Source organism: Schistocerca americana, chromosome 2 (assembly GCF_021461395.2).
Source record: "Schistocerca americana isolate TAMUIC-IGC-003095 chromosome 2, iqSchAmer2.1, whole genome shotgun sequence".
NCBI lineage: Eukaryota > Metazoa > Arthropoda > Insecta > Orthoptera > Acrididae > Schistocerca > Schistocerca americana.
In genome coordinates this window covers 22,796,900-23,865,744 of record NC_060120.1, presented here as the reverse complement: position 1 = coordinate 23,865,744, position 1,068,845 = coordinate 22,796,900, and the positions used below count along the sequence as shown (strand labels likewise).

The 1,068,845-nt window shown below is 43.4% G+C and overlaps 1 protein-coding gene and 3 non-coding genes across 4 annotated transcripts; 2 read left to right on the top strand and 2 right to left on the bottom strand.

Moving 5' to 3' along the window:
- Positions 1-261,750: 261,750 nt before the first annotated feature.
- On the bottom strand, positions 261,751-808,330 carry LOC124589421 (brain-specific angiogenesis inhibitor 1-associated protein 2-like). Its single transcript, XM_047131552.1, has 14 exons — positions 808,187-808,330; positions 471,157-471,232; positions 347,550-347,642; positions 336,512-336,573; positions 336,328-336,399; positions 333,647-333,847; positions 328,088-328,282; positions 323,751-323,976; positions 318,342-318,524; positions 314,165-314,267; positions 309,825-309,924; positions 297,754-297,867; positions 297,584-297,717; positions 261,751-263,991 (listed from the first exon to the last, which is right to left on the bottom strand). The coding sequence occupies exons 1-14, from the start codon at positions 808,241-808,243 to the stop codon at positions 263,127-263,129; spliced, it is 2,481 nt and encodes an 826-aa protein (XP_046987508.1). The 5' UTR covers positions 808,244-808,330; the 3' UTR covers positions 261,751-263,126.
- Trnas-cga lies at positions 359,892-359,966 on the top strand. The gene has a single exon. It is a non-coding gene; the product is annotated as a tRNA-Ser (tRNA).
- On the bottom strand, positions 465,268-465,342 carry Trnat-ugu. The gene has a single exon. It is a non-coding gene; the product is annotated as a tRNA-Thr (tRNA).
- Positions 514,057-514,131, top strand: Trnas-cga. Its single transcript has one exon. It is a non-coding gene; the product is annotated as a tRNA-Ser (tRNA).
- Positions 808,331-1,068,845: the final 260,515 nt, after the last annotated feature.

Below are 1,068,845 nucleotides of genomic sequence, written 5' to 3'. Positions count from 1 at the left end.
ATGCACAAAATCCTGCACCGGCAACACTTTTGCAATGATGGACGCCTATAGAAGCATCGTGATTCAGTATTTCTGCAGGAAGCCTCCAACTATTTGTTGAGCCCATGCCACTGCACGACGCCGGGGAAAAGAAGGTCCGACATGTTATTAGCAGTTATCCTATGACTTTTGTGCCCTGAGTGTATGGCAGATTTTTTCGCAGGGCATCGATTGCTGGAGCTGGTACCTTGCTAGCGTCGTTTCTCCTTAAAATCTGAGCTGACTTGGTTCTTTCATCCACGCTACGTTACACCATTCACTCTACACTGATCACCTAGAACTTTATGATTACCGACAGACTATCGATGTAAACCTGTCCAGGCGATACCAGCGTCATCTGGCGAGGAATGGTTGCTGGTCAGACACAAGCACGGTACATGTAGTATCAGTGAGCATGCTGTCCGTGTGTAGAATGGTGAAGGCGCGCGAGCTTTCTTAGGTTGACCAAGGGCAGATTGTGATGGGCCAGAGGCTCGGCACCAGTATTTCGGAAACTGCAAGATCCTATGGTGAGTGTCTTCAGCACGTGGCGAAACCAAGATGAAACCAAGCCCAGACGTCGTGGGGTTGGGCGGCCGTCCCTCATTACAGATGTCGTACGTCGTAGGACGGGCAGACTGGTACAACAGAACAGGCGGCGAACTAACATTCGACGTTAATGCTGGGCGCAGTACGAGGTTGTCTGAACACAAAGGGCACTGGACACTACAGGCGACGACTCACGCATGTGCCAATGTTAACACCACGACATCGGCAACTATGGCTGAATTGGGTGCGTGACTATCGCCACTGAACGTTGGCGCAGTGGCTGAGCGTAGCATGATCTGATGAATCCCGATACCTCCTTCATAATGCCGATGTCAGAGCGCGATTCGGTCGTCTTCAAGGGGACAGCTCCTCGATGCTTGTACTGCAAGTCGGAGACAGTCTGGCGGGGGCTCCATTATGCTATGTGGAACAGTCACACGGACATCCCATGGGTCCAGTGGAGCTCATGTCGGGCACCATGATGGCCAAGGAATATCGTACACTGGTTGCAGACTACGTACACCCCTTCATGACGACCATGTTTTCCGCGAAGATAATGTGCCATGACGCAACGCCAGGAGTGTGATGGTGTGGTTCGAGGAACGCACTGGCGAGTTTCAGTTGATGTACTGGTCCCGCAACTCGCCACATTCAAACCCTATCGCACACATTTGGGATGAGATTAAATGGAGTCAGAGATCATCGTCCCCTCCCAGGAATTTACGGGAATTAGGTGACTCGTGTGTACAGATGTCAACTGTGGCCCCAACCCCTTTCAACGACCTACCAAAGCCTCCAAAGCCTCATTTCTTCCCTTCCTAAACGCATCGCCGTTGTATCCCGTGCCAAAGGTGGACATACCGGCTATTATGTAGTGTAATATTCCTCCGTTTGACTTGTGTGTGTTATTTACTGTCCTGATATGCAGAAACAGATGTAATACCTGTGTGTATTTTCTATTCTCTGAATTGGTTTACAAAACATACTGTCCTGCAAAGCCAACTGTAATATTCTTATACTATACTGTTAATAATAAGCAATGTAACAAACAGAAATACAGTTACCTATCCAGTTAGCAAAACCACACAAACAAGTGTAATAACCGTGTGTATTAACCCAAGGACTAAGCATCAGACATTAACTCGTTTCTTCAAATAAGTCATTAGTTCTGACGTATAGCAAATAACAGTAGTTAGACTACCATTCTGCATCGATAACAATATATGTGGTTGGTGGTACACTATTATTCGCCAGTCTAACTAGGCACACGTCATGAAGCTGAGTAGGACAGCAGAAAAGATTGCAACTCCCTACTTACCTAACAGACTTAACTTTAGATTTAGATACAAGATGGTTCAGCAATACAAGTTTAGCCGCTCGAAACAAAACTACAGCACCCAATTGCTTAAGCAAACAGACTGATTTCATGAAAGCATAAGTAAATTTGGACAGGGGGGGGCGGGGGGGGGGGGGGTTCTACATAAACATATTAGGTACTCAACATTTCATTGATTCACCATATTCACCATAAACTGTTTTAAGTTACTACTTGTCACCATTAATCATCAACTTAGTGTTTCCTTTCATTAATACGTAATGTGAAAGCAGCAAAACATTTATCTAATGTGGTCTTTGAATCTGGTATAACCTTACGTAATCATTTTAACACAGAAAATAATAACAATGTTGATTATGAAACTCTCAGTTATTCTTTCCATCAATTATTTCACTGGTTAATCACTGATTTGCCAACAATATATTAAAGATTTCACAGTCTTGGCTGAATACAGGTCACTCGGAATTTTCATTTACCAAGTTAGGATCCTGCTTGGTTTATGAGTGGGATAAATTACGAGGTGGACACAACTGTTAATTTGGATGATGGTTATTATTCTTAAAGCACATTTCAACTTCCTGGCGCACACTATAATACATAGCTAAAAATGTCGTACCCTGTAAGCTGTGATCAGCGACGGTGGCGTTGGTGGCAACAATTGCATTAATATCAGAACAGCCAAGAGCAGTTGTCCCTGTCGGACTTATTTCCTCTTCATAGCGATGATCAATCTTATAACCAACAGCCCGTTTTTCTTCCATACCAGGCCGCGATAAACTGCAGTTTCTAACCGAGGCAAGATGCAACAATACGGCGCACTCCACATTATGCTGGCGCTGTACGTGCTGCCTCTAAGATCGCTGGCCACCGACTGACTTTGTTCGCGCCCGCCAAAGCGCGCCAGACGTTTCCGCTCCCACCTTTTCCTACGCTTACACAGCTTTCCGTTCCTGACGGAACTACTCCATCTTTTATACTACACATATCTCATACAGCCATAAGTGAGTGCCAGTAACTATTACATACGTAATTACATTATAGCACCTTTTTACATTTAACAATTGTAACAAATAGATATCTTTATAATATTTAAAAGTAAATATTACACCTTTTTTCTTAATATGTACATTCACTTTAATCTTATCAAAGAGTTTCAGTATCGATTTCGCTTCAAACAAGATGTCTCTACTTCTGCTTTAACAATTTCAATAAAATATTTACAAATTTAAAAAAAAAAATATGATGTACAATGGGATAGGAATGATGATGGAAATAGGATCACATTTGAGGAAGTGGAGAAAATGGTCAATATACTGCAGTGCAATAAAGCGGCTGGGGTGGATGAAATTAAGTCGGAACTCATCAAATACAGTGGAATGTCAGGTCTTAAATGGCTACACAGGATAATTGAAATGGGAGTTGGGACAGGTTCCATCAGACTGGACGAAAGCAGTAATCACACCAATCTTTAAACATGAAAACAGAAAAGATTGTAACAACTACAGAGGTATCTCTTTAATCATCGTTGTGGGTAAAATCTTCTCAGGTATTGTTGAAAGCAAAGTGCGAGTATTCGTTGAGGACAAATTGGATGAAAATTAGTGTGAGTTTAGGCCTCTTAGAGGTTGTCAGGACCAGATCTTTAGCTTACGGCAAATAATGGAGAAGTGTTATGAGTGGAACAGGGAATTGTATCTATGTTTTATAGATCTAGAAAAGGCATATGACCGGGTTCCTAGGAGGAAGTTATTGCCTGTTCTACGAGATTATGGAATAGGAGGCAAACTCTTGCAAGCAATTAAAGGTCTTTACATAGATAGTCAAGCAACAGTTAGAGTTGACGGTAAATGGAGTTCATGGTTCAGAGTAGTTTCAGGCGTAAGACAAGGTTGCAACCTGTCTCCACTGTTGTTCATATTATTTATGGATCATATGTTGAAAACAATAAACTGGCTGGGTGGGATTAAGATATGTGAACACAAAATAAGCAGTCTTGCAAATGCGGATGACTTAGTTGTGATGGCAGATTCGATTGAAAGTTTGCAAAGTAATATTTCAGAGCTAGATCAGAAATGTAAGGACTATGGTATGAAGATTAGCATCTCCAAAACGAAAGTAATGGCAGTGGGAAAGAGATATAAACGGAATGAGTGCCAAATAGGAGGAACAAAGTTAGAACAGGTGGACGGTTTCAAGTACTTAGGATGCATACTCTCACAGGATGGCAACATAGTCAAAGAACTGGAAGCGAGGTGTAGCAAAGCTAATGCAGTGAGCGCTCAGCTACGATCTACTCTCTTCTGCGAGAAGGAAGTCAGAACCAAGACTAAGTTATCTGTGCACCGTTCAATCTTTCGACCAACTTTGTTGTATGGGAGCGAAAGCTGGGTGGATTCAGGTTAGCTTATCAATAAGGTTGAGGTTACGGATATGAAAGTAGCTAGGATGATTGCAGGTGCAAGTAGATGGGAACAATGGCAGGAGGGTGTCCACAATGAGGAAATCAAAGAAAAACTGGGAATGAACTCTATAGATGTAGCAGTCAGGGCGAAAAGGCTTAGATGGTGGGGTCATGTTACACGCATGGGAGAAGCAAGGTTACCCAAGAGACTCATGGACTCAGCAGTAGAGGGTAGGAGGAGTCGGGGCAGACCAAGGAGAAGATACCTGGATTCGGTTATGGATGATTCTGAAGTAATAGGCGTAACATCAGAAGAGGCACCAATGTTAGCACTGAATAGGGAATCATGGAGGAATTTTATAAGGGGGACTTTGCTCCAGACTGAACGCTGAAAGGCATAATCAGTCTTAAATGATGATGATGATGATAATGATGATGAACAATAGCGTCGCAGTAGGTGGTCATAATGTTCTTGTTGATGAGTTTATTTACCGTTTTGTGATGATTTCAAACAACTAACATCGCTCTGAATCGTCTGTAGGTTGATAAACGCTAAGACAGTGTCTTGATAATAATAGGGAATTTTGTGTTTCAGTAGCATCACTATTCCTGCAAGGAGAGCAGACTGGAAAAGGGGGAGGGGGGGGGGTTGGGAATCGAGAGAGGTAAAGACACAGTACGAGGGAAAGAATGTGTGTGTGTGTGTACGTGTGAGTGCGTGTGCGTGAGAGAGAGTTTGAGAGAGAGAGAGAAAGTGAGGCAGGGAATGAGAAAAGGGATGGATGGCAGCCAGCAGCCGTTCGGAGCCATCAGTTAGGGGTGCGGGTGTCGGCGCTGAGGCACAGTGATTCGGGCAGCGGGATCGCGACCCCGCCGTTCCTCTGCCGCTAACTGCTCCGGCTGGCAGCGCCGGATTAAACCCCCCCCCCCCCCCCCGCTCTGCACAAGGTGGCGGCCTCGCGGCGGCGCCGGCCTAGGTGCCGGCGAGTAATTAAAAAGGCGGCCGCGTGTCTGTCTGTGCCCGGGAATTCGGCGCGCTGCATCTGGGCCTCAAAGCGCCGCTGTGATTAAAGACGCCACACGGCGCGGCCCGGCGCCGGGTTTTTGTGACGTCGCGTGCCGTGCGGCTGCTGGGCGTCGTGTCAAGCGCCCAAACTGAAGGCGGCTTCCTCGCTGCGAGTCTTTCACAACTACGTGTCCGTCGCCACGTTTGACCTCGGCAACGGGTAATGAATTAATTTACGTCCCGGAAGGCGACCAACTTTTGAAGCGACAACATCGTGGGGTGTTATACAACATCTAGTGTTCTTTTAGCGATACTATATCTCATATAAAAGGCTCGAAATATTGCAGCGAGGTGTTTGGCTCGTGTCAATAGATAAAACTGCATGTACCAGAGTCGTTCACCAGGTTTTAATTAGCATCCCAGCCCTACCTCATATAGCGTCCCCAGCGAAATAATAAGAAAAGACTTAAAAGACACTATTTATAAAGAGTGGACATTCAAAACTGAATAATATACATTTTTCTCATGTATCCGTGTTATAATAATTTCACTCTGTAAGTTTCGATGGCAAAGAAATGTCACAAAATGATCTAAAGAGACGACAAGATACGCTCTTTTGTTAATTTTTTAGTCGTTTTCACTTCTTCTCTTGTCGTGGTTGCGTGTAGACGGACATCTTGCGAGTGCTGGCAAATGTAATCATATTTGTACTAATTAAGCTGATAATATATTCATTTAATATCATTGTTGACTTTTCATGTCCGCCTTCCTTTGAATTAACCTGCATTCGAATAATTTACAGTTCAACAGTCGCAGCGGCCGATGCAGCCGACGACACCATTACGTTGCGATAGTAACTTATAAAAAATTAGCGGAAGCGAAAAACTCGCCCGCAATTATCATAATATACATTTTTCTCCACAGCCGCCAGACGCTGCAGAAAATAAGTAGCTTTAAGATCCTTATTTTCAGTACCACAGCCGAGACCCAGGACTCCGACTACAATGCAATGGTTAACGGAGATAAGAAGAAATACTCTCGCGCGTGTGTGGGCCGCAATTGTAATTAATAACTAAAGATTTTTTGCTTTAAAGTGAACTGACTAGCAGAGGAAATTAGTATGAAAAGTTTATACCATTGTTCAACTTATATACTAATGTTTTAAGATTCACCGAGTCTAATTCCACTGAAGATCAATATTGTTAAAAAAAAGAGAACTTCACAAAAGCATTTAATTGTAAATCAAAATAAAATGAAATATCATTTTCATGAAGGCCCACCACGTAAGTCGGCAACAATCACCATCACCAATAAATTTTTGTGGTAAATAATATATTATACGACGGCCGACGGACGCGAGAGTCACAATACAGCAGTATAACGTTAGAGAATCGAAAATAAAACGCCGCAGCCCGTTCATAACATTGAATATTGGGCGGCAATTTGTCTTTCTTAAAAATCGTCCTTCAGTTCAATTAAACGTTATTCAACATCGAGTGTGAAATCATAATAAACACGTAAGTTATTATAGTCTGTCTCTGATTAACCACCGCAATGACGGGCTTTAAAAAAAAAACTAGATGACTTACGTTACCAGTACGAAAACCGTAACTGGGCGAACTGTATTTCGCATCTTGCTCCACTAAAAAAAATTCCACAGTTACAGTTCCTCTCATACAAACAATTGAACACAAAATGATAACTCAAGGGGAAATAATGTCTCCGCTTCGCGGAGCAATCTAAGTTTGCACTACGCAAAGCTACTAAAATAATTAACCAGCCTCTCATATGAGTTGACTTTTTAAATTAACATCACAAGCTCACAAGCATCTAAGCTGCTGACAAGAATAATACACACAATAATGGAAAAGACATTAGATGATCTGTCAGATGACGATCATATTTGCTTTAGAAAAGCTAAAGGCACCAGAGAAGCAGCCCTGACTTGACGGTTGTTAGTGGAAGCAAGACCAAAGCAAAAAAGCCTCATAGTATTTGTCGACCTCGAAAAAGCGTTCGGCAATGTAAAATGCTCAAAATTCTGAGAATAAAAGGATTAAGCTACAGGGAAAGAGGGTTGATATAATATGTACAAGAATCAAGAGGGAACAACAAGACTGAAAGATAAACAGCGATGTATTCTGATCAAAAATGGTGTAAGACAGGGTTGCAGCCTTCTGCCCCTACTGCTCAATCTAAATATCGAAGAAGCTATTACAGAAATAAAGGGAAGTTCAAGAGTAAGGTTAAAATTAAGACTGAAAGACTGTCTATGACAGGATTCGCTGATGATGTTGTTATTGTCAGTGAAAGTGAAGAAGAATTACAGGATCTGTTGACTCGAATGAACACTCTTGTGAGTACAGAATATCCATTGAGAGTAAACTGAAAAAGGACTAAAGCACTGAGAAGCAGCAGAAATGAGAATACGAGAAACTTAACATCAAAAATGGCAGTCATGAAGTAGACGATGTTACGGAATTGTGATATCTTGGAAGCAAACTGGCCCATGATGGACAAAGCATGAAGGACATAAAAGGCATACTGGTACAGGCAATGAGGGCATTTCTGAACAAGAGAAATTTGCTGATGTCGGTCATATGGCTCGATTTGAGGAAGAAACTTCTCAGAATGTACGTTTCCAGCACAGCACTGTAGCGTAGTGAATCATGCACAGTGAGAAAACTGGAAGTGTAGAGGATCGAAGCATTTCAGATGTGGTGCTACAGAAGAATGTTGAAAGTCCGGTGTAGTTATATGGAATGAGAAGGTTTTCTGAGTAATCGGAGAAGATAGCAACGAATTCAAAAAACTGGAAAGAAGGAGGGACAGGAGAGAGGCCATTGCTATGGCATCAGCAAATACCTTCATAGCACCATAGTACTTGAGGGAACCGTGGAGCGTAAAATGTGTAGAAGAAGACAGACTGGAACACATCCAGCAAAATAACTGATGATAACTCTGATATCAAAAGCTTAGCAAAAGAGGGAAATTCGTGGCTGGCCACATCAACCCGTCATAAGAGTGATGACTGTGGAAAAAATTAAAAAATTGAAAAAAATAAAAATCGTTGATCTCTAACCTAAAATCACACTATATTATCCAACTAATATTACAGGCACTGCGCCTTGTATGAATAACCTCCTACAACTATTTGAAAAGTGTCACTGATATCTGTAGTGTCCCTGGCACAATTAGAAAACCTCCAGTCCACAACGGATACAGTGAAAGACTACTTAAGTTCCGTAATTTCTTGCTTGTTTTCTGCAGACACGGTAGTCATGGGTACCGTGACTCTTAAGAACCATTGCTCCACTCCTCCGCCGCACACCGTTGTCAGGAAGGTGCTGTGTAATTTTCAGAGCCCGTCCCTAATAAAACATGACTGCCAAGTTGATATTTATTCATTCAGATTTACAGCCTCCGACTTCGAAAGCCCATGTCGACAATGTTTCGTTGAATGGTTCGCACGCTGTCACCTGTCGATGGACCAGCGTTGAAATCTGCATGAATTTTGCAGAAGGGTTGCACTTCTGTCATGTTGAAGGATTTTCAGTCGTCGTTGGTCTCGTTTTTGCAGGATCTTTTTCCGGCCGCAGCGATGTCGGACATTTGATGTTTTACCGGATTCCTGACTACCACGGTACACTCGTGAAATGGTCGTACAGGAAAATCCCCACTTCATCGCTACATCGGAGATGCTAAGTCCCATCGCTCGTGCACCGACTATAACAGCACGTTCAGATTCCCTTAATTCATGATAACCTACCATTTAACAACAGTAACCGATCTAACAACTGCGTCAGAAACTTACTGTCTTATATCGACGTTTCTGACAGCAGCACCGTATTCTGCCTGTTTACATACCCCTACATTTGGATATGCGTGTCAATAGCAGTTTCTTTGGTGCTTTAGTGTGTATGTTATCCTAGTTTTACGTTTGAAATTATTATTACGCAATGGAAAAAGACCTGTCAGACCTGTTCCCTGTGCGAATACGTACCATCGATTGACTGTGTCAGTGTGTATATACTCAACTGGCGAGAACGTGCTATTTACTTTCCGCACCCACTAGAGGCAGCTGGCGCTACGCCAACTGAAGCAGATCCCTTGAGCTCGCCGAGCACGGTTTGCGTAGGATTGAGTTGTGACAATATTCGTGATATGGTGCCACATTAAACTGTGTTGTAGCCGAGCGAGAAAGTTCTTCTTGGCACCTTTCTATTTCAGTTGCGTTCCCTACAGTCCTCGCCTGGCCGTGAACTACGTGAAGCGCCTGAGAAGGAAGTTAGAACAATTGGATTGCTTGGCACACTACATCTTGAACGTTACGAATGCCTTGCTGCAGGACAATTACAGAGGAAAATTATTCGGTAAGAACTTTGTGTTAAATTTGTTGCTGTCACCGCTTTCGCTCTCAGCTAAAAAGTGGCAATCAACTTTTGTCTTCTCTGCTTGCCACGGTTAGTATTTTACTGCTGTGTTTATCAATACTATTTGAACGTCAGTGTGAGTGATGGCAGTTATATATATTTTCAGCCTATGCCTAATCTCCCTCTGGGTCGATTGCTAATTGTTAAGCTCCGTGTTTTAGCAGCACTTATCCACTTAATTGGCACCTGTCGTATATTCTTACAGTCAAATAGCACTAAATGTCGACGTCTATGCTTATACAATGTAAATGTTACTTTTAATTGTATTTCTGTCTCTGTCTGTCCTTCTCTCTCTCTCTCTCTCTCTCTCTCTCTCTCTCTCTCTCTCTCTCTCTCTCTCTTTTTCTCCCCCTCTCTCTCTCTTTCTCTCCCATTCCTTGTCTCTCTCTCTCTAATAGTTCTACAGCAATTGTTATCATGAGTAACTGTTATTACTATTTAGCACCTGTAAACCTAATTATTTCAGAAGTATATTTCTGTAACTCTGCTCAAGTGAAATTTACTTAATCAATGCAGTTATTCATTCGAAGGCCTTTATCGCTTTTACTTTCGCAAATATTTCATAACTAATGAACTGAGGTTTATTTTTCAAGAAATTCTCTGTTGAGAAATTATGTCAAGCTACTGCAGTTGAACCATGGACCTTGCCGTTGGTGGGGAGGCTTGGCGGCCTCAACGATACAGATAGCCGTACCGTAGGTGCAACCACAACGGAGGGGTATCTGTTGAGAGGCCAGACAAACGTATGGTTCCTGAAGAGGGGCAGCAGCCTTTTCAGTAGTTGCAGAGGCAACAGTCTGGATGATTGACTGATCCGGCCTTGTAACACTAACCAAAATGACCTTGCTGTTCTGCTACTGCTAACGACTGAAAACATGGGGAAACTACAGCCGTAATTTTTTCCGAGGGCATGCAGCTTTACTGTATGATTAAATGATGATGGCGTCCTCTTGGGTAAAATATTCCGGAGGTAAAATAATCCCCCATTTGGATCTCCTGGCGGGGACTCCTCAAGAGGACGTCGTTATCAGGAGAAAGAAAACTGGCATTCGACGGATCGGAGCGTGGAATGGAAGATCCCGTAAACAGGCAGGTAGGTTAGAAAATTTAAAAAGGGAAGTGGATAGGTTAAAGTTAGATATAGTGGGAATTAGTGAAGTTCGGTGGCAGGGGGAACAAGACTTTTGGTCAGGTGAATACAGGGTTATAAATACAAAATCAAATAGGGGTATCGCAGGAGTAAATTTAATAATGAATAAAAAAATAGGCGTGCAGGTAAGCTACTACAAACAGCATAGTGAACGCATTATTGTGGCCAAGATAGACACGAAGCCCACGCCTACTACAGTAGTACAAGTTTATATGCCAACTAGCTCTGCAGATGACGAAGAAATTGATCAAATGTATGATGAGATAAAAGAAATTATTCAGGTAGTAAAGGTAGACGAAAATTTAATAGTCATGGGTGACTGGAATTCGAGAGTAGGATAAGGGAGAGAAGGAAACATAGTAGGTGAATATAAGAGGAAGCCGCCTGGTAGAATTCTCACAGAGCATAACTTCATCATAGCTAACACTTGGTTCATGAATCATGAAAGAAGGTTGTATACATGGAAGAACCCTGGAAATACTAAAAGGTACCAGATAGATTATGTAATAGTAAGACAGAGATTTAGGAACCAGGTTTTAAATTGTAAGACATTTCCAGGGGCAGATGTGGGCTCTGACCACAATCTATTGGTCGTGAACTGTAGATAGAAACTGCAAAAAGGTGGAAATTTAAGGAGATGGGACCTGGATAAACTGAACCAGAGGTTGCACAGAGTTTCAGGGAGAGCATAAGGGAACAACTGAGAGGAATGGGGGAAAAAATACAGTAGAAGAAGAATGGGTAGCTTTGAGGGATGAAATAGTGAAGGCAGCAGAGGATCAGACAGGTAAAAAGAGGAGGGCTAGTAGAAACCCTTGGGTAACAGAAGAAATATTGAATTTAACTGATGAAAGCAGAAAACATAAAATGCAGTAAGAGAAGCAGGCAAAAAGGAATACAAACGTCCCAAAGATGACATCGACAGGAAGTGCAAAATGGCTAAGCAGGGATAGCTAGAGGACAAATGTAAGGATGTAGAGGCTTATCTCACTAGGCGTAAGATAAATACTGCCTACAGGAAAATTAAAGAGATCTTTGGAGAAAGGAGAACCACTTACATGAATATCAAGATCTTTGATGGAAACCCAGTTCTAAGCAAAGAAGGGAAAGCAGAAAGGTGGAAGGAGTATATAGAGGGTCTATACTAGGGCGATGTACTTGAGGACAATATTATGGAAATGGAAGAGGATGTAGATGAAGATGAAATGGGAGACATGATACTGCGTGAAGAGTTTGACAGAGCACTGAAAGACCTGAGTCGAAACAAGGACCCGGGAGTAGATAACATTCCATTAGAACTACTGACAGCCTTGGGAGAGCCAGTCCTGACAAATCTCTACCATCTGGTGAGCAAGATGTATGAGACAGGCGAAATACCCTCAGACTTCAAGAAGAATATAATAATTCCAATCCCAAAGAGCACGTGTTGACAGATGTGAAAATTACCGAACTATCAGCTTAATAAGTCACAGCTGCAAAATACTAACGTGAATTCTTTAAAGACGAATGGAAAAACTGATAGAAGCCAACCTCGGGGAAGATCAGTTTGGATTCCGTAGAAATGTTGGAACACATGAGGCAATACTGACCCTACGACTTACCTTAGAAGAAAGATTAAGGAAAGGCAAACCAACGTTTCTAGCATTTGTAGACTTAGAGAAAGCTTTTGGCAATGTTGACTCGAATACTCTCTTTCAAAATCTGAAGGCGGCAGGTGTAAAATACAGGGAGCTAAAGGCTATTTACAATTTGTACAGAAAGCAGATGGCAGTTATACGAGTCGAGGGGTATGACAGGGAAGCAGCGGTTGGGAAGGGAGTGAGACAGGGTTGTAGCCTATCCCCGATGTTATTCAATCTGTATATTAAGCATGCAACAAAGGAAACAAAAAAAAAAGTTCGGAGTAGGTATTAAAATCCATGGAGAAGAAATAAAAACTTTGAGGTTCGGCGATGACATTGTAATTCTGTCAGAGACAGCAAAGGACTTGGAAGGGCAGTTGAACGGAATGGTCAGTGTCTTGAAAGGAGGGTATAAGATGAACATCAACAAAAGCAAAACGAGGATAATGGAATGTAGTCGAATTAATTTGGGTGATGCTGAGGGAATTAGATTAGGAAATGAGACACTTAAAGTAGTAAACGAGTTTTGCTGTTTAGGGAGCCAAATAACTGGTAATGGTTGAAGCAGAGAGGATATAAAATGTAGACAGGGAGTGGCAAGGAAAGCGTTTCTGAAGAAGAAAAATTTGTTAACAACGAGTATAGATTTAAGTGGCTGGGAGTCGTTTCTGAAAGTATTTGTATGGAGTGTAACCAAGCATTGAAGTGAAACGTGGACGATAAGGAGTTTAGACAAGAAGAGAATAGAATCTTTCAGTATGTTGTGCTACAGAAGAATGCTGAAGATTAGATGGGTAGATCACGTAACTAATGAGGAGGTATTGAATAGAAGTTGGGAGAAGAGGAGCTTGTGGCATAACTTGACTAGAAGAAGGGATCGGTTGGTAGGACATGTTCTGAGACATCGAGGGATCACCAACTTAGTATTGGAGGGCAGCGTGGAGGGTAAAAATCGCAGAGGGAGACCAAGAGACGAATACACTAAGCAGATTCAGTAGGATGTAGGCGGTAGTAGGTACTGGGAGATGAAGAAGTTTGCACAGGATAGAGTAGCATGGAGAGCTCCATCAAACCAGTCTCTGGACTGAGGGTCACAACAACAACAAACTGCAGTTGTGTGTATAAATATGCTGGCTAAGAATTGTCCTTATCCATATTGTGGCACCTTACCTACCTACCTGCCTGTTCCATATAAAATGTAACGGTATCTTCGCAATATGAAAGAGAACAAAACTGAAACAAAGCGTCCCAAGATTTGTGGAGATGTATGGCAACAGTACATCAAAATAGGAGACAGCGGTGGCGCACACGCTGGAAGTGTGATCAGACAAGTCAGAAAGATGAGGAACCGAGTGATATACCCTATGTCCGAAAACAAACAACAGAGTTGGACACGCTGGTGTTCGAAGACAGGTATATCATGCTTGAAGCAATAATGGAAAAACTGGAAACTAGCCAAGGATCAGTTTTTAACATCGTGCACTAAATCTTAAACCTGAGAAATTTCAGGAACCTAACCGAATCGAGACAAGAGCGGAAATATTGCAGGTCATGTCAATACAGTCGACTTCTAATCACTATGGATGAATGCAGAGATGGATGAGATCGAGACAAAAAAGCTAAGCAAGCAAAGACAGCAAGTAGATCTACCAACTTGGAAAAGGCGAAGACGCCACCTTCATCGTGCAAGACAAGACTCGAATTTTTTTTTATATTTTTTTTCGACCTTGTTGGTTTTCTGCAGACTCCTGATGTTCGTAGCGTTTAGAGGCCCACAGCAGCGTCCTATCGATGTCTCCAGACGGGAGGGAAGAGGGGGGATGCTGTCCAAGGACCTGTTTTCGTCGCACGACAATGCTCGAGGTCATTCTGCACTAAGAACATACTGCTTCTTTGGGCTATAAAACTTGTCTTAGCCTCCCCGCCCCCTCCCACCTGCTCCCTATGGAGCCCCAGAGGAAATCAGCATTTGCTCCCTCGAGCATGGGTGTGTGTGTGTGTGTGTGTGTGTGTGTGTGAGTGTGTGTGTTTGTCCTTAGGATAATTTAGGTTAAGTAGTGTGTAAGCTTAGGGACTGATGGCCTTAGCAGTTAAGTCCCATAAGATGTCACAGACATTTGAACATTTTTACCGTAGCCAAAGCCGCCGATGCACGTATTACTCGATAAAGCGAACTGTAGGTTCCACTTCATTTATCGCAAATTTAATGGTTGAAATGGCTCTGAGCACTATGGGACTTAACTTCTGAGGTCATCAGACCCCTAGAACTTAGAACTACTTAAACCTAACTAACCTAAGGACATCACACACATCCATGCCCGAGGCAGGATTCGAACCTGCGACCGTAGCGGTCGCTCGGTTCCATACTGCAGCGCCTAGAACCGCACGGCCACTGCGCCCGGAGCATATTTAATGACCTGCTGCCTAATACTGTAAAAGCAGGTCGTACATTTTATAATTTTACATGTAGTAACATACATTGTTCCACATAACTATAAAATTTTGTTTCGAGCGATAACAAAGTAACATAAAAATGAAGAAAATAAAATTCCCTAAAATTGGAAAGCAATGCGGGCTGAGTCGGCTAATGCGCTAAGCACAGCTCTCTCATACCAAGCTCCGATACACATGAGTGCTAAATGGAATGCGCTAAACTTCGGTTACACCATAAATCAGCCAAATCTAAAGTACATAAATTCAACTAAATACCTAGGAATTACAATTACGAACAACTTAAACTGGTAGGAACACGCAGAGAATGTTGTGGGGAAGGCTAACCAAAGACTTTGTTTTATTGGCAGGATACTTAGAAAATGTAACAGATCTACTAAGGCGACTGCCTACATTACGCTTGTCCGCACTCTTTTAGAATACTGTTGCGCGGTGTGGGATCCTTACCAGATAGAATTGAAGGAGAACATCGAAAATGTTCAAAGAAGGGCAGCACGTTTTGTGTTATCGCGAAATAGGGGAGAGAGTCACAGGAATGATACAGGATTTCGGACGGACATCATTAAAGCAAAGGTGTTTCTCGTTGCGGAGGAATCTTCTCACGAAATTCCAATCACCAACTTTCTCCTCCGAATGCGAAAATATTTTGTTGACGCCCAACTACATCAGGAGAAACGATCGCCATAATAAAATAAGAGCTATCGGAGCTCGTACGGAAAAACACAGGTTTCCGTTCTTTCCGCGTGCTGTTTGAGATTTGTGAAGGTGGTTCGAAAACCCTCTGCCAGCACTTAAATGTGATTTCCAGAGTATCCATGTAGATGCAGATGTAGATACAGCAAGACGGCTCTACACTACTAAGATAAAACTCATTTCGTATAAGACAAAGATAATTAGATATGATAGGTTTTGCCGCATCAGATGGAGCTTAGGGAAAACTGTTTCAAATGTATGATCATTTCCAGGTTTTTTTGGCAACAACTACAGTTTGTATTACCGTTTCTACAGCATTTGTCCGACATTCGCCATATAAAAGTAGCATGCCTAAGCTCTCCTCATTGTTGTACATGTGTGCATGCAAGTAATGTTGAATCAGAAACGTCCTGTCGATAATCATAGTTGCGGCTAGTTCTACAATGAAGAGAAGTTAACGAAGCTTCATACAATGGCGTAGGCTGGCATTAATGTGTTTACGACGCAATTGTTGCTTTGGGCTGACTTTTTTCAATCTCAGAATATTTCTTAGATTCTCTTGCTAAGAGTTTCAGTCTAGAAAGTAACATGCATTGCATCAGCATACTCGCCTTTCTAAATGCTGTTGGATGCCATAAGGAAGTTAGGAAGAATATCCTATTTTGAAAAATCATAGCTGCTTCAATATCTCTATCGATACAAAAGAATGGCTCTGAGCACTATGGGATTTAACTTCTGAGACCATCAGTCCCCTAGAACTTAGAACTACTTAAACCTAACTAACCTAAGGCCATCACACACATCCTTGCCCGAGGCAGGATTCGAACCTGCGACCGTAGCGTTCGTGTGGTTCCAGACTGTAGCGCCTAGAACCGCTCGGCTACTTCAGCCGGCTCGATACAAGAGTTAAGATGCTTTATTACATATGCAAATAACTACTCTTTAGCGTACTATCACGTGCGAAATCCCGTTTAGATGTATGGAACTGTTCACAAGATAAAATTCATCCTTTAGGCACTTCGTCCATACCTAGAATCGAGTATCTCAACGACATTTGTCTGTCATTGACATTGATACTGGCAGGATGTCATTCTCAGGAATTCCAAGGCCTCCGAGAATGTTTTTATTCCAAGTTTGAAATTGCATAACACATATCTAAAGGAATTTTTTTTTGGTGTGATATAATTACAAATTAACAATTTTCGGTTTTTCTCCTTTACTTGAACTGTGAAACCACGTTTCTTCAGAAATTCCGTGATTGTAGATCAGCGTCAAGTACTCTGTAGGTTTTAATAAGTAAGATCACGAGTGTCAAAATATGTGACATGAATGTCCATATCTTTTGATTGCATTGACTTAGATGCTTACATTTATTACACCGTCAGATGACTATAGACTTCACTGTGCGACAAAAACACTAATTTGATATGTGTACCCGTTCCTGAGGAAAGGGGACTTAATAGACGAACGGCCAGACAGACAATCGGATAACAAAAGACAATTTTTTTTCGTGTGATATAACTACAAATTAAAAACTCTCGAATTTTTTTCCTTCAGTTGTAATGTGACACCTTGCTTCTTCCCAAATTTCATGATTCTAGGTCAACGGGAAGTACGTTTTAGGTTCTGATGATTGAGTTTATTAGTAATAAATTATGTGGCATAAATGGCAGTATCTTTTGACTTCACTGATTTAAAAGCTTACAGTTATTACACCACCACGTGACGGTCACCTAACAGGTGATATAAATTTCAACTTGACATGTCTACCCCTCTACATGTTATATGTGTGCTTTTATGTGGTATTTTGGTATGCGATACGGTCGCAGGTTCGAATCCTGCCTCGGGCAAGGATGTGTGTGATGGCCTTAGGTTAGTTAGGTTTAAGTAGTTCTAAGTTCTAGGGGACTGATGGTCTCAGAAGTTAAATCCCATAGTGCTCAGAGCCATTCTTTTGTATCGATAGAGATATTGAAGCAGCTATGATTTTTCAAAATAGGATATTCTTCCTAACTTCCTTATGGCATCCAACAGCATTTAGAAAGGCGAGTATGCTGATGCAATGCATGTTACTTTCTAGACTGAAACTCTTAGCAAGAGAATCTAAGAAATATTCTGAGATTGAAAAAAGTCAGCCCAAAGCGACAATTGCGTCGTAAACACATTAATGCCAGCCTACGCCATTGTATGAAGCTTCGTTAACTTCTCTTCATTGTAGAACTAGCCGCAACTATGATTATCGACAGGACGTTTCTGATTCAACATTACTTGCATGCACACATGTACAACAATGAGGAGAGCTTAGGCATGCTACTTTTATATGGCGAATGTCGGACAAATGCTGTAGAAACGGTAATACAAACTGTAGTTGTTGCCAAAAAAACCTGGAAATGATCATACATTTGAAACAGTTTTCCCTAAGCTCCATCTGATGCGGCAAAACCTATCATATCCAATTATCTATGTCTTATACGAAATGAGTTTTATCTTAGTAGTGTAGAGCCGTCTTGCTGTATCTACATCTGCATCTACATGGATACTCTGGAAATCACATTTAAGTGCCTGGCAGAGGGTTTTCGAACCACCTTCACAATTCTCTATTATTCCAATCTCAAACAGCACGCGGAAAGAACGGACACCTGTGTTTTTCCGTACGAGCTCCGATAGCTCTTATTTTATTATGGCGATCGTTTCTCCTGATGTAGTTCGGCGTCAACAAAATATTATCGCATTCGGAGGAGAAAGTTGGTGATTGGAATTTCGTGAGAAGATTCCTCCGCAACGAGAAACACCTTTGCTTTAATGATGTCCGTCCGAAATCCTGTATCATTCCTGTGACTCTCTCCCCTATTTCACGATAACACAAAACGTGCTGCCCTTCTTTGAACATTTTCGATGTTCTCCTTCAATTCTATCTGGTAAGGATCCCACACCGCGCAACAGTATTCTAAAAGAGTGCGGACAAGCGTAATGTAGGCAGTCGCCTTAGTAGATCTGTTACATTTTCTAAGTATCCTGCCAATAAAACAAAGTCTTTGGTTAGCCTTCCCCACGACATTCTCTGCGTGTTCCTACCAGTTTAAGTTGTTCGTAATTGTAATTCCTAGGTATTTAGTTGAATTTATGTACTTTAGATTTGGCTGATTTATGGTGTAACCGAAGTTTAGCGCATTCCATTTAGCACTCATGTGTATCGGAGCTTGGTATGAGAGAGCTGTGCTTAGCGCATTAGCCGACTCAGCCCGCATTGCTTTCCAATTTTAGGGAATTTTATTTTCTTCATTTTTATGTTACTTTGTTATCGCTCGAAACAAAATTTTATAGTTATGTGGAACAATGTATGTTATTACATGTAAAATTATAAAATGTACGACCTGCTTTTACAGCATTAGGCAGCAGGTCATTAAATATGCGCCGGGCGCAGTGGCCGTGCGGTTCTAGGCGCTGCAGTATGGAACCGAGCGACCGCTACGGTCGCAGGTTCGAATCCTGCCTCGGGCATGGATGTGTGTGATGTCCTTAGGTTAGTTAGGTTTAAGTAGTTCTAAGTTCTAGGGGTCTGATGACCTCAGAAGTTAAGTCCTATAGTGCTCAGAGCCATTTCAACCATTAAATTTGCGATAAATGAAGTGGAACCTACAGTTCGCTTTATCGAGTAATACGTGCATCGGTGGCTTTGGCTACGGTAAAAATGTTCAAATGTCTGTGAAATCTTATGGGACTTAACTGCTAAGGCCATCAGTCCCTAAGCTTACACACTACTTAACCTAAATTATCCTAAGTACAAACACACACACTCACACACACACACACACACCCATGCTCGAGGGAGGACTCGAACCTCCGCTGGGACCAGCCGCACAGTCCATGACTGCGGCGCCCAAGACCGCTCGGCTAATCCCGCGCGGCTTTGGTTACGGTAATAAATAGCTGTGGCAGAAGTTAACCTCACTTACGACCTCGCCGTTCAGCACTCATAAGATCCGTCCGATCCTGAGATCAAGCATTTCAGCGCAATAGCAACCGCTATTTGGTTTCTTAGAGCAAGAACAACACACGAACGCGCGAGGAACGAGAATTTTTAAATAACCGGAGAGGGTTATGAAGCGGGAGATGGCGCCGCCGCAGCGGCAGTGTAAATATGTCAGGCGGCTGTAAATACCTCCGTCCGTGCAAACTAGCCGCGAGCTAAAAGGCGCGGCAGCCGGCCCGTGCTGTGTCCTGTCCGGCCCGCGGGCGACAACAAACTTTGGGAACAACGTAGCGTAACGAAGCGCTTTGATGCGGCCGCCGGTCCACTCGGCTCGGCTCGGCTCGGGCCCGCGCGCCTGGCCAAAGAATATCGAGTGTTCCGGGATGAAAGAGCGGCCGCGGGCTGCGGGCGCACGGCAAACACGTGGGCCGCACGTGCCGCGGGGTACGGGTCGCGCCCGGGCGTTCGGCACAGCGCCGGCCGAGCATACGGACAAGTGTTTCAGCCGGCGTCTCCTCTCTCCGCATCAGAGATCATTGGAACAGCGGAAAGTTCCACGAGACTGGAAGAAGACGCAGGTCATAGCAATCTATAAAAAGGGTAGAAAATCGGATGCACATAATTACCGGCCAATCTCACTGACATCGATTTGTTGTAGAATCGTGGAACATATTTTTGTGCAGACATAATGACCTTTCTAGTCTCTGAGAAGCTCATCTGCAGAAACCAGCACGGTTTTACGAAACAGCGGTCATGCGAGACACAGCTGGTCCTCTTTGTGCATGATACACAAAAGGCTCTAGATACCGGCTCCCAGGTTGATGCCATATTTCTCGACTTTCGAAAGGCGTTCGACTCAGTTCCGCACTGTCACCTGCAGCCAAGCGACTAGCGCGAGGTTTGGTGTTCTCGTAAAGATAAGTTATTTTAGATTATAAAACACATAGATTAGTACTGATTACGTGGTAAATAAGTGTATTAGTGTGCCGTTTAAGTGTACCATTAAAGGTTTCATTTCTCATTACGTAATATAGCAGAAAACGCGAAAAGACCGTACAGTCGTATTTTCTGTTTACGTTCTGCTGCAGCAAATCTATAGAATTTCGTTTAGTTGTTCCTTGCTCTCTCCAGCAATTTAACTTAGCGTACCTCTTCATTATTTAACTAGCATTTCCGGAAAGTAGCGTAAAGTTTAACTTGTTGTTTCAGAAACTTTGCACTTTTGTTTTTGTTTACACACAGTTGCGTATAGGCCAAATTTGTGTAACCATATTTTCGTGTTTATCTGTAATTTAACTGACTTATTCTTAATAAATTATTACGTTTATCATGAGTGAAAAGTGCTTGACTTGCCGTAGAATTGTTAGGTCGGGGCTTTGGTGTGATGGGTGCTGTAGTTTTTTCCATGTGGGTGACTGTAGTGGCGTGGGAATAGGGGAAGTAAATGAGACTCATCAGTGGTTTTGTAGGATTTGTAGTAGAGATAGGAAGATACTGGAACAGGAGGGGAAAATTGCTGCCCTTCAGGCTGAGTTAGACAAGGCCAGGGGAGATCTTGACAGGTTAAGGAGGGAGAAGGGTAAAGAGAGGTGGGAAGTGGCAACAGGCAACAGGAGGAACAGGCCTAGAACTTTGTCTGACAGTTTTATGGTGAATGTGGAAAATAGATTTGACCTGTTGCTTCAGTTAGAAGCTGGTGAGCCTCAAGCAGTTACAGGTGTAGACAGGGCACAACAAACTTTCAGCAGCAAATTGAAAAGTAAGAATGTAGGGAAATCAGTAAAGAGAAAGAAAGTGTTGTTGTTAGGTAGTTCCCATGGAAGAGGTGTTGGCCAACTCTTGCAGGATGAACTAGGATCAGAATACCAGGTCACCAATTTTTTTAAACCTAGTGCTGGTCTGGAGCAGGTGACAGAGGATTTAGGATCACTTTGCAAAGATTTCACTAAGGAAGACACCGTGGTTATAGTGGGTGGGGCAGGTAACAGTATTGACAGAGATCCTGGGTACAGCATAGAGTGTGACCTGGCGAAGATTGCATCAGCATCGAGGCATACCAGTGTTGAGTTTGTATCTGTTCTTGGGCGCCATGACCGACCTCATTTGAACTCTTCTGTCAAGAGAGTTAATTTGGAGCTGGAACGGCTGCTCATGTCGGGTGCGGGGTCACACATTGGTGTGGTTCATGTTGATTCTGTCAGTAGGTGGGATTATACTAGGCATGGCCTTCACCTCAACAGCAAGGGGAAGGGTAAATTGGCTGGGGAAATAGCAGGAAAGTTAAAGGGGGGAGGCACTGTCATGAGTGGTAAAATACCAGTGGTTATAGGATTCAGAAAAGACCCTTTTTTAGGGTAGGGAGGACAGAAAGAAAACAAATTTTAAGAGAGGTTAGAACTGAGACAAACCTTCAGTTTGAGAAAGAAATCAAAAAACATAATTCCAGCTTATTACATCAACATAAACAGCCATTGGTTAAGAATTTTCAACTGTCAGCAGATATTTTAACTCCATCCAATTTTAAGTCAGTCAATGTGAAATGTCAGCTATCTTTATTGCATCAAAATATTCGAGGACTGAGAAATAAAATTAATGAATTAACCATCTGCATAGATGAATTAGAGTCTTCAAACCCAGCTGACATAATCTGCCTCTCTGAACATCATGTGACCACTGGTATAGAACTTTTAAGTGTTACAGGGTTTAGGTTAGCATCTCACTATTGTAGATCAGAAATGGAGAAAGGAGGAGTTGCCACATTCATCAGGAACTGTCATAAATTTAAGAACATAGACATTCATAAATTTTGCCTAGAACAGCATATGGAAGCATGTGCAACAGAATTAGATTTTCACAAAAAATCTTTCATAATATTAAGTGTATATCGAGCACCTGCAGGTAACTTTAATCTGTTTGTAAACCACCTTGAAGCTGTACTGGCCCATTTAACAACCAAAAACAAAGAAATAGTGGTTGCTGGTGATTTCAATGTAGATTTCCTTAAAGACTCTCCCAATAAGAACCTATTTGAGTTAGTAACACTATCATTCAACTTAATTCCCACAGTAAAGTTCCCCACTAGGATAACCACTTGCTCACAAACAGCCATTGATAATATCTTTATAGAAAAGTCAAATGAACAAAATTATATTACAAAACCAATAGTCAATGGCCTCTCAGACCATGACATGCAGTTCCTTCTGTTAAATGTTAATACTGAACAGGATATAAAATCTGTTAAATCTGAGCTCAAGAGGGTAATCAGTAAGCCAAAAATTGATTATTTTAGGACACTCCTCAGAGACATTCACTGGACTGATGTTTACAGTGCTCATGGCATGAATGAAAAATATAACATTTTTGCTAATAAAGTGCTTACCTTATTTGAACACTGCTTTCCCCCAAAACTTACCAAGGTTAGAGCAAAGTCTACAAAGAAGCCATGGATTACTCGAGGAATAGGGGTATCTTGTAAAACAAAAAGAAAACTGTATCTGTCAATCCGAAACATTTCCAATGTTGATGCTATAGCACATTATAAGAAATACTGCAAAATATTAAAGACTGTAATACGGATGTCAAAGCAAATATATTACAAGGAAAAGATAGTCATATCAGATAACAAAATAAAGACAATATGGGATATAGTGAAGGAGGAGACCGGTAGAACCAGACATGAAGAGGAACAAATAGCATTAAGAGTAAATGATGCATTGGTGACAGATGTGTATAGTGTTGCAGAACTTTTTAACAAACATTTTATAACTGTTACTGAAAAGATGGGGTTGTCAGGTTCGGTAGATGCTGCTATGGATTACCTTAGACCAGACATTTCAAGTAACTTCCATAATATGAATTTGACCCTCACTACCCCAACAGAAATAATGTCCATCATAAAATCTTTAAAATCAAAAACATCTAGTGGGTATGATGAAATATCAACAAAGTTAATTAAAGAATGTGATTCTGAGCTAAGTAACATATTAAGCTATCTGTGTAACCAGTCGTTTATCAGTGGAATATTTCCCGAATGGCTGAAATATGCTGAAGTTAAGCCACTGTTTAAGAAGGGAGATAAAGAAATAGCATCAAATTTCCGTCCAATTTCATTGTTGCCAGCATTCTCAAAAATTTTCGAAAAAGTAATGTACAGTCGTCTTTATAACCATCTTATCTCAAATAACATACTGTCAAAGTCACAGTTTGGATTTCTAAAAGGTTCTGATATTGAGAAGGCTATCTACACTTACAGTGAAAATGTACTTAATTCATTAGACAAAAAATTGCAGGCAACTGGTATATTTTGTGATCTGTCAAAGGCATTTGACTGTGTAAATCACAATATCCTTTTAAGTAAACTAGAATATTATAGTGTAACAGGAAATGCTGCAAAATGGTTCAAATCTTATATCTCTGGCAGGAAACAAAGGGTGTTATTAGGAAAGAGACATGTATCAAGCTATCAGGCATCATCCAACTGGGAACTAATTACATGTGGGGTCCCACAAGGTTCCATTTTGGGGCCCTTACTTTTTCTTGTGTATATCAATGACCTTTCATCAGTAACATTACCAGATGCCAAGTTTGTTTTGTTTGCTGATGATACAAACATTGCAATAAATAGCAAATCAAGTGTAGTCTTAGAAAGATCAGCCAATAAAATATTTGTAGACATTAATCACTGGTTCCTAGCCAATTCTTTGTCACTAAACTTTGAAAAAACACACTACATGCAGTTCAGAACTTGTAAGGGGTGTCCCAAGAGTATATGTCTAACATATGATGACAAGAAGATAGAAGAAGTGGACGGTGTTAAATTCTTGGGATTACAGCTTGATAATAAATTCAACTGGGAGGAGCACACCACAGAACTGCTGAAGCGTCTTAACAAATCTCTGTTTGCAATGCGAATTTTGTCAGACATAGGGGATATAAAAATGAAAAAGCTGGCATACTATGCTTACTTTCATTCCATAATGTCATATGGGATTATTTTCTGGGGTAATTCATCAAGCCAAGCTAAAGTTTTCCGGGCACAAAAACGTGCAGTAAGAATTATATGTGGTGTGAACTCAAGAACATCCTGCAGAAGCCTGTTTAGGGAACTAGGGATACTAACTACAGCTTCCCAATATATTTATTCCTTAATGAAATTTGTCATTAAAAATATATCACTTTTTCAAACCAACAGCTCAATTCATGGAATCAATACTAGAAATAAGAATAATCTTCACAAGGATTTAAAGTCACTTAGGCTTGTACAAAAAGGTGTGCATTATTCAGGAACACACATTTTCAATAACTTGCCAGCAGCCATAAAAAGCTTAACAACCAATGAAATTCAGTTTAAGAGAAGCCTAAAGGATTTACTGGTGGCCAACTCCTTCTACTCCATTGATGAATTTCTGAGGAAAACCAACTGATTTGTATATAAGTACAACATAACTTCTGCACAATTTCAGTGCAGTAATGTGTTCACTGAAAATTTGTGTGTGTGTGTGTGTGTGTGTGTGTGTAAGTATAATCTAACTTCTGCACCATTTCAGTGCAGTAATGTGTTCATTGTAAATAAGTATTACAGTAGTTGTATTACATGTTTCTTACCTTATAAATAAATATAAAACTTTTTTATTTTAAATTCAGTGCAATAGTATTTGTAAAATGACTCTTAGTGTTCATTAAAAAATGACGATCATTCCACTTGGGACCTGTGGAATGGTACATTAGCTTATTTGTTTTAGTTTAAATATTTGTCATGTATTGTTGTTTTTCTGACATGTTCCACATCCTGGAGGACCTCCTCACTACGGATCAATTGGAATGAAAGTAAATCTAATCTAATCTAATCTAATCTAGTCACTAGCCATAAAAATTGCCCGCTTACGGTCTATCCGATGACATATGCGGCTGGATAGAAAGTTTTCTAACAGGCAGAGAGCAGTATGTCGTACTGAGTGGGGTAACTTAAACAGAAACAGGTGTGCCCCAGGGCAGCGTAATAGGTCCTCTACTTTGTACGATTTACATAAACCATCTGGTTGATGGTATTGACACCGGCCTTAGACTGTTTGCCGATGAAGTTGTATCACACGAAAGTTGTGAAGAAATCAGTGAGAATTTGCAGAAAATAAATGAGTGGTGTAATGACTGGCAGTTATCTCTCAATATTAGTAAGTGCAACTCACTGCGTATAACAAGGCGAAAATCCCCATTACTGTATGAGTACAAAATAATCAGTCTTTGGAAGCGGCAACATCAGTCAAGTATCTGGTTGTGACTATTCGAAATGATCTCAAATGGAATGATCAGATTACACGAGCAACGGGTAAGGCGAACTCTAGATTGCGGTTTATTGGTAGAATCCTGAAGCGATGCAGTCCTTCAACAAAGGAAATTGCTTACAATACGTTAATTCGTCCAGTCTTATTGTTCGGGGCCCTTACCAGTTGGGACCCTTACCAGTTGGGTCTGATTCAAGAGATTGAGAAGGTCCAAAGAAGAGCGGCACGATTGGTGACTGGTACATTAGCCATCGCGAGAGCGTTACAAATCTCACAGAATGTTTGAAGTGGGACACACTTGCAGATAGACGACACGCTAAACGGAAGGGGCTGCTCACTGAATTCCGAAATCCAATCTTCACCGAAGATATAGATCATATATTATTACCACCAACTTTCAAATCGCGTAATGATCAGCATTCAAAGATAAGGGAAATAAGAGCTCGTACTGAGGCGTTCAGACAGTCAGTTTTCCCTCGCGCGATCCGCGGGTGGAACAGAGGGGGGAAAATATGACTTTGGCGCATATTGTGCCCTCCGCCACAAACCGCTTGGTGGCTAGCGGAGTATATATGTAGATATATATGTAGATGTAGATTAGATCTCTGACTCGTACGGCTCGGGTAGAGCTTTATTGTTTTTCTGTCTGTGGTTACGAACCGGATGATAATAATTCAGGTGCAGCTAATCACAGAGGTCCAATGTGAGCTGTAATTGTCCTATCGTAGCGAAACTTGGTATGTACGATAATGTGTTAATGCGGAATCAGTTTACGACGAAAAAAAAAAGTTCCGATTTTGGCCACCAGGTGCAAATCTGGCGCTGTATAGCATCTCGTTGACGTCTCCGGAGGAGGAGATTAGTGTTGTGACTTGGCAAGACAGCCAAGACACTGTGAGGTAGCCGAAAGGGCACGCTTTTAAACTCACGCAGGCTGGCGTGAGGTCTGGAACAGTTAAAGGAAAAATGGTTCAAATGGCTCTGAGCACTATGGGACTCAACATCTTAGGTCATAAGTCCCCTAGAACTTAGAACTACTTAAACCTAACTAACCTAAGGACATCACACACACCCATGCCCGAGGCAGGATTCGAACCTGCGACCGTAGCAGTCTCGCGGTTCCGGACTGCAGCGACAGAACCGCTAGACCACCGCGGCCGGCCAGTTAAAGGATATGAGTCTAGCAAATAAAGTACGTAGCTGTTGGAATACTTAACTTTAATCCATAATTGGTGAACATCGGTCTGACGGTCCATGAATCACAAGATAAATAGCAATTGATAATGGCGCCTTGCTAGGTCGTAGCAAATGACGTAGCTGAAGGCTATGCTAACTATCGTCTCGGCAAATGAGAGCGTAATTTGTCAGTGAACCATTGCTAACAAAGTCGGCTGTACAACTGTGGCGAGTGCTAGGAAGTCTCTCTAGACCTGCCGTGTGGCGGCGCTCGGTCTGCAATCACTGATAGTGGCGACACGCGGGTCCGACGTATACTAGCGGACCGCGGCCGATTTAAAGGCTACCACCTAGCAAGTGTGGTGTCTGGCGGTGACACCACATTCCTCCCCCGCAAATCGGCGAACGGTTGTGTTATAAGGCTTCTGCCCGCCGTGCGGAGGACCCCATGTTGACGTATGCGACGAGGTGGGGAGCCTAACAACAGGCGAGGCTGTGCCACCTGCACCCTGCCATTCGGTCCGAGGGGAGCTAGGAAACGCCTGGAAACCTAGTCCAGGGTGCACGCCAACATGCGGTGTATGCGCCCGCAGAGAGACAGGAGGGGCCGAAGGGTAGACCTCCATCGGGTCGGGGCACCCGACGGGCGAAGACGACATATGGTCCGGAGCGGGCAAGAGTTCCATGGCGGAGGACAACTGGTCACGGGAAGCGATCGGCGGCGCGTGACCCAGGGAGGCGCCCGGCGGCTGCAGCGACGCGTCCACTGCGGGCGTCGCCGGCGGGAGAACTGGCGGCGGCGCGTCGCCGTGGGGCAAAATGGAAGTCAGCGTCGGTAACACCTGGGGATGAGGCGAGCCAGTAGATGGGTCCCCAGGGCGCTGACCGGACGGCACCGTCGCAGAAAGCAGACGGGGAGCGGCAGATCCCGTGCGACGACAGAGGCGCAGCTGATTGAGATGCCGACGCACCTCACCAGAGGCCCCCAAAACCAGAAACATAGCGCGGCCGAGGCAGCGAAGAATGCGCCCTTCGAGCCAACGCCGTGAACCTCGATAGTTGCGATAGTATACAACGTCGCCTGGGGCAAAAGCAGGTGTCTGCCGCTGCACAGGAATCTGATGCGGCGGATGTAGCAAAGACATCAAGGTGCGATGAGGGCGACCGTGGAGCAACTCAGCCGGCGAGCGACCATCACGGGGCTGAGAGCGATACGAGGACAAAATGAGCAATAACGCGTCCTCCCGAGAATACGACTCTTTTAACGTCAACATCTGTGACTTGAAAGTCCGGACCAATCGTTCAGCGGCACCGTTTGACTGAGGCGAAAACGGCGCGGATGTCAGATGTTGAATACCATTGGCCTTGCAGAATGACTGAAATTCTGCGGACACGAATTGTGGGCCATTGCCGGAAACAATAGCTTGGGGAAGACCTTCAATGCAAAAGATAGCGGATAACGCTTGGATGGTGGCAGATGACGTCGTGGAAGACATCCGGACAACAAAAGGAAAATTACTGAATGAATCTACCACAACCAACCATCGAGCATTCCAAAATGGACCAGCAAAATCAATGTGCTAGCGTTGCCAATGGGAAGTGGCTTTCGGAAATGCAAAGAATTTCCGCGGTGGTGCGGATTGTTGTTCGGCACACGCCATGCAAGAAGAGCACATATTCGTAATCGCAGCATCGATTCCGAACCAAGAACAGTGCTGACGATCAAGTTGTTTCGTGCGCACTAGACCCCTATGTCCTTGGTGGAGAAGCCGTAAGGCAGAGGACTGTAACGAACGAGAGACCACGACCCTGGACTGATCATTATCAGAACGCAACAGCAAAACACCCCGTCGAACAAAAAGTCTCTCCTTGTGAGCAAAAAATCGTCGAACCAACGGATCCTCGATCCGTGACTCTGACAAGGGCCATTGCGGAGCAACGAAACGCAGAACGGTAGCAAGGACAGAGTCGGCAGCTGTGGCTGTAGCTACACGACGAAAATCAATCGGAAATGATTCGATCACTTAATCGGTTTCGGAATCAATGAACATGGAAGCAAGTTCGGAAGAATCGAATGCTCTGTCCTCAGCAACAGGCAAACGGGACAACGCATCGGCGTTTCCGTGCTTATCAGTGGACCGATACAAGATATCGTAGCGGTACTGCGAGAGGAAAATTGACCAGCGAATGAACTTCTGCGCTGTGCGTGGAGGTACAGGCTCGTTCGGATGAAAAAGCGATGTCAAAGGTTTGTGGTCTGTGATGATGGTAAAGTGACGACCATAGAAGAAATCATGAAACTTTGTAACACCAAATACGAGAGCCAAAGCTTCTTTCTCGATCTGTGAATAATTTCGATGTGCAGACGAGAGCAATTTGGACGCAAAGGCAATAGGGCGATCGTGCGAACCATCTTTGTGCGCAAGCACAGCACCGATCCCGAAATCCGATGCATCCACCATCAACAAAAGGGGCTTCCAGGGATCGAATGGCGTAAGGCAAGTATAGGAAAGCAACGCCGATTTCAACTGGCGAAAGGCGCGTTCGCATTCCGTCGTCCAGACGAACGGAACCCCTGTACGGCGTAAGCGATGAAGCGGAGCTGAAATGGAAGAGGCGTGGCGCACATAGCGATGATAGTAATTGATTTTTCCCAGCACACTCTGTAGCTGCTTCAAATTCTGTGGCGAAGGCAAGTCTTGTATGGCACGGAGGTGCTCTGGACTCGGATGTATGTCTTGGGCATTGAGTACATGGCCCAGATAGGGTAAGTCACTAGTTGTGGATTCACTGGTGCCTTGAAGTCCACGCAAAGTCTCAATTTTCCGGAAGGGTGATGCCCAGAGAGAAGCCTGCACACGTTCAATTACACCTTGTGATTCCAAATCGTGTAATGTTCTTGCGACCTCATCACGCAATGCGTGGGGAACATCGCGCGGTCTGAAAAATTTCGGTTGCGCGTTTACTTTCAGTTCCAAATGTGCTTTATAGTTCTTAGCGCAACCAGGCCCTGTGCAAAAATGTCTGCAAACTCTTCACATAGACGAGAAACACTGTCTGAAGGCACAGTCTGGTTCACTGATAGGACCTAATTGACTATAGACAAGTTAAACAACTGAAACAAATCGAAACCAAACAAGTTCACTGCAGAGGAAGAAAGAAGGACGTAAAATGACACAAGTTTTGTTTGTCCCTTGTATGTTGCAAGAAGGCTGCACTGTCTGTGATGTCACCTCCAGACACCACACTTCCTAGGTGGTAGCCTTTAAATCGGCCGCGGTCCATTAGTATACGTCGGCCAGTTGTACAGCAGACTTTGCTAGCGAAGCCACACTGACAAATACGCTCTCATTTGCCGAGACGATAGTTAGCATAGCCTTCAGCTAAGTCACTGGCTACGACCTAGCAAGGCGCCATAGCTTTGATAATTAATAGTGTGAAGCATGTATCATCAAGAACGATGTTCTACAAATGTGGATTAAAGTTAAGTATTACAGCAACTGCGTCCATTTTCTAAGTTCTCATTTCCTTTTAACTGTTCCAGACCTCACGCCAATCTGCGTGAGCTTAAGGCGTGCCTTTCGGCTTCCTCTCGTTGTGACTTGGCTGTCGTGCTAAGTCACAACATATTTGGCGACGAAGATTTAACGGTCGTATTGCTCTAATTTACTTGTGTCATGGCTTCGCCACAATCTCCAGATGTACTGTCCGAATTTTATCGCTTGCAGAATCAGCAGACGCAGGCGTTATTGGATGCCCTTGGAGAGCTCGTCCAGGGTCAACGTGCAATGCAAAACGATGCGGCAGCCGCCGCTCCACCGCTACCGCAGCCACAACACGCAGTTGCACCGCCTTTTCGTCATTTCGATGCGGCACTGGAAAGCTGGACGATGTGGTCACGCCAATTTGGATTCCATCTCGCCGCCTACAGAATTCAAGGTAACGAGCGGCAGCCTCACTTATTGGCGTGTGTAGGGGTCCAGACGTACGGTGTGATAGTGAAATTGTTTCCCCGACGCGACGTAGCAACTCTGTCCTAGGAAGAAATTTTGTCTACATTAGATGCTTATTTCAAGGAATCAGTCAATGTAGTTGCAAAACGGTATACGTTCTTTCGTACAAAACGTACGTTCGGTCAAATTAATCGGGAGTGGGTTGCAACTTTGCAAGGCCTTACTAGGGATTGTGCTTTCGAGTGTGAATGTGGACTCCCTTATTCAGATACTATGGTGCGTGATGCAATCGCACAGAACGTTTCTGATGTTCGTATACGGGAGCAAATTTTGAAACTAGTCAATCCCTCCCTTCAACAAGTGATGGACATATTGGATAGGCAAGACACACTTGACTTTGCTCAGGAATCATTTGAAACTTCGCCAGCCGTGTGTCACATTAACCGGCCCGCCGGGCTAGCTGCACAGATCTGCAAACAGCCCTCGCGCACGTCCGCGCAGCCACGTGTCCTGCGGCAGCAAGCAAATGCAGTGAAATCATGCCCGCGGGGTGCTAATAGACATTCGCGTGAGAATTGCCCGTCACGCCAAGCTATTTGCTTTTTCTGTCATAAAGAAGGACATGTTCAGAGTGTTTGCCAGAAAAAGCTCAGATCGGACATTCACAACCATTCCAGGCCCTTTGCTTCGCGCCGGAATCGAACCAAGAATGCTCAGGCTCGTGAACCTTCGCCCATGGACATTCATGTAGTTAATTCCACTCCGCCCAGTGCCACTCTCTCTAAAAGTGACTGTGTGCGTCCCACAAAAAGTATGCGTCGACGTCGACGGATATCACGTCAAGTCGCGAGTGATTCTGTACCAGTGTCTGTTCGAATTGCACGAGACAGTCGCTCTTGTCGTCAGCAGGACAGTAAACTTTTTGTAGATTTGGACATTAATGGCAAGGTCATACCATTCCAGCTCGATACCGGAGCTGCAGTTTCATTGATCAATAAAGACACGTACAAACAACTTGGCACACCTCCGTTGCGTGCCGCAAATGTTAAGTTAAATAGTTATTCCGGTCAGAATATCATTGTGTTAGGACAGTGCAGCCTTCTTGCAACATACAAAGGACAAACAAAACTTGTGTCATTGTACGTCCTTCGTTCTTCTTCTGCAGTGAACTTGTTTGGTTTAGATTTAATTCAGTTGTTTAACTTATAGTCAATCAGGTCCTATCAGTGAACCAGACTGTGCCTTCAGCCAGTGTTTCTAGTCTATGTGACTAGAAAACCTTACACGATTTGGAATCACAAGGTGTGATTGAACGTGTGCAGGCTTCCCTCTGGGCATCACCCTTAGTAAATTTGCCAAAACCTTCCGGAAACTTGAGACTTTGTGTGCACTTCAAGGCAACAGTGAATCCACAATTAGTGATTGCAACTTATCCTTTACCCCGCCCGGAAGATCTTTTTGACAAACTGTGCCCGGGTAAATATTTTTCGAAGTTGGACCTAGAAGATGCGTACTTGCAAATACCGGCGGACGAAGAATCCCAGCGCGTTTTGGTGGTTAACACGCATCTTGGGTTGTATCGATTCAAAAGACTGCCATTCGGGTGTGCATCCGCCCCTGCATTGATTCAGCAATATCTGCAAACCGTTTGTGCCTCGGTCCCTACTGCAGCAAACTATCTGGACGATATTGTGATCTCCGGCAAGACGGAAGAAGAACATTTAGCCAATCTCAGAACATTATTTCAGGTCTTGCGAAAAAATGGTCTTCGCTTGCGGAAGGACAAATGTGTGTTTTTTGCTCGTGACTTACCCTATCTGGGACATGTAATCAATGCCCAAGGCATACGTCCCAGTCCCGAGCACATTCGTGCCATACAAGACTTGCCTTCGCCGCAGAATTTGAAGCAGCTACAGAGTGTGCTGGGAAAAATAAATTACTATAACAAATATGTGCGCCACGCATCTTCCATTTCAGCTCCGCTTCATCGCTTACGCCGTAAAGGTGTTCCGTTCGTCTGGACGACGGAATGCGAACGCGCCTTTCGCCAGTTGAAATCGGCGTTGTTTTCAAATACTTGCCTTACGCCATTCGATCCCCAGAAACACCTTTTGTTGATGGTAGATGCATCGGATTTCGGGATCGGTCCTGTGCTTGCGCACGAAGATGGCTCGCATGATCGCCCTATTGCCTTTGCGTCCAAATTGCTCTCGTCTGCGCAAAGAAATTATTCACAGATAGAGAAAGAAGCCTTGGCTCTCGTATTTGGTGTTAATAACTTTCACGATTTCTTGTATGGTCGTCACTTTACCATCATCACAGACCACAAACCTTTGACATCGCTTTTTCATCCGAACGAGCCTGTACCTCCACGCACAGCGCAGACGTTCATTCGCTGGTCAATTTTCCTCTCGCAGTACCGCTACGATATCTTGTATCGGTCCACTGATAAGCACGGAAACGCTGATGCGTTGTCCCGTTTGCCTGTTGCTGAGGGCAGAGCATTCGATTCTTCCGAACTTGCTTGCATGTTCCTTGATGCGGAAACCGATCACGTGGTCGAATCGTTTCCGATTGATTTTCGTCGTGTAGCTACAGCCACAGCTGCTGACCGTTTTGCGTTTTGTTGCTACGCAATGGCCCTTGTCGAAATCACGGATCGAGGATCCGTTGGTTCGCCGATTTTTTGCTCACAAGGAGAGACTTTTTGTTCGACGGGGTGTTTTGCTGTTGCGTTCTGATAATGATCAGTCCAGGGTCGTGGTCTCTCGTTCGTTACAGTCCTCTGCCTTACGGCTTCTCCACCAAGGACATAGGGGTCTAGTGCGCACGAAACAACTTGATCGTCAGCACTGTTCTTGGTTCGGAATCGATGCTGCGATTACGAATATGTGCTCTTCTTGCATGGCGTGTGCCGAACAACAATCCGCACCACCGCGGAAATTCTTTGCATGGCCGAAAGCCACTTCCCATTGGCAACGCTAGCACATTGATTTTGCTGGTCCATTTTGGAATGCTCGATGGTTGGTTGTGGTAGATTCATTCAGTAATTTTCCTTTTGTTGTCCGGATGTCTTCCACGACGTCATCTGCCACCATCCAAGCGTTATTCGCTATCTTTTGCGTTGTAGGTCTTCCCCAGACTGTTGTTTCCGGCAATGGCTCACAATTCGTGTCCGCAGAATTTCAGTCATTCTGCAAGGCCAATGGTATTCAACATCTGACATTCGCGCCGTTTTCGCCTCAGTCAAACGGTGCCGCTGAACGATTGGTCCGGACTTTCAAATCGCAGATGTTGAAGTTGAAAGAGTCGCATTCTCGGGAGGACGCGTTATTGCTCATTTTGTCCTCGTATCGCTCTCAGCCCCGTGATGGTCGCTCGCCGGCTGAGTTGCTCCACGGTCGCCCTCATCGCACCTTGATGTCTTTGCTACATCCGCCGCATCAGATTCCTGTGCAGCGGCAGACACCTGCTTTTGCCCCAGGCGACGTTGTATACTATCGCAACTATCGAGGTTCACGGCGTTGGCTCGCAGGGCGCATTCTTCGCTGCCTCGGCCGCGCTATGTTTCTGGTTTTGGGGGCCTCTGGTGAGGTGCGTCGGCATTTCAATCAGCTGCGCCTATGTCGTCGGACGGGTTCTGCCGCTCCCCGTCTGCTTTCAGCGACGGTGCCGTCCGGTCAGCGCCCTGGGGACCCATCTACTGGCTCGCCTCATCCCCAGGTGTTACCGACGCTGCCTTCCATTTTGCCCCATGGCGACGCGCCGCCGCCGCCGCCGCCGCCGCCGCCGCCGCCTGTTCTCCCGCCGGCGACGCCCGCAGTGGACGCTTCGCTGCAGCCGCCAAGCGCCTCCCTGGGTCACGCGCCGCCTATCGCTTCCCGTCACCAGCTGTCCTCCGACATGGAACTTTTGCCCGCTCCGGACCAGATGTCGTCTTCCACCGTCGGCTGCCCCGCCCCGATGGAGGTCGACCCTTCGGCCCCTCCTGTCTCTTTACGGCGCATACAGTGCATGTTGGCGTGCTCCCTGGACTAGGTTTTCAGGCGTTTTCTAGCTCCCCTGGGACCGAATAGCCGGGTGCGGGTGGCACAGCCTCGCCTGTTGTTCGGCTCCCCACCTCGTCGCATACGTCAACATGGGGTCCTCCCCACGGCGGACGGAAGCCTTATAACACGACCGTTCGCCGATTTGCGGGGGAGGAATGTGGTGTCACCGCCAGACACCACACTTGCTAGGTGGTAGCCTTTAAATCGGCTGCGGTCCATTAGTATACGTCGGACCCGCGTGTCGCCACTGTCAGTGATCGCAGACCGAGCGCCACCACACGGCAGATCCAGAGAGACGTACTAGCACTCGCCCCCATTGTACAGCAGACTTTGCTAGCAAAGCCACACTGACAAATACGCTCTCATTTGCCGAGACGATAGTTAGCATAGCCTTCAGCTAAGTCATTGGCTACGACCTCGCAAGGTGCTATAGCTTTGATAATTAATATTGTGAAACATGTATCATCAAGAGCGATGTTCTACAAATGTGGATTAAAGTTAAGTATTACAGCAACTGCGTCCATTTTCTAAGTTCTCATTTCCTTTTAACTGTTCCAGACCTCACGCCAATCTGCGTGAGCTTAAGGCGTGCCATTCGGCTTCCTCTCGTTGTGACTTGGCTGTCGTGCTAAGTCACAACACTGTCCAAACACAGGGATCTTTTGACCTGAATATCTAGTTAGCTTAACATTTGCGGCACGCAGCAGAGGTGTGCCCAGCTGTTTGTACGTGTCTTGATTGATCAAGGAAACTGCAGCTCCGGTATCGAGCTGGAATGGTATCATGTTGCCGTGAATGTCCAAGTCTACAAAAAGTTTATTGTCCTGCTAACGACAAGAGCGACTGTCTCGTGCAACGTGAACTGACACTGGCACTGAATCACTTGCGACTTGACGGGATTTCCGGCGATGTCGACGCACACTATTTGTGGGACGAACACAGTCACTGTTAGAGAGAGTGGCACTGGGCGGAGTGGAATGAACTATATGAATTTCCATGGGCGAAGTTTCACGAGCCTGAGCATCCTTGGTTCGATTTCGATTCCAGCGCGAAGCAAAGGGCCTGAAATGGTTGTGAGTGTCCGATCTGAGCTTTTTCTGGCAAACACTTTGAACATGTCCCTTTTTATTACAGAGAAAGCAAATAGCTTGGCGTGACGGGCAATTCTCACGCGAATGTCTAGTAGCACACCGCGGGCATGATTTTAGCACTGCATTTGCTTGCTGGCGCGGCACACATGGTGGAAAGCTTGGCTGCAGCTGCGCGGACGAGCGCGAGGGCTGTTTACTGTTCCCTGCAGCGCACCCGGCGGGCCGGTTAACGTGACACACGGCTGGCGAAGTTTCAAATGTTTCCTGAGCAAAGTCAAGTGTGTCCTGCCGATCCAATATATCCATTACTTGTTGAAGGGAGGGATTGACCAGTTTCAAAATCTGTTCCCATATACGAACATCAGAAACGTTCTGTGCAATTGCATCACGTACCATAGTATCTGAAGAAGGGAGTCCACATTGACACTCAAAAGCACAATCCCTAGTAAGGCCTTGCAAAGTTGCAACCCACTCCCAATTAGTCTGACCGGCCGTACGTTTTGTACAAAAGAAGGTATACCTTTTTGCAACTACATTGACTGATTCTTTGAAATATGCATCTAATGCAGACAAAATTTCTTCGTAGGACAGAGTTGCTACATCGCGTCGGGGAAATAACTTCACTATCACACGGTGCCGACACAAGAAAGGGGAAAAGGCTGTCGCTCATTACCTTGAATTCTGTAGGTGGCGAGATGGAATCCAAATTGGCGTGACCACTCCGTCCAGCTTTCCAGTGCAGCATCAAAAGGACGAAAAGGTTGTGGCTGTGGTAGCGGTGGAGCGGCGGCTGCCGCATCGTTTTGCATTACACGTTGACCCTGGACGAGCTGTCCAAGGGCATCCAGTAAGGCCTGCGTCTGCTGATTCTGTAAGCGATAAAATTCGGACAGTACATCTGGAGATTGTGGCGAAGCCATGACACAAGTAATTTGGGCAAGATCAAAACGAACGCAAAATCCTCGTCGTCGTTTGTTGTGACTTGGCAATACAGCCAAGCCACTGTGAGGTAGCCGAAAGGGCACGCTTTCAAGCTCACGCAGGCTGGCGTGAGGTCTGGAACAGTTAAAGGATTTGAGTCTAGCAAATAAAGTACGTAGCTGTTGGAATACTTAACTTTAATCCATAATTGGTGAACATCGGTCTGACGGTACATGCATCACAAGATAAATAGCAATTGATAATGGCGCCTTGCTAGGTCGTAGCAAATGACGTAGCTGAAGGCTATGCTAACTATCGTCTCGGCAAATGAGAGCGTAATTTGTCAGTGAACCATTGCTAACAAAGTCGGCTGTACAACTGTGGCGAGTGCTAGGAAGTCTCTCTAGACCTGCCGTGTGGCGGCGCTCGGTCTGCAATCACTGATAGTGGCGACACGCGGGTCCGACGTATACTAGCGGACCGCGGCCGATTTAAAGGCTACCAGCTAGCAAGTGTGGTGTCTGGCGGTGACACCACAATTAGTGTTTAACGTCCCGTCGACAACGAGATCATTAGAGACGGAGCACAAGCTCGGATTAGGGAAGGATGGGGAAGGAAATCGGCCGTGCCCTTTCGAAGGAACCATCCCGGCATTTGCCTGAAGTGATCTAGGGAAATCACGGAAAACCTAGATCAGGATGGCCGGACGCGGGATTGTACCGCCGTCCTCCCGAATGCAAGTCCTGTGTGCTAACCACTGCGCCACCTCGCTCGTTGACGTCTCAGGTTCTCAAACTGTGTAAGTGGAGCTTAATAATAAAATCAACAAACTCCTACGTCCTGTTCCTAATCCATCACATATGAAAACGTATCTGTACGTTTTTCTCGCACTCACAGCTCCAGGATTGCACCTGGTGGCCAAAATGAAACTGACTTTTTCCAGCGTAAGTCGGTTTCGTATTGACGCATTAGAATATCTACCGAGTTCGCGCTTGGCTACCACACGTCAATAACAGTCCACACTGCAACCTCTGTGAGAAGCTGCACTTTAATTGTAACCACCCATACACGGAGTATTTGTGTACAGAGCGCACCTCACAGTGCATATCAAAATGTTATTAGCTAACTACAGCAAAGCTCTGTCGATTCCCGTTTTAGGCACAGTGCACCCATAAACGTCGTGGCGCGGCGGTCGGGTGATATAATTGTGAAAAAATTTGGAAATTTGTGGTAAGTTCATATGGGACCGAACTGCTGAGGTCATAGGTCCCTAGGCTTAAACAGTACATACTGTAAGTTAAACTAACTTACGGTAAGGACAATACACACATCCGTGGTCGAGGGAGGACTCGAACCACCGACGGGGAGAGCTGCGCCAACCGTGCCAAGGCGCCCCTGGCCGCGCGGCTACCCTGCAAGGCAGTCCAAAGTGTGAGAACGTGGAGCAGACAGGACGTGGTCAAACGACACTGATATTGGAAACGGGCGTTTCCACAGAATCACTGTTTTCATTTTATTTAATTATTTTCTTTTTTGCTACTACTTTCGGGAGCGTAGATCCATTTCCACGTAATGACTCCTGCCGTCACCCAAGCCGTCAGCCTAGATGGTGGCGTTGTAAACAATGATGGTGTCCACAGCACTGGAGATAATTTGTGGGCAGCGACGAGTGCGGATCTCCTCCTGAATGTTTGAAAGACAATGCCAGATCACTGGTGAAAATATCACCAGTGATGCAGGGATGATTTCGAATCTTCACCTCACAGCTTTCTCGACCAAACCAGATCACTGGTGACGATTTGATTAGTAATTATAATCTATGCCCACCTGATGGCTTGACTGATGATGCCAGATCACTGGTGAAGAGATGACCAGTGATGATGCTGTATCCCAGACTTGTGGTTTGGCTGCTAATGGTGGATCTCTGGTGGTATGACATGCGATGATTACGGATCTCCACGTGAGGGCTTGCCTGATGGTGCCAGATCGATGATGACGACAAGTAATTATGCTGGATTCCAATCAGGCGCTATGACTGACGACCGAGGGAGGTGGTACAGCGGTTACCACACTGGACTCGCATTCGGAAGGACGACCGTTCAAACCCGCGTCCAGCCATTCTCATTTAGGTTTTCCGTGATTTCCATAAATTAGTTTAGGCAAATGCCGGGATGGTTCCTTCGAAAGGACACGACCGACTTCATTCCCCATCCATCCCCTATCCGATGGGATGACCTCGCTGTGTGGTCCTCTTCCCCGTTCCAGCCAACCAACCATGACTGATGAAGGGAATGATTGCTTGAGGTTGGGGCTACATACCCGAAACTGATAACAAGAACGAAAGAGAAATAAATTAAACAAAAACAGTGTAATTGTGGAATTACTATTTCCAGAAAAAAGGTACGGACTCGACAGCAAAATTCTCCTTGAAAATTGATGCACAAGAACACTGGATACAGAGTGTGGAGGAGCTAGAAGGAGACAAGACCCGCTTGGTCCTACAAATAGTGTCACACACGTTGCCTTTATCAGATCGAATAGTGCGCTAGATATTTTGAAATGAATCTTTCGCGGCGAAGAATATATTGAGAGCATCCATTATAGCTCAAAAAATATGATATATTCGACATAGAGAAATAGCGGTACTTGTATTCCTGTCACAGCAATTCTAGGCGTGTGGGGTGTCGCATTGTCCTGCTGGAATTATGTCAGTCGGAACGCACAATGGTCATGAATGCATGCAGGTGATCAGACAGGATGCTTACGTATTGTCACCTGTCACAGTCGTATCTAGACGTAGCAGGGGTCCCATATCATTGCGACTGCACAAGCTGTAAGTAGGCTGTTTAGGTTTTCTAAATTGGTAACGCCACGTAGCGCTCTGTATGAAAATCACTGTCTGTACTGTGTGCAGTCTGTGGCTGGTTTGCATTGTTGCTGGCCATTGTAGTGTTGGGCAGCTGGACGTTAACAGCGCGTAGCGTTGCGCAGTTGGAGGTGGATGTGGGGAAGTGAGGTGGCGGATTTTTGAGAATGGATAATCTGGAGGTGTGTCCATCAGAAACAGTACATTTGTAAGAATGGATGTGATGAACTGCTATATATATTATGACTATTAAGGTAAATACATTGTTTGTTCTCTATTAAAATCTTTAATTTGCTAACTATGCCTATCAGTAGTTAGTGACTGCCGTAGTTTCAATCTTTTATTTAGCTGGCAGTAGTGGCGCTCGCTGTATTGCAGTAGTTCGAGTAACGAAGATTTTTGTGAGGTAAGTGATTTGTGAAAGGTATAGGTCAATGTTAGTCAGGGCCATTCTTTTGTAGGAATTATTGAAAGTCAGATTGCGTTGTGCTAAAAAATATTGTGTGTCAGTTTAAGCACAGTCATGTATAATTTTTCTATGGGGACGTTACATATGTCGACCCTTACCCGAGGATACCTCACTGAAATCTTCTGATTTTTTTTCTTGTAGTTTGTGTAATTAGTATTGTTTTTCTTTATTGCTAGCGCGTAATTGTAGAGAGAATCTCCTTTGTAGTTGCAGTCTTTCATTGTTGTACAGTAAAGCAGTTGTGGCATGCATGTAGATTTGCACCAAGTATTTCGCAGCTGCGCTTGCAATTAACTAGATATTATTTTGAGTGCTATGTTAATGTGTTCTCTTATTTTTGCTCTTCAAATTGCGCTTTTCTGTGTTATCGTGTGAAATATTGTGACAATAACGGCGTGTGAAAAACGTAACACTAGGCTCCAAAGTAAACTGAGAAATAATAGCGACGCCGAGCGTAGCTTATCAGCACCACTGTGTAGCGAATTAACAGACTTTCGAAGTAGTAATTTGGTAATTGTGCATAGGGAAATGGAGCGGGCGGCAAATAATGGTGTAGACAATGAAACAAGTAGTGAACAAGGAAGCATTATCGATCGATCGGTCGGCAACAGCTCGCCTCAGGAATCCAAAATGACAGAACACAATATTGCAAATACTGTAGACTTAGGTTTTGGGTCCTTACCGTTTTCTCAAATGAGTCAAGACACATTTTCGCTTATCAAAATGTGAATGTTTCCGGTGCTAATGCACTGCCAAAAAGCATAGAGAAACAGATTCCAGACACTAATACATTATTATTGCAATTAATGCAACAAATGGTACAAAATCAGAGACAAACACAGCAAAAGCTTCAAAAGTTAGACACCATGCTTGAACAAACACGTGAAGATTTAACTACTCAGTTACATAACATTGAATCGAAATGTCAAAAAGTCTGTAATGACGTAAAAACACAAATTTGTGAGCATTTTTAATCTATTTTTTCGTGGCATGAAAATGCATTACAGAATCGCGAAGCAGCCATAAAAGAATTGCAAACAATTGTTCATGAAAATCATGAGACCTTTCAAGCTAAAATTGACTCAGTTGCATCTACCGATTCGGTTATGCAACTTGCAAAAACTCAGGAAAACTTAAAGGACACAGTGGATACTCTGAAAATTGGTTCAGAAAGACACATGGAGGAAATTAGTTCATTATCAGAGAAAGTAGTTGAACTTTCGGATCAGCTAAATAATTTATCTACAAAGGTAGATGATAATCTGAATGACACAAAACCGGTAGTCTTTAATGACACAGAAGAGTGCGAACAAATTAGGAAATTAAAAAAAAATCAGAATCAAATTAATACGCAACACCAAAGAGAAATCCGGGAAGTACAAGATCAGCTGACACAGGTAATACAAGAATAATGTATTTCAGAGGACACTCGCATTCCAATACGGGATGACGGACATAGAAATACGGAACAGCCACAAAATAATAACATGGGGCACTTCGGAAATTATGCAAGAAATTGGCAAGGTACACCGAATTTTGAGATGGAACCGCCGAAACAAAGTAACAACCGATATGCGACTCGCCGACATCATAATTTTGACTATAAGCTGTTTATTATTACACGTAAATACAAAACATTTAAGAATTCCGGCAACGACATTCATCCACAAGCGTGACTTCATCAATTCTCTCATTGTTTTCCTCCCAACTGGTCATTAGAACGCAGATTAGAATTTATGTGTGGCTACTTAGAGAATGAACCAGCTGTAAGAATGCGATCGGTCATTCACGATTGCCACAGTGAAGGAGAATTTTATCATGCCTTCCTCTCAGCATATTGGTCTCAAGCTACACAAGACCGAGTAAAACATAGCATCATGATGATGAAACACTTCGAACAATCTGAATTTTCCAGTCTTGTTAAATATTCTGAAGACATGTTGCACAAGAATCAGTACCTGTCAAACCCTTACAGCCCCTCAGAACTCATCCACATTTACTTAATCAAATTGTCTGAACATTTACGACATATTATTTTGGCAGGACGTTGCAAAGACGACATTGAAGCTTTTCAGGGACTCTTCCAAGAATTAGAAATTGACACTGACAATCGCGGAATGCGAAAACAGGAACACAACAATTACAGGTCACATCCGTCACAATTCCGCAATGAAAGAAATAATAACTGGACACGACAAGGCTATTCTTACAATGTAAATCGTGACCAAAACCGACACTGCCCATATGACAACCGTTGGCAGAGTAAAATTAATTACAGAGAAAGATCGCATTTCCATAGCAATGAATGTGACAGATGCAGCCATAGAAACAGACAATATGGGAACCAAAATAATTATTATCAAGGGAGACAGAATAACTTTAGACGCAACGGTCCAGTGCGCAGTTACGATTCGGGGAGAAATTCTCCAGCACGTGACCGACAAGAAAGGAACTATGGAATCTACCGACATGACGACAGACGATATGATAGTAACGACAGACCTGAATTGCATAAGAACTGGCGGGATTCAAACAGGGAAGGGCCCTCTCGACAAGGTGAATTTGTAGAAGTTAGACCTCCAACAAAGAGATAGCAGACAATGACTCGCACCGCAGGCAGCCACGTGCGCCGGCTGGCTCAGAGAAAAATAACATAGACGCTTACCTTGAGAAAAATTCCAGTATTCTTTACCGACGTATATCGCATGATAATTGTCTTTAAGTTGAAACTCTGTGTACTATGAAGAGTAGATTGCACCACATTTCACATGTAAAACTGTTTATTGAAAGATCATCCCCACTGCATTGTTCTAGTGAACAGACGTCACAGAGTTATTGTGTGTGTACATTCATGCTTGCTAGTTGCATGATTACGTAACGACTATAAGGCTTACACACTTAGAACATATACTGGTACTGGTAATGAGACTTTAATGCAACATTTTGGTTTACTTGAAAATACATTCTGGATTTAAAGTACTTTCTGTGAGATACCAGATGACACAGTGATTAGTTTATGTGACAGCTACACAATTTTATAATGACGCTACTAATGAGTGACAATTTACAATATTGCTTTTCTGGTGTTTCTGTTATATATCTGCACAGTTTTTCTGAATTATTCTGGAAAGTAAAACATGTTTTAGTAGTAGCTTTTGTGGTATAGCTACAATGAGACAGCCTTTTCCATAGCACAACAATACGTTACATTATAGTACTTTCTTGATCACGGTAAGGTACGTAATAACTGCGATATCTATACGCAAAGAATTTCACTTTCGTTTATGATGAGGTAAGTACATGGACTTCAGCAAAACTTTGCTTACAGAGGACGATAACTACGACACTCCCACAGAATTATCTTACAGCAAGACGCACATTTAGCGCTATAGGACACGCATTTGGGTGATTAATTTTGTACTTGAACCATTTATTTTTCAAGATTTTTGAATTACAAAGGAAGTTTTCCGTGATACATTTCATTCCATTGCTGTAATCTGTAACACCTGAGGGTATAATTACATTAATCCTCAGGGGGGTACACGCTTACTTTCTGTACCATGTGTGTGACAAGCACAAGGAGCCTTAGCTAATATGGTATTTGCTTATACAACTTTACACATCGGTACCATATTTCTCTAACACATAAATTACACAGCTATCTGATCATTTAACTGAGAGAGACAAACTTTTTTTTTCTACATCAGTGACAGATGTTTACGCAATTACACAGTTGGATAACTTCACACTTATGAAACTGTATTTTGTATGGACTTTGTGATCTGTTCATATTTTTTCAGAACCATTGTGATAATATGAGAGCTTTTAATCATGTATTTGGCATGGAATCATGATTTTTAAAGTACGTTTGAGGTAGATGACACTATTGAAATGAGCAGAGAATTCTTTTTAGGTTTTGAAATTATTGCAGAAAGCTACGACGTTTTTGAGATTTTACTGAGGTGTTATGATGTTATTATTACAACAACGATGTGTATTATGCTGTTGAGGTATGTTTATGATCAATAAGCTGATGCTATATGAGGAATCTGATTATGCTACATATTTATTATGATGAAATATTGAAGTGTCGACGGAAGCTTGATGTGTCGACGAATATGTATATGTGTAATAAAGCAAGGAATAATGAGTAGTGGTTAGGGCCTCTGGTTTGTGAAAAAGGACGTTGGAAACTGAGAATCGTACTTGAAGAGTAATGAAATGTGTGTATATGCGTTAATGTATCATTATGCTGGCGAAAATTTTTTGGACACTATTATATTTGTAGGATTTTGTATCTACAGATTTGCAACGCAAATTCTCGACATGTGAAATTTTTATATGAGACTGTCACTGTAGTGCGGACCGGTGTCATAAATATTTCGGTATGAAAGTTAAGTGACCACCTTCACGTAATGCGTCGTGGGCACCCAGCTGCACGACAGTCACCTGGAAAAAAAGCATTAGTGTCTGCCTTTCAGATGCACGGGCGGAAAAAAAAGAGAGGCCATTATCCTTGCTATTGACATTCCTTTATAGAAAGCATTGCAAAAATACGACACGCTCAAACCTGAAACATATGATTACACTGTGGAGCTCTTAATTTATGATATTTACTAAAATGCCTAATGAAATGATGAGAAACATTTCTACATCTATTGTCTTTCTAGTTGAGAGATTGCTCAATTTCTTTAATATCTAGTTTCTAGCTGCACTGCAGCATTGGTTAAAATAAAGTTTAATAGATGTACTAATATCACTATTTTCTGTCTACAGACCCAGTAAGAAATAATTTTATGATCTACTTCCAAAAAAAACGAGGGAGCGCAAAAAGACATTTCCACTTCACAGGCATTGCATACATAATTTTTGTCAGTGACTTGGTAACTTGTCTGCTAGAGTAAGTTACAGTGATGCATCACTCTAGTGTTAAGATGTGACATAGGTATTAAACATTGCCATTTTTACTGTAATATTTTTTCTGCTTGAGCTTTGTCATGTTTAGATATAAGTTATTGCATTTGCTTCTGCTGTTTGCCAGGCATAATGTTACTGAATTTGACTTTGTATTACTCTGTTAAGCCAGTTTTACTATGGATTTATTTTTCTTGTTTGCTGCGAATTGCTTTATATTAGTTGTAATATTGAATTTGCTTTGCTAATTTATGCTGCTAGATTTGTCAATTTGCATTTTTTCATTGCTGTTTCTGTTAATTGTTTTGTGTTGCTGCATTGCCTTGTCCCTTAATTTATGCATCTGAGCTCAGTAGATTTAAGTTAGCTTAAGAGGGGGTAGATTATATAAGAGAATGAGATGCGATGAATTGGAAGAAATGCATTGAGAAGTTATACGAAAATAGTACAGAAAGCAGGTATAGATGGGACTTTTTGGAAATAATGAAGAACGAAGGGAGATCTCTGAGAAGTAAAGAAAGTTTTGTTTGCAAAGTACTGCAGTAAAACAAACCCTGTCCTTTCCTTGTGTTATCCCACTATGTGTTTGTGTACCCTTGGGTATTTGTGTTCTTCCTGTCTTTATGTGTTTTCTGATGAGAGTTACGTTGTAGAATTTTTCTGATAATATGTTATTCACTTTGTAAAGATGTTTAGACATTATTTATTCTGTTTTGTTTTAATGCTCACGTGTGAAGTTGATGTTTTTAAAGTTATTCTGATCTTTTATGTATATACTTATGTCATAATTCCTGTAACACTTATGTATATGTTATTTCGGTTCTTTTGTAAAGCCCGTATTACTACAAATGTCATCTGTATTATTATGTTTTTTAATGATGTTTTCTGTACCTTTCTTATTGTATTCTCATGCTATAAAATTGTAATTGACACCAGTTCATCAAATTAAGTAACTTGTAAGACTTCATTTCACTGCACATATTTGTGTTGGTCATAGTATATGCACAATATGTGAAAAAAAGAGGACTGTTAGTGTTTGGACGTGTGTTAATAATTCAGCAACGGACTGGTTAACAGCATTGCTGGTTCTAAGGACAATTCCAAAAACTTTGTGAGTGCACAAGTGGTGGTTTATGGACTTGCTATATTCTCTGCAAGACTCTTCGATGGTGATTGTACACCTGCACAGTCGCAACAGATGACTGCTGCAAGGACTACAGTGGGTCTGCGTCTTTGATGGCCCACCAATACCATTATTTCTACAAGGACTGCACTGGGTCTGCACCTCTGGTGGCCGACCAATACCGTAATCTCTACCAGGACTACAGTGGGACTGCTCTGTGATGACCTACCTACCAATATTCTTAAAAACTTCGGCTGACTCTGCGGTGGGTTTGCTCTGTTGTGGCCCATTACCTGTCTGCATGTCGAGAGTCAGCACTGTCTTTCCGTTGGAAGGACAACACTACTTCTTCAAGACTGCATGGAAATCCACTACTTCCATGTGCATTTTCTTTTACTGCTCAGACTTTGAGAAAAAACACTGCTATTTTACTGTGAAAAACGATCAGGACTGTCTTTATGGACTGTGAGAAAATTTTAGCTTTTGACCAACATTGTATCAATAATTGTGTGCATTTGATTTCTTTGTTATTGTAATTGTGAAAAAATTTTAACAAATATATATTGGCCAGTGCCCAAACCAATCTGTAAAATTTTTTTCTGGGGAGCATGGGGGCTATGTAAGTAGGCTGTTTAGGTTTCCTTATTGGTAACGCCACGTAGCGCTCTGTATGAAAATCACTGGCTGTGCTGTGTGCAGTCTGTGGCTGGTTTGCATTGTTGTTGGCCATTGTAGTGTTGGGCAGCTGGATGTTAACAGCGGGTAGCGTTGCGCAGTTGGAGGTGAGCCGCCAGCGGTGGTGGATGTGGGGAAGTGAGATGGCGGATTTTTGAGAATGGATAATCTGGAGGTGTGTCCATCAGAAAAAAGTACATCTGTAAGAATGGATGTCATAAACTGCTGTATATATTATGACTATTAAGGTAAATACATTGTTTGTTCTCTATTAAAGTCTTTCATTTGCTAACTATACCTATCAGTAGTTAGTGCCTTCCATAGTTTGAATCTTTTATTTAGCTGGCAGTAGTGGCGCTCGCTGTATTGCAGTAATTCGAGTAACGAAGATTTTTGTGAGGTAAGTGATTTGTGAAAGGTATAGGTTAATGTCAGTCAGGGCCATTCTTTTGTAGGAATTATTGAAAGCGTTGTGCTAAAAAATATTGTGTGTCAGTTTAAGCACAGTCATGTATAATTTTACTAAGGGGACGTTTCAACGCCCCACACCATTACAGAGCGTCCACCATCTTGAACAGTCCCTGCTGACATGCAGGGTCAGTGGATTCATGAGGCTGTCTCCATACCAGTAGATGTCTACTCGCTCGATACAATTTGGGACGAGACTCGTCCGACCAGTCAACATGTTTCCAGCCATCAACAGTCCAATGTCAATGTTAACGGGCCCAGGCGAGGCGTAAATCTTTGTGTCGTCCAGTCATAAAGAGTACACGAGTGGGCCTTCGGCTCCGAAAGCCCATATCGATGACATTCTGTTGAATGGTTTGCACACTGACACTTGTTGATGGACCAGCATTGAAAACTGCAGCAATTTGCAGTATGGTTGCACTTGTGTCACGTTGAACAATTCTCTTCAGTCGTCGTTGGTACCGTTCTTGCAGTATTTTATTCCGGCCGCAGCAATATCGGAGATTTGATGTCTTACCGGATTCCTGATATTCACGGCACACTCGTGAAATGGTCGTACCGGAAAATGTCCAAATCATCGCTACCTTTGAGGTGCTGAGTCCCATCGCCCGTGCGCCGACCATAAAACTACGTTCATATTCACGTAAATCATGATAACTTGCCATTGTAGCAGCAGTAACCGATGTAACAATGTGTCACACACCTGTTGCCTTATATAGGCGTTGTCGACCGTAGCACCGTATTCTGCCTGTTTACATATCTCTGTATTTGAATAAGCATGCCTATACCTGTTTCTTTGGAGCTTCAGTGAAAAATGCAATCACTGTGGTTCCTTAGAAGCAAACTGTATTAAAGTAACGACCATAATCATTCAACAAGGACTGGACTGGTAAAGAAACCCAACACTGACACACAATTGACACACACAAAGATTAAAATTCATAGATATGTCTAAAGTGAAGTCTAATATTTTCCAGTAATGACTGAGTCATAGAAGCCGACTTGTGACTCTCAGCGAAAACACAATAAATATCAACTTGGCGCACGATGCATGAAGTGGATGTGGCTGATTAAAGAATAAGTTCGCTTGCGTGTGAATGTAAGTAAAATCTCAATTAAGATTACTCACCACAAAGAATCATAACTGAAAATTGAACTATCTTCCATACAAGATAACTGGACAAGTGTTAAAAGATACGTCACTTCATACTTACGTATCAGCGACACTCTGCCACCACTCGTCTCGTGCGCGTGCCCGTAAGTTCTGTCTAAAATTAGAAATCTCGCCTCCTCTGCGTACTGTGAGCGAACAAACTTGATGGGTGCTCACTGACCAACCATCAAGACCAGTTGGCCAGTAATAGCAGGCGTCTCCGATCAGAAGAGAGGAGAGACAATGCTTGGTTCCATCACCTCAAAATTTTCCACTGCGTGATGCAGCATGTGAAGTTTACTGTGTTTGGACGGGTACTCCTGTAACCGAAATTGCAGATCTGAAGATGGTTCTAGAGGTACCTAAAAACTGAGGAGGACAGTTGACAAAGCAAGAAAGATTGGAGGAAAAACCAATGAACATTTAGAAAGGCAAGGGAAAGTAGAAGAAATGTACCGAGGAGCAAGAGAGGAGTACTAAGAAAGCATGGAAAGTTGACCAATAATACTGCAGAAAACAAAGATGTACTTAGAGCACACAGAACATCTACATCATTCTATGGCTGATCGTGAAGGATTAGAGTAAGAACAAAAATGTGATGAAAATCACTCGGGACCATTAATAGGAAAATAGGAGGTGGAGGGCGCGATCTAGGGTCTTACGGAAGGAAAAGTGACAGGCTATAATCAAATACAGCCCGAGGAATGATGCTGTAAGAAGATCTGAAGACCATAATGGTTCCCCTGCGAAAGAAAGGCAATGCCAATCAATGTAAAGATCATAGGACTGCTAGTTGTATGTGCTGTTACCAAGGTTGTGAGCATAGCAGTGCTGCAAAGAATAGAAAGGAAAACAGAGAGTACAATAGGATAACATCATTTGGGATTTGGGAAAGGAAGTCAGTCACCATGTTGTTGTATGAGGTGCATTCAAGTTCTAAGGCTTCCGATTTTTTTTCTCCGGACTGGAAAGAGATAGAAACATGCGCATTGTTTTAAAATGAGGCCGCGTTCATTGTCAATACGTCCCAGAGATGGCAGCACCGTACGGCAGATGAAATTTTACCGCCAGCGGCGAGAATGAGAACTGTTTTAAATACTTAAAATGGCGACGTTTTCCTTACTTGAACAGCGTGCAATCATTCGTCTTCTGAACTTGCGTGGTTTGAAACCAATTGAAATTCATCGACAGTTGAAGGAGACATGTGGTGATGGAGTTATGGATGTGTCGAAAGTGCGTTCGTGGGTGTGACAGTTTAATGAAGGCAGAACATCGTGTGACAACAAACCGAAACAACCTCGGGCTCGCACAAGCCAGTCTGACGACATGATCGAGAAAGTGGAGAGAATTGTTTTGGGGATCGCCGAATGACTGTTGAACAGATCGCCTCCAGAGTTGGCATTTCTGTGGGTTCTGTGCACACAATCCTGCATGACGACCTCAAAATGCGAAAAGTGTCATCCAGGTGGGTGCCACGAATGCTGGGGGATGACCACACGGCTGCCAGTGTGGCATGTTGCCAAGCAATGTTGCGCGCAACGACAGCACGAATGGGACTTTCTATTCGTCGGTTGTGACAATGGATGAGACGTGGATGCCATTTTTCAATCCAGAAACAAAGCGCCAGTCAGCTCAATGGAAGCACACAGATTCACCGCCACCAAAAAAATTTCGGGTAACCGCCAGTGCTGAAAAAATGATGGTGTCCATGTTCTGGGACAGCGAGGGCGTAATCCTTACCCATTGCGTTCCAAAGGGCACTACGGTAAGAGGTGCATCCTAAGAAAATGTTTTGAAGAACAAATTCCTTCCTGCACTGCAACAAAAACGTCCGGGAAGGGCTGCGCGTGTGCTGTTTCACCAAGACAACGCACCCGCACATCGAGCTAACGTTACACAACAGTTTCTTCGTGATAACAACTTTGAAGTGATTCCTCATGCTCCCTACTCACTTGACCTGCCTCCTAGTGACTTTTGGCTTTTTCCAACAATGAAAGACACTCTCTGTGGCCGCACATTCACCAGCCGTGCTGCGTGCTGCTATTGCCTCAGCGATTTTCCAGCGGTCAAAACAGACTCCTAAAGAAGCCTTCGCCGCTGCCATGGAATCATGGCGTCAGCGTTGTGAAAAATGTGTACGTCCGCAGGGCGATTACGTCGAGAAGTAACGCCAGTTTCATCGATTTCGGGTGAGTAGTTAATTAGGAAAAAAATCGGAGGCCTTAGAACTTGAATGCACCTCGTATATAGAGCAAAGTTCAGAATCCGACCTTAAAATGTGTCACTTTAGTGTGGATCCTTTCGTAAAATGACGGAATATGGCAACATTTTGATTGTAATTAAGAGTGATCTGAATATTACATCACTCACTCACTCACTGGTCATACCGGACTCGAGAGTCCTGTCTCTGTATTGGTCTATTTCCTTCCATTCACCTTCAATACCTAGGCTCCTCAAATCAGCCTTCACATTGTCCTCCCATCTACGCCTCGGTCTCTTCACAGGACGTTTGCCCTCTAAGCGCCCTACCAGTACTCTGCGTGCTGCCCTGCCCTCATCCACTCGAGCTACGTGACCCGCCCATCACAGCCTACGTGATTTAATAATACTGATTATGTCAGGGCTTGAATAGAGTTCGTGAACCTCTTCGTTATGCAGTTTTCGCGACTCTCCGCTAATGTCATCCTTTTTTGCTCCGAAAATTTTTCTCAAAATTTTGTTTTCAAATACTCGAAACGGCTTTTCATTTTGCGCAGTGAGAGACCAAGTCTCACATCCATACAGCATAACTGGTAGAATAATAGTTTTGTATATTCTCATCTTTAAATTCCTAGATAATATCCGTGATGAAAGTAATCTATTCAGTGAGAAGTAGCACGAATATCCCGCCCGTAATCTCTTCTGCAGTTTGGATTCAATCTCATTTCTCGAAGTGATGTCCACGCCTAGATACTTAAATGTGTTCACTTTTTCAAACTGGATGTCTCCAACTCTTAACATTTCCTGATCTACTGCTGTTGGCATTCTAGTAGTAACCAGGTATTTAGTTTTGTCTTCACTTATCCTTAGACCTACATCTTCACTAACCTTTATTAACGCTTTCGCATTACCTGTTACAGTTTCTTTCCTATCGCTAATGATGTTTAGATCATCTGCATACCCTAATATCTTAATATTTCCATTTAACTCCACACCCTCTGAATTATCTGCTGCCATTCGTACAATATATTACACGAAATAAAGATTTTACAAATGTGATAAACACTGAAACTTAGTTGAAATTAGCTAATCGCACAGTGAAGTAAACAATGTGGTTCCCAACAAACACAACATTTTAAGCAAAGGAAGAAGTACCGGGGATGTAGTTGGGTGTCTAGGGGAGATGGTAGCAAGATTTTTGTAGGTGAATAGAGGAAAGTATGTCTGCTGCGTGGGTGGGTGAAAGCATTTGAAAAAACTGACACGTGTATGCAGTTGAAGGTTCTGAAAGATACTGGTACGGAATGCTGACAATGCAACTCTGTATGGGACAGTAAGTTCGAATAGAAAAAGGTAAAACTGAAGAGGTGGATAGTGGAAGAAGGGTTTCTGTATGTCACCAGCACTTTTAAATAAACAGTGCTGATAAGCTAATCAATAAGGCCTTGGAAAAAACAAAAGGTTGTGAGAGGAGAAAGAATAAAAAGCATGAAGTGCACTGATGATATGACTATGCCAGCAGAAATGGATGATGAGCTCTAGATAATGAGGGACAATACAGTAAGTGTGGATAAAGAGTTTGGAATGAAACTGAGAAGACGTCACGATTAACATATATCTAGGTGGAATGATATCTGAACAGGTTTAGTCATTCCAGTACTTTGTAAGCTAGATAACTTGCAATGGAAGTTGTACAGAGGAAGTGAGACGCAGAATCTGCGTAGGAGAGAGTGCTTTTTGGCGAGTGAAAGGTTGCTGCTGGCCCATTACACTTAGGAAGAGGTTCGCCAAATGTTTTGTGTGTCTTATTGTTCTGAAACGCGAGCAATATGAGAAAAAAAAATTAAAGTTTTGAAATGTGGTTATGGAGGAGAACGGAGAAAGCGAAATGGATGGACAGAATGAGAAATGAGGAGATACTGATTAGGGCAGGAGAAGCGAGGGACTTCATGAGGACGATGCAGAACAGGAAAACATCTTGGATGGACACATGTTACGCAGGGATTGTCTACAAACATAAGAGAGGAAGGAGTTACAAGATAATAAAGAATTCTCAGGATAGAGAGATATGGAGGACGTCAAGTTCATATGTTTGAGGACAGATCTTCTGAAAGAAAGAAGATATAACAAACTACACAGTAAAAATTGTACACTCAGACGCAGCATAAATAAACATTTTGACAGAAATTACAGTAAAGACAAAATGGTTCAAATTGTTCAAATGGCTCTAAGCACTATGGGACTTACCACCTGAGGTCATCAATCTCCAAGACTTAGAACTACTTAAACCTAACTAACCTAAGGACATCACACACATCCATACCCAAGGCAAGATTCGAATCTGCGACCGTAGCAGCCGCGTGGTTTCGGACTGAAGCGCCTGGAACCGCTCCGCCACAGCGGCCGGCGTAAAGACAAAACTTTCAATTGAAAATGACTAACAATCGCTTTAATTCACATCCAATACGGAAGTCATAACTTTTCCCATTTCGTATACGGAAACTTCGTGATTATGCTTTTCGATAAAATCCGTACGGAACAGCTTCATCAGAACGACAGGTATTCTCCTATTTTAAATTACTGCATACATAAGCAAAAATACAGAGGAATGAAAATCAAGGGGGAACATCGGGAAGAGACAAATTACTTCCTTCGTGTCACAGAGCGCAGTATTCGCTTCGTTAGACTTCATGATGAACTGACATAAGGTTTCCTACGCTGTCGCAATCTGCGTGCTAATTCTGCAAAGAGTTGTTGTCTGCCGAAGTTTGGTCCTCTTTTGGCTGGGTGCCCGGAAGTGCGGGGCAGGAGATGTCCTCCCTCTGCGCCCTCCCCCCCCCCCCCCCCCCGCCTCTCCGCAGCCAGCCCAGACATTGGTGGGACACTGGTCCCTGTACTGCTGCACCTTCTTCTAAACAGTCGCCGAACTGCTACTGAGGGCTCGTCAGCAGTAGCAGCTTCAGGCATTTCAATCACGTCGTGGTTAACGCGACTTTGAGTAAAAATGGTGGTGGACACTATTTGACCTCTTCTACGTGCCAACACAAATGTTTCCGAAAGCATTATGCGTTTTGCAGTTTCCTGAGAATTAATTTCTGTGGCAGTAGATTGCATTGCTTAGCCAAAACCTTGTGAAGTTTATAACAACAATGTACTTATGACAAAATGTACAAATTTTATTTAAATCGGTAAGCTGGATTTTTGTTTTTTTTTCAAACTATGTTTACAGGAGATACCTGGTCATCATACAGGGTGAGTCAACAGCCCCTACCCATGTCGTTTCATGAAACCAGCCATGTTATTTTTGGCGTTCGAAAACCACGCGCGGAATTTCCATATTCTCTCGCACGCTATGCACAAACCATTAGTCGTACAGAGAAAATGAATTTGATCTATTTGAAGCAAATTTAATGTAGTTAAATTGTTTAGTGGGATATGATATCGCTAGAGGCCGTACTTTTGGAGTTATTAAAGAGGTACAAAAGTGACCTTCAAAAGCACCCCCAACTCCCACGCTTAGCCACCACAGGTCAGGATTTCCACCACTGTATAAAAATTTGCGACTGCGCGAATTACTTCAAATTTTTGACGTTTTTTCGTATCAATTGACTGGCTTAGTAGAATACTTGCAAATTTTAAAATTGGCGTTTATGGAAATTTTATCTAATAGTTTCATGAATTTCAGCTGCATCAAATAAACAAATTACATAATACGTTAGGCCTTCTGACTACAAAACTACTGCGCTTGTAATGGTTAAGTCTGGATCGAACTTCCAACGTAATCAGTTTTATCGTAACGTTTACAAAAATCAATTTTCCTTCATATCTCTCACGGCCACCTTTGAATAAATGATGTCAAAGAAACAGTCGACCATTCTCGCGAGGTAACAGCCCAATCAATAGAGACCGAAAAAAGTCGAATACCGGGAATAGTTCGTGTAGCTGCAAAGTTTTGTACAGTGGTAGGAGAGAGTGGAAATCATGATTTGCGACGGATGAGTGTGGGGGTGGACGCGTGTTAGAAGGGGACTTCTGTACGTTTTTCTTTAATAACTTGAAAACCGTGGCCTTCAGTGAAAACGGATCCCTGTACAATATTTAACTACATGTAATTTCCTACAAAAAGGTCATGTTCATTTTTTAAGTAGCACTAATAGTTTCTCCCTAGATAGTGAGAGAATAAGAAAATCTCGTGCGCGGTTTCCTAAGGCCAGAAATAACATTGAGGGTTGCATAAAACGACATTGTGAGGAGCAGCTGAATCATCCTACACACATCAAATAAACGTTTTACATCACCCCGGTTCCCAGAACTCCTGAAGGTAGACGTTGACTGTTTGTATTGTATGACAGACACAGCGCCTCTGGTTGTTCAGAGATGTCATTAAACTCGCCCAAAGATGTAAACAACCATGCATAAGCAGCGCCTATTAGACGGAGGGGGTCCGACACCTGATAAGTTCCAGTCATTCCAACAGGAAGGAGGTACACCGCTTGTGTTGTCTGTAGTTCAACCATGCCTAGACGGTCAATACCACTGTTCGATCGCAGCCGCATTGTTACTTTGTGCCAGGAAAGGCTCTCAAAGAGGAAAGTGTCCAGGAGTATCGTAGTGAACCAAACCGATGTTGTTCGGATATGGAGGAGATAAAGAGAGACAAGAACTGTCGATGACATGCCTCGCTCATGCCGCCCAAGGGCTACTACTGCGGATCATGGCTCGGAAGAATCCTGGCAGTAACGCCGCGAGGTTGAATAATGCTTTTCGTGCAGCCAGCGGACGTCGTGTAACGACTCAAACTTGGCGTAACAGGCTGCATGATGCACAACTTCACTCCCGATGTCCATGGTGAGGTCCATCTTTGCAACCACGACACCAAGCCTCGCGGTACAGATGGACCCAACAACATGCCGAATGGACCGCTCGGGATTAGCATCACGTTCTCTTCACCGATACGTGTCAGGCTGAACACCTTAGACACACCGTCCAGCGAGTGCAGCAAGGTGGAGGTTCACTGTTGTTTTGGGGTGGCATTACGTGGTGTCGACGTATGCCGCTGGTGGTCATGAAAGGCGACGTAACGGTTGTACGATACGTGAATGCCATCCTCCGACCGATAGTGCAACCATATCGGCAGCATATTGGCGAGGCATTCGTCTTCGTGGACGACAATTCGCGCCCCAATTGTGCACAGATTCTGAAGACTTTCTTCAGGATAAGGACGTCGCTCGACTAGAGTGGCCAGCATGTTGTCCAGACAAGAACCCTATCTACATGCCTGGAATAGATTGAAGAGGGCTGTTTATGGACGACGTGATCCACCAACCACTCTGAGGGATCTGCTCCGAATCGCCGTTGAGGGGTGGGACAATCTGGACCAACAGTGCCTTGATGAACTTGTGGATAGTATGCCACAACGAATACAGGCATGCATCAGTGTAAGAGGACGTGCTACTGAGGATTAGAGGTACCTGTGTGTACAGCAATCTGGACCACCACCTCTGAAGGTCTCTCTGTATGGTGGTACAACACGCGATGTGTGGTTTTCATGAGCAATAAAAAGTGCGGACATGATGTTTATGTTGATATCTTTTCAGATTTTTTGTACAGGTTCCGGAACTCTCGGAACCGCGGTGATGCAAAACTCTTTTTGATGTGTGTTTATCTGTACGCCTGATTTGGAATCTACGTCTGCAAAGAATAATGTGGCAATCGCAGCCTTGTATAACGGCATAAGACCAGCGTTTGTAAAAAAATATGAATCGACAGGGACCGAAGACTAGGGTCAGACGTCGTCGAGTACAAACGTTTGCTGCTGTACGCGAACACGAGCGAACATTGCGAACCGGATGGCACTACACTGCGTACAGAAGAGGAACAGTTCGAGGACGATGACTTTTTTTTATCTGCATAACAGTGCACCTTTCGTGATATGCTGTTTCAGCGGTGTCTGGTGGCGGCCATGATGGGTGAATGCATTTCATCCCTTGTGAGGAAGTGTATCAAGTGTCTATGACTGCGCCTGAGTGGGTGGATTCTCACCCTCTGGATAATGCAAGCTGCCGAGAATGCGGCAGCTTGTAACCACCAACGTGATGCACGTTGAGGGCTGTTCGCTTCTCGTATCTTTCTGTATAAGGTAAAGGTCTGCCTAGGTATAAGTGATCTTTTCGAAATATACTACATTTGATCGCAAATATTCGGACATCTTTTAGTAGAGATTAATAAGGGGTGTGTCCATCGCTTTTAGGACAGCTCTGGTGGGAACGTTTTCAACGAGGTCTGAATGCCTATGGTCGGACGGGAGTCCATTCTTCCCCAGAGGCTGAAAGCAGAGGAAGTAGTGATGTTGGACGCTTCATACCAGGGTACATTGTCATGCTGATGCAATCACGATCACGGAACAGTCCCTCCACTGAATGCAGGAAGCAGTTCTGTAATATGAATTCATATCCTTCAGTATGTAGCGGTTTTTTTAAGGCACAGTAAGGAGACCGTAGCGAAAATCATTCCCACCACGTGTTCATATGGACACTTTGCAAAACTGAAGCACGCCATCAAGTGCAAACGTCGAGAACTGTTGATGGACGGTATTACCCTGTTGCAGGATAACGCCTGCCCACATGTTGCCAAGACTTTTCTCATTAGACTGCGAAAGTTTCACTGGGAAGATTTTACACATCTACCTCATAGTCATGATATCACCCCATGAGATTTGCATATTTCTGGAGCTCCCATGAAAGACATTCGTGGCCTTCGATTTGTTTCGAACTAGGAGGTGCACCCCTGGGTACAATCATGGTTCTGTAGGCAACCGCAAACATTTTTCCATGAAATCACTGACCTTTTTGTCTCACAGTGGGATAAATGATAAATGTGTTAGTAGTCGTGGCGATTACTTTCGAATAATAAACAATTTACTTACTTTTATTGCATCTGTCTCCTTTTAATTTGCACTATATAAGTGTCGCAAGTAATGCAGAATGAATCTATATCTCTGAAGCCAGGTATAAGCTATGTTTAAACTTTCTGGAGGATTAAAACAACGTGTCGGACTGGGACTCGAACCCGGAGCAGTGAGTTTCACGGGAAATGCTTCTACCTATTACACACACACATGGACCATTCACGACTTCTCTCTGGCAGTATCTATTTTCTACATTCCTTCCTTCACTGAAGCTTTCCTGCATACATTGCTGTACTGTACTAGCAATCCAGGAACAAGTAACATTAACAATACTCAATGAGTGATTTCCCACTGTTAAAAATTTTTATGTTGTCGTCGCGTCGTGGCTGCTGCATCAGTATGCTCTTCAAAGGAAACACGACACTGATTTTCGTTTATTGTAATTTTTTCTGTACTTACTTCTGCCAGGAGAGAACTGGAATTTTAAAACTGGAAGAAAGAGGAACAGTGTTAGAGTCACTCGTTCAGTAACACTACGGCAGAAACAACAGAGCACTAATTGAAATTTCGAAAGATATTATGAGAGGAAAGAGATAAAGGAGTCGTTGACGTTATAGTTTAGACTTTATACCATCTTCCGGTTCTTAATTACCCTCTACGACATTTTCTTCTCGTATTAGTTAATTTATTTATGCTTTGTTAGGTGCCCCAGATTTAGTTACTGAAAAAGTTTCCTGTAATCCGTCAGTAATCAAGAAATTACACTTCAATACGTTATCTGTTTATGATTTCATTGCTTTTTTGATCAACCAAGATACTACAAGTACATAATTTCAACGAAATCAATTTCTTGTAGAATTCGGTTTAAATACATAACTTACTTTCATATAGCATTTTCTAGTATTCTTTGCTACCCATTCAAATCGTGAAATTAGTAAGAATAGGACTACCGTAATTTCTATAATTCAACTACCCAGTGTAGTAGGAAGAAAGAATGTTTATATTTGTTAGTGATCTGGGTTATGCACAATACGGAGGGCAGCCACCCGAGGCAGCAGAATTCACTGTAACATGGTTAACTACTGAGTGGAGCTGAGAATGGTTGACAATGGATGACAGATTTAAAACTGATGGACGCTGAAAAGCTTGTAGGTCAGCGCCCTTTCTGCGGATCGTAGTACTAGCGTCTGAGTAGTCAGTATCGTCAAAACGAAAAGGAAAGGCTATATAACTAAAGCCATTGTCATAAAAAAAATTCTTAAAATAAAGAAAAACCGCCACAGTCGTGATTTTTTTAATGCACAATACAATTCGAGCCCTGGGGACTCATCTTCAGCTTCTTTAAAAGTCCACATAATTGTTTTTCCTTTCTGAGGTTTAGGTTAATTCTGGTACTGGTAACATTGCATCGGCATGTTACAAAGTGGTGCATTGTAAAGTTTAAAATGGAGACAAATCTAAAAATAACTTAGAGTTCCCAGTAGTGGATATATAGGTTTGAACCGCAGTGTGAATAAACATGTTTATGTACATATATGCACTTTTCACATTGTAACACATTTGTCGACACAGATAAAAGGAAGTCAAAGAATTTCAAAAGCAAAAATACTGCATTTTTACAAATAAACAGATGTTATTATTTCATAGAAGATAGAAATAATTATGCAGAGGTATAATTTGTAAAATAAATATTTGTGAATACATAAGATGTGGCTGCATGCTATCAAATGGTTGCACTATTAATACTTGTTTCTTGAGGAAAAATAAATTTTTATAATTACTGAAAAATACGGCTGATAAACTTTGTTTGTGTGTTATTCTTAACGTGTATGGATAGTTATTACTGTTTTGCCTGTGTAAACTGCACGGCAACCTTTACTTTGTAGTTTATATATACAACTGTGTTCTAGTATTGAGGTGTTGTGTCTGCTGTGCGAGGCAAGTGGTGTCCAGTTTGTTGTTTGTGAGGAAGGACATTTTAATATTGGTGTTTCTAAATAAGCTAGCAATTATTTGTGATGCTCTGCCTAAATAGGGAATTTTTGTGAAAAATCTGTGTTACCTGAGTTGATATTCTTGTAGTGCTTCTGTTACATTTGCCTGCATTTTGTTGGATAGTTTGTCAACTGATTTTTCTGAATACTCATTATTTACTGCAATTATTTTGATCATATCAATAGCTTGTTTAATGCTTTCGATTTCAAAAATGATCTATGTACCCTGTTCAACATGGATCTAAATGCAACATAAATGTGTGGTTTTGGATGATGTGTTGCTTTATGTATTATGACATCAGTGTAGGTTTGTTTCCTGTAAATGTAAAAATTGGGATTTTGGTGTTCGTTAGCAGTTGTGACATCTAAGAAATTTATAGATTGATTTGTATCATTTTAAGTTTTGAACTTCATTTTATTATAGAGTGAACTGAATAATCTAAGAAATCAATTAAGATCATCTTTCTTGCAATCAAAGAGGAATAAAAAAATTTCAACAATTTCATTATATTTGCAGCTTTTTATCTTCTTCTAAATAATAATACGCGTGTTTTTGTAGAAATCCTGTATCTTTACATTTGAAATTTTTTTGGCTTGTTGTAACCTGTGTTTACAAATGAGTTCTAGAGTGGAAAACATATTTTTCCATTTGTTATATTTTTGTAAACTTATATTTCCAATGTGCCACTTTGTAATAAACCATTCTAATCATACCAGAATTAACCTAAATTTGAGGCTGTTAAGGCAGCTGAAGATGAGTCCCCAGAGCTCGAAATGCATCGTGCATTGAAATAAAATCACGATTACAACTGAAGGTGGCTATTCTTTATTTTGCGAAAGTAATACGTTCACGGAAGAAGCATTGACAATCACTGATAAAATTAAAATAGAAAGAACGCTAGTAGAGTGTTTCTGCTATATAGAGCAGATAAGCAGTTATTAGTATGTCACTTACACAGTGAATTGACATCACTATTTCCAGTTAGATGGATATAGAGGAATTACGGGCAAATTTTAAGCAGATTGTAAATCATGGTCTGGCACAACGTCGTTTCCGGCGCGAGTATGGACCCACTTACGTGACAATCAACAAATGGGACAAGAAGAATCAGGAAACTGGGTGTCTGCTTTCCAATTTCAGGCCACCACACGAAGCACGCAGTTACAGAGGATGCTGTTGAATTAATCCGTACGTCTTTGCAGCGGAGCCCCCGTAAGTCAATCCGACAAGCAAGCAGCGAGTAACGGTTACCTCGTTCGACAGTACATGATGTCGTCCGTATATGGTTGCGCCTACGGGCATACAAACTGCAGCTTTGGTCACAAACTCAAGCCTGAGGACAGGCTGCGACGGAAGGCATTCACAGAGACACAGTGCGTCAAAAATGGATGGAAAGGAGGCGTCCCTCGATTTCGTGTCTCTTGGACTTCATACTTCCGGCACTGTAAATACAATCAGTTCCTGCGCGCGGAGAACTGAAGCCTCCCATTAATGATTGAGCGCTAACGTAAATCTTGCCGCACGTTGTGGCCATGCGGTTTGAGGCACCTTGCCGCGGTTCGCGCGGCTCCCCTCGTCGGAGGTTCGAGTCCTCCCTCGAGCAATGGTGTGTGTGTTGTTCTTAGCGTAAGTTAAAGTTAGATTAAGTAGCGTGTAAGCTTAGGGACCGATGACGTCAGCACTTTGGCCCCATAGGAACTTACTACGAGTTTCCAAATTTCCTAACGTAACTCTCCCAAATTGAATGTGTAGAGTGGATTATTGAAAGCCAGATTTCTAGGCCCATTCTTCTTCGAGCAGCCTACCGTTAAAGCAGCAACTTAGGTACACCTGCCGGCCGGGGTGGCCGAGCGGTTCTAGGCGCTTTAGTCTGGAACCACTGGACCGTTACGGTCGCAGGTTCGAATCCTGCCTTGGGCATGGATGTGTGTGATGTCCTTAGGTCAGTTAGGTTTAAGTAGTTCTAAGTTCTTGGGGACTGATGACCTCAGATGTTGAGTCCCATAGTGCTCAGAGCCATTTGAACCATTTGAACCAAGGTAGACATTATGCCACAACTGTGACGTGATCTTTCATAAACAGGCGCAACATACCATTTTGCGAACATTGTGAGGGATTTCCTTGATCATTAGTTCTGAAACGTCCCCTTTGAACAATTATACACGACTGTCCTTAAACTGACACACAATATTTTGTTAGCGCAACGCAATCTGACTTTCAAAATTCCCTACAAAAGAATGGCCCTGACTAACATTAAACTATACCTTTCACAAATCACTTACCTCACAAAAATCTTCGCTGCTCAAGCTACTGCAATACAGCGAGTGCCACTACTGCCAGCTAAATGAAAGATTCAAACTATGGAAGGCACTAACTACTGATAGGGATAGTTAGCAAATGAAAGATATTAATAGAGAACAAGCAATGTATTTACCTTGATATCATCATATATAAATATAGCAGTTCATGACAAATTTCAAAACTCCGCCATCTCTCTCCCCACATCCACCACTGCTGGCGGCTCACCTCCAACTGCGCAACGCTACGCGCTGTTCACATCCAGCTGCCGCTGCCCAACACTACAATGGCAGACAACAATGCAAAGCAGCCACAGACTGCACACAGCACAGCTTACCTTGATATCATCATATATAAATATAGCAGTTCATGACAAATTTCAAAACTCCGCCGTCTCTCTCCCCACATCCACCACTGCTGGCGACTCACCTCCAACTGCGCAACGCTACGCGCTGTTCACATCCAGCTGCCGCTGCCCAACACTACAATGGCAGACAACAATGCAAAGCAGCCACAGACTGCACACAGCACAGCCAGTGATTTTCATACAGAGGTGGCGTTACCAATAAAAAAACCTAAACAGCCTACTTACAGTTCCCATATATCTGGATTGGGAGAGGTAGTCCATTGATTGCCTCGTCACCTAGGGCCCCAGACACTAAACGACTTTATTTTTTTCTGTGGAGGTTTATCAAGTGTAACAGACGCCAGTACGTGATCTACCAGATCTGTCATTGCATTCCTACATCTATCGCAAATGTTACGCCTACAGTGCTACAAAACACTTGCAGAGAAGTGGAATACAGATCATATGTCTGTCGTTGTAATAGTAGTGAGAATATTCAGGTGTAATAAGTGTATAAAAGTATTTAGATTTACCCTTCTTGTAGAAAATACCGCCAGTTAATACCTGAGGATGAAACTCAGAAGGAGGCGGCCTTGGCTGTTATTCCCTTTTGTGGGCCTTATCCGGAAAAATTGGACTAATTTTACGTAAACACCTAGTGAAAACCATCTTCCGTCCTCCAAGCAAAACCAAGAGCCTTCTTGGTAGTGTCAGGGACAACCTCGGTCTACCTAAATCAGGGGTTTATCAGATACCTTGGCAATGCGGTAGTGTATACATAGGGCAGACCATTCGTACCACTGGGGACCGATGCCGAGAACATCAGCGGCACACTAGGCTGCAACAGCCCAGTAAGTCGGCAATCGCTGAGCATTGCCTGTCGGAACTCCACAGCACGGATTATCACCAAACCAAAGTCCTGCAACAGCCCAGTAAGTCGGCAATCGCTGAGCATTGCCTTTCGGAACTGCAAATGGTTCAAATGGCTCTGAGCACTATGGGACTTAACATCTGTGGTCATCAGTCCCCTAGAACTTAGAACTACTTAAACCTAACTAACCTAAGGACATCACACACATCCATGCCCGAGGCAGGATTCGAACCTGCGACCGCAGCAGTCGCGCGGTTCCGGACTGAGCGCCTAAAACTGCTAGACCACCGCGGCCGGCGCTTTCGGAACTGCACAGCATGGATTATGACTACACCAAAGTCCTGACACAGACTTCCAAATACTGGGACTGCGTCATCAAAGAAGCCATAGAGATCAGAATAAGGGAGCCACAACCAAATCGTGACAGCGGTTACATCCGTAGCAAGGCGTGGGAACCCGCGATCACCCGGATTAAGAAGGCAAATGGTTCAAATGGCTCTGAGCACTATGGGACTCAACTGCTGAGGTCATTAGTCCCCTAGAACCTAACTAACCTAAGGACATCACAAACATCCATGCCCGAGGCAGGATTCGAACCTGCGACCGTAGCGGTCTTGCGGTTCCAGACTGCAGCGCCTTTAACCGCACGGCCACTTCGGCCGGCGATTAAGAAGGAAAAAGGATATTTCACAGAGTGCACCGACTTCGGGGGAGGAGGGAAGAATAACGAGAGCGGTGCCGGCAGACCCTCCTGAACGAGAAGACCTAGGACGCAGCGCCCAGCCGGCGGGAGAACGGACGCAGTACCTGGACCGCTCGCTGGGCGCGCACCGCACCGATTCATAGGAAGCGCCTGTGGGAGGAGCGGGAGGGGGATTGTCCTGTATATACCTCGCGCCGGCCCACCGCGGGTCAGTACATCAGCGCACCTGACGATGGCAACGTGGTCGATTGCCGAAATATTGTGTCCTATGCACACTCATACCAGGCTGTTCACCAGAGATTTATTTCGTCATAAAATACGTCTGGAGAAATTGAAGAATCACACCTATATTACTTCTTAAGTTATTACGTTTAATATTATTATATGTTTAAATCGGACATCCTGTTAATTACAAGTAGTTATTACTAGCAATAACGCCACTATCAGATTTCCACTCTGCAGGGGAGTGTGCGCTGGTATGAAACTTCCTGGTAGATTAAAACCGTGTGCCGGACCGAGACTCGAACTCGGGACCTTCGCCTTTCGCGGGCAAGTGTTCTACCATCAGAGCTACCCAAGCACGACTCACGCCCCCTCCTCACGGCTTTACTTTCGACGGTACCTCGTCTCCTACCTTCCAAACTTCATAGCAGCTCTCCTGCGAACGTTGCAGAGCTAGTACTCTTGGAAGAAGTGGCTTAGCCACTGCGTGGGGTATGTTTTCAGAATGAGATTTCCTTTCTTCCATGAGTGCATGTTCTGCGAGGCTCGCAGGAGAGTTTCAGTGAAGTTTGGAAAGTAGGAGACGACGTAATGGCGGAAGTAAAGCTGTGAGGACGTGCCGTGAGTCGTGCTTGGTTAGCTCAGTTGGTAGAGCACTTGCCCGCGAAAGGCAGAGGTCCCGAGTTCGAGTCTCGGTCCGGCACACAGTTTTAATCTGCCAGGAAGTTTCATATCAGCGCACACTCCTCTGCGGAGTGAAATCTCATTCTGGAAACATCCCCCAGGCTGTGGCTAAGCCATGTCTCCGCAATATCCTTTCTTCCAGGAGTGCTAGTTCTGCAAGGCTCACAGGAGAGCTTCTGTGAAATTTGGAAAGTAGGAGACGAGGTACTGGCGGAAGTGAAGCTGTGAGGACTGGGCGTGAGTCGTGCTTGGGTAGCTCAGATAGCAGAGCACTTGACGGCGAGAGGCAAAGGTACCGAGTTCGAGTCTTGGTCCAGCATACAGTTTTAATCTGCCAGCAAGTTTTAATAACGCCACTGTTTGACCATTCAGGAAGACTAGACTTGTTGTTGTTGTTGTGGTCTTCAGTCCTCAGACTGGTTTGATGCAGCTCTCGATGCTACTCTATCCTGCGCAAGCCTCTTCATCTCCCAGTACCTACTGCAGCCTACGTCCTTCTGAATCTGCTTAGTGTATTCATCTCTTGGTCTCCCTCTACGATTTTTACCCTCCACGTTGCCCTCCAGTACTAAATTGGTGATCCCTTGATGCCTCAGAACATGTCGTACCAACCGATCCCTTCTTCTAGTCAAGTTATGCCACAATCTCCTCTTCTCCCCATTTCTATTCAATACCTCCTCATTAGTTATGTGATCTACCCATCTAATCTTCAGCATTCTTCTGTAGCACCACATTTCGAAAGCTTCTATTCTCTTCTTGTCCAAACTAGTTATCGTCCATGTTTTACTTCCATACATGGCTACACTCCATTCAAATACTTTCAGAAACGACTTCCTGGCGCTTAAATCAATACTCGATGTTAACAAATTTCTCTTCTTCAGAAACGCTTTCCCTGCCATTGCTAGTTTACATTTTATATCTACTCTACTTCGACCATCATCAGTTATTTTGCTCCCCAAATAGCAAAACTCCTTTACTACTTTAAGTGTCTCATTTCCTAATCTAATTGCAGCAACATCGGCCGAATAAATTTGACTAGATTCCATTATCCTCGTTTTGCTTTTGTTGACGTTCATCTTATACCCTCCTTTCAACACATTGTCCATTCCGCCGTTCAACTGCTCTTCCAAGTCCTTTGCTGTCTGTGACAGAATTACAATGTAATCGGCAAACCTCAAACTTTTTATTTCTTCTCCATGCGTTTTAATTCCTATTCCGAATTTTTCTTTTGTTTCCTTTACTGCTTGCTCCACATACAGATTGAATAACATCGGGGATAGGCTACAACCCTGTCTCAATCCCTTCCCAACCACTGCTTCCCTTTCATCCCCTCGACTCTTGTAACTGCCATCTGGTTTCCGTACAAATTGTAAATAGCCTTTCGCTCCCTGTATTTTACCCCTGCCACCTTCAGAATTTGAAAGAGAGTATTCCGTTCAACATTGTCAAAAGTTTTCTCCAAGTCTACAAATGCTAGAAGCGTAGGTTTGTCTTTCCTTAATCTATTATCTAAGATATGTAATAGGGTCAGTATTGCCTCACGTGTTCCAACATTTCTTCGGAATCCAAACTGATCTTCCCCGAGGTCGGCTTCTACCAGCTATTCCATTCGTCTGTAAAGAATTCGCGTTAGTATTTTGCAGCTGTGACTTATTAAACTAATAGTTCTGTAATTTTCACATCTGTAAACACCTGCTTTCTTTGGGATTGGAATTATTATATTTTTCTTGAAGTCTGAGGGTATTTCACCTGTCTCATACATCTTGCTCACCAGATGGTAGAGTTTTGTCAGAACTGGCTCTCCCAAGGCCGTCAGTAGTTCTAATGGAATGTTGTCTACTCCCGGGGCCTTGTTTCGACTTAAGTCTTTCAGTGCTCTGTCAAACTCTTAACGCAGTATCATATCTCCCATTTCATCTTTATCTATCTCCTCTTCCATTTCCATAGTATTGTCCTCAAGAACATCGCCCCTGTATAGACCCTCTATATACTCCTTCCACCTTTCTGCTTTCCCTTCTTTGCTTAGAACTGGGTTTCCATCTGAGCTCTTGATATTCATGCGAGTGGTTCTCCTTTCTCCAAAGGTCTCTTTCATTTTCCTGTAGGCAGTATCTATCTTACCCCTCATGAGATAAGCCTCTACATCCTTACATTTGTCCTCTAGCCATCCCTGCTTAGCCATTTTGCACTAAGGCCAATCGAAATGTAGCGTACAGTAGCTTGTGGGACGTTTACAAGATCCGCAGGCTGCTATATCGACATTATCTTCCACAGTGGGAAGTCGTTGGGTGAGCGAGGCGGCCCGTCAGCGCGGCTCGCAGAGCTCTGAGGTTGGTGGTAGTTGGGAGGGCGGGCGGCGGCAGACGACAAGGTTCGCCCGCCTGCCGCCGCTACTCATTCCACTGTGCGTTGTTTACCTGCGCGCCGAGCTCAAACAAGGCGCGCCCCCGGCGGCAGGCGGCCTCATCTCGCTCAGACAACACGGCCACACCTTGCGGACGCCCCGCCCCCAGAGCTGCATTATCCATCACGTCTCCTCGGCGACGCGGTTCCGGCGTAGCGCCTCGGGGACACAGATCTCCTTAGTGGCAGCCCGGGCGATGTATCTAGAAAACTGGCAGGCGACCCCGCGGCCCGCAATTAACAATATTTTCGTTCGCGGTTCTGGAATCCATTCGCTCTATTCTGAAGCGAATTTACGGAATGTTGAATCGAACCAGTACTAATAGCAACTGTGAAGAATTTCCGTACGCGTAATCCATTGTTCGATCCATAAGAATAGTGACCGTTGAAACGTCTTTATCAGTAGCTACGGTTTCCATGCTGTTATGTATAGTTATCTGCCGTAGGTCCTATTTCGACATACAGACTTATATTTATGGTGTGAAAATGAACAGTAGTTATAAACTCTGACGAAATTTTGGCGTAAACGATGTTTATTTAATTATAATAGATCGCAAAATAATTATAATGCCTAAGACAGCTGGGGTGCAACTTAATAACATCGAGAAACGTGTTCACAACTACTAATATGAACGGTCATAGGCTGTATATTGGAATAACAACAGCGAAAAATTTCGCCGGACCCGGGTTTCCTACATTACGCGAGTGGTCGCCTAAACTCTTTCGGCTATCCGCGTACGAATCACGGCCAGTCACAAACTTACATATTATGTCGTCGACCATGTGTCATAAGCCCGCCTGGCTAGCCGTGCGGTATACAGCACTACCGGCCGGAGTGGCCGAGCGGTTCTAGGCGCTACAGTCTGGAACCGCGCGACCGCTACGGTCGCAGGTTCGAATCCTGCCTCGGGCATGGATGTGTGTGATGTCCATAGGTTAGTTAGGTTTAAGTAGTTCTAAGTTCTAGGGGACTGATGAGCTCAGAAGTTAAGTCCCATAGTGCTCAGAGCCATTTGAACCATTTGAATCTACCGCACTGCTTAACGAGCGGGAATCCGCCCGGCGGATTAGTGTCGACGTCCGGTGTGCCGGACAGCCTGTGGGTGGTTTTAAGGCGGTTTCCCATCTGCCTCGGCGAATGCGGACTGCTTCCCCTTATTCCGCCTCAGTTACACTATGTCGGCGATTGATGCGCAAACACTGTCTCCACGTACGCTTACACCATAATTACTCTGCCACGCAAACATTTGGGGTTACACTCGTCTGGTGTGAGACGTTCCCTCGTGGTGGGGGCACTGGGGGCAGAACCGCACAATAACCCTGGGGTCGGTGTGGGGTGGCGGTGGGGTGAGTGGACTGCTGTAGCCTGTTGTGGGGTTGTGAACCACTGAGGGCTACGGCGGGGACGAAGCCTCTCCGTCGTTTCTAGCTCCCCAGTTCAATACAATACAACACAATGTGTCTTAACCTGCACTCGTACATCCATCTACATCTTCATCTACACCATACTCCACTAGCCACCTAATTGTGTGTGGTGGAGGATGCTTTTGTACTAGTAACTCAGCCTCCGACGCTGGTCCACACACGAGTAGTGCGTGGGAAGAATGATTGCTGGTAAGCCTCTGTATTGGCTCTAATTTCTCTAATTTTCTCCTCGTGGTCATTACGTGAGACATATGTGCTGGGGAGTAATATGTTGTTTGACTCTTCCCGGGAAGCGCTCTCTCGAAATCTGAATAGTGAATCTCTCCATGATGCACAACGTCTCTCTTGTAACGCCTGCCAATGGAGTTTGTTGGGCATCTCCGTAATGCTCTCGCATCGCCTAATGATCAAGTTGTAAGTAGGCTGTTTAGGTTTTTTTATTGGTAACGCCACCTCTGTATAAAAATCACTGGCTGTGCTGTGTGCAGTCTTTGCATTGTTGTTGCCATTGTAGTGTTGGGCAGCGGCAGCTGGATGTGAACAGCGCGTAGCGTTGCGCAGTTGGAGGTGAGCCGCCAGCAGTGGTGGATGGGGGGAGAGAGATGGCGGAGTTTTGAAATTTGTCATGAACTGCTATATATATTATGACTATTATGGTAAATACATTATTTGTTCTCTATCAAAATCTTTCATTTTCTAACTATGCCTATCAGTAGTTAGTGCCTTCCGTAGTTTGAATCTTTTATTTAGCTGGCAGTAGTGGCGCTTGCTGTATGGCAGTAGTTCGAGTGACGAAGATTTTTGGTGAGGTAAGTGATTTGTGAAACGTATAGGTTAATGTTAGTCAGGGCCATTCTTTTGTAGGGATTTTTGAAAGTCAGATTGCGTTGCGCTAACAAAATTTTGTGTGTCAGTTTAAGCCCAGTCACGTGTATAAATTGTTCAAAGGGGACGTTCCAAAGTGACAAAACGAGCTGCTCTTCTTCCATCAGTCCTACCTATTAGTGATCCCACATAGATGAATGATACTCAAGAATCGATAGAACGAGCGCCTTATAAGCCACTGCCCTCGTGGATGAGCTACATTTCCTTAAGATTCTTGCTATGAATCCGAGTCTATCATCCGCTTTTCCCATTATTTGTTTTATGTGGTCATTCCACTTAAGGTAACTCTGAATAGTTACTACTAAATATTTTACGGGAGATACTGTTTCCAGTGGTTTCTCGTGAGTAGTGTAGCTGTATAATAATGGATTTCTTTTCATATGTAAGCGCAATATGTTACAATTATTTACATTCAGGTTCATCTCCAAGGTATGTAACTGGAAGGGGTATCACTGCTGTCAGCTGCAGCGGGATATTAAGGGGAATCAGCGGCGTCCAGCGAAAAAGTGTACCGGACCCGGATTCGGATTCCCGGCATCTGCTGCTTACTTGGTTGGTGCAGTGACCTCTGCGGGATACAGTGTTATCGAAACTAGGGCTATCTCGATGCTCCTCACGGCCGATCCACGATCCAACCGAGCGCCAACTATACGCAGGCCCGTCCATTATAGTTGTTACTCACAAGGGGAGGCCGCCAATTGTGAAATTCAGATTCGATTCATACCGCGCATAATAAAAGCTCATGGCCAGAGGTGTAATGTGGCAAAGCACCAAGATCCACTTCTCAGCCGTTGTCGAGAAAATCGACAGTTAAAGAAACCGTTGTGGTGAAATACTCTTTACGATTAATAATTTTCTAGAGCGTCGTGGCGCAGCGGTAAGCGCTCGGGTTCGTGATCCGAAGATTGCCGGATCGAATCTCGCGTCGTGCAAATTTTTTTTATTATTAGTTTTTCGTAATATATATATATATATATATATATATATATATATATATATAGTATTAATGAATTGCTTATGCATGTTGGTGAAGGCGGATCGCTCTCCAATTGCACCGCCTCCATTTTTCCGTTTGTTTAACAGGGTGTACCAAAGCTCTCCCGTCCTCACTGGTTTTCGACGATGTTATAGGTTGCGCTAGGGACCGCATCTACCTTCTTTCGAAGTTTGCAGGCAACTACGCTGTTATGCGGCGGCTCATTTCGGCCCATTCAACATCTGTCCTTCAAGTGTAACGAGCGAGTAACGGAGTTTATATTTCATACCTGCCACAGCAAATTTGTGTTCGTGGGGTCTCTATTCTAATTCGAACGTTTGACTTACGCTATACGTATTCGTTTCGGAATATCGTTTCTACGTCTTCCGTTAACTATACGTGGTTAACATTATGAAGACAATTAATAACATTTGTGAAATACAACTTTGTTTGCGGAAAACATAATGATGTTCGAAGTCGCCAGTTTTTCCACGAAAAACGACTTTCAACAACTTATTATATGCACAATTGTTGCAACTGATTGCCGGGAATTATATATATATATATATATATATATATATATATATATATATATATATATGTGTGTGTGTGTGTGTGTGTGTGTGTGTGTGTGTGTGTGTGTGTGTGTATACACACACATTTGAATTACAAAAAACAAATACTAAAAAAAAAAAGGTTGCATGGCGCGAGATTCGATCCGGCGACCTTCGGATTACGAACCCGAGAGCTTACCGCTGCACCACGACGCTGTAAAAAATTATTAATCGTAGAGAATATTTCACCGCAACGGTTTCTTTTAACTGGAGATTTTCTCGACAACGGCTGAGAAGTGCATCTTGGTGCTTTGTCACATTACACCTCTGGCCAAGAGCTTTTATTATGCGCAGTATGAATCGAATCTGAATTTCACAATTGGCGGCCTCCCCTTGTCAGAGATTGTTACAGGAAGACGGGCATCTTTCGTGCTCTCGCACAGAAGAATGTGTATCCATTGCCCAGCGGGGCTTATGAATTGTATGAGTGCGTGTTGTCTGTTAATTTGAAAGAACGGACACCCCGCAGATCCCGCAGCTGTGAAGCTCTATATGTAACTGGAAGGGGGATCTCTGCTGTCAGCCGCAGTGGCGCTCGGCGGCAGTGTGGATCGGCCCTCAGGCGCACCCAGATGGTCCGTGCAGTTGCTATAACGGTGGGTCCCGGATGGCGCAGTGCTTGCCGCACCTAACTAGTGCCAGCCGTTGTGGCCGAGCGGTTCTAGGCGCTTCAGTCTGGAACCGCGTGACCGCTACGGTCGCAGGTTCGAATCCTGCCTCTGGCATGGATGTGTGTGATGTCCTTAGGTTAGTTAGGTTTAAGTACACTGCTGGCCACCGTAAATGCAGCGCCCTGAAGAAAGCATCCGAATCAAGTGAAATTTACACCATGGGTTTGCAGCGATGAGATATGCAACTGATTAGAATTTCAGCGCAGACGCACATCACGCGCGCCTGTGGCGCCACCTCATATCGCCATTTAAGGCTAGGCGATTTCGACGAGTGTACGTTCGGCACGTGTGTTTACCTTGTGGTTGTTTCACAAGACGATCAGTTATGCCCCGTAGACAACAGCGAACATCGTTTGATCAAGTATCCGAGTTCGACAGAGGAAGGATAGTGGCTTACCGAGATTGTGGATTATCATACAGAGAAATCGCTAGTCGTGTTGGACGAAACCAAACAACTGTAATGCGGATATGTGACCGTTGGATGCAGGAGGGTACGACGGACCGACGTGGTCGATCGCATTCACATCGGTGCACCACTGCACGTGCTGATAGGCAAATTGTGCGCATGGCCGTGACGGATCGCTCAGTGACATCCCGAACCATAGCACAGCACATTGCGTCTGTAACACATCATCCAGTGTCTGCGCGTACCATTCGACGCCGTTTACAGCAGAGTGGTCTGTCCGCAAGACGTCCATTGCTTCGTCTACCACTGACGCAGAACCACAGACGTCTCCGTCGCCAATGGTGTGATGACAGACGGATGTGGACGGCAGAAAGGAATGACGTTGTCTTTACTGACGAGGCATGCTTCTGTCTGCAGCACCACGATGGTCGGATTCGAGTGTGGAGACACCGTGGAGAGAGGATGCTGGACAGCTGCATTATGCACCGCCACACTGGTCTTGCACCGGGTATTATGGTATGGGGCGGTATTGGATATTACTTTCGCACGCCTCTAGTACGCATTGCTGGCACTTTAAATAGCCGACGCTACACATCCGAGGTGCTGGAGCCAGTTGTCCTTCCTTACCTTCAGGGCTCGGCCACAGCCATATTTCAACAGGATAATACGTGACCACACGTGGCACGCATTGTCAAAGGTTCTTCGTCAATAACCAGATTGAATTGCTTCCCTGCCCGGCTCGCTCACCGGATCTTTCGCCGATAGAAAACATGTGGTCAATGGTTGCTCAACGAGTGACCCAGATTACATCCCCAGCTGCCACACCAGATGATCTTTGGCAACGTGTGGAAGCTGCTTGGGCTGCTGTACCCCAGGAACACATCCAACGTCTCTTTAACTCAATGCCGAGACGTGTGGCAGCGGTGATCTCCAACAATGGCGGCTACTCTGACTACTGATTCTGGCAGGAACCACATGTCACAGACGTCTGTAAACGTAATCATTTGATACTTGGTCAACATGTTATCTACAAAATAAATTTTTTTGTGCTACCTCTTGTCTTTCTTGGTGTTGCATTTACGGTAGTGTAGTTCTAAGTTCTAGGGGACTGATGACCTCAGAAGTTAAGTCCCATAGTGCTCAGAGCCATTTGAACCAACCTACCTAGTAAGCAGGAGATCCTGAGTTCCAATCCCAGCCCGGTACACTTCCTGGCTGGACGCCGATGATTCCGCTTAATATCCCGGTGCTTCTGATAACAGTAATCCCTCCTGAAGTTACATATAGTGTTTCACAGCTGCGGGATCTGCGTGGTGTCTGTTCTTTCGAAAGCCTGCACCAGTCGTTAATTCTCTGGACGTCATTCTGCATATCGTTACTATCTTCTGGCTTCATAACATTCTTTGTAGACAACTGCATAATCTACGAACAGCCTTAAAGAACATCGGACGCTTTCAACTAGATCATTCATATATGTTGTAAACAATAACGGTCCTACCACACTTCCTTGGGGTACATTTGTCTATTACGTTCCGTTAACAGAAAGTAAAGGCAAACCTACTGCATTTGTAGGCTTAGGGAAGACTTTTAACAATGTTGACTGGAATACTCTCTTTCAAATTCCGATGGTTTCAGCGGTCAAACACAGGCAAGGGAAAGCTATTTACAATTTGTACAGAAACTAAATTGCAGTTATAAGAGTCGAGGGGCATGAAAGGGAAGCAGTGGTTGGAAAGGGAGTGAGACAGGGCTATAGCCTATCCCCGATGTTATTCAATCTGTATATTGAGCAAGCAGTAATGGAAACAAAAGAAAAGTTCGAAGTAGGTATCAAAAACCATGGAGAAGAAATAAAACCTTTGAGGTTTTCCGATAACATTGTAATTCTGTCAGAGACAGCAAAGAACCTGGAAGAGCAGTTGAGTGAAGTGGACAGTGTCTTGAAAGGAAGATATAAGATGAACATCAACAAAAGCGGAACAAGGATATTGGAATGTAGTCGAATAAAATCAGGTGATGCTGAGGGAATTAGATTAGGAAATGAGACACTTAAAGTAGTAGATGAGTTTTGCTATTTGGGGAGCAAAATAACTGATGATGGTCAAAGTAGAGAGGATATAAAATGTAGACTGGAAATGGCAAGAAAAGCGTTTCTGAAGAAGAGAAATTTGTTAACATTGAGAATAGATTTAAGTGTCACGAAGTCTTTTCTGAAAGTATTTGTATGGAGTGTAGCCATGTATGGAAGTGAAGCTTGGACGATAACTAGTTTAGACAAGAGAGAATATAAGCTTTCGAAATGTGGTGCTACAGATGAATGCTTAAGATTAGATCGGTAGATACGTAACTAAAGAGGAGGTACTGAACAGAATTTGGGAGAAGAGGAATTTGTAGCACAACTTGACTAGAAGAAGGGATCGGTTGGTAGGACTTGTTCTGAGGCATCAACGGATCACCAATTTAGTATTGGAGGGCAGCGTGGGGGGTAAAAATAGAAGTGGGTTACCAAGAGATATATACACTAAACAGATTCAGAAGAATGTAGGTTGCAGTAGGTACTTGGAGATGAAGAAGCTTGCGCACCATAGAGTAGAAGGGAAGGCTGCAACAAACCAGTGTCCAGACTGAAGACCACACTAACAACAAAGAGCGACGTTGATTTCTGTCTATAAGGAAGACTTGAAAGCAGTAGAAATCTGTTGTGATACTTGATAAGCTCGTGAATTTTTCACTAAACAGCAGTGTGGAGCGGTGTCGAAGGCCTTCCTGAAGTCAATGAACATGGAAACAACCTGAGTGTCGTTGTCCATGGCGATCTGGATCTCATGGAGGAACAGAGCGACCTAAGTTTCGCAGGATCTCTGTTCACCGAATCCCCCAAAACTTTACAAATCTGGAGCATAAAATATGTTTCATAAGACTGCAACAGACTGACGCCAACGATATAGGTCTACAATTGTATGCATCTGTCCTACGACTCTTCTTAGAAACGGGAATCACCTGCATTTTCTTCCAGTCGCTAGCTTTTCTTCGTTGCTCAAGCGATCTACGATAAATTATCTTGGTGTCATCCTGGACCGTCCACTATGCTTCGAACAACACCTTCTTAACTTAGCTCAAAAGTTGGTGACTCGAAACAACATCCTCCATAAGCTATGCGGAACTACGTGGGAATCTTCAGCAACCACCCTGCGATGTTCAGCTCTGGGCTTGGTGTACTCACGTGCTGGTTGTTGTGCACCTCTTTGGATGCACAGTCATCATACAAGACTTGCTGACACCCAGCTGAATACGACAATGCGCATAATATCTGGCGCAAACAGATCTACTCCTGTTTATTGGCTTTCACTGTTAACCGGTACAATGCCTCCCGATCTTCGCAGATGCACTGCCCTTACGAGAGAATTCCACAAGATCTCCAGGAATTCTAGCCTACCTGTGCATAGCGACCTACCACTTTTACATCGTAAGAGACTGAACTCACGCCATCCAAGTGTGTGCGATGTTGCTGACATGATTGCTAAGGATTTCAAACCTCTTGAAGAATGGAAAGGTCGGTGGGAAGTAGTGACAGATGTGCTCCTGAAATAAGATCTTCTCAGGTGCTAAACTTCCTGCTAGCAACTCCAGATGCAGTGCGCTGGATTGAAGAACTAGATACTCAGTTGTAAAGACGAACTTAAGTTTCTTGTGTGTCAACATGTAGAAATGTATATGTAATTTAATTTTATGATATGTCTTTATTAGCCATACGCTAAATAACAAAAAAAACTGCTATAACGGTAGAAAGTTCTTTCGCATAGTCTGTGCAGAATCTTATAGGTATCCCAGCTGGTCTTGACGCCTTTCCACTACTAACCAACTGCAGTTGCTTCCAGTTTCGGAAGACAGAACTCAGTATTCGACCTTCTCTCTGTTATGTTCCGTTCCATTACGTATATTCCCGTCCAAGGAGGACATATTTATTGAGAGTCAAGGGCCTGATACTGGTGAATAAATACGAAATATCAATGTCTGTGGTATTCAGAATGTAATGTTAATTCGATTATGCATGCATGTTCCATTGAAAACTGTATCGTATTTCTTAATACCACAGGCATTCCTGTTTGGTATAAATGGATCAATTTGTTAAGTGGCCAGCCTCCTCTGAAGCTGTCCCACAACAAGTTTTAGAATATTTGATGCTCATTCTCTTCATCAAATAGTTGATTGCTGTCGCTGTATGTAATAATTGGTGTAAAGATGCGATGCCTTCAGTGACCTATTGCTTTACACTGACTTCTGTTTCATAGTACGGAGGAGTGAATGCTCGTTTGGGAACCTAAGGGCTGGCTAGTGATATATAAGAAAACTTTTAGGAGGAGATGGCCACCACACAATGTTCCAAAGCTGAGGCGAAGTGGCAGCCGCAGGTAGACGAACAATCATTCCGTTCCCTCACTTCAAGCTCTCGAGACAGTATTTGGTGCAGTCGCCTTCTATCGGAAAGACATAGAACTCTTCGCAGAAATCTTTTAACAATATAAGGTTTCTCTAGCCAGGTGTCGCTTCCCAGAGGACCGTGTGATTTTTCCTTACGACGCCTCGAAATAATCCTTGCTTTAAACTTTCTGAATCCAACGTTCCGGATAGATCTTACTATATTTTTTCGTAGAGTACGCAGTTTCTCGACCATGCCTACGTTTCAGGCTTTTAACAGGTCCTTCTGAAGATTGTACCTTATTGTTGTGAGAGATTTTCTGCCTTACTCCTCCACCTCAGATCCTATTAGTTGGAAACAGCAAAAACCCGCAAGAGTGGGAGATTGTTCGAAATATCCTTACTTGAGTTTGAACGGGAACTTGCAATGTTTGCTGTTGCTGGGCGGTGAGCTCCTGCTATGCCAAAAAGGCAGCCAAGTTACAGAGTGCTCACACAGAAAAACACGTGACGATACGTGACGAGAAAGCACACTACACTTGTGGCTCTGGAGGACTACACTTCACGCTCGACGCTGGAAGAGTACACTTCATGTTAGGAAATGTTGGATTGAAGACATTTTGCTGGACTACTGATGAGGTGAGCCTTACGCTCCCACCAGAATGTGTTTCCACTTGAGTGCTGTGGAGAAAGAGATATCTGAACTCAGGGCCTCCATCCGTTGCTACCGCTGCCTTCCGTAGTTCGTTGCGATGATGGTAAGATGCGCCATCGTTGCAGTCAGCAATTCCGTAGGGACGCAATATTGGCTCACTCCCTGCAGTAGTCAGCTATCCTGTTTTAATAATTTACTGACAGCCTGATTATATCACTGCAGTTCGATCATATTTTTCTTTGTTCTGCCTGTAATTTACCAATCATTCTTATAGTCACTGCTCGTATTCGTGTGATCTCTGCATAACTTTGGATTAGTCTTGCCCACATACCTGTGAAAAGGTTACAATTCACCATTAGAGACCCTTGTCCAAGTATTTCATGTTCGTTTGGTTGTATCAGCGGGTAACTCAAGTGATTTGTTTTATGATACTAAATCTGGCTGTTATAGTGATCACTTATTTCTGTTATAAATTAGATGATACCTCCTACAACTAATTCAGGGTTATTACAAATGATTGAAGCGATTTCACAGCTCTACAATAACTTTACTATTTGAGATATTTTCACAATGCTTTGCACACACATACAAAAACTCAAAAAGTTTTTTTAGGCATTCACAAATGTTCAATATGTGCCCCTTTAGTGATTCGGCAGACATCAAGCCGATAATCAAGTTCCTCCCACACTCGGCGCAGCATGTCCCCATCAATGAGTTCGAAAGCATCGTTGATGCGAGCTCGCAGTTCTGGCACGTTTCTTGGTAGAGGAGGTTTAAACACTGAATCTTTCACATAACCCCACAAAAAGAAAGCGCATGGGGTTAAGTCGGGAGAGCGTGGAGGCCATGACATGAATTGCTGATCATGACCTCCACCACGACCGATCCATCGATTTTCCAATCTCCTGTTTAAGAAATGCCGAACATCATGATGGAACTGCGGTGGAGCACCATCCTGTTGAAAGATGAAGTCCAGTTGTGGCATGAGCCAATTTTCCAGCATGTCCAGATACACGTGTCCTGTAACGTTTTTTTCGCAGAAGAAAAAGGGGCCGTAAACTTTAAACCGTGAGATTGCACAACACACGTTAACTTTTGGTGAATTGCGAATGTGCTGCACGAATGCGTGAGGATCCTCTACCGCCCAGATTCGCACATTGTGTCTGTTCACTTGACCATTAAGAAAAAATGTTGCTTCATCACTGAAAACAAGTTTCGCACTGAACGCATCCTCTTCCATGAGCTGTTGCAACCGCGCCGAAAATTCAAAGCGTTTGACTTTGTCATCGGGTGTTAGGGCTTGTAGCAATTGTAAACAGTAAGGCTTCTGCTTTAGCCGTTTCCGTAAGATTTTCCAAACCGTCGGCTGTGGTACGTTTAGCTCCCTGCTTGCTTTATTCGTCGACTTCCGCGGACTACGCGTGAAACTTGCCCGCACGCGTTCAACCGTTTCTTCGCTCACTGCAGGTCGACCCGTTGATTTCCCCTTACAGAGGCATCCAAAAGCTTTAAACTGCGCATACCATCGTCGAATGGAGTTAGCAGTTGGTGGATCTTTGTTGAACTTCGTCCTGAAGTGTCGTTGCACTGTTATGACTGACTGATGTGAGTGCATTTCAAGCACGACATACGCTTTCTCGGCTCCTGTCGCCATTTTGTCTCACTGCGCTCTCGAGCGCTCTGGCGGCAGAAACCTGAAGTGCGGCTGCAGCCGAACAAAACTTTACGAGTTTTTCTACGTATCTGTAGTGTGTCGTGACCATATTTCAATGAATGGAGCTACAGTGAATTTATGAAATCGCTTCAATCATTTGTAATAGCCCTGTATGTCTGAGTGCATAGCGTGCTGCGTATATTGTTATGTCTGATTGGGGCACGTCTATCAACTTCCATTCAATAAGAAGTTTCCACTGTGTGACATCATTATTCCCTTTAATTAACTTCTATGGTCGTATGGAGCGCTTCTCATCTCTGCAGATCACCAGAGATTTGAGTTTATCATCACAGGAGTGTGCAAACAGCACAAACGACACTCAACGAATTGGACAACAATATTCTTCAATTTTCACGTATACAGAATGTTTTCTCCACCGTGTATAAGCTCTAGGGATTGATCGATGAGAGGATACGGAATAAAAAAGGTCTAATTAACTTATGTCCAGAAATGCATGGTTTCCATGCTATAGCCCATTTATTCAATCATACATTGCTACAGAGATCGCGGTCTAATACGTTCTGTACTGGGCAGCCACAATTGCAGTACGTGTTGAAAATGGTTTCCATGTGCCTCAACGCATGCATATACACGCCTTAACTTGTTCTGTCTCACACGTTTACATCTCCCCGGCTGCATCCGGATAGTGTCAAAGGCAGCATGAATATGCTGCTCCAGTGTCTCAACATCTGGAGTGGGCTCCGCATACACGATACTTTTGGGATGACCCCATATCCAGAAATCGCACAGGTTGACATCCACTGAAGGAATAGGCTATGCAAATGGCCCCTTCGTCCGATCCATCGACCAGGGAAGACACGATTGAGATGCGTCTGGACGTTAACGGTGATGAGACACTTAAAGAAGCAGATGAATTTTGCTGTTTGGGGAGCAAAATAAGTGATGATGGTCGAAGTGGAGAGCGTATAAAATATAGACTGACAATGGCAAGGAAAACGTTTCTGAAGAAGAGAAATTTGTTAACATCGAGTATAGATTTAAGTATCACGAAGTCTTTTCTGAAAGTATTTTTATGGAGTGTAGCCATGTATGGAAGTGAAACACGGACGATAACTAGTTTAGGCAAGAGAGAGTAGAACCTTTCGAAATGTGGTGCTACAGAACAATGCTGAAGATTAGATGGGTAGTTCACATAACTAATGAGGAGGTACTGAATAGAATTTGGAAGAAGAGGAATTTGTAGCACAACTTGACTAGAAGATGGGATCGGTTGGTAGGACATGTTCTGAGGAATCAAGGGAGCACCAATTTAGTATTGGAGGGCAGCGTGGAGGGTAAAAATCGTAGAAGGAGACCAAGAGATGAATACACTAAATAGATTCAGAAGGATGTAGGTTGCAGTAAGTACTGGGAGATGAAGAAGCTTGCACAGGATAGAGTAGCATGGAGAGCTGCATCAAACCAGTCTCTGGACTGAAGACCACCACAACAACAATACATTATTGATGGGAAGTTGCTGTGAACTTACGCAACAACCTAATATACCAAGAGAAATAACGCCTGATAGAAACTGCCTTCAGTTGATTCATTTCGCTCTGATAAATGTTATATTTAAAAAATACAATAATTGGTACTGACTGCCATTCCTTCTCTCTCTCTCTCTCTCTCTCTCTCTCTCTCTCTCTCTCTCTCTCTCTCTCTCCCCCCTATCTCACTTGTTCCAAAGTGACGCTTCAGTCTGCTTTGGTAGTGTAACACATCGACTGCAAAAGAATGAATGGATTATAAACAGTGTTTCGTCTGTTCTACTCTTTAGAGTTTGCTCTTTATTGCGAGCGCTCTGTATTACAGGCTCTGAAACTAAACATTTCACAGTGCCTTTACATCTGGCTGCAGCACATCGTATACCTCCGGGAGGACTCATCTGGGAGATTATATGTAGCGCAGCGACATGGCAATTGATATTTATTTGCAGCGATGACAGTGCCGAAAATGGCTGGCACCTCCCCTCATCCGTGAATTACGACGCGGAAGTACCGCGTGACCCATATCTGGCCGGCCAATAAATTACGGCCGAACGTGAAATACTGCTGGGTTACAAGTGTCGCCGGATGGCTGCTCCCGACTACCGCGAACCTCTGACAAATGTACGTCGGCGCTTAACCGCGGCAAGGACTGCAGGCCATGCATTTTAGATGATAACGGCAGCACCCTCATTTCTCTAGGAGGGTCATCCCTTATATTCCTTCCGGAGTGAGACCGTGGGGAGGCGACGGATATTCCGCCAAATAGGCTGGAGGGGCTGCGTAGTTATTGCCGCCAGCCGGCGTCAGCTACGTGAGTCACAGGCGCCATGGCGTCGCCCCTGACACACGGGATACTGCATCGGGCGACGTCTGAGCGGATAAGAAAAATGCTGTCTGTATTACAGTTTCAAGACTGCCGTCAGCTACAATTTCACTATCAGTTTCTCAGCAGCCGGTTTAGACGGTACACTTCGTTATCATCAGCCGGCCGAAGTGGCCGTGCGGTTCTAGGCGCTACAGTCTGGAACCGCAAGACCGCTACGGTCGCAGGTTCGACTCCTGCCTCGGGCATGGATGTTTGTGATGTCCTTAGGTTAGTTAGGTTTAACTAGTTCTAAGTTCTAGGGGGCTTATGACCTCAGCAGTTGAGTCCCATAGTGCTCAGAGCCATTCGTTATCATCAGGCCTTCTAGATATACAGGGTGGTCCATTGATCGTGACCAGGCCAAATATCTCACGAAATAAGAGTCAAACGAAAAAACTACAAACAACGAAACTTGTCTATCTTGAAGGAGGAAACCAGATGGCGCTATGGTTGGCCAGCTAGATGGCGCTGCCATGGGCCAAACGGATATCAACTGCGTTTTTTTAAATAGGAATCCCCATTTTTATTACATATTCGTGTAGTACGTAAATAAATACGAATGTTTTAGTTGGACCACTTTTTTCGCTTTGTGATAGATGGCGCTGTAATAGTCACAAACATATGGTTCACAATTTTAGACGAACAGTTGGTAACAGGTAGGTTTTTTAAATTAAAATACGGAACGTAGGAACGTGTGAACATTTTATTTAGGTTGTTTAAATGTCATACATGATCCTTTGTGAACTTATCATCTATGAGAACGCATTCTATTACAGCGTGATTACCTGTAAATACCACATAAATGCAACAAATGCTTCGTCACTAAATAGAACGCGTGCATAAAATCTGTCATCGTCCCGTAATATCTCTTGTGCCCAGTGGCAGAACTGTACATGACGTTCAAAGTTGTCGCCATACAATTCCTGGTGCATAGAAATTTGGTACGGGTGCAATCTATGTTGATGTAACAGCCTCAACACCGACGTTTTTGACATTCCCGATTCTCGGGCATTTTGTCTACTACTGATGTGCGGATTAGCCGCGACAGCAGCTAAAACACCTACTTGGGCATGATCATTTGTTGCAGGTCGTCGTTGACGTTTCACATGTAGCTGAACACTTCCTGTTTCCTTAAATAACGTAAGTATCCGGCGAACGGTCCGGACACTTGGATGATGTCGTCCAGGATACCGAGGCGCATACATCGCACACGCCCGTTGGGCATTTTGATCACAACAGCCACACATCAAAACGATATCGACCTTTTCCGCAATTGGTAAACAGTCCATTTTAACGAGGGTAATGTATCACGAAGCAAATACCGTCCGCGGTGGTGGAATTTTATGTGATACCACGTACTTATACGTTTGTGACTATTAACGCGCCACCTATCACAAGGCGAAGAAAGTGGTCCAACTAAAACATTCATATTTCTTTACGTACTACACGAATGTGTAATGAAAAATGGGGGTTCCTATTTTTAAAAACGCAGTTGATATCCGTTTCACCTATGGCAGCGCCATCTAGCAGGCCAACCATAGCGCCATCTGGTTTCCCCCTTCAAGCTACACAAGCTTCGTTCTTTGTAGTTTTTTTCGTTTGACGCTTATTTCGTGAGATATTTGGCCCGATCACGATCAGTGGATTACCCTGTATAATGACTAAATTTTCCCGAAAGACGTTAATCAGTCAGTTCATCCACTATATATTTAGAGGACCTGACGATGAAATGTATTGTCGAAACCGGTTGCAAATAAATTGATAGTCAAACTACAGCCGACGGTTGTGTTGAAAATTTTGGTATTTCTATTGGCTGTGCTCCCCCCTATTTAACAAGGATGTACATGCCGAAATTAAATGCTGTCTGCTCCTGCACTGCACGTCTACAATTCTTTTACCAGTATCTACATCTCATTTATCGTCATCGACATCGGCAAATATTAAATTATCGAAAACAATTTTAAGCCCTTCGCTACGTTGGATTTCGGTCGGCAGGCTTGCGTCGGGTCTGCTGAAATAGGACTCTGTAATTCGTATTGTACGGACTAAAAACATCGAGGCCTATCATAGCCACATTCCCATAAAGTATAGTCATACTTTTGGTACGTCACTTAAGACAAAAGTTTCTGTCGTAATTATTGGATACAGATTTTTGGAGCTTTCAGCAGATTATTTTCTCAACATTAAATGTTACACTATGAGATCAAAAGTATTGGGACACTCCCCAAAAAACACACGTTTCTCGTATTACGTGTGTTGTGCTGCTACCTACTGCTAGGTACTTCACATCAGCAACCTCAGTTGTCATTAGATATCGTAAGAGAGCAGAATGGGGCTCTCCGCGGAACTCATGCACTTCGAACGTGGTCAGGTGATTGGGTGTCACTTGTGTCATACGTGTGTACACGAGATTTCCACACTCCTAAACATCCCTAGGTCCACTCTTCCCGATGTGACAGTGAAGTGGAAACGTGATGGGACACGTACAGCACAAAGACGTACACGCCGACCTCATCTGTTGACTGGCAGAAACCAGTCAAGACCATCACACAGAAATTCCAAACTGCATCAGGATCCACTGCAAGTACTATGACAGTTAGGCGGGAGGTGAGAAAAGTTGAATTTCATGGTCTAGCGACTCCTCATAAGCCAAACATCAATCCAGTAAATGCCAAACGACACCTCGCGTGGTGTAAGGAGAGTAAACATTGGGCGATTAAACAGAGGAAAAACGTTGTGTCGAGTGACGAATCACGGTTCACAATGTGGTGATCCGTTGGCGGGGTATGCGTATGGCGAATGCCCGGTGAACGTCATCTGCCAGCGTGTGTAGTGCCAACAGTAAAATTCGGAGGCGGTGTTGTAATGGTGTGGTCCTGTTTTTCTCGGAGGGGACTTGCACCCCTTGTTATTTTGCGTGGCACTATCGCCGCATAGGCCTACAATGATGTTATAAGAACCTTCGTGCTTCCCATTGTTCGGGGATGGTGACTGCATCTTTCAACACGATCGAGCACCTGTTCATAGTGCACGGCCTTTGGCGGAGTGGTTACGCGACAGTAACATCCCTGTTATGCACTGGCCTGCTCTCAGTTCTGACCTGAATCCTATAGAACACCTTTGGGATGTTTTGGAACGCCTACTTCGTTCCAGGTCTCACCGATCGACATTGATACCTCTCCTCAGTGCAGCACTCTGTGAAGAATGGGCTGCCATTCCCCAAGAAACATTCCAGCACCTGATTCAACGTATGCCTGAGAGAGTGGAAGCTGTCATCTAGGCTCAGAGTGGGTCAACACAATACTGAATTCCAGCATTACCCATAGAGGGCGCCACGAACTTGTAAGTCACTTCCAGCGAGGTGTCCGGATACTTTTGATCACATAGTGTAAATGGACTCGTATAACGAGTTGTCATCACATGCTACATGCTGTTAATTGCTAGACATATACAGGGCGCTTGTTTTATCTCGAAACAACTAAATACTTCGAAAACTACGCATTGCACGAAACAAAATTCTTCCACATGAAAAGTTAATACTTTCAAAAGGGACATCTGTCTCTGCTAAAATTGGCCACACACTAACTTCGCTTCTCCCCAATGCCCCCATTGGGAGCCCACCATTTTTAATGCAGATTCATGTTCTATGCCACAGAATACTGAGAGTTTACTACAAACAATTTTTTCCATCGGTTGAGTGTAACATAAAAAATTCAATTTTCCGAGTTTCTCAGCTAAGAACATATTCATTTCAGTCTGCATTAGATTTAGCTATAAAAATGTACGATTTGTTGCTGTAAACGTTTGGTGTTTTTGTTAAAAATTTAATTTCGATTGTAAAACTTTGATTGTACACAGAAACTTTTACGGCTTGTACACAAAAACTTTCACAGCTAGACATTTAAATGGTTAACCGTAAGCGCCTTACAGTAAAATGTGTGTGTGTGTGTGTGTGTGTATGTGTGTGTGTGTGTGTGTGTGTGTGTTTTAAAAGTAACAAATGTGGACAAATTTAGTAAAATGGAAGCATACAGTCAAAGAAAACGGGAAAAGATGCAAAATGCTGTATCAGAAAATAAAACGTAAGGAAAACGAGAAAGGAGCGTCAAGGATGCCACAGGAAATTATCACTGGCTGGCCATTTACGTAAAATATGGGTGAGCCAGTCATCCTGTGAACAAATTAAGACATTCTCCCTAAAATCTTGGTAAAAACATTGGACAAGTCACAGAACTTTAAGACTTAAACGACATTCTTTTGAGTATTTCCTAAAAGAGGTGGCAGACCGGCCGGCAAGTGAGCCGCGGCCCGCTGGTCAGAAAATGAAACGCAATCCAATAAAACGTGGCGCACATTGACCTGGACGCCACATGTACCACACATTGGAGGGTCCTCTCGTCGGAGCAGGAAGCCATGCGTCATACGACTGACCTGTCCGAAGCCGAGTGAGGAGCACCTCGTCTCGTCGACTGGGCTGGAACGAAGTACACCACACACGCGTTGTGGGCTTGACTCAACGGAGCTTATTGTCAGTCATTTCCAGCCACCCATCCTCCCACCGACGCACGAGTCGTGAGCTCAGCAGCGAGGTGAGTGCGTGCAGGGAGATGGCTCACTGAAATACTTGCGGATCGAGACACACCACCTTGGCCTCGAGATCTGCCCTTTCATTCCCAGCAATGCCGACATGCTCCGGAACCCAGCAAAAAGCCATCACCTTACCCAGTCGCTGTAGTTGGAGGAGGGCATCCTGGGTATTCTGGATTATTTATCTGCTGGACACAAATGTTGCAATGAGTGAAGGGCACTTAATGAATGGGAACGGACAAGAAATTTAGGACGGGAAGAGCATCTCATGTGCTCAAGTGCTCGCAGTATCTCAGCAATTCTGCATCAAAGATAGTAAATGCTTGTGGCAGTGGGACCTTGAGGACACGATCTGGAAAAACAACAGAGCAACCAACAGAATCCTCCTGTTTCGACCCATCCGTGAAAACAGCTACATAGTCGTGGTGCTCAGGTAAAAATGGCATAAAATGTTGTATTAAAAACAGAAGCAAGAGTGCAATCTCTCTTGCACCGCACCAAGTCTAAAATCACTCTGGGTCTCTCCAGTAACCAGGGTGGCAGGCGGTTAAAACCCTGGATTTGGGGTTGTACAGACTCCACACCAAGGGACTCCAGCACACGTTGCACACGGATCCCTGACGGCATCGTGGCTTGTGGACTGTTGGAAAAAAAAGACACTTCAGAGGCGACAAGCAATCAAAATTTCAGAAAGGAAATAAAATTTTTAAGAAAACTTTCAACCATTTGTAACAAGGAAGTATACATCTTTATTGCTAAAAATGATGCAGTATGGAATGAGTAGGATCTTAACTGCAAAAACTGTAGAAATGGAATTTGTCCATTACAGCACCACGAATGGAAGAAAATGTTGTAATGAACTCCAGGCATTTTTTGGCGAAGAATCCAAATCCCTCTTTGGGGAGGGGGGGGGGAAGGGGTGGGAGTTTGGGGGTGACATGTCTGCGTCAGCAGCAGCAGGAGAAACAAATGATCAAAGTCCGAAAACAATTTTTTGGACTGTTCAATTAACCAAAACAAATTCTTCAAGTATAACACCAACACAAAAGAGTGATCCGTCTTCGAATCACAACTACATACAAGAATAATATAGAAAACAACTGAAATAATTTCCTACTAGTCTCCGCCAGAGACTTCTCCGATATACCAAGCCTAATCCACAGATCAGGGAGAAGATCCAAGCCGGGCTGCCAGGACGGCAGCTATCCACGTCTGCTGGCGGTCGATGAACTGCCGATGTGCGGCCGAGAGCCGGCCTTTATAGCGCTTCGGCGGATGAGTAACTTGGATCTATTTTCCATCACGTGGTTTGACGTGTGAAAATAGTCCAGGATCTGCAGCGACCTCTTCCTTATGCTAATGTGGGCCGGTAGTGGCCCCTGGTGGCCGCTGGTGTCTTTGCTGTGGTGTTGCTGTTGTGGCCGTTCATCAATATTGCCTGTCTGTTGTGTAGTGCTTCGGTGTTCCTGCGATGTGGGCAATCCGCGGCTGCAAGCTGTCAGATAGGTTGCTGATACTCTAGGCGCCGTGATGTCTGGTGGAGAAGGCCACAGCAACCAGTTTTGGCATATTTTTCGTGATACTTAGTAGTTCTAAGCTAAAACAAACACCTTGGAGTTCAGTTCTTTTTTTTTCATCTTCCGCCAATGTAGCTGAATGGTCGGGTAAGATGGCTGCCATGTGGAGGCTCCAGATTCGATTCCTGATAAGATATTTCCTTAGTGGTAGGAGGGTTAAGCGTTGCACTCTGCATCGTGATGCCGCTCATGGAGGCACTTGACCGAACAGTAGCGGCTCGACGGTCTGTTAAGTCTGCCTGAACGGCCGGGAGGGCGGTGTGCTCAGCACGCGCCCCTCCATAACGCATGCGCACTTTACCACAAGGCAGACGATGGCACGGCGACCGGTAGACACTCCTTAGGCGTTCAAACCCTGGATGAGGAGCTCGTTTTATAATGTTAAATCACATTAATGTGCTTCAATCGTACATGTAACAAGTGTTACATTTTTCACTTGTAAATATTATTAAGAAGCATGTTGATAGCATATACTGATTTCATACCAAATAATATTCATGTTGTATCTTATACAGAAAAAGGAGCCACATCACCTAGCGAAAATCCCGAAGAAGGGGGTGTCCTAGAACATTGTTCATATCACTTGTTGTCATCTTTAGGTATCTACCTAAGTGGCCATGGTTAACGTAAGCGATACTGGAATATCATAGACGTGAGGCAGTTGCTGGAATAACATGTGATTGTGCGGAATATCAGGAATACGCCATGTCTTCACCTATACACCTTTCAGGTCTGGGGGGAGGGGGGTGTTTGGGGGAAGAGACCGGAAGGATGGGGAAGGAAGTCGGCCGTGCCCTTTCAAAAGAACCACCCCAGCATTTGCCTGGAGCGATTTAGGGAAATCACGGGAAACCTAAATCAGGATGGCCGGACGCGGGATTGAACCGTCGTCCTCCCGAATGCGAGTCCAGTGTGCTAACCAATGAACCACATCGCTCGGTTTTCAGGTCTCAACGGTTTATATGCTATCTCCAGTATACCGCCATAGACGCCAAAGCTGCGGCAGTCCGTCCCGAACAGGTAAATAATAACAACCCGGGTTAACTCCATTATCTATCGTTATTAATGCAAATATAATGTAATACTGATACTCTGTTAAGTTTTAACCACACATGATTATTATTTTGAATATCCGAAGATAGACTAGGGGATTACCGCAACCGCAAAAGTTTTATTCCGCAAAGCCAACATTACTGTGGGTGTGTGCGGACAGCCACATACGCGCAAACCTCTGTGGGACTGGTGCAAAAATTGACCAATGACAATTGTCCTCGTTAGGTCATCTCATCAGAATTTTGACCTCTCATCGAAAGAGAGAGCGTGTATATGTCTCCCACGTACGCAGAAGCGAAGTGCCACCTAGTAGACAAACCAGTTGCTTAAAAAGGGCTAGCCAGGTCTGAAAATGAACTGATTTCGCAGTAGCTACCCCTTAAGATGCGATTTTCAGTGACATGACATCGTCTAAGGTGAAACTATGCTTTTCCTGAGGCCGGATAGGTCCGTTTATATTTATTCCCTAACATTCTTTAGGCAGCTGACTTGTTCATCAGAGGAGCTGCGAAATTGCAAACCAGGCAAAACGTATGACTGACACTGCTTTTCAGGCCTACATGTAATGTAGCTATATAAGATGTTCCCATTTGTTGTTAATTGTTGGCACTGTAGTCAAAAAATACAACGTTGTCAGGAAAAATAGAAAGTCTCACATTAACAAAAACTTCTTATTGTTGTCCCCAGTAAGTGGCCAGGAAACAGGGCTGATGCACAACGCAGAGGTTGAACGAGAAATACACTGCCAAAATTTCAAAGGCTGTTCTGCGATATTTTCTTAGCATTTTGGAATACTCCGATGGCTCCATACAGACTGGAAATGTAATTATAATGTATCCGTTCAGGTACCCTGTAAAATCTGTACCTGAGAAAAAGAACTTCCCAACAGTCAAAAAGCTGTAGTATTCGATTAGTAAAACGCGCAGCACAAAACACGGGGTCAGGTGCAGATGCGAATGTATTGTGATGTGGTTGCGTCACTGCGTCAACAGCCCTGCATATCGATGTAGTGTCGCTCTTCCGTTGCATTCACTGTGAACCCGTACACGAGGTGCACTTCCGACGGCTCTCCATCAGTAAACCAATACTCTCTGTTGTGTATCACTGATCACTGTTAACGTGCAGTTAACACTACAGAGAAAAACAAAACCGTGGGAGACTCGAGCAATCCTGAATACAGGCTTGCGGGCGAATGAAGTGGGATTGCTGTTCCCAACGGCAAGTGCCGTCAGTGAATGGAACAAGCCTGTAGGTTCTCTTCAAACAAGAAACACAGCGCATACGTTCGTTATTTGTAGTTTTGCGAAGTCTTCTTGATTTACTTTTTTTCACTTTCAGTACGAGTACAAAGATAAATGTTGGTAAGAATGCAAACTAAATGCAAAGACTGTTCAACGAGCCACTGGATACCAGTCGGCCTCTTATACACAGAAAATATTCGTGAAGAATGTCTGAAGCCGTTTCGGTGAAGTTCTGATTCGCTTAAATGAAGTTGCCATATCGGTAAACTGAGATAAAGAGTAAGTAATAGGATGCACACTAATCTAACGTCTCTTAAAATGGCATTCATTCTTTACTGATGAATTTCTATTGTTGATCAATGGTGCAATTAAATTTCTTCGAATGGAATAAATTAACAGAGCAAGACTGAAAGTATGCCTGAATCCTGAATATCTATTTCAGTGAAAGAAACCACGTCTCATCAGCAGAAGAACACGGAAAAAAATGGCAATGATGTCATAGCACCAGCTGATGAGTGTTATATTTAGAACGGTTTAACACGATGCCTTGATAAGCAGAAACATAAATAAACAGAAGAGTGGTAAAGGACTGAAATATTTTTGAAAAAGTAAGTAAGGTTTCCAAAACTAAATATATAGTGGGTAAAAAACAGGCTTTGCTTTCATGGTGTGTAAACAGTTTTGGCTAACATCATAGCGTAAATCATTCAAAACAAAGAAAAAAAAACAGTTTGCCAGTGAGAAATGGAGGGATGGCACGTAATGAAATGCTTAAACGGGCAGGAAACCAAACAAATGGATCGGAGTAGGGGCTGGGTCAAAAGACTAAATTTATGACTACGGGACGTGTAGATAGGCGATCGATGGGTGGACGCATCAGCGATGGGATAGGTGCTAGGTACAGTTTACATGAGGCACGGGTGCACATGGCTCGAAACGTTAATGTACGGAGAAGTTTGAGTTTGTGCGAAGCCTTGTTATTCAGCAGTGGCTGTTAAATGCTTGCATATATGTTGTTGAATAAAAGACACCCTCAGCTAGATTTAGCTTTCCCAGATATTATCAAGGGAGTGTGTAGATCTGAAACTTACTTAAGAGAACTCTCGTGGAATGTGATGATTGTACTTAATATACATCGGGCTGCTATAAATGGGCTGCTTCTGTGTTGGCAGCGCTGTGTAGCGCTTTGGATCTGTGACTGCGCTTTCTTTGTAAGAGACTCTGTGGCTGGTCAGACTCGTTAATCGCCAGTACTGTTGGGCAGTTGGAAATTATTCTCCAGCAGTGATGGAAGTATTGTTGGACAGTTGGAGGTGAACAGCCAGCAGTGATGGATGTTAGATGTGAGAAGTTAGCATTGATGGAGGGTAGAGGTCTGAAGTGTTAGCGTAGTTTAACGATCTTCACATGTTCGACTTGGAGACTGAATATTATTCCTGATTATATACCTTTGTACTAGATGTTAATGACGATTTATACTCGTGTCTGAACTGGATGTCACACTATTAAGGTAAAAAATACATTCTACATCTACATCTACATCCATACTCCGCAAGCCACCTGACGGTCTGTGGCGGAGGGTACCCTGAGTACCTCTATCGGTTCTCTCTTCTATTCCAGTCTCGTATTGTTCGTGGAAAGGATTGCCGGAATGCTTCTGTGTGGGCTCTAATCCCTCTGATTTTATCCTCATGGTCTCTTCGCGAGATATACGTAGGAGGGAGCAATGTACTGCTTGACTCTTCGGTGAAGGTATGTTCTCGAAACTTTAACAAAAGCCCGTACCGAGCTACTGAGCGTCTCTCCTGCAGAGTCTTCCACTGGAGTATATCTATCATCTCCGTAACGCTTTCGCGATTACTAAATGATCCTGTAACGAAGCGCGCTGCTCTCCGTTGGATATTCTCTATCTCTTCTATCAACCCTATATGATACGGATCCCACACTGCTGAGCAGTGTTCAAGCAGTGGGCGAACAAGCGTACTGAACCTACTTCCTTTGTTTTCGGATTGTATTTCCTTAGAATCTCAGTCTGGCATCTGCTTTACCGACGATCTACTTTATATGATCATTCCATTTTAAATCACTCCTAATGCCTACTCCCAGATAATTTATGGAATTAACTGCTTCCATTTTCTGACCTGCTATTTTGTAGCTAAATGATAAGGGAACTATCTTTCTATGTATTCGCAGCACATTACACTTGTCTACATTGAGATTCAATTGCCATTCCCTGCACTATGCGTCAATTCGTTGCAGATCCTCCTGCATTTCAGTACATTATTTGGTTTACAACAAGATCTTTACTTTGCTAACGACGTGCCTACTAGTAGTTAGAGGCTTTAGGTAGTTAGAATATTTTATTTAGCTGGCAGTATTGACGCTCACTGTATTGTAGTAGTTCGGGTAATGAAGATTTTTGTGAGGTAAGTACTTAATGAAATGTATAGGTTATTGTTAGGATTTCCTTCTGGTTAGGGCCATTCTTTTGAATTATTCATTTGAAGTCTGGTTGTAATTTTTTTGGGCAGTAGACTGCGTTGCGCTGGAATATTGTGGGTCAGTGTTGACTTGATAAGAAAAAGTAAATACAGGGCTATTACAAGTGATTGAAGCGATTTCATAAATTCACTGTAGCTCCATTCATTGACATATGGTCACGACACACTACAGATACGTAGAAAAACTCATAAAGTTTTGTTCGGCTGAAGCCGCACTTCAGGTTTCTGCCGCCAGAGCGCTCGAGAGCGCAGTGAGACAAAATGGCGACAGGAGCCGAGAAAGCGTATGTTGTGCTTGAAATGCACTCACATCAATCAGTCATAACAGTGCAACGACACTTCAGGACAAAGTTCAACAAAGATCCACCAACTGCTAACTCAATTCGGCGATGGTATGCGCAGCTTAAGGCTCCTGGATGCCTCTGCAAGGGGAAATCAACGGGTCGGCCTGCAGTGAGCGAAGAAACAGTTGAACGCGTGCGGGCAAGTTTCAAGCGTAGCCCGCGGAAGTCGACGAATAAAGCAAGCAGGCAGCTAAACGTACCATAGGATGGTGCTCCACCGCACTTCCATCATGATGTTCGGCATTTCTTAAACAGGAGATTGGAAAACCGATGGATCGGTCGTGGTGGAGATCATGATCAGCAATTCATGTCATGGCCTCCACGCTCTCCCGACTTAACCCCATGCAATTTCTTTCTGTGGGGTTATGTTAAAGATTCAGTGTTTAAACCTCCTCTACCAAGAAACGTGCCAGAACTGCGAGCTCGCATCAACGATGCTTTCGAACTCATTGATGTGGACATGCTGCGCCGAGTGTGGGAGGAACTTGATTATCGGCTTGATGTCTGCCGAATCACTAAAGGGGCACATATCGAACATTTGTGAATGCCTAAAAAAACTTTTTGAGTTTTTGTATGTGTGTGCAAAGCATTGTGAAAATATCTCAAATAATAAAGTTATTGTAGAGCTGTGAAATCGCTTCAATCATTTATAATAACCCTGTATAAAGTAGGCTCAGTACGTTCAGATTTACTCAGCTGTTTCAGAATCAAATAACGTAGAAGTTTCATCTTCTCAGTCATTCTGCAGTTTAAGTACAGACACACTCATTTGAATAAAGAAATTTCATCTGTCGACCCTTAGCCGACGATACCTCAGTGGAATCTTCTAATACTGCAATGAGCTATTTAATCTACTTAAACCATCTATAAATATTTGAGTGTTTCCAGCGAATCACCGGCTTTGCAGGATAAAGTGGAAATGTCGCTGAGTAACGCGCGGGAACATGCCATCTGCAGACTTGAAGAAGGTAAACTTCTTGACGTTACGAATCCTATTATTGATATTCTACCCGCAGCCGCAACAGTAGACAATCGCGTCAGGTTCTAATTTTCACTTGACTGTTTGCTTCGTAAAAACGAACTCTGTGCGCCTCTGTACTTTCCGTTAGTTGCAAAAATCGTGTATCAGTTTCGTGAAGCTTAGCACTTCACCTGGAGATCCTTCGGTTCTGTTAAATGCTTTAAGGAGATTCTCCTTAGCTGTCTCTTAATTTCTACATCAAGTACGGGCTGAATGGAAAAAGAACCAGAAAAATATGGTTCAGATGGCTCTGAGCGCTATGGGACTTAACATCTGAGGTCATCAGTCCCCTAGGCTTAGAACTACTTAAACCTAACTAACCTAAAGACACAATACATATCCATGCCCAAGGCAGGATTCGAACCTGCGACCGTAGCAGCTGCGCGGTTCTAGACTGAAGCACCTAGAACCGCTCGGCCACAGCGGCCGGCAAAAGAACCAGAAGAGAAAGAGTAAGCTCAATGAGAAGACGAAGACTGCCCAATCATCAACGTGAAATTATTTCAAGGGAGTGAGAAGGGCGCGCTGCAAATACATTAGGTTTCAGGAGATCTCATTTCATCTTATCTAAGTACCCCTAGAAATCTTTTCATTCGTTCAGAATGTTTTTTTCTTCTAGGCTGTGGCATACAACGATGAGGTGAAACATTATGACCACCTGCATGACAGAGTGTTTGGACCATCTCTAGGAGTGTGTGAAATCTTGTGGGACTTAACTGCTAAGGTCATCAGTCCCTTGGCTTACACACTACTTAACCTAAATTATCCTAAGGACAAACACACACACACCCATGCCCGAGGCAGGACTCGAACCTCCCCGGGACCAGCCGCACAGTCCATGACTGCAGCGCCCTAGACCGCTCGACTAATCCCGCGCGGCGGACCATCTCTGGAACCCAATACAACAACGATCCTGAGTGGCGTGAATTCGTAGAGTCCTTGTAAGGTGTCCGGCGGTATGTTGCAGCGGCTGTCAATGAGAGTGTCATGCGATTCCTGTAAATTACGTTCATGTGTTTGTGGACGTGGAGCTGTCGCTTGATAAAGCCCCATACGTGTTCCATCGGAATTATATCAGGCGAATTTTGTGCCCATTAACCTGAGTTTACTATCGTGCTTCTGATATTCTGAAACCTCTGTATTCCGGCCTTGTGACATGGAGATTTATCCTAATGCAAGAAGCTGTAGTCGTCGGGAAATACATCAGATATGAAGCTGTTGGGATGATCTCCAGTCATGATGCCTTTAATTACTATCACAGATCTCACAGAAGCCCAGTACTCCCACAGAATAATACTGCCCCACTGGCTTGGGTCCTTGACACGGTTCTTGATCCGGGAAGCCGTTCGGCTGGATGACGACTGTCGATCTGATGTACCAAGAAACGTGATTCACTCGACCAGTCCACACGTTTCCATCGATCAGTGTGTAACGCCGGAAATTCATATCCTCCTATTTCCATCTATTGCACTGCAAATTTTTTTCCTTATTTTGTTACCTGAAGATATAACATTTCTGTGTTTTTGTATATTGTAATTGTTTTACTATTTGTATATATATGCATTTATGTCGATGTGTAATTGGTTTGTTTTGTAAATACTGGCTGGCTGTGAGCACTATGGGGCTTAACATCTGAGGTCATCAGTCCCCTAGACTTAGAACTACTTAAACCTAACAAACCTAAGGACATCACTCACATCCATGCCCGAGGCAGGATTCGAAACTGCGACCGTAGCAGTCCCACGGTTCCGGACTGCATCACCTACAGCCGCACGGCGATCACGGCCGGCATTTGTAAATACTATTTGTACTTTTACGCTGGGTCTTGCCTAGGGAAAACTATGCTATCGAACGAATACATCGATAGGTCGTGTGGAGAACCAAAGTGTTTACGATCTTTGGTAGTGTTAACTCTGTCGCGTGGAGCGCGGGCAGAGGGGAGTCTGGCTGGAGGAGGGCAGTGGAGCAGGTGTGTTGTGTGACGCTCCCGCGAGTTGCCGCGCTTTCGGGGTTTGGCAGCAAGTAATTGCGCTCGACTTGCTATGATAGTTTCTGACACGGTGTCGCGGACGGGATGCATTAGCTGCCGCTCATCAAGAGCCCGTTTCGTCTGGTGACAGTGTTGAGAAGAAGGCGCGCCAACATCCAGCTTCTGCAACAGCGACGGCCGACAATAAGTGACTGTCGCCACCTCCCCGATCGACGACTTCAAACCTTCAATCAGCCAACAAGGAAGACTGGAAGCACGTAAAGTTGTAGAACTGTATGGCAGACCTCAGCTTTTCAAACTGTTAAATTTTTCTCACTAAATTACAGCAACGTAGCATGAACCTTTGTTGCTCATTGTCCCAATTGCATTACCAAGCAGGGTCCCTTCCTTTTCCGGAATGAACCCGAGTGTCGTTGAAATTCAAACGCCAGCATTAAAGTAATATCATTCGATTTCACTGCCTTAATTTCAAAGTTCAGTTAAGGTATTCATAGCTAGCTACAATATTTAGATTACACAAGCACAAATTAAGAGTGCGTGTTTTGTTACCGTATTTTAGCTTACCTGTGACTGCAGCTCAGCTTGGTACGTACTAGATTTTACTATTGTTAATTGTTCAGAATCATTTAATTCAAGTTCAAAGTTAAATCTCTTATTTCTAAATTGCGTAGATTCAAGTAGCTTTTGAATTGATTGTTGAGGTAGCCCAAGACTAACCGTATTTTACTGAATTTCGATGTACTTCAGAAACAAAGCTCACTATTAATTTCAGTCACTAAATTAACTTTCAATTTTCCGGTTTTATTAATTCTTTTGCTAAATTTAGTCAGAGTGTAGCGAAATTTATTACTTCTGACAAAATTTCAGTTTTCACACTACACGTGTCAACCTTCAGTTGCCACGCTTCTAGTGCTAATTATATGTGCAATAACCTTTCTTTTTCGGTTACTATAGTAATTGTCCATAGGACTGGCGACCGTAATTTTCCCGAAATCTCAAATATCTAATTACCGCTAGTTAATTGTTAACGTAACGGCCGCACATTTACTTTCTCTATTAACTTTACCCCTTTTCAAAATAAATTTGTACCAGTTTCATTTGCATTTTTCCTTTCATTTAGATGCAACCCTTTCCTCCCTCTTTACCGACAGATTAATTTCGGTGACGATTGCTTTTCCCAAATTTCCATTAGGTACACGCGGTTTAGTTTTTCACTGTCATTGATGTCGATAAGTGAGGAGGAGGTTACAAGTGGTCCAGTCACTATGATCCTGTGCTCACTGCAATCGTAACTGACGATGGTGGCTTAACCTACCGACACCAGCTTCATATTTTGTCTTCTTATCTGCCACGGATCGCTGGCTACTCCCCTGTGGACGTAGAAACAGCTTGTAGCTTTCTCCTGCTAATCCTGCTTTACACAACGGATAACCGCCCGATCTCAGTATTCTGTGAGGAGACGTGGACATCCAATACCATACCATGTACCCTTCATTTCATCGTCCTTCAACCACTTTGCATGGATGCTCACAAAAACAGCGCGTGGAACAGCCGACTAACGTCATTGTTTCCGAGGTGATAGTTTCTCGGTACCGGATCATGACATTCACCCCTCCATGAAATTATTTTATATCAGTGGATTTTTTCCCGTTTCCTGCCCGGTTCGTCGTCCCTCCACTTAGATTCAAAGGGCGTTCAAAAATTTTTGCACAGTCATCTCTTATCTTTTATTTTTTGCAGGAGGAGAATAAAATTTTTTGTGAACATGCTTAGAACATTTGGTTTGTAAAAGTATTTTCTTTTGTTTACAGGTGAGCCATAATGGACCGTGAAGTACATATCACGTTGCGTAAACGGTCGGTGATGAACTACCTCTTCAGGACTGGCGGTGACTCTGTTACATAAATTCACACTTCGTTGCTCCATGTTTATTCATAGTGGATGGCAGCAGTATCCAGCAGTGGTTGCAGAGGTTTAAATAACGTGATTTCTCTCTCTACTGGAAAATCCACGATGCGGTAGACCATCGACGGCGTTGAGTGATGTGAATAAGGTTGATCAAATCATCCAAAACGACAGATATGTGATGACACGACAGCTTACTGAAATGACTCGTTTGTCATTGGGTAGTGTGGTACCACTGGTACAGTCACTAGAGAACAGAAAAATCTGTGCAAGTTGGGTGCCTGGATTACTGACAAGAGAAATGAAAACGATGATGAAGAATGTGTGCGAGGGTCTCATGAAAACCTTTACTGAAGAGTGGAAACAGTGTTTTGACGGCGTCATTACCCAGGATGAAACACGGTTGTTTTTGTCCCAACTGAGAGCAGAACCCAATCCATGGAGTGGCGTAATCCGGGTTCCCCTCGAAAGAAGAAACCAAGACTTTCACGAATTTCACGAACACCAGGCCGAGAGGTGATGGCCTCCTCCTTCTGGGATCAGTGTGGCGTCATTTTCATTGACTTTCTGGAACCTGGCTCCACAGTTAACCAGGACCGTTACTGTTTGTCAGTGGACAAACTGCGACGTGCCATTAAGACCCGCAGACCACAGCTTCAGGTTCAGCTCATCAGACTACACCATGACAATGCGAAACACCATACAGCCCTTACGACGCAGGAGAAAATCAGAAAAATGGTTGGAAAGTTTTTCCTCATCCTCCCTACAATCTGGACTTGGCACCATCTGATTTTTTCCTCTTTGGTCGTCTGAAGACGAACCTGCGCAGTAAAAAATTTGATAGTGAGGAAGACCTTATGTCCTGTGTCGAGCGTTGGTGTAAAACTCAATCCGCAGAATTTTACCAAAGTGCATTTACATTATGTAAATAACGTTGGGCTAGATGCGTCATAGCTGATGGAAGCTACACTGAGCAGACTCAATGCATAGCTAAATATCACAAGTATGTTCACAAAAAATTTCATTCTCCTCCAGCAAAAAATAATAAATTAGTGACAACTGTGTGAAACCCTTAGAACGCCGTTTGAACACTGCGTGATAAAAATGCGAAGCAACCAGAAAGAAAATTGGAAGCTAAATGAAACACCATAGGGTTGTGGGTAAATATTGTTGTTACAGTTATTACAATCGCCGATCGTGAACAACTGTGACAGTGAGAATCCACGATTCAGCGCACAACACAATGGGACGCTTTGGGGCGGCGGGTAAAATTATAAAGTTGTTAATTGTACAGTTCGCCGTCTTTCTCACGCGAACCTGGCAACTAGTTTTGTGGTCAGCTAGAAAGCGAAGGGAAACATACTGACCTCAGTTTCCAGTCTGCACGACCACATACTGGGCCAGCCCACTGAAAGAGTAGTTTCTATTCTCCTTCTTCTTAGCGGAATCAGGACTATGATTTTGAATGAAAGTATCAAGTTCTATTTAATACTTATTTTGAGTAAGGTTTCTAACCTACAACACTTGGAAATTCATAACCTTAAATTGAAAGTAAGTCTTTCTATTCTAACAGCACAACTAACAGTTCATAGGTGACCCCTACGGTACGTTCCTACAGGATTGTCTTCTGCACTGGTTAATAAAACTCAATTCGATGTTAAAAAAAATTTCAAAATTAATGCTCGCCACAAAAGTGGGAATAATAATCGCCACTTGCCACGTGGATTTGTAATACTCACTGACGGAGCACTAACAGTTACGTTAGCGTAATCTAAGCGATCCAGAACGGTGTATAGTCCTCGCGAGTTCACTATTAGTTTTTACCGCAAATACGCGCTTTGTCACACTCCGTCTCTGACGTCACCCGAGGCAGAGTGCTATCCGACGTTTAACAGACGTCGGTCTTACAGTGGCTGAGTACGACGTGAACCTTACTACTGCCTTTCGGGCTGTATTTATATAGGTGCCGGAGCGGACGGCCAAGGGAACATCTGTTGTCTACTGCTTTCTGCATACTGCAGCAGCCGCAAAAAACGACCGCTTTCGCGTAAACATAATCTTTAATAACGTAGTTATAAATTAATTTAGAATCTTCTTTGATATGTATTGAGAATGGTTGTTTGAAAGCACAGAGAAAGTTTCAGCTCGCTTAAGGGGACATTGTATGTCCAATACCACCTATGTTAAATTATCGAATTTTGTAATCCTTTGTCTCGGAAACTTTTTAAGGCACCAACTTAAAATTTTTCATAATTATTGAATGCACCTTTCTAGATACACTGAACTAGAATTATTACTGAAATTGTGTTGTGGGGCATGTTATCTTTTTTTTTTTTTCAAACCCTCAATTTTTTGACAGATTTTTAAAAAATAAATGAACATAAAAACAAAACAACTCAGGATATTTTAATTATTCGAGTTCAATACGTGTTGAATCTCACACTTAGCATGCTGTGAAAATTTCATGTCTCTACCGTCACTACTTTTTTAAAAAAATAGGTCATTTATTGCAAAAAAATTAGTTCAGAGGTATTGCGTTTTGAAACTTTTTATTAAAAATTCTTATAGAGACTTACATTTCTGCGTCTTTTATGCACTAGAACTGCTCTGGCCAATAGTCTGTGTCTTCTTCAGTGTCACAACAGCTCAGTGCTTGCCTCCTCCTTTTCTTTCTTGCTTCTTTTGTCATTTGCTGAACAGCTAACTCTGCTTCACGTACTCGAAACTCATCCAGTTCCCGCAGTCCTTTAGCTGTGTTCTGTCCAAATATTACCCCTAACTTCTCCAGAACATTTAGTCTTTCAGAGTTCCCACCACTAAAGGTTACTACAGCATCAGACACTGCTGACTTTAGAGTCAAAAGGCCAACAAATACATTTTTAGGCACCCGGCACCACACAACATTATTGAAGAACTCATTTACATTCCGGGACTTCTCATGTAAACACTTCCTTCGTAGCTCAGGACTTGCCAATTAGGTTTGATTCCCTCCATTACTGTCAATAATACCATTACCTTTACCACTGTCATCCGTTTCTAATGTTACTTTCCTTTTCGATGCACTAGGGGGTTTGGTCACTTCAGAAACATTATCGCGGTTTCCTTCACTGCTGGTATATGTGTTTTCAAGTACTTCAGAAGAGAATGCATGTCTCCATATCTGTTACCCACAAATTTGCGTTTATTGAAGTTACTTTCACGCTTAACCATTTTATTTACGTATAAGAAGCAACGGAAATTAGCTTACTACAAAAAAAGCCGATAATCACACTACTTTCCATGAAAACTAGTATATGGAACAAAGGACTGATCTGTTTATTCGTGATGACAACTTCTGAGACGTAGCAGTAGGCAACTCACAGCATTGTAGACTGCGTAGTTCCCAAGATTTGACTGCTCAACTGTGGCAGAATATGCGTAGCCACGAAATTTGAGTCAGACGTAAACATTCAAAACATTATTTGAAGGTCTCACAACTCTGATTTTAATGCATTATACACTAAAATTTTCAGGGAAGTCCAAAGCACATTATGCAGTAGAAAACATAAAATGTCAAATTTCCGTAAAAACTTTGCCTTCTAGAATTTTCATACTGCAACTAATGGTAGATCGTTACTACTGAAGTACTTTACTAGAACTTATATCGGCTGTTATTAATAAATGGTTCAAATAGCTCTGAGCACTATGCGACTCAACTTCTGAGGTCATCAGTCGCCTAGAACTTAGAACTAATTAATCCTAACTAACCTAAGGACATCACACACATCCATGCCCGAAGGAGGATTCGAACCTGCGACCGTATCGGGCGCTCGGTTCCAGACTGTAGCGCCCAGAACCGCGCGGCCACTCCAGCCGCCTGTTATTAATACTAAAACTCTACAACTTAGTATAGCTCTATTAATTGGCAGGTTTTATCATCTACCTTATCCAAAATGGAGACTCTTAAAATTACAGATACTTGATCTACTACAAATGGGTATAATTTAGATACAAAATTGGTTTTTACTGAATTACTCAAAAACTATAATAGATAGCTTAACGTGGTCTCTCAGTTATGATATTTATTGTGAACTGAAGCATAAACCAAATTTTTACGTTTCTAAGTTCAATATTTGGCGCCTTTGATTATTCCTAAGAATGTGGATTCCGGTGTTAAATTTTCGTTCTATGGTTTTAAAACTTGCACCACTTATTTGTGAGTTATAAAGGCATATATTGATCAAATTCCGGCTTTCTAGATTTATTATTTAGCGCCACTGTTAAGTGTAGCTACATAAAACTTGATATCCGAAACATTATAACACTAACATATATGATAACAAAGTTTTAATAATAAATTCTGATTTTTAATTTAATATTTAATTGTGGTGCAATACTTGCGCAGACACGTTAAGGTGACGTGGCGCTACTAGCAGTGAACTGGGGTAAGTCCCTGCACACTCGCTCGCCTCTGTATCTCACACACGACACAGCGTTTGCTTTGCTTTAACGCCATTCATCAACATTCCATGCTTGCCGAACACGGCACCACTCCAAACGCAGCCATTTGTGTTGTGTTAACGGCAGTCTACGCATGTGCCGGTAATTCCCCAGCCCATCTGCCGCCAGTCGCAGACTAATGCTAAGGGGCGACCAGATTGTTGTAGGGAGTCCATTATTTGTTTTCAGACGGCAGGCATAGATACGAAGACGTTATGATATGCTTCATGCACAATACGCCGACCCTCCTTTGCGGTGGTCAGACGTTGTTGAGCAGTAGCTTGATGAAGAGTATGCCTACCATTACGTTCCCATGGAGTCTAGCATTGAGCCACTGTCATATGAGAATCCCGCACAAATCTGTATATTGCACAATTATAACAGAAGTCCAAATGGAGATCCATAACAAGGCTTGATAACGCTACCTCAAACGAGTATACAGCGTCTCCGTATCCTTCAGAACGATCACTTAACATCTGACGCCTTTCACAGGCCTTATACACTCTACCAGGTCTTGTAACAACATTAAACACAAACAACAGTAATACATTCCGGTGGTTGTTTCACCCGTCACAGAGAATTACAACTCTACTAAATTACATACACTCCAGTGGCGTGCATATGAACGAAGTTACATTGTAATGCGACCATGTCTTCTGGCTGCTTCACTTTTTTGTCTTGTCTGGCTCTTTTACCACGTCACGTGCTGCAGCACCACCACAGTTTATTTAATGTCACGTGGTCAGTGGCCATTATCGCTTTGGCTCATCTGCATGGTCTTCAATATTTCATGATTATGCCTAAGAGAGTCTTCAATAACTAATTTCTTCGTATCAATCCTATAAATAAAAACAAAATCAAAATACAAAGTTTGGTTGCTGCTGTTTCATCTTGGTCAGATTGTGAGACTCTCCGATGCAATACACTACAACAGTTAGGTGTTGATTAATGACCATACACTCTTCGGTGTCACAAAGATGACGGCATTGGTCCCTTAATTAGCTTGAATTATCACGCGTAGGTGTCTCCTGTATGTAAGAAGTGTACAAGAAGTTACTCGAAAAATTACAGATGGATATCCCTAACATCGGTTTATTCCAAAATTCTTGAAGATATTCTTAGTTCGAATATATTTAGGTTCCCTGAGACGGAAAACGTTCTGTCTACAACTCAGCATGGTTTTAGAAAGCAACGTTCGTGCCCTCTTGTCGCATGATATCCATGAAAGGAAACAGGTAGATTCCATATTCCTACATTTTCGAAAATCGTTTGACACGGTGTCCCACTGCAGACTGTTAACGAAGGTACGGGCAAACGGACTAGGATACAAAAGACGTGAGTGGATCGAATTCATCTGAAGTAACAGGACACTGTTCGTTGTCCTCGACAGCGAGTATTCATCAGAAACAAGGATATCGCCAGGCGTCCCCCACAGAAGAATGACAGAACCGCTTTTACTCTCTGACGGAGAGAATTTGCGTTTGTTTTATGCTGGTTCTCTGGTGCACGGGAAGGTGTCTCGTTGAGTGACTGTAAGAGGATACAAGATGACAGACAAAATTTATAGTTGGTGTGATCGAATTGGCAGCGAGGTCTAATTGTAGAAAGATGTAAGTCAGAGCGGATGGGTAGGAAAAACAAACCTGTAATGTTCGGATGCACCATTAGTATTGTGCTACTTGACACAGGTCGATTAAATATCTGAGCATAACGTCGCAAAGCGATATGAAGTGCAACGAGCAAGTAAGGATTGTAGTGGGGAAAACGAATTGTCGACTTCAGTTTTTAGGAAGACTTTTAGGAAAGTGTGATTCATGTGTGAAGGAGACCGTATATACACTACTTGCCATTAAAATTGCTGCACCAAAAAGAAATGCAGATGATAAACGGGTATTCATTGGACAAATATATTATACTAGATCTGACATGTGACTACATTTTCACGCCATTTGGGTGCATAGATCCTGAGAAATCAGTACCCAGAACAACCACCTCTGACCGTAAAAAAGGCCTTGATACGCCTGGGCATTCAGTCAAACAGAGCTTCGATGGCGTGTACAGGTACAGCTGCCCATGCAGCTTCAACACGATACCACAGTTCATCAAGAGTAGTGACTGGCGTATTGTGACGAGCCAGTTGCTCGGCCACCATTGACCAGACGTTTTCAATTGCTGAGAGATCTGTAGAATGTGCTGGCCAGGGTAGCAGTCGAACATTTTCTGTATCCAGAAAGGCCCGTACAGGACCTGGAACATGCGGTCGTGCATTATCCTGCTGAAATGTAGGGTTTCGCAGGGATCGAATGAAGGGTAGAGCCACGGGTCGTAACACATCAGAAATGTAACGTCCACTGTTCAAAGTGCCGTCAATGCGAACAAGAGGTGACCGAGACGTGTAACCAGTGGCAGCCGATACCATCACGCCGGGTGATACGCCAGTATGGCGATGACGAATACACGCTTCCAATGTGCGTTCACTGCTATGTCGCCAAACACGGATGCGACGATCATGATGCTGTAAACAGAACCTGGATTCATTCGAAAAAATGACGTTTTGCCATTGGTGCACCCAGGTTCGTCGTTGAGTACACCATCGCAGGCGCTCCTGTCTGTGATGCAGCGGCAAGGGTAACCGCAGCCGTGGTCTCCGAGCTGATAGTCCATGCTGCTGCAAACGTCGTCGAATTGTTCGTGCACATGGTTGTTGTCTTGCAAACGTCCCCATCTGCTGACTCAAGGATGGAGACGTGGCTGCACGATCCGTTACAACAATGCGGATAAGATGCCCGTCATCTCGACTGCTAGTGGTACGTGGCCGTTGGGATCCAGCACGGCGTTCCGTATTACCCTTCTGAACCCACCGATTCCATATTCTGCTAACAGTCGTTGAATCTCGACCAACGCGAGTAGCAATGTCGTGATACGATTAACCGCAATCGCGATAGTCTACAATACGACCTTTATCAAAGTCGGAAACGTGATGGTACGCATTTCTGCTCCTTACACGAGGCATCACAAGAACGTTTCACCAGGCAACGCCGGTAAACTGCTGTTTGTGTATGAGAAATCGGTTGGAAACTTTCCTCATGTCAGCACGTTGTAGGTGTCGCCACCGGCGCCAACCATGTGTGAATCCTCTGAAAAGCTAATCATTTGCACATCACAGCATCGTCTTCCTGTCGGTTAAATTTCGCGTCTGTAGCACGTCATCTTCGGGGTGTAGCAATTTTAATGGCCAGTAGTGTAGAACACTAGTACCACTCATCCTTGAGTACTGTCAGTGTGTCTGGGTTCCCAAGAGATAGAATTAAAGGAAGATTTCGCAGAAATCGAGAGGAGGGCTGCTAGATTTGTTAATGGTGATTTAGATCAGACGCACGTATTACTGAGATGTTCGCGAATCTAAATGGCGATCCCTGGAGCGAAGGCGAAGTTCTTTCCGTGGATCCCTATAGAGAAAATGTAGAGAACTGGTAATTGAAACTGACTACTTCACCGAACTACATTTCACGTAAGGACCACGAACATAATATAAAAGAAATTACGCTCTTGTGGAGGTATATAGACTGTCGCTTTTCTCTGTCTCTGTTTCCGAGTGGAACAGGATAGGGAATGATTACTAGTGGTACAGGGACCCTCCGCCACGCACCGAACAGTCGCTTGCGGCGACTGTATGTAGCCGTAGATGCAGATAAAGATGTAGATTAATTTGGTAGGCCTCTTGTATCAGAATGGTAGACATTATGGCGCACTATGAAAAAAATATTATAGAGTGTGACAACAGAACATGGCAATTAAATTCAAAATCATTACATTAAATAACTTCCATTGCCTTAACATGTAATTGAGGAGGGGAAAACATGTTTATAACTCGCACTATTCTCTGCTATTTTCCATAGAGATTTGCAATTCATGTAAGGTATACCAGTAATTTTCATTTGCAGGTCACGTCTATTTAACAAACAAAAATGCGGCAAAGAGAAGGAGTACAATTAACCAAACGTAACAGATCACCTACGTTTCAGCAATACAATCAAGTTTTGTATGCTTCGCCAACGAAAAATAAAGGGAGAGTTTCGTATTCGAGTAGAAAATTTGCAAAATCCCCACGCACTTTGGTTTTGTGTTCGCACCTTGTCCAGGCACTTAACAGTGATGTCCGGCTATTGCTGCAGTGCTTCGAGCTAGCAGAAACGGTCGTGGTAGAGATTCGCGCTGTGCGCGCTAAATGTTGGGTGATATCTGCGTGAACGGCAGTTAGATTTTGAATGCAGGATGAGTGAGGTAACTTGTCTCGGCCACGTGGAAGTTAAGTCGTTTTAACACATTTATTCATGAGACACTGGGCAGTTAAGTTAGTTGAACTAAATGCAGATCCAGCGCTGATTTGGTGAGGTCACGCCAATGAAGATTATCTTGCGCCTAGTTTTTTCTTACATTTTCTTTCTCATGCATTCGCAGGGTCGGCATGTTCATCTGGATTTAGCCAGGTTAGTGGTAGATAGTGGGCGGATAGGTTTCCTGTCGCCACCCCTTTCCGTAATGCGCTATGTTTAGGAAAAGATGGGTATGTTTTTTGATGGGACAGTTTTTTGTTCATAACTGTAAGCGTGTGGATTCTTTGATCTTTACAAGTGTAAAATTATAACATGTGTTCTTCTTCATTCCTTTGGACTGGTTAGATAGCAGTAAAATTGATGTCTATTTGTTTGAACAGTTTTATATACGTTAGTCTTGATGTTCAATGGGCTTAATGAGAAAGCACACCTTAATAGCCAGATCATCAGTATTTCGTTGTGTAACTTCCTTGGCACGAAAAGAGTAAAAATCTTTTTGTTCCACTACGATCCATAGCACGATAGTTAGAAAAGTTAAGACTGTGCTGACAATGAAAGGCTGAGGCAACCACTTTTCAGATCTTTTCCAAGTAACTGAACAAATATTTTTATTACGTTACTTCTTCAGCTGGAAAGTAACCAGTGAAGGCGAGTTCAAGTAGACGATTAGAATGATAAAAGAGGAGAAAAGCTTTTCTGCACATCATCTATAAATTAAATTAAGGAAAGCTAGAATAGGTGGTATTTTGTACATGGACAATCAGCAGATGGCAGTTTTGAGCTCGAAATATTCATCTGCGTTCAGTTACTGGTCGTATTAAGAGTAGTGACATGTATTTTAAAGGGTAAACCAAATTTAAAGCGGCTCCGCCTGGTACGCAAACAGCGATCTGCTCCAGTAAGTGCAAAGGAATGCAAAGTTAAATGAATGATACTGATGGACAGCAAGAAACTGAATGATTTAGTGGTAGATGGGTATAAATGTTGAGAAAGAGAGAACGTTCAGGGTAAAAGATAAATGCGCGAGTATCAATAGATACTTTCGAATTGGAGGAAAGGTGTCAGAAACTGCAAACGAAAAGAGACTTTCCCTAATTTCGACGGTGACGATGAAGTTGAACCGTCAGCTGACTATTTTCACAAGAACAAAAATACATATCAGTGGTATACAGGTGTCGATGTTTTCTTGTGTTGCTGTGTTTTAATATTAGACACTGATTCGAATCTCAAGTTTTGGATGACTCTGATAAACTAAATGAGAAGAATACAGTTTTAATTAGGTAAGATATCTTAAAATTATTTTGCATTTAAATCTTAAGTGCTAGCTAGAGAAAGGCACTAGATCTTTCAAAGAGCGAAAAGAATTTGCAGAGTTTGACAAGCAATTGATTTCCCTTATCTCGCAGCGTGTGCTGAGACGTCTCTGCTGGAATGGGTCGTCAGAGGAAAAATTGGTAGCGGAATGGGCGCATATATTGAATTCTCCTTCTGTGTCCAGAAAATCGCTTCTTCTGCGGCGGACAGATACATTTTACGTGAAAAAATAAAAGCCGGCTAGTAATTACACTTGCCATTACTCTGTTTGTCGAAACGTATGCTCTTAAGCTTTTCGTTTCTGTGACGAGCACTTCGTAAAATGAGAAACAGCCTGAGGCGAGTGTTTATTTTTGTGTTCACCGTATCTCATCAACCATGGGCGAAAAAAGTCTATATAGCATACAGCTACACGCGAAAGCAAATAACTTCGGCGATTCTTTTTCAATTTCTCGAACAAAGATGCCTTTTCCAACGTGAAACTGTTCATGTGACCTCATCAAGGCAGAAACCTTTGAGTTTCACCAAGCTGTTAGGTGTCACGTAGAGGTCCAAGTGTATTGCATTTGTTCACATATTTGTACGGTTCACATAAACATATAAAATTGGTGCTCGCAACTGTAAGCGTGCCACGACTCAGCTGCGACCGAGAACCAACGACAGAGAACGAAAATATTCTCATGTTTGCGCGGGATATAAAATTAGATTTTTGAAGAGATTACGGGCATATTAACAACAAACTCTGTACTGAAAATCATTCAGAGACGTGCAGGTAGCCTCAGGGATTTCGCTTAGGAGCGATACTATTCCTATTATACATAAATATGTTAGTTATATAAAATGTTGCACTATTGGAGGTAATTACTTCTTCCAGAATGGGCATCACGAGGACTGCGACTGATAATTAAAACAAGTTAGTATTTTCTATCAGTCACTTGTTATGCTACTACACGTTTCGATCATCAGAATTCTCCACCTGAAGATGACAGTGTGAACTATAGAAACGCGTAGTGACTGATGCAGAGAGCTTAATTGTGGGAAAAGTTGATTGTAAACATTACATTAACTGAAAATTAAGTTGACCGATAAGAAAATATACTATCCTCCACAGAATAAACAAGGAAAGGAATATGCGGAAATTTTTTTTTGACACATTTTATCTTTTTTGTATTGGAAAGTTAGTGGTTATTACAAAAGTTAAGATTTTTATAATAAAAAGTCCAAACCGCATATGTAGAAAACATTGAATAGAAGATGGGACAGATTTTTTTATAGTAAAACAGTCCCAACCGCGTAATTAATATGTGGAAAACATTGGGTGGAAAATGGGACAGGGCGATAGGACTTTGTTAAGACCTCAGGAACGAACTTCCATAGTACTAAAGACAGCAGTAGAAGAAACAAACCATAGGGAAGATCGGGGTTAGAATATATTCAACAGATAATTGAGAAATTTGGGTGCAAGTGCTACACTGATGATCTGATACGAAAATGTAGGCACGAGAAATGACGACATGGTGAATCGCATCAGACCAGACGGAAAACAAGTAAAAAGCGTTGACATTTCACATACAAAACGGCTGTTCATGAGGAATTACTATGGCGAAAATTCAGCCTGCAAAAAGGTGTAAATAATGATAAGTGGTGTGCAGTATCCAGCAGCACAGATAATTTCTCATCTCCAGAGACATTTTGAGTTGTGCGTAATGCAGCAGCCAAGAGAGGGCACACGACGCAGACAAATTGCCCTTAGCTGCGCCGTGGCCGAGATGGTGACAAGGATGATTGGCGGAGTTGTCAATCAGCTGGAGCAAGTGGAGTTAGCAACGTCTTCAGGAGAACAGTGCCGTCGATGCTATGGTAGCAATGGGCAACTCTGCGACGCATCCCCAGCGGCCAGATCTGTGTGGTATCCGTAATGGCAGGCTGGGCTTGAAGGTGTGGGGGTAGTCATTGGTTTCACAGAGACGAACGAGCGTGTTCTGAGGAGAGCCATGCATGAGGGACTCAAAAATCTGGTGCGTTGCGCTCTGTCGGCATTACACCACAGCCTGTGTGAGGTGCGGCCGCTATGTGGACACAAGAGGATGGTGGATGTTCCATGCCAGATAAACAGTGATCCCCATCTACACAGAGAAAGGGGCTTCTGCATAGCAGGAAGAACATTACCAGAGTGCTTTTGGAACTGACTGTTGCAAGATGGTGGTTTTACGGTTGATGCATTGTCTCTCACATGAACAGGATTTCGTTTATTTTCTAGCAACAACATTCTGCACAGAAGTCTGTGGTGTCGAGTGAAAGAAAATTTGTGGTTGTTTGTTGATGCACAGAGGAGTGTGGGTGTGTGAGGACTGGGCGAGAGTAATTCAGCTAGTTAACTACACACTTTGGATGTGATTAATTACATTAATCCTAAAGTACTTGTTTAAACAACCTTTCGAATGTGACCCACTTGTTGGGACAATTCTGCAGAGATTCATCTTGTTATTTGGTCTACATAAACAATCCATTGTTTGTATTGTTGTTCAAAATGGTTCAAATGGCTCTGAGCACTATGGGACTTAACATCTGTGGTCATCAGTCCCCTAGAACTTAGAACTACTTAAACCTAACTAACCTAAGGACATCACACACATCGAGCGAGGTGGCGCAGTGGTTAGCACACTGGACTCGCATTCGGGAGGACGACGGTTCAATCCCGTCTCCAGCCATCCTGATTTAGGTTTTCCGTGATTTCCCTAAATCGTCTCAGGCAAATGCCGGGATGGTTCCTTTGAAAGGGCACGGCCGATTTCCTTCCCAATCCTTCCCTAACCCGAGCTTGCGCTCCGTCTCTAATGACCTCGTTGTCGACGGGACGTTAAACACTAACCACCACCACCACCACATCACACACATCCAAGCCCGAGGCAGGATTCGAACCTGCGACCGTAGCAGTCGCGCGGTTCCGGACTGAGCGCCTTAACCGCGAGACCACCGCGGGCGGCTATTGTTGTTCAAAAATGGCTCTGAGCACTATGAGACTTAACTGCCAAGGTCATCAGTCCCCTAGAACTTAGAACTACTTAAACCTAAATAACCTAAGGACATCACACACATCCATGCCCGAGGCAGGATTCGAACCTGCGACCGTAGCAGACGCGCGGTTCCAGACTGAAGCGCCTAGAACTTCTCGTCCACTCCGGCCGGCTGTATTGTTGTTATCAATATATAGGGCACTGATAGTTGGTAGAGAGCTGAGTATAGCTTGTAATTGTAGCTATCTAGATATCTGTTGACGGTAGCAGTATACCTACTCAAAATTATGAGTTATGATCCTGGTTAAGAATGAAAGTTGTTTTGCCGTCGTATGTTTTACTGCTGGAGTTCTCTCAGGTATGTTGAATGGTTATGGCTATTATGTTGTTGGCCAGATATGTATATTAGGACAAAGGTTGAATTTTATTTTTTTTATTTTATTTAAGGCGTTTTTGTATCGATTATGTGGATCCCTGATTAAGACCTCTACAAACTACAGAAATATTTTACATAAGTGAAACTGTATTTCTATTCAGCTGGTGTTAAATAAAATAAATGTTAAATTACCTCTGTACAAACCCTAGTCCAGACCCAACTCCACCTAAATCCTCTGCAACAGTTGATAGCAGAGTGTGTTTACGTGATGTGCTAGCGTGGATGTTTCCTGATAGTATTAGAAAATAAATATCAAATGGTTCAAATGGCTCTGAGCACAATGGGACTCAACTGCTGAGGTCATTAGTCCCCTAGAACTTAGAACTAGTTAAACCTAACTAACCTAAGGACATCACAAACATCCATGCCCGAGGCAGGATTCGAACCTGCGACCGTAGCGGTCTTGCGGTTCCAGACTGCAGCGCCTTTAACCGCACGGCCACTTCGGCCGGCAAATAAATATCAGGCCATGTCTTGTTTTCCTGTGTGTTGTTTCAGTCATGGCTGTGAGAGATGTGCCTGGCGCAGTGCGGTTTACAATGGAGGAGCTCGCTGGTGAAGTGATGGTGCATGGGCAGGTTCCATCTAGTACGGAGGTTGCAATTCCCAGTAGCTTCGCTGGGTCATGGGAGAGCAGTGCAGTTGACAGAGGTACAGTGTGCAGCTGTACGAAAATTTAAAAAAATAGATGCAACACAAAAAAATATTTTTAATGCTGACATTGTCAGAAGGAAAGTGTTCTTTACATTAATATAAAAAAGCATCCAATTTTATTTATTTCTTTTTCTTTTCGTCCAGATGGTAGATGATACATATCCTGATTAGTAGTTTCTGCAAAGTTATATTTTAATCTTCAGATCACCATATATGTGAACTGCAAAGCCGCTATATGTGGGACATTGCCATCTCGCCATTGCATATATGGAGGTAAAATCACAGAAAAGACACTCCCATGTATTACTAAGTGCACTGAAATAATTGCCATAACAGTACCAGCAAGGCACAGAGGAGTCAAATACATCAGAAAGAGCACATACACTGCTGTCTACGTTTACATCTACATCGATACTCCGCAAGCCACTGTACGGTGCGTGGCGGAGGGTACGCTCTACCACTACTGGGCATTTCCTTTCCTGTTCCACTCGCAAATAGAGCGAGGGAAAAACGAATGTCTATACGCCTCTGTATGAGAGCTAATTTCTCGCATCTTATCTTCGTGGTCCAGTAGAGCCGTTCGGCAGTCTGATTCAAACGCCGATTCTCTAAATTTTCTCAATAGTGTTCCTAGAAAAGAAACTCAGCTTCCCTCCAGAGAGCCGGCCGTAGTGGCCGTGCGGTTCTACGCGCTGCAGTCTGTGCAGTCTGGAGCCGTGTGACCGCTACGGTCGCAGGTTCGAATCCTGCCTTGGGCATGGATGTGTTTGATGTCCTTAAGTTAGTTAGGTTTAATTAGTTCTAAGTTCTAGGCGACTGATGACCTCAGAAGTTAAGTCGCATAGTGCTCAGAGCCATTTGAACCATTTGAACCAATCGCTCCAGAGATCCCCAATTGAGTTCCCGAAGCATCTCCGTAGCATGTTTTGTTCCAACCTACCGGCAACAAACCTAGCAGCCCGCCTCTGAATTGCTTCGATGTCTTCCTTCAATCTGACATGGTAAGGATCCCAAACACGCGAGCAGTATTCAAGAATAGGTCGCATCAGCGTCCTATATGCGGTCTCCTTTACAGGTGAACTACTCTTTCGTAAAATTCCCCCGATAAACGGAAGTAGACCGTTCGACGTCCCTACCACAGTTCTCACATACTCTTTCCACCCTACATCGCTTTGAAACGTTACACCCATATGTTTAAACGACTTGACTGTCTCAAGCAGGACATCCGCATTAACTTACATTTTTCCACAAATAGGGCTAGCTGCCATTGATCACAATTATAAGTTTGGTCTAAGTCCTCTTGTATCTACTTACAGTCGGTCAACTTTCACACACCGTATACCCACGTCACCATCAGCAAACAACCGCAGACTGCTGCCCAAACTGTCCCCCAAATCATTTATGTATGTAGAGAACAACAACGGTCCTATCACACTTCTTTGGCGCACTGCTGACGATACCCTCGAGGACAACATACTGGATTCTGTTGTTTAAGAAGACTTCGAGCCACTCACATATCTGTGAACTTATTCCATATGCTCGTACCTTCATTACCAGCCTACAATGAGGCCCCGTGTCAAATGCTTTCCGGAAATCTAGAGATATAGAAAAGGGCAAGCTCAGTTTGGCACTATTGATGCTTTCTAAAACCGTGCTGATTCATGGACATGAGCCTCTCAGTCTCAAGAAAGTTTATTGTATTCGAACTGAGAATATGTTCAAGGATCCTGCAGCGAACAGGGTTAAGGGTATTAGTCTGTAATTTTATGAGTTTGTTCTTTTACTCTTCTTATGTACTAGAGTCACCTGCACTTTTTTTCCGGTCGCTTGGGACTTTGTGCTGGGCGAGAGATTCACGATAAATGCAAGCTAGGTAAGGGGCCAATGCCGTAGAATACTCTTAATAAAATCGAAGATGTTTCCATTAAGACCTGGTGATTTATTTGCTTCCAAATCTTTCAGTTGTTTCTCTATGCCAGGTATGCTTATTGCTATGTCGCCAATACGGGAGTCTCTCCGATGGTCAAATGACGATATGCTTGTAGGATTCTCCTGTGTGAACGATGTATTGGACGTGAAATTTCAAAGTTCAGGTCTCGTTTTGCTATCTTCAACTGCCACACTGAATTGAAACCGTAGACCTGCGTAGCGATTTTACCTAAGACCAATTTTTTTCTGAGGTTCTGTGCCAGATCTTTTGCTAATGTGTGACGGTAGTAGCTGTATGCTTCGCTCATAGGTATTTTTACAGAGACATGACTCTCTGCTAACCTTTGCTTGTCGTCATTTTGCGTTTCCTTCCTCTTGTCGAATGTGCGTATGTTCATAACCGGCTCTGTACTGTCGGAAAATTGTCGAACTGCGTGCGTAGTATTTACTAAAATCAATGGGGCAAATGGCAAAGAAACCACTGTTCAAGTTAGCAAATCGAATGTATATGAAAGGGGACATACTTTCAGACTTGAGGAGAGTTATGAAATATTCGCTGACGAGACTGCAATCGCTAATGGTAGCAAAGAAGAACTTTAGGACATATTAAATGGAATGAACAGCCTGTTGAACACAGAATATGGAGAGATAGTAAACCACGGAAAGATGAAACAATCAGGAGTAGCAAAAATGAAATTATTGAGGAATTTTCCAATCAAAATTTGTGACCAAATAGTACAAGAAGTACAGCAGTCTTGAAGCAGTTCTGCTACCTTCGAAGTAAAAAACAGATGACTTAAAAAGCAGACTAGTACAGGCGAAGAGGGCATTCCTGGCCGAAAGGAATCGGCTGCTGTCACACTTCAGACATAATTTGGGGAAGACGTGTATGCCAATGCACGTTTAGATTACAGTATTCTATGGAAGTGAATCGGGACGGAAGAGGATCGAAGTGTATGTAATGTTTCACAAGTTGCGACATGGTTGTGGATTAAAATAGTGATCCAGAAAGTGTGGAACGAATGTCTTTTGTTTCTGCCTGTGATCACAAAACTTTTGGTCTTTAGACTACCGGTTTCATTCGGCAATGACCGTTTTCAGATCTGTTTTATAACTTGTCCTAAAACAATGAAGCCGTATACAGTTTCATTGTCTGAGATTTCGTGGTATAGAAGAATGATGAAAATGAAATGGGTAAATAAGATATGAAATGAGGCGCTTCTGCGCACAATCGATGGAAAATGTAGTAAACACTGACAGCGAGAAAGGGCAGGATGATAGGATGTGTGTTAAGCCACCAGGAAGTAACTGACGTGGTACTGAAGAGGTTGAAACTGCGGGAGAAGACAGAGATTGGAACATATACAAGGAATAATTGAGGGCGTCCTACTCTGACAGGAAAGATTGGTAGAGGAAAGGATGTCATCATGCCAGTCACAGAACAAACGAACGAAAAAAAAAAAAGGGAAAATGCATTACTTCGTCATTCTCGTGGAATTGTTTCCCATTCGGACCACGGACTTTTCAATCTGCGTTTTAACGTAGCATTCACCTCTCAACGATACGAAGAGCCACCAGAAACGACGTGCTCCGGATTTCACATTAAAATGTAGGTCTCCTGTATCCAGTTGGACAACTGTGGAGGTTAGGGAGACGCAAGTGGCCGAAGTGGCGTCCAATTGAAAGATTTGCACCACGCCAGTGAGCCACGTGAAATTATTACCATTATTATATGAAAATACTAAGATAGTTTCTTAAAAAGCTGTCTGAGAATTACTAGAGCATTCCTACCGAAAGACATTGTAACTAAACCTGTAATAACCTCTACAACGAAAACACAAAGGACGTTCTTCTTTGTCCTTGGTTTTTTCTACTTTGTGTTCGTCAGTTCTTACGTTAATCGCGTAAACCCTTTCTGGCTTTAGATAACTACATCGTCAAGTGATATAAAACCTATGGCATCATTCAAACAAGTTTCGAGACTGAAGTAATGAAAAACGGAGAAAGGTTAAGATGGTAATTTTAAGGGGCTCCGGAACGCCCTATACTTGCAATGTTAAAATAACGCTTATAAATTACATCTTTCCTCACAAAGTATTTGAGGTAGGAAGTTGAACTTTTTACAGATTATTTATTGGAATATGGGCTACAACTTAACACAGGGATTTTACGAAATTTTAGTTCAGTTATTAAAGATGATTTTTTTTTCAATTGTAATGAAAATTCACAACATTTTTTCCAATTTTTTATTTATATATTCAAAAATATACAGTTTTTTTTGGAAAAAGGCTGTGTTAAATTATACAGAAGGTACTGTGTAACATTTACTGAAAGTTTGAAACAAATATGTTTGGAAGATCCTTAGAAAACATGTAATTAGTATGAGAAAATAAAAGTTTTGGGAATCGAGCGACAAAGATTGGATTAACTTTTTAGTGCATTCCAGGTCCATAGGATGGATTATCTTCATCCTCTGCAATCTCCTCCTCCAGCTTCCTCTTGTTCCTCCTCCTGTTTACTCTTGCTTGTATTTCTAGACTCTTTACAGCCCTGTCTGCAGCCCGAAGGCGTTCCTTGTCTAAAGCAAGCATCGCTCATTGTTGTGTTCGTAGATTTTGCTACCATTTTCTTCAGTTGCAGTTACTGCAACACTGTTCCAAAAGGTGGTCATGTATGAACACTTATCACATTTCAGTTGTATTTCACTAGCAAGTCCTACGTGCTTTATTATGGAGAGTTCCAGACCAACTTCACTACAATGAATACATCTTACACAGTTTGAAAAAATTCCTTTAAGAACTGACATATCAAATATTTCGTTCACATCCGATTCGCCCATAAAACATTCATAGTTTTCACTCATTGAACCAAGCTTCTTCTGTGAAGTATTTTCTTTCCCACTTTGACTGCTATGGGCAGGTGTACTTGAGAGGTTAGGTTCACTCACTTGGTTATCGTCTTTATTGTTTACAGTAATAACACATACCTTTGGATTTCCAACATTTCTCCTTTTCTTAAAAGCCTTCAGAGGATTTCTAATAACTTTACTTTTACTCATTATTATACTTCAACAAAACAGAGACTCAAGAAACAGAATTAATTACGAATATTTTCGAGTTAACGACAGAGTAAATACACATGAAACAATCAACAATCACACCAGCGATATATATTGAACCATCACAGGTTGGCCACAACACATACTTTATCTCACATCACTAAAATGTACCTGATGAACACGGACGTTAATAATAACACCATTTGACAGAAGTTTAACAGCGCCACAGTGGGTCACGCCCATGTAGAACACATTTCAAAAAAAATTTGAAAATAGTTGTAGTCTTCGGAATTGAATAAATTATATATCTGTTAAAAGGTAATAGTCTGCAGATTCAGAAAACGCAAAAAAGTAAAAATTGAACTTTTCATGCTTTTGAGCCTTTCCGGAGCCCCTTAATGCTTCAGATGTTCTAATAGTCTCTCAACACTTGAAAAGAACATTGGTACAACCACGTAGAATCTTAGAAAAGCACTTCTTAGGAATTTTGTTCAGCTTGCACGCTACATTTGCACCTTCTTCTGTGTTTGTGCGATGTTCTTATCGGAAACACAAAGTCTCGTCACCCGTAATGATTTTTTCCAGAAAACAATTAAGCATGGCTCTCATCCACGCACCGGTTTCCTGTATATGTGTGTGTGTGTGTGTGTGTGTGTGTGTGTGTGTGTGTGTTTGGCAGTCAAGATCCGTGGGACAAACTTTGCATACACTTTCCTCTTCTTCAAAACATCCTGAAAAATGGCTTGCACACTTGTTTTAGAGATGTTCAGTTCGTTGCTTCACTGTGATTTGTGACACAATGTCGTTAACACACCATGGCTGCACTTAACTGCTGAACACTGCTTGCTCATAACTGACTGGTCGAATGCAAACCTGTTGCTGACAGCTGTTAGGTCAAGCTGCCGCGGTAGTTTCTACGCTGACGTCGCACGTCGCTTATACTATACTATTAAAGTCAGACACATTTGTCTATCACAAGTGTTGTGTCTAGACAAGACAGCCTAGACACAATGAGAGGAAGCCGAAAGGCACGCGCTTAAACTCACGCAGGTTGGCGTGAGGTCTGAAACAGGATACGTAATGAATGCTATAAAGAAAAGTACGTAGCTTCTGGAATACTTAACTTTAATCCACATTTGTAGAACATCGCTCTTGATGATACATTAATAGAATTTCAATATCAATTGAATACGGCGCCTTGCTAGGTCGTAGCAAATGTAGCTGAAGGCTATGCTAACTATCGTCTCGGCAAACGAGAGCGTAGTTGTCAGTGAACCATTGCTATGAACGTCGGCTGTACAACTGGGGCGAGTGCCAGGACGTCTCTCTAGACCTGCCGTGTGGTGGCGCTCGGTCTGCAATTACTGACAGTGGCGACACGCGGGTCCGAAGTATACTAATGGACCGCGGCCGATTTAAGGCTACCACCTAGCAAGTGTGGTGTCTGGCGGTGACACCACAACAAGTGTGCGTTGAGAAGTAATACCACCGAATTTTTTATTCTGTTCTCAATACCGGTTGAGCTATTCACGTCTTGTGCATTACTCGGTGGACTTCCCGCCTCGCTGTGACGAGTTGCAAACCTCTGCCGCTAGAGTGCTCCCAACTGTGCCACGTAACATAGCGGTGTGTAACGTAATTGCGTCGGTGAGTGAGAAACAGTGTGCTGTAATCGAGTCTCTAACCGCAGGAGACGTGCCTCCAATTGAAATTCTTTCAACAATGTAAGCTGTGTATGGTGATAATTGTATCGATGTCAGTAATGTGCGACGTTGGGTTGTTTGTGCTCGTAATGAAGAAAACCGTGGTGCTAACCTGAACGTGTGTGACAGAGCTCGGAATGTACAGACGGGTACCACAACCGACGACACTCTTTGGAATCGGGGTGATGAACGCATCAGAGAAAACCGTCGGATAACGCAGACACAGCTTTTATGTAAGAGTGACATATTACCGGAGCCTGTACAGGTCATTATTGCAGAACTACGCTACAGAAACCTGCGTGCACGGTGAATGCGTCGAACACTCGCTCCTGGCGTGGACATGTGTCAACAATTCCTTTTTAGTTTTGAGCGTAAGAGTTATGAGTTGCTTGACAACACTGTCACAGGCCATGAAAGTTGGATTCACCATCTTCATCCCTAAAACAAGAGTGCACCTTCTTTTTCGTTCGATTGGGCCCGCAGTATACTACACCTTATAATGAAATTTTGGAAAGGAAAAGTCTACATGTATGGTTGTTATACATGTGGATAATTATACAATGGAATTGTATATTAGTACTTACGTGTAGTTCGATATGACGTCCATATTGCATCTATAGTAAACTGACATTGTTTAATCCGTAGTGATTAAATGCTACGTAATAATTATATACGTCTGGAATAGGTTTTCACAGATATTTGATAATTCGTTTACTTTAAATTATGATACGACATTTATTTCGCAGTTCGTTCACTGTGATGCTGTATGTTTGCAAAATATAATTAGCTAAGCAACGATAATGTTATATTTCATTGACTGGATTTTGATTTGAATATGTTTTGTTGTCCACATATACTATCTCTTTTCGTTACAAATAATTGCAAATAATATTGACGAAGCTAAGGTTCAAATGCCCAGCCTACAATCAATCGCTGCTAAAACTGGCCTAAAAATAGAATTTAACAAAACTGAATTCATCACTAACATCAAATATGCTCCTCCTGACATTGAAATACGACAAGAGAAAATCAAGTAGTCGAAGAAATTTAAATATCTTGGAGAAATAATTACACCCGACGGTTCAGAAAAAGCAGTGTTGAAAGTGGGTGTTCGAAACTAGAAGGTGCTTTTCACCTGCGCAAAGACTTATACAAAAGCAAAAGCCTGTCCTTAAACGTAAAACTTTGTCATTATAACACCGTAATTAGACCGTCAGCTATGTATACATCAGATTGTTTAAACATGACGAAGAAAGGACCACTACGAAAACTTGAAATAAAAGACCGGAAAATTTTGAAGAAAATCCTTGGCCCTATCAAAGAAAACGGAGAGTTCCGCCGAAGACACAACTGTGAATTATACGAACATACAGATGACATTGTTACCAGCATGAGGAAGCGTAGAACGATGTTTTTTGGTCATCTGGAAAGAATGAACCCGCAAAGGCTTACTCATCGCATACATTCATCAATTTCAGAAACAAAATCTTATTCAAAATGGGCAAGCCAAATTAAAAAGGATTTACAAGAAGCTGAAATTTCATTTGATGACATTCAGGATCGAGAAGTTTTCAGAGAAAAAGTCAAAATTACTAAAAACCTTACGTCGCTTACTGCGCCAGTTCCACGTCCTGCCTGCAAATGGCTCTGAGCACTATGGGACTTAACTTCTGAGGTGATCAGTCCCCTAGAACTTGGAACTACGTAAACCTAACTAACCTACGGACATCAGACACATCCATGCCCGAGGCAGGGTTCGAACCTGCGACCGTAGCAGTCACGCGGCTCCAGACTGTAGCGCCTAGAACCGCTCGGCCACTCCGGCCGGCTAAAGGAGCACAATCAACCAAAATGAAAAATGTACTGGCAAAAGAAGAAAACACAATCAGAGAAGAGATAAAATCTTCGTGGTCCATAGCAGGCCGAAACGATAGCTTGCTTGCTATCTCTTTTCGTTTTCTAGTATGTCAATGAAGTTTTCAGGTAATACATATGTTCATAGTTTTGTGTGTTCACTTATTACTTCGTGTGGATAGTCTCTCCTAGGTATATGGCTACATATCTCCAGTTCTTCAAATATGTTCATAACGAGTTCCTTCTATATTCTATGTACTATTTATAACAGATTTTCAGCCTATTGTTGGTTTTTTAAACCTAAAAAAGCTAAACCAATTACTGTCGCTCTTTCTGGGGTTCTTTGAATCTGATGTTAAAATGTCGTCCTATTTGGCCGATATAGATATTATTGCAGTTATCGGAAGAGATTTTGTATGTCCCCAATTCGTGTATTTTGAGATTACATTGAAGAAATATCTAAATCTCAGGATGCACCAAATCCACGAATATAGAAAATCACGTGTGATGACTGTAATATTTTCTATGTTTCCCAAACAGGTCATTTTAAGATCAGATTCAAAGAACGCACCGGAAACTGCGACAGTAGTCAGTCTAGCTTCTTTTTACATCTAAAAAGCCAACACCACACAGCCGAGAAAATTGAGAGTGCATTACAAACACTATACAGAAAATCCAAAGAGCACTCTGTCAACATATTGGAAGACTAAGAGGTACATATATGTACGAGAGACAATCCACACAATACACTAAACGAACACACAGATCATAAAAAAAACACTGAGGTGACGGAAGTCACTGCGTGCCTCATGTGTCGGAACTCCTTTTACCTGGCGTAGTGCAGCAAACTCGTGTGGCATGGACTCAACAAGTTGGTGGAACTCCCCTCCAGAAATACTGAGCCGTGCTGCCTCTACAGCCGTCCATAATTGCGAAAGTGTGGCCGGTGCATCATTTTGTACGCATACTGACCCCCTCTATTACGTCCCATAAATTTCCCTGTGGTTCATCTCTGGCGATCTGGGAGGCAAAATCTTTCGCTACAGTTGTCTAGAACGTTCTTCAACAATAGTGGCCCTGTGACACGGCGAACCGTCATGCATAAAAATTCCATCGGTATTTGGGAACATGAAATCCATGAATGGGACCAGATGGTCTTCAAGTAGCCGAACATAACCATTTCGTCTATAATACGAGGGCAGTTCAATAAGTAATGCAACACATTTTTTTTCTGAAACAGGGGTTGTTTTATTCAACATTGAAATACACCAGGTTATTCCCCAATCTTTTAGCTACACAACACTATTTTTCAACGTAATCTCCATTCAATGCTACGGCCTTACGCCACCTTGAAATGAGGGCCTGTATGCCTGCACAGTACCATTCCACTGGTCAATGTCGGAGCCAACGTCGTACTGCATCAATAACTTCTTCATCATCCGCGTAGTGCCTCCCACGGATTGCGTCCTTCATTGGGCCAAACATATGGAAATCCGACGGTGCGAGATCGGGGCTGTAGGGTGCATGAGGAAGAACAGTCCACTGAAGTTTTGTGAGCTCCTCTCGGGTGCGAAGACTTGTGTGAGGTCTTGCGTTGTCATGAAGAAGGAGAAGTTCGTTCAGATTTTTGTGCCTACGAACACGCTGAAGTCGTTTCTTCAATTTCTGAAGAGTAGCACAATACACTTCAGAGTTGATCGTTTGACCATGGGGAAGGACATCGAACAGAATAACCCCTTCAGCGTCCCAGAAGACTGTAACCATGACTTTACCGGCTGAGGGTATGGCTTTAAACTTTTTCTTGGTAGGGGAGTGGGTGTGGCGCCACTCCATTGATTGCCGTTTTGTTTCAGGTTCGAAGTGATGAACCCATGTTTCATCGCCTGTAACAATCTTTGACAAGAAATTGTCACCCTCAGCCACATGACGAGCAAGCAATTCCGCACAGATGGTTCTCCTTTGCTCTTTATGGTGTTCGGTTAGACAACGAGGGACCCAGCGGGAACAAACCTTTGAATATCCCAACTGGTGAACAATTGTGACAGCACTACCAACAGAGATGTCAAGTTGAGCACTGAGTTGTTTGATGGTGATCCGTCGATCATCTCGAACGAGTGTGTTCGCACGCTCCGCCATTGCAGGAGTCACAGCTGTGCACGGCCGGCCCGCACGCGGGAGATCAGACAGTCTTGCTTGACCTTGCGGCGATGATGACACACGCTTTGCCCAACGACTCACCGTGCTTTTGACCACTGCCCGATCACCTTAGACATCCTGCAAGCGCCTATGAATATCTGAGATGCCCTGGTTTTCCGCCAAAAGAAACTCGATCACTGCCCGTTGTTTGCAACGCACATCCGTTACAGACGCCATTTTAACAGCTCCGTACAGCGCTGCCACCTGTCGGAAGTCAATGAAACTATACGAGACGAAGCGGGAATGTTTGAAAATATTCCACAAGAAATTTCCGGTTTTTTCAACCAAAATTGGCCGAGAAAAAAATGTGTTGCATTACTTATTGAACTGCCCTCGTACGTTCAGCTGTCCAGGGGACCCAGTCCACTCCATGTAAACACAGCCACAACAGTATGGAGCTACTACCATCTTAGCAGAGTGCCTTGTTGACAACTTCGGTCCATTGCTTTTTAAGGCCTACGCGAAACTCGAACCCTGCCATCAGCTCTTACCAACTGAAATCAAGCCACGGTTTTCCAGGCGTCTGGGGTCCAAACGATATGGTCGAACGATATGATCACAAGCCAAGCAGAGGCGCTGCACGCGATGTGGTGTACTCAGAAAATACACTTGCTTCCGTCGTCTGCTACCATAGCCCATTAATGCCACGTTTCGCCGCACTTTCCTAACAGATCCGCATTGATTTCTGTGGTTATTCGATGTGGTGTTGTTTGTCTGTTAGTGCTGCCATCGGTCGTTAAATGAAGGCCCTTAGCCACGGCCTTCTCAATGGTGTGAGGTAATGCCTGAAATTTGACATTACCGGCACACCATTGTCATTGTAAATCTCGGAATGTTGAACCCTAACGATTTCCAAAATGGAATGTGCCATACGTCTAGTTCCAACTAACATTTCACGTTCAAAGTATAATTCCCGTCGTGCAACCATAATCAAGTCGGAAACAATTTGAGATTAAGGACAGCTGCGTCAAGCACTGTCCTTTTTTGCCTTGTGTTCGCAGTATTACCGCCATCTGTATATGTGCATATAGCTGTCCTATTACTTTTGTCACTTCAGTGTATAGATTATCTGTAATATTTATTGACATACTACAAAACGAAAAGGGGTAGTAGTTGTTTGTGACAGAAAATATTTTGTTGTGGCCTTCAGTCCAGAGACTCGTTTGATGCAGATCTTTATGCTGCTCTATCCCGTGCAACCTTCTTAATCTGCCAGTACCTACTGCAACCTACGTCAATCTGAATCTGTTTAATGCATTCATCTCTTGGTCTCCCTCTACGACTTTTACCTTCCACGCTGCCTTACAATACTAAATTGGTGATCCCTTCATGCCTCAGAATATGCCCTACCAACCGATCCATTCTTCTAGTCATGTTGTGCCACAAATTTCTCTTCTCTCCAATTCTCCTCATTAGTTATGTAATCTACCCATCTAATCTTCAGCATTCTTCTGTAGCACCACATTTCGAAAGCTTCTATTCTCTTTTGTCTAAACTATTTATCGTCCACGTTTCACTTCAATACATGGCTACACTCCATACAAATACTTTCAGAAACGACTTCCTGACACTTAAATCTATGCTCGATGTTAACAAATTTCTCTTCTTCAGAAACGCTTTCCTTGCCATTGCCAGTCTACATTTTATATCCTCTCTACTTCGACCATCATCAGTTATTTTCCTCCCCAAATAGCAAAACTCCTTCACTAGTGCAAGCGTCTCATCTCCTAATCTAATTGCCAGAACATCACCCGATTTAATTCGATTACATTCCATTATCCTCGTTTTACTTTTTTTTATATTCATCTTATGTATTCCTTTCAAGACACTGTCCATTCCGTTCTACTGATCTTCCAAGTCGTTTGCTGTCTCTGACAGACTTACAATGTCATCGGCGAACTTAAAGTTTTTATTTCTTCTCCATGGATATTAATACCTACTTCAAATTTTTCTTTTGTTTGCTTTACTGCTTTCTCAATATACAGATGGAATAACATCGGGGAGAGGCTACAACCCTGTCTCACTCCTTTCCCAACCGCTGCTTCCCTTTCATGCCCCTCCACTCTTATCACTGCCATCTGGTTTCTGTATAAATTGTAAATAGCCTTTCGCTCCCTGTATTTTACCCCTGCCACCTTCAGAATTTGAAAGAGAGTATTTCAGTCAACATTGTCAAAAGCTTTCTTTAAGTCTACAAATGTTAGAAACGTAGGTTTACTCTATTTTCTAAGATAAGTCGTAGGGTCAGTATTGCCTCACGTGTTCCACGTGTTCCACGTGTATACAATTCGTGTTATTATTTTGCAGCCGTGGCTTATTAAACTGATAGTTTGGTAGTTTTTGCATCTGTCAACACCTGCTTTCTTTGGGATTGGAATTATTATATTCTTCTTGAAGTCTGAGGGTATTTCGTCTGTCTCATACATCTTGCTCACCAGATGGTAGTGTTTTGTTAGGCCTGGTCTGTCAAGGCTGTCAGTAATTCTAATGGAATGTTGTCTACTCCCGGGGCCTTGTTTCGAATTAGGTCTTTTAGTGCTCTGTCAAACTCTTCATGCAGTGTCGTATCTCCTATTTCATCTTCATCTACATCCTCTTCCATTTCCATAATATTGTTCTCAAGTACATCGCCCTTATATAGACCCTCTATATACTCCTTCCACCTTTCTGATTTCGCTTCTTTTCTTAGAACTGAGTTTCCATGTGAGCTCTTGATATTCATGCAAATGGTTCTCTTTTCTCCAAAGGTCTCTTTGATTTTCCTGTAGGCAGTATCTATCTTACCCCTAGTGACATGCGCCTCTACATGCTTACATTTGTCTTTTAGCCATCCCTGCTTAGCCATTTTGCACTTCCTGTCGATCACATTTTTGATACGTTTGTATTCCTTTTTGGCTGCTTCATTTACTGCATTTCTATATTTTCTCCTTTCATCAATTAAATTCAATATCTCTTCTGTTACCCAAGTATTTCTACTATCCCCCGTCTTTTAACCTATTTGATCGTCTGCTACGTTCACTATTTCGTCTCTCAAACCAGTCAATGAAATATAACCTGCATGGGGGCTTAATTAAATAAAATTGGAAATATTTTTAGTAGCTGTTAGTCCGATTACGCAAGTCTCGTAATCGGTTGGCCCTGACTAGTATTATTACGCTATCTGACTGCAACAAACAATGTAAGAAAATTTTCGTAAACACAGTTAATTAATTAAGTCCCCAGCAACTATAAAACCTACAAAACCAATAAGCACAAGAGTAACTGTTCTGTATGTGGGAGTGTGACTCAACGTACGCATCTGGCATGGTTCTTCTTCAATAACACAAGAATTTTTAATTAACATTTATACTGAATTAATTAAAGAAAGTAAAAATACCATAATTACTCAAGAGAATCACAATTACACTCTAATCCAAGAACACAAGCCAGATGCTTTGTTGACTGAACCTGTAGTGACGCATTATTTCAGACACACAATTAATAAAAGAACATTGTAGTTTTTACCTTCATATATATTGACGAAATGCACTCATTACAATAACATTTGCTATCTCTCCCATCAAATAACTGCATAAAACATGGAACAACACTCTTTACTACCACATCTCGCTCCAACTTCACGACAACCACGAGCTCTGCCCACGCACACACTGCTACGAGCTCTCGACAAACACTCTCTATGAGTTCTCAACACACACTGTCCTCTACGATCTCTCGACAAGCACTGTGGAGGCGGCTTAATAGTACTCTTTGGCGCAATCTCTGGCGCAGTGGCACAGTGTAGCCACCTTTCATATGCCCCTCCTCCACAGGCCAGAATTTGATGGTATTTTTGCCAGCATTGGTGGTGAAAATACCACCAAATTCGTCCAGAAAAATACAGACAAAAATAAAAGATAATATTAATACCTAAATATCACATAATTAGTTAAAAATTTTGGCTTTGCACTGACCTTTCACTAACCTAATATATGAAATACAGTAAGCAATACAACTTCTTTTCATACATGTGACTTTACATAAGAGTTCGCACAATACACAAAAAATCAGTTTATACAAATGTTCACATAAAATGCTTTCAATGAGTAGTTTATACAAAAAAAAGATACTAACAGGTGACATCTTTTCAATAGAAGCAGTCCATCAGTTGCACCCAGTAAAGTTTAGCAGGTACACCCAGCAACAAGTGACATTATTTCAGTAGAAGCAATCCATCAGAGGTACCCAGCAATGTTAAGCAGGTGCAGACACCAACAAGTGACATCATTTCAGTAGAAGTAGTCCATCAGTTGCACCCAGTAATGTTGAGAGCAGGTGCAGACAGCAACAAGTCACATTAGTTCAGTAGAAGCAATCCATCAGATGCACCCAGCAATGTTAAGCAGGTGCAGACGCCAACAAGTGACTTCATTTCAGTAGAAGTAGTACATCAGTTGCACCCAGTAATGTTGAGAGCAGGTGCAGACACCAACAAATGATATCATTTCAGTAGAAGCAGTCCATTAGTGGCATCAGCAATATTGAGAGCAGGTGCACACAGCAACAAGTGACATTATTTCAGTAGAAACAGTTCATCAGTTGCACCCAGCAATGTTGAGTGCAGGTGCAGACACCAAAAAGTCACATTTCACAGCAGAAGCAGTTCCACAAAATTCACTAACACTGATCACACTGTTCATCAGAGTTTATGAGCAGAAATTAAACATGTCCTAGTGGCACCAATCATGTAGAAAAGGTACAGGCAACAGTCCATAATTTTTTTGCGATCACTGATCACACAGTTCATCAGCAGAAATTAAACATGACTAAATGTCACACATCATGTTGAAAAGTGCAGGTAACAGTTCAGAATATTTATCTTCACTAATCAGACAGTTCAGGCATGAACAATAGTTTGAATGCACATACAAATGCTTTTACAGTAACATATAAATCATAACAAACACACAAATAATATCAGATAATTGTCCTATTAACTATTACAATACACAAATACCAGTAAACCTATAATATTTATGGGTGTCAGTGCAAGCCACTACCAACAAATAAAATAATATTTAGGAGATAGGTGGGTAGGATTAGTAAAGGAAAACACACAAAACACACTCACTCATCTTTCATCCACATTAAGTACTACTGTGTAACTGAATAGTGTTAATTGTGTAAATGAAATTCTGTCTAAATCTGATGTTCATCATGTGTATCAAGTAGTACTGGCAGCAATGTATAATAGTCAATAATAGTTAGGTCATCGTCATAGTCATCATGTCAAGACCAATGTTTGCCAAGCCAGATCAAATGTACTGTTGTTGAACAACTGTCAGTGAGCCACGATATGCAATTACTTCCTCTCTCCAAAAAAAAAGTATATACTGCTTAGTGATTTAACAAAGTGTGTGTATAGACTATCTTCCTTCTATTTTAGTGTTCTAGTCTGCTATCTTCATCCTCCTTGTTCCATAAGACCAACAAAAAAAAATATGCTCCTCACTTACTTTACCTCTTATACACCAAAACTCCAATAATCATCAGCTTCACATAATCTCAATACGTCACTAATACTTCTTCAATACGTCGATACATATAACTCTTATCATCAACGTCATTTACCTTACCTCTCGTCCACAAAACTCCAATAATCATCAACTTCATATACTCTCAATACCTCAATAATACGTCGCTACATATAAACCTCAGCACCAATATCATTTCACTTCCATAACAACTCTTTTCTCTAGTCAGTCTCCTCGAACAAGTACAGATAAAATCCTAATGCAACTTCAATTCAGCATCCCATACAATCCGAAGACACAGTGTCCACACACAACCTCTGTGTAATCCATCTGACCCAAATTTTCTACTCATTATAAATTATAAGATACATTTTGGTTCCTTGTCCATCATTAAATAAAAGAAATGCATACCTGACCTCTAACAGACTTAGTTCGAATAACTCTCAGTAATTAAGTACGATTACGGAGTGTGAATGATCATAATATTTCACAGTGTGTACACCACTTCAAGAATCATAGCAGAAGCAAACATGTGGAGTATTTTTTGTGTCAAGTGTCACTTCCTATTTCAATTGCTCACGAAAAATGCAGTGTAATAATTGTTAATGGTCTAAACCTAGTATTGGTATGTCATGTCGTTAGCCTCCTTCCTATTAGCATAAATTTATACAGCTTCCATAAAACCTCAGCTCATGTGACTTCAATGACTTTCTTGTACTAATGTCGTTCGTCGAATTATAGCAGTTAATTTTCTTATCTTAAAAATATAAGGCACTGAGCGTAAGCAAAACATGCAATAGCGAGTAAATATACCAGTAGAGAACAGAATGTCAACAAGTGGATGCAGCACAATTCCTACAACGAGGCTCTGCCAAGCGAACAATCTATAATTAATCCAATAGTGTGACCTAAACTCTATGTTTATACACAGTATATCAGCATTTCTATATTCTAAATTGAAGAGTAGTTATGACAACAAAACAGAAATGTGTAAATATGCAATCCATACAAAAAGCAGCAAACATATATCTTACGTAATAAACAAGTCATTAGCATCATATCAGCCTAAGCAAATAAATGTTCATATGTCATCTTAGCAAGTAAACATGGAGGCGCAAGCAGATAAATCACAAGGTATAACTTACATACCTAAACACATCAGCACAATAAATCAGATGACAATTATAATTTAAATAAATAAGCACAGCAGGCACATAATAGAAAAATATGACATCAGTGAAAAAGCAGTGCAGCCAAGCGATGCATAATATACACAAGTTACAACCCAGTTCATTAATAATCATTGTCAAATTCAGTTAACGTACGCAAACGCGTCGCTTCACACGTAAATTCATAGAACATGAAATTAGCACAAAGTATGAATCACGTAATCGTGAGCAGCAAATTACGTCTAAGTACGTACCTAAGTGGAAATATGTTACCTGAAAATGAACTCAATTAATAGTTACCTTTTTTAGTTAATTACTTTCTTCTTCGAAATTACATTCTTCCTGAAATTTTCTCGATAGCAGGTCGTCTTAACGTCGGACACGCACAGAATTTACCTGAAGGTCTTAAATACTTTATACAACCGTATCCTGCAAAATACTGAATGTTAATATCACAATTCAACAAGTCCTTATAGCTTTATACAGAATTTAGTCGGAGAAATTAGACTGTGTATTTGTTTACGTCTGTCAGTGCATTCGCACTGAGCGCTCGATCAGCTGTGGGCGCGTGACGTAGGAAGCTATTGTTCGCGGTCAACGACTGCCTTGTGCGGCGCGCAGACTTGACTGTTGCTTTGAGTATGTGCCGCCGCCAAAACACAGCGCGGTACCCTTGTACTCTCCGCATGTTTACATGTAGCTGTTAGTTTCTCACAAGTATGTCATTCTACAAAAAATTTTTTTAAAAGCATATCATTCCACAAAAATTTTTACGTTAGATATATGATGTATTCCTTTAGAGCGTCGTGATTTAAGAGTTTCTACTTCGACAGTGTTATCATGTATAATTTTGCGAATTCTATATGGACCGTTATAAAGCAGAAAAAATTTGCGACACAAGCCTTTTCCTTTGTGAGACAAACGGTGGGACTTAATTAATACCTTCTGACCAACTGACAAGATTTTTAAACGACCAGGACGTTTAGCTGATTTCTCTCTTCTAGCAGCCGCAGATGCAATATTTTGCAGAGCCAGGTTGACAACTTCAGAATGCCGCAGTTTCCGTGAAGGCGGAAAAGGAACGATTTCAGAAATGCGATTTGTCGGTGCTTTGTTTTTTAATGTCAGTATAGGCGGTAAAGAAGTTGAATCATTAGGGAGTTCATTCAGAATGTTTTGAAAAATATGAAGATACTGATCCCAAGTTCTGTGATTCTGATAACAATAAAGACGACACAATTTATTGATTTCCTTCATCCATCTCTCTGAAGCGTTTGATTGAGGGTGAAAAAGTGAAATGAAAATTGGTTTAATTTTACGACGCTGTAGAGTACGAAGCCAAATTTTAGAACGAAACTGTGATCCATTATCTGATATAACCTTATCAACGTGACCGACTTCTTTAAGAAAATGTTTGATGAAAGCGTTAGATACTGAACGAGCTGTTGCTTTGCGTAAAGGTGTAAAACATACATATTTTGACGTCAACTCCACTGCTACGAAAATGTACGCAAAACCATTAGTAGATCGAACCACTGGACCAAACAAATCGACTGCAGCCATCTCCTTTAATTTCGCTGGAATGATGGGAAACAACGGTGCTCTGTGAGAAATCGTTGGAGGCTTAGCCATTTGACATAATTTACATTTGGCAAGAACAGATCGAATACGTTTTTCCATATTACTGAAATAGCAATTTTCTCGTAATTTATGAAAGCATTTTCGGGGACCAAAGTGTGCATAACTGAAATGCGTATACCAAATCAATTTATTGACCCACTCATCAGGAATACAAACTAACCAAACGGAGTTGTCGACCGATTTTCGTTTAAAAAGAATGTCATTGCGGACTAGATAATGCTGTCTAATCGCTACGCTTTCCTTTCTCCTCCACTTCTCCTTAATGTCCTTCCAGATTGGATCCTTATTTTGCTCCTTAGCGATGTCCTGGAGCGAAGACGAAATAAAGTTCTCAAACGCAACACCTTGAATATACATCAAACAAAAATTGTTTTCCTTGCAGTCCTCTTCAGCACTTTGTTTCAAACCCATAGGTGCACGTGATAAAGCATCGGTAACAATATTTGAAGAACCCTGTATGTAAACAATACTAAAGTCAAATTCCTGTAGGTACAACGCCCATCGTGACAATCTGCCGTGAGTTAATTTTGTTGACATAAGAAATTCCAGAGCTCGATGATCGGTGTAAACCTTAGTATGTCTGCCAAACAAAAATGTGCGAAATTTTGTGAAAGCCCACACAACAGCCAAAGCTTCAAGTTCCGTAATCGAATAATTCTTTTCTGATTTAGAGAGAACACGACTTCCAAATGCAATAGTCTTCTGTACTACAACGCCGTTTTCTTCTATCTCTTGAAATAAATGTGCACCTAGGCCCTTGTATGATGAGTCCGTCGCCAAACAAAATTCTTTCGATAAATCCGGATGTGAAAGAAGTGGAGCAGCAACTAAAGCATCACGAAGCTGTTCAAATTCTGACTGAGCTTCCTCATCCCAACACCAATTAGATTTCTTTCCGGATAGTTCACATAAACGCGGTGTGGCCAAATCGTCCAATTTAACAAAGCGTCGAAGAAAATTACAGACACCAAGGAAACTACGAACATCACGTTTTGTAGTAGGAACAGCATAATTACGAATAGCATCTAATTTCTCTGGATCAGGAAGAATACCTTCTGTAGAAATAATGTGACCGAGAAATTTCACCTGAGAACGACCAAATTCAGATTTTTCTAAGTTCACTGTCATGCCAACTCGTGCAAAAATACGTAACAATGAATCCAAAATTTTGTTGTGCTCACTCCAAGAATGTTTAGCAATAAGAATGTCGTCAACATAAGAAGTAATGTTGTCACGAAGATAAACAGGTAAAATTTCATTTAAACTACGAATGAATGCTGCTGAAGATACAGTAAGTCCAAACGGTAATTTCCGAAATTGGTAACAGTTACCAAAGGCTAAAAAGGCGGTGTATTTTCTACAGTCAGGGTGGAGTTCTATTTGCCAAAAACTTGCGCGCATATCAATCGTGGATAAAACTTTAATTCCATGGAAATGTTGAAGAAGTTCATCTAAATTTTGTGGGCGGTCAGTTTCAGGAATGATGATGTTATTTATCTGTCTGGAATCCAGAACCAGACGAATTGATCCATCCTTTTTAAGAACAACGTGTAATGGGCTAGTATAAGGACTGACTGCAGGCTCAATAATGCCCTGATCTAACATGTACTGAAGTTCATTCTTAACCTTGTCTCTGTAAGCCAAAGGAATAGCGTACGTTTTCCCGCGAAATGGTGTGTGTTCTTTCACTTTAAATAAATATTGTAAGCCTTGTATAGTTCCTGTGTGATGACTAAACACTGTAGCATGTGAAGTCAAAATGTGGTGCAGCTCTTCTCTTGCAACGTCATCTGGCACTTCAGCTTTCTTAACCTTTTCATTAATTAATTCTTCGCTATTAATTATATCATCCATCGCGTCCCTGTATCTATTGTCATTGTCATGAATAAACACATTGTCGTCATAATGCTCAACGAAAACATCACAAGTAAGAAACCTTAAACATTTTGTATCTGACTCAGATCTTGTTAAACACTCGAAAAATTTTAAACATTTCGGCATTCCAGCAACAGTCAAATTTACACTTCCTTCTTTAAAGTTCAAAATTGCCTTATGTGCGTTAAGAAACTCCATACCTAATATAATTTGTGTACTGAGTAATGGAACAATAATAAAATTAGCAGAAAATTCGTATCCTTGACAAATGAAATTTAAATTGGTCTGTTGTTTGACCTCCACACTTTTTCCAGAAATCGCACCTCGAATTGTAGTTTTAGAAATAGGTAACACAGGACAAGCAATAGTTCTTTCACATATACGAAAAACTGATTCACTAATGACATTCAATGGGCTCCCAGAATCTAAAACTGCAGTGAACTTATTCTTACCCACACATACTTCAATAACAGGATGTAAAAATGCGTCTACATTATTTTCCTTTTCATCTAACAAAATGTCTCTCATGTCTTCCAGGCGTACGTAGTGTAAAGTCGTAGTGTCATTACTTTCTGAACCGTCTATATTGCTGCCAGAAGCCGAAGCTGCAAGTCATTGTCGATTGTTTGCGTCACGTCTTTGAGTATTCGTGTCATTTCGCGGATCAATTTCTACGATTTGCACTTGTCTCTCTGAAGTTCTGTCACGTGGAGGATGCCAATTAGGTCCCTCCTGTCTGTTGGATGCAAATTCTTGGCTGTGTCTGTTATTAAAATTTCTGTTTTCCTGTCTGTCTGCATAACTACTCCTTGTGTAATTTCGACTGTCACTTCTGAAATTATTGTTGTCTACTACCCTGATTGTTTCTGTAGTAAGAATTTCTATTACTGTTTGAATAATTTCTGTCTCGATAATACCGATTACTGTTTCCGTATGATTGATCATTCCGATACGAATTACCGTTGTTATAGTTGTCTGTGTAATTTCTGTTAGAACGTCTGTTATTGTCATAGGGCTGGTATCTATTGTCGTGTCTGTTACGTCTGTCATTCTCAAAATTACCCATATAACGCCCGTTCCGATCACTATTACTTCTCTCTGAAAATCTATTGTAATTACTGTTACTGAAAAAGTTACAAGAGGTCCCGTCATCGTTGTCATACTCAAGTTCTTGCAACAAAGTCTTAAAAGTCTCAATGTCGTCTTTACATCTTCCGGCCAAAGCAATTTGTCTTATGGATTGTGGCAGCTTAGTTAAACAAATGCGAATTAATTCAGTCGGGCTATAAGGGTTGGACAAGAACTGATTCTTTCGAATCATGTCTTCAAAGTACTCTGCCGGCGTGCGGAACTCAGACTGTTTAAAATTACGCTGCATAATAAGACTGTGTTTGACTCTGTCTTGCGTGTTTTCGGACCAATATGCCGATAGAAATGCATGATAAAAATCATTTAGATTATTACAATCTCTAATGAGTGCGCGCATCCGCGTCGCCGGTTCGTTTTCTAAATATCCACACATAAATTCCAGTTTGTGACTTAGTGGCCAATTTGGTGGAAGTGCGTACATAAATTGATCTAACCATGCACATGGATGTATGTCATTCTTAGAGTTGCGGAAAATCTTAAATTTCCGAACAGTCAAAAAGTGTTTATAGTCAAAGTTTTCGCCTCGTGGCGACAAAGACCTACCGCGTCTGCCCCAGTCCGAATGTCGATTATTGTAAAGTTCGCGCGCCTGGCGCTCTCTTGTTGCTTCTCGTAAATGAAATAAATTACTTTCTTCATACCCCTCTGCTATCTGTGATTCTAAGTTCCTTCTACTGTCCTTTCCTACTATTTCGCCTTCAATTTGTTTGACTTGCTTCCGTAATGCCTCAAATTCCCTTTTCACACGTTCATTAAATTTTCCCTGATTTTCAACATGCTTATTTATGTTCTGATACTCTTCGGTTTCTGCAAATGGTAATGGAGCTGTATCATCCGAATCTCTGTCCCCATGTAAACTAAGATTTGTCAGTTTATCTGAAATTTCCTCTACTCTTTCCGATAAGTCACCTAATTGTTCTTTCTGTTTATTTACGTCTTCCGTAAGTGTCGCGACTCGGGTTTCAGTATTGTCACATTTGGTAGCTAACTGTTCATACTGTTGTGTTAGGTTATTTAATCTGTCATTTGATACGGATCCTTCGATTCTCTCAAATATTTCTTCCTTATCCTTCGCACGTTGTAAATTTAACTCTGAAAAATTCTGTACTATCACGCGATCTCTTTCTTCCTGTTCTCTATCCTGTTCCCTTTGTCTGATTTCTACTGCAATTAATCTATTATTGTGAGAATTCAGAATCGGTTGTACTTCTTCCCTGATTTCTTTCTTTAATTCATCTTTCATATTTTTGAAACATGTCCCTATTCGTGAATCTAACCGTGTTTCCAAAGTTCCTATCTCTGTTTTAAATTCAGATCGAAACTGCTCCACTATTCCCCTATCTGTTTTTATTTCAGATCCCAACCGTGTTCCCATTGTTCCCATATCAGTTTTAATTGTTCCCATCTCTGTTTCTAAACGTGTTGCCACTGTTTTTAATTCAGATCCCAAATTTAATATTGCACCCATCAACTGCTCCATAGTAGCCGGTTCGCAATTCTTTTCGCGCCTAACATTTCCCGCAAAACCAGTTTCCTTCGTAATAGCTGTAAAGCTATCTGTGTTCGATACTATTCCAGAATCTTCTATCGTTAATCTCGTATTCTGTGAATTTTCTGATTGAGAAAAATTTTGAAATGGTTCCGGACTATTTTCCCGACTTATTACATTGTTTTCCACTTCATTATTCATCACACTGTTTTCCTCTGTTGGCGAGTTCGCCATGTTAACAATTTCGTCATTCTCACTATTCATCATTTTTGCCTTTTTCATTGATCGCGTAATCATTTACAAAATATACGAAAGATTCGTCACTGTACGAAAATCACACACAATGACTCCTTATCTCCAACAATACTATTCACACTAGATGTTTCCCTCAAACACGATCAATCGAACAATTGAAATAATTGCACTAAATTGTCAAACCCGTTGACAAGACAACAAATTTAATTCTGAAAAAAAATACCATTAGAAGAATGACAATTACCAAATCTACACATGCAAAATAGACTACAATTACTAACTATAAATTACTACAACAGTACTACCATCTACTATTTTTACAATCAGAAGAATCCAAGGGACGATCCGAAGCAGCGGTCGCCACGTGCATGGGGGCTTAATTAAATAAAATTGGAAATATTTTTAGTAGCTGTTAGTCCGATTACGCAAGTCTCGTAATCGGTTGGCCCTGACTAGTATTATTACGCTATCTGACTGCAACAAACAATGTAAGAAAATTTTCGTAAACACAGTTAATTAATTAAGTCCCCAGCAACTATAAAACCTACAAAACCAATAAGCACAAGAGTAACTGTTCTGTATGTGGGAGTGTGACTCAACGTACGCATCTGGCATGGTTCTTCTTCAATAACACAAGAATTTTTAATTAACATTTATACTGAATTAATTAAAGAAAGTAAAAATACCATAATTACTCAAGAGAATCACAATTACACTCTAATCCAAGAACACAAGCCAGATGCTTTGTTGACTGAACCTGTAGTGACGCATTATTTCAGACACACAATTAATAAAAGAACATTGTAGTTTTTACCTTCATATATATTGACGAAATGCACTCATTACAATAACATTTGCTATCTCTCCCATCAAATAACTGCATAAAACATGGAACAACACTCTTTACTACCACATCTCGCTCCAACTTCACGACAACCACGAGCTCTGCCCACGCACACACTGCTACGAGCTCTCGACAAACACTCTCTATGAGTTCTCAACACACACTGTCCTCTACGATCTCTCGACAAGCACTGTGGAGGCGGCTTAATAGTACTCTTTGGCGCAATCTCTGGCGCAGTGGCACAGTGTAGCCACCTTTCAAACCTTTTCGTTATTTACTTAATTATACTTACAAGCTTATAGCATCATAATAAACGAACTGTCAAATAACTGTCAGATCGTATTTTAACTATCAAATAGCTGTCTAAACCTACTTCATACGTTTATGATTACTGCATGTCAAGTAACTGCCACGAATTAGAGTCTAAATGTCTAAAGGACCAAAATGCTGAGATTGTAATTCCGTAGACTTACATAATACTTAAACTAACTCATGCTAAGAACAACACACACACCTAAGCCCGCGGCAGGACTCTACCCTCCGGCGGAAGGGCCGCGCGATCCGTAATTGTGCTTCAAACCACGTGGCTACTCGGCGCGTCTCATGAATTAGACAATGATAGTTTTGTATAGATGGAATACGGACGTCTAATGAAACTAGACATAAGTAGTAACGTATGGTTCCAATATATAATTGTCCACATGGACAACCTAAATATCTAGACAGTGTCATCAATGTTACATTCGCAGGTTACATCACAAGGAAACCTCCCCATCGCACCCCCCCTTAGATTTAGTTATAAGTTCGCACAGTGGATAGGCCTTGAAAAACTGAACACAGATCAATCGAGGAAACAGGAAGAAGTTGTGTGGAACTATGAAAAAAATAAGCAAAATATATCAACTGAGTAGGCCATGTGCAAGACAGGCAGCATCAAGGAGAGTGTGAGCTCAGGAGCGCCGTGGTTCAAAATGGCTCTAAGCACTATGGGACGTAACTTCTGAGGTCATCAGTTCCCTAGAACGTAGAACTACTTAAACCTAACTAACCTAAGGACATCACAAACATCCATGCCCGAGGCAGGATTCGAACCTGCCACCGAAGCGGTCGCGCGGTTCCAGACTGTAGCGCCCAGAACCGCTCGGCCTCTCCGGCCGGCAGCGCCGTGGTCCCGTGGTTGGCGTGAGCAGCTGCAGAACGAGAGATCCTTGGTTCAAGTCTTCCCTTGACTGAAAAGGTTTCTTTCTTTATTTTCGCAAAGTTATGATCTGTCAGTTCGTTCATTGACGTCTCTGTTCACTGTAATAAGTTTACTGTCTGTGTTTTGCGACCGCACCGCAAAACCGTGCGATTAGTAGACGAAAGGACGTGCCTCTCCAATGGGAACCGAAAACATTTGATCGCAAGGTCATAGGTCTACCGACTCCTCCACAGGAAAACACGTCTGATATATACTATACGGCATGTGCGTCACATGACAGGAATATGTTGTCGACCCACCTAACTTGTACACTTGTCGAATGGGTAAAAAGATTCTTCTACCTTGCCCGATTTAGGTTTTCTTGTGGATGTGATAATCACTCCCAAAAAAGTGATGAAAACATAAGAGTTTGTCACATAAACTGCAACAAATGAATTGTCTGAAAATGAAAAAATTAAACGTTTCACTCGAAGGAAGGCTTGAACCAAGGACCTTTCGTGCCGGAACTGCTTACGCTAACCACGGGACCACGGCGCTGCTGAGCCAACACCACGCTTGATGCTGCCTATCTTGTAGATGGACTAATCAGTTTATATATTTCGCTTATTTTTTCAGAGTTCCACACAACTTCTTCCTGTTTTCTCGATTATTCTGTGTTGAGTTTTTCAAGGCCTGTCCACTGTGCCAGCTCATAACTAAATCTGAGGGGGGTTCGATGGGGAGGTTCCCTTGCCAGAATGGCGTCCGCGGCTCGTGGTCTTGCGGTAGCGTTCTCGCATCCCGCGCACGGGGTCCCGGGTTCGATTCCCGGCGGGGTCAGGGATTTTCTCTGCCTCTAGATGACTGGGTGTTCTGTGTCTTTCATCATCATTTCATTCACTCGCAAGTCGCCGTAGTGGCATTAAAGAACTTGTGGAGCGGCGGCCGAACCGCCCCATGAGGGGTCTCCCGGCCACCAATGCCATACGCTTATCACCTCAGAATGGCAACAAAGCCGAAGTGGCTGTCGTGAAAAATATTAAACTTATTGGAGCTAATCTTGAGGTTTCCTTTTCAAGAGAGAGCATCTGTTTCCGGCACTTGGAGAGCACATTCGAGTACTTCACTTTAATGTTAATGAAGCGGTGCAAGCAGAGGTGAGCTTGTGGCTCTGTCAGCAAAGTGAAACATTCTACAGTGACGGAATCAACAAACTGGTCTCTCGTTGGGAGAAGTGTGTTGATCGCCAGGGTGACTATGTTGAGAAATATATACGTGTATATGAATAAACATGCAGAATGTTAATGAACCTTGTTTAATTAAAATGCTTCACTTTCAAGCACGCCATGGTGCAACTTTCCTATTATTTGCTGCTACCTATGGCGGAGTCCCCTTCTCAAGGAGAAACTAACCATAGATACAGTTGTTATTGCCATTTCCTATTCAAATGGTTCATATGGCTCTGAGCACTATGGGACTTAACATCTATGGTCATCAGTCCTCTAGAACTTAGAACTACTTAAACCTAACTAACCTAAGGACATCACACAACACCCAGTCATCACGAGGCAGAGAAAATCCCTGACCCCGCCGGGAATCGAACCCGGGAACCCGGGCGTGGGAAGCGCCATTTCCTATACTTTTCAATTACTATACAACTGAAGTGCGATGTGAAATATGTCGTTCTTCCTGAAAATACGAATCTGACATTGAAATGTGCATTGAACGAAAACTGAAAAACACTCGCTTATTTATCAACTGGACTTCGTTGTGAGGCAGGGAAAGAGTGCTTGCTCGCTTGGAGCAACCACCGTAGCTGAGGAGAAGGCGGCAGCCACGGCTGTCGAAGTATCGGAGAGCCATCCGGCGCGATGCTTCGGCACCTCTCGGCGGATGCTGTTGGGCGAAACTTGGAAGCCCAGCCTCTGGGGGCGGACGGGGGAGCACTTCGGCAAGTTAGCGGCCCGCGCTCTGCCGCTCCCGGGGCACAGATGCGCCCCATCCAATAGCTGCGCTGCTCGTTGCGCGGTAGGCGATAGCTCTACCTTCTGTTAGGGGGTATCTTTGGATCTACTCTGAGATTATCAGTCGTTCTCTGGACGTTCAACTAGTTATGAAACTAACGAAAAATAGTAACGCCGCAACCGAGATCCTTAACTAGAAACAGTGTGGGGATGATACACTACGGGGGAAGGTGATTTGAACACTGGCAGTGGATGATAAGCCCATTGGACAAGATGATACCCGCAGCAGACGTCATGACATTTTGACCACTTTCTCGGACTGCAGGTGTACTCAGTTTTTGTCGAGACTTCAGAGTAAACACACCAAAAACGAATTCGCGGAATCGAGATACTGATGGCTCTAGTTACGCATGGCTCGATATATCTGACCGTCCATACGTGGAGTGGACAGGCAGGGTACTAAAGATGGACTTAATGAGATGCCGAAACTTGTTCTCTAAATAAAATAACTTCTCACAACATTCAACTGTTTGGCGATTTTCCTTGGTAAATATCACTATAAAACTGTGGAACGGTGTTTCTAAGCCTGACAAAGAACGTTGGCAACTTTAACAAAAATCCAAAATTATTAAAACACGAAGTATAAGATAAATAGAACAAAAACAAACCAACAGAGGAAAATAAAGAGATCCACACTTTCATTACATAGAGCAATGCTTGCAATTATAGGAGGTGTTATTTAATGATTCAGTTCGGCGAGAATCCACCTGACACCACTGATTGATGGTTAGGTCCCGTAGAGCTCCCAGATTACTGGGATGTTGATTCAGCCGTTTCATCTGCTGTACCAAACAGTTCCAGAAGATTTAAGATCACATGATTAAGCCGGCCAGTCGAGCTGCGGTAGAATGCGTGTGTGCTCGTAAGACCAGAAACAGTCACATACAGCATTTTGAACATGGCTCTCGTACCTTCGAGGACGGGAGTGGCGCGTTACGAAGGAATTCACTGAGGTGAAAGAAGTCACGTAGTACCTCTTACTATCGTGTCGGACCACCTTTTTCGCGGCGTAGTGCAGCAGCTCGACGAGGCATGGAGTCAACAAGACGTGGGAAGTCACCTGCAGAAATATTGAGCCTGGTGTCTCCAGAGCCGACCATAAGTGCGGAAGTGTTGCGGATGCAGCATTTTGTGCACGAAATTACCTCTCGATTACGTCCGATAAATGTTCGATAGAAATTCTTCCAATCCATATGTGGCATACAGCAAACCAATGCTTAACGGTATTGATTAAAAACAGTTTTTGTTGCAATTTTAGTTTTTTATTTTTCGACGACGCGTTTCGCCTTATTTAGGCGTCTTCAGGATATCTACATAGAAAAACAGAGAACAAATGCATCTATTTAAGAATCGAGATCGCGTTGTGCAGACTTGGATAAAGTAAAGCATGTATAAACAGATCAAGTATTGACTTGGATAACCTATAAGCGTTGTGACTTGTCAAGACAGCCAAGCCACTACGAGGCGAAGCCGAAAGGCACGCGTTTAAGCTCACGCAGGCTGGCGTGAGGTCTGGAACAGTTAAAGGAGTTATACTAGCAAGAAAAGTACGTAGCGGCTGGAATACTTAACTTTAATCCATTATTGGTGAACATCGGTCTGACGGTACATGCATCACAAGATAAACAGCAGATGATAATGGCGCCTTGCTAGGTCGTAGCAAATGACGTAGCTGAAGGCTATGCTAACTATCGTCTCGGCAAATGAGAGCGTAATTTGTCAGTGAACCATCGCTAGCAAAGTCGGCTGTACAACTGGGACGAGTGCTAGGAAGTCTCTCTAGACCTGCCGTGTGGTGGCGCTCGGTCTGCGATCACTGACAGTGGCGACACGCGGGTCCGACGTATACTAGCGGACCACGGCCGATTTGAAGGCTACCACCTAGCAAGTGTGGTGTCTGGCGGTGACACCACAATAAGCATGTATAAAGCATGATTCTTAGAAGAATAGTCAGTGTAGCCAAAGGTCATCGTCGAATATATCAGGCCAACATCGTCTTCGTCAAACTCAATAAAAACTTAAAATATAAAACAGTAAAATCAGAGTTTGTACTTGCGGAGGACTATGGCCACTGGCTTTAAGGTGCCCAAATCGGACGTTCTTGATGACCAAATCATTCTCTCAAATTGTTCAGAATGATGTTCTTCAAACCAGTTGCGAACAATTATGGCCCGGTGACAGGGCGTACTGTCATCCATAAAAATTCCTTGCTTACTGGAGGCTTGCTTCCACGGGATATTGGGTCCTCAGCTGTTCGGTACAGAGAAAAATTGGATTTTTTCAGAATGAGATTTTCACTCTGCAGCGGAGTGTGCGCTGATATGAAACTTCCTGGCAGATTAAAACTGTGTGCCCGACCGAGACTCGAACTCGGGACCTTCGCCTTTCGCGGGCAAGTGCTCTGCTATCTGAGCTACCGAAGCACGACTCACACCCGGTACTCACAGCTTTACTTCTGCCAGAGCACTTGCCGCGAAAGGCAACGGTCCCGAGTTCGAGTCTCGGTCGGGCACACAGTTTTAATCTGCCAGGAAGTTTCAAAATTGGATTTTTTATTTCGTCCGTCTCAGTTACACTGATATAAAATTCAGCTGTAGTGGTTACCGCTTTGGGGCTGACACGCCTATTTTAAAGCCACACACCTGGATGTTGAATGTAATTATTCACACAATAGTATGCAAAAATGCTCAGCAAAGTGTACAGTGCTGTGGCAGGCATCCTCACCGATCTTAGATCATCCGCCCGTTGCTACAGACTGACATAGTAGCAGCGGACAAATAGTCTAAGATCAAAGAGGATACTGTACTTGTTCTCCACTGTACACTTTTCTGGGTCTTTTGGCGCCATATTCTGCGAATAATTACGGTTAACAGCAAGGTGTGTGGTATGAAAATCGGCATGTCAGCCTGAGACCGGTATCCATTACAGCTGAATTTTATATCAGCCCATGAATAGCAGCAAATGGTCTCCAGGTAGCCGAACATGAACATTTCCAGCCAATGATCAGTTCAGTCGGACCAGAGGACGCAGTCCATTCCATGTAAACACAGCCCACACCATTACGGAGCCAGCACCAGCTTGCACAGTGCCTTGTTGACAACTTGGGACCGTAACTTCGAGGGGTCTGTTCCGCACTCGGACGCTGCCATCAGTTCTCACCAACTGAAATCGGGACTCATCACACAGGTCACGGTTTTTAGTCCCCTGGGGTCCAACCGATACGGTCACGGGCCCATCAGATGATCTGCGGGCGACGTCCTGCTGTTAGCAAAGGCAATCGCGTCGGCCATCTGCTGCCAGGGCACATTAACGCCTAATTTCGCCTTACTGGCCTAAAGGATCCCTTTGTAGCACGTGTCACATTGATTTCTGCGGTTATTTCAGGCAGTGTTGCTTGTCTGTGACCACTGAGATGGTTCAAATGGCTCTGAGCGCTATGGGACTTAACATCTGAGGTCATCAGTCCCCTAGAACTTAGAACTACTTAAGCCTATCTAACCTAAGGACATCACACACATCCATGCCCGAGGCAGGATTCGGGGCTGCGACCGTAGCGGTCGCACGGTTCCGGATGGAAGCGCCTAGAACCGCTCGGCCACACCGGCCGGCGGTGACCACTGACAACTCTACACAAATGCCGCTGTTCTTCGTTGTGCAGTGAAAGCCCTCGGCCACTGCGTTGTCCGCAGTGAGAGGTAATGGCGGAAATGTGGTATTCTTCGCTCACTCTTGACACTGTAGATTAAGGAATATTGAATTACGTAACGATTTCAGAAATGGAACTACCATTTCGCTTTCAAAGTCTTAGTTCCCGCCGTGCAGTCATAATCACTTCGGACGCCTTTTCACGAAAATCAGCTGCCTAGAAACGGCAGCTCCGCCAATGCATTGCCTTTTCCATACCTCGTGTGTGCGATACCACCGCCATCTGTATATGTGCATATCCCTATCCGAGGTTTTTTTCGCCTCAGTATAGCATGAAATAAACATTCTGTTTCAAGTGCATCGTGACCTGAATGGTGTGGATTCAAGTGAAGCATGAAAAGCACATGAAAAAAATAACAGAAAAACCTCCGGTTCCAACTGACCACACAAACACTGCAGGTTAAACGCCTCACTGTGCTGCTGGTACACTAGACTCATTGCATCATTGACAAATAGACTCAAATGGTTCAAATGGCTCTGAGCACTATGGGACTTAACTTCTATGGTCATCAGTCCCCTATAACTTAGAACTCATCATCATCATCAGTTATCTGCTATATTAGCAGGTCCTTTGCCTCTCCATTTTCTGCGATCCATTGCTTCCTTCTTAAGGCTGCTGTATGTTGTACCGTCCATCATGTCATCCAGTATCTGGAATCTCTTCCTTCCTCGCTTAATTTCCCCTTCTACATAACCTTCTAAAACTGTTTTTATCAGTCCGTCATTCTTTCTTAATATATGCCCAATCCAATTTCTTTTTCTTCTCTTTATTATATCTAGTAACTGCCTTTTCTCTCTCACTCTTCTCAGTACTTCTTCATTTTTTACTCTGTCCATCCAACTTATTCTTTCCATCTTCCGCCATGTCCAGATCTCAAAAGCCTCCAGCCTTTCTCTGTCTTTTTTCCTCATAGTCCATGTTTCAGCATAGAAGAACACTCCATACAAGACATTTTATGAGTCTCTTTCTGAGTTCTCTGTCCAGACCGCTGCAGAAGATTCTCCTTTTCTTATAAAACGCCTCTTTTGCCATTGCTATCCTTGTTTTAATTTCTGTGGTGCACTTCCAGTCGGTGTCTATACTGCTTCCAAGATACTTAAAATTTTGCACCTGTTCTAGTGTTTCTCCATTCAGCACAATTTTTATTTCCTTATTTCCTCCTATTGCCAATACTTTTGTTTTATTTGTGTTAATTTTCATTCCATATTTTTTTCCGTTAGTTGCAATGGTGTCCACCAAATCCTGTAATTCTTTTTCCCCTGTGGCTAGAAGGACCATGTCATCAGCAAATCTCAAGCACCCTACTCTTCTTCCTCCAATTTCTACTCCTTTGTCATCTAATGAGCATTGGTCAATCATATTTTCCAAGTACAGGTTGAAAAGAGTAGGTGATAAACAGCATCCTTCTCTTACTCCTTTCCCTAGTCTGATCCAGTTTGTACTTTCTCCTCTCACTTTAACTGAAACTTTTTGATTAAGGTACAAGGAGTTTATAAGTCTTCTGGTTTTCCAGTCCACTCTCTTTTCCCTCATAATAGTCGCCAGCTTGTCCCAAACCACTTAGAACTACTTAAACCTAACTAACCTAAGGACATCACACACATCCATGCCCGAGGCACGATTCGAACCTGCGACCGTAGCGATCGCGCGGTGCCAGACTGTAGCGCCTAGAACCGCTCGGCCACCACGGCCGGCCTAAAAATAGGTAAAACAGCGAATCGTCGAACCACACCACACGCCACCAGTTATCTGCTCCAGGTTTTGCGCCATTTGGCCCATTTAACTTTCTTCTGCATTTCATGGTTTAGGCAGTTCTGCCTGTCCTGTCTTCACGTTTCACTGCCACCTCATCCTGGGTCTTCCCAGGTCCGTCCTTACTGGTTGCTGGTGAAGGGTGGCCTGACGTGGGTTTCTCTCTACACTAACTCTTGGTATGTATCTATGAATATTATTGAGCCGTGTGTGGCTCGCGTTGGTGCCGTTGGTAGGTTGGCATCGTGTAACAGAGATAGTGGCATCTCGTTACCTTCTTCTGTTTAGTGGCGCCACTACAGTTGCTAGTATTGTCTGTCCACAAGTAGCAGCAGCAGCGTTTATCGATATCTAGTACCCTTACTATCTTTGAAAGGACGTAAAGTGTTTTCCGGGTCGGAGTGTGTCGGGCAGTTCGGTTGGGACAGAGCAGGTGTGAGGTCCGGCAGCGCCAGCACGTGCCGGGGCCGCTGGTGGCACGCAGGCATTGCCGGATTGAGGGGCTGTTTTTGTGAGGGCCACAACCTCGTTGTTCACCGGACCCAGGGCATTGAGGTGAGTGAACATTCATCCAGTAGTGGAACCTCCACTGTTTGGTGATCACGTCGTTTGTTCATGCATTGCTGCTTGCAGGGTCGCCATGCGACAAACAGCAATAAGTGGAACATGTCGAGTTGGCGGAATCTATTAGCCATCTTCTACAGCCTGTTATTAGTTTTTTTTAATTTTGTGTTATTATTGATGAAGTGCAACCAGTGGCATTTTGCTGCCTAGTGGACGCCAACACCCCAGGTACCTGCCCTGGAGGCTAGCCTATTTTTGCGGCAGTGTACTTTTCCTCGCCCTGCTGATGCTGTCTGGTATGATGTGTAGTTCGACAGCTTCCTTGATTGCGGTGTGGATTGTGGTTTATTTGGTCTACCTTGGTTGTAGTGGTCCCTCCTGCCTTTTGATGTTTTAAAAAACAGATTCTGAAGACGCAGTGCTGTCTGTCACCTCGTCCACGCTTGAATTATTCCGTTGTTGTACTGGTTATCACACTTTAGGTGGATTTGGGAAGAGCATTGATCGGCGTTTAAAGTCTTCCTAGTTTGAGTTACCATCCTGTTAGGTAAATATAACTCTTGGCTGTCTGTCTCACTGCTTACACATCTGCAGGGGCTTTTCTCGGGTCGATTCTGGGAGCATTGTCTGTGGATCATTCCCTTCTTTATCCGTGTCAATTGTTTAAAAATAATATTTTGTTTATATTATTCCTATTGCTTGTGGCCTTCATCTGACAAATAATTGGAATTCTTCTTAATAAGGCCTTCAGCCCTCAGTGTAGCTTGTGTTACAGTCAATTCTTTTAATGATTGTTTAAAAAATTACTTTGGTATATTTTAACGTGTAATTGTCTTCCTCATTCGTAATTCTGGTCTTCAGCCGCTAATTGTCCTGAAGTATTGCTTGTGGCCTTCAGCGGACAAATAATTTTGAATTTTTTCTTAATAAGGTCTTCAGCCGTCAGTGTAGCTAGTGTTAGTCAATTTTTTTTAAAAAAGACTATTTTTAAGAAGTTATTTTTTTATATAAAGTGTATGTGTTTACTATGCAACCAACGGTAACTGATTAGGCCCCGTTCAAACCTTTCCCTGCTTTCCGTCAGTCTCACGTTTCAATTATAAGTATCTATTAGATTTGTAATATACCCTTCTCTTATACCACTTTCCCCGGTAACACCTTTCACTCTCCTGAAAAAATCTCATTTCTGGTGTCTGTTGTTTACTTTTATCACGATTTTTAGGAATGTATCACCCACTTCCATAACCTAGTACAGGTGTAACGATGATTTGGTAATGGTATTCGCACGTATTACTCAGAAGTTTTGATAGGGGTGGAATAACAACCGCATCAACGAACTTAACGCGCGCAGCACTCGTGATGCGACAATGGTATTTCATATACACTGGTTCTCTGTCCAGTACACAGACCCGGTTGGAGAACGTCTATTCAGCATGATCAGCATTATGCTCCACTGTTCGCAGTGACCTGTTTTGGCTTACTCGACATCGAATACCCATTGCAAGCAGTTCTCTTTAATGTTCACACATCAACCTAGTTAACGCGGACTTGCGTCTACTGACAGCAGTAAGTCCTGATAACATCTACATCTACGTGATTACTCTGCTGTTCACAATAAAGTGCCTGGCAGACGGTTCAATGAACCACTCTAGAACGGCACGCGGGAAAAACGAGCACTTAAATTTTGCTGTGCCAGCCCTGATTTCTCTTATTTTATCGTGATGATCATTTCTCACTATGTAGGTGGGTGCCAACAGAATGTTTTCGCAATCGGAGGAGAAAACGGGTGATTGAAATTTCATGAGAAGATCCCGTCGCAGCGGAAAACGCCTTTGTTTTAATTATTGCCATTCCAATTCACGTATCATGTCTGTGACACTATCTCCCCTATTTCGCGATAATACGAAACGAGCTGCCCTTCTTTGTACTTTTTTGATGTCATCCGTCAGTCCCGCCTGATGCGCATCCCACACCGCAAAGCAATACGCCAGAATAGAGCGGACAAGTGAGGTGTAAGCAGTCTCTTTAGTAGACCTGTTGCACCTTCTAAAGTGTTCAGCCAATTAATTGCAGTCTTTGGTTTGCTCTACTTATAATATTATCTATGTGATCTTTCCAATTTACGTTATTTGTAATTGTAATCCCTAAGTATTTAGTTGAATTTACAGCCTTCAGATTTGTGTGACTTATCGCGCAATCGAAATTTAGCTGATTTCTTTTAGTATTCATGTGAATAATTTCACACTTTTCCTTATTCAGGGTCAATTGCCACTTTTCGCACCATACAGATATCTTATCTAAATTATTTTGCAATTCGTTTTGGTCATCTGATGACTTTACGAGACGGTAAATGACAGCATCATCTGCAAACAATCTAAGACGGCTACTCAAATTGTCTCCTATGTCGTTGATATAGATCAGGCCTATAACACTTCCTTTGAGAACGACGGATATTACTTCTGTTTTACTCGATGACTTTCCGTCTATTGCTATGAACTGTTACCTTTTTGACAGGAAATCACGAATCGAGTCGCACAACTGAGGCGATACTCACAAGGGAACCTCCCCATCGCACCCCCCTCAGATTTCATTATAAGTTGGCACAGTGGATGGGTCTTGAAAACCTGAACACAGATCAATCGAGAAAACAGGAAGAAGTTGTGTGAAACTATGAAAAAATAAGCAAAATATACAAACTGAGTAGTCCATGCGCAAGATAGGCAACATCAAGGATAGTGTGAGGTCAGGAGCGCCGTGGTCCCGTGGGTAGTGTGAGCAACTGCGGAGCGTGAGGTCCTCCGTTCAAATCTTCCCTAGAGTGAAGACTTTAATTTTTTATTTTCAGACAACTATCAAAGTTCAGGCACTCACACATAATCAACTTCACTCTCCAAAATTCCAGGACATGTTCAGATTTGCTTGGACATATGCAGGATTTGAAGGTCTACACACGGAAAAATTTGAAAACATTAAAAACATGTTTTGACAGAGCACAGGAAAAACTATGCGACTGTGAAACTGTTGCATTCATTTGTTGCAGTTTATGTGACAAAATCTTATGTTTTCATCACTTTTTTGGGGCTGATTATCACATCCACAAGAAAACCTAAATCGGGCAAGGTAGGAGAATCTTTTTACCCATTCGCCAAGTGTACAAGTTACGTGGGTCGACAACATATTCCTGTCATGTGACGCACATGCCGTCACCAGTGTCGTATAGAATATATCAGACGTGTTTTCCTGTGGAGGAATCGGTTGACCTATGGCCTTGCGATGAAATGTTTTCGGTTCCCATTGGAGACTTACGTCCTTTCGTCTACTAATCGCACGGTTTTGCGGTGCGGTCGCAAAACACAGACACTAAACTTATTACAGTGAACAGAGACGTCAGTGAACGAACGGACAGATCATAACTTTGCAATAATAAAGAAAAACTTTTCACTCGAGGGAAGTCTCGAACTAAGGACCTCTCGTTCAGCAACTGCTGAGGCTAACCACGGGACCACGGCGCTCCGGAGCTCAGATTATCCTTGATGTTACTTATCTTCTCATGGACTACTCAGTTTGTATATTTTGCTTATTTTTTCATAGTTCCTCACAACTTCTTCCTGTTTTCTCGATCGATCTGTGTTCGGTTTTTCAAGGCCTATGCACTGTGCCAACGTATAACGAAATCTGAGGGGGTGTGATGGGGAGGTACCCTTGTCAGTAGGCACGCAGTGCAGTGCAGAGAAACGGACGCAAAGCAATTCGTATTCCAACGGGACTAGCTTTCACCATCCAGCTCAAAAGAGAGCTATTCTGAACACCTTAGTACGCATAGCCAGAACTATTTCGGACAAGGATCATCTCGGTCTCAAGATTAATCATCTGAATGTGCTATTCAGAAGGAACGGGTGTTCTCTATGTGTTGTTGTAACAACCCTATCGAGGAACCCAAGACGCGGCGCCATACAAATATGCCAAGAGCGCGACTTCCATTCTGCCCTGCAACAACTAGCAAGATAACTAGAGACCTGAACAGGCAAGGAATCAGACCTGTCTTCCGCCGCCAAGTAACATCAAAGAAATGTTGCGACCAGTCAGAGATGATCACAGTCTGAGAGAGCCCCAGATTTATAACATTCCTTATGATAATGGCAAAACTCATGTAAGCTGATTGATGCCTCGAGCATCAGCGTCACCTTACGGTGAAGGGGACGGTCACCGAAAACTTCGAAATTGATACGAATTTCATGCGGCTGGTAAACCAAGAACTTTTCATGCTGTGACTCCGTCGTGAAAAACTTAGTAGCCATTCCAGATAAGATAACTAGATATCTTAACTCATGATATCATGGTACTGGCATAACTCTGTAACGATTTCTTATGACGACTGTAAGCAGCATAATCTGATGATGATCGGTGTTGACATAAATGTGTATCGATGCAGCAATACAAAGCATGAGTGTTCGTAAAACCAGGAACACTTACGTTGTTCTCAGGTCACCAGCCGAAGTGGCCGAGCGGTTCTAGGCGCTACAGTCTGAAACCGCGCGACCGCTACGGTCACAGGTTCGGATCCTGCCTCGGGCATGGATGTGTGTGATGTCCTTAGGTTCGTTAGGTTTAAGTAGTTCTAAGTTCTAGGGGACCGTTGATCTCAGAAGTTGAGTCCCATAGTGCTCAGTGCCATTTGAACCATTTTTCTCAGGGCACGTTCACCTGTCAGACTACAGACGTTCCTTCGTATCCAGTCGTTCTGGCGGTTTTGTTCTCGAATGCAAGCCAAACAATGGCCGGAATAGGCAACGCCACTTATTGACATTAATTCCAAGCGGGTTTCAAATCGATTGTCATTGACAATGTGAGACACTTGCGTCCAATTGGTTGTTTTTATGCTGTGTGACATATTTAAGAGAGGTGGAACATTTCTTGTAAACAACTTTCGGTAATCGACAAATGTATGTGAAAGACTGAGATGTAATACTTATATGGAGGTATATCGCTTCCACCTGTTATTAATATTAAGCTTGTGGTGCAAGAATAAAGTGCTTCCAGTAATACTGCAACGTTTGTACGTGACATTACTGCCTGCATCGTGATGTGCACTGGCTGTAACAACCAGACATTTCACACATGCGTTGCGCTTGGACACGTACACTTTAAGCACGTGTCACGAATATTTAATCACGAGACCCTTGTGGAATGTATAACAGTCACAATTACAGGCACTTTGCATGATAATCACATACACTTTAAGTAAAATTATATCCATGTGCTATTTACAACACGCCCTGGGTACGAGTTTCTCTAGGCACTTTCACCCTCCGGCTGTAGCCACTATTTGTGTAAGACCATTATAGAGTTTTCGTTCTGGAATGCTAGTCTGTTAGAGGCCGGAAAAGGCAACGCCAACTCTTCATTATAATTGCGTTTTCTGAAAACCTAATGGGAGACGAGAAATGTATTGTTCAGGCCCATCATGTGTTCGATCGCGCACCCAGTGCCTGATCACAACATAATACATATCGCCCTACTTGAGTTTATCTCATGCTTCACAACATTACTGTTTCCATATAAAATATTATTTGACTCAAATTACTGTGTCCCAATCAGACAACATCATGAGATTTAGCAGGCTTTAGCATAGTGGCAATCAACCAAAAATGCTACACATTTCCACTTAGAGCTTTTTCAAAATTATTAATTGTTGTAGACAAATGAACAATTTTTAAAAACGAAAGAAAGAAGAAAAGAAGAGTAACTTTGCAGTTTGCATACACTACTGGCCATTAAAATTGCTACACCACGAATATGACGTGCTACAGACGCGAAATTTAACCGACAGGAAGAAGATGCTGTGATATACAAATGATTAGCTTTTCTGAGCATTCACACATGATTGGCGCCGGTGGCGACACCTACAACGTGTTGACATGAGGAAAGTTTCCAAACGATTTCTCATACACAAACAGCAGTTTACCGGCGTTGCCCGGTGAGACGTTGTTGTGATGCCTCGTGTAAGGAGGAGAAGGCGTGCCATCACGATTCCGACTTTGATAAAGGTCGGAATGTAGCCTATCGCGATTGCGGTTTATCGTATCGCGACATTCTTGCTCGCGTTGGTCGATATCCAATGACTGTTAGCAAAATATGGTAACGGTGATTTCAGGGGGGTAATATGGAACGCCGTGCTGGATCCGAACGGCCTCGTATTACTAGCAGTCGAGATGACAGGCATCTTATCTGCATGGCTGTAACGGATCGTTCAGCCACGTCTCGATCCCTGAGTCAACAGATGGGGACGTTTGCAAGACTACAACCATCTGCACCAACAGTTCGACGATGTTTGCAGCAGCATGGACTATCAGCTCGGAGACCATGGCTGCGTTTACCCCTGACGCTGCATCACAGACAGGAGCGCCTGCGATGGTGTACTCAACGACGAACCTGGGTGCAAAACGTCATTTTTTCGGATGAATCCAGGTTCTGTTTACAGCATCATGATGGTCGCATCCGTGTTTGGCGACATCGCGGTGAACGCACATTGGAAGCGTGTATTCGTCATCGCCATACTGGCCTATCACTCAGCGTGATGCTATTGGGTGCCATTGGCTACACGTCTCGGTCAACTCTTGTTCGCATTAACGGCACTTTGGACAGTGGACGTTACATTTCAGATGCATTACGACTCGTGGCTCTACCCTTCATTCGATCCCTGCGAAACCCTACATTTCAGCAGGATAATGCACGACCGCATGTTGCACGTCGTGTATGGGCCTTTCTGGGTACAGAAAATGTTCGACTGTTGTCCTGGGCAGCACATTCTCCAGATCTCTCACCAATTGGTCAATGGTGGCTTAGCAACTGCCTCGTCACAATACGGCAGTCATTACTCTTGATGAACTGTGGTATCGTGTTGAAGCTCCATGGCTAGCTGTACCTGTACAAGCCATCCAAGCTCTGTTTGACTCAATGCCCAGGCATATGAAGGCCGTTATTACGGCCAGAGGCGGTTTTTCTAGGTACTGATTTCTCAGGATCTATGCACCCAAATTGCGTGAAAATGTAATCACATGTCAGTTCTAGTGTAATATATTTGTCCAATGGATACCCTTTTATCATCTGCATTTCTTCTTGGTGTAGCAATTTTAATGTCCAGTAGTGTACAATAACACCCCATTCGCTCCGCAAATGATTATTCGATAGAGTGACTCACAATTTAGAATGGCATTTAACGACGTTCTTCAATACGTCTTAAATGATAACATGATACAGTTCTGTCAAGATAACCTGTTTCGATTTGTTACAGAACTTAAGCTAATTTTCTTTGAGAATTGTTCTTGCCTTAGAAACATGTTTCTCTGATCTCTGTAACACAAATTACTAATTTACAGCTTTGTTGTTGAATCACTGTTGGTGGCAAAATACCAAATCGAACAAATAGAAAATAATTACTCGGTTCTATCAAAAAACTCGTTGTAATGTGATAGCTTCGCCAGCTCTTTTCGCTTCATTTTACTATCAAATTAATCGCAGTCGTTTCGCTTTCTCGGTACTCAATCAGGATAGAGGCATTCACACTCGAGCTAAAGACCAATATCTTAGCAATGTTTTGATGAGAGCAGGTTGACTGGTGTGGATAGCTGGTCCCATACAGGGGCGACTTTGGAAGCGGCATGCTCTATGTAGGCTCTTCCATAAAGATTATATGCGTATTCCAGTTGCTCCTTGTCTTCATATCTCAATCATTGTCTGGTTTAATTTGTATATTTACATCTAACAGTCATGATAAGACGGTCACATATTACAGATGATACCAGCGAGAAGAATCAAATCAATGGTCCCTGGGCATTGACAATTTTCGAAGCAAACTGATCCTGAAAAGAAGATATCTTACTTCATAATTTAATTTCTTGCACACCCGGTGCTTGCTGCTCACTGTGCGCCATCTGCAAATTTCTAACTATAATAACTGAGAGCTTAGTGCAGTGCTCCAGACGGTAAGTAGACTATTTTACTTATCACTGAGTGAGACTGTCCTTTAAATAAAAATGATTTGGATCGAGGATGTGGATAATGCTCTTAGGTGAAATATTTCTTTAAAAAACTGTTTTTAAGTTACGTGATATATTATTACATGTATGAAATTCATGTTACAACACTCGTTAAAACTGACAATTTCTTGGTCTCACAAATGTTAGACAAATCATTAATAAACGTGACAAACACCTTACATTGAAAATTACTCAGTCTTTAGTGAAAATATAAACTTCCCTAATTAGATGTCTCATTGAGCAATGAATGCCAAATATGCGCTACTACAGTGTCAATAAATAGAAAATATTACCCTAATTCCTCTTTATAGTCTTTTCATTCTAAATCATTCACCAAATCCTTCTGCTCTGTTTCACAATATTCAAACACAAATCATTTTACTTAAACACATATGTTCTTAACTTTATGCCTACATTACCACGAATCGTGTGCTCGGTGTCTGTCCTACTACTCCTCCCATGAGAAGACTCCCGCGCTCCGCACTGCCCAGCAGCGATGACAAAAACATCTTCCAACGACACAGATACTCTGACAAAAGATTGTACGCGGATAGTAAGCGATTCAACGTTTTCTCTTAGCGTCTGCGAATCCATAGTACTTAACCCTATTTGTTTTTCTTGTAATGATACTTGTAATTTGATCATGATGACTGAAATCAAGTCAGGTACTATCGATATTCTAAGTGCAATTTCTTTTCGAGATATGTTTTGAAGAATTCTTAACGGCTTTGGCATCCGCTGCTTGCAAAACTTCTATCTTCAAGCAAGTCATCCAAATCGTAATTTTTGCGCGTTACTCGATCAGTTTAGGCTTTGAAAGACCCTATAAATTGGTCATAGGTACTATACAGTGATCCTGTTCCCGTTCCTCCGGAAGCCATTTCCCGTTCTAGTCTGCTAATCACACACCCAACTCGCTTCTAATTTGTTGATCAGGAAATATTCCCACAAATTCTTTTATAAACGCAAAATGCTGTGAGTTAGCTATGGTTGAAAAATAACGAAATTTGCATACCTATAATATCGATAATTAGAAATCTTATATTTCTTATAGCAGTTTTTCTGTGTTTCTTGTTTGAACTACACCAAAAGCCGCTGCTTAAACTTTGTCTCACTCAGAGGAATTTCGACTTATTTTTCATTGCATGAATTTTCTCCACGTTCTACGTTACTTCTTAAATCTATTTCCTTTCTGGAATCCTTAACTAATTATGAATCCATCTGCTCATTTCCTAAATAACAATGTTCACTGACCTGTTATTGATCCTTAACTAACTCAAAAACATCAACAATATGTTAATGTCATGTAACCACTCCACCACAGGTCGTGCATTATGAACAGGTTCTTGATCGTTTAAAAGATGCAGTCACCATCCCCGCATTGCTCTTAGACAGTGGAAAGCAAGAAGGTGCTTAAAATATCTATCTAGGCTATGCTTTGGTAATGCCACGCAAAACAACAAGGGGTGCAACTCCCCTCCATGAAAAACACGACCACACCATAATGCCATGGCCTCCGTATTTTACTGTTGGCACTACACAAACTGACACATGACGTTCACCGGACATTCGCCATTCCCCACACTCTACCATCGGATCGCCACATTGTTTACCGTGATTCATCACTCCACACAACGTTTTTCTACTGTTCAGTTGTCCAATGTTTATGCTCCTCACACCAAGCGAGGCGTCGTTTGGCATTTACCGGCGTGATGTGTTACTTATGAGTAGCCATCCGACCATGAAATCAAAGTTTTCTCACCTCTGGGCTTACTGTCATAGAACTTGCAGTGGATCCTAATGCAGTTTGGAATTCCTGTGTAATTATCTGGATAGATATCTGCTATCTCGCATGACGACCCTCTTCAACTGTCGGCGTTCTCTATCAGTCAACAGACGAGGTATGCACGTTAGCGTTTGTGCTGTACGTGCCCCTGCACGTTTCTACTTCACTATAGCATCGGAAACAGTGTGCCTAGGGATGTTTAAGAGTCTGGAACTCTCGCGTACAGACGTATGACACAAGTGACACCCAATCACCTGACGGCGTTCGAAGTCCGTGAGTTCCGCGGAGCGTCGCTGATATGGAGTACGTAGCAGTAGGTGGCAGCGTAATGCACCTAATATGAAAAACGTATGTCTTGTGGGGGTGTCCGGATACCTTTGATCTCATAGTGTATGTTCGTCTTGCCATAGTGGAGAGACAAGACCATATTTCGTGGAGGCCGCAACAACAATTTAGGATAATGAGTGGATGGAAAAATATTGTCTTCGTAGCTTAATCTAGACTCGTCTGGTGTGAATATGGTACACAATATAATGGCAAGACCATCACGGTAAAGGGAGGCATGCGTAAGGGTACTCGACTGTCGGAACTAAATACACTCCTGGAAATGGAAAAAAGAACACATTGACACCGGTGTGTCAGACCCACCATACTTGCTCCGGACACTGCGAGAGGGCTGTACAAGCAATGATCACACGCACGGCACAGCGGACACACCAGGAACCGCGGTGTTGGCCGTCGAATGGCGCTAGCTGCGCAGCATTTGTGCACCGCCGCCGTCAGTGTCAGCCAGTTTACCGTGGCATACGGAGCTCCATCGCAGTCTTTAACACTGGTAGCATGCCGCGACAGCGTGGACGTGAACCGTATGTGCAGTTGACGGACTTTGAGCGAGGGCGTATAGTGGGCATGCGGGAGGCCGGGTGGACGTACCGCCGAATTGCTCAACACGTGGGGCGTGAGGTCTCCACCGTACATCGATGTTGTCGCCAGTGGTTGGCGGAAGGTGCACGTGCCCGTCGACCTGGGACCGGACCGCAGCGACGCACGGATGCACGCCAAGACCGTAGAATCCTACGCAGTGCCGTAGGGGACCGCACCGCCACTTCCCAGCAAATTAGGGATACTGTTGCTCCTGGGGTATCGGCGAGGACCATTCGCAACCGTCTCCATGAAGCTGGGCTACGGTCCCGCACACCGTTAGGCCGTCTTCCGCTCACGCCCCAACATCGTGCAGCCCGCCTCCAGTGGTGTCGCGACAGGCGTGAATGGAGGGACGAATGGAGACGTGTCGTCTTCAGCGATGAGAGTCGCTTCTGCCTTGGTGCCAATGATGGTCGTATGCGTGTTTGGCGCCGTGCAGGTGAGCGCCACAATCAGGACTGCATACGACCGAGGCACACAGGGCCAACACCCGGCATCATGGTGTGGGGAGCGATCTCCTACACTGGCCGTACACCACTGGTGATCGTCGAGGGGACACTGAATAGTGCACGGTACATCCAAACCGTCATCGAACCCATCGTTCTACCATTCCTAGACCGGCAAGGGAACTTGCTGTTCCAACAGGAGAATGCACGTCCGCATGTATCCCGTGCCACCCAACGTCCTCTAGAAGGTGTAAGTCAACTACCCTGGCCAGCAAGATCTCCGGATCTGTCCCCCATTGAGCATGTTTGGGACTAGATGAAGCATCGTCTCACGCGGTCTGCACGTCCAGCACGAACGCTGGTCCAACTGAGGCGCCAGGTGGAAATGGCATGGCAAGCCGTTCCACAGGACTACATCCAGCATCTCTACGATCGTCTCCATGGGATTGCTGCGAAAGGTGGATATACACTGTACTAGTGCCGACATTGTGCATGCTCTGTTGCCTGTGTCTATGTGCCTGTGGTTCTGTCAGTGTGATCATGTGATGTATCTGACCCCAGGAATGTGTTAATAAAGTTTCCCCTTCCTGGGACAATGAATTCACGGTGTTCTTATTTCAATCAATTTCCAGGAGTGTACAAGGCGTCAGGCGGTTCAGCACATGCTTTGAGGGGTATTAGTGATTCCGAAGAGGAGATATTAGTGATTCTAAAGAAAAAATGTCTTATGAACATACGAGTATGTCTTGTTCTTTCCGAGGAATCTATTGTAAACATTGGGAAGAGGAAGAATGCAGTGATAGTAAATGAAATATTGTGATCTAATGTCTTTTACAATTATGTTCCTTTCCTCAAAATTATGTTCAAAAGGATCATCGTCAATGTATTTTGTAGCTGTTGTAGCCAGTTTCTGTGTTGCTGATGTGAGCTAATTCTGGTGGTCCCTTATTAGAGCAAACCAATATGAAATACGTGAAAGAAGTTCTTCCTTCGTGTCCACTCTGCACTTGTAGACTTCGCTCTTAAGCCAACTCCACAAGCAGTAATATAATGGAGGAGGAGCGGGTGACAAAAAAAAATGGTTCAAATGGGTCTGAGCACTATGCGACTTAACTTCTAAGGTCATCAGTCGCCTAGAACTTAGAGCTACTTAAACCTAACTAACCTAAGGACAGCACGCATCCATGCCCGAGGCAGGATTCGAACCTGCGACCGTAGCGGTCACTCGGCTCCAGACTGTAGCGCCTAGAACCGCACGGCCACTCCGGCCGGCGAGCGGGTGACAGCGGTGGCCGACAAATGACCCTACAGCCCCCGATGCAAAGCCCAGGGTACTTTACGGGTAGGTACTGCGTCACTAGCAGTACTGAACGTGCTGGAGCTCGGTCGTGCTAAAAGCAGATTCGTCGTCCTGTTACCAAAGGAATAGCCTCCAAGTGTTCTGGTAACACGGTCTGATGGAAATCAGAATACCGTAATCCATTAAGGCAATTATCTAAAACAACTGGACCGAAGAGCTGATCATCAACAATACCGCACCAGACGTTCACTGGAAAAGGTAGACGAAAATTTGTTTCCTCAGTAGAGCGCAGATTTTCACGTGCCCATACGGCAGGGTTACGACTGACGTCCGTGATTTTCAAGCAATTGTACGTTGGATACGATTAAGAAAAGGGCATGTGTTCATTTGATGTTTTTAGTTCACCAATTGTATCACCAGCATGTACGTTTTATCCTGACTCATCCTTTACTTTCGACATTCGCCACATCTCAAATGTCTTATGAAAAACGTTTACCTAGTACTGTAGTCCTCTCATTGTAATGTAGACGAAATATGACACATTTTCTTCTATACGACTGTAATTGGAAACTTATGTAGCAATACCGTACACTACGTTGCAAGGATTGTAAGACGCCGCAATAGAAATTTAAGAAAAGAAACTTTTCAGTCTGTAACGCTGCGCTAGTGCACAGGATACTCCTTAAAGCCTGTACTATGGTAAGTTGACGGGCTTCACCTTAAGAGAAAGGATTTTTGTATAGACATTGACCGCGTGTACCTGAATAGAGGCAAATCAGACTTACACCCACTCAGTAATAACAATGATACGTCAAGCAAGTCCGAAATGCAACTACACGTCAGGACGGACAAGAAACAACACAGAAGATGTTATCAATTTATTAATAATACGGTCGCCAGCCTAATTAGGCATTAACTGAGTTTCTTCCCTGTACAAGTTGATGTACAACAACACGTAGTAACACTGCATAATATTGTAAATTTTAGAACCAGAAAATCTACTGAACTGATAATTTCACTTTCTGTACCAATATGGATAAACCATAAATACACAACATTACACTATAATGTTTACTACGAAACTTCGTACTGTCTATTGATCTGATAAAATCGGGCATAGGTTACCCTAGAAATAGCACTTTCGAAACACACACACAATGTCAATTTTGATAAACGTAAAACACTGATAAAGTTTGGTTTTTGTAGTGGCTTTAACTTTGCTGGTCTAATCAGTTTAGAACACTTCAGAATTCAAATGAATAAGAAAGAGGGGTGGGGACCCTGAAACTGTTACGATCACTGTATTAAAACAATTAATTTATTGAAATCATTAGGCACTCAAAATTTCCACTATATGAGTTACTACTCTTTTTAGCTTATTTCTTGCTCATTTAATTACCATTATATCTGCCTCAAAATAATTAAACTTCATTACTAAACCAATTTCAAAATTATCTTCCCATTTTGTCGGACCTTTGTTATTTACCTATAGATTCATTAACAAAACAGTTCTTATACATCATTCTCATAGCTAGGTCTGCAAGTAATTATTATTAACATAAACTTTAAATCTTCATCTCGGGACACTCGGATTGCACAACATGTGGAAAGGACCCTGTCTAGGTTAGTTGTGAGGGTAATTACCTGATAGGACAGTTCTGGTAAAATTTAAGTTGTTATTGAACAGTATGGAACAAAAGTAACACTGGTCCACACGAATACAGTACTAAAAGATTCAACCTGTTCGTATCGATGCGGCGGTTGGCGGGCGGCGAGATGGCGAGGCACAGAGCACACATACAATCACAGCTATGGCTTTTGATGTATCGGCACTTTACTTCTTCATAGCGTCGCAATAATTTTCCATTTAGTGCCTATGGAATTTTGCCATGCTGTATAGGCACATCCGAGGCTCAATGAAACTACGTCTTCCAGGAGAGCCTCCTCGATCCAGTACGTGTTTCTCAGACCGACGCCCAACTCCGACTACTACTGCTGAGCCCGTTATGCCGTGCAGCGCCCGTGTGCATTTTCCCGCGCTCGCCTGCCATCCACCTTTTACCGCTCCCTTACAGACAGGGTATTCACCAGAGGTTTTGCATTCTACATATCCTAATACATTGCCTACGTATGGACCAGACGCACAATTACAACTTTAACATCTTACAACAGATTCAATGTTTCTTACATTTCAATTCTGTTACAATATTGTTTGACATAAACATTAATATTCACATGGAAATTTGTTTACAGTTTTCTTAACACAATGACATGAAAAGAAAAAGAAATGAAATCAGAACATCGATTACACTAATTTATCGAAAATCAGAAGAAAAAAATTATTATATGTACAATAGTACAGCGTTGTTGTTGTTACAAGTGTACTACAGATTGGATCAGTTGTGTGGGATGTCGCATGGTGTCTAATCATTCTTCTATACGTCTGTAATTGGAAACCTGCATAGTAATATCGTCGCGTGGTGTCGAATTGTTAGCTGACCCTGAACCGTATACGTCTCAGAACGATTCTTGGTATTGTAGTTTCAGTTTGTCAGGGAGACGTCTAAGAGTGATAGCTTTTTGATGTGCTCTGAGGTGCTTTTGTACTCTAGTGGTCTTTGCTGCTCCCAGTGGCAAAACGTTTTCGAACTTGTTACGGCTTACCCTCAAGTAAGCGCCGAATAATTGAAATTTCGCTGCACGACTCCGTTACCCAGCGCCATGCTGGTCGCTCTACCGCTGGACTGGCGCTCAGTCTTCGCCAGATGGCAATGTGGCAGGGAGTCCCCGGATGCAGGGCACGGCGGGGCTTCTTCTGACAGCGCGACACTTAAGTGCGTGAGAGAAAGAAGCACCGGAGCTCGCTGTGATCGGCGGTTGCCAAGTAGCAATCGAATCCAATCAGTCGCACGTAGAAAGATCTGTACCTACATACTAAACAATTTTACAAGCATACGGATACCCGAGATAGGAAGTAGGAGTAATCCGCTGAATTACAGACCCAGATCACTAACGACGATATGCAGTAGGATCGTGGAACATATACTGTGTTCCAGCGCCGGCCGCTGTGGCTGAGCGGTTCTAGGCGCTTCAGTCCGGAACCGCGCTGCTGCTACGGTCGCAGGTTCGAGTCCTGCCTCGGGCTTGGATGTGTGTAATGTCCTTAGGTTAGTTAGGTTTAAGTAGTTCTGTTCTAGGGGACTGATGACCTCAGATGTTAAAGGCCCTAGTGCATAGAGCCATATGAACCATTAGCATAATCAATTACCTCCATTAAAATGATTTTCAGAAAGGCCGTAAGACAGATCCACACCCTTATAGACCTATATCGTTGACGTCAATCTGTTGTAGAATTATGCAACATGTTTTACGCTCAAGAGTCATGACGTTGTTCGAAAATGAACAGCTCCTCTATAAAAATCAGCATGGATTCCGCGAACAGAGATCCTGTGACACTCAGCTCTCTCTGTTCCTCCATGAGATCCACAGTGCAGTGGACAACGGCGCTCAGTCGATGCCGTGTTCCTTGATTTCAGAAAGGCATTTGACAACATGCCGCATTTCCATTTAATGAAAAAAAAAATACGAGCTTACGGAGTATCGGAGCAGACCTGCGATTGTATTCAAGACTTTCTTGCACATAGAACTCAACAAGTCGCTCTTAACAGAACAAAATGAACATACGTTAAGGTAATATCCCCAGTACCACAGGGAAGTGTCATAGGACCGTTGCTGTTCACAATATATACAAAAGATCTAGTAGAAAGCGTCGGATGCTCTTTAAGGCTATTTGCGGATGATGCAGTTGTTTATACCAAAGCAGCAAACGCCAGAAGATAGTAAGAATTTGCAGAACGACCTGCAGAGAATTGATGAATGGTGCAGACTCTGGCAGTTGACCCTCATCGTAAATAAATGTAACATATTGCCCATACATAGGAAAAAATATCCACTACTTTACAGCTACACTATTGATGACAAACAGCTGCCGTAAAATATCTAGGCGTAACTATCAAGAGCGAATTTAAGTGGAATGACCATATAAAACCGATAGTGGGAAAAGCGGACACCACACTCGGATTCATCGGAAGAATCTTAACGAAATGTAACTCATCCACGAAAGAAGTGGCGAATAAGGCGCTTGTTCGCCAGATTCTTGAGTACTGTTAATCTATCTGAGATCTCTATTACGTAGGGCTGATAGAGAAGATAGAAAAGATCCAACGAAGAGCGAAGAGTTTCGTCACGGGATCGCTTAGCAGGCGAGAGAGCGTTACAAGGATACTACACAAACTCCACTGGCAGACGTTACAAGAGAGGCGTTGTGGATCACGAAGAGATTTACTATTCAAATATCGGGACAGCACTTTTCAGGAGGAGTCAAACAACATATTACTTCTCCCCACATACATTTCGCGTATTGACCACCTGGGCAAAATTCGAGACATTAGAGCCAATACAGAGGCTCATCGACAATCATTCTTCCCACGCACTATTCGCGAGTGGAACAGGGCTGAAAGGACCAGATAGTGGTACCGTAAGTACCCTCCGCCACACACCATTAGGTGGCTTGCGGAGTATGATGTAGATGTAGATGATTTATTGACAAATAGCCAACAAAGGCTCAGAAAAAATCGTTCTTGAGAAAAACATTTCACGATGTAACGACTGCTGTCGACAGGCGATGTCGAATTGATTCCATATTTTTAGATTTCCAGAAAGCTTTTGACACCATACCTCACAAGCGACTTCTAATCAAATTACGTGTCTATGGAGTGCCGTCTCACCTGTGGACTGGATTCCTGATTTCCTGTCAGAAAGGTCATGGTTCGTAGAACCTGATGAAAAATGATCGAATAAAAGCAGAAGTAATATCTGGTGTTAGTTAAGTAAGTGTTATAGTCTCTCTTCTGTTAGTAATCCATGTAAACGATTTAGGAGGCAATCTAAGCAGCCCTCTTAGACAGTTTGTAGATGATGCTTTCATTTATCATCTTGTAAAGTCATCAGATAATCAAAACCTATTGCTAAATGATTTACACACGATAACTGCATGTTGAGAAAAGTGGAAATTGATTCTAAATAATGAAAAGCCTGAAGTCATCAACATGAGTACTAAATTTCGGTTACACGATAAATCACACAAATCTAAAAGCTCTCAGTTCATCTGAATACTCGGGGATTACAATTATCAATAACTTAGAGGATTTCTTGTGACTGATCTTTCTAATGCAAAAACCAAGCGCACAAGGATTACATAGGGAAGTTACAAAACTGGCGGCACTCTCAAAGGATCACTGGAAATTATGTTAAGGAGACTATTTCTGATCAATATAAATTTAGGAATGTGTAGTACAAGAACGAGAATGCAACGGCCATATATATTATGTTGTACGGAAAGCGTACCAGAGACTGTAATTTACTGGCAGCACACTTGCAAAATACGAGGGATGTTCCATAAGGAATGTAACACTTTTTTCTGAAATCAGGTTGGTTTTTAATTCAGGATTCGAATACACCACATTATTCTCCAATCTTTTGGCTACTAAACCTTATTTTCCAACATAATCTTCGTTCAATGCAGCGCCATTACGCCATCTTAATAGGAGGCTCCATATGCCTTCGTGGTACCATTCCCCAGGCAACGTCTTGCTGCGTCAATAACCTCCACGTCGTCCATGTATTGCTCCCCGTGGGCCAAACTGATGGCAGGCGGAAGATGCAAGATTCAGGCTGTAAGGTGCATGAGGAAGAACAACGCAACGAAGCCTTGTGAGCTCTTCTCTGGTGTGCCGGCTTGTGTAAAGCTTTCCGTTGTCATGGGGAAGAGATTCATTTGCATATTTGTGGTAGCGAACACGCTGAACTCATTTCCTCAATTTCCTGAGGTTAGCACAATATACTTCTGAGCTGATCGGCGCGCCGTGAGGGAGGCCATCAAACAGAATAACCCATTCAGAGTGCCAGAAGACCGTCGCCATGAGTTTACCGGCTGAGGTTGTGGCTTTGAACTTCCTCTTCATAGGACAGGTGGTATGGCACCTCTCCACGGACTGTCATTTTGTTTCCGCTTCGAGGTGATGAACCCATGTTTCATCGTCTGTGATGATGTTTGAAAAATAGTTATCACGATCAGCCTCGTAACGCGCAAGCAATTCCGCACAGATGGTCCTTCCTTGCTCTTTACGGTGTTCTGTCAGGATGTGAGGAATCCAGAGGGCACACGCCATTGATTGCCCTAATTGGTGGAAGGGTTCGTCAGTTCTAGTAACAGAGACGTCCAGTCTAGCAGCAGAGCGTTTGATTGTGATCCATCGACAACCTCGAATGAGAGTGTCCGCACGTTTCAACATTGCAGGAGTCACAGCTGTGTGGTACTGGGAGATCGGACAGGTTTGTATTACCTTGTTACGACGATGACAGGCGTCTCGCCCAACAACTCACGGTGATTTTATTACTTTTCAGCTCTCAGTAGACATTCTGCAAGCATCTCTGAATATCTACGATGCTCAGGCTCTCCACCAAAAGAAAATGGCAGCTCTCCGCTTGGAAAACACCTGCGTTATATACATCATTTTGGAGGCTACTTGCCGGCCGTTGTGGCAGATGGGTTCTAGGCGCTTCAGTCCGGAACCGCGTTGCTGCTACGGTCGCAGGTTCGAATCCTGCCTCGGGCATGGATGTGTGTGATGTCCTTAGGTTATTTAGGTTTAAGTAGTTCTACGTTTTAGGGGACTGATGACTTCAGATGTTAAGTCCCATAGTGCTCAGAGCCATTTCAACCATTTTTGAAGGCTACTTATAGAGCCGACGCCCATCGAATCTTCATAAAGATGTAGAAACTGTAGCGAGAATATTCCACAATCTCGCGTAATAAGTTCAGCTTTTTCTTTTCAACCGAAATTGTCAGAAAAAACACGTGTTGCAGTGCTTATTGAATGCCGCTCCTGCAACAGATGTGCCTACTCTACACGTGTCCGCCCCCTTCTGAATTAGTGTCACGCGATGTGGGATCCACATCAGACAGGACCGACGGAGAACATGGAGAAAGTTGAAAGGAGGATAGCTCGCTTTGTATTATCGCAAAATAAGGGTGAGAATTTTCCGGATGTCATACGTAAATTAAGATGGCAATCATTAGAACAAAGGCGTCTGTCGTTGTAACAGGTTCTTCTCATAAAATCGATCAGCAACTTTCTTCTACGAATGCGAAAATATTTCGTTGGCGCCCAGAGAAAATGATCATCCTAATAGAATAAGAGAAATCAGAGCTCGCATGAAAGATTTGGGTGGTCGTTTCTTCACGCGATGTTCGAGAGTGAAAAGTGGAGAAATGGTTTGAAGATGGTTAGATGATCCCGTTCCAGGTACTTAATTGTCAACTGCAGAGTAATCATGTATATGTAGATGAAGGTGTAGAGACCAGGTAAGGAGTTCGTTGATGGCCACCAAGAAAAAAAGACCGTCGAGGAGGGACCACTGTGGAGCCACGAGTATCGAGGAAGCAGCAGCAGTTGATTTCAGTGGTGAGCGCAGCGCGTGGACAGTTGTGGCGTGAACTTTTGTACACTGCGTCTTGCTAGGAAACGTCGATTTCTCTAGCTCGGAGGAAAAAAATTGTTCCTGACGCCAGTTAAGGACGTTACGTGCGTCGCTGCACTTCTGCGTACGAGCGTATCTTTGTGGCATTTCATTTCTGAACCTAGTGATACTAACAATTTGTATCAACTTCATCAAACACACAATGATAAATTTCAGTGAGACGACACGGGGTAAGAACATGAACTCATAATGTTCTTCTCGGGTATGCAGGCTTTTCTGCCTTTTGCTGGGAGCATTTCCTCGAAGATAGGAAGAATTCTAAAAAGATATCATATCAAAAGTATTTTTCGTCCGCCAGCCAAGATTAGAGCGCTTCTTGGCTCTGTTAAGGAAGACTTGGGTTTGAGGAAGCCCGGTGTGTACAAGATCCCTTGCCACTGTGGGAAGGCTTATATTGGTCAGACAATCCGGACCATTCAGGACCGATGTGTTGAGCATCAGCGGCACACACGGCTGCTTCAACCTGAGAAATCCGCAGTGGTGGAGCACTGTCTCACCGAGGGACACAGAATGCTATATGATGCGACACAAATGGTTGCCCCTGCATCTCGCTATTGGGACTGTGTCTTAAAAGAATCCATAGAGATTCGTTTATCTTATTAATAGAGACAAGGGTTATCTTTTAAGTAAGACTTGGGACCCGGTGTTATCTGACATTAAAAAAACAACGGTCTGTGTTTCAATCGTCGGAATAAAAATTTTTAAAATTTCTTTTACTTTTGACAGCGATATCTCGGTTTCGCCTCTTTCCACCACTGGCGGCGCGGCATGTTTACTGCGCTAGACGGCAGCTACGGCACCTTCTCGCGCACGCGTTGTGGGTCTTCTGCGGCCTATATAGGGGCTGCCGCTTGCGCTGGGAAGTCAGTTCCGGCGAGATTGTGCACCAGCGCTCTCACCTGAAGATGGCGGCCAGTTGGACCGCGGAAATATTGTGTCATGAAGACGTTATGATCCGGCTGCATACCCGAGAAGAATATTATCAATTATTACGCCGGGAAAGCCTTCGTAGTCACATGTGAACTCATATTCGGGATCATGGCGGTTCGTATCACCTATTTTCCATAGAGCAAGCGTATCATCTCTATTGACATCGTTGTCGACAGCACGTTAAAAGCAAATTTTATTTCTTCCTTGTGATACCGACGTAGTGACTGCCTCACAGCTTGGTTGAGACGTTGTAAGGGGTCACCTCATGAGACGACGGTGTGAGAGGTCACAGACTTTCTAGAGAAAAGCGGCAGTGCTGCTGTGTTGAGCGCTTTTGTACTGTTCGGCAATGCGTGCTGTCTCTTCTTACTGTTAGTCCAACGAGAAGTACGCTAGTCATCAAAACACTTCCTTGTTATTAATGTCACTTGAGGACAAGTTTCGAATCGTCAGGCCTACGCGAACGATCTTCTTCTAGTACGGTACTGGCAAATGTTACTCAAAAATGGAGAGAATTGTAATCCTTAAATGTGGGCCATATATTTTTGGTCCCTTGCGGCGTCTCTTGAGTAGAAGAAGCTACCAGGTACGCCGCAACTAACTTGAATTTGAACTCTTGGCACCGTACATTGCCTGCATTTAAACACCTTAACATGCACAGGGTCAAGGTGAAACATAGTGAGCTGCATACTTGCACTTCCAATACTTTGTAGTCTCGCTCATCCACTGAAGAAATGCTGTTGTGGGCCGGCGGATAGAATTAATGTTGTTAAATGTTCCTATTATTTAGAATGTTATTTATGCTGTCTTTCGCCGTTCTCAACACTGGCTCTCTAACTACAATATTGGCAACCAGAAAGTGATTAGTAAAACGTGAAGCCTGTAATTAGAATTCCTAGTGACCACTTCATCTGAGAATACACTTATAGTTACAGCTTATAGCTCTGAGGAATTAGGAGATTGTCCGGGATTTATAATCAAAAACGATTTTCTAAAATAGTTGAGTATATTCTGAAAGTCACAGATGAAAAACAAAAGAATCCACACAACCTAAATAACAGAGCAGTTCAGAGTCTAATGCGCTGTTGCAACTATAATTGTCCAAATTGAATATTTAAATGAATGCTCGCCATCATTCGATGATTAGTTTCATCAAATGCCACGCTAAGTAATGGTAGAATGTTTGTCCCGTGGCGGCACATGAAAATACGACAATACGCAAACTGAAGATCGATAATTATAGTCATCCCAGAATTAACACTTCACTCGACAATGATTTCATGGTTACGCGTATCTCGAGTAACTTAATACGGCATCCGAAGCTGTCTGTAGCAATGATACCGACGTGACGCGACTCCCGACCAAGATGGCGTGCTATTCAGCGTCTGGAGAGAACTGGGGCCTTGCTTCCTCGCGCAGCGTTCCTATATATAAAGCCGCGGTGCGGACGGCTAAGGGAACGCCTGATCAAATCGGCTCTCCCGACTAGCCGCTGGGCTAGTAATGCACCACTTTAGGTTACCGAATAAATCATAGCTTCTTTTGCTGATGGCCGATGATGCTCTTAGTTTAAATGTGCATTCAGGACACAGGTAAGTAATCATGATAAAAGTTTGACGTGGCTAAGTTAAATATTTTGGGCGAGAGAATTAATTTAATTACACTGCACGCAGTAGACGAGCTCTGAACTGGCCCTTTGGAGATACGCTATCGCTATAGTTTTATAGGTATTCAAATGAAACTTTTCACATCTTCATAGTTATAGCGGATCTCCAACCTACTTAAATATAAACATCCTAGCCTTATTTATTAGCCTACTTAATCTATCTTGCTTCCTTAAGTTTTAAGACAAAAACCAGAAAATCATGAATTTCCACTAAAATTTTAGTTTATAAAACCCAAAGTACTGTTTTTATTAAACTATTATGAAAGATGAATCTAATTATAAATTTTTAATTTTCTAGCTCTTTTCTGTTGCGCCAATGATTTTTACAGAAAAACGTCCAAATTTCGAAAATGGGTAAAGTTATCGAACTGATATACAACACATGTTGTTTTAGTATTACTCCTGACATGCTAGAAATGTTTTAGGTTATTTGCTTGATTTTTAAAGTATTGCGCAACATTCATGACGTCAGAGCTAGTTACAGCGGACTGGCTGGCACACAATGGAAAGACTGATGTGAATTTACTACAGCGTGAGTAGCCTGCTTCCCTACACTGTGAGACGAGCATACTGAACTCCAGAACGAGCGAGGTTCCACTGATTCTCCAGTATTTTTCATAGAATTGTTTTATATAAGAGATTTTCCAATAGTGAACTAGCCAGTCAAGAGTGCTGATATCTATGATATGGTGTAATACGTATTTTTCGACGCATAATGCCTCTTCTCTAGCCAGGCAGTTGTTTGTCATATGGAATTTTAAAGCAGATACGAACACATCGAAAATGAAACACCATGGAAGACTTCAGAACTTGACCAATCACCATAAGACGACTACACTTCAAAATAACCTCCGAATACACTTAATCATACACTGTTAGTGAATGGGATAAGGAAACCGTATATTTATTTCTTCATACATATTTGACTCATTTTTAGTATGGCCGAAATAATAACACACTTTACAATCCTTTTGCAGATTTAACGTTAGAGTGAATAAGAAATATGAATAGTTTCTTGATCGAGAAAAGAAGAAAATACTATCACTACATATCCTGACCAGAAGTAGAGTTGTGAGGGAAGAATTATTACTGACAGGGGTTCAGGCTGCAGCCAATGGCGCGTGATAGTATCGATCCCTCTTGAGGGAAGCGAACAAAAGAGCGGCACGAGAAGTGGGAGTAATATACGTTACGAGCCATATTTCATCATATCTCTGGAAGTCATTCCGACAGCCAAGCGACTGTCGCCGCAGAAACAGCCAGCAATTTCGTCTGTTTTCGTGGTGATGCACACAACGAAAGGCTGCACTTGATGTCCTCAATTCCTGTCAGCATAGTTTCTGCGCGCAAAGGAGTATAATGTTACGCATGATCTTACTACAATAAGCTAATGACCAAGGTAACTTCTTAGTTTGGACTGAAAACGTGAATTATAAAATTGTTAAAGTCTTAGCTTTGTCTGAGACACACAAGGTCTATTTATAATACTAACTATTCCGAGAGAATTATTAACGACATTGGATTATTCGTACGTTGTTCATTAAGTTGCAGCATTAATGGAGTACAATCACATCAATTTTGGGTTTAATGAAAAGTTTTAACTTCAGAAAAAACCCGAAATGAGATTATGCTTGAACCTTCCTGCTTGAAATTATCGGTATCATTGGCCACACCCTTCTTATGTTTGATTGCAAACAATGATTAAGACATTCACAATACCTCAGAGTGTACATTCTTGTTTCTATTTTCTATTATATCTTTCCTTCTGCTCACGTCTCACCTCTCTTATTCTTCCGGTTTGGACTGAAATTTTGTTGCTCGTAAAGCTTCTTGTACATGACGTTATCATGTGAACCTCCTATCTGTTGAGAGTGTCTGAACGGGATCCTTTGGTTTCTACTCAAAAAGTCGCTTTCTAATCTCTTTCATGTACGGTAAATACACAAAGAAATCCTCCTACTCCGATTACTGTTCTTTTGTCTGTGTGTCTGTGTAGCTCAAGGTTGCCTTCGTGTTTACCACCATCCTCTTTGACAATGCCACAGATCATTCTCAGGCGATGAGTCCTCTACGGCTAGTAGTAGTTGTGAAGAAGTTTCTCACTGTGTATTAGGTATTATGCCGATCAGTGTTTACAATCGCAGCTTGAATTTGACATTCAGATTTACTGAGCATTTCTTATAAATATCTTTGGCAACTTGGAATGCTATGTTCATCTCACTGTCAGAGAAAATGTTTTCTTTTAGCGGACTGGTTCAAAAATGGTTCAAATGGCTCTGAGCACTATGGGACATAACTTCTGTGGTCGTCAGTCCCCTAGAACTTAGAACTACTGAAACCTAACTAACTTAAGGACATCACACACATCCATGCCCGAGGCAGAATTCGAACCTGCGACGTAGCAGACGCGCGGTTCCGGACTGAGCGCCTTAACCGCGAGACCACCGCAGTCGGCATTAGCTGACTGGTTTCTACCTAATTCCTTACATATTTAAAATTGTTTACGGATTCGCTTCGCTCTGATTCACCTATATATCTCCGAGCGATGACTTCATGCTAATTATAAACAGTGTTTATTCAAACGATAACTGATGACCCGTCTGTTCTGATGATACAATATTCGTTTCGTAGTTGTATCGGATAAATCTGAAAACGAAAGAGTTCATTGTCGTGCTCCGGCCATATTCTAAACCCGTTCGTGATGAGGTTCCAATTATAGATGGTCAGGACGGAAGCCATATTGTTGTTGTTATTGTGGTCTTCAGACCTGAGACTGGTTTGATGCAGCTCTCCATGCTACTCTATCCTGTGCAAGTTTCTTCATCTCGCAGTACCTACTGCAGCCTATATCCTTATGAATCTGCTTAGTGTATTCATCTCTTGGTCTCCCTCTACGATTTTTACCCTCCACGCTGCACTCCAGTACCAAATTGGTGATCCCTTGATGCCTCAGAACATGTCCTACCAACCGATCCCTTCTTCTAGTCAAGTTGTGCCACAGACACCTCTTCTCCCCAATTCTATTCAATACCTCCTCGTTAGTTATGTGATCTAACCATCTAATCTTAAGCATTCTTCTGTAGCACCACATTTCGAAAGCTTCTATTCTCTTCTTGTCTAAATCATTTATCGTCCATGTTTCACTTCCATACATGGCTACACTCCATACAAATACTTTCAGAAACGACTTCCTGACACTTAAATCAATACTCGATGTTAACAAATTTCTCTTCTTCAGAAACGCTTTCCTTGCCATTGCCAGTCTACATTTTATATCGTCTCTACTTCGACTATCATCAGTTATTTTGCTCCCCAAATAGCAAAACTCCTTTACTACTTTAAGTGTCTCATTTCCTAATCTAATTCCCACGGCATCACCCGACTTAATTCGACTACATTCCATTATCCTCGTTTTCCTTTTGTTGATGTTCATCTTATACCCTCCTTTCAAGATACACTCCATTCCGTTCAACTGTTCTTCCATATCCTTTGCTGTCTCTGACAGAATTACAATGTCATCGGCAAACCTCAAAGTTTTTATTTCTTCTCCATGGATTTTAATACCTACTCTGAACTTTTCTTTTGTTTCCTTTACTGCTTGCTCAATATACAGATTGAATAGCATCGGGGAGACGCTACAACCCTGTCTCACTCCCTTCCCAACCACTGCTTCCCTTTCATGTCCCTCGACTCTTATAATTGCCATCTGGTTTTTGTACAAATTGTAAATAGCCTTTCGCTCCCTGTATTTTACCCCTGTCACCTTCAGAATTTGGAAGAGAGTATTCCAGTCAACATTGTCAAAAGCTTTCTCTAAGTCTACAAATGCTAGAAACGTAGGTTTGCCTTTCCTTAATCTAGCTTCTAAGATAAGTCGTAGGGTCTGTATTGCCTCACGTGTTCCAACATTTCTACAGAATCCAAACTGATCTTCCCAGAGGCCAGCTTCTACCAGTTTTTCCATTCGTCTGTAAAGAATTCGCGATAGTATTTTGCAGCTGTGACTTAATAAACTGATAGTTCGGTAATTTTCACATCTGTCAACACCTGCTTTCTTTGGGATTGGAATTACTACATTCTTCTTGAAGTCTGAGGGAATTACGCCTGTCTCATACATCTTGTTCACCAGATGGTAGAGTTTTGTTGGGCCTCGCTCTCCTATGGCTGTCAGTAGTTCTAATGGAATGAAGTCTACTCCCGGGGCCTTGTTTCGACTTAGGTCTTTCAGTGCTCTGTCAAACTCTTCACGCAGTATCATATCTCCCATTTCATCTTCATCTACCTCCTCTTCCATAATATTGTCCTCAAGTACATCGCCCTTGTATAGACCCTCTATATACTCCTTCCACCTTTCTGCTTTCCCTTCTTTGCTTAGAACTGGGATTCCATCTGAGCTCTTGATATTCATGCAAGTCGTTCTCTTTTCTCCAAAGGTCTCTTTATTTATCCTGTAGGCAGTATCTGTCTTACCCCTCTTACGATAAGCCTCTACATACTTACATTTGTCCTCTAGCCATCCCTGCTTAGCCATTTTGCACTTCCTGTCGATCTCATTTTTGAGACGTTTTTATTCCTTTTTGCCTGCTTCACTTACTGCAATTTTGTATTTTCTCCTTTCATCAAGTAAATTCACTATCTCTTCTGTTACCCAAGGATTTCTACTAGCCCTCGTCTTTTTACCTACTTGACCCTCTGCTGCCTTCACTATTTCATTCCTCAAAGCTACCTATTCTTCTTCTACTGTATTTCTTTCCCCCATTCCTGTCAATTGTTCCCTTATGCTCTCCCTGAAACTCTGTACAACCTGTGGTTCTTTCAGTTTATCCAGGTCCCATCTCCTTAAATTCCCACCTTTTTGCAGTTTCTTCAGTATTAATCTACAGTTCATAACCAATAGATTGTGGTCAGAGTCCACATCTGCCCCTGGAAATGTCTTACAGTTTAAAATCTGGTTCCTAAATCTCTGTCTTACCATTATATAATCTGTCTGAAACCTTTTAGAATCTCCAGGGTTCTTCTATGTATACAACTTTCTTACATGATTCTTGAACCAAGTGTTAGATATGATTAAGTTATGCTCTGTGCAACATTGTACCAGGCGGCATCCTCTTTCATTTCTTAGCCCCAATCCATATTCACCTACTACGTTTCCTTCTCTTCCTTTTCCTACTGTCGAATTCCAGTCACCCATTACTATTAAATTATCGTCTCCCTTCACTACCTGAATAATTTCTTTTATCTCATTATACATTTCCTCAATTTCTTCATCATCTGCAGAGCTAGTTGGCATATAAACTTGTACTACTGTAGTAGGCGTGGGCTTCGTGTCTATCTTGGCCACAACAAAGCGTAAACTATGCTGTTTGTAGTAGCTTACCCGCACTCCTATTTTCCTATTCATTATTAAAGCTACTCCTGCATTACCCCTATTTCATTTTGTATTTATGATCCCGTATTCGCCTGACCAAAAGTCTTGTTCCTCCTGCCACCGAACTTCACTAATTCCCACTATATCTAACTTTCACCTATCCATTTCCCTGTTTATATCTTCTAACCTACCTGCCCGATTAAGGGATCTGACATTCCACGCTCCGGTCCGTAGAACGCCAGTTTTCTTTCTCTTGATGACGACGTCCTCTCGAGTAGTCCCCGCCCGGAAATCAGAATGGGGGACTATTTTACCTCCGGAATATTTTACCCAAGAGGAAGCCATCATGATTTAACCATACAGTAAAGCTGCATGCCCTCGGGAAAAATTACGGCTGTAGTTTCCCCTTGCTTTCAGCCGTTCGCAGTACCAAAACAGCAAGGCCGTTTTGGTTAGTGTTACAGGGCCAGATCAGTCAATCATCCAGACTGTTGCCCCTGCAACTACTGAAAAGGCTGCTGCCCCTCTTCAGGAACCACACGTTTGTCTGGCCTCTCAACAGATACCCCTCCGTTGTGGTTGCACCTACGGTACTGCTATCTGCATCGTTGAGGCACGCAAGCCTCCCCACCAACGGCAAGGTCCATGGTTCATGGGGGGGAGGATGCCATATTAAAGAGAAAAATTTACTATTAGATTATCGTTGTATGGATTAACTTTAATCTTCTACGTAACTGTACTACCATGCAGTTGTCACTCTCTAGGTTTATATGCTGAAACTAGGGCACGATAGAAACTCAGCCGAATCATACCACCCTGCTTCCATAGTCATCATCATCATCATCATCTATGCTCATTGCTGAGCGTCGTGACCCCATGAACCAAGCGTCTCCATCCCGGACAATTGCCAGCTTCTCTTAGTGCCTGCTGAAGAGGCAGACGGGAGATCTTCTTGACTTGATCTGTCCATCTGCTAGCTGGTCTTCCTCTTGGTCTCCTGCCCTCGATCTTTCCTTGCTAGATTATTTTCTCTAGATTTTCTCCATCTCTTCTCATAATATGGCCAAAGAACTGGAGAATTTTTACGCTGTCTCGCAAAGAAAGGCGTCTGGAGACATCGAGTTGTTCAATAATGGACACACTTGTTCTTCTTTCGGTCCATTTTATGCGTAGCATCTTACGCCAGCACCAAAGCTTAAACCATCAGAGCGTGTTTGTATCTGGCCTTGAGTGTCCATGTTTCGCAACAATAAAAGAAGACAGAAAACAGGAGTGTTTCAACTAGCCGGATCTTTGTGCTATTTGTTATTACACTGCTCTGCCAGATCTTGGTCAGCTTCTTCATAGCCACTCGCCCTATCGTGACACGTCTTCTTATTTTCACCACTTCCCGTGCTGCAGATGTTTGACCCAAGGTAGATGAAGGAATCCACGACTTCCAGTTCCTTTAATCGACCTGTGAGCTGGAACTGTTCTTCTCGATCAATTATCATGAGTTTAGACTTGCTGAGGTTAATGTCTAATCCATATGGTAGACTAATGTCCTTTATTCTTGTTAGTAGCTCAGCAAGCTCATCTTCACTGTTGGCTAAAAGCACAGTGCCTCATACTACACACATCAGAAAAAGCTTTGCATCACCCCGGTTCCGAGAACTTCTGAAGATAGACGTTGACTGTGGATATTGTATCACAGACACAGGCCCTTTGACTGTTCAGAGATGTCACTAAACCCGCCCAAAGATGTAAACAACCATGCTTGAGCAGCGCCTAATAGACGGAGGGGGTCAGACAGTCCCAGTCATTCCACCAGGAAGGAGGTACAAGGCTCGTGTTGTCTGTACTTCAACCATGCCTAGACGGTCAATAGCGCAGTTCGATCGCGTCCGCATTGTTACTTTGTTGCCAGAGAGAGCTCTCAACAAGTGAAGTGTCCGGGTGTCTTGGAGTGAACCAAAGCGATGTTGTTCGGACATGGAGGAGATGCAGAGAGACAGGAACTGTCGATGACATGCTTCGCTCAGGCCGCCTAAGGGCTACTACTGCAGTGGATGACCGCTACCTACGGATTATGGGTCGGAGGAACCCTGACAGCAACGCCACCATGTTGAATAATGCTTTTCGTGCAGCCACAGGATGTCGTGTTAGAACTCAAACTGTGCGCAATACGCTGCATGTTGCGCAACTTCACTCCCGACGTCCATGGCGAGGTCCATCTTTGTAACCACGACACCATGCACCGTGGTACAGATGGGCCCAACAACATGCCCAATGGATCGCTCAGGATTGGCATCAGTTTCTCTTCACCGAAGTGTGTCACATATACTTTCAACCACACAACCGTCGGAGATGTGTTTGGATGCAACTCGGTCAGGCTGAACGCCTTAGACACAGTGTCCAGAGAGTGCAGCAGGGTGGAGGTTCCCTGCTGTGGCATTATGTGGGGCCGACGAGAGCCGCTGGTCGTCATGGAAGGCGCCGTAACGGCTGTACTATACTTGAATGCCATCCTCCGACCGATAGTGCAACCATATCGGCAGCATATTCGTAAGGCATTCGTCTGGACGACAATTCGCCCCCCCCCCCCCCCCCAATCGTGCACACTTGTGAATGACTTCCTTTAGGATAACGACATCGCTTGACTAGAGGGGCCAGCAAGTTCTCCAGACATGAATCCTATCGAAACATGCCTGGGATAGCCCACCAACCATTCTGAGGGATCTACGACGAATCGCTGTTGAGTGGGGCAATCTGGACCAACACTGCCTTGATGAACCTGTGTATAGTATGCCAATACGAATACAGGCATGGATCAATGTAAGAGAACGTGCTACTGGGTATTAGAGGTACCGGCGAGTATAGCAGTCTCGACCAGCACCTCTGAAGGTCTCACTGTATCGAAGTACAACATGCAATGAGTGGTTTTCATGAGCAATAAAAAGGGCGTAAATGATATTTATGTTGATCTCTATTCCAATTTTCTGTACAGGTTCTGGAACTCTCGGAATGGAGGTCATGCAAAACTTTACTTGATATATGTAAAAACATAAACCAGAAGCCGTTTTAGTAGTATCAACAGTAGTAACAGAAAACAAGGAATAAGCAATAACCAAATAATTAAAGTGACTGTATGAAAACGACCCCAAAGATAATGGCGTTATGAACAACACGCCGTTTACAATTTTAAGCAGGACTTTACTGACGGAGTCACATACACGAATGTAACTGGTAACCACACGTCAAATTAATAAACTAACTGCACAATACTCAAAGTAACAAAGTGAAGTACAGTTACTTGGCGAAACCAGACCATTTACGGATAGTACCAAGTGCGGAATAAATTCGAAAGCCTGCCCCCTAACTCACGAAGAACTAGTAGCAGAATCTTAAAAGTTTAACAGCGCGAAGTTTTATTAGAATTCACAGCGAAATCTAAAGTTACTTATCGTCAAGATCACCACGGCTAACGTAGAATCAGTTCGTCACATAATTAAATCAAAATTGTTATGCAACACAAACACAAGATTTACAGCTCCTTACAAACAGTGATCACAAGGAAACAAGCTCTGAAGGGATTGGAAATTATTAACAGCCAACCGAAGTAAAAGTCGCGAAATATTTCTAACTGCACACTTTGCGATCATAAAGATATTCTGAGTCCCACTAACACAATCTGAAGCCCTGCAGAGCTCTGGATATTCAAATCTGACAAAAGACCTTATCAACTGAAGACAACTCAACAAAATACTTTTAGTTGTGCCTGCATACTTACTTGAGGACTCCGTAACATAACCACTATGCTTCTCAATGTAAGTATTTACAAAACCATGACCATTTTACACATAAAATACTGACTAAATGTTCATGGTCAGTTTGCGACTCTTTATGAAATACTTAAATCCAAGTAGTACAATAATGAATAACTTCTTGTTACATCTGGTGCTGCAGCCTAACGCCAGACAAAACAACAGCCTTTCATACATCGGTGCTGCAGCCTGACTTTGTTCAAAACATGTGCTTTACATACATTATAATATCGAATCTAGTTAACTAAACATAGCAGTAGGTTGGAACATAGACTGGTATTTTCATGCTGGCTTTATGAAGTGTGCTCACATAGCGAAACCATAGTTTAAGCATATTTTCTCATATTGCTGATCAGTTGTTGATAATTATTAATATCTTTGTTTAATAATAAAGGTGACTGGTTGTCTTGATTGCTGCTATCGAGAGCTATTAAATTATGTGCCATGTGTATATTTTGTGTGTTTGCTTCATTTATCATGAATTTTATAAATGATAATAACCATGATCTTAGTTCAGGGGACATGACGTCATAAATAACGTGATCCGTGAGAAAACTGTCGCATCATTCATGACATTTATATGCATTCGCAGTAAATTTCGCAGGCAGTATTCACGTATGTCGCTAAATTCACCTACAAAGAGTATACCAGACAGAGTTCAGGAGATATGATGTCATAAATACTGATATGAGGGAAAGATGTCGCATTGTGAATGGTGTTTAAATTTATTACTTCTTTTCTGCTATATTCGGAACACTTTTTCAGACATTATCCATATATATCGCTGAATGTACCTGTAAAATTACAGCATTGTATGATATATATATATATCAGGAGATATAACGTCATTATAACGCAGGCTGGCAATGGCAAGGAAAGCGTTTCTGACGAAGAGAAATTTGTTAACATCGAGTATAGATTTAAGTGTCAGGAAGTCATTTCTGAAAGTATTCGTATGGAGTGTGCTCACATAGCGAAACCATAGTTTAAGCATATTTTCTCATATTGCTGATCAGTTGTTGATAATTATTAATATTTTTGTTTAATAATAAAGGTGTATGGAAGTGAAACACGGACGATAAATAGTTTGGACAAGAAGAGAATAGAAGCTTTCGAAATGTGGTGCTACAGAAGAATGCTGAAGATTAGATGGGTAGATCACATAACTAATGAGGAAGTATTGAATAGGATTGGGGAGAAGAGAAGTTTGTGGCACAACTTGACCAGAAGAAGGGATCGGTTGGTAGGACATGTTCTGAGGCATCAAGGGATCACCAATTTAGTATTGGAGGGCAGCGTGGAGGGTAAAAATCGTAGAGGGAGACCAAGAGATGAATACACTAAGCAGATTCAGAAGGATGTAGGTTGCAGTAGGTACTGGGAGATGAAGAAGCCTCCACAGGATAGAGTAGCATGGAGAGCTGCATCAAACCAGTCTCAGGACTGAAGACCACAACAACAACAACAACGCATGCGTTGTCACCCCATGCACGGATAGCCAAAGCGCTTAAGGCGACTGCTTGCTTGAAGCAGGAAATCTGGTTTCGAGACCAGGTCGGGCAGAAACTTGCATTGACATCATTCCCTTATGCAGTTGATGGTTGTTCGTTTTCGCAACTGCAAATACTCTTCACATACGTGAAATTATCATAGCTCGAACATCTTGGGGCGATACAAAGCTCGAACGTAAAAACAAAATCACAGGAGAACGATATAGTACCCTGCTGCTCGTCGGTAGATTGCAAAAACAGTGTATCGCGTGTAAAAGACAGCGCTTACGATATCACTTAGTATGAATACCGATAATTTGCTTAGGACTCTGATTTTCTGTAAGCTTTAAGGAGTACTGAGATAGACAAAGGACGTGCAATTCGAAACTGCATCCTTGATGATTTTATCACAAAGCTTCAGTTTCTATTGCCTAACACAAACCGCTCTTGCTTAACTGGGGAGGTTATGCACACACGAATTGAAATCACGAGCGCTAAAGAAAGGTTAATTCCACTTCGGCGGCCTGGGTCTCGATTTTAGAACGTTGTTCCAGTTCGCCAAGATGAATGGTATGCTGATTTACTACACACTTTTACGACAGGCCCCATAGTTTACAAGGTTTCGACATTTAGAGTAACTGTGGTGACATGGGAGACATGTGATCTTAAATGTAAAACTACCTTCTCTGTAATGGTGGATGAGCATTTGTCCTTGATTATTACACCCTGCCGCTTAACCAGGTGTTGAAGGGGAAAAAATGAAAATAACTTTAAAAAACATTCATTTGCATTTCATCGCCCCATTTCATATTTCATACTTAGAAATGAACTTGTGAAGATAGTTAGTGGAAGTATTAAAGTCATCTCAAACATTCAGTGGCTAAAGCAAGGTGCATTATGATAAAATTGTGTTAGTGTTTCATTGCCACGATTCATGAATACAGATGCAAATGTTGCAAAGCGATGTGAAATGGAACAATCATGTAGTCATTGTAATGTGGATGAAAATGGTTGCGATCGGTTTATTGGGAGAATTTTAGGAAATTGTGGTTCTTCTGTAAAGGAAACGACATACGGGACTCTATAACGCCCTGTACTTGAATACTGCTCAATTATTTAGGATCCGCCCAAGTCAGAGGACACTGAACCAATTCAGGCGATGTCTGCTGGATTTGTTACCGGTAGGTTAGAACAATATCACAGAGTCTATTAGGAACTTAAATGGGAATTCATGAAGGAGTGGCGATGTTCTTTTCGAGGAATATTATTAAGAAAATGTAGAAGACAGGCATTTGAAGTCGACAGCAGGACGATTCTGCCGCGACCAATGTACATTTTGGGTGGATATACATGTAAAGGGGGCGATTAGAACAGTATTAGTTGTAATAGTTTGCAAATTAAAAACAATAATATAATGCATTATTCATAATTACAATGCCTGTGCGGAATCACGAATTGTTCAGGTATAAGGGATGTGACTACATGACGTACGGAAATCTCGATCGGTCGTGGAGGCGTGCTCGATAGGAGACCTGGTTCAGCCTGCCTTAGGCTGTGAAGCAGCATGGATGTATTGCTTAGATCCCTGTCACGGTAGCACATGCATGATCTTGTTTTGCTCCTCAGCCATTTTTATGCACTAAACTTGCATTGAATAGAATTAATAATATGTACAAAACATTGACTCTAACGTTAAAGTTCTCGAAAGAGTATGCAAGACTGAAGGCAATGGAAATCGAGCAGTTCACATTAGATACGTCTAGATTGATTGCAACGATATTTTCAGCATTCATATTTCCATTGTGAGCAGTGCAGTAAACATGAATTTGACCAAAGACTTGGCCTATGGCAGGATTCTCAATGCGACGTGAGATGGCCTTAAATTTCGATATTCAGATGGACATATAGCTGATTTGCACATGGACCATGGGGGCTCAGACAGAGGACGATCCAGTTATACAAACTACCATTTGATGTTCTCGTTGAGATGATAGTTACTGCACTGAGTACCTATGGAAAACTGATTAGCCATATCGCTTAAAACTGAGTGCACTTCACCACATTCCTGGACGTCAGTGAAGTGTAACAGGTCCATGTTGATCGTTCCAAACATTGTCTTATCTGGTCTGTACATCAGTGGCTGTCATGCCATCGTCATGTGTGACAGTCGACAATAATGTGTTCGGGACATACTCAAGACTGTCATGTTCATTCAAGCTGTCTCTAACTTCAAATTACTCAATTTCCAGCGGTGGTGGAGGAGGTGGAGACCATACTGAGGGTACACATACTGAAATATGTCGAGGCTCTCCAGCTACCGATCGATCGGTCTAATTTCTCAGGACCATTGTTGCCTTCAGAGTAGCATCAGAACGGCAAGGAGGGATGAAGACGTGACTGTTCCGTCTTTAGCTACACCTTCATCGTCTGTCGATGGGGTGATGGAGATGTCAGAGACGTGAGGCCTCCATGGTTGTGCCAGTCAACAGTCAAGACCATCAGGCATCTTCAGACACTAATGCCCATTTGCACAAAAAAACGTGTCCGAACTGGTAAACGAAACCATGGGTGGCTCTGTCAGACACCTGCCAGACGCTGTTTCAGGAAGATGATGATCCTACCAGCAGTGATCATTTCCCACAGGACGAACCAGTCTTGGAGTCACTAGTCTGGCCTCAATAAGTGCCGGCATCGACGACAAACATGCAAAGTGATAGGCCTATGAGAGTTAGTCAGCAGCCGGAACCAAACCATGACTCCATGGAGATGCAGCACTGACCACTTTACTACAGACATAGTGCCGCAACAGCATGACCACCGAGCCAACATGCCATTGTAGACCAGTGATGTCAATGAATGGAAGCACGAAGTGGCCGCTGCAGCCGCCCCATTCTGTGAATCCTAATGAACGATGGATTTTTTTGTTGGGGGGGGGGGGGCGGGGGGGGGGGGGGGGGGGGAATGGGTGCTGTCGACAGCAAAGCCGTTCTAGGTCCTGCTGCCCTTCCTAATCTCACGAACGCCCCTCATACCTTCTTCCATTGGCAAGCTTACGGGATGACACTGTTAGTCTCAACACCATTTGTACATGGGTCAAAGTCCAGATATTCCATGGTATGTTCAGGACAGTGGGCCTCAATGTTGCCCTCCTGCAGGAAAATCGCTTCAATTTGCTTCAGCCTATTTACGGTTATGACATCTGCCTATGTTGTATGTGGATGACGGCTGTGGATTGGCCATACTCCTGAAAAAAGTTGTTGTGGTAGATGATATTTTTTACTTTCTGTCAGCTTGGGGTCCTGCCATCACTTGTCTGTGGATCACGATCATCAACGTTTACACTCTCTCTAGTAATGTAAAGAAAGAGCGTGGGCTTGATTTTATATACAAGAGGTAGCGTCACTAGTTGGGGATCGCTGCAACCACATTGTCTTCCGATGTAAATTAACTGAGAATTAGTCCCAAAGGACCAAATTCCACGCTTGACCATAAGCCCAGGCTTGAATCAGCTGGTAAATGAACTGGCGCCATGTGTACGGGCACTAGCAAGGATTCACCTACATCACCAGCCCCTCAGTGAGCTGCCTCGATTGTGTCTATGACTCCTCAGGAGTTACAGTTGTGACGCTCAGTTCAGGTCTACGGGCAACAGTATTCTCTGACTACGTTGCTTATGTCTGCACGTTATCCTCACCACAACAAAAGTGTGACCTGGACAGGGCTAATGTATTCCACAACGAACCGAAGTGCCGGCACCCGATAATGCAGAAATGGAGTGAATGTGAAAGGTGCCTTCCGTCAAACAATGCGTTGGGTTCGAAATGCAGTGGAATATTATATCATGCTGCTACCGGGGTCCTCCATCCAAGCATCATCTGCTGCACATCTGGTGAAATTAGAACAGGTAAAGGCTAAGACTAAAAGGCTAATCTGTCGTCATCAGCAGAACGCACATATAGGGGGGGGGGGGGGGGGGGGGGGGGGGTGTTTGAAAAGTCCGTGCAAAGTCCAAGAGATGGCACCACCGCCGCGTATCGACGTCATGTTTAGTTAGTAGAATATTTGGAAAGAAGGCACACCAAGTTTCAGCCATATTGGTCAATTTATATGTGTTTGGCATTCGTATGAATCAGAGAATTCGATTGATTGTCAAAAAGTGGACGACAAAGAATTTCGTGTGGTGATTAAACATTACTTGATGAAAGGCAAAACACCTCAGGGGACTACAGAGAAGCTTCATAAAATTACGGTGACACTGCACCTTCGATTAGTGCAGTTTATAAGTGGTTTCAAATGTTTCGGAGTGGCCATATGGGCACTAGTGATGCTTAACTTTCTGGACGCCCTGTGGCGGTTACGACTCCAGAAATCGTTCATAAAATCCATGATATTGTCATGGATGATAGAAAAGTTAAGGTGCGTGAGATTGCTAGAACTGTGGGCATCTCAAATGAACGGATACATAATATTGTGCATAAACATTTGGACATGAGAAAGCTATCCGCAAGATGAGTTCCGTGATTGCTCACGCTTGACCAAAAACGGAATCGTGTGAAGTGTTGCAAGGATTGTTTGCAGCTGTTCAGGAAGAATCCGCAGGACTTTAAGTGTCGTTTCGTAACTTTGGATGAAACATGGATACATTACTGTACTCCTGAGATCAAACAACAATCTAAACAATGGCTTACCAAGGGAGAATCTGCACGAAAAAAGGCTAACACCATTCCTTCGGCTGGAAAGGTTATGACGACTGTCTTTTGGGATTCACAAGGGATAATCCTCATAGACTACATGTAAAAAGGTAAAATTATTACTGGTGAATATTATTCATCGTTATTGGAACCTTTGAAAACCGAGCTACAAGGAAAACGCCGGCGATTGGACCGCAAAAAAGTCCTTTTCCATCACGACAATGCACCAGTCTTCACCTCAGCAGTTGTGGTCCCAAAATTAATGGAAATAGGATTCCAACTCGTTTCACATTCCCCCCCCCCCCCCCCCCCCCACCCTGTTCTCCAGACTTGGCTCCTTCGGACTACTAGTAGTTCCCCAATTTGAAGAAATGGCTGGTGGGACAAAGATTTTTTCAAACGAGGAGGTGATTGCACCAACTAATAGCTATTTTGCAGACTTGGACAATTCCTATTATTCGGAAGGGATCAACAAATTAGGACAGCGTTGGACGAAGTGAATAAGTCTAAAAGGAGACTATGTCGAAAAATAAAAAAGGTTTACCCCAAACACGTAAGTAGTTTTTATTTTTGCACGGGCTTTTCAAACGCCCCGTGTACGTGTGAGTTGTTAGGAATGGATGACAGGTGAACCACCTTCTACGCACACATAATCTGCATAAAACAGAGATGCGCAGAACGATGGTACATGACATCGATGAGCTAGACAGTTGACGCCTGACAGCCCAGAGTAATTCTTCAGATACCTTTTCGGAACACTACCGTCAGTTCTATGAAGATTGTGGTGTCTCTGCGACAGACGACGTTGGATGTTCCCCATTTTCTGACTGAGATTCTCGATGGAGAGGCTGCAGTGAATCTAACAGGCACGATCACAACGGCTTGACATAGTTAAGCTCTTTTTCAGAGGGGCTGTCAACAAATTACCAGAACCAGATGGGTTCACGCTAGAGTTCAAGCACACATTCATGGTCCCTTGCTATGCAATGCTATATCAGGAATAGATGACCCGCCGTTCTTCTACCATCTGAACTTATCGAAGGCCTTCTCTTGGTCCCCAAGCCGTCAGGTAGTAGGGATGTTGAACACTATTGGCCTCTCAAGATGCTTAACAGCCACTCAAATTCAGTATGTACTGTCCCAGATTTTCTGCTTGGATCAACTACGCCTAGGTAGTAGCGGTAATATGCAGAGAGCGCTTGAAGATTACAGGGTAGTTGTCGCCCTGGCAGAGGCTCGTTGCTTGAACAGAGCCTTGGTGTCAGACTTCGATAATGCCTTCGATAGGATGAATCAATGCTACCTGGAGCAGTGATGGTGTGAATGACCTTCCCCTATCTCCAACCTTTATTTACAGTGCCATGCGCCTACTGTGCGGTGCTACGTGGCAAATGGTCGTCAGTGGACGTGTCGCCGGCCCGATTACCATCTTCTTCTCGGTATGACAGGAATGCCCGTGTAAGGTGGCTATAATTTCGCACCTTACAAATACTCATCCACATATTTTGCCGTGATCTACAAACACAATCAGGTATCATGTGATAGGTTGTACATCGTATATATGAATATATAAAGGAGACTGACATTGTCACATATGTCTTTTAAATAATTGTTAACGCTTATTGTATGAAATGTGACGGAGTGTATTTGTATGAGACCAGTGATGTCTCTGAAACTATACAATTTCAACTGATTAATCAAATACACTCCTGGAAATTGAAATAAGAACACCATGAATTCATTGTCCCAGGAAGGGGAAACTTTATTGACACATTCCTGGGGTCAGATACATCACATGATCACACTGACAGAACCACAGGCACATAGACACAGGCAACAGAGCATGCACAATGTCGGCACTAGTACAGTGTATATCCACCTTTCGCAGCAATGCAGGCTGCTATTCTCCCATGGAGACGATCGTAGAGATGCTGGATGTAGTCCTGTGGAACGGCTTGCCATGCCATTTCCACCTGGCGCCTCAGTTGGACCAGCGTTCGTGCTGGACGTGCAGACCGCGTAAGACGACGCTTCATCCAGTCCCAAACATGCTCAATGGGGGACAGACCCGGAGATCTTGCTGGCCAGGGTAGTTGACTTACACCTTCTAGAGCACGTTGGGTGGCACGGGATACATGCGGACGTGCATTGTCCTGTTGGCACAGCAAGAGGCCTTGCCGGTCTAGGAATGGTAGAACGATGGGTTCAATGACGGTTTGGATGTACCGTGCACTATTCAGTGTCCCCTCGACGATCACCAGTGGTGTATGGCCAGTGTAGGAGATCGCTCCCCACACCATGATGCCGGGTGTTGGCCCTGTGTGCCTCGGTCGTATGCAGTCCTGATTGTGGCGCTCACCTGCACGGCGCCAAACACGCATACGACCATCATTGCACCAAGGCAGAAGCGACTCTCATCGCTGAAGACGACATGTCTCCATTCGTCCCTCCATTCACGCCTGTCGAGACACCACTGGAGGCGGGATGCACGATGTTGGGGCGTGAGCGGAAGACGGCCTAACGGTGTGCGGGACCGTAGCCCAGCTTCATGGAGACGGTTGCGAATGGTCCTCGCCGATACCCCAGGAGCAACAGTGTCCCTAATTTGCTGGGAAGTGGCGGTGCGGTCCCCTACGGCACTGCGTAGGATCCTACGGTCTTGGCGTGCAGGTCGACGGGCACGTGCACCTTCCGCCGACCACTGGCGACAACATCGATGTACTGTGGAGACCTCACGCCCCACGTGTTGAGCAATTCGGCGGTACGTCCACCCGGCCTCCCGCATGCTCACTATACGCCCTCGCTCAAAGTCCGTCAACTGCACATACGGTTCACGTCCACGCTGTCGCGGCATGCTACCAGTGTTAAAGACTGCGATGGAGCTCCGTATGCCACGGCAAACTGGGTGACACTGACGGCGGCGGTGCACAAATGCTGCGCAGCTAGCGCCATTCGACGGCCAACACCGCGGTTCCTGGTGTGTCCGCTGTGCCGTGCGTGTGATCATTGCTTGTACAGCCCTCTCGCAGTGTCCGGAGCAAGTATGGTGGGTCTGACACACCGGTGTCAATGTGTTCTTTTTTCCATTTCCAGGAGTGTATTATCACGGGGATGTAGGTGAACAGGAAGTATCGTACTACATAACAATGGGAGGGAACCAAATTTTATTTATTAACGGTGTGGTATTCTGAATTTAAAATTTGCATAAAAACAGGGGGAACGAATTTTAAGCACTGGAATAGGTAGGAAAGGGTACACTGGCGACTGGCGTTGTATATCAGGTTTCACATGCGATCTGGTATAAATTCGAAATCAATGTTACAAAATAATGTCAAGGAAGCCACAAAAGGGTGAGACAAGCGAGAGAGAGAACGAAATACTAAGAATGAGAAGCAGCATTGGAGCATTATGGCGTCATATGTAGCCTGCGGGCCGCTAAATCTCGCCATGGTTGCACGATGGCTAGAATTTCACACCTTACAAGAAGTCATCCACATACTCTGATGTAATCTACAAACACAATAAGGTATCATGTGATAGGTTGTACATCGTATGTATGTATATATAAAGGAGACTGACATTGTCAAGTACGTCTTGTAAATAATTGCTAACGCTTATTGCGTGAATGGTGACGGAGTGTCTTTATTATAAAAACAGCGTAATGAATGATTTCTTATACCAGTAGAGGTTGGAACGCCAGTCGAGATGAAACGGCAGGCAGACCTCAAGCTCTGGGTGGAAGGCCCGCACAGGTGTTGGTCCTGCTTAAACACAGGAAGTAGCTAGACAGACGTCGTGCCACCTGACGTCTTGAGCACAGTAAGGTGACGGCCGGCCGCTTTTGTAGTAGGGGCCAGAAGAATAACCGGATAATACTTCCGAACGCTGAAAATCTTGCACGCAGGTGAGAGGAACGAAGAAGCGGCACCTCGGAAACCACGCAGGCTGGGTTATTTCCAAGGATTTTTACTCAGAACCGTAACATTGTACTTGTACGGGTTTTCCCTCGCATACCTTCCGCGCTGGATGACAAAACACTAAAATATGGTTGGTCGGCGTTCGTAAGAAGCTGTAGAGAGGAAGAATATTCCGTGGTTTCGGGAGTATGATTCGTTTTCGGAATTACGATGGTGGGTGCACAAGCCTTGCTGGAGAGCCAGCGGTGGAGAGACGTCTTCCGTTGTGGGCGCCCGTGTGTGACGGTCGCTCGATATCAGCTTTGTTGGTACAAAAGGACTTGCTGTCTTTGCTCTCAGGACAGTTTATAGTTAGAACAGTTAGGCACTGTACTGTTGCGAACCTATACGATTCTGTACTTCACCTCCGGGTTGGAAGTCGTCATTGAGTACGCAGCTTTCAGTAATTGAGAGCACTTCTTCTGCCTATACTTACGTTGAGACGTTATCTGAACTCCGTCCTTGTGGCTGGGAGTTCGCGTTTCTCGTCTGTAGAACACAGAGAGGAGAAGACAGTATTAGAGAATATTAGTCAAAGGACCGCATTTTGCTGTCCTAGTGTTTGAAAGAGTTTATTTTGTGGCTGGAGTTCTTCCATCGATGCAGACGTGTGAGAGAATCAGCACGCCTACGCACCAGGGGCAGTACATACAGTGATATCGCAAATTTCTCCGGCTTATTAGGGCTATAAAAGCTAAACAGCTGTGATCGCGTTAGTTTATTTCCACTGAGGTTCCACACCACCGTAGATCATCTTTGAAAGAAGTGTCTCCTAGTGTTTGGTACGTAGATGATGTCAGTCATTTCGCGTTGTTGATATTAGCCTGCACAGTCATAATAAGGGGCAGAATTGGGAAATTGATTAGTAATTTTACTTAGGAAATGTAAACTTTGTGATATAAAGGTTAAGCAAGAACAACGTTTTCAAATAACTTCCGGGAATTCAGCCAGGTAACACTTTCAGCGACCGCCGATATTTCGGCGGGAGAACACCCCGCCATTTTGAAGGCAGTTTGCGGGGTGTTCTCCCGCCGAAATATCGGCGGTCGCTGAAAGTGTTACCTGGCTCAATTCCCGGAAGTTATTTGAAAGTTGTATACGCCAGGAGAAACTCAAGAATAACGTTTATCATTTAGTAGGATTAGTTGCCTTAATCATTCATTTATGTTTAGATTGTAATTTATAGAATTAAGAGATCCTAAGATCTGCTGCAGGGGGTAGTCAGACAGGGCCAAATCATCATTTTAGCGTTTATTATTTTCCTTTGTGCACATTCATTTTACACCCGCCTGGAGTAGCATCTTGGACTCAACGTCAGTGATTCTGTATACCAACATCCTCAAGGTACTATCACATGGACTACGGTGTTGGCTGACGGGAATTACATTGGGAGGCCACAACTTCATCTGCCGCACGTCCGTGAACTATCTGGTGGTTTTGCCATATACAGTGCTGCTGCGGATAGCCGAATGAATTCAATGAAGTCTGGAGCAATGGTTAGATTAGAAGATATGTTTAATCGTTTCAGGATTGTCTTCACGCGTGACGTCAGGTGAACGGCAGTGATTAATTATGCTCGCCTTCTTCGAGGGATACACACTAGCGTCTGAGGCAACCTACTCAGGACATTAAACGTGATTCCAAGGGTTGCTTGTGTCAACGTTCATCTGGCTTTCAGAATACCCTATTTTGCCTCATGTTTACCGATCCTCAAGACGATGGCCACTTTGTTATCGCGCGTATCATCCTAAAAATACGATACCAAACCCTCACCCTAGTCACTAGCGACGGTGATCTAGGCCTTGTCAACCTCAAAGTCAGAGCGGTGGCCCTGTATGTCAACACTATAATTAAGTCGTGAACCCGATGTCGGCACGTGTTAATGAGCACTCTGATCGAAGACCTGGTGGCTTCCCTCGCCCATTGCAGTGCCACGTAACACGTTTTTCGTTGACAACAGATATGTCCACGCCGATCGCCCGCACGCTATGGCGCATGATGTTTATTGCCTGACGATGACAAGACATAACTGAAATATGATAGAACACCGTCAACCCACGACAGCTTAGCCCACCATCGCTATCGACAATAATATGCCAAGTTTTGGGAAGCGTTTTCTTGGATTCCCCCCCCCCCCCTCCCCTCCGCGGGATCGCTATCGACAATAATATGCCAAGTTTTGGGAAGTGTTTTCTTGGGTTCCCTCCCCCCCCCCCCCGGCGGGATCGCTATCGACAATAATATGCCAAGTTTTGGGAAGTGTTTTCTTGGATTCCCCCCCACCCTGCGCGGGATCGCTATCGACAATAATATGCCAAGTTTTGGGAAGTGTTTTCTTGGATTCCCCCCTCCCCCCTCCGCGGGATCGCTATCGACAATAATATGCCAAGTTTTGGGAAGTGTTTTCTTGGATTCCCCCCCCCCCCCCGGCGGGATCGCTATCGACAATAATATGCCAAGTTTTGGGAAGTGTTTTCTTGGATTCCCCCCCCCCCCCCCCCCGGCGGGATCGCTATCGACAATAATATGCCAAGTTTTGGGAAGTGTTTTCTTGGATTCCCCCCCCCCCCCCTTCAGCGGGAGCTGTGACGTGGCGGATATTGTGGGTGTCAGCACAAGCTATAGGACAGGAACACATGGCATTTTACTTAGATATAACATGTCCTGAACTAACATCGAGATCAAAGAGATCAGCTCGTAGCTTGTCGCATACAGCCACAGGTATACTGCCTTCGTGACTGTATCGTCGGGAGAATGGTCTCTATTTATTTATCATTATTGTACGTTTTTTGCTGTTTTCTTGCCACAAGGAACCAACTGTGTAGGATAAACAGGATTTTTTTTTTTTTTTTTTTTTTTAATAGACTTGTAGTCCAGGGTGATATGTTACAATACAGCATCACCGGTCTATTGCGGTCTAACTGTGTTGGTGAGGCAGTAATTTTCCACAGGGCAGTGACTGCGTCACTGCAATTCACTTTGGAGGTGTGGCGGTGGGACTTGTAGTCCCGTACCACCCTCTGACGGTGATAGTACTACATGAGTCAGCCTTAATTCCTGGTGATATGCCTGGTTTGCGCTGGTTTACCTGCGAGTGTGCAGAGGTTTGCTGACATCCGCTGTGGTTGGTTAGCAGCGCTTTGCAGAAAGGGCGCGGGGCTCGCGATTAAGTCGATGCCGAGCATTGGGCAGTGAATGCCACGGAGGTTAGTTTGGCTGCACGACAACCTGGCGTGGCGTCTTCCTGACAGCGGAACTGTTGTTTGGCTGAGCGCGTGAAACAGACGTGGTTGCTACCGAGAGCTGTCGGTGTTTGTCTGCACCAGCGGTATCCGGTCTAGGAAGAGGTGACGCTGCTGCCTTGATGTGCTGCTTGAATCGATTTTAAACTGTGAGCCACCGTCACTATTCCTCATCTGACACTACCTAATGGGCCCGTGCTCTGCGCTGTCAGGGTGTTAACGCCGTTGCGTCCATCATTAATAGCTGTATCGATTTGTTGCCTTGTCTGAACTCGCTGTTTAGTTCCGAATGTCCCCTGACTTTCTGAACTGTTACGAGCACTGAAATAAAACTGAGTGTGGTTTTCGTTGCGCTAAAGACACGTACTTCTTTCTGTGAGATCTCTTTGAGGGTGGTAATTTTTATTTTTGCTAGTTGTTTCTGTGAGACTGTGCCATTTCACATGTTAAACAAACGCTGTTGAAGTAGAGTTCAAACATGTTTCATGAGCTCATATTTCTAGTAGTCCTTTAAGTCATGTATAAACGACGCTGTTACGAGATTACCATACTTGAAAGTTACGGGCGCAAAATTTGTATTCTGTCTGATGTTTAAGGTTCGTACTTCCCTGTTCCTTTTGAAGAACAATTAGAAAAAGGAGCACTAGTCATAATTGAACAAACGGTTCAAATGGCTCTGAGCACTATGCGACTTAACTTCTGTGGTCATCAGTCGCCTAGAACTTAGAACTAATTAAACCTAACTAACCTAAGGACATCACACACATCCATGCCCGAGGCAGGATTCGAACCTGCGACCGGAGCGGCCGCTCGGCTCCAGACTGTAGCGCCTATAACCGCACGGCCACTCTGGCCGGCCCATAATTGAACAGATAATTTAACCACTAGTGCCTTGTTCACAACAGTGCCCAAGCTTGTAAATTGCCTAGTGGCTGATGTAGCAAGGTTTAGCTGCTGAAGCAACTTCCGTGTGTTAATAGCGTATTCTTATGTTTTAGATCTAGCTGTCCGTAGTCTAAGTGACCCCTGACTAGGACGCAGTATCCGCTTGTGTGATCAGGTAGGCTGAGCGGCTTGTTCTGTCGTAACCGGTCACGCACAGTGAACCTGTGAACTGATAATTTTCTCTTAAGGAAGCTTTTTTAGTGACTATAGTTTGCCCATAAGACGAAAAGATGTAAAAGCGGGAAGGGGTTTATCGGTTTTAATTAACAACAAGTGGTGGGAAGGGGGTTCGCTATCAGGTGTAACATTTTTTATGCCCATTTGTTTAATGTATGGTAACCAGAAAGGTGTTTATTTTAAATGGTTCAAATGGCTCTAAGCACTATGCGACTTAACATCTGAGGTCATCAGTCCCCTAGACTTAGAACTACGTAAACCTAACTAACCTAAGGACATCACACACATCCATACCCGAGGCAGGATTCGAACCTGCGACCGTAGCAGCAGCGCGGTTCTGGACTGAAGCACCCAGAACCGCTCGGCCACATTGGCCATGGTGTTTAGAAGTAAGTTTGTGCCTAGCTGCAAAATAATTGCTTATCCTCTTCTTAACGTGACCTTACTGAGCTTGAGATCAGAGCAAGGCCGTGTTTGTGTGAGAATTTTCCTTTATTAGTTGCCACGTACAAATCTTTCAGAACGAATGTCTTCTTGAATTGTCTGATCAGCAGTCTTTGTTGCTGTTACCAGATAATTTGGTGCTAACGGTTTTCTGAAATTATTTTTGCAAAACTGAATAACAACTGTATCTATCTGAAGACTAGAATAGCAAAGAAAAGGGAGAAACAATAATATTATTGTTTAACTACTGCTTTTTTTTAAGAAAAGGAAGGAAAGCATTTTTTGAGATTGCGGCTTCCAGTAAGGTTGTTGCCTTCCCGCTCCCGCTTTATTTCTTGCTGATTTAAATGTAATAAGGTCATCACGCTGGTCGTTTGTCTGTGTTTATGCTCATAACAGTGAAGCTTGTTTTAGGCTGTTTGGAACAAATTAAAACTTAAAATGTATATCCTCTATCGAACTCAGTGTTTCTTCTCCTGCAGCCCTCATTTCGTGCCTACCAAACAATGAGTGTTACCATCTTTACCTGTGAAACAATAAAAGATTTAAAAGAACAATGAAAAGTTGTCAGTGTATGGAATGAACTGTAACATACTGTAAAGAGTTATTTAAAAATGGTTAAGACACCCGCTAGTTATACACGGAAAGTCTTCGTCCCATTCCTGGCCCGGCACAATTTTTTCTATGTCGTAAACAGCTGACGTCAATGCATAGTCGCAGAATTTGAAAATATTTTAGTAATATTATATCTTTCTTCTAAAAGGTATCTTGTCTACGAACAACCTAGCTAAATGTTCTTCGTACATCCATATTTAAACTGGATGAAGGTGGAACACAGCTGGTGCAATTTTTATTAAAATGAAATTCTTCCAGCTATACTTATGACTTTTTTTTTTTTTTTACTTCGCTACTAGTTTCGGCGTTGCGTCAATGCCATCTTCAGGCCCGTACACTTTGTGTGGCTCAGTCTAGAAGTCCGTGGTAACATCAACACGTGCTCCACATGGACGGCGGACAGTGACTAGTTACTGCCCGCTGCCTGAAGATGGCATTGACGCAACGCGGAAAACAGTAGCGATGTAAATAAAAAATCTTAAGTACAGCTGGAGGAATTTCATTTTAACAAAAAATAGCTAAATGTGGTTCGGATTTCCCAGAGAACTCTCGGTGTAACAATATGCTTACAATATTTGAAATAGGGAAAGCCCCTGTCAGTCAGTACTGCGTTCTTCCCAATTCCTACGTATTCTTAATGCGGGAAGCAATTTTTGTAGCGGAGCTTTTTCATGCAAAACACTATTCGACACAATCATCTATCGAAAAAACTTCTCTTGCATAGCACATAACGTTGGCCAAATGCTCGTTTCTGTATCAGCTCGTTTCCGAGGAAAACGCTACATTGCGATATCCTAAAGCCGATGCATCGTTAGAAGTTCAGTTAAAGAAACTTCAGATTCGGAGCTGTGTGCCGCTACCTGAACTTTCACATGGAGCCAGTTTTTTCCTCCCCTCTTTTACGATCCAAGTCATGGAATTCCGAGCAAGCACGTCTCGTAGTTTGTGGAATTGCTTCATCTCGTCTTCTAATCCCGCGGCAGTTTCCGCGTGTCGCTTCCTATTTTTTGTTTCCAGGGACACGGCGAACGACGTCATAAACTGGGAGCGCTTCGATAACTTGACGACTGCGAACGGCGGAAGGGCCGCCTTTCCGGGTCATAAACTCGTTACTCGGCGGCGGACTACGCGACGGATGGACGGAGGCGGCAGGAGTACAGGGTACACGCGCGCTCTAGCGGAGGAACTTTTATCACTTTGTAAGCACCAACGTCGATCTTAGATGTCCTTAATGAAGAACGAAGGGTATCTTCGTGACGGTAGGGAGTTAGGTTTGGAACGGTGAGGTCCTAGCACAACAATAAACACAGTCTAGGGCTAGCAACAAATTTACTAACAATTTCAGAAAAAAAAGAAATTCACAAATTTTTATCCAATAAAAATAACGCACCCAAAATAAATCTCAGTATAACTTTTCCATGTGTCCCCAATTCACCAAACTTTTCAGTAAGTTCAGTAAGTTAATTGGCTGTACAGTAGTCGAATAACACAACCATAACTACAGTAATAACTACAGGAAATAGAATTAAAGAACACGCCCCTTTGCCGGCTTCAAGGGCGGCTAGCACAAGTCCGAGATGTTTTATAGTGTGTAGATACATTCTTCCCGCTTGTTTTCAAACTTAGTTCAACCTGTTCCTGTGAGTGGCGCTGTCACAGTATGTCTTCAAGATGGCTGCTACACTTGACGTTCTTCAGAAGGAACGTGCTGTCATAGAATTCCTGTGCTGCGAAAACTAGACAGTCGGAAACATCCACAAGAGGTTGAAAAAAGTGTATGGAGATGCTGCTGTTGATCGCAGTACAGTTAGTCGGTGGGAAAGCACGTTACCCGATGAAAGCGGGCACGGCAATATTGAGGATTGTCCTCGCAGTGGCAGGCCTCGTACTGCACACACTCCAGACAATGTGCAGAGAGTTAACGAATTGGTGACTGCTGACAGACGCATCACTGTGAACGAATTGACACGCAACGTTGGGATAGGGGAAGGAAGTGTTTGCAGAATACTGAAAGTGTTGGCGTTAAAAAAGGTTTGTGCCAGGTCAGTTTCCAGGATTCTGACAGTCACAAAACTCGGTTGGACAATACTAAAACACCCGCCTTACAGTCCTGACCTGGCTCCATGTGACTATCATCTCTTTGGGAAACTGAAAGACTCTCTTCGTGGAACAAGGTGTGAAGATGATGACTCTCTTGTGCACACTGCCAAACAGTGGCTGCAACAGATTGGTCCAGAATTTTACCGTGTGAGTACACAGGAGCTGGCTCCAAGGTGACGTAATGCAGTTGAGGGGGATGGAAATTACGTGGAGAAATGAAAATATTGTTCCTAAAGGATGTATCTACACACTGTAGCACTTTCAAAAATGTAGAATAAAAGATGGATTTAAAAAAAAAAATTGTGCATTTTTTTAAAGTGACCCTCGTATATTTGTAACTCATGTAATGAAATAAGTGAAATGTATACTTTACAAGATAATACACTCCTGGAAATTGAAATAGGAACACCGTGAATTCATTGTCCCAGGAAGGGGAAACTTTATTGACACATTCCTGGGGTCCGATACATCACATGATCACACTGACAGAACCACAGGCACATAGACACAGGCAACAGAGCATGCACAATGTCGGCACTAGTACAGTGTATATCCACCTTTCGCAGCAGTGCAGGCTGCTATTCTCCCATGGAGACGATCGTAGAGATGCTGGATGTAGTCCTGTGGAACGGCTTGCCATGCCATTTCCACCTGGCGCCTCAGTTGGACCAGCGTTCGTGCTGGACGTGCAGACCGCGTGAGACGACGCTTCATCCAGTCCCAAACATGCTCAATGGGGGACAGATTCGGAGATCTTGCTGGCCAGGGTAGTTGACTTACACCTTCTAGAGCACGTTGGTTGGCACGGGATACATGCGGACGTGCATTGTCCTGTTGGAACAGCAAGTTCCCTTGCCGGTCTAGGAATGGTAGAACGATGGGTTCGATGACGGTTTGGATGTACCGTGCACTATTCAGCGTCCCCTCGACGATCACCAGTGGTGTACGGCCAGTGTAGGAGATCGCTCCCCACACCATGATGCCGGGTGTTGGCCCTGTGTGCCTCGGTCGTATGCAGTCCTGATTGTGGCGCTCACCTGCACGGCGCCAAACACGCATACGACCATCATTGGCACCAAGACAGAAGCGACTCTCGTCGCTGAAGACGACACGTCTCCATTCGTCCCTCCATTCACGCCTGTCGCGACACCACTGGAGGCGGGCTGCACGATGTTGGGGCGTGAGCGGAAGACGGCCTAACGGTGTGCGGGACCGTAGCCGAGCTTCATGGAGACGGTTGCGAATGGTCCTCGCCGATACCCCAGGAGCAACAGTGTCCCTAATTTGCTGGGAAGTGGCGGTGCGGTCCCCTACGGCACTGCGTAGGATCCTACGGTCTTGGCGTGCATCCGTGCGTCGCTGCGGTCCGGTCCCAGGTCGACGGGCACGTGCACCTTCCGCCGACCACTGGCGACAACATCGATGTACTGTGGAGACCTCACGCCCCACGTGTTGAGCAATTCGGCGGTACGTCCACCCGGCCTCCCGCATGCCCACTATACGCCCTCGCTCAAAGTCTGTCAACTGCACATACGGTTCACGTCCACGCTGTCGCGGCATGCTACCAGTGTTAAAGACTGCGATGGAGCTCCGTATGCCACGGCAAACTGGCTGACACTGACGGCGGCGGTGCACAAATGCTGCGCAGCTAGCGCCATTCGACGGCCAACACCGCGGTTCCTGGTGTGTCCGCTGTGCCGTGCGTGTGATCATTGCTTGTACAGCCCTCTCGCAGTGTCCGGAGCAAGTATGGTGGGTCTGACACACCGGTGTCAATGTGTTCCTTTTTCCATTTCCAGGAGTGTATTTTGTCATGGATTAATGAGATGAAAACGTTTGTGTGCGTAATTTTATATATTTGTGAAAGTTGTCATTTGTATAAAATGGTACACGCTTAGGCAAAATGTGTAAGTTGTGTGTTATGTAAAAGATGGAGTGCTTTTGAACTGTGGGAATCGTTACAGGTGGCTTGGGATTTTGACGCGCTACCTGTAGAGCAAACGAGAATGAGAAGGCAAAGTCGGTAGGCAACAGTGAAACAGGCAACACTCGGATGGAGCAGGAGAAGCCTGGCTGCTGAACTGTCACGTCTTTGGTACAAGTTGCTGGGCTATGTAATGGACGTTAAAACGACGCCAAGAGGAATTAATTAGCCCATACTTCAAGAAGCTTGTACGCCGTACCATGGACAGTGTAGCCGCCATTAATATCGGCGACACCCAACCCCTACAGCCAACAGATTATGAAGAGTATAATTAGAAATGAAAAAGCGTGAACGATTAATAATTTTGAATAATTTTTGTGTTAAAACATAAAATTTGGTTTACTCTGTTTATTCCTAATCTTTCACCTATATAACGTCCTTTCGTGCTGATTAATTATTCCGAGTAAACCTGTTATAGAAACATTTTCAGTGCTTTATTCAGTATCTACAACCACTAATTTTTATCTTTGAATAAATGTCTGAAAATAATTGTTGTGAACTAATTCTTAAATTGAAAGTGAGTAAATAAGTTTTGAGTAAAGTACGGATTAAATTTTTTCAGTTATAAACGAAATTCGGAAAAGTACGAAGGCTTATGAAAAGAAAATTGCTTATGTGGCTCAGTAACACTTAAGTGGGGTTGCATAAAAATACTGAATGACAATCTAGAGTGACCACACCCTCCCTACCTTTGGCTTTTGACAGATCATTTGGTAAGAGAAGCATATAAACAAAGTGTCTTAACAAATTTAAATGTGTGTATTGTGCTATTAGCACATTTTTGTGTTTAATTTGTTGACTGTACAAAATGCAAACATAGAAGCCCCCCTGGAAAAATTCTTTTAAGCACATAGCAACATTAAAAGTTCGTGGTCATCTAGATCAAAACTATATACGTATAAGGGATTCTTGTGTCTTTCTCAGGACTATATCCTGAAAGTTATGTTTATTTATGAAGTTATATTAGTGAACAGCAGGGAAGTAGGCTAAATTTACTTCTTTTTTTTCTGAAACTTAACAATTTCTTTGCCTGGTTAGGCTGGCGAGCGTAAATCCATGAGAAAAACCACTTAATGAACAGAAAGGTCCTAGATGCAGTACCATTCCATTTTTGCTGCGTTTCATTCTAACAGCCAGAAAATTCTTAGGAAAAGGAACTAATAGTCTGATTTTCATGTCCGTTAACTATACACCACGGTCAACTCCTGTAAAAGAAGTAACATTACACTATACATAAAACTGGCCGTATAATAGCATTATACGTGGCTTTTCCATTAGCGGGAGTATTTGTTCTTTTGAAATATAGTGTTATAAGGGACCCTGTCATCTTGGAACAAACATTGTACCACGGGATGGACATGAATAGCTGTAATGGTCTCACAATCCCTTGCGGAGTAACCATGGGGCCCATAGAACACCACTGTATGGTGTCTGAGATAATTGCCGAACTCACGCCATGTTTCACTCTGGGACTTTGACTCGGCCAATTAAGTTGGCCAAATAATTTTCTCCTATTGCTCCATGATCGAGGTTTTATCTCTTCGTCACCATGTTTTCATTTTACGGGCATGTCCATCACTGATGAGTAGTTCTGGAATTACGTCTCGCCTTGCAATGCCTTATTTATGGAGCTCCCTTCTTTTTTTTGTGCTGACAGTGTTCGAAAGTCCAGTATTCAGATCTGCAGTGACTCTGTTGTATTAGCACGTGGCACTAGTATGGACAAAGTTTAAATGAGCACATGTAACTTCACAGAACTGGAATATGACTTCAGGAAGTAAATAATTAGTGAGATATGTTAGATTACCGTAGATTATTATGTAGAAAGCATACACGAGAATTCATAAATATGTACAAATGTCCCGAACGGACCACATGGATGTGCAGTGTGACATAATCAATTAAGAAAAAAAATAAACCTATAAACTTTGCAGTCTCGTAATACTACTTACCTGTATAGTGTGGGAAAAGAGCGTCAGAGACGATCTACATCACCGGATGACACAATGAAAAATAGATTTTGGTCCCTGCATACGTAAACAAAGACTTGCTCACATAGATACTTAGCTACAATAGCACCTCCGCAAATGTAGCTGAGAAAACGTGTAATAGTCTATGACGCCAATGCAACACAGGCAGCCAACGATCTCACAAATAATCCTGGACGCTGAACTCTAAAACGTCATCTCAGTTATACACGAAACATATGTTTCAACTTTACAAATCGTCAGCAGAGAGTGTGTCTCATGGCGCTATCGAACTTCAAACTCTGCGCCAAACAACGTGATTGTCTGACAAAGATCCACTCTCCAGGTATAGCTTCGAGACATATTTCACACAGAATCATTGACTACTGAGTCTCTGAGTCATGTGGGTGATTAGCACTTGCGCTCTGATACACAACGTGGAAGACGTTTGTTACAGACTTTCTGGCTTAGTATTTTAATGCAACATTGTGCTTGGTATAACGCTTAGAACAGAATGACTAAGAAGGAAGATAAATTAACGTACCATCGATATCAAGGTAACCGAGTTAAGATCGGTAAGGACAATAACTAAAAACAAACGGATGGTATCCATTTCAAAGTTAACCATTCGGTCTTTCGTTTCAAGCTATGCAGGAAAACCACGGAAAAGTACTCTTAATAATCGGGCAGTGATTTGAACACCTCTCCCCTTTTTGTAAGAGTCCCGATTTTTTACTTTGCTCACAACAACCCTTTTCCTTGGGACGTATGGCGCTTGCGTCTTCCTTAGGCCCCTCACAATGCTCCACGGGGCCACCGAGCTTAAAGTGATCATGTGGTAGACTAACATCATCAGTAATATCACATGCCCTCAACTTATGGAACAGTGTAAAGACAATCAGAATTTGTCAGGACACTGGTATAAAGTCTAGTGATCAGTGCGCCACTTCCTCTCCTCTAAAAGCGACCAAGTAAGAAAGGTTAAAATTTCTTCCATCGACAGGATTCGAATCGGATATCTTCAGAGTCGTGTACCACCTCATAGGCTTCCATGAGTGGCCACGACTACGAAGGTGGTGAAGCTACAAAATTATTACTCTGAACATTTTACCTTAATCTACATTTATTAAACCCTTCCCCATTAGCTGTCATATTATTCCCACCTATGCAGTGAGTAATTCTAATTTACTGAATGCTGACAATCAGCAGTTAGATGCGTTGCGGTATGAACTTCAGGTCCAGCCAAGAGACGTGCAGGCCAGAGACTGATGTACAAGGGTTGGGCGAAATATGGAAGCAACGCAAAATGCGCATGCTTCAACATAAATGCGGATGCTAGCCAAGCCTACAGGTTAAGTTGTTGTATTAAACTACGAACAGCACCTGTGTAACGTCCTCAATACCTTGCAAGTGTCAGTCGTGATCAGATCAGAGTTCTGTGTAGTTGTGAGTGCATTATGTAGGATGTAAGTGAATCCGAATGTTGGAAATTTGTTGGTGCTTCTGTAGTTGGTGTTTCCACAACCATGGCAACCGAAAGGATTTCTCTTCCAAGAGGCACCGTATCGAACATTTAGACCACATAGAGGGAAATGGGGAAACTATCATCGCTAAGTCCCAACGCAAACGAAAGTGTGCGCTGAGTGACGGTTACAGACGATCATTGATGAGGATTGTGACAAGAGGACGTTAGCTGCGAAAGTCCATCCCATGGTTGACAAGAGGACGTTAGCTGCGAAAGTCCATCCCTTGGTACGATGTTTGTTCGCCAATGGTGATGCTGTATTCCAAGCCGAAAGGGCCATTGTTCACAAAGCTTGCATCGTCCAGGACCAGTTTTCTGAATACGAGGATGAAGTGTACAACGCAGCGCTCGACCGTCAGTTGTTGGAGAGCAAAACTTGTTAGGAGGGTTGTCCAGAAAATAAGTTCCGATCGGTCGCGAAATGGAAACCATAGTGAAAACCAGAAACATTTTATTTGCAAAAGTTAGGTACACCTTCCACCTACTTCTCGATATAGTCGCTGCTCCAACTTCGAGTTTTGTTGTACTGTTGATTCAACTTTCCAATATCCTCGTCACAGAAAGCAGCCGCCTGTGATTTTGTCCAGTTATCAGCACTGGTCTGCAGCTCGTTGTCTGTGGAACAATTTTGCCTTCATAATCAGCTGTTCTTGTGAGCAGAGGTGTGACTCATGGGGAGCCAATTACGGACTGTGTTGTGGGTGATCAAACACTTCTCGTCGGAAACGCTTCAGGAGCGTCTTTATTGCCCCTGCAGTGTGCGGCCGAGAATTGGCATGAAGAAGGAATGGCTCGACAGTTGTGTTATGTGGGCTGTATGAAACAGGCGAAATCTCTAACCAGGCCCTCTTACTTGGCGGGAGACGCTATTCCCTACGCATCTTTACGTGCTCACTGTTCACTCAAAACTGAAAAGAGCGACGCGACACCACCGACGGGCTTACTAGAGACACTGCCCAACACATATGTGCAAAGCTTTACCTGATTTTCCCAGTGATTTCCATTTCGCGACCGATGGGAACTTATTTTATGGACAACCCTCGTGGTAGGTTGCAACGTCGCTGTCGTCGTGTGCGCGACTTCTTCTTTTTTTTTTTTTTAATGACACTATTAGCGCTTCCACCCTACGCCCTCCATTATTTGTTGGATGTACTACCTCTGTCTTCCCCTATAGTTTTTGCTCTCTGCAGCTCCCTCCAGTACCGTGGAAGTTATTCCCTGATGTCTTACACATGTCCTGCCATCTTGTCGCTTCTTCTTGTCGGTGTTTTCCATATATCCCTTTCCTCGCCAATTCTATGGATAACATCCTCATTTTCTACCACATGAGTCCACTTAATTTTCAACATTCTTCTGTAGCACCACATCTCAAATTCTTCTATTTGCTTCTTTTCCTGTTTTCCCCACCGTATATGCTTCACTACTGTTCAATGCTGTGCTCCAAATGTTTATTATCAGAGGCTTCTTCTTCAAATTAAGGCCTATGTTCCATAATAGTAGACTTATTTTCTCAAGGAAATCCGTGTTTTGCCCTGCTGGTCTGCTTTCTAGGTTTCCCTCGCTTCGTCGATTACGTGTTATTTTCCTTCCAAGGTAGCATAATTCCCTAACTTCCTCCACTTCGTGATAATTAATTTTGACGCTAATTTTTCACTATTCTCATTTTTGCTACACTCACTGCTTTTCTCTCTCACCGGTTTAGTCTGGGTCCCAATTTTGCAGTCATTAGACTATTCATTCCATTCAACCGATCCTGTAATTCTTCTTCGTCTTCACTGAGGATCTCGACATCCTATCACCGTGAATTTTAATTCCACTCCTGAACTTTTATTTTTATTTTCATCATTGCGTCCTCGATGTATAGATCAACACTAGAGCCAAAGCCATAACCTCGGTGTTATACATTATTCAATTCAAGAACACTGTTTCAGCTTGGTTCCTGTACAAATTGCGTATTACCTGTCTCTCCCTATAGCTTAGTTCTTTTTTTCTCAGAATTTCAAACATCTTGGCTCATTTTATATTGCCGAACGCGTTTGTAGGTAGACAAATCCTATCAGCATATCTTGGTTTGCCTTCAGTCAAAACGTGAGAATTACTTCCTTGGAGCCTTTACCTGTCCTAAAGCCAAAGTGATCTTCAGCTAAAAGATCCTCAGTTTTCTTTTTCATTTTTCTGTGTGTCATTGTTGACGGGTGATTAGATGCACAAGGTGTTGGTTATGGAATAGTTTTCGCACTTATCTGTCCTCGCTTCCTTCGGAATAGTTTGCATGATACTCTCTCGATACTCTGATACGTCACCAGTCTGACACGTTCCATGCACCGACATGATTAATTGTTTGGTTGCCACTATCCCCAATTTCTGACAGAGTGTTGTCCATCTCTTCTTCCTTAATTGATTTCAAGTCTTCCAGAGCCGTTTCAAATTTTAACTCTGAGAGTGTATTCCCTAAGTTTTCCATGTCGACTCCACTTTCTCTTCGATAACGTCGCGATACAGTTCTTCCCCCACATAGAGGCCTGCAGTGTACACTTTCTATTCACCGTTAAAACGCGCGAGCAAATGACGCTGAGACCTCGGTACAACCAATCGCTCGTGTGCATCGAGTTTAACTTTGCTGATCTGCAGAGCTGACAGAAGACTTGTGACACCATGGTCGCTGCCCGCCCCCTGTTACCGCTGTCGTAGCTGACGTCATGCGCTGCCTACTATCCACGACCGGCTCCTCAGATGCTCTGCTTGAAGTATTGTGTGTTAGGCAACACACAATAGAAATGTTCCCGTTGACTAATCCTTCTCGACTGCGCTCTTGCCGTGGTACTTGAAAATACATACCACAGTTCCCCGCACACACATGTCTACAACCAGAAATAGCAAGCACGTAACATGGTAGTCATAAAATGAGCTACAACGAATGTTTCAGATTTATAAAACAGAAAAGCAGGAATGCAATAAATATTCTTTGCCCATTCTTGCACTTTTGAGCGTGTAACAAGAAAAAGACCCAGTTACATGTTGCTCATGTACTACTGACAGAGTAGTATGAGTAGTATATGGATGAAACTCAACTATCAGGCTCATTTCAAGTCGATGAACGTAGTGTTGAAGACGCCCTGTTAAGGAAATGCTTATTTCGAGCAATAAGGCCATGCATTCATGAGCCATCCGTCCGTTTTGCAGGCGAACGGCAATGTTCGTACTGACTAAAGTAAACTCCGTACTATACTGCACAGTACGTAAGGGAAAACACTTTTTAAACAGTTACAGACACAGAACGAAATTTGCATCTGTAGTCGCTTGTGCTGCTCCGTTTTGCAGGCGAACGGCAATGTTCGTACTGACTAAAGTAAACTCTGTACTATACTCCACAGTACGTAAGGGAAAACACTTTTTAAACAGTTACAGGCAGAGAACGAAATTTGCATCTGTAGTCGCTTGTGCTGCGATATGAAACTTTCTGCCAGATTAAAACTCTGTGCCGGATCGAGACTCCAACTCAGGACCTTTGTCTTTCGTGGCTGCTCTACCGATTGTGCTACGCAAGCACGACTCACGACTCCTCCTTACACCTTTGCCTCCGCAGTAACTCATCTTGTATCTTCCAAATTTTAGAGAAGATGTCTTGTAAAAGCACTTGCCTGCGAAAGGCTAAGATTCCGAATTCGAGCTTCGGTGTGGCATATAGTTTTAATCCGCCAGGAAGTTCCGTATCAGTATACGCTGCGCTCAAGAGTGAAAATCTCATTCTGTTAACATTCCCCAGGCTGTGGTTAAGCCATGCCTTTGTAATATCCTTTCTTCCAGAATTGCTGCTCCTGCAAGTTTCGCAAGAGATTTCTGTGAAGTTTGCAAGATAGAAAATGAGTTACTGGTGGACGTAAAGCTGTGAGGACATTTGTGAGTCGTACCTGGGTATTCAGTCACCTCCTCACGAAAGCCAAAGATCCCGAGTTCGAGGCTTGGTCCGGCACACTGCTATAATCTGTCAGGAAATTTCAGTAACAGGACGACATTCTTGACAATTTTAGACGCTGCTGTCGCCCCATGGGTATTTCAACTACCCTCTAACATCGTGGGGCTGCAACCCCATTGAGCGTTATCTGACCCTTTTGGATTTCAGTGCGATGGCATTTTTTGCTCTGGTATATAGGGTGGAACTTCTAGGGACCATTCAGAACCATTCGACGACATTTGAAAGTGATACGAAGCAACAAAGGCGTTTTAGGCTTCTTTCAGTGATTCTGTTTCGCGCTCTTATGTGACTTGATACGGTAGACAGGGGAAGGGGGGGGGGGCTGGTACATTATCTTGTTTCCAACCGCATACCTTTGTTAGGCTGTTTAAAAATGCATCTAATGGAATCTTTGACATCAATTTAGACTCGCGGCTGCTCTAACGCCTAAGAATTAGGCAATCCCTTCGAAACACGTTATGTGGGTTTGCCTACCTTCAGGCCCTAGAGCAGCCACCGTACTAAATTGGTGTCAATGTTTCCTGCACCTTCATTTCTAAAGTGTATGGAGAATTGCGTTGAAATTTTGTGTCAAGGTGATGTCGTTAGCCCACCTTAAAGCTCATATGAACCTCTGAACTGTCGCCTTTTTTTCTCTTGTCTCGACACCTTGCTGTTTGAACCGCGCTGAGCCCGAGGGTGACGTCGCAGGGCGCCATGCTTATGCCTCGGAATGGGAGACAGTTACGGAGTTTCGAAAAAGAGATCCTTTAATTTCGTTGCGCAGTGTACTTGATTCTGCTACGCCATTCGTCCTCACGAAGGCCGTACTACATCCATTCACCCGCTGCACAGCCTCTCTCCCACCGCCTCAATCACGACTTCACCATGATAACCAGCAGTCAGCGGCGACCTTCTGTCTCTGTGCTGTCTGTGGACTCTGGAGCAAGGCCTTGGTATCCGCTGGCTTGTTGAACTTGGCGTTTGTGATTAATAGACAGCCGTTCCCTTGTGGTCCGTCTGTACTGTGACTTTGTTCTACTTTCACTCATCAGAGAGAGAGATCTGCACTGGACATGCAACCTCTAGATTTGTTAGTTATCTGTAACGTCAAAAGACCATTCATGCAGTTTTAGAATTTAAAAGTCATTCAGTAAGTAACATCACTGGATTTTATGTAAAGTAAGACTATTATATGTTTCAAGATAAAATTGATATGGTTTTATATATAGCTGGAAACTTTCTTTTACCTGTGGAGCCCGCGTAACGTCACTACAAGCTTTTATAATGAGTTTTGGCAAGCTGTCATTAGAGAAAACTGATTTCATGCATTTCTCCATGCTAGTCTATCCTGTGCGTGCTTCTTCACCTTCACATAACTGTCGCAACGTAGATTGATTTCAACCGGCTTACTATATTCAAGTGTTCGTCTCATGCAGCAATTTTTTTGCCAGACATTTCCTTCCCTTATCAAAATGACAATTCGTTGATCCTCAGGATGTGTTCTGACATCCGATGCCTTCTTTTACTCAAGTTGTGGCACAAGTTTCTTTTTTTCTCCAATTCGTTACAATAGCTCCTCATTTGTTATTCGAGGTAACCATCGAATTTTCAAAATTATTCTGCAGGATCACACTGAAAAAGCTTCTGTTCTCTTCTTTTCTGAATTGCTTGTAGTACACGTATCACCTCTGTACCTCTAGATAAATACTTTCAGAAACGATTTATAACATTATTTTATTTTAATTTATTGTAGAAGTTAATGAATTCCTCTTTTTCAGAATTTTTATTCTCTCTACTTCGGCCTTCATCGCCCAAATATCAAAACTCATCGATTACGTTTAGTTTCTTATTTCCTAATCTAATTCCTTCAGCTTTCCCCATTATTATTTGATTACACTCCATAAGCCTTCATGAACTTTTGATGATTTTCATCTTATAATCTCTTTCCAAGTACTATCCATTCTGTTCAGCTGATGTTCCAAAGTCTATGGCTTCTCTAACATAAAACTTCGATGTTTTCGTTTCTTCCCCCTGAACTTTCATTCATTTTGCCAATTTCTCCTTTGTATTCTTTACTGCTTGCTCATGGCCTGAATAACATCAGAGGTAACCTACAATCCTGTCTCACTCCCTTCTCAACTGTTGCTTTCCTTTCATGCTCCTCAAGTCTTATAACTGCTGTCTAGTTTCAGTACAAGTTATCAAAAACATTTCGATCTGATATCTTATTGCTGCTACTTTCAGAATTTGGAAGAGTGTGGACCAGTCAACATTTTGAAAAGCTTTCTCGAAATATACATATGCAGTAAACGTAATTATGCTTTCCTTCAACCTGTCTTTTGGGATAAGTCGTAGGGCCAGTATTGCTTGCTTTACCTTATTTTGTACTGCGTAGTACAAGTTACCAATTATGCGTGCCACATAATAATAAAATCTACGAGATTTGTAGATTATTTTTCTGTACTAGAAGCTGAGGACCGCTGTGTGCCATAAGCATATTTGACGAATGATGGAAAAATAACTGTGTTTCAAACGTTTTATTTGTTATATACTTTAGCGCTTCTTATTTGCACGAGAAAGCAGATTTTTGTGATATTAGCACACATCAACTTGTAAATTACATGGTGGAGGACAGATAACAATGATCTTCGTTTGCAGAGAAAAAAATTAAACACATTCAACTTCAACCTTACGTGTTTTTTGACAACTTAAGTAGTTCGCGTCCACACAAAATTTTACCCGTACGAAGGATTTGTATATTGACACACGTCAAAATTTTACAGTTATTCTAAGTAATATAACCGTGTATATAGTTTTCAAGATGTTTAGGAAATTTTAGAAAATACGCTCACCTCTCTTGCCCATTTTACGTACGTATGCATCACGGGCAGAACCATCATTTTCGTATGACAATTAAGGACCATCGTATTTCTCGATAAGATACAGTTATTTGTTTTCACTAACACAAAAATATGTTTGTGGCGGTGTGCTGCTGCCTCAGCCAGCGGGGGAGGTCAAGTTCCGCGGACCGCAGCAGGCAGAACGAGCGCACTCGCGCCACAGTCGGGTTTTCTGTAAACAACGAACAGCCCGGTTTATGGCACTCACTGGAACTTTCCGGCGAGCAAGTAATATTTGCATCGTGCAATTCCAGAAACACGGGACGCTGCTTGCGTACTGGAGCAGTGGTACTGGTAAGTATCATTGCAGATCAGCTCTACTGTAGAACTAGGGCTACTGTACTGCACTTTCCAAGGAGAATGATTAGACCGCTCGTTTTTGAAATAGTCTGAGGGATGCAGTTTGTCTGTAGAGCACTACTTACAAACAGGTATTGCTACACATCATGGGGTGTATCTCGAGCTTGTGTTGTTTTTACAGCGTGCAAATGTTGGAAATGCAAGGTATGTTCTTTGATATTTCACCGTCACAGTTGACAGCAGTACTACCTTTACATAACTCGAGGGTTTTGCGACAAATACAACTTACAGTAATTGGGGCTATGCAAACCGCTACATCAAAAAGTAACGAATCTTTATCTTTTCCTTCGTTGATGTGATTTTTGTTGGCTGCATTATTTAGCGTGCAATCCATTCATAAAATGTAAGATTTTTGTCTCTGTTGCTTAGGGATGAACACTTTCTGAAATAAAACTTTTACTTTGTTAGCTATTTCACTGTAAACCTTAGAAACACTGACCTTCACCTGCGAACGACACCAAATCACAGTCCCACCGGAGAAGCTTGTTTGCTTGAAAGTCTCTGGGTGGACGAAATGTAGGCAAATTAGGGTCTAGTGATGATTTTATTCAAAAAAAGCCATAGTTATCGCCACAACGTTACAAAATAAGACGAGAATTGTAACAAACTGACATTAAATGATAACTGGAGTAGAGTTTAAAACAAATATCAAATGCGAAGACTAAATGGCAATTTGCCAGAGCAGTGGCGCAAGACGATGTGAAGCGTGAAACGGTAGGTTGCGGTGTCATACTCGACGTAAGCAGTGAGGACATATGCGACGTTCGGGCTATTCCCGCTAAACTGTTAAACTTCACAGCTGTCCTCGAACGAAGGACCTCGACAGATTTACACCAGCATTCTGTCTAATTTTTCACCAGTTCGAATAACAATCGACTACAGTAATATAATCACATTGTGGCAGGTCAAATATTATAGACAGTTATCTCATACCTGGATCAAAGTATCAACCTGATTGACGTCTAACTGTTCCGTTACCAATCAAAATTTGTCATTGAATCAGAACAATAAATTAACCTAAAAAAATTTCAGTGTCCACATATACAAAAAATTAACAAAACTACTTTACCAAAATCATAATCTCACTTTCCCAGTACCATAAACTGACGACATAGTTCATAACAAATTCCCCGGTACGAATGACTAACACACGTGGCAGTCTCGAACATTCCTCACGAGACAAGTTACTTCAATGTATAGTATAATAGCTTTACATAAAACATTATTTCACATTCACATCTTCATTCACACTTATAACTAAGCACAATTATAACAATAACTAATAAATTAGAAAATTAAACAAACAGAACTGAAAATAAAAGTAATAGTATTTTACCTGCCGCTCAGTGTCCGTCAACTAATGATCTATACCAGATCGCACAGGAAGTACATTCATTCTACATCTACATCTACATCCATTTTCCGCAAGCCACCTGACGGTGTGTGGCGGAGGGTACCTTCAGTACCTCTATCGGTTCTCCCTTCTATTCCAGTCTCGTATTGTTCGTGGAAAGAAGGATTGTCGGTAAGCTTCTGTGTGGGCTCTAATCTCTCTGATTTTATCCTCATGGTCTCTTCGCGAGATATAAGTAGGAGGGAGCAATATACTGCTTGACTCTTCGGTGAAGGTATGTTCTCGAAACTTCGACAAAAGCCCGTACCGAGCTACTGAGCGTCTCTCCTGCAGAGTCTTCCACTGGAGTTTATCTATCATCTCCGTAACGCTTTCACGATTACTAAATGATCCTGTAACGAAGCGCGCTGCTCTCCGTTGGATCTTCTCTATCTCTTCTGTCAACCCTATCTGGTACGGATCCCACACTGCTGAGCAGTATTCAAGCAGTGGGCGAACAAGCGTACTGTAACCTACTTCCTTTGTTTTCGGATTGCATTTCCTTAGGATTCTTCCAATGAATCTCAGTCTGGCATCTGCTTTACCGACGAGCAACATTATATGATCATTTCATTTTAAATCACTCCTAATGCGTACTCCCAGATAATTTATGGTATTAACTGCTTCCAGTTGCTGACCTGCTATTTTGTAGCTAAGTGATAAAGGATCTATCTTTCTGTGTATTCGCAGCACATTACACTTGTCTACATTGAGATTCAATTGTCATTCCCTGCACCATGCGTCAATTCGCTGCAGATCCTCCTGCATTTCAGTACAATTTTCCATTGTTACAACCTCTCGATACACCACAGCATCATCTGCAAAAAGCCTCAGTGAACTTCCGATGTCATCCACCAGGTCATTTATGTATATCGTGAATAGCAACGGTCCTATGACACTCCCCTGCGGCACACCTGAAATCACTCTTACTTCGGAAGACTTCTCTCCATTGAGAATAACATGCTGCGTCCTGTTATCTAGGAACTCCTCAATCCAATCACCCAATTGGTCTGATAGTCCATATGCTATTACTTTGACCATTAAACGACTGTGGCGAACTGTATCGAACGCCTTGCGGAAGTCAAGAAACACGGCATCTACCTGTGAACCCGTGTCTATGGCCCTCTGAGTCTCGTGGACGAATAGCGCGAGCTGGGTTTCACATGACCGTCTTTTTCGAAACCCATGCTGATTCCTACAGAGTAGATTTATAGTCTCCAGAAAAGTCATTATACTCGAACACAATACGTGTTCCAAAATTCTAACCCTGATCGACGTTAGAGATATAGGTCTATAGTTCTGCACATCTGTTCGACGTCCCTTCTTGAAAACGGGGATGACCTGTGCCCTTTTCCAATCCTTTGGAACGCTACGCTCTTCTAGAGACCTACGGTACACCGCTGCAAGAAGGGGGGCAAGTTCCTTCGCGTACTCTGTGTAAAATTGAACTGGTATCCCATCGGGTCCAGCGGCCTTTCCTCTTTTGAGCGATTTTAATTGTTTCTCTATCCCTCTGTCGTCTATTTCGATATCTACCATTTTGTCATCTGTGCGACAATCTAGAGAAGGAACTAGAGTGCAATCTTCCTCTGTGAAACAACTTTGGAAAAAGACATTTAGTATTTCGGCCTTTAGTCTGTCATCCTCTGTTTCAGTACCATTTTGGTCACAGAGTGTCTGGACATTTTGTTTTGATCCACCTACCGCTTTGACATAAAACCAAAATTTCTTAGGATTTTCTGCCAAGTCAGTACATAGAACTTTACTTTCGAATTCATTGAACGCCTCTCGCATAGCCCTCCTCACACCACATTTCGCTTCCCGTAATTTTTGTTTGTCTGCAAGGCTTTGGCTATGTTTATGTTTGCTGTGAAGTTCCCTTTGCTTCCGCAGCAGTTTTCTAACTCGGTTGTTGTACCACGATGCCTCTTTTCCATCTCTTACGATCTTGCTTGGCACATACTCATCTAACGCATAATGTACAACGGTTTTGAGCTTTGTCCACTGATCCTCAACACTATCTGTACTTGAGACAAAACTTTTGTGTTGAGCCAACAGGTACTCTGAAATCTGCTTTTTGTCACTTTTTCTAAACAGAAAAATCTTCCTACCCTTTTTAATACTCCTATTTACGGCTGAAATCATCGATGCCGTAACCGCTTTATGATCGCTGATTCCCTGTTCTGCGTTAACTTTTTCAAATAGTTCGGGTCTGTTTGTCACCAGAAGGTCTAATATGTTATCGCCACGACTCGGTTCTCTGTTTAACTGCTCAAGGTAGTTTTCAGATAAAGCACTTAAAAAAATTTCACTGGATTCTTTGTCCCTGCCACCCGTTATAAACGTTTGAGTCTCCCAGTCTATATCCGGCAAATTAAAATCTCCACCGAGAACTATAACTTGGTGGGGAAATCTACTCGAAATATTTTCCAAATTATCCTTCAGGTGCTCAGCCACAACAGCTGCTGAGCCAGGGGGCCTATAGAGATATCCAATTACCATGTCTGAGCCTGCTTTAACCGTGACCTTCACCCAAATCATTTCACATTTCGGATCTCCGTCAATTTCCATCGATACTATTGCACTTCTTATCGCTATAAACACGCCTCGCCCTTCACTGTTCAGCCTGTCTCTGCCGTATACATTCCAATCTGAGTTTAGGATTTCATTACTGTTTACGTCTGGTTTCAGCCAACTTTCTGTCCCTAGTACTATATGGGCGTTGTGACCGTTTATTAATGAGAGCAGTTCTGGGACCTTTCTATAGACGCTCCTGCAGTTTACTATTAGCACATTAATATTGTTATTCCCTGTTGCATTTTGCCTACTCCTACCTTGCCGCGTCTCAGGAGGCGTCTTGTCGGGCCTAGGGAGGGGATTCTCTAACCTAAAAAACCCCCATGTGCACTCCACACGTACTCCGCTACCCTTGTAGCCGCTTCCGGCGTGTAGTGCACGCCTGACCTATTCAGGGGGACCCTACATTTCTCCACCCGATAGCGGAGGTCGAGAAATTTGCACCCCAGATCTCCGCAGAATCGTCTGAGCCTCTGGTTTAAGCCTTCCACTCGGCTCCAAACCAGAGGACCGCGATCGGTTCTGGGAACGATACTACAAATAGTTAGCTCTGATTTCACCCCGCGAGCGAGGCTTTCCGCCTTCACCAATTCCGCCAACCGCCTGTACGAACTGAGGATGACCTCTGAACCCAGACGGCAGGAGTCATTGGTGCCGACATGAGCAACAATTTGCAGTCGGGTGCACCCAGTGCTCTCTATCGCCGCCGGTAGGGCCTCCTCCACATCTCGGATGAGACCCCCCGGCAAGCAGACAGAGTGAACACTGACCTTCTTCCCCGACCTTCCCGCAATTTCCCTGAGGGGCTCCATCACCCGCCTAACGTTGGAGCTCCCAATAACTAATAAACCCCTCCCCCCGTGTGCCTGCTCGGACCTTGCTGAAGGAGCAGCCACATGTCCACTCACAGGCAGAGCGGGCGATGCCACACGGCCAGCCTCTACATTGACCCTCCGCCTCGTGCACCGCGAACGCCGCTGAACCCGCCACTCCCCTTGGGGAGAGGGTGGCCCAACCGCGCCCGGTACCCGTGAAGATGTCTCGACAGCAGGGACAAAAAAATGGTTCAAATGGCTCTGAGCACTATGGGACTCAACTGCTGAGGGCATTAGTCCCCTAGAACTTAGAACTAGTTAAACCTAACTAACCTAAGGACATCACAAACATCCATGCCCGAGGCAGGATTCGAACCTGCGACCGTAGCGGTCTTGCGGTTCCAGACTGCAGCGCCTTTAACCGCACGGCCACTTCGGCCGGCCAGCAGGGACAGTGGGTGAAGCATGTAACACCTGGGGTGTACCTTGCGACGCACCAGACTCCCCACTGCCGCTACACTCCGAGGCAGCAGCCTGAAGACGGCTGACCGCGGCCATCAACACGCTCAGCTGTTCGCGAACAGTGGCCAGCTCCTCCTGCGTCCGTACACAGCAGTCACACATCCTATCCATCCTAAGGAATCAATTTACTGAAGAGAGTTAATCAACCTTTTACTAGACTGCTAATTCACTAAAGGCGGCTGTTTATTCACTAAACTGTGGTTGCTAGCCACTTCTTGTAGAAAACAAAGAAAATAGCACTACCTGTCTCTGGACTGTATAGAAAACAAACACTAGCACTACTGGCACTATGGCTGACTAAAGGGACTCTCTCTGGCTGTATTCAAAACAAACACGAAATCTATGGAACACTATTAATAGCACCCGACAATTAAAGCTTCCTAAAAGCAAATACACCCGGAAGAAGAAGTGGCAAGTAAGAAAAATACATTCGGGCACCTGGTGCCACCTGCCCTGCGCGTGACTCTCTCTGTACGCCTGTTCACCGCTGTTATGTCCGATCTCATTAGGCACGATATAAGGCACTACACCTCATGTGTTGCAGTTAAAAAGCACACAAAGTCAAAGAATATAAACAAACGACGTTATCTGCACATAAAGACCTCGTCTTACTTTAAAAAAAAAAACGGCAATAGCAGACTCTCTGCTCCACTTATTTTACCGCCCATCCTCCAAGCGTTTCTTCCGTGTAGTGGTGAACACCTGTCACATCAGTTTCAGGTCCCATCGGCTGCCTTCCCGTGCACGAGCTGGTTCAGTAAATGTGGTGTCACCGCCAGACACCACACTTGCTAGGTGGTACCCTTTAAATCGGCCGCGGTCCGGTAGTATACGTCGGACCCGCGTGTCGCCACTATCAGTGATTGCAGACCGAGCGCCGCCACACGGCAGGTCTAGAGCAGGGCTTCACAACATACGTGCTCGCGGAGCAAGCTGTGAGCAGCAAGGTGCGAGCACGGAGCAGCGCGAGCACGCTACCCCCACTACCGGACCAGAGCGGAGAGTGGGGAGAGTCACGTGGGGCACACAACAGCTGCCGCCAGTCAATGTAAATCCGCGGCCACCTGCAGGGACATCACTCACGAATTATTACTGCGACAAATGAAACAAATAAAGGGGAATGTACACGTGCCACATAATTTTATTAGCTTAGTGTATGCCTCTACATTCGCATTAATTTGTGAACTGTTACACAATAAAAGGTGTCACTGAAGTGTGGGATTCTCGGTTATCTTGTACTTTTGTGCCCTTTACAATTGCGTCTATGTTAGGAGTAATTGTTCTTGTACATTGTAGGCGCAGCGTGCAGTTTAAATTTCGATCAGACAATGCGTTTCTCAGGCGCGTCTTGTTACATTTCATTGCAGAGAACAGTTGTTCACAAACATACGTGGAACCGAACATTGATATTATTGTAGCCGCCAGTTTGTGCAAACGAGGAAATCTATCCTGAGGGAAGTGTCTGTAGAATTCCAAAATGTTTTTCTTGTTCTGAAATTTGTCTCTGTATTCTCTGTCACACAGCAGGTAAATAATTTCTTGCTGCAGCTCACGACGAATCTCTTAAATATTCGCTGAATATGGAGAGGAGAACAGATCAAAATCACTGTCTAGTGCTGTCAGATCTTGAAAGCGTTGATCAAATTCTTCCTTAAGGGCAATTAAACTATGTGAATAACGTTCACAGTCTTTGTGAACATCATGATAATTTAGGAAAATGAGCTAGATTTCCTGTTTCCAGCTGACTCACATGCTTCCTTATATAATTGGTTGTACGAACCACACTCATCTCATTTTTTAGAGTGATACTCTATGCACATAAGTTTTCCTGGTGGATCACACAGTGAACGCCCCTTATTTCATTCGGCACGGTCAGTTTTTGCATTTTCTCCTTCAACAGCGCAACTAAACCCGATTTTTTCCCTGTCATCGCTGGTGCTCCGTCTGTAGACACTGAAACTCAAGAATTCCACGACAATCCTATATTTTCAACACTACCTAAAAATCACCTCCCGTTGTAGTCTTCTTCATGGCTACTACATCGAGGAGCTCCCCCCTCACCTGAAGATCTCTATTAACACCTCTAATAAATATGGCAAGCTGCGCTGTTCCAGTGATATCAACACTTTCGTCCAGAGCTAGAGAATACGCCATAAAATCTTTACAGATATTTGCAAGCTGGCACTGGACGCCGTCTGCCATGTCCTGTATGCGACACATAATGGTCATGTTAGATAATGGCACAATCCGAAACTGTTCAACTTGAGATGCACACAAATGTTCCGCTGCAACTACCAAACATTCTTTTATTTCATCGCCATCAGTGAAGGGGCGCAGGGATTTCGCTAAAAGCAAAGCAATTTTGTAACTCACTCTGAGAGCTGGCTCAGTTGATTTTTCTTCGTCGTCCAGATCTTCTTCGGATAGCTTCCTTTTAAGTTTAATAACTACCTGTGCACGATGTGGTCCATCACATTTTCCACTTCCGTAGTCTTTCGCGTGGTTCGACATACAATGTCGTTGCAAAATTAAATTTCCTAAAAGAATTAAGCGTTTTGTGACATACTAAACATTTTGCAACACCATCTTTTTCTGTAAACAGATACAATTCCTCCCAATTGGGGTTGAACTGCGAAAGCACGGTTGCGGTTACACAACGGCGACTTGACATGATTCTTAACCAGCGAAGTGACTGTTAAGAGCTGATCGTAGTATTTTAAACGTCACACAGTCGGCGCGAATTCAATAGGCACGCTGCGGCCCTATTCAAACGTGTGCGCGCATTTCCCCTCCCTCCCCTCCGTCCCTACTCAGCGACCTTGCACCTGCTCGCGAGCACGTGCCTGAGCAGACGCGAGTACTCGCACTCAAAACCGGCCAGTTGTTAAGCCCTGGTCTAGAGAGAAGTCCTAGCACTCGCCCCAGTTGTACGGCCGACTTTGCTAGCGATGGTTCACTGACAAATTACGCTCTCATTTGCCGAGACGATAGTTAGCATAGCCTTCAGCTACGTAATTTGCTACGACCTAGCAAGGCGCCATTATCATTTGCTATTTATCTTGTGATGCATGTACCGTCAGACCGATGTTCACCAATCATGGATTAAAGTTAAGTATTCCAGAAGCCACGTACCCTTTTTACTAGTCTCACCTCCTTTAACTGTTCAGACCTCACTCCAGCCTACGTGAGCCTGCGTGAGCCTTTCGGCTACCCGTCACAGTGGATTGGCTATCTTGCCAGTCCACAAAAGTAAACAAGTGTACGGCTCCAACAGACTGCACCGAGTCATCAGGCGTTCCATAGCAATCCACAGATGTTACACAGGGTATAAACTGACGACATACCAATAATTATCAATCCCAATTCGTTCATATTCACCGTGCTAACGCTAACCTTAAAAAAAGAACCTAAAAACGATTGAAGAATTCATTAAAATTATCGACCGTTTATACATTAGGTATATTATCAAACGCGCCTATGTGATTTGCTATATCAAGTTCTTCTAGTAGGCCAAGTTTCCTATCTTTTTTATCGACATGGAGTATAAACAGTGTAATGGGAGTATAAACAGTGTAATTGTGATATTATTTGGTTTTTTTTTTTATTACCGGTTGTTACATGTCAGTTAAGTCAGAAGCCTCTCCATGTCCAACTTTAGTTCGGTGCTTCCTGCAGTAACATCTCAGTACTGACTCACGTAAGGATCGTGATTGTAGCTGTTATTGTATGAGTTGGGTACAATTTTGCCTTCTTTGATTCCTGGTTTGTGTATTATGGGTAACTACTGCTACCCACAGCTTAGATTGCCCTGTTTCCGTTTGTATCCTGTGCGCTGTTCAAAGGGAATCGTAATGAAAGTCGCCTCAACAACTAATATTCAATTTTCTTAAACTTATATTTTCAAATTAATGTGCCTAATTGGGCTGGCGACCGTACAATTTTTCATTCGTATATGAATTTTACTACTTTCATTAACCCCAAAGTTAATGTTAGTTTTTCTATTAATTGCACTATATTCAAAATTACAGTCAGATACCTGCATTAATTAGGCAAACACGCGGTCTAAATTTCCCAAATCCTCTCTGAGAGTAACATTAGCTTGTGACGCGGCAGGTTAGTGTTATACGCGGCTTTTCCCGTGACAGGACGTAAGGTTCGGTAGTTAGGCAATAGTGACGTATAAAGAAGCCAGTGTTATAAGCTAATGTAACAGATTCATATTTAAAAGACTGGAAACTTTCCAGATTTGAGATAAACAATGAAGATATGTTGTTAATATTTACGGTATTCACTATTGTGACTCTTTATAACAGGGAAAGATTGTAGGGAAGACAAGGGATAAGACTGGTGCACGTCGTAAACCCATAAATATGAAAAAAATGCGTACCTGTTACATAAAAAAGCCTTCCACGGCAAGAAAGCTGTAACATTACTGCTCATTGCCATTTAACTCAAGCACTAGAGTGCTGTTTAATGTGTTTTTTCATTGTAAAGAGCTGTTACTGAACATTTAGTTGCTTCTTTGCTATTCAGACCAGTCAACAGTGTAATGCTCAAAGCAGAGACGCAGTTCATAAAATGTGCAGGTATGCAAGCAATTAAACCTACCATTTGTCATCTATGCCGAAATCGAATGCTTGCTACAGCCGGTTGTTAGTGTCGAAAGTCATTTTCATAAACCTTACAGTATTGTTTCCTACGTTTGCTGTAGTTTCGATGAAGGTTTTACGAGTTTGCGCTGTACCCGGGGGCTAAATGCATGGAATGGTTTACTCAACAACTGTATCTGAATGCCGAGAAAATAAAAAATTGCTTCTTGAAGCAATCTGATTAATGTTAGCCTCAGTTAAGAAGAACCGTTTTCAACACCACAACATTTTCCACCTCTGCAATTAACACATCAAGCTAACTGATCTGGAAGACAAGCACCATCGTCATTTGAAAGGAAAATTTCGAGGAGTTGCAAAAGCTAGCTGTAGACTTAATTTTAGAGTGCCAACAGAGTTTCAAAATTTGACGGACTACGATGTTAGTTTCGTAATTATGAACCTGTGCAAACAAATGGAAAAAACTGAATATAAAACGGTAAAAATACATCCATGTGATTGAAACAAACATGGAATTCTACAATGATTTACTAACATCACTGCGACATAAATTTTCAGTTTATAGGTGCTTCAGTACTCAAGTATTCTTCTGAAATTGTGCCAGAGAACATTTCCTTTGTCTCAAATTATTAATTAGAACCTAGGAAAATTATTAATTACAACCTAGGAAAGATGCCTTGTAACCATCAATGCACTGGGCATATTGTTGTATCTTCTTATTATCAGTACATTTAAGGTAAACTATTATCTAAAAGTTGATGGCATATCATTTAGCTATTGTCCAAAATAGCTCAGATTTGTGCAAATAGAAACAGGTAAAATGTTATTTAATTATATTCCTGAAGCAGCCACATCTAACCTGTTTATCTGTTAATGACTGCGAATGGTGCACTTAAGCGCTATATTTAATATGAATTTTAATTAATGCTGATTAACTTCGGGATGAGAGAAAACTATCAAAACGTAATCATCTTCTCTGTCTAGAAATGGCAAAAACTGCAGATTGCATACAATGGCACCAAAAATATGGCTCAGTGCCTTATTAAGTGTCCACATTTTTTCCTGTCAGATATTTTCGAAATTCATTTCTTTAAAATTTTATTTGTTCCCTTGAAGAAGTAACGTAAGATACCGTACCAACAAATCAGCGTGGCAAACAGCTGCTAGTAAACGTACTGGCGGGATGCAGCTGCATGCGTTTTGTTTGATTATGCATGTGATTTCAAATGTTGCTGCAATGCGATTCTATTTCAGGCAAACCTGTGGCATTTGTTTCGCCTCAGCGCTGAATACCACTGTTATCAAGTTGTTCTATTTAGGGGGAAAGAAGGTACGGTGAATTATTTTTATTTTAATTGCAAAGGAATTTTTAGGCCAGGGACATAAATCATCAAATCTGCACATGAGAAAACGGTCGAAATAATTTTGAAACTGGGTAGTTAGCCAAAATGAATCCCTAGAGCCAATTTGACAGAAGACAGAGAGAACAAAGTTTCGAATCACGTACGTGTAGATCAAGCGACTGAAAGTAGACAGTGTCTCCGAGTGACGCAACACAGTACTCATTCGACTTGTTAAAGATGAGAGACAAGGATTTAACGACACAAGTAAAAATTATTTTTGCATAATAATACGAAATGTTGTTCCATTTCCAAATTTCATTATTACCTACATGGCATTACGTAGATATAATGTTTGAATGAAATGTTAAGGGGCTGACTTGGGAGTTCTTTCCTGGCACACATAGTGGTTTTGTAGAGACTGGTTACTAGATATGAATAACATGGATAAACCTGAAGAAATCACTGCCTATCGACGTTTCCCTATTGGACAGGCAGTAGCAATCACTCAACTTTCTGTCGCTAGATAGTGGAGACTTCTTCACTTGCCAGGTGTTTCACCTCCTAACTCATTTATTCAAAGAAAAAGGAACAGAGGTGGGGGAGGGAAGATACACAGCGATGATAGCTAGTAAAAATAATTAACTTCGAATATAGATTTTGCAGGAAATGCAAGTACCTGCCCAGATAGTTGTGCGTATTAAAGCGCCACAGCTGGGGCGGGGAGTTGCGTCGATCCCAGATAGAATCCGTTTGGTGAATTAACGACGAGGATCGGTGTGTCGGGCAGCCTTGATATTGTCTTTAGGCGGTTTTCCCACATGTCGCTGTGTCATTACAGGGCTGGTATCAAGTTACACGGTCCGCGAATATGTACAAAATTTTCGGTCTATTTCACATTAACAACATTACTACACGACCACGATATTATTCTACTTAGCCTCCCGTGCCCCCCCCCCCCCCCCCCCCCCCATGAACCATGGACCTTGCCGTTGATGGGGAGGCTTGCGTGCCTCGGCGATACAGATGGCCGTACCGTAGGTGCAACCACTATGGAGGGGTATCTGTTGAGAGGCCAGACAAACATGTGGTTCCTGAAGAGGGGCAGCAGCCTTTTCAGTAGTTGCAGGGGCAACAGTCTGGATGATTGACTGATCTGGCCTTGTAACATTAACCAAAACGGCCTTGCTGTGCTGGTACTGCGAACGGCTGAAAGCAAGGGGAAACTACAGCCGTAATTTTTCCCGAGGACATGCAGCTTTCTATATGATTAAATGATGATGGCGTCCTCTTGGGTAAAATATTCCGGAGGTAAAATAGTCCCCCATTCGGATCTCCGGGAGGGGACTATTCAAGAGGACGTTGTTATCAGGAGAAAGAAAACTGGCTTTCTACGGATCGGAGCGTGGAATGTCAGATCCCTTAATCGGGCAGATAGGTTAGAAAATTTAAAAAGGGAAATAGATAGGTTAAAGTTAGATATAGTGGGAATTAGTGAAGTTCGGTGGCAGGAGGAACAAGACTTTTGGTCAGGTGATTACAGGGTTATAAATACAAAATCAAATAGGGGTAATGCAGGAGTAGGTTTAATAATGAATAAAAAAATAGGAGTGCGGGTTAGCTACTACAAACAGCATAGTGAACGCATTATTGTGGCCAAGATAGACACAAAGCCCATGCCTACTACAGTAGTACAAGTTTATATGCCAACTAGCTCTGCAGATGATGAAGAAATTGATGAAATGTATGACGAGATAAAAGAAATTATTCAGGTAGTGAAGGGAGACGAAAATTTAATAGTCATGGGTGACTGGAATTCGTCAGTAGGAAAAGGGAGAGAAGGAAACATAGTAGGTGAATATGGATTGGGGGGAAGAAATGAAAGAGGAAGCCGCCTTGTAGAATTTTGCACAGAGCGTAACTTAATCATAGCTAACACTTGGTTCAAGAATCATAAAAGAAGGTTGTATACCTGGAAGAATCCTGGAGATACTAAAAGGTATCAGATAGATTATATAATGGTAAGACAGAGATTTAGGAACCAGGTTTTAAATTGTAAGACATTTCCAGGGGCAGAAATGGATTCTGACCACAATATATTGGTTATGAACTGCAGATTGAAACTGAACAAACTGCAAAAAGGTGAGAATTTAAGGAGATGGGACCTGGATAAACTGAAAGAGCCAGAGGTTGTAGAGAGTTTCAGGGAGAGCATAAGGGAACAATTGACAGGAATGGGGGAAAGAAATACAGTAGAAGAAGAATGGGTAGCTTTGAGGAATGAAGTAGTGAAGCCAGCAGACGATCAAGTAGGTACAAAGACGAGGGCTAATAGAAATCCTTGGGTAACAGAAGAAATATTGAATTTAATTGATGAAAGGAGAAAATATAAAAATGCAGTAAATGAAGGAGGCAAAAAGGAATATAAACGTCTCAAAAATGAGATCGACAGGAAGTGCAAAATGGCTAAGCAGGGATGGCTAGAGGACAAATGTAAGGATGTAGAGGCTTGTCTCACTAGGGGTAAGATAGATACTGCCTACAGGAAAATTAAAGAGACCTTTGGAGAGAAGAGAACCACTTGTATGAATATCAAGAGCTCAGATAGAAACCCAGTTCTAAGCAAAGAAGGGAAAGCAGAAAGGTGGAAGGAGTATATAGAGGGTCTATACAAGGGCGATGTACTTGAGGACAATATTGTGGAAATGGAAGAGGATGTAGATGAAGATGAAATGGGAGATAAGATACTGCGTGAAGAGTTTGATAGAGCACTGAAAGACCTGAGTCGAAACAAGGCCCCGGGAGTAGACAACATTCCATTAGAACTACTGATGGCCTTGGGAGAGCCAGTCATGACAAAACTCTACCATCTGGTGAGCAAGATGTATGAGACAGGCGAAATACCCACAGCCTTCAAGAAGAATATAATAATTCCAATCCCAAAGAAAGCAGGTGTTGACAGATGTGAAAATTACCGAACTATCAGTATAATAAGTCACAGCTGCAAAATACTAACGCGAATTCTTTACAGACGAATGGAAAAACTGGTAGAAGCGGACCTCGGGGTGGATCAGTTTGGATTCCGTAGAAATGTTGGAACACGTGAGGCAGTACTAACCTTACGACTTATCTTAGAAGAAAGATTAAGAAAAGACAAACCTACGTTTCTAGCATTTGTAGACTTAGAGAAAGCTTTTGACAACGTTAACTGGAATACTCTCTTTCAAGTTCTGAAGGTGGCAGGGGTAAAATACAGGGAGCGAAAGGCTATTTACAATTTGTACAGAAACCAGATGGCAGTTATAAGAGTCGAGGGGCATGAAAGGGAAGCAGTGGTTGGGAAAGGAGTGAGATAGTGTTGTAGCCTCTCCCAGATGTTATGCCATCTGTATATTGAGTAAGCAGTAAAGGAAACAAAAGAAAAATTCGGAGTAGGTATTAAAATTCATGGAGAAGAAGTAAAAACTTTGAGGTTCGCTGATGACATTGTAATTCTGTCAGAGACAGCAAAGGACTTGGAAGAGCAGTTGAACGGAATGGACAGTGTCTTGAGGATATAAGATGAACATCAACAAAAGCAAAACGAGGATAATGGAATGTAGTCAAATTAAATCGGGTGATGCTGAGGGGATTAGATTGGGAAATGAGACACTTAAAGTAGTAAAGGTGTTTTGCTATTTAGGGAGTAAAATAACTGATGATGGTCGAAGTAGAGAGGATATAAAATGTAGACCGGCAATGGCAAGGAAGTCGTTTCTGAAAGTATTTGTATGGAGTGTAGCCATGTATGGAAGTGAAACATGGACAATAACCAGTCTGGACAAGAAGAGAATAGAAGCTTTTGAAATGTGGTGCTACAGAAGAATGCAGAAGATAAGGTGGGTAGATCACGTAACTAATGGGGAGGTATTGAATAGAATTGGGGAGAAGAGAAGTTTGTGGCACAACTTGACTAGAAGAAGGGATTGGATGGTAGGACATGTTTTGAGGCATCAAGGGATCACAAATTTAGCATTGGAGGGCAGCGTGGAGGGTAAAAATCGTAGAGGGAGACCAAGAGATCAATACACTAAGCAGATTCAGAAGGATGTAGGTTGCAGTAGGTACTGGGAGATGAAGAAGCTTGCACAGGATAGAGTAGCATGGAGAGCTGCATCAAACCAGTCTCAGGACTGAAGACCACAACAACAACAGCCTCCCGTGGCCGTCATCGAAAACGCTTGGTGACTTTACAGTAAACAACTGCAGTGGAGGTTAAGGAAAACGCATTGCTCTGTGAATATCATGATGAAAACTAATGATAAGCCAACTAGAGCTCCCTCACTTCCAGTTACAATAATGCTCTGGTCGACCAATACACCCAGACAGTTTTGGTGCACGTATTCCGTCCAGGGGGATAATTCAGTGGCAGCAGGGAGGGGACCCGGCCATCCCTTAAGTTAACCATGTCAAGTCCTTTAATAACCATACCGAACCTTTGCTGGTGCGGGACAAAACCACAGGGAAGAAAAACGAAGACAGATACACGAATACGAGGTATCCTGTCACAGTGTTTTATGAAAAGCATCCTCAATTTTGGATGACTTCGCGAAATGTCGTTTCCTAACGACAGTCATGCTGCCCAAACTGGGTAGTCGTAATACTGCCCCCAGGTCGATGGAAGACCTGTGTTCCAAAATAGCGGTAACTTATAACACTTCCATCTGCTACTGCTATACCATAACCTTTAAAGTTGGAAGCAGGTCGTGAATTAAAACTATCTTGTTCAAGCAATTATGGTATATAGCAACAGAGCAGTGTTACCCTCTGAGAGGAATTTTGTTACGTTGACCGTGTTGTACCTAACGGAGGTGGCTTATCGGAAATAAAAGTCAGAATTACGTAAATATTTGAACAGTAACAAACAAAATTTTGCCTATCTGCACTGTTTAACGGATAAATAAAACGGTCGCCAGCCTAACTAGGCAAGAGAATGATTAACATTCTCGTTCAAGAAATTAGTTATTAGTAACTTTAATGGATAAACACAACCTATACTTTGTCACACGCGAGTGCAGTGAACTCTGACACATACATATGTTTACGGTAAGATTGAAACTAACAGAGCAGTACAAACTATTTGCAATATTATAACAGATACCGCAACACACTATTACTTTCAGGGCTTACACAAACTGAATGGTCTTTACAACGTTACTATTTATATTCACTACTGAATCATTAATTGGATAGAGGTTAAGTCTCTCTCAGTTAATACTTTACTATTTAAAATGAAAGTTAATTGGAATCTACTAACAGGTTGATTCTCACTATCATTTGAATAAAGAAATTATGGTTTTCCTGCCGGCCGCGGTGGTCTAGCGGTTCAGGCGCTCAGTCCGGAACCGTGGGACTGCTACGGTCGCAGGTTCGAATCCTGACTTGGGCATGGATGTGTGTGATGTCCTTAGGTTAGTTAGGTTTAAGTAGTTCTAAGTTCTAGGGGACTGATGACCACAGATGTTAAGTCCCATAGTGCTCAGAGCCATATGGTTTTCCTAATTAGTGGTCTTTCCGTTACTTGTTACCGAGCATTAACTCAATAGACAAACTGTGGATTCTATTATACTATTATTATGCACTCCTAATACACAAGAGAGACAAACGCTTAGCAAACATGAGTATAACTTTTCACAACTGCAGTTTTCCACTTTTACTACCGTGAGACACAAAATTAACATATATGTAAGATACTGACTCACCTTCTGCGATTTACAACAGGCAGTAATGTGATCATTTACTAAGCAAAACTTTATAAACCTCAGTCAAGAACTTTTAATTTGAAGTTGGCAACAACACATTAATAAGCAGTTTTACTAGGAAAATTATTTTCAGCAAGCATCATTAACTTTAACCCACTCTCTTGCCACATTAACTTTAACTTCCTTTTTACTATGTTCAAGAGGCATCAATTAGCAAAACTCTAGGCTTGAATGTTCTTTCAGTAAGGACACTCGGAAATCACTTTAGTTCAAACGGAGAGGAACCTGAGAGGTGTTATGACGAGGAGAAAAATCAAGGTTGGTATATAAATTCAGATATAAATTACCTTATATTTGAACACACTAACACATCCATTAAGCTGATCCTTCACTGTACATCATTGTAGCATTCCGATGCAATGATTGTGCAATGTGGTGGCAACTGCATGTTGGTAGGTGGAATTGCAGGTAGAATTGCTGGACTCTGTCAGTTCTTGGTGGCGACGACAGATACAAATTCCAGAATAGTTCCAGCTACTTATCCATCCATCCGAGGCATTGGAAAGTAGCAGAAAAAGCCTCTCTCGGAACCAGCACAATATGCATCTTTTACATGGCAGTGCACAGTTTGGTAGCTCGTCCCCGACTGATAGCTCGTCCCCGACTCGTAGCTCGTCCCCGACTGACTATCAGTTCCACCTTTTCTACCTAGGCCAACCACAATTTGCGCGCGCTACACAGTTCCGTTCCCGAGGGGAACCACTACACCTTTTACATACAAACTAACTAAGAACCCTAAGTGAGGATCAGCAGTTTACATAACAGCAACCAAATATAATAAATAAAACAGAACATTTGCACACATTGACATTTCTACCAAAAATTATTCGCACAAAATTAGAATTATACACAATAAGTTTTGTTCCCTCCAAATGGGACAAAGAATTTAAATGACAGATATACTACACTGCATAGGATCAAATCATGACATCAAAGTTTTAACAAAGAAAGGAGTATACAGTTTTGTGTTATCGTTCAATCAAACAATATTTACAGAAGCTTAACGATGTAATATTAAATAAAACATAAGCAAAATAAATCAGTAGAGCACTAGAGTTATGGTGTTACAAACTGCCGCCCATCTACTGATATACAAGGGTCGTCCACAAAGTAAGTTCTAGTCCTATATCCATCCGCAGCAGCGCTACGATCGCAGTTCTGAGCATGCGCGGCAGTTACTCTGACTCAAGGAGAAGACATGTACGCCATCTTCAGATCGCTGCTCCCAACGTGTGCCTTGTAGTGCTGCTTTATAATGTCAGCAGTAATTAAAAATGCCGTCGCGTGTGAAATCTGATCTATGATTCGTTATCTAAATGCAAAGAAAGTTAAACCAAAGGAAATTCATCGGCAAATCTGCGAGGTTTACGGACAAAATGGTACGAGTGGTTCAATGGTTAGAAGATGGGTCAGACTGTTCAATGAAGGACGTGATCAAGTGCACGATGAAGAACGTAGTGGACGCCCGTCTGTGGTTACTGATGAAATGGTTAAGACAACTGAAGAGAAGATTAAGCACAACCGTAATTTTACACTTACTGCCGTTGCTATGGAAGTTTCGCAAATCTCACGATCACAAATTCATGAAATTGTTACTGAAAAACTGAAATTTCGAAAACTTCTCTCACGTTGGATACCCAAAATTCTTACTGAACAACACAAAAAACAACCGACGGGAAGAGCGCTTCAGTTCTTGACACGCTACAATGAAGAAGGCGATGGTTTTCTTTCTCGGATAGTCACGGGGGATGAAACCTGGGCATTGTACGACACTCGTGAAACAAAACTGCAATCAATGGAATGGAGGCACACTTCATCCCCAACGAAGGTTGCGCCTAAGCAAATCTTGACACCTCGAAAAGACATGTGCACAGTTTTTTGGGACAGGAAAGGCATTGCTGATTGATTTCTCACCACGAGGACAAACAATAAATGCACATGGTTACTGCGAGACCATTAAGAAATTGCGCCGCGCAATACAGAACAAGCGCCGAGGATTACTGTCAAAAGGTGTTTTTTTTTTCCACGATAATGCCCGACATCGCCGGCCGCGGTGGTCTCGCGGTTCTAGGCGCGCAGTCCGGAACTGTGCGACTGCTACGGTCGCAGGTTCGAATCCTGCCTCGGGCATGGATGTGTGTGATGTCCTTAGGTCAGTTAGGTTTAAGTAGTTCTAAGTTCTAGGGGACTGATGACCACAGCAGTTGAGTCCCATAGTGCTCAGAGCCATTTGAACCATGCCCGACATCACACCGCGAATGTCACCAAACCACTCTTCCGGGGCCGCGAGGGATTAGCCGAGCGGTTCCAGGCGCTGCAGTCAGACTGTGTGGCTGGTCCCGGCGGATGTTCGAGTCCTCCCTCGGGCATGGGTGTGTGTGTTTGTCCTTAGAATAATTTAGGTTAAGTTGTGTGTAAGCTTAGGGACTGATGACCGTGAAACGTCCCCTTTGAACAATTATACAAGACTGACCTTAACCTGACACGCAATATTTTGTTAGCGCAACGCAATCTGACTTTCAAAATTCCCTACAAAAGAATGGCCCTGACTAACATTAAACTATACCTTTCACAAATCACTTACCTCACAAAAATCTTCGCTGCTCAAGCTACTGCAATACAGCGAGCGCCACTACTGCCAGCTAAATAAAAGATTCAAACTACTGAAGGCACTAACTACTGATAGGGGTAGTTAGCAAATGAAAGATATTAATAGAGAACAAATAATGTATTTACCTTGATATCATCATATATAAATATAGCAGTTCATGACAAATTTCAAATCTCCGCCATCTCTCTCCCCACATCCACCACTGCTGGCGGCTCACCTCCAACTGCGCAACGCTACGCGCTGTTCACGTCCAGCTGCCGCTGCCCAACACTACAATGGCAGACAACAATGCAAACTAGCCACAGACTGCACACAGCACAGCCAGTGATTCTCACACAGAGCGCTACGTAACGTTGCCAATAAGAAAACATAAACAGCCTACTTACATAGAGAAAACATAAACAGCCTACTTACATAGCCCCCATGCTCCCCACAAAAAATTTTACAAAATATTTTTTGGGCAGTGGCCAATAATGATTTGATAAAATTTTTCATAATTACAGTAACAAACATGTCAAATGCACACACTTATTGATACAATGTTGGTCAAAAGCTAAAATTTTCTCACAGTCCATAAAGACAGTCCTAATCGTACATAATAGTAGAATAGCAGTGTTTTTTCTCAAAGTCTGAGCAGTAAAAGAAAATGCACACGGAAGTAGTGGATTTCCATGCAGTCTTGAAGAAGTAGTTTTGTCCTTCCAATGGAAAGACAGTGCTGACTCTTGATATGCATACAGGTAATGGGCCACAACAGAGCAAACCCACAGCAGAGTCAGTCGAAATTTTGAAGAGTATTGGTAGGTAGGTCATCACAGAGCAGACCCACTGTAGTCCTGGTAGAGATTACGGTATTGGTGGGCCACCAGAGGTGCAGACCCACTGCAGTCCTTGTAGAAATAATGGTATTGGTGGGTCATCAAAGATGCAGACCCACTGTAGTCCTTGTAGAAATAATGGCGTTGGTGGGTCATCATAGATGCAGACCCACTGTAGTCCTTGTAGAGATAGCCAGCAGCCATCTGTTGTGACTGTGCAGGTGCACAATCACCATTGAAGAGTCTTGCGGATGATGTAGCAAGTCCATAAACCGCCACTTGTGCACTCACAAAGTTTTTGAAATTGTCCTTAGAACAAGCAATGCTGTTATCCAGTCCCTTGCTGAATTATCAACACACGTGCAAACACTAACAGTCCCAACTTCTCACATATTGTCCATATACTATGACCAACAGAAACGTGTGCAGTGAAATGTAACTAACAAGTTAATAATATCATGAACTGGTGACAATTACAATTTTATAACATAAGAATACAATTACAAAGGTACAAAATACATCATTAAAAACATAGCAATATAGATAACAATTGCAGTAACACAGGCTTTACAAAAGAATAGAAATAGACATATACGTCAGTGTTACAGGAATTATGACATAAGTACATACATAAAAGATCAGAATAACTTTCGAAACATCAACTTCACACATGAGCATTTAAACAGAATGAATAATGTCTAACATCTTTACAAAGTAAATAACATATTATTAATGCCAATTATATTCGAGGATAACAGTATTCCTCATCATAGTGAATGTAGCTTAATATTAAAAGAAGAAAAAATTCTATGAAACTACACAGAGACAGGAAGAAAACAAATACACAAGGGTACACAAACACATAGTGGGATAACACCAATAGGAAAGGACAGGGTTCGTTTTCAGTGTAACATTTGGTGCTGCAGTCCAACCCAAAACTTCATATATCTTTCCTCTTATTTCATCCTTTGTTTCCACCAAAAAAATTCTATCTAAGCATGCTTTCTGTATTTATATGTTCACACATTTCTTACCTCAACATTTATTTCCAAGAAAATCCTACCTAAACCTGTTTTCTCAATGCATTTCTTCCAATTCATCGCAACTCATTCTCTTCTATAGTCTACCCCCTCTTAAGCTAACTTAAATCTACTGAGCTCAGATGCTAAACTAAGGGACGAGGCAATGCAGCAGCACAAAACAATTAACACAAGCAGCAATGACAAAAAATACAGATTGGCAAAGCTAGCAGCAGCAAATGTAATAACTTATATCAAAACATGACATAGCTCAAGCAGAAAAAATATTACAGTAAAAACAACAATGCAGATAAAGGAAATGTATATTCACATCTTAATGTCTATGTAATTAAAGTGGTGCACCACAAATTATTCTACAAAAGAAATAACCAAGTACTTGAAAAGAAAATTATAAATGCAGTTACTGGTATTAGTCCCTTCTTATTGTTCTCTCGATTCCAAGAGCTCCTTTTTCGAAGAATGTGGATCAGAAAATAATTATTTAATAAATCTGTTGACAGAAAGTGTTCACATTAACAAATGCATTTAATTTTATTTTATGAAACCAATGCTGCAACACAGCTGGAAAACAGATGTCAAATGAAATAAGCAATTACGCAAACCAAAGCATAAAAATATCATTCAATAGTCATGTGGCATTCCGTAAGTCAGTAGCACTCAACTCTCGGAGAAAGACACTTTTCATAATCAGGTGTGCAGATGTACGAATATTTCCCATCAATTCATAAGCATTTCAGTAATTATCAGAAAGTACGATATGTTTCCAAGTAATCAGCGTGTCGGATTTGCGATGCTTTCTCTAAAGGAATGACAATGGCCAGGATAATGGCCTTCCCTTCCTTTTTTTTTCTACCTGTGCTTCTGATGAGGCACTCACTAATGACTTGTTCTTTTTTTTTGTTTTTTTTTTTTTTTTTTCGGGCGGCTGTCGCCCAGGTGGGTGCCCGCGACGCATTACGTGCAGGGGGTCACTTAACTTTCTTACGGAAATATTTACGACAGCAGTTTCCGCTACAGTGACAGTCTCACATAAAAATATTTCACAGGTCAAGAATTTGCGTTACAAACCTGTAGAAACAAAATGCTATTGATATAATAGTGTCCAAAAAAATTTTCGTCTGCATTGTAATACATTCACACATTTACACACACATTTCATAACTCTTAAAGTACGTTTCTTGGTTTCCAACATCCTTTTCATAAATCAGAGTCCCTAAACACTACTCATTATTCCTTGCCTCATTATACATATACATATTCGTCGACACTTCTTCAATATTTCATCATGAGAAATACGTAGCATAATAAACATTCCTCAACAACATAATACACATCGTCGTCGTAATAATAACATCATAACACCTCAGTCAAATCTCAAAATCGTCGTAACTTCCTCCAATAATTTCTAAGCCTAAAAAAATTCTCTGCTCATGTCAAAAGTGTCAGCTGCCTCAAACGTACTTTAAAAATCATGATCTCATACCAAATACATCATTCAAAGCTCTCATTGTATCACAACGATTCCGAAAAAATACGAACAGTTTACAAAGTACAGACAAAATACAGTTTCATAAGTGTGAAGTCATCCAACTGTATAATTGCGTAAACATGTGTCACTGATGTAGTAAAATAAATGTTTGTCTCTCTCAGTTAAATAATCAGATAGCTGTGTAATTCTGTGTTTTAGAGAAATATGGTACCGATGTGTAAAGTTGTATAAGCAAATACCATATTAGCTAGGGTTCCTTGTGGTTGCCACACACATGGTACACAGAGTAAGCGTGTACCCCCCTGAGGATTAATGTAATTATACCCTCAGGTGTTACAGATTACAGCAATGGAATGAAATGTATCACGGAAAACTTTCTTTGTAATTCAAAAATCTTTAAAAATAAATGTTTTAAGTATAAAATTGATCACTCAAATACGTGTACTGTAGCGCTAAACTGTGCGTCTTGTAACATAATCTCTGTGGAAGTGTCGTAGTTATCGTCCTCCGAAACCTAAGTTCTGCAGAAGTCAATGTACTTACCTCATGATAAACAAAAGTGAAATGCTTTGCGTGTAGATATCATAGTTATTATGCTTATTGGCGTGATGAAGAAAGTACTGTACAGTAACGTATTGTTGTGCCACCAAAAAGGCTGTCTCATTGTTGCTATACCACAAAAGTTACTACTAAAACCTGTTTTACTTTCCAGAAGAATTCAGAAAAACTGTGCAGATATAAAACAGATACACCGCAAAAGCAACATTGTAAATTGTCACTCATTAGTAGCGTCGTGATAAAATCGTGTAGCTGTCACATAAACTAACCACTGTGCCATCTGGTATCTCACTGAAAGTACTTTAAATCCAGAATATATTTTCAAGTAAACCAAAATGTTGCATTAAAATCTCATTAGCAGTACTGGTAAATGTTCTAAGTATGTAAGCCTTATAGTCGTTCCATAATCGTGCAACAAACAAGCAAGAATGTACACACACAATAACACTGTGACGTCTGTTCACTATAACAATGCATTCGTCATTTCTGTTTAAATAAGTTCTCTTGGTTCTTGATTGGATATTTAACTTCAAACATTGTTGTATGTTAACAGATTCTAAGTCTGACAAACATATTAGTAATGTGAAGTGAAAAGTTTTATGGCAAAGACAAAGTTAAAAAGCAGATTATCTTTCAATAAATGGTTTTACATGTGAAATGTGGTGTAATCCTTTACTCTTCATAGTACTCACAGTTTGGCTGGAATACAATTATCATGCAGTATACGTCGGTAAAGAATACTGGAATTTCTCTCAAGGTTAGCGTCTATGTTATTTTTCCCTGAGCCAGCGGCCGCACGCGGCTGCCTGCGGTGCGAGTCATTGTCTGTCCCTTTGTTGGCGCGCGTCGTTATTGGGATTTGGAGACCTAACTCCTACAAATTCACCTCCTCGAGAGGGCCCTGCTCTGTTTGAATCCCGCCAGTTCTGATGCAATTCAGGTCTGTCGTTACGATCATATCGTCTGTCGTCATGTCGGTAGATTCCATAGTTTCTTTCTTGTCGGTCACATGGTGGAGAATTTCTCCTTGAATCGTAACTGCGCGCTGATCCGTTGCGTCTAAAGTTATTCTGTCTCCCTTGATAGTATTTATTTTGGTTCCCATATTGTCTGTTTCTCTTATTGTCTCTGTGATAGTCATTACCACGGAGAGGTGATCTTTCCCTGTAGTTATTACTACTCTGCCAACGGTTGTCATACGGGTGGTGTCTGTTTTGGTCACGATTTGTGTTGTGAGAATAGCCTTGTCGTGTCAAGTTATTACTTCTTTCATCGCGGAATTGCGACGGATGTGACCTGTAATTGTTGTGTTCCTGCTTTCGCGTTCCGTGATTGTCAGTGTCAATTTCTAATTCTTGTAAAAGTCCCTGAAATGCTTCAATGTCGTCTTTGCAACGTCCTGCCAAAATAATATGTCGTAAATGTTCAGGCAGTTTGATTAAGCAAATGCGGATGAGTTCTGAGGGGCTGTATGGGTTTGTCAGGTACTGATTCTTGTGCAACATGTCTTCAAAATATTTCACAAGACTGGAAAATTCAGACTGTTCAAAGTGTTTCATCATCATGATGCTATGTTTTACACGGTCTTGTGTGGCTTGAGACCAATATGCTGAGAGGAAGGCATGGTAAAATTCTCCCTCACTGTGGCAATCGTGAATGACCGATCGCATTCTTACAGCTGGTTCATTCTCTAAGTAGCCACACATAAATTCTAATCTGTGTTCTAACGACCAGTTGGGAGGGAAACAATGAGAGAATTGATGGAGCCATGCTTGTGGATGAATGTCGTTGCCAGAATTCTTAAATGTTTTGAATTTACGTGTAGTAATGAACAGCTTATAGTCAAAATCATCATGTCGGCGAGTCGCATGTCGGTCATTGTTACGTCGCTTCGGCGGTTCCAACTCAAAATTCGGTGCACATTGCCGATTTCTTTCATAACTTCCGAAATGCCCTATGTTATTATTTTGTGGCTGTTCCGTATTTCTATGTCCCTCTTCCCTTATTGGGGCGCGAGTGTCCTCTGAAATACGTAATTCTTGTATTACCTGTGTTAGCTGATCTTGTACTTCCCGGATTTCTCTTTGGTGTTGCGTATCAATTTGATTCAGATTTTGTTTGAGTTTCCAAATTTGTTCGCTCTCTTCTGTGTTATTAAAGACTACCGGTTTTGTGTCATTCAGATTATCATCTACCTTCGTAGATAAATTATTTAGCTGATCCGAAAGTTCAACTACTTTCTCTGATAATGAACTAATTTCCTCCATGTGTCTTTCTACTGTGTCCTTTAAGTTTTCCTGAGTTTTTGCAAGTTGCGTAACCGAATCGGTAGATGCAGCTGAGTCAATTTTAGCTTGCAAGGTCTCATGATTTTCATGAACAATAATTTGCAGTTCTTTTATGGCTGCTTCGTGATTCTGTAATGCATTTTCATGCCGCGAAAAAATAGGTTGAAAATGCTCACAAATTTGTGTTTTTACGTCGTTACAGACTTTTTGACATTTCGATTCGATTTTATGTAACTCAGTAGTTAAATCTTCACGTGTTTGTTCAAGTGTGGTGTCTAACTTTTGAAGATTTTGTTCCATTGTGTCTAACTTTTTAAGATTTTGTTCCACTGTGTCTAACTTTTTAAGATTTTGTCCCATTTGTTTCTGATTTTGTTCAAGTGTTGTGTCTAACTTTTGTAGCTTTTGTCCCATTTGTTGCATTAACTGTAATAACAATGCACTGGTGTCTGAAACATGTTCCTCAGTGCTTTTCGGCAGTGAATTTGCACCGGCAACATTGACATTTTGACATGCAGAAAATGTGTCTTGACTTATTTGAGAAAACGGCGAGAACCCAAAACCTGAGCCTACAGTATTCGCAAAATTGTGTCCTGTCATTCCCGATTCCTGAGGCAAGCTGTTGCCGACCGATCGATCGATAATGCGTCCGTCTTCACTAATTGTTTCACTGTCCACGCCATTGTTTGCCGCCCGCTCCATTTCCCTATGCACGATTACCAAATTACTACTTTGAACATCAGTTAATTCATTACTCGGTGGCGCTAACACACTGCTTTCATTTTCACTGTCATTTCTCAGTTTACTTTGGAGCCTAGTATTACGTTTTTCACACGCCATTATTGTCACAATATTTCACACGACAACGCAGAAAAGCACAATTTGAAGAGCAAAAATAAGAGAACACATTAACATAGCACTGAAAATAATATTTAGTTAATTGCAAGCGCAGCTGCGAAAAACTTGCTGCAAATCTACATGCATGCCACAACTGTTTTACTGTACAACAATGAAAGACTGCAACTACAAAGGAAATTCTCTCTATAATTACGCGCTACCAATAAACAATAGCTACACCAATTACACAAACTACAAGAAAAATCAGAAGATTCCAGTGAGGTATCCTAGGCTAAGGGTCGACATATGAAACGTCCCCTTTGAAAAATTTATACAAGACTGACCTTAACCTGACACACAATATTTTGTTAGCGCAACGCAATCTGACTTTCAAAATTCCCTACAAAAGAATGGCCCTGACTAACATTAAACTATACCTTTCACAAATCACTTACCTCACAAAAATCTTCGCTGCTCAAGCTACTGCAATACAGCGAGCGCCACTACTGCCAGCTAAATAAAAGATTCAAACTACTGAAGGCACTAACTACTGATAGGGGTAGTTAGCAAATGAAAGATATTAATAGAGAACAAATAATGTATTTACCTTGATATCATCATATATAAATATAGCAGTTCATGACAAATTTCAAATCTCCGCCATCTCTCTCCCCACATCCACCACTGCTGGCGGCTCACCTCCAACTGCGCAACGCTACGCGCTGTTCACATCCAGCTGCCGCTGCCCAACACTACAATGGCAGACAACAATGCAAACTAGCCACAGACTGCACACAGCACAGCCAGTGATTTTCATATTGAGCGCTACGTAACGTTGCCAATAAGAAAACATAAACAGCCTACTTACATAGAGAAAACATAAACAGCCTACTTACAACCGTAGCAGTTAAGTCCCATAAGATTTCACACACATTTCAACATTTTTTGAACTCTTCCGGGAATTTCACTGTTACGCCTTTGATCATTCTCCGTACAGCTCGGACCTCGCTCCTAGCGACTTTCATATCTTCTTACACCTACAATCTGTCCTCGGTGGTCAATACTTCAGCGATGATGACGAGATGAAACAACACGTTGCCACATGGTTGAATACACAGGCGGCAATCTTCTATGAAGAAGGCATACAAAAACTTGTGCCACGCTATGACAAGTGCCTACAAAATTTGGGAAGCTATGTAGAAAAGTAGTTTAACAGTTGTAGATTTTGGTACAATAAATATTTTTCTTTATCTATACACGTTTTTTTATATAACCAAACGGAACTTACTTTGTGGACATGCCTCGTATACTCGTCCAAGAACGCAGCCGAATGGGTTGGGAGTGGCTCTTGGAATTTGCCCTGTAGTATGCGTCCCCAGTTAACAAGTAGGTGTAACAAGTAGGTCCGCAGCCAACGGGCGAGAAAGGGGGGGAAGGGAAACGAACCGTCATTGCAGCCTCGATCTGGCGGGCTGCTCAGTCTCTCTAACTCACGGGTTGGAACACCACTTTGGCCGCGGATTCCACGAACTAGGGTTAAACTAATAAATCTGCGTACCAATTTTAAGAAAATTTGCCACCTCGACTATTTTCTACATTTAACAAATGGAGAATGTGGAAATTACTTCGCCCACTCCATTCGATGCTCCTTCGTATAGACAAACCAGCGGTGGTAATCGTTGGCCTCAGAAAACTATTCTAATCGCTTAAACACATACAATAAATTTTATGGTTTTATAACTAATGTTCGCCTCTGCAGCTGAGTTGTCAACATGGTGGTATGCAATGCCAGGGAACCGGATTCGATTCTCGGCCGGGCAGAAGATTTTCTCTACACGGGGATTGGGTGTTATGTTGTGATTATCTCATCATCATCAGCTCGCAAGTCGACGGAGTGGCGTTAACTAAAAAGACTTGCCGATCTCCCCGAAAGGGAGCTAATGGTCAAAATATGCCAACCATGCCACACACATTTCGTTTTTAATTAATGATAGGTCAGATCTGAAGAAGACAATATGAAAGAAATGGTGTTTGCGGATGAGATGATGATGTGGGGAAACAGAGAGGAGGAGATTCAGGAACAGCTGAATACTTGTGACGAAACTGTCTGGAATGTGTGGAATGAAATTTAATGCAAGATATCCGGTTGCCACTACAAATAAAGATAGACAAACTAGCGGAATAAGGACTGGAAGTCAACAACTGAAGAAGGTTGAAAGTGCCAGGTGCTTTCGATGTGTGACAGAGAACAATCGAAGAAATGAGAAAGAGATCAGTGAACGTGGCTGACAGGCAGAGGCATTCCTGTAAAATGTTGGTAGCCTGGTTTGGAACAACGACATTCCAAAAAAAGGAGAGAAGTAATATACAGAAGTTACTGCATCCCAATACAGATTTATGCACCTGAACCACGGGTGAAGTAGAATAGAGATGTAAACAGATCAGGCAAGTGAAATTAAGTTCCTCAGAAGCAGGTTAGGAATAAGCAGGAGTTTTTTTTTTTTTTTTTTTTTTTTTTTTTTTTTAAAGTCTTATGACCGGTTTGAAGCGGCCCGCCACGAATTTCTCTCCTGTGACAACCCCTTAGTTTCAGAGTAGCACTTGCAACCTACGTTCTCAATTATTTTCTGGACGTACTCCAATCTCTGTGTCTTCTACAGTTTTTGCCCTCTACAGCTCCCTCTAGTACCTTGTAAGTAATTCCCTGATGTCTTAACAGATGTCCTATCATCCTCTAACTTCCCCTCGTCAGTATTTACCATATATCTCTTCGATTCTGCGCATAAACTCCTCATTCCAGACCTCAGGAATGCCCTTTTTTGTCAGTGCTAGTCTGCCTTTGATATCCTCCTTGCTCCGAACGACATTATTTTGCTGCCTAGGAAGCAGGATTCCTTTACTTCATCTAATTCCTGACTATGAATCCTGATGTTAAGTTTCTCGCTTTTCTCATTTCTGCTTCTCGTTACTTTCGTCTTTTTTCAATTTATTCTCGTTCCATATTCTGTAATCATTAGACTGTTCATTCGATTAAGCAGATCATGTAATTCTTCTTCACCTACACTCAGAATAGCAATGTCATCACAAAATCGTATCATTGATATCGGTTCACCTTGAGTTTTAATTCCATAATTCCACCCCTGAACCTTACTTTTATTTCCATCTTTGCTTCTTCGATATATAGATTGATCAGCAGATGCGAACAACAACATCTCTGCCTTATATCCTTTTCAATTCGAGCACTTCGTTCTCGGTCGTCCACTCTAATTATTTCCTCTAGGCTCTTGCGCATATTGTATACTACACATCTCTCCCTATAACTTACTCCTACTTTTCTCAGAATTTCAAACATCTTCAACCATTTTACATTGTCCAATTCTTTTTCCAGGTGAACAAATCCTATGAACATATCTTGATTTATCTTTAGTATTGCTCCCATTGCCGCAACATCAGAATTGCCTCTCTGTTGACTTCACCTCTCCTAAAGCCAAACTCATCCTCATCTAACACTTCCTCAAGTTTCTTTTCCTTTCTTCTGTATATTATTCTTGTCAGCAAATTGGATGCACGTGGGTTAAGCTGATTGCACGAATTCTTGCAATTGTCAGGTGTTATAGACTTCAGAATTGTATGGATGGTATGTCGCCAGACTCACACATTGTGAATAGCCTTTTTGTTGCCACTTCCCTCAATGATTTTAGAAATTATGAAAGAATTTTATCTAACCCTTCTTCCTTACTTAATCTACTGTAAGTCCTCCAAAGTTCTCTTCAATTCTAACACTGAATCCCACTATATCCTCTAAATCGACTCCTGTTTCTTCTTCTGTCACATCAGACAAATCTTCCCCCTCACAGAGGCCGTCAATGCAGTCTTTCCACTTAACCGCCCTCTCCTCTGCATTTAACAGTGGAATTCTCATTGCACTCTTAATGTCACCACCCTTGCTTTTAATTTTACCGAAGGTTGTTTTGATTTGCTAAATGGTGAGTCCCTCCTTCCGACAATCATTTCTTTTTCGATTTCTTCACATTTTTCACGATACTGTTTCGACTTAGCTTCCTATTTATTTTATTCCTCAGGGACCATATTTCTGTGTTTCTGAAGTCCCTGAACATTTTTGTACTTCCTCCTTTCATCGATCAGCCGAGGTATTTTTTTCTCTTACCCATGGTTTCAAAGCAGTTACCTTCTTTGGACCTATGCCTTTCTTTCCAACTTCTGTGATGGCCCTTTATAGAGACCTACAATCCTTTTCGACTGTACTTCCTACTGAGCTACTCTTTATTGCTGTATCTGCAGCCTTAGAGAATTTCATAGGTATCTCGTCATTCCTTAGTACTTCCGAATCCCGCTTTTTTGCGTATTGATTCTTCCTGGCTAATGTCTTAAACTTCAGCCTACTCTTCATCACTACTACATTGTGATGTTAGTCTATATCTGCTCCTGGGTATGTCTTACAATCCAGTTCTGATTTCGGAATCTCTGCCTAACCGTGATGTAATCTAATTGAAATTTTCCCGTATCATACGGCCTTTTCCACGTATATCTCCACCTCTTGTGATTCCTGAACAGAATATTCGCTGTTACTAGCTAAAATTTATTACAGAACTCAGTCTTTCTCCTCTCTCATTCCTTGTCCAAGCCCTTATTCTTCTGTAACCTTTTCTTCTACTCCTTCCCTCCAACTGCATTCGAGTCCCCGATGACTATTAGGTTTTCATCCCCCTTTACATGCTGTACTACCATTTCAATATCCTGAAACACTTTCTCTAAATCTTGATCTTGAGCTTGCAACGTTGTTATGTATATCTGAACTATCGTTGCCAGTGTTGGTTTGCTGCCAATTCAGATAAGAACAATCCTATCATTGAACTACTCACAATAACGCATTCTCTGCCCTGCCTTCCTATTCATAACGAATCCTACTCGCGTTATACCATTTTCTGCTGCTGTTGATATTACCCTATACTCATCTGACTAGAAACCCTTCTCTTCTTTCCATCACTTCATTGACCTCTATCTAGAGTGAGCCTCTGCATTTCCCTTTTCCGACTTTCTAGCTTCCAGCCCATGTTCAAGCTGCTGACATTCCACGCCCCGCCTCGTAGAATGTTATCCTTCTGTTGGTTATTCATTCTTTCACTCATGGTCGCTCCCCCCTTTGGCAGTCCCGTCTCGGTGATCCTAAGAGGGGCTATTTCGGAATCCCTTGCCAGTGGAGAGACCATCAGGACACTTTTTCAGTTACCGGCCACATGTCTTGTGGATACACGTTGTGTGTCTTCAAACCAATGGTTTCCACTGGCTTCTGCGTCTTCATCCCGTTGATCATTGCTGATTGTTCCGCCTTTAAGGGCAATTTCAAACCCCAAGGACAAGAGAGTGCCCTGAACCTCTATTAGCCCCACTACCCTCTTTGACATGGCCGTTTACAGAATGAGGGTGACTTTGTATGAAGTCTTCTTCCGCCAATACTGATTATTAATCGAAATTTCAGCAGTGATGGGTTTCGAAACTGTAACCGAGGTCTCTACCACATCTCTTTTCAAATGGCTCTGAGGAATATGGGACTTAAAAGCTGAGGTCATCAGTCCCCTAGAACTTAGAACTACTTAAACTAAAAAATGGCTCTGAGCACTATGGGACTCAACTGCTGAGGTCATTAGTCCCCTAGAACTTAGAACTAGGCAAACCTAACTAACCTAAGGACATCACAAACATCCATGCCCGAGGCAGGATTCGAACCTGCGACCGTAGCGGTCTTGCGGTTCCAGACTGCAACGCCTTTAACCGCACGGCCACTTCGGCCGGCTAACCTAACTAACCTAAGGACATCACACACATCCATGCCCGAGGCAGGATTCGAACCTGCGACCTTAGCGGTCGCGCAGTTCCAGACTGAAGCGCCTAGAACCGCTCGGCCACACCGGCCGGTACTTCTTTTTCCTTTTTTAATTTTTATTTATTTATTTATTTATTTTTACACCTAGACCACGGACACATGCCTAAGAAGAGATAGGATAAGGAATGAAAGAGTAAGGGAAATAGTGAAAGAGGGGCACATGAAGAGTGATATAGAAATATGGAGGCTAAGATGATATGAGCACCTAAGGAGAATGGAAAACGGGAGGATTCCCAAGAAGGTATTTGAAATGGAGATGCGAATGAAACGACCAAGAGTTAGAGCAAGGGCTAGATGGCTGTAAGGCGTGGAGGAGTGTGTTGGGAAAGGAGGCGGCGACTGGACCAGAGTGAACATAGAAAGATGATGGAAAACATGACTAGATGGCGAGGCTTATGTTCCACGCAAAACAGACTAGGGGCTCTAAACTCTCGATGATAATGATGAGATCTTTATCAATAAGCTCAAAATTTTGAGGACATCCCGAACCTGGTGAATTATCAAATTTTATTTGGCTCTTTACCTGTGTGATAGGGGCTAGCATGGACAATCATTGTGGCAGTGCCATGCTCGCTGGATATCTTCAAAAAGTCTCCAAACTATTGTCTCTATACAAGAAAACAATGAGGCGGGCACGGTACCCACCTTCGCCATCTCTCAAGCTGGTGGAGGGGATTGTTAATTTTGAGTTACATAGGCCCACCATTGAATTTATCGACTTTTATGGCATTATCGATCCGTAGTAGAGCGCACACTATTTTGTGAGGCTACTCATTAGGAGCACGTCGATGTCATTTGCTCTAACAAGTATTCGAATGTGTAAAGTGACGACGAGTAAGTCACTGCCTTGTCCCCACGGTGCTGCTGAAGCGGTGTCGCGAAGTCCCTTCCTTGCCACGTCTTAGGCTGCGCTAATCCGCCGCGAGTGTTTAGCTGAGCGGTCCGGAGGCATCCACTAATGGAAGGCACGCCTCGCTGACCCCAGATGCCGGCAAAGTGGCCTCCAGGAGCCGGAGCCGGGGAATTTTAACACTGCCCGAAGGCAGCAGCGCCTCTAAGTGCGCTTCCGGCCATCAACTGGAATCAGCTTATTACATTTCTGCTCATATTTTTCTACAGCTTTAGACTGAGAACTTAGCATGCCACGGTTCTTAAAACTGGACGGATTTCCAAGACACTTCCTCGGCGCGTCTGGCAAATTTAGCTTTTGTTGAAAGAGCCGTTATCAGACGTACGTAGTTTCGTCTTTCAGACGCAGTCATTAAATACACAGTGTTTCTTGTATAAAAAAGTCTCTATGTGTGAAGTAAAACGCATAGCGTTGCATTGGTGGATATGCATCCATATAGCTGTAATATTGTGCACGCAACAGTAGTTCTGTGCCATTCCGAAAAACTTGTGACATAATCTGAGGCAATCATTGTTCTGGTAGCATTATATGGTCACCACAGAACACTCAGTGGCTCAGAAATAATATCATTTACAGCAAAAATAATATGGAAACCATTTCTCTATGCAATTGGAAATTTGGGACCAAACTGCTGAGGTCATCGGTCCCTAAGCTTACACACTACTTAAATCTAACTTAAACTAACTTACTATAAGGACAACACACAAACCCATAAACCCAATGCCTGAGGGAGGACTCGAACCTCTGACGGGGGGAGCCGCGCGAACCGTGAAGGACGCTCAAGACCGCGCGGCTTCTCTATGCAAGTAGTAATATTTCTTCCTTTTGAAACCACACTGCGTAAGTGCACAGTAGTACTGTTTGTTCGCACTGAGGTGACGAAAGTCATGAGACAGCTATATGCACATATACGGATGGTGCTGGTACCGCGTACACAAGTCATAAAAGGACAGTGCATTGGCGGAGCTGTCCTTTGTGCTCTGGCGATTCATTGGAAAACGTGTCCGACGTCGTTATTGTTGCACGACGGGAATTAACAGGTTTTCAACACGAAATGGTAGTTGGAGAGAGACGCATGGTGCATTCTGTTTCGGAAATCGTTAGGGAATTCAGTATTCCGAGATCCACAATGTCAAGAGTGTGCCGAGAACACCAAATTTCAGGCATTTCCTTTCATCAGAGACAACGCAGTGGCCGACAGCCTTCACTTAATGCCTGAGAGCAGCGGCGTTTGCGTAGAGTTGTCAGTGCTAACAGACAAGCAACACTGCCTGAAATAACGGCAGAAATCAATGTGTGACATACGACGAATATATTCGTTAGGAGAATGCGGCGAAACCCAGTGACAATATTTCATCCTAACGATACTCCAGTTCGTACAGCAGTACTTGTCTTCTCTACAAGCAAGTCAGTTGTTACTCTCTACAATAACCATGTCATTTACACAGTGAAGGTTTTTAAGCAAAACCATTTGTTGAATGAAATCTGCAGGTATAATAGTTTCCACTTGTGCCAAGTAGGCCAGATACTACGTAAGGCATTCATGTAGTCGATTTCGTCTTCAGCATATGACCAGTGGGATTCCTGCTATCCTCGAAGGACGTTGAAGCAAGTGTTCTGTGTTACACTGCCTCGTGTGATGGTTCAACTACCTAAAACTAACCAATCTCCTTTAATATTCTCTGACACAGTATAACGAACAACGTGTAGACTAAGACATACTGCTTATTCTCTATTGCGTGAAAGACACAGTGTCTGAGACACCAAGATAAGATTAGTAGGCTCTGGAGCCTGCTCGCCGCTCAGCTTCAGGCAGTAGCCGTAAAACATTGAAGGTGATAAATCCTTGTTAGGAGCGAGGCCACTACAGAAGGGAGGGCTGAAGATATATTTCCACTAGAGCACAGCTAGGCCAGAGGGCAGCGACCTCCTATCAACGGTGCCTTCATGTTGAAATAGCGACAGTCCTAACATCTCAAAGTTCCCTTTAATTTACATGAAGAAAATCTTGGAAATTCCTATACGAGAGGTACTCAAAATGTTTTAATTATCATCTCGAAATAGTGACATTTTTTAATTTTTTTTTCGTTTGTAGGTTGGTGTTAATAGTCCTGGTAAAAACGAATTCACGGAATCTGTAGGTAGAGGCGTGCAACTTGGCACACATGCCTGAAATGACATGGCGCTTTACAGAAACCAAACAAAGGTTCTAAGACCAGCCAATACATGACGATGAACAAAAACACGTCAGTAACACCACTTTAAAGTCGCGTGTAAAACTGGAGAATCTGGGCTAACGAAACCCCATTGCATAACGAGAAACTCACGGTGTGAGGCGGATTTACATCAGTCTTGATCGGACCATTTCTCTTCTAAGAAATGGGAGCAGCTGTTTTTTTTACCTGTTAGAATGACTGGTGCGAGATACGTCGATATGTTACAGAATCACATAAACGCCACCTGGAAGGTAAGACTTTTTCACTACGGCGTTCCACCTCTTGTTGCTACAAGTGTGAAATCTCGGCTAGAATCGCGTGCTGAGCCACGACACTCGTCATGCTTGGCCTCCCAGATTCCAAGACTTCAATCCGTGTGGTTATTGTCTGTGGGGTTACCTGAGGTCACAAGTCTATCGCGTTCGTCCGACCTCATTAGGGTTGCTGAAAGACGACATCTGACGGCAAATTGTGATTGTTATCACTGTGCTGTTCACGACATTGTCCTTCGACTATAGGTACTGTTGACGAATGATGGTCGACATGTTGAGCATTTGTTATAATGAACATAGTCTTTATCAAAAACCAAACGTTATTATAATTATTGCTTTTGTATCATATCAAGCGCCATCTGTTGGTTATTTTGTGCACTTTCTTGTTTCAATAAGACCCACGCCATTTCAAGCATGTTTGTTAATTTTTACCTGTCAACCTACGATATTCCGTAAATTATTAAATTTTCAAACTTTAACGGACTTTAGGGTCATGCTGTACACTGAAGTTTTAGCGACACAGTGCCTCAGCACAACGCCAGACGAGCCAAGACAAAATGACACAGTCCGCTGACAAAGGGGAACACTGTGCGATAGTTCGTTTTCAGAATTTGAAGAGGAACACCGCTGCAACAATCCGTACAGAGCTAGTAGAATTAAACGGCAGGAATGCACGATCATATGACGCAGTGCATAGGTAACGCAGACTCTGAATTAAGAAGAACAAGGTGGCAGACCATCTCTCTGTGAAGAAGCGGGGATCGCAAGAGAAAGTAAGGTGCCATAGCGGGAAAGATGAAAAAAATCAGTCATGGATCAGTCTCCAGCACCTCGCACGTCATTTAAATATGATTAATGTCGACGACTCATTGGTTCCGAACAGAAGCAGACGCGAAGATATGACTTCAGGCCAATCTAGACAAATTCCATAGCCGCCTAAATATCATGGGCGTCTGTTGGGTGTAGCAATAGAAACATGTGGATTCACCACCGCCGAAAAAGGCGAAGACACACCCAGTATATCATAGTACCTCCTGTACGACTTCTACATCGATGCAAATGAAACCTCTCCTGATTGTATTCCTCTGAAGGAACAAAGATTAGAATTTAATAACCAGTCGACGTTGATAACACTACAGACTGAATAGCAGCTTCGCTAGAACGTAACGAGGGAAAGACGCTTCTATGGCTGACATCGTTTCCTCATGACATGCTTATGTCAGGTTTGCCAACGGATCCCATAATTAAGTTGAAATATCCTTTTGTATCCTCTGCAATTTGAACTGATATGAATCTATCCCTCTACGTAACTACACTGTTGTGGAAAATATAAGGACAAAAGAAACTTTCGCAGGATGCGCCTCTTCCAAGTAACTTACGCCTATGATGCAATATACAAAGAAGTAACTGCTACAGTATAGTTTAGGTAACTGAAAGGAAAACGCACTGGGACGAACACAAATGACACTTATATTCTAAGATAATAATTACACAAGACCCCACGTTGAAGATGGACCCTGGACAAGGTACTTAGTAGGCTGTGTGATCATCAGGGGCGGCAGTTCATGCTCTTCAGCGTGCTCCTACGCTGGTCAAAATGTGGGGGATGGAGTTCTTGTGGATGGACACTCCATTCCTACTACAGTGGGGCTGAGAACTATCGGACAGTCGTTGGTGCCTGTGGACGCGCTGCAGGCTGCAATACGTCACAACAACGCACCCCACTCTTACTGGATGGTATTCAAGCCGGGGGTGGGGGGGGTGGGGTGGGGGGGGGCAGCCAAGCCCGTTCGCCGAATATCCTCTAGTTCGAAGAGCTCTTAAATTTGTGCAGTTCGATAGGGTTGCAAGTTGTCATTTATAAAAATGAAGTCAGGGCCGAATGCACCCCGGAAGAAGCACGCATGCGGAGGGACAACTGTGTCACAATAATGATGGGGCGTGAGTGTACTGTGTTCGAAGATTTGGAGGTCAGTACAGCCACGTAAAGTTACGCCTCCTCTCACTACAACCATCTACCCCCAAAAGAATCATGTTTGACAACGTTCCTGGGTTCACTACATAACCTCATTGAGCCGTGGCCGGCTCGTGTTGATGCCGTTTGTTCTTCGGCAGTTTGTCACAATCGAGTGACGTCTTATTTCTCCCTGAGCTACTACCACAACGAGTTGCTGACTTGCCTCTGTCAGTGGCAGCAGCAGTACGCATCGATACTAATGTTTCTGTGCCATATTTGGTGTGACCGCTATATTTCCGTGTCGTGATGTGTGTGTGGCAGTCGGTCGGTTGGGACAGAGCAGGGAGGAAGTCTCCATGGCGCGTGGTCAGGCTGGGACAAATGGCAGCGTGCACGCGCAGTCGGATTGCGAGGCCCTAGCTGCGAGAGCTACAAAGTTCGTTGCTCACCGAACCCGGTCACTGAAATTGAGTGATCAGTTAACCTCTTATGAAACCTCAACGGCTGTGACATCTCTTTGTTCATTGCCGGTTGTTGCCTCCTGGGCCGCTCCGGCTAGCGGCAACGAATGGTATGCTGGAGTCGGCGAAATTTTGCAGCTGTCTTCCTGTGTGGTCTTTAACTATTAAATTGGTTGTTACCTATCAGTGAAGTGCACCAGCGGTATTTTCTGCCTTGTGACCCTTAACGCCCAAGTTACCTGCCCTGGTCGTTAGCGTAGTTTTTCCGGCAGTGTGCTTTTCCTCACCATGTTGATGCTGTCCGGCACAGCGTGTAGTTCGACAGCCTTTTTTTATAAGAGTGGTAATTCCGCCTTGGCTGTTCTTAGACGCCAATTCTGAAGACGTAGTGCTGTTGGTATCTTCGTCCTTGGCTGATATTTTCCGCTGTCGTATCATTGCTCGGGCAGAAGGGAATTGATTAGGTTGTGGGTCGGTCCTTCAGCCGTCTATGGATCGGGTTGCCATCCGATTATTTAACCTTACTCGTGGCTACCTGTCTCACCTCACCTTACGCTAGAGCTGCCTCCTCAGTCCGATCCTTGGAACACTTCTGAGCATCACTGTTCTGTTGGTTTTAGATTGTGATATACTGGTGTACTGTGCGAGGCCTTCAGCCATCTGTTAATTTAGTTTCTTTCAATTTTAATATAAGGCCTTCGCCAACTTAAATTAAATTTGAAGATTGATTTGTTTAATATTAAAATTTTGAATGTTTGTTGTATCTGACAATCTTGTTATCCAGGCCCTAAGTCCTGAGTTGTTCAATGTCCAGTGTGTGAGCTTCAGCCAAGCTTTTACGTGAAATATTTTAAAGATAAGGCCTTCAGCTGTCTTAAATTAAAATTTTGAAAATTTATTTGTTTAAAGCATTTTATTTTTAAATTACTCTATCTGAAATTCTTGTTATCCAAGAGTTATTCCATGTCTAGTGTGCGGCCTTCAGCCGAGTACTTACGTGAGATATTTTTTTTTTTAAGTAAGGCCTTCTTTAAAGCAATTTTTATAAGTTGTGTTCAGGCCTTCAGCCGTTCTTGTTTTTGGTGTGATTTTGGGCCTCCAGCCCAGGAGGTATCGCAAGTTTTCTTAAACAGGCCTTCAGCCGTATTGTTTTAATTTGATCCTTTTAAGGCAATGTGTAATTAAGTAGTTCTTAGGAAAATAATAGTTTGTGTGTTTGGTGCAACCAACAGTAACGGATTACGGCCCCTTCCACAACCATAATCTGCTCCGCTCTGTCCTGCGAAACCAGGTTTCACTCCTATGGCGAGATGTGGGAACACGTAATGTATCGAGGAACATTACTGAACATGATCGTTTTTATGGTCCAAGTGTTATGGTGTGGCGACTCATCAGGTTGCATGGACTTACTGACCTCCAAATCTTTGAACATGTAGCGCCCATAAGGTCAATGCTATGGTGACACTGTATTCCTGTCGCACGTGCGTTATTTCGGGGCGCATTCGGACCTGACTTCCGTTTTATGGACGGAAATGAGTGACCGCACTGAACAGCGCAGGTGGAGGAGTTTTTGGAACAAGAGCATATTCGGTGAATAGATTGGTTGGCGATACTTACCACAGCACGTCTACGTGCACCAGTCACTTGCCAGCCGCGCTTGTGGAGGAACGGAGCCCCTGTAACAATAAGTCCACACCAGCCTTGTGGACAGCTTGGGTGCAAGTTGCAGGTCGTGCTGTGGTGTCCGTGATGACCACTCGTCCTGTTAAGAACAGTGACCGACATTTTGTGATGTACAGCTGACCATCATAAATCGCGGTGAAATCACTTTAATTATTGTCTTTGAACAAAAGTATCATTCCTGTTCTTCTCATTACGTATTTCTTTCAGTTACCTTCTATTCTATGCTGTAACAGATCTTTAGATGTAAGGTCCAAGTTTCATCAAACCATCATGCTACGTGGCAATGACACATCATGCGAAAATTACTTTCGTCCTTAAGTTTTGGATATCACTGTATTACAACCAGTATCTTTTATAAACTGCTTTGCTTATTCCAGTCCTCGTCTGCCTTCCGTGAATGATTCTAGTCAGTAATTTAAAAGTGCTACTCGTCATACTAATCGACCGACAGTTCTCACTTTTATTTACAGGTGATTTCCAGAGTGAAATTTTCACTCGGTAGCGGAGTGTGCGCTGATTTGGAACTTCCTGGCACATTAAAACTGTGTGGCGGACCGAGACTCGAACTCGGGACCTTTGCCTTTCGCGGGTAGAGCACTTGCCCGTGAAAGGCAAAGGTCCCGAGTTCAAGTCTCGGTCCGGCACACAGTTTTGATCTACAGGTGATTTAGTTCGCGACGAACGAAGGAAGGGTGATGGAAATTATAACGTTTCTAGAAAGACCAAGTTAGTACAGAGGCTGCAAATCCTTGGACAGGATAACACTGAGACAAGAATTCAACGAAGTCCTTTTTAAAGAAGCTATCACGTAATCCGAAACACGCCAAGGAGGGAAAATCGCAGAAAGCCTGTGTGTTGACGGCTGGAGGGGGTTTGCAACACATTCCTCTGAGCGATAGTCCAGTGACTCAACGACTGCTGTACGTCGCTCAGGCAGATAGGGTAAACGTGTGAAACAAATGGTAGTTTCAATATATTAAAATAACACATTTCGAACTGGGTTGCGAGTCTGCTACGCGGATCTTGTGTTTGAAGCACGTCTTATGAGGGCTTCCTATATCAAGCAGTTGTCATTTGTGACACCGTGCCGGAAGCAACAATCATTTCCGTATGTAATTCTTCAGGCTTTCCAGGCGAGAATTTGACATGTGGAATAATCGGGTCTACTGCTGGATGTTTGTGTCGCTCTGGCACAATATTTCGGCCATGTAACTCGTTCCCTTCTTCAGGTGCTACCTGACACTGTCAGTCTCGGGTGGCACCTGAAGAAGGCAACTAGTTACGTGGACGAAATATTGTGCCAGAGCGACACAAACATCCGGCAGTAAACCCGATTATTCCACATGTCAATCATTTTCGTACTTTTTTTTTAGGGTTGCATAGCTCAGTGTTAATTAATGAACCCTTATAGAATCACTTTGTTGTCTTTTTGTCTCGCTGTCTGTGTCTGACTGTCTCTGAAATATATTTTTTCTCAAGGACGGGTAGACGTAACAAGTTCAAATATACGTCACATACTAAGATCTGTGGTCCGTTTGTGGTGTACAAATCTTAAGATTCTAAGTCAGTACAATCAAAAGACACGCTCGTTTATACCACATAATTTGATACTCGAAAACTCACTCATTAAATCCTTTAGAGTACTTCCCTTTGAGGCAGAGTCTTGAAATTTGGCTAGAAATAAGATTTCACAATAAATGTTTGTTAGCTTGTAATAATATTACGTGGAAAATATATTTTTGTCGCATATTCACCGACCTAAAATTTAAAATTAAAACATTCTCAAAAGCCTAGGAATTACCGGGACTTATATCGGTGTCGATAACGCAAAAATATCCAAGATTTTCTTTCTCGGGATGGATGACTGTCTACATACATAATGAAGTTTGTATGGAATCATACAAACGAGAGTGATCCTCGCAACTGGCCACTTTTTTTACTTGTAACTTCGCTTCAGATAATCATTTCACGATCTGCACTGAATTTATTAGTAATAATAGGAGTTACGAGATCAGTGTCATATTTCTCTTTGGATAAAATTCAACCTAAGTCCTGTTACTGTTTCGTTTAGTCTTGCGGCAATCTGTTCAGTTATATGGGATGAATAGCCCCTCAAAAATACTATGTAATTTACTTTTTCCAGATGTTCACTATTAGACAATGGTTTAACTTACAGGGCATTGCGTCGTGGCCTTTTCCTTGTTTATTACGTGATATGCAAGAGCACGTATACAAAAACAGCGCGTATATCAGGACTGCCAGCGAAGTAACTTTCTGCTATTAAAAATACAAAGATCTCTCTTAATCAGTCCACCTGCTCGTTCTCTCCAAACTACGTGGGTTGGAACTTAAATAGTGGCAACACTGATGTGGAGACACTATGCAATAGAATATACTATTGTAGCTGACAGCACACGTTGTTGACATACCTACCTTACCTCCGAGCAAATGGAATCGCCCGACCCACGTCATCGGCGTGCGCACAATCGGGGAAACACAGTCACTTGTGAGCAAGCGGTCTAACGTAACGGTGCCACTATGTTTTCGAAACAGAAATAACGGAGTTGGATCAAGATTGAATGTGACAGAGGTTGTACAGCACGACAGTGTCATCAAAGTCTTCAAGAGGCGTGCGGGGAATCGGCATTACCGTACAGAACAGTGGCACGTTGAGTAAAACCCTTCAGCGAAGGTCGGCCAACTGTGGCAGACATGCATCGGGCAGGTCGTCCTAGCGTCTCTGAAGAAGTGCATGCTGTTGCCGCGTTAGTGGATAGTGATCGACGCCATACGATTGGTAAGCTCGCCCACGAAACAGGATTAGCGCATACGACTATGCTTCGTATCCTGAAGGGACGCCTGGGCATGTGAAAAATTGCATCACAATGGGTTCCGCATGACTTGACGGAAATGCAAAAATAAATGCGTTATGACGCTGCTCAGACGCACTTGGATCACTATGAGCGCGAAGCAGAGGCCCACGAGCCAAAACCGAAAAGCCAATCCAACTAATGACGTAATTAGAGGTCGCCGCGAAAGTCGAAAGTGCGTCAGAGCCCCAGTATGGTGAAAGTTATGGTGATTCTCGTGTACGACTGTTATGGTGTTATCCTAACGCAGACCGTCAATGTACAGTATTACTGTTCGTTTTTTCAGCGTCACCTACTACCAGCTTTGCGAAAGACGCGGCGACACTTTCTGCACAACCCACCTATCATTTTCCGCGACAATGCGCGGCCGCATACAGCGCAGCCTGTGGCTGCTCTGTTCGTTCTATGGGACTGGGAAGTACTGTACCATCCACCATACTGCCTGGACTTAAGTCCTTGTGACTTTGATTTGATTCCGAAGTTGAAGGAACGACTTCGTGACATTCGCTTCAGAATTCCAGGGATTCGACAGGCAGCAGACCGCTCCATTCGCACCATCAACAGAACAAGCTCTGCTAACGGTATACTACGCCTTCCACATCGCTGGCAACGGGCTCTACACAACTCTGGTGACTACTCTGAAGGACAGTAACAGGTGAAAACATGCAATTCTCTTGTATCGGTTGTGAATAAGTATTACCAGTATTTAAGTTCCAACCCTCGCAATTGCACTCTAGACAGCATATCTTTTCCCTTAAGTGTACCGTTGCCAGTTTTCTGTATACCTAATGAAGACAGCAAGCAGGTCTCATAACATGTTACCAAACCACTCTTCATATGCATTATAACTATAGGCAATAATACATAAAGTATAATTCTCACAAGTATAGCAGGCACAGACTGAATGAATAAACAGATTTATTCCGGAGTAGACGTTCACCAGTGTTTGCGTGTAGCATGTCGGAAAAACAATGAGATGAAAGAAAATGCGACGCTTTGCACCAGAAACGCACATTGGCCAAACTTCTCTAAAATGTATGTAAAGCTTTATTGGACTAGTTACAAATTACTGTGGGAGAAATAACGGTTCCGGACTGACGTGCATAGCACAGATGAAACCACCTCTCCTCTCTCCTTCAGAAATATAATTTTTGCGCTTGGTTGGCATAATGGTAACGCAATCTGCTTTAGATTTTGACGAAATCATGATAATTTTAAGCCTGAGATTTAAGGGCATGACAGATCAGACAGCTACATAGCTGCAGGTAAGATGCTCCTTCAGGCACGGCTAATACAACAGCCCCGTGTCGCTAGTTCACGGGAAAAAATATTAGTCACCACAATTAGGAGCACATTGGTCATTTAGGGGAACTGTAGGGGGTTTAGAATTGGTACCTGGAAGTCGAGAGAGCCTCCGCCTGATATAGTTCGTGGCAGTAATCTGGATCGATGTGAAGTCGTGACAAAACGGTGGAAATGAGCTGTTGGACGTATCTATGACCATACCGTCAATGAAACTGTTTGATTTGTTTGTGTTAACGAGGACGGTGCAGTGTATGCCACTTGCAAGCACGTAACCCGGAGTAAGAACAGCGATCATAAAATGATCCCAACTGACAGAGATCAGAGAGAAATGTCACTCCTTGTCAATGACCACTGATTTCAGACCCGACAGGAATTGTTGCTGTCAGTACATGCAGATATACACTCCTGGAAATTGAAATAAGAACACTGTGCATTCATTGTCCCAGGAAGGGGAAACTTTATTGACACATTCCTGGAGTCAGATACATCACATGATCACACTGACAGAACCACAGGCACATAGACACAGGAAACAGAGCATGCACAATGTCGGCACTAGTACGGTGTATATCCACCTTTCGCAGCAATTCAGGCTGCTATTCTCCCATGGAGACGATCGTAGAGATGCTGGATGTAGTCCTGTGGAACGGCTTGCCATGCCATTTCCACCTGGCGCCTCAGTTGGACCAGCGTTCGTGCTGGACGTGCAGACCGCGTGAGACGACGCTTCATCCAGTCCCAAACATGCTCAATGGGGGACAGATCCGGAGATCTTGCTGGCCAGGGTAGTTGACTTACACCTTCTAGAGCACGTTGGGTGGCACGGGATACATGCGGACGTGCATTGTCCTGTTGGAACAGCAAGTTCCCTTGCCGGTCTAGGAATGGTAGAACGATGGGGTCGATGACGGTTTGGATGTACCGTGCACTATTCAGTGTCCCCTCGACGATCACCAGTGGTGTACGGCCAGTGTAGGAGATCGCTCCCCACACCATGATGCCGGGTGTTGGCCCTGTGTGCCTCGGTCGTATGCAGTCCTGATTGTGGCGCTCACCTGCACGGCGCCAAACACGCATACGACCATCATTGGCACCAAGGCAGAAGCGACTCTCATCGCTGAAGACGACACGTCTCCATTCGTCCCACCATTCACGCCTGTCGCGACACCACTGGAGGCGGGCTGCACGATGTTGGGGCGTGAGCGGTAGACGGCCTAACGGTGTGCGGGACCGTAGCCCAGCTTCATGGAGACGGTTGCGAATGGTCCTCGCCGATACCCCAGGAGCAACAGTGTCCCTAATTTGCTGGGAAGTGGCGGTGCGGTCCCCTACGGCACTGCGTAGGATCCTACGGTCTTGGCGTGCATCCGTGCGTCGCTGCGGTCCGGTCCCAGGTCGACAGGCACGTGCACCTTCCGCCGACCACTGGCGACAACATCGATGTACTGTGGAGACCTCACGCCCCACGTGTTGAGCAATTCGGCGGTACGTCCACCCGGCCTCCCGCATGCCCACTATACGCCCTCGCTCAAAGTCCGTCAACTGCACATATGGTTCACGTCCACGCTGTCGCGGCATGCTACCAGTGTTAAAGACTGCGATGGAGCTCCGTATGCCACGGCAAACTGGTTGACACTGACGGCGGCGGTGCACAAATGCTGCGCAGCTAGCGCCATTCGACGGCCAACACCAAGGTTCCTGGTGTGTCCGCTGTGCCGTGCGTGTGATCATTGCTTGTACAGCCCTCTCGCAGTGTCCGGAGCAAGTATGGTGGGTCTGACACACCGGTGTCAATGTGTTCTTTTTTCCATTTCCAGGAGTGTATTTTAGTCAGATCGCGGATAAATTTTCAAGAAGGGAACTGTGTGCAATGGGAATTAGGAATCGGATACGTCACAAAAGCCCATTTCCCATTGCTTGAAATAAAGTTGCACGTTATCAGTGGATGAGGAAACAGAAGAATCGGACAGTAATTGACTAGAGACGTGCAGTGTGGTCCAACGAGTCACGAATTTATCTCTTTCCAAATTACGCTAAGCGTCCAATGAAGCGTTTAGTCGACAGCGTGAGGAGGATGCCTGTGATTCTGTGACTTTTTCGGGTGTTTTCCGCATCATAATCTGTACCCAGCCATTCAAAATACCACGAAGATGAGCCAGGATGTTTATTTCAGAATTGTCGGCGACCACGCATTCGCCTTCCGTCTGCTACTCTGTGGAAAGTATACTACCTTCCGAGGTGGCAGCCACTGTGTTCAGAGATCTCGACGATTCATTCCTGTTCGTCAAACATCCAGGTAAACTGTCGCTAAAATACCCCAACTTAATCCCAAAGAAGATCTTCGGGACTAATAAGCACAGCGAGTGAAACGTAATCAACATTCCCAACAAACTGGTAACTCTGCTGGATCTGCTTATCAATGAGGGGCGATTCACATTTGGGAGGACGACAGTTCAAATTCCCATCCGGCTATCCAATTTTAGTAACGACGTGCGTTCACTGCATAGCCCCAGGCAAATGCCATGCTGGTTCCTTTGAAAATGACACTGGCGATTTCCTTGGCCATGCTTTCGTAACCGGAGCTAGTGCTCCGTACCTTGCGGTAACGCTGTCGACTGGGCTATTAAGTGGGTGACACTCGCGGGCATTGAACTCAGCTTAAGAACAGCAGTCATAAAAAAGATCCAAACTGACAGAGGCCAGAGGCGAGTGTCCCTGCTTGTCAACGACAAATGACGTTCCTTGAATTAGTAGCTTAACTGAACATAGCATACCAGGAAAAACCTGTGAACTTCCTTTTTCCATTAGCTGAGGTCATTCTCAAAGCTAGAGGTTAGACGTTACTTAGATGTCCTGAGACACTGAAATCTCCACCCACACGACAGTCTAATACAGAATAAACAAAACGTGCAACATCAGCACATTTGATGGTGACCATATTGTAGCATGAGAATTTTCGAATGCTCCCAAGGTACGTTGAGTACCACCTATGCCACAATTCGGGAAACCATAGGTGCAAATCAACTTCTATTCGCAACAATGTGCAGATGGCCACACGTTTGGGGGAAATGTGGAATAACTTATTGCGAAATTTAAAATGGAGGATTTCCTTTTCCCCGTTGTGAGTTACTTATCGGAAAGCAACTCCTGGTGGTAATACTCAGCGCAGGCCCGTATTCCTGTGCTAAGCATAGTTCGCTCGGTTGGATGCTCCTGTCGAGGCACACCAGCATGCATCGCCCACAGTAAACCACCAGTAGGAAATGTGGAGGAAGGCACCAGATGTTGTAAGCAGAGTGCAGATTTCAGAACTGGCTCTGTCTGCTGCCTCCGACTCAATAACATGTATCTTTTTCTGGCTTCTCCATAACTTCGTTGTGTACGCTTATGCTGCATCCTCGCTGCTGGCTCCTTGTTGCTCACTGTTGGCATACTGCACTTAGCTGCTCGCAGGCAGCTTTGTTACATTTACGCAACAGCCTCGCTGATCGCTGTTGACATAGATAACAGAGTGGCAGCAGAGTCAAAAACGACATTGCTGGAGTCATTTCGAAGCAGGCAAGTTTCAGGACATGCGGTGGTGGTTGCAGCCCCAAACAGAAACCAGCTTGATATTGCAAACCAGCTTGATATCGCTTGACGAGTATGGTAGTCAGCAGGAGGCGAGCACTGATGGTGGAGGTTAGGTGGTCCAGTAATACTCTGCGGGCTTTCCAACTATTGAGGTTCTTATGCACATACTACAGAGGCCTGTACCTAGCTTGTCTATGGGAGCACTGGATACCATTTTACATAAATATCTTACTGAAATTCTATTATTAAATCGTCGCAATTAGGCTCATAGTACAACAGTTCTTCAAGTACCAGTACAGCGGCCGATGCATTTATTTTATTGGAATAAAATGTTAGATTCAGTTCACCAATTCCAGTGTCAATAGGCACCAGCAAGGCCAGCAATACGTCGTCAGCGCAGTACCGGAGGTGATTCCAGTTTGCTTGAAAGAAAGACAACGACAACATAAACTGTATGCCAAGTACCTTTATTTATAATGTTATTCTAACTTAATGTTTACAAAATGTCATACAAGCAACCTGTTTATCGATAAAGAAAAGATATTTCATTTCACTCTGATCTCTAGAGTCCATTTTCCGTTCCAAACAGGAGATCAATACACCAGTGTAAAACGGGTTCCCACCTTGAAATATATTATCTTTTGCTTTCAAATGGCTCTGAGCACTATGGGACTTAACATCTGTGGTCATCAGTCACCTAGAACTTAGAACTACTTAAACCTAACTAACCTAAGGACATCACACATATCCATGCCCGAGGCAGGATTCGAACCTGCGACGTAGCGGTTCCGGACTGAGCTTCTAGAACCGCAAGACCACCGCGGCCGGCTCTTTTGCTTTACATGGTCTTTCGAGTACTGACCAGTCTTTAACCTTTTCGACATTTGCCGACTGTATTGGTTTGAGATAGATATTGCTCGCCAATCCGTGCTAGCGAGCAGTGAACAGCGAAGAGGTGGCGCAAACACATTCTTTTATAACGGCTACTCCAAGCTACTAGCAGCCTGACCGCCTACCCTAAGCGCGCCCTATGTGTTCCGTACCATGAATTTCACGTTGTCTCTTTTCCAACTCTTCCTGTTATTAGCTACAAATACCCCACTGCATGCCCACTCCTAAGTCCTGACGCTTCCCATCCTGAACAGTAGTGTATTACTGACAACTGTCGCCGTCGACTATCGCGGATTTTAACTCGATAAACCGGCCCTGCTTGACAAAATCAACCAAAGAAAAGCCATATCGGGCTGAAACTGTGGTATCCTATCACGGCGCGTTCGAAAGCCCGCCGGATAACATGGATACCGATGACGGCTGCTAGGCGCCACTACTGCAATTGCCGGCGCTGTATTCGCCGATATTTTCAACGTAAGTCACACCTGTCCGACCAGCCTATCGGGGCTGGCGACGGCTCGTTAAAGCCAGCAGTACGGGCGCTCCATCCTTTTCGGTCAGGTTGGAGCCCTGACAGCGTTTACTTGCGTTTATGTGCGCGTCTCTAGTTACTGTCACGAGTTCTGCTCAGCGTTGCTGACTCGAATTCGATTTGTCGTTTGCCTTCTACGGCACTGTTGTTATTCGTATGTGTCCTGGTCTCCATGAGATTTATAGGTGACAGGAGTTATGGCTTGCGTCGGTCGGGGCCCTGACTGTCAGTCAGCCAGAGGCAAAGCATGAATAGGACGTACGACAGGAATCCATGGCTAAATCTTCGACCGCCCGTGACATCTGCCGATCGACTTTCATCCCAGGATGCTGCGGGAGACGCAATACTGACACCACCCAACGGGATAAGGACGGAACGAACCCTACCTCCCGTCAAAACTCACCGTGATGCCGATTCACGAGACCTAGTACACGGCTCTGCGTGAGAGACTGCTTTTCCGCCTCGTCATACGACGATTCTGGTGGCTACCTGGTGAAACACCTCTCACCCACAGATGGTCATGCTATGTCACTTTTATAAAGATAATTCACGGTACTCGTGGTAAAACACAAGGTGAGCCAGTTTTTAATATTAAAGAAGAAGAGGCTGCACCGATGAAACCCCTCAGTTGCGCAGACTAGGAATTCCCGCTTCCTGCGACGGATCTTCGGGAGATTGAAAACGTATTTCTATGTGTTGCTGCTTCAATAAAACAGTGAAACACTAGGAGGAAGAAGTTCTTACGAAATGAGAAGAGCAGGCAGAGCTTACACAACTTCGTAGAAAAGAAACTCATTGTCTATGGCCTGTAATTAGTAAGGACACAGTTGAAGTTTCAAATGTTGTGAAATAATTGTCAAGCGCAGAATATGTAAAAAGGAGGAACTTTCTTTTTAACTTGATATGTCAGCGTTCAATGTACGCCTTTTGGGCCTGTTTCTTCTGAATTTCATAAAGCAAATTTGTGATCACATTCTTTTTTGTACTTTTAAAATGGATTAAATGGCTCTGAGCACTATGCGACTCAACTGCTGAGGTCATCAGTCGCCTAGAACTTAGAACTAATTAAACCTAACTAACCTAAGGACAGCACACAACACCCAGCCATCACGAGGCAGAGAAAATCCCTGACCCCGCCGGGAATCGAACCCGGGAACCCGGGCGTGGGAAGCGAGAACGCTACCGCACGACCACGAGATGCGGGCTTTTGTACTTTAATGTTCTTTGTATGTTGCTGTGAAATTAGTATTAAAATTTAATTATTATTCAAGGTTTACTCTCTAGTTATTGTAATGTTTCATAGTCACTCAAGACATAGTGCGTGAGTCAGAAGGAGAGGTATATACTTTGAGGGGTAACAGCCGGCCGGGGTGACCGATCGGTTCTAGGCGTTACAGTCTGGAACCGCGCGACCGCTACGGTCGCAGGTTCGAATCCTGCCTTGGGCATGGATGTGTGTGATGTCCTTAGGTTAGTTAGGTTTTAGTAGTTCTAAGTTCTAGGGGACTGATGACCTCAGAAGTTAAGTCCCATGGTGCTCAGAGCCATTTGAACCATTTGAGGGGTGACAGCATTAGTGATTCTGAACGAAAAGATTCCTTTCGATGTATATCTTATTCGGAATGATTTCCGAACACATTCAATATCACTTTTGTACGTTTTCCTCGAATGACTCGCAAACTGCACCCTCCTGCCAGAAGGTGTCATGGTACTAAATAACACTACACTAGATTTGCTACAAAAACATGTTCCATTCGTTTTTTCACTAGGACCAATAGTTTGTGCATACAGAAAAATCTCGCCCGATATGTGTGCGCTGTAGCTTAGATAGATTTGCAGGCCAGTATGAGGTGGTTTCCCAACTTGACAGACCGTCAATGTCCTGCATCAAACTTTTCATCTCAAGTTGCTCTACATTCCTGTGGAATGCTGTAAAGAATGACAATGTTTGAATTATACAAAAAAAAAGTACATTAATTGTGTCCTATCTCGGAAAGTATCTGGAATAGAGAATGTGTCCATATGAAGATTTTTTTGTTAAGATCACTAATATTATCACCCCTCAAAGCATGTACCTTTCCTCCTGACTCACCCTCTATATTATACAAAAAATCTAATCGGTAGAGCTCTCCATCACCCCACACCCCTTGCCCTCCAGATGGGATAACGTTGACCTATGCACTTTATTTTTTTTAAATTTTCCGATCTCTGAGAGCAAAGGTAATAAACATCAAACATATTATTACTCAAACTCAGTACAGATGCTCTGTATGAAAGCCAAAAATTAATTTATGTTTGGAAACATCAAAATCTGTCAACATTTAATGGCACATCGCACCTCCTTTTATAAGTATTCGATGGTCAAATGCAAAAAAAAAAGTATGCGGGTGAAAAGTGTCTGTTTACCATTGACATAGACTCTGTTAAGGGAGAATGTATTCGAAAATGTAAACATTTATTTAAAATATAATTACAGCTATAGTTATTAATGTACAAATCTAAAATTCTCCATGTGTAAAGAAAAAGAGCTGTATTTTAAGGGAAAAAATAATAAAAAGAGCAGGATTAATATTTTGCCAGAAATCAGAATTTTTTATTTTTGTTGTCTTTTTTAAAACAGTAATAACTCGAATTCTAATCATGCAATCAACTTGAAGATGTTATTGTAGTGTCTTAAGTAGGTTATAAGGAGACTGCACTACAGTTATTAGTTGGTACAAATTGTATTATTAAGAGAGTTATGAATTTTTCACATAAAAAATTAAGGTTTTTTTCTACATACAATACTATAAAAATCAGAACGTAATCGCAGGATGTCGTATTTTCCTTAGTGCTAATGTGATAGCAACATGTTTCGAACAGCTCTTGAAAATGTGATAACATTTGCCCATATACTTCTTGAGAAAAGGCTCTTAAAAACGCAAAAAGATGTAAAACCGAAAAATGGGATTCAAAGATTTTCTTCGCATACTTCCACATGTAATAAGATTGGTTTTGAAATGCTCAATACTGATAGTCCTCATCCCCCAGGTTTCTCTTCTTTCCCCTTCGAATCTTCCTATCCTGTGTTTGTAGGTTAGACAGTTATCTGTCAGCTTTCTTGACCCTGCCCTCATCGATGGTGTTAATTGCTTGTAAACACACGTGGATCTATACCACCTCTCCTCAGCACTTCAGTTCCCTATTCCCGTCATTAAAATATAAAACTGCATCATAGATGCCTATTTTGAGAACTTCACGTCCATACAATGTCCTTTCGGAACATATAATTGAAATTAAATTATTGAGACTTCCATTTTCATTCTCTGCGTTCCGATTAAGATACTTCCTCACTGAATCAGAGTTTGCAATAAACCTGAATGTGGGCTTACTTCCAATCGTAACAATTACGGTAATGAGTGTTTATGTGAATACGTCTCATTTCTCCTTTTATACCACTCGCCTTTTGGACACATTTTATGCATAGGTGTTTCGTTAGTGGGTGGTCTGAGGAGAAAAACTGCCCAGCAGCACGCCTCATTGCCTCTAAATTGCTTGTGTTCTTCCTGGTAGCTCTCCCGTAAAATAGCTGAAGAGAATCAATTTCTTTCAGAGTAGGCCTGCCTTTTCCTCCTAGTGACTTTCCATCTTCAGACACCTCAAATCGTAAATAAACCACTTGCATGAAACTCGTCAGCCAAAGATAGAGATCTGAGCAGAAGATATCTATAGAAAGTAGTCTTTACACTCAGAAAAATTCCGCTGAAGCAAGCAGTTTTTCAAATGTCGGAAAACGTAGGAGTGGTTACCAGTGCCGATTTAAATGGTTTAATATTGTAAAGGCATTTCTAATACTGCTGTCACGATAAAACTCACACAAAGCGTCGATGAAAATCTGTAGATTAAGAAAATAATGTTTTTGAAAAATCGATTTTTTGGACTCAGATACATTACATCCCCCCTTAATGAAATATAGATGCATTGGATAGTTTTGAATTATTGTGTTAAGAGACAAACTCACCAATAGTGACGAAGATGTAGAACTCAAATGAGATGAACGCAGAATATAAAAGAAGTCTGGATAGTGATATTGTTTAATATAGACCCTGAACGATCAAAACATTGGAATTATTATTCTTTTCTTTCCTTTTATTCACTTACCTCTTAGTACGACGGTATTTATTATTCTTTTGTTTCCTTTTATTCACTTACCTCTTAGTACGACGGTATTTATGTCTGTTGCGTTGTCTTGAAGTTGTGATCGAAGCATTACGCAGTCAACAACATGCAAACGAGTTAAAATAGTTTAAGCAAAATAAACACCGCCTGGACAGCAAATTCTGGAAATGAGGGACTAATTTTGTTTATTTTCAATCTTGAAACGTTGCTGACGAGGCAATAACTTTTTGAGTTTTGTTATCTTTATTGCAGAATTAAAATACAAGCTAATTACATATTTTATCTCATTAAGTATTAAGTAATGAATAGGAAATACACAAAATATATGTTTTAGAATACAGATGATTACATTCTTGATACATAACGTACAATTTATGTTTGAAACCTCTGCAGAGGAAGGAATTTACAGCTATGAACTGGCTGTGACGACGGTTTAAGTAATTATACGTTGCAATGTTAAGCACCTATTGATTCAGTGAGAAAACCAAGCGAACCTCGTTGCGTCTTCTGTGTATACGTGCACGTCGTCACGAACTTGCAATCATCGTCTCCAGAAGTATTCATGGTCGCTCGAATCCGGTCTTTGCATCAGAGCGAAGACCATACGAGCGTCGAAGTTGCGTATCGTTTCACCGCCAAGGTGCGGCGGAGTAACTGACACAGGCCACGTGGCAGTATTCCAACCTAGGAATCTCTCCGTGGCCCGTCAAACCATCGAAGTTCTTCTAGCGACCTATTACCTGTGAAAGGAGTCCATCAATAGATGTCGCATCACACTTTACTCTCTGAATCAAGTCACTTACGTGCCCTTAAAAAAAGTGATTGCTACAACACACTACTAACAAAGATTTGAGTAACGTCATATAACTTGGTTTCCCTTTCACATCTCAAAGCCTATGAGAAATGATACTTGTATCATTAGGCAGATTCAAACGGCTACGATTATGAACAATACATTTTAGCATCATAAGACGATCTTGAAAAGAAGGATGTTAAAGACCCTATCAACAAAATAGATATGACCGATAAGTAAAACATTTATATCCTCAACAACAATAAGGGTTCAAATATAGCACCATATAAAGATGTAACACAATCTTAAAAATTTCTCTTGATACATTCTATGATTATCTGTAAGTAATTATGGGTTATACTTGTTAACGAACATACATTTCGTTCTACATATGTGCTTTATCACTTTTCTACTTGGTTACTCCTTGAACGGAAGTAGAGATTACAATCAGAAATCGACTAATCCAATAACTAGTAAACACGCTTCTTCTCTGTACACATGGCGAAAAAAATATCTCAATAATTCATATCTCAAGCAGAAGCTCATTACAGGCAGCGCCGGACACCTGAATTATATGAAAGGTATGGATCTGATGTTGGCAAAGTGTTCTCGAGACAAAGTCATTCACTCAAAAGAACTCAGATGTAAAAGTATCCACCTTCACATCTGAGAGCAGTCTGAGAGCAGTGATACTTCACCAGCAGGTATGCAGTGACAGCTGGGAAGCGTAATCTGGAGTGCATGGGAAAGACGATGTCACCAGTAGCAGGACTTTCTACTTGTGAAACAAGGCCGTGCGAACCGCTCTCTGGCCTATTTGACGGCTGCGACGTCCATGCCCCAGAGCTTGTACCAGGGCAGCGTCATGCCGGCGCTGCCCTGTGACGCACCGCTCATCCTCTTGTGCGGCTGCTGGCTGTGCAGCTGCTGCTGTTGTTGTTGCTGTTGCTGTTGCTGCAGCTGCTGCTGCTGCAGCTGCTGTTGCTGCGGGCCCCTCAGCTGGCGGGGCACCGGCGCCGGCTGCTGTGGCGGGGGCCGGCGGTGGTCCTCGACCACGATGCACGACTCGCTGTCCTCCTCCTCGTCCACCTCGGAGGGCGCCATCGAGTCCAGGTCCTCGTCCTCGGTCTGCACGGCCACCGCGGGCCGCTCCTCCGCCTCCGCCTTCTGCTGCCGGCCGGCGGGCTTCTTGTGCTGCTGCTGCTCCTGGTGGCCGTTCTCCCTCTTGGCCTCGGCGTCCAGCGCGGCCGGCACGTCGACCAGAGAGCGGTGCCTCCAGAGCGACATGCCTTCCAGGATGTCGCCCGGCTGTTCGGAGCGGCGGAACTTCCAGAGCGACTTGGTGCGCTTCACCGGGTAGCTCGGCTTGCGCGGCGGGGAGTCCCTGCCCAGCGTGGTCGACAGGTGGGGCAGGCGGGGCGTGGTGGCCGACGCCCCGGGGGATCCCCCCCCGGAGGTGCCGTTGACCAGGCCGTTGGTGTACTCGCGACGACGCGGCTCCGTGGTCGGCTTCCTGCCGCCGTTGCCGCCACCGCCACCGCTAGTGTGGCCGTTGGTGGCCGCTTGCTGGGCGTGGGTTCCGTTGGTAGTGGTAGACCAGCCGCGTCCTCCACTACCGCGCTGCTTGGTGGGCAGGGTGGAAGACACCGGGGCGTTCACTGCAGTCACCGTCTTTTCGCTGCAAACAGTACACTTCTCGTTAAAAATATGGCTTTCGTGAATTACATGTAAAACACATCTGCAGATGATCATACAGCAGCGGACGTGGGTTCGACAAGAGGAGGGGGAAGAGGGGTTAGTCACTACCACTATCCAGGAATCTATAAATATAATAAAAGTGCGTTTGTGTGTGCACGTTTCAACTGGCCTGCTAAACTGCTGGCTCGTTTTCAACCAATCTTGGTACACACAACTGTTACTGGAATGAAATTTCCACTCTACAGCGGAGTCTGCGCTGATCCAAGGCTGTGGCTAAGCACTGTCTCCGCAATATCCTTTCTTCCAGGAGTGCTCGTTCTGCTAGGTTCGCAGGAGAGCTTCTGTGAAGTTTGGAAGGTAGGAGTCGAGATACTGGCGGAATTAAGGCTGTGAGGACGGGGTGTGAGTCGTGCTTGGGTAGCCCAGTTGGTAGAGCACTTGCCGGCGAAAGACAAAGGTCCCGAGTTGAAGTCTCGCTCCGGCACACAGTTTTAATCTGACAGGAAGTTTCACACCTGTTTTTCTCTGGAATAACCCTTCCAACTGGGACGCGAGAGTGGGTGAAATACATAACGCAGGAGAGAAAAACATGGACTGTGGGAAAATCGGAACAGAAGAGAATCGAAGCATTTGAGATGATGTGGTACAAATGAGTGTTGAAAATTAGGTGAACTGATGCGATAAAGAATGAAGAGGTTCTGCGCAACATCGGAGAGTGATGAAGTATGTGGAAAACACTGACAAGGAGAAGGAGCAGGATGATACGACATCTGTTAAGACATAAGGAAATGACTTCCACGGTACTATAGGGAGCTGTATAGGGCAAAAACTGTGGGTGAAGACAGAGACTGGAATACATCTAGAAAATAATTGAGGTCGTAGGTTGCAAATGCTACTCTGGGATGGAGAGGTTAGCACAGGAGAGGAATTCGTGGCGGGCCGCATCAAACCAGTCAGAAGACTGATGACCCAAAATAAAAGGAGATAGAAGAAGGAGATGGACAGAGGAAGGATGAGGAGGAGGAGGAGGAGGAGGAGGAGGAGATGACGAAAGATAGAGAGTGGCAGTCGGCCAAATAGTGTGGAAGGAGGATATGGGTGAGAGAGAGGGGAGGAGAAGATTGACAGAAAGAGGTGTCCCATCATACAGCATGAAAAAAAAATTGAACTAGTTTGTGTCGTAACAGGACAGGCGGTGCCTACCGTCGATATTTCACTGTTGTGTAGATATTTTCAGTCCAGCACTGACACAAAAAATAAATGTGTATAAGAAATGAATCACGTGTGCCTTATACCAAAATACTTGGAATATATACCTGATCACTTCGCGAAATTTTGCTAGTGAGATTCGGGTTCACCCTGTATATCAATTTTCAAACTTCACGACTGACTGTGCGATAATACAGTGGCATGGAAACTAAAGAGTTCGCATCTGCAGCTGAGTGATCAGAGACGTTGAGCGTCATATGGAGGAAGCGAGAGTAGCTACAGTATTTATGTTATGGCTCACTAGCTAACTCATCAGTTCGTTTCCTAGTGTACCAAAAGCTAGCCACCATAATATACATTTTTCAGTTGAAATTCACTATATTTCTTAAAAGATGAACGTAAGAAAATAAATTTAATACATTTTTTAAAAAATCTGAGGGTTTAACATAATTTTTTATGAAAGGTAAACGTAAGAAAATAAATAAAATGAATTATGGCAGTTTATTCCTTACCTATAATTTTCCATTTACAGACTGCTCTTCATAAAGGTCTCATAATTGCTAGTGAATAATTTGCTTTAACCAATTCATTTTATTTATTTTCTTACGGTCGCCTTTTATAAAAATTACATTAAATTTATTTTCTTACTTTCACATTTTACAAAAAATATATTAAATTGACTTTCTTACATTTAACTTTTAAAAAATATGGTGAATTTGAGCTGAAAAATATATATTATAGTAGCTACAATCTGTATGTTCTGGCTAACTTTTAAAGAACTAGCGAACGAACTCGTGAGTGAGCTAGTGAGCCAAAGTGATCCAGCACATACAGAATGTAGGCACTCCCGAGCTCGATTCTCAGTATTGATAGGGATTTTTCCAAGGTTGGAGGATTGGTAAGAGATGCACTCAGCGTCATAATGCCAGCTGAGGAGCTACTTGCTCGAATAGTAGCAGCTCCGGTTCCTGAAAATCGACAACGTCCGGGAAAGTGGTGTGTTGACTCGACAGTTCTCCATTTTGCATTCAATGGTGCCGTCGGCATAAAATGATATGTCGGTCGGTCGATACCGATGGGCCGCCAAGGCCTGTAGACGAAGCTTACGTATGGAGCTAAAAGTTTCGGAAATGGCAAGGAACTGTAGAACATGACAAGCTGTGTTCAACACAGGGTACTGTTCTGGTGCCTGCCTGAGGCTCTGTTCAGGTGGCTGGGCTCACAGCATGACTGTCTGCAGAAACCATTCCAGCCATCCACAGGATGACCGTATCTCCTGCCAACGACGAATCCGACACGGTTCTCGACTCCATGAGAAAAAAAAAAAAAACCCGCAAACCAAAAGAAATTGAGTAAAGCGAGACAGATAGGGAGAGACCCAAAAAAGGAAACAACTGAAAAACTGACTCCCCGAACGTTTGTTGAAACGACGGAAAGAAGCAGCATTCACCAAATGTACGCGTGCGGACAGCCATAGTTCGCAACGCTGTTTCAAAAATCGTAGTGGTGAGTGAAATACTTACTTTGGTGCGTTCTCATTTCGATTTTATGCAGTGTAAATTACTGTGTACTCAACGTTGGGGTAGTTTCTTGCTATTACAGTTCTTAAATCAACTACATGATACAATACTTCTATAATTTTCCGTTAAATAATTTTCAAATAACGAATTTTTTTGAACTGGAAGTTATGTTGAAGCAGTGGTAGTCAGTCTGGTCCCTCCGTTCACCACAGAACGTTGCAACTTTCATGGTGTCCGGTAGGGATTTTAAAAATATTTTCATTAAGTTTTCATAAAATTTTGACGTGAAGTGTATAAAAACTAGATATCATTATATTGTTGTAACTGTAATTTATAAATTTTATGAAGTAAAATTACTGTTCTTCGTTGAAAATCACCACTGCTGTGAAACCGGTGGGCGTTTAGGAAATGTTATTACTAACTGAGATACAGGAGTGGGCGGTAGGAATGTATGGTTGACTACCGCTGTGCTAAAGCAATGTATTAGACAGTAGGTTATATTTTGGTAGTGCGGTGGGAGAGACGGTGTTAAAAAAGTATTGGATCCACTCCTGTACGTACGTTTACATAACCACACTTCAAATATGACGCTGGGCAAAGGAAGTCGCTTCCCTGTGACAACTTAAAAGCGAACCGTACAATCAATACAGAACGATGTTATTTGCTGGAGAGATAATAAAGTACTTAAAAAATAACATCGGTTTCAGTGATTTTTACGACTCATGCAATGGTTGCAGTTGAGATACGAAAGAATGTACTCTGAAGCCTGTTATAGCTTGTAGTGTTTATGTGCACTCTTCATCAAGTTATTGTGTAAAATGTTTTAAAACAGCATTGCTTCCACTTCTTTTAAAAGGAAAAAAACGCCTCACAAGCTAACTGCGTGTGAAGAGGTCATGAAGGCCCAACGGTACCGACCGTCCGCCGTGTCATCCTCAGCCCACATGCGTCACTGGACGCGGACATGGAGGGGCATGTGGTCAGCACACCGCTCTCCCGGCCGTACGTCAGTTTTCGTGACCGGAGCCGCTATTTCTCAGTCAAGTAGCTCCTCAGTTTTGCTTCACAATGGCTGAGTGCACCCCACTTGCCAACACCGATCGGCAGACAGGATGGTCACCCATCCAAGTGCTAGCCCAGCCAGACAGCGAGTAACTTCGGTGATCTGACGGGAACCGGTGTTACCACTGCGGTAAGGCCGATGGCACCTCACAAGGTAAAGCAGAGGTATTAGTTAGAATAAATTTCTTTCATTTCCATCTAAGATCATAAAATTGTTAGGACCTTAGACTACCGGTTTCGGTTAGCTACGACTATTTTCAAATCCTGTGCTAATATTATGATGCGACTATTCTAAGCTGATACGAAACCACTATTACTCCAGAATATTAGGAGAAATCTTAAAACAGATCTGAAGATGGTCACAGCTGAGGACAAAAGATAGTCTAAGGATCTAACAATTTTTGAGCATATACGGAAATAAAAGAAATTTATTCTACGTTTTATGGATAACTCTGCCATTCGCGGCTATGTCGCAGCCTGTGGGAATATCAGTTAATAGGGCCTTGGATGGACAGTCGGCAGACGTCGGCAGTCGACCTGTTAATGTGTGGAATCCATTAGTAAAGTTCTGTCCGAAGTTGAGAATATTTACTTAATGTTGCAGTTATTTAATATGAAGAATAAATAAATAAATACTCCTGCAGTGTGGCAGAATTGTAGATACCACTGAAAAAAGTCTATTGCCTCAGAATTTTTGTCACAAAGTTAGCCCTCTCCATTATCAGATAATATTTAGTTCTATTATTTTGTAAAAGAAGACTGAATGTGAGAGATGTAATTCATTACCTCAGTAAAGGCAGCAAGCCGCAACATGACATCTGCAACGCGTGCTTCCTGTATCAACCCATGCAGTTAGTAAAAGCATCAGCACAAATTAGCTGTCCTCATGCTACAACGTATAAGAGCATATCTCAAGTATGCCCCTAGCCTGCGTTTAGCACACGATTGCAAAATAAATATGAACAAATAATCGAGTATTTAACGTCTTCACGTCAATCACTCATCGATGACAAGACACACACACCCTGGGTTATTATTTGTTAAGAAAGGAGTCCTCCTTAATCCAACGTTCTGAGAAAGAATAAAAGCAATTATGCCCATATTTCAGTTTCATTAAAGTCATTTTCTAGTAAGTTAACAAGATGAGGTATTGAATCTGCTTCCCGCATCGGTCCAAGCTTTAGCCCGTAGCAGCAATGACTGCCAAATTCTGTCGGGCATGATGATTTGAGAGGACAGCGCCCTTAACATTTTCTTCTATGAATGTACGTGTAGTTCGTCGTGTAAATTACTCTAGTTGCTACCAGCGCTGAGATGTTTGCTCATATTAATAATCCATTAATGAACTAAAAATATTAATAATTAAAAAAAGGGAAACCGAATTGAACGGTAGTCGTTGCGAAGACAGCAAGCATGAAATGAGGCCCAATATATACGTATGATTCATTACATATTTATTCTAACACTTCTGTAGCGAAGTTTAATTTGTGTACAACAGTTTTTATACATTCTCAGATTCCTATAGCAGTCTCTAGCACTTAACATTCAAGAAATTGGTAAAATGAAAGTGCTTTCTTACCAAGAAAAAATCATTTGTTTCTGATCTGCCGTCCCTCAAAGAGTGTTATTGTGTTTCTGAAATATAGTGAGGTAATCAACGCTCACTGTCCTCTTTTGTAAGTAAACGTGTGAGACTGTAGTAGTTACAAACAAGGGCCCAAAGTAATCGGCACTTGATTACTTCTTCTTTTCGAGAAACATTGTTTACAAAAACCAACCTCTTGTTCATTTCCATTTTACTTTTACACATTTATGCATCAGGTAAGTTTTGATACCCTTTCCACATTTTTATGTTCACAGCATCAGTTTAATAAGTCACTGGCTGAACCACTAACACTTACCATTCATACCACAATCAAACGATTGGAGAAATTCCACTTTGGGTTCACAAGAAATGTAGGCATACTTGAGACGAGACTTATCAGCACAATGTCCTTTAGCAGATAGCTTGAAGGAAGACAAACACACATTTATATCCCTTGTCGATATTTTTAAAAATGCTTTTCACAATGTTGAATGGAATACACTAAACGGACGTAGCACCGCACACCTACGCACATGGGATGCAATTCGCAGTAGTTTATGGAAGTAAAGCCGGCGTCCCGTAGCGCCCTAAATGTGTTCCATAAGGCTCAGATGAGGCGAAATTTGTGGCCAAGACATGAACGTGAGTTCGATATAACGCTCTCCAAACCACCATACAAGTATTTTGGCCTTGTGACAATGCCATTTATCTTACTGGAAGTTGTCATCACCGTCTGAGAGGAATGCATGTGGCCTGCAATGGTTGAGGTAGACCATTGCTGTCATGGTGTCTTCGGTTATTACCATAGGTCTTATGGAAGCCCAGATGAATGTCCTGCATAGCGCAATACTACCCACACCACACTCCATCCATTGTGTGGTGGGTATTTAGAGCAGCCTTTCCTCTGGAGAACGATGGACCCGAACACAACCATCGACCTTGCGTAACAAGAAATGTGGTTTCTTGTGGCACGTTTCCATTTATCCACGGTCCAATCTCAATAATTCCCTACCATCTGTAATTGACGATGTCGTTGAGTCAACACGCGAACTTCTAAATGTTGTTTGCTGTGGAGAACCGTGTTTTACAACGTGCGCTAATCGGTGTGCTGCGTAACACCTGGGCGTGCACGCCCGTGGTACTCCGTCGTCAGATCTATCACATATTGCCAGCTATCCGTTTTTTTTTACAGAGCAGGCAAGCCTCTGAATTACATATTCTCTGACGAAGCATTGACATCCAACGACTTGTCACCCACTCATGGTTTCACGGTCATCTAACCACTTTGCTGCTCATTAGCAGCACGCAAACAACCTTTCGCAGATGCTCATTCCAAGATGCTGGCCGTAACAATCTGCCCTTAGACAAAATCTGTGGAGTTCCCGATTTGTAGACCATATTGTCGCTAGAATGATTTCCCATTCATCTGTGCTCCAGCGACAGAGTCACGGATTAAAACATTTCTTAGACTACCGGTTTCGGTCAGCAATTGGCCATCTTCAAATCTGAAGCAAAACATGAGAAACAAATACAACTAGTAAACAGATTATACCTTAAAACAATAAAATATGCCATAACGAAAAATTGTGCAAACATGCACTTAAAACATGAAAAGGCGTGCCTGTTTGATAACATGTACGACTATAATAAAACAATTGTCACAAAAATATACACAAAATAATCGTCGCCCATATTTCAAATATGGTGTGCATTAGGCCTCAGTGGTGGCGGAGTCAAGTTTTCTATAGCGCAACTGCTCATAACAAACTGCAGTAGAGTAGCCGAGTGCCGTAAGCTCGTCAGATGTCGCCATTGCAAATATGCATATTGTCATTAGTTAAGAAACTGACTTTGACTGTGGGTGTGGGTTAGTTCACACCATATTTTAAATATGTGTGACGGTAAAAGTTGATTTTGTGCATACTTTTTGACGATGCCACTATGCTTTATTACCTCAGGACTTGTTATCAAACAGGAATCCGTCGTCAAGTTATAAGAGCACATTTCCACATTGATGAAAGTAATCAATTTTCGTTATGGCTCACCGAAATCGGTAGTCTAAGGAACAAACGTTTTGTTATCATTGACGAAAATAACACAAATTATTACACTGAGGCGACAAAAGTCATGCGATACCTCCAAATATTGCGTCGGAGCTACTTTTGCCTGGGGTAGTGCATCAATTCGACTGACGTTTAGCTGGAAGTCCACCGGAGAAATGTTAAACCATGTCGTGTCGCCTCTATAGCCGTCCATAATTGCGAAAGTGTTGCGGTTGCAGAATTTTTTGCACGAACTAACACCTCGATTATGTCCCATAAATGGTCGATTGGACTACTCGTGTCGGGCGATCTGGTTGGCCAAATCATTGCTCGAATTGCCCAGAAAGTTCTTCAAACCAATCGCCCACAATTGTGGCCCGTGGAGATTGTGCATTGCTAGCCATAAAAATTTCTTCGTTATTTGGGAACAGGAAGTTCATCAGTGGCTGCAAACGGGTCTCCAAGTAGCCGAACATAACCATTTCGAGACAATGATCGGTTCAGTTGGACGAGAGGACCCAGTCCATTCCACGTATGCACAACCCACCCCACTATGGACCACCACGAACTTGCACATTGCCATGTTGACAACTTGGGTCCATGGTTTCATGGGGTCTGCACCACACTTGAACCATACCGTTAGCTCTTACCAACTGAAATTCTGACTCATCTGACCAGGCCACGGTTTTACAGTAGTCTATAGAGTCCAACCGACATGGCCACGACCCCAGGAAAGGCACTGCAGGCGATGTCGTGCTGTTACCAAAGGCACTCGCGTCGGTCCTTTGCTTATGTAGCCCATTAACCCCAAATATCGCCGCACTCTACTAACAGATACATTCATCGTACGTCCAACATTGATTTCTGTGGTTATTTCACGCAGTGTTGCTTGTCTTTTAGCACTGACAACTCTATACATACTCAAACTGTTCGTGGTTGCAAGCGAAGGCCGTCGGCCACTGCGTTATCTGTTATGAGAGGTAACGCCCGAAATTTGGCATTCTCGGCACACTATTGGCAATGTGGACCTCGAAATATTGAATTCCCTAACGATTTCCGAAATGGAACGTCCCATGCGTGTAGCTCCGAATACCATTACTCGTTCAGTCTTTTAAGTCCCTTCGTGCGGCCGTAATCACGTCGGAAACCTTTTCATGTGAATCACCTGTGTGCAAATGACGCTTCCGCACAGGCACTGAACTTTTATACCTCGTGTACGCGAGACTACCGCCATCTGTATATGTACCTATCGATGCCCCATGAGTTTCGTCACCTCGGTGTGTACATATATAATTTCCTTAAGCCCATCTCTCAAGGAGTAAGGTTCACGTAAGGCTGTGAAGTGCCCGCTCGGTTAGCCGTGCGGTCTGACGCACGCTTTCCGGGCGGGAAGGCATGCTGGTCCCCGGCACGAATCCGCCCGGTGGATTAGTGTCGAGGTCCGGTGTGCTGGTCAGTCGGTGGATGGTGTTCAAGGTGGTTTTCCATCTGCTTCTGCGAATGCGGGCTGGTTCCACTTATTCCGCCTCTGTTACACTATGTCAGCGATTGCTGCTCAAACAGTTTCTCCACGTACGCGTACACCATAATTACTCTACCATGCAAACATTGGGGCTACACTCGTCTGGTGTGAGACGTTCCCGGGGAGTCCACTGTGGGCCGAGCCGCACAATAACCCTGGTTTCAGTGTGGGGCGGCGGTGGGGTGAGTGGACTGCTGTAGCCTGTTGTGGGGTTGTGAACCACTGAGTGCTACGGCGGGGACGAAGTCTCTCCGTCCTTTCTAGGTCCCCAGTACAATACAATACAAGGCTGTGAATTGGTGCTATTCACTGTTTGCTGACTGTGCCTAGATCGCTGGCTTGCATGCAAAAGCTCTCACATGAATAATACACAGTGCGACAGATAATGGGTAGGCTGGACTGCGTCAACTACAGCGCAGGCAAACTGGATGCTCTGCAGTCTTTCTGAAACGATTTTGAAGCAACTCTTCTCTATTATCTCGCATCTCGTAGCCCTTTTCGTCATCTTCAGGCCTATCATTTTGTTGATAGTCAAAGTTAGTCTGATATTTCGAAATTAATAACCCTCGTCACTACAAATACAGAAATAAAGTCCCTTGGTAAATTTCGGTCCTGGTCATTCGTTATTGGAAATACACTGTGATATAACATTCTGAAGAAATGTCGAGAAAAGAGGCAATTTACTTTCCCTAAACGTCTTAACATTTTTTTTTTCCTTCGAGAAAGGTCGACATAGGTCTGAGTAGCACCTACACTTACCTCGTTGCCATGTTAAAATCTACTTCTTTTGCCAGACGCAGCAGAGCCTTGAAAGATTCATCTCACTAACATTCTAATGCAGTTGGAATTGAGACTGAATTCTGAAACAGCAACTCGGAAGAAGAAAGGTAGATAGTTTATAAAAAGACCATTCTTGGTATAAAATTAACCAAGCGATTTCTTCACCTACATTGATGCAACACTCGCTAGAATTCTCGTCCCACCAGCTATCAATGTCTGACAAAAAAACTACGTTACTCTATTGAAAAAATCTTTAGTTACTTGTATGTCACAGCAGATAAGACATTTTCTTATACTGCCCGTATGTCAAAACATTTTCCTTTCCTTCGTTTACCAAAATCTCGTTTCAGTATTTAAAAACGGTTATGAGATACAAGGGATGTTATGTTTTATTCTGACTTTATCGCTTTCGCGTGGGAGAGGAACTGAGTGCGGTATGTTCAATACTTTTCTCGATTATGGAGAAAGATGTAGATCCTGTCCAATGATTAAGGAATAATTCGATATGGTAGCTACCTTTGGTACTCAGGAATATATGACCTAACATGCACCAAATATAAACTCCTAGCAACCTTTCTTTTTTCATTGCAAGCTACTCGAATTTCGTGCAGTGGATTACTTAATTCTGAAATGTCACAATCGCTTCGACTGTTAATGAAACAATATGCAGCTCATCATAAAGCTGACGAATTCGGCTAGGAGATACGATAGAACTGCTTTTTAACAAATGGTTTATTTAAAATAGTTTGAAGAAGATTGCAGAGCAGCTGGCAGGTGCGTGACACTGTTTCCTCTAGCCGGTTAATCATCTCACCTTCCATTATGTGACGTCAGACAAGAACAGGACTTCTGACTAGTCAGCGCAGATAGCATTCACAGAACCGTACAACGAAAACAGCAACAGCAGTATCGCCGAATATATACTGAGTTGCTGGCCGGAGTGGCCGAGCGTTTCTAGGCGCTTCAGTGATCTCCTTAGGTTAGTTAGGTTTAAGTAGTTCTAAGATCTAGGGGACTGATGACCTCAGAAGTTAAGCCCCATAGTGCTCAGAGCCATTTGAACCATATACAGAGTTCGCTGCAGGGGAGCAACCTAACATACAGCGGATCTCTTGCTGCGGAACCGCCCGCGGGTACAAGTAAACCCATTTAAGGTATCGACTTGCTCTTCTCAGTCGACTGCTCCAGAGAAGTGAGTTTACCGCAGTGCCCCTGGCGTTTTATTCCAGTACTGAGTCTCATCTCTTTGGAGTGGTCATTTTCGTTTACTCCTAAGCGTAAAATTGTCGGTTTTGTGAGAGATGTCCGCTTGCAGTTGGCATCCAAACGGTTAAAGTGAGGTCAAATCAATCTAAATGTAGTAATAAAAGTAGGAACGAGCAATGATAACAGAGTTTGTTGATGACTTAAGCATAGTTCGTGGTGGAAGTTCTTGTCAAAGGTCATCTGATAAATTCTTTACATTGCTGGTAATTGACGGAACAGGAAAAGTGTCATCCACAAATTTCGTAAAATAAACATTTATTCTTTGGAGAAAATATATATTTGCAAACACGTCAAACGAGATCGAGAACGCAATAATAGCACCCTTTTTGGTTTATCGTTTGTACCTTATTTTCTTGCTAAATGCCAAGTAACAGCGAAAATCATTTTTCTCGTCAAATAATTCAGACTTTTCCGGTGTTAAAACAGTTGAGACTTTTTCTCTGTAAACGCAAATGCCCTTATGCTTTCAGATATTTCGTCTCTCTTGTAGGAGAACACTAACAGTACAGAATACCAGGACTTTGTCTAACTTTTCAGTGTGTCACCGAAACAAAGCAGACAACACAATGAAGATTAAGAAGACATGGAAACACAAAAGCTACTTCTGTGATAGGAGTGAGCTCGGCGTGCATAGGTTTTCAGCAGATTCATCCACAGTACCCCGCTTTTGCGCATGGGCCAGTGTGAAGCATACTCGGAAATTTAGAACTCCACACTTGGCACAGTCTACTGATCATTGACGTCATAGACACACTCGCTAATTTACAAGCAGGCACGAAAGATGCACAAACTTCGAGTAGTCAATTTTGACTAAAACGTCGCACGTGTAAAACCCGATTAAGCCAGCAGCGAATCTTACTTCATGTGGGATGGGCTTTACAGAGTCACATGCCTGCAACGCCACCAGGAGGAATTCAGTGTCGTGGCGGGTAGGAGTCAGAATGTTTTGGCTGATGAATGTGGTGTAGGTGAAGTTGCTGTGATCACTACCATGAACTACGACTGTCATACAGAAAGCGTAGAAAGTCTATACCTACACCCTGTGCGTCGGTTTTGTGGCAGCTGGGATACGTCTGTGTTCAAGAACATCACGACATTTTACTAGTACCGTTAGTACGACATAAATTTTTGTCACTTTCGGAAATTAGTAAGGAAAATGGCATGAGTAATGGATTTGTCATTCTCAGAAGTTACAGGGGAGAAGTGGCTTTGCAAATAATCGGTGTCCAGTTACCAAAGTCTCCAGATGTGGCCACCAGTATCAATGTCGAAATCAAAGCGAGGTGGTAGTAGGCTCTAGATACTCACCCACTGTCCGAATGCAAGCATTTATATTGTTTTAATAGTTATAGGTGTTCAATCAAAACTGAAATGATCTTCAAGCTAACAGGAGAACAAGTCCCTCCTTTTAGAATTAGCGATTCATATTTAAATTGTATTTCCTAGCAGAGTATGGTTGCCATATTAATATGCTTACATGAATCCGTTTTTGTGGGCTGCAATATGAGTTTATTTACGTTCAATTCGTGTTTATTATCGTTGGAAGCTGTGTTGAGAACAGGTTTCCTACTGTCTGATTTTGAAGTTACAATTAGGATGAAAATATGAAGAAATCTTTCCTTCACAGTCAGAAGTTTAAAGTGAGGTGTATCTAGCTTTAACGAGATTTGTTTTAGTTGTTACTCAGACGTGGTAATCTTCCTAATATCATTCCTTCTGTTAAAAGCGGAATTACTTCCTCCTAGTTTCCCCATATACATCTAATTAATATATTGCTATCACATTAAAACTATCTTTCTCTGTATACATTTTCTGTCATTTCCATTCGCTAGTTCCAAGAGCCCTTATTAAATTTCTCGCATAGTTGGAAAAAAAAGAAAAAACATGCGGCGGCTTATATATTTGTATTTCGAGTTTTTAACTTAAACAACAAAGTTCTACAAGAACTTTGCTCTAGTGTGTGAAATAACACTGCACGTATCTTTCTAGCCATCGAAATTAATCTCTTTTATGTACACACCTATTGTATGTTTTTCGGGAGGTTTTTCTTGGTTGTAAGGCAAATGCTGGAACTGCAATTATTCCAACTTGGGAAACCCTCTGCTCACACCCACCTCCCTGTGTTTTGGTTGACGAGAAACGAATTCACAGTGGGCCAGTTCTCAAATAGTCTATCCTTCTGCCACAGTAATAAAATAAAAACAAAGTAAACGAACGAATACATAATATGTAAGATATAAAATGTTCACTGTTGACGCAAAACGTGGCTGACGTACATTCTCTACGCTTCAATCTATGACAGTCCTCAGTTGTCACGCTTGCCTGTACTCCGTTATTAGACTACTCTCGCAGCTCACGATACGTCGTTCACAAATCCGCGCCATCCATAACACAATAAGACAAGCGGAATAAGTTGGCTGATCCTAACGCCCGTTACTGATGGCTGGAGGTAAAATGTACATTAAATTACTCTGTTCGCGGCTTATTGTCTGGCGAAAACTAACACACCGTTCGTTAGTGCCCGTGACTAGACAGTTTCACTCGCTAACAGGCGACGAGAGCAGTAACGGATGTTTCTTATCGCGTCACGTGAAAGCGTGATGTCTATATTTTTACTTCCTGTGATCGCCTGTAACGCTAATAACATGAATTTAACGAAGAGAAGTCCAGAAAGTAGATGAAGACTGTAGAAAGTTCTGACGTGCAGCACGTTTTAGGTTCCTGACAGTGTCATAGGAAAACTCTCTCTCCGTTGACTCATGCTAAACGCAACCTTCCACATGCATACAGACTGGCTTGCAAGGCATAATTTACTTAGTTTGGTACCTTCCAAAACTACTCTTCCAGAAATGTTCTCTGAGAATTAGAAAGCAAAGGAGGTGCGGCGGATTGTGAGCCATTCGAGGTTAACATACCCATTCATGAGTCGCAACACCAGTTGAAAATTATCACCTTATTAGTTCCACTGAAAAGAACCGCAAAGCTGTTAGAACAGTATAATGTCAGAGTGTATTTTTACTTAATGGTTATACGAAGCGTCGTGTAATCCATAACTGTACCGACTTGAATGAGACCACATTCATGTCAGAGAACACACCTGCTAAACAACCAGCAGTATCATATGGTCCAGACTGATTTGTCGTACTCCCAATAACCATTAAACTACTGGAGTTCAGAGTATTTCTGTTACCACCAAAATGATGGTGTTTCACACACAGACACGATGGTTTCCATTACTTTTCTATACATCACAATGATTTGTTATACAGGATGTTAGGGGTTTGAGTGGAGATATTATGACCATTGGTACCGTAATATGTACCCGCGTCACACAATTTACTCCCTGATGTTCTCTACACTGCACCACTAAGAAGCCTACGTCTGTCGTAATAGACAAGCTTCCACACTTCAACAGCTGACTCCCCACTCGGGAGACACAATCTTGGTTGTGTTCGGCCGCCAGATGCAAGCCTTTTTATTTGACGCCGATTCGCCGAGTTGACCGTCTAATGAAGATGAGAGGAATGATGAGGCGACGCACAAACACGTACACACACACACACACACACACACACACACACACACACAGTTCCCTTCGCAGAACGACCAACTGGGAATCAAAACGAGGAACCTGTGGTGTAGATGAAACAACGCTACCATTTTTTCTTGTCCTTCCTTGCTACTTCTTTCTTCGTCGTTTTCTTTCTTATGTGGACGTCGCACGATATCTCTCGTGTTCCATCGATGACAACTTCGCTCAAAAAAATGGTTCAAATGGCTCGAAGAGAATCAGAGACTAAGAGTTCATCGGTCACATCTTACAGAAATTACTTTTATAATTATTATCGAACACAGTTATTAATTCAAAGGTAGTGTGGTGGCTGATAATCTGACAGACAAACCTTGGTACACTTAACCAGATACATACACAAGCGTTATTTAAATGACCCTATAACACCTGCAACTTTTTTGCTTTTTTTTTCGTAATATCGTTGTACGGAGATACAGTTATTGACTGAAGGATCGTCAAAAACCAACGATGGCCATGATTGGCATATTTACTGTGTGAACCTGACCTCCACCGACACAATTTCTCAGATTGTTCTTGGAAATTTTATATTTTGATGTAACAGACTCGCAATTATTACAGAGTAATAGGAGGGGCAGTCAAATGCAAATCTAACATCCGCCACAACGGGACCATGGACTAGGTCCATTCAAAAGTAATCACCACGCGCAGTAATACATGTATCCCATTGGGGATGAGACGATCAATTCCTGCTTAGTGGAACGCGGTCGGCCGCTAACGGATGCACAACCGCAGGCACTCCTGCACTTCCTCATCCGGCTGAAACCAACGTCCACGTACAGGGTGACAATTATGGAATTATACGAAATAAAATCGTCATAACTTCTCAGCGGTTTGCGTTAGGTCGTCCAAACTGCACGGTTGGCCGCGGGGCATCATGGGAATTAGTGTGTGCATGTATGGTTTGGTTTAGCGACGATGCCCAGTTTCATTTGGATGCGTTCGTCAATAAGCAAAATTGGCGCATTTGGGGGACTGAGAATCCGCATTTCGCGATCGGGAGGTCTCTTTACCTCCAACAGGTGACTGTGTGGTGTGCAAGTCCAGTCACGGAATAATCGGTGCGATATTCCTTGATGCCACGGTGACTGCAAAGCAATAACTGAAGGTCTTCATCCCCTTTATACAAAGAGACCCTGATTTCGACAAGACGCGGTTCATGCAAGACGGAGCTCGACGCCATCAAAGCCGAAGAGTGTTTGATGTCATAGAGGAGCACTTGGGGACCGCATTCTGGCTCTGAGGCATCCAGAGGCCAATGGCATGGGCCTCGATTGGCCGTCATTTGAAGACATGCGACTCCTTTTTTTGGGACTATATTAAAGACAAGGTGTACAACAACAACCCAAAAACCATTGCTGAGTTGAAATCAGGCACTCAGTAGGTCATAGACAGCATCGATGTTCCGTCATTTCAGCGGATCATACAGAATTTCGCTATTCGTCTGCGCCACATAATCGCCAATGATGGCAGACATATCGGACATGCCATAAGCTAAACCCGAATATCTGTAGTGGCGTTTACATGTTGACCAAAATATGTCCACGCAGTAGTTTGTAACCAATTTACGTTGTTTTTTTTTCATATATGAGGTATGTCCACAAAGTAAGTTCCGTTTGGTTATATAAAACAAACGTGTACAGATACAGAAAAAATAGTTATTGTAGAAAAATCTACAACTGTTAAACTACTTTTCTACAAAGCTTCCGAAATTTTGTATTCACTTGTCATAGCGTGGCACAAGTTTTTCTACGCCTTCTTCACAGATGTTTGCCGCCTGTGTATTCAACCATTTGGTAACGTGTTCTTTCAGCTCGTCATCATCGTTGAAGTGTTGACCACCAAGGACAGATTTTAGGTGTAAGAAAAGATCAAAGTCGCTTGGAGCGAAGTCCGGGCTGTACGGAGGATGATCCCGTAAGAGTTATTTGGTCACAATCGTCGTGTGAGGTCGGGCATTATAGTGGAAGAAAACACCTTTTTACAGTAATCCTTGGTGCTTGTTCTGTATTGCGTGTCGCAGTTTCTTAATGGTCTCACAGTAACCATATGCATTGATTGTTTAGCCTCGTGTTAAGCAATCAATCATCAAAATGCCTTTTGAATCCCAAAAAACGGTGCACATTACTTTTCGAGGTTTCAAGATTTACTTAGGCTTAACAGTCGTTGGGCATGAAGTGAGCCTCCACTCCACTGATTGCCGTTTTGTTTCAGGGGTGTCGTACGATACCCAAGTTTCATCTCCCGTGACTATCCGAGAAAGAAAACCGTCGCCTTCTTCATAGAAGCGTGTCAGAAACCGTAGTGCAGTGCCCATCCGTTGTTTTTTGTGTTGTTCAGTAAGAATGTTGGGTACCCAACGTGAGCAAAGTTTTCTAAATTTCAGTTTTTCAGTAACAATTTCGTGAGTTAGTGAACGTGAGATCTGCGGAACTTCCATAGCAAGGGCAGAAAGCGTAAAATTATGATTGTGGTTAATCTTCTCTTCAATTGTGTGAACCAGTTCATCAGTAACTACAGACGAGCGTCCACTTCGTTCTGGTCGGCCGGAGTGGCCGAGTGGTTCTAGACGCTACACTGTGGAACCGCGCGACCGCTACGGTCGCATGTTCGAATCCTGCCTCGGGCATGGACGTGTGTGATGTCGTTAGGTTAGTTAGGTTTAATTAGTTCTAAGTTCTAGGCGACTGATGACCTCAGAAGTTAAGTCGCATAGTGCTCAGAGCCATTTGAACCATTTTGAACCACTTCGTTCTTCATCGGGCACTTGATCACGTCCTTCATTGAACAGTCTTCTACCCATTGAATCACTCATATCATTTTGTCTGTAAACCTCCTGTGAATTTCCTTTAGTTTAACTTTCTTTGCACTTAGAAAATGAATCACAGATCTGATTTCACACGCGGTGGCATTTTCGATTACGGCTGACGTTATAAAGAAGCACTACAAAGCACACGTCGGCAGCAGCGATCTGAAAATGCCGTACATGTCTTCTCCTTGAGTCAGAGTACCTGCCGCGCATGCTCAGAACTGCGATCGTAGCGCTGCCGCGGATAGAAATAGAAACGGAACTTACTGTGTGGACGACCGTCGTATTTCAATAACCGTCACCGTCTACGTCTTTCTTCAGGTAGCGAGAGGTGTGATAATCGCAAGTTGAAATATACGGACTGTACGGAGGACGTTGAAGTGTTTGCCAACGAAATCGTTGAAGTGTAGCCTTTGTCCAACTGGGAGTGTGGGGGCAGGCGTTATCATGCAACAGAACTCTTCCAATCGACACCATTCCTGGCCGTTCTGAATTTATGGCGCGTCGCAGTTTGTGTCTACAAAGTGCCTTCATAGCGCTGCACATTGATTGTAGTTCCACGCTCGAGGAACTGGACAAGCAGGGGGCACCTGCCACCGGAAGTTTAGTGAACCACTTTGGATATCTTTGGTGGGGGAGGTTTAGGTTGTTTCCACTGTTCGCTTTTTCGTCTTCCCTCTGGTTGTCGGAATGCTGCCGGGTGGAATCATCCTGTATCGAAATGGTACAGAGCAGCAATCTGTCGTCTTTTTCATTCTGGCTTTACAAGAGTAGTTTGGTATTTCGGCAAGTAACTAGTCCTTATCAATTCAGTGCAGTATTTCCGAGTTGTTATACAAGGCCTAGTACGTCTACACATTTTTGTTCTGGTTTTTGTCAAAGCTCTTTAATTAACTGTGACAAGAGAAATAACAACAGGTGCAGACGTACTAGGGCATAAATAACTCCGAAATACTGCACTGATAATGACTAGTTACTGGCCCAAATCTAGATCTGCTGTAATACAGCCAGCACGGTGACCAGGATGGATTGAAGTTCTTCAATATGTTGAAAGTTATATCACACTCGTGGAACATGTAACGCCGGAAATGCATATCCCCCTATTTCCATCTATTGCACTGCAAATTTTTTTCCTTATTTTGTTACCTGAATATATGACGTTTCTGTGTCTTTGTATATTGTAATTGCTTTACTATTTGTATATATATGCATTTATGTCGATGTATAATTGGTTTGTTGTGTAAAGATTATTTGTATTTTTACGCTGGGTCTTCCATAGGGAAACTATGCTATCGAACCATTACATCGATAGGTCGTGTGGAGAGCCAAACTGTTTAGGATCTTTGGTAGTGTTAACTCTGCCGCGTGGAGCGCGGGCAGAGCGGAGGGAGTCTGGCTGGGGTGGTGCAGTGGAGCAGGTGTGTTGTGTGACGCTCCCGCGAGTTGCCGCGCTTTCGGGGTTTGGCAGCATGTAATTGCGCTCGACTTGCGATGATAGTTTCTGACATGGTGTCGCGGACGGGAAGCAGTAGCTGGCGCACATCAAGAGCCCGTTTCGTCTGGTGACCGTGTCGAGAGGAAGGCGCGCCGACATCCAACTTCTGCAACAGCGACGGCCGACAATGAGTGACTGTCGCCACCTCCTCGATCGACGGCTTCAAACCTTCAATCAACCAACGAGGAAGACTGGAAGCACGTAAAGTTTTAGAACTGTATGGCAGACCTCGGCTTTTCAAACTTTTAAAATTGTTGCATCACAAAATTACAGCAACTTAGCATGAACGTTTGTTGCTCATTGTCCCAATTGCATTACCAAGCAGGGTCCCTTCCTTTTCCGGAATGAACCCGAGTGTCGTTGAAATTCAAATGCCAGCATCATTCGATTTCACTGCTTTAATTTCAAAGTTCAGTTAAGATATTCATAGCTGGCTACAATATTTAGATTACACGAGCACAAATTAAGAGTGCGAGTTTTGTTACCGTATTTTAGCTTACCTGTGACTGCAGCTCAGCTTGGTACGTACTAAATTTTACTATTGTTAATTGTTCAGAATCATTTAATTCAAGTTCAATGTTAAATCTCTTATTTCTAAATTGCGTAGATTCAAGTAGCTTTTGAAATGATTGTTGAGGTAGTCCAGGACTAACCGTATTTTACTGAATTTCGATATGCTTCAGAAAGAAAGCTCACTATTAACTTCAATCACTAAATTAGCTTTCGATTTTCCGGTTTTATTAATTATTTTGCTAAATTAAGTCAGAGTGTAGCGAAATTTATTACTTCTGACAAACATTCAGCTTTCACACTACACGTGTCAACCTTCAGTTACCACGCTTCTAGTGCTAATTATATGTGTAATAACGTTTCTTTTTCAGTTACTATATTAATTGTCCTTAGGACTGGCGACCGTAATTTCCCCCAAATCTCAAATATCTAATTACCGCTAGTTAATTGTTAACGTAACGGCCGCACATTTACTTTCTTTATTAACTTTACCCGTTTTCAAAATTAATTTCCACCAGTTTCATTTGCATTTTTCCTTTCATTTAGATGTAACCCTTTCCTCCCTCTAGACCGACATATTGACTTCGGTGACGATTGCTTTTCCCGAATTTCCATTAGGTACACGCGGTTTAATTTTTCACTGTCATTAAGGTCGATAAGTGAGGGGGAGGTTACAAACACATTCCACTTTGGATCGGCAGCGGCCGATCGCATTCTACGAAAAGCAACTGATCGTCTCACCTCCCAGTGGGATACATCTCTTAACGTGTTCGTGATTACTTTTGAATGGAACCAATTCATGGCCCCGTTTTGGCGGCTGTTCCCTAATTTTTATTCGTTTTTTTAATCCCAGTTTCATGTGTTTCTGTGAAAGCAGCGTCATAAAAGTGACGAAGCCGATAATACACAATCAGTAAAATGTACAGTGCATCTATTGAATGCAGTGGAAACATGCACAAGATGCATATCGGCCAACTTTTTATCAGCAAGTCTATCTATAATCCTGTGTAGCACTACTAAGTTATACCTAACACTGTCGGAACAACAAACGCGAGACGCAATCGAGATGTACTGAATGTAGGCTTGAGAGCGTAGAGTGAAGTGGGAATTACTTTTGTTCACAGCAAGTAGCGTGAGAGAACAGAACAGCACGGGCATAATAATCTAACGAAACGCTGTTACGCTGTAATACCTCGGTTACCTTGTCCCAAGATATTCAGGTAAATCCCTGAACATCTGTACCTTAGTGGATTGACTTTGGCCTCACCCTGTACAGTGCATGCTCTTACCGTTGTACATCCGAGAGCAAACATATTATTGTATGGGTGAGGCTTTCAACAAAAGGACGTCGCAGAAGGAAGAACGACAGGAATTGTCTCTTTTTTCCATAAACATCGCAATACATCATCTGCCTTATTTAAGGTAACAGATGACCTGGAGCTTGCCATGTACGCACAAGAGGCGAATGTCATGTGTCTCTTACACACTCAACAAAGCCTTTGACACTGCTGACTTCGATATTTTGCTTCCCAACTTAGCAGCCTAAATTTCTTACCAAGTACAGGACAGTGGTTTCGTTCATACCTTACATATCGCCAGCAATCCGTCATGCCGCGCAAGTCCCAATGCTGGTAGTATCAGGCGACCCCTAGGATACTGTATAAGGTCCTGTACTCTTTTCATTGTACACTGATGCGCCAAAGAAATTAGTATATGTACGTGTATTCGAATACAGAGTTACGTAAACAGGCAGAATACGGCGCTGCGGTCGGCAACGCCTATATAAGACAACAAGTGTCTGGCGCAGTTGTTAGATCGGTTACTGTTGCTACAGCGGCAGGTTATCAAAATTTAAGTGAGTTTGAACGGGGTGCTATACAGGTAGTTGGCACACGAGCGATGGGACACAGCATCTCCGAGGTAGCGATGAAGTGGGGACTTTCCCGTACGACCGTTTAACGAGTGTACCGCGAATATAAGGAATGCGATAAAACATCGTCTCCGACATCGCTGCGGCCGGAAAAAGATTCTGCAAAAACAGGACCACCAACTACTGAACAGAATCTTTCAAACTGACAGAAGTGCACTCTTCCGCAAATTGCTGCAGATTTCAGTGCTGGGAAATCTACAAGTGTCAGCGTGCGAACCGTTCAACGAATCATCATCGATATGGCCTTTCGGAGCTTTACGCCACGCCTGGGCTCGTCAACAACGACAATGGACTGTTGATGACTGGAAACCTGTTGCCTAGTCGGAGGAGCCTCGTTTCAATTTGTATCGAGCGGATGGACGTGTACCTCATGAATCCATGGACTCTGCCTGCCAGCAGGGTACTGTTCAAGCTAGTGGAGGCTTCGTAATGTGTGGGGCGTTTGTATTAGGAGTGATATGGGTCACCTGACACGTCTAGAGACGACTCAGAGAGGTGACACGTTCGTAAGCATCCTGTCTGATCACCTGCATCCATTCATGTCCATTGTGCATTCCTACGGAATTGGGCAACTCCAACAGGACAATGCGACACACAACATGTCCAGAATTACTATAGAGTGGCTCCAGGATCACTTTTCTGGGTTTAAACCCTTCCACTGGTCACCAAACTCCCCAGACATGAACATTATTGAGCATATCTGGGATGCCTTGCAATGTGCTGTTCAGAAGATATCTCCACCTCCTCGTACTCTTACGGATTTATGAACAGCCCTGCAAGATTAATGGTGTTAATTCCCTGCAGTACTACTTTAGACATTGTATTGTATTGTATTGTATTGTAACCGGGGACCTAGACACGACGGAGAGGCTCCGTCCCCGCCGCAGCCGCAGTGGTCCACAACCCCACGACGACTACCGCAGTCCACCCCTCCGCCGCCCCACACCGAATCCAAGGTTATTGTGCGGTTCGGCCCCCGGTGGAGCCCCCAGGAAACGTCTCACACCAGACGAGTGTAACCCCTATGTTTGCGTGGTAGGGTAATGGTGGTGTACGTGTACGTGGACAACTTGTTTGCGCAGCAATCGCCGACATAGTGTAAGTGAGGCGGAATAAGGAGAACCAGCCCGCATTCTCCGAGGCACATGGAAAACCGCCTAAAAACCATCCACAGACTGGCCGGTTTTTTTTTTTTTATATATTATTTACCATATCTGTAAGCGGAAATTTGGAGGCAGACCTGACTGACAAATCTGGTACCAGAGCGGTTGAGATTTAAATCAGCATGCCAACGTGGTGTTTTCACGGCTGTTTTCATTGCTTCGTTGTTCAAAGTCGATAATTGTGTTATTCTGATTACGATGTAAAGTGCAGCGACTACAGCCGTTATGAAAGACATTAAATGAATTCGCAATTGCGAATAAGGACAACCATGAGCTGTAGAATGGAATGACAACAATAAAAATTTGTGCAGAACCGGGAATCGAAAGTGGTTTTCCCGCTTATCGTGAGCGGCCGCCTTACCATTTTTTTTTTTTTTATATAAGAAAACAAATAAAAACCTCTTGGGTATGAAAATAAAAGACGACGTTCTTCATAAATAACACAATGTCCTTTGAAAACGTAAAACATAAAAGGTAGCTATATTTCCGCAACGGCCTTCTTTTGTATTTTTATGTTTTTTTGGTAACATAAATGAGTGTACAGTCTCACCATCAGCAGCATTTCTTTTTTTATTTATTTATTTATTTATTTTTTTTTTTTTTTGGAGCACAAGAGAAAGAAAACAAATAGGCTGCAGATAGAGAGCTATGTGTGAAAGGGATAAACAAGTGTAAGGAGAAAAAAAAAACTTAGAAGAGGAGGAGGAAAGAGAACTGAAATAAAATAGGAATACTTTCCGCGCCATGCCCCACTTTGGCGCGCCAGCAGAACAAAATGCATTCTATCATTGACCATTGAAGGGGAACGTGGGATCGTCCAGCCTTGGCTGGCACAGTTCGTTGAGATTCCAGCTTTGAGGCGGGTTGGTGAAAATGCTCTGTAAATAGTTCGCGAAAGTGACCCGATAGTGTCGATGCCGGCGAAGGGTGTGGTGATACACTTGGAGGCGTGTCCAAAAGTCCGCCGGATCGACGATGTCGCCTCGGAAGAGGTAGTCGACAGCCATGCCACTGATCCATGTGATGGCGTGCCACTTAGCCGATGGAAAGTAGGTCGTGTCGGGATATATCATCATAGTGGGAGAAACGTGATGTGGTGGTACTCGGAGGTAGAAAGCCACAATCTTCTGTACGAGGGTCCAGACAGCTGCTGCTGGCCCACACTCAAAACGATGTAAATCTGTATCTTCGACATTGCACTTGAGGCACAGGGGTGAGTCCACCAGTGCGATGCGATGCAGTTTCTGTCTTGTAGTATACTTGCCGTTGACGAGAAGGTACCACATAGAGGTGGTGTCAGTGGTGTGATATGGTTGGTGGATCGTTTTCCAAACTGTAGGCCATGAAACCTGGGGGTGACGTGTTTCGACGGGGTTGCGGGGTGGAGACTTTCGGAGAAGGCGGTAGATGTCGCGGGTGGTCGTCTTCCTGGTCCTGGGGAGCTCGGTGCATATGTAGCTGTACTCCAAAAAGAAACGGCCGATATGTGACATCGGAGGTGGGATGTGTGCCAAAGACGTCGGTGGGCGTCTTGAAACAGGCGTGAGCTCGGTGGTCAACATTCCAGTGAAACTAGCAATTTGGCTTTTTCATAACCGGAGCACAGTATTGGTGTAAAGTGCCGTTGTCCTGGCTCTCACATTAACCAGATCGAGGCCACCGTCCCGCTTCGGTAAGGTGAGAGCTTCATACTGGACTTCGAAGATGTGTCCAGAACAAATGAAATAGCCGAATGCCGCCTGTAACCTGGCCGCCATTGTCGCAGTGATGGGCAGAATCTGCGCTACATGGGGTATCCGAGCTGCCAGATGGGTATTGACGAACGTGACTCTCTGGCACATATTCAGTGGGCGCAGTATGTGATTTTGTATGTTGGCCCGGATGCGTTGCAGCAGCGCACGAAAATTGATCGCCGAGGTGCGGCGAATGTCTCGCGTGTACACCAATCCGAGACAACGAATGGTGTCTACCAGTTGTAATGGAGCTACGCTGTCTGCGGGAAGGCCGCGGCCGATCTTCATGGCGCATGATTTTGCCACGTTCATAGCGCTCCCTGCCCCTGCACTGTAACGGGTAATCCACTGCATCGCAGCTTGTACTTCAGCCGCTGAACGTACGACGAGGGCCAAGTCGTCCGCGTAAGCTCGGCAGCGGAACATATGATCCCGGAGTGGAATACCTGTCAAACGTCGCCGTAATCCGCAAATGAGTGGTTCCATCGCAATGGCATAAAGTACCGTCGACAAAGGGCAACCCTGCCGTACTGAGCGTTCAATCCGTATAGGTTCTGTAAGTCTGCCGTTGACGAGAAGTCTGGACGTTGCTCCACGAAGGAGCCGCATAATCACTTGCGTGAACGTCGGGGGTATTGCCATTTGGTCCATCACTGCGTTGAGGAATGCATGATTGACGCGGTCAAACGCTTGTTTGAAGTCAATGGAGATTAAAGCGCCTGGCAGTCGCGAGTGTGTTGCCACAGCGATCACATCTCGATATTCACTGAGGGCCGTCTGTATATTACGATCGCCGCCTAAGGATGTTTGTTCGTGGGGGACAATGTCCCGTAATACACGTTTGAGTCGCACTGCCAGAAGGCGTGTGAAAATCTTGAAGTCCGAATTGAGTAACGTGATCGGCCGATAACTGTCGAGTCGTGTTCCTCCTGCGGGTTTCGGGACTGGTACAAGTAAGCCTTCCATGAACATTGGTGGCGGGTTCGCCGCGCCGGACAAAAGTTCCCAGTACATGTCCCTCCATCGTGGCATCATCAAATCTTGGAAGGTTCTGTAAAATTCGAGAGGTAAACCGTCCGGGCCGGGAGATCGATTCAGAGACCCCTTGGCCACAGCGCCCTGGACGTCGTCGGTGGTCACTTCAGCAGTCAGGAGGGTTGCAGCTGCTGCGTTTAGAGAACCAAGTGTCTCATGGGCAACCTCAGCAATGGCCTCTGCACCGGCAGGTACTTCTTGATAGAAAAGTCTATAGTGCGTTGTGAATGCATCCGCAATGGTAGCTTGCGAAGTCAGCCTTCGTCCATCAGGTAAGTCTATAGTTGTCATTAAAGCCTGTCGGCGTCGACGAACATTTTGAACAATATGATGCATAGAAGGTTCTTCACCATTAATCCTGTCTTGGCTGCGGGCTCGTACAATGGCTCCCTCTAGACGGCATCTGGTCAAGGATAGAATCTTTGCCTTGATGCGTTGAGCTTCTTTGAGGCGATCCGGGGATGGAGGATGATCCATGAGTTCACGTAGAGCGCTATAGTAGAAATCAGTTGTATGGTGATTCCACCTGGCTTTGGCTCTGCCATAGTGTGTCAATGTGCGTCGGATGGCCGGTTTGGCGCACAGCAACCACCACTGCAGTGTGGTCTCGTAACGCATAATGCGTTGAACACAGGTGTGCCACGTGTCGGTGACCTGTTGTCGACATTCAGGGTCCCGCAGGAGCGCGACATTGAGTTTCCAGGGTCCTGCACTGCGCCATATAGATTGTCGACGTAGGTTCATGGTACAGATATAGATGTCATGATCCGAAAAGGCAGACGGCCAACGTTCCGCGTCGAGGAGTACTGATTTTAGAGCGTTAGAGATGTATATTCTATCAAGTCGGCTGGCGGAGTGGCTCGTGATGTGTGTATACCCCGGGCGGTCGCCGTGTATCACTCGCCAAGTGTCGAGGAGACGAAGGCGGCGGACGAGGAAGCGAAGTTCGGGACATGTGGTGAAATGGGGGTATTGGTCTGTGCGCTCGAGAACACAGTTGAAATCTCCACCTACGATGAGATGATCGTATCGACCGAGGAATAAAGGCGTGATATCTTCTGCGTAGAACTGGGAGCGATCCCTCCGTTTATCAGTGCCCGATGGGGCGTAGAGATTTATGATTTTGAGTCCTTCAACTGTTATGGCCACCCCTCGCGCTGTTGGGAGGTATGCGACATCGGAAACTGCAATTCCTTCTCGGAGGAGGATGGCTGCGCCTGTGTGTTCCATAGCTGCAGGGGCGGCGTACGTCTCATATCCATAACACCCAGTCCAAGTCGCTGTCCTCAGCTCTTGTAACAGGGCGATGTCGATGTCCGCTGCTCTTAGCGTGTCACGGAGCAGTTGAAGTTTAGCATGGGAGCCGATATTATTAGTATTGATAGTAGCTATTCGGTACGCCTGATGGGAGATCCGTGCTGTTGATAGGGTCGTAGCTGGTGAAGATTGTTGTTGTGGATGCTGGAAGTCCATAGAAGTCGCAGGATTCGCCGTAGAAACTTCCCCCATTTTAGTTTTGGTCGAACGGAGAAACAGATCTCATTTCCGCATCAGATGGAGGTGGGAAATCCGTGTCATCCGCCCATGAAAGGTGTCCGACAGGTTTGACATCGGCGAGAGGTGGCAGCGCTGGCCGAGTCGGCTCAATGGCGTCGGTGACAACAGGCGTGCTATGTTCCATGGCTTCTGGGCGCGGGGCTTGCGCACGATCTCTGTCGGACGGTTCACCGTCTTGTGGATGACGCGTCTCCGTGGCAGAGGAGAAAGTGTTATCGTGTTCTCCGTCGGAGTGATGTGGCATTTCTTCGTCCTGCAGAGGGGGCTCAATGGTCGATTCTGATGTCTTGCGGCGTTTTTTTCGTCGTTTCGGCGACTTCTGCTTTCGGCAATGAGTTTCGGTGTCTGAGGAAGGAAGAGATTCACGTCGTTCCGGTACAAAAGCCGCGGGTGCTATGATGCGGTCTTCATTCTCCAGAACACTCTCATTGGTATCCTTGTGATCTTCTAGCGTGGGTGTGCCCGGCTGTTGGACATGTTCACGGGCGGCATCGCCGGTGTCAAGGTGCTCGGACGCCTCCGGGTGTATCGGACCAGAGAGACGCTCGTGAACGGCGCCTTGTGAGGGCTGGACGTGCAGTGTCGCCGCATAGGTGACTGGAAGGGTGGTCACGGTTCTGTCGGTGTTCGTATCGTCGGGCCTTAGTTGTGTGATTCGGCGTTGCAGGCATTCATTACGGACGTGGCCTTCTTGGCCACAACCGGAACACGTTCGAGGTTGTCCGTCGTAAATGACTACCGCACGGCAGCCGCCGATAGAAATGTATGATGGAACGTGCCGTTTGAGATCGATTCGGACTTGTCTCACACCATTAAGCACCGGATACGTCGTAAACTGTGCCCATGTCTCGGCTACGTGGCTCTGGACTTTTCCGAACGGACTTAGCGCCGCGATGACTTCATCTTCAGCCACCTCGAAAGGCAGTTCGAATACACGGATCGTCCGAAGGCCAAGTCCTGCATGGTCGACATCCACAGGCCCGACGTTTCCGTCGGAATGCCGAAATTTTAGTCCATGTCGCGTCCTTTGAATGATCTCGTTGCAGGCAGCGTCGGAAGTCATCTTAACATAAACGACGCTGCTAATGATCGATAGGTGTATGCCGATGAGTTCGTCACGCGGGATCTTCACGTCTTCGCGTAGGAAGCGTTCGACGGCCAGTGCTTTGGGTCGTGCGTATTCGTTTGAGAAGGTGAACTTAAGAGTGTTCTTCCTGTAAGAGTTGGCCATTACAGCTTGTTCGACTGAGAAGCGCTGTGACGAGGAAGTAAACAAAACACTCCGCGCGCGCAGCGGCGTGGACGGCCGAGCGCGGTGCGCACTGCTGCCCTGCCGAACGCAGACTGCCGGTTCAACGGACCTCGACACAAATCCGCCGGGCGGATTCGTGCCGGGGACCAGGCGCTCCTTCCCGCCCGGAAACCGTGCGTTAGACCGCACGGCCAACCGGGCGGGCATACTTCAGACATTAGTTGAGTCCATGCCAAGTCGTGTTGCCGCACTTCTGAGTGCTCGTGGGAGCCCAACACAACGTTAGAGAGGTTTAGCAGTTTCTTTGGCTCTTCAGTGTACGTCAATGATATGTCATCAATTTTGCCCTACTGTAAAAATCACGTGTACGCTAAAATAACAGTAATTGTACCTAAGCGCGAAACGAATAAACCAGAAGCTACCGATCTGTGTGCACTACCAACATGGGAGCAGTCTACAGAGTTAAACCACAACTCACCAAAACACTAGGTTCATTAGCCTGAAATATCGGGAATCCCTATCATCTTTAACTCCAAATGGGACAAACAACAACTTCTATCACTCAGCAAAGGGTCTAAAAGTAATAACACATGAAAATTTAGGTTGGACTGAGCACTTAGTAGCAATGTCTAAGAAGGCATCAGCATCTTTCCATATCCGGCCCCGATAGCTGAGTGGTCAGCGTGACGGAATGTGAATCCTAAGGTCCCGGATTCGATTCCCGGCTGGGTCGGAGATTTTCTCCGCTCAGGGACTGGGTGTTGTGTTGTCCTAATCATCATCATTTCATCCCCCATTGACGCGCAGGTCGCCGAAGTGGCGTCAGCTCGAAAGACCTGAACCAGGCGAACGATCTAACCGACGGGAGGCCCTAGCCACGCGACATTTCATTTCATTTCAGCATCTTTCCACGCCCTACAAAAATGTGAAAAGCTCTATCCTCTTGACCTGGAAACGAAACATGTACAGACACTTATACCTCCAATTATTGATTACAGAGATGTTATCCTGCAAGGTCTTCCTTAGGAAAGCTCATGGCGCCTGGAAGTGTTTATGAATGACTGTGTTCGTTGCATCTGTGACGTTTGGCTCTTTGATTGTATTTCACTATCAAATGCACAGCTATTATGGATACACGCAGACAAGTTCAGGATCTTCTCTGCTGTCTTATAAATGTACGCTGTCCTTCGTATCTCTCCTCGACCATAACGCTTTTGTCTACAGAAGCAGACAGAAACACCTGTTCCCATGAGAGCAAAATCCTTTCAGTCTTCCTCCATCGCTCAGCCACTTTTTAAAAGTCCTTCTCAGTAGTAGGAATCCGTCTCTGGGATAACTTCCTTCATTATATTAGAGAGCTGAATAATACCTCCAGCTTCAGAAGACAGTTAACGACAAATCTATTAAAGCAACGATAATGATTACTACTGTCCCTGCACGCACCCGTTATCCTTGTACCTCCTTTCTTAGTTTTCTTTGCCGGTGAAATTTCCTTAAATCTACTTTCCCCAGAACTCGCTATAACAGATATTTGTTATATCTGCCACTATCATTATTTTTATTATTGTAAATTTTATTGTTATTATTATTATTGTCGAATCATCCTGAGATAGCGGTGCCACACCAAAGTCGAATGAATACCATCGAATGAATACCACAGACATTAGCGAAGCCCATCGGCAATCTGCAACAACCAATGGGAGGCACTCCAGAAGACCACTTGTCCCCCTCAGTATAGCAGCGCCCTGACGCTGAGGTCGATATGGTGGCGAGCAGGGAAGAGCTCAGCCGAGCTAGTACCTCAGCTGAAGCAGTCAACGTCACCATGTAGGACTAAGAGTCACTCAAAGTTTCTGACGAAACATACATTCGTTTTGTACTGCAAGAGAAGAGTTTGTTATCCTGTGCATCAGATGATGCTTTCATAGTCAGTGACAGTTGCATTACCAAGCAATGTTGAAGCAAAGAACTGTGTCCAATGTAAGTAAATCTTTTATTCATTTGTGTAATAAAGTGAACTATTATTTCATGTGTTCTAGTCTGATGCGCATTCTCCCCAAGCAATCAAAGAACCCACAGTTATGTCTGGACGAAAGTACTTTCATCTGGTCACACAAATTATTACTACTATTACCATTATTAGTGGCAGCAGCAGCAGCATTATTAGAAGTACAGCCAGTATTTACATTATTAGTTCACAGTCAGTAATATTTACTCACATTGTCACTGCAGCCACTCAAATCATTTTAATACTATTAAAATGTTTACTTCTTTGGTAACTGCGATGTAATGTGTAAAATCCTGGTCTGATGTAAGGGAGGGCCTGATGGCCCCAATGAGACTGGGTTACATAAATAAACAAACAAAAATAACAAATACCTGAGGAGAGGGTAACAGAAGACACCTGGGTATGATGGTCATAACGGCATAGGGGGTAATGATGTGGAAGAATACAGTGTTAGTAAATTTGTGTTAACATTTATTTACAGATAGTTTCTGCTATGTTACAGTTATACAGTGTTATGTACAAACAAGCACGTCTTAGGAGAGGAAGCGAGCTGGCACCCGCCACCAGAGTAGCACCTTCACCAGCGGCTGGACTGCCGCCCTGCCGAGTTAGTTACCAACACCAGGAACCCACACCACAACACGGCCGCAGCCACGGCCACGACCACGGCTCCAGCAACGCGCGCCCGCCGCCTACGTGATGAGCGGCGCCGACCGGTCGTTGGTCACCGTCTTGCGCAGCTTCACGCCCGCGAACACGTTGCCCGCCGGCCTGCGCACAGTCCAGCAGGTTGGCGCCTTGCTGCTCGCAACATTCCTTCTACTGCAGGTAGCGCTACCGAGATGCGCTGGGAAGCAACAGGTGAATAATGAGCTACTGTGGAGGTCACACTACTCATTTTGTATCCGTCTGGAAGGGGAAATTTGAGAGCGGGCACGGCAGTGGAGTCTTTAGACATATGGAATTCCCGTTCAATTGAACCCTCGCAGCAAATTAAAAATCTCTACGGTGTCTTGCTTGTTACCTAAATCATACTGGCGTTTCAATTCATCTAGTTGACGATGTCACAACACGAAGCGTGAGCTACAAGAAGTGGAAATAAGAGGTGCTCTCAGGAAGACGTACAGAGGTTGAACAGAAACATGGAAACACGCCAAGAATTGCCTGTCTGAACACAAGGTGCTGATTCCACCAACGCCTACAGGCTGCGGTGTTGTAATTGAGGGCAAACGGCACCTGTAAAAAGTTCTCAATACGTTGCAAGAGTCAGTCGTGGTCAAAACACTGATCTGTTTAGTTATGGGTGGGCTATGTCAGAGATAAATGAGTTCGAATGTAGACTAATTGTTGCTCATATGATGGGTATTTCCCAGGCGGAGTGTTTTGTTGTTACTGGAGGCACCGTAACCAAGGTTTGTATCATCTCCACGGAAAGCGGAAAAACATAATCTGTTAATCCACAACGACGACGAGGGTGTGTGTTGAGTGACTGTGGCAGCCGATCACTGAAAAGGATTATGGAGAAAAATGAATCTCAACACCAAAGCAACACGAAGAGGGCTCCATAAAGAGATTTATAGGACTAGCTCGATTTCGAAAAGTAATCATCACTCAAGGAAATGTGCTTAACAGGAAAATGTGACACTGAAGCTCAAATCCTTGGCTATGGAGCAATGTAAGAAAGTCACTTGTTCTAATGAACGTTGCACACACTGCTTCCAATTATTTCTCATCGCGTTTATGTCCCGAGTAAAACTTATCGTTGCTTCGCTCCTGGTAGTGGCAACCATATCGTCGTATTCCATACGCTACACTGTTACTCTGCAATGACGCATTACTTCCAAAGATTATGTGACCATTTTGTTTGATCAAGTCCATCACAAGATACAATGTTCGTTCCACACAGATGATGCTGTGGTCTGACACGACGGGTTTTTTGTATCTCCACTGGCAGCCGCAATCACCAGATCTCTGTATTACTGATCTTTTGTGGTCCACTTTGAAGAGAAGACTGTGCGATCGCCATCCACTTCTATCATTGTTGTTTAGCCTAACACTATCGGAAGAAAGGTATAACATTCCCTTGACAGCCACAAACGAAGTTATTCCGGGCTATGTTGACAGCTATGTCGATAGGTGCTCATTATCAACAAAGTGCAGCAAAATACTTGAGTTATTGTGTCAAGTCGGTGGATATCCTTCATGTACGAAAGGGATCACTCTGTTTTCCCATTCCTTACGATGGTACATTACCCAAACTAAGGTACTGGTCGATTATCAGTAGTATTGCCGTCCAGTTCACCTGACCATAATCCGTTACATTTCGAGTAATGTGGACATTTAAAAATGTAGGAATATTCCGCACATACCGTCAACTTCCGAATGTTACAGGAGCGTATGTCCCGTGCATGTAATCAACTGCAGTGCAAACAGGTGTGTGATTTTAGAGGACGAGAATTAAAGAATGTGTAAGATTGAGTGGTAGTTTCAACAGACAGATGATTATCGTAGGACAAATTCATCTGTAATTCAACGATTTTGATGTTTCCGTGCATGTGATTATAAGACATTTTTCTAATTTTTACAAATGAAAGGGGAGCAAAAACAAAATGGTACGAAAATTTCGCATCCAATCCCAATCTTAATATTGTGCAACGGGTGGCCAACGAGCCGACTGGGGTTTGCACATTGGCTTCTTTTCTGGGACTTCTCACGTCCAGACAGTCTGTACAAAACCGGCTGAAGAAACGCGAAACGGAGGTTCCAGATGGTTCATATAAGCACCGACAGAAGTGATCATGTGCAGGTTGCTCTGGAAGTTATACCAAATGTTCAAAAGGAAATCTATAAGCACTAAATTTCGGCGTGGATATCTTAATTCTTCCTTGGACGTCTAAACGGCAATGCGGATTTTCTGGGCCTGTCTTTCACTTGAGCAATGCTTGCACCGGTTTCTGATTGTTTTTATACTTCTGAAGTTTAGATTATGTTATCGCGAGTGTATCGTTATTTCTTTCCACGCAGTAGCATTTTTATTTAAATAGACTCCAGCCACGAAACTTGCGGGAAATTCTTTGGCCTCCCCGAATAAGAATATGGGGCACTTTCATAACACCCAGTACGCACCATTACGGAGGAAATGGGAGAAAACTGGCTTCGCAGGAATAGTAACGAGTTCAGAGAAGTACCTTCGAATGTGATCACCAGCTGAACAATAGCGATAAGCGACTTCTGTAAGTACTTAACAAAGACTACAGGACGTTGTTGACAAGGATATAATGGTAGATAGTGTACGACCAGAAGATGCAACACGTAGAGTAAATGATATGAATGGATCCGAAAAGAAACACACCAGAGGAAGCTTGAAAAGGTATAAGCGGAAACAGCATTCGAAGCCTTTTGCATTTGCTCTACCGTACACGACAGAGAAGCAGAAATAAGCTGCACAAAGTGTTAGGGCGCGAGGCAGTGTGGCTTTGGAGGCGGCGGCGGGGCGGCGGCGCACCTGGAGCTGTCGTCGTCCGAGTAGTCGGCCTCCGGCAGCGGGGGCGGCTCGTTGCTGAAGCCGCTGTCGTTGCTGCTGTGCAGGCTGGCGCCGGCGGCCTTGAGGGCGGCGGCGGCGGCGGCCGTGGAGGCGGCGGCCGGGGGCAGGCGGCGCGGCACGGGGGCGGGCACCAGCGGCGGCGGCGGGCCCACCACGGGCCTGCCCCCGGGCACGGGGGCGGCGCCGCCCGCCGCCTGCTGCTGCAGCGCGCGCGAGATGGCCGTCGCCACGGCGCCGCGGGTACCCTGCGGGCGAGAAGAATTAAAACTCGCCTTGCTCCTCTCTGGTGCCCTTGCAAAGGGTCGTTAAGTTTTGTTTCTCTGGAATTTCTAACGGTACAAGGTGTTTCACGTATGAGCCATGCGTTACCTCCAGAGTAAGGGGGATCTTACAGTCTGAGGCTCTGAACACCGCTTTACGTTCCGGCCCGCTATTCGGACTTGGTGGCAGGAAGAGTATCTTGCTAAGAGCAAAACGAGTCCTACCGACAATATTGGGGATTGTATTACACACTCCAATACAAAATTTTCTTTAAATTAACAACACAAAAACAAAGCTCAAAATATCTTCAGAGCTTCTATTCTTACAGTAGCCTGTGCATCTCCTACAAATGTGATTAGTAAATAACATTATTCGTATTGTGGTATGAGTAGCTCTTTGGTTAGTGTTTGGTCTAGTGGATGTCGGGTTAGCTCAACTATTTACGAATTTCATACACAATCTATTTGTTCCTTTCAGTCTGACAAGTAAACCTGCCCAAGGGATGCAATTCGATTTTGACCAGCTTTGAATATGTCGTAGTGCCGAGCAAAGAAAGAGAGAAATACTTTCTTAGCAGTGCCCATACGGGTGAGAACGGGGTGAAACATCACCTTGAGAACAAAACAGATTTTAATTTATCTCAATGAAAGTCGTTGAAAAGGTAACAGATATAAAAAATTCGAACAAAAATTACATATGAAACTTCCTGGCAGTTTAAAACTGTGTGCCCGACCGAGACTCGAACTCGGGACCCGAGGTCCCGAGTTCGAGTCTCGGTCGGGCACACAGTTTTAAACTGCCAGGAAGTTTCATATCAGCGCACACTCCGCTGCAGAGTGAAAATCTCATTCTGGAAACATCCCCCAGGCTGTGGCTAAGCCATGTCTCCGCAATATCCTTTCTTTCAGGAGTGCCAGTTCTGCAAGGCTCGCAGGAGAGCTTCTGTAAAGTTTGGAAGGTAGGAGACGAGGTACTGGCAGAAGTAAAGCTGTGGGTACCGGGCGTGAGTCGTGCTTCGGTAGCTCAGTTGGTAGAGCACTTGCCCGCGAAAGGCAAAGGTCCCGAGTTCGAGTCTCGGTCGGGCACACAGTTTTAAACTGCCAGGAAGTTTCATATCAGCGCACACTCCGCTGCAGAGTGAAAATCTCATTCTAAAAATTACATAGTCTTTAATTTACATCGCAAAGGTGCACGCAGATTTGTCGAAGAAGTCATAGTTTTCGAAATCTCATCCCCCTAATATTTTGTTTTTCATTTCGACATTTGACTAGTACCAAAATGTATAGCATCGTTAATACTAAATTCAGTCATATCCATTAAAATGGTATTCCAAAGACGCATTTGTCAGAAATAAGATAGAAATATCTTTACATCGTTGTATACAGGCGCGATTTGTGACCGCTTTAGTGCCAATTCTCATGTTTCACCCCCTTAATGGCCGTATAGACACATACAAAAAATAAGTGTGGCATTTTATGCTCTACACATTAAATTTAAATACAACATTGATTATCCGTTTTGTAGCAGTGCTCACGTAGGATAGAAGAGTGAAAAACTCCGAAGAGAAAAATTACTGGTAGTACGCTTTGTAAACCAAATAGAGTTTTCAGAACTGCATGAATTTTATCCGTAGCTACAACTACATTTACCTTACCCAGCAGTTGCGTGCGCCGTCATATATCTTCCTTTGTTGGCGATCTCCTCTGAATGGCTACCTAAGATGACAGTGTCGTAACTAGTAATACGAGGGTTAAGTTAAAACAAATTTGATCTACGAAGTGTACAACTTTGCTTCCGCCGTTTTTTTCCCAAACATTTGACGCTTTAATGAAACAAATTGGTTACACATGTATCATTCAAAGATTTTACATCGCTGGCCACTACTTTGTCCCATCTTTCGGGCAGTGTACGAATTCCGCGTCGAGAAAATTGTTCATCTTTCGAAGCGATCCACGAATCGATCCAATTTGCGACTTCTTCATGAGATCGGAAGTGTTGATCTAAACAGGTGATAGTCAGAGGGAGCAATGTCTGCAGAATACGGCGGGTGGGCAGGACTTCCCATTTTAACGTTTCCAAGTACATTTTGACCTCTTTTGCATCGTGGGGTCGAGCGTTGTCGTGCTGCAAAATCACTTTATCGTGCCTCTCGAGATATTGCGGCCGTTTGTCCTTTAATGCTCTGCTCAGACGCATTAGTTGTGTTCGATAACGAGCACCTGTGATTGTTTCACTTGGTTTTACCACCTCGTAGTACACGACGCCGAGCCGGTCCCACCAAATGGAGAGCATGATCTTGGAGCCGTGAATATTCGGTTTGGCCGTCGACGTGGAAGCATGGCTGGGATATCCCCATGATTATTTGCGTTTAGGGTTATCGTAATGAATTCATTTTTCGTCCTCTTTCACAATGTGGTGCTAAAATCCCTTCCGTTTTTGTCTCTGAAGCAACTGTTCATAAACACAACAACGCCGTTCAACGTCTCTTGGTTTCAGCTCAAACGGGACCCAAGTTCCTTCTTTCTGAATCATGCCCATAGCCTTGAGACGTTGTGAAATGGCTTTCTGTGTCACTCCCACTAATCGTGTCATTTCTTCTTGAGTTTACGCGAGTCTTCACTCAGCAATGTCTCCAATTGTGCATCTTCGAAAACATTCTCTCTTCCACCACTATGCTGGTGTACGACGTCGCACACCGTTCCTGCACCAGGTAACGTAGGCAAATTGTCCGTGTAGGGGCTGTTATGCAATGCAACCCGCTAAGCACAGCCATCGTGCAGGAACTCTAATTGGACAGGCGGTGCTCTGCATTATGCTTGTCACCCCGTTCTCATCCCCCACCCCCTATTTCCCTATTGCAGGTGGGGGGTTACCACGACACTATTCCACTGTCATCCAGTTCTGAGCTATGTTTAACTTTTCAAGTCTATAGCTCACCGAGAAATTAGTTTAAAATCAATTACAAAATCTGTACCGAACGGACAGCACAACTGGAGTGCGATGTAATGATAAACTTGTTACAGGTGACCGAGACGACGTAATTCTGATTAGATGGCATTAGGAAATATGTACGGGGTACATGCCATGCACATCGCTGAATGAATTCTTTTGTTCCGCAGCGACTGTGAAATGGCTGGTGCCGGTGATAATAACAGCATACGAAAGGAACAACTAAGCTATCTTCTAAAGTTGCAATTGTGGCATGAAGTGGAATTTAAACGTACAACCTCACGATAAAAATTTAAGAATTGGTTTTAATTATTTAGAAGGTAGGTTCTAGAGAATGTGTGTTCCTGTGTGCTGCAAGCAATTCTTCCTTTCCCAGTGTTTTCCGAACACCATAAATTAATCGACATCGTTTTGTGATCGTTTCAAAACTGTGTGATGGGCCGCTGAAGATGTTCATCACTCGGGCGGTGAAATGAGCCAATCAGCTGGAGAAGAGCGCAGCGCACGGCGGCGGTCTGGTTTTGCGGCCCTAATGAGAGCTACGCGGCTGAACCGATAACGGGCGGGCGTTAATTACGCGAAGACAGCCAGAGCCGTGTTCAGCCGCGCTAAACGAGGGTATTTATCAGAACGCCGCCCAAATAACGGCACATTTACGCGAGAAACAGCGGCGGGAGCCAGCGCTGGTCTGATAACGACGCCTGGTTCACACACCTGCATCCTGACTGCTTTAGGGGCGAAACAGGTCTGTGTCTCACGTATTAACGGATACGTATTCCAGTATAAAGTGCCATATTTATGTATTAGCGTTTGACACTCGGATAAAATGTAGCAGCACAGGAATCATTTCACGAAGGATGCATCCAGGGAACCGACGTATTAAACTAACTATACATATATTTTCATATACTACTTGAATCAAAAGAAAAACTGACCTATATTCAGTAATATGTGGATCCGAGAATGGATTTTTTTCTCTAAATATAAAGATATTTTGTTGCAGTTTATATCGTAATATCACAGTTTTGCTCCCTCCCTCTCTTTCTCTCTCTCTCTCTCTCTCTCTATCTATCTATCTGTTTGTCTCTATCTCTCTGTCTGTCTCTCTCTCTCTCTCTCTCTCTCTCTCTATCTATCTCTCCCCCCTCCCTCTCTCTCTCTATCTCTCTCTCTCTCCCTCTCTCTCTATCTCTATCTCTCCCCCCTTCCTCCCTCTCCCTCTCTCTCTCTCTCTCTCTCTCTCTCTCTCTCTCTCTCTATCTCTCTATCTCTCCCCTCTCCCTCTCTCTCTCTCTCTCTCTCTCTCTCTCTCTCTCTCTCTCTCTCTCTCTGTGTGTGTGTGTGTGTGTGTGTGTGTGTGTGTGTGTGTTCCTTCCAGTCTGAGTCGTCCTGAGAAGACCTCGTGGACTCTCAGCATGACTGCATCATTTAATGAAAATTTTCAGCTCCACGTTCATATCATTTTACAGGAATCACGCAGTCTTCTTGTCCAACTAAGTGAGCAGCATTATGTCTGTAAAATACTAAATATATAGTGACTAATTGGTGTGGATCAAAATTCTTGTGAGACACGGATATGAGTCGTGGTTTCGTGATTTTATCACGAGCACTCTCCTTGACACGTGTACGCCTCCAGGCCTGACTCAAATTTTCATTGCCGCTGATGTTTGAAATTATCATTTCCATATACCTCATAATTAAATTTTCCTCGAGACGTTTGTGTCTTATCTGTACGTACGATAATGATGGAAGCTGAAGAAATGAATCAATTTTTAATTCATTTCTTCAGTTTCCAACGTTATCGTAGATCAAGATGAGTCCCAGATGTCTCGAAGAAAATTTAACTATAAGATCTACAGATCATCTACACTTGAGGTACAGGATGTCCCCATTACTTCCATCGCAGGGGTGCTATTCCAGTGCCGGAGAACCTCGGCAATAGTGACGAACTAAGAAGGGGAAAGTAAGCCGAAAATATGAAGTTTGTGTTGTAGAGGGCATTGGACTTCGGCAGTCCGAACAGCACTGGTAGCCATAGTTCTACGGTTGTGTAATAGCTAGCATTCCTGTCTAATAAGCAAGGAGACCCCATTCAATTTCCGGCTAGGGAAAAAATTTTAATTCATTTCTTCAGCTTCCATCATTATTTGCGTACAATACTATCCAAAACGTATGTCCGATCTTTCATTTCATTTCAGTGTATTTAATTCATTTGAAGGTTCGCCTCCGGTAGCTGGGTGGTCAGCGCGACAGAATGTCAATCCTAAGGGTCCGGGTTCGATTCCCGACTGGGTTGGAGATTTTCTTCGCTGAGCGACTGGATGTTGTGTTGTTCTAATCATCATCATTTCATCACCATCTACGCTCAAGTCGCCGAAGTGGCGTCAAATCGGAAGACTTGCGCCTGGCGAACGGTCTACCGCCGGCCGCGGTGGTCTCGCGATTAAGGCGCTCAGTCCGGAACCGCGCGACTGCTACGGTCGCAGGTTCGAATCCTGCCTCGGGCATGGATGTGTGTGATGTCCTTAGGTTAGTTAGGTTTAAGTAGTTCTAAGTTCTAGGGGACTGATGACCACAGATGTTAAGTCCCATAGCGCTCAGAGCCTTTTTTGAACGGTCTACCCGACGGGAGGCCCTAGTCACACGACATTCACTAACACATTTCAATCAATTTGTGCCACATTTTATTTAGGATTATCTCTTCTCTTCATGAGAATCGTCTAAAACGTTCATAAAATTACATGTAGCCTTCGTAAAATTAGACTGGGACCGAAATACTTACATGAATCATTAATTCAAATACACCGTGGCTGGTAGAGTAATTGTTTCTGTACTTGTTACTTTTCTCAACCAGATCGTTTACGGCCCGTAGACTATATTAGCACTGATTACATACTTAATTTGAAAAGATTATCGGAGTACGTGGCTACATATCGTACATTTTTATTCGCAATACGTTAATTGATCAAAAGTACTCGGAAACCTTATAAAGTCTTTCCTTGTGGTGAGCCGAGAATCATCATTGTAATTCGCCGAGAAAACCTGCAATTACACAAATCCGATGCCTTTTACTGGACATTAATATGGGTTATCTGCCCCCTTCGGCCTTATGACGCTTTGCTCTCTGCAGGGGACACTTTCAGTGAGATGGCTGAGTGTCTGCGAGGCTGTGTCAGCCAATTCATCCTCGAGAGCCGAAAGCAGAGAAGATGGTGACGTTGACCGCTGGAGTCCTGAATCAAGTCGACGTATGAACGTGTTTCATTCGGTCCAGGTTGGGGAATCTGAACAATTGTCCGTATGTTAACCCTATCATCTTCGAACTGTTGCTCTACTGTACGCAGTACATAATGCTGTAAAATATGTTCACATGTATCAACATTCAGCATCATCTCAAGGATGAGTGGATCGCATCCTAGACACGAAAAATTTCTCGATATCGTTCGCACTATAAGTGACAGCAGGTAACATTCACCAGGTATCCTCCAAACCGAAACCCTCCAATCTAACTCCCACATGGTATAGCGTGAATCAGCATTCCAAATCACTCGATTCCGGTCTTTCTTCTTCATCACACCTGTTCAAGCGTTCAAGCGTCGCTTAGCACTGTGGCCTATGACGGGCTGCTCGACCATTCTACCACATTCTTCTTAACTCCGTACGCACAGTTCTATTTTAGCTGGTCTGCTGATAACACTTTAGAAGCCACGAGAGATTCGTTCCGCTGACATTTTTTTATTTTTTACAACCACCCTCCACAATGCTCGACCCCACAGCCTATGTCGTTAAGCTATAATTGTAGCAGATGCCAATCCTGCTGATGAGGAAATTTTGATTATCTAATACCGCGTTTCTCAATCTTTTTTTTTCCTTTGGTACACACCAAAATAATTTTCAGGCGTTCGAAACATCCCTGCAAGTGATGTTTTCATTTTTCTTATGTGCATAAAAATGAAACATATAAATTACATACGAAACATTTTAAAAAAATGAAACAACTATGAGATTCAAACTTTAGAAATTTATTACTTTTTTCTTTATGTTCCAGATACTTTATCTTCTGAAGATCAGGTGACATTACAAATCTCGCGACACACATGACATATATTTGCGACACACAAATGTGTCGCGACACACCAGTTGAGAAACGATGTTCTAGCATATGGCTCGTAATGGAAGCGCAGCTGATAGCGTTCAGTTCCTTACAGCTAGGACTGGTTCTCATTTCAAATTCCAGGTATCTCTGTAGTGCCCCGTGGAGTGGGAGCATGTGAATATATTGATGATGACTGGTCCACCAGTTGTGTGAGTTATGCTCTGCGGCCCCCATGGTACAATTAGAAAGGAGTAGATGTGTGTCAACACTGGATTACACTCCCTCTTTCATTCTGTTCGTCATACACAACACTCACGCATCACAGTCAATGAATTATAGCAATTTTTACATTGCAGCACGCGATTTGTTAGAAATGTGTTCTCTCATTCACAAATGCCTTTATCGCGTTGGGCATTTGGTTAGTGTCATTTTAAGTGACCACACCCAGTACTTTATTACGACTTTATGTGTTACCGGACTTTTAGTTTGGATGATGGTTCAATAAAGATGTACTCCGTTAACGCTAATTAGGGGTTGTCAAATAAAACGAGACAGACGGAAAGAAACAATCGACATAACTACGAGGGTCACTCCAAAAGAAATGCACACTATTTTTTTTTTTAATTCATCTTTTGTTCTACATGTTTGAAAGTTTTACAGCGTGTAGGTTAATCCTTTAGGACCAATATTTTTATTTCTCCACAAAACTTCCATCCCTCTCAACTGCCTTACGCCATCTCGGAACCAGCGCCTCTATACCCGCACGGTAAAATTCTGGACCAACCTCTTGGAGCCACTGTTTGGCAGCGTGCACAAGGGAGTCATCATCTTCAAACCTTGTTCCACGAAGAGAGTCTTTCAGTTTCTCGAAGAGATGATAGTCACATGGAGCCAGGTGAGGATTGTAAGGCGGGTGTTTCAGTGTTGTCCGTCCGAGTTTTGTGATCGATTCCCTGTTTTTTGACTGACACGTGGCCGTGCATTGTCGTGTAACAGCAAAACATCCTGCTTTTGCCGATGTGGTTGAACACGACTCAGTCGAGCTTGAAGTTTCTTCAGTGTCGCCACATATGCATCAGTATTTATGCTGGTTCCACTTGGCATTATGTCCACAAGCAAGAGTCCTTCGCAATCCAAAAACACCGTAGCCATAGCTTTTCCACCAGAAGGTGTGGTTTTGAATTTTTTTTTCTTAGGCGAATTTGCATGATGCCACTTCATTGACTGCCTCTTCGTCTCTGGTGAAAAATGATGGAGCCATGTTTCATCACCTGCCACAATTCTTCCAAGAAATTCATCTCCACCATTCTCGTACTGTTCCAAAACTTCGCTGCATACGGTTTTTCTTGTTTATTTGTGAGCCACTGTCAACATCAAATGGCTCTGAGTACTATGGGACTCAACTGCTGAGGTCATTAGTCCCCTAGAACTTAGAACTAGTTAAACCTAACTAACCTAAGGACATTACAAACATCCATGCCCGAGGCAGGATTCGAACCTGCGACCGCAGCGGTCTTGCGGTTCCAGACTGCAGCGCCTTTAACCGCACGGCCACTTCGGCCGGCCTCTGTCAACATCCTGGGAACCCATCTGGCACAAACCTTTTTTAACGCCAACACTTTCAGTATTCTGCAAACACTTCCTTCCCCTATCCCAACGCTACGTGACAATCCGTTCACAGTGATGCGTCTGTCAGCAGTCACCAATTCGTTAGCTCTCTGCACATTGTCTGGAGTGTGTGCAGTACGAGGCCTGTCTCTGCGAGGACAATCCTCAATATTGCCGTGCCCGCTTTCATCTCGTAACCTGCTTGCCCACCGACGAACTGTACTGCGATCTACAGCAGCATCTCCATACACCTTTTTCAACCTCTTGTGGATGTTTCCGACTGTCTCGTTTTCACAGCACAGGAAGTATATGACAACACGTTGCTTCTGACGAACGTCAAGTGTAGCAGCTATCTTGAAGACATGGTGTGACGGCGCCACTCACGGGAACAGGTTCAACCAAGTTTGAAAACAAGCGGGAAGGATGTATCTACACACTGTAAAACTTTCACACATGCAGAATGAAAACTGTATTTTTACAAAAATAGTGTGCATTCCTTTGGAGTGCCCCTCGCATTAATACATTTATCCCGCTGTGTGCCTTTATGGAAAAATGTTTGCGGTTGTCTGCGAAATCATGATTGCATCCAGTCATGCACCTCTTTGTCCGAACCAAACCCACGGCCACGAACGTCTTTCTTCATTGCTCTAAAAAAATTGGAAACAGCATGGGGAGAGATCGGGACAGCGACTACGTTTGAAATAATACACAGTTTACTTACTTTTTTCCACCTGTCTCATTTTTATTTGTCTGTCCCTTATACCACATGCGATCAAGGGATTTGAGACTAAATAACGTCGTCACAGTTAATCTACATTCAACAAATATACTGCAGTAACAGCAATGAGCGTAAGATGACTGCTGTTACGCAGAAAGGTAGCATACAGATTTTGTCAACTGCGTAAAGATTCATAAAGAAAGCTGTACTGGTTGGTTCTAATTAAAGTGCAGCTACTCATAAGGTTCCAATGTGGGCGAAACGCGATAGATATGCTAATGCTTTAATGCGGAACCGATTTGAGCTGGAAAAAAGTTACACTTTTGGCGATCAGGTGCAGAACTGGTGCTGTCATTTGATAAACCATTACGTGGGTGTACGACTTGGCTATTGAGAAGAGAAACGGTGCGCTGTTAGTGAAATCGTGTTGCGCTACATTCTAAGAGTATCCATAAGTGAAACGTCTGAGGAGAAACCCCAAGTCATCAAATAGTTTAAATAAGATGATAATGAAATTCGAAAACACGGGTAGCTTGGTGTGGCACCTGGAAGAGAAAGGCTTCTTACCCGGGTGAAAGTAACTGACGAGATTGATGTTACTGCAATGGACAGGGCAGAACATCGGAAGAGAAAGTTGGTGACTGAAATTTCGCAAATAGATCTTGCCGCAAAGAAAACCGCCTTTGTTTCTGTGTCTGCCAGCCCAACTCGCGTATCATATCAGCGACACTCTCACCCCTATTGGGCGATAATAAGAAACGAGCTGCCCTTCTTTGGACTTTTTCGGTGTCCTCAGTCAGTCCTACCTAGTAAGGACCCACACCGCGGAGCAATATTCCAGCAGAGGACGCATAAGTGTAATACAGTCTGCCTCTTTAGTAGGTTTGTCGCATCTTCTAAGTGTTCTGCCAACAAAGCGCAGTCTTTGTTTCGCCTTACCCACAATATCATCTATATGGTCTTCCCAATTTAAGTTGCTAGTAGTTATAATTCCTAAGAATTTAGTCGAATTGATAGCCCTTACATTTATGCGATTTATCGTATACCCAAAATTTATCGGTTTTCTTTTAGTACCCATGTGGATGACCTCGCATTTTTCTTTTTTTAGTGCCAATTGCCACTTTTTGCACCGTACAGAAATTCTCTCTAGATAATTTTATAAATGGAATTGATCGTCTGATGATTTTACTAGACGGTAAATTACAGCGTCATCTGCAAACAATCTAAGGGGGTTGCTCAGATTATAACCTAGATCATTCATGTAAATCAGGAACACAGAGGGTCTGTGACATGACCTTGCGGAACGCCAGATTTCACTTCTGTTCTACTCGATGATTTACCGTCTATCACCACGAACTGTGACCTCTCTGAGAGGAAACCACGACTTCAGTCACACAACTGAGACGATACTCCATATGCACGCAATTTGTAGTGTCGCGAGAGTTATCCATCCCATGGTCAACAGTAGGGAAACTTTTGCCATCTATACTACAATGGCATCTGAAAAAATCCAGACGGTTGATGACACATGACCAGGCTCTATAGAGTGACGAGGCACATTTTACACTACTGGGTTCAGTGAATACACTGAAATGCCGCTTTGGGATGTTGTTAAACGGCATATTGTGCACGGGGAGGCATTGCACTCGCAGTATGTAGCTGCATAGTGTGGATACACAAGCAACTTTATTCTCAGTCCGTTCTTCTCTGAAGAGAACACACCTAGAGGGCCTGTCAGCTGTACCGTGACGTCATCGACACCTGCATGTGCAGCAAGCGATTCCTGCTTTGGTAAACCACTGTCTTCAAACGAGATGAGGTCGCATTCCCAGTGGAAGAAAGGCTTAATGCAACCTTCTACAAACGTATTACCACCTGAGGTTTCATTGATTTATGGGCTGCGAGATAAGCTGATCTGAAACTATGTGACTTTTGGCTCTGGGGATGTCTAAAATAACGCGTTTACGAGTGTCGCCTTCGGTCTCCAACTGATCTGTGAGCCAGTGTGAAGGAACACGTTGCTGCGATTCCACCGGAACTACTGCGATTAACAGTTGATCTCGTCGTTTTACGGATTCAGCATCTTGTCAACGTCTCCGGCTCTTATAGTGAAGAAACTGCGTAAGCAGCGGCTAAAAATAAAATCAACATTAAGCCATTCTCACTTGTTTCGCCTTTTCTGCCCACGCCCCTTTTCTGATCCATTGTAAGTGAAAACATTTGTGAACGCCTCTCTTGCATCACAGCGCCATATTAATTTTTTCCAGCGTAAATCGGTTCCGCATTAATGAATTAATGTACCGGGTTTTGCAGCCATACAATAATTACAGTCCACACTTCGCTATAGCCGTGCGGTACTAAGACACGGAACTCACACATCTGATAACTGAGAGGTTTCCAGCAATGAAGTACTCCGTGTGTAGTGTGGCACAGTGACTGTCGACCGAGCGATAAGTACAGAGGACTCCGTGTACCAGCACGTGAGCCCCCAGCTGCCTAGCCACACGCCGCCCACTTACCTGTCGAGTAGCGGGGCGGTGTGAGGGCGCTGCCGGGGCGGCGTGCTGCGGCTGCGGCTGGTGGTGGGCGGCGCCGGGTCTCCTGCCGCCCTGCAGGCCGCGCGTGGGCGACGCCGGCGTCGCGGGCGCCGTGCTGTGCGTCGGCGAGCTGCTGCAAAGTAACAGGTCAACACTGTGTGTCATCCAGCACGACTCGACAGCCTACAGAAAAAGCATACAACTGGTGTTGAACCTAGAGAATAACGGCGCGATCCCTTAAGTGGATGTGGAAGTACGAGGGTGAGTCAAATGAAAACCTTAAATATATTTTTTAAATATTATTTATTGAGCGGAAGTGGTACAAAGCTTTATCAGTTTTCAACATAATCTGCCCCACGCTCAATGCAAGTCCTCCAGCGGTTACAAAGTGCATAAATACACTTAGAAAAAAAATTCTTTTGGTAGTCCGCGCAACCACTCATGCACCGCGTGGCGTACCTCTTTATCAGAACGGAACTTGTTTCCTCCCATTGTGGTCCAAACATACGGAAATCACTTGGGGCAAGGTCTGGTGAGTATGGTGGATGAGGAAGACATCAAAGTGCAGGTCTGTGATTTTTGCAACTATTGTACGGGCAGTGTGAGGCCTTGCATTGTCATGTTGCTAAAGGACACCTGCTGACAGCAATCAACGTCGCTTTGATTTGATTGCAGGCCACGGATGAGTTTTTTAGGAGATCTGTGTATGATGCACTGGTGACAGCGGTCCCTCTAGGCAAGTAACGCTCCAAACTGACGCCTTTTTCGTCCCAAAAAGTGAGTCAGCATAACCTTTCCCTGCTGATGGTTCTGTTCGAAAATTCTTTGGTTTTGGTGATGAGAAATGGCGCCATCCCTTGCTCGTTCTCTTCGTTTCCGGTTGGTGGAAGTAAATCCAGGTTTCGTCCCCTTCTCGTTCAAAGCGCCGAAGAAGTTCTTAACAAGCATCAACACGTCGTTCTCTCATTTCAGGAGTCAGCTGCCGTGGCACCCATCTTGCAGACACTTTGTGAAACTGGAGCACATCGTGCAAAATGTGGTGTGCTGAGCCATGACTAATCTGTAAACATGCTGCAATGTCATCCAGTGTCACTCGGCGGTTTTCCTTCACTATGGCTTCAACTGCTGCAATGTTCTGTGGAGTCACAACTCATTGTGCCTGACCTGGACGAGGGGTATCTTCCACTGAAGCCACACCATTTGCGAACTTCCTACTCCATTCGTAGACTTGCTGCTGTGACAAACATGCATCACCGACTGAACCTTCATTTGTCGATGAATTTAAATAGGTTTCGCAACTTCACTACGCACAAAAACCGTTTAACAGAACGCTGTTCTTCCCTGGTACAAGTCACAAGTGCGGCGACCATCTTTACACTGATACTGCGACGGTACGCTGCCACCTACAGGCCATTCTGCACGCTATTTGTAGCACGCTTACCAACTTACAGGATAACGGCGTGAAATTTCGATTTGTTATTACAAATTTGAGATTTTCATTTGACTCACCCTCGTACTTAGGACACCTAGCGGCAAACACATAAGGTGTGTAGAAAACATAAGCATCCAGAGTCGCATCGTCATCTAACGCAAAAGAACACTGTATTACGTACTGTGACAGCACGAGCTCACGATGTAAGGAATACCGATGACCATCACTCATTAAAAGATCTCCGGAGCACATTGTGTGCGGATGGTGCTCTTGTTGCACGATTCTCGGAAACGACTGGTGGTTTTGCTATCGATTAGAGTTTAGAGCCTTTTTTCCTCAGGAACTGAGCCACCAGGCACAGAGGCACTTGGCATAGGAGCCACCGAATGACAAAAGCAGAAAGCGTGTTTGCCTTGCTGTGACGAGGACTAGAGGAATGTGTTGAAACTCGCTGAGTGAAATCGTGATGTTGTGCTGCTCTAAGCCATTCAGCGTCACTGTATGTTCTGATTTTACAGAACCGAAATTATATGAAATCGTATGATAAGTGGATTTCAGAAAAGTAATACGAAGGTGAATTGGCACTAGCGTGGCTACTTTTGCTCGTGGCCAGCGGTTGGTACGAGTTGCGTTGATATACTTGCTATTGACACTTGGTTTTCAGAACACTGTCTGGTGTGGTAACGCCGAGCAGAGACACGGTTTCTGAAGCTCTGCTAACTACAGAGCAAGTGAGGTGCTATGGTTGGATGGTGTACTGAGCTGGTACTAAGTTCTTGCATACGAATCTTCAATTGATCTGCTGGAAGAGGGTGGTGGGCGGACGAAGGTCCCAGTATTTGGAGTGAAGAACTACTGGTGCTTGATCAATTGGATGCATCGCATATCACTCAGAGACACTAATGTGGACTTCTACCGGAGATGTTCTCAGAGCTTTAAAAAGCAACAGCTCCCATAGAACACATGCTGACCAACTTGTAGCCCACAATCACCACCCAACCACAATAGAAACAGACTTAAGAATAATAAAACCCAGCCGTAGCCTATACAGGAACTGACCATTGAGGAAAACTTCCATATACAGAAGGCAACAGCAGAAGAAAAACTGGTCTTAAACGAATACACTACACTCTGCAAGGGCACACTATTTAACACATTAAAGGAACTGGTGAACAAATGAACACTGACTGGGCTGGGACACACAAAAAACTACAATCACACTGTGTCTTGGTGAAGTGAAAAGTGTTTTACTACGTTGTATGTGGAAAATACTTGTTATAGTTACGTGTGCATCACAGCACCTCACCACGATGCGGAGAAGGAAAGTGCTTGCCGCACGAAAACGTAAGTAAAAACGAATATAGGCGCCAAAACATCGCAACAAACTAAATTACTTTCTAGAAGATAAGTTAACTCCCATCAAAAAACTTTCTCATCAACATTGTTTGGTTGCAGATGACAAGCTACCTGTAATAAATAACACACAAGTGATCCAGAAGATTCATGCACACCAAACGTAAAGGTATTTGTAAAACGAAACGATCTATTGTTTGAACTGAACATTCACATAATTTTATAATAATTTAAGAAAAATGTTCACGTTACAGAATAAATAAAAACGAAAACCCATTGATGATGGCACAGTGGTGCCGAAACATGTTTGTGCACTGAGAAAAAACGGGGTTTTGCGTAACTGGCGGACCTTACATTCAACAGTATGTACTCACTTGTTGTTCAACGTATTTCATTGTCCACTCTATTGCATTCATTTTTAATATTGTGGCCAGTTTTGATTCAACAGGAACCAGATGACCTGCATGTGTTACTCTCGTAACTGATATAATGATATGTTTGGTCTGTAACCAAAACCGGTCGCTGTTTCACAAATGACTACGTTCAAGACGAACAATGAAATCTGTTAAAGATGAAATCCCTGTGCCGATAGGAACTCGAAACTTAACGATTGCCCTTCCTGATGGACACGCTTTAAAATGCCTCGTCAACTGTCTCAAGTATCCTGTCTATATGGTGCACATGACAAAAGTATGAGTCTTTCAGGTGTTGACTGTTGAATGTGCTAAACAACAGCTATAGCGATAAGTCGCAGCGACTAGTTAATACTATGAATTGGGGTCCACTCTCCCACCCCCCAACTCTACTAGAGTGTTCGGGGGCTGAGTGTGAAGATATTAATTAAGTAAATAATTTATCTAAATGCGTTTGCGATCATTGTGGATTTTTTAGAAGAAATCCGTCGAGATAGCTTCATACATTTTAATTTATTACGACGTTTCGGCTGGCGCCATCATCAGATCAAAACTCTGAAGTCATTAAACAAGGTTCATTGTCTGTAACAGTATAACCTGTACCCAAGAGGGTGTCAACTGTCAGCTTAGGTACAAGTTCTATCGAAACTGACAAGGAACTTGTTTTGTGAGTTCAGAGTTTTGATCACCGGCCGCTGTGACCGAGCGGTTCTAGGCGCTACAATTTGGAACCGCACGACCGCTACGGTCGCAGGTTCGACTCCTGCCTCGGGCATGGATGTGTGTGATGTCCTTAGGTTAGTTACGTTTAAGTAACTCTAAGTTCTAGGGGACTGATGGTCTCAGAAGTTAAGTCCCATAGTTCTCAGAGCCATTTGAACCACTTTCAAAGTTTTGATCTGATGGTGGCAGTAGCCGAAATGGCTGTAGCCGAAACGTATTAACATATGAAAAGCTATCTCGACGGACTTCTTCCAAAAAGCAGTGTTGCCGAAATGGACGCGTCCGGTTTCGAGTAACAATTCAGCACAAGTTTTAAATCATCACAAAATACATACCACACCCAGTAAGACGATGAGTCTTAAACATTCGGTTAACTTTAGTATTGTGTCCCGAAACGGATTGAGCAAGAATGCTTTAAGATGGTTTCTGTCGTCATATGCGACGATACTTACCTGTCCGCTGCGTCGAGTAGCATCTCTGTGTAAGCTAAGGGGAACCATCCATTGGTCTGGGTACGCAGGTTCTCGCCAAACTGCCAACCCTTAATGCGTTCACCTGTAAAAATTTGAAAAGAAAAATTAGTTCTGATTGGGAAAAGAGAGCGAGAGGAAGATTGGAGGAATTATCCTGGCATTTGTCTTCAATGATGGAATTACGGAAACCTACTTTAGGATGGCCAGACGGGGATCTGAAACCCGGTAATTCTGAATGCGAGTCGAGGACACAATGAACAACAACAACTGGCTCAGTCTCAATGAAACAGCTACGCTTTTATGCACTACTGGAGTGGCAAACACAATGAAGGCTCTGGAAACGTATGATTGCAGCATAACTTTATATGGAAGTGAAATATAAAATGTGGGAAACCAAGAGCTGATGAAACTCGAGGCAACGTTGTGGGAGGTACAGGTCATTCACGATGATGGTCTACGTATTATGTCGCAGTCATAGAACTAGATTCGATATGTGAAAACACCCAGATATTCAGTTGATTCTGTAGTAGCTACCCAGTTATTACAAAAGTACTGACTACCATTAATTTTATTGTTCATATTGTGCTCGGTGTTGCTCTCACCTAAAACTGTAACAGAAGAAGAGTAAAAATAAAGTGGCCATGAGAAGTACAAAATGAAATGGCACTAAATAAACAGGTTCCTGAAGAACTGTATAGGAAACCTTTATCAGAATGAAGGTAGGTGACTGAAAAATGCACATAGATTAGTTAAATTGGCACTGGGAGGAGCATTGGCGGAACATACAGAAGCAAATAGAGAATAAAATCGATTGTGGGAAACTATCGGTGCAAACGTTACACACACTCGAGAAGATAAAAATGTAGCCTCAGATAGTCGTTTGCTCCGATAGTACAGATGTGGAACTTGTAAACAGTGCTCTACGGCAAATGTTAATTGTAAGAAGAACCATGTGCGAACGCTGTAAACGCTGAGGCTGGCAACACACAGTATTCGACGACGCCGACATAATGAGATCCATCGTTGCCTTCAGGCAATGTATTCTTTTCTTCATATTGCAAATTACATGGGCCACTGTCTATTATTGGTCTTTTACCAATAATGTTTAATTTACGTACCCGTGCAGACAGTTATTGAATCACACTATAATGCCTGTTTGTATTTTCTTGGCACAAATACTAAAATTTACTTAGCATTGTAATTTTAAAGAGAGAATAGTGTTATTTTCTTAACAAATACCATCCGAAATTTATACTCTTTAAGGAAAGTCATTCAGTTCAGTTAAAACATCTCACAAATATGCCTGCTGTGTAATGTTGTAACGTACTCACATTTTCATGAGGATCAACCAGTGATCTAAAATTAAATTAATTCTGATAGCATTGTTCGATAAACATTGAAGAGAAAAGATTTGCATAATTATGTTCGAAAAATGTATCAGCTGTGTATTCATCAGTTATGTATTCGTTTATGTATACATGTGTGTAAGGGGCATGCGTATGAAGACAGTAAGGCTGAAGAGTCATTTCCTTGGTTATTTTAGATATTTCATAGTCTAGAAACATACCGGGTATTTTCGTAAATGTGAGTGACCTGGCGATTAACTAGTGTCACAGTAAAGTACAGAATAAATATCACACGAACAAAATACACTACTGGCCATTAAAATTGCTACACCACAAAGATGACGTGCTACAGACGCGAAATTTGTCCGACAGGAAGAAGATGCTGTGATATGCAAATGATTAGCTTTTCAGAGCATTCACACAAGGTTGGCGCCGGTGGCGACACCTAAAACGTGCAGACATGAAGAAAGTTTCCAACAGATTTCTTATACACAAACAGCAGTTGACCGGCGTTCCCAGGTGAAACGTTGTTGTGATTCCTCGTTTAAGGAGGAGAAATGCGTACCATCACGTTTCCGACTTTGATGAAGCCTATCGCGATTGCGGTTTATCGTATCGCGACATTGCTGCTCGCGTTGGTCAAGATCCAATGACTGTTAGCAGAATATGGAATCGGTGGGTTCACGAGGGTTATACGGAACGCCGTGCTGGATTCTAACGGCCTCGTATCACTAGCAGTCGAGATGACAGGCATCTTATCCGCATGGCTGTAACGGATGGTGCAGCCACGTTTCGATCCCTGAGTCAACAGATGGGGACGTTTGCAAGACAACAACCATCTGCACGAACAGTTCGACGACGTTTGCAGCAGCATGGACTATCAGCTCGGAGACAATGGCTGCGGTTACCCTTGACGCTGCATCTCAGACAGGACGCCTGGGATGGTGTATTCAACGACGAACCCGGGTGCACGAATGGCAAAACATCATTTTTTCGGATGAATCCAGGTTCTGTTAACAGGATCATGATGGTCGCATCCGTGTTTGGTGACATCGCGGTGAACGCACATTGTAAGCGTGTATTCGTCATCGTCATACTGGCGTATCACCGGGCGTGATGGTGAGGGGTGCAATTGGTTACACGTCTCGGTTACCTCTTGTTTGCATTGACGGCACTTTGAACAGTGGACGTTACATTTCAGATGTGTTACGACCCGTGGCTCTACCCTTCTTCGATCCCTGTGAAATCTTACATTTCAGCAGGATAATGCACGACCGCATGTTGCAGCTCCTGTACGGGCCTTTCTGGATACAGAAAATGTTCGACTGCTGCCCTGGCCAGCACATTCTCCAGATCTCTCACCAATTGAAAACGTCTGGTCAATGGTGGCCGAGCAACTGGCTCGTCACAATACGCCAGTCACTACTCTTGATGAACTGTGGTATCGTGTTGAAGCTGCATGGGCAGCTGTTCCTGTACACGCCAACCAAGCTCTGTTTGACTCAACGCCCAGGCGTATCAAGGCCGTTATTACGGCCAGAGGTGGTTGTTCTGGGTACTCATTTCTCAGGATCTGTGCACCCAAATTGCGTGAAAATGTAATCACATGTCAGTTCTAATATAATATATTTGTCCAACGTATACCCGTTTATCATCTGCATTTCTTCTTGGTGTAGCAATTTTAATGGCCAGTAGTGTGTAGGTTCGAATCCTGCCTCGGGCATGGATGTGTGTGATGTCCTTAGGTTAGTTAGGTTTAAGTAGTTCTATGTTCTAGAGGACTGATGACCACAGATGTTAAGTCCCATAGTGTTCAGAGCCATTTGAACCAAGTAGTGTGTACAAGAGTGTGTGGCGCATGCATGTGAAGACAGGAGGGCTGTAGACTAATTTCCTTGGTTATTTTAGATTTTACACAGCCCAGAAGCATACAGAGCATTTTTGTAAATGTGAGTGATCTGTTGATTAATTAGTTTCACAGTAAAGTACGTAATAAATACTGCACGAAAAAAATGGTTCAACGCCTTTCTCATGAAGTAGTTAATGCAGACAGTCAATCAGTAATTGAAATTTTGGATCAATTATAGTGATTTCTTTATTCATGCATGTGATGATCGGTTCCCGCGCCCGGGTTCCCGGGTTCGATTCCTGGCGGGGTCAGGGATTTTCTCTGCCTCGTGATGACTGGGTGCTGTGTGACGTCCTTAGGTTACTTAGGTTTAAGTAGTTCTAAGTTCTAGGGGACTGATGACCATGGATGTTAAATCCCATAGTGCTCACGGCCAATGTGATGATCACAATTTTACCTTCGCACCGCAAATGATTAAATCTAAAAGAATTTATGTAACACAAGAGAAATGATTTATAAGCTGCATTGTCTTCTTCAGTAACTATGGTGTGTTTTGAAGAAAAATAATTAACTTTCAGTCGGATTGCGAAAATAACCATGACTACACGATAACTATCACTGTTTTTTTTTTTTTTTTCTTTTTTTTTTTTTTCTTTTTTCTTTTTTTTTTTTTTTTTTTTGGAAAATAACAGCTTGCACGACATTATATAGAGTTGCGTGCGGATGTTACAAACTAGAAATAGGGGTAGGAGGAAGGGGAGATGAAAGGAACATCGAATTTTTCAGGGCTGATGAGTAACCTTCGATTACGTCAATCACTATATATCAGTCGGATGGTGCTGTGTAGTTCCATAGGTACTGTCCTGGCCGTCACGCTTTCTATATTGTGTTTCAGTAACTGGGAAGTCAGCAAACTCGCGATCTGACTGTCGAAGGCCACTGCAGTGACTGTCGGACTCACCCATGAGCGCGATGACGTCGCCTTCGAGGAAGCTGAGCTGGTTGTCTCCGCTGGACAGGTAGGCGTACATGGCGCGCGCCAGCGGCGCGTCCCCGTTCTCCGAGGCGACGGCCAGCGACTTGGGCCGCGGCTCGGGCTCCGGCGAGGACGCAGTCACGTCGCGGCGGTCGTAGCGGGCGGACACTGTGCAAGCACAACAGCAAGTACCTCAGTACATGCGGCCAGTAGCCTCGCCCCGAAGAAAGCGGTACAGGCAATGCAACGTACAGGACGAGTCGTGTAAAACGATACGTGCCTTACGTTGCATAAACGATTCAAGATATCGAAACAAGTTTTTCCGAAAGCGGTAGTGCGCATAGGAGCACTTCATTTTATTTTATCACTCGTAGTCTTCACTCTGTTATCAACCGAAATGTTAAACCTGTATGTCTCTTTAATGGGGCGATTTACTTTCTTGTAACGCCACTACAAAGCTTTGGAAAGACGAGCACGATTGCATAACATCTGTTCACACTTGCGTTGAAACTAAAGCAAAAGTATCTGGGAAACATGCTAAAATTGATAGACAAGGTGGACGGAATCGGTTATTGTGATATAAACGCGGGCAAATGCCACGTTCCACTGTATCAAACATTCGACAGTTTACTGTTTCTCACAAAAGCTGTCCGCTTAAAAACGAACACACGTTTTAATGTACAGGGTGTTTCAAAAATGTCCGGTATATTTGAAACGGTAATAAAAACTAAACGAGCAGCGATAGAAATACACCGTTTGTTGCAATATGCTTGGGACAACAGTACATTTTCAGGCAGACAAACTTTCGAAATTACAGTAGTTACAATTTTCAACAACAGATGGCGCTGCGGTCTGGGAAACTCTATAGTACGATATTTTCCACATATCCACCACGCGTAGCAATAATATGGCGTAGTCTCTGAATGAAATTACCCGAAACCTTTGACAACGTGTCTGGCGGAATGGCTTCACATGCAGATGAGATGTACTGCTTCAGCCGTTCAATTGTTTCTGGGTTCTGGCGGTACACCTGGTCTTTCAAGTGTCCCCACAGAAAGAAGTCACAGGGGTTCATATCTGGCGAATAGGGAGGCCAATCCACGCCGCCTCCTGTATGTTTCGGATAGCCCAAAGCAATCACGCGATCATCGAAATATTCATTCAGGAAATTAAACACGTCGGCCGTGCGATGTGGCCGGGCACCATCTTGCATAAACCACGAGGTGTTCGCAGTGTCGTCTAAGGCAGTTTGTACCGCCACAAATTCATGAAGAATGTCCAGATAGCGTGATGCAGTAATCGTTTCGGATCTTAAAAACGGGCCAATGATTCCTTTGGAAGAAATGGCGGCCCAGACCAGTACTTTTTGAGGATGCAGGGACGATGGGACTGCAACATGGGGCTTTTCGGTTCCCCATATGCGCCAGTTCTGTTTATTGACGAAGCCGTCCAGGTAAAAATAAGCTTCGTCAGTAAACCAAATGCTGCCCACATGCATATCGCCGTCATCAATGCTGTGCACTATATCGTTAGCGAATGTCTCTCGTGCAGCAATGGTAGCGGCGCTGAGGGGTTGCCGCGTTTGAATTTTGTATGGATAGAGGTGTAAACTCTGGCGCATGAGACGATACGTGGACGTTGGCGTCATTTGGACCGCAGCTGCAACACGGCGAACGGAAACCCGAGGCCGCTGTTGGATCACCTGCTGCACTAGCTGCGCGTTGCCCTCTGTGGTTGCCGTACGCGGTCGCCCTACCTTTCCAGCACGTTCATCCGTCACGTTCCCAGTCCGTTGAAATTTTTCAAACAGATCCTTTATTGTATCGCTTTTCGGTCCTTTGGTTACATTAAACCTCCGTTGAAAACTTCGTCTTCACATCACTTGCAGCGCCATCTGTTGTTGAAAATTGTAACTACTGTAATTTCGAAAGTTTGTCTGCCTGAAAATGTACTGTTGTCCCAAGCATATTGCAACAAACGGTGTATTTCTATCGCTGCTTGTTTAGTTTTTATTGCCGTTTCAAATATACCGGTCATTTTTGAAACACCCTGTAGTTTTCCTAAGACCTATATGATAGGGTATTGAGATTGTGCCTGTGCGAAGAGGACTTTTCATTCAGTTTCTCTTCAACCTAGAGGGAACGGAGTGCACGCTGCAAAATGACTGCCACGGGTTGAGAAACTATGCGGAGAAACGTTGCATAGACTCCCGACAGCAGTTACCGAAAGTTGTATTGCACTCATAAAACTGACAGTACTTCAAAGGTGGCTGCCTGCGTATCTACGAATGATAGTCTCATTGAAGCCAATACATTTGTTAAATCGCAATGCAAGAGTCTGAATTTGAAATACACTAGGCTATTGATTATCACACAGACCCACAGCCAAAAAAATTGAGTCAAATGATCACTTTTGACGTAAAATACAAACTATGAGAGTGAAGTGGTCACGTAGACGCAAAGTTGCAACACTTGTTCACGGTGAGAGCTGGATGTTCGATCGATGGCTTCCCGATGATTACGGTTCGGCTGTTACCTGGACTTAGAGGCAACTGCTGAAGTCGGGATGTTACTTGAACTGGCTTCGAAATCGGAACTGTTGGCTTCGAGTCACACAGCTTTTTAAATACTGGCTGAGCGGAAGTATATACGTCCCACTCTGTTTTCGGACATTTGATTCGCATAGAGAAATAGTGAGGCAACTCTGGCGCCGCCTGTGTCGCCGTCGGCGTCATCGGTCAGAGTGCAGTCTTTCGCAAGCCACACTATAAACCTGTTGTTACTCTCACGTTGACGTTTGCCGAGTAAGAAAGCCAGATGACCTACCTGTATTGCCCGGGGGGGGGGGGGGGGGGGGGGTACGCCACAGGATGCACCAGTCGCCGCAGTGGTATCATCATTACTTACGTCTTTTGCAAAACACTCGTCTGCTGTTTGATAGACACTTAGGATGTGAGGTACAAAATAAATATGCCTGAAGAATGGAGCACAGAGATTGTATGATCTGTTCAGCTTGTGGAGAAAATATACAGAAACAAGAAACAAATTTGAATTAAATCAGCATACGAGAAACATGTGAGAAGCTAACTGTTCAGATTCCCGATCACGGTACCACGTCATGTGAAAACTTACATCTCTCAAGATCATCAACCTGCGCCTAACTGCATGGCGGACAGCTCCCGTTTCGTCCGATATTCCGTCCAAAAAACTGATTCCCCTTGCCCAACTTCCAACCAGCGACTGCCAATGTGACAGATGAGAAGAATAACAAAGTTTAAGGAACCTCGGGGAAAAGAGAAGAATCTTCCCACTTCTGTCATACAAGACCCACATTTTATTGTCCCAAGGTTGGCCCTGGGATAATTCCGAGTTATCGTTACTGGTCAACCTGTGTGTACCATGTACCATGTGGAATAATGCAATATCATTGGTTAAATTAAATTTTTGGAGTGAAAGGGAACTGATGCTGCTACACTAGTCAGCTGGCACTGTTTATCTGGGACTTTGAGGTAAGCAATGAAAGTAAAAATGTTGTGCACAGATTATACCAAGGAAATGGCAAGGCAGCACGTAGGCAGACACCTGCTCCGTTCACACAAAGCCAGTGGAGTGGAAAACAGGCTGGCTTCCGTGAAGGTTGATCAATGCCCAGGGAGATGTTCTCGAACTAACTGGATTGACAGGCTGCCCTCTGTCGACGAAGGATACCCATAACTATACCTGAACTGCAAAACTGCGAGGAGGGGCTAACCCACCTCTCTAAGTACAAATTTCCATTGTCCACAAATATAACCGCAAAATAGTGTCCGAAAAAGAATTGATAGAGCACAGTGATATGTGACAGTAGCGTCACAGAATACCAGCGGTTCCCACATTTTTCCTCTGAAGGTGCGCTTTGAAAATCCTGGTGCTTATATGGAACACTTTGTTTATGCTGAAGGTTGACCTTTCTATTTGTCATATGCACACTCTTGCAATCCAGATGCCATAATTCAACTTTTACGTCGACAAAAGCCCTACGTTATTGAGCCAGTACACTAAGCGTTTAATATTCACGCCTGAAGTACCATGGTGCTGTAGTCCTAAGTCATGGCTTGTGATTATTTGTCTTCGTAAAATGAATGTCTCTCAAGACAAGAGCCGTTTGGCTTTATTCACTGTACTTTATTAGCATGTGATATACCAAGGCCCATTACGCGTTCCGAAAAAGACAGTTTTAAAACTATCGAAATCTAAGTGAAAGTTCCAATAAACCTTCATTTGCAAGTCAGTGACTGATTTTTTCAAACTCTCCAAGTTAACAGAATTAATAAAATTTTAAAAACCGAGGAACATTTTTATTCGCTGGTTACTTAAATTTTAAATCATAACTGATAACACAAAAATCTTGATAAATTTTTTAAAAAGTAGGAAAAAATATTGAAAGAATACGATGTTTTTGATAGTTCTTTGGGGATCACTTATTCACTTCCATATACAGTTTGCGAAACCCTGCAGTAGACAGTGCTCACGAAGGTTTTATAAAATCCTCTTTTCTCATTTTAAAAATGTGGCAGTTGACAACAAACACACGAAAATTACGGAAGTTCTGCTGCAGACACTGTATTTGCTACATACGTTTAAAAGCAACCGGAAACAAGTGAATGCTGCTCAATGTCATCAGATTCGTGTCGAGTTTCTTCTCTACTTGGAGCATCACCACAAACATTCTTATTATTGTTGACAAAATGCCGTTCCTCTTACAGAAACAGTAGCTTACCCCGCATCTATGTCGTGTGGTACCTACGTTGTACTTTAGTAGCTTTGGCTTATCCTCTCGCTGCATATAACGAGAGAGTCCGGTGCTTTTACAGCAACGGATTCGGCCCGCTTTGATTTTCCGTTTCACCAAATTTCTAGAGCACTTTTGCGAAACGTTTCGACGTCGACATTAACAAGCGTTATATCACTGCACTCGCTATTTCATCTTTCGACTGCTATTAAAAACTACATCATGCTATTAAAAATATGTTTTCTTCAATATCTCTGTTGATATAAGAGTGAATAGTATTAACCGTACAACAAAATTAGTGTCCCTATGCCTCCTATAATTTGCCATAAGTCTCCTATCAACATCTAGAACCGTTCAGTTTGACCACGTACCTCGGATACCCTTGCGAAAAGTTTCAATGAGAACACTAAGAAGCGTTAAATCACTGTACTTGGCTTTTCAAGATTTTTCAATGCGTTGTAGCAAATCTCGTTTGATGAAAGGGTAAAGAATATTAACCAAGCAACAAATTACGACAAGCGTCTAAGCATACCAACAACTGTCGTAAGATTCGTTTCTGTATCTTTTACACTTCACCAAATAGAAGGTGCGCACGGTTGAGGTGATCCGCCGCCGCCAACTTGCCTTGGTCCAGGGACTGTGTGGAGGCGCTGAGGTCGAACTCCGACTTGGCCCTGGAGAGCGGCTTGAGCGGGCTGTGCTGGCTGGCGGCGTCGCCGATGGAGCGCATGTCCAGGCACGACGCGTCCATCGACTTGGTCTTGCGCAGCTGCGACGACATGGACACACGGTCGTCCTCGGTCCGGTCGCGTTCCGCCTCTGAGGGCGCGTCCTCCGAGTAGAAATTCACCTGCGGACATCCCGAGGCTCAGCTAACAACGGCTGACTTGGTAAAACAAAGACAGAACATCCAGGAACATTTAATGTCTGAAAAATCTGGCACACATTATTCCACGTATGCCTTCCCATACCCACTGTTCAAGAGTCGGGCACCATGCATTCGTTCGGTTAGTTAATGATCAAAAATAATACCACAATTTGCATGTTTTTTTTTAAAAAAAATGTTTTTCAAATGGAGGAAGGCGTCTTTTATCAATTGGTGCAGGTAGTATTGTCATTACTGCCATAATAAGATTTTATAAACATTGCACATCTACCTCCACATCCACACTGAAGAGCCAAAGAAACTGGTACAACTGCCAAATATCGTGTAGGGCCCCCGTGTGCACGCAGAAGTGCCGCAACACGACGTGACATGGACTCGACTAATGTCTGAAGTATTGCTGGGGGTGGGGAATTGACACCATGAATCCCGCAGAGCTGTCCATAAATCCGTAAGAATACGAGGTAGTGAAGGACTCTTCTGAATAGCACGTCGCAAGGCATCCGATATATGTTTAATAATGTTCACGTCTGGGGAGCTTTGTGGTCAGCGGAAGTGTTTAAACTCAGAAGAGAGTTCCTGAAGCCACTCTATAGTGATTTTGGACCTGTGGGGTATCGCATTGTCCTACTGGAATTTACCAACTTCGTCGGAATGCACAATGGACATTAAAGGATGCAGGTGATCAGACAGAATGCTTAAGTATGTGCCACCTGTCAGAGTCGTATCTCGACGTATCCCATATCACTTCCAATTGCACACACCCCACACCATTACAGAACCTCTACCAGCTTGAACAGTCCCCTGCTGACATGCAGGGTCCACGGGTTCATGAGATTATATCCATACTCGTACTTGTCCATCCGCTCGATACAATTTGAAATGAAACTTGTCCCACGACGCAGCATGGTTTCCGGTCATCAACAGTCCGATGTCGATGTTGAGGGGTCCAGGGGAGGCGTGAAGCTTTGTGTCGTGCAGTCATTAAGGGTGCACGAGTGGGCCTCCGGTTCCGAAAGTCCATATCGATGATGTTTCGTTGAATGGTTAGCACGCTGACACTTGCTGAAGGCCCAGCATTGAAATCTGCAGCAATTTTCGGAAGGGTTGCACTACTGTCACGTTGAACGATTCTCTTTCAGTCGCCGTTGGCCCCGTTCTTACAGGATGTTTTCCGGGCGCAGCGATGTCGGAGATTTGATGCTTTACCGGATTCCTGATGTTGACGGTACACTCGTGAAATGGTCGTACGGGAAAATCCCTACTTCATCGCTACCTCGGAGACGCTGTGTCGCATCGGCTCGTAGGCCGCCTATAACACCGCTTTCAAACTCACTTAAATCTTGATATCCTGCCATTGTAGTAGCACAAACCGATCTAACAACTGCCCCAAACACTTGTTTTCTTATATAGGCGTTGCCGACCGCAGCGCCGTATTCTGCCTGTTTAGGAATCGCTGTATTTGAATACGCAAGGCTATACCTGTTTTTTTGGCGCTTCAGTGTAACTCTACAACGTTTCGTACACACATATATTTTAATTTTAACCCCTCGTTAACTGCTCTTTCTTTCCGTTAGAACACTGTTCTTAATGTATTGAAATATTTTGTTAAACTTTTATTGAAACTTCTAATTTACGGAATGAGAGTTTTCACTCTGCAGCGGAGTGTGCGCTGATATGAAACTTCCTGGCAGATTAAAACTGTGTGCCCGACCGAGACTCGAACTCGGGACCTTTGCCTTTCGCGGGCAAGTGCTCTACCAACTGAGCTACCGAAGCACGACTCACGCCCGGTACTCACAGCTTTACTTCTGCCAGTACCTCGTCTCCTACCTTCCAAACTTTACAGAAGCTCTCCTGCGAACCTTGCAGAACTAGCACTCCTGAAAGAAAGGATATTGCGGAGACATGGCTTAGCCACAGCCTGGGGGATGTTTCCAGCATGAGAGTTTTCACTCTGCAGCGGAGTGTGCGCTGATATGAAACTTCCTGGCAGATTAAAACTGTGTGCCCGACCGAGACTCGAACTCGGGCCCTTTGCCTTTCGCGGGCAAGTGCTCTACCAACTGAGCTACCGAAGCACGACTCACGCCCGGTACTCACAGCTTTACTTCTGCCAGTACCTCGTCTCCTACCTTCCAAACTTTACAGAAGCTCTCCTGCGAACCTTGCAGAACTAGCACTCCTGAAAGAAAGGATATTGCGGAGACATGGCTTAGCCACAGCCTGGGAGATGTTTCCAGAATGAGATTTTCACTCTGCAGCGGAGTGTGCGCGAGTTAGAGTCTCGGTCGGGCACACAGTTTTAATCTACCAGGAAGTGTACACTCCGCTGCAAAGTGAAAATCTCATTCTGGAAACATCCCCCAGGCTGTCGCTAAGCCATGTCTCCGCTATATCCTTTCTTTCAGGAGTGCTAGTTCTGCAAGGTTCGCAGGAGAGCTTCTGTAAAGTTTGGAAGGTAGGAGACGAGGTACTGGCAGAAGTAAAGCTGTGAGTACCGGGCGTGAGTCGTGCTTCGGTAGCTCAGTTGGTAGAGCACTTGCCCGCGAAAGGCAAAGGTCCCGAGTTCGAGTCTCGGTCGGGCACACAGTTTTAATCTGCCAGAAAGTTTCATATCAGCGCACACTCCGCTGCAGAGTGAAAACTCTTATTCTGGAAACATCCCCCAGGCTGTGGCTAAGCCATGTCTCCGCAATATCCTTTCTTTCAGGAGTGCTAGTTCTGCAAGGTTCGCAGGAGAGCTTCTGTAAAGTTTGGAAGGTAGGAGACGAGGTACTGGCAGAAGTAAAGCTGTGAGTACCGGGCGTGAGTCGTGCTTCGGTAGCTCAGTTGGTAGAGCACTTGCCCGCGAAAGGCAAAGGTCCCGAGTTCGAGTCTCGGTCGGGCACACAGTTTTAATCTGCCAGGAAGTTTCATATCAGCGCACACTCCGCTGCAGAGTGAAAACTCTCATTCTGGAAACATCCCCCAGGCTGTGGCTAAGCCATGTCTCCGCAATATCCTTTCTTTCAGGAGTGCTAGTTCTGCAAGGTTCGCAGGAGAGCTTCTGTAAAGTTTGGAAGGTAGGAGACGAGGTACTGGCAGAAGTAAAGCTGTGAGTACCGGGCGTGAGTCGTGCTTCGGTAGCTCAGTTGGTAGAGCACTTGCCCGCGAAAGGCAAAGGTCCCGAGTTCGAGTCTCGGTCGGGCACACAGTTCTTATTTACGGTTTCTACATATACATACAACGTAAGGATACAGTACACCATGTTTTAGAGTTGTTATCGTGTATTCTTTCCACTACGCATTAAGAAGTTTTATTGTCATTTTACATAAAATTTACTATACAGCCATTAATTTGAAAACTATAACACATCACTTACGTATAACTAAAATTTGTATGGTAGAAAGTAGTATACAAATCAAAGAACAAGAGTGTAGAAGAATACCAAAAAAAAATCAAGAGACCATCTAACTACAACATATGTAATTGTCAGTATCAATTCATAGCATTCAACCATTGATTTTGTTCCTAAAAACCGCAATTTTAACAAATCATACAAACCTCGCGTTCGATGGTCAAAGCCAGCTACAAAAATTACGTTGTGTACGAACTGTATTTCAGATGGATATTACTTATAACTGTTACCCGGCAGTTCGTGCTTGCTTTGCAGAACATTGAAATCCGATATGACTATATAACTGGGCAGTTTTTTCCAGACAGCTCTTCACTATAGATAACAGTATGATACGTGGAAGGTCTGGAAAGTCTTTAGGATACAGCATAAACAGCAAGGATCCCAACATTCTTCCCTGCAGTACGCCTGCAGTTACTTCTACGTCTGTCGATAAGACCCCATCGAGATAGAATGTTGCATAATCTCTTCCAAGAAATGTCCAATCCAGTCGCGTATTCCGCTTGGCACGACTATCGGTCTTCTACGGTCACACCACTGCTTTCTTACCTTCTTTCACTCGTCTTGTTGTCTGATGCTATGTGGTCAGTAGGTGATGGGAGACCTTGTTACAGTGTATGTGTGGTCTGCAAGTGGCTACGAGCTGCAGTACTAGGGTGTACCTGGACGTGGGGAGCTCACCTGCCGCAGCCTGGCGGCCATGACTGCCTCGACGCCGTCGGGCAGCGCCTCCCTGGACTGCGCCACCTCCTGCCAGGCGTCCAGCCGGCCCTCCAGCGCCTGCCGGCACTGGCTGTGGTGCAGCAGGTAGTGCTTCGCCAGCGAGCACTGGCGCTCCAGCACGAACCCGTAGCGACGGCGCTCCTGCGTCATCGCCTGCAACAGACACATTACACGTGGTAGCATTCGAATCGTACGAGAATGACGAACCTTCACAACATACGAAGCACTCTCGCGAAATTATTCCTGAAAGCTGGACGAATTAAGAGGTTAATAGTATGATGAAAAATTTTCGTCTGTACCATTAAAGTGACCCTCAATGGAATTTTCAAACCCTATTCTACAAATACCGTAAAGCTGCCTGAGAACATTCGGTGTTTAGCAAAATTGTAACGTTTCATTCCCTGGGAAAATCATGTCTGTTTGACCAGTAGTTACGGTGTACGCTAGAATCAGTTTCCGATATCTGGAGTAAGGTGCCTCTTGCAAATCAGGAGATGAAGAGTTGGTCTTTCCTTAATACTAATCGTTTGTAGAGGAGGCCTATGGGGCTCAATCAAGGGCGAATGATTTTTCCAACATGGCGGATGTTTCCAAGCTACAGCTATAAAACTACCATGTTGTTGTTGTTGTGGTCTTCAGTGCAGTGAATGGTTTGATGCAGCTCTCCATGCTACTCTATCCTGTGCAAGCTTCTTCATCTCCCAGTACCTACTGCAACCTACATCCTTCTGAACCCGTTTAGTGTATTCATCTCTTGGTCCCCCTCTACGAATTGTACCCTCCACGCTTATCTCCAGTACTAAATTGGTGATCCCTTTGTAGGGAAGCAGCCTACTCACGCCGTAGTAAATTCACATCAGTCTTTCCATTGTGTGCCAGCCAGTCCGCTGCAACTAGCTCTGACGTCATAAATGTTGCGCAATACTTTAAAAATCAAGCAAATAACCTAAAACATTTCTAGCATGTCAGGAGTAATACTAAATTAATATGTCTTGAATATCAGTTCGATAACTTTAACCATTTTCGAAATTTGGACGTTTTTCTGTAAAAATCATTGGCGCAACAGAAAAGAGCTAGAGACCTCAAAATTTATAATTAGATACCTTTTTCATAAATACTTAATAGAAACAGTCTTCTGGATCTCAAAATTTAATATTTTAGTTGAAATTCAATATTTTCTGGTTTTTGTCTTAAAACTTATGGAAGCCAGATAGATTAAGTAGGCTAATAAATAAGGCTAGGATGTTTATATTTAAGTAGGTTGGAGATCCGCTATAACTATGAAGATGTGAGAAGTTTCATTTGAATACCTATAAAACTATAGCGATAGCGTATCTCCAAAGGGCCAGTTCAGAGCTCGTCTACTACGTGCAGTGTAATTAAATTAATTCTCTCGCCCAAAATATTCAACTTAGCCACGTCAAAATTTTATTATCAATACTTACCTGCGTGCTGAATGCACATTTAAAATAAGAGCTTCATCGGCCATAAGCAAAAGAAGCTATGATTTATTTAATAACTTAAAGTGGTGCGTTACTAGTCCAGCGGCTAGTCGGGAGAGCCGATTTGATCAGGCGTTCCCTTAGCCGTCTGCACCGCGGCTTTATATATAAGAACGCTGCGCGAGGAAGGAAGGCCCCAGTTCTCTCCAGACGCTGAATAGCACGCAATCTGCGTCGGGAGTCGCGTCGCGTCGGTATCATTGCTACAAACAGCCTCGGATGCCGTATTAAGTTACTTGAGATACGCGTAACCATGAAATAATTTTCGAGTGAAGTGCTAATTCTGAGTTGACTTTAATTATCGATCTTCAGTTTGCGTATTGTCGTATTTTCACGTGCCGCCGCGGGACAGACATTCTACCAATTATTTAGCGTGGCGTTTGATGACCTTATCATCAAATTATGGCGAGCATTCATTTAAATATTTAATTTGGACAGTTATAGTTGCATCAGCGCATTAGTCTCTGAACTGCTCTGTTAGTCAGATTGTGTGGATTCTTTGTTTTATCTGTGTTTTTCAGAATATAGAGAAAGTTGTTTTTCAAGATAGTTTTTGATTATAAATCCCTGACAATCTCCTAATTCCTCAGAGCTATAAGCTGTAACTATAAGTGTATTCTCAGATGAAGTGGGCACTAGGAATTCTAATTACAGGCTTCAAGTTTTGCTAATCACTTTCTGGTTGCCAATATTGTAGTTAGACAGCCAGTGTTGAGATCGGCGAAAGACAGCATAAATAACATTCTAAATAATAGGAAATGCAGTGTTTCTACATTCAAACAAATTTTATATAACAGCAACACACAAAATTCCACCCGCCGCACCACATCTTGATGCCTCAGAATGTGTCCTATCAACCGATCCCTTCTTCTAGTGAAGCTGTGCAACAAATTGATCTTCTCCCCAATTCTGTTCAAAAATGGTTCAAATGGCTCTGAGCACTATGGGACATAACATCTGAGTCCATCAGTCCCCTAGAACTTAGAACTACTTAAACCTAACCAACCTAAGGACATCACACACATCCATTCCCGAGGCAGGATTCGATCCTGCGACCGTAGCGGTAGCGCGGTTCCAGACTGAAGCCCCTAGAACCGCTCGGCCACTGCGGCCGGCCCCAATTATGTTATCTGTCTCCTCATTAGTTACGTGATCTACCCTTCTAATTTTCAGCACTATTTTGTAGCACCACATTTCGAAAGCTTCTATTCTCTTCCTGTCCAAACTATTTATCGTCCATGTTCCACTGCCGTGTATGGCCACACGCCATACAAATACTTTTAGAAACGACTTCCTGACACTTAAATCTATACTCGATGTTAACAAATTTCTCTTCTTCAGAAACGCCGTCCTTGCCATAGCCAGTCTACATTTTATATCCTCTCCACTTCGACGATCATCGGTTAGTTTGCTTGCCTAATAGCAAAACTCATCTACTACTAAGTGTCTCATTTCCTAATTCAATTCCCTCAGCATCACCTGATTTTATTCGACTACATTCCATTATACTCCTTGATATTGATGTTCATCTTATATCCTCCTTTTAAGACACTGTCGATTGCGTTCAACTGCTCTTCCAAGTCGTTTGCTGTCTCTGACAGAATTACAATGTCAGCGTCAAACCTCAAAGTTCTTATTTCTTCTCCATGGATTTTAATTCCTAATCCAATTTTTTCTCTCGCTACTGTAAATTAAAACACGTAAGTGTAGACTACGGCAGCTTCCCTAGTAGCCTGCATCAGTTAAGGTCGTACGCACAGTACCTGTTAATCAAGTGAGTTGCATAGCTGTGTGGCGTTTTCTCATAACGATCTATTTCTTCACGTATGTGATCAACAACTTACTAGATTCCCCTTCAAAACGGAAGCGGTGAATTGTCTTGATGAGTGAGGATACGTAAAAGGCTGGGTAACCTACAGAAAAGTTTTGTTCTCCATAGTTATCCTTCTGTCTCTAAAACAGTATTTACAGAAAAACTGAAATTGTCAATGTTTATTCGAAAATTGTTAAACAGAGGAATGTAGTTGCAAAAATAGAGAAAACAATACAGATTTATCACACAGCCCTAGAAAACGCAGGCGAAAAAAAAAATGACAAGACAAAAATATATCAAACATCACCTCACTACTTCGTCGAACTTATATAAAACATTTTTCTGCTATGCATAAATTATATATCTGTAAGTAACAATACTACCAATAATCTTGATAAAGCCGCAATTTGCTACAACATTACGTAGTGTACCAAAACTACCGAACAATCCTTTTGGTATAGTACAACTCAAAAAGACGCTTTTGAAAGCTCCTCGTTGGAAGAAGCATTTTGCACCAGAGTACTATTCGCACGGGCACCAGGCAGGTTTCTTGAGTCCGATATTCTGAAAGTTGTGAGTATCAAAACAGTTTTTGCAGAGCGACTTGGAGCAAGCAAAAAGGGACTCCCGGAATCTGAGATACTGTTTAGAAAGTGTTATTAATTCCTAGTTTAGAAATTTGTTGACCCCTTAATGAGACATGAGGCATTTCTTCTATCATGGAAAACTGGCAGAATTGGCAAGTTTGTTTCCCTTGAGCAGATGTGTGGTGCTCTGTGGGTTTCAGGGTTTTGCTTGCTGCGTGAGCTGTTGACGAAACAAAACTTGAGAAGTAGCGGCGGCAGATCGTTCACTTCTGCGCGCTCATCGCGCTCCTGGTTACTGAGTTAGTGAATTAAAATACAAATGAGAAATACCCACGATCAGTCATAGGTAGATGTATGTAGAGTTTTATTAGATACGTTTCGTGAAAACAGTCTCGTTCCGAGTTGTTGATCACGAGATATCTAAATTTCAATTAAGTACTGAAATTAAAATTCATGGGACTGCGTGATGGCAGTAAAGTACCATTGCCGTATCGGAGGGGCGACAGCACACGCAAACCGCCTCTGCTTCCAAGTGTAGAAACCTCTTGTCAACCAGTGGATGGACGAATCCAAGGAATGAACGCCTGACGAATAATAGTGTTCTAAAAACAGTATTTTGTAACAGTAAGAATGAAACAAGATTTATTTCAGAAAGTGTTCCTGAAGTCATTCCATTGGAGAAACCAATATATTGCACTAAAATTTTGAGAGAAAAATAATTCATGACGTGTCTTCTCTGACGTAAAAACAAATTCGAAAGTTATAAACAGGACTGACAGACAACTGTGTATACAGAATAGGTTAGATCTTCACTGAGGTCGGAATTATGCCAGATGGCAGTTCATCTGAGCTATACCATAGCCTATGTAATAGTTCATTTCCGGTCGTTTTGTTTTCCCTACTCATCTACATCTACATCATACTCCGCAAGCCAACTAAATGATATGACTCAGGGTACTTCTGGTATCACTAACTTACCTCCCTTTCCAGTTCCAAGCTCGAATGGCGTGTACGAAAAATGATTGTCGCTAAGCCTCTACATTAGCTCTAGTTTCTCGAATTTTCTTGTCATGAAATTTGTCACGGAATCTGTGACGGAATTTTTCAAGAAATTTTCTTATCGTGGTCTGCCTCCAAACTTAGTGTATAGAATTAATAGATACAAAAAGAAAGAAGAAAAGAGAGGGAGAGAGATACAAAGAACAGCAGCGCGTCATTGGTTCGTCACGTATATTTTCATCTACCTGCAAGGACAGATGCTGCAAAGACGTTGCAAGGAAAGCGTTGTGGTATTACTATGAAGATTCTCCTGAAATGACGTGAAAATCAGAGATGTTAGAGGCCACATAGTGACTTGCCGATACTTGTCATGTGGAACAGAAAAGACGCAAATGATACTGGTAACTAAAGTATGTCATACACTCTATGGCGAAAATGCAGACTATTTCGCGGGGCATTATCAAATATCCTATTATATCTTCCTCCCTTTTGGGGTTTTATTTCTTTGTCTTTCCCTGTCTGTTGCTGCTTCGCTATGTGTTCCTCTTAAAAGTGATACACGAAAAGTGCACAGATGGTGTAAAAGCTGGGTCGGAGAACGTTTCGCGGTACTCACGGTCTTGAGACTGGCCTCGCAGAAGGCGTCCAGCTTGGCGCGCTCTTCCTCCAGCGCCTGGAGGCTCTTCACCTCGCGGTCCAGGGCCACAGCCGGGGGTTTGGCGCGGGTCTTCTTCCTCTGCTTCTTGATGGCCGCGGCCGCCTTGCTGTACGTCTCAGAGCGTTGTTTGTGTTGCTGCAGGAAGCGCTTCTGCTCACTCTGTAATGAAAAAAGGGTGCATGCTAAGTGAAAACTCGTCTAAATTTGCGGCTTGTAGTGATAAAATTACCGAACAAATCACATCAACAATTTTTACTGAAGAAACGCACGTCTCCTGGAGTTGTTTTTTCAGTCCGCTGTGAAAGACATTCGTCCTAAAACGAGGCATACGCGTGCCGGGTGAATCGAAGACAGTAACAAGCGCGCAAGTTTAGCAGTAATTCTTAAGAAAATGTTATTAAGTTAGCCCTTGTTCGAATGGTTCAGGTTCGAATATCTAGACTGATGGCACAAAAATTTACAAGGAACGGTTTGAAAAATCAAGCAAAATTCTGAGAAAAGTAATATGAAAGATAAAACTTTCTGGAAAGGTGTCGATAGTTAGGCGTCCAGTAGATTACCTATACTGGAACTTAGCTCATCGCCTACTCTCTTGAAGAGAAAATGGCACAAATGGCTCTGAGTACCATGGGACTTATCATCTGAGGTCATCAGTCCCCTAGACTTAGAACTAGTTAAACCTAACTAGCCTAAGGACATCACACACATCCATGCCCGAGGCAGGAATCGAACCTGCGACCGTAGCAGCAGCGCGGTTCCGGACTGAAGCGCCTAGAACCGCTCGGCCACACCGACAGACTCTTGAAGAGAGCTCAACGAAGAAATTCGTGTGCATCTTTCGTACATGCAGAGATTTTAGTATTCTCTTGGATAAGAATGTTAGCTTGAAATAATAAGCCAAAGACCTGTTCCAAGAAATTGATCCACAAGTCTCCGATGAGATATCATTCGAGAGCTCTATCAAAAGCTGTGAGGCACAGTTAAAGAAACCTTAAAACGCCTAGTGTATTTCACTTCAGAGTTGAATGGCTATTGAGAGTGATACTTGAGTACTATAAGGATTGTCGAAGTAGCCTGACAAAGTTGTAAGGGTATTTCAGCGCAGGTTGTACTGGGAAATAATTGCCATTTCCAATGTAACCAACCCTGAAGTAGCCACTCTGTCCGTTCCACTTTCAAATGCAAGCACTTGACACCCTAAAATGCGGCAACGCTTAGACATCTGTGAGTCCGTGAATTGCCACTTGTTCAGATGTGATAAATTTTAGCTAAGTGAGCAAAAGCTATGATAGTTCGTTTCGGGGAAAAATAAACGCAAAACAAGACGGGTGGCTGCTTGCATCTGCGCGCGCAATGACCTGAGTGGCTAACTTCAATGCTAATTCAATCGGAAACGGCGCAACGTATCCAAGTATCTTCTTATCAGGTATTTCTCAGCAAAACGTATCCTTCAACATAATTTACAGACTGTTTTGACCACCCTGTAAAAATGGTGCACAGTCGACATTTAAATCTCCAGTACGAACTATTTCACTCACTTGAACTATATTTTTCCCATTACCTTCGTACCAACACTTTGACCACAAGGAAAGATCGCGTCCTCTACACTCCCTAGGAGCCTTTCGTCTAGGGACTACTGTTGCAACTATCGCTTAGCTTAAGTTACCTAATCTGGCATTGTTAAGTAGAAAGGCTCACATTTAGCTTTACGTACTCAAAACGGAAACAAAGATTTCATTCGTTTGCATAAGCGTCTACTGACGGAAAAGTATGAGTTTGTGAGTGCATCTTTTCAGTTTCCACGACTATGAATAGATTTTTGAGACCACAGGTTTTGTATTATTCTACTTAATGTCGAAGAGTGTTCGAAAACCAATAGTTGTAACGGTTAACAATGTTCCACAAACAAGTCTAAATTGACGAAAATTTATATATTTCACCTTCAGAAAGCAACATTCATTCACGATCGGCCGTAACTCCTTACTGAGTACGCTGAGAGAGGTGACAGGAGGAATGCCTTTGTCACGACTTGATTTACATTTGGCAAAGTTTATCAAGATGCCGCAACAGCCCTTGCTATATATTAGCATCAATAAGACACTGTGAAGATGCTTGGCTTTTGACAGAAAACATAAGAGCAGTAGATACTGATGGTAAAAATATCTCCTACTGACTCTTAACCAGATGTCGCTCGTTGTTTATCTCAACCCAGGAAGCAGATAATAGGGGCGAATCGCCTTCTAGAGACGTGTTAAGTGTTAGAGTTCTCAGCAATGCTACTTAATTGAAAATTTGAGGCGCGCGGAGTGGCCGCTTGGTCTGAGGCGCCATGTTACGGATTGCGCGGACCCTCCCGCTGGAGGTTCGGGTCCCCCCTCGCGCATGGGTATATGTGTGTTGTTCTTAGCATAACTTAGTATAAGTAGTGTAAGTCTAGGGACCGATGACGTGTGTTGTTCTTAGTATAACTTAGTTTAAGTAGTGTAAGTCTAGGGACCGTTGACCTTAGCAGTTTGGTCCGTAGGAATTCACACACATTTGAACATTTCTTTTGAGAAGATAGTACCTTGCTCCATTAGCAACATCGCCCAGGAATCAAACAATGTTAACTTTTAGTTACAAATTTTCCGTTTCCTCACCTGTACGACTTTTGTATCTTTCTCCAGGTTCGTCTCCAGAGGCACCAGCATGTCCACGTAGAACGCTTTCAGCTGCAGGAAAACAAAAATTAGTTATAATACAGACTGCTGAGAAAGTTGGTTCGGCACAATGTCTTAATGTTATGGAACTGACAGAGACAGATTTATCCAGTTGTATACTCACTATATTCATCTGCTGCTCGTGTATCTCCTTGTAGACGTCAACTATCTGAATAAGAGCCGAACCTGAAACATGAAGAAAAAAGACGTCAGTGCAGCCCGAGCCGGGAATCTGCACAGTAATATTTGACTTAAAAGCAGGGCAACAGCAAAGAGCGAATGATTTTCATTCCCTATTTCACTGCAAGACCCCGACTGGATTTGTTCACCGTTAATGGTGTTTGCACGGGCAAACGAGCGGTTACGGCAAAAGCAAACTAAAAGCGGAAATCTTGATTGACTACCCGCTTCGTATGTTTTTTCTAGAGCATCGATCAAACAGAAACATGCCAGTTAATGTCGACCGCTTGTATTTCAATAATTACTGTCGTAATTGAAACACGTAGGCGAAGAGGTATAAATGTTAACGAGACGATGCTATAGCTGGCACAGTTTAAAAATTGCAAAAAAATTGTAATTTCCTTGGCCCTCTGCTTTTCCTAACAGGTGTAAATGGTCCCTCATTAAATATAACGAATTAGTCAAAACTTATAAGACACACTTAAAGCGCGAAAATTTAGGAAGTAATTAGCACTGTTACCCTTTGAAAATTGAGAATATTATGATAAGGATATAAATGAAAGGGAAGAACTTTCTCAAAAGATAGCTTCAAAATATAATTAGACTCTGTGGACGTTGGCGAGTACCAACAAAGTCACGCTTATTACGGTTTTTGTTACTAAGATCAAGAAGTTTGCACGACAACCAAAAAATTTGCTCGAGACTTTATTAGCATTTGTAGTGTAGTAAACCGAGTTTTAAAAAAGGGCTGAAAGATAGAAATGAATGAGACATTGATCCGTGCTTGATTTCAGACACTTCCTTTTCGCTGGGCGGAATATCCCCCTGTTGTGAAGCTTTTTCCTTTTTCGGTCCCACAAATAGGCTTGTTTGCAATAACTCTGGTTCGGAGGCCTACAAGACGTAAAGAAAAGAGAAACAGTACACCTGGAAGGACGATGTCGATTTTGAACAAACGATGGTATGTGCCACTTGTGAAGATAGTAGACGTAGTGATAAAGGTTTCAACGTCTTCCGCCAACAGATTGCGTAGTGACATAGCTAATACATCGTCATCTGCATCTACCCTTTAACAGGGCACGCTCGCAGCTAGACGGCTCACTGTGGAGCAGACTTGTGAAAAGAAAACAGGCAACCTTGCGTCGGAGAGGCAATCGTACGTGATGCAGTCATACGAGCGAGTTTGAAAGGGGACAAAGAGTGTCCTTCCGAGAGGCGAGATGGTCCTTTCGGAGAACTGCCACGAAAGTTGGACGTGCTGCGTCGGTTGTGCAACGATGCTGGTACCTCTGGTCGTGTGAACATTCTCTCACCCGTAAACGAAGTTCTGTACGTCTACGCTGCATAGTCACTCGCCAGGATCGTCGCATTGTAAGGGCAGCAGCGGCAGGTGACAGGTCGTACAGCTGCCACAACACAGATAAAAAGTCCTGTGTGCCCAGACGTGTCAACACGAACTGTTGCGAATAGGTTATTAACCGTGCTGGGACACACACCTCTGCCCACCTTCCACTCACGTCATTAGAGAGAGAGAGAGAGAGAGAGAGAGAGAGAGAGAGAGAGAGAGAGAGCAAAAGCTCGAACTGGGGAACGACAGGGAAGAAAATCGGTGAAATCGGTTATGCCGTTCCAAAGGAATGACGCCGGTATTCGCTTCAGGCGTGTAGGAAAATCACGAAAATTCAAGTGTCGGTGGTCAGACGGAAATGCGAACCGCCCTCATCCATAAAATGAGATCAGTGCCTTATCAGTGGACCACCACCCCTCGGTCTCTTCTTCTAGATCTCCATCTACATACATACTCCGCAAGGCAGCGTACGATGCATGGCGGAGGTACCCCGTAACACTATTAGTAATTTCTTTCCTGTTCCACTCGCAAATAGAGCGATTGCCTCCATTTGAGCACGAACTTATCCTATCTTCGCGGCCCTTACCACGAATGTATGTTGGCTGCTGTAGAATCGTTCTGCAATCAGCTTCAAATGCCAGTTCTCTAATTTTTTCAATAGTGTTTCTCCAAGAATCTAGCAGTCAACCCCTGCATTTCCTCGACTTCTTGCTTTAATCCGACCTGGTACAGACCCCGAACACTGGAGCAGCACTCAAGAATAGATCGCACGAGCATCCTGTAAGCAGGCTACTTTACAGATGAAACAAAATTTCCTCAGTTATCAGAAGTTGACCATTCGCCTTCCCTACCAGAATCCTCACATGCTGGTTCCATTTCATCTCTTTGCAACGTTTCTTCTTTTAGTGTTCAACCCTGAGGTTGGTTTGCAGTGGAGCACCATTCCTCTCTTCTGTCTGCCTTCCTCTTCATTTCCACGTATCTGTTACATCCAACGTCATTCATGAGCTGTTGCAGGTATGATATCCTTGGTCGCCCCCACCGATTCCTTCCCTCAATAGTTCCTTCTGCTATTGTTACAATGATGTTGTTGTGATGTAGGATGTGCCCTACAAGTTTGTCTCTTCTTGTTCGGATGTTCTCCACAGAACTGGTTTCCTGTACTCTTCTAAGCACCTCTTCATTTGTTACTTTGTCTCTCCAGCTGATCTTCATCATCCTTCTATAGCACCACATCCCCCTGGCCTTTAGCCGTGTTCTCGCTTCTCTTCCAATTGTCCAAGTTTCACATCCGTATAGGGCCGCACTCCAGACGAAAACTTTCATGATAAGTTTCCTTATTTTTAGACTGATATTGTTGCTGGTGAGTAAGTTACTTCTCCGATTAAATGCAATTTTGGCCTTTTGTATTCTGCTCGCAATTTCTTTCTGGCTTCTACCATCCCTTGTGATTTTGCTTCCCAGGTAAGTAAATTGCTCTATCACTTCCAGCTCCTCTCTTCCAATTCTCATTCTCAGAGGTTCATATTCTGCTCCTGTACTGCATACTTTCACTTTAGTCTTTTTCTTGTTTATTCTCATTCCATACTGACTGCATAGAATTTTTTACATTGTTTTGAGGACTGCCTCTAGATCTTCTTTTGTCTCCGTGACTATAGTAATATCATCTGCATAACTTAGCATGTCTATCTTTTTCCCATTAATTTTGATCCCCACCACAGTAGTTTCTAGAACTTGGTCTATAGCTTCCTGGATGTAAGGATTGAATATTAGAGGAGAGAGAGAGCACATCCTTGTCCTAATCCTTTTCTAATATTTGCTTCTTGTTCCTGCTGACAGTTCTTAATCACTGCCACCTCATTCTTCTTGAAACTGAGTATCACACGCATGCCTTTGTACTTTATTCCATTTTTCCTCAGCACTCTGAACTTCTCTTGCCAGATAATGTCATCAAATGACTTTTCCATATCTACAACGGCAATAAAAGTTGGTTTATTTTTCTGTAATTACTTTTCGATAACGAGTCTTAGTGCCAGAATCGCCTCTCTTGTTCCGAGTCCCCTTTTGAAATCAAACTGATCTTCACTCAGCATATCCTCCACCTTCTCTTCAATTGCCTTCAGAACTATTTTTATGAGAATCTTTGATGCAAGTGATATTAGGCTTCGAGTTCGGTACTTTTCACATTTTGTAGCTGCTGCCTTCTTTGGTATAGGAACGATGATACATTTCTGGAAGTCTGTCGTTATCTCTTGTGTGTTATAGACAGACCTAATAAGTTTAAGCAGTATCATTTTCATGCTGTCACCAGCATTCTTTATTAGTTCTGCAGGGATGTCATCAATATCCGTTGCTTTGTTGTCCCGTAGTTCTTTTAGAGCTCTGTCAAATTCTTCTTGCAGAATGTGATCTCCCTTGACATCTTCGTCTACTTGCTCTTCTCTTCCTATTACTTGATCCGAAAGAGGTATTCCGGCATACAACTCTCTATGCAACGTTACGTCCCCAGATATTTAAAAGACGTGACGATGTCAAGAAGGAGGCTACTAAGGTTGTATCCGAACATTAAGGGTTTGTTTTTCCTACTCATCTGCGTAAACTTACATTTTTCTACATTTAGAGCGAGTTGCCATTCGTCAGATCAACCAAAAATTTTGTGCAAGTCCTCTTGTATCCTACTCAATTTCGACTACTTCCCGTACACTACACAATCATCAGGAAACAATCTCAGATTGCTCCCCACCCTGTCCGCCAAATATGGTATATCAGGTGCAATGACTATCCCTTATACCTGATATACGATATGCATTTCTTGATGTACGGCACATACAACTGCTTCTTGAACATACATAAATGTATTTGGTCACCAGACGATGGGCTGGTCCCGAAACATGCTGTGAATGTGGAAATAAAAATATCTCCAAAAACAGCTACGATATTTTTTCAGCAACCAACAAGCATTTCAGAGTCATTTTTATTACAAGTGATGTGCCAGTGCCTTGTGCTCGCTGCCCTGTAATTAAGTTACCCAAGTGGAACGGTCCTATACAGATGACAGTCCTCTGCTCTTTCAAAGTTTAGTTGAACTGGTTCTAAGGCTTCATGTGGAATGTTTATATATGCTACTGTGCAAAAATTAAGGAGGGAGACGAAGTTTAATTTATTTACTCAAGCGAAATTAATCAAAATGCGGGAACATGTTGCAAGAACCCTCTCCAGTCGTGCACAGAACGTGGGACGTCACATGGCGTGAGGTCAGTAGGTCTACAGCGCCAAATGGGGCTGGACCCGCAACTGGAAGTTGTTGAAGGATGGGAGAAAGACAGTGCATGGTAATTTGCTGGCAGTTGCGGAGTCCACGCTGGTATTCTTGATTACAATGTGGCCCGGAGACATCACACGGGGAAAACTCATCGGGAGACTGAGAGAAGGATGAAATGTAGGGAGTCTAGCAGTTCTTTGTTGTTCATAGCATTGTTTCAAGTGCAGGGGCAGCGTTCTGAACGCTGGTGCCCGAAGGAGAGGATGTGGTTGCCCATGGTCAACTACAGCAGCAGAAGATCAGTACATTGTGCAATACGCAAAACGGAACGAAGGTCAATCAGTGAGGACAACTGGCATCACATTTCACAGGACTGGAAAGCACGCAGTCTCCACAATGGCACGGTGATTGCATGAAGGTGGCCGGCCGCTGTGGCCGAAAGGTTTTAGGCCCTCCAGTCTGGAACCGCAGGTTCGAATCCTGCGTCGGGCATGGTTGTGTGTGTCGTCCTAAGGTTAGTTAGGTTTAAGTAGTTCTAAGTTCTAGGGGACTGATGACCTCATATGTTAAGTCCCATAGTGCTATGAGCGATTTGAGCATGAAAGTGGTCTCTTTGACGGATGACCAGCACGTTGTCTCCTGTTGACTACCGCACATCGGCGGAACCGTTTGTGATAGTGCCAAGAGCACAGGGGCTGGAGCAATGAGGACTGGGTTCGCGTGTTGTTCTTGGATGAGAGCAGATACCGTCTGAGTAGTGATTCTAGGCGTACCATCATGTGACGACAGATGGGAATACATAATGCCCCTGGAGCACTGTCGAACATGGTCGTTTTGCTGGTTCAGGTGTTACGTTTTTGGGAAGCGCAATGTTACACAGGGGTAAAAAAAAGTAAAGCAGTCGTCAATCGAAGACCCCAGTGCTTTTCTAGGCATTGTCCTGTGCCATCCTCCGACCTTTCAACTGAGTTACCCACCGAGCTACAGAGGGACGTACAATTCGACGTGGACTCCGAACTTCAGTGCAACACGGTATTTTTCATATCAACAAACTCTTCCAAAGATGAGAGAAGTAATAGGCGACACTCAATAATGCTAAGATTGATCGAGATTCGAATACGGTCTACCGGTCTACGGGTACTCACCGGTAGCCGTTCTTATGACACTGTACTCCTTCCCCAGCATCGTCTTTTCAGGGGTGCATTTGCCTCTGACTTTATTTCTATGGCTGACAATGCTTAGGTAGGAACCTTGGAACGAGGTGTCATTCGGCAAATGGACTGGCCAGCCCGCTCTCCTTACTTAAATCCCATCGAGCAGGTGTGGGATGTGGTGCAGGGACCATCGGGCAGTTGATAACAGCGCTGGCGGGGGGAATGGAACACCCTGTCACAAGAACTCCTTGCCAGTTTTGTGGTCATCACGGAAGCACTTTGTAGAGAATGCTATGCTACACTGTCTCCCCGTTTGTAATGTCTATGGAACCATTATGAATCGCGATGACTTCAGCGTAAGTATTTCCTTTGAAGAGACGTGTCATTTGTTTTCCTCTCAGTGCTTACTTCTTTCATTTACGTTCTGTAGTGTAGTGTAGCAGTTATTTCTATGTATGGTCCAAATTTAATTGAAGTATGTTACTTGACAGAAGCACATAGTGCGAAAATTCCTTTTGTCCTTATGCCTTGCAGACCACTGTACGAGTAATTTTATCCACTGGCGTTTCCTATTGAAGGTAATTGCAGATCCCATTTATTTTAATTGTTTTTTCTGTTAACGTTATTTCGTTACCTGAGTTATACCCACTGAGTATATTTTATTCTTATTTTATATCGTACCAAGCACATTTGTCGTGTATATCGTATTCTGGACATAGTTCAGTTTTGTTTTGTAATGAAGTTCGTTGTGTTAACTAGGAAAATGTATTTAAAAATTCGTAATTCCCATCCATTTCCACTCAACAGATTTTTCTTTATTGGTAGCAGCACTTTACTCGTGGCAGACTGAAACGGTACGATGGATCGCTACCTGAACAGAGATTTCGGTTTCTCCCAAACCGGGATAACAGAAGGCAAAACGCTGAAAATACACGACTATCGGATAGCTGATGGAATGGTAATCCAGCTTCTGTGAAGTAATGACAAATGCTAGCTTGTTCTTAGTATGTACTTCAATTTTCAAAGTGTTGGAAAGAACACTTGTTGCGGATATTGAATTCGCATTATCTGTTGCGTAACAGCGTCGTCTTGAAGCAACGCCCCAACAATTTTCGTACTCGACATGTGACGGTCAAGAGCGAAAACCTTGTCAAAACAGTGCTTCAGGCCGACGCTATCACTCTGCTTGTAATCCAAGTTTTCGATGACAACTTGCATTCCTGATCGCGAAGTCTGGTAACTGATTATTTTGAAATGTTTAATTTATTCCTGATGCTAGCTACATGTTTCCATGATTCCTTTTGAATGAATTTCCTTTCAGGGACGTGAGTCAGTTTACGATTCCAATTTATTGAAGTAACCACTCAGCATGTTATAAATGAGTAAAGATGTACCAATTTATTCTACAGACCAGTTCATGATCGATATTTGGAAACCAAACCGCAAACTCTACAATATTGGTTGTCTATGCTAATCACTAGACCTTCTAGCGCCTCCGTCCACCCTTGAAACCCCCTCTGTACGCTTGGCAAGGAAACGTCTTCATCAGCGCAAACTTGCAGCGTTTTGTGTAATTTTTCCTCACAAAATTTTTAAAAAAAGTCTTGTGTTGTGCAACAGCTAAATATTTTCAACATAGCTTTTCTGAAAAGACAAATGGCAAGCTCTTGTAAAAATAAGACAAACAATATGGCATAATTTTACCCTCTCAGAGACGTAGACAAAAATATCATAGAAAAACAATAAATTGTTCCTGAAAATTGTCCTTGAAAGCCGAAAATTTGTAAGGTAGGATCAATAGTGGGTAGGTACTTCAATAGGTTAGTTACATGTCTCACGGTAACACCAGGCACACTTCTGTTGCGGTACGGAGAGCAGGTGCATCATAGCGTGCGATTGAAATGGTGCGGCAACTTGAAACACATTTGTCCTCTGCCCATTCCTGCTTAGCCGTTTTTAACTTCCTGTCGATCTCGTTTTTTAGACTTTTGTATCGCCTTCCACCTTCTCAACTTATTGCATTTTTATATTTTCTCCTTTCATCGATTAAATTCAATCCATCTTGTGTTACTCAAGGATTTCTACTAGCTCTCATCTTTTTACCTTTTTGAACCTCTGCTGCCTTCACATTTCATCTCTCACAGCTTCACATTCTTCTTCTATTGAACTCCATTCCCCTGTTCTTGTCAATCGTTCCCTAATGCTCCCTGTGAAACCCTCTACAACCTCTTGTTTCAGTTTATCCAGGTCCTGTCTCCTTAAATTCCTGCCTTTTTGCCGTTTCTTCAGTTTTGATCGAAAGTTCGCAACCCATAAATTGTGGTCAGAGTCCACATCTGCCCCTGGAAAAGTCTTACACTTTAAAACTTCGTTCCGAAATCTCTGTCTTACCATTATGTAATCAATATGTTACCTTCCAGTGCCTCCAGTTCTCTTTCACGTATACAATCTACTTTCATGATAATATCCTAGCCCGTATCGTCCGCTGGTCACCTTTAAAAGGATATCAAACAGTTTGATCTAAAGTATGTCAGCACCTCGTTGTCGTGCGGTAGCGTTCTCGCTTCCCGCGCCCGGGTTCCCGGGTTCGATTCCCGGCGGTGTTAGGGATTTTCTCTGCCTCGTGATGACTGGGTGTTGTGTGATGTTCTTAGGTTAGTGAGGTTTAAGTAGTTCTAAGTTCTAGGGGACTGATGACCATAGCTGTTAAGTCCCATAGTGCTCAGAGCCATTTGAACCATTTTTTGATCTAAAGTATCCTGTCAACGCCGTCGGTACCGATAACATTCATGAGATACTTTGTATTAGTATACGAGGGGTTTTCAGTAAGTGATGCAGCACACTTTTTTCTGAAAGCAGTTTCGTTTTGTTATGGATTCCAATACACCATATTATTCTCCACCCCTTTGGCTGCAAAAAAACTATTTTTCAACTTTATCTCCGTTCAACAATGCATCATATTATTCTCCACTGCTGTGACTGCAAAACGCTATTCTACAACATAATCTCCGTTTTATTTCCGGTTCGAAATGATGAATCCATGTTTCACCGCGTAAGCAATTCTACACAGATGTTTCTTATGGTCCTCTGTTAAGCGGTGAGGAACCCAGCGGACACATACCTTTAAATTCAACTGGTGGATGAGCATGTCAGCACTTCCAGCAGAGACGTCCAGCTGAGAACGAGGTGTTTCATTGTACTCAGTCGACCAACTCGAATGACACTGTCCGCACTTGCCAGCATTTCGTGAGTCATTCCCTTGTGGAGTCGGCCGGCACGTAGGAGATCAGACAGGGTTGCGATGACGACAGACTCCTCGCACAACGACTTACCGTGCTTTTGTTCACTGCCAGATCTCCGTAGGCATTCTGCAAGAGCCTACGAATATCTGCGGTGCTCTGATTATCCACCAAAAGAAACGCAATGGTTGGAACTCATCTTCGTTGCAGACGCCATTTTGAAGGCCACGTATAGCACCGCCGTCTATCGGAGCTTCCATGAAACCGTAGGAGCTGAAGCGGTAACGTTCTACGATATCCCACAATCAATTCCGCACTTTTTCAATCGTAATTGTTTACTTATTGAAAGGCCTACATATTTGATGTCCTTTTTCAAGACGTCCAGTGCCAAGTTGTGATAGGAAATTAATAAAACGTAAGTACAGGGTTATTACAAATGATTGAAGCGATTTCACAGCTCTACAATAACTTTATTATTTGAGATATTTTCACAATGCTTTGCACACACATACAAAAACTCAAAAAGTTTTTTTAAGCATTCACAAATGTTCGATATGTGCCCCTTTAGTGATTCGGCAGACATCAAGCCGATAATCAAGTTTCTCCCACACTCGGCGCAGCATGTCCCCATCAATGAGTTCGAAAGCATCGTTGATGCGAGCTCGCAGTTCTGGCACGTTTCTTGGTAGAGGAGGTTTAAACACTGAATCTTTCACATAACCCCACAAAAAGAAATCGCATGGGGTTAAGTCGGGAGAGCGTGGAGGCCATGACATGAATTGGTGATCATGATCTCCACCACGACCGATCCATCAGTTTTCCAATCTCCTGTTTAAGAAACGCCGAACATCATGATGGAAGTGCGGTGGAGCACCATCCTGTTGAAAGATGAAGTCGGCGCTGTCGGTCTCCAGTTGTGGCATGAGCCAATTTTCCAGCATGTTCAGATACACGTGTCCTGTAACGTTTTTCTCGCAGAAGAAAAAGGGGCCGTAAACTTTAAACCGTGAGATTGCAAAAAACACGTTAACTTTTGGTGAGTTGCGAATTTGCTGCACGAATGCGTGAGGATTCTCTACCGCCCAGATTCGCACATTGTGTCTGTTCACTTCACCATTAAGAAAAAATTTTGCTCCATCACTGAAAACAGGTTTTGCACTGAACGCATCCTCTTCCATGAGCTGTTGAAAACGCGCCGAAAATTCAAAGCGTTTGACTTTGTCATCGGGTGTCAGGGCTTGTAGCAATTGTAAACGGTAAGGCTTCTGCTTTAGCCTTTTCCGTAAGATTTTCCAAACCGTCGCCTGTGGTACGTTTAGCTCCCTGCTTGCTTTATTCGTCGACTTCCGCGGGCTACGTGTCAAACTTGCACGCACGCGTTCAACCGTTTCTTCGCTCACTGCAGGCCGACCCGTTGATTTCCCCTTACAGAGGCATCCAGAAGCTTTAAACTGCGCATACCATTGCCGAATGGAGTTAGTAGTTGGTGGATCTTTGTTGAACTTCGTCCTGAAGTGTCGCTGCACTGTTATGACTGACTGATGTGAGTGCATTTCAAGCACGACATACGCTTTCTCGGCTCCTGTCGCCATTTTGCCTCACTGCGCTCTCGAGCGCTCTGGCGGCAGAAACCTGAAGTGCGGTTTCAGCCGAACAAAACTTTATGAGTTTTTCTACGTATCTGTAGCGTGTCGTGACCATATGTCAATGAATGGAGCTACAGTGAATTTATGAAATCGCTTCAATCATTTGTAATAGCCCTGTATATTAATAAGGTTTTAGCTACGTTAACTCCTCATTGAAACCCATCGGATGAACTAGACCAGATGACCTCCACAGCTTAAGCATGAGGAAAGAGAGGGCTTCGTCAAAGGCCAGAATGTTTCGCTTCTAGGAATTACAGTCCACCTTTCGCATTGCGTCAGCATTCAAAGCACCAAAGCGATGACTGTAATAGGATGCCTCACTCGATGACTCACCGATGTCAGCGGAGGCTCCCCAGGTGCCCTGCTGTGCCTGCTTGGCCAGCTTGCTGATGGCGTCCACGTACAGCCGGGACGCCGCCGCAGCTCCTGAAACATAAAGACATTCGGTCAAAATTCTCTTGGTAAGTACAGACGGAACGGAACATAAAGGCCCGCAATTCCACTCACACGCTAAAACTTACACATATTACAGCATGCACCTACATGGTAACACTGTTCGGGGAATAAGGAGGGGGAGGGGGGACGGGGGAGGGGAGGAGGTTGAAGGGGGTACAACAAGAATCATACCATTCGGGGCTGTGACGTATGAAACGTTTAACTTAGAAATCGGATGCCTAGTAATAAGTAAATAAGTAAGTAGTTCCAAGTTTTACAAAGTGCAAGTTTCACCAGCAGTTCAAATTTTTATTACATTCGAGATGTCTGTCCAGATCAAATAAGATGAAGAACAAATTATGTAGCTGAGAACAAAAGTAGATTTGAAATGTAATATTAAATGTTAGATGGCACATAAAAGCTACACATGAATGCTTTTCGCGTGTACAGAAGCTTTAACGTAACTATAAAACTGTTACGGACAATTCTGACATGGAAAACAACATTTACACTATTTCAAAAGATTTCCGTAGAAGACTGAGCATTTCGTTTGGTGTTAAGGAAAATCTATGGCCATTTCCTTCTTGAAACATCTTTTTATTTATCTCTCTGTGAGAACGTAATAAATCTTGAAAGAATGTCTTCATAAATTAGGCGAGACGTAGTTGCATTATGTTGAAGTCACAGATTTTGCACCTTTTTGACCACTGTAGACAGACGATTATTCATATGGACGACAACAGTATTTATATCTTCACATATGGTACTTAGGTAAACCTGGAGGCCATTATCGCACAAACGATATTTAGAGACGGCCAGAACAGACGATATGTGTCTGACATGCAAGGAGAACAATAGCGCGCACAGAACCGAGCCTATGACACTACTGAGAGGACATTATATTTCTACACTGCCGTTTCTCGGCCAGCTGTCAAATCACTACAGCGTACTACCTGAAAAATCTAGGTGTCGTGAATTTATGAGCAGTATGTCAAAAGTCGAAGACCAAAGGAAAGCAGTAGTTGACAATGGAGTGATACAGGGTTGTAATCTGCGTCCCTCCCTCCCGCCATTCACCATTTTATTTGACCAGTATAGTGAGCAAAACATGAGCGTATGACATATTGTGCCGGTCGGGAATCGAATCTGGGGACCCTCTCCACAAGCACCACGAGCTGCTGACACAGTGAGGACCCACTAAGGGAGACCAAGAGCAAACTGGAATTAAAGTCGAGGGAAAAGAATTAAAGCACACATCAAAGGGCAGATGGACGAAATTCATTTATTTATTTCAAATTTAAAGACCTTTCACCTGATAAATTAAAACGGGCCATACATATTACAGTTTTCGTTTGTCATCTTTTTTTGTTGTGTCCTTCTGCGCTATTCGACACGGAATAAATACTTTTTTAAACAACAAATAATTTAAGGCTGAAATACATACATATAAATTTCGTTGTTTTAAGAAAAAGGCAAGAAGACTGTAGAGGAAATATTTAGATGTGCCATCACCGATTGTGACTGGCCGTGAAAATCTCAGTATGGTTTCTTCTAGCTGTTGACTGCCAGTCACAACAATGTAATACATAGGTAGTACTCGTACTAGAGAACCTGTATTGCTAATCCTATGCATTAACGTTACGCGTTCGTCAATGTACTGCACTGCACCGGGTGCTTTCTTCTCGAGGCTGGCAATGCCCTATACTACATATACTCTAGTATTCGTATCCTAGACTATTATCTGACTTCTATGTAGAACTTGTCTGTGTATTTTGGCACGTTGTGTCCGACTCATAATTATAGGTGTCTTATTTACTATTACGTACCATCTGCCTGCTCCTCCTCATCCTCTTCAGTGACATTGTTGTCTCTGTCCACTCTCTGGAAACTGTTGTTACGTTGCATGTAAGAAAGTCTGTTAGGTCGTTTCCGAGGGTATTCTCCAAGTGCTGTTTTTGTAATACTGTCAGTTAATGTATTTAATTGTGCTCATGTTCGCGTGTTGCCCGCTGAAGAAGGCAGAGTGTTATGGGGAACCTTCTTCCCCGCATGGGCTTTTAGGTGTCGGTCTCAGACTCACGCCGTTTACGGTTGTGGGATAAGGTCCGTGTCCAGTTAAGAAAAGTACCGTAACCCGGCTGGAATCGGTATGTTCCATTCTGAACCGCTCCCTTTCGTCAGAGAGGAAGTAGTTCTGCCTACGTCTCTTCGTCACTTACATCCCACTCACCTTGCCATGCATCCAAATCCCAACTTTTAAGGTGGCGTGTCGTCTGTATACAGGGTGTTACAGAAAGGTACGGCCAAACTTTCAGGAAACATTACACACAAAGAAAGAAAATATGTTACGTGGACATGTGTCCGGAAATGCTTACTTTCCATGTTAGAGCTCATTTTATTACTTCTCTTCAAATCACATTAATCATGGAATGGAAACACACAGCAACAGAACGTACCAGCGTGACTTCAAACACTTTGTTACAGGAAATGTTCAAAATGTCCTCCGTTAGCGAGGATACGTGCATCCACCCTCCGTCGCACGGAATTCCTGATTCGCTGATGCAGCCGTGGAGAACGGCGTATTGTATCACAGCCGTCCACAATACGAGCTCGAAGAGTCTCTACATTTGGTACCGGGGTTGCGTAGACAAGAGCTTTCAAAAGCCCCCATAAATGAAAGTCGAGAGGGTTGAGGTCAGGAGAGCGTGGAGGCCATGGAATTGGTCCGCCTCTACCAATCCATCGGTCACCGAATCTGTTGTTGAGAAGCGTACGAACACTTCGACTGAATGTGCAGGAGCTCCATCGTGCATGAACCACATGTTGTGTCGTACTTGTAAAGGCACATGTTCTAGCAGCACAGGTAGAGTATCCCGTATGAAATCATGATAACATGCTCCATTGAGCGTAGGTGGAAGAACACGGGGCCCAATCAAGACATCACCAACAATGCCTGCCCAAACAGAAACAGAAAATCTGTGTTGATGACGTGATTGCACAATTGCGTGCGGATTCTCGTCAGCCCACACATGAATCGAGGAAGTACAGTACATACTGACGAAACTAAAATTAGCTCTGACATGGAAACTAACCGTTTCCGGACACATGCCCGTATAACAGCTTCTCTTTATTTGTGTGTGAGGAATGTTTCCTGAAAGTTTGGCCGTACCTTTTTGTAACACCCTGTAGATACACCAGTTATTGTATGTACTTTATGTAGCCTCTCCATATTTGACCAGTACTTTGAAGCTCCACATTCGATCGTCATATCTATCGGACATAATCCGAGCAACACACACACACACACACACACACACACACACACACACACACATACACACAGTGCATCCACTGAGGTGGTGTCGAAGGCTGCTGGTAGCCTAAGCAGGACACTTTTCAAAATGGTTCAAATGGCTCTGAGCACTATGGGACTTAACTTCTGAGGTCATCAGTCCCCTAGAACTTAGAGCTACTTAAACCTAACTAACCTACGGACATCACACACATCCATGCCCGAGGCAGGATTACAACCTGCGACCGTAGCGATCGCGCTGTTCCAGACTGTAGCGCCTAGAACCGATCGACCACCCAGGCCAGCCAGAGAGTATGTGTTCCGAGTCTTACGGAGACACTTGTCTGCCCTCATATGACTGATGCTTTGTTAGTAACCTGGTTCAGTCTTTGTGCCCATGTGCTAACTGCGAAGCTGAGTGCTGACTCGAAAAGCGCACAGTGGTGCGTCCGTATGATTGGTACAGGGTGTTTCAAAAATGACCGGTATATTTGAAACGGCAATAAAAACTAAACGATCAGCGATAGAAATACACCGTTTGTTGCAATATGCTTGGGACAACAGTACATTTTCAGGCAGACAAACTTTCGAAATTACAGTAGTTACATTTTTCAACAACAGATGGCGCTGCGGTCTGGGAAACTCTATAGTACGATATTTTCCACATATCCACCATGCGTAGCAATAATATGGCGTAGTCTCTGAATGAAATTACCCGAAACCTTTGACAACGTGTCTGGCGGAATGGCTTCACATGCAGATGAGATGTACTGCTTCAGCTGTTCAATTGTTTCTGGATTCTGGCGGTACACGTGGTCTTTCAAGTGTCCCCGCAGAAAGAAGTCACAGGGGTTCATGTCTGGCGAATAGGGAGGCCAATCCACGCCGCCTCCTGTATGTTTCGGATAGCCCAAAGTAATCACACGATCATCGAAATATTCATTCAGGAAATTAAAGACGTCGGCCGTGCGATGTGGCCGGGCACAATCTTGCATAAACCACGAGGTTTTCGCAGTGTCGTCTAAGGCAACTGAAGACGACAACATGTTGAAGAAGGATCTTTTATTGTATGATTATATGATAGCAGAACAAACACTGGTAGCAGTTACTTCTGTAAAATATCTAGGAGTATGCGTACGGAACGATTTGGAGTGGAATGATCATATAAAATTAATTGTTGGTAAGGCGGGTGCCAGGCTGAGATTCATTGGGAGAGTCCATAGAAAATGTAGTCCATCAACAAAGAAGGTGGCTTAGAAAACACTCGTTCGACTTATACTTGAGTATTGCTCATCAGTGTGGGATCCGTACCAGGTCGGATTGACAGAGGAGATAGTGATGATCCAAAGAAGAGCGGCGCGTTTCGTCACAGGTCTGTTTGGTAAGCGTGATAGCGTTACGGAGATGCTTAGCAAACTCAAGTGGCAGACTCTGCATCGCGGTGTAGCTTGCTGTCCAGGTTCCGAGAGGGTGCGTTTCTAGATGAGGTATCGAATATATTGCTTCCCCCTACTTATACCTCCCGAGGAGATCACGAATGTAAAATAAGAGAAATTAGACCGCGCACGGATGCTTTCCGGCATTCGTTCTTCCCGCGAACCGTACGCGGCTGGAACAGGAAAGGGAGGTAATGACAGTGGCACGTAAAGTGCCCTCCGCCACACACCGTTGGGTGGCTTGCGGAGTATAAATGTAGATGTAGATCACTACACTGTACTGCAGAATGATGAGGATCACAGAGAAAGGGTGGCGACCCAAGGCCAGCCGTGTGTGTGTAAGCGCGTGCGTGCGGACGGCAGAGCCGTGGGAACAGGTGGCACGCGTTGCCACGCAATTAACTGCGGCCAGCCCCGGCCGGCGCGGTGTCAGCCGCAGAGCCTGCAGCTCGCTGGGAACGCTGCACGGGCCGCGCTGCGGTCTGTGCCACCGGCCAGTCCCAGGGCCGAGCTCGGGATATTGCTGTCCTCACAGTCAGACGGTAATTACTAGGGGGCTCAAGCACACAGGACTAAAAACTAGCAAGTCCCGGAGGTACGGCTCTAATACCGTGTGGCACAGAATCCAGCCTTCATAGTGCACTCAAATCGGAGTGGAAGGGATTGCGCAATATTTTCCACTTGTATCACACCAATTTCAAGGAAATCAGGCGCTGACTGACGTGAATACTAAAACCTGGTAGTCAAGGGAACGCTGGATTCGGTTACGATTGTGGACGAGGCCGTAATCAGTTACTATTGGTTGCGTTTTACAGTTGCACACAATTTATTTTAAACCAGTATTTCCAGACTCAACAATAAAGTACCAAAACTAGACATGATTGTCTTAATGGGAATTACGCGATCGTTCATTACATAAAATATGGCGTTTCAGTCTTCCATCACTGCTCTTTATTTTCAATTACCGGTTTCGGCCTAGCTGCCCATCTTCAGATCAGTTAGACAAAGTTAAAAATATAATTAATAAGAGAGACACAGTTAGTGATAGAAATATCATAGTTTACAAAAAGAAATTTTGGAACGTATTAAATGCCAACATACCACATATTGCAGTTACAGAGTAACTTGTGCGTAATATGGTATGTTGGCATTTAATACGTTCCAAAATTTCTTTTTGTAAACTAAGATATTTCTATCACTAACTGTATTTTTCTTATTAATTATATTTTTAACTATGTCTAACAGATCTGAAGATGGGCAGCTAGCCCGAAACAGGTAATTGAAAATAAAGAATAGCGATCGAAGATTGAAACGCCATATGTTATTAAATAGAAATACCACACGTTATCAAAAAAAGTGGTTCCAATGACTCTGAGCACCATGAGACTTAACTTCTGAGGTCATCAGTCGCCTAGAACTTAGAACTACTGAAACCTAACTAACCTAAGGACATCACACACACCCATGGCCGAGGCAGGATTCGAACCTGCGACCGTAGCGGTCAAGCGGTTCCAGACTGTAGCGCCTAGAACCGCTCGGCCACTCCGGCCGGCGCCCCACATTGAAAGAATTAACAACTGTGTAAATAATAGCTAGTGTTTTCAGTGAGTTACAATTTAGCAAATCACCATTAAATACAAATACAGCCGATAATTTTTTCAAAGCAAGCCACTGTGATCTGGGCAGAAGGCCGTACACGCGAGGAATGTCAATAAATTAGGAACTGTTTAAAACTCGCTGCAATTTACAAATTACAGGTATTGAAAAATTAAAGGCAAGTAGCCACAAACACAGTAGAAGGCATCAGACGCCAGGACTGGCAGTAAATACGGTTTTAAAAGCTTTCTGCTAAAATACAAATAACAAATTAGAATTTTAAGGCAAATGACCACAATCACGCATGAAGGCCTTACACGCCAGGAACGGCAATAATATAAAAAATAGCAAAGGTTAATTAAAAAACATGCAACTAATCACCAAACATGTGAAATAAGATGACGGTGAACTTTGTAACACAACGCTTAACATCCACTGAATACTACACCGCTATATTTACTCCAGAAGGCGACGAGAACTACTGAGTAGACATGGGCAGTGAAATAAATGATTATGGACCTAAGCAGAGAGGAAGAAGGGATATAATATGTAGACTGGCAACGGCAGAAAACATAGAGGACAGAGTATTGTGGAGAGTTGTATGAAATCAGTCTTCGGAAAGGATCAGAACAACAACTGTATCCAGCAGGAACAACCATCTCATGACTGAATCCCACAGAGCCAGCACACTTCGATGACGTAGACTGCAATGTTTTAAATAGCACCACACATTTTCTGTGGAATGAAGATCCGATTACTTAGCGGGCTAGTCAAGTTACGACATGGTGTTTGGGTGCTTGCCGAACAATGATCGTATTCGTGCAGCCCTGTTTGGACACGGCTATTGACCTCTTTAACGGATTGCCCTGAAGATTTACAAAAAAGAGTAACGCTTAGTCAACAAGAAAGCTGATCCTGGTTCATGTTCTCAGTAACTTGAATGAGCGTCTCCAAATCACAGGACGAAATATACCCCCAAAATGCTCCTGAATCACCTCAGAATTGAAGTACGCCCCACACGAAGGCCTCATTGGGTTGCCGGCGCACATGACGTCGAGTATCGCTTGAAAAGATACTAAACAGTGACGTCTCTCTGGTCGCCTGCAACCAGATAGTTATTTTTGTGTCGTTCAACCAATTGATGACGCGCAGCATGATGCACACCTGCAACAAATGGCTTTCGCGAGGCACCCGACATCAGATGTCCACTGTTCGTTATCTGCTGTGAAACCACAGTACCACTTTTGGCAGCGTGAACCGCTGCGAGATTTGCAGGAAAAGAATCAATGTGGTTCTGGAAGGAACCTGCGGAAATGCGGAGCCATGACGACTTGACTGCGACGGCCAGCTGCGATTTGTTTCTCGGTTCAACATCCATGGCGTGAACAGCTCGATCGATGTGGTCCCACAAATTCTCCATTGGGTTTAAATATGGGGAGTTTGGTAGCGAGGGGAGTATAGTAAACTCATCCTGGTGCTGTACGAATCACGCAGGTACACTGCGAGCTGTGTGACACGTGGTGTGTTGTCCTGCTGGTAAATAGCATCGCGCCGCCGAAAAACAAACTGCATGTAGGGGTGGGCGGGGATCCCCAGGATAGCCGCATACTTGTGTTGATCCACTGTGCCTTCCGAAATGACGTGATCGCCCGGACCATGTCCCGAAAACATTCCTTAGGCTATAACGCTACCTCTTCTGGTCCAGACTCTTCCGACTGTTGTTGCAGGATGTTTGCTCTCAGTATAATGTGAAAGAAAACATGATAAATCCAAAAAAGGCCACCTATCGTCAGTCAACGGACGATCCTTTGTAGAATTGGCGTGGAGATTGCAGCCTTCGTCGCCGATAAACAACAGTCTGAAAAATGCGCCTGCTGCGGAATCCCATATACTGGAGACACTGTTGATAGCCTCTTGGTTCATCTGAGCGTTCAATTGTTCAACTGTTAACAGTTGAACGTCTATCCTCACGTATACATTTCTGTAGCCACCATTCACCCCTGTCGTATATGTCCAGCTGTACATTTGCTTCGGCGCTAGTTTTGTGTAGCGCTATTTTGCCATGCGCGGTAAACTTCAACCACAGCAGCATTTGAACAGTTTACACAGTGAGCCATTTCTGAAATACTTCCATCTTGGCCCTAGAGTCAGAGACCACACCTTTTTGGACATCAGGAAAAATCAATCCATTTCCGCATTACGACAACTACTGCACTGTTTTCAGCGTCCCCCCCCCCCCCCCCAACCCATCCACAGGTTTTATCTACATTCCACTTCTAGTGCTGCCACCTGCCGTTTGTAAGTAGCTATTCTACACTGACGCTGAACATAGGCGGTGATCTCATCAATGTGAAAGGAGCGCGTACACACAACAACACGATTCGGAAGTATGTTAGCCATTATCAAGACTTAAACCAAATGTGTGTGTGTGTGTATGTATGAAGTCCTAAGGACCAAACCGCAGAGGTCGTGGTCCCTAGACTTACACACTACTTAAACTAACTTATGCTAAGAAGAACAACACACACACCCATGCCCAAGGGACGACTCGAACCTACGGCGAGAGTGACCGCAAGACTTAAAGCTTCAGTACTGATGTACGCTGTTGGCTTCCCAGTCTTCAGTCGAAATTTGGTTGAAATGGGCTTGTATTCAATGTCAGCAGCAATTTCTGTCGGGTTTGAAACCGATTGGTGAGACGGGAAACTCGTCTCCAGTAGTACGCTTAGCCGCGCGAGATTAGCCGAGCGGTCTGGGCGTTGCAGACTGCGTGGCTGGTCCCGGCGGAGGTTCGAGTCCTCCCTCGGGCATGGGTGTGTGTGTTTGTACTTGGATAATTGAGATTAAGTAGTATGTAAGCTTAGGGACTGACGACCTTAGCAGTTATGTCCCATAAGATTTCACACACACAGTAGTACGCTTAGATCTGTTTACAGCAACTGATCTCACGCCATGTTAAATGGCTGCAGGTTATATAGCATTAAATGTAGACACTTTGGGTGGTGTGCATTCAAGGTGTGGTCATGAGGAGGTCCAACCACACCATTTCTTCTAGTCTGTTAACATCCGAACGCCGATCCATCTTGACTGCATACAACCGACTGGCACTTAGATTCTAGTTCACTGTCATGATTTACGTCAATGGTGGTAGAACACATGAGCACCTCGTGGCAACACTGCAATGCGACGAGTGTGCACTTTGGCGGCGGTGACTTACACTTCACTTCGTCAATGTGCTTATGCAGGCTCACTGGAGTGCAAAGGACACACACATGCGCCCGCCTTAGTGTACCGAGACGGAACTGCACAGCAAGTGAAAGTCTGACGGGGCGCAGAGAAGCCATTACAATGAGCCGTGACGCACCGACCCGGGGCACACACACCAGAGGCGGCGTCAGCAGCCATCAGCCCGCGTCAGCCGGCGTGAAATATCGCGCAGCTTAGAAACGCGGACCGCCACAGCGCCGGAGCCGCCTCATGAATATATATTAGTAGGCGCGGAGGCGGCCGCGGCGGCGGCGAGGCGAGAAGAAGGAAGAGAAGCAGAAGAAGGCGGCACTGGCTGAAGAAGACGGCAGCGCCGGAAGGAGCGCGCCGGATGGAGATGTCAATCTGGCCGCCGCGGGGCCCGGCCCGCTCATTACGTGGCCGGCGGCCGCTCATTCGCCGGCGCGTGTCTCGGGATTAAGCCTCCGAGGGCGCTAACAGGCGCCGAGCCGTAAAACCCGCGCGCTGCCGAGAACGCGCTGCACTGCGGGCCGCGCGAAAGTTACTTAGTAGGCTCCGTGAGTTCCAGTTCTACAGAAGGGGACACAAACATCAAATGAGCACACATTACGCGCTATCTTGGGGTACACATAGATGAAGTATTGAATTCTCACGAACACATAAGGCTAACAACAGACAAAGCAGAAAAAATACTACAAAAACTAGTGAGGCTAAATTCAAAACAGTACAGACTACCTCTACCAGTCATACCTACACACCACTGTGCGCTCTTCGAATCGCAGCTAGCACGTGGGCACATAGACTGAACGTGGTCACCAACAAAGCATCCGTCGGACGAGGGCAGAGGAGCGTCCCACTTACGCTATCTGGAGCCTTCGGTACCACCTCAGCGGATGCACTGTGTGTGGTGCTCGGAATATGCCCCATAGATATCACGATCAAATACAGAGCTGCAAGGTACTGGTTAAATGTGGGGAGACTAGATAAGGTACACACAATAACCTGTGTGCCGATAGAGACGATACGTCACCTTAAAAGTTGGCGTTTGGATACATGGCAAGGGAGTGGTTGAGAATGAGACATATTGATCCCAGCCGCTGTGTGGTACATTTCTTAACCGGACACGGACCTTATCCCACGCACTTAAACCGCGTCGGTCTGAGGCAGACCCTCCACCTACATGCACATGCGGGAAAGAAGGTTCCCCCAGAACACACTGTCTTTTACTGCGGGAAATACGCGAACAATAGACAAGCACTACACTTAGACTACACATATACAGACATAAGATATATACACAGCAATAAGAGATGAAGAACAAAGGGCACAATTAAACGCACTGACAAACAGTGTTTCAAAAACAACACATGAAGAGTACATGCAGACACGACATTACAAACATGCCTAAGTGCAGCGTAACAACAATCTCCAGAGGATGGACAGCGATACCCACAGTGACAGCGGAAACACTGACAATGAGGAGAAACAGGAGGGGGAAGCTGAAATGTGACAGTAAATAAGCAAAAGTGCTGGCGATCTAGCCAAGAAAACACCAAATACTGTACATGTATGGGCACCTACAGTAGTTAATACATAGGATTAGTAATAAATAGGATAAGCAACATTATTTCTCTACCAATAATCATTTGTGTGTGTGTGTGTGTGTGTGTGTGTGTGTGTGTGTGTGTGTATGTGTGTGTGTGTGTGTGAGTGTGTGTGTGTGTGACTGGCGGTTAACGGCTCGAAGAAACCATTCCGAAGTATTCACCATCAATCACATTCGGTCATGGTACTAACAAATCTCTATCCTATCTTCTTTTCATATTCTTCTTAAAAAACAACAAAATTTTATTTATGTTTCAACCTTAAATGATTGTTATTTTGAAAAGTATCATTCTTTGTAAGCGTTGTAGATAAAACAAAAGAAAAGAAAACTGTAAAAAGATGAAAAACGAAAATTGTAAGATGTACGATCTGTTTTAAACATCAGGTAACAGGCCTATAATTTGGCAATAAATAAATAATAAATAAATACAATCTACAGATGAGAGAGCACAGCCCTGATGGACCGTGTCTATCATCCAAGAGCAGCTTTCACATCTGTAAAAGTTTTCCTCAACAGGAAATGGTTCAAATGGTTCTGAGCACTATAGGACTTAACATCTAAGGTCATCAGTACCCTAGAACTTAGAACTACTTAAACCTAACTAACCTAACGACATCACACAACACTCAGTGATCACGAGGCAGAGAAAATCCCTGACCCAGCCGGGAAACGAACCCGGGAACCCGGGCGCGGGAACCGAGAACGCAACGCTACCGCACGACCACGAGCTGCGGACAACAGGAAATGATCCCGTACAGGTGTCAACATATGTTATTGCCATCTGTGTACAAATCCTCCTTCCTACTTGCCTCTCTCTACCTATTATAACAGCCCATTATTCTGCAATGGAGAGATAAGTGTCCATGTGTACTGAAGCGCAGTGTTCAAAGCAGGCCAACTTGGGTGTCCGCAAGCCTGGCAGACTTCCTGGGACTCGTTACGCCTGCTGCGTCTGACAACCGGTTGAGCTCTCAAATCATACTAGCCAGATATATAGAATGAAATTTTCACTCTACAGCGGAGTGTGCGTTGATACGAAACTTCCTGGCAGAAGTATAGCAGTGAGGAGGGGGCGCGAGTCGTGCTCGGGTAGCTCAGTTGGTAGAGCACTTGCCCACGAAAGGCAAAGGTCCCGAGTTCGAGTCTCGGTCCGGCATACACTTTTAATCTGCCAGGAAGTTTCATATCCAGATATATGTTTGCTTAGGTAGTTTCACTGCAGCTCAATCATGATAATGGTGGGAGCAACGAAATGAACAAACCAGTGTTCAAGGAAATTGAACAAAAATCATTAATTGAGGAACATACACTCCTGGAAATGGAAAAAAGAACACATTGACACCGATGTGTCAGACCCACCATACTTGCTCCGGACACTGCGAGAGGGCTGTACAAGCAATGATCACACGCACGGCACAGCGGACACACCAGGAACCGCGGTGTTGGCCGTCGAATGGCGCTAGCTGCGCAGCATTTGTGCACCACCGCCGTCAGTGTCAGCCAGTTTGCCGTGGCATACGGAGCTCCATCGCAGTCTTTAACACTGGTAGCATGCCGCGACAGCGTGGACGTGAACCGTATGTGCAGTTGACGGACTTTGAGCGAGGGCGTATAGTGGGCATGCGGGAGGCCGGGTGGACGTACCGCCGAATTGCTCAACACGTGGGGCGTGAGGTCTCCACAGTACATCGATGTTGTCGCCAGTGGTCGGCGGAAGGTGCACGTGCCCGTCGACCTGGGACCGAACCGCAGCGACGCACGGATGCACGCCAAGACCGTAGGATCCTACGCAGTGCCGTAGGGGACCGCACCGCCACTTCCCAGCAAATTAGGGACACTGTTGCTCCTGGGGTATCGGCGAGGACCATTCGCAACCGTCTCCATGAAGCTGGGCTACGGTCCCGCACACCGTTAGGCCGTCTTCCGCTCACGCCCCAACATCGTGCAGCCCGCCTCCAGTGGTGTCGCGACAGGCGTGAATGGAGGGACGAATGGAGACGTGTCGTCTTCAGCGATGAGAGTCGCTTCTGCCTTGGTGCCAATGATGGTCGTATGCGTGTTTGGCGCCGTGCAGGTGAGCGCCACAATCGGGACTGCATGCGACCGAGGCACACAGGGCCAACACCCGGCATCATGATGTCGGGAGCGATCTCCTACACTGGCCGTACACCACTGGTGATCGTCGAGGGGACACTGAATAGTGCACGGTACATCCAAACCGTCATCGAACCCATCGTTCTACCATTCCTAGACCGGCAAGGGAACTTGCTGTTCCAACAGGACAATGCACGTCCGCATGTATCCCGTGCCACCCAACGTGCTCTAGAAGGTGTAAGTCAACTACCCTGGCCAGCAAGATCTCCGGATCTGTCCCCCATTGAGCATGTTTGGGACTGGATGAAGCGTCGTCTCACGCGGTCTGCACGTCCAGCACGAACGCTGGTCCAACTGAGGCGCCAGGTGGAAATGGCATGGCAAGCCGTTCCACAGGACTAAATCCAGCATCTCTACGATCGTCTCCATGGGAGAATAGCAGCTTGCATTGCTGCGAAAGGTGGATATACACTGTACTAGTGCCGACATTGTGCATGCTCTGTTGCCTGTGGTTCTGTCAGTGTGATCATGTAATGTATCCGACCCCAGGAATGTGTCAATAAAGTTTCCCCTTCCTGGGACAATGAATTCACGGTGTTCTTATTTCAATTTCCAGGAGTGTATTCCAGTTAGGAAACAGAGTCCACGTCCACGAGGTAAAAGTTGTCGTTCGTTTATGAGGCAGTTTCAGACACATAAGTAGGTGACTCACACTGCAAACTGTATAAAAAGTTACTACACATTCATCCGTGAACCGAAGTATGTTACTGCATGTTCGTAACTTCGATCAGCAGTTTCTTCACTCCATAAAGTTTTGAAAGAGGACAATGGCTTAGTGGCTGATAGGTGTGTGCTAAGGGCTTGAGACCATATAGCAGTATACAGGCTTTCTAAATTAAGACCAAATGTTGGCTGAAATACGAAAAAACGTGGCTCAGTGGATACTGACAACCAGATTCTATTGGTATGCAACGTAATGCAACGAAAGCTTAGCATGCAAGAATAGCTTCTTCTTCCAGACATGTTGATTTTAAATTAACATGTTATGAAAAATTGGCCTCGTGTTTGCTAAAACGCATTTGGAGAATTTAAAATGAACTAATCTGGCCACTTAGGATGAATTCAGTGAACCTCCAATAAACATAGTGGAAAAACAGTTTTTGATGTTGCTGAACAACAGTCATACAATAATTTTTAAATGAACAGACCCCCATTTGACGGTTTTGTTGTTTATTTAATTACGATCCAGGTTTTGCCCTTCTATACCATTTTCAAGTGACTGAGTTAATATCATTAACATATATTGCTGGACTTCAAGCTCAAAATTGGCGATAAATTAAGAAAAATATTGGGTCCCCAAGAAATGCCAGATCTAAAATAACCAACTTTCAAAAACATCAGTAAATAATAGTGGGAGCACGGTCTTACGTGTATTGGATTTCGACTTTCCGAGATAGTTCTGCGTACAACAAAAAAGTGTATTAGAGGGGGCTTGATGATGTTTCAGATTCAGCATAGCCATTACTAATCGAAAGAGGGCGAAGTTGCAGAGAAAATCGTTCACATCAAAATAAAGAAATAGGCCCGAAATACACCGATAAGGAAAGAAAGAACGTAAAAATCCATCACGGCCTACAGGGGGTCCCGGGCTCGATTCCCCGGTGGTGTCAGGGATTTTTCCTGTCTCGAGATGATTGGGTGTTGTTGTGTCGTCTGCATCATCATCATTCATCCCCATTACGGTTAGAGGAAGGCAATGGCAAACCACCTCCACTAGGGCCTTGCCTAATACAGCGGTGAGGGTCTCCCGCATCATTCCCTCGCTGTATGGGATATCATCATCATCTGATGGCTGTCTTAACTATCTGAGACTCGGTTTTGATGAAAGAAAGACTATACAGTGCCCAAAGCTATACTCAAGTGACCTGTGAAAACTTTTTTTTTTTTTTTTTTTTACTGGTTGATAATTAGTATCGATCGGAAAACTGATTAAAATTATTTGTTGCCTGAGATTTCAAGCATGGGATTTTGTTCCCTTCAATCACAGCACTCAACGTAGCTACTGAACTGTTTGCCGTTGCCAAATTGCTACTACAACAATTTATTCACTTCAGATTTCTTGTCCAACTTTCTTTCTTGGTGTGTCTGTAACTTCCAGCAGGTGATATAGGAACTAAGATGCCCTCTCAGACACTGAGACTGACTTTGCAAGATAGGTAACATTTATCTGCAAATATACACTATGTGATCAAAAGTATCCAGACACCTCGACAGCAACAAATACTTACGTTTTTCATATTAGGTGCATTGTGCTGCCGCCTACTGTCAGGTACTCAATATCAGCTACCTCAGTAGACATCGTGAGAGAGCAGAATGGGGCGCTCCGCGGATCTCACGGACATTGAACGTGGCCAGGTGTTTGGGTGTGACTTGCGTCATACGTATGTATGGAAGATTTCCACACTCCTAAACATCTCTAGGTCCACTGTTTCCGATGTGATAGTGAAGTAGAAACGTGAAGGGACACGTACGATACAACAGCGTTAAGGCCGACCTCGTCTGTTCATTGACAGAGACCGCTGACAGTTGAAGAGGATCGTAATGTGTAATAGGCAGACATCTCTTCAGACCAACACACAGGAATTCCACTGCAAGTACCATGAAAGTCAGGCGGTAGATGAGAAAACTTGGATTTCATAGTCGAGCGGCTGCTCATATGTCACACATCACGCCTCGATTGGAGTAAGGAGCGCAAACATCGGACGATTGAACAGTGGGTGAACGTTATGTGGAGTGACGAATCACGGTACACAATTTGATGATCCGATGGCAGGGTGTGGGTATGGCGAATTCCCTGTGAATGCCATCTTCCAGGTTGTGTAGTGACAACAGTAAAATTCGGAGGCGGTGGTGTTATGGTGTGGTCGTGTTTTTCATGGAGGGGGCTTGCAGCCCTTGTTGTTTTGCATAGCACTATCACAGCACAGGCCTATTTGATGTTTTAAGCGCCTTCTTACTTCCAGCTGTTGAGGAGCATTTCGGGGATGGCGACTGCATCTTTCAACACGATCGAGCACCTGTTCGTGTGTGTGTGTGTGTGTGTGTGTGTGTGTGTGTGTTGTGTGTGTATGTGTGTGTTTTGAGGTTTTCGGGCGCTAAACAGCGTGGTCATCAGCGCCCAAACGCATAGAAACAGGAACACATGCGGCGAAGGGACGAAGACCGACAGCGAACAAGGAGAATGGCTAAAAGAGACAGACCTGACGCAGTTCCAAATCCTCACATACAGAGGCAAAACAAGATGAGAAGAAACGCACTAAAAAAGGAAAGGAAGCACAAGGAAAAGAAAACAGAAATCGAAGTGAAACAAGTAGGTAATCGTGACTGGCGGACCTCTTACCTAAAACTTGGGTTAACCAGTCACCCAGAAGCACATTAAAATCCTCTCCCTAAAATCCGAGGCAACAAATTGGACAGGATACAAAACCGTAACACCTTAACCACAGTCGTTGCGTCGTCTTGTAAAATAGAGGGCAAATCCGGTGGAAAGGAAACCACCGCCCTCTGGTCAGAGAATAAAAGACAGTCAAGTAAAATGTGGCGGACAGTAATCTGGACGCCACAAGCACTGCAGATTGGGGGGTCCTCCCGCCGGAGTAAAAAACCGTGCGTTAAGGGACTGTGCCCGATGCGGAGGCGAGTGAGGAGAACTTCATCCCGCCTGCATGACTGGTAGGACGTACGCCACGGCCGCGTGGTGGCCTTGACCAGACTCAGTTTATTTTCATCGACTGCCAGCCACTCCTCTTCCCATTGACGCATAACCTGTTCGTAATGCACGGCCTGTGGCTGAGTTGTTACACGACGATAACATCCCTGTAATGGACTGGTCTGCACAGAGTCCTGACCTGAATCTTATAGAACGGCTTAGGGATGTTTTGGAACGCCGACTTCGTGCCAGGCCTCACCGACCAACATCGATACCTCTCCTCAGCGCAGCAGTCCGTGAAGAATGGGCTGCCATTCCCCAAGAAACCTTCCAGCACCTGATTGAACGTATGCCTGCGAGAGTGGAAGCTGTCATCAAGGCTAAGGGTGGGCCATCACCATACTGAACTCAGCATTACCGATGGCAGGCGCCACGATCTTCTAAGTCATTTTAAGGCAGGTGTCCGGATACTTTTGACCACATAGTGTAAGTTTCTGACGTCACTAAATTATTTATACGTCGCAAACTACCACCCGATAAGAATTTTTAACATGTAATAGCACTGTGAGCAACTTTGATAAATTAATGCGTCAAAGATCCGCCTCAGTTGCGAAAAGTTACTGGTCTTTACCCAGGTTTCGGCTAGAGTAATCTAGCCTTCTTCAGAAGCATAAAATAAACTAACACATGCCAGAATAAGGCACGGTCAAACATAAAAAGCTAAAGTACCGTGGTACCATGTCAAGCTACGTTACTTTGCTGAGTAATAGCTCCTTCCCCACTTCATGGAAAGCGGTTGGTTAGCCGCGGACCCTGCGTTGGGACTAACCTTTTAGTTACTTATGTGAGGAACAGCCCCTTCCCCACTTCATGGAAAGCGGTTGGTTAGCCGCGGACGCTGCGTTGGAACTAACCTGCTTTCTATGAAGTGGGGCCGGAGCTGTTACTCAGCTAAGTAACGTAGCTTGGCATGATACCACGGTACTTTAGCTTTTTATGTTTGATCGTGCCTTATTCTGGCATGTATTAGTTTATTTTATGCTTCTGAAGAGGGCTAAATTACTCTAGCTGAAACCTGGGTAAAGACCAGTAACTTTTCGCAACTGAGGCGGATCTTTGATATACACTCCTGGAAATGGAAAAAAGAACACATTGACACCGGTGTGTCAGACCCACCATACTTGCTCCGGACACTGCGAGAGGGCTGTACAAGTAATGATCACACGCACGGCACAGCGGACACAACAGGAACCGCGGTGTTGGCCGTCGAATGGCGCTAGCTGCGCAGCATTTGTGCACCGCCGCCGTCAGTGTCAGCCAGTTTGCCGTGGCATACGGAGCTCCATCGCAGTCTTTAACACTGGTAGCATGCCGCGACAGCGTGGACGTGAACCGTATGTGCAGTTGACGGACTTTGAGCGAGGGCGTATAGTGGGCATGCGGGAGGCCGAGTGGACGTACCGCCGAATTGCTCAACACGTGGGGCGTGAGGTCTCCACAGTACATCGATGTTGTCGCCAGTGGTCGGCGGAAGGTGCACGTGCCCGTCGACCTGGGACCGGACCGCAGCGACGCACCGATGCACGCCAAGACCGTAGGATCCTACGCAGTGCCGTAGGGGACCGCACCGCCACTTCCCAGCAAATTAGGGAAACTGTTGCTCCTGGGGTATCGGCGAGGACCATTCGCAACCGTCTCCATGAAGCTGGGCTACGGTCCCGCACACCGTTAGGCCGTCTTCCGCTCACGCCGCAACATCGTGCAGCCGGCCTCTAGTGGTGTCGCGACAGGCGTGAATGGAGCGACGAATGGAGACGTGTCGTCTTCAGCGATGAGAGTCGCTTCTGCCTTGGTGCCAATGATGGTCGTATGCGTGTTTGGCGCCGTGCAGGTGAGCGCCACAATCAGGACTGCATACGACCGAGGCACACAGGGCCAACACCCGGCATCATGGTGTGGGGAGCGATCTCCTACACTGGCCGTACACCACTGGTGATCGTCGAGGGGACACTGAATAGTGCACGGTATATCCAAACCGTCATCGAACCCATCGTTCTACCATTCCTAGACCGGCAGGGCAACTTGCTGTTCCAACAGGACAATGCCCATCCGCATGTATCCCGTGCCACCCAACGTGCTCTAGAAGGTGTAAGTCAACTACCCTGGCCAGCAATATCTCCGGATCTGTCCCCCATTGAGCATGTTTGGGACTGGATGAAGCGTCGTCTCACGCGGTCTGCACGTCCAGCACGAACGCTGGTCCAACTGAGGCGCCAGGTGGAAATGGCATGGCAAGCCGTTCCACAGGACTACATCCAGCATCTCTACGATCGTCTCCATGGGAGAATAGCAGCCTGCATTGCTACGAAAGGTGGATATACACTGTACTAGTGCCGACATTGTGCATGCTCTGTTGCCTGTGTCTATGTGCCTGTGGTTCTGTCAGTGTGATCATGTGATGTATCTGACCCCAGGAATGTGTCAATAAAGTTTCCCCTTCCTGGGACAATGAATTCACGGTGTTCTTATTTCAATTTCCAGGAGTGTATTTACAAGCCAATTATTTTTGTTTCGTTGTATGTGGACAATACATATGGTATTTGCATTACAATTTCTACCAATTTTCACTACCATACGATAAATATTGTACATACCGCAATTATGAGTAGTAGCTGCACTTCAATTCTAACCACCTATTACATTTGTTTAAAGGTTTTTATGCTAATCTTTGTCTTAACAATAGTCTTGTTGAACAGCAGGTGAGATAGAGCAGAACGAAACCTGTCGTGGAGCTATAAATGTATCGTACATACAGCTGTGGTGGTTTTCATTTAACATTTAACGAAAGTGACTCGTCCGGTGTGGAAAACAAACCGCTCCGCAGTGGGACGAGTGTTGCAGGGGAGAGGGCAGGAGGGCCAGCTAATTAGAAAGTCGCGCCACTCGCGCGGCTGAGCCGCGGAGCCGCCCTTAAGCCGGCGCTCGGCTTCTTTGTGGAGGGGACTTACACTGCATTCAGCCGGAAAGCAGCCGCGCGCCGCGCCGCCCGGGCGCACTTTAATTGCGCCCCCTGCCGCCAGAGGCGCTGAAAGAGCGCCTGAAATCAAGCCGCCCAATCAGCGCTCACCTCGCTACTGCCCCTCCAGCGAAAGCCCTTATTTCGCTTAAGGTACAGGCCTTTGAGTCGCGCACGGTGAAAGCCAACTTCTTGGCTTCTTCTGCAACAGTTCAACCTCTTGTGCAGAGCACTCTGAAAAGAAATGCTGCCGCGGTCCTTCTCCAGGTAGCCCTCCCTATTCAATATTCAATGGAATTCTTCTCTGTTATACGAAGAGACTGAAAAGGTATTACTGATACTGGGCTGGAAAGACAAGTCTAAGCGAGCTACTAAACTCCAGTTGCTTTTAGTAATACGCGCTGTTACATAAATTAAAACTTTACTGCCATTCCAACGCAGCAAAGAGCTCTGCCAGTAAAAATCTCTGTGCTTTTACGAAAGGTGGCTGGACTAGCCAAATTTTGTTTTTGATCGGTTGTTGAAAGATGGCTACACTGAGTCACAGCGCCAGACATTGCGCCAAAGATTATTATTCCGTCGCCTCCACTGGTGCAGTAGTAGTTCAGAGGTTGCTGTGGGCAGTGCTTGTTGAGAGGATGTCGAAAGCAGTACTAGTTCAGAGGAAGTCGAGTGCAGTTGTTGTTCTGTTGGGCGAGAGAGTAGATGCTGTTCGGTTGGTGTAATGTATCGATGGAAGATGTTTGCAATGATCACAGTGTATTTTTCGTCACTATATACTGAGGTAAAAAAAAAATTATTTCACATTTCTTTAATGACAAAGCCTCTTGGACACAGGTTCAGTCAACAAAGCATCTGGCTCGTGTTCATGTATTAGACTTGTAATTCTGGCTTCTACGTGCAATTATAGTATTTCTGGTTTTTCAATTAGTTCATTGTAAATGGTGTTTGAAATATCTTCTCGTATTGAGGAGGAACCGTGCCAGATACATCTACTTTGAGTCACACTACCACACACAGAAAAGTTACACTTGTGCTTTGTTGTTTCGTAGCTTTTATAGTGGCAGGGGACTTAATTAATTAATTGTGTTAATGGAAATTTCTTGTCATTCTTTATTTTTATTTTATGCAGTCAGATTGCGTCCTAATACTATTCAGTGCCGAACGGTTACGAGATTTCGTAACCGGACACACAACTACTAAAGTTATTGCATTTATTTCTTTTTAATTCAGCCCCCATGCATTGTTCATTGACATTTTAAATACTTATTTCGTATAAATGTCTCAGATAGTTTTTCTGGGTCCTTTCTGCCTTTTTGAGGAGGATATGCAGGGTCCGCATGTATGTTTATTTCATGTGGCGACCTGATTCCTTCCATGTCCTCTCCGTTCCGACAGACACTCACTGTTTGCAATGTTTCTTATAATCCGTCTTGATTGCAACACAGCATGTGAAAGTTGCTATATTTGGACGGGTTACTCCTGTAACCGAAATAGCAGATCTGACGATGGTCCTAGAGGAACCGAAACCGGTCATATGAATAAACATTTTGCAATCAAGACGGATTATAAGTAACATTGCAAAATAAGTGATTGCGGCTATCCCATCAGACATTATGTCTGTTTTTGCAAAATCACTGTTTAGTTTGAATCTGTGAGCCAGTGTGTTTGAATCTGTGAGAGAAGTTTTCTTGTATGTCCTTTGCCGGAGAGTATCAACACCGATAGCTTCCCCTATATTTGGGCGGGTTACTCCTGTAACCGAAATAGCAGATCTGACGATGGTCCTAGAGGAACCGAAACCGGTCATATGAATAAACATTTTGCAATCAAGACGGATTATAAGTAACATTGCAAAATAAGTGATTGCGGCTATCCCATCAGAGACTATGTCTGTTTTTGCAAAATCACTGTTTAGTTTGAATCTGTGAGCCAGTGTGTTTGAATCTGTGAGAGAAGTAGAAGTTTTCTTGTATGTCCTTTGCCGGAGATTATCAACACCGATAGCTTCCCCTGAAAGAAGTCTTGTTTCCTCCAAGAATCACAGGCTCTCCCGATTTTAGCAATGTGTCGTTTTGACCCACGCTCCCGAACCTCTGCTTGCCATTTTAGAACGGCTTTCTAGCTCCAGATGTTGCATTTGAATGAAGTAATTTTCCACAGAACTTAGCTTGATATTATTTTATTCTGGTTAGCGCCGTTAGGTGTTGATTAGGTATGGATAAATTATCTCATTCGATCCGTACTACATTCAAGACTGTTTTTATTTCGATTTATTGACTTTCTGGAGTTAATGTTCGTAAGGAATGCTTTGTTCATACCACAAGCGACTGTGTACCCTTATCAATGGTCGCTCTTTCTACACTCCTGGAAATTGAAATAAGAACACCGCGAATTCATTGTCCCAGGAAGGGGAAACTTTATTGACACATTCCTGGGGTCAGATACATCACATGATCACACTGACAGAACCACAGGCACATAGACACAGGCAACAGAGCATGCACAATGTCGGCACTAGTACAGTGTATATCCACCTTTCGCAGCAATGCAGGCTGCTATTGTCCCATGGAGACGATCGTAGAGATGCTGGATGTAGTCCTGTGGAACGGCTTGCCATGCCATTTCCACCTGGCGCCTCAGTTGGACCAGCGTTCGTGCTGGACATGCAGACCGCGTGAGACGACGCTTCATCCAGTCCCAAACATGCTCAATGGGGGACAGATCCGGAGATATTGCTGGCCAGGGTAGTTGACTTACACCTTCTAGAGCACGTTGGGTGGCACGGGATACATGCGGACGTGCATTGTCCTGTTGGAACAGCAAGTTTCCTTGCCGGTCTAGGAATGGTAGAACGATGGGTTCGATGACGGTTTGGATGTACCGTGCACTATTCAGTGTCCCCTCGACGATCACCAGTGGTGTACGGCCAGTGTAGGAGATCGCTCCCCACACCATGATGCCGGGTGTTGGCCCTGTGTGCCTCGGTCGTATACAGTCCTGATTGTGGCGCTCACCTGCACGGCGCCAAACACGCATACGACCATCACTGGCACCAAGGCAGAAGCGACTCTCATCGCTGAAGACGACACGTCTCCATTCGTCCCTCCATTCACGCCTGTCGCGACACCACTGGAGGCGGGCTGCACGATGTTGGGGCGTGAGCGGAAGACGGCCTAACGGTGTGCGGGACCGTAGCCCAGCTTCATGGAGACGGTTGCGAATGGTCCTCGCCGATACCCCCGGAGCAACAGTGTCCCTAATTTGCTGGGAAGTGGCGGTGCGGTCCCCTACGGCACTGCGTAGGATCCTACGGTCTTGGCGTGCATCCGTGCGTCGCTGCGGTACGGTCCCAGGTCGACGGGCACGTGCACCTTCCGCCGACCACTGGCGACAACATCGATGTACTGTGGAGACCTCACGCCCCACGTGTTGAGCAATTCGGCGGTACGTCCACCCGGCCTCCCGCATGCCCACTATACGCCCTCGCTCAAAGTCCGTCAACTGCACACACGGTTCACGTCCACGCTGTCGCGGCATGCTACCAGTGTTAAAGACTGCGATGGAGCTCCGTATGCCACGGAAAACTGGCTGACACTGACGGCGGCGGTGCACAAATGCTGCGCAGCTAGCGCCATTCGACGGCCAACACCGTGGTTCCTGTTGTGTCCGCTGTGCCGTGCGTGTGATCATTGCTTGTACAGCCCTCTCGCAGTGTCCGGAGCAAGTATGGTGGGTCTGACACACCGGTGTCAATGTGTTCTTTTTTCCATTTCCAGGAGTGTATTAGTTTCACTCAGTGTTTTATTTGAGTGGGAAGTAGTTCGTTAAATTTACTGAAGTAACGCTTCGCTCTGAATAATTTTCCGTATTTGACCCTATTGTAAGTTTAATCTTGTGAGCAAACCCAAATCAATAGTGTCAGTCAGTGCGCAACCGTTTCTACAAGTTCATTGCCTTGAGTAAATATCCGTATTCAAGTAACAAAATATGGCAAATCAGCTCGCGCATTTCGGGAGTTTTGAGTTCATACTTCGGGGTACGACTTTTTACACTGCTTCTCGGCTATATATGAGTGAGGTCACAAGATTACAAGTCCAAGCATTTTTATTCGTAGAATGTACAGTTTTGTACATATATTCTATGTGGGATTAGTAAGTAATCTGATGCACAAATATCTTCCTTTCAAGTAACTTCCCGTTTTCCTACTGCCCACACGTTCTGACTATTCCTTTTAAATTCATACTCCAACATAAAGCCATTGTACGAAAAGGATTACAATTATCATTCATCTTCTAAATTGTTTCATGTACCAAATATGAATTTTTTTCCACCTGCAATAAATGATCAGTATCACAAGAATCTGTCTCGATCGATGTCATTTTATGTTTCCCCACCTCCAGAAATCATCCCATCCAAAACATTAACCAGACTTTTTATCAGGAGCAACGTGTTAGAGAATAACGTACACTAAACGCCTTGTCCATGTACAGTCGAAGTAAATCATAGGCAGTGTTTCCGTTGCAATATTTCTGTAACAGTCTATGTGATTACTCTGCTATTCACAATAAAGTGCCTGGCAGAGGGTTCAATGAACCACCTTCAAGCTGTCTCTCTACCATTCCCCTCTGAAATAGCATGCGGGAAAACGAGCACTTAAATTTTTCTGTGCTAGCCCTGATTTCTCTTATATTATCGTGATTATTTCTCCCTATGTAGGTGGGTGCCAACAGAATGTTTTGGCAATCGGAGGAGATAACTGGTGATTGAAATTTCATGAGAAGATCCCGTTGCAACGAAAAACGCCTTTGTTTTAATGACTGCTACTCCAATTCACGTATCATGTCTGTGGCACTATCTCCCCTATTTCTCGATAATACAAAACTAGCTGTCCTTTGTACTTTTTCGATGTCCTGCGGATCCCACACCGCACAGCAATATTCCAGAATAGGGCGGACAAGCGTGGTGTAAGCAGTCTCGTTAGTAGACCTGTTGCACCTCCTTACAGTTCAGTCTCAATCGGATTACCGTGCACATGCGTGAGGCATGAGCGTTACGAATGTTCTGTAGTCCGCTACTGCAAACAATCGACAACAAAGCAAATTCAGGAAGTAGTCACGTTGTACTGAGCTTGGCCTAGCCAGATATCGACATTAGAGAAGCAACAGGCATGTTGCAATTAAAAATATATCATTGCCCCATGCAGATGTGGAAATCTCACGTTCCACTCAGAACAAGATGAAGACTCATAAATCTAGATAGTTTGGAGTTGTTTAGACTGTCCAGATATACATCGTAAGTAACCAGTAACCTTTTATACGAGAGAACAGGTGACAGTACCCGAGAACACTAATAATATCAATTTATTTTTAAGTGAAGATTATTTCAAAGAGATTCGCCCAGTTTCACAACTCTATATCTTCAACCTGAAAAGACAGAGAATGTTTTGGTGAACTTACGCTTCCAAGCTAAAAGCTTATTTTGGCTTCAGCTGTAAGTTGCCCGTTCATGTGGTTGCCCAGTCCAGGAAGCTCGTTTGCTTGTTCTGTCCTTAGTTCGATATCCACTGTGAGGCGAGTGGAGATGGCGACAACACGACATGAATAGACTTTTTGCGTTCTACGTTTCAACGCGTGTACTTCGTTTACCAATGTAAAGTGTGATTTTCGCAAAGAGAACAGCGGTACATCTCCTACAGCATAAGAAGTTTACGGGCCTCAAGATCCCCTGATCTCAAGGTCTCTGATTTTTCTGGTCGGCACTGGTGAAATACTGCTTCTACGTGTGTTCGCTTTAACCAGCTTTCGGTGAACTTCGACGCCACATTACAACAGCATTGAAAGCAGTAACTCCAGATATGCTTCAAATATCGGAAGGTAATTTTGAAAATAAAAATTTTGCAGTCCTACATATAAGGTACCCAAGCATTTAGATTCGTTCCACAGGAGACACTGTTGCATCCGCCTGTAATCAGTTCCTCTGCACACCAGACAGGCCGTGCGGGCAGCCATCCTTCCAGGCTCTCGTGAACACCGAGATATTTTCTTCGTATGAGCTGAGCTGTTTACCATGCAGTAATACGTCGCCTCCACATCGCCTGGGGCGGAGCATATTCTGAAACGTCAAGGGAGCACCAATTTAGTGCTGGAAGGCAACTTGAGGGATTAAAATTGTACAGGAAGACCAAGCCATGAACACAGTAAACAGGTTCAAAAGGATGTAGGTGGCAGCAGTCACTCGAAGATGAAGAGGTTTTCACAGGGTACAGGAGCGTGGAGAGCTGCATCAAACCAGTCGTCAGACTGAAGACAACAGCAAAAACGCCTACGTTATCTAAAATTGTACTGTACATGACCGCTTCAAATAAGAGAAGTTATTTAAATTATAACATAACACGTTTTGATATTTCCTATTATTTTACTGTGGCACATGTGACACTGTATGTGACAGTACGCAACAAAACAATTGCTTTCAAGAAGATATGTTGTCTTTAGTATCTCAGCGTTGGCCTGAATATACAGTTACACAGTTTGAAGTGGAGTGTAAAACTGACACAAACCAGGATAAAAATTAAAATAATAAATAAATAAATAAAACTTGGCCTCTCTCGTGAGCACAACTTTCGCAATCTTGGAATTCAACTTTTCGTTTTAGAGAAATTTCCACTTCGCTAAAATGTGACTCAGAATATTTTACTCGAATAATCAGATGATATGACGACTGATCCAAGCCATAAATCGATAAAAATTAAAGCCCAATGTGTATCATGGTACGCGTTGTATAATGAAATCTTTTTTTGAAGCTGAAGGGTTTTCCTGGTGTATTTTTGAGGGTTGATTTCAGGTAAAGCACATGTTCAGTCACATGTAGTTCTGACACAATTTAAAATTTCTCTGAATATTCAAATCATAACTATATAATCGTTATAATAACTCCAGTATTGTTTTGTGAAGGTTTGTCATGTTAAATTCTATAGTCTATAATATAACTACCTATATATTTCGGTGATATTGTAATTTTGAGGCCTATACGTTTGTTTTACACATCGTTTTTCAAGTAAACGTCAGCGACTAGTGACAAATCGACTGGTGCGTGCTTTTGCGAATTTTATTATTTCAAGAGGTCATATTAATTTTCCTGACACCTATTCATACATATGTGGCACATTTATGGTTGAAAATCAGCAGCGGACCAACTCGTACTTTGTCAAAAAAGCGTATTTTGCGTACTTTTACGTAAAGGTTAAGGACCAGGACAATCATGAGTCCCACTTCGAGTGTCTTAGTCTTGCGAGTTAGTACCCTTGGTTCCAATGTAAATGGGAATCTGGCCAAATACAGCGCCAAACGCTGGAGGGAAAAAAGTACTATTTGATTCAAAGACGGGCCTAAAAAAAGCTTCTGACTTTATACTGCATGAAACTTGGCATTATGAAACAGTTTATTGAAACCCTACCAAAATTTGGTGAGTCTTTCAAGTATATGGCAACTAAGTTGCCGTGGCTGTCAGAAATTATGGCGGAATAAGATCGTCTTGGATATCCTTCGAAGAAGTTTCTTAGCGATTGCCAAGGCCTCGTTACAAAAATTATTAACAAAGTGTATAACTTTAAAGTATTTGATGCAACGGACCTTGAAACTGTATTTTCTGGGACTGCCGCGTCAGATATTGTCTAGAAAATGTAAGTGCTGTGAATGAGGAAGAGGAAGAAAGATATCATCAAAACGTTGAACAAGTGAGACAGCAGTACCAGGGCCGATGGGATGTCAGCATGACAGCTCACTAACTCTGGATGCTGCACAGGGGACGCAAAGGAGATCAGAGTGGGAGGAAGGTCTGAAGAATATAAGACTTCATTATAATTATAGGAGTGCCTAATTTTATCATGTTTATGTTTTGTATAAATTTTTCGATATTCATCACCAGTCTACTTTGTGGAAAAACATGGTCTGATACAGGGACACCCTTAGTATATCTAAATTTAGCACCTGAAAAAACTTTTAGAATCACCTAAAATCACTAAGAAAATGAATGTGATGCATAAATTTGTTACCATCTTCCAAAGAAGAATGAAATCAATGCCTGCCGTTAGGTAGCATGCCGAAAAGGCTCTACGGACCACAGTTCGTTTGCTTACAGGCCTTCTTTACTGTTGAAGTTTTTTTCCCCAACTATTCAAGGCCGTACTGTGCATCTTAACATAGCAATGACTCCAGAATGAGATTTTCACTCTGCAGCGGAGTGTGCGCTGATATGAAACTTCCTGGCAGATTAAAACTGTGTGCCGGACCGAGACTCGAACTCGGGACCTTTGCCTTTCGCGGGCAAGTGCTCTACCAACTGAGCTACCCAAGGTAGAAGGCGAGGTACTGGCAGAAGTAAAGCTGTGAGGACGGGGCGTGAGTCGTACTTGGGTAGAGCACTTGCCCGCGAAACGCAAAGGTCCCGAGTTCGAGTCTCGGTCCGGCACACAGTTTTAATCTGCCAGGAAGTTTCATAGTAATGACTGATCCTTGCTAAAACTACAACCGGAGAATCTGAAAAGTAATTTTTGAAAGAATAGGAGCCGGCCGGTGTGACCGAGAGGTTCTCGGCGCTTCAGTCTGAAACCGTGCGACCGCTACGTACGCAGGTTCGAATCCTGAATCGGGCATGGATGCGTGTGAGGTCTTTAGGTGAGTTAGGTTTAAGTAGTTCTAAGTTCTAGAGGACTGATGACCTCAGATGTTATGTCCCATTGTGCTCAGAGCCATTTGAACCATTTGAAAGAATAGGAGGAAGACTGAAAGTAAATAAGTTGCTGGATAAATAATGCGAACAGCACCAATTCGTCAGCAGTAGAAGCTCTGTAACGCTTTGCGTCCGGTGACGTCACAACCTGGCCGTTGCGCGGTTACGTGTAAATAGTTCGTATTGCGAAGCTCATTTGAAAATGTCGCCTACGTCATTATAGCCTGTGTTGACGATCACAGCATTAGAAGGCGAAACGTTAATCATAGAAATATGCTGCAGACCACGGACTAGTACCCACATACCAGGACTACGAATATTAATACCGGCATACACTGCACTCCCGGCCGTGTTGCCGAATGACCAGAAGTCGTAGCCGTTACGTCTTTTAAGTAGGTCCCAAATTTACATCATGAAGTTTAGTGCACCCCGTACCAGTCTTCCCACAAAGTAAAAATCCTTGGCTGTGTGAGGAGTCAAACCCGGGTCCTCCGCATGGTAACCATATACGCTGACCACTGAGCCACGAAAGCGGACGATGTCATCTATTAATCGTAATTAATACTGCTTTCTAACACTCTGCGTGGTGCCTGTTTGTTCTAAGTCGTGACTCCCTACCACTTTCGCGCAACGACGCTCTGAGTTTGTTTTTTAGGGAGTTGACTAGTTTGAACCTGGGACCTGTTGCTGGTAAGGGACACCACACCACACATGACATGTAGAGTTCAGAAGAGTTCAGTGAGACTAGCGATGATATAACCAGATACTTAATGATTTCAGCGTCAGCTCCACTGCACTCCCTGTAAAAGAATCTTAATACTAACTAAATTTAGTGGAAGGGGTTCAAGGATTTCCTATTTTTAGTTAGCTGGTATAATAACGTCGAAAAAGCGGTCAAGTTTACCACTGGAAATTTTATTCTACTCACAAAACAATGTTTATAAGTTGCACTATTGATAAAAGGAAATATTTTAATACAGGATGATAAAAACCAACTGCGTTCAACAAAAATGTGAACGAATATTCCCTGAATGGATTTCCAAGTTCTATAATGGATCGAAGGATGACCTATGCCATATCACATCTATAATCTAGGTTTAGTTTCATAAAAGAGAAAACTATCAAAATGGTCTACAGTGACCCTCAATTATCTTTAATTACTTATTTAACTTGTCGTAAATTACAGTGGCTGATGTGGCTTCTCAATAATTGTCTAACAGAAAAATCATCGCTTTTCAGATTTTAACTTCTAGTAGCAAATGTGAATACCACGAAGTTTAATTGACGATCGACACTAGTATTACGTAAAAAGGGGATGAAACAGATGAGATTTCTGCAGTTCTGATCGAAGCCTTATGTCTCTTACGCGGCATCGCGTGCGTTCATTACCTTGTCGGTGGTTAGTCAGCGTCAGGGGGCGGTGGGCGGCGCAGCTCCACACACCTCGCTGTCTCGGATGCAACTCTTTATAACTTCTCTTTACTACAGTTTACCGAAGCTGGTTTAAGAAAAGCTATCTGGCCGTTTTCAACTGACCAGTCAGGGTCTCAATGTTAACCTTAAGCTCTGCCTACAAAAATTCTGTCTATCCAATGAGAAACGTTATACTTTTCGTGGTGGGGCAATGTTTTTAACGTTTCCAACGTAACAGAGACGCGTATAGTATCACGCTAAACCTTGCAGCTGGTGTGGCCCTTTTAGTGTTATCCTAAGATCTATACTGTTCTTCTGGAGGGCTCTATCTTTTAACATGGGCTGCGGGGTGGTCTTGGCGGTCGGCTGGCGGCGTGGGTGTCCATCCCTTATCGTAGGGCCTCCTAGCCTACATGACTCTGCCCTCAGCTTCTGTTATTGTTTCTCCCCTCGGAACTGCGTCTGTTTCACAGTGGGAAGGTATGACATGCATTTAGGCGTTCTTGTGTTAGTCTGTGGTATTCCATTTGCTCACTCGTTGATCGTATTAGTTTGGTTAATTTAACGTCAGGATTTATTCGCAGCAATGAGACATACTGCCGGATTTGCTATCATGTCAGGTTTTTCATGGAAGGTGTTGGATTTGCCTGGCATCTTACAGCTTAATAATAAAAACTTTCCCTAAGCCAGTGTGGAGCAACTTCATTAGTAACAGCGGCCACGTACGTGAACAGGTGTGGGAAGGAAGAACCTGATGACAATTTCCTCAGCTAGAGGTGGCGTCTCAGAGCACGCCCAGATGAATAGCTGTCCCCCTCGCGAATGGACCCTAAACGTGACGACTAGTCGCCCGGCACCGTCGGAATGCGTCAGACGCTCGCATGAGGCACCGGCGGTGCGCGCCGTAATGGTTTTACGGGAGTGACGAGTGGGAGGAGATGAGCGTAGCCGGTCTCCCCCGGGAACACGTGCACCGGCACCGCATTAGTAGGGGCTGCGGGCCGGGGCTGTCCCCGTAATGAACGCCGGCCTGCCAGGGCAGGGCTGCGGCTGTCGCGCGCACGGCCGCCCCGCGTGCCTAAATAATGACAGCAATTCCGTCTTGAGCGGTCCGTTGCCCCGCGTTAATTGCCGGCCGCGGGCAGACAATGGTACGGGCGCCGCCACGGTAGCTGGCTGCGCCGGCAAGGTGCAGCGTGCGAGCCGCGAAGCGCGCAGTCAGTCAGTGATCGCCCTTTGTTTCTAGCTGCTTCACCGCCTCCGTCGCACAGTGCTCAGTGGAGCCGGTTTCTGACCCTAAGCTTCCAGCTCCACTACCGGTTGGGATCAAACATCATTTTCTTTTGACTGGAGATATAATAAGAACAATAATATTATCTTGGAACTCTTCCATTTGGTCCGTGTTTGCATAAAAAAAACAGTAATATCAGAAATTGAGTCCGCCTTGATGCAAGACACCTCGTTATTCGTTTATTTCTTTATTATCCCCAAACTAGTTTCGGCGACAGACAAATTCAGAAACGCTGGAATATATCAACTCACTTGCAATTTTTGTCAGGCCCACTACATAGGACAAACAAGCAGAAATTTCCGAACGAGGTACACAGAGCACACGAGAGCTCTAAGTAGTGGCAGCACACATTCAAATTTTGCAGAACATCTAATGAATAAAAACCATAACCCCACTAATATCGAAAACGATCTACGCGCTCTGAGAAACAGCAAAAGTCTATACCGACAACTAACAATACAAGAAACTTACTACATACAAAAGGTCATAGTCAAAGGGAAAAATGTAATAAACGAAAACACAACACTTTGCAAAAACACACTCTTTACCACTCTGAGAGAACTGACCAAGGACACAGAACAGAAAGCACACACACGCAAAAGAACCACTTGCCCATCACACACAAAGACATAAATAATGAACACAAGTCGTCGTAATTCGCGCTCCAGTTTTTCATAGCCTTTCTGGCCACTTGCGATACGCCTCTCGCGACACACGCGAACAGCAAGATAGCCTAATATTCTGGATCAGAAACAAAGTGCAAAAGTTTTGTTTTTCTGTGTAAAAAGCAGCCACATAACATCCAATGAACGTGAGTACACGTATAGCTAAGCAACAGCTCAATACACACCAAAATAACTGGTTTCCACAACACTACCACAACCCCAAGTATATACTGCTGACATACGAAGTTCACATTTTAGTATTTGTTTATTTCTTTATTATCCCCAAACTAGTTTCGGCGACAGACAAATTCAGAAACGCTGGAATATATCAACTCACTTGCAATTTTTGTCAGGCCCACTACATAGGACAAACAAGCAGAAATTTCCGAACGAGGTACACAGAGCACACGAGAGCTCTAAGTAGTGGCAGCACACATTCAAATTTTGCAGAACATCTAATGAATAAAAACCATAACCCCACTAATATCGAAAACGATCTACGCGCTCTGAGAAACAGCAAAAGTCTATACCGACAACTAACAATACAAGAAACTTACTACATACAAAAGGTCATAGTCAAAGGGAAAAATGTAATAAACGAAAACACAACACTTTGCAAAAACACACTCTTTACCACTCTGAGAGAACTGACCAAGGACACAGAACAGAAAGCACACACACGCAAAAGAACCACTTGCCCATCACACACAAAGACATAAATAATGAACACAAGTCGTCGTAATTCGCGCTCCAGTTTTTCATAGCCTTTCTGGCCACTTGCGATACGCCTCTCGCGACACACGCGAACAGCAAGATAGCCTAATATTCTGGATCAGAAACAAAGTGCAAAAGTTTTGTTTTTCTGTGTAAAAAGCAGCCACATAACATCCAATGAACGTGAGTACACGTATAGCTAAGCAACAGCTCAATACACACCAAAATAACTGGTTTCCACAACACTACCACAACCCCAAGTATATACTGCTGACATACGAAGTTCACATTTTAGTATTTGTTTACTAACAGCCGCTCACGTGGTTGCAGATGATATGATGTTCGCTATGTAAAATGACGGCAACAGAAAAAAAGAGCACAGAAAATATGTCACAAACAGCGCCAATAATTGCTTAAAACATGGTGTAACATACAATAAATAAGGTAGTATGAAAGTATCAAAATAAAACTATATTTCAAAAGACGACTTGTAAAAATGTAATAATGTTTTACTGTGTTTGTACAACCATACCATTTTGTGCATGTTTACCTTAAAAAAACCGCTGATGAAGGTGATATTTGTCGCCGAAACTAGTTTCGGATAGTAAAGAAATAAACGAATAACAAGGTGTTTTGCATCATGGCGGACTCAATTTCTGATATTACTGTTTTTCTAATAAGACCATTTCCAAAGGGCCCGGCAGGAAAAACGAAACGAAAGGCCTCTGCTGCTGCTATTATTTTAGAGTCCCTTCCTGCCTCCCTGCTCAGACAGGTGGTATAATGAAGAAATTGCGATATCAGTCGTCGGCTTCGACCAGTGACCTTGTGAACCAGTGGCGAATATAACTTCAGATCGATGACAATACTTAAACGAGAGCAATACTTTTACTACATGCAATGTATTCGCAGTAGCGAATACGGACAACCATTACTTGTATAAAGAAATGACGAGAGTGAAAATTTGTGCTCGACATGACCTCCAACCCGGATTTCCCACTTATCACGAGGCGTCGCCCTGACATTAGGCTATCACTGCGCGCTTCACAGTCAGATCTGAACCTCTATGTGACGTCAACCACATTTCTACACCCTGCACTCGTACATCTACTGGCCATTAAAACTGCTACACCAAGAAGAAATGCAGATCATAAACGGGTATTCATTGGACAAATATATTATACTAGAACTGACATGTGATTACATTTTCACGCAATTTGGGTTCATAGATCCTGAGAAATCAGTACCCAGAACAACCACCTCTGGACGTAATAACGGCCTTGATACGCCTGGGCATTGAGTCAAACAGAGCTTGGATGGCGTGTACAGGTACAGTTGCCCATGCAGCCTCAGCACGATGCCACAGTTCATCAAGAGTAGTGACTGGCGTATCGTGACGAGCCAGTTGCTCGGCCACCATTGACCAGATGTTTTCAATTGGTAAGAGATCTGGAGAATGTGCTGGCCAGGGCAGCAGACGAACATTTTCTGTATCCAGAAAGGCCCGTACAGGACCTGCAACATGCGGTCGTGCATTAGCCTGCTGAAATGTAGGGTTTCGTAGGGATCGAATGATAGGTAGAGCCACGGGTCTAGCACATCTGAAATGGAACGTCCACTGTTCAAAGTGCCGTCAATGCAAAATAGAGGGTACCGAGACGTGTAACCAATCGCACCCCATACCATCACGCCGAGTGATACGCCATTATGGCGATGACGGATACACGATTCTAATGTGCGTTCACCGCGATGTCGCCAAACACGGATGCGACCATCATGATGCTGTAAACAGAACCTGGATTCTTCCGAAAAAATGATGTTTTGCCATTCGTGCACCCAGCTTCGTCGTTGAGCACACCACTGCAGGTGCTCCTGTCTGTGATGCAGCGTCAAGGGTAACCGCAGCCATGGTCTCCGAGCTGATAGTCCATGCTGCTGCAAACGTCGTCGAACTGATCGTGCAGATGGTTGTTGTCTTGCAAACGTCCCCATCTGTTGACTAACGGATCGAGACGTGGCTGCACGATCCGTTACAGCCTTGCAGATAAGATGACTGTCATCTCGACTGCTAGTGACATTAGGCCGTTGGGATCCAGAACGGCGTGCCGTATTACCCTCCTGAACCCACCGATTCCATATTCTGCAAACAGTCATTGGATCTCGACCAACGAGAGCAGCAATGTCGCGATACGATAAACCGCAATCGCGATAGGCTACAATCCGACCTTTATCAAAGTCGGAAACGTGATGGTACGTATTTCTCCTCCTTACACGAAACATCAGAAAAACGTTTCACCAGGCAACGCCGGTCAACTCCTGTTTGTGTATGAGAAATCTGTTGGAAACTTTCCTCATGTCAGCACGTTGTAGGTGTCGCCAATGGCGCCAACCTTGTATGAATGCTCTGCAAAGCTAATCATTTGCATATCACAGCATCTTCTTCCTGTTGGTTAAATTTCGCGTCTTTAGCACGTCATCTTCGTGGTGCAGCAATTTTAATGGCCAGTAGTGTAATTTCAGATCGGTGACCATGTTTTCAAACTTAAATGAGAGCAACACTTTTATTACACGCAATGTATTTGCAGTAGCGAATACGGACAACCATTACTTGTATAAAGAAATGTCGAGAGTGCTAATTAGTGCCGGACATGAACTCGAACCGGGATTTCCCACTTATCACGAGGCGTCGCCCTTCCATTAGGCTATCACTGCACGCTTCAAAGTGAGATCCAAACCTCCATGTGTCGTCAACCATTTTCCTACAACCTGCACTCGTACATCCATTATGTATATTACCGTACAGGAGTGAAGATTAATATTTTGAACACGGCTGTGCATACAATTGCATTGCTGATGCGCAGCCATCTTCAAAATCTAGAAATTTGTACCAATCTATGCGTCGAAAGCTGCATGTAAACATATAGACGCTGAGACGAAGAGCCACGGAGCCACGCGGGGCTGCCGCGCGGTCTCGGGCGCCTTGTTGCGGTCTGCGTGGCTCCTCCCTCACGCATGGGTGTGTGTATCGTCCTTAGTGTCTGTCCGTTTAAGTTAGATTAAGTACTCCGTAAGCTTAGGGACCGATGACCTCAGCAGTTTGGTCCCATAAGACCTTACCACAAATTTCCAACTTTCCTACTAAGATGAAAATCATGAAAGACAGGTCTACATCTTCTAAACAACCATAGAAACCTTAGTCAAGGTTTAATGAATCTATATTTTGCTATTGGTTAGTTGCTATTTCTAATGCATTGGGGACATGTTAATTGAAAATCGTTTGCCCGGTGTCGGCGGAAAAATAGAGATTGCGTTGTCTGTGTTGTTCAGAAGTACGATGCAAGTTCGAAGGAACATTCCATCATATTTCTCAACAACACGGGCACTGCAGTACCGTACTTTTCGTCACGACTACTTTACAAAGAATTTTTACGGCTGACAGTGCGCTACCGCATCGAAGTGTGTAGCTGAAGGACCTCTTGGTACGAGAGGATATTCGGCGTATGGGCTGGCCCTCCAGTTCTCCCTACTTAAATCCTATCTAACACGCTAGGGTTGCGTTCGGAAAACGTATCGCAGCAAGTACACCTGCACCAACGACTAACCAGAAAGTGTCAACCTCTTCTGTGGACAAACGGAATTCGCTACCGCACGAACTCTTTACGAATCTCGTCGCTAACATGGGAGCTGTCTGCACAGCATGTGTTGCTGTCTGTGCCAATCACACACCCTTTTAAGGGCTATGTTCTGTGTTTTGTAATGTCCAGGCGACCTTCATCAATAGCGGAAGCTTCAAGGTAATTACTATTTTTGAGTAACAGTGTCATTTCTGTTCGTCTCATTGCGTATTGTGACCACTGGTATAGGAACTAGGCCTAAGCACAATGAGAAAGACAGGAGAGTACTGCAAATGTTAGAATAAGGAAAGGTTCTCATAAAAGTATAATTAAAAATAATGTAAGTATATTTCATCAAAATATTGGGAGTTTAAAGAATAAAGTAGATGAGCTTCTGGTTTGTTTAGAAGATTTGGAAGCTGAGAATGAAATAGATATACTATGCCTGTCTGAGCATCACATTGTTACTGATATGGATAAGGTAAATGTAAGTGGTTATAAGCTCTCTGCACATGTAATGAGAGAAAATATGGAGAAAGGAGGAGTTGCCATATATGTCAAAAGTTATCATTGTGCAAAAAGTATAGAAACAAAAAAGTTTTGTGTAGAGAAACATATAGAAGCATGTGCCTGTGAGCTTAAATTAAATAAAGGCACATTTATAATTGTAACTGTATATAGGTCCCCATCAGGAAATTTTCATATATTTCTGAAAAATTTGGACTCCTTGTTGTGCTATCTGTCAGACAGGGGGAAGCAAATTATTATTTGTGGGGACTTCAATGTAGATTCTCTGAAAGAGGGTAATAGGAAAAATGACCTTGAAGTATTACTCGGTTCTTTCAATTTGACACCCGTTATTGATTTTCCTACTCGGGTGGTAAAGGATAGCAGCTCACTGATAGATAACTTCTTTATAGACCAAGATAAGTTTAACCAGATAAATGCTCAGCCTGTTGAGAATGATCTTTCTGATCATGGTGCACAGCTAGTTACAATATATGACATAGCTCCATTCAGCAATACTAAACAGTCCTCCAAAGTAGTACGTTCAGTCAACGATTTAACAATTGTAAATTTCAGGGAAAGCCTACAGCAGTTAGACTGGCATGAGGTGTACCGTGAACCTGATGCCAATTTGAAATATAATTTACTTCATGACATTTTTGTAAATGCATTTGAAAACTGCTTCCCCAAGAAAATAGTTAAATATACTCGTAAGAAACCTTGTAACAAACCATGGTTTACTAAGGGTATAAAAATATCTTGTAACCGGAAAAGGGAAATGTATCTGACAGCAAGAAACAGTAGTGACCCAGAAACTATCAAAAATTATAAAAACTACTGTGTTATATTAAGAAAAGTTATTAAAAAATCCAGGAGTATGTGTATCATGTCTGAAATCAGCAACTCTGATAATAAAATTAAAACAATTTGGAATATTATTAAAAGAGAAACAGGTCAACCAAGAGCAGAGGAAGACAGTATTACCATCAAATTGAATGTAAGCTTTACGAACAAAAAGTCAGAAGTTGAAAATATTTTTAATAATCATTTTCTAAATGTTGTGGATATAGTAGGATCCAGGTGTTCATTTGAAGATGCTAGGCTGTTAATGGAAGAGGCCATACCTATGCAATTTGATACAATTGAAATCTCACCCACTTCTCCCTCTGAAATTAGGAAAATAGTAAACTTGCTTAAAAGCAAAAACTCACATGGAATTGATGGCATTTCCAGCAAAATACTAAAAGCTTGTTCTCAACAGATAAGTAAGATTCTCAGCCACCTGTGTAATAGCACTCTGGACCAGGGCATTTTCCCTGATAGACTGAAATATGCTATTGTTATACCTTTGCATAAAAAGGGGGATAGATCTGATGTCAACAATTACCGTCCAATCTCCCTTCTAACAGCTTTATCCAAAATTTTTGAGAAAGTAATGTATTCAAGAGTAGCTTCACATATCTGTAAAAATGAAGTACTAACAAAGTGTCAGTTTGGTTTCCAGAAAGGTTTTTCAACAGAAAATGCTATATATGCTTTCACCAGTCAAATTTTGAATGATCTGAATAACCGAACACCACCCATTGGGATTTTTTGTGATCTCTCAAAGGCTTTTGATTGTGTAAATCATGAAATTCTGCTAGACAAGCTCAAGTATTGTGGCATGAGTGGGACAGTGCACAAATGGTTTAATTCGTACCTAACTGGAAGAGTGCAGAAAGTTGAAATAAGTAGTTCTCGTAACATGCAAAAATCAGCACATTCCTCAAACTGGGGAACTATCAAGAATGGGGTGCCACAAGGGTCAGTCTTGGGTCCTTTGTTGTTCTTATTATATATTAATGACTTGCCATTCTATATTCATGAAGAGGCAAAGTTAGTTCTCTTTGCTGATGATACAAGTATAGTAATCACACCTGAGAAACAAGAATTAACTGATGAAATTGTCAATACTGTCTTTCAGAAAATTACTAAGTGGTTCCTTGTAAATGGACTCTCACTGAATTTTGATAAGACACAGTACATACAGTTCCGTACAGTGAATGGTATGACGCCATTAATAAATACAGACCTTAATCAGAAGCATATAGCTAAGGTAGAATATTCCAAATTTTTAGGTATGTCCATTGATGAGAGATTAAATTGGAAGAAACACATTGATGATCTGCTGAAACGTTTGAGTTCAGCTACTTATGCAATAAGGGTCATTGCAAATTTTGGTGATAAACATCTTAGTAAATTAGCTTACTACGCCTATTTTCACTCATTGCTTTCATATGGCATCATATTTTGGGGTAATTCATCACTGAGGAATAGAGTATTTATTGCACAAAAGCGTGTAATCAGAATGATAGCTGGAGTCCACCCAAGATCATCCTGCAGACATTTATTTAAGGATCTAGGGATATTCACAGTAGCTTCTCAGTATATATACTCTCTTATGAAATTTGTTATTAACAACCAAACCCAATTCAAAAGTAATAGCAGTGTGCATAACTACAATACTAGGAGAAAGGACGATCTTCACTATTCAAGATTAAATCTAACTTTGGCACAGAAAGGGGTGAATTATACTGGCACTAAAGTCTTTGGTCACTTACCAAATAGTATCAAAAGTCTGATAGATAACCAACAAGTATTTAAGAAGAAATTTAAAGAATTTCTGAATGACAACTCCTTCTACTCCATAGAGGAATTTTTAGATATAAATTAAGAAAAAAAAGAAAAAAAATATAAAAAAAATAAAAAGAAAAAATAAAGAAAAACAAAAAACACAAAAAATAAAGTTGTTATATTAACTTAAGTATGTTGTTAAATTAACCTAACTATGTCATGTATTGGAAAATTCGACTCGTTCCACATCATTACGAAATATCGTATTCATGATCCATGGAACTAGTATTAATCTAATCTAATCCAATCTAATCTATTTCTCTCAGTTACCTTCTGTACTACACTGCAGCAGTTCTTTACATGTTTGGTCCATGTCTCATCGAACTATGTTACTTGGTAATGACACACGACACAGATGTAACTTTCGTCCTCAAATTTTGCGAGTTACTGTATTATCACGCCATAGCAATGAGTGATTCCGTTGACCGCCATTTTCATGTCATGTTTATTTCGTGTTTCTTGGCTTGTTACTACGTCACTGGTCAAAGTCGACGGGTGGTACCGAAGACTCTTGTTTATCCGCACACTTCAGACCCTATGCTCGCACATAAACTGGAATCACTTTCGAAGCCAGCCCACACATGGATCACGGCCAGTGTATGGATCATAGCGCATAATACGCAGCATTTTCATAATTTTCTGTGTTAAAATCATTTTTAAGCACTTGATTGAGTCAGAGCGTCAACGCTTTTTTATACGAATGTCAGTTACAACAAAAGCGAATTGTCTTGAACCTGTGTATCGAATTATATCGTTTGCACTACTCCACATGCAACACCACGTAATTGCCATTTATTGGCTTTGACGTCATATTTCGCCCAGTGCCCCGGTGAGCGATCTAAGCTCCTCCATTTTTCTGTATTTTTTAAATAGATTTTATTGATGTATCTCGCGAGATGCTAACACTCTCTGGGTTTATGCGGAAAGTGCCACCGATCGTGCGCCGGAGAGACAAATGCACCATTAACGACAGACTGTCGATAACTACATGCAACTATGTGCAACTTAAACACTCAGCTCCGTGAGACTCGTTGAGAACCTGCAAGCAACATCGAAGTTGACAACATACTAACAGTAAAAAGATTCGAAGTAAGCATTTAGCCGCACGTTATCACGGAGAGCTCAGTACATTTTTATTCGCAAGTCTTGATCGCATTTGGTTGACTTTTAAATGATTACGATGGGCACAAGATGACCGTTTGTCGTGTTAATTTCGTTACAGAAAACTGATTCCGATGATGGTTTATTAGAGTCGATACGGGCTAAACGTCATATGGGATGAAGAAATTACGTAGTGCTTTGTAACATGTTTAATAATTTTCTTACTGGATCACAGCTGCATTTCTCACCCAACAAACTTGATGGGAAATGACAAAACACGCCTGTGAATTGCATGTAATGCGGTAAAAATATGATTTAGCATGCCTATGAAGATCGAGGGAATGTCTGACACTTTGTCGGCAACTTTCAGTCGGCATTATTTTGTCAAAAATGATATAGCCTTCAAAATTATTTACAAACCAATCTATTCAGGCCGTGATATCAAAAACTGGAGTAGTTTTTCTTCAACAATCAAATCTTAGGAAGTCCAGGTTATTCACAGAAGCGGTTATGTGTTACGGCTGTGTTACGGGGAGGTCAGTGACAGACGTATCAGCCGAGAGACTGTTGAATTCTGTTTCAACCATCACGCTGATATCCAAAAACTACCTGTCATGAGAATCGATATGTAGCATTGATAAGATTGGCTGGAACTGTACTGTTATTGATATGTCGACTCGTTAGTGCTTGTGGGGGTGTGGTGAATGGTTGGCAGTGTGTAGTGATGACGTTTATCTTGTTTAAAAGAATGAATAATATTTTTTACAAGATGAAACATTTTTTGTGTGTGTTGTCTCATTTGTTGATGCTCGTCACGGCTTCTTCATCTGTGCCAACAGTTTTATCTCAAAACGGCAGTTACACACAATGTCCACAATTGTAGCGGAAGACTGATATAAAATTATATACAATAAGTAATGGTCCTCTACATTTCACTCCATTTCATGATGTCTTTACAGCGTCCTACTATCTGTCCCTTCCTCTTTTCATGTCCTCCCTGTATTCTTTTCCCTGCCTATTCTGCGGGGAACCTCCTAACTTGTTACTTTATCAGTCCACATAACTTTCAACGTTCTTCTGCCGCACCAAATCTCAAACACTTTGATCTCTTCTTTGTTTTTTATTTACCTATAGTCCATCATTTACTACAAGACAATGTCAAAGCCCTAGCGTATACTCTGAAATTTTTTTCTTCTTTTAAGTCACTTAGCTGATACTAGTAGATTTATATTAATCTCTTTGCTATGCTTTCTGCTTCTTGTTTTCGCTTTTTTCCCGTAGGTGTTAAAATAAACATTTATGGAAACATCATGCTTTCGAACCGGCGGCAACAATTAAGTTTCGTGTTTTATCTAAATTCGGTTGAAATTGCTCCTCTTTGTATAAAATAAAAAGTACACTTTCACTAATTTTGGAAGAATATGAGGACCATTTATAGATTGGACTGATAGTCGCAGTGATTACAACCCTCAAAAACAAACGAAGACGGTCTATAGTCTCAGTTACGTGCCAGAATTGTTGGGCAATAATATCTATTCACAGCCTTTCACCAAGAGCGGAGGCAAATTTAAGTTTCAGTATGTCTACTGTGCGAAGAAAAAATATTCGTGAAAAAACTATAATACCACAATATGAGTCACTTAGGAATGATATACGAGAAAATGGAATGGCATGAAGGCGAAATGTCCACGGAGAACATACGAAGAAATCGAAAAATGAATGCTTGTCAGAATGACTATTTCAACATAAAAAATGTCGAAACAACCATTTGTAAACTTAAAGTAAAGACATCAACAGCAATGACATTGTTAAACGCAGAGGGAAGGAACTGTCTGATTACGCGGTAGAAGAAGGGGCCTACGTGGAATGCGTAGGGGGTCTAGCAATAGATTTCGGTAGTGCTTTCGAAGACTTGGGGATCAGATAAGGAGGAATATACAACTAGCACTGCTTCGCAATTCACAACACTATTTACGGATTCGGCCACCAAATGAGTATACGAGTTGACCTGCATAATGTATGTCTCGAGATATGCTATCAGCCTTTCGTAAATATATCATCCACACAATCCTAAAGATAGAAAATGCAGATAACTGTGACAACTATCGCACAGTCTGATTAACACGTCATGTATCCCATGTTGCTGACAACAATAACATAGAGAAGAACGGAAAAAAAAAAAAAAAAAAAAAAAAAAAAAAAAAAAAAAAAAAAAAAAACCTGAGTATCTGTTTCTGTTACATGGCGGTGACATTGCCTTTAGCAGTTTTGACGTTGTGCTCCTGATAATGGAAGCAAGGCTTAATCATAGGTTCTGCCAACATATGGTGAGAGTTTGACAATGTAAAATAGTGCAATATCTTACAAATTTCAAGAGAATAGGTGCACGCTTCAGGGGAAGATAGGTAGGCCTAAAAAATTAGAACTGAGAGCAAGAACGAAGTACTGGGATTAGAAAGTGTATAAAACAGGGATGTAGTCTTTCTTCTTGTCATTCAGCTTCTACTTCGAAGAAACAGTGATGGAAATAAAAGAAAACTTTTTACAGTAGGTTCAAAACGATAATTTTTAATAATGACTTTGCTATCCCCAGTAATACGTGAGGAAGATTTGCAGGGCGTGTTAAATGAAATTATTAGTGTAATCGGCACACATTATGGGCTGAGAGTAAACTGAAAAAGACGAAAGTGATGGGGAGCAGCTAAATAACAGTAGAGGGAATAGTACCATCAAAAATGCTGATCACGAAGTATGTGAAGTGAAGGAATTCTGCTACCTTCAAAGCAAAATAACATAGGACAGACGAAGCCATGAGAGTGTAAAAAGCCGACCGGCACAGGTAAAGAGGTAATTCCTGTCGAAGAAGTGTCTGCTACTATCAAAAACAGGCCTAAAATTGAAGAAGAAAGAGCACGATTGGAACACAGCATTGTGCGACAGTGAATCGTGGATGGTAGGAGAACTGAAACAAAAGAGAATCGAAGCAATTGAGATGTAGTGCTACAGACTGGACTGATAAGGTACTGACTGAATAAATTCTCCGCAGAATAGGTGAAGAAACGAAAGTGTGGAAAACACTGACAAGAAGATGACATAGGATGATAGGACGTACGTTAAGCCAGTAACAAACAACCTTGAGGGCGATGTAGAGGGTAAGAACCTTAGGGGAGGACAGAAACTGAATATATCGAACAGACAACTGAGGGCTGGTATGAGGAGGGTTACACAGGTGAGGAATTTGTGGTGAGCCATATCATACGAGGCGTAAGAGTGATGACAAAGAACAGTAACAATAATAAAAACATCAACACTTAGTGTACTGACTTCCCCGAAGATTAACCACGCACCAGTAGCATATGGAGGTTCTTACCTGCTGTGGCGTGTTAAGAACTAGCTGTTAAGAACTAGCAGCAGCATGTGCTAACATTGCGTCAGCGGCGCAACTATTTTTATGCAAATAGCTTTGGAGCAGACAAGCAGAGCCGTCACCTAATGTGAGCTGGGCATTCGCGGACGTGCCCGCGTCTACAGCGACTTCCTTATTAGCAAGGCATAACTTTCACCCATACTTTACGAGACGTTCACGCGTTTTCCCCGACAGCATGAAAGGTCGCGAAGACAATGGCGGCGCAGCTGACGAAAGCACAAAGCACGTGCTGTTTTGCACTGTATATCGACTGGCGCAAGTACCCACTAAGCGCAGACCAAATACACGCCTTCGCTTAAAGCTAAAACGTCTTGAGCAACTCTGTCAGTTTTATGAAATGTTCTATTTATAGCCCTTACATTCAGTGAGCTCTTAACGAACTCTTCTGACACCCAGATGGAAAAAGACCTCTGAATCCTCAACAACGTCCGACAAATATTCCTCTTCTGCATCTTCACAGAAGACTCACTAACTATTCGCCACCTTACTACCGGTGGTGCCTTCATACATCACTTTCGACGCCTTGTTGAGCCCACCCGTCCCAAGCCCCAAGCATATCGGTGTCAACACTGCATCACCTGCGACGACTGTACTACATGACCCATCACCTATGAAAATAGTACCCTAACCTGCAATCCACTCATGTTTGTAATATGTGTAAGCAGTTACTTGTCACATATTTCCATAAATGTAAGGTGAAACCTCCGACTAAACCGGAATACACTGTCCACTTTCATCCTCACAGCTATATATGTCCAACAGCTACCACAGCAGTTATCTACATCTACATCCATACTCCGCTAGCCACCTGACGGTGTGTGCCGGAGGGTACGTTGAGTACCTCTATCGGTTCTCCCTTCTATTCCAGTCTCGTATTGTTCGTGGGAAGAAAGCTTGTTGGTATGCCTGTGTGTGGGCTCTAATCTCTCTCATTTTATCCTCATGGTCTCTTCGCGAGACACACGTAGGAAGGAGCAATATATTGCTTGACTCCTCGGTTAAGGTATGTTCTCGAAACTCCAACAAAAGCCCGTACCGAGCTACTAAGCATCTCTCTTGCAGAGTCATCCACTGGAGTTTATCTGTCCGTAACGCTTTCGCGATTACTAAATGATCCTTTAAGGAAGCGCGCTGCTCTCCGTTGGATCTTCTCTACCTCTTCTATCAACCCTATCTGGTAAGGATCCCACACCGGTGAGCAGTATTCAAGCAATGGGCGAACAAGTGTACTGTAACCTACTTCCTTTGTTTTCGGACTGTATTTCTTTAGAATTCTTCCAATGAATCTCAATCTGGCATCTGCTTTACCGACAATTAATTTTGTATGGTCATTCCATTTTAAATGACTCTTAATGCCTAGTCCCAGATAATTTATGGAATTAACTGCTTCCAGTTGCTGACTTGCTATATTGTAGCTAAATGATAAAGAATGTTTCTTTCTAAGTATTCGCAGCACATTACACTTGTCTACATTGAGATTCAATTGCCATTCCCTGCACCATGCGTCAATTCGTTGCAGATCCTCCTGCATTTCAGTACAATTTTCCATTGTTACAACCTCTCGATATACTACAGCATCATCCGCAAATAGCCTCAGTGAACTTCCGTTGTTATCCACAAGGTCATTTATGTATATTGTGAATAGCAACGGTCCTACACGGTCCTACGACACTCCCCTGCGGCATACTTGGAATCACTCTTACTTCGCAAGACTTCTCTCCATTGAGAATGACATGCTGTGTTGTGTTATCTAGGAACTCTTCAATCCAATCACACAATTGTTCTGATGGTCCACATGCTCTTACTTTGTTCACTAAACGACTGTTGGGAACTGTATCTAACGCCTTGCGGAAGTCAAGAAACACGGCATGTGGTGTCACCGGCAGACACCACACTTGCTAGGTGGTAGCCTTTAAATCGGCCGCGGTCCGTTAGTATACGTCGGACCCGCGTGTCGCTACTGTCAGTGATTGCAGACCGAGCGCCGCCACACGGCAGGTCTAGAGAGACTTCCAAGCACTCGCCCCAGTTGTACGGTCGACTTTGCTGTTTCAGTCATCTATACCAAACGACTTATTTACTTTATCACATAACGATCTCCAGTCTTTAATGTAACATTCTACCTTCTTTCTAATGTTTTAACCATATATCTATGTTCACCACATTCCTCCCCATGCCCGAGGCAGGATTCGAACCTGCGACCGTAGCAGTCGCGCGGTTCCGGACTGAGCGCCTAGAACCGCGAGATCACCGCGGCCGGCGGACTCGAAAAGGGGGAAGTTTAGTACTTCACTGTTTATATGACAGAAATTCCTTGTTATTTATCAGTACACACTTAGTGGGAAAAAGTAACTGACTGATTTGTAAGAAATCTGTGTAGCCGCAAATAAACAGGTGCTAGTGATTTTTTGGTACATTTGTTCGAAATGACATGTTTGGGTTCTGCCCACCGTCAGATGTCCACTTCATAGCAAAAATAACTTTGACAGTTCGTTCCTTACTCGTACACCCACGAGCCAAACTGTGTGACATATAATTTTACCTTGGAAAATGGGAATGTTGGTCGAGATAAGAAGTCGTCCTCCTTTTCGTAGTCCTTCTCAAACCCAACATTCCAGTTTTCCAAATTTAAATTATACGTCACACCTTTTGGTTCGTGATTTTATAAGGAACGAGCTGTCAACGTTATTTTGCAATGAAATGGAGATCCGATGACGGGCAGAGCTAGAATAATATCATTTGGAATAAGTGCACTAAAAAACAACTAATTCCTGTTTGTTTGTGACTACTCGGCTTTTCTAAAATCCAATTACAGTAATAATAATGGTCGCGAAACTCTACCGGTAGGGTCAGGCCTACATGTGGAAAAAAGTCATGGGAAGGTATCGGATGTGTTGGTTGACAACCATTAAAACCTATCCAATGCATTTGTTTCCTTATAGTCCTAGCAGAAATGCATCCCTTAAACCCCACATTCCAGTCTGTGGTAAGCTGACTCACACTAGACCGTCCATCGCACTGTATGGCTCTGGCGGCGTGGCTGCTGTCAAAGACTTTTGGTCGTCTAGAACGACACTTCACACATATATGTACTGACATCGCAATATTAAATATCTTCCCTAAGTATTCTGACCTCAGACACCTAAATTCGCATGTAATTTCCCACGTTTCTAGCTCCGATTACTATACCACATGTACAGGTGGTTATCTAGCGACGTGCTGCCTTGTTCAGGACAAACGGAACAGATTGTGCAGAAGTTGTGTCAAGACTCTCGCCATTCGTATGTTTAGCCGGACACATGCATGCGTCGTACGCGACACATCTTCAAATGGGAGAAGCCGTCACTTCAAATGGAAGAAGCCTTCCCGTGACTTTTGATCACTCAGTTAAATAGCAATGGCTGTAAGCAACGTTCACAAACACAACTCACTCCGTCTGCAGGCCACGAATGGCCTACCGGGACCATCCGACCGCAGCGTCATCCTCAGAGGAGGATGCAGATAGGAGGGGCGTGGGGTCAGCACACCGCTCTCCCGGTCGTTATGATGGTATTCTTGACCGAAGCCGCTATTATTCGGTCGAGTAGCTCCTCAATTGGCATCACAAGGCTGAGTGCACCCCGAAAAATGGCATCAGCGCTTGGTGGCCTGGATGGTCACCCGTCCAAGTGCGGACCACGCCCGACAGCGCTTAACTTCGGTGATCTCACGGGAACCGGGGTATCCACTGCGGCAATGCCGTTGCCCACAACCACAACTAGAAAAGAGTAAATGTGCGAGCAGGACCCGTGCTCTGAGGTTTCAGTACAAACTTAATTGTGTATATACTTAGTTCACCTTTTGGCTCCACTGACTTAGGACCTTGAGTTCTTTGCACCTCCACGAGGTCGCGGATATTAGTATTTGACATAAATTTCAACACGATATCTCCATCCGTAGTTAGAAGGACAGATGAACAGCGAAGTGATCCTATAAGGGTTCCGTTTTCATCGACTGAGGTACAGAACCGTAAAGATTACAAAACCTGGACCGGACAGTGGTTGATTACCTAGAATGGCTTGCATAGCTTCCTTTACTCAATGCACAATGATGTAGTAAGCGTATTTATAGATACAATAATGAAAAAGTGCATACAACATCTATAAACTTAGAAAACGGTCTACACCGAAAAAGATTTCAAGGTAATTACTGGTTTAAGGGTTTGCGAAAGCACCTTGGCGCCGTTCACTGAGGTACTGGTCACTGAGGTAGAGCAACTGAATTGGTTAATGTCGGCAGAAGTATGTAGTGTTGAAAGTTTTCCTTCACTTGAAGGAACAATAATTCACCGACTGTGTCACTAATGGATGGACATTTTGAATGGATCGGACAAGTCCTCAGACTACAATAACACCACTGTGTACATCACAGACTGGTGAAAGGCAGACGTAACATAGGTTTCCTTGTTTGTTTGTTGAATATTGGAGTGTAGTTATTGACTGTGTTCAGAGCGTGAAACGTGTAACGTGTTATTTGCTGTTCTGTTTGATGATGAACGAAAAGAGAGAGGATACCGGCTATTGGCCTGATGCTCTGGGATAACGCCGAATTTTCACTCGTTTGGATGGACGGGTCACCATATACGCTCCAATTATTCTCTTGAAGTTCGCCACCAAAAATATCTTCACTGTTAGTTGCCACCTGTACTCTTCTTTCCAGGCTAAATCTTTGCACACTGTGTCCTTCGATGTCACTGATATTTACGATGTTATCCAACTCTTCACATCTTGCATCCCTATCAAGGTTATCGATACTAATTCTAAACTTGTTTAGTTATTGTCTAGTTACGTCATTGTTCGCCTTTAGGAATGGGGAAAGGACAGAGGAGGGGGGAGAGGGGAGGGGAATTATGAAAGGTATTGACCACACAGGGGAAGAGACCAAACAGCGAGGTCATCGGTCTCATCGGATGAGGGAAGGACGGGGAAGGAAGTCGGCCGTGCCCTTTCACAGGAACCATCCCGGCATTTGCCGGCCGAAGTGGCCGTGCGGTTTAAGGCGCTGCAGTCTGGAACCGCAAGACCGCTACGGTCGCAGGTTCGAATCCTGCCTCGGGCATGGATGTTTGTGATGTCCTTAGGTTAGTTAGGTTTAACTAGTTCTAAGTTCTAGGGGACTAATGACTTCAGCAGTTGAGTCCCATAGTGCTCAGAGCCATTTGAACCATTTTTGAACCATCCCGGCAATTGCCTCGAGCGATTTAGGGAAATCACGGAAAACCTAAATCCGGATGGCCGGACGCGAGATTGAACCGTCGTCCTCCCGAATGCGAGTCCAGTGTGCTAACCACTGCGCCACTTCGCTCGGTCCACACAGTGATAAAAGAATGTTCACGTAATGTACTAACTGGAATTCTTATTTCCTGACGAATGCAAGCGTACTACAACTTAATTACTTCTACTGAACTCCATCTGATGTCGTTCTCTTCCTAATTATTTCGCATGACAGTGCTTCACGAACAAATTTACTGTATATGCTATAAGGAACATCCATAAAAGGTAAGAATTTAACTGTCCTTTTCGTAGGCTGTAAATGTAGACGTAATTACCTCCGACTAAATTTTAGAGGACCGTAACACATTGTTTCATGTTTGCTGGAAATGAAGGGAAGCTTGATGGGGGTTTTTGTAGGTAAAAGTCATTTTTCCATGTTTGACTGTTAAAATTTTTACATTAATGTAGCTGTATTTCGTCATTCACTTAGGTGTTATCAAGTAGTTCAAAAACAAAGTAATGATTAATGGTTTCAAGTTACATTTTATACGGACTTGTAGAAAACGGCAATTTTTATTATGTTAGAAACTGTTTACAAATAACTTCCATCTCTTTGATTTGATTCCGTAATGGGGAACAGTATAAAGTAATCGCGGTAGAAATCGTATTTTAAAACATAGCGAGGGATTAGTTGTGAAAAAGAAATATTTGTTATGTGTCTCATTTTAACGGACCTAACGGAGCGCTTGTTCCTTTTAACATAACATGGATATTCTTTTAAGATATATTTTCAACGATTTTATGGCAATAGTACATCTTCTTTCACTGTCATATACGGGGAAAGAATATTAATCGCTACTTCGAAAGTTGTTCAGAAAAAGAGGATTCACAGCACGAAGATCGGATTTCTATTACTGTTTGAATTTAAAGTCCTGCGTGAACTTAACTCTTTAGCAAAACGATTTTATTAGCGGAGCGTACGTATCCCAATCTTCTTGGAAATTAACCAAGATCCAGAGGGCTTTAGGGAGTAAATGACGTCTACTTGCGGAGGGAGCGCCACCGCATAGCTCCTAATCCCTTTTGTCAGAACTACGAGCTTCGCTAATAAGTCCTTACGGTGTTTCCGCGGTAGTGCGGAGCTTTAAAGTCATTGTGACTTAATTAAGTATTATATTACAGGGGCGGGTCCTAACAAGGTAATTAGGATGGCAGGAGGCGCAATCAGGCGAGAGAATCGATACCCGCGGCCGGCCGAACACAATAGCCGTGCTTGTTCCCGCGGCGATATTGCACGAGGCGGCTGCTGGCCGCCTCATTACGCCGTCCTAGCCACCCACCGCTGGCTGCGCCTGCCTCGGTTTGTACCCGCGCCTGCTCAAAGGGGAGCCGCAACCCGCGCGACACACGCATACTGGCCGCACAGCACGGACACTTGGCTGCGGCGTCTCCCAAATGGATCCTGTTATCCGTTTAACTGGGCCCAGTGGTTTACGTTACAGCGAACAGCATTAGTATTTCCATCGACACACGTCTATTAACCCCCTACAGTAGGTGTGAACCACACAAATCGATATATTAAAAACATTCGATGAACAGTATCGATGCACCAAGCTAAACCAATGTATTGTTTACGCTTCCTGCATCGACATGGCTTTTATTCGATGCGTCGACTATATGCTCCTCCGTCCTTATTTGTTATGTTATTTTAAACCGTTTTCATCAAATGAGAGTACGCGACTGGCGGACACAGGCTTTCGTTCATTACGTGAATCGGGACGTAGTCATCACCTTAACTGAATAAGGTACGGTTAAAGAAAATGTGATGGCTGTTGTCGTCTATAATACAATCAACACGTCTGAAGTAGTAGAAATAGCGTTCGTTCCATAGAAACACATCCGTATTTCGCGCATACTTTGAATTTAATTTTGTGGATGTCGATGTCCTGGTATGAGCAGAGAGCCAAAACAAAAAAAATGGTTCAAATGGCTCTGAGCGCTATGGGACTTAACATCTATGGTCATCACTCCCCTAGAACTTAGAACTACTTAAACCTAACTAACCTAAGGACATCACACAACACCCAGCCATCACGAGGCAGAGAAAATCCCTGACCCCGCCGGGAATCGAACCCGGGAATCCGGGCTTGGGAAGCGAGAACGCTACCGCACGACCACGAGATGCGGGCAGAGCCAAAACATTATTTCTGAAGAAAACAAAACAGCAATAGCCAGTTGCTTAAAGCAATGAATTGATTTAAAAAATGACGAAATGCATAAAAATTTGAAGAAAATAAATACCCACTACTGTAATTTTATTAATTATTTTCTTGGACTACCAGTTTCGGTAGTTTCATTGGCACCATCTTATTCATGTAACTAGATAAGCCATTTAAACCTCAACACTATTATAGCGTAAACATTTACATGAGTTATGCAGCTACTTGTTTAGGGGCCTGAAGATGGCGTCAATTAGGCACCGAAACTGGCAGTCCAATAAAATAAGTAATAAAATTATAGGTGCCGGTATTTATTTTCTTCAAGACGTTGGCCAGCTGCTGCCCTATTCCAGCTATACAAAATGGAACTACAGAAAATATACAGTTTCCACAGCCGAGGTAAAATTAGTATGAATTGTTAAAAGGTGCCCACTGTTTCCTAACGATTGAAAACGTCTACGTATTAGTAAACTGTTCTTCGGTGGGACGTTCTTTTTGCCGTGCACCATAGACTTCCTCGTAGTGCGAGCTTCCTACGTGAACAAAACATTGCTTATCATTGTCTAATTTCCCCTGAATGCCAAGTTGCCTTAAATTCCAGAAACTTCCGATCAACCGATCAGGGATTGAGCTTTACTAAATGCTTCCTAGAATCCTTCTCTTACAGATGCTTGAGGTTAATGCGCACAGAAGATGGGACGTGAACTAATTCGATTTTGATTCAATATTTATTCACAAAACAGCCAGGCCTTAAAGTAACTAAGCCAAATCCCAATGTAACCATGCCACCCCTCGTAGTTGAGAGATAAAGGCACAAGAAGAAGAAGAAGAAGAAGAAGAAGAACTGAAATTTCTTTTGTAACTACATCCAAACGCCGCAATACTTGCACGGCTGATGATGCAATTTCTGATATACTTACATTTGGACGTGCGTTAGTATGACGAAAACGAATATAATTTACTATGCTCCACATGAATAAAAAACAATTCTCCCAGTGGACACACTGAAGGGCGGCAATCAATCCACCTTTCATATAATTTTATTTTATAAAGTTCTGAAGTATCTTTCTTTACCCGCGTTTTCTAAAAATTTACCGCGCCAGGGAGTAATATCATGCTGTGAATTGAATTGAGTGTGTTTTATTTTCATGTTAATTTCATGTGATATTCAGCCCACCATTTACCTTTCACAGTCTTCCTAAACGTGGGTGATTGCTAGGCAGTATTAATATGGGTGCAGTTGCCAATGCTTGCCGCTTTGGTTAATTCAGGAGCACTTTCTTGGTTTAGTTCTGTAGCACAGACCTGGGGACGGACGTCGAGTCTAATTTTCTAAGCTGGCTTGAGGACCCTGCTTTGCGGCATCTTATAGGAGGGCGTGCTCAAAAGCTGTGCCTCCGAATTTTTGATGTGAAAACCTTTAAAGCTTATTAAATACAACAACCGTTACTAACAGCTCTTATTTTTCGTGTCTACATATTTGCAGCCCTGTGCCACTACAGCGTTTCAAATTGTAGTGTGTATCATGGTGGTATGTAACATAACTAAGTCGGTGCGTGAGAAACAGTTTGCTGTGAGTTTCGAATTCTAAAACTTCGTTCACACATGGTGCCCTCTATCCTTCAGTATGACAATTCCATACGCCTCACGAGACTTCTGACATCTGCAACAACTGACGCCTTGGATTCACTGCCATCCTTCATCCTCCATACAGTCCCCCTTCATCCTCCATACAGTCCCGAATGACCCCATCCAATTTTCATCTCCATCCTAAAAGAACACCTTCGAGGACTTCACACTAATAGTGATGAAGTACTTCAGGCAGAGGTAAGTCTGTGGCTCCGTCAACGAAGTCAAACACTCTACAGAGACGGTGTCAACAAAGTGGTCTCTCGTTGGGAGAAATGTGTTTGTCAGGAGGGTAATTATGTTGAGAAGTAAATATGCAGACGTGAAGAATAAAGATGTAGAACGTTGATAACGTTCGTTTTTTTTTAAAAAAAAAAAAGAAAAACTTTGTGAGTTTTCACGTACGAAATTCGGAGATATCACTTTCCAGCATGCCCGCGTAAATCTATGGGATTTCTTAGCTTGCTGCTTTACGATAGGTTCTTTGAGGGACACTTTCTTTCAAATTTTAGACGTTGAACCGGGAGAAAATTCCGAGCGAGGGAGACAATTGTTTCTCCTCTCTTCCGACTGGAGTAGACGCCACTTACCACTGAAAAATCTGTCTTGTCGATTCGGTCAGTTCGCCATCTCCAATTTTTTTCGGCGTCCGTGCTCGGAGGAAAAGCAGATTGGATTTTGTATAGGGTTAGTCAGTCGCTGTTCTGAAGTCGGTTGAATATGCCCTTTCTGTCACAATACCTTCATCCCAGGATGAAAAATGTGTCCCTCAACTTTGTCCGTATAGTGATTTTCAACTGAAAGCGTGCGGACTTTTTCTAAATATTTGCAAGTCGTGTAACTGAGGCGGGACTTCGGTATCAGACCGGTGTTCACCTAGTAGGATGTCGGAAACCTTAGAAAAGAGTCGGTTTAAGGACTTCGTGTATCGTGTTTTTTGTGTGTTTGTGTACGCAGTGTGTGCTTTTCGTATATATTAAAGTGTAATGGGAATCTGCTGATATGTGAACGTTCTGTAAGCGTCTGAGGTGCCAGCGCATGATTTTGGAAAGGCCTTCTTATCAATTTAAAGATTTTGCAAGGAAAACAACATAGTTATAAGCTTGGAATCTCAGCCAATTTTAATAACATAGTAAAATCTTAAAGTAATATAAATGTAAATATTAATTCATTTATTGATGGGGATTGTTTAACACATGTGCAAAATGCAAGCTTGCTAAAGACGTCCCACTCCTTAAAAAGTGTTTCTACAAATTCATTTATCGAATGGCTTTTTGCATCAACATTTTCGTTCGTTTAGAACAGTACCAGAAATTTTAAATTTTCTAAAGATTTGAACTCAACGTGTTTTCATGCGTCGCAAATGAAAAACATCTTGTTTTTCGTTGTAACTTGGAATTATTTGGCGAGAAACGAATTATATGTCATTGTTACCTGGGAGACTGCCAACAGCTCAATTTGAAAGAATTTCTGTCGCGCCCAGACACTATCAGTTTTCTCCATGAAGTGTTAGAACTGTATCTTAAAGTGTATCTGCAGAATGTCGGTGAGTGTAATCTGTAATCAGCAGTGCGGTATTCGTTGCATCGTGTGTGATGGGGAAAGAAAGGTGAAGATCGAACCAAAAACATGCACACAGCCTACTCCTCTCGAATAGTACCAAAATTTTACGTCCCCTTCCAGCGGGATAATCATCGAGGAAAGTCACACGCCCTCACTCCATGAGACACCTCACTGGAGTTTGAATTCACGATTAGTGCAACGTCTGGTGATCGGGGACATTAACCTGCCGATTTCACTCCCGTTGCCGCCCAAGTACAGACGGAATAACTGCTGCTCACCATTAGTACTCGAAATTGTCGAATATCTTCAGGTGGCCGAATTATGCTAAAGTCATGACACGAATGGTCTCCTTGTCTTATGCAATGTTTATGGATTGGTCTTTACCATTACTTACGACAACCAGGTCAATCGTGTCATGAATTTGGCACAGCTCGGCAACGTGAAGGTGTTCAACGAACGAAACTGGTCGCAGCTCAATAAATCGGTAATAATGCAGCTTAGTTGATTTTTTAAATCATTAACATTAGTTTATGAAATTCATTCGCGACTGCTGAATCTTTCTCACGTTTGCTGTATTAGGTATGAAGATACTATCTATTGGTAACACATGAAAATTTTAATATGTTTGTCTTCTTGAAACCCTGTGGCGGGAATCCAAGTAAAGTTGCGAGCGATGGAGTCGTAGGCAGTATCACTTGCGGAAGTTTCTATCGGTCCCGGAAGTGTGCTCTCATAGTCTAACTGATTACGTCATCAGCTCCTGAAAAGTATGAAATCCGGGTACCAGTTCCTGTCTGTCACGAATTTTTATGTGACATCTATATATCTTCATACATAATGCAATGGCGAGTAAAATTCGTAAATTTGCTACAGCTGCAAGTTTGTCACCAGTGTCTGTTTCTTCATCTGTGCTGTTGAACATGGTCAAGATTATTGAGCCATTAACTTGTCGCAGCTTTTTTTGTAATGGCAAGAGCTCAGGAACGAACTAGAAAATAAAAGGATCTGGAAGGCACAACATTTGTAGAACAACGTCTTGCCGACACCGTCTCAACGACAGAGGACATGGAAGGCTGCCATAATCGGCGTGTACTTTTAGTAGAATTTTCAGTAAATCACGAGGACAACGGACATAGAAAATCAATACAACTCGACGAGAATGAACGATTCACATCATCCCTCTCATATCACAAACACTACATCAACAACTGCTCAACGTCGGCTGAAAGTTGGTCATGATCAACATATGGATGACATGTCGGTTTATCCAAATTTGCATCTACACTCCGTAAGCGGAGGGTACATCTGGTACTAATATTTTTTTTCCTGTCCCTGTTCCATTAGCGAATGGAGCATCGGAAAAGTGATTGCTTGTAAACCTTTGTATTAGCTATAATTTTCCCCATTTCCTCATTATGGTCATTTAGTGAAATGTTTGTGGAAGGGAATAACACACCGCCGACTCTTTCTGGAATGTACTCTCTCGGAATTTCAGTCTAAAACCTCTCCATAGTGCACAATGCCTTTTCTGTAGCGTTAACTTGTTAAAGATTTCCGTAACGCTCTTGAGCTGACTACACGTTCCTGTGACGAAAGTAAAACACTACGGAGGAATACTAAGTAAGCGATTCCACCCTAAAATACTACCCCTTCACCAGGATTTTAAATGATCGTAATCTTATACTAATGGTAAGGATTAATTGGACTTTATTTCGTTTCCTACGTGAGCTCAGTACAGGAAGGAAGAAAAGTTATTCTGGTGGAAATCGAACCAAGATCTGTTATAAAAGAGTAAAGGAGCATGATAATGAAAAATACAGACAGTCGCGACTGTAAAATACGAAAAGTTATTGCAAGCAATTTAAACCAACAGCTTAATTGAGCTTCACTTCAACAAGAAATCTGTTTAGCAATCCGGCAAGAAAATCATTCACTAGCCAAGAAACCAGTCATGTACTAACCAGCTTTCCGTTGAATTACAATGTCAACAAACTGCTCGACACTAACGAATAGTAATTGTTTTAATGTGTAATAATAGGCTGATCCATGCACTACGCCACCGAACAGGGGAACATTACCAGTCAGTTTGACACGGGTAGTCCCTGAAACTTTGCTATAACCAAACTGTTATTTAAACTAAAGGGAAAACTAGTTATTTTCATTGACTGAGACTCTTTGAATTGCACAGATCATGGGTTATATATGGGAATATCCGTTATTCCTTAGTTTAGTTACTGCATATTTTCAGTGCAAAAATCATTCAGGATTGATTAACTAAGCTTCGTATAAACTATCACTAGCATTTTACTGACACGCTGACCAAAGCATAGGGGTACCCCATAATATTCAGGTTTCTAATTTGCCTTTTGACCAAAAGTTTCAACATTAAAGAATGGCAACTATCAGACATAAATATGGAAACACGAAAGTACTATTACAATCCTGTTACACAGACAGAAATTTTATAGAACTTTAAACTGTTATAGCCTAGGCTTTATTACTGTAGTCAACGTTTTTTAAGAAATTTTATGTACTGTTAAATGATTTCAGCAATTCTTAAAAGCTATCACTTTATACAGAAATTTCAACTAAATAATCTCCAACTACGCTTTCAACTAACGAAAAAGTATCACGTGGAGCACTTCACACAGTAGACTACTCGCAAAATCGAAAACTACTGCTTCATGAAACTTAACACTTTTTTACAGTTATTGCAGTTATCCAGTTCGATGCTTTGTTTTAAATCTCAGAATATTCTTGGAACTGGGATAGTAGCCCGACCAGATTAGTAACTCAGGATAAGTGAAGATCGTGACACACCGTTGGGGACTAAACACTTATAATGTGAAAGATTTAGCGAAAACTAGTCCATGCGGGTATATAAAGAAAACTCAACTGTACTCTACCTTAAGGTGGATGCGGAGGTGATCTTCTATGGCGATTGAAGAATGTCGCATGATGAAGTCATGTCGCTTGAAATGATACGAGCCGGCAGAGCGGTTCTAAGCGCTTCAGTCTGGAGCCGCGCGACCGCTACGGTCGCAGTTTCGAATCCTGCCTCGGGCTTGGATGTGTGTGATGTCCTTAGGATAGCTAGGTTTAAGTAGTTCTGAGTTCTAGGGGACTGATGACCTCAGATGTTAAGTCCCATAGTGCTCAGAGCCATTTGAATATTTTGAAGTGATACGCTCTGAATATTTCTTTTTGGCGTGGGAAGTGTAAATCTCACAACAGTCCAATAAATGTCCTGACAGAACGGCCAATTATTCCACCGTTCCAGAATTTCTTGCGCCACTATGCACTCGGGAATTTTACTCTTCGAAGGTAGCCACAGACTTGTTGCCTCACAAATACTTTGCGCGCTAACCCACTCGTATACACCTGCTACATTAACGCCTAAAGCTTTTCGTCACAGAGCAACTCCCGTGTACCATTCCTATTCCATATAATAATACTATGGTCACTAAACCTGGACCAGTTATAATCTTTACAATTTACGACATACGGAACACAAAATGACATAAATCTGAAAAATATATTTAGCGAATATTTCCAGATAACATAAAGTTACAGAATAAGAAACAAGTATGTACATCACCTCAAATAAAAAGCGTTAATGACAACAGATGTTATAGATGCGGTAGTGAACGTAAGTGCTACATAAAATGTTCAAATGTGTGGGAAATCTTATGGGATTTAACTGCTAAGGTCATCGGTCCCTAAGCTTACACACTACTTAACCTAAATTATCCTAAGGACAAACACACTCACCCATGCCCGAAGGAGGACTCGAACCTCCGCCGGGACCAGCCGCACAGTCCATGACTGCAGCGCCTCAGACCGCTCGGCTAATGCCGCGCGGCGTAAGTGCTACAAAACGTACCGATCTTCGTTAGATCTTGTCTATCTCTTTAAGTAATCCAACCTGGTAAGGGTACAACACTGATGTGCAACATTAAGAATCGGTCGAACAATAATTTTGAAGGCCACTACTTTCGTGGATAAATCACATAAATTTCGGCCTCTATCTGTTTCTCTTACAGTTTCATTTTATGTGCTGTTTCCACTTTCGGTCACTCTGGGTTGTCGGTCGTATGCGGTTCCGACAGTTCGTGTTTCCAATTGTTACCAATGGTGTAATAGTGTTCTGAAGGTCGTACGCTACATTGTATGCTCCTTTAAATATAGCCTTTGTTTATAAAAGTGTAAGTAATTCGTTTGAACTCAGGAAAATCTTGAGTGTTAAGGCAACGGCAGCTCTGTGGACTCCCGAAAGATGGCTCTGTCATCCGCGGCAGGTGTGTCTGTCTCCCAGAACTTTCTCTTCTCTCTCTCTCTCTCTCTCTCTCTCTCTCTGCACTTTTCCTCCTCCCTCCACCTTCCTCCCGCAACACGCCTACGCCTTCCTCGGAGGATCCCGCGCAGAAAAGCCGGCGTTAATGTTTTATTTCCCGCAAGACGGGCGCCGCCGTTGTAACGTCACGTCGGTTTCGGCAACTCCGAGGAGGGTGGCTGGTGTAGACAGAGGGAGGAGAGCGGGCCGAGCCGCCAGGTGGAAGGGGATTAAAGCGAAAATTGCTTTGTGAGCAGGCGCCGAAGCCTCCTGCGGTAACGGCGGCATTAATTTCATTCAGGGTAGGCGACGAGGCACGACACAGCAGAGCGGGGCGTGCGACGGCTGCGGTGGACTTCGCCTGCCAGCCGTTCATCTGTCGCAGCAGCGGGCCGCCATACGACCAGACAAGACAAGACAAGACAAGACACCGTGAATTAATAAATATCGCCTGCGGGGCGCATCATCTTCCCATTTCGTAGACACAGCCGTTCGCTACCCAGGACTAGGCACCCGGACTGATTTAAGGAGCGACCAAACAGTCAACTGTAGGAAAAGATATTCATCAGAAGAATTCTAACGAAAACCTCACTCTGTCAGTTCTTGAATATTGCTTGTCAGTCAAGGACTCTAAATCACAGAAAATATCAATAGAACAGCAGCATGTTCCGTCACAGATTCATTTAGCAAGAACGAGAGATTATGCTCTAAAAATGGTTCAAATGCGTGTAAGCAGTATGGGACAACATCTGAGGTCATCAGTCCTCTAGACGTAGAACTATTTAAACCTAACGAACATAAGAACATCACACACATCCATGCCCGAGGCGGCCGCAGCTGTTGCGCGGTTCCGGACTGCAGCGCCTAGAACCGCTCGGTCACAATCGCCGGCTAGAGATTATGCAAGAATATATGTACAACAATATCAACATACATAGTTTGTTAGGGCATCGTCAGAAACTAAGGCGAAAAGCATGTGGAAAAACGAGTATTGCTTTTATTCACTGGTATAAAGGCGGTGGCAATCTAAAAATCATTAATACGCAGTGCGCATCAACCAGGAATAGAAAACAGCCCAGCAGCTTACGATGGAAATATCTTGTGGAAATTGGATGGCCCGTCAGTTGTACTTGGCTATGTAGTCATAGTGTCCTTCAGCCTTAAGCTGATAAATAGCATACTTCTACACTACTGGCCATTAAAATTGCTACACCAAGAAGAAATGCAGATGATAAACGAGTATATATTGGACAAATATATTTTACTAGAAGTGACATGTCATTACATTTTCACGCAATTTTGGTGCATAGATCCTAAGCAATCAGTACCCAGAACAACCACCTCTGGCAGTAATAACGGCATTGATACATCTGGGCATTGAGTCAAACAGAGCTTGGATGGCGTGTACATGTACAGCTGCCCATGCACCTTCAACACGATACCACAGTTCATCAAGAGTAGTGACTGGCGTATTGTGACGACCCAGTTGCTCGGCCACCATTGACCAGATGTTTTCAGTTGGTAAGAGATCTGGAGAATGTGCTGGACAGGGCAGCAGTCGAAGATTTTCTGTATCCAGAAAGGCCCGTACAGGACCTGCAACATGCGTTCGTACATTATCCTGCTGAAATGTAGGGTTTCGCAGGGATCGAATGAAGGGTAGATCCACGGGTAGTAACACATCTGAAATGTAACGTCCACTTTTCAAAGTGCCGTCAATGCGAACAAGAGGTGACCGAGACGTGTAACCAATGGCACCCCGTACCATCACGCCGGGTGATACGCCAGTATGGCGAAGACGAATACACGCGTCCAATGTGCGTTCACCGCGATGTCGCCAAACACGGATGCGACCATCATGATGCTGTAAACAGAACCTGGATTCATCCGAACAAAATGACGTTTTGCCATTCGTACACCCAGGTTTGTCGATGAGCACACCATCGCAGGCGCTTTTGTCTGTGATGCTGCGTCAAGGGTAAATGCAGCCATGGTCTCCGAGCTGATAGTCCATGCTGCTGCAAACGTCGTCGAACTGTTCGTGCTGATGGTTGTTGTCTTGAAAACGTCCCCATCTGTTGACTCAGGGGTCGAGACGTGGCTGCACGATCCGTTACAGCCATGCGGATAAGATGCCTGCCATCTCGACTGCTAGTGATACGAGGCCGTTGGGATCCAGGACGGCGTTCCGTATTACCCTCCTCAACCAACCAATTCCATATTCTGCTGGCAGTTATTGGATCTCCACCAACGCGTGCAGCTATGTCGCGATACGATAAACCGCAACCGCGATAGGCTACAATCCTACCTTTATCAAAGTCGTGATGGTAAGCATTTCTCCTCCTCACACGAGGCATCACAACAACGCTTCACCTGGCAACGCCGGTCAACTGCTGTTTGTGTATGAGAAATCGGTTGGAAACTTTCCTCATGTCAGCATGTTGCAGGTGTCGCCACTGGTGCGAACCTTGCGTGAATGCTCTGAAAAGCTAATCATTTGCACATCACAGCATCTTCTTCCTGTCGGTTAAATTTCACGTCTGCAGCACGTCATCATCGATGTGTAGCAATTTTAATGGCCAGTTGTGTGCATAGCTCCTGACGATGCCCTAAAAAACTAAGGCGAAAAGCGTGTGGAAAAACGAATGTTGCTTTTATTCACCGGTATACAGACGGTGGCGATCTGAAAATCATTAATGCGCAGTGCGCATTAACTAGGAATAGAAAAGGAATGATAGCCCTGCAGCTTACTATGGAAAGCTCCTGTGAAAGTTGGTTGGACCGTAAATTCTACTTGGTTATGTACTCACAGTGTCCTGCAGCTTTAAGCTGACAAATGGCATTTTTGTATATGCGAGGGTTGTCCATAAACTATACACTGCATTTTTTTCTTCGACAGTTCTTTGCTGAAAACACACGAAAGAATCGTGTTTTATCTACACACCCTATTTTTCCACGTAATGTCCACCCCGTTCTATGGTCTTCCTCCAGCTCGAAACGAGTACTTGCATGCGCTGTCGGTACCAATCCTTGCCCTGGTGGCGGAGCCAATGCTTCACTGTGTGAACTTCCTTTGCTGACTGACAGATACAGCACCAACTGCCGAGTGGTAATGCGTCCGTCCTCGCGAATGACATCAGCTCGCGGCAACGTGTCACGTGTCACAACCGTGGAAGGTCTCCCCGACCACTGCAAATCGTGGAGCTCCACCGAACCGCCTCCTGATGACCTCACCCTCCTAGCCCAGTGACTAACTGTACTTCTGTCGGCAGCAGATGTTCCATAGACTTTGCACAAGCGTTTGTGAATATTCCCTACAGTTTCTTTCTCTGCAGTGAGAAATTCAATGAGGGCACGTTGCTTGTAACGTACATCACCCTACTGACGCCATTTTGAAAATGACCTGCAGCTACGCTATCTGTCGGATGTGACAGAAACTTGGCACGCTCACTCAGGAGCTTCGAATAATACATACGTAACGTTTCGCATTTGTAGCATTGTTTTCGGCTCAGAAAAAAAAAATGCTGTGCATTACTTTCTGGGCAACCCTCGTACATAGACCAGGCTGACTTTTTTATATTTTACTGACCGGACCAGTATCGGGCTACATAAAAGCCTTCAGCGGTTGTACTGTTTATGATTGTGCCGTCAGAGACTCTTTGCAGAGTTTTGGAAATTCTATTTCAGTTTCTAACGAGTTTTCAGTACGTTATGCTTGTGTTATAGATGAGGCAGCGCGTTTCATACTATGTAACAAAACGAGAACGTGCTGGGATACAACTAAAAGTAAAAAGTCCAAAAAACTCCACAAAAGCTTATATCAGGGTACAATAAAAAATTATATGAACGTTGAAGGTGACTTTTTACCGTGATACCTGGGTAGTGAACGATAAAAGAACAATAAAATAAGCAGTGCATATACTTCACAAATATGTCATTCATGTATTTGATTAGCTTGAGTGAAAGCAAAGCTCCAGTCTCGAGACACTTTTCGGCCAAAATTTTAATTTGTCATGGGGTTTCAGGATGTTTAGTTTACAGCAAAAACGACTACTTAATCATGACGACAACAACAAAATATTCCATACATATGTGCCTCAGTTTTGGCTGTTAATTCCGTAGCGAGACTACACCTGTGTGGTTCTGGAGTATAGTAGATGGCGATAGATCAGCAACCTATTGTACACCACAACACATGTTTTGTCCTAATAATATTTTGTAACAGTGGTAACGCATTTTTCTCAGTGTGAGTTTATTGGCTTATTTCGATGTTTGGTGATCCATGTTTTTATGTCATAGTTATTTATCTTCATTTATTATACAAAAAGAAAGGTGACTATCGTTTTCAATCAATGACTTTTCGCAAAGTTCAGTGTTAAGGAAAATAGTGTTAAGACCCATGCCCTGCAATCAGTCTTAATCAATTAATAACCACAGACCAAATTGCGAATTGTGGCTGTTCTTTTATTATGTCAGAAAATTAATAATATTTCAGTGATAGGTAGGACAGAGTTTCATTAAACGCCACGGACTACCACGTATGTGCACCACCACGGAAACCGGGCTCCCTGTCCTCACCAGAACCATGCAAGGAACTCTTGCCTACTCCGCTAGCTACTGATGTCGCTATATCGACCACCAGACAACATTCTACAGTATGGTCAAAATAAAAATGGCCTGGAAATATTTGTAAGACAGGCGCGGAATTAACCCTTGATAATGGTGGTGGTAAGTTACTATGGGACCAGACTGCTGAGGTCATCGGTCCCCAGCCTTACACACTACTGAATCTAACTTAAACTGACTTATGCTAAGGACAGCACATACAACCATGCCCGCGGGAGGACTCGAACCTCCGACGAGGGGGGGAGTAGGGCGAACCGTGGCTGTTGGTGTAATCCTTTATAGCGTTCAGGACATGCTCCCGAGTCATCACTCGTTTAGTCTCCTTTACTGCTTGTCAGCATTTGGCTACCCCTACTTCAAAGTTGGTCGGTATTTGAACCCGGTCTTACTGTTCCTGATAGCAGAGCAGCACTCGTCAGTCTAGCAGCGAACAGGCTTTCTTCCAAGTGAAGAATGAGGAATGGATGTTTTAGTCCTCATTGTGATTCTACTTGTATAAAGAATGAAGGAAGATAAGCATTTAACCTTTCAGTTGATGACGTCGTAGTTACAGCTGGTATGCACAATCAATGCGTAGAAAATCTGTCGTAAGATTAAAAGAATGATCATCCCAGTGATTTACGTAAATCTTGGAAAGCCTTAATACCCCCTCACCCTCAGAGAGGGATGTTAGTAATATGACCAGTCCTTCACATCCATTGCCCCAAAAGATACATGATCTGTCGTTCTCAGTTATGAAACTTGTATGGGTTTGTAAGTCTGTCTGAGGTATCCTCCGAAACAAAATTTGACACAGCAATCTCCCCAAGTATCATCACTAAGGGGTTTGTTATCTTCTAGCTCCAATAGGGCGGAGGTATGATGGGAAAAGTGTGGTTTGTTGTGTTTGTTGTGTGGGAACTGCATCGGCCTGTCAAATCAACCTGTTTTGCAGGGCAGCCTACATAACAGAGGAAGAAACTGTTTTCCAGATCGTAATATATAGGATGCCATGCAAGATAGGTGTGTTGCGATGGAGTAGTACCGACTTGCTTTATTGAACCGTATTACATGCGACAGAAGAATGCTGAAGATTAGATGGGGTGATCACAACACTAATGAAGAGGTGCTGAATAGAATTGGGAAGACAAGGAATTTGTGGCACAAGTTGAACAGAAAGAAGGGATTAGTTGATATGACACATTCTGAGATGTCAAGGAATAACCAATTCAGTACTGGAGGAAAGTGGGGTGGTAAAAATCGTAGAGGGAGCCCAAGAGATGAATACAGTAATCAGCTTCAGAAAGATGTAGGTTGAACTAGTTACTTAGAGATGAAGAGGCTTGCACAAGATAGAGTAATATGGAAAACTGCATCAGAACTGTCTCCGGACTGAAGACCACAGCAACAATATTGTAGGCTGATTGAGATTTTCACTCTGCAGCGGAGTGTGCGCTGATATGAAACTTCTTGGCAGATTAAAACTGTGTGCCAGACCGAGACTAGAACTCAGGACCTTTGCCTTTCGCGGGCAAGTGTTCTACCATCTGAGCTACCCAACCACGACTCACGCCCCGTCTTCACAGCTTTACTTACTCTAATAAGTTATGCAATGTTTCGTAGGAGAGCTCTTGTGAAGTTTGGAAAGTAGGAGACGAGGTACTGGCGGAAGTGAAGCTGTGAGGACGGGGCGTGAGTCGTGCTTGGGTAGCTCAGATGGTAGAGTACTTGCCCGCGAAAGGCAAAGGTCCCGAGTTCGAGTCTCGGTCCGGCACACAGTTTTAATCTGCCAGGAAGTTTAACATTGTGTGCTATTCATGCCGATAAGTAGGTTGAGATGGATAGAGGAGTGGATGGCCAGTGGCCAGAGAGAGAGGAAAGAGATAATGACAGCTCGGAAGGAATGGGAGATGCAAGAGGCAGGTGAAAGGTGTAAAGGTAAAAAAGAAGGAAGGGGAGCTGGAAAGAGAGATTGGGAGGAGGACATGGTCAGAGGGGGGGGGGGGGGGGGGAGAGGAGGAAGATATGGTCAGAGAGAGAGAGGGTGCAGGAAATAGAGGGGCAGGAGGAGATGAAGAGACAGAGAGAGTGCGGAAGAGGAGGCAGACGTGGGAGGATGAGGTGGAAAGACAGGGGGAGGAAGAGGCAGACATAGAGAGGAGGAGCATTATATATATATGTCGAACGGATTCGGTGGCGAATCTTGGGATAAGTATGGTTTTTATCTATTGGGTTGCAAAGACTAGACTATAGATACGTCGTGTAATTTCACTGCCGTTTTCCGCTACTGTGTAATTTCTTCGTTGAACTCCGTCGCCACTAAGAGTTGGAAGCGCGATGCAGACTGTGCGTTCGCCAGCCGTCCCCCAGATAAGGGGAAACTGTGGCGGCGGCCGTTCAAAGTTGCCTTAAAGTAATCCCGGCGCGAGGCAGAACTTTGAATGCGGCGTAATTCGCCTGTCTGTATCATGGCCACTTCTTCTCGTATTTCGCCCGCGGGCCGCCGTAATTCCGCTAATAGCTCCGCCCGGCGCAGCAAGGCGCACGGTGCTTCCTCCGCACGGTGCTTCGCGCTGCGGCTGCCAGGGGAGATCGCATCGCTCACTTGCTTCTAAGAAGTACTGGCAATACCTGTCTTCCTGCTCTTCTGTACAACTTCTGTGTGTGTGTGTGTAAAAAAGGGACGTAATAATCACTAGTCATACAGTGGTGTACAAAAGTTAAGGACAAAAGTAACTTTCAAGTAATGTGTTACTATCTAGTAACGTAAGTCGATGAAACTTGGGCCATCCATAAGAAGAACTGCTACAGCATATACTTGACGATGTATTGTAGGATCTTAGAATATATTTTGCCATGAAACGTAATGAGGTATCTTGAACAGAATGACCTCCTCCATGCCAACCAGTACGAATTCCGAAAACATCGATCACGTGAAACCCAACTAGCATTTTTCCCACATGACATACCGAAAGCTTCGGGTCAGGGCAGTCAGGTAGATGTTTCTTCATTTTCGAAAAAATTTGACTCAGTACAACACCTACGCTTACTGTCAAAATCAATACCATATGGGGGTTATTAAGTGAAATTTTCGACTGGATTAAGTTTACCGTTTATTAATGGCGACAGTCGTATCACAAGCCACACTTAATGGAGCTAACTTAGTAAATTTTTGTTAAATAAATGATGAGGGCAGAATTACGCTAGAGAATACGTAGAAGTACTAGACAGTACGATGTTGGATAGCAAATTTTGAAGGGTGCCAAAGTCAGGCAGTCGGTACTTACGCAAGATTCAGCCGAGATATCTTGTAAGCGTATTGTCATATCGCTGGCTTAGTTGTGGAGTATCTTTGCGGGCAGCCGTGTCTGAGAGTCGAACGCGGGACACGGAACTGTTATGTTGTGTAGTGTGTAGCTCTGCATGTGAGAGGCTTTTTTAGTATTCAGGTTGAAGTGTTGCTACAAGTGCTGTTACAGTAAAGTGATGAAATATGGAAGTGATTGAGAGGAAAGTGCGTCAAGAAGTGATGAAAAAATGAGCAGTGCCGCTGATAACGTATTTGTGTATCCTCTCGTTGCGTGTCGCACAGCATCAATCATCCGCGCCGTGTTCGGTCTCCCAGAATGAACTGATGTGAATCAGTAGAAATTAGTTACCATAAAAGAGTGCAGTCAAGTGCCAGTGTTTTGTAGCGAGCGTGAGGGCGTGCATTCGATCATCGCGTTCCGCATTTATCAACAATCAGCCGCGCCGCGACGGCTACGCACACGCTCGTACAAGTGAGAAGTGAGAACTGAAAAAATAACTCTACGAACAGTTTTACATCATTACTAGTGTCAAGGTGGACTATTACCAGACATCTGTATGTTTGATGAGCGTAAGAACTCACTTGCGATCATTCGGCTTCCGCATCATCAACAATCACCCGCGTCGTGTCGGTTACGCGTACGCTCGTCTGAATGATATTGTGAACAGACAAACATCAAGACTGTTAATTGGGATAGCCGGCCGAAGTGGCCGTGCGGTTAAAGGCGCTGCAGTCTGGAACCGCAAGACCGCTACGGTCGCAGGTTCGAATCCTGCCTCGGGCATGGATGTTTGTGATGTCCTTAGGTTAGTTAGGTTTAACTAGTTCTAAGTTCTAGGGGACTAATGACTTCAGCAGTTGAGTCCCATAGTGCTCAGAGCCATTTGAACCATTTTTTGTTAATTGGGATAAACATTTACGATTTAGAGTGAAAACAGCGTCGGGCATGGGTGTGTGTGATGTCCTTAGGTTAGTTAGGTTTAAGTGGTTCTAAGTTCTAGGGGACTGATGACCACCGATGTTAAGTCCCATAGTGCTCAGAGCCAATCGAACCATTTTTTTTTTTTTTTTTTTTTTTGTAAACAGCGCAACTTGTGGTTTCCATATCGTCTCAGAATATAGATGTTCATACCAGACATAGAACAGTGTTGTGTTTTAACGTTGAGTAGCTCCCCTAATACCGCTTGCATATTTCGACAGATAATTTCAGGCAAGCCAGCAGCAGTGTGGAGCAGGACAGTACGACCGCCGCGGAATTACCAGGTACGTGGTGTGGACAGGGCGCACGGTCAAGCAAAGGTCCGAAACGAAGTCAGTTTAAGGTACTCCCCCACTCATTCGTACTCCCGGGCGTGTTACAATCTATGTAGGCTATACTCTTAATGCTTTCCATTTCCGAGTTGATTTGATATAGAAAGTGTCTTACCGAGTAGCTAGCGATGTTCATTTACATTGACATCGCCGTGATAGCATCTAAATTTTCCGTTTATTAATTGCAACAAGCCTATCACAAGCCATAATTAACTTAGTTTACAGAGGAAGACCGCACTGCAGTTCCTTCTCTAAATCCTCGCACAAACGAAAAAAATGGCTGACATCGAAATAAGTGTCCAAGGAATAGAAAAGCAACTGGAATCGCTCAACAGAGGAAAGTCCACTGGACCTGACGGGATACCAATTCGATTATGCACAGAGTACGCGAAAGAACTTGCCGCCCTTCTAACAGCCGTGTACCGCAAGTCTCTAGAGGAACGGAAGGTTCCAAATGATTGGAAAAGAGCACAGGTAGTCCCAGTCTTCAAGAAGGGTCGTCGAGTAGATGCGCAAACTATAGACCTATATCTCTGACGTCGATCTGTTGTAGAATTTTAGAACATGTTTTTTGCTCGAGTATAATGTCGTTTTTGGAAACCCAGAATCTACTCTGTAGGAATCAACATGGATTCCGCAAACAGCGATCGTGTGAGACCCAACTCGCTTTATTTGTTCAAGAGACCCAGAAAATATTAGATACAGTCTCCCAGGTAGCTGCTATTTTCCTTGACTTCCGGAAGGCGTTCGATACAGTTCCGCACTGTCGTCTGATAAACAAAGTAAGAGCCTACGGAATATCAGACCAGCAGTGTGGCTGAATTGAAGAGTTTTTGGCAAACAGAACACAGCATGTTGTTATCAATGGAGAGACGTCTACAGACGTTAAAGTAACCTCTGGTGTGCCACAGGGGAGTGTTATGGCACCATTGCTTTTCACAATATATATAAATGACCTAGTAGATAGTGTTGGAAGTTCCATGCGGCTTTTCGCGGATGATGCTGTAGTATACGGAGAAGTTTCAGCATTGGAAAATTGTAGCGAAATGCAGAAAGATCTGCAGCGGATAGGCACTTGGTGCAGGGAGTGGCAACTGACCCTTAACATAGACAAATGCAATGTATTGTGAATACATAGAAAGAAGGATCCTTTATTGTATGATTATATGATAGCGGAACAAACACTGGTAGCAGTTACTTCTGTAAAATATCTGGGAGTATGTGTGCGGAACGATTTGAAGTGGAATGATCATATAAAATTAATTGTTGGTAAGGCGGGTACCAGGTTGAGATTCATTGGGAGAGTGCTTAGAAAATGCAGTCCATCAACAAAGGAGGTGGCTTACAAAACACTCGTTCGACCTATACTTGAGTATTGCTCATCAGTGTGGGATCCGTAACAGATCGGGTTGACGGAGGAGATAGAGAAGATCCAAAGAAGAGCGGGGCGTTTCGTCACAGGTTTATTAGGTAAGCGTGATAGCGTTACGGAGATGTTTAGCAAACTCAAGTAGCAGACTCCGCAAGAGAGGCGCTCTGCATCGCGGTGTAGCTTGCTGTCCAGGTTTCGAGAGGGTGCGTTTCTGGATGAGGTATGGAATATATTGCTTCCCCCTACTTATACCTCCCGAGGAGATCACGAATGTAAAATTAGAGAGATTAGAGCGCGTACGTGGGCTTTCAGACAGTCGTTCTTCCCGCGAACCATACGCGACTGGAACAGAAAAAGGAGGTAATGACAGTGGCACGTAAAGTGCCCTCTGCCACACACCGTTGGGTGGCTTGCGGAGTATAGATGTAGATGTAGATGTAGATGACAGCGCTGTAGACTCCGAGGAACGTCATAAGAGCCGTAAGAGGAACAGGTAGGAGAAAGTCTAAATGTCAACTGAAGAGGTTAATTCAGGGACAAACTAACCTCGATTTGCCCCCTTCTGTGAAATTGTTTTTCCCAGTGTGTACGTAAGGTATTGAGGTATCAGTTCACGAGTCAAAGCGTGGGAGGGGCGTCTTGAACAGGTATCTAGAATCGCAAGAGATGAGGAAGTAGGTCAGTTAAATTACACCGTCTAGTTACATTAAGGTGAGCACTTGTCAAAAGCCGGAATAACCACATTTAGCAGGACGGATCCTTGCGAGACGTGCAGGAAGAGAGCCAGTGAGGTTCTGAAAGGTATCGACGTGCATGGCCGAGGTCAGCTGCGCTGTGTTTCTCGATTGAGGATCCATGGCACGAACAGCTCGCTCGAGCTTGTCCCACAGATTCTCGTTTAGGCTTAAACTCAGGGAGTTTGGTACGACAAACTCATCCTGGTAACCACGCACGGATACTGTTAGCTTCGTGACACTTTGCGCTGTCGCACTGGCAGACGCCACTGCGCTGAAGAAAACGCAAACTGCTTGTACGGGTGGCCATGGTCCCCAAGGTCAGCTGCATAGTTGTGTTGATCCACTGTGTCTTCCATAATACGCCACCAAAACATTCCACCGATCGTTAACGCTACCTGCAGGCTTGCTTTCATGTTTCACGCCGTACACGCCAAGGATCATCTGTCCAATGGAGCATGAGACGTGAATCATATGAGAAGACCACCTGTCGCTTCTCCGTGGACGTCGAGCTGCGGCACTTCGTCACCTATGAACAGCAGTCACCATGTGTGCGTGAACCGAATGCCTGCTACAGAGGCCCATAAGCAGAAGCGTCCACTGAACAGTCGTTCAACAGACACTGTTGGTATCCACTTGTTTAATCTGGACGGTCAACTGCTCAACAGTCGCACTTCTACAAGCCCGTATACGTCTCAGCAGTCGTTGTTCACTCCTGTCATTTATGACCCGTGGTGCACAACGGTTGCCTCGGCACTGCTTCTGGTTTGCGCCGTTTTGACACCCACGGTATACATTAACCAAAACAGTTTACAGAGTTCGCCGTTTCGAAAATGCTTCCGCACCTGGCTAAAAGCGAATGATCACACCTTTTGGGCGTGAGAAAGTCGCTTCGTTTCCGCATTACGACAACGACTGCAGTGTAACTTCCTGGCAGATTAAAACTGTGTGCCGGACCGAGACTCGAACTCGGGACCTTTGCCTTTCGCGGGCAAGTGCTCTACCGACTGAACTACCCAAGCACGACTCACGCCCCGTCCCCACAGCTTTAATTCTGCCAGTACCTCGTCTCCTACCTTCCAAACTTCGCAGAAGCTTGGGTAGCTCAGTCGGCAGAACACTTGCCCGCGAAAGGCAAAGGTCCCGAGTTCGAGTCTCGGTCCGGCACACAGTTTTAATCTGCCAGGAAGTTTCATACCAGTGCACGCTCCGCTGTAGAGTGAAAATTTCATTCTAGAACGACTGCAGTCTTTGACGCGTCTCTCCGTGACGCTTTAGATACCGCCCCCCCCCTCTCCCCCCCCCCCCCACCCCAACTCCACTGCAAGTGCTGCTACTTACAGTCTGAGTGGTTATTGCACGTAGACTTTTTTATTTTTTATTTGTTATTTTTTTTAAGTATGTTGTGGATGCATAGTTCAAAAGTGGCTCAAATGTCTCTGAACACTATGCGACTTCAGGATGCATGGTGTAACCTTCCATTAAGGCTGTATGAGAAAGTGTTTGTGCTCGTGCTTCGTAAGCCCTACTGCAGCCGTGGTTTCTGTTATTAGTTTGTAATTCTATTGAGATGTCTCCGCAATTGCGTGAGGCAGTTTTAACCGGTGCAACTGTTCTGAGGCGATTGAGCCTATGCGTTGCAGGTGTCTGGCAGCTGGACGCAGCGCATCGATTTTGTCCAGTCGAGTTACGGTTTTAATCCTGATTTGTTCGCAGATCGGTAGGAAGTGGAGGGCTTGGGACAAGTCGTTGATTTGGGCCGATCTCGGGCACCAAGTACGATTAAAAAAAAAAATCTTCATTCAAATTATTATAATTATACATCTCAAACCACTAACTAAGTACATTAGTGGGTCCTAATTTCATCTTATTTTACATTTCTGCAGCTTAATTTCTAACACTACAGGTAAAATACTATTATTACTTCACCAGTACAGGGATCTCTGCTCTACTGTTTTTAATTTATGCGGAGTGTCGTCTGGGAAGAGAAGCAACAATGGTTGCAAGTGTACAGAGAGACCAAAATACAACTCCAACAAGAGCTCAGGGCAGTCAGACTGAAGAGCTGGGACCATTACGTACAAAGCCAGTTCGCTACTGACGCCGGGGGGTGTCCCGTACAAGCTAGTACGGGAAAAAATAAGATCACTTATGGTGTTATCTACCGTCAGGGATGCGGACCGGATGACGGAGACCTGGCGGGAAACCGCCGAGGTTCTCCTCCGGGTCCTGTTGCCTGACGGTAGAGAGGATGGCAATTCGGAGGAGCAACAAAGAATCAGAAGAGAAGATAAACGGGTCTACGAAAATAACAACATGGCTATCCCTTCTCCGAAGAGGAAGTACCTGTACAAATCAAGGCCCTTATGAAGGGAAAGGCTAATGGCCCAGAGTGCATTACTGCGGAGGTGGTGCAGTTCCTCGCCCCCCAGCTGGTGGCACCCCTCACTAAGTTATAAAATGAGTGTCTACGGCTCAGAAAATTTCCTTCCATCTGGAGAAAGGCAAATGTGGTTATAATCAAAAAATGTCCGGAAAAAGACCCCCAAAGAAGTTAAATCATACAGACCCATCTGCTTACTGGACCTGCTGGGCAAACTTTTTGAGAGGTTGCTTGCAGACAGACTGGCAGCACACCGCACGCTGTGTGGGATGAGTGGCAGACAATTCGGCTTCTGGTCGGGGCGATCAGCGTCTGACGCAATCGTCCTGGCTGCGGACGTCTGTGACTCTGCCCCACACAAGTATACTGTCGGCATCATGGGGGACATCAGTGGCGCCTTTGACAGCCTGTGTAGGCCTTCGCTCTTCTCCTGATTTCCCGAGAAGGATTGTCCAGGGCCGCTATACGGCTGTCTTAGGAGCTATTGTGATGACCGGGGGGTCTGGCTATCGGCCCCTAGCGGCAAAGTCAGCAAAAAGATAACCAAAGGGTGTCCTCAGGGCTCTGTCCTGGGGCCTTTCTCTTGGGACATTGAAAGGTCTGTTGGATTGCTTTCATGTTAATTTCTTAAATATGTTGCAATTTACGACATAAATTCCTCTTCTAAATTTACTGTGGTGTTTCTATCTGGGAGGAGACTGAGTAGTGGAACGTGTTACTTTTACACATAAACAAGAACGATCTGTCACACTACTACACTTTAAAACAAAGTTTATATGTAATTCATGTCACACTGTCTCATACGGAACCTACATCCGCTTTCTCTTATATACTGTATATGATAAGATACTGTCATCCCCCTTCCCTTCTGTGTGAGACGATGAATGAGCAAATGTATTTCTAGTTGCATGCTTGATGGTAGCAGACAAGCCTGTCTGCTAGAGAACAGTAGGACCAACGTCGGAACAGGTAGCTACGCTTTCTAAGAGCAGAGAGGTTTCTATTCTTAGTATGGACCTGTCCGTCCCTTGTTATGTTGGTATAGGAAGCTGCCTCTCTGGTCACTTCCGTTTGTATCTGTTAAGCACCCTCCGTAGGGGCCCACGGCAGTCTGTCCGTGGCGAGCGTCTGAAGTGGTAAGATCTCCAGCTAAGCGCGTGTCTGCTAAGTCCGTAGGACAATGGATTTCTTAAGTTCAGCCTAACTGAAAATTTAATCACCTTTATTTCAGGTTTAGCTCTAAAATATTTAATGTTATCTTAAATTGCAACGCAGTGTAATTCGAGTGTGAAGTTGAGAATGTCTTCTGGTAGTTGCTTTGTCACTACTTTGTGAGTAATGTGGAACCATGTGTTGATCAGTAACTCTAACTAAGATCATCAATCTTAAATGCGAATGTGCATGAGATTATAACGTCTCGTCTTGACAATATGTATCAATATAGCAACTTTTCTTTGTGGTCAACCCACTTGGGGTGTACTTTGTGAGACCAGTACCACGTGCTTCTGCAGTTGTTTGACCCATCAGGTTAGTAATAAGACGATAGTAACCAGTTCGAGGTTTTTCTTTTGTAAATTGCGTTTCGATGTAATTTATATTAATTATCAAAATTATTGTGGAGTTACACTCTTTGTTTAAACCAAGTTGCCCACGTGAAGCATGTGGTGGAAGCATCAAAGTAGCCCTCAGCTATTCTTTTCGGGAAGATTTCACAGAGAGTTGGTATGAATTTAGTATACCAGTGTGCGGTAATTTCATGACGGACAGGATTGCGCTACGAACGTAACTTCTTTGGGTGGAAATTGAATCGGTTGGTTGTGGTTAATTTCCTCTTGGATATATTTCAATGTTCTTCGCGTGTTATTTTATGAATGCAGTGTTGTATGCAGTCTTCCAATCTTGGCTCTATATTTGATATGTTCCATAAGTTTACCAACTCACATTTTCATAATCCTAAACAAGGCACCAGTTTAGTTATGAATCAAGTTTAATATGCTGAAATTTTAACGGAACAATGATCAAAGTTAAAATAAATGTCCAAATATAAACTGATTTATTTCTTTTTATTTAAATTCTCTTTTTATGTATATATATCACCGGTTGTCTTAAGATGACTATTAAAAGTTTATAATAAATGTTAGTCTGGTTGGCAGTTTGGTAAGCTAGACTGGACACCTGGTGAAACAGTTGCTCAGTAATGCAAGGATAACTTCCCCCACTTTTATGGTCTTGAACATCAGCACCGCTTTCCCAACAAATTAATGCAGCAACATTACAACATTTATGTGGAACCCATTCAAGACGAGTGTGATGATGTGCTAGAGGTCATAGCCTCCGCAGACGACCTCCTCCTGCTGGTCGGCGGTAGTAACCGCGAGGATTTAGAACCAAAAGTAGAAAGAGCGATAACTATCCAGACTACATGGTGCCACAAGGCCAAAATGACTATCGCGCGTAGTAAGTCGACATATACACTCCTGGAAATTGAAATAAGAACACCGTGAATTCATTGTCCCAGGAAGGGGAAACTTTATTGACACATTCCTGGGGTCAGATACATCACATGATCACACTGACAGAACCACAGGCACATAGACACAGGCAACAGAGCATGCACAATGTCGGCACTAGTACAGTGTATATCCACCTTTCGCAGCAATGCAGGCTGCTATTCTCCCATGGAGACGATCGTAGAGATGCTGGATGTAGTCCTGTGGAACGGCTTGCCATGCCATTTCCACCTGGCGCCTCAGTTGGACCAGCGTTCGTGCTGGACGTGCAGACCGCGTGAGACGACGCTTCCTCCAGTCCCAAACATGCTCAATGGGGGACAGATCCGGAGATCTTGCTGGCCAGGGTAGTTGACTTACACCTTCTAGAGCACGTTGGGTGGCACGGGATACATGCGGACGTGCATTGTCCTGTTGGAACAGCAAGTTCCCTTGCCAGTCTAGGAATGGTAGAACGATGGATTCGATGACGGTTTGGATGTACCGTGCACTATTCAGTGTCCCCTCGACGATCACGTGGTGTACGGCCAGTGTAGGAGATCGCTCCCCACACCATGATGCCGGGTGTTGGCCCTGTGTGCCTCGGTCGTATGCAGTCCTGATTGTGGCGCTCACCTGCACGGCGCCAAACACGCATACGACCATCATTGGCACCAAGGCAGAAGCGACTCTCATCGCTGAAGACGACACGTCTCCATTCGTCCCTCCATTCACGCCTGTCGCGACACCACTGGAGGCGGGCTGCACGATGTTGGGGCGTGAGCGGAAGACGGCCTAACGGTGTGCGGGACCGTAGCCCAGCTTCATGGAGACGGTTGCGAATGGTCCTCGCCGATACCCCAGGAGCAACAGTGTCCCTAATTTGCTGGGAAGTGGCGGTGCGGTCCCCTACGGCACTGCGTAGGATCCTACGGTCTTGGCGTGCATCCGTGCGTCGCTGCGGTCCGGTCCCAGGTCGATGGGCACGTGCACCTTCCGCCGACCACTGGCGACAACATCGATGTACTGTGGAGACCTCACGCCCCACGTGTTGAGCAATTTGGCGGTACGTCCACCCGGCCTCCCGCATGCCCACTATACGCCCTCGCTCAAAATCCGTCAACTGCGCATACGGTTCACGTCCACGCTGTCGCGGCATGCTACCAGTGTTAAAGACTGCGATGGAGCTCCGTATGCCACGGCAAAGTGGCTGACACTGACGGCGGCGGTGCACAAATGCTGCGCAGCTAGCACCATTCGACGGCCAACACCGCGGTTCCTGGTGTGTCCGCTGTGCCGTGCGTGTGATCATTGCTTGTACAGCCCTCTCGCAGTGTCCGGAGCAAGTATGGTGGGTCTGACACACCGGTGTCAATGTGCTCTTTTTTCCATTTCCAGGAGTGTATGTTACTCAAAGGCCAACTTGTTGGAACCCAACTATAAGAATAAACGTCTCACCAGTTGTTGCGCACCGTGAGGCACGTTATCTGGGTGTAAACAAGTAAGATTCTTAAACACCTCTTCTGGATCGTCTGTAGAGGCTTGAGATTCTTCGTGCTGGTGATGCACCACGTTGAGCAGGCATAGAGTAAAGCGGACAGGACTGTTGACTTATGTAGTCTAAGCTTTGTATTTATGTTCATTTGCACCCTGACAATAAGGGGGTACAGCCGACGCAACAGATGTAGCAACTCCACCCTCTTAAATGGGATGTGTGAAGTCCGAAAAGTAATTTGCCGTTCACAGCTACCCCCAGATATTGACTTCATTGGTGCAGGCGAATTCTTGCTTTTTTGTCTCGCAACTCGGGACGTCGGCGAATGAACATGATCGCTACAGCTCATTTGAATTATTGCTGTCCATTATTTCGATACAGTAAGTTAATTTGTAATCGCCCTATGGCACCAGTGGTTTCGTCTGCACAAGTTCACGTCGAGTACAGGCTGTGGTCACTTTAACGTGACTGGGCCGTGTTATAGCCATGCACGTGATCCCAGCAACCTTATGTGTCTTATCATAAACGCCAGTTCCCCTGAAAAGTAACAATATAGCGTCAGAATATAGCTTAAGCGAATTGTCGCAAGTTCTGCTTGTCTAGATGTCCTCCCCCACGATGCCTGAACTAGTAAGCGGAGTTGAGGCGGCGAAATGGGCGAGCTGCAGAAACAAAGGAATAAAAGAGCCACCCTGAGTGGCCTTCTTGGAAAACAAAAATTACTCTTCTCCAGTAATTAGTTGCGCGCCTGGTGGTGCGAGGAGTGACAGCAAGCGCTTAATAAGAGCGGCAGCGCGTGTAGCGTAATGCAGTAGCAGCAGCAGCAGCAGCAGCAGCAGCCCAGCAGGGCAGGGGTGGTGTAGGTGGTGGGGGTGGAGGGTGGGGGTGCTGAGCGTGTGCTGTGGTCTCTCTGCCAGGCCGCGCCACCCCACGCGTTGTAATTAAGACGGCGCGGCGGGATGTGCTGGAGGCAGAGGCAGAGGCGACGCGGCTCGCGTGGGCCTTTATGAAGAAGCCGTTCCTCCCAAGTGCTACACACGTACAGCGCGTGACCTTTGGCGCGAGTTCCTTGTGAAAGGGGTGCGAAATGTGTGCGCAGCTGGCGCTGTCCCAGTTCCCGTGTATAAAGAAACGAAAGCGCGTCAGCCGAGATGTCTCCCCCAGGCGGCAGTTACGCGGAGCTCTTACCCGACATTCTATTTTTACGTAAACGTCCATGTTGCCGTTGTAGTCTTCAGTCCGAAAACGGGTTTGTTGCATCTCTGAACGCCAGTCTATTCTGAGCTAGTCTATTCTGTGCTCTTCATTATTGTATAGCATCTGAAACCTACATCCATTTTAAACTACTTCCTGTGCTGAAGCCTTTGGCTCCCCTCTCTAGAAGTTCCCTCCCCCCTTCCCCCCCTCCCCACCCCCCTATCCGCACAAACTTCCTTCCGCTGCCAAACAACAATTTAAAAAAAAAAAAAGTTCAAATGTGTGTGAAATCTTATGAGACTTAACTGCTAAGGTCATCAGTCCCTAAGCTTACACACTACTTAACCTAAATTATCCTAAGGACAAACACACACACACACACACACGTGCCCGAGGGAGGACTCGAACCTCCGCCGGGACCAGCCGCACAGTCTACATCTACATACATACTCCGCAATCCACCGTACAGTGCGTGGCGGAGGGTAACTCGTACCACAACTAGCATCTTCTCTCCCTGTTCCACTCCCAAACAGAACGAGGGAAAAATGACTGCCTATGTACGAGCCCTAATCTCTCTTATCTTATCTTTGTGGTCTTTCCGTGAAATATAAGTTGGCGGCACTAAAATTGTACTGCAGTCAACCTCAAACGCTGGTTCTCTAAATTTCGTCAGTAGCTACTCACTCCTTTCCACTAGAGACTCAAACCCGAGTTCCTGAAGCATTTCCGTAACACTCGCGTGATGATCAAACCTACCAGTAACAGATCTAGCAGCCCGCCTCTGAATTGCTTCTATGTCCTCCCACAATCCGACCTGATAGGGATCCCAAACGCTCGAGCAGTACTCAAGAATAGGTCGTATTAGTGTTTCATAAGCGGTCTCCTTTACAGATCAACCACATCCTCCCAAAATTCTACCAACGAACCCAAGACGACTATCCGCCTTCCCCACAACTGCCGTTACATGCTTGTCCCACTTCATATCGCTCTGCAGTGTTAAGCCCAAATATTTAATCGACGTGACTGTGTCAAGCGCTACACTACTAATGTAGTATTCGAACATTACGGGATTCTTTTTCGTATTCATCTGCATTAATTTACATTTACCTGTATTTAGAGTTAGCTGCCATTCTTTGCACCAATCACAAATCCTGTCCAAGTCATCTTGTATCCTCCTACAGTTACTCAACGACGACACCTTCCCGTAAACCACAGCATCATCAGCAAACAGCTGCGCACTGCTATCCACCCTATCCAAAAGGTCATTTATGTAGATAGAAAACAACAGCGGACCTACCACACTTCCCTGGGGCACTCCAGATGATACCCTCACGTCCGATGAACACTCACCATCGAGGACAACGTACTGGGATCTATTACTTAAGAAGCCTTCGAGCCACTCACATGTTTGGGAACCAATTCCATAAGCTCGTGCCTTAGTTAGGAGTCTGCAGTGGGGCACCGAGTCAAACGCTTTCCAGAAGTTAAGGAATCCGTCTGATACCCTTCATCCATGGTTCGCAAGATATCGTGTGAAAAAAGGGCGAGTTGCGTTTCGCAGGAGCGATGCTTCCTAAAGCCGTGCTGATGCATGGACAGCAACTTCTCTGTCTCAAGGAAATTCATTATATTCGAACTGTGTCGTTCAGCATTATATAGCATCTGAAACCTATATCCATTTTGAACTGCTTCCTGTACTGAAGCCTTTGGCTCCCCTCTAAAAGTGTCGCCCCTCCCCCCGGTCTCCCTTCCGCACAAACTTCCTTCCGCTGCCAAACAACAATTCATTCGTGTCCCACAATGTGTCCTATCAACCGATACCTTCTTTTAGTCAACCTCTGCCACAAATTTCTTTTCGTGGGTTCGATTCTGTCTCCTTATTAATTATTGTACCTATTCACCTAGTTTTCAACATACTTCTGTTACACCAGATTTCAAAAGCTTCTGTTCACTTCTTATCTGAAATGCTTATCCTCCACGTTTCACTTTCACTTTAAAGTTACACTCCATACTTCAGAAAATACTTACTTAAATCTATATTCGTCCACCCGGTTAGCCGTGCGGTCTAACGCACGGCTTTTCGGATTGGGAAGGAGCGCACGAGCCCGCCCAGCGGACTTGTGTCAAGGTCCGGTGAGCAGTAGCAGAACTACCGTCACCCCTTGTTGTTTTCCCTCCTTATACAGGGTGCGTCATGAAAAAGTCACATGCTTGGGGAGATGATATTATTAATTATTCTGAGCAAAAACTTCGTGAGGATATATGCATTATTCCGGATGTTTCCGAAACAAAAATCATTTAATGTACACTATTATTTATTATCTGTATCATTCAAACACTGTCATTGTTTACAGCGAACCATAGTAGTGAGGAGGAAGTTGAGAGGAACAATTTGACGCGAAACACTTGTGATCTATCAAGTAGGAAAACTATCTCCGATTGGCCTACAAAAACTACCTAAGCTGCAACGCATGCGGGCGCGCTAGATTTTCAGTATTATAGCGGTCTCTTCGCGCAAACTATTAGTCCTAGAGCAAAAAATGAATATGACTGTACTTGTGGGAAGTTTAATGTAATCTAATTTTTTACTGTCACTTTTTTCCCCTGGAGGGTCAGGTTTTTGAGTTATTCAAGAAAGATGTAAAAAAGTTACATTAAATGTGTTCTATCCCGGAAACATTTGGTAAAGGGCTTATATCCGTATGAAGTTTTTTATCCACAGTCACTAATACTATGACATATCATAGGATGTCTTCCCTCTAAGAGAGAGAGAGAGAGAGAGAGAGAGAGAGAGAGAGAGAGAGAAGCAGCAAATGGAGAAATAAAGAAGTGGATAAAAGATTGGGTCTGGAGCGGAGTGTTCAGTAGTTTAATAAGCGATAGTAAGTGAAGGTAATCCGTGGACACCCTCTTTAACAGGATGATACAGCTATGTGAGACAGGAGTTTTGTGTATGCTCCTCTACAAAAACGAAAGGCACATCACTCCATCGTAAAATTAGAAGCTAGCAGGCAATGTCCACCAGCATCCGGGATTGTAATTATAGTTTTTCAACATTCGGTGCTTCAGTCACCTTTCACACATGCTACTATGTAAGTTATGTACAGAACCTCTGCTTCAGGCATGTTAAATAAGTTATTCGGTTAGTAGATCAGTGAAGATACAGCCATATTTACAACAATAGAAGTAGAAATTATCTGCATTAATCTCATTAACATTAGTTAGAAATTCTTTACTTTTTTGATTTTATGAAATGCGTCATAAACTGAAAAACCAAAATTTGAAACACGCTGAAAAAAGTTGCTTGGGGAAAATTAGTTATATTCCATACAAGAATTTTTGTTTATGTATTCGACTCTTACGTAGCACGGAAACAAAAACAGAGTGCAGCAATCAGTCGTCCTTTTTTTAGATTTCATTACGCAAATCCAGATTTCGGCTAGTAGCCAGCCGTTCTTAGTGCACTATCTTCTGTTCTCAGTGCATGTTAGTACGTGTTGTTCGGGCGTCAGTCACAGTTCTCTGAATACAGTATTCAAAGAACTGTGACCGTGGCTGGTTCCACGGCATCAATCTCCATCCTTACACATTCATTCTTCAGGTGTTCCAAGCGGACCGTTCTCATGCAGCGCCGTAACCAATCCATTTCGACAGTCTCAGTTTTCCACTTCCCTACTCGTTCAGTGTCCAACAGTTGAATCCCTGTGTGAGAATATCTTCAACCTCAGCACGTAGCACTACTTTTTTTGTTGGTCTGGATATGTGACGACTGGAAAAGATATCATTTATTGATCTAACACCCACCCTCGGTCGACTTTATCTGAGCGATATGCCCACTTCACACTGTCCAGTCTTGTCGATTAGTGAACCCAGATACTTGAACAATTCCACATGTCGTACCTAGTTAAACTCAAAATCCAAATTCTCATCTTTCCCACTTCCTGCAACAAGATATTCTACACTCCTGGAAATGGAAAAAAGAACACATTGACACCGGTGTGTCAGACCCACCATACTTGCTCCGGACACTGCGAGAGGGCTGTACAAGCAATGATCACACGCACGGCACAGCGGACACACCAGGAACCGCGGTGTTGGTCGTCGAATGGCGCTAGCTGCGCAGCATTTGTGCACCGCCGCCGTCAGTGTCAGCCAGTTTGCCGTGGCATACGGAGCTCCATCGCAGTCTTGAACACTGGTAGCATGCCGCGACAGCGTGGACGTGAACCGTATGTGCAGTTGACGGACTTTGAGCGAGGGCGTATAGTGGGCATGCGGGAGGCCGGGTGGACGTACCGCCGAATTGCTCAACACGTGGGGCGTGAGGTCTCCACAGTACATCGATGTTGTCGCCAGTGGTCGGCGGAAGGTGCACGTGCCCGTCGACCTGGGACCGGACCGCAGCGATGCACGGATGCACGCCAAGACCGTAGGATCCTACGCAGTGCCGTAGGGGACCGCACCGCCACTTCCCAGCAAATTAGGGACACTGTTGCTCCTGGGGTATCGGCGAGGACCATTCGCAACCGTCTCCATGAAGCTGGGCTACGGTCCCGCACACCGTTAGGTCGTCTTCCGCTCACGCCCCAACATCGTGCAGCCCGCCTCCAGTGGTGTCGCGACAGGCGTGAATGGAGGGACGAATGGAGACGTGTCGTCTTCAGCGATGAGAGTCGCTTCTGCCTTGGTGCCAATGATGGTCGTATGCGTGTTTGGCGCCGTGCAGGTGAGCGCCACAATCAGGACTGCATACGACCGAGGCACACAGGGCCAACACCCGGCATCATGGTGTGGGGAGCGATCTCCTACACTGGCCGTACACCACTGGTGATCGTCGAGGGGACACTGAATAGTGCACGGTACATCCAAACCGTCATCGAACCCATCGTTCTACCATTCCTAGACCGGCAAGGGAACTTGCTGTTCCAACAGGACAATGCACGTCCGCATGTATCCCGTGCCACCCAACGTGCCCTAGAAGGTGTAAGTCAACTACCCTGGCCAGCAAGATCTCCGGATCTGTCCCCCATTGAGCATGTTTGGGACTGCATGAAGCGTCGTCTCACGCGGTCTGCACGTACAGCACGAACGCTGGTCCAACTGAGGCGCCAGGTGGAAATGGCATGGCAAGCCGTTCCACAGGACTACATCCAGCATCTCTACGATCGTCTCCATGGGAGAATAGCAGCCTGCATTGCTGCGAAAGGTGGATATACACTGTACTAGTGCCGACATTGTGCATGCTCTGTTGCCTGTGTCTATGTGGCTGTGGTTCTGTCAGTGTGATCATGTGATGTATCTGACCCCAGGAATGTGTCAATAAAGTTTCCCCTTCCTGGGACAATGAATTCACGGTGTTCTTATTTCAATTTCCAGGAGTGTATTAATTAACTTTCTCATTTGATACATGGCATCATTCTTACCCAGAACCATCAGAGCTTGAACGCTGGCGAAGTATAATGGATGTGATTTTTCATGCAATACTGCCACACCCAAACTTTTTCCCTGTCTATTCCAGTAATCAAGAACAGCTTCTAAATATAACTTAAATATATTTGGTGACATAGAACATACTTATCTTAAACCTTTGCTTGCATTAAAATTTTCTGATATCTTACAACCAACCTTCACAACCGCCTCGCAGTGGTGGTGCATCCGTTTCACCAACTCTGTTAATGTCCCATCCACTCCAACCTTTTCGATGGTGTCCAGTAACCTCCTTGGCACAGAATCATATGCCTTTTCTAAATCTACAAGCGCCGAACGGAGATTTTGGTTTTTGCGATCATTTTCTGACACATCTGGCTGACACAAAAGATCCTACCAATACTACTTTGCTCAGCAGTAAAATCCAACTGTTGCTGCGATACAAGAAACTGTGCTACCTTTCCCAGCCTGTTCTTTACTATACTACGGAACAACCTACTCACTACGCCATTATACTTGTTCCCCTATAATTAGTCGGATCTCTCCTGCACCGTTTCTTATATATGGCGGCAAACTGTATAGTTTCCATTCTTGGAGTGATTCATCACCATGAACCACTTTATGATAGCTTCTACTGCTGCTACTACTTTAGTTACTCCATACTTCAATAATACTACACCTCCAATACTAATACTATACCTCCAGGAAAAGTTGCCTTTCCATTTTTGATCTCTGGACGGTGTACATTGTCAGCCACTGCTTACACAAGATAAATCTCTACTTCATTCTGTTCTTCTCGACACTCTTCCTTATCCTCTGTAGGAAAATCTTTAAAATGTGTCTTGTACTCAAAAATGGCAGTCATTCAGCCCCTCTTCTAATTTTAGCAGGAGCTATCACTTGATGTCCTGTTGTGTCGAACAGAAAGTTCTACGTCGGCGCGTTTCTTCTCCTACTTGAGTTCGTATAACAGTTTTTTTTTTACTATTCGCCCAATTGTGTACTAGTGATCCCTGCCTTCCAGCCTCTTAGAGCTTAAACGTTTCTCGTAAGCAGTCTTCTTTTCTTCAGTCCTTTCTCTTATGACATAATCATCCACTCAGGTACACGCTCCCCCCCCCCCCCCCCCCCACTTCCTCCTCCTCTTCCAAGAGTCTCCTCAGTAACTCCCAGTATACATGACTTTAAATCCTCATGTAGCGATGTTACACTTGCGCTCTTATCCATTCTAAGTTTCTGCTCAGTTCGTCTCTGGCCAGTTAACACCTACGACGTATGATGTTAGAGTTTAAGCACATCCGATGAACTGCAGCACCTTCAACAAGCACCGTATTTTTCCATATTGGTGAGGTTTTTTTGCCCAGAACAACGCGTCCCCAGAGGGCCACCCCTCTGTTCCCCCGACTCTTTTTGATCCCGAACGCCCGCGGCCTGTACTACGATCCCCAAAAGGCGCCCAGTCATCTTGTTCGACGGAGGGATAAAAGAGTTCCCCCGTTCCCGGGAGACTGCACACACCTCCTCGGCTGCCGCTGCATAATTCTGACGCCCGTTTACAGGCGTTCGGGATATTGCGAGGGTGCGGCCCGGCGCGCCGTTCAACATTTGATCTCTGCCGTGCGGTGCCGCACCCCTCACTCTCTATTCGGTCTCCCTGCGGGACTGCGTGTTCCCTGGCAGATTTGCATTTCATTTATGTCTGTCAGGCCGGTGCAGGGGCACCGAGTAGAGCGTGCTATTGAAAGGTATTAACTCGGCTTTTTTTCCCGGAAAATGGGAGATTAGATTACGCCAGCCTCTTAAATTAATTACACTCCACACCCTTTCTTTTACAGGTCAGAGGTGAAATTTTGCTTCAGTTGGCGCTTTTATGGTGACAAACAGCAAGGCGTTAGTAGAAGAGATGATTTAAAGTTTCCATCCTTTTACACTCGAAGAAATGAAAAACGACACACCACGAAGGAACTATCCGATTGGGAGGGAAATCAGTAAATGTGCGGGAAAGCAAATGCTCACAATTTCAGAAAAATTGGATGATTTGTTCAAGAGAGAGAGCTTCACAAACTGAGCAAGTCAGTAACGTATTGGTGTACCTCTGTCCCTTAGGCAAGCATTGGCATTGGTGTACCACTGCTATCTTCCCTGGTCACTTACAAGTTCGTGGCGCCCTTCATCGGTAATGCTGGAAATCAATACGGTGTTGGCCCACCCTTAGCCTTGATGACAGCTTCCAGTCTCGCAGGCATACGTTCAGTCAGGTGCTGGAAGGTTTGTTGCGGAATGGCAGCCCATTCTTCACGGAGGGCTGCACTGAGGGGAGGTATCGATGTCGGTCGGTGAGGCCTGGCGTGAAGTCTTCGTTCCAAAACATTCCAAAGGTGTTCTATAGGATTCAGGTCAGGATTCTGTGCAGGCTAGTCCATAACAGGGATGATATTGTCATATAACCATTCCGTCACAGGCCGTGCATTATGAACAGGTGCTCGATCGTGTTGAAAGATGTAATCACCATCCCCGAATTGCTCTTCTACAGTGGGAGGCAAGAAGGTGCTTAAAACATCAATGTAGGCCTGTGCTGTGATAGTGCCACACGAATCACGACCACACCATAACACCACTGCCTACACACGCTGGCTGATGACGTTCACCGGGCATTCGCCAGACCCACACCCTGCCATCGGATCACCACATTGTGTAACGTGATTCATCACTCTACGCAACATTTTTCCACTGTTCAGTCGTCCAATGTTTACTCTCCTTACACCAAACGAGGCGTCGTTTAGCATTTACCGGCGTGAATTTTGGCTTATGAACAGCCGCTTGACCATGAAATCCAAGTTTTCTTACCTCCCGCGTAACTCTCATATTACTTGCTGTGAATCCTGATGCAGTTTGGAATTTTTGTGTGATGGTCTGGATCGATGTCTGCCTATTACACATTACGACCTTCTTCAGCTGTCGGCGGTCTCTGTCAGTCAAGAGACGAGGTCGGCCTGTATGCTTTTGTGCTGTACGTCTCCCTTCACGTTTTCACTTCATTATCACATCGGAGACAGTGGACCTAGGGATGTTAAGGAGTGTGGACATCTCGCGTACAGACGTATGACACAAGTGGCACCCAATCACCTGATCACGTTCGAAGCCCGTCGGTTCCACATAGCGCCCCATTCTGCTCTCTCAAGATGTCTAGACCACTGAGGTCGCTGATACGGAGTACCTGGCAGAAGGTGGCAGCACAATGCACCTAACATGAAAAACGTATGTTTTTGGGGGTGTCCGGATACTTTTGATCACTTAGTGTATCATAATTCCCTTCTGAATTTGATGGCGCACCCAGTTACGATCCACAGGATCCATGTCCTATTTGAATGTGCCCTTCTTGATAGAACACAGAAGTGATACTTAAATTTACATCTTCTCTAACACTGACCGTGTAGTGAATTTCCTGTGTTGTTAGATGAGCTGAGTTTTATCATTTAATGTTCACTATCCAGAAGATGTAGCTGTAAGACTTTTATATCCCTACGTAAAGGTAAAGACCGTTCACTCATTTCTCGAGCATTTGTAACCCTGACTCAAGATTAGAAAGGAAACGTGTCTTACATAAAGTGACACAACCGTAGAGAAAACTTCTCGTGTCTTTCCCAGTGTCTCTCTGTTGGCAAAGCTCTCAGTGGCTTTGCACGGACTCGGTTTACGTTACAATGTTTTGGCACGTAGTTACTGCATCATTAGAAGCACTTTCTGTGAGTCTCACTGGGAACCGTCTCTATCAGTGGGACATCTTCCAACGCTGTATGCGGCACAGGAAACCCCGAGATAGCAAGGACATCTCCAGAACTCATCACTGTATACACCCAAGCACCGCACAGTTACATGTTGCCTCTTGAAAGTAGAGATGCACAGCTTAGAATCGTCTTATGACACTTGGGGAAATTTACAGTGTCTCCTTCGTTTGACATTTCTCACTGTTTTCCCAAGACTTCATTATTTTTACTAAATCTGAATGCTGGGCGATAATGCATTTATCAAAGGAAAGCATGTAGCGTTTTTTTAATCACATACAAGGGGAAATAACCGTGATACAAAATGCTTAAAAATGTTTTACCAATGAATCGTACTCAAATGCCATTACACTTAGTTATCCATATTACTTACCTTTATCTCCATTTCCCAAAAGACGATGATACTTTCGAAATTAGCCGGGTATAGATACTACAAAACAATCTGAACGCACAAGAATCAACCTGATGTAAGTTTTTAGTGTTATTTATCAAAATTGTCACATTCATGGCAATTTGAATTGCCATTCCTGTCTAAAACTGAATAATTGCTCTCACATAGACTTTTAATGAAGACAGAATTAAAAATGATTCCTGCGGTATAGAATTAAAATTTGAACTACATAAAATTAGTGATAGGATCACAAGTAACATGACCCGTTTGGAGAGCAGGTTCTCATCTTCACGCAAAATGTACAAGAATCACAAATAATGCCAGTACTTGATGAATGTAAAAAACAGTAGAGCTGTCAGACTTAAGAATCTGCATATTCCTTAACACTCGCTTCATATTCTACTGGGACCGTTGAACCCACATACTTGTTTCATTCTGCACGTTGAATATTGGAGTAATATAGGAGATATTAATGTCCCTTAAATGTGGAGTGGTACTGAGTAGCCAAAGTTATTCAAAACTACTTTAGTACTTACAGAACTCAATAAGCTTCACCATAGTCTCCAATTCGGCTCGGGAACACACAAAATACAATTAGCGAACCTTAAAGGTTCATAATTAATAAATTACTAATTAAATTAAGTGCTTCACGTAACTGTATTTTACAAACTTTGTATAATAAAGTTATCGTTTCTTGAGTGGGTCTCTTTGGAGGTATTACTGCAAGGCGTGGAAACGCGCTTCTGGTTACGGAGAAAATCGTAGGCTGTAGAGAACAGAACCCGATATATTCTACTGGTGTTTACAAAAAGCCTTCATAGAGCTGTTAGGGCACCCATCACATTCATTTCTACTGAATTGTGGTCGCCAGACCTTACTGTGGAGAGGAAGAATCAAAGTAATGTCTACTGATAACTTAAGGCACAAGAATGGATTGGTGGTTCGTCTTAGGAACAGTGGTTACTCTCGTAGAACGTACACCAACATATTTGCAGAAGAGTTAAGGGTCGATACAATGCCGGTTCTCAAGGGCGATATTTACACTGTCGCTGGTTTCTGTTTTATGGGAGTCACAAAATGGTCTGATGCATGTTTCAGTGAATAGTGTTTCATCTCCTGATATTCATGCTGTAAAGATGTGGTTTTAAAACCTACTTCGGTAGAGCCTCTGAGGACGTTTCCAGTATTAGGAAATGAAACGTTAGACACTGAAATATGCCTAGTCCACGAATTAAGACTCATAAAATAGATTATCACCATAGCTGCACCTATTTTTGCATTTTCATTTGAGTAGTGAACTAATGACCTCGCTATAAAGTACTTAATAATGCTGTCAAATAAATCATTCATGTAATTACTTGAATGAGTTATGTGAGATTACTTAATTCTGTGTGATTCCCTTCGTTCGTACTCTAACTGTTGGGCAACTGAAAACTGGACTTTACATGAAGTTTTAAACGGGAAATACCCTGTCAGCAGCGCTTGAAATATTTAGGGGCTTGCTGATACAATGCCATGTACTGAATAAAAGAGTGAGGGACAAACACTGTGGAAGAGCTAGGGTTGAATATAGCATTCAGGTCCAGATGGATGTAGGTTGCAGCGTTTATGTAGAGATAAAGATACTTGTGTAAGTGTGTGGATCGGGATGTTGATTAGAGGTAGGTTAAGTGGTCCTGTTGATCTTATATAAGTAATTGTTGCCCATCAGAAGAAATAACAAACAATTCGTTATCTACGAAATTAAATAAGAATCGCAATTCATTCAGTTTATTACTCTAAAAATGCATGATAAATAATCTGACATAAATTGACAAAGCTAGGCTAATACCTTGGCTAATCTGGTTAAAGGATCTGGAATCTGACTCTAAAAAACATATATCAGAATGAAACAATTATATTTGCAAACTTCTACCGTGACTGCCAAAACGTTAGTATTAAAAGGCAGACAAAGCTTTAGAAGGGTCTGTGGCCAGAGCTGAAAGCACATTGATCATAAAATCAGCAAGCAAGTCTTCAGAGTTAAGTTTGAATTTATTGAAACACAATAAAAATGATTTGACTATCTCAATGGTTCGCCTCACTTTCACGGCTAGATCTCAGTATGTTAATGTGCAGGTGGTTGCTCAAGTGGCTGAAAAATCAGTCATTGGCTTTTGTACCAACAACTTTCGCCTGCAGTTAAGTTCCAAAAAAATGGTTCAAATGGCTCTAAGCACTATGGGACTTAACTGCTGAGGTCATCAGTCCCCTAGAACTTGGAACTACTTAAACCTAATACCCTAAGAACATCACACACATCCATGCCCGAGGCAGGATTCGAACCTGCGACCGTAGCGGTCACACGGTTCCATACTGAAGCGCCTAGAACCACTCGGCCACACCGGCCGGCGTGGACATGGCCCCCAAGGATAGATGCATACCTGTGTTGATCCATCGTGCCTTCCTGAATGACGAGATCATCCAGGAAATGCCATGAAAACATTCCCTATATCATAAATCTCCCTCCTCCGGCCTGGATCCTGTACATGGTGTTTGCTTTCTGGCGGTTCACGCAATCGATCTCAACGGCCAGCTGTCCGATGGAGCGTACAAAGTGAGTCAACTGAAAAGGCCACCTGTCGTCACTCAGTGAACGTCCCGTTCCAGTACTGGTGTGCTAATTCCAGCCGTCCTCACCGATGAACAGCAGTTGGCACGGGTGCCTGCTTTGGAGGCTCACAAGGAACACCGTCCGCTGAACGGGCGTTGAGGAGACACTGTTGATAGCCCCCGGTTCATCTGGGCGGTCAATTGCTCGACAGTTGCACGTCTATTCTCCTGTACTTGTCTCCGCAGTATTTGTTCACATTTTTCATCTGTGACCTGTAGTGGATCACAGCTGCCTCGGTGCTGGTTTTGGATAGGGCCATTTTGCCATGCACGCTAACAGTTTACAAGCTTCGTCAGTTTGGAAAAATCGAGCTGTTTCCGCTTTACGACACTGATTGCACTGTGCTCCGTATCCCACCCCCTCTCTCACTGCAAGCGCTTCCACCTGCCAACTGTGAGTGGTGATTCCACGTTGACACCACCGAACTTGGGCGATAGCTACACGATAGTGACAACCACGAATATTGCTCTATTCACTTTTAATGACCTATTGATGCGGGCGGTGAGAATCTGTTGCACCTTTCTTCTACATCTACATCTGCATTTATACTCCGCAAGACACCCAACGGTGTTTGGCGGAGGGCACTTCACGTGCCACTGTCATTACCTCCCTTTCCTGTTGTAGTCACGTATGGTTCGCGGGAAGAACGACTGCCGGAAAGCCTCCGTGCGCGCTCGAACCTCTCTAATTTTACATTCGTTATCTCCTCGGGAGGTATAAGTAGGGGGAAGCAATATATTCGATACCTCATCCAGAAACGCACCCTCTAGAAACCTGGACAGCTAGCTACACCGCGATGCAGAGCGCCTCTCTTGCAGAGTCTGCCACTTGAGTTTGCTAAACATCTCCGCTATCACGCTTACGAAATGACCCTGTGACGATACGCCGCTCTTCCTTGGATCTTCTCTATCTTCTCCGTCACCCCGACCTGGTACGGACCCCACACTGATGAGCTATACTCAAGTATAGGTCGAACAAGTGCTTTGTAAGCCACCGCCTTTTTTGAAGGACTACATTTTCTGAGGACTCTCCCAATGAATCTCAACCTGGCACCCGACTAACCAACAATTAATTTTATGTGATCATTCCACTTCAAATCGTTACGCACGCATACTCCCAGATATTTTACAGAAGTAACTGCTACCAGTGTTTGTTCCGCTATCATATAATCATGCAATAAAGGATCCTTCCTTCTATGTATTCGCAATACTTTACATTTGTCTATGTTGAGGGTCAGTTGCCACTCCCTGCACCAAGTGCCTATCCGCTGCAGACCTTCCTGCATTTCGCTGCAATTTTCTAATGCTGCAACTTCTCTGTATACTACAGCATCATCCGCGAAAAGCCGAATGGAACTTCCGACACTATCTACTAGATCATTTATATATATTGTGAAAAGCAATGGTCCCATAACACTCCCCTGCGGCACGCCAGAGGTTACTTTAACGTCTGTGGACGTCTCTCCATTGATAACAACATGCTGTGCTCTGTTTGCTAAAAACTCTTCAATCCAGCCACACAGCTGGTCTGATATTCCGTAGGCTCTTACTTTGTTTATCAGGTGACAGTGCGGAACTGTATCGAAGCCATCCGGAAGTCTAGGAAAATGGCATCTTCCTGGGAGCCTGTATCTACTATTTTCTGGATCTCATGAACAAATAAATCGTGTTGGGTCTCACACGATCGCTCTTTCCGGACTCCATGTTGATTCCTACAGAGTAGATTCTGGGTTTCCAGAAATGACATGATACGCGAGCAAGAAACATGTTCTAAAATTCTACAACAGATCCATGTTAGAGATATAGGTCTATAGTTTTGCGCATCTGCTCGACGACCCTTCTTGACGACTGGGACTACCTGTGCTCTTTTCCAATCATTTGGAACCTTTCGTTTCTCTAGAGACTTGCGGTACACGGCTGTTAGAAGAGGGGCGGGCGAAAAGTTCTTTTGCGTACTCTGTGTCGAATCGAACTGGTACCCCGTCAGGTCCAGTGGACTCTCCTCTGTTGAGTGATTTCAGTTGCTTTTCTATTTCTTGGACTCTTATTTCGATGCCAGCCATTTTTTTTTTATTTTTATTTTTTATTATTATTATTTTTTTTTTTTTTGATCGTGCGAGGATTTAGGGAAGGACCTGCAGTGCGGTCTTCCTCTGTGAAACAGCTTTGGAAAAAGGTGTTTAGTAGTTCAGCTTCACGCGTGTCATCCTCTGTTTCAATGCCATTATCATCCCAAAGTGTCTGGATATGCTGTTTCCATGCACTTACTGATTTAACGTAAGACTAAGGCCAGAGTTGCGCACGCTCAAGGTTCGCGGCGGTCAGCGACCGTGTGAACATCTTTTTGCAGTGTTGGGAACGCAGCGCCAGAAAATGTTCTCGGAACTTGACGGCGAGGCGGAGATTACTATCGACGGGAAAAAGAGGAAGGAAAGCAATCCTCCTGTGGCCGGCGGCAAACAGAGAGGCAGCGGAAGACCCCCTGGGGAATGGGAAGTGGATGGAGGGGGATGAGGGGGGGAGTTGCCCCCAGTTGGGCAGCGCAGCAGGCAGGCGCCGGATGAGGCGGGGGCTGCGATATTGGCAGGCGGTGGTGATTGTTGGCGCGGCGGCGGTCAATGCGCCGCTGATTGCGCCCTGGGCGGCCTCTGCGGCCCCAATCACTTGCAGCTACTGTACTCAGCGTGGGCGCAGCCGCAAACCGCCGGACACGACGCATAACGGAGGGGTCGCTGCTGCCGCTGATTACCGGTGGCGAAGGGTCGCTGCCTGCCCGCGTCACGGAGCTCAATATGAGCAGAGTGGAGCGCGAACGAGGCCGGTTAGGGCCGCTCGCCGTCGCCATTCGGCCTAATCGCTCAGGTGTCCTCTTGCGCAACATTAATAATGCGAGTTTCAGCAGACGAGAACAGTGCTTAACTCCTTGCGCGAAATTGCCTCCCCCTGTAATATTTAAGCCTCGCTATCTTAGAAGATAGATTAAAGAAAGGCAAACCTTGGTGTAGAATTAGAGAAAGCTTTTGGCAATGTTGCTTCGTATACTAAAGGTTCAAATGTGTGTGAAATCTTATGGGACTGAACTGCTAAGTTCATCAGTCCCTAAGCTTACACACTACTTAACCTAAATTATCCTAAGGACAAACACACACACCCATGCCCGAGGGAGACCTCGAACCTTCGCCGGGAGCAGCGGAACAGTCCATGACTGCAGCGCCTTAGACCGCTCGGCTAATCCCACGCGGATGACTCGAATACTCTCTTTCAAATTCTGAAGGTGGCAGAGGTAAAATACAGGGAGCGAAAGGCTGTTTACAATTTGTACAGAAACCAGATGGCAGTTATAAGAGTCGAGGGGCATGAAAGGGAAGCATTGGTTGGGAAGGGATTGAGACAGGGTTGTTGCCTATCACCAATGTTATTCAATCTGTACATTGAACAGGCAGTAAAAGAAACAAAAGAAAAATTCGGAGTAGGAATTAAAATCCATGGAGAAGAAATAAAAACTTCGAGGTTCGCCGATAGCATTTTAATTCTGTCAGAGACAGCAAATGATTTGGAAGAGCAGTTGAACGGAATGGACAGTGTCTTGAAAGGAGGTTATAAGATGAACATCAAGAAAAGCTAAACGAGGATAATGGAATGTAGTCGAATTAAATCGGGTGATGCTTAGGGAATTAGATTAGGAAATGAGAAACTTAAAGTAGTAAAGGAGTTTTGCTATTTGGGGAGCAAAATAACTGGTGTTGGTCGAAGTAGAGGGGATATAAAATGTAGACTGGCAATGGCAAGGAAAGCGTTTCTGAAGAAGAGAAATTTTTGATATCGAGTATAGATTTAAGTGTCAGGAAGTCGTTTCAGAAAGTATTTGTATGGAGTGTAGCCATGCATGGAAGTGAAACGTGGACGATAAATAGTTTGGACAAGAAGAGAATAGAAGCTTTCGAAATGTGATGCTACAGAAGAATGCTGAAGATAAGATGGGTAGACAACATAGCTAATGAGGACGTATTGAACAGAAATGGGGAGAAGAGAAATTCGTGGCACAAGTTGACTAAAAGTATGGGTTGGTAGGAGATGTTCTGAGGCATCAAGGGATCACAAATGTAGTATTGTAGGGCAGCGTGGAGGGTAAAAATCGTAGATTGAGACCAAGAGATAAATACACTAAGCAGATTCAGAAGAACGTGGGTTGCAGTAGGTACTGGGATATGAAGAAACTTGCACAGAATAGACTAGTATGCAGAGCTGCATCAAACCAGTCTCTGGACTGAAGACTACAACAACAACAACTAGCCTGTTTCGTCGCATTACTACATAATCTTACATTTCTGGATATGCAACAAATCAGTTGTTGGTCTCGCCCGTCGGCTGATGGTCATAACACTTGGGAACACCAGCGGCAGATTTCTAATTTCCAGGGGATGAATAATATTCTTCAGGAGATAATGAGATGGCCTACCCTTAACCCAGACAAATGGTAGTGATCTGGACATACTCCGCTCTTTTCAGAGGTGAGTGATTTTCACAGGATGGCCGTTTCCTAGCAGTGCTTCGAAAAGGAACTTACTGGGTAGTTGGTAGGAAAGAGCACTTTGTGGCAAATGCAAAGGGTAATAAAAAAATGTCCTTTCGAGCCCACATTGACCCCTTGTCTACACGTCGGTTCTTATGTACCCGAATAAGAAAAGAAATGGTTCAAATGGCTCTGAGCACTAATGGGACTTAACTTGTAAGGTCATCAGTTCCCTACAACTTAGAACTACTGAAACCTAACTAACCTAAGGACATCACACACATCCATGCCCGAGAGAGGATTCGAACCTGCGACCGTAGCGGTCGCACGGTTCCAAACTGTAGCACCTAGAACCGCTCGGCCACCCCGGCCGGCCACGAATAAGAGTCGTGCTGGGTTGGATACACTGAAGTGACGAATGTGGTGGGATATCGACAAACCCACATACAGATGCAGGTAGTCTTGCGTACAAAACGTATAAAAGGGCAGTGCGTTGGAAGAGCTGTTATGGATCCTCAACCGAGAACCCTGGCGCAGCTGGCCACAGCACTGGAGCCCATGGCTCCAGATCCCTCACGGTACCTTCCAGAACCTCGCTGGTTCTCTTCCTGCAATTCTCGCAGCGATCCACACTGAGAAATGTTGTTATTGAGTATTTTGATAGGCAGTCACATTAATGTAACTGGACTGTGTACGCCATAACAAATACGCATGAGGTCACTATCACAGTGAACTTGAAATACAGCAACAATACTGAACATTAGACGAGCTGACGATGTCCACGTGTCTACCTTCACAGTTATGTCTCGTATTGTGGGTCGTTCTCGGCTCCTATAAAGAGAGGTGGCGCAGTGGTCTTTACACTGGACCCTAATTCGGGTGGAAGGCGATTCAAATCAACACCCGGCCATCCAGGTTTAGGTTTTCCGTGATTTCCGTAAATCACTTCAGGATAGTTCCTCTGAAACAGCACAGCAGATTTTCATCCCCATCTTTGACACTTTCCGGACGTGCCCTGTCTGTAATGACCTCGATATCGACGAGACGTTAAACGCTTATCTTGCTTTCTTCCTATTCGGCTCCGATCCACCGGAACACAAGGGATTGTTGCGCATAAGCAAACACCCAGCCTTGTTGGGCAGCGTATTAAATCGTCTCGAGCAATTAAACTGTACGCTAAGGAGCTACATTGTTTCACAGTGAATGACGTATTATTTTGAGTCTTCAAGATTAATGACTGAGTACATTTACTTCGAGTCAACATCCAAGACATGTTTTGACTTTTCAATTACTAATACTGGATTGTACAAAACATCTTATTATGGTAACTTCCTGGCAGATTAAAACTGTGTGCCGGACCGAGACTCCAACTCGGGACCTTTGCCTTTCGCGGGCAAGTGCTCAGATGGTAGAGCACTTCCCCGGGAAAGGCTGAGGTCCCGAGTTCAAGTCTCAGTCCGGCACGCAGTTTTAATCTGCCAGGAAGTTTCATATCAGCGCACACTCTGATGCAGAGTGAAAATCTCGTTCTCTTATTATAGTGTATAGATAGCTCCACTTTCAGTCGTTCTTCGCAGTCATCTTAAAGGCATATAATCAGATATCAATCGTAATTCGCCGTCAATCTTAAGCCATTAGTCGTCATCACAGCCAGTCGTGAATACCCTAAATCGTCACTTGCCACAAAAGTGAGTCGAGTTATGTTTTAATGAATCGACGAGCTACAGCGGTAACGACTGTGTCCCCTGAAACTAAGTAGGAAGCGCGGTTGAACTGGTTGCCTATGCGAAGAAACTGTAGAGATCTTGACATTTTCATGGAAAGCTTTACATCTTAATGAGATCGACAGTGAGGCACGAGTATTTCTGGGCAATGTTAATTTTAATGTAACACCTTTCAAACTGTGATCACCGAGACATCGGTGACCGTTAGGTGCTCCTTGTTTTGAAGTAGGTTACTAACAGGCACGCCAGGAAACTCACAAATTTGGAGAGTTTTCTCACAACTGGCTTATAGGATCGCTGTTTACGATGGCAAAAGAAAATATGGCCTATCCTAAAAGTCTGCTGTTACCTTGCCGGGACCTAATTCTCAAATGGGAGCCATCTGCGTCACTCAGCCTCACTTTTGCCGCTGTCCGCTGCAGTCAACACGTAGTCTCTGTGTTGTGAGTATCCTTCACACATGAAGTGGTGGGCGCCATATCGGTGAATTTCTGTTTCTAAGGCTTCACGTGCTTAAAAGAGTAATGAGAACTTTTTCAAAAAATGGTTCAAACGGCTCTGAGCACTATGGGACTTAACATCTGAGGTCATCAGTCCCCTAGAACTTAGAACTACTTAAAACTATCTAACCTAAGGACATAAGAAACATCTATGCCCGAGGCAGGATTCGAACCTGCGACCATAGCGGTCGACCGATTCAAGACTGAAGCGTCTAGAACTGCTCGGCCACACCAACCTGCTCTGAGAGTCTTTTAAATTGATGTATATCATTTACTATTCGCGAGAAGTAAATGATCCGTCTGCATACCATGGCGAGATTTAGCGGCCTGCAGGCTACATCAGCCGCCATAATGCTCCAATGTTGCTTCTCACTGCCTGTATTTTTCTCTCTCGCTTGTCTCACCCTGTGGTGGCTTCCTTGCCATTATTCTGTAAAGCTTATTTCTAACTGATACCTGATGACATGTGAGACCTGATATTCAACGCCAGTCGCCAGTGTACACTTTCCTACCTATTCCAGTGCTTAAAATTCGTTTCCCTTGTTTTTATGTGAATTTTAAATTCAGAATACGATACCGTTAATAAATAAAATTTCGTACCCTCCCTTTTCTCCTGTGCACCTACATCCCCGTGATAAGATTTGATTAATCGGTTGAAATTATACAATGTCAGAGACTTTTCTGGTCTCATACAAATATGATTTTACGCATACAGACTGAAGCGGCGAGCGAAATTTTGTGCCAAGGCCGAGTATCGAAAGCGGGTGTAAGGAGGAATTTAAAGTAGACTATGGTGGCAGTGAGAAATTGGATTGATGAGGGAGTCGAGCCAGGGTAATATGTGTAGTTGTCTGAAAAACTGTGCCAAGGTGGCTTAGTGGCTAACGCACCTGCCTAGCCAACAGGCGTCCTGGGTTCGATTCCCGGCCTTTGCACAGATTTTCACTCGCCGCTTCAGTCTGTACACAGAAAATACTGTGGCATCTCCTTCTTTGTGTTCCACATATTAGAGGGAATGATAGCCAGTGACGTGTTCCGCGACAAATTGATACCACTATTTGGCAGAACAGAATACGAGTTCGGTTAGTGTGTATATATATATATATATATATATATATATATATATATATATATATATATATATATTACTGTTTAGTGAGTTCAGATGGGCGTTGATTGTAGTAGTTATGAAGAGACGACATTGCACAACATAGACTATAGTGGACAGCTGCGTCAAACCATCCCTCAGACTGAAGTCAACAACAACAGCGTGTGAGGTTTGGCAGGTGCTGCGAGTTTTTATGCCCCTCTTTCCTCTCTTACTTTGACTACTAATGTTCCGCGCTTGTCACTGGTAGTGCATGTACAAAATGGCTTTCGAAATGGCAAATGGACGGCGCCTCGTAATTTACAAAATTGTTATAAGGTGCCATGGACAGACAACTGCTTAATAACTCAAGCCGCATTCAGATGGTCAGCAAACAAATCTGTGACAAATAAATAATGCTTTATTGCACTTTACACATTTAAATTGCTACACAAAGAAGAAATTGAGGTGATAAACGGGTATTCATTGGACAAATATAATATACTAGAACTTACATGTGACTACATTTTCACGCAATTTCGGTGCATAGATCCTGAGAAATCACTACCCAGAACAACCATCTCTGGCCGTAATAACGGCCTTGATGGGCTTGAACAATGAGTCAAACAGACCTTGGATGGCGTGTACAGGTACAGCTGCCCATGCAGCATCAACACGATACCACAGTTCATCAAGAGTAGTGACTTGCGTATTGTGACGAACCAGTTGCTCGGCCACCATTGACCAGACGTTTTCAATTGGTGAGAGATCTGGGGAATGTGCTGGCCAGGACAGCAGTCGAAGATTTTCTGTATCCAGAAAGGCCCGTACAGGACTTGCAATATGCGGTCGTGCATTATCCTGCTGAAATGTAGGGTTTCGCAGGGATCGAATGAAGGGTAGAGCGACGGGTCGTAACACATCTGAAATTTAACGTCCAATGTTCAAAGTGCCGTCAATACGAACAAGAGGTGACTGAGGCGTGTAACCAATGGCACCCCATACCATCACGCTGTGATACAGCGTCAAGGGTAACCGCAGCCATGGTCTCCGAGCTGATAGTCCATGCTGCTGCAAACGTCGTCGAATTGTCCGTGCAGATGTTTGCTGTCTTGCAAACGTCCCCATCTGTTGACTCAGGGATCGAGACGTGGCTGCACGATCCGTTACAGCCATGCGGAGAAGATGCCTGTCATCTCGACTGCTAGTGATACGAGGCCGTTGGGATCCAGCACGGCGTTCCGTATGACCCTCCTGAACCCACCGATTCTATATTCGATCTCGACCAAAGCGAGCAGCAATGTCGCGATACGATACCATAAACCGCAATCGCGATAGGCTACAATCCGACCTTTATCAAAGTCAAAAACGTGATGGTACGCATTTCTCCTCCTTACACGAGGCACCACAACAATGTTTCACCAGGCAACGCCGGTCAACTGCTGTTTGTGTATGAGAAATCGGTTGGAAACTCTCCTCATGTCAGCACGTTGTAGGTGTCGCCACCGGCGCCAGCCTCGTGTGAATGCTCCGAAAAGCTAATCATGTACCTATCAGAGCATCTTCTTCCTGTCGGTTAAATTTCGCGTCTGTAGCACATCATCTTCGCGGTGTAGCAGTTTTAATGGCCAGTAGTGTAGCTTTGTGTTGAACGACCTCATGTGCCACCTTGTGGTGATGAGGTCATGGATCATGGTGCCCAGTTTTCCGACGGCCTGGTTGTGTGACTTATTTTATTTATCCGATCCAATGAAACTATATGGTTCGAGAGACCTTTTTAAGTCTCAAACATCTGTATATCGGCAGACTGAGGCGACGAACTAAAATTTGCACCAAGCCCGGGATTCGAACACAGGTCTTTTGTTCACTAGGCAGCTGCACTAACCACAACGTCACGAAGGCGCAGTGGCTTTGCGAAACCGCAGGGACTACTCTAGCACGTCTTCCTCCCCCACCTAAATTCCCATTCACGCCTCGGCCCCCTCGCCTGCATCCCCCGTTTCGCTCCATGCTGAGGTGCTGCTTCAGGACAGTAGGAGCGCCATTGCACTATTTTTGAGCATAGGGCAATACAGAATGGGCTGAAGTGTGAATGGGAATTCGGACTGAGGAGGGAGGCGTCGTAAGGTAGTCCGCGCAGTTATGTAAAACCACTGTGCCAGGGTGGTGTAGTTGTGAACGGGTCTACCCGCTAATCAGGAGATCTGTATCCGAATCGAAGCCTTAGTACAAATTCTCACTTGTCGCTTATTTCTCTAAGAAGCTCCAGTTTTCGCGGGGGTAGGGTGAAATGAAATGTCGTGTGACGAGGGCCTCCCGTCGGGTAGACCGTTCGCCTGGCGCAAGTCTTTCGATTTGACGCCACTTCGGCGACTTGCGCGTCGATGGGGATGATGATTGGGACAACACAACACCCAGTCCCTGAGCGGAGAAAATCTCCGACCCAGCCGGGAATCGAACCCGGGCCCTTTGGATTGACATTGACCACTCAGCTACCGGGGGCGGTCGGAGGTAGGGTATTCAGGCCACTTGACCGGAGTGGTGGTGGTGGTTAGTGTTTAACGTCCCGTCGACAACGAGGTCATTAGAGACGGAGCTCATGCTCGGGTTAGGGAAGGATTGGGAAGGAAATCGGCCGTGCCCTTTCAAAGGAACCATCTCGGCATTCGCCTGAAGCGATTTAGGGAAATCACGGAAAACCTAAATCAGGATGGCTGGAGACGGGATTGAACCGTCGTCCTCCCGAATGCGAGTCCAGTGTGCTAACCACTGTGCCACCTCGCTCGGTGCCACTTGACCGGAGTTTCACCCCAAGGGGCAATGAGAGTTTGAGTACATGGGGTGGATATGTGTATAGGTTGTCTTAGTCAAGGCTCCTGCTCCTAATCTCTAAATAGTATCGGAGAGACATGAACGGGACAGTTTGATGACCTTGTGCGAGCGTCAACGTTGTGTTCATGAGTAGTATACCAAGTCCTTTTGTCGTCAAATTTTAGCACTGTGCTACTGAGTTAGCCATCCGATGGTACTGACGCCTTTTGATCTTACCAATCCATACCATTTTTGCTCTTTTCTCCTGACCCTTCTCTTCCTGTTTGATAGAAGTCTTGAGACTTCAAGGGCATAAATGCAATGAAATATCTGTGACCAGTGCACACAAGCAATCGCAGTAAAATGAAATTGACACTTACTTCACCCAAAGAGATAGAATCCATCACAAAGTCCTTGAAATCAAAGCATTCTAGCGCTTATAATAACATATCAACGAAGTTAATAAAAGACTATTCATGTGAACTTAGTCATATCTTAAGTTATTTGTGTAATCAATCACCTGTCACAAGAACATTTCCGGACTGGCTTAAATATGCTGAAGTTATACTTCTCCACAAGAAACGGGACAAAGAAATGCCGTCAAATTACCGACAGATATCACTTTTGCAGCTTTTTCAAAAATCTTTGAAAAGGTTCAAATGGTTCAAATGGCTGTGAGCACTATGGGACTTAACATCTGTGGTCATCAGTCCCCTAGAACTTAGAACTACTTAAACCTAACTAACCTAAGGACATCACACACATCCATGCCCGAGGCAGGATTCGAACCTGCGACCGTAGCGGCCACGCGGTTCCAGACTGAATCGCCTAGAGCCGCACGGCCACACCGGCCGGCTTTGAAAGGTTATGTTCAAGCGTCTACTTAAGCACCTTAGTGAAAATAACATACTTTCAAAGTCACAGTTTGCGTTTCTTAAGGGTTCTGATATTGAGAAAGCTATTTACACTTACAGCGAAAATGTCCTTTATTCATTGGACAACAAATAAGAGGCAACTAGCATATTCTGTGACCTGTCAAAGGCGTTTGGCTGTGTGAATAACAGCATTGTTTTAAGTAAATTAAAATAGTATGGCGTCACTGGTAGTGCTGCAAAGTGGTTTCAGCCATATCTTACTAATAGAAAACAAAGTGTGTCATTACGTAACACTTCAGCAGCAAGCAATCAGGCATGATCTGACTGGGAAGAAATTACATGTGGTGTTCCCCAAGGTTCCATACTAGGTCCACTACTGTTTCTTGTGTATATTAACGACCTGTCATCTGTCCGTGGCTCGTGGTCTTGCGGTAGCGTTCTCGCTTCCCACGCACGGGGTTCCGCGTTCGATTCCCTGCGGGGTCAGGGATATTCTCTGCCTCGAGATGACTGGGTGTTGTGTGTCTTTCACCTCATTTCATCCTCATTCACTCGAAAGTCGTCGTAGTGGCGTTAAAGAACTAGTGGAGCGGCGGCGACCGCAAGACACAACGGCAAACTTCACAGCAAATTTAATTATATCTCTACTGAAAATGGGTGAAGATTAATGTCGCATTTAAACGGCAGCAATACCGTTTATGCATGAAAGTTTGCAAAACGAGTTGTAAACCTTTAAAATGTCTCTCAAAACTATAAAACTGTGGTACCCCACATGACGACAATGATAGACATATTGACTGAAATCTGTGATGGGAACAGCGCTCGAAAGCGAACAGGTATTTTGTTTCAAATGATGACTAGTTTAAAATTTATAAACCATTTGTAAAAATAAGTGAGCAATATATGACAGCGAAATAAATAATGCTTTGATTTACGCATTAGTGATGTCTAGGGCGCTTCTTAATCACGCTGTTTCGTTAATAATTTGTTAAGTCAGACTACTGTTTTATTTCTTCTCATTAAATCACGCATTCAGCTCATCACATTGAGGTAGAACTCCCAATACATCTTACAGTAATGTTGACGTAAATTTAATATTATCCATTGTTCATATGTAGGGCAGAGATCATAATACTTTATCAGTAATAAATGGTAACGTTCAAGACACTTCAACACTACTTCCCACAATACATCAGCACGTTTCTAGAGATAATGCTCCCACCATTAAGCTGCCGATACTCAGTGGGAGTTTTTAGAACGATTATGAGAAAGCATACAGGAACAGTCATGCCATATAGCGTATCGTTTACAGACGGCGCTCGCTGTTACAAAATCCAACTCTAGTTTTACTGCCGAATGGTAAAACGTTAGTTTTATCGGTGCTCAATAATTAGTATCAGAAATTTAAATTAGAAAAGCGCACGCGTTATTCTTAAAAGCAAAGATGGCTTCCCACAATCGGCAGTATTTCCAGGGCACAGCTGCGTCCAGGAGTATCGTCACTGTAGTTTCGCGAGCGTAGATTTGCAGTTTAACAGGAAACATACTTCATCTACGCATGCTGCATTTACGAGATGTATAATGTAACAGTTTAATACGATGTTCAGCTTGGCTGGAGAATTAATATGCTCTATCTCTGTCCAGTGAGAGTTAACTGGGTAAAATAACACCTGAGCGGCTCCACAGGAAGCCTACTGCACAGTGTTCAGCCAGTCGCGAACAGCCCCGTATTTCCAAGGCGCACTTTGGCCACTTTGGCGGTGGCCTCTCTCGTACCTCGGAGCTGACCCCTCCACAGCTGCGCCGCGGGGTGAAGGACGGGTGCGCAGTGAGAGTTGAACGTCGGCTGCAAGGAGGAGAAAGTGCTCCCACTGTGCTCTCCATACCTGGTGTCGTTCTTATTCGCTGCATCACAAGAAGCACCAGGAAGCTTTCCATATCCATGTTTTCTCTTGTTTGCTTTATCACCTTTAGAGGTTGGTTTCTCTTTCAGAGATCATTGGTAGTCAGAAATGTTACTCGTAGTAATATAATAAGTTTTTTTCAGGGTTATCTTCAATAAACTAACCCTGCGAAGCTCAATGTCACATCACTGCCCTTCTTAATTTTGGAACTTCTTTATGACCGATTGTTAAAGCAATTGATGTATTGCTTATAGAGAGTGTGGGACTCTTCAGTATATCTCAGTCGAAGCACGAGGTAACATTACCTTCATTCTGATAACTATTTTCTGCTAAAAGCCGATATTTTAGTTACTATTAATTAATTAATACTTCGATAAAGATACACTCCTGGAAATTGAAATAAGAACACCGTGAATTCATTGTCCCAGGAAGGGGAAACTTTATTGACACATTTCTGGGGTCAGATACATCACATGATCACACTGACAGAACCACAGGCACATAGACACAGGCAACAGAGCATGCACAATGACGGCACTAGTACAGTGTATATCCACCTTTCGCAGCAATGCAGGCTGCTATTCTCCCATGGAGACGATCGTAGAGATGCTGGATGTAGTCCTGTGGAACGGCTTGCCATGCCATTTCCACCTGGCGCCTCAGTTGGACCAGCGTTCGTGCTGGACGTGCAGACCGCGTGAGACGACGCTTCATCCAGTCCCAAACATGCTCAATGGGGGACAGATCCGGAGATCTTGCTGGCCAGGGTAGTTGACTTACACCTTCTAGAGCACGTTGGGTGGCACGGGATACATGCGGACGTGCATTGTCCTGTTGGAACAGCAAGTTCCCTTGCCGGTCTAGGAATGGTAGAACGATGGGTTCGATGACGGTTTGGATGTACCGTGCACTATTCAGTGTCCCCTCGACGATCACAAGTGGTGTACGGCCAGTGAAGGAGATCGCTCCCCACACCATGATGCCGGGTGTTGGCCCTGTGTGCCTCGGTCGTATGCAGTCCTGATTGTGGCGCTCACCTGCACGGCGCCACACACGCATACGACCATCATTGGCACCAAGGCAGAAGCGACTCTCATCGCTGAAGACGACACGTCTCCATTCGTCCCTCCATTCACGCCTGTCGCGACACCACTGGAGGCGGGCTGCACGATGTTGGGGCGTGAGCGGAAGACGGCCTAACGGTGTGCGGGACCGTAGCCCAGCTTCATGGAGACGGTTGCGAATGGTCCTCGCCGATACCCCAGGAGCAACAGTGTCCCTAATTTGCTGGGAAGTGGCGGTGCGGTCCCCTAAGGCACTGCGTAGGATCCTACGGTCTTGGCGTGCATCCGTGGGTCGCTGCGGTCCGGTCCCAGGTCGACGGGCACGTGCACCTTCCGCCGACCACTGGCGACAACATCGATGTACTGTGGAGACCTCACGCCCCACGTGTTGAGCAATTCGGCGGTACGTCCACCCGGCCTCCCGCATGCCCACTATACGCCCTCGCTCAAAGTCCGTCAACTGCACATACGGTTCACGTCCACGCTGTCGCGGCATGCTACCAGTGTTAAAGACTGCGATGGAGCTCCGTATGCCACGGCAAACTGGCTGACACTGACGGCGGCGGTGCACAAATGCTGCGCAGCTAGCGCCATTCGACGGCCAACACCGCGGTTCCTGGTGTGTCCGCTGTGCCGTGCGTGTGATCATTGCTTGTACAGCCCTCTCGCAGTGTCCGGAGCAAGTATGGTGGGTCTGACACACCGGTGTCAATGTGTTCTTTTTTCCATTTCCAGGAGTGTATATCGGTAGCTCTTGTTATACTTTGCCTACACAAACTCCATTTTCAGTTTCCTAATCCTCTGCTCGGAAGGAATCGTTTGTTACACGTCATCTTATGTTTCAGTAAGTTTATGTTTCAGTAAGTTTTCAACCGTAACACTCCTCTTTCTCCTCGCTTGAATGAACATATTATAAACACGATTTTCATGCGAACAGAACGAGAAATTTTTGAAGGGTTCCCAGTATCATATGGATGGACTGAATTAGCTATAAGTGGTCGTTAGCACAGCTTAAAATTACATGACCCTTAACTTTATTCATAACACATAACGGCGATGTTGTTAGGCTCCAGGAGATTTATGTTAGAAGCGACTAGAACAAGAACTGCAGACTCGGGCAGGAGTAGTAAATGTGGTTATAATCCCGGCACGCCGGCCGATGTGGCCGTGCGGTTCTAGGCGCTTCAGTCTGGAACCGCGTGACCACTACGGTCACAGGTTCGAATCCTGCCTCGGGCATGGATGTGTGTGATGTCCCTAGGTTAGTTAGGTTTAAGTAGTTCTAAGTTCTAGGGGACTGATGACCACAGATGTTAAGTCCCATAGTGCTCAGAGCCATTTGAACCAATCCCGGCACGCTTTCGACTTGTGTGGCAAGAGGACGCTTTGATAGCGACAGATGTGTATATTTTGAAGATGACGCTGTACTGTTATTACCTAGCGTGAGGCTGCCAAGCGTACGTTTACGTTCAAGGTAGAAAAAGAGTTGCGGAACAATATGTCGTGAAAATAGTTTCTTTGAAACGTGAGCAGTCTCTTTCTTTTGTGCTGACAGATTTACCTTTCACCTGCACTGGGACCTTGCTTACGGGATACACCTTCGTACAGACTTCCAAGTCTCAGAAAGAAATCGTTCCTTGGGATGACTAGATATTGCTTAAATGTTAGTAAAAGTTCAGTGATACTCAACATTAGGAGCTCTTCAACAGCTATCGTGAATTTAACTACACTACAATGCCGTTACGGTAATATATTTCAAATACAACTGTCACACTACCTCTTAACGGAGTCTTTTATTGGGTTTGTGAGGTATGACGTAGAAACAACTAACCTTGCACGAGTCGCAAATTCGTACGTCAGTGTGCTATGTGACGTATTTATGTGGAGTTTTTCAGAACTTCCGGAGCAATATCAAGCACGTTAGGTATTCTAAATGCGTATCAACCAAATAGAAGAGTGCCAGTTACATCTCATGCAGATCATATCTTGTGTCAGTGGGGAGAGAGCGTTATGACTGCTTGAACACGGGATGATTACGTGTATTACAGAAGAACGGTCCCTGCAGAACTCAAAAGTAAAACATATCACAGTAAACATTGTGGCACGAAGGCCTTACCTCGTGTGTTTGACACGAAAACCTAGTTTACACTTGTCCTTCGTATGTGTTGCGCTGGTGCATACTTTCGTAGCGTTTTTGTTTCGGATGTTGGTATTCCGATTACTATGGGTTTGTTTGTCGAGTGTCTCTCTTTTATTTGTGTTCACTGTTGCTATTTGCCGGCCGCGGTGGCCGTGCGGTTCTAGGCGCTCCAGTCCGGAGCCGCGCTGTTGCTACGATCGCAGGTTCGAATCCTGCCTCGGGCATGGGTGTGTGTGATGTCCTTAGGTTAGTTAGCTTTAAGTAGTTCTAAGTTCTAGGGGACTGATGACCACGGCAGTTGAGTCCCATAGTGCTCAGAGCCATTTTTTGTGTTGCTATTTGAGTTTACGCATCATCATTTTGTCATATGGAAGTACTGAGTGGGGCTGCAGACGATAGAACATGGAGTGCCAAGTGGAGAAATAGTAACACTTCCGACACGTTCTCTGTTTGTGTTCAGTAGAGGGTTGGCAGCAGCGGAGGCAGCTACATTCATTTCCGTCGTGTATGGGGATAGTGCCAATGGACATAGCACAGCAAGAAGATGGTTTCTCATTTTAAGGCGGATCGCTTCGACATTGGTGACTCTCTACTCTCAGGAAGACTTTCGGGCTTGAACCTTTTAACGCGTTAATGAGCAATGTTCAATATCAGTGTACTTGAGAACTATCAAATGTGATGAACTGTGATCATTCCACCATCATGCAATGAGGAAGGCTGAAAAATCGGGCGTATGGGTACCACATGCTCTAAGTCAAAATCACAAAAATCAGTAGGTGCCCATATGTCCATCCCTGCTTGCTCGTCATCAAATGGATAGTTGTAAGCTTATCTGTCCGTCGCTGACATAGAAGACTGCAAACCTTCTTTCCTTCGCGTCTGGACAAGCTGTGCAGTGACTAGAATACATGTAAAGCTTACTGGGAAAGGGTAAATGCTAGCTACAATGAAGTCGATAATTCGATCGTAATATTCGCATTTTAATTTGATACTCCCCACAACTGACAAAATTTACAAAAAAATGTGAATCTCTTTGTCCACCCACACACTCCTGAGAATGGCACATTAACAATTTGCAATTACGCGCCCCTATTACCGGCAGCTGCGTTGATAAATACTTGGCACCTCGCGGGGGTAACTTCTAGATCGAGAATATTAAGTAAGTTGTTGGAAGTGGTTAGGCGTTGGTGAAAATCTCGCTTCTGAGCACACAAAGAGCTCTAACCGCAGAACTCAGCACGGAACACGCGTTGGTGCAATGCTGCGGTACAGACCGTATATCTCCCTTCGAAGACGATGGCCAAGACGCCGTCTGCAAGTCCGTACCGCTCGATGGCTGAAGGCGAAGTCCCTCCACAGTTCTCTCGTCTCCCACGCGTACGAAAACGCGGAGGAAGAATACTCAGTTTCGGCCAAAGTCGAACGCTCTATCATCGCCGAAATCCCTCCACTGAGATCTACCCAATGATCGAGTAGGTCATAACGCCCCTAGGCAAACGAAATTCCCGTCTTCGCCACGTGTTGCCCAGCACATGTGGCTCCGGATGCTGGGCTACCCCCAAAAGCTCCGTATTGTCCCACGTTTCCGGTGACCGCTACCTGCCGCCCACGGCGGCACGGAGAGCTACGGCCATGTGCAGACTGTACATTCCACAATTCTCAACTTCCGACGTTTTTCACCAACGCTTTAAGTTAGTAGCTCAATCTTGCAGACATGCAGGGAGTACTGCTCGGCCGGCGCGGTGGCCGAGCGGTTCTAGGCGCTCAGTCCGGAACCGCGCGACTGCTACGGTCGCAGGTTCGAATTCTGCTTCGGGCATGGATGTGTGTGATGTCCTTAGGTTAGTTAGGTTTAAGTAGTTCTACGTTCTAGGGGACTGATGACCCCAGATGTTAAGTCCCATAGTGCTCAGAGCCATTTCAACGAGTACTGCTAGAGAGTGCCTCATATTTATCATAATTCAATAGAGTCATGATGTGATGCCCTTGCCAGTCCCTTCTATTATTAATACTAATGTTGGTAAGCTAACGTGTAAGTGCCCATGTCCTGGCACCTTACATAGTGAGCAGCGCCGACCATTCCTCGTCTGTATAGGTACCGGTGAAGAGTAATACTGTTTTCATGCTAACATAAGGAAAAGAAAGGAATGGTTGAGCCCAAACAAAGCAGCAACTCCCCGTACAACGAACTGAGCACATGCATCTGGTGGGACAACGACGGTGTGGTGTGCTTCTAACTGTTTCGCCGAGGTTTAACCGTCGCCGCTGGCATTTATTCTCATCAACTGAGACACCTTGCAGACGCAGTCCAAGAACACGAACCAAGAAGATTGCGTGAAGTGTTGCAACTCCACGATAACAACATGTATCGTTTTGCTAGACTGGGTTGAGAAGTCATTCCGCACCCACCTTATTCAAATGGTCTAGCGCCCGCAGGTTTTCACCTTTGCGCTGTCTATCTAACAACCTTCAAGGAACTTCCTTCCTGGATGAAAGTACCCTCCAAACGTGGCTCGCCTCAAGATCATGTGATTTCTGCAGTCGCGGATTCGAAAAGTTACCGCAGCATTGGCGGACTGTTGTAAACAGTGAAGGAGATTATGTTATTGACGACTAAAGTCTCTATTATTAGTATCTGTTGTGTTTATTGAACTTATCGGAAAATTCCATGAACTTATGCACCAGCATATCTCGTGAGAATCACCTATAGCTGCCAACTGCCGCTGGAGAGCGCTGCCGATGCATATACTCAAGTCGCGGTACACACAACGTGTTTACAAACTGGACCGTTCCCGAGCGCCCAGTATCATGCTGGAGAGAGTTTCTGTACCTTGCACGCTCAGTGGCGTGTCCCGTTCGCTGGTAGCTTACGGGTAAATGTAAATATAATCGCAGAGGCACAATCATAAAAAGAAAGTTGATGTAGGCCGTGAAAGAGAAAATGAGGAAAGGTAAGTCCTCACCATATATCCCAGTAAGGTTTGGGATGATAAACAAGAGAAGAAACGGAAAGCCAGAGAGAAAGGAAATAATTTTCACAGTTGTCTGGTTTATACTGCTGGTAATGGCTGTGTAACCACAAAAAATATAAAGTAGACGTGGCAAGATAATGGGGAAAGAAGGCAGTAAAGTGGCGGCGGGGTGTTATTTGGGGTGCGTTGACTGTCTGTGTTTACCCCGGATGATGGATCGGGGCGGCTGGCCGCGATAAGGTTCGGCGCGTGGGCGACGTGTGGGCGGCGGTGCCTGCGGCTGCCGGTGCTGGGGTCGTAATTGGGCGGCGAAGCGTGGCCGGCGGCTGAAATATAGACGGGCACACCCCTATTGGCTGCCGGCGAACCCGACCCCGAAAAAACCTGATAAGGGAATTAGCGGATAATACGTGACTGATAGCTTTCCGCGCCGCCAGCGGCAGGTAGCGTGGCCAGAGACGCTTTCTCCACGCCGGCGCGGCACGCACGAGGAAACGCCATCAAGCACGTTGCTCATACGCCTTTTTAATGTGCTTACACACGTACGTAAATAACGACAGAGTTAATTTTATTCTGTCATTACAATGAAGACGTTTACGGCAGGTGTTTACTCTTATTCTCCTGTCCCCTGCTTGAGATATTTTCGTAGACGAAACGAGGTAACTGCGTAAACATTTCAAGGCGCTCTGGTTATAATGACCTTTTTAATCCATATTTTGCAGCTTCAAACGTGACTATTCAATACACTGGAGGTATGAATTAAAAAACACCTTCAGTCACAACTTTTCTTGTTTTATTAAATACACGATGCATTTCGGACCCTGTGGGTCCATCATCAGGTGTAATCTGTCTTAGGGGAGGGAGGGGGGGGGGGGGTAGGACATCAAACGGGACGACTTGGAGCAGAAGAGACACCACAGGAATTTTTAATCTCAACTGTCTATACTTTTAAAAATAAATTCATAAACCTTTGACAGGATGACCAGAAGGGATTCAGGAGTTTACACTTATAATGGTGAAAGTTCAAAAATATAAGAAAATAATTTACTTTTTTACATTTGTATTTCACCTTTTTTTCACTTACCATTGGCTGCATTTGTTGCTATAGGTACACTTTTCTCCATACGTAAGGGAGATTCTTCGATGAATTTTGCGCAGCATACAAACCATACTTACAGGTGTATGAAACTCTATAACTTTCCGAATCTATTAAAAACTGTGGTAAAAATTGCGATTATTAACTACAAAATATGACTTTTGTTTCTAAACATGAAGTTTAAAACGTAACAGCACATTCATTTTTTCATAAATTACATAATTTCTAGAGTTTCATACACCTGTAAGTATGTTTTGTATTCTGTGCAAAATTCATCGAAGAATCTCTCTTAAATTATGAAGAAACGTGTACCTATAGCAACAAACGCAAACAACAGAAGTGAAAAAATGATGAACTTTCACATGTAAAAAAAATTATTTTCTTATTTTTTTGAACTTCCACTGCTATGGTTGTGAATCCTGAATCCTTCCTGGTCATGCTGACAAAGTTTTATGAATTTATTCCTAAAAGTATGTTGTTGTTGTTGTGGTCTTCAGTCCTGAGACTGGTTTGATGTAGCTCTCCATGCTACTCTATCCTGCGCAAGCTTCTTCATCTCCCAATACCTACTGCAACCTACATCCTTCTGAATCTGCTTGGTGTATTCATCTCTTGGTCTCCCTCTACGATTTTTACCCTCCACGCTGCCCTCCAATACTAAATTGGTGATCCCTTGATGCCTCAGAATATGTCCTACCAACCGATCCCTTCTTCTAGTCAAGTTGTGCCACAAACTTCTCTTCTCGCCAATCCTATTCAACAGTTCCTCATTAGTTATGTGATCTACCCATCTAATCTTCAGCATTCTTCTGTAGCACCACATTTCGAAAGATTCTATTCTCTTCTTGTCCGTAAAACTATACACAGTCGAAATTAAAATGTCCTGTGGTGTCTCTTCTGCTCCAAGACTGCCCGTTTGACGTCCTACCCCCCTTAATACACGTTTTATTTCCTCTCTTGAATGAGGTGAAATGGATATTCCTGTCACGAAAAGGTTTAATGTTAGGTTATGAATTTCGTAAGTCGAACACGAAAAATATGTGCGAAACTGTGGAAAAGATAAACAGTGTACACTTACCACATAATCCAAGAAAATCTTTTTTAACGTTTTAGCGCGAGCAAACATTCTTCTCTCCGTTGTTTTCGTACACGTCACTTCATTCAAGAGCCACATTTGCTCACTTCACAGATGCTTCTGTACATGGTGTTGTCAAAGATGAATTTATTCGTAGTGCTAAAGATATAACTATGGAACAATTGACTTTAAAATAGGTCTTTAAAACTGCTGAAATAACTAAGGCCAGCGAAATCTATTTGTTCATTTAACATAGATTCTGGTTTTTAATAAAACACGGAAAGTTGTGACTGAAGGCGTTTTTTAATTCATACCTCCAGTATTATAACATGTTTTTACAGGGTATCATCATTTGCCACGTGAAACGAGAATGCCTATGGTTGTCCCTGACAAAATCATTATCACAGATAGCATAGTGTAACGCATTTTGTAAAATTCTGAGGGATAATATCATTATTGATTACCAGTACTCGCTCCTTTCGTTCCTGATTTGTGGGCATAGTCGGACTCTGTGTTTCATTTAATCTAACTTGGTCTTTCTTACTATCAAAATTACGATGGTGTTAAAAACTTAAACACATCGGTTCGATGGTCCACGACAATCCTAAAGCGTTCAATGTCACCAGTACGGTTTCCGCATGGAATCTAGCCTGATTCGACAGTAGCACTTATTTAATAGCTCGTTATGGGCTGCTTTCGGCTTTCCAGGCCGTCTTCAGATACCTTAATACTAAACTGACAGTTAACACAACACCAGCGAGAGTTCACACCTGAACAAAGATTCATACATATTTGAGCGGTGACCCCTTTCTTTCCCCATTCTCTGTTTCGTGTAAGGGTATGCACCAGCAGCGTCATGACGAGTCTGTCTGACATGTCCGACATAACACCACCACTCAAATATAAGCATTTTTATAACGTGCGCGACGACTCCTTGACGGTTGTTCCAGTGCGGATGCACTGATATTGTCCAAAGTCTTACGGGAATTAATAATTAGTGAGTAGGGGATTAATGAACGAAGGATGCTGCGTTCCAGCGTGCGATAAGTCGGACATTTGAGTCAGTTAGGGACCGTGTCCTGATGGCCGAAGCGGCTGAGGCAACCGCTCATGAGAAGCGGTAAATCTACATCTACATCTACATTTATACTCCGCAAGCCACCCAACTGCGTGTGGCGGAGGGCACTTTACGTGCCACTGCCATTACCTCCCTTTCCCGTTCCAGTTGCGTATGGTTCGCGGGAAGAACGACTGTCTGAAAGCCTCCGTGCGCGCTCTAATCTCTTTAATTTTACATTCGTGGTCTCCTCGGGAGGTATAAGTAGGGGGAAGCAATATATTCGATACCTCATCCAGAAACGCACCCTCTCGAAACCTGGCGAGCAAGCTACACCGCGATGCAGAGCGCCTCTCTTGCAGAGTCTGCCACTTGAGTTTGTTAAACATCTCCGTAACGCTATCACGGTTACCAAACAACCCTGTGACGAAACGCGCCGCTCTTCTTTGGATCTTCTCTATCTCCTCCGTCAACCCGATCTGGTACGGATCCCACGCTGATGAGCAATACTCAAGTATAGGTCGAACGAGTGTTTTGTAAGCCACCTCCTTTGTTGATGGACTACATTTTCTAAGCACTCTCCCAATGAATCTCAACCTGGTACCCGCCTTACCAACAATTAATTTTATATGATCATTCCACTTAAATCGTTCCGCACGCATACTCCCAGATATTTTACAGAAGTAACTGCTACCAGTGTTTGTTCCGCTATCATATAATCATACAATAAAGGATCCTTCTTTCTATGTATTCGCAATACATTACATTTGTCTATGTTAAGGGTCAGTTGCCACTCGCTGCACCAAGTGCCTATCCGCTGCAGATCTTCCTGCATTTCGCTACAATTTTCTAATGCTGCAACTTCTCTGTATACTACAGTATCATCCGCGAAAAGCTAAATGGGACTTCCGACACTATCTACTAGGTCATTTATATATATTGTGAAAAGCAATGGTCCCATAACACTCCCCTGTGGCACGCCAGAGGTTACTTTAACGTCTGTTCTCTTTGCTAAAAACTCTTCATTCCAGCCACACAGCTGGTCCGATATTCCGTAGGCTCTTACTTTGTTTATCGGGCGACAGTGCGAAACTGTATCGAACGCCTTCCGGAAGTCAAGGAAAGTGGCATTTACCTAGGAGCCTGTATCTAATATTTTCTGGGTCTCATGAACAAATAAAGCGAGTTGGGTCTCACACGAACGCTGTTTCCGGAATCCATGTTGATTCCTACATAGTAGATTCTGGGTTTCCAAAAACGACATGATACTCGAGCAAAAAACTTGTTCTAAAATTCTACAACAGATCGACGTCAGAGATATAGGTCTATAGTTTTGCGCATCTGCTCGACGACCCTTCTTGAAGACTGGGACTACCTGTGCTCTTTTCCAATCATTTGGAACCTTCCGTTCCTCTAGAGACTTGCGGTACACGGCTGTTAGAAGGGGGGCAAGTTCTTTCGCGTACTCTGTGTAGAATCCGGGTTGACGTCCCAGTCCAGCACAGATTTTCAACTTTCGCCCGTGCGTCTGTACGTCACGAATTCCCAATAATCCCTTTTCCTTTCCTTCGCCATTCTCCACTTTGTATAAATGTACGACGATTCTTTTTTCCAAGACATGCGACGTTTTATAACTACGCATCGATACAAAAACACAAGCATAATGAAATCCACAAGAAACGTTCTGAACAAATAAATCTTATATTACTCTATATTAAAAGATAAAAATTATAGGAATGTATAGGTTGGAAACGTTCTACAAGTGAGTTGTGGCGCAGACTGCTACGTTATTAGAAAAAAACGGTAAATGTGATGAACAGACCGGAAAAAAGAGGGGGAGGGGGCAGCAGGGGGGGGGGGAAGGGGGAGGAAGAGCGTACGGAATGTGGTGTGGAACAGTTATAAAAAGCATGTCACCTAACCGTGAGAAAAAAATCAACTCACTGTGCTTCTTTAGTGTCGGTTCCTCTATGGAAAATATCACACTTAGTATCATAATAATAATATTCATTGACAGTATGTTCAGCGCGTGGAATCTTTCTTTTTCAGTCTTAAAATTCTTTCATGTTCAGTTTAGTAGTTATAGCCCTACCTGACCTACATATAATTTGCCACATAGATTGCAGAAAGTCCTGTATATTCCACTCTCTTATGAAAGTTGAATGTCGTCTTTATTACTGAACAGAATAAAAAATTAACGCTAATCAAAGAACCCCGACCTTGGCTTTAATGAGAAGGTTGTTACTGCTCACTATTGTTTGAAACACAATGCTAATGACACCTACTTATCTTGCTTACCATAAAGATAGATCTATATACTCATGAGCAAATGAACTGTTGCACTGTCCACGTCGTATAATGAACAGAAACGGATGAGGTAACTGTACAGACGCACGTCTAAATTAAGCTGACAGTGCATATCAAAATATTCTTTAGAGTAATGAAGGCAAGTGTATCCAATCTAACTAATTTTGCCAATGTATATGAGATAATGAATTTTTTCAGGCATTTTGTGATAAGTCTCACTACAGAAGCTGAAATCTTATCAAACAAGACATACGTGATTTTTTTTTCGTTGTACACTTGTCAATAGCAGTTTATACCTCCTTCGAATTTAACGAATTTTCTGTTCTTAACTAATTGTACTCGCATTTTTGTTTGCGTTACAGATCTCAAACTGACGTCATTAATTTATTTCTTTTGATGTAATAATACTACCGACAATATACTGTTTGAGTACTGCATGCAGAACATGCAAAGCCCACACCACATAAATTTTGTGTGATAGTATCCAAATCATTATACAAAGTACTAACGAAAACGTTTTAAATACAATTTCTACACATTACGCTATATGTTGTAACGGCTGTTTGATGGAAAATGATGATGAAAGCCACAATTAAATCGAGTCTGACAGAATGTTGTTGTAACGTACTGCAGTTTAACTCTGTTTTAGCGCACAAATAATGAGAAATATAGATTATGATCACTTTTTCACGTCACATCACTACTCATTTCTCGGCGCACCATTTAACTCTGAAGGGAAATACACATAGAAAGAGAGAAGTAATCTTCTGGATAGACACAGACATTGATGTTTTTTTTTTCGTTTTTATTTTTTAAAAAAGAAGGAAGGTCCTTCACTAGTGACATGATTTATGCTGCAACTCAACCGGAATTTCAACGCATTCAGTTTCTGCAGAAAGGTGAAGGCTGAAGCCAGATGTTTACGTAGAGGAACAGTGAAAGGCCAATATCGTAATTATGTTTTCCAAAGTCGATACTGAAACCGACATTTGTCCACAGCCATTAAAATCTTGCAGAAAGTTAGTAGAATGAAATCTTGCAGAATATTTGCAGCTCGGAATTAAAACGACTTCTCAGCCACTGTGTGAATCTGAATGACTGTGGAGTGACGTGCAACTAATGTGAAAAAGTAGAAAAGAAGGTGGAACGTCGCACTTGTAAAGTTTCGTGTGAACGATCCCAGATATATCTCTTCGTTACTAGCAAATTGCATGACTACGTTATGTGAGGAGTCGAACCCAAATGTCAATAAGATATTTTACTTAAAAATAATATTCTTTACACCAGAATAAATTGAATTTTCTCATTTTGAGAGTACTGAAGGAACAATCTGTTTTACTTGCTGAAAAACATTCAACACCCTAGATCGCGTAACATATTTCTTTAAATAAGACAACCAGTTACGACAGACTATGCTGTCACCTTGAGGTCTTAAAAATCTTTTTGTTACGAAACATCTTCATTTTACGTTGAACAACACGCCGAACTGTCAAGTGGATAAACACCTTGGCGTAAGGATCAACGTAAAATAAAAACGTTCCACAATAAAAAAAGTTTTTAAGACCTGAAGATGGCAGCAAAGTCTGTCGGAACCGGTCGTCTTAAATAAAGAAATATTTTATGCAATCTAGGTTGTTGAATGTTTTCAAGAACCAGCATAATACTTAAATATTTAACTATGCTACATTAAATAACAATATTTTCTATTTCTGTCGTCTCTGCCAGAAAATATGTCTTTCTGAATCTTCATTCCGTGAAGCAACTTGAAGCCCTTCCACCTTAAAGAACAATATCCCACTACAATCTCATTGCTCTTTCCTCTACTCACACCTCGATCGTTCCTCTTCAAAGAGGTTGTATCAACATACAAGGTTTCCAAAAAAAGACACTACAAGTTTCAAAGAACAAAACATGCTACTGGACTCGCCTTCACAACAGGTATTACTAAGTATCCACGGCTGTACGACTTGTTTGTAAAAAATAGTGAACTACATTAACCTTGAAACTTCCTGGCAAATTAAAACTGTGTGCCGGACCGAGACTCGAACTCGGGACCTTTGCCTTTCGCGGGCAAGTACTCTAGGAAGTATATATGACGGTAGTATCTGTTCCCGAAAGAACAGTTACCGTGGATGACCATGCAGCTTTGCTAGAAATGAAATGATAATTAAATGGACACCCTAGCTGCAAACAGGCGTTGATGTACTTCATTGGGGACATGTTGAAAGTGTGTGCCCAGACCGGGACTCGAACCCGGGATCTCCTGCTTACATGGCAGACGCTCTATCCATCTGAGCCACCGTGGGCACAGAGGATAGTGCGTCTGCAGGGACTTATCCCTTTCACGCTCCCCGTGAGATCCACATTCCCAACATGTCCACACCACTACATTCGTAGTGCGCCTAATAGATGTTTGCCCATCATACTCATTACTCGTGGCAGATTAATCTACCAAGCCCCGTACGAGTTCGGGCATAGCGTGTGCGTTCGCACAAGAAGGCCAATGGTCGGGAAGCCATATTTTAACTATATATGACGATAGTATCTGTTCCCGAAAAAACAGTTACCGTGGATGACCATGCAGCTTTGCTAGAAATGAAATGATAATTAAATGGACACCCTAGCTGCAAACAGGAGATCCCGGGTTCGAGTCCCGGTCTGGGCACACATTTTCAACATGTCCCCAATGAAGTACATCAACGCCTGTTTGCAGCTAGGGTGTCCATTCAATTATCATTACTCTAGCAAGGTAGGAGACGAGGTACTGCGGAATTAAAGCTGTGAGGAAGGGGTGTGAGTCGTGCTCGGGTAGCTCAGTCGGTAGAGCACTTGCCCGCGAAAGGCAAAGGTCCGGAGTTCGAGTCTCGGTCCGGCACACAGTTTTAATTTGCCAGGAAGTTTCATATCAGCGCACACTCCGCTGTAGAGTGAAAATTTCATTCTATATACATTATCCTTCATTGTAAATCAGTCTACCTATTAGTGAAAGCCGTTTCAAAATACCTTTCCTAACACCATACTTACTGTCACATAAAAGATCTGAGATTTTATTTTCTACTCTGTGTGTTATTCTGTTCAGCAGCTTGCATGTCTGAAATGTAAAGCTGATTCTGCTATAGCTGTCACAGTTCTGTGCTCCTTCAGCTTTCAGAATCGTTAGAAAGCAGCCCTGAGGTTTACATCAGATAACCGGTGCACGGTTCACGCCGCTTGGTTCCTGCCACTGCTCCTGCCCCTCCATCAGACTAGGCATCCACGTGGGACGTTGTTTTCCGGTAGCACTGGGATCTGCCTCTGAGTCTTGCCACCTGCTGCGAAAGTCCGGCGGCGCTCGTTTTTTGGGGCCATTTCCGCTGACCTGGCGCTGACTCAGTCGGACTCGTTTCTGCAGCCGGGCCTCTTCCCTCCTCTCTTCCAGTCAGCATCGCCGGGTAGTTTATCACGAATGCCGACGTCGTTTGTTACTGCGGAAGGGTTCAGAATGTTTGCTGCTAGCCGACAAGTCGTAGGCAGCATCATTCCAAAAAGACTGAATTATTTGAAATGAGAATTCAAAGGTGACGTATATAATTACTGGATATTATTTTTATTAGTGGCTGTCTTCTTCCTCTTCTACCTCTAATTCTACTTCTTTTGGATAGCTAACCGTACAGTGAGTGAGGATGACCTACTCTTCCTACCGTTCTCCTTCAGTCTTATCGTATGTGCTTCCTGAATGTTTGCAGCGAAAAATTCTCTTTTTTCGATGTGTATCTCCTACACTCATAGAATTAGTGTTTTCCTACCGTTCAGTTTCTTCCCCTTAAGTGCACCGAGCATGAATTTACAGGGTGTTTCAAAAATGACCGGTATATTTGAAACGGCAATAAAAACTAAACGAGCAGCGATAGAAATACACCGTTTGTTGCAATATGCTTGGGACAACAATACATTTTCGGGCAGACAAACTTTCGAAATTACAGTAGTTACAATTTTCAACAACAGATGGCGCTGCGGTCTGGGAAACACTATAGAACGATATTTTCCACATATCCACCATGCGTAGCAATAATATGGCGTAGTCTCTGAATGAAATTACCCGAAACCTTTGACAACGTGTCTGGCGGAATGGCTTCACATGCAGATGAGGTGTACTGCTTCAGCTGTTCAATTGTTTCTGGATTCTGGCGGTACACCTGGTCTTTCAAGTGTCCCCACAGAAAGAAGTCACAGGGGTTCATGTCTGGCAAATAGCGAGGCCAATCCACGCCGCCTCCTGTATGTTTCGGATAGCCCAAAGCAATCACACGATCATCGATATATTCATTCAGGAAATTAAAGACGTCGGCCGTACGATGTGGCTGGGCACCATCTTGCATAAACCACGAGGTGTTCGCAGTGTCGTCTAAGGCAGTTTGTACCGCCACAAATTCACGAAGAATGTCCAGATAGCGTGATGCAGTAATCGTTTCGGATCTGAAAAATGGGCCAATGATTCCTTTGGAAGAAATGGCGGCCCAGACTAGTACTTTTTGAGGATGCTGGGACGATGGGACTGCAACATGGGGCTTTTCGGTTCACCATATGCGCCAGTTCTGTTTGTTGACGAAGCCGTCCAGGTAAAAATAAGCTTCATCAGTAAACCAAATGCTGCCCACATGCATATCGCCGTCATCAATCCTATGCACCATATCGTTAGCGAATGTCTCTCGTGCAGCAATGGTAGCAGCGCTGAGGGGTTGCCGCGTTTGAATTTTGTATGGATAGAGGTGTAAACTCTGGCGCATGAGACGATACGTGGACGTTGGCGTCATTTGGACCGCAGCTGCAACACGGCGAACGGAAACCCGAGGCCGCTGTTGGATCACCTGCTGCACTAGCTGCGCGTTGCCTTCTGTGGTTGCCGTACGCGGTCGCCCTACCTTTCCAGCACGTTCATCCGTCACGTTCCCAGTCCGTTGAAATTTTTCAAACAGATCCTTTATTGTATCGCTTTTCGGTCCTTTGGTTACATTAAACCTCCGTTGAAAACTTCGTCTTGTTGCAACAACACTGTGTTCTAGGCGGTGGAATTCCAACACCAGAAAAATCCTCTGTTCTAAGGAATAAACCATGTTGTCCACAGCACACTTGCACGTTGTGAACAGCACACGCTTACAGCAGAAAGACGACGTACAGAATAGCGCACCCACAGACTGCGTTGTCTTCTATATCTTTCACATCACTTGCAGCGCCATCTGTTGTTGAAAATTGTAACTACTATAATTTCGAAAGTTTGTCTGCCTGAGAATGTACTGTTGTCCCAAGCATATTGCAACAAACGGTGTATTTCTATCGCTGCTCGTTTAGTTTTTATTGCTGTTTCAAATATACCGGTCATTTTTGAAACACCCTGTAAAAACTTCGATCTTGCAACACCTAGAGCACACTTTCCTTACACGGCATCCTCCAGGCCACGGAATAAGACCCTAGTATGGATACAGCATCACTTTTTCGCATCAGAAAAGTACATGGACCAACACCTATTAACGAAAGTACGATAATAAGGAGTATCAAACGAAACTTGTCACTGTATTTAGCATTTCTTGGTACGGAGTAGGCACCATGACGATACCTTGGATGGGTAGTCATGGAAATATGTAATATTAATTTGAAGGGTGAAACTTCCTGGCAGATTAAAACTGTGTACCGGACCGTCCTTCACAATGATCACTTTACATGCGACACAGTTCACGCCCTATACATGCCCTGCCAGGTCTGGTAACAACATTAAAATGATCAACACCGATGCACTACGATAGCCGTTCTACCTGTCACAGAGAATTGCAACTCCAATCGTTTACATTACCGCCGATGTACAAAGTAAGACTGTCAACCCGCCAGGTCTTCTGGGTGCTCCACTCTTCTTTATCAAGAAGTGTATTTGCATATAATGTTTTGTGTAACTGAAATAGAATGATCACGTAGGCTCGATCGTAGGTAAAGCAGGGAGCAGGTTCATTTTTGGGATGCTGGTTGCATTACAGTCTACAAAGTCGATTGCTTGCTCGTGCTAGTCATCGTATAATATTGGCCGAATGTGTGACACAGTGACAGAGTAAGAGGCGATACTGAATGCATACAAAAGTGACAGCACGAATGATCACAGGTTAGCATTTTTTTTTTCACTGAAGAGCATCAAGGAAATGCTGACGTACTACAATGGCAGATGCCTGAAGCTAAGCGACAATTATTCTACAAGAATGAACTTAAAGATTTTAAGAACCATTGTTGTGTAGGTCCATACGGGACCGCAAAGACGAGATTAGACTGGTTATAGTCTCTGCACAGCTGTATTTCAAGTGGCATTCTTCCAGTGTACCTAACCTAGGTGGGGGGAGAAGAAACCATAATTTCTTTCACAATAGGAAGTACCCTCTGTCATGCATTTCAGATTGGTTTTGTGGGATATGGAGGAAGATGTAGCCTAGATCTGCATCTATCCTTATTATACCTGCTCTTTTTCAAGTTTTAGGGAGCTGAGGCCCATAACTTCAGACGTTTATATTTAATTGAAATATTTGTTCTCTGGAAATCAGACTATATAACAACGTAGGGAAGGCAAGGAATGAATGTGGTTTTTTTTATATTTTTTTTAATTTCCCTATATGATTTCTGCCAGGCACTTAAACGTGATTTGCAGAGTATCCATGTAGATGTAGATGATTTCTTGCTAGTTTACAACTTTTACATGGATGAAGATTCATCTTACATAAGTGCTAAGCTGCATCGTTCTCATGACGCTGGAAATGACACATTTCATCCATAGTTATCTCATGGACAATAATTTTTTTTTCGATCTAGATCGTGACTCAAGAGGGAAATTTTGAAACTTGTAAGGCATAAAATTTGATAGGAAGGGCATCCATAACTGAGTTTCGTAGTAAAATCAGATAATTATCCACTTGAGCTGTAAATAGTTGATGGTCTATGGTAAAGCATATTCAGTGTAGACTGCATGTGTTTCTCATCGGCATTGACGAAAGCTTGGTTATCAGCGGAGCTTAGAGTCCCTGGACCGTGTAATGAGACAACATCCTTGTGCATCGAATTTCTGTTATTCAAAATAAATCTACACTCTTTGTAAATGTATATGTTATTCCTTTATTTGGCATGGGTTTAAAGTTTTAAATAAAAATTATTTTAGTGTTTTTTTTTTTATTGTCTAGAATACATCAGAATTTATAGTGTTATTAAAATAGCGATTGGAAATCACCATTGTCAACTGAAGAGACACCAACCTATTACTGAATACCTAGTATACTGTCTACCAACAAAGCTGTATGCAACTGCACGAGTACAGAGGTATAGCTAGGAAGCATGTCAATGCTTCTTGTACGCATTGGAGTTCGTCAGAAACGCAGAAGGACTATAGAATCCACTCAGCTCTGAAGGGCGCTTCTGCAACTTAATATGCACGAGACTTGTCATATGTGCCACACCCTTCGCAGCAGACTTCCTATAAACCATACGCCACAGATTGGCAACAGCTATATTCGCTTCTCACTCGGTTGGAACTCAGTATATCATTCTGTGCTTTTCACTGACTTTACTCGTAAACATTTCGAAACAGTAAACCTACTAGTCTCACTGTACATGGAATACTACTGAATTGTCGATCACGGGTCCAATCAGTGACTGTATACCTGTGCTACCGTTGTACCGCACCGATTCTATTGCTGAGCTGTTATTATTTTTGTGTGTCGAAGATACATCTGCAGTCACAAATATAAAAGTACTTAATGTCTGCTATGCGCAAAATTTAAATTCTATAGCAAATTCATTTCAATACTAGAAGTTTTTTACTTGCCTTTGGCACTCTTATTACTTTAATCCTTTTTAATTTATAATCTTATCCCGCAGTATCTCGAGGATGAACTGCTTTAATGGTCGCATATCTCGGAAAACGGCGTGCTGCATGTCAGATGAACTCTTGTCAGAAACTTTTGGTTATCTCCTTAAATCTTGCGATTTCTTTACTTCTCCGTAAATTATTAATAGCGGCGGTAATGAAATACTGCCTGCTTCCCAAGTTTTCGGACACTCAGCTCAAAATATTGCTGCGCAGTTGCCTCGTCTTGCATAAAATATGCAGCTACTCACCATGGAGAGCTTTTAGATAAGCCTTCCCCGCCGTTATCAGTTGCCGAGCACCAGGATTGAATTTGTCCAGAATATTCTGAAACAGAAAGGAAGAGGTTAGTATCAAACGCTACACATAAATTAGTGAGGCAGATGCTTTATTTTATTAGTCAATGAGCGCTACATAATAACTGAACACATTAAGAAATAATTACTTTAAGAATCTTTGACTGAAAGACATGCCCGTACCTACAACATAAGAGATTATCTTTCATTTCTTTTCTTTGAACGAGAAATGAAAGTGATACGCAGTCAGAACAGAATAGATCCCGACATAGAGGATCACAACTTTAACTTATACAGTTATTCTAGCAAATATGGGAGGGATACTTCCAAAAACTACGTGAAAATTCTGTATGCAGAATAAATCATCATTGTAGTACTAAAGGCAAACGTATGATTGTCAGTGCGACTTTTGTAAGGTCCCGCTACAATCAGTTCGCAATGTATGGTCATATACTCTACGAGAACGTTGTTCGTGCAGTTGGAGCAGGCTCTACCGTACTATCTAAGCGTACCTCAACACCCGGGCTGTTCGGTATTACGGTCATTAACACATTTCCAGAAATCACTTAAAGTTAAGTGTCGCATTTATATGCGAGCTATTTACAGCCAATGCTGTTTCGCATCTTAGCCTGCATAGTTTCCCAATACCTCTGTTGCAGATTCCTGGAGTCCATAGCTTCCTTCACGTCTGTCATTCATTCGCTAAGTGGTCGACCTCGTTTTCTTTTTCCCTCTGGATTTCACTTCGATACATTCTTCGGACACCTGCTATAATCATTTTTTTCGAAAAGGCCATACCACAGTAACATCTACATTTATATGACTGCACTGCAGTTCATACTTAAGTGCCTGGCACATTTTTCTTCGAATCTCCTTCAGAATATTTCTCTACCTTTCCACTCTCTAGAACCGGATGGAAAAAATGGACGCTTAAATTCTTCTGTACGGTCTCCGATTTCTCTAATTTCATTATCATGATCATTTCTCCCTATGTAGGTGGGCGACATTAAAAATGTTTTCGCATTCGGGGGAGAAAGTTGGTGATTGAAATTTCATGAAAATATCTCGTCGCAAATGAAAATGCCTTTGTTTTAATGATTCCCATCCCAACTCGCATTTAATTTCGTGACACTCTCTCACCCACTCAGCAAAAACAGGAAACAGGCTGCCCTTCTTTCAACTTTTTTCGATGTCCTCCATCAATCCCATCTAGTATACTCCAGCAGCAGCGCGGGATTAGCCAAGCGGTCTAGGGCACTGCAGTCATGGACTGTGCGGCTGGTCCCGTCGGAGGTTCGAGTCCTCCCTTGGACATGGGTGTGTGTGTTTGTCCTTAGGATAATTTAGGTTAAGTAATGTATAAGCTTAGGGACTGATGACCTTAGCAGTTAAGTCCCATAAGATTTCACACATTTGAACATACTCCAGCGGAGGACGACAAATCCTGGTGTAAGCAGTCTCTTAGATGACCTGTTGCATTTTCTACAGACTGCAGGGCCTCTAATTGTTCTTGCCAAAAGATACATTTCCCTTCTCCTTTCACAAGATACTTTAATCCCCTTAGTGATCCACAGTTATTTACATGGCTGTTTAATGTCTCTTCTGGTTACCTTATGCGGAAAGCTTATTTTCAAATACTGATATGAATTTATCATGGAATAGATTAAATTTTATATTGGCATTTGGTTCTTTGTAAGTTTCATCCCAGGCTTCATATAAACTACTTTTAAAAACGTTTGCTCTTTTGTCATTAAGCCGGCCGCTGTGGCCGAGCGGCTCAAGGCGCTACAGTGTGGAACCGCGTGACCGCTACGGTCGCAGGTTCGAATCCTGCCTCGGGCATGGATGTGTGTGATGTCCTTAGGTAAGTTAGGTTTAAGTAGTTCTAAGTTCTAGGGGACTGATAACCTCAGCACTTAAGTCCCATAGTGCACAGTGCCATTTTTGTTGTCATTTATGATTCTGACTTCCACTGAAATGTCTCCACACTATGAGGCACTATGCCATTTATCGTGAGTAACTGTGCATCATGATCAGAGAGAGCATTTGTTACTGTGTAAACAGTTGTTTTCTCGTTTAGTGCCTCATCAAAGAAAACATTATCAATTGTGGACCTACTGTCTTTATCCACCCGTGTTGGAAAGTTAACTACTGAGAGCATATTGCAGGATCCAAATAAGGTTTCCAGATCATTTTTCTTTTCAGAATCCTTTAGAAAATCTACGCTGAAGTCACCACAGACTCTTAACTGCTTGCTGATGTCTGACAGGCAGCACAGTAAGGAATCCAGTTTCGTCATAAATAATCCAAAATTTCCTAGTGGGGATCTATATACTGTTACAATTAAAAGTGAACTGTTTTCCAGCAGTAAATTACAAACATACTCTTCTTTGTGCTTATCACTACAAAATAATTTTTTGTTTTCATTTTTTATTGGAAACTGAAAAAATTAACACCCAGTACCAAAGACACTGAAATAGAGGGAGAAGTAGTATTATGTGCATCACCTCAACGGTTCTATGGGTATTCTGGAGCTCTACCACAAAACTAAGAAGTTGCGAGGCGTATATTGTGGGTTACAAATAATAAACGTGGTCACCTGTTGCGAAAGAAAAGAAGAAACAGGAATAACAATAACAGTGCACAAACCGCTATTTTCATATGGTGTGGAAATCCCTGTGCGTGCACCGAGCGTACACAAACAAGCACACAGAGCGTTCTAGACGGTAAACACAACGCAACAGATTTTTAAACGTTTATTTTGCCATACCTCTCCAGGGGAAACATGTTTGGAGAGCAAACGCGGCAGCGCGCCGCCGGAAGCAGATTTTGGCAAAACACCTGCGCGTCTGAGCAGGTGCCGGCCCGCCGTCTTTGTCAGATCTGGTTGCCGGGCAGAGTAAACAAGACGCTGGCGGCGCGCTAAGACTTCTTTTGACGGCCGCCCTGCTCCCGCGGGACTCTGCTTCTAAATTGCGCCGCCAGGGCAGACTCGCCGCCTTGTGAGCAACGCGAGAGGTTGACACGCGCGCGCGCCAAAGGGAAGGGACGAGCGCGCTCTTCGCAGCCGGCGTCTCCGTCGCACTTCCAGAGGCCCGTTCGCAGAAGCGCTTTATGTTCCGAGAGCAAGAGGTGGGTGCTCACGGTCCGTGTCTAGGATGTTATAACATGGTAGCCGCGAAACATGCGTCAACCGTCCGTAATCAACAGGGTGGTCCATTGACCAGTAATCCGAGATCCACAGCGTCAATTGTATGCCAAGAATACCAAATCTCAGGCATAACATCTCACCAAGGACAACGCAGTGACCGATCAAGAGCAGCGGCGTTTGCATAGAGCTGTCGTTACTAACAGACAAGCAACAGATTAGATTAGATTAGATTAATACTAGTTCCATGGATCATGAATTCGATATTTCGTAATGATGTGGAACGAGTCAAATTTTCCAATACATGACATAATTAAGTTAATTTAACAACATACTTAAGTTAATATAACAACTTTTTTATTTTTTGTGTCTTTTATTTTTTATTTTTTTATAATTTTTTTGTTTGTCTTTTTTTCTTTTTTTTCTTAATTTATATCTCAAAATTCCTCTATGGAGTAGAAGGAGTTGTCATTCAGAAATTCTTTTAATTTCTTCTTCAATGCATGTTGGTTAGTTGTCAGACTTTTGATACTATTTGGTAAGTGACCAAAGACTTTAGTGGCAGTATAATTCACCCCTTTCTGTGCCAAAGTTAGACTTAAACGTGAATAGTGAAGATCATCCTTTCTCTTAGTATTGTAGTAATGCACACTGCTATTACTTTTGAATTGGGTTTGGTTGTTAATAACAAATTTCATAAGAGAGTATATATGCTGAGAAGCTACTGAGAATATCCCTAGATCCTTAAATAAATGTCTGCAGGATGATCTTGGGTGGACTCCAGCTATTATTCTGATTACACGCTTTTGTGCAATAAATACTTTATCCCTCAGTGATGAATTACACCAAAATATGATGCCATATGAAAGCAATGAGTGAAAATAGGCGTAGTAAGCTAATTTACTAAGATGTTTATCACCAAAATTTGCAATGACCCTTATTGCATAAGTAGCTGAACTCAAACGTTTCAGCCGATCATCAATGTGTTTCTTCCAATTTAATCTCTCATCAATGGACACACCTAAAAATTTGGAATATTCTACCTTAGCTATATGCTTCTGATTAAGGTCTATATTTATTAATGGCGTCATACCATTCACTGTACGGAACTGTATGTACTGTGTCTTATAAAAATTCAGTGAGAGTCCGTTTACCAGGAACCTCTTAGTAATTTTCTGAAATTTTCTGAATTGACAATTTCATCAGTTAATTCTTGTTTGTCGGGTGTGATTACTATACTTGTATGATCAGCAAAGAGAACTAACTTTGCCTCTTCATGAATACAGAATGGTAAGTCACTAATATACATTAAGAACAACAAATGACCCAAGACTGACCCTTGTGGAACCCCATTCTTGATAGTTCCCCAGTTTGAGGAATGTGCTGATCTTTGCATATTATGAGAACTGCTTATTTCAATTTTCTGCACTCTTCCAGTTAGCTATGAATTAAACCATTTGTGCACTGTCCCACTCATGTCACAATACTTGAGCTAGTCTAGCAGAATTTCATGATTTACACAATCAAAAGCCTTTGAGAGATCACAAAAAATCCCAAGGGGTGGTGTTTGGTTATTCAGATCATTCAAAATTTGATTGGTGAAAGCATATATGGCATTTTCTGTTGAAAAACCTTTCTGGAAACCAAACTGGCATTTTGTTAGTACTTCATTTTTACAGATACGTGAAACTACTCTTGAATACATTACTTTCTCAAAGATTTTTGATAAAGCTGTTAGAAGGGAGATTGGACGGTAATTGTTGACATCTGATCTATCCCCCTTTTTATGCAAAGGTATAACAATAGCATATTTCAGTCTATCAGGGAAAATGCCCTGTTCCAGAGAGCTATTACACAAGTGGCTGAGAATCTTACTTATCTGTTGAGAACAAGCTTTAAGTATTTTGCTGGAAATGCCATCAATTCCATGTGAGTTTTTTGCTTTTAAGCAAGTTTATTATTTCCCTAATTTCAGAGGGAGAAGTGGGTGAGATTTCAATTGTATCAAATTGCATAGGTATGGCCTCTTCCATTAACAGCCTAGCATCTTCTAATGAACACCTGGATCCTATTATATCCACAACATTTAGAAAATGATTATTAAAAATATTTTCAACTTCTGACTTTTTGTTCGTAAAGTTTTCATTCAATTTGATGGTAATACTGTCTTCCTGTGCTCTTGGTTGACCTGTTTCTCTTTTAATAATATTCCAAATTGTTTTAATTTCATTATCAGAGTTGCTGATTTCAGACATGATACACATACTCCTGGATTTTTTAATAACTTTTCTTAATATAACACAGTAGTTTTTATAATTTTTGATAGTTTCTGGGTCACTACTCTTTCTTGCTGTCAGATACATTTCCCTTTTCCGGTTACAAGATATTTTTATACCCTTAGTAAGCCATGGTTTGTTACAAGGTTTCTTACGAGTATATTTAACTATTTTCTTGGGGAAGCAATTTTCAAATGCCTTTACAAAAATGTTATGAAATAAATTATATTTTAAATTGGCATCCGGTTCACGGTACACCTCATCCCAGTCTAACTGCTGTAGGCTTTCCCTGAAATTTGCAATTGTTACATCATTGACTGAACGTACTGCTTTGGAGGAATGTTTAGTATTGCTGAATGGAGCTATGTCATATATTGTAACTAGCTGTTCACCATGATCAGAAAGACCATTCTCAACAGGCTGAGAATTTATCTGGTTAAACTTATCTTGGTCTATAAAGAAGTTATCTATCAGTGAGCTGCTATCTTTGACCACCCGAGTAGGAAAATCAATAACGGATGTCAAATTGAAAGAACTGAGTAATACTTCAAGGTCATTTTTCCTATTACCCTCCTTCAGAGAATCTGCATTGAAGTCCCCACAGATAATAATTTGCTTCCCCTGTCTGACAGATAGCACAACAAGGAGTCCAAATTTTTCAGAAATAGATGAAAACTTCCTGATGGGGACCTATATACAGTTACAATTATAAATGTGCCTTTATTTAATTTAAGCTCACAGGCACATGCTTCTATTTGTTTCTCTACACAAAACTTTGTTTCTATACTTTTTGCAGAATGATAACTTTTGACATATATGGCAACTCCTCCTTTCTCCATATTTTCTCTCATTAAATGTGCAGAGAGCTTATATCCACTTACATTTACCTTATCCATATCAGTAACAATGTAATGCTCAGATAGGCATAGTATATCAATTTCATCCTCAGCTTCTAAATCTTCTAAACAAACCAGAAGCTCATCTATTTTATTCTTTAAACTCCCAATATTTTGATGAAATATACTTACATTATTTTTAATTATACTTTTATGAGAACCTTTCCTTATTCTAACATTTGCAGTACTCTCCGGTCTGAGTTTCTCATTGTGCTTAGACCTAGTTCCTATACCAGTGGTCAGGTGTTCAGAGAGGCAGATTATGTCAACTGGGTTGGGTGACTTTAATTCATCAATGCAATTACCTAGGACTGAGATACAAATTGGTGGAGATAAAATTTCTGGTGATTGGTGAAAATTTATAATTGACAGCTGTGATTGGTGATCCAATGTGCTAGAATTGTGCTGTTTAATTTCTTTCCTAAACTGAAGATTTGATTCAATCCTGACCTCTCGTAGAACTTGACATCTTTCTGTCTTACCTATCCTAAAAAAGGTGCTGCTCCAACACCCGTAACCACTGGTATTTTACCATTCATGGCAGTGCCTCCCCCCCCCCCCCCCCTTAAATTTCCTGCTATTACCCCAGCCAGTTTCCCCTTCCCTTTCCTGTTGAGATGTATGCTGTGCCTGGTATAGTCCCACCTACTGAGATAATCAACAGGAACCACACCAATATGAGCCCCCGCACCTGACACAAGCAGCCGTTCCAACTCCAAATTAACTCTCCCAACAGAAGAGTTCAAATGAGGCCGGTCATGGCGTCTCAGGACAGATACAAATTCAACATTGGTGTGTCTCGAAGCTGACGCAATCTTTACCAGGTCACACTATATACTGTACCCAGGATTTCTATCGATGCTGTTCCCTGGCCCTCCCACAATAACCACGGTGTCTTCCCTGGTAAATCCTTTACAGAGTGAACCTAAATCCTCTGTCACCTGATCCAGACTAGCACTTGGTTTGAAAAAAATTTTTCACCTGGTATTCTGGTCCTAATTCCTCCTGCAGAAGTTGGCCTACAGCTCTGGCATGAGAACTGCCTAACAACAAAACTTTCTTCCTTTTCGATGACTTTCCTACATTCTTTTTCAATTTCCTGTTAAAAGTTTGTTGTGTCCTGTCTACACCTACCTCTGCTTGAGGCTCATCAATTTCTAACTGAAGCAACAGGTCAAACTTATTTTTGACATTCACCACAAAACTATCAGACTTAGTTCTAGGCCTGTTCCTTCTGTTACCTGTTGCCACTTCCCACCTCTCTTTGCCCTTCTCCCTCCTAAACCTGTCCAGATCTTCCCTAGCCTGATCTAGCTCAGCCTGAAGGGCAGCAATTTTCCCCTCCTGTTCCACTATCTTCCTATCTCTGCTGCAAATCCTACATAACCACTGATGAGCATGATCCACTTTCCAACACCCACGCCACTGCAGTCCCCCCAGTGAAAAAATCTACTGCATCCATCACACCAAACCCCGGAACTAACAACTCTACGGCAAGTCAGGCACTTCTCACTCATGGCAAAAATTATACTTTAGCTAGAATAAATCAATTAAATTACCGAAAATCAAAAAAGATGTTACAAGAATTAAGCCTATTCACAAATGTATATAAGCAAGTTTCTGATATAAAGTTACGCGGTTTTTCTGAAATCTGTATTAAAACAATGAAGTTATACGCTATTTACGGTAGTTTGCTTATTTGTTACCGAGAAACTAGTTAAATTACCGTGAAATAAGAAACAAACACGTTTACAAAATTTAAGCCTAAGCGCGACTACGCGAAGTTACGATCTTTTCGTGTTTTCTGAAAAAATACGCAAAGAAAAGTCAAACCTTTAACGGCAAGACTAAACGATACACTAATGCACATATTTAATTTGTTGTCGGCGTTAAACTAAATTATATTCCTGTCTAAATCACTTAACTTTCTGGAAATAGTTTCTGGCGTCACTTACTCGGCGGCCATCTTGGAACATAACCGCAGAAATGAATGTAGGACGTAAGACGAGCATATTACTTAGGACAGTGCAGTGAAATTTGGCGTTAATGGGCTACGACAGCTGACGACCGATGCGAGTGTCTTCGCTAACAGACCGTCACCTACAGCGCCTCTCCTGGAGTCGTGACCATGTCGAATGGATCCTAGACGACTGGAAAACCGTGGCCTGGTCACGTGAATGCCGATTTCTTTTGGTAAGAGCTGACGACAGGGCTCAAGTGCGGCGCAGACCCCAAGAAGCCATGCACTCGGGTTGTCAGGAAGTCACTGTGCAAACTGGTGATGGCTACATAATTGTGTGGGCTGTGTATACGTGGAAAGGACTGGGTCCTCTGGGCGAATTGAACCAACTAGTGACTGGAAATGGTTATGTTCGTCCACTTGGAGACCATTTGCAGCCATTCGTAAACAACAATGAAATTTTTATGCATTACAATGCGCCACGTCACCGGGTCACAATTGTTGGAGATTGGTTTGAAGAACATAATGGACGACAATTCGAGAGAATGATCTGGCCACCCGTTGAACATTTATGGGTGATAATCGAGAGATCAGTTCGTGCAGAAAATCCTGCACCCGTAACACTTCCGCAATTGACTATAGAGGCAGTATGGCTCAGTACTTCAGTAGGGGCTTCCAACGTGTTATTGAGTCCATACCAAGTCGAGCTGCAGCGTTACGCCGGGTAAAAGGAGGTCCTACACGATATTTGTCGCCGTAGTGTGTAGGAGACGGTAGTATGGGATGTGTCAGAGGACAGAGTGCAGAAACATACACGACCAGTAAGAAGTGAACAATGAACACCAGCAAAAAAGCAGCTACACCAAAGAGTAATGGCCATTCTTAACACAAACAATTTCATACACCGTAAGAGACGTTTGTGCAAAATCTGCAGCTGTGTCATTCTTTTTTTATACAGGGTGATCCACTGATAGTGACCAGGCCAAATATCTCACGAAATAAGCGTCTAACTAAAAAACTACAAAGAACGAAACTTGTCCAGCTTGAAGGGGGAAACCAGATGGCGCTACGGTTGGCCCGCTAGTTGGCGCTGCCATAGGTCAAACGAATATCAACTGCCTTTTTTTAAATAGGAACCCACATTTTTAATACATATTCGTGTAGTACGCAAAGAAATATGAATGTTTTAGTTGGGCCACTTTTTTCGCTCTGTGAGCAAACGGATTTATTTAGTAGCTGATAGAGTGTCACGGTGATGCTCAAATTGCATCACGAAGAAGGTTACTGTTGAGGCTACAAGGCATACGTTACGAGAAGATCAAACAACACTTTGCTTCCTTCCACAAACATCTTGTGAAATGATCACGATGGAAAGTTAGAGAACTTGGAAATCATTCTCTGTTGCCATGCGCCAATCCTGATCTGAACGGAAAATGAGATAAATCACAGTCGTTCCAACGTAAGCACCATATAACATCAGAATCTGGCTTGTCGACCACAGATATAGAAGTTTTCTCACGAAACGAATAATCTGACATTATTACAGAGAACACTTATCAGGTTCTCTACGTCCCATAAGTTTCAAGAACCGAACTAGGTCGCATGTACCCTACTGGAGAACTTCTGCGCGGATATTATTATCAATGGCAAGTAAATTGCAAAAATAAATGAACACAATCGGCTAGTTCTCTTGTTTTATTCTTGTCCGCGTCTATATAAAGAACAAAGATAATCAAATAACTTGCTGAACATCGTATCTGGCCTGTTGTACATGGATCTACTACATATTAACCAGCCTGCAGTGGAATAAAGGTACACACATTTGACATAATGACTCTTGACTTTCGTCTCCAGTTCTCGGTCGACATTTTTTTAAAGACGTTCGTAAAGTGGCATCAGAAAAATCACTAAACAAACGTTTGCCTTAGATCCCAAGAGGAAAGCTAAGAGGCAATAAGCCAACAAGTGGCCACGAAAGCCTCAACAATTTTGTAGATACACATTTATATGCAACCCGAGAAATTTCTCGCCGTATACATTAAATAACGATTAATCAAAGAGGAATAATTCCTATGCTAGCGAACATTTACACTGAAAAAGAAGCTGTACTTGCGACATAATTTTCATCCATTTCTGCAGCGACGACGCGAAGAATTACGCACAGATCTAATTTACTGTTAGAAAGTTTAAATTAAAGAAAATTATTCGCTAAATTGCTCTGTGCTTCGCTGAACGACCTCGTTAAGTGATGAGATCCGTTACACAAAATAGGCTAGCATGTAGGACAAGGTTGTTTGCGTTCAGAAAGGGCGCACCATTTCACTGATATGTCCGTTACAGAATATTGCAGTGGCTGGTATTTGCATAGTTATGAGAAAAATATGTAAAAGAAGGATTTCTCTATGCTGCTAAACAACTTTTAACTGTGACAATTATCGAAACATCTGACTGGAGCTACGGACTAGAGATAAACGCAGATTTCCGGATTCACTAAATGGAGAAAGTTATTCGTACAAGTCTACAGACGCTAAGCGAATTAAAGAACATTTCCACGTCTGTTTTCATTTACTTTCAGGAGGACTATGGCAAAATACGTCCCTATAAAGATGTGTCTGGTATACATAAGCCAACTAAAAACACTCATAAAATTAGATTATTTCGATTATCTGAATATGTCAATGCTCTTCTTTTCTTTATAGAGATCTAACTAAACATATTCTCGTAAGGTGAGAGTACTACATCCAATTTGTATTTCAGGACCACTATTACTAATTCTATGTCTGCGGTCTAGTGATTATGAGAAATAAAGGATATTGCACCTCAGAAACAAAACAGTCGCTACAACCATAGTGAATGTATGCGTCGTGGATTGGTGGTGTCTCGGTACGTGCGCGCGATCATGTGTGTGTATTTGTCCGTCATTTTCCTTTACGCCTGGAGAAAAATCAGCTACTCTTGGGAAACATATGGCTTACCATCTGGAAAAGCTCGTCTCGGTAATGGCACTTATTAAGACTGTTTTATAAGAATGACAATCTCTATAACCGATCCGATTTCGCCAGTGAACGTTTGTATAATACGACGCATTATTTGGCTTGTGCACCGCACACCGCTAGGACCGGGGAAGAGAGGACAGTGTTGAACGTCCGTTGACACTAGACATCGCAGGAATGTGTTGACATGCAGCATTTGATAGGGCAGACTCCAGCTACACGTTGCAAAAACGAAATTTCAAATATCTGCCAAAACACCAGAGTAAATGTCACTGACAACTCTCAGGACATATATCTTGTATACTCTTCATACAGCTAATGTCATCACCCATTCACCATATGTTTCCAACTTCACCCTATAATTTTTAGGGTGCATGCGGATTAAGATAGTCATCATCATGCCTCTCAATAATTGTAAAGACAATGATTTCCTTATGGAAAATTTCGTATATTAAAAGAAGAAATACCTCGTGCCTTGTTAATTGTGTTTCAGCAATTGCAGTTGAAGAGCTAGAACAAACTGGTTCATGTAGAAACGGATTCATTGTTATTTACCAACCACGCTGATGGTTTCGCGAAAGCCTTCTCGATTCATTCCTGTTGATTGGTCATGATCCCTCTGCCAGGCACTTAAGAGTAATTTTCGGAGTATCCATGTAGATGTAGACCGTCGGCGGCTCTGTTCACTGTCAATTTTTATTCTCTTTTAGATAATTAAACACTTAAGCTACGTGCTGTTATTATCATCATTCATATTCGACATAAAATACTTCAATATATTAATAGGTTTTCACATGTTTGAAGAAAAGTTTGATGTGTTAATTTGTCGACGATAAATCACAAGTATTCTACAGAATGCATCGCTCAATAGAACCGTTTTCTATGGAATGATTATTTGTTATTTGCAAATTCATCAAGTGATTATTATATATTTATATACGTTCATCGATAATCCTTGAAAGATTTTTAATCTGAATTATAAATTCTAAGATAATCTGCCTGCATCTAGGTGGGCAACTCAGGTAATAATAAAACACAACCGTTTTAACAATTCATTTCTATTTTGTGGTAGATGGAGGAGAAAATTCACGAAACATAAAGGACAGTTAAACTAACGACTTCAGTCACAAATTTTACTGCTAAGCATACTGTAAAGCCATAAATATGTTGTATTATTTGAAGGGTGACTCCGAAGGTGTAAGTCCTTCAAAAATTCAGGGGGTGAACGTTTCAAGCGAAACTGAAGATGACAAATTGAAAACTCGAATGTAGTCCTTGACAGAAGAGTAGTACATAAAAACACGCTTTGTACTACAACAAAAAATAAAGTACTATTGCTGATGATGACGTATTACTAAAAATTCCGAACTTGTACTCTCCAGCCACGATAAGTTGTAAATACGAGTGGCACATGCGAATGTTCTTTTAACTAATGACTGTAGCGCGTTGTTCCACATTGCCACTTATACATCCCCACTAAATTAAAAACTTGTTTGTCACCCATGTAGAAGGAAAGTTTCATTGCGCTTTACGGTTTATATATAAATTTTGTATCGCAGCTTCCACTCAGTTTTACCACAGTTTTGAACTGACCTGTTCAATACACTCCTTTACTACACATAATGCACTTTTAACATATTTCGTGTATTTTTTATGTATTTTTTCATTTTAAATGTAAACCACTAATTCAAATTGTGAACGGCCGGGATAGTGGCCCCTCATTCTTATTCTAGTCAATAGATGGCAGCACTTTCGCCACTCAGGTTTACCAGTTTGCTTCCTCGTTCGCATCCGCTACTCCCTGTTGTAAGCTCATAGGTAGCACACCGCTCCTACGAGGGGCGTTTGAAAAGTATCGAAGTCATGTTTAGTTAGTAGCATCTTTGGAAAGAACACACACCAAGTTTCAGCCATATTGTTTTATTTCTTTGTGTTTGGCATTCGTGTGAATCAACGATGTCGAGTGATTGTCAAGAACTGGACGAAAAAGAATTTCGTGTGGTGATTAAGCATTACTTTATGAAAGGCTAAACGCCTCAGGAGACTAAAGAGAAGCTTGATAAACATTACGGTGACTTTCCACATTCGATTAGTACAGTTTATAAGAGGTTTCAAAATTTTCGGAGTGGCTATATGGGCACAAGTGAAGCTGAACGTTCTGGACGCCCTGTGGAGGTTACGACGCCAGAATCATTGATAAAATCCATGATATGGTGATGGATGACAGAAGAGTTAAGGTGCGTGATGTTGCTAGTGCTGTGGGCTTCTCGAACGAGGCAAGATGGGTTCCGTGATTGCTCACGCTTGACCAGAATCGGAATCGTGTGAAGTGTTGTAGTATGGTTTGCAGCTGTTCAGGAAGAATCCGCAGGACTTTAAGCGTCGTTTCGTCACTGTGGATGAAACATAGACACATTACTATACTCCCGAGACCAAACAACAATGTAAACAATGGGTTTCCAAGGGAGAATCTGCACCAAAAAAGGCGAAGACCATTCCTTCGACCGGAAAGGTTATGGCGACTGTCTTTTGGGATTCTCAAGGGATAATCATCATATACTACCTGGAAAAGGGTAACACTATTACAAGTGCATATTATTCATTGTTACTGGACCGTTTGAAAACCGAGCTGAAAGAAAAACGCCGGCGATTGGACTGCAAAGAAGGTCTTTTCAATCACGACACTACACCAGCACACACCGCAGCAGTTGTGGTCGCAAAATTATTGGAAATGGGATCCCAACTCGTTTCACATCCCTCCTGTTCTCCAGACTTGGCTCCCTCGGACTACTATTTGTTCCCCAATTTTAAGAAATAGCTGGCGGGACAAAGACTTTATTCAAAGAGGAGGTGATTGCAACAAATAATAGCTATTTTTGCAGGCTTGGACAATTCCTGTTATTCGGAAGGGATCAACAAATTAGAACAGCGTTGGACGAAGTGTATAAGTCTAAAAGGAGACTATGTCGAAAAATAGAAAAGGTTTACCCCAAACACGTAACTAGTTTTTATTTTTGCACGGACTCTTCAAACGCCCTTAGTTAGTAGTACACGTGCACCACGGCGCCCGGGGGCCACAGCACCAAATGTAAGTGTCCTGGTATTATCTGTATATTTCCCTAGCCATGCACTTGTCCGCAGTACTATCGGGTGCCACTTTCGCAATGACATAGGTTTCACAGTACCTAGCCCGACCGGCGGTTTTGAAACGTTTTTAAAATCTTTTATGAAATTTTTTTTATGTGTACTGCAGCGTGTGAAAATTGTCCCCCGTCTCTTGCTGTTTCCAGTACGACACCTGAAGATGGGCTTATAAGAGCCCGAACCCGGTCGTGTGATAGTAAAATAACTTTACCGGTGAAACGGTATTTTCAACCTCTGGCATTCTGAGACAACTGGAACCGCCAATAACGGCCTCAAAGAGATACAGTATATCTGAAGAAACACTCTTACTCGCCCAATTAAGGCTGTTTATACGGTGCAGAGAGTGGCAACTGACCCTTAACATAGGCAAATGTAATGTATTGCGAATACACAGAAAGAAGGATCCTTTATTGTATGATTATATGACAGCAGAACAAACACTGGAGCAGTTACTTCTGTAAAATATCTGGGAGTATGCGTACGGAACGATTGAAGTGGAATGATCATATAAAATTAATTGTTGGTAAGGTGGGTGCCAGGCTGAGATTCATTGGGAGAGTCATTAGAAAATGTAGTCCATCAACAAAGGAGGTGGCTTACAAAACACTCGTTCGACCTATACTTGAGTATTGCTCATCAGTGTGGGATCCGTACCAGGTCGGGTTGACAGAGGATATAGAGAAGATCCAAAGAAGAGCGGTGCGTTTCGTCATTGGGTTATTTGGTAAGCGTGATAGCGTTACGGAGATGTTTAGCAAACTCCAGTGGCAGACTCTGAAAGAGAGGCGCTGTGCTTCGCGGTGTAGCTTCCTGTTCAGGTTTCGAGAGGGTGCATTTCTCGATGAGGTATCGAATATATTGCTTCCCCCTACTTATACCTCCCGAAGAAATCACGAATGTAATATCAGAGAGATTCGAGCGCGCATGGAGGCTTTCCGGCAGTCGTTCTTCCCGCGAACCATTCGCGACTGGAACAGGAAAGGGAGGTAATGACAGTGGCACGTAAAGTGCCTTCCGCCACACACCGTTGGGTAGCTTGCGGACTGTATATGCATATGTAGATGAATTAACGATTCGTGAAGTGACTAACTCCTCGTTCGGTATGCTCATGTCGTAGGCGATGTGTTCAGAAGGAACTGTGGCACATCTGAGACGAGTATTGTTGTTGTTGTTGTGGTCTTCAGTCCTGAGACTGGTTTGATGCAGCTCTCCATGCTACTCTATCCTGTGCAAGCTCCTTCATCTCCCAGTACCTACTGCAACCTACATCCCTCTGAATCTGCTTAGTGTATTCATCTCTTGGTCTCCCTCTACGATTTTTACCCTCCACGCTGCCCTCCAATGCTAAATTTGTGATCCCTTGATGCCTCAGGACATGTCCTACCAACCGATCCCTTCTTCTAGTCAAGTTGTGCCACAAACTTCTCTTCTCCCCAATCCTATTCAATACCTCCTCATTAGTTACGTGATCTACCCACCTAATCTTCAACATTCTTCTGTAGCACCACATTTCGAAAGCTTCTATTCTCTTCTTGTCTAAACTATTTATCGTCCATGTTTCACTTCCATACATGGCTCCAGACAATACAAATACTTTCAGAAACGACTTCCTGACAAATTTATACTACATGTCAATAAATTTCTCTTCTTCAGAAACGCTTTCCTTGCCATTGCCGGTCTACATTTTATATCCCCTCTACTTCGACCATCATCAGTTATTTTGCTCCCCAAATAGCAAAACACCTTTACTACTTCAAGCGTCTGATTTCCTAATCTAATTCCGTCAGCATCACCCGACTTAATTCGATTACATTCCATTAGCCTTGTTTTGCTTTTGTTGATGTTCATCTTATATTCTCCTTTCAAACACTGTCCATTCCGTTCAACTACTCTTCCAAGTCCTTCGCTGTCTCTGACAGAATTACAATGTCATCGGCGAACCTCAAAGTTTTTATTTGTTCTGCCTGGATTTTAATACCTACTCCAAATTTTTCTTTTGTTTCCTTTACTGCTTGCTCAATATACAGATTTAATAACATCGGGGAGAGGCTACAACCCTGTCTCACTCCTTTCCCAACCACTGCTTCCCTTTCATGTCCCTCGACTCTTATAACTGCCATCTGGTTTCTGTACAAATTGTAAATAGCCTTTCGCTCCCTGTATTTTATCCCTGCCACCTTCAGAATTTGAAAGAGTATTCCAGTCAACATTGTCAAAAGCTTTCTCTAAGTCAATAAATGCTAAAAACGTAGGTTTGCCTTTCCTTAATCTTTCTTCTAAGATAAGTCGTAAGGTCAGTATTGCCTCACGTGTTCCAACATTTCTACGGAATCCAAACTGATCTTCCCCGAGGTCGGCTTCTACCAGTTTTTCCATTCGTCTGTAAATAATTCGCGTTAGTATTTTGCAGCTGTGACTTATTAAACTGATAGTTCGGTAATTTTCACATCTGTCAACACCTGCTTTCTTTGGGATTGGAATTATTATATTCTTCTTGAAGTCTGATGGTATTTCGCCTGTCTCGTACATCTTGCTCACCAGATGGTAGAGTTTTGTCAGGACTGGCTCTCCCAAGGCCGTCAGTAGTTCTAATGGAATGTTGTCTACTCCCGGGGTCTTGTTTCGACTCAGGTCTTTCAGTGCTCTGTCAAAACTCTTCACGCAGTATCGTATCTCCCTTTTCATTTTCATCTACATCCTCTTCCATTTCCATAATATTGTCCTCATGTACATCGCCCTTGTATAGACCCTCCATATGCTCCTTCCACCTTTCTGCTTTCCCCACTTTGCTTAGAACTGGGTTTCCATCTGAGCTCTTGATATTCAAACAAGTGGCTCTCTTTCCTCCAAAGGTTTCTCTTATTTTCCTGTAGGCTGTATCTATCTTACCCCTAGTGAGATAAGCCTCCACATCCTTACATTTGTCCTCTAGCCATGCCTGCTTAGCCATGTTGCACTTCCTGTCAATCTCATTTTTGAGACGTTTGTATTACTTTTTGCCTGCTTCATTTACTGCATTTTTATATTTTCTCCTTTCATCAATTAAATTCAATATTTCTTCTGTTACCCAAGGATTTCTACTAGCCCTCGTCTTTTTACCTACTTGATCCTCTGCTGCCTTCACTACTTCATCCCTCACAGCTACCCATTCGTCTTTTACTGTATTTCCTTCCCCCATTCCTGTCAATTGCTCCCTTATGCTCTCCCTGAAACTCTGTACAACCTCTGGTTTAGTCAGTTTTTCCAGGTCCCATCTCCTTAAATTCCCACCTTTTTGCAGTTTCTTCATTTTTAATCTACAGTTCATAACCAATAGATTGTGGTCAGAGTCCACATCTGCCCCTGGAAATATCCCCGGGAAAACATTTACAGCAGAATGAAGACTACGGGGACACGCAGCACAGTGGGATGCTGTCGCACTCTATCGAATGGGGCCGGCGGCAGTCGTCCGCCGTGACGTAGTTGTGCTGGCAGAGTATCCCCAGCAGCAGTAGTGGCGGTCAGCGCCGTGTTTCTCTGCAGCAAGTGGAAGAGAAGTGGGTGCGCGCCGCCGGGTCGGCAGCACGCGGCGCCCGCTGCTCGGGGCTGAGACGGGCGCGGAATGCCGAGCCGTCTGCAGGCCGTATTCCGGGCACGCGCGCGCCCGCCGCCGTGGAGGCGGAGGGGCCGGAGCCGCGGGGGTGTGAAACGAGCCGGCCGCTGCCGCGCTTCATTAGCAGTTCGCCGCGTGAGCCGGCCCCGGGCTCCGTACGGCGTGTCTTTCCGTTATCGCTTAACGTCCCGTAAACAATGAAATCGCCCCGAGCGCAACACGTCCGCTCGGTTTTCACGAAATCTGCCGCAGAAGCTGTTGTAGACATCACACTCCACTACTTACAACACAAGAGTTCAATTCAACCATGGGCGGTATATGTACGGGTCCAGTCATTTGCCAAGCTGCTTTATGTTTTTAAATACTTTAGTTAAGGCAAACCTTTTCCAATTAGCTGTTTTTTTGCCCACATGACGACTTGGCATGAGGTCCGACTTGAAAATGAACATGTTTCATAAGAAGAAGATTTTTAAGACCAAAAGAGAGCCGGCCGGTGTGGCCGAGCGATTCTAGACGCTTGAGTCTGGAACCGCGCAACCGCTACGGTCGCAAGTTCGAATCCTGCCTCGGGCATGGATGTGTGTGAAGTTCTGAGGTTAGTTAGGTTTAAGTAGTTCTAAGTTCTAGGGGACTGATGACCTCAGATGTTAAGTCCCATAGTGCTCAAAGCCATTTGAACCAGAAGAGACAGAAAATTCTGTCTAAACGGGTACTTTTAAAGAAAGAAATATTTACGTGGCCTTGGCTTTAGAATACTTTTAGTATTTAGGAGGTGGAGTATCTTAAAACAATAAAAAGTCGGCTGCAGTACAAGAGGGGCAGTACAACACTCACACGAATGTCGTATAAAAGACATTCGTAAGAATTTGCACTTGACAATGAGTTTATATTGCCGAAACGCTTCGTGATAGGCATGAAAAAATATGTGACTGGTGCAGCGTTTCGTTATACGGGGTGGTCCATTGATCGTGACTGGGTCAAATATCTCACGAAATAAGCATCAAACGAAAAAACTACAAAGAACGAAACTCGTCTAGGCTGAAGAGGGAAACCAGATGGCCCTATGGTTGGCCCGCTAGATGACGCTGCCATAGGTCAAACGTATATCACCTGCGTTTTTTTTAAATAGGAACCCCTGTATCAGCTGCGTTTTTTTTTTAATAGGAACCCTCATATTTTATTGCATATTCGTGTAGTACGTAAAGAAATATGAATGTTTTAGTTGGACCACTTTTTTCGCTTTGTGATAGATGCCGCTGTAATAGTCACAAACGTATAAGTACGTGGTACGAAGTAACATTCCGCCAGTGCGGACGGAATTTGCTTCGTGACTCATTACCCGTGTTAAAATGGACTGTTTACCAATTGCGGAAAAGGTCGATATCGTGTTGATGTATGGCTATTGTGATCTAAATGCCCAACGGCCGTGTGCTATGTATGCTGCTCGGTATCCTGGACGACATCATCCGAGTGTCCGGACTGTTCGCCGGATGGTTACGTTATTTAAGGAAACAGGAAGTGTTCAGCCATATGTGAAACGTCAACCACGACCTGCAACAAATAATTATGCCCAAGCTAATCCGCACATCAGAAGCAGACAAACTGCGCGAGAATCGGGAACCTCAAAAACGTCGGTGCTGATAATGCTACATCAACATCGATTGCACCCTACCATACTTCTATGCGCGACGACTTTGAATGTCGTGTACAGTTCTGCCACTGGGCCCAAGAGAAATTACGGGACAGTGACAGATTTTTTTTAACGCGTTCTATTTATCTACGAAGCGTCATTCACCAACAGCGGTAACGTAAACCGGCATAATATGCACTATTGGACAACGGAAAGCTGCGATAGGTGGAACAGCAGCGACATTGGAGACTTAATGTATGGTGCGGCACCACGGGAGGAAGCATAATTGGCCCCCATTTTATCGATGGCAATCTAAATGGTGCAATGTGTGATGATTTCCTACGTAATGCTCTACCGATGTTACTACAAGATGTTTCACTGCATGACAGAATGGCGATGTACTTCCAACATGATGGATGTCCGGCACATAGCTCGCGTGCGGTTGAAGCGGTATTGAATAGCATATTTCATGATAAGGGGATTGGTCGTCGAAGCACCATACCATGGCACGTTCACCGGATCATTTGCCCCTGTATTTCTTTTTGTGGGGAAATTTGAAGGATATTTTCTATAGTGATCCACCGACAACGCCTGACAACATGCGTCAGAGCAATGTCAGTGCATGTGCGAACATTGCCGAAGGCGAACTACTTGCTGTTGAGAGGAATGTCGTTACACTTATTGGCAAATACATTGAGGTTGACGGACATCATTTTGAGCATTTATTGCATTAATGTGATATTTACAGGTAATCACGCTGTAACAGCATGCGTTCTCAAAAATGAAAAGTTCACATAGGTACATTTATCACATTGGGACAACCGAAATAAAATGTTCAAACGTACCCACCTTCTGTATTTTAATTTCAAAAACCTACCTGGTACCAACTGTTCGGCCGGCCGGAGTGGCCGAGCGGTTCTGGGCGCTACAGTCTGGAACCGCTCGACCGCTACGTTCGCAGGTTCGAATCCCGTCTCGGGCATGGATACGTGTGATGTCCTTAGGTTAACTAGGTTTAAATAGTTCTGAGTTCTAGGGGACTGATGACCTCAGAAGTTAAGTCCCACAGTGCTCAGAGCCATTTGAACCGTTTTTGAACCAACTGTTCGTTTAAAATTGTGAGCGATATGTTTGTGACTATTACGGCGGCATCTATCACAAAACGAAAAATGTGGTCCAACTAAAACATTCATATTTCTTTACGTACTACACCAATATGTAATATAAAATGGGTGTTGCTATTTAAAAGAAACACAGTTGATTTCCGTTTGACCTATGGCAGCGCCATCTAGCGAGCCAACCATAGCGCCGTCTGGTTTCCCCCTTCAAGCTGGACAAGTTTCGTTCTTTGTAGTTTTTTCGTTCGATGTTTATTTCGTGAGATATTTGGGCCGGTCACTATGAATGGACCACCCTGTATAAACAATGAATGACAGCTGCAGATTTTGCACAAACATCTCTTACGATGAATGAAATTCTTTATGTTAAGAATGGCCATTACTCTTCGGTGTAGCTGCTTTTTTGCTAGTGTTCATTGTTCACTTCTTACTGGTCGTGTATGTTTCTGCACTTTGTCCTCTGACACATCCCATACTACTGTCTCCTATACACTACGGTGAGAAATATCGTGTAGGACCTCCTTTTACCCGGCGTAATTCTGCAGCTCGAAAAAATGTTCAAATGTGTGTGAAATCTTATGGGACTTAACTCCTAAGGTCATCAGTCCCTAAGCTTACACACTACTTAACCTGAATCATCCTAAGGACAAACACACACACCCATGCCCGAGGAAGGACTCGAACCTCCGCCGGGATCAGCCGCACAGTCCATGACTGCAGCGCCCTAGACAGCTCGGCTAATCCCGCGAGGCTTGCAGCTCGACATGGTATGGACTCAACAAGTTGTTGGAAGCCCCTGTAGAAATACTGAGCCGTGCTGCATCTATAGCCGTACCTAATTGCGAAAGTGTTACTGGTGCATGATTTTGTGCACGAAGTGATCTCTCGATTATGACCCATAAATGTTCAACGGGTGGCCAGGTCATTCTCTCGAATTGTCGTCCATTATGTTCTTCAAACCAATCGCGAACAATTGTAACCCGGTGGCGTGGTGCATTGTAATGATAAAAATTCCATTGGTGGCTATGAGTGACTGCAAATGGTTTCGAAATAGCCGAACATAACCATTTCCAGGCACCAATCGGTTCAATTTGACCAGAGGACCAAGTCCTTTCCATATAAACACAGCCCACGTCATTATGAAGCCACTACTAGCTTGCACAGTGACTTATTGACAACTCGAGTCCATGGCTTCTTGGGGTCTGCGCCGCACTTGAACCCTGCCATCAGCTCTTATCAAATTAAATAGGCATTCACGTGACCAGGCCACGGTTTTACAGTCGTCTAGGATCCAATCGACATGGTCACGAGTCCAGGAGAGGAGCTGTAGGTGACGGTCTACTAGCAAAGACACTAGCATCAGTCGTCAGCTGTCATAGCCCATTAACGCCAAATTTCGCTGCCCTGTCCTACATTCATTTCTGCGGTTATTTCACGCACTCTTGTTGCTTGTCTGTGAGTACCGACAACTCTACGCAAACGCCGCTGGTCCTGGTCACTGCGTTGTCCTTGGTGAGATGTATTGCCTGAAATCTGATATTCTTGGCACACTCTTGACACTGTGGATCTCGGATTACTGAATTCCCTAACGATTTCCAAAGGGAATATCCCACTCTTCTAGCTTCGACTACCATTCCGCGTTCAAAGTTGTTAATTCACGCCGTGCAGCTATGATCACTTTGGAAACGTTTTCACATGAATCACCTGAATACATATCGCAGCTCCGTCAATGTACTGCCCTCTTACAACTTGTGTATCGATACTACCGCCAAGTGTGTGTGTATACACATCGCTATCCCGTGACTTCTGCCATCTCGGTGTATCTACCATTCAGTATGTGTCGTTTTGAGGTTGTGCTGTCACAGGACGAGGTTAGTGTTTCGATGCAGTGTGAACAACGATGCAATGGAGTCATAATGCTACACAGGAAAAATGTAACAACTCGAATTCTGCTCTAGTATGGCTCAGCATTCGTCAACCTACGGCCCGCGGCTGCATTTCCCCAAATCAAGTCTTCGTGTATTCCGCGATTCTCAACTGTACTTGTAACGTTGTTGGTTTATTTTGTTCTGAAAGCGGTACTGATAGACATTAAAAGCGGGTTAAAAGCTGTGAGCTGTCTGGGGAAGTTAACCTTGCATTACTGCGAAACTATTTCACCAGGTATCCAGTCTAGCTTACCAAATTCCGAACCAGACTAACATTAATTATAATCTTTTAATAGTCATACGGCAACCGGTGATATATATATAAAAAAAGAGAATTTAAATAAAAAGAAATAAATCAATTTATATTTGGAAATTTATTTTAACATTGATCATTGAAATTTCAGCATATTAAACTAAACTGGTGCCTTATTTAGGATTGTGAAAATGTGAGTTTGTAATCTTACGGAACACATCTAATATGGAGCCAAGATTGGGAGACTGCATACAACACTGCATCCATAAAATAACACACGAAGAACGTTGAAACACATGCAAGAGGAAATTAACCACAACCAACCGATTTCATTTTTTACCCAAAGAAGTTACGTTCGTAGCACAATCCTGTGCGTCATGTGATTACCACACACCGGTATACTAAATTCATACTAACTCTCTGTGAAATCTTTCCAAAAAGAATAGCTGAGGGCTACTTTGATGATTACACCACATGCTTCACGTGGTCAACTTGGTTTACACAAAGCGTGTAACTCCACAATAATTTTGATAATTAAAATAAATTAGATCGAAAAGCAATTTACAAAAGAAAAACCTCGAACTGGTTACTATCGTCTTACTATTAACCTGATCGGTCAAACAATTGTATAAGCACGTGGTACTGGTCTCACAAAGTACACCCTACGTGGGTTGAACATAAAGAAAAGTTGCTATATTGAAAAATATTGTCAATACGAGATGTTATAATCTCACGCACACTCGCATTTAAGATTGATGATCTTAGTTAGATTTACTGATCAACACGTGGTTCCACTTTACTCACAAAGTAGTGACAAAGCAACTACTGGAAAATATTCTGAACTTCACACTCGAAATACACTGCGTTGCAATTTAAGATAACATTAGATATTTTAGAGCTAAACCTGAAATAAAGGTGATTAAATTTTCAGTTAGGCTGAACTTAAGAAATCCATTGTCCTACGGACTTAGCAGACACGCGCTTAGCCGGAGATCTTACCACTTCAGACGCTCGCCACGGACAGACTGCCGTGGTCCCTTCCTGAGGGGTGGCTCACAAATACAAACGGAAGTGACCAGAGAGGCAGCTTCCCATACCAACATGACAAGGGACGGGCAGGACCATACTTAGGATAGAAACCTCTTTGCTTTTAGAAAGCGCAGCTACCTGTTCCAACGTTGGTCCTACTGTTCTCTAGCAGACAGGCTTGTCTGCTACCCTCAAGCATGCAACTAGAAATACATTTGCTCATTCATTCTGTCACACAGAAGGGAAGGGGGATGACAGTATCTTATCATATACAGTATACAAAAGAAAGCGGATGTAGGTTCCGTATGAGACTGTGTGACATGAATTACTTATAAACTGTGTTTTAAAGTGTAGTAGTGTGACAGATCGTTCTTGTTTATGTGTAAAAGTAACACATTCCACTACTCAGTCTCCTCCCAGATAGTCAGAAACGCCACAGTAAATTTAGAATAGGAATTTATTCCATAAATGATAACAGATTTAAGAAATCAAACATGAAAGGAATCCAACAGAGACCTTTCATACTTTTTGCCAGTATGCATCTAGCAATTAACAGTAGAGTCCAAATATATCAGCTGACGTTAACGCCTTTTTGAGGGTGTTATTTTCGTGCACGTAACAAAACAAAAATTCTTACCAAGATTAAGCTTATCATTTACAGATGCCTTAGAACCCGTAACTGTTCATTGAATGCAAACACATAAAACTGCAACCACATATCTGGCGAACTTACAACACAAACATCTTGTGGCTACTGTACGGCAGCTTGTTTTAAACAGTAGTGCTACTGACAACATGACTCGTGCATGTGATGTTATTTATATGTATTTGACGATGCTGGTGCTGATTCCGCATTTAACATTTGACGATGCCACTATGGCTCCAGTACATTAGGACTTTGTTTTTATGAAACAGGTATGCCTCTTCATATTTAAAGAGCACAAATTTAAATTTTGTCAGTATCACCTTTCATTATGGTCTGTGTATTGTTCTTAAGCTGTATACAGTTTGCGAGTGTATTCATGTTTTTCCCATTTTTGCTACAGGTCTGATGATGGTCATTAAACACCGACACCGGTAATCTGTTAACAAAACGTTTGTGACCATAGACGTAAATTAAAGGAAACTTAGAAATTGGCATATTCACACGTACTTTGGAAACTAGAAGCTTTTTTGTGTAGAGAGATGAGTAGATGCGAGGCTTGAATCTGATAGTCATAAGACCTACTGATTTGTGCTCCAATGAAAATTATTAATATCGTGATATTTCAGCACTGATATGTTTGATAAGTGCCGTAAAGTGTGGAAGAGGGTTCGATTTAATGTACGGTGTGAAATTCAGAACTTTTGGTGACATTTTAAGTAACTGAATTCCACGTAGCATGTTTCTTACTCGCGAACGTGACCATTTTGTTATGTGAGAATGATTGACGAGTTTTTCTGAAAGAAACCATCCGTTAGTAAACTTTCACCGAAGGGTAATTAATAACCATCATAAACGGGTCACGGTTATGAACGATGTGTGCGTGTGAACTTTTCAGACATGGTATGGCTTTTTGTACAGCCTGGTAGTAGCTGTTGTACGCAAGCTTACCATAATAGAATGAAATTTTACGTACTTAAATACTTCCATTTAGTGATTATTAAACTTCCATCGACAAAACAAATTTTACTGCGACTTGTGGTTACGAGGTGCACAGCAGGTTTTTGGACAGTTTCTTCCCGGCTGAGAACTGCATTTCATAACTTTAAGCACGCGTGTGTGAGAGAAGCGATTCACCACAAGGTGAGTGGAACTTTACACGCAGCAGCGAGAAATCGTGCCGACGCAAAAATGAGAGTGCACAGAGGGGCACGCAGTTTTTTCATATGTTTAATATTCTTTGTATGAACGGAAATGTTGAAACCAGTATGGTGTTTATAAATGGAACGATCAGCTTTCTTATCGACATTCGAATGCTCTTCTTCAAAAGATGAGCATGTCGTGTATAGCTAGTTAACATCACTGTTCCTTGTTTCCACAGAAACTGTCAACTTAATCATGAGTTCGTATACATATTTGAAATTTGTTTCCATGAGTACCTTCTTATACTTTACAAGTTATCATATAGTTTAGTTACAATAATCGTGGCTGACCTTGCATTCATTTCATATCAAACAAGGCGAAGAATAAATACGTTTTATATTTTTTGCGTACACCTGTCTCTTGTCACATATAATGAGGGATCCTGGTTTTAGAGGCCTGCTTGGCAGGGGTTTACTCACTAACAACAGAGTTGCATTCGAATTGTGGGATATTTCTTGATAGATTTTGCGAAACGTTAAAAGCGGTCAATTAGTTTCGAATTATGTTAATCCGGATAGGCATCGGAGTGTAAAATCCTCTCCCATTCTCAAATGACAGGTATCTTCTAACACTTTCTAGTGTCTAATTTGCTTTTACATTACTAGGTGTACTTTCTGCCATATAACGATCGACTTCCTATTCACGTTCGACTCGAAAAGGCTAAAATGGCTCTGAGCACTATGGGACTTAACATCTGTGGTCATCAGTCCCCTAGAACTTAGAACTACTTAAACCTAACTAAGCTAAGGACATCACACCCATCCATGCCCGAGGCAGGATTCGAACCTGCGACCGTAGCAGTCGCGCGGTTCCGGACTGAAGCGCCTAGAACCGCGAGACCACCGCGACCGGCGGACTCGAAAAGGGGGAAGTTAGTACTTCACTGATTTCTTGAATACCTTACTCGTCTGGCGTGCGTACAACGCCTTTCTGTTTCAAGACTGCGCAAACGGGGGATGCTGCAAGTATAGTTTGGGCACAAGAAGATGGAAAACGCTCTAAACAATCTGCTTTATTCAAGGTGGGAAATATTCGATAACCCATCACGTTATATCTTGAAAAGCATTAATTCTTGATTACTCATGGAGAATTCCTAGGACATAGAAACGTGTGTGAGGGTCTGAACACTTGTAAGTCAATTTACATCAAAACGGGAATTTATTACGATAATCCAAATACCCAAAATAAGCACATCAAGCATTAAGGAATCTATATTACAAGAAACGTGGGCGCTTAATACTTGTAATGATGGGGCTCTACTGAGACCCAGCAGGACTCTGTGAGCCTTGCGCGGTGGTAACACCGGTTCCCGTGACATCACCGCCGTTACGCGCTGTCTGAGTGGACTAGCACGTGGATGGGTGACCCCCCGTCTGTCATAAGGGAACAATAGTTTGGGTTTTTATACACGTAATCAGAAGCCCGTAGAGGTTCTAAGAACGTTAGGACTTTATCCCAAAACAATGAATCCACAGAGACCAAAAACAAGTTGGATGAACAACGAGGGGTGCTGAATACATAATACACTCCTGGAAATGGAAAAAAGAACACATTGACACCGGTGTGTCAGACCCACCATACTTGCTCCGGACACTGCGAGAGGGCTGTACAAGCAATGATCACACACACGGCACAGCGGACACACCAGGAACCGCGGTGTTGGCCGTCGAATGGCGCTAGCTGCGCAGCATTTGTGCACCGCCGCCGTCAGTGTCAGCCAGTTTGCCGTGGCATACGGAGCTCCATCGCAGTCTTTAACACTGGTAGCATGCCGCGACAGCGTGGACGTGAACCGTATGTGCAGTTGACGGACTTTGAGCGAGGGCGTATAGTGGGCATGCGGGAGGCCGGGTGGACGTACCGCCGAATTGCTCAACACGTGGGGCGTGAGGTCTCCACAGTACATCGATGTTGTCGCCAGTGGTCGGCGGAAGGTGCACGTGCCCGTCGACCTGGGACCGGACCGCAGCGACGCACGGATGCACGCCAAGACCGTAGGATCCTACGCAGTGCCGTAGGGGACCGCACCGCCACTTCCCAGCAAATTAGGGACACTGTTGCTCCTGGGGTATCGGCGAGGACCATTCGCAACCGTCTCCATGAAGCTGGGCTACGGTCCCGCATACCGTTAGGCCGTCTTCCGCTCACGCCCCAAAATCGTGCAGCCCGCCTCCAGTGGTGTCGCGACAGGCGTGAATGGAGGGACGAATGGAGACGTGTCGTCTTCAGCGATGAGAGTCGCTTCTGCCTTGGTGCCAATGATGGTCGTATGCGTGTTTGGCGCCGTGCAGGTGAGCGCCACAATCAGGACTGCATACGACCGAGGCACACAGGGCCAACACCCGGCATCATGGTGTGGGGAGCGATCTCCTACACTGGCCGTACACCACTGGTGATCGTCGAGGGGACACTGAATAGTGCACGGTACATCCAAACCGTCATCGAACCCATCGTTCTACCATTCCTAGACCGGCAAGGGAACTTGCTGTTCCAACAGGACAATGCACGTCCGCATGTATCCCGTGCCACCCAACGTGCTCTAGAAGGTGTAAGTCAACTACCCTGGCCAGCAAGATCTCCGGATCTGTTCCCCACTGAGCACGTTTGGGACTGGATGAAGCGTCGTCTCACGCGGTCTGCACGTCCAGCACGAACGCTGGTCCAACTGAGGTGCCAGGTGGAAATGGCATGGCAAGCCGTTCCACAGGACTACATCCAGCATCTCTACGATCGTCTCCATGGGAGAATAGCAGCCTGCATTGCTGCGAAAGGTGGATATACACTGTACTAGTGCCGACATTGTGCATGCTCTGTTGCCTGTGTCTATGTGCCTGTGGTTCTGTCAGTGTGATCATGTGATGTATCTGACCCCAGGAATGTGTCAATAAAGTTTCCCCTTCCTGGGACAATGAATTCACGGTGTTCGTATTTCAATTTCCAGGAGTGTACAACACATTTTTTCTGAAGGCAGTTTGATTTTGTTCGGGATTCCAAAACACCATATTATTCCCCATTCTCACCTCTGTTGAGAGAGTCGGCTCGTTCCAACACTGCAGGAGCCACAGCTGTGTGCGACCGGCCGGCACGCGGGAGATCTGCCAGGTTTGTGCTGCCTTGTTGCGATGGTGACAGGCGCCTCGCCCAACGACTCACCGTGCTTTTGTTCACTGCGATGTCTCCGTAGACCTCCTGCAGGCGCCTATGAATAACTGCGACGCTCTGGCTTTCCGTCAAAAGAAACTGAATGACAGCGCTCTGCTTGGAACGTGCATCCGTTATGAGGCCATATCGGAGGATACATATGGAGCCGCCATCTGTCGGAACTTCGTGGAACTATAGGCGCTGAAGCGGGAATATTCCACTATGTTCCACAACGAATTCTGCACATTTTATACTGGAACAGACCGAAATAAAAAATGTGCTGCATTACTTATTGAACGCCTTTAGTTCACTGGATTGGAATTCTCCATCAGACCTTTCATTTTTAATTGGGTTTCCGCCACACAAACAAGAGACTCACTCTACATAAAATACTTTTGTTCACTGATACTGCCTGTGACCACGACATGCACTTCTGGCCATTAAAATTACTACACCAAGAAAAAATTCAGGTGATAAACGGGTATTCATTGGACAAATATATTATATTAGAACTGACATCTGATTACATTTTCACGCAATTTGGGTGCATAGATCCTGAGAAATCAGTACCCAGAACAGCCACATCTGGCCGTAATAACGGCCTTGATACACCTCGGTATTGGGTCAAACAGAGCTTTGATGGCGTGTACAGGTATAGCTGCCCCTGCAGGTTCAACACGATACCGCAGTTCATCAAGAGTAGTGACTGGCGTATTGTGACGAGCCAGTTGCTCGGCCACCATTGACCAGACGTTTTCAAGTGGTGAGAGATCTGGAGAATGTGCTGGCCAGGGCAGTAGTCGAACATTTTCTGTATCCAGAAAGGCCCGTACAGGACCTGCAACATGCGGTCGTGCATTATCCTGCTGAAATGTAGGGTTTCGCATGGACCGAATGACGGAGAGAGCCACGGGTCGTAAAAGATCTGAAATGTAACGTCCACTGTTCAAAGTGACGTCAATGCGAACGAGAGGTGACCGAGACGTGTAACCAATGGCACCTCATACCATCACGCCGGGTGATAGGCCAGTATGGCGATAACGAATACATGCTTCCAATGTGCGTTCACCGCGATGTCGCAAACACGAATGCGATCATGATGATGTTGTAAACAGAACCTGGATTCATCCCAAAAAATGAGTTTTCCCATTCGTGCACCCAGGTTTGTCGTTGAGTACACGATCGAAGGCGCTCCTGTCTGTGATACAGCGTCAAGGGTAACCGCAGCCATGGTCTCCGAGCTGATAGTCCATGCTGCTGCAAACGTCGTCGAACTGTCCGTGCAGATAGTTGCTGCCTTGCAAACGTCCCCATGTGTTGACTGAGGGATCGAGACGTGGCTGAACGATCCGTTACAGCCATGCGGATAAGATGCCTGTCATCTCGACTGCTAGTGATACGAGGCCGTTGCGATCCAGCACGGCGTTCCGTATGACCCTCCTGAACCCACCGATTCTATATTCGACCTCGACCAACGCGAGCAGCAATGTCGCGATACGATACGATAAACCGCAATCGCGATAGGCTACAATCCGACCTTTATCAAAGTCGTGATGGTTCGCATTTTTCCTCCTTACACGAGGTATCACAACAACGCTTCACCAGGCAATGCCGGTCAACTGCTGTTTGTGTATGAGAAATCGGTTGGAAACTTGCCTCATGTCAGCACGTTGTAGTTGTCGCCACCGGCGCCAATCTTGTGTGCAGTCTCTGAAAAGCTAATCATTTGCGTATCACAGCATCTTCTTCCTGTCGGTTAAATTTCGCGTCTGTAGCACGACATATTTGTGGTGTAGCAATTTTAATGGCGAGTAGTGTAATTACTTTTATCACTCGTGGTCGTGCGGTAGCGTTCTCGCTTCCCGCGCCCGGGTTCCCGGGTTCGATTCCCGGCGGGGTCAGGGATTTTCTCTGCCTCGTGATGACTGGGTGTTGTGTGATGTCTTTAGGTTAGTTAGGTTTAAGTAGTTCTAAGGGGCCGATGACCATAGATGTTAAGTCCCATAGTGCTCAGAGCCATTTGAACCATTTTTTGCGATCGTCTGACGCGGAGATTGAAGCACAAAGCGTGGGAAACGATTACAAAATCAGCAATAAAATTACTAATGGAAAGAAATACGAAAACTATGGGCAGATCGATGAAGGCGATTATCCATATAAACATTTACGAACTTTACCCAACATGGCTATGACACTGAACTTCATCATTCAAGATTACCAACTCGGTTTAAAATACTTCATCTAACGAAATATGATGTTCGCATATTGAAAGACACTAATTCTTAGAGGCACACGAATAGGTTCAAGTTACGAGGCACAAATGCTGAAGTCACGTGGCTCTGTTCGGACACGGAAAATTTATCGTTAAGTTCGTTCATTTCGCAGTAAATGCGTCGGAATTAAATCGCGAATAAAATCACGGGTATAGCCGACCGCGTAATTTAATTAACTGTATGATCCCCAAACAAAAATAGCCGTTAAGTCCGACCAACACAACTGAAGTCACACCAGTCCATGTTCCGGAGAACGAAAGCGTATTCGCAGGTCATCGGCGAACCATCGAGTAACTTAAAAAAGCGATATGTAACGGCCATTGTCGTGAAGACGCGTTCTTTTTCTTTCGACGGCGTGGGGTAGGACTGCCAACCAATTGTACGGACGGAAAGCAAAGAATCTAAAAATAACTACTTTGCCAGACATCTTTGGCGAAACTCTAAAATGTTTGGAGTTCTATACGATAGAAAAGAAACGCTCTGCGCTACCACCGACATATTTAAAAACTCAGTCAGTCGTAAATTCACACTTACTGATACCATTTAGACGAGGGTGGAAACAGGTTACTCGTTATCAAAATCAATAAAACCCTTTTCAAAGAAATATCATGCAACACAGAAGACGTCTGTGCAAACAGTAATCGTAACAACAAGGGAAAATGGGTTGCGAATGAAGAAAGAGGGCTAACGTAGAAGCCTTTCAACGTTTCGTTAACAACGTTAAAAGTTTTATATCAATGTACCAGAACGCCTTTAAAAATTATATTAAAATAATACTTAGTTCAATATTTCGGTCGATACAAGGGTTAAAAGTATTAACCATGCAACACAATTACATTGCCGCTCATCATTTGCCAAAAATCTCGATTCGAATCTTAAACCTCTTACGCAATTCATTCTCGATATTCGTATTCTTTACCGACACTATACATTCTCAAGAGGGTGTCGACCATTCCCAGTCTACAACTTCGTAACTGCATAATATAGCACACTTTAGCATCAATAAACTATTATTATGATGGCTCATTCATTGTTTATTGCTGCTGTCATAAAACGATAGCGGAGTTTAATTGTCCTGCAGTTGCTACATACAGGATATGTAAGACACTGGCTTTCAGAGAACGTTGTTCAGTTTAAGAGTTATTACTTTGTGGTAAGAGCACCTCATCGTTTGTTTATTTATTTACTACATACATTACACACGTTTACACTGGCTGTTCAGTTTATTTAAGCGATATTACTTTGTAGCTCTAACGCCTCATATGTGTTGATTTATTTAGACACATTGGTAGGGGTAGGTTTCTAGTATGTTATATGAACGAGCTGTCCTTTTGAGGTACCCAGAGGAAAGGGAGCGAATCAGATGAAGGGCAGAGGCACAGAAGAAGAAGAAGAAGAAGAAGAAGAAGAAGACAATACGAGAAGACAGCGGAGGGGTTAGGGAGGTGGGGATAGAGTAATCACAAACTTCAGTTCTTCAACGGCAAAATTGTAGCCTAGTTTGCTTCCTCCCGTATCCATAAGACCGATATCGTAAGCGTTCGCAACTCTCTCTTTGCTCTGTCAATTTGCAGCCTTTCTCTCATTCAGCGAGCGAGGCAGTTAGAATACTAATTTATGGGTGGGCCAAAACGGTGAAGTAAGGCAGAGTACTCGCCACGAGAGGGAGTGCTGCAGTAGCAGTTTCGTTTCTTCTGCCCCGGCGGTGTGCAATCGCGAGAATCCATGCGTGATCGGAGCTTCCCTCGGTAATAAAAGCAAGCGAGCGGCCTTCTGCATCGCTAAACGTCAGACGGGCTCATTAATATTTCATAAACCCAGTCGCTAGAGCAGGCAAACAAGGAGGAAGATCCTGGCCGCGTACCAACGCTTTGCGAGGTGCGGCTAACATCCTTCGGCGTAGGAAGACAATAGGAGTCCACTGCTGTGCGTTCGGGACAGTTAGCTAATGCGAGGGCAATCGGCGGGATGCCTATATGCCAGGCATCCTCTTGCAGTTGTTGCACATTTTTCATCATATAGTACTAGGGTCTGAATGATTCCTAAATGGTGTTTCAGATCGCTATTTGGAAATGTTTCTCTACGTAAAATGATATATTTTCTTCTCGAAGTGTGACAGTTGGGTCTAAGTACCATATTGGCCCGAATATAAGCCGCGCTAGAATATAATGGATAAAATGGCTCTGAGCACTATGGAACTTAACTTCTGAGGTCATCAGTCCCCTAGAACTCTGAACTACTTAAACCAAACTAATCTAAGGACACCACACATATCCATGCCCGAGGCAGGATTCGAACCTGCGACCGTAGTGATCGCGCGGTTGCAGACTGTAGCGCCTAGAACCGATCGGCCACCCATGCCGGCTAGAATATAATCTGCACCCGTAATTACAGTATACATTGAGACCAACGAGGGAAAGGCAATGGAGAAAAATTTACCTCACATTAGGTCACGGTTAATCACACTCTTTATGTAATTACGTAGGCAAATCACACATAGATGCCACCATTCTACTCATTGTCTTCTACGATCTCACTGTTAGTGTTTTCGTCACTTTCCTCCGAAAGTCCGCAGTTCTCGCCAACATGCAATACACTGGAGATGCCTCGCTCCTTATTTTGAAAGACGAACACTTCACATAAGAGATAAATGCGATAAAAAAAAAGACATCAATTAGCCCGAATTCCGAAATTCGTTGGTGATACTCTTTCGGCGTTTTGGTTCGTTGGTATAGTTTATGTTTTACCTTTTAGTCAGAGGATAGCTGTACCTTTCCTGTCGTGAAAAGAAACTGTACAGTACCCACAACAATAGTCATTACCCAAATGAAAATTCGAACATCGGTGAGGCTTACTGCCTCCCTCTCTCTCTCTCTCTCTCTCTCTCTCTCTCTCTCTCTCTCTCTCACACACTCACACACACACACACACACACACACACACACACAGTTTGATTCCCAAACACTAGCAACATTGCTACTCCATATCGAAATGGTGAACGAGTTCTATAGTTGAGGGCATCTATGACGCGCAAATATACCGACAGTTGTAAAGTCGCGCAGATTAACTCACACCCTAATTTTTCGTGGTCGAATTTTTGGGAAAAAGTGCGTCCTATATTCAGCCCAATATAGGAAATCTGTTGAACGTAGCTAATTGTGATGTGTACATGTACAGTTTTAATGTTGTGTTCCTACGTACTGGTATATACTCCGCAAGTAATTATATACTGTAATGCGTAGAACACATTGTAGCACTTTTGTTGTCGTTGTAAATACTTGAGCGTGTTCAGCCCTCTGAAGCCTTGGAGGAAACTGTCGCTCTTCGTGACGAGATTAATAAAGGGAAAAGCTGGAGAACGACTACATCTACATCTATACTCCGCGAGCCACCTTACGGTGTGTGGCGGAGGGTACTTATTGTACCACTATCTGATCCCCCCTTCCCTGTTCCATTCACGAATTGTGCGTGGGAAGAACGACTGCTTGTAAGTCTCCGTATTTGCTCTAATTTCTCGGATCTTTTCGTTGTGATCATTACGCGAGATATATGTGGGCGGTAGTAATATGTTGCCCATCTCTTCCCGGAATGTGCTCTCTCGTAATTTCGATAATAAACCTCTCCGTATTGCGTAACGCCTTTCTTGAAGTGTCCGCCACTGGAGCTTGTTCAGCATCTCCGTAACGCTCTCGCGCTGACTAAATGTCCCCATGACGAATCGCGCTGCTTTTCACTGGATCATGTCTATCTCTTCTATTAATCCAACCTGGTAAGGGTCCCATACTGATGAGCAATACTCAAGAATCGGACGAACAAGCGTTTTGTAAGACTGGTGAAAATGTACTTCCAGCTCGGCAACTCCTTCCTGTAATTTCACAAAGTATTCACAGATATCCTGTAAAGCTGCCTGTCACATTCATCTTAGCATCGGACCTCGTTAACGCAAAACTGATGGATCAGTTGCCGTATGCATAAAATTACTGACGGAGGAGCTACAGACGTAACTGAGACATTGCAAACTGAATTAAGATTTGTATATTGTTACCATTAAAATGTTAAAAATGAGGCATCTTTCACAATGTACGTATGGAGAACGATCCACTCTTCCGGACTACAAGTGGCTCCAACAACCTATCCACCAAAAATTGATACGTGAATTACAGAAGTAAATAACTGTGAGAGAGCGACTAGCCTTTAGAGAAGAATACACGTAATAGTTAGAGGGAACCAATTAAGAAAAGATACACACATAACCAAGGAGTCATGAGATTTAGACAAGAAACGAGACGTCGAGCGCGTAGGTCCGGAACGAGGACGTGTTCCATCCTCGTCATATCGCGCTTATTGGAAAACTAGCTGACAAACACGGCACAGCCCGGATATTAATTTTGCCAATTTTCTATTAAAAACAAAAACAAAAAATGAACTGTGTTTGTTGTGTAATACTGAAAAAAAATTCATTTCCATGTATTCGTGAAACTGTCTTTGAAATTATGAAACAGTTTCTGTGATCTGATTGCACCTGCTTCGCGTCTGTACAACGAGGTTTTGTACACGTCTCTATGGCAACCCCTCTCCATAGCTCTGAAGAGGGCTATCGTTTACGCCCACAGCCTTTTACATTCGCAGTTGAAAGCTGTCAAAAGCTCTGCTAGGTGTCAAGGATTTCCTTGACTCAATTGTATGAGCGTCTCAGCAGTAAAGAATAAATGTATTAAAACTTTATGCAGGCTGTAGCATTTTTTCACGTATCTCAGTGTTTATGATTTGATATCGCTTAAACCATGTCTCGTACAATGATATATATCCGTAGGTACAATCAGCGGCATATGTGGATACTGCTGCAAAATTTATTGCAAATAGTCTTAATAGGAAATAGGTAACAAATTAAACGTCATGCACAATGCGGCACTTTCCACGAAAGTGTTTATGACGTCATATCTCATGGTACGATGTTACACTTTCGTTGGTGCAGCAGGTTCGAATCCTGACTCGGGCATGGTATGTGGTTTCCTTAGGTTGGTTAGGTTTCAGTAGTCCTAAGTTCTAGGGGACTGATGACCTCAGAAGTTAAGTCCTATAGTGCTCAGAGCCATTTTTCTGTTGGTGCATTTAGCGGCATAAGTGGATACTGCCTCCGAAATGTATTGTGAGTACAGGAAGTAGCACAGAACTAGTACATTTAAACATCATGCATGATGCAGCTGTTTTTCATACTTCTCCTTGTTCATGGCGTCATGTGTGCCGAACCACTATAGATAGGTGTTCCTTACCTCCACAGCGATTGTTGCCTGACAGTAAAGGATTTGTACAACAGTCTGGTTGAAATCGGTCCAGTGGTTTAAGAGAAGAACTGGAAGAAACACAAACACACACACACACACACAAAGAAACTTGTATAGGCATATGTATAGGCATGTGTATTCGATTATAGAGATATGTAAACAGGCACAATACGGCGCTGCGGCCGGCAACGCATATATAAGACAACATGTGTCTGGCGTAGTCGTTCAATCGGTTACTGCTGCTACAGTGGCAGGTTATCAAGGTTTAAGTGAGTTTGAACGTGGTGTTATAGTCGGCGCACGAGCGATGGGACACAGCATTCCCGAGCTAGTGATGAGGTGGAAATTTTCCCATACGACCATTTAGCGGGTGTACCGTGAATATCAAGAATCCGGTAAAACATCAAACCCCCGGCATCGCTGAGGCCGGAAAGATATGCTGCAAGAAAGGGATCAACGACGACAGAAGGGAATCGTTCAAATTGACAGAAATGCAACCCTTTCGCAAATTGCTGCAAATTTCAATGCTGGGCCGGCGGCCGTGGTGGCCGAGCAGTTCCAGGCGCTACAGTCTGGAGCAACCCTTTCGCAAATTGCTGCAAATTTCAATGCTGGGCCGCCGGCCGTGGTGGCCGAGCAGTTCCAGGCGCTACAGTCTGGAAGCGCGTGACCGCTACGGTCGCAGGTTCGAATCCTGCCTCGGGCATGGATGTGTGTGATGTCCTTAGGTTAGTTAGGTTTGAGTAGTTCTAAGTTCTAGGGGACTGATGACCTCAGAAGTTAAGTCCCATAGTGCTCAGAGCCAATGCTGGGCCATCAACAAGTGTCAGCGTGGGAACCATTCAGCGAAACGTCATAGATATGGGCTTTCGTAGCCGGAGGTCTACACGTGTATCCTTGATGACTGCACGACAGAAAGCTTTACGCCACAGCCAACAAAGCTGTAAGTAAATCGTGTTTGAGTATCTACAGGGAAGCCCAAAATGTAAATAAATTTCATTTCATACCACTGACGATGTTTTAAATGACTGAAACGCTACACCTATCGTCAAGTAAATACCCATTTTTAGTAGTTGCAAAGACGGATTTCAACGAAGTTTAATAGCCTGTTTTATCTGTGTAACAGGGTAAAGAGGGAGATGTACGCGGTGATGCCTCTGTGCATCTCGGGACGAGCATGATACCATGTGTCACATTTTTGTGTGAGCGCCAATGGGTGTTTGGACCCGCCAAGTGGCACCTGCGAGAGACGGGGCGGGCATTCCTGCACACAATGGCGAACGGCGCGTAGAGCGAGGTCGGCACCGCCCACGGAGCGAAAGGTCACAACCAGCCGAGGGCCGCGCGCCGTCGGTACGGAACACTCAGCGTAGCACCGCGACCACCTGTGCATGGCAGTGCACGGTCTGCTGGCCAATACACCTCGGCAGAATCGGGAGAATCAGGCGAGACACATCGTCCAACCAGTAAATTCCGAAGAAGATCCGAATATCCCTCTACGCTCCTACCCCACGAATTCATCATAGATTGTAAAATGTTCCTGCATCCCAAAAGCTCAGATAAACCGCCGCTGTCTTCGTCAGATGTTCATTGGAGTGGTGGCAACAAGTTAGACGCTTTAAGGTACAGCTCGGTACCATTGTCTCTTCATCGGAGTGTTAGTGGCTACGCGCGATGTCTCCGTGCGCCGGAATCCATGCGCTCTTGGAGCCCGAGACTAATAATGCCAAGTATTGTTCCAAGGCTTTCCGCAGTTTAGAACTGTGTGCTGCACCGAGACTCGAACCTGGGACCTTTGCCTTTCGGGAGCTATCCAAGTACGTAATTCTTTCACGAAAGAAGATGAAGTAAGTATTCCAGAATTCTAAACCAGAACAGCTGTTAGCATGAGTCACATAAAAGTAGATATCTCAGGTGTTGCGAAACAACTCAAATCACTTAAGAAGAGCAAGTCTTCCGGTCCAGATAGTATACCTGTCGGGTTCCTTTCAGAGTATGCAGACACAATAGCGCCTTTCTTAGCAATCATATAGAACCGCTCACTTGACGAAAGGTCTGTTCCTAAAGACTCTAAAGTAGCACCGGTCACACCAATATTCTAGAAAGGAAATAGGAGGAACCCATTGAATTACAGACCCATATCACTGACCTCAATTTGCAGTAGGATTTTGGAGCATGTACTGTACTCGAAAATTATGAGTCACCTCGAAGAAAATGGCTTATTGATACATAAGCAACACGGATTCAGAAAATATCGTTCTTGGGCAACACAACTAGCTCTTTATTCCCATGAAGTAATGAGCGCTGTCGACAAGGGATCTAAGATCGATTCCATATTCCGAGATTTCCAGTAGGCTTTTGATACCGTTCCTCACAAGCGACTATTAATCAAATTGCGTGCATATGGAGTATCGTCTCAGTTGTGTGACTGGATTCGTGATTTCCTCTCAGAGAGGTCACAGTTCGTAGTGATAGACGGTAAATAATCGAGCACAACAGAAATGATATCTGGCGTTCCGCAAGGTAGTGTCATAGGTCCTCCGCTGTTCCTGATTTACATAAATGATCCAGGTGATAATCTGAGCAACCCCCTAGATTGTTTGCAGATGGCACTGTAATTTACCGTTTAGTAAAATCATCAGACGATTAATTCCAATTACAAAATGATCTAGAGAGAATTTCTGTGTGGTGCGAAAAGTGGCAACTGGCACTAAACAAAGAAAAGTGCGAGGTCATCCACATGGGTACTAAAAGAAATCCGATAAATTTTGGGTATACGATAAATCTGTCAATTCGACTAAATACCTAGGAATTACAATTACGAGAAACTTAAATTGAAAAGACCACATAGATAATATTGTGGGGAAGGCGAAACAAAAACTGTGCTTTGTTGGCAGAACACTTAGAAGATGCGACAAACCCACTAAAGAAAGAGCCTACATTACACTTGTCCGTCCTCTGCTGGAATATTGCTGCGCGGTGTGGGATCCTTACCAGGTAGGATTGATAGAGGACATCGAAAAAGTGCAAAGAAGGGCAGCTCGTTTCGTGTTATCGCGCAATAGGGGTGACAGTGTCACTGATATGATACGCGAGTTGGGGTGGCAGTCACTGAAACAAAGGCGGTTTTCTTTGCTGCGAGATCTATTTACGAAATTTCAATCACCAACTTTCTCTTCCGAATGCGAAAATACTTTGTTGACACCCACCTACGTAGGTAGAAATGATCATCATAATAAAATAAGAGAAATCAGAGCTGGAACGGAAAGATTTGTGTGTTCCTTTTTCCCACGCGCCATTCGAGAGTGGCATGGTAGAGAAGTAGTACGAAAATGGTTCGATGAACCCTGTGCCAGGCACTTAAGTGTGAAGTGCAGAGTAACCACGCAGATGTAGATGTAGAATTTCCACCAGTACCTCACCTCCTACCTTCTTATTTATAAATGTTGTTCAGCAGTCAAAGATGAATTTACATGATTGCCTTACTAAGAGTCATCAGCTTTGTTTTATCCTCCGATACAAGAGTAAATTGGTCAGCGAACCAAAATGATTAATGCAGACCAGGCACACTGCTCAAGAGGATCACGCTGATCGTCGTAGAAGGAAAATATTTTATTTTACTGCTGAGGCTTGGCTCACATTAATGGTGCCATGCCTGCTTTAGACTTGTTGTCGGATGTTCTGATTGCGTTACCATGTAATTCTTTAACTCTGGTCTCTCTTGGTCTGCAGAACTGTCTAGTTACTAAGTAAAAAATTCAAAAGCTCTAATGATTAGGAGCTACCCGCCAGGGTAGCCGAGCGCGCTAACACGCTGCTTCCTGGACTCGGGTAGGCACACCGGCGCCGGATCGAATCCGCCCGGCGAATTAACGACGATGGCCGGTGTGCCGGCCAGCCTGGATGTCGTTTTTAGGCTGTTTTCCACATCCCTCTAGGTGAATACCGGGCTGGTCCCCACGTTCCGCCTCAGTTACACGCGTCGCAAACAGCACGTCCTCACTATTTCACGATTTACATTAGATGCAGACAGTTGGCGTACTGATTTCGTTCGGGGGGGGGGGGGGGGGGGGGTGTACGGGATGGCGGCAGGAAGGACATCCAGCCATCCATAACACTAACATTGCCAAATCCGTTGTAACCACGCCGACCCTGCTATCGCTTTAGGACTACGGCGTAAGCGAAAGAAGGAAATAAATTGTTAGAAGCTGATATCAGTCTTGACACTATTTATGTGACTTGAAATTGAGTAACTGAATAAACGATTTTTCGGTTATTACTATCCTGTAGGCAACTATTCAGAAAGATTTCTAGATCCGACCACAGGAATGGGAAACCTACACCGGTAGGTCAATAAATTGCCCCAAGCAGGTTCCTGGAAACTTTCTACTGGGTTCTCCACAACGACTAAAGGAGGTAATAGTTCAAAGTCAATAGGTCAAACGTAATACCAAAATATACCTAACTTCAATTGTTCACGGAATCAAATGTAATTTACAGGCTGTAATAAAACCTCGCCAAGTCTGGCCCGTTTATCAAACGCCGCTTAACTACTTGATAGCGACAACTCTGTCTGCCGAGCTCGCGCAAGCTTGCTACAAACATTCTACGTCTACACACTGGTATTTATGAGTTTTTGCTTTTTCATAGGTTTTCTCCTCAGCTTTTTTCTTTTCCACTCAAGTTCATAAACTAACTACAGATAAATTTAAAAGACTATTGTACATCACCTTTGCCACAGGGACACAGAGCACCCCTCCTACCGCTGTTGTGAAACAAATCAGTTTGAAGATTAAAACACGGAGACATTTACATTTATTGTGATATCATTAATACAAATATAAATCTCAGGGCTGATTTGACTGAAAATAGACACGAATGAGTTGCTAGGCAATAAGGTTACCCAGCCTTTGTGGCCGAGCGGTTCTAGGCGCTTCAGTCCGGAACCGTGCTGCTGCTACGGTCTCAGGTTAGAATCCTGCCTCGGGCACGGATGTGTGTGATGTCCTTAGGTTAGTTAGGTTTAAGTAGTTCTAAATCTAGGGGACTGATGACCTCAGATGTTAAGTCCCATAGTGCTTAGAGCCATTTGAACCAAGAAGGTTGGGTGGAATGGGGAGAGCAATTAGTAGTTTCATCTCACCACCTCAGAGTCAGTTTTGCATGAAGGTACGTGCAGCAGATGCAAAGTCGGCACAATGTGTTTATCTTCCCTCATTCTTTGTGTGCCGACTCACTGACAGCCGGCAGCCTCCATCGTCCATTTTCCATGACTTTGTACCGACGACCTGGAAGTCTTAACCCATTCCTTCTTTCTTGACTGTCGACGTAATCCCCTCCGGCATAGCACGCTCGGCGCCCAATGCAGTGCTCAAGTGCTTGTGCCCCTGACGACTGGCTTTTCCGAAAAGTATTTGACATGGTACGGCACTGCAGGATGTTAACGGCAATACAAACATACGGAGTAGGTTTCCAGATACGGTAGTCGCTCGAAGATTTAACTAATAGAACCCAATACGGTGTCTTCAACGAGTGTTCATCAGAGATAAGGGTATCGTCAGGAGTCCCCCAGAGAAGTGTGATAGGACAGCTACTATTCTTTGTATACATAAATGGTCTGATGCACAGGATGAGCAGCTGTTTACGGAAGATGCGTTGGTGTACGGGAAGGTGCCCTCGTTGACTCACTGTAGGAGGATACAGGATGACGTAGACATAATTTCTAGTTGGTCTAAAGTGTGACAACGTGCTCTAAATACAGGAAAAACGTAAGTGAACGCAGGTAAGTAGGGAAAACAGTCCAGTAATGTTCGAATACAATATTAGTAATGAGTTCAGAATGAGATTTTCACTCTGCAGCGGAGTGTGCTTGGGTAGCTCAGTTGGGCCGGCACGGTAGCTCAGCGTGTTCGGTCAGAGGGTTGGCTGCCCTCTGTAATAAAAAAACTGAGTGAATGGATCAATAACGAACTTCAACGGGCGTCAGGTGACGTCCGCTACGAACAACTGAAACGAACCATAACGAACAAAATGAGATTTAAAAAAAAAAAAAAAAAAATTGGTGGAGCACTTGCCCGCGAAAGGCAAACGCCCCGAGTTCGAGTCTCGGTCCGGCTCACAGTTTTAATCTGCCAGGAAGTTTCATATCAGCGCACACTCCGCTGCAGAGTGAAAATCTCATTCTGGAAACATCCCCTAGGCTGTGGCTAAGCCATGTCTCCGCAATATCCTTTCTTTCAGGAGTGCTAGTTCTGCAAGGTTCGCAGGAGAGCTTCTGTAAAGTTTGGAAGGTAGGAGACGAGGTATTGGAAGATGTGAAGCTGTGAGGACGGGGCGTGAGACGTGCTTGGGTAGCTCAGTTGGTAGAGCACTTGCCCGCGAAAGGCAAAGGTCCCGAGTTCGAGTCTCGGTCCGGCATACAGTTTTAATCTGCCAGGAAGTTTTAGTAATGAGCTGTTTTACACAGCCACGTCAATTAAAAACCTAGGCGTAACGTTACAATGCGATATGACATGGAACGAGCACGTAAGGAAGGTAGTAGTAAAAGTCGAATGGGCAGTTTTGGTTTATTGGGAGGATTTTAGGAAAGTTCTCTGTAAAGAAAGCCGCGTGTAGAACATTAGTGGGAGCCATTGTCGAATACTTCTCAAGTGTCTGGGATCCCTACCAGGCTGGATTAAAGGGACTGTGACACTGTCCAGAAGCAGGCTGCCAGATTTGTTACCGGTAACTTCGATCAAGTGCAAGTCTTACTCAGGATTTCACAGGAGACTCCCTGGAAGGAAGGCGACGTTCTTTTCGCGAACTGGCATTCGAAGCTGACTGCAACACGATTCTACTCCCGCCAAAGTACATTTCGCCTAATAACCGCAAAGATTCGATAACAGTAATTAGGGCTCGTATAGGGACATACAGGGTGTCATTTTCCAGCACTTTATTTATGAATGGGACAGAGAGGGAAATATTTAGCAGCGGTACAACATACCATCCGTTATGCACTATACGGTAGCTTATGGAGAATGTATGTAGATTTAGATATTGTCTGGAATAATTATCATGCAGTAGCGGAATTAGTGTGGTGGAGGTTGACATCAGACAAGGATGTGCAATCAGACAGGATCCAAGTACAGTACTGCAAGGGAGCCCATTCAAAACAAAATGAAAACGAATATGTCATGCAGTGATGATAACCATCAGAATGGAAGTAGGATTCAAAGACAAAGTCAACAGTTGGTTTGTGTTCTTCCCGAATTCACTGTCTTCTTTTTATTCTAATATTCTCTATGCTGTTCATTTTTGGAACACAACGTACGACTAGCTTAGAGACAGAACTGATGACACTTTCTGGAGGACCTGACCACATTTTGCAGGACAATGCTCAAGCACGTACAGTACAAGCTATTATTGATATGTTTGAATGTTGGGGCTGCTAAGTGCTATACCACCAACTTCACTCCCCAGACGTAAGCCCTCGTCACTTCAGCTCGATTTCTAAACTGAAGGAAACACTTCACGCCTTTCGCTTCAGAACTGCTACAAATCCGTCGGGCAATAGAACGCGCTGCTCGAACTGTCAAAACAACTGGCACTGCTAAGAGCATCCTACAACATCCACATCGCTGCAACGGGTTATACACAATGCTGGTGACTACTTTGAGGGTCAGTAAAACTTTGAAACACGTATCTATTCACTATGGTCCCAGGTTAGAATCCGGCCTCGATCATGGATGTGTGTGATGTTCTTAGGTTAGTTAGGTTTAAGTAGTTCTAAGTTCTAGGGGACTGATGACCACAGATGTTAAGTCCCACAGTGCTCACAGCCATTTGAACCATTTTGAACGTATCTATTTTTTATAAATATTTGCCAGTATTAAAGTTCTAACCCTCGTAGTTTAGTTGCCTGAATTATTTTATCAATGCGCTGTTAGAGACAAGAATATCTAACAGGAAATATTACGCTGCGGTAATTGCGATCTTCTTCCACAAATTACATGAAGATCTTCGCGATCAGCAGTAGTTTATCTGCGTTCGAAGCAGTCACAGTTCCTTGGGGCGTTACTGCGTTCTTAGTTAGAAACGGAATGTTTCACAGGACAGAGACTATGGACTGCTTCTTGTGAGGATCTCGTGAGCTTTCACGGCGCAGCATTAAATTACTACGGCTCTGCCGCGAACCTAGAGTCCTCCGCTGCTTTGAGGGTACTCGGTAGAGCCATAATGTCCGGGAATAATCTCTCCGATATCGGAAAAGTATAACTCAGAAGCTAAGCGCCTTCTGGATTAACGTCCGTCGTAATTCCAGTCCAAGATTCACCGGCGTGCCCGCGGAAGTACCGCTGAAGTGATGTGTAATTACAGAAATGACGAACAGAGTTCTCGGATCTGAGGAAAATTTTCTGGAGATCTTCCCTTTCAAATCCAGGAGAAGAAGCAATAAATGTTAATAAGTTGAGTTTAAATCTCTCCTCGCACTCTGTCTATTACAAGCGCCTTCTGTGGTATTGAGCGAGCTCTTCCGTGAACATTCTTGTTCAATAAAGAATTCGGAGAATGCTCAAGATGGCCAACGTCTCATTTTGCGAGGTGCTTCAGAGTGGCGCAGTCTACCTACAAATATTTGACTTCACCTTCAGAATAAATTCTTAGTGTCGTTGGCTCTGAGGATGGAAAATAAAAGTAAAAAAGAGTCGACGACGAAGTCCATAAACCGGCACAGTCGTAGTTACATCTGGTATAAAATAATGAGCGATTTTCTGAAGAACAACACTAGAGTAAGTAAAAAGAATTCACTTTTATACCAATCATTGACACTTTTGCTTATAGAACTGATCTCATGAGACAAAATTTTATGCGGAGGCTATAAAAACAACGCTGACAACGTTTAATGTGTTGGGAGGATAGTAATCGTATCATTCTGAAAGAGGGAAACTATAACCGGAAAAGCGATACCTATTTTCGCAACACTGCTTAGCCCTCATGAACGCGATGTAGTGGATGTGTTGGACATGAAAGATAAATTCCACGAGTTTCGAGAACGACCTTTCATGTTGATGCATTTCACGATGTCGTTATATGTCTTCCAGTACTCTTTTACTGTCTTGTTATTTTTGCTATGGCAAGGTATGACGTACGCTAGAAATTCCATTTGTAGTGAACTTACGTTAGTAAATAATAATCTGCCAGGAAAAATTTGTGAAAAGATACATGCGGAAACCAACTGTGTGGAATCTCAAAAGAAAATTATTGTCCATAAGGGTTTGATCGCGTTTATATTGTGTAGGTGAAATGTTTGCTATGCGCGAATACGCCGTTTGTGCTGTACTTTGCTTGAGTTGTAGTATTAGTATTCTAGCTTTGCCGAAGTGCTTTCTAAAATTTGCCTTTCCAAATCAACAGTCGGTGCATTAATTTTTCTACGAAAATGGACTCTGCTTTGTAATCGATTTTGTTTTTCGAAATCGTTTGTAGGATATCTGGAATATTTTATCTCCTCAAAATATCGCGTTGGAAAATCGATCCGTGTACATTCAGCGAGACGATTGCTATAGTCCATATGATGTCTACAAATCAGCGGTTGCGTGGACTGAATAATTCATCTGACTGCCGCACTACAGCCCACAACGTTCCAGTATGTGTGACAGAACTTAATAATTCATTCGGTGACCTACTTTAGTATGCCACATAGCTACGTGCTTGACAAGAGTATACGAAAAGCAACGAGAAGCATATCAGGCCCTGAATTGAATCTGTAGAAACTGTATCAAGTATTCTGAGTTAATATTTTGAACATTTTTGGGTATTATACCGTATCCTTATGAGCATACCCATACAACCATAAATTCAACGTCAGCAACGATATTTTTACCGTCTTTGCAGACATCCGTAGCCACCCTGACGCGATCTAACAGCAAAAAGAATTTCATTTAAACCAAATATATCTACATCTATATACATACTTCACAAGCCACCATATGGTCCGTGATAGAGGATAAAATAAACAATTGCACCACAACTATTCATTCCATCTCGTGTCTCTCTCGCAAATGAAGTGAGGAAAAAAACGACTCTCTAGAATCCTTCATACAAAGCGTGCGGTAGCGTTCTCGCTTCCCACGCCCGGGTTCCCGGGTTCGATTCCCGGCGGGGTCAGGGATTTTCTCTGCCTCGTGATGGCTGGGTGTTGTGTGATGTCCTTAGGTTAGTTAGGTTTAAGTAGTTCTAAGTTCTAGGGGACTGATGACCATAGATGTTAAGTCCCATAGTGCTCAGAGCCATTTTAGCCAAAGCGTAATTTCTCTTGTCGTCGTGGTCCTTAAGCGAAATGTACCTTGTCGGCAATAGAATCGTTATGCAGTCAGTCGTAAATGCCAGTACTCTAAATTCTCTCACTAGCATTTCTTTCTGAGTTTACGCATTATTTCCATAAAACTCGCGAGATGATCTAACCTGCCGCTAACAAACGCAACAGCATCCGTCTGAATTTCTTCGGTGTTTTCCTTCACTCTGAGCTGCTGGGAATCCCAAACACTACAGCAGTACTCAAGAATGGGTCACACAAGTGTTCTGTAAACGGTCTTCTTTACAGGTCAGCTACACTCCCGGAGGATTCTCCCAGTTAACCAAGGAGCATTCGACTTCCCTATTACTGTCCTTACATGCTCCTACGACTCCGTATCACTTTGCAGCGTTACACTTACATATTTTATCGACGCGGCTGTGTCAAGCAGAACATTACTGGTACTGTATTCGAACATTAGGGGATTGGTTTTCCTACTCATCTGCATTACCTTACATTTTTCCACATTTATGGCAACTTGCTACCCAAGTCCATGACATAGTGTATCATCGTGCGGTCTCTCAACCACGATACTTCCCCGTGCACCTGATCTAACAAAAAGTTTTTGTATATAGGGAACAAGAGGGGTGCTATCACACTTAACTGACGATACCCTTGTCTCTCAAGAGCACTCGCCGTCGAGGACTTACTGATCTCCATCACTTGATGTCTTCGACCGACTGATATATCGGAGAACATACTCCTTTCCGAAAATTTAAGACTACAAAATCTGCCTACTGCCCTTCATCCATTGTTCGCAGGATATCATGTGAGAAAATGGGAAGCTGAGTACCGCACAAGCTATGCTTTTTCAATACACTGTTTTGTGGACAGAAGCTTTTCTGGAAAAATGGGACATTTGTGGTAAGGTCTTATGGGATCAAACTGCTGAGGTCATCGGTCCCTAACCTTAAGCGCTACTTAATTTAACTTAAACCAACTTACGCTAAGGACAAAATACACACCCATGCCAGAGGGAAGCTTTTCTGTCTCAATGAAATTTACTATATTTGAACTTTGAATTTGCTCAAGAATACTGCAGCAAACCGACGTTAAGGATACTGGTGTGTAAATACTGCGGATCCGTTCTTTTACCTTTCTTATTATTGGCTTCACTAGCGCTTCTTCTAGTCGCTTGGAACTTTGCGTAGGGCGAGATATTCGTGATAAATGTAAACTAAGGAAAAAACCTAACTGAGATTGCATACCGAACTCGCGACTTATTTATCAACTTTCCCAGTTTCTTCTGAAGACCAGGGATGCTAATTTTTTTCTATGTTCCCAATAAAATAGTCTGCACGACAATTACACCAAAGTATATCTGTACGATTCTCCTGCGTTGATGATTTTTCTAAACGCAGAATTTCAAACTTCAGCTTCCCGTATGCCGTCTTCTACTGCCACATATTCATCGACGTGTGATTGAATAGAAGCCTTCGACCCGATTAGAATTTTCTCTGTTTGTCGGCAAGATCTTTCGCTAAGGTATGACGATGGAAGTTGTATCCTCCGCGAATTGTTCTTCTTGTATAAGCACAAATTTCTGTTAGCTTTTAATCGTCATTTCCGCGTTCTTTTTTGAATCAAGAGTGCAACAGTCGGAGATTTTCGAATTTTGTTGTTGATCATTATGGGACTTTCCAGTCATTAAAGTTTAGCACACAGCACAGAGCGCGATCTCCAGTCGGTTTAAGCTTTGCCCATAATACTTTGTCAATAATATTGGAATTAAATATTGTCCATTCATTGTCTAAGCAGAAAGTAAACAACTGCTTATCTTCACAGCCCTGCTCAAAACTCTCCTAGCCTTCGTGATGGATTCATTAACTTTAGCAACCATCGTCGCTGTCGCATCTATACTGACATTACCGATAAGGTCAGGTTTGCTTTTAGCTAAAAGGCCTACAATGTTGCCATTGCTTACGGCTTTCTATATTTCACTGAAACCCAAACTGATCTTCTACCAGACAGATTCCTATCAATCATAACGTTCTTGTGGAGATAATGCAAAATTAAATTCAAGTTGGTAGCTACGAATTTTTGGCAGCGGGTTGTTTGAACAGAATCAAAACATCCCTGTGTTATTCCTGAAAGTTTTACGACAAATTCAAACCTACCTTGCATGGGAAAAAATTAGAGGTCCGCAGTACCCAACAGCCTATTTACTTACGCGTGTGATTACCTGTATAGAAACATTTCAAACGTAGAACGCCAGCATTTCTAGTGTGCAAGAACAAGAAAATATTCACTGAGGTAACAAAAATCATGAAATACTTGCCGCCCGCTATGGCCGATCGGTTCTAGACGCTTCAGTCCGGAACTGTGCTACTGCTACGGTCGCAGGTCCGAATCCTGCCTCGGGCATGGATTTGTGTGATGTCCTTAGACTAGTTAGGTTTAAGTATTTCTAAGTTCTAGGGTGCTGATGACCTCCGATGTTACGTCCCATAGTGCTCAGAGCCATTTGAACCATGAAATAGGTCCTAAAATGGTGCCGGACCTCGTCTTTTATTTGTGAACATCAAAAAAATTTTACAGTTCACTTTTACCGGTTTCGGCTACTGCCATCTTCAGACCGGTCCCATTTTGTCCATCGTAGTGCAGCAAGTCGACATGGCATTATTCAACAAGTCGTTGGAAGTCCGCTACAGAACTATTGAAGCATGTTGCCTCTATAGCCGTCCATAATTGCGAAAGTGTTTCCGGTGCAGGATTTTGTATACGAACTGCGTCTCGACTGTCCCTTAAATGTTGGATGGGATTCATTTCGATCCAGTCATTAGCTCGAATTCTCCGGAATCTTCTTCGAACCAGTGGCCAACAACTGCGGCCCGGAGACAAGGCACACTGCCATCCATAAAAATTTAGTCGTTGTTAGGGAGCATGAAGTCCATGGTTGGGTGCTAATCGTCTCCAAGTAGCCGAACATGACCATACCAAGTCAATGATCGATTCAGTTGGATAAGATGACCCAGTCCAGTCCATGTAAACCCAGAGTACACCACTATGGAGCCACCACCAGCTTCCGCAGTGCCTTGTTGACAACCTGGGTCAATGGCTTCGTGGAGTCTGCGTCACACTCGAACCCTTTCATCACCTATTACCAACTGAAAGTGGTGCCGATCTGACCAGGCTACTGTTGTCCAGTCATCTAGGGTAAAATCGCCATGCTCACGAGTCCTGGAGAGGCGCAGCAAGCAGTATCATGCTGTTAACAAAGGCACTCGCGTCGTTCGTCTGCTGCTCATTAACGCCAAATTTCGCCGCACTGCCCTAACGGATACACTCGTCGTACGACCCATATTGATTCCTGCTATGATTTCAAGCAGTGTTTCTTGTCTGTTAACACTGACAACTCATTCAAACTTCGCTGCTTTCGGTCGTTAAGTGAAGGCCGTTGGCCACTTTGTTGTCCGTGGTGAGAAGTAATGTCTGAATTTTGGTATTCTCGGCACACACTTGACGCTGTGGATCTAGGAATACTGAATTCTCTAACGATCTTCGAAAGGGGAGGAAACTCCAATTACCATTCCATGTTCAAAGTCTGTTAATTGCCGTCGTGAGGCCACAATGACGTCGCAAATCTTTTCACATCAACCACTTGAGCACAAATGACAGTTGCGCCAGTGCGCTACCCTTTTATACACTGTGTATGTGATACTATCGCCATCTGTATGTGTTTATATCGCTATCCCACGATTTTTGTCTCCTAAGTGTATGTTCAAAAACAGAATTCAGGCAGAAGGATGGTAGGAAGATTATAATTTAACGTACCGTCAGTTGTTGTTGTTGTTGTTGTGGTCTTCAGTCCTGAGACTGGTTTGATGCAGCTCTCCATGCTACTCTATCCTGTGCAAGCTTCTTCATCTCCCAGTACCTACGGCAACCTACATCCTTCTGAATCTGCTTAGTGTATTCATCTCTTGGTCTCCCTCTACGATTTTTACCCTCCACGCTGCCCTCCAATACTAAATTGGTGATCCCTTGATACCTCAGAACATGTCCTACCAACCGATCCCTTCTTCTCGTCAAGTTGTGCCACAAACTTCTCTTCTCCCCAATCCTATTCAATACTTCCTCATTAGTTATGTGATCTACCAAGCTTATCTTCAGCATTCTTCTGTAGCACCACATTTCGAAAGCTTCTATTCTCTTCTTGTCCAAACTATTTATCGTCCATGTTTCACTTCCATACATGGCTACACTCCATACAAATACTTTCAGAAACGACTTCCTGACACTTAAATCGTTACTCGATGTTAACAAATTTATCTTCTTCAGAAACGCTTTCCTTGCCATTGCCAGTCCACATTTTATATCGCCTCTACTTCGACCATCATCAGTCATTTTGCTCCCCAAATAGCAAATCTCCTTTACTACTTTAAGTGTCTCAAAAATGGTTCAAATGGCTCTGAGTACTATGGGACTCAACTGCTGAGGTCATTAGTCCCCTAGAACTTAGAACTAGTTAAACCTAACTAACCTAAGGACATCACAAACATCCATGCCCGAGGCAGGATTCGAACCTGCGACCGTAGCAGTCTTGCGGTTCCAGACTGCAGCGCCTTTAACTGCACGGCCACTTCGGCCGGCTTAAGTGTCTCATTTCCTAATCTAATTCCCTCAGCATCACCCGAGTTAATTAGACTACACTCCATTATCCTCGTTTTGCTTTTGTTGATGTTCATCTTATATCCTCCTTTCAAGACACTGTCCATTCCGTTCAAATGCTCTTCCAAGTCCTTTGCTGTCTCTGACACAATTACAATGTCATCGGCGAACCTCAAAGTTTTTACTTCTTCCCCATGAATTTTAATACCTACTCCGAATTTTTCTTTTGTTTCCTTTACTGCTTGCTCAATATACAGATCGAATAACATCGGGGAGAGGCTACAACCCTGCCTCACTCCTTTCCCAACCACTGCTTCCCTTTCATGCCCCTCGACTCTTATAACTGCCATCTGGTTTCTGTACAAATTGTAAATAGCCTTTCGCTCCTTGTATTTTACCCCTGCCATCTTCAGAATTTGAAAGAGAGTATTCCAGTTAACGTTGTATCGAGATCATAAGAGACTAAGAATTCAGGCAGTCAGAGCATTGTATAAGCCATCTGACAAACATTTGCTTCACACGATTAGTCGGTTCCATATGAGTTGGCCTTACCAGTATTGGGAAGCAGTGAACTTCACGTGTGAAATGAATGGAATTGATAAATAAATATCTCGACCACCGTGGAACCGGACGCGAGTAATGCGTTCCCCAATGGAGAACAGTGATGGAGCGCTTCCACTGGTGCATTACGGTCAGAGACAAGCCCGGCAAACGAGCCACTTTCATTTGGTGGCTATTAAGAAAATTACGGCGGCTGCATTTCGCGCTCGGCGGTAGAGCGGAATGTTTACGTTGCGCAACGGTGAGATTAGCGGCGCGAATTATGACAACACACGGTATTTCCTGATAAAACGTTGGGTAATGGCGCGGCTGGGCTCTCGCAGGTGAGCGAACGGGTGCCCGCCTGCCCGTCCGCTTTCACTGGCCAACCCAACCGGCACCCCAGCATTATTACTGTGCGTGCTGACCCCTGATTCTCCTGCCAAACGAAAGCAAACGTCGCACTGATTCAGCTCGAGCTAACGGCACGTTAGCAGCTAACTGATCTGTGTATCTGCCAACCAGAAAATACTAGGCGATTACACTTTGTTGCAAGATTTTATAAGACTTTTTCCCAACAACAGTGACAATATTATATTTCTTCGTCAGAAAGAGTAAATTTTGAAGTTTTGGTTTCAACTGAGATAATACCATATCTTCGGAATGTCAAGTTCTTTTATAGTCAAATAGGTGTATGTGTAACGGAACATTGGCTTGTACTTCTCAATAACACAGGCACTCCGATTTCGTATTTATTTGCCAACACTGAGCCCTCGACTTTCAATAAATATGTCGTTCCTGGACGGGAATACACATAACGTACGAATGAAGGCTGTGACGCAGGGACATAGTAGTTTGGGTCTGGGCGTGATTCGTGCACGGATAGCCGAAGCGTTTAAGGCGACTGCTGGCGTAAAGTGGGAAATCCGGATTCGAGTAGCTGTCCAGCACAAATTTTCGTTGTCGCCAATCTAAAATACGGTGTAAGGTGGTTCATATTCGTAACTGCGAATACATTTCCTGCAGACGGACGCTAGACGAGTTCTGATGTTAACTACATGGGTTTTACATTCGGATGCTTGGCTTTGTATAGGGGGTCGTTTCAGTGGAGTGGAGTAAGTTTGTGAGTTATTCGGAGTGGAATTACCTAGGGAAGTGCGAGAGTAAATAAGACACGAGTAAAGCAGAAAAAACTGTTACGAAGGAAAAATGATATTGCATCATCAGGCGCAACCTGTATAAACTGATAGACACAGACTCACGTAAGGCAAGAAAACACAACTAAAATAAAAAGTATATGCAGAATCAGCATAGTTTTCATTTTAGTTACGTTTTCCGGGCATACATGACTCTTTGTCTGTCAGTTTGTACAGATTCCACCTGACGATGCAGTTAAAATGCTGCAACTGGTCACTCCTATTAAAAAAGGACTTACAGCTAAAGCTGTCTTACCTTTTCAAACTGATATTTTCAGGCTGTGACCGCTCTGATTTGAAAGTTTGTTGCAGAAAAGTAATTAATTAATAATAAGCGTGAAGGAACCGTGATACGGAATTATTAAATTTGGAAGGAAGCATTTCCTTTAAATGTAACTCAAATAATTAAAGTCAATAATAATAGTTGGTAATTTTTCATTTAAGACGTTTCATTAGAATTTCGTGATTTTAATGGTACTTCCTTAAAATAGGGTGAACCATCAATTAGCTTCTATAAACAATCGTGACGGAAAAGGGGGGATGAGACTAAACGTATTTAATGTTGTAACAATAGCGAAGAATACTAGTGTGAAATTACAGTATCTGTACGAGGATATGTATCAAACAAGCAGTGATCATTTATGTATTCTACTCGTTCTCTACTGTACAATATAGGCCACTCTATTACAGTGGCTAACTAAAATTTAACTGATTTGTGACACAATTCAAATAAACACTAGAACAGTGGCAATTGTGATCCTAATAGAACAGCGTGAATGGATCACTTGACCCCTAATGAGATTTGCGTTATAAATCCACAATATGCATTTCTACCCAGTATTTTAACATATTTGTAAAGTTCCTTATGTTTCATTTATTTGACTTGCTTGTTTCTACTGAAATCACACTTTGAGCAGACTATTGTTGCTTTTAGTAAACATTCCCTGGTTTCTTCTTTCCTTCTTCGCTCACTGCTACTTCAGAATGTAGAGTGCTGAGAACAATGATATTCTTGTCCTTCTTTCGACGGTACAGTGTCAGAGTGCACTGTAACTTATCAGTCGTTTTAGGATCATGTTGAACTGTAAGAATTGTTGTTCTTCAGGCAGTAGGAAATTTCTCGGCGAATCTTGTTTTTTTGCACCCGTTAACGACGTTTACTTCTGTTGACCTTTCTTGGAAAGCTGATTTAGGAATAGCCCTATGAGGCGAATGACGACACACTCTCCCAATGGCTGCTCCTCTGGTCGGCTTTCCTCCGTGGTACAGGAAGTCATTACACATCTGCAGCTGTCTAAAATTTGAGTCAGTATTTGTCAGAATTGTTTGGCATAATCTAGGTAATCCTGCATTTCTAATTGTAATATTTTCACCAGGGCAGTATCAGTAGCACACTTGGCACAAAAATAACCTTTGGTGTACTTCATACCAATCGTTGTGTCCAATTCGCTAAACGATACGGTGAAAATTGTATTCCTTATTTCGTTGCGAGCACTTCATACACAGCACTGGTTCATCAAACAGCAGTCGGAAGACAGCGATGATGAAGTCATCCACTTGGTTGCACGCAGGACGTTCAAAGCAGCCCTCCTTCCAAGAGGCGGTTTGTTAGGATATTCCTACTCTCTCTGAGATGTCCACTGCTACGTCAGATAACTCCTGTAAATTTATTTTGAAAATAAGTGAGACTGGAGGCATCCATTGACGTAACTCATCCTTAGTCCCGCATTTTCATGTCAGTTGGCACGGCTCGATAATCGAAATCTGAATTCGATGAGTCACTTCCTAATTCAGTATCTTAAGTTCTCGAGAATTAGCAAGAGGTCTTCATCAGTAAGACCGCCCTGACGCAATGTAATTGAAAATACCTGTTCAAGCTGAATGGCACCAATTGATGAGACAAATAACAACAGCAACAAGGTAAACGCGACTGAAAGGTTACGTAACAGAGTCCGGTACGGAAAAGTTTTCGATAATGATCTTATTCTTCGAAGAAGCGACTGTTGGTCAGTGCAATATATAATGCAGAAGATCAATGGATCCCTACCAAAGTTTCAGATGTGTGCTTCATAAAATTTTCATGAAATTGAGAAAGTGCAGCAAATTATATTACGCTATTGCCGAAAGCAGAAGACATGAAGAAAAGTCATGAAGCTCGTGTAAAAATGTTAAAAATCTATTTCGGTACCGTTTATTTGAATCCCTTTCGCTGTTCTGGTGTTAAACTAAACCGAGACATAGCAGGTGAACAATACACACAATCATAGCTTTTAAAATCCTCGTGTCAATTGTGACAGAGCTCTCACTTGCTTCTAAAGAACTTCCTATTGACTTAATTATGTGCGGGAACGAGAATATCCTTTAAATATACGAAGAGAACTGGGACGAAGGCCTACAATATGCTAGTGAAAATCGTGTTCGTTGATGGTGTTCGAGAATTCGAGGCTAGCCTGTTGTTTTACACGACTTGTCAAAAATAACTGATTGATATTTCGTTCCATAAAAATAAAAATTAGAATTGGACAAATTTTTGGTAGCCGAATACTCACATGAAAGCAAGTAACTAAAATACGTCCAGAAATACTACATTCTTTAGTGGCAACCGAAAAAAATAATGTGTCACATTATCTGTTCTCCGCTAATAGGAATAATGGGCAATGCTAATAAACTCAGAGAAATGAAAATAGGTTTTAAACATATCCTCCTACTCCTTCTGTTTGAATGCGTGAGCATGAATTGTTGCAGACATTCAGTCACTCCTAGTTATTTATTTATTTATTACGTTGTAGCCCCTCAACAACAACTGTAATTTGAACACAGGCTGCACGACGATGCGCTCCTTATCCTGATGTTGGGTTCAAAACTGTGATCGGCCATCCCCCGTTAAGTGTTGCGTGATTTTTGGCAAAATTGGTTCAAATGGCTCTGAGCACTATGGGACTTAACTGCTGTGGTCATTAGTCCCCTAGAACTTAGAGCTACTTAAACCTAACTAACCTAAGGACGCCACACACATCCATGCCCGAGGCAGGATTCTAACCTGTGACCGTAGCGGTCGCGCGGTTCCAGACTGTAGCGCCTAGAACCGCTTGGGCACTCTGGCCGGCGTTCCGTGATTTTCCTCAGTCACTTAAAACTGGAGAACGGACAGATATTTTGAAATTACCGTGCGCTACATCCTGCCCAATATTACGATCGTGCTTCAAATCTGACGGGTTTGTCTTAGACCTATTTTAAAACCCTAATATTCCTTCTTTTTTGCTTCCAAACCGATTCGGAGGCTTGCAACACGTGTAGTTATAATGTTCTGATTCCAGAATCTTATTCTACGGTCAGTAAAATGGGTTCATTGTGATCAGATGCAAGCCTTTGTTTCGTTTGCTGCGAAGTTTTGCTACTGAACCTGTGTAGCCAAACTCATGATGCGCAACAGAAGATGTTTGATGGTTCGACTTCCTACTTAATGAAAACGCCGTTTGATACAGATTTGTAGCTTCATATCTCCCTGTTCATATAACGAATATCTTAGACTAATGATAGTGGTACATGAATAACAACCACAAATGATTACATGTTGTTTAAATAGTCACCATGCAATTACTTCGATATGTACGATAAGTGAAACCTCGTCTGAAAGTACCAGTCCAGTAGGGGAAAGAATTACCGAGGTTTGCTGAGAGTAGGTCATTCTCAAGACTGTTACCGTCTTGGGCAGTACTCGTTTTCTCCGTATAGCAAGAACGAGATTGGGAGCGATAATGCTTTCACGAACCACAAAAACTGTCGTATGCAAGGCACTTTTGTTTCTTGTAACTGTCCAAGTACTATATGCTAATGAATGTTGGAGTGAAAGTGTCACGTACAGGATACAACGCTGATAAATATTCTCCGGACGGTGACCACTGGTGAATAAAGCAAATAAAACTTTAGAATACAGTGGTTTAATATTCCCTGCAAATGATACCATGAGCTGCGTTGCTGACAGTCATGCATCACCATCGTTAAACCGCCGAGACTGAATCCTCAGACAGCATCAGAATGTTTAATTATTTATTTCTAATTTCTGCTACCAGTCACTTTTTATTTCATGTTTAATCTAACATAATACAATGCGTTTCGAACATGCGTTTATATTACATGCATACATACATACAGAGAAATGTTACTTAAAAGGAACAGTCTTAAACTAGATTAATCGAAATGGTTCAAATGGCTCTGAGCACTATGGGACTTCTGAGGTCATCAGTCCCCCAGAACTTAAAAATACTTAAACCTAACTAACCTAAGGACATTACACACATCCATGTCCGTGGCAGGATTCGACCCTGAGACCGTAGCGGTATCGTGGTTCCAGAGTGTAGCGCCTAGAACCGCTCGGCCATTCTGGCCGGCCTAGATTAATCTCGAAATATTTGTCCATTGTTTGTTACTGTAGTGGCTGGTGTGGCATTTCAGGTGGGGGGGGGGGGCAGCAGTGTATGGCTAGAAATCGAAATCAGTGATGTCTTTTCCTTTTAAGGAACATTTCTCTGTATGTATGTATGTATGTATAAACGCCTGAAGATGAACATAACATGTTCGAAACGCGTTGTATTATGTTAGATTAAACAAAAAATAAAAAGTGACTGGTAGCAGAAATTAGAAATAAATAATTATCCCACACAGTCACGGTTCACAAACATAGCCATTATGGCCGAAAATAACAGCAGTATGTGCTGCAGATCATAACTCAGAATTGAGCAGTATCGCTAAAGTGCTCTGATTCGTAATGTGTTGTACTACTTTGTACAAGGTATTGAAGTGTATCTTGTACACTTCAGAGGGTCAGTTTATTTAGTGAATATGTAAACATTAAAAAAAAAAAGCAAAACGAGGATGATGGAATGTAGTCGAATTAAGTCGGGTGATGCTGAGGGAATTAGATTAGGAAATGGGACACTTAAAGTAGTAAAGGAGTTTTGCTATTTGGGGAGAAAAATAACTGAGGATGGTCGGAGTAGAGGAGATATAAAATGTAGACTGGCAATGGCAAGGAAAGCGTTTCTGAAGAAGAAAAATTTGTTAACATCGAATATAGATTTAAGTGTCAGGTAGTCATTTCTGAAAGTATTCGTGTGGAGAGTAGCCAAGTATGGAAGTGAAACATGGACGATAACTAGTTTGGACAAGAAGAGAATAGAAGCTTTCGAAATGTGGTGCTCCCGAAGAATGCTGAAGATTAGATGGGTAGATCATATAACTAATGAGGAGGTATTGAATAGGATTGGGGAGAAGAGAAGTTTGTGGCACAACTTAACTAGAAGAAGGGATCGGTTGGTAAGACATGTTCTGAGGCATCAATGGATCACCAATTTAGTTTTGGAGGGCAGCGTGGAGGGTAAAAATCGTAGAGGGAGATCAAGAGATGAATACACTAAACAGATTCAGAAGGATTTAGGTTGCAGTAGGTACTGGGAGATGAAGAAACTTGCACAGGATAGAGTAACATGGAGAGCTGCATCAAACCAGTCTCAGGACTGAAGACCACAACAACAACAACAACAACAATGTAAACATTCATTCAGTTCTTTTTATTGGCCCGAAATGCGTTCGAAAATTCCATTTGTATATCGTACTCACTCTCTCAACTCGGCACGGGACCCAAGAGAACAGTTTTCTGCGGCCGCCAGCGCAGCTGATGACGTCAGCGCTCTCTCGCTGCTGGCTGAGCTGCTACTAGTGACCTCTGTCTTCCCTGGCGATGTTTATTCGTTCGCTGTTGCACACCAAGAGACTCACACTGTTGCACCGAGGCGACTCTCCAAGCGTCGCAGCGCCCCCAGCTGTTAGCTCCAGCTGCGCACTTTTGGACACAGCGGGTGGCCACAGGAGGAAGAAGCAGACACTGCTGACGATTTACAGCCATATAAAATTAACGAACTGTATTCGCATATAGCGAATATTCTTATACACCAGTTGCACAAATGATTAGTGGCAAATGAAAATTTCTGCCGGTCAGGGTTTCGAACCCGGATGTCCCAGTCACTTTAACCTCTCTGGCTACCCGTGCGCCTTGTCACCAATCGTTTGTACACCTGGTGCATAGTCGAATTCGCAATTGTTGAATAAATTTCGTTAATTTAATACGCCTGTAAATCTTCGCCAGCCTCTATTCCTTCAGACATGCATGTATGCCTGAAGGACATTGCATTGAATCAAAGGTTGGCAGATACGTTTGTCAACAGAGCCGGATGTTAACAATAAAACAATTGAAATTTCTTTTGAGAGCCAAAATTTTTAACCTTAAAGTATATAGGTTTCGTAATGTTAATTTAATTGGAGTACTTCTAAATTGCCCCTTGCTAAAAAGGTCCTCACTGAAATCTACCCCTCCCATTTCTTCCATCCACGCTTGTGTTGTACACCTGTTTCATCTACCTGGTTTCGTTCAGCCTCTGTATATGTCCAAACCATCTCGACATACCTGTCTCAAAATTCGACACTACGTCTTCTTTGACTCCAGAACGCTTCTTAAAATTAACTTACTAAACTTTAAATGAAGTTTTAAGTGTAAGCTAAGCGACATATACGTCAAACAAAACTTGACCTCGTATCTGAAACCATGTTATTTATTGAATTCAACTGTAAGATATTCCTAAAATTAAATCATGATGATGGCAAACGGTAGTATGAACAATGACTTTGCATCTGCGTCAAATGTTTAGGCAGATCAAGTTTGTACATTGCTGTCTTTAATGTTAGGCACGATTCGAGGTTCTCATAAATAATATGACTTCTCAGTTCCCTGACCCCGCTGGGAATCGAACCCGGGACCCCATGCTCGGGAAGCGAGAACGCTACCGCGAGACCAACAGCTGCGGACTGGAGAAGGCAGAGTGCATTTTGTTTTCCATTTTGTTTCCGGTGCGAAGCGATGAACACAAGTGTGAAGGCTTCTGACGACGTTCCACAATACACTGCCCCATAATTCCGCACAGATGGTCCGTCGTTGCTCTTTATGGTCCTCTATTAGGCAGGGAGGAGCCGATCGGGCACACATCTTTGACTACTCCAACTGGTGGACAAGTGTGTCAGTACTTACCAACGGAGCTGGCTAGTTATGCGGTTATGCGTCCATCACTTTGAACGAGAGTGTCCACACGTTCCAACACTGCAGCAGTCACAGCTGTTGGCACTCAGGAGATCGGACGTGTTTGCGCTACCTTGTTAAGATGATGACAGACGCCTCGCCCAACGTCTCACCGTGCTTTTGTTCACTGCCAGGTCTCTATAGACATTCTGCAAGCGCCTGTGAATACCTGCGATGATGGTCTGGTTTTCCACCAAAAAAAAACCTCAATGACAGCTCTCTGCTTGGAACGTACCTCAATTACAGAAGCCATTTTGAACGCTATTATAGCGCCGCCACTTACGGGAACTTCAAGAAATTGTAAGAGCTGAAGCGGGAACATTCCCCGTCGTCCCACAACAAATTCCGGATTTTTTCAAATCGGAATTGGCCGAGATAAAAATAAATCTGTTGCATTGTTTGTTGAACGCCCCTCGGATTTCACCACTTAGTTCGCTTCTCTTGTCCACGGAGTCAGTGTACTGTAACTGGAGCTCAGGCTGCTAAATGAAACATTAATGTGTCTCGTTCGATTTTATAGTGAATTATCTTCTTTTGCATCCACAGTGACCGCTTCCGTATCCGAATGGTTAGCGTTGCCGCCTTCGATGCAGAAGGGTCCGGGTTCTATTCCCGGTTTCTTTTCAGATCTTTCTGAGTTAGGAATGTCTACTGCGGGGTATACTAAATCCTTGTGAGGCCAGATGAGGATTTTATTGAGAAATTGACCAGCGGCACAACGGCTGAAGTGAGTGGCGGCCTGCTGATATCACGGCCCGCTCTTCGTACTACCTTGCAGGCAGCAGGCAGCCGGTCATAACAGACCTAAGGTCTAATCTGTGAGTTGTGTTTATGTTGATGTGTATTCGCAGTTTAAGAACGAAATAAGAAAGTGAATTACTTGTATACTCTTGTACCATGTGAGGATGACTGCTGTTTCTTCCCCTACTCTCCAATTGTTTAAAATTTATCTTGTCGGTACAAAAAGTTTCGAGAATGAGTTATTACAAAACAGAGAAACGCTGAGATGGTTATTATAATGCCTCAAGTGTTCTACACTACTCTCCCTCCACTTGAGTGCACCGGGCAGTCATACAACCATGTGAAACTGTAAGAAAAATCCTCTGTGAAGTTGATCTGCCCGCTCATTCCATTGGCCTCAACGTCGGTTATGATGTCAGAGCGTTGACCCATCATGTGAATTTCTCCTCTCACTCGTTTCGTAGTAGGTTCGTATCGGTAAAACCAAATTTCGTCACCCGTGATATTTCTTTCCAGAACTGTCCGCGTTTTTCATTTCACTCAAGTAGCGGGAGGTGTACACACATCGTCCTTTTTTGTTCGGGAAGCTAGTGTGTGGCACCAACTTCGCAAACACTTTCATATTCTTCTAAATATTCTAGTGAATGTCTTGAATGTTTGATTTAGAAATGTTGTTCCATTGCGATTTGTCACATAACAACGTTGACACAGTACGGTCGCTTGTCCACTACTTAATACTGCCTGTTCACAACTGAATGGCTGAATGTGCATCTAGTGTTTATAGTCGTGTTTTTAATTCAAGCTGCCACCTTAGTAGCTGCGCAGATGTTGCTTATACTCCAGGAATGAAGTCAGCCTGGAACTTATTTCCAACGAACGGCGGATTTCATACTCCATATGTGCACACTCACAAAATTAGTTTTTCCCTGTAATGTATCCCGCCTGCCGCTTCATTCATATTCATATGAGTGAACCTCTGGGGCCTTCGCGTATTTCATATGACCTTCTCATGCCACAGACGCCTTCCTCACATTTTCTCTTCAGGACGACCTCGTCTCGTCTTGTATCTGTACGATTCTTATCTGCACGGTTTGTCTTACTGACGTTAATGGAGTCTATCGCCTAGTTTCATTGAAAACACGCTCGGTGTAAGCTCTGCAGTATGTGATACTACTTTTTTTACCGGCGCAGATGGTCGAAGGCATTAGCACACCGCCTCTAGCGTTAAATTCGAGAGCTGGTCAACCAGCCGAACTAGTTGTTGCATTTAGGCGGTTTCCCACATCTCACTAGGCAACTACTGGCCTGGTACCCAAGGTTCGCCTCAGGTATATGCGACGTAAATATTTATAAAACGTTCTCACACTTGCACTTGGGATGTACTTCAGACGCAGACGTATGGGGCACACAAATACTGCCCTACCGAGTGGAAAGGAGAGGGGAGGGGGGAGGGGGAGGATGAACAAGAGACGGATGACCACAGACGTTTCGTCTCTTTAAACCGTTAATCATCATGATCACTATAGGTTTAACATTGCAGAATATTCACAGCTTCTGTTTTGATATCTCTGACACCTAAGCCCTAAAATGTCCTTTTTACGTTTTGGAGTGCTTGTTCGACTTACGGCAACAATCACACATCTACAAGAATATTGTGGTTCTGCATTTACTGCTAGGACGCCATGTAGAGCTCAAGGGAGAACTTTATATGTTACGCATAACACTGAAAAGAAAACTTAACTTGTTGAAAAACACAGAAGAGCATTAAGGAGGCTTTAGGAGAAAAGCGGCTCAAATTCTCGTTTCGCCATCCAGATTTAGGTTTTCCGTGGTTTACCTCAGTCGGTGACGGAAAAGGAACTTGCTCAATTTTCTTCCCCATCCTTTCCTAATCCGAACTTTCCTCTAATTTTCTCTGCATAACATTCAAATGCATTTCCTTAATTCTTTCTGCTTGTCATCAACACGTATTTATTCTGAAAGAGAGTTTTCTTCAGGCTTCTTGGTCTGCTTGTGTCTTTATTTACAAAGGGCGTTTGATATAACCTACTGTCTTAGGTGATACAGTAGTGATAGCGGGTGGTTGTAATTAAACTGACGGTGCTCCCGGTGCTGCAGTGCAGTTTGTATACATCGCAGGAGACTGAAACATCGTAGGTATGTCATTAATCGGCGAGCTTGCGGACTATACTGAGAAATTAATGGCTCCTCCTTCTGCCTCCAGGTATAAATGGAAATGCCATCTGGCTAGGGCCTCCCGTCGGGTAGGCCGTTCGCCTGGTGCAAGTCTCTCGAGTTGACGCCACTGCGGCTACTTGTCCGTCGATGGTGATGAAATGATGATGGTAAGGACAACACAACACCCAGTCCCTAAGCGGAGAAAATCTCCGACCCAGCTGGGAATCGAAACCGGTCTGCTAGGTATGACATTCCGTCGTGCTGACCCTCAGCTACCGGGGGCGGACTGCCTCCAGGTGAAAATGTGGCGCTGTAAGCAGTCAGAATGTGAAATGTTTCCTGTTCTGACATCAGTATGTTGTCTGTAGCTTGACGACGTGTACTGGTTGCCTCTGTGGTGTGACAGTTGGGGTAGAGGGTTAAGGAGGATGAAGTTTTCCGTACAAACGCAATGACAGTGAGAAGAAAGACTGAGCACTGTTGGTAAACTCGTTTTATTAAACGACAGCAACAACAGCGCTGCACTGCGGGGATACTGCCGACAGAAACAGCAACAAAGAGGCCCCATGACGATAAATGGGCTGAAGAATATGATCAAGAAATGTGAAGACACAGGTGAGTTAGGTGGTGTACCAGGGAGAGATAGCCACTCATTCCCATGGCAGTGCCGGTCGGTGTGGCCGAGCGGTTCTAGGCGCTGCAGTCAGGAACCGCGCGACCGCTAAGCTCGCAGCTTCGAATCCTGCCTTTGGCATGGCTGTGTGTGTTGTCCTTAGGTTAGTTAGGTTTAAGTAGTTCTAAGTTCTGGGGGACTGATGACCTCAGATGTTAAGTCCCATTGTGCTCAGAGCTATTGATGAGGCACATTTTACCCTACACGGGACCGTGAATGGGTAGAACTGTCGCGTATGGAGTTTTACTATGTTGTCTAGCAACACTATCTGCACTCACCTTCTGTGACTCTGGACTCAGGTTATATTACTGTTTGGTGTGACTTCACAAGCTCCTTCATTATCAGTCCGTTTTTCTTTGTGGGCCTGCTACGTACACAGTAATATCTACACGTTATAAGGACCTCCTTGTGCAACAGGTGATTCCAGTTTTGCAAGAACGCAACTCTGTACACACCACTGCTTTTATGCAAGATGAGCTGGCACCAGATGTCGCTTGCCAGGAGACAGATCTGCTTCAAAAAACGTTCCGTAACGATCGCATTATATCTCTACAATTTTAAGATGCTTGTAGTTTTCCAGAATCCCCGACTTAAATCCAGGTGACTTCTGGTTGTGGAGATATTTGAAAGTCCATCAGTGATGTATCCAAACTTTTCCTGATTTGAAGGACAGCATGCGATGACATACCGCTCTTACAACATCGGACGTGCTGCGAGCAACTGTTGACCATGCCGTGTTACGGATGAAGCATGTTGCAGAGTCGGAGATCATATTGTACACATGTTGTAACTTTTGACCATTTCGTAATAAACATGACAGAACCGCCGTTATCACGTGTTTAACTATTCCTCCCTTTTCCTACGCTCACACCACATTCTGACTGCTTACTGCGCTGTATTTTCACCCGATGGCAGAAAGTGGAACTATCATTTCTTTTTTTTTTTCAGCTTCCTGCGATGAATACAGCACACACTACACCCCTCAGAAAACTATCAGTTTAATTAAAACCACACGGCGTATTAATCTCGTATTGAGTACGAAGGCTGTTTAAATCAACGTCCAGCCTTTCAAAATTTCCATGCTTGGCGGAAGTAACTCAAGGCAAAGTATCACAATTACTATCTCCGTCCTACCCTAAGACGAAATTGCCCGTGTCTCTAAACGATCTCGTATTTTTCTTTCCACCCAGAAAGGCAACATCATCATGAATTCATACCTTCTTCTCACAGTTTTACGCATCTTCAAACTTCTTTATATTTTATTCTTTCTGTCGCATACAGGTAATGGTTAGTCTTTGTAAATTGCATGCTACTTTACAAAGTTCTTAACCGATGTTTGCCATTCTTTAATTCCACTTATTCTCTTTTGATTATTCAATGCCGTGACCAAAATTTTAAGAATTGCCTTCTCTTTTTTCTGTTAAGATCATAATTACTGCAAGAATCTCTGTTACATGCAGGGCATTTTACTGTCAGAATTTTAGATACTATTTTGTTAGAAACTACTAGTACTTTTGATTTCGTTTCACAACACTGCGTTTCAGGAACATACTTTTAATCATGTGAGTATTTCAACTATTGATGAATTCACAATTTTACAGACGCTCGGGCAGTCTGCAAATTGAATCACTATTGGGCTATTTCATCGGATAGTTCCTCGCAGCATATGTAGATACAACTCTGATTCATAAAACTAGAATCAGTTCGAGGAAATGAATCACAACGTGATAAATAGAGCATACGGCTTCTTTAACTAGTTTTTTGCACCTTTGTCTTAACCATCATGGCACTTAGGTACATTCTAAATCTTTATAAATTAACACTTTTCCGCAGTGCCTGAGATCTGAAATTATCAGTAATCTCGGTGTCAACCTTGACAAGAGCACTAACCGAAATCTCTTTATGTATACTGGTGTTTTTATGTAGACACAAGCTTTTAGTTGTTAGACAGTTCCAAAATTCTCTTATCGGTATCGAAATATATTTTTTAAGCACTTCGTTGTTGAGGTCTGTTTTAGCTGTGACACATACAATGTTCTTGTGGAGCGCTTCCTTTTTTTTTCCTTTCCGCTAACTGCCCTTTACGACTGGCGCAGTGTTTTGGAGGCGCCCTGGCTGGCCTTTCTTCGGGCACCTTCACGGTCGGCGAGCGCAGTGATCAGATATCTGTTTCTGCAAAACAGGCTGCCGAGAATGGCGGCGGTATGGCCGCGGAACCGAGAGACCTGCCGTCGCAATCTGGAATCGAACCGGGTCAGTTCCGTGCGTGACTGGAGCAATCACGACCTCGCTGCAGTATGCACTCGACTTGCACTCACCTGCAGCTATTGTCTGGTGCTGTCTGAAGATGTTACGACAACGCATTTAGTGGTGAGCCTCTCTTCTAGTAGCGAGATGCGTATGAGAGTATGGGTGAGGGAAATACCTGGAGGAGTACGTGTAGCCTTTGAGGTTCAAGGTCAGTTACAGTGCCTACGTGGTATTATGTTAGTCACAAAAAGGTGTTCAAAAATGGTTCAAATGGCTCTGAGCACTATGGGACTTAACATCTATGGTCATCAGTCCCCTAGAACTTAGAACTACTTAAACCTAACTAACCTAAGGACAGCACACAACACCCACAGAAAGGTGTAATTCATGCGTTATGGCTATCTATGCTCTAGGTATGTTCATTGTGACAAATGGCTCTGAGCACTATAGGACTTAACTGCTGTGGTCATCAGTCCCCTAGAACTCAGAACTACTTAAACCTATCTAACCTAAGGACATCACACACATCAATGCCCGAGGCAGGATTCGAGCCTGCGACCGTAGCGGTCACGCGGTTCCAGACTGTAGCGTCTAGAACCGCACGGCCACTCCCGCCGGCGTGTTCATTGCGACACTTAAAAGCAAGCTGGCAATGTGGGTATTGTTCAGTGTCTGCATAATCTAATACAGGGGTCGGAAAACCGAAGCTGTTTAGCCACATACAGCTCTTTGTTTCATTGACTGTCGGTCTTCTATAAAATAGCAAGTGCGGACGCGCACATAGGTCTCCAGACAATTCGTTGCTTTCCATGTCTAGAACAGTATTTATGATTCGTATAATCAGCTGAAAAAAATTTCCTTATTTGGGTTTACATATTCATGTGTTGTTGTTGTGGTCATCAGTCCAGAGACTGGTTTGATGCAGCTCTCCATGCTACTCTATCCTGTGCAAGCTTCTTCATCTCCCAGTACCTACTGCAACCTACATCCTTCTGAATCTGTTTAGTGTATTCATCTCTTGGTCACCCTCTACGATTTTTACCCTCCACGCTGTCCTCCAATACTAAACTGTTGATCCCTTGATGCCTCAGAATATGCCCTACTAACCGATCCCTTCTTCTAGTCAAGTTGTGCCACTAATTTCTCTCCTCTCCAATTCTATTCAATACCTCCTCATTAGTTATGTGATCTACCCATCTAATCATCTATGAAGGATTATTTCCAAGTACTCAGGGACTATCTCCATTAGGACCTTGCCTAGTACGGCGGTGCGGGTCTCCCGCATCGTTCCATTACGCTATGTCGGGAAGCATGGGACTTTATCATCATCACCTTCTCCTTCGAAGAAAAGTTTAAGGTTTTACCCTCAGCCGGTTAAGTATAGCGAAGGTCTTCAGGGACTCTGAACGGGTTATTTTGTTCAATGTCCTCCTTTGTGGTGCAACGATCAAGTGTATTGTGCTACCCTCAGGAAACTGAAGAAACGCCTTCAGTATGTTCGTTGCTACGAAAATGCGAACGAACTTCTCCTTCTCCATGACAAAGCAAGGCCTCAGACAAGTCTGCCCAAGGGAGAGGAGGTCACAAAACCTTGCTGGACTGTTCCTCCTCATCCACTCTACAACCCAGGTCTCGTACCTTCCGACTTCCATCTGTCTGGCCCAATGAAGGATGCAATCCGCGCGAAGCCGTAGGTGGATGTCGGGGAGGTTGATGTTGCAGCAAGACGTTGCTCTGAAGTAGACCAGTAGAGTGTCACCATCGGGCATACAGACCCTGCCAGTAAGGTGGCGTTAAGGCCATTGCAATGAACGTAAATCAAGTTGGAAAAATAGATTTTATAGAAAAAAGAGTTCGGAGTAATATGGTGTACTGCAATCCTGAATAAAACCAACCCGCTTTCGCAAAAATTGTGTTGCAATTCCTATCGAGCGCCCTTCGTATCTATCGCAGGGAAATGAACCCAGACCAACCAACCAACCGATCAGTCATAAGTGGCGCAGAGAAGTAGGGATAGATTGATTAGAGACGTGCTGACGCATGAAGGAGTCGTCAGTTCAGTAGCGAAATGGGTGAAGCGAGTGGGGGTTTAAAGGGATGAACACAGCAAGCAGGTTTAAGGGGCTCCGGAAAGGCTGAAAATCATGAAAAGTTCAATTTTTACTTTTTTGCGTTTTCTGAATCTGCAGACTATTACCTTTTAATAGATATATAATTTATTCAATTCCGAAGACTACAACTATTTTTAAATTTTTTTTGAAATGTGTTCTACATGGGCGTGACCCACTGTGGCGCTGTTAAACTGCTGTCAAATGGTGTTATTATTAACGTCCGTGTTCATCAGGTACATTTTAGTGATGTGAGATAAAGTATGTGTTGTGGCTAACCTGTGATGGTTCAATATATATCGCTGGTGTGATTGTCGATTGTTTCATGTTTATTTACTCTGTCGTTATCTCGAAAATATTCGTAATTAATTCTGTTTCTTGAGTCTCTGTTTTGTTGAAGTATAATAGTGAGTAAATGTTAAGTTATTAGAAATCCACTGAAGGCTTTTAAGAAAAGGAGAAACGTTGGAAAGCCAAAGGTATGCGTTATTACTGTAAACAATAAAGACGATAACCAAGTGAGTGAACCTAACCTCTCAAGTACACCTGCCCATAGCAGTCAAAGTGGGAAAGAAAATACTTCACAGAAGAAGCTTGGCTCAATGAGTGAAAACTATGAATGTTTTATAGGCGAATCGGATGTGAATGAAATGTTTGATATGTCGGTTCTCAAAGGAATTTTTTCAAACTGTGTAAGATGTATTCATTGTAGTGAAGTTGGTCTGGAACTCTCCATAATAAAGCACGTAGGACTTGCTAGTGAAATACAACTGAAATGTGATAAGTGTTCATACATGACCACCTTTTGGAACAGTGTTGCAGTAACTGCAACTGAAGAAAATGGTAGCAAAATCTACGAACACAACAACGAGCGATGCTTGCTTTAGACAAGGAACGCCTTCGGGCTGCAGACAGGGCTGTAAAGAGTCTAGAAATACAAGCAAGAGTAAACAGGAGGAGGAAGAAGAGGAAGCTGGAGGAGGAGTTTGCAGAGGATGAAGATAATCCATCCTATGGACCTGGAATGCACTAAAAAGTTAATCCAATCTTTGTCGCTCGATTCCCAAAACTTTTATTTTCTCATACTAATTACATGTTTTCTAAGGATCTTCCAAACATATTTGTTTCAAACTTTCAGTAAATGTTACACAGTACCTTCTGCATAATTTAACACAGCCTTTTTCCAAAAAAACTGTATATTTTTGAATATATAAATAAAAAATTGCAAAAAAAATGTTGTGAATTTTCATTACAATTGAAAAAAAAAATCATCTTTAATAACTGAACTAAACTTTTGTAAAATCCCTGTGTTAAGTTGTAGCCCATATTCCAACAAATAATCTGTAAAAAGTTCAACTTCCTACCTCAAATACATTGAGAGGAAAGATGTAATTTATGTTATTTTAACATTGCAAGTATAGGGCGTTCCGGAGCCCCTTAAGTAGAGCGTCGACTGCAGCAGTTATTCGGTGGTGAAGCGGCTTGTGCAGGGAAGTGTAGCGCGGAGAGCTGCATCGAAGCAGTCCTCCAACTGAAGATCGCGTCAGTAACGAATGTCGTGGAAACTTAACGAGAGGCCGCCGCGTCAGTATGTGCTGTCCTTAAGAAACTGCAGCAATGCCTGCGCAAGGCAGTCGCCTTCTGGCCACTCGGAAGCGATCGCCGCTGCGTGACGCCCAACGCCGGAAGTACAGACGGCGGCGCCGAGGACGCTGCCACGGCTACTGCACATCTCGCCTGCCTATCAGCTGCGGAAGACGCCTTCTGCTGCAGGCGGATACACTCCATTCTGGAGGCAGCTGCGGCACGCTGCACATTTACCTCTCCAGGTAGGAGTGAGTGAGGTGGCAGGGGAGTGTGCCAGGGTGAAAGTCGCTTTAGCTCACTACATTCACATGCATAACGCGTTCTTCGTCTCGGTTTCAGACAAGCAGTAGCAACATGCTTATTATACAAATATTCGGCTTTGCCATAAAGTCGTACGCTGCGAAATAATTGCTTCCACGACGCTAAGACTCACTTTATATGCTGGTAAAGAACACAGCAACTGTTACTCGCGAGGAATGAGAAAGCTGCACGAACATCGTATCTCATACTGGGTGTTGTGGATTTCAGATTCCAAAATCGTTCGATGCAGCACTTTACACGAGATTATCCTGTGCAAGCCTTCATCTACGCGCAGCTCCTGAAACGTACAAACATTTGGATCGTCTTACTGTAGTCAAGCCTTCATCTCCCTCTACAACTTTTCCCCTTCGCTACCCATCAACCGATCCCTTCTTTTAGTCAATTTTTTCCGTTAATTTCTTTTCCCGCCAAATCGACTCAGTACTCACTCATTAACAATCCCATCTACCCATCTACTTCCCATTTAACTGTAGCAATCTCTTGCAGTACCTCACAATTCCACACTTTCTGTTCTCTGAAGTGTTGGCCGTTCACTTTTCACTTTCCTACAACGCTGCACTCCGAACAAACCAACAGCCGCTACATCTGATTACAGTGTCATGTCACATCGATCTGGTAACTTTTAAATTTATTCACAATACTGTTACTATAAACTTTTGACAATGTTGACTGGAATACTCTCTTTCGAATTCTGAAGGTGGCAGGGGTAAAATACAGGGACCGAAAGGCTGTTTACAACTTGTACAGAAACCAGATGGCAGTTATAAGAGTCGAGGGGCATGAAAGGGAAGCAGTGGTTGGGAAAGCAGAGAGAGTTGTAGCCTATCCCCGATGTTATTCAGTCTATATATTGAGCAAGCAGTAAAGGCAACAAAAGAAAAATTCGGAGTAAGAATTAAAATCCATGGAGAAGAAATAAAAACTTTAAAGTTTGCGATGACACTGTAATTCTGTCAGAGACAGAACCTGGAAGACCAGCTGAACGGAATGGACAGTGTCTTGAAAGGAGGATATAAGATAAACATCAACAAAAGCAAAACGAGGATAACTGAATGTAGTCGAATTAAATCGGGTGATGCTGAGGGAATTAGATTATGAAATGAGACGCTTAAAGTAGTAAATGATTTTTGCTATTTGGGGAACAAAATAACAGATGATGGTCGAAATAGGGAGGATATAAAATGTAGACTGTCAATTACAGGGAAAGCGTTTCTGAGGAAGAGAAATTTGGTAACCTCCAGTATAGACATAAGTGTCATGAAGTCGTTTCTGAAAGTATTTGTATGGAGTGTAGCCACGTATGGAAGTGATAAATAGTTTAGACAAGAAGAGAATAGAAGCTTTCGAAATGTGGTGCTGTAGAAGAATGCTGAAGTTTAGATGGATAGATCACATAACTAATGAGGAGGTATTGAACAGAATTGGGGAGAAGAGGAGTTTGTGGCACAACTTGACTAGAAGAAGGGATCGGTTGGTTGGACATATTGTGAGGCCTCAAGGGTTCACCAATTTAGTATTGGAGGGAAAGTGGAGGGTAAAAATCGTAGAGGAAGACCAAGAGATGCATACACTAAACAGATTCAGATTATAGCACTGTCAAATTCTAAAATGATATAAATTTCTCGTTGCAATAAGCGTCTGTATGGCAATATATTTCACTGAAGTGATGTCACGTGTTCGTTCTCCTAAAATAACGCATTAAAATTAATAATTTTTGTCATCAGTAAAATTACAAATCCACTTCTTTGCACTTATACGACACTGCTCTGCAACCATCAACCTCATTTCATTGCGATAAGATCAGACACTCTTGTTACCTAATTCACATAGGTCGTAAAACTGAGCCGGCCGAAGTGGCCGTGCGGTTAAAGGCGCTGCAGTCTGGAACCGCAAGACCGCTACGGTCGCAGGTTCGAATCCTGCCTCGGGCATGGATGTTTGTGATGTCCTTAGGTTAGTTAGGTTTAACTAGTTCTAAGTTCTAGGGGACTAATGACCTCAGCAGTTGAGTCCCATAGTGCTCAGAGCCATTTGAACCATTTCGTAAAACTGAAAACCTACTGTGGTTAAAATGGTTTCATCCTTTAGACTCTTTTATTAGGTTAACTCGTTATGAAACGTTATTCATTATGTCACCTATCTTCATAAAAAGAAGATATATATATGGTGTTTCCGTTAGAGCGTGCAAGCCGGCCGAAGTGGCCGTGCGGTTAAAGGCGCTGCAGTCTGGAACCGCAAGACCGCTACGGTCGCAGGTTCGAATCCTGCCTCGGGCATGGATGTTTGTGATGTCCTTAGGTTAGTTAGGTTTAAGTAGTTCTAAGTTCTAGGGGACTAATGACCTCAGCAGTTGAGTCCCATAGTGCTCAGAGCCATTTTAACCAGAGCGTGCAAAATTGTAACAGGACATAGAGGATGCTCCACTGAACAATTTGAGAGAGGGAACCTGGGCTCGGAGAAGACAGCTTAAGGAGACGTGGAAGTAAACTTGTCTGCCGCTTTGTCTAATATTACTGTTTCCCAGGTTAATTACAACTAACATGCGTACAAGTTTAAGCGCACTGTGCTCTTTATTTACATGTCATTCTTTTATTTCCTGCAAGGAAACACGGAGGACGTGCCTGATTACCATAAAGTCATGATGCAGGTCTGTTTACTTTGCTTTTCCATAAGATGGCTCCGTTGTATCGTATTTATACTGTCCCATAATAGAACGTGCTATGAATCAGTGACACTCCCATTCAGAGACATGCAGTACAATACAATGGAGCAGTACGGGTACAGTATTTCCTGGTCGCTGGATGGAAGGGAGATAATATTGCATGGCTTGCGAAGTACCTGACCTGAATCTCCTTGATTATTTCCTATAGGAATACCTAAAGTCTCTTGTGTATGAGACCGCAGTGAATACGAAGAAGCAATTAGTTGGCAGAATTATAACTGCCTGTGATGTTATTCAGTACACACGAGGGATATTTGTCAGGGTGCGTCAGAATCTTTTTCACCGAAGTCATGCTTGCATTGAGGTTGATGGCCATCAGTTTCAGCACATTTTGTAAGATACATTAAAAATGATACATTCATTGTGTCAATGATGGTATTTGCAGATAACTAATGTAAATAAAAAGTACACAGTAATGTGATTTTATTTCTGTTATCCCCTTAAGCTGTCTTCTCTTACCCCAGATTTCCTACCTCTAGTTGTTCAGTGGAGTAACCCCTATGCCCTGTTAAACCTTAGTACGCTCTTACGGAAACACTCTACGTCTAGTATCCTCCTGCACTTTCGCTTTGACACATACCTGTCGTGCAAAAAATAATACGAAGTTTTGAAACAGCTTTATTCTCACAATTGTATAAGTTACAAGCAGATTGGAATATTTTTGACTTTATCCCGAACTATAAACCCTGATTAAACTATTCACCGTCAATACGGGCAGAGTGTAACAGGACAGCCGCTTTGTGTGGACAACATGTGTAAGTAGCCTGTTTATGTTTTCTCTATGTAAGTAGGCTGTTTATGTTTTCTCTATGTAAGTAGGCTGTTTATGTTTTCTCTATGTAAGTAGGCTGTTTATGTTTTCTCTATGTAAGTAGGCTGTTTAGGTTTTTTATTGGTAACGCCACCTCTGTATGAAAATCACTGGCTGTGCTGTGCGCAGTCTGCGGCTGCTTTGCATTGTTGTAATACTCACCATTGTAGTGTTGGGAGCGGCAGCTGGATGTGAACAGCGCGTAGCGTTGCGCAGTTGGAGGTGAGCCGCCAGCAGTGGTGGATGTGGGAAGAGAGATGGCGGAGATTTGTAATTTGTCATGAACTGCTATATTTATATATGATGATATCAAGGTAAATACATTGTTTGTTCTCTATTAATATCTTTCATTTGCTAACTATCCCTATCAGTAGTTAGTGCCTTCAGTAGTTTGAATCTTTCATTTAGCTGGCAGTAGTGGCGCTCGCTGTATTGCAGTAGCTTGAGCAGCGAAGATTTTTGTGAGGTAAGTGATTTGTGAAAGGTATAGTTTAATGTTAGTCAGGGCCATTCTTTTGTAGGGAATTTTGAAAGTCAGATTGCGTTGCGCTAACAAAATATTGTGTGTCAGTATAAGCACAGTCTTGGATAATTGTTCAAAGGGGACGTTTCACATGGATACATAATCATCAAAGTAAAAACATCTACGTCTGAACTTTTTGTTCATATTTTTGGGTTTTGCCTTCACCGTGCCACCTCTTCGGTCGATATACATTACCTTGCTTTGGCAGTTACTGCACGCTCTATAAGGAAGCAAACTAAAATGATACGCACGATACCCTTTCTAATGAAACCTTACAGCACTTAACCTGTTTCTTACTCATTGACACATAGCAAGTATACTTAGGGTCTGAAACAATCTCCTTCGCCCTTACTCTTTTCCTGGTTATTGCGAGATAATCTCGCAAGCTACTTATCAGTTACTTAGCTTATTACACAGGCCTAACCGACGGTCGTTTTACACAGGTATATTAATCAGGACACCGCTAAGCAAAATTCACTGCCATGTAGCTCTACCACTGACATGATTATGAACGCGAAATAGGGTTTAATTCCGTGGAGTACCCTCTCAGAGAGAGCCGCATCAAACCAGTCTCAGGACTGAAGACAACAACAACAACCCTCTCAGACAATAAATACCCCGTGTGACTGATTTTACTTCCAAATGTAATACCTACTTTACATGAGCACTATGGGACTTAACATCTGAGGTCATGCAGTCTCCTAGAGCTTAGAACTACTTAAACCTAACTAACCTAAGGACATCACACACATCCATGCCCGAGGCACAATTTAGAACCTGCGACAGTAGCGGTTGCGCGGTTCCAGACTGAAGCGCCTAGAACCGCTCGGCCACAGCGGCCTTGTAACCAACAGATGTAGCTGAGTGTGAGCGCCGGCCGAAGTGGCCGTGCGGTTCTAGGCGCTACAGTCTGGAACCGAGCGACCGCTACGGTCGCAGGTTCGAATCCTGCCTTGGGCATGGATGTGTGTGATGTCCTTAGGTTAGTTAGGTTTAATTAGTTCTACGTTATAGGTGACCGATGACCTCAGAAGTTAAGTCGCATAGTGATCAGAACCATTTCAACCACTTTTTTTTTTTTTTTTTTTTTTTTTTTTTTTACTGTGAGCGCAATTAACAATAATCTGCGCCCCCAGATGTGCAAGTTTTCTGATCTCGCCTTCATATGTCCCCACGGATGGAAATCTACTTGACTTAAATCTGGGTAGAGTGGCGGCCACTCCGCATGACCTCTTCGACCACCAATGCCCGAGGAAACTTGTTATCCAGTAATGCCCGGACAGTAAGGTGGGGCACCACGGCTTCACTTGAAAATGTCCTGCATATGGGGATGAAACCAGTCATCAACATAAATAAAGAAAATTTCGCCAACTAGAGCGTCCTTTCTTTATTTGAGCATACAAGATGGTTCAAATGGCTCTGAACACTATGGGACTTAACATCTGAGGTCATCAGTCTCCTAGAACTCAGAACTACTTAAACTTAACTAACCGAAGGACATCAGACACAACCATGCCCGAGGCAGGATTCGAACCTGCGACCGTAGCGGTCGCGCGGTTCCAAACTGAAGCGCCTAGAACCGCTCGGCCTCAGCGACCGGCCATGAGCATACAGTTTAGGACTAAGAGCACACACTGCAGTTGTTAAAATTAATAAGTAAAGCTCAAAATCTACCGTCTTGAGATAATTGAGAGCGCAACACGTCTTCATGTAACTACTGCTGATAAGAAGGTTTCTGTATAGATGAAGGGTTCAAAAATATGAGAATTGCATATTCCATACGTAATCATCTTTCGATTTCCCAGCTACCTTCGATGGATCAGCCAATGCGTGTTGACTTCTGACCAGTATCTGTGATTGTGTTTATTTATTTCTCCACCCATAAATTGCCTTGATCCCCAAATAGTACGTCATAGGGGAAAGAACTGTTTTCGTCCAATTTCCATGTCATCCTTTTCGCAAAGTGAACTCGAAGAAATGGAGCATCCTCTGTGAGATGCAACATTTTAAAGGGTCCCCTTTACGCGTGGCCAATATTATCATTTACTGATGTGTATCTGACACCAGATACCTTCGCTCTGGACTCTTTATTAATGAACGACGCAACTCTTCATGAACGATGCAAGAACAGCCGTACTCGATCATTCAACTTTCGTTTTACCCTCGGGAAGCCTGTCTCACAGAATTGCGTGAAATTTCACGACCACGTTGCCGGTAACGGGTGGCCTGGGCAGCCTTTTCTGAAATCCGCTGCAATAACACAGGTGTTACTATCTCCCAAGATCAGAACTGATCATTGATATCAGCTTTCACATCACCTGCACGAATAAACCAGAGAATGAACAAATCTATGCGCAAATATACGACTGCTGAAACATTAATATCTATTTATTGCAAGATGGCGTCGGTGACTTAACTTGGGGTGTCTGGTTCCGCATGCACCGCTTTTAAAACCGTAGGCAAGCGCGGTACGGGATAGGGCTTTGGAAGGACGCTGGCCACGGAGTCTCCTGGCAGCGGTTCTAGGCGCTTCAGTCCGGAACCGCGCTGCTGCTACTGTCGCGTGTTCGAATCCTGCTCGGGCATGGATGTGTGTGATGTCCTTAGGTTGGTTAGGTTTAAGTAGTTCTAAGTTCTAGGAGACTGATGACCTCATAAGTTAAGCCCAATAGTACTCAGAGCCATTTGAACCAATTTTGATCTTTGCCTCTGTCGCAACGGCGCTTCACACGAAATATTTATTACGCGAAATTCATACTAGGTCTTCTAAATTCGAACACTGGCTGACTAAGGCGGTTACAGGTTGTACTCTGACGCTTGTTATTGGAATTCTGTCATTTATTAGTTTTGTGGTAATGCAACGCTGAGACGCACAGATAATTTTATTTTGATGTTTAAAGTTTTTGTTTTACTTGTCTCTGATTTCAAACTATTGATTAATTATCTTACGAGTGTTAAATTCAATAATCAAGCGTGCTCTGGTTACCAGCGTGTGTCTTATGTGGAAGTGATTGTGTGGAATAAATTGTGAAATTTCATTTTGCTGAGTTTGGACTTGGCAGTTTATCGTCGACCCGAGTGGTCGTGTGGTTCTAGGCACTACAGTCTGGAGCTGAGCGACCGCTACGGTCGCAGGTTCGAATCCTGCCTCGGGCATGGATGTGTGTGATGGTCTTAGGTTAGAAGTTCTAGGCGACTGATGACCTCAGAAGTTAAGTCGTATAGTGCTCAGAGCTATTTCAACCATTTGGCAGTTTATCACTTCCGGATCCCCTCAACTTTCGCACTTCAACACCATTGCTATTTCTCGTGTAATTGTCTATTCGATAACTCATCTCATCATTTTCCATTCGAAAATTGCGAGCTGAATTCAATATAGTGACTTCCAGAATGGCCGCGAAGTTGGTAACGTAACGTCAGAGGCATGACTTAAATTTCTGTATACCCAGATAGTTTTGTTTTGGAAGGTGATTGCACACTTAATGAACTGTAAAGATTACTGTGCTGTACTGTTTAGATTCATGCAAGTGAGGAGTGCAATATTTGCGTAGGTTCAGAAAATAAATGTGTGAGGTTGCCTATGGCGTGGTCGCCGCACAACGTGACAATTATTGAACTACACGAAATAAAATCGTCGTGACGTCTGTACGGTATGCGTTAGGACGTCCAAACTGCACGATTGGCCGCGGGGCATGATGGGAATTAGTATGAGCATGTATGGTTTATTTTAGCGACGAAACCCACTCTCATTTGGATGCGTTCGTCAATAAGCAAAATTGGCGGTATTAGTTGAAAACAGTCTTGGTTGCAATTCTAGCTTTTTATTTTTCAACTACGCGTTTCACCTTATTTAGGCATCTTCAGGTTGACCTTAATTTGGTATTTATTAGAACGATCCTTTAGACAGTGTAGCCAAAGAGCATCGTCGAATACATCAGGCCAACATCGCATTCGTTAAACTCAGTAAGAACTCCCAAGATGGACGTGAGTGACTCCAAGACCTGCATTACGCGTTCCCGTTCACAGCAGCGAGTAATAGAATGGCGCATTTTGGGGGACTGGGAATCCGTATTTCACGATCCAGAAGTCTCTTCACCCTCAAAGAATGACTATGCGGAGTGCAATGTCCAGTCACGGGATAATCGGTGCGTCATTCCTTGATGGCAGGGCGACTAACGAACGGTACGTGAAGGTTGTGGAAGAAGATTTAATGGCCCATGTTCACAGTGACCCTGATTTTGACAAGATGTGGTTCATGCAAGACGGAGCTCGGCCCTGTCGAAACAGGAATGTTTGATGTCCTGGAGGAGTATTTTGGGGATCGCATACTGGCTCTGGGATACCCAGAGGCCACTGGCATGGACACCGATTGGCCACCACATTCTCCGGATCTAAACACATGCGAGTCCTTTTTGTAGGGCTGTATTAAAGACAAAGTGTAGAGCACTAACCACAAAATCATTGCTGTGCTGAAAACAGCCATTCAGGTCATCGGCGCCATCGATGTTCCGACACAACAGCGGGCCATGCAGAATTTCCCTATTCGTTTGCGCCACATCATCTTCAACGGTGGCAGGCAGCCGGCCGCGGTGGCCAAGCGGTTCTAGGCGCTGCAGACCGGACCCGCGGGACTGCTACGGTCGCAGGTTCGAATCCTGCCTCGGGCATGGATGTGTGTGATGTCCTTAGGTTACTTAGGTTTAAGTAGTTCTAAGTTCTCGGCGACTGATGACCTAAGATGTTAAGTCCCATAGAGCTCCGAGCCATTTGAACCATTTTTTGGTGGCAGGCATATCGAAAATGTCACAACCTAAATCCGAATATCTGAAGTGATGTTTACATGTTGAATGAAGTGTGCGCGCGCCGTAGTTTGGAAGTAATTTCGGTTTTTTTTTCGTGTTGTTGTTGTTTTGTTGTGGCTTCAGTCCTGAGACTGGTTTGATGCAGCTCTCCATGCTACTCTATCCTGTGCAAGCTTCTTCATCTCCCAGTACTTACTGCAACCTACATCCTTCTGAATCTGCTTAGTGTATTCGTCTCTTGGTCTCCCTCTACGATTTTCACCCTCCAAGTTGCCCTCCAATGCTAAATTGGTGATCCCTTGATGCCTTAGAACATGTCCTACCAACCGGTCCCTTCTTCTTGTCAAGTTGTGCCACAAACTCCTCTTCTCCCCAATTCTATTCAATACCTCCTCATTATTTATGTGATCTACCCAGCTAATCTTCAGCATTCTTCTGTAGCACCACATTTCGAAAGCTTCTATTCTCTTCTTGTCCAAACTATTTATCGTCCATGTTTCACTTCCATACACGGCTACACTCCATACAAATACTTTCAGAAACGACTTCCTGACACTTAAATCTATACTCTATGTCAATAAATTTTTCTTCTTCAGTCTATATTTTATATCCTCTATACTTCGACTAACATCAGTTATTTTGCTTCCCAAATAGCAAAACACCTTTACTACTTTAAGTGTCTAATTTCGTAATCTAAATCCCTCAGCATCACCCGATTTAATTCGACTATAATCCATTATCCTCTTTTTGCTTTTGTTGATGTTCATCTTATATCCTCCTTTCAAGACACTGTCCATTCCGTTCAACTGCTCTGCCAGGTCCTGTCATCGGCGAACCTCAAAGTTTTTATCTCTTCTCCATAGATTTTAATACCTACTCCGAATTTTTCTTTTGTTTCCTTTACTGCTTGCGCCGGCCGAAGTGGCCGTGCGGTTAAAGGCGCTGCAGTCTGGAACCGCAAGATCGCTACGGTCGCAGGTTCGAATCCTCGGGCATGGATGTTAGTGGTGTCCTTAGGTTAGTTAGGTTTAACTAGTTCTAAGTTCTAGGGGACTAATGACCTCAGCAGTTGAGTCCCATAGTGCTTAGAGCCATTTGAACCAACCTTTACTGCTTGCTCAATATACGGATTGAATAACATCGGGGAGAGGCTACAACCCTGTCTCACTCCCTTCCCAACCACTGCTTCCCTTTCATGCCCCTCGACTCTTACAACTGCTATCCAGTTTCTGTACAAATTGTAAATAGCCTTTCGCTCCCTGTATTTTACCCCTGCCACCTTTAGTATTCCAGTCAACTGTGTCAAAATCTTTCTCTAAGTCTACAAATGCTAGAAACGTAGGTTTGCCTTTCCTTAATCTTTCTTCTCAGATAAGTCGTAAGGTCAGTATTGTCTCACGTGTTCCATTGTTTTCGTATGATTCAATAATTGTCACCCTGTAAGCCTCAAGCACAAGTTTAGCAGCGCATCCCTGAGAGAAAGGCGCGACCTTGCACAGTCGCTTTCGCGCCTGCAGCAGCCATGGCGCGAATTCTGCGCGCTTAAACGCAGCTCGGTGTTCCGTTTGCTGGGGCGACCTCCCCGCGGGCGCAGCGACCGTTAAAAGTCGCCGATTACGGGCCGTCTCGGTTCGTTCCGGCCGGGACGCGCTCACTAGACCCCGGAGTCTGCGGTTCGCTTTCAACTTTCTAAACGGCATTCCTGCGCAGCTAGACAAACCTCCCTCTCTCCCTCCGCCCTCTCTCTCTCTCTCTCTCTCTCTCTCTCTGTCTCTCTCTCTGTAGCCGCACGAGCCGCCCGAAACGCGCAGATAAAGCAGCCAGCAGTGACGCAACGTATTGTGCTCGCCGGCGAACCTGCGGTGCTACATCACGTCATCGGCCGGCATAGTGTGCAGCCAGTGGTCCAACACAGGCTGGCGCCAACCAGCGTGGCGGAACGGCCAGAACATATTGCGTAGCAGACGCTGCTAAGTTAGCGTCACCAAACGTCCCGTATTTTACACGTTCGTCTCTTATTTCACAAGCTGCGACATTGTCGCGAAAAAACAGTGACTCGTATATGTAATAAGTTTCCTTTAATTTACGCCTATGGTCACAACCTTTTTGTTAACATATTACCGGTTTCGGTCTATAATGACCATCATCAGATCTGCAGCAAAAATGGAAAGACATGAATAAACTCGCAAACTGTATGCAGCTTAAGAAAAATATACAGGGTGTTACAAAAAAGTAAGGCCAAATTTTCAGGAAACATTCTTTACACACAAAGAAAGAAAATATGTTACGTGGACATGTGTCCGGAAACGCTTACTTTCCATGTTAGAGCTCATTTTATTACTTCTCTTCAAATCACATTAATCACGGAATGGAAACACACAGCAACAGAACGTACCAGCGTGACTTCAAACACGTTGTTACAGGAAATGTTCAAAATGTCCTCCGTTAGCGAGGATACATCCATCCACCCTCCGTCGCATGGAATCCCTGATGCGCTGATGCAGCCCTGGAGAATGGCGCATTGAATCACAACCGTCCACAATACGAGCACAAAGAGTCTGTACATTTGGTACCTGGGTTGCGTATACAAGAGCTTTCAAATGCCCCCATAAATGAAAGTCAAGAGGGTTGAGGTCAGGAGAGCGTGGAGGCCATGGAATTGGTCCGCCTCTACCAGTCCATCGGTCACCGAATCTGTTATTGAGAAGCGTACGAACACTTCGATTGAAATGTGCAGGAGCTCCATCGTGCATGAACCACATGTTGTGTCGTACTTGTGAAGGGACATGTTCTAGCAGCACAGGTGCTGAAATCATGATAACGTGCTCCATTGAGCGTAGGTGGAAGAACATGGGGCCCAACCAAGACATCACCAACAATGCCTGCCCAAACGTTCACAGAAAATCTGTGTTGATGACGTGATTGCACAATTGCGTGCGGATTCTCGTCAGCCCACACATGTTGATTGTCAAAATTTACAATTTCATCATCAGAATCGAGGAAGTACAGTACATACTTACGAAACTGAAATGAGCTCTAACATGGAAATTAAGCATTTCAGGACACATGTCCACATAACATCTTTTCTTTATGTGTGTGTGAGGAATGTTTCCTGAAAGTTTGGCCGTACCTTTTTGTAACACCCTGTATAGACCATAATGAAAAGTAGTGCTGACAAAATTTATATTTGTGCGCTTTAAATATGAAGAGGCATACCTGTTTCATAAAAACAAAGTCCTAATATATTGCAGTCATAGTGGTATCGTCAAATGTTAAATTCGGAATGAGCACCAGCATCGTAAAATACATATAAATAACATCACATGCACGAGACATGTTGTCAGTAATACTACTGTTTAAAACAAGCTGCCGTACAGTAGCCACAAGATTTTTGTGTTTTAAGTCTCTTATTTACCTTATACGTCCCGTTGTCCGGACGGAAAACCTATGGGACGCATTTCGTCCCGTTTTTCGTTAACCGTCGCGTAAATTTTGAAATACCGTGTTTTTATGTAATGTATAGCATAACCAAAGGGAGAATAAATGTAGCCTTACCCAAAATAATCACAATGTATGATATCTTTTGATACGAGCCGGCCGAAGTGGCCGAGTGGTTCTAGGCACTTCAGTCTGGAACCGCGCGACCACTACGGTCGCAGGTTCGAATCCTGCCTCGGGTATGGATGTGTGTGATGTCCTTAGGTTAGTTAGGTTTAAGTAGTTCTACGTTCTAGGGGACTGATGACCTCAGATGTTAAGTCCCATTGTGCTCAGAGCCATTTGAACCATTTTTTTGATACGAAATGTGCAAATAGTGCCATGTCTGAATTCCTAAGGGACCAAACTGCTGAGGTCATCGGTCCTTAGACTCACACACTACTTAAACTAACTTTTGCTACGAACAACACACACACCAATGCCCGAGGGAGGACTCCAAACCTTCGGCGGGAGGGGACGCGCAATCCGTGACATGGTGCCTCAAACCTAACGGCCACACCGCGCGGCAAATAGTGCCACGGTAAACAATGGAGAAAAGCACCTTGCTGCTGAGGGAGGTTTGCTTAGCTTTCCATGCAGTTAAATACAACCATTCCCTCAGAAAATGGACTGCACTGCTGCGACCATAGCCGCCCGTTGTGGCCGAGCGGTTCTAGGCACTTCAGTCCGGAACCACGCTGCTGCTATGGTCGCAGGTTAGAATCCTGTCTCCGGCATGGATGTGTGTGATGCCCTTACGTTAGTTAGGTTTAAGTAGTTCTAAGTTCTAGGGGACTGATGACCTCAGTATTTAAGTCCCATAGTGCTCAGAGCCATTTGAACCATTTTGCTGCGACCATAAGCAAGGTGCTTGAGAAGAAATTTATCTGTTCCACAACTTATCGGGGAAATGAACTATATCAAAAATGTATGTGAAGTGAGAAAGCCATTAATAAAGAACTGTTAATTTTGTTGGTAAGAAATTCTTCCAATCGATATGTGGCATACAGCAAACCAGTGCTTAACACTATTGGTTAAAAACAGTCTTGGTTGCAATTCTAGTTTTTTATTTTTCAACGACGCGTTTCGCCTTATTTAGGCATCTTCAGGTTATCGTTTCTAGGTGGACGCGACAGGCACCAAGATCTACATAACACGTTGCCATTCACAGGAGCGAGTAACAGAGTAACTACCTAGTTACTACCTGAGCCCCCATCTTACTCTGTTACTCGCTCCTGTGAACTGGAACGCGTTATGCAGTTCTTGGCGCCTCTCGCGTCCAGATAACCTGAAGATGCCCAAATAAGGCGAAACGCGTCGTTGAAAAACAAAAAACTAAAATTGCAACCAAGACTGTTTTTAATCAATATTGTTGGTAAGAAATGGTCTATAATTTTCAACTTCTTTGGATCTCAAGATGCTTGCTGTACGAATTTGGAGCCCATTACTGAGTTGGTGCTAGCTCTATCTGCTGAAAGTGTGTTCTCTTTCACAAAGTTCCGCAGCTCGTGGTCCAGTGGCTAGCGTTGCTACCTCTGGTATACGAGGTCCCGGGTTCGATTCCTGGCCGGGTTGGGGATTTTCTGTGCGCGGCAACTGGGCGTTTGTGATGTCCTCATCATTTCATCATCGTCCTAAGCATTCGTGACAGTGGCTAGATTGCACTGTGAACAAAATTGGACTGTGAAGAAATTGGGACTTTGTACTAGCGGTGATGACTGCGCAGTTGAGCGCCCCACAAACCAGACATCAACATCGTCATCATCTTTCACAAATAATTTACGAGGTGATGAAAGCAATAGGCTTGGTGTGGAAACTGTTAAGAAAATAATCTTAACTAAGATTCGTTTTCAGGATACTTCAGGTGTCGATTTTTATAAAATTCTATTTGAAAACTTTCCAAATCCTGAATGCAGAGATTCGTCTACATAATATAAGAAAAACGATTTTTCAGAAACTACCCACCGCGAAACTTCAAGGGTACTTGAGAATGAGAAATAAGTACCTATGTAACTAATAACCATTGTCCACCACAGTTAAGTCGTTAAATTAAAATGATGTATTGTACTTTCATGTGACAACAGTAAAACAATTAAATATTTACTATGTTGGTAAAACACGGTATTTTGTTGTATTTAGGGCGAATTTTAACAAAAATAAACGATGCCCTACGTCGTTGGAGCATAAACTATTTTAACAAAAAAATGGTTCAAATGGCTCTGAGCACGATGGGACTCAACTGCTGAGGTCGTTAGTCCCCTAGAACTTAGAACTAGTTAAACCTAACTAACCTAATGACATCACAAACATCCATGCCCGAGGCAGGATTCGAACCTGCGACCGTAGCGGTCTTGCGGTTCCAGACTGCAGCGCCTTTAACCGCACGGCCACTTCACTATTTTAACACCAATGTGCTAGACATATATAGTATTAAAAAAAGTTACCAGAAAATGTTGATTCACTCCAGCGTCTAATTCGTGTCCCATATTTTGATTTAGGAAATACGGTCACCCTATCCTAGGTCACAAGGTTTCCAGTGCTACATAGGATCGGATTATAGGCCTACGTGCATACTTCCACAGCTTTGTTAAAATGGATGTTATAATACATAATGTATTTTATGAAATCAGTAAAATCTTCTTTATGATATATACAGGGTGTCACAGAACGAATTGACATTACTTAGGGATATGATAGGAACGATCATTTGAAGGAAGAAGTATAGCAAATCTAGGCTCTAAAATACAAACTTTAAGAGCTATGAGCACTTGTCCATTTTCGTTACTCTGGGTCATACCTTTTTTACTGAATAAGGGATCATGGTTCTTAATGTATGCCTTTTGGAGCCACCCATACTACCTCTTCCCAAAATGTGGAAAACGAAGAGCTTGCAGTAAAAGAGATTTATTTCCAAGATGAAGCGGTGCTCATAGCTCCTAACCCTTTCAGACCCACTGGTTACAATTGTGCGCATTAATTTGTACTACGTCTCAGCTGCAATAACATAATTTTCCTCAATGCAAACCTCATGTACATGCTTGTAAATGCTTAGGCTTTCCCTCGTGCACAAGTGCTGCCACCTGCTGTGCATCACTATGAAAATATCAACAACTGACTCTAGCAGTGTGTAGCATCTAGTGAACGTCGGAATACATGGAAGTGCTTGGTTACTTATTTTCCACGGTACAACTAAATGTTATAATTTTTCTCTGTACAGTTATTATTGAGTGGTCATTTTATTTATTACAACCATAAAGATTTAAAATTTTGTTATTTTAGTCTACAAAAAGAAGCCATGGGTACTAAGTACATTTTAAAACGCGTACACATATTGTTACAAATCATGCTTCTAAAAGGATTAAAAATTATCTAATAGCATGAGGACATAAAAAACGTTTTTACTTTCTTCAGAAGAAATTCACGTCTGAAAAGGTTAAGGCACAATTTTCGAGCCCATACTTACTAGGCTTTTATTGGTTACAATGACTGCTTCTGTCGTATCCGTGAATATACACCAACTTCCTGGGACATCCTCTATAACGAAGTACTCCTCAGATTACGTTTTTCTACCGTGGTACGTTTCGGAAACTCTAGATTTTCAAGTATTGAATATAATGCCTGCGTTTCTGACGTGTGGTTTCTCTTGTTACGGCCTTACAGCAACCGAAAAACACAAATCTTGAAATTTTTAGGCGCTGCTCATAGAAAATAGTATTTTTCCTATATGTGCTTACAAATAGTGTGCGTCCTTCAATACGCAGAAATTCAAACACACGCAACACTCATCTCACACTGTCAGCTTTACATTTAACCATAACATAGTATAAAGATACTGCAAAAGTAATGCTTCCCAGAGTGCGTCCTATGTTAGTGAATTATATACATATTTATTTAAAAGTTTCATTTATAACTGCTTTCAATGACAACAATGATTATTTAATGAAACAGGCTATATACTATTTTGTTACAAATTTTTGTGGGTATAGTTACTAAATATATGAGAAATACTTGAAGAACTGAACAAGTCATATATGTAGGAGAAGTATTGGAGGAAATTAACAGATTCATTGTCTAGCTTGCCACTAAGAATTTTTTCGCCTGTATTTGTGTAGTGTACAATAAGTTCCAACTCCCGCATTGTATTCATTGCTTGTGATACGTGGTTGTGTTCTAATTCGATAGTTGCGAATTAAATCTTTCCCGGCGTATTCCACTGATGGGGCTCGGATTATCAGCCACCACTCGGCTGATAACCAGAGAAGAATTCATCACTCATTCGATAGGTTTGCATTTAGTTAAAAATTTTCCATTTCTATTTCGACCAATACCAAATTAAGGTTTCTTCAAACTCACCCAGATATTATAACATGTTTAACTTTTACTTTGCTTGGTATTTTATTTTAAAATTTTAACGTCTAAGGCTTTCACTGGACAAGGGCGCTGGAATAGGGTGACACACACGTGACCATACGTGTATCGCCCTGTTGACAATCTGCAGCTTTGCAGTAATTGTGTACGAATTACTTCGTGATCTTTTATTTCTTACTTCTGTACCGGCACAGTTTATATTTATGCCACATTGCGATTAGCTTTGTAATATCGTGCTATCGCGTGAATCTGAGGATTTCTTGTAGCAAGGGACGAAGCGGGTTATCCTAATAAAACTTACCCAGAAAACGTCTTTCTTCATTATAAAGTCTGAATTACCCGCCAACACTTCACTTGTGTCAAGCATAGGCCTTAATTTAAGAGATAACTTTTTTGATAGTTAATTATGGACTCAGCATTGTACTGAAGTGAATCACGTAATTGAGAAAATTCAGAGAAGAAGATAATGGAAGCCTTTGCAACATGGTGTTACAGGTCTCATACGGTTTTGGAAGTTCATAAAACGAAATCAGTCAACAACTCTCCAAAATTTCTAGCGCCTTCTCTACGGTTGATTTTTCCTTTATAAATCCTGCTTGTTGAAATCCAAGTACTTCCTAAATATATGGTATTATCCACATCAGCAATAACGTGCTGTCGGCCGGGGTGGCCGAGCGGTTCTAGACGCTTCAGTCTTGAACCGCGTGACCGCTACGGTCGCAGGTTCGAATCCTGCCTCGGGTATGGATGTGTGTGATGTCCTTAGGTTAGTTAGGTTTAAGTAGTTCTAAGTTCTAGGGGACTGATGACTTCAGATGTTAAGTCCCATAGTGCTCAGAGCCATTTGAACCAATAACGTGCTCATGATTTTATAAGCTGTACATAGTAAGGTAATTCACCTGCGCTGGCTGCATCTCACTGAGTCTACTTCCTTAATTATCAGACACTTGACTGACTGCTTCCTGCCTGCCGGAATACTTTTCCTCCTCTAACTTTAACAGGTTAGACGGGACAGTCTGCTTCGTAGGATATATTTTCCCTCTCTCATCATCTCTGTAGGTATCTCATGTATTCATGGTGCCTTTTTCCCCTTCAGCATGTCGTACAGGAAAATTTAATGTAAATCCTCTTTGCATTTTGATATGAAATACATAATCTCTGATACTACCAAAAGGATATGTAACTGTTGACAGATGAAAAAAAAAACCCTCAATATTCCGTATATCACTGGACAAATACTTTTGAGATGTGTTGACAAACACAACAACAAAATCGAGCGAATCGAGTTAGTCCACGACACGAAATTACAATATTCCCGTTGCTCTTAGAACACGCACTGTGTACATGCACGGTCCATCCACATTAGTGTTATCACCGGCTATGTTTGAAGTCTACGCGCCATTCGTAAACGACAGGTGGCAGCATTAGCAGTGAAGGGTAGAGAACGGTGGAAAATAGTGGAAAATAGTGAAGGCGTTGTCGTAATGCTGAAACGGAGCGATTTACCTGACGTTCAAAAGAGCATGACGATTGGCTTTCGGGCCAAGGGTGCAAGCATTCCCGAAACTTCCATATTTAAATTGTTCATGTGTCGCCGTGGTTAAAGTATACAGTGGATGGCAAAGCTGCGCTAACTATGGTGCGTGCACCAAGTACCATACATAGGTGACAGGGGTGAACGGAGACTGCGGATATTTGTACGGGCGAATAGACATGCAACTATTGAGCAGCTGACCGCACAGCTGAACAGGGCTGGTCGCTGACTGTGTACATTGGCGACGAAGCCTGGAATTTGCATTCCAATACTGCAACTGGACGTCCACTGAGAGAGAGAGGTAGCGTTTTCAGAAGAATCACGTTTTAAGCTCCATCATATTGATGGCCCGTAAGCGCGTACGGCGTTAAACTTCTGAAAGCAAACAACCAGCAACAATCGTCGGAAGGGTCGTGGCCGGAGGGCATTCCCTCGGTGATCGAGTCATTCTGGAAGGCGCAGACCACCACAGATTACATCTCTCCTTGTTGTTACTGTAGTCTTCAGTCCTGAGACTGGTTTGATGCAGCTCTCCATGCTACCCTATCCTGTGCAAGCTTCTTCATCTCCCAGTACCTACTGCAACCCACATCTTTCTGAATCTGCTTAGTGTACCCATCTCTTTGTCTCCCTCTACGATTTTTACCCTCCACGCTGCCCTCCAATACTAAATTGGTGATCCCTTGATGCCTCAGAACATGTCCTACCAACCGATCCCTTTTAGTCAAGTTGTGCCACAAACTCTTCTTCTCCCGAATTCTATTCAGTACCTCCCCATTAGTTATGTGATTTAACCATCTAATCTTCAGTATTCGTATGTAGCACCACATTTCGAAACCTTTTATTCTCTTCTTGAACAAAATATTTATCGTCCATGTTTCAATTCCATACATGACTACACTACATACAAATACTTTCAGAAACGACTTCCTGACACTTAAATCTACACTCGATGTTAACAAATTTCTCTTCTTCAGAAACGTTTTCCTTGCCATTGCCAGTCTACATTTTATATCCTCTTTACTTCGACCATCATCAGTTATTTTGCTCCCAAATAGCAAAACTCCTTTAGTACCTTAAGCGTCTCATTTCCTAATCTGATTCCCTGAGCATCACCCGATTTAATTCGACTACATTCCATTTTCCTCGTTTTGCTTTTGTTGATGTTCATCTTATATCCTCCTTTCAAGACACTGTCCATTCCGTTCAACTGCTCTTCCAAGTCCTTTACAGTGTCTGACAGTGTCTGACAGTGTCATCGGTGAAACTCAAAGTTTTTAATTTTTTCTCCATGGATTTTAATACCGACTCCGAATTTTTCTTTTGTTTCCTTTACTGCTTGCTCATTATACAGATTGAATAACATCGGGGAGAGGCTACAACCCTGTCTCACACCCTTGCCAACCACTGCTTCCCTTTCATGTCCCTCGACTCTTATAACTGCCATCTGGTTTCTGTAAAAAATTGTAGATATCATTTTACTCCCTGTATTTTACCCCTGCCACCTTCAGAATTTGAAAGAAAGTATTCCAGTCAACATTGTCAAAAGTTTTCTCTAAGTCTATAAATGCTAGAAACGTAGGTTTGCTTTCCTTAATCTATCTTCTAAGGTAAGTCGTATGGTCAGTATTACCTCACATGGTCCAATATTTCTACGGAATCCAAACTGATCTTGCCCAAGTTCGCTTCCATCAGTTTTTCCATTCGTCTGTAAAGAATTCGCGTTAATATTTTGCAGCCTTGACTTATTAAGCTGATAGTTCGGTAATTTTCACATCTGTCAACACCTACTTTATTTGGGATTGGAATTATTATATTCTTCTTGAAGTCTGAGGGTATTTTACCTGTCTCATACTGCTTGCTCACCAGATGGTAGAGTTTTGCCAGGGCTGGCTCTCCCAAGGCTGTTAGTAGTTCTAACGGAATCTTGTCTACTCCCGGGGCCTTGTTTCGGCTTAAGGACCATTTTTACCCCTACATGCTGCTTGTTTTTCCTCAGCACCGTGGCATCTACCAGAAGGATAATGCAACGTGTCACAAAGCTCTCAAAGTACTTGAGTGGTTCGAAGAGATCTAGTTTACCGTAATCCTCTGACCACCAAACTCGCCGCATTTAAACCCTTTCGAGAATCCGTGGGACACCTCGATCGGGCTGTTGGTGCCATGGAGTCCCCAGCTGAGAAACCTTGTACAGCTTGCCACGGCATTGGAATCGGCATGGATCCACATCACTGTCATCAGCTTCTAGAACCTCACAGACTCTCTTCCTGTACGTTTCGCAGCATTCCTCGCAGCAAAATGTGGTCATTTAGCCGCTTGACAGGTGGTGACATTAATGTGTGTAGACAAGTACACTACGGGCCATTAAAACTGCTACACCACGAAATGACGTGCTAAAGACGCAAAATTTAACCGACAGGAAGAGGATTCTATGATATGCAATGATTAGAATTTCAGAGCATTCACATAACGTTGACGCCGGTGGAGACACCTACAACGTGCTGACATGAGGAAAGTTTCCAACCGATTTCTCATACACAAACAGCAGTTGACCGGCGTTGCCTGGTGAAACGTTCTTGTGATTCCTCGTGTAAGGAGGAGAAATGCGAACCATCACGCTTCCGACTTTGATAGAGGTCGGATTGGAGCCTATCGCGATTGCGGTTTATCGTATCGCCACATTGATGCTCGCGTTGGTCGAGATCCAATGACTGTTGGCAGAATATGGAATCGGTGGGTTCAGGAGGGTAATACGGAACGCCGTGCTGGATCCCAACGGCCTCGTATCACTAGCAGTCGAGATGACAGGCATCTCATCCGCATGGCTGTAACGGATCGTGCAACCACGTCTCGATCCCTGAATCAACAGATGCGGACGTTTGCAAGACAACAATCATTTGCACGAACAGTTCGACGACGTTTGCAGCAGCATGGAGTATCAGCTCGGATACCATGGCTGCGGTTACCCTTGACACTGTATCACAGACAGGAGCGCCGGCGATGGTGTACCCAACGACGAACCTGGGTGCACGAATAGAAAAACGTCATTTTTTCAGATGAATCCAGGTTCTGTTTACAGCATCATGATGGTCGCATCCGTGCTTGGTGACATCGCGGTGAACGCACATTGGAAGTGTCCATTCGTCATCGCCATACTGGCGTATCACACGGCGTGATGGTATGGGGTGCCATTGGTTACACGTCTCGGTCAATCCACATCGACGCGCAGGTCGCCCAAGTGGCATCAAATCGAAAGACCTGCACCAGGCGAACGGTCTACCCGACGGGAGGCCTTAGCCACACGACATTTCATTTTTACCTCTTGTTCGCAGTGACGGCACTTTGAAAAGTGGACGTTACATTTCAGATCTGTTACGACCCGTGGTTCTACCCTTCATTTGATTCTTGAGGGACCCTACATTTCAGCAGAATAATGCACGACCGCATGTTGCAGGTCCTGTACGGGCCTTTCTGGATACAGAAAATGTTCGACTGCTGCCCTGGCCAGCACATTCTCCAGATCTCTCACCACTTGAAATCGTCTGGTCAATGGTGGCCGAGCAACTAGCTCGTCACAATACGCCAGTCACTACTCTTGATGAACTGTGGTATCGTGTCGAAGCTGCATGTGTACACGCCATCCAAGCTCTGTTTGACAAAATGTCCAGGCGTACCAAGGCTGTTATTACTGCCAGAGGTGGTTGTCCTGGGTACTGATTTCGCAGGATCTATGCACCCAAAGTGCGTGAAAATGTAATCACATGTCAGTTCTAGTATAATATATTTGTCCAATGAATACCAGTTTACCATCTGCATTTCTTCGTGGTGTAGCAATTTTAATGGCCAATAGTGTAAAATATGTAGAATTGAGAAGTAGTGTGGGAGATAAAGGGGCAACACTCGGCACGTCTTGTTCACGTTCCTGTTCTCTTATATGAGTTGAAGTAGTACTGCTGCGTTGTAAAACTGTGCTTCCTGCCACATTTACTCCGCTAGAATTTTGCCCTCCGGCTAAATTTGTTACAGCCTACATCCGTACGGGACGTAATGACTCTCTCGGCGCACTTTGCCTTTGTGGATTTATTACTTTTTACTCCACTAAAATGCTTTACACCGCGTCGTAATGTTGCAGGACATGTGAGCCGTAGAAAAAGGAGTAGCGTGTGTCGCAAGAGGGGAGGAACGCGGCGCAATAAAGCGACGTAGCGCCGCCGCCGGCAGAGGCAGCTTTCTCCCGGGCTGGCTCTCCGCACGCCCAGGCGGGGCAAGAAGCGAGAAACAGCCGGAGTTTGCTAGATCGTGCGGTTCGCCGCAGCTTCCGACACCGCAGCAGGTGGCTCCAGCCCGCCTGCACTCTCTTCCCGTCGTCGACTTTTCGCGCGCGGCAGCGCCGCTTCCGTCAGTATTCCGGGGTGCTTTAAAGCCTGTGGGCGCCCCGTTAATTTATGCAAAACTGAAAGACTTCCTCATTTGCGGAAGACAATTTTGTTTCTGGCCGCGGCGGCGCGCCGTCTTCGCGATTGCTCTGACAAATTCCATTTCCTCCGGCCGCCGGCTCGGGGCTGCTTCCTCTTGTTTCGCCGGCGGCGCGCGGAGTGCGGGAGGAAGAGCGGCGGCAGCGGCAGAGATGTGCGCGGCGGCCGCTGCTGAGCCTGCTGAATTTAAACCGACGTCATTTGCCTGCAGCCGGCGGTAGCCCCAGCAGCCAGCAGGCAGTAGGCAGTAGGCAGGGCCCGCGATACAGCCGTTCGGAAATAACTGCCAGCGGACGGGCGCTCCATCGTAATGTGTGCTGTCAGCCCGCAAATGAGGCCTTCTGTGTGCCAATGTACGTCTCATGAAACAAGAGTGGAATCGACGATGAATAGCTCTTTCACGGATGTCGAGTAAAACCCCACGTCATGCCAGAAATGAAATATCGTGCGGGAATACAATCACCAATACATGTAGAGCTTCTGTCGAAATGTGCTTTTGCCAGAAGACGCCAAGAATGTTCTTAACGACGAGTATAAAACTGCACAGAGCCCAGTTTCGAGTGGAAATAGACTGACATATGCGCGCAGATACAGATGGAAATTGAACAGAACATTGACCTTTCCACTGCCCACATTTTTCTTTGCTGAAAACAAGAGCTACGTTATAAATAGTAAAACAGTCTTCGTAATACCAGCTGCTGTACTACACCTATTTCGGTACGGAACCAAAGTCTTAAAAACAAAATGCTTGCCTTCTGAAAATGGTTCAAATAATGGCTCTGAGCACTATGCGACTTAACTTCTGAGGTCATCAGTCGCCTAGAACTTAGAACTAATTAAACCTAACTAACTTAAGGACATCACACACATCCATGCCCGAGGCAGGATTCGAACCTACGACCGTAGCGGTCGCTCGGCTCCAGACTGTAGCGCCTAGAACCGCACGGCCACACCGCCCGGCTACTTGCCTTCTAATTTCTGAGCGTCCCAAGATGAGAATGAGACGCAAATTAAATGTAAACATTCTGTTTTTCCTTTTTTCCCTCTTGACCTCTTCAACACAAAGTACCTTCCCTTTATTCCGCCTCGCCGGCCGTGGTGGCCGTTCGGTTCTAGGCGCTCCACTCCGGAGCCGCGCTGTTGCTACGGTCGCAGGTTCGAATCCTGCCTCGGGCATGGGTGTATGTGATGTCCTTAGGTTAGTTAGGTTTAAGTAGTTCTAAGTTCTAGGGGACTGATAACCACAGCAGTTGAGTCCCATAGTGCTCGGAGCCATTTTTTTATTCCGCCTTAGTTACACTGTGTCGATGATTGCTGCGCAAACAGCGTTTCCACGTACGCGTGCACCATAATTATTCTACCACGCAAACACTTGCGGTTACACTTGTCTGGTATGTGACGTTACCGGTGAAAGGGGGGGAGGGGGCTCCACTGGGGGGGGGGGGGGGGGGGTCTAACTGCACAGTAACCCTGGGTTCCGTGTGGGGCGGCGGTGCGGTGTGTGGACTGCTGTGGCCTGGTGTGGGGTTGTGAACCACTGAAGCATGCTAGAAGAATAGTAGTGTGAGAATAAACGAGGAGATATTTAACATTTTCAGACGATTACACGACTCATGATGATAATATACCAGATGGATATAATTAAAGTGCACTTAACTCACGGACGTCCAGTATGGGCTGTAATTATTGTATAGCAGGGATAGTTGGCAGATATTCTAATGTGTTAAGGGGGGTTGGACGTCAAACGGGCCGACTTGGAGCAGGAGAGGCACCACAGGACGTTTTACTTTCGACTGTCTATACTTTTACAAATAAATTCATAACACTTTGTCAGCATGACCAGGAAGGATTGAGGACTCACACTCATAGCAGTGGAAGTTGAAAAACGTAGCAAAATTCCTTTTTTTTTACATGTCAAATTTCATCATTTTTTACTTACTACTGGCTGCATTTGTTTCCGTAGGTACACTTTTCTTCCTAAGTAAGAGAGATTCTTCGATAAATTTTGCACAGCATACAAGCAGTACTTACAAGTGTATGAAACTCTAGAATTTTCCAAATTTATTAAAAACTGTAGTAAAAATTGAGATAATTAACTATAAAATTTGAGTTTTTCCTAAACATGAAGTTTAAAATGTAACAGTTCATTCATTTTTTCATAAATTAAATAAACTCTAGAGTTTCATACACATGTAGCTATAGATTGTATGCTGTGCAAAATTCATCGAAGAATCTCTCTTACTTAAGACGAAAAGTGTACCTATAGCAACAAATGTAGCCAGTAGTAAGTGGAAAAATGATGAAATTTCACATGTAAAAAAATGTATTTTTTTACGTTTTTGAGCTTCCACTGCTGTGAGTAGCAATCCTGAATCCTTTCTCATCGTGCTTCCAAAGTTTTATGAATTTATTTGTAGAAGTATAGACAGTAGAAACTAAAATGTCCTGTGGTGCCTCTCCTGCTCTAAGTCGGCCCGTTTGACGGCCTACCCCCCTTAATGCGGAACCGATTTACGCTGGAAAATATTACGTAGTTCCGATTTTGGCCACCAGTTTCAAATATGACACTGTACACTGTATGACGGCATGACATACAGGCTTTCATTTGACAAACTATGACATGAGAACAGTATGGCTATCGAGAAGACAGTGAAACTATTTCATGTGAAGGGGAGCAATTACAATGCTGCACTGGGAGAGTATCGCCCACTGAGAGATTCAACGAGAGGCTCGATGCCATTGACTGGGTTAAAGAAGATGATAATGAAATCCCAAAACACGGGTGATCTTGGTGTGGTACATCGAAAAGGAAGGTGTCCTGTCCCGGTGGAAGCTGTTGCCGAAGTTTCTGTTGCTGCAACAGACCACGCAGCACGTGTCTCGTGCAGTGTCGCGGGAATTGTCCCGTGGTCAACAATGCGAAAAGTTTTGTGTTCTGTTGTTCACTAAAACCCGTACAAGATGCTGACTGAGCAGCAACTGAAACCTCATGATCCGCTGCAACGTACTCGACTCGTTCTTCAGTTTTTGGTGCGGATCGAGGTTGATGACATGTGACAGGGCAATGTTCTATGGAGTGATGAGCCACATTTTACACTACAGGGTGTAGTGAATACACATAACTACCGAATTCGGGGTAGAGTTAAACCGCATGTTGCACACGAAGAGCCATTGCACTTGCCGTATGTGACTGTATGGTGTGGATTCAGAAGAATTTTCACTCTCGGTCCCGTCTCATTTGAAGAGAATACACTCAGATGGCCATTCGGGCGTACCGTGACGTCTGCAAGTTATCGATACCTCCTTATTAAAACCGAGCGAGGTGGCGCAGTGGTTAGTACACTGGACTCGCATTCGGGAGGACGACGGTTCACTCCCGCGTCCGGCCACCCTGATTTAGGTTTTTCCGTGATTTCCCTAAATCGCTTGAGGCAAATGCCGGAATGGCTCTGAGCACTATGGGACTTAACATCTGTGGTCATCAGTCCCCTAGAACTTAGAACTACTTAAACCTAACTAACCTAATGACATCACACACATCCATGCCCGAGGCAGGATTCGAACCTGCGACCGTAGCAGTCGCGCGGTTCCGGACTGCGTGCCTAGAAGCGGTAGACCACCGCGGCCGGCGCCGGAATGGTTCCTTCGACAGGGCAGGGCCGACTTCCTTCCCCATCCTTCCCTCATTCGATGAGACCGATGACCTCGCTGTTTGGTCTCTTCCCCCATAACACCCCCGTCCTTATTAAGCATGTGATTCCTGCTTTGGAAGAGCACAACTGTGTAGAAACCAATGTTTTCATGCAAGGTGGAGCAACATTTCATGTAGCTAGCTCAGTGAAAGATCTGCCCAATGCTGCCTTCCATTAACTTGTTAACTCCAGACGTTTTCCAGATGCTTGGCGTGCAAGATCACCTGACCGGAAACCACGTGACTTCAGGCTCTATGGGTATCTAAATGAACGCGTTTATCAAGGACACTTTCGGTCTCTACTTGGTCTGGAGGACAGTGCATCTGAACGTCAGTACACAGGAACACGTAGCTCAGATTACACCGGTACTTCTGATCACATGGTTATACGGGGCTGCGTCTCGACGACGTCTCAGGTGGTCACGCTGAACATATTGTGTAAGCGGCGGTTAATAATGAAATCAACATTCTTCCTTTGTCAATTGTTCGACCGTTCCTGCGCACGTCCCTTCCCTAATGCATTACGCACGGAAACATTTATATACGATTTTCTTGCTTTCACGGCACTAAATTGGCGCCTGGTGCCCAAAACAGGAACTAACGCTTTCCACTGTAAATCGATTCCGCATTAACACATTACAATATCTGCCGAGTTTCCCTGCCATACGATAGTTACAGCCGACACTGAAACTCTGAGTAGTTGCACTGTAATAATCCCTCGATAACATTGAATGCAACAACCTGTTCATCTCTCTTGGATCTTGTTTTGTTTCTACCTCATGTTTTTGTTTCTGTTTGTCGATATTACTTTCATCCTACAATACAATGCTCGAATTGTTTCACGGATAATATTTATTATTACTTGGTACAAAAAAATGGCTCTGAGCACTGTGGGACTAAACTTCTGAGGTCATCAGTCCCCTAGAACTTAGAACTACTTAAACCTAACTAACCTAAGGACAGCACACAACACCCAGCCATCACGAGGCAGAGAAAATCCCTGACCCCGCCGGGAATCGAACCCGGGAACCCGGGCGTGGGAAGCGAGAACGCTACCGCACGACCACGAGATGCGGGCTTATTTGGTACATTTTGGAAATTTGTGGTAAGGTCCTATGGGACGAAACTGCAGAGGTAATCGGTTCCTAAGCTGCCAGACTACTTCATTTAGCATAAACTAACTTACGCTAAGGACGACACACACACACACACACCCATGCCCGAAGGAGGACTCGAACCTCCGACGGGGGGAGCCGCGCTGACCGTGACAACACGCCACAGACAGCGTGGCTACCCCGCGCGGCACTATTATTTGTTATTAGCATTGAGATCCACAGTATACTGATAAAAATTCGCTTCTCTTGTAGAGGGTGCGGCACGTAAAACCGCCCCGTGAAGTCAACAACATAACTCAAAATTGTTGAGGCTTTCGTGGCCACTCGTTGACAAACTGCCTATTGGCTTCTGTCTCGGGTTCTTCGGCCGACGTTCACCTAATGATTTTTCTGACGTTTCTCCAGCACGAGTGGCTGGCACTGTCAAAGCCTCACCGTCCATTGCCGGTGGTGAACTGGAGCCGAGCTCGCGGGCGCAGACTATATGTACTGTTAGCTAACAGTTTGAACAAGAAAGAGGAAAGCCTTAAGGTAAACGGATCCTGGCTTCCCGTACTGCAACGAACGACCGTCGCAGGTAGCAAGAGGAGAACCGCACCGGAAATGACCGCGGAGAAGCCCTCGGACGTTGGCGCGCCAGGTACATATAGTCTGCGCCCGCGAGCTCGGCTCCAGTTCACCACCGGCAATGGACGGTGAAGCTTTGACAATGCCAGCCACTCGTGCTGGCGAAACGTCAGAAAAATCATTAGATGAACGTCGACCGAAGAACCCGAGACAGAAGCCAATAGGCAGTTTGTCAACAACATAACTGAAGCTCCTATTCTCTCAAATTTCAATAAATCTCCTAGAGGATTCCCAAATACACGTCACTGTTCACTGTAATCTCAAAGAATGTGGACCTCATGAAACTTGTGGCAGAAACGGCACACCAAAAACCGATCTTCTCGCCATGTAAGGGTACCTGGTGTGTAGATGGTGCACTTTCTGTCGACCAACACAATTTCGACCATGAGCGGAAATGCATACTTTGCTGCATGTCAAGCTCCTTCAGTTCTTCCACAACACTTATTCGATACGGTTTTAGCCTCAGTCCCCTTAAAACACGTCTGCAACTTCTCTCACTCGCATGAACCTCTTGCCCCAGTCTCATGACTGACTTACGACTTCTTGTCACTATCTCCAGCACTTGCCTGTTTAATTCAGGTGTGCAGACAGGTGGTGTTCTGCAGAATGAGATTTCCACTCTGCAGTGGAGTGCGCACTGACATGAAACTTCCTGGCGTGAGTCGTGCTTGGGTAGCTCAGTTGGTAGAGCACTTGCCCACGAAAGGTAAGCAAATAAAAATAAATAAATAAATAATAATTCCCACAAAAGATTTCCCCTTCCCATCCCTGATTCCTTCACGGACGAGGGGGACACTGCGACCAGGCCTCGGGTTACGACCCCTGATCGCTCTGCCTTCCCCTCCCTCCCTCACCTACTTTAAAAAAAAAAAAAAAAAAAAAAAAAAAAGCCAAAGGTCCCGAGTTCGAGTCTCGGTCCGGCACACAGTTTTAATCTGCCAGGAAGTTTCAGGTGGTGTTCTGTTCCTAGCAACATTTAGAACCGATCCTATATGATGCTTTTTGCTGGCACAGAACATCCTGGAAACTTCTCCCGTTTTCACAAGCGATCCAGTGCGAATGAACGGCAACACGCTCGTGTAACAAATACGGCATCATCACACACTCACTCTTTATTTAATCGTATGGCTAGGGCCCCCCCGTCGGACAGGCCGTTCGCCGGGTGCCGGTCTTTCAATCTGACGCCACTTCGGCGACCTGCAGTCGATCAGGATGATAGGACGATGATGAGGACAACAAGACACCCAGTCCCTGGGCGGAGAAAAGTCGCCGACCCAGTCGGGAATCGAACCCGGGCCCAGAGGATTGACAGTCCGTCACGCTGATCATTCAGCTACCGGGAAAGGACACACTCACACTAACCCGGCTTCACACAACGGGACCTACTTCTCAACCGGTTACGAAAAGTTTGGCTCCCTGTGGCTGCAGCTGTCTTACACAACAACTAAGTTCCGCGAAGTGTCGATACATCGTAGGAAATAGTTAGCTCGTGCGCGACTGTTTAGACGGCGTTTCTCGTTTTCCGTTTTTACTGACACGCCCGCATGCACTGGAACGTAATCGTAGCATACGACAGGCCGTTTTTATTTGCCGCACCCCGTAGTTTACAATACGGCGCCGAGTGCCAACCACACACACACACACACACACAGACACACACACACACACACACACACGCACACACACACACACACACATACACACACTTAAACTAATAACATTTACTCAGACAGAAATGAAAAGAAATAATCTAGACAGCGAAATGAAAAGAAATAATGTAGACAGCAAAGAAAGACAGGGGGAACGAGATAACAGCAATGAAGCTACGCTGTGTGGTGCTTCCGCTTTCCGATAACGAAGGTTAAGCTTGAATCGACACCCCGAACGACGCTTGGCACCTCAGCAAGCGGATCGGAGCCACCTTCCCGACTAAACGAAAGCCTTTCGACTGAGAGGACGTGTGTTTTGCATATTGTTCATAAATTGTTGTTTTGGTATTAAGCTGGCCGAGGTTTCTTATGGATTTCGCGGCATTTGGTCTGTTGTCCGGCCCGGGCTAGGTCTCGTTATTTTAAAAGTCGGTTCTTGTTTTGGCTTACAAGGGGAGGCCGCCAATTGTGAAATTCAGATTCAATTCATACTGCGCATGATAAAAGCTCATGGCCAGAGGTGTAATGTGGCAAAGCAGTAAGATGCACTTCTCAGCCGTTGTCGAGAAAATCGACAGTTAAAATAAACCGTTGCGGTGAAATACTCTCAACGATTAATAATTATCGACAGCGTCGTGGCGCAGCGGTAAGCGCTCGGGTTCGTAATCCGAAGGTCGCCTGATCGAATCTCGCGCCATGCAATTTTTTTTTTTAGTATTTGTTTTTTGTTATTCAAATGTGTCTATACACTCACACACACACACACACACACACACACACACACACACATACATATATATATATATATATATATATATATATATATAATTCCCGGCAATCAGTTGCAACAATTATGCATATAATAAGTTGTTGAAATCGGTTGGCGTGGAAAAACTGGGGACTTCGAACATCATTATGTTTCTCGCAAACAAAGTTGTATTTCACAAATGTTATTAATTGTCTTCGTAATGTTAACCACGTATAGTTAACGGAAGAGGTAGAAACGATATTCCGAAACGAATACGTATAGCGTAAGTCAAACATTCGAATTAGAATAGAAACCCCACGAACACAAATTTGCTGTGGCAGGTATGAAATATAAGCTCCGTTGCTCGCTCGTTACACTTGAAGGACAGATGTTGAATGGGCCGAAACGAGCCGCCGCATAAAAGCGTAGTTGCCTGCTAACTTCGAAAGAAGGTAGATGCGGTCCCTAGCGCAACTTATAACATCGTAGAAAATCAGTGCGGACGTGAGAGCTTTGGTACACCCTGTTAAACAAACGGAAAAATAGAGGCGGTACAATTGGAGAGCGATCGGCCTTCACCAAAATGCATAAGCAATTCATTAATAGTTTGTTACAAAAAACTAATAATAATAAAAAAATGTTGCATGGCGCGAGATTCGATCCGGCGACCGACCTTCCGATTACAAACCCGAGAGCTTACCGCTGCGCCACGACGCTGTATAAAACTATTAACCGTAGAGAGTATTTCACTGCAACGGTTTCTTTTAACTGTCGATTTTCTCGACAACGGCTGAGAAGTGTATCTTGGTGCTTTGCCACATTACACCTCTGGCCATGAGCTTTTATTATGCGCAGTATGAATCGAATCTGAATTTCACAATTGGAGGCCTCCCCTTGTTAGTACGATTCTGGTTTACTGCCTGGTGGTTCTGGTAGTTTGCCGGGTCGCTGTGGTTGTGTTGCATTTTGTATGGGGCTGTGCGCTCGGAGCCGTGGAGTACCATTTGTGTGAACTGCTTCACTGCGGAATGCTGATCGGGCCATTCTTGGTCCTCTGCTGTTGTTGTGGTCTTCAGTCCTGAGACCGGTTTGGTGCAGCTCTCCATGCTACTCTATCCTGTGCAAGCTTCTTCATCTCCCAGTACCTACTGCAACCTACATCCTGCTAAATCTGCTTGGTGTGTTCATCTCTTGGTCTCCCTCTGCTGTATGAAATGATTTTATTATTATTTTACAGTAACATTATCACTTAAATGATTTAATTCTTGTTGCGTTAATTGCAACTTGTGTACTGAGAAATTTAGTAGTGCAATTACGGAAGATTTAATAGTGGCACATGCCCCTTTACCTGTTTCGTAAGCTGTTAATTACCGAATGACCTTAAGCTTATAGTCATATGATGTGATTTTCTTAAATTATTGTATTTTAATGTCATGTTATTGTTTTTTTTTTAATTTACTGATCACTGGTGTACTGTTCCAAATATTAAAATGTTTCAGGTAGCCATTACTTGGGTGGAACGCGCGGAACCGCAACGGAGAGAGTAGTTGCGTGCCTTACGTGTCCGCTGTTGGCGCGGCCTGGAGAGACAGGCAAAAAAAAAAAAATGAAAAAATCTGTGTTGCAGCATCACTTCCGTAAAAACCACATTCGCATGAAGAAATGAGAAATAAGCAATCAAACGAGTTCCAATTTGAATGCATTGTGACCACATGCTTTGAGCAATATTCTTAATTTTCAGGGCACGAATCGCATCGATGGCGGGGGGCCGGATTGTAGAGGAAAGGGGGATGAGAGCTGACGGCGTGCGGCGTCGCGTGACCGCGGGCCATCACGCGCAGCACCTCGCAAACCGGCCGTGTCTGGCGGCCGCAGGCGTGGAAGCCGTTTCTCTCCGGTCGCGCGCACGCAAGCCGAAACTCTCCATTCCGATTCGGGTGGAATCTCAGTCGCCAGTTCTCCTGAAACACCGACAGCGAACCTCGTGATCGAATTGAATTCCATTTTGGTTTCACAGAGGCTAGGTCTACTCCTCGGCATTGGCCCCTAACTTAACATCGAATTTACGTCGCTCTACAGAAAATCCCGAGCGACTGGAAAAAGTGCAGGTGGCTTCCGTATATAAGAAGGGTAAGCGAAGAGACCCACAAGATTACAAATATGGTTAATGTTGGTCTGTTGCAGAATTTTTGACCATACTGTAAGTGCGGATTTTATTTCATTTTTTATTTACACGTCAAATTACGCAGGACCAAATTTAGGAGCAAATCTCCAAGGTCATGGAACGTCTCAGTACGTGAAATTAGAGCATAAAAGTAATAACAGTTAAAAATAAAATATTTATGAACCCGTAAGTTTTGGGAATCGAGCGACAAAGATTGGATTAACTTTTTAGTGCATTCCAGGTCCATAGGATGGATTATCTTCATCCTCTGCAAACTCCTCCTCCAGCTTCCTCTTGTTCCTCCTCCTGTTTACTCTTGCTTGTATTTCTAGACTCTTTACAGCCCTGTCTGCAGCCCGAAGGCGTTCCTTGTCTAAAGCAAGCATCGCTCGTTGTTGTGTTCGTAGATTTTTCTACCATTTTCTTCAGTTGCAGTTACTGCAACACTGTTCCAAAAGGTGGTCATGTATGAACACTTATTTCAGTTGTATTTCACTAGCAAGTCCTACGTGCTTTATTATGGAGAGTTCCAGACCAACTTCACTACAATGAATACATCTTACACAGTTTGAAAAAATTCCTTTGAGAACCGACATATCAAATATTTCATTCACATCCGATTCGCCCATAAAACATTCATAGTTTTCACTCATTGAACCAAGCTTCTTCTGTGAAGTATTTTCTTTCCCACTTTGACTGCTATGGGCAGGTGTACTTGAGAGGTTAGGTTCACTCACTTGGTTATCGTCTTTATTGTTTACAGTAATAACACATACCTTTGGCTTTCCAACATTTCTCCTTTTCTTAAAAGCCTTCAGAGGATTTCTAATAAGTTTACTTTTACTCATTATTATACTTCAACAAAACAGAGACTCAAGAAACAGAATTAATTACGAATATTTTCGAGATAATCACACCAGCGATATATATTGAACCACCACAGGTTAGCCACAACACATACTTTATCTCACATCACTAAAATGTACCTGATGAACACGGACCTTAATAACAACACCATTTGACAGCAGTTTAACAGCGCCACAGTGGGTCACGCCCATGTAGAAGACATTTCAAAAAAAATTTAAAAATAGTTGTAGTCTTCGGAATTGAATAAATTATATATCTATTAAAAATTAATAGTCTGCAGATTCAGAAAACGCAAAAAAGTAAAAATTGAACTTTTCATGATTTTGAGTCTTTCCGGAGCCCCTTAAACTACTGCTTTCGCCAGATGACGGTATATTGGACATGAATGGTGGGGAATGGCTACGGGGCAATGTTCAACGTTACTATGTTATAAATAGATTATATTGCCTGAGGATGCACCGATAAGTGGTGCGAAACTGGTCGCTGATTTAATAAAAATCATTATTACAGCCAGTGCGGAATTTTCTTTGAAAAAATGTCGAAGTTTCGCTGTGGTTGCCCGCCCTACAAAACAACTTGTTACCCATGAGTTTTCCGGTTACTCTAAATTATCGTTGGTGCAGAGCGCAAATACGCCCTGTCGTCGGCTTTAAGTGTTAGTTCGTCATTGCACGCTTTTGGGTCTGGGATATCTGACGTCTACAGACTACATAGCAGGGGAAAGATGATTACATCATGTGCTACTCCTGCCTGTGGTATTAACATTTTAGTTCCTTCCTTGTTAACGACTATTCTGGAAGGACCGTTGTGTAAAATATTCAAGAGTCTAGTGACTTTTGTTGGAATGCTTGTTTTGAATATTTTTTTATGTAAACTCTCATGGCACACCTTGTCGAACGACTTCTCTATATCTAAGAACAGTGCGGAAACGCAGTCCAAACCGTTGAGGCCTCTTGTTACGCCGGTATCTGGTACAGTCTATACAAGTATTCCTAGGTTTTTTACAGTGCGAATGACAAAGTGCCACACTGTAGACTGCTAACGAAGGTTCGAGCAAATGGAATACGCTTTCCTAAAATTCTCGCCGGCTCTTCATTATTAGTAAATGGTGATCTGCGTCTTTAACTGCTTTCGTGTTCGCCTTATGAGGCAATACCTGATTTCGCAATCTCTGCCTCACCGTGCTGTAATACAGCGTCTCCAGACATTTCCCATGTGCGGACAAACTGAATCAGTGTGTACGAGTTGTGAGTTCTGCCTGGACAACTTAGTCGATTAGACGTTAGAGCACTGCTTATCAAAGTTAAGGTTCAAAATGGTTCAAATGGCTCTGAGCACTATGGGACTCAACTGCTGTGGTCATAAGTCCCCTAGAACTTAGAACTACTTAAACCTAACTAACCTAAGGACAGCACACAACACCCAGCCATCACGAGGCAGAGAAAATCCCTGACCCCGCCGGGAATCGAACCCGGGAACCCGGGCGTGGGAAGCGAGAACGCTACCGCACGACCACGAGTTGCGGGCCAAAGTTAAGGTTCTGAGTTCGGGTGCCAATTCGGATACAGCTTCAATCTGCCAAGAAGATTAGATAAAGCGCACATTCCGCTGCATAGAGAAGGTTTCATTCTGGTTGCAGACCTTCTCCGGACGTTTCAAGTAAACTGTCAGTCTCGTTACACTACAATGAGGAAGCCATTTTTTTCTGAGAATTTCTTCACCATACCGGTAGGTACTGTTACAGAAAATTTTTATACAAAGCAATGAAGCTGCTATTAAACTTCATTCTGCTGCAACTATTTTCGAATATTTAGCCATCATCCGCGTCGTCTGAATAATTTTGTGACAGGTGCTAGCAGAGTTCAGTGTCCCAACACACTCCAACACACTTGATAGCTCAGAACAGAAGTCTATACGATAAGCACCCCGCAGCTGTGAAGACAAATCCTGCCATGTCTGATTTGATCAATTTATCAGAAGCTGTCAGAAACTGTACAACATGTATGCCAGACATATTAAAAATCACTTGATGGTTTCACTAAAGGCACCTGGATTTATGGAAGAACTATTAACAATCTTCGATTAGCTGATGACACTGTGGTCTTAGCCTCCTGCGAAGATGAACTTGCTGAGCTACGAACAAGGTAAAGGACGTTAGTCTGTCATATAGATCAGACATCAGTCTCAGCATGTGCAAACTCATGATGAATGATCGAGGAGCACAGGTTCAAATCACAGGCCGATTAAAGAACTGGTAATCGTCATACTTTCATCTATCTTGGGTCAGTCATTTGCGATGCGGAAACCTGTGAAGATAAAAACACCGATCACTCTGGCTCACCAACATATGGCAGTTGAACTCTGGTACTGGCGCAGGATGCTGCTCCTAAAATGGACTGAAAGAATAACTAATGTCTACATTGTTGAGCAACTGCCGGCCGGAGTGGCCGAGCGGTTCTAGGCGCTACGGTCTGGAGCCGAGCGACCGCTACGGTCGCAGGTTCGAATCCTGCCTCGGGCATGGATGTGTGTGATGTCCTTAGGTTAGTTAGGTTTAAGTAGTTTTAAGTTTTAGGGGACTGATGACCTCAGAAATTAAGTCCCATAGTGCTCAGAGCCATTTGAACCATTTTTTATTGAGCAACTCAGTATGTCCAGGCACGTTTCCTTTCTTGCAAACCAAAAAATACTCCATTTCTTTGACAATAGTCTTGGAAGAAATGGGGAAAATCTATAGAAATTAATCATGGAAGGAAAGATCGAAGGTATGAAGGGATGCTTAATATCAGCATTTTTAATGGATGTACATAAAAATGTATTTTACCAGACCTGTGAAGCACAAATTAAAGAAAACTTATGTATTTATCAATTCTGATGTACTGAACTTAATAACACATGATGAGTTTGCTTGTCAAGCACTGGAAAGATCATAAAGACTTCTGTTGAACCAGCCCATAACCAGGAAAAGCATCCTTTTACATCACCGGCAGACATTTTTTAATTAGGGAATTCTAAAATTTCTCTCTTCTGCCCGATTTGCGATCCACGTTTTCCTTCTGCTACACATATACACTTTCGCTTCACGTGGGCGTATCTACTCAGAGTCGGAATTACGCCAGCGAATGTGATACTGCACTACTTTACGAAACGATCGTGAATATATCAGCAGATAACGGAGTACACGATTAGCGGTCGTGGTTCATGCAGCTATTGGAAAGCCCCAGCATTCACGCCATAGCGGCACCACGTGTTGACATTCACTAGTGTCTTGGTCTAACGAAGATCGGCTGCGTGCGCGGAACTACACGAACAACAGTTTTTCGCAGACTGCAGAGCTCTGCATGGCCGCAGAAAGTTATGGCATATTTTGGAGTCGAATGGAAAACTTGCTAGAGTAGTACAGTTGAAAAGTGATTGTTTTGACTTTCCACTAGCTGCTCCAGGCCAGGCGCTGTTGTGGCTCTGACTAGTGAAAAGCAAGAGAAAAGCGAAAGCACACGTTTCTCACATATATGAAAAGTTAATATGCGTCCCAATCTCCTTCTCTACCCCTGAAACTTCCGTCTCCTCCTCCCCTTCTATCTGTCCATCTTCCACCCCCTTATCTCTCTTCATCACCAAATAATCTACATCTACGTGGATACTCTGTAAATCACATTTAAGTGCCTGGCAGAGGGTTAATCGAACCACCTTCACAATTCTCCATTATTCCAATCTCGTATAGCGCGCGGAAAGAATGAGTTCCTATATCTTTCGTTACGAGCTCTGATTTCCCTTATTTTATCTTGATGATCGTTCCTCCCTATGTAGGTCGGTGTCAACAAAATATTTACGCATTCGGACGAGAAAGTTGGTGATTGGAATTTGGTGAGAAGATTCCGTCCCTGTCCATTCTCTCCTCCTCTCTCTCACTATCTCCTCCTACCCCTCTCTCTTCCTCTTTCTCTTCCTTTTCCTCTTCCTCTTTCTCTCCCTCCATCCATCAACTCCTCCTCCATTCTCTACCTTCTCTTCCCCCTCCCCCTGTCTCCCATCTCCTCCTGCCTGTTCTCTATCCCCCCTCTCTCTATCACCCACTATCTCTTTTCTATGTCCATCTTCTCCTCCCCTTTCTCTCTCTGACCTTCAGCCTTGTTTATTGCAAATTCAGATTCTGTAGTAGTATCAAAAGTTGATAAGCCTTAAATACAACTTCCTTGTTTACTAACAACGTTTCTCTATTATGTATTTTATGTAGACGTATTTACATATGATGTGTATGTGTACAAACACTTATTTCAGAAACGTGCCAACATGTAAGTAAGCCAGTCGGATATTTTTTAAGACTTTTGGTAATTATGTTGGCTCTTTACATATTGCATATACGCTTATGTATTACACATATTAAAAAATATGTAACCTATATGTCCGAATGTTCATTACGGTATTGTGTAAAAATGTGAAGTAAATCGGTCAAGAAATTCTCGAGGTTTTCGGTATAGCGTTTCCTCTTTCCACATTACATCTTTTTTTTTTTTTTAATTAAAAACAGGCATATAAAGAAATGCATGTATTCGAATGCAATATTGTGGCAAAACTTTGAAGTAATCGGTGAAGAACTTTCGTAGATTTATGATTTTGAACAAACAACAATTACATTTTTATTTATCTAGGTTTTATTGATTACTGGTAAAGCCCATTTTATTAGGTACAATGTGAAATTACATTCAAACTTGACTGAGTTAATATAGACAAATTTTTGACATAATGAAGCTTAAACAGAACATGGGATGGGCTTCGCTTCTGTATGAAAATGAAAGTGACAGTTTGTAACGTAGAGCAGATAATTATATATACATAATTGTAGCCATATGTGATACGATGAAACTACAGAACTAAAATTGCCTGCGCCTTTCTAATATAACACATAATTCTATGTTTAGCAATCGAATCAAATCGTGTAATTTAGAGCTATGTGAGAGAACAATGAGTAATATAAAAAAAAGTGAAGTGTATTTTGGCCTTGGATAACGTTTACCTCATTCTATTAGTATAAACCGAAGATTCTCTTCCACGAAGCAAGCCACTGTTTGGAGATTATTATTTTTAACTAACGTCTCATCTCCTTACTGCTCGTGTGATCTGCTCTTAATATGTTAATGGCAATAATTCTTTTGCTGTAAACTCAGAGTTGATAACTAACGGCGGCGTGGATTTTTGTATATCGGCTGACGGCATATGCCATTGGTGGATTGCCCATAAAATCGTCCATTCTGTCTTTGCTTCGTTGGTAAATGGGGTCTGACAGCGACTGTACCGTTGTTACACCACTTACAACACGCCCGATCTACTTAAAATAGTTGTGTTTGACATGTCAGTAAATCTCTTCAGTAATCGCGTATTTGAAGGGAGACAGATAGAGACAGATACAGAGAGCGAGAGAGATTAAACTGAAATTGTATTACAAGTTATGAAATGAATTGTTGTTGTCTCTTCTGTCTCATCATCTATACCCGGTTGTTTCACTGTAATTAGTATGATGGAGGACCTGAGTTTGTTTCCTTAGATCCTTGGAAAGGATTTCTATCAGATTGGGAGCTACTGATATAAAGATGCACCTAAGAGATACCAACTAGCCGCACGACATTGGTACATGCACTTATGAAGAAAAATCTGTTCACTTGCATTCCACTGACACCTGCGTTCGTATGTTCCAGTTTATGAGCTTATAGTGTGAGAGGTCTCAATGTTCTCCACTGATTCCCATTCCAGTTAAAAAATACAAAAAATAAAGTTTTTGATATAAAGACCACGTTTATTTTAATCTCATAATCGTTTCGAAGGTATACACTGCGTCGGCTCAATGCGGCGCGTCCATGACTGAAACACAGGTTGATTCACTGCTCTGAACGAAAAGAAAAGGACCGCCTGCTCTAGTTAGGAGGACACAAATGCAGTTTCTGACAGAGAGCCGGTTATACCGGACATTGACCTGACAGTTTGCAAAGGCTAAGCTATACGCCACTACGACTGGCAAAACTGATCGTGACTGAGAGAACTCAGCAGCCTGTTGACTACACTCTGAGCCCGCCTGTGTTATCGCGACAGTATTCTCTGTTAAGTACGTGCTACAGGTGAAAGGAATGCTCGCGCTACAACGCGGGCTATGTCGTCAGCGTGGCCTGGTTACGTAGCCGGTATGGACTAGGAAACGCATGCAGTGCTCACGTCCCGTAACATCGCGCGGCCGGCCGGCCGGCTGGCTGGCGTGTATAAATAACGCCCATAGCGGCCACTCCAGGCGTAACTGCTCTGTCAACAGCGGAAGGGGGCGCTGCCGGCTGTGAACACAGGTCAGCGCTCCCCGCAGGTTTAACTGCACCGGCAACTACTCTTCTTTGTTGGGTGGAAGGGGGCAGAGGGAGGTTCTGAGTGACACGGCAAATCGGAATATTTCCTAGGAAGACGGTATGGTACTTTCCTCGAGACAGTTGTTTACGCCAGTTAATGAAAAGTTTTAGACAGAGCACGACTCGTAATAAATGCTCTGTGGCTGAGCCGTCCCCAATTTTTTCACACTACTGGCCATTAAAATTGCTACACCACAAAGAAATGCAGATGATAAACGTGTATCCATTGGACAAATATATTATACTAGAACTGACATGTGATTACATTTTCACCCAATTTGGGTGCATCCTGAGAAATCAGTACCCAGAACAACCACCTCTGGCCGTAATAACGGCCTTGATACGCCTGGGCATTGAGTCAAACAGAGCTTGGATGGCGTGTACAGGTACAGCTGCCCATGCAGCTTCAACACCATACCACTGTTCATCAAGAGTAGTGACTGGCGTATTGTGACGAGCCAGTTGCTCGGCCACCATTGACCAGACGATTTCAATTCGTGAGAGATGTGGAGAATGTGCTGGCCAGGGCAGCAGTCGAACATTCTCTGTATCCAGAAAGGCCCGAAAACGACCTGCAACATGCGGTCGTGCATTACCCTGTTGAAATGTAGGGTATCGCAGGGTTCGAATGAAGGGTAGAGCCACGGGTCGAAACACATGTGAAATGCAACGTCCACAGTTCAAAGTGCCGTCAATGCAAACAAGAGGTGACCGAGACGTGTAACCAATGGCACCCCATACCATCACGCCGGGTGATACACCACACACCGCCAGCTGCCTTGCGGAGTATGGATGTAGATGTAGATATGGCGATAACGAATACACGCTTCCAATGTGCGTTCACCGCGTTGTCGCCAAACACGGATGCGACCATTATGATGCTGTAAACAGAACCTGGACTCACCCGAAAAAAATGACGTTGTGCCATTCGTGCACCCAGGTTTTTTTTTTATTGGCCATAAAACGAAAATAAAAGCGGGGACATACTCTGCTATGCCTCAGGGGGCGGCGACACATTACTCAGAAAGACACCCCTCTCTGCAGGTGTGAAGCAAGTGGTGATTTTAGAACTAAAAAGGAGAAAAAAAAGAAAGACAGAAATGAAGCCAAATTAAAAACAGGGACGGCAGCACACACAAATGAAAAAGAAACTGGCGAGATAATCCCATCGCCCATAGAATTAACGAAGTGAGAATCTTCTAAGATAGATGGCGTGTTTCCTAATTTTCCAATAATGTTTTGCAATAAGTTTTCCAATGTCGAACCATAGGTATAGTCAAGTCAAAGGCAGTTGCAAAGTCCGAGTGACAAAGATCCAGGGGTAAACCCAGGCAATTCCTGGACGAGGTGCCTTAGGCAACCCGGAACACCTTTTGATATCCATGGACCATTGCAACTTTCAGAAATCGTGCAAAGGTAGGCGTATATTTCCGATCAGATTCCGCCACGCGATGCTGGCTCCACAGGTAGTCCATGAAAGAGACAGCATCGGTGAGGGAAAGGTCGTAGATCGTGAAATTGGTGTGGCCCAAGAGTCACACCATTGCGTTACGTCTTGGTCGAGGGTGGGCTTGAATATCAGGGGTAAGGAACCAGTCGATGGACACATTTTCTGGAGTCGTCCCACCGATCAGCGCTATGAGCACACGTGCAGGGTCCCACACTTCTGTGCTCTCTGGTGTGACGTCACCACATCGGCCGCAAGCAGCCGATGGCCGTAGGCGGATGCCCGCCAAGCGATGATTAGTGGGTATTAAATTGTTTACAACACGATACCATAGCGCTGAAACTTCCGTGGGAAGGGCTAGGTTGTTGATATTAGCCCAAGCTTGGTGCCAGATGACCGACGGTCGTCTGTCCTCTAATTTATGTGGTGTGGGCTGGCATCGAAGAGCCTGGTAAAGGCGCTTCGACGTGCGTGCCTTGTCAGTGGCCACTGTTAGGACATAACTTTGATTGAGGTAATAGTCCTTGACTGTCGTCACTCGGAACGGAATATGTGTCAAACAGACTGGTGCACGCGCTGATCGTGGGCGATAACGGTCGAAAAGAACCGCTGTTGTCCCACCTGGGTCAGTTTCACGCAAGGTGGCGATACGGTGAATCAGGAGGGCCGCACATTTGCGAGGGAAGTCAATGAGTCCAAGCCCCCCGTCGACCTTTGGCAGTGTACAAGTCTGCGCATCAACTTTGAACAGTGCATGCCGCCACAAGAGCCAATATACTGTTTTGGAGATGGCTCTGCCGGTTTCTTTCGGTAGTGTAAGGAGTTGTGCAACGTACCATGCCCGTGATAGGATGTAAGTATTAATCAGGTGGATTCGCTGGTGGAGGTCGAGTCGGCGATCAGCGTGACTCACGCAAAGTCCTCCGATGCGCGTGAGAAGCCGCCTCCACGTGAGTGTTAACATGCGCTGCGGACAGGCAGTCACCTCAAGGCCCAAGATACATTGTTCCCCCACAACTCGGTACCATGGGCGTTCGATGGTCAATGATCGCGGTCCTAGCGGGATCAGCACCGTTTTGTTGGAATTTAACATGGCACCAGATGCTTGTTCATAAACGTTGAGAACTCGGCGAACTGAATCGATGTCCCTGGCGTTTGCGACGAACACACCGACATCATCCGCGTACGCCGCACTGCGGAAGGTGACGCCTGGGAGAGCGACACCATCGACCATCCGTCCGATGTCACGCAGCATGGGGTCCAGCGCTATAGCGAACAAATACATTGACAAGGGACACCCTTGTCGGACTGATCGTCGGATAGGAATTGGTCGTGATCGGCAACTGTTCACAACAAGTGTGAAATTTGCTCCATCCAAGAAGTGCCAGATGATTCTTATGAAGCGCTCCCCAAAGCCCATCCGCGACATAACGGCCAGCAGGTAAGGGTGGGAGACCCTGTCAAAGGCACCGGCGAAATCTAGGGAGAGAATTGCAGCCGGGGTTCGAGTGTCGGCGGTGAGTAAGACAGCATCACGGTATATAGAAGCGGCTGTGAAGATGGTTCGGTTCGAAACGCCACATGATTGAGTAGGGCAAAGTACCTTATTCGTTACCTGTTTAAGACGAGAGGCTACGCTTCGCGCCACCAACTTATAATCAGTGTTAAGAATGGTGATAGGACGCAGGTCTTTAGCTCGACAGAGACCTGTGACCTTTGGAATAAGGGCAATACGTCCAGCTAGAAATTCGGCGGGTAGTTCGCAACCAGCAAAAATCTCCTCGCACATTGTGCAGAAGCGGTCTCCTAACAGGTCACGGAATTGTTGGTAGAATTCATAAGGGAGACCATCGGGGCCAGGTGATTTTTGTCCCGGACAGGCACGGAGGACAGATGTGAGGTCAGCGAGTGTGAGTGGTTCAGTTAAACAGTCGCGGTCTCGACGAGTCAATGAAGTTGGGACCCCACCGATAAGTTCTCGTTGGGCGGCGACGTCTACCGCATCATCCTGGAAGAGGAGCGTCAGGTTCGTCGTTGAGTACACCATCGCACGCGCTCCTGTCTGTGATGCAGCGTCAAGAGTAACCGCAGCCATGGTTTCCGAGCTGATAGTCCATGCTGCTGCAAACGTCGTCGAACTGTTCGTGCAGATGGTTGTTGTCTTGCACATACCCCCATCTGTTGACTCAGGGATCGAGACGTGGCTGCACGATCCAATACAGCCATGTGAATAAGATGCCTGTCATCTCGATTGCTGGTGATACGAGGCCGTTGGGATTCAGCATGGCGTTCCGTATTACCCACCTCAACCCACCGATTCCATATTCTGCTAACAGTCATCGGATCTCGACCAATGCGAGCAGCAATGTATCGATACGATAAACCACAATCATGATAGGCTACAATCCGACCTTTATGAAAGTCGGAAACGTGATGGTACGCATTTCTCCTCCTCACACGAGGCATCACAACAACGTTTCACCAGGTAACGCCGGTCAACTGCTGTTTGTGTATGAGAAATGGGTTAGAAACTTTCCTCTTGTCAGCACGTTGTAGGTGTCGCCTCAGGCGCCAACCTTCTGTGAATGCTCTGAAAAGCTAATCATTTGTATATCACAGCATCTTCTTCCCGTCGGTTAAATTTCACGTCTGTAGCACGTCATCTCCGTGGTGTAGCAATTTTAATGGCCAGTAGTGTATATTAAAATAAATTTCTCAGAGACGTATTACAGAATTTAAATTATCAGGACTCATTTCACATATTTCTCACACAGATGTTAAAAAAATGCAGGTCAGCGTTTTTAGAACTCTCGATATGTAATACTGAGCGATGTTTTTCTAAAAGATAGCAGCTGGTCTTAAGGCTGCTCCTTGAAATGCCGCTTAGCTCTATGTAGCAAAGAGTTGAGGGCGTGGCTCACTAGGAGTACAGCTCTTATGGGCGTCCCGAAGGCTCTGGTGTTTGAGACTGAGGATATCCTACCAACCAGCACATAATTTTCACGTTCCACCAAAAAGAGAATGGACAGTGTTGGTGCAACTTCGCTATTGAATCCCCGTCCGTGCATAACTCTATTATGTTTTGATGCGTCATTTATCGACATTTAGTGTTACTGTTTCGCTAGTGTTCTAGATAGTTTTTTTTTCCTGCCATTGGCTGTTTTATCCACCACTGGAATAAGTTTGCAAATGTCTCGCCAGATTGCACTAAGTACGGTAACGTAAAACCATCACCTAGCAAAAGATTCACAAATGATTATTGGAAGAACCTCGTGAACAAAAATGTCGTTACTTTAGTTTCCATGCTTGCTAGCTGCGGGTAAAGTACGATATTAGGACGTTTCGTTTTGTGACTGCATTATGCATGCGTTTTGTATTGCTTAGCCGGCCGAAGTGGCCGTGCGGTTCTAGGCGCTGCAGTCTGAAACCGGACGACCGCTACGGTCGCAGGTTCGAATCCTGCTTCGGGCATGGATGTGTGTGATGTCCTTAGGTTAGTTAGGTTTAATTAGTTCTAAGTTCTAGGCGACTGATGACCTCAGAAGTTAAGTCGCATAGTGCTCAGACCCATTTGCATTGCTTACTTGCGAATAACAGCAGCACACTACGAGATCGAAAACAACACAATATGAATCCAGCGTGCAATTTATCAGGTAAAATTTTGGAACATTCGATTAGAATGAAAGTGAAGGAACTTGGTACGCCCAAGCCCGATGTAAGCATGAATCAAGAACAAAACCTGTTTAAATTCAGGGAAGACTATACAAGCATGCGGTCACTGACCTTCTTGTGCGAACGCACACGCTATGCCCAAACTCTTGCGGGACTTGGTAGATTAATCTGCCACGAGTAATGAGTATGATGGGCAAACATCAAGTAGGCGCACTACGAATGTAGTGGTATGGACATGTATGGAATGTGGGCCTGAAGGGGAGGGCCCACGGGATAAGTCCCTGCAGACGCACTATCCTCTGTACCCGCGGTGGCTCAGATGGATAGAGCGTCTGCCATGTACGCAGGAGATCCCGGCTTCGAGTCCTGGTCAGGGCACACATTTTCAACATGTCCCCAATGAAGTATATCAACGCCTGTTTGCAGCTAGGGTGTCCATTTAATTATCATTTCATACAAGCAATTTTAACAAGCAACGTACAAAATGCAGATGAGTGGTTGTGTGCGCTGTGTCATTCAAAATGCATACACACAATTATAAATACGACAAATACGGTGCCGGCCGGAGTGGACGAGCGGTTCTAGGCGCTACAGTCTGGAACCTCGCGACCGCTACGGTCGCAGGTTCGAATCCTGCCTCGGGCATGAGTGTGTGTGATGTTCTTAGGTTAGTTAGGTCTAAGTAGTTCTTAGTTCTAGGGGACTGATGACCTCAGAAGCTAAGTCCCATGGTGCTCAGAGCCATTTGAACCAATGTGCATTGAGAATTGCTAAAATTGATTGAATCAACTTAAAAATGCAAACGAAATTGCTCTACAGTTGTTTCTGAAACATTTCACCACGTACAAGGCTGCTGTCCTTTACACGTAGTGAACGTACTTTTACTAATAGAAGTCGCGTTTCTTATAGAACAATTTCAGCGTAGCCGATAAGACAAATTGTCTTAGGCTTAAAGTGTATCGGGATAGTGATACGCTCAAAATGAACTGAGGTCGCCTTTTGAGTCCTCTATCGAGCTCAAACAAAAATTTCCACTAAGGAATTTAGAAATAATGGAATGAAAGAGTGTGGTTTAACAGCCTCTCGATACCCAGGTCGTTAGAGACCAACACAAGCTTCGAGAGGACAAGTTTATGGAAGGAAATTGGCTACGTATTTTTTTTTTTTTTTTTTTTTTTTTCAAACGAACCATCATGATGGTATCAATTCTAATCGATTTAGAGAAACTGCAGCGTTTAATTTTAATCGGCTTATTTCTTTGTGCTGATTACCTTGAGATGGCCTCTCGAAATAGACCAGGTCCAATTCTAGGTGTATTCTGGATGCAATATGTCGGATAATGGGAATCGGACTAAGGCTTTGCACGTCGATAGTACAGAGCCTGTTGAGACGCTTACTGAACGTAGTTTGGGTAATCCGTTGATAATGAGCTCTCCATCTAGGACACACGACGTGGAGCGCTTGCGCTTGCGCGCGCATGTGTGTGTTTGTGTGTGTGTGTGTGTGTGTGTGTGTGTCGGGCTAAGGGCGCAGCTAAGAGCGCTACGTCTAAGAGCGCGCCCGTTTATCCCTGTGAACGGTCGGTCGGCTGGAGTCAGGCGGGAGATAACTGGAGCCCTCTGGCTGGCGCCAGCGATCGATGCCCCTTGCCTCGCAGAATGCTTCGCTCCGTCCCCTGGTGATCGACTCCTCTGTCGAAGCGGCGAAAGTCGCTGCAAACAGGGTCAGCCGACAAGTCGGCAAGACACCAACCGCCAAAGCCACTCGTAAAAGGTGTATTATTGTTACTCGCGGTGTCGTGGGTTCAGCTCCCGGCCGGCCTGTGGAGATTTTCTTCGTCCGAAGACTTGCTTTTTGCGCTATCTTCATCATTTCGTCTGATCTTCATCGGCGCACGAAGTGGCGTCAAATAGTAAGACTTGCACGCAGTAGCGAACACGAAACCATCAGCTGTACAAAGGAATTACGACAATGAAAATTTGTGACGGACCATTGCTTTTCACTATATATATATATATATATATATATATATATATATAGGGTGAGTCACGTAACATTACCGCTGGATATATTTCTTAAAACAACATCAAATACTGACGAATCGATTCCGCAGACCGAACGTGAGGAGAGGGGCTAGTGTAACTGGTTAATACAAACCATAACAAAATGCACGGAAGTATGTTTTTTAACACAAACCTACGTTTTTTTAAATGGAATCCCGTTAGTTTTGTTAGCACATCTGAACATATAAACAAATACGTAATCAGTGCCGTTTGTTGCATTGTAAAATGTTAATTACATTCGGAGATATTGTAACCTAAAGTTGACGCTTGAGTACCACTCCTCCGCTGTTCGATCGTGTGTGTCGGAGAGCACCGAATTACGTAAGGACCCAAAGAGAACGGTGATGGACCTTAGGTACAGAAGGGACTGGAACAGCACATTACGTCCACATGCTAACACCTTTTTATTGGTCTTTTTCACTGACGCACATGTACATTACCATGAGGGGTGAGGTACACGTACACACGTGGTTTCCGTTTTCAATTACGGAGTGGAATAGAGTGCGTCCCGACATGTCAGGCCAATAGATGTTCAATGTGCTGGCCATCATTTGCTCCACACAATTTGCAATCTCTGGCGTAATGAATGTCGTACACGCCGCAGTACATCTGGTGTAATGTCGCCGCAGGCTGCCACAATACGTTGTCTCATATCCTTTGGGGTTGTAGGCACAAAATGGCTCTGAGCACTATGGGACTCAACTGCTGCGGTCATTAGTCCTCTAGAACTTAGAACTAGTTAAACCTAACTAACCTAAGGACATCACAAACATCCATGCCCGAGGCAGGATTCGAACCTGCGACCGTAGCGGTCTTGCGGTTCCAGACTGCAGTGCCTTTAACCGCACGGCCACTTCAGCCGGGTTGTAGGCACATCACGGTACACATTCTCCTTTAACGTACCCCACAGAAAGAAGTCCAGAGGTGTAAGATCAGAAGAACGGGCTGGCCAATTTATGCGTCCTCCACATCGTATGAAACGCCCATCGAACATCCTGTCAAGGGTCAGCCTAGTGTTAATTGCGGAATGTGCAGGTGCACCATCATGCTGATATCACATACGTCGACGCGTTTCCAGTGGGACATTTTCGAGCAACGTTGGCAGATCATTCTGTAGAAACGCGATGTATGTTGCAGCTGTTTGGGCCCCTGCAATGAAGTGAGGACCGATGAGGTGGTCGCCAATGCTTTCGCACCGTACATTTACAGTCCACGGTCGCTGTCGCTCTACCTGTCTGAGCCAGCGAGGATTGTCCACGGACCAGTAATGCATGTTCCGTAGATTCACTGCCCCGTGGTTTGTGAAACCCGCTTCATCGGTAAACAGGTAGAACTGCAACGCATTCTCTGTTAATGCCCATTGACAGAATTGCACTCGATGGTTAAAGTCATCACCATGTAATTGCTGATGTAGCGACACGGGTGAAAGCGGTGACGATGCAGTATGCGCATGACACTACTTTGTCTCAGTCCACCGGCTCTCGCAATGTTCCGTGTACTCATGTGTGGGTTCATGGCAACAGCAGCTAAAACACCAACTGCACCCGCTTCTCCTGTGACGGGCCTGTTACGGACCCGTGCTACGACCATACCTGTTGCATACAGTTGGCGGTAGATATTTTGCAATGTGCGGCACGTTGGATGCTCTCTGTCCGGGTACCGTTCTGCATACACCCTGCAGGCTTCAGCTGCATTTCGTCGACACTCGCCATAGATGAGTATCATCTCCGCCTTTTCAGAGTTCGAATACACCATGGTCACAGTTCCTACAACACTACACTATCACAGACGTCTGATACACGGTGTCCTACAGTTGGTCTGCGTGCGGAGACGAATGCAGAATAACAATAGCAGCAAACGCTACATGCGGACACTGCGACAGCTAGACCAAACCACAACAGTGCACTACAGCCACACTCGTAAACACGGTCGTCATCGTAAACATGTCCCTGCAGATGCTGCTCGCCGACCGTGGCCCGTGTTTATTACAACGCGCAACTGAACGTCAGGGGTAACTTTAGGTTACAATATCTCCGGATGTAATTAACATTTTACAATGCAACAAACGGCACTGATTACGTATTTGTTTATATGTTCAGATGTGCTAACAAAACTAACGTGGTTCAATTTAAAAAAACGTAAGTTTGTGTTAAAAAAATACTTCCGTGCATTTTTGTGTGATCTGTATGAAAAAATTGCACTAGCCCCTCTCCTCACGTTCGGTGTGTGGAATCGGTTCGTCAGTATTTGATGTGGTTTACGAAATATATTCAGCGGTAACGTTAGGTGACTCACCCTGAATATATATGATCTAGTAGATAGTGTCGGAAGTTCCATGCGGCTTTTCGCGGATGATGCTGTAGTATACAGAGAAGTTGGAGCATTAGAAAATTGTAGCGAAATGCAGATCTGCAGCGGATAGGCACTTGATGCAGGGAGTGGCAACTGACCCTTAACATAGACAACGTAGACAACATAGACAACAGGAAGAAGGATCCTTTATTGTATGATTATATGATAGCGGAACAAACACTGGTAGCAGTTACTTCTGTAAAATATCTGGGAGTACGCGTGCGGAACGATCTGAAGTTGAATGATCATATAAAATTAATAGTCGGTAAGGCGGGTACCAGGTTGAGATTCATTGGGAGAGTCCTTAGAAAATGTAGTCCATCAACAAAGGAGGTGGCTTACAAAACACTCGTTCAACCTATAGTTGAGTATCAATGTGGGATCTGTACCAGATCGGGTTGACGGAGGAGATAGAGAAGATCCAAAGAAGAGCGGCGCGTTTCGTCACAGGGTTATTTGGTAAGCGTGATAGCGTTACGGAGATGTTTAGCAAACTCAAGTGGCAGACTCTGCAAGTGAGGCGCTCTGCATCGCGGTGTAGCTTGCTCGCCAGGTTTCGAGAGGGTGCGTTTCTGGATGAGGTATCGAATATATTGCTTCCCCCAACTTATAACTCCCGAGGAGATCACGAATGTAAAATTAGAGATATTAGAGCGCGCACGGAGGCTTTCAGACAGTCGTTCTTCCCGCGAACCATACGCGACTGGAACAGAAAAGGGAGGTAATGACAGTGGCACGTGAAGTGCCCTCCGCCACACACCGTTGGGTGGCTCGCGGTGTATAAATGTAGATGTAGATGTAGACCGGGACTCGAACCCAGATTTCCCGCTTTATGTGAGCGGTCGCCTTATCCGCTTTGGCCATCCATGCACGGCATGACCCAAATATCCATATGTCATTGTAGCTGCGTCACAACCTGTACTCGTACATACATTATGGACTCCCTTGCCGGCCGGGGTGACCGAGCGGTTCTAGGCGCTACAGTCTGGAACCGCGCTACCGCTACGGTCGCAGGTTCGAATCCTGCCTCGGGCATGGATGTGTGTGGTGTCCTTAGGTTAGTTAGGTTTAAGTAGTTCTAAGTTCTAGGGGACTGATGACCTAAGATGTTAAGTCCCATAGTGCTCAGAGCCATTTGAACCATTTCTGAACATTTAACGATAGTCGCTGCTCGGTATTCGCGGATAAACGCGATATTGTAGCGTCTTTGTTGCTCCACGTACAGCAGGAAATCCAGGTAGGAGTCGCGGCCCGGCACAAATTTTCATTGTAATCATTCCATTCTACAGCTGATAGTTGTAGTCACTGCAGTGTCTGTTTCATTAGACATGCTTGCATGTTCGAAGGAACTCTGCATCAATCTTCCTAACAACACAGGAACTGCAGGATCATGTAGTAGGAATTGCGCCCTAGAACCCAGACCGGGTCTTCCATCCTATAACGCTATACTATCACTTTCAGTGATTATACTCAGTATAATGTATAATGTAGTATAATGTAGTCAAATTAATCGGGTGATGCTGAGGGAATTAGATTAGGAAATAAGACACTTAAAGTAGTAAAGGAGTTTTGCTATTTAGGGAGTAAAATAACTGATGATGGTCGAAGTAGAGAGGATATCAAATGTAGACTGGCAATGGCAAGGAAATCGTTCCTGAAGAAGAGAAACTTGTTAACATCGAGTATAGATTTAAGTATCAGGAAGTCGTTTCTGAAAGTATTTGTATGGAGTGTAGCCAAGTATGGAAGTGAAACATGGACGATAACTAGTTTGTACAAGAAGAGAATAGAAGCTTTCGAAATGTGGTGCTACAGAAGAATGCTGAAGATAAGGTGGGTAGATCACATAACTAATGAGGAGGTATTGAACAGGATTGGGGAGGAGTTTGTGGCACAACTAGACTAGAAGAAGGGATCGGTTGGTAGGACATGTTCTGAGGCATCAAGGGATCACAAATTTAGCATTGGAGGGCAGCATGGAGGGTAAAAATTGTAGAGGGAGACCAGGAGATGAATACACTAAGCAGATTCAGAAGGATGTAGGTTGCAGTAGGTACTGGGAGATGAAGAAGCTTGCACAGGATAGAGTAGCATGGAGAGCTGCATCAAACCAGTCTCAGGACTGAAGACCACAACAACAACAATCACTTTCAGCTTGACAGGGCCGACGGCATTATGTTTGGTATAGCAAAATATGCCGTACGAGCAGATCGTTAAGGTTCATTGACGAAGTTAAAAAACGCCAGTTGGAGTTTCATTCGCTTTCGCATGACGAAAGTCTCCTAGAGCCATTTCGCACATTATTCTCTATGGTCAGGCCAAGAGTGAAAGAGAATGTCAGTCGAACATGCCTTACACTCCGTCAACGGCTTGACGTGATGTCAGGAAGGAAAGTTAGACTTTTACGCTCCGTCGATGACGTGGTCCCTAGGGACGGATTACACTTCATTACGTAATAAACACAGCGTCCTCTCGGCTATTAATGTCAGATTTTACCTATCGGATCCGCTCGGTAAGGTCACTCATGACTTATTCTCACAACCTGTGTGCACTATTATATAAAAAAGCGCCAATACTGGAAATCTCCACAGATTATTGCAGCAGTCCGACTTATTGTGTGGTTATCTATAAAGGATAGAAAAATTCAGTGAAATGGAAGACCTTCATGGCATTTGTTTCTGTTCAGAATAACTGTGACAATGTTAACTAGAGTAAGAAACTTGCATGTTTGGCGAGGAGAGGAATTATTTCCTATGACTAGTAACGCAGAGGAGAGCCTCTCAGATGAAAATTTAAAAATTCTAAACTCCCTTTGATAAGGGTCTGAGGCCGCTGCTTAACACCTCATCTACCTAATTAACATACTGAACAAGCAGTGAAAGGAATGAAAGAAACGTTTGCTGCAGGAATAAATGTACAAGGTGAACAGTCTGGAATAGCTGTAAAAGAACAAGTATAAGGTATACCATGTGTTCAAAACTATCCGGACACCCCCAAAAACATACGTTTTTCATATTAAGTGCATTTTCCCTGACACCTCCTGTCAGATACTTCATATCAGCGACCTCAGTAATCATTAGACATGGGCACTCCGTGGAACTCACGGACTTCGGACGTGGTCAAGTGATTATGTGTCACTTGTGTCATACGTGTGTACGTGTGATTTCCACACTCCTTATCACCCCTAGGTCCACTGTTTCCGATGTGGTAGTGAAGTGGAAATGTGAAGGGACACGTACAGCACAAAAGCGTACAGGACGATCTCGTCTGTTGACAGGCAGACCGCCGACAGTTGAAGAGGGTCGTAATGCGTAATAGGCAGACATCTATCCAGACCATCACACAGGAATTCCAAACTGCATCGGGATCCACTGAAAGTGCTACGGTAGTTAGGCGAGAGATGAGAAAACTTGGATTTCATGGTCGAGCGGCTATTCATAAGCCACACGTCACTCAGGTAAATGCCGAACGACGCCTCGCTTGGTGTAAGGAGCGTAAACACTGGGCGACTGAACAGTGGAATAACGTTGTGTGGAGTGACGAATCACGTTACACAATGTGGCGATCCGGTGACAGGGTGTGGGTATGGCGAATGCCCGGTGAACGTCAACTGCCAGCGTGCGTAGTGCCAACAGAAAAATTCGGTGGCGGTGGTGTTATGGTGTGGTCGTGCTTTTCACGGAGGGGGGGCTTGCACCCTTTATTGTTTTGCGAGGCGCTATCACAGCACAAGCCTACATTGATGTTTTAAGCACCTCTTTGCTTCCCACTGTTGAATAGCAATTCAGGGATGGCGATTGCATCTTTCAACATGACCGAGCACCTGTTCATAATACACGGCCTGCGGCAGAGTGGTTACACGACAATAACATCCCTGTAATGGACTGGTCTGTACAGAGTCCTGACCTGAATCCTATAGAACACCTTTGGGATGTTTTGAAACGCCGACTTTGTGCCAGGCCTCACTGACCCACATCGATACTTCTCCTTGGTGCAGCACTCCGTGAAGAATGAGCTGCCATTCCCCAAAAAGCCTTCCAGTACCTTATTGAAAGTATGCGTGCGAGAGTGGAAGCTGTCATCAAGGCTAAGCGTTGGCGCCAAGAACTTGTAAGTCATTTTCAGCCAGGTGTCCGGATATTTTTGATCACGTAGTCTATATCCAGAAAGGACTGTCAGGGTGAATTGAGAAAGCTCTGAAACGTAATGGACAACCGGTTTATCGCAAAATCTCAGCTTGCGGAAAAAAATTATTATATGGGGAATAACTGCGAAGAAGAAGAATTTTGAAACTTCATGGCACTTTAAACTATGTGCCTGAGAGGGACTCGAACCGTATCTCTTGCTTTTTATGGGAAAAACGCCAGTCTTTTCACTTTTTGCGTAACTACTATCTGCAATGTCATCTACAAAGCCGGCCGGAGTGGCCGAGCGGTTCTAGGCGCTACAGTCTGGAGCCGCGCGATCGCTACGGTCGCAGGTTCGAATCCTGCCCCGGGCATGGATGTGTGTACTGTCCTTAGGTTAGTTAGGCTTAAGTAGTTCTAAGTTCTAGGGGACTGATGACCTCAGAAGTTAAGTCCCATAGTGCTCGGAACCATTTGAACCATCATCTACGAAATGTTTTGCTTATTTTAGTCCGTCTATCCACTTTTCGCCATACGTGGATACAAATCTCCCCGATAATTTTGGTGGAATGTGTCGTCAGAAAGTTTAGTCATCGCCAGTCTCCTGTTGCTATTCATTTCGCTCATGCTTCGTAATAAAACTTGAAGTTTGAAGCAGGTCTAAGAGCTTAATGATGTAGGTGTTAATGATTATTGTGGTGGCGACGGCTGCGGTGGTGGTAGCTGATGGTAGTGACGATGATGATGATGTTGCTGATGACGGCGAGGTCAACATTCCACAGCGAACACACAAGTTACACATTTCACACACCAAGCAGTTGGAGAAAGTGAAGGAGGATCTCCTTCTCGAAACTGTTGCAATATGAGTCCCTCGTTGATCACGAAGCACATTACTGATAGTGGTACTCACTGGTATCCTAGACGAAAATTCAAATTCTTAACAACTGTACGATGTCGCTCTGCCTCTAATAGCGGTATATAGTTCCTGAAAGGCAGAGTTAAGAAATGTCTCAGCGTTCCTACGAGTAGGAGTGGTGTTTCAGGATCAGTTTCAAACGACAGTTACCGTTTCGTCGCGGAGGGTCTTCTGCTCTGCAAGTTCGGTTAACGACCTGGTGAAAACACGCTCTTCAGCTCACCGTAGCGACGACGGCCGGCTATGAAATTTGCGAGCGCTGCCGTCACCGCGGCCTGAGAGACAACATTCCTGCACGTACGAGTCTCACCGGCCATGTCCGGCGGCGAGAAATCGTTCTTCGTTTGCCGTCGCTGGACAGCATCCACTCTTCTCTGGCACACCTACCTCTTAGGATGTTCTCTGGAACCGCGAGAGATCTGCCTCAACCTAGTCTCCAGCAAAAGAACTCGTGAATTTTTAGCGCTCTCTCTTTCTCTCTCTCAAGCGTCTGCCGTAATAAATTACACAGGAAATACTCTCTGCACTTTTCCCATAAGTCCCGGATTAGTTTTATCCGTTTTTACTTTTTCCCATATTTCAGTTCTTTTTCATGATTTGGCATCGTTCTCCACTTCCTGCCATTGTTTCCTCCTTTAGGCTGTCTTTGAATTAGCACAATCTTTTAATTCCTGCATTACTATCACTTATAAATCATCTATTCCTTGTTTCCTTGAACATGCCCCATTAAATTGACCTCCTTCTTGTAAAGTCTTTGAAGTAGCACTTAACTTTTCACTTCTTCTGTCAGATTACTTTTTAATAAGTTTCTGTACCACCACATTTTAAATATATCCTGTTGTTATATGGTCCACGTTTTGTATACATACAGTGATCCAAACAAGTAGATCAGTAGAGCAGAAACTTCTTCCTCAATTCCGGTGCTGAATACCAGAACAGCTCTTTCGCCCAAAAAATCCCTCTTTACCTGTGCCACACCACTTCGGCAACCTTGCATAGTCTTGTTTGCTGCAGAGCTGAATTCTTTTATCTCTGTGTCATCCCAAAATTAATGTTTAGTTACACGCTATTTGCCTTTTCTCACTCTTCATCGCTTTATTATTGACAATGACTATTATTCTTATCAGTAAAGAATTCTGGAAACGATAAATGTTTTCCGAAATCACAGAAGAAGCTAACTGGTCAGAAAGGTGTTGACAGACTTACAGAACATAGTGCTAGTTTAATGCTAATGTCGTAATAGTTCCTTTGAAAGACCAAAGTACGTATCCTATAGTGCACTCGTACTGAGAAAATATATGTAAGTATTAGACGTGCTGTCTGCTTGTGTGTTGCTTCGCTTCTCCTTCCTTGCAATCATCTGTGTTCTTATGGAATCACGCGTAATTTCACCCTTACGCTACACAATGTTTGTTTAGGTTAATTATGATGTTTGTGGATGACATTCTGCACGAAGTAAAAGGTAGAGGCCCTCAAAAAACTTCCTGGCAGAGACTCTAATATCAGCACACACTCCGCTGCAGAGTGAAAATCTCATTCTGGAAATATCCCCCAGACTGTGGCTAAGCCATGTCTCCGCAATATCCTTTCTTTCAGGAGTGCTAGTTCTGCTGGTTCGCAGGAGAGGCTCTGTGAAATTTGGAAGGTAGGAGACGAGGTACTGGCAGAAGTAATACTGTGACCACGGGGCGTGAGTTGTGCTTGGGTAGCTCAGATGGTAGAGCACTTGCCTGCGAAAGGCCAAGGTACCAAGTTCGAGTCTCGGTCCGGCACACAGTTTTCATCTGCCAGTAAGTTTCATATCAGAGCACACTCCGCTGCAGAGTGAAAATCTCATTCAAACCCTAAAGAGTTTAAAAAAGTGACTGCAGATAAAGAGAAGCAGAACAATGCATTAGCAGACATTACATCTAATACTACTGATAAACTGTAATACTAGTTTAATCTACCGCTGCGCTTGAAAATGAGAGAAGACATAACTAAGACTGAACTTTATTATTTAATTCATTAAAGCAGTCATCAAAAACAACATATGCCAGTTTTTCATATAAGGCGCTATCTTGAAAGTGATGACAATGTGGTAAAAACCACTCTACAAATGTGCTATCCTCTCTAATTTAGATTACTGAAAAATTTCACATGCAAAGATCTCCTCTACCATTCCTGCTCTTCTGCATATCTGGTTCGCAGTCTTTACCCTACCTGATCAATATTTCTGACCAAATATTTTCTCAGAGCTTTCTACTACACTACATCGGCGTCCTCTTCCACCTACTACTACCCATTATGATCACGTGTCTTCCGATAGCTTCTTAACTATACCTGCATCGGGATGTGTCTTACTTTCTTTACTAGTCGTTTTTGGGTCTATGTTACCCTGACGTTTCCTCTAAGAAACCCTGCTTGTTTGTCTCTATCCTTATCTCACACAGTACCAACTCTTCTCGACGAAAATAGAGAAACTCGAGATCTTCGTCACGTCTGTTCAACCAGACCAGGAACAATGGGAAAGCTATTGTGCAAGCAAGATGTTAACACTTGATACAGCACCTTACACCCTCTGGCAGTCTTATGTTAGCGTTCGGCGTTGGAGAACTGCTCAGCTGACCTACCTGGAAAGAGAAAACAATTGCTGTTGTCAAGTTGATCCGTCATTATAAGGCTGTGTATGTGTTAATAAAACACATGACAATATAAGCAAAAATCTGATGTAAATTTAGACCAGAAACACAGGAGTTAACTAGTGGAAAGACGTTTGATGAGGAACAGAAGACAGGTAAGTCAACAAAAGTTAAGAACTGAAAAACGTCGGTTCTTCCTAGTAGAAACGGCAAATAATTTGTCGTCGGTGGACAGTGGTTATGACTCAAGGAAAGCATTAAACTCGACAATCATTTTTAATAGTACGAATTGGGACTTAATGAAAAAATCGTAAAAAGTAATTGAACAGAATGCACGGTTAGAGTCAGCAGTGATAATGATGGAATGGTGAAAAATTAATTATAAGATCTATACAATCACCTATGGTACAGGATATCCCCATTACGTCCAACGCTGGGGAGCCATTCCACTGCCGGAGAGCCCTAGCAATAGCGACAGTTTTGGGGGAAAATAAGTGGAAGATATCAACTGAAGTTTGTGTGGAGGAGGGTATTCGACTTGCGTAGTTCGTGCAGAACTGTTGACTATAGTGCTGCGTTGGTGTAATAGTCGGCGTTTCTGCCAAGTAAGCTTGAAAACGCGCCTTCGAGTCCCAACCGTAGCACAAGCTCTAATTAATTTCTTCAGCTTGCATCATGAGACTTAAAATATCTCGGGGAGAATTTAATTATAAGAGACGGCAGTGTTAGCCAGTTTAACTGTTACCACAAATGAACTGCTCACAGCAATATTGTGAGTTTCTTTAGCTGCTAGATAAAAATTGCGTTTTATAGTTCACGAAAATGACTATGAGGAAAACTGTAGATTTGTTTTCAGGTTTAACATGCACTATATTTGTCTAGCAGCAAATATGACTTCGTATATTTTAGTAATAGATATGCGGTTCCGTTTAGTTAGCCTCCTGAAATCTCACGCATAATCGCTATTTTGCCCTGTTTCCATTCACTTACAATATGTAGTGCAGTAGCTACTCGATAAATCGTGCATTACATATTCGAGTGTAAGAAGGGCAAGAAACGCGAAATAATTTCTCCAATTTTACGTGCATGGTCGTTTCAGGAGTTATAAGTAGGGGGTAGTGAGACATTGGTTGACTTCTGAACGAACGTACGCGCTCCTAATTTTAATAGTAACCTACATTGTGAGGCAGATTGCCGCTCTTCCACTGTGTGCCACTGGAGTTCGTGCTTAGTAGACGAATCTGTAACGGAAAGCGATGCTCTTGTTTGGAGTTTCTCCATCAATACTATCCGGTACGGATCCCAGACTGGCGAGCAATATTCACGTACTGGTCGCACGATGTATCCGTAAGCTACCTGCTTTGTGGGTGGACTACACTTAATGAGAATTCTTCCAGTGAATCCCTGGAATCTGCTTTATCTGTAGCTAATTTTATTTGGCCTTCCCACTTTAAATCCCCCCGCATACTCTTTTAATTCCGTCTTATTTTTCTCTTCAGATTGCGTAACTCCTCTACGGCCCTGTAGCTACGCTAACCGCAAGGCGTTGCTACTTGAATTCACAGTCTATTGTCTAGACATTCCGCCCTCGCCGCTCTGTTCTTTGTTTACTTTCAAACGCTTCCTTGAAGGCAGTGAGAGGCAAATCAGCAAGAGAAAGGAAATGATTGCGTGTTTCCGCATAAAAGCCTGGACAATCGCGCACAAGTATTGTTCGCTCGACGAGTGAAAGGCTGCGAGGCTCTGCAGGTTACTAGGTGCGATATTACTGGCTGCTGGCCTCGCGATTTGACACTGATTAACGCAGAACGTGGCGTGATGGCGAAGCAGAGAAATATTCTTTCATCTCTGCTTCCAGTGTCCAGCCTCCAGTGTCCGCAGGAAATCCACTATTTGAGCCTCAATACAGGGTTATTACAAATGATTGAAGCGATTTCACAGCTCTACAATAACTTTATTATTTTATATATTTTCACAATGCTTTGCACACACATACAAAAACTCAAAAAGTTTTTTTAGGCATTCACAAATGTTCGATATGTGCCCCTTTAGTGATTCGGCAGACATTAAGCCGATAATCAAGTTCCTCCCACACTCGGCGCAGCATGTCCCCAACAATGAGTTCGAAAGCATCGTTGATGCGAGCTCGCAGTTCTGGCACGTTTCTTGGTAGAGGAGGTTTAAACACTGAATCTTTCACATAACTCCACAGAAAGAAATCGCATGGGGTTAAATCGGGAGCGCGTGGAGGCCATGACATGAATTGCTGATCATGATCTCCACCACGACCGATCCATCGGTTTTCCAATCTCCTGTTTAAGAAATGCCGAACATCATGATGGAAGTGCGGTGGAGCACCATCCTGTTGAAAGATGAAGTCGGCGCTGTCGGTCTCCAGTTGTGGCATGAGCCAATTTTCCAGCATGTCCAGATACACGTGTCCTGAAACGTTTTTTTTCGCAGAAGAAAAAGGGGCCGTAAGCTTTAAACCGTGAGATTGCACAAAACACGTTATCTTTTAGTGAATTGAGAATTTGCTGCGCGAATGCGTGAGCATTCTCTACCGCACAGATTCGCACATTGTGTCTGTTCACTTCACCATTAAGAAAAAATGTTGCTTCATCACTGAAAACAAGTTTCGCACTGAACGCATCCTCTTCCATGAGCTGTTGCAACCGCGCCGAAAATTCAAAGCGTTTCACTTTGTCATCGGGTGTCAGGGCTTGTAGCAATTGTAAACGGTAAGGCTTCTGCTTTAGCCTTTTCCGTAAGATTTTCCAAACCGTCGCCTGTGATACGTTTAGCTCCCTGCTTGCTTTATTCGTCGACTTCCGCGGGCTACGCGTGAAACTTGCCCACACGCGTTCAACCGTTTCTTCACTCACTGCAGGCCGACCCGTTGATTTCCCCTTACAGAGGCATCCAGAAGCTTTAAACTGCGCATACCATCGCCGAATGGAGTTAGTAGTTGGTGGATCTTTGTTGAACTTCGTCCTGAAGTGTCGTTGCACTGTTATGACTGACTGATGTGAGTGCATTTCAAGCACGACATACGCTTTCTCGGCTCCTGTCGCCATTTTGTCTCACTGCGCTGTCGAGCGCTCTGGCGGCAGAAACCTGATGTGCGGCTTCAGCCGAACAAAACTTTATGAGTTTTTCTACGTATCTGTAGTGTGTCGTGACCATATGTCAATGAATGGAGCTACAGTGAATTTATGAAATCGCTTCAATCATTTGTAATAGCCCTGTATGTAAGAGGCAGTGAGATGAAAACTGAACCCCTGCCACAACGTGATCGCGGAATGATTCCACTAATCACCACACCCGTTAAGACATTTGTCCAAAAAAATGTTCAAATATGTGTAAATTCCCAAGGGGCCAAACTGCTGAGAACACCGGTACCTAGACTTACACACTACTTAAATTAACTTATGCTGAGAACAACACACACACCCCCATGTCCGAGCGGGGACTCGAACCTCCGGCGGGAGGGGCTGCGCAATCCGTTACGTAGTGCCCTAGACCTCGCGGCATTTATCCCATTGGGGTATGAGATGATCAATTCATGTGTCGTAGAATGCCGTTGGCATGTGGTGGATCACAACCGCATCTGTTCTTGCCTTCACCGTACGATTGAAACCGATGTTTACACAAGTATTCCTTCAGGTAGCCAAGGGTTGGATATTACACGGTGGGAGGTCCGGGCTGTAGAGAGAATGTAGCAGTGTTTCTCAACCAAACCGCTCCGCTGAAGCGTAGCCTTTGTCCGATTACCAGTGTGGGGGCATGTGTTATCGTGCAACGTAATAATTTCATCAGGCAGCTTTCCTGGGTGTTCTGACTATATGGCGCGTCGCAGTTCCTGCAAAGTGTCTTCAAAGCGCTGTGCATTGTTTGTGGCTCCACACTCGAGGACAACGGCGAGCGGGGGACCCTTGCAGTCGAAGGAGTAGGTCACAATGGCCTTCTACATCTACATCTACGTTTGTACTCCGCAAGCCACCCAACGGTGTGTGGCGGAGGGCACTTTACGTGCCACTGTCATTCAAATCGTTCCGTACGCATACTCCCAGATATTTTACAGAAGTAACTGCTACCAGTGTTTGTTCCGCTGTCATATAATCATACAATAAAGGATCCTTCTTTCTAGGTATTCGCAATACATTACATTTGTCTATGTTAAGGGTCAGTTGCCACTCCCTGCACCACGTGCCTATCCACTACAGGTCTTCGTGAATTTCGCTGCATATTTCTAAAGCTGCAACTTCTCCGTATACTACAACATGATCCACGAAAAGCCGCATGGATCTTCCGACACTATCTACTAGGTCATTTATATACATTGTGAAAAGCAATGGTCCAATAACACTCCCTTGTGGTACGCTAGAGGTTACTTTAAAGTCTGTAGACGTCTCTCCATTGAGAACAACATGCTGTGTTCTGTTTGCTAAAAACTCTTCAATCCAGCCACACAGCTGGCTCTTAATTTGTTTATCAGGCGACAGAGCGGAACTGTATCCAACGCCTTCCGGAAGTCAAGGAAAATGGCATCTACCTGGGAGCCTGTATCTAATATTTTCTGGGCCACATGAACAAATAAAGCGAGTTGGGTCTCACACGATCGCTGTTTCCGGAATCCATGTTGATTCCTACAGAGTAGAATCTGGGTTTCCAGAAATGACGTGATACGCGAGCGGAAAACATGTTCTAAAATTCTACAACAGATGGATATCAGAGATATAGGCCTATAGCTTTGCGCACCTGCTCGACGACCCTTCTTGAAAACTGGGACTATCTGTGCTCTTTTCCAATCATTTGGAACCTTCCGTTCGTCTAGAGAATTGCGGTACACGGCTGTTAGAAGGGGGGCACGTTCTTTCGCGTACTCTGTGTAGAATCGAATTGGTATCCCGTCAGGTCCAGTGGACTTTCCTCTGTTGAGTGATTTCAGTTGCTTTTCTATTCCTTGGACACTTATTTCGATGTCAGCCTTTTTGTTTTCGTGTGAGGATTTAGAGAAGGAACTGCAGTGGGGTCTTCCTGTGTGTATTTCATCTTTACGCGTGTCATCCTCTGTTTCAAAGCCATTATCATCCCAGAGTGTCTGGATATGCTGTTTCGATCCACTTACTGATTTGACCTTGCCGGAACAGCTTTGGATTTCTTCAGTTATAATTTTCGGGCTACGAGGCCGTGGTCCGAGGTAACAATCCCTTTTGTGTTTGGCTATGCGGGTGGGACACAGCGCAAAATCGGCCGTAGCAGAATGTGATTTCCGACATCACACTATCATGCACGCATATACAGAGAACGAATAGAGACTCATCAACACCCTATTAATTTTAATAGAAGAGAAGAACGTCTGAGGTTAGACTCTGCGCCAACAGAACGACAGTCGACCGTTTTTAATCGGGAATATTGACGTCATTAGACAAAGGAAGATTGGGTTTGACATCCTGTCGGCGTTGAAGGTATTGGAGACGGAGCGCGAGCTCGGACTGTGGCAAAGAAAGAAAGATAGAAAACGAAATCGGCTGTGCCCTTCCAGAGGAACCACCTCGCCATTTGCCTGGAGCTATTTACGGAAACTTCGGAAAACCTAAATGGGGATAGCCGGACGTGGGTTTGAACCGTCGCCTTCCCAAATGCGAGTCCAGTGAGTTGACCATTGCGCCACCTCGACCGCTCAGACAGAACACAGTCGGCATCACGTGATGTATGTTGGTGTCCTCTACGCGCTCTATAAATGTCAGAGACCATCATGCTTTAGTAGCAGTAGCCGTTTTACCTCTGAAGAAATCTCCCGCAGTTAGAGACGAAGCGTCAGGAAGCAGCCCTCCCTGACCGGAACTTTTAACAGAACAAGAAGCCGGCCGTGAAGGCCTACCTTGTATAATTAGCTTTTGGCTTCTTTGGCGAGGGAGATGTGGGATGTTTCCACTGCTGGCTTTGCTGTTCGCCTTCAGGGTGTCGAAATGCTACCGTACGCATCATCCTGCTGTATTTTAACGACCGCTCCCCACTGCCATTAGTACGAAGGACACACCAGCGATTTGGTTGGGAAATACTGAGGCACTCTGCGCGCAGTCCGGATCTTGCCCCGTGTTAGTTTCACATCTTTGGCGACCTGAAGAACGACGTGCGTGGGCATTGGTTTCAGTTAGACGGGGAAGTGCAAGAGTGGGTGCGGTTGTGGACAGGACCAAACCACATTCTATGAAAGAGGAACTTATCGTCTCGTCCCCCAGTGGGATAAATGTCTTATAGCGCGTGGGATTACTTTTGAGTGGAATCATTCCATGGTCCATTTTGCAGGCTTTCAGATAACTACTCACCATCTGACTCAACACTGAAATAATATAAATTTTGGCTGGTTTCGTTGTCTAGGGGCTGGGATACGCGGTTGCTGCATTACAGGCCAAATACTGCTGAGTCTACAGTGTACGATAAGAATACACACATGAATCGAATGGTCGAAGGTTTCTATCACTCGGCAATTGCGAATTATGAATGTAACATATAAATTTATAAATGAAAGATTGCAATTAACTAAAATCTGCAGGTACTATCTTAACGACTTTAAATGATGAGTACGAGAGTAGAAGTACTTTTGAGAATGCAGTGTATTTCTGCAAAACACTTATTGGTGTGGATGGTCCAGCAATTAAATAAATATATATGAGTTGAATAACAGGGAAACAATCGAGTTTTACAGAACGTAATTAGTCATGGTCAACAACACAGCTCACTAGATATTCACTTCGAAACGCACACGAAGTCCTCACTGTAGAAGCCAAGGAAATCCCACAAGTGCACAAGTCGGCACTCCGAAGTATTTCTATCTGCCGCGACCGCGCGCAAACCGCTCCACTCTCTCCAAGTCTCTTTCGCCATCGTGCGTCCGCCGCGCCGTCGCGTCCAGCCCTTTCCGTGTCCTCTGCCGTACTACCAGAACTGCCGTACTTCCAAACTGCCCCCGTGACCTCTCTCGAAACGATCCTCTCCTCCAACTTCCGCCTGCAGCTCGTGGTCTCGCGGTCGCGTTCGCGCTTCCCGAGCACGGAGTTCCGGGTTCGATTACCGGTGGGGTCAGGCATTTTCAACTGCCTCTAGATGACTGGGTGTTTATGTTGTCCTCATCATTTCATCATCATTCATGAAAGTAGCGAGATTGCATTGAGCAAAGGAAGGCACTTTGTACGGGTGCTGATAACCGCGCAGTTGAGCGCGCCACAAACCAAACATCATCATCATCATCATCATCATCCCACTTCCATCCAGTCTCCCCATTCACGACAGCCGTGATTGGCTAGAGCGCTCCCGCTATATCTTCAAGCGAACGCACATTCACAAACATAATGAAGCACATTCTAAATACTGGATTCACATTTAAATAACGTGAAATTAAATAAATATTCCTACGGCTGGACCATAAACACGCTCTAACACACATTATTAGCTACATAAGCCGGCCGAAGTGGCCGGGCGGTTCTAGGCGCTGCAGTCTGGAACCGCGCGACCACTACGGTCGCAGGTTCGAATCCTGCCTCGGGCATGGATGTGTGTAATGTCCTTAGGTTAGTTAGGTTTAACTAGTTCTAAGTTCTAGGGGACTAATGACCTCAGAAGTTGAGACCCATAGTGCTCAGAGCCATTTGAGCCATTAGACACATAAACAATTTAAATAAAAATGTATCAAAGGAATAGACCAAAGGTAGGCCAGTAGCCTAATGTCTCTGTGCTTTCTAAAACACAGTAAATAGTTAACCAATTTCTTTATGATTAGTATATATCGGATATAAACAAAGACATAGATGAAGAAATATATATATAAGCACGCTGCTACCGTTTTTTCGTGTAACTGTGGAGTACTTACGGTCTGACGCGATCGATAGTAATCAGCCACTTTGATCTTCAATAGCTCATGTACTATTCAAGTTACATGCCTGTAATTCACACCAACTTAGGTTTACACTAATAGCTTTCTAAAGACGCGTAGATCGACGAAATTGGATGAACCGTTTAGATTTGGGAGTTACTTGTATAATTTATCGTCAGATATTAAACTTTAAACTAATAAAGATATTGAAAATCTGATTACACCATCAGAATCGTCGTGCAAATAATAGTAACGTATATGTTTTTTAGGAGGTGCCATGATTCCTCTGGCTACTATTAATTTCTATACGAACTGTGAAATGTCTGCCATGATGGTTTCACAAGTCTGCCGTCTTTTGCACTCCTTGCGTGTCTCCTTCACAGAGACGGCGTCACCATGGAATTCCCAGCCACGCGGCCAATGGACCACGCAGTCCGGCCGTTGTGCGGCGCCGGCTGGTGTGGCCGAGCGGTTCTAGGCGCTTCAGTCTGGAATCGCGCGACCGCTACGGCCGCAGGTTGGAATCCCGCCTCGGGCATGGATGTGTGTGATGTCCTTAGGTTAGTTAGGTTTAAGTAGTTCAAAGTTCTAGGGGACTGATGACCTCAGATGTCAAGTCCCGTAGTGCTCAGAGCCATTTGAAGCATTTGAACCGCTGTACGGCATCACGCGGTTGCTAACGAGACGCGGCTTGCCCAGCGGCCCGAGCGGTGGCCGCCGACTCTGAACTTGGTATATTTCCAGGGCGCCACAACTCGGCCGTTTCCTCACACTTTGCAGCGGCTGTGCAGTAACAGCCTCCATTATTTAAACTGGACCTTCGCCCTTGGTATTCCGTTACAGTGTTGAGAATCCCAGGTGGTTCTCTGTATTAATTCCTTTCGTGTTCGTTCATGCCAACAGTACGAAATACAAGAACATTTGTGGATGTGGCAAAAAAAATCCGATTACTACCGGGAGGTTGCACTAGATCTGAAGAAAAGTAACGATCACTATTTCATAATGCGTGGAAAGTGACCTTAATCTATATCTTTTTAAGTGAAACATACGTCTCGGTGGTTATTACACAAGACTCGTAGTTGGGAGGAAGTGAATTGAAGTGTCTTACAGGGAATACCCCCAGTTTAAGGCAGAGGACACGCCCTTTCAAACACTTGTAAACCTACGCCATGAATCTATATGTTTAGAATTTGATGGTAACAGATATTAACGTGTGATATGCTTTCGTCATTGACACATAAATCTTCACCACTGACAGAATATAAAAGCCACTTCCGTCAAAGTTGTTCAGGATGATGTGTCAGTATGCGATTATAAAAGTTATGTACTAGATCATTGATGGGAACGATTTATGTACTAGACGAATGACGGAAATGATGTTACATGTATTAGCACGTTCTATCATGGCCTCTACGAGCTCCCACTACGTTCAACACAATTTGTTTGAAAGATAAAGACTTTTGACGAATATTGGATGCAGTCAAATTCAGCTATTGCCATACAAGCTGTAGTCATCTACTTCTTACCTCCCCTGAGCCACCAGTATCTGCGTCACAGTTCTGGTACTGTGCCGACCTCGTAACATATAGCTTTCCAAGAATAGTCCACCCGCTTAGCCGGGTGGTAACGTGCTTACCTCCCGTGCACTGGGCCCGGGTTTGATTCCCGGCCAGGATGGAGATTTACACCTCTCGTTGACTGAGTGCTGAGTTGTCCTCATTATCATTTCATCGGCCGCAAGTCGCCAAATGTGGCGCCGACCGAAATAATACTTGCAGGCGGTGGCCAAACCCGAATGGGACCTCCCGACCAACATAGCCATACTATCATTTCATTTCAAGAGCAAAGCAGTGTAAATGCGAGGGGTCTTCTTCGCGCTTATCGCGTTATAGTAGGGTACACAAAACGATATTACTGTACAGACTACAAATGCAGTAGGCCTTGAAGACGATGCGCACTTAGTGAAGAGACTGGGTGCTGTAAACGTAATGCGAGTAATTAGACAGAGAGATCTGCCACCATTTGACTGTACTATCGGCGATCACTGGTACCAAGTCAAGAATATACCAGGATAAGTAGTGCGTAATGATCCCATAAATTATGTCACCCACAAGACCAGACTGGGATTTGTAGAAAGAATCCTACGAATATGTCATTGACCTACGAAAGAATCTTTCGATGAATTATTGGGTCTGGCGCTCTTACAATCGAGGAAAACTCCCCAACGCACCCCCCCACCCCCCCTCTCAGATTTTGTGGTAAGAGTTGGCCCATTGGATAGCCCGTCAAAAGCTGAACACAGGCCAAGCGTGAAACAGGAAGAAGGTGTACTGAAATGCGGAAAAAAGAAGCATAATAGAAAGATTGAACGGTCCACATTTAGTAAGTGTAATATCGAGAACCCTCAATAACCGTCGTGTCGTGACTGTGTGGTTACGGTGATAGACTGAGACGGGGGAGATCCGGGTTCAAATATTCCTCGTACTTCTTTTTTTTTCACAAAATTACGAACTGTCCGTCCGGTCATTGACGTTTCTGTTTGCTATATTCAAATTTGTGCACGTGTCGTGGTGTAATGTCCGTTTGCAACAGCGACGATTAACGAAGGACCTCCAGCTGTACGCACCTCCTATTTGTTCTACACAGGTAACACATGGTGCGCCTTTTGCGTTCGATTTATAAACTTTGACTCTCAATTTCCTTCGTTGTAGGAGGGTGAATCAAATGAAAACCTTAAATTTGTCATAACAAATCGAAATTTCGCGCCGTTATCCTGTAAGTTGGTAAGCGTGCTACAAACAGCGTGCAGAATGGCCTGTAGGTGGCAGCATAGTGCAGATGCACACATACCGTCGCAGTATCAGTATAAAGATGGCCGCCCCACTTGCGACTTGCACCAGGGAAGAACAGCGTTCCGTTATTCGGTTTTTGCGTAGTGAAGGTGTGAAACCTATTGACATTCATCGATGAATGAAGGTTCAGTACGGTGATGCATGTTTGTCACAGCAGCAAGTCTACGAATGGAGTAGGAAGTTCGCAAATGGTGGGACTTCAGTGGAAGATGCTCCTCGTCCAGGTCAGGCACAACGAGTTGTGACTCCACATAACATTGCAGCAGTTGAAGCCATAGTGAAGGAAAACCGCCGACTGACACTGAATGACATTGCAGCATCCGTTCTGATGAAGAGGTGGGCCACGCGGTGCATGAGTGGTTACGCGGACTACTAAAAGAATTTTTTTCTAAAGGAATTTATGCACTTTGTAAACGCTGGAGGACTTGCATTGAGCGTGGGGGAGATTATGTTGAAAAGTGATACAGCTTTGTACCACTTCTGCACAATAAATAATATTTAAATTTTTTTTAAGGTTTTCATTTGACTCCCCATCGTAACATTGTATCCAGAATATGAGTCATGTGGTAATGACGCAGTATAGTCGCAAGTAAATGTCATGAATAGTGAGAGCAGGCGATATGCCTCATAGACGCCTCACAGAAATGAAAAACAAATTACCGGGTGCAACCATGTTACAATGAAGGAATTCGAGAGTCAAAACTTACAAAACCGAACGCAACAGGCAGAACATTTGGTACCTGTGTAGAGCAACGTCTGGAAGTCCATCGTTACACGTCGCTGTTCCAGACGGACATTAAACCACGCCACATAGACAAATTTGAATATAGCGAGCAGACACATCAATCACCGGATGGACAGTTCGTAATTTTGTGAATAAACATACGGGGTACGCGAAAAATTTGAACCCGGATCTCCGCCGTCCCAGTACACAGACACAACGGTTGCTAAAGATACTCGATATTGCATTTTTAAAATTTGGGCCGATCACTGTTTCTATGTTTTTTTTTCCACAGTTCAGTACACCTTCTTCTTATTTTTATGCTTTTCCTGTGTTCAGTTTTTAACGGTCTTCTCAGTGGGCCAACTTACCATTAACTCTGAGGGGGATGCAATGGGGTTTTCCCTTGTAAGTATGAAAGTAGAAGTTATGGAAGAGAGAGATAGAATGAATTCAAGGAAGGTTCGCGAACTTCGTCGATGGCTGTTTATCCAGCACCAGCGAGACATACCTGAGTAGAAGACAATACAAGAAAGGCGCCGTGGCCCACTCTCAAAATTACTAGACTCAGTGTTCCCGCGAGAGTCAAGAGGCATATTTCTTATTTCGACTTACGTCTTCCATAATAAAGAGCAGTTAAAAAACTGATTAATCGTCGCGTATAGCTCACAGAGCGGATCGTAAAATCTTTCTTCCCGCAACCTATGACTCTAATATAAAACGAGGGAGGGAATCGTGGTGGTATGGGTGTTTCCTCGCCCATACTTCATACAGAGGCTTCTGGTATACAGATGAAGATGTCAGACAAAGCTTATACTGTCCATATATGAGATGTACGCATGATTTTCGCCCGTCAGTTAATGATGTTTGCGGTTATACAACGGTGTGATTCTTGACATTTTTCCGGTGTAATGAGTGTTCCAGGAGGTTAAACGATTGCAGTCACCATCATGAAACGATATAAGGCAGCCATCTGCACGTGAATCTTACACCCGCAAATGACTGTCTCTTTGCCAGCCGAAACGTCGTTGGCAAATGTCGACGTCATCCGCCTGCAGTTCCTAAACCTTTAGGAACGGAAAGGTGATCCTGCTCCAGTAATGAAATAAAATAGTTCCAAGCAACGGATCTGCATCTACATTCATATTCCGCAAGCCACCTGAAGGTGTGTGGCGGAGGGTACCTTGAGTACCTCTGTCGGTTCTCCCTTCTATTCCAGTCTCGTATTGTTCCTGGAAAGAAGGATTGTCGGTATGCCTCTGTGTGGGCTCTATTCTCTCTGATTTTATCCTAATGGTCTCTTCGCGAGATATACGTAGGAGGGAGCAATATACTGCTTGACTCCTTGGTGAAGGTATGTTCTCGAAACTTCAACAAAAGCCCGTACCGAGCTACTGAGCGTCTCTCCTGCAGAGTCTTCCACTGGAGTTTATCTATCATCTCCGTAACGCTTTCGCGATTACTAAATGATCCTGTAACGAAGCGCGCTGCTCTCTGTTGGATCTTCTCTCTCTCTTCTATCAACCCTATCTGTTACGGATCCCACACTGCTGAGCACTATTCAATCAGTGGGCGAACAAGCGTACTGTAACCTACTTCCTTTGTTTTCGGATTGCATTTCCTTAGGATTCTTCCAATGAATCTCAGTCTGGCATCTGCTTTATCGACGATCTACTTTATATGATCATTCCATTTTAAATCATTCCTGTGCGTACTCCCAGATAATTTATGGAATTAACTGCTTCCAGTTGCTGACCTGCTATATTGTAGCTAAATGATAAGGGATCTTTCTTTCTATGTATTCGCAGCACATTACACTTGTCTACATTGAGATTCAATAGCCATTCCTTGCACCATGCGTCGATTCGCTGCAGATCCTCCTGCATTTCAGTACAATTTTCCATTGTTACAACCTCCCGATATACCGCAGCATCATCCGCAAAAAGCCTCAGTGAACTTCCGATGTCATCCACAGGGTCATTTATGTATATTGTGAATAGCAACGGTCCTACGACACTCCCCTGGCCGTTTGCCGAGAATCTAGCGAACACAACTATAACGTAATAAGCGCGAATAAGAGGCCTCGCATTTGCGCTACTTTTCTCTTGGAAATCTATGTGTTTCGAGGTGGACACGGAACAAAAACTATAACTCAAATACTGGTGGCTCATAGCAAATAAGAAATAGATGACTACGTGTGCGATAAATCAGAAATTCAGCCCGACAGTAAAATTTTATTTTTGTGTAGGTCTACAGCCTCAACGTCTTTTGAGTATGAAAACATGGTCCAAGTTTTATTTTTATTATCTATACTATCGACCAGTTTCAACATAGCGTCATTTTCAAGCACGTATTACACTGTAAAATAAAGCTTAAGATACTTGCTTGAAAATGACCAATGGTTGAAACCTGCCGATTGCACAGATAATGAAAAGAATACAGCCTGCTTGCACCACGTTCTCATTCCCAAAAAATACGCTGGTTAGAGCTAGATATTGATAATCTGTTTGCCACTTCTATCTTACAACACTGTCCGCCATCGAAGAGCTACAGCCTAGAAACGGCTGAGGTCCCAAAGGAATTTGTATACTTGTTGTGACGCAGAGAGTAACGTCCTTGTTGCCCCCAGAGAGTCAGTAGCCACCCGGCGCACCCCTCAGACCATCCACTGCGGTGAAAAGCCGTGTCTGTCAGCTGGGGTGTCTTCCCGGGTCAGCGGCCCTGCCACGCCCCCTCATACTCGCACCGCGAGCCCAAAATGACGCAACAGCGAGCATCGCCGATCCGGAAAGACACCCGCGCAGCTGCGCGCGACGGGAACCTGGTGCCGGGGAAAGCGACGCAGTGAAAGTGGCCAGCCCGCGGTGAATAGCGGGTCCACGCCTCTTCTTGTTCATCAGTCTCCCTTCACTCCACCCGTAACATCGTTATTAATCTGTAGATTATACCCTTAGAAGATTTGAAAGGATGCGGCATTTCTCGCTTTCTGACGGTGCGCGTTGATCTAAAGATCACGGTTAGAAATTGTCGAGTTCCTGGGTCGAATAGGATTAGACACGTGTTTCATGGACAGAACTGATAATTTCACGTGAAAGATGTGTAACTTTCCAATACATAAACAATAAAAAATGAGACAGCGCAAATTACTAACATACCATTTGTTGTAGCGTATCGCTGTACCTTTTATTCGACCTTCTGTCGATGCATCGCCAGCAGTCGATTGCCAGTTTTCTGTAGACGTTTTCTAGCGCTCTAAAGGAACGTATCGCGTAAGAGGTGTGGCATCAGGAAGACGGAGCTGATGGTGAGAATGTGTACACCTACCAAATATGCTGACATAGTGGTGGTCGCCTTCTGGGTAGATACATGCCCAACGTTTCCTCCGATGATGTAAACTTCTGTGCATGTCGTTTCCTTGAGACTGTGCAGGAGCTCCTTCAGTTCCGTCTTCCGTTGGAACATACGACGTCGTCTATGGCAAACTGCTCATCCAGTGTGATTGAGGTGATCAATTTTGACGACAGTGTCACAGCTTAAGGATACAATTGATGGTAGGAAAACGGTTGCGCTCTAATATGCCACAGCAAGTAGTTCCTCGTGTACGCTAGCAGTTTCGTATCTGTTCTGTCGAACTAAGTATAAGAATAATTATAACCTAGTGAGCTAACGAAGTGGCCCACAAATTACTTCCCTTCAGGTCTCAGTTAGCTTGAATGTTGTTTCTCTAAAACATTTACGGTAAATGCCAAAATAGTCACATATTCCCAACGTACTGTCAGTTGGAACAAAGACCAACACAATCAGAAAAAAATTTATTTGCCATAGTCGGTAGTCGCACTTTTATTTTGTATAATGACCACCGGTTTCCATACGAAATATCATCATAAGATCATGCCCTGACGCGCAATCGTCGAACCCGCTTACTCAGACGGATGTGTCATATACTCTGTGGTCTGTTTCTCTGCTATTGTCCTTCCTGTGAAGTGTTCAAATATGTGCCGCGATAGAAAATCCCACCACTTGCGAGATGCTTTCGGTAATTAAGATTCTGTTGGCAATAAAATAGAAACCAACAGAAATTTATCGCTATTTTATGATGTGTACGGAAAAGTAATAATGAGTGAAAGCCGAATGATGCAGTGGTGCAGTGATTTTAAAGGTGGCCGTACCAACGTTCGCTATGCGGACCACAGTCGTAGACAGTTGTGTGACTAAGGAACTGGTGATGAAAATCAACGACAAAATTCGTGAAAATCGTCGTTTCACGATTATGTAACTTTCGCAAGATTTTCCTCAAATTTCATGGAATTTGGTGGTGCTTGAAATTGTGGCAAACAAGCTTGGTTACGACAGTGTTTTTGCTCAAATGGTTCCCAAAATGCTAATGGAGGACCAACAAAAAAACGGATTGTGGCTACACCACTGACCGTCCTCTAAGATTACGACAAAAATGGTAGCAAAATTATCGATCGTATCTTAACTAGGGACGAAACTTGGATGACGCATTTCAATTGCGAAACTTAAAGGAGTTCAATGGAATGAGGACACAAAAATTCTCCCATGAAACCATGGAAGTTTAGCAAACACTCTCAGCAAGAAAAGGCGTGTTTTAATACCCTAAGGGGGTGATTCTCATTTATTTAGTTGAACGTGGTGCAACAATTACCTCATAGAGGCACTGGAAAACACACATAGTTGAGGCGGGCGATATGAAACAAGCGTCGGGGAAAACTTAGCGCAATGTTTTGTATTTTCAAGACTACACTTGTCTACACACGGCCAATCGTACCCAAGAGCTCCTATGGGATTTTGGATGGAGGTGTTTGATCGTTCACTATACAGCGCCAAGAGATTACTACCTCCTCCCAATATGGCTCGCTTTGATGCTGACGCCGAACTCCATGCCGGTATAAGCCACTCGTTGCAGTCGCGGACTGCAGAACTCTACAGAGACGGAACTGAACAGCTTGTGCCACGGTATGATACACAATGTGATCAAAAGTATCCGGACACCTCCAAAAACATACGTTTTTCATATTAGGTGCAATGTGCTGCCACCTGCCGCAGGTACTCCATATCAGCGATCTCAGTAGTCATTAGGCATCGTGAGAGAGCAGAATGGGGCGCTCCGCGGAACTCACGGACTTCGATTGTAGTCAAGTGATTCGGTGTCACTTGTGTCATACGTCAGTACTCGAGATTTCCACACTGCTAAACATCCCTGGGTCCATTGTTCCCGATGTGACAGTGAAGTGGAAACGTGAAGGGACACGTACAGCACAAAAGCGTACAGGCCGACCTCGTCTGTTGATTGACAGGGACTGCCGACAGTTGAAGAGCGTCGTAATGCAGACATCTATCCAGAAGATCACACAGGAATTCCAAACAGCATCAAAATACACTGCAAGTATTATGGCAGTTAGGCGGGAAGTGAGAGAAATTTGATTTCATGGTAGGGCACATACTCATAGCCACATATGACGCCGGTAAATGCCAAACGAAGCCTCGCTTAGTGTAAGGAGCGTAAACATTGGACGATTGAACAGTGGAAAACCGTTGAGTGGAGTGACGAATCACGGTACACAATGTGGCGAGCCGATGACAGGGCGTGGAGAAAGCGATATCCCGGTGAACGTCATCTGCCAGCGTGTGTAGTACTAACGGTAAAATTCGGAGGCGGTGGTGTTATGGTGTGGTCGTGTTTTTCATGGTGGGGGCTTGGACCCCTTATTGATTTGCAAGACACTATCACAACACAGGCCTACACCGATATTTTAAGCAACCTCTTGCTTCCCACTGTTGAAGAGCAATTTGGGGATGGCTATTGCATCTTTCAACATATCGAGCACCTGTTCATAATACACGGCCTGCGGCGGAGTGGTTACACGACAATAACATCCCTGTAGTGGAATGGTCTGTACAGAGCCCTCACCTGAATCGTACAGAATACCTTTGAGATGTTTTGGAACGCCAAATTCGTGCCAAGCCTCACCGACCCACATCGATACCTCTCCTCAATGCAGCACTCCGTGAAGAATGGGTTGCTATTCCCCAAGAAACCTTCCAAAACCTGATTGAACGTTTGCTTGCGAGAGGGGAAGCTGTCATCAAGGCTAAGGATGGGCCAAGACCATACTGAATTCCAGTATTACCGATGGAGGGCGCCACGAACTTGTATTTTCAGCCGTGTGTCCGGCTACTTTTGATCACATAGTGTATGTGCCTCGGTCTGAATGGCGATTATGTAGGAAAGTAGGTTAAGTGTGTAGCTTTAAAATGTCTAAAAAAATTCGGTTTTCAATGCTGTTGATTTTTTATGAAAAAACGACTGCTACTTTCTGGACAGACCTCGTAGTTGTAATTCTACAGCATTCGTAAACAACTAAAGTATATACTTAATGCCTGATATCATAGCTTTCTGGCTGGACGAAATGTTGGTAACTGGTGATTCGTCGTCAGTGAAAACTTCCCAACCACAACACATACACGCATGATTAACGGATTGCCAGAACAGCTCTTCTTCTTCTTCTTCTTCTTTGTAGATAATGTGCAGAAGAATAAACTTAAATCGCTTCAATAATCTCGATATAGACGCGATGTTCAACAACATTTTTCATATTGAAAACAATCGTTAGCTCTACCCGTGTGTGTTTTGACGTCAAGACTTCTCCTGTGAGCGCTGCCGGCGCTCAGACACTTGCTTCATCGTCGGCAGGCAACGTGCTGGAACGCCAAGCGATGGCGTAACAGGACTGCCCGCGCAACTGCCGCCACCCTGCCGAAAGGTCGCGATACATCGTCGCCGTCGCCGTCGCCGTCCGCCGACTAGTGCGCTTTCTACCGGCCATTTTATCGCGCTTGAAGTATCAGAAAGGAACACGTACAGCTTGTTTTTATAAAATCATATGTACAAGTTCTTCTCAATTAAGTTTCCATATGACAAGACGTCTACATACATACTCCGCAACCAACCGTATGGTATGCAGCGGAAGGTACCCTGTGGAACTACTAATTATATCCCTTCCTGTTCGTTTCACAAATAGTGTGAGGGGAAGTGACTATCTATATGCTTCCGTATGAGCCCTAATATCTCGTATCTTATCTTCGTCGTCCTTACGTGCGAAGTGTGTTGGAGGTAGGTAGAATCGTTCTGCAGTCAGTTTCAAATGCCGGTTCTCTAATATTTTGTCAACTGAGTATATAATATAATAATGTAATATAATAATTCCAATCGCAAAGAAAGCAGGTGTTGACAGATGTGAAAATTGCCGAACTATCAGTTTAATAAGTCACCGCTGCAAAATACTAACGCAAATTTTTTACAGAAGAGTGGAAAAACTGGTAGAACCCGACTTCGGGAAAGATCAGTTTGGATTCCGTAGAAATGCTGGATCACGTGTGGCAATACTGACCCTACGACTTACCCTAGAAGATAGGTTAAGGAAAGGTAAACCTACGTTTCTAGCATTTGTAGACTTAGAGAAAGCTTTTGACAGTGTTGACTGGAATACTCTCTTTCAAATTCTGAATGTGGCAGGTGTAAAATACAGGGAGCGAAAGGCTACTTACAATTTTTACAGAAACCAGGTGGCAGTTATAAGATTCGAGGGACATGAAAGGGAAGCAGTGGTTGGGAAGGGAGCGAGACAGGTTTGTAGCCTGGCAAAAAAATGGTTCAAACAGCTCTGAGCACTATGGGACTTAACATCTATTGTCATCAGTCCCCTAGAACTTAGAACTACTTAAACCTAACTAACCTAAGGACATCACACGACACCCAGTCATCACGAGGCAGAGAAAATCCCAGCGCAAGCAGTGAAGGAAACAAAAGAAAAATTCGGAGTAGGTATTAAAGCCCATGGAGAAGAAATAAAAACATTGAGGTTCGCCGATGACATTGTAATTCTGTCAGAGACAGCAAAGGACTTGGAAGAGCAGTTGAACGGAATGGACAGTGTCTTGAAAGGAGGATATAAGATGAACATCAACAAAAGCAAAACGAGGATAATGGAATGTAGTCGAATTAAGTCGGATGATGCTGAGTGAATTAGATTAGGAAATGAGACACTTACAGTAGTAAATGAGTTTTACTATTTGTGGAGCAAAATAATTGATGATGGTCGAAGTAGGGAGGATATAAATGTAGACTGGTGTTTCAGAAGAGAAATTTGTTAGCACCGAGTATAGATTTAAGTTTCAGGAAGTCGTTTCTGAAAGTATTTGTATGAAGTGTAGCCGTGTATGGAAGTGAAACATGGACAATAAATAGTTTGGACAAGAAGAGAATAGAAGCTTTCGAAATGTGGTGCTACAGAAGAATGCTGAAGATTAGATGGGTAGATCATGTAACTGATGAGGAGGTACTAAACAGAATTGGTGAGGAGAGGAGCTTGTGGCACAACTTGACTAGAAGAAGGGGTCGGTTGGTAGCGCATGTTCTGAGGCATAAAGGGATCACTAATTTAAGATTGAAGGGCAGTGTGGAGGGTAAAAATCGTAGAGGGAGACCTAGACATGAATACACTAAGCAGATTCAGAAGGATGTAGGTTGCAGTAGGTACGGGGAGATGAAGAAGTTGCACAGGATAGAGTAGCATGGAGAGCTGCATTAAACCAGTCATTGGACTGAAGACCACCACAACAACATGTCAGAAGGTAGTTTCAGCTGCACCCTTGAATCTTTGCAGAATTTTTATAAAAATTAACAGTACTTCAGTACTTGTTTAAATACAAGAGACAATCTCTCGTAAATATGATCTGCTTGGTCATTGCTACATTAAAATTTTTTTTTAGGTTAATGGATAAGGAAAGGGCTTCGCGTACCAAAGAGCAGAGAGTTTTTTTTTTTTTTTTTTTTTTGCAACCATGCGGGCAGAGTATAGTGTGGTACATGACTGACGTGTTTCGTGTTTCATTTAATAAAGTAAGTGCTAATGAGGCTTCATTGGACTTGTTCTCTCGTAAACGTCACCGGCAATTTAAAAACGCCAAAAATGGTAATCACTAGACTCACCTACAAGTTACGGGTCCCGACGGGCTCACCGTTTAGCGCACTAAAATACTAATCATCGTCATCATCATCATCATCGCTCTTATTTTTCAGTTAAGATATGTGAGTCGCACGCCGTCCAACTCAAATACAAAACCTTTGCACTAGGCCATGATCCATACATTTTACACACGATTATAGTCGATGTTGTGCTATTATTCTATTTGTTTTCTGACTTTCTTTCTTAATTGTTCCATTCAATGTACATGATCAATCCTCTATTACTTGATCGCCTTCGGCTGATAACCAATATTTACGTAGCACTTCAGTGAAACATCGTTCTCACACAATATTCTTTTCATATAACTTTAAATTTTCTGGTATATTTGTGATTTATTTCGTACCTGCCACACTAAATACACTTACTCGTGCGGATATCCGTGAATTCAAAACACGCCAAATAATACTAACATTTTTGAAGGGTTGAGTACATCGTTGTTAATAGTGACATAACAGCATTAATCTGCTCCGTAACATCCGATATGTGATACTTGTCATGCGTCGTATTGCATCAATTTCATTACATCATTTATCAAACTGATTATTCTCTTGCAGACGAGGTGTCAAACTGCCTCAAAACACGCACTCTAACACAAATGAAATTCTGCATTTTAATTAATATAGCCGCGTTAAACCGTTGATTACTTCATGAACATTCGTCACAGGAAGATTTCAATGCCAGCAACAAATTTTACACAAAAACTTCGAGTTTATGACCCGATTTACTAGCATTTTTTGACATTCCTACATCTGGAGACAAAAAAATGCTGTTTTCATTCTTAACTGAGATCCACGTTGTCTTTTTCTCCCAAATAACGTTAAATTAAATAATAATAAATAGCGATTTCACAGAAAAAGGCGGGCGTTCCTCGAGGGACTCAATTTAAAAATTGTAATTGAGTTCGGTACTCGAACCTGGGACCTTCGTCTTTCGCCACCAAGTGCTCTATCAGCTGTCAAAGCAGGACTCACTAACTCCCGCCCCCACTCACGCCCACTCCTCTCTTCATTTCCGTCAGCATCTCTTCTACTGTCTTTCAATTTTGCATGCATGTTCAAATACAGAGATATGTAAACAGACAGAATACGACGCTGCGGTCGGCAACGCCTATATAAGACAAGTGTCTGGCGCAGTTGTTAGATCGGTTGTTAGATCGGTTACTGTTGCTACAATAGCAGGTTATCGAGATTTAAGTGAGTTTGAATGTGGTGTTATAGTCGGTGCGCGAGCGATGGGACACAGTATCTCTAAGTTGCTGATGAAGTAGGAATTTTCCCATACGACCGTTTTACGAGTATACCGTGTATATCAGGAATCCGATAAAACATCAAATCTCCGACATCGCTGCGGCCGCAGAAAAATCCTGCAATTACCGGACCGCAATTACAGATGCTCGTTCGACGTGACAGAAGTGCAACCCTTCTGCAAACTGCGGCAGATTTCTATGCTGCGCCGTCAACAAGTGCCAGAGTGCGAACCATTCGACGTAACATCATTGATATGGGCTTTCGGAGCCGAAGGCCTACCCGTGTACCCTTGATGAATGTACGACACAAAGCTTTACACCTGGCCTGGACCCGTCAAGCCCGACACTTGACTGTTGATAACTGGAAACATGTTGCCCGTTCGGACGAGTCTCATTTTAAATTGTATAGAGCGGGTGGACGTATACGGCTATGGAGACAATTTCATGAATCCATGAACCCTGCATGTCAGCAGCGGACTATTCAAGCTTGTGGAGGCTTTATAATGGCGTGGGGCGTGTGCACTTGGAGTGATATTGGAACCCTGATACGTCTAGATACGAGTCTGACAGATGACACGTATTTGAGCATCCTGTCTAATCAACTGAATCCATTCACGTCCATAGTGCATTCCGACGAACTTGTGCAATTCCATCCGGACAATGCGACACCCCACAAATCCGGAATTGCTACAGAGTGGCTCCAGGATCATTCTTCTGAGTTTAAACATTTCCGCTGGCCACCATAGTTTCCGGCCATGAACGTTATTGAGCATATCTCGGATGCCTTGCAACTTGTTGTTCAGATTAGAACTCCTCCCGCTGTACGTTTACGGATTTATGGACAGCCATGCAGGATTCATGGTGTCAGTTCCCTCCAGCACTGCAGATATTCGTCGTGTTGCGGCACTTCTGCGTGCTCGCGTGGGTCCTACACGATATTAGGTAGGTGTACCAGTATCTTTGGCTCTTCAGTGTATGGAATATGCGATAATGTAAAACGTACCCTCAGCTACCTACAGCTATTTGCAGATGTAGTGGTGGATGTAGGAATCCTCTATTCTGCAGCACTGCAATAATTTAAAGTCGACCACGTGTTCGATGAATGTTGTTAATTACATGCGAATTAACAGCGTTTGCAATTGCTCGTTAATGGAATTTCTGTTATTATTGATCCTTATTAAATCGTATGCATGTGTGTAGACAGCAGCATGAAACTAACATAATCTAAATGAACATAAATTTACTAATTAATTTCATTATCGTCCTGTGTTAATATTTTTCTATGGTCTACATTATCATTAGTGAACAGTGGAGTTTTTATTGTTTTACATCGATGCTGTGGACATCTGGAATCAGTCAGTTTACCTAATGGTACAGCCGATGGCTTGTATCTGACCGGCAATCATAATGATGCGCGTGGTATAACAACACCAAATAAATTACGGGTTTCTCTACTTAGTTACTATTTCCACTAAACAAAAGAACTGTTACCTTTCAGCTTAATACAAAAAGTATCGTAAGAATTAGTCAAACACTCGAATTCGTCGTCGCCCAACGCCTACAGCCGATTGAATTTCCGCCTGTGGGTAAAAGTTACGTGGCAGGCAAGAGCAGAAGAGTCGTGGTCGGCATACAGTTCCCATCGCGCGCCTGTGCGTTCAATTCCGGGATTTAATTCCAAACTTTTTCGCATATTTTAAAAAGTGAGCGCATACAGATAGCGTGATGGTAATCTGTCTGTCGGAGCGGAAGTTAGGTCTGGCAGTCAGCTTTCTGCTTTCCCAGAGGAGTAAATTTCATGCGTAGCCTCACTGCCTCTGCCCCGATTTCATTATTAACAGCGAAACACAACACTATACACGTGTTCTTGTCATAAATCTCCTAACACAGTTGTTTTTAAGAACTTTTCTGGGACACCACAGATAAATATTGCCTACAGTGCAGTCGACAGGGAACCTCTTTAATTCAGCAGCAGAGCATTCGCAAGACGTTTCCTATTCTCACATTTTCTGTTGCAGCATTACGCTACGAAAAAAATAAATGTTGTCAATACTTGTTGGTATGCAACATCACGAACATTACTGAAGTTGTGTATGCAATGTGTCATCGGTCATGAAGTTGATGACGTGAGCTAACATCACATTCTCCATTCTGTGGTTAACCATATTCCTACCACAATGAAAAATGCTCCTATTGTAGCACATAACAGGGCGAATATTTCTGGGCAGAGTTAGAGGTGTGAAAAAGCGAATTAGGTTTTCGACCTACCTTGCAACTTCAAAGACATTTAAATCAAAACATCTTGACATATTCGTGCTTTTTTAATTCTTCATATTAGCACCCGTGCCATGTAATACAATGCATAGTATCAAGTGTAATAATATAATACATGACGTATCACGTGACACATGGCATCATGTCATCCAACAGTGCATGCATCACCACTCAGGGATAAATTCCTATTGCAGATGCATCCGACCCTCTAGAAACACACAAATTTGTGTCTATTTCTTCTTACACCACTCATCATTCACGTAACAGGAGATGGGTCTAAGAGAGCTCAGTGAGATAGGGAAGTACGGTTAACTCGTCAAAAAATTGCGAATATGTCAAGATGTTTTGATATAAATGTTTTACCTTACCACAGTTTTAACATTAGACCGCCATAGCTTGGCAACAAAGATTTTTGTTGACTGGAGCGGCGACTAATCCTCTATAGGACTTTGTTATTGGCTTTCAAACAATGTTGCTTACATTGTGGCAACGGTTGAACCTTTCACAAAACAATAGTACGACAATGAATTACATACATTTGCCTACCTTCTTACAGAATCTGAACCGATTCGCAAAAATCTCAAACACCGAAGAAGCGCGCGTATTACAAAACTCACAAAAAACATGTTTTTTACACAGAAAATCAAGCCCCGCGGCGTTGCCGCTCGGTCTGAGGCGCCTTGTCACGGTCCGTTCGGCTTCCCCTGTCGGAGGATCGAGTCCTCTTTCGGCCATGGGTGTGTGTGTTGTCCTTAGCGTAAGTTAGTTTAAGTTACGTAGTGTGTAAGCTTATGGACCGATGACCTCAGCAGTTTGGTCCCATAAGACCTTACCACAAATTTCCAGTTTGCACAAAATCAGAGTGAAGCTAAATTTTTTGTAGTGAGTTTTCGATTATATTGTAAGAGTTCAATTTTTATTGGTTTGATTCATTTTAAACCGTTTCTGCACATTCAGTTCACGTATGAACGAATTTTAAGTGGTGCATTTAACTCGAATTTAAACCATCAAATCTCGACAACGCATAGAGATTATTGGATACAAAAATTCCGTTTTGACTGTATCCATTTACCTACCTTCGTGTAATGTTTCAGCGGATTCGTACCGATACAGAAGTGGTGCGCTTCAGAAATCTCCCGTAAAACCAATTTTTTGCACGTAAAATCCAAACGACGGAAGATTTTGTAAACGGTTAAACCTTACCTTAGACCAAGGTCCATAAACCTGAAATTTTAAAAAGAACTGCTAAACCACCTGGCGAAGTTGGACAGCTCTTAACGGAAATATATTATGGAGAGACAATAATGGAATCCGAGATGAAGTCCGAGAACCGTATTTGAAGCTACTCCGCCGAGAAAGTCTTAAGAAACATATTGCAAATAATATATATTTTACGATATGCGTCGAAACTTAAGTCTCATTTAGCGCATGGTTTAAGGGACCTTGAGCCGTGAAGGTTACTCAGAGCAATCTCAGACCCGTCGGAACTTAGTTGGTGAACGTCTTGCGCCATTAAGTGCTAGGGAGACATTAGAACTGTCACGAAGACACAACGACGGCGTCATTTAAATGTTGTGCGACAGAGAGACGCCGTGTCTTTCAATGCAGAACGTGGGAGGTCTCAAGTGAGGTTGCATTTGATTATGATTCCTCAACTGATTATATTAATCATCGATTAGTCTCCTTACGAATAACAGATTAAAATTAAACTGAAGAAACTGCAAAAAGGTGGGAATTTAAGGAGATGGGACCTGGATAAACTGAAAGAACCAGAGATTGTACAGAGTTTCAGGGAGAGCATAAGGGCACAATTGACAGGAATGGGGGAAAGAAATACAGTAGAAGAAGAATGGGTAGCTTTGAGGGATGAATTAGTGAAGGCTGCAGAGCCAAATAGGTAAAAAGGCGAGGGCTAGTAGAAACCCTTGGGTAACAGAAGAAATATTGAATTTAATTGATGAAAGGAGAAAATATAAAAATGCAGTAAATGAAGCAGGCAAAAAGGAATACAAACGTCTCAAAAATGATATCGACAGGAAGTGCAAAATGGCTAAGCAGGGATGGCTAGAGGACAAAGGATGTAGAGGCTTATCTGACTAGGGGTAAGATAGATACTGCATACAGGAAAATTAAAGAGACCTTGGGAGAAAGGAGAACCACTTGCATGAATACCAAGAGCTCAGATGGAAACCCAGTTCTAAGCAAAGAAGGGAAAGCAGAAAGGTGGAAGGAGTATATAGAGGGCCTATACAAGGGCGATGTCCTTGAGGACAATATTATGGAAATGGAAGATGATGTAGATGAAGATGAAATGGGAGATATGATATTGCGTGAAGAGTTTGACAGAGCACTGAAAGACCTGAGTAGAAACAAGGCCCCCGGAGTAGACAACATTCCATTAGAACTACTGACAACCTTGGGAGAGCCAGTCCTGACAAAACTCTACCATCTGGTGAGCAAGATGTATGATACAGGCGAATTAACCTCAGACTTCAAGAAGAATATAATAATCCCAATCCCAAAGAAAGCAGGTGTTGACAGATGTGAAAATTACCGAATTATAAGTTTAATAAGTCACAGCTGCAAAATACTAACACGAATTCTTTACAGACGAATGGAAAAACTGATAGAAGCCGACCTCGGGGAAGATCAGTTTCGATTCCGTAGAAATGTTGGAACACGTGAGGCAATACTGACCCTACGACTTATCTTAGAAGAAAGATTAAGGAAAGGCAAATCTACGTTTCTAGCATTTGTAGACTTAGAGAAAGCTTTTGACAATGTTGATTGGAATACTCTCTTTCAAATTCTGAAGGTCGCAGGGATAAAATACAGAGATGGAAAGGCTATTTACAATTTGTACAGAGAGCAGATGGCAGTTATAAGAGTCGAGGGTTATGAAAGGGAAGCAGTGGTTGGGAAGGGAGTGAGACAGGGTTGTAGTCTATCCCCGATGTTATTCAATCTGTATACTGAGCAAGAAATAAAGGAAACAAAAGAAAAGTTCGGAGTAGGTATTAAAATCCATGGAGAAGAAATAAAAACTTTGAGGTTCGCCGATGACATGCTAATTCTGTCAGAGACAGCAAAGGACTTGGAAGAGCAGTTGAATGGACAGTGTCTTGAAGGGAGGGTATAAGATGAACATCAACAAAAGCAAAACGAGGATAATGGAATGTAGTCGAATTAAGTCGGGTGATGCTGAGGGAATTTGATTAGGAAATGAGATACTTAAAGTAGTAAAGGTGTTTTGCTATTTGGGGAGCAAAATAACTGATGATGGTCGAAGTAGAGAGGATATAAAATGTAGACTGGCAATGGCAAGGAAAGCGTTTCTTAAGAAGAGAAATTTGTTAACATCGAGTATTGATTTAAGTGTCAGGAAGTCGTTTCTCAAAGTATTTGTATGGAGTGTAGCCATGTATGGAAGTGAAACGTGGACAATAAATAGTTTAGACAAGAAGAGAATAGAAGCTTTCGAAATGTGGTGCTACAGAAGAATGTTGAAGATTAGATGGGTTGATCACACAACTAATGAGGAGGTATTGAATAGAATTGGGGAGAAGAGGAGCTTGTGGCACAACTTGACTAGAAGAACGGATCGGTTGGTAGGACATGTTCTGAGACATCGAGGGATCACCAATTTAGTATTGGAGGGCAGCGTGGAGGGTAAAAACCGTAGAGGGAGACCAAGAGATGAAAACACTAAGCAGATTCAGAAGGATGTAGGTTGCAGTAGGTACTGGGAGATGAAGAAGCTTGCACAGGATAGAGTAGCATGGAGAGCTGCATTAAACCAGTCTCAGGACAGAAGACCACAACAACAACAACAACAACATTTTTGACATTGTAATGCGTTGAAATGGGAGACAGAAGCGTTTGGTTTTCGTTGCTCTGGTGTTATAATCTCACTTTTATTACTAAGTGAGCCTGAGGAATCCCTAGAACTCTTGTCCTTTAAAGAATGTAATGAATCGAAGCGCTTTTTAAATTCGAAAGTATAACGCACGCTTTCAGGTCATTTCCTTTTGTGTAGCTACGGAAGTAAAAATGCCAGGTTTTTCGCCTACTTTTATGATTCAATGTCAAGTTTCCCATGGAATTGCCTCTTTGCTTCCACGAGATAATGATCACCATAATTTACTCACCAATACAAAAAAATAAATCAATAAAAATCGTCGCAACAATAACGATACACGAGCGCAGCCGCAGGTAACGCTAAACGAACCCTGCCGGATACCCGGGATTCGGGGAGGAGCGCCGTCCCGCTATGGAATAAAATGGTTCAAATGGCTCTGAGCACTATGGGACTTAACATCTGTGGTCATCAGTCCCCTAGAACTTAAACTACTTAAAGCTAACTAACCTAAGGACATCACACACATCCATGCCCGAGGCAGGATTCGAACCTGCGACAGTAGCGGTCGGGCGGTTCCAGACTGAAGCGTCTAGAACCGCACGGCCACGCGATCGAATCCATTCGTCGGGTTAATGATGTGGGCCGGTTTGCCGGCCAAGATGGATGTGGTTGTCAGGTGATTTCCTACATGAGACTAGGCACATACCAAGCTGGTACTCACGCCTCGCCTATCTACACAATTACCAAATATTTAGAAAACGTTCACACACTTACACTACGAATAACACTATTGTTATTCACAATATACGTAAATGACCTTGTGGATAACATCGGAAGTTCGCTGAGGCTTTTTGCGGATGATGCTGTGGTACATCGAGAGGTTGTAACAATGGAAAATTGTACTGAAATGCAGGAGGATCTGCAGCGAATTGACGCATGGTGCAGGGAATGGCTATTGAATCTCAATGTAGACAAGTGTAATGTGCTGCGAATACATAGAAAGAAAGATCCCATATCATTTAGCTACAATATATCAGGGCAGCAACTGGAAGCAGTTAATTCCATAAATTATCTGGGAGAACGCATTAGGAGTGGTTTATAATGGAATGATCATTTGAAAGTTGATCGTCGGTAAAACAGATGCCAGACTGAGATTCGTTGGAAGAATCCTAATGAAATGCAATTCGAAAACAAAGGAATTAGGTTACAGTACACTTGTTCGCCCACTGATTGAATACTGCTCAGCAGTGTGGGGTCCGTATCAGATACGGTTGATAGAAGAGATAGAAAAGATCCAACGGAGAGCAGCGCGCTTCGTTACAGGATCATTTAGTAATCGCGAAAGCGTTACGGAGATGATAGATAAACTCCAGTGGAAGACTCTGCAGGAGAAACGCTCAGTAGCTCGGTGCGGGCTTTTGTTGAAGTTTCGAGAACATACCTTCACCGAGGAGTCAAGCAGTATATTGCTCCCTCCTACGTATATCTCGCGAAGAGACCATGAGGATAAAATCAGAGAGATTAGAGCCCACACAGAGGCATACCGACAATCCTTCTTTACACCAACAGTACGATACTGGAATAGAAGGGAGAACCGATAGAGGTACTGAAGGTACCCTCCGCCACACACCGTCAGGTGGCTTGCGGAGTATGGATGTAGATGTAGACACAGACATATGGAGCACACATATTCAGCCCAGGGGTAGAAGGAGAGGAGATGGATGGCAACAGGGAAGACTTCCCGTCACCCTCCTCCACAAGTAACATTGCTTGGTTCGAAAATTAACAAGAAGATGTTAGTGGATAAAGGCCAGTAAAAGGAATGAATTTGTAATAAACCGAGGAAGGGGTTAGTGGCCAACTCTCGACTACTATCGCACCATGACTGCCTAGCCCATCAACTAAACAGAATAGGGCTCCCCACATATGAATGTCCTATTTGCAAATTCGGCGTTACGAAATCAGATCACCATACTTTTAGAGGCACAAGTACTGAAGGAAGCCAACATCTGAAAATTATACAGAGTCGCCAGAAGTTATGTGATTCGGCTTTTTGACATGTTTTGCTTCATTATTACATTCAGTTCTCTAGTTTATTATGTACATCTGCAGTCTTACTGGGGCGCCAGGAACTATGATAACTGCCGGCCGTTGTGGCCGAGCGGTTCTAGGCGCTTCAGTCTAAGACAGCGCTGCTGCTACGGTCGCAGGTTCGAATCGTGCCTCGGGCATGGATGTGTGTGATGTCCTTAGGTTAGTTAGGTTTAAGTAGTTCTAAGTCTACGGGACTGATGACTTCAGATGTTAAGTTCCTTAGTGCTTAGAGCCATTTGACCCATTTTTGAGTACTTCACCGGGATCAGCGTCGACTGCAAGCAGCAGAAGGCTCACATCCCGTCGGTTGGTAGGCAACTTTCGTGTCGGACGACCGCTCGTGGCCGGGCTGCCCTCGTCTACCTGGCTGACATCGGCACCACTCAGTAACAGCTGCGACGCACCGTGGATCCATGGAATTGCTTGCTGATAAAGGGGTGTAACATTGTGTAACCGTCGCGGTGATTTGTGTCGCTGTCTACCTGCCCTCCTTATTATTTTCTGGTCTGTACCCGACCCTCAGAGTTTTACTCGGTCGGCTCTTTGGTCGTAAATATTAGCAGCAGTATTGAACTGAGACACTAGTTGTCGTTCGAAAATTTGTCCCACTATTATATTGCCTCTCCTTTCTGGTTTGTACCCGATCATTAATGTTCTAATTAATCAGCTCTTGGTCGTAAATACAGGTGGAACAATTGTACTTAGGCACAGGTTGCCGTTAATCAAGAGAGGGGTTTTGTGGTTAGATTTAGCTGTTAACCAGTTCAGTTCTTTGATCGTAATTGCATTTCTCAGTCATTAGTTACAAACTGATTAACCTGTTCTTCTAAGCTGTTCGTTTCTGTGTTTGAAAGACTTACTCATTATTGGTGTATTTTAGCTGGATCTTGTGGTTCCGCCGAAAAAAATGGCTCTGAGCACTATAGGACATAACATCTGAGGTCATCAGTCTTCTAGAACTTAGAACTACTTAAACCTAACTGATCTAAAGACATCACACACATCCATGCCCGAGGCGGGGTTCGAACCTGTGACAGTAGCGGTCGCGCAGTTCCAGACTGAAGCGCTTAGAACCGCTCGGGTTCAGCCGAGTGAGTTCTCTTGTAATAAGTGTTCACAAGTAATGTTTTCAGACGCTCCTTCACAGCGGTCTTAGTAACTGCAATGAGTTTAACTTTGAAAATATTAACAGCCAACTATCACCAGGGCTTTAGTCAAAATAAAATTGTCAGAAAGGTCGGGTTGAGATCCAGTCGCACCTTAGTTGCAGATTGAAATGAAGAACTTGGTTGCTTTGAGGTAAGCCTTATCACTGTCATATTGTTTGCTAATCTGTTTAACTGTTAAGCACAGGCGTGCATTTTAACCCTGAACCTTTCGACATACAGCTTTCTATTTTAAATTTAAGTCATTTGTTTGAGTAATTGAATCACTCTTGTCGTCAATGGTGCTTATACAGTTTTCATGTGTTGCACAAGGGCATTTAATAAGACAGACTGTGTCCAGCTCGGTAGTAAACACCGCTGTTTCACCCGATAACGGGCGGGCTGCAGGTCCGCCCGTCTTGTAATCATTGTCATATTGTTTGCTGTTTTGCCTTACAGCACTTCAGATTTCTTTCGCAAAGATTAAAAGCTTATTCAACTGAAGATTTAATGTCAAAAGAATTTTGCAAATTTGGTCATTTCGTTAAAAAATTTTTATGGTTAAATGCTTCGATTATCTGTACAAAAGAGTTTATTTATTGTTAAATAAACAGGTTGTGTGGAAAGAAAGCTATATTGGTGGATCCTCCCTTCCACGTTTTCCTTAATTCCAGTAAGTACCGTTCAGTTCTTCCTCTTGAATAATAGTCCAGTTTTTCTGACACTGTAATCATTTGTTTGTCTATATATGTGCATCACATCTACTAACCCCCGCTCCCATTACGATAACTCCCTCGTGATACGTGTTTTTTTTTTTTTTTTTTTTTTTTTTTTTTTTTTTTTTTTTTTTTTTTTTTTGAGAGTATATTAAACTACTGTTTGAACGCGGTAATACTAATTTTGGTTGCTTATTTTCTCTGCGAAACTGGTTGGCACCGCTGATCTATCCTTACCATTATACCGTCCTCAGTGAAATACTAAGGAAAGACTTGAAAATAGTATTTATAAACAAGAGACATTTAAAAATTGAATAGTAACTGGACACTAGCCGCTCACGCTAACATGTATTGTTCTCATGTATCCATATTATAATAATTTCTCTGTGTAAGTTTCGAGGGCAAAGAAATATAAAGATGCACTCGAAAGAAAATGATGTAAAGAGACGACAGGGTGAGCTCATTTGTTAATTTTTTAGACGTCTTCACTTCTTCTCTTGTCTTGGTTGCGTGTAGACGGACATCTTGCGAGTGCTGGCAAATGTAAGCATATTTGTACTAATTAAGCAGACAATATATTCATTTAATATTATTGTTCACTTTTAATTTGTAAGAGGTGATCCCGATTTTATGTGCGCCTTCCTTGAATTAACCTGCATTCGAGTAATTTACAGTGTAACAATCGCAGCAGCCGATGCAGCCAAAGACGCCATTCGTGGCGATATTAACTTATAAGAATTAGCAGAAGCGAAAAACTCGCCCGCTATTAACATAATGGTTGCAGAAAATACGTAGCCTTAATATTCTTATTCTCAGTACAACAGCCGAGAGCCAGAGCCAGGACTCCGACTACAATGCAATGGTTATCGGAGGTAAGAAAAAATACTCTCGCGCGTTTGTGGGCCGCAATTGTAGTCAATAACTAAAGATTTTTGCTTTAATGTGAACTGACTAGCCGAGGAAATTAATATGAAAAGTTTATTCCATTGTTCATGTTTTAAGATTCAGCAAGTCTTACGTTCATAATCGTAACAAATAATTTCCACTGAAGATGAATATTGTTAAAAAAGAGACAACAACTTCACAAAAGCATTTAATTGTGAATCAAAATTGAATGAAATATCATTTTGATTAAGGCCCACCACTTAAGTCGGCAACAATCACCATTACCAATCAATTTCTGTAGTGAATAATAAATATTAAATTAAATTACGACGGTCGACGGACGTGAGACCATGGAATGGAGTGTTGCGCACCAACAAATTTTGCCAACGTATTGATGCGCCGTACTCAGGCTGGGCAGTGATCAGGAGCCACCGGGCCGTGATAGATACGCGGCATTCAGACTAGCTGCTCCGTAATCCCGGGAGGGCGTATTTCAGCAGCGACGAATGGAGGCCGACGCGAGAGGCGAGAGCGAACGCACAGCCAGCGACGGCGCGGCTTCGGCTCGGCCCGCCTCGTGCTGCGCTGGTAGAGCCGGCCGGAGCGGCCTGATTTTACGAGGCTTAATGTTTAATTCAGGCGGGCGAGCAATTAAAGGGTAACTCATTGGCGCGGCTTACCGGCGTCCCGCCACGCTGGGAACACGTGTCTCGCCGCTGCAGCGTGCGCGCACGTGCGCAGACTGGGGCAGCGCTGCCCGCTTAACGAGTCGGTGTCCGCAAAGAGACGGCTCCCTACTTACTAATGGGCCCCGCTCCAAATTGTTTTATGATTATTCCGGAAATATTTTCTCCACACGTTCTGTACCACTATCTCCCTTCTCTCCTCCCCCTCCCCGTTCTCTCTCTCTCTCTCTCTCCGTTTTTTGTTCGCCTCTGAATCGTCGGAAGTGGCTCAAGTTCCATTCCAGTTAATTAACGTTCGTTAAATTCTCGTTCGCATGAATATGCGCACTGCCCCAGATTTATTGCGCAGTTTTAATCACTTCTCTCGCAGCAAGTAGCGGCGGTAAGGTTTTAAGTGCGTCGAAAACCCAGTTAATGGCATTCCGCTGCGGGCTGCCATATTTCGGCTCGTCATATCTGCATTCGTGCGGTCATCGTTCGTGCGCAACGCGTATATTTTTTTTAATTCCCTCGGCAAACCAGCTGAATAAGGGAAACTGTGTAGGCGTTTTGAAAACGTTATGCACTCGCACCACTAGGACGGAAAATTCAGTGCGCTTGTACGCGCTCTTCAGTACACTCTCCGTTTATGGAGCAAAACTGTTATGCGTTCAGTGTGGACTTTTATGTCCCAAAACCAGATTTTTATAGCAATGGCTGCAAAACTATTGTTGGCCATTAGGTGTCTGATTTGGGTAACATACTTAAAGACATAAAAGACTGGCTCTAAAACACACTTAACGTATCTCCCAATTTTCTCTGTTTTCTACGTTAACAGCTATTACAAAATACAGTATTATTTTTACCCACTTTGGTGGACATTCTACAAACGAAAAGAAGCTCCGCAAAGGAATTACGTGAATGGGACGGAAATCGTAGATGTGATGTACATATATACACTAATGGCCATTAATATTGCTACACCAACAAGAAATGCAGATGATAAACGGGTATTCATTGGACAAATATATTATACTAGAACTGACATGTGATTACATTTTCACCCAATTTGGGTGCATAGATCCTGACAAATCAGTACCCAGAACAACCACCTCTGCCCGTAATAACGGCCTTGATACGCCTGGCATTGAGTCTAACAGAGCTTGGATGTTGTGTACAGGCACAGCTGCTCATGCGGCTTCAACACGATACCACAGTTCATCAAGAGTAATGACTGGCGTGTTGTGACGAGCCAGTTGCTCGGTCACCACTGACCAGACGTTTTCAGTTGGTGAGAGATCTGGAGAATGTGCTGGCCGGTGCAGCAGTCTGTATCCAGAAGGGCCAGTACAGGACCTGCAACATGCGGTCGTGCATTATCCTGCTGAAATATCGGGTTTCGCAGGGATCGAATGAAGGGTAGAGCCACGGGTCGTAACACATCTGAAATGTAACGTTTACAGTTCAAAGTGCAGTCAGTGCGAACAAGAGGTGACCGAGAGGTGTAACCAATGGCACCCCATACCGTCACGCCCGGTGATATGCCAGTATGGCGATGACGAATGTGCGTTCACCGAGATGTCGCCAAACACGGATGCGACAATCATGATGCTGTAAACAGAACCTGGATTCATCCGAAAAAACGTCGTTGTGGCATTCGTGCAGCAAGATTCGTCGTTGAGTACACCATCGCAGGCGCTCCTGTCTGTGATGCAGCGTCAAGGGCAACCGCAGCCATGGTCTCCGAGCTGATAGTCCATGCTGCTGCAAACGTCGTCGTACTGTTCGTGCAGATGGTTGTTGTCTTGCAAACGTCCCCATCTGTTGACTCATGGATCGAGACGGGGCTGCACGATCCGTTACAGCCATGCGGATAAGATGCCTGTCACATCGAGTGCTAGTGATACGAGGCCGTTGGGATCCAGCACGGTGTTCCGTATTACCCTCCTGAACCCACCGATTCCATATTCTGCTAACAGTCATTGGATCTCGACCAACGCGAGCAGCAATGTCGCGATACCATAAACCGCAATCGCGGTAGGCTACAATCCGACCTTTATCAAAGTCGGAAACGTGATGGTACGCATTTCTCCTGCTTACACGAGGCATCACAACAACGTTTCACCATGACGCCGGTCAACTGCTGTTTGTGTATGAGAAATCGGCTGGAAACTTTCCTCATGTCAGCACGTTGTAGGTCTCGCCACCGGCGCCAACCTTGTGTGAATGCTCATCATTTTCATATCACACCATATTCTTACTGTCGGTTAAATTTCGCGTCTATAGCACGTCATCATCGTGGTATAGCAGTTTTAATGGCCAGTAGTGTAAACAAACAAACGAATACAATTTCAGAAAAATTGGATAATATGTTGAAGAGGTAGAACTTTACAAACTTAGTAAGCCAATAACGAGTTGGTCCAACTCATACGCTTATGCATGGAATTATTCGACTTGGCAATGACTGAGTTGTTGGATGTTCTCCTAAGCGACATCGTGCCAAATTCTGTCCAATTGGCGCGTTAGATTGTCAAAATTCCCACCTGGTTGGCGCGTCCTTCCCATAATGGTCCGAAGTTCTTTTCAATTGGGGAGAGATCAGGCGGTCTCGCTGACTAAGAAAGGGTTAGGCAAGCAGTAGAAACCATAAGCAGGCGGGCATTATATTGCTGAAATGTAAGCCGAGGATGGCTTGCCACGAAGGCCATCAACACTACATCATATTCCACAAGGCACCACAATGGTGTGTGGTGGAGGGTACTTTCGGTACCACTAGCTGATCCCTCCAACCCTCATCCACTCGCGAATAGTGCGTGGGAAGAATGATTGTCGGTAAGCCTCTGCATTGGCTGTCTATTGGCAAGAAGCATATTGTTGACTTCCCACTGTGCTGTAAAGGTGCCGCGAATGTCAAACCAAAGAGGTCCTCCTATGAAAAGACAGGCAGCCCAGACCGTCAATCCTGATTGCCGGGCCATATGGCAGGCAACAGTCAGGTTGGTATCCCACAGCTGACCAGGGTGTCTCCAGGCCCAACTTCGCTGGACATCGGGGCTCAGTTCGAAACGGTACTGATTAATGAAGACAATTCTGGTCATCAAGATTTCTACTGTTTGTCTTATGACTGCCAAACCCTGCCTTGGTTAGCAATGACGCCGGATCTCTCCCCAATTAAGAAGAACATTTGGATTATTATGAACAGGGCCCTACAACTATCTCGCGATTCTGACAATCTAATGGCCAGTTGGATGGAATTGGGCACGATATCCCTCATGAGGCCATACGACAACTTGTAACCTCCCCCTCACTTATCGACCTTAATGACAGTGAAAAATTAAACCGCGTGTACCTAATGGAAATTTGGGAAAAGCAATCGTCACCGAAGTTAATCTGTCGGAAAAGAGGGAGGAAAGGGTTACATCTAAATGAAAGGAAAAATGCAAATGAAACTGGTGGAAATTAATTTTGAAAAGGGGTAAAGTTAATGAAGAAAGTAAATGTGCGGCCGTTACGTTAACAATTAACTAGCGGTAATTAGATATTTGAGATTTGGGGAAAATTACGGTCGCCAGTCCTAAGGACAATTACTATAGTAACTGAAAAAGAAAGATAATTACACATATAATTAGCACTAGAAGCGTGGCAACTGAAGGTTGACACGTGTAGTGTGAAAACTGAAAGTTTGGCAGAAGTAATAAATTTCGCTACACTCTGACTTAATTTAGCAAAAGAATTAATAAAACTGGAAAATCGAAAGTTAATTTAGTGACTGAAGTTAATAGTGAGCTTTCTTTCTGAAGCACATCGACATTCAGTAAAATAAGGTTAGTCTTGGACTACCTCAACAATCATTTCAAAAGCTACTTGAATCTACGCAATTTAGAAATAAGAGAATTAACTTTGAACTTGAATTAAATGATTCTGAACAATTAACAATAGTAAAATTTAGTACGTACCAAGCTGAGCTGCAGTCACAGGTAACTAAAATACGGTAACAAAACTCGCACTCTTAATTTGTGCTTGTGCAATCTAAATATTGTAGCCAGCTGAACTTTGAAATTAAAGCAGTGAAATCGAATGATGCTGGCGTTTGAATTTCAACGACCCTCGGGCTCATTTCGGAAAAGGAAGGGACCCTGCTTGGCAATGCAATTGGGACAATGAGCAACAAAGGTTCATGCTAATTTGCTGTAATTTTGCGAGGCAAATGGAACAATTTGAAAAGCTGAGGTCTGCCATACAGTTCTGAAACTTTACGTGCTTTTAGTCTTCCTTGTTGGTTGATTGAAGGTTTGAAGCCGTCTATCGAGGAGGTGGCGACAGTCACTCATTGTCGGCCGTCGCTGTTGCCGAAGTTGGATGTTGGCGCGCCTTCTTCTCGACACGGTCACCAGGCGAAACGGGCTCTTGATGTGCGCCAGCTAATGCTTCCCGTCCGCGACACCATGTCAGAAACTATCATCGCGAGTCGAGCGCAATTACATGCTGCCAAACCCCGAAAGCGCGGCAACTCGCGGGAGCGTCACACAACACACCTGCTCCACTCGCTACTCCAGCCAGACTCTCTCTGCCCGCGCTCCACGCGGCAGAGTTAACACTACCAAAGATCCTACACACTTTGATTCTTCACACGACCTATCGATGTAATCGTTCGATAGCAGTTTTCCCTAGGCAAGACCCAGCGTAAAAATACAAATAATCTTTACACAACAAACCAATTATACATCGACATAAATGCATAAATATATATATACAAATAGTAAAACAATTACAATGTGTAAAGACACAGAAATATCATATATTCAGGTAGCAAAAATAAGGAAAACAAATTATAGTACAATAGATGGAAATAGGAGGATATGCATTTCCGGCGTTACAAACTCTACCAATCAATGCCAAGCACTATAATTGCTTGCATAATGGCCTGAAGTGGATCAACGTGACATTGACTTGCTCAGTTCGTGAAGTTCTTTCTTTTGAATAAACCATCTAATTTTTGAAATTGTAATCATGTGTTCGCCTACACACCTACATAAAATGTACCGTTTTGCGTCCCATTCGCATGATTCTTTCGTGGTGAATATTTTTTCACACTGCCGCCTCAAACCGATGCTCGTCTGTGCAGGCAAGACATCGGTGGTGTGTGCTGGCCTGGGAAAATTAATTTAATAGTATAAAAAAGACAATTAAGTTTGTCGAATAATTGATTAATCCGTTTTAGCGTGAGCACGAATTTGTGTTCGGAATTAAAACATTAACTTTATTCCTCTCCCTTCCTTGGTGGTAGGGACTGGTCTGGACAGTAGCTGTGGCCACGTCAAGTGGTATATCTGTGCTTACATAAATCACTGCGTTAAAATTTCACATCTACACTGACCGATGGTGAGAATAGGTTCCCAAAAAGAATAGAACTTTGCCTCTTATACTGATGATCCACTCTTCACTGGTCATGTTTTATCTTACAGTGTTCGCACTTTTTCTTGATAACTAGTACTCAAGAGATGCTTGTCGGGTGATCTCCAACAGACAGTGTGTCTTTGTCACGAGGAACGACCTTTTCAGCCACAGACGACGTGCGTGAAGAAGCAGTAAGAAAGTCATTGTGTTAAGTTACTGTTACCAAATTATGATGTGGATTCCTTTTATTCTTTACATGTTTAATTTTCTGTACACAAAGAAAAGGCAAATTCCATATGTATTCGCTTTTCATTTGATGTGACAGAAGTTTCGTAATTGTACTATTAATAATGATTATCAATAAAGGAACATAGGCCGACATTCACCTAAATGTATGTTGTTACTGAGTTTAATCTGTGTCATTAAGTGAAGAAATATAGCAACATCCCACATTTTTATTACATTTAGATATTCATCGGTATAATATTTTGCTCGACAGCAATTTTAACACTCCAGTTGACCTGTGCAAAACAGCTATTAGTTCAGTGATCCCGTTTTCCAAGTTGTTTGTCTACGTTTGTTCTGCAGTTTGTGGCTCCTTTTACTGCCTAATTATCTACAAAAATCAACACTTTTACACTCACAGATGCGCTGATGCACCGAGCATTCGTCATGTGACCCCCTAATGTGTTTGTTTATCCACCGAAACTGTTTATTTATCTTCGAATTTACAGCTACAGTCTTCTTGTGCGGTCTAAGAATACTCCGAAGTCAGTTATGTTTATAGGTTATTACTACTACCCTTAGAAACAGGTACATGGCTTTATATGTTTAGCTAACATACACTGAAGAGTCAAAGTCACTTTGCAAAAAGGGCATCCCATATACGCCAACTGATGTTCATGTCTGGGGAGTTTGGTCGGCAGCGGAAGTGTTTGAACTCAGAAGAGTGTTCCTGGAGCCACTCTATAACAATTTTGGACATGTGGGGTGCTGCACTGTCCTCCTGTAGTTGCCAATGGCCATCGGAAAGCCCAGTGGACATGAATGGCTGCAGGTGATCAGATGGGATACTTACACAATCATCTGTCAGAGTCGTATCTAGACGTATCAGGGGTCCCATATCACTCCCGATGCACACGCCCCACACCATTACAGAGCCTCCGCCAGCTTGAACAGTCCCCTAATGACATGCGGGGTCCATGGATTCATGAAGTTGTGTCCATACCCGTACACGTCCGTCAGCTCGATACAATTTGAAACGAGACTCGTCCGAACAGGCAACATGCTTCCAATCATCAACAGTCGAATGTCGGTGTTGACGGGCCCAGGTGGGGCGTAAAGCTACGTGTCGTTCAGTCATCAAAGGTACACGAATGGACCTTCGGTTCCGAAAGCCAGTACCGAAGATGTTTCGTTGAATCGTTCGCACGCTGACAATTGTTGATGGCCTGGCATTGAAATTTACAGCTATTTGCTGGCGGTTGCACTTCTGTCACGTTGAACGATTCTCTTCAGTCGTCGTTGATCCCATTCTTGAAGGATCTTTTTCCGGCCGCAGCGATGTCGGAGATTTGATGTTTTACCCGTTTCCTGATATTCACGGTACACTCATGAAATGGTCGTATGGAAAAGTCCCCACTTCATAACTACCTCAGAGATACTGTGTCCCATCGCTCGTGCGCCCAGTATAACACCACGTTCAACTCACTTAAATCTTGATAACCTGCCATTGTAGCAGCAGTAACCGATCTAACAACTGCGACAGATACTTTTTGTCTTCACAGGTTTTGCTGACCGGAGCTCCGTACTCTGCTGTTTACATATCTGTGTATTTGAATACGCATGCCTACACCAGTTTCTTTGGCGCTTCAGTGTACATTGTACGTACTATACTCTGTCGCACTTCATTTTTCTAATTACTTTACTAGTAGATGTATTGGATATTGAGCTAATGTTTTAATCATACGGAGGCATGTACCTAGTTTTAAAGGCTTTAATAGTAAGTCTTTACAAGTAAATGACTTCAGAAGTAGTTCAGAACGTGCAGACAGAAAGTAACTGACTTTCCATGTAAATAAATCCATTACTTGTTCACATGGTGACTGCTTCGCTACATCACTAGATCCGTGAACATAAAACGTTTTATGGTATGGATATAAAGGCGGGAACAAAAGTAAGTGCATCCACCTAATAATTAAACATATATTGGCAACTAAAAGAAATGTTATTTTGCATAGGGCAGCTGCAGCATTGAAACTGCAGTCAAAAATCTTTATTGCAGCAGTATGTAGGAGATTCAGTGTATTTTAATTCAAAGCTTTGTTTTAAAGATACGTAGGACTTCTTGTTGCCCACAAAATTTTCTTTAAATAACATCTGCTATAATTCTAAGCTCTTAATTGTTCATTCCTATTCCTGAGCTCAGAGCGGGTATTATCTTCGATAGTGATAAAATAACTGTTTTTGTTGTTATATGTACGTTCGTTTTTCGCTTTTAAAGCCCTCTGTAGCATCCTGAAACAAGACTGTTCATTTCATTGCTAGCGGCCAGTGTCGACATAATACGATCCGTCTCTTGTGACAGATGGTTGAATAGTCTTTTAATTGATGTTTTCAGATATAGCTATTTACTTAATGCTAAGCCTTTGTATAAAGAGTCTTTTTTTTTCTTTTTTTGCCCCTGAGTTATGATCCTACGCACTTGAACGTAACTTATCCTTCCACTAGTGTTCGCTGCCTATGTGTGTGTGTGTGTGTGTGTGTGTGTGTGTATGTGTGTCTGTGTGTGTGCACGCGCGCGCGCGCGGGGGCAGTTCATAAAATGCCAAAAGATAATACGCTCTGGATGAGTAAAAGGGTATATTACTACTTGATACTCGTTAAGAGAGTTGAAACGTAATAAATGGCCGGCCGAGGTGGCCGAGCGGTTGTAGGCGCTACAGTCTGGAACCGCGCGACCGCCACGATCGCAGTTTCGAATCCTGCCACGGGCATGGATGTGTGTGATGTCCTTAGGTTAGTTAGGTTTAAGTAGTTCTAAGTTCTAGGGGACTGATGACCACAGAAGTTAAGTCCCATAGTGCTCAGAGGCATTTTCGTAATAAATGTCAGCTGTATTCCACAGCATCCACCAAAGCAGTCATTAAACAAACACACATGCTGTAAAGGACAACAGTCTGCTCTTACGTCCGAAACGGCAACAGATGGCTTTAAGCCTCCTTCTCATTTCCCAACCGAGTAACACCTGCTGCTTCGGAAAGACAGAGCTAGAATACCGCCGCACTGAGCTCCTTAGAGCTGCACAGTGGCTGAACCACTTGCGGCAAGTTTCACTTGAGCCTCGATTTTCCCTTAAAGTGGATAAACAACGCGGCGTGCCCGTAAGCCACAAAGACGAGAGCCGCTTTGACTACCACAGCGCCGAAAGTTCGTCACGGCACTCCTTACAAAGGTCGCGTGACACGCGTGGCAAATTTCACTCAACGATCCCGCAGCAGTGTTTGTGGCGAGGAGGAGAAACAACGGCCAGAGACGTGGCGGCGTTTTCTGGCGAGGCGCTGCTTGCTGGAGCTCAAGGCAACTGTGCCGTAATGTACAATCGGTGAGCCGCCGGTGTCCACTTAAACACTTGGTGGGGAGCCGGGGGTCACCGTAGGCCACGGTGACGTGGCCTCTGGACCGACCTTTATCCTCCGCCCGGCTGTCGTCACTGCAGGTGAGCGCGTCTCTCGGCCCAAAGGTCGTCACCTCTCACACCGTCCCGGCCACATGTCCAAGAGAAAAGCAAAGAAATCCAAGGTACTTCGACAACAGCGGTGACAATAGAGAAAGCCCATGTAGCTTCTTAGGAAATCGAGCTCCGACCCACACTTTCCACCTCCCAGATTTACGTGGATGCTGCTTGAACTGTCACGCAACGTGTCATTTACCAGTTAACTCGGTACATTCCGATGTTTCACCGGGAAAATATAACTTCCTTTTTTTTTGTTTCAGAGAAGTGTTGCTGTATTTCTTAGCGCACCCACTGTGTTGTGATGCAGCGCATGGAAATAATGTAGCAGCCGGTAAAGCGAAGTGAAGAACTGTCATGCTTGTCAGCATTGTTCTGTTTATGGCTGAGAACAATGGAGAGAAGTTAGTAACATCTCTCCATGATCCTTAGGATTGGAACGGCTATCCTTCAGTGACCTACACAGCACAACAACCACGACAGTAAACATTAAACAGCACAATACTCGTGGCACACTATCACAGCGAAAACAATTATTCATAGTGTTGTTGGTTGGTTGGTTGGTTTTGGGGAAGGAGACCAGACGGCGTGGTCATCGGTCTCATCGGATTAGGGAAGGATGGGGAAGGAAGTCGGCCGTGCCCTTTCAGAGGAACCATCCCGGCATTTGCCTGGAGTGATTTAGGGAAATCACGGAAAACCTAAATCAGGATGGCCGGACGCGGGATTGAACCGTCGTCATCCCGAATGCGAGTCCAGTGTCCAACCACTGCGCCACCTCGCTCGGTCATAGTGTTGTGTTAGCAGAAGAGCCAACACCGTGTTACGAGTGGAGGCCGAAATGCAAGCGTTTTAGCTTACTGACGTGAGGTCTGGAACATGACAAGAAATGAGAATTCTGAAAGCGGACGTAATTAGTTTCATACTTAACTTTAATCCATTAATAATGAACGTCGCTCTTGACCGTACATGATTCAGAATACATTCTTGAAGTAATTATAGTAACTCAATATGGCGCCTTGCTAGGTCGTAGCAAATGACGTAGCTGAAGGCTACGCTAAACTGTCGTCTCTGCAAATGAGAGCGTATGTAGACAGTGAACCATCGCTAGCAAAGTCGGCTGTACAACTGGGGGGAGTGCTAGGGAGTCTCTCTAGACTAGACCTGCCGTGTGGCGGCGCTCGGTCTGCAATCACTGATAGTGGCGACACGCGGGTCCGACGTATACTAACGGACCGCGGCCGATTTAAAGGCTACCACCTAGCAAGTGTGGTGTCTGGCAGTGACACCACACATAGTGTCCTGTGAATGAATCAAAGTTCCGTCATCGTACACTACTGGTCCCTTTAATTCTGTTGCTTCATTTCTTCGTAAAAATCTAATGCAGTATGTCCTCTCGTTTTTAAACTGTGACTCGCTTATTCTGATGTGTTTTCAACCCAGATCAGAGTTTGAAGTCCACTGCTCTGCAGTATAACCTGTGAAGTTCTCGCACAGATAGTATTAATTTGTATTGTTCGTAATATCGTAGAATTCGCCGTCTAATAATACGTTTACCCAAATCATCAGTGTTATATTTATCGTGAGTATTTAGCTTCTCCTTATTTCGCGTACATACATGGATCCCACTCCACTAAGCAAATCGTCTTTCTTTCTGTAAGTCGCACAGAATTGACTTAATATTTTCCTTCACTTCACTTCACCATTTAAGTTAGGTCAGTCACTCCTTTCTGTGACTCAGCGTTAGTAAATTTAACAAAGCTAACAGCAGGATGTCACAGCTGCCCATGAAAGCATTTTCTGCGATCACTTCCTGTTCTTGCAACGTTAGGAAAAAAACGTGTGGTGCTTGGAACTGCAACATGTCTGTACCCATTTCTCGCTTCGCTTTACCGAATAATACATATATGTATGTCCCATAATTTTTTTCATACAAGGTGCATTGGAAAAGATTCCGTTCGAAGGCAGTGCACCCCAGAATTGGTATGCCAACCAGGCAAAATCACCGTGGGCATCGAGGCAACCATTTCACCGGCGCGCCAGATTGACAATGCTCGTTTGGTAAAACACTATATCGTACTGCGTGAAGAAATCCATTACTGTGCGCTCCGCTGCCTTGTCCGACAGGAAACGTCGACCCTTCAAGGCATCTTTCAAGGGATCGAAGGCGTGATAATCGCATGGGGACCGGTCAGAAATACAAGAGCGTCTCCCATTTGAGTTAACTTGACTTCTGCGTTACGACATTTGCGATATGGGGACGAGCGTTATCATGAAGCCGTGGCACCCCTTGGCGCACCATTCCAAAACGGTGGTTTTCGACAGATATGCTGCCACATACACAGTCTTCATTCTCCGACAGATGTCTACGGATGTTTGTCTTTCAGGGGCCAAGAAAAGAATAACAGTACGTGGGTCCTGTTTGGGCACATGTGGTAAGAACATCGCTATATACACGTTTACGCCTTCGGGCATGGGTATGTGTGTTTTTTCTTAGGATAGTTTAGGTTATGTAGTGTGTGTGGCCGAGCGGTTCTAGGCGCTTCAGTCTGGAACCGCGCGACCGCTACGGTCGCAGGTTCGAATCCTGCCTCGGGCATGGACGTGTGTGATGTCCTGAGGTTCGTTAGGTTTAAGTAGTTCTAAGTTCTAGGGACTGATGACCTCAGATGTTAAGTCCCGTAGTGCTCAGAGCCATTTGAACCATTTAGCCAGTTAAGTCCCAAAGGATTTCACACACATTTGAACATTTTGAACACGTTTCCGCATTTACCGTAGGCACGTCGGGAAATCACAAATGCCTCACTCATTCCTTGCCTTCTTCTCGGTGCGCACACAAAGGCATCGGAATCGCGCTACGTTGCACATACGTTGCATAAGCGACCTCAAACGAAAATATTTGATCGCCGCTTATATAATTTTGTAATTCACGACGCATGCCTGGCACGTATAAAACACTAACGTAACAAGGCACTGATGTCATTTTCCCATCTTCTTAATTTTTTATCCATCTACTACTAAAATAAGGCCTGTCTCATTTCTTTCTCTCGGTTCCTGCAACCTAAACTACACCCTGCAGTCATTGTTTCTGCTTCTTCTATGTCCTCAAGTGCTTTCTTCGATGTGTGGCGAGACCACTGCATTTCTCTCGAGGATTTCCTGTTAAACACACTTTCCTTTCGATCGATTCCTTAGTGTTCCTTTCATGAACCTTCTACCATCCGCCTCACCTTGAACTTCGTGGGCACTGTAGCATTTAAGTAATAGCTTTACTCAGGGCTGTTGTTTGTCGATAGTGCTTTATTCATTGTATAAGAAAAGTAATGTCAACTTGCAGTTTTGGGTTTACTGGAGCTTAGGCCAGCACGAACTAAAGCTTACTGAATGCCACCCGTCTGAACTCCATTCTTCGTGGAATTTCTGCACTTTGGTTGACGCCTCCCAGCTGAATTTTGCAGTTAGGGCTTGTGTGCTCGGAGAAGAAGTTTCATAGTTTCATTGCGAATTCTAACAAGTCTTTCACGAAAAATGTAACTTGTTTACAACCACAACATTGTGTAACTAATGTACAGTGATGAGCATATGGAACGTTTCGCGCACACATTGCTGTTGTTCCGCGTTTACTTTATATGTATTTAAAGTACGGTGGTTGGCTTAAAACCATGGAAGAATAACTAGAAATGCTTGTTTGAATTTAAATGCAGACGCTAGGAATCACCTGTAGGTTGCGCTGTTGTATTTGACCACGATCGGCACCCGTGTATTGTCCTCAATACGTTTCAAGTATCACTCATCTCGGAACAGTATTCTTTCGTATTTGTGGATGTATTATGTCGGAACTGAGTGAAACCGAATGTTGGCAAACTGTTGTGGCTCTGATGGTGGCTGCTTCCTTTATCAAGACAGCCGAAGTGTCTCATGTTTCAAGAGGCACCAAATACAGGGAAAGAGAAATGACATACGCTAAGTCACAATGCGGACGGAAGTGTGCGTTGAGTAACAGTAACAGACGGTCATTGAAGAGGGCTGTGACGAAAAGTAAGAGAAAGAAAGTTGCAAAAGTCACTCATGAACTGAATTTCTCTTTGGCGAACCATCTCACCACCAAAACAACACTAAGATGGCCCAAGCTGGGGATTCCAGGGCGAGCTCGAAATACAGAACCAGTCATCTGTGATGCAAATAGCCGTAACGAGAAAACATGGTGTCGAAACTGCAACACCTGGACTAAGGGGCAATGGAAGAAAGAAATTTTGTCGGACGATTCTTGTTTCAAAGTGTTTCCAACTTCTCGACTAGTCTGCGTCCGAAGAGTGAAGGCAACTGACGCCATGAATCCTGCAGTCCATAAATCCGTAAGAATACAAGGGGGTGCAGATCTCTGCTGAACAGCACGTTACAACGCATCCCAGATATGCTCAATAATGTACATATCAGGCAAGTTTGGTGGCCAGCGGGAGTGTTTAAACTCAGAAGACTGTTCCTGGAGCCACCATGTAGCAATTCTGGACGTGTGGTGCGTCGCATTGTGCTGCTGGAATTGCCCAAGTCCGTTGGAATGCACAATTGACATGAATGGCTGCAGGTTATCAGACAAGATGCTTGCGGACTTGTCACCTGTCAGATTCGTATCATTTAAAGAGCCTCCACCAGCTTGAACAGTCCCCTGCTGACATACAGGGTCCATGGATTCATGAGGTTGCTTCCACACCCTTACACGTCCATCCGCTCGACACAATTTGAAACGAGACTCGGCCGATCAGTTAACATGTTTCCAGTCAGCAACAGTCCAATGGCTGTGTGGACGGACGCAGGCGAGGCGTAAAGCTTTGTGTCGTTCAGTCTTCAAGGATAAAGGAGTGGGCCTTCGGCTCCGAAAGTTCCTATCGATGATGTTTCATTGAATGTTTCGCATGCTGACACTTGTTGATGGTCCAGCACTGAAATCTGCAGCAAGGTGCAGAAGGGTTGTATCTCGCTCACGCTGAACGATTCTCTTCAGTCTTCGTTGGTCCCATTCTTGCAGAATCTTTTTCCGGCCGGAGCGCTGTCGGAGATACGATGTTTTACCGGGTTCCTGATATTCAAGGTACACTCGTGAAATGGTCGTGCGGGAAAATCCGCACTGCATCGCTTCCTCGGAGACGCCGTGTTCCATCGCTCGTACACCGACTACAATACCACGTTCAAACTCACTTAAATCTTGATAACCTGCCATTGTAGCAGCAGTAACCGATCTGACAACTGCGCGACAATAACCAATCTAATAACTGCGCGAGAGAATTGCTTATATAGGCGTTGCCGACGGCAGGGCCGCACTCTGCCTGTTTACATATCTCCATATTTGAATACGAATACCTGTACCAGTTTCTTTGGAGCCTCATTGTATTTTTGTTATTTCTGATTTCTGTCTCTCAGTTTCAGTGTTTGACCTTTCTTTGTTGTAATAATGGCTAACACATTGTCACGATAAATGTCACGACTGTATAAATTTGTAAAAATATCTATCATAACAGTCACAGTTGCAGTTAGTAACACGTCATAACTAGTTTAGAGCACATTTAAATATAATTTTCGTATCTAAAAATAAAATAAAACATTAATGAACATCTATAAACGTAGATCTTAAAATTTAAAATCATTAAAAAGAAAGCAGGTGTTGACAGATGTGAAAATTACCGAACTATCAGTTTAATAAGTCACAGCTGCAAAATACTAACGCGAATTCTTTACAGACGAATGGAAAAACTGGTAGAAGCCGACTTCGGGGAAGGTCAGTTTGGATCCCGTAGAAATGTTGGAACACGTGAGGCAATACTGACCTTACGACTTATCAAAGAAAATAGATTAAGGAAAGGCAAACCTACGTTTCCAGCATTTGTAGACTTGGAGAAAGCTTTTGACAATGTTGACTGAAATACTCTCTTTCAAATTCTAAAGGTGACAGAGGTAAAATACAGGGAGCGAAAGGCTATTTACAATTTGTACAGAAAACAGATGGCGGTTATAAGAGTCGAGGGGGCAAGAAAGGGAAGCAGTGGTTGGGAAGAGAGTGAGACAGAATTGTAGCCTCTCCCCGATGTTATTCAATCTGTATATTGAGCAATCAGTAAAGGAAACAAAAGAAAAATTCGGAGTAGGTATTAAAATCCATGGAGATCGCCGATGACATTGTAATTCTGTCAGAGACAGCAAAGGACCTGGAAGAGCAGTTGATCTGAATGGACAGTGTCTTGAAAGGAGGATATAAGATGAACATCAACAAAAGCAAAACGAGGATAACGGAATGTGGTCAAATTAAATCGGGTGATGCTGAGGGGATTAGATTAGGAAATGAGACACTTAAAGTAGTAAAGGAGTTTTGCTATTTAGGGAGTAAAATAACTGATGATGGTCGAAGTAGAGAGGATATAATATGTAGACTGGCAATGGCAAGGAAATCGTTTCTGAAGAAGAGAAATTTGTTAACATCGGGTATAGATTTAAGTGTCAGGAAGTCGTTTCTGAAAGTATTTGTATGGAGTGTAGCCATGTATGGAAGTGAAACATGGACGATAACTAGTTTGGACAAGAAGAGAACAGAAGCTTTCGAAATGTGGTGCTACAGAAGAATGCTGAAGATAAGGTGGGTGGATCACGTAACTAATGAGGAGGTATTGAGTAGGATTGGGGAGAAGAGAAGTTTGTGGCACAACTTGACTAGAAGAAGGGATCGGTTGGTAGGACATGTTTTGAGGCATCAAGGGATCACAAATTTAGCATTGGAGGGCAGCGTGGGGGATAAAAATCATAGAGGGAGACCAAGAGATGAATACACTAAGCAGATTCAGATGGATGTAGGATGCAGTAAGTACTGGGAGATGCAGAAGCATGCACAGGATAGAGTAGCATGGAGAGCTGCATCAAACCAGTCTCAGGACTGAAGACCACAACAACAACAAAAACAAAAATTTACATGAATAAGTAGGTAGCATATAACGAAAAAATTAAAATTTAAACATTTAAAAATTTTACCCGATTAAGTATGGCTTCTGAAAAGTAAAATTTCACCATGCCTCATGGTTCAAATGGCTCTGAGCACTATGGGACTCAACTGCTGAGGTCATTAGTCCCCTAGAACTTAGAACTAGTTAAACCTAACTAACCTAAGGACATCACAAACATCCATGCCCGAGGCAGGATTCGATCCTGCGACCGTAGCGGTCTTGTGGTTCCAGACTGCAGCGCCTTTAACCGCACGGCCACTTCGGCCGGCCATGCCTCATGGATGACGTGCAGATGAGGGGGGGGGGGGGGGGCGGTGGCAGGGCTAGAGGAAAGGCGCTAAGACTGTGCGGTATTGAAATGAAACGCAGGTACTCTCTAAGAGATGTAATGAAATTAATTTAAAATTAACAAGCAATTTGGATAATGCACCTAATGTAGACACATATGATATTTTGTTAAAACTCGTAACTCAAATAAAATATTGATCTAAGCCATCGAGTGCGTCTGAGGTTTTTTTTCTGCTTGTGCACAATGGTCAGCGGACGGCTAAAGTCATCTTCCGCCAAGTGGGGCTGTAGCAAAGCTGGTCAGTTGCTGACGACTGGGTCGTCTGAGTACGTAATCAAAATTCTCGAAATATGCCGTCACACTGAAGATTATTTTATCTGGTTCTTTCGGGTGGTGTCCATACATTTCAAGTTCTTCCAAGACCTTAAAAAGATGTACCTTAGGTATTGTGAGTAAATTTAAAGATATGTCTCTGTTGCTGCTACCGAGTGTTTGTTTAGGTTCGCTTAGTTTCACTAAAAGTTGTCTTATTATTTCGTGCTTAAGAGTGCTCGTTCAATCTGATGTCAAGTGCTCTACCAGTCTGACTTCCATACTACAGTCCCTGGATTTAATCTTATACACACGTCATGCACTAAATTTAAAACGCAATTTATTTGTATCATGTTTCAGTCTAAAGTCAAACACTTCGTTACCTATCTTAAAAGACATGGCTTAACTAACATTAACGTTTGTCTCTTAAGCTCTGTCACTATTAATCTGTCAATTGAAGATGGTCGCGTGCCTGAAAATGCAGTTCTGTGTATAAATATTCATTGACACAGTTTTTTGTACTTCAGTAGAGACGTTCTTTAAATAAGAGGGCGCGATGAAATTTTTTTTCGTGAACTCTCTTAAATAAATGTAATTAACATTCTACACGTGTGTTCATGTCTACATATTTATTCCTCAACTAAGTCATTCTGGCCACGAACGCATCTCTCCCAGTTGGTTGATACCGTCGCTGTAGAACGTGTGACTTTGTTGATGGAGCCAGGACTTCATCTGTGCTTGCACTGCTTCATCGCTATCGAAGTGAAGTCCTCCGGAAAGTGTTCTTTAAGCTTTGGAAGCAGGTGAAAATCGGATGGTGCCAAGTTGGGACTGTATGGAGAAGGATCGATGATAAAGAAAGTAAGGCTTCGGATTGCTGCAGATACCGCAGCGCTAGTGTGTGGTCTGGCGTTGTCGTGATGAACGTGGCTCGATTATAGCACGCAGCTATTCCCCACGCACCGACACAGTTATATTACACACCGCCGTTTTACACGTTTGCAGCCCTCTAGAGTCAGAGGACTGCGAATAGGTGGACCTGAAGAATAAAGGTGTAAATTGTTAGTAATGTCTGTTTTATTTAAAAAGCCTTAAGAGCTATGACATAAAAAACTGCCGGCCGCGGTGGCCGTGCGGCTCTAGGCCCTTCAGTCCGGAACCGCGAGACTGCTCCGGTCGCAGGTTCGAATCCTGCCTTGGGCAAGGTTGTGTGTGACGTCCTTAGGTTAGTTAGCTTTAAGTAGTTCTAAGTTCCAGGGGACTGATGACCTCAGATGTTAAGTCCCATAGTGCTCAGAGCCGTTTGAACCATTTGAGCCATAAAAAATTCGGGTGCATTCTTTGTCAGCATGACCTCGTATATCGACGCTGTAAAGCACTGTCTACAGAAATTATTTAGACTGAATCATGCTGCTCGGCTTCTACATCTACATCTACATTTATACTCCGCAAGCCACCTAACGGTGTGTGGCGGAGGGCACTTTACATGCCACTGTCATTACCTCCCTTTCCTGTTCCATTCGCGTATGGTTCGCGGGAAGAACGACTGCCGGAAAGCCTCCGTGCGCACTCGAATCTCTCTAATTTTACATTCGTGATCTCCTCGGGAGGTATAAGTAGGGGGAAGCAATGTATTCGATACCTCATCCAGAAACGCACCCTCTCGAAACCTGGACAGCAAGCTATACCGCGATGTAGAGCGCCTCTCTTGAAGAGTCTGCCACTTGAGTTTATTAAACATCTCCGTAACGCTATCACGGTTACCAAATAACCCTGTGACGAAACGCGCCGCTCTTCTTTGTATCTTCTCTATCTCCTCTGTCAACCCGACCTGGTACGGATCCCACACTGATGAGCAATACTCAAGTATAGGTCGGACGAGTGTTTTGTAAGCCACCTCCTTTGTTGATGGACTACATTTTCTAAGGATTCTCCCAATGAATCTCAACCTGGCACCCGCCTTACTAACAATAAATTTTATATGATCATTCCACTTCAAATCGTTCCGTACGCATACTCCCAGATATTTTACAGAAGTAACAGCTACCAGTGTTTGTTCAGCTATCATATAATCATACAATAAAGGATCCTTCTTTCTATGTATTCGCAATACATTACAGTTGTGTATGTTAAGGGTCAGTTGCCTCTCCCTGCACCAAGTGCCTATCCGCTGGAAATCTTCCTGCATTTCGCTGGAATTTTATAATGCTGCAACTTCTCTGTATACTACAGCATCATCCGCGAAAAGCCGCATGGAACTTCCCACACTGTCTACTAGGTCATTTATATATATTGTGGAAAGCAATGGTCCCATAACACTCCCCTGTGGTACGCCAGAGGTTACTTTAGCGTCTGTAGACGTCTGTCCATTGAGAACAACAAGCTGTGTTCTGTTTGCTAAAAAGCCTTCAATCCAGCCACATAGCTGGTCTGATATTACGTAGGCTCTTACTTTATCAGGCGACAGTGCGAAACTGTATCGAACGCCTTCCGGAAGTCAAGGAAAGTGGCATCTACCTAGGAGCCTGTATCTAATATTTTCTGGGTCTCATGAACAAATAAAGCGAGTTGGGTCTCACACGAACGCTGTTTCCGGAATCCATGTTGATTCCTACAGAGTAGATTCTGGGTTTCCAGAAATGACATGATACGCGAGCAAGAAACATGTTCTAAAATTCTAGAAGAGATCGATGTCAGAGATATAGGCCTACAGTTTTGCGCATCTGCTCGACGACCCTTCAACACAATACAGTACCTTCAAGACAATACAGTAAGTCCCACATAGCACTTACTTAAATAGTGGAACGAGTGTGGTAAGGAAGATATCTTAATCGCGTAAAGGTAAGACCTAATCAAATTCTACATCACATTTGACTTGCTGATATTCTTAATAAACTGAAACATGCTACAACATACGGCGTTCGAGGCTTATTTTCGTTTTTTCTCAATTTGTTAATAGGTCTGGTGCTGGTAAAAACTGTATTACCTTTCATTTATATAGAACGAATGATCTCGGTAGGATCTGACTAACTGGTAAGACGTTGTGATAGTGTAGTTGCAGCTGATGATACAAAACAGTCCGGCAAAGTGTGGGAAATCTTCAGCTGCTTCCGGAAGACGAGTTCCTTAATGACAAATGAAACAAATCGTTTTATCAGTAGCAAGACCGAAGCGCATAGTATGACGCGAAACCTGAAGACCACTGATAGAGCCGAAGTGAAAATATCTCAGAAAATTATTTCGCGTAGATAGATAACACCGACCTGCATAATTTCAAACAACTTGTGAGCTCCGAACTATGTATTTTTATAGGTAAGACAGTGAGGCTTACTTTGTGCTGGGTCAAAAATAAAGGACTAAAAATATACAACAAAGTACTAAAATCATTAACCTTATTAAATCAAGTTGAATTACCATCGTACTATTAGTTCCTGAAATTATTCCATTACAAAGCGCCAAAAGACCTAAGTCGAAATAAGGCACTTGGAGTACACGACATTCGATCCGAATAGTTGAATCTTTGGGAGAAGCCTCAGTGACAAAATTACAGGTAGTCCACCTGATTTGCAGGATATATGAAACGGACGAAATTCGCTCACTCTTCGAGATGAACATAGTAATATCAACTCCAAAGAAGGCAAGTTCTGGCAAATGTGAAATTATCGAACTATAAGTTTAATAAGACATGGCTGCAAAATACAAACAAGATATATTTACGGTAACATGTAATCACGACAATATTCACCTTACGTGATTTTTGGCAAAAGAAAACCGAAAAACTTAAATTTGAATGGCCGGGGGAAATGTGAATCCCGAACATTTATTGTATATTCCGTTGGGTGCGAGCTGAGAGTAAGCACCAACAAGGTAGTGCAGGCTGCCGGCTGAGTGTTTTGTGTAGAAAGCCCAGTTCCGCGAGTTCACTGTGCTATCCCGGTACAGCCCACAACCGACCGCCTTTCTCCGCCGAACACCTGACATGTAACACCTGTCGAGGCAGCAACGGTAACTACGTAACGTGACGAATGAGTTTTCAGGTTTCTTTTTTTTTTTAAAGCTGTTACCTCTTACTTGTTGGCAGTAAATTCGTTAAGCGTTAAATCCGAACGCGAATATTGTCTCGTTTATTGGCGTGGAATGTTTATACTGACATTTATACCCAAGTAAAAACTTAAAGCGCTATAACGTTCTTAATGTCATTAGCAGACGTAAACACGCAATATATTACTATTCAGCCAAGATCGTTTTACTACCGCAAGTTCATTAGTACCTGTATCCGGGTAGTTTTTGTTTTGATTTTCTGAATCCTATTTTCCACTTGCTGGCGACAGAGCTTTTAATTTCTTCACAGAACGTGACAGTTCTGCGTGCTACATAACCACGTGACACAGCGCTCTATTCCTCTTTATGACCGTACTGTACATGGGGTTTTTAGCCAACGTGGCAAATTAGATGACTATCAATCACGAGGATATTTCAAGAGGAATATCTTTAGGAAGAAACTTCAGCAGTAGCTACTCAGGTAATGAAAGGAAATTCTAAACCGCTCTGTAGAACTTACGGAGGAAAGTAACTTTCGCATTATATGTAACTGCTCATTAACGTAACACGTTGAAACTTGAACCATACGCAGAAGGAACTGCTGCAGTATAGTATAGAAGGAACTGAAAGAAATACGCAATGGTACAAATAGAAGTGCCAGTAAAGTACAGAAGGTACTGGAAGAAATACGCAATGGTACAAACAGAAGTGACACTTTTATTCAAAGACAATAATCACGCTGAAGTCACCGCGATATATGATGGTCCCCTAGACATTACAAAAGGCGGGACATGATTGTTAATACGGCGTGTGATCACACACGGACGGCAATGCAGGCTCTGAAACGTGATCCCAAGCTGGTTGCAGGGCTGCCAAGGGAACGTCCATTAATTACTTGGGCTCACAATGAGAGGAGGGAGGCAGAGGATCTGGAAAAACCTCATCGAACCTCATTTAAAGGGGGAGGGGGAGGCACAGTGAAAACATCACGTCATCGTTTTAATTCAAAGAATACACATTATTAAAAGGGATTTCGTTTTGCTTAATGTAATTAGTTGCAAGCATAGACAGTATCTTTATGGGCTTTCTGAATCGCAGTGAATGCTTAACGTGTGCGGAAGCCCGGCATTCCCGGTTTTGAAACATGTGCCGCACAAGCGTTAGATTTCATTCGGGGAGTTCTCTGTCCTGTCGCTTCAGTCAAAATCACTGCGTGTCAGTTAGTGAGTCAGTCTTGATATTCTGCAACACAAATAAAGCCGACGTTGTTGTGTTCAAACGGCTCTGAGCACTATGGGACTTAACTTCTGAGGTCATCAGTCCCCTAGAACTTAGAACTACTTAAACCTAACGGTCGCGCAGTTCCAGACTGTAGCGCCTAGAACCGCTCGACCACTCCGGCCGGCTGTTGTGTTCAACATGAAATTGTATTCTGCAGTTTTAAAATGGATATCACACAAATCAAGAGATTGGAAAGCTGCGTAATATACATCTCAAAGGAAGGTAAAATGTTGTCCTTCATCTGCAAGGTAAATAAAGGTTCATTGACATTTAATGTATGTGATATACTACTAAAAGATCAGTTTTTTAGGTAACCGTCCAAACGGTTATTACTAATGTCGTAGATCATTTTTGATCCTCTGTCTCTATCTGTCTGAATGCATATTTAAAACAAAGTGTATTTAATCACTTGTTAAAAACACTGTTTAACATACTTTATATATAAAACATTGGTTAATTAAAGTGTTTTGATCAACATTAAAAAATCGTTTTTACGTGTTTTTATCAGACTACGCGGTAAATCTCACGTGAGAGGCATCGGAGGCGGAGCGAGGCCCCACCACATCTCACCAAATCTCGCCTAAGAGGAGCGCAGTCCAGATTTTAATGAAAATTCTCACGTTCCCTAAGGAGTTTTTGTGACAGGTCGTTCCATTCCTTCATTAAAAACTGCTGGATGGATGATGGTGCATGTAGAGGTGCTACATTACTACGCCTTCCCCAACGCATCCCACACGTGTTCGATGGAAGTTAGGGGGACGGCCGGTCCACTGCATTCGCCGAATATCTTCTCGTTCTACGGACTCCTCCACGTGCGCAGATCGATGCGGCCGCGCATTGCCATCCATAAAAATGGACTAAGACCGATTTCTCCCCTTGTAAGACGAACACGGGGAAGTATTTGCAAATGACTTCACGATGACTTGTGTATGCTGACCAGTTTTTAAACGAAACACTGTAGGCTCTACACAAATGTTCAGTTACTAGCCGGAAAGGACCAGTTGTTTTCTGAACTGGAAAGATTTGCATTTAATCACCGCATTCATATGATGTCTAACTTATCGAAGGTATATGTTGTGTAACAAATTTGGTGTTTTGCTTTCGGGTACAAAGACGAATAAGTTCGGTGTTTGTTCATCGTACGAACACGTTACGTATATGTTGGGTTCTTCGGTCCATGTTTATGTGGCCAGGAAAGCATTAACAATTCTCTACGCTGCGTAAAGTCGTCCGTGCGACAAAGACGATTCCTTTTACTTCAGCTCCGCAACATCTAAAAGTTTGCCTTTTTGATTTATTGAGAGCCACACTATACATTAATCTTACCGGCAATTGAAGTTTTTAAGGCTGAAAGGAAAGTTAGTTGTGAATACAGAATTACGTGTTTCTTTTCAGGTTAACAGTTTTACATTTCTATGAAGATTTTTAGAGGCGTTTTTGCGGCAGCATACCGGTAAAACTGAGCGGATTTTGGAGCACAGATGGGAAGTCATTTTCACCGTGGTTCATCATCGGCTCAGTGGATTTAATAACTTTTTCTTCCCCACCTGTCACATTCTGTACTCACTTATATGTTAGATTAACTACTTGATTTTTTGTTGTTAAAACTCTTCGCTCACACAGCAAGTTTTTTAAGTAGTTTCTCTCTACGACGTGCATTCAAGTTCTAAGGCCTCCGACTTTTTTTCTAATTAACTACTCACCCGAAATCGATGAAACTGGCGTTACTTCTCGACGTAATCGCCCTGCAGACGTACACATTTTTCACAACGCTGACGCCATGATTCCATGGCAGTGGCGAAGGCTTCTTTAGGAGTCTGTTTTGACCACTGGAAAATCGCTAAGGCAATAGCAGCACTGCTGGTGAATGTGCGGCCACGGAGAGTGTCTTTCATTGTTGGAAAAAGCCAAAAGTCACCAGGAGCCAGGTCAGATGAGTAGGGAACATGAAGAATCACTTCAAAGTTGTTATCACGAAGAAACTGTTGCGTAACGTTAGCTCGATGTGCGGGTGCGTTGTCTTGGTGAAACAGCACACGCGCAGCCCTTCCCGGGCGTTTTTGTTGCAGTGCAGGAAGGAATTTGTTCTTCAAAACATTTTCGTAGGATGCACCTGTTACCGTAGTGCCCTTTGGAACGCAATGGGTAAGGATTACGCCCTCGCTGTCCCAGAACATGGACACCATCATTTTTTCAGCACTGGCGGTTACCCGAAATTTTTTTGGTGGCGGTGAATCTGTGTGCTTCCATTGAGCTGACTGGCGCTTTGTTTCTGGATTGAAAAATGGCATCCATGTCTCATCCATTGTCACAACCGACGAAAAGAAAGTCCCATTCATGCTGTCGTTGCGCGTCAACATTGCTTGGCAACATGCCACACGGGCAGCCATGTGGTCGTCCGTCAGCATTCGTGGCACCCACCTGGATGACACTTTTCGCATTTTCAGGTCATCATGCAGGATTGTGTGCACAGAACCCACAGAAATGCCAACTCTGGAGGCGATCTGTTCAACAGTCATTCGGCGATCCCTCAAACCAATTCTCTCCACTTTCTCGATCATGTCGTCAGACCGGCTCGTGCGAGCCCGAGGTTGTTTCGGTTTGTTGTCACACAATGTTATGCCTTCATTAAACTGTCGCACCCACGAACGCACTTTCGACACATCCATAACTCCATCACCACAGGTCTCCTTCAACTGTCGATGAATTTCAATTGGTTTCACACCACGCAAATTCAGAAAACGAATGATTGCATGCTGTTCAAGTAAGCAAAACGTCGCCATTTTAAGTATTTAAAACAGTTCTCTTTCTCGCCGCTGGCGGTAAAATTCCATCTGCCGTACGGTGCTGCCATCTCTGGGACGTATTGACAATGAACGCGGCCTCATTTTAAAACAATGCGCATGTTTCTATCTCTTTCCAGTCCGGAGAAAAAAAATCGGAGGCCTTAGAACTTGAATGCACCTCGTATAAGCCGATACATTTTTTCGATGAGTTGTGCCTCTGACTTTACTCTGTTGCACATCATGCCGGTAAAGACGATTTTGCCGTAGTAGAGGATCTATGCGATGAGTGTGGATTCGAAGGCGAATTCTAGAACGTTCGAGAATATTCCAGAACATTCGAGAACATTTATTATAGCTCGAGAGTATTACAGAACAACCTCGATTTTAGTCTTGTAATCTTAACTAGTGCGAAAGAAATAGAAAATGTCCTAGTGGCCACCATCTGGTGCTTCAAGAACTATGCAAATCTCTGCACGTCCGTCTTTTCAGAGATGGTTTGGCACCTCGGTTGTTCAGTACAGAAGTTCATGTTGAACACCTTTCAGCCGTCTAAATTTTCAAATTATTATTTTATTGGGCTACCAGTTTCGGCCATGTATCTCACACAGACATCGAGAGATGTTTGAAGTGATCGCTTCTGGAGGACATATCTATAGCTTGTAGTCTTTGACCGGAACCGAGGCTGGAATCGTCGTGCGCGTTGGTCGGAGGGCGTGAGATGGTGTGACAAATGACCCGAACTGGAGGCCCAATAAAATAACAGTTTGAAAGTTTAGACGGCTGAAAGGTCTTTTATTTAACATTATGAACTACACAAAAATCTGCATGTCACATCTGAAAGTGGAAATGCACTGACTCCATGGTAATTGTGATGAAATTAATCATTTGATTAGTGGTTGCAGCACAACAGCATGCAATATGTCCATAGACTGACGAAGTTCAGCAGCGTAGACGAAAAACGAGGTATAAATTACTGATACGCTAAATGAAAATTTTCTCAGAAACCGACGTGTTGGGGGAAGTGGCGTCATTTGAACCAAGTAACAGCCCTCAAGCTTTTAGTCTGGATTTTAAGAGTATTAAAATTTAAAATGATCTAATGACTTGAACCTTGGCGAAAGTATGACTCAAGCTAACGTTATTTATTGCAGCCTATTGAAGCATTTGGTTTTATAATGATTATACATTTCGTTCAGTCTTCGAACATCTTCAGAACATTTGTAGTTCCAGGGAAAGCTGTCTGCGTAACATACAAGAATCAACAATGTCATGCATACAATTTCTTTTAACCAGCTAATTTTGATTTTTGAAATGATAAATTGATTAGTCTTTTGATAAACCTATTGTTGGACGTTCTATAAATAAAGCCCTAGAATTTTAGCAGTCTTGCGCACGATATTAGTGAACTTATCTATTTACTTGTACATGGAGGATGTCTTCCCAAACTTATTTTTGTTGGGGGTCACGTATTTACCTGAGAATTTCACGCTCGTAGATTTCTGCAACTTACGAGTACCTCCCAACAGTTATCGTCTCCGATACATATGGTGCTTCTGAAAGAAAAACTGTCTTGTAATGTTGCAGTCTCGCTTTGGGCGACTTCACTTTTTTGCTGTACTCGATCCACGTAATTCGTAATGCCATTTGAAGTTTCATACCTCTTTCTATATCTGCCTTCTTTTCCAACATTGTCTCTCCAAAGTGTTTGTATGGTAGTATGTTATGTAGTTGCATTTAAAATTCGTCTTCGCAACTGTTAAAACTGCCTGTTTACTTTATTACACGTGTTTCGTTGTATTCGTAAAAACATAGTCAATGGTAGCAATAATGTCTGACCCTGCTTATATTTAGAAGGGGCGTTCCTTAGCACGTTTTCCAAGCATTTCCCCATTTTCAATATTTCACGTCAAGATATATGTAGCGATGCAAACCAACGTGAAATGCGAGCTTAAAATACCAGTGTCAAATGGGGGAATAGCTGGAATTTGTACAAGCAGACGACCCTATTAAATGCAAGGAAACAAATCAGACAAAAAACAACTTGCAATGACTTACGTGAACAAAATGAAACGTGTATCATAAACTAAATACGAACATTAGTAATTGCAAAGAGCCATTTTTAAAAGTGTGCTTTTAATATTTGAAAGAGGACACCTGTGGGATAGTCCCAATATCCATCCCTAGTTGCACTTTCTCGCTGTTTTGATGCAGGTTTTTGCTCATTTGGTTCAAATGCCTCTAAGCACTATGGGACTTGACATCTAAGGCCATCCAGTCAAAAATGGTTCAAATGGCTCTGAGCACTATGGGACTTAACATCTGAGGTCATCAGTCCCCTAGAACGTAGAAGTACTTAAACCTAACTAAGATAAGGACATCACACACATCCATGCCCGAGGCAGGTTTCGAACCTGTGTCCGTAGCAGCACCGCGGTTCCGGACTGAAGCGCCAACCACCGCTCGGCCACAGCGGCCGGCCAGGTTTTTGTGTAATGAAACATTGTTACAAGGCAATTACCAAAAGGCAGTACGCATTTTATAATGATCATGACACCCGGGTGTTCTAAAACTGTATCATTACTCACTAACGCTTTCGGTTTCAGATCATCATCGTGGTTTTAATGCTTCCAATTTAGTGAGTACATCAGACCTTCATGAAGTGCAGTTGTAAAGCACAACGTAAACTTAGCAAAAGCGTCTCATACGTTTAGTATTTACAACAACCTGTACGGTGAATGATGTCTTCCAAATTAAGCTGAACGTTTCATAACGGAAGGACAAGCCATATAAGTTACCTTTTTTTATGCTTGACTTATTTCATGATCTATCGAAAGACTTCACTGCTGATGATGGATTGAGACTTCCCAAGCGGTTCACAAAGATGACGGAACATATTAAAATTGGAAGCAGTTCCAAGGTGAACAAATCATAACGGAAGGACAAGCCATATAAGTTACCTTTTTTTAATGCTTGACTTATTTCAAGATCTGTCGAAAGACCTCACTGCTGATAATGGACTGAGACTTCCCAAGCGGTTCACAGAGATTACGGAACATATTAAAATTGGAAGCAGTTCCTGGCAAAGGAGTAAATAGCACCGCACAATAATTTTTCGGCTAAACGACGCCGGAGCTAAGAGCTTACAGATTTAGGAGATACGTCAAATGAAACCACGCGGCGCTGATGTGAAGGCCGACGTAGCATTGTGAAATCCCGTCAGCAGCCAACTGCGGTTGGTATTCGTTGACCTGAGGTGACTCGGAGAGAACTCGCCGTAGCTCGGCGGGGCCTAAGTAGCGCCCTCTCGTCGCAGCCGCGTGGCTTCTCCCCGGTCGCTCCTGGGCAGAGGGTGTGCCTTCAAAGTCAGTCCCGATTGACCCTGGCTTTTACCGCCATATTCCTACAAAGGACCTCCGTCCTTTATGCGGCCCTCGCTGCTGCCGGCTGAGTGCTCGCCCGTGAAAGAGTGGTAAGCCGGCGGAACGGCCGTACCCCAATAGCTGCCTGCTCTCCTCACCACTGGAGGAGATCCATTAGAAAAAAAAGTAAAAAAAAGGAACGTGCCAGCTGGTCTTTAGAATTCTCGGGCGCTTCCGAGATAAGAATCACTGCCCGAGATAATTAACAGCAACTGGAGTATACTCTCTTTTCTCTCTCCCCTTGAGGATGCGTCAGCTGGTCGTAGTTTGAGCTTTCAATTTTCCTCGGCACTCGGGTTATCTTTGCTTATTATGAACGGAGTGAATGATGGCTTTTAGAACGGTAATAACAACGGGGAAGATCAGTTTCGATTCCGTAGAAATATTGGAACACGTGAGGCAATACTGACCGTACGACTTATTTTAGAAGCTAGATTAAGGAAAGGCAAACCTACGTCTCTAGCATTTGTAGACTTAGAGAAAGCTTTTGACAATGTTGACTGGAATACTCTCTTTAAAATTCTGAAGGTGTCAGGGGTAAAATACAGGGAGCGAAAGGCTATTTACAATTTGTACAGGAACCAAATGGCAGTTATAAGAGTCGAGGACCATGGAAGTGAAGCAGTGGTTGGGAAGGGAGTGAGACAGGGTAGTAGCCTATGCCCAATGTAATTCAATCTGTATATTGAGCAAGCAGTGAAGGAAACAAAAGAAAAATTCGGAGTAGGTATTAAAATCCATAGAGAAGAAATAAAAACTTTGAGGTTCGCCGATGACATTGTAATTCTGTCAGAGACAGCAAAGGACTTGGAAGAGCAGTTGAAAGGAATGGATAGTGTCTTGAAAGGAGGATATAAGATGAACATCAACAAAAGCAAAACGAGGATAATGGAATGTAGTCGAATTAAGTAGGGTGATGCTGAGGGAATAAGATTAGGAAATAAGACACTTAAAGTAGTAAAGGAGTTTTGCTATTTGGGGAGAACTGATGATGGTCGAAAGTAGAGAGGATATAAAATGCAGACTGTCAATGGCAAGGAAAGCGTTTCTGAGGAAGATAAATTTGTTAACATCGAGTATAGATTTGAGTGTCAGGAAGTTGTTCCTGAAAGTATTTGTATGGAGTGTAGTTATGCATGGAAGAGAAACATGGACGATAAATAGTTGAGACAAGAAGAGAATAGAAGCTTTCGTAATGTGGTGCTACAGAAGAATGCTGAAGATTAGATGGGTTGATCACATAACTAATGAATAGGATTGGGGAGAAGAGAAGTTTGTGGCACAATTTGACTCGAAGAAGGGATCGGTTGGTAGGACATGTTCTGAGGCATCAAGGGATCACCAGTTTAGCACTGGAGGGCAGCGTGGAGGGTAAAAATCGTAGAGGGAGACCAAGAGATGAATACACCAAGCAGATTCAGAAGGATGTAGGTTGGAGTAGGTACTGGGAGATAATGAAGTTTGCAGAGGATAGACTAGCATGGAGAGCTGCATCAAACCAGTCTCAGGACTGGAGACCACAACAACAACAATAACGGTACTCTGGGAGGTACAGAACACCTAAAGCCATTTTCTTTTTTTTAATCCGACTTCAATATACACCGACGGAAAAAATATCGCAGCACAGAAGTATAATTAATGTACTAAGAGAATACGTCTAGGTAACATATTAAAGTGATTCTCCTTCCAAGAACACAGGCTAATATAAGCGCGTGATAATCCACTGTAAATACGAATTAATATTCGTTGTAGTAGCGAGAATTTTGAATAGAAGCATGCAAACCTGCATGCATTGTGTCACAAAGCTGCCGAATGTTAGTTTGAGTGGTGGAGTTCCATGCTTGTTGCACTTGGTCGGTCAATATTGTTGTTGTTGTTGTGGTCATCAGGCCAGAGACTGGTTTGATGCAGCCCTCCATGCTACTCTATCCGGTGCAAGCTTCTTCATCTCCCAGTACCTACTGCAACCTATATCCTTCTGAATCTGTTTTCGGTCAAAATAGAGAATGCTAAAGCTGTTTGTGTATGGCGCTGGAGTTGTGGTCCGATAATGTCCCATATGTTGTCGATTGAGGACAGATCTGAAGATGGAACGGTAGAGCATGTTGAGTTACAACAACGGTATGTGGGCAAGCGCTATCCTGTTAGAAACTACCCCCTGGTATGCTGTTCATGAATGGCAGCGCAACAGGTCGAATCACCAGACATACAGATTTGCAGTCAGGGTGTGTGGGATAACCACGAGAGTGGCCCTGCTACCTTAGGAAGTGGCACCGCAAACTATAACTCCATGCGTAGGTCCAGTGTGTCTAACACGCAGACAGGATGGTTGCAACCCTCAACTGCCCTCCTTCTAACCAACACACGACCATCACCGGTACCGAGGAGAACCAGCATTCACCAGAAAACACAACGTACCTCCACCCTGCTCTCCAATCAGCTCTCGCATGACACCACTGAAGTCGCCAATTGTAGTGTTTTGGGGTCAGCGGATTGCACGCTACAGGGCGTCTGGCTCGGAGTTGTCTTTGAAGTAACCGATTTGTAACGGTTCGCTGTGTCACTATGGTGCCAACTATTATCTACTTCTACATTTACACTCCGCAAGCCACCCAACGGTGTGTGGCGGAGGGCACTTTACGTGCCACTGTCATTACCTCCCTTTCCTGTTCCAGTCGCGTATGGTTCGCGGGAAGAACGACTGCCGGAAAGGCTCCGTGCGCACTCGAATCTCTCTAATTTTACATTGGTGATCTCCTCGGGAGGTATAAGTAGGGGGGAGCAATTATTCGATACCGCATCCAGAAACGCACCCTCTCGAAACCTGGACAGCAAGCTACACCGCGATGCAGAGCGCCTCTCTTGCAGAGTCTGCCACTTGAGTTTGCCAAACATCTCCGTAACGCTATCACGCTTACCAAATAACTCTGTGACGAAACGCGCCGCTCTTCTTTGCATCTTCTCTATCTCCTCTCTCGAGCCGACCTGGTACGGATCCCACACTGATGAGCAATACTCAAGTATAGGTAGAACGAGTGTTTTGTAAGCCACCTCCTTTGTTGATGGACTACATTTTCTAAGCACTCTCCCAATGAATCTCAACCTGGCACCCGCCTTACTAACAATAAATTTTATATGATCATTCCACTTCAAATCGTTCCGTACGCATACTCCCAGATATTTTACAGAAGTAACTGCTACCAGTGTTTGTTCCGCTATCATATAATCATACAATAAAGGATCCTTCTTTCTATGTACTCGCAATGCATTACATTTGTCTATGTTAAGGGTCATTTACCACTCCCTGCACCAAGTGCCTATCCGCTGCAGATCTTCCTGTATTTGGCTGCAATTTTCTAGTGCTGCAACTTCTCTGTATACCACAGCATCATCCGCGAAAAGCCGCATGGAACTTCCGGCACTATCTATTTTGATGACGACTAACGAGTGGTCGCCAATGTTGACTGGTGGCCAATGCTACATAGAAACATATAAATCACAGCAGGTTTGTCCGTAACGTCGATAAGATACTGGTTGCATGGTCTGGATCTGCAACGACTAAGTCGTTGGTAAAAAATGATATATATTGTACTTAACTGGTTGTACAGAATTCTTCTTGGCTGCATACATATACAGGGTGTTACAAAAAGGTACGGCCAAACTTTCAGGATACATTTCTCACACACAAAGAAGGAAAATATGTTTTGTGGACATGTGTCCGGAAACGCTTACTTTCCATGTTTCTCGTATAATATTACTATACAGGTCATAGCTGTGTCATGGACAGTTTTGCTGCTATGTGAGGAAACGCGTTGGGCTGCGTGCGATAGCAGAGCAGGCAAAAATGTAACAAATGCAGTATCGAACGTCGTCCGACATTGGACCCATAACAGAAAATTAGAATGCCGGACGTGGTCCGTTTTTCGGCGCGGGGAAGGCTTAAAAACAACATAATTATGACTCCACAGATATAGAGAATGGCCTGGAAACATCATAACAAGTTTTCGCAACAAGTGTCCCATGTCAGTGCAAGCGTACTACCACATCCAAAAATCAAATCAACAAGCAACTGATAAATGATCTCTGTCTCTCTGTCTCTCTCTCTCTCTCTCTCTCTCTCTCTCTATCACACACACACACACACACACACACACACACACAGGCCTTCTATTACCAAAATCTTTAGAAAACCTTGTCAGTTATTCCCGGACGCTTCGTGATGTGTCCTGACACCCTGTATCTCTTCTGGTCGTCAAATTGTGTGTAAAAGTCTTTCTCTCCGTGTCAGTACCTCTTCGTTATTTAGTGATGCTACCCGTCCGATCGTCAGAAATCTCCTGTAGTCCCCGACCTTGACACCGTGTAAATCTGTACACAACACCCCAAAACTACATAAAACAAAGCAGGTTAGTTTGATGGGAAAGTGTACAGTCTATGTGCTGAGCCGACATTCTGGAGGCAGAACAGCATCTGTGCCAGCAAGAGCACGTGTAGAGAAAATCCATCATATGCTGTTAAAAATAAAACGAATATTAAGCAATGAGGTGCCAGTACTGTTTATAACCTATAAATGCAATGGAACAATACGTAAGTTAAATTCTCTCATTTCAATGGAAATGTGTATATAAGAACATTGAAGATGCTTTAAGATATTGAGGTGAAATCCATGAAACATTCTTTTCGTCTGCCTTCGGAGCTGTCCTGGCACTCTGTGAAGATGTATTCCTGGCCGTGGGCAGCTCTGTACTCGGTAATGTTTACTGGCGCACCCGGATTAATCCACTGAGCTGTCACACTGTTAAACCAGTGTAAATAAGGGTCACTAGCGTAGATCTGACCCATAAGGCAGGGTTGAAATTTCACTAATTCTACCCCACTAATACGGCCCATCGGAGGTTCGAGTCCTCACTCACGCATGGGCGTGTGTGTTGTTCTTAGCATAGATTAGTTTAAGTTAGTTTAAGTAGTGTGTAAGTCAAGGGACCGATGACTTCTGCAGTTTGGTCCCTTAAGAAATCACACACATTTGAGCGCCACTAATAAATGCCTTGTCACAACATACTCATGGAAAGACTGAAAGATCTTAACACCAACATCAGACCGTACACCATCTCCAATTGGCAGTAACTTCTGCCGATAAACAACAACAACGCGTTCAGTTTCCACAGAAACTATCGGTATTTACTGACTTCCTTTAAACTTCGCCTAGTCCTTCACTTTGAATCAACACCACCGGCTAGGTATTGGCTTTGCGATCTGCTCTGAATCGTACTGAACCTGTGCTCACTCACTAAATCTCTTCACTCGCCCAGAAAATCTGAAATGCCTGTATCAGAATTTCACGCTAGCACTCGCGAGCTCAGGATTCTTACAGGCTTTGCGTATTCGAGAAATAAATTGGTTTGTCGGTAACGAACACTGTCTACCGACTTCAGAAAAATACTTTGAAACACGACCTCTGCTGCAAATGATAGTCGATTTGTTTCCTTTACTCCGCGAAAGCTACTGGCTGACCACCGATTTTACGAGCTGCATGCAGCACCACGGCATTTTTTTTTTTTTTTTTTTTTTACATTTAACCCTTTCAGCTATTTATTTTCAGGAACAAAATTCAAGCTAGTCCACGAGACATTTCCTGCACGTACACGTCAGCAAAGCCTTGGTTCCTGTCAAGTACTGGAAAATACAGGGCGGCCATCCAGGAAAAATCAGCTGCCGTTGAAGTCAGCAAAACAGGTGCCTACCAAAATCCATTAGCAATCATTACGGAAAGAACGACTACGCTCTCCAGGCAGGCAAAATTGGATACCTGGAACCAACGCTGGTACCGCAATAGACGAAGGACAATAGAAGGGGCGCAGCCAGAAAAGGCAGGCCTTCACGTGCTCAACAGCTGTACAGCAGAAAATAAACTGTATTTCTTCTGTTGCACATAGAAATCATTTTAGAAACAGTAATACAGTACTGATTAATTCTAAAAGGACTTTACAACTTTACTTACATACAGAATCTTATTGAGAAGTGTTACATAGGTGTCATCTTATAGCAGAATACTGCAAGTTTCATCCCTTACATTCACTTTCACCTTTAATTTCTGCTTTAACTTTTACTTTAGCTGAATGTAACTACCACTGGTCATACATCAAAAGTACAGAAAGTCCAATTTGAAATCAGTTTCTATCCACAATTTAATCAGAACATATGGCGTCACCTCTTCAGACGCGGCAATAAATCGACTTCTTAACTCTGGGAGAGCCACTGGTAATGTGGTGACATGTGCCCGGCCATTAATCAAACCCCAAAGGAAAATAACGAGGAGAGTGAAGCCTCCACAACAGGGCGGCAATGCAACTGCTTCCTCTCGGCCAACCGAGCGATTTATAAAGTCATTATCGAACGTCTTGCACTTCCCTAAGATAAACAGATGGTGCTCCTTGTCGCCGGAAGTGATCATGGGAAGTAGCTATGTTCCCATAGCCACAAAGAATCATCGAACGTGTTCAGACGCATACACTGAGTTGACAAACGTCATGGGATACCGATATGTCCATAAACAGATGTCAGTGGTATCGCGTGCACAAGGTATAAAAGGGCAGTGCATTGGCGGAGCCGTCATTTGTCCTCAGATGATTCGAGTGACAAGGTTTCGGTCGCGATTAAGGCCGCTCGATGGAAATTAACAGACTCTGAACGCGGTATGGTGGTTGGAGCTAGACGCATGGGACATTCCATTTTGGTAATCGTTAGGGATTCAGTAATGCGAGATCGACAGTGTCAAGAGTGACCCAAAAATACCAGATTTCAGGCATTTCCTCTCACCAAGGACAACGCAGTGCCAGACATCCTTCACCTAACGATAGAGAGCAGCGGCGTTTGCGTAGAGTTGTCAGAGCTAAAAGACAAGCAACACTGTGTGAAATAACCGCAGGAATCAATGTGGGACGTACGACGAACGTATCCGTTAGGACACTGCAGGGAAGCAGCCTACTCACGCCGTTAATAACCGTTAATAAATTCACATCAGTCTTTCCATTGTGTGCCAGCCAGTCCGCTGTAACTAGCTCTGACGTCATAAATGTTGCGCAATACTTTAAAAATCAAGTAAATAACCTAAAATGTTTCTAGCATGTCACGAGTAATACTAAATTAATATGTGTTGAATATCAGTTCGATAACTTTAACCATTTCGAAATTTGGACGTTTTTCTGTAAAAATCATTGGCGCAACAGAAAAGAGCTAGAGACTTAAAAATTTATATTACGTTCCTTTTTCATAATTATTTAATAGAAACAGTCTTCTGGATCTCACAAATTAAGATTTTAGTTGAAATTCATGATTTTCTGGTTTTTCTGTTAAAAATTAAGGAAGCAAGATAGATTAAGTAGGCTAATAAATAAGGCTAGGTTGTTTATATTTAAGTAGCATGGAGATCCGCTATAATCATAAAGATGTGATAAGTTTCAACTCAATAACTATAAAACTATAGCGATAGCGTATCTCCAAAGGGCAAGTTCAGAGCTCGTCTACTGCGTGTAGTGTAATTAAATAAATTCTCTCGCCCAAAATAATTTACTTAGCCACGTCAGACTTTTATTATGATTACTTACGTGTGTGCTGATTGCGCATTTAAATTGAGAGCTTCATCTGCCATCAGCAAAGGAAGCGATGATTTATTCGGTAACTTAATGTGGTGCATTACTAGCCCAGCGGCTAGTCGGGAGAGCCGATTTGATCAGGCGTTCCCTTAACCGTCCGCACCGCGGCTTTATATATAAGAACGCTGCGAGAGGAAGCAAGGCCCCAGTTCTCTCCAGACGCTGAATAACACACCATCTGTGTCGGGAGTCGCGTCGCGTCGGTATCATTGCTATAAACAGCCTCGGCTGCCGTATTAAGTTACTCGAGATATGTGTAACCATGAAATCATTTTCGAGCGAAGTGTTAATTCTGGGATGACTTTAATTATCGATCTTCAGTTTGCGTATGTCGTATTTTCACGTGCCGCCGCGGGACAGACATTATACCATTATTCAGCGTGGCGTTTGATGAACATTATCATCAAATTATCGCGAGCATTCATATAAATATTTAATTTGGACAGTTATAGTGGCATCAGCGCGTTAGACTCTGAACTGCTCTGTTAGTTAGATTGTGTAGATTCTTCTTTTTTTTCATCTGTGACTTTCAGAATATACTCAACTATTTTAGAAAATGGTTTTTGATTATGAATCCCAGACAATCTCCTAATTTCTCAAAGCTATAAGCTGTAGCTATAAGTGTATTTCTCAGATGAAGTGGGCACTAGGAATTCTAATTACAGGCTTCACGTTTTGCTAATCACTTTCTGGTTGCCAATATTGTAGTTAGAGAGCCAGTGTTGAGAACGGCAAAACAACAGCATAAATAATAGGAACACTTATATAACAATTAATTCCACCCGCCGCCCCACAACACTGCAACGAAATCTGGTGATAATGGGCTACGGCAGCAGAAGATCAACGCGAATGCCTTTGCTAACAACGCGACATCGCCTGCTTCGACTCGCCTGGTCTCGTGACCATACTGGATGGACCCCAGACGACTGGAAAACCGAGGCCTGGTCGGATGAGTCCAGATTTCAGTTGATAGGAGCTGATGGTAGGGTTAGAGTGTGACGCAGACCCCACGAAGCCATGTACCCAAGTTGTGAGCAAGACGCTGTGCAAGCTGGTGGTGGCTTCATAATGGTGTGGGCTGTGTTTACATGAAATGTACTGAGCCTTCTGGTCCTACTGAACGGATCATTGGATATTATTTTCAGCTGCTTGGAGACAATTCTCAGTCACTCATGGACTTTTTGTGTCCAAACAACAATGGAATTTATATGGACGATCGTGCCCATGTCACTGGGCCACAATTGTTCGCGATTCGCTTGCAGAACATTCTGGATAATTCGAGCGAATAATCTGGCCGACCAGGACGCCCCTCTTGAATCCCATCTATTATTTATGGGACAAAATCGAGAGGTCAGTTCTTGCGAAAACTCCTGAACCGGCAACATTTTCGCGATTGTGGACGGCTAAAGAGGTATGGTGGCTCAATATTTCTGCAGGGAACTTCCAACTTCTGAGTCCATGTCACGTCCTGTTGCCGCACTACGCCGGCAAGAAGAGGACGGACATCCCATGACTTTTGTCTCCTCAGTGTAAAGCCGTTTATAGTTTCCTCATGAAAAATGAAGTGTCTTTACACCTTAGTTTCGCTTAAGGAATTTTGATTTGCTTCTTCCTGTCGTTCTTAATGGCAGAATTTGGAGCTACAATGTAAGACGTCGTGGTCTCCTGACCTTCATTGCTTACATATTCCGCCCTCACAATCATATTCCACACATCAAGACGCTTCATTCGAACCCTAAACTGGATAAGATGAAGTCAATGTTGTACGAATTCATGTAAATGATATGCTAATAACTAGCAAATCGGAAATGCGCACCGAGATTGAAATACTCGAGGCTGGCGTACACACACACACATTCAAGACACGACAGTCGCAGGGGATTTTATTTCGGGAGACGCAAACCGCACGCTGGGTGGGCGGGGGAGGGGGGGGGGGGGGACGGTCCCTTCAGAGGACGACTCAACCTATCTACGTCAGCTGGCGACCGCCTGTAGAGCAGACAGCATTTGCCCGAGTGAAAGGAAGAATGACCCCATGTTCGGCTTAAAAGCAAATTCCGCTACATTGTATGGGAGCGCCCAGCCTACACATTCTTTACAAACATAGCACGCAGTTTCAGAGGTTTACACAGGGAGACAGCAAACGCCAAACGCCGATGCTACAGATTTCCGGATTGGTCGCCTTCAACGAAACGTCATTCTCCTGTTTCAGAAGAGCAATGCTGATTGGCAGACGATATTCCTGACGCCTTGAGCTGAAGGAGTAATGGAAGAGACCGATAGATATACCCCTTCACGTCTGGAGTGGAGAGGGGCCGTTCCGTTGTCGCTCTTGGAGCGAGAACACGTAACGAGAGCGTGTGCGCTCGTACGTGTACTCAAAGAGCGAGGAACAAGTCTATCCTCAGCACTTCACTGGGAGAGCACCTCTGTCGAGAACGAATCGGAGTGCGACTCTATATTGAGTCATTGCGATTAAGCATAGTTCACTGTGTTGGCCACCACACTTATTGTGCGGTGTGAACGGACAGAGCTATAGCTAAACACCTGCAAGCGAATTTTTGAGTGACATCGCGGAGGACTGGTTATCTGACCGGTGTACCACGCCAATAGTTAGACTAGGGGTGAACAGGAATCCTTGACTTCATCAAGGCGTAGGGAGAGTTTGATTGGCGAAGGTCAATCCAGATAGAACGAGAGTTATCTTATTTGTCAGCAGCGAGCGGTCATCGCAACTTACGGTATTGTGCGCTACAGCACTTGCGAGCCCCATATTTCCTCCACAACAGTACAACTTCACTGCATTTCACACGCGACAGCATCCACCATACCTAGCAACATTTTAACGGATGATTATTCAAGTTGAGTAGGCGCGGCTCTCAGCTATTCTGCCAAATCGATAACAATCTTAAACATTGTATAGAAATTTCATTATGGAATCCTATCCTTAAGAGGTAACTTCACATTCCGAAAAGAACCCAGAAATAACTTATTCAGTTCATAAGTAAAAGTGCCATTGTGATTTCTCAGAATTTTTGCAATATAAATAATTTTTGTTAGTTTCATGTTTTTCTTACACTAACTAGCACTACTCCAGTACCCAAGTACCCCCCAGTTACGTAAGAAATTTTGTGAATTTTTGTGTCATTTACTGTTAGCTGACGGCTCCAGAAGATATTAATTGCTGAAAGTTTTTTAGGAATTTCTCTTTAGAACGTTAGGAGCGTCTCTCTGACTTCTGTAGCAGCGTGGAGGTGGAAATTGCATCTTGCAGGAGCCACAGGGTAAAGGGTACATCTCAGATTAAGCCGTTGCGCAGAATGACCGAATAGCACCCACACGATCATAACAACAATAAGTGAATGAAACGTGCATTATTTCCCTGCAACATGGCTCCTTAACACGTCCAAGTCGTCTCTATAGTTCTACAAGAAAGGGAAATTGTGAAGTCCTCTTAGAATCACCCTGTACTGCCAGAAACTGACAGAACAACGGTACTGCAACGTCGAGTTTCGAACGCCTTGGTGGCTGTCAGCTGACATTTGCTCACGGCCACTGTGCTGTTATTGAGAAATCTGCCGCCAACGCCGCGTGCCGGAGAACAGGTGTGAGACAATGTGAGACCCACGCAGCGCCACTTGCAAATGAAAACGCTCTCTCCGTGCGCCGTGTGGGTCGCCCGATGTATACCGCGGGGTCGCCCGTCCCGTTACGCGCCGCAGCGTACAATACCGGCTGCTGCTGCCGCTGCCGCTGCCGGCACCTAATGCACGGCACGCGCCGCTTGCCAAGAACGTGTCGTAGCGGAGCCTTCAGCTTCCAGGAACTCGGTGCCCGGGGCTCTGCATGGGAAGGCTAGAGCAGCCTGCTGCATACGCGCTGCCTCTGCCGGTACGTAAATCGGATCATGAAGGACTGTAGACCGAATCCCACTAGGAGACACTTTGCGACGTCGCTCTGTAAAGTTACATTAACACAGGATGCCTCTCTCATTTTGTGCAAGCGTACACACACGGGAACAAAATCGCATCCAAGGAATTACTAGAAAGAAAGCACTTACCCATGATCTCTCTCGAATACATAGGTTGCCACATTATGCAAGCAGTCTGCTGTGGATCCGTTTCTTTGCTGGGGTGTTCTGGCTGTGTTTATTGCAATGAAACGCGAAAGAAGAAGAAAACACTATGGAGATTATAGGTAAAAGAGTTTCTAAGTATACAAATGTGGGTGACAGAAACATTTTGTTTGCGAATTTCAGAGGAACGTCCCAGCTAGATTTTAGGTTTTCCGCTTGGGGAAATCCAGCGATAATGCTGGCAAGAACATGATGTTTTTATCAAATGGTTCAAATTGGTCTGAGCACTTTGGAACTTAACTTCTGAGGCCATCAGTCCCCTAGAACTTAGAACTACTTAAACCTAACTAACCTAAGGACATCACACAGATCCATGCCCGAGGCAGGATTCGAACCTGCGACCGTAGCAGCAGCGCTATTCCAGACTGAAGCGCCTCGAACCGCTCGGCCACTCCGGCCGGCGATGTTTTTATCAGGCAAACGGCGACTTACATGTCGATTTAAAATATTTATTTCGAATTTCGAAACATGGCAATTCAGTGACTATTCCTGAGACTCAAAAATGAGGGTGGTTCTAGAACTTTATGTGAAAGTTAACTGACTTTCAACACATTATTTGTAGTTTATTCTATAGAACATTGTATACACAAAACCTCAATCAGAAATTATTATCTACTGGTTAATATCCTTAGACTTCAATTCGGAAATGCGGCAGAGAATCTACTAAAATAGTGGTCGTGTTTTTCAATTTTGTATTTTCTGCATGGTCAATCTGCTTCAATTTTCAATAGTTTGTGGAGGAGTTCTTCCTACCCTACAATTTTCGTAAAAAAATGGTTCAAATGGCTCTAAGCGTTATAGGACTTAATATCTGAGGTCATCCGTCCCCTAGACTTAGAACTACTTAAACCTAACTAACCTAAGGACTTCACACACATCCATGCCCGAGGCAGGATTCGAACCTGCGACCGTAGCAGCAGCGCGGTTCCAGACTGAAGCGCCTAGAACCGCTCCGCCACAGCGGCCGGCACAATTTTCATAAATTTAGGCTTCTTATTCTCTGTTTTCCTATTCCATAGGGTATATTAAAAGCACCTATCCAACGAGTCAAAAACTCCAAGTGATTATGTTGTGTGCATCTTCGTACACAGTAGTAAGAGGAGGTGGGCTAGAGAGGGTTAATGGGGCAACTTGCGTCGTAGGAAAGCAGGACAGGGGCAGAAAGTTTTAGCAAACTAGTTAACACAGTAAACAAAAGATTAATTTAAATTGTATTTCTCCAAGTGAACAAAGACTCGTTAGAAATAATATAGCAAGAAATAAACTCTCGATGTCAACATAGAAGAAGCTCTTCATACCAAAGCATGAACGATGGTGTTGGAGCCTCTGCATCATGTCACATGGCAAAATGGGAAGTGAGCTGAGTGGCCGCCGCTGGCCATCCTACATTGTGGCGGCAGAGGGCGCTCACAGTACAGAGCTGCTGGATACGTGGCTCAGGGGGCATGCATCATTGGGTCTGCCGGATCTCACACGACTGCTGTTAGCATCTGATGCAAACTTGCAATTCAACTGCCAACTAGAAGATGTCAGTAGTGTGGTATCGATATATGACACCACAGATTAAAAAAAGTAATTGACACTGCCATTAGATGGCTATCCCATACGGGATCTTAGAGACGAAACTCAACGTTAACAGAAAAATTCGAAGCGAATTTAGAGCTGTGAAAAGGATGGGGCAGTTGAATAGCATGTTTTTATTTAACAACGTATTGTGTTGAAAATGTTCAGCTGAGAAGTCGAACGTCAGACTAACACACACTTATCGTGTGTGTTAGTCTGATGTCATTTGTCCTAGCATAATAAACATTTCAGTACATCGCAGAAAGGGTATAAGGAAAGGAATGATTTCGTACTGGTATATGCGAGATACAGATAACCGAGCAGAAAAAAAAGGAAGGAGCAGTCCTTAGTATGAAGCAGAAGAAGAAGGAAACGGCCGAATGAAACATGGGCTCAAGCGATATACAAAAGCAGCTGTCAGCAGGCCAAATATGGTAATGGAAAACTGTGAACGTTGTATTATCATTCCCTAGATACACAATGCCATTCATGAACTCTGACACACTGTTTTAACATTTTACTGTTGCATACACGAATATTGCGTTGCGAGCAAAGTCAGAGTGTCTACTGCCGTCGGCATACTAGCATTTAACATCACGTCAATGTCTAGATCATTGGAGATGGAAGAACATTTCGTACTTGATAACGTTAAGTGTAGATGGAAAATGGCCGTGGTGTGTTCAAAGAAAACACCCCACCGCTGTGTCATTCGTCAAAACATTAAGTAAACTAAACTACGCCCGAACAGGCCATGAAGATCTAAGGCTAGCGATCGGCCGCCGTGTCATCCTCAGCCCACAGGCGTCACTGGATATGGATATGGAGGGGCATGTGGTCAGCACACCGCTCTCCCGGCCGTATGTCAGTTTACGAGACCAGAGCCGCTACTTCTCACTCAAGTAGCTCCTCAGTTTGCCTCACAAGGGCTGAGTGCACCCCGCTTGCCAACAGCGCTCGGCAGACTGGATGGTCACCCATCCAAGTGCTAGCCCAGCCCGACAGCGCTTGACTTCGGTTATCGGACGGGAACCGCTGTTACCACTGCAGCAAGATCACGTAATAAATCATCTACATGGCTCGAAACACGAAATCATGCCGTCAATAACACCGAGCATATCGACGGAGATGATCTGATCTAAACATGTCTTTCCAGCAGATCGTATTGTGCTACAAACAAGTTTGAATAAGAAAAACAGGTTTAATTAGTACTATTTGTACACTGGCTTCATCTTTAGTCTTTGCCCTGCCCTTCGCTCTGTAACAGTCGAGAGTGACCTGACGGCTACGGATGGGTGAGAAGCTGGTCTTCCGGTTGTCAGGGTGGTGCAGCTGTTATCCCGTTTAGGCGTTATGGGCACGATAGGTTGGTGGGAACCACAGCAGTGCCACGCGGGATTAGCCGAGCGGTCTTAGGCACTGCAGTCATGGGCCGTGCGGCTGGTCCCGGCGGAGGTTCGAGTCCTCCCTCGGGCATGGGTGTGTGTGTGTGTGTTCGTCCGTATAATAATTTAGGTTAAGTAGTGTGTAAGCTTAGGGACTGATGACCTTAGCAGTTAAGTCCCATAAGATTTCACACACATTTGAACATTTTGAACCACAGCAGTCCATCTGAAGCGAAGGTGGCAGCAACAAACTCTTTATATCAGGGCAGAACAGATGCAGGTGGGAGACCTCATCCGGTGGACGCAGCCTGACGTCGATGCACTGCGTCTTCGTATCGGTGCAGTGGAGGCGGATGCGCGTGAAGGCCACGCAAGCTGCATGCAGGTAGCGCGCTAAGGCCTGCCCAGACAGAACGCGGCTTGTCTACGGGGCTCGGCCCTAGCGAATGGTCGCAGCGTTCAGTGGCCAGCCGGTCCTTTTGCATAGTGTAGCTTCATTTTATATCCTGTTGTTGTTGTTGTTGTTGTTGTTGTCTTCAGTCCTGAGACTGGTTTGATGCAGCTCTCCATGCTACTCTATCCTGTGCAAGGTTCTTCATCTCCCAGAACCTACTGCAACCTACATCCTTCTGAATCTGCTTAGTGTATTCATCTCTTGGTCTCCCTCCACGCTGCCCTCCAATACTAAAATTGTGACCCCTTGATGCCTCAGAACATGTCCTGCCAACCGGTCCCTTCTTCTTGTCAAGTTGTGCCACCTCTTCTCCCCAATTCTAATCAATACCTCATCATTAGTTACGTGATCTACCCATCTAATCTTCAGCATTCTTCTGTAGCACCACATTTCGAAAGCTCCTATTCTCTTCTTGTCCAAACTATTTATCGTCCTTGTTTCACTTCCATACATGGCTACACTCCATACAAATGCTTTCAGAAACGACTTCCTGACACTTAAATCAATACTCGATGTTAACAAATTTCTCTTCTTCAGAAACATAAGGTCCAAATTTTGTACAGGAATGAGTAGCCCAGACGAGGACCAACTCCTTCTCATATTAACACTACGAAATGCGGAAAGGAGGTTATTGGTCGCATGGCATCAACACGAAGGGAGAAAGTCAAGAATACCATCACTTATGTATTGAATTAGAGTCTCACATTAATATGACCAGCACATATGTTCGAGGTGAATGTGCAACAACCACTCATAGACGGCAGATGGCAGCACTAACAATCGAAGCTATATGAAGCATGTCGGTGAGAGGGGGGGGGGGGGGGGGGAGGGACGTGGAAAACAGTGCTGTCGTTTGAGTAATGCGATTTAACTGACATGCAAAAGGAGATTTTCGGGCCAAGGGTGGAAGCATTGTAAACTGTTCGCTTGCTGCACTGGTTAAAGTATGCAGTGCATGGAAAACTACGACAGGGGTGAACGATGGCTGCGGAGATGTCCAAGAGCGAATACATGTGCAGCTGTCGAGCAACTGACGGCACAGATGAACCGAGACGCTACCCTCTGAGTGTCCTCAACGACCCTTCAGCTAACTTTGCTGTGTATGGGCCTCTACAGCATACGCCTGGTTCATACACCCAAGCTGACAGCTGTTGACTGGCGACCCATGCTGGAATTTGTACTCCAACTGGACGTCCGCTAATTGGTGACAGGTGGCCTTTACAGAGTACCACGTTTCATACTCACCGAGCCGAGCGGTTCTAGGCGCTTCACTCCGGGACCAGGCGGCTGCTACGGTCGCAGGTTCGAATCCTGCCTCGAGCGTGAATGTGTGTGATGTCCTTAGGTTAGTTAGGTTTAAGTAGTTGTAAGTCTAGGGGACTGATGACCTCAGATGTTAAGTCCCATAATGCTCAGAGCCAATTGAACCATTTGTTCTGGAAGGTTTCGTTCAGAATGTGGCCATCTTCAGACCATTATACCCTGAGCGTAAGTGGTGACGGTGAACGAATCAGGTGGTGTGACTCCGCGGACGTCAAGTGCGCAGTTGACGTTCGTAGAGCCGGAACACCTCGTCCTCTCACCGCCACCACTTACCCTCAGGGTATAAACGATCTAAAGTTGGCCACATTCTGAATGAAACCGGTAACCATTGCAAATAAATATTTTATTGCTGTCAAGACTGTCTTTAAAGCATTTTTGCCAGATCGCTGTTTCCTCTACGAGAAATGTTCTCTGAATTTATTGGTAGTTTAGTTGCTTTAGCGTCTTTTTTTTCTTTTTTTGTTAATGACGCCGCCTAATACGCAAAATTATTGTATTTACAATGACACTGGCCGCGGAAGGTTACGAACGTACGTGAATAAACTTGTGAACTCTGTTGAACTGAGGTCATTATAACCTTATATTTACCTGACCAGAAGTCCTATTCTTCTCGGCACTAATTCTAACCTATCCACTTCCCTTTTTAAATTTTGTAACCTACCTGCACTATTAAGGGATCCGACATTTCATGCTCTTATCCGTAGAACGCCAGTTTTCGTTCTCTGATAACGACATCCTCATGAGTAGTCCGAGCCTGGAGATCTGAATGAGGGACTATTTTACCTCCGGAATATTTTACCAACGTCTTAGGTTGTTTGCAGGTGACGCTGTCGTTTATCAAGTAATAAAGTCATCAGAAGATCAAAACAAACTGCAAAAGCCGGCCGAAGTGGTCGTGCGGTTAAAGGCGCTGCAGTCTGGAACCGCAAGACCGCTACGGTCGCAGGTTCGAATCCTGCCTCGGACATGGATGTTTGTGATGTCCTTAGGTTAGTTAGGTTTAACTAGTTCTAAGTTCTAGGGGACTAATGACCTCAGCAGTTGAGTCCCATAGTGCTCAGAGCCATTTTTTGAACCAAACTGCAAAACAATTTAGAAAATATATATAGGGAATGGTGCGAAAATTGGCAGTTGGCCCTAAGTAACGAAAGCGTGAGGTCATCCACATGAGTGCTAAAAGGAATCCGTTAAACTTCCGTTACACGATAAATCAGTCAAATATAAAGGCCATAAATTCAACTAAATACCTAGGAATTACAATTACGAACAAAATTTGGAAGGAACACATAGAATATGTTGTGGGGAAGCTAATCAAAGACTGCGTTTTATTGGCAGGACACTTATAAAATGTAACAGATCTACTAAGGAGACTCCTTACACTATGCTGGTCCTTCCTCTTTTAGAGTACTGCTGCGTGATGTAGGATTCTTACCAAATAGGCGCGACGGAGTACATCGAAAAATTCAAAGAATGGTAGCACCTTTTGTATTATTGCGAAATATGGGAGAGTGTGTCACTGAAATTTCTACAGGGTTTGGGCTGGACATAACTAAAAGAAAAGCGTTTTTCGTTGTGGCGGAATCTTCTCACGAAATTCCAGTCACCGACTTCCTCCTTCGAATGCGAAAATATTTTGTTGACACCGACCTGCATGGGGAAAAATGATCACCACGATAAAATACGGGAAATAAGAGCTCTTACGGAAACATATAGGCGTTCGTTCTTTCCACGAGCTATACCAGATTGGAATAATAGAGATTTGTCAAGGTGGATGGATGAACTCTCTGCCAGGCACTTAAATGTGATTTGCAGAGTATCCATGTAGCTGTAGATGTAAGAGGATGCCATCGTCATTTAACCATACAGTAGAGTTGCGTGCCCTCGGGAAAAATTACGGCTGTAGTTTCCCCTTGCTGTCAGCCGTTCGCAGTACCACCACACCAAGGCCGTTTTGGTCTGCAACCACTGGAATGGCTGCTCCCCCACTTCAGCAACCACATGTAGATACCCCTCCTTTGTGATTGCACCTACGTACCGGCTATCTGAATTGCTTTCGCTAACTTCACGTAATTTGTTGCAAAATGCTGTCCAGTTTAGTGCGATATATTCTGGGAGAGACCAATTTTGTGTACGGTGTGATCACATTTAGTATGGCAATAAAAATGGAACATTCTCCAATTCCTCTTCGATTTCTCAGAGAAATCATTAGCGTCAGTATTTCTATTTCTTCCTCGTCGCTCAAGAGTGATGTCTGCGTTCCGACAGCAAACGCATCTAGAGCTTCGTAGTGGAGAGCGCGTGGGTACGGCGGGCAGTCACTTAACCTCCGTCAATTGGCCAGTTCCCTTTCGAATCCGCTCGCCTCGTAAAAGAACTACGCTTAACGATCTGGAATCAATTCATTCGTTCGGCTGCGAGTTATGATAAAAGAGGCAATCAGTGAGTACAGATTCCGCATATGTAGCGCGCTGTTTACTGTCAACAGCGGCAGAGCGCAGCACACCGAAAGGAGTCACGAAATAAAAAAAAAAAAAAATGAATCCAAGTTTTCCATAATTCATGATCGTTATAAATTTTAAATTTAAATGTTATACATACAATAAATTATTATTACAATTTTTGTACTCACCATTCTTTTATTACAGTGATGTACAGGGTGGCCTGGAAAATATTTCATGCACCGTAAGAGTAGCAATCCAACTTCCATCATCTACTCACTTTTATTTTGGCGACACTGTCATGTCAAAATTGTAATTAGGCCGTTTGAAATAAAAAATAACATGAAATCGAAAATTTTCGGACCGTCACTGGGATAGAATTTCTTGCGTTTATCTTGATCTACCGTGGCACAATAATTTATCCCTCAGATATTGGTCAAGTCTCTTCGAATGATATTTCGGTCGTATACCTTTCGTCCACCTTCCGAGTGACTTTTGTTTCGGTTACACTCCAGTAACCTAATACACTCCTGGAAATTGAAATAAGAACACCGTGAATTCATTGTCCCAGGAAGGGGAAACTTTATTGACACATTCCTGGGGTCAGATACATCACATGATCACACTGACAGAACCACAGGCACATAAACACAGGCAACAGAGCATGCACAATGTCGGCACTAGTACAGTGTATATCCACCTTTCGCAGCAATGCAGGCTGCTATTCTCCCATGGAGACGATCGTAGAGATGCTGGATGTAGTCCTGTGGAACGGCTTGCCATGCCATTTCCACCTGGCGCCTCAGTTGGACCAGCGTTCGTGGTGGACGTGCAGACCGCGTGAGACGACGCTTCATCCAGTCCCAAACATGCTCAATGGGGGACAGATCCGGAGATCTTGCTGGCCAGGGTAGTTGACTTACACCTTCTAGAGCACGTTGGGTGGCACGGGATACATGCGGACGTGCATTGTCCTGTTGGAACAGCAAGTTCCCTTGCCGGTCTAGGAATGGTAGAACGATGGGTTCGATGACGGTTTGGATGTACCGTGCACTATTCAGTGTCCCCTCGACGATCACCAGTGGTGTACGGCCAGTGTAGGAGATCGCTCCCCACACCATGATGCCGGGTGTTGGCCCTGAGTGCCTCGGTCGTATGCAGTCCTGATTGTGGCGCTCACCTGCACGGCGCCAAACACGCATACGCCCATCATTGGCACCAAGGCAGAAGCGACTCTCATCGCTGAAGACGACACGTCTCCATTCGTCCCTCCATTCACGCCTGTTGCGACACCACTGGAGGCGGGCTGCACGATGTTGGGGCGTGAGCGGAAGACGGCCTAACGGTGTGCGGGACCGTAGCCCAGCTTCATGGAGACGGTTGCGAATGGTCCTCGCCGACACCCCAGGAGCAACAGTGTCCCTAATTTGCTGGGAAGTGGCGGTGCGGTCCCCTACGGCACTGCGTAGGATCCTACGGTCTTGGCGTGCATCCGTGCGTCGCTGCGGTCCGGTCCCAACTCGACGGGCACGTGCACCGTCCGCCGACCACTGGCGACAACATCGATGTACTGTGGAGACCTCACGCCCCACGTGTTGAGCAATTCGGCGGTACGTCCACCCGGTCTCCCGCATGCCCACTATACGCCCTCGCTCAAAGTCCGTCAACTGCACATACGGTTCACGTCCACGCTGTCGCGGCATGCTACCAGTGTTGAAGACTGCGATGGAGCTCCGTATGCCACGGCAAACTGGCTGACACTGACGGCGGCGGTGCACAAATGCTGCGCAGCTAGCGCCATTCGACGGCCAACACCGCGGTTCCTGGTGTGTCCGCTGTGCCGTGCGTGTGATCATTGCTTGTACAGCCCTCTCGCAGTGTCCGGAGCAAGTATGGTGGGTCTGACACACCGGTGTCAATGTGTTCTTTTTTCCATTTCCAGGAGTGTAGATCAAGGCGTAGCAAACTGTTAAATCATCTGATAGTTTGATTTATTTTAAAGTAAGTAAGACAACAAGATATCCATTTTCGTTCTGCACTGCTTCATGAGAAAAAGCCTGAGGGACATAACTCAAACTTGACTGTTCAAGAACGATATCTTGCTGATGTATCAGAAATTTCAAAACAGATTTGCACATACCACGCTGAGATGCTGTGAGTAGGACGCTACATTAAAGAACTATTCAGTTAACACGTTCTTCGGCACCATTTCATTTCTGTAGAGTCTGTTTGGAATACTTTGCGGAAATTTGTATCAACGTAAGCAAGCCGGGGACAATTTGTAGTTACGCACACTGTGTTGGGCAGCTAGAATCGTGACGCATCGCAGTATGTTGGCAAGAACTCAGTGGTGCTTCTCATGTAAAGGTGTTCTTTCTTTCTCTCTGGTGGTGGTGGTGATGACTGAAAATAATCCTCTCTCCACCTCCTTCCCAGCATCTGGAACGAACTTTTAGGAAGGGAGAGAGTTGCAGCCACGAAATTTTTTATAGGAATCCTTGAGTATGTTTTACTTCGTCGATGAGAAGTTGGAGAGTCCTTCTAGGTCCCTGTTGTTTTTCCGACTGCCTTTCCCGATGATTTTGCCCAGCGCATACTCGCAAGCCTCTGCAACTTTCTGGTCCAATGCCGATTGGAACTGATGGAGAACTAGTAGCGTCCACTAAGCACGACAGTAATTCCCGTTTGTCTAGGAACTAAGCAGATAGCACAAGAAATGAAATGGGATTCCTCCTTACTGTACTATCTATACAAAACTCATGCGTTGTTGTTCACAGAATGTAATTCAGGCCCACATGTCTCCAATTACACAATTTTCAGATTATGTTGATTAAAGTACTGTAGCATTTTTAATGTGGTCATTGTGATCTAGCGGATATAGCACCAGACTATGTCCGTAGAAGTCCCGGCTTCAGTTCCGAGGTTCGATTCCCGGCGGGGTCAGGGATTTTCTCTGCCTCGTGGTGGCTGGGTGTTGTGTGCTGTCCTTAGGTTAGTTAGGTTTAAGTAGTTCTAAGTTCTAGGGGACTGATGACCATAGATGTTAAGTCCCATAGTGCTCAGAGCCATTTTTTTCAGTTGCGAATACAAGCGAGAAGCTTTCCTCGTTGTTCCAACCCGTCCACGGCGACCCCAGGTCTACCCAGCATGCTTAAAAAAACCTTCGTTCCACCAATGCTTGAATATTCTTAAGTATGGGATCCGTACCAGATAGGATAGAGGAAACAGAGAAGATACAGAGAGGACCAGAGGGTTTTGTTACAGGTTCGTTTAGCATGCGTCACAGACGCGCCGTAAAGAGAGGCGTTCTGCTCAGGGAGATGTTTGCTGTTAAAAGATCCTATGGCGTACGTTCCTAGAAGGGTCCACAAATATATTTCTCGTGGAGGACCATGAAAATAAAATTACATTCGAGCTAACACGGGGACTTGCCGGCAATCGTTCTTGCCGCGAAGCATTCGCGACTGGAACGGGAAAGGGTAGAAGCGACGGTGATGCACAAAATACCTTCCGCCCACACCAGAGCTTGTGAAATATAAATATAGATATGGATGTAGGTGTATCATGTGGGTACCAGAGATCTTTGCTCAGGATAAAAGATGACATGGGGGTTGGATCTGCGACCGTCACCCTGCCACTACCGCGGCGAAGAAAGGCTGTAGTCCATCAAAAGTTATCCACGGACTTCACCTCTTTTCTTTTACTGTACTCAGTTCTATCACCTGTTTGCTATTAAAATTATTTCCTGCGATTCCACTAAACCACTTGTGCAGGGAAAGGCGGTAATTCGATAAAGGCATTATTTTATTCAGATGGTGTTTTGCAGCTCACACCAATTCCATGTTTGTGACTAAAACGTCGACATAAGATTCCTTTAAAATTTATTATGCAGGACATATACTGCACCTCACGCCCCTCTTCACGATGAAGTGACTTTCGAATACATACAGTAACTAGTGGAACATTATTTGGCTTTATAGTCGGCATGTTTAAAATCTCTTGTCTTTAGGTATCGTTTTGATATATAAACAATCGTAAATGCACGTACGTCATTCAATTGCCTCATATATTAAAATTGTGGGCAGTAAAGTAACGACTAGTTTTTAATGACATCGTGCATGCATTCAAGATTGCACGTTGAAACGATACTCACACACACTAGACTACAAACATGATGACTTGGTGCCAAATACTGATCCACTGGCACTGCATTTATCGAAACGTAACTTTGAATGCGAACGTTTCGCACTACATTTTCCACCATCAGACGAATTTATGTTAATTAATAAGGAATGTATGGGCTGCATGTGTGGGCTTTGCTTAACGGAGGCCACAGGCCCATTTTGCTGTCGCGTTTACATCACATATACAAGTATTTTGTATACAACGTGTATAAAGCACAGAGGTTTTACATCACATAGGTTCAAAATGGTTCAAATGATTCTGAGCACTATGCGACTTAACTTATGAGGTCACCAGTCGCCTAGAACTTAGAACTAATTAAACCTAACTAACCTAAGGACATCACACACATCCATGCTCGAGGCAGGATTCGAACCTGCGACCGTAGCGGTCGCTCGGCTCCAGACTGTAGCGCCCAGAACCGCACGGCCACTCCGGCCCGCTACATCACATAGGATTTGTATAAAAAGTAATCCTATGCGTGTCTGATTTACTGCGTATCCAAGCTCAACATTTTAGTGCGTATAGATATTCATGGCCTCAAAAGCAACACGGCTTTAAATACTGATTTGCATTCCTCTCTTTTTTTAAATTACGTGACGATGGTGGGGCTCAGTCAGTCAACACGTCATTTGCAGCTTCGCGGTTCTTCTCAGCCGTGTTGCTGACCTCCATACTTGCAATTATCCTCCCACTTTTACTGATCAACTGCACACAACGCCTGACCAAATACGACGGCAGAGGGTATTGCGCTCTTTTGAAGAGAGGTTGTGCGTTCTCGCACAACACAGCGCTTAGCCTGGCAGCAGAGGGCAAGGACAGGAGGGCCCGGGGACTCTGCTGTGCTGAATCTCTGGTGGCACACACACACATACACACACACTGTGGCCGGAGACAGTGGGCGGCGGCACTGAACTTTCACGTGTGACCTAGCCCCACCTGGAGGCTGACTGCAGTCTCCAACTAACGCCGTGCGGAGGCGGACTGGAGTTTAAAGTGGTTCTTAGGAGCCACTGTATTCAAATCAAGAATAAGGACTTACCGGTTTCGGGCAAGTTACACTTACTCAGAAGCCTTCATACGACTTTATTAGAGTAATTGAAAATCACTGCATTGCTTATGTTCTACAGAATGTATTGGACTTCATACAGGTTGCGTTTGACAGTGGTAGACTGAAGAGTAGTCATACCGCCTTTATAGGCTGTGTCGACCTATAAAAAGCATTCGACTGTGTAAAAAGGTGCAAGGTATTCGCAGTGGGAAATGGGAAAAATGAGAGTAAGCTATACAGAATGAAAGGGAACCAGCGGTTGGGGAAGGAGTGAGGCAGGGTTGTAGCCTATCCCCGATGTTATTCAATCTGTATATTGAGCAAGCAGTAAAGGAAACAAAGGAAAATTTCTGAGTAGGAATTAAAACCCATGGAGAAGAAATTAAAACTTTGAGGTTCGCCGATGACATTGTAATACTGTCAGAGACAGCAAAGGACCTGGAACAGCAGCTGAACGGAATGAACATTGTCTTGAAAGGAGGATATAAGATGAACATCAACAAACGCAAAACGAGGATAATGGAACGTAGTCGAATTAAATCGGGTGATGCTGAGGGTATTAGATTAGGAAATGAGACGCTTAAAGTAGTAAATGAGTTTTGCTATTTGGGAAGCAAAATAACTAATGATGGTCGAAGTAGAGAGGATATAAAATGTAAACCGGCAATAGCAAGGAAAGCGTTTCTGAAGAAGAGAAATTTGTTATCATCGAGTATAGATTTAAGTGGCAGGAAGTCTCTTCTGAAAGTATTTGTATGGAGGGTAGCCATGTATGGAAGTGAAACGTGGACGATAAATAGTTTAGACAAAAAGAGAATAGAAGCTTTCGAAATGTGGTGTTACAGAAGGATGCTGAAGATTAGATGGGTAGATCACATAACTAATGGGGAGGTACTGAATAGAAGTGGGGAGAAGAGAAATTTGTGGCACAACTTGACTAGAAGAAGGGATCACTTGGTAGGACATATTCTGAGGCATCAACGGATCACTAATTTAGTATTGGAGAGCAGCGCGGAGGGTAAAAATCGTAGAGGGAGACGAAGAGATAAATACACTAAGCATATTCAGAAGGATGTATGTTGCAGTAGGTACTGGGAGATGAAGAAGCTTGCACAGTATAGAGTAGCATGGAGAGCTGCATCAAACCAGTCTCTGGACTGAGGACCACAACAACAACATACAGAAATGTGGGTAATTCAGAATATCTATGAGAACCAAAATACAACAATAAGAATGGAAAACCAAGAACGAAGTGCTCGGGTTAAAATGGTGTAAGACAGAGTTGCAATCCTTCTTCCCGGAGGTTCGATCTGTGCAACGAAAAAGCATTGACCGTAATTAGCGATAGGTTCAAGAGTGGAATTGAAATTCATGGTGAAAGGATATCTATGATAAGATTCACAGCTAAGGACATTCTCAGTGAAAGACTGGAAGAGCTACAGGACTTGTTTAATGGAATGAACAGCTTAATGAGCATAAACAAAGAATTGGGAATACCCAAATGAAGACGAAAGTAAGGAGCAGCAGAAATGAGGTTAGTAGTGAACTTACCATCAAAATTAGCGTTACGAGGTAGACGAATTGAAGGAAATCTGCTACATTGAAAGCAAAATGACGTATGATGGAGGAAATGGAAATGAGCATTTGGCGTCATTGACCGGGAGGCTCCTTACGTGCTGGTCCGGCCGCGTGGTGCAGATCTTATTACATTCGACGCCACATTGGGCGACCTGCAGGCCGGATGGGGATGAAATGATGATGAATACAACACAAAATCCAGTCCCTGAGAGGAGAAACTCTCCGACCCAGCCGAGAATCGAACCCGGGCGCGTAGGACGGCAATCCGTCACGCTGACCACTCAGCTATCGGGGCGGACATGATGGTCGATGGAAAGATGAGATAAAAATCAGAGGACAGGCAAAGAGAGAATTTCTGACCAAGAGAAATCTTCTAGTATCAAACATTGTCCTTAATCTGAGGAATCAATTTCTGAGAATGTACGTCTGGAGCAGTGTTGTGTGGAAGTGAATCATTGACTCCGGAGAAACCGGAAAGCAAGAGCAACGAAGAGTTTGAGATATGAGGATATACTGCAGAAAATTAGGTGGACTGGTAAGAAATGGGGCTTTCTGCGTAATCTGCGAGGAAAGAAATATGTGGAAAACATAGACAAGAAGACGGGACAGGAAGATAGTACATGTATTAAGACATCATGGAATAACCTCCGTAATGGGCGGAGTTGTAGAAGGCGAAAACTATAGAGAGAGAGAGAGAGAGACAGAGATTGGAATATGTGCTATAAATAATTCAGTTCCGTGTGTGTGAACTCTTCTCTGATACGAATAGCGGCCACACGAGATGAATTCATTTGGGCAGCAGAGGTCAGGCGTCTTATAACACTCCGTAAATTTAAGACAATACCCTTCAAGCTGTCACGGGTGCAAACAGCTCGAACCCCACCTCTTCAGCACCTACAATCGCTTAGAGAGAGAAGGAGACATGATGATTTGCAGATGGCATTATGCTTTCTCTTGGGCAAGGTAATAAACAGCATAGAACACAGAGATCGATCTGACATTGATACTGGAGGTAAGTTACGAAAAATCAAGACATACGAGTAGCACTTATCGAAATGAAATTCACTATGGAGACTGAAACGGAGGGTAAATTACCTTTCCTTGACGTCTTGGTCAAGAGAGGGGCTGACGGCACCCTAGGTCATGGGGTGTATCGGAAGACTACGCACACTGATCTGTATTTGCACGCAGACAGCTGCCACCACCCTTCACAGAGGAATGGGGTACTTAAAACTCTAGTAAATAGGGCACGCACTATCTCTGACGCAGAGAGTCTACCCCAGGAATTGGAACATCTGAGAACTGTATTTTGAAAAAATGGGTACTCAGAGTGGCAGATTCAACGTGCTCTCCGCCCAACCACTGCAGCACAACCTGTTGAGATGGATGAAGTCACGAGGGAGGAGGTAGGCACTGCATTTATTCCATACACAGGAGCACTCTCGGGGAAAATCGCCCGCATTCTGAAGAAACACAGGGTCGGAACTGTGTTTTGTCCTCCAAATAAAACTCGTGCACTGGTGGGGAGCGCCAAAGATGACCTGGGTTTGAGGAAGGCCGGCGTGTACCAGATTACGTGTCAATGTGGCAAGTCGTATATTGGTCAGACGATGCGTACCGTCGAGGATCGATGCCGTGAACACCAGAGGCACACTCGACTGATGTATCCGAGCAAGTCGGCGGTCGCTGAACATTGTTTGTCGGAAAATCACGCCATGGAGTATGACCGCACGAGGATTCTGGTACAGACGTCGAGATACTGGGACAGCGTTGTTAGAGATGCCATCGAAATTCGCACCAATGACGACCTCATAAACCGTGACTGTGGCTATAATCTTAGCAAGGCTTGGGAACCAACGATCGGGTTAATCAAGAGTAAATCGAGCAAACGTATAGTTGTGACGACCACGGCGGACAGAGCCATCACACCGACGTCATCTCAGACGCTCGTCGCAATCTGTTCCACCGCGCGACCGTGGCGCGGGGCGCGGACGGCGGAGGGAGCGCGCCGCGGGCGGAGGGTATTTAAATCGACCGCCGACGCGACCGAACCCAGTTCCCTCTGAGCAGCCATAGCGTACGGATCTCCGTACCGGCACGTTCACAGGAGCTCAGTCCGTCAGTTCACCTGATGATGGCGACATGTATGATCGCCGAAATATTGTGCCCGTTGGACACTATAGACCGGCAGCATACGCGTGGATATTTTGATTATCAAATACGCCGGGAGAAACTCGAGAATCACGAAATGAAAAGTGTTTATCCTGTTCCAAACACAATCTCGAGCATTTTATTTTGTGTTACGATCTTCCTCTTTAGCTGAATGGTCAGCACGGATGCCATGCGAAGGTCCGGAGTTCGATTTCCGGAACTTCCGGGGACTTTTCCTTGATGGGAGGCCTCTGAGCCGCGCGCGGCTCGTGTTCGTGCCATTTATTGCTTAACATCTTGTCTTTGAGGTACTGCCGTCCAGTTTCTTATCCGATTTGCAAGCATCATTAAGTTAATGGCTTGCCTGCCCGTGAGTGGCAGCAGCAGCGCTTATCGATAAGAGCACTGTCGTAATATCTTTGGAGCTACCGCTAGTATTTCCGGGTCGTCGTGTGTCGGGAGTTCAGTCGGGACATAGCAGCAGTGGCGTCCAGACAGCCATGACTTACCCGACCGTTGCCGACACAGAGTGGGGAAGACCTTGGTTGGTCGTTCGGTCGGCCGTGTCATCGGACGACGCGTATTTGGTCGCCGACGCTTCTGGGTTCTCTGTGTGTGTGTCGATTTGTGATTCGTCCTTGTTGTTCCACAGTGACCATTTTTGTATTGTTCGAGTAGTTTGTGGAAGCGTTTTCGCGCAACCCTGTGTAGCTTGTGTGGTTTTGCCAGAGCAGTTATTTTAATGCTGTCTGCATGCTGGATTGAGTCGGTCGGTTAGGACACAGCAGGGAGGAAGTCTCCGTGGCGCGAGAGGGTCAGGCTGGGACAAATGGCAGCGTGCACGCGCGGTCGGATTGTGAGGCGCTAGCTGCGAGAGCTACAAAGTTCGTTGCCCACCGAACCTGGACACTGGGAGTTGAGTGATCAGTTAACCTCTTATGAAACCTCAACTGCTGTGATATCTCTTCGTTGATTGCCGGTTGTTACTGCCTGGGCCGTTCCGGCAAGCAGCAACGTATGGTATGTTGGAGTCGGCGAAATTTTGCAGCCGTCTTACTGTATGGTCTTTAACTATTAAATTGGTTGTTGCTTATCAGTGAAGTGCACCAGCGGTATTTTCTGCCTCATGGCCGTTAAAGCCCCAGTTACCTGTCCTGGTCTAGGTGCTACAGTCTGGAACCGCGCAACCGCTACGGTCGGAGGTTCGTATCCTGCCTCGGGCATGAATGTGTGTGATGTCCTTAGGTTAGTTAGGTTTAAGTAGTTGTAAGTTCTAGGGGACTGATGGCCTCAGAAGTAAAGTCCCATAGTGCTCAGAGTCATTTGAACCTGCCTGGTTGTTAGGATAGTTTTCCGGCAGTGTGTTTTTCCTCTCCGTGATGATGCTGTCTGGCACTGCGTGTACTTCGACAGCATTCGCTGTTTGTTCTTTTTTTTTTAATGGTTATTGTGCATTGGCTGTTTTTAGACGGCAACTTTGAAGACGTAGTGCTGCTGCTATCTTCGTCCTCGGCTGATATTTTCCATTGTCGTGCCGTTGGTCAGGCGGAAGGGAATTGATTAGGTTGTTGGTCGGTCCTTCGGGCGTCCCTGGGTCGGGTTGCCATCCGATTATTCAACCTTACTCTTGCCTGCCTGTCTCACCTCACCTTACGTTAGAGCTACCTCCTCAGTTCGACCCTTGGAACACTTCCGAGCACTACTGTCCTCTTGGTTTTAGACTGTGATTTTCATTTTACTCTGTAGCACTGTGTCAGGCCTTCAATCGTCTAATAATTTAGTTAGTTTTAATTTTAAAATAAGGCGTTCTGCCATCTTAAATTAAAATTTTGAAGATTCATTTGTTTAAACTAATTTTTTTTTTAAATTTGCTCTATCTGAAATTCTTGTTATCCAGGCCCTAAGCCCTGAATTGTCCAATGTCTTATGTGTGGCCTTCAGCCGAGTATTTACGTGAAAAAAAAATTTTGTAACTAAGGCCTTCAGCTGCGTGTATTTTTTAAAGGAATTTTTAATACTTGTGTGCAGGGCTTCAGCCGTCCTTGTTCTTGGTATGTTCAAATGTGTGTGGAATCTTATGGGACTTAACTGCTAAGGTCATCAGTCCCTAAGCTTACACACTACTGAACCTAAATTATCCTAAGGACAAACACACACACCCATGCTCGAGGGAGTACTCGAACCTCCGCCGGAACCAGCCGCACAGTCCATCACTGCAGTGCGTCAGACCGCTCGGCTAATCCCGCGCGGCGTGTTTGGTATGGTTTTGGGCTTCAGCCCGGGAGGTATCTCAAGTTTTCTTAACTAGGCCTTCAGCCACATTGTTTTAATTTGAACCTTTTAAGGCAACGTGTAATTAGGTGGTTCTTAGGAAAATAAAAGTTTGTGTGTTTTGTGCGACTGACAGTAATTGATTACGGCCTCCTTCCACAACCATAACCTGATCCGCTCTACCCAGATATCAGCCTCAGCATCGTAAGGCTAACTGTGGAGTTACTCGACTGATTAGTAGAGGTTTCAAATTCAAGAAACCCGACAACGACTGAGAGAGCAGTGCGCAGACGGCATACCTGTCCTTCTCATTCAATGATGCCACTGGCAGACGATGACATGGTGGTCGGTCGGATCCAACTAATATGTCGAGAGCCATAACGAGGAACCGTACAGTACCTTAGCTTACCTATCCTACCAGAACGACCCAAAAATTCAAGAGAGATGTACGCGGATGTGAGTCTGCAGCTAGGGGCTGATATCCGCAGTCTCTGCCCCCGTAGCGTTGCACTGCGCTACACCGTGCCCACGCAGCAGAGCCTGAGACGGCGCCCCCTGCCGGGCAGCTGGGACGCGGCTGGTCCAGGTGGGCGCCTCACGACCGCCTGCCGACACGAGAGGCTTTCTCCAGCCCGGCTGACCCTCTTCCAGCCACGGCGGCATTGCCGGCCTCCGCAAGACCAGACCGTCTCGCCGTAACGAGAGTGGTCGCAGCCCAGTCTGCTCCGGCCTGGCGTGCAGAGAAAGCGCGGCCTTGCTCATTAGAGACGCTGCTCAAGGCATCCGTGGCCAGCGGCTGCAGCGGAAAGCAGCGTACTACCAGGAGACGTCCGCGGAGAACGTCTGCCCGAGCCGACGCTGTGACGTATTTCTCCAACAGCAAGCTCAGGATCTGTGCTATCGTGGAGGGGAGGGGGGGGGGGGCGTGGAAAGGGGAAGGGGGTAGACAACATTCGTATTAGTCTTGATTTTATCCATACTGGATGAGAGGTCGTGGTTGTGAATGTCACTGTTAAAAAATATATCGGCTCAACCACTTGTTTATAGTGTAAAACACTAAGACTGAAGCGTTTCGGAAGTCAAGCTTCCATCATATGAGCAACAAAAAGTAAAAGAACCTGTTAAAACTCGCTAAAATGGAACATGCACCAGGCACAATAAAATTGATAATAAAATTAAAACATCGTGGCTACTTCCCTTGTTGCAGCCGTGTCTTCTAAGGTGCATCTCCACATAGTCGTCAAAATATAAAAAACTCTAAAATGGTAGGCATGTTTTTAAAATATTTAGGAAACCAACCACAACTGATGTGTTGATACAAAATAATTCCTGCCATCCTAATAGCCAGAAACTTTCTGCTTTTTGATCTTTGATAGATAGAGCCTTTAGAAAATGGCTCTGAGCACTATGGGACTTAACTTCTGAGGTTATCAGTCCCATAGAACTTAGAACTACTTAAACCTAACTAACCTAAGGACATCACACACATCCATGCCCGAAGCAGGATTCGAACCTGCGACCGTAGCGGTCGCGTGGTTCCCGACTGTAGCGCCTAGAACCGCTCGGCCACTCCGGCCGGCAGAGCCTTTAGAGCCCCTATGAATGAAGAAGACAGAATGACTGAGCTGAACATCGTGAAACAACTAGCCAGAGCTAACGTATATCACCAAAACGTTGTCAACAAATTAATACGACAGAAACATCGCGCGAATGCAAGTAAGAATACCGCAAATAATATTACGAGAGTCACTATGCCATACTTCGGTGGTATTTCGCAAAAAGTGGCTAACATTTTCAAACCTTTTAAAGTTGATACCGCTTTTCAGGCCAATAATACGCTGTGGTTTAAACTAAGAAATAATTTGCAGCAGGAAAGCGATAAATATGGGAGAGCTGGGGCCTATAAAATTCTGTGTAACACGTGCAAGGCAAGCTATGTAGGCCAAACTGGTGGGTCCTTTAAAGTACGTTACAAAGAACATAGCGATGCTTTCAGGCTTAATAATTTCGAAAAGTCAGCTGTAGCCACGCATATTTGGGAAACGGGACACCCCATGTTGGGAATAGATCAAGGTCTCGTTATTTTACACAGACAGGATAAAGGCAAAAAGCTGGATCTACTAGAACAGCTGGAAATTACGATACATAGCGTGGATACTCAGAACACACTGAATGAACAGCTAACTGGTGATACAAATAACTTTTTCAAACATTTCACTGGTTTCTTTCAGTAACTACTTTTTTAACAAGTGGCAGGATACCATCATTTCATGAGGTCCTTGGAAGATGTATACGTTATCTGTTTGTATAGACATCTTGTGACTTCCTTGTTTACTTGCGCGTGAGCTCACTCGCGTTTCAGTGTCGTGTTTGGCTACGTGGTGTGTGGTATCAACGAAGACGCACCGGCGATTTACAATGATAGAGGAGAGAGCCATGTGGTTAGATGTTGAACACCATAGGCGACACCATTTTAGAGTTTTTTTATATTTTGATGACTATGTGGAGTTGCACCTTGGAAGACACTGCTGCAACAAGGGAAGTAGCCACGATGTTTTACTTTTATTATCAATTTTATTGTGGCTGGTGCATGTTCCATTTTAGCGAGTTTTAACAGGTTCTTTTACTTCTTATTATTCTGATGATGGAAGCTTGACTCCCGAAACGCGGCAATCTTAGTGTTTTACACTATAAACCAGTGGTTGAGCTGATATATTTTTTAACATTCGTATTAGTTCCCTACATTCTAAATAGGGTTCTGGACACTTTTCCTATTAGTCAGCATCCATTACATGTCCCACTTTTCTCTGATATTCAAATAATACGTATGTCCATAGGATGGATTCGTTCATGTGGCAGTTTGTGCCCAAACTGTCACGTAACCTATCCGATAATGCCATATGCATATCCCAAGAGTCACTAGAGTCGTTTCTTTTTAATGCTACGTGAAAACTGCAGACAATGTTCAGTACGTGGATTTTATCCAAAGTGGATGCTGTTGAACTCCGTGACTGTTCCTATATAAGGTGTAGAAAAATTTCCGCTACTAGTCACAATAAAAGGTTATTTATTTGTCACACGACCGGTTTCGGACTTGCGCCCATCCTCAGGTGTTTATACATTCACGTACATGTTTATATTGCTGGAGATCACTGTATAAACACAAAAAATTATTTGCTGGTGACTAAACAGATACAACTGAGACAATTGTAAGTCGAATGGCAGCATTTGTCGAAAATGTATCTGTACTTCATAAAGATGAAGCATCATTATTAAAGTTACGCTGTGGTGACAGTTTTTCCACTTAGTTGCACACTTATTATCATTTTCACTCCCCTATTTCAGTTTTATAAAGTTTAGCTGCATATTTCACCATTACGATGTGCACTAGTGACATACACTGTGTTTACATAGACATGTGGGCTACGGTCAAAGAACTTAGCCACAGGGAGTGCAAGGGTGTTGCACATAGAGAAACTTAAAAAGCTACTATAGACTGCGAAATTTTTTGATACAAATTATGAAATTTTTTGATCCACATTTTTGTCGGAGAACTTAGATCTAGGAAGTACAATGATGTTATGTATATGAAATTACTAAAAGCTATTACAAATTAAAAAACTGTTCTAGCTGTCATTTTTTAATTTGTAATAGCTTTTAGTAATTTCATATATATATCATCATTGTACTTCCTAGATCTAAAATGACAGCTAGAACTGTTCTAGCTGTCATTTTTTAATTTGTAATAGATTTTTGTAATTTCATATATATAACATCATTGTACTTCATAGACCTAAAATGATAGCTACAACTGTTCTAGCTGTCATTTTTTAATTTGTAATAGCTTTTAGTAATTTCATATATGTAACATCATTGTACTTCCTAGATCTAAGTTCTCCGACAAAAATGTGGATCAAAAAATTTCATAATTTTTAGCAAAAAATTTCGCAGTCTATAATAGCTTTTCAAGTTTCTCTATGTACAACACCCTTGCACTTCCTGTGGCTAAGTTCTTTGACCGTAGCCCACATTTTTGCATATAAACACAGTGTATTTCACGAGTGCACATGGTAAAAGTGAAATATGCAGCTAAACTTTATAAAACTGAAATACGGAAGTGAAAATGATAATAAGTGTGCAACTAAGTGGAAAAAATGTCACCACAGCGTAACTACAATAGTGATGCTTCATCTTTATGTAAGCACAGATACATTTTCGACAAATGCTGCCATTCGACTTACAGTTGTCCCACTTGTATCTGTTTAGTCACCATCAAATAATTTTTTGTATGTATGCAGCGATCTCCAGCAATATAAACATGTACGTGAATGTATAAACATCTGAGGATGGGCGCAAGCCCGAAACCGGTCGTCTGACAAAAAAGTAACCTTTTTATTGTAACTAGTGGCGGAAATTTTTCTACACCCTATAATGCTCAGTACTGCCAATGAATGCACATCTTCTTCTCCTTTCCTTTTATTACGGTGAGTGACCCTGCTATTTTATTCAGCCTTGGGTGCTTTCTTTAGTTGACTGGTGGGGGGGGAGTTCGATTTAAAAGGACCACAAGGTCATAAATTTACATAAGGCGTTCAAAATATAGCGCAACACCTTTTTCTCGGCCAGTTTCGTTTGAAAAAGTACTGACTTTGGTGTGGGACATTGTGGAATATTCTCACTTCAGCATCTACAGTTTCACGAAGTTCCGATAGGTGGCGGGGCTATATGCAGCTTTCAAATTGGCATTTGTAACGGAGGTGTGTTCGCTGAAGAGAGCTGTCATTGAGCTTTTTGGCGGGAAACTAGAGCATTGCAAAAATTCAGTTACGCTTGCAGGGTGTCTACAGAGACCTCGCCGTGAGCAAAAGCATTGTGATCGTTGGACGAAGTGACTGTCACCATCGCAACAAGGACGCACAAAGCTGTCCTATTTCTCACATACCGGACCGTTGCAAAGTTGTGCTTCCTGCAAAGCTGGAACGCGTGGACACACTCATTTAAGGTGGTCGACGGATCACATTCGAACACCTCGCTGTTCAATTGGACTTATCTATTCGTACTGCTGACACACACTTATCCATAACAACGCAAAGACTCACACAAGTCTGTTCCCTTGAGAGAAGTCACAAAACTTCATTGGATTGTTCTTCCTCATCCACGCTATAGCCTGGATTCGCACCTTCGAACTACCTTCTGTCTGACTCAATGAAGGACGAACTCAGGGAAGCAGCAAGTGTATGATAGGGAGGTTATAATGCAGCAAAACGATGGCTCCGCCGTCGACCAGTGGAGAGGTACCATACGGACATAAAGGCTCTCCCAGTAAGGTGGCTTAAGGCCATGGCATTGAACTGAGATTATGTTGAAAAACAGGGTTTCTCAGCCACATGTGTGGGGAATAGTATAGTGTATTGAAATTCTAAATAAAACCAATCTGATTACAGAAAATAATGTATTGCATTACTTACTGAACGCCCCTCGTAGAACTACCTGACATTGTCTGTGTTGTAGGAAGTGATTTTCAATTACAGGTAATCGTTAGTTGTGCCCCATAGCAGGTATAGGACGGGGTAGTCACTGTGCCCCATCTCTGCATAGCAGACATGTAAGAAGTGGGCATGCGTGCCACAAAAACTGCACTGTGCGTCATAGAAGGAATCCTTTGGCGAGATATGATCTGAAAGCCAGGTGAAGCATTTAGAACTTGAGACTGTGGGACTGGGTGTTGTCTGCAGCCACACGACGAAGAAATGTTCGTTTTCATCCGAGTGACAGGGACTGTGATTGGCTCACAATAATTATTTCAGTAGACTGTATGTCTTCCAGTCTTTTGTTAGGCTGGAGTTGGAAACTTGTCATGTAGAGAAAGGGATTTTATGCCTTCCTCGCCATTATTGGTTAACCATAACAAAACCTGCTAGAACGAAAATTTGTTGAACTTGGTTTTAAAAGGTCTGTCCCAACTGACCGGCGAGATCCTACGCTAGCAGATCCCGCTATGTTTCCTGGAGTAAAGTCAGAGGACGCTTGCTTCCGGGAGATCGAGAGGAGCACTCCCTTCAAGGAGCCCTAAGTTGTTGCTAATAATTGCAGAGAGGGACGTCTCCAACTTAGAGCAGAGGTCGAACTTGACTCAAAACTGCCACCTGTTACTGCCACTCTCTCACTATTTACGAGCGGTAAGCGTGAGCCACCGATGCAATCACAGAGCCAAGGGGAACACAAAACTAGTCAATTCACATCAGGATTTAACTGCGCAGTTTTAACGTTCGCAGCCTGCTAGGTGCTATCCTCATGCACTTTGGCAAAACTATTGATATTCGTACTTTTTTATCAGGGCTCTTTCTTCGCACCACTGTCCATTTACGCAGTCATTGACCAATCCGCTATATAGTTTCATATTATGCTTTCATTCGTCCACCCCGTTACCAAGTCTATAGTTCATAATTACAATACTTTGTCCATTTGATAATTGTTAATACGTCTGATTCAGTGAGTAAACCATCTGTTTGATGTCTTATGGTAATCAACCAAATTGTTATTACACTCCCATCGAAGACGAACGAAGTTCAGCCCTCCACTGTTTTACTAGATGTGTTTACCTGTAATGCACAGTCATGTGGCTGTCGTAATGTACGTAATTGTATAACTTACTGAATGATTTGATAATGTGTTTAGGATAGAAAATTAATGTTGCACCTACGACGGTTCTTTGCAATTTAAATGGTCACTGAGTAAATACCTGTACACTTAAATTAATATTCTTAGTCCCTCCAGTGATTAGCATGTCAGCTGTGTGATATACTCTTTTTAGAATATGAATTAAATGGTGGTGTATCCTTTGAGACACTTAATATCCCATAGTTTAGACATTTTCATTTTATCGAATACTTTTTTTGGAGGCGGTAAGTGCAATATGCGTCTCAAGGTTGAGTTATTTGTTATAGATTGAAGATGCTCTCTCTACGTGGGCAACGTTTTATAAATCGTGCTTATTCTCCATCTAATATTACCTCAGTAATTATCTTAAACCGACTATTTATTATCCTGGAGTGTACTTTATAGACAGAGTTGAGTAGGTTTTCACAGCTCTTTCCTCTTTGTTAAATACAGATGTTATTTCGGCTACATGCCACGCAGGAGTTACCTCATCCTTCTTCAGCATTCGTTTATTAAGTGTAAGAATCGTAGGTCAAAAAACATTTCGCTATATTTTAGCAATTCAGCGTTCATTCCGTCTCAAACACAATTTTTTCTATTTTTTTTTTTTTAAAGAAGAAAGACCTTAATACCAGCGACAGCGGAAGAAAGGCACTTTGACACGGCGAAGCTCGTGGAAGAGGCAACCCCTTCGATGTAGAAGAGACTATGAAGCTGTGTGGGCAGCAATTTATCTACAGGAAGGAATCCTCGAACAAGAACCGGCAACTTCATAAGGCCTAAGGTGGCAGCCCCACCAAGCGACTTACTCAACTAAAGTTTGGTAACCTGCAGGCTGCAGAGGATATCCAAAAACGATCGGTTTGTGAAAATAACTTTTATCTAGTGAGACGACTGGGGGAAGAGGAAGACTATCCGCATCTGGTTAAGCTTCTGTCTTCCTTCTCTGCTTGCTGCAAGATTCAGCATAGTGCCTCCATGATGTCACAACTACCAACCTTGACACAAAACACAGAAGACACATCGAATTTCTACTGGAATATTTGTCACGAGACCTAGAATTGTGACTGGTATCATCAAAACCAGTCAGCTCAGTTGCATTTTGCCCTGCGCGGAGAAGTATAAAAGCGGGAGCTATTGCGCTTTGTTTGTGAAAATACCCAAGCAGATGTTGAGGAGTTAAGCTCTTGGTTCTCTGCCTGGAAACAGCTTGCCTGTAAACAGAAACCTGACAGAGCACGCAATATTTGTCTGACTTTAACATAGCCGTCAAGTGCCAGTGAAGCGCACATGCACTAGAAACGTCATGTGATTCGCATTCCACGTCAAATTTTAGGCGCATTCCCCTAGTAGCATTACTGGGGATAAGTTTGGGACACGCAAGACGCCGAAGTGGCCACCAAGTGGAATACATACACCAGGTCTGTGAGTCACAAGGAATTATTATTTTCGAGGAGGATTAGGAACAACTACGGATGAGTATGTACGAGGCCTGTTCAGAAAGTAAGCTCCGATTGATTGCCAAATTGAAACCACAGCGAACATCAGAAATGTTTTACTTGTAACAATTAGCTACACCTTTCAGCTACTTCTCTACGTAGTCGCCGTTCTGACTTAGACTTTTGTCATAGCGTTGTAACAACTTTTCAATAGCCTCATCATAGAAGGCAGCCGCCAGTGCTTTCCGCCAATTCTCCACGCTGGCCTACACCTCGTTGTCTGTGTCAAAATGTTGTTTTCAAAGACAGCGGTTCATGTGACCAGAGATGAAACTCAGGGGGGAGACAATTGCGGACTGTATTGTGGGTAATCTAACATTTCCATTTGAAAACGATGCAGGAGCATCTTCATTGCCCCTGCAGAATGCGGCTGAGAATTGTCGTGAAGACGAAACAGCACGACAGTTATGTAATGTTAGCTGCATAGCTTCAGGCGAAATTTCTCACCAGGCCCTCGTACTTGGCGGCAGACACTATTTTCTAGATATCTTTACGCACTCACTGCGAGCTCAAAAATGAGAAGAGCGACGTGATGCTAACTGGGGTTATACTAGAGACACTACCCAACACATCTGTGCAAAGCTTTATCGGATTTTCATAGTCGTTTCCATTTCGCGACCGATGGGAGCTTACTTTCTGAACGCCCCTCGTACGTAGTAGTATGAAACCCGTCCCATGTAAGGTGGCCACCACTAATGAATCATAAGTAGTTAATGCATAAATGTGCATCATTAGTTTCTCGTCACGTTTCGGAGCCTCAAGAAACACGTGTAGCGGACTGCCGGTGCACTACCACTGAGCTGATCGATTGTGCTGTAACTTACCTCGGAGTAATACTACCACTGAATATTAGGAAACGGCCACGCGTTACACTCTGATGGAAACTGCTCATATTTGACGTTTGCCGTATGACGTTATAGCGTCGTCACTTTGGCCGTTACACGCTGTTCAAAAATGGTTCAAATGGCTCTGAGCACTATGGGACTTAACATCTTAGGTCATCAGTCCCCTAGAACTTAGAACTACTTAAACCTAACTAACCTAAGGACATCACACACATCCATGCCCGAGGCAGGATTCGAACCTGCGACCGTAGCAATTACACGCTGTGAGACTGTGTGTGTGTGTGTGTGTGTGTGTGTGTGTGTGTGTGTGTACCTTCACCTAAAGAGAGGCTGTGCTCCTTTGCATGACACAAGTGGAATGGCTCTGTTAGAAAGTATTGTTATTTGTGTGTTCCGTCAAGGGGTGTTCTGGTGTTTCTTCTCGCTAAATCGACGCGCCACAATTTCACTTTTATCCATCACGTGTGCTCTTCGCTTAGTTCCTTTGGAAACTGCTGAGAGAGGTCTCCAGTTTTCCGTTCCTTCATACTGCATACAAATTTTCGTTGGTGTTACGTCTAAATCGCAAGAGGCATGATGATCGCACTGGAAATAGCAACAAAAATTTATCATATAGTTGTAACGCATAAGGACGATAACCGAATAGGCGTGAGTTATACATCACCACTACTCGACATTTCATCGGCGGTAATGACCCTACAGGTTAGCACCCTACAGCCATTGCCATCATCATCATCATCATTATCATCATCATCATCATCAACGCCATCGTCATTATCATCGTCGTCATCATCGAAACTACAACTGAAGTAATTTCTTTTCTGTGGCTCGCTGAAAACCGGTAAACGGGCAGAGCGTAACGCTGAGAGTTTTGGAGGTCTTAAGTATATCAAACAAAAAGGTAATAATTTGCCGTGATGAATAATGTTTTACATATGAAGGGCTTACTTCAATAGTGGTACAAGTCCATTTTTGTTCATTCTGAGATACAGAGTCCTAAAGTTAAATGAGCGCTGAAAAATCTGCAATTGAGATACCAGAAATACTCAAGTATATATACCTGAATAATGAGTTAAATGAGCGCTGAAAAATCTGCAGTTGAGATACCAGAAATACTCAAGTATATATACCTGGATATTTCTGGTATCTCAACTGCAGATTTTTCAGCGCTCATTTAACTTTAGGACTCCACTATTGAAATAAGCCCTTCATATGTAAGCTATCACAGCATGAAGCGTTTTCTCGTTCTGGTGGCATGGAGAGAGGCCCCAGCGTTTAAATCTTGAGCTTTCTCTATATGTTAGTCAAATCCATCGGAAAAATTTTAGGCAATGTCCTGGGGTGGTTGCTGAATGTCTAGACAGAAGGAGTACATTAGCTCCAGTCTTTCTTGACTAAATCATTATATAAAGGCGCGTCCTTAAAAGATGCAGAACGATAGCGTCGTAACTTCAATTTGTGAAGTTTTTCTCAGGTTACTAGCCAATGTCAAATAGCAGTAAAATGAGAATATAGCAAGTATGCGCCTACTTGTATACCAGAAAAACATGTAACAATCTTACAAACAATGGCCTCTGAGTTAAGTACATTTTAGGAAATAGTTACGTGCATAGTTCACACAATGCTTCTGATGACAAAGTTGTGTCAAAAAATTACTTTACTTTGTAAAATTGTGAAATATGTTAGTTGCAATATAGGAAATGCTTCAATATCATTATCGTTAAAATTAACTTAATTGCTGCCTCTGGAGTTAACATCTATAACGAGTCGCTATGAATTCAGCGTACATACATCGCTCTAGCAAGATTCTAATACTTGCAGTAATAGCAATTAATACGGACAACTTACTATACGCATGGGTAGCTTTCAGTTGCACGGAGGCTGAAATATTACGTTTCTATCAAAGCGAAATACCGCAATGAAAGCTGAATTTCAAAGCCCTGCACCTAATCGTTTCAGAGCCGTCACTCGCAGTTGCGTATCTTATTGCGTCATCCGCGTAAATGAAGGTGGACTCTAATTGAAATCGAGATGGGTTTTGTAGCTCTGTCATCATTTTAGATTGCTTTCTATCCACCAAGGAGGTCTTTACATTTTCCTGAAATGCTTAACGACGTTAATCACCAGATGCAAGTCCAGTTGCTGTAAGCGACGGTAAACCAGCTAGTCCGCAAACGCCGATTGCTCTGAATACATGTTACAACTTTTCAGGAACTATAAGAGCTGCCCGTCCGAAGCAATGCAGTGGAAAAATATATTAGCTGGATTCTGAGAGGGAACTAGTTTTACTAACATGGAAAAAGATGACGCTACATACGACATCGAACTTTCCATGAGTTATTAACCAGTCTATGGATCAATATCATGCAGTAGTATAGCATTACACTTGTATTAGTGACACGCTGATTTCCAGTTGCATTCATGTTGTTTCCTTTGATATTTATAGGTTAATGACTACCTGCTTCCTTCATAAAACTACTGATTTCTTTTCTGGCTTTAATTCAAATCGTGATCCCACGCTGGTGAACACTGCTATGTAAAAAAACTCTTACAAAGATAAATAACAAATCGACCTGACGTTGAGATAAATCGTCGGAGTCGTACTTTAGTAAAAAAATTTCATGAGAAGGTTCTTAGGTATATTGCAGTGCTAGTAGGAGGCTCTCAATTACTATTCATTTGCTTTCTTCTTTAATTAACTGGTTTGATGTCTGACGTCTGTTTTACTTCGAAAAATTTAGAGGTCAAAATGCGTTTTCTAAATACGTGACTGTTGCGCCTCGAAAAACGTAGAGGTAAAAATTCCAACCAAGATGACATCTGAAAAATAGATATGCGTTTATGGTCCAACAATAACAGAAATTTTGTTGGATGTACGATTATAAATGACAGTGTCTAGTGATATTCGTCATTTATGTGCACGCATGTATGGGTTTGCGTGTCTGCGCCAGTGCGTGTGATCGTGTGTGCGACTTTCAAAGAGAAAGCCGTTAGTAGTTATGTTTCTGGGCTCGCAGTCCTTTATTCCTTTTATTTTGCAAATTAACTAATTATCCAGTTCTACATTCAAGAACATGTGAACTTTCACTTAATTAACTTTAATTTTGATATTGTATCTCACATACGCGCTGCTTTCACTAAATGGAAATAATTGTTCAAACGCCCTTTTTTTATGTTAAAGTGACAAGATAATGCCAACCTCTCAGATCTGCTTCTGTATACATTTTATGGTTTCAGCAGGAAGATGATAATGTGCCAGTAAAATTTAAATGAAGTAATATCTTAAATCGTGATCATTACTAGTGCTTAAATAAAGGACTATTTTAATTTTAATGTATAATTTTCTTAGGATAACTGGATTTATAGAGACATCTTTCTATACCTACCGATATAATTTTCTAACTTAATGCCATGATGGGCATTACCATCCTGAGACATCCAATACTGCTTGACGCCCCTACACTCTTTTACCAAAATATCAAGCATCAGAAAAAGCCTGTACCTATAGTCTGACGTCACTGACCTGTGTTCCATCCCTAGCGTTCCATTCTCCACCTACTTCAGGCACCAGTGTGCTGAGAGACTTGTACTTCTGTTCATAATCGCACGCCTAGCTGTCAAATTGGTGGTGAGATACCGTCTGCAAAGCCTAGTTCTTCTGTATACCATCGGACGTTTTCAAAAATACACCATACGTCCTCAAGCACTTTGTATTCGTTCGTTTCGTATATCTCTCCACACTCAGATATCAATTTTTCTTGCTCACACTTCCACTATTTAAGGTACTGTAGACTACACATCTATTTGTGCTTCGGTGAGATAGCTTCTGCTACAGCAGAATTCAGGCAAATGCCGATATGGATGCTACTATAATGCCACGGCTGATTACCTGTCCCACCCTTGTCAAAGTAGACATGGAAGTATGTAAAAAGCTGTATGCAGGGTAACAGAGCTGCCACTACCAACAGGTTTTATGCAACCCGCAATGCCGCCAAATATCACAAGCAAGATCATGTTCTTTCGCTCGCTACGAGCAGACTACATGGAAGCCCTAAGAACAGTTTCACAATGTGTGTACCAGGAAAGAGTTGGGGCAGTCGAAAGTGATGCAACGCGTATTGTAAAAGACTGTCTAACAATTCGCCTGTTAGTATTCAGGAAAAAGAAAGTGAGTGATTTGCTGCATCATCACATAAAGGCAACGCCTTGTTGCTGCAACTGTTATCACCTAATTTGTGTCACCTTCTTAATATTTTCATAATTTTCGTACTGTTAGTTCCAATAGACCTTCGACTATTTGTTTCTTGGTCTCCGGCCGGCCGGTGTGGTCGAGCGGTTCTCGGCTCTTCAGTCTGGAACCGCGCGACCGCTACGGTCGCAGGTTCGAATTCTGCCTCGGGCATAGGTGTGTGTGATGTCCTTAGGTCAGTTAGGTTCAAGTAGTTTTAAGTTCTAAGGGACTGATGACCTCAGATGTGAAGTCCCATAATGCTCAGAGCCATTTGAACCATTTGAACCATCTTGGTCTCCCTTTGGTATCCCTTTGTAATTTTTTTCTTTCCAATATGTTTGCTAAAAACCTACTGTCTTTCAAAGCATGTGTAAAAGTATTACTTTTCTCTTACTACGTTTGTCTGCTCATTGATATGCTGCGCGCGGTAACTGTGCTGTCTAGGGAGCCTTGTCACGGTCCGTGCGGCTCCCCCCGTCGGATGTTCGAGTCTTCCCTCGGGCATAGGTGCGTGTTTGTGTGTGTGTGTGTGTGTGTGTGTGTGTGTGTGTGTGTTGTCCATAGCGTAAGTTGGTTTCAGTTAGATTAAGTAGTTTGTAGGCTTAGGGACCGATGACCTCAGCAGTTTGGTCCCATAAGATCTTAACACAAATTTCCAGTTTTTTGCCTATTGATGTCTTTCATTCGTTATCCTTCGCCAGAGCCATATTTCCGTTGTTTCTGACCCCTTCCTGTACGTCAAGATTTCCCAGGTTTCACAGCCGTATAGGAGCACACTCGAGATGAACGTCTTGATAAACTAATTTCTATACCAAATGGCTTATTTACATATTCGTTGTAGTCTTCGTTCATTGAATGCACGCTTAGCTATTGCTCTTTCGGATTCCCACTGCCTTCTGTAACTGAGGCTCCCACAACACAAAATTTGTCAACCTTTTTATATTTTCGTCTGCAAATATCAGCCAGTGAATGTTTTGAAGATTCTCATTGATTTTTCGATGAGAAGGGTTTAGCATGTAAATCGGTAATGAACATCCTCTTACCTCGTTCCTAATTTTGGCTTTATGTTGTTCTCCGTTGATATCTATGCTCACCCTTCTGTTTTTGTATACCTTACGTTTGATATTGATGTTGATTGAGGCAGATAATTCAGTATGCTCTCAACTTCCGCAAGGTAACTGTGTCTTCTGGTGTTTATCCGCAATATAAACGGATCTGAGATTAATACGTGTACTGACTGGCCAGGAATTGTTAACACCGCGGGAACATCTCGCTGAGCTGTTTGTTTGCGGCAGCAGCTCGGAAGCCGCCGTGACCGCGGCCGCTCCCTGGCCACGTGCCAGCAATAACAGCGATCCCGACAAGACGTGCCGCCATTAGCATCGAAACGGCCACCGAACACAGCGACTCCCCCCGCACTTGCAGGTCCGATGACCGCAGAAGCGGGTCGCGCCGACGCACCCACCACTGGCACCCGGAGCGCGCTACTTAGAGACACCGCGGGAGTGGCGCCGCGCGGCCGCCGCAGTTGTGCACACGCACACAATTACCCCTGGCCCTCCCACACTCCGCCCTCGCAACCGCCGGCAACCCCGTGTACAGATGGCCCAGATGTCTGTGCACCGGGCGAGGCATTTACGGGGGACATTTAGTGCTATTAGCGGAGTAGTCGGCGGTCAATACGGCAGGCCGGCCATTACGTCGAGCGCCGGTGTTTACGTATGCTAATGCGTCGACAGCCGGCGGCGCTGTGTCGGGAGCGCCTGACCCCTCGGCCAGCGGCGGCCTGTGACGGACTGCGTGCCAGCGGTCAAAACTCGTGATGCGCGCCACCTGCGAAACGGCCGGAGCTCTACGGCCAACGCTTACTCAAGCGCTAGAGTGACATTTCCATAAACAACGCGTTCAGTGTGTATGCTGCTCATACACTTGTACAAGCTTCCATAATCAACACGTTCAGTATGTATGCTGCTCATGGAAGAAAAACACTACACACACTTACAAAATTTTTATCATGCGATATACACAAAATGGTCCAATGCCGATAGCTTTTCAGATATAACTTCATCTCTATAATGGTGAATGTAAACTATTTGGTCCTGAACTCGACGCTAACACCGTTGAATTCATTACTTTCTTAAGTGACTTGTTACTGTTCTCAGTCATCATGTCTAGTAGTGGTGGTAGTAGTAGTAGTAGCAGTGGTACTTTATTAATCTGTAGACTACTTTCACAAGGATACTGGAGATGTCTTGGTGTTACAAACCAACAGTACCAAAAATATACGAGTACATGCTGATTCATCGTCCCCCATCTACGGGTTTTATGAACCCACAAGGCCTTCAAAAACGACACGAGATATTTTCTTATTCTCTTGCACTCAATGCAATAGTTTTTACACTTACAGAAAATATTAACAGGGCATTTTTGTTTGAAATTTAATGTAGTTAAATTTTGTGCTGGGATATGTTTTCGCTGGAGGCAACGGTTTTCGAGATATTCAAGGAAAAAGCGTTTGAAGATCAGTTTTGTACGATTCTCTTGATTAATTCCAGAACTGAGGCATCTGGTGAAAAAGTATTTCAGTACAATATTTAACTACATTAAATTTACTGCAGAAAGGTTCTGTTTATTTTTTCTGTAGGACTAATACACTGAAGAGCCGAAGAAACTGGTACACCTGTCTAATATAGTGCACGCAGAAGTGCCGCAGCACGACGTGGCATGGACTCGACTAACGTCTGAAGTAGTGTTGGAGAGAGCCGACACCATGAATCCATAAATACCTAGAGCATGGGGGGTTGGAAATTTCTTCTGAACAGCACGTTGCAACGCATCCCACATATGCTCAACAGTGTTCATGTCTGGTGAGTTTGGTGACAAGCAGAAGTGTTCAAACTCAAAAGAATGTCCCTAGAGCCACTCTGTAGCAATTCTGGACGCGTGGGTTGTAGCATTGTCCTGCTGGAATTGCCGAAGTCCGTCGGAATGCACAAAGGACACGAATTCATGCAGGTGATCAGACAGGATGCTTACGTACGTGTCACCTGTCAGAGTCGTACCTAGACGTATCAGGGGCCCATATCACTCCAACTGCACACGCCCCACACCATTACAGAGTCTCCACCAGCTAGAAAAATCCCTGGCTGACATGCAGGATCATTGGATTAATGAGGTTGTCTCCATACCCATACGTGTCCATCTGCTCGATACAGTTTGAAACGAGACTCGTCCGACCAGGCAACATCTTTCCATTCATTGACAGTCCAATGCTGGTGTTCAAGGGCCCACGCGGGTCATAAAGCTTTGTGTCGTGCAGTCATCAGGGGTGAACGAGTGGCCCTTCGGCTCCGAAAGCCGTTATCGATGTTATTTTGGTGAATGGTTCGCACTTCGTCCTTATGAAGTGCCCGTGGCTATCGTTAGACTCTACTGTTTTTTTTTTTTTCTTTTTTTCTTAGATATATCGAGTAAAAAGGCAGGTTTAAAACGAAATGAAAGATCTGAGCGATTCTTTTTTATTGACCCTTCTGATAGACGTAGTCAGCCAATGCAGGCCTTCGTAACAGCATGAAGACATCGTTCATAACGGGGAAAACCACAAAATGTTGTTGTTGTTGTTGTTGTTGTTGTTGTGGTCTTCAGTCCTGAGACTGGTTTGATGCAGCTCTCTATGCTACTCTATCCTGTGCAAGCTTCTTCATCTCCCAGTACCTACTGCAACCTACATCCTTCCGAATCTGCTTAGTGTATTCATCTCTTGGTCTCCCTCTACGATTTTACCCTCCACGCTGCCCTCCAATACTAAATTGGTGATCCCTTGATGCCTCAGAACATCTCCTACCAACCGATCCCTCCTTCTGGTCAAATTTATTTTCTTCAGAAATGCTTTCCTCGCCATTGCCAGTCTACATTTTATATCCTCTCTACTTCGACCATCATCAGTTATTTTGCTTTCCAAATAGCAAAAATCCTTTACTACTTTAAGGGTCTCATTTTCTAATCTAATTCCTGCAGCATCACCCGATTTAATTCGACTGCATTCCACTATTCTCGTTTTGCTTTTGTTGACGTTCATATTATATCCTCCTTTCAAGACCTTGTCCATTCCGTTCAGCTGCTCTTCCAAGTCCGTTGTTGTCGGAAATACAATTTTATAAGTGACATATTTAAGTGATTAACATTGCAAGATCACAGGGTCATGTACGCCAGAGATAAGACATTGCAAATGTGAAATTCTGGTGCCTTAATAACCACTGTTACCCCCAGGAAGTTGAATGCAATAATTCAAAAGTGACGCATTGTATTGCAGTGGTGCCGAATGCCAGTTTGTGGGATGGGGTTTTACGACTGTTGCACTTGTCGAGACAGTAGAGTGACGGTTAATGTTATATGTGGATGACGCTGGAGTTGTCGTCCGATGGTGACCCTCATGTGCTCGATTGAAGACTGGTCAGGTCGTGGAGCAGACCAAGGCAACATGTCGACACTCTGTAAAGCACGTTAGCTTACAACTACAGTATGGGGCGAGCGTTATCCTGTCGGAAAACAGAACGGCAACACAACAGGTCGAATCACCACACTGACGTATAGATTTACAATCAGGGTGCATGCGTTAACCAAGAGAGTGTTGCTGCTGGAGCCGTGCACAGCTCGTGTTCATGCCATTTATTGTTTGTCATCTTCTATTACAGAAATGCAGCCTCGTTTTCTTATTGCATTTACTGGCGTCACTAACTCCCTGCCTCACTTGCCCGTGAGCGACAGCGGCAGCGCGTATCAACAAGTGCACTGTCGTACCATCTCCGGAGCGACCGATAGTATTTCCGGATTGTCGTGTGTGTGGCAGTCAGTTCGAGACGGACCAGCAGTGCAGTCGGGGACGGAGCCCCAGTGAGGTCGGCACAGCCAGTACCAGCGGGGACGACCGTTGGTTGATCGTTCGGTCGGTCGTCTCATCAACGACGTGTATTTGGGTCGGTTCCTTCCTGTGCAGAGACGTCGGTTCTATTACCTCTGCATGGTTGGGTGCGAGCCAGTGTGTCCGGGATGGCGACCGTCCGAAGGAAGTCAGTCAGTGGGAGACGCAACAGCAGTGCAGTCGCGACGGAGCAGCAGTCCCGGATGAACCAGCAGTCCAGTCGGTCGGTTGGCATGGAGCTGCAAGCAAGCCCCCATCGCGCGAAGTCGGGCTGGAGCCGCTGGCGGTGTGCACGCGCGGTTGGAGTGTGAGGTGCTGCTTGCGAGTGCTACGAAGTTCGTCGCCCACCGATCTTGGACGTGAAAGATGAGTCCTCACTTAACTTACTATCGAGCCTCAGCTGTTTACATTTCCTCGTTTGATGCTGGTTGTCGCCTCTGGGACATTCGTGCGAGCAACAACGTCTGTGTATTTAAATCGGCTAAGATTCCAGCCGTATTCCTGTGAAATGTAACTTAATTTATTCCCTCGTCGTATTGTTGCTGTCATCGCGGCGTGTAGTTCGACGGGTGAGGAGTTGTTCGACGTTGTGGACGCCAATATTCTATGTGGCGTGTATTGAAATCTTGTGGTCGTTTTGCTGCTTGAATCGAGCAGAACTGTTTGGTTGATTGATCGGTCGGCTGTCGGTCGGATGGGTTGCGTTCCGATTAAGAGATCGTTGGTCAGGCTGCCTGTCTCGCCTAAACGGGCGTTAGTGTTACAATTCCAGGCCGACCCTTGGAAGTTATGAGCGCCGTTCTGTGTCTGTTACATAATAACCTCCCTGTTTGAGTTTTAGTTGATGTGTGGCCTTCAGCCGAGTTTTATATATCCTGAATTAATGTTCTTGTCTTGCCCTTAAGGCATATGGTTGTGATGTTTTTGTATGAGGCCTTCAACCGAATTTGCTTCAATTGTTTTAAGATTAGGCCTTCTGCCGTTGGATTGAAACACGTCTTATTGCTTAATATGCGGCCTCAAGCCGAGTTCCATTTAAAGTAAGTGCTAATGCCTTCCGCCTGTTTCGATTGAAGATCTAGAAAATAGTTTTGGGTGACACCTCCAGAAGAACCTTCTACGTCAATTTACTACTTAGGCCTCGCGTCTGGGATTTTTAGTGTGGCCTTCAGCCGATCTAAAGTTAATCAAAGAATAGCCATTACAACTCTGACAAGGGGAGGCCGCCAATTGTGAAATTCAGATTCGATTCATACTGCGCGTAATAAAAGCTCATGGCCAGAGGTGTAATGTGGCAAAGCACCAAGATGCACTTCTCAGCCGTTGTCGAGAAAATCGACAGTTAAAAGAAACCGTTGCAGTGAAATACTATCTACGACTAATAATTTTCTCCAGCGTCGTGGCGCAGCGGTAAGCGCTCGGGTTCGTAATCCAAAGGTCGCCGGATCGAATCTCGCGCCATGCAATTTTTTTTTTTGTAATTAGTTTTTTGTAATTCAAATATATATATATATATATATATATATATATATATATTAATGAATTGCTTGTGCATGTTGGTGAAGGCGGATCGCTCTCCAATTGTACCGCCTCCATTTTTCCGTTTGTTTAACAGGGTGTACCAAAGCTGTCCCGTCCGCACTGATTTTCGACGATGTTATAAGTTGCGCTAGGGATCGCATCTACCTTCTTTCGAAGTTAGCAGGCAACTACGCTAGTTATACGGCGGCTCGTTTCGGCCCATTCAACATCTGTCCTTCAAGTGTAACGAGCGAGTAACGGACTTTATATTTCATAACTGCCACAGCAAATTTGTGTTCGTGGGGGGTCTCTATTCTAATTCGAACGTTTGACATACGCTATACGTATTCGTTTCGGACTATCGTTTCTACGTCTTCCGTTAACTATACGTGGTTAACATTATGAAGACAATTAATAACATTTGTGAAATACAACTTTGTTTACGGAAAACATAATGATGTTCGAAGTCCCCAGTTTTTCCACGACAAACGACTTTCAACAACTTATTATATGCATAATTGTTGCAACTGATTGCCGGGAATTATATATATATATATATATATATATATATATATATATATATATATATTTGAATTACAAAAAACAAATACTAAAAAAAAAAAGGTTGCATCGCGCGAGATTCGATCCGGCGACCTTCGGATTACGAACCCGAGCGCTTACCGCTGCACCACGGCGCTGTAGAAAGTTGTTAATCGTAGAGAGTATTTCACCGCAACAGTTTCTTTTAACTGTAGATTTTCTCGACAACGGCTGAGAAGTGCATCTTGGTGCTTTGCCACATTACACATCTGGCCATGAGCTTTTATTATGCGCACTATGAATCGAATCTGAATTTCACAATTGGCGGCCTCCCCTTGTGAGTGTTTTGCATTCTTGTGTAACATTGTGTTTGCACAAACAAAGTTCGTATGTTCAGTGCAACTGACAGCAACCTCCCTTTGGCCCCTTTCCACAACCTAATCCGCTCTGTGCTGCTGGCCCAGGCATTTCATTGCTGTCATACGAAATTGCATGGCAGACCATAACTCCAGGTGTAAGTCCAGTGTGTCCAGCAAGCAGACAGGTTACTTACAGGCCCTCTACTCGCCTCCTCCTAACCAACACACGACCATCACTGGCACCGATGTAGAACCAGTTTTCATCAGAAAACGCAACAGGTCTCCACTCCAACCACCAATGAGCAAATGGAGGTAGTTTGGGGTTAGTAGAATGCGCGCTACAGAGCAGCTTGCTCGAAGCTATGCTTGAAGTAACCGATTTGTAACAGTTCGTTGTGCTACTGTGATACCCATCGGCTGCTCAAATTTCTGCTGCAGATGCAGTACAATGCGTCAGAGCAATACGCCGAACATCATGGCCTTCACTCTCAGTAGTGCCAACTCGCCTTTAAGAGCTCTGTCTTCTTCCGACCGTACATTCCCGTACCAACCGTCATGTAAAGTCATGTAAAGTGACTGCATTCCTAACAGGTCTCCCTGCAGTGTAGCAGAAGCAACATTCAGCTTCTCGTAGCCCTGTTACACGACTGCATTCAAATACAGTGAGGTGCTGGTAATGGCGTCTTTGTCGCCTTAGAAGTATTCTTGACTAGCATAAACTCACGTTATCTCAAAGTTGACTAACGCCCACGACCGTTACAGCGTGTATTTATAGCAAACCTGATTCGCGTCCTCACAATGGCACTACTAGCTCCACTCTTAAGCGACTGGCACCAAATTTGAACAGACATCTTCCTTCGGATTGTAATGGTCGCCTAGTCGTAGATATTGCTATACTCGCACTATTTCACTCCCGTTTACGGAGCTTGTTAGCACTTGATGTTAGGTTGGCGCCATTAAAATGCATTGTGGTAATCGCTGCTGCTTGCTGGATCGCTGCTGTGTCTCGATGTTGATGCTGGCTCTAAATCTGGGTGTCTAGGGGTAAAAAGATGAGGTCCCGTGTTTTTGATGTGCTTTTGATGATAAATAACGAGCGAAACCAACAAATATTTAAACTTCAAATATTTATTACTCTGGTGGCCATCTTAATTCCACTGTCCACCAAAGACAATGACACAACACAAAGTAGTACTTCTTTTACATGTTCTTTGCATTGTTTATCCACCTCGAACAATAACACACAAACTCACTTTACCGAAGTGACATTCCGACTTCCCTTCCGACCCTTCTTGCTGCTTGTATTTATAACCTTGTCAAAGAACTACTAAATTAGAGATATAGTTTATAACTCACATGTACATCTGTTATCGTAATTTGTGCAAAAAAGTTACTAATTTATATCAAGGGACATAATTTAATAGGTTATTAAAATTACAGATTTTTTGACTTGACAGAATAATTCTTTGTTACACAAAGACCGTTTTTTAGAAGTATGTCAATTGACTTCTCTAATCTGCATAAATAAGTAAATAACATGAATTATTAAGAATTCCATTGGTTTTCGTCTAAAATAGGAGAGTTTACGTGAATACTGAGTGAAAACAGTCCTAGTGAACAAATAGGTTTCACTGGGTGATATTTATCTAAGGAGATCCAGAATACGTAAGTCGGCCACTATTTTTCGTACTTCATATTAATTATTCAAGATGAACTTAGTGTTTTTACATGATGACATTTGCTGTATCAGTGATCAAGTGATATTAACTTTTGTGTGGGCCAGTTATTCATTATAATTTAATATGTTGACTGTTTATGGAGACATGTTAAGCAATCATTGTTAACATACACAATAACTTTTCTATAATCATAAATACTCGTTAAAATGGTTGAATTTGGAGGATATCGCATACTTCGGTAAAGTAAAGCCTTTAATAGGTTCCGTTACAAGATGTAGAAACAAGCCTACCAACTTTCATTTATGTCGCACATTTCGTCGTCGGTGTTGCAATTTTTTTGCCCTCTTTGTACTTCGAAATCTTACAGAGTACAACGGACAACCAAAATGATAATAGAGGGTGCACAAGAATTCCACCGACAGACGTTTAGAGGTGGTTGAAGGAAACCTGTTAATTTTGTTGGTTTAAGGGACTCACGGTGTCCGATGGCTCGTTACAGATTAATAAAGATGCTATAATTCATTCGGTCTGCTACGCAATCGTCCTTGTTTCTATGAAAACGCCCCCACAACAGTGAAGAAGCTTGTAATATGCAATAACCAAACCGTACAGCACACAACGTAGAGTAATGCGGAAATCCTCAGATACAACAGATCCGTGATGTGATTGCCGTCGATGTGAGAACACCTCAGCATTGCGTCATTCTGGCGTTCTTCTACTGCACTTAGTGATCCCATACATATCGGCCAACTCTCCTTCAGTAAATCTATCCGTAATACTGCTGTGTATCAATCTAAACGCAGAATTAAAACAGCCCAAAAAAGAAACCCTAGACAGAACCGGAGTGGTACTGAGTTAAAGAGGGCATTACTGTTGTCAACAGCAGGCATCGTGAGCGATTGGAAACAAGACACGCAGCGCATACCGCCGAGATTTGACCTGTTGTTTACTATATTCAGCACAATAGAGATGCGTAGCTAATTTGGGCAAGAAACCGATTGAAATGTAGAAAACGTGTAACGAACCGCCTGACACGGAAAGTCCCTTACACCAAAATACTTCGAAGACATCCCTGAACATCATTTGAAAATCTGTCGTTGAAGTTCTGGTCCAACCTGTATACGACATCAGCGATCGTACAGTCTTCGCTTCGTAGTACATTAGGACTGATCTATACTTAGCGTGCCTGTCAAACTGCCGCAGTCTCAGCGTGCTTGACGTACACACAAGTACTTCGTTTCTTGCCAGCTACAGCGTGGCATCCAAGAAGTGCCACTAAAACGCGAAAGGAAAAAAGATTTTATGTTCTGCGCCCACCACAGCCAATTATATCTTTCAACAAAATAGTTTTTCTATTCAAAGCGAGAAACGGAGACAATTCTGCTGTATAATTTCAAAACTGTGGTCTGATTTGGAGACTGACAGGCTTTTTCGGAAACGTAACTCATACATTCAGCTGTGCAAAACAATGCCATAATATTGGTCAACTGCTGTGCAAAAGTTAAGGAATCTAGTAACTTTCGCATGATGTGTCACTAGCATGTAAATAACTGTATAGAACTTAGACCATGTACAGAAACAACTGCGCTACAATGTAGTAGAGAAGGTATGTGAAAGAAATACGCAGTGAGACGAACAGAAATGACACTTTTATTCAAAGGCAATAATTACACAGCAGTCACAGCGATTTATAACGATCCCCAGGATATTGCAAGAGCCGGGAGATGGTTGTTAACGGGGCGTGTGACCATCACGGGCGGCACCGCATGCTCTGCAACGAGCTGCCACGTTGGCCACTAGGGTGGTAAGGACTTCTTGTCACAGGGCCCTCCACCAATGCGGTTGACAGCTGTTGGATGGATGGACGTGCTTCAGTACGTCTGTTCGACGAGTCTCAACGTGCTCCAAGGGATTTAAGTGTGGGAACGGCCAGGTCAGTCCATTCTCCGAATAAACTCTCGTCCCAGGACCTCCTCCACTTGCTCTGTTCGATGCGGCCGTCCGCTTTGTTGTTGTTGTGGTCTTCAGTCCTGAGACTGGTTTGATGCAGCTCTCCATACTACTCAATCCTGTGGAAGCCTCCTCATCTCCCAGTACCTACTGCAGCCTACATCCTTCTGAATCTGTTTAGTGTATTCATCTCTTGGTCTCCCTCTTCGAGTTTTACCCTCCGCGCTGCCAACCAATACTAAATTGGTGATCCCTTGATGCCTCAGAATATGTCCTACCAAGCGATCCCTTCTTCTAGTCAAGTTGTGCCACAAACTCCTCTTCTCCCCAAGGCTATTCAATACCTCCTCATTAGTTATGTTATCTACCCATCTACTCTTCAGCATTCTTCTGTAGCGCTACTGTTCTCTTTCTGTCTAAACTATTTATTTTCCACGTTTCACTTCCATACATGGCTACACTCCACACAAATACTTTCAGAAAAGCCTCCCTGACAGTTAAATCAATACTCGATGTTAACAAATTTCTCTTCTTCAGAAACGCTTTCCTTGCCATTGCCGCTCTACATTTTATATCCTCTCTACTTCGACCATCATCTGGTATTTTGCTCCTCAAATAGCAATACTCATTTACTACTTTAAGTCTCTCATTTCCTAATGTAATTCCCGCAGCATCACCCGATTTAATTCGTCTACATTCCATTATCCTCGTTTTGCTTCTGTTGATGCTCATCTTATATCCTTCTTCCAAGACACTGTCCATTCTGTTCAGCTCCTCTTCCAGGTCCTTTGCTGTCTCTGACAGAATTACAGTGTAATCGGCGAACCTCAAAGTTTTTATTTCTTCTCCATGGATTTTAATTAGAAGTTCGAATTTTTCTTTTATTTCCTTTACTGCTTGCTCAATATACCGATTGAATAACATCTGGGAGAGGCTACAACCCTGTCTCACTCCCTTTCCAACCACTGCTTTCCTTTCGTGCTTCTCGACTCTTATAACTGCCATCTAATTTCTGTACAAATTGCAAATAGCCTTTCGCTCCCTCTATTTTACCCCTGCCACCTTCAGAATTTTAAAGAGTGTATTCCAGTCAACATTTTCAAAAGCTTTCTCTAAGTCTACAAATACTAGGAACGTAGGTTTGCCTTTCCTTAATCTAATTTCTAAGATACGTCGTAGGGTCAGTATTGCTTCACGTGTTCCAACATTTCTACGGAATCGAAACTGATCTTCCCCGAGGTCGGCTTCTACCAGTTTTTCCATTGGTCTGTAAAGAATTCGCGTTAGTATTTTGCAGCTGTCACTTATTAAACTGATAGTTCGGTAATTTCACATCTGTCAAAACCTGCCTTCTTTGGGATTAGAATTATTATATTCTTCAAGTCTGAGAGTATTTCACCTGTCCCATAATCTTGCTCGCCAGATGGTAGAGTTTTGTCAGGACTGCCTCTCCCAAGGCTATCAGTAGTTCTAATGGAATGTTGTCTACTCCCAAAACCTTGTTTCAATTTACAACTTTCAGTGCTCTGTCAAATTCTTCACACAGTATCACATCTCCCATTTCATCTTCATCTACATCCTCTTCCATTTCCATAATATTGTCCTCAAGAACGTCGCCCTTGCATAGACGCTCTATATATTCCTTCCACCTTTCTGCTTTCCCTTCTTTGCTTAGAGCTGGGTTTCCATCTGAGCTCTTGATGTTCATACAAGTGGTTCTCTTTTCTCCAAAGGTCTCTTTAATTTTCTTGTAGGCGGTATCCCCTAGTGATATACGCCTCTACTTACATTTGTCCTCTAGCCATCCCTGCTTAGCCATTTTGCACTTCCTATCGATCTCGTCCGCTTTATCATCCATATAAGCGAAATCATGACCGAATGCATCCACGAAAGGACTTATACGGGGAAAGAATACACTGCCACAACGACGTTGATTGATGACTGCGCAGTGATCGAAGATCTGGAGATCAGCACGCCTGTGCAAATTATGACTCTCTACACGGTAACAATTGGATTACCGTAACGATCGTATTCGAATATTTTCCTGGGTCCATTAATCGTTCCCAGCACTCACCGTATGAGGGTAAATCCAGACTCACTACTCAGACTGAATCTGCTCTCATTCGAGAAGATTACGTGACTCCACTCCTCAGTCCTGTCACTATGCTCCTGGAACAGTCGCAAATAGTGTCGCCGAAGTGCAGCTGTTAACGGAAACAACGTACTGGTTGGCGGCGAAAGAGAGCACCTCCACCCATTCATAACGCCAACGTAAAGCGTGTGTTTGCATGTCTTTCAGTTCTGTGAAATGTGACTGGAGTTGCACTTGGTGTCTGACGTGGGTCGCGTCTTGCCTGTTGCACAACGTAGCGGTCATTGCTCCTGCAGTTTACCGTGGTCGACAACCTCCTCTCCTTCGGGCTAGAGTGCCTACTGTTCGGAACGCTTCCCATGCACGTGAAACAATGCTCCGAGCAATACCAAACTCCTGGGCTACACTCGCCACACTTCGTCATCCTTCCAGTTTTTGGGTAATTCTTCCACAAGTGAAGTCATGCAAATGTCATCTCAGGGCTATGTTGTAATGAAGAACACCACCACAGTGCACTGTAACTGCTGCGCGACAGACACGAACTGTTTTTTTTTTTTTTTCGTTATTTTGACTGCGTCGTGTGTCGGACCTGCTTCAGTTGGCACTATACTCACGCCAACTTCACATCATGTTATATGCAACATTTTTTTCCACTGAGTGGGAGACCTCTGGCGTGATGCTCGCGCACTCTCACGTATTTCCGCGGAGTATTAATATGTTTCTATATCTAGTTCGTCCGCCATATTTGCAGAGCAGTGTAGAGATCGATAAAATAACTAACATACTAGCCAAACCTTCAACTACATATAATTTGTAAAATCGACTGTCTTAAACTCTTGAATAAAGTTAACATCGTTGGCTCAGACATGTCACTATCAATGATGAAATTTAGGAATGAATTAAGCAAGTACTCATTAAGTATAAGCTGTTGTAAAACGTGCAAGTTTCCATACCTGTCAGTCTAAAGCGAAGTATATTTCTGACGTACTTGGTATAAAGATGATTCAACAGTGTATTACTCTCAACAATGTCGTGGTACCTCTCCATCTGAGCTCGGTAAATTGTTCATGGCGCAGACTGCGCCTGTATTGCTAAGGGAAATAGTTAAATAAAATACGGTCGCCAAACTCTTTAAGTCATATTGTCCACAAGGGTAGAAGAGGGGGCCTGGGTAAAAGGGGAGGCACTTCTGCCGCTGCCCCCTTCTGGCCCCCTAGAATGTGGAATACAGAGTTTTTGTTCATTACAGAATCATCATAAACTTCCAAACGTGATTTCGTGGATACCACTAAAACTCTCTTTTAGCCATTTTCAGTCTCGAATTATTTATATCAGACATGGCCATCTTGCTGATCAGACGCCGTTATAGCTGATAAGCTTTATAACCTGAAATAAGCAAGTTAACCTGAATCACATGCAAGCCGAACAAAATTTTTACAAAACTTCAACACAGCTGAAGATGCAGACAAGTATCTGCTGGCAGGCGTAAGTCTTATGTTCTGAGACAAGAGCTATATGTCCACACAGTACAGAGATTAGATATCACTGACCGGAAGGCGTGAATAAATCATTACCATTTTAAAACGGGTTAGAACCAGATGGTAGGTCGTCTGAAATAAAAAGCTGAGAAATGTAGGTCAATATTGCGTTTTCTTTTTCCACAGCTTTACAAAAATTTGAGGCCAGAGCAGTTAACTAATTTAAATTTTGGTGATGATGTTTGGTTTGGCGCTCAACTGCGCTGTCATCAGCGCCCGTAATTTATATTTTCAAAATTACATGTTCATCCGTTTCAGAATCAGTGGACTAATACTCAAAGAGGAGAAACATAAACTGGCAACGCCAGACAAAATTGCACTGAAAACACCTTCAAAATATTTAATTATATCTTCGTTTCTATACCGTCGACAGATGAAGATGAGAGGGCGAAACATTTTTGCTTCATTCTGCTGTCTTGTTGGTTGTTTGTATATCCTTCATATGACTCGATAACTATAGTGCAACTAACTTCGGCAGTTTGAGCACGATGGGGAGGTATGGGTTGGCATGATAGTTTTCGTTTCTAGTGGAACATGTCTTCATTTATCAAAATTCGCAGAACAATCTTCGTCACTTAAACAGACTCTGTGTTATGCGAAAACAGCAGTGTGCACCACGAATTTTTGAACCAGTATTCTTCCAACAAACGATAACTTCTTATAGGTATGTGAACAATTCACAGCTACAATTTCCCAGAGAATTACCAATAAACATATAACGCTAATGACATTATTACGAGAGAGATTATGATGACAGAAAATTATAAAGCAGGTGAGCAGCCACTGCTGATGCCCGCTGAATCAATGTAGTAATAGCAAGCAGAGGTCTGCAGCGTAATTGAGTGAATGACCAAAACCTGTCGTCCAGTTTTAGTGCAATACAGAAACTGCCTTGGGTGATCGCTGTGCAAAGTAAAGCAGCTATCAGTATGGCACGTCGTTCATCGCCAGAGGGCTGTACAATGTATGTTCAGACTCCTGTCTTGCCCTAAGAGAAAACTCGTCCGACCTCTTGCGTGAGCTTCTTCGTGGTAACCACATCTGGCAAAGGGCAGCAGCGGCTGAATTTATCGCAGTCTTGGTTATTAGAGTCAAGCTAACACACCGTAATTTCCTACACGATTATGATAGTTTCGCCTTCTAAAATTTATCTTCGGACAGGTAAAGTGGCCGTCCGTGTCATGTCAAGTAGTCGTATGCTATCTCTTGCACCGCACGTCATCATGTTTTCTAGGCTTCACACCAGATTACTTCAGAGAACATGGCGGTGCCCACTGCAGTGTACATCCAGTTGCAAGATTGGCTATGATAAACAGTTATTACGAGATCTTCACTTTCACCTAAGATAGAAACTGCGTCGTTATAAGACAATTTCCGGTGAAACTTCTCATACTCAGGGGATAGTCAACTCATAAGTCACCTACACACGTAATTATGTATTTTTTCTACAACACTCATAATAAGTATATTTTCGTTATTTCTTACCCCTCGTGGAGTTACATCTCCGAAAGGCACCAATGGTTATTGCTCTGCGCACGCCTTCATTTATGTTATTTTCTTTCCACGATGTATTTATCTTATTTTCTTTCCACGATATACTACAGAGGCATTCCTCCACTAGTGGTACATTTACTGATGTACAGGGTAATTATAATTAAAACTTTCAAAACGCTGTAGAAATAACACCATTGGTCAGAATGACGTCAAATTATCAGAGAAGGGGGACAGCGTATGGCAGAAGACAAAAAAGTGTGAAAATTGATCAATAGATGGCGCTATATATGTTAGATTGCGTAAATGAAAACACCTGTCATGCGCACGACCCATTGAAGTTGGTATAAACATGCTGGGTAAACGGCTTTTCCTCCTTTTGCGTCTGCGACGTTTGCCGTGACTGTCTCAATGCAGGATTGTGCTCTGTTTGTAAAGCTTTATTACAAGAATGATGTCTGTGCACACGTCGCTCTGAAGAAGTTCCGGACACTGAAGGGTTTGAAAAAAGGCGTTGGTCCGATGACTGCCGAGGGTCTGGAGAAAATGATTAGGAAATTCGAAAAGACGGGTTCTTTTGGTGTGTAACCTGGTAGAGGCAGGAAACGAATTGGTTCGACGTCAGTGGAAGCAGTGGTCACAGCAGTGCAGGATGAGACGAGTGGTGGTGTGCAAACTTGTAGTGCACGGATAATTGTCCGAACACTGGACACACCCGCGAGCACGGAGCGTAAACTGTTGACCTGCCAGCAAGAGACACCTTTGCTTTAGAATTTCTTGCTCGCATGGAAGTGGATAATGATTGGCAGTGAAAGATTTTGTGGACAGACGAAGCTCACTTCCATCTGACAAAATATTCAAAACAAAGAATTGTCGAATATGGGCAACGAAAATCCACACGCAAATCAATCAGTACCACTTAATCGTGAAAATGTCTCTGTGTGGTGCATGTTTACGGTATCATTTATCAGAGGGCCATATTTTTTCGAAGAGGCAGGTGCTTCGGGGTCTATTACCCGTATCGTCACTGGTAAGCGCTATGAGTGTCTTTTGTGCAACCGTGTCATCGCAACTATCCAACAGCGTGCATGTGTGGATGGAATCATTCTTATGCAATATGGTGCACCTCCGTACTTTGCAAATCCAGTTAAGCAGCTTCCGAAGCGCCTTTTCGGAAATGCTAGAATTATCAGCCGCCGCCTCCCTACAGCATGGCCGTCCCGCTCATCTGATCTTAATCCGTGTGACTTCTGGCTGTGGGGCTCTCTGAAAGATGTGGTGTTCAGTGTTCTGATTGCAGACTTAGCTGTACTGAAGGTACGCATTGCCTAACACATTCTGAACGTGACCCCGGAAACACTTCGGTCAATTGTGGAACATGCTGTTTCTCGATTTCAATTTGTCGCAGAAAACGGACAGCATATTGAACATGTTTTGCGCCAGTCACACGGAAATTAATAATCAGATTTCATTTTGATTGGTGCATTTTACGTGGTTTTTGGCCTCAGGACAATTAAAAACTGATTTTTCCCATACGATGTGATATGACCTTGCCGTGGTAAATTAGCTTACGTAACTAAGAGTATCATCTGTACACCCATGCACACTGAGTAGTACAGTCTGTTCACTCTGAAGAGTGTCAATCTTTTGATGTACATTTTTCAGTAAACCTCGTCAGTGAGCCGTTCGGAATCCAAAAATTGTGTGGCAATGTCAGCATTAGTGAATAATGGTTCAAATGGCTCTGAGTACTATGGGTCGTAACATCTGAGGTCATCAGTCCCCCAGAACTACTTAAACCTAAGGACATTACACAGATACATGCCCGAGGCAGGCTTCGAACCTGCGACCGTAGTGGTCGCGCAGTTCTAGACTGAAGCGCCTAGAACCTCTCGGCCACACCGGCCGGCATTAGTGAATACATTTGTAAATGCGAAAATTAGTATTTCGTCTTTCAAGGCAAGGATGACAGTGTGACAAAAATCTAGTATGTATATACGGGTAGTTAAAAACACCTTGCGAACAGGTCGCGAAGGCCCAACGGTATCGCCCGGCCGCCGTGTCATCCTTAGTCCTTAGGCGTCACCGGATGCTGATACGGAGGGACATGCGGTCAGCACACCGCTCTCGTGGCCGTTGTCAGTTTTCGTGACCGGTGCCCCTACTCCTCAGTCAAGTAGCTCCTCAACTGGTCTCAGAATGACTGAGCGCACCCGCTTCCCAACAGGACTCGGCAGTGGTCCAAATCAAAATGAAAGTATCCAGTAAATATGGCCTCTAAAATGCATATTTTACGAACTATGAGCACTTGTTCATCCTCACTACTGGGATACATACCTCTTCCATTGATAGCCTTTGCTGTTACGTACGTTCAAAAAATGCAGCAAATAAATGACACATTCCTCTGTTATGGTACATGGTTACGGCATGAAGTAAACTTTTGTTAGTGTTCTTACTGTAATCCGTCATCACATCTACGAGCCAGTGCAGCGCATACATTAGTTTAGTGGAACCAGTCAGTGTCTTGATATGTTTGTGAAATGCTTTTTACACTGTAGTTCTGTCCTCGCACTGACCAACACAATGAAAGCCCACTTTTGTGGGCACGTTTGAAATCTTTGATGTACCCAAGCCCCATTAATAATGCCCAAACAGTAGAAGAACGCGTTTACAACGCCTGACAGAGTACCCCTGACAAATCTGAAGTTTTTAGAGAGTGCATGATCCCCAAGGCATCGGACAGGAGCATGACTTACTACGGTTGGACACCAAATGGCTCACAAATACAGGTCGTATGTAACAGCATTAGAATCTCTGTTGCTTGACATTAACTGAGTAAAGTGTTCTCAATTTTTACTGCCGCGCGGTATTAGCATGGAGAGCTGCATCGCCGCGCGTGATTAGCTGAGCGGTCTGGGGCGCTGCAGTCATGGACTGTGCGGCTGGTCCCGGCTGAGGTTCGAGTCCTCCCTCGGGCATGGGTGGTTGTCTTTGTCCTTAGCATAATTTAGGTTAAGTAGTGTGTAAGCTTAGGGACTGATGACCTTTGCAGTTAAGTCCCATAAGATTTCACACACATTTGAACCTTTTTCAATTTTTACTATATCCTGTTGAACATTCGTAATTCCAAAGAGTTTGCAGTAAAACAAGATGTGTTTGACAGAAACGAAGATGAAGAACTGATCACGTTAGGTTGGCGAATAAAATCGCAGCGTTTTCGTTTTGCATTTTGGTATTTCGGTTGCTATGGGTTTAATTCTCGATTGTTATTTTTTATTTGCAGTTTACCTTTTGCCATTTAAGTTTACATCCTGTCATTTTGTCATTTGGAGATGGAGAATAGAGCAGTGGAGCCTAGAAAATGGAGAAATCGAAACATTTACACCATGTTCTTCTGTCTGAGTTCAGTAGAGGAATGACAGCAGCGAAGCCAGCCAGAAACATTTGCGTCGTGTATGGGGTAATCCTTGTTTTAAGGGGGATCGTTTTGACATTAGGACTCCAGGTTGAGGAAGATCTTTGGGACTTCCTAGCAGATTAAAACTGTGTGCCCGACCGAGACTCGAACTCGGGACCTTTGCCATTCGCGGGCAAGTGCTCTACCATCTGAGCTACCGAAGCGCGACTCACGTCCGGTACTCACAGCTTTACTTCTGCCAGTACCTCGTCTCCTAGCTTCTAAACTTTACAGAAGCTCTCCTGCGAAGGTCCGGAGTTCGAGTCTCGGTCGGGCACACAGTTTTAATCTGCTAGGAAGTTTCATATCAGCGCACACTCCGCTGCAGAGTGAAAATCTCATTCTGAAAATCTTTGGGGTTTGACGAAGAGCTTTTAAACTCAGTAATTCACAATGATCGACGTCATTGTACTCAAACACTGGTAAATGTGATGAACTGTGGTCATTACACCATCTTGTGACTTTTCCATGCAATGGGGGATGATTCAAAACTCGGATTTTATGGATAGTGCATGCTCTAAACCAGCGGGTGGCCATATGACATCTCTGTTCATCAAACGGCTCATGAACAACATCGACCATTCCTATCCCGTATCGTCACTACTGACAAGAAATGGTGTCTTTGTGCTGACATAAGGGAAACAATGGAACGTTCGAGCCCAGACAAAGCAGCAACTCACCGTACAAAGAGTGGTGTCACCGCCAGACACCACACTTGCTAGGTGGTAGCCTTTAAATCGGCCACGGTCCGTTAGTATACGTCGGACCCGCGTGTCGCAAATATCAGTGATTGCAGACCGAGCGCCGCCACACGGCAGGTCTAGAGAGACTCCCTAGCACTCGCCCCAGTTGTAAAGCCGACTTTGCTAGCGATGGTTCATTGACTACAAACGCTCTCATTTGCCGAGACGACAGTTTAGCATATCCTTCAGCTACGTCAGTTGCTACGACCTAGCAAGGCGCCATATGCAGTTACTATAATCTGAAAAGATAATATTGCGAATCATGTACCGTCAAGAGCGACATTCATCATTAATGGATTAAAGTTAAGCATCAAACTAACTACGTAAGCTTTCTGAATTCTAATTCCTTGTCATGTTCCAGACCTCACGTCAGTATAGTTCTTCCCTCCTCACGCCAGCCTGCGTGAGCTAAAACGCGTGCATTTCGGCCTCCTCTCGTAACACGGTGTTGGCTCTTCTGCCAACACAACATCCGCACCCACTATATTCACCTGATGTTCTGCTAGCAGATTTTCACCTTCTCTGCTATCTATCGGACAACCTACAAGGAAGTCAAGGAAGTTCCTTTACGGATGAAAATGGATCGACGAGTTGTTCGCCTCAAAACCACTTGATTTCTAAAGTCATGGAATCGAGAAGCTTCCTAGCGATGGCACATTTATATAAACAGTGAAGGAGAATATATTATTGGTGACTATAGTCTGTGTATCTGTTGTGTTTATTAAACTTACGGATAAACGCTACGAACTTGTGCACAAACCCAATAAATCCTACAGTCCTCAGTGGCTTACAACTGTTGGCTCAAAGCAGCTGCTGCCAGAGGTTCGAAATGCCGCCAGAGTGAAAATAAGTACGAAACCACACGGCCAGAAACCCTTAGACAAAGAGCGCTTGGGAGTTCATAGGCAAGCAGCGTATTTTCTTTCCGTTTGCGGAGCTGTGTGTGCCAGCGAATCGGTGCTAGCAAACAGGCGACAGCTGTTGTTGGCAGGACACGCGAGCGTTGAACTCGCTGCTGGCGGACAGGTGCAAGAGGGAGCGCAATGCATGCAGTTCGTTCGCCTCCAGTGACCTTCGCTGCCACTAACTGTGGCTCATTCCGCATGCAGTGCATTCTGAAACTGAGCCAACAGCTGAAATCCTGGCGCAGTGGCTGCTGCTGCTTGCCTCTCCTCTATCTACACTTTTATTTCACAATCGAAAAGTTCTACTTAGGAGATCATTTGTTGTGAAGAACTTCTTCATTCTAAACCATCATTCATGATGTAAGCGTATCGGGATTGCGCACGTTCTGAGAAAAATTACCTTCAGCCATACCATTACGACGGTATAAGCTACTACTTTAAAAAGTGATTTTTTTCAGTTTTCCTGTGCAATCCACTTCGGAGTCACGTGACTCTAGAGTTGATTATGGTACTCAGCTACCACAAAATATATTCACACGACTTTTCTCGGAACACTGTGATAAACACTTGTCTGTAGACTGCAGAAATGTTAGCTAATTCTAACCAGTCGGGCACGATCTATTGCCTCATCAGAACTTCGACTCAGTCAGGCCTTTTTTGAGATTTTATATATATATATATATATATATATATATATATATATATATATATATATATATATATATATATATATATATATATACACTATGACCACGCTTGTAATAGATGGTTACAAGGATTTCCGATACTCAGTGTGAAATGAAAATTGAAACACCTGCAGCCGTCTCTTTTAGGTTTAATTTATTTACGCAACCATTCTCGGTGTTCTATGGTCAAGGGCCATGAAGATGGTGTAATAGAATACCGAAACTGATAATTAAATGAAAAGAAACGGCTGAGTTTTCTATGATTTTTGTGTAGATTTGCTAATGCAGTGTTGCAGAATGGGGAATGATGAATACTTAATAGGTTTCGGTATGGTCGAGTAAAATCTCTAGAAGGAGCTTAAACTTGTAGACGTATGATTCCAAAATCTATAGAAGTATGAAATGAACAGGACAGTAAAAATAGAAGTGAAGGAAAAACTGTTTGTATAGTGAAATCACCGGAAGCAGGCGATGACCTCCGACTGCGTATTCGTTCCACATTTGACGTAAACTTGTACAAATATTACATTCTCTCAGGCAAAAGTATAGGTGATGCGGACTACCAACCCAGCTCTAGAGGAAAGTGGACTAATGTACACTGAAGTGATAAAAGTCATGAGATACCTCCCAACATCGTGTTGGACCTTTTGCCGGGGGGTAGTGCAGCAGTTCCACGTGGTATGGACTCAAAAAGTCGTTGAAAATCCCCTGCAGGAACACTGAGTCATGTTGACTTTATAGCCGTCTAAAATTGAGAAGTGTTGACGGTGCAAAGTTTAGTTCACGAACTGACCTCTCGATTATGTTGCATAAATGTTCGATGAGATTCATGTCGCCAGCCGGTGTGGCCGAGCGGCTCTAGGCGCTTCAGTCCGGAGCCGCGCGACCGCTACGATCGCAGGTTCAAATCCTGGCTCGGGCATGGATGTGTGTGATGTCCTTAGGTTAGTTAGGTTTAAGAAGTTAAGCAGTTCGAAGGTCTAGGGGTCTGATAACCCAGGTGTTAAGTCCCATAGTGCAATAAAAAAAAATTCATGTCAGGCGATCTCGGTGGCCAAACCATTCACTCGAATTAGCCAGAATGTTCATCAAAGCAATTGCGCAAAATGTGGCCCGGTGAAATGTCGTACTGTCATCCATAAAAAATTCCATACTTACTTGAGGACATGATGTCCATGGATGGCTGCATATGGTATCCAGGCATACGAACATTACCATTTACAGTCAGTAATCGGCTCACTTGGGCAGATGTAAGCACAGTCCAAACCATTATGAAGGCACTACCAAGTTGCACAGTTACGTGTCAACAACCTGCGTTCATTGCTTCATGGGGTCTGCACCCCATTCGAACTCTACCATCAGCTCTAACCAACTGATATATGGACTCAACTGACCAGACGACGGTTTTCCAGTCGTCTTAGTGTCCAACCGGTATGGTCACGGGCCCAGGAGAGCCGCCGCAGGCGATGTCGTGTTGTCAGCAATGGATATGTTCGTCGTACGTCCAACATTGATCCACAAAGTGTTGCTTGTCTCTTAACACTGCTGCTGTCACTCGTTAAGTGATGGCCATTGGCTACTGCGTTGCCCGTGGTGAGAAATAATACTGAAATGTGGTATTCTCGGCACACTCTTCAACCTGTGGTTCTCGGAATACTGAATTCTGTAATGATTTCCGAAATGGAACGTCCCATGCGTCTAACTCCAGCTACCATTCCGCGTCCAACATCTCTTAACTCCCGTCGTGCGGTCATGGTGACGTCGGAAACCCTTTCACATGAATGACATGAGTACAAATGACAGCCCCACCAATCCACTGCCCTTTTATACCGGTAGCTTTGTTCGCATAGACACACTTCAAATATATTTCACACATATTTAACATATTTCACGTGTTTGTGTACACAGATTTCACCTGCATGTCTAGCGAATTCCGCCCAGAAATTTCATTTTCACGCAGCTCAGTATTTGTTACATCATATCTCCTGAAGTATTTGCTGTACAACAATGCAATTTTACAGTTACATTCGGTGGTATTTGTGCATAGTGTCTGTGAAATGTGTTATGAATTGAATTTGTAGCAATAAAGTAATAAATTAAAACGCATTGCATGATGCGATGGTTTTTCAAGGATTCAGTGTTTGTGACGTCGTATCTCCTGAACTCAGTGTTGTGCCATGATGTAATTTTTCCGGTACATTCAGTGCTACATGTGAAATGTCACGAATACAAACAGCAGTAAGAAGCAATGTATTAAAACGCCATGCATCGTGTCGTAGTTCTATTAAATGACAAGCAAAAATGTAGTAAGCGATAACCTTTTTTTCCTTTCATGACCTTGTGGCGGTCGTCAGAGACAAAAAGTATCATAGAGGTTAGAAACTAGGCGTAGAGTTTGTTACAAGTTTCTAAGTGCTTTCATTCTCAAGAAGTGGATGACTAAAGTATGGGTACTATCGAGTCGTGTCTACACTGCTTTTTCACTCGCAACTGTACCCCTTTGACAGGTGGGTGGCTCTTACCCCCACAGTGATTCTTTCCAGACCGTAAAAGACATCTGCACCAAGTTTAGTTGAAAGCATTCCAGCGTTTTCGGAGACTGAAGAAAAAGGCGCCTTTCTGCTCAGTGCTTCGGCGCATGGGTTTTACGAGAGCTGAAACGGCCAACAGCGCTGCGAGTCGCGATAATCAGACATTTTAGAGTCTCTCAGAGCAATGTGTGGAGGGGAAGAAGGATGGCTCGAAGTGAAGGACAAAAAGCTGTGCCTAATAAAGTCAACAGTTCGGCAACGATGAACCTCCTTCCAGCGACAGAGACGGGACGAAGTCCTCAGTCGTCTCCACGTAGGACACATCGCCACAGCACCTCGGCGCGTGGCTTCTTGCTCCGGCGAGAGGATCAATGTATGTTTTTTGTGGGGTACAGATCACAGTGCGCCACATTTTAGTAAACTGTGTTACATATTCAGACAAGAGGGTAGCACAGTACGTATCTACAGATTTGCTCTTCGTTTTAACTGACAGTGATATGAATGCGGTACGATTTAAGGTTCTGTTAATGTCCGACTTGTTCTCAAAAAATTTTGGAAGAAGTTTTAAATGTGACTGGATCACCCATAATTTTTTGTAAGTAATCAGCAAGCCACATGTCCCTGGGTATACTTTGTTTTAATTGGCTATTTTAGAACATCTGGCAATATTTACTCTTTGGTAAAGGCGGTTACTTGGTGTGACTTTGCCATTGAGTGTTAGTGAGACGGTGAATGCAATTTTATGTAAGATTTAAGTTTATTTGTTTTCTAGCATCTTAGCCGTCTTAACCATACTCGTTTCTCCTAATTTTCGTAAGGGCTGTGATAATCTCGCCACTGAGCACGCATAAAGCACGATCGCACGCATAGTACATCTCAGGGCACCGTTATCTGTTCGTGGTGCATTACAAAGCCTCCCTGTAAAGGCATCCGCAAAGCTTGCTATTCTTGAACGAGGCTAGTCACCGGCAATATGCAAAGGGTGTAGATCCTGTTTTACGAACCATTGAAAAAGTACAGCAAACGTACTGTGCTGAGAATGTCTACTGTTAGGAAAACTGTTCGCAGATACAGCGAGAGTCTGTTACTCGAAGCGTCATCATGACGACTTAATTATTGATTCGAACTGCACCTAGAAACTCAAATATAGTACACAAAAATCTCGTAAGACACACTAAAGACTTAGAAGTAGAACAACAATTAATCGAAGAGTTGGTTACCGGGTATTGCTAATTATTACAGATGCGCTTCAATCATAAATATACCTAATGAACTACGGATTAAAAAGGATTTGCAACCAAACAACAAATTATGATCTGTCTGTGTTCTATCTATCTTTCTGTGAAGTTTGCCCTCACAGATCGCTTGCAAGGCTAGAAATGATTCCAGCAATATTCAGTTCTTGTTCGTTTGACTCAGTCTGATGTGCTCAGAGTCGGTAGTTTGTTATGGGTACCTGTATATTTAATTAACACTGACGCCTCATCTGCTTTGAAGCAATAGTCTTGAAGCTGTTGTGGTTGCAGACACAGTTCTCACGAAACACGCGTTTTCACACTTCGTGTGAAAAATTTCGCTTTTTCAACTCTCACCATCGGAAAGCAAGATAACGCCTTGTTAGAGAATTAGGTAATGTTACTGTCACAGCAGGCGAGTACAACGGACTTACCGTTCGACGTAATGACGCTCGTCTCTGAGAACTTTTGCAACGCATTTCCCAGACGCGTCACCCGCACAGGAATGCGAACGGTTTACGTACCTGCGAATGTAAGATGGAAAAAACGTCAGTGAATACCAGCCACAGAGCAGTTTCCTGCATATGAATGTAGTGAACAACATTATTACGATCTATGAGACCTATCTTACACTCATGCACAAGAAGATTCTCTTTCTGTCTGGTACACATCATTTAGTTACTTACTTACTTGTTTCAAGACCATATTGACGATAAACACTATGCCCTGAAAAAAAAAACGCACATACACACACGCACGTTATATAAAAACGTCCCCGCTGCGTTTTCCCGTCTGTATGTGAAAGTTAATATCAGGAACGACCGTAGGAACTGTTATATAGTTTCAACTAATGGACAGGCTGATTCACGAGGAAGGTTTTTATACGTAATTTATAATCATTATAATGACGAGTTCGTATTATACGAGTTATCTGTCCCATATCTAATTGGAGTTTGGGGTGACACTTCTTAGTAGTGATGGGAATGACGAGCTGGTCAGCTGCGGAGGAGGCGGTATCTGGCGGAAAAGAACAGCAAAGAGCCGCCACAACGCCAAAGAGCAGCGAAGCTTGACTAGAGTAGGTAGATTTACGAGTATCTCCTGTGCATATTATGAATTTAAGTATCCTTCCAAGGTTTTCTGTCTGTATGTGAAGGGTAATCCAAGGAATAACTGCAGGGATTTTTATGCGGTTTTCAGTAACAGATAGTGATTCACGCTAAAGGTTTGCGTATATAATTTATAAACGTGGCAGGAGACTGATTTGTAATATGAATTGATACAGAAAATATTAACGTGGCTACATGCTGGCCATTTATAGGTCATTTGTGTAAAAATGACTAATTATTCCTATTCAAGAATTCCTGTGTGATATAGTGGGAGCTGTTGAGGTGTAACATATTTTATCTACATTTGAAAACAGTGCTCCAATGTGGCTGACATTTTAGTTCAATGGGTAAACTGTCAAAGGGTTTTATAGTTGCATACTTCAAATATTTCTGTGGATAAGTTAGATTTATTGAATGTAATGAGCACTCCGTCTTCAGGCTACAAGTGGCCCATCGGGACCATCCGACCGCCGTGTCATCCTCGGTAAGGATGCGGATAGAGGGGCGTGTGGTCAGCACACCGCTCTCCCGGTCGTTATGATAGTTTTCTTTGACCGGAGCCGCTACTATTCGGTCGAGTAGCCCCTCAGTTGGCATCACGAGGCTGAGTGCACCCCGAAAAATGGCAACAGCGCATGGCGGACCGGATGGTCACCCATCCAAGTGCCGGCCACGCCCGACAGCGCTGATCTGACGGGAACCGGTGTATCCACTGCGGCAAGGCCGTTGCCCTATTGAATGTAATACAGATCAATTTTTCTTGTATTGTTGTACATCTACATCTAAATGATTACTCTGCAACTCACACTTAAGTGCCTGACACAGATTTCTCCAAACCCTCTTCAGGCTACTTCTCTACTGTTCCATTCTCTGAGTGATTGGGAAAAATGAGCACTTAAATATTTCCATACTTGTTAATATTCCTTTTAGTCTCAAACCCATTTCCAAACATTTTATACGAGAAGGGTACACACAGATATTATTCAGTTAATGTTCAGAAATTAACTCTTTTCTTGAAAAGAGTTAGCTTGAAGTGTCTGGTAGCTTATTTTTAACGTAATCGTTATTCTTGTTTATCGTATCCGGCGATTGTGATTATGTTGATCTCCCAGACTCTCAGTAGTAGCTGGCCTAACGTGAGATTCGGTCTTCCCGAAATAATAATAATAATAATAATAATAATAATAATGTCGTGTGACGAGGGCCTCCCGTCGGGTAGACCGCTCACCTGGTGCAAGTCTTTCGATTTGACGCCACTTCGGCGACTTGCGCCTCGATGGGAATGAAATGATGATGATTAGGACAACACAACACCCAGTCCCTGAGCGGATAAAACCACCGACCCAGCCGGGAATCGAACCCGGGCCCTTTGGATTGACAGTCTGAAAATATCGGTCAGCAGCACATAAGTATAGAAGGATGAAGTAACAACTTCAGTAGGTCATTAATACAACAGGTTACGATTATTACATGATCATATCCTGGTACACGCACTGCCATGCTGTCGTGTTGTTAAAAGAACTGTGCAGCCAGAACCATTACTTCACTGTTTTATGCTTTTGTAGTTGCGTACAAAACTAAATTTAGGATGCAAGCCACGGACAACACGATCATAAAACTATGTCCTAGAATGAATATATCGAACAAGTATATCGACCCCATACCTTTCCTCAGAATGAGATGTAAAGTGTTAATGGAGGTGGAAGTGACAGGGTCCAATGGATAACTGAGTACCGTTATGAATGTAAAGAAGGGCGACTGTGAATCGCAGGACTTCGGTGATTGGTCTGCGAATTTTATGCCACTACTACTCCTAAGAAGCGATTTGATTAAACAGAATGTACGGCAAAGGGTAGTCTTTTCCTAAACAGTTCATTCTGTACATTGTAGAAGCAATGACGATAGCAAATTATGGTCAAGAATGGTTTTAAAATTTAGCATGCCAGAATATTAATAATAATATTCTCTGTCCTCAGTGGCAGCGAGAAAAAATTACATGTTAACGGAATGGTCTGCTGAGCACAGAATGGATTGACAGTATACCACAGAAAGGCGGAAGTGATGGGGAGTGAGAGAAATAAGATTACTGATGAAATTAACATCAAAGCTGGGGAACACGAAATAGAGGAAGTGAAGGAACTCAACTATCTTCGAAGCGATCAGCGAGGAAAGAAATGCGGGGAAACATAGTCAAGAAGGGAGGGGATGACATGACGCGTAATAAGACATCAAGGAGTAACTTATAAGGTACTAGTGGGAACTGAAGAGGGTGAAAACTATAAGGGAAGACAGAGATGGAAATATATTGAAAAAATTATTGAGGAGATGGTGTTGATCCACGACAAGAAATCGCGCATCCAACGAGTCAGAAGATCGACGTTACAACGAGAAAAAGTAAATAAATACGTAAAAATCATAACTGCCGACCAAACGCGGACAATGAGTTAAAAAGGATGGTGTGTTGCTTCCAAGAGTCATCAAGCGTCATTCCTCCAGTTTTCTGAAACAAATATTTAAATTAGTTTTCTGTGAATTATTTGTAGCGTCATTCCAAACAAAGTGTTCTCATGTCGTTCAAATGGCTCTGAGCACTATGGGACTCAACGGCTGAGGTCATTAGTCCCCTAGAACTTAGAACTAGTTAAACTTAACTAACCTAAGGACATCACAAACATCCATGCCCGAGGACGGCCTTGCGGTTCCAGACTGCAGCGCCTTTAACCGCACGGCCACTTCGGCCGGCACTCATGGGGTGTTTCATGGAAAATCGTATTCATGCTTCAGTCGTCTCTTTTATGTTTCGGTCCACAATTGAGTCAGTTGCTTGTACGAAGTCATTTTTACTCTTTACTGCATTTGAAACAAACGTTTATTTCATGCATGATGAGCCAATAACGACATTTTGGGCACATTCAGTCAGTCGTATCACCGTCTCGTATGATGACATATCAGATTCTATAAACGGTAACGAAGTAGGTAACACAGTGGTTAAGATATTGGATTTAAACAGTGGACTTACATTCGGGAACAGAGGAGTCAAACAAGTGCTAAGTAGTCCACATTAATGTTTTCCGTGGGTTTCCTAAATAGCTTAAGCAAATGAGGGGTTGATTGATTTGGAAACGATACGACCGATTTCGTTTTCCAAACTCCCACAATCTGAGCTCGTGTCCGTATCTCATAAATTCGTACTCTAAGGGACGCTGTAACTCGTAAGTCATCACTCCCTTCCCCAGCACGGGTTGTGCATATAATTGTGGTTGCAGAACTTGGAAGCTGTGAGCCTGTAAGTTTACGCTATTTCATGCCAATACGTTTTCTTAAAAATTGTCCATTTGGACGAAATTTTGTAACTGGGAAAGAAACAAGTTTTCTTTAATATAAATAGACCCCGATGCAGGTCGACTGTACACATATAATTTCTAGAAAATTTAGTTTATGATAGTAGATCCAGAAAAAAAAGCTTCTAAGGTTTCCGATGTGTGGGTTTGCTTTCTTATTGAAGTAAGGGAAGGAGGATTACGGTTTTTTTCAGAACTTACCCTCATAGCCATCTCAGTAGTGCAGTGTCATTTATGAGATACGAACGTAAAGACAAGACAGCATCCGGTCCCAAGATGGAGAGAATCTCCGACCTCACCGGGTATAGAACCTGGATCTCCTCACTTAGCAATCCGCCGCGATGACAACGCAGCAACCGAGAAGGGCAGAGGATTAGGGTTTAACATCCTATCGGTAATCAGGACATTAGAGCAGGAGCTCGTTTTGGAAAACAATAGGGAATGAAGTCGGCAGCGTTCATTCAAAAGAAGCTTCCCGGCATCTGCCACAAGCGATTAATGCAAACTGAAGAAAACGAAGTCTGGCCACCCGGACGGGATATTTGAACTTCAACCCAGCCGAATACGGGTCTAGCGCCTTATGACTGGGCCACCTAGCCTAAGTTCAACAGGAGCGATCCTTATCGTGTAACACAGTCCAACAAACTGAAACTGCACAGATAAAACCGCAAGAGGTTGCGTATTATTAGATTTATTTCGCTAGTCACATCTCAGAAATTTACCATGAGCGTCTTTAAACCTCTAATGTGGGCAATGAATTTCTGTAGAGGCTTGCGTGTGAAGAACGTGGTTATTTTACTAAATAGTTACAAACTGAAGGGAGCGATTCCTGAGTGGCTGAAGTGCGAAAAAGGGTCGTATGGATTTAACGATCGTAAATACTTTCCAAGAGACGTACACCCACTTGAAGCACTCCGTCATCAGGCCACAAGTGGCCCATCGTGGCCATCCGACCGCCGTGTCATCCTCAAGGATGATGCGGGTGGGAGGGGCGTGTGCTCAACACACCGCTCTCCCGATCGTGGCGATGGTTCTCCGTGACCCGAGCCGCCACTATTCGGTCGAGTAGCCCCTCAGTTGGCATCACGGGGCTGAGTGCACCCCGAAAAATGGCAACAGCGCATGGCGGCCCGGAATGTCACCCATCCAAGTGCCGGCCACGGTGATCTGACGGGAACCAGTGTATCCACTGCGGCAAGACCCCGGTATAAGTACTAGATATGTGGGCCGCAAGCATGGGGTAGGCCGGACTGCCGTGTAGAACATCCTCCACCACTGCAGCTACGGGTATGACGGACTTGCCTCAGCAGCGACGGCTTTGTCGCTGGTTCGGCACACAGGCAAATATGTTAGGCTGCGATTTCTGTCATTCGTCGTGTTCACAGCAAGGCAACCTTTGTGTGGGATGGTACCGTCATGCTTCACAACACATACCTGTGGGCTAGGGAGAATCCCCATATACGGTGACAGAGGAACGTCAGCACCGGTTCAGCCTCATGTTGTTGGCGTGGCTTACTGTCGATGGTGTCGTGACACTAGTCATCATTCCAAAACGTCTCACAGGCGACACACATTTTTGGCGACTGACCCTGCTTTCATGCCGGCCGGAGTGGCTGTGCGGTTCTAGGCGCTACAGTCTGGAGCCGAGCGACCGCTACGGTCGCAGGTTCGAATCCTGCTTCGGGCATGGATGTGTGTGATGTCCTTAGGTTAGTTAGGTTTAATTAGTTCTAAGTTCTAGGCGACTGATGACCTCAGAAGTTAAGTCGCATAGTGCTCAGAGCCATTTGAACCGTTTGACCCTGCTTTCCCAGCTGGAAGACTCGCCTTTGGTGATCCGAAGAATCATGGGCTACTACATGATGGTGTTCCAGCTCACTGCGCTCATAGCTGTGTCTCTAAAACACTAGTACCAACAAACGTTCCCACTTGCCTGGTGTGTTCCCATGTGTATTTTCCATCATAGAAACCCACCCTGTCATAGATCTTTTACCTTCGCCTTCAAGTGCTTGTACCTCCCTTGGATCGCATTTCAGGCCTATGTCCATATGACCTTTCTTGCTCATCTTGCCGGTGAGCGTTTCTTGTAATTTATCCCCCTTCACTAAAATCGCCCTGCAGATACGATACAGACCTATGTTAGTTTATACGAATATTAATTACAGCTGCCGGCCGCTGTGGCCGAGCGGTTCTAGGCGCTTCAGTCCGAAACCGCACTGGTGCTACGGTCGCAGGTTCGAATCCTGCCACGGGCATGGATGTGTGTGATGTCCTTACGGTAGTCAGGTTTAAGTAGTTCTAAGTCTAGTGGACTGATGACCTCAGATGTTAAGTGGGGTAGGACGTGAAGCGGGCCGACTTTGAGCAGGAGAGGCACCACAGGACATTTTAATTTGCACTGTCTATACTTTTACAAATAAATTCGTAAGACTTTGTCAGCATGACCAGGAAGGATTCAGGATTCACACTCATAGCGAAGGAAGTTCAAAAACATAACAAAACCAATTTTTTTTTACATGTGAAATTTCGTCATTTTTTCCCTTAGTATTGGCTGCATTTGTTGCTGTACGTACACTTTTCTTCATAAGTAGGAGAGATTCTTCGATAAGTTTTGAACAGCATACAAACCATACTTACAGCTGTATGAAACTCTAGAATTTCCCAAATGTTTTAAAAACTGTGGTAAAAATTGAGATAATTAACTATAAATTTCGAGTTTTCTCTAAACACGAAGTTTAAAACGTAACAGCCCATTCATTTTTCAATAGATTAAATAAATTCTAGAGTCCCATACACCTGCAAGTATGGTTTGTAAGCTGTGCAAAATTCATCGAAGAATCTCTCTTACTTATGAAGAAAAGTGTGCCTATAGCAACAAGTGCAGCCAACTGTAAGTGAAAAAAAAAATCATGAAATTTCACATTTAAAAAAATTATTTTTTCGTGTTTTTGAACTTTCACTGCTATGAGTGTGAATCCTGAATCCTTCCTGGTCATGCTGACAACGTTTTATGAATTTATTTGTAAAAGTATAGACAGTGCAAATTAAAATGTCCTGTGGTGCCTCTCCTCCTCGAAGTCGGCCCGTTTGACGTCCTACCCCCCTTAAGTCCCATAGTGCTTAGAGCCATTTGAACCATTTTTAATTGCAGCTACGCTTGGAGTATAGCTGGAGGAAGCGACGAGATGGTGGGGAGAATGACTGAGCTGCTGGTACGGTACGCTTCTGCCGCCGGGGAGAGAAGCGACGAGCTGTCACTGTATGCGCCTGACTGGTCCGCCTGTCCTCCGAGGCAGTGAAAGCAGCTGGAAGGGCAGCCCGCGTCTGGACACGCAGCTGCTCGCCTCGCCGAGTACTGCCGCCACTGCTCCAGCCGCCAACCACTAACTGGGGCAGGCGGCGCCCCGGGTGCAGCCGGCGGCTGTCGGGGGAAAATCTGGCTTTCTCCGCTTTTTGTTGCCGGAAAGCGGACACGGCGGATCGAGCGCAAGGCGGCCCGTGGACCAGAAATTGTAGAACACAACCTGCCGGCTACCGAGCTGCACACTGCCCCAGAAACACAAGCGTACTTCCTCACCAGACAGCATATGACAGGTTGTGTGCGTGGTCCTAAGTTGAGGACAGCACCCGAGGAGATAAGGAGGGAAGAAACAAGTAGGATCTGGCGTCCCAGAATAGACGAGGTCATCAGAGACGGAGTACAAATAACTCTAAATAAACTCACTGGACAGAATACGAGACTCTCTTAAAAGGGCACACAGGTTGCTTTGGAGCGCTGCAAATGATGTGTAACCGGCACCAGACGGTCAAGTGGCTCTCTACTGGTGTCCTAAGTCATGGGAGTGACGTGGTGTGGTTATGCCTGTCGGTTGTAAGGAATCGGCGCAGAAAGATGGGGCGTAGTGACAGAAAGGAGCTGTTTTGTTTGGTCATGACATGACGACGCCATACGTGAAATTTCCTGATTTTATGGTGTAACACCGCAGGAGTGTAACGTGTCTACATGGACTGCTGTTCAGGTCTGAAACACGTAACGCTGGCACTATTTGAGGAGAGGGTGAAAAGTGGCTTCAGTTGGACCCAGTGCACCTGAAGAAGCCTGGAGTCTTTCTTCCTCGAAAAACTGAGCCCATTATTGAGATTAGAGATGGTGTTACAAAATAGTAAACTGATGTCTTCCGGGCGTTAGTAACTTCTTGTCCAGAGTGCTTGTGAAATGACGTACAGTTGATTTCCTTACGTACTGTGTGATTAATCACATTTGTGTGATTCTTGAGTTTCTCCCGGCGTATTTGATAGTCAAAATATCCACAGGCGTACTGTCGGTCTACAGTGTCCAACAGGCCCGTTGAACACTGTAGACCGGCAGTACACTCGTCCTTACAATAAACGGTGCTGATATGCATAAACTGCTTTAAATTCGAATATTTTAGGTTAGGGCTTACAGTGACTGTTGTAATAGCTTAAATTACAAGTTAGTGTAAGTCGTCCCAGTTTGTTCTATTTCCACTATGTATTTCAGAAGGTTTAACTTCAGTCATCTGGTGGATTTATTAGTACAATAACTGTTACGAAAACAGTCTTGCCGGCCGCTGTGGCTGAGCGGTTCTAGGCGCTACAGTCTGGAACCGCGCGACCGCTACGCTCGCAGGTTCGAATCCTGCCTCGGGCATGGATGTGTGTGATGTCCTTAGGTTAGTTAGGTTTAAGTAGTTCTAAGTCTAGGGGACTGATGACCTCAGATGTTAAGTCCCATAGTGCGTAGAGCCATTTGAACCATTGAAAACCGTCTTAAGTTCGACATGGAGAACGCTCAGCTCTAACAGCAATGAGCTCATATGGAGGCCATGTTATCTACTGTCACATCATGGCCAATTTTTGACCGGTGTAGCGCAAGACTTACATCTATGGCTGGTCTGATAGTTTGCAAGTAGTCAGAAGCCGATCGTCCAAAAATAAATGTCCTCCCTGTGCTACATGATGCGATTTTCATAACGGCTACCGTTGTAATAATAATAATGATAATAATAATAATAACAGATACGAAGAAAGTGAATTGGAAAAAGAAAACACTTCATGGCAAGCACCCGGATCATCTAACACAGCCACACATCGATCAAGACGCATCCAACACATGGCTAAGAAAAGGCAATATATACAGTGAGACAGGATTCATGATTGCAATACGGGATCAAACAATAAACACCAGGTATTACAGCAAGCATATTATTAAAGATCCCAATACCACAACAGATAAATGCAGACTTTGTAAACAACAAATAGAAACAGTAGATCACATCACAAGCGGATGTACAAAACTAGCAAATACAGAATACCCCAGAAGACATGACAATGTCGCAAAAATAATACATCAACAGCTTGCCTTACAACATAAACTTTTAAAACAACACGTTCCTACATACAAGTATGCACCACAAAATGTACTGGAGAATGATGAATACAAATTATACTGGAACAGAACCATTATAACAGATAAAACAACGCCACATAACAAACCTGACATCATACTCACCAATAAAAAGAAGAAATTAACACAACTAATCGAAATATCCATACCCAATACAACAAATATACAAAAGAAAACAGGAGATGCTTCCCACGCCCGGGTTCCCGGGTTCGATTCCCGGCGGGGTCAGGGATTTTCTCTGCCTCGTGATGGCTGGGTGTTGTGTGATGTCCTTAGGTTAGTTAGGTTTAAGCAGTTCTAAGTTGTAGGGGACTGATGACCTTGAGTGTTAAGTCCCATAGTGCTCAGAGCCTTTAAAACGGGAGAAAAAATTGAAAAATACATCCAACTGGCTGAGGAAGCCAAAGACATGTGGCATCAGGATAAAGTTGACATCACACCAATTATACTATCAACTACAGGAGTCATACCACACAATATCCACCAGTACATCAATGCAATACAGCTACATCCAATCATATAGATATACAACTACAGAAATCCGTTCAATTACCCGAAAGTTCCTAAATGCAATATAACATATACCGTACAGTTAGAAGGAAGTGACGCTTGATCAAGGTCCGCGTCACTCCATTTTTAACCGGACTTAACGTCTGAGAAAGTGAAGGAAATAATAACCATAAAAAGAAAAAAGTTGCGGATCTATTCCAACGCTAGACTGCTGGAGATACACGATTTATGTTAATTAGTAAGACCTGTATGTACGACTGTGGATTAACCTGTGGCACTGTCACTAGTGGTCATAGGACCTTATCCTAATAGTGTTTACATCACATACAAGGTAATATACAATTCGTATGCTCTGATGTAAGCGAAGAAGTCAATACAGTGAAGCGTGCAGTGGAATCTAAAGAGTGGCTGGTTACAGTAACCTGTTATTTAAACCGATATAAAATGTCCATAAACAATATTCCCATCCGCAGAGAAACTTGACCGACCGGCTATCACTTCAAGGACTCGCTACACCGCGCAGTGATGAACCGAGTGAAGCTGGTGCCAATGGTCAGGAGGTCCTTGACAGCGGACGCACCGTGAAGTAATCCGGGGCGGCCCGGCCGGAGAGCAAAAACAGCTCGGCCGGCCGCATCCCGTCGTTAGGCGCCGTGAAGTTGTGCTACATCAGCGCGCCTAACTGCCGGAGTGGCCAGGTCGTCATCCCAAACCGGTCCGGCGGCGCGGGCTGTTGTGAGCACCTCAACGCCGCGGCTACAGCTCTAACAAATTCCTACCTCAAAATGGCACCACCTTGCGAACATCTGAAATCAGATTTTTCATTGGCTCTGGCTGATCCGGTCCGTACACCGCAAAGTGGAAAATATACCAAAGATCCTGATGATGTAGTGAAGTAAGATTGATTTTATTGACGGAGAGACTATAACGGTACTTTGCGGGCAGGCGTGTCAATTAACATCATATTAATTAAAATGGGGGATAAATAGACTTTATTTTGGAAGAGTTAAAAAAGGGGAAAGTAATACGAAACTTTAATAACTTCACAGTATTACTAACAAGGGAACCTCCCCATCGCACCCCCCTCAGATTTAGTTATAAGTTGGCACAGTGGATAGGCCTTGAAAAACTGAACACAGATCAACCAAGAAAACAGGAAGAAGTTGTGTGGAACTGTGAAAAAATAAGCAAAATATACAAACTGAGTAGTTCAAGGGAAGATAGGCAACATTAAGGACGATGGGAACGTAGGAGCACCTTGGTCTCGTGGTAACGTGAGCAGCTGCGGAACGAAAGGTCGTTGGTTCAAATCTTCCATCGAGTGAAAAGTTTAAATTTTTATTTTCAGTTTATGTGACAAACTCTTATGTTTTCATCACTTCTTTGGGAGTGATTATCACATCCACAAGAAAACCTAAATCGGGCAAGGTAGAAGAATCTTTTTACCCATTCGCCAAGTGTACAAGTTAGGTGGGTTCACAACATACTCCTGTCATGTGACGCACATGCCGTCACCAGTGTCGTATAGAATATATCAGATGTGTTTTCCTGTGGAGGAATCGGTTGACCTATGACCTTGCGATCAAATGTTTTCTGTTCCCATTGGAGAGGCACGTCCTTTCGTCTACTAATCGCACGGTTTTGCGATGCGGTCGCAAAACACAGACACAAAACTTATTACAGTGAACAGAGATGTCAATGAACGAACGGACAGATAATAACTATGCAAAAACAAAGAAAGTAAAATTTTCAGTCGAGGGAAGAATTGAACCAAGGACCTCTCGTTCCGCAGCTGCTCACGCTACCACGGGACCACGGCGCTCCGAAACTCACGTACTCCAATATGTTGCTTATGTTGGCCATGGACTACTCAGTTTGTATATTTTGCTTATTTTTTTCATAGTTCCACGCAACTTCTTCCAGTTTTCTCAATTGATCTGTGTTCAGTTTATCAAGGCCTATCCACTGTGCCAACTTATAACTAAATCTGAGGGGGGTGCGATGGGGAGGTTCCCTTGTAAGAAGCAATATAATGAAAAGTAATAAAAAGCAAAGTAGCAAAGACCATGCGGGAGAGAAAGATATAGGGGCGCGATTGTTTTTTAATACATATAAAAGAACGTGTAACTCATTATTGAGCTCTTTACCTTCAATTATCGCGATCGGGCTAGTCCATGAAAAGTGGTACGTGACTGCGAAATTCTTTAAGGAGATTATTTAAAGACTCTTCAAGCACGTTTAAAATACATTACGTGTGACGAAGTGATCAGAGACGTTTATTGTCGGGTGGAGTGAAAATGAATCCGACAACATAATTCGAACTTTGTGTTAGCTGGGAAAAATACTCTTGGGAAACTATTATGGTTGTGGAACCCAAGAAAGTTGTGCGCAACGAAAAGCATAGTTTACGTAATTCTGCATTTTATAAAATGGTGAAACGCGTGTGCGCGAAACATTAATAGAGACTTATCCTTGGACGGTTGCGGGGGTAACTGATACAAACAACGCGCCAGCATAAAAAATAGTTCGCTTATTAACTACCAGATATTAACTAACGGGGACCTAAAATACTAAAAAAGAAGGATAGGATCATCACCTCCAATCCCGATTCATATTTCTTATTTAACTAGTGAAAAGAGAAGTGTTAATAAACAAACTACATTTCAATTTCATCCACGATTTTGGCTTCATAACGTAGTCTTGAATACATGATAAATAATAGCTGTGGAAGTTTTATGCAACCTATCGTTATAATATTTAGCCAACCAATATTGTGGGACACCAAAAAATATAAATGCATGAAATTGTTCTTGCAGCGGATGTATAATGTGTGAGCGCGACGAAGTATATTGAGAAACTGATCATCCATTACGTACTTGCATGGTCCTTGTCGGTACATCAGCATAAAAAATGGTTCAAATGGCTCTGAGCAGTATGGAACTTAACATCTGAGGTCATCAGTCCCCTAGAACTTAGAACTACTTAAACCTAACTAACCTAAGGACATCACACACATCCATGCCCGAGGCAGGATTCGAACCTGCGACCGTAGCGGTCGCTCGGCTCCAGACTGTAGCGCCTAGAACCGCACGGCCACTCACGCCGGTTACATCAGCATAGAGTTCGAATAAAATCGCAGGAACATTGTAAACCATTCAGATTAATCCAACATCTAAATACGCATAATGCTGGTACCACCAGGATGTATTCTTTCTCCTCACCCACGTGGCAGCATTTGAATTAAGAGCCAGCAGGGAAATACATTTAAATCAATTGACGACCATTGAGCTAGCGTCACGAATTTTCAAACGTCCACTGCCTTGTATGAAGACGAGTGACACCACGACTGTTAACGTCCATCGAGGGGTGTCGTCGTGGTCGTATTGAATGACATTGAGCGGTTACAAGACGTACAAGTACCATTAACCTCGGATAGCAATAAGTTACAGTGAGTATGTTAACAGCACATACAATTGAACAATATATATTTCGTCTTTAGAAATTTGGTGTTGATAGTAGAACAATATTATATGTAAAACTGGACATTCGAGAAAAAGCGTCTGCTATCATTCAAAGCACCTCTTAGTTGAATACAGTTATGTCCAAGTTACAACATCCGATGACAAACTGGCAAACGCAAAAGGATTGTGTTATAAATTAATGAAACACAAAGTGGGGAACATTATAGAAGAGAAATACAAGGGCAGAAACTGGCAGGCGATATAGAACAACACTCGCAACCCGCGTTTATCAAAAAGTGTGAAGGGTCAAAGTGGTACATCGCGGTCAACAGGAAGTATATAACGAATTATAAAGTACACTCATGCTCATAAATTACGAATAATGCTGATACATGGTGAAGCAACGCTCTGGTGGGTTTAAATCATCTCGGGGTATGACCATGCTGTGCATTTGACCTGCGGTCGTCGCACGGTAGCGCTGGCAGCAGTCCACATACGCAGAGGTGGCTAAATGGTTCAAATGGCTCTGAGCACTATGGGACTTAACATCTATGGTTATCAGTCCCCTAGAACTTAGAACTACTTAAACCTAACTAACCTAAGGACAGCACACAACACCCAGTCATCACGAGGCAGAGAAAATCCCTGACCCCGCCGGGAATCGAACCCGGGAACCCGGGCGTGGGAAGCGAGAACGCTACCGCACGACCACGAGCTGCGGACTACGCAGAGGTGTGATGGTGCACGTCAGAGTACGGTGCAGCGATTCAGACGTGCTAATGGTGACTGTGTGTTGAAAATGGCTCAAAGAACACATATTGATGACGTTATGAGGGGTAGAATACTAGGGCGACTGGAGGCTGGTCGTAGCACGGGCCCTCCGTGTGCCACAAAGTGTTATCTCAGGATTATGGCAACTATTCCAGCAGACAGGAAACGTCTCTAGGCGCTGCAGAATGGGACGCCCACAGTGTATAACACAAGAAGACCCATATCTCACCAGCAGTGACCGCAGACGGCCACGGAGTACTGCAGGTAGCCTTGCTCGGGACCTTACCGCAGCACTGGAACAGTTGTCTCCAGACACACAGTCTACAGACGACTGAACAGACATGGTTTATTTGCCCGGAGACCTGCAAGGTGCATTCCACTGACCCCTGGTCACAGGAGATCCCTTAAAGCCTGGTGTCGAGAACACAGTGCATGGTCATTGGAACAATGGTCCTAGGTTATGTTGACGGACGAGTTCAGGGATAGTCTGAACAGTAATTCTCGCCGGGTTTCAATCTGGCGTGAACCAGGAACCAGATACCAACCCCTTATGTCCCTGAAACGGACCTGTATGGAGATCGTGATTTGATGGTATAGGGTGGGATTATGATTGGTGCACGTACACCCCTTCATGTCTTTTGACAGAGGAACTGTAACAGGTCAGGAGTATCGGGGCGTCATTTTGCACCAGTATGTCGCCTTTTCAGGGGTGCGGTGGGTCGCACCTTCCTCCTGATGGATGATAATGCACGGCCCTACCGAGCTGCCATCGTCGAGGAGTACCTTGAAACAGAAGATATCGGGCGAATGCAGTGGCCTGCCTGTTCTCCAAGCCTAAACCCCATCGAGCACGTCTGGGATGCTCTCGGTTGACGTGTTGCTGCACAACTCCTACAACACTTCAGGAGCTCCGACAGGCACTGGTGCAAGAACGGGAGGCTATACCTCAGCAGCTGCTCGACCACCTGATACAGAGCACGCCAGCCAACCCGTTGTGCGGCCTGTGTACGTGTGCATGGTGATCATATCCCATACTGATGTCGGGATACATGCGCAGGAAACAGTGGCGTTTTGTAGCACATGTGTTTCGGGACGGTTTTATCAACTTATCACCAACAACGTGGACTTACAGATGTGTGTCGTGTGTTTTCTCTATATGCCTATGCTATTTGCGCCAGTTTTGTGTAGTGCCACGTTGTGTGGCATCACATTCTGCAATTATCCTTAATTTGCGAGCGTGAGTGTATATACATTACACCTCAACGACTCATTCTTGTGCTGCACATCTACATTTATCGACAATTAGAAACACAGATTTACCTGTATAAATGAAAGAACAATAAGGATGACAATTAGAAAGATGCTGGCGAGTAACAAGAGGACAGCACTCCATGCCACAACAAAAGCGGCCTTCCTCAACCCAGACGACGTCGCTTTTCCCAAAATGAAGAGAAACGCAGTGAACTGGCTAAAAGGGAATAGTCTATATTACATTCTGGCGAACGAAGAAAAGAGTGAACACGACTTTTTGGCGTACCTCACGACGGAGCACCATAAACTTCAAAGGCCGAAAAATTATCAAGAAGTACTTGCCAATTTTTTATTCATTGCCTTAAGGGGAATTTTCATGTAACAGCGAGGTTAAAGACAAATATCCTTTATGCTAGACGGTGTTCTTAATGAGATAAAAGTCTGGTGCACTGTTTGTCTTGAGGTGAAAGGAGCGTACCGATGTTGTAATATTTATTGAAGTGTTATGTATTTTATATGTAACAGATGTGCACGTGAAATGAGAACTATACAGTGTCTAGGATTCTAACGCCAAATGATTTTTCCAATAAAATTATTTACGAAAAACGGTTAACGTCGCTGTCTTTGATGTGGGAGGATCCGAGTTCGATTCCCGGTACCTACTCGGACATTTTTCCTGAGGTAGTGGTGGCCCACTCAGCCCTTGTGATGCCAAATTAGGAGCTGCTTTAAAAAAAGAAATAGCGCCATCACCAGGATTCATCCACTGCCAGTAACGGCTGGAGGCTTGGCGACATGCTGACGACGTGTCGCACCTTCTTAGATCGCTTCGCGTGCTGTCTAGCAGGAAGCAGTCGGCCAGTCGGAACAGCTCCGGGGCCTATTTGTGAGTCTTGCTTGCTCTCCTGACTAGTTTATCTCTCTTCGCTTTTTTCTGTGTTACACACTGAGGTGACAAAAGTCGTCGGGTACCCCCTAATATCATTTCGGACCTCCCTTTACCCGGCGTAGTGTGGCAACTCGACTTGTCATGGACTCAACAGGTCGTTTGAAGTCGCCTGCAGACATATTGGGAATTGCTGCCTCCATAGCCGTCCATAATTGCGATATACCCACCACTACACACCATCCGTAGCGATACACCGAGGCACGAACACACAAACTGTGGTGTCACCGCCAGACACGACACATGTTTTTTTTTTTTTTTTTTTTACTTTATTGTTATTTTGACACCTGAACAACCAGGTAGGCTGGCAGCAGCACAATACGCCACTCTTCAGCCGAAGAGAGTACATGGAGATAAACAAAGAAGAGACATCACTTAGAAAAACGGCGGGAAAAAACAGGAGACACAAGAACATAAAAGCACAAGAAGCCGTTCACACTTGATGACAATCCACACTACGAACTGGAGACCCGACGCACAAACACTGAAGAAGACGATGGCACTGGTGAACAATGGAGCGTGACGGCGAAACTGAACACTAAACATGACGGCACGCACAATACACCGATGGCGGTGATCTCCGGCGCGCGAATGTCCACTGAGCGTGTGCGAGTCCGGGGACCTGCCAAGAGGGGAACAGGGGTGAGGAGGGGGAGAGGGGAGGAAAAGAGGATGCCACGGCTTAGGAGACGGGGACAGGAGGATAGGGACAGGGGAGGGGAGGCCCGGGAGACGAGGGGGGAGAAAAGGAGGAGGGAGGGAAAAGGGAGAGAAGGGAGGGAGGGTGCCCAGAGGAGTAAGTACAGGAGGAGGGTGGGAGGATCAAAGTTGGTAGGAGGGGTAGATGGAGGGGAGGAGGGCATCATCAGGGAGAGGGAGCTGGCGGAAGCCACCTTGGGAGAGGGTAAGGAGGGTGGAGAGATGGAGACCGGGCGGGACGTGGGAATACAGGCGCGGCAGCGGGCGGGGGTGGGAGAGGAGCGGGGAGACGAGGATCAAGTTTACAGGAGGTGTACAGGATCCGTATCCTTTCAAGGAAAAGGAGGAGGTGGGGGAAGGGGATGAGATCATACAGGATCCGTGTGGGGGAGGGGAGACGGATGCGATAGGCGAGGCGGAGAGCATGGCGTTCCAGGATTTGGAGGGATTTACACCACACATGCTAGGTGGTAGCCTTTAAATCGGCCGCGGTCCGTTAGTATACGTCGACCCCGCATGTCGCCACAATCAGTGAATTGCAGACCGAGTGCCACGACACGGCAAGTCTAGTCTAGAGACACTCCCTAGCACTCGCCCCAGTTGTACAGCCGACTTTGCTAGCGATGGTTCACTGTCCACATACGCTCTCATTTGCCGAGACAACAGTTCAGCATAGCCTTCAGCTACGTCATTTGCTACGACCTAGCAAGGCGGCATATTCAGTTACTATTGATATTGATATTGTGAATCATGTACCTTCAAGAGCGACGTTCATCAAACTAATTACGTCCGCTTTTTGAATTCTAATTCCTTGACATGATCCAGACCTCACTTCAGTACAGTTCTTTCCTCCTCACGCCAGCCTGCGTGAGCTAAAACGCATGCATTTCGGCCACCTCTAGTAACACGGTGTTGGCACTTCTGCCAACACAACACAAATAGAATATGGAAACCTTCAAACTAATGATCGCGTCCTTCATAGATAAGTAACCACTTTGATGAAGGTGATTTTGAACGATCTGGCTGAACATTCTACTAACAAAAAATTAAAATTTTTACCTAAGAGTTTCTTATTGACATCTCTCTTGTTCTCAAAAAATGAGAACGGTGTACAATAAAAATAGGATGGCCGAAACGCTCAATACTTTCTTAGATGCCGCTTAAGTTGTTTTCTCATTATTCTGAACCAACGCGTATCTACAATGTAACGTTAATAACAGAAATGATGACCTCAAAGTCGCTTATGTTAAATCTTTACGAGTTTCATGAAGAAATGACGTTGGTAGCGATGTCAGACGGCGTAATGTAGAATTCAGAAGCAGTGACACGAAAAATACCACCTCGTTTATTGCCTTTCCAACGGTGGGCTGAAGATCCTTTGCAAACTGTACAATAAATACGTTTATTCGCGGAGTAATTTTAGAGATGACGCAGGTCCGAAACAGAGAGACGCCCGGAATTTGTGAATATTTCGAGCAACAGCTATACGGTTTTATGCGTCTTTCAAGAGCCGGAATCGTTACACGTTCGGAGGCGACATTCCCTGCCGCATTCCAGCACAGGAAAGCTCTCCCAAAGGCGCATTCACCGACAGAGTGGAAAACACATTCTGATGAGATTCTCATTCTGTCGGCGTCGCTGGGACATTTCTGTATATTTAGGGATTTAGGGCGCCTCCCTGCATATCTCTCTCTCTCTCTCTCTCTCTCTCTCTCTCTCTCTCTCTCTCTCTCTCCCCCATCGGCACATACTGGATGAGTCGTCTAAGCTATCACCCTGAAGTATTTCCAGGATCCTAATTACGTCTACACCAAGGGAAACAACCCACAGCGCGGTAGCAGTATTGATTATAGAGTTCATAGAGGTTTTTTTTCAGATGGAGCAAGGGTACTCTCTGTCGCTCGCATCGGAGATCTGAAAGGGACGAATTGAATGGCGTTTCAGTGTCTAAAATCCTATAAGAAGATTCGGAGAAACTGCGGCATTCAGAGCTCAGAATTGTTTTGCTGCCCATCCAAGTGCGCGAAAAACGGCGTCGTATAATATGTGTGTGTCTCCAACACCTTTTGTACCTCTCGAATTTTCCGTACTAGTATACTTCGTCGAACACTGATGTGGTGAAAGCATTACCGTGCGAAAACACGAATTAATTTTTGCAAAGCGTAACAACAGCCAGTCGTTGTGAAAAGTGCTATTTATTAAGAACAAATCGCGTCGTTAGCGGTTACGACCACTCATTACCGGACGGCTTTTCAGGATTAAAAGCACATTTGGTTGATGCGGTTCAACGAGAAACAGCCAACATCATATATACAGCGTAAGGCAAGTGTAATTTTTAACGTCAACAACTCTGTGACGATAACACTGTTCACGAGTCTGGGTATTTTGACATTGGCCTCTGAATATATATATATATATATATATATATATTCCTTCCTGACATTTCTTGTTAACAATATTAGCTTATTCCCAACAATAAGCAGCTTTCACTAGGTTAATACTCGGCAGAAATCAAACCTGCATTTGGATCGGACTTCCTTAACTCTTGTGCAGAAAGGTGTGCAGTGTACTGCTGCATCCATTTTCAATAAGCTACCACTCTAATTCAAAAATCTTAGCAGTAATCCACGTGCTTTCAAATCGAAACTGAAGAGTTTCCTCATGGGTCACTCCTATTATTTCGAGGAGTTCCTTGAAAAATTAAGCTGATTCTTATTGTATTGTTGATTGTGTTCACTTAAAGTTATGAACTGACTTTTTTCGGGTTGATAAACATTTATTTTTATCTGTTATTACTTTAATGTTCTAATTTCATGTACTGACACGTTCCATGACCTTGGAGATTTGCTCCATAATTTGGTTCCACGGAACTTGACGCGTAAATAAAGTAAATAAATAAATAAAAGTTCTAACCCGTGACAGCGCTATTCGCTCTTAATAAAAGGAACTATTCACTTTCGTGGTTGCCGTCTTTACCTTCTTAAACACTTTTTTAAAACGGGCTCCACAGATGTAACATACTCGAAGAAATTTATCACCTTAATCTACTTTTAGCGAATAATTGTCGGCTAGTTTCGGGAGCAAGTACCATTTCGAAGGCGATGTAAAAGTCCACATCTGTTAATTTGGTATGCGATATTTTATTTGTTATCCTAACATACCAATACGTTTTTATTATTACGTATTTTGACTTTGACTTGAACGTGGCACTTCCTATTGGAATCAGTGGTCAATAAAGCATTATTCAATAAAAGCAGCTTATGTTAGTAACATTAATATTTTGTTTCTCCTTTTTGTAATTAACCTTTACTACATCATGTTATTTCATTTCTTCGTCTCTGTCAAGGAAAAGCATCGTAGAACGAAGTCATTGCAAATCAAAGTAGTCCCGTACTCAGGCAGGAACCGGGCGTGGAGTCCAGAAGCGGGTCGTTGGCACTTCCTAGCTGCTTGGGTCCTAGTGGAGGTGGTTTGCCGTTGTCTTCCTCTCAACCGTTATGAAGAGTCAGGAGTGTGTCCGTGTCGTGTGGATGGCGTGATGACGATACAGTGTTTTGTTTGTGTTGTTATCGATGAAAGGGAGAGAGTGCGATCCTGTGCCAGCACACAGCCACGCGTCGTGTGAAGGCGATCGCCGAACGTTTACGTCACCGTCTGGTGCAAGCATCGCTGTCAACAGTGCCGCATGCTCTCGCTAGACGAGATGCTGTGCTGAGGTTTGGAATACAAACCAGGTAAGGAGCGGCGTTGTAGTGGCTCTAAAGAAACACCGCCTCCCCTGCCCATGTTGGCCATATATGAGTGATTAATCTCCTATTACACCGATTCTAAACGGCCACCTTCGACTCCAAAGCCACTGCACAGTGCTGAATAGTCTCTGCATGAGCCTTTTCATGATTTTTCCGTACCACACAGCTTTATTTGTTTGCCTCTGGCACCTCATTTGTTGTCCAAATGGACTCTTACCCTAGATGTAAAGGGGGGAACCCCAGAGACGCATGACTGATACATTTAAGTGCCATATTTCAATGAATCTATTCTTTCCTCTTCTTGTCCGATCAGTTGAATATATGAATGAGAGAGTGGATCTATTTTAGTGAGTAGATCCGTGGGTAGAGTAGTAATCTGCCACTGTGTCAGAACAGCCAACTGTAGGAAACACGTACCAGGTAGCAAAGAGGTTTCTGGTTCAAAAATGGTTCAAATGGCTCTGAGCACTATGGGACTTAACATTTGAGGTTATCAGTCGCTTAGAACTTAGAACTTCTTAAACCTAACTAAGGACATAACACACATCCATGCCCGAGGCAGGATTCGAACCTGCGACCGTAGCAGTCGTGCGGTTCCGGACTGAAGCGCCTAGAACCGCTCGGTCACCACGGCCGGCAAAGAGGCTTCTGTTTGCCTTGGACGAACCTTTTGTATAGGTTGGGACCACAATAAGAGTTCAAAAATGGTTCAAATGGCTCTGAGCACTATGGGACTCAACATCTTAGGTCATAAGTCCCCTAGAACTTTTAACTACTTAAACCTAACTAACCTAAGGACATCACACACACCCATGCCCGAGGCAGGATTCGAACCTGCGACCGTAGCAGTCCTGCAATAAGAGTTCCTCAGGCCACTTACGTTGGTTGGAGAGCGAATACTCTTGGAGTATTCCGTGGTACGCGAGATGGTTGAGACCTACTGGCGGTAAATGTGCCTCTTCGATGAGAAGTTAATGTTGTGTTTTATGTACTTTTTCAAGGCTAGTCAAAGTAAATGATTCCTTTCATCGTTCATAGTTTATTATCGTGTGCGACAAATTTTACTTGCTAATTCGCGAGTGTTAAACGAGTTAAAGTCCAGGGACGGTGTAGGCCATTGCTCGATTGAACAGTTAATCAAACAGGTGGAGTCGTGTGGAGTTTATTGTGATTCGGTTCATTTTGTTTAGTATCCTTTTCGAGCGGGCATCTATATTGCGTATGATTTCCGTGATTTTGTGACTAAATTTTGTGCAATTCGTCTCACTTGATAACTTTATTTGTGCACGCTTTTGTTTGTGAGGACCACGTGGTCGTGACCTAGTGAGAAAGTCTACAGTGCCAAGGTCACAGTGCTCTTCCCGTGCAGAATATTTGAATTAATTGTAATTTCATTTTTATAGCAATTGACTTTAATAGAAATTTTATTAATTTATCCAGCATGTTAAAATCAAGGGAACAGCCCCACTTGTACGTAAGTGTGCTGTGGTGAAGGATTTTAGATCTTTTCCTTCCTGTTAGTCTCTAAGGTGCGTGTGAATGTAAGTGTTCGTGATATAACCATCGTTTGATCATTCCTCTTCCATAGATCATAGACCTTGCAGGGGACTCCGAAGAAAAGTTCTAGGTTCAATTAACATGCGACGTAATAGATTGCAGGCAACAGCAACCAACATATTACTCACTATACATATTCATGTGTGCAATTAAATTTACCGATCTAATAAATATTTCTTTTTTCCAGAATTTTTGTTTACGCTCTTACTGCTAAAATTCCACTCCATGCTTCATCCAGCTCTGATGTACGACACGTCCTACTGCGTTCTGTTTTGGCGACAGTTGTATTGAGGCCATACTTTACCCCCCCCCCCCCCCCCTCAATATTCAGATTAATTGTAAAGATAGCCCTTAATGGTAAAGATACCTTTCAGTCGTACTTTAGTTTTCTGGACAAAAGACAAGGGGTCATTGCTAAGCGTTGTTTTGAATACATTACTTATCAGGTTTTATAGAGAGGAATAATCGCATAAAGATTTTATTCTCTAATGCCACCGACGACGAAGTGCCGTCATAATACAGTAAACATGTCGTCGGAACTCCATCTGGCTGTTTGCTCGGTGGCCTCCAAAGCCCTACAGCCAATAGGCTTTTCACTACCGTGCCAAGGATGTAGACTGAGTACCTAGTTTCCGGGAAAGCTGCCGTCTCAAGAGTGAACAGTCACCGAGTACGGCAGATTACAACAGCTGAAAGACGTGCTACAGTGCAGCAAATCGTTAATAAATCGTACGGGCGGTGTTTCGCCAATAACTCCTTGGTGTAGCACTGTGGTAGCTAGTGGGCAATTGCAGTAGTTAATCGCGCGACGCTGTTCCGCTACGCTCTGCTGAGACGCGCGAGTGCGGAGTTAATGGCTTGAGTCTTATTATTCTTGCCGGATCCAAACGATCGTAAAGTTTCAGGGGCAAGCAGTTAATGTGGTGCTATGGCATACGGGACAGTGCTGAAACTCACTGGTTTGAAACGAATAATAATACAGGTAATAAATCGTACAGTTGTGATCCGCCATTAACTGTTATTAATTGAACCTTTCACTGTCCGTATCCAAAATTACCAGCAGAGTAGAGTATACAGTTAGATTTTTGGAAGGAAGAGAAGTAAGGCAGCATCTGTTAAAATAACACTCCTGCCGGTCGTCTTAGTTTAAAAGGTCCAATAGTTGATTATTGCTCCTCAGTCGAACTCTTACGTCGGAGTAATAAAGAAATAGAGACAATACAAAGACGAGTAGCGGTTTCGCCACATGTCCATTTACGAAGCGGGAAACGATCATCCAATTCCAATGGCTGACGCTACTAGGTACGTATTGTGCGTCATTGTGTGGTTTGCTGTTCCGGGAACGTATGTTCTCAGTTGAGTGAACCAACATTTTGTTTCTTCCCGCATATATCTAGCGAAAAGATCACGAAGCTAAAATGAGACGGAGTCACACAACAGCCGCTCATTCCGTGTACCATCCGCGACTGAACTAGGAACGGGAGAAGCGACAGTAAGTTAGTGAAGTGCCTTCCACCACACACCGTAAGGTGTCTTACGGAGTATAAGTGTGGTGAATGTTGACAGTTCAGGCAGCTGGCTGAAATGTTCTTGTGTGGGGGATGTTTTACAGCACAGCTAATCAACTCAGTGCTAGTTATCACCAGCTGGTGAGTAGCTGTATCAGCCAGAACCACTTCCTCACCATGATGCATTCCAGAATTATTGCTTATATATCTGTAAACATTGTAGATTTTTTATTGTCTATACAGAATGGGTCGCAATTAACAGCTAAAACCGATATTAGTCAAAGTATACGATAACAGAAGAAAAAACGTTCCAGTGGACATGGGTGGGCCACGAACCTTTTGTAAGGTAACTGCAAATGCATAGTTACGAGTCGCCACTGACTTCGGTATGAATGTTTTCCTGGATACTGCAAATATACAGGGCGAACGTTAACAAAACCGACAAAGTGGAGGGACGGATTTCTGACGGGAAAAGGAGGAAAAAGGATCAATAAACATGGCTCCGGAAATGCCTCGTTGCCACGGTAAGTGACGCGTGGTAGATACGCGCGGGATTAGCCGAGCGGTCTGGGCGCTGAAGTCATGGACTGTGCAGCGGATGCCGGCGGAGGTTCGAGTCCTCCCTCGGGCATGGGTGTGTGTTCGTCCTTCGGATAATTTAGGTTAAGTAGTGTGTAAGCTTAGGGACTGATGACCTTAGCAGTTAAGTCCCATAAGATTTCACACATTTGAATGTGATACGCTCGGTCCCGCCGCCACCTTCCTGCAGGTTCGTCTGTCTGAAAGGACCCATGATCACACAAACACCCAAAAAGGGCTCGAAATGTTGAGTGATGTGATAGGTGTGTTTGAGGGTACTTGTTTCAGTGCAGCCGTGCTGCCTCTCGACCGTTTCCATCTGCTTGGTCGTACACGAACACCATCTCGGCTTGTTCCCGACGTGAATACCGGACCTTCCTGCTGCTTACAGTACTCTGCGTCAATCACACAGCCTGCAACACACAAGGAGCACAGGGCACGTGGCCAGAGGAACTTCCATTCGCCAGCACCATCTCCTGTGGCAACGATGCGTTGCCGGACATGTTCGTATGACCTTCGTTCGTCCATTTCCAGCGGGAATTCGTCCCGGCAGTTTGTCGGTTCTATTAATGTTCACATTGTATTTTAAATGCAAACTTTACGATTAAGTCCACAATGGTGGCTTGCAACCACAAATTCAGTCATTTGCCAAACCAGTCTTTATGGAATATTTTTGCTTCTATTACCGCATACTTTCATCCTTGTCTGTTGTCGCTACTAATTATTATACATACTGTATACAAATTTTGCATCTGGGTGTCTTTGGCGGTCTTCTCAACTTTTCGACACAAGCAACCGCTTGTGTACCTTCGGCCTTAACTGGCCCTTTATTTACTATACCCTCGCAGGAAAAATCGCAGCAGCTTGTAGGCGTGTCAAGTATATAATTCCACACATGGTTCAAATGGCTCTGAGCACTATGGGACTTAACATCTGAGGTCATCAGTCCCCTAGAACTTAGAACTACTTAAACCTAACTAACCTAAGGACATCACACACATCCATGCCCGAGGCAGGATTCGAACCTGCGACCGTAGCAGTCGCGCGGTTCCGGACTGAAGCGCCTAGAACCGCTCGGCCACCGCGGCCGGCCAATTCCACACATCTTATGCAAAATAAATGTATTGAATAATGTTTATTGAACAAAATTTGTTAAATAAACAGTGAACAAGCAAAAAGAAAATAGCGAAAATATCAGCTTAATTAAGTTTGGGATAGATACATTACAATATTAATAGTTTTGTTATAAAGTAGTGACAGACATCAGAAAGAATACTCGATTATAAGAATACTCAGTAAGTGGTCTCTTGCATATCTGCAAAACGACTAACGCTTCTTCAGATAGGAGTCATTGGTATGAAACTGAAGTGGGGCAACATTACGCACTCAGTCTCAGTGCGTCAAATTACCCAAACAAGCACGGCTTATATATTAAACTATAGTTCAACACTCGCGCGTTTCTTAAGAGAAATAATATACAGCAGTGAGTGTTCATATACTGAGATAGGCATAGCAACAAAAACTTTTATTAACATAAAAGGAAGTGGATTGCCTGTTAGAAACAAGAGATCAAATATTAGAAGAAACAAATACAAAACATACTCTTGATTCTTGCGCCGACATCTGGCAAGTAACGGTTCGCGCCACCTGTGTGCTTATTTACAGAGGGAGCACGATGTGGCGGCACCTATCAGATAACGATCAGATAAGACTAGCTCTCACAGTTAAAGACATTTGGCGTCATTTTATCTACAGCGGCAAATTCCCCCAGTCTCTCCGACCATGGAAGATATTCCCTGAAGTCGTAACAGTTGTACCATCCTGTCTCTTCTTCTTGTCAACGTTTTCCTTATATTCCTTTCCTCGACGATTCTGAGGAGAACCTCCTCATTCCTTAACTTATCAGTCCACCTAATTTTCAACATTCTTCTGTAACACCACATGTAAAATGCTTCGATTCTCTCCTTTCCTCGTTTCTCCCACGGTGTGTTTCTCTACCATGCAACGCTGTGCTCCAAAAGTACATTCTCAGAAATTTATTCTTCAAACAAAGACCAATATTTGATACTACTAGACCTCTCCTAGGTAGGAATGCCCTTTTTGCCAGTGCTAGTGTGCTTGTGATATCCACAGGTTATTTTGCTGCCTAGGTAGCACAGTTCTTTAACTTCATCTACTTCGTAACGTGTATCCACAGGACAAGTGGCCTGTAATTGAAGAAGTATCATGATGATCTCTCCATTGGCAAAAGATTCCGGAATAGTCCCCCATTCGGCTCTCCGGGAGGGGACTGCCAAGGTGGAGGTTACCATGAGAAAAAGATTGAATAATCAACGAAAGGATAACGTTCTACGAGTCGGGGCGTGGAATGTCAGAAGCTTGAACGTTGTAGGGAAACTAGAAAATCTGAAAAGGGAAATGCAAAGGCTCAATCTAGATATAATAGGGGTCAGTGAAGTGAAGTGGAAGGAAGACAAGGATTTCTGGTCAGATGAGTATCGGGTAATACCAACAGCAGTAGAAAATGGTATAACAGGTGTAGGATTCGTTATGAATAGGAAGGTAGGGCAGAGGGTGTGTTACTGTGAACAGTTCAGTGACCGGGTTGTTCTAATCAGAATCGACAGCAGACCAACATCGACAACGATAGTTCAGGTATACATGCCGACGTCGCAAGCTGAAGATGAACAGATAGAGAAAGTGTATGAGGATATTGAAAGGGTAATGCAGTATGTAAAGGGGGACGAAAATCTAATAGTCACGGGCGACTGGAATGCAGTTGTAGGGGAAGGAGTAGAAGAAAAGGTTACAGGAGAATATGGGCTTGGGACAAGGAATGAAAGAGGAGAAAGACTAATTGAGTTCTGTAACAAGTTTCAGCTAGTAATAGCGAATACCCTGTTCAAGAATCACAAGAGAAGGAGGTATACTTGGAAAAGGCCGGGAGATACGGGAAGATTTCAATTAGATTACATCATGGTCAGACAGAGATTTCGAAATCAGATACTAGACTGTAAGGCGTACCCAGGAGCAGATATAGACTCAGATCACAATATAGCAGTGATGAAGAGTAGGCTGAAGTTCAAGACATTAGTCAGGAAGAATCAATACGCAAAGAAGTGGGATGCTGTAGTACTAAGGAATGACGAGATACGTTTGAAGTTCTCTAACGCTATAGATACAGTAATAAGGAATAGAGCAGTTGGCAGTACAGTTGAAGAGGAATGGACATCTCTAGAAAGGGCCATTACAGAAGTTGGGAAGGAAAACATACGTACAAAGAAGGTAGCTGTGAAGAAACCATGGGTAACAGAAGAAATACTTCAGTTGATTGATGAAAGGAGGAAGTACAAACATGTTCCGGGAAAATCAGGAATACAGAAATACAAGTCGCTGAGGAATGAAATAAATAGGAAGTGCAGGGAAGCTAAGACGAAATGGCTGCAGGAAAAATGTGAAGATATCGAGAAAGATATGATTGTCGGAAGGACAGACTCAGCATACAGGAAAGTCAAAACAATCTTTGGTGACATTAAAAGCAACGGTGGTAACATTAAGAGTGCAACGGGAATTCCACTGTTAAATGCAGAGGAGAGAGCAGATAGGTGGAAAGAATACATTGAAAGCCTCTATGAGGGTGAAGATTTGTCTGATGTGATAGAAGAAGAAACAGGAGTCGATTTAGAAGAGATAGGGATCCAGTATTAGAATCAGAATTTAAAAGAGCTTTGGAGGACTTACGGTCAAATAAGGCAGAAGGGATAGATAACATTCCATCAAAATTTCTAAAATCATTGAGGGAAGTGGCAACAAAACGACTATTCACGTTTGTGTGTAGAATATATGAGTCTGGCGACATACCATCTGACTTTCTGAAAAGCATCATCCACACAATTCCGAAGACGGCAAGAGCTGACAAGTGCGAGAATTATCGCACAATCAGCTTAACAGCTCATGCATCGAAGCTGCTTACAAGAATAATATACACAAGAATGGAAAAGAAAATTGAGAATGCGCTAGGTGACGATCAGTTTGGCTTTAGGAAAAATAAAGGGACGAGAGAGGCAATTCTGACGTTACGGCTAATAATGGAAGCAAGGCTAAAGAAAAATCAAGACACTTTCATAGGATTTGCTGACCTGGAAAAAGCGTTCGACAATATAAAACGGTGCAAGCTGTTCGAGATTCTGAAAAAAGTAGGAGTAAGCTATAGGGAGAGACGGGTCATATACCTGTACAATATGTACAACAACCAAGAGGGAATAATAAGAGTGGACGATCAAGAACGAAGTGCTCATATTAAGAAGGGTGTAAGACAAGGCTGTAGCCTTTCGTCCCTACTCTTCAATCTGTACATCGAGGAAGCAATGATGGAAATAAAAGAAAGGTTCAGGAGTGGAATTAAAATACAAGGTGAAAGGATATCAATGATACGATTCGCTGATGACATCGCTATCCTGAGTGAAAGCGAAGAAGAATTAAATGATCTGCTGAACGGAATGAACAGTCTAATGAGTACACAGTATGGTTTGAGAGTAAATCGGAGAAAGACGAAGGTAATGAGAAGTAGTAGAAATGAGAACAGCGAGAAACTTAACATCAGGATTGATGGTCACGAAGTCAATGAAGTTAAGGAATTCTGCTACCTAGGCAGTAAAATAACCGATGACGGACGGAGCAAGGAGGACATCAAAAGCAGACTCGCTATGGCAAAAAAGGCATTTCTGGCCAAGAGAAGTCTACTAATATCAAATACCAGCCTTAATTTGAGAAAGAAATCTCTGAGGATGTACGTCTGGAGTACAGCATTGTATGGTAGTGAAACATGGACTGTGGGAAAACCGGAACAGAAGAGAATCGAAGCATTTGAGATGTGGTGCTATAGACGAATGTTGAAAATTAGGTGGACTGATAAGGTAAGGAATGAGGAGGTTCTACGCAGAATTGGAGAGGAAAATAATATGTGGAAAACACTGATAAGGAGAAGGGACAGGATGATAGGACACCAGCTAAGACATGAGGGAATGACTTCCATGGTACTAGAGGGAGCTGTAGAGGGCAAAAACTGTAGAGGAAGGCAGAGATTGGAATACGTCAAGCAAATAATTGAGGACGTAGGTTGCAAGTGCTACTCTGAGATGAAGAGGTTAGCACAGGAAAGGAATTCGTGGCGGGCCGCATCAAACCAGTCAGTTGACTGATGACCAAAAAAAAACTTCGTGATTGCCATTCCTGAAGTTAAGTTCAAATGGCTCTGAGCACTATGGGACTTAACATCTATGGTCATCAGTCCCCTAGAACTTAGAACTACTTAAACCTAACTAACCTAAGGACAGCACACAACACCCAGCCATCACGAGGCAGAGAAAATCCCTGACCCCGCCGGGAATCGAACCCGGGAACCCGGGCGTGGGAAGCGAGTACGCTACCGTACGACCACGAGATACGGGCGATGTGAAGTTAAGTTTCTCACTATTCTTATTTCTGTTACTTCTCATTGCCTTTGCGATTTTCGATGTATTCTCAATCCATATTCCGTGTTCATTAGCCTGTTCATTTCATTCAGCTTATCCTATAATTCTTTTTCACTTTCAGTGAGGATAGCAATGTCATCACCGAGTCTTATCCTCGATACCCTTTCACATTGTATTTTAATTCCACTCCTGAACCACTCTTTTGTTTCCGTATTTGCTTCTTCGATGTATAGACTGAAGAGTAGCGGCGAAGGACTATATCCTTGTCTTGCATCCTTTTTAATCCGAGCACTTCATTGTTGCCTCCCACTCATTGTCCCCTCTTGCCCTCTTGGCTCTTATACGTTTTGTGTATTACCGTCTTTCCAAATCGCTTACTCTTACTTTTCTCACAATTTTGGACATATTGCCTCCGTAGCTCAGGAGTCAGCGTGTCTAGTTGCTATGCGGAGTATCCTGCAAGTGGTGTTGCGTTGGTGGGGGAAGTGGAACGTGGTGCACTTAGACTGGTGATGCCATCTGAGGAGCTACTTGTGTGAATTAGCGACTCCAAAGTCAAGAAAGCCGACAACACGCCATACCACATCCAATGACGCCATTGGTAGAGGATGACGTGGCTGTCGGTCAGTCCTGATTACACTTATAGGTCCAGAACGCGGAGCTTTATTGGTATCTCTCTCAAGACTGGTTTGATACACTCTGTATTCTTTTTGTCCTAGGCAATTATCTTCCTCTCTGTACACCTACGGCACACCAATTTGAACCTGTCTACTGCCTTCGTCTAGTAGTCTCCCTCTACAATGTTTACCCTCACCCTCCCTTACACTTCATCAACTTGTTTTTCCGCGATATGATTCAGTAACTCCTCATTAGTTACTCGTTCAGCCCATCTGAACCAACGTTCTCATGTAGCGCCACCTTTCAAAAGTTTATATTCCCTTCTTGTCTGAACTGTTTTTGAACACACAGCACTTGCATCCAAGGTTTTACTCCAGACAAATACTTGTCACTGGGTGCAGAGTGCTAATTCGGTTGCAATAAAACGCCCTTAGGGTATATCCGTATATTGTTTGACAAACCACCTCGATAGGAAGAAAGATCCTTCATCATTTAGCTATAATGTAGCAGGTCAGAAACTGGAACCAGTTATTCCACAAATTATCTGGGAGTAGGCATTAGGAGTGATTTAAAATGGAATGACCATATAGCCGGCCGGTGGGGCCGAGCGGTTCTAGGCGCTTCAGTGTGGAACCACGCGACCGCTACGGTCGCAGGTTCGAATCCTGCCTCTGGCATGGATGTGTGTGATGTCCTTGAATTAGTTAGGATTAACTAGTTCTAAGCTTCTAGGGGACTGATGACGTCAGATGTTAAGTCCCATAGTGCTCAGGGCCATTTGAACCATTTGAATGACCATATAAAATTAATCGTCGGTAAATCAGATGCCAGACGGAGATTCATTGGAAGAATCCTAAGGAAATGCAGTCCGAAAACAAAGGAAGTAGGTTACAAAATGGTTGAAATAGCTCTGAGCACTATGGGACTTAACATCTGAGGTCATCAGTCCCCTAGAACTTAGAACTTCTTGAACCCAACTAACCTAAGGACATCACACACATCCATGGCCGAGGCAGGATTCGAACCTGCGACCGTAGCAGTCGCGCGGTTCCAGACTGAAGCGCCTAGAACCGCTCGGCCACACCGGCCGGCGAAGTAGGTTACAGTACACTTATTCGTCTACTGTTCAACGGTGTGGGATCCGTTCCAGATAGGGTTGATAGAAGAGAGAAGATCCAACGGAGATCAGCGCGCTTTGTTATAGGATCATTTAGTAATCGCGAAAGCGTTACGGAGATGATAAACTCCAGTGGAAGACTCTGCAAGAGAGTCGCTCTGTAGCTCGGTACGGGCTTTTTTTGAAGTTTCGAGAACATGCCTTCACCGAGAAGTCAAGCAGTATATTGCTCCCTCCTAATATCTCTCGCGAAGAGACTATGACGATGAAATCAGAGAGATTACAGTCCACACAGAGGCACGCCGACAATCCTTCTTCCGGCGAACAATACGAGACTGGAATGGAAGGGAGAACCGATAGAGGTACTCAAGGTACCCTCCGCCGCACACCGTCAGGTGGCTTGCGGAGTATGGATGTAGGATGGAGCTACTTGAGGAAACGAAAGAGAAGTTGAAACGGATACGGCGAACAGAGATGTGAGATCGTAGTCGCCGGTACGGTTCAGTATCTTACGCACTGCGCCATTCCGCCCAAGTCGCGTACGGGAAGAAGCCTCATGTTTACTGATCAGTCCCAGCGTCCGCGGGCGATGGCGCGGTGCCCGGCGCTGGCGGACTCCCCTTCCAGCAGGGAGAGCGCTGGAGGCTCCAGAGGCGCGGACGACCTTGACGTATCACGCCCGGCCGTGAGCCGCCGCGGCCGCTGCCGCTGGAATGCGGAGGCGCTGCCCCGGCGCGACCTAAAGCGATCTGCGCAGCTGCGTCCGCCTCGCCAGCTAAGAGTTCTGCACGGCTCCCGGCTCTTGACCACTGATACCCGCTGCACAGACATCTCCTAAAATGCAGGTGTTCCCCTGTAATGACGACGCTCTCGAGAATGGACTTGCAGACAGTGTTGAACGTCTACCCTGAATACACTTTACAGAGCCTCTTCCGTCACCAACATAAAGCGACTGACCGAATATGACAAGTTACAACTGCGTACAGATCGGGATTTGGCACTATAACTACCCCACCGTGGGCGACGCGTTAACAACTGCTGCAAAAGGAAACACGAAGTTGAGGATCCAATGGAACGAAGTAAGAACATCAATCTCCTGTCGGGGCCGATACTCCTTGATGCATCTGGATGTATCCTATCAACCGACTCCTTTTACCCAAGCTGCGGCATAAATATCTTCTTTCACAAACTCAATTAGGTACAGCTCATCCTCATAATTATCCGATCTATCCATCTACTCCGTTCGTATAGATTCAGCATGTCTAGTTGCTATGCGGAGTACCCTGCAAGTGCAAGACACTGAGTCCTCTGTTATATATCCTTGCAGCAGAAGAAATTGTAAGAATACCCCAAAGCGAAGGTGTAGTCTCATATGCATATGAGAAGCGATATTGTAATAGGTGCAAAGAATATTGCAAAGTTACAAGAAGCGATAAACGATATGGAAGATTGGTGTGTCGAGCACGGCTTCGAAATAAATGTGGCGAAATAAATGTGGCGAAATAAATGTGGCGAAATGGTACTCAGAAATGGAGAAAACACCTGCATCAGCTGAGATCTTCATACGAGAGAGAAAACTGAAAAATGTACCGGACTACAGGTACCTAGGGGTCACAATACAAACAACTGCAAAATGTTTCACAAACCATGTAACAGAGAAAGCAATACAAGCAATAGTGGCAATACATGTAATACAATACATCAGATCCCTCAGCCCAGAGACAGCAGTGGCACTACTCAGAGCTAAAATCTTCCCAATACTGACGTACGGCATAGAAATTATTGGACCACATCTTACAGTCAACAACCTAACAACACTGGAAAGAGTGAAAGTGACCTATACAGGGTGTTACAAAAAGGTACGGCCAAACTTTCAGGAAACATTCCTCGCACACAAAGAAAGAAAATATGTTATGTGGACATGTGTCCGAAAACGCTTACTTTTCATGTTACAGGTCATTTTATCACTTCTCTTCAAATCACATTAATCATGGAATGCAAACACACAGCAACAGAACGTAGCAGCGTGACATCAAACACTTTATTAAAGGAAATGTTCAACATGTCCTCCGTTAGCGAGGATATATGCATCCACCCTCTGTCGCATGGAATCCCTGATGCGCCGATGCTGCCCTCGAGAATGGTGTATTCTATCACAGGCGTCCACAATACGAGCACGAAGAGTCTCTACATTTGGTACCGGGGTTGCGTAGACAAGAGCTTTCAACTGTCCCTATAAATGAAAGTCAAGAGGGTTGAGGTCAGAAGAGCGTGGAGGCCATGGAATTGGTCCGCCTCTACCAATCCATCGGTCACCGAATCTGTTGTCGAGAAGCGTACGAACACCTCGACTGAAATGTGCAGGAGCTCCATCGTGCATGAACCACATGTTGTGTCGTACTTGTAAAAGCACATGTTCTAGCAGCACAGGTAGAGTATCTCGTATGAAATCATGATAACGTGCTCCATTGAGCGTAAGTGGAAGAACAAACTAAAATGAGGTCTAACACGGAAATTAAGCGTTTCGGGACACATGTCCACATAACATCTTTTCTTTATTTGTGTGTGAGGAATGTTTCCTGAAAGTTTGGCCGTACCTTTCTGTAACACCCTGTATAAAGAAAGCAATAGGAGTATCCAAAACAACATGATCGAGACTTGTATACCTGCTGGCGCGGGAACCCTACCTCACTGGAGACCTTCGGACAATCCTGATGCTACCCAATAGCAGCGCCTTGGAAACTCTACTTAAAACATTGAAGAAAAAAAGGGAAGAGATACCTCCAGAATTTTGCAGCACAGGTGCCATGATTGACCGAACGTGGACAAAGGAAAACTTCGAAATGAGACACGTAATCACCATATCGGCAGTCCATGGTTTCCACCACCTCATTTGCAACACGTCATATCGTGAACCAAACGAAACGTGAGTGTAAACTGTGTCACCAAATTTGCAAACGTTACCATATAGAGCTCTGTACCAAAAGGACACGAGCAATAAGTGACTATGCAAATCACAATATGTGAAATTTCTAATTTATCTTATTATTATCACTGTACATTGAATTTGTATGGCTATTTGGCTGCAATAAACTTATTATTAAATAACGGTTCGCTAAACTGAACGGAAGGACCTAAGAACAGAGTTCTGAGGATCAGTCGTTCACGGCTCACATCAGTTCTGATCTTGGTCGCTCCTTCCTCGTCCCTTTATCGATCTCGTTCATCCACTTTCGTTCATGATCGGTTATTCAATATTTCTTCATTCCACTTCCACCGTTCTTCAATCAGCACAGAGTTGCATTTCATTGCATTTACCTGTTCAGGTTGAATTTCAAATCGTTCTGCAAATAAGGACTTTTTATTTCTTTGCATACGCGGTTCATTGAGTACGACCAATTACTTATAACTTTTTCATAATTATACACTAAACTTGAAACAAAAAGACCAGATTCGCTAGTCTGTATTTGTTAACAATGTGCTGAAAAGGACCACTTCCGCTTTCACAAATAATATATATGAATGCCCATATTTACACCGAAGTTCCAAAGAAATTGGTATAGGCACACTTATTCAAACACAGAGATATGTAAACAGGCAGAATACGGCGCTGCCGTCGGCCACGCTATAGTGCTACAACGATGAAAAATAATATTAAGACGATGTCAAACCTTATTTTCATGATATAAAGATGAATTGACGACATTAAAAATGTAATTATAATTTTATTAATTTTTGTGCTCAGTGAATCAAAGACCTTCTAGTGCACGGAATAAACTAGCATTGTTTGTACTACGAAACTACGTATGATTGTTAAGTGAGAACTGATTCTATGTAAGACATTTTGTCTGGGCAGATTTTGTTCTCGTAATGGTCGGTAAAAAAAAGAAAAGTTTCTTAATCGATGTATATAATGTGAATGTAGAAAGGGTATAAAAAGGAGAGCGAGAGATAAACCTTGCGGAAAATCACCATATTGTATAAGAAAAGGTAAATACAAGTTATTCAAAACAAATATCTCTGAAGTGTATCGTCTTGTGATTGCTAACGACTGAAAATTGCGATATTTAATCTAAACCAGTCCCGAATAACAGCGAAGAACATTCATGTCATCATATATTTACTTCGTTTGACCACGGTTGTGATTCGTATGTTACTTTTTGTTACGCGACGTGTTAGGAATATTTTCATTATACGCGCAAAAGTGCACACAGCTTTAATCGAACCTGCATCTTTCGGAAGCGATAGCTCTTAATCAGTAGAATTACGTGAATACCGTCTGGGTCGCAACCGTGATCACAAAAGTGTTTCCTGGACCTGATTTTTATAAATGTGTAGACTTGAAAGCGAACAGCATTGCACCATCGCTGGCTCGCAACATTTGAAAGTAAACAAAACAGAGACTGAACAACTTTAAATTTTAACGCCGTCAGCGTTACGAAATCTGAACGATGTAAGTTAATTAATTAAATATTAACAGGAACAGAATTATTAAATTTTGAAGATTAAATCATAACAAGAATTTAAAGCATTTTAGCATCATTACGTTTCTTTGCATTAGTACTTGAGTATCAGATACCATCATATCTATTTAAAAGACAGTGCGTAAATAAAAATTGCCACCTTTTATAATTATTATTACAGCAATTCAACGCGCATATAAGACAAAAAGTTGTAATTGGTACATATAATGAAAATTGTGACTTTTAACTTATTATCCAAGAGCATAAACGATATATCGATTACGAATAGGTACGTGTGAAAGAACGCTGAGGCAGAGGCAGAGTATGTGGAACAAAGAGTTTACGTTGAGGTCACGCAGCTCAGGTAATAGCAGGGATAGGGCACCAGAGGCTTGCAGTGTCTGTTGCGGTGCTCCGGACGCGACAGTCGCTTAGTATTAAACATTCAGTGTAATAATTTCAGTATTGTGTTGTAATGATTTATGAAATAATTTAGATTCGAAGTAAAATTAATTAAGAAAATGCTACAAATATTATTATGTAAATTTAGTGAAGAACCTTTCTACACGTTGTTACACCGATCTACAATAACGCAATAAGGTAATCAGTATTCATGTATTTATGCGCTTTTGCTGGGAACGAATTTGATCGAGACCAGCTTCGTATGTAACCCCAAGTGTTTAGTGTTTTTTATGTGAAGATAATTTGTTTGCATAACTGCAATTTTTATGATATGGCTTATCAATTGCAAGTCAGTTTCAGCATAGTAAGATTTTCAAGTAAAGCATCATGTTCCGCCTCCCAATCCAAAATAGTTTTATTTAAATAAATCCTAAATATGTTTTAGCCAAAAATCTTGCATTTTGGCTTTTGCAACTGTAGTTAGTATAGTAGTGCTGAGAGCAAAACAACACGCTATCCAAGGCGACTTCAGTACGAGGTAAGAAATTTATTTCACACAGTTTATGGATTTTCACACAGGGGCAACGTTTTTACTTATTCAGACTTACAGCGCCCTAGTAAGATCTAGATCTGAATGTACTTACATCTAATTTGTCATTATTGTGTACAGGTTTCAACTAGTTTGCGTTTACTGGTATTGCTATCTTGCTAGCAGACAGATTGTTTGAAACAAGTTCAGGTAAATATACAGATACACGTAATTAGATATGCAGTGAGCGCACCACCTGATACAACTGTACTTCGTTAGGCATAAACATCACACCTTACATCAGACACAAACGTTACACTTCATGTAAATGTTTCAAAGTGTCTGGCGCAGTTCTAGATCGGTTACCGCTGCTACATTGGCAGGTTACGAAGATTTATGTGAGTTTGAACGTGGTGTTACCGTCGGCGAACAAGGTAGCGATGAAGTGGGGATTTTCCCGTACGACTACTTCACGAGTGTATTGTGAATATCCGGAATCCGGTGTGCGTAAGCATCCTGTCTGATCACCCGCATCCGTTCATGTCCATTGTGCATTCCGACGGTCTTGGGCAAGTCCAGCTGGACAATGCGACATTCCATACGTCCATAATTGCTACACAGTGCCTCTAGGAACACTCTTCTCAGTTTAAGCACATACGCCGCCCACCAAACTCCCCATTACATCAACATTATTGTCGCATCTTCTTGTCCTTGTTTTCTTTACTGTACGTTATTTCCTTCCTCCACACTCCGTATCTTATCAGTTCACCTAATGTTCAACATTCTTTTGTAGCACCGCACCCCAAATGATTCGGTTCTCTTCTGTTCTAGTTTTCCCACAGTCCATGTTTCAGTACCATACGATGCTTTGCTCCAAACTGATATTATCAGAAATTTATTAAGGCCAATGTCTGATACTAACAGACTTCTCTCTACCAGAAATGTCCTCTTTGCCCATGCTGATGTGCTTTTCATGCGCTCCTTGCTTGGTCTGTCATGCGTTATTTAGCTTGCAAGCCTTAATTTGTTCTACTTCGAGGTCCCAAGTTTTGACGTTAAGTTTGTCGGTTTTTCTCACTTCAGCTGCTCTCCATTACCTTCGCCTTGCCTCGGGTTTCTCAATCCATATGCTCTACCCATTAGACTGTTCATTCCATTCAACACGCTCTGCAACTCTTCTTCACTTTCATTTTCACTGTCAGCAGCATATCATACCACTGATATCCTCCACCCTGAATTTTAATCCCACTGCTGAAGTCTTCTTCGATTTACGTTATTGCTTTCCTGGATGTATAGGATAAACAGTAGGGGCGAAAGACTACATCCCTGTCTTATACCCTTTTTAATCCGAGCACTTCCTTCTTGGCTTTCCATTCGTATTGTTTCCTCCATTCTCGTACTTTTAATATATTACTTCTTTCCCTGTAGCTTACTCCTATTTTCATCAAAAATTCGAAGATTCTGTACCATTTTACATTGTCGAACGCTGTTTCTAAGTCGATAAGTGTAATTCCACATACATCTCGCAAATTAATATCAGAGCAATTAAATGGGAGCATCAAAATATTCAAATGTGTGTGAATTCCTAAGGACCAAACTGCTGAGGTTATCGGTCCCTAGACTTACACACTACTTAAACTAACTTATGCTAAGAACGACACACACATCCATGTCCGAGGGAGGGCTCCATCCTCCGGCTGGAGGGGGCCGCGCATTCAGTGACATGGCGCAGCAACGTGAAGAAGTTATGCGACATAAGAGATAGTTGACAGATGACGTCAGTTTGGCACCAGTCGCGTAAGAGTGGCGTTTCAAACTCGTCACGTAAGAATGGTGCTAAGAGCGCCAATATGAGGAACAGGTAGGGTTTTCTTTAAGCACAAGCTCTAACGGTCGTAATCTTGACTCACCTTTGAGATTAGCCGTAGTGAGTTGATGTTAGCCAAGAACTCCTAAAAGGCGACAAAGACATTATCAACAACTCACTGAGTTTGACAAGGTCTTGTAATAGGGTTACGAGCAGCTGGATGTTCCTTGTGTGATACTGCGGAAAAACTTGGCAGGAGTGTAGCCACTGTAGGGGCTTGTTGGCAGCGGTGAACTATCGGAAGAAGACCGGGCTCCGGACCGCAACTTGGCACTGCCTAGACGTTAGCCTATCGTATTCGGCGTATGACTTCGGCGCATTACACTGCATCTGCAGTGGGAAACTGAGCAGCAGTCGGCACCACAGTGACACAACGAACTGTTACAGAACGGTTACTTCAAAGACAGCTCCGAATAAGGCGCCCTGTTGTGGGGCGGCGGATAGAATTTTATCAATTTTATGTTGTTTATATAAAAGTTAGGTTTGTAGAATGTTAAACCAGTTCCTATTATTTAGAATGTTATTTATGCTGTCTTTCGCCGTTCTCAACACTGGCTCTCTAACTACAATATTGGCAACCAGAAAGTGATTAGCAAAACGTGAAGCCTGTAATTAGAATTCCTAGTGCCCACTTCATCTGAGAATACACTTATAGTTACAGCTTATAGCTCTGAGGAATTAGGAGATTGTCTGGGATTTCTAATTAAAAACGGTCGTGAAAAAATAACGTTCTGTATTCTGAAAGTCACAGATGAAAACAAAAGAATCCACGCAATCTAACTAACAGAGCAGTTCAGAGTCTAATGCGCTGATGCAACTATAAATGTCCAAATTAAATGTTTAAATGAATGCTCGCCATAATTTGATGATTAGGTTCATCAAACGCCACGCTAAATAATGGTAAAATGTTTGTCCCCCCGGCGGCACGTGAACATACGACAATACGCAAACTGAAGATCGATAACTAAAGTCAAGCCAGAATTAACACTTCACTCGAAAATGATTCATGGTTACACGTATCCCGAGTAACTTAATACGGCATCCGAGGCTGTTTGTAGCAATGATACCGACGTGACGCGACTCCCGCCACAGATGACGTGCTATTCAGCGTCTGGAGAGAACTGGGGCCTTGCTTCCTCGCGCAGCGTTCTTATATATAAAGCCGTGGTGCGGACGGCTAAGGGAACGCCTGATCAAATCGGCTCTCCCGACTAGCCGCTGGGCTAGTAATGCACCACATTAAGTTATTGAATAAATCATAGCTTCTTTTGCTGATAGCCGATGAAGCTCTCAATTTAAATGTGCATTCAGCACACAGGTAAGTAATCTTAATAAAAGTTTGACGTGGCTAAGTTAAATATTTTGGGCGAGAGAATTAATTTAATTACACTGCACCTAGTAGACGAGCTCTGAACTGGCCCTTTGGAATACGCTATCGCTATAGTTTTATAGTTATTCAAATGAAACTTCTCACATCTTTATGGTTATAGCGGATCTCCATTCTACTTAAATATAAACATCCTAGCCTTATTTATTAGCCTACTTAATCTATCTTGCTTCCTTAATTTTTAAGACAAAAACCAGAATATATTGAATTTCAACTAAAATCTTTAATTGTGAGATCCAGAAGACTGTTTCTCTATTAAATAATTATGAAAAAAAAATCTAATTATAAATTTTTAACTCTCTAGCTCTTTTCTGTTGCGCCAATGATATTTACAGAAAAACGTCCAAATTTCGAAAATGGCTAAAGTTATCGAACTGATATTCAACACACATTAATTTAGTATTACTCTTGACATGCTAGAAATGTTTTAGGTTATTTGCTTGATTTTTAATGTATTGCGCAACATTTATGACGTCAGAGCTAGTTACAGCGGACTGGCTGGCACTCAATGGAAAGACTGATGTGAATTTACTACAGCATGAGTAGGCTGCTTCCCTACACTGTGGCGTGGAGGCCACTGACCCCAAACCGCTGCTACTTGAGACTTCTGAGGTGTCAAGGAAGAGCCCATTGGAGGGCAGGGTGGAGGTATGATGCGTTTCCTGACGAAAGGTGTTTTGCCTCGGCGCCAGTATTGGCTGTGTGTTGGTTAGGAGGAAGCCAATTGAGAAACTGCAACCAAACTATCTGCGTGATACACACACTAGACCTCAAACTGGAGTTATGCTCTAGGGTAGGATTTCGTACGACAGCAGGAGCACTTTCGCGGTTATCCCACGCACCATGAATCTAAATATTTATGTCAGTCTTGTGATTCGACCTGTCGGAGTGCCATTCACGAACACAATTCCAGGGGAGTTTTCCAAAAAGATAACGATGGCCCAACGTATTCTAAATAGTGTCGGCATATTGCCCTAAACTGCTCGATCATCAGGTCTGTCTCCAACCGAGCACATATGGAACATCGTCGGCGAGGTCTCCAGCATCATCCACAATCAACACAGCATTAACCGTCACAAAGTGCAGCAGGAATAAAATTCCATCCCACAAACTGACATCCGTCGCCTGCGAAACACAATGCATGCACATCTGATTACTTGTATTCAACGTTCTGGAGTTTGGCTCCAATGGCTGTGAGCTTATGGGACCTAACTTCTGAGGTCATCAGTACCCTAGAACTTAGAACTACGTAAACCTAACTAACCTATGGACATCACACACATCCATGCCCGAGGCAGGATTCGAACCTGCGACCGTAGCGGTCCCGCGGTTCCATACTGTAGCGCCAAGAACCGCTCGGCCACCCCGGCTGGCTTCTGGAGTTTAAGCCGGCTATTAATGTATAAGTATTTCAAATTTCCAATGGGCGATCTTGCGCTCAACTTAACTTGTGATCTTGCAATGTTAATCACTAAAGGGGGGGTAGGAAGTCAAACGGGCCGACTTGGAGCAGGAGAGTCACCACAGGACATTTTAATTTCTACAGCCGATACTTTTACAAATAAATTCATAAAACTTTGTCATCATGACTAGGAAGGATTGAGGACTCATACTCATCACAGTGGAAGTTCAAAAACATAGCAAAATACCTTTTTTTACATGTGAAATTTCATCATTTTTTCACTTGTTACTGGCTGCACTTGTTGCTATAGGTACACTTTTCTTCCTAAGTAAGAGAGATTGTTCGATGAATTTTTCATAGCATACAAACAGAAGTTACAGGTGTATGAAACTCGAGAAATTTCCAAATCTATTAAAAAACTGTGGAAAAATTGAGATAATTAACTATAAATCTTGAGTTTGTTCTATACATGAAGTTTAAAATGTAACAGTTCATTCATTTTTTTATATATTAAATAACTTCTAGAGATTCTTACACCTGTAACTATGGTTCGTATGCTGTGCAAAAGTCATCGAAGAATCTCTCTTACTTAGGAAGAAAAGTGTACCTATAGCAACAAATGCAGCCAGTAGAAAATGAAAAAATGATGGAATTTCACATGTAAAAACAATGTGTTTTGTTACGTTTTTGAGCTTCCACTGCTGTGAGTATTAATCCTGAATCCTTCCTGGTCATGTTGTTAAAGTTTTATGAATTTATTTGTAAAAGTATAGACAGTGGAAATTAAAATGTCCTGTGGTGCCTCTCCTGCTCCAAGTCGGCCCGTTTGACGTGCTATCCCCTTTAAATACGTTACCTAGACAAATGTATTGCCGAAATTTCATTACTCCACATTAATTATTCTTTGGTGTTGCGATTTTTTGCCGCCAGTGTATATGTGACGTGTGCGTATTCGGACAAAGCTGTGGGTAAAATGCTCCTCCTAAACCCCTGGATCAACCAAACATCATATACATATTAATTACTATGTGGACAGAAACACTGTGGAGGTAAGAACCAGTCTCTTGTTGGTAGGCGGGTGGTAAGGTAAGGAGAGAAGGGATAGACAGTCAGGAAGGGTGAGGAGATGGACAGAGGTAGTGGAAGGATGACAGAGAAAGGGATGAGGAGACGGACCGAGATGGGGAGGATGCGCGAATGGACAGAGGGGAAGGATGCGATGGACAGAGAAAGGAAAGAGGAGGTGCACAGAGAGAGGGAGAAGAGGAGGTGTGTAGAAAGAGGAAGGAGGAAACAGAGTGGGAAGGAAGAGATTGACAGAGAGCGGGGTGAATGAGATGGATAGAGAAAGAGAGTGAAGGTGGAGATGGATAATTAGAATTGGGCCCGGGTAACACCAGGTACTCACCTAGTCTCAAATAAATATACTTCATATATCAACACCCGACGTCCATCACACATTGTTTCAAGTCCTACCTAACATTTCCGGTTGATAGTTTTCTTTTTATGTCTGGGTAGAAATCAGACCCACGTAAGTATTTTAATAGGCGTCACAGCAATCTGCATATGATGTTAGTGCCTTTTATACAGTGGCTCTGAGCCCTATAGGACTTAACATCGGAGGTCATCAGTCCCCTAGAACTTAGAACTACTTAAACCCAACTAACCTATGGACATCACACACATCCATGCCCGAGGCAGGATTCGAACCTGCGACCGTAGCGGTTGCGTGGCTCCAGACTGAAGCGCCTAGAACCGCTCGGCCACACCGCCCGGCTGCCTTTTATACTAAGTACATAAATCAGATAGCACTTCTGCGGGGAAAATACCACCTTGTAAGTCCATCCTTAAATTCCTCCTTCAGTCGTGTCAAAAAGAATAAAAAAGAACAGTGTAGATAAGACATATTCTACGTTCACATTCGTTAGAAAATGCTTCGTAATTTGATCATGCTAAAACAAAAGAAAGAAGAATCATTTTATATAATAATGGTATGGTCCACTTGCAATGCAACGTTAACACTGCTGACGCCCAACGATGTGCATGTTAACAGGGCTTTAAAGAAATTTCGTAGATGGTGTTGTACTGCCGCAAACGCACTGCATCAGAAAAAAGTTCAAATTTAAGCATATTTTCAACTGAAACTACTGTCACGCTGAGCCTCACCATTTATGTCGTAATTTATACGTTGGGGTCGCAAGTGTATGTCCACGTCACAGTAGAGATGGGGGTAACTAGATCGTTTCTGTACACTATAGTAATTTGTCTTACGTGCAAATATATCTTGCCAAGGATCTGGGAGAAAGTGAAGCTAATATGATTGGTAGCGCTTTGTAAAAGGCTTCGGCAGGGTCCCAGGAACTGTTATAGTGGATGCGTAATATGAAAGGACTTTTCTTTGTGGACCGCTACCAATACGTCCGGCGCCAGCTTTACTGCGGAGGGGAAAACGATCACAATAGGGCGCAACGAGTGAGAGAGAAAGAGAGAGAACGTGAAGTTGGGAGGGATAAGAGGATGGCGTAATCGTGGTATCGTGGAGTGGCCGACAGGGAAATGGTCGCACAGTAATAATGGGCGGGCGACTCTCCAAACAATGGCGGGTAGGGTGGAGGGGTGGCAGCGGGCAGACGGTCGGCGACGCACGGTGGAGGCCGAAGTAGGAGCCACGCTGATCGCCTCCAGCGCTTTCGCGGTGTTCCGAAGTTGCCCAATCACGCTGTGCGGATTAAGTGCCCAGCGAATTTCATCGTGATCCAGCAGCTTTAGCCGGTATGCGGAAATGGTCACGTTTACTGCGGCGGACCTGATCCATTTACTTTCATACTCCATAACTCACGAGTCAGCGCACAGGTTTGCGTAGGTCACACACATATTACCTAATAGTTTGATTCGTGAATTAAACGAATAAAATTTAACTTGCTAATTCAATCCTGTCACTTGCATGTGAGTTTTGTACTCGAAATATTGAGGCACGAGGACTGCTTAAGACTCTGACTTCGATTGCGGCTCGAAAAACTGCAATTGCAATTCTTTATTTCAATCCTCCTGGCAGGTTAAAACTGTGTGGCTAATCGGGAATCAAACCCGCGACCCTTGCCTTCCGCTGGCAAGAGCTCTCCCTACTGAGCTACTCGAGCACGACAAGTGATTCTTCCATAAAGCCTTATTTTCGTCAGTACGTCGTCTCATAACTTCCAGACTTCTTTTTTACTACCTCAGTTGCCTCACCCTAATCACACGTTTACATTAATCTACTTTAGTATGTAATTTGCGAGCCTCCACTGTCGAGGTCACTAACAGACGGTGGGGTCAGGCTCGACTGTAGGGTGGCGTAATCGAATCCTAATCGCGGAGAAAACATTTCACTTTCGGTATTTCTTCGGTCGGCAACAGCCTTGCCGCAGTGGATAGATACACCGGTTCCCGTCAGATCACCGAGGTTAAACGCTGTTGGGCGTGGCCAGCACTTAGGCGGGTGACCATCCGGGCCGCCATACGCTGTTGCCATTTTTCGGGGTGCACTCAGCCCGAGATGCCAACTGAGGAGCGACTCGACCGAATAGTAGCGGCTCCGGTCCAAGAAAACCATCATAACGACCGGGAGAGCGGTGTGCTGACCACACGCCCCTCCTATCCGCATCCTCATTGAGGATGACATGGCGGTCGGATGGTCCCGATGGGCCACCTGTGGCCTGAAGACGGAGTTCTGTGCTCTTATTTGTCCGGCTGGTGGCGCTGAACACCTAATAACCAGAGTTCGAGTCAGTGTCCTGGTTTAAATACCAGTTTTGCTGCTGTGAGTAATACGAATTTGACATTGTTCATGGTCCTATATTGTCGCATGGGGTCGTTTAAGCTAGACAGTCTCCTAGGTCGTATTTGAGAGGAGCCGTTTCTCGTCCTTCACACTTCAGTTTGCAGTCTTCCCAATCCTGATCATGTATTTGTCTAGCCCTGACCTGTTCACTGATCAGCTCGTGCGAGGTGCCTCGTGCTGACATTACAGTAGCCAGCCGGCTCATAGCGCGTGGCATATAGGAAAGGGAGGGTGAGTGGGAGAGGGGTGGGGGAGGAGGTGAGAGGAGAGGGGGAGTAGCTCCGCTCGACGAACTGTTATCAACGAGTCTGCTCTACGGCTACAGAATGCCTTTCTTTGGCAGTAAATTTATTTTCTAAAATTGCTACATTGATGACAAATGAATCATACATTTATTTTAACAGGTAAAGCGAAGAAAATGGCAGCAAAGTCTGAAAAGCGAAATTTGTTGCGATTGACTCAACATTATGATGAAAGTCGGGTGAAATCTAAACTGACATCAACTTGTGGCTATGTTATAAATGTGTTAAGCATCTCAATGAATGCTACTCATTTACCATTTGCTACAGCATCGATGTCTTGCTCCAGTTTCTGAGCACTGGCTAATTCGAAGATGTACTGCTAAGTTAAAGCGTTTCAGTGAGCTTCTGTAGGTAGAAGCCGTTTTCTTCATTGCGGAAGGAAGTTAATGGCACAACTATGTTGAAACAAACATCGACGTAAATGTAGCAACAAACTTCAAAGGTCGTGGAAATTTATACTGAAGAAAAAATGTATATAAGACTGTGAGACTTGCTATGAAATCTGTCATGCAGCTGTCCGCAACACTACAGCGTAACATCTTGTACACTGATGTTAGTGTTTTTGACCTTCGCTTTGAAGTTTCTAACCCTACCATCACGCTGCTTTTCATCGATTTAAAATGAAGTACTCTATACTTCAAGGACCGTGCCGTAAATATGTACATACACTTGTGCGGAAGGCTACAGCGAACCTTTCTCTGGAAACACTGCACAGCCTTCACTTCCCCGGCTCTCCGGAACGACATCTGATCGCCTGATTTTACCGAGCGTTCACTCCTACCGGTCAATCCTGATGTAGTACATGGCTTTCCTGAAATTTGTCTTTCAGTCGATCTCGTTTCCTTGATTTTCTGATTTGATTTTTCATTTATGATACGGTAACTTCCGATGTGGCACAATCTAGAGCGCCCAGCACTTTTCCAATAACTCATATTTATGAAGTAGGGTATTGTGTACATGGTGCCACTGACTATTAATACGACGATAAATGAAAAATATCTGTGCGAGAGATAAATACTCTGTGGCATTTAAGCAGCTCCGTGCGAACTCGACAACAAAGATATACAGACTGCATTTAGCTACGGCAAAGAGGTAATTATTCCATGTTGCACATTGGAAGAGAGATGATCTGTGTCGGATGGAGAGGAGATTGTTGGAAGCCGCCATTAAGGCAGTAATCTACGTTCTATGGTATTGAAGAAAATAAATACATATACAAGCACAAAAGGAGTATCAGTTGTGTAGGAGTTCAAGACCCATAATCATTTCAAAAGAAATATTTGGCGATTACTAAACCGCAAGTCGTTCGGAAGTGTTGTGTGGTTTGATGGTGCGAACCTGCAGTTTTACAGGGTTTTGGGATTCGTCGAGAATATTTCTACGAAGACCTAAATAATTTCACGAACTAAAGTTGGACGGCACATTCCATACACATGACACAGCATTGCACTTGGCTGTACCGATCGATTTCCGTAGAGCGAATAATTATCTTAAGCGATTTCAGGTGGAGAAGTTCCAGCAAGGAGACTCAACGAGATCTGCTGCGGCGAAACGCATGTGGTATTACCGCATTCTTTACCTTACGGAGAACAGTAAGCAATATAGACTTCATAACCACCAGAAACATAATTAAAAGGACTGAAATATAAGGAGCAAACAGTAAAAAGGAATCGCAGACCCAACCATAAATAAAAACCAATTAATAATAATACGCAATCACATTAATAAAACGCTCATCAAATAATAATAGAGAGAATAAAAATAAGAATTTTAAAATGATAATCTCTTCCTCTTTCAAAATTTTTGAACCAAGTATGGTTTATATCACTGTTTTGTGTGTGATCGTACTAGAACTAATAAGGGAGTTTTTACCCGTTTCGCTTTCCTTAAAGCATATTCAGGGATTGTGGTTTTTGTTTATACATCGGTTTAACCAAACGATAAACAGTTCTCATGTTTAAAATTATTTTTTCATTACTTAGTTATTTTAAACACGATAATTGTTTATGATCTCTTAAACCAATTTTTCAAACAAAACCACAATTATTACAGTGACCACTGGAGATGCTTTTTAAAGCTAAATGTATTTGTTCGAAGTAACATTCTACGCCATCGCAGAAGACGGAATAACTCCGATATTACTAGTAAAACTGCAACAGCAGAAGAGGTGCCTCAAAAAACATAAAGACAAGTTCACAGTTTTGTTTTGTGAACTGACCATTCCTAAGGGTTTCTCTGTACAATCTTATTCTTAATATCTTCTGTACTCCATTCGCAGGTATAGTTACACCTAGATATTTAAAAGGACCCCATTTAATACGTATTACCAGCTTTCTGTTCATCACCACCGTTTATCATATACTCAGCTTACTTTGTGTTTATTTTTAAACCCTACTTGTTGGATTCTTTAAACAGATGGATTAGTATATAGCTATACTGATCGTTGTCAGCAATAACACAAATATAATGGTACCACACTTACCGCAGTAGACCTTCAACTGGTCTAGTGGCTGAGAACAACCATTCAATTCTTTTAAAGTGTAGTGTACCTTCAGTAAGCCCGCTTCCCCCCCCCCCCCCCCCCCTTTTCCATAGTTCAATAGTCTTGTAAATGTTGACGTGTGAGTAGGGCCGTTACGAAGTAGTGGCGAGATATGCTCCCGACAAACTTACAAGAACAGAGGGAGTGCAAAAACTGACCGAAGAAAAACCAAGAAAGAATCATGGGCAGGCATGTGAGTAGTTCTACCTCTCGTATTCCTGTCTTCTGTACCGGCCCGCGACTGTAAACGCATACAGTTGACGCAGGGCTATTTAGTCCAAGTAGCATTGTAAAGAAACGAAAACTACGCAGCAGACGTGTATCGCTAACACGGCTTATGCCGCAACCTGGTAGATAGTGTCGGAAGTTCCATGCGGCTTTTCGCGGATGATGCTGTAGTATACAGAGAAGTTGCAGCATTAGAAAATTGTAGCGAAATGCAGGAAGATCTGCAGCGGATAGGCACTTGGTGCAGGGAGTGGCAACTGACCCTTAACAAAGACAAATGTAATGTCTTGCGAATACATAGAAAGAATGATCCTTTATTGTATGATTACATGATAGCGGAACAAACACTGGTAGCAGTTACTTCTGTAAAATATCTGGAAGTATGCGTGCGGAACGATTTGAAGTGGAATGATCATATAAAATTAATTGTTGGTAAGGCGGGTAGTAGGTTGAGATTCATTGGGAGAGTCCTTAGAAAATGTAGTCCATCAACAAAGGAGGTGGCTTACAAAACACTCGTTCGACCTATACTTGAGTATTGCTCATCAGTGTGGGATCCGTACCAGATCGGGTTGCGGAGTAGGTGGAGAGGATCCAAAGAAGAGCGGCGCATTTCGTCACAGGGTTATTTGGTAACCGTTATAGCGTTACGGAGATGTTTAGCAAACTCAGGTGGCAGACTCTGCAAGAGAGGTGCTCTGCATCGCGGTGTAGCTTGCTCGCCAGGTTTCGAGAGGGTGCGTTTCTGGACGAGGAATCGAATATATTGCTTCCCCCTACTTATACCTCCCGAGGAGATTACGAATGTAAAATTAGAGAGATTCGAGCGCGCACGGAGGCTTTCAGACAGTCGTTCTTACCGCGAACCATACACGACTGGAACAGAAAAGGGAGGTAATGACAGTGGCACGTAAAGTGCCCTCCGCCACACACTGTTGGGTGGCTTGCGGAGTACAAATGTATATGAAGATGTAGATGAATATCAAACCTAAGGTATAGATGTAGATGTAGATGTAGAACAGTGTCCTAGGTTCACAAGATAGGCCGCAGACACCGCCCGCGCAGACTCAACACTGCTGTATTTGCACCGACTTGCCTCTGCCGGTCGTTCTGGTGCAAACTCTGCTACGATACATGGGATCCGGAAAGTAGAATGAGCAGGCACTGAAGAAAACGTACCATTTGACCGGAAGCATCTTATTTTTGTCAATTTCTGTAGAGTGAGGACTGGAGCGAGATGCAGCAGAGGGAATAGCAAGCGAAAGTGGAGAAAATATTAACTTACTTGCCCCTCCAACAGGTAATTCTGTTGCTCCCAAGTTTCCGCTGGTACTACCTGCTGTGTAAATAAAAATGCAACAAAAAGAATACTTCTGTGATTGGTTACTAGTATCAGAGGTGTCGCTAGTTGTGTGCCTATGGACACGTGTACTATAAACCTGTATCTAAGTTCAGTCTTCTGGTGAACGAATGTTCGCCTTGCCATTGGTTAGGCCGGTGTTACACTATCAAATTTCTTTGTCAGAGATGTGATCAAAATTTCGTCAAATATATTTGACAAAGATCTTTGACGTGGCGCTAAAAAGGGGTATTACACTGTCATCATATTTTTCGTCAAAGTTCAGGATGGCTGACAACAATAACTTGTTATTAACCGCAGCAGTTGCATGTACCACAATTACACTGTGTGGACATGCGGAATAGAAGTGGGGGAAAGAAAGGGAAACGTACCTGGGTGAATCCGTGGGTTTTACGACGACACGATAAAAGCATTCAACAAAACTTGTTGCGTGATCTTATAGTGGAGGACGTCAAGGCGTACATCAATTACTTGAGAATGGATGAGCATACATTTATGTATATGCTCAGTGAAGTGTATCCCCATATCACAAAGCACAATACTCACTTGAGAACTGCTATATCTGCAGAAGATAGGCACACTGTAACACTCAGATGCCTTGCTACAGGAGAGGGTTAGGTTAGGTTAGGTTAGGATAGGTTAGGTCAGGTCTCCAATCATCTTAACCTATTTTTGCATTCAGGGTGCCTCACGGTGTAAAGCGCCTCATCAGCTTCATACATCTCTATTAATTTTGTAGTTGTCAGTACACACCAATTGTATTTACTGGCAATGTTTATAAAAACACTACAGATGACAGAACGCTGCAGCGATGCTAGCGCTCCATGTGGTAACATGTCATACTGCAGTGAACACAATAGAAGCGACTTCTTTGATCAAATGTACAGCGAGGACCTAGATTTGATCAAATATTTGACGACATTTGACAAAGTTCCCTATTATACCATCAAATTTCTTTGACAAAAGATATTGGACAAAGAAATTTGATAGAGTAATACTGGCCTTATCAGCTGCATTACTCTTGTATCTGGTGTGAGGCCACTACAGTTAAGCCTTACTTTTGTATCAGCTATTCCCTTATAACTCTAGCGCTAACGAAACTCTGACACATGCTGAAGCGTCGAGAGTCTTGACGCGTCATTGTGCTATACGTTTAGCGCACACATCTGTTGTATCAAATATCACTGGGCTGTCAGTTTCGAAGTGTTTCATTTTAATAAATCTGCCTACAAAATTATAAAATTTGCTAATCTTTGCAAAACAAATTGCAGAGGGAAAGTTTCAGGGGAGAAGGGGGGGGGGGGGGGGGGGGACGGTGAAAGCGCAGCTTCAGCAAATGTTCCAGGGCGCATGATCACCTCGGTAGTACAATCTGGATGTGAGCGTCAAAGTGTCGCGTATGATGGCACAGATTTTTACGCGAGCCTGCTGGCTAACAGCTGTGAAAGGAACAGTCAGGTACATTGTTGCCTGCTATGGCTCGCCGGACTGCCTTGCAGCCAAACAGAACGTCCTTGACCTTTCAGGACCAGTTCTGCGAACACAACGGTACGGAACGGAATGGCGCTGACGGACCCGTAGACTCAACATTGCGTCAGTTACCTGTGCGTGCCAAATGTGCCTTTCGTGTTACTAAAATTCCGTGTGAGGAGATTATAAAGAAGTACAAGAGACATCATCATCTCATTTGATTGCCATTTGGCAGTTACTGAAGAACATCATTTACTGAGGATAGGGGAAAATCTTTCTTGCCAATCTGTATGTCTGACAATCTGACAAACATTCTAAAAGGCAAAAACAATGGGGGGATGGGGGGGGGGGGGGGGAGGTATTCGGTCTTGTGATATAACTATCTCTGATTGATCAGGGATCTATGAAGAAGACTCGCAGTCAGATATAATTATAATGAACAAATACATTCTAACTTGTAAACAGCACAACACTTCCTAAAATTCAGCATACTATTGTTATTTTGTGAACAGCTGGTGACCACACCATTGGCGAGACAAACGCGTAACAATAGTGTTCTGGGCAGTTATGTTTCCCGGCTAAAGGTGTAGAAATTTCGAACCATCCATCAAACAGAGAACGATCACTTACGTAACACGTTTGATCCGGTAAGTTAGAGTAGGTTCGTGTGAATGTCACGCTACGGAAGTGAACTCGCAAATTCACAATGTAAAAATTAAATAAGGTTCAAATGGCTCTGAGCACTATGGGACTTAAAATCTGAGGTCATCAGTCCCCTAGAACTTAGAACTACTTAAACCTAACTAACCTAAGGACATCACACACATCCATGTCCGAGGCAGGATTCGAACCTGCGACAGTAGCGGTCGCGCGGTTCCAGACTGTAGCGCCTAGGACCGCTCGGCCACTCAGGCCGGCGTTAAATGAGACCCACAGTTTATTTAGAGCATGTGCTTACGTAGCAGATGGCATGCTGTACAAGGAAATGCACAATGTAACTGTTTCGTAACATGTTAGAAAGAGAAACAATACAGTATATAAATATTAATGAGTCACATCGATCTGATGTTCAAATTCTATACTGTATACGTGGGCCAGACAGAAGGAAGGATATTTCGTACAGTTAACGATGTGCTTTCGTATGTTCGGTCAGGTTGTTGATTCAGTTATTCTGCACGATATTTCGACGACCGACTCAGCGGCGTTCTTCAGATGTTGCGACTTGCGTTATAATGCGTAATCACTGCCCGGGCTGCAACGTCCAGTTGGCGTCTAGGCAACGAGTATGCGAGTAACAGTTCGTAACACCTGAGGAAGGCGAATAGGTCGGTCGCCGAAATATCGTGCAGAGAAATGGAATTAACAGCTCGGCTGAACACACGAAAGAACACCATTAATCAGTTAGACAGAGGAAACATGAAATAGCATAAGTACCTAGTATATTTTTGTAGAACTGTGTAAGGATTTCCTAGGTATTTTCTATTTCTTATGTAAAACTAACTGCAATTTCGGTGAGACCAACGGTCTAAAGATGGAAATCTGGTAACTGAAAGCAAGATAAAAATGTAAGAAGTAGAGCGCGTGAAGTATTTGCGTTACATCCTTACTCAGTCTGTCTCAAGGAAACTGCGAAATTAATTAGTTCTTCACACAGTTTGTGACACAACGCTTCTTTTCTCCCAACTGCTGCATTCCCTAAAGCAAGTAACCTTTCAAAAGGTGTGCCTTTAATGATACAGTGTTTTTAAAGTTTTTTGGCTGTTTCGGTGTGAATGACAGATAACATCTTCAAAGGCGCGTTTTTTTTACCGTCGCCCAGTCTTCTAATGCTCTTGCAGTTGAGGTGAGAGAATCGCCGGAGGAACTCATTTTCAAACATTCGTCTTTGTTATCATGTGACACTACCATGATGCACACTTGGCAAATTTTCACAGATATAGAGGAAAACATATCAGTGTAAACGTTCCCAGAATTCGAGCTCAAAACCTAAATACAAATATTCGGAAACAGAGCCTGAAATAAAGAAGTTTCTTTCATATGTCAGGCTTTAGATAAGGCTCTCTTAAGAATGTTTCCTTTGATCTGACCACTGTCTCGCTATCTAGTTTGTTGTAGCCTGCACACTTGAATTGCCGTGTTTCATTGATATGAAATGTCACTACAGTCACTAGGAAGTTAGAGGTATTGCAACATTTCATTTTTTGTTTTGTTTTGTTTTGACGTCAGTAGTTCGATTTCTTTGATTTCCTCCAACTCTTCCTACACTTCGTCAATATTTTCGTCTCTACGAATCAAATTGTTCCGTAATCTGTTCAAGATACGCTAATTTAAGGTGTTCCTATAACTTTTATCTGTTTGCTTCATACTGTAACAAATTATTGTTCCCGGATATTACAACATCTGTCCTGCTAATACGTCACTTCTTGTGGTAATCGGGACCTATTATGGCTCATTGTCTTCAGTGCCAGTTTATTTCATATTTTCAGTGTGCACTGAATTTTTACCGGTCTTCGGTTGCATCAAACTTCAGATTTATACTTTCCATCCATTTCTGTGGTTTGACTTCCACATGCTGACACAACCCAGACAGCTTCCCTTCGAGAGCGATGGATGTATTAATTTACCCTGAGTAAACACTTCTTCATGTCTGATTGATTTTTGCCTTGCTTTCGTTACATGTGTAATATTTTTATTTACACGGATGATTTATTTCACTCCTGTTGTGTGACAGCAGTCTGCTGTGTGTTGGCTAATTTTGATGTTTGGCAACGTCGCTATTACCATTTCAACTGCTCTAAAACTCCCTCACACACCTTTTCTTTGTTTATTCAATATTCCCTCTTCATTTCACACAGTTTCTTAGCTTAACAGCATGCATCCTGAGGCATTAAGGAGGTAGAGGTGGATGTAGTTTGCACTAGTTATGGGTACATGACGGGTCTTCCACAGAAGACGACATGAAAAAAGTAAAAACGTGATATTTCACAGGCATCATAACAGCATCTTCCCAAAAATTATTTCATGAAACCAAGAAAAAGGTAATTCTGAATGTGGATATAAGGCCTAAGTCTCCGAACGCGAGTCTGATATGTCAACCTCTCAGTGTCTCCATTGTTCTCGCAAGATTTGTAATGTCTTATTCCAACTGGTGTAACAGTACAGTCTATGCATAAGATCTTGGCACGAGTCCTGTCTCCACCCAGTGAGGTCATTCTGTCTCACATTCAACCCTGTTTATTCTAGCATAAATAAGAACAGGATACTATAATTCTTTTGTGAAACACGCAGTGTTCTCAGCATTGTCCGCACTATCTGGCCTGAGTTTCTGCCTTACACAAGAAGAAATGTCCACTTCGTAAAAAAAATTTATGTTCCACTGCGTGCATTCAGTCTTGACATGTCATAGCTCTCCTCACAGGGAGCAAGAGTCATTCTATCTTATATTCAAAACACTACTCTTTATTCCCAGTCAGAACCTTGTGGGAATTCAGTGTATAATTCCTTCGTGATGTATGGATCTTTACTTGGTATTGTTGGCATTAACCGGTATGTATTTCTACCTTGCATATGCAGTGCCCAAGCAACGTATGTATTTGGTAAGAATGTGGTCGTCTATTCGTATGTGTCGCGTAGCTGTAATAGACTCCTTTCACTGCGGTAGCGGCCTGATATTATTGCAGGACAAGCTGGCAGGCATTCGCCGCTGAAATTGCTCCTCGAGATCTGCCTTTAAAGACAGTAATTTGCTGCAATCGACGCAAGGTTACCAAACCGAGACGGCGACGGTGGAACGTTAATGGACCGCTGCCGCGAGCCACTATGCGCTCGGTGCGCGGCGACCTCGCGACATTCCGGAGCAGCCCTTGGCCGCTGGAGGCGCCCTGGCCGCGAGCCACGATCCCCGGGTTAGCATGCGGCTGCCGCCGCGACGCGCAGCTGCCTGGACTGGGGCCACACGGCGGCGAGCCGCGGCCGCCGCCTGCTCTTCCTCTCACGGTCGCCACACCCGCTCGTGTAACACTCGCTCTCACGCAACAGGATGCGCCGGTTTCACTGCCTGCCACGGAGCTGACCTGGGAGCGAGCGGGACCACTGCACTATTATCTCAGTCGCGTGCGCGCTAAAAGCACTTGTAATATTCTTTTCGAGTCTTCAACACCATAGTAAGATCATCTTCACACGATATTTCAGCAGCCCTTTTGGCTAACAGCTTCAGGTGAGAAGAATTGTTATTGTGATCAAACGCTGGAATAAAAAAAAAAAAAAAACATGAGGCGAGAATGTTGTTTGCTAAATCCCACCAGAGGGGCTGCGTTCTCATCTGAATACGGCAACCATATGCACCGCTGAACTGAAGTGTGAATATGATGGTATAATCTGGCTCCAAACCCAACAAAATATAGTCAGTTACCGGCGTCTGTGGCCGAGCGGTTCTAGGCGCTTTAGTCCGGAGCCGCAAACTTAAAACAGTGTAGAAGAGAATAACTGGTCGTTCCGAAAGGGATTCGCCGCTTTTCCCCCTTAGCGCAATATATCCGAAACTAGCAAGATAGTAATGACTGTTTAAAGCAGATGACAGGAACACCAAAATGGCAAATATAGAGGTTCTATGAGATATTCGCTGTCAGAGAGGCGAGGGGCATGGGAAGATGCAAATGCCTTGTCTGCTTGCGGAAAACGAGTAGCGACGTTCCTGTGGTAAACATCAGACATCTTATATATAATGCGGTACGTGGGTAGGAGGGATAGATAACATTCCATCAGAATTTCTGGAAACGTTGGGGGTAGTTACAGCAAAACGATTATTCACGTTGGTGTGTAGAATGTATGTGTGCGGCGACATGGTGCCCGACTTTCGGAAAAAAAAAAAAAATTCGACGCAATTCCGAAGACAGCAAGAATGTCGACCGCTGTGGCCGAGCGGTTATAGCCGCTTAAGTCGGGAACTGCGCTGCTGCTACGGTCGCAGGTTCGAATCCTGCCTCGGGCATTGATGTGTGTGATGTCCTTAGATTAATTAGGTTTCAGTAGTTCTAAGTGTAAAGGACTGATGACCTGAGCCATTTGCACCAATTTTGTAGTCAGTTAACAGCCTAGGAAAGTTTACATTGTCACAGGCACGTCATCATCATCATCATCATCATCAACAACTTCTTTCCAAGTGTGAGGTCTCTTGATCTGTTACTGGTTTCGCCGAGATCTTCTCTTGCCATCACTTCATTGGTAGACCCAGCCATCTTACATCGCTGAGTTGGATTTTGCGATTCTCTTTCCATTTTTTCGTTATATTGTTAACTCCAGTTTCCCCCCCACCCCCACCCCTCTGTGCCTCTGTCCTTCGTGTAAAACAGTCTCGCCACCCCTTGGTACGTCCCAGAACTACCTGGTCCACTCATATTCGACGCCAGTGTGCAATGGACACTCACAGACGGCAACTGGCAGCACCAGCATTGAGGGTTATATAAAGTGTGTCAGGGGGACCGGAAAACAGTGCTGTTATTGTCGTAATGTGGAAGCGGAGCGATTTATCTGACGTCCAAAAGAACATGATCATTGGCTTTTGGACCAAGGGTCGAAGCATTTCGGAAACGGCTCTGTTTGTAAACTGTTCGCGTGCCACCATGGTTGTGGTATGCGGTACATGGCAAAATGGCGCAGTCCACAACCAGTGACCCGGGCCATAGATGTCAGGGGCGAATGACAGCTGCGGAAAAGTGTATGGGAGAACAGAGCAGCTGCCGGCCCAGTTAAACTTAGGGGCTACCAACAGTGTCTCCAAAATGACCGTTCAGCGAACGTTGCAGCGAATGGACGTCCGCAGCTGGTGCTTGGGGTCATGCACTGGTCCTTACTGCTGCTCATTGGCGACGAAGACTGGAAACTGCACGTCAGGACCGAAACAGAACGTCAACTAAGTAACTAAGTGGCGACAGTTGGCCTTTTTAGCCGAATCACGTTTTATGCCCTATCGGACAGAAAACAAACAGTCGTCGGAAGATAAATATAACTCCATACTATGTCTGGAGTGCGGCACTTCAGCTGGTCGATTTCTCCAATAATACAATACGAACAGCCGTTATTTTGGTTTTATTTACTAGGCAACCAGCTTCGACATTACATTATGTCTTCTTCAGGCCTGCGTATGTCGAGATTTTTTCTTCACGAGACCAGTTGATAGTGCTGCATTTTGTAACGCGAGGGTTACTCGATACACGCAGGCCTGAAGATGAAGTCATGTCGACACTGGCTTCCTAATAAATAAAACCAGAATAACGGCTGTTGGTGTTGTATTATTGGAGTCGTCGGAAGGGTTCAGACCGGAGGCCGGAGGTCGGAGCGTTATGTTCTGGGAAATGTCTTGAGCGATCTCGTCATTCTGGAAAGCACAATGGATGAACAGAAATACGCATCTATCCTTGGGGAATATGCCCACCATCAAATGTAGTTTGTTTTTCCTCGGTTCAAGCGTATATATCAACATGACAGGTCAATGCATCACACAGCTTGCGATGTACGTGCATGTTTCGAAGAATACTAGGACCGTTTACCCACCAAACTCCCCGGAATCGAGAATCTGTGGGACCTCCTCGGTCGTTCTGTGCGCACCATGCGATCTCAGTCGAAACACCTAGTGCAGCTGGCCACGGCGCTGGAGTCGTCATGATTCCACATCCGTTCCAGAACCTCAGTGACCCCCTTTCTGCATGTCTCGCAGCGTTCCGCGTTCTAAAATGCGGTTATTCAGGCTTTTGGAAGGTGGTCACATCAAGTAACTGGACAGTTTAGCTCGCCGGACTAACGAATCAACCCTGTGCCACAGGACGGCAGAAAGGAGTAATTGAGTTTGGACTTCCCCATGATCGCTCGCTGAATGAAGCGGCCCGACTTTTTGTGCACTGACGCGGAATATTCGAAGTGTCTACGCTGAGTGGCGTACTACTCACAGTGTAACACTGAGCGTAAATATATCGTAAACTACAGTAGCTGGAGGCAAGTGTCATGCGTTGTGAATCTCACTCGGTTTCAAATCCGACAGGGGTTGCTGAGGCCGGTGAATGCAGGTGCATCTCACCTGTTTCCGATCGAAGATTTCGAAGGGAACGGTATGTAATAGACATTTGGGGTCGGTTTCCTCGCAAAATAGCACTACGGAAATCAAGAACGACATCCTCTGGTCTTTAGATTTTTATTTATACTCAATCAAGAGAAATAAACTCAGAAAGTAGAGTTTAAAACGGAGATTAGACACTCAGCTCTTTACTTAGTTCCTAGGATCGAGCTCCTAAAATTCCCACATGTAATACGTTTGGAATACACGTTTGTCTTCATAAAATGTAAATATGTGGGAAACTCTTCATCATCATCAATGTTCTGTCTAAAGGCAGGTTTTCACGTGGTAGTTCTCCAGGCTGTCCGGTCTTCTGCCATCCTGTTCACGTCTGCATAATTTCCTCTTCCCTTTATATCGTCTATCATCTTGTATCTCCTTCTTCCTCTCAAAAACCTTCCAAAGCATCTGCTAGCAAGCACTCCCTTCCCAATGAATGTCCCAACCAGTTCTTTTTCCTTTCTCTTACAACCTTCAGCAGACATCTTCTCTCACCAACCCTTTCAAATACTCTCTCATTACTCACTCTTTCCATCCAGCTTATTTTCTCCATTCTCCTCCACATCCACATCTCAAATGATTATAACCTTTTTTCATCCTCTCGTCTCAGCGTCCATGTTTCCGCCCCATATAGTGCCACACTCCAGACAAAACATTTGCCAAGCCTTTTCCTTAGTCCTTTACCTAATTTGCCACATAACAGTCTCCTCTTTCTGTTGAATGCCTCCTTCGCTATAGCAATTCGAGTTTTCACCTCCTGGTGCCATCTCAAGTCTTCAATTATTGTGCTTCCAAGATATTTAAATTCACTTACTTGGCTAATGGTAGACTGTCCTATTTTTAAATTTGGACAGTCTGCATCTTGTACTGATGACCATACTCTTTGTTTTTGCTGCGTTTATTTGCATCCCATATTCCACACAAGCTTCACTGAGATCTTTCAGCATGTTATTCACTGTCCGCTCACTTTCTGCCACTAATACCATGTCATCAGAAAATCTTATATATTCTATTCTCTTTCGACCAATACATATTCCGCTTTTCCCCGTCTAAGCTTACCGCAATACTCTCTTCAAGGTATACATTAAACAACAGCGGGGAAAATCATCAACCTTGTCTAACACCTCGTCCAATGCTGCTTCCTTCTGACACTTCATTTCCAATCCTTGTCCTTACTTTTTTGTGTAAATATAAATCCCGTATCAGTCGTCTCTCTTTCCAATCTACTCCTTTCCTCTTGAAAATATCCATCAGCTTGTTCCACTGAACTCTGTCAAAAGCTTTTTCTAAATCCATAAATCTAATGGGAAACAGTGCAACGATAAATCGGTTACTCACGTAGTCAAGACACCAGACACAAACCTAGAACACTTAGTCACCAGATGTAACTATACTATTCCAGAAACATGTTCAAGTCTCAAACATTTATGATGTATATATGCAGACTGAAGTGGCGAATGGAAATTTCTACCAAGACCATGATTCGTGTCTGGGTCTCACTCTCGCTGCGCCACACTGGCCTTGCTTAACTGTACCGGTGATATTTAGTACCTTCAAGTAAGTGTGCTCTTGTGCTCCTTCATTTAAAGAAAATACTTAAACGTTAAGTATCCAGTTCCGCGCAGAGTTACCCTACATAAGGTACATGGCCAATTACCATTAACTTGATGGTCGTTAAAGTCTCGACAAATCCGGTAACTTTGCCTCTGAGCACTATGGGACTTAACTGCTGAGGTCATCAGTCCCCTAGAACTTAGAACTACTTAAACCTAACTAAGGACACCACACACATCCATGCCCGAGGCCGGTTTCGAACCTGCGACCGTAGCGGTCGTGCGGTTCCAGACTGTAGCGCCTAGAACCGCACGACCGTAGCGGTCGTGCGGTTCCACACTGTAGCGCCTAGAACCGCTCGGCCACACTGGCCGGTTCCGGTAACTTTATCCAGATTTACGAGATATATTAAACAATTAAACTTTCATCCACTAAATCTGCCGTGAAGAACAAGAGATTTACGGAAAGTCACTTCTAGCAGATGACTCAGTTTTCATCATGCAGTATTGAAAAAATGAGACGTCTAATCACACAAACATTCCCCTGCTTAAAACAATTACATCAAATGTGATAGCTACATGCAAAACTCACGGTACAACAAATTTTTCTCTACCGGGTGTGTACGTACCGACAATCATTTCCTGTGATTTAGAGTGTGATATGCTACGGATTGCTCTGCAGTTCGCATTTGTTCCTCAGTGCTATAGCTTATTGAATTAATTTGAACATTAATGGCGCACTACAAGTGTATATGTTGAGTTAGGGTCGCTTATGGGTTATTTACTTTTGTTTGTTTTGAGAAACCACAGCTAAACTTACGCAAGGAAAGAATAATATTCTTATTTACTTTTGTTTGTTTTGAGAAACCACAGCTAAACTTACGCAAGGAAAGAATAATATGTGGGCAAAACGTAAAGAATATGAAAGAGAAAAGGCCTAAGTCTTTATGCAAATGGGAAACTTCGTAATTTTATTTCTCATGCTGTTGAAACATAATTAAAAATAGACTATAATGACAATGCGACATTATCGTGATGGAAACGTCTGTCTCCGTTTAATCCCCTTGTACCCTTATGGTTAGGCGCATTGATGACCGGTAGTTTTGGACTCCAATTAAGCCGGGATATTCATTTGCTCGTATTCGTCACTGAAACGGTAATGTTCGCAAATATCAGCGTTGCAGGCGACGATACTGGGCCAGTTTTATTTTGAATTTAATTAAAAGCACTGTGTTATTTGCACTGGCGTCATTTATTTTACACCTGAAATTGTCGAGTTTTTCATGCAGAACAAGCAGTGTGAGTGTAGTGAGTTAACTAAAAATTTAAACAGTGCAGTAAACCGTGGTCACGAAAACTCGCTTCTGTCTGCTGTCGTCTAGAGCGTGTACGCATAAAGAGAAGCTACAGTTAACAGCTGCTAAAAAAAAAAAAAAAAAAAATGTACCGGTACTGAAATACAGGCGGCATTCAAAGTTTTGAAACTATATTGGCACAACTTCGTATTCCATCAAAAACTGCAGTTTTCAATATGACAATGATAATGATACTTACGCCTTTCTAGTAGTTTTTACTTTCCTTAAGTCAATATACTTTATGAATGCTTTGATGTTGACTTTACCTTTTCCTATCTTTCGCTAATGTTTTCATTTGTAAGTAACATCAGTCATTAAATACCTCCACAATGTTCTGTGCGTATCTCCCTCCAGTATTTTCCTCCTCTACTATTCCTTCCTGAGCATACAAACTACTCTTACACGCTGTAGCAGAGCATGCACTAATGTGTCCCTTCTTCCGATAAGGATTTTTTATAGAAATCACTCTTCACATATTCCTTCAGGCTCGTCTTCATATTGTACAGCAACTGTAAACTCAGTTATTAACATTTTTCGATAGTATCAAACCAATTGACAGTATTTTCTTCTCCATTTTTCTAAGAGCCCTTCTTTCAGTTCCATATAGGGCTACGCTCCAGAGGAACATTTCCAGAAATACTTGGGCCATCCGTGTGAATTTACTTCCTTGACAGGACAACTCTGGCGTTTCCAGTTTTAATGATAAGAAAGTCATTAGCTTCCTTTCTGAATTCGTCGTCACTTTCGTCTTTGCTTTGTTCATCCTAAAGACACATTTTGTGCTAATTGTACCGTCAGTTCCTTTTAAGTCTCTCTTACGCGTTGCTAGAAGGGCTGTTTTCTCTACGAAACTTAGCAATGGAATTCCACTTGCACATTCATTTCTCTGCCGATATTTAGTTTCACCCCACTGTCCATTCTCCAAAGCTCTTCGGAGTACTAGTTGAACAGAAGCTTTGATAAGCTGTAACCCTCAATAATACGAATTAGTCCTCCTTGACCTCCCAGTTGCATCCAATGCGTTGTGAGTTAGCACAAGGCTGACCATTTTTAAGCTATGAGATAAGTGTGCACGAGTAGCAGGTTGGATACCTAATCTGTTTCTGATTTGGTTTCCTTGTGGTTACATCAAATTCGCAATCGTTGTCCAGCTGCTGTTTCTACTTAGCCCGTCGTCAGGTGACAGTTATATTTTGTAAGGAATGAGATATATGACGTAAATGACCTTCAAATGATAATGTTAACGATTAATTCCAACCACCACAGCTCTATTGATAAACATTTATTGTACCACGGCCGGTTGGGTTCGTCAGAACGTCGTCAGATTACCGAGTTGTGCACAATTCATGATACGAGTATAAGACGGAAACGTCCCCTTAGAAAAATTATAAATGACTCTGCTTAAACTGACATACAATATTTTTAGCGCAACGGAATCTGACTTTCAAAAATCCCTACAAAAGAATGGCCCTGACTAACAATAACCTATACCTTTCATGAATGACTTACCTCACAAAAATATTCGTTACTCAAACTACTGCAATACAGAGAGAGCCACTACTGCCATCTAAATAAAAGATTCTAGCTACTGAAGTCACTAACTACTGATAGGCATATTTAGCAAATGAAAGATTTTGATAAAGAACAAGCAATGTATTTACCTTAATAGTGTTCAAAAGTCATATTATATATATATATATTACAAATTTACTCTTTCTGATGGACACACGTCCAGATCGTCCGCTCTCAAAGTTCCGCCATCTCTCTCCCCATATCCACCACTGCTGGCGGCTCACCTCCAACTGCGCGACGCTATGCGCTGTTAACATCCAACTGCCCACTACAATAGAGAATTTTTCAACAATGCAAACCAGACACAGACTGCACACAGCACAGCCAGTGATATTCATACAGAGCGCTACTTGGCGTTACCAACATAAAAACAGCCTACTTACAATGTTACTCACCATAAGAGGAAAAATGGGGAATTGATGGCCATACAAACATTCTACAGAACGCCAGCTGTTATCTGCATATTTTATTACAGAGTTACATAACATAAATAGACCCCTTACGTCATGATATTGGCATACCTCGGCAGCCTAATGATGTTGAACGAAACTATTCGTGGCACAATAAACGCGTATCAGTACAGCTGTTGTGGACCTAATTAATCATTAACATTAGTATCAGATATGGAGCTCAGCACGATCAATATTATTACCTCCAGATAAACTATATTGATTTGAGGTCTACGAAACGCAGGCAACTGAATTAGCGTAGCCATTAACTGAAGTAGCACAGTGGATAAAAGAGAGGATCCGTATTCGTGAATAGCAGATTCGCAGTTCCGCTGTGCCATCCTGATCTAGGCATTAAACGGGTTTCCTTATCCACGTCCGAATAATGCTGGCAAGCGTCCATCAAGGTAAGCACGACCGGTTTCTTCCCCTAAACTCGTACAGCTGACGTGAGCTTCGCTCTATGACCATGTCGCGGGGAAGTTCGAGATTCCTCCCGTCTGGTGAGCAAGTCGGTGACAACAGACTGTCGCGAAACTCAGCGCTCGTGTAGACGGAAGCTAACTCGACAAACAGTCACCATCTGATTCCTTTTCGTACAAGAGTACTGTTGCGGTACTGTGATAGTCTGTTATGAAACCGAAAGTGCGTCATAACCTCTTTGGCCGTAACTAAGCAACCGCCTCTTTCGCGTCCCGACAGTCGGCCGGCGCTGTCGCGCCAACTTCGCGGCAGCACGAATGTGTTCCCTCTCAGTGTTGATCACAGATAACCGTAGGATGGCCATCCAACAGCAAGTGTTGGCAGTTACGTGGGAGAAGGACGCCACAGGCAACTACCAGAACTGAATACCAGTTTGAGCTAGAGTTTGTGTTGCTAATCTGCCATTTTACGTGCGTGAGAAACACATTAATCGGGTTCGGTGGAATATGGGCTTCGTACTGCGTCTGCTATTTGCTATCAACAGAAATCACGCGCAAGGTGAAATGTCAAAGCCATAAGGACTTGTTTGGTGAGCATCTTAATTTTTAGACAGTATGAACTGCTATTCTAAGGTATCATCTCTGCCGTAGGGTTCTTTATACTATGTGCTTTAGGTTTGAATAGCCCCGGGTTTACACTGAAGAGCCAGAGAAATTGGTACACCTGTCTAAAATCGTGCAGGGCCCCTCCGAGCACGTATAATACCGCTACCCGACGTGGAATGGACAACCAATGTGAGTATGTGCAGGAGAAAACTGACACCGTGATTCCTCCAGCCCTGTCCATGAATCCGCATGAGTACGAGAGGTTAAAAAAATGGGAGCACAATGGGACTTAACTTCTGAGGTCATCAGTCCCCTAGAACTTAGACCTACTTAAACCTAACTAACCTAAGGACATCACACACATCCATGCCGGAGGCAGTATTCGAACCTGCGACCGTAGCGGTCGCGCGGTCCCAGACTGTAGCGCCTAGAACCGCTCGGCTACCGCGGCCGGCCAAGTACGAGGGGTTGGAGACCTCTTCTGAATAGCTCATAGCAAGACATTCCAAATATGCTCAATAACATTCACGTCTAGGGCGTTTGATGGGCAGCTGAAGTGTTTAAACTCAGAACAGTGTCCTTGAAGCCACTCTGTAACAATTCTGGACGTGTGAGGTGTCGCATTGTCCTGCTGGAATTGCCCTAGTCCGTCGGAATGCACAATGGACATGAATGGATACATGTGATCAGACAGGATGCTGACGTACGTGTGATCTGTCAGAGTCGTATCACGGGTCCCGTATCACTCCAATTGCACACGTCGTCCCCCCCCCCCCCCCCCCCACCATTACAGAGTCTCCACCAGCTTGAAAAATCCACTGTTGACATGCAGGGTCCATGGATTCATGAGGTCGTCTCCATAGCCGTACACGTCCATCCGCTCGATACAATTTGAAGTATAAATTATAGAGTGCAGCGATCAGTTGTCCTTTTGTAGATTTTATTACGCAAATCCAGATTTCGGCTAGTGGCTAGCCATTCTCAGTGCACTATTTTCTATTCTCGATGCATGTAAAACCCTGTTGTTCGGTCGTCAGTCACATTTCTTTGAATTACAAAAAATAGAAAATAGAAAATAAAGCACTGAGAATGGCTAGCCACTAGCCGAAATCTGGATTTGCATAATAAAAGCTGAAAAAGGACGACTGATTGCTGCACTCCATAATTTAAAGCCACATAAGTCGCTGAGTGCACCAACTTTCCGAATGGAAGGTAACCTGATGACAATTTGAAGTGATACTCGTACGACCAGTGAGCATGTTTCCATTCATCAACAGTCCAATGTCGATGTTGACGGGCACAGGAGAGGCGTAAGGATCTGTGTCGTGCAGTCATCAGGGGTGAACGAGTGGGCGTTCGGCTCCTAAAGCTCATATCGATGATGTTTTGTCGAATGGTGCGCACACTGAAACTCGTTGATGGCCCAACATTGAAATCTGCAGCAATTTGCAGTAGGATTGCACTTCTGTCTCGTTGAACGATTCTTTTCAGTCGTCGGTGGTCCCGTTCTTGAAGGATCTTTTTCCGGTCGCAGCGATGATGGAGATCTGATGTTTTACCGGATTCCTGATGTTCACAGTACACTCGTGAACTGGTCGTACGGGAAAACCTCACATTATCGCTACCTCGGAAATGCTGTGTCACATCGCTCGTGCGCCAGCTGTGACACCACGTTCAAACTGACTTAAGCCTGCCATTGTAGAAGCAATACCCGAGTTAACAACTACACCAGGCAATTGTTGTCTTATACTGGCTTTGTCGACAGCAGCGCCATATTCTGCCTGTTTACATATCTCTATATTTGAATACGCATGCCTATACCAGTTTCTTTGGCACTTCAGTGTATTTCAAGGGTTTACCGGATGCACTACCTAACATAGGTAAAATTCGTTACGTCACTGTTATTTCTGTGTATCAGGTATGAGGCTGATTAGAATTTTTTATGAATATTATATTAGTTGTTCTAGTAATCTATTGTGTACTCAGCATAGATGCAAGTTTAGTTTTCCTGTCTGGTTTGAAGTGATGTGGGCGTTCTCGTTCAAGTTCTATTTATACATTCTTTTATGAAACTAGCTTCAGGGTCTCAGTTTAAAATGAAGCTATGTACTTTGCTAGAGGTTTCTATCAGCTCATGTTACGTATATTCGCGCGTATAGGTTGGAGCCCCGTTTGTAATTTATCAGTATTATTTCTGCTGGCTTTGCTACTCAGAGTTAGTTTTACTACTTGTTGTTTAAAATATCTGAGCGTTGACCTTTAAATTTTATTTGAACTTCTTTTATCGTTGCCCTTTTATTCACTGCCCTCTTATCTTCTTTTTTTTCATAGTAGTTCATTGCCCGCTCTGATGCGATAACTAAATGCTCAGTCATGTTGGGCATATTATTATTGAAAAACTTGTTGATTGTAATGTTTTTCCCTCTTTATAGTTAATACTGTGACATATTTAATCTGTGCTGAAGCAGAGGCAAGGCGTGGGTCTAACTCAACCTCTTAATATCTCAAGTTAAATTTTTCAGTTTCTAATTGTAAAATCGTATTGTCCATTTGGTTTCATTCATTTGAGTGTCTCAGCTTTAAGAAACACCTAACTATTTAAAGCACCATTTTAAAAATAAAATTTTCTTCTCTGGTTCAAACGTTATGTTTTCGTGAACTGGCACTTTACTAGTCCCAGCACCTCGTTTACTAAAGTATTTCCCTGTCAGCTACATTAAATTGTAAAAATGTCCATTGAATGTTAGTTCCAGGAACCAAAGCTAATTCAGAATGAACTATTGTAAGCGATTAACACAAACGTAGCACCTACTTGAAATTACTCATGTAAGTAAACTACGAACAATGAATGCGGTAACTAACACGACATTTTCTATAGTTTACGAATGTTTTGGAGGAGGCCTATCGCGTATATGAATGGTGGAACCTAATTCTTTATACATACAAAGTGTATCTGTCAGTCGCCCATCATTCATCATACAGCCCAAGTAGGGATTACGCCAATAAGTGAAAGGCATTAGGGGCCCTATGGACGCAAATTCACACGTTCCAAGCAGAACTGTAATAGGACAACAAGTGACTGATTTTAATACGAAGTACCCTCCCCCAAACAGTTTTGTGGCTAGCGGAGCACAGAAGCAGAAGCAGATACAGTGAATACTACCATCTACTTTGACCAAATTAATAAATGCCAAATTCGTCGACATCGATATCGGTAAATTAAAGGTCTCTTCCATCTTTAGGGTCAAAGATAAAGTGGCGATAGTAAATACAGCTGCAATTGCCTGTTGCCTTTAGTCTGAGGATCTTCGGCTAGCATTCGTTTAAAGATTTTACTGAAGTTTCGTCAGCACGAGGCGCTACCAGTCTCAAAGAAGATTCATCCTCCACTGCTGTACCTCGTCACGCCGACGTCTGAAATACTTTCCCTGGCGAAACACAGGGTGCATCACGAAAGAAACGGCGATCGAAGAATCGGAGGCACGTGTCCAGAGGCAGTTGGTCACGAAGTGGCCACAAAAGCCTCAACCGTTTTGGACAGTCACAATACGTAAATTTAAATGAGAGTTGTTCTAGCACAAATCTTTCACTCTCCATTAGGGTGTACACTGGTTTAATATTTTTTGGCAGATTACAACAGTGAGTCGGACTGGGATTCGAACTTCAAACTTTGCCTTTTGCAGGCACTGGTCTTACTGGCTCAGCTATCCAAACACAACTATCCTCACACCTTCAATTCGCCACCGAATCACGATTCATCCTCAGACGTTCAGCTCCTCTAGCACCTTTTTCCTACTTTCCAAACTATAGAACACGTTTCCTGAAAAAATTATCTTCACTCCTAAATCCATCGTTGCAGTATACTGAATTTAGAGACAACAAACGTTTTCTTTACATATTCAGTGTAGTAGAAAATAGACTAAATAACATACAGGAAAAAAGAAACAGAACGGCTAAAACTTCTTTCTCTGCGACAACTCTTGTTATGCAACATACGCGGTGTAGAACCGAAGTAAATTCGTGTTATTAAATGGTCAACAAGTAATCATTTATATATATTTTTATAATATTTGCTGTTAAAGGAACTAGATAATTCACATCGCAGCTTTATCGTGATTATGACACATGTAACTAACTTAAAATTTAAATTGAAAGAGTGACGATAGCCCAAATGTTTTTTTGGAAATGAGACAAGTAAATCTCGCATCACTCGATACATTCAGTTCATACTGCGAAGCCTAACACAAGAGGCTGAATACGTCGCACTGAGGCACATGGAGGGTAAAAATTTTGTTTCATACGGAACAAGCCTTCCCCGGAGACTGAAGTTTTTGCCATATGGAGTCCGTTACTCTGTTTCAAAGTTCACGCTTCCCTTACTCGCGATGAGGAAGAAATTTAGGCATCGCTGCTCCTGCGTCGAGCTCGAACGAGCCGCCGTACTTTTTGCCCTCTGCACCAGCTGCCGCCCAACGCGGAAACACGGAAGTGTTGCGAGGAAAGGCGCGCGAGCGGTATTGTTTTCTTTCTCGCTACTCACTTCACGGAGAACAACTGCGACAGCTAAAAAAGAATCACTTCGAAATAGGCTGTTATACCCGTTACTGATAAACAAATTCATGCACCATGAATTATTACTGCGAGGCGTATGGAATTTGAAATCTATGACATGTCTGCTCAGTTACGCAAATTAAACGAGGCAAGCACTGGTAATTTCTCCCGATAAACCACAAAAAAAAAAAAAAATGAAAAGTAGGGGTCGCGCGATGTGCACATCTAGAAATCCCACCTCGCCACCACCGATATGAACTACTGTGCATTGTTAAGGATCTGCTTGGGACATTTTAGTGCACCGTGAGATAAGGAGTTAACTGTAGTAAATTAATATCTAGATTGTTTAACTGATGTACATAACTTACGCCTTACAAACAATTTTAGCCCAAGCAATTGTTCAGAGTTCAAATGGTTCAAATGGCTCTGAGCACTATGCGACTTAACTTTTGAGGTCATCAGTCGCCTAGAAATTAGAACTAATTAAACCTAACTAACCTAAGGACATCACACACATCCATGAGGCAGGATTCGAACCTGCGACCGTAGCGGTCGCTCGGTTCCAGACTGCAGCGCCTAGAACAGCACGGCCACTCCGGCCGGCTGTTCAGAGTGAAGATAGCTAGATTAATATATACATAACAATACATTACATTGACGGAACTGAACTTCAGCATCGGTGCTAACGCACGTTGTTTATGATGCGGGTGTACTTACTTCTTCGCAACAGTGTATTCCTAGAATAGTGCATTTCAAGCGCTTGTTGACAAGCTTTTATCGACGAATCTTCGCCGGGGCAGTACAGCACCATTTCTTCAAACTGTACTTTTCGAACAATTCTTTGTCAAGAACTATGGGCATATTTAATCCCTGTCGTTTGAACGGTCCAGTTTCTACTACGTTGCCTTCCATAGCAATAAACTGTCTTTCACTTTGAAAGACGCCACCTTCGAAACTTTTTCTCTGTACTTCAACACTCCTTAGGTTTTGCGGCTATTAAGAGCCGATGCACCACACACACACACACACATTTTATACATATCTGCAAGTAAGTGGTTCAAACTTGCCCTTGAACGTATTCTGTATTATCTTCTGAAGCAAAGTGACCGACATCAATATCGTAGACTTTTATTTTGTTACGAACTGTAAGCAATTTACAAACATGTTACTCATATGTAATGCTAACTGAAGAGTTGGTAGATGTATTCCTTTCTGATTACTGGCTCCTTATCCGAAAATATACATTTAAGGATCGTCCACCTTCTATATGATTTCGACTCTATCATCACCCTGTATTCTCAGACAATATTGTGTGAAATCTTTACTGTCAGCTAAAAGTAGTAATGACTACAATAATGGTATAATCCAGTTTGATTCCCACCGTTAATCCCCCTCTTTGCAGTGCACCTCACACTATTTCTCCCTGCGGACGCACAATGCTATTTATCATCCGCTAGCATTAATACGAGTGCACCTTGTTAGCACTTGCTCGAAATATTGTCCATGGTTCCCTCGATTCATTAAATCTTTTACAAACACTGAATGCTACATTGGAAAGAAGTAGCGTGAAGTACATTTACAATTACCGGTTGCCTTTCGTCTATGGATCTGAGGATCGGTTAAAGTTTTTTCTGACAGGGTTTCGCCAGCACGAGGAGCCACCATTCTCAAAGATTCACCCTGTATTGTTGTACTGTGTCGCGTCAGTGTCTGAGGTGCTTTCCCTGACGAATCGTCAGAATAATCACGAAAGAAACGTCGGTCGAAGATTCGGAGACATGGACCAGGACGCAATACGTCACGAAGAGGTCACAAAAGCCTGTAGTGTACTTCTGCAGTCAGCTTCAAATGCCGGTTCCCAAAGCGGTCTCAACAGCCCTCTTCGGAAAAAGGGTTTCACTCCCTCCAGCGATTCCCATTGCAGTTCGCGCAGCATTTCCGTAGTACTGGCGTGTTGGTGGGGCCTACTGGTAACAAATTTAGCAGCACGCCTGAACTGCTTCGATGTCTTCCTTTAATGCGATCTGACGGGGATCCCAAACATTCGAGCAGTATTCAAGAATGTGTGCCGCGCGGAGTGGCCGCGTGGTTTGAGGCGCCATGTCACGGATTGCGAGTCCTCCCTCGGGCATGGGTGTGTGTGTGTTGTTCTTAGCATAAGTTAGTGTGTAAGTCTAGGACCGATGACCTAAACAGTTTGGTCCCTTAGGAATTCAAACACATTTGATTATCTGAACAACAAGAATGTGTCGCACTAGTGTTATGTACGTGATCTTCCTTGCAGATGAACGAATCAGTACTAAAACTCTCCCCAGAAATCGAAGTCGAACACTCCATTACAATTATTACATGTTCGCTCTAATTCGTGTCAATTTGCAACGCTACGTCTAAACATTTAATCGACCTACTGTGTCAAGTAGCGCAATACTAATGATGTATTCGAACATTAAGGGACTGTTTCCTACTCATCTGCATTAGCTTACGTTTTTCTATATTTAGAGACAGCTGCCATTCATCACACCATTTAAAATTTTTGTCTAAGTCGTCTTGTATCTGCCTACAGTCACTCAACTGATGATAACTGCGGTCGAAGGTTCGAATCCTGCCTCGGGCATGGATGTGTGTGGTGTCCTTAGGTTTAAGTAGTTCTAAGTTCTAGGGGACTGATGACCACAGATGTTAAGTCCCATAGTACTCAGAGCCATTTTTTTACATCACGGCATCGTCAGCAAACAACCGTAGATTGGTGCTCATTAGGACTGTTGCGTTCTAAAAGAGGTACGGTGGAAACTGATAGCACATATCTGTCTTTAAAATTTCAGATATGAATAAAATGACAGATCGATCTTATGTGATTGTTATCACTAAACAGCTCAAAGTATAGGTTAAAAACTGTAGAATACTGCCAGCAAATAATTGAGGCAGTAGGTTCCCACTGCTACTCTGGGATGAAAAGGTTGGCAGAGAGGAATTCATGGGGGACCGTATTAAACAAGTCGGAAGATTGATGACTAAAAAAAAAAATCTAATATCGCTAAATGCCAGAATCTCTCTAAGAGCACCTATTCGGTTATTTAGAGTGTCTTAGGTTTAACTCTTACTTACACCATAGTGCTGACAATACTACCATCTCACATCGACTAACAGCGTAACCACAGCTGTTTTATCAAATATTTCACTTTTTCGAAGTTCAGAAACTTGCAGCATCCGTGTCATCAGTCCTCCTTACCGAACTTTCATTCCGAGGAGTCATTTTTAATCACTCTGGTACGAGCGCAAGGACATAGTTTCAGGTCGGAAATTATCACGCTTCAAATGGCTCTGAGCACTATGGGACTTAACATCTGTGGTCATCAGTCCCCTAGAACTTAGAACTACTTAAACCTAACTAACCTAAGGCCAGCACACACACATGTATGCACGAGGCAGGATTCGAACCTGCGACCGTAGCGGTCACGCGGTTCAAGACTGAAGCGCCTAGAACCGCACGGCCACACCGGCCGGCTATCACGCTTCGACAGATAGTCCCTTAGTGATACGAGCAGTCTCGCTTATTCTGTGACGAAAGAGTGCTAGATCGTTCGCTGTTTTGATCATAATCTGTGTTCCCCAATGAACGGCGTTATTGATGAATGTAGAGTGAGGAGGGTAATATTGGTATTACACCTGCAGATTGTTTACTCGGTGTAGCTTTTCCTTGCACGATCACTATTATCTTTTTATACTTCTCCTTTTCCTTCTACATTTATTTATTTTTCAGGTAAGAAATCATTATCGTGGAAATTAAACAACATTCGGCATTCTGTTGCAGTACATCTATCCATTTACTGGATGTAGTTTTTCTTTGAAAGATCATAACAGCTTTCTCTACTACTATCTTTAAATCATTTTTTCAAATATGAAATCATCACCGAAGTCTTATGTAAACTGTGGTGTCACCGCCAGACACCACACTTGCTAGGTGGTAGCATTTAAATCGGCCGCGGTCCAGTAGTATACGTCGGACCCGCATGTCGCCACTATCAGTGATTGCAGACCGAGCGCCACCACACGGCAGGTCTAGAGAGACGTCCTAGCACTCGCCCCAGTTGTACGGCCGACTTTGCCTGAGATGGATTACTGACAAATGCACTCTCATTTGCCGAGACGATAGTTAGCATAGCCTTCAGCTACATTTGCTACGACCTAGCAAGGCGCCGTATTCAATTGATATTGAGATTCTATTAATGTATCATCAAGAGCGATGTTCTGCAAATGTGGATTAAAGTTAAGTATTCCAGAAGCTACGTACTTTTCTTTATAGCATTCATTACGTATCCTGTTTCAGACCTCACGCCAGCCTGCGTGAGTTTAAGCGCGTGCCTTTCGGCTTCCTCTCATTGTGTCTAGGCTGTCTTGTCTAGACACAACATAAACGATATTTGGAGTTACTTCAATTATATTCCATTTATCTATCCGTGCCGGCCGGTGTGGCCGTGCGGTTCTAAGCGCGTCAGTTTGGAACCGCGTGACCGCTACGGTCGCAGGTTCGAATCCTGCGTCGGGCATGGATGTGTGTGATGTCCTTAGGTTAGTCAGGTTTAAGTAGTTCTAAGTTCTAGGGGACTGATGACCTCAGTAGTTAAGTCCCATAGTGCTCAGAGCCATTTGAACCATTTATCTATCCGTTCATTCATTAATTTACTTATTTTTTTAAACTGAATAGTCTCTATGAAGGACAGTTATCGATCATATAAGGTTAAATGGCCAATAACATGATGCCATTAAGATAATTTCGGAAGAGAACAATTCGCACCCTGGTTGCCTGTCTGTCTACTTCAGGCAAATATGATTCAAGCAAATCCTCGGTTGAGTCCTATAACAAGGTCACGGCCATTTTCTTCCGTCTATAATGACCTTGTTTCTGATTGGACGTTTACCGCCCCTCCACCTTCCAACAAGACGTCCACACATCTACAATCCCCCCCTCCTTCCCCCGTCAAACACACACTCGAAACTGACAGTCCATCCAGATGTCTCCCGAAGCACGTCATTTTCTCCTTACCATTAAATATTGCGGTTTGACTGATCACCTACGAACGGAGCATGTCTAGTGAAACAGTGATGTCAAGAGTCGATGACTACTGACAAATATATAGAAGCGAACTGGAAGTCAAATATGTGCAAGATTGCCCTCGCATACCATTATGGTGAAATTCCCTTGTTTTCGCTAAGACGTCAGAATATGATTCTAGCATCCTTCATTATTGACATTATAGTGGCCACAAGTGATACAACAATACCAGCAGTGTCTGCAAGTTGCATTAAAGTGATTTATAGAAACTATGAAAAATACTGTACAATATTGCCGTTCTGCTTTTCTAATTAGGCCTTTTCCTAACGAAAATCTAAGGACGACGTGACGCTCATTCACATCTCTTCGATTTTATAGAGAGCTTTGAATAGCAGCTCGTATGGAACACTAATGCACACATACTTTCAAGAAATCAAAGTATCTTTCATTTTCGGTGTCATACGGGCCTAGAGATCTATTTCTTCGATTTTATCTTCTGCTCCGGAAATAGTCCTACATTCTTGTGTTTCTGTCGTACGTTAAAGCTTAAACTAAAAGTCTGAATTTTTGCCGAACTTGTGCATAGAATTAGATTTTTGGGACGTCTGGTAGAACTGTTAGCCGTAGGTTTGTCATTTGTGCTTCCTAGGCCGACATGTTGCGGTCCAGTTTCCTAATCGTCCTTTGCACTGTTGTTAGCAGTGGTTCAGATAATGGTAGTAAGACGTGACAAGGAAACGCGAGAGAATCTACTTAGACCAGCCTTAAAATCAAAAGAACGTCCTATGGAGTGCAAGCGTGCAGTTACTCGTTTAGCTCGATACAGACAGTCGAGACTATTTTGATAACACAATACTTTCACAGTCGGCTTCGAAAGAAGCAAATGAGCAGCACACGCGGGCAATCCTCGCACCAGGTTGACTGCTCTACTGAGAACGATTCATGAGACTGCTTCAGTGTTTCATGTCGTCATCATGTCATCAAATGAGAATAGACCACACTACTAAGGCTTTAGGCAGTACATGTCTTCCTTACTGTACAACTGCGGAGAGTCTCTGGAAAAATCACGATGGCCTTTCCTTCAAACATTGTTGTACAAACTGAAAGAACCAATGAAACAATTCTATCACTCCACTTCGCTCAAAAGCTGTAAGGACGTAGGTTAGAACACGTGGCGGTTACTCAAATAATTTTCCCTTGATCCAAAGTAAGTGGAGCGGGAAGAAGTACGAAAAATCATGGGTCATAAACATATAAAGCATTTAGGAGAATACAAGCTAGAGTTATCGAATTACGCACATGTCGACCTCACTAGAGTGAGCTGACTATCGGATGGTGGAGTGCCTAATCGAAAACAACGATCAGGTGAGTGACAGGAAGTCATGAATGAAAAATGACTGATTTAGGAAAGAGTTCACCGTATGTAGTGCAGAGTGTCCCATGAGGAACTATCAACAGTCAGAGATATAACAGAAACGATCATTCCATATCGCGAAAGAAATCTCTTCCTCGTCTAATTCTATGGCTCTGAGCACTATGGGACTTAACTGCTGTGGTCATCAGTCCCCTAGAACTTAGAACTACTTAAACCTAACTAACCTACGGACGTCACATACATCCATGCCCGAGGCAGGATTCGAACCTGCGACCGTAGCGGTCACGCGGTTCCAGACTGTAGCGCCTAGAACCGCACGGCCACTACGGCCGGCCAAGTTCTATGCTTTCCATATTTTGGGAAGCGGTAATACGGACCAAAGCAAGAAAAAACGTTGGTTCTGAAGTGCACACCTTAAGAGCTATAAGCACTTGTCCGTCTTGGCTACTGTGAAACACATCTCTTCTACCTAACATTGGCACTTTAGGCATGCACTCTAGAGCCTGTGTTTCCCCGACAATTTTTTATTGTTTTGGTCCATACTACTTCATATCAAAATATGGGAAGAAATACTCATAGCTTTTAAGGTACGGATTGACCGTTCCTGTCGTATTCCCGAGTACTCACCAGTCCACCTGGGACACCATTAATTGTCATAATTATCAAAAATTGTCGTTCACGTTTATTTATTCACGATACGCCAGTACCACACACAAATTGCAATCTACGGCTCGCAACAACGAAGCAGTTACAAAAAAATTATTTACTTTGTGGTACCACCGAAATAAAATCCAGGAGGCTGAAATAATTTTGGCCACGGTAATGTTACGTACCTCGCGCAAGAGCAGAAAAAAAGTATTTCACGATTTTGCATAACCTTTTCTTCAAAAACGGATCACACTACTCTGCCATAGGTTTCAGGGTATCAGGCACAATTCCTAAGCAACTGGCGTCATAACAATGTACACGGCGTCCCTAAAAGCGTGTATTGTTAAGTCACAGAATCGGAATGCTTTCAGAAACCGGAAACGAACAACTTATTTTACAAAATTGGTTAATTGTACCATTTGTTTTCGTTTCACTGACTCAAGTTTAGGAATTGCCAGTGAGGAGACCTCTGATAGTATCAAATCGAACACTGAAATGCCAGACACACGAGAAACAGGGAAAAATTCCATTTGCTCAATCAATGGGACAGTTACTACTGTAAGAAACGACATTTTCTGCAATGCAAAGTATTCTATCTTTTTTTTTTTTTGGTCTACATGAAAAAAGTATCGGTTGCGGGCGATGGAAAAGTTACGATTACTTTAAAGTCGATTGTATTCCACGTCGATTATATTCCACTGCAATCTGTCCCTATTTTCCGTTATTATCATTTCCATGGACGATGTTTTTTCACCGCTCCTGGCACAAATTTTAGCCGAATCGAAACGAAATTTCGGTGCGTCGTTATTACGTAACTAAGTTTTAAATTCCTGCGGAAACGATTTTCTGGCAATGATTTCTGCTTTACAGGCAACCGAAACACATACCTGAATATAGCTGAATGAGTAATAGCTCCGTTTCATCAGCGCGTTGTATTTCGATGACTAATACCTCCGTTTCATTGGCGCATTGTATCTCCTTGCGCAGCAAAAAGCATGAATGTGTGTTTTATACACAGCGACTATGTAAGATTATTTTATAAACGTGAAAAGGTCGTCATCTTTCTCATCGAAGTTTGCGGGAATGGCTTCAACTGCTTATTAAAAAAAAATGAGCACTGAAATTTAGTTTCCTCAACTAATTATCAGGTACATTTCTCCATTACGAATAGGTATCTAGGTGGTAGGCTTTTTCTCAGAGTTTGTACGTGTAACTAGTTACGGAGAGTTCGTTCCTGACCTACAGTAACTGTGAAATCGATGCTTCAGTCGTGTCATCGGAGGACCACATACATTAAACTACCACACACCACTTTGCTAGTCTGGCACGAAATAAAGCAGAGTCATGAAGTGTGCCATTGTTAGGCAGTTAAAAAGTAAATGAAATGATCATCGATGAATAGTACTACAGTGCCAAAAAGACGAAAATAGAGGAAATAAGGAAAGAATTTACCGGCGCGTTTCCGTTTTTAGGTGCTAAAATATCACCAGTGGTGACTTCTATATTTACAGTACTGGCAAAGTAAGGTGTGTGTGGTCGTCTCTGCCAGGAACTGGTTAATCTTTCACAAAGAAAAGCATCACATCTCTACACTCAGCTGCACGATTCACACAGCGAGGCACGAAATTCACGCTCAGTACTCCGTGGAACGAGAATGAGCAGTTTCTATAATGGCAGTGAAGCTTGTAACAGTGAATGTACAGGAGACTGCATATAGGTCGCCACTTACGCCTTCTCGAACAACAAGAGAAATGTGTTTGACGTATAGTTCGCAGAAGATGAATTCGTAAACCATATGATTATTACACAGGCTACTGAGAACAAACATGCTACGAATAGATGGGAATGGATTTGATTTTGTGTATGTACAGCTCGTGAATGTGTTGACAAAGTCTCGTTTGGCACATCCACTGGGCATCTTTAACACCTTTTTCCACTTTACTCTTATTCACAAGAGTCACATACTTTTAGTAATTTTAACGTCTTGCGCCTTTATCAAACCACTGTTTATGCACAATCCTATGTAGCTATTGACACTTATAACGGACGATGATGGTACAGTCATGTCACAAGTCGCCCAGCCTGAGAAACAAGCAGACACGCCCCTCTTTGCCTTCTAATCCGATTAGTTCCCATTGTATCTACGTGTGCTGACGATCATCAGATTCAACTGTCAACCGTATTATAAGGAACACTGTTTACTAAGCAACATATGAAATTCGACTCTGGCGTCATCGCGCCTATGACCTCAGTTCGGTCTCAGCGATGCAAACTGCAACAATTGTTGCCTGGTCGGTGGATCGGCTGAAGATACCTAGGACGCTCCAGTTTAGAAGGACGAAAGAATTCGCTGGTGATTGCATACCTTGTAGATCCCGTCGACGAGCTTGGTGATCTCCTCGAGGTCCATGGTTGACGTCATCCTGACAGCGGGGCGTTAGCGTTCGGAAAACGTTGTCGTGGCTACTGGTAAGGCGCGGCTACCAAGAGGCGACTGCTGTCATATTCCGCGGCTGCAAAGTGTCACCGGCGGACTCGTGGAGACGCACTCGTCAGACGGAGGTCGCGCCGATGGGACGGTGAGGCCGGGGTGCGCGCGCACAGCAGACTGACGGCGCGCCAACAGCCTCCCAGCCGCCGCCTGCCCGCGGCCTCGGCCCGCTCTGCGCATGCGCGGCGCTCGTGCTCATTGTTGACGATGCACTCTGCTCCGACTCGCCCGCGGGGTAGCCACTGTGTGTACCCGCTGCCCAGCTTTGTGGCGGCCGGCGAAATCAAAACACAGTAATTACGGGGAGCCACCGTGTCTGACCCTGCGGGAGTCCAAGCGCTCGTGCTTGATCAATTGTGGATCAAAATTTTAGATAGCAGTAGGCCTATATTACTGTGCAAGCATATCCGAAATACCCGTTCTTGGTCTGGCGCTGTTCCTTCTCTTACTTAGGCCCTGTTAGATGTCAATCGGTTTGTCTTTAGGAAAGATAAATGCGCAAGAGAGGCGATTTTGCTGTCGCACTTGCTAGTGCAAGTAAGACATTAAGAATATTAAGACATTCTCATAGGCGTTGTCGTCCGCCCCCGGTAGCTGAGTGGTCAGCCGATCCACCGACTAGGCAACAATTGTTGCAGTTTGCATGGTTGAGACTGAACTGAGGTCGTAGGCGAGATGGCACCGTCGAATTTCGTATGTTGCTTAGTAAACAGTGTTCCTTATGATATGGCTGACAGTTGAACCAGATGATAGCCGGCACGGTAGCTCAGCGTGTTCGGTGAGAGAGCTGGTAGGCCTCGGTAATAAAAAACTGAGTGGAAGGATCAACCACCGAACTTGAACAGGATGTCTTGCGACGTCCGCAACGACCAAACACAACGATCAATAACGAACTTAATGAAACAAAAGAAGTGGTCAGCGTGACAGAATGTCAATCCTAAGGGCCTGGGTTCGATTCCCGGCTGGGTCGGAGATTTTTCTCCGCTCAGGGACTGGGTGTTATGTTGTCCTAATCATCATCATTTCATCCCCATCGACGCGCAGGTCGCCGAAGTGCCGTCAAATCGAAAGACTTGCAACAGGCGAACGGTCTGCCCGACGGGAGGCCCTAGTCACGAGACATTTTTTTTTTTTTTTTTTTTTTTTTTGGATTTGTCGACCTCAAGGTCTTTACAACATAAAGTGGTACAAGATGTTGAAATCTCCGAATAATTGGTAGACGCCATAATGTACGAGAACCAAGTTTGAAATATGCGAATGGAAAACAAAGAAAGAATAAGATTAAAACTAAAAGTTGTCCCAAAGTAATGTATACACTCTTAGAAACAGAATATCTCTTTCATTAAAGATTCAAGTGATTCAAATGGCTCTGAGCACTATGGGACTTAACTTCTGAGGTAGAACTTAGAACTACTTAAACCCAACTAACCTAAGGACATCACACACATCCATTCCCAAGGCAGGATTCGAACCTGCGACCGCAGCGGTCGCGCGGCTCCAGACTGTAGCGCCTAGAACCGCTCGATCACCCCGGCCGGCTTTCATTAAAGGAAGTAAGGCACAGCACAATGTTTGTGGTGTACCTTAAGGTCCAACCAAGGTGTTAATGTTCAAAATGGCCACCTTCCGCCACAATAACAGGCTTTCTCAATTCGCCCTTTAAGACCATTAAGTGATTGTGGTCTTGCAGTGTAAACTGTGTTCTTGAGAGTACCTCACACACAGAAGTCTAGAGGAGTTCTTCGTCCTATCCATCTGACAGGCGATGTACCATTGAGAAATGCCCTCACATCAACATGAAAGTGAGGTGGCGTCCCACCTTGTTGAAAATAACTAAATTCAGTTTCAAAAAAGTCGTGATGACCAGGAGTTACCATACGTAACATTTCGAAGTAAGAGTCATCTGTGACAATGTTTTCAAAGGAATACTGCTCGATTAAGCCACTAAAAGACAGACTGCTCTAGATTAATACTCCTGGTAGATTAACATGACTTTCCCCTTTTATGTATGGATTCTCTCTGGCCCAGTATATACAGTTATGGCGATTAATTGTTCCGTTAAGTTTGAAGGTCGCTTTATCCAAGCAAACAACTAGATCTGGGAAACACTGATCTTCTTCACATCTCTTAGTGAGCCGCTCAAAAAATTCACTTCTCCTGTCGTGACCATCCTCTTTAACAGCATGAGAAGTCTTACACTGTAAGACTTAAATTTCGGAGTCTGAAAAATTCTATGAACATTGTTTTTTACAGATCCCAGTCTCACGAGGACATTGCCTCGGATCTCTTCGGGGAATGTGTACCTCTGGATCACTGCAGCAAACACTTTCGTTGTCTGTCGAACGTCTTCTTCTTACTCAATGTCCCTTCTGGATATCCTGCACCGTTCCTTCGGCGTCGAGCTTATCTCGGATTCCGTTTTACTTTTTATCCGCAAAGCAATATGGTGAAGGCCATTTAATTTTTAGTTCTGGACCTCCGTTTCTGTATGGTGTCTTTTTTAGCCCCTTTCCCACGTCCCTGTTTTTAGCTGTCTTCTACGATGTCAGTTGGGACTGTCATTTTTTAACTGCTCTCTGTCTTCGTGTTCTATAGTTTTGACTTGGGCGCGTATGACCCCAATTGTTTTTTGCGCCCTGAAGCAAATTAGAACCAGACGGAACCAAATCTTGTAATTCTTACCATTGTTCATGGAGATTTTTCAAATTCAACCTTCCAATGTCGTCGCACCTCGCTCACATTCCCTGTTTTCCATTTACATTTTAGAACTAATTTCCGTTGATCCAGCAATAACGCTATTATTGTATACAATCCTGAAATCAAATAAAGCCTTATAATGTTTACAACCGCCTTCCGAGGTATTACCCCCAAAATGGTATTCCTATCTCCTTTAATTAAAGAGATATATTCAGTTTCAAATTGTGTATACATTATTTTGGGACACCCTGTGTGTGGGACATTGTTAAAACAGGAGACGCGACAGCCAGTCAATGTCACAAGTTGCAAGTACTTTTAACGATCCCTTTTCAAACGTAGCAGCAAATATAGGATTGAACGGGTCAGTTGAAGAAGCAAGAGAATATCTTACAAATGTCTTTTCACAGAACGGTAAGCAACTAGAAGTATCAAGAACATCCTACACTGAAATTAATACTACTATAAACATTCTGAAACACAAAAGCTTATGTGGGGTTGATGGAATTTCAGACACAATTCTGAAAAGTTGTTCAACCTTAGTAAGTAAAGTCCTCAGTGATATATGCAACTCGTCACTGGTTCAGATATGCAGTTGTTAAATCCTACATAAGAAAGGCGATGAGACAGACTTAAACAGTTATTGTCCAGTTTCCCTATTGACATCTTTTTCCAAAATATTCTGAAAGGTAATGTACTCAAGAATAGTCGCATACTTAAGTGGAAGTAGTTTAGTAGGCATATTACAGTTTGGATTCCAGAAGAGACGCTCGCCTGAGAGTACTATTTACAGATTCACTCATCCAATAGTAGACGCCTTAAATAATAACATATCGGTAGGTGGTATCTTTTGCGATCTTTCCAAGCCATTTGGTTGTGTAGATCATGTTACTCTCTCACAAAAACTCATGTTTTATGGGGCTGATGGCTTTATGCACAGCTGGTTTGAATTATGCTTAACAAACAGAATGCAAGAAGTCGTGCTAAATAATTCAGACTGTTTCTGAAACATAGAAAATCTTAGTGACTGGAAAAATAATCACGAAGAGAGTCCCACAGGGCTCAATTTGGGAGCCATTCTTATTCCTTACATATGTGAATGACGTTCCATTTAACATTCAGCAAGGAAAATTAAGCTTTTTGCAGACGAGATTAGTTTTATAATAGATCCCAGTAGAAAAAGAGCAACAGAAGAGCTAGTAAATGATATTTTCGAATAATTACTAAGTGTTCCGTTGAAAATGTACTCTCCCTAAATTTAGAAAAGAAGAACTCACTAAATTCAGTTCTGTGGAGAAACAATTGATGTAGCACCTGAGCATGTGTCAGTGAACAGTGCAGAATACTCCAAATAATGGAGTGTACGTACGAATGAAAACTTGAACTGAAAGAAGCGTAATAATGAGCTTCTCAAACAATTAAATTCAGCTACTTTTTCTCTTAGTATAATTTGCCAACCTTGGAATCAAAAGTTCCAACGATTGACATATTTTGCATATTCCCACCCAATGATACCTTACGGAATAATTTTCTTGGATAAATCATCATTTAGAAAGAAAATACTGGTTGCATAAAAGCGAGCAGTAGAAATAGTGTGGTGTTCACCCACGGACTTCATGTAGGTACTCTTCAAAGAGCTAGGAATTTTAACCACGCCATCACAATACATAATTCCCCAGTAAAATTCGTCATAAATAATCCATCGCAATTTGAGAAGAACAGTGCTGTGCATACCTACAACAGTAGAGGGAAAAATAACTTTGCTTCCCCTTTGTTGAAGCTATCAGTGACTCTGAAAAGGAGTTTGATATGCAGCAACGAAAAATTTTTATCATTTGCCCAATAACATAAAATGTCTCAGAGATTGTGAAGCACGTTTTAAATATAATTTAAAATCATTTCCCCTGGACAACTCATTTTATTCCATGAATCATTTTCTACTTAAAAGCTGGTAGCCAGTACAAAAAATAAAAATAAAATGTAGTACTTGGGTGAGTAGGACAAAAATAACAATTTGTTCATTAATGTTAACACTAATCACATACACATATCCTGTAAACTGACTTGTTCCACATCATTTCGAAAAAAGAATCGTTCAGATGATCTATGGAACTTGTAACTAAGTTCTCGGAATAAAAAGAGGTCGAACGGTGATGTAGTCTTTCTCCTCTACGGTGCTATTTGCATACCAAATAAGCAATTACGGAAATAACAGGAACTTTCAGAAAGAGGTTAAAATTCAGGATGAAAGGATACCAGCATTAAGATTCGCTGATGACACTGCTATTTTGTGGAACTGGGAAAGAATTACAGGATTTCTTGAATGGGATGAAAAGCCTAAAGAGCACGGAAGGTATATTGACAGTACCTGTCCAAGAGAAGGGGTTATTCTATCTCGTCAACAAAATAATTAATGACGGATGAAGCAGCTTATCCCAGGCAAATACTGAATTTCTCGCGAAAGTTATGCATGACTAAAATAATGAATGACACAGCTGCAGACTTTCCAGAATCATCTAATATGATGAACGGAAAAAAGAACATTTCTGTGCTAATATGAAACTTATACCTTAATTTGAAACTTGTGAAAATATGTGAATGGATCACAGCATTGTATCTACACTGGAAAGCCAAAGAAACTGGTACACCTGCCTAATATCGTGTAGGATCCCCGTGAGCACGCAGAAGTGCCACAACACGACGTGGTATAGTCTCGACTAATGTCTGAAGATGTGCTGGAGGAAATTGACACCGTGTATCCTGAAGCGCTGTTCATAAATCCATAACAGTAGTAGAAGGTGGAGATCTCTTCTGAACAGCACGTTGCAAGGCATCCCAGATATGCTCAATAACGTTCATGTCTGGGGAGTTAGGTGGCCAGCGGAAGTGTTTAAACTCAGAAGAGTGTTCCTGGAGCCGCTCTGTATCAATTCTGGACGTGTGAGGTGTCGCGTTGTCCTTCTGGAATTGTGCAAGTCCGTCGGAATGCACAATAGACTGTAAGGTGTCAGGCAAATCCAACATCTTCCATGAAAACCCTGACATGATAAGCAAATCCAGTAGCATGTCACATAGCTCCGAATAAATCGTGACATTAAATTAACCAAAGTAATACGAGTAACGAGTGAGCAAATGGAATACCACGGACTAACACAAGAATGCCTAAATGCATGTCATACCTTCCGACCGTGAGACAGACGCAGTTCTGAGGGGAGAAACGAGAACAGAAGCCGAGAGCAGAATCGTGTTAAGCTGGAAGGCCCTACGATAAGGGACGGACGGACACCCACGTCGCCAGCTAACCGCTAGGACCACACCACTCGCAAGTTTTAGCGTGAGACTTTTTCGCGTCTCTGTTACGTTAGGACCACCCCCCAGCCCATGTTAAAAGCTAGAGCCCTCCAGAAGAACAGTATAGATCTTACGATAACACAAAAAGGACCACACCACCCGCAAGTTTTTAGCGTGAGACTTTTTCGCGTCTCTGTTGCGTTAGGACCACCCCCCAGCCCATGTTAAAAGATAGAGCTCTCCAGAAGAACAGTATAGATCTTACGATAACGCTAAAAGGACCACACCAGCTGCAAGTTTTAGCGTGAGACTTTTTCGCGTCTCTGTTACGTTGCAAACTTTAAAAAACATTGCCCCACCACGAAAAGTATAACGTTTCTCATTGGATAGACAGAATTTTTGTAGGTGGAGCTTAAGGTTAACATTGAGACCCTGATTGGTCAGATGAAAACACAGCGAGATAGTTTTTTTTTTAAACCAACTTCGGTAAACTGTAGTAAGGAGAAGTTAGGACAGAGTTGCTTCGGAGACGGCGAGGTGAGCGGAGCTGTGCTGCCCGCCGCCCCCTGACGAACACCGACAAGGTAATGAACGCACGCGATGCCGCATTTTTGAGCGCACAAGGCTTCACTCAGAACTGCAGAAGTCTCATCTGTTACATCCCCTTTTTGCGTAATACTAGTGTCGATCGTCAATTAAAGCTCATGGTGTTCACATTTGCCACTTGAAGTAAAAATCCGAAATGCGATGATTTTTCTGTTATATAGTTATTGAAAAGCCACATCAGCCACTGTAATTTACGACGAGTTAGATAAGTAATTAAAGATAATTGAGGGTCATTGTAGACCATTTTGATAGTTTTCTCTTTTGAGAAAATTTAATTTAAACCTAGATTCCAGGTCATCCTTCTATCCATTGTAGAACTTGGAAACCCACTCAGGGAATATTCGTTCACGTTTTTGTTGAACGCAGTTGGTTTTTACCATCCTGTATTAAAACATTTCCTTTTATCAATAGTGCAATTTATAAACAATGTTTTGTGAGTAGAATAAAATTTCCAATGGTAAACGTAACTGCTTTTTCGACGTTATTTTACTAGCTAACTAAAAATAGGAAAGTCTTGAACCCCTTACACTAAATTTAGTTAGTATTAAGGTTCTTTTACTGGGAATGCAGTGGAGCTGACGCTGAAATCATTAAGTATTTGGTTATATCATCGCTAGTCTCACTGAACTCTTCTGAATTCTACATGTCATGTGTGGTCTGACGTCTCCTTACCAGCAACAGGTCCCAGGTTCAAACTAGTCAATTCCCTAAAAAACACACTCTTAGAGCGTCGTTGCGCGAAAGTGGTAGGGAGACACGATATAGAACAAACAGGCATCACGCAGAATGTTAGAAGACATGAACTGATGCAGGTGATCAGACAGGACGATTAAGTGCATGTCACCTGGAAGACTCGTATATAGACGTATCAGGGGTCCTATATCACTCCAATGCACACGCCCCACACCATTACAGAGCCTCCACCAGGTTGAAAAGTCCCCTGCTGAGATGCAGGATCCACGGATTGATGGGGTTGTCTCCAAACCCGTACACGTCCATCCGCTCGATGCAATCTGAAACGAGACTCGTCCGACCAGACAACATATTTCCTGTCATCAACAGTTCAATGTTCGTGTTGACGTAAAGCGAGGCGTAAAGCTTTGTGTCGTGCAGTCATCAAGGATACACGACTGGGCCTTCGGCTCCGAAAGCCCTTATCGATGATGTTTTATTGAATGATTCGCATACTGAAACTCGTTGATGGCCCGGCTTTGAAATCTGCAGCAATTTGGGTTAGGACTGCACTTCTGTCACGTTGAACAATTCTCTTCAGTGGTCGTTGGTCCCATTCTTGCAGGATCTTTTTCCGGCCACAGCGATGTCGGAGATTTGATGTTTTACCGGATTCCTGATATTCACGGTACACTCGTGAAATGGTCGTACGGGATAAGTCCCACTTCATCGCTACGTCGGATATTCTGTGCCTAATCGTTCATGCGCCGACTATAACATCACTTCAAACTCACTTAATTCTTGACAGCTTGCCATTGTACTTGCAACGACAGATGTTGTTATCTTTTATAGGCGTTCTGCCTGTTTACATAACTCTGTATTTGAATTCGCATGCCTATATCAGATTATTTGGCGCTTCAGTGTACACGCATCATAGTCTGAGGAAACGTCGGAAAAGAAGGGAATTGAAGAATTTCATATTTAGTTTTGGGAGATGATGGCGAAAATTAGTTTGAGTGATAAGAAAGAGGGAAATTACGCCATACCTGTCATCTACCACGAAGGGAAACGAATGGCTTAAGTAAACCGTACGTATTTTTTGGCTTAGAATCCAAGTATGGAATAAAAAAGGGGGAGGGGGTTTCCCATTCGAAAATACAAAGTTGACCCCGCTCACGCAGGTGGGATGCTTAGCAGGTGGACAGTTGCAGTACAGACATACGTTCCCCTGTACTAACATCAGCTTTTCACCTAGAACCTTTTATTCGTACAATGCACCGTTTTCGAAATAATTAGTTGTCTTAAGTTAAAACAAATACACTATATTTATTATGTGTTGTTTATGTACCTTACAAATTGTAATGTTGACTCACTAAACACGTGTGGTTAAATGTAAGAGAGGGACTGAAAACCCTTCTCTTGGCAGGCAAGATAAACAGATAAATATCAGGTTACCTTCCCTCAGGAAAGTGGGTGCACACGACTGTTACGTATTTATAAATGATAGAGCGCAGCAATCAGTCGGCCTATTTTTGTATGTTTTATACCGCAAATCCAGATTTCGGCTAGTGCCTGACCATTATTAACGCACTTTGTTTTTTTAACTCTCGATGCATGTTAGTTCCCTGTTGTTCGGGTGTCGTGACTGAAGCTGCAAAAAGAAAGGACCACTGATTGCTGCGCTCTAGCATTTATAAAAAAAAAGCACTTAAATAGTTACGTAAACACATGCATACCTTGCCCTCGTCACTCAGCAGCGTCACAGGAGATTTTTTACTATCCCTGGGCTCAGCGGTTGACCGTCCTTGAACACCGCCGCGCCTGCTAACGGAACGCAACGTCCGCTTGCGACATGTAATAAGTCGTGATGCCCCGGTTTGCCTTCCCTTTGGTTGTGGCTCAGTTACGAAATAGGAACTGGCGAAAAAACTTTACTGCCTGCTTATTGCTCCTTTCTCCTCTGAATGATTTACGACTGAAGATACTTGGTCTTTTACGGTAGTCAAAAGCAAAATAAATTCGTTGTTGCGATTCCATGAAGTGGACTTAAGAAGTAGACGGTGTACAAGATTCTGGTGCATCCGATCCTTGGTCGCTGCTCTCATGTTTAGGATCCTCAACACGCCAGCCTGAAATCAACATCTGAAGGAATAGATAGAAAAGTTTCTAAGGCTGTAAATGGTCAGCTTTGAGCATACGAAAGAGCTAGCGACATCCTCAGGGAACTTAAGCGTGAAACGTCCCCTTAGAAAAATTACTGAATTACTGTGCTGGTAAACCCCTTACGTTATTTGATTTTCAAACAGCTGAGCAAAATTGAACGTACTGAGACATTTCTCTCTTTACTTATTCTGATCATCACTAAACTGAGACACAATATTTTTAGCGCAACGCAATATGACTTTTAATAATCCCTACAAAAGAATGGCCCTGACTAACAATAACCTATAACTTTCATGAATCACTTACCTAACAAAAATCTTCATTACTCGACTCGAACTACTGCAACACAGATTCTAACTACTGAAGGCACTAACTACTGTTAGGCATAGTTAGCAAATGAAAGATTTTGGTAGAGAACAAGCAATGTATTTACCTTAATAGTGTTCAAAAGGACATCCAGTCTTACAAATTTACTGTCTCTGATGGACACACGTCCAGATCATGCGCTCTCAAAACTCCGCCATCTCTCTCCCCTCATCCACCACTGCTGGCGGCTCACCTCCAACTGCGCAACGCTACGCGCTGTTAACAGACAACTGCCCAACACTACAATAGCGACTATTTCAACAATGCCCACCAGCCACAGACTGCACACAGCACAGCCAGTGATTTTCATACAGAGCGCTAGGTGACGTTACCAACATAAAAACCTAAACAGCCTACTTACAAGCGGATTTCACGAACAAAATTATTGTTATCAATAAATAGCGAATCAAAAATTGAAGGATCCTACATTACCAATTCGTAGAAATGCCACTGTTTCCATCATAAATTTGCTGCGAAGGGCATGAAACCGAGATACTAATCTTAATAACACAGAAGATGAGAAGGAGAAAGTTATGTTGCTTTTACCTCGTAAGCAAGTTATTCAGGAAAAGAAGGGCTTAATTACGGTATTAAGTTCATTTCGTGGGGAAAGAATACCCACTGAAAAGCTCATGACTCGGGTTTTAAGGCTTCCCTCGAGATATAGCCTTGCTTTTCCTCTTGTGAGGTAGCTGAATGGGGAAGCAAGTTATAAGATTTCAGGGAGTAGGCATATTCAACCATTAGCAACGTAACTCCACATAGAGACTGCTGTAAACGTAAAAGCGTATAACGCCGAATAGAAATGACTTTAAATGAGCTGTTAACAACAGTAAACATGTAAGGTGCAGCCAAATAGAAAGGTCCATTTCCACGTACAGACTTTATTGCTGGATACAGCTATAAATAATGACCAAGGCTGTTGAGGCACTTATCCCACCTTGACACGCGATAATGAATGCCCTGAAAGATGATCTCATTGGGCTGAGTATTGAACCACTCTGTCACAGCTTTCTCCACTTCTTCACCCTATCCATAGTGGTGCCTCCGGAAGTGTTTCTTGAGTGGCCCAAAAACGTGGAAACCACAGGGACTCAAGTCAGGACTGCACTTCCACAGCCGAGCGAGGTGGCGCAGTGGTTATCACACTGGACTCGCATTCGGGAGGACGACGGTTCAATCCCACATCCGGCCATCCTTATTTAGGATTTTCGTGATTTCCCTAAATCGCTCCAGGCAAATGCCGGGATGGTTCCTTCGAAAGGCCACGGTCGACTTCCTTCCCTAATCCTATGAGACCGATGACCTCAGAGTTTGGTCTCTTCCCCCAAACAACCCCACGCCCATTCAAATGGCTCTAAGCAATATGGAAGTTAACATCTGAGGTCATCAGTCACCTATTCTTAGAACTACTTCAAGCTAACTAACCTAAGGACAACACACGTCCAGGCCCGAGGCAGGATTCGAACCTGCGACCGTAGCAGTAGTGCGGTTCCGGACTGAAGCGCTTATAACCGCACGGCCACAACTCCAAAAGACCCTGTGTTTGTTTGACAACATGAGGCTGGTTATTGCCGTGCAATAAGGTAATGCCATTGTGAGGTTACTTCAGCGTTTATTCTTGATTGCTAGCAGCAGCCGACGGAGAACGTCACAATATTTATTGGCGTTTAGTATTTCTCCTTTGGGGAGGAACTCAACCAGCAGAGGGCTCTGCTCGTCGAAGGACACAGTCACCAAGACCTTAGCAGCTGATGTTGTGGAACGGATTTTCTTTGGTCTAGGCGACCCTGCATGCTTCCACTGCATACACGTTTGGATTCCGGTTGACATACTGGGAATATGGATTCATCTCTGGCAATGATCTTGGAAAGGAAAAAGTCGCCCTTGTTCTGATATCGCGTCAAATGGTTCACTGATAGTCCTATTCTGTTGTGTCACTGTTCCTCGGACAAAAATTTGGGCACGCATTGAGCACAAACTTTCCTGTAACCAAGTCTGTTGCGCACAATGGCACGCACATTGCCATGGGACACTCATACTTGAGCACTAATGGCATCTAAGGTGACCCGTCTATTAGTCTGAATGCAACTGTCAATAGCAGCAACTGTCTCATCAGGAATACGATTCGTCTCCTGTCCTGCACGCCCACCATCCGTCAATGTGTCCCTGCCGCCACGAAACTGGTTGATACCACTTACGTACTATTTTTGCTGCAATACATTTCGCACAATACACACCCTACATTCTCCTGTCTATTCAATCGGCCTACGAAGAAAGAGTGTCACACCCCGCTGGTCTTCCTTGGTAACGTTCGGCACTAGCACCTCCATTCGTGTGTCACACGACGCCACGTCTTGACTGGGGCAGAGAAAGGAGGATTGATGAGTAACCAACCTCTGATAATGTGTCACACTGCGTCCACGCGCAACAAATGTAACATTTATTATGGCATACACATAGGTGAATGTAAACAGCTTACAGGACTAACATCGCCTCAACACGTTATCCAGATATCTGCAATTGGACCTTTCCATTTGACTCAACATTATATATTAACAAAAGTAAATATTTAAGATAATACATATGACAACCTTTGTTTATAAAGACAATGATTAAATGCGAAAACAAAGTATGTATAATCGCAAAAAAATTTCTTATAGTAGTTCTCCGAATCCAGTAAATGTAGTGTGCCTACAGAAACTTTATTCAGTGTACATTGTATATGAACGAAGAAAATTTTGACTACAGGTAGATGAGAAACATTATGTGTATGTAAATAACAAACAACTCATGTGTAGTCAAGCAGTGACTAAATGGATTTAGGAGAATGAATGGTAGCAGAAACACTTGGTAACTGAAAGGTTCTGCTCGCATTGGAAGGTCATATAACATATTGCAAGAGGGAGGAAGCAGGGATGGTTCTGTGTCAGGAGGCACTTTCCAAGGTAGCTCCTTGACAGTATTCCTCGGAAGGATGGTGGTGACCTTTTATCACCGGTAGGCGCAGTGAAGGAATGTTCAGAATTAGTTATTTATTTCTATAAGCTACAATCAGTATCTTGACACGCTGTTTACATCGGCTGTCGATGCCCGTCGAGGATTCGCGTCGTAAATGGCCTTCAGCCCGCTGAAGGTTGCTGACGCCACACTCACTGTTTCTGGTCTGCTGCTGCTATTGAGGTTCGCGGATCGCGGTGGCTACGGCGCTGGGGTTACCACGATGCCGCGGCAGTGAGTGAAGAAGGTTCATGTTTTATAGTTCACGCGCCGGTTTGGAAGATGCTGTGTCCCCTCCCCCTCAGCGCCATTTTTCTTCATACAGGGTGTTTCAAAAATGACCGGTATATTTGAAACGGCAGTAAAAACTAAACGAGCAGCGATAGAAATACACCGTTTGTAGCAATATGCTTGGGACAACAGTACATTTTCAGGCGGACAAACTTTCGAAATTACAGTAGTTACAATTTTCAACAACAGATGGCGCTGCGGTCTGGGAAACTCTATAGTACGATATTTTCCACATATCCACCATGCGTAGCAATAATATGGCGTAGTCTCTGAATGAAATTACCCGAAACCTTTGACAACGTGTCTGGCGGAATGGCTTCACATGCAGATGAGATGTAGTAGTACAGTAGTTACAATTTTCAACAACAGATGGCGCTGCAAGTGATGTGAAAGATATAGAAGACAACGCAGTCTGTGGGTGCGCCATTCTGTACGTCGTCTTTCTGCTGTAAGCGTGTGCTGTTCACAACGTGCAAGTGTGCTGTGGACAACATGGTTTATTCCGTAGAACAGAGGATTTTTCTGGTGTTGGAATTCCACCGCCTAGAACACAGTGTTGTTGCAACAAGACGAAGTTTTCAACGGAGGTTTAATGTAACCAAAGGACCGAAAAGCGATACAATAAAGGATCTGTTTGAAAAATTCCAACGGATTGGGAACGTAACGGATGAACGTGCTGGAAAGGTAGGGCGACCGCGTACGGCAACCACAGAGGGCAACGCGCAGCTAGTGCAGCAGGTGATTCAACAGCGGCCTCGGGTTTCCGTTCGCCGTGTTGCAGCTGCGGTCCAAATGATGCCAACGTCCACGTATCGTCTCATGCGCCAGAATTTACACCTCTATCCACACAAAATTCAAACGCGCCAACCCCTCAGCGCCGCTACCATTGCTGCACGAGAGACATTCGCTAACGATATAGTGCACAGGATTGATGACGGCGATATGCATGTGGGCAGCATTTGGTTTACTGACGAAGCTTATTTTTACCTGGACGGCTTCGTCAATAAACAGAACTGGCGCATATGGGGAACCGAAAGGCCCCATGTTGCAGTCCCATCGTCCCTGCATCCTCAAAAAGTACTGGTCTGGGCCGCCATTTCTTCCAAAGGAATCATTGGCCCATTTTTCAGATCCGAAACGATTACTGCATCACGCTATCTGGACATTCTTCGTGAATTTGTGGCGGTACAAACTGCCTTAGACGACACTGCGAACACCTCGTGGTTTATGCAAGATGGTGCCCGGCCACATCGCACGGCCGACGTCTTTAATTTCCTGAATGAATATTTCGATGATCGTGTGATTGCTTTGGGCTATCCGAAACATACAGGAGGCGGCGTGGATTGGCCTCCCTATTCGCCAGACATGAACCCCTGTGACTTCTTTCTGTGGGGACACTTGAAAGACCAGGTGCACCGCCAGAATCCAGAAATAATTGAACAGCTGAAGCAGTACATCTCATCTGCATGTGAAGCCATTCCGCCAGACACGTTGTCAAAGGTTTCGGGTAATTTCATTCAGAGACTACGCCATATTATTGCTACGCATGGTGGATATGTGGAAAATATCGTACTATAGAGTTTCCCAGACCGCAGCGCCATCTGTTGTTGAAAATTGTAACTACTGTAATTTCGAAAGTTTGTCTGCCTGAAAATGTACTGTTGTCCCAAGCATATTGCAACAAACGGTGTATTTCTATCGCTGCTCGTTTAGTTTTTACTACCGTTTCAAATATACCGGTCATTTTTGAAACACCCTGTATGTTGAACCGCGATTTCGGTTGCTGTGTAGGTGGTAGTACGTCGATCCTGAGCTGCCGTTCAGGCAGGCCCTAGTCAGTCCCCACCGAAGAACCAGGAACGCTGGTGTCCTCACCAGGGATGCTAGGCAAGACCCCTGGGTCCACCCGTCTGCGACAAACGCACGCTGTGCTGTTGAACCCTGCGATTATGGCGAGGTAGCCGTCTCTGCAAGTAGCAGCTGTCGTTGTTTTGTAGCAAATCTACAACAGATTTGTGCCAGAAGTCACTTCACTGTAAACAGGGCATCGAGCGTGAGCGTTATCGATCCGATTGACAGACACAACTACTAGCTGTAATGACTGGGTGTTTGGGAAGCGAAGTTGCGGCTAGTGATTACCCGATGACACATCTCATGACCGCGTGCGTCTTGCTATTACAAAGATATCAGCGATTCTCATTCTACTGCTGTCCTTGATTAACGAGTTTGTTATAATATAGGACAGGCTCGTAAATGTTCTTTGTGTGCGTTGTTGCATTAGTAATAGCGTATGTTTCATAACGTAATGACAGTGAAGCGATCCCGCCTACCTGCTCTGCCCCGTTACATTTCCATTGAGGTCCGCTGTCTCGCTCGCCATAAGTGCGCTAACGTGTTTTTCGCTGACCCGCTCTCGATGGTGAAATGTTATTCCTCCTGTCGACCGTAATGTATGCGAGATATTTCGCTCTAGAACTTCGAAAATTTTAACTGTTAGCTGATATGCTGGCATGCAGAATATCATGCTTTATTACGAGGTACGAGTCTTCTGTTCAGAGTTCTTACTGTCTGTGTGGGCTCACTGCTCCCAGTCTTTTGTTCTTTAGCGAATCTCTTACGAAGGAATGAAATACTGCGACTATGCATCAATCATTAAAGACGTTAAATGTGTGTAAAACCGAGCGGAGCGACTGCTATAACTACTATTGAAAACTTGTATCATGATTTCTAGATTACAATGGAAGATACAAATAAAAGTGTACCAGGGTATATGGCAACTCTCACCCTGCGTGAATTCGCTCTTGGAATACTGTGTAAAGTTCAGCTTTTCAACTGTACATTTCAAAGAACCTTCGTCGGCGTATTTCGTAAAGATGCTTATTGCTTACCTAAATTTCATTGTTCACCATCCACAGTATTACTAGGCTTAAATGTGCAATGCATAATGTTTAACTCCTTGGTGATTTGAAAAGTTTTCTGAAAATTTATCACAATGGGCGGTCCCAGACACCACATCCATTGATTGTCCCCCGTTTCAAAACATTCTACTGTTTCATCAAAATAGTCGTAGCAAAATTCTTGGATGTGGCTTATAACACTAACGGTTACTACCGCATGAGTAAATCCCCGATAACATTACTCCCACTACATGAATTAAAGTTTGACCATGAACGTGTACTAGCGGGAAGGAATTGGACTTTATTTCATTACCTAAAAGCTAGTTTCGACAGGAAGCAGCAGTTATACTAGCGGGAATGAAACCAATATTATTGTGGTTCTGTAAATGAAAGACGGTCGCCACCCTAAGTAGGCAAGTGCTTCCATGTAAATACATTGTTAATGAAGAGAACTTACTATTGTACGTGACTTTTATTGGGACTGAGGTCTGTTTTGTACAATAGACACGATACAATAGCAAAATCTACCAATTATTTGTAAAGTAGTCATGAACAACACAGCTAAAAGCTTAAAATGTGTTGGCAACAAACCATCTCCCACAAATGCGCACTCTCTGTATGAAAGCAAGAAAGATCATGTTCATGACACAGTACTACTTAATAATGGTGCAGCTAATTCGGAGATGAGTTGTGTTTAGCACTTTATTACTGGAAGGCAGTATAAAATGTAAATGGTTGTCAACTTGTTATGCTAAATAACATAATTACTATTTATTTACAAATGGAGTGAGCCAGCCTTTGCACTACGTAGAGTGTAAGTGCAACATAAGGACCTTGAACCTGTTATCGTCTCAGCAAGTTGTTTCCAGGTCTACTTACAAGCACAAAAAGTTTCTAGAATGGTTATTGCACTTCATGAAAACTGTTACTGTAAGAATTAGTGAACTACTGGCTGAACGTTTCGTTGGGGGCCAGAAACGTTTCTATCTAGTGACTAGGTTTAGAACTACAACTTCAGATCATACACAATAAAGATAGGCTATAAACACAGATGTATAGATAAGAGCACTATTATAAACCTGTAAAGTAAATAACAATGTCGGTCTCTAAACTATAATATCCTGTAATTGCTTCTTATAATCATAACTCCATGCTTTTATTTGTAATACTGAGCAAGCCTTCTAATAAGAATAAAAATTAAATAAATGAAAACTAAATGCCGAAATTAGTGCTTTTCATTTGCATTCGTTCTTTTGATATAATTTAACTGTTCACTTGGCTGACCTTGTGGAACATTTCATACCAAAGACTAGCTAAACATTTGAGTAAATTATTACTCCACTATTGTTAATAGAAACTTTTAAAACAGTAATGATTCTGAAGATTTGGTAATTTCGGACACTCGGAGATATTGTATCACTAGGAAGGGGGATCTGTTCAGGTAAATGTTTGAGAAATAAATCACTGTCCTTAACACGAAGTTGAAACTAGCAACTTACTGGCCCATGTAAATAAATACAATAATAAAGTTTACGTGTGGTTGCTGTGGCGATATTCTGTGACCCAAATATGAAGTCGTCAAATATGATATAAGTTTCTTTGTAAGATGTCTTCTTAGCGAGGGAACTTTATGATTAAGAACAAAACGGTAAATTCCTTGATCTAATAACCAACATACATTACATCCACATCTGATTCACAGTTAATTCAATCTTGTGGCTATCCTTTTCTCCTTAAGCACTCAAGACGTTGACTGTGTGAATGTTAGTCACCGACTATTTGTACCACAAATACTTCCTGCGGTACTTCACGCCAAATCGCCTGTTACACTCCCGCTTACAGATTTTTCTCGCAGAGGGACTTACCCCCAGTTTTTACAACTGTGCATATAAAGCTATGTGCACTGTGCATGAACCAGTTCCATATGCAACACTTTAAGATTGCATTATAAAAAAACATTTTTGAAAATTACATTCACAAATCAATTTTTGTTACATAACTATACAGAAAATAAGTACAATTATTTCCACATGAGTTGAATCAATTCTTTCGATTAAATATTTACCAATTTCTCTTTAATAAAAGGTACTAAACGAACACATCACAAAATTTGTGTTGGTCTTTCGGTGCTCTGCTCTAAAGCTGGTTTGACGGAGTAATCCATTCGTGTCACTTGTCTGCTCACCTCTTCATTTCAACACAGCCGCTATGTCCCACATTCTTTTTTGAGTACTTTTCATCCCTACCCCTAAGTATAGAACGGGCTGGTCGACTTATGACCAAACGAGGTCTTTGTGAGGCAGAGCGACTCCCATGGAATTTCCAGTTTCAGCATTTGTGGTACAACCAAGGGAAATCTCCAGAATACCTTTGGCAGAACTGGGGGATGGGAACTGTTTGCAATATAAATCAGGGACAAAATGTCCCAGAAAAAATTATAAAGCCTAGAGTATACGAATGTGTATTTGTTCACTCGTATACCGAGTAAAGTCGCTGACCCTCTCGACGTGTAAATTGTACCTGACGCGAGATGGACGTGCGTCCTTAAACATCGACCATGTTTCTTGTACCCTTCATTCTAGGCAAACACTTGTGATTCTCTCCCTCCACCATTCAGCAATGTCTCATTTAATATGTGTCCAATTAATCCATACATTCGATCAATCACCGAGTTGTTGCAGGATATCCCTATTTTTTACTCGATACTGTCTTTTCATTTTGTCATTACCACTGTTCAGGGTTTTCACCCACACAGAACCCTGATCCAGACATAGCTTGTTATTTATTGCTAATATGTCTACCTGGTAGCTTTCTTCTTATATATTTTACCTCTGAGATAGTACTATTTGTCAAGCTTTTCACGAAATTCTCCATCTAGTTTATCATTTAATCACTCAGTGTGTCCATCAGTTGCGCACACAATAACTACAGTTTTTCTCTCTGTTTAGTTGGACATTATAGTTGTTGGTAGCATACTTTCAAATACATCAAACATTTGATGCAGTTTCTTTTCACCACAGCTATGTCGTCGGCAAATCGTATCATGCTGATTTTGGGTGCATGACGAATAACTTTCACGTCGGGATAGTTCTTCATTTCTCCAGTTACATCTTTGTTAGTCAAATTAAATATCATTGATGTCAATTAGGAACGCTGACTTGCATCCCTCCTGATTTTAATCTCTGCTGTCATAGTATCATTGCTGTCTAGTGAGCTTCACATGAAGAGAACCTTCTTTACCAGTGGTTTATAGAACAAGCCCTAAAAAAAAAAGATTGTATCTACGAATACAATGTATGTTTCCCTCTTTATCCCTGTACCTGCCCTGTACGTAGTGCTAAAATGCTTCCCCAGTTCCTCAGTGTCACTAAAGCAAAATTGGGTCTCTCCCAATGTTTCAGTTTCCTCTTGCACTCTTCCATAAGGTAGTCTTGACACTATTTTCGATGCATGTGATAAAAGGCATGTCTTGTGGTTTTTTCACCTCTGTCTACGCTTTCTTCATAATCTTAATAACTGCATTAATTTCAAAATCTTATATAACTTTCCCAGTTACGTAAATTTCAATCAGGAGCTTGTACAATTCTTGTTCCACCATTTAATCGGACATTCTTTTGAAATTCAGAAGTAAGGACTAAATCGACGCCAATAATTTCTTGCACTGTTTCCTCACTTTCAACTGCCACAAATTCTTTTGGGTAACTACAAATAGTTCCCGTCTTCTCACCGCAATTTTTGCTTCCTTTGCCAAATTACCTTTATTATATGTTAGCACTGTGTTCCTTGCCCTATGTTGCGCATTGGTGTTTTATTATAGGTTTATAACTCACTGAGGTCAACATAGTGTCAAGCCAGCGATAGCTCCCCCAGTTTGTGACACCATCTGAAGCATCATAATATAGGGCCAAAGTGATAGTCAAGGTTTCTGGTGTACTTGCTCACTTAAAAGTGGAACATTTTACTGTGTCCCCTTAGAAAAAGTATTGAATTACTGTGCTGATAAACCTCTTACATTGTTTGCTTTTCAAACAGCTGAGCAAAACTGAACCAGACATTCACTAAAGTGACACACAATACTTTCAGCGTAACGCAATCTGACTTTCAGTAATCGCTACAAAGAACGGCCCTGACTAACATTAACCTATACGTTTCACAAATCACTTACCTCACAAAAATCTTCGTTACTCGAACTACTGCAATACAGCGAGCGCCACTCCTGCCAGCTAAATAAAAGATTCAAAATACTGAAGGCACTAACTACTGATAGGCATAGTTAGCAAATGAAAGATTTTGATAGAGAACAAACAATGTATTTACCTTAATAGTGTTGCAAAGTCATAATATACATAGCAGATCATGACATCCAGTCTTACAAATTTCAAAACTTCGCCATCTCTCTCCCCACATCCACCACTGCTGGCGGCTCACCTCCAACTGCTCAATGCTACGTGCTGTTCACATCCAGGTGCCCGACACTACAATAGCCAACAACAATGCAAACCAGCCACAGACTGCACACAGCACAGCCAGTGATTTTCATACCAAGCGCTATGTGGCATTACCAATAAAAAACCTATACAGTCTACTTACATAGCCCCCATGCTCCTCACAAAAAATTTTACAAATTGTTTTGGGCACTGGCCAATACATATTTGTTAAAAATTTCTTCACAATTAAAATAACAAAGAAATCAAATGCACACAGAAGTAGTGGATTTCCATGCACCCTTGAAGAAGTAGTGTTGTCCTTCCAACGGACAGATAGTGCTGACTCTCGACATGCAGACAGGTAATGGGCCACAACAGAGCAAACCCACAGCAGAGTCACTCGAAGTTTTGAAGAATATTTGTAGGTAGGTCGTCACAGAGTAGACCCACTGTAGTCCTGGTAGAGATAATGGTATTGGTGGGCCATCAAACGTGCAGACCCACTGTAGTCCTTGTAGAAATAATGGTATTGGTGGGCCATCAAAGATGCAGACCCACTGTTATCCTTGTAGAGATCGCTAGCAGCCATCCGTTGCGACGGTGCAGGTGCACAATCACCAACAAAGAGTCTTGTGGACAATATAGCAAGTCCATGAACCACCATTTGTGCACTCACAAAAATTTTTTTTTGGAATGTCCTTAGAACCAGCAATGCTGTTAACCAGTCCCTTGCTGAATTATTAACACACTTCCAAACACTAACAGTCCCAACTTCTCACATATTTTGCATATATTATGACGATCAGAAATTTGATGAACTGGTGTCAATTACAATTTTATAACATGAGAATACAATAACAAAGGTACAAAATACATTATTAAAGAACATAACAATACCGATAAATTTGTAGTAGTACAGACTTTACAAAAGAATAGAAATAAACAGATACATCCGTCTTACAGGAGTTATGACATAAGTGAATATATGAAATAATGAGAATAGTTTTTGAAACATTAATTTCACACATGAGCATTAAAACAGAACAGAATAAATAATGTCTAAACATCTTTACAAAGAAAATAACATAGTATTTGAGAAATTCTACAACATAAATCTTATTAGCTAAACACATAAAGACAGGAAAAAGACAAATGCACAAGGATACATACATAGCGGAATAACACGAAAGGAAAGACAGGGTCCGTTTTCAGGGTAACATTTGGTACTGCAGTCCAACCCAAAACTTCATTCCATAGATCTTTAGTCTTATTTCAACATTTGTTTCCACCAAAAACATCCTATCCAAGCATGCTTTCTGTATTTATATGTTCACATATTTCTTACCTCATTATTTATTTTCCATTATCTTACCTCATCATTTATTTCCAAGAAAATCCTACCTTAACCTGTTGTTCCTAAACCCTACTTTTTTGTTCATATCCTCTTTGAGTACTTTTTTGGCCAAACCATTTTCTTATAGCTTCTCAAAGCATTTTTTCCAATTCATCACCACTCGTTCTCTTATATAGCCTACCCCCTCTTAAGCTAAGTTAAATCTACTGAGCTCAGATGCTAAACTAAGGGACAAGGCAATGCAGCAGCACAAAACGATTAACACAAACAGCAATGACAAAAAAACGCAAATTGGCGAAGCAAGCAGCATTATAGAAATTAGCAAAGCAATTGCAATATTACAACTAATATAAGGCAATGTGCAGCAAACAATAAAAAAATCAGTAGGTAAACTGACTTAACAGAGTAATACAAAGTCAAATTCAGTAAAATTATGCCTGGCAAAGAGCAGTAGCAAATGCAATAACTTATATCTAAACATGACAAAGCTCAAGCAGAAAAAAATATTACAGTAAAGATGGCCATGTCTAATATCTATGTCACATCTTAGTGTCTATGTAATTAAAGTGGTGCATCACAACTTATTCTATGAGAAATGTTACCAAGTAGTTGTAAAGAAAATTATGTATGCAAATCCTGTGAAGGGAAATGATCATTTGTGCTCTTTTTTCTAAGAAAGTACATCATAAACGTATTCTTTACTGGGTCTGTAGACAGAAAATAGTGATATTAGTACATCTATTAAATTTTATTTTAACCAATGCTGCAGTGCAGCTAGAAACTTGATATTAAACAAAATGAGCAAATATATATGTATAAAGCAACATATGAAACGCCATTCACTAGGCAAATGGCGTCTCCAAAGACAAAAAAAATTCTCTCAACTAGAAAGACAATAGATGTAAAATGTTTCTCATCATTTCATTAGGCATTTTAGTAAATATGCTAAATTAAGAGCTCCACAGTGTAATCATATGTTTTCAAGTTTGAGGGTGTCGTATTTCTACAAAGGAATGTCAATAGTGAGGAAAATGGCCCCCTTTTTTTTCTCCACCTGTACCTCTGAAAGGCACACACTAATGGCTTTTTCCAGGCGACTGTCGCGCAACTGGCAGCCCACAACTCATTACGTGAAGGTGGTCCCTTAACTTTCTTACTGAAATATTTATGACACAAGTTTGCATTACAGTGACAGTCTCATATAAAAAATTTCACAGGTCGAGAATTTGCATGCATATGTGTAGAAACAAAATCCTATGAATATAACAGTGTGCAAAAAATTTTCGCCTGCATTGTGATACATTCACACATTTACACACATTTCATAACTCTTAAAGTGCGATTCTTGGTTTCCAACAACCTTTTTCACAAGTCAGAGTCCCTAACCACTACTCATTATTCCTTAACTTATTACACATATACATATTCGTCGACACTTCTTCAATATTTCATCTTAATAAATATGTAGCATAATCAAATTTTTCATATAACATCAGCTTATTGATCATAAACATACCTCAACAGCATAATACACATCGTCGTCGTAAAAATAACGTCATAACACCTCAGCCAAATCTCAAAAGCGTCGTAGCTTTCTGCAATAATGTCAAAACCTAAACAAAATTCTCTGCTCATTTCAATAGTGTCATCTACCTCAAACGTACTTTAAAAATCATGATCCCATGCCAAATACATCATTCAAACCTCTCATAGTATCACAATGGTTCCGAAAATATATGAACAGTTCACACAATACAGACAAAATACAGTTTCATAAGTGTGAAGTTATCCAACTGTGTAATTGTGTAAACATCTGTCACTGACGTCGTAAAAAAATGTTTGTTTCTCTGTTAAATAATCAGCTAGGTGTGTAATTCGGTGTTGGAGAAATATGGTACCAATGTGTAAAGTTGTATAAGCAAATACCATATTAGCTAGGGCTCCTTGTGCTTGCCAAACACATGGTACACAAAGTAAGTGTATACCCCCCTGAGGATTAATGTAATTATACCCTCAGGTGTTACAGATTACAGCAATGTAATGAAATGTATCACGGAAAACCTCTGTATCATTGTACTTCAAATATCTTTAAAAATTAATGATTTAAGTACAAAATTAATCACTCAAATACGTGTACTGTAGCGCTAAACTGTGCGTCTTGTTGGAATATAATCTCTGTGGAAGTGTCGTAGTTATCGTCCTCCGAAAGCTAAGTTCTGCAGAAGCCAATGCACTTACCTTATGATAAACAAAAGTGAAATGCTTTGCGTATAGATATCTTAGTTATTACCCTTATTGCCGTGATGAAGAAAGTACTGTGCTGTAACGTATTGTTGTGTTACGGAAAAGGCAGTCTCATTGTAGCTATACCACAAAAGTTATTACTAAAACATGTTTTACTTTCCAGAATAATACAGAAAAACTGTGCAGATATAAAACAGAAACACTCCAAAAGCAACATTGTAAATTGTCAATCATTAGTAGCGTCGTGATAGAATCGTGTAGCTGTCACATAAACTAACCACTGTGTCATCTGGTATCTCACTGAAAGTACTTTAAATCCAGAATGTATTTCCAAGTATACCAAAATGTTGCATTAAAATCTCATTAGCAGTACCAGTATATGTTCTAAGTATGTAAGCCTTATAGTCGTTACGTAATCGTGCAACTAACAAGCAAGAATGTACACACACAATAACACTGTGATGTCTGTTCACTATAACAATGCATTCGTAATTTCTGTTTAAATAAGTTCTCTTTATCCTTGATTGGATATTTAACTTCAAACATTGTTGCATGGTAACAGTTTCTAGGTCTGACAAAGCATACTACAAATGTGAAGTGAAAAGTTTTACGGCAAAGACAAAGTTAAAAAGCAGATTATCTCTCAATAAACGGTTTTACATGTGAAATGTGGTGTAAACCTTTACTCTTCCTAGTACGAAGAGTTTCAACATCAACGCAATTATCATGTGGTATACGTCGGATTCTGTAAGGCCCATTGTAAACTAGAAAGAATTTGTGACTCAAGTGTTTCTTCTTATGTGACAATGAATGAGCTTTTCAAACAGCTGAGCAAAACTGAACCAGACATTCACTAAAGTGACACACAATACTTTCAGCGCAACGCAATCTGACTTTCAGTAATCGCTACAAAGAATGGCCCTGACTAACATTAACCTATACGTTTCACAAATCACTTACCTCACAAAAATCTTCGTTACTCGAACTACTGCAATACAGCGAGCGCCACTACTGCCAGCTAAATAAAAGATTCAAAATACTGAAGGCACTAACTACTGATAGGCATAGTTAGCAAATGAAAGATTTTGATAGAGAACAAACAATGTATTTACCTTAATAGTGTTGAAAAGTCATAATATACGTAGCAGTTCATGACATCCAGTCTTACAAATTTCAAAACTTCGCCATCTCTCTCCCCACATCCACCACTGCTGGCGGCTCACCTCCAACTGTTCAACGCTACGCGCTGTTCACATCCAGCTGCCCAACACTACAATAGCCGACAACAATGCAAACCAGCCACAGACTGCACACAGCACAGCCAGTGATTTTCATACAAAGCGCTCTGTGGCGTTACCAATAAAAAACCTATACCGTCTACTTACAGTTTCTAGTGTGATAAGCCTTCTCCCAGAGCAATCAATGAACCGACAGTTGTGGCCAGAGGAAAGTACTTTGCTTTAGGTGACTACTTACTTCGTAATAAAATTTCATTTATCTTATACGTGTAGTTAAAGTTCTTGAGCTAGGGAAATTATGTATTACGCGCAACTATGCCCATTCTGAATACCAACTTATTGGTGGCAGTAACTTTTAGACCCTCAAGCCCAGTTTGAAGACGTTATATCACTATAACTCAATTAAGATCAGTATGTGATAAATTTTGAGGGTTTTTTTTTCTTTCTTTTGTGGATGATCTGTAGCTATATTTGGAAGTAGAAAGCAAAGAAAGAAATCATACACCAAAAATATTTACAATACACCAATTTAAACTCAAACATTGTTATAATGACTCGTGGAATCGTAACAAAGAAAAAGACGTTACTGTACTTCAGCAAATGTTTGCATCTTTTGACGTCGACGTCGTAAAAACGACAGAGTCCAGATCCGAAAGCAGAGACTTCAATGAAGTAGAACACTCTACCCTGAGAGCACGTTTGTTACGAACACCTACGTACAGATAGAAGACAACTGATTTCCTGGTCGGAGCGTGCTGTGAGTTACACAGACAACGAATAATCCAGAATGTAGAGACATTAGAAACATAAGAAATTTCGATAACTTTCTAGAGATGATAAATAGTAAGAAACAAATACTTACTGGTCGTTAGGTGTTAACTGGCAGCCGATAGCTTGCTAATCGCTATGCCACACTGCATGCAGTGTAGCATGCAGCGATATTGTATTTGACAGATATTTTCATTTAACTGTACGGAAAATCAGTTACAACTGCCTAATATATATACACATACAGGGTGGTCCATTGATCGTAACCGGGCCAAATATCTCACGAAATAACCGTCAAACGAAAAAACTACAAAGAACGAAACTTGTCTAGCTAGAAGGGGGAAACCAGATCGCGCTATGGTTGGTCCGCTAGATGGCGCTGCCATGGGTCAAACGGATATCAACTGCGTTTTTGTAAATAGGAACCCACATTTTTATTACATATTCGTGTAGTACGTAAAGAAATATGAATGTTTTAGTTGGACCACTTTTTTCGCTTTGTGATAGATGGCGCTGTAAGAGTCACAAACATATGGCTCACAGTTTTAGACGAAGAGTTGGTAACAGGTAGGTTTTTTAGATTAAAATACAGAACGTAGGTACGTCTGAACATTTTATTTCGGTTGGTCCAATGTGATACATGTACCTTTGTGAACTTATCATTTCTGAGAACGCATGCTGTTATAGCGTGATTACCTGTAAATACCACATTAATGCGATAAATGCTCAAAATGGTGTCTGTCAATCTCAGTGCATTTGGCAATACGTGTAACGACATTCCTCTCAACAGCGAGTAGTTAGCCTTCCGTAATGTTCGCACATGCATTGACAATGCGCTGGCGCATGTTGTCAGGCGTTGTCGGTGGATCACGATGGGAAATATCCTTCAGTTTTCCCCACAGAAAGAAATCCGGGGACGTCAGATCCGGTAAACGTGCGGGCCATGGTATGGTGCTTCGACGACCAATCCACCTGTCATGAAATATGCTATTCAATAACGCTTCCACCGCACGCGAGCTATGTGCCGGACATCAATCATGCTGGAAGTACATCGCCATTCGGCCATGCAGTGAAACATCTTGTAGTAACATAAGTAGAACATTACGTAGGAAATCAGCATACATTGCACCATTTAGATTGGCATAGATAAAATGGGGGCCAATTATCCTTCCTCCAATAATGCCGCACCATACATTAACCCGCCAAGGTCGCCGTTGTTCCACTTGTCGCAGCCATCGTGGATTTTCCGTTGCCCAATAGTGCATATTATGCCGGTTTACGTTACCGCTGTTGCTGAATGACGCTTCGTCGCTAAATAGAACGCGTGCAAAAAATCTGTCTTCGTCCCGTAATTTCCCTTGTGCCCAGTGGCAGAACTGTACACGACGTTCAAAGTCGTCGCCATGCAATTCCTGTTGCATAGAAATATGGGGTGCAATCGATGTCGATGTAGCATTCTCAACACCGACATTTTTGAGATATATATATATATATGGTACACGTTCCTCGCACTGCTGATAACAAGAAATTATAGCTACCTTCTTAGAAGTTAACTTCACACATTCGTCATATTGTGTGAAAAACTATAAAAGTTTTTCCTCTTGCGACTAGTTCCTACTTTAGACCTTAGTGTTGTATGCCACCTGTTCATGATTGTAAGTCAAATAAACTGACACTGTGAAATGAGTGGAGATTCTGTATTAACTCGAGCTTAAACTAGTATTACTTTTCGTTCCAGACATTTCTTTTTCAAATACGTATTCTCGACGCCATTTACAAATTTTAACAATAGCTCTCAGCTGCACTCGCTATTTAGACTGACGTTGGTAACTACGTCGGGTGGGTTTCGACCACAAAAACAAAAACCACCTGAAACTTATTTACTTCTACGTTTCTCTAAACTGTTGTTAAAGAATCACTAAATGAAGGGTTTCTATTTTTGAAAAATCAGTTTTTATTAAAATAATAAAACACAATCTTACCAACAATTGAGGCTTACAAAATAACACTGGACTCTTAAACTGAGTTCTTGGAATTAACTCAAACAGGATGAAAGTCTACTTCAAGAATGTTCAAAATCACTTTCTGACATCAAATAAAGATTAATTACGTAGAGTGAAAAAACAAAAATAAACAATGACGTTCAGTAAAGAAATGACAGTAGGTATATGAACGAATCAATTAAGCACTTATTTTTGTTCAGCGTCACAGTCAAGACATACCTTTTTGTCAATAGAATGCATCTAGAACACCTTTTTTACGTTCAGTAGACTTTTTTGTAATTCCTGTGTCTTCATGAAGATGCACATTTGTGGCATCGTTACACCTTTGATTTTGGCTGTCTCGGTCCAGCTTGGACTTGCACTGCAGGTTCGTTGACATTCTATCGTTTTCGAAATCCCACTGTACTCTACAAGTCCCTAGAAAAATTTCTGGAATTGATTTTTCTCTTTTTGAAATTTTTTTGATCAGTGCCATGTGGAGTTGTTTCATAAAATGTCGATGCTCCACTCAAAATTCTCACAATAAACGAAGTCGACCACTCGCCATTCTTACTACAGTCCCTACATGCTCATTATATTTCATATTTCTTTACGATGTTGTGCCGAGATATCTAATCAACATGACTGTGTCAGGCAGCACACTACTAATACTGCATTCGAACATTATGGGTTTCATTTATCTACTCATCTGGATTAACTTACGTTTTGTGCATTTAGAGCTAGTTGCCATTCATCGCACCAGCTAGCGTTACAGCCGTCTTCTTGCGGTTTACTCCACACTTTTAATATATAATACGAAACACTTTTACGAGGCTAATCCCAAAAATAAGGTCTCCTATTTTTTTTATAAGTATATAGACCTGTTTATTTCTACAATGGTTTACATCAGTTTACAGCTTGAACATTTAGCTATTTTTTGACATAATCACCGTTTCTGTCGATTCATTTTTGTAGACGCTGTGGCAGTTTTTGTTTGCCCATGTCATACCAGCTCGCCGCTATGCTGTTCTTCTTTCACCTCGTCGTCGTAGCCGAATCACTTTCCGGCCAAATGTTCTTTTAACCTACGGAACAGGTGATAGTCACTGGACGCAATGTCAGGACTATAGGGTGGGTGGGTGATTATGTACCACTGAAAGTGTTGCACAAGAGCAACAGTTTGGCGTGTGATGTGTGGGCGAGAATTGTCATGGAAAATGTGTACACCCTTGCTCAACATTCCTCTTCTCCGGTTCTGAATTGCCCGTTTGAGTTTTTTTAGAGTCTCACAGTACCTGTCAGCGTTAATTGTCGTGCCACTGGGTGTAAAGTCGACCAACAATACCCCTTTCCGATCCCAAAAAACGGTTGTCTTGACTTTACCGGCAGACTGTGTTTGTTTGAATTTCCGCGTCTTTGGCGAAGAAGGATGCCGCCACTGGCGTGATTGTTGCTTGGTCTCAGGTGTGAAGTGGTATGGCCAAGTTTCGTCACCCGTGACAATTGAGTCCAGAAAGTTGTCCTGTTCGGCTGCAAGGCGGTGAAAAAATGCGCGGGAAGCATCAACTCGTTGCCGCATGTGGTCCTCAGTCAGCATACGTGCCACCCATCTTGCGCACACCTTCCGGTAGTTCAATGTTTCCGTTAAAATTCTGCGAGCGCTGCTTCGGGAAACCTCAGGAACCAACGTGCATAGATCATCCAGCGTGATCCGCCGATCTTCACGCATGCTTTGCTCGACCTTCAACACTGTCTCCTCGTCGTGAGTTTCGGTCCGACCAGCAGCAAACTCTTGAAAAACCGAATAGCTGCGCGCAATTCGCACTTGGCGGTAACATCCTACGGGAACTCCATTTTCAACGGCTGCCAAGCCAAGATTGAGCGCCTCAGCGCGGCGTGCACATGTTTACACACACAGCGCGTGAAGCACTCTTCATAACAGTGTGACCAACTGCCACACAGACGCAGTTCTGTACTTATAAAAAAATAGGACACCTTATTTTTGGGATTACCCTCGTATATACCACCATTAAATAAAGATTTATTCTCTTGAGATTACTTTGTACTTCATAGCTCAAAGTTCTGTAAAACCTTCCTTTGCCTCTTCATCGTCCTCTGTTTCATAGTCAGTTTCATGGTAAGAAGCTTGTGTTTCGTTGTCACTAAACCCGACTGCATCTTGAAAAGTATCAGATGTTTCCAATGGGTCAGCAGTTTTGAGTAGCTAACAGTACCTCCAAAATTGGCTCATCGTTCAAACATTAACCCCTTCGGTCAAAAAAATCTAAAAGTAGTTTCTGGTAAAAAATAAGAAAGTAACTATTATAGACTCCGGGGCAGATTTCGACTCTGACTTCGGACATAATGGTCGCCGTTTAGCATGTGCCTACACAATGCAAAAGCGCAGCAGGTACTAAAATTAAATAGAAGCCAAATTGCAGTAGGGATGGAATTGTAAACACAAGAGGGACGCTTGGGTTAATCAATTACCCCTAGAAAGTAGTTAAGGTTTAATCGATTATATTGCGATGGTAGACGAAACTCTCTTTCTTTCGTCGTGCTTTCTTAGGACAACTGGGAGTTTTTTAATACATTCCAGCGAATGATAAATATTTTTAACCTCTGCAATGTTTGCGAATTATGCTCTCGCAGTCATATCAACGGACATGCCTTTACGGAGATGAAGACGCACTCCTGGGAAAGTTGTGGAAGTCGCATCGCCAGCACATGCTTCCTGTTCGTGATGGTGCGCGAGTGCTGACAGGCACAACTGCCATAATGAGCAGCCGGGAGGGAAAGCGTGTAATGAGGTGCAGGAACGCCGGAGAAAGCCAAAGCCCCGGCCAGAGACTGGACCATCGGCTCGGCTGCGCTGCCCCTTCTCGGATAGCCGGATGTGGGGCCACACGTCGGCGCGGTGCATCGGGCTATATGAGCACGGAGCTGCGCTATCCAATTTCGGGATCTCGCGTTGTCTGCTTAACAGCAAGCGACGCGTGGACGTTTCTACTGTAAAGGCTAACTGGAGGTGGCTCATTTGTTGGAGAGAGCGCGCCCGTCAACCCAGCGAACGTTTCTGTGATGTCGTCAGACTTTGGGCTTTCATGGGTAGCGGCAGTAGAGTACAGGACGCGTCAAACGTGAAATATTAACAGATTTGTACCGCGGGTGCCAACCGTATCGTACGGGGGAAGAAACACATAAACCGAAACGCCACCAAAACTTAATCCAACTTCAACGGACCTGTCTCTTCACCGTTCCAGCTGTATGTTCCCTATATAACAGCTACCAGGATCAACAAAATTAGTTTCTCAAAATTCCATATAATTATTTCTCTAATTTAGTAATTGGAACGCCGTTATAACTTCTTTATTAAAATGTCTTGTGTTAGGCTAAATTTGTAACATAATAATACCCGTATTGCAGACAGAAATTCTGTATGCTGCAGCTGGTAAAAATCTTTATTTTTTTTTATTTATTGATTTATTTAACCTGGCAAGATTAGGGCCATCAGACACTCTCTTCCATCTACATATACATGTATACTCTGCAAATAACATTTAAGTGCCTGGCAGAGGGTTCATCGAACCATCTTCACAATTCTCTATCATTCCAATCTTGTATGGCGCGCGGAAAGAACGAACACTTATATCTTTCAGTATGAGCTCTGCTTTCCCTTATTTTATCATGGTGATCGTTTCTCCCTATGTACGACGGTGTCAACAAAATATTGTTGCATTCGGAGGAGAAAGTTGGCAACTGGAATTCCGTGAGAATATTCCGCCGCAACGAAAAATACCTTTCTTTTAATAATGTCCTCCCCAAAACATGTATTATTTCAGTGACACTCTCTCCCCTATTTTGCGATAATACAAAATGTGCTGCCCTTCTTTGAACTTTTTCGACGTATTCCGTCAATCCTATCTGGTATGGATCCCACATTGCGCAGCAGTATTCTAAAAGTGGACAGACAAGAGTAGTCTAACCATTCATTCTACTTATTTTACATTCATATGTTTTAGCAAGCATGTTAAATTACATCTAGTACAAGTGAAAGTGAAATAAACAATTACAAAGGCACACTTGCAAAAATACATAGATATAGAATTTATATTCGTAGATGATAAGTACTGTTATAATTAGACATTATGAAAGAGACAGATTTTAGATAGGAGTGCTAGCACCAGGGAGTATGAGGGGACTGATGGTGAACGGAGGAGAAGAATAGAGACATGACGAAACATAATTAAGGAAATATGAATGAAAAGAAGTTTGCGTGGCTAATAGAGATAGACGAAGAGGAACAAGAGAAAGGAGCAAGATGGGAGACACCAGCTTTGCTATTTGACAGAGGAGAGGACTGGCATTGTACTTTAGTTTTGTGGAAAACATTATGAGGATGATAGCAGGAAATGCTTCAACTTCTTCTTAAAGGCAGCAGTGGATCGAATTTTGCGCAAGATAAGGGGCAGTTTGTTCCAGAGGCGGACAGCGGCAACTGAGAAGGAGTTTGCAAAAGTTTTTGTTTTGCGAGTGGGCACAGTTAGGATGCCAAATAAGAGTGACCTCGTGTTACGATTATGATGGCATGAAAGGTATTTAGTCTCTGAAGCAGGGTACTGGGGTGCTTGCGCGACGAGGAGTCGGTGAAGTAGACAAAGAGTGTGGTAGTCAAGCAATTTGTCCGGCCGCAGCCACCCTAGCTCGGAGTATGAGTCACTAACATGATCATATCGACGAATGTTGCAGGTGTAACGCACACAGGCATTCATGGTCAGTTCTAGCCGTCTTTTGTTTTCACTACTCATTCGTTGTTGAATTACATCACAATAGTGGAGGTTCGGTAGAACAAGTGCTTGCACGAGCTGGCGTTTCAAGTCCTGTGGAAATATGTTCCGAAAGTTCTTGAGAGCATAGAGGCAAGCGGACGTCTTCCGGCACACTGCGACTGTATTCTCCGTCCAGGTGCGATGCTCATCCAGAGTTACACCCAGGTTCTTAACTGTTTTCTGATATGGTACTGGAATACAGTCGAGCAGAATAGGAGGCAGTCGTTCGCGGAAATCTGAACTTATTAATTTCTGATGGGCTATTAAGATTACTTGTGTCTTTTTTGCATTTAGTTTAAGCCCCATGTTTTTCTCCCATGTCACTACTGAAAACAGATCATTATTCATCTGAGCGATTGCAGTGCTTATATCTTCAGGTCTGACGCTTAGGTAGAGCTGGAGGTCGTCGGCATAGATATGTGGACACACCACGAGTAAATCATGCTTGAATGTAAGTGCAGATGCCAACCAAGCGTGCAGATGAAACTGTTGTACTTGACACACCTATGCAATGTCCTCAGTACGATGCAACTGTCAGTCGGGGTCAGAACGGCGTTCTATGTAGCTGTCAGTGCATTATGTCGGAGCTAAGTGGATTCGAACGTGGGTAAATTGTTTGTTCTCGTGTGGTGAACGCTTTCGTAACAAAAGAAGGTGAAGTGTTTGGTTTTTCAAAAATTAACCTATCGAAGATTTACACCGCATACAGGGAAAGCGGGAAAACATCATCCGCTAAGCGACAACTCGACCGAAATCGTGTGTTGACTGATCGTGGTGAGATGGCGGCGGATGGCCGAGCGGTTCTAGGCGCTACAGTCTGGAACCGCGCGACCGCTACGGTCGCAGGTTCGAATCCTGCCTCGGGCATGGATTTGTGTGATGTCCTTAGGTTAGTTAGGTTTAAGTAGTTCTAAGTTCTAGGGGACTGATGACCTCAGACGTTAAGTCCCATAGTGCTCAGAGCCATTTGAACCATCTGGTCATGGTGGACGGTCATGGATAAGAGGACTGTGGAGAAGAATAACAGGACGACAGCTGCAAAAATCATTGCAGAATAGAATGGCGCACACGCGAACCCTGTCAGCACCAAAGAACACGATGGGCCACCATAAACAATGAACTGCAGGCCGAGCTGGATTCCAGATTCACTCACCAGTGACGGAAACGCCCGTAACAAGAAAACCTGGTGTCGAAACCATACAGTCTGCACTATAGAGCAATGGAAGATAGTTATTCGGTCGGATAAGTCTTGTTTCACACCATTTCCCGCTTCTAGCTGACTTTAGGTCCCAAGAGTGAGGCAAGGCGGGGGTTTGGTGTCCATTTGGGGAGCCATATCGTGATACTCCACGGGCTCCATCGGTACTGTGGTGGAATGCATTACTGCATATCGATTCTGTTAAGCATTGGGGAGGAAGGTTTTGCAGTAACTGCTAAGATTATCGAGCAAATTATGTCATATTCTTCAACTACAACGAAGTACACACGGTGTTTCAAACTGAAACATCCCTTTCACGTAACTATATCAACTACATGAATTAAGACAGAAATTTGGGGAGAAATTTTACAGACGTGTAGCATTACATAGTTTCTGCTTTTATAGCAACCATATGCTAAGAGAACTTTGATCGTCGCCGACATAAAGGGGTGTAGAGAAACTCTGTCTGTGGCTTCTTCCCTCGTGGCGTATAGAATGAGTATAAGTCTTGAAATATTGAATGTAGATCCCAAACGGAGGTGACTAGTTCAGCAAAAGTATTTTATTTACGGATAGCGTTGATAACATTTTCGTTCTCGACTTATTCTCTAAAGTGTGAGGTCATCCAAATGAGTGCTAAAAGGAATCAGTTAAACGTCCGTTACACGATAAATCAATCGAATATAAAGGCTGTAAATTCAATCAAATACCCAGGAATTGCAATTAATTTGGAACGAACACGTAGAAAATGTTTGTGGGGAAGACCAAGCACAGACTACGATTTATTGGCAGAACACTTAGGATATGTAGCAGATCTACTAAAGAGTCTGCCAACACTAAGCTTGTCCGTCCTCTTTTGGAGTACTGCTGCGTGGTGTGGGATCCTTACCAGATAGGATTAACGGAGTACATCGAAAAAGCTCAAAGAAGAGCAGCACGTTTTGTTTTGTCGAGAAATAGGGAAGAGAGTGTCACGAACATAGTAGACGATTTGAGGTGGACGTCATTAAAACAAAGGCATATCTCTTTGAGGCGGGATCTTCTCACGAAATTTCAATCACCAATTTTCTCCTCCGAAAGCGAAAATGTTTTGTTGACGCCGAGCTACATAGGGAGAAACTATCATCATAACAATATAAGGGAAATCAGAGCTCGCACGGAAAGGTATTGGTGTTCTTTAGTACGCGCACTCTTCACGAGTGAAATAATAGAGAATTATTGTGAAGGCGGTTCTATGAACACTCTGCCAGGCAGTTGTGATTTTCGGAGTAACCATGTAAAAGTATATGTATTTATGGGTAAGCACAGATTAGGTAGGAATTGCAAAACACTATAATCATTGTTAAGTTGTTACACCGTATATTTAACTTGAATATTAACTTTTTTTTAATATTCTTTGATTCAGTCGGTTTCGCAGGTTGGTGTCATCCATTATTTACCGTTCCCAAGTTTACTACTTATTACAATGTTAACTCCACGTCAGTCTGGTTATAGTTATCCTTTCAGCTTGTTGTTGTTGTTGTGGTCTTCAGTCCTGAGACTGGTTTGATGCAGCTCTCCTGCTTATACATGCGTATCAATAAAGAAATTGTTAATCTCATTTTGTAATACCAAGAAAAAGGTGTTTTTCTCTATTGTCCCTCTTTAGAAAAATGGTAAGGCGACCAGTTGTGATAAACGGGAAATCTGGGTTCGTGCCGCTTCTGGCACAAATTTTCATTAAAAAAAAAGAGGTGGTAGAGCACTTGCCCGCAAACGGCAAAGGTCACAAATTCGACTCTTTATCCGGCACACAGTTTTAATTTGCAGGATGTTTCACATCGTTGTCGGCGTTGGTTTGCTGTGGATTCTGGCTAGAACAACCCTATCTCTGAACACACTCTCTGCCCTACATTCCTATTCATAACGAATCCTACTCTCGTTACACCGTTTTCTGCTGCTGTTGTTATTACCCTATACTCATCTGACCATAAATCCTAGTCTTCTTTACGTTTCACTTCACTGACTCCTACTACATCTGGATTGTGCCTTTATATTTCCCTCTTCAGATTTTCTAGCTTCCCTACCACGTTCAAGTTTCTGACTTTCCACACCCCGACTCGTAGAGCTTTTTATCTTTGCGTTGGTTATTCAATCTTTTCCTCGTGGTCACCTCCCCTTTGGCAGTCCGTCCCAGGGATCCGAATGGGGGACTATTCCGGAATCTTTTGCCAATGCAGAGACGATCATGCCACTTTTTCAATTACAGGCCACTGGTCCCGTAGATACATGATATATGTCTTTAATGCAGTGGTTTCCATTGCTATCTGCATTCTCATGCCTATGATCATTGCTGATTCTTCCGTCTTTAGGGGCTGTTTCCCACCCCTAGGACAAGAGAGAGCCCTGGAAGTCTGTCCGCTTCTCTGCCACAAAGGGTCGCTGTCACCGTTTACTTCTAGAGCATAGTCTTCCATTATCGCGTTATTTATTTCTCTTCATTATCTTGATGGTTTTCTTTCTCCCATAACCCTACTCACTTTGTGTTGTAGTTACATGTTACGAGGGGTGTTCATTAAGTAATACAACACTTTTTCTTCTCGGACAGTTTCGGTTGAAAAATGCGGAATTTGTTGCGGGACGTCGTAGAACGATCCCGCATCAGCCCCTGTAGTTTCATGAAGTTCCGATACGTGGCGGCGCTATAGGTCACCTTCAAAATGGCGTCTGTGACGGAAGTGTATTAGAAGGAGACAGTTGTCAACTAGTTTCTTTTGGAGGAAAACTAAAGTTTCGAAAATATTCATAGACACTTGCAGACTGTCTACGGAGACTTGGCAGTGAACAAAAGCACGGTGAGATTTTGTGCGAGGCGTCTGTCATAATCACGGCAAGGTCTCGCAAAACCGTCCGATCTCTCCCGTTCCGGCCAGTCACGCTCACCTATTACTCCTGCAACGTTGAAACGTCGGACACTCTCATTCGAAGTGATCAACGGATCACGATTTGACAGCTCGCTACACAGCTGGACGCGTCTGTTGGTATTGCCGACACACTCTTTCAGCAATGGAGAACTCAAAGCTGTGTGCCCGCTGATTTCATTGCCATCTAACAGAGGACCGAAAAAAGCTACGATGGACCATCTATGAGGAACTGCTTGCGCATTATGAGTCGGCTCTTCACAATTTTTTTCTCGAACATCGTTACAGGCGGTGAAACATGGGTCTACCAAATTGATCCGGAAAGAAAACGGCAATCCATGGAGTGGCACCATACCATGTAAGTAGGCTGTGTAGGTTCTTTTATTGGTAACGCCACGTAGCGCTCTGTATGAAAATCACTGGCTGTGCTGTGTGCAGTCTGTGGCTGGTTTGCATTGTTGTTGGCCATTGTAGTGTTGGGCAGCTGGATGTTAACAGCGCGTAGCGTTGCGCAGTTGGAGGTGAGCCGCCAGCAGTGGTGGATGTGGGAAGAGAAATGGCGGAGTTTTGAAATTTGTAAGACTGGATGTCATGAACTGCTATATATATTATGACTGTTAAGGTAAATATATTGTTTGTTCTCTATTAAAATCTTTCATTTGCTAACTATGCCTATCAGTAGATAGTGCCTTCCATAGTTTGAATCTTTTATTTAGCTGGCAGTAGTGGCGCTCGCTGTATTGCAGTAGTTCGAGTAACGAAGATTTTTGTGAGGTAAGTGATTTGTGAAAGGTATAGGTTAATGTTAGTCAGGACCACTCTTTTGTAGGGATTATTGAAAGTCAGATTGCGTTGCGCAAAAAATATTGTGTGTCAGTTTAAGGACAGTCATGCATAATTGTTCAAAGGGGACGTTACATATGGCGACCCTGCCAGGATTCCTCACTGGAATCTTCAGATTTTTCTTGTAGATTGTGTAATTAGTGTAGGTTTTGTTTATTGCTAGCGCGTAATTGTAGAGAGAATCTCGTTTGTAGTTGCTTTTTGTTGTGGCATGCATGTAGATTTGCACCAAGTATTTCGCAGCTGCGCTTGCAATTAACGAGATATTATTTTCGGTGCTATTTTAATGTGTTCTCTTATTTTTGCTCTTCATATTGTGCTTTTCTGTGTTGTCGTGTGAAATATTGAGACAGTAATGGCGTGTGAAAAATGTAATACTAGGCTCCAAAGTAAACTGAGAAATAATAGTGACGACGAGCGTAGCTTACCAGCACCAGTGTGTAATGAATTAACAGACATTCAAAGTAGTAATTTGGTAACTGTGCATAGGGAAATGGAGTGGGCGTCAAATAATGGTGTAGACAGTGAAACAGGTAGTGAACAGGGAAACATTATCTATCGGTCGGTCGGCAACAGCTTGCCTCAGGAATCTGAAAGGACAGGACACAATCTCGCAAATACTGTAGATTCAGGTTTTGAGTCCTCACCGTTTTCTCCAATAAGTCGAGACACATTTTCTGCTTGTCAAAATGTGAATGTTGCCGGTGCAAATTCACTGCCGAAAAGCACTGAGGAACCTGTTTCAGACACCAGTACATTGTTATTACAATTAATACAACAAATGGGACAAACAAAGCAAAAGCTTCAAAAGTTAGCCACAATGGAACAAAATCTTCAAAAGTTAGACACAATGGAACAAAATCTTCAAAAGTTAGACACAATGGAACAAAATCTTCAAAAGTTAGACACAATGGAATAAAATCTTCAAACGTTAGACACAATGGAACAACACCAGAGACAAACAAAGCAACAGTTAGACGCAATGGAACAAAATCTTCACACCACACTTGAACAAACACGTGAAGATTTAACTATTGAGTTACATAAAATAGAATCGAAATGTCAAAAAGTCTGTAATGACGTAAAAACACAAATTTGTGAGCATTTCCAACCTATTTTTTCGCGTCATGAAAATGCATTACAGAATCACGAAGCAGCCATAAAAGAACTGCAAACTATTGTTCATGAAAATCATGAGACCTTGCAAGCTAAAATTGACTCAGTTGCATCTACCGATTCGGTTACACAACTTGCAAAAACTCAGGAAAACTTAAAGGACACAGTAGAAAGACACATGGAGGAAATTAGTTCATTATCAGAGAAAGTAATTGAACTTTCGGATCAGCTAAATAATTTATCTACGAAGGTAGATGATAATCTGAATGACACAAAACCGGTAGTCCTTAATGACACAAAAGAAATCCAAACATAATCAGAATCAAATTAATACGCGACACCAAAGAAAAATCCGGGAAGTACAAGATCAGCTGATACAGGTAATACAAGAATTACGTATTCAGAGGCCACTCGCGCTCCAATATGGAACAGACACAAAATAATAACTCAGGGCACTTCGGAAATTATGAAAGAAATTGACAAGGTACACCGAATTTTGAGATGGAACCGCCGAAACGACGTAACAATGACCGACATGCGACTCGCCGACATGATGATTTTCACTATAAGCTGTTTATTACTACACGTAAATTCAAAACATTTAAGAATTCTGGCAACGACATTCATCCACAAGCATGGCTCCATCAATTCTCTCATTGTTTTCCTCCCAACTGGTCATTAGAGCACAGATTAGAATTTATGTGTGGCTATTTAGAGAATGAACCAGCTGTAAGAATGCGATCGGTCATTCACGATTGCCACAGTGAAGGAGACCTTTACCATGCCTTCCTCCCAGCATATTGGTCTCAAGCTACACAAGACCGAGTAAAACATAGCATCACGATGATGAAACACTTTGAACAATCTGAATTTTCCAGTCTTGTCAAATATTTTGAAGACATGTTGCATAAGAATCAATATCTTTCAAACCCATACAGCCCCTCAGAACTCATCTGCATTTGCTTAATGAAATTGCCTGAACATTTAAGAAATATTATTTTGGCAGGGCGTTGCAAAGACGACATTGAAGCTTTTCAGGGACTCTTAAAAGAATTAGAAATTGACACAGACAGTCGCGGGATGCCAAAACAGGAAAACAATCACTCACATCCGTCACAATTCCGTGACGACAGAAACAATAACTGGACACGACAAGGCTATTCTTACAACGCAAATCGTGACCAAAACAGACACCACACATATGACAACCACTGGCAGAGTAATAATAGTTACAGAGAAAGATCGCACTTCCGTAATTATGAATATGACAGAGATAAGGCATAGAAACAGACAATACGGAAACCAAAACAATTATTATCAAGGGAGACAGAATAACTTCAGACGCAACGGTCCATCACGCAGTTACGATTCCGGGAGAAATTCTCCACCACATGACCGACAAACAAGAAACTATGTAAACTACCGACAAAACGACTGACCTGAATTCCATCAGAACTGGCGAGCTTCAGACAGGGCAGGGCCTTCTCGTCAAGGTGAATTTGTAGAAGTTAGGTCTCCTAATCCTAACGATGCACACCAACAAAGGGACAGACAACGACCCGCGCCGCAAGCAGCCACGTGCGCCGGCTGGCTCGGTGAAAAATAACATAGACACTAACCCTGAGAAAAAGTTTAGTATTCCTTACCGACGTATACCGCATGATAATTGCATTCAAGTTGAAACTCTGCATACTAGGAAGGGTAAAGTATTGCACCACTTCTCACATGTAAAACTGTTTATTGAGAGATAATCTTTTTAACTTAATTTTTGCTACAAAATTTTTCACTTTACATTACTAGTATGCTTTGTCAGACTTGGAATCTGTTAAGATGCAACAATGTTTGAAGTTAAATATCCAGTCAAGAACCAAGAGAACTTATTTAAACAGAAATTACGAATGCATTGTTATTGTGAACAGACGACACAGTGTTATTGTGTGTGTACATTCTTGCTTGTTAGTTGCACGATTACGTAATGACTATAAGGCTCACATACTTAGAACATTTACCAGTACTGCTAATGAGATTTTAATGCAACATTTCGGTTTACTTGAAAATATATTCTGGATTTAAAGTACTTTCTGTGAGATACCACATGACACAGTGGTTAGTTTATGTGACAGCTACAAGATTTTATCACGACGCTACTAATGAGTGACAATTTACAATGTTGCTTTTGCGGTGTATCTGTTTTATATCTGCACAGTTTTTCTGAATTCTTCTAGAAAGTAAAACATGTTTTAGTAGTAACTTTTGTGGTATAGCTACAATGAGACAGCCTTTTCCATAGCACAACAATACGTTACAGCACAGTACTCTCTTTATCATGGCAATAAGCGTAATAACTAAGATATCTATACGCAAAGCATTTCACTTTTGTTTATCATGAGGTAAGTACATTGGCTTCTCCAGAACTTAGCTTTCGGAGGAAAATAACTACGACATTTCCACAGAGATTATCTTACAGCAAGACGCACATTTAGCACTACAGGACACGTATTTGAGTAATTAATTTTGTACTTAAAACATTTATTTTTAAAGATATTTGAAGTACAATGATACAAAGGTTTTCTGTGATACATTTCATACCATTTCTGTAATCTGTAACACCTGAGGGTATTATTCATTAACCCTCAGGGGGGTACCCGCTTACTTTGTGTACCATTTGTGTGGCAAGCACAAGGAGCCCTAGCTAATATGGTATTTGCTTATACAACTTTACACATCGGTACCATATTTCTCAAACACAGAAATACACATCTACCTGATTATTTAACAGAGAAACAAACACTTTTTTTACTACATCAATGACAGATGTTTACACAGTTGGATAACTTCACACTTATGAAACTGTATTTTGTATGTACTTTGTGAACTCTTCATATTTTTTCGGAACCATTGTGATACTATGAGAGCCTTGAATGATGTTTTTGGTATGGGTTCATGATTTTTAAAGTACGTTTGAGGCAGGTGACACTTTTGACATGAGCAGAGAATTTTTTTTAGGTTTTGAAATTATTGGAAGAAGCTACGACAATTTTGAGAGTTGACTGAGGTGTTATGATGTTATTATTACGATGACTATGTGTATTATGCTGTTGCGGTATGTTTATGATCAATAAGCTGATGCTATATGAGTTATTTGATTATGCTACATATCTGTTATGATGAAATATTGAAGAAGTGTCGACGAATAAGGTAAGGAATAATGAGTGGTCGTTAGGGACTCTGGTTTGTGAAAAAGGTTGTTGGAAACCAAGAATCGTACTTTAAGAGTTATGAAATGTATGTAAATGCGTGAATGTATTACAAAGCCGATGAAAATTTTTTGGACACTGTTATATCAATAGGATTTTGTTTCTACAGATTTGTAACGCAAATTCTTGACCTGTGAAATATTTCTATATGAGACTGTCACTGTAGTGGAAACTGCTGTCATAAATATTTCGGTAAATAAGCTAAGTGATCCTGGTGGTGCCCAGGTGTGCCAGTCGCCTAGAGAAAAAGCCATTAGTGTGTGCCTTTCAGAGGCACAGGTAAAAAAAAAAGGGGGAGGCCATTATCCTCGCTATTGACATTCCTTTGTAGAAAGCATCGCAAATACCACACGCTCAAACTTGAAAACATATGATAACACTGTGGAGCTCCTAATTTATGATATTTACTGAAATGTCTAATGAAATGACGAGAAATATTTTATGTCTATACACCTGATTATGACTACTGTCTTTCTAGTTGAGAGATTTTTTTTTACTACCTTATGAAATGCCATATGGCTAATGAATGATGTTTCATGCCTTCGTTTGTACATATTTGCTCATTTTCTTTAATATCTAGTTTCTAGCTGCACTGCAGCATTGGTTAAAATAAAATTTAATAGATGTACTAATATACTTATTTTATGCCTACAGATCCAGTCAATTATAAATTTACGATCTACTTCCAAGAAAACGAGGGCACATAAATAGACATATTTCCCTTCACAGGAACTGCATAAATAATTTTTTAAACGATTTGGTAACTTGTCTGCTACAGTAACTTATCGTGATGCATCACTCTAGTATTAAGATGTGACATAGGTATTAGACATGACCATTTTTAGTGTAATATTCTTTCTGATTGAGCTTTGTCATGTTTAGATATAAGTTATTGCATTTGCTGCTGCTGTTTGCCAGGCATAATGTTACTGAATTTGACTTTGTATTACGCTGTTAAGCCAGTTTTACTATGGATTTATTTTTCTTGTTTGCTGCACAGTGCCTTATATTAGTTGTAATATTGCAATTGCTTTGCCAATGTGAATTTTTGTCATTGCTGTTTGTGTTAATTTGTTATGTGCTGCTGCATTGCCTCGTCCATTGGTATATATATCTGAGCTCAGTAGATTTAAGTTAGCTTAAGAGGGGGTAAGCTATATACGAGAACAAGTTGTGATGAATTGGAAGAAATGCATTGAGAAGCTATAAGAAAATGGTTTGGCCAAAAAAGTATTTTGAAAGATGATATGAACCAAAAAAGTAGGGTTTAGGGACAACAGGTTTAGGTAGGATTTTCTTGGAAATAAATGATGAGGTAAGATAATGGAAAATAAATAATGAGGTAAGAAATATGTGAACACATAAATACAGAAAGCATGCTTGGATAGGATTTTTTTGGTGGAAACAAATGTTGGAATAAGACGAAAGATCTATGGAATGAAGTTTTGGGTTGGACTGCAGTATCAAATGTTACACTGAAAGATAACCCTGCCCTTTCCTCTTGTGTTATTCTGTTATGTGTTTGTGTACTCTTGTATATTTGTGTTCTTCCTGTCTTTATGTGTTTATCTGATGAGAGTTACATTGTAGAATTTTTCTGATAATATGTTATTTACTTTGAAAAGATGTTTAGACATTATTTATTCTGTTTTGTTGCTCATATGTGAAGGTGATGTTTCAAAAGTTATTCTGATCTTTATGTATGTACTTATGTCATAATTCCTGTAACACTGATGTATCTGTTTATTTCTATTCTTTTGTAAAGCCTGTACTACTACAGAGTTATCTGTATTGTTATGTTCTTTAATGATTGTATTCTTATGTTATAAAATTGTAATTGACACCAGTTCTTTATATTATTAAGTTCCATTTCACTGTACACGTTTCTGTTAGTCATAGTATATGGACAATATGTGAGAAGTAGGGACTGTTAGTGTTTGCACGTGTGTTAATAATGCAGCAAGGGACTGGATAACAGCATTGCTGGTTCTAAGGACAATTCCAAAAACTTTGTGAGTGCACAAGTGGTGGTTATGAACTTGCTATATTGTCCGCAAGACTCTTCGATGGTGATTGTGCACCTGCACAGTCGCCGCAGATGGCTGCTGGCCATCTCTACAAGGACTACAGTGGGTCTACACCTTTGATGATTTACCAATACCATTATTTCTACAAGGACTACAGCGGGTCTTCACCTTTGCTGACTCACCAGTACCATTATTTCTACAAGAACTGCAGTGGGTCTACACCTCTGGTGGTCCACCAATACCGTAATCTCTACCAGGACTACAGTGGGTCTGCTCTGTGATGACCTACCTACCAATACTCCTCAAAATTTCGACTGACTCTGCTGTGGGTTTGCTCTGTTGTGGCCCATTACCTGTCAGCATGTCAAGAGTCAGCACTGTCTTTCCGTTGGAAGGACAACACTACTTCTTCAAGACTGCATGGAAATCCATTACTTCTGTGTGCATTCTCTTTTACTGCTCGAATTTGAAAAAAAAAAAAAACACTGCAATTTCACTGTGATGAATGATCAGGACTGTCTTTATCGACTGTGTGAAAATTTTAGCTTTTGACCAACATTGTATCAATAAGTATGTGCATTTGATATCTTTGTTATTGTAACTATGAAAAATTTTATCAAATCATTATTGGCCACTGCCCAAAACAATTTGTAAAATTTTTTATGGGGAGCATGGGGGCTATGTAAGTAGGCTGTGTAGGTTCTTTTGTTGGTAACGCCACGTAGCGCTCTGTATGAAAATCACTGGCTGTGCTGTGTGCAGTCTGTGGCTGTTTTGCATTGTTGTTGGCCATTGTAGTGTTGAGCAGCTGGATGTTAACAGCGCGTAGCGTTGCGCAGTTGGAGGTGAGCCGCCAGCAGTGGTGGATGTGGGAAGAGAAATGGCGGAGTTTTGAAATTTGTAAGACTGGATGTCATGAACTGCTATATATATTATGACTGTTAAGGTAAATATATTGTTTGTTCTCTATTAAAATCTTTCATTTGCTAACTATGCCTATCAGTAGATAGTGCCTTCCGTAGTTTGAATCTTTTATTTAGCTGGCAGTAGCGGCGCTCGCTGTGTTGCAGTAGTTCGAGTAACGAAGATTTTTGTGAGGTAAGTGATTTGTGAAAGGTATAGGTTAATGTTAGTCAGGGCCACTCTTTTGTAGGTATTATTGAAAGTCAGACTGCGTTGCGCTAAAAATATTGTGTCAGTTTAAGGACAGTCATGTATAATTGTTCAAAGGGGACGTTACAACCATACCCTCCTCCCCGCCCCCAGCCAAAGAAAAAGTTCAAAGCCGCACCGTCAGCCGGTAAAGTCAAGACGAGATTCTTCTGATGTTCTCCCTCACGGTGCAACGAGCAGCTCTGAAGTGAATTGTGCTATCCTGAGAAAACGGCTTCACCGTGTTCGTCGCAGCCAAAATGCAAACGAACTTCTCCTTCTCCACAACAACAGAAGACCCGACACAAGTGTGCGCACCCGAGAGGAGATAACAAAACTTCATGTGGATGATCTTCCCCATCCACTCTCCAGCCCGGATCTCGCACCTACCGACTGCCATGTGTTTGGCCCAATGATGAATGCACTCCTCCGAAAGCAGCACGTGCACCATGGGGAGGTTATTGACACAGCAAGACGTTGGCACCAACGTTGGCCATTAGAATGGTACCGACCGGCCATACAGGCACTCCTAGTATGGCGTAAGGGCGTCGCCTTGAACGGAGATCGTGTTGAGGAACGATGTTTTGTAGCCAAAACAGTAGAGAACAATATATTGGAATCCTGAATTAAACCAACATGCTTTAAAATTAACGTTATGCATTTGACTATAGTTTTGCTGGACTTGTTTCACTTGAATTAGTTCCTGTCGTTCCCTCTGGAACGAAAGGCTGCGACAAAATTCCTCGACCTGGTACGATTTCTAGCAAGTCTCTTCACTTCGCTCCAGGTTTTCCCATCCCCTGCAGCTTCTCTCTCGATCGTCCTTTTCCACGTCTGTTTGGGACGACCATGTTTTCTGTCTCCTTGACGGTTCCAATCCAATGCCACTCTTTCAACAGCACCATCTGGTTTCCCCAGTGTATGCCCAATCCAGTTCCATTTTCTTTCCTTGATTTGTATATTGATTGGTTGCTGATTTGTCTCCCACCAAAGATCTTCATTTGTCATTATATAAGGCCATCTCACGTTCAAAATACGCCGGAGACAGCGGTTGATAAAAACTTGGAGCTGGTTTTTGATGTGCTTAGACACCTTCCAAGTTTCGCAACCATACAACAGAACAGCCTTCATATTGCTATTGAAATGCCGGAGTTCGGTCTTCTTTGAGACGGTCCCATTTCTCCTGACAGGGTACGGTTGTACAAACGCACCATTTAGTTTGCGGATGCGACTGCAGACGTCCTCCTCAGCGCCTCCTGTGGTCGTGACTATACTTCCGAGACACAGGAAAGACAGGACCTGTTCTACTTCCTCTCCATTAATGGCCATTGTATCCGGGATGGTCGAATTTATCCGCATTTCTTTCAAATAGTTCATAAGGCTCAAAGCACTATGGGACTTAACATATGAGGTCATCAGTCCCCTAGAACTTAGAACTACTTAAACCTAACTAACCTAAGGACATCACACACATCCATGTCCCGAGGCAGGACTCCAACATGCCACCGTAGCGGCAGCGCGGTTCCGGACAGAAGCGCCTAGAACAGCTCGGCCACAGCGGCCGGCTGCATTTCTTTGGTTTTGCGAACATTTATCTTGAGGCCTGCAACTTCCACCTCTCTCTGTAACCTGTCCAATTTCTCTTGGATGTCTCGATATCGTTGTGCCATTAAGCAGATGTCTGCGAAATCTAGGAGCCTATGCCGCATCCCCCATTGTACATCTGTTCCGTCCCCCCCCCCCCCCCCCCATTAATCTTTTCATCACACGGTCCAACACCAAAAGAAATAGTGTTGGCGAAAGAATACACCCTTGTCGTAGTCCCGAATTAACTTCAAAAGGCTCTGTTAGTTCTTCATTATGTAGTACTTGGCATTCATAGTCTTCATACATCTCCTTGAAGATGTTAATAATCTTCGTTGGACTGCCATATTTTGCAAGTGTATCCCACATCACTCTTCGACGGAAAGAGTGTAAATGCTTTTCAAAGTCAATGAAGCTAAGGTAGAGCGTGTGTTGCCACCCCGCGCTTTGTTCCAGAATAATTCTGAGAGTATTGATAAGTTCCAAATAGCTTCGATGTTTTCTAAAACCCGCCTGCTCTCTCCCCCTAATATTTTATTCATTAACTGGGATTTCCTGAACCGTCTGCCAGCAATGTGGTATGATTATCAAAATGTATACATAAATAAATCACAGTGAGCGGTTAAAGCAATAATTTATTTTACAGCTTCTATATAGCACAAATATTTGTAGCTGAAGACTCTTAATACAGTACCAACTATAGGCCAAACGGAATATAGTAAAGAAATCAACAGACTGGAGGGCATACACTTGAAAATTAGAGTATGTTATCACAGATGGTACACCAATTTTAATAAACAAACTTTAATATCTCATATAAAACGGGCTTTGTACATTAGAGGATCGTCAAGATACGCTAAAACCGTAGCTTCTGGGGAAGTGGCACCTTCTACTTCTCAAGTTTTTGGGAATAACCACGTTTGCTGTGCTTTGAAAAAACTGCAGAACAGTAAGCGGTTTACATCTCTTTCTTCTATCGCCTGATAGTCGAACAAAAGGTAATCCTTGATGCCTATCCGATTTAAGGTGAAAGGAGTTGAACCATGGTTTTTACACATTGGTGCCAACCCATTTATCAGTTTCATGCTGCCTGAAATTTTACTCATACAAACCAAGGGGTCGAACCTTTTCATCCCTCTGAAACTATAGTCTGACATTACTGGATGTGTGAATGAAATTTGTCACTTTGTTTGAAGCTGCTGACTATGAAATATCTTTCAGGTAAAATGTTCAGATGAGAATTAAATATAAATATGATAATGGTTATTCATTTATTTGAACCAATACACAATTTGTAATTTTAGGTTAAAAATTACGTCGAAAAAGATCACTAGCGCAGTTATAGCCAATGTGAAGGACACAAGAATTGAAGTGAAAGAGTGTTCAGTACATTATATGGCAGCAATGACCATCCTAGCTTATGTGTCAAGCACGTATCGCGTGAGCTAACACGTGGAGAAAATAAAAGCTTGTTTTATATTCATTACACAATTACGGTAGTAAAATTTTCTGAAATAACTGCAGCACGTAATAGTTGGGTGATACGAAGAAGGTTAACGAAACGCAAGTAATCCGCACTGTAAAAATTAATATTTCGTCGACGACCTGTATCAGATGCTTACAATTATTCACCTAAGAGAAATTCCTTGTTTAACTACTATTTATCTGTTTGTGGCGACTGTGAATATAGAGAGTCCTTGGACCCCTGCAAGCCATTTTCATTCTTACATGTCCACGGCTTTGACGAAAATGTAACTGTATATTCCTGGTAGCGGCCAGTAATATAACATTATTGATTTAAATATTTGTATTGTTTATACGCGCAAAAACCTACATGTTGCGGGCTTTTGTACGTTTTCAGATACGTTATTTGCTTAAGTATCACAGAAAACACAGTTATATGCTATACAAAACCTATGTTAACTTCACGTAATGTACGAGCCTGTTTGCTGCTATTGATTTACGTTCTTTGTTTCCCAGCAGCTGGGTGGAGTCAAGCAATGCACATATCACGAGAACTGACAATAGCATTTTTAGACGAATAAGAGCCAATAACGCTCATAGTGTTTCAAAGAATCTTAAATACGCAACCAGGCACAAAGAGACACATAATAGTGCTACAACCACACAGAAAGCGAAAGAACAGACAAAGGTGTAGAGTGCTGCTATCACATAAAAAGGGAAAAACAGCTAAAGGTAAACTTGTTGTGGCTGGAATTCAGCGTCATAAAGAATTTTTTGAAGGACATCATCTTTCCGCCAGTGACTGTTATAAGTCTTTATTACACTATCGCAATTTTGGCCTTAGGCCATTATCAAGTGATATTATGGCTTACATTACGTTGACTTGTCTTAAAGCCATAATATCACTTGATAATGGCCTAAGACTGAAATTCCAATAGTGTAATAAAAACTTATAACAGTCACTGGCGGAAAGATGATGTCCTTCAACAAAACAGCTAGAGCTGTATAAAATATTCCTACCGGACTAACTGACAGTAAAAAGGTAAATAGGTACATCGAGTGTAAATGGTGCATAGGCGATGCATCAATAGTACCACTACTATTGTGCATGGAAGAGTCAAACTGCGAAAGATACTGAAATAATTCTGAGGGTGAAGGCTCTTATAGCTCTCAGTGGAGAATAAATGATAGAGACGGTAACTAGATGGTGTAACTGACTAAGTAGTCAAAACTGGCACAGTACAAAAGTGGCCCAGAAAGTGTTAAAGTAGAAATGCGATTTTTGAATCTTTGTTTAGATGGTGTTTAGATGGTACAGTGATGTTTCTGGATCACAAGAGTTGCGATACTACCTATAAGTTTATTGTTCTTCCAACAGACTTATTATTCAATTTAGTACCACAGAGTACAATACTGTTAGCTTTTAGTATGATCTGTGGATACTTTAATGATATTATGAGCTTCGCTACGAGCTAATTTTTTGTTCCAGCAATGAAATTGATCGCTCGCGGAAGCGCCAAGTCCCCGTTGTACCTTTTTGGTTGATCCACGTCGCAAATAAGAATGTAAGTTTGAATAATTATAACTGGATAAGGAATAGTTTGACAGGTGTGGAGAGCTGCAAGGAATACAATGAAAGGAATATTCTTGCCAACTGCTAGGATAGAAAATGTGGCGTACGTATTTACTGAAGTGAGAGCCAGCATTTGATCTATTTATGAAACGGAAAGCGGACTGGTTCTACGATCAACAAGCAGAATGGATGCCATGCAAACTAGGTATGTAGCTGGCGAGGGTGCACGCCCAGGGAGTAGGCAAGGGAAAGAAATCTTCTGTTCCCAGCAGCTGGCCAGTAAAATGGCAGGTCAGTTCAAAACTGGTAGGCAGCCTACTGCATAAGCTCGAGTTACATAAAGAGAGGTTTGCGTGACTCACTGTTGGTCACATTATAACATGTACGTATAGGGCGGCGAATAGTGTCAACCACGGTATGTCTCTTGTCCCATTTACATTTTCAAAACTTAGAGCTGTCTTGGAAAATTGGACTATGGGACCAAACTGCTGGGGTCATTGGCTCTAGGCTTACGCACTACTTAATCTAAGTAAGGACAACACACACACCCATACTCGACGGAGGACTCGAACCTCAGACGGGGAAAGCCACGCGAACCGTGACAAGACGTCCTGGACCGCACGGCTACCCCACGCGGCCAGCTGTCTTGCTTGCTGGATCGAGAAGAGCGGCATTTCTCGGCGACACGTGGCACTGCAGCAACAGTCTTGTAGCACTTCTATCTCAGACAACCTTTATTATACACTGAGGTGACAAATGTCATGGGATGCCTCCTAACATCGTGTCGGACCTCCTTTTCCCCTCCGCAGTCGAGCAACTCGGCGTGACATGCACCCAAGAAGGCGTTAGAAGTCCGCTGCAGAAATATTAAGCCACGTTGTCTCTATAGCCATCCATAGCTGTGAAAATGTTGCCGGTAAAGGATTTATAGCAAGAATTGACCACCTGAGTACGTCCCATAAAAGTTTGATGAGTGGCTAAATCATTCCGTCGAATTGTCCAGAATGTTCTTCAAACTAAACCCAAACAGATGTGGCCCAGTAATAAGGGATTTTGTCATCCATAAAAATTCCGTCGTTGTTTGGGAACACCGGCCGCTGTGCCCGAACCGTTGTGGGCGCTACAGTCCGAAACCGCGCTGCTGCTGCGGTCACAGGTTCGAATCCTGCCTCAGGCATGGATGTGTGTAATGTCCTTAGGTTGGTTAGGTTTAAGTAGTTCTCAGTCTAGAGGACTGATGACATCAGATATTAAGTCCCATAGTGCCTAGAGCCATTTGAACCGTTTTTGTTTGGGAACAAGAAGTCCATGAAAGGTTGCGAATGGTCTCAAAGTAGCCGAACATGACCATTTCCACTGAATGATCGGTTCCGGTGGAGCAGAGGATCTAGTCTACTACATGTAAACACATCGGACACCATTACTGAGTCAGCACCAGATTGCATGTCGCCATGTTAACAACATGGCTTCGTGGCTTCGTGGGATCTGCCACCAGCTCTTACCAACTGAAATCGGGACTCATCTGATCTTGTCGTCTAGCGCCCAACCGATACAGTCATGAACCCAGGAGAGGCACTCTTAGCAAAGGCATTCACGTCAGTCGTCTGTTGACATAGTCCATTAACGCGCAGTTTCACCGCACTGTCCTAACAGCCACCTTCCTCGTACGTCCCATACTGATTTCTGTGGTTATTTCACGCTTGTCTGTTAGCACAGACACCTCTAAGCAAATGCCTCTACTTCCAGTCGATCACTGCGTTGTCCGTGGTGAGATTAACGCCTGAAACTTGATACTCTCAGCACACTCTTGACACCGTGGATCTCGGGATAGCGAATTCCCTAACGATTTCCGAGATGCAGTGTCCCATGCCTCTAGCTTCCAACTATCACTCTGTGTTCAAAGCCTGTTAATTCCCGTCGTGGGGCCATAACGAAGTCGGAAACATTTTCACGTGAACCACCTGAGTACAAATGACAGCACCACCCTTTTGTACCTTGTGTACGCGATGCTACCTCCATCTGTATATGTGCATACCGCTGTGCCATAACTTCAGTCACCTCAGTGCACAACTTGCACGCCATTTCTATGTAACTAACAGGGCCTCTACTCCGCACCTCTCACGAGTAACATAAACGTATTGTAAGGATGTTTCATGTTTAGAAAGGACCAAAAATGTAATTTATTCATTTTTAGAACAAAGGAAAACTGTTTCTCAAAAGACTTGGATCCAAACATGTACATATGATTTTGGAAGGAAGCTCTGGTGGGGGTTGGTCGGCGCTTGTTTCCACGCAGAGACGTCACTCTGCTGTTCTTTGTCAGTTACCAGAGGTTGAAAACACCCCTTCAGCTGGAAAGTTCTTTTATTATCACCCGACCGGTTTCGGTCTCTTATAAGCCCATCATCACGTGTCGTAACTTGGTGTTGTGGCCCCCGAGCGCCGCTGTGGACGTGTACTAGCGCAGAACACCAAGTTACGACACCTGAAGATGGGCTTATAAGAGCCCGAACTCGAGGTCCGGTGTGCCTGCCAGCCTGTGGATGGTTTTTAAGGCGGTTTTCCATCTGCCTTTAATGAGGGGTGATTCCCCTTATTCCACCTCAGTTACACTATGTCGCCGATTGTTGCCCCAACACTGTCTCCACCTGTGCCTACACCACGTAAACACTTGCAGTTACACTCGTCAGGTATGAGACGTTCTCGGGGTGGGGGGGGGGGGGGGGGGGGGGGTTGGAATCCACTGGTGGCCGAACCGCACAATAACCCTGGGTTCGGCGTGGGGCGGCGGTGGGTTGAGTTGACTGCTGGGGCCTATTGTGGGGTTGTGAACCACTCAGGGTACGGCGGGACGAAGCCTCTCCGTCGTTTCTAGGTCCCCGGTACAATACACACACGTCTGCATATACAGGTCAACTAATTCCTATAAAACCTGCAGAGAGGGGCGATGAGCTCTCAGCTCACATTCAATCACATAGCAGATCTGTTCGATCGGGTTCAGATCTGGCGATTTGAGAGACCAACGCATAAACTGGACTTCGCCACAGTCTTCTCTGAACCACTCCATCCTACTCCTTGCCTTGTGATGTGGTGCATTATGTTGTTGAAAAATGTCACTACCGTCATGAAACTTGGTAGTCTGAAAGAGTGTACGTGGGCTGCAATCAGCGTACCATACCCATTGGCCATCATGGTGCCTTCCACTAGGTCCATTGGACCCATAAATACCCACTTGAATGTTCCCCAGAGCATAGTGGAACCGCCACCAGACTGTCTCCGTCCCTCCTAACTGGTGTCAAGGAGCTGTTCCCCCAGAAGATAAAGGATTCTCGCCCTCCCATCAGCACGACGAAGAAGGTACCGGGATTCATCGGACCATGCAACGGTCTGTCACTGCGCCAACGTCCACTGCCGGTGATGACGGGTCCATTTCAGGGGTAGTTGCCGATGTCATGGAGGTAACAGTGGCACATCTACAGCAAATGACATTCAAGTGCCTGTCAGAGGGTTCATCGAATCACCTTCACAATTCTCTTGGTTCAAATGGCTCTGAGCACTAATGGGACTTAACATCTATGGTCATCAGTCCCCTAGAACTTAGAACTACTTAAACCTAACTAACCTAAAGACATCACACAACACCCAGTCATCACGCACAATTCTCTATTATTCCAACGTCGTATAGAGTGCGGAAAGAATGAACACCTATATCTTTCCGTACGAGCTCTGATTTCCCTTATTTTATCCCTATGTAGGTCGGTGCCAACAAAATATTTTCGCAGTCGGAGGAGAAAGTTGGTCATTGGAATTTCGTGAGAAGATTCCGTCGCGACGAAAAACGCCTTTCTTTTAATGATTTCCAGCTCAAATCCTGTATCATTTCTGTAACACTCTCTCCCATATTTCGCGATAATACAAAACGTGCTGCCTTTCATGGAACTTTTTCGATGTACCACGTCAGTCCTATCTGGTAAGGATCCCACACCGATCAGCAGTGTTCTAAAGTAGGACGGACAAGCGTAGTGTAGGCAGTCTGCTTAGTAGGTCTGTTACATTTTCAAGTGTCCTGCTAATAAAACGCAATCTTTGGTTAGCCTTCCCCACAACATTTTCTATGTGTTCCTTCCAATTTAAGTTGTTCGTAATTGTAATACCTAGGTATTTACTTGAATTTACGGTTTTTAGATTACATTGATTTTCGTGTAACCGAAGCTTAACGAGTTCCTTTTAGCACTCATGTTGATGACCTCACACTTTACTTTATTTGGGGTCAACTGCCACTTTTCGCACGATTGCGATATTTCTTCTAAATCCTTTTGCAGTTTTTTTTATCTTCTGATGGCTTTATTAGTCGATAAATTACAGCGTCATCTGCAGACAACCGAAGACAGCTGCTCAGATTGTTTCCCAAATCGTTAATATAGATAGGGAACAGCAAAGGGCCTATAACACTACCTTGGGGAAGGCCAGAAATCACTTCTGTTTTACTCGACGACTTTCCGTCAATTACTACGAACTGTGACCTCTCTGACAGGAAATCACGAAACCAATCACATAACTGACACCATATTCCATAAGCACACAATTTAACTACAGGCTGCTTGTGTGGTACAGTGTCAAAAGCCTTCCGGAAATCAGGAAATACGGAATCGATCTGAAATCCCTTGTCAATATCACTCAACACTTCATGTGAATAAAGAGCTAGTTGTGTTTCACAGGAACGATGTTTTCTAAACCCATGTTGACTGTGTGTCAATATACCGTTTTCTTCGAGGTAATTATGTTCGAACACAATATATGTTCTAAAATCCTGCTGCATATCGACGTTAACGATATGGGCCTGTAATTTAGTGGATTGCTCCTACTAAAAACAGTTCCGGGTTAACTGACTGTTTAAAGCAACCTTCTTTTAATTGGCTAATTGTTTAAATAAATCGTTGTTCTCTGAATGGTTATGTTAAATATATATTTGGGTTTGAAAGTAAACGGTAAATTCTGCCGAACAACTTGGGGTCAAGTGCTCCCCTTTGAGTGTTTTCCGAAAGTTCCTCGGGGCATAGTTTGCCCATTTCATAGAGGGAACCGATTTCCTCGAGCAAGAGTGTAATATAAAAGTGTAGGCTCGCACCGCTGGTGTCAATTTGAATAAAATAGTTTTCGATGTTAGGCCGTATCATTAAAAAAGTAGAACAACTATACGCCGATGTACCTAGCGTCTTTGAGTGTCCCTGTCCAGGGCGATTAGGCTGCTCTTGTCTTCTGATAGGTGCATCTACTGTGCAGCTCTTCTGAAAGGCGTTGTAACAGCGCCAAGTAAGAAGCTGGAAACGTTTGCTTTAAAGCCGAGAAAAAAGTCGTCCGGTTTCCCGGGAGCAGCGTCATAATAGTGGCAGCCTTTTCTTTACTCACTAAGTTCCCTCGGAATCACACAGGGAAGCAGAAAATCACAATGTCGCTGGCAGCTCCCGCAGGAGTGGCGCCCGGCTCTGGAAACAAATGAAGTGGTCCGTTCATCGACCGACTGGCTGTCGTCGGAAGCATCCTCCCTTCTTTTACGACTTCCTCTTTCACAACTGTCCTCCTTTCCTCTTTTTTTTTTTTTTTATTTGCGCAGGAAAGGCAGAGGAGCAGCGAGTGACAGTCGGGTCGCGGCCCGGTCAGCCGCAAAGTTACTGGCTGGGAGGGAAGCGGTGAAGGAGTAGGAGGGTGGGGGGGGGGGGGGAGTGTTTTTCGTCACGGCGAGGAGGCCCGAGAAGCGACGCGGGGCAGCCGCCTTTGTGGTCCGCCTTCCGAAGTGGCCGCAAAGGGATGCGCCGTGCGCTTGCAACGCCATCTCTCACGGTGCTTCACCGCTTGTTCGAATCCTACCTCTAGAAAGTAATGCCGCTGCTGTAATGAAATGACCTATCCCCAGAGACCTTCGGGGGAAAATTCGCAACTCTCTATACACGGTGAATCAAAATAATTAGAACAATCTTAATTTTCGGAGTGAAATTTTCACTCTGCTGCGGAATGAGCGCTGATATGAAACTTCCTGGCAGACTGAAACTATGTATCGGACCGAGACTCGAACTCGGGACCTTTGCCTTTCGCGGGCGGAAGTAAAGCTGTGAGGAGGGGTCGTGAGTCGTGCCTGGATAGCTCACGCAGTCGGCACAGTAGCTCTGGGTGTTCGGTCAGACGGATAGCTGCCCTCTGTAATAATAATAATAAAAAAAATGAGTGAGTGGATTAATGACGAATTTGAACGGGTGTCATGAGACGTGCAGCGAGGAGCGGCCGCGCGGTTTGAGGGGCTATGTCACGGACTGTGCGGCCGTTCCCGCCGGAGGTTCGAATCCCCCCTCGGGCATGGGTGTGTGTGTTGTGCTTAACATAAGTTAGTTTAAGTATTGTGTAAGTGTAGGGACCGAAGACCTCAGCAGTTTGGTCCCTTAGGAATTCACACACATTTGAACATATTTTTTGTCATGAGACGTCCGCCCCGAACAAATACAACGAACAGTAACGAACAAGATGCGATATAAAAAGGCGGTAGAGTTCTTTCTCCACGAAAGGCAAAGGTTTCGAGTTCGAATCTAGGTCCGGTACACAGTTCTAATCTGCCAGGAAGTTTCAATCTTAATTTTGTTTCGTTTACTTTTCCACGTTGTTAGTGAACAGTCTCGGTTGTCGAGGTTATTAGGCACATTGGAGCAGATAAAAGCGGTTGCAAACTTAATGGAAGTTGTGCAGTTGCCGACAGAAGTGCTTCGTAGGTTTGCGGAACGATTTCCAGATAGACGGCCACCAACTCGTTTAACAGTGTATCGCGTTTTCCAGAAGTTTGTAAGAACTGGATCAGTAGCAGGCAACTATCACGGAAATGCTGGGCGACCTAGAGCTGGCAGGAGTGATGGAAACGTTACTACAGTGCTGTAGGCGATACTACGCGGTCCATCAAAATCGACGAGACATTGCAGCCTGGACATACGGATTGCACAGAGGACAGTGAACCGAATTCCATCCAAGGACTTTGGCATGCGTCCACGTCACCTACAAATCGTTCAAAGTTTGACTGCTAGACAGAAAAAGGTACGAGAAGAACGGTGTGAGATTCTTCCTGAAATGCCACGGTTGCTGTCAGGAATTTAGGCAAATGATTTTCAGTGACGAACCTGCGTTTCACACCAGTGGTCACGTTCATCTTCATAACACGACTTTCTGCGGACTTAAAATCCACGTATCTCTTGTGAGCATGAAAGTGCATCCCTGAAGGTAAATGTATGATGTGCTGTGACCGCTACTGATGTACTTGCCCCATTTTTTTTACAACAATGCGTATGTCTACTTGTAAATGCTAGCCGACCGGTGTGGCGGAGCGGTTCTAGGCGCCTCAGTCTGGAACCGCGTGACTGCTACGGTCGCAGGTTCGAATCCTGCCTCGGGCATGAATGTGTGTGATGTCCTTAGGTTAGTTAGGTTTAAGTAGTTCTAAGTTCTAGGGGACTGATGACCTCAGATGTTAAGTCCCATAGTGCTCAGAGCCATTTTTTGTTTGTTTGTAAATACTAAAAGAATTTGCTGTTTATAACATGCCTCTACAACTTAGACGAGAAGTATATTTCCAACACGATGGTGCACCACCCCATTTTTCTCGTTCTGTTCGTGTTTATGTTGATCAAACGTTCCAAACTGTTGGATTGGTCGCGACGGACCGTCGTTACGGCCTCCCCAATGTTCGAATCTCATTTCTGGTTATGGGGTGTGATGAAGGATCGCGTACATATTTCAAACATGAGGGACTTCGAAGAATTCAATGACCGAATGAAAGGTGTAATAGCCTACAATTTCCCAGAAATGTGTCTTTTGGCACAAAGGTGTACTGTTGATGGTTGGTTTGAGTACATTAATCGTGCTGGTGGTCAAGTTGAGACTCTGTATAACGAAAACGCTAAGTAAATACTTCCTCTCAAATAGTGTTCACATAATTTTGACCCACTCTGTATTAGGTGCAATGATGAATCCTTGTCCGCTGGGATCCATTTAAGACAAGCGGAAGCTAATTGAATACGCTGTCTATATTTCGTTGTGATGTGTGTAATACTCGTTTTCCTTTCTCCCGCTCTTTTCTCTGTGTATTTCCAATTCTTCAGTCTCCAGAACTGAATTACAGCGATCGAACATTTAGGGTGGATGGTATTAAGAGGGAGTAATCAGCGTAAGCGGCATATTCTTCCCGTGACGTATGTGATAGTGAAAGTTTATTCTCTTACGACAATTCATAGTCGCGTAATTTGTATTAAATGCACTACTGGTTCCAGCAATAAAAAAGTTTACACCTATAAAAGGACTTATTGTTCTATAAAAACACGAATTCAACTCAAGTTCGTTCACTCACAGTAGTCGTTATTTACTTATTTACTGCTATGTCTGAGCCGCGTGCACTATCGATTCCCTGTCTATAGCGCGAGGCTAGACAATCGCTGGTCAATCTTCTTCCCGGCGTCTCGCGAGAGGGCGCATGCGCGACTGGCCGCGGTGGCGTAATGCAGAGCTGCTCTGGCTCTGTTGAGTTCCGCCTGTCCGCCAGTTGAAGAAGGAAGTTAACACTAACTTTCCCATTTTTAGTAAGGCCATGATTACAATTGAAAGTAGGAAACATTGAAACCTTACTTGAACTAATCTGTGGGTGATCAGTAACCATTCTTCTAATGCTGTTATACTAGGAGTGGATTGCAGTGCTTAGTTAAAATACAATTGGAGCTTTATTTACATTAACTCAGGTACTTTGCAACATTTTCTTACGTTCAATAAACATACTCTATTCGAATACTTGTATTTATTGACCGATTTATCGACCTTACTATTTAGGAATTAGTAATAATAAGTTCTTCTGCATAAAACTGATATCCCACCCCCCAGATGACGCCATGAGTTTTCCTCAGCCAGCATTCTCCCTTCCCCTCCTCCCATCCCTCGCACACCTGCCGTAGGTGGGAAATCTGAATTTTGGCAGGAAATTAGGAAAATGGTGGGAATATGAAAGATGGCGGGAATTTCTTTATCCCAAGGCTTTGCTGACTTCCCATCCCATATCCCACACGGTAATTGGCGGCAAATTCAGAATGGCAAATGCTCATTCCGGAACTCGAACCCTGATTAAAAAATGGTTCAAATGGCTCTGAGCACTATGCGACTTAACTTCTGAGGTCATTAGTCGCCTAGAACTTAGAACTAATTAAACCTAACTAACCTAAGGACATCACACAAATCCATGCCCGAGGCAGGATTCGAACCTGCGACCGTAGCGGTCGCTCGGCTCCAGACTGTAGCGCCTAGAACCGCACGGCCACTCCGGCCGGCGAACCCTGATCACACTGGGCAGAAAGCCCAAGTGACTCCACTACACAGGGAAACTGTCCAACTGCAGCACAGGAAGCGTAGACTAATGTATTTCATTTATTTTGAGTGGGAAGCTGAAATAAATATCGGTCTTAATTATGTAATTAATCATAAATATTGAGCCTAATTAGACATCTATATGCATAGCGCTGCACAGGGAGCGCCTAAAATAGCAATACAGCTCAGAAATGGATGATGTCATAAAACTGGTGTTATCCTGTTGAGAAAAAATATGCAATAACCCTCGAATGTAATGGAAGACGTACTCAAAGAATAGGACAATCCCTTCACTTAAAAGCCGGAGGGGAAAAAGGCTGGAGTGGAAGGTACTGTCTTTATTTTCGGCGGGAAATGTGTTCAACTGAGAAGATGTTGATGTTGGACAGAGACGAGCTTAATAAGAGTATTGCTTGTCGATATTTCATGTCGGAGTTCACTACAGATGCCACCTGCTGCGTTGCTCGGAAAACACCCAGGTGCTCAAAATTTAAATAAACGGTGCTCTCTTTATTTCTCGACAATTTCGTCCTGTTGCACTGCCTCCAAGAGGTCACATTGGTATAACTGCTGAGCATCTCGTACATAGTAAGCAGGGAGAAGGCACAGAACCGCCACTAAAGTGTGGGAAGGCCACCACACGCTACCACAACTGATGGAAAACGATTCACTGGTCTAGTTACACATTGAAATTATCATGAAAATGCACTATTAAACAGTGGTTCATAACGCAAGACATGTAGTGGGAATTGAGGAGATCATTGTAATAACGCACCTACCCCAAAAACGAACCAAGAAAGCCGGCCGGTGTGGCCGAGCGGTTCTAGTCGCTTCAGTCTGGGCCGAGCTACCGCTACGGTAGCAGGTTCGAATCCTGCCTCGGGCATGGATGTGTGTGATGCACTTAGGTTGGTTAGGTTTAAGCAGTTCTAAGTTCTAATGGACTGGACATCAGATGTTAAGTCCCATAGTGCTCAGAGCCAGTTTTTTCGAACCAAGTAAGGTCATACCAGAAGAGAGGGGTGGTAGAAGCACGTTCGTTCACATCGATGTATGGTCATGGGCTAAGAAACTTAGAACCAGTCTTACCTCCCCCCCCCCCCCGCCCCCCCAACACCACCACATCTCATCACTGCCTTTCTCAACTGTAGGTAGCGATACAGGCCTTTTCTATCCTGTTGTTGATGGTCCACAAACAAAAAAAAAAAAAAAAATGGTTCAAATGGCTCTGAGTACTATGAGACGTAACATCTGTGGTCATTAGTCCCCTAGAACTTAGAACTACTTAAACCCAACTAACCTAAGGACATCACACACATCCATGCCCGAGGCAGGATTCGAACCTGCGACCGTAGCGGTCTCGCGGTTCCAGACAGAAGCGCTTAGAACCACACGGCCACACAGGCCGGCAGTCCCATCTGATGACAGTGATATACTCTCCCTAGTCTGTGGAAATCAGTTACAGATGGACAAAAGACTGAAGAACCGGACGCTTTCTGGAAGCTGTTAAATTGTATTTCTGGGAAAGACTGGACCCCATGGAACAAAACGAAATTCAAGAGAACTCTCCAGAACGCTTTTTCGAACATCAGCTGCTGCCCGCCACTGCATCTACTGGTCACATCCCCTACCGTATTTGGGAGCAGAGCCTTTGGCCAGCCACAGTCAGGGTAGCCTCTCCAGTGGAGCAGGTGGTCTGGACAGTCAGAAGTTTACTGAACAAAGAGAGAAAATAACGTTTGTGATCAGTGTTAACTTGAACCTCTTTGTTCTCATTACGACACAAATTACTTAAATGGTTGAGATGTCTGTAATTTTTGTAATGAGAGAATTTCATAATTGTTAGAGTTTTCTTGTGTTGGATAGTCCTTCTAGTCAATAATCGGAGTTTAATTTTTCAAGTAAAACCCACCTCCATCACTCTTAGTAAAATTTTGAGTATTTCGTGGTGTGTGCATTGCACATTACCTCACACGCAGCAACGGACAGTTTCTGACAAGAACAAAGAGAATACATGATTTCTCTGTAGTCGCTGCATCAGCTAATTTGTGTTTACATTCGAGAATGTCAGTATATCACACAGAAAATAGCACGCTGAGCAAGACGCAGCTATCACCTTACATTCTTCTGAGGAAACTGTACATATTCTGGATCGTCAGGTGTTGTGCTACGCAAGCAGATTTATTTTCAGTGAACAGTGTTAATAATTTCATACAGTTATTTTTTTCTGAGTAGAGCAGTAATTTATTTTTGTGGTTACCCCAAGGCAAACATTGCGCTTCATATAAAGCAACTTTCATAACGTATTTCGGTATTGAGTTTCACTTATCCAGTTTTCATTGAATACAAAATTAGTTTATTTTGGCAGTAAATTAGATTCATATTCGTTATTTGAAATTCTGCATTTTATTAACTTCAAAGTTTTGTTTCACAACACTGTCCACGTGCGCAATACGGGGGCAGTGAACAGTCGGTATTGTTCCGCCGTTGAACACGATATCTAACGTACACGTTACACTAATAGAAACTTATGGTAAACAAAATTTTCGGTATTCACACATACAGACAATTTTTTTAGTAGAAAGCTTACAATCTATTTTGTGCCAGTAATCTCCTTATACATAATGCCAGGAAAGAAACGTGATATTCTGGTTACATTGCGCAGGGATGCAAGCTCAACCTGCCGTCGCGGGTGGGCACAGGTAAAGTAAGTGTGCAGTTGGACCACAGTACGGCATGTCTGATAGCAATAATATTGCACATACAAAAAGAATGTAAGAAGTAACTGTATGTAAGCGCTACTCTGAGATGAATAACTTGGCACAAGGGAGGAAATCGTGGTGCGCCTCAGTAAACGAGTAAGAACGGATAGCCAAGAAAAAGAATCGAAGAAGAAAAAGAATCTGGACAGTCTGAATACTCCGAACGTCATAATGGTAAACATTCAGCAAATAATTCCATTTGTGAGACGAAGAATAGGAGCAGACTAATTAAATACACTGTCTAAAAAAATTATACACCCTTTAAGAGGTTGATAATTATTTCAAGATTTATTGTTGCAACAGTGCAAATAGAGTGCATGATATGATTACATTTACAGGTGAACTGCATAAACGGTTCTGATGTACCAGCTAAGCATCGATGCTGAAACACTAATGTTCAAAAAGTGTCTCCGCAGCGCCGAATGATAGTTAGCCGCGCGTGCCGTATGCCGCAGTGAATATATAAAAATGAAACTCAGTGAAATACATGTTATTAGTTTATTGAATATTCATTTTTACTTACAAATTTTCACATTAAGTGTTGAAAGTGTCCCCCCTGTTGTTGAATACACAATTCAATTCGGCTAATCATATTTCCAAACACAAGTTGTAACATTTCTTCTGTAACAGAATCAGTGAGAGGGGATGTTGCAGTTTTCAATTCACCGATGGATTTTAGACGTTGCTTTCGCTGCACCCCAAAAGAAAAAGTTACGTTGCGTTATATTAGGCGATCGTGGAGGCCCAAATCCCCGTGAAATTATGCGATCACCAAAAACATCAGCAAGTAGTGACGCTGAAACGCGAGCTGTATGCGCGGTTGCACCATCTTGTTGAAAATAACCGATCAGTATTTCACTTAACACAAGTTCTCCTATGAATGGGCACAGAATATCTCTGCAGTATCGTTGTGCGTTTATTGTTTCGTTGAAAAATATGGGCCTCACTATCCGACGTCTAGAAATTGCAATCCAAAATCCTACTTTCACAGACTGAAGTGGTTCCTCATGAATACACAATGGATTTGCAGTGCTCTACATACGAGAATTTTGCGAGTTCATGTACCCGGATGAATGAAACCACGCCTCATCAGTGAAAAATATTTCATTAAGAATATCCCATCCATTTGGTTGAACGAAATTTTGGAACCATTGACAATAAAGCAGTCTCTTGCCATGAACAGTATTTTTCAGTTCTAGCACGACTGTCACTTTGGACGGGAGAAGTTCTAAGTTTTTCCGTACAGCTGTGTGGGCCGTTCCGACACTAACATCGATTTCCTGGGCGAGTTTTCTTACTGACTTGTTCGGACTCATAGACATTTTATCGGAAATATCGAGTAGTTTATCCTGAGACAAAACGCTAGGACGACCACTTCTCGTTGCATCTGTCACTGAACCCGTACTTCGAAATTTGTTAATCAAATCTCGCACATTATCGCGATGTGGGAGTGTTGTTTCCGGAAAAACTGAATTAAATGTTTGACGAACTGAAACTGTATATTTACCGCCAGTTTTGAACACTTGTTCGACTGAAAACACACGTTCTTCAATGGTTAGCATTTTAACAGTGACACAAACGAAACAAACGAACAAAGGCACTGAACTTAAATGTTCACGTCAACACGTAACGACACACACACCAACGATACTACTGACGCTTGCTGAGATAATCGAAACAGTGCAATGCTGGGAGAGTCCACTTGAAGGGAAGTAGCCCAGGCAGGCGAACAATCATACCGCACGCGCGGCTAACAATCATACGGCACTGCGGAGAGACTTTCTGAACACGCCGTATAAGGAGGTGGTCTACCCTCCAGGGACGGAAAATACAGGCACCGACTATGGCAACCAGTCGATCGTACAGATGGCGAATACTGTCCTGGAATACGTTACGCAACATCTGCTCGATGTTTTCACATAGTTCTGTAAGAGGCTTTGGTTGACGAGTCGGACAAGTCACTTCTCGTCCCATCGTATCACGCAGGTGCTCGATTGGGGGCAAGTCCAGAGATCGTGCTGGCCAGGGAAATTGCTTCACATCTTGCAGAGCACGTTGAGTTTCACGGGAAGTCTGTGGGCGAGCATTATCCTTTTGGGACAACACATGACCTTCCTGTTGCAAGTACGGCGTAAGAACGGATATAACACCGAGCACTATTAGCGTCCCCTCCAGAGACATGAAAGGTGGGGCAAGTGTGTCTTGGACGAATGAACTGTACGAGGCAGCTCTCACGAAGTCTACGTCGTACGCGCAAACGACTGTCCCTTGGGTTCATGCAGAATCTGCTTTCATCGCTGAAGACCACACCTTGGCATTCCATCCTCGAAGTGATCCTCTGACGGCATCAGCACGTCGATGCTGTGGCGTGAATGGAAGACGGGCTGTAGGTGTGAGTTCCCATATCCTACTGCTAATAATCGGTTCGCGTGGTAGCTGTACGATTTGACGCTGCTGCCCTTACGATATGACGATTCTGGCGAGCGGCTGTGCTGTATGGACCTACAGAACCTCGTCTACGCGTGTGAGAATGGTCACATGACCACTGATACCAGCATCGTTGCACAGCAGTCCAACTTGTGTGGCAGTTCTCCGGAAGGACCATCTCGCCACTCGAAAGGCCACACTTTGATCCCTTTTAAACTCGCTCATTTTGCTGTAGGAACGACGTGTGCTTCTCTGTGGCATGGACGCCTGCTTGCATCACACTTTTGCACCTACATCTACATCTACGTCTACATCTACATCCATACTCCGCAAGCCACCTGACGGTGTGTGGCGGAGAGTACCTTGAGTATCTCTATCGTTTCTCCCTTCTATTCCAGTCTCGTATTGTACGTGGAAATAAGGATTGTCGGTATGCCTCTGTGTGGGCTCTAATCTCTCTGATTTTATCCTCATGGTGTCTTCGCGAGATATACGTAGGAGGGAGCAATATACTGCTTGACTCCTCGGTGAAGGTATGTTCTGGAAACTTCAACAAAAGCCCGTACCGAGCTACTAAGCGTCTCTCCTGCAGAGTCTTCCAATGGAGTTTATCTATCATCCCCGTAACGCTTTCGCGATTACTAAATGATCCTGTAACGAAGCTCGCTGCTCTCCGTTGGATCTTCTCTATCTCCTCCATCAACCCTATCTGGTATGGATCCCACACTGCTGAGCAGTATTCAAGCAGTGGGCGAACAAGCGTACTGTATCCTACTTCCTTTGTTTTCGGATTGCATTTCTTTAGGTTTCTTCCAATGAATCTCAGTCTGGCATCTGATTTACCGACGGTCAACTTTATATGATCATTCCGTTTTAAATCACTGGTAATGCCTTCTCCCAGATAATTTATCGAATTAACTGCTTCCAGTTGTTGACCTGCTATATTGTAGCTAAGTGATAAAGGATCTTTCTTTCTATGTATTCGCAGCACATTACACTTGTCTACCTTGAGATTCAATTGCTATTCCCTGCACCATGCGTCAATTCGCTGCAGATCCTCCTGCATTTCAGTACAATTTTGCATTGTTACAACCTCTCGATATACCACAGCATCATCCGCAAAAAGCCTCAGTGAACTTCCGATGTCATCCACAAGGTCATTTATGTAAATTGTGAATAACAACGGTCCTGCAACACTCCCCTGCGGCACACCTGAAATCACTCTTACTTCGGAAGACTTCTCTCCATTGAGAATGACATGCTGCGTTCTGTTATCTAGGAACTCTTCAATCCAATCACACAATTGGTCTGATAGTCCATATGCTCTTACTTTGTTCATTAAAGTGAACCTTCTGGCTGTGAGTGTTCCCTATTAAAGTGTAGATACTGATCGCGCTCTAGTGGTTATGCCACTACGCTACCTGTTGCCGCATGACATTGAAACCATTATCAGTCATCTACTAGCCGGCCGCCGTGGCGGAGCGGTTCTTCAGTCCGGAACCGCGCTTCTGCTACGGTCTCAGTTTCGAATCCTGCCTCGGGCATGAATGTGTGTGATGTCCTTAGGTTAGTTAGGTTTAAGTATTTCTAAGTCTAGGGGACTGATGACCTTAGATGTTAAGTCCCGTAGTGCTTAGAGCCATTTTCAGCACATCCACTATCCGACTGGTGGTGTCGGCCGTCGTCGGATCAAAAGCGACGTCGTCTTTCCAAGTGTACTATTTATTTTTTCTGCAACTTTATATGGAGCGACTACTGAAAAGTTTGCTAAGGCAGAGATTCTCCTAGCGTAGGAGAATTTAGTTCTAAGCTTCATGAGAGACACTTGGTTGCCAGGACCTCTCTTCAGCAGTTCAGCTCCCGGTCACACGTTGCTCAGACTGTGACTCCGAACGCAACAATCGCTGTGGCGTCACCGCCAGACACCACACTTGCTAGGTGGTAGCTTAAATCGGCCGCGGTCCATTTAGTACATGTCGGACCCGCGTGTCGCCACTGGGTGATCGCAGACCGAGCGCCACCACAAGGCAGGTCTCGAGATACGGGATAGCACTCGCCCCAGTTGTACGACGACTTTGCTAGCGACTACACTGACGAAGCCTTCTTTCATTTGCCGAGAGACATTTAGAATAGCCTTCAGCTAAGTCCATGGCTACGACCTAGCAAGGCGCCATTAACCGTATCTGAAGATAGTCTTATTTGTATTATCAAGAGCGATGTACCACAAGGATAAATAAAAGATAAGTATTCGAGGAGCTGCATACTTTTCTTATTAGAATTCAATACTTATCCTGTTCCAGACTTGACGCCAGTCGGCGTGTGTGTACGCGTGCCTTTCGGCTCCCTTCTCAGTGTGGCGTAGCTAGCTTGTTACGCCACAACAATCGCCATTGCTGTTGTACTGCTGCCAACGCAACGTCCAGCTCTAACCGAGACTGCAGTCGCCTGAGAGAAGTCCAACTGACACCTCCTCGCAAACATCTGCGTTGCCGTCATCGCCACAATCACCCGGGAAAGATTCGAGCTTAAGCACTTTCGTCATCGATCCCCTATCGGTGCTCCTTGTGCATCAGAGTAATGGTAACGGAGTCATAGGTGAAACGATATTGCGAGTCCTCTTTCATGATATTCGTATATTATTTTTCTCTTATTTTATTTAAGATAAATATATTGTTTCACGAATGTGTTTTGTGAAGCATAACAGAAATCAACCGGCCTTAGTGAAAATCAGAATATGTTAGGCAATAAAGTCATTATAGTGTACTGTGTTTCGTGTCACACTCAGGTGCAATTAACTTACAGTTAATTATTTTGTGACATGACCGGTACATATCGCTTTGCGATCCTGGACCAGTCTAATTACATTTATTTGATAATTAAAATGATAAATAGTATGCAAATGTGTTAATTGTAGCTCCGAGTGGGTAGCGTTTACACGTTCTGATTCAGAGCTTAAACCCGTTTCTAATGCAGATTAGTTTCAAGTATCATAAAAATCTCCATCAACTACTACACGGTCCACCATTCTTGGGAAGGATGGGTGGGGTGCGTTGTGGTTCTTAGGACAAGCACCAGTGAGACACAAGTAGATCTCAATTGAATCTTGCGTTTAGTCCTATATCTTACTCCACAAGCAACCTAACGGTGGGTGGCGGAGGGTATTTCTGGTACGAATAATTGATATTGATACCCCCCACCCTGTTGCACTCCCGACAGGCGAGTGGGAAGAATGATCGTGCGGTAATTGTGTGTATTTGCCCTAATTTCTCGAATTTTCTCCTTGTCGTCACGTCGAACCGCAGGAAAAAGAATAAGAAGAATTATACTCCAGGCAGCGGCTGGCACAACTGGAGTTAATAAAGTAATTCGGAGGTCGTATAGTCGAGTCTCTATATAGAAACTATTTTATTATTTTAGATTTTTAAGTAAAACTTTTTTAATTTAAATTTTCAAGTTACTTACACCGCCAATAAAGTGAGATAATGCTCAGTATCTCGTTTTAGTAATATTTTGACCAGTGGCATGAAAAGGAAAGACAGAGGAAAACTTTCGACCTACACCTCAAAAACGGTGGATGAGTACGCAGAAAAATATGTGAATGTCGTCATTGCTTCATCAAAACCCAGGGAAGTGGCTCTGAGCACTATGGGACTCAACTGCTGAGGTCATTAGTCCCCTAGAACTTAGAACTAGTTAAACCTAACTAACCTAAGGACATCACAAACATCCATGCCCGAGACAGGATTCGAACCTGCGACCGTAGCGGTCTTGCGGTTCCAGACTGCAGCGCCTTTAACCGCACGACCACTTCGGCCGGCCGTAAAACCCAGGGAATTTGCTACTGCTTTATATAAATAATTTTGACTGATATGGTAGAGCTGTACGAGCAGCAGAAGAAATTTATTCTGTTAACTTAATAGTGGTGAGGACGAACAAATTCATGATTACACAACGAGATTTTTCAAAACCGAGAAGCACCTGCCATCGTGAAGAATTGATCCACCATAAACGCACTCCGCTAATACACCGCTGTGTTATCTTTTTCTATCGTCGTGTAAAGTATACGATCAAAAAGCTTTAAAATGGCACTTATAGAAGATAAAAAGAAATAACATCCCGAGAGTACATTCGATTCTGCATCACCTGGTATCCTCGCCAATATTGTGTGAAATGATGGGTCATATTGTGCGGTGAGAGAGGCTTTCTACGAATGTAAACCAATTATTTTTTTGTATAGAGGCTTTAAAAGCACCTTGCAATTGTAAAAATGTGGCGTTTATGACGTCTTCAAGAAGCCGAGAAAATTACTGCTTCGCCTGATTTTACGACGAGAATCACGCCAATAAGGGAAATCATCAACAGTAAAATAATAAAGTTTCTATTTTTATATATGAAGTTTACGCGTGCGTCTTACAATCTCTTCCTAGAAATTTATTTGAAATCTGAAATTTTACTTTGCCTTTCTTCTTCATGCCTTTTATGAAAATATCGTAAAAGTAATATATTCAGCATTAGTTCGGTTTATTTGCAGAGTAACGTAAAAATTGAAAATAAGAAAAAATTTCCGCATAGTGACCCGACAAAAAAATGGCTCTGAGCACTATGGGACTTCACTGCTGAGGTCATCAGTCCCCTAGAACTTAAAACTACTTAAACCTATCTAACCTAAGGACATCACACACATCCATGCTCGAGGCAGGATTCGAACCTGCGACCATAGCGTTAGCGTGGTTCCAGACTGAAGCGCCTAGAACCGCTCGTCCACTCGGGCCGGCAGTGACCCGACACAGTGATCCTCTGATTACAGTTCTGTACTCTTTCCGCTGGGCCAAACCGATGCCTGCAAACTGCTATAAAATAAATGTTTCATGCCTCTTACAGCCCGTGCCAAATATGCTATTTATTTTCCGAAGCGTTTGTCTGAAGATCTGACGTCTGTCACTTTCATTTCAGGCCACGTACTGCCCCCTATGCCATAAATTTGGACGAAATCGGGATGACGAGAAGGGGCTGTCCTCTTGTTAGTCTCTCTTTAACTTAGTTATGGCCGAGAAGCGGGAGTGACCTAGTTCACTCTTTCACTCCCATTCTTCTCCAAATAGCACTACACCTTCTCGCTTTTGTTTATCCTCATTCCGTACACCGAGGGAAGTTGCTGCCCATTTTCTTTCCCATCCTTTCAATCGCATGGATTATGTCGCCTGCGAAGAGTGGTATTATTCGACTCCACGCCCTAGATCGCTAACCCACGCATGGTCGCTGAATTTCGACTCTTGAGATAGCCATTTCTAAAGCTGATGGTGAAAACAATCTTCCGTATTTGATGAGCAAAGGAAGGGGAGTTGGTAGCGCACAGTTCCCGATCGCCGAACTGTGTGCCAAACTACGGGTTTCAATTGCAAATCTCTTCTATCTCATGGAGTTACGGCATGTGACACTTTAGACGACGATAGGTATTTATGTCGAGTGGAGACATAAGGTTTGGCGGCACTCTTGATTCTATTCCAGAGTAGTCCATACGCCGGTACGAAGCTGTATCCTCTACTCTCTTTCTTATCGTTATCATCAACACACAACCGTCAATTTCGCTGAATGGATGCACTCAAAGACACAGAAGTCACATTTCAGGGAGGAAAGGTATCATTGTCCATGCAAAATAGCAGAAGATTTTGTATTGTGGGAATCCACAGCTGTAGAGCTGTGACACGATGAAAAAATGATGAAATTTATGATTTAATTAGTTTCATGGCGTTGGCGGTAGCTTCCGTTATCGGAATGACGTTCAATACATCTTCCTTATTTTAACTTGACTACCGACCCTTTGGACGGTTGAACATTTATGTTGCAATTGGATAAAGAATGTTGGGTAGTCTAGTAGTTATCGCCAGAATAAGATATGATATCGCATGAATAATTTATGAAATAAATATGTATCCCTGAAAATGTAGCTTTAATGCCATGATACTAGTTGAATCACGAATAAATACTTACCATACACCTGAAGCGGTCTTTTTATTACATCCATGACGAAACGAATAAAAGAATAACAAAAATAAAAATAATAAATAAAAAATCATAAATAAAGTCTCTCCAGTTACGTGGCTTGAACTACTCCTCAGAATCTCCTAATTAACAATTTCATAGGACTTTCATTTTTTAATACAGCTTTAGTTTTTTTCCCATTGACGATTTATATCTAGCTCTAGATGTTACTTACTTCCTTTCTAACATAGCGGAAACAGTACTCAAAACTATTTATTTAGTTATTTATGCATTTATTTTACCTGGCAAAATTAGTCATCTAAAAAATGAAATAAGCCAAACGCCAAAACCCGCTGCACTGATTTGCAAGGTAGAGTCATAATCTGGCAATACTCCATGAGGAAAGAGACATACTGATGAAATGTCTAAATAACGGCGAAAGTTTCGTACCATTTACGGGACTAAATAATGAGAACAAGTGAGAGAAGTGAAAGCAGATTCAGAATATGCCTTCGAGGTAAAAGAATAAAAGGCGTTCCGAGACAGATTTCAGGCACTTGTTGGTAATTTCCTTGTCTGAAATCAAGGGATGATGGTGTACCTATCAATTAAACGTGTAGCACGTTGTATGGTTATTATTCGGCAATCATCACTCAACACACAAAACGGCGTAGCTCTTCCGATATGAAACGATTTCTTAAATTCAATAGCATAGCTTGCTTACTTATCAACAACACCAGAAAGTTGCAACCGATGTATTTCCATTCCGAGATGAGGATTCGATAAGAGAAATATTGACACACTAGAATTTTATTCCAAGTCAGAATCGAAAAACCGCTGTTTTTCACGGAGGTGCTAACCCCCTGCAGTAAAAGAGAGCTCTTCATGACGTTTCGAAATGAGAAAAAGGAAACTTTCAGTTGGTCCGCCGCGTATTTTCTAATTGTTCGTGTTGTAGAGCCCCAGAAAGACGGAGTTGTGGGTTCACATTCCAATCTTTCACACATCTGTATTACGATACTAATTCTAGTCAATATTCAGATTATCTGTCACCCCGTTGTGAAAAGAAAGTTTAAGGGACATTATCTTGAAACTATTGAGTGAAACTGAACTTACTGTCTCGTTACTTATTTTTATCACTTCAACACTGACCTACGGAATTTTCCGTGACAAAGACAACTCATAGTTCACCTATTCATTTATTACCCACAATATACAAGCCCAACGAAATCTGACTGCGACAACATGGCTTCAAATAATTACACAAAAGAATGGCCCTGAACTGCAAGAAATCCTAACAATAATAACCCATACTTTTTCATAAGTCACTTAAATCACAGAAAATCTTCATAACACGAAATACAGCAATTACAGCACGCAGCAACTACAGCCAGCTAAATAAAAAGAATCTAGCTTCTATAGACTTTAACTACTACGAGGCTTACGGTTAGCAAAAGAAAGATTTTGTTGAAGAGCAAACAAGGTATTCAGAAGATTTTACCTTATTCATGTGACATCCGGTTCCAAGAATTATATAGCTGTCAATAATTCCACTACCCAAACATTACCAACTACATCCATTCTCATTTTACAATGCATGTCCCATCAACAATGAGTCTCCACTAAGCAAATCATGTCGAAACCCTTCTCCATCGGCTCGCTAACTGCTAGTCCGCCCAACCACAGAATCTTTTGTCGACTGCGCAGAGTGCTGTCAGCGATATTAACACAGTCTACAGAGCTACCAACATACAAACATACAAACAGTCTACTTACAGTCTTAACGGTCGAATATCGCACAAAATCAGAGTACAGCCTTTCCTAATGAAAATCGATTCTCATCCATACCCTTCCTCTCAGAAATGTTAATGGGATATGCAAGGAAGTTCGTGTGAAGTTCCTAAGAAAAGCAGGAACTACCACACTGAGACTTCACATCACACTTCGAAGCATCTTCGGATACCTCAGCGGATAAGAATGTCGCTCTACAAATTTAAATATGTAAGTTAGATTCGCGATCCAGCTTAAAATTTTTAAGTACCTGTCGTTTCACGGTCAACTTTTTTTTTTACTTTTTTGTTGCATACTGTATATCGGTTTCTTCTACACACAGGTTTTTTTGAGCCGTGGGAGAGCGTCACGGAAGTGCTGGAAAACCTGGAATGGCAGACGCGAATATATATACGTCAACAATGCCGCCAAAGCCTAGTTACAAAACTTCAAGAACCATTATTAAATTAGGAATCTAGGAATATACCACAACCCCTGTCGTATCTCTTACGAATGGATACGCAAGCCTATATTTGATTAATTACAGTGCTTACTGATGCATCGAAGCAATCACTTTTCCCGCATTTGATACGCTAATGGAAAGGGAAAAACCACTAGTAAGTAGTATGCTGCCCTCTGCCATGCAGTTAACAGTGATTGTGAAAGTATGTGTGTAAATTTACATCTGTGTTTTCTTCCTCTGGCAACATACGTTTCCAGTTATTGGGCATGCTGCTTACTTCCGAATGCGCTGATTACTACAGTATCGAAATTATATGTGGCGGAAAGCCGACCGAAGTGGCCGAGCGGTTCTAGGCGCTACGGTCTGGAACCGCGCGACCGCTACGGTCGCAGGTTCGAATCCTGCCTCGGGCATCGATGGGTGTGATGTTCTTACGTTAGTTAGGTTTAAGTAGTTCTAAGTTCTAGGGGACTGATGACCTCAGCAGTTGAGTCCCATAGTGCTCAGAGCCATTTGAACCATTTTTTGTGGCGGAAAATACACACATCAAAAAAGTTCCCAGAACTCCTAAAGATAAACATTGACTGTGTATATTGCATCACAGACACAGTCACACTGACTGTTCCGAGATGTCACTAAACCCGCCCAAAAATTTAAAACAACCATCGATGATCCTATTAGACGGAGGGGCTCTGACAGCCGATCTGTTCTCGTCACTCTACTAGGAAGGAGGTACACGGCTCGTGTTGTCTGTAGTTCAGCCATGCCTAGACGGTCAATACCGCGGTGCGATAGCGTCCGCATTGTTACTTTGGGCCAGAAAGGGCTCTCAACAAGGGAAGTGTCCAGGGGCCTCGTAGTAAACCAAAATGATGTTCGGAATTGGAGGTGATACAGAGAGACAGGAACTGTCGAAGATGTGCTTCGCTCAGGCGTCCCAGGTCTACTACTGCAGTGGACGACCGCTACCTACGGATTATGGCCTGGAGGAACCCTGACAGCAACGCCACCATTTTAAATAATGTTTTCCGTGCAGCCACAGGGAGTCGTGTTACGACTCAAACTGTGCGGATAGGCTACATGATGCGCAGCTTCACTCCCGACGTCCATGGTGAGGTCCATCATTGCAACCACGACACCATGCATTGTGGTACAGATGGGTCCAATGATATGATGAATGGACTGCTCAGGATTGCATCACGTTTTCTTCAGTGATGAGTGTCGCATATGCCTTCAACCAGACAATCGTCGGTTACGAATTTGGAAGCAACCCGGTTAGGCTGAACACCTTAGAACACTGTCAAGCGAGTGGAGCAAGGTGGAGGTTCCTTGCTGTTTTGGGGTGGCGTTATGTGGGGCAGATGTACGCCGCTGGTGGTCATGGAAGGTGCCGTAACGGCTGCAAGATACGTAAATGCCATTCCCCGACCGATAGTGCAACCATATCGGCAGTATATTGGCGAGGCATTCGTCGTCATGGACGATAATTCGAGCCCCAATCGTGTACATCTTGTGAATGACTTCCTTCAGGATAACGCCATCGCTCGACTAGAGTGGCCAGCGTGTCATCCAGACAAGAATCCTATCGCCATGCCTGGGGTAGATTGAGAAGGACTGTTTATGGACGACGTGACCCACCAACCACTCTGAAGGATCTATGCCGAATCGCCATTGAGGAGTGGGCCAATCTGGACCAACAGTGCCTTGATGAACTTGTGGATAGTATGCAACGACGAATACAGGCAGGCATCAACACAAGAGGACGTAGTACTGGATTCCGGTATGTAGAGCAATCTGGACCACCACCTCTGAAGGTCTCCTTGTATGGTGGTACAGTATTCAATGTGAGGTTTTCTTGAGCAATAAACGTGGGAAATGTTGATCTTTATTACAATTTTCTGCACACGTACCGGAACTCTTGGAACCGAGGTGTCGCAAAACTTTTTATGATGTGATTATTAGAGACAGGTTTCTGTAAATTATCCTCTACAGTTTGGAGACCATGAAGAACTTGCCACGTCAGCAACCACAGACTGCTATTTCAGCATATATTAAGAGGACTATCCTGAAAGGTTGGGTCCGATCTGTCACTAAATAGAAACAACTGTCAAAATGAAAAATGTTTTACTTGTAACAGTTAGCTACACCTTCGAGCTACTTCTCTACACAGTCGCTGCTCTGATTTACACGCCTTTCGTAGCATTGTACCAGCTTTCCAATACCCTTGACATAGAAGGTAGCGGTCTGTGCTTTCCACTAATTCTCACGGTGGTCTACAACTCGTTGTCAGTGACATAATGTTGTCTTCATAGCCAGCGGTTCATGTGAGAAGAGATGAAACTCAGGGTAGTATAATTGTGGGCTGTATTGTGGAGTGATCAAACAGTTCCCATCGACAACGCTGCAGGAGGATCTTCTTACGCGTGCAAAGAGTGGTCGAGAACTGCCGTGAAGAGGAAACGCATGAGAGTTATGTGGGCTGCATGGTATCAGGCGAAATCTCTCAGCAGGCAACAATAATTACTCGCTGTACACTGAGAACTGAACAGAGCGACGTCACGCAATCGACAGTCATACTAGAAATACTGCCCAAACATATGTGAAAAGCTTGATCGAATTTGCACAGTGGTTTCCATTTCGCTCCCGATCGGACCTTACTTTCCGAATACCGCTCGTATTTTTAGTACGGTTTTAGACGACTGATCTTCTTCTAGCATCCACACACACACAGGCTTTTTCGGAGATACATAGTGTTAACCAAACGCTGCAGGCTTCGTTATACTACCTGCAAGTTTAGTGGCAAGATGTGTCCTTCGCACAAGCTGTAACGCTACCGCCCTGCTCGGACGTACGTTAGATGTATAAAGCCTGTACTGTAATAAGTTCACGGGCTCCACCTTATAAACAAGGATTTTAGTACATAAGTTGACCGCGTGTACCTAATAGAAGCAAGATCGGACTTATACTCAGTCAATAACTACAGTGATGCATCAAGCAAATGTAAAGTATAATTACTCGTTCGCATGGACAAGAAGTATACACAGTAGATGCTACCTACAATTAATAATTCGGTCGCCAGCCTACTTAGGCAATGAGTGAGTTTTTCCTTGTACAAGTGGGTGCATGTACAAGCATAACTACACGTAGTAACGTTGCGTTATATGACAAAGTTTGGAACCAAAAAAAAAAATCCACTGAACTAAAGTTTTCTCCTTTTGTATTAATTTGGACGAGCTTAAATTACACAACACCACACAGTAATGATTACTACGAACTGCATTTTGTATGTTGAGCAGACTGAAATCGGGCATAGATTGCCCTAGCATCGACAATCTTGAAAGTACACACACAATATCACTATTAATGATGGAAAAACACTAATACACTTAGGATTAATATAGACTTAGCTTTACTGGTCAAATCTGATCAACACATTTCAAGGTTTGAAAGAATGGACAAGAGACGGAGGGGGGGGGGGGGCCTGAAACTGTTATGGTCGTTATACTGAAACTATTAAGTACTGAAGGCAAATTAACACTCAAAATTATCAATCTATGGATAACTACTCTTTTGTCTTACTTCTGAATAATTTAACTGTCATTATTTCTGTCTCAAATTAATTAAATAACATCGCTAACTCAATTAAAAAAAACTCTCTTCCAATTTAGTCATACTTTTGTTCTTTCTCAACATTTGCAATAACACACAGGACTTTAAACTTCTTTATAGCATAGATTAATCTGCCGATAATTTTCATTAACACTAACATTAAACTTTCAGTTCAGGATACTCGGGTTGCACAATACGAGGTAAGGACCCTGTCTAGGACAGTGATCAGGATAAGTCACGACTAAGGCAATTCTGGTAAAAGTCACGTTATTATTGAACAGTTAGAAACATTTTCGACACTGGTCCACACAGATACACTTCTAAAGATGAAATAAATGTTTGACCTGTGCAAGTCGGTGCGGCGGTTGGCGGGCAGCGAGATAGCGGGCAGCACGGCACACATGCAAGCACGGCTAAGGCTCACACAACATCGGCACATTCCATCTTCTTAGCGTCGTAATCTTTCCAACTTTGTGCCTCAGAATATAGCCAAGCCAAGTAGTCGTCGGAATCGGTTCATCCGAGGCTCAATGGAATCCACTTTTCCTGGGTAGCCTCCTCGGTACAGTACGTGTACTTCCGACTGTTGCTCGCCTCCGACTGTTATACTGTGCCCGTTGTGCCGAACCGCGCCAGTGTGCGTTTTCCCGCCTCGCCTGCCTCCACCTTTTCCCGCTCCCCTACAGGTAGGGTATTCACCACAGGTTTTCTACTACACATATCCTAATGCATTACCTACTTATGGACCAAGTGTATAAATTACAATTTTCACATCTTACAATAGTTTTAACATTAAATACACTTTCCTTTGATTACCACATTATTTGAAATCTAACATAAATAATAATATTCATTTCAAAAGTTGCTCACAGTCTCTTTAACATAACGATACGAACCGAAAAAAAAAGTTCAAAACATTGCTTACATTAATTTATCTAAATTCATAAAGAAAAAAATTATTATATGTACAGTTGTCGTTACAAAGCACAGTATTACGTTTGGACCCTGGCGTCTGCATCCCTCACAGCTGGAAGTTCACGTTGCTCGCAGCAGGTTGACACAGGCCGCAGGACAAACAAAATTAACTACGTCAACCTGGGAAGCCCTTCGAGGCCGCCCAAGTTGGTCGCTGGGGCTTCATCCTCGCCAGTCCGGCACGACGCTGTCGCTTTATAACGCTGACGTCGCGTCGCAGCCACTGCCACCAGAGGCGAAGCACAGAAACACACCGCTAGTATAGAATCGCGTCAGACGATGTTTTCGAACGCAAGAGAAATTAAGTAACAAAGTGCATATGACATGGAGTAAATAAAACGTTAAAACACAGCTCCAAACACATAATTTACATTCGAATCTACATTTTTACGCAGCACAACGCTTCACGGTTTGTGGTTTAGGCTACTTTTAGTCATGTAATAATTTAATCCATTTCCTGATCCATACATGAATAAGGATGAAGGGAGAATGTAAGTGAGACTGATTTCCCTTACTTTTTCCCCTCGAGGTCATTTCACGTGATTTATTTTCGAGAAAGTAACGTGTTACTGGGTTTTTCGAGGGCGTACTCCCTGAGGCATAATGTCCTTCCTATAATTTGTACTACACGAGGATGCCGATTCTCTCCGTAACGTTCCCGCGCTTACGAAATGAGCCTGTGACGAATGGTACCACTCTTCTTTGGGCTCTCTCTCTTAACGTTATCAGTTCAGGATCCCAGACAACGAGCATTCGGCAACAATTTTCGGAACGTGTGTTTCGTTAGCTATTTGTTTCGTGGATGGGTTTTATTTCCTGGTATTTGATACTTATACGACTTTATTTTTGTTTTCGACAATTAGTCCTGTTTCCTGTGGTTTATCACAGAATGGAGCAATCGAACAATAATTTCCTTTACTGTCTATTTATTGGCAATGTTATATTTCCTTACAATGAGAGTCAACCACACAGCACCAAGCATCGATCTTCTGTAAGACTTACCCCCCATTTGCTAAAATTTACCGGCTCTTCCATATCTATGTCTACTTTATTACTCCGCAATTCACAATTAAGTGCCTGGCAGAGGATCTAATAACCCACCTTCAAGCTATTCCTCCACCGTTCCACTCTCGAACAGCGCATAAAGGAAAGGAGCGCTTAAATAATTACATTCCAGCTCTGATTCCTCTTATCTGATTACGACGATTTACGACGATCATTTCTTCCCATATGCCTGGGTGCAAACAAAATGTTTTCGAAATCGGAGCAGATGGTGTTGAAATTTCATAAGAATATCCTGCATCTATGAAAAACGCTTTGTTTGAATGATTGCTACCCTATTTCGCATATCATATCCGTGGAAGTCTCTCCCCTGTTTGGTGAACGTACAAAACGACCTGCCCTCTTTGAACTGTTTTGACGTACTCTGTCTACATCCACATCTACATCTAGATGCTTACTCTGCAATTCACACTTAAGTGCCTGGCAGAGGGTTCATCGAACCATTCTCAAACTACTTCTCTACCATTCCATTCTCGAATGGCACGTTGGAAAAAGGAACACCTAAATCTTTCCGTTCGAACTCTGATTTCTCTTATTTTATTATTATGATCATTTCTCCCTATGTATTTACGCATTCGGAAGAGGAAGTTGGTGATTGAAATTTCGTAAATAGATCTCGCGGCAAAGAAAGCCGCCTTTTTTTCAGTGACTGCCACCCAAACTCGTGTATCATATCAGCAACACTGTCACCCATGTCCTCCGTCAATCCCACCTGGTAAGGATCCCATACCGCGCAGCAATATTCCAGCAGAGGACGGACAAGTGTAATGTAGGCTGTCTCTTTAGTGGGTTTGTCACGTCTTCTAAGTGTTCTACCAACAAAGCGCAGTCTTTGTTTCGCCTTCCCCACGACAATATGTTTGTGGTCTTTCCAATTCAAGTTGCTCGTAATTGTAATTCCTCGGTAGTTAGTCGAATTGACAGCCCTTAGATTCGTGCGATTTATTGTAAACCCAAAATTTATCGGATTTCCTTTAATATCCATATGGATGACCTCGCACTTTCCTTTGTTTAGCGCTAATTGCCGCTTTTCACACCATACAGGAATTCTCTCTAGATCATTTTGTAATTGGAAATGATCGTCTGATGATTTTACTAGACGGTAAATTACAGCGTCATCTGCAAACAATTTAAAGGGGGCTGCTCAGATTATCACCTAGATCATTTATGTAAATCAGGAACAGCAGAGGGCCTATGACACTACCTTGCGGAACGCCAGATATCACTTCTGTTCTACTCGGTGATTTATCGCCTATCACTATGAACTGTGACCTCTCTGAGAGTAAATCACGAATCCAGTCACATATTTGAGGCGATACTCCACATGCACGCAATTTGATTAATAGTCACTTGTAAGGAACGGTATCAAAAGCCTTCTGGAAATCTAGGAATATGGAATCGATCTGAGATCTCTTGTCGACAGCACTCATTACTTCATGGGAATAAAGAGCTAGCTGCGTTGCACAAGAGCGATATTTTCTGAATCCGTGTTGGTTATGTATCAATAAGTCATTTTCTTCAAGGTGATTCATAATATTCGAGTATAGTATATGCTCCAAAATTCTACTGCAAATCGAGGTCAGTGATATTGGTCTGTAATTCAATGGGTTACTCCTATTTCCTTTCTTGAGTATGTGTGTGACCTGTGCTGCTTTCCAGTCTTTAGGAACAGACCTTTCATCAAGTGAGCGATTGTATATGATTGCTAAGAAAGGCGCTATTGTGTCTGCATACTCTGAGAGGAACCTGATTGGTATTCCATCTGGACTGGAAGACTTGCCTTTCTTAAGTGATTTGAGTTGTTTCGCAACACCTAAGATACCTATTTTTATGTCACTCATGCTAACAGCTGTTCTGGTTTAGAATTCTGAAATTTTTACTTCCCCTTCTTTGGAGAAGGAATTTTAGATACCGAGAGCTTTCCAATACATTATAGTGTCATTTAATTGATAAATATTAAAGGGGGGTAGGCATATAATTTATTTTGAAATGTTGATTAGTTTAGATCCAACGAAATTTTTTGATTAAGTTTTACATGTTTATTTTTTGTACTGAGCAAGGAAACCTATCAATAAGTTCCTCAGGTATAGGAGCCACTGTACCAAAAATTTCGGTTTCACGATATTGGTCTTTCATTCATTAATTGTAAATATGTTTCACCAGCCAAGATCGCCTGTCATTTTATTTAAAAACATAAAACGATAACAAACCATACATAATGTGCTAATTTTTGTCCACTTCAGCGTAAAATGAACGTGTTTTACAACAAAAAGATTTTAAGAGCTGAAGATGAAAGCAAAGTCTGTTGAAACCGGTTGTCTTCAATAAAGAAATATTTGATGCGATCTTAGCTAGTGAATGGCTTTTTACAATTGAAAAAAGTCGCCCTTCAGTACTCTCAAAATGTGAACATTCAATTCATTGATGGGAATAGATAATGTTGTGGCTAATGGGAAGCAGCTGCTGCTGGTTTGAATGCTGTTACTTTATTCAGGTTTTCCTCACCCACGCACAGTGAGTACCAGCCCGATGGATTTCCGACGGTACCTCCCGGGTTCCGTGAGTGGCTGAAGGCACTGGCGCCATTGGCGGTGGAGCGTTGGTGATATGCTGATTTGTCGCTTCTCTTGTATGTTGGGAAACCGAGTTGATAAACCTGCGAGCACAGTTCACATCACACTCACTGTGTGTCTGTGCTTCGCTCGATTTAGATTTTGGTGGAGACGAGTTGTCCCGTGGAAGGCCAAGAAGACAGAGTATTAGTACAAGAGCCATTAGCCTAGGGCGCCTGTTTTGGCCTATTTTCCGATAGAGATTGACGCGCATGTTTAGCAAGTGTTGGCGAACATAGGAAGTCAAGCACTCCTGTGCACACAAAGGCATGATTTACCGAAGATTAATTTTACCAACTCGCGATGTTGATACTGTTTCACCGTCGGCGTAGCTGCCGCCTGCTCTACTCCGTAGCCAAGCCAGGTGAAGAACCTACGTCGGGAATTCAGTTCTCCATATGAATTCTCATCCTTTATACGCCTACCCTTGCTTTTTCCAGTCACAATGCATTAAAGTGTCCTAGACGTCAGAGGTCGACCATGGCCAGGAACGATAGTTGCGCTAACTGCCTTGATAGCGACAGGGATAGACCATTCTCCATTTACGATTAAATTTTCCGCTGACGATTCCCTTGAATTATTAAGATGCAATAATCATTTTTTACAGACAGCAGTACTATATTTTGTCAGTATCTCTCTCTTTCTGCATCAGTCTCATTGTTTGTTGAAGAATACAACCGCGTTTTAATCCATATGTCTGGCTGATTATTATGCTAGTTTTCTGAACCCACTATCCTTGTGCTCTCATATTTTCTGCTGTGGATCTATCCCAGCCACCACCATATTCTGAAGAATGAATCACATACCTGTAACTAAATGAGTGTTCAAATTGTCATTTGCTGCAATTTTAGTAAATAGCCCGTTTGTTTGGTGTTGTCGAGTTCTAGTCTGCGTGGAGAAACAGAGAGGTAGAACAGTTCTCAAGGTCTACGCGCTTTCCCTTCCCGAGGAGCAGCAAATGTCTCCCCAGGGAAGGCGAAGCCGTTGATTTCTTAGCCGCTAGCCAACCTAGCACTCACGGGTTGAACCAGAACCCTACCGACAAAATTTCTTAAGTTGTTAAGGGACATTTGTTATAATGAAGACGTCGTCTCTGGCGGCTCGTTACACAGTAATGATGTATTTACGCTTTATTCAGTTAATCACCACAGTTGCCTCCATTTGTGAAGAAGTTCCTTCACAACAGTGACAAAATCTACACACATGAAAAATGTTTTGCATCACCCCGATTTCCAGAACTCCTAGACGGTCGATACCGCGATCCGATCGCGTCCGCATTGTTAGGAAGGAATCTAACATGGGAAGTGGCCAGGCGTCTCGGAGTGAACCAAAGCGATGTTGTTCGGACTTGAAGCAGCTACAGAGAGACAGGAACTGTCGATGACATGCCTCGCTCAGATCGCCCAATGGATACTACTGCAGTGGATGACAGCTACATATGGATTATGGCTCGGACGAAACCCTGACAATAACGCAACCGTGTCGAATAATGCTTTTCGTGCAGCCATGGGAAGTCGTGTTACGACTCAAACGGTGCGCTTTAGGCTGCTTGATGCACAACTCCACTCCCGACGTCCATGGCGAGGCACATCTTTGCAACCAAGACACCATGCAGCGCGGTACATATGGGCCTAACAACAAACTGAATGGACCGCTCAGGATTGCATCACATTCTCTTCACCGATGAGTGTTGCATATGCCTTCAACCAGATAATCGTCGTAGACGTGTTTGGAGACAAACCACTAAGGGTGAACGCCTTAGACACGCTGTACAGGGAGTGTATGAAGGTGCAGGTTCCCTGTTATTTTGGGGTGACATTATGTGGGGCCGATGTACGCCGCTACTGATCGTAGCCGTAACGGCTGTACGATACGTGAATGCCATCCTCTGACCGATAGCGCAACCATATCGGTAGCACAATGGCGGGGTGTTCGTCTTTATTGACGAGAATTCACGCCCCCATCGTGCACATCTTGTGAATGACTTACTTTAGGATAACGACATCGCTCGACTAGAGTGGCCAGCTTGTTCTCCTGACATGAACCCTATCGAACATGTCTGGAATAGATTGAAAAGGACTGTTTATGGGCGACGTGGTCCATCAACCACTCTGAGGGATCTACACCGAATCGCCGTTGAGGATTGGGACAATCTGGACCAACAGTGCCTTGGTGAACTTCTGGACAGTTTACCAGGACGAATATGGGCATGTATCAATGCAAGAGGACATGGTACTGGGTATTAGAGGTACCGGAGTGTACAGCAATCTGGACCACCACCTTTGAAGGTCTCGCTGTATGATAGCACAACATGCAATGTGTGGTTTTCATGAGCAATAAAAAGGGCGGAAATGATGTTTATGCTAATCTCTATTCCAATTTTCTGTACAGGTTCCGGAACTCTAGGAACCGAGGTGATGCAAAAATTTTTTGGTGTGTGTATAATATGACACACAAAACGCAGGTAATTTCTTCATGTAGGAGCCTACAGCGTCATTGTACTGTCTAAAGATGAGAACACGCACAACACTGGTGCAATATTCAGCAATATTTATTATTTATTTCACAAACCAGTTTTCGGCTGTTACACCGACGTCAGGTAAAAAGTAAGTATGTGGTGCAGTGCAATTTTGTTGGCTCAAAGATTTTAAACTAGTGCAACTACAGAATATGTCCATTTTCAGAGATTAAAAATGTTAACGTTAGGTTTAGGAATAAAACAACAGCAGTGATAGTAAGATTATTTAATTAAGGTAACTATATACAAACTATATACAAATTACGACAGTTGCTCATAGAAGAAAATAAATTGAACAATAAGCATTAGTGAGATGTTCCAAAAGTGTAGCTGAACAAAATAATCTTATAGGTCCTAAGTTACAGACAGACAAGGTAACTAGTGAGATTAAGCAGGTAAGTGAAGCTTCTGGTATTATACAAACTAAAATGTTTCAACAAAACAAGGAAAATTGTTGTAACGGAAATAAAGGAAAATGGGACATAGGAGTAAGACGTGTAATTTACAATACGGCCTGAATGGGACTATGAATAGTATTTGCAATTAGAAGGGCGAATAAGTCAACTGCGTCCAATCGTTTCAGTACTAAGCATGGGTTGATGGACATGCGTTTATTAATTTCTATTATTTCAAGATAGTTCATCTTCCTTCATGTTTCACCTTGTAACCAAGGCCGGAAATGGCAAGACACAGTTGATTTACTGGCCCTTCTAACTGCCTATAATACTCACAGATCCATTCAAGTCGAGTTGTAAATTACACCTCTTACTCGCATGACCTATTTTTATTTATTTCATTTAGTATAATTTTCGTAGTTTTGTTTAAAAATTTTTCCTTTTTATTATAACAGCTGCTTCACTTACATGATTAATGTCACTAGTATACCTTATCTATTTGTGATTTAGGACCTATTCAAAAGAAGATTATTTTGTTCAGCTACACTTTTAGAACATGTCACCAAAGCTTATTGTTCAATTTATTTTCTTCTGTGACCAACTGTCGTAATTTGTATATAGTTCATTAGTTAACGTGTCACACATTGTATCTTAGTTAAAAAATCTTTATCGAATATACGCTGAAATAATCCTTCTTCTTTTATTCCTAAACCCGACATTAACATTGTTCATTTCTGGAAATGGAGATACTCTGTAGATGCTCTTGTTTAAAATCTTTGCTCTAAAAAAATTGCACTGCACCACATACTTACCTTGATGAAGTTGGAGTAACAGCTGAAAACCGGTTTGTGAAATAAATAATGAATATTGTAGAATATAACACTAGTGTTGTGTGTCTATACATTTATAATATATAAAATAGGCTGCCAAGAATATTGTTTAAAGGATGGAACAGTTTTAATCACTGTAGGCTGTCAGATTTGTTCCTTTAATGCAACAGGGATATAATTTACATTACTGGCCAGTTTCACCCTAAAAAGTTTTTAAATGTAACACATACATCACCAACGTCATACATGTGAAAATGACCAAAGGTTGAAACTGGCCAATAATGTAAATTACGTGCCTGGTTTATTAGAGGAATAAAAATGACATTCCACAGTGGTTAAAATGCTTCCATCATTTAGTGAAAACACAGAGTAATGCAACAAGCCTCGAACAGATACAAAACAACTGTAATGGATGTTCATTCGATGGGACATGTCAGCATAGCGTCGATTTCCCGCTATTTCATGGTATTCAGTGAACTCGTACACAAGGTGCATTTCAGCAAACCCTACATCAGTAAACCTGTCTGTACTGCAATGCATCTCTGTTAATGAACAATAAACTCAGCCGGAAAAAAACTAGACAGAAGCGAGCAGTACTGGATGCAATCTAGAGGTCATAGAATAAAGTGGGATTTGCTGTTGTCAACAACAAGTACCATCATTGAATGGAAAAAGTAATTCCTAATGAGACACCCAATGCGTACCATCGACATATGTGCAGTGTCGTGCAGATATTTTCAGCGCAGTCAGACAGAAAGATAAATGAGGGCAAGAAATTGAATGAAATGCAATTACTCTATAACGAGCCGCCGGAGGCCACTAATCCCATATACCGAAATGTACGGAAGAATTGCCGGAGAAACCTCCCCCTTTTGTCGCTGCAGTTGACCATGTATAATAGTACATCATAATCATTGCAATTGTAATTCAACGCCAATATGCGTAAGGATATTCCACAAACAACCCCAAGAAATTTTTTCATTCAGGACACGATTGGAAGATAGAAAGTGAACGTCTCCCTTTGGTCTGGCACACGTAACCGTAACAGAGAGAGCAGCTATTAGCAGCAGTAATATAGCTCACAGCGATTTCGGACATTGGAATTAATAGAGTCTTTAGGTCCTTCTGCTGATTTGAAAGCAACAGGTTCTGGGAGAAGCACCGGGCCCCTATCAAAGTTCCAGACGTGCGCTTTTCATGCCGAGAGAGAGAGACGTGATCACTCACACAGTTGCTTGCTTCTGAACAGATTCCACCAGGAGGTGATCCCTGTGTGATCCAGCGTGGTCGTTTTGTGAGATGAAATTATCAACAATCTTCTTCTTCATTCTGCCCTTATCTCATTCGACTACGACGTCGGTGGTGCTATATGGTTGAAGCAATGTCAGTGACTCCAGATGGCCGGATGCCCTTCCAGAGATCTCTCCTCCCGGACCCACAATCGTGTATCCCTTGTTTCTGCCTCCAAAAGAATCCAACTGATACTCAAGATACTGGCATAAAAATCAACTACACGGAAGAGACAGAGAAACTGGTACACCTGATTAATATCACGTAGGGCCCACGCGACCACGCGGAAGTGCTCCAACAAAGCATGCATGGACTCGGCTAATTTCAGAAGTAGCGCTAGAGGGAGTTTACACCATGAATCCTGAAGGGCTGTACATAAATCCGTAGGACTACGAGGGGGTGGAGATCTCTTCTGAACAGCAGGTTGCAAGGTATCCCAGATATGCTCAATAATGTTCATGTCTAGGGAGTTTGGTGGCCAGCGGAAATGTTCAAACTCAGAAGAGTGTTCCTGGAGCCACTTTGTAGCAATTCTGGACTTTGTCGCACTGTTCTTCTGGAATCGCCAAACTCTGTAGGAATGGCTCAAATGGTTCAAATGGCTCTGAGCACTATGGGACTTAACATCTGAGGTCATCAGTCCCCTAGAACTTAGAACTACTTAAACCTAACTAACCTAAGGACATCATACTCATCCATGCCCGAGGCAGGATTGGAACCTACGACCGTAGCGGTCGCGCGGTTCCAAACTGAAGCACCTAGAACCCCTCGGCCTCAGCGGCTGGCTCTGTTGGAATGCACAATGGACATGAATGGATGCAGGTGATCAGACAGGATGCTTACATACGTGTCACCTGTCAGAGTCGTAACTAGATGCTTCAGGGTCGTATCCAAGTGCACCCGCTATACAGCATTACAGAGCCTCACTCAGCTTGAACAGTCTTCTGCTGACATGGAGGATCCATGGATTCAGGGGGTTGTCTCCAAACCCGTACACGTCTACCCACTCGATACAATTTGAAACGAGACTCGTCCGACCAGGCAACATGTTTCCGGTCATTGACACTCGAAAAGGTATTGAGGAGTAAAATTTTGTATCTTGCAGTCGTCATGTCTATACGAGTCAGCCTTCGGCTCCGAAAGCCCATATCAATGATGTTTCGTCGAATGGTTCGCACACTTGTTAATACCCCAACTATGAAATGTGAAAAAATTTGAGGAAGGGTTGCAATTCTGTCACGTTGAACGATTTTCTTCAGTCGTCGTTGGTCCCGTTCATGCAGGTAGATTTGATGTTTTACTGGATTCCTGATATTCACGGTACACTCGTGAATTGGTCATACGTGAAAATCCTCACTTCATCGCTACCTGCCGGCCGGAGTGGCCGAGCGGTTCTTGGCGCTACAGGCTGGAACCGCGCGACCGCTACGGTCGCAGGTTCGAATCCTGCCTCGGGAATGGATGTGTGTGATGTCCTTAGTTAGTTAGGTTTAAGTAGTTCTAAGTTCTAGGGGACTGATGACCTCAGAAGTTAAGCCCCATAGTGTTCCGAGCCATTTGAACCAACCATCGCTACCTCGGAGATTCTGTATCCCATATTTCGTGTGCCAACGATAACATGACGTTCAACTCACTTTAATCTTTATAACCTCCCATTGTATCAGCAGTAACTGATCTAACAACTGCACCAGACACTTGTTCGTTTATAAAGGCGTTGCCAACCGCAGCGCCGCATTCTGCCTATTAACATATCTCTGTATTACAATACGCATGTCTATGCCAGTTTATTTGGCGCTTCACTCTATTAACTAATTTCATTGTGTAGCCCCCGGCGACTGGACGGTACGTTAGCTGAAGTATTCTGTCATCGAGGTCAGGATCCATCCAGACTGTTACACTTAAGGCATGAATGAGCTGTAGCTCGCTGGCAAATGGTCCGTGCTGTGCCCGAAGGCGCTAATACAACATCATTAACAAATAAACATCTGTTGTTCCAAAATACACTGTCTTCATTCCTGGCTGCCAGCAATGGTATTGGGCAGGGTGATTGCTGATACCGAAGCGCGCTACACCGTCCCGGTCGTTTCGTTGTGTGCGGTCACAGTACATTGGCCACAGCTCGAATGGTATTGTCTGCACTGCTTCTGATGTTAGCAGAAAAGGGCAGTGTGTTAGCAAAGCACTCTCGTTGACATTGTCTACTGCTCTCTGGTAAACATCCAGTATGTTTGCGCCGGGTGTGGGACATCAGACTGGGTCACTGTGCTGTCTCCGACTGGAGTAACGCCACGGCGTCAGAGTACATCTACAGGAATGAAAGACGTGAGGCAGCTGCGGCACGCCTCTCCACGATGACTGTTGACTGCTCGTTGGATCCATCAGTTAGGCCTCCATAGCCTTGGTAATACATACTGCCGAGAGCTCCCCTTCAGTCTAGAACACCAGCAATGCAGCTTGCAATGGCGAAGTCCTCCTTGTAAGACACACTCTTTCATCAAAAATCGAAGACAGTCAGCACAAACAATGGATACACCGAAATCAGTTCTATCCCTAGATTGGTCAATCGTGAACTTTATAAGAATAATATTTAGGCCTATATTGGAACTGTCTTGTGTACGTTGCTATTGTGAGGTGATGGTGACTTCACTTGGCCTGCTTTTCTTGACATCTTCAGCTGTAGCTGAAAGGTGTAATAACTTTGCCTTTCAGAAGAAATTATGTATGTTTTCTGCAGACTCAGTAATCTGAATAATGTTTGCTGCAGATTCAGTATTCTGAATGTCTGACAGATGTCTTGTTTCTTCATTCCACATGGTCAACAAAATGACAGCATCGTCATCTCCCTCTATTGTATTGGTGTTTTCGATACACAGCTCTCACGGTGTGTAACAGTTACCTCCGTCTTGTGGCCACATTAAATGTAACACCAGTAGTCCTCCTGTGTTGGGAATCAACCTGGTGACCCGCGCACTGACCTGCTTTGCCTGTCCCATGGTCCCAAGGGAATTGTCCGCAACTCGTGGTCGTGCGGTAGCGTTCCCGCTTCCCACGCCCGGGTTCCCGGGTTCGATTCCCGGCGGGGTCGGGGATTTTCTCTGCCTCGTGATGACTGGGTGTTGTGTGATGTCCTTAGGTTAGTTAGGTTTAAGTAGTTCTAAGTTCTAGGGGACTGATGACCATAGATGTTAAGTCCCATAGTGCTCAGAGCCATTTGAACCATTTGAACCCAATGGAATTGTTCTAAAATTCTACTCGATTCACAAACTTGTTGTTTCGTGACGCCTCAATATCGTCTTAGGCTACATCAGATTATCGGCATCGGAAGCATAGAATGGCGTAGGAAAAACAATAATCTTTCATCACTAGTGTAAAGAGAATGTAGTTGACATGTAGGGCTATTAAATGTTCTCTTTCGCAACAACGTCATCCAGATGCCACCTACATGTATATTTCAGGCAGTTCATTCTTTGTAATTCCAATATATTGTCAGTGGTGACATATCTCGGCAGTTCATTCAAGGGAATAATGCAAATTTTTGCCTCATCACACCTGAAGATGCAAAACACTTTCCGAAACGTGTTATTTAATGAATAAAGCAACTCAACAGCTAAGGTAGAACATTTTGTTACTGTTTCGTGTGCCGAGGTCATGAGCATTCCACAAATAGAGGTGGACAAGATATAAATAATAATTATGGTGTATTATATAGAGCGCTACTGCTCCAGATAAATCACTGCAATCCTCTGTATCTGGACTGCAACCATTGCTAGGCCTTTGTCAGAAGCAGGCTCTACAATATTTTAAGCACGCCATATAATTTATCTGTTAGACTCAAAATGTAAATAAAAGTGTCATATTGAAGTTTCGAACTATATCACTTTTAGGCGTAAAAAACAACAAAAAGAAACAAAAATACCTTGTCATGGCTGAACATAGTGACATCCTGAAGATACTGGAAAGGGCGCTTTTGAAATGACATTTTCGACAAGCAAACTAAACCGCGTATAAAATAATACAGTTTGAAGGATTTGCTTGTCAAATTGTCGTTTATAAGTCTGGGACCGCGCGCAGCGGAATTTGAATCCCCACCTGACGTCGAAGACCCCTAGAGGTTTCTGCACCATCGCGCCTTAAGCTGTCGCGGCGCGCGCCTCCTGGCCCGCATTTAGAGTGAGGGCGCCATGGTGGAACACGTGGTTCCAGCGGCCAATAGCAACACCGACTCAAAGGAAGGCCTCGGCGCTTGTTCGTGACGTCACATCAGCTAGGCACGGCGAATGCCAGGTCTGTTGGAGGCATACTCGTAATGTTGGTGTCTCCCTCACTGACACAGGGAAATGTTAAACTATTGGCGGTAGTTGACCAACACACATTGTTCTGAGAGATTTCTGCAATCAATTAGTTGTGCAATTCATTACACTTCTTAACAAATAGTGTACTCCTGAACTTAAATTTCCATCTGTTTTAAGGATTAACATACAGAAACAACTTCATGGACCAGCAGCAACAGAATTCGTGCTTCTCTGCCTTATTTGTAAATCTGAGGAAGTAACGTTTGTACTGGGTTTGTTTTACAAGAAACTGTGAACATACTGGTGCTCTTCTTTAGGTATCTTGGTTGGCTATGGGGTGAGGAGCACTGAATGTTAATGAAATATCTTGCGATTGTACACGTTGGGGGAGGGGGTGGGGGACAGAAAGAGAGGCAAAAGAAAGATACTTGTTTTATCAAATAAAATTTTTTTATCTCATAAAGTTTCTCCTTTCAGTTGCAAGAGGGGAATATTTATCTTTCCTAATGTGCATGCTTAAAAAAGTTTAAGCTCAGCAGTATTTTCGATGTATGAAGCTATTTTGTTTCCTGTTTACAATGCCTGTCGTTGAAAACGACTATAATCTAATGACTGGCAACAGTTGGACATTTACACATGTAAATTAGTTCACATTTCCAGTGACGATGTCAAACGAAAATAAATAATGGAAACGAGTTCATTGTAAGGGGGTTAGGGTAAGTTTCGATAGCAAAATGGATCAAGCAAATATAGTTACTTGAATGTAAAATTTCCGGAGCTTGCAATGGGGCAAAGCGTCTTCTCATATTGATCTACGTTTGTTTCGACAGGATTCAGTAATACAGAACTATGATCTTAATTTGTAGCTTTACGATAGTAAGAATATCTTTCATCTAAATAAAACTGCAGAATCCAAAACAATACCAAACATTTTGTCCAAAAATAAGAGATTTATAGTGACAAGCATTCCCAGGCTTTTCTATCTGCAACAGACCTGGCTTTCGCCGTGCCTAGCTGACGTGATGTCACCAACAAGCGCCGAGGCCTTCCTTTGAGTCGGTGTTGCCATTAGCGGCGCCCCCCCCGATAGAGTACTGCCTGTCGCTCGGCCTGCCAGTCTAACCTTGCGTACGTCTCAGGACATATCGCCTCACGTTAGACAGCGTATTTACTCTTGTGTTTTCTTTACGAGTGGACGTGGCTGTCTTGTTTGGTTTTCTTGACTCGGTTGTCCGTTCTTGTTGTTGTGGTAAGTGGCGTACATTCCCAACTAAAGGAGCAGATTATGTCAGGGTATGTTCATAATGGAAGTTGTACTCTAGTGACGCGAGTATTCACCAGCGGAACTTACCTTCTGAGAGACCTGTCACAATTTTCATCGATTAATATTTTTTGGAGTTCGAAAATTACAAATTAAATGAAAATTTCGAATGAAATGAATGATGTTCATTCGACGCACGCGCTGCCTTCGTATCCGTTACTATATCGATAACTCACGTGTGGCAGGTTTTCTACGGTTTGCCTTTGTTTTGCCACTGTGCTGCGTGGGCTGAGTGCCGCGACGTCTCGGAAGCTGAGACAGACAGGGTGTGCACCGGCCGTTTCGCGTCGCGCCGTGGCGTGTACCGCAGGCTGTCGCCGCTATATTGCCTCCTTTGTGCAGTCGCTGCGCGGGTGCAGATTTCATTCAGACTGCGCGCCAAGTGGCGGAAGACAATTTCGTTTGCGACGATTCCGCCCGCCCCGGGCAATAATACTTCATCCAAAGCACACGGCTTCCTGCGTACCCTCCGCAGGTTTTAATCTCGAGTTTATTCGTCTTTGTTGGGGCAAGAACAGAGGGAAAGGAGAAAAATGGAGGGAAGCTGGAATCTCAGAAAGTCGTTCCGTTCCGTAGGCACTATCTATGAATTTGCTTTGTAGATGGTAGTAATTTACACTGAACTATCCAGCAATGTGCTGAACTGCAAGGAATGGAAGATGATGTTCTACGTAACATCATCTAAAATGGAGCTCCCGGGAAGGAAAAAAAATATCGTGAAGGGAGTTACTGCAAAATTCTACAGCAACTTATCACAGTAAATTTCTTAGTCTCAAATTTCAGATAAAGAATGAATGTATAAGACGATAAAAAGTGAAACTGAAGGTAATGCAAGGACACATAGGACGTGTTTTGACTAGAGCTCTGTAAAGTGGCTTTGTTAATCTGATACAATTAATTCTTGGGCTCCAAAATAAAAGAATATAGAAGTCGATAGCTACGAAATATTATAAGAATCGCAGCTGAGTCATTTTGCAACATTACAAGTCCACTGGAAAACATCTGACAAAGGCACAAATCGAAACTAATAGTTAGCAAGGCTGGCTATAAATTCTGGGCTCTGATTCTAACAAATGTGTTTCAGTGCAAACCAATTATAATCATAGTGTCGTACCGTGATTGCCGAAATGTTAGTATTAAATGGCAAATAACGATAGTGAAGAGTATGCATTTGCATCTGTGGCCGTAGTTGAAAACGCCCTGATCGTAAAATCTGCAAGCAAGTCTTCGGGATGAATCTTGAAGTTACTGAAAGCCGGTAAAAATGATTTGACTGTCCCTACTGCTAGATCTCACCATCTTGATCTGCAGGAGGAGGCTTAAGTAGAAGCGAAATTGTTGGTCATGTCTGCAACCAAGTGCAACTCCGCCAAAAACTCTTCCAAGTTCGCCACTCAACTGCTCAGACAAGTGCCTGGTTGCTAAGCTGATACCCCGCTGAGGTGGGCCATGAGAGAGAGAAACCAGATTGAGAAGGGCCATGGAAGTGAAAAGCCCTGGTGATGAAGTGATTTTGTAGCAGCCGACTGGTATTCATATTTTCACATTTCCGTTCGCCACGTTATTCCAACTGGATAAACTATGGAGCGCTAACCAGTAAAAATATGCATTAAAAGAAGATGATTCCTTTCCCTGGCTTTTGTTTCAGGCAGTTAACGAATAGTACGATCCCTAGCGCTTGGCGCTGAAAAACTGTTCCTGCTCTCTTTCCAACTCAGCTTGTGGCCAATGAGGTGGGGCCTCAGCAGCATACTCACGTCTCTCTCTCTAAATTCTAAGTTATTTATGCTAACCAGTCCTGGCAGTTCTTCCATGGCATTATACGTTTTGTTTTTGTAGTGCCTGCTTTCGGCGGTATCCTAATCTACATCGACATCTACATCCATACTCCGCAAGCCATTTGACGGTCTGTGGCGGAGGGTACCTTGAGTACCTCTATCTGTTCTCCCTTCTATTCCAGTCTCGTATTGTTCGTGGAAATAAAGATTGTCGCTATGCCTCTGTGTGGGCTCTAATCTCTCTAATTTTATCCTCATGGTCTCTTCGCGAGATATACGTAGGAGGGAGCAATATACTGCTCGACTCCTCGGTGAAGATATGTTATCGAAACTTCAACAAAATCCCGTACCGAGCTAATGAGGGTCTCTCCTGCAAAGTCTTCCACTGGAGTTTATCTATCATCTCCGTAACGCTTTCGCGATTGCTAAATGATCCTGTAACGAAGCGCGCTGCTCTCCGTTGGATCTTCTCTATCTCTTCTATCAACCCTGTCTGGTACGGATGCCACACCGGTGAGCAGTATTCAAGCAGTGTGCGAAAAGGCGTACTGTAACCTACTTCCTTTGTTTTCGGACTGCATTTCCTTAGGATTCTTCCAACAAATCTCAGTCTAGCGTCTGCTTTACCAACGATTGATTTTATATTGCCATTCCATTTTAAATCACTCCTAATGCCTACTCCTAGATAATTTATGGAATTAACTGCTTCCAGTTGCTGACCTGCTATATTGTAGCTAAATGATAAACGGTCTTTCTTTCTATGTATTCGCAGCACATTACACTTGACTACATTGAGATTCAATTGCCATTCCCTGCACCATGCGTCAATTCGTTGCAGGTCCTCCTGAATTTCAATACGATTTTCCATTGTTACAACCTCTCGATATACTACAGCATCATCCGCAAAAAGCTCTCAAATGCGGGCTAACTCACGGGTTCTTCCTCACTCGCTGCTGTTATCTATTGGTGGAGATATATTTCGAAGCAGCTCCGCTTTCTGTGTTCTGTTTATAATAGTGTCGTTCTGGATCAAGCCAATAACGACGTTTCTCCTCTTTCCAAACTCACATTGTTAAAACAGACGTTGTCGATTGTCCTACACTGTGGGAAATCGTATGTGTATTATGACTTGCAGCGAGTGTCGCCCAGGGGTGGTTCTTCAAAAGAGGGTTAGATGACCAACTGTCATTGACCTCCGCCGGCTGTCAGCACGTCTCTTATGAGAATTTTCCGCAGGGCTGCCTCCCCTGTTGGTGTACGTGACAATGTAGGTGACTGTGGGCTTGCAGCTCACTCGGTGTACCTTTACAGTGACCTCTCATTTCGATGAGCCATAGAGTTCAGTATAAAAATGTAAAGTATGTCTCAATTGAGTACTGACAATCAATAGTACTGATACACTTGTCAATTATCGATGGAGGATTAATTATTCTCATTTGATGGATTTGTTTAATTCTGATTTATATCAGCAAACGGGACAGTTTTGGGAAAAATGGTCGTTTAACAGAACATTATTTCGTATTAAGACGAAACGTAAGCATTAACAACATCTCTCTTCTTCTAATCACACCTTCTGTAATGTCCTCTCCTGCATTCAAGCTCTATCTCTGTCTCTCCCTACATATCTGTTTGTATTTCTATGTATGTATTCGTTTCCGTAGAGTCACCATGTGTGCTTGTGTGTGTGTGTGTGTGTGTGTGTGTGTGTGTGTGTGTGTGTGTGTGTGTGTGTGTGATTGGGTACGATAAGTTATAAAAGTTTGGAATTACTGCTTCATTTCACATCACTTCAGTGTTTTTTACCGATCTTACCAAAAAAAAAAAAAAAAAAAAAAGAAAATTCATCATCCCAAACAATTTTTTGTCAAGAAGCAAAATGAAAAATCTATCAAAGAAATATTGTTTAGCTACCAGGGGGACGTCAAACAACGTTATTGCATTTCTTGTAACTTTGTTCGTTACAATGACAGTGGCACGTCTTTCTTCAGTAACGTTTTACATTTTTTTATTCCTTAGGCCTCCTTTCAAGACTTGTTTAGGAAGGTATTGCAGTATACAATTCACGTAAATATGATGTTATGAAACAATGTGACACAATGAGACTTTGACCTTCCTGTACTAGTACACAGTGCAGGTAGGTGGAGTATACATAACTCGTCCACAGTAAACAAATGTAACATCAAGCAAAATGCATGCCACTTATTACTCCACAGCCAACTTGCATTCTCCGTAAATTAGTAGCATTTATACCTTCCCCTCATTCGTCTACATTCTACTCACTCAAACGTTTGATTGAAGATAGCTAACTGACTCACCAGTGCGCATACTCCAAGTGTTTCCGTTTATTCACTGTCACCTCCAACAATTTGACGAGCTACTTTACTCCTTAAAGAAGGAAGATTAGGGTTTCAGGTCCGGTCGAAAAGACGTTCGGATTGGGGAAGATTGGGAAAGGAAATCGACAATGTAATGTTGGTATTTACATCAATCAATTTATGCTGATCACAGGATATTATGTATTACGATAGTGTAAGTGATGTGCTCAGGAACAGGTAATCTCACCAAATCGAAAGAATTTCCGTATTTGTCAGTCTGAAGTTCCAGTGCTTATTACTTACTGCTGTCGAGTCCGTACGTATTGTCCTAGCCTCTTCGTCTACTTTGTTTCCCACAAGGAACGATTTGTTTGTGGCACCCTACCAGGCAATGTGTGGTGTTTCTGTTGTTTGAGAGGTGGGATTAATTATATGCCAGTTCCCCCACACACACATTCCTGGACACCCTAAGAATTATACGACTCCGACTCAGGTGAAGTGTCCAAAAGCAGGGGCCTAATATTCAAACCTCCTAATTTGCGTAACGGATATTCAATTAAAATTGTCTATTCTTGGTCCTGGACATATATTTGACTGTGTACTGAAATAAATTCTGCCATCTACCCACATCTAAATTTCAGGTTCCTAAGTGTTCAGTTACATTCCAAAGGCTAAATATTCCGCTTTTTTCACGTAATTATTTTTCACATAAATAAAAATGATACTATGAAATATCCTTTAGCTGTAGAACGCTAAAAAGAGGTTGGGGGTGTTACATTGCTACTAAACCATCATAAATTTACTACTCCTCATTTTATTCAAAGGAAATCGTAGTTTACAGATTATGCAGCACATAATTACTATTACTTACTCTCGAATGCTATGTTGAATAGCAAATTAAATACAATATGTCATGTTTTATTCCCTACTGCAGTCGTAAATTTTACAAGGGTTTAGTAATGTAGGGTTTCGAAAACATCCAACGCAATATGCGACGCACGTCTATTTCTCTATCTACCTCCAGATATTTCATTTCAAATTAACTACGGTTATCTTTAAACGGTCTGGCCTGATGCCTTACGTCACTCAGATAACCATACAAGCCAAAGGCAGAGGGTTTACAAGGTTTTCAATATTTTTTTAGTAGCAGCAAAGGTGCCCAGGCACTCCTTGACGACCGGCCAATTGCAGCCCTGCTGTGCGCGTGCATTCTGCTACGTCCTCGTATTTCCTTTGCAAACTCTCCAGACTGCTTATCAATTTTGCTAGAACAGATTTCAGAACAGATTAATAGACGGGTTGGCGACGGTCTTGCCACAGTGGATACACCAGCTGGCGTCAGATCACCGAAGTTAATCGCTATCGGGCGTAGCCGACGGTTGGATGGATGACCATCCAGGCCGCCATGCGCTGTTGCCATTTTTGGGATACACTCAGCCTCGTGATGCCAATTGAGGAGCTACTCGACCGAATAGTAGCAGCCCCAGTCAAGGAAACTAACATAACGACTGGGAGAGCGGTGTGCTGACCAAACGCCCCTGCTACCAACATCCTCAGCCGAGGATGACACGGCGGTCGGACGGTTCCCGTGGGCCACTTGTGGCCTCAAGACGGAGTGCTAATAGACGCTTTATACCGTACTGTGACTTTTAAAAAAAATTATTATTGGGTTTGGGGAATCACCCAGACAGTCAGCATCAGAACCACAACAGAAGAGTTATCTTTCACATCCAATTAAACTGAACTTAAGTCACTCATTTAAGTAAATTAACATATTTGGAACATTATACTGTTAAGAAAATTTACAAATGATTCTGTTTTCCTATATTCTTATTTGATGCTGTGCAATAAAATCGTGTTGTTGTTGTTGTTGTTGCAGTTGCTGTTGTTGTGGTCTTCAATCCGTTGCTTTTGTTGTGGTTTTCAATCCGAAAACTGGTTGATGCTGCTCTCCATGTCACTCTGTCCTGTGCAAGCCTCTTCATCTCCGAATAACTACTGCAACCTACATACTTCTGAGTCTGTTTGCTGTATTCTACCTATGGGCTCCCTCGACGATTTTTATCCCCGACTCCATACTTCCCTCCAATACTATTTGGGCATCCCTTGATGTCTCAGAATGTGTCCTAACAACCGATCCTTTCTTCTAGTCGCCGGCCGGTGTGGCCGTGCGGTTAAAGGCGCTTCAGTCTGGAACCGCGTGACCGCTACGGTCGCAGGTTCGAATCCTGCCTCGGGCATGGATGTGTGTGATGTCCTTAGGTTAGTTAGGTTTAATTAGTTCTAAGTTCTAGGCGACTGATGACCTCAGAAGTTAAGTCGTATAGTGCTCAGAGCCATTTGAACCATTTTTCTTCTAGTCAGACCACGCCACAAATTTCTTTTCTCCCTAATTTTATTCAGTACCTCCTCAATAGTTACGTGATCCACCAGTCTAATCTTCAGCATTCTTCCGTAGCACCACATTTCGAAAGCTTCTATTCTCTTCTTGTCCAAATTATTTATCGTCCATGTTTCACTTCCACATATGGCTTCACTCCAGATAAATATCTTCAGAAAGGACTTCACTGACAAAGCCGGCCGCTGTGGCCCAGCGGTTCTAGGCGCCGGAACCTTGCTGCTGCTATGGTCGCAGGTTCGAATCCTGCCTCGGGCCTGGCTGTGTGTGATGTCCTTAGGCTAGTTAGACTTAAGTAGTTCTAAGTCTTGGGGACTGATGACCTCAGACGTTAAGTCATATAGTGCTCAGAGGCATTTGAATTTTGACACTTGGATCTGTATTCTGTATTAACAAATTCCTATTTTCTTGCCACTGCAAGTCTACACTTTACATCCTCTCTACTTCGGTAATCGTATGTTAATTTGCTGCCCAAATGGCAAAGCTCGTCTACTGCTTTAAGTGTCTTGTTTCCTAATTCCCTCAGCATCTCCTGATTTAATTCGACTACATTCCATTATCTTTGTTGTGCTTACGTTGATGTTCATCTTATATCCTCATTTCAAGATACAGTCCACTTCATTTAACTGCTCTTTGTGTCCTTTGCTGTCCTTGACAGAATTACAGTGTCATAGACAAAGCTCAGAGTTTGTATTTATTCTCCCTGAACTTTAATTCCTATTTCAAATTTTTCTTTTGTCTTTTTTACTGCTTGCTCAATGTACAGACAGAATAACATCGTGGATAGGCTGCAACCATGTGTCACTCTCTTCTCAACCACTGCTTACCATTCAGGCCACTCGACTCTTGAAACTGCCGCCTGGTTCTGTGCATGTTGTAAACAGCCTTCCGCTCCCTATATTAGACCCTTGCCACCTTCAAAATTTCAAAGAGTATTCCAGACTACATTGTTCTCAAAGTCTACAAATACTATAAACATAAGTACGCCTTTCCTTAATTTATATTCTAAGATAAGTCAAAGGGTGGGTATTGCCTCGCGTGTTTCTACTTTTCTCTGAAATCCAAACTGATCTTCTCCGATGTCGGCTTCGACAGTTTTTTCTTCCTTCTGTAAAGCATTTGTGTTAGTATTCTGGAACCATGACTTATTAATGTGATAGTTCGGTAATATCCACACCTGTCTGCATCTTCTTCCTTTGTAGTTGGAAGTCTGAGGGTATTTCGCCTGCCTCATACATGTAGAACACAATACAGAAGAGTTTTTTCACGGCTGGCCCTCCCAGAGCTGTTACTAGCTGTGACGGTATGTCATCTATTCCAGGGGCCTTGTTTCGAGTCAGGTCTTGCTGTGCTCTGTCAAATTCTTCTCGCAGTATCATACCACTCATTGGATCTTCATCTACGTCCTATTTCACTTCTACAATATTGCCTTCAAGTACATCTCCCCTGTATAAACCCTCTACATACGCCTTCCACATTTCAGCTTTCCCATATTTGCTTAGGACTGGTTTTCCGTCTGAGCTCTTGATGTTCGTACAGTTGCTTTTCTTTTCTTTAAAGGCCTCTTTAATTTTACTGTAAGCGGTATCTGTCTTTCCCCAGTGAAGTATGCTTCCAAATCACTGCAGTTGTCCTCTACTCGTTCCTGCTTAATCATTTTGTACTTCATGTCAATCAGAATTTTTAGATGTTTGTATTCTCTTTCGCCTAATTCATTTGGTGCGTTGTTGCATTTTCTCCTTTCACGAATTGAATTCAGTATCTCCTGTATAATCTAAGAATTTCTATTAAGTCTTGCACGTTTACCTATTTGATCCTCTGCTGCCTTCCCTATTTAATCTCTGCAAGCTAATCGTTCGTCTTCTACTGTATTCGTTTCCCCTGATACAGTCAATCGTTGCCTAATGTTCCGTGTGAAACTCTCAACAAAGTCTCGTTCTTTCAACATATCCAGATTCCATATCCTTAATTCTCTTCATGTTTGCAATTTCTTCAGTTTTAATCTACTCTCCCCAGCCAATAAATTGTGGCCAGGATGCGCATCTCCCCCTGGAAATGTCTTACAATTTAAGATATGGTTCCGAAATCTCTGTCTTGCCCTATAGTCGTATAATCAGTCTGACGCCTTCGGATGTCTCGATGTCTCTTCAACGTCTGCACCCTTCTTTCATGATACTTAACCAAGTGTTTGCGATGGTAAAATCATGATCTGTGCAAAATTCTGTCAGGCGGCTTTCTCTTTTATCCCTTTCTCCCAGTCCATATTCACCTATAATTTTTCCTTCCTTTTCCTACAATCGAATTCCAGTCCCTATTAAACCTACCCCTGCCTTACCCCTATTTGATTTTTTATTTATAACCCTGTATTCACTGGACCACAAGTTCTCTTCCTCCTGCCACCGCATTTCTCTAATTCCCACTATATCTTTCAACCTATCCATTTTCCTTTTTAAATTTTGTAAACTACCTGCCCGATGAGGATATCTAACGTTCCACGCTACGATCTGTAGGTCGCCTGTTTTGTTTCTCCTGATGACATCCTCGTAAGTAGTCAACACCCAAAGATCCGAATGGGGGACTATTTTACCTCCGTAATATTTCGCCCTTGAGGATGCTGTCGTCATTAAACTATACAGTAGAGCTGCATGCCACCGGGAGAAGTTACGGCTGTAGTTTCCCCTTGCTTTCAGCCGTCCGCAGTACCAGCACAGCACGGCCGTTTTGATTGTTACAAGGACATATCAGTCAATCATCCAGACTTTTGCCGCTGCAGCTACTGAAAAGGTTGCTGCTCTCTTCAGGATCCAAACTTTTGTCTGGTTTCTCAACAGATTCCCTTCCTGCTACTCACTATTGTGGTTGCACCAACTGTATGGCTACCTGTATCGCTGTATTGTATAGGAGCTTAAACACATTTATATCTTCGGTTCCTAAAAAAATTTCAATGTTTGTTGGTAAAGCATTTGAAGGGGGCATCAGACACTGTATTAGTTTCGTAGTTTCCTGATATATTCTCTCGTAGCCGAGGAAAATATGAATAAAATCTTCAACAATGCCACATTCACGTGAAGATGCGGCACTGATGAGGCGGTACAGGTGTTGCTGGGTTCTCTCATGATTAACACGCTGTCTTGCTATTCTCGCTATAAAGTTTGCACCGTATTTGCAGTTTTGTTACCAAGAACGTGATGGGAGAGTAGGTACGACTGCAGCGTAGTGTTTCCTTTTAATTTCGGAAGACCGTTAGTGGTTTTCGTTCCATTAGGCACTGCTCATAGTCCTTACGATATGAAAAAGATGGGCGAGTGGGGCCTTATCACTTTATCGTATTTCACTGTACACATCTTCCTTAAGCGTAGTACCTCGTTATTTCATTTCCCTTTATTCTGCTATGAGCCTTCACTCAAACCGTGATGGTAATCTTATTCACGGGAGAAAACTCTTGAACTGCTGGTATACTGCAATATACTAAGTAATTTTTATATTGTTGTTATCGTGGCATTGTAACAGTATCAATGTTTGCAAGACGTCACTTGCTTTAATTATAAATATATATCTGAGGAAGCTGAATGTTATTACCTTTACGTAAAGAAAAATATTATTTTGGCAATAACCTTCAAATTGTGCGCAACACCCTTCATTTTTGTACATGAATTAGTGAATTTACTAATGGCAGTTTTGTTGCCCTAGGCCTGTAATCACTTTCGAAATTCAAATTAAAAACCAAATTTACTCATTTAATATGATTGAACCTTAAATTGCTGGTGTACCCATGTACCACCACATCGAAATAAAATAGTGAATAGTAGAGGATGTATGAATGGGGACAGTGTCGTATTTAACAAAATAATGACAAGCTTTATTAAATCTTCTATAGCTACACCTTTCTGGAGAGTCAGCTGATAAATCTTACACAAAAATGACAAACACAAAGCAGTTAAGGAATGGTGCATGATAGGCAAAGCATACATTGAGGTGCAAGTTATACTAATTCTCCTCTGAATTAATCCCTTTTACACCGCAGTCGGACTTTGTTTACATGAATCCACTGTGAGCCCCAGCTCTATTTAAGTGGAATCAACTACGACGAAGTACACAACAAACTATGGCTCACCTGAGAACAGGGAGCTTTAAACATCCTTTAACAAAAAAATGGTTCAAACGGCTCTGAGCACTATGCGACTTAATATCTGAGGTCATCAGTCCCCTAGAACTTAGAACTACTTAAACCTAACTAACATAAGGACATCACAAACCGCCATGCCCAAGGCAGGATTCGAACCTGCGACCGTAGCGGTCTCGCGGTTCCAGACTGTAGCGCCTAGAACCGCACGGCCACTCCGGCCGGCTATCCTTTAACAACCCTACACTGGTGCTGCAATACTTTACCCTTTCAGCTTGAACAGGCTGCAGCAGAAAATAGCGCGCTGTTGGCGAGCAGTGGCGCGCTGCAGTAGCTGTATGTTCTGACGTATGCACGAAAATATGCGAACTACGCGGCCTGGGGTTCTAATTATGAGACCAAGGGAAACTTAACTGTCAGAGCCCTGATATGCCGGCAGATTTAGGTGTGAGGTGCATCCGTTCGCTGATCTGGCCAAACCAATTTGACTCACATGTACGAGAGTGTATGCTGGAATTTTCAGACGCCGACTCAGGACGAACACGTTCACCCTCATTACACACGATATGTCCGAGATGACATGCAGTTCCACTGTCAGTACATTTGGAATCTGCCACTGGCTCTTAGTCCATCACAATATGCACACCACAGGCCTCACCCTCCAGGTATAGACCAGAAATTCTCATCCAGGGGAGGAACAGATGACGAAGTGGGCAAAGAATCAAGACCACTTTCCACGAATCCTCACTAGGGAAGTTGAATTAGCAAAAATGAAATCACCCCCACATTGCACAAATCAATCGAACTATCTCTACTCATTGAATCTCCATCTTCTCTGCTATGCCAATCCAGACGCAACACTGGGATTCCAACGCTGGGGAACAACCCTCCGCTTTGCATATCCTGGATGGAGCCAATCAACGACTACAAATCTCTCTTCTCTGAAAAAAAGAAGATTTTAGACTAGGGAGCGTATTCTCAAGGTAATCATGGCCATGTTTTGGCAGAAAGCATCTACCTAGACAGGATCACTGTACCTCATTTGTGGAGAGATTCAAGTTTCTCAAAGAAGCCTATTAATCTTCCCAGTCATGCCCACGAAATGCATGTTTTTGCCACTCGCTAAAGAAATGTGGCGACTTCCTGCGGTCAGGAGGGATTGCAGTCTTGCCTCCACTAAACATGTACACCAGCTGCTCTGTCCGTATTGTCCCAGCTCCTAACATGAGGATGCACAGAGTTTTATGACCTTCCTAAGGTTTGCACAAAAGTTCAGTTTACAGCACTCTCTCTTAAATGGCTTCTTCCATCCACTTCCCACCATCTGGCCACCTTCACAACAAAATGGCTCTGAGCACTATGGGACTTAACTTCTGAGGTCATCAGTCACCTAGAACTTAGAACTACTTAAACCTAAGGACATCACACACATCCATGCCCGAGGCAGGATTCGAACCTGCGACCGTAGCGGTCGCGCAGCTCCAGACTGTAGCGCCTAGAACCGCTCGGCCACTCCGGCCGGCCCTTCACAACAGACTGACACTTGGCCCAGGTTAAATGTTTTGAGAACTGCCACCCTGTCTGCTTAGAAGGAGGAGAGGGCTTTGGCCAGTAGCCTCTCTGGAGTTAAGATCCACCGAGCGCTGCTTCCCGAATCACTCACACGGCCAAGTCACTGCATTCAGCATTTATGACACCCAGTTCATCTTTCCCACTGTTCTCCTTCGCCTCCAGTACGGCCCCTTGGGTACAAGTTCTCTACAAGTTACACATGCAGTTATAAGAGCATTATGCCCACAATAACTGCGTGTAAAAAAGTCATAAACCATACATACCAAATTCAGTACTGGGGGACGCCGAAATCATGACGTAAAATATGAACATTAATCTGACGGACAATGTTGTTAAAGTGAGAGAGTGGTGTGCCATCTGTTATGCCGAGTTTGAATCTGATAAAAATATGATTGTTTCTTATTGGACTCGTTTTGCCTGTTGAACCCCCTCCCCCTGTAATTCCTGTAACATTTGCAGAGAATATGGACATTATTTCAGGGAGCTTGAATTTGACTCAACAGTTAGTCCTGCCCTTTAGGGATGCACTTCCTGCTCTGCCTTTTTCGTTTATACCTGTCCATGTGGATCTGTCTTGAGTATGGCCATGTGGTCAACCTGTCAGCTAAAATTTTCTCATTAATTGTACTTTGGGCAAATGGAAGATGCGTCTTGATATTCAGCTTCACTACGTTGTTAGCATACTGTGTGATGAATAAAATTTCGAGTTGTGGGAATGTATTCGTGTAAAGCCGAAGTACTTAGGTACAAATCCGGTAAGGGGGGTAGGTTTTTATGACTTAACCCTGCCCCTTAGCAGGATTTTTCTTTACACCTTACTACACTTATTATTTATTAGATGACGTAACACAGGCGAATGAAAAACCGACATGCGTAGATCTATGTTTAACAACGAGGAAACCAGAAAGGAAACAATAACAGCCATTTGGAAGTCGGTGTTGATGGGGATACCACGAACTAAATTGGATATAAGAGTATATGGATATCTTCTCATGCGGCATAAAATGCAGAGCACTGACTTGGGTGATGGGGATGTTACCTTTGTTTTCAGGATAATCAGTCGTTTGGCTTGATGTATTCTGACACAATTTCCTCCTCGTCCCAGTCTCTCCATCTCAGAACAGCACTTGCTACCGACGTTATGAAATGTTTCATGTATGTATTCCAATCTCTCTCTTTTCCTAAAATTTTTACCCACTAAGGTTCCCTCTAATAATATGGGTATTATTCCCTGAAGTAACATCCTGTCTCTTCTCCTAGTTTCCCGCTCATTCCTTCCTTGGAGATTCGACGATGTATCTCGTCTTGTGCGAGTAACTGTTGTATTTTCATGGATCAAGTGAATCAACACAGGTGAAAACTAATAAGCTAGAAGATCATGTAAGACGAATTAAGCAATGGAGACACCGCAAGCCGATGAGCAGTGGCAAACGTTCTTTTATACAAGTATTCAGATATTAAGGACATACAAATGGAACAGAAATTTTACAAACTGTCTGATACAAAGTATATTGTTGACTGAAATACAGGCCATGAAAAAGAGTGAGAATACCTGGTGATACAAAAAGTAATAAGACGTTAAATCGAATGACAAAATACGAAACAAATAATCTCTAGAGAGAAGAGACGATTAAATGTTAGTATGAGAAATTGCTAGCAGAAAAGGAGATACGTTCTTGGCACATGGTTTACGTCATCCAGAAATAGGACACATGACATTATAAAAAAATAGTAAATCTAGTCGACAAATAACACTATATGTAAAGTGAATTATGGAGAACGTTGGATATAGTAGGATTCCAGAAAAAAATACAGCAGGAGAAAACAGAAAGAAGTAGGGAATAGAATAAATTTAGATCTACAATTACACTTGCTAAGGACACAGTGTGAAATTAAGACATATTGAGCAGCTTAGGGAACAGTTAAACTCACAAGTAAAACAGAGAAAAAATTATCTTTAGACAAAGTCTGAATTACGTAGTAGATGCTGCGAAACAATTTTGGGGGTATCGGATATGCAGAGATGAAAAAGCATTGGACAGTAAAAGATGGATGACTGCATTGTAAGTAGAATTGGCAATGACTCAAATAATATACTATTTGTGGTTTCGTTACAACTGCTGTTGCATTAGTAGCACTCACCGACAAAGCTGCGAAACACGTGGCTACTGGTACAGTAGTGACGCAACCTTAAGCTCGGCGCTGCGTAACTGTAGGCCACCTATCCGGTGGAATGAGTTAAGCCCCTTTCACACCTGGTTTCGTGTCTAAACGGAGAAAGCTTCGCGTAGTTACATTACTTCGCCCGCGGCACTGCACAACCACTAGTGTTATCCCTTTCAAAGTCGTGCAAAAGTTTGCAAATTTCGACACAACGAATCGCGTCCGTGGTATAAAGAGGTCTGTACTGGAAAACAATTTAATTTGTGAGGAAGTTTCAAATTAAAAATAGGTTTAATAAAATAAGGTGAAGAACCGAAATCCTGATTAGCTACTTTCGTCTTCTTTTCTGAGTGTGATTGTTTATTATGGTGTTAGCTCTGCACTGGATGCAGTTAGTACGACCATTTTTTGTACTCCCGGTTGACAGGACTTGATAACAAAGTAAGTCACGTTTGCATTTCATCCAGGCAGTCCACAATACACGACACCTACCTTTATCCTGCAAATCACAATCTTCCATGGATGAACGATAACCTTAGCCACATATATTTTGCTTCCATGTCTCTCTTTTGTTACTGCCATATATATTTTGCTTCCATGTTTCTCTTTTGTTACTGACAGTAAAAAGGCCATTTATCGCCAGCAGCAACAATCATCGATGAGTTTAATGGACGTGATACACGAGCTTCCTTGTACCAAACTACAAATGATCTCTCAGACATTTTTGTCATTTCAACCGGCTTGTTTCTCCCCAACATACTTCCCACAGGGGGCACAGTCCATCATATTTGCCAGTATTAACTTTAAGCCGACGAACGTGTAGCTGTTAGAAATGACTGGTCCACCTTGCAGCTCGTGAGTTGGGCAAAATGTATTTTGAAACCCCTCCCCTCTGTTTTTCTCTTGCGGTAGAGTGGAAAGACAAATTCGTAGCTCAGTTTCTTTTCTTTCTTCTCTCTGTCTGCCCGAACGGGCCTCCAAAGGCTGAACGGTACGTACCAACTGCTGTGTCTTTTAAGCCGGCAGGCATCAGAGGATGGGGTTATGGAGAGACATGTGGCCAGCACACCGTTCTCCCACCCGTTGTCAGCTCTCGTGACCAGAGCTGTAACTTCTCAATCAATCAACTAGCTCCTCAGTTGGCTTCACAAGGGGTGAGTTCCCTCTGCTTGCCAATAGCGTTTGGCAGACGATCACCTACCGTACGTTGGTGTTATTTAGTGGTCGATTGTAGAAAGCCGGCCCGTGTGGCCGAGCGGTTCTAGACGCTTCTGTCTGGAACCGCGCGACCGCTACGGTCGCAGGTTCGAATCCTGCCTCGGGCATGGATGTGTGTGATGTCCTTAGATTAGTTAGGTTTAAGTAGTTCTAAGTTCTAGGGGACTGATGACCTCAGCAGTTAAGTCCCACAGTGCTCAGAGCCATTTGAACTATTTTTGATTGTAGAAAATAGTTTGCATATTTTCAGAAAGCGTTTGTTCGGTGTGGTATACATTCTGCATTGTCGTATCTCTAATTGCAGCAGTTCGTTTTATTCTTTATTTAAACCTGGCCCAATCATTTGTAATAACAATTAATAATTACTATCGATTGTATTTTTCTAATAATGGATTGTCTTAGACCCTCCTAAAAGTGTGATGAATGATTGCTGAAAAATGTTAGGTAATGACAGAACTGCGATAGAAGTGTTCACTAATGTGTGTATGCAAATGTTGGTTAAAAAATGTTATTGCAAATTTTGGCTCTCACGTAAGTCTCAGGGGATTATTTCCACACTTGGTGTATTAGTTATGCTGTTCCACACCCGCGCATTTGTTATAGTTTTTGAATTAATTATTCACTCAGACATGAGTACAGTCTATGCTAGGGAACAAAAATTAGGCGATTATCATAGCAAAATCAGTTTTTTCACTACACAGTTCAATCACCATTTATTGGCGTTGTCCTTTTCTTTCACACAATGACGTTAGCACTGGTGAGACGGTTTATAGTTTTACTTAAATAATAATTTGACTCCGAGCCCCCAGAAGCAGTAATGTAGGCCGCTATAAACGAATAAATTCGAAGAGAACCGCGAGTCCCACTGCCCTCTTTGTTCTAGCAGTTTTGGCGCGAAATCATACATCGACACACGTTCACTTACGCCGATGTATACCTCGTAATTCGCACTCACACAAATAATCGTAGCACTTCCAGTTCACCAAATATATGCTTGCATACTTGCACCATTAAACAATACTCTTTGTCGAAATAAATCGGCGCGAGAAAAAATTTTCAAATGACCACATGGGCCACACTCAAGTGGGGCTTGCTCGCCACCCACCCTCCAAAACGACTGGCCAACGACTGACCCTGGCCAAGATGGCTGCTCGCTTATATAGGCTCGGATGTGAACCCCCTGATTATGCAAGTACCAATCGCACCAGTTAAGGTTACAAATTTTGATACATACATCTCTCGACAGAAATAAGTACACCATCGGAACCGCGCTAAAAAGTACATCTTATTTACTATATTACATTAATTTCTAGGATTATTCTATCGCCCGTAAATCAAGTTTTAGTTTTTGCAAAATTTCGCCACTTTCGCAAATTTGTTTGTTTACATCTGTACTGCAAAGTGTTGACATAGAACTGTATATAGCACCGTTTTTAGACTAATCTATAGCCATCTACACATTGCGCTGCTGAAAATCTTCATATATATAATAATTAATTAATTAATTAATTATGGGTGATAAATGTTCTCGCTTCCCACGCCCGGGTTCCCGGGTTCGATTCCCGGCGGGGTCAGGGATTTTCTCTGCCTCGTGATGACTGGGTGTTGTGTGATGTCCTTAGGTTAGTTAGGTTTAAGTAGTTCTAAGTCCTATGGGACTGATGATCTCAGATGTGAAGTCCCTTAGTGCTCAGAGTCATTTGAACCATTTTTTGTTGTTAAATGTTAGTAATAATTTACAAACTATGAAAACTATTGCAAGTTAAGTGTATAGTATAACTTAACCAATCTAAAATACGAGTGATGCCACCCAAAATATTATATAGTGCCGTTCTTTACGCCATGAATTTTCTATTGAATTTTATAAACAATTTTCCCCCAAACTTTGTTTATTGGTCTTTACGGGCTTAATTATTTATGAATCTTAACATATGACTACGGCACTCGATCCGCGATGACGAAACGCTTTTAATGAGTGCTCGCTCATCCCTGTAAGTTGTTATTTACTATATTTATTAATCTTTCAGTACTCGTGATGTTAACCGATTTTGAGGTTACTATAACTTTTGCGTCTCGTGACTTGAAATAAAGATCGATCTTTCAGAAGGTGCATATTACTGACCACAATCCAATGCCACATCGCTCTTCACAGTTACATAGTTTTCGCGTAATGCGCGAAAAATCAAACAATGCCCCAAGCTGCGGGCCACGTGGGGACATCCCACCGAATCCCGTGCGGGCGCACCATGTGACGCGCTCGCTCTCCACAAAGCAATACTTGCATACTAGACCTATTTATCTAGTAACAGGGTTTGTACCGTCACAGTGTTTACCCCGTATTTTAGCCAACATATATTTACCGCCTGACCACGTTATTATCCATGTTTTAGTCCTAACTGGTAACGTTTTTTAGCCACGTGTGTTTAGGCATGAAACTATTACTGAGGCAGTTTGAGAGTCCATAGTGATGTGTTACACACCAGTTTCATGGATATGTTTGCATGCGTGGTATATAACATTCTGATAAGTACTTTAAATAAACCGCCCACTTTTTTTAATAATGAGGTATTTTTGCAACCATTTTAGAGTACTGTGACATTTGAAAAGAACATCATGTGCAAAATAATTACTTTTGGGCTCTATTGTACCTAATATTGTGGTCTATTAATCTAGCTTTGAACACTTACAAGTGCAGCCATCTATTGATAACTATAAGCAGAATTAGTAGAGATGATTTTATTTCATGTTTTGATGTTTTACAGAACATAGCATAAGCAAATATTGGCTTTCAACTATTTATGGAGAATAAGTTTTGTACCCATTCTAATACTCCATAGTGAATGTTGTACACTTTCCAGCGATATTTACAGATACGACTAGTATTACACTCCATAAAAACGTCTTTGTAGTCATGAGTGAAAACGTAGTTAACAACTTTTTCTCAAATCATTTTACGCTGTTACGGAAGAGGTTAGGTATTGTTTAAGTGCGTGTATTTTTATGACACATTTTAGATACTGAAATACTGGAAATGTAATTGTTACGTAAATAATACAGATATTTTTTGGGGTAGACAAGATGGGATACGTGGTTTCATTTTAATAGCGCCCAAAATGCTAGGGTGTGATTGGCTTGGAGTGGGGAGAGGTTACAAACTACAACTAGGCTGGTTTTGTCATCTTGTAATTAGACAGGCTGTTTCATTTTAATATTACACTGTGACTGGCTGGAGAAATGATTGGGATTTAAATTTCCCACTACCCAATTGGGTTAGATCTGCCATCTCGGATCCTAATTGGCTGGAGATATGGGGATATGGGAGGGGTGGGGGCAGAAGTGGAGTGGTGGGAAGGTTATTTTATACTTCGATGTAATTGGCTGTAGAGAAGGCGGAGGGGGTACAGTTTATAACAGTGGTAGTTCTGATATCTTTAATCTTTTTAATTTCCTACAAATTGTTAAATTTAGTACCATCCACCTCTTGAATTTTTTTATTTCTACCACCGCCAGCAAGTACAGCACCACGAATGTAGTGCCAAGTAGTTGTGGAAAATTTACACTAGAATCGGCTTAGGTACAGTACTGTATCTGCATGAGCTGCAAACTATGCTGTCAAAAAAGTTAAATACACAATTAAGTCTGCAATTATAACTCAGCTTTTCGAACATGGCTGGAAACCACAGAACACCTCTTGTTCAGTTCGACGGGAAAGATAACTGGATCACACAGTCAGCTATTGTCATTTCGGGAGTTGAAATAGTCAAACCCCACATCCTTCGAGAGGTTTCACTACTAAAACGGTGTACGTGTTTGTGATTATTGGCCGTTCAATGAAGATTATACTTCCACGTAATTAAGTATTGACAGAATTATATTTAACATGTACCACCATTATAAAAACTGTCAGCATCAAAATTACCTTTGACATAATTTCAGTCTCCATATGCTGGAAAGGTACGAATGGCCTCAACTCTGCCTGTTTGTTATAGTTTAACGTACGTCACTTCTGCTTGGCAGTGAACATGAAAACGTACATTACGATCTAAACAAACTCTCAGACCACTTGGGCAGGAAATTATGTTTATTTTGCTTTCCTGGTCACGTAAGTCGCATATTGTATCAGATACAACGGGAAGGGCGGTGGCACTCAGCGTCTGCAAATAACGCTACCCTTTCCCTTTTAATACTTCATGATCGTCTTGGAAAATGAAATATTGGTTGCGCTATTGAAATCTGCACCAGGAGCGCATTTATCTCTTGTTATGAAATACAGGAAAACTTGGTGGAGAATCGATTGTAAACAAAGGCCCGTGAAGGCTATATATGCCCGCCCACAACCACCGGGAGGAGACATCGAAGCTAGCAGTCGAAGAAGGTAGACGTTCATGTTATGTTTCTCTGATCCGACACTTACCTACTTCTGCACTAGTATTCCTAAGAGATCATGTTATCCGTAGTAGCCTACTGACTACGATAGAGGCCTCTGAATTGCATGTGAAAGTGGATACATTTTGGCTCGAGCAGTTCTAGACGCTTCAGTCTGGAACCGCGCGACCACTACGGTCGCAGGTTCGAATCCTGCCTCGGGCATGGATGTGTGTGATGTCCTTAGGTTAGTTCGGTTTAAGTAGTTCTAAGTTCTAGAGGACTGATGACCTGAAATGGCAAGTCCCGTAGCGCTCAGAGCCATTTGAACCATTCATTTTGGCTAAGGCTAGTATTTCAAAACAGTGTTACAATAAGGGAACGCACACATGAAGGAGCAAAACTTCTTTTATAACCATGTTTGCATGACCAGTTTTCCAGTAATCCTTATGCTGGCAGTGACACCTCACAGCTAGAGTGTCGCACTTAAACGGCTCTAAATAAGTACAAATAGGGAATACCTATTTGCTCATAAGAAATAAATCAGTGTTAGTCTTTCGAGATGCCTTAAGCTCATGGAGATGCAAGCACTGTTATGGTCTCCCGCCGGTGCTTTGTGAGCCATGTACAGAGTAAATTGAGTGTGTCGTCGACAGCCCGTATAGGCAGTATTTAATATCTTCCAGCTATTCACCGGCGCAGTACCGGTTTTACAACCATCCATTGCTTAACAGCGCTAACAAAGCCGCCAAGTGCGTCACATACGTATTACCCTGTTGGAGATTTATATCCGAATATAGACATAGAAGTAGTGAATTCTTTATTTGTGTGGCATTATTAGCCGTAGTTGCTTTACAAGTCGCGGACGCGTTTCCGCTCCGTCGTTACAATGAGAAGAAAATACGTGTTTTTCTCACCACAGGCGTTTCGCTTTATTGAAGTAAAGTAGCCTCAGTGGTGGTAATTCTGCAAAAATTGCCACCACTGGTGATGCTCACCTTCAATAAAGCGAAACGCCTTTGATGAGAAAAACACGCATTTCAGGCATTTTTTTCTGTTTGTAGCGACAGAACAAAAATACCCTCAGTAAATGAAAATAGTATTACGTGTGAAACGTCCCCTTTTGACAATTTTACACGGGACTGTGCTTAACCTGACACACAATGTTTTTAGCGCAACGCAATCTGACTTTCAAAATTCCCTACTAAAGAATGGCCCTGACTAACGTTAAACTATACCTTTCGCAAATCACTTACCTCACAAAAATCTCCGCTGCTCAAGCTACTGCAATACAGCGAGCGCCACTACTGCCAGCTAAATAAAAGATTCAAACTACTGAAGGCACTAACTACTGATAGGGATAGTTAGCAAATGAAAGATATTAATAGGGAACAAACAATGTATTTACCTTAATATCATCACAAGTCATAATATATATATCAGTTCATGACAAATTTCAAAACTTCGCCATCTCTCTCCCCACATCCACCACTGCTGGCGGCTCACCTCCAACTGCGCAACGCTACGCGCTGTTCACAGCCAGCTGCCGCTGCCTAACACTACAATGGCAGACAACAATGCAAACTAGCCACAGACTGCACACAGCACAGCCAGTGATTTTCATATTGAGCGCTACGTAACGTTGCCAATAAGAAAACATAAACAGCCTACTTACATAGCCCCCATGCTCCCCACAAAAATTTTTACAAATGGTGTTGGGCCATATGAAACGTCCCCTTTTGACAATTTTACACGGGACTGTGCTTAACCTGACACACAATGTTTTTAGCGCAACGCAATCTGACTTTCAAAATTCCCTACTAAAGAATGGCCCTGACTAACGTTAAACTATACCTTTCGCAAATCACTTACCTCACAAAAATCTCCGCTGCTCAAGCTACTGCAATACAGCGAGCGCCACTACTGCCAGCTAAATAAAAGATTCAAACTACTGAAGGCACTAACTACTGATAGGGATAGTTAGCAAATGAAAGATATTAATAGGGAACAAACAATGTATTTACCTTAATATCATCACAAGTCATAATATATATATCAGTTCATGACAAATTTCAAAACTTCGCCATCTCTCTCCCCACATCCACCACTGCTGGCGGCTCACCTCCAACTGCGCAACGCTACGCGCTGTTCACAGCCAGCTGCCGCTGCCTAACACTACAATGGCAGACAACAATGCAAACTAGCCACAGACTGCACACAGCACAGCCAGTGATTTTCATATTGAGCGCTACGTAACGTTGCCAATAAGAAAACATAAACAGCCTACTTACACGTGATACTATAACAGGTGTTATACTTTTATCATTTATTTAAGAGCTTCCGTATCATCATGCGAGACAAAACTAATTGATCATGAAGTGAGTAAAGAGTAAAGGGAAGTCGATTGGGTATGAATGGCTGGAGAAGGCAGGTTCAAGCGCTGAGTACATGTAGAATGCTGATTTAAAAATTTATAAACAAACAAAATACTGAATTAGTAAAACACGAACAGTATTAGAGTATACGAATAAATATCAGAAATAAAGAGGAAAGGTAACAACTACTGCGAGGGATTCCTATACAGAATAAAATTGTTCCGAAAGGAAAGCATGCAGTTTAGATTTGAATACTTGGGGTTTATTACTTCTGTTCGAAGCTTATTGAAATTGATATATTACTATTATTACTATTCATGATTCCACTGCCGCATGTATACAGTGATATGACAAATGGCTTGCTATACCTCCTAATATCGTGCTGGACCTCCTTATACCCGGATTATTGCAGCAGCTCGACGTGACATGGACTCAGCAAATCGTTCGAAGTTCTGTGCAGAAATATTGAACCGTGCTGCCTCGACGGCCACCCATAAAGGCACAAGTGTCGTAGGTGCTGGATTTTCTGTACGAACTGACCTCTCGATTAAGTCCCAGAAATTTCCGATGGGGTTCATGTGGGGCGATGTGGATGGCTAAACCATTCGCTCGAATTGTCCAAAGTGTTCTTCAAACCAATCCAGAACAATTGTAGCCCGGTGACATGAAGCAATGTCATCCATAAAAATTCCATTGTTATTTGGGAACGTAACGTGAAGTCCATCAATTGGCCGGCCGGAGTGGCCGAGCGGTTCTAGGCGCTACAGTCTCGAAACGCGCGAGGGTTACGGTCGCAGGTTCGGATCCTGCCTCGGGACTGGATGTGTGTGTGATGTCCTTAGGTTAGTTAGGTTTAAGTATTTCTAAGATCTAGGGGACTGATGACCTCAGATGTTAAGTCCCATAGTGCTCAGAGCCATTTGAACCATTCCACGAATTGCTGCAGATGAAGTAGACGAACGTAACTATTTCAAGTCTGTGATCGGTTTCAGTTGGAGCAGAGGGCCCGGTCCATTGAATGTAAACACAGACCTTGTCGTTATGGAGTGGCCAACATCATGAGCACTGCCTTGTTGGTAGCCTGGGTGCATGTCTTCGTGGGGTCAGCGCATAATCGAACCCTACCATCAGCTCTTACCAACTGAAACCGGCACTCATCTTCCAGCAATCAAGGCACGATCGCGATATTTATTTTTGTTTATTTATTTATTCATTGTTCCGTGGGACCAAATTAAGGAGAAGTCTCCATGGTCATGGAACGAGCCAATACATGAAATCATAACACGATAGTAGAAATAGATAAAATGCAATATAAGAAACATATTCAGGCGACAAGTCGTAAGTTTAAATAAAGAAAATCAACCATGTAACACCGGAATTTGCTTAATTTTTCAGCTCTTCCAGGAGCTCCTCGACAGAATAGAAGGAGTGAGCCATAAGGAAACTCTTCAGTTTAGACTTAAAAGTGTTTGGGCTACTGCTAAGATTTTTGAGTTCTTGTGGTAGCTTATTGAAAATGGATGCAGCAGAAAACTGGACTCCTTTCTGCGCATTAGTCAAGGAAGTGCATTCCACATGCGGGTTTGATTTCTACCTAGTATTAACTGAGTGAAAGCTGCTAACTCTTAGGAATAAGGTAATATTTCTAACAACGAACGACATTAAAGAAAATATATACTGTGAGGGCAATGTCAGAATTCCCAGACTATCGAATAGGGGTCGACAAGAGGTTCTCGAACTTACACCACATATAGCTTATAATATCCCCATTCTGTCTGATCACAGTATCGATTCTTGTTGAATTGTGAGTTAGAAACCGTAAAATCTGAGTCTTACTGTGATTTAGCATCAAATTACACTCCTGGAAATGGAAAAAAGAACACATTGACACCGGTGTGTCAGACCCACCATACTTGCTCCGGACACTGCGAGAGGGCTGTACAAGCAATGATCACACGCACGGAACAGCGGACACACCAGGAACCACGGTGTTGGCCGCAGCATTTGTGCACCGCCGCCGTCAGTGTCAGCCAGTTTGCCGTGGCATACGGAGCTCCATCGCAGTCTTTAACACTGGTAGCATGCCGCGACAGAGTGGACGTGAACCGTATGTGCAGTTGACGGACTTTGAGCGAGGGCGTATAGTGGGCATGCGGGAGGCCGGGTGGACGTACCGCCGAATTGCTCAACACGTGGGGCGTGAGGTCTCCACAGTACATCGATGTTGTCGCCAGTGGTCGGCGGAAGGTGCACGTGCCCGTCGACCTGGGACCGGACCGCAGCGACGCACGGATGCACGCCAAGACCGTAGGATCCTACGCAGTGCCGTGGGGGACCGCACCGCCACTTCCCAGCAAATTAGGGACACTGTTGCTCCTGGGGTATCGGCGAGGACCATTCGCAACCGTCTCCATGAAGCTGGGCTACGGTCCCGCACACCGTTAGGCCGTCTTCCGCTCACGCCCCAACATCGTGCAGCCCGCCTCCAGTGGTGTCGCGACAGGCGTGAATGGAGGGACGAATGGAGACGTGTCGTCTTCAGCGATGAGAGTCGCTTCTGCCTTGGTGCCAATGATGGTCGTATGCGTGTTTGGCGCCGTGCAGGTGAGCGCCACAATCAGGACTGCATACGACCGAGGCACACAGGGCCAACACCCAGCATCATGGTGTGGGGAGCGATCTCCTACACTGGCCGTACACCACTGGTGATCGTCGAGGGGACACTGAATAGTGCACGGTACATCCAAAACGTCATCGAACCCATCGTTCTACCATTCCTAGACCGGCAAGGGAACTTGCTGTTCCAACAGGACAATGCACGTCCGCATGTATCCCGTGCCACCCAACGTGCTCGAGAAGGTGTAAGTCAACTACCCTGGCCAGCAAGATCTCCGGATTTGTCCCCCATTGAGCATGTTTGGGACTGGATGAAGCGTCGTCTCACGCGGTCTGCACGTCCAGCACGAACGCTGGTCCAACTGAGGCGCCAGGTGGAAATGGCATGGCAAGCCGTTCCACAGGACTACATCCAGCATCTCTACGATCGTCTCCATGGGAGAATAGCAGCCTGCATTGCTGCGAAAGGTGGATATACACTGTACTAGCGCCGACATTGTGCATGCTCTGTTGCCTGTGTCTATGTGCCTGTGGTTGTGTCAGTGTGATCATGTGATGTATCTGACCCCACGAATGTGTCGATAAAGTTTCCCCTTCCTGGGACAATGAATTCACGGTGTTCTTATTTCAATTTCCAGGAGTGTATTTTCCACAAGCCACGAACTTATTTCATGAACAACATTATTTGATACTGTTTCAGTTTTACACACAAGATCCTTCACTACCAAGCTGGTGTCATCAGCAAAGAAAAATATTTTTGAATCACCTGTAATACTAGAAAGGATATCATTTATATAAATAAGAAACAGCAGTGGCCCCAGCACCGACACTTGGGGAACGCCACACTTAACAGTGTCCCATTGGGACTGAACATCACTACCACTCTCAATATTGCGGAGAACTGGTCACGAGCCTAGGAGAGGCACTGCAGGGCATGTCATACGGTCCTCTGCTGCCGTAGGCAACCATTCCTAAATTTCGCCGCACTGTCCTGACGGATACGTTAGTTGTACGTCTCCCATCGATTTTTCCGGTTTTTCACGCAGTATTACTTGTCCGTTAGCAGTGACAACTCTAAGCAAACTCCGTTGCTCTCTGTCTTTAAGTGAAGTCCGTCGACGACTACGTTCTCGTGGATGAGTCGTAATGCCTGTAATCTGGTATGCTCTAGACACTATTGACACTTCACTTTAGATCTCGGAATATTGAATTCTCTAACTTTTCCCAATATGGAAATCCCCATGAGCGTAGCTCCAACTCCCACTCTGTGTTCAAAATCTGTTTATACCCGTCGTGTGGCCGTATCACGTGGGAAACCTGTTCGTTTGAATCACCTGACAACGGAACCTCCCCATCGCACCCCCCTCACATTTAGTTATAAGATGGCACAGTGGATAGGCCTTGAAAAACTGAACACAGATCAATCGAGAAAACAGGAAGAAGTTGTGTGGAACTGTGAAAAAATAAGCAAAATATACAAACTGAATAGCCCATGTCAGCTCCGCCAGAGCATTGCCCTTTTATATCTCGTGTACGCGATACAACCGCTTGCTGTATATGTGAATAACGCTATCCCATGATTTCTGTCACCTTAGTGTACATGATGAAAGAGAAATACCGACGTTAGTCGCGTGAGGCCATTGAAATAATTTAATGCTGACAAGTAAAAATTTCTTTCAGACCAGGAGTCGAACCCGGATTTCTCGCTTTACGCGGGCGGTCGCCTAACCTGTTTCGGCTATACTGGTAGAGCTCCCATTCCATCAAACTTTCCAACCTGTCACACATTACTTCCGCAGCGCCCCTTGTCCGTTTTCGTCGTTGTTCGCTGCATCTCTCATGATTTCCGCAAGAAGTCGGACCTATGTTGCTCAAACGGTTCAAATGGCTCTAAGCACTACGGGACTTAACATCTGAGGACATCAGTCCCCTAGACTTAGAACTACTTAAATCTAATCAACCTAAGGACGTCACACACATCCATGCCCGAGGCAGGATTCTAACCTGCGAAGTAGCAGCAGCGCGGTTCCGCAGTGAATCACACAGAACCGCTCGGCCACAGCGGCCGGCCACCTAGGGTGCATTCATACTTAAGATATCAAGATATACTGCCAAGGACCACATATACGTATATTACTATTATATGTGTGGTTTTTGTTTTTTCGGACATGCCCGAAAAATCTGTATTACACATATAACTGTAGTATTTAATCCTCGACGGCACTTCGCACGAACTGACACCTCATATCTCTGTGATCGCTCTTCTACAGGATGTTACAAAAAGGTACGGCAAAACTTTCAGGAAACATTCATCACACACAAAGAAAGAAAATATGTTTTGTGGACATGTGTCCGGAAACGCTTACTTTCATGCTAGAGCTTATTTTATTACTTCTCTTCAAATCACATTAATCATGGAATGGAAACACACAGCAACAGAACGTACCAGCGTGACTTCAAACACTTTGTTACAGGAAATGTTCAAAATGTTCTCCGTTAGCGAGGATACATGCAGCCACCCTCCGTCGCATGGAATCCCTGATGTGCTGATGCAGCCCTGGGGAATGGCGTATTGTATCACAGCCGTCCACAATACGAGCACGAAGAGTCTCTACATTTGGTACCGAGGTTGCGTAGACAAGAGCTTTCAAATACCCCCATAAATGAAAGTCAAGAGGGTTGAGGTCAGGAGAGCGTGGAGGCCATGGAATTGGTCCTCCTCTACCAATCCATCGGTCACCGAATCTGTTGTTGAGAAGCGTACGAACACTTCGACTGAAATATGCAGGAGCTCCATCGTGCATGAACCACATGTTGTGTCGTACTTGTAAAGGCACATATTCTAGCAGCACAGATAGAGTATCCCGTAAGAAATCATGATAACGTGCTCCATTGAGCGTAGGTGGAAGAACATGGGGCCCAATCAAGACGTCACCAACAATGCCTGCCCAAACATTCACAGAAAATCTGTGTCGATGACGTGATTGCACAATTGCGAGCGGATTCTCGTCAGCCCACACATGTTGATTGTGAAAATTTACAATTTGATCACGTTGGAATGAAGCCTCATCCGTAAAGACAACATTTGCACTGAAATGAGGATTGACACATTGTTGGATGAACCATTCGCAGAAGTGTACCCGTGGCGGCCAGTCAGCTGCTGATAGTACCTGCACACGCTGTACATGGTACGGAAACAACTGGTTCTCCCGTAGCACTCTCCATACAGTGACGTGGTCAACGTTACCTTGTACAGCAGCAACTTCTCTGACGCTGACATTAGGGTTATCGTCAACTGCACGAAGAATTGCCTCGTCCATGTCGCTCTAGGTCTTCCCCAGTCGCGAGTCATAGGCTGGAATGTTCCGTGATGCCTAAGACGCCGATCAATTGCTTCGAACGTCTTCCTGTCGGGACACCTTCGTTCTCGAAATCTGTCTCGATACAAACGTGCCGCGCTACGGCTATTGCCCCGTGCTAATCCGTACATCAAATGGGCATCTGCCAACTCCGCATTTGTAAACATTGCACTGACTGCAAAACCACGTTCGTGATGAACACTAACCCGTTGATACTACGTACTGATGTGTTTGATGCTAGTACTGTGGAGCAATGAGTCGCATGTCAACACAAGCACCGAAGTCAACATTACCTTCCTTCAATTGGGCCAACTGGCGGTGAGTCGAGGAAGTACAGTACATACTGACGAAACTAAAATGAGCTCTGACATGGAAATTAAGCGTTTCCGAACACATGTCCACATAAAATCTTCTCTTTATTTGTGTGTGAGGAATGTTTCCTGAAAGTTTGGTCGTACTTTTTTGTAACACCCTGTGTAGCTACTCTTCAGAAGAGAATCTGATACCATAGGAGGCAATAGAGTGAAATTATCAAACGAGAAATAACTTCGTCCTTTACTGTCCGAGATAGTACAGATTATCTCATAGTGAAGGTAGAAAATTTCATTTTCTGCTCATGATCTTAAATTGATCCACCGAATTTCGGTTGATGAGTTCATCGTTTTAATGGTTCTTCGTCTGTAAGCAACTAACTAGTGTCGAAAAGGCCACTAGTGTGTGTAAACCAAACATTAGAGTAAAGGACTCTTCAGCACACAAATAATTTTTGGTTTTTATATTAGATGAGAAATGTCAATTCGAGCGCTCACCACTAATGTTATTCACCAGGCTTGTAAAATTGCAGAGTTAAGCTTCGACTTACAAAATAGGTGATGTAAAACACAGCACATAAATAAGGCATACAGTATTAGACTGAAGGGACAAAAGAACTGGTATAGACATGTGAAATCAAATACATAGGCATATAAACAGAATACGGCCTACGGTCGGCAATATCTATATAAGAAAACAAGTGTCTGGCTCGGTTGTAGGATCGGTTACTGCTGCTAAAATGGCAGGTTATCAAGATTTAAGTGAGTCTGAACGTGGTGTTGTAGTTCGCGCAGCCGGCTGCTGTGGGCGAGCCTTTCTAGGCGTTTACGTCCGGAACCGCGCTGCTGCTACGGTCGCAGGTTCGAATCCTGCCTCGGGCATGGATGTGTGTGCTGTTCTTAGGTTAGTTAGGTTTAAGTAGTTCTAAGTCTAGGGGACTGATGACCTCAGAAGTCCCATAGTGCTCAGAGGCATTGATAAATGTTTCTTTGGGTCTTCGGCGTAAAAAAACAAGTTGTATGAGTGTAACGCTAAAGATCGTTAGGAGAAAGATAACACGGTATAATTACAATAATATTACTGTGCTAGTTAGGGCATACGAATGTGATCATCTGGACTGACATTAAGAAGTTTGTCGCTGGTTGACTTGAGCATGTGACGCTTAATAATAAGAATGTGCACAGGTGCAAATGATCATTTAGAACCAAGTGGCGGTTTGACACTAAGTTTTTATTTACTCCATGTTTTAGTAATAGCGTGATGTTTTTTCTTCGGTTAGTTATGTGTAATACTTATATGTTGACTTATTATCTATCACATTCCTACAGCTCATGTTCAACAGAAGTGGAATTAGACTCTTGCAACATCTAGTTACGTTCATTCTCAGTCTAGATCCTTAGCTATGCTTGTCTGACCAGTACACAGTTTATCACAGATAGTCCATATTAAGAATTTAAAATGGTCGAGATTGCTCACTGCCCAACTTGGTACACTAAAATTTCCCTTTTACAATAATTAAGTGTCAAAAACAGTGGGTAATTCGTTCCTTTGCACTTACGTGCTATTCTGTTTCCTGGAAGTCACATACTGATGTTACCAACTGCTTCATTAGCTACATTGTTTACATTACATTCTACATGATTCACAGTAACACTTGTGCCACCTGCAAAGTGAAAATTGTTTTAATCATATGCCATCTTTACTGGCAGATCAGTGACATTTATGTAGGAAAGCAAGCAACCCAGAACCGATTTCTCTGGCAGCACCCTCTTTACACGATCCCATTCACAATAAAACGTCTTCCCTCTTTGTTGACACTGCAGGACAACCATCTGCCTCCTATTTCTTAGACACGAACAAATGTTGGGTATATTTCCAAATCCCATATTGTTCCCACTTATTTAAATTAATCACATGCTGTACCTGGAACCACAAGTCTGCCAGAAGATGGTATTACAGTTGAAGCTAGTTTCAGGATAAAATACACACATCAAAAAGAGTTTTGCATCACCCCGGTTCCCAGAACTCCAGAAGATAGACGTTGATTGTGGATATTGTATCACAGATAGTGTCTTTTTGACTGTTCAGAGATGTCACTGCACCAGTCTAAAAATGTAAACAACTATGCACGAGCAGCGCCCATTAGACGGAGGGGGTCCGATAGCCGATCAGTTCCAGTCATTCCACAAGGATGGAGTTACACAGCTCGTGTTTGTCGTTCGATCATGCCTAGACGGTCAATGCCGCGGCTCGATCGCGCCCGCAATGTTACTTTGTGCCAGGAAGGACTCACAACAAGGGAAGTGTCCAGGCGTCTCGGAGTGAACCAAACCGATGTTGGTCGGACATGGAGGAGATACAGAGAGACAGGAACTGTCGATGACAGCCTCGCTTAGGCCGCCCAAGGGCTACTACTGCAGTTGATTCCCGCTACCGACGGATTATGGCTAGGAGGACCCCTGACAGCAACGTCACCATGTTGAATAATGCTTTTTCGTGCAGCCACAGGACTTCGTGTTACGACTCAAACTGTGCGCAGTAGGCTGCATGATGCGCAACTTCACTCCCGACGTCCCTGTCGAGATCCATCAATGCAACCACGTCACCATGTAGCGCGGTACAGATGGGCCCAACAACATGCCGAATGGACCGCTCAGGACTGGCATCACGTTCTCTTTACCGATGAGTGTCTCATATGACTTCAGCCTGACAATCGTCGGAGACGTGTTTTGGGCATCCCGGCCAGTCTGAACGCCTTAGACACACTGTCCAGCGAGTGCAGCAGTGTGGTGGTTCCCTGCCTTTTTTCGGGTGGCATAGTGTGGGGCCGACGTACGCCGCTGGTGGTCATGCAAGGCTCCGTAACGGTTGAACGATACGTGAATGCCATCCTCCAGCCGACAGTGCAACCATATCGGAAGCATATTGGCGGGGCATTCGTCTTCATAAACGAAAATTCGCCCTCCCATGGTGCGCATCGTGCACGTCTTCCTCTTTTCGAGGAACTCTATTGAGAACCGACATTTGAAGCTGATTGCACAAGGATTCTACAAATGCAACATACATCACACGTATGGACTGCACTGATAGAAACACGATCATAACCATTATGCTACTGTCACTCTGAATAAAAAGCGTGGTTCTACAGGCGTACACTAGAGTCGCCGATAGTGTAACGCTTCCTGGTAGAAATGCCGCCAGTGATTTTGAATCAAGTCTCTACATTCACCCGCATACGTCTTTTAACGATTACAGCCACTGGCGAATAATATTCGTGCCACTCTGATATCTCGAAACGAGTCACCTTTTGCGAAACTACACTACTGGCCATTAAAATTGTTACACCACGAAGAAGAAGTCCTACAGAAGCGAAATTTAACCGACAGGAAAAAGATACTGTGATATGCAAATGATTAGCTTTTCAGAGCATTCACACAAGGTTGGCGCCGGTGGCGACACCTACAACTTGCTGACATGAGGAACGTTTCCAACAGATTTCTCATACACCAACAGCAGTTGACCGGCATTGCCTGGTGAAACGTTGTTGTGATGCCTCGTTTAAGGAGGAGAAATGCGTACCATCACGTTTCCGACTTTGATAAAGGTCGGATTAGTACCTATCGCGATTGCGGTTTATCGTATAGCGACATTGCTGCTCGCGTTGGTCAAGATCCAATGACTGTTAGCTGAATATGGAATCGGTGGGTTCAGGAGGGTAGTACAGAACGCCGTGCTGGATCCCAACGACCTCGTATCACTAACAGTCGAGATGACAGGCGTCTTATCCGCATGGCTGTAACGGATCGTGCAGTTACGTCTGGATCCCTGAGTCAACATATGGGGGCGTTTGCAAGACAACAACCATCTGCACGAACAGTTCGACGACGTTTGCATCAGCATGGACTATCAGCTCGGAGACCATGGCTGCGGTTACCCTTGACGCTGCATCACAGACGGGAGCACCTGCGATGGTGTACTCAACGACGAACCTGGGTGCACGAATGGCAAAAGGTCATTTTTTCGGATGAATCCAGGTTCTGTTTACAGCATCATGATTGTCGCATCCGTGTTTGGCGACATCGCGGGGAACGCACATTAAAAGCGTATTTTCGTCATCACCATAGTGGCGTATCAACTGGCGTGATTGTATGGGGTGCCATTGGTTACACGTCTCGGTCACCTCTTCTTCGCATTGACCGCACTTTGAACAGAGGACGTTAAATTTCAGATGTGTCACGACCCGTGGCTCTACCCTTCATTCGATCCGTGCGCAACCCTACGTTTCAGCACGATAATGCACGACCGCATGCTGCGGGTCCTGTACGGGTTTTTCTAGATACAGAAAATGTTCGACTGCTGCCCTGGCCAGCACATTCTCCAGATCTCTCACGAATTGAAAACGTCTGGTCAATGGTGGCCGAGCAACTGGGTCGTCGCAATACGCCAGTCACTGCTCTTGATGAACTGTGGTATCGTGTTGAAGCTGCATGGGCAGCTGTACCTGTACACGCCATCCAAGCTCTGTTTGACTCAATGCCCAGGCGTATCAAGGCCGTTAGTTGCTCTGGCTTCTGATTTCTCACGATCTATGCACCCAAATCGCGTGAAAATGTAATCACATGTCAGTTCTAGTATAATATATTTGTCCAATGAATACCCGTTTATCATCTGCATTTCTTCTTGGTGTAGCAATTTTAATGGCCAGTAGTGTACAGCACAATTGCAATGTAGTTTTGCACAATTCTTCTGCATCTTGTCACCGTTCATCGGTCTCTGACGCAGCCTCAAGACAGCTTCGTCCATGTAATCGGCTCAATTTAAGTCGAAACTGAGCAGAAGTCGGAGAGCGCTATGTTCAAATGGTTCAAATGACTCTGAGCACTATGGGACTTAACTGCTGAGATCATCAGTCCCCTAGGACTTAGAACTACTTAAACCTAACTAACCTAAGGACATCACACACATCCATGCCCGGGGCAGGATTCGAACCTGCGACCGTAGTGGTCGCGCGGTTCCAGAATGTTGACCCTAGAACCGCTCGGCCATACCGGCAATCCGTGTAGAAATAGAGTGAGCCGATAAATGCAACAGCACCGTGTTTTGAGCACTTGCTAGAAATAGGAGCATCGCTCGACATGGCCAACATGTTTTCCAGACATGAACCCTATCGAACATGGCTCGGATATATTGAAAACGGTTGTTTATGGACGACGTGTCCCACTAACACTGTGAGGGATCTATGCCGAATCGCCGCTGAGGAGTGGGAGAATCGTGACCAAGAGTGCCTTAATGCTGTATGGTGGTACTACATGCAATGTGCGGTTTTCATGAGCAATAAAAAGGGCGGAAATGATGTTTATGTTGATCTCTATCCAAATATTTTGTACAGGTTCCGGAAATCTCGGAACCGAAGTGATGCAAGACTTTTTTTGATGTGTGTATTACTCAGTTGTCAGTTTCTGTGGTTTTCCAGGACGCTTTTTCTTTTATTCATGTTATAGCTATGGAGCAGGGAAATAAAATGTTTCATTTTTTGCCTTATTATTATTTAAACATCTAATTAGTAGGTGCCACTATGTATGGGGAAGGACCCTTTTGTTGGTGGCTACACCGGGTGTAAAGCATATAGGCGCTCATATTTCTATTGGTGACTGAGAACAGTATACCGAACAACATTACGTCAGTAAATCATGTGCAGACTAATAATCATATTATTATCAGCAGTATGTTTTTAAGTTGGATGGCTCCTCCTAGTATATGTGGCAAGAGAAAGGTCAAGTGTTGAAGTGTGCACGTGTGGATGCAAAACGGTTAGTCTGTACTGCGAGGTGTTTCCACTTCAGGCCCAGTTACGTATATGCAGAAAACGTGTGGTCGTACAGGTTGTGATGTGTATGAGGGCAGACTGTTTGATACAGAGAAGTTCAAAAATGGTTCAAATGGCTCTGAGCATTATGGGACTTAACAGCTGTGGTCATCAGTCCCCTTGAACTTAGAACTACTTAAACCTAACTAATCTAAGGACATCACACACATCCATGCCCGAGGCAGGATTCGAACCTGCGACCGTAGCAGTCGCGCGGTTCCGGACTGCGCGCCTAGAACCGCGAGACCACCGCGGCCGGCCACAGAGAAGTAACAGCCAACACGCTGAAGTGCGTAAATATTGAGGTACAACACATAAAAGTGTCTGTAGTTATATCCGTTGCATGGTGTATAGCTACGCGAGGAGAAATCTCGACAGGAGCAGCTACGGAAACGTAGTTAACTCTTTAGATGACTGATTCGACTTTTTAACCCTCTATATCGGAGATGATTTATAATTATGTAACGTACATGTAACCGTCTCAGAATAGTGTATCACGAATTGGCCGTTAAATTGAGGTTTCGTTTGCCAGTGTACCTGACCTTAAGACAGGAGCTCCAGTGTCAGTCCACTGGAAGGTTTCGCCTTCCTGCTTGAACTTTCTGAGTACATGTCTCGTGCGACGATTGGCATCTTCCATGGCAGGGAGCACATACTGAAGTATTCAAGGCAGAGCAGTGCTCGGGGACGTGCCGCTGTTTTGTGAGCAGGAAGTTGTGCGCCAAAAGCCAGGCAAGCAGTGCCGCACCGCAATGTTCGAACTTCTTCTTTGTGAGTTGTCAGAGGCTTCGCCGTTATGCTACACAAAGAGTGTCTGCAAAACAGTTCCCACTAAGTAGGCGGTGTTGCATACGAGGACATAGGAAAACGACTTGTGCCACAGAAGATCTGTCGGTATCTTAGGCGCTCGTCAACAAATGCCATTAAGCAATATATGTGTCGAAATAACGGAGATAATACCCACTGGATTTCCGTGCGCTATAACCCTTATAATATTGATAGCTCTGATTGCTAGTATATTAAACAAGCTACAGCAACACAGATGCTGCCTATAAGATATCTTTACTCAGTTGTCTGATTCAAACTATTGAAGTATAACACTCGTTGGCTATAAAATTTGACAGATTACTGTATATCTTTAAAACGTCCTTTAGAGTATAGATCTTGTAACGGTTCTTTATTTACGTGACCATTACGGCACGCCAACCGCAGTTCTCGATACCAGTAATATCGTACTCCTTTTCTGCCAGGTATCAGACATATTTTTGTGACAATATTCACATTTGGTTTTATTAATGTATAGGTACTCCGATGTATCGATATATTACAGTGTTATGGTTCTTGTGTGCATTCATTGCTGTGGGACTGTCATAATCTTTGACTTACTTGTAACCGTTTTGGCGCGAATGCGCACAGAGCAGTCTTTGTTTCACTTTGCAGAAGTTAAGCTATTATTTCGCTTTGTAAAAGAACAGTCAAGTCTTGTGTTTGGTTAAAGTGGAAATAAAATATATGAAGATTGATACAAAACTGTTATCTTGAAGATGTGACAATTAAGAAGTATATGTCAATTTACAAGAAGTTTAATAAAAATGTGGATCGTGAACACCAAGTCAAAAATTATTTCTACCATCGTTGTTCTGATCTGGGATTGTTTGATCATTAAGAATTTCCTGAAAAAAGCATTTGTTAGGTCTTCAAATACTGCTAAAATACAGATCTGGACATTCTAGCAGTCAAAGTGGAATCACCCTAGAATCACAAGATGAGCCATAACAACTTCGACGAACTCTACGTGGGAATCCATTCAAGATAAGTGCCAAAATTAATAACTTCTTGACAGTGACTTCATTATTTCCATTCTGAAGATACCATCCACAGTCAATAACTTTGTTGTTGCCCGATAAAGCGAACATATGCTGCGTGAGCAACATTATTAATCTGGTTTGTAACCAACTTTGCAAGTGATGGTATTGTTAGAATCTCTCACTGTATTTGGTAGCAAATGAGAAATATTAACCCAAGTATGTAATCACTGCTTAGTTCCACGTGATTATTACCAGGCTTACTTTTGGTTGTGGTCGAAGATAATTTGCTGTGTGGAATAACGGATATTACTACACTGAAAGCTTAACTGTCTTTCGCAAACTTTTCGTTATTCATTAAAATCTCACCTTTTATTGTTCCATTAAAAAGCGACTGCTAATGGTATTCTTTGCCTCTGGTAGCTGCTTTTTTCACAGATTACAAATTATATTCCGATGTGATTCCGATATTTGATATTTTGTCATATTTGCGTGCGTGAAATGTTTTATAAATTACCGGCCGTTGTGGCCGAGCGGTTCTAGGCGCTTCAGTCTGGAACCGCGTGACCCCTACGGTCGCAGGTTCGAATCCTGCAACGGGCATGGATGTGTGTGATGTCCATAGGTTAGTTATGTTTATGTAGTTCTAAGTTCTAGGGGACTGATGACCTCAGATGTCAAGTCCCATAGTGCTCAGAACCATTTGAACCAATTTTTGTTTTATAAATTCAATGTCAGAAATATTATTGTATCATCCAGTCTAGTTTTCTACGTCTCAGGTAGAAATATTACGTATAAATAACGATACTGCCAATGAACATCATGGACTCAAGCTATTTTTATGCTGAAAATTAAATTGTAATTTATTTCTGAGTAATGACACAGTGACTGGTCATAGAGTATCAACAACTTCACAAAGCCTGTTCCTCATATCTTCAGCTTTAGGGGAAGAAAAGAAACGCAAAAAGCACAATGTATTGCTCGCTTCCGCAACATTTTCACAACCAGAAAATGAAAATTTAATTACCACTTCAGGCTTAAGTTCCTCACTAACATGGTTTCGCACTTAGCAGCTGATAAGACGACGTTGTTACTCGATCCATAAACTTACCACATCATAATCACATCAAAGCATTCTTGTAAATGTATGAGTCGCTATACTACACATTTTTTCACATCATTTCAATCTAAGTTCACAAAAAATCATCAATTTTGTTTTCGAATTCAAATTAATAATTCTTCCTTTCTGTGACAACCCAGCCGATAATGATTTTCTCTACACTACATAGTATTAAAGAGTTTCAGACACGTATCAGTTATTCAGCTTGCAGGCGAGACTACATACTCATAAGTTCGACTCCAATTTGTTAGTTGTCACTAAAAACGAATGAAAAGCGATTTCTTCCCTTTTACACGCCATGACATCAGCTTTGAGAGTATTAGCTGATAACTCTTGCTGGCCATCGCTCCAAGTAATTCTCTGCTGTCCTCCTCGAAAGTCTTCAGATTTCTCATTACTCTGTTGTTGTTTCCGTTAGCCGCTACCAAATGGCTCTAATGTGACACCAATATAAAACCGGACGCTTCCGTATTTCCGTGGGTCGACAGAAGCGTCCGAACCCACGCGTCGGCTTTGACCCGTGACGTCATGACGGCGCGGAATTTGGTTTGCGAGTGTGGCGTGTTTGTAGATGCTGTCGTGTTGTGGTTTGTTGTGCTCTCTGGTGGTATGTTCAGGGTCTTCGTTTGTGTGGTGTAGTGGGCTCAGTTTGCTTCTGCTCATTATCCAGAATTGTTCGAGTGTCGGCTATGTTTGTAGTGGAATTCGTTTCAGTGAGTTAACGATTTTGTGTGAAGCTTAATTTACTGTTGTTCGCTGTACATCGCGTGGTAATTTTAGTAAAGTTAATAGATTGTTGTTTTTGTTCAGGACTGGATATGAAGGATAAAATTAACAGTGCGCAAGTCAAGGGAAGTGTTCGATCCCAATGTGTGGCTGTGTATGTTGATATTGGTATCGGAAGATGTTTTTGAGCTATATAGGCCAAGGGAAGTGTTTGATCCTAATTTATGGGATCGGGAGCTGCTGTTGACCTATATAGGTCAAGGGAAGTGTCCGATTCCAGATGATATTGTGTTTAGTGGTATTTCGGGAGTTTTGTGATGTCCGTTTTTTTCGTCGTTTTGTGTGGTTTTGTATGTGGGTGGGTGTCTAAATTTGTTTATATTTAGTTTGCCCCCACCCAAAAACACCCCATTTCCCGCGCTTGTCCCGTTAGTGTCATTATGCTTTTTGTGGAAAGTGTGTGTGTTTGTTTTTCGATGTATTTTCGATCTCATAATATGTACGTACCGACTTTATATGCGCCATATTGAAATCGTGGTTTATGGTGTTTCCGCCATATTTGTGACGTCATGGGTCCAAGCAGACGGGCGGGATCGGACGCTTCCGTATTTCCCACCAATATAAAACCCGATGTCTTCTGCTTTTCCCAGGCCTTTATCCCGAATCACATGGCAACGATAGTACTAGACGATAGCCGGACGCCCTTCCGGTCGCAATTTCCCCCACCCCCCTCCCTCTCCCGCCGCGATGGAAATATTGTACCACAAATGTTCGTAAATTATGTGAGACACGACCAGTAAGCCGGTACAGATCTATCCGGGTGATGGAAACCGCGTAAAAACCACATACACACTGATGGGCACACCGGTGTGCGGACATTTGCCACGCCGGACATTTGTCACGATGTTACCTGCTCCGGAGGGTTGGGTCCCTTGTCTCCCCCTCCTCCTCCTCCTCCTCCTCATCGCTTACTGAGCCTTTCCGCTGGTTTATTTAACATAGAACCAGTATCTCTTTGGATTTTCCGCCACATTTCTAGAGAGAGTTTCGTTGTGGAAACTATTAAATGCATCTCGGATTGAAATCCGCACCAAATTTCGAGCCTCAGTAAAACTTAAACAATCTTGGAGATTTTGCGTTTGTCTAAATTATGCTTGTCTTTTTCGGTGCTCCTGCAGCAGCTTTCTGTTGTGTTTTGTGTACCATGGGGGATCAGTTCCGTCTCTTATTAATTTATTTTGTATGAATCTCTCGAGTGCTGTCGATACTATTTCTTTCAACTTAAGCCACATACGGTCTTCACTTAGATAGTTTGGAAGGATTGGAGACTGTCTCTTAGAAAGGCGTGAACCGAATTTTTAGTGAAGTAGATATATTTCGCTTTCAGTTTTGGTGAATTTCTTTGTTACGGAATTGAGCCTCGCTACGACTGTGTGTTCACTATTCCCTGTATCCGTCTTGATATTCAGGATTATTTGTGGCTGAGAGGTCAAGTGTGTTTTCGTAACCATTTACAATAATTGTTCAAAATAATTTTAAAAAAAGCGTTTATAACAATTACGGAAGTTGTTTTCTATCTACAATAGGGTCTGAAAATGTATTTTTGTCAACATACGGAAGGTAGATTGAAGTCACTGCCAACTATAATTGTAAGAGTAGGGTACCTATTTTCGATTAGACTCGAGTTTTCTTTGAACTGTTCAGCAACTGTTTCATCTGAGACCGGGTGTCGGTAAAAGGAGCCAGTTATTAATTTATTCCATTTGTCGAATATAACCTCTGTCCATATTAAGTCACAGGAACTATCTGCTTCAATGTCGCTTGTGAGCTGGAACACACATTACATTATTTTTCCTAAGTTGTGCTTCTTGTTTCTGTTGTAGTGCAGATCATTACAATTACGGCTTTTCCCTGCAAAACCTAGGATGCTTTCTGTGTGACCCTGTAAATACCAGAGCTAAACAATGTAGAACAACAACGTATGTTACAAGCTCAGCATTCTGTATTACTTCATTTCCTTATTTCTAACATTTTAAAATTGTACGTCGACTTTAGATGACATGTCAAACATAGATGTTCTTATCTCTATTTAGTGAACGTATTTTCAGTCATATTTTGAACTTTGTCCCGTTACACTTCATCAACTAATGTTTCGTCGCAAGGGATATCGCATTTTAGAAAGTAAATTAATATGGAGTATGTCGTTCTTCTTTTGAAACATTCACATACCCATTTCTTCTTTTCTTATTGTCTTTTGGGCTTGCAGTTGTAGTAATTAAAGTAGGCACAAATGCAGCGATCAAAATGAAATGATTAGCGTACATTCGCATTCTCTTTACATCGTTCCTTTCTTGTTGCTCCCATGGCGATGGACTGTTTCTATGGCAATCAATAAGCGTGAAAGGAAGCTACCGTACAGACAGAGGGATCTATATTTATACTTGGCACAACTAATTACATACTGACATAATCGTCGGTATTGCTTTCGTTTCCCAAAAGTTATAAATATTTCGATTTCGGAAAAGAAGCTCTGTATTTTGCCAAGATGTCGAAGCAGAACGTCCATTACGTACTGGTTGTATCGAGTGAGATATGGAAACGGCGGTTTGAAAGCGGACAGAAGTAGTACGCGGAAGGGCGTCCCTTACCTGAGGGATCGGGGCAAGTGTGGCAAATGTCCGGCGCGGAAAATGTCGAGCAATTCGACCCACGTCGGCAATCCGTCGGGTGGATTTTATTCAGAGCCGGTGCGCCTTCCAGAACTTCGGAAGCGGCGTACTAATGCCTCCGGATTTCCGGACGGATAGAGTAAATTCTGATGAAAGTGTTGTATTCACCACTTCCATCTCTAATATACTAAAACACAAAATTCTAAAACAGAACATTACCAAAGATTCTAGTGTTTCACATTCTGTTATTTTCATTTGATGTGACACACTTTTTACACGAAAGATAGTGGGAAACTCTTCACGTGACGTAGCTAAATAATTTTGGCGCTACGTACTGTGTAAAGTATTTCTTTAATGACTATTGTGTCAAATATTGATGATGTTTCTTATAATTTTTGCTGCACTATACAGGGTGTAGATTTTAAGTTGACAAGGAAAAATAACTCGAAAAATAAGCTTCACACAAAAAATGTGTAGAATCCAAAGTTGATTATTTTCGAGGCGGACATCAGTTGGTGCTAAAATTAGCCCACCACTCCAGCCCTCTGGGCTGGGTGTGGGGTGGGAGGCAACTATAAAATTTCAAATGGGAACCCTTATTTCTTATTGCAGAATAAGATTCTACCTAAAAAAACTACGAATATTTTGTCTTAAATATTTGTTTAGATTCTCGGTAGTTGGCGCTGTAATTCAAGAAAATCGATGTTCTCATTTTTGCGTGGAAAATGGTTACGGATGAATGAAAAATACTTATTTACTTCGTAAATTTTGATTCGCTAAAACTAATGTTTGGTTAGTTAGACAGATGATTTGTTGGATAATTAAAAGTTGTGTGGCCTAATGACCACAAAACAAACAAAACTCATCCGAATCTGCGAAAAAAGTATTTGGGTCAGCATCTGTAAGGTTCTAATTCCTCTCTCTCAAACCCAACCCTATGGAGAGAGAGAGAGAGAGAGAGAGAGAGAGAGAGAGAGAGAGAGAGAGAGAGTTTTAGTTTCAGCGAATCAAAATTTACGAAGTAATAAGTATTTTTTTTTATTTATCCGTAACCATTTTCTACTACGGTAGTATAAGTTTATATGCCAACTAGATCTGCAGATGACGAAGAAATTGTTGAAATGTATGATTAGATAAAATAAATTATTCAGGTAGTGAAGGGAGACGAAAATTTAATAGTCATGGGTGACTGGAATTCGAGAGTAGGAAAAGGGAGACAAGGAAACATAATAGCTGAATATGGATTGGGGATAAGAAATGAAAGAGGAAGCCGTCTGGTAGAATTTTGCATAGAGCATAACTTAATCGTAGCTAACACTTGGATCAAGAATCATAAAAGAAGGTTGTATACATAGAAGAGATACTAGAGACACTGGAGATACTAGAAGGTATCAGCTAGATTATATAATGGGAAGACAGAGATTTAGGAACCAGGTTTTAAATTGTAAGACATTTCCAGGGGCAGATGTGGACTCTGACCACAATCTACTGGTTATGAACTGTAGATTAAAACTGAAGAAACTGCAAAAAGGTGGGAATTTAAGGAGATGGGACCTGGATAAACTGAAAGAACCAGAGATTGTACAGAGTTTCAGGGAGAGCATCAGGGAACAATTGACAGGAATACAGTAGAAGAATGGGTAGCTTTGATGAATGAAATAGTCAAGGCAGCAGAGGATCAAGTAGGTAAAAAAGACGAATGCCAGTAGAAATCCTTGGGTAACAGAAGAGCTACTGAATTTAATTGATGAATGGAGAAAATACAAAAATGCAGTAAGTGAAGCAGGCGAAAAGGAATACAAGCGTCTCTAAAATGAGATCGACAGGAAGGCCAAAATGGCTAAACAGGGATGGCTAGAGGACAAATGTAAGGATGTAGAGACTTATCTCACCAGGGGTAGGTATATAACTGCCTTAGGAAAATTAAAGAGACCTTTGGAGAAAAGAGAACCACTTGTATGAATATCAAGAGCTCAGATGGAAACCCAGTTCTAAGTAAAGAAGGGAAACCAGAAAGGCGCAAGGAATATATAGAGGGTCTATACAAGGGCAATGTACTTCAGGACAATATTATGGAAATGGAAAAGCATGTAGATGAAGATGAAATGGGAGATATGACACTGCGTGAAGAGTTTGAGTAAAGCAAGGCCCCGGGAGTAGACTACATTCCATTAGAACTACTGAAGGCCTTGGGAGAGCCAGTCCAGGCGGAACTCTACCATCTGGTGAGCAAGATGTATGAGACAGGCGAAATACCCTCAGACTTAAAGAAGAATATAATAATTCCAATCCCAAAGAAAGCAGGTGTGGACAGATGTGAAAATTACCGAACTGTCAGTTTAATAAGTCGCCGTTGCAAAATACTAACGCGAATTCGTCACAGACGAATGGAAAAACTGGTAGAAGCCGACGTCGGGCAATATCAGTTTGGATTCTGTAGAAATATTGGTACACGTGAGGCAATACTGACCCTACGACGTATCTTAGAAGATAGATTAAGGAAAGGAAAACCTACATTTCTAGCATTTGTAGACTTAAATGTTGACTGGAATACTCTCTTTCAATTCTGAAGGTGGTAGGAGTAAAATACTGGGAGCGAAAGGCTATTTACAATTCGTACAGAAACCAGATGGCATATATAAGAGTCAAGGGACATCAAAGGGAAGCAGTAATTGGGAAGGGAGTGAGACAGGGCTGTAGCCCCTCCCCGATGTTATTCAATCTGTATATTGAGAAAGCAGTAAAAGAAACAACAGAAAAATTCGGAGTAGTTGTTAAAACCCATGGAGAAGAAATGAAAACTTTGATGTTCGCCGAAGACATCGTAATTCTGTCAGAGACAGTTAAGGACCAGGAAGAGCAGCTGAATGTAATGTACAGTGTCTTGAAAGGAGGATATAAGATGAACATCAACAAAAGCAAAACGAGGATAATGGAATGTAGTCAAATTAAATCGGGTGATGCTGAGGGAATTAGATTAGGAAATAAGACACTTAAAGTAGTAAAGGAGTTTTGCTATTTGGGGAGGAAAATAACTGATGATGGTCGAAGTAGAGAAGATATAAAATGTAGACTGGCAATGGCAAGGAAAGCGTTTCTGAAGAAGAGAAATTTTTTAACATCGAGCATAGATTTAAGTGTCAGGAAGTCGTTTCTGAAAGTATTTGTATTGAGTGTAGCGATATATGGAAGTGAAACATGGACGATAAATAGTTTGCACAAGAAGAGAATAGAAGCTTTCCAAATGTGGTGCTACAGAAGAATGCTGAAGATTTGATGGATTCATCACATAACTAATGAGTAGGTATTGAATCGAATTGGGGAGAAGAGGAGTTGGTCGCACAACTTGACTAGAAAAAGGAATTGGTTGGTAGGACATGTTTTGAAGCATCAAGGGATCACCAACATAGTATTGGAGGGCAGCGTGGACGGTAAAAATCGTTGAGGTAGACCTAGAGATGAATACACTGAACAGATTCAGAAGGATGTAGGTTGCAATAGGTACTGGAAGATGATGAAGCTTGTACGTGATAGAGTAGCATGGAGAGCTGCATCAAACCAGTCTCAGGACAGAAGACCACAACAACAACAACAATGTTTGGTTAGTTACTCACATGATTTGTTTGATCATTAAAAGTTGTGTGACCTCATGACCACGAAACAAACAGAACTCATCCGAATCTGCGGAAAAAATATTTGGATCAACGTTTGTAAGACTCTAATTCCTCTCTCTCAAACCCCACCCCACGGGAAGAGAGGGAGAGTTTTAGTTTCAGCGAATCAAAATTTACGACGTAATGTGTATTTTTTATTTATCCGTAACCATTTTCCACGCAAAAATGAGAACATACATTTTCTTGAATTACAGCGCCAACTACCAGGAGTCAAAACAAATGTTTAAGACAAGATGTACGTAGTTATTTACGTAGTATCTGATTCCGCAGTAAAAAATGGTGGTTTCCATTTGAAATTTTAAAGTTGCCTCCCGCCCCACCCCCAGGGAGCTGGGGTGGCGGGGTAATTTTACCACCAGCAGATGTCCCCTTCTACACATTTTTTCGTGTGAAGCTTATTTTTCGACTTATTCTGGTTTGTTAACTTAAAATTTACACCCTGTATATGCCACCTCTCGCTCTGTGAGCTTCGAATGACAATTTTGAGTCACATGACACTAGTAGTCGCAAAACACGGAGAAATTATCTGCACAGAATTTAACTGATTACTCAGGTTTCGACTAATTGTTACTAACAAAACTTCACGGGAAATATTATCTCATTTATCCATTTTCCATTTTATTAGAGCCTTGATGAAATTAAAGTTTCCAATGTTTCACTTACTCGCCACGTAGTCATGTTTTGTTTTCTTGTCGCGAAATATGGACGTAGTAGTCCCGCGATCTCACGTACCTTGCCCTATCTACAAAACCTTCACCTTCAATTACATACAAACTGCTCCCAAGTTAATAGATTTGTAGCTGTCGAAACATTTCGTTATTAATGCCGAAGGTGGTTATCCACACAATTACCTTGGAGTGATGAATCGGAACAGCACTCAGATGGACAGTTATTAGCACGCACGCACCGCAGTTGTAGGCAAACAGGCCCCGCGCAAAGGGTAGTTTGCACAGTGCAGTAGCACAGGCATCAATCTGTTGCCTAGTTTCCGCAAATCATGATCGCCCTATTGATTCACCTGCACAGATTACTGAGCCTGTAAAGAAGCGAACTCCGTCTGCTGAAACCATCAACTAAGCCACAGGGAATGACATTAATCCAAATGTCGATATGGAAATATCGCTGCCATGTTACAGAATCCAGAAATGGAGAAGTCAAATTGCAACTTACCTGTTTCCCATCAAACAGAAGAAAGAAAACAACAATAAATATGAATTTTTCGCTTGTAAATAGCTATACAATACTCGCTCGCGTACTCGGTACCGTATCAAAAAGCTCTCCCCAGGGAATTTAATTCATTGTTTTCTGTAGTGAATGCGATATTTGTCTGATATTTTTAAATAAGAGTACACGGATGTATTTTTAGTCATTGAAAATTTAGAATACAGCTTTTAATGTAATGTTTTTTTCATATTTTATTACGATTTTGCATATTTAATTCCCTGCCCAGGTTGGTGTGGGGTCGCTTTATAGCTGTCGGCGCTTTTGAAACAGACTCCACTCAGTCGGGAGTGAGGCACACGTGTTTCCATATGCGGAAATTTGGAAGAATATCACCAGCTCCGGTATTTTCCGGATAACCGAGAGAAACATACTGACAGCTGTAGGTAGGCTGTTTAGGTTTTTATGTTTGTAATGTCACGTAGCGCTCTGTATGAAAATCACTGACTGTGCTGTGTGCAGCTTTGCATTGTTGGAATATTTGCTATTGTAGTGTTGGGCAGTTGGATGTGAGCAGCTCGTAGCGTTGCGCAGTTGGAGGTGAGCCGCCAGCAGTGGTGGACGTGGGGATAAAGATGGCAGTTTTGAGAGCGGACGTCCTGGATGTGTGTCCGTCAGAAAAAGGAAATTTGTACGGCATATATATAATGTCTTGTGAACGCTGCCGGCCGCGGTGGTCTAGCGGTTCTAGGCGCTCAGTCCGGAGCCGCGCGACTGCTACGGTCGCAGGTTCGAATCCTGCCTCGGGCATGGATGTGTGTGATGTCCTTAGGTTAGTTAGGTTTAAGTAGTTCTAAGTTCTAGGGGACTGATGACCATAGATGTTAAGTCCCATAGTGCTCAGAGCCATTTGAACCATTTTTGAACGCTATTAAGGTAAATACATTGTTCTCCATCAAAATATTTCATTTGCTAACTATGCCTATCAGTAGATAGTGCCTTCAGTAGTTAGAATCTTTTATTTAGCTGCTAGTATTGGCGCTTCCTGTATTGCAGTAGTTTGAGTAACGAAGATTTTTGTGAGGTAAGTGATTTGTGAAAGGTATAGGTTATTGTTAGTCAGGGCCATTCTTTTGTAGGGATTATTGAAAGTAAGGTTGCGTTGCGCCAAAAAAAAAATAAAAAAATGAAAAAAAAAATAAAAAAATTAAAAAAAATTGTGTGTGAGTTTAGTGTTGATCAGAATAAGTAAAGAGAGAAATGTCTGATCACGTTCAGTTTTGCTCAGCTATTTGAAAATCAAATAACTTAGAGGTTTACCAGCACAGTCATTCATAAGTTTTCTAATGGGAGGTTACACAGCCTTCGTCGTAATTGGGAATTTATATTCGTTTCTCGAGAAATATTTCGCAAATTGTGTGAATGTACAGGGTGGTCATAACTAAAACTGTGGCTTCTTGAGTCAGTGCAGAAGAAAAACTAGTACCGTATAAGTACCCAACTTCATAGGAACGACGTTCAGACTGCATGCTGCAAGATTTTGGTTGTTGGTAGTGTCAGTGTCATGATTTGCCGTTAGGTGACGGTACTGGTACGGCGTTTGGTTGGGTTGGGTTGTTTGGGAAAGACCAGACAGCGAGGACATCGGTCTCCTCGGATTAGGGAAGGACGGGGAAGGAAGTCGGCCGTGCCCTTTCAAAGGAACCATCCCGGCATTTGCCTGGAGCGATTTAGGGAAATCACAGAAAACCTAAATCAGGATAGCCGGACGCGGGATTGAACCGTCGTCCTCCCGAATGTGAGTCCGGTGTGCTAGCCACTGCGGGTACTGCTACGGCGACGTAGCTTTATAGCACATGCATCACTGTGCATTACAATTGCAGACAGTCAACATGGGTCTGGGCAAGGTGAGTCGGGATTTAATCGTAAAGGTGTTTTATAAGAACAAAAACAATAGTGCTGCAGCTCTTCGCGATTATCGATGGATTGCTCCTGAGGTCACTCGGTTACTTCGTAACACACTTCGAGAAATCATAGTCACTGGCCGATCCTTCCAAACTGCGTGGCCGCCGAGATCAGCACATTTGAACCCATGTGATGTGAGACTGTTGGGTTACGTAAAGGACAGGATTTATCAACGGGACACTAGCACACGTTTGAGGTTGGAGAAGAGCATGCAGGGTAACACTTATTCAAAAGTTCAAATGTGTGTGGAATCTTAACTGCTAAGGTCATCAGTCCCTAAGCTTACACACTACTTAACCTAAATTATCCGAAGGACAAACACACACACCCATGCCCGAGTGAGGACTCGAACCTCCGCCGGGACCAGCCGCACAGTCCATGACTGCAGCGCCTAAGACCGCTCGGCTAATCCCGCGCGGCGGTAACACTTATTGAACTGTATGAAAAAAAAAAACTTAAATTAGTTACAGACTACGGCGTGAACAAGCTTTTTTCAACATGTAAACGTCGCTAAGGATATTCAGATTTAGGTTATGACCCTTTTGGATATGCGTGCCATCATTGACGATGTGGCGCAGACGAATAGCGAAATTCTGCATGACCCGCTGAAGTATCGTAACACCGATGCTGTCATTCAGCTCCTGAATGGTTGTTTTGAGCTCAGAAATGGTTTTTCAGCTATTGCAGTATACCTTGTCTTTAATATAGCCCCACAAAAAGGAGGCGCATGTGTTCAGATCCGGAGAATATGGCGGTCAATCGAGGCTCATGCCAGTAACCTCTGGGTACCCCAGAGACAGAATGCGTCCCCAATGTGCTCCTACAGAACATCAAACACTCTCCTGCTTCGATGGGGTCGAGCTCCATCTTACATGAACGACATCTTGTCGAAATCTGGGTCACTTCGGATAATAGGTATTAAATCATCTTCCAAAACCTTCACGTAGCGTTCGGTAGTCATAGTGCTTTCAAGGAATATCGCACCAGATATTCCGTCACTGGACATCAACACCACACAGTCACCCGTTGAGAGTGAAGAGATTTCTCGATCGTGAAATGCAGGTTCTCAGTACCTCAAACGCACCAATTTTGCTTGTTGACGAACCCGTCCAGATGAATGAGAGCTTCCTCGCTAAACCAACCAAGCTTACGCATAATAATTCCTATCATACCCCGCTGCCAACCGTGCAGTTTGAACGTCCTAATGGAAACGGTTCTGATTTTAAGACGATTTCATTTCGTGTAGTTCAGTAATTGTCATCCTGTGTATCGGCAGAGGTAAAACAGTACCCACCAAAAATTTTTCGGGCAGCAGTAGAGCAATCTCCAGAGCGGTTCCAAGCTGTCGTTGATGCAGATGGTCGTCACACTGTGAAACGTTTGAAGTCTGGAACGTAAACATGGTACGCAATTAACAAATGTTACCCTCGAATATCGTTATCAGAATGTGTTTATTTCAGTGGTTTATGCTTTATTTCTCTTCCGTATGTCCTTACAGTTGTTTGCACATGGTTTCATTGATCGCTCTCTTGTTTCTCGTGAGGGCCCTCTCACGTAAAAAAGTTTAATTATAGCCACTTTGTACAAGGTGCGGCAGTCAAACCTGCATTTTTAAGTGAGTGTAAGATAAACGTGGGTGCAGATATCGAAATTTTATCCATACAATCTTATTCTACCTTAAAAACATTTAAGAAGCATCAACACATATTTTGATAGTTTGAAAATAATATCAGCAAGATGGCGTCCTTCTCTACCACGGCATTCTCGCAGGCGATTTACAAAGCTGTCCATCACATGACGGAGCATACCCTGAGAAATTTTCTCGAATTCCCGCTCAATGCTTGCTTTGAGATCACCAACGTTATGAGGTTTTCCTTCGTACACTTCGGTCTTAAGGCAATCCCATAAGAGTAAATCACAAGCTGTATGGCCCCCTACCCCCCTCATACCACAAGCAATCCCTCAATTCTTGGATATCACACGGTTAGGAAAAACTTCATTGATAACATTAATGCTCACGCAGACTGTGTTACTTGTTGCTGCATCTTGTTGAAATAATGTTTCATCATTCACTGCTTATTGACGAAGCTAAACTATGAAGAATGTCCTTAACATTGTTGAGTAGCGCTCAGCATTCACGGTAACAGGTTTCCCTCTTTCGTTCTCAAAAAAATAGGGGTCTATTATTCCCGATAAGGACATTGCACACCAAACTGTTACATTGGTTGAGTGCAGGGCTTTCTCATGGAGTTGGTGAGGGTTCTGATCACTCCAGTATCTGAAGTTCTGTTTGTTCACACATCCATTGAGGTGAAAATTTGCCTCGTCACTTATCCAGAGGTTGTGAACAAACTCCTCGTTTTCTTCATTCATTTGCAAAAGACTTTCACAGAAATGCTGTCGGACCACGAAGTCGTTATTATTCAAAGCGTAATCACTTGTATTTTGCGTGGGCGGTAATGGAAGCCTAACCTCAAATTTCTTCGGACAGTCCTGTCAGAAATTCCAAGCGCAACTCTCTGTCTACGTGGTGATCTCCAGGGGCTTCTTTCCACAGCAATTCTTACACGTTCCACATTCTCCGCTCTGCCACCATTTTCCCTCTTGTCAAAGTTTTCGACCCAAGTCCTTATTGAGTTAACCGATGGCAGCGGCATATTACGATTAATTTGAAAAGTTCCCAGAAACGACACTGAGCGGCTACACAGCTACTGGTTTGGTAGAACGCTTTCACTGCAAACGACCGTTGTTGCTTAGTCCACTGCTCCATGGCTACTGCAGTGCTTACAAGGGGAGGCCGCCAATTGTGAAATTCAGATTCGATTCATACTGCGCATAATAAAAGCTCATGACCAGAGGTGTAATGTGGCAAAGCACCAAGATGCACTTTTCAGCCGTTGTCGAGAAAATCGACAGTTAAAAGAAACCGTTGCAGTGAAATACTCTCTACGATTAATAATTATCTACAGCGTCGTGGCGCAGCGGTAAGCGCTCGGGTTCGTAATTCGAAGGTTGCCGGTTCGAATCTCGCGCCATGCAATTTTTTTTATTATTAGTTTTTTGTAATTAATATATATATATATATATATATATATATATATATATATATATATATATATAAATTATTAATGAATTGCTTATGCATGTTGGTGAAGACGGATCGCTCTCCAATTGTACCGCCTCCATTTTTCCGTTTGTTTAACAGGGTGTACCAAAGCTCTCCCGTCCGCACTGATTTTCGACGATGTTATAAGTTGCGCTAGGGACCGCATCTACCTTCTTTCGAAGTTAGCCGGCAACTACGCTGTTATGCGGCGGCTCGTTTCGGCCCATTCAACATCTGTCCTTCAAGTGTAACGAGCGAGTAACGCAGTTTATATTTCATACCTGCCACAGCAAGTTTGTGTTCGTGGGGTCTCTATTCTAATTCGAACGTTTGACTTACGCTATACGTATTCGTTTCGGAATATCGTTTCTACGTCTTCCGTTAACTATACGTGGTTAACATTATGAAGACAATTAATAACATTTGTGAAATACAACTTTGTTTGCGGAAAACATAATGATGTTCGAAGTCGGCAGTTTTTCTACGACAAACGACTTTCGACAACTTATTATATGCATAATTGTTGCAACTGATTGCCGGGAATTATATATATATATATATATATATATATATATATATATATATATATTAATTATGAATTTGGCCAGCTATGGACCACATACAACTTAAGACTTATGGTGTTCCTTTTTCTTCCGTTCTTCCCAGTACTTCTTCATTTTCTCGCCAACTGCTCGTCTTTGCTCATCTGTCCACACTCTATAAGTAGCCTAAAGTTATTCCTGTCACGTATTATTTCTTCTGTAGCACCTATTTTGTTGGCGTCTTTCTTTACTGCTTTTATCCATCCTACGTTGTTTTTCAGCTTACTAACGTAATTAAAAATTTTCTTTGTAATTCGTGTTTCTTCCATTCTTTTTAAATGTCCATAAAATTTTAGCCGTCTCTTCCTCATTGTATCTGTGATCTTTTCTGTATTTTTGTATAGGTCTTCATTTCTCCTTTTAATCCACCTGTTTTCCTTGTTTTTCTCAGGACCTAGAATTTTTCTTAATATTTTTCTCTCTCTTTTTTCTAGTTCTCTTAATTCGCCTTTCTTATTCAATGTTAGGCACTCTGATCCATATGTTGCTTGTGTCCTAATAACTGAATTAAAATGTTTAATCTTTGCTTGTATGGATATTGATTTCTTATTGTAGTAGTTTTGTGTTAATTTATATGCAAATTCCAACTTTTTTATTCTTTCTTTATTTGTTGTGTTATCCAGTCCATTGGCTTGGATCCACTCCCCCAGGTATTTGAATATATATATATATATATATATATATATATATATATATATATATATATTTGAATTGCAAAAAACTAATAATAAAAAAAATTGTATGGCGCGAGAATCGATCCGGCGACCTTCGGATTACGAATCCGACCGCTTACCGCTGCACCACGACGGTGTAGAAAATTAAAAATCGTAGAGAGTATTTCACCGCAACGGTTTCTTTTAACTGTCGATTTTCTCGACAACGGCTGAGAAGTGCATCTTGGTGCTTTGCCACATTACACCTCTGGCCATGAGCTTTTATTATGCGCAGTATGAATCGAATCTGAATTTCACAATTGGCGGCCTCCCCTTGTTAGTGTTGGCGAACGCAATGGTGACCTTGGTTACTCCCCCCCCCCCCCCCCCCCCCCGCCTCCCTCATTGTTCCATCGCTTCCGCGCACTAATAATAAACGCTGGTGGGAGTGCCGCACCCCGTACATGTGTTAGTGTGTGTAAAGTCGATGAAACACTCGTTATACAGGATCACCCAAAAGTCAGTTAACTTTTGAAAATTCTGTATTTCACCGAGCAATGCAGACAGAGGGTGAAATTTTACGCACATGGTTGAAATGACGAGTTTTTATTGAAACAAAAAAATGCTCAAAATGTCGACCGTCATTCATCAACAATACCTGCAATCGAGAGACGATGTTCCGAAGGCAGCACTGTACGGCGTTTCAATAGGTATTGCGAGGAACTGCCGTCGGATGTTGTCATTTAGCATCCCTAAAAAACTCGACAGATCGCGGTAGACTATGAACTTGAGGTAACTCCACAACCAGTAACTACACGAATTGAGGTTAGGCGATCTGGTAGGCCAAGGATGACGGAAGTGGCGGCTCAGCATGCTAACCACACTAAACGGTGAGCGCAAGAGATCTTTGACACGTGTGGCAGTGTGAGGTGGATCGTAATCCTAGTTAGGCAGTCACTTCCAACAGCTGTTTATCAGACAGGCTGGGACGAGGCAATTCTGTAACATTTCGGCGTACCACGTACACGTCACGCTGACAGCCTGAGAAGCAGCCCGAAGAAAAAGGGTCCGATCACGATTGATGTGGAGTGTCCATGACAGTTCTAGGAGTTTCGGTAGCCTAATTTTTGCAGTTGTGGGTAGTAACAGACCCCGTCCAGCGCCGTCTGTCGGCCGGGTTTTACACTCGTTTTCGGTTTAAATGGTCTCTCATGTCATTTCAGGCATGTGTGTGAAGTATTACCTCTCTACCTACAGCATTCCGTAAATTAGTGTATTTTAAAATCTTAACGGACTTTTGGGTCACACTGTATGTTGACGTGTACTCTCTCCTGTGAAGTCCTCCTTTTGACACAAATGTCATCAAACAATGAGATTCACTGTAAACAATTACTTTTCCACGCCTAAAGCGTGTTAGTTCTCTTCTCTTCCGGTTTCCCCATAGCCTATGGTTCACTTCTTTACAATGCTGTTCCCAAAACGTACTATCATGCTGAAAAGTACCGGGACGATCTGAATGCAGTTCCGCCTAATTTGCATGCTCTTCACCTAACGTTTCCTGCAGGTCCTCTGATCTCTTTTCTGTACAATATTTTCACTATAGGTAATAGTTATCACGAGTGGCCGTTAGAGAACACTCATCTGCTCATTGGTGTGGCAGCCAGATGGAGACGTACATAAATACCACGATATAACATATATTACATAACACATTATTAGAGATGAGACAGTCCTTAAAGGCTTTTAAACTGAAGATTATTGCTATACGTATATTTAATAAAAAATTCCACACTCGTTAGTATCTGGGACAACTAATACCTGTTATTCTATCACACAAATCATTCAGTAATCCTTATTCAAAACTAAATATGTTATAAACTGTGAATATGAAATCTTGTAGGATTATCAGGACTCCTCGAGTTCTATGATAACGCTCTTTAAAAGGTTTCCCAACCACCTATTATTCGCCGTTCACTTGGGGATTAGTTCTGCATAAACTGGATTAATCAGTTAGCAAAGCCTCTACGGGAACCTCAACGCCAACATCATACAGCTAGTAATTTCGATGTACTCATTATAACACGTGGATCAGCGTGCACATCGAAAATCACCTACCGCGCTTGTTATCTAACAAAAACTAACATGAATATCTAAGGCATTCGAAAGCAGGTAGTTTTTCACGCGCTTCAACTTCAAATGGCATACCGTACTGTTTTGTTCTGGGTAAAATTCAAGCAACAATGTTAACCATGGACTTTGATACCCGACCAATAATAACAGTGCCGATCGGGATTGGTGGCTGAACATTAAAAGAGGCATCAGAGTCTTATTTTTGTCCAGTATCAGTTTCAAGTAACTGCTTTAAATTACATAACGAAACCTTATGTAACGGGACTCCTATGCAAGTACCGCTACCCCTGCTGACTAACCATGAAAGATGGTAAATTTGTTTCGATTCACAAGTAACAAAGTGGGAAGATACTTAAACTTTAAATGATGTGACGAAAAGTTTAATGTTGGAAGGGGTTTCAAACCTAGCACCTAATCGGATTGTTCTAAGCATAACAAAATGTTAAACTACGAATTTTTGATACAGAAATGTGAGGCGTTAAATTTTTGCCTCACCAGAACATGGATCCTCAGTCTATTGTGACTGCTTTCTAGCTTCTAATAGACTTTCATATCAGTTTCTTTCACAAGCAGCGAGTTGTGTGGCATGTTGACGTAGAAATAACGCTACAGGAAATTCTGTGCTACCTGAGGTCGAAATAGCATATAGAGCCATTCCTGACTACACATGAAGAGAGTTTAAACACTGAACATTTTACCAGCATATACGAGTTGCTTGTTGCAGCCTGAAATGGTGAGACGAAAAAATCTGCGTCGAAATAGGCACTTATAGATATTATTTACAGCACACGAACTTTTCACCAGGAATTAGATTTGCGCATGCTACAGTATGAAATGCATAAAACGAGATAACTAATAAGTGACCTGCAACATAACGTGACAACTGATTCATTAAATAAAGTAAATCTTCTTGTGTAAGAAAGTTCTCTGGTGATAGTATCTACTTGGCGTAACTTCCGACTCTTTCATGGACCAACCTAAGCCACCTCGATTCCAATCAGTGGCGTAAGGACACAATACTCAATGTGCATTTGGAACGAGCAGTGCTAAGTTCTTCACTTGGCGTAACCAGAGGTGATGAAGGTAGTTCGTGCCTTTTAGAAGAGTCGTCTGAAGCGTGAATCGAACACTGACCTTATTCCTTCCCGGCACAAATCGTTGCAACAGGCAAAAATTTAGCTGAATTATAATTTTTTTTAGTGACATGATTATTGCGAATATCTTCCAGCTACACTCCTCTTTAAATGGTTTTTATTTTGTAAATCATTCAGGATGAGCCCATTTCTGCATACTGTCATCATCAGGTCCTCTGTAAATATATAAGTAAGTGATGGTCTTAGTTTAATGATCTGTAACTATGATCAGAAAGGTTATAATACATCTTTAGGTGTTTTTACCCTCCATGCCATATGGTTGCTGTCATGTCCTTTGTTTTTTTAGAATTATTACATTCTCCTTAGATGTACACTAGAGATGTACACTATGTGATCAAAAGAATCCGAACACCTGGCTAAAAATAAAAGTTCGTGGCACCCTCTATCGGTAATGCCCGAATTCAATATGATGTTGGCCCACCCTTAGCCTTGATGACAGCTTACACTCTCGCAGGCATACGTTCAATCAGGTACTGGCAGTTTCTTGGGGAATCGCAACCCATTCTTCACGGATTTCTGCACTGAGGAGAGGTATATATGTCGGTCGGTGAGGCCTGGCACGAAGACGGCGTTTCAAAACACCCCAAAGGTGTTCTATAGATTTCAGGTGAGGACTCTGTGCAGGCCGGTCTATTACAGGGAAGTTACTGTCGTTTAACCTCTCCGCCACAGGCCGTGCACTATGAACAGGTGCTCGATCGTGTCAAAAGATGCAGTCGCCATCCCCGAATTGCTCTTCAACAGTGGGAAGCAAGAAGGTGCTTGAAACATCAATGTAGGCCTGTGCTGTGATAGCGCCACGCAAAACAACAAGGTGAGCAAGGCCCCATCGTGAAAACACGACCACACCATAACACCACTGCCTCCGAATTTTACTGTTGGCACTACAGCCGTTCTACCATGAGATCCAAGTTTTCTAATCTCCCGGCTAACTGTCATAGTACTAGCACTGGATCCTGATGCAGTTTGGAATTCCTGTGTGATAGTGTGGGTGGATGTCTGCCTATTACACATTACGACGCTCTTTAACTGTCGCCCAGTCGACAGACGGGGTCGGCCTGTACCCTTTTGTGCTGTACGTTTCCCTTCACGATTCCACTTCTCTATCACATCAGAAACAGTGGACCTAGGGATGTTTAGGAGTGTGGAAATCTATCGTACAAACGTATGACACAAGTAACAACCAATCACCTGACCACGTTCGAAGTCCGTGAGTTCCGCGGAGCGCCCCATTCTGCTGTCTCACGATGTCTAATGATTACGAAGGTCACTGATACGGTGTACCTGGCAGTAGGTGCCAGCACAATGCACCTAATACGAAAAATGTATGTTTTTAGTGGTGTCCGGATGCTTTTGATCACACAGTATACCAGATCTTGTGCACTAATAGCTTACAATTGTGGTTTTGTATATGCCACACTGACTGTATTTAAAACTTTTTATGCATTTTGCTACTTGATCTTCTGATGACGGGCTACGCCCTAAATGCATAATGTAAGAAAAAAGTTCAACTAATGGCTGTTCACTATTACTAGCGGCGTACCAGCATTAGTTATAATTTTCATATGTGCGCAAAGCTTCAGGGGATTTTCACTGTGGTTTTAATTTCGCAACCAGTCGGAGGTCGAACAAGAAACAGCCCTCGTACGCACCGTGGCGTGGTTGCAGACTCACCACTTGGGGCAGGCGCGTAGGAACATGTACACAAATCATCAGAGCCATATTTGGCATCGAACTGGTTGGCGGCTGCAGATACGCAACTGAATCTACATCTACATACATACTCCGCAGTCCACCATACGGTGCGTGGCGGAGGGTACCTCGTACCACAACTAGCCTCTTCTCTCCCTGTTCCACTCCCAAACACAACGAGGGAAAAATGACCGCCTATATGCCTCTGTACGAGCCCTAATCTCTCTTATCTTATCTTGGTGGTCTTTCCGCGAAATGTAAGTTGGCGGCAGTAAAATTGTACTGCAGTCAGCCTCAAATGCTGGTTCTCTAAATTTCCTCAGTAGCGATTCACGAAAAGAACGCCTCCTTTCCTCTAGAGACTCCCACCCGAGTTCCTGAAGCATTTCCGTAACACTCGCGTGATGATCGAACCTACCAGTAACAAATCTAGCAGCCCGCCTCGGAATTGCTTCTATGTCCACCCTCAATCCGACCTGATAGGGATACCAAACGCTCGATCAGTACTCAAGAATAGGTCGTATTAGTGTTTTATAAGCGGTCTCCTTTACAGATGAACCACATCTTCCCAAACTTCTACCAATGAACCGAAGACGACTAGCCGCCTTCCCCACAACTGCCATTACATGCTTGTCCCACATCATATCGCTCTGCAGAGTTACGCCCAAATATTTAGTCGACGTGACTGTGTCAAGCGCTACACTACTAATGGAGTATTCAAACATTATAGGATTCTTTTTCCTATTCATGACCAGATTTCCAAGTCGGGACGCTGTTGTAGCTGCAACAGTGACTTACGAATTTCACGCACTTGCTCTTCTGGCCTTATTAACGTTTTCCGTGCCACGTACAGCTAAAATATTGAGCATCTGTAATGTGACTTAAAAAATTTCGGTAGACGTTCTATCCACAGATATGTTTATTTTCTGAAGCCCTTGAAGTTTTTGAGCCGAGTTTGTTGTGAAGAGCCCTGTATTTTATACGGCGAGCTTACGAGTAAATGAATTATTTTTCCCCATCTGAATGATACTCCGTCCACGATAAGATATCAGAGCGTGTTTGAATACACAGAAAACAATGTTGACCTTTTTCGAGCCACGTAATTAGCCCGTCCTCACAACTTCGTCATTCGGCGCCACATGAGGATTCCGTGAATGACCGCCAGTGAATCACGAGAGGCGACTAGAACAAAAACAGCGGCGTCGAGTCCACTGGCAGACGTGATTCCCGCTGACGACACGACAATGGGGCGTCGGCCGCGCGCCCCCACGCGCTGCCTGCCCGCGCCGGGAGCCATCTGTCGCCCCCTCCGCCGCTGATCAGCCACCTGCGAGGGTGCGCGGATTTCACTGCCGCGCGTAAAACAAGCCATATGTGAGCGACGCGCGAGCCCGCAAAACAAAACACGCCGGACGCGCCGGAACGGCACGGGACGGGACGGGCGAAATCCGAGCCTCGGTCGCCGTGTTTCGACCTCGCCCCTGTCCCACAGTGCTGCCGTGAAAGCCCGTCGCTTGCACAGATATCACTGTGCCGTGTTCTGCGGAACGGATGCCGATAAAAAGCTGAAATTTTCCGCTGAGCCGGTCTTTGTCGCGAACCGTCGCGAACCGTATAAGCTTTTGGCAGGTTGTAGCAGGGAGGTTCTGGTAACACGCATGCCCGAGTCCCTCGATTATAATAATTGAAGCATATCACCAGAGGTAACAACCCGTGCATATCACGTAACTGTCGCCACGTCAAAGCAGTGGCTTTCTAAGCGGCTGAAGTGCAATACGAACTTAGTCACAGCTGGTTGGGAAGTAGGAGACGTTGCGAGAAATGAAATTCAGTACAATAATTGAGTAATGAAATTATAAACTGCTGACTAGTTGTGATGGATAAAGAATTCTTTATCTAGGATTCGACAAATATAAATTTGTCTTCTTCAGAAGGTGGCCTAAGGACAATGAACATCATAGCTGAAATTAAAAACGTATGAAACTTAAGCCAAGAATAAATTTTAAAACAAATTAGAGAACTCTTGCATTACAGAAATATGATAACGAAGACTGGTACTTACAATTTTACATTAGTAAGGACTAATGTACCATCGTCGCTTTTACAAAGGTCGGCATAGATCCATTTGTGAAAAATGCAATATAGCCCTAGAATTAGGGTTTGTCACGTAAATATAAAATAGTACATGGATGTGGCATATAATATTATATATGCTGCATAATTATCTTCCCACAACCATTTCAACCTGCCAACGAGGTCGTTATAAACTTTTAAACATCAGCCCGAAAAAAATCAGCTCAGATCGTTAATTATTGATTGTACATTTCTCCAGTTCTGGTACATACTGAAACATAGGCGCTGTTGTATCGTAGCACTCCGCTATGTTAGCCACTTTTCAGGATCCGGCTGAATGCCTTCAGAAGAAATAATATGTCCCAAAAACTTCACCTTTGTCCTACCGAATTCAGACTTTTCCAAGTTAACTGTAATTCCAGATTCTGCAAAAATACGTAACAAACTGTTGAGGATGCGATTATGTAGTTCCCATGAAGCTTCTGCTATTAGAATATCGTCCACATATAAGGTGATGTGACGTTTTAAGAACTCAGGTAATATGGAATTTAGCCCGCGAATGAATGCTGCTGAAGAAATGTTCAAACCAAAGGGATGTTTCCGAAACTGATAACAAACGCCGAAACAAAGGAAAGCTGTGTATTTTCTACATTCTGGATGAAGTTCGATCTGATAAAAGCTGGATCTGAGATCAATGGAAGACAACACTTTTACACCATTAAAATTTTGAAGAAGTTCTTCCAACGTTAGCCATTAATAAAATGATGGACTGCTCCATTTCACCTGCATACCTAGCGAGATTCGCGCTCCTGAAAGAAAGGATACTGTGGAGAAATGGTTTAGCCTTAACATAGGAGAAAGTTTCCAGAACTTATCTTTCAGCCTTATGCAGAACATTGAACGTAAATGATTGAGCAGGCGTCTTGCAATGCCTGCGCTATTTCGGTGCAGTCTGCAGAAATTTACTGTGGCTACAGGTCAAATAGTTCTTATAGTGACAAAATTTACTAGTGATCAAAGTAAAGCTGCAAGACACTGACAGCGATTAGAACCTGTTAAACATTACTCAGAATTCTGTTAAATGAATGACTTTCTGAGACACTTAGGAAATTAAATTTTACACATTAGTAAGGCTGCACTTTGTTTCGATCACTCTCAAAACCAGTGGGCGTAGCTGTTGGCGTCAGGTGACGAAATAATTACACGCAACGATGACAAGGGTTGATAAAGGTTTGATAAAGGTTGGATTGTAGCCTATCGCGATTGTGGTTTATCGCATCGCGACATTGCTGCTCGCGTTGACGAGATCCAATGACGTGCACGAGTGGCAAACCGTAATTTTTCCGGATGAATCCAGGTTCTGTTTACAGCATCATGATGGTCGCATCCGTGTTTGGCGACATCGCGGTGAACGCACATTGGAAGCGTGTATTAGTCATCGCTGTCCTGGCGTATCACCCGGCGTGATGGTATGGGGTGCCATTGGTTACACGTCTCGCTCACCTGTTGTTCACATTGACGGCACTTTGAACAGCGGACGTTACATGTCATATGTGTTACGACCCGTGGCTCTACCCTTCATTCGATCCCTGCGAAATCCTACATTTCAGCAGGATAAAGCAAGACAGCATGTTGCAGGTCCTCTACGGGCATTTCTGCATACAGAAAATGTTCGACTGCTGCCCTGGCCAGCACATTCTCCAGATCTCTCACCAACTGAAAACGTCTGATCAATGGCGGTCGAGCAACTGGCTCGTCACAATACGCCAGTCACTACTCTTGATGAACTGTGGTATCGTTTTGAAGCTGCATGGGCAGCTGTACCTGTACACGTCATCCAAGCTCTGTTGGACTCAATGCCCAGGCTTATCAAGGCCGTTATTACCGCCAGAGGTGGTTGTTCTGGGTACCAATTTCTCAGGATCTATGCACCCAAATTGCGTGAAAATGTAATCACATGTCAGTTCTAGAATAATATATTCGCCCAATGGATACCCGTTTATCATTTGCATTTCTTCTTGGTGTAGCAATTTTAATGACCAGTAGTGTATATTTCGCAGATTTTAGCGTTGCCTTCCAGCAAATCTTTCGTCATACAAGTCATTAATTATACTAGAATTACGCGAAATGAGGGAAAAATTGACTTTATTGTGTTTTTTATGTGTTATTGCTAGAAGTGAAGTAGATAGTTAGTTTCCTTCTGGCGCCTACTTGTTGTCGTGTGCCATACGGTCTGAGAAGAGGGCGCTGCCCTAGTGTCGGCTCGGAGACGTGGTTGGCGCTGCATATAGATGAGGCGGTGGCAATTAAAATATCGGCAACCGGCCCGGAGAACGGCGGGCGGTAATGAATGGAAACAGGGTTAGCCCTTGGGGGCCCGCATGCCAATGAGGACGGCACGTGCCCGGCTGCCTCGGGCTGTCCAACGCACAGTGTCTGCTCCGGGGGACCTCCTCAAGGGCGCTGCAGCAGCCGGTGCACGTCAGTCGGGGCCGCCGATTTACATACAGGGCGTCTCCGAAATTACGTCACCGTCACAATGGCGAGCTGTGGCGTGCCAGTTCTATTTACCTCTGCCCGATTATCCTCTTCGTCTCTTATACCTAAAGTGGTCAGCTCTTTGGTTGCTACCAGAGGGTGCGATTGAGGGGAACGGATGCTTAAGAGTGCTCGCTTGGTGAGTTAACTAGGAGAGAAAATAAGACTGGATGGCGTTCATTGAGATAACGTGTGTTCTGGTGCGCTTTGAGTTGTGACTGTGCCCGTGCTACGGACTTATGTGGCGGGAGGATGGAACACGCCTGTACTGCCGTAGTGTTTTGTAGAACTCGGCGGCGAGAGTTTGCGCTGACCTGAGCCATAGCGAAGGAAACTTCTGCACGCCTTGGGAGGAGCCATGGCTGTTGCGATACGGCAGTGAGACGGTGACTTCACACCTGGATCGTGAACGTCCTGTGGATCCGGCTTGATTCGTCAGCTTGTTGCGGAGCCTTTTGTTTAATGGTGATCTCTGATAAATTTCCTTGGGAAATTGTTAGTCGTAAAGGGAAAACTGTCAGTCACGTCTCACAAGTGTTCACATGCGGGTTAGTCCCTAAGGGACCAAACTACTGAGGTCATCGGTCCCTAGACTTACACACTACTAACTTAAACTAACTTATGATAAGAGCAACACATACACCCATGCTCGAGGGAGAACTTGAACCTCCGGCGGGAGGGGCCGCGCAGTCCGTGACATGGCGCCTCAAACCGCGCGGCCACTCCGCGCGGCCCAGCCTTGTCCCACTTTCGTTGCCTACCACCATGAGATTTTAGTGGAAAAAAAGGGGAGGGGAGAGAGTCCGGAAACATGTTCATTGTAGTTATGAGGGCTGTGATAAAATTTGTCCTTATAATCGTGAATCAATTAAAATGTTCCGAGAGCGGGCAAGGTCGGTGATACAGACTGCCACAATGGTTAAATAATCACCGAATTGTGTAAGGCACCGATCGGATCCCTTGATACGTTTAAATGGTTATCTTGAGTTGGTACCTTAGTCAGCACGACATTTGCCAAAGTCCAAGTAATTACTTTTCTTTTTTCATTTGTGGAAATCTGAATGCATACCTTTTAAACTGCACGTATTTATTTCTCATGTCCCTGTGTTTATATTTCTTTCCTGTGTACAGGTAGATTAATGACTGTGTTCGTGAATTCCAGAGCTTGTACTGTTGACTGACGAGCTTTATGTATGTCATGGCTTGGTGCTCCCTTACGTGATGGTCCGCATTTCTCCTCCTCACACGAGGCATCACAACAACGTTTCACCAGACAACGCCGGTCAACTGCTGTTTGTGTATGAGAAATCGGTTGGAAACTTTCCTCATGTCAGCACATTGTAGGTGTCGCCACCGACGCCAACCTTGTGTGAATGCTCTGAAAAGCTAATCATTTGCATATCACATCATCTTCTTCCTGTCGGTTAAATTTCGCGCCTGCAGCACGTCATCTTCGTGGTGTAGCAATTTTAATGGCCACTAGTGTACCATCCGAAAGTGGTCAAATTCCATTCATCCGTAGCTGGCGACGGAAAGGGCTTAGTACAGCAATAAGTACAGTTCCAGCCATAGTTCCATATGCGGCCGGCCGAAGTGGCCGTGCGGTTAAAGGCGCTGCAGTCTGGAACCGCAAGACCGCTACGGTCGCAGGTTCGAATCCTGCCTCGGGCATGGATGTTTGTGATGTCCTTAGGTTAGTTAGGTTTAACTAGTTCTAAGTTCTAGGGGACTAATGACCTCAGCAGTTGAGTCCCATAGTGCTCAGAGCCATTTGAACCATATGCGCTGACGAAAAAAAAAAATATCGCAACAATAAAAAATAGCTATCGTAGAGTAATTAAATTTTGGGAATACATTTGCCTAAGTGACATATGCAAATGATTAACATTGGAATATGACAGATTAATGTAAGCGCAAAATAAACCATTGCAAATACGAAACACTGGTGCATTAATAACCGACGTAACCGCATTGTGTTTTACAGGTGCCGGATGTCAGTTTGTGAAATGGATTTCCATGCCTGTCGCAGTTAATCGATCAATACAGGGACGGTTAATGCTGTTTGTGGATGACGCTGTAGCTGTCGTGCGATGATGTCCCACGTGTGCTCGAGTGGAGACAGACTTGGTGATCGAGCGGGCAAAGGCAACATGCCGACCCTCTGAACAGCATGTTGTGTTACAACAGCGGTATGTAGGACAGTGTTATCCTGCTGGAAAACACCTCGGGGGATGCTGTTTGAGAATGGTGGCACAACAGGTCGAAACAAGATTGGCCTACAAATTTGCAGTCAGGATGTGTGGGAAACCACAAGTGCTCCTGCTGTCATACGGAATCGCATCCCAGACATTAACTCCATATGTAGGTCCAGTGTGTGTAGCTCTCAGACAGGTTGGTCGCAGGCTTCAAACGGGCCTCGTCCTAACTACCATAACCAGCTTACACCAGAAAACACAAGAAACCTCCACTCTAACCCTCCAATGAGTTCTCGCTTGACAACAATGACGCGAAAGGCGGTTGTTTGGGAACAATAGAATGCATGCTACAAGGCTTATGGCTCAGAGATATCCTTTAAGTAACCGATTAGTAACAGTTCGTTGTGTCACTGTGGTACCAACTTATTTTTTTACCTGAAGATATGACATTTCTGTGTCTTTATGTATTGTAATTGTTTTACAATTTATATATATGTCGATGTATAATTGGTTTGTTTTGTAAATATTATTTGTATTTTTACGCTGGGTCTTGCCTAGGGAAAACTATGCTATCGAACGATTACATCGATAGGTCGTGAGGAGAACCAAAGTGTTTAGAATCTTTGGAAGTATTAACTCTGGCGCATGGAGCGCGGGCAGAGCAGAGTCTGGCTGGAGTAGGGCGGTGTAGCAGGTGTGTGGTGTGAAGCTCCCGCGAGTTGCCGCGCTTTCGGGGTTTGTCAGCATGTAATTGCGCTCGACTTGCTATGACAGTTTCTGGCACGGTGTCGCGGACGGGAAACATTAGCTGGTGCACATCAAGAGCCCGTTTCGCCTGGTGACCGTGTCGAGGAGAAGGCGCGCCAACTTACAGCTTCTGCAACAGCGACGGCCGACAATAAGTGATTGTCGCCACCTCCTCGATCGACGACTTCAAACCTTCAATCAACCAACAAGGTAGACTGAAAGCACGTAAAGTTTTAGAACTGTATGGTAAACCACAGCTTTTCAATCTTTTCCATTTGCATCACTGACATACAGCAACTTAGCATGAACCTTTGTTGCTCATTGTCCCAATTGCATTACCAAGCAGGGTCCCTGTCTTTTCCGAAATGAACCCGAGTGTCATTGAAATTCAAACGCCAGCATTAAAGTAATATCATTCCATTTCACTGCTTTAATTTCAAAGTTCAGTTAAAGTATTCAGTTAAATATTTAGATTACACAAGCACAAATTAAGAGTGCAAGTTTTGTTAGCATATTTTAGCTTACCTGTGACTGCACCTCAGCTTGGTACGTAATAAATTTTACTATTTTTAATTGTTCAAAATCATTTAATTCAGGTTTAAAGTTAAATCTCTTATTTCTAATTTTCGTAGATTCAAGTAGCTTATGAGATGATTGTTGAGGTAGCCCAAGACTAACCTTATTTTATTTTATTTCGTAGTGCTTCAGAAGCAAAGTTCACCATTAATTTGACTCACTCAATTGACTTTCAATATTCCGGTTTTATTAATTCTTTTGCTAAATTAAGTAAGAGTGTACCGAAATTTATTACTTGTGACGAACATTCAGTTTTCACACAACACGCGTCAACCTTTAGTTGCCACGCTTTTAGTGCTAATTATGTGTGCAATAACCTTTCTTTTTCAGTTATTATAGTAGTTGTCCATAGGACTGGCGACCGTAATTTTCCCCAAATCTCAAATATCTAATTAACGCCAATTAATAGTTAACGTAACGCTCGCACATTTACTTTCTTCAATAACTTTACTCTTTTTCAAAATTAATTTCCACCATTTTCATTTTTCCTTTCATTTAGATGTAACCCTTTCCTCCCTCTTTACCGACAGATTAACTTCGGTGACGATTGCTTTTCCCAAATTTCCAATTGGTACACGCGGTTTAATTTTTCACTGTCATTAAGGATGGTAAGTGATGGGGAGGTTCCAGATAGTCTTCCCTCTCTGTAGTGCCACGTGTCCGTTGGAGTCCGTCTTCTTGCGACGGTACATTCTCGTATAGGCCGCTACCAGCAATCATGTACAGCGGCTACATTGCTGCCAAGGCTTTCTGAAATATCACACACTTCATCCAGTCGCAGTGAGATTTTTACAATGCCGACCATGTCACCACAATGACCCTCTTGATTAACATCAGTTCTCAATTTCAGATCGCAAAGGTAACTAGCGTTCACGATCGTTACACTGTGTATTTAAAGCAAACCTGATCTGCATCCTCACTGTGGCACTACTAGCTCTACCCTTATGCGACTGCCGGCCGAAGTGGCCGTGCGGTTAAAGGCGCTGCAGTCTGGAACCGCAAGACCGCTACGGTCGCAGGTTCGAATCCTGCCTCGGGCATGGATATTTGTGATGTCCTTAGGTTAGTTAGGTTTAACTAGTTCTAAGTTCTAGGGGACTAATGACCTCAGCAGTTGAGTCCCATAGTGCTCAGAGCCATTTGAACCATTTGAACCTTATGCGACTGATGAGAAATTTCAGTAAACGTCGCTTTTCAAATGTAGAAAAATGCCTACCAGCCGACGTTCATGGCGCGTAGAGTGGCCGCGCGGTTTGAGGCGCCATGTCACGGGTTGCGCGGCCCCTCCCGCCGGAGGTTCGAGTCCTCCCTCGGGCGTGAGTGTGCGTGTTGTTCTTAGCTTAACTTAGTCTAAATTATTTTCAGTAGTGTGCAAGCCTAGAGACCGATGACCTCACCAGTTTGGTCTTTCGCGTCAGTTTCACTTTTCGTAAAAACTCTTTTCTCTTATTTTGCTTTGTTTTATTATTATAATTATTTGCGTAACAACGCATATACGAAAAGAGCCGCGAAATACCTTTTAGTAATGCTGTGCCATGAATTTCTTTATAATCATTAATTTTCAACAAAACAGAATATATTGGATTCTTATTGTTCTGCATCTGGCTTTCTATTAAAAGAACATTTTCCGTTACTGTAACTCACTATAAAAGTCAACATATCTTCCCCACTTTATCGTTATTGAAAATGAAAATTACTTTGTTATGAAATACTGATGTTACAGTTCACGAAGATTGTTCAACATCAAAATTTTGCAGTGTATTTTTGTTAAGAGTAAAACACCAATAATTACCACGACCAGCACAAGAACATGAGACTATTGTCGGAGAAAAATACGTTTTTACTATAAGGTTTGCCAGACCAGAACTAAGCACAGCAAAATCCCTATTATGTTACAAAGGTAAATTATCTCTTTTGTACTGTTAGCAATATATTATCAGCAGCCCGCGCCAACCTGCAAAACACATCATAAAATCTGCTGCGCTGCTCTGCAAGTCCGGAAGCTGAAAAAGATGATTTTATTTCACTATTACCTTCCCGCTTCTTTGCGGTATGATCGATTTCTTTTAATGCAGTTTGAATGCGCCGCGGCAGCGGCTCGTTCGTTCGTAGCGCAGCTCTGCACCACGGATAATATTTAAATAACTGAAAATTCCTTAAAAGGATGGGATAATATACCAAGCAAGCTACTAGAAATAATAATGCAAGGTTTCATTAAATAACATTCAAATATGTTAACTAATACACACCTTTTACAATGATTACGTAATGGCGTACATCTGTTGACCATGACAAAGGAAGACTACATTAGCATTTACTGCAACGTCACAGGCTATCTTACTGGTACAACTCCAAGAAGAAGACAGAGAAATTAATGTTCGTTCTGTATTATTTATACTAGTGGTATTTTTTCATCTTTGTATGATATTTATCGTCTGTGCGGTTTCAGTACTCGCCGACACAGATATTATCTAAAATAAATAATAATAAAAAAATACATAATTCCATACAATAACAAAACATGATACACAATATTTTCTCTTTACTACAAAATATGTCTTTTGCTAATAGACGTTACAGGTCCCATACGGCTAACCAAAAATTTCCAAATTTACTGAACTTCATGTCGTAAAGCTACTTCTTGGTGTTGCGATCTTTTTCCGTCAGTGTATATAAGAGAAGCAGTATCTGAGAAGGGGTGACAATATCATTCAATATTTACATTGACCAAGCAATAAAAGATACGAAGGGAAAATATGGAAAGAGAAGTGAACATTGTCCTCGACGTCGAGTACTCATCAGAGACAAAGGTATCATCAGGGATGTCCCACGGACATGTGACAGGACCACTCTTCTGGTCTATATTTACACATGATGGACGTACAGGGGCAGCAATCTGCGACTCCTACCTGATGATGCTGTATTGTATGGGATGGTGTCGCCGTTGAGTGACTGTAGGAGGATCCAAGTTGCTGACAAGAATAATATACAGAAGAAAGGAAAAGAAAATTGAGGATGCGCTACATGACGATCAGTTTGGCTTTAGGTAAGGTAAAGGCGTTAGAGAGGAAATGCTGACGTGGCGGTTAATAATGGAAGCAAGGCTAAAGAAAAATCAAGACGTTCATAGGATTTGTCGACCTGGAATATGCGTTCGACAATGTAAAATGGTGCAAGATGTTCGAAATTCTGAAAGATGTACGGGTAAGCTATATGGAGGGACGGATCATATACAATATGTACAAGAACCAACAGCGAATAATAAGAGTGGACTACCAAGAACGAAGTGCTCGTATTAAAAAGGGTGTAAGACAAGATTGTAGCCTTTCGCCCCTACTCTTCAATCAGTACATTGAGGAAGCAATGATGGAAATAAAAGAAACATTCAGGAGTGGAATTAAAATACAAGGTGAAAGGATATCAATGATACGATTCGCTGATGACATTGCTATCTTGAGTGAAAGTGAAGAAGAATTACATAATCTGCTGAACGGAATGAACAGTCTAATGAGTAGGGAGTATGGACTCAGAGTAAATCGAAGAAAGACGAAGGTAATGAGAAGTAGTAGAACAGCGAGAAACTTAACATCAGGATTGATGGTCACGAAGTCAATGAAGTTAAGGAATTCTGCTACCTAGGCAGTAAAATAACCAATGACGGACGGAGCAAGGAGGACATCAAAAGCAGACTCGCTATGGCAAAAAAGGCATTTCTGAGCAAGAGAAATGTACTCATATCAAATGTCGGCCTTAATTTGAGGAAGAAATTTCTGAGAATGTACGTCTCTAGTACAGTACTGTGTGGTAGTGAAATATGGACTTTGGGAAAACGGAAACAGAAGAGAATCGAAGCATTTGAGATGTGGTGATACAGACGAGTACTGAAAATTAGGTGGACTGATAAGGTAAGGAATGACGAGGTTCTCCGCAGAATCGGAGAGGAAAGGAATATGTAGAAAACACTGATAAGGAGAAGGGACAAGATGAGAGGACATCTGTTAAGACATGAGGGAATGACTTTCATGGTACTAGAGGGAGCTGTAGACGTCAAAAACTGTAGAGGAGGACTGAGACTGGAGTGCATACAGCAAATAATTCAGGACGTAGGTTGCAACTGCTGCTCTGAGATAAAGAGGTTAGAACAAGAGAGGAACTCGTGGCGGGCCTCATCAAACCAGTCAGAAGACTGATGACAAAACGAAAAACCCTAAGTATAGAACGGGCTGTTCGACTTTCTCTGAAACGTCTTCCTCAAACTAAGGCCTAAGTTTAACACTTGTCGGCTTCTTTTAGCAAGCCCTCTTTGCTTGTGTTATTCTGCTTTTTATGTCCCCTTGTTACGTCTGTAATGGTTTATTTTGCTTCCTTAACTTCGTCCACTACGTAATCAACAGTACTGATGTGAAATCTCTCGCTATTCTCATTTCTTTTCCTTCTCATTACCTTCGTCTTTCTTTGGTTAACTCGCTACTCATATTCTGTACTCATTAGTGTGTCCATTCCATTCAACAGATCCTGTAACTCTTCTTCACCCTCGTTAAGGATAGCAATGTCATCAGCGAATCTTGTCACTGATATCCGTTCACCTCGACTTTTAATACTACTCTCGAACCTTTCTTTTACTTCAGTTACTGCTTCATCGGTGTGTACATTGAACAGACGAAACCTAAGACTGCATCCCTTTCTAACATCCTTTTTAATCCGACCATTATGTTTTTGGTTTTCCAGTTTTATTATTCTCTCTTCTTTCTTATATACACCTCCGAAGCTTAGTAGTCAGCGCTACTGACTGCCATGTTGGGGACCCAGGTTCCATTCCCAGAACTACCACGAATTTTTCATTGTTGGGAGGACGTTGAGAGTGCAACGGGAATTCCACTGTTAAATGCAGAGGAGAGAGCAAATAGGTGGAAAGAATACACTGAAAGCCTCTATGAGGGTGAAGATTTGTCTGATGTGATAGAAGAAGAATCAGGAGTCGATTGTGAAGAGATAGGGGATCCAGTATTAGAATCGGAATTGAAAAGAGGTTTGGAGGACTTACGGTCAAATAAGGCAGAAGGGATAGATAACATTCCATCAGAATTTCTAAAATCATTGGGGGAAGTGGCAACAAAACGACTATTCACGTTGGTGTGTAGAATATATGAGTCTGGCGACATACCATCTGACTTTCGGAAAAGCATCATCCACACAATTCCGAAGACGGTAAGAGCTGACAAGTGCGAGAATTATCGCACAATCAACTTAACAGCTCATGCATCGAAACTGCTTACAAGAATAATATACAGTAGAATGGAAAAGAAAATTGAGAATGCACTAGGTGACGATCAGTTTGGCTGTAGGAAAAGTAAAGGGACGAGAGAGGCAATTCTGACGTTACGGTTAATAATGGAAGCAAGACTAAAGAAAAATCAAGACACTTTCATAGGATTTTTCGACCTGGAAAAAGCGTTCGACAATATAAAATGGTGCAACCTGTTCGAGATTCTGAAAAAAGTAGGGGTAAGCTATAGGGATAGACGGGTCATATACAATATGTACAACAACCAAGAGGGAATAATAAGAGTGGACGATCAAGAACGAAGTGCTCGTATTAAGAAGGGTGTAAGACAAGGCTGTAGCCTTTCGCCCCTACTCTTCAATCTGTACATCGAGGAAGCAATGATGGAAATAAAAGAAAGGTTCAGGAGTGGAATTACAATACAAGGTGAAGGGATATCAATGATACGATTCGCTGATGACATTGCTATCCTGAGTGAAAGTGAAGAAGAATTAAATGATCTGCTGAACGGAATGAACAGTCTAATGAGTACACAGTATGGTTTGAGAGTAAATCGGAGAAAGACGAAGGTAATGAGAAGTAGTAGAAATGAGAACAGCGAGAAACTTAACATCAGGATTGATGGTCACGAAGTCAATGAAGTTAAGGAATTCTGCTACCTAGGCAGTAAAATAACCAATGACGGACGGAGCAAGGAGGACATCAAAAGCAGACTCGCTATGGCAAAAAAGGCATTTCTGGCCAAGAGAAGTCTACTAATATCAAATACCGGCCTTAATTTGAGGAAGAAATTTCTGAGGATGTACGTCTGGAGTACAGCATTGTATGGTAGTGAAACATGGACTGTGGGAAAACCGGAACAGAAGAGAATCGAAGCATTTGAGATGTGGTGCTATAGACGAATGTTGAAAATTAGGTGGACTGATAAGGTAAGGAATGAGGAGGTTCTACGCAGAATCGGAGAGGAAAGGAATATGTGGAAAACACTGATAAGGAGAAGGGACAGGATGATAGGACATCTGCTAAGACATGAGGGAATGACTTCCATAGTACTAGAGGGAACTGTAGAGGGCAAAAACTGTAGAGGAAGACAGAGATTGGAATACGTCAAGCAAATAATTGAGGACGTAGGTTGCAAGTGCTACTGTGAGACGAAGAGGTTAGCACAGGAAAGGAATTCGTGGCGGGGCCGCATCAAACCAGTCAGTAGGCTGATGACAAAAAAAAAAGAATGGGAGGACTAGTGAGGTGTGCACTCATCCTAGTGACACTAATTGAGGAACAAACCGACAGCTTAGTTGCTGTGCCAAGGTCACCAACCCGACAAAGGCCGGGAGAGGAGTGTGCTGCCACCTATCCCTCCACACCGCACCGAGCAGTAGCATTGACAGAGGATGACACGGCGACGGGTCAATCCCGATGGGCCCATTGGGAGCCGCAACGTGAAACTTTACCTTTACCTTAACATAACGCGTCTTTCCCTATACCTTCCTTCTACTCTTCTCACACTTTCAAATATAGCACATAATTTCCAGGTTGACAAATCCAAGAGCGTGTCTTGATCTTTCTTCAGTCTTGCTTCCACTATCAGGAGCAACATCAGCACTGCCTCTCTGATTTATTTACCTCTCCTAAAGCGAAACTAAGTATCCAACAGACGATCAATTACCTTCTCCACCTTTCCGTATATTATTCTTGTTAGCGACTTGGATGCAAGACCCGTTAAGCTGACTGTGCGATAGTTATCACACTTATCTGCCATTGACATCTTCGTAATTTCGTGTGGTTGATACTTTTCTGACAGACTGACAGACTCTAACCATCAGCTTGAACAACCGTTTGTGGGCACTTCTCCCTTTGATTTTAGAAACTCCAATGGAATGTTATCCATCCGATCTGTTATTACGTGCTATCTATCTGATCTGTTATATGATCTAAGTTTTTCCAAAGCTCTTTTAAATTATAATACTGGATCTCTTATCTCTCCCCTATTAATTCCCGTTCCTTCTTTTATCACGTCATCAAGCAATTCCTCTCCTCTTCAAAGACATCGATGCACTCTTTCCATTTATCCGCTGCCCCTTCTGTGTTTAAAAGTGGAATACTCATTGCACTCCTAATGTTACAACCTTTACTTTTAATTTCACCGAAGGTTGTTTTGACTTCTGTACATGCTGAATCATTCCTTCCAATATTCATTTGTTTTTCGATTTCTGTACTTTTGTTCTGCAGCCATTTCGTCTTGGCTTACTTATTTGTTTCCTAAGTGATTGGCATTACTATATTCTTGTCTTCCAAGAACATTTTTGTACTTAATTCTTTTGTAGATCAGTTGAAGTATTTCTTCCGTTATCTATCTTTTCCTCGCAGTTACCTTCCTTGTACCTACGTTTTCCTCTCTAACTTCTGTGATTGCCCTTTATAGAGACGTCCGTTCCTCTTCAACTGAACTGCCTACTGAACTATTCCTTATTGCAGTCTCCCTCAGAGAACTTCAAGCTCATCTCTTCGTTTCTTAGTGTGTCATATGTCAGTAACCCACTTTTTTGCACACTGATTCTTCCTGACAGTCGTTTGAACTTCAGCCTATTCTTCATCAGCGGCATATTGTGATTTGAGTCTATATCTACTCTTGGATCCAACTTACCATTACATGGTTTCGGAATGTCTGCCTGACCAAGATGTAATCTAACTAGAATCTTTCCGTATGTCCCGGCCACTTCCAGAAATACTTTCTCGTCTTGTGATTCTTGAACAGAGCATTCGCTATTACTAGTCGAAACTTCTTGCAAAACTCATTTAGTCTTTCCCCTGTCTGATTGCTACTACCAAGCTCATACTTTTTCTACTCCTTCCGCTACAACAGCGTTCTAGTCCCCCGTGAGAGTTAGATTTTAATTTCCGTTTACATACTGAACTACGATTCAATATCCTAAAACACTTTATCCCTTCATGTTCTGTTCGCGACGTATTCTTGTATACCTGAACTGCTGTTGTCGGCGTTGGTTTTCTGTCGATTCTGATGACAACAATCCTATCACTGAACTGTTCACAGTAACCCAACCACTCTCCTACTTTTCTTTTCATAACTAATCCTACTCCCGTCATATCATTTTCTGCTACTGTTGATACCCTATAGCCTGTTGATACCCTGTAATCGACTGGCCAAAAATCCTTGACTTCCTTCCATTTAGATTCCCAGACCCTCACTACATTTGGATCAAGCCTTAGCATTTTGCTTTTCAGGTTTTTAGCTGTCATAATACGTCAAATTTCTGGCATTCCACGCCCTAACTCGTAGAAGGTTAACCTTTCCTTGATTATTCAATCTTTTTCTCGTGGCTTAGTATCTTGAAAGCAGATTATAGGGTGAATATCAATAAAAGTAAAACAAAATTAAGGGCGCGTAGTCGAATTAAATAAGGTGATGTGGAGGTAATTAGATAAGGAAATGAGACACTAAAAGTAGTAGATGGATTTCGCTTTTTTGGGGGTAAAATATTTGACTATGTTTGATGTAGAGAGGAATTAAAATGCAGACGGGCTATACCACGATAACTAAAGGGTGTCTCAAATTAACGTGTACACTATGGTTCAAATGGCTCTGAGCACTATGCGACTTAACTTCTGAGGTCATCAGTCGCCTAGAACTTAGAACTAATTAAACCTAACTAACCTAAGGACATCACACACATCTATGCCCGAGGTAGGATTCGAACCTGCGACCGTAGCGGTCACGCGGTTCCAGACTGAAGCGCCTTTAACCGCACGGCCACACCGGCCGGCTAACGTGTACACTAATTGAAACGGAACATCTCTTTAATGAAAGGGTATATAAATATAATTTTAGTCGTATTAGGTGCCTCATGGTCCGACTTAAAGTGGTAAATGTTCAAACTGGTGTCCGTCCATCGCAGTACACCGTCGACAAAGACTTACGACTGGGCGACATGCCAACTTTATTGTTTCCAACGGAATAGCATCACAGGCTTGCTCAATTTGGTCTCTAAGATCCCACAGTGTGTATTTGGTCTCGCAGCGTAAACTATGTTCTTGAGAGTACCCCACAGAAAGAACTCTAGAGGAGTTAAATCTGGGGATCGAACGGGATACTCCACACTCCCTCGGCGTCCTATCCGTCTGGCGGGGAATGTACGATTGAGAAATGCCCTCACATCTAGGTGACAGCGAGGTGATTCTCCATCCTGTTGAAAGTGATAATCTTCGTTTCCAAACACAACGCTAAGACCAAGAGTTATCATTTCCAACATTTCCGAGTCGCCTGCGATGGTGCTGTCAAAGAAATTGTGGTGTCACCGCCAGACACCACACTTGCTAGGTGGTAGCCTTTAAATCGGCCGCGGTCCGTTAGTATACGTCGGACCCGTGTGTCGCCACTGTCAGTGATTGCAGACCGAGCGTCGCCACACGGCAGGTCTAGAGAGACTTCCTAGCACTCGCCCCAGTTGTACAGCCGACTTTGCTAGCGATGGTTCACTGACAAAATACGCTCTCATTTGCCGAGACGATAGTTAGCATAGCCTTCAGCTACGTCATTTGCTACGACCTAGCAAGGCGCCATTATCATTTGCTATTTATCTTGTGATGCATGTACCGTCAGACCGATGTTCACCAATTGTGGATTAAAGTTAAGTATTCCAGCATCTACGTGCGTTATTGGCTATATTAATTACCTTGTCCAGTTCCAGACCTCACGCCAGCCTGCGTGAGTTTAAATGCGTGCCTTTCGGCTTCACCTCCTAGTGGCTTGGCTGTTTTGCCAAGTCACAACAGAAATACGGCCCGATTAACCCTCTAGAAGACAGACCACACCAGACTGTTACTCCTGGTAGATTAACATGCCTTTGCTTCGTTACGTATGGATTCTCCGTGCCCCAGTACACGCATTTATGGCGGTTAATTGTTCCATCACGTTTAAACGTCGCTTCATCAGACCAAAGAATTCGATCTTGGAAACGCTGCTCCTCTTCACATCTGTTAATGAATCACACACTAAATTCGCTTCACCTATCAGGATCATCCTCGTTAAGAACATTGAGAAGTCTTGGAATGTAAGGCTTAAAGTTCTGAGTCCGCAAAATTCTATGAACACTGCTTCTGCAAATCCCAGTCTCACGAGAGCATTGCCTCACAGATTTCTTCGGGGATCGTGTGTATGCCTGGATTACAGCATCAACACTTTCATTGTCTGTTGAACGTCTCTTTCGTCGGCAATGTCCCATCTTCATATCGTGCACCGTTCCTTGGACTTAAAACTTACCTCTGATTCTTGTAATTGTTTCTCTAGTCGGTGGTGGTGTTCCGGCTTCAACTCTCCAACGTCGGCGTACCGCACTCACATTCTCTTTTTTCCAGTAACACTTTAGCATTCATTTCCGTTGTTCAAACGATAACGCCATGTTTGCTGACAATCCTGAAACAAAAGAAAGCATTGTCATGTTTTTCACCGTCTTCTAAATTATTACCCATAAAAATTGTATTTCTGTCTCCTTTAATTAAAGAGATATTCTGTTTCAAAGGGTGTATACATTATTTTGGGACACACCGTATTTCTGAAAAACAAAAATATATATTTAAGTTTTAGAAAGTCTGCTCTGAAGTTACTTATATGGAGTGCTGCCTCGTACTGAATTCAAATATGGACAATGAGCAGTTCAGACGAGAAGAGAATAGAAGGTTTTGAAATGTTATACTACCGGAGAATGCTGAACGTTAGATGAATAGTTTTTATTAATAATGAAATTCCTCCAGCTGTACTTAAGATTTATATTTACTTCGCTACTAGTTCGGACGTTGCGTTAATGCCCGCCATCCATGTGGAGCACGTGTTGGTTTCACCGCGGACTGCTAGATTGAGCCACACACAACTGATTTCATCAAAGCGTACGGGCCTGATGATGGCGTTGACGCAACGTCGAAACTAGTAGCGAAGTAAATATAAAATCTTAAGTGCAGCTGGAGGAATTTCATTTTTAATGAAAATTATACCAGCTGTGTCACACCTTCATCCAGTTTAAATATGGATGTACGAAGATTAGATGAATAGATCCGTAAGTAATGAGGACGTATTGAATGGAATTGGGAAGGAAAGAAATTTGTGGCAAAACGTGACTAAAATAACGCGTCGGTTGATAGGGTAAATCCTGAGTCATAAGGAAAACGTCATTTTGGTAATAGAGTGAAGTGTGCTGGGTACAAAATGTACACGGAGACAGAGTCTTGTTTGACCGAAGACCGCAGCTCATGGAACTGTGACTAGAAATGTACTGAGGGATAGACTAGAAATTCAGAACTGCCGTTAAAGAAACTAGGGAAGAGATCACAAACAATTACGCTTCGCTTATGCAACGTTGTAACAAATACGTGAGATCAGTACTAAGCGATGTGAAAAGAGTCGAAGTCTGTGGGTGAGATTTTTTTTTATAGCCACCATGCTGCAAAAGAGGCGGTCAAGGGTTCATCATCTAACGAGATTAGCGATACTTCAGTTATAACTTCCTGTCATAGAGTCCATGGTTGAAGAAGTCCTACACAGCTGTTCATGAAATTGGAATCTCTGAAGATGAATTTCGTAGATGGGGATGAAACATCAGTGAGTAGTTTTATAATTCCACCACGATCCCTCAACTGGGAAGTCTATGTACAGGTGGTCAGGAACAATTTTTTTCTTTTTTTCAGTTTGTGAAACATACGTAAGCCACTTTCTGACACTTTTGAGTGGGTGTATTAAGACTAACTATCTCTGCTATTAGTACTACAGAAGTGGTTTATTAATGCATGCGCACTATCTATTTATTACGCAACAATGTGCTCCATATGAATGATCGGCCTCTTAGCCCCTCTGGAATCTTGCCAGAGAGTTGCCCGTCCCTAGCCACGTGGAGGCGGGCCGCTACTACTAGAAGAAACCACTCCATTTATACTACTCTTTTATTCCCCCCCACCACCATACTGATCTAACTACAACTACTAGCTACTACAATTCAAAGACTTAAACAAACGTAGTATTTACATATTTACAATTGCGCATTAGATCTGAAGAGCATTTACCCTCTCCCAAGGTAGGCTCGCTGGGCCTCCCTTGAGATTTTATTCACTAATTTTGCGAAATTGCTAAACAATTCGCCATTTGTTAGTATATCATTTATATCCGTTGTCTGCAGAAGCTGTCTCTCAACTGAGACAGCCTGTTCGTATATTGGACACTCAAACACTGTGTATTCTGGCGATCCTTCGTGGGCACCAGTCACACTCCGGTGTTGGCCTTTTCCCTATTTTATGCAGGTACGTGGGATAGGGACCGTGGCCTGTAAGGAAGTGAACTAGGCCCTGTGAGGGCTTCATTATCTTGTTCTTTAGTCTTTCCCTTACTGTGGGTAGAAACCCATGGACTCTACGGCCTGTACTGGACCCATCCCATTCGTCCTGCCAAATGTCAAGCATTTTTTCTCGGATGGATTTGACGCTTGCCAGAGGAGTGCCCATTATATTTTGCACCATGCCGACGTTCTGTTTGCGCAGACAGTAGAAGGCTGCGTGCAGCCTTATTATTAGGTCTAGTGGACATAGACCCATAATTACCAACAGTGCATCTGTTGGACTTGTGTTGAATGCTCCAATGCATCTCAACAGAACGTTCCTCTGTATTCGCCTGACAGCAGCGGCAGGCCGCACCAGAGCTAGCCTGTGGGCCCGCACACTGGATGCGTGCCCTACTATTGGTGCCAATATACTGCTGTGATCGATATTTATTGCCTTTGACGGCAGATGAAACCTTCTTTGTCCAATTGATATTATCTTATTGAACAGAGCTAAGGACTTTGTCGTTATTTGCTCAATATGCGGGATGAAACTCCAATTCTCATCTAGATATACCCCTAGGTAACGGGCATATCTCTGTCGCGACCCTGCCTGGCCATTAATTCTGACTGTTGGGTCCCTATTTAACTTGCCTTTTAAGAGCATATACAGCGATTTTTGTGGTGCAGTAGACATTTTAGTTTTCTCACACCTGTTGGTTAACAGTCCAATAGCCAGTCGTGATCGATCTTCGATCACATTGCGAGTGTCACCTTCCACTAGAATTGCGAGATCATCCGCATAAGCAACGACACCCAGAACTGCAGTCTCTCCCTGCAGGACGATCAACAATGGTTCCATGTTGATATCCCAGAAAACGGGACCACACACCGATCCCTGGGGACAACCACGGGATACTCTTTTAGATACGACGGCTCCAGGAGCCGTTATTTTAGCAGTTCTTCCATCACAGTAGGCCTCCAGACAGCCATACAGCAGCTGCGGGCACCCAATCGCTCTTAGGCGAGAGAAGAGTGCCGGCCACCACAGGTTGTCGAAGGCCCCTGAGATGTCTATCATTATACCAAGAACATACTTCGATGTCGCAGAGTGAACAATCCGGCAAACCTCATTGATCGCATCCTGAGTGGAGCGGTGGTAAGGAACAGTCTGAAACTATTGTAAGTGTTCTGCAAGATGGGTTGTGCTGAGGAATAATTTTCAAAAGACAAAATCATTACGTTGTGCCGTTGCCGTTAATTAGCATTGAAGTTAACCAATGAAGGCCCATCAATATTATAGTTGTAAACTGTCATAGCTATGTCGAAACAGAACCAGAGCTCCAAGTACTAACAGAAAGCACTGAATCTCAAGTTGTAATAGGTGCGGAAAGCTGGCTAAAGCTGAAAATAAGTTCAGCTGAAATTTTTATTTTTGCAGAGAAGCTAACCGTGTTCAGAAAGAATAGACTGAATACAGTAGGTGGTGGAGTGTTTATTGTTGCCAGATGTGGCTTACCTTGTAGTAAAATTGAAGTAGTTAGTTCCTGTGAGTTAGTATGGGTAGAAGTTACACTTGGACAACGATATAAATTAGTAACTGGTTCCTTTGACTGAACCTCCGACTCAGATGATACAGTTACTGAACAGTTCAAAGAAAACTTAAGTGCACTTCAAATAAGTACACCACTCATACTGTTATAGTTGGTGGTGACTTCAATCTACTCTCGATATGTTGGCGAAAATACATGTACAAAGTCGGTGGCAGGCATAAATCGTCGTCCGAATTGCTTTTTCAGAAAATTATTTTCGACAGCTTGTTCAGGAGCCCACTCGAAGTGAAAATCGTTACGAAAATATACTTGAGCTCTTAGCAACAAACAATCCTCATCAGATAAGGAGTATCATGAGAGATACAGGGATTAATGTCCACGAGGTTGTCATAGCTAGACTGAATAACGTAGCATCCAAACCAACCAAAAATAAACGCAAAATACATCTATTTAAAAAACCATATAATAATTCACTTGACATCTTACTAAGAGACAATGTCCACGTCTTCCACTCTGATTGTGGAAGTGAAGACCAGATGTGGTTTAAAATTGAAGAACTAGTATCCACGGCAGTTCAGATCTATATACCGAACAAATTAGTAAGAAAGTGTACTGATTCTCCATGGTATACAAAACAAGTGAGAACACTGTGGCAGAAGTAACGAAAAAAGCATGTCAAATTAAAAAAAAAAAAAAAAAACGCAAAATCCCCAAGAACAGTGAAGTCTTACAGAAGCTCGAAATTTAGCGCCTACTTAAGTGCGTGATGCTTTAAACAGTTTCCACAACGATACTCTGGCTCGAAATCTGGCAGAAAACTCAAGGAGATTCTGGCTCTATGTAAAGAACACTAGTGGCAGCACGCAGTCAATATCTTCACTGCGCGATAACGACGCTGATGTTACTAATGAGTCGCTACTGAAGCAGAGTTACCAAACATGGTTTTCCGGAATTCCTTCACCAAAGAAAACGAAGTAGATATTCCAGAATTCGCATCAAGAACAACTGGAAATGTGACTAACTTAGAAGCAGATATCTTCGGTGTAGTGAAGCAGCTTGAATAACTTAACACAGGCAAGGTCTCCGGTCCAGGTTGAAAACCATTCAGGTTCCTTCCAGAGTACGCAATCAGATATAACCGCTCGCTCGTAGAAAGATCCACACCCAAAGCCTGAAAAGTTTCACAAGCCACATCAGTACCCAAAACAGGAAATAAGAATGATCCTCTGAATTACAGACCTATATAAAAAACGGTTGAAATGGCTCTAAGCACTATGAGACTTAACATCTGAGGTCATCAGTCCCCTAGACTTAGAACTACTTGAACATAACTAACCTAAGGACATCACACACATCCATGCCCGAGGCAGGATTCGAACCGGCGACCGTAGCAGCAGAGCGGTTCCGGACTGAAGCGCCTACAACAGACCCATATCACTAACGTTGATTTGCAGGAGGCTATTGGAACGTATACTGTCGTCGAACATAATGAATCACCTCGAAGGAAACAACTTATTGACAAATAGCCATTGCGGATTCAGAAAGTATCGTTCTTGTAAAATACAACTGGTTCTCTACCCCACAAAACAATTAATACAAACGGCACGGGACGTCAAACTGATTCCACATGTTTAGATTTCCAGAATGCTTTTGAAACCGTTCCTCACAAACGGCTTCTAAATAAGTTGCATGCCAATGGATTATCGTCTCAGTTGTGCGACTGTATTTGTCGTCTCCTGTCAGAAAGTTCACAGTTCGTAATAACTGACGGACAGTCATCGAGTAAAATAAAGCAATAACTGGTGTTCCCTAAGAAAGTGTTATAGGCCCCCTGTTGTTCCTGATCTACATCACGATTTAGGAGACAATCTGAGCAGTCCTCTTAAACTGTTTGTAGATGATTCTGTGATTTACCATCATGTTAAGTCATCAGATGACCAAGACGAATTGCAAAAAGACTTGGACAAGATATCTGTATGGTGCAAAAAGCGGCGATTAACTCTAAATAATGAAAAGTGACAAGTTATCCACATGAGCACTAAATAGAATCCGCTAAATTTCAGTTACACGAAATATCACACAAATCTACAGGCTGTAAACTGAACTAAGTACTTAGGGATTACAATTAGGAATAAGATAAAAAGGAACGATCACGTAGATAATGTTGTGGGGAAATCAAAAGAAAGACTACGATTTATTGGTAGAACACTTAGAAAATATAACAGGTCTACTAAAGAAACTGCTTACACTACGAGTGTTCGCTCTCTTATAGAGTATTTCTGTGCGGTGTGGGATCTATATCAGATAGGATTGACGGAGGATATCAAAAAAGTTCAAATAAGGGCAGCCCATTTTGTATTATCATGAAAAAGGGGAGAGAGTGATACGTGTTTCACGCGGATTGGGGTGGAAATTATTAAAACAAACGCGATTTTGACTGCTTGCTGTCTTTCTCATGAAATTTCAATCATCAACGCTCCCCTCACAGTGTGAAACTGTTTTGTTTGCGCCCACCTATATAGGGAGAAATGATCATCATAATGAAGTAAGAGTAGACAGAGCCTTCACGGAAGTTTTCATTTTCCCGCAGCACTGTTCGAGAGTGGATCGATAGAAAAGCAGCTTATAGGTGATTCGTTGAACCCCCTGCCAGGCACTTAATTATGAATTGCAGGGTAGTCATGTAGACGTGGGTGTATATCAGGCCGTTGCGTGCTCCAATTCAAGCAGCCCTCCAGGGACGCTGTCTCCAAATATGTTCTTCTTTTCGTTTCGTAAATCCGAATAGTAAAGTGATACAATAATTGAACATATGGCGGTACTAAGTATCGAGCTCGAACCAAAGGCTGAGCAGTCTCACGCGCTATTATCTACGCTATGAGAACAAATATTGTATCTGGATGGCCGCTTGAATCTGCGCGCCAGATTGATTAACTTCAGTGTTAGTTCCTTCAGAAACATAAAATTACAGTTTAAAAAACTTTTTTTTATAACTTGAACCAAAATGACTATGTCTCACATGAATGACATAAAAGATCGATCTCTGAATTGGTTGGTTCAATTTTGTTGTGTGTATGTGCAGGATCAGGTTCGAAGACAAGGTATAAAGCTTCACGCTGGATATTAAAGTTCCAAGCCAGTCCATAGGAGCGCCACTGAAGTTGTAAGACAGTGCTTTCTCTTGACGGTCTTTAGTAAGCGGCAACTGCGTACATTGGATGGACCGGACAGTACCACGGCGATGCATACAAAATTTCATCATTTTGGGAGAGACTTTGCCGAACTGAGCGTCACTATATAATGCTTGTAGAGGGAACATATTTTAGAAAATTTGTATTTTTGGATCTGGGAAAAGAAAACATTACTCTAGCATACTGCAGCTCACACTTAAAAGCTTGTAAGGGGATTCATCGAAGCACCTTCAGACTATTTCATTGCCGTGCCACTGTCTAAAAGCGCGGGGCAAATGGACGCTTAGATCTTTCTTTAGGTGCTCTCACTTTTCTTATTTTATAGCGATGATAATTTCTCCCTGTGTAGGTTGGCGACGGTAACAAATCTTCACGTTCACAGGAGAAAGGTGGCGACTGAAATTTCATGAAAAAATCTCACTGCAACGAAAAACGCCTTTAATTCAACAATTGCCGCCCCAACTGGCATGTCATATCCGCGAAATCCTCTCACTAGATTCACAATCAAACTAAGCGGGCTGCTCAGATTATATCCTAATTCTTTTACATAGGTTAGGAGCAGCAGAGGCCCTATAACACTTCCTTGGGAAACTGCAGATACCACTTCCGTTTTACTTGAGAATCTTCCCTCAATTACTGCGAACGGTGACCTTTCTGGCAGGAAATCACTAATTCACACAACTGTAGCTATAGAAGCGGCGTTTGAAGAACGGTACGAAACGTCTTCTGAAAATCAAACTATACGAAATCAATCTGAGATTCCCCGTCGATAACATTTATTACTTCGTGTGAATAAAGAGCCAGTTGTATTTCACGATAACGATATTTTCTGAACACGGTCTGTATGTCAATAGATAGTTTTCTTGGAGGTAACTAATAATCCACACAATTCCGAACACGGCAAGAGCTGACAAGTGCGAGAATTATCGCACAATCAGCTTAACAACTCATGCATCGAAGCTGCTTACAAGAATAATATACAGAAGAATGGGAAAGAAAATTGAGAATGCGCTACGTGACGATCAGTTTGGCTTTAGGGAAAGTAAAGGGACGAGAGAGGCAATTCTGACGTTACGGCTAATAAGGGAAGCAAGGCTAAAGGAAAATCAAGACACTTTCATAGGATTTGTCGACCTGGAAAAAGCGTTCGACAATATAAAATGGTGCAAACTGTTCGAGATTCTGAAAAAAGTAGGGGTAAGCTACAGGGAGAGACGGGTCATATACAATATGTACAACAGCCAAGAGGGAATAATAAGAGTGGACGATCAAGAACGAAGTGCTCGTATTAAGAAGGGTGTAAGACAAGGCTGTAGCCTTTCGCCCCTACAATCTGTACATCGAGGAAGCAATGATGGAAATAAAACAAAGGTTCAGGAGTGGAATTAAAATACAAGGTGAAAGGATATCAATGATACGATTCGCTGATGACATTGCTATCCTGAGTGAAAGTGAAGAAGAATTAAATGATCTGCTGAACGGAATGAACAGTCTAATGAGTACACAGTATGGTTTGAGAGTAAATCGGAGAAAGACGAAGGTAATGAGAAGTAGTAGAAATGAGAACAGCGAGAAACTTAACATTAGGATTGATGGTCACGAAGTCAATGAAGTTAAGGAATTCTGCTACCTAGGCAGTAAAATAACCAATGACGGACGGAGCAAGGAGGACATCAAAAGCAGACTCGCTATGGCAAAAAAGGCATTTCTGGCCAAGAGATGTCTACTAATATAAAATACCGGCCTTAATTTGTGGAAGAAATTTCTGAGGATGTACGTCTGGAGTACAGCATTGTATGGTAGTGAAACATGGACTGTGGGAAAACCGGAACAGAAGAGAATCGAAGCATTTGAGATGTGGTACTATAGACGAATGTTGAAAATTAGGTGGACTGATAAGGTAAGGAATGAGGAGGTTCTACGCAGAATCGGAGAGGAAAGGAATATGTGGAAAACACTGATAAGGAGAACGGACAGGATGATAGGACATCTGCTAAGACATGAGGGAATGACTTCCATGGTACTAGAGGGAACTGTAGAGGGCAAAAACTGTAGAGGAAGACAGAGATTGGAATACGTCAAGCAAATAATTGAGGACGTAGGTTGCAAGTGCTACTGTGAGATGAAGAGGTTAGCACAGGAAAGGAATTCGTGGAGGGCCGCATCAAACCAGTCAGTAGAGTGATGACCAAAAAAAAAAAAAAAAAAAAAAAGTTGGAAAATATGTTTCCAAAATCCTACTGCAAATCGACATTAGATCTATGGACCTGTAATTCATAACGAAGGTTACTAACAAATAATTTGACAAGCAGGAAAAAGAACCTCAGCTGGCTAATTAAATGTAAGGACAATTTTAGGGAGAAATTTGTAAAACGCCGCTACAGGGACGAATCCGCATGTGTAACACTTTTGCTGCTACAATGAACATGAAACTTTTAAACTTATATAATAAAGTCAATTTGGTGGAGAGTGTCAGCAATGGCGGAGTAATCGATATTAATCGCCTAACCCGGACACAGCCTTCATAGAATAAAAAATCTGCCACCTAGAGATACAGTGTCATGCATGCGGTGTGAAAGCAAGTCATTTGCTAGTCGTCACCACAATGCCGATACGACGTCTTTCAAGGTATCTAAAGGACCCTAGTGAAGTATGACAGCCGCTATTTGGTTTGTCTCAAATTAATAACACCTAGAAAAGTTGTCCTGATATGACCATTAATAAAATTGCCATACTATTTATTCTAAAAATTTGTGATGGAAAGATATTAGCTTTTTTCGTTTACACGCATCTGAGTATATATTAAGTCTTGTTTCAGGATGATTACTAAAATTTATTGTTATTAAAATGTATTATTCATATAAAAATGAAAGCATTTGAAGTGAAACTGGTACAACCATACCTCTTATTTTATTGACGGCAAATACTAAACTTAATTGCGTTACATTAGTCAGTGTAATACAACTAGCCATAGTAGTATCGTTTGTAACTGTCGAATGTAACTAACAAGAATCAGGCTCTGGAGCTGGGATACGAGCGGTCTAAGGCGCTGCAGTCATGGACTGTGTGGCTGGTCCCGGCGGAGGTTCGAGTCCTCCCTCGGGCATGGGTGTGTGTGTTTGTCCTTAGGATAATTTAAGTTAAGTAGTGTGTAAGCTTAGGGACTGATGACCTTAGCAGTTAAGTCCCATAAGATTTCACACACCTTTTTTTGAAGCTGGTATATACAGGGTGATTCAAAAAGAATACCACAACTTTAGGAATTTAAAACTCTGCAACGACAAAAGGCAGAGCTAAGCAGTATCTGTCGGCGAATTAAGGGAGCTATAAAGTTTCATTTAGTTGTACATTTGTTCGCTTGAGGCGCTGTTGACTAGGCGTCAGCGTCAGTTGATGCTAAGATGGCGACCGCTCAACAGAAAGCTTTTTGTGTTATTGAGTACGGCAGAAGTGAAGCGACGACAGTTGTTCAGCGTGCATTTCGAACGAAGTATGGTGTTAAACCTCCTGATAGGTGGTGTATTAAACGTTGGTATAAACAGTTTACAGAGAATGGGTGTTTGTGCAAAGGGAAAAGTTCTGGACGGCCGAGAACGAGTGATGAAAATGCAGCGCGCATCCAGCAAGCATTTGTTCGCAGCCCAGGAAAATCGACTCGCAGAGCTAGCAGGGAGCTGCAAATTCCACAATCAACTGTATGGAGAGTCCTACGAAAAAGGTTAGTTATGAAACCTTATCCCGAGGCGATGGATCGGCCGCCAGGCAGCCCGTGACAGAGCACTTCATCACTGGCCTCCAAGAAGCCCTGATCTTACCCCCTGCGATTTTTTCTTATGGGGGTATGTTAAGGATATGGTGTTTCGGCCACCTCTCCCAGGCACCATTGATGATTTGAAACGAGAAATAACAGCAGCTATCCAAACTGTTACGCCTGATATGCTACAGAGAGTGTGGAACGAGTTGGAGTATCGGGTTGATATTGCTCAAGTGTCTGGAGGGGGCCATATTGAACATCTCTGAACTTGTTTTTGAGTGAAAGAAAACCTTTTTGAATACTCTTTGTAATGATGTATAACAGATGGTTATATTATGTGTCTTTCATTAAATACACATTTTTAAAGTTGTGGTATTCTTTTTGAATCAACCTGTATATATATATATATATATATATATATATATATATATATAATAGTAAGATGATAATAAATCTGTCACTACTTACGACAGCTGTTCTTAGCAAAGACCACCGTGTAGATAACACCTAATGAAGTACTGTTTATAATTGTTGATTGTAACTAACAAGAGTCATGTTTTGAAGCTGTGATATATGTAATATTAAGATGATATTAAATCAGTCACTACTTATGAGAGGCTGTTCTTAACAAATGACACCGACATGTGCGGCTCATAAAAGTTCCATGTCGCCATAAAACATCTTCCAGAGACCAGAACAAAAGCGCAACACCATTTCCGTATTTCAGTGGGTACTTTATGTTCTCTATAGATGGACTGACGGTTCAAGGTCTTATCCAGAGACCTCATCCGTAAGACGTCAAGAAGTCACAGAGAAGGAAAAATCTTTACGCTCGCTTAATTCTTTGAAAGATCTTGTTATGTTCCCCCGACAAGAGTACGGCATGTAATTGCAGAATACACGAAGAAATGAGATCATTCCAGTGACACTTCGCAGTCGCCAGCGCGGGTTTAGTGACCGCCACAGCCGCTGGAGCCACGTGCAGAACCTCGCAATGGGGGAACGTTGCAGCCTGGGCCACAACGGCCACTGCGGGACGCCTCATAAATCTGGTCTGGGCTGCCTCTCGTGACCCTCGGCTACACCGCCCAGGGCGCTATGGCGTGGTGTCCAACATCAGTTGTTCTATTTTTTTCTCTCTTAAGGTTGACATTCGACTGTTTTGATACCATCCTTCATTTCCCTCACACGCTCTACTGACTACATTGTTTACTAGTCCAAACACCCAGTACAAAGTGTCTGGCATGTTTTGAATTCTGTCTATTCCTAAATTTTTTTCTCTCCACTTCTCCTTCGTGAGCGAAAACTATCCGTGGATGAAGGCTTACCTTCCTCGCTTCTTAATAACAACATCTCTCTCTTAATATTTCGCTTCTATTACTCCCACTTGGATTTTATAGATTTTTTTAGGGTTATTCGTGTGCGTCTGTATTTTGGCCGCAGTATTACGTGGGATGTGAGCACCTTATTAGATCTTAATAAACAGTTATTTCCTGTTAACTGCTTAAACTTTACAGTTATTTCGTACTATACGATTATTTTGGCGTTATTGCCATTTTCTAGTACAACCTGCAATCATCATCCATAGTGTACTTGTCGTCAGTTACATGGTATTTTAGGTAGAACATATGTATAGAGTTATACTCACGTCAACTTGTTCATAACGTATGTACATACTGCATCTGTGTCTGGTTGCTTCGAAAGATGTTACGTTGGACAGACAGGATGTAGTTTCCACGTCAGATATGGAGATCAAACCAGAGATTGCAACACTAACCCGTCCAACTTCTTTTTACAACTAAAAACCCCCAATCACAAAACAGTAAACATCGAAATAGCAATCCAGACACTATACAAAATTCCTAAAGGAATCTCTATGAATGTTCTAGAAGAAATTGAAATTTACCTACACATCAAAAACAACCCATAACCGTATAAACAGACCTAAAACATAAACAGTTTTAGAAAACTTTATTAGAATTTTGAAGCGATAAACCAAATTACAGCGTATACCAAAGATTGCACAAACAAAAAGTCAAACTACGATATCTATGATACAGATAAACAGATGGTAACATACAGCGGCTGTTGATCAACCCATGAGGCTGTCATTCCTACGGAGAGTACGTAATTATTCACAATATAAGTCAGCAATAAAATTACGATCATATACAAATCCATTATACAAATACGTTATAGCTACTTAACGCAAATAGACCTGGATTAAGTTCATGAGCTGCTGGAATTGAACCAATTATAAAATCTAATGAAAAATACATATTTGTGCACATACACAAAATGTGAGGAACAATACACAAAATTTGAACCTTTTGGTAAGGATTCATGTCACATCATGTGACATGTTGGACATTTCTGAAAAAGAAATGGTATTTTATCGATAGTATTCATAATTCAGGAGAATAATTTAAAGGGAAATCTTCATGCCTGTCTCCAGCGGTTAAACTAATAAAAAAACACCTAGACGCAAGGACACTGAAGCCTTACTGGATTTGCATTGAAGAGTGAAACAAACGTCCGAGTAGGTCAAGCTTTCTTGTACTGATAAGTCGCTATTTTTTTAAACAGGAGATGGAATAATAATCCAACACATGGAGTGACCCATCTTACCCATATCAACAGTACTTGTGACAAGGACAATCAAAAGTACAATCTTTGCTTGTGTTTATCAGAGACTCATTGTGATAGGATTTCTATTTGGAACAGATAAAAGAGAAGATTTCTATCGTGATCTCACCCAAAAACTGTACATAAAAATGGATAAAATTAGGAATTTGTGGTTCGAGGCTGTGCCACGCAATTTACACGAAATCTCTCGACTGTGATAGGAAGCATATTGTAGAAGCTTTGCAAGTGCGGTTTGGAGATTCTGTTTCACGCTGACGGCAACCCAGAGATGAATCCACAAGAATTCGGTTTGCTCATATTCCTGAAGTGATAGCAATCTCAATTCTGACTATTATTCCAGCCATCCGATAGACGAACAAATACATCCTGAATGTAAATTCCTACGGTTAGAGCATGACTACTGAAAATTATACATGTTGAAGGACTGGAAATAGATATTGTAAAATAAATAAGGACAAGGTAGTTTTTGTAACGTCTTATTTTCTGGGCAAGAATGCAACATAAACTTACCCATGAACACAGGGAAGATATTTATGGAAACGATTGCACTTCTGTAACAACCTTTCTGAGATGACACTATGGGCAGGGCGCAATGTGGATATCCAGATGCAAAAGAGATCACTCATCTGAAGATGATTGTACCAGAAAGTCCGTCGTTCAGGAGTGGTGGTGCTCACATTGAAAAAGTCGAGCGTCTAGTGCACGCCAAAGTCAGAGGACTTGCGGAAAGAGGTGATATCACATTTGGTTCATACTGTGAAATTTTAAACGAGAAATTGAACATACATAGAGTTGTAGCGAAGATGATGACTGGAAAGCAAAGGTAACATCAATTGAAAATTTTCAAATAACTCCTTCGACAAACTGGCAGTGAGGTAACATTCGTGTACTGGTTCAGCACTGGAGGCGGGTGTCTGGCTTACATCTACGAAACTGAGGCAAAGTTCAGTCATCAAAGAGAGTTGGTCGTAAAAGATCGGCAGATCATAAAAAAAGAAGCTCCTGTATGTACCCAGTCTCTATCCGATGCTTCTCCTTTGTTAGTGGAATTGTGTGCATGTCGTATTTTAGCTCATGCTCAGTCAATCGTCGTTTTTATCTAAGCGGTGTAAAAGTGTTGCGCTAGAAAATGTAAGGAAATCACAGTTGCGTCACGACAGTTCATGCTTCCTTCATCATGACGGTACACCTGCCTAGTTAACTTCGACAATTCACGAGTTTTTTGTCAAATATCTGATGACTGTCTTTTTCAGCCTCCCGAATTCTCTTGTCCAGCTTCATGCTACTTTCATTTTTGGATCACAAAATAAATATGGGATGACGTCGTTTTAATATCATTGACAGCACTTAGAAGAATTCACCACTGACACTGAAGAAACTCTACAAGAAACTGGAAGGTATAATCACATTAGAATTTTGTAAGAGTAAAAGTCTGTAAGTGAAAAAGAACAGTAATATTTTAAAAATTTCGCCTCTTTTTTTTTAGTACACTCTAAGGAAAAAAAACGAAGCACCACGATTCAATTATGTGAATGTGACGGAAATCCGTCGACTTGAAGTGCATGTATAAGCAAACAAATATTAAAATTTCTGAAAAACTGGATAATTTGTTCAAGAGAAAGAGCTTCGTAAATTGAGCTAGTGAATAAAGCGTTGGTCCAACTCTGACCCTTATGCAAGTGGTTTCCCGGCTTGACATTGAGCGACAGAGTTGTTGAATGTCCTCCTGAGAGATACCGTGCCACATTCTGTTAATTTGGCGCGTTAGATCGTCAAAATCCCTACTAGATGGAGAACCCCGCACGTAATGCTCCAAACGTTCATAATTGGTGAGAGATCCGGTTACTTTGCTGGCCAAGATAGGGCTTAGCAAGCACGGAGACAGGTAGTAGATACCCTCGCCGGGTCCGGGCGGGCATTATCGTGCTGAAATGTAAGCCCAGTATAAATTGCCATGTGGGGCAACAAAACCGGACGTGGAGTACCTTCGACCTACCGCTGCGGTGTAAGGCTGTACAGATGACAACCAAAGGGCTCCTGATATGAAAAGAAATGGCACCCCACACTATCACCTCCGTTTTCCGGGCCTTATGGAGAGCGACAGTCAGGTTGAATCCCAGGACGTCTCCAGACACGTATTGTGCCGGGAACCTCATTGATTGTTGTACAACCGTCTTGAGTGGTGAGTCCTCCTCAGAATTGCAGGACCCATTTGGTTGTCATCCGAGTCACGTTTACGTCACTACAGTATGTCGACGATGTTAAAGCTGTTTCACAGAGGAAGACTGCACTGTAGTTCCTTCTCTAGACTGTCGCACAGATGACAAAACGGTAGATATCGAAACAGTTGACAGAGGGATAGAGAAACAATTAAAATCGCTCAAAAGAGGAAAGGCCGCTGGACCTGATGGGATACCAGTTCGATTTTACACAGAGTACGCGAAGGAACTTGCCCCCCCTTCCTGCAGCGGTGAACCGTAGGTCCCTAGAAGAGCGTAGCGTTCCAAACGATTGGAAAAGGGCACAGGTCATCCCCGTTTTCAAGAAGAGACGTCGAACAGATGTGCAGAAATATGTCTAACGTCGATCAGTTGTAGAATTTTGGAACACGTATTATGTTCGAGTATAATGACTTTTCTGGAGACTAGAAATCTACTCTGTAGGAATCAGCATGGGTTTCGAAAAAGACGATTGTGTGAAACCCAGCTCGCGCTGTTCGTCCACGAGACTCAGAGGGCCATAGACAAGGGTTCCCAGGTAGATGCCGTGTTTCTAGACTTTCGCAAGGCGTTCGATACAGTTCCCCACAGTCGTTTAATGAACAAAGTAGCAGCATATGGACTACCAGACCAATTGTGTGTTTGGATTGAAGAGCTCCTAGATAACAGAACGCAGCATGTCATTCTCAATGGAGAGAAGTCTTCAGAAGTAAGAGTGATTTCAGGTGTGCCGGAGGGGAGTGTCGTGGGATCGTTGCTATTCACAATATATCTAAATCACCTTGTGGACAACATTGGAAGTACACAGAGGCTTATTGCGGATGATGCTCTAGTATATCGAGAGGTTGTAACAACGGAAAACTGTACTGAAATGCGGGAGGATCTGCAACGAATTGATGCATGGTGCAGGGAATGGCAATTGAATCTCAATGTAGACAAGTGTAATGTGCTGCGAATACATAGAAAGAAAGATCCTTTATCATTTAGCTACAATATAGCAGGTCAGCAACTGGAAGCAGTTAATTTCATAAATTACCTGGGAGTGGGCATTAGGAGTGATTTAAAACGGAATGACCATATAAAATTAATCGTCTGTAAAGCAGATGCCAGACTGAGATTCATCGGAAGAATCCTAAGGAAATGCAATCCGAAAACAAAGGAAGTAGGTTACAGTATACTTGTTCACCCATTACTTGAATATTGGTCACCGGTGTGGGATCCGTACCAGATAGGATTGATAGAAGAGATAGAGAAGATCCAATGGAGAGCAGCGCGCTTCGTTACAGGATCATTTAGTAATCGCGAAAGCGTTACAGAGCTCTGCAGGAGAGACGCTCAGTAGCTCGGTACGGGCTTTTGTTGAAGTTTCGAGAACATACTTTCACCGAAGAGTCAAGCAGCATATTCCTCCCTCCTACGTATGTCTCGCGAAGAGACCATGAGGATAAAATCAGAGAGATTAGAGACCGTACAGAGGCATATCGACAATCTTTCTATCCACGAACAATACGAGACTGGAATGGAAGGGAGAACCCGATAGAGGTACTCAAGGTACCCTCTGCCACACACCGTCAGGTGGCTTGCGGAGTATGGATGTTGATGTGGATGTAGATGCTACGCCCCATTTTTTTGTCCTTCCTGGCAAGCCATACTGTGCTTATATTTCAGCATGATAATGCCCGCCCGCAAACAGCAAGAGTTTCTACAGCTTGTCTTCGTGTTTGCCAAACCCAGCATTGGCTATGAAAGCCATCAGATCTCTTCCGCATTGAGAACGTTTGTAGCATTATGGGCGGTGCCCTCCAGCCTGCTTGGCATTTTGGCGATCTAACGCACCAATTGAACAAATTTTGGCACTATCTCCCTCAGGAGGACATTCTACTATTCTGTCAATCATTACCAATCGAATAATTGTTTTCATGAGGGTGAGAGGTAGACCAGCGCATTACTGACTTGCTCAATTTGTGAAGCCCTCTCCCTCTTTAGTAAGGCATCCAAATTTTCTGAAATTGTAAGTACATGCACATCACATCTACCGACTTTCATACCATTTGATAATTCCTTCGCTGTGCGCCATTTTTTGTTGTGGAGTGTATTTATTATGAGAGACTAAAAGGTGAAGGAAAATCACTTTCATCGTGAATGCTGTCATTCTGATGAAGTCATAACACGCTAACATATATAGAATGTAGGAAGCTCATGGTTTAACTTCATATCGCTGACGAGGTCATTGAAGTCGGATCACAAGCACAAATAATGGTTGACAGTGAAGGAGATACATCATTTACAAGGAATCCTTCCGGATTCCAACTTAATTGATTTAGAGAAAGCATTCGATGGGTGGAATCGGAATGACACGGACGGCATACTTTAGCGGCATTAATCTTCCTGGAGGCACATACGTGCGTTTTCACAGGTACATGACGCAGCTATGAAGCACGTAAAAGAAACAAACCGGTATTGAAAAAGATAACCTTGGCCGTGTCGGGGAAGGAGTCGTATTTCGAAATCCAAAGCGATCCGAGGTTTTTTTTTTCTTTTGTCTCTGCATCCGGCGCCAGTCATGCGTGCGACTAAACTGCTTTTGGAGCCAACACAGCGCCCTTGACCATCGTGAGAAACGAGCACTTCATTTGTTCCAGTTTGTTGTATTCCCTAACGCCTTTTCAAGCGCCACTAACTAAACCAAGGTCGCACTCAACAGGTGTTAGTACTTGATAGATGGCAGGCCAGACTGACGGAATAGTCACAAGAGCTGCTGTATGCTGATGAAGAGCTCATATAATAGTTGTAGACAATGTTCAAAAATGGCTCTGAGCATTATGGGACTCAACTGCTGTGGTTATAAGTCCCCTAGAACTTAGAACTACTTAAACCTAACGAACCTAAGGACAGCACACAACACCCAGCCATCACGAGGCAGAGAAAATCCCTGACCCCGCCGGGAATCGAACCCGGGAACCCGGGCGTGGGAAGCGAGAACGCTACTGCACGACCACGAGATGCGGGCATAGACAATGTTTTAGCTCGGTTTAATCACTCAGCTTTCACCTAATTTGTCGCTGTCTTTTGCTTCCCTCTAGCTTGTCCTATCGTCCGTATCTCCAGATATATGTTACAAGAAATATATTGTCGAAAATATTCCAACCTTTGCTGCCATCCACAGCTTTACCAGTGTACAATCATTGTACGACTAATATCTACTCCTTATTTGTACCGAGCTCAGATTGGCAATCTCATTAAATCTAGGCGTAGATAGTATTACATTTACGTCCATCTTGCTCTGTGTGTCTTTCACAACAAACTACATAATTATTTATCTGTTAAATTTTAACATTTTTATTGGCTTAGGTCAAGCAACCGTACGTTAATTTAATTACCAAACCAATAAGAGAATCACCATCCTAGGCCTTTCTAATAATGAACCTAATGAAAAGAGCAAGTTTCTCTCTGTACCATTTCTGGGTCCAGTTTCTTACAGGATACAATTTCTTACAGGATACAATCTCTTACAGGATGCTCCAAAATAAAATAACTGTAGAGTAGCCTTCTTCACTAATAATTCTTTAAAAAGGTAACCTCATACACTACTTGAAACCTATGCTTTCCCCTTTGCAGAATTCTGGTGTTTATAACACTATTTGCGGCAATTGTCCCGCCTATTACATAGGCCAAGCAGGCCGAGCTATTTCGGTAAAATTCAAGGAACACCTTCTCGACAAAAAAGGCACGAATGTTCATAGTTCATCTTTCGCTGACCATTTGTTAATCACAGGTCATAATCCTAAAGTTATAAAAGACGTCCAGATCTTGCACTCGGAGAATAAAGGCATTAGGTTTAAAATCTCAGAAAAGCTAGAGTTTTTAAACACCTGTCTCTGAAGGACAGTCCCATTCTTAACGAACAATTGCCATCACGCAACAAAACCTTTTTTGACAGTATAGAGCTGCTAATTACACTACTCGCCATTAAAATTGCTACACCATGAAGATGACGTGCTACAGACGCGAAATTTAACCGACAGGAAGAAGATGCTGTGATATGCAAATGATTAGCTTTTAAGAACATTCACACAAGGTTGGCGCCGGTGGCGACACCTACAACGTGCTGAAGCGAGGAAAGTTTCCAACCGATTTCTCATACATAACCAACAGTTGACCGGCGTTGCCTGGTGAAACTTCGTTGTGATACTCCGTGTAAGGAGGAGAAATGCCTATCATCACGTTTCCGACTTTGATAAAGGTCGGATTGTAGCCTACCGCGATTGCGGTTTACCGTATCGCGACATTGGTGCTCGCATTGGTCGAGATCCAATGACTGTTAGCAGAATATGGAATCGGTGGGTTCAGGAGGGTAATACGGAACGTCGTGCTGGATCCCAATGGGCTCGTATCACTAGCAGTCGGGATGACAGGCATCTTATCCGCGTGGCTGTAACGGATGGCGCAGTCACGTCTCGATCCCTGAGTGAACAGATGGGGACGCTTGCAAAACAAAAACCATTTGCACGAACAGTTCAACGACGTTTGCAGTAGCATGGACTATCAGCTCGGAGACCATGGCTGCGGTTACCATTGACGCTGCATCACAGACAGGAGCGCCTGCGATGGTGTACTCAACGACGAACCTGGGTGCACGAATGGGAAAACGTCATTTTTTAGGATGAATCCAGGTTCTGTTTACAGAATCATGATGTTCGCATCCGTATTTGGCGACATCGCGGTGAACGCACATTGGAAGCGTGTATTCGTCATCGCCGTACTGGCGTATCACCCGGTCTGATGGTATGGGGTACCATTGGTTACCCGTCTCGGTCACCTCTTGTTCGCATTGACGGCACTTTGAACAGTGGACGTTACATTTCAGATGTGTTAGGACCCCAGGCTCTACCCTTCATTCGATCTCTGCGAAACCCTACATTTCAGCAGAATAATGCACGACCGCATGTTGCAGGTCCTGTAAGGGCCTTCCTGGATACAGAAAATGTTCGACTGCTGATCTGGCCAGCACATTCTCCAGTTCTCTTACCAATTGAAAACGTCTGGTCAATGGAGGCCGAGGAACTGGCTCGTCACAATACGCCAGTCACTACTCTTGATGAACAGTCTTATCGTGTTGAAGCTGCATGGGCAGCTGTACCTGTACACGCCATCCAAGGTCTGTTTGACTCAATGGCTAGGCGTATCAAGGCCGTTATCACGGCCAGAGGTGGTTGTTCTGGGTACTGATTTCTCAGGATCTATGCACCCAAATTACGTGAAAATATAATCACATTTCAGTTCTAGTATAACATATTTGTTCAATGAATATCCGTTTATCATTTGCATTTCTTCTTGGTGTAGCAATTTTAATGGCCAGTATTGTAAAAATGAATGGCGATACTCTCCTTAAGGCAGTCTCCTAAACATCGTTTTCCCTTCCATTTTCATGTTTTCTCTGTACATTACTTGAACTGAATTTTCTTTTGTAAAAAAAGACTTTTACGGGATGTTGGAACTTTCAAGCACTGGTTGCTGTTTTCGTGTCAAACTCTTAGCTGCCTTGGCCAGTTAGACGTCTAGTGTGAAGGTAGCGGCTGTGTTGATGCAGTTCTTGGCCCTAAGCGACTTCGCGGCGTTTCCGAGGAATATTTTATCCAGTTGATAATCTTGTTACAGTTTTACATTTTAGTTTTTGTTCTTACGACAATTTTTTGTTTGACGAGAGAATTGTTGTCCAGATGTTTTTCTGCTATGGTGTGAATACATGTAAGTACACTGTTTGTACTTTTTATGGAAGTAATCCTTTTAAGTATATTGTATTCCAAGTCATTTATTTATATTTTCTAGGTAATCCTATGTAGTTTTTATTCTGATAAAGACTCCTCTAGTGCTGTCGAAACCATGATCAATTTGACAATAATCCTGTGCAACCGAGGCGACTATACATACATACTGTAATTTTTATCTGTTTATACATTCCATTTAATTTTTGTAACACAACCTACGACCAGCTTAGAGACAGAAGTGACGACATTTTCTGCAGGATCTGACCACCATTTTGCAGGACAATGCTGAAGCACGTACAGTGCAAGCTGTTACTGATTTGTTTGACTGATGAAGCTGCTAAGCGCTATACTACCTACTGCTATCCTCTGACTGAAGCCCTCGTGAGTTCAACTCGATTTCTAAACTGAAGGAAACACCTCACGGCATTCGCTTCAGATCCGCTAGAAATTCGTCGGGCAATAGACCGCGCCGCTCGAACTGCCAACACAACTGGCACTGCTAAGAGTATCCTACGACTTCCACATCGCTGGCAACTGGGTATACACAATGCTGGTGACTACTTTGATGGTCAGTAAAACTTTGAAACACGTATCTATTTCGTACTAGCTGTAAATAAATATTTACCACTATCGAAGTTCCAACCCTCGTACGTACAGGGAGGTCCCTTGATTGTGACCGGGCCAAATATCTCACGAAATAAGCGTCAAACGAAAAAACTACACAGAATAAAAAATGGCTCTGAGCACTATGGGACTCAACTGCTGAGGTCATTAGTCCCCTAGAACTTAGAACTAGTTAAACCTAACTAACCTAAGGACAGCACAAACATCCATGCCCGAGGCAGGATTCGAACCTGCGACCGTAGCGGTCTTGCGGTTCCAGACTGCAGCGCCTTTAACCGCACGGCCACTTCGGCCGGCTTACACAGAATAAGATACCACGTACTTATACGTTTGTGACTATTACAGTGCCATCTACCACAAAGCGAAAAAAGTGGTCCAACTAAAACATTCATATTTCTTTACGTACTACACGAATATGTAATAAAAATGGGGGTTCCTATTTATAAAAACGCAGTTGATATCCGTTTGACCTATGACAGTGCCATCTAGCTGTGCAATCATGGCACCATCTGGTTTCCCCCTTCAAGGTAGATAAGTTTTGTTCTTTGTAGTTTTTTCGTTTGACGCTTATTTCGTGAGATATTTGGCCTGGTCACGATCAATGGACCACCCTGTATAGTGAGTGCATTCCACAGGATTATATGGCCTCAGCGGTAACAAGAGACCTGTACTACGAGACGCTTTGCTCTGATCACCCGTTTCATGTTTTGTTCGTCTAACAGCATTGTCAGATACTGCCAGGTAGTGTGGTCGTTAGCGTTTCACAGTCATAACATATACGCACGACGATCTGTGTACTGCAGAGGTAAGACAGATAATGGACTCCATCATTGTCGCGTAGACATGATTATGTAAAGAGTTATAATTAGATTTTCAATGTTTGCGGGATTCTATGTTTTCTGCAACTACATCACTTTTAACCATCATATAGATTATACACTTGGCAGAGAAGACTTTTCGTATGTGCACTGATAACACACACACACACACACACACACACACACACACACACACACACACGCACACACATAGACACACACCAACACTCACACTGAGAGAGAGAGAGAGAGAGAGAGAGAGAGAGAGAGAGAGAGAGCTTTGGCCACCGTGTGGAATGACAAGTGCGTCACAATGAGAACAACAAAGTTAGGTGAACAACAGGTTATATTCGTTAGTTGTGTCCCTGATCATGGAAGGATTATTGCACGGAAAGGGCTCTTGAAATCTGAGTCAGGACAGAGCAACAGATATTTATTTGTTCTAATGACCGGCATAAATCATAACAAAATTAACGAGAACAAAAATCTCTAAAAGTCAGATTAAACTATGAAACGATGCTAACATCGTGGGAAAGATTATATGGAAAAGAGGACAAGAAGATGCGCTCATCTAGACAGTTCGCGAAATTAATATTAACGATACAAGAAGAAGCCACAAACTATAACCAAATTGAGCAATAGAAAGAGCGTGCAAAAGTAAGCTTCAAACTAACAGCTCAGAATATGGACTGCGCTACAGCAATTGCGACACATTTCCCCAACAACAGCTAGCATGCGCCGTCAGAACCAGACGGCGGCCTATACAGGGCTAGCACGGCACAGTGGCCTGCAATAGAATAGCCCAGAACCTTCATTCACGCCGGCCGCGGTCGTCTAGCGGTTCTAGGCACTCAGTCCGGAACCGCGCGACTGCTACGGTCGCAGGTTCGAATCCTGCCTCGGGCATGGATGTGTGTGATGTCCTTAGGTTAGTTAGGTTTAAGTAGTTCTAAGTCCTAGGGGACTGATGACCACAGATGTTAAGTCCCATAGTGCTCAGAGCCATTTGAACCATTTTGAACGTTAATTCACGTCATTCAACTGGCTACCCTTTTGAAAAAACAATGTGGAAAGGGACGACTGATATTGCCAATATGACGAACTAGAAAATCGCTTATTTTACGAAAAAACGGGGGAAAGTTTGAGAAATTACCACTATTGGTGTACAAAATGTGTCTTAAGAAATCAGAAGTTCGTACTCGGGCGGAGCAGCGTCCCATCGACTGGTCGGCTTCTGCACTCCAAATTCGGTGACGGAGGTGCCTCTTATGACTGGGTGCACCGAATTTTCGAACGAAGGCAACGGAGCATCCCACGCTCACCGGGTAGCGTCGCGTCATGGAATCTGGTCCTTTGATGCCCAAACAGTATTGGCAGGAAAGTCGTGCTCGGTTACTCTCTGGGGCGGCACGGCGTTCTCTTCTCGGGGCTGAGAGAGGCGCCGGCTCTGTCTACAAAAGCACAGAGTAAGCCACAGCCCGGCTTCTGCGAAAATTTGGCAAGCTCCCAGGAGACCTTCGCCCTTCCTAACGAGCATCACTGACCACTTCTGCCGACAAAGAGAACCCAGAGACCACACCTGGAAAACACCTTCTCGCTGGGAAAAAACGCAAAGCTTTTGTCCTAGAAAATGTACCCAGTACACTCTAAATGAAATTAACCACGAAATAATGGCAAAAACAAAACAATATCGCTTACAAGGGAACCTCCCCATTGCACCCCCCTCAGATTTAGTTGTACGTTGGCACAGTGGATAGGCCTTGAAAAACTGATCACAGATCAATCGAGAAAACAGGAAGAAGTTGTGTGGAACTATGAAGAAAATAAGTAAAATATACAAACTAAATAGTCCATGTGCAAGATCAGCAACATCAAGGAAAGTACGAGGTCAAGAGCGCCGTGGGCCCGTGGTTAGCGTGAGCAGCTGCGGAACGAGAGGTCCTTGGTTCAAGTCTTCCATCGAGTGAAAAGTTTTATTTTCAGACAATCATTATCTGTCCGCCCGTCCGTCCGATGCGAGGTAACTGCGCCGTAGTATGGGGACGCTACACCTAAACAAACATCCAAACAAAACATATGTTTTGACAGAGCACAGGGAAAACTGTGCGACTGTGAAACTATTGCATTCATTTGTTGCAGTTTATGTGACAAACTCTTATGTTTTCATCACTTTTTTGGGAGTGATATCACATCCACAAGAAAACCTAATTCGGGCAAGGTAGAAGAATCTTTTTACCCATTCGCCAAGTGTACAAGTTAGGTGGGTCGACAACATATTCCTGTCATGTGACGCACATGCCGTCACCAGCGTCGTATACAGTATATCAGGCGTGTTTTCCTGTGGAGGAATCGGTTGACCTATGACCTTGCGATCAAATGTTTTCGGTTCCCATTGGAGAGGCACGTCCTTTCGTCTACTAATCGCACTCTTTTGCGGTGCGGTCGCAAAACACAGACACTAAACTTGTTACAGTGAACAGAGACGTCAATGAACGAACGGACAGATCATAACTTTGGGAAAATAATAAAAAAGTAAACTTTTCACTCGAGGGAAGACTTGAACCAATGACCTCTCGTTCCGCAGTTACTCACGCTAACCACAGGACCACGGCGATCCTAAGTTTACACTTTCCTTGATGTTGCCTACCTTGCGCATGGACTACTCAGTTTGTATATTTCGCTTATTTTTTTCATACTTACACACAACTTCTTTCAGTTTTCTCGATTGATCTGTGTTCAGTTTTTCAAGACCTATCCACTGTGCTAACTTATAACTAAATCTGAGGGGGGTGCGATGGGGAGGTTCCCTTGTTAGCAATATGTGACAGTATTGACACAACAGACAAATCATTTCATCTTGATGTGGGAAGTAGGTAAGTAACTTATGTTACGGCTATAGTATTTACAAAATATTCTTGTGTTATCGACATCGGTATACGTATGCTTGTTTGCCCTCTGTATCAGATGCCACTGATGATCGACTCGTACCTGAATATCAGCCTGCAAAAAAAATTCCTTTGAAATGCAGCTCACTGTACATAAGACGACATCCTTTATCAAATACGTACAATCTTCACAGCACCCAAAGTACATCATTCTCCCGTTTACATGTACTGAAAGTGAAAAGAATAATGATTGATTCTACATCTACTTCTACATGGATACCATGCAAATCGCATTTAATGGCCGGGCAGAGGGTTCATCGACCCACCTTCACAATTCTCTATTATTCCAATCTCGTACAGCGCGCTGGAAGAACGAACACTTGTATCTTTCCGTACGAGCTCTGATTTCCCTTATTTTATCATGGTGATTGTTTCTTCCTATGTAGGTCGGTGTCAACAAATTATGTTCGCACTCGGAGGAGAAAGATGGTGATTGCAATTTCGTGAGAAGATTCCTCCGCAACGAAAAACGTCTTTTTAATGATGTCCATCCCCATGATTGTTATGATTCTTGAAGTTTTGTCGGTGAATAATCGCCGACTCGTGTCCACAATGGCTGAATGGCTTTTAACTAAAATACCCAAAGAAGTAGGTATATTTTCGATTCACTGTCGAAAAATGATAAATTATGTTCATGCTGCTTCCTAAATGTTAGCATTAGACATTATTTCCGTTGCTCTAATTTAAATATTGCTCTCGTTTAAATCTGGTAAAATCAGACGAATGAATGATCGCTTAATGAGGCTCTGTCAGTCTTAAAATTCTTATCCCTTCTTCCACCTTCTTGCACCAAAGCAATTTATTCGAATAGTTCTTTCTTTCAACAGCTGTTTCAGTTCTCCGACATTCGTGTCTCTGTCCTCCAAAGAAGAGGTGCCATCAAGATTATCGAGCGAGATGGTGCGCTGGTTAGCACACTGGACTCGCATTCGGGAGGACGACGGTTCAAACCCTCATCCTGCCATCCTCAGTTAGGTTTTCTATTATTTCCCTAAATCGCTTCAAGCAAATGCCGAGATAGTTCCTTTAAAAAGGTATGGGCGACATCCTTTCCTATCCTTCCCTAATCCGATGTGACCGATGACTTCGCTGTTTGGTCCCCTTCCCAGATCAACCAACCTACCATGAGGATCAAACAGTACTACTTTTCATTATAGTTTCCTGCTCCGTTACCGTCTGTACATGTGGCAAGAAAATTTTTTTCTAACATGTCATTAGGTTTCATATAGACAGGTAACTATTTAAAAAAGTTATCTAATCACTGTCTCTCTTTTCATTCTCTGTTTCTCTGTTACACAATGAACTTACACGTAATACTCTTAAAAATTTGCAAAATTCAAAAATTACTTGGAATAGAGTCATTTATTTCCTATTATGACTACTCAGGGATAATTCAAAAATAATAGTAATACACTGCGAAAAAATCATAAACTTTAATAAGAATCCCACCTTGTGTAACGAAATTAACTTGCAATTAGAGTTTCTTAATCCATTGCACTGTATGGTGTTACGATTTCTTAGGAATCTTGTCTCTGAGGTCCGTGTATTCTCTTATGAGAGTGAAAATGCCTTGGTCCAAATTCAACAATCTATTTACACGCCGGTAAATGGAAATACGCATCCGCTGCTAGATTATGCAGGCACAATATTACATTTCCCATAAAACAAACACGCTAAGGCTCATAACTCAGTTTTCTGTTTTCTTTACAGCATTTAAATAATTTTCTGCTTGGGTGCTCGTCCACAAAACTTAAAGAGTTCTGTTTCTGCATTTTATGTTACAGTTTAAAAATTTCTCCATTCACAAGCACCATTCAGTGAGTAAAAAATTAATTTCAATTCGTACCTTTGAAGGTACCTTTTGAAGCTACTAAAAAAGTAATATAACGCAGTACTTATAAAATGTACCCCACATAAGTGGTGCAAGGCATCCAAATAAGATAATTTTGCTCCTCTCCGCAGCTGAGTTGTCTGCGTCACTGACGCCCATGTGGAGGACCCGGGTTCGTTTCCTGGCACTGCAAAGTGTTTTTCCTTGTTGGGAGGAGTGGTACGGGGTGCACTCAGTCTCTTGATGCCAGCTGAGGAACTACTTGACCGAGTAGTAGTGGCTCCACTGTCTGGGAAGTCAGCAAAACTGCCGGGAGAGCGGTGCGCTGAGCACAAGGATGACACGGCGGTCGGTAGGCATCCCTCGGACTTTCAAGGCCTGGCGAGAAGCTCGTTTTAAATAAGAATTTTTGGCATAGTATAAAGAAGGCTAAACATTTTACATTTTTCCTTTTTGTACGGTATTTAACACCAAATGTGAATATTACAGTGATATTATGATGTTAAATGGCTCCAGCTACAGATCCCACAGAATTAGCAGGGGAATATGTGCTTCAGATATGTCTAAACGGCTATTTTCGCTTCCATTTCCATGTAGACATAACATAACATAGGCGTAGCAGCGCTGAGTCAACTTATATCCTTGTTGGATTTGAAACGCAACTCGACTATCCCTGTAAAATATTTCACATCGAACCACTGCTTGAGCTGTATCACAGTCCTTGCTAAGACCTAAAAACAAGCTTTAAAATAACGAAATTCTTCTATTTTTGTCGAGGAAAATAATGGTTCGTCCGGTGAAAAATTACTTGTATTAACCATTAGTCAGATGCGTAGCACTGTGGGTGTCTCCTGTTCATAATTATCCTGTCTTTTAAAGTTGGCTGTTTGTGTTACCAACCAATTTTAGAGGTATTCCACTTTTCCAATACATTTCATGATCTAAAATGGTAGAGAAGTACTTTTGGCGTCACGGGGTCTACAGGAACCATGCCGCAACAATTGTTGCATTTTATTTATTTTATTAATTCTTCACAGTCACAGCCTATTATCTGAGAAACTAACATAGGGGACACAGCTCAAATTTTCGTGGATAATAATGTATATATTAAATAGTTATTCCTCGCAATTATGTGGGAGATGCACAAAGAAACATTACACTTCACGAAAACAGTACGAAACCCAGATTCTAAACCGTCTACAATAACTAATTTAGGGGAGATTATAAAACAACTAAAAAGCAGCAGACTCCTAGCATTATTTCCGAGATTTGGGAACTCAAAGACCAAAACGTCAAAAGAAAATCCATAATATACTCACAGAAATATGGAAAACAGATAAAATTACACATCAATGGAAATGTGCGTTGATTCACCCGCTCCAAAAAAGAACAAGGCGGACCCTAATAACTACAGAGGTATCTCATTATTACCAGTCACCTAAAAATGTATCCCAAGGCATTTGCTAAACAGACTAGAACCACGAGCTGATACAAAGATAGGTGAATACCAAGCAGGCTTCAGAAAAGGAAGGTCCTTGCGACAGCTCCTGAGTGTCGGACTACAGTTACATTCGTGGACTTTAAGAAATCCCATGACTCTGTAGACAGGCAGACACTGTTTGACACACCAGAAGAATATGGCATACAGAAAAACTAGGACAGTAATACAACAGACGCTTACAGGCACCTTCTTCAAAATAAAATTCGTGGGAGAAATCTCGGAGCCATTCGAGATACATAGAGGGGTCAGACAAGAAGATGGACTCACGCCGCTATTGTTCAGTGTGGTCTTGGACAAAATTATGAAACAATGGGAAGAAAAAGTAAAAGGAATTCAGTTAGGAAGAACATCTACAAAGAAGACGACCACAAAATGCGAGGCATTTGCAAGTGCTTTGGCAATACTCAGCAACAACAGAGAAAAAAGCACAGCAAGCATTGAAATAATTCACGAAGTCTCGGCTAAATCAGGTCTACAGGCAACATATGATAAAACACAATACATGAAAAGACAGAACAACAACAACCGATCCATGTTCACAAAATCCGGAAAGGTCGACAGAGTGTAAAAATTCAAATATTTTGGGAAATATATACAAATTGGAGGTTCAGACAAGGCATCTAGGTGACCCGGACATCGCTGCAGCTTCTGATACACATCTGAACGGTCCGTCCTCACTCCAGAGTGGGTGGCAGACAGTGGTGGGATCGCGTGTCACTAGGCGGAAGGCGTAAGAGGGAGCAGGCCGTGCGGCTGGCTCCCTACCGAGCGAGGTGGCGCAGTGGTTAGCACACTGGACTCGCATTCGGGAGGACGACGGTTCAACCCCGCGTCCGGCCATCCTGATTTAGGTTTTCCGTGATTTCCCTAAATCGCTCCAGGCAAATGCCAGGATGGATCCTCTTAAAGGGCACGGCCGATTTCCTTCCCCGTCCTTCCCTAATCCGATGAGACTGATGACCTAGCTGTTTGGTCTCTTCCCCAAACCAACCAACCAACCCTACGTCTTAGCGACAGGTACGAGGTGCTACCCATTGTTGGTGATAGCTCGAGCCATCACGGGATGCCTCTCCCGCTGGGCCAGCGGTCGATTTTCCTGCCCAGTCCGGACAAGTACAGAGGACAGGTATGTTCGTCATTGTGAGCTCCAATGTTAGGCGGGTGATGGAGTCCCTCAGGGAGATAGCAGGAAAGGCGGGATTGAAGTCCAGTGCGCGTTCGGCATGTTTTCCGGAAGGTCTCATCCTTGATGTGTAGGGGGCCCTTCCATCGGCTATCGAGTGCAGTGGGTGCAACCGGATGACGCCTACCGCTTGGGTTCTGAGGTCATCCTCGACTCCTTTCGCCCACTGGTGAAGGCAACTAGCAACGCACGCAGGGTGCAGGCTAAGCTGTCTATTTCTAGCATCGTACCCAGGATTAATCGCGGTCCTCTGGTTTGGAGTAGAGTGGACAGTCTAAACCAGACGCTCAGACGACTTTGCGAGCGGAAGCGAATTTCTCGACCTCCGCTAACGGATGCAGATTTGTAGGGTTCCACCTAATAGGCCAACGTGCACTACACGCAGGAAGTGGCTACTAGAGTAGCGAAGTACGTAAATGTGACGTGCACATGGGGCTTTTTTAGGTTAGAGAACCCCTCCCTTTGGATCAACGACGATTTGCCAGTTACACCAGCCACAGTGACCTCAGAGATTCTTGGTCCTCGCAGATCAGACAACGAAAAGATTAATATGATTTCAGTAAACTGCAGGAGAATCCAAGGAAAGGTCCCAGAATATCGCTTATTGAAGGTTATAATGCACAGATAGTATTGGGAACAGAAATCTGGTTGAAATCGGACGTCAGTGACAAGGAAATTCTAAGTTCAGATTGGATCGTAAGTATAGGTTAGTCGCCAATGGTGGCGCCCGCATCTCGTGGTCGTGCGGTAGCGTTCTCGCTTCCCACGCCCGGGTTCCCGGGTTCGATTCCCGGCGGGGTCAGGGATTTTCTCTGCCTCGTGATGGCTGGGTGTTGTGTGCTGTTCTTAGGTTAGTTAGGTTTAAGTAGTTCTAAGTTCTAGGGGACTGATGACCATAGATGTTAAGTCCCATAGTGCTCAGAGCCATTTGAACCATTTTTTTGAGCCAATGGTGGCGGAGTGTTCATTGCAGTACAAAATTCGATAAAATCTAGCGAAGTTATCATGGATTCCGAATGTGAATTAATCTGGGTGAAATTGAGTAATGAAGATCGGTCAAAATTTGTGATCGGATGCTTTAATAGACCACCTGGGTCACGATCTGTAGTTGTAGAGCACTTCAGACAGAATCTGCAGAATATCACTAGTAATTTTCCTGATCATGCCGCTATAATAGAGGGTGACTTCAACTTGCCAGGTATAGATTGGGAGTGTTATGCCATCAAAACTGGTACCAGAGACAGGGATTCGTGTGGCATTGTTCTGGATGTCTTGTCCGAAAATTACCTTGGGCAGATAGTTAGAGAACCAACTCGTGAGAGTAACATATTAGACCTCCTGACAACAAAGAGACCTCAACTTATCGAATCAGTTAACACGGAGGAAAGTATCAGTGATCATAAGGCTGCGATAGCCTACAAGGAATGTTAAGAAAGGTAGGAAGATAAATTTACTCGCTAAGGGTGACAGGATACAAGTTTCAGTATATCTCAGCAGTCAGCATCAAATATTCGGTGATGAGGAGAAAAAATGGAAAAAATTTCAAAGGAATCGTTCAATATGCCCGAGGCAAGTACGTTCCGAGTAAGGTTTTATGGGATGGGAAAGATCAAATGGTTCAAATGGCTCTAAGCACTATGGGACTTAACATCTGAGGTCATCAGTCCCCTAGACTTAGTACTACGTAAACCTAACTAACCTAAGGACATCACACACATCCATGTTCGAGGCAGGATTCGAACCTGCGACCGTAGCAGCCGCGTGATTCCGGACTCAAGCGCCTAGAACCACTCGGACACAGGGAAAGATCCACCATGGTTTAATAGCCGTGTTAGAAAACCGCTACGTAAACAAAGAGCACTTCATCTCAGATTCAAGAGTAGTAAAAACCTAGCTGACAAACAAAAGCTGAACGAAGTGAAAATGAGCGTAAGGAGAGCAATGAGACAAGCGTTCAGTGATCCAGAAAGTAAGATGGTGTCAACCGATCTAAGTAAAAACCGTAAGACATTTTGGTCGTATGTAAAAATAGTAAGTGTGTCACAAACATCTATTCATTCTCTCAGCAGCCACACCGGCACCGAAATGGAAGACAACAGGGAGAAGGCCGAAATACTGAATTCGGTCTTCTGAATTTGTGCTTCCTTTCAATTGTTGTACGAACGTTGAAAAGCCAGATATTGAGATAGCCAATCCCGTAACTGAAAGGATACTACAATCGCTTACTAGTGGAAAGGCGTCAGGACCAGATGAGATACTTACAAAATTCTATAAGGACTACGCAAAAGAACTTGCTCTCCCTGTGGCTGTAATTTATCGCAGATCGCTTGAGCGACGAAAGGTACCTAACGACTTGAAAAAAGCGCAGGTCATTCCCGTTTTTAAGAAAGCCCGTAAGACAAATCCACATAATTATCGACCTATATCGTTGACATCAATCTGTTGTAGAACATTTTTTTGGAAAACGAACATCTACTCTATAAAAATCAATATGGATTTCGCAAACAGAGATCATGCGAAACCCAGATAGCTCCGTTCCTCCAGGAGATCCACAGCGCAGTGGACAACGACGCTCCGGTTGATGCCGTCTTCCTTGATTTCAGTAAGGCATCTGGCACCGTCCCGCATTGTTAATAAATGTAATAAATTGCGCATGCATAGGAAAAGAAATCCACTACTGTATAGCACCACTATTGATGACAAACAGCTGGAGACAGCGTCTGCCGTAAAATATCTAGGCGTAACTATCTAGAGCGACCTTAATTGGAATGACCACGTAAAACTGATAGCGGAAAAAGCAGATACCAGACTCAGATTCATCGGCAGAATCTTAAGGAAATGTAATTAAGCCACGACAGGAGTGGCTTATAAGGTGCGTGGTCACCTGATTATTGTGCATTGTTCATCTATCTGGGATTCCTACCAGGTAGGACTGATAGAGGAGATAGAGAAGATCCAATGAAGAGCGACGCGTTTCGTCACGGGATCGTTTAACTGGAGAGAGAGCGTTACGGAGATGCCAGACAAACTCCACTGGCAGACGTTACAAAAGAGACGTTGTGCATCGAGGAGAGATTTACTATTGAAATTTCGAGACAGCGCTTTTCAGGGGTCGGACAACATATTACTTCCCCCCACATATATATCGCGAATTTACCTCGAGGAGAAAATACGAGAAATTATAGCCAATACAGAGGATTGCTGACATTCGTTTCCCCACGCACCATTCGCGAGTGGAACAAGGTTGGAGGGATCAGACAGTGGTAACGACAGTACCCTCCGCCACACACCATTAGGTGGCTTGCGGAGTATGATGTAGGTGTAGATGAAACTCGGGCACTAAAGTGCAGTTGTACTACCAGACGCACTCTACGCATCAGAAACGACCACAGGCGGAGCATCTGACATCACAGAGACAGAAAAAAAATTGAACGTAAAATAGTCTGAAAAATTTTTGGAACAGTACACAGAGATCGTATATGGATAAAGAGATCAACCAAAAAATTATAGGTAGGCAGAGGCAGACTCACAGACATGATAAGAAAACTTCGACTAACATTCTATGGACACGTACATACCATGAACAACAACATACTCACAAAGAGGATTTTCGATGTAATAACGAGTTCAATCAAAAAATGACAAAAAATTGCTTTGAAAAACAGAGGAAGACCTAAAAAAAGCAGGGATCAGCACTGAAATGATTAATGAAAGAGGCAAATTCAGAAACAGGTACGAACACGAAATCAGAAGTGAAAGAAAGGAAGGAAACAGGGAAAATGTAGATACGGGAAAGGAAACAGGAATGCAGCCAAAGATTGAAGAGCTTTTGAAAAGAGAAAATGAAGAAGGAAACGAGAAGAAAATGAATAATAACGTAACATTCAACTTGACCACTGTACTTGAGGCAAAAATGTGTAATAAAAAGAATAATACTAAATGCTAACACTGCAAAAATACGAATATTACAATTAGTTTCTACCGCAATGAAACTACAATGAAACCTACAACCAATTACCTAGCTACTAATAATACAGGGTGATTCAAAAAGAATACCACAACTTTAAAAATGTGTATTTAATGAAAGAAACATAATATAACCTTCTGGTATACATCATTACAAAGAGTATTTAAAAAGGTTTTTTTTCACTCAAAAACAAGTTCAGAGATGTTCAATATGGCCCCCTCCAGACACTCGAGTAATATCAACCCGCTACGGTCGCAGGTTCGAATCCTGCCTCGGGCATGGATGTGTGTGATGTCCTTAGGTTAGTTAGGTTTAACTAGTTCTAAGTTCTAGGGGACTAATGACCTCAGCAGTTGAGTCCCATAGTGCTCAGAGCCATTTGAACCATTTAATATCAACCCGATACTCCAACTCGTTCCACACTCTCTGTAGCATATCAGGCGTACCAGTTTGGATAGCTGCTGTTATTTCTCGTTTCAAATCATCAATGGTGGCTGGGAGAGGTGGCCGAAACACCATATCCTTAACATACTCCCATAAGAAAAAATCGCAGGGGGTAAGATCAGGGCTTCTTGGAGGCCAGTGATGAAGTGCTCTGTCACGGTGGTGGCGCTCCATCCTGGTGAAATATGAATTGTTGTGCTTCTTGTTCGAGCTGAGGGAACAGCCAATTCTATAACATCTCCAGATACTGTAGTCCAGTTACAGTAGCACCTTCGAAGAAAAAGGGACCAAAAACTTTATTGGCTGAAATGGCACAGAAAAAGTTCACCTTAGGCGAGTCACGTTCATACTGAGTTGTTTCCCGCGGATTCTCAGTGCCCCATATACAGACATTGTGACGGTTGACTTTCCCATTAGTGCGGAAAGTTGCTTCATCACGAAACACAATCTTTGAAACGAAAGATTCATCTGTTTCCATTTGCGCAAGGATAAAATCACAGAAATCGATTCTTTTAATCTTATCAGCTGCAGACAGTGCTTGGACCAATTTCAGATGATAAGGTTTCATAACTAACCTTTTTCGTAGGACTCTCCATACAGTTGATTGTGGACTTTGCAGCTCTCTGCTAGCTCTGCGAGTCGATTTTCCTGGGCTGCGAACAAATGCTTGCTGGATGCGTGCTACATTTTCATCACTCGTTCTCGGCCGTCCAGAACTTTTCCCTTTGCACAAACACCCATTCTCTGTAAACTGTTTATACCAGTGTTTAATACACCAGGAGGTTTAACACCATACTTCGTTCGAAATGCACGCTGAACGACTGTCGTCGATTCACTTCTGCCATACTCAATAACACAAAAAGCTTTCTGTTGAGCGGTCGCCATCTTAGCATCAACTGACGCTGACGCCTAGTCAACAGCGCCTCAAGCGAACAAATGTACAACTAAATGAAACGTTATAGCTCCCTTAATTCGCCGACAGATAGTGCTTAGCTCTGCCTTTTGTCGTTGCAGAGTTTTCAAGTCCTAAAGTTGTGGTATTCTTTTTGAATCACCCTGTACTGTAAGTACTAAAGAATTGGTACTTTTTTGTTCATGTATTATGGTGCATTTAAACTGCAGGTAGTTGTCTCGGCTACTGTGTCCTCCCTCATATTGTCCCGGTGAACAACCATTGTCTGCTGGAGTTCTTGGGCGCAACGGAGCACGGCAATAAGACGAGATTACACGATTGGCTTTTCGTTTTAAGAATCCAAGCATCTACTCGCACCAACGTAATGTAAATTCACGAGAAACCATTTCTACCAGTGTTCGCCGGCGTCGGTTGACGTCTCTCCATGTGTAGAATATGTTGTCTGGCCGGAAATGGCAGCATGCTGACGTCAGCATCCTTAATGCCTGACGGCCGCCACCACCTACGTCTTTGTAGAGCGCACAGTCACACAGTGAGTGATCTGGCGCTCCCACGCCGCCACAAGAGTAACTATCATTCGTCTGTCTTTTGATTTTATGTAGATACCGGGCCAGGAGTTGTCAACAGTCTGCCGGACGTGAATGCCTCTGCCTGCTGCTCAGTGATTTCTCCAGCTCCAGAGCTGGGGTCGTTGCAGGAAGTCGGGCAGACAGCGCGCCAGTCCCTGACTCCTGGCCTTTTAACGCCGCCTTTCTCCGCTGGAAGGCTCCCCGCCGCAGCCTTGGCACGCTCACCATTGCGCTCGTCCACCTGACTGCCTGCAGAACTGCCGCCGAGTAATGCGCCACATTCCTTCTTTCGGTTAGGTAATGCTCCAAGAAGAGAGCAGGGAACGTGTTAGCAGGCTGTGGTCCGCACTCAGTTGTAAACAACAGCGACTTTAGGTACTGCATCATAGCAGACTTACAATCAGTGTGTATAAGCAGTTGGCTGCACTGATTTTGCTAACACGTAGTTTACTACTCGCAATCTGAGCTCAGAAATTACTTTCGGGGCAGTTTTCTTATTATTAGAGGTAGAAATCATCCCTGATGTCCACCTCTCCGTATCATTACGTTAGCGAATCTCCCTATATTTTATTACGATGGCTAAAAATTCCTCAAAACTTTGTATGTCCGACAAGACCTGTGATGTTCCAAGTCTTTAATTGTTTTTCGGTTCTTGTTAGGGATATAGTGATGTTGGTGTTGTTGTGGTCTTCAGTCCTGAGACTGGTTTGATGCAGCTCTCCATGCTAGTCTACCCTGTGCAAGCCCCTTCATTTCCCAGTACGTACTGCAGCCTACATCCTTCTGAATCAGCTTAGTGTATTCATCTCTTGGTCTCCCTCTACGATCTTTACCCTCCACGCTGCCCTCCAATACTAAATTGGTGATCCTTTGATGCCTGCCGGCCGCAGTGGCCGTGCGGTTCTGGCGCTGCAGTCCGGAACCGCGGGACCGCTACGGTCGCAGGTTCGAATCCTGCCTCGGGCATGGGTGTGTGTGATGTCCTTAGGTTTAAGTAGTTCTAAGTTCTAGGGGACTTATGACCTAAGATGTTGAGTCCCATAGTGCTCAGAGCCATTTGAACCATTTTTGAACCATGATGCCTCAGAATATGTCCTACCAACCGATCCCTTCTTTTAGTCAAGTTGTGCCACAAACTCCTCTTCTCCCCAATTCTATTCAATACCTCCTCATTAGTTATGTGATCTACCCATCTAATCTTCAGCATTCTTCTGTAGCACCACATTTCGAAAGCTTCTATTCTCTTCTTGACCGAACTATTTATCGTCCACGTTTCACTTCCATACATGGTGACACACCACACAAATACTTTCAGAAACGACTTCCTGACACTTAAATCTATACTCGATGTTAACGAATTTCTCTTCTTCAGAAACGATTTCCTTGCCATTGCCAGTCTACATTTTATATTCTTTCGACTTCGACCATCATCAGTTATTTTGCTCCCCAAATAGCAAAACACCTTTACTACTTTAAGAGTCTCATTTCCTAATCGAATTCCCTCAGCATCACCCGACTTAATTCGACTACATTTCATTATCCTTATTTTGCTTTTGTTGATGTTCATCTCATACCCTCCTTTCAAAACACTGTGCATTGCGTTCAACTGCTCTTCCAAGTCCTTTGCTGTCTCTGAAAGAATGACAATGTCATCGGCGAACCTTAATGTTTTTATTTCTTCTCCACGGATTTTAATACCTACACCGAATTTTTCTTTTGTTTCCTTTACTGCTTGCTCAAATACAGATTGAATAGCATCGGGGAGAGGCTACAACCCTGTCTCACTCCCTTCCCAACCACTGCTTCCCTTTCATGTCCGTCGACTCTTATAACTGCCATCTGGTTTCTGTACAAATTGTAAATAGCCATTTGTTCCCTGTATTTTACCCCTGCCACCTTCAGAATTTGAAAGAGAGTATTCCAGTCAACATTGTCAAAAGCTTTCTCTAAGTCTACAAATGCTAGAAACGTAGGTCTGCCTTTTCTTAATCTAGCTTCTAAGATAAGTCGTGGGGTCAGTATTGCCTCACGTGTTCCAATATTTCTACGGAATCCAAACTGATATTGCCCGAGGTCGGCTTCTACCAGTTTTTCCATTCGTCTGTAAAGAATTCGCGTTAGTATTTTGCAGCCGTGACTTATTAAACTGATTGTTCGGTAATTTTCACATCTGTCCACACCTGTTTTCTTTGGGATTGGAATTATTATATTCTTCTTGAAGTCTGAGGGTATTTCGCCTGTCTCATACATTTTGCTCAGCAGATGGTAGAGTTTTGTCAGGGCTGGCTCTCCCAAGGCTGTCAGTGGTTCTAATGGAATGTTGTCTACTCCCGGGGCCTTATTTCGACTTAGGTCTTCCAGAGCTCTGTCAAACTCTTCACGTAGTATGATATCTCCTATTTCATCTTCATCTACATCCCCTTCCATTTCCATAATATTGCCATAGTGATATACCAACTAATTAATAATCAAGAAATTATGAGGCCAGTTTATAACTCTAGTCAGGTGTGACACAAACTAATGTTACCCTTTGAGAGGATTTGGTAAATATGACCGTGCGTCTGACTAATGGATAAAGGTATCGGACTGCAATTTTGAATATATTGGAATTAACGGTAAAACTAAACAGGCTTGAACTTTTGGGGTTAATGAAAGTAGTAAAATTCATATACGAATGAAACAATATACGGTCGCCAGCCCCAATTAGGCATATGAATTTGGAAATGTTTAAGAAAATTGAATGTTAGTTTTTGAAGTTAATTTCATTAATATTTCCCTTTTCATAGCACACAGGATGCAAGCAGACACAGGGCACTCTGAGCTGTGGGTGGCAGCAGTTACCAATAATGCACAAACTAGTAAGCACAGAAAGCAAAAATTGTACCAGACTTATAGTAATAACTGTTACACTCGAGATCATTACTTGAACCAGTACTGAAATGTTAATGCAAGAAGTGCAGGACTAAAGATGGGCCTGGGGGCCTCTGTCTTAACTAGCAAGTAAAAATCACAATTAAAGATAAATGATACCACAGTTATACTGCTCATATCACTCTGCTTATATTTGTTTTCCTTAGCAGCAATAATATGCCAATTACCTTTCTGATATGAGAAGAATATGGTGGGGACCCATAAACTGGTATAGTATCACTGGTCAAACCCTATGGTTATTTCAGTAGTATAATTTAATTTAAACAAAGTCACTTCTTAACTTCACTTGGGATAGTTTATATTTTACTTTTCAAGGCAAATTATTCAACACTGAGCTCAATTAACTTAAAAAACAAATCATTCATGATAGTAATCAAGGCTAAATTATGTTTCAAGCTAGTTTGACTTATTTGCCTTTCTCATCACCTGTGAAGCAGGTATTTTAGACAATAACATATACAGAAATTGGCACAGTACTTTTGCAAAGCGATATTTTGCAATACGCTGAGAGTAGCAAAATTTTAACTAACTTCACTTTTGTTGATCCTTCCACATTTGACAAACAAAAATAAACCACTAGTTCATTTGAAACAGGATGTTCGGATTTATAAACACTTGGGAGGGAACCTTGCATAGGTTCATGATCAGGATAGAAGATACGGTCCCAAACACAGATTTATAGCATTTGGATTATTATTAAAATCACCGACACAAATTAACTTGTCAATGCTCTGATGCGTATCTGTATGCAAGAAATAGGTGGATCAGCGGGGAAGCTGTGGTGGCAAGCGACGTGGCAGCTAACTGTACTCACGCCTCTTGATGTTTGAATGTTCTATAACATTTCTTCTTGTCGACGGTTATTCAACTTATTAGAGCCATTTCTTATTGCAAAGAGTACCAAGCAACAGCCAAATCCTCATCCGAGGCAAAGTTCCACGCAAAGCTGCCTCCAATTCCCCCCCTTGGCACCGTCGGTGTGTACCGTGCAACGGCTAGCCCCTTACTGCGTATCGTTTACACCAAGGACCGCCTAGTTCGACCTCCAAAACCACCTTTTACATCGCGCCGTGCACTTCCGTTGTGGAGGGACTTCCCTACATCTTTTACGTTTTACAATGCAAGTGCCATAAGCATAAACCAGCTTCCAAAACGTACTGTTTCTCTTCTAAATATACACATATTGTAAGAATTCATTATTTTAAACAATCCTTTGCCTTTTTCTATATATGCACTACACAACTCTAAATTTTCTGTCACAAATCAGTGACCTTAACTAACAAAGAATAACCACTTCATAATTACAGATATACAGTTACATAACATGAACCTACTTCTAATCCATATAAGAGTTACAAGTTTTCCTTTCAAGGTCCAACCGGTCGTTAAATTGAAAACACAATCAACATCGAAAATGTTTTATTTGTAACATTTAGCTACAGCTTCCAGCAACTTATCTAAGTACTCGTAGTCGACACTCAGACAGCGGGATCGAATCCCGGTCGGCGCACACATTTTCAGCTGTCCCCATCGAGGTATATCAACAACACTTGTCGGCAGCTGAGGCTTTCAATTAATCACCATTTATTCTAAGTTAAGTGTTTCAACGGTGTGAGTCGTATCTGGCTGAAAGATACGTACTGGGCTCGATGTGTATCTCTGATTGCGGTGGTGGTAGTCCGTAGGTGAGGAAATGAGTAGTTTTCGGATTATAATCGTATATGACTAGTGAGCTATTGGTCCTCGTTGAGCGAAACTGCACCACTGCACTGCGTGCTGTGTGGTAATGTGAGATGGGGCTTTACAGTACGCTCACTCAGGGGGTTTCCACTGATTTTGTGTTGCAGAAGGAATTTACCGTAGTACGCTAGTGCGTTTCTACACATCTTGGATTATTCTGGTTTCATTCTCTTAACAGTTAGGTATGTTTAAAGTATAATAGCGATGTACTTACGGTCGCATTTTACTACCTTTATTCTTCTAGTTAATGGTTTCCACATTTAAATTATAAACTTTTGTCTTTCAGGCAACATGCATCACATCAATCTAATTCATGTCGTGGACTTTTTACAAATCTGTGTGGCATAGTCAAGAGTGTATTGCAATTTGACATAAGATAGTATTGAAGACCCTCCTCTTGCAAATACACTATTCAAACTCATTAACGGTAAGCTCTTTGGAGAAATATGTTTAAATGTAAGTGATACATTAACGTCAACGAATACCATTGAGGATGAATGTGTTTATGGGACCGTAAGAATTGAAGGTAGGAATGAAGAAGGTTATTCCACAACCAAGTGTCAACCATTAGCACAAGACAGAGCTCAACGGAACGAATTGACGGACATCAGTATAGAGATATATAAGAAAACGCGTACATATGTAGTAAAGTTAAAAAGAACGTGTATCACATGACCACAAAGAAGTTTAATTCTACAACGAATGTAGGTAATAAAGCGGTAATATTTTTCAAAACCCCTCCAAAATCGTTCAAGTTTTCTTTAATAAAATGGGAACTTTTGAAAAATTTACCGCCGTCGTAGTCCGATTGTCCATGACTACAATTTACGAAATTGGGGCTGTAAAGACCTTGACTCGAAAACTTTTCTAGACAGATCAGATTTAAAAGAAAAATAGAACAAGGTTTGTTTTACGAAAGAAATGGTGTACGAAGGAGACGTAATGGAATCGGCTGCAGCATCTGTACACAAGGTAAAAGCCTTAATTGCACGCGAAGATTATAAGGGAAACAATATTTTCAATACAGACTCATCACAATTTGAATATGACATGGCAAGTAGACGCACTTTATCAAATGTAAGAGATATACAGACGTATGGTGATATCTGTTTAATCTGTAACACATAATTATAGGTGGCCGAGCGGTTCTAGACGCTACAATCTGGAACCGCGAGACCTCTACGGTCACAGGTTCAAATCCTGCCTCGGGCATGGATGTGTGTGATGTCCTTAGGTTACTTAGGTTTAAGTAGTTCTAAGTTCTAGGGGACTGATGACCTCAGAAGTTAAGTCCCATAGTGCTCAGAGCCATTTGAACATACTTGTACTGTACGACTTCAAGCATCATCCTCTGGAATTCTTGGTACAAAGACGTACATTTGCTTTCAAGAACAACATGAACAATTCTAACCAAGGCTGAGTCAGCTAATAACACTGGAAACACCATTTAACATACACTACCGTTTGTGGAAATTGCAACACCAAGAAGGAAACACATGAATTCAATTGATTTAATACCACAGGTTAGGTACATGACAAGTAACGAATGATTGCCTTTTCAAATCTGTCCATGTCCTTTGAGCCCTACTATTCACAATGTAGCGTGGCCACCATGCGCTGCAATCAGAGCTGCTATACGCCGTGGCGTTGGGTCACTAACGTTCTGAATACGCTCGTGAGGGATTTCCCTCCACGCAGTTTGTACCAAAACCTACATATCCATGTGACCCCAGTTACTGGAGGACCGTGATGTACCAGGTGCCGACCACCCATATCTCAGACACGTCCTATGGGCGACATGTCTGGCGAATGTGCAGGCCAGGGAAGCAATGGTACCCGTCGCTCTTCGAAGAAGGCCTGTACATTCCTCACAATATGTGGCCGGGGATTGTCCTCTTGAAATGTGGCCTGTGGAGATGCCTGATGCAGGGGGAGTACCCTGCGCGGCTGGTGGTCTCGCGGTCGCGTTCTCGCTTCCCGAGCACGGGGTTCCGGGTTCGATTCCCGGCGGGGAATGACTGGGTCTTTGTGTTGTCCTCATCATTTCCTCATCATTCATGAAAGTGGCGAGATTGGACTGAGAAAAGGTTGGGAATTTACACGGGCCCTGATGACCGCACAGTTTAGCGCCCCACAAACCAAACATCATCATCATATACGGGACATCACCCAGCACCATCTACAAACAGTATTGATCGTCCCTACATTGACCGACCAAGTGCAGCAGGCACGGAACTCCATCCCACAAACCGACAACCTGAACCCACACAACACAATGCATGCACGTTTGCATGCTTGCATGCTTGCATTCAACATTCCGGCGTACATAGTGGTCATTAACGCATCGGCATTATACATTTTCAATGGATTATCTCGCCTTTACATTAACCTGGGACCTTTCAGTGTTAATCTCTTAATGGTGTTACCAAGACAAATGCATTCGCGATTTTTTTTCACTCTACATTAATCATTAATTATTTTGTGGTGTTGTGATCTTTTTCCATCAGTGTGGCGTAAGAAATACTGAAGACGATATCTGGACCTTGACTGCCGGAACAGGTGAGAGCACCTTGTGGTGTCACCGCCACACACCACACTTGCAAGGTGGTAGCCTTTAAATCGGCCGCGGTCCATTAGTATACGTCGGACCCACGTGTCGCCACTGTCAGTGATTGCAGACCGAGCGCCGCCACACGGCAGGTCTAGAGAGACTTCCTAGCACTCGCCCCAGTTGTACAGCCGACTTTGCTAGCCATGGTTCACGGAGAATTACGCTCTCATTTGCCGAGACGATAGTTAGCATAGCCTTCAGCTAAGTCAATTGCTACGACCTAGCAAGGCGCCGTCACCAAGTTATATAGAGATGATAATATTGTATCAACAAGACCAATGTTCACCAATTGTGCATTAAAGTTAAGTATTCCAGCAGCTACGTACTTTTCTTTATAGCATTCATTACGTATCCTGTTTCAGACCTCACGTCAGCCTGCGTGAGTTTAAGCGCGTGCCTTTCGGCTTCCTCTCATTGTGACTTGGCTGTCTTACCAAGTCACAACACACCTAATCCATGGTGGAGAACAAGAAGTCACTATTGAACGGTATTGGTTAAAAACAGTCTTGGTTGCAGTTTTCGTTTTCTTATTTTTTCAGCTACGCGTTTCGCCTTATTTAGACATCTTCAGGTTGATCTTAATTTGGTATTTCTTAAAACGATCCTTTAGACAGTGCGGCCAAAGGGCATCGTCGAATACATCAGGCCAACATCGCCTTCGTTACACTCAGTAAATGTATTCGACGATGCCCTTTGGTCACACTGTCGAAAGGATTGTTTTAAGAAATACCAAATTAAAATCAACCTGAAGATGCCTAAATAAGCCGAAACGCGTAGTCGAAAAAATAAAAAAAATAAAATTGTAACCAAGACTGTTTTTAACCAATACTGTTAAGCACTGGTTTGCTGTATGCCACATATCGATTTGAAGAATCAGTATAGAACATCCAGAGACATGTAGACAGTCGTTTACCCGCTCGATTTGTCCATTAATGGAAGGGAACAGACTACTGCAAATACGTAGCCGAAGTAACTTCCACCATTGACTGACTTGTGGCTTGTGAAATATCGCATTCGAATTGCACATTTCCGCTATTTTGAAAGTTTATTTTCCATTAAGCGCTCCTGAGCGTTTGGTACAATGATACTGCGCTGGAGGTACCGGGTAGGAATGGCGATTACCAGTGAAACAAACAGTTTTCGTTTACACCAGTTCTTTTCGTCTCCAGTTTAATTTGACCGTAAAAACCGACCAGAATAAACAGTTCCTGAAATAATCTATTTTCGGTTCTTTTATTGCTTTTACTTCCAGTAATGAACGTAGGCTTAGAAGAAAGATTTAAAAGTTTAAAGAAGGTGAAGGAGTATGTAAGGATCGCAATGGGGTAGAGGCTACAGCAAAATCTGTCTCAGCTTCACTAAAATTAATGGTGACAGGAGAGGGAAAAGTAAAAGTTGATGATTTCACTGGATCATCACATTTGAATGGTATCAATTTTCTCACATTGAAGCGACCACAAAATTAAAGGCGCACTTATCCCAAGTTTATAGCGCACCAATAAAATTATAGGTATATCAACAAAGTTACCTTCTCTTCCAAGGAAAATTGTGTTTTCTCCCCACATGATGCCACAAGTTTGTTGCGTCCCCACCCGTTTTTGATCTTTTAAACCAAATGGAGCCCTATACTTTATTGCTATCACACTTCGTAAGATACTTCCGCAAACGAGGGACGATACGATGCCATTCAGTAATATTACAAATGCCCGAAGACGACGGCGGTAAACTACCATATAGACCAGTGGCGGGACGGGGGGAGAGGGGGGCCGGCAAGTCTTACATGTATATGTGTGCCGTCTAATAGGCCACGCGACACGCTAACAGGTACACTATTGCCACTGCAGTGCTGAACCGACTTTTATCTCATGTGTTTGTCGGTAGTTTCTAACTGCAAGCGCTGTTATTAAAACAGGGCCAGTTTCTTTCCCCGCCAACACCGGTTCCCGTCAGATCGCCGAAGAAAAGCGCTGTCGGGCTGGGCTAGCCCTTAGATGGGTGACCATCTGGTCTGCCGAGCGCTGTTGGCCAGCGGGGTCCACTCAGCCCTTGTGAGGCAAACTGAGGAGCTACTTGACTGAGAAGTAACGGCTCCGGTCTCGGAAACTGGCATACGGCCGGGAGAGCGGTTTGCTGACCACATGCCCCTCCATATACGCATCCAGTGACGCCTGTGGGCTAAGGATGACACGTCGGCCGGTAGGTACCGCTGCGCCTTCATGGCCTGTTCGGGATGAGAGAAAGAGTTTCTTTGCCCAGTTTTTATAATAGCCACTATTTCAAAGCAATGAAAATCTTAGGAATAAATTTTACTTGCTCTCCAAAGAAATACGGAAAAATGCTGCTTATTCAGAATGAAATACCGGTATCAGTGACTGTACCGAGTGGCTATAATTAAACTGCAGCTACTCACAGAGCTGCAGTGTGGGCTGTAATTTTCGTTTGGCACCGAAACTTGGCAGATATTGTAATGACTTAATGCGGAACCGATTAGCGCTGGAAAAAAAAATAGTTCCAGTTTTGGCCACCAGGTGACAATCTGGCGCTGTGAATGCAAGAAAGGAATAAAGATACGTTTCCATATTTGATGGATTAGGAGCGGGACGGAGGCAGGAAAGGTTAAATAAATGAGGAAGGCATAATACTGGTTTTATTAGTAACCGCCGCTTACGCAATTTGTTCCCCATGAACAGCGAAGACGTCGAGGAAGTGCTGCATCCGTGAAACTACGTGATCAACAGTTGATGGCAGCAGTTCCGGTGGATTCCGAGCAATGTGTTATTGCATACTGCCCTACTGATCAGACAGATTAACGCATTCTCTTAGATTTCCCCAGGACCAAAAGTCACACGAATTGAGATCAGGTTCAAATGGCTCTGAGCACTATGGGACTCAACTGCTGAGGTCATTAGTCCCCTAGAACTTAGAACTAGTTAAACCTAACTAACCTAAGGACATCACAAATATCCATGCCCGAGGCAGGATTCGAACCTGCGACCGTAGCGGTCTTGCGGTTCCAGACTGCAGCGCCTTTAACCGCACGGCCACTTCGGCCGGCTGAGATCAGGTGGTCTTGCAGGCCATACACCTGAAAAACCTCGAGGGATAACACGTTCGTGGAAGGTTGCGTTAAGGCAGATCTTTCAATGGGCAAGTGACATGGGATGTTGCCCCATCTTGAGTGAAAACAGTCGTTTCCACCCAGTTACTCTCTTGCAAAGCAGTAATTACGTGTTGAAGAAGAAGGTCTCGATAAAGTGGCGGATAAAGGTGCTTGTGAATTAAAAACCACACAGTCATATACGACGAGTGCAACCTCTCATAGTGCACATGACGCGTTTCGGCAGTACACAAAATTCAGCAGCTGTGTGTATTCAATGCACACTGTAGTGTAAAATGCGGCTCGTACCTGCATAGAATATTGCCTGGTCACATGTCACAAACTTCGATCCGTGCCAGAAACTGCAGAGCAGATTCAGAATTAGTTGCTGCACCGTCTGGATCTTGTACTGGCACTAGTCTAAAATAGACCGCAAAACTTTTGATTGTGTTGACCATGGGATGAACGGTTCTGGTGACACTTTACGAGCGCTAGCACTACCAGGGGCACGTGATGCATCGTCACATATAGAAACAGCAACCTCGTCAGTGACTTCCACCGGGGTAGGACGCCTTCCTCTTCCATGTGCCACAAAAAGCTCACCCACACTTTCGAATATCATTGTCATCTTCCTTTAAATCTTTTAATCATATCGGGCCTCTCCCCAGAACTATCAGCCCGCGACACTCTCTCAGTGCAACACTGTAATTGTTGCTGTTCCTGTAAAACAGTTTCAGTCTCCCATCTCGATAGACATACTTTTCACTCAAGTTGTGGCTAGTTAAATGATAGCCTGGATGTCTTACCATCGTACAATTAGCGTACGGACCCAGATTTATACCTGGCGGCGAAAATTGGAACTATTTTTTTTTCAGCGTAAATCAGTTCCTCATTAATGCACTAGCATGTCTGCCACATTTCGCTGCAGTACGATAATTACAGCCCGCACTAGACATCTTCGTGAGTAGCTGCATTTTCATTATGACCACCCAGTATGTACACAGCCATTTTACAGATGATTCCGTTCTGAGACGCAAGCATCAAGCCACGGAGAAGCAGCTCTATAAGGCAGTCCTTGACACCCCCGAGTTACCGAGAGCCGCTACGCCAGTCACGCATGCCCTCGTTGCCACAGTCGCATTCCTGCCGGACTGCGTTACGTTTCTCCTTTTGCGTGACTGAAATGCTGAGGCAAGTTACGGCTTCCTAGTGCCTCACACGCAGTGCTGTTAAGAAGGAAGCTGGTCAGCTGTAGCTCAATGACAAGCGCGCAGAATTATAGCCCTGGGACACCTGTGCGTGTTCTCGTGCAGTTCTTCTTGAGTACACATTACATGCTTCGGTGGCCTTGTCCAGCACAGGCCTGACTCTCTGTCGAGCGGGCAGAGATTCCACTACCCGCACTTGACAGACAGGTATGACCCAACACACATAAATTTCTTCAATTTACGAAAGTAAAACAGTCGCGGACGAAACACTGAAAAAAATGGATAAAATTAAGACACATAAATTTTTATCGAAAAATAAATGATTGTTCTCGGAGAACTCAAAAACTTAATAATAAAGTTGGTTTCCTGTCTTTCTATTCTCTAATGTTCATGTGGAAACACAGCTCCATGATAAAGTATTCAACAGGTCACAGAACCTTCATGCAGAAAACGCTTACCTGTGGGAGGCTATAATGTAATCTTCATTAAAATTTCCGAAATTGCATTAAAATGTGTAGCTATAAAATTACGGGACTGATTCTATCACAGAGTAGGTACGCTTGTGCCAAAGATTAACGACCAGTCGAATGCGGCATCTGTCGTGTCTGTAAAGAAATCGGCGTGGCCGTGGCTTTCTTTTGTGTAAGAGTTGTTATTTTGTTTTGCCGGAAAGATGATACGTGCAAAAACAGAGCAACGAATTGTCGAGAAGTGTCACACGAAACTTGAGAAAAAAAACTGCCACTGAAACCTATCTTTTACGAAAGAAGTGTATGGCGAAGACTGTTTATCGCGTATCTGAGTTTTTTTTAATGTTTCCAGCATTTTAGAGATGGCAGAGAAGACAATAAAGCATTACTCCCGAGACTCTCTTCAACATAAAAAACTGATGAAAGTATCGAAAAAGTAGGTAAATGATTCGACCTCACCGTCGGTTGAGTATTATATCAATTGCTGAATTGGGAATTGACAAAGAATTGACAAAGAATTGTCGAGAAGAATTCTGTCTTACCAATATAACACGAGAAAAGTGTGTGGCGAAACCGGTGCCGAAAAATTCTCATGAGCGAACAAAAAGAAGCTCATGTAAATGTTTGTACCGACCTTTTGAATACCATTGAAAACCATCCAAATTATTTGGAAAGAGTGACACCATTTGACAAATCCTGGTTTTTCACTTGTGATCCAGAAACTAAGCGCCAGTCCATGCGGTGGTAGGGCCCAACTTCACCGAGAGCGAAAAAAGCTGGAATGAGCTAATCAAGATTCAGAGCGACGATGATTGTTTCTTTTATGTTCATCAACTTGCGTAGCTTCACTGTGCTCCTAAAGGTGAAGCTATTAATCTTAATATTCTTGCTCAATACCGCGAGAAAATAAGGAAAAAAGACGCAAATGGTGGAAGAACAAGTCTTGCGTTCTGAGTCAAGACAACGCACTAACGTTCAGTAAAACAGTCTTGATCACAATAGGCGTTTATCATTGCCGGCAACCGGTTTCAGCGCATAATTTTGGCCATCTTTGGGCTGTAAGCAACATGATGGCGGATGGTGGCGGTGGAATGAGTAAGATTTGCAACCACACGGACGTCAACTGTAGTCAACTGCCATCCACCGCCACCAGCCGCCATCATAGTGTTTACGGCCTGAAGATGGTCTATATTATAGATCGAAACCGGTTGCCAACTATAATAAATATCTGTTTCGACCGAGATTGTTTTACATAATTTTAATATTCTACGCCGATCGCTGTTAAATCTCCAAGTCCATAGCGTATTTTCTATTAAGAGTTTCCCAGCGAAGTGTAGCATCTCAGCTTGACCGATCTCTACGTGACCTTTATCTATAATCCAAGGTCAAATCCGCATTTAAAGGAACAAGATATCAGTCCACTGCAGCAGTTCAAGTAAAATCGGCATGCGTCGTCAAGGAGCTCACAGAGGAATAGAGGAAGACTTCCAGCACTGTTTCCATCAACGGTAAATTCTCATGGAGTGTTTAGGGGTAGAGGAGGGGGATATGTTGAAGGTGACAATAACTAAATATGTATATTTCTGAAGTAAAATATTTTATAGCAATTGTCTCGATATTTTATGACAGTACTTCGTAGAGCATATTGAGAACTACAGAAGAACGTATGCAGGTTTTGTTAAAACTTTTAGATGTCAATTCTGCTCATTTTTGTTGTGTGTGGCATCGCACAGAATCAGCATTCACATTTATTTACGTTAGTACATTAACATACACCATTTTCAAAGAAGATACTCCAAGTTTAGAATTCATCGCAAATATAATGGATATTTCACTAGCACAAAAACGTGTTAAAACACCACAACATCAACTTCAAATAAATTTTACTGAAATTTCCACTTCAAAAAATTACAATAAGGAACGTTCTTTGTTACATGTTGAAATTAGGCCGGCCAGAGTGGCCGTGCGGTTCTAGGCGCTACATCCTGGAACCGCGAGACCCCTGCGGTCGCAGGTTCGAATCCTGCCTCGGGCATGGATGTGCGTAATGTCCTTGGGTTAGTTAGGTTTAAGTAGTTCTAAGTTCCAGGGGACTGATGACCTCAGATGTTAAGTCCCATAGTGCTCAGAGCCATTTGAAACATTTTTGTCGAAATTAAACATGAAAATTAGTATTACAGGTTGTGAAACATGATGTGAATAATTGAACAATCATGTGATCCATACACGAATTTTTAGTAGGGCATTGTGTGCGAATGCAGCAAGAAGAAATCGTTTATACAGTGTGCAATAAGCGCTTATAACGTCTATATCTACATCTACGTGTGTGTGTGTGTGTGTGTGTGTGTGTGTGTGTGTGTGTGTGTGTGTGTAAGTACGATCTAACTTCTGCACCATTTCAGTGTAGTAATGTGTTCATTGTAAATAAGTATTGTAGTAGTTGTATTACACGTTTATTACATTATAAATAAATAAAAAAAACTTTTTAATTTTGAATTCAGTGGATTAGCATTTGTAAAATGACTCTTTATATAGTGTTCATTAAAAAATGGCGATCCTTCGACTTGGGATCTGTGGAATGGTACATTAGCTTATTTGTTTTAGTTGTAAATATTTGTCATGTATTGTTGCTTTTCTGACATGTTCCACATCCTGGAAGACCTCCTCACTACGGATCAATTGGAATGAAAGGAAATCTAATCTAATCTACTCCACAGGTGACCGTACGATGTTTGGGGTAGGACAGCCTGTACAATTGACCATCTCCTTTCATGATTACCGAGCGAGGTGCCGCAGTGTTTAGGACATTGCACTCGCATTCGGGAGGACGACGATTCGAACCCGCGTCCGGCCATCCTGATTTAGGTTTTCCGTGATTTTCCTAAATCGCTTCAAGCAAATGCCGGGATGGCTCGTTTGAAAGGACGCGGCCGGCTTACTTCCCCATCTTTCTTAATCCGATGGGACCTATGATCTCGCTGTTTAGTCCCCTCCCCCGAATCAACCAACCAACCTTTCCGGTTCCACTCGCAAATAGAACCTCCTTAGGAGCCCTAATTTCTTGTATATTATCTTCGTGGTCTTGCGCGAATTGTATGTTAGTGGCAACAGAATCGTTCTGAAGCCATTTTGAAATGCCAGTTCTCTCAATTGTTTTTCAATAGTGTTTCTTGAAAAGAATGTCGCCTTCCCTCCAGGAATTTCCATTTGACTTCCCAAAGCAACTTCGAACTGCTTTCGTGTTGCTTGGACTTACCGGTAACAAATGTAGAGGTCAGCCTCTTTCTTCATCTTCCCTTAATTTGACCTGGTGCGGACACATTAAAAGTTTATTAGTAATGAAATGAACATTTACGAAGCCCTGCTGAAAAGTAATGCATTCGATTTTTATTGTGAGAACAGTTAAAACTTTTTAAATGAAACGAACTTCATTAACATTCTACATTTTTATTCTTCGTGTCTGCCTATTTAATTTTTAAGACCAGTTCGTTGGTACCGTCACTGTAGAATGTTTGACTTTGTTCATAGAACCACAACCTAGCCTCTGCTTCCTCCGCTTCATCACTAGGTAAATTAAGTCTTTGACGGTGTTATTCAAGATTTGAAAAAAATATGTAAATCGGATGGGACCAAGTTGAGGTTAATAGCACCGTTTAGAAACAGGAAGATTAACAGATTTAATTAAAAGCACAGCGCTGGACAAGCTCCGCCTCCAGTTAACTTATAACCTGCACCGAATGTGGTTGAATTACAAGGTTGAATTTAGAACAAAGCGGGTCAAGCTCCAGCCTCGATCAACATCAAACTGGCAGAGAAGGTGTCTACCAAAAATTACAATATATAAATTCAGATTGCTGGTCTAAAAAAAAAAAAAAAAAAAAAAAAAAAAAAAAAAAAAAAAAAAAAAAAATAGTTACGAAGGCAAGTACCAGTGTTTCTAAACGGGTCTGCTGGTCCATCTGTGGCCGAGCGGTTCTAGGCGCTTCAGTCTGGAACTGCGCGATCGCTACGGTCGCAGGTTCGAATCCTGCCTCGGGCATGGATGTGTGTGATGTCTTTAGGTTAGTTAGGTTTAAGTAGTTCTAAGTTCAAGGGGACTGATGACCTCAGCAGTTAAGTCCCATAGCGCTCAGAGCCATTTGAACTATTTGAACCAGCCGTTCCAAAGATCGACAACAAGCTACTAAGCAGGTGGTCATAATGTTTTGACTCATCAGTGTGTAGACAATATCGAGATACAGCAACTCGCAGCTCATGCTGCTCTCACGACTGCCGCACATCGGTCTTAACTCGACAGTCTCAGCCTGCCTTCCCACAAGCCACAAGTCTTCATCAACTAGTCACAGTGGACCTCACGAGCGATCTTAATGCTTCTTCTTGAGTTGCAAAATTACCGTACTCTACCGTAGTCTATTGTAAATAAGTCTAGACTATATGATAAGTAAGCGTAGACTACGTATCTTTCCTAGTAGCCTTTGTTAGTTAAGATCGTATCACATTACCTGTGCGTTAGTTGTATTGCATTCCAATCGGGCGCTACATTTCATCGCCCGCTGCTTTCCATATGTGGTCACTGTCTTACTACATTCACTGAGAAACCGGAAGTGATGCACCGTCTAGAAGCTGAGTTTGGATATGTAAAGGGCCGCATAACCTATGGAACACTTTTGGTCTACATTCTCTTCTTCCAGTCTGTTGCTTAAAAAGAAACACTATTTATAGCAAAATTGAAATTGCCAGTGTTTTATTCGAAAATTGTTGATGTGTGATGGTAAACAGAAGAAAGCTGTAGTAAAAATAAAAGTGCACTCTCATTTATCATACAGCGCTAGAAAACGCAATTTTCTCAAAAATAAGGTAGAGTTTTAAAGAAACGCAAAACAAAATGATTTTAATATCGCTTCGATACTTCGCAGATATTAAGTAAAACATGTTTTATTATTAATAAACAATTATGTGATTTATCGACAGTGAGAGGAGACTATTTCCTTCTACTATGACGAAGTACATTTTGTTGAATACTAAATAACGACAAAAGTTACATACACTTTCAGGTCTGTGCATGTAAACTGTACTTGGATCCAAAGTGACTGCTTTGTTTACATACAGGATGACAATTATTGAAAACGTAAATTAGTCACGAACTACGACGTGAACACATTTTATTCGTCAACATCACTACAGATATTCGGATTTAGGTTATGACATGTTCGATATGTCTGCCATCATCGGCTATGACATGGTGCAGATGAACAGCGAAATTCAGCTTGACCCGCTGAAGTGCCCGAACATCGATGCTGTCGATGACCTCCTGAATGGTTGTTTTCAGCTGAGCAGTGAGTTTAGGGCTATTGCTATACACCTTGTCTTTAATATAGCCACGCAAAAGGGAGTCGCATGTGTTCCGATCCGGAGGATATGGAGGTCAATCGAGGCCCATGCCAGTGGCCTCTGCGTACCCCAGAGCCAGAATGCGGTCCCCAATGTGCTCCTCCAGAACATCAAACACTCTCCTGCTTCGATGGAGTCCTGCCCCATCTTGCATGAATCACATCTTGTCGAAATCAGGCTCTCTTCGGATAATGGGGATGAAAAATCATGTTCGAAAACCTTCACGTACCGTTCGGTAGTCACAGTGGCATCAAGGAATACTGAACCGATTATTCCGTGACTGGACATTGAGCATCACACAGTCACCAGTTGATGGTGAAGAGACATCTCGATCGCGAAATGCGGATTCTCAGGCCCACAAATAGGCCAGTTTTGCTTGTTGACCAACCCATCCAACTCACAGTGGACTTCGTCGCTGTACAATCCATTCATGCGTATACCACTTCACATTCCTGCCCTACGGCCAAACGCGCAATTTGAACGTCCTAATACAAACCGTTGAGACGTTATGACGATTTTATTTCATATGGTTCAACAACTGCCACCCAGTAAAAGCGCAGGAGTTACAGGTTCAAATAATTTTTAATACTTATTGATACGCCCGCTATACCGGCTGGGCAGAACAGGTAATAGGATTGTGGAAAAGGCCAAAGGTTGAGGTCAGTTTCTCCTTCTAATTGTCATTTATCGTAATGTAATAACCTTTACAACCAAAGCGACACATAGCCAAACCTTTACCGAAAGCAACTCTTTGACGGCTGAAGGCCTCCAAACAAGAAATCTTAACAAATAAACAAGATAAAAATCCAATTAAGATAGCAATACAATAATTTTAAAGAAAACCAGCAAACGTATGCAAAGTACAATACAAATGGCTGAGGGCTACAATTAAATATCAAAATTTTAGAGTATATTACCATAGACTTTTAAAGGCAGAAGGCCAGAATGTTTTTCACAACAAGAAATCTTAAAAATCTTCAAGATTGAAATGCAATTAAAGAGTCAAATCAGATAAATAAAAAAACGTATCACGGCTACGTGGAAAGCCCTAAGGGAAAGCAGAGAGAATATACATGTGCAAGGTGCAATACGAATGGCTGAAGGCTGCAATTAAGTTTCAAAATTTTAAAATATATTACCATAACCTTTAAAAGGCAGAAGGCCGCAATGTTTAAGCTTGGAAGATAAATTTAAAAATTAATTTTTGCAAAATTTTTAAGAAAATAAAGAAATACATAAGCCTTAAATTTAAAGTAGTTGACAATGGATAATTGAACACCGGTGGCTGTCAGAAGCCTCCAGGGAGGTCGGTCTGCCCTCGTTCACTTAGGCGAGACAGGTGGTGAGCCCAGCTATACTTGATTCGTCGGAACCCAACCAGGGGACAGCCACGGACCGACCGACGCAACGGCTTGCTTCCCATCAATCAGTACATGAGACCTGAAACCGGAAAGGTTACAAACGTTATAATCCACAATGGAGTACGTATTAGCTGTCAAAATTACACACCATGTTGGACAGCGACAAGAGGTGAGTAAAGGATGCTGCCTGAAGAAGTTACGTTAGTGGCCAGGGCAGGTAACCGGAACACTAACGGCCACTAGGCAGAAAATTCCACTGGTGCACTAAACTTGTAGTCGACAAAAATAGTTAATTGCACCGCATGGCGGCTAAATTTCAGCAGTAGAAACACGCGGTGTTGCTCACCGGAAAACCTCCCCAACAGCAAACCACCGAAACGAACCCCAACAACATGAATGGACGTGGCTTGGGTAGTTGAAACCACTACTCAATTTTGACGTCCTGGGTCGGTGAACCACGAAGCTCGAAGCGATCGGACAGTTCCACACACTGCATAGGGGCGGCCAGCGGACCCAGCCGACTGCACCTCGCGGAGATAACTTCCCTCGTCCGCAACAACCGACCGACTCCTGCTGGTCCGTCCGCGACAGCTGCTGCGTCGCGACTGCACCGCTGGTCCGTCTCCCACTGACTTCCAGACGCACGATGGCGGAAACACTGGCTCGAACCCAACCATGCAGAGGAAACACGCCCACTGGCTAACCGACATCCCTGCACCAGGAAAGGACCGGCCCCAGTTCCACAAGATGGTAAATGTAGGGGCCCAGGAGCGCTCAGAGGCACGGTTCCAAGTCGCCAGATGAGACGAACGACCTCTCAGAGCCAGTACGCCGACAACATTTAAAATAACTTGTCAAAGGAAATCACGTAAACTACACACATAACCTGACAAACACTTGCACGAAGACCTGAACGATACCCAACAGTAATTAAAGACAAACGAAGACAAATCGGGAGTCGATGCACACGCACACACAATCGACTCATAAACTATCGGCGCGCCAAAACGCAACGTCCGGTAGGATGACTGACCGGCGATCCACCAAGACCGTGGCCCGGCTCAAGTGATGCGTGGCGGCAATGGTCGGGTGAGCCGTGTCGACGCAGACCTCTGCTGCTCCAACCCGACTGCACTAGTGCCGTATTGTAACTCCCCGACTAGCAGGTCCGGACTGCGCTCCAGACGCGTTCCAACTAAGTGGTCGACCCGAACTCGCAAACCGAACTCGAATTGGCCCACGACAGACAACGACCGGGAAGTCCTAGCAGTCAAGCTAATATACTACAAGACGGGATGTATCGATACGCGCTGCTAACACCGCTCACGGCCAGGCAAATCAGCAAGTCAGTGACAGTAGTAATTTAAGTTAACGTAGTGAGTTGGAAGTACGTTAAAACAGGGTGTAAAATGGCGGGAACACGAGCCAATCACGGCTCAGTTATAAAACGCAATTTCATCACTTTAGGATATAAAATACACACAAATGATGTGCGGCTGTAATTATGTCGAAAACAAACAGCCAGCCAGACAAACAAACAAGGAGAAGTCGACGGCTCCAAGTTTCTCTTTTGCGCATTCGTTTATGTTTATTTCCCTACCAATGCTGTGAATAATGCCGTTAATCCTTACGTTATTGATATACTGTACCAAACCAACGAACGGTGTTTCGGTAGACGGCAACTCTAGCTTCCTCTTAAAACGGTACTGACACAAGAGACAAATGCACCGCCGGTTACATACACGTCCTCGTCGCTCCACCAGGCTGTCTCGCCCGACGTCCGTTCCGAAGCGACGTTTTGAAGTCGCCGGCCTCACACCCAGAAAGCCGCTCCAACCTTCTCTGCTGCAGGTCGTGACACAGCGCCACCAGAAGTTAAGAGGGGTGTCCAGAAAGTACGTTCCGATCGCTCGCGAAATGACTATGAAATTCCGATAAAGCTTTGCACAGATGTATTGGGCAGTGTCTCTACTATGACCCTAGATAGCATCACGTCGCTCTTCTCATTTCTGAGCTCACAATGAGCGCATAAAAATGTCTAGCAATTACGAGGGCCTGGTGAGAAATTTCGCCTGAACCTATGCAGCCAACATTACATAACTGTCCCGCGGATTTTCTTCAAGACAATTCTCAGCCGCATTCTGCAGGGGCAGTGAATAGTTTTCAATTGAAAATGTTTGATTACCCACAATACAGCCTGTAATTGTCTCCCTCTGAGTTTCATCTTTGCTCACATGAACCTCTGGCTATGAAGACAACATTTTGCCACAGACAACGAACTGTAGGCCAGCGTAGAGAATTGACGGAAAGCACTGGCGGCTGCTTTCTATGATGAGAGTATTGGAAAGTTGATACAACGCTACGACAAATATCTAAGTCAGAACGGCGACTACGTAGAGAAGTAGCTGGAAGGTGTAGCTAACTATTACAAATAAAACATTTCTGATTTCCACTGTGGTTTCCATTTCGCGATCAATCGGAACTTATTTTCTGGACTGCCCTCGTATTAGCGGTCCAGGTGTCAGTTACGGTCGCGCACTTTTCAGACGCGACGGGCAGCCGCGGGAATTTCAACTTGTCGCCTGCATGGTGACGAGTTGTACCGTCACAATTCGAAGGTATAGCGGCAAATCATTTGTCGGGAAACTCGGACATTAAAGTGAATCAAGAATACCTTACGCCGAATGTAACCTAGAAATTAGGCCAGATTGCGTTATATTAGGTCAGTAATCATAGATTTAAAAGGGACATTTTAAAAAGGGCAAATATCAGTAGGCGTGGCCACGTCAACACGGACTAAATTCAGTAGCAGGCCGGAGTGGCCGAGCGGTTCTAGGCGCTTCAGTCTGGAACCACGCGACAGCTACGGTCGCAGGTTCGAATCCTGCCTCAGGCATGGATGTGTGTGATGTCCTTACGTTAGTTAGGTTTAAGTAGTTCTAAGTCTACGGGACTGATGACCTCAGCTGTTGTCCCATAGTGCTCAGAGCCATTTGAACCATATTTGAAATTCAGAAACAGGCGGTTGGCGCAGTCTACCTCGTAGTGGTCTCCAGATTACGGATGCAAGTGCGGAAACAAGCAAATTCTCGTGTGTGCCTCATGCTCGTAACCCAGAGCGGTGGAAAACTTCGAGCCTGACCGCGAGAAAGAACTACAAAACAAAAACGGGAAACATTGCTGGAGCTACGGGTTTGCCTGCGCGGAGATTGCATCAGTGCGTTAAAGGTCGGAGCAGCCGTCATTCGTTCGTTACTACCGGATAAAAGGCTCCAGGGTCGCGGGGCAGGTAGCCGAGAATTCGAGCGCGCAAACAAATAGGCCGGTTTCTGTCTGGCGGCTCACCTCTTTTTGTTCCCCACCTTTCTGCGCTCACTCGCTGTCCGCCCCCGCCTCACGCACGCGCCCGCGCGCTCAGTTGCGATGCACGCGCCGCGTAGCGCCGAGCAGCGCTCGAATATCGCAGGCTATAATCGGTGGCCCGCCTTATCTGGGAGTCGATAGCGCCGCGAGCCGTCGATATTTGTCGGCCGACTACAGTACGGCGGCGGGTGGCGCAGTCTCGCCTTTACGGCGGGCGTGCTGCCTGCTGCAGGCTCTTTATCGTAATAGCGCCACGGCGCGTTTCACCGGAGAGGGCGCCTGGCGACGCAGCTACCCGCTACACACGGCAGCCGGCAGGCAGTTTCTGAAGACAGACGCGGCAGAGACGCTTTCCCTGCTGCTGCTGCATCGTTGCCGTCTATGCCCGCGCACAACACGTTCCAATGCAACTTTAGTAAAAGAAATTTTTATAGTGACGTGGCTCACAGATGATGGGCGACATAGGAAGTTTAAATACAAGGTACGTTACGGTGAAAGACAAGTGGCCGGCCGGAGTGGCCGTCGGGTGTTAGGCGCTGCAGTCTGGAGCCGAGCGACCGCTACGGTCGCAGGTTCGAATCCTGCCTCGGGCATAGATGTGTGTGATGTCCTTAGGTTAGTAAGGTTTAAGTAGTTCTAAGTTCTAGGGAACTGATGACCTCAGCTGTTAAGTCCCAGCCGGCCGCGGTGGTCTCGCGGTTCTAGGCGCGCAGTCCGGAACCGTGTGACTGCTACGGTCGCAGGTTCGAATCCTGCCTCGGGCATGGATGTGTGTGATGTCCTTAGGTTAGTTAGGTTTAAGTAGTTCTAAGTTCTAGGGGACTGATGACCACAGCTGTTAAGTCCCATAGTGCTCAGAGCCATTTGAACCATTTGTTAAGTCCCATAGTGCTCAGAGCCATTTGAACCATTTTTGAAAGACAAATGTTAGCAATTGTTTGTTGGTGAAGCTAGATACTGTGTCCAGTCACATTAAAGTGACCACTAAGTGCCTTATAAAATGTAGTTTACAGAACTTCAACCAGATTAAAACTTTGTGCCAGATCGGGTCTCGAACCTGAAACCTTTGAGGGCCGTGAATCGTGCTCTTCTACAGTATGTAGAACTTTCCTAGTGGGTTTTTATCGCACATGTGTTTTGATTATGTGTCACTCTTCTTTATGAGTATTTTCCTTCCAATTATGTCGTAGGTTAACTATTTATGTATTTGCTCCTAATGTCTTTTTATTTGTTTCTTTTCAGAATTTAGGGTGTGTATTGAGCAATACGTTGCAGATACTGTATTTCGGTTCTTACTGGATGTCAAGTGAGAGTTTTTTGCGCACACATCCAAGCGCCCCGCGCTCGCACACACGCAAGCGCGCGCGCGAGCACACACACACACACACACACACACACACACACACACACACACACACACACACAACCACACAATGCGCGCGTAAATATGAGTACATCCTGTACAGTACAACACTTTCGACCTATAGGATTCTTTTGATACTACTAGGTAAAGCTGCATGACTATTTATAACATTCTTTCTCGAATTGTTTTCCTTATTTGTTAATACATTCATCAGACGGCTTGGGACGCAGAAGCATACTTGTTCACACAGCCGTTTATCAGAAGTTATGTCTTCTAAAGCGTTGTAAATAGCATCTCTCACGTCCTCGGTTGTTTGCGGTTTTGGTTTTTTAGATCTGTAACATAACTCCAGAAGAAGAAATCCATTTGGAACCGCGCGACCGCTACGGTCGCAGGTTCGAATCCTGCCTCGGGCATGGGTGTTTGTGATGTCCTTAGGTTAGTTAGGTTTAAGTAGGTCTAAGTTCTAGGGGACTGATGGCCTCAGAAGTTAAGTACCATAGTGCTCAGAGCCATTTGAACGATTTTGAAGAAATCCATTGCCCCTCGCCGTCCAATAACCTTCCCACGAAATATCTCATAACCATAGATCCGCATAGCTGTTGCTTAACGCAGTGGGACTCAATCATGTCGAAAGTAAAGGGCGTTGATGTACGTTATTTCTAGTCCCGGAATGGCTAAGGGCGTCAACATTTCCAGGTACTTCTTTCCAGTAACTGATCCTTAAAACAACCAAGGCCCAATTACTCCACATGGGATACCACCCCAGACGGTAAAACCACGTTGATTTAACTACGTTATCGTAAAAAATTATCTTTGACGACAACACATTATCACCTTTTCTTAACTCATTTAACAGTGCCTAACAAAACTGGACCCTACGATCAGGATCGTCTTCCAACACTTCATGTATGAGACGAGTTATGCAATGTTTGACGTTGGCCTTATGTAAAACTCTCCGCACAGAAATTATAGAAATATCTTGTTCGAGAAATAGCCTAGGAGTAGACGTTCTAGGGTTCTGGATATCCGCTTGTGAACTTTTAAGTTCCGTTTCATCACTTATTGATGGCTTACCTGATCTGTCGCAATCCGTTCCGGATCAGCTATTCTCGAAACGTTTCCGGAAATTGTTGATAATCTTCCTTATAGGTGGAACAGAGATTAAATTATTATTCCACTCATTTATTGTGATATTGTAATAACCGCTCTACTACGTTTTTAAAGCAAATACTCTTTCTTCATTAGGAAACAGCTTCACAAAAGGTTAGAACCAACAATATCAGAGATGTTTGATTTAATAGCAGTGTACTCTAGTGTTTGTATCAATAATTATCACAAAAATTATTGGAGTAAACACTGGCGTTTGTACAGACAAACAAGATTACCTTAATGTTTGTGTGTGTGAATTCCTAAGGGACAAAACTACTGAGGTCATCGGTACCTAGACCAACACACTACTTAAACTAACTTAAGCTAACTTACACTAAGGGCAACACACACCCAAGCCAGAGGGAGGACTCGAACCTCCAGCGCTAAGGGCTGCGCAGTCCGTGACGTGGCGCCTCAAACCGCGCGGCTACTGCGCTCGGTCCCTTAATGTTTTTGATGGGTTTCAATGGATAGTGACTTTTGTCCCATCCCATAGATAAGTACATCAACTGCTAAAAATCTGACGCTCTATTAATATTGTCTACTACTCTTTAATCTATATAATGAAGATTATAGACCCAAACACACTTTGCTTGGATAGGGATGAACCTGATTCTACTTATAAACGATAGCGCTCCATCAAGAGAAGCTGCGTCCTGCACGAAACCCCCAATCTTGTTACAAATTTTGCTTAATATCCGTATCACTGGTTACTCTCTCCTAAGGGCAGATCGTGAAACACGACGCGGGGGTGGTGTGGGTGCCTATATTCGCTCTGATCTGAGACCTACTATACTATGCACATCGGATGCAAAGGGCGAAGGAGAAGCAGAGTTCTTGTTTTTCGAAATAATTACATCAAATCAGAAACTGCTAATTGGAGTAATCTATAAACCTCCAAACGTCGGTGCTATGTCCTCCTTTCAGTCTGCCCTGTCCTCGCTCGTGACACTGTATGAACACATAATCATTATGGGCGACACAAACATCGACTTACAGTTAAAATCTCCCTCTGCAGAAAAACTTAGGAGACTGTTCCACTCCAATGATACGAGTTTAGCACCGCTGGACCCAACTCATCACACGCCACACAGCCATACACTCATAGATATAATAGCAACAAAGCGACCAGATAAAATAATTCGCGCCAATCAGACATCCGCTCCAGGACTCTCTGCTCATGACGTGATTTTCTTAAATTACTCAGTACATACTACCAAAGAAAAATCTCACCTGGTAACCTACAGAAACCTAAAAAATGTTAACCATGACGCTCTTCAAAAGGATTGCTCAGACATCCCTTGGCATGATATAAGCAATGAACCGACTTTAGACGGAAAAATTCGGAAATTATGTCGCAAAATTATTGCACTGTATGATAAACATGCTCCTCAACGCATTGTCAAGGTAAAGAGAGCTCCCGCTCCGTGGCTCACCACTGCATTACGCCAGTTAATGAATGAACATGATGCTGCACATAGGGCCTTCAAGCGTAACCCAACACCCGAGGCGTACGAAGCTTATAGGAAACTCCGAAGTAGAACCAAGCAAAGCGTGAGGAATGCCAAAATCAGACATGCCCGCTCTGTCGTATGCGGCATATCAAAACCTGCTGCACTGTGGAAAAAGCTGCGCAGTTTCGGTATAGGGAAGCGAAGATCTGACGCTGTTTATCAAGCGTCTGCAGAAGAATTTAACGATTTCTTCTCAACAGCCGTAAACTGCCACGCAGCGACAAATTACCAGCCCCAAGATATCAATCTCTCGAGAGACAAGTTTTTCCTAAAACATGTCACTACCGGCACAGTACACAAGGCAATTATGAGAATCTCTTCCGAGGCAGTAGGAAATGATGGAGTGAGCATTGGCATGATTAAGAACGTCGTAAACACTATTACTCCAGTTATCACAGACATCTTCAACCTGTCTCTTGTCAGTAGTACATATCCTACTGAGTGGAAGCAAAGCTTAATTCAACCTATACCCAAGACTGACAACCCTAAGTCGCCAGGTGACTACAGGCCGATCAGCATACTTCCTGCAATATCTAAAGCCCTAGAACACATCGTCCATGAACAGCTGACGGATTACCTCAAAACTCATAACATCCACGACAAATATCAGTCAGGTTTTCGAAAGCACCATAGTACAGCAACTGCATTAATCAAAGTAACTGACGACATTAAACATGCTATGGACAGACGTGAAGCTACCATCCTAACACTGCTTGACTTTAGCAAGGCTTTTGATACAGTTGACTTTGATATATTACTAATTAAAATGAAGCAGCTGAATTTCTCAAACAGCGCAATACACTGGTTCGACAGCTACCTCAAAAACAGAAGTCAACAAGTCATTTGTGGGTCGGAAAAGTCATCATGGAAAAACGTGCGCTCTGGAGTTCCCCAAGGCTCCGTCCTTGGTCCATTACTCTTCTCACTGTACATTAATGATATTTCTTCAGTGATTCACTCCTGCAACTACCATCTATATGCCGACGACATCCAACTGTACATAAGTGCAAGCCCCAAGAACATTTCTGACGCAGTAGCGAGTATGAACGCAGATCTTTGCTCTGTTTCTCGATGGGCACAGAACCTAGGTCTGAAACTAAACCCCAAGAAATCCCAGGTCATACTTATATCTCATCCAAAGTTAATCAGTCGGTACTTTCGCGAAACAGTCCCTCAAATACTCCTCAGTGGTACCCAACTACCATACCAAAAAACAGTAAAAGACCTTGGAATAATCTTGGATGAACACCTAAACTGGGAAGAACAAACAGTCACAGCTTGCCGGAAATCGCTCTCCTCCCTACATGCAATTCAAAAATTTAGAAAAATATTTCCAACCCATGTTAAACAAAAATTAGTCCAAACACTAGTCTTGCCTAATCTTTACTACTGTGATGTAGTTCAACATGGTACAAATAATGAAAATTCGAGATGCCTCGAGCTAGTGATGAATGCTTGTGTTAGATACGTATGCAACATACGGTTGTATGATCATATCAGTCCTTCATACTCCCAGCTAGGTTGGATACGCCCACATAAGGCACGCGATCTCCACACGATGTGCTTACTTCATCGATTTCTTAGCCACTGGTGCCCCCATTACTTATCTTCTCACATTAAACACCTATCATCATTCCACAACCGCAATACCAGATCGGATACGTCTAGCATCTTGGCTGTACCTTTACATAACACAAAATCTTTCTCCGTGTCATTCTCCATCTCAGCCATACGACTATGGAACGCGCTCCTCTGTGATCTGCGTCTTATCCAAAACCACTCAACATTCAAGAGGGAACTTAAGACTTACATATTAGGGATGGTATAGCCACCATTGTTGTGCCCCCCCCCTCATCTTTTTCTTTCTCCTCTCCATCATAGCTTCGAATTTTACCATTCTATTTCTCTTCCTCTAACCTATCTACCTCTTCTATATCTCTTTCACCCCATTCCATCGTCTTCTGTCTCTGCTTGATGAGAATAACTCACAAGCTGCAAGAATATAACGAGAAAATTCCCAACTAGCAATAGGACTGACACTCATATAAAAAAAAATATGTTTACTTTCATATACATAGTCATTATTATTATTATTATTATTATTATTATTGTTATTATTATTATTATTTTTATAATTCTTGATTGTTATAATTATTTTTTGATTGTTATAATTATCATTGTACTACTTTTATAATCTCTATTTTTTTCTTTAACATTAATACTGTATAACATGTTATATGTCCTAATTTTCTGTAGACACTGAAATTTGTTGAATCTGAGTATGCCTGGTTAGGTGTAAGAGAGGGCCTGAAGGCCCTAATCTTGCCAGGTAAAATAAATGCATAAATAAATAAATAAATAAATAAAATGTTAGTTTCATCAATAAACTTGGTGTGATTCCGAGTCAAATGCTTTCCTGGTGTCGAGACGGTCTCCATCCATCTGATATCCTTGATCCGTGGCTTTCAGGATGTCATTTCAGGAAAGCGAAAGTCGTGTTTCACATGAACAACCCTTTTGGAATCCACGATGCTGAGATGGGGAAGGTCATTCTGTTCGAGATACCTCATTGAGTTTGAGCGTCAGTGGGACTGTACGATAGTTTTACGGGTCCATACTGCTATTCTCCTGTAGACTGGACACGATTAAAGATATCTACTGTAGACGATGTCTAAAATAGGACCTACCTCAACTGCAAACACACATGACAGGGATCTCAGCAGACCCTGAAACATTACTTCTTTTAGTGATTTGAGCTGTTTCTCAACGCCATTCTCGCTATTACATCACTGGTAAAGTGGGGCCATTTTCTGCTGCTGTTGATATTACCCGATACTCATCTGACCAGAAATCATTGTCTTCCTTCCACTTCACTTCACTGACCCCTACTATATCTAGATTGAGCCTTTGCATTTCCCTTTTCAGATTTTCTAGTTTCCCTACCCGACTCGTAGAACGTTATCCTTTCGTAGATTATTCAATCTTTTTCTCATGGTAACCTCCCCCTTGGCAGTCCCCTCCCGGAGATCCGAATGGGGGACTATTCCGGAATCTTTTGCCAATGGAGAGATCATCATGACACTTCTTCAATTACAGGCCACATGTCCTGTGGATACACGTTACGTGTCTTTAATGCAGTGGTTTCCATTGCCTTCTGCATCCTCATGTCGTTGATCATTGCTGATTCTTCCGCCTTTAGGGGCAATTTCCCACCCCTAGGACAAGAGAGTGCCCTGAACCTCTATCCGCTCCTCCGCCCTCTTTGACAAGGCCGTTGGCAGAATGTGGCTGACTTCTTATACCGGAAGTCTTCGGCTGCCAATGCTGATTATTTATCAAAATTTAGGCAGTGGCGGGGATCGAACCCAGGACCAAAGACGTTTTGATTATGAATCAAAGACACTACCCCTAGACCACCGGTATGAGGATATTGAAAGGGTAATGCAGTATGTAAAGGGGGACGAAAATCTAATCGTCATGGGCGACTGGAATGCAGTTGTAGGGGAAGGACCAGAAGAAAAGGTTACAGGAGAATATGGGCTTGGGACAAGGAATGAAAGAGGAGAAAGACTAATTGAGTTCTGTAACAAGTTTCAGCTAGTAATAGCGAATACCCTGTTCAAGAATCACAAGAGGAGGAGGTATACTTGGAAAAGACCGGGAGATACGGGAAGATTTCAATTAGATTACATCATGGTCAGACAGAGATTCCGAAATCAGATACTGGATTGTAAGGCGTACCCAGGAGCAGATATAGACTCAGATCACAATATAGTAGTGATGAAGAGTAGGCTGAAGTTCAAGACATTAGTCAGGAAGAATCAATACGCAAAGAAGTGAGATACGGAAGTACTAAGGAATGACGAGATACGTTTGAAGTTCTCTAACGCTATAGATACAGCAATAAGGAATAGCGCAGTAGGCAGTACAGTTGAAGAGGAATGGACATCTCTAAAAAGGGCCATCACAGAAGTTGGGAAGGAAAACATAGGTACAAACAAGGTAGCTGCGAAGAAACCATGGGTAACAGAAGAAATACTTCAGTTGATTGATGAAAGGAGGAAGTACAAACATGTTCCGGGAAAATCAGGAATACAGAAATACAAGTCGCTGAGGAATGAAATAAATAGGAAATGCAGGGAAGCTAAGACGAAATGGCTGCAGGAAAAATGTGAAGACATCGAAAAAGATATGATTGTCGGAAGGACAGACTCAGCATACAGGAAAGTCAAAACAACCTTTGGTGACATTAAAAGCAACGGTGGTAACATTAAGAGTGCAACGGGAATTCCACTGTTAAATGCAGAGGAGAGAGCAGATAGGTGGAAAGAATACATTGAAAGCCTCTATGAGGGTGAAGATTTGTCTGATGTGGTAGAAGAAGAGACAGGAGTCGATTTAGAAGAGATAGGGGATCCAGTATTAGAATCGGAATTTAAAAGAGCTTTGGAGGACTTACGGTCAAATAAGGCAGAAGTGATAGATAACATTCCTTCAGAATTTCTAAAATCATTGGGGGAAGTGGCAACAAAACGACTGTTCACGTTGGTGTGTAGAATATGCGAGTCTGGCTTTCGGAAAAGCATCATCCACACAATTCCGAAGACGGCAAGAGCTGACAAGTGCGAGAATTATCGCACAATCAGCTTAACAGCTCATGCATCGAAGCTGCTTACAAGAATAATATACAGAAGAATGGAAAAGAAAATTGAGAATGCGCTAGGTGACGATCAGTTTGGCTTTAGGAGAAGTATAGGGACGAAAGAGGCAATTCTGACGCTACGGCTAATAATGGAAGCAAGGCTAAAGAAAAATCAAGACACTTTCATAGGATTTGCTGACCTCGAAAAAGCGTTCGACAATATAGAATGGTGCAAGCTGTTCGAGATTCTGAAAAAGGTAGGGGTAAGCTATAGGGAGAGACGGGTCATATACAATATGTACAACAACCAAGAGGGAATAATAATAGTGGACGATCAAGAACGAAGTGCTCGTATTAAGAAGGGTGTCAGACAAAGCTGTAGCCTTTCGCCCCTACTCTTCAATCTGTGCATCGAGGAAGCAATGATGGAAATAAAAGAAAGGTTCAGGAGTGGAATTAAAATACAAGGTGAAAGGATATCAATGATACGATTCGCTGATGACATTGCTATCCTGAGTGAAAGTGAAGAAGAATTAAATGATCTGCTGAACGGAATGAACAGTCTAATGAGTACTGATAAGGTAAGGAATGAGGAGGTTCTACGCAGAATCGGAGAGGAAAGGAATATGTGGAAAACACTGATAAGGAGAAGGGACAGGATGATAGGACATCTGCTAAGACATGAGGGAATGACTTCCATGGTACTAGAGGGAGCTGTAGAGGGCAAAAACTGTAGAGGAAGACAGAGATTGGAATACGTCAAGCAAATAATTGAGGACGTAGGTTGCAAGTGCTACTCTGAGATGAAGAGGCTAGCACAGGAAATGAATTTGTCAGTAGACTGATGACCAAAAAAAAAAAAAAAAAAAGTGGAGCCCTACTAAGAAAGATACAGATCTTCATCCCTTGAAAAAGGAGAAGAGCATTTCTGATCTTGGTTTTCTACCCTCAATTTCAGCTCCTGCATCATCCACGAGTGTCTGCGCACTAGCTTTGCGGCCACTGGTAGCCTTTATGTATGACTAGAATTACCTGCGGTTTTGTGATAGACCTTTTAAAAGATTCTACAATGGAGGTCACTGAAGGCTTCAACCACAGCCCTATTGACACCAAAACACATATGCCGATAGATCGATGCCTGCTCCACACTTATCTAACAGAAGTCACATCACCTTAGAAGTTTGTTTACAGTTGTTGTGAACAGTGGAGGATTCCTAACATTATGAACTGTAACGCGAGGTGTACGTCCATGCAGTCTTTTAAAGTTAAGCCATAATTTTCCACATTCTCCTGCTCACAGGCAGGTGCTTGAAGTTCCTTCTTGATTTGGGATTCAACTGCCTTTCTGTCTAGCTCTCGCATATCTAAGCCTTCCTACTTGTTTTACCAGTTCTTTCTACTTCAGTGATCACTGTTGCTGCAACTCCCTCAAGGTCAGTGATACGCGTTTCAGTATGGACATCTCCTATGGAAGTTTCTCCGCTCCGACCACAGAAGGGCGATCTGGGCCCGAAAGACCGCCGTGTCATCTATCAGCCAGGGGCTTCACCTGGAGCGGTATGGAATTGCGTTTGGTCAACACGGCTCTCCCAGCCGTTATTGGATTGGCACAGCTGGAGCGGCTAACAGTTGGTCAAGCAGCTCCTCAGTTCGTATCACCAGGCTGACTGGACTCAGTTCCAGCTATCTCACCAAGAAAAAATTCCTGGTAGAACCGGGAATCGAACGTGTATCCTGTAGATTACAAATATCTACACTTTTTTAAAAATAACCACCTGCCTACAGAGGCGCACGAGGCTTCAAATGGATCGGGACTGTTTGTTGCCACTGCGTCTAATTTATTTCGATAATGAGTTGGCTGCCGAACTGACTGTTCCACGTAGTTTTTAAGGGAGGCATTTAGTAGTGTTTCATGGGATGTTCTTGCCACGCCCATCAGCTGGAAAACTATAGTTATCTCAACTGATTATTGGACGAATGAAGTCTCCTTAAATGATTAATCTGGCAGGATTGTGGTGTAGTCACTGAACTGTATCTTTCAAAATAATAAAAAACATTACACATACGTTTCAGTCTATAAAGTTTTTACGACACTGTAAAGGTTCTTTGTCAGGTTACCTTCCATTCAGAAGGCTGTTGGACACAGCACCTGTTATATTGACTTGTAGATAATAGATTTCAGGGCAACGGCCTTGCCGCAGTGGATACACCAGTTCCCGTGAGATCTTCGAAGTTAAGCTGTGTCGGGCGTGGTCAACACTTGGATGGGTGACCATCCAGGCCGCCATGCGCTGTTGCCATTTTTCGGGGTGCACTCAGCCTCGTGATGCCAATTTAGGAGCTACTCGACCGAATAGCAGCTGCTTCGGTCAAGAATACCATCATCACGACCGAAGAGTGGTGTGCTGACCCCACGCCCCTCCTATCCGTATCCCCCTTGAGGATGACACGGCGGGCGGATGGTCCCGGTAGCCCACTCGTTACCTGAAGACAGAGTGAGTATAATAGATTTCAGCTATGAGTCGTCCTTTTTAAATTTTTTAGGCAGATCTAGATTTCAGCTACAAAACTGGCCAACATTAATGCACTATCATTTTTGATCAACACATGTGATGCCTGTTGGTCGTGCTTCATCCACAGTTCAATGAATTTAAGTGAATAAACCTCCGACATTGCTGCAGCTGGAAAAAGATCCTGCAAGAACGGGACCAACGACGACTGAATAGAATCGTTCAACGTCAGAGAAGTACAATGCTTCCGCAAATTGCTGCAGATTTCAGGGCTGGGCCATCAGCAACAGTCAGCGTGTGAACCATTAAACGAAACATGATCTATAAGGGACTTCGGAGCCGAAGCCCCACTCTCGTACCCTTTACGACTCAATGACACAAAGCTTTACGCCTCGCCTGGGTCCATCACCACCGACATTGAGCTGTCGATGACTGGAACCATGTTGCCAGATCGGACGAGTCCCGTTTCAAATTGTATCGAGCAGAGGGACGTGTACGGGTATGGAGGTAACATCATGAATCCATGTCAGCAGTGGACTGTTCAGTCTGGTGGAGGCTCCATAATGGATTGGGAGGTGTGCAGTTGTAGTGATGTGGGACACCTTATTTGTCTAGATACGAATGGTTCAAATGGCTCTAATCACTATGGGACTTAACATTTGAGGCCATCAGTCCCCTACACTTAGAACTACTTAAACCTAACTAACCTAAGGATATCAGACATATTCACGCCCAAGGCAGGATTCAAACCTGCGACCGTAGCAGCAGCGCGGTTCCGGACTGAAGGGCCTAGGAACGCTCGGTCACAGCGCTAGGTACGACCACGGCAGGTGACACGTACGTAAGCATCCTGTCTGATCATCTGCATCCCTTCATGTCCATTTAGCATTCCGATGGTCTTGGGAATTCCAGCAGGACAATGCGACACTCCACACATCTAGAACTGCTACAGAGTAGCTCCAGAAACACCCTTCTGAGTTTAAACACTTTCGCTGGCCATCAAACCCCCCAGACATGAGCTTTATTGAGCATATCTGGGATGCGTTGCAACGTGCTGTTTGCGAGATATCTTCAATCCCATGTACTCTTGCGGATTATTGACAGCCCTGGTGGATTCATAGTGTCAGTTCCCTCCAGTACTATTTCAGACATTAGTCGAATCCATATCACGTCGTGTTGTGGTACTTGTGCGTGTGTAACAATACGAGTCTATATTTATGTATAATATTGCATGAATAAAGGCTGGGCGAGTGTAAAGCTATCGTTAAAATCGCACGCCACGCGATTTGTTATGATTTGGTCGCTCATAATAATAATAACATGCTTTTGAATACAATTAAAATATAACGGCGATACCTGTTTAGTGTTACTGGAAATAATATGTAGTAAATTAATGAGTAAGGTAGCCGATCCTATACGAAGAGGTAAAATTGGGCATATTAAGGTGTTTTGCTTTATATCGACGAAGCCGATGATACGGCGTCATTTTTTTCGTTTACTCTTAGAAATAAACAAGTAAAGAAGCGGTAATTGTGCGTTGTGAAAAAATATAGGGGCGAGTTTTAAATAACTATACAATCAGAGTAACAAAAGGACAATTAGTTACACGAAATGGCGGATAGCGAAGTGGGGTCATTAAATTGAGTACACCTACAAGGCGGTCAATTCCGGGATAAATCTATACGCATCTAACAAGGGACGCAGTATTGAGACCGTTTTTTTTAATTATGTCGCGGAGAGCGGACTTCAGTTTATGAAAAGGAGAAAAACTGTATCATTATCATTGAATGTTGGTGTCAAATAACCAAAACTGTTCATCAAAGGGTTTCGATGAATGAGTGGTGAATACGAAATAAAACTATGAACAAAGTTGTGTTAAATAAAACAGAAGAAACAAGACAGTTTGGTCGTATCTGTTATTATTCCATAAACTGTAACATTTCTTCTCGTTGTACGAAGCCTTTATAGACGATCTTTATGACAATTTGCTTCGAAGGGATCTCGTTACAAGTTAAGTTTTGGGGACCTGGTCAAGAGGGGAAAGTTAGTAGATCCTAACTACTTGTGCTATTGTGGAATCAGGTGCTACCGTGGCCGTTTTGTGTTGTCAATGACTTAAGGTTATCGTATCTGATGCTCTAAGATCGACGCGCCTTTCCTCTTGGTATAACGGTGCCTCACGGCAACAACAACGCCGACGAGGAAGGAAGATACGTGTTCGCGGGGGCCCTACGCGATAGTAGGCAGGTGTGCAAATTTCTTTGTCTCTTCAGTGTAATAGTACATGTGGTATCTTACTTCCTCGTAAGTTTTTGAAAATTGAGCCACTAACGCGTTTACACAACTTGTTACTTAAATCAGTTCTTCTTTTGATTTGTCTGTTCTCGGATCTGAAGATGGTAGTTAAGCTACCTAAATTGGGCATCACACTGTAAAAATTTCTAATGTCAATAAGGATTGAGGCAATATATAGAAAATTTCTTAAGATTTTAAAAAGTTCTATAGAATTTTCTCAATTTCTTTTTTATATTTTGTTAACTGTTTCTCTTTCCATTTCAAAAACGAGGCCTTGGGTACCGTTTACGAACCGTGTAGTTCAGTGTGGCGTAAGAGCTGGCGATAAACGCTGTGAGATAGGAAGCCGCTACGTGGCCCGCCACGTTTATCATCTCTGAGGCAGAGTGCGGCCCTCACTCGGCGCGCCCCTCGGCGGAAGAATGCCCGCCCCCGGCGGCGTGCATTCCGGGCAGCGCCCTCTGTGCCGTGCAGAGCCGAGCTTCGCCCGGAATGCGGGGGCCGCGCTCAGGATTCGCGCGTGGCTCCGGGCCAGCGGAAGGCGGGGCCCGTGGCACATCGCCTGAACGTGCTGGGCGCCGCCCCCCACCGGGCTGCGTGGCTGCCGCCGAGGTGACCACCTGTTCTTCAGTTCCCAAGAAACTTATTAATATTATTGAAGTGGGACATAATTTTTAAAGATGGTCATTTCCCATTACAACTGTGGTGTGCATACTGTAAGACCTTCGGTACACACACCATCAGATTATTTGACTTGTCGCTCTGACGAAGTAGGCGAGTGTTAGCAATATGTCTCGTGGTCTTATCGAGGCGTGTTTACATTCTGCCGTTAGGTCAGACGATAGAAATGCCACTTGCACGCTTAGAGTAGCAGATTGACGGTGACCAACTTTAAACAGAACTTGATTACTTTTCAGACACATTTATTAAAATAATAACAAGCATATAAATAACTTAACTTGGTTCTGGATGCTATTTACAATTGACAATCTGAAGTTCCTTTGGTTTTGGTACGTTAATCTTATTCTCACATGTCTCTGATACTTGACAAAGTGTCTATTCATTTATCTTCATGGTTATGTACAGGAATATGGTAATCTTATTAGGCGCAGACTGAAACTTGACTATGGACTGGTACAGATAAATGCAGACTGGTACAGACAGGTGCAGATAAATGCAGACTGACTAATCGGAGGTCTGTACACTCGTTGTAATACCTCGCGCATTCCGGTATCACTGCGCGAGTGTGATCCGCGAGGAGAAAAGGTTCTACGTTAGCAGCAATCTCATTGGCTGCATTACATATTAATACGCGGATCGGCGGAAGCGGAATTCGGTCCGTCTCTAAGGCAGCGCCATCTCGTAGTGCGGAGATGGACGAGCGTTGCGCCTGCGCTGTTGTACTTAGCGGGGCGCGCTCTATTGGGAAAGTTGTGTATGCGCTGACTACGCAGAACTATGTACACAACAACAACTGGCATTTTTTTTTATTTTCGCTTTTGTGATTTTCAGTTTTCGGTATTACTCATCTTCAGGAATCTGCTGTACACAGTAGTTCACAAAAAAGAACAGGTGTTGTACGGGGTGACGCAAAAGTACATTAACGTTTGAAAATGCACTAATTCACTGAATAATATAGGGAGAGCGGTAAAAATTGACACACTTACTTGAAATGACATGGGGTTTGATTGGAACCGAAAACGAGCGGAAAAACGGGGAAACAGATGACGCTGAACAACAACATGCCAGTGACACAGTGAGAATTGCGTATAAAATGAGTTGTAGTGATAGAGAGAGTGCCTTCCGAAGTGGCCGTGCGATTCTAGGCGCTGCAGTCTGGAACCGCGTGACTGCTACGGTCGCAGGTTCGAATCCTGCCTCGGGCATGGATGTGTGTCATGTCCATAGGTCAGTTAGGTTTAACTAGTTCTAAGTTCTGGGAGACTAATGACCTCTGAAGTTGAGTCCCATAGTGCTCAGAGCCATTTGAACCATTTTTTTGATAGAGAGAGTCATATGCATCAGCAACCCCGCATGTTGACCTTTCAAGAAAAGGCACTGTTAACGATCTCTACTATCAGAATGGTGAAGCTGCTACTTCAGTTTTATGGTCCAGTCGCCTTACGAAGAGTCTCCATAGGGGTAAAGGTCGTGTGACAAGTGTCTCTGTGAAGAAAATTATCACGAAGTTCGAAACCAAGGGTTCAAAATGGTTCAAATGGCTCTGAGCACTATGGGACTCAACTTCTGAGGTCATCAGTCCCCTAGAACTTAGAACTACTTAAACCAAACTAACCTAAGGACATCACACACATCCATGCCCGAGGCAGGATTCGAACCTGCGACCGTAGCGGTCTCGCGGTTCCAGACCGTAGCGCCTAGAACAGCACGGCCACTCCGGCCGGCCAAACCAAGGGTTGTTTAGACACTCGAGCCGGTATTCGGCGACCAGACACAAGTGTTACTGCTGCTCGAACAGGACAGGAAGAAATGGAAAATTAAGTGGGTTGATCTCTCCATGGTTAAGTCAGCTCTCGTGATGTCGCATGTCACATCGGCATTCCGCGCAGTACTGTTTGGAGAGCTATCCGTACAAAATCCAGCGTCGTCATGAACTAGATTTTTCACTCTGCAGCGGAGTGTGCGCCGTTGTGAAAATTCCTCGCAGATTAAAACTGTGTGCCGGACCGACACTCGAACTCGGGACCTTTGCCTTTCGCACGACTCACGCCCCGTCCTCACAGCTTTACTTCCGGAAGTAGAGTACTTGACCGCGAAAGGAAAAGGTCACGAGTTCGAGTCTCGGTCCGGCACACAGTTTTAATCTGCCAGGAAGTCGTCTTGAACTGTTAGCCACCGTTTTTCTCTGACGTGGAGAACATTTGAGGTGTGTGCACTTCAGAAAATTTGGGGAAGATCATGATTGGTTATCTAACGTGTTTGGACTCCGAATGTCTGTTAACAGCGACAACTTCAGAATTTGGGCTATCGAAAATACTAAACGCGTCCTGCAAACGACATTGCACGACGAGAAGATCACGGTATGATGTGTATTCACCACATCAGTCATGGTCGGACCCATTTCATTCGAGAAAATGAGGACTGCTGCTTTTCAGACTGTCACCGTGGCGGGTGCGAGGTACGCCGATATGCTACAGAATCGCATCATCATGGCTGATAAACATCTGCTGGAAGGTGCGACTTTTGTGCGGGATGGAGTTCCACCCTGTATTGCTACATGTGTGGAAGATCTCTTGCGCACATCGCTTGGTGAGGATCGTGTGCTGAGCCGTCACTTCCATTATTATTGGCCTCCCATATCCCCACACTTCAAACTGTGTGATTATTCGTTGTGCGGTTACCTGAAGTTACAAGTCTGCTGCGTTTGTTCGACCTCATTAGGGATGCTAAAAGACAACATCCGACGGTATTTTCTCACCATACCCATAGATATGCTGTCCAGTGCTGTTCACCACTTTGTCCTTCGGCTACATGTATCGTTGATGAATGACGACCGACTTGTTGACCATTTCTTATAAAGAACATTGTTATTCGAATTACTGCTTTTTGTATCATATGAAGCCTCACCTGTTGATCATGATTTGCACTCTTTTTGGTTTCAGTAAAACCCCATACAATTCCAGGCAGCTGTAATTTTACCTATCTGCCTACATTATTCCGTGAAGTACTGAATTTTCAAATGTGACTGGGTTCAAATGTAAATGGTTTACCCTGTATATAAAGTGTTAGGCACTATAGGTGCGCGGTACTTACTAATATCAAACGCGAATATCCACAAGTGTAATTTAAATGCAGTCGCAATAAATTTAATATAATTCCCGTGCACAAGTAGAAAGAACCATCTTCGATGGCAAACATTCTTGGGGACACAATGCGAAGAGGTTAAACGTACTAAACATGTCATTTGAATGTGGCTTGTAATGTGACCGAAACCCGGACAGAACATAACAGAATATAAACGTTGCACTTGCCTTCTGCAGCCCAGAAACATTGTGTCTCTAACGGACATTCAATGGAATATGATACAAAATTAATTCTGGCCACAGCGACATCTTTTTGGGACTCCATTATAAAAGAAACCGTTGAAATACGCGTCTCGGAAAATCTGATGAACCGTGACGGCTGCCACCAGCTGAATAGTGCGTGGAATCCCGTCATCTCCAAGATTTGCTTCAGACGAAGGCGCCACAAAACCCCGATGACCGCGGCGAGAGCCGGCCGGAGTGGCCGATCGGTTCTAGGCGCTACGGTCTGGAGCCGCACGACCACTATGATAGCAGGTTCGAATTCTGCTTTAGACATGGATGCGTGTGATGTCTTTAGGTTAGTTAGGTTTAAGTAGTTCTATGTTATAGGGGACTGATGACCTCTGATATTAAGTCCCATAGCGCTCAGAGCCATTTGAACCATTTTGAACTGCGGCGAGCGGCAACGCCCAAAACAGCTGACCCTTGCAGGTCCACCAGCGAGGGCGCTGCCGCCGGGCGGTGTGGTCCTTTTGTCACCGTGACTCTAACGCATGCGCGACAATACAATCAGCGCGCTATATAAGGCGGAGCGGAGAACGTCTTCGTCGTGCCCCACAAACAGACGACTGAATTATTTAAACTGTATGTCGATGTTTTTAACTGTCCCCCATGAACGTCCCCGTGTTAGTGTATATTTTAACTTCCATTATCTGCATTTATTGTGTTTCTATATCCCCTTTTTGTGTATAAGTTTGCCCTTTTATTATTTTAATACCACTCGACTGAAGAGCGGTGGATTTTGCCGCTGCCAGTAAAGAAAAAAAAAAGTCTTCGTTAGTCTTCGATGGCTCACCTGAAGATGACTGGCAAATGTCCGGTTGAAATATCGTGGTGTGAAGTTTATGAAAACCGGCTGCAATTCCGAAATGTCCCCAAATATACATACAACAGTTTAGAAGTACATAATCTATGTCTTCAAATTAACTGAAGGTTTATGTTAGCGAAAAACTTGAACTACTGCGCCAACGTCATAATTTACACAAGAAAGATGGAAATGTGCGCTCACTATTATCAGTTATTCACTAAGCGCTGAGATTGCAAATTGTCGCTATGTGAGCAAATAAAAGAGACACATATTTCTTCTTTCGGTCGTTTTCGCCTACGTCATATATTTTTCTTAGTAGAGGGTCTTTCTGTCTTCCTTTACTTACATATCTTGGGCTTGCCGGTTCTACCTTGATTCACGAGCTGTGTCGGATTCGTTGTTGATTCCAGGTACGGTCAGCTAATGAATGTGCTCCTTTATCCGGCTGGAATGTTTGTTACCCGTCAGACTGCAAGCCAATAAACGTGGTCAGACTCTCACGCAGACCAGCTGAAAAGTATTCTGTAGGAATGTTTGCTACCCGTCAGGCTACAATCTAATCCACGTGGATAGACCCTCACGAGACCAACTGGTAAACATCCTGTGTTAAACAGAGCCTGTGATTTCTAGAATTTCTTGCTCTTTTCGACGCGTTGGTTTCCATTCTAACATGCAAGTTCACTGTTAAATTCGAAAGCCTTTCAGTCGTGTTGAAATTGAAGCAGACTGTTCGTATAAGACTTGAACCTGTTTTCAGCCCTGCGGTATATCCCGGACAGCCCGCATCTCGTGGTTGTGCGGTAGCGTTCTCGCTTCCCACGCCCGGGTTCGATTCCCGGCGGGGTCAGGGATTTTCTCTGCCTCGTGATGGCTGGGTGTTGTGTGCTGTCCTTAGGTTAGTTAGGTTTAAGTAGTTCTAAGTTCTAGGGGACAGATGACCATAGATGTTTAAGTCCCATAGTGCTCAGAGCCATTTTTTATATTGTGGCGTAGCAAGACAGCCACGCCACGGAAGTAGCCGGAAGGCACGCGTTTAGTTCACGCAGGCAAGAGATAGGTCTGTAACAGGATACGTAATGAATGCTATAAAGAAAAGTACGTAGCTTCTGCAATACTTAACTTTAATCCATCCTTGTGGTACATCGCTATTGACGATATAAGTGAGACTCCATAGATACATGCAATGTTACTAATGGCGCCTTGCTAGGTCGTAGCCATTGACTTAGCTGAAGGCTATTCTGACTATCTGCTCTGCAAATGAGCGAGGCTTCGTCAGTGTGCATCGCTAGCTACGTCGTCCGTACAACTGGGGCGAGTGCTAGTACGTCTCTCTAGACCTGCCGTGTGGTGGCGCTCGGTCTGCTATCACTGAAAGTGGCGACACGCGGGTCCGACATGTACTAATGGACCGCGGCCGATTTAAAGCTACCACCTAGCAAGTGTGGTGTCTGGCGGTGACACCACATTTTATATCCCGGACACACCCATTAATAACGCAATCTGACTACAATGACGAAATTTCAGAAATGGTGAAACTTTCGTGGAGTGCAAGAAAGGGGAACATTACTGGAGAATAATGCAGCTGAAATTTAAATTATAATGTCAACTACGACCATTTTGTTATAGCTTCCGGAAGTCTAACAAAATCTGCTTTATAGCTTCACTTTGTGCTAGTCTCTCATTTATTATTCATGCATGCCTAATAATCTGAAAATCAACGAAATTGTGTGGTGGAAGAAATAAGTTTACACCGCCGTATTCGTCGCCGGATATCTGGAGCTACTACTTTTACGTTCGCTTAGTTGAAGTGGTGTGAAGTTGTTACGGAAGTGCTGCTTATTTATGCAGGGTGTTACGAAACGATACAGACCAACGTCGGTGGGTCGTACAGGGTGTCTTGAGGAGCAAATTGAGAATAGGAACACAAGTCCGTAAATGTCAATCAACGACGCTACAGAGCTTCGAAATTATTGATACTGCGCTTGCTGCTAGCCCACCCCTTCGGCGCCAAATGTGACACTGTACGCTGACGGACCATGGGAGGACCGTCAAGCAATGTTCTTTGTTATTCAGTGGTTGCGACTGATTGCCACCATCGCCAGTGGCATGATGGAGGTAGCTGCTGCATAGGCTGGACTCTCTCATGTTCTGTTGATTCGATGGGTGACGATTTCGGGCACAGGTTTCCATGCACAGTTTATTTTTCCCCTGCAACCTTCTAAAATATACAGGCTTCTTCTGCATATCGCACAATACTGGCCATTAAAATTGCTACACCACGAAGATGACGTACTACAGACGCGAAATTTAACCGACAGGAAGAAGATGCTGTCATATGCAAATGATTAGCTTTCCAGAGCATTCACACAAGGTTGACGCCGGTGGCGACACCTACAACGTGCTGACATGACGAAAGTTTCCAAACGATTTCTCATACACAAACAGCAGTTGACCGGCGTTGCCTGGTGAAACGTTGTTGTGATGCCTCGTGTAAGGAGGAGAAATGCGTACCATCACGTTTCCGACTTTGATGAAGGTCGGATTGTAGCCTATCACGATTGCGGTTTATCGTATCGTGATATTGCTGCTCGCGTTGGTCGAGATCCAATGAATGTTAGCAGAATATGGAATAGGTGGGTTCAGGAGGGTAAAACGGAACGCCGTGCTGGATCCCAACGGACTCGTATCACTAGCAGTCGAGATGACAGGCATCTTATCCGGGTGGCTGTAACGGATCGTGCAGCTACGTCTCGATCCCTGAGTCAACAGATGGGGACGTTTGCAAGACAACAACGAACAGTTCGACGACGTTTGCAGCAGCATGGACTATCACCTCGGAGACCATGGCTGCCGTTACCCTTGACGCTGCATCACAGACAGGAGCGCCTGCGATGGTGTACTCAACGACGAACCTGGGTGCACGAATGGCAAAACGTCATTTTTGGGATGACTCCAGGTTCTGTTTACAACATCATGATGGTCGCATCTGTGTTTGGCGACATTGCGGTGAACGCACATTGGAAGCGGGTATTTGTCATCGCCATACTGGTGTATCACCCGGCGTGATGGTATGGGGTGCCATTGGTTACGCGTCTCGGTCACCTCTTGTTCGCATTGACGGCACTTTGAACAGTGGACGTTACATTTCAGATGTGATGCAACCCGTGGATGTACCCTTCATTCGATCCCTGCGAAACCCTACATTTCAGCAGGATAATGCACGACCGCATGATGCAGGCCCTGTACGGGTCTTTCTGGATACAGAAAATGTTCGACTGCTGACCTCGCCAGCACATTCTCCAGATCTATCACCAATTGAAAACGTCTGGTAAATGATGGCCAAGCAACAGGCTCGTCACAATACGCCAATCACTACTGTTGATGAACTGTGGTATCGTGTTGAAGCTGCATAGGCAGCTTAACCTGTACACGCCATCCAAGCTCTGTTTGACTCAATGCCCAGGCGTATCAAGGCCGTCATTACGGTCAGAGGTGGTTGTTCTGGGTACTGATTTCTCAGGATCTGTACACCCAAATTGCGTGAAAATGTAATCACATGTCAGTTCTTGTATAATATATTTTTCCAATGAATACCCGTTTATCATCTGCATTTCTTCTTGGTGTAGCAATTTTAATGGCCAGTAGTGTAGATACAAGTAACAGTACAGTTAGGTGACAGAAATCATAGGATACCTCCTAATATAGCATCGGACCACCGTTTGGCTAGCGAAGTCCAGCACCTCCACGCGGCGTGGACTCAATAATTTGTTGGAAGTTCCCTGCAGAAATATTGAATCACGCTACCTCTATAGCCGTTCATAATCGCAAAAGAGTTGTCGGTACAGCATTTTGTGCTCTAACTGACCTCTCGATTATGTCCCATAAAGGTTTGATGCGATTGAAGTCGAGCAATCATGACTGCCAAAGCATTCTCGCTAATTGTCCAGAATGTTTTTCAAAGCAATTACGAACAACTTCGGCCCTGTGACACATCGCACTGCCAGCGATGAAAATCCCATTCTCGTTTGCGAACATCGCGTCCATGAAAGGCTGGAAATGGTTTCAAACTAACCGATCATCCAGAGTATCCAGTTCGTTCCATGTAAACACAGCCCACACCGTTATGGAACCACCACCAACTTGCACAGTGTCTTGTTGACGGATTCATGGCTTCATGGGGTCTCATCCACACTCGAACCCTACCATCAGCTCTAACCAACTAAAATCGCGGCTCCTCTGTCCAGGCCACGGTTTTCCGGTCGTCTATGATCCAATCCATCTGGCCAAGAGCCCAGGAGAGGCGCTGTATACGATGTCGTACTGGTGTGAAATTTAAAATTTTTCTGGCGAACTGAATATTCAACTCGCCTTTTGCAACCTAGCAAGTCTGCAATTGGTGAGCATTGCATTTCCACAGGACACTCAATGGAGTATGGCAAGACAACAATTTTGGCCACAGCAACATCCTTTTGGGACTCCGTCATAAAAGAATCAGTGGAAATTCGCATGACAGACAACCTTATGAACCGTGACAATGGCTACCATCTAGATAATGCGTGGAACCCCGTCATCTCTAAGATCTGCTCCAGCCGAAGACGTCAGAGTACTCCGATGGCCGCGGCAATTGACAATGCCGAAGACGGCTGAGTTCTGCAGTTCCACCAGCGAGGGCGCTGCTGGCTGGCGGTGTGGTTCGTGTGTCAATATGGTTTTGACGCATGCGCGGAATACTCGCTGCACGGTATATATTGAGGAACGGAGTGCGTCTTCGTCAGTCTTCGATGGCTCACCTCAGGATGACTGGCAGTTGTCCAGTCGAAATATCGTGGATGGAAGCTAACGACGACCGGCTGCAAGCCCGAAATCTTTTTGAATAGGATGTCGTACTGTTAGCACTCGCATCGGTCTTCTACTGCCGTAGCCCATTAACGTCACTTTTCGCCGCACTGTCCTAGCGGAGACGTTCGTCGTACGTCCCACAAGGATTACTGCTATTCTTTCACGCAGTACTGCTTCACTCTTAGCAGTGACAACTGTATGCAAACGCCGCTGCTCTCAGGATTTAAGTGAAGGCCCCCGGCCACTACGTTGTCTGTGGTGAGAGGTAATGTATGAAATTTGTTACCCTCGACACACTCCTAACGCTGTGGATCAAGGCATATTGAAATCCCTAACGACTACCGAAATGAAATGTCCCATGTCTCTAACTCCATCTACCATTCCGCGTTCAAAGTCCGTTAATTCCCGCCTTGAGGCTGTAATCATGGAACAGATGTGCAGAACTATAGACCTATATCTCTAACGTCGATCAGTTGTAGAATTTTGGAACAGGTATTATGTTCGAGTATAATGACTTTTCTGGAGACTAGAAATCTACTCTGTAGGAATGAGCATGGGTTTCGAAAAAGACGATCGTGTGAAACCCAGCTCGCGCTATTCGTCCACGAGACTCAGAGGACCACAGACACGGGTTCCCAGGTAAATGCCGTGTTTCTTGACTTCCGCAAGGCGTTCGATACAGTTCCCCACAGTCGTTTAATGAACAAAATAAGAGCATATGGACTATCAGACCAATTGTGTGATTGGATTGAAGAGTTCCTAGATAACAGAACGCAGCATGTCATTCTCAATGGAGAGAAGTAAGAGTGATTTCAGGTGTGCCGGAGGGGAGTGTCGTAGGATCGTTGCTATTCCAAATATATATAAATCACCTTGTGGACAACATTGGAAGTACATAGAGGCTTATTGCGGATGATGCTCTAGTATATCGAGAGGTTGTAACAATGGAAAACTGTACTGAAATGCGGGAGGATCTGCAACGAATTGATGCATGGTGCAGGGAATGGCAATTGAATCTCAATGTAGACAAGTGTAATGTGCTGCGAATACACAGAAAGAAAGATCCTTTATCATTTAGCTACAATATAGCAGGTCAGCAACTGGAAGCAGTTAATTTCATAAATTACCTGGGAGTGGGCATTAGGAGTGATTTAAAATGAAATGATCATATAAAGTTGATCATGGGTAAAGCAGATGCCAGACTGAGATTCATTGGAAGAATCCTAAGGAAATGCAATCCAAAAGCAAAGGAAGTAGGATACAGTACACTTGTTCGCCCACTGCTTGAATATTGCTCACCAGTGTGGGATCCGTACCGGATAGGGTTGATAGAAGAGATAGAGAAGATCCAACAGAGAGCAGCGCGCTTCGTTACAGGATCATTTAGAAATCGCGAAAGCGTTACGGAGATGATAGATAAACTCCAGTGGTAGACTCTGCAGGAGAGACGCTCAGTAGCTCGGTACGGGCTTTTATTGAAGTTTCGAGAACATACATTCACCGAGGAGTCAAGCAGTATATTGCCCCCTCCTACGTATATCTCGCGAAGAGACCATGAGGATAAAATCAGAGAGATTAGAGCCCACACAGAGGCATACCGACAATCTTTCTTCCACGAACAATACGAGACTGGAAGCGAAGGGACAACCGATAGAGGTACTCGAAGTACACTCCGCCACACACCGTCAGGTGGCTTGCGGAGTATGGATGTAGATGTAGATCATGTAGGAAAGCATTTCACATGAATCACGTAAGTACAAATGACAGCTCCGCCAATGCACAGCCTACTTTGTGTACACGATACTTCCCCCATGTGTACATGTGCATATCGCTATCCCATGACGTTTCTTATCTCAGTCTATAAGACCTTACACTACCTTTATCTTTTAGTGGAGTATTTCTTGCATCTGTTCCTGAATCCGTCATATCACTGGAATCGATTAATCGCTGTGATTTGTAATCGTAATGCGAGACAGAAATGGAGTAAAGCTTTTCCCTTTGGACCGCCTTTTCGGATACGGGAACGCCGCAATATGGCGTGCTGACCGGTGCAAATTACCACTGCCACAGCAGCAGGAGCAGCCGGCGCCCCTCCCGGGCTTGTATGTGGCTAGGCTTGGCGCTCGCACCGCGCCTCTGCGCTTCCAGAGTGGGGTCTGGCAGTGATCCAGTGACCGCTGGAGAGTCAACGGCCGCGCTGGACAGCGCACGGTGTCGACGCCCTCCACCACCATGCAGAGTAAAACACCGCACCAGACCACATTCCACCATGCATTACTGCCTGTCTGCAATTTGTGCTTCTGTCAATACGCTAATACATTCCAAAGCACCGTGCATAAGAGCGAGACTTCTCCGTGTCTCATACCGCGGCTTCTATTGGGGACAAAAAGGTACGAGGGCAGTTCAATAAGTAATGCAACACATTGTTTTTCTCGGCCAATTTTGGTTGAAAAAACCGGAAATTTCTTGTGGAATATTTTCAAACATTCCCGCTTCGTCTTGTATAGTTTCATTGACTTCCGACAGGTGGCAGCGCTGTACGGAGCTGTTAAAATGGCGTCTGTAACGGATGTGCGTTGCAAACAACGGGCAGTGATCGAGTTTCTTTTGGCGGAAAACCAGGGCATCTCAGATATTCATAGGCGCTTGCAGAATGTCTACGTCATCTGGCAGTGGACAAAAGCACGGTGAGTCGTTGGGCAAAGCGTGTGTCATCATCGCCGCAAGGTCAAGCAAGACTGTCTGATCTCCCGCGTGCGGGCCGGCCGTGCACAGCTGTGACTCCTGGAACGGCGGAGCGTGCGAACACACTCATTCGAGATGATCGACGGATCACCATCAAACAACTCAGTGCTCAACTTGACATCTCTGTTGGTAGTGCTGTCACAATTGTTCACCAGTTAGGATATTCAAAGGTTTGTTCCCGCTGGGTCCCTCGTTGTCTAACCGAACACCATAAAGAGCAAAGGAGAACCATCTGTGCGGAATTGCTTGCTCGTCATGTGGCTGAGGGTGACAATATCTTGTCAAAGATTGTTACAGTCGATGAAACATGAGTTCATCACTTCGAACCTGAAACAAAATGGCAATCAATGGAGTGGCGCCACACCCACTCCCCTACCAAGAAAAAGTTTAAAGCCATACCCTCAGCCGGTAAAGTCATGGTTACAGTCTTCTGGGACTCTGAAGGGGTTATTCTGTTCGATGTCCTTCCCCATGGTCAAACGATCAACTCTGAAGTGTATTGTGCTACTCTTCAGAAATTGAAGAAACGACTTCAGCGTGTTCGTAGGCACAAAAATCTGAACCAACTTCTCCTTCTTCATGACAACGCAAGACCTCACACAAGTCTTCGCACCCGAGAGGAGCTCACAAAACTTCAGTGGACTGTTCTTCCTCATGCACCCTACAGCCCCGATCTCGCACCGTCGGATTTCCATTTGTTTGGCCCAATGAAGGACGCAATCCGTGGGAGGCACTACGCGGATGATGAAGAAGTTATTGATGCAGTACGACGTTGGCTCCGACATCGACCAGTGGAATGGTACTGTGCAGGCATACAGGCCCTCATTTCAAGGTGGCGTAAGCCGTAGCATTGAATGGAGATTACGTTGAAAAATAGTGTTGTGTAGCTAAAAGATTGGGGAATAACCTGATGTATTTCAATGCTGAATAAAACAACCCCTGTTTCAGAAAAAAAATGTGTTGCATTACTTATTGAACTGCCCTCGTAGCGTCAAGTGTTTTTAATACCCCTGGGGCTAAGAACCATTTGGGCACCTAACATAAGGTTCTTCTTAACTATACTACAGTACAGGGTCGAAATTTGAATACTACACGTTTATTACAGGTAGACAAGTCAGCTGTGGCCGAACATTGTATTGATACAGGTCATTCCATGAGTTACAGTGATGTGAAGATTTTAACATCCACTTCTTCTTTTTGAGAATCTGTCTTCAAGGAAGCTATAGAAATTAGATTAGCTAACAATTTAATACGAGGGCAGTTCAATAAGTAATGCAACACTTTTTTTTTCTGAAACATGGGTTGTTTTATTCAGCATTCAAATACACCAGGTTATTCCCCAATCTTTTGCTACACTACACTATTTTTCAACGTAATCTCCATTCAATGCTACGGCCTTACGCCACCTTGAAATGAGGGCCTGTATGCCTGCACGGTACCATTCCACTGGTCGATGTCGGAGCCAACGTCGTACTGCATCAATAACTTCTTCATCATCCGCGTAGTGCCTCCCACGGATTGCGTCCTTCATTTGGCCAAACGAATGTAAATCCGACGGTGCGAGATCGGGGCTGTAGGGTGCATGAGGAAGAACAGTCCACTGAAGATTTGCGAGCTCCTCTCGGGTGCGAAGACTTGTGTGAAGTCTTGCGTTGTCATGAAGAAGGGGAAATTCGTTCACATTTTTGTGCCTACAAACACGCTGAAGTCGTTTCTTCAATTTCTGAAGAGTAGCACAATACACTTCAGAGTTGATCGTTTGACCATGGGGAAGGACATCGAACAGAATAACCCCTTCAGCGTCCCAGAAGACTGTAACCATGACTTTACCAGCTGAGGGTATGGCTTTAAACTTTTTCTTGGTAGGGGAGTGGGTGTGGCGCCACTCCATTGATTGCCGTTTTGTTTCAGGTTCGAAGTGATGAACCCATGTTTCATCGCCTGTAACAATCTTTGACAAGAAATTGTCACCCTCAGCCACATGACGAGCATGCAATTCCGCACAGATGGTTCTCCTTTGCTCTTTATGGTGTTCGGTTAGACAACGAGGGACCCAGCGGGAACAAACCTTTGAATATCCCAACTGGTGAACAATTGTGACAGCACTACCAACAGAGATGTCAAGTTGAGCACTGAGTTGTTTGTTACAGACGCCATTTTAACAGCTCCGTACAGCGCTGCCACCTGTCGGAAGTCAATGAAACTATACGAGACGAAGCGGGAATGTTTGAAAATATTCCACAAGAAATTTCCGGTTTTTTCAACCAAAATTGGCCGAGAAAAAAAATGTGTTGCATTACTTATTGAACTGCCCTCGTAAATAGAGATAATGGTTTTAATTTGGACAAAGTATGGAATCCGGCTCTTGTAATAATTTAACTGCAGAGAGGTCGTCATCGTGCCACCGCCGCCGATCATACATCAATAAGCGAATCGAATGTCTGTGCGCCTTCGCCACAGGCGGCGCATGTGTAAGCGTATGTCTCTGCTGTCGACCAGCATCTGTGACCCGCATGCGCAGTAACGTCGCGGTGGAGCTTATAAGGCTGCGCTTGACATCTTGTCGTCAGTAAACCGCCGTCCGCCGTCTCCTCCTACCGTCCCCTCAGCCTTACCTCGGTCTTCAGCAAGGTCCTGGAATCCATCCTCACCCGACGCATCCACCAGCATCTGCGCCAGCACCGCCTCCTTCCCGTTACCCAGTGTGGCTTTCGGCCGTCCTTCTCTTCCGACGACCTTCTCCTTCACCACACTCATCTCCTTTCCGAACAGCTTAATTCCCGTCGCTCAGCAATCTTCCTCTCCCTGGACCTCGAAAGTGCCTATGACCGCATATGGCATTTCGGTCTCCTCTTCAAGCTCCAAACCTTCGCCCTTCCCATTAACTACGTCCACCTAATCGGCTCCTTTCTCTCCCACCGTCCTTCCTACGTCTCCATCCATAACACGGATTACTACACCTTTTTTTCCCTCCGCCGGTGTGCCCCAAGACTCCGTCCTTTCCCCCCTTCTGTACCTTTTGTATATGGCGGACATGTCGCCGCAGTCACCCCACCCCCTCCCCCATCCACCTTCACCAGTTTGCCGATGACACCGCCTTTCTTGCCCTCGCACCCACCCTGCAGCGCTCCCAACACCTTCTCCAATCCCATCTTGACCAGTTCACCGCTTGGTGCAACCAGTGGTTCCTCAAGGTCAATCCCTCCGAAACCCAGGCGATTGTTGTAGGCAAAACCACCCCTTCCTTCCGCCACCTTGATTTCTATCTTACCATCTATGGCCATCCAATCGCCCTCACCCCCACCCTTAAGTACCATGGCGTCACCCTCGACCGTCGCCTCTGCTAGACCCCCCATCTCCGGACAATCGAAGCCAAGGCACGCTCCCGACTCTGTCTCCTCAAGCTCCTTTCCAGCCGTACGTGGGGTCTGGACCCCTCCACCATACTCCACACCTATAAATCCCTCATCCACCCTATCCTTTGTTACGCCCATCTGGCCTGGATCTCCGCCCCCCCCCCCCCCTACCTTTTATAAATCCCTTCAAATCCTTGAACGCCATGCTCTCCGCCTCGCCTATTGCATCCGTCTTGCCTCCCTCAGGCGGATCCTGTACGATCTCATTCCGTTCCCCCACCTCCTCCTTTTCCTTGAAAGGATACGGATACTGTACACCTCCCGTAAACTCGATCCTCCTCACCCGCTTGTCTCGCCCATCCTCTCCCACCCCCACCTGCTGCCGCACCTGTATTCCCATGTCCCACCCAGCCTCCATCTCTCCACCCTCCTTACCCTCTCCCAAGGTGGCTTCCGCCTGCTCCCCCTCCCTGATGATGTCCCCCTCCCTGATGATGTCCTCCTCCCCTCCATCTACCCCTCCTATCAACTTTGATCCTCCCCTCCCACATCCTGGGTCTTTTCCTTTTGGCACCCTCCCTCCCTTCTCTCTCCTTTCCCCCCCTTCCTCCACCCCTCTTCCCCCGGGCTTCCCCTCACCCTTCCTCCCTCTCCCCTATCTCCCCTCCCATTGGCATCTTCCCGCTCCCTCTCCCACCCCCCCCCCCTCCTCCTCTTTTGGCAGGTCCCTGGACTCGTACACACTTAGTCAACATTCGCGCGCCAGAGATCAACGCCTCGTGTTTCTGTGTGTGCCGTCGTTTGTGCTTAAGTGGTTCAGTGTTATTCGTTTTGTGCACCTACGTTCGCGTGTGACAATTTTCGTCTATGTGTGTGTCCAAGTGTCTGAACAAATTTTATCTTGTACTCTACGCCCGTGAACGGCTCCATGTATTTTAAAAAGTGTTTGTCTCCGTTTATATGTCCACCGTATTTTTTCTCTAATTGTCTTCATTTGTATCTTTTGTGTTTCTCTGAGGCCAAAGAGCGGCGTAGTATGCTGCTGCTGGCCAGCCTGTAAACAATAAAGAAAAAAAAAAAACTTGTCGTCAGTCTTATGACTCGCTCTGAAGATGGCCGGACGATACGCCGCCGAAATATCAGTGGAGGAAATTTTATTTCCGCGGCTGCATGCCCGATATTTTATGGATTACTCATTACCGTGCGAGAAGTTGAAAATGCACACTACACATTTCCTCCAGCTTAGAGAAATGAAGCAAATCAGTTGGTTCTTTTTCCATTAGATGTGATATGCGGTGCATCTTACCGAGCTTATGGAGGCACAATTTAGTTAATGGGCGGTTCCTAAGTAATCCCGAAAAACATGGTTTTTGGGTAGCAGAACGGAGCCGCAATTCCAAGATGGCTATGCACAGCAAATGGCTGTAATTTTTACGATATATTCTTAAAATCCCGACTTCAGGCAGGCTTGAAAATTTGATTAGCATCTTCATCCGTTTCCGAGATAGAGAGATTCAAAGTTAGCCTTCTTGTACACGAAAAATACGCACGTAAAATCCGACGTAGTTTATAAAGTGACGTAGTACGGAGAAACGTAATGTGAACAGTCTTCGTTATCATCAGAAGGGTTCTGGGAATCCCATGTTGTAGCAGTGAAGGACACTCAAAATATTTGTGCACATAAAATCCGGTATGAGGTGCAAAATTGGTTTTGTGTATGTAAGCTATTTAAACTTTGGTGACCAATGAAGTGCTTTCTACATGAGTGACGTGCCGTACTGCAGCAAGGAGAGGAAGCGAACCAGTGGAAAAGTGCTCCTGTCAGAGTGCAAAAAAGGCTAACATATTCCTTTCTTTTACAAAACTTTGAAGTCAGTACCAGCTGCCTCATTCTACCTTCCTCAGCACCTTTAAAAATTTTCACAAACCTTTCCGAATTCATACATATTCGTGTTTCTTTATGCTGAGAGAGAAGGAGACAATAGCAGCGGGAAAGAGATGGAAAAGTAATAAATACTGGAAGATAGTAGGCAATGGTTGTGCAATAGAAAGGGCTAAGGAGGCAATGGCAGTGTAAGAGAAATAGAGGGATGCAGTGGCAGCGTAATATACTTCACAGTGACAGAACAGTGCTAGGGAAAAACTGAAGGAGACAGTGGCAATGGCATAGTAATAAAGAGAAGGAGGAAGCGGATGTTGGTGAAAGTCAGTGACAATAACAGACACAGTGTATGATAACGACAACGAGGAAGAGAGAGGTAGTGACAGTGAGAAGAGAGAGAAGCTGTGAGAAGTTCTGAATGGGACAGTAGCAGTAGAGGAGAGCAAGATGGAGACAGTGACAGAGAGAGGAGACAGTATTAGTAGGGCATAACGAAGGAGACTGTGGCTATGAGGCAAGGGACGATCATAACTGGAGAGACACAGGGAGATAGTGACAGTAAGTTGGGCTGAACGAGTGAGTGAGAATGTCAATTAGGATGGGTTGTGTATTAGCGACTTTAGCGATGGACTACCGGGTGTGATCGAGTTACAGTTAGGGGAGATTGTAGGAATGAGACGAGAGTTAAATGTTAAAATAGAGCGAACACGTTCACATTCCAGAATTTTCGGAAAATTTTTTACAGCTTCTGAGGAAGGCAGAATGAGGCGACTGATACCCCACTTTTCACCATCTTTTAATAAACAGGAGCATATTCGCCATTTTTGTGCTAGGACAAGTGCATTTTTCCGCAGTTACAGAATATGTACAAACAGAGCTTCGCACGACGTCACCAACAACGAGTAGCCACTACTTGGCAATTTACTTGTCCGTTTTATTTGACTTGCATTCCTACCGCAGGCAGCTCATAGCTACCAAAGCGACAAAATGCGATTGGAGCCCTGGCGGTGGTACAATATTCGTCAGCAGCCTTTGGTCAGAAATGGGAGTAGTTGGGGTTGCGCACGATTCCTTCTAAACCTCCCCGCTGTGTCTGAGAGAGAGAATCCATGCGATCCGTCAGCCACACGTTGATCTTAAGCACATCTACAACAGTAATCTTTGACCCGGATCGTTGTACGGAATACTGTAACAGAGGTGAAGCAACATGAGAAACATATAATTATATTGCATACGTAATTACACTAGTAGATAGTATGTTGAAAACAGGTTTTAAGATGAAAATCAACTAAAGAAAAACTGGAGTAAGGGAATGCAGTCGAATTACATCAGGCGATGCTCGTGGTGAAGCAGGAGATAAATTTTGCTACCTGAAGGAAATATCTGATGGCCAACGTAGAGAGGTTATAAAACAAAACGGCAATAAAAATGGTCTCTGGAATACAGAAATTTACTAACTTAGAATATAAGTTTAAATTTATAAGACAGATCTTGAGAAATGAAAGAATCGTTTATTTGATAATGGAGCGAACTTTTGGTGGTTAAAATTGAAGAGAAAGATCAAGGCTTGAACAAACTTTCGAAGGGTTGTTGATGGCAGTATTAATGCAGAGATGATGAGGCTTACACAGAAGAGACTGGTGCCGTGAGCATCAGACCATTGTTCGGACTGAAGAACACAGCAACACAATGAAGTTCAAATTTTTTAACATTTCTGTTACACCATATCGGACAGTCGATATACCCTGTTAGTCCATACATTCTGGCACTGTTCCGGTGTTTTATATGCAGTTTATTTGCCCTGATAAAATGGATCTCTGATGTCAGAGCATAAGTATTTTTGTAATTGATTCACAACTTCGTCGTCTACTTATTACCTACTCGTCATGATTGGCAGATGCAATTAACCTCACATTCTCGGACATGTGTGCTACATTTTTCATCCTGGTCACGTCGGACGGACAGCTGCCGCAGAGGAAGGAAAACGGCCCGTGAGAAGGTCCTGCAGAGGACTCCGATGACCTCGAGCCGCTTGAGGTGAAGGTCATCCCGGCTGCCTTGCCACGCCCTCACCCACTGCGCAGCGCCAACAAGAGATACACCTGCTTGTGCAAGTGCGTCCGCAAACATAAGTTACTCACCAACGTGTCGGTGTCTACAGGCGTTACCTCGTTTGAAGGTAACCTAGATCTTCCATCTATTTTCTGTTGTTAATTTCTTCGTCTTTACTTTTCTACGTCTTCTAATTCATATCGGAGCATGTTATCTCTCATATAATTGCGTCGTTCAGGCACATTTGGTATCTGTAGTTCCCGCTCATTATTAGCCTCTCTGCCTGCGTTAGCTTCTCGGGCGAGGACATCTGGAGAATAGCATCCTTTGGTTCCTGATTCTTACTAAACTTGCCGTAACACCTACTTGATGGCAGCCATTGGCCGAGCGGTTCTCAACTCACGTTTCGATGTGCAAGAGATTATGGTAAGCGCCCGATTATCGTGTGTACGATTATGTTGTATTGGCAGTGGCTATTCTAAGTCGCCATCGTGGCTATTCATCGTAACATGTAAACATCTTCATTCACAAAGACCTTAAATGATATCACTCAACTTACGTTTCTGTGAATGTGAATGAGGTTGTCGTGCTCAAGCTGTTGCACTAAATTTGGCCGCACCTGTAATTAAAATTTGTGGTTTATTTAAGAATCGGGTGTTTCATGAGAAACATTTGCCTTTTTTAAGTGTACTTACAGTGTCTATTTGTGTTGTGAATGCAAACTGTTAAACAGTGGTTCGGATGCTACGGAATAGCTTGACGTATCTGTTGTTCAGATTGCGGATCCAGCTAAAGACACCTGTGTACGACAAATGCCTTTTTTACCGACAGTGTCTTAGTGGCGATCGCCATCCTCAATTAGGTGAAGAAGGAGAAATTACTTGGCTCTGCAATTTCCACTTGTATCATACTTTGAATTTAATGTTGTCAGGTTAATCCGCCTGCTTGGAACAAGTGCTCTTCCTTCGAATTGTCTGCAAATAATCACGTGATGGTGGATGGCTGATATTAACGACCTGTTATCTATTTTCAATATGTTTTTGAAACTTGTAATGTGCAACATGCAGGCCAACTTTATAGACCTGTAATCTGTTTGGACCCCTGTGCTAAACTTCAACCATTTTTTTAAAATTTATTGTTATTCTCAAAAAAATATTTTTTCCTTTAATTTTGTCCAGTCATTTCTGAACGTTGTGTAATAGCTACCAACAGTTCCGTCGTTGGAAATTAATTTAATTAATTCCGGGGGTAGCTACTCAGATTGTCTTGAATCATTTTCTGTGTTTTAATAAATTGTTTTGTGCTTTTAATAAATGTGTTAACAAATTTGTGGCCCAGTATCCTTCCACTGAACATTAGCTATTTACCAATTGCAATAGTGAAAATATAAGTATGTGAAGAACGTACAGAAAGAAACAGGGTATGCCCGTGTATCTGGGAAATGACTTTATAGCACATTCTGATGGCCAGCTGTCGGTACTACAAAGCAGATGAAATGACTTTCAAATAACGTGGCAAGCCACTGAATACAAAGGGTTTCACTTTTACCAGTAACGAAAAGAAAGTTTTAAGTCGGGTCTCTCACGGAAAGAACGGGCAAGTCCAATGTCTAATTCCACCGTTTACATTATACGAGGGCTGTCCAGAAAGTAAGTTACGATCGGTCGCCAAATGGAAACGACTATGAAAATCCGATAAAGCTTTGCCAAGATGTGTTGGGCAGTGTCTCTAGTATGACTCTAGGTAGAATTATGTCGCTCTTTTCATTCCTGAGCTCTTAGTGAGCGCGTAAAGATGTTATAGAAAATAGTGTCTCCCGACAAGTACGAGGGCCCAGGTGAGAATTTTCCCCTGAAGCTATGCAACCAACATTACATAACTGTCGTGCGGTTTCTTCTTCAAGACAATTCTCAGCCTCATTCTGCAGGGGCAATGAAGATGTTCCTGCATCGTTTCA

What these genes read in the sequence shown, in the direction of transcription:
- LOC124589421 (XM_047131552.1), bottom strand. Translation starts at nt 808,243, where the DNA reads ATGACGTCAACCATGGACCTCGAGGAGATCACCAAGCTCGTCGACGGG. An exon ending in AAGATACAAAAGTCGTACAG is followed by an intron (nt 333,848 to 336,327) that starts GTGAGGAAACGG and finishes TTTTCATTACAG; the next exon opens with AGTGAGCAGAAGCGCTTCCT. An exon ending in TGGGCCCGCCGCCGCCGCTG is followed by an intron (nt 297,718 to 297,753) that starts GTGCCCGCCCCC and finishes CTGCCCCCGGCC; the next exon opens with GCCGCCTCCACGGCCGCCGC.